The 1,153,433-nt window shown below is 45.3% G+C and overlaps 2 protein-coding genes, 3 long non-coding RNA genes and 4 other non-coding genes across 14 annotated transcripts; 7 read left to right on the forward strand and 2 right to left on the reverse strand.

Moving 5' to 3' along the window:
* Positions 1-66,714: 66,714 nt before the first annotated feature.
* LOC145536926 (anosmin-1-like) lies at positions 66,715-262,778 on the forward strand. Its single transcript, XM_081567231.1, has 14 exons — positions 66,715-67,034; positions 105,983-106,030; positions 186,033-186,095; positions 206,640-206,862; positions 221,148-221,332; positions 227,454-227,583; positions 229,576-229,781; positions 232,672-232,816; positions 242,243-242,389; positions 250,381-250,475; positions 251,704-251,878; positions 253,138-253,364; positions 254,545-254,671; positions 258,036-262,778. Exons 1-14 carry the CDS (start codon positions 66,828-66,830, stop codon positions 258,092-258,094), a joined length of 2,037 nt encoding a protein of 678 aa, XP_081423357.1. The 5' UTR covers positions 66,715-66,827; the 3' UTR covers positions 258,095-262,778.
* On the forward strand, positions 148,427-156,564 carry LOC145535516 (uncharacterized). The gene is made up of 3 exons (XR_014075447.1): positions 148,427-148,814; positions 151,228-153,311; positions 156,393-156,564. It is a non-coding gene; the product is annotated as an uncharacterized LOC145535516 (long non-coding RNA).
* LOC145536928 (uncharacterized) lies at positions 225,269-679,191 on the reverse strand. Of its 5 annotated transcripts, none has more exons than XR_014076087.1 (13): positions 677,230-679,191; positions 666,346-666,421; positions 538,074-538,670; positions 532,910-533,010; positions 416,252-416,414; positions 385,002-385,120; positions 257,156-257,261; positions 248,988-249,068; positions 245,400-245,625; positions 244,617-244,728; positions 228,664-228,780; positions 226,780-226,850; positions 225,269-226,034 (listed from the first exon to the last, which is right to left on the reverse strand). It is a non-coding gene; the product is annotated as an uncharacterized LOC145536928 (long non-coding RNA). The 5 variants fall into 5 exon arrangements; XR_014076089.1 differs by lacking the exons at positions 225,269-226,034; positions 226,780-226,850; positions 228,664-228,780 and adding exons at positions 238,179-238,798; positions 244,962-245,131; positions 578,192-578,332; XR_014076086.1 differs by lacking the exons at positions 225,269-226,034; positions 226,780-226,850; positions 228,664-228,780 and adding exons at positions 238,179-238,798; positions 244,962-245,131.
* On the forward strand, positions 501,097-508,645 carry LOC145536929 (uncharacterized). Its single transcript, XR_014076090.1, has 3 exons — positions 501,097-502,861; positions 504,242-506,161; positions 507,330-508,645. It is a non-coding gene; the product is annotated as an uncharacterized LOC145536929 (long non-coding RNA).
* LOC145537246 (U6 spliceosomal RNA) lies at positions 517,623-517,724 on the reverse strand. The gene has a single exon (XR_014076277.1). It is a non-coding gene; the product is annotated as a U6 spliceosomal RNA (small nuclear RNA).
* On the forward strand, positions 644,158-644,230 carry TRNAE-UUC (transfer RNA glutamic acid (anticodon UUC)). The gene has a single exon. It is a non-coding gene; the product is annotated as a tRNA-Glu (tRNA).
* On the forward strand, positions 678,983-720,650 carry LOC145536927 (patatin-like phospholipase domain-containing protein 4). Of its 2 annotated transcripts, XM_081567232.1 has the most exons (8): positions 678,983-679,059; positions 680,954-681,132; positions 681,272-681,464; positions 685,033-685,127; positions 686,836-686,971; positions 699,810-699,875; positions 717,502-717,654; positions 719,788-720,650. In XM_081567232.1, exons 3-8 carry the CDS (start codon positions 681,285-681,287, stop codon positions 719,917-719,919), a joined length of 762 nt encoding a protein of 253 aa, XP_081423358.1. In that variant the 5' UTR covers positions 678,983-679,059; positions 680,954-681,132; positions 681,272-681,284; the 3' UTR covers positions 719,920-720,650. The 2 variants fall into 2 exon arrangements, with proteins under 2 accessions (XP_081423358.1, XP_081423359.1); XM_081567233.1 differs by lacking the exon at positions 680,954-681,132.
* Positions 720,651-1,056,508: 335,858 nt separating this feature from the next.
* Positions 1,056,509-1,056,581, forward strand: TRNAC-ACA (transfer RNA cysteine (anticodon ACA)). Its single transcript has one exon. It is a non-coding gene; the product is annotated as a tRNA-Cys (tRNA).
* A 72,947-nt stretch (positions 1,056,582-1,129,528) lies between these two features.
* On the forward strand, positions 1,129,529-1,129,635 carry LOC145537275 (U6 spliceosomal RNA). Its single transcript, XR_014076300.1, has one exon. It is a non-coding gene; the product is annotated as a U6 spliceosomal RNA (small nuclear RNA).
* Positions 1,129,636-1,153,433: the final 23,798 nt, after the last annotated feature.

A 1,153,433-nucleotide genomic window follows, 5' to 3' on the forward strand; every position in this document is an offset into this window, starting at 1 on the left:
TAGAATACAACTAAGTTTCTATATTTTTTAGAAACTCAAACTAAAATGAAACTTTATCAGCTGACATTTCAAAATCCAGTTGTGGAAGATCTGACTTTGAAGAATAAATGTTTCCTGGCAACTCTTGCTAAAATGAAGAGATAAGTTATATGCTACATTTTATGCCAGAACCGTAATCAGTACATTTTTACAAAAAAAAAAAAAAAAAAAAAACGATTGTGTCAGTCTCAGATCATTTTAAATCTTAATTTGGAGAACTACTTCTTGTCATGAAGGATCATTCCTTTCAATAGATTTGAAGTTTTTGTTTGTTTGTTTGTTTTTAATTGGATTGGCCAAAAAGTTCATTTGTGTAAGATGTTGTGGAAAAGCCTGATAAACTATCTGGCCAACCTAGTAGAATGTGTTAAGTCTTTCTAAGGTCCCACACATTCTTTGACCTCTATTTCCAGACAGATGAACACTGTTTTATTACCTTTTCATTAAAGGATTGGCCTAAAATATGTAGCTCCTCTTTGGGTCAGCAGAGTGTGGTGAAGTTCTAAACTCTAATACTCTCTGCCATTGTTTTGGAAACGGTACTGTTATTTCCATTTTATAGAGAATACTGCTGTTTTAATGAGCTGTCTCCTGAGTTCCTTCAGTACTGGTGCTATGAATGGCCCTCCATGGGATGGAATAGTGACCTTAAAGGCCATCCATGACTCCGTAAGAAACACAGAACGTAGAAGATAAAACACGTATTCCATCAGGGCAGGAACTGGCCTCTTTGGGGAGAATTCCCAAGTTGTAGATTTCTACACATCACTAACTACATGACTGTGTACTAGTGACCTGAAAGCACCTTTATAAGCCAGATTGCAAACAGTATACGTTGTTTTACACAAGGTCGATTAGTAAGATGAGTGAGTCAGATAATACCTCAAGCGGAAGATTTCATACAAGTGGTTACAGTCGCTTAGAGGAAACCTGTGCGTGTTGGAACGTAAACCCACTCTTTTCACCATTTAACCCTAGGAATATTGAATGCCAAGTCTTCAGTTCTGCAAATGAGTATTTCAAAAGACAAGCTGTGACTTTCAGTGGAAATGATATTGGCTAAGGGGCCGAAAGTAAGAAAATTGTGCCTTTCAACGCTTTCCCAATCTTGAAAGTCAGTAAAAGGATTTTTACGGGACCAAAAAGGATATTATTTACACCATGCAGCTTAAAAAGTGCAACAGTAGACCTTTTCTTTTGCCACGTAAAGAAATGTTAAGCGGAGACAACTCTATTTCCATCGATAACGTGACTTTTGATCCAGTAACGGCATCGCATACTAAACAGGAGTGCAGTGATAAAAATGCCCGGCGTCTGCTTTGGGGAAATACGACTCCCGAGTTCTTCAGATGAAAGATAATCAATCCTGGCACCCACTTGATTGCCTCTGAATATGTGATGTGTATCTCTCTGAATTTAAACTAGGTCTCAGTTCCCTCTGCCCACAGTTAGAAAGGCACTTTCCTTTCGACACTTTTCAAGCCCTAACTTCCCAGGATGATGGCTCCCTCTGAGGTACCCCTATCCCCGGCTTCCCCAGGCAGGACCATCCTTCACCCTTGCAGCAAACTGGGTTCAAGCCTGGATCCCCATGCCCTTTGCTCTTCCTTGTTTGTGGTTGGTATTGAATGATGGCCTGCGGGTAACGGATAACGAGACTTCTTTCGAAGTGTCCGCTGCGTCTCTGCCGTGTGCCCCTTGCCAAGTAAACTGAAAGTGAAGTCGTTCAGTCGTGTCCAACTCTTGGTGACCCCTTGGACTGTAGCCCTCCAGGCTCCTCAGTCCATGGAATTTTCCAGGCAAGACTACTGGAGTGGGTTGCCATTTCCTTCTCCAGGGGATCCTCCCAACCCAGGTATTGAACCCAGGTCTCCCTCACTGCAGGTGGATTCTTTACCAACTGAGCCACGAGGGAAGTCTATAATATTGTGGATGGAGGAGCAAGTCAGGAAGAAGATGGGAAATGCAGCTGGATACATTGGGCTTCAGAGGTGAGTGTCATCATATTCATGTGTGGGTTTCCAAAACATTGTTGGCTTTCTGAGTCTGAAGTGTGGCAGACAGGTCGCGTGTAAAGGCTCTGAATGTCGGGAGGGCAGCTGGGAGACTGTAAACTAGCGGTAGGGTGGTTGGCATACTTTTTCTATGAAAGGCCAGAGAGTGAATGTTTTAAGCTTTGTGCACCATAGAGTCTCCGTTGCAACTCTTCAGCTCAGCTGCATCAGCTCAGAAGCAGCTGTAGACAGTATGCCAACCAGTGGGCTGTGTTCCAATAAAACTTTATTTACAAAAACGAGTGGTGGGCCTGAGTTGGTCCTTGGGCTGTCGTTTACCAACTTCTGCTGTAAATGGTGAACTGAAGACATGGAACAGGCCTCTGAGGAATATATGTACTTATCACAGTGCTTCTGAAAGCGAAGCGTAACGGAATCTCCTGGGAGCTATTCGAAAGGCAGAGATTTCCAAGCCGCAAAGGAGTTTCACTTGCAATAGAGATCCAAGCTTGGCTCTAAGTTATGGGCACTGATAATGAGAATAAAGAAAGGAGGGTGAGGACCATTTCCTGCAGGCTGGCGGAAGGGGCTGTAGTCAGCATCCCTAAGAAATTGAGACTAATTAGGACCACTGCTCAGCCATTGACCGTAGCACAAAAGGTTTCATTTTATGGTGGGGGCAGAAGCCTGCCCAAGGTAGGTGAAGAGGCACAGGGAAATAAAAACAAAGCCACGATGGCTCTACATAGCTTTTATGTGTGTGTGTATATGTATATGTACATGTACACACAGATAGCTTTTATGTATGTATATATGTACATATACATAGATTTTATGTGTATATGTGTGTGTACTGAACTCGGGTCTCCTGCGCTGAAGGCAGACTCCTTACTGTCTGAGCCATCAGGGAAGCCATATATATATGATATGATATATATATATATGATATGAGATATATATATATGTATGTGTGCGTGCGTGTGTGTGTGTGTATATGTATGTATGTATATGTATATGTGTGTTTGGCTGCACAGGGTCTTAGTTGCAGCATACAGGATCTTTTGCTGGGGCATGTGGGATTCTCCAGTTGTGCCGTGTGGGCTCCGGAGTGTGGTTTCTAGAGCGAGCTGTTCAGTTGCCCGACCAGGAATCGAACCCACGTCCTCTGCATTGCAAGGTAGATTCTTAACTGTGAGACCCCCAGACCTATACAGCTTGTTCATGAAGGGGAAAGCAAAGGTGGTTTTTAATTGGAACAAGAGGTTCCAGGGAAACACTTCTTTGTTTTAAGGGAGGAGAGACATCACCATATTTGAGTACTGATGACAAGAAGCCAGTGGAGAAGGGGTGAGAGGAACTCAGGAGAGAGAAGGCAGCTAATGTTCACAGCCCAGATGTCGGAGAAACAGCTGTTTGGAAACTAGAATTTCACCAGAACTGTTGTTGTTGAGTCGCTAAGTCGTATCCGACTCTTGGCAGCCTGGTGGACTGCAGCACACCAGGCTTCCCTGTCCTTCACTATCTCCTGGAGTTCACTCAAACTCATGTCCATTGAGTCAGTGAAGCCATCCAACCATCTCATCCTCTGTCATCCACTTCTCCTCCTGCTTTCAATCTTTCCCAGCATCAGGGTCTCTTCAATGAGTCAGTTCTTCACAACAGGTAGCCAAAGAATTGGAGTTTCAGACTCAGCATCAGTCCTTCCAATGAGTATTCAGGACTGATTTCCTTTAGGATTGACTGGCTTGATCTCCTTGCAGTCCAAGGGACTCTCAAGAGTCTTCTCCAACACCACAGTTTGAAAGCGTCTGTTTAGCCCTCAACCTTCATTATGGTTCAGCTCTCACATATGTACGTGATCACTGGAAAAACCATAGCTTTAACTATATGTACCTTTGTTGGCAAAGGGATGTCTCAGCTTTTTAATATGCTCTCTAGGTTGGTCATAGCTTTTCTTTCAAGGAGCAAGCATCTTTTAATTTCATGGCTACAGTCACCATCCGCAGTGATTTTGGAGCCCAAGAAAATAAAGTCTGTCACTGTTTCCATTTTTTTCCCCATCTATCTGCCATGAAGTGATGGGACCAGATGCCACGATCTTAGTTTTTTGTATGTTGAGTTTTAAGCCACTTTTTCACTCTCTCTCTCACCTTCCTCAAGATGCTCCTTAGTTACTCTTTGCTTTCTGCCATTAGAGTGGTACCATCTGCATAAACGGAGTTGTTATTTTTCCCATCAGTCTTGATTCCAGCTTGAGATTCATCCAGCCCAGCGTTTCGCATGATGTACTCTGCATAGAAGTTAAATAAGCAGAGTGGCAATGTACAGCCTTGACGCGTACTCCTTTCCCAATGTTGAACAGGTCTGTTTTTCCATTGTCTGTGGTTCACGGAAATAGGCGTGTTTATAAACAGAGAATAAGAGCACAGTGTCAGCTACAGCTCAGTTGAGAGGCAAGAAGATAAAGTGATTCCCACTGATGGCCTCTTTGGTTTTGCTAAGCTGGGCCTTAGGCCATCTTCTCAGGGTGAGGTGGGAGGGCCTGTGGCTGGTTGGCTGGAACGGGTGCAGAAGATGAGACGGAGAAGCAGGTAGGAGAGTAGAAAGGCTGTGCGTGGACTCTGTGTCAGAACCCAAGTCCAGTTCCTCCCACGAGCCATCAGTGTCCCTCCTGGGTGGCATTTGCCGTTGTCAACTAAAAAAAAATAAGCGACAACCGGAAAGCAGAGAGTTGTTTTATTTGGTGCAAATTCTTAGGACTTTAAGCCTGGCAGGCAACATCAAGAGCCCCTGGGAGAACCGTTGTGGGCAGAGTGGGGGGAGCCAGTTATATAGAAGTTTTCAACAGAGGCGACAGGTCATCCAAACATCAAAGATTATTGTTAATTAAGGAAAGCCAGATATCTCAAGTTAAGGAATTTAGCATTCTACTGTGTATGAGAAGGGGGCTTCCCTGGTAGCTCAGCTGGTAAAGAATCTGCCTGCAATGCAGGAGACCTCGGTTCGATCCCTGGGTCGGGAAGATGCCCTGGAGGAGGGCATGGTGACCCACTGCAGTATGCTTGCCTGGAGAAGCCCCACGGACAGAGGAGCCTGGCAGGGTGCAGTCCCTGGGGTCGCAAAGAGTCGGACAAGATTGAAGTGACTAAGCACATGTATGGGAAGATGCGAGCCTCTGGGGGTCCCTGAAATCGTTGCTTTCACATGCATCTCAGCTATCGGGGGCCAGCATCCCGCGTTTTCACATCCACGGGGAGTGGCTGCAGTCTGATGGCTGTTGGATAGCAGGGATTCTTCCCCTTCCCGAATTCCCTTAGGGCTCACTGCTTGCTTGGTGAGGGCTGTGTAGCAGATGATGCGAGGTCAGTGAAATGTCATCCTTGTTCTCAGGGAGGGACGTTGCGGTGTCTATAGGAAGAGGTGACCAAGAGCTCCCCACAGAGGCAGTCCTTCATTCTCTCTTTCTCTTTCCAACACACACACACACACACAGGAGGTCAGACGCTCTGTGACTCTTGCACACTAGCCCTGTACGCCCAGCCAGTAGCCTTGCCGTCATTCCCCAAGCCTGCCAGCTCTCTCCCTCTCCAGGAGCCTAACCCTAACCCTAACCCTGACATGTCTTCTTCACCCCTTAAACACTTGTGACGTTGTACCTCAATAAAGCACCCGTTTCACAAGGGAGATGAGGCAAGAAGTGCTGGAGGAGAGCCTGATTTCCAAGGCGAGCAAAACCCAACATAGGAAGTCATCTAAGCAAATTGCTCTATTACTGTGGTTCAGTCGTTCAGTCGTGTCTTGACTCTTTGCAACCCCATGGGCTGCAGCACGCCAGGCTTCCCCGTCCTTTACTGTCTCCTGGAGTTTGCTCAAATTCTGCTTAGAAGTCACCATGCCTACACGAGCAATTTCTTATCAGAAAGGAATGATCCAGAATTTGTCATGATGACAAACGCAGGGAGAAGTATCAGCAAACTCGATGCTGACTGTCTCCTGAAAACAGTCACCTCATTCTCATATCCTCCTGTCAAAGAACTTTCAGCGTTTCTACTCAAAAAAAACAAGGCTGTCGAATCAATTGAGTGAATTGATCTCCCCTTTCAGGTACTCTGTTTCATGAATAATGGAACCGTGTCTTAAGTCAAAAGATCATTTTCTATTCCGGACTTGCAAGGTAAAAAAAAAACCAAAAAAGCGTTATACATAATAGATCAAATTAATTGAGTTATAACCTGTAAAGTTACCAGTAATGGCCTGCACAGAGTTAGATATAATCATCGTACGTGGGATTAATTGTACTGAATCTAAGAAAGCTATAAAGCGTCGCATCTTGGGCTGTTCGGCAAATCCAATAAGGAATCAAAACCATCTATTTGCCAGGTCACTTCAAACTCTCTCCTAAGCAATGATTCAAAAATTCACATACAACAATTAAAGTTTTTGCCCTTTATAGGTTGAAAAGGAGTGTCCAAAGTCATATTCTTATAAATCTTATATATACACTGGCCTCATCTTAAGGTTTTATTACTTGTTGTGATTCAGTTTCTGGGAGGTGCAGGAGGAAACTTTCTGAGGAATCAAACTGTTCTTTTAGATTTGGGTGATGGTTTATGGTTGTTTACAAATGTAAAAAGTCATGGAGCTGTGAATAGTTAGGTTTGACGGCTTCCTAGATGGTGATTTTAGTTAGTGTTAGTCGCTCAGTCGTGTCCAAGTCTTTGCGACCCCATGGGCTGTAGCCCACCAGGCTCCTCTATCCATGGGATTTCCCAGGCAAGAACACTGAGGTGGGTTGCCATTTCTGTTTCCAGGGGATCTTCCCGACCCAGGGATCGAACCTGAGTCTCTTGCATTGCAGGCAACATTCTTTACCATCTGAGCCACTAAGGAAGCTTGCTAATGGTAATCAATCCACCCACCAATGCAGAAGAGGCAAGAGACACAGGTTCACTATCTGGGTTGGGAAGATCTCCTGGAGAAGGAAATGGTAACTCTCTCCAGTATTCTGGCCTGGGGAAATACCATGGATTGTGGAGCCTGCCAAGCTGTAGTCCATGGGTGTGTACTACAGGTTTACGTGGTAGAATGAATCATCTCTGATTTAGAGATCTTCCGTCAGATGTTTCCATAGATATTAGTAGAAGAACCGTTTCTTTGCCAAATTCTAATGTAATTATTTTATACTGTTCATGGAGTTCTCAAGGCAAGAATACTGAAGTGGTTTGCCAGTCCCTTCTCCAGTGGACCACATTCTGTCACACCTCTCCACCATGACCTGTCCGTCTTGGGTGGCCCCACACGGCATGGCTTAGTTTCATTGAGTTAGACAAGGCTGTGGTCCATGTGATCAGATTGGCTAGTTGTCTGTGATTGTAGATCATGGCATCCAGTCCCATCACTTCATGGCAAATAGATGGGGAAACAGTGGCTGACTTTATTTTTTGGGGCTCCCAAATCACTGCAGATGGGGACTGCAGCCATAAAATTAAAAGACGCTTACTCCTTGGAAGGAAAGTTATGGCCAACCTAGACAGCATATTAAAAAGCAGAGACATTACTTTGCCAACAAAGGTCTGTCTAGTCAAGGCTATGGTTTTTCCAGTGGTCATGTATGGATGTCAGAGTTGGACTATAAAGAAAGCTGAGCGCCGAAGAATTGATGCTTTTGAACTATGGTGTTGGAGAAGACTCTTGAGAGTCCCTTAGACTGCAAGGAGATCTAACCAGTCCATCCTAAAGGAGATCAGTCCTGGGTGTTCATTGGAAGGACTGATGTTGAAGCTGAACCTCCAATACTTTGGCCACCTGATGCAAAGAGCTGACTCATTGGAAAAGGCCCTGATGCTGGGAAGGATTGGGGGCGGGAGGAGAAGGGGATGACAGAGGATGAGATGGTTGGATGGCATCACCGACTCGATAGACATGGGTTTGGGTGGACTCCGGGAGTTGGTGGTGGACAGGGAGGCCTGGCATGCTGCGATTCATGGGGTCACAAAGAGTCAGATGTGACTGAACGACTGAACTGAACTGAACTGAACTGAACTGAATGTAATTATTGACAGACACCCACCAAGTCCTGGCTGGTAAGCTGTAAATAAGCCATGTCCTGCATCCTGAAGCCAGAAGACCTTATCTCCCACAAGAGAGTGAGCACCCTCTATTATCTTGAGTGACCCCTGTCTGCACAAGTGGTGTGACATCTTACAAAGATGCAAAGATAAGATTGTTTTTTGTAATGCTCACTTCTCCAAAGTCTATAATCTATTCTCAGTATTTAAAAATGAAACCATTTGACCATTGTTTTTTTTTTTTTTTTTTTACCCGAGACACAGTTCCGTTGTCAGATTCAAGGCTAGGAGTAGTCATCTCATGACAAAGTATAGAGCCTCATGGCAACAAATCTCTATGTTCGAGATCTCATTCTTTAGACAATTTGTGTTGCATGTGAATGATGCCATTTTGTATTTTGTGTTCCCCTTGTATCTGATCAGGCGCTTTTATTGAAAATTTACAGAGTTAAGATCCGTCTGTGCTGACTTGGCCCAGGGGACAAGGAGACTGTAACAAGACGGCAATGTAGGGTTGATTTCTCTGTGATCTCAGAAATACTCTGTGATTTCTCTTTCTCATTGTGATCACTGTCAGTCTCATCTTTTTATCGGCAGACTCTTATCACAACCGTTCTTTTGTGCAAAGCAGAAAACTGTCAACATTTTCTTATCTGCTCGTTTGAATGGGAAAAGGTCTTTTAATATTCTGAAACTGTTTTAACCCTCTTGTACCCTTGGCTGATTTAAAACTTGGATATTATGGAGACGGAATGTGAGGAGGTTTTGCGTCACATCCCAGTGATGACTTGAAGGGTCACTCCTTCCCCCGGCCTTGCTCCTTCTTTCTTATGGAGCCTCAAGGGGTTTCCTCAAATTGGGAACTTAATTTGCTGAGTTTAGTATTTAATCAAAGCAGTTGAATGTGAATTAAATTCAGGCCTCTAGAGACAAGAGTTTGTTCACCCTTTGCCAAAGAATTTGGATTTCCCTGGTGGCTCAGACGGTAAAGCGTCTGCCTACAATACGGGAGACCCGGGTTCAATTCCTGGGTCAGGAAGACCCCCTGGAGAAGGAAATGCCAACCCACTCCAGTATTCTTGCCTGGAAAATCCCATGGATGGAGGATCCTGGTGGGCTACAGTCCCTGGGGTCACAAAGATTTGGACGTGACCGAGTGACTTCACTCCACTCACTTAGCCAAAGAATAGCCTTTTCTGTCAACAGAAAGGGATCCTGAGTATTTGTTCGCCTGTGATAGTGTATGCAGGGTTTCTCCTATATAATCCCCAAAGGGGAAACTTTACAGAAGTGAGTTATGATGGACAGTATGTATGCATTTTACAGGTCTTCAGAACAATTATCTTGTAAAGTCTGTAAGCCTTATGTTTTCAGAGTAGGGATTGGTTTTTAAAAATTCCTTGAAATTTTCACAAAGGCAACTGTACCCTAAAGGGGGAGGTGTTGAGGGAAGACCAGAGAATTCATTTCTTTGGGCATCTGATGTTTCCTGGAACTGTTGTCCCCAAAAGAAATATTGTTTGGAAGACCGTAAGTGAGGGAAGACTGTCTCTTATTAGCCTTACCAGTCAAAATCAACCTGGCTTGGGAAGAATGGCATCATGTATAATGAAAATCATATTTGTTCATCCAGAAAGGAAGGCTAAAATTGAATCATTAGATTATTGTCCATTCCAGTAGTCATGTCCATCCTAAAGGAAATCAGTCCTGAATACTCATTGGAAGGACTGATGTTGAAGCTGAAACTCCAACAGTTTGGCCACCTGATGTGAAGAACTGACTCATTTGAAAAGACCCTGATGCTGGGAAAGATTGAAGGTGGGAGGAGAAGGGGATGACAGAGGGTGAGATGGTTGGATGGCATCACTGACTCGATGGACATGAGTTTGAGTAAACTCCGGAAGTTGGTGATGGACAGAGAGGACTGGTGTGCTGCAGTCCATGGGGTCACAAAAAGTCGGACACGACTGAGCTGAACTGAACTAATGTCCTGGCTAGCTATTGTAAATAGTGCCTCTGTGAAGCATTAGGAGATGCATCTATCTTTTGGAATTATGATTTTCACTTTTGAAGCCTAGCGTGGCTAGGTAATTGCTAGGCTAGATGCCATGAACGTAGACTTTAGTCATCCGAGAAATCAATGTGCACAGATGAGGAGCTGTGAGAACAGTGCCCAGACAGAAATATGCAGGCACGTTTTCCTGATATGTTGATTTGCTTGCCATAGTCGTCCTAATGCTTGCCCCTGAAATGGGTGAAGGTTTCCCGGTAAAGACAACGGAAGGAAGGTACTGCACCATATATTTATGGATTTTTTGCAAATTTGCCTCTGCACACCTGCTCAGGAAAGTATGATATAGAGCAGCAAATCTGCATGTATACAGCAGCTCACTGAGTTATGAAAATGCATCAAATAGCAGGCGCCAGAGAATTCAAAATGCTGCTTCTTTCCCTCCTGTATTCCTCCACCCCCTCCTCCCAAAGCTTTATTGATTGTCTTTCGGACTCCTACTGTTTATCCTGAAATGTAATAAATAAAAGGAAAATATCACACATTTATTCTGGTCTTTTCCGAATGGATTCTACTTCGAGATAACCAGATCATCCATGACGGAAAGCTATTCCTTGCAGAGAATAAAATGAAAAAAGGAAGGAGGGATAATAGAATTAGCATATCACGCTTGCTACCCCGTAATGATGTCATACATCAAAGCTGTGATCATCCATGACTGCCAGAATCTTTATGTGAAAGGTTGATGGGGGCTTTCAGACGGTTTCATCAGGGTGACCCCTCCAGAACCACAGGTCAGTCTTACCAGTATGATCAGTGCCCACCCACCCCCCGAAATCAACTCTGAAGCTAATCAAGTTTCTAGAGCTAAACAGCACTTTGTATATATATGTATATACCTATGGCTGATTCATGTTGAGGTTTGACAGCAAAATTCTGTAAAGCAATTATCCTTCAGTGAAAAATAAATTAATTTAAAATAATGCATCCAATAAAGATGTATGTAAAAAAAGAAAGCCACCACAAGAACATAACATGTAATACCTAGATTGTGGGAAATCTTACAGGAACATGGACTCAAGTTCTTAAAGATATAAATGGCACAGGAGAAAAATGCTAGGGAAGTGAAAGAAGTTTTAGCTGACATATCAGTCATAGGAGTCCTGACTCAGATTAGCTACTGACACTTTATCTTTCTTCAGGAAGTAAAAAATACAGAAATAAACAAATCAACATGGCTGGTAATGAAATGATACTTAGGAATACTTGTTAAATTTGTTTGTGGTATTGTGGTTGAGTTTTTAAAAGCCCAAATTAGAGATAGCTGGTGAAGAAAGTTTTAGGCAAAGGATGATATTTTGACGCAGGGTAGCCAACCATGCTGGTTTGCCTGGGACTGAGTGGATTCCTCAGACATGGGACTTTCAGTGCGAAGACTGGGATGCTGTTATTGTTATTTGGTCACTCAGCTGTGTCCGACTCTTTGTGACCCCCACGGACCGCAGCACGCCAGGCTCCTCTGTCCTCCATCGTCTCCTGGAGTTGGCTCGAATTCACGTCCGTTGAGTCGGTGATGCCATCCAACCGTCTCATCCTCTGCTACCCTCCTTCTCCTTTGGGAAAAGGAAATGGCAACCCACTCCAGTATTCTTGCCTGGGGAACCCCATGGACAGGATGAAAAGGCAAAAAGATTGGGATAGTCCAGGGCAGATGTGGACAGTGGGCCTTTCCGTCTGAGGTTCGCTTTGACATGGATGGCCCTTTGGAAAATATTGATGGTGAAATTGAGCAGCAGGTACCTAAAGGTTTATGATTCTATTCTATTTGGGGCTAGATTTAAGAATTTCTGTTATAATTACAAAATTAACAAGAAAGTAAAGATAAAACGATCTCTGCTTTTAATAGTGTTTCTGAATGATAAGGGTGTCTTCTCAGTTATGTCATCTCTGGAGAATCAAGGGGTCAAAATAAGGGATCTTAGGGAACCTGTGGGCATAGTGAAGGCTACTCAAAGTTTGTGTTACAGGGAGAACTTTTGGCAAAGATGCGAAGATGGAGACAGATTTCCTTCTAGCTGGACCATGTGTATTTCCACTGAACACGTCACACGTGGGTTCAGTTACCAGCTAGACCACGGTGAACTCAGGAGACGATTTATTTGCAGAGAACATTATTTATATCCGAGACTTGATGTGAGGTCTTGTTGGAAATACAGGGCCAGCACACTCACAGAGCATCTTTCTTCAGGGAGTGGTTATCAGCAACAAGTTAGTTCTGCGGTGCTGAACCTGAGGTCCACAGGAAACAGATATTTCGGAGAACTGGATATTTGAAGCTCACATGGCAGTTTAATGCCAAGAGGGAAAAGGCATGAAGGAAGCAGAGACCCTCTGTCACGTAATCTAATATTTGACAAGTTTTAGACAAACGTTTTGACAGCTTTCAGAGCAATGTTTGACAGTGTTTAGATTATCCGTTCTGCAAGAGGCAGCCAAATGCCAGGTAACCTGAGTAATGTTTAAGAGGTAAAGTAAAATGGTGTCAGGAGATTATGGTCAGCCCCAAATATTTTCACTTTCTCCTTGGATACAAGTTGAGCTTATTCCGAAAAACCCTTTATGGCGTAAGTCAATAAGAGAACGTGAGAAAAGCAAGGACTTCCCTGGTGGTTCAGATGGTAAAGAATCTGCCTGCAGTGCAGGAGACCCAGGTTCCATCCCTGGTTCGGAAAGATCCCTTGGAGAAGGAAATGGCAACCCACTCCAGTATTCTTGCCTGGGAAAGCCCATGGACAGAGGACCCTGGTGGACTACAGTCCTCGGGGTTGCAAAGAGTTGGACGCAACTGAGTGAAGGTGCCTAAGAACAGCAGAATCTGGTAGAACAAGCCTGGTGGAGACCCACCGCCCACCTGACCTCAGAGCTTCCGTGGGGCTATGTGAGTGCTGTCCACATGCAAGAGTGGCGGCAACTGGCCGCACGCTGGTCTCTGCAGACCGAACCTCTCGGACCTGGGTCTCTCCCTCGCTGGATGGCTGTGTGTGGTCATGTGCACGTGATACATGTGTATATACTTGTGTGCTCAGTCGTGTCCAACTCTTTTGCAACCCTGGGGACTGTAGCCCGCCAGGCTCCTCTGTCCCTGGGATTTCCCAGGCAAGAGTATGGGAGTGGGTTGCCATTTCCTACTCTAAAATGTGTGTGTGTTCATCCCGAAACCTAGACATGAGCTAGGATGAAGTGAAGTGAAAGTTGCTCACTCGTGTCCGACTCTTTGGATTCCCATGGACTATACAGTCCATGAGAATTCTCCAGGCCAGAATACTGCAGTGAGTAGCCTTTCCCTTCTCCAAGGGATCTTCCCAAACCAGGAATTGAACTCAGGTCTCCCACCCTGCGGGCAGATTCTTTACCAGCTGAGCCACTAGGGAAGCCCAAGAATACTGGAGTAGGTAGCCTTTCCCTCCTCCAGCAGATCTTCCTGACCTAGGGATTGAACCAGGGTCCCCTGCATTGCAGGCGGATTCTTTACCCACTGAGCCATCACGGAAGCTGAACTAGGGTACCACATCCATATCCAGGTCAGGAAAACACAAAACCTGACATCAGAACCAGCGGCCTAGCAGAGGAGGGCCCAGAGTTTTTCATTTGAAGTTGCCGACAGCGCCCTGGGGGAGGAAGACCTGGGATTCCAGGTTCTTTATTGGAAACAGCCACCTCTGCTTTATTTTACTGACTGTGGACTCCTTGAAAGTTCAATGAATGGGATAAAATACGACCTTTTTTCTATGATGCTGTTCGGGTCAGAGCAGCTGGGTTTTGTGGCTCCTGGGAGCTCTGCTGGCAAGACTCTGCATTTAATAGAAAATATCATTCCTTTCGCAGTCTCAGGAAGCAGCCTGTGCCTTCTGGAAAGATCTGTTTGGGGGTTTACATGTGCACAGCGCCATCATCAGGGCAACCTGGGATGTGCGTGATTTCCACAACTAGTCAGCAGCTGGGAGGAAGCCTGCAGGGAGGAATGTGTGGTCAGTTGCTCACGACTGAGCGACTGAACTGACCTGGGAAAACTCTTACGAGTTCTTGTAAGAGCTAAGACCATGCTCTGAGCAGAGGCAGCGGATGTAGGTTTGGAGTCACAATAGATGCAGAAGCCCAGAAAAGGAGACTAGTCCAAGAGGATGATGGCTGGGACACTTCCTTAGTGACGCCTGGGCTAGACTTTGCTCTTGAGGTCAGGAGCAAGCCTTCCTTGCAAATGATAAGCCCCAACTCCCAGCAGCCTTCTCTGAAACATCTCTGCTCAGCTGAGCTTTATGTTTTCTTTAAGAAAGATGAAAAAATACCCAAGAGTAGCGTGGCGGATTAGATAGTGCAATGTGAAGAACTGGGAAAAGGCAGACGTTTGCTGAAATCTCAGGGAGTCCCCCTTGCCTTGCATTGTGACCCGAGTCACAGCTGTTGCTCTGGCTTTGCCGAAACCAGTTCAGTTCAGTCACTCAGTTGCGTATTCGTCATCTATGTGATCATATTAGACTTAAGTACAGTTACCTGAGCTGTTACCCAAAGGGAAAAAAAAATGTTTGAATTAAGCCATAATTTGCTGATACCGTTTGCTGGCTTGGCAATTCACTTTCTGGTTTTTCTTCATTTTTCCTTTTTACTCTTTGTCAGTGTTAATATAGGTAATCTATCTGTATGCTGCTGCCTTAATAGATAAGAAAAAGATCAATGATTGCGAAATGCTTTTTAAGTGAAGTCTATGAGAAAATTTGTCACATCTAAAGTGTAGAGAGAATTCACTGACTTAAATGTCTGTACGTAATGGCAATGCTGATTTTAAAGTACACCCCACCCACTTTCATCGCCACAGAAACACCGTCTCTTTCTTTTTGAGTATGTAACTGGATTAAAGGATGCAATGAGTGCCATCTTGTGTTGCATTTGTTAAGTGTTATTCAACTGCCTTAGAGAAAAATAGAAATAAAATCTTTATATTTCTAGCTCCTGGGTTTCACTAAGTAGGGAAAGCTCTTCATCTCTTATAAATAGCTTTTTTTCTTCATCAGAGACTGAGTATGATATATATATTTTAAATACCTGTAATGAATATTTAAATTTAAAATCCAGCAAAGCATCTGAGTCATCCTTTCTCTTCATACAGAAGAATGACTCTTGACATCTAGCAATGAAGAATTTTTTTTTTTTGGTCTTGATCTCATTGCATCAAAATATTATTTAGTTATCCCTATAACTTTATTTAAGTGACAAGGTTGACTGTATTGTTTAAAACCTGGTAGGATTATGATTGACTAGTATAGGCATACCTCATTTTATTGTACTTTGTATCACTTGGCTGCACTGCAGTATACTTCAGATTTTACAAATTGAAAATTTAGTTATCTCTATAACTTTAAGCCATAAGGTTACCTGTATCATTTAAAAGCTGGTGGGGTTATGATCCATTAGTATAGACATACCTCGTTTTGCACTTTGTATCACTTTGCTGCATTGCTGGATATTTCAGATTTTGCAAACTGAAAATTTGTGTCAAGCCTAGATTGTCAGGTGATGGTTAGCCCTTTTCAGCAATGAAGCACTTTAAGATCTAGACATTGTTTTTCAAGTGTAATGTCATTGTGCACTTGACAGGCTACAATATAAGCGTAAACATTCCTTTCATAACGCACTAGGAAACCAAAAAATTAGTACCGCTTGCTTTATTGCAATATTAGCTTTCTTGCAGTGGCCTGGAGCCTACCTGCAATAGCTCCAAGACATGCCTGTATTTTGTTACAGAAACCTGGACAGACTAAGACACCTGAAACAAAACGATAAATTATTTTAAATGTTACTTTTATTTATTTATTTTTTAAAGTCTTTATTGAATTTGTCACATTATCCTTTTCTATTTTGGTTTTCTGGCTGGGAGGCGTGTGGGATCTTAACTTCCCAACCAGGGGGTCAAACTCACACCCCCTGCATTGAAAGGTAAAGTTTTAAACAGCTAAACCACCAGGGAACTCCCTAAATGTTACTTTTTAAGTGTCTTGTAATCATAAGACCGAAGAATTTAAAAAAAATTTTTTTTCTAGCTTGTGTTATCATTTCATTTACTATCATTATGTAGTTAAAGCAACATAAACAGACCTTATTTAAGTAAAGCATGTACATTCATGATTATTAAATGAAATTTCTTTAAGTGACTCTCTCATTGACGTAAGTAGGAGTTTCCCCACCTCATTTTCAATTTATTTCTCTATTTCCTTCTATTTATCTATCTTCTATTTATTTCTCTATCTATATCTATCTATATAAGAGGGTCTCAGCTTGGACACTGTTGACATTGGGATGGGATGATTCCTTTAGGGGATGGACCTGTCCTATGCACTGTGGGATTTTTAGTGGCGTCTCTGGTGTCATCCACTAGATGTCAGTTGAGTCGTCCAAAAATGCCTGCAGATTCTGCCAGGTCTCCCCTGGGGAGCATATTTCCCCTTCCCTCCAAAATGACCCTGCCGGCTATTCCATTGGGTCATGCTTCAGGTTTCTGAGAACAAACACTTGGAAACAATGACCTTCAAAAGGATTTACGACCCATCACTAAGTTCATTTCTTCCTCAAGTTCTCATAATTAAACCAAAGAGAGTTATAACAGGACTTGTAAAACGATGATTGATTTTATAATTTTTCTTTGAAAGTGAAAGTGTTAGTCGCTCAGTTGTGTCTGACTCTTTGCGACCCATTGACTGTAGCCCACCAGCCTCCTCTGTCTATGGAATTCTCCAGGCAAGGATACTGGAGTGAGTAACTCTTCCCTTCTCCAAGGGATCTTCCTGACCCAGGGATCAAACCCAGGTCTCTTGCGTTGCAGACAGGTTCTTTACTGTCTGAGTCAACAGGGAAGCCCCCATAAACAAAGTTGACAACAATCGAAATATTGTTGAATTACAATAAACCTTTCCCAACACGTTTTTTTTTTTTTTTAATAAAAATGTGCCCTACACATCCTTTTGTCAAAACCTTGCATCTGTGTATACTCTTTTCTCAGTAAATGAGAAATTTGTACCGTGAAACTAATTAGCAAATGAGCCTTTTTTCCCCAAAGTAATCAACCAAATCAGATTTCCTTTCCGTCAAAACATTCAGATGAAATAGTACAAGTGAGTTGAATGAGTTAATTTGTGCTTCAAAGAATACTATAAGCCCTGCTGGGAAATAAATTATAGTAGACATTTTTTAAGACTGATTATGAAAAGGAGTAAAGAGCTAATATAATGAATTTATCCATTTTTATTGTAGGTTGTATAAACAAGAATAAATCTACAATTCTGTTACTCATTATTTAATTTGCAGTAATGTAATGTGATGTGTTGTCTAAAATGGCAAGGGATTTTTATTAAGCAAGGGATGTGATAAGTGACATAATATTCTTTTGGGAAATACATGTGCAGGTGTTAGGCTTTGGACAATCAGTAATTAAAAATCATCTATAAAAATTCAGACATAACTATATTAATTCTGTGAGACATCATGATCTTGTTTTTCCTCTTTATTTAATGAAAAGATAACAAACTAAAAATCATCCCAGGAGCCTGTGTGTTTTTTGTCTTATTAATGAGAAATACTGTTCATGGAATTCTCAAGGCAGGAATACTGAAGTGGTTTGCCAGTCCATTCTCCAGTGGATCACATTTTGTCAGAACTCTCCACCATGCCCCGTCCGTTTTGGGCGGCCCTGCACGGCATGGCTCATAGTTTCATTGAGTTAGACAAGGCTGTGGTCCATGTGATCAGATTGGTTGGTTTTCTGTGACTGTGATCTTCAGTCTGTCTGCCCTCTGATGGAGAAGGATAAGAGGCTTATGGAAGCTTTCTGGTGGGAGAGACTGACTGAGGGGGAAACTGGGTCTTGTTCTGATGGGCAGGGCCACGCTCAGTAAATCTTTAATCCAATTTTCCGTTGATGGGGGGGACTGTGTTCCCTCCCTGCTCTTTACCTGGGGCCAGAAAGGAGAAAAGGAAAGATATTCCCATCTGAATGCAGAGTTCCAAAGAATAGCAAGGAGAGATAAGAAAGCCTTCCTCAGCGATCAGTGCAAAGAAATAGAGGAAAACAACAGAATGGGAAAGACTAGAGATCTCTTCAAGAAAATCAGAGATACCAAGGGAATATTTCATGCAAAGATGGGCTCAATAAAGGACAGAAATGGCATGGACCTAACAGAAGCAGAAGATATTAAGAAGAGGTGGCAAGAATACACAGAAGAACTGTACAAAAAAGATCTTCACGACCCAGATAATCACGATGGTGTGATCACTCACCTAGAGCCAGATATCCTGGAATGTGAAGTCAAGTGGGCCTTAGAAATCATCACTACGAACAAAGCTAGGAGATGATGGAATTCCAGTTGAGCTATTTCAAATCTTGAAAGATGACACTGTGAAAGTGCTGCCCTCAATATGCCAGCAAATTTGCAAAACTCAGCAGTGGCCACAGGACTGGAAAAGGTCAGCTTTCGTTCCAATCCCAAAGAAAGGCAATGCCAAAGAATGCTCAAACTACCGCACAATTGCACTCATCTCACACGCTAGTAAAGTAATGCTCAAAATTCTCCAATCCAGGCTTCAGCAATAAGTGAAACCGTGAACTTCCAGATGTTCAAGCTGGTTTTAGAAAAGGCAGAGGAACCAGAGATCAAATTGCCAACATTTGCTGGATCATGGAAAAAGCGAGAGAGTTCCATAAAAACATCTATTTCTGCTTTATTGACTATCCCAAAGCCTTTGACTGTGTGGATCGCAATAAACTGTGGAAAATTCTGAAAGAGATGGGCATACTGGACCACCTGACCTGCCTCTTGAGAGATCTGTATGCAGGTCAGGAAGCAACAGTTAGAACTGGACATGGAACAACAGACTGGTTCCAAATAGGAAAAGGAGTATGTCAAGGCTGTGTATTGTCTCCCTGCTTATTTAACTTAGATGCAGAGTACATCATGAGAAACACTGGGCTAGAGGAAGCACAAACTAGAACCAAGATTGCTGGGAGAAATATCAATAACCTCAGATAAGCAGATGACACCACCCTTATGGCAGAAAGTGAAGAAGAACTAAAGAGCCTCTTGATGAAAGTGAAAGAGGAGAGTGAAAAAGTTGGCTTAAAGCTCAACGTTCAGAAAACTAAGATCATGGCATCTGGTCCCATCACTTCATGAGAAATAGATGGGGAAACAGTGGAAACAGTGTCAGACTTTATTTTTTTGGGCTCCCAAATCACTGCATATGGTGACTGCAGCCATGAAATTAAAAGACGCTTACTCCTTGGAAGGAAAGTTATGGCCAACCTAGACAGCATATTAAAAAGCAGAGACATTACTTTGCCAACAAAGGTCTGAATAGTCAAGGCTATGGTTTTTCCAGTAGTCATGTATGGATGTCAGAGTTGGACGGTGAAGAAAGCTGAGTGCCGAAGAATTGATGCTTTTGAACTGTGATGTTGGAGAAGACTCTTGAGAGTCCCTTGGACTGCAAGGAGATCCAACCAGTCCATCCTAAAGGAGATCAGTCCTGGGTGTTCATTGGAAGGACTGATGCTGAGGCTGAAGCTCCAATACTTTGGCCACCTCATGGGAAGAGTTGACTCACTGGAAAAGACCCTGATGCTGGGAAGGATTGGGGGCAGGAGGAGAAGGGGACGACAGAGGATGAGATGGGTTTGGGTAAACTCCGGGAGTTGGTGATGGACAGGGAGGCCTGGCGTGCTGCAATTCACTGGGTTGCAAGGATCGGACATGACTGAGTGACTGAACTGAACTGAATGAGAAATAAAATATTAAACATTTTATATGATGAAATAAGGTAGGATTGACTCTAATTTAAGTAAATACAGTACTGCATATTTTGGTAAAATCTATTTCCATTGTTATTGGAAAAAGTGAAAGTGTTACTTTTTCAGTCCTGTCAAGCTCTTTGCAGCTCCATGGACTGTAGTCCACTAGGATCCTCTGTCCATAGGATTCTCCAGGCAAGAATCCTGGAGTGGGTTGCCAATTCCTTCTCCAGGGGAACTTCCTGACCCAGGGATCAAACCTGGGTCTCCCACATCGCAGGCAGATTCTTTTCCGTCTGAGGTAACACACCAAAATCCAAAGAAATTCCATCAGATTTTTTTCTTCTAAAGGTTTACATTGACAGTCATGTAAAGATTGGTAGATTCTGATGGCTGTCAGTTGCATTTAATAAAATCAAGGTTAGCAACCTTGTAAGTAAGCTATTGATTTAGCTGTTGGAAGATGTTTTTCTTTCAAACTCATGACACGCCATTGGACAATGTGTTGAGATTGTGAGAAGAATTGTTTGCGTTGAGCTATGTGGGAAAAATAACTTTTCTTATTCGACATTTTAATATCATGCTCTTTTTACTTTATTACCAGCAAAGGATGTCTCTTAAAAGACAGCCTTATCTTAGGAGAAAGCTGAGACTGAGGTTTTGGCTAAGAAAAACGGATGTCGATATCACATTGCCCACTTCCACAGCATGTCTCAGGTCAGAATTTGTCAGGAAGAGCCCAGAGTCCTCATTTCAGACTCCACCCCTCTCCTGAAATGGGACCAGTGTGTGAGCAGAGCTCAGATCTGTAATTTTACTTGCTTTTCTAATCAATTCCTGATTAGGCTTCCATGGTGGCTCAGATGGTAAAAGCATCCGCCTACAATGCAGGAGACCCAGGTTTGATTCCTGGGTCAGGAAGATCCCCCTGGAGAAGGAAATGACAAGCCACTCCAGTACTCTTGCCTGGAAAATCCCATGGACCAACGGAGGAGCCTGGTGGGCTACAGTCCATGGGGTCGCAAAGCGTCAGACATGACTGAGGGACTTCACTTCACTTCTAATCAATGAACATCTTGCATTCACTTCCCAATTTCCAAAATGTGTTGAAATCTCTTTGCCTGCAGTCTCCTTTTCCCCATTCTGTCTGTCCTGGTGAGTCAGTGAAAGGGAAAGTCGCTCAGTCGTGTCCGACACTCTGCGACCCCATGGACTATACAGTCCTTGGGATTCTCCAGGCCAGAATACTGCAGTGGGTAGCATTTCACTTCTCCAGAGGATCTTCCCAACCCAGGGATCGAACCCAGGGCTCCCGAGTTGCGGGCGGTTTCTTTACCAGCTGAGCCACCAGGGAAGCCCAACATATGCGATAGTACATTGATTTAAATGTCATTATTGTGAGCTTTCTTTCTTTATTTTTGGCCATGCTGGGTCTTCCTTGCTATACCAGCTTTTCTCTAGTTGAGGCAATCAGGGGCTACTCTCCAGTTGGGGCTTTTGGGGCTTCTCATTGCAGTGGCTTCTCTTGTTGTAAAGCACGGGCTCTAGGCTAGTGGGCTCGGTAGTTGTGGTTCATGGGTTTAGTTGCTCGTAGTATGTGGGATCTTCCTCGACCAGGGATCAAACTCTGTGTCCCCTGCATTGGTAGGTGGATTCTTAACCGTTGAACCACCAGGGGATCCCCGACATGAGCTTTGAAAAGGAGAGAGAGAATGTGTGTTCTTAATCTACCAGTGGCTCAGACGGTAAAGCATCTGCCTGCAATGCGGGAGACCTGGGTTCGATCCCTAGCTTGGGAGGATTCCCTGGAGAAGGAAATGGCAACCCACTCCAGGACTCTTGCCTGGACAATCCCGTGGATGGAGAATCCTGGTGCAGGCTACAGTCCAGGGTCTCCAACAGTCAGACACAACTGAGCGACTTCACTTTCTTTCTTTCTAATCCACCATGGGTATGCAGACCTCTTCATCTTCCCACAACTCAAATTCAGACCTTATTTAACAAGTGAGTTGACTTCGTTAACAAGATAAACTAACTCCTCTTAGCCACCATGGAGACTTTTTTATAATATCACCAAACCAAAAGCCTTTTTGAAATTCCTGGATATTGTATTAGAATAGATTGACAGCATTCAATAATTCGTGCGACTGATTTTCCTTCCTCTGATAGGTAAAAAGCTTATCGCGGATACAAGGAGCTCCTCCCAGACTCTCTGTTTGCCTTAGGTTGGGGGGATGGCAGACTGGAGCTGGGGGTCAAATCCACCCAGCCCCGTTTCTGTAAATAAAGTTTTATTGGGACACAGTCACACCCATTCTTGTCTGTGCTGTCTGTGGCTGCACTGGAGTTACAGTGATGGAGGTGGGTACTTGGAACAGATGATAGATTCCTGCATAGGGCATGTTATCCCATGTCCCCTGACGCTGGCTTGCTCCATGCCAAGCTGTATTAATTATTTGTGGGCGATTCCAGATACTTCAGTTACAGATGTTTCTGACTAATATATTTACCATGTTTTATTCTTGCCATGCACATTAACACATGTCTGGCACATGTGAGCGGGTCTTTCATTTCACAGTTGATCAAAGGTTTGCTTTGATCGAGGGATTTTCCACCCCCAGTCTTCCTTGAGTTACAACCAATAGGATTATTGACTTGTACCCTCCTTGTGTTTTGTTATTTATTCATTCTCCTCTAATGCTGGCTCTTTTTTGAACATGTCCAATTTGCATTTATGGCTAGATTCAGCAAATAAAAATACAAGATGTCTGGTTAAAGTTGAACTTCCTATAAACATCAGATCAATGTTTAGGAGAAGTACGTCCCAGGAAAATATAAGTCAAATTTAATAGGGCATCTTGGCTTTTTATCTAGCGACTCTGTTTATGATTTAAATTTATAGCATGTACATTTTCCACAGCGGTACAGCTCTAGGGACGTACCCGAACAATGACAAATAGACTTGAAATAAGGAACCAAAACCTCCACTTCTAGAAATGCGTGCCATTGTCTTGATTGATGACAGCCATTGAAGAAACAGATTTATGCAGACAGTAGTTGATGCCTTGTTGCAAAGCAATTATGCCATAACCTAGACTGGTTAAATGTTCTACACACTTGGGAAAAACAAGGAAAATAAAAACAACCCATGTTCCACAGGTAGGAAATTAGCATAGAGTCTAGCACTTCATAAATATTTATTGCATCGTCTCTGGCTGGTCGGTACAGATGGCAGCAAAAATGAGAGATTTCGGAAGGCGCCAGAATTGCCATGGAGTGCAAACAACTGCAGGGTCACAGCTCCAGTGATTTCACGCACACTCGTGTTGGCCTAATTCTGCTCCGTATCTCCCCAAGTTTTGTCTTCATCTTCCTAAATCTGAGTGTTCTACACCACTTCCTATCAGGTCACTCTCTAAGAACTACAAAGGGAAACCACCCTCCTCAGATTTCATCATGAAAATATTTTAGGAAATAGAGACAGTAAGGGAATGAATGAATAAATGAATGAGCCATCCGTGTATGTTGATGAAGGCTGAGTGATGGGCTTCAAGGAGGAATCCTGGTCTGAGAGGGGCATCCGGATGTTGTCCTCACCTGTCCCCGGAACCCGATATACTGGGACTGCGGGTTTCAAATTGATGTTGGCAAACAATGGTTTTGGCTATATTTTATCTCACCCATTAATGGCAGCAGCTTTAAAGTCCCGCTCATAAAAATACTCCTGTGGTTGTTCAGTCACTCAGTCGTGTCTGACTCTTTGTGACCCTATGGATTGCAGCACGTCAGGCTTCCCTGCCCTTCACTATCTCTTAGAATTTGCTCAAAAACTCATGTTCGTTAAAGTTGGTGATACCATCCAACTGTCTTCATTCTATGTCACCCCTTTCTTCTTCTGCCCTCAGTTTTTCCCAGCATCAGGGTCTTTTCAAATGAATCAGTTCTTTGCATCGACTCCTGGGTTAGGGAAATCCCCTGGAGACGGGAAAGGCTCAGTTCAGTTCAGTTCAGTTGCTCAGCCGTGTCCAACTCTTTGTGACCCCATGGACCACAGCAAGCCAGGCCTCCCTGTCCATCACCAACTCCCAGAGTTTACTCAAACTCATGTCCATTGAGTTGGTGATGCCATCCAACCATCTCATCCTCTGTCGTTCCCTTCTCCTCCTGCCTTCAGTCTTTCCCAGCATCAGGGTCTTTTCAAATCAGTCAGTTCTTCCATCAGGTGTCGGCAAAGTCTCTGCGTTTTTCATAAGCCGTCTGGGTTTATCCCAGCTTTTCTTCCAAGGAGATACTCTTACATTCTGTATATCCGATTCTGAAATATTTACCATCAGGCTCTGCTTAACCACTTGACATGAAGTTTACATCTAAATCTATTCATTAGATAAACAGCTGGTTGAACTTGCAAGTACAGAGGAAATAAGAGTGTCCTTGACTTCCCACTCCTTTAGATGGTCCCTGGTTTGAAGTTGCATTCCTCAGGAGCAAACTTTGGTTTTTGAACAGTGGACGTGGGGTTGTGACCGAGGACCTGATGCTGTGTAGGTGTGTCGGGGGAACGTGAGTGGACCACTGGTCATACTCCTCTTCCGATGCCTCAGTCTCCCAGCTACCTGCTCTTCCGGCTTGTGGGCTATAGTTATCTTTCCTGACTGAGACCCTCGTTTTTATCCTGATCCTATTGCTATCGCAAATTATAGCTTGTGGCTTTATTAAATTATCCTTCAAGTCAAAAATGAACGCTTCTGGATGTTTATAATTAGCGGTTCCTCATGGAGTCAGCTCAGTAATGGAGGATTGTGTGTGTTTCATAGATGTTCTGCTTTATTTATATCAGGATAATTTTATAAGCACAGAAATACATAGGATGCTCCAGAGGGTGATTTTAGGGAACTTTGGCCAAAAGCTCTCCCAGGGGTTTGCATGCAGTTTTAATAATATTCAACCAAACACATAATCACATGTTTCTCATATATTTTCAAAAGCCCCATATGGCAAGAAGCGCCTGCCAGATTTTTCTGTTTCGATAAACAGAATGACTTTTATTTAAACAGTTCTGGAAAAAAAAAATGTCTTCTTTCTCTGCTTTATACTCAGCAGAGTTAATTCTGCATTGCCTGGACCTCCCTCCTGATGACTCTTGTTTTTCCCTCAAGTGTCATTCCAGAGAGACCCCCAAGGACACTAGGCCTCAAAGATTTAAGGGTTTTAAACTAAGGACAGATGATGGCAAACGTCTGACCTCAGTGAACTGCTTGGCATTGAGTCTTAAAAAAAAAAAAATGATTTGTTGTCTGTGGCCCGTGAAAACTTGATCTTTTCTCTAAAAGAGGTTGTTGCTTTCCTACGGCATTCAATATATTTATCATCAATTCCAGTAATAGAAATTCAAGCGGAATAGCTGAAGCGAAGCAGAGAGGAAAAGGAGTAAATTCTTTGGACACTGTTGTGTTGACGTATTTTCTCCTCTGGCTTGATGGGTCACTGCAGCCCATTATTTAGATAGCGAGGAAATCTAATTGAACTGAAAGTCCCCGTCCTTGAAAAAAACGGGGCTGTTTTGTTTGGCTTTTTCCCCTGTCAGCCTTCCCCCGTCTCCGAGGTCTGCTTTGACAGCGCTGAAGTCTGCGTTATATACAGTAACATACACGAAGGAAGGAAATCATTAGGTCGTGTGGTATGTTTTTCCTCCTGAGAAACCGACTGCTTTCAAGTCTTCCTGTTGTCTTTGCCTGTCCTTTGCCCCCCGCTGATAGTTAACACGGCCTCGTGGGGGAGAAGGATGCGAACTTGTGTTCACAGGCACAGCTCGGCTTCTCCTGCAGTCCCGAGGAGGGACTCCGTGTCTGCGCTGGACCAGGTACAGTTCTGCGGAAGTTCTGTCCCCAGGGCCATCAGTGAACCAGAAAGAGGGGCTTTGATTCCAAACAGAGCACCGGATAATTACGAGACTTGTGTGCTGTTGCTGATGGTTGAAGGAAGTCCCCGTGTCACTTACTGTCTAAGAAGTGTGGGCAAGAAATGGGCTCAGAATATGCAGGATTTGCAAAAAGTGGATTCATCCTGCAGAAACCAAGGGAACTCAGAGATTGCACGCTGGTTGGCGTCCCACAGAATGTATTTCAATGTTGGCTTAACGTACCGGGAGTTTCTGAGGTGTTCAGAGGGTATTCTGCATTCTTTTAGGCTTCCCTTTGGTGGGACTGGGTTCTCACAGCTTAGTTGCAGGATTTGACTTCTCTAGTTTCTTTATTTTCATCTGTATCATTTCTGTGTCTTTGGATGATTGTATTGAAGCAGTGCTACTAAGTCCTTACGAGAAGCTTTATGATAATGGTGACGCTGAAGTCCTGTACTTTGGCCAACTGATGTGAAGAGCTGACTTGTTGGAAAAGACCCTGATGCTGGGAAAGATTGAGGGCAAAAGGAGAAGGGGGCAGCAGAGGATGAGATGGTCAGATAGCATCACTGACTCAGTGGACATGAATTTGAGCAAACTCCAGAAGTTAATGGAGGACAGAGGAGCCTGGTGTGCTGCAGTCCGTGGGGTCTCAAAGAGTTGGACAGCCTTATAGACTGAACAACAGTGATAATACTTTATCTTATACCAATATTTATGCTGGGGAAGATCGAAGGCAGGATGAGAAGGGGACGACAGAGGACGAGATGGTTGGATGGCATCACCGACTCAATGGACATGAGTTTGAGCAAGCTCTGGGAGATGGTGATGGACAGGGAGGCCTGGTGTGCTGCAGTCCATGGGGTTGCAAAGACTGAGCTACTGAACTGAACTGACTGATGCAGGCTTATACCAATCCATCCTTTGTCACCTTTTTATAACTCCCAGAGATTATGTTGGAGCTTTATTCTTCAATACTCGAATATCTTTTTAGAAACATCAATGTGTGTTTTGATGAGTCTGTATTAGGTAGCTTTTGGTAATTACTAAAATTAACACTTGTCTCACTGAGATGGTTTCCACATTCATACAATGAAGCAAATTGGAAAATAGAGCAATAGATATTTTCATATAAATTCAGGCAAGTCCATCTGCTACTGGAGATTCAAAATGTCTATTTTAAAACTGCAGAATAAAATGCTATTTTTATTTGAGATGAGGGAGAGAAAAGACATGCTGATATTGCTTGCACTGGAGGAACTTTAAAGGCTAGAAGTTTTTAGTGGAAAGCCTTGGTCTCTAACCCAACAATGTCACTGCTGAAAAATCAGAAAGATCTGGGAGTGGGTGGGATAAGTGTACTGCTTTTTCAGTCCCTGGGTTGGGAAGATCCCCTGGAGAAGGGAATGGCTTCCCACTCCAGTATTCTGGCCTGGAGAATTCCAAGGACTGTACAGTCCATGGGGTTACCAAGAGTCAGACACGACTGAGGGACTTTCACGGCTTTTTCTGAAATGAATTGACAGAAAGGGCTTTGGGGTGATGTCTGCTGGTCAACCTTGTACCTCTCTGACAGGTGTATCACCATTGCTTGCAATCGCACCATTTGTTTCAGTTTCCCAGCTGCTGGGATGCTGTCGTGCTGTTGGGGAGAAATGAATAATTCACCCTAAATTAAAAAAAAAAAAACATTGATTGTCCACATTTTGGAGAATTAGAAAAGTAGGGTGGAGTAATTTCATAAGAAGACCAAACCTGTAGAAAAGGGAGCCTTTATTATAAAAACACAACTCTCAGACGCAAATGAAAAAATAACAATGTGAAATAAGAAATTAAAGAAAAAGGCAGGAAATAATTCAGGTAATCTCTGTGTATGAACACGTATTTTTAAGTGATAGAGCATCTGATTACTGAATTCAAAATATCTTAATAGTTGCACAGTAAGGTGTTTTGCAAGCCATATGAAGAAGAGCAGCCAGATAGAACTTTCTGCTCACAGTCATGTCTGACTTATCTTTGTAATAATTTTTTGTTTTGTACCATAAATTTTGTTTTGTTGCAAACCCATTGTTCATGTTGTCAAAGGCAGTCAACTTGTTAAAAGTCTTCCCAATACTGATGCGACATTGGTGGGGGTTTTACTACTGTCTCTACCAGAGACTGGTTCTATCTACTTTGTGTGCCTAAAATGCTGCAATAGAGGTCCCACAGATACAAATATGAAAGACGTACAATGAGGTAACACGCCTTGTATATTCCAATAAATTTTGGTGACAAAATATTTACGAGCAGAACTGCATTTTATTTATTTATTTTTTTTATACAAAAGGATTTATTAAAAAACCAGTAAGACACTACTACATCATGACACTGTCACACTGGGCTTTTGACACAAGACTTGCTCTACAATACTGGGGGGGAGGGGCATAAAACACAAATTGATTCTGAAGCATAGCAATTAAGAAATAAAACAATGAAAGCAAATTTCTTTTAATGAGAACTCAGAATTAAACTTCAGAACTGCATTTTAAAACAAGCCAAGGAAAAGGAGAGAGAAATAAAAATACACGAATTGTTACTACCTCTTCAGATAGCCTTGCATGGAAAGACCATCAATCCATGGCACGTGGACCATGTTGATCCTGAAAAAAACCTTGACTTGGGTGCATCCCAAGTTGCAGGAAGGGGCACCCCATCTAGGGACCAAAAGGGGACTCTTACCCAACACCGGGGATGGGAAATGAGTTTCCGAGGAGACATACATGCTGACAACGCAAGAGATTTCATCGGGTGGGGGGTGCCCAGGTGGAGACAGCAAGGTAACGGGACCCAGGAGGACCACTCTGCCACGTGGCTCGCGGTCCTGCATTTTATGGTGATGGGGTCAGTTTCCGGGTTGCCTTTGGCCAATCATTCTGACTCAGGGTCCTTTCTGGTGGCTCACACATTTCTCCACCAAGATGGAGGCCAGCGAGAAGGCTTCTGGGAGGTGGTAGGGCTCACGGCATCTCCTTTCGGCCTTTCCCGAATTCTTCCAGTTGGTGGTAGTAGCTTGTTAGTTCCCTATGCCTCACCAGGACCTCCTGTCGTAAAATAACTCTCGCAAATGGTAACCTTGCTGCCTTGCAGGGTGGGCAGTTTCAGCCCATGTTTCCTCTAACACCTGGACCATCAGCACGTCAGCTATAAGGCATGGAGAAGGAAGGCCCAGGTCACTCTGGCTTCCTGTGGCCAACTTTCAACGGGAAGGATGAGCAGGGAACTAACTAGCTGAAGTTTACTGAAGAAGAAATGGCAGAGGTTCTTCCATGTGGTACCTTTTAGTCGTTGATGCTTGGAAATAACAATCGATCGTGCACTTGTATGTAGGAAAATAAATCCAACGTGTGCTTTGTAAGAGAGTCAGGCAGTTGACAACTGGCAATGCTAGTCCCTAGAATGTGTACAGTCTTTGTACTGGTCAGCTTTTTGACAGAAGCCCAGTACGTAACCCACATCAGACAGAGGCAGGCAGGTGACCAGCCACCGCTACTCTATGCAAACCCATGCCTCCTCAGTGGAACTCCCTAAAAACACCTCCTCACTGCCTGCTGCGTTGTCAGAGTCTTTGCATCCTTGTAATACATCGCCCTCCTCTTACTAGTGATGGATGTTGCTCATAGTGAGGTCTGAAGATGACTTTGACTTTCTTAGTTAAAAATAGTAGGCATGTTATGTAAATTAATTGCCTCTTTTGCATGTGAACTTCTCCGGTAATAGTCCTTGAAGAGGAAGAGCTTGAGAAGAATGATAATTTAGTCTCTTTGCAGCCAAAAGGATTTTCATCTATTCCTTGACATTTTGTTGGCTTGTAAGTGGACTCTGTCCCAGAATGCAATGCCCACAAAGACATTTATTTCTCATAACGTCTCTGACAAGTGAAATTCCCCCGTTAGACTATAAATAAAAACAGCTGTGCAGCCTCCAACACATTACATAAACTGAAGATGTGTCAAATTTTAAAAATAAAACAGCTATTGTGGAATTAAACTCCTCCAGCTTTTAAATAGCATTACCGACAACTTAATAATGCATTTCAGACCAACCGTGGCTTTTCAAAAATAAAACCAGAGGCTTTCAACTTTAATCTAAGAGAACTGATTTTGTTGGAGATCCTTCCCTATTATAATCATAAAACAAAAAAGCAAAACCAAAAATATACATTAAAATGTATCCATGGATAAGATTATTAAATTACATATTTCATTAGAGCTATTTTAAAGTAAGAGCACACGTCAAGTGAGATTGAGAATATTTTACATCCACTGAGAAAGCCAAGTTGAAAATGTTAAATAGCCTATCATCACTTAAACAGATGACATTTATTATTCACAGCATTCTACGAGATGCTGTAAATATTTTATAAATGATGCCTGCCAGCCTAATCTCCTGAGAGTTTTAGCAATGCTCTCTTAAAAATCTGGGTGAATGGAGTGTCATTCAAATACAAAACAGAAATAGAGATAAGTCATGAGAACAGTTTAAAATATATATGCGGTCGAGGAAAGAGAAATCCTTTAACCTGGTAAAGGAATCCTGCAAATTAATATATAGTTTCCTAATAAAGACCATAAGGCTATAGTCCATGACCTCATCATTTCATGGGACTTTCAAGGTTAAATTAGTCATTCCAGGCCACTTCACAGAAGCTTTTGAACTTTATTATCTTACCTAAAGTCACACAGCTAGTTAGCAGCAGGCGCAAAAGTAGTCTAGTTGGTCTGCATTTAATCGATTTCACTGTAAGAACATTTACATTTTTCTTTTTTGTTTAAATTTTTACTTTATATTGGAGTATAGTTGATTAACAGTGTCCAGGTATAGAGCAAAATGATTCAGTTATACCTGTATCTATCCTTTTTCAAATGCTTTTCCCATTTAGGTTATTATAGCATATTGAGCAGAGACCCTTGAGCTATATAGTAGGTCCTTGTTGGTTATTCATTTTAAATATAGCAATGTGTACATGTAAATTCAAAAACCGTCAGTCTGTCCCTACCCTCCAGCCTCCCCCTGCTGGTAACCATGGCTTTGCTCTCTATGTCTGTGAATCTGTTTCTGTTTCGTAAACAAGTTCATTTATATCGCTTTTGTTCGATTCTGCATGTCAGTGACATCATGAGACTTGTCTTTCTCTGTCTGACTTACTTTGCTTAGGATGGTCAGCTCCCGGTCGATCCATGGTGCTGCAAATGTGGCGGGAAGGGACGGGGGGACCCCTTCCAGCCAGCGAGTGGGTTCTTTCTAACACTCGGAAATGACTTGTCCAAGGAGACACACATGCTTACAAAGCAAGGGACTTTATTGGGAAAGGGGCACCTGAGGGGTGGGGGGGAAAGCAGGAGGGTGAGGGAACCCAGGAGAACTTCCCTGCCACGTGGCTTGCAGTCTCAGTTGCGATTAGTTTCTGGGCTGTCTGTGACCAGTCCTTCCGACTCAGGGTCCTTCCTGGTGGCGCAGCACTCATTCTGGGAGGCTGGTAGGATGTATGGACTGGCCTCTGTCCTTTTGACGATTCTTCTAGTTGGTGGTGGCTTATCAGTCCTGCGTTCCACACCAGGACCTCTTGTCACAAGCCAGCTCATGCACATGGTTGCTCTTGTGCCTGGGCAGGGCACATCGTTTCTGTCAGTGGTTTCCCTAACACAAATGACATCGTTTCATTCTTTTTAATGGCCGAGTAATATTCCACTGTGGGCTTCCATGATAGCTCAGTTGGTAAAGAATCCACCTGCAAAGCGGGAGACCTGGGTTTGATCCCTGAGTTGGGAACATCTCCTGGAGAAGGGAAAGACCACCCACTCCAGTATTTTGGCCTGGAGAATTCCATAGACTGTGTAGTCCATGGGGTTGCAAAGAGTCGGACACAACTGAGCAACTTTCACTTTCAGTATTCCACTGTATATATGTACTACATATTTCCACACATAAGTGATATCATATGATATTTGTCTTTCTCTGCCTGACTTACCTTGCTAAGTATGATAACCTCACATTAATCTGAAAAAGAGCAAGGAAAAAAACCTGTTAATTTTTTTCAGTAGGCGTTTCTGTCTTTAAGAAATTTTTTATTGAGGAATCATTGATTTGTAGCATTAATATGTTTCATGTGTACAATGTTATTATATTTCTCCTTCTTTGTACCCTCCAGTGAGCTTACCACACAAATTTAATTTGTATCTATCACCATACAGTTGACCTCCTTTACCCACTTTGCTCTTGGCCCACTCCTCCCCTTTTGATAACCAGTCCTCTGGTTTTGTTTTTTTATTTCTGGGGTGGAGAGGGGAGTGGTGGTGGGCTTCTCTGGTGGCTCAGATGGTAAAGAATGCACCTGTCATTCAGGGGACCTGGGTTCAATTCCTGGGTTGGAAAGATACTCTGGAGGAGGACATGGCAACACACTCCAGTATTCTTGCCTGGAGAGTCCCATGGACAGAGGACCTTGATGGGCTACAGTACGTGGGGTCACAAAAGAGTCAGACACGACCGAGAGTCTGTCTAAGCACAGCACTCTGTTCTTTGCATCTATGTACTTATTTCTGTTTGACTCGGTTTGTTCATATATTCTGTATGCTTATTAGTATTTTATGTCCCACATATCAACAAAATTATATGCTTATCTGTCTTTCTCTCTCTCTGACTTAATTCACTTAGCATAGTATCCTCTAGGTCTGTTCACATCGTTGCAAACGGCAATATTTCATCTTTTTTATAGCTGAGTAGTATTCCATTTTATGTATTGGCGCGTGTGTGTATATCACATCTTATCAATCCATTCATCCAATGATGGGCACTTTGTTTCCATATCTCAACTGTTGTAAATGCTGTCATATGAGCATAGGGATGGATTTCTCTTTTTAGTGTTTTCATATTCTTTGAATAAATACCCAGAAGTGGGATGGCTGGGTCATACGATAGTTCTATTCCTAATTATTTGTCACTCAGCACTTCTTAAAGTAATATGCCCACTGAAACCTAATTTTGAATGATCTTCACTAATATCTAGATGCAATGGCATTAAAGTGGCCAGAACCTCTTGGGCTGAAGAGGGAGACTTTCAGAATGTTTGCATGATGAGCTTAGCAAACCGTCTCCCCCAAAAGCCTTGACAAAACCAGAAAAGATCATCAAAAAGAGCACGTCAGTTCTGGAAACTCCGACCAAAGGATATACAAGATCCAGCAAAGCGTTTGCTCAATCGTTCTCCTGCCAGAAATTCGAGGCCTCATATTGTCTTCCTGTTCTGGCCATTTTGCCAAGCCCAACCCTAGACTGAGACAACCATCTGCTCTTTCTGATCCAGCATCAGACAACGGTGCCCTGCCGTGAAAATAAAAACAAGAAGCCAAGCAGGGCACCCCAGTGGGTGCCGATGGGCACTGCTGTGAATTCCAGTTTCACTGGGGCTCTGGGTACCACTTGGAGATGCTTCTCCTTTTTTCTTCACAGCTTCCTCCGACGGTACGCAAGGTGGTTAAGCACCATTTTTACTGCTCACTTCGGCATCCTTTCCAATTCTTGCTTCCCTGGATTCTCGGGTAACTAGTTTCCTTTTCATTCTGGACGGAGAAACGATCAAGTCAGAGCTACATGACAGTGCCTGCTTATTTCGGAGAAGGCAATGGCACCCCACTCCGGTACTCTTGCCTGGAAAATCCCATGGACGGAGGAGCCTGGTAGGCTGCAGTCCATGGGGTCGCTAAGAGTCGGACACGACTGAGCGACTTCACTTTCACTTTTCCCTTTCATGCATTGGAGAAGGACATGGCAACCCACTCCAGTATTCTTGCCTGGAGAATCCCATGGACGGAGGAGCCTGGTGGGCTACAGTCCATGGGGTCACTAAGAGTTGGACACGACTGAGCGACTTCACTTACACTTTTCCCTTTCATGCACTGGAGAAGGAAATGGCAACCCACTCCAGTGTTCTTGCCTGGAGAATCCCAGGGACGGGGGAGCCTGGTGGGCTGCCGTCTATGGGGTCGCCCAGAGTCGGACACGACTGAAGCGACTTAGCAGCAGCAGGAGCCTGCTTGTTTAGCCTCTTCAGTTTCTTGCCTGTCAAGGTCATCTCCCTGCCTGAGCCCAGAGTCCTGTTCTCAGCACCCACTCTCAGTTCTTTCTCATGCTTGTCCTCCAGCTTCAGTGCCTCTATTGCTTCAAGCTGTGGAAACCTATGAAAGTGAAAGTGCTTAGTCGCTCAGTTGTGTCCAGCTCTTTGCAACCCCACGGACTGAAGCCCACCAGGCTCCTCTGTCCCTGGGATTCTCCAGGCAAGAATCCTGGAGTGGGTTGCCATTCCTTCCTCCAGGGGATCTTCCCGACTCAGGGATAGAACCTGGGTCTCCTGCAGTGCAGGCAGATTCTTTACCATCTGAGCCACCAGGGAAGCCCTGTAAAATGAAAACCTATAAAAATGAACAATTATCTCCTTCCTCGGCTGGGGGAGTGGGGGGGGGGGAATGTGTTCCCATCACCTCACATCTGTCTCTCCTTTCATAATCGTATTTTTAGTGTGTGGTGAAACACATACAACATAAAATAACCATGTTAACCATTCACAAATGACATTCGACCTTTTTTTTTTCAAGTGGAAGACTCTTCTTTTAATTATTCTTTTAGGCATGATTTATTACTGCTTTTTAAATGTCATTTAAATATTACCTTTATCAGGTTATTTTAGACATTTCCGTATTAAAATCTAAAGCTCTTTTAAAGAAAAGTTTTTCCTTGGAGTATAATTGATTTACAATGTTGTGTCCATTTCTACTGTACAGCGATTCAGTTAGACACATACACGTATCCACTCTCTTTTAGATTCTTTTCCCATATAGGTCATTACAGTCTATTGAGTAGTGTTCCCTGTGCTGTAGAGTAGGTCCTTATTACTTACCTAATTTATATAGTGTGTGCATATCCCAGTCTTCAACCATGTCGAAGTGTACGGTTCTGTGGCATTTATTTAGTACACGCATGGTGTTTAGCAACCAGAATATTCTGTCAAGTTCCAGAATATTTTCATCACTCCAGAAGGAAGCCCTGCAGCCAGGAGTGGTCACTGTGTCCCCTGGCCAACCCCTGGCAAGCCCCAGTTTGCTTTCTCCCTCTGTTTCCTGATTCTGGGTGTGTTGTGTAAATCCACAGCCAGAGGTCTTGCCAAGATGACCAAAGCTGCTTGCATCCACGAGCTCACCTCTCATGTTCTTCTCACGCCGCTGTAACCTAAACTAGCTCTCGTCCTGGGGTTTGCTCTCCAGACCTGCTCAGTCTCAGACCTGAGGTGACAGTCTTACTAGCCCTGCAGCGCACCGTCTAGTCTCTTTCCTTCTTCACACCTCTGAACCCCTGGAAAGGGGTCCGCAGCTTCACTGGGGCTTTCGTTGCGGTCCATGTTTCTTTATTTGTCAAGCAGTAAAAGATATCCACAGCGTGGCAGAAGCTACTCGTGACATCTTGTCCAATATTGAAAACTATTGCAGCGCTGATCACGTACCCCCTGGGACGTTAGAAAATGCCATCTGGCCTTCATTTGCATTTTAGGATTTTCATATACGTTTTGGTTTCATGGGTTACACCAGAGCGGCCTTTTCACATTGTCCCATCATCTCCGAAGCTTGTAGCTTTTGCGTATGTGAGTGGTTTTTGACGGTTTAGCGCACACACACATGTTGACTTGGCTTTGGTGTTGTTCGGCCACTCACTTGTGTCTGACTCTTTGTGGCTCTGTGGACTACAGCCCACCAGGCTTCCCCGTCCTTCACCCTCTCCCAGAGTTTGTTCAGACTCATGTCCATTGAGTCCGTGATGCTTAGACTTTCAGTATTTGGCAAGAATCGTGAGGTCTTGTGAAGCCTGGATAGAAGGACTAACTCTGAGAACATAGATCCTGTTTTATCATATATCTTTTAAAAAATACAATTTAAAATGTATCTGTCCTCATATGGAAAGCATTTTGGGGCCACTACGTACAGAGAAGGGAAAATGTTTAAAACTAATTTTAAAAGAAAAGATACAATGTAACAGTGATATGGTAAATGGAGATGGGGTGGGAAATGGATTTATTTTTGTACTTAAACAATTTTTGTTTCCTAAAATAAGAGGGATTCTCACTGCTTGTCTGAAGGCGAATGCCAGAAGTCATTAGGAGGCTTCCAGGGACTTTGCTCTTGCAAGAAGTTGACATTTACAAATTCAGTGAAGGTCATCTTTTCCCCTCGGCCTGAAGACAGCAGAACATTAATTTTCCTGTATCATAAAATCAACCAAAGGGACTCGTGATCCAGGACGGTTGCCTAAAAATGATCCCCCAGTTTGGAAGAGTAATGGAGTGAACAAGGGAAGGTCGCTTTGTAATGTCAGTGAATACCAAGGCTGGGGTTCTGTTCTCACAAGTCATTATCCAACAACACACCAGGCTGTGATTTTTCTAGCATCGAGGTAATCAGATTATGCCAAAGTCAACAGACCCGGTTAAAAACACTCCTTCGTTTTAACATGCTGGCTGTTATCTTTATGATCAGGGTTTTTTGAAATACTCCTTATATGTGGAATGAAATTCACATTTTAAAAAAACGTCTCTGCTGTATGACAGAAGTATTTTGATTGTTCAAGGGTTTTGGACCGTACTGTAGTTTTCCAAGTTCTTTCCCATTATTAAGGAGACTGTCTTTTTTTTTTTTTTTTCTCACCTCTTTAAACCATATTTGAAATTCCTTATTAATTCAGAGTTAAGTGGTGATTGTCCATTACTTCTAAACTTGCAACTGCCTCTGTCCTTTATAAACGAAAGGGGTCAGGTTTTTGTTTGCTTGTTTCATGTGTGTGCTTGTGTGTGTGAGAGAGAATTATTTATTTGACACAGCATTTGTGAAATGTCATCTACCAGGGCATTTCATTAAAGAATCATGGGCTGGTCACATAGGTACCCTCTGCCCCATGTTCAGTTGTTTAGTCATGTCCGACTCTTTTTCAACCCCATGGACTGTAACCTGCCAGAAGTTTCCTCTGTCCTCGAGATTCTCCAGGCAAGAATCCTGGAGTGGGTTGCCATGCCCTCCTCCAGGGGATCTTCCCGACCCAGGGATCTAACCTGGGTCTCCAGAGTCTCCGGCATTAGCAGGCGGGTTCTTTACCATTGCACCACCTGGGAAGCCCAAGCCCTCTGCATACGCAGCTCCTGCCAAAATTCCAGACTCTCAGGGGAGCAGATATTCATCATACACCACTTGTGGCTCAGTGAGCCCTTCTTATCCGGAATGACAGCAACCTTTCTGAGCTCCACGTTCCCAGCCGCCAACCAAGGGCTGACCTAGCAGGTGAGGTTTTCTCAGAGAGGTGTATGAGGTCTCCTATGTAATATTCTTTTATTTACTTTCTTCAGTGCAGTTCAGTTGCTCAGTCGTGTCCGACTCTCTGCGACCCCACGGACTGCAGCACTCCAGGCCTCCCTGTCCATCACCAACTCCCGGAGTTTACTCAAACTCTTGTCCATGGAGTCGGTGATGCATCCAACCATCTCATCCTCGGTCGTCCTCTTCTCCTCGGGCCTTCAGTCTTTCCCAACATCAGGGTCTTTTCCAATAAGTCAGCTCTTCTCTTCAGGTGGCCAAAGTATTGGAGCTTCAGCTTTAGCATCAGTCCTTCCAATGAATATTCAGGACTGATTTCCTTTAGGGTGGACTGGTTGGATCTCCTTGCTGTCCAAGGGAGGCTCAAGAGTCTTCTTGCTCAAGGGTATGTTTTTCCTTAAATTGTGTACCAGTGATTATATAACAACAATGTACTCTGCTTGAGGACCTGTTTCACCTTCCTAAGAACCTTGTGACTAATTCTAATATAAATTGTGGGAGTGGGTCTGGCAAGACCTTTCTATTGTTAGTTCTAATCCTGTTATCTTAACACGTAAATTGTGAGAGTGGGTCTGGTAAGACCTTTACAACCTTGAGACATTCTTTTGATTTAACTGTAATAACCAGTTGAAAAAGTATCTGGCTCCCTTGCTAAGACTCTTGAGGGGGGCACCCTGCGTCCCCCTTCCAATGTCTATGTCGAAGCTTTCTCTGTCCCTTTGTATACTTTAATAAAACTCTGCTGCACAAAAGCTCTTGAGTGATCTGGCCTGGTTCCTGGCCCTGAAGCGAAATCTTCTTCTCCGGAGATCACAAATGTGACATCATTCACCTATCATTGTAAGCTATCACTATGACACGAATGACCCTCAAAACCATGCTGCTCAGTGTAGGAAGCAGGCATGAAACGCCACCTGTTGGATCACTCCAGTTAGTATGGCATTTCCAGAACTGGCAAATCCGTAGAGACAGAAAGTAGATTTGTGGTGGCTGGGGGCTGGGCAGAGAGGAGAGTAGAGAGTGACTGCTAATTGGTATGGGCATCTTTTTGGAGTCATGCTGATATTCCAGAGTTCAGTGGAAGTGTTGACTGCACTGCCTTGTGAAGAGAGTCAAATCCCTGACCTGTACACTTTAGTAACTGGCGTCCAACTAAAATAATTAAATTAATTTGAAAAAAATCCCTGACCTGTACACTTTAGAATGGTGGATTTTGTGTATGTGCATTATATCTCAATAAAATGAAAAAAAAAAAAAACTCATTAATTTCCATTTGAAGATAAGAGAAAAAAATATTTTGAGCTTCTCTGTGAAGCACTTACAAGAATTTTACGTCAGAAGACATAATGGAGACTTTTAAGAGAAATGAGACCCGAGAACCAATACTGATCCTACTTAATTTCATAGCTATGTGATTTTTTTTTTTTCCTTCACTGGGTCTTTGATACTAATTTAGCAATTAGCAGAGTTTTATTAAAGTATAAAAAGGAACAGAGAAAGCTTCTGACATAGACATCAGAAGGGGGATGGAAAGTGGCCCCCTTGCTATGAAACTGCTTACCACGGATTGGGACTTGAACCCACGTGGCTGGGCCTCAAATGCAGCCAAAACCTGTGGTACCTGGTTTCAGGACCTAATGAAGCTCAAGTTCTTGACGTCTCATTGCAGAATGAATTCAGTGAGAGACAAAGTGATAGGTAAGAAGTGGATTTTTTCAGTTTCAAAGAGAAGCAGACTCCACACACAGAGTGTGGGCCATTGCAGAGGGTGAGTGTGGCCACAGAATGTGGCCTGGTTAGTTTTTATATATAGGCTGGGTAATTTCATATGCTAACGTGTGGGAGGATTATTCCAACTATTTTTGTGAAGGGGCAGAGATTTCTGGGATCTGGACCACTGCTCACTTCCTGGTCTTTTAACAGTGCCTTGGAACGGTCATTACTTTGCCAACAAAAGTCCGTCTAGTCAAGGCTATGGTTTTTCCAGTAGTCATGTATGGATGTGAGAGTTGGACTATAAAGAAAGCTAAGCACCAAAGAATTGATGCTTTTGAACTGTGGTCTTGGAGAAGACGCTTGAGAGTCCCTTGGACAGCAAGGAGATCCAACCAGTCCATCCTAAAGGAAATCAATCTTGAATATTCATTGGAAGGACTGATGTTGAAATGAAACTCCAATACTTTGGCCACCTGATGCAAAGAACTGACTCATTGGAAAAGACCCTGATGGTGGGAAAGATTGAAGGCAGGAGGAGAAGGGGACGACAGAGGGTGAGATGGCTGGACGGCATCACCAACTCAATGGACGTGAGTTTGGGTAAACTCCGGGAATTGGTGATGGACAGGGAGGCCTGGCGTGCTGCAGTCCATGGGGTCGCAAAGAATCGGACATGACTGAGCAACTGAACTAAACTGAAACTGTCAGGGCACCTCTGAGTGTGTCCTTTCACTTGCTGATTGAGGATCAAGGTCTAGTCTTGTCTGCCATCTTGGTCCCATTGGATTCGAATCGGTTTATGTTGTGTCCTTGGGCTATGTCATTCTTTCAAAAGTTGTGCCCTGCCCCTTTCCCTTCTGTTACAGCCAGTCTTAGCAGGAGAGCTATATACTTTTTCGGGGACTTCCCTGGTGGCTCAGACAGTAAAGCGTCTGCCTACAATGTGGGAGACCCGGGTTCGATCTCTGGGTTGGGAAGACCCTCTGGAGAAGGGAATGGCAACCCACTCCAGTATTCTTGCCTGGAAAATCCCATGGATGGAGGATCCCGGTAGGCTAGAGTCAGACATGACTGGGCAACTTCACTTCACGTATATGCTTTTTCAACTGGGTTTTCTCTAGTTACAGCATGGGGACTTCTCTCTAGTTGTAGTTCATGGGCTTCTCTTATTAAGGAGCACAGGCTCTACAACCCCACAGCACGTGGGATCTTAGTTCCCCGAGTGGGGATTAGACCCGAGTCCCCTGCATTGCAAAGCGGACTCTTAACCACTGGACCACCAGGGAAGTCCCAGCTGTGTGATATTTTTTTGAAGAATCATCTAATTCAGCAGTTTTTGTTTCATTTGTCAGGGTCCCCAGTTACACCTAATAATGCATAATGATGTACAGTTAGGGATCCCACTTAAGTAAACAGCTTTCTTCATGTAAGTCTTCACTCTGGTTGCAATGTTTTGAGATATTGCAGATTTTTTTTCACACATGCATGAATAACATGAGGCAAAGACATATTGAGGACATTTGGAAAACCTCAATTTCTCCTATCACTCCATCACCAGTAAAAGTAAAAAAAAAAAAAAAAAATGTATCTGATGATATACGCACAAAGCTCATGCCTTTCCTTTCAACTCCCCTGAAATGCTGCTACATTTTTCACTCTGGCTGCCTTTGGTAGCTTGTGTTTGGGCCAAAAATCCTTGGGCAAGAAGAGGAATTACTTTAAGCAATGCCATGGTTAACATTTCATTTCTTGCTTCTGGCTTTTCAAGCCTAATGATGTTGTTAGACCATGAAATAGTTTCTCAGTGCATTTGGCTACTTGAAGAAATATAATCATGCTTTCATATTTTTTTCCGTGTTTGTGCTTTTGTTTTTTTAACTTGGAACTCATGCTTATGCCAATTTTGTCTTTGTGCTGCGGTAAGTACTTCACCCATAACAGGGAGCAGCTGGAATTCCTTCACTCTGTCAGCAGAGGACTGGGTTGTTGTTTAGTCACACAGTTGTGTCTGACTCTTTTCGACCCCATGGACTGAAGCACCCCAGGCTTCCCTGTCCTTCACCATCTCCTGGAGCTTGCTTACACTCATGTCCATCCAGTCAGTGATGCCACAGAACCATCTCATCCTCTGTCGTCCCCTCCTCCTCCTGCCCTCAAACCCGCCCGAGGACTGCTGGAATACATTAAACGTCCAAAATGATGAAAGCTCTCAAAAGGTCCTTTTATTTTGGTTTCCATTTCTATTGAGATGTTATACAATTAGGCATTGCTCCTTGCAGGAAATTCAGAATAAATACTCATTTATTTATGGAATATTACTGCGTAGGTGCCATCGGTCAGACTCAGGGACTAGGAGGATGATTAAACACATAGCCCCTCTTCCATCTGCCAGTGAACCAGGAGGGGCATCCGGTGGGCAATCGGTGCGTCCCACTTCCCCAAAGCAGACGGTCACGGGCTTGCCCTCACTTCTGTTTCATTTATGTGGTGGCTTCAGGTCGGAGTTGCGCCGTGTGGATTCTTTACTGTGTCCAGCGAATCTTTTATTGCGGGGTATGGCCTTTCTGCTTGCAGCACGAGGGCTCAGTAGTCGTGGCTTGTAGGCTTAGTCACTCTGCGGCATGTGAGAGTTTGGGCTTCCCTGGTGGCTCAGCTGGTAAAGAATCATCCCTGCAATGCAGGAGACCCAGGTTCGATCCCTGGGTCGGAAGATCCCCCTGGAGGAGGAAGTGGCAACCCACTCCGGTATCTTTGCCTGGAGAATCCCATGGACAGAGGAGCCTGGGGGGCTACAGTCTATGGGGTCACAGAGAGACGGACATGACTGAGCGACTAAACATATGTGGGATCTCTGTTCCCCAACCAGGGATCAAACTCCAGTCCACTGCACTACGAGGCGGATTCCTAACCCCTGGATGGCCTGGGACGTCCCCGTTTCACTTTCTTTCTACATCTCAAAGGGCCAACAGCATCCCTTGAACCAAGAATGAACCCAGAGGGAAGCCGCACACGAGTGTCAGGAGTGCAAGTAAGTAAGGAAGTGTTAGTCGCTCAGTTGTGCCCGACTCTTTGCGACCCCATGAACTGCAGCTCACCAGGCTCCTCTGTCCATGAGATTTTCCAGGCAAGGCTACTGGAGTGGGTCGCCATTTCCTTCTCCAGGGGATCTTCCCAACCCAGGGATCAAACCCGGGTCTCCTGCACTGCAGGAAGATTCTTTACTGACTGAGCTACAAGGGAAGCCCCTTGTAGGAAGCAGTAGAAACTGCAAAAAACCCAGCGATTGTATATGGTTCACCTTCGTTCATTTTAATCCCATAAAATTATAAATCAGTGACCAAGCTACCAGAAAATATGAACTATTTGGGAACTGGAACTACTTCAAGAGAAATCTGAGTCCAAGCGTACAGCAACAAAAATGTGGATCCCCAAAGAGGGATGGGATTTGACCACAGTTTGGCCTCACGTGAAATCTTTTGCCAATAAAAGATGATGTAGAAAAATCAATGCTAAAATGACAAGAACTTCTGGGATAGAAAAATTGGAGATATGAGGGACAGTAAAATCCAGGGAGCCACTGAAATAAGATAGCTTTGAATTGCTTTGCCTAAATAACAAGAACAGAACTTTAATTTCCTGCTCTGTGTTGCCTTCAAAGTTACCTGTATCCTTCCGGGAGAGAAGAGAGGAGAACCTTCAGGGAACGGTGGTAACCTAACTAATTGGAATGCACAATAAGATCAGCCTTTCGTGGCCACAGGCTACGCTGTTCAAGGCTTATTATCTCAATTGATCCTTTGCTGCTGCTACTGCTAAGTCGCGTCAGTCGTGCCCGACTCTGTGCGACCCCATAGACAGCAGCCCACCAGGCTCCCCCGTCGCTGGGATTCTCCTTTAATAGCCTGTAAATTAGGTATTATTCGTATCTCTATTTTACGGGCATGAAGACAGAGGATGGAATGCTAAGTATTTTGCCTTGTAATAAATAGTGAGTAATTGGTAAAGATGGATGTAATTGACGTTTAATCATCGTAACTGGCTATACAGACATCACAGTCTCTGTCTACAGAGACTTTCTTTCACTTCCTGTTTCGTTCGAGGCTTGGGTCAAAAATCACTTAATCCTTCACCTTTTCTAGCACCATTGTCTGTTGGTTCTCAAACAAAATGGTGTTCGTTCTGCTCTCTGTCGTGGTTCTATAGCTCTCAGACCACGTATTATGGCTGTTATTTACTTAACAGGAGAAATTTTAATGGCATTCATAGCTGTATTCTTGGAACCCAGGCGTAGAGAGGAGCTCAATGAACATTCGAAGGAGTAAACTGGATAATGTTGAACAAACATGCATTCTCCATTCTCTGTGTGTTCAGCTCAAGCTAGAATTACCTGCCCCTAGTGAAAACGTTGTCTTGAAATATGTTCAAACTTCCCGTTTTCTGTGAATAACTAGAAATGCTCTGTTTTGAGATTTTCACTAGTTAACAAGTTACGCCTCTTTTGACGTACATCATCTTAAAATATCAAGTGGGACACAAGCAGAGAGTTCAAATAGTTCACATCTCTTAAAGGAGCAGGGGTCACCCGGCCGTCTGCCTCCCTGTCTGAGTGTTCAGACAACACTCACCTTGGTGAATGTTAATGCACATTAAATCACATCTCCTGACCTGAACTCCGAGGGTGCCTTGTTCAACAGGTCACCCGGTTATTATCATCTTCCACCCAAGATCAAGACAAAATATGTGCCAGAGAGAGATGTCTTATAGGGTGTCTTGAAATGGGCTATTTATACACAAACAAACAAATTACCAGGCCCAGTGATCCTACCTTTTCAGAGGACAAGATTTGTTCCAGGGGTAGAGAGTGGAAGAAAATCGATCCTTGTTGAACTGATAAATGTCCCTTCTAGATACTTCACGTTGCCTTTAAAGCATAAAGTTGCCATTTTCCTTTATCTGTCAGCTACTTATTTCCTGCATGAGCTATTCAGGCTTTCTAAATCATATCTGTTGGTCTCTTGCCAAATGCTTGCTGCCGGGTGCATATGGAATAAATTATCCAGTGAAAAACATCTCAATCTTCTAGCTGTTTGGTCAAATGCCTTTGTAAGTGTTGAAATGCTGTTCATGTCTAAGGAGCACCTTGGACACAAGGTGAAAAAATCTCACAGAGGACAGATAACTGAATTATGGAATGTTCACTTGACTTAGGAAATTTTAATAGTTAAGAAAAAATCCCCACATCAAGTCTTGAAATTCTAGTAGAAGGTAACCACCACTTGACACACACTTTGGTTGCCCTTGGTATTCAGGAAAATGATGGAGAAATGGATGGTGGTATTTCCTTTTCAGGGTAGGAGGGGGAATTCCCCAATAGTGGACATGGAGAAACACCCAGGACAAAAGGAGCACTCTTTCAGCGAACCTCTTTTCCCAACCGTGAATTAGGGTCTCAGCTCTGAGCTGAGGGGATACATTCTTATTGCATAAATGTAGACCATTGCTTCAGCTTCAGCATCAGTCCTTCCAATAAATATTCAGGGTTGATTTCCTTTAAGACTGACTGGTTGGATTTCCTTGCAGTCCAAGGGACTGTCAAGAGGCTTCTCCAACAGCACAGTCTGAAAGTATCAATTCTTTGGTGCTCAGCCTTCTTTTTCGTTCAACTCTCAAATCCATGCATGATTACTGGAAAAACCAGAGCACTTTTTTTTGCAAAGTGATGTCTCTGCTTTTTAATACACTGTCTAGGTTGGTCATAGCTTTACTTCCAAGGAGCGAGCGTCTTAATTTAACGGCTTCAGTCCCTGTCTGCAGTGATTTCAGAGCCCAAGGAAATACAGTCTGTCACTGCTTCCAATTTTTCCCCATCTATTTTCCATGAAGTGATGGGGCCAGATGCTATGATCTTCATTTTTTGAATGTTGAATTTTAAGCCAGCTTTTTCAGTCTCCTCTTTCACCCTTATCAAGAGACTTTTTAGTTGCTCTTCACTCTCTGCCATTAGAGTGGTACCATTTGCCTATCTGAGGTTGTTGATACTTCTCCTGGCAATCTGCATGCCACCTTGTGAGTCATTCATCCCAGCATTTTGAATGATGCACTCTACATATAAGTAAGCAGGGTGACAATATACAGCCTTGATGCACTCCTTTCCCAATTGTGAATCAGTCCATTGTTCCATGTCCGGTTCTAACTGTTGCTTCATGACCTGCATACAGGTTTCTCAAGAGGCAGGTAAGGTGGTCTGGTATTCCTATCGCTTTAAGAATTTTCCACAGTTTGTTGTGATCCACACAGTCAAAGGCTTTAGCTTAATCAACGAAGCAGATGTTTTTCTTGAATCCTCTTGCTTTTTCTGTGATCCAACAGAGTTGGCAATTTGATCTCTGTTTCCTCTGCCTTTTCTGAATCCAGCTTGAACATCTGGAAGTTCTCAGTTCACATGCTGTTGAAGCCTAGCTTGAAGAGATTTGAGCATTACCTTGTTACCATGTGAAATGAATGCAATTGTGTGGTAGTTTGAACATTCTTTGGCATTACCTTTCTTTGGAATTGAAATAAAAACTGACCTTTTCCCGTCCTGTGGCCACTGCTGAGTTTTCCAAATTTGCTGGCATGTTGTGTGCAGCACTTTAACAGCATCATCTCTTAAGATTTGAAATAGCTCATCACCTCCACTAGCTTTGTTTGTAGTGATGCTTCCTAAGGCACACTTGACTTGGCACTCCAAGATGTCTGGCTCTAGGTGAGTGATCACACCATTGTGGTTATCCAGGTCATTAGTCAAGTCACAAGTCACAAGTGTTAGTCGCTCAGTTGTGCCCAACTCTTTGCGACCCCATGGACTGCAGCCCACCAGGCTCCTCTGTCCATGGGATTTTCCAGGTAAGGATACTGGAGTGGGTTGCCATTTCCTTCTCCAGGGGATCTTCCCGACCCAGGGATCAAACCCGTGTGTCCTGCACTGCAGGCAGATTCTTTACCATCTGAGCTACGAGGGAAGCCATCCAGGTCATTAAGACATTTTTAATATAGTTCTTCTGTGTATTCCTGCCACCTTTTCTTAATATCTTATGCTTCTGTTAGGTCCATACCATTTCTGTCCTTTATCGAGCCCATCTTTGCATGAAATGTTCCCTTGGTATCTCTAATTTTCTTGACGAGATCTCTAGTCTTTCCCATTCTATTGTTTTCCTCTATTTCTTTGCATTGATCATTGAGGGAGGCTTTCTTATCTCTCCTTGCTATTCTTTGGAACTCTGCATTCAGATGGGAATATCTTTCCTTTTCTCCTTTGCCTTTCATTTCTCTTTTTTTCTCAACTATTTTGCAAGGCCTCCTCAGGCAGTCATTTTGCCTTTTTGCATTTCTTTTTCTTGGGGATGATTTTGATAACCACCTCCTGTACAATGTCAGGAAACTCCATCCATAGTTCTTCAGGCACTCTGTTTATCAGATTTAATTCCTTGAATCTATTTGTCATGTACACTGTATAATCCTAAGGGATTTGAGTTAGGTCATACCTGAATGGTCTAGTGGTTTTCCCTACTTTGTTCAATTTAAATCTGAATTTGGCAATAAGGAGTTCATTATCTGAGCCACAGTCTGCTCCCGGTCTTGTTTTTGCTGACTGTATAGAGCTTCTCCATCTTTGGCTGCAAAGAATATAATCAATTTGATTTCGGTGTTGACCATCTGGTTATGTCCATGTGTAGAGTCTTCTCTTGTGTTGTTGGAAGAGGGTGTTTGCTATGACCAGTGCGTTCTCTTGGTAAAACTCTGTTAGCTTTGCCCTGCTTCATTTTGTAGTCCAAGGCCAAATTTGCCTGTTACTCCAGGTGTTTCTTGACTTCCTACTTTTGCATTCCAGTTCCCTATGATGAAAGTGAAAGTGAAAGTTGCTCAGTCGTGTCTGACTCTTTGTGACCCCATGGATTACAAAGTCCATGGGATTCTCCAGGCAAGAATACTGGAGTAGGTGGCCTTTCCCTTCTCCAGGGGATCTTCCCCACCCAGGGATTGAACCCAGGTCTCCTGCCCTGCAGGCAGATTCTTTACCAGCTGAGCCACCAGGGAAGCCCAAGAATACTGGAGTGGGTAGCCTGTCCCTTCGTCAGCAGATCTTCCTGACCCAGGAATCAAACCGGGGTCTCCTGCATTGCAGGCAGATTCTTTACCAACTGAACTATGATGAAAAGGACATCCTTTTTTCTGGGTGTTTGTTCTAGAAGGTCTTGTAGGTCTTCATAGAACCGTTCAACTTCTCTGGGGGAGAATGGATGTGTGTGTGTGTGTGTGGCTGAGTCCCATTGCTGTGCACCTGAAAGTGTCACAACATTGTTAATCGTACTCCAATGCAAAACAAAATGTTTAAACAAAAGCAAAGCAAAAATTAAAACACTGAAAGGTGCTTGTGGCCACATCGCTGAGAGGGCATCCTCCACAACTGTGGCAGACACCAACAGCCTGGGCTGCGGAACGTCGCGAGTGATGGGGGCAACAGAGTTCGTTAACAGAGGGTGAGGAGGAGATGAAACCACACCTCGCAGTTCTCCATTGCTAGGCAGTGGCCTGCAGTGTCTGCTGGTCGGTCAGTGCTGGCCACTGCTCCGTGGATTTGGCCGCTGAGGACACCAGGCACCCAGATAGATGCAGAGAGCTGTGACCTACACAGGCAGCAAGCACACGAGATCAGCTTGGCATCAGTGCCCCGGGACTCAGGTCCCACCCGGTAGCAGAGAACTCAGGCACGCAGATGGCAGAGGTCTGGAGCTGCCCATGGAATTGCAGGACACCTCACCAAGATGTGGGTCAGAGTGTGGTCAGGCTCTGCATGCGTGGCCCGTAGCGGGGACATGCAGGATGCCTCGGTACCAGCATGTAGCATTTCCTACTGAGAATTGCTTGGCATCAGAGGGAAGGAATCTGTGCACTCCGCCACTCCACAGCCGAGGTCGCCTCGAATCTCTCAGCAGCTCTTATGGTGGTAAGAGGAGTCGTAACTTTTTTTTTTTAATTGGAGGCTAATTACTTTACAATATCGAGGTGGTTTTTGCCATACATTGGCATGAATCAGCCATCCCAGCCATCAGGTGGGGGTACATGTGTTCCCCATCCTGAACCCCCCTCCCACCTCCCTCCCCATCCCATCCCTCAGGGTCATCCCAGGGCACCAGCCCCGAGCACCCTGCCTCATGCATAGGAGTCGTAACTCTTAACAGGAGTAACTCTCCAAGGAGTCTCTGCGCCAGCCTTGGCTCAGGAGTGTTGAAGAGTACTCAGGAGTGTGTGCTCCTGAAACCAAGACCAGAACTCAGTGAATCCACGTTCTCCCTCTTGACTCCTCATTCAGAAAAGGTGATAACGCCCAAGACAACTGAATAAACTAGCTTCCCCTGTGCTGTGTTCCCCCACCCCCTGGTCTGTGTCCTGCATCAGTTTCAGTGTCTGCCCATGACACCCCGGTGCCCTGAAACGTGTCTGGAACCCCCCCACCCCATGGGAGTGACCTTCCCCCTACAGGTCTGATTTCTGAGCACTTCTGTGTCCATGCTGAATGTCAGTCAGTCTCCGTGGCCGGTTCCAAGATGCGCAGAGATTGAGGAGAAGGCAGTGGCCAGCGGTGTGGTTATTGGAGACCTTCGCAGCTGTCTGTCAGTCACTCCGTCGTGTCCGACTGTTTGTGATCTCATGGACTGTAGCCCGCCAGGCTCCTCTGTCCATGGAGTTCTCCAGGCAAGAATTCTGGAGTGGGTTGCTCTTTCCTTCTCCAGGGGATCTTCCCGACCCAGGGATTGAACTTGCATCTCCTGCATTGCAGGCAGATTCTTTCGTGTCTGAGCCACCAGGGAAGCCCCTTTGCCAGCTGGATGCCCCCAGAGATCCTTCCTCTCCACGCGTCAGCACAAGCATTCACCCTCAGCAGTTTCCTGCTCAGACTCTAGAAAGATTTTTCCTCATTCTCATACTTGTGGCTTATTAGAATTCTTGTGCTGTCTTATACCGTAATGTGAAAAGCGCAGCGTGCGTAATTTGGAGTATTTTCAGTTCATCCATTTCACCATTAAATGAGCATTTATCAGATATCTGTTAACATTTCAGGCACTGAAGTGGATTTTGAGGACGCAGAGATGAATCCAGTGTGTCTCTTCATATAATTAAAATCACATGATGAATGACTTTGCCGTATATGACTGCGATTCTAAGGTACATGGGGTTATAGCTCTGGTCTACAACGGTGATTTATAGAGCATCTCCCTTGTGATAATGGAGGAAACGTATTAAACCAGAGCTTATCTGCTAAACCCATTGAGCGGCTAAGTCGATTGGTTTCGGTCTGCAGTGAGTCATGAGCGTGTCAGCAACCACTGCCTGGCTTCACTTTCTGTGACCTGACTTCTGGGAAGGTGTTAAAAGCCAGAAGACATGTGAGTGTGTATTTCAACAGTCTTCCAGGAAAACAAAAACTACTCTGAGTTTTTAAAACAGAGGAAACACAATTAGGGAACGTGAGGGGCAACATGGGGTGGGAAGACAAAGCAGAGATCAGTCTCCAGGAAGACTTGTTGAAGCTTGCCTTTTAGGGAGACTTGCTAAACCATCAGCATTTTATATTGCTCGTAACTATATTGTACAGAATTATTATAGTCTGTGTAACGATAACTATTTTGTTGTTCTTCAGTCGCTAAGTCATATCCGACTCTTTGTGACCCCATGGACTGCAGCACGCCAGGCTTCCCTGCCCTTCACCATCTCCCGGAGTTTGCTCAAACTCATGTCCATCGAGTCGGTGATGCCATCCAACCATCTCATCCTCTGCCACCCTCTTTTCCTTTTGCCTTCATTCTTCCCCAGCAGCAGGGTCTTTTTCAATGAGTCTTCTTTTCCTAGCAGGCAGCCAAAGTATTATAGTTTTAGGTTCATCATCATCCTTTCAATGAATATTCAGGACTGATCTCCTTTAGGATGGACTGGTTGGATCTCCTTGCAGTCCAAGGGACCCTCAAGAGTCCTCTCCAGCACCACCGTTCGAAAGCATCACTTCTTCGGCGCTCAGCCTTATTTATGGTCCGGCTCTCACATGACTATTGGAGAAACCATAGCTTTGACTATACGGACCTCCTTTGTCAGCAAAGTGATGTCTCTGACAAATACTTATTTTATTTATTTATCTGGCTGCGCTGGGTCTTCGTGATGGCACAGGGGATCGTCAGTGTTTGTCACGGCATGCGGGATTTTTAGTGGCGAGTCCCGTGAGCCCTCACTTGTGGCCCGTGGGATCCCGTCCCCTGAGAGGGGCTTAGGTAAGGAAGGCAGGAGGGAAGCAGTGATTTCCAGACCCAGGGGCTGCACCACCTGCTGGGAACTGGAGCCACGGAGATGCTGGGATCTCATGAAAGACACAGCCTCCTGGGGGTCGCCTGCTGTGGGCTCCTGAGAGAGCCTAGGGGCCACTCCCTGTTGTCAGGAGAGGAGGACAGGGGAACACAGGGACTGTTTGTGCCCCCTCCCCGGGCCAGAGTCATCTGCTGAAATGCTTTCCCCCCAGCGTGGTGCTCTTAGGACGTGGAGCCCTTGGGGGTGATTCGGTCATGAGGATACAGCCTTCATGAGTGGATTAGTGCCCTGATCTGAATCCGCCCGCACGTGGTGTTGACTTCCAGTCTCCCAGCTGTGTGTTTATAAAGTACTATTTTATCTGACATCACAGACAGGTCACCTAATATTTTATTTTTATTTTTTTTTTAATATTTATTTTTGAGTATACTGGGTCATCATTGCTACAAGTTGCTGACCCTTCTCTGGCTGCTCCAACTAGTAGCGGAGGCTCCTCTTTAGCTGTGGTACAGGGCTTCTCGTCTTAATGGCTTCTCTTGTTGTGGAGCAAAAGCTCTGCAGTGCACAGGCTTTAGTAGTTGTGGCACGTGGCCTCAGAGGTTGTGGCCCACAGGCTTAGCTGCCCCGAGGCATGTGGGATCTTCCCAGACCAGGGATTGAACCAGCATCCCCTGCATTGGTGGATGGATTCGTAGCCACTGGACTACCAGGGAAGTCCCACCCAACATTTTATAAATATTGAGCTCTGATTTCATGTCAAGAATGGTAAGTTTGATACACATAAAACCCTGCTTCCGTGAAAGTTACATTTTGATTATAGACAAAGAGCAAGCAAGTAAATTAAATAAATAGTTGTACTAATAAAAAGAAAAATGGGCTTCCCTAGTGTCTCAGATGGTAAAGATCCACCTGCAATGCAGGAGACCCCGGTTCAATCCCTGGATCTGGAAGATCCCTTGGAGAAGGGAATGACAACCCACTCCAGTATTCTTGCCTGGAGAATCCCACAGACAGAGGAACCCGGCGGGCTACAGTCCACGGGGTCACACAGAGTGGGACACGACTGAGAGATTAACACTTGCACTTTCACAAATAAATAGAATTTCAGGCAGAGATACATGTCAGGAAGAAAAGTAAAACAGGGTCTAGTGAGTGATGGGATTGACAGTATCTACATGAGTAGAGACAGACAAATGAGAACTTGACAAAAACGTATTTTTCTTGGCTTATTACAAGCCAGTTTACAACTTTTCTTTTTGTATAGTGATGATAGGGAAATAAAAATCAGCCAATATACTGTGCTCTTTTTCTTTTTGTATGCCAAGGTTTATGTATCGAGAATTTTGAGGATATTTGCCATTTCTTGTTCGACGACATTCAAAATGCAATACTCGTAAAGACTAGAGTTATTTCTGCTGGGATTTTTTTCCGGAACTCTCTTCCTGGCAGCCGGTGATGAGACATGAGAAGGTACTGGAGGATGAAGGGCTGATTGGGTGTAAAAATGTCTTTGGCTCTGGAAGTATTTGCTCATCTTTGGAGGAAGGGACAAGCCGGAAGTCCAGCAGGGTATGGAGGAGGGCATGGCCAGCCACTCCAGTATTCTTGCCTAGAGAATCCAATGGACAGAGGAGCCTGGCAGGCTACAGTCCACGGGGTCGCCAAGAGTCTGACCCAACTGAGCGGCTAAGCACGGGTTATATCTGATTCAGATATCATCAGGAACATATCTTTTCCTAATATTATGTAACTGGAAACTTGCTCTGGATTACTGGTCTGGGTTTTCCAGACACCACCAATCAAGGAGTCTTGGGAAGGCTTTGTTGTCGTAGGAACTGTGTTTCTGGATTGCGGTGGTCTTTGATCCTTGGCCACGTACTCAGTTGCTCAGGCGTGTCCGACTCTTTGCGACCCCATAGACTGTAGCCTGCCAGGCTCCTCTGTCCGTGGGATTTCCCAGGCAAGAATACTGGAGCAGGTTGCCATTTCCTCTTCCAGGGGATCTTCCCGACCCAGGAGTCTCTTGAGTCTCCTGCATTGGCAGGCAGATTCTTTATCTCTGAGCCACCTGGGAAGCTCGTAATTAATTCCTGCAGCTCTTCCCTTTTACATGTGTCCATCCTTGCTCCTTATGTGACCTCATTCAGCCCATGGCTTTAAATATCCTCTGTTTCATGAGTAGCCTCAAAATTTCCTCTATTACGAGAATGAAGAGCTTAGACGCAAGGTGTCCCCATCGGTAGGCAGGCGGGAAGTGCAGAGGAGACTGTGTCATGGCAGTTGGCCTGTTGTTGAAACCTCAGCTGTTGTTGAGTCTTTTCCAGTGAGCCGGTTCACAGTCTTGTACTATTTACCTTTAAGTTTTTCTCACAGTGACATATCACCTTCCACAGGACTGGAAACAGTTCTCCAAAGTCTGGAGGGAGCTGTTGCCTTTTCAGGGTCAACCTTCTTCAGTCATTTGAACGCTACCTTTTTGTTCCTCACTTTTCCCAAGAATAACATTTGATGACTAAGCCTTATTCTTCTCTGGCTTGGCACTCAGAAGAAAGAATTGACTCTTTCTTTCAACAAAGAATACATTTAATATTGCTCTAGAAAGCCTGGGGCTCTGAATTGCTGGTTAAATAAACATCTAGTATCTGGCGCTGTTAATTTTGCTTCATTATACTTTTAAAATTAAATTTCAGGAACATGGAGTTGGATGAATTATACTTTCTGGTCTATGACATTGTCATCATTTTGCAGAGATAGCCCCTTTTATGTCTTCAGCTAGCTATTTAATTAATTATTCTTAAGAGTGCATTAGACACAAGAAAAGCCTATTACCAACAACAAAAGCTAGGTCTTTTTCAAATAACCAGCCCTCTTGCTTTCTTCACCGTAACTCTGCAATCTATGTCAACTAGTCCCTTTTCTTTCTTTTTAATGTAGGTTTATGGCATATGCATGCTTACTAATTAAGTAATGTGTATTCTAGTTACCTTTACCTTTATTAAAACGATAGCCTGCCATATTAATCTCCTGGTGGTTTTTTTCACTCTGCTGCTATATTTTTAAGGTTGATCTTTAGCATACACATCTCAGTAATTAATTTATTGTGACAGCTCTTTGCTACTTCGTCACGTGAATACGTGAGAGTTTGTTCCATGGATGGACATTTTATTGGGTTTCAAGGTGTTGCTCCTTTTAAGCTGTGCTGTTAAAAGCCGGCTTGTCTGTAGTTTTTAATACACGGCACTAGCTTCTGTTGGGTTGCCGAGGGCTGTGACTGATTGTTGCAGAGAAGAAGCCAATTCTGACTCCATGTTGGAACTGTTTCTTTGACTTGCTTTTCCGTTGCTTTTGTTATTGTAATGGTACATAATGGCCCGCTTAAAAGGACCCTGCCCCTCTGCCTGGCTGTTAAACTAAATTGCCTTTGTTGAGAACCCTGTCTACCTAGATAGCAGGAAGGAAGAAATTAACACATCCTCTGCCTGAGGCTTGCCATTCTAGGAGATGTTTGCAAGGTGAATGGCCTTTTTACTTTGCTTCCTCACCTCCCCCCATCTCATCTAAAAGAACCTGACATCCAGACCTCATGAGATGCTTATTTTGAGGCGCTAGCCTGCCGTCTTCTCGGTCAGCCGGCTCCCGGATTAAAATCTCTTCCTTGCCTCAACACCTCTCTCTCGGATTCATTGGCCTGTCGTGCGGCAAGCAGAGCGAGCTTGGACTCGCTAACAAGATCATTAGCTGTGTGAGTGGTCGGTTGTCTAAGGGGATGCCTGACCCTTCTCCCTGATCACTACATCACTTTATAGCCCCACCAGCCGTGGATAAAAGCTTCTCTGGAGCACCTACTCTTTAAGAGGTTGCCTGGGCAGGCTTTCAGTTGTAGGCGAGAGAAAAGGTGTGAGGTCACATCTCCTCTGCGCTTTTTATTTTTATATTTATTTTTATTTATTTATTTGACAGTACCAGGTCTTAGTTGTGGCATGTGGGATCGAGTTGCCCAGCTAGGAATCAAACTCAGTTCTCCTGTATTGGCAGAGGGGTGGAGTCTTAGCCCCTGGACCACCAAGGAAGTCCGTTCACTTTGGTCTTATTTTCGATACTTTTTTTTCCTGGTCATCAGCGATGCTGAACATCTTTTCATTTAACTTTTAAAAAAACACGTGTTTCTTCATCTGTGTGTGCTTGTTCATAACGTTCGCTTGGTTTCCTTTTGGTCTGTTTATGCTCTTTTTATTGATTTGTAGGAATCCGTTCCCTAGTTTTCATTCTAGTATTTTGTCAGTTGTATTGTGAAAATATTTTCTTCTACTTTGTATTGAGTCTCTTTTCTCTAGGACGTTTTTGATGAACACTGTGTTGTAAATTTTTAATGCAACTGAATATATCTTTCAATTAAGTGAATGCATTGTGTGTTTTATTGAAGGAGTATTTTGTCTGGTCTCTAGTTTAAGGGTTTATCTTTGATCTAACCCTGGGTTTGTTCTCTCCTGTCAGATACTGGTTTGAGTACTTCCTCACTTCCCTGAGCCTAATTCAGGTTTTGCTGGAGGGTGAATCCGAGTTGCCTTCTGAAGCTTTGAGCTGGAATCAGTTTCCCCAGGGAAAGAGCTTCCCTCTGGGGGTTCCAGCCCTCTGACTCTGGGTGCAAAGGTTGGTGTTGCCTCCCAGCCCTTTGCTGCCCCCAAGCAGGCAGCTGTGACCAGGGCTGCTGCTTTTAAATCAGCCCAATAGCATGGGAAGCAGACAGAATCACGTGGCCTGGTGCATTTCCATTTGTTTCAGGTCTCAAGAATTTCAGGTAATTCTTATGCTGTTAGTAAACAGAGCCCTGCCCCAACCCCCCATCATATTTTCAAAAACTTTGCATAGGGGCTTCCCTCGTGGCTCAGTGGTATAGAATCCGCCTGCCAATGCAGGAGACACGGGTTCGATCCCTGGTCTGGGAAGATCCCACGTGCTGCAGGACAACTAAACCCTGGCCCCAACAACTCCTGAGCCTGTGCTCTAGAGCCTCCCCCACCCCCCAAGCCACAGCTACTGAGCCCACCCACTCTAGAGCCCCTGCTCTGCAACAAGAGAAGCCACCCCAATGAGTAGCCCACACCTCAACATTCTGCAGCTACAGAAAAGCCTGCACAGCAATGAAGACCCAGCACTGCTATAAAGAAAAAAATAAAAATTGAAAAAATAAACCTTGCATGAATAAAGGAATAAACGGTTCCTGCTCCGAATATGTTGAATTCAGAAGCATTGTGCTCAGTGAGGGGTGGGAGTGGGAAGCCAGACACAGCAATGCCTACCGTCATTTATATGACGTTCTGGCAAACACAGAAATGGAAGGACACAAATCAGATCCCAGGTTGCCAGAGGCAGGGAGTGAGGGCGGGAAATTGATACAGGAAAGCCTAAGAGAAGTGTGTGTGGTGCTGGAAATATTCTAGATGACTGTCGAATTGGTAGTCACACGGCTGCATGCTTTAAGGCAAATTATGTCTTCACAGTCAAATTGCTCATTTAAAATTTACAAATTGTTATTTTCTGTAAGTTAATTCTATGTTAGTGAATATACCTCAATAAAACTGACTGAGAAGTAAAGAGTTAAATAAAGGGGGAAAAAAATGTATGATCTAATTCCACAACGATGAAATTTTATACTGCAAGCACTTAAAAGAGGGGGTGTTTAAAGTCAAGTAGAGTGTTTGACCAGGTGTTGAAAAGTGACTCCGGTGTTCACGTCTTCTGTGCGCGTTCTTTCTGGATAATATCTGCGGCCAGACTGCTGATCTTGAGCACTCTGGACGGGCACCTGTGAGCTGTACCTGGGTATTTGCTCTTCTCTCTAGCCTGTCGTCATTTAGGAAGCCTGCCGTGCTGCAGTCCATGGGATCGCTAACAGTCAGACACGGCTTAGCGACTGAACCACAACACATTGTCAAATAAGCCGTTTGGTGTTTTACATTTTGTAAAATTTTTTGATTGCAAGATATTTGTTTGGCAATATTGTGCTGATTTCTCCCATACATCAACACGAATCTCAAATGAGTTGTTCTGAGAAGTCATTTTGGAAAGTGAACTTCATTTTTATGTTCAGAAGCTAATGTTCATTTCAGTGCTCGTTTAAAAATCATCTTTACCTTTCCATTACTAGGAACTGACTCTTCCAAACTAAAGAGGCATTGCTGTAACTCAGCGGTTCTCGGCTGGAAGTCATTTTGCCCCCAGGGGACGTGTGGTACTATCTGGAGACAGTTTTGTTAGCTGTCCCTGTTGTGGGGGTGGGGTGGCTGCTACTGACATCTAGTGGGTGGAAGCCAGATTGGCTCCCTATGGGAAATTACCCCTGAGTGTCAATAGTGCTGAGGTTGGAAAACTGATTATTCTGGATAATCAGTCCTAGATAGTCATTGGAAGGACTGATGCTGAAGCTGAAACTCCAATCCTTTGGCCACCTGATGCGAAGAACTGACTCATTGGAAAAGACCCTGATGCTGGGAAAGATTGAGGGCAGGAGGAGAAGGGGACGACAGAGGATGAGATGGCTGGATGGCATCACCGACTCCATGGACATGAGTTTGGGTGAACTCTGGGAGTTGGTGATGGACAGGGAGGCCTGGCGTGTGGCAGTCCATGGGGTCAGACAAGACTGAGCCACTGAACTGAACTGATGCTCAGTCATGTCTGATTCTTTGCGATCCCATGGCCTATAGCATGGGGGAAACCTAGGTATGAAATTTATACAAAAAGAGCGAAGAAGTGAAAGTCGATCGGCCCTGTATGACTCTTTGCCCCTCCATGGACTGTAGCCTGCCAGGCTCCTCTGTCCGTGGGTTTCTCTAGGCACTGAAAGAATAGTTAAAACCAAAATGTATGTTATAAATCCATCGGTTAATACCGTGACTGCTATATTTACCTTGCCTAGTTTGGGCACTTATTATTAATTGAAGGTCTGTACGTAATCTTTTTGAAGTATTTAAGTAGAAGTGTGAAAGTGTTAGTCGACTCTTTGCGAGCCCATGGACTGTAGCCCACCAGGCTCCTGTGTCCATGGGGATTCTGCAGGCAAGAATCCTGGAGCGGGTTGCCACTTCCTTCTCCAGGGGATCTTCCCAACTCAGGGGTCAAACCCTGGTCTCCTTCACTGCAGGTGGATTCTTTACCATTACCTGAGAGTAACTCTGGGAGGTGGTTTCCTTTATGATCTCTGTTTTACAAGGCAGGGACACAGAAATGAAAGGAAGTGAAGGAATTTGTGTGGGTGGCACGTCCCTCATTGCTCCTGCTGAGATTTCAACCCCAGGTTGATTTCACACTGATACTTTTCACTCCTTTGAGTCTTCACACGTCATTTCTCATAACCCCTTGGTATCGGAAAAGGCGATTATGAAGTCATGACTTTAAAATTTTTGTAGATACGGGTATAACTTTAGTTAATTACTTTGGCAGAGAGCGAAAAACGTCTGTGTAGATCTGGCATTAAACTGACATTGAACGTGTGCACCTAATTCTCTAAAAACAGAAAGGGGCTTTGATCACTTTCATTTCTTTCATTGTCCATAGTAATGCCAGGAAACTGTAATTCACTTAGTAAGATCCCGCTAATATGACAGAGGCAGCTGCCTCTTAACCTCCCCGTCTCATCTTCATCTCCCCGTGTCATCTTAACCAGCTTATTCTGTATCAGTGACCCAGGAACACACCCACCTGTAACATTGCTCTGAACCGAACATTCCCTAGCCTCACATATAAAGAGCAGGACGAATACCAAGATGCTGAAAATAAATATCTCTAGGATGACTGGTGTCTGTAGAATCATCCAGAATGGTAGCTACTAAGTATTTGCAGGAGAAGAGAAAGGGATGGATTGAGTTCCTGTCTGTGCCTTCCCGTAAGTCCTTCTTGAGCTGAGAAGTTGCTGCAGTGGCAACAAGGACTTGCCCCACGTGATTCGATACCCAGAAGGACCGCAGGGAACACGGCCCCACTAGGAATCCCACTTACACGCGAGGGGAACCCCGTTTACGAGCTTTGAGAGCCCACTCTTGACAGCCTGTGTCCCAGAGACGCACAGATTGCTGAGAAAACGGAGCACAGCAAGCAAACAGGGCTTAGCATTCCTTGTCTGGGATTCAAAGTCAGCCTTTTGTGTGAGAAGCCGGGACGCATGGTCCAGAGGCTACTGAATGGACGGAGGATGGGAGGGAATGACCTCTGGTTTCTGACTCCTGGAAGCACCCAGAGTGGATTGGAGTATTCTCCAGCTGGTTCATTAGCCATGATAGAAAATTCTGGCTGTAAACCAAGACGTTTTTGTTTTGTTTTGGTCCCAGGGTGTGCTTTTTTTTTTTTTTTTTTAAAGCCCCTGTGGATTCAGAGGGCTTCCCGGGAGCTCAGATGATAAAGAATATGCCTGCAATGCAGCTGACCTGGGTTCGATGCCTGTGTTGACATGATCCCCTGGAGGAGGCAATAACAACCCGCTCCTTTAGTATTCTTGCCTGGAGAATCCCATGGACACAGGGGCCTGGTGGGCTACAGTCCATCGGTTCAATTCAGTTCAGTCGCTCAGTCCTGTCCGACTCTTTGCGACCCCATGAACAGCAGCACACCAGGCCTCCCTGTCCATCACCAACTCCCGGAGTTCACCCAAACTCATGTCCATCGAGTCGGTGATGCCATCCAGCCATCTCATCCTCTGTCGTCCCCTTCTCCTCCTGCCCCCAATCCTCCCCAGCATCAGGGTCTTTTCCAATGAGTCAGCTCTTCACATCAGGTGGCCAAAGGATTGGAGTTTCAGCTTCAACATGAGTCCTTCCAATGAACACCCAGGACTGATCTCCTTTAGGATGGACTGGTTGGATCTCCTTGTGGTCCACGGGGTTGCAAAGTCAGACACAACTGAGCATTAGCACTTGTGGATTCAGAAGAGAAAAATATTAATTCAGGCCTTAGTCACATTGATCGGTTTTTCCCCTTGGCTCCAGGGTATCAGGGTGCTTCCCTGAGTTCCTCAAATGTGTTTATTCTGACTTCCTGACTGTTGCGAATCTTTGCGTGCAGCGGCCACGGAGTGATGAAAGGCAGTGTCTGGGTCTTCTTTCCGTTTGCTGACACCGAAGATAAAGCCTGTCAGCTTTCCTTCGTTTTCCCTGGCCTTGAATTTTATCCACATAACCTCCTATTTTAGGAAATCTGAACAAGCATGTGATGTCTGAGCTGCAGAGGTATTCCGAACCAGGAGCTACTTCAGATATAATTCACACACAGTCTGCCTTTGTCGTTTAGTTTTGCAGTGAGCAGAGAAGTGCTTAAAATTAATCTGAAGACAGCTTTGCACATTTCCTCGGTTTAGTTCAGCGTGGCTGCAGTTACGCGGGAAACCTCTCCCTTGCTTAAGTCCGCATGGCATGAGTCTAGTTGGTATCAGTTGAGAAGGCTGCATGATGACGCCAGTCGGGTTGATGCTTTACAGCTGACAACGCAGTCTGCAAACTAGGTTATCAGACAGGATTGTTGACTGCCGTCGCCAGGGCGGGGAAGCCTGGCGTGCAGTCCATGGGGGTCTGCAAAAAGAGTCAGACACGACTGAGCGACTGAACCAAACTGTCGCGTTTTATTTAGACAGCCGCCATGTGGCGCTGTTTCCTGTTAAAAGTTGCCTCATTCGTTTCTTTTTCAGATGAAGTCTATCCAAATCTCTGGTATTTACATGGCTCAATGTAAATTTCCATGGGCTTAACAGCATCAAAGAACAGCCCCACTTAAGTCTGTCAACAGGACAGAGCTTCAGTATTTCTAAAGAGCACCTGTGTTGATTTCTTTCATGTCTCGGGATGAAAATCAGAATAAAAAGTATGATTATTTATCTGAGCTTCATTTCAAAAAGCTAAAGGAGTCTCATTTTACCAAGTGTTAAATAGGAATTTTACTGAGAAATTCATTATTCCTTTCCCATGAAAAGTAGGCCCTTCAGAAGTGAGAAATGAAAAAGTTATATCTTTAAAAAAAAGAAAAAAGTCGCTCAGTCATGTCTGACTCTTTGTGACCCCATGGACTATACAGTCCATGGGATTCTCCAGGCCTGAATACTGGAGTGGGTAGCCTTTCCCTTCTCCAGGGGATCTTCCCAACCCAGGGATCGAACCCAGGTCTTCCTGCATTGCAGGCAGATTCTTTATCAGCTGAGCTGCAAAGAAAGCCCAAATAATGTAATTTTGGTTAAAATTACTTAATTTCCATTTCTACTAATTTGCTTATGCTTCTCAGAATGCATGTTTGGGAGCAAACCAGTAATATTTTGGTCAAGAACCTGAAGTACGAAAGTTACCTTTTATATTTTAGTCTCCTGCATTTGGCTGTTACATAGTATTTGTTTTATGGCTCTGTGTATATTTTTCAATATCTATGGTTCAGATGTAAAATCAGGTATGAGGACCCTGGCTCATTCTGGTTGTTCCCTGTAGTGTTGCCAGCATTAAAATTTGGGAAAAATCAGTTCATTTGCCTAGTCACTGAGACAAGGGTTCAACTTGACTGACATTGAACATTCCTTGAAACCACTGGGTTTTAAAACACTCTGTGTTCCAGAAGCTGTTATGCTCAATGAGACATTTAAAATCAACAAAAGTCCTCAAATAAGCTAAAGTTAAAATCTCCTGGGGCAGAGGTGTTGGGAGGGAAAAAAAGCATTCACAGTTGAACATCTTCATTGGCGTACAACTGATCCTTGAAATGTAAAAATGCACACTCCAACACACTTTATTTTTTAGTAATTAAATTTTAGTAACTATGGCAGGGACAGAACAAAACTGTAGCAATCACTTAATCTAGAACAGGCTCTTAGCGCGACTACAAAGGGGGTAACAAATTTAACACAAATCGATGGATTGATGGTGACTTTGGGGGAAGGGAGGGAAGCAATCAGACAAATTCTTGATATTTGACAATTCTTTGTATATTTTGCAAAAATTTTCCTTAAAATATGCCTTCGCCCACAAAAATTAATAGCAAACACATTTCTGATGCTTTTCAGTAACATCTCAGTAAACATCGAGGTGATTAAAAATAATACCTTTAAACCTGTGTCTAGTGCAGCTGAATTTTTATAATCCTGCCAAAGAGGAAAAAGGAAGCTAAAATTATTTCCAAGTAGGCTGTTTCCACTGCAAGATGATAAAAGAAAGCAGATCATTGCAGATGGACACGGTTGTCCTGCTCCAAAGAGCAGTGTCTATTCAGTGACCCAGGGCAGAAAGCTGTAATTTTCATTTGTCAGTGGTTGAATCTGCCATGAGGGAGTGGATGGGTACAGCACCAGAGAAGCGGGTCACCCCATCCTTGCCTGAAATCATGTTACAAAGGATGCAGATTTGATTCTTTATCCACTCAGTTCTTAACTGCATCTGAGCGCCTCATTTCACTCTTGTTTTGAAGTGCAAAGCTGAGCAGAAGAGAGTGAAATCTGGACGGGAGGAAGGCACACCTGAAGAAGAGTCATCTTCAGAAGAGATCTGGCCGCCGAATTCTGACGACTCTGCACGCAGACGTAGAGGTGAGTGTGGGCCTAGCTCACTTCCTGGTTCTTCTCGTGAGGTTAATTTCTAATTTTTAAAACACAACCATAATTTCTCTGGTTGTTGACTGCTGTTTCTGAGAGAAGAGGCCTGTTATTGCATCATCAAATGAAAGCACTTGGAAGGAAAAACGAAAGTGATCTCAGTCTCTGAGACCCCCGTGGACTGTAGCCCGCCAGGCTCCTCTGTCCATGGGGTTCTCCAGGCAAGAAGACTGGAGTGGGTGGCCATTTCCTCCTCCAGGGAATCATCCTGACCCAGGGATCGAACCCATGTTTCCTGCAGTTCAGGTGGATTCTTTACCATCTGTGCCACCAGGAAAGCCCCAATTAAGAAGGAAACTGGGCACCATGGGCCAGCTTCCTGCCTGCCCTTGACTGTCCCCTATAACCCATAACCAGTGACCGTGGACCACACTCACATTACAGCTCATGAATGCCATCAAATTAAAGCATTGGTCTTCTCCAGTTTTAGAGCGCATTCTCGGTTTGCTTTTCCAACAACAGGGGAACGTCAGAAAAAGAGTGTGACTATTTCTTACAGTTTATCCTTACCGAATGCCACTGAAAAGCCTTTAAAAAGACAAGCTGCTGGACCCCAGAAATGAGCCTAAGAGTGTCTTGGGTAAACGTTTCTGGGGAAAATGTATCAGTGTGATTATTAAGAAGTCGACAGGCATGTCAGCACACATACCTAAAGAGGGTCCTTAAAATGAAGAAACGCATGCTCTTGAAATCAAAGCTTCTGCTCCATTTTAAATGGAGCACGTGTTTTCCGACTCAATTCCCTCCCAAACCTGTCCTTGGCTCACTTGCTGTAGCTTCAGGAGGTGGTGTGTCAAAGCTGAGAGTCCACGGCGGCTTTATCTCCCATAGGCTGACCCAGAATCTCTGAATGGGAGTCCTGGAGGACACCTTTAGCAAGCCTCTCTGATTAAGGATTAAAAAAAAAACAGTAAAAAGGAGGAGAAGAAACTGCTAACCTAAATCAGTTGCAAGGAAAAGCATCGCAAACTTTTTGGAAACCAGGAATGGGGGCCTTGTTTTGTGTTTCATCGGTAGCCCGAGACCGGCCATGTATCCTGCTTTGTCTTTTTTCATGTAATCAAGGAGTTAATCAAGGGTTTTTTTCTATATTCTCTTTAATAGATTGGGTGTTTTGTCCAAGTCCCACTGAAGTCATTACAAGGTTCATTTCTTCTGCAGACAAATTCTGATGATCAGGTCCACCTTGGCTTTGAGGAAAGACATACTAAGCGCTTTCTTACTAATGCACCTGGACAATTCCCACCCAGCCATTTATCAGTCATCATCCCTTCCAGATAAACTTCAGGTTCCCCTCTCACGTACTTGGTCTTTACTAATGCAGGGTGTGGCTTAACCAGTCGTGTCAACAATTAGAGAGTTTCTGGCTTCACAGGTGGCGCTAGTGGTAAAGAACCTGCCTGCTAATGCAGGAGACGTAGGAAACGTGGGTTCAATACCTGGGTCGGGAATATCCCCTGGAGGAGGGCATGGCAACCCACTCTAGCATTCTTGCCTAGAGAATCCCATGGACAGAGGAGCCTGGCCGGCTACAGTCCATAGAGTCACAAAGAGTGGGAGAACGACTGATGTGACTTGGTGTGCACACAGATGCCAACTCAAAAGGTTAGCTGCATAATAAATTGGACATATGTGAACAGAGTACAATACTAGATTTTGAGCATTACTCTGACTTTACCAAAATGCTTTCTTTTCAAAGTTACTTTAAACTGCAATTAAAATAAAGAACATGAAAAAGACTAGCATAATCATAGAGGGTGTCTGTGATACTTCTAAAAGAAGAAAGCTATATAACCACAAGTACTATTGTAACATATGCATAAGGAAGCAGACCCTATATGTGTAAACCTAAGCTTCCTGTGCAGCTCACTAGATGTTCTTTCGTAGTTTATCATAAAATGCATTTATTCATGGAAATGAATGTGCTATGTCATACATATAAGCAGCAAACATATTGCTTTGTAAAAAATACAGTGATCTCTTTGAACACTTGAAAGTTCAGCATGCTTGTCCTTGTGACTTCACTTTCTAGAATATAAATTTAATGATATAACATGCAGAGTTTTAAATCAAACATACCATAAGAAAATACAGGCATGCATGATATCCTTGCCTTCATTGAGACCAGGTCTTTGCTTAACTTTCAAATGCAAACTCCATAGAAGAATCCGCTACAGCTTTTGGAAATGTTTTTAGTAATTTGCAGATGAAAGTGATGACATTCAGAAGACAGTTCCTATGTCCAGATGTTTGTCCTCCATTCATTGACTTAAGGCTCAACACACCTTCCTGCTTGGGGTCTCCAAGAAGATGCTCTTCTTTGCTCTTAGTCAGTACTTAAGTGTGTTTGTTGTTGTTTAGTCCCAGTCTTTGCAACCCCATGGACTGTGGCATGCCAGGCTTCCCTGTCCTTCATCATCTCCTGTTGTTTGCTCAAACTCATGTCCATTGAGTCAGTGATGCCATCCAACCATCTCATCCTCTGTCGTCCCCTTCTCCTCCTGCCTTCAGTCTTTCCCAGCATCGGGGTCTTTTCCAATGAGTCAGCTCTTTGCATCAGGTGGCCAAAGTATTGGAGCTGCAGCTTCAACATCAGTCCTTCCAATGAATATTCAGGGTTGATGACCTTTAGGAAGTATGTTTAACATACTTTAAAAAGATTTCCATCCACTGTTCTTAACATCTTTTCAACAAACTTATGAGTTCACGTGAGCTCACGTCTAAACTTTTTATGGTTCCGGCTCATATTTAGAACTGTCATGCTAAAAGCTACCGGTGAGGTTGGCTGTATAGTTTGTGGGGCCTCAGGCAAAATGAAAATTCAGAGAAACATGTTGAAAATTAAAATCAAGATTGTGACAGATGAACATTAAATGAAGTGTGGATCCTTCTGAGGTCACACAAGCCATGAGACCAGCTCTACCTACAGAGCCTCTTGCACAAAGCAACACTGATTTTTTAAAACCCACTGGGGGAAACACGCTAAACAGTTAATTTTCTTGGCCTTGCTGATTTGAACTATATGAAGAAATATATACACAAGATGATGCAAAAAAAATGGGTATGAAAGGATCATGGCAGATGGTTGTCATTGTCATTAGCATTTCACAGAAAGATCTCAGAGTGTCAGGGTGGAAACCATGGGGAATTTTAGGAGGAGCGAACTGGAAATTGGAGCAAGCCGTGGGCTCCTTGGGAAGGGGACTCCGGCTTCGCGCTGTGTCTTTGAGCAGGTTGCATGCATCTAGACCGAACTGCCGCTGCGACTGGTGGTGTGCTAACCGAGGCCCCTACTTTAGAATGTGTGCGTGCAGTCCTGCACGAGGACGGGCTCGTGTCAGTGCACAGGAGTGTCAGTCCTGTTGTCCCGCCTCCCAGCGAGTGCCCTTGAGTCTTCCGGATTCGACTGTGTTACATAAATGTCCCAGGTGTGGAGCGCAGCCATCCTCGGACCCCAGCTGTCTGTGGGGTCTCCTACCTGCAGAGGGCTGGAGCAAAGTCCCTTCCCCATGGAGCTCCGGGGAGTACAGAGCTTTGTCAGAGGGAGGGAGTGTAGTCGAGATGATGCAGTGTGTCCACCGCTGGGCAGAGAACGTGGGTGGTGCAAGAACGTGGGAAAAGATCACAAGAGGCGTGGTGTGCTGTGCCCGGTCGCTCAGTCGTGTCCGACTCTTTGTGACCTCACGGACTGTAGACCACCGGCTCCTCTGTCCCTGGGGATTCTCCAGGCCAGAATACAGGAGGTGACGGGGTGGTGGTCTTGCTACTCAAAGGGCCAAATCAAAAGACTTGGGGGCAAAGAGGAGCAGGGTGCAGGAAAGATTGCTGTCTTGAATAGGTCCCTCATGCTGGCCAGGTAAGGCCTTACTGCAACAGACACCTGCTGAAACGAGGTGTGTGTGACCATGTCATCAGTTCAGTCGCTCAGCCATGTCCCACTCTTGGCGGCCCCGTGGATGGCAGCCCGCCAGGCCTCCCTGTCCATCACCAACTCCCGGAGCTGGCTGAAACTCATGTCCACCGAGTCGGTGATGCCATCCAACCATCTCCTCCTCTGTCGTTCCCTTCTCCTCCATAAATGTTCCCAGCGACCTGCCAGGATAGATTTCCAGGTGATGGGTGCTCCTTAAGAGGGAAGGAAAGGACTAGTGAAAGGTCTGAATGGATGGAGTTGAAGAAGAGAGGGAAGAAGAAAGGAAAGGAAGCAAGCAGGAAGGAAGAGGGCAAAGGATGAGCAAAGAAAGAACGGGGGAGGGGTGAAGGATGGGGGAGTCTGGGGGGAGGGTCGGTCAAACGTCCCTGCCTGGCCTGTCTCCTCTTATTGCGCCCAGCGCAGTTCTGTCCGTTCGCTCTTTTCTGCTCCTCGGAAAAGGGAAAATCCAAATACGCCAAAGCATGTGTAGGACCTGGGACCACTGGAGTCAGAAGCGAGGAGAAAGCCCACAAGTTCGGGGGCGCCTCCGTCCATCCTTAACCTGTTCTCACGTCCAGGTTTACGGGTCCCAGGCACCGACGCCCAGGCCAGCCCTTGACACCCAGGGCCGGGGCCTGCTGTTGACGCCCGATGGCGAGGGGGTGCTGGGGGGCAGGAGGGAGCGAAGGCGGAGCGCTGGGGAGCGGACCCGCCCGGAGAGGGGCGCACGGCCGGCGCTCTGCAGGCGGGCACGCTTCGGGCTCCCTTGGACCCGCCCATGGCCCTCCGCCCGCCCCGCCCACCTCTGTCACTCACTTTCCTCGCAGCCAATGGCGGACCGTCTGTCACCCTCGCCCCGCCCCCGGAGGCGGGGCCGGGGGGAGGGCGCGGGGCAGGAGTGGCCTGATTGAACTTTGCCAGCGGAGTTGCGGCGGCCGCGCGGTCTCCGGCGGCGGTGCGGAGCTGGGAGCCTCGGCCAGCGCCCGGCGCCCGCGCGCCCTCCGACCCGCAGCCATGGCGGCCGGGGCGCCCGGCGCGGCCCTGACCCTCTGCCTCTGGCTGGCGGCCTCCGGGGGCTGCCTGGCGGCCGGCTCCGGCGCGGCCGCTGCCCGGCGCTCGGATGAGTCGCTGGCGGCCGGGAGCGTCCAGCGCGCCCGCTGCGCCTCCAGGTGCCTCAGCCTGCAGATCACGCGCATCTCCGCCTTCTTCCGGCACTTCCAGGTACGCACCGCCGCGCGCCCGTTCCTCCCCTGGCGCTGCGGGGCACGCGCCTTCTAGCCTCGCCGCTCAAACTTCTCGCTCAGCGGCAGCCGGCCGGGGTCCGGCTTTACTCGCGGGGTGGGTTGTACCTTCGAGGGGAGGGGGTGGACGAGCCCTCCTTTGCAGCCCCTCGCCGGCTCCCGACCTAACTCCCTTCTTCCCCGGGAAAAACCAAAAGGCGGGTTCCTTTGGGAAGGGAGCGCGGTTTTGTGGCTTCCAAGGATGGGGTGGGGTGGGGTGCGGGCTTGTGAGTTGCCCCGGGACCTCCGCGAGGGACTGCGGGCGGGTGGCCAGTCCCCCCTCAAAGTCCCCGGGCACTCCGGGCCCTCCGCGCCGCGGGCAGAGCGAACGAGGCCCGCGCTCCGCTCCTGACTCCACGCGACCAGCCCCGGCGCCGCAGGTGCCCGCCGGCCGACACTTTTTTGTCTCTGTTGAGCTTTGCTTCCGCGCTCGGCGGGCCGAGAGCTCGCGGTCCACCCTTGGAGCCTCAGCCAGGGGGCACTTGGGTCAGGTCGTGTCTTCCAGCGAGTTTGTGTTGGAGAGGGGGGCGGTTACTGCCGGTGGCTGTGACCGCCCCAATTCGGAGCCCCAGAGCTTCTAGGTGTCGCCAGCGAATGGCGTGGAGACTAAGGGAAGAGATGGCAACGGATAAAGGACTTGGAGGCGCCGAGTTCGGATGTTCCGAGAGGACTCCCGGGGCCAGGATCTCTTCCAACCCTCGTAGGTTCTACCGGCTTGGGGGTAGAGGGGCGCGTATGGGTGTGTAGAAGGTTCAGGGGACAGGACTCTTGATGCCAGTAGATGGCTGGGATACTGGGGCGAGCCACAGCGGGGAGTGCCTCAGGGACCCTGGGTGCTGATGGGCACGCGGGAACCGCTCCCGAGCCGGCCTCAGGCGCGTCTCGCAGCCGTGGACCCAGCTGATCCGAGCGCGCGCACTCTGCAGTCATTCACGCGTATAACCTAATTCCTCTCGTGTGCTCGCTTCTCGCCCTCGCCGTCTCCTCTCTAGCCTTTTAGTCGTTCACCTGTTACAAGATCCCAACTTCTGGCCGCAGGGAAAACTGCAGCTCCCAGAAAGCGGCCGCGCGGCTCCTTGGTGGGTTTCTAAGCCGAGCCCCTCTGAAATAAACGAGGCGCCTCCCGCGCTTGCGCGGGGTCAAAGGGGCCTTCCAAGGGTCCCTGGGCACTACGCTGCGATGGAGGCCATCGTAATGACTGGAGTTTGGGACGAATCTCCGAAGCCTTTAAGCCCCGTTCATTCTGGCGTGAGAGCTAATGAAACCGCGCCGGGAATGGCATACGGAAAACTGAAAGTTGGGATGTTCACCGAGTGAACCCGCTGGCCAAGTCTACGCGCCTGAGTACGCGCGGTTCTGTGCGTTCTCAGAGAAGGGGCATCCGTGGGTTTCAGGGAACTTCGCGGTCTCCCTTGGTTTTTAGGAAGGGGGCCGGGGGAGTGGTCTCCTGCGCTGAAATCCCTCGGATACCCTGGAGAGGGTCCCTCCTAGCCACCTGGTTTCTTGCCCCCCTGCCCTGCCCTGCGTCACTCTTCCGAGGCGATGCCACCCTGTTGTTCAAATAACAACATAAAACAGCAGCCTGTTCCCAGGGAGAAAGACTATCTTTTCTTTTTCTTCTTCCCTTCCTTCCTTCTTTAAATTGAACTGTCAGTCGCTGTAATTTATTTGTTTTACAGTTTCAACGCCTAAAGAAACAGTGCAGATCAAGCCAATTCCCGTGAAAGGCTTTTCTTGTGGTCTCTTGGCATGATTTCTCTTCGGAAGAAAAAAACTGCTGACAGAATACACATTGCCAGACAATCCTGATTACATTTTAATTAGCTGGGGGTGGGGGGTGAACTAAGCTGCAAATTACTCAGTTAGGACTTAATAACTGCTGTTTCTGCAATCAATTGCAAAGCCATTCTTGGAGGTTTAACCCTAACTTGGTAATGCCTATCTGATTTATCTAAATTGCAGGGATTAAGCTTTCTTAAGATTTGAAAAGACAGACTCGCACTCCTTATAAAACCTCAAGCTTTCCTATCCCTCCCCCCTTTAAATAATTGGAAGGATGCCTCTCAGGCAGGGGGCAACTGCAGGTGGGATTTGTGAACTGGCGAGAAAGGCTGGGCTGGAGAAAGGCCTCAGAACAGTGCCTTCTATCAGGGACACCCCACCTACCCACCCACTTGTGCAAATAAACCGGAGCAGAAGCCTGTCTCTGATGCAGATAGTGGTTCCCAGTTTCTCCTGCGTGGTTCCTGCCCTGCTTGTAAGACTGGAGGAAGGTTCGCCCGCAGCCTTGAGGCCAGACAAGTGTGTGGACTCTCAGTTCAGTTCAGTTAAGTCACTCAGTCGTGTCCGATTCTTTGTGACCCCATGGACCGCAGCACGCCAGGCCTCCCTGTCCATCACCAACTCCCGGAGCTTGCTCAAACTCATGTCCATTGAGTCGGTGATGCCATCCAACCATCTCATCCTCTGTCGTCCCCTTCTCTTCCCGCCTGCAATCTTTCCCAACATCAGGGTCTTTTCCAATGAGTCAGCTCTTTGCATCAGGTGGCCAAAGTATCGGAGCTTCAGCTTCAGTATCAGTCCTTCCAGTGAATATTCAGGACGGATTTCCTTTAGGATGGACTGGTTGGATCTCCTTGCAGTCCAAGAAACTCTCAAGAGTCTTCTCCAACACCACAGTTCAAAAGCATCAATTCTTTGGCACTCAGCTTTCTCTATAGTCCAACTCTCACATCCATACATGACTACTGGAAAAACCATAGCTTTGACTAGAAAGACCTTTGTCAGCAAAGCAATGTCTACTTTTTAATATGCTGTCTAGGTTGGTCATAGCTTTTCTTCCAAGGTTAGTAGGTTGATTTACTTCAGAACTGGCTGCCTGTTTTTCTGGCCCTGGGGCCACATAGAAATGTGCCGTCTGTTATTAAAGAGTAAGAAGTGTTGTGGAAGGAACTAAACTATCAAATTTTTTCTTTCTCCTGTGACCCTTTTCTCTTGGCTTCTCTGTGGTGTTTTAAATTTGCTCTCCAGCGCTGTTCTCGGTAAAGAATAATTTAAAGATGAAGTCATTCACGTGGATTTCACTGTTCATCTTTCTCTTGTGCAGTGCCTGTGTTACACCCAAACATCAGAGGTTTCACTTGGAATTACCAGCAGTACACAGCTTGCATTTCCTGGCTCACCCCTCGAGGGCCAAGCTGGGGCCAGACTCAGAAAGGTAGGAAGGAGGCAGGGGTAGTGTTAGTTGCTCAGTTGTCCGACTTTTTGCAACCCTATGGACTGTAGCCCGCCAGCCTCCTCCATCCATGGGATTCTCCAGGCAAGCATACTGGAGTGGGTTGCCATTCCCTTCTCCAGGGGATCTTCCCGGCCCAGGGATCAAATCCGGTCTCCCACATTGCAGGCGGATTCTTTACCATTTGCGTCACCAGGGCAGCCCACCTCCCAAAGTGCCCTGTGTAGGGGTGTACCCAATGGGTGCCCCACAAGGGAATCTCGCAGGATGTGGGTAGACCATCATAGATACCCAGGGCCTGACTAGTACGCACACTAGCTCAGGCGTGGCACTCACCTGGCACTCACCTGCCAGCTGCTGGGCCAACGCGTTGCACCTTGTTTTAGCTAGATCATAGCTCAATTGGTAAAGAATCTGCCTGCAGTGCTGGAGACCCCGGTTCTATTCCTGGGTCGGGAAGACCTGCTGGAGAAGGGATGGGCTACCCACTCCAGGATTCTTGGGCTTCCCTGGTGGCTCAGCTTGGTAAAGAATCCACCTGCTGTGCGGAAGACCCGGGTTCGATCCCTGGGTTGGGAAGAGGCCCTGGAGAATGGAAAGGCTACCCACTCCAATGTTCAGGCCTGGAGAAATTTCATGGACTGTATAGTCCATGGGGTGGCAAAGAGTCAGACACGACTGAGCAACTTTCGCTTTCACTTTCAGAAAGTTAGGCTTCCCTGGTGGCTCAGTGGGTAAACTGTCTGCCTGCCATGTGGGAGACCCAGGTTCGATCCCTGGGCTGGGAAGTTCCCCTGGAGAAGGAAATGGCAACCCACTCCAGTACTCTTGCCTGGAAAACTCCATGGACGGAGGAGCCTATGGAAAGCAAAGAGAAGCACATGACTGAGCAACTTCAGGAAGTCGAGCCAGGGGTCTCCCCTTCCTCCTGCTCAACCTATAGCGGATGGGCAGCCCCCCAAGGGTGCTCAGACCTCCTCACCAGAGGCAGTTAGGTGCCTGCACCAGGAATGGGCGACCGGCTTAGTTCTGTGGCTTCGTGGCCTCTGGCTGGTTGTCCACAAACACAGCGTGCGGCTCCCAGCATGGGACGGGCATGGCCGCCACTGAATTGTGGGCACTTCCAAGCATGCACTTGCCCCCCAGCGTTCCTTGTGCCCGCTCTCCGGTTGCTGCAGGGGGCAGAGTGCGACAGTACTTTGAGGGGGGGGGGCGGGCAGGGAGAGGTTGAGGAGGACCGGGGCTCCAGGGGGCTCCCAGGAGTTAGGCAGCCCAGAACCTTCGCTGGAGAGGAGAGGGAGGTGAGTGGCCTCATTCCTGTGGAGGTCTCCAGGACGTGCTTCAGCATCCGAGCAGATTCCACATGGCAGAATGCAAGCTCAGAGATGAGATCACTGAGAATTCCAATAGGGTGGTCTTGGGGCGATAACCCGCAAGCTGCAGGGCTCTTTCTGAGCTTGAACCAGGTGCACAAATCTGTGTCCCTGGGGCCAGCCCTGGTTTGGATTGTTCAACCCTTGGAAGCGGTTTCGCCCGCTTGTCCTGGGGATTATTCATAGGCTGTCCTTTGTGTTCAGAGATCTGATATCTGACGTGTTGACTTGGGAGTAACCTAGCCCTGCACTTATTTTCTCTGTGCTGTTCAGTCGCTCAGTTGTGTCTGATTCTTTGTGACCCCGTGGACTGCAGCACGCCAGGCCTCCCTGTCCATCACCAACTCCCGGAGTCTACCCAAACTCATGTCCATTGAGTCGGTGATGCCATCCAACCATCTCGTCCTCTGTCGTCCCCTTCTCCTCCCGCCTTCAATCTTTCCCAGCCTCAGGGTCTTTTCCAGTGAGTCAACTCTTCCCATCAGGTAGCCTAAGTATTGGAGCTTCCTTCACTAGAAGAGTCAAGAAGAGGTACACTAGGCCTGAAAGAAGCTCTGTGGTTTTTTTGGTGAATCTCATGTACCCTGCGAGTGACTTCCTCGCTTGTGCTGGGATGTTCCTGGTGGCCACCCCGCCTGTCTCCCCAGGTTCTGTGCATCATGGCAGTGATGAAGCTGAGTGTCAGAGCCTCGCAGAGAAGAGTCCTGTCACTGAATATTAGCAGACCTGCAACCTACCCTTTCTATGCCTGGGTATTCTCAAAGGAGGTGCAGCAGACTAGGGCTTGAGGAAAAATAGCCCGAGTGGAATAAAAGAGTCTGAGCGAGTCTATTTCTTGGCCGGATTTTAGGACCTGATGGGGGGAGGTGGATGGAGTCTTGGAAGATAAGTAGCGTAATGCTGGTGGCCTTGGTCCTGGGGCTGTAGGATTTTATTAGTGCGAAGAGATTCTTGCTTAATGGGACATTATTCACTCTTCCAAGGACCGCTGAGAGCCTGGTTTAGGTAACTGATTAGAGATCAGAGGCTTTCTTCTAGCAGTAATTGGAAGCTGTTTGTTTTGGCCAAAGAGAGAATAGTGCTGGTGATTAGCTCATTCCGTGTAGAGGACCAGCCTCTGCTCTCAGAAAAAGTAAGCAAACAATTAGCGCATCGCAAGCCTACGGCAGCCACAAATCATCCCCAGGCTGGCGGAGTTTTGAAGCAACGGTCTTGTGGTGAATATACTCAAGTCTTGGTGTGCCTGCTGGGCCTGCAGTGAGATCGAAGTGACATGCTAGAAAGTCTCTGGGAAGAAAGGCCATCCTCAAGTTTCACCTTCATATTTCCTGGTCTGGGTCGCCGGAGCTCTGGCGGTGTCTCCAAGAATTTCTAACTTTGACCCAAACTAAACATTAGGTTGCTTGCATGCTCAGTCATTCAGTTTTGCAGCTCCACGGACTGCAGCCCGTTGGACTTCTCTGCCCGTGGGATTTCCCAGGCAAGAATACTGGAGTGGGTTGCAGTCTCCTCCCCGCTCCGGATCCAGGGATTGCACCTGCGTCTCTTGGGTCTCCTGCATTAGTAGGCAGATTGTTTACCACTGGGGAAGCCCAGACATTAGGTTATGCATGGCAAATTTTCTTGCTTCTAATAAAGTGTTTCTCACTGAACCTGATTTAAAAGTCTTATCTTATTGTGACTATTATAGAACGTTATAAAACTACATTGGAAAATATTTGTGGACTTACTGATTTCGTTATGCACTGTATCATTAGAGGAGAAATACATTTATATATTTTATATATTGTGTGTAGTATATATCTGTATATATTTCAGTATATTATCTGTGGTGGTTCAGCTGGTAAAGAATCTGCCTGCAATGTGGGAGACCTGGGTTTGATTCCTGGGTTGGGAAGATCCCCTGGAGAAGCGAATGGCCATCCACTCCAGTATTCTGGCCTGGGGAATTCCATGGACTGTATAGTCCATGGGGTCGCCAAGAGTTGGACACGACTGAGCGACTTTCACTCACTCACTCATATTAATAAAAAACATACATGTATGTATGTTTAGAGACTTCCATTTAAAAGTTAAACTTAAGTTCTTTGTGCAGTCATTCCCGCTCTAAAAAAATTAGGTTATTATATTTTTTAAAAATAGATTCATCAGATTTCATTGTATAACCCCTCTTGGTGTGTTTCGGTGAATGGGCATACAACTTTCAGGCTAGGTAAAGAAACTCAGCAACACTGTCAGCGGGCACTGCTCGTATTAACTCAGAAATGGAGAAGTCTCTACGTGTGACTTGTTTTTGCCTCCCAGAAATCTGACTCTTAAACGATTTTGAGGATTGGGCTTGGGAAGATGATCAGTGAAGCATATCCGTATTATCGACAGATGTTTTGTATCTGAACGGTAGTACTGGGGGAGATAGCTTATGCCACTCCGTCTAGTCAAGGCTGTGGGTTTTCCAGTAGTCATGTATGGATGTGAGAGTTGGACTATAAAGAAAGCTGAGTGCCGAAGAATTGATGCTTTTGAACTGTGGTGTTGGAGAAGACTCTTGAGAGTCCCTTGGACTGCAAGGAGATCCAACCAGTCCATCCTAAAGGAGATCAGTCCTGGGTGTTCATTGGAAGGACTGACATTGAAGCTGAAACTCCAATCCTTTGGCCACCTGATGCGAAGAGCTGATTCATTGGAAAAGACCCTGATGCTGGGAAAGATTGAGGGCAGGAGGAGAAGGGAACGACAGAGGATGAGAGGGTTGGATGGCATCACCGACTCAAAGGACATGAGTTTGGGTGAACTCCGGGAGTTGGTGATGGACAGGGAGGCCTGGCGTGCTGCGGTTCATGGGGTTGCAAAGAGTCGGACATGACTGAACGGCTGAAGTGAACTGAACTGTTGGGATACTTTGTCAAATTATTCCGTAACTCCGAGCCCTGTTGATGCACTGTCTGAGCGCCAAGCCCCGATTCAGAGTTCTGAAGTCAGCCGCCTTTCCACATTTCTTTGCACTCACCCTGGACTCCATATTCTGAAAGTCTGGTTGTCTGTCAACATATGGCATTTATTAAGTGTGACCTGGTTTTTGCTCTTCCCATTAATCAAAGAAATCCATAAGTCCTTCAAACTTCAGATCAGCATGAGGTCACTGGTATTACTGAAGTAGACTGATAAAACGGATATTGTCGACCTTGTAGTTATTTTTTGCACCGTCCGTCCAAGGAGAATGTGTAATTTCCTTTGGCTTCCCTGAAGCAATGAATGTGGATAGTAGCCGTCTATCGCATCTCAGGAGATGCTGTTTGTGACCTCCTGGCCCCCAGTCCACCGCCCCATGCTCCCCCAGCCCCTGACCCCTGGATCAGCTGCTAATAGCTTACAGCTGTTCCCCCTTGGAGACTGACCTTTAGCCCCGGGGCACCGTCTTGCCAGCAGGGTAGCGCATCCTCCTTCCTTGATGAGGGCAAATCATGGTCATTGGCTCACCGCAGGGGGGATCTGGGAGGCCAGCCCTCTTGCTGGGATCAGCTCTGGTTCAGTTTATGCTCCGCAGCCTTGCCGTGAGGCCAGGCTTCTCAGGGCTCTTCCCCAGAGGGCATGCCTGCTCACCTCTGTCCTTCCCTCGCCTTCCACTGAGAGCTTCGCCCATCCTTCACGTTCACAGAGAGCCCCCTTTCAGCCTCCACCTCCAGGAAACCCAGCCTCAGACACCTCCCTTCAGGTACCTCTTCTAATTCAGCCCCTTCCTCTTGCAAGTTACACAGAGAGCTTGATTCTTATCGGAATGATTCATTCAATCACGTACAGATAATAGACAGTAGAAGTAAAAATATGACCCAGTTTTCACAACTCTCAGTTCAGACTTTTCCCCACTAGCCCCTTTATTGTTTAATGTTTATTTTAGATTGAAGTATACCTGACTCAGCTCAGTATACTTGAAGTCTGCTTGGCTCAGCTGGTAAAGAATCCGCCTGCAATGCGGGAGACCTGGGTTCGATCCCTGGGTCGGGAAGATTCCCTGGAGAAGAGCAAGGCTACCCACTCCAGGATTCTGGCCTGGAGAATTCCATGGACTGTGTAGTCCATGGGGTCGCAAAGAGTCGGACACGGCTGAGCGACTTTCACATACTTGACTTACAATGGTGTGTTAGTGTCTGCTGCATAGCAAAGCGAGTGGAGTATGCATATACATATATCCACTCTTTTTCCGATTCTTTCCCCATGTAGGTCATTACGGAGTATTGAGTAGAATTCCCTGTGGTGTACAGTACATGCTTGTTAGTTACCCTATTTTATATAGAATAGTGTGAGTGTGTTAGTCCCAAACTCCTATTTGTCTCCTCTCTCCCTTTTCCTCTTTGGTAACCATAAGTCTGGTTTCTAAGTCTGTGAGTCTGTTTCTGTTTTGTAGCCCACTCTCCCCTTTCAAAAAAAAACAAAAACAGTTAATGCAAGTTAAAAATAATAATCGTTCTACATCAGGAAGCACTCAGAGAGTCAGGACATTTTCTGTTATTTGTTTTAGTTTCTCTCTCCTGATGATTTCAGTGAAAAGTTTAAAATCTTGATCCTAATACATAAGCATATCATACTTCTTCACTGCCTGTGTGAAATACACACACACACATCACGCCTCTTCACAGCCTGTGTGAGATACACACACACACACACACACATATATCATACTTCTTCACTCCCTGTGTGAAATACACACACACACACACACACACATCATGCTTCTTCACTGCCTGTGTGAAATACACACACACACATCATGCCTCTTCACAACCTGTGTGAGATACACACACACACACACACACATCATACTTCTTCACTCCCTGTGTGAAATACACACACATACACACACACACACATCATGCTTCTTCACTGCCTGTATGAAATATGCACACACACACGTAAATCATATTTCTTCACTGCCTGTGTGAAATACACACACACACACACACACATATATCATACTTCTTCACTCCCTGTGTGAAATACACACACACACACACACGTAAATCATACTTCTTCACTGCCTGTGTGAAATACACACGCACACACACATATCATGCTTCTTCACTGCCTGTGTGAAACACACACACGCACACACATACACATATCATGCTTCTTCACTGCTTGTGTGAAATACACAGACACACACACACACTAACATACCGTGTTTCTTCACTCTCTGTGTGAAATACACACACACACATATCATGCTTCTTCACTGCCTGTGTGAGACACACACACACACACACACACATATCATACTTCTTCACTGCCTGTGTGAAATACACAGACACAGACACACACACACACACACCGTGTTTCTTCACTCTCTGTGTGAAATACACACACACACACCCACACATCATGCCTCTTCACACCCTGTGTGAGATACACACACACAGACATATCATACTTCTTCACTGCCTATGTGAAATACACACACACAGACACACACACACTGTGCTTCTTCACTCCCTGTGTGAAATACACACACATGCACACACACATGTAAATCATACTTCTTCACTGCCTGTGTGAAATACACACGCACACACACACATATCATGCTTCTTCACTGCACGTGTGAAACACACACACATGCACACACACACATATCTCATGCTCTTCACTGCCTGTGTGAGATACACACACACACACACACTCACACACATACTGTGTTTCTTCACTCTCTGTGTGAAATACACACACACAGACACACATCGTGCTTCTTCACTGCCTGTGTGAAATACACACACACACAGACACACATATATCATAGATCATACTTCTCCACTGCCTGGGTGAAATACACACACACAGAAACACACATGTATGTATATATATATGTGTCTCTGTGTGTGTGTTGTTTCTGCCATCTGCAGTTGGTTGAATCTGGAAACGAGGACCCCATGAATATACACATGTGTGAGCACACACACACACACACACACACACACATAAATACATATGTATCATGCGTCTTCACTGCCTGTGTGAAATACACACAAACACACACACACATCTATGTATATAAACGTAGCTGGCACTGTGTGTGTGCTATTTCTGCCATCTGCAGTTGGGTGAATCTGGGAATGAGGACCCTGCAGAGAGAGAGGGCCAGCTGTACTCTGCCACTGTGTATGAGACTTGAGCGTCCGCAGATTTTGATACCCACGGGGGTCCCAGAACCCCGCAGTTCTCAAGGGACAACTGTACTCTGAAGCCAGCTTGAGACAGTGTATGCGAGATGGACAGCAGATAGCATCAGGGGACATCATTAACCTCAGTACCCCTGGCAGCTCTAAGAAGATGGCAAGGAAGACCAGTTAGTTCAGATATTAGGCAGCTCTGGATTTACTCAGCAAGCGACCGGGGTGCCATGTCCCCCCAAGACCTACTTGTGGTTGTTTAGTCACTCAGTCGTATCCGACTCTTTGCAACCCCATGGACTGTAGCCCGCCAGGCTTCTCTGTCCATGGGGTTCTCCAGGCAAGAATATTGGAAGGAATTGCCATTTCCTCCTTCAGGGGATCTTCCTGACCCAGGGTTCGAACCTGCGTCTCCTGCATTGGCAGGCGGATTCTTTACCGCTGAGCCACCAGGGACTCAGGGTCCCCTTCATATCTTGAAAAGACTTTATTTACATGCTTGTGGTTTCAGAGTGGTGAGCTGAGGCGTTCCCCCAATGGTGGGACAGACAATTGGATAAAAGTGGTCATCCCTGAGAGCCAACAAGTAAAGAGAAATTGATGCAAGCCTTGTCTATGGCTCATTTTCATGTACATTTCAGACCGCAGATGCTGGATCTCTTTCTCCCTTAAAAAAAAAAGTGTGTCACTTTAATCACTTGCATTTATTTCAGCTGATATCGATGGATTGCTGCAATTTCAGAGATGAGGCTGTAAAATCCTGAGGGATTTAGAGTCTGGTATAAGAAGTAAGACTTGTAAACAGATCATGGCAGTCCACGAGGGAGGGGCTGGGGAGAGTTATTTGTGTGAGATCTCAGAGGAGGGGTCCTGTTGCTTGAGTGGACGTTACCCAAGGGAGATGATACGAGCTGTGCACAGCCACCGTGGGCTCCTCCAACACAGAATAGCCAGCGTGAGTCAATGCAGAGGCCTACAGGAATGCGGTCTGTCTGCTGGGGGCCTCTTGGTGGCTTGTGATGGACAGGATACAGCGTTAGCCCACCCAGCCAGCAACCAGGCGCTGGGGACTTTTGGTGAGAGCTGTTACAAAGCGCAAGTCCTTTGTTCTGCAGGACAGGTTGAGAGCAAGTCACCACACTTAGCGATGTCTTCCTGGTTCTTGCTCAGCTGATCGGGTTGAACCTCGGGCTCCACAACCAGTTGCCCTTAGGCTATTGAGTTGATTTCCTCTGGAGATCCTTGCCAGCGACCCCTGAGAAAAATCTCCAGCTGAGCATCACAAGGAAAGAAAGGACTACCTTTCCCCTCTCCCTGAGGTCATGCTTTGGCTTACAGTAGGATCCCAGTTCTGAACTGGTGGGGCTGGACCCAAAGCAGAATCTCTGCTGAACGACCGAGCCACAGGTTAGAAGGTTATTTGGCGTTCGTTGTTTTTTATGCAGTCTTGGTGTTGACAGAGTTCAGTTCAGTTCAGTCACTCAGTCATGTCCAACTCTTTGCGACCCCATGGACTGCAGCACGCCAGGCCTCCCTGTCCATCACCAACTCCAGGAGTTTACTCAAACCCATGTCCATCGAGTCGGTGATGCCATCCAACCATCTCATCCTCTGTCGTCCCCTTGTCCTCCCGCCTTCAATCTTTCCCAGCATCAGGGTCTTTTCCAGTGAGTCAGTTCTTTGCATCAGGTGGCCAAAGGATTGGAGTTTCAGCTTCAACACAAGTCCTTTCAACGAACACTCAGGACTGATCTCCTTTAGGATGGACTGGTTGGATCTCCTTGCAGTTGAAGGGACTCTCAAGAATCTTCTCCAACACCACAGTTCAAAAGCATCAGTTCTTCAGCTCTCAGCTTTCTTTATAGTCCAACTCTCATATCCATACATGACTACTGGAAAAACCATAGCCTAGATGGACCTTTGTTGGCAAAGTAATGTCTCTGCTTTTTAATATACTGTCTAGGTTGGTCATAACTTTTCTTCCAAAGAGTAAGTGTCTTTTGATTTCATGGCTGCAGTCACCATCTTCTGTTGACAGAGTAGTTTCACATAAAATCTCTCTTTGACCTTCACAGCAACTCTTTTGAGGTCAGGAGCGTCATTTTGATAGGTAAGACAACCGAAGCCGTAGGAAGGTGAGATAACCAAGGCTTCATGGCAGAAACTCAAGCCCTAATTGTCACATTGCCAGACGTTTATACTAAATGACCCACTTCTCCACATGTTAACAGTGAGAGAAGACAGAGTTAACATGTCAGCTGTAATATCATCAGGGGTCGCTGAGTTTGGGGGGACATGGATTCATTGCCTCCTGGAACCACCATTGCATCACAAAGTATCGAAGTGAAAGGTTGTTGGTGTGATAGAAGAAAAAGATATGTTAAAAATATCACTCCATCAACAACATCCCCTGTGGTGCCCTAGTCTACCCCAGTCCTTCCAACCAACACAAATCTGTCACACGCAGTTTTTATCTTTCAAGTAGCTTAGATTCTGGGAACCCCGCAGAAGTGTCTTGTGATTCCTGCCTGCAGAAGAATTATTTTCTACTAGAGAGAGAGACCGATAGACATTTATGCGAATAGTTGTGGAAGTGAAGAAAGTATTATAATCATTAATCATCTTTTAAATCTTTATGCAGCCATTTGACAGACAATTGTAATTTCTTAGATGAAGACTTTTCCCTGATAAATTGAGTTTGTGTGTGTGCATGTTAAGTCGCTTCAGTTGTGTCCAACTCTTTGCGACCCCATGGACTGTAGCTTTCCAGGTTCCTCTGTCCATGGGGTTTTCCAGGCAAGGGTACTGGAGTGGGTTGCCATTTGCTTCTCCAGGGGATCGTCCCGACCCAGGGGTCGAACCCGTGGCTCTTATGTCTCCTGCATTGGCAGGTGGGTTCTTTACCACTGGCGCCACTTGGGAAGCCCTGAGTTTGTGTAGGTCCACCCAGAATTCCCCTCGTCTAGCCAAATGGCAGAGAAGTATTATGATCCTTGCAGAAATGTTTCACGAACAGCTGGACTTCTTGATGTCATAGAGGATGAGTTTGTGTTCAGGGAATCCCAAAGGTCTCAGGACTTTATTCTTGACCTTCATTCTTGGCTGCTATTGCTGTTCTTAACAGGACATATTCGGAGTATTTCCAGTGGTGATGGTAGCTTGTAGGTATGTGACTAGCAACTTCCAAGACCTGTCATATGCTTGCTTACTTGCTTTTTGTTTTGAATGGTGTGTGTGTGTGTGTGTGTGTTTATACTTGATCATTCTTTTCAGCTTCCCTGTAATATGTAAAAGTTAGACAATAAGGAATTCTGAGAAAGAATGTAGAAAATTCTCAAGGCTGCACGTGAAAAGAAAATGGTGATGACCTGGGATTCTGTAACCCCCCCCAAAATCCAACAACCTATCCTCAGGGGAACCTGAGGAACAATGACTCATCAAGGGGGGGGGGGACGCTAATATAAAACTCTTCATTCGCATGCTATTTATCCTTTCATTTTAAATTGTAGCTTCCATCATTTAGTAAGATTTTTGGTCTCCAAGTGATTAATACCGTGCCAACTGGAGAAAATGACACTCTGTTAGAGTGACCTCAAAATAAGTAGTTTCATATTCCCTGGCACCTTTTTTCTTTGAAAGATAAAGGAGATATGCTGTCTCTGCTGGAAAGAGTCATATCATGTCTGCTGATCAGCATCTTCACTTTAGGGGAGTGCATGGTCTTACTGGCATGTGCAGGATCTCAAAGAACCTTCAGAGAGCAAAAATGCATGTTTCCCCCACCCCTCACCCAGTCCTGAATCGAATCATCACTGATGACTTAAAATTTCATAGCTGATTTCTGATGATAGCCAAAGAAGTGACAATTTTACAAGTCCATAAACGCAAACGTAAAACAGAAGCCTTTTAGTGAAGCGAGAAACATTAATTTTGCAAAGTAATCCATCACCTTCCAAAAATGTCATTAATCATGCCACTGCTGGGGACCGCAGAAGTGTTGGGAATTCATGTGTGTAACCAATTTACAGCTCTTTTCTCCATCTTGTGTCCTCAGCCTTCACCTTTTTCCATCCCACTGTACTGTTCCAATGTGTTAATAATTCATACGTTTGAAACGCAGCACAACATTTTGTTCTTCCTCTCTCCCTCCAAGGCAAGTGATGTTCTTCTCATCTAAGAACAAGCCAGATGGGGCACATTCTTGGGAGCTGACTGAGAGCCTCTCTCAAAGAAAGACCAAAGCAGTCAAGAAATTCTAAATGCAAACAGAAAGTAAAGGTTTCAGGTTAAACGTGATTTTTACCTATTACTTATGGTGTCCTTATTGGATTCATACAAACGGTCCCTCTGATGTCAGTTTATCAGCTCTTGTTTCATTCTCTGATAAGACATAATTGAGAGAGATGGCAGTTTGTAGTCTTACAGATGTCTCAGCCCCTGTCTTTAAATGCCTGCACTAGTGAAACAAATGTATACTGTTTGTTACACTTTGTGGACTGGAAGCAAAATTGACAAAAGACTTGAAAGCCTAGAAAAGTGAGAGAGAGATTTTGCAGAGGACTCACATCTTACAAGTGCTATGTCACCCTAGCCCCTGGACAGGTTTCTCAGTGCCATTATAACAAAGCAAACATGCCAAGGAAACCAGCATCTCTGGATCATTAGCTTTCTTTGGAACAGTTGAACAGACCCCTGAAGGATGCGAAGACCAAGACCATTTCCAATTGTGAGGGAATCACCACCACCATCATCATAATAATCTCCATCATCATAATAATCTCCATCATCATCATAACCACCACCATCACAATCATGACCATGATCACTACCACCACCACCATCATCATCATAACCATCACCAGTATCATCGTAACCATCATCACTGCCACCACAACCATCATCACCATCATCACCATCATGATAATCATCACCATCAGTACCACCACCACCATCATCATGACCATCATCATGACCACCGCCATCATTATCATCACCACCACAACCACCATCACCATCATCATAAGAACCATCACCATCACGACCATCATCACTACCACCACCATCACCATCACCACCACAGCCACTATCATCATCACCATCATTATCATCATAACCACCACCATCACATCTTCATCATCATGCCCATCATCACTACCACCACCATAATCATCATTATCACCACCACAGCCACTATCATCATGTCCATGATTATCATCATAACCATCACCATCATCACTATCACCACGACCATCATCACTATCACTGTCACAATAATCATTACCATCATCAACACCACCATCACCACCATCATAATCATCACCATCATCTTGATAATCATCACCATCATCATGATAATCATCACCATCACTACCACCACCGCCATTGTCATCATGACCATTATCACTACCACCACCACCATCATCATAACCATTATCACTGCCAACATGACCATCATCACCATCACCATCATCATGATAATCATCACCATTGTCATCACCACCACAACCACTATCATCATCACCATCATTATCATCATAGCCACCACCATCACCATCATCATAACTACCATCATTATCATCACCATCATTACTACCATCATCATTATCACCATCATTATTATCACCACCACAACCACTATCATCATCACCATCATCATAAGAACCATCACCATCACGACCATCATCACTACCACCACCATCACCATCACCACCACAGCCACTATCATCATCACCATCATTATCATCATAACCACCATGATCACATCTTCATCATCACGACCATCATCACGACCATCATTATCATCACAACCACCCTCACCGCCATCACCAGCGTTACCATCATGACCGTAATACCACCACCATCATCAGTATCATTATTATCATAACCACCATCACCAGCATCATAACCAGCATCACATCATCATCCCCATCTTCCCATAGTCCTCATCAACATCCCCACATTTGGAAGTGTGACACTGTTCCCTGAGAAATCTCTGTACAAATAATTCTGTTGAGACACTCAGATTTCCACACTTTACACATCATGATGGGGCTACTTAATTTGCCCCTGCTTACTGAAGTCAGTTGTTCCCTTGATGGCCATTCCCCCAGTGAATAGAGTTTTGCTCACCACACAAGAGAAACCTAGTGTGAAACAAGGATCAGAAGACACCCACCCCCCACCAACCCAGGCATCTGGGGTGGTCCATTCTTGCTCAGCAGTCCTCCCATATGGGTGAGTCAAATAGGGGTAAAGTTACAGGCTACAGCATATCCCAACTTGGACCTCACTTTCTGGAGTGGAAGTTTATTAATGATAAGAATGCCAAGTATGTGTAGGAGTTACTGATGACTTTCAGAAACAGTGAGCTGCCAGTTGCCATTGAGATGTATTGGTAACTGCAATTGTCTTAAATTTCTTCTGTGGCAAGAGACTGCAGAGTGTCACCTGAGATGCTCGCCACAATTAAAGATAGCCATTGGTTGAAGGCGGGCACTTACTTGGCTTCGAATGATTTTCTCTTCCATGTTTTGGGCTATCATAGCCGTTTAGAACTGAAACTTTGCCTTTAAAAACTAGCACAGGTATCCCAGTTCCTTTCTTCCTCTTTTAGACATAGATAGGCCCGTGGTAGGGGTTTGGCGAATATCCCCGAGGCATCTTTGACTAGAAATGAATCTTCTCTCCCTCTCTGTCACCCCTCTCCTCTCTTCCTCTCCTTCCTTTATTTTGACACTTGGCTGTCCCGTTTTGAAGGCCGCACAGCCAAACCCATTCGCTGATCGTTCCAGAAATGGCCAACATCTGGGGAGTGATTTTTCCCACTGGGCCAGAATCTAAAAGAAAGTAGGGAACATGTTCCGTTGTAGTTTCCACGTTTTTGTATCCGGAGCTATGAGATAATGTCCTCACAGCTGCAAAGAAAAAAAAAAAAAAAAAAAAACTTCTGTGCAGGATATATTTACTTGTTAACCCTCACCAGAAAAATACATGTAGAGGTGAGGTTCCGTGAGAACAGATCTCCATTTGTATTTTGATCTTTCTGTTATTCTGAGGCCATGGACTTGTATAATATTTAAACCTGTTTTTACTGGGCAAGATTTGTGTCCTCTAATCTCATTTGTTACTCCACAATTTTGAAAAAAAAAGGAGGACGTTTTTCTTCTTCCTTTTCGAACAACTGTGTGAAATTAGGGCCCCAATTTTTTTTTTTTTTATATCTATGTCTGTATGTGTATTACCCAGAGTGTCTAGTTCATGGTTTCTCAGCCTTGACAGTGTTGATCTTTGGGGCCAGATTATTCTGTGTTGTGGGGTCTGTCCTTTGCATTGTTGGGTGCTCACCCACCTTAGTCGTGTCTGACCATTTGGGACCCCATGGACTGTGTAGCCCACCAGGCTCCTCTCTCCATGGGATTTCCCAGGCAAACATACCGGGGTGGGTTGCCATTTCCTCCTTCAGGGGATCTTTCCGACCCAGGAATCAAACCTGTGTCTCGTGCATGTCCTGTATTGGCAGGTGGATTCTTTAGCACTGAGCAACCCACTGGTCTTTACTCAATAGATACCAGCGGCATTCCTCCCACCCCAAGCATGACACTCACATACACACACACACATGAATATCTCTGGATATCACAGTCTGTGGCAGAGAGTAAAGTCACCCCTGTTGGAAACCACTGATATAGTTCTCTCTCTTGTTACTTAACATTTCTCTTGATCAATGTGTGTCTAGTTCAGTAGCTGTATTCAGACATGTGTATCCATATCTAAATGTATACTATATGAGTCTTCTGTGACGTATACAGTCATCCTCTTCGACAAGGTAAACTTAGATACATGAGCCAGTGGTCAATTGCAGTAACAAGGTTCTTCTTCACTTAGGCTTCCCTGGTGGCTCAGTTAGTGAAGAATCCGCCTACAATGTAGGAGACCCCAGTTCGATTCCTGGGTCGGGAGGTTCCCCTGGAGAAGGGATAGGCTACCCACTCCACTGTTCCTGGGCTTCCCTGGTGGCTCAGCTGGTAAAGAATCCACCTGCAATGCGTGAGACCTGGGTTCGATCCCTGGGTTGGGAAGATCCCCTGGAGAAGGGAAGGGCTACCCAGTCCAGTATCCTGGCCTGGAGAATTCCATGGACTGTATAGTCCATGGGGTCACAAAGAGTCGGACACGACTGAGCGACTACTGCATATTATTGGGCGACAGAGGCCCATCTGAAAAGGCTACGCACTGCAGGATTCCAACTGTATGTCCTTCTGGAAAAAGCACAACTATGCAGAAAGTGAAAAGATCAGTGGTTGCAGGGGCTGGGGTGGGTAGCAATGAACAGGTAGAGCACAGAGGATTTTTTTTTCAGGCAGTGAAACTACTCTGTATACTATCATTACGGATTTATGTAGTCATACATTTGTCCAAACCCTTAGAATGCACGATGAGGAGTGAACCTTGGAGTTATCTATAGACTCTGGGAGACAATGATGTTTCACTGTAGGTTCATCACTTGTAACAAATGAGCCACTGGTGGGGGTGTTGATGATGGAGAAGGCTGTGTGTGTCGGGGAGCAGGGGGCTATATGAGAATCTCTGTGCCTTTCTTTTAATTTTTCTATGAACCTAAAATTGCTCTAAAAATGAAAACTAAATAATTTTTAATTTATTTCTTAATTTGAAAACCGTACCCTTTGAAGTTTCTCGGAAAGCGCCTAGTTCTTCATAGAGAATGAAGTTCGTATCTCTTAGCCACTTTTGCCACTTAAAGATTTTCCTGTAGATTTTTAAATTGTAGTTTGAAGTCCTACATAGCTATTGTATAAGGGGGAAAGACCACTGAATTCTAGGTCATCTATTCTGTTAGAAAAACATAACCTGCCTTCCCAGATGCTGGGTGCTTATAATTCTGCAGATACGACTTTTTTTTCTCTTGTAATTAATTTTTTTTTTTTCCTGCAAATCGAGGTCTTGTCTTGGGGTTATTGCTCCTTCTCTTACAGCCGATTTAATTCATCATGTTTTCTCAAGTGATCTCTCATTAAAACAGGCTATCTTTTGAACTGAATATTAAAATAACTCAGAATCATGATGAATGGGCTAGAATACCATATGAGCCAGGGTATAATGGACTATGAGATGCTCTGTTTTAATTTGATTAATTATTCTGTACTCTCTAATGAATAACGCATAAATTAGCACAGTGAAGAAGCATATATCACAAGAAAGCCACGCGACAGAAATCTGACTTAGTAAAGGCAAGTAGAATGGGGAACCATGTACTACCTCTACTCATTTTATTTTCCTGCTTAGATTTTCCCAATGCAAATGAGACTCAGCTAAACCAGTCCTGAATCTTCCATCCCTTGTGTATATCAAGGTGGTAGATTTTGCTTTAGTAGTAAAATAAGTACTTCTAGGATTTGTTGTATCTCCAAATGGGATAGTAAACTATCTTGAAGGAAGGCAAACGGTTTTCATTTATGGGGTATTGTATTTTTTTTCAAGTAACATTTTTTAAATGGTTGTGGTGATAACAGATAGCATCATCAACTCCACGGACATGAGTGTGAGCAAACTCCAGGAGGAGCGTGGAGTGCTACACTCCACGGGGTCAGAAAGAATCAGACACGACTGAGCAACTGAACAACCACAACCGGCTGATAACAGCAATAGAAGAAAATCCAGTTCATATCGTCTGACGATATATTGTCTCTGGTTGCTGTTTATGCTTATGAGTCATCAGCTTGACAGTTTACAATTAATGCTTAACCTCTGCTGGTCAGCGTGCTAGAATCCAGGCCATCATGTGCCTCTCAGGAAGTTTTTATTATGAACCATGGATCACCCTGTCGAGCTTCACAGCTGCCAAGCATCTATTTTGAAGAATAACAGGGAACTTGGGAGTGCCTTTAGAGTCGGCTTTGCTTTCTCCGTCACTGTCATCCCCGTCAATACACAGCATCTTCCTAGACTTGTTGACTGTGGAGACCGAGGTGAGGCTGAGGCAGAGCGGAGGGCGGAGGGGCCTGGACCGCACTTGGGGTCATTGCCCTGGGCAGTCCGTGCTCCCTGAGGGAGATCAGCCCCAAGGCTGCGAAGCAGAAATGGACTTGAACTGGTGGCAAATGATGCATGCACACACGTGCATCCAACGATCAATTTATTAGTTGATAAACAGGGTTGTCTTTCTCAGTACCTGGATCGCTGGGAGATACCTGAAGAGCTCCATGAAGCGCTCAGAAGACTCTATGGTAAGGTGGAGAGGGGGACGGAGCCCACATTCGGACCATTGGTTCCGTGTGGTTCCTTGAGGTCCCGTGTAGCCCAGTACGATGGGCTGTCCTTCTCCCCTTACAGCAAGGTCATCGAGCTTCAGCGAGGATCGCAATCATTGGGAGCCTTGTTAAAACACATTTCACGGCACCCACCCTCCGAGCACCTGATTCCGTGGATCTGGGGTGAGACTCAAGATTGACATGTCTAACAGGCTTCCAAGTGAGGCCGATGCTGCTGGTCCCAAGGTCCCACTTTGAAAACCACTACTGTGGTGCTGTGTATGCTCTAGGGCTTCCTTCTGGTGTGTTTCTCTGCCTGATGACTTATGCCAACTTCAAAGGATTGAAACATTACATTCTCTGCCTCCCTGCCCCTACCTTCTTGTTCTGACCAACCTTCATTCTAGGTTGTTGTTGTTGTTGAATCACTAGTTTGTGTCTGACTCTTTCCAACCATGGATTTAGCCTGCCGAGCTCCTCTGTCTGTGGGATTTCCCAAGCAAGAATACTAGAGTGGGTTGCCATTTCCTTCTCCAGGGGATCTTCCCGACCCTGGGATTGAACCCACGTCTCCTGCATTGGGAGGTGGGTTCTTCACCGCTGAACCACTTGGGAAGCTCTGGCCCTGAGTTCTATCCCGGTAATCTAGGAAGTGAAATGTTTGTCTGAACTCTGGGGGCTGCTCCAACAAGTAAATCAAAAGTTAATCCAATCCGATCAAATCAAACCCAATAGAGGTCATGGGAACGTCTGGTGTAGACAGTTGGCCAGAAGTACAGGTAACAACTTGGACTTGGAGCTGGTGTTTAAAGCCAAGGACGGATTGTTGGGGGCCTCCCAGGTAGCGCTAGTGATAAAGAACCTGGCTGCCAATGCAGGAGACCTAAGAGACAAAGGTTTGATCCCTGGGTCGGGAAGATCCCCTGGAGGAGGACATGGCAATGCACTCCAGTATTGTTGTCTGGAGAATCCCATGGACAGAGGAGCCTGGAGGGCTGTGGTTCATAAGGTCAGAAAGAGTGGGACACAGCTGAATTGACCTGGCACACCGCAGGGATCGTTGGAACCTCCGATCTGTAGTGGGTCGGTCAGAAGCTCCGATGGCAGCCTGGGCTTGCTGTTGGCATCTGAAGGTGGGGTGGGGGCAGTCCAGTGGGATGGAGCCCTTAGCCCGTGGGTTCTGAGCTGTCTCAGGGTAAGACAGTGTCGGAGTCAAGTCACCCTGTTGGTGCAAGAGAATTGCTTGGTGGTGTGGGAAAACCACCATCCCTCCCACCCGCTGGCAACACGCATGTTGGACTTGGGTCCAGGAACCCCAAACAAATAGTGTTTGCTGACACGAGACTTTTATATACCCCCAAATGGGGCTATGAGTTATGTATTTCATTTTAGTGCAGCTCGCACTGAAGCAGTTTTCTAATTCTAAGCTTTTTGCAGACCACGTGCCTTTAGAAGGACTCCTAAGAGCCAAATGACGTAGCAGTTCATAACGCTGACCTTATTCCCAAGCAGTGGAAAATCATTTTCTTTATCGCTGTACCAGAACTTATTGAGGGCTCTCAGAATTCTGACTTCTCCACAGTCCCATCAATCACGTGAGGCAGGCAGGACTCCAGAACTTTCTGTGAACGTCTTCTACGTTATTAAGAGTCAGTCCTTGTGCTGAGAGCTCTCCTATACGTGGATTTGCATCAGTTTTTATTTTTATTTTTTGGCCGTACTGCTAACAAAGGTTTACTGGACCAATGTTTGTTCCTTGATGCACGTGGGCTTTCCCTAGTTGCGGCCAGCAGAGCTTCTCATCGCAGTGGCCTCTCGTGTTGCTGACCACAGGCTCCAGGGCACACGTGGGCTTCAGTAGCTGCAATTCCAGACTCTAGAGTACAGACTCAATAGTTGTGGCACACAGGCTTAGGTGCCCCGAGACATGTGGAATCTTCTCAGATCAGGGATGCAACCCATGTCTCCTGCATTGGGAGTGGATTCTTTACCACTGAGCCACCAGGGAAGCCTGAGAGATTTGCATGTTGACACCTAGACACGACCATTTGCACATTTCCCCTGAAGTAGGAAATGGCAACCCGCTGCAGTATTCTTGCCTGCAGAATTCCGTACTCTGCACTGAGATTCACACTCACTGGAGAAGGAAATGGCAAATCCACTCCAGTATCCTTGCCTGGAGAATCCTATGGACAGAGGAGCCTGGCGGACTACAGTCCACCGGGTTGCAAAAAGTCGGATGTGACTGAGTACGCAGGACCTAGACAGCAGCCTCAACTTTAGATGATCCCAGGGTGTCTTCATAAGCATCTCTGTGGTGATCTTTATAAAAACACTCTTCCTTGCATTTTAGGAAAAGAACAAACTCATTTTTTGGAGAGCTCACAATTTATGATGGAGAGGTAACCTGGGTTGTGAAGTAGGGTCTTTTGAGTCCACGTGAGGTGTGCTTTGTTTGAAAATATTTTGATTGGAACCCACAATGTGTTCTGTATTTTTTTGACTTCCCGGGCTCTACTCGCTGCATCTCTAAAGAGAGGACATTGGCTACAAACAATAAATGCTGGAGAGGGTGTGGAGAAAAGGGAACCCTCTTACACTGTTGGTGGGAATGCAAACTAGTACAGCCACAGTGGAGAACACTGTGGAGAATCCTTAAAAAACTGGGAATAGAACTGCCACATGACCCAGCAATCCCACTGCTGGGCATACACACTGAGGAAACCAGAATTGAAAGAGACATGTGTACCCCAATGTTCATTGGAGCACTGCTTACAATAGCTAGGACATGGAAGCAACCTAGATGTCCATCGGCAGGCGAATGGATAAGGGAGTTGTGGTACATATGCACAATGGAATATTACTCAGCCATTAAAAACAATGCATTTGAATCAGTTCTAATGAGGTGGATGAAACTGGAGCCTATTATACAGAGTGAAGTAAGTCTGAGAGGAAAACACCAATACAGTATACTAGCGCATATATATGGGATTTAGAAAGATGGTAACGATAACCCTGTATGTGAGACAGCAAAGAACAGTAAAGAACAGACAAAGACAGTAAAGAACAGACTTTTGGACTCTGTGGGAGAAGACGAGGGTGGGATGATCTGAGAGAATAGCATTGAAACATGCATATTATCATATGTGAAACAGATCGCCAGTCCAGGTTCGATGCATGAAGCAAGGTGCTTGGGGCTGGTGCACTGGGATGACCCTGAGGCATGGGATGGGGAGGGAGATGGGAGGGGTGTTCAGGATGGGGAACACACGTACGCCCATGGCTGACTCATGTCAATGTATGGCAAAAACCACTACGATATTGTAAAGTAATTAGCCTCCAATTAAAATAAATAAATTAATTAAAAAAAAAGAGAGAGAACATTGGTCCTCAATCTCTCTTACCTGTCAGAATTCTCCTGGATCTAGAATTTCCTTCAGCACCCACTGTTGCCAGCATTGGTCATGGCTTGCACGGGTTCCTCAGATCCATGGTAATGAGTCAACCTGTGTGGCCAGACAGTCCCAGGCATAGTCCTTCTGGGCTTCATGCCATCGCTGGACTTAACATCCTCCGTCCCTAGCCGTTCTGCAAATGCCCTTCTCCTCAGACACTGCTGGGCATTTCTCAGAAGGTTCCCCATTTCATGTTGGCGCCCAAAATGCAGCTCATCTGCATCATTATTTTGGTCTGGCCCTTGAGTTACCAATAGTGTGGCTGAGGACCATCTGTCTCTGTGGTCTTCCCACCCTTGAGTACCGTGGGGTCTCTGGGGTCTTCCCTCCTAGGACTCACACTGGATGGACCCTATGTCGTGTCTTTCTCATCTGCTTTTGACCTTTCTCCGTGGACACTGTAAATGTTCTGGGGAGAGGTATTAGAGGTGTTGGGATTCCCTGGTGGGTCAGTGGTAAAGCATCTGCCTGCAATGCAGGAGATGAGGGTTCGATCCCTAGGTCGAGAAGATCCCATGGAGACGGCAGTGGCCAGCCACTCCAGTATTCTTGCCTGGAGAACCCATGGACAGAGGAGCCTGGAGGTCTACAGTTCAGGGGGTCGCAAAGAGTGGGACATGAGCTAACAACAACAGTTAGAGGCGTTAGTTAATTAGAGGATAAAATGTGAGCAGGCAGAAGGTCTGAAAGTTAATAACCTCTCACCCCTCTGCTCTTGAATGGATTTGAGAGTTTGGGGTTGGATTCCAGGGTTGGAAAAGTCGATGAGGCAGGCTTACATGTTCACTGGGGCCCTGTAACCTCTTTCCTTTGGGAAGTTTCCTGTATTATAAGACAGTGGCATGTCATTCACAGCTTACACGTGTCTTGCATTCAGCAAGAAGAGGGATTGCATGACCCTCAAAGCTCTTCTCTGACTTGTAATTCCACTGGGAGCATCTGACTCAGCATCCTGCAGTTTCTAAACATTTCGAGTGGGTGTTTGGAGTCATGGTTGGGGTTCCTTTCCTTGTCCTGTTTGTACTTAGAGCACAGGCTTGGTCCTAGTATCGGATACATCTTCACACTTTGAAGAGAGGGATGGACAGAGGTGCTCACTGACACAGATGCTTTGCACAGAAGGTGATCGTTAGTGATTTTTGAAAATAATTCTATTTATTTATTTAGTGGCCATCCCGGGTCTGCGTTGCTGCCTGGGCTTTTCTCTAGTTGCGGAGAGCTGGGGCTCCTCCCTAGTCGTGGTGCATGAGCTTCTCATTGTGGTGGCTCCTCATTGCAGTGCTGCACAGGGCTCTAAAGCGTTTGGACCTCGGCAGTTGCAGCAGAAAAGCTCAGTGGTTTCCACCCCCAGTCTCTAGAGCACACCCTCAATAGTTGTGGTGTGTGGACTTAGCTGTTCAAGGGCATGTGGGGTCTTCCCGACCCAGGGAATGAACCCAACTCTCCTGCACTGACAACCAGATTCTTAACCATGGGACCACCAGGGAAGCCATCAGACACAAAACTTCAGACCCACAAGCTCATCGAACAAGTGGAAGAAATGCCCCAAACCTACACCTCTGCATATTATTTTCAAGAGACAGAAAATGAAAGATTAGAAAAAAAAAAGCCTGAAAAAAAGTCAAAAGTGAAAAAAGTGTTAGTCGCTCAGTCGTGTCTGACTTTTTGTGACCCCATGAACTGTAGCCCGCCAGGCTCTTCTGTCCATGGAATTGTCCAGGCAAGAATACTGGTGTGCGTAGCCATGCCCTTCTCCAGGGGATCTTCCTGACCCAGGGATTGAACCTGGGTCTCCTGCATTGCAGGCAGATTCTTCACCATCTGAGCCACCAGGGAAGCCCGTGTGGTAGTAATCTAGAAGGAGGTCTCAGAGAGCCCTGGAATCCCACTTGACTCACCTGACGAACTGTGCAGTCAGCATTCTAAGAGCCCTCAGTTAGCTTTGATAGAGTAACAAAAAAAAAAAATTGGTTTTCAGTTGCTTACAGATAAGAGCAGCTTTTTCTACACTACCCTTCCCAGGCAGGACAAGATTAAATCCCACTGTACTCAGAAGTCTAGTGAAGTCATTGCTTTAGTATCTGACTACGTCTGTTTAGTTTGTGCTAGAAGTCTCCTAATCTTTTGTTTTGTTCACCTACCAAACAGCCTGCAATAAAAACATATGAGCAACAATAATTAAGGAAAGAAAAGATCTAAGAGGACTTCTAGACGTTACTAGTCATCTAATGCTACCTAAAGTGTATTTTTGTTATCGTTGTTCAATCTCTCAGTGATGTCGGACTCCTTGTGACCCCATGGACTGCAGCACGCCAGGCTTCCCTGTCCTTTGCCATCTCCCAGAGCTTGCTCAAACTCATGTCCATCGAGTCAATGATGCCATCCAACTATCTCATCCTCTGTCGCCCCTTTTACCTCCTGGCCTCGATTTTTAGTGAGTTGCGAATATCCACATCACTGTCTTTTCAGGGAAAGGTAGTAAAATATGTAATTAACAGTTTCGTAAAGTTATGTTTCTAAATTGCCGTTCCACGTTGCTTTTGCATTTTTTTCTCCTTTGATCATGGCTTGAATTCTTCACAGGAACTTTGATGTATTTTCTTAAGCAATATTTCCACTGTTCCTTTCAGTTGCTTGGAATGCAGGCTCACACGAAAGTACAGATGAACACAGCTGCCAATAACGAGTCAAAACACATTGGAACAACAATGTGTTCTTTGGTGAATATGCTCAAGACACCACGATTCTCTTAGTTTCAGGAAACATATCTTAACCTCCAGTGAAATTTCAGTGTCCCATAAACTAGCTTGGTTCATTGAGGAAGAGCTTGTTGGGGCTTGAAATGGGAAGTTGTGTCTTTGGGCGGAAGTGGGGACCTGCTCACCTCCTATTTCGTGTGAACTCACATTGCTCTTCCACACTGAAGGGGCTACCCCTCCATACTGCTCTTAGGTCTTCCCACCACAGAGTTAATTCCTTCAGCACCCTCATCTCCAAGAAATACACCTCATATCTACTTACTTTTGTTGAAACCGTGACGTTGCAGAAGACTCTTGAGAGTCCCTTGGACTGCAAGGAGATCCAACCAGTCCATCCTAAAGGAGATCAGTCCTGGGTGTTCACTGGAAGGACTGATGTTGAAGCTGAAACTCCAATCCTTTGGCCACCTAATGTGAAGAGCTGACTCATTTGAAAAGATCCTGATGCTGGGAAAGATTGAAGGCAGGAAGAGAAGGGGATGACAGAGGATGAGACGGTTGGATGGCATCACCGACTCAATGGACATGAGTTTTGGTAAACTCTGGGAGTTGGTGATGGACAGAGAGGCCTGGTGTGCTGCAGTCCATGGGGTCGCAAAGAGTCGGACACGACTGAGCGACTGAACTGAACTGAACTGTAGTCCCCTTCTCCTCCCACCTTCAGTCTTTCCCAGCATCAGGGTCTTTTCCAGTGAATCAGGTCTTTGCATCAAATGGCCAAAGGATTGGGGCTTCAGTTTCAGCATCAGTCCTTCCAATGAATATTCAAGACTAATTTCCTTTAGGATTGACTTGTTTGATCTCCTTGCATCGAAGGGAATCACAAGAGTCTTCTCCAACACCACAGTTCAAAAGCATCACTTCTTTGGCGCTCAGCTTTCTTTATGGTCCAACTCTCATATCCATACGTGACTACTGGAAGAACCATAGTTTAGACTAGATGGACCTTTGTCGGCAAAGTAATGTCTCTGCTTTTTAATATTGTTGTTTAGGTTGATCATAGCTTTTCTTCCAAGGAGCAAAGCGTCTTTTAATTTCATGGCTGCCCTCACCATCTACAGTGACTTTGGAGCCCAAGAAAATAAAGTCTGCCTTTAATATTAAATTTCAAAGGGATTTTAGCATCTCACATTTATGTCCTGGGACCTAATATGCCGTTTACACCAGGCTTTTGGGACCTTTTCTATCTCTCTTCCCTGTTTCTTCTGCTTCCTCCCTTATGGCTCCTTCTCATCTCTTCCCAGTCTCGTCTCTCCCCCCAACACTGAGACCCACACAGATGATTCAGACTGAAGTTAGGGCCACTTTGAAGTAAGGGTTAGAAAGCCCAGTGTGTTTCCCACCTTGGAAAGAAGCCTTCCAGCACCTTGAAGTCGCTGGTCATTCCTACCTGATGCATGCCGTATCTCTGCCCTTCCAGCCTGGACACTTTATTCCACAGGTGTTTACTTTCCTGACAAGCAAGTATGGTGATGGGGGAGAAATTCCTGGAATTGGGAGGATCCACACAATTTACAAGCCAAGCAAGAGCTTGAGAGCCATGTCTGAGCACGCCTGCCTTTATAGTCTGTGTGCATCACTGTTCCTTGTCTCCGCTGTGAAGGAGGAGTTGGGAAGAGAACGAGGTTTATACAGACGTTTCTTTATGTTTTTTAGGTTTCCCAGGAACAATGCTGTCGCTGTTTAATTTATGTAGGTGCTCTGTGGCTCACGCTTCCCTTACTTTGTAATACGAATCATTAACTCAATTTTAGTTATTACCTTTAATGCTCCCTCTCAACCTACCTAAGGTTGGATTTCTTTTAGCACAAGTCACTTACTCTATCTTGAAATCTTCCAGGGCTTAGTGTGATTTTCATGGAGAGGGCACAATTTACCAGAATTTTCTTCTGAGAATGTACATTTTAATACCAAATGTAGTTTACATATCCGCAGTCACAGCTGTGGCAAGGATGAATTCAGAATTAACACATCTTCTTGTAGGAGATTAAAGTCGGAAGACTGTTGCTTGGGAAGTGCTAACAGAAGCCGGTACCTCCAATTCCGTAATGCCATGGTGGGTCCCCTCATTCCATTGGGGAGAGTGAGTAATAAAAGTGACATGCAGTGCTTTCCCCAAGATGGAATTTGTACGCATATTCCTTGTTAAAATTCATAGTAAAGTGCTAATAAAAGGCATGCTTTCCCATTTGGCATTGTCTAACGCTTGCCATTCTATAAATTTTCTTTAGATGACTTTATTTACATCTATAAAAAGATTGTTAGCACGATTATTTCTTAAATAATTTACACTTGATTTTGTATACAAGCCTTCATTCACTTTTTCATATTCTCAGGCTGAATCTCTTGGACGCTGAATCTCTTCTCTATAGGAAGCAAACTAGTGAAGCCTTTTCCTGAAATCTCTACCGAGTGAAGATGGACAGTTTGTTCAGCTCTATCTCTTTATTTCCTTCTTTTCAGTTCCTCATGACCTAATGATTAAAGTGTAATTTCATTTATGATTCCCTATTCCATTCATTTATTTATTCAGCCAGCATTCTTTAAGATCACGAGGGACCCAGTGGTGAGGGCAAAATATAGACACGTTCTGTATTTGAGGAAGTCATAGGCAGGGGGGTGAGGTGGTGATGATCATTAAGCAAAAGCAATACAAATACATTTATACTTGACCAGCATCTAGAGTGCTTTGGAACACAAGTGCAGGGAGGCCCAGGGCATCTGCCGCTGTGGGGAGCTGTCGTAGTCAGGGAGTCGGGCATCAGGGAGGGCTTCCTGGAAGAAGCAGCGTGGAAGTCGCCTTGGGGAGCGGACAAGTCCCGGATGGGAGAACAGCACTTACCGAGGTTCCCATTCCTGGATAGGCTGCCAGACGTCAGGAAATGAAGCAGAGAACATGGCCAGACCCTGGGTTCCAGTGGTCGGGGCCTCAGGGAAGTTCTGGGCGTCTGAGGGGGTAGGTTTGTGTGGTCAGATGGTGTTTTCCTGTAGAGTTCAGTTCCCTGTGAGACAGTTGTCAAATGTAGAGGGAAATTTATGGGGAGGGGTTACTGAAAAGGTTGCTTGTTTACTGAGGATAATCCATAACAAAACAACTTGTACGATAAACAACAAATATAAACACTGAGCTTTTTTATTTTTTCCTCTTTGAGTCAACTTTGTTTTAGAGCTTCTGAGCTTCACAAAGGGAGTAGGAAATGGCAACTCACTCCAGTATTCTTGCCTAGAGAATCCCGTGGACAGAGGAGCCTGGAGGGCTGCTGTCCATGGGGTCGCACAGAGTCGGACACGACTGAAGCGACTTAGCACGCATGCATGCATTGGAGAAGGAAATGGCAACCCACTCCAGTAGTCTTGCCTGGAGAATCCCAGGGACAGGGGAGCCTGGTGGGCTGCCGTCTATGGGATCGCACAGAGTCGGACACGACTGAAGCGACTTAGCGGCAGCAGCCCAGCTTCACAAAAAAATCGAGCAGAAGATACCAAGAGTTCCCATACACCCCATGACCCCATATATGCACAGCCTCCCTCGTTACCAACATCCCACCCTAGTGGTACATCTGCTATGCTAAGGAACCTTTACTGACACACCGTCATCACTCCAGGTCCACAGTTTACATCAGGGTTCATCTTGTTGTGCATTCTGAGTTTTGGACAAATGTTTAATGACATGTGTCCACCGTGACAGTGTCACACAGAGTTGGTTCATCGCCCTAAAAATCCCCTGTATTCTACCTGTTTCTCCCTCCCTCCCTCCCCGCAACCCCTAAGCCACCACTGACCGGTTTACTGTGTCCATAATTTTGCCTTTCCTAGCACGTCACAAAGCTGGAATCACACAATATGTAGCCTTTTCAGATTGGCTTCTTTCACTTAGCAATATGCATCTAAGTTTCCTGAGATATTTAGAATGAGTGTACAGTTGTGATGGTCAGTAGCAAAGAATCATTAAAAAAAAAAAAAAAGAAGTACTTCGAGGGACTTTCCTGGTGCTCCAAGGGCCAAGACTCTGCGCTCCCAATGCGAGTGGCCTGAGATCGATCCTTGGTCAGGGAAGTAGCTTGCGCGTGGGCCACAGTTAAAAGTTTGCATGTTGCGATTAAAGATCTGCTTGCTGTAACTAAGAACGAGTGCAACCAAATAAATAAAAATAGATGTTAAAAAATTTTTTTTAACACTTTGAGCCATGAAAAATGTCTAGTCTCAATCGAAGTCTCCTGAACGCCCCTCTTAGCTGCTGTTGAATATACGAGAAACTTGTGAGTGTATCGACAATACAAAGAAATATCCTTGCAACGATGAATAAAATCAAGTATTTTATTTCTTAATTCCAAGGTAATAGCAAAATATTCTGGATTAAAAGGAAATTCCTAAATTTCAATCCATGGCTTCTCTTTAAAAACCCTCCATTTACCATGAAAAGAGCATCTATTGAGTCACAGCTAATGATATTGTGGTTTCAAAGGGCTGATTTATTAAGTTTTGGTCTGTCGTGGGTTCTCTGGAATGGTTTCAGGTCAGCTGTTCCGTCTTGCTGTGGGCACTCATTCAGTGTCGTGTTCCTGAAACTGCACCCTGGTTAGCCCTTATGGGATATGCCACACCGTCACCTCCAAAACAAGAGGGGTCTGTTCTAATTCTCTTTTTTCTTGGCAAATGACTGTACTGAGATAGCTAGTTTTCACGTGTCTTTATCCTTCCCTTGTGGGTCGTCTTTGAGTGAAGTGTTTTCTTTACTTGAAGCTTTTGAAGAATTATTATTTTTTTTTTTCTTGAAGGGAAAAATCAAAAGGCTAGAAACGAAGAGACTTTGAAAATATCATTGAAATAGTGTCTGGGTGCAGCTGATTGAACTTACATAAACTCTTTGAAAGTTGGACTGACTGGCATTCATGTTTGATCTCGTTAAACCAATAAAATACAGGATGTAATCTTTCTATAATTACCAAAGTCCCACTGTCTGATGCTACCTGGAGGTTAAAGTGATGATTCTAGAGGCAAATATCTTTCATGGCTAATGTACTTTGGCTCTTTATTTTCGCTGGCTTTCAGCCAGAGCGAGACTTTATTGCAGATACTGTATTTTATTTTTTGTTGTCAAGTGGCTTAACTGGTGAAGGCTATTGTAATCCGACTAAAAACTTACCCCCTGGGCGGGATGTTGAAATGCTCTGGGTTTTTATATTTTTCCATTGCTCCTCTGCTCAGAGAGCATTCCAGGTGAGCTGCATAGGAGGATGGTGTGGTATTCCTGCACACCTGGCCCACGTACAGTGGCCGGAGCTAATCGGGGGTTTACAGACATCCGCCGTGCCGTTAGGCTGGGTTCTTAGAAGTTCTTTGTAGAGATAAATTGTGTGGAAGATGCTGATTGATAAAGGCAAAAGCACAGGGCAGCTGCAAAACCTTGTCACGGGCGGGGTGGGGGTGGTGGTGATTGCTTGAAAGAAAACAGGCATCTCAAAACCCAAAAAGGAAATAGAGACACTTTTGGTGGGGAAGTGTGTGTGTGTGTGTGTGTGTGTGTGTGTGTGTGTGTGTGTGTGTGTGTGTGTGTGTGTGTGTGTAAAACATTTCTACATGGAGAAAACTCCATGAGTAAATTCAAAAGACAAAAGATCTACTGGAAACCTTTTACTTAAGGCAATAAGTAACAGGCAAATTGTTACTAAGCCTAATTGGTACTAATAGCTGCTACAGTATGTAAGAAGAGGGTGGACTCTCCAAAATAGAAATGGTAAAATGCAGAGACAGTTCACCATGGAGGAAATATAAATGGCCAATCAAAGACAATTAAAGCAATTGCCCTCTCATCACACTGGACAATGTTGGAAAATTGCTACCGCTCAGGGAAGAGCTGACTCATTTGAAAAGACCCTGATGCTGGGAAAGATTGAAGGCAGGAGGAGAAGGGGACGACAGAGGATGAGATGGTTGGATGGCATCACCGACTCAATGGACATGAGTTTTGGGGGACTCCGGGAGTTGGTGATGGACAGGGAGGCCTGGTGTGCTGTGGTCCACGGGGTCACAAAGAGTCGGACACGACTGAGTGACTGAACTGAACTGAACTGAAGGGAAGAAAACGTGGTACGTCCCACCCCACCCTGCCCCATCTTGCTCTCCCAAACCCTTCACCCTCTGAGCCTCACTAATAAGATGAAACCAGTTAGCTTAGGATGCGTGTTATACACAGGAGCTGGGAGTTTGAAAGTCCAGGATTACTCTTCCACTCCTCAGAACAAAAATAATGGCAAACATAGTAAAATTTGTAATCACGATCGTCTTTTTTTTTTTTACATCTAACTCTATGCCAACCAGTTTGCTATACACTTTACATGGATTATCTTTTTAATCTTCCCCAGCAAGCTATGACATCCTATCTTCTGTAATAAAAAAGGTAACGATTATAATTGTAATAAATCTTTCATGCCTGCTTGCTGTTGCCCCCAATATTTCTTTCTAAGGACAGCTTTTCATTTTTTATGATTAATGGGAAATTTGGCCTCAAATGAAAGCGCTTCGGTGGAGGAAATGAGTTGGTATGAATTCCCAGGAAAATGTCAATGACAGATGGGCTCAGTGGCTGTTGGGGTAGGATGTGCAGGCCAACGGGGCCGGTAGCAATGTGTGTTTCAGCCTGGGGCTGGCAGTCGTGTTTGCCTTTGCCAGGCGGCTGAAAGCACCCTTCCCTGGATTCATCTGTTGTTGAGGTTTGACCGTTTTACCTCTAAAGCGAACAGAAGGATTCTAACCAAGATGTGCCATGAACGGAGCTTCTCATAGCTCTAATCTTCTGTTTTTGTTTTTTTTTTCACCCCTCTTCCATATACTAAGTGGAAAGTGTTCTTTCCAGTAATTTGTAACCTGCTCTGCTTTCTGCATATTCACCCCATCTCCTCTCCTAGTCTCTGCTCCAGCCCTTCCACCTGATCTGCTATTTTCCGAGCTTACAATGTTGGGAACTCTCTGGTCTGATTCCTACTCTCCTTGTGGTTTACACATCTGGAGATTTCATTCACAGCCTGCTCTCAGTCTCTCTGCCTGTCTCCCTCGCCTTCCTTTGCCGTGGCACTCGTAGCTGAGTTTCACCACTGGCTTCAGGATGTGTGTGTGTGTGTGTGTGTATTATTTGCCCTCTTTGACTCCCAGTACCTTAAGCATAAAATGGGCAGAGGAAGCTTGTGCGGTCCGTGGAATGATTATGTAGGTGCCTATGACAGATAACCAGAGCAAATGCTTATACTGTCTTGGTCATGATATTTGTCGATAATACTCAGGTCAGTGGCATATGACCCCACTGGTAATGTTTTTGTCAGCCCATCGTTGCGGGCAGGCAGCGGTTGCCATGCCTGCTTCTGCAGCCCTGGGCACCCTTGCATGGCCTGAGAAGCTGGTCCAGTTGCTAGTGTGAAGGTTTCAAGTGGAGAAGATACAGGAAGCCCTGTCTCCAGGACCACACTCCCCTTGAGGAGCTTAAGACTCAGATCAGGGAAAAGAGATCCCAGAGCAGGAGGGTGTGTGATCTCAAGAGCAGAGGCAGAGATGCAGGGGGCCTGCTCATGTGTCCAGGAGAAGGAAGACCTGGAGGGGAAGCTGGTGGAAGCCGGTCCAGGTCGGGAATCCCAGGGCAAGGGACAGGATGCTCTGACCTAACTCAGGGAGGCAGAACGTCCTCAGACCACGTTGTTCTTGTCATTGAGTCGCTCAGTCGTGTCTGACTCTTTGCAACCCCATGGACTGTAGCCCTGCCTGGCTCTTCCGTCCATGGGATTTCCCAGGCAAGAATACTGGAGTGAGTTGCCATTCCCTTCTCCAGGGGATCTTCCTGACCTAGGGATCGAACCCAGGTCTCCCGCATTGTAGTCGAATTCTTTACCAGCTGAGCCACAAGGGAAGCCCAAGAATACTGGAGTGGATAGCCTTTCCCTTCTCCAGGAGATCTTCCCAACCCAGGGATTGAACCTGGGTCTCCTGCATTGGCAGGAAGATTCTTGTCCATCTGAGTCACCAGGGAAGCCCCCCCTCCCCAGACCATGACCCTGCTGAGGGGGGTGGTCAAGATCTGGCCTTGACCTAGTCTCCAAGGTTGGGAGTCCATTCGCTTTAGCCCTGTGTCTCTTGGGAAGGGACCTCACTGGTTCCCATCTCTGGGGCGTGAGCGCGGAGCACTCAAGTTGCGGTCAGGCTGTGGTCTGCCAGACCTGGTCCTTGGAAGTCCCAGCAGGACCCAACCCCACAGGCGACAGGCGACAAACACTCTTCCCAGACGGGACGACGAGGGGAGAGGTTCTCCCGATGCCTCAGACCCTGCCCCCAGCGTTGCCATAACAACATACTTCTCAGCGTTTGGCCCCTGCTTCCTGTTGCTGTTGTTAACCCTCTTTATGGGCCTCCCGGGCGGCTCAGTGGTAAGGAATCCGTCTGCCAATGCTGGAGATGCAGGTTCAATCCGTGTATCTCCAGCAAGATGTCCTGGAGAAGGGAATGGCTACCCCACTCCAGTATTCTTGCCTGGGAAATCTCACGGGCAGAGGAGCCTGGCGGGCTACAGTCCCTGGACTCGCAAAGACTCAGACATGACTGAGACATGTCTGAACACAGCACACCCTGTTTATGGCCAACACCTTGGTCTGCCTAACGCCCTTGTGAACTTGGTCGCCAGTTTTTATGAAACACGGCGTTTTCTCACAATGACCTCTTTCGTGAACACATATTGCCAGTAATTAAACCAAGTCCACTGTCCAGCCTTGGCCCCCACCCAGTCTATTAAATTTTTATTTCTCTGATGTCAAGCCTACAAAAGACCATGCCTGACCTCAGTCCAGGCTGTTCATACACAGCTCCAGCCCTTATTGATGGACTGGTGGGCATTGATAATGTAGGGAGATATCAGTGCCCGCTGAGGATGGGTGCAGCTCAGCAAGGGAGTAAGGAGGTTAATACCAGATTACCTAAAATTGTTAGGGGCATTCAGTGATTTGGGGGAGTTAAGCTTGTAAAGGAGACTCGAGTTAGTATGATGGAGACACTTAATGGGGAAAGCTTTCCTGCACGACTGAGATCTTTTAGCCGAATGATGTTTCGATAGAAGAGAGGAATTTATAATCCTAAACAGTTGAGATCTACCCAGTGATTTTGAGAATCCTGCATCAGGAAGATATGTTGTTGTGAACGGGAGAGCAGATATCCATACAACAGAACCTGACAGTAAAAAAGAATGAGTGGAGTATTGATGTATGTGACAGTATGGACGAAGCAAAAATACTGCTGTTCAGTTGCTAAGTTGTGTCCGACTGTTTGTGACCTCATGGACTGCAGCACGCCAGGCCTCCCTGTCCCTCACCAACTCCCGGAGCTTGCTCAAACTCATGTCCATCGAGTCGGTGATGCCATCCAACCGTCTCATCCTCTGTCGCCCTCTTCTCCTCCTGCCCTCATCTTTCCCAGCATCAGGGTCTGTTCCATTGAGTCACCTCTTCACATCAGGTGGCCAGAGAATTGGAGTTTCAGCTTCAGCATCAGTCCTTCCAGTGAATATTCAGGACTGATTTCCTTTAGGATGGACTGGTTTGATCTCCTTGCTGTCCAAGGGACTCTCAAGAGCATAATGTAAAACATGATGAAGTGAAATAGTCCAGACACAGAAGACTACATATGTTATGATTCCATTTATATGAAGTGTCCAGCGTAGGGAAGTTTCTAGAGAAAGAACGTATGTGAGTGGTTGTCAGAGTCTGAGGAGAAGGACTTCAAAATGGACAGCTTTGTGTCAGCGGTGATGAAAAGGTTCAACAACTAGCGGTGATGGTCGCCCAGCCTTTCTGCTAAAAACCACTGAATTACACGGTTTAAATGAGTGCCTTTTGTGTATGTGAATTACATATCAGTAAGTTTGTAACAAGAATATTTTTAAAAAACGTATATTATTGGTTCAGTGTCCTTTTGAGTGCAAGCAAAGGTGATCCTATTTTATTCACTATGATATTCTTAAGATTAAAAGTTTAGGCATTCAGGCATTGGTAATGGACTACTTTATTCTCGTAGCCAACCTTGACCTTCAGGCAACAGGAGGTCACAGCATCTTAACTTCCAGAAGACCCTTTCCGTTAGCCCTCCCAACCTGTGCCAGCGTAGCACAGTCTGATGTCAAGTATCATAATCCAACCATCACCAAAATTTTAGTCACGTGTGATGACAAGTTTCAAGCAGAAATTCAGAATCAATAAAATACTAGTCAGCCACAGAAAAAAATGAGATAATGCCATCGGCAGCAACATGGATGGATGCAGAGATTATCATACTAAGTGAAGAAAGTCAGACAGAGAAAGACCAATACCATATGCCATCACTTACATGTAGAATCTAAAATATGACACGAGTGAACTTATCTACGAAACAGAGACTCACAGACCAGTGGAGGACAGACCTGTGGTTGTCAAGGGGGCGGGGCGGTGGAGAGGGATGAATTGGGAGTTCGGGGTTAGTGGATGGAAACGCACACATATATATAGGATGGATCAACAAGGTTCTACTGGAGAGCCCAGGGAACTAGGCTCAATCAGTTCAGTTCAGTCGCTCAGTTGTGTCCGACTCTTTGCGACCCCATGAACCGCAGCACGCCAGGCCTCGCTGTCCATCACCAACTCCCGGAGTTCACCCAAACCCATGTCCATTGAGTGGGTGATGCCATCCAACCATCTCATCCTCTGTCGTCCCCTTCTCCTCCCGCCCTCAATCTTTCCCAGCATCGGGGTCTTTTCTAGTGAGTCAGCTCTTCGCATCAGGTGGTCAAAGGATTGGAGTTTCAGCTTCAGCATGAGTCCTCACTCACTCAATATCCTCTGATAAAGCATAATGGAAAAGAATATGAAAAATGTGTGTGTATATACACACACACACACACACACACACACACACATATATGTATGTATAACAGAGTCACTTTGTACAGGAGAAATTAGCACAACATTATAAATCAGCGGTACTTCCATAAAATAAATGGAATGGATGAATTTGAATAAATCCTAGTCGTGGTATTTGGTACACATGTTGAGTGGTTTGTGCGTATACCCTCACGTAGTTAGACCACTGACCCCATGCAGGAGCTGATGTCCTTATGCTTTGCAGATGGATAAACTGAGGGACAGACGCAGTAAGTCTCTTGTCCAGAGTCACACGTCCAGGGAAGCGGGAGAGAGAAAGAGAGAGAGAGAGAGAGAGAGAGAGAGAGAGAGAGAGAGAACACGTTTCCCATGGGATCTGACTTCCAGGCTCAAACTCTTTTTACTGATTGACTGAAATTGAAAAGCCTCCAGGAAGACACCTCTGCAGGTCATTTTCCTGCTGAGTGAGTATTTCATCACTCAGCACATCCTGAGAGATGGCTCCACACTTTTCCTTCCCGAAACAGCTTGAAATTCTTCATTATTTTCTACGTATTTGTATCATGAAGTCAAGGGCAAAACACGATTTCCATTAGAAACCCACTTTTCTATTTTAGGAAGACAGACATAGCAGGGTGGCAAGTTGGTCTTTCATTAGGGCTGATATTTTAAAATTATTTTAATGCACACAGGTGTATGCAGTTTTCAAATAGAAAAGTATTTAATAAGTCAATGTTTCTTTTTTCATTTTGCAGAACAATGGTTCCCTGGTTTGGTGCCAGAATCACAAGCAATGTTCAAAGGTATGTTCCCTACAGCTGTGTCAGTATTTTTTAAACAAAAGTTAATTTTGGAATAAGTGTAGAGTCACAGGAAGTCGCAAAGGTAGTAGAGAGAAATCACATGTACTGTTCACCCTGTTGTCACCAGTGTTTATACCTTATGTATTTGTAGCATAGTGTCACAAGCAGAAAATCATCATTGGTACAGGGGATGTATTAATATAGTTCTGTAAGTTTTTTGTCACATGTATAGATTCCGTTAATGTTGTCACTGCTGCAATCAAGATATATGTATCAGTATTTCTATATATTACCTTATTTCTCTCTCCATTCTAAAGTTATTTTAGTCAAAAATATTTTTAAGGAGAAAACATCTTCTGATTCCACCAGAAGAATTAATGCGTTCGACTTACAGCTAAGTTATTTCGTATGTGTTTCCTTTGTGTGCAGGAACTGCTTATTAAGTAATTCGATTCTTTAAGTAAGCAGTCTCTTTTCTATTTCTGAGTATTTCTTGTTGCACACCCATGTTCTAAATTTCACATTATTCTCATTCATATGTTTGATAGCATAAATTTGTCAGTCCCGAAACATCATAAGCTATAAGAATCTGTATGTGTGTATATATGTAATATACATGTAGATATATGCTTCAGCTCTAGTCTGAAAGTTGTCTCTGTATTCATATAGTATAAGTGAATACAGCTGAAACCTGCTATATGTACTGGAGCGCTTTGCGATTGTAGTAGAGTTTGATGAGATTTCTTTCGTGGGTGCTACTATTAGACTGAAAATTGAAGCATTCTTTTATTTTACAGTCAAAATTGTATAATCATGTGAATGTGACATAATTTGGTGAAAGCAAGCTTTGCTTACCTCTGACTCTAGATCCTGGGCAGAAATGGAATGTCTGGTTTACAATCCTTTTCCTTTTTATATAGTATCGTAAACATTGGCTCTGATAAGACATTTTCTGGTATCTGTTATATTAATTGTTCTTCAACTATTGTTTTGAGTAGTTTATGTCATCACTGCAGAAAAAGATTGTGTGTGTGTTTGAATATATGGCTACGTGACTTAATTTCATAAGTAGTATTTTTCTCCAGTTTTGGTGTTTGGGTATTACATGAATGGTGATTTTTGTATCTGTATTATTTATAGTTAGCACCCCTTTTATCCTTACCCCATCAAGAAATTAATTCTTTTTTATACTTTTAAAATTTGAATGGGAGAGGTTCATTTGAACAGCTTTTAATATACCCTAATTAAAGAACATTGCAATTCTGGGGAATACAGATCACTGAACCATATTTCATAATTGAATGATCAAGGCTGACATGAGAGACTGAATTTCACAAGAACAGAGATCAGTTCCTTTTGCCTGAAAGCAAAAATGAATCAATAAGTCATGGCTAACTCTAGCAGAACCTTTGGAATATATTACAAAGCTGACATAAACTTCAGGATTGTCTTTAGTCTAAATCCATGGGGATGAACCTTACATGTTAATCAAAGTTTATCTCCTTTGGATATTATCACCACTGGGTACATTTTCAGATGATTAGTTTGCATTTCTTTTGAGACTTTGAAGCACTGTGTAAGCTTTTCCTCTTGATCTTCTGGTTAATGAAGTGAAGGATAAGTGATGATAACTCCATTTTACACGTGGGGAAATTCAAGCACATACATATTGGATAATGGTCCTGAAATAACTCAGCAAATCAGGTGTGGTGGTTGTTCAGTCACTAAGTCGTGCCTGACTCTTTGTCATCCGATGGACAGTGGCCCGCCAGGATCCTCTGTCCATTGGACTTCCCAGGCAAGCAAATCGATAGAGGCAACTCAAGTTGGGAATGCTGTCTCCATTGTGGTCTTGAATAAAGATCTACAACTTTAAAAACCGTTTTGAACAAATAATGGGACAGAAGAGTAAAAAAAGACCCACCAAGTCAAAAAATTATGCTGATGAGATAACTGAGTGTATGTTAAAAGATAAAGTTTACATAATATTTTATAGAAAGTTGTTGTTTAGCAGCTAAGTCATGTCCAACTCTTTGCAACCCCATGGACTGCAGCACGCCAGGCTTCCCTGTCCTTCACTATCTCCTCAAGTTTGGTCAAACTCAAGTCCATTGAGTCGGTGATGCCATCCAACCATCTCATCCTCTGTCGTCCCCTTCTCCTCCTGCCCCCAATCCTTCCCAGCATCAGGGTCTTTTCTAATGAGTCAGCTCTCCGCATCAGGTGGCCAAAGGATTGGAGCTTCAGCTTCAGCATCAGTCCTTCCATGGAACACCCAGGACTGATCTCCTTTAGGATGGACTAGTTGATCTCCTTGCAGTCCAAGGGACTCTCAAGAGTCTTCTCCAACACCACAGTTCAAAAACATCAATTCTTCAATGCTCAGCCTTCTTTATGGTCCAAGTCTCACATCCGTACATGACTACTGGAAAGACCATAGCTTTGAGTGTACGGACCTTTGTCAGTAAAGTAATGTCTCTGCTTTTTAATATGCTCTCTAGGTTTGTCAGCGTCTTTTAATTTCATAGCTGCAGTCACCATCTGCAGTGATTTTGGAGCTCAAGAAAATAAAGAATGTCACGGTTTCCATTGTTTCCCCATTTATTTGCTATGAACTGATGGGACCGGATTCCATGATCTTCGTTTTTTCAATGTTGAGTTTTAAGCCGGCTTTTTCACTCTCTTTCACTTTCATCGAGGCTCTTTAGTTCCTCTTCGCTTTCTGCCATAAGGGTAGTGTCATCCTGCGTATCTGAGTTTATTGATATTTCTCCCTGAAGTCATGATTCCAACTTGTGCTTCATCCAGCCTGGCATTTCGCTTGATGTACTCTACCTATAAGTTAAATAAGCAGGGTGAAAATATACAGCCTTGCCGTACTCCTTTCCCAATTTGAAACCAGTCCATTGTTCCATCTCTGCTTCTAACTGTTGCCTCTTGACCTGCATACAGATTTTTCAGGAGGCAGGTAATTAATTATTTCCTAATTAATAATAAATAAAGATCATTTATTATTAATTAGGAAAATCTTCCTCCTATAATGAAGTCAGGGTTCATTCACATCTTTCAGCTCCTTTGTGATTTAGAACAGTGACTTACTGTCCAGCAGAGCTTGAGGCCAGTGGTTCCCCAGCTGGAGCAAGTTTGCTCCCTAGGGGATGTTTGGCAATGGCAGGGGACATTTTTGGTGGTCACTACTGGTGGTGGGAAGCTACTGGCATCTAGTGGGTGGAGGTCAGGGTTGCTGAGAAACCACAACACACAGGACTCCCTCATGGTGAGGAGTTTCCTGACTTCAGTCTCAATAGTGCCAAGAGAGGTTCAAAAGCCTTTGTCTGTGCATTTTGCAAGTTATAAAAAGAATTAAGGAGAAGCCAAGAGGAGAAGGGGACGACAGAGGACGAGATGATTGGATGGCATCACCGACTCCATGGACATGAGTTTGAGCAAGCTCGGGGAGATGGTGATGGACAGGGTAGCCTGGCCTGCTGCAGTCCATGGGGTAAAGAGTCGGATGTGACTGAGCAACTGAACACCAATGGAAAGGATTGAGGAACACAGTTCTGTTCTCAGTAGTGTTACTTTATAATTTGAAGGGAAATGAACACATGATTTACTGACCATGTGATATGCGCCTAGCACCTTTTTAGGGGCTCTTTATGATGTTAGGAATTCTGATTCTCATCATATACAGGTTCTGTAGAAGGCCTGATAGTAAATATTTTCATCTTTGTGGTCCTTCAGGTCTCAGTGGCAACTACTGTGGCCATTGTTGCCTGAAATAAAAGTGATAGATAGTAGATAAACAAAGGTAAGTGGCTGTTTTCCAATGAAACGTTATGTGCGGACACTGAAATGAGAACTTCATATAACTGCCATGTCATGAAATTTTATTTTCCCCAGCCACATTTAAAAATGTAAGAACAATTCTGTGCTGGCCAGCTATACAAAAACAGGTGCCGAGCTGGGTTTGCTCACTTGCCATAGTTTGCCAACCTCTCTTGTCTGCCAAGGCATTCCCATGAACAAAAGCAAGCAAAAAAAAAAAAAAACCAGTAAAGTAGTATTTTTCTCTCAATACAAAGGCATATCTTGATGTATTGAAACTAATAAATGGACCATTTTTAATGCCACGTGAGGAACATTGTTGATCAGCTTTTGAGGATTTGTTGACTAAATGAATGGGTAACAATAGGAAGGAAAGGGAAAGTGAAGTTGCTTAGTTGTGTCCATCTGTTTGCGACCCCATGGACTGTAGCCCACCAGGCTCCTCTGTCCATGGCATTTTCCAGGCAAGAATACTGGAGTGGGTTGCCATTTCCTTCTCCAGGGGATCTTCCCGACCCAGGGATCGAACCCGGGTCTCCCGCGTTGCAGGCAGATGCTTTACTGTCTGAGCCACAGGGAAGCCCAAACAATAGGAAGAGAATGTTAAATCGCAATTAATTTTTGAAAGTTCAGTGATTATTCGAGCCAGTAAGAGTTGTGCTTGCGTGCTAAGTCACTAAGTCGTGTCCGACTCTTGAAATCCCATGGACTGGAGCCCACCAGGCTCCTCTGTCCATGGGATTCTCCAGGCAGGTTTACTGGAGTGGGTGGCCACGCCCTTCTCCGGGGAATCTTAACCCATGTCTCTTACATCTCCTGCATTGGCAGGCGGGTCCTTTACCACTAGCGCCACCTGGGAATCCCAGTAAGACTTGTTGTTCAGTCGTTTAGTGTCCAACTCTTTGTGACCCCATGGACTGCAGCACGCCAGGCTTCCCTGTCCTTCACTGTCTCGAGGAGTTTACTCAAATGCATGTCCATTGAGTCAATGATGCCATCCAAGCATCTCATCCTCTGCCATAAGTAAGACTTGTGGAGGATTTCAAAATGGGCAAAATAATAGGTGGCTGGAGGCTCTCCCTCTTGCGTCTTGCGGGTTATCTACATTGTTCATATCTTTCAGCTTTTTTCTTACTCTGAAAATGGTAGGAGGCTGATAATAATGCAGATGACTCTTGTCCATGGAAATGAAAATGGTTGTGTGCAGTGGACTGCAATTGAAGCTTCCCCATCAACAGACCATTTTGCATGTATTTGTAAATCCACTCGAGCGATCCTTTTTGTGTGTCAGTATGTTTGGATTTCTTGGATTTCTCCTTTGAACCAAATGTAAGATATTCCCGGTCCTTGCAGCATTTCGTGAGTTAAATATTTGGCACTTGTTCATTTTATATTTGCGCGAGAGTCGTGCATTTATAAGATGAGTATGCTTTGACTTTATGCTCTGTCACCGTTTTAAACCTTGCACCTCAGAATGGCTCTCTTGGTGCCAACCACCCACCTGGGGCACATGCGTGCTCATCCTTCTCCTTCTGGATGTTGTAACCCTCTCAGTTGACTTTTGTTTCCCATTTGGTTGTGAGGATTTGAGTTGAAAAGCAGTAATTGAGGGCTCAATCTTGGTGTGGTGGCCTGGTGCTTTGATCTCAGTGGGAGTTCGGTTCTTATAAGAGCCATAACTTCAGATTCTTAGTGATTTTCCAGGCTTATTCTGAGCCAAATTTAGAGGTGAGGAAGATTGGTTTTGCTTGTATGAACATCTGGACGGCTTCATTTGGCATCTGTGAAATTTACTGGATAAAGGTCAAACCCCAGAAACATAACTGAATGTGACTGTTGGAGGTTTTTGTTTTGTGTTAGATGCTTTCCATGATTTATGTGGTAATGACTGTAAGTCCATAGAGCCCCAGGAAAATACATCTTAAGGAGGAAAATGAAAACTCAGGCACCCATGGAAATGCGGTATGTCCAAATACCCAAAGAACCAAAGTTGAACAGTTTATCTTTTTCAGTGTTGTAATATGCAACAGTTTGAAATTTCGGTTGTTCCTTATACTTTAAAACACTTAAAACCTATTATAATACTTGATGATATTCATGCAGTTTTCCCTGACGTTGTATAAACATCAACTTCAAGGACAAAGTTGATGTATATTGAGCATCTCTTGTCCAACGTATTGATATCTTTTGGGAGTTTACCGAGTATTTCATAGGTACAGACCCCATTGACATGTCAAGAGAAGTTGTAGGTTTATGCTGCTGGAAGGGTAGAAAGCTTCTCCAATGTTACAGTTAATATTAGTGTTGTTATTAGTGTTATTTTTAATATTTTTAATATTAGTCTTTTATTTTTAATATTAGTGTTATTATTAATATAATATTAGTGTTATTATTTTCATAAGTAATGGTCATGGCGTTGTTCTTCAGTCGCTAAGTCGCGTCTGACCCTTTGCAACCCCATGGACGCGCTAGGCTTCCCTGTCCTTTCCGGTCTCCCTGAGTTTGCTTAAACTCATCACTGAGTCAGTGATGCCATCCAACCATCCTGTCGTCTGCCACCCCCTTGATTAGGACATCATTCTTAAGTAAATGGGATGTGATAATTTAGGAAGAGAAATATTCTATTTCTTCAAACCAGTGGTGGAATTAAAATGTGTATGGGATGCACAGGAAAAGAAATCGTGAGATGTGTTAAAGTTTGGCTAGCGTTCGTTTGACAAATCGGTCTGTAATGCAATATTGTGCCAGCGTAATGAATAAAAGCTGTTGAGTGCACATTTGTCAGACTGTCCTATAACATCGTGCCAGCAAATGGCATCATCTCAAGTACCCCAAAGACCGCTGCTGCTGCTGCTGCTGCTAAGTCACCTCAGTCGTGTCCGACTCTGTGCGACCCCATAGACGGCAGCCCACCAGGCTCCGCCGTCCCTGGGATTCTCCAGGCAAGAACACTGGAGTGGGTTGCCATTTCCTTCTCCAGTGCATGAAAGGGAAAAGTGAAAGTGAAGTTGCTCAGTCGTGTCTGACTCTTCGCGACCCCACGGACTGCAGCCCACCAGGCTCCTCCGTCCATGGGATTTTCCAGGCAAGAGTACTGGAGTGGGGTGCCATTGCCTTCTCCACAAAGACCACTGAGTGCTCACCAAACAATGACGTCTCTCCTCTGGGAGACCTGAGCTCTTCGAGTTCCTGGTCTCCATGCAGTTGCAAATCACACAATCGGCAAGTCTGAGTTAGGGCCCTATGTGCCACTTTATTCTCCAGTATTCCATCCAGTATCCCTGTAGGGAAACACGCAAGTCGGTATGATCTCCGAGGTAAAGGCAGAAGCAGAGAAAAAAGAAAGAACAAAGTGAGAGAATATGGAGCCCATGGAAACAAAAGCAACTTACAGATGGTTGGTTGTTGTTGTTCAGTTGCAAAGTCATGTCCAACTCTTTGCGACCCCATGGACTGCAGCACACCAGGCTTCCCTGTCCTTCACTGTCTCCTGGAATTTGCTCAAACTCATGTCATTGGGTCAGTGATGCCATCCGACCACCTCATCCTCTTTCACCCCCTTCTTCTGCCCTCAATCTTCCCCAGCATCAGGGTCTTTTTCCATGAGTGGTCTCTTTGCATCAGGTTGAGGCAGATGGTGCAGCTAAATAGATACCTAGTTTCAGAACTTCATGTCTGAAGTGGTAAGTGCTGAAGGCTCTTAGCAGGGTCGCTGCCCGGCCTGGCAGGTGGATTGGTGGGTTAATGGTTTTAACAACAGAGATCTGAGGCCCCCTTCCATCTGACGCAGCCTCCTGGAACGCGGGTTCACAGCTCTAATTGGAGCCTCTAGCGTGGAAGGCAGGCTAGAGCAGTGTCACTGATTTGCTTTCCCTCACACCGTCATTCTTATGGTAAGTGTTTTCCGCCCTCACGCTGGGAACTTTTATCAAACATATTAGTGTGCTTTGGGGCATCATTAGCCAGCAGTAGCTGGAACATTCGGAGGTTTTTTTAGCCTAGAAACTAGCCCGTGTGCTGCAGTAACTTGCAACACTTGGGCAGGCTCGTAGCACAATCAATATTTAAGGAAAAGAACAGGTTCTTATTTGGATTCAAGTCCAGCACGTGGCATGCGAATAGCCCAATGTGTTTCTGATTTTTCCGTTATCCGTTTTTACGGCGATGAAAGAATTCCATCTGCCATAAACTTCAAAGCAAAGACACGGGGAAGGGAAAAATCACCTCCGGGTAACTCGTAATCCCCACCCCTTCTGCATCTCTTCCTCAATTTCTCCTCCCATCTCATGGAAGGAGACACAAACGAAATCTCTTATTTGGCCCATGACTGAGAAAGAGTTCCTGGAAGCTGACTTTAGAAAGGGATTGCACACGGAACGTATGAAAAACGTCTCCGTCAACATGCATTACATGGTGATGATGGTCTGCCAGATGTTTTGAAGTTGTAACGTATTCGTCAGAGGCACACACAGAAGCTGGAAGGGCTCCGATGGCTTGAAGATGTTGGGTTTGAGCTGGCGACTGGCAAAAGGCATCAGTGCCAATTGAAGGAGGGGAGAAGTTATGTTTTACAAAGGAGACGGCATTGGGTTTCAATAGCTGGGTAGGGCAGGATTTGTGGGCATTGAATATATCATTGTGCCATATTACCCTGCTTTCTCCCAGGGGTGGTGGTTGTGGCTCATTTGCTAAGTTGTGTCTGACTCTCTGCCACCCCGTGGACCGCTGTCTTCCACTGTCTTCCTGAGTTTGCTCAAACTCATGTCCGTCAAGTCGGTGATGCCATGTAACCCTGACATCTTCTGCCGCCTCCTTCTCCTCCTGCCCTCAATCTTTCCAAAAGCATCTTTCAAAAAGCCTCAGGGTCTTTTCCAGTGAGTCAGCTCTTTGCATCAGGTCGCCAAAGAAGTGGAGCTTCAGCTTCAGCTTCGGTCCTTCCAGTGAATATTCAGGGATGATTTCCTTTAGGATGGACTGGTTGGATCTCCTTGCAGTCCAAGGGACTCTCAAGAGTCTTCTCCAACATCAGTTCAAAAGCATCAATTCTTTAATGCCCAGCCTTATTTATGGTGCAACTCTCACATCCATACATGACTACTGGAAAAACCATAACTTTGACTCTGTGGACCTTTGTTGGCAAAGTGATGTCTCTGACCGTTTACCAATACAAGTTAGTTAGGCTTCTAAACGAATTCCTGTGTATGCTTGGATAGAACATCTTGACCCTCCTTGTCAAGGATTACCTCTAGGATGAGGTCACAGTCATGAACATAGAAAAGCAAATGCTAACTCCCCCGAAGTTGAAGTGAGAGTTTTCACCTCAGTGTAGACTCCTTTGACAATGACCCTCAAAGAACAATGCCAAAGAATGTTCAAGCTACTTTACAGTATATTTGTGCTCATTTCAGATGCTAGCAAGGTAATACTTGCTCAAAATCCTTCAAGCTAGGCTTCAACAGTATGTGGACTGAGAACTTGCAGATGTACAAGCTGGGTTTGGAAAAGGCAGAGAAACCAGAGATGAAATAGCCAACATTCGTTGGATCATGGGGAAAGGAAGAGAATTTCAGAAAAATGTCTATTCTGGGTCATCGACTACACAAGAGCCTTAGACTTTGTGAATCACAACAAACTGTGGAACATTCTTAGAGATGAGAATACCAGACCAGCTTACCTGCCTCCTGAGAAACGTGAATGCAGGTCAAGAAACAACAGTTAGAACCAGACATGGAACAACTGACTAGTTCAAAATTGGGAAATGAGTACATCAAAGCTGTATATTGTCACCCTGCTTATTTAACTTGTATGCAAGAGTACATCATGGCAAATGCTGGGCTGGATGAATCACAAGCTGGAATCAACATTGCTGGGAAAAATATCAGCAACCTCAGGTATGTATTAAACCACTCTAATGGCAGAAAGCAAAGAGGAACTAAAGAGCCTCTTGATGAGGGTGAAAGAGAAGAGGAAAATCTAGCTTGAAACTCAACATTAAGAAAACTAAGATCGTAGCATTTGGTCCTATCACTTCACTGCAAATGGGGAAAAAGTGGAAACAGGGACAGATTTTACTTTTTTGGGCTCCAAAATCACTGGTGACAGTGCCTGTAGCCATGAAATTAAAAGATGCTTCCCCCTTGGAAGAAAAGCTATGATGAACCTAGGCAGCACAGACATTATTTTGCTGACAAAGGTCCATCTAGTCAAAGCTATGGTTTTTCCAGTAGTCATGTGTGGGTGTGAGTTGGACCGTAAAGAAGGCTGAGCACCAAAGAATTGACGCTTTCAAACTGTGGTGCTGGAGAAGACTCTTGAGAGTCTCTTGGACCACAAAGTGAACAAACCTGTCCATCCTGAAGGGAATCATCCCTGAATATTCCATGGAAGGACTGATGCTGAAGCTGAAGCTCCAGTACTTTGGCCGCCTGATGCAAATAGCCAACTCATTGGAAAAGACCCTGATGGTGGGAAAGATTGGAGGCTAAAGGAGAAAGGGGGGTGGTGCAGAGGATGAGATGGTTAGATAGCATCACCAGCATGGACATGAATTTGAACCAACTCTGGGAGTTAGTGGGGGACAGAGGAGCCTGGTATGCTGCATTCCATGGGATTGCAAAGAGTCTGACAGGACTTAGGGACTAACATTTGGGTTAGCCAGAAGGTGGAACTTACCCAACCAGGGGACCAGAGATTGAACCTGTTCCCCTTGCAGGGAAAGCACAGAGTCTTAATCTGGGACCACGAGGGAAGTCCAGCAAAAATTTTTTTTTTTTTTACCTTTTTATTTTGTTTTGGTGTACTGCTACTGCTAAGTCACTTCAGTCATGTCTGACTCTGTGTGACCATGTAGACGGCAGCCCACCAGGCTCCGCTGTTCCTGGGGTTCTCCAGGCAAGAGTACTGCAGTGGGTTGCCATTGCCTTCTCCGTTTTGGTGTACAGCCGATTAATAATCTTGTGATAGTTTCGGGTGAACAGTGAAGGGATTCAGCCATACATATACATGTATCCATTCTTCCCCAAATTCCCCTCCCATCCAGGCTGCCATGTTGAGCAGAGTTCCCTGTGCTGTCCAGGAGTTCCTTGGTGTTATCAGCTTTAAATATAGTGTGTTCATCCCACACGTCTGTACATGTCCATCCCAAACTCCCTAACTCTCTTCCCCCTGACAACCATAAGTTCATTCTCTAAGTCTGTGAGTCTCTTTCTGTTTTGTAAGTAGGTTCATTTCTATAATTTCTTCATAGATTCTACATATAAGGGATGTCATAGCATACAGGGAAATGTTTTTAATGACTGGTTGCGGGAGAGGGATTTGCAGGTGTGTGATCAGCTTATGGACATTATTCTGCTTGGTTGGTGGTGAGGTAACCAAGTGGTATTTTGGGAATCAACCTCATCAGCCTTCTGGTTCTATCTGGTCTGGAATGCTTGTGGCTAACGTGAAGTTGACTTCTTCCTCATGGTGGGGTTTTGGTATCTGCAAAACGGCTCAAAGACACAGCTCAGAATATTATCTGTAGCCCCCGAGGAGGAAACAGCCATCTTGATTTTGTTTAAGGGATAAAATATTATTATTTTGTCTTCCTTGACTGTTTTCCCGTCTTTCTGCGTTTTCTCACTTCTCAGATTAAATTTGCTTTTTGGATCTCAGGGAAAGCCTAGGAGGCTAAAGTTCCCATAGAAACAGGAGGAAGTCAGAGGACATGGGGGACGTCTATCTTGGGAAAGTCCCATAGGGCTCTGCTTGATTCCAGTATGAAGTGTGTATGTGTGTTTGATGGCTAAGCTGGGCACTTGTTCTAAACTCTTTTTCAGCCTCAAATTACTGCAGCCATGGATCGGATGTCCCATTGAGCTTGTACCCTTCTGGTTTCTTCCGTGTTGGAAGAGAATGTACTATTTCCTAAGGAGGATCTTGACCAAGGACTTCCTTCACCTTCTTTGATGTGTGTCTAGGCAGTTAGGGTGACATTCTTATTCAAACAATCATCTTCGTTAGGATATGTAATCTTTGCTGTGGGTATCAGAACTAACAGTACCTCTGCTGCCTTTGAAATGGCAGTGATAATCAACATGCCGCTGCTTTCCTGGTACTTGCCAAGGACTAGAAGCTCAAACCTTTTGTATCCTTGCAGTACAGAAAGTCACCCAGAGCACCAACATTTATATGTGCCTCATGGATAGCTCAGTTGGTAAAGAATCTGCCTGCAATGCAGGAGACCCTGGTTTGATCCCTGGGTTGGGAAGATCCCCTGGAGAAGGGAAAGGCTACCCACTCCAGTCTCTGGCCTGGAGAATTCCGTGGACTATATAGTCCATGGGGTCGCAAAGAGTCGGATGCAAGTGAACGACTTTCACTTTCATGGATATAGAGTTTCCAGATGCTGTACCATCCATGCCTTGATGACAGGACTAAACTACATCCCCTCACTGTCTCAAAATTGTCCTTTAGTGAATGACATTTACTGAACCCCGTGTTGCTGCAATGCAATGCATGCATTATTCTCAGAGACTGTCTCAGATACTCAGTCGTCGGAGAACACTGAGGAACTTGCCAAGGACATCAGTCTGTGATTCCATGCCATCTTTAGGAGAAAACTTGGGAGGGCATTCATCGTATTCTCCTTGGTGTGTGCGTAGTCACTCAGTTGTGTCCGAATCTTTGCGACCCCGTGGACTGTAGCCCGCCAGGCTCCTCTGTCCATGGGGTTCTCCAGGCAAGAATACTGGAGTGGGTTGCCATGCCCTCCTCTAGACATATTTACCTTATTAACAGTAATTATTCTTCCCCTAGAAACTGGTGTATATTTCAGTCCTTGGACACAGTATTTTCCCCTTAGAGTTGGCTGTTGGAAGGCTGAACGATGAATAAAATCGCATACTTTAACAAGATTACTGAAATTTATCCCATGTATTTTGGGAACTAGCTTTATCACTGACTCCAGTTTTTATTGTCCAGTTTTTCTCTGTTTTCTGGCTACATCCGATGGAACTTTGAAAACTCTCTTGAATGCTTTTAAGAGTGAGAAAGGCAGCAGATAAATCTGTAAATCGTAAAATAATAACTCGAGAAATCCCACATTGTGGCTGAAACTTGCCCCGTGCATTGCTTAGTTTCCTGAACCATTCTGTCCACAATTTCATGGTTAACTGACATGAGATAACAAGACATCTATATTCCTACCAGACCCCCTCTGAGCCGGGTGGTGATGACTAGGGCTTCCTTCCCTGCAAAGGAGCGAAGGTGGCTACTTGTTAGCTCGGCAATGGCTGTAACTGGGCCAGAGAAAGGGGAGAATTCAGTTTGTGAAACCACGGGGGTGCGGTACGGACATGTTCTGGGGTGGGTGTGGGGGGATGAAGTAAGTGGAACAAAGGTGAAAAGCTTTTGTTTGCGAGCGCCTTTTGGAGCCAAAGGGGTCTGGCCCTGTCTTCACAGCTTTCAAGTCATAAATAGCAGAGGTCAAAGAATAGTCTTTAAAAACCGCACAATAAAGAAAGGACTTCTCTCAACTGCGTCCTTTCAGAACAGAGCGACCAGCGTGGGTGAGTTCATTTTCCATTGGTACGAGGGACACAGTGGCTTAAAGTGTGCACTTTGTAAGGCTGGCCTGCTTTCTCTTTCCCCTCCTTCCTTTCTTTGTTTATTTTTTTTCTCTCTCTTTCTCTTCCTTTCTTTTTTCTTTCCTTCCTTCCTTCTTTCTATTATAGCCCCAAATGTCTGTTGACTTCAAAGACAGACCTTCCCAATCTGCCTTAGGTTATGGGAAGTCCCTCTTGAAAATGTTCGGCATAGAGGCACAGGTGTGGATGAACTGGGTTAATCGCCTTCTTTAGCTAAATGGAAAACCCTGCTCAAGGGACAAGTGCCGCAACCCGACGCGCTTTTCGTCACACCAGTGGCTCCGTTCCTGTTAATGCCTCTTCATGTTGGAAGACAGCTTGTGGGTAAGGCCGAGCTGAGAAGGAGAAGTGGGATCATAAGCCACTGCCTTATTAAACCATGTGCATTTGAAGTCACTGCAAGCGACTGACTCTTTGTCAGATTCCACGGTGGGAATGCTGTTTACGATGCGAGCCGTGGAGGCTCCCAGGCCTCGCACTGTGCAGGCAAAGGTCACTTTGAGGGTTCGGCTGCCTGCAGATGGGGCCGGTGCAGCCTTTCCCAGACTCTTCTGCTGCCTTGATGGCAGCATCGTGGCGACGGGCTGGGGGAGCTGAGCTGCTCTTCCTCAGGATGGGACCGGACGGGCATGGCACCTCTTCTGGCCTCCTGCTAAAGACAGTGGGACTCTGGAGGGCCATTCGCCCCCCATCCCCACCCCACCCTGGTTCTCACAGATGAAAGTTTGAACTTGGGCGGTTGCAGATGAATGAGCCGCCTTTCCCAGGAGAAAGTGCACAATGGACCTGGGACTATTAAGCTGTGAAGATTCATGCTCTGGCGTTTGGGGAGTGTGTGTTCAGCATCTTTTCCTTGGGGGAGGGAGGGAGGAGGGGGCCGTGTGCATTTTGGCTTTTTATACATTTCACTGTATGCACATTTTCCCTTTTTGTATGAGGAAATAATGCCTGCACTGAGGCTCACCCTCCCCTCCTCCTAAATCCTTCCACAAAAAAAAAGATACTTATTAAGGCTGCCATTCTGAAGAACTAAATGCTTCTTTAACTTTGCTTTATCTGCTTCAATGAGCACAGTGTACGGAGCCCGGGAAATGCACGTTACGGCCGCGAGCCGCCCTCCCTATTCTCTCGGGCTCTTTGGGCACAGAAGTAATCCCTTCCTAGAAGCCTTTGAGAAAGCCACTCAGCTATGCAGGCTAATCAACTGTAAATCTTGGCCATCCCCAAACTACTGCATGAAGCTGCATCGAAAAGTGTCCCAATCACCAGGAAAGCCTGTTGCTTTAAAGACAGACACTAATTTCAAGACCCCAGGGCAGGTTTGCTGCCAACATATATTGATTTGCTGTATTTTAAAGGTCTGGGATGCAGCTTCCTCCTGCACCCATCCTCCGCTTTTGTACTTGGCGCCCCACGTATGTTTATTTCGTCTCTTTGTCACTTGGAGACAAAAAGACAATGAAACTCCTTACAACTTTTGTTTTCCAACTGGTAATGGAGAATATTATTAGGAGACGTGAACTCTGGTGGAATGTTGAATTATGCACACTCGGAGGTTCTTCTCTTTGACTTCTAAATCATTTTCTGCTCACTCCTGGGACAGAGTTTAGGAGGAAAAAAAAAATAACCTAGGTTGGCTGAGTGCCGTCTCCAGGCCTCTGTGAGCCACTGTGCAGAAATCTTGCACGTTATCACATTAGCTGCCATCCTGCTGAGAGGTTGTGTCTTGCTCAGGAGGAAGTCAAAGCGAGGTGGCCTGCATTCTTGCACTTGCAACAGCACATCAACAATGCCTTTATAGTAGTATAAATCAAGCCTTAAGATCCTTAATGTATGGAGTTGAAGGCTCTATCTGAATCACTAGCATCTAATGGAAATGGGACAATGGTACTTGCCCTCTGATATTTGGAAGGCAGAACGAGAACTTCATTTTTGGTCAATGACATGTTCTTTCCTTACCTGCCTCACTCTTTCTGATATTGCTCCATCCATATGTGCACAGACCACTGCCATATTGTTACTGAGTCCAAATTTGCTCTGCTCAACGCATGACAGGCCAGTAAGTTGGGAAACGAGGTGATACGGCAAGGATTGATGGCTTTATTCGGAGAGCCAGCAGACCGAGAAGATGGCAGGCTAATGTCTCAAAATAACTGTCTTATTGGAGTCTGGATGCCAGGTTCTTTTATAGAACACACAGAGATATGAGATTAGGAAGTAAAGTAAAAAAAAACATTGATCTTGCAAATATCTCCTGGAGTGGCCAGCCCTGGGGAGCGTTGGGAAGAGGAATGTGTTAACATTCAGGCAGAGGGCAGGGTTCCCCGAGGCAGGCCATTATGTACAGACGTACCCTTTTAGTAAAAGCACCAGGAAGCAAAGGTTAAGGTAAACAGGTTCTTCCCTGAAACAGTATTTCTATCCTGAGGTGTGGATTCAACTCCATATTGATCATTTCTGATGTGTGGTCTTTTAAAAGCCCTTTAAGTTGCTGTGCCCTGAGTGAGACACATTTCTTCTGCCCTGTGTGTGAGAGGCTGTGAATGGCTTGTGGAAAGTGGTCTTTGGGCTCCGGGCCTGAGGGTGTGATTTGTAAACTCTGACCTGGCCCAAGTTGCTTATTTGCCTTCCCCAAACCAATCCCTCTCCCTGGAATCTCCATGTTAATGAAAAACACGAGTATTCATTCAGTCAATCAGCCTAAAAACTCAAAACCCTCTTTAGAGCCACCCTCTCCTTTACCTTTATACTCATCCTGCAAAGCTCTTGAGATTTCATGTCGCGAGCTAATTTGCCATCCTCTCTATTATTCACATATGTGTTGTCTCTGAAATATACTAGTCTCATGACCTCCACTTTCTCCCTATTTCTACTTTTTGTGGATCCCAACTTCTTAGGGCAGTGCTTCTCAAACATCAGGCTGCTTAAGTGTCTCCTGAGGAGCTTGCTCGGATACGGTTTTCTGGGTCCCACCTCCAAAGATACTGATTCAGTAGGTCTGCGTGGTGGGGTTTGAGATGCTGTATTTCTAAGAGATTTCAGTGGATCCGGGTGTTGCCAGTCGAGGGTAGCTTCAAGTTTTTCACCATTAAGTTTGGTGATGCCTGTAGGTATTCTCATAAATGCCTGTGTGTGCGTGCTCAGTCATATCTGACTCTTTGCAACCCCATGGACTGTAGCCCACAAGGCTCCTCTGTCCATTGAATTTTCCAGGCCAGAATACTGGAGTGGGTTGCCATTTCTTACTCCAGCAGTTCTTCCTGACCCTGGGATCAAATCCGTGTCTCCTGCATTGGCAGGCAGTTTCTTTACCACTGGACCATCTGAGAAATCATCTTGGTAGATAGTCTTTATCAAGTATTCCTAATTTACTGAAAGTCTTTATGAGTGTCAGATTTTATTAAATGATTTCTCTGCATTTATTAATGTAATTGTGTTTTTCATTTTTAGGCTGTTGATATGGATTAACCTCTTTCTGACTTTTTGCAACCCCATGGACTACACAGTCCATGGAATTCTCCAGGCCAGAATACTGGAATTGGGTAGACTTTTTCTTCTCCAGGGGATCTTCCCGACCCAGGAATTGAACCGGGATCTTCTGCATTGCACGCAGATTCTTTACCAACTGAGCTATCAGGGAAGCTTGATGAATTATATTAACTGATTTTTTTGAGTGTTGAACCATCATGACATTCAATGCTGGGATAAATCCCAGTTGCTCAATTGTGAATTCTTTTCATACATTTTTTGATTTGGTTTGCTAATATTTTCTTGAGGATTTTTGTGTGTCTGTTCATGAGAGATATTTTCTACAGCCTTCTTGTGTTGTCTTTATCTGCTTTGGGTATTAGGGTAATGCTGGCCTCATAGAATAAGTGAGGAAGTATTCCCCCTGCTGTTATCCTCTGAAACACACTGTAGAGAATTAGTATGTTTAGCCGCTCGGTCATGTCTTACAATTTGCAACCCCATAGACTGTATCCCGCCAGGCTCCTCTGTCCGTGGGATTCTCCAGGCAAGAATACTGGCGTGGGTTGCCATTTCCTTCTCCAAGAGAATTAGTATAATTCCTTCCTTAAATGTTTGGTAGAATTTACCAGCGAACCCATATGGGCTTGCTGCTTTATATTAATTATTGACTCAATGTCTTCACGTAGGTACAGTTGTATTCAGATCATCTCTTCTTGTGTGCGTTTTGGCAGATGGTACCTTTTAAGGAGTTCGTGGATTTCATCTAGGTCATTGAATTGGGGGGCATAGAGTTGTTCATAATATTCCTTTATTAAACTCTAAATTTCCATGTGATCCATAGTGATGTCCCCACTTTCATTGCTAATAGAAGTAATTTGTGTCCTCTCTTTCTTTGTTAGCCTGACTAGAGTCTAAATGATACTATAGCTCTTCTTTGAAGAAATAGCTTTTGGTTTTGTTGATTTTCTTCATTGACTTCCTATTTTAATTTCTTTTATTTCTATTCTAATTCTTATCACTTCTTTTCCTCTCCTCACTTTGGATTTAATTTATTCCTTCTGGTTTTCTGCATTGGAAACTTGGATTTTTGATTTTAGATCTTTCTATTTTTCTTATATAAGAATAACTGCTGTATGTTTTTCTTTAAGCACTGTTTCCACTATATGCCACAGATTGTGAAAAGTTGTGTTTTTACTTTCATTTAGTTTGAAATAATTTTGAGTTCCTTTTGAGACTTCTTTGACCCATGTGTTATTTAGAAGTGTGTTTTTCACTCTCCATATGTTTGTGGGTTTTCCAGTGATCTTTCTGTTACTAATTTCTAGTTTTCATCCCATTGTAATCTGGGAGCAGACATTATAGGATATCTCTTCTTTTAAATTTGCTATGGTGTGTTTTGTGGCCCAGAATGTGGCCTCTCTTGATGAAGATTCCATGTGAGCTTGAGAAAAATGTGTATTCTGCTGTTGCTGAATGATGTAGTCTATATATAATATCAATTGTCTACATCTGACATCAGTTATATACAGTTGGGACTTCCCTGGTGGTTCAGACAGTAAAAGAATCTGCCTGCTGTGTGGGGGACCTGGGTTCGATCTCTGGGTTGGGAAAATCCCCTGGAGGAGGGCAGGAGGGCATGGCAACCTACTCCAGTATTCTTGCCTGGAGAATCCCTATGGACAGAGGAGCCCGGTGGGCTGCAGTCCACAGGGTTGCAAAGAGTCGGACATGACTGAGTGACTTGGCATGTATGCAATTCAGTTCAGTTTTGTCTTCACTGATTTTCTGCCTGCTGGATCTGTCTGTTGCTGAGAGGTGGGTGTTGAAGTCTCCAGCTATGATAGTGAAGGCATCTGTTAATATTTCTCCTTGTGGTTCTATTTGGTTTTGTCTTTCGGGGTTTGTTAAGAACCGTTACATCTTCTTGGAGAATTGACCACTTTATCATTATGTGATGCTCTTTTTTTTTTTTAAATCTTTGATAACTTCATTTATTTTGAAATCTGCTCTGAAATTAATATAGCTACTCATGGTTTGTTATAATTAGTGTTAGCATCCTTTTAATGTATATGTGTCTTTACGTTTAAGGCAGACTTCTTACAGGTAGCGTATAGCTGGGTCTGGTTTCTTTGATTCACTCTGACAATCAGCGTCTTTTGATTGGTGCCTTTAGACATTATAGTGATTACTGATTTAGCTGGGTTAATATCTATCATATTTGATACTGTTTTGTCTGTTGCTGTTCATCTTTGTTCCTATTTCTAATGTTTTTTTTTAAATTGAAGTCTAGTTGATTGGTAACGATTCATGTGTACAGCAAAGTCATTCAGTTTGCATATGTACATAGATAGGTATATAGATACTCTCTTTCATATTTTTCTGTTGTACATTATAAGATATTGAATAGAGGTCTCTGTGCTATACAGTCGGTCCTTGTTGTTCACCTATTTTACATATACTAGCGTGTAGTTAATCTCAGGCTCTAAGCTTATCCCTCCCACCTCTTTCCCCTTTGGTAACCATGTTTGTTTTCCATGTTTGTGAGTTTATTTCTCTCTAGCAAATAAATTCATTTGAATTATTTTTTAATTTCCACATATAAGTGGTATCTTGAGATTTGTCTACTCTGTCTTCACTTAGTACGATAACCTCTAGGTCCATCCATGTTGTTCCAAATGGCATTATTTCACTACTTTTCATGTCTGAGTAATATCCCATTGTGTATATATACCACACCTTCTTCATGACATTCATCTGTCGATGGACATTTAGGTTGCTTCCACGGCTCGGCTGTTGTAAATACTGCTGCAGTGAACATTGGAGTGCACACATCTTTTTGAATTACGTTTTTCTCCAGATGTCTGCCCATGAGTGGGATCGTCTGATCATGTTTACTCTATTTTTAGCTCTTTAAGGAACCTCCATACTGTTCTCCATAGTTGCTGAAACATTTACATTGCCACTAACAGTTGAGAGTTCTCTCCTCCAGCATCTTCTCTAGCATTTTTTTATAGACCTTTGGATGATGGCCATTCTGACTGGTGTGAGGTGATATACCTCATTGTAGATTTGATTTGCGTTTCCCTAATGATTAGCCACGTTGGGCATCTTTTTATGTGTTTTTTGGCCACCTATATGCAGCACACCAGGCTCCTTGGTCTTCCACTAACTCCTAGAGTTTGCTCAGATGCATGTCATTGAGTCAGTGATGCTGTCTAACCATCTTATACTCAGGTAAGCTGTGATAGTACCCTGGCCAGTTAGGGTCTTATGAGCTGATTTCCCTGACGCTGCCCCTTCCAGAAAGAAGGGAACGCCTCGGCTTATTTCAGAAGGGTTCCTTTTGGAGTCTCATTTCAAAAGACCCTGATGCTGGGAAAGATTGAGGGCAGGAGGAGAAGGAGACGACAGAGGATGAGATGGTTGGATGGCATCACCGACTCAATGGACGTGGGTTTGGGTAGACTCCAGCAGTTGGTGATGGACAGGGAGGCCTGGCGTGCTGCGGTTCATGGGGTCGCAAAGAGTCGGACACGACTGAGCGACTGAACTGAACTGAACTGGATTGTAACACTCAGACTTGTCCCCCAGAGCCCCAGCAGTTGGTCAGTTAAATTTCAGGTTCCCTACCCCAGCCCTGGTCACCATGGTGGTTTCTGGGAAGCTGTGACTACCTGTATTTGCCTGTCTCTCCAGTCTTGGGAGCCCTGATCTGGTCTTTGTCCTCCCTCGTCTTATGGATCCAAGGGCAGTGGTTGATTTTTCAGTCTGTTCAGCTTTTCGTTTGCTGTTAAAATTGAATGGCCGCTTCCAGGTCCGCAACCTGTGGGCCTGGAAACTGGACGTCCCCCTGTACGTTTTTGCCTTGCAATTCTTCTTTTCTTCCAACGGCCACATTAATTCCTTTCTTCTGGGCAGCCTTTCCTGACCTCTGCATTTCTCCAGTCCCAGGACTGAGCACTCAGCCTGTCCTGTGCACTAACAGGATGGTATGTTTCCACTTTCATTTTCTTGGAGCTTTTTTTTTTTCTTCTTCTATGTGTTTGCATATGGAACCCAAGATTCTTGAGGCATGGAATCTCATTACCCTCACCCCCTTTATTATAGTTTTGTTTATACCTCTTCACTCCCTTTCCATTGTTCCAACTTGAACTGTGTTATATTTGTGTGCCTGGCCTAGTGCTTATGGAGGGTCAGGCGGGATGAGGAGAAGGATTGGGTATAAATTTCGTCATCTGATCAGAATTCTTCAGTTCTGTGCTCTCAGAAGTAGCTTCTGATCAGTAGAATTCTTTCACGTCCTTCACGTACGTTGCTGATAAGTTGACATTTTTATTACTTCTAGATTGCTCCCGAAACGTGTTGATAGCGACTTTGGCTAGATCTTCAGTCCTGACGTTCAGATCTTCTGTTTGGTTAAGATTTACAGCCTGCAGACGTCTTCACTGAAATTAACACCATTTGCTTTTCAAAGCGTCTTTCTGAACAGAGAAGGGAAAGGACTGAGTTTCTTTGACTGTTGTGTAAGGTACGGTGTGGGGAGTAGCCCCCTCGGTGTGTTGAGGCGAATGTGTAAGATGTAGGCACAGGGGCTCACATCTGTGTCCTTGGTAACTTGAAGGAGAGAGGACAGGTGAGCCTGGGCAATGAGAACCTGACTGCGAATGCGTTGAAAATGTGCAAAGGAGGGGATTTGATTCTCTTTATGGGGCCCTCTCGTTTTGCAGTTTGGTGGTAAGGAAAACAATAAAGGCGGGAATCGGGGTTTTGAGAAACAGGACAATCTCTTAAAAATGATAGATTTAGCTATACTCTCTTGAATGTATATGAGTAAATATTCCTCCTTGCATTCTATTTAGTTTGTTTGGATACTGATCTTTGCCTGCTATATAGTTGCTAGGGGCCTAGACTGGCATAGAAGGAAAACATTTCCTCTGCCCTCTTAGGTTCCCCAGATTGATGTTGGGTTGGTGTTGGCTAAACTTGGCATGTATGCTAGTTTTGAGGTGCGGGGTAAAGAAAAATGGCAGAATCTCGGGACGGTTCTTAAAACCCCCGGGCAGTATTTAATATGCACTGTATGCATCATGGGGCTTCCCAGGTGGCTCAGCAGTTGAGAATGTGCCTGCCAGTGCTGGAGACGCAGATTTGGTCCTTGGGTAGGAAAGATCCCCTGGAGGAGCAAATGGCAACCCGCTCCAGGATTCTTGCCTGGGAAATCCCATGGACAGAGGAGCCTGGCGGGCTACCGTCCATGGGATTGCAAAGAGTCGGACATGCCTGTGCCACTGAGAGGCCAGGCAAGCCACATGTATCTATTTGACCTTGACAACTGTTGTTGCTATTTTTACAGACCGCAAATTACTGGAGTTACATCACCCATGGAGTGCCGTGAGCCTGTGTGTTAAGACCCTGTTTGGGGGGCCTGCTTACCTAGATGGGATTCCTCAAGCTTCAGTTTGCATCACCTGGAAGTCTTGTTCCAATGTAGATTCTGGTTCAGCAGGTCCGGCTGAGACTCAAGTCTCTGTATTTCCAGCAGGTTCTCAGGTGATGCTGAGGCTGTTGGTCCGTGGACCACAGCTCGAGTCACAGGGTGTAGCCAATTAGCTGTAAACATCACAGCCTTTGGTGTGCATAGCACTGTATCTAGAATATCACCGCCCATTAGTAGCAAAGGTTGTGACACATAGTTGAGTGAACTTTCCTTTTTACTATATATCCCTGGTTTATCTTTTTTATTTTTATTTTTTTTGCTCCTAATGGAAATGATTCCGTTTCCTATGCCATGAATGGACTGTATTTCTCCGCAAACTAAAAGTAAACCAGACACGATGAGTTCCAGGAACTTCTACTGTCATTAAAGAAGGAGATACTTGCCTAAAATAGGAATTTTAAAAATGTTTTTCTTATGGTCAGCTGCTCGCTCATCAAGCCAAAAAACTTGTTTGATGTGGTCACAAGACAAATGGGTCACGTTCCACCCTCAGGACACGGGCACTGGGCAGCAGTGCTTGCGCTCAGTCGTGTCTGACCCTTGGGACCCCGTGGACTGTAGCCCGCCAGGCTCCTCTGTCCATGGGATTCTCCAGGCAAGGATCCTGGAGTGGGTTGCCATGCCCTTCTCCAGGGGATCTTCCCGACCCAGGGATCGAACCCTAGGTCTCCTGCATTGCAGGCATGTTCTTTACCATGGAGCCACCAGGAAAGCCCTCCCGGCAGGAGACAGGGAGGCACTTTCAGCAGCATATCTGCAGCAGGGAGCGTCAGCTAGCACTCTCTCCTCAGCACCTGCTGTGCAGTTCACCCCCTGGAGAGATGGGTGTCCCAGGACATGCTTTCGGGGCTGTTTGTTTCCTGCGAGTGGAGTGTGCTGTGAGAGGCAGCTGAGAGGTTTCTCTGCTGTCATCTCCCATCTCGATGCCAAGGGGACCATAAGTGCCGTGTGTGTGTGTGTGTTTGTGTGTGTGTGAGAGCCTGTGTCTGTGTGTCTGTGTATGTAAGCTTGTGTCTGTGTGTGTGTGTGAGTGTGAGACTGTGTGTGTGTATAAGTGTGAGCCTGTGTCTGTCTGGGTGTGTAAGTGTGAATCTGTGTGTAAGTGTGAGTCTGTGTCTGCATGTATGTGTATGTGAACCCGTGTCTGTATGTGTGTGTAAGTGTGAGGCTGTGTGTGTGTGAGTCTGTGTCTGTGTGTGTGTGTAGGTACTAGCCCATGTCTGCATGTGTGTGTGTGAGCCTGTGTCTGTATGTGAGCCTGTGTCTATATGTGTGTGTAAGCGTGAATCTGTGTTATGTGTGTGAGCCTGTACGTGTGTGTGTTTGAGTCTGTGTGTGTATGTGTAAATGTGAGCCTGTGTTTGTGTGTGTGAGCCTATACGTGTGTGTGTGAGCCTGTGTCTGTGTGTGAGCCTGTGTCTGTGTGTGAGCCTGTGGCTGTGTAAGTGTGAGCCTGTGTCTGTGTGTGTGTGCACGTGTAAGTGTGAGCCTGTGTCTGTGTGTGTGAGCCTGTATGTGTGCCTGTGAGCCTGTGTCTGTGTGTGAGCCTATATGTGTGTGTGTGAGCCTGTGTATGTGTAAGTGTGAAGCTGTGTCTATGTGTGTGAGCCTGTGTTTGTGTGTGTGTGAGTGTGAGCCTGTGTCTGTAAATGTGTGTGTGTAAGTGAGCCTGTGTCTCTGTGTGTGTATGTCTAAGTGTGAGCCTGTGTTTGTGTGTGTAATTGTGAGCCTGTGTGTGTGTGTGTGTGTGTGTGAGCCTGTGTCTGTGTGTGTGTGTAATTGTGAGCCTGTGTCTGTGAACCTGTGTGTGTGTGTGTATGTGTGTGAATCTGTGTGTCTGTGTGAACCTCTGTGTGCGTGTGTGTGTGTGTGTGAGCCTGTGTCTGTGTGTGTGTGATTGTGAGCCTGTGTCTGTGTGTCTGTGTGAACCTGCGTGTGTTTAAGTGTGAACCTGTGTCTGTGTCTGTGTGTGTGTGTCTGTGTGAGACTGTGTCTGTGTGTGTGTGTATAATTGTGAGCCTGTGTGTGTGTGTGTGTGTAAGTGTGAAGCTGTGTGTGTGTGTGTGCGCACGCACAACCCGCCTCATAGCTACGAGTGCTGTATAACCGGGCTGATCATCTTCTCTTTTCCTTTTTTTTTTTTTTTTAATATTTACGTATTTATCCACTTGGCTTCCTGAGGTCTTAGCGGCAGTGTGCGAGATCTTACAGCAGGTGGGCTCTTTCATCGCGACGCCCAGGCTTAGTTGCCCTGCAGCCTGTGGGATGTTAGTTCCCTGACCGGGAACCCACATCCCTTCCATTGGAAGGCGGGTTCTTAACCCCTGGACCACCAGGAAGTCCCCATCATTTTTTTTTGATTGTGGTAAAATGCACATAAGGTTGAAAAGTTACCGCTGTAAATCACCTTGAGGTGCACAGTCCTGTGGCTTTAAGTGCACACTCACGGATGTGCAGCCATCACCACCATCCATCTGCAGAACCTTCCCATCATCCCAAACCCAAACTCTATACTCACCATATTCCTGACTCCCCATTGCTCTCCCATCCCCAGCCCCTGACACCCACCCTTCCACCCTCTGTCCCTGTGAACGAGACTCCTCTCCGAGCCTCATATAAATGAGATCGTGTGGTTGTTTCGTGTCCAACTCCTTTCCCTCTCCATAATGCTCATCTTTTAATTTTTTTAATTAAAAATTTTTTTTATCCAAGTGTAGCTGATTTACAATGTTGTGTGAATTACTGCTGCATAGCAAGGTGGTCAGTAATACATACATATATATGCATGCTTTTTTATTTAATATTCTTTTCCATGGTGGTTTATCATAGGATATTGAAAACCGTTCTCTGTGCTATACAATGAGAACTTGTTTATCCACCCTGTATACTTATCAAAGCTCACATCTGCTAACCCCAGCTTCCCCCTCCATCCCTCTCCCAACCCCCACCCCTTTGGCAGTCATGATGAGAGTCTGTTCTGTATGTCTGAATGCACACCTTTTAAAATCAAGCTGTTGCTGAGTTGATCCTCATGTTTTCTGTCCTAATCCGAACTGTCTAAACAAAGGTTGTTGGGAGCAGTGTCATCATTTAATGTCTAGGACTCTTGAGTTGAATAAGGACTCGTGTGAACGAATGAGTTTTGAACTATTTCTCCTGTCGGAAGAGCTCTTGAAACTCACAGACGCCCGAGATTCCTTTTTTTGTTTTGTGTTGTTTCACAATTAGAGAGAGTTGTTTATTTTGCTCTCTTTCGGTAGCTGTTCACTCAGGGGGCATTTCCTCTCCAAAGTATATGAGCCGTGGCGTCCGGCTTGCTCTGACGGGAAGCGGTGTGTTCCCACCACGTCCCTCTTTCATCTACGGCAGTGTTTATGTGCCTGTCTCCTGCAGCCAGGAGACTGTGCTTACAGCGTCTGGGGCTCCCTGAGCGTCTTGCTGGGCGGGGCACGCTTTATTGTTTTTTGTATCTTCCAGCACCAAGAACACCAAAAAATACTCTGGGTAAAAGGAGACTGGAAGTTAGGGCACGTGAAGTGGACAAAATGTATGGATTGGCACACTCTGCAAGACGCTCTTTTCAGCTTCTGCAGGAACCCCAGGAAGTGCCTATTATTTTTCTCATTTTGCAGTTCAGAAAGCTGGACCTCGGCTGGAATCATGACTTGTCTGAGGTCCCCGAAACTGGCCGATGGTGGGCTAAATGTCAGGACTGTTGGTCTCTATAGCCGGCGTTGCTTCTTTGTACTTTAACTGGGTGTTGCTGGCATCAGAAATGTTGAGTAGATGCCCCCTCCGAGCGTCTGGGAGGAAATATCAAATGTTAGTGTGTTTCACCACACTGCATATTGTTTCTTTCCAGCAGTACCCGTGTGTTTCCTGGGATGTAGCCTTAGGAGGTGAGACATTTCAGCCTCCGGGGGCTGTTGCCGGTCAGTTGCCTTGGACATTCCAGCGAGGCGGATTGCTCTCTGAGCTTCTGCCTTTGAACTTGGACTCACTCTGGGGGGCTCTCACTCTTGTTCCCGGGGTTCTCCGACCTGACACAGTCATCTCCTGTCCCCGGAGATTGTCATCGCTGCTCAAATGAAAACGTACGTGTCTCTAAACGTCCCATGTGTCGGATGAACCCTTGTAACCCCACTTGAAAGGCCCTGGCATCAGCTCAGTGTCCAGCAGTGGAAGTGGGCTGGGGGTGGGTGCAGCTTGCTGGATCAGGTCAGTCCGGCTGCCCAAAGCAGTTGGCTTGGTCCCCTGTGTGTGTGTGTGGCAGGGGGGGCGCGGATTATACACGAAGAAGGGAGTGAGAGCCAGCAGGAGCAGCTTGGGGTGGTCACGGCTCTTAATTCCCTCTTTGGTTCAGGCCCCTGCTACTGTGGGATCTCTGTTCATCTCATTATCCCCTCCCTGGGTGGCAGGTAGGGATAAAAAAATAAAAATAAAAACCCCTGTGGTGATTTTTTAAAGATCCTCTTTTATTATGAATCTTGTACCTTTTTCACACATTGCTGGGCTACCATTGCTCTCACTGCCCTGAGCTGAAGACAGCAGAAAAAATAATTATTAGGCAAATAAAGTGGAAGTTTTTATTGTTTTTAATCTTTAGCCCTTTCAAGGGGGAAAAAAAAATTCCTAAACTTCCCATCATATTTGTTGACTGTCAGTCTAGCTTTTTATAATAATCTCATGGGTTTTAAGATAGTGCTGTCGAAAATAGTAGCTGCTCAACACGTTTGTCGCTGTTGTTCAGTCACCCAGTCGTGTCCGACTCTTTGTGGCCCCATGGACGGCAGCACGCCAGGCCTCCCTGTCCATCATCAACTCCCAGAGTTTGCTCAAACTCATGTCCATTGAGTCGGTGATGCCATCCAACCATCTCACCCTCCGTCGTCCCCTTCTCCTCCCGCCTTCAATCTTTCCCAGCATCAGGGTCTTTTCCAGTGAGTCGGCTCTTCTCATCAGGTGCCCAGAGTATTGGAGTTTCAGCCACGCATCAGTCTTTCCAATGAATATTCAGGGTTTGATATTTAATTTAAATTGAATGCGGTTAGAAATTCAGTTCCAGTAACCCCGTGTTTCTCAAACGGAGATAGTTTTGCTTCCCCCGGGGACGTTTGGCGGTGTCTAGGGACAGCTTCGGTTGTCACACCTGGGAGGAGGTGGTGCTGGGATCCAGTTACGGGGAGGAAGGGGTGCTACACTCAACATCCCGCAGTGCCCTGGGCAGCCCCCCCAACAAAGAAGTTTTTGACCCAAAATGTCAGTAGTGCTCAAGTAGAAAGAGTCCCCACTTGCCGAGTTGGAGGGGCTCAGTGACCACTCCAAGCTGGAGGCTGCGATGTGTGTTTGGGGGACCAACAGAGATGGAGAACATCCCCCCCCAAACCCACCCCACTTCCCCCAGTTCTGCTGGACCGCCCCGTCTAAGGTGAGAGAGGAGATGTGACTCAAAGTGACTCTCTGGGCGAGAGCAGGGAAGTGGTATTCTTCTAAAGCCGATTTCTCTGAACAAGGTACTGCAGAGTCAATGTACCTTTTCTTTTCTAAAAAAAAGCCTTTAGTTTTGGCTGTGCTGGGTCTTTGTTGCTGAGCAGACTTTGCTCTAGCCCAGCGAACGCAGGGCTACTCTCCCGCCGAGGTCCACGGTTGTCTTGCTGTTGCGGAGCTCAGGCTAACTTACCCCTCAGCATATGGGGACCTTCCTGGACCAGGGATCAAACCCATGTTCCCTGCATTGGACCACCAGGGAAGTCCTTGGATTCCTTTTCCATAGGCGATCTCTTCTTAAGTTTCGAGAGATTATGGCCCTCCTCAAAGTCACACTGTTAGTAATGTTAGTGTTCAACCTTGTTGTGTACAATCCACACCATCAACTGTCTCATTGAAGTTTTGCAGATGCATAACAAAGATAAGCTTTGCATTTTACAGATGTATAAAAATGAGAGTGGTAAGCGAAGCCTCTGACCGTCTTCATATGTGAATGAACTCATATATTTTCTGCAGAAGACCTGTTTGGTCACCCCCGTATCAGAGGGGTGGAGCCCAGGTCCCCCGGTTTTGAAGTTGATACCCTCTCTACTTTATCACCACCACCGCCTCCTTTGAGAAAGGTGTTTGAAGTAGTCAGCCAGTGTATGATGTTCAGAAATAGGCCAACTCTGTAAATCCCAAGCCATTTTTGCATCTCACTTTTCCATGGTCAGTCTTGGAAGGGAAAGAAAGATATCAGGAAAATGTGGTTCTTTTTCCCCTCATCGAATAATCATGAGACAGTTATGGATCTTCTTAAGTTGACAAATCAAGTTTTCATAAATATATTTTTACTGTATGATCTCAATTTAAGAAGAGAAGACATCCCCCTTGTCCAGCCCAGCTTCAGTGGAACTTACTGATGAATGAGGCACCAGGTTCCCGAAAGTATCATTTTATTTTTCATCTTTGGAAAGATCATTTTCCCCCAGATTAGCTTCTGCAAATAAAGATAGCACATGCATGTGCCTAATTTTCTTAGTCATGTATGGATGTGAGAGTTGGACTATAAAGAAAGCTGAGCGCTGAAGAATTGATGTCTTTGAACTGTGGTGTTGGAGAAGACTCTTGAGAGTCCCTTGGACTGCAGGGAGATCCAACCAGTCCATCCTAATGGAAATCCGTCCTGAGTATTCATTGGAAGGACTGATGTTGAAGCTGAAACTCCAATCCTTTGGCCACCTGATGCGAAGAACTGACTCATTGGAAAAGACCCTGATGCTGGAAAAGATTGAAGGAGGAGAAGGGGACGACAGGATGAGATGGTTGGATGGCATCACCAACTCAATGGACATGAGTTTGAGTAAACTCCAGGAGTTGGTGACGGACAGGGAGGCCTGGCGTGCTGCAGTCCATGGGGTCGCAAAGAGTCAGATACGACCGAGAGAGTGAACTGAACTGAATTTTCTTAGGATTTCTTAGTTTCCTTCACAGGGAAAATTGTGTTTTTTCTTACACTTTCTTTGCTTCCTTCAAAGGGAAAATTGTGAATGTCTTCATACAGTTACACTTATGCCATTTCAACCCAGTGAGTGACTCTGGAGAGGAAATCGAAGTATATGATATTGAACCAGTTATAAAGGAACCCCATAGTCAACTCTGGCTAGTTTACCACTTGAGTTAAATGAAAGTCAGTCAAAACAGCAAGTAAGATAAGCTAGGTCTCCCAAGGAGAAACTCCTCATAACGATTTCTAAGCAAACAGGACTGTTGAGGTCGAAATGTGTAATTTTAGAGACCAAAGACAAGGGCTTCTTATATTTACATATGTTGATGCTTGTGATCTCCCAGAGGTTGAGACCCAGAGCTGTTTTAGGAGCACGTTCAGATAGCGAGACTGCCACTGTCATCGATTTCTTATGACTTCACCGGGCATCTGGACGGACTCTCTCAATGTACCAGTGAGGAGGAGATTTCTGGGTAAAGGGTTCCCATGCCTTTCCTTTGAGGAGAGCTTGCTCCTATGCTTTGAAAGTTGCGGGCAGCATATGATCAGTTTATGTATTTATGTATTAGCACATGTTTTGGCCTCAAAACGATGTCTGGGGAAAAAAACGTGGAGTGCATTATGTTTACAGAATGCTCGGGGGATTCTGTCTGCTAACTTTTGTGCCCGTTGAGGGGTGCCAGCTTTTGAAAGGAAATTTCTGTGCTCGTTGAGTGGTGCCAAATTCATAGCTTGTGGGTTTCGAGAAGTTCCTTCCTGGAATGGGGTATACGGCAGTCCACGCACGCAAGACTCAGTCTCTCGACTGCCTTCTGTGGCCCGTATATGCCTTTCAGATCATCCTTGGAAAGAACATACCCTGCAGTTGAAACAGGGCGGAGGAAGCGAGAACCTGCTTTTAGAATTCGTGGAACTGACTGTGTGGAGACGGGGCAGAGATGGCCACGTCGGGAGGTCTCATGTACGGATGCCATGGTTTCCTGTTGGAATTCCTCCGTTGCTCTTGGGATTCCCCCACGTTTTAGAGGCAACTCAGGAATTTCTGTGTGTGAGTGGTGAATTTCACATCAGTGAGGCATATCCTTTTTATTAGGAACTCTTCATGCCTAGAGTTTTATGCTCGTCTTTTGAGGCATCTATGTCTTTAAGACCTCGGAAAGTAGATGAAGCAATTCTAATTGTTCAGTTGCTAAGTTGTGTCCGACTCTTTGCGATCCTGTGGACTGCAGCACGCCAGGCTCCTCTGTACTTTGCTGTCTCCCGGAGTTTGCTCAAACTCATGTCCACTGGGTTGGTGATGGTATCTAATCATCTAATCCTCTATCACTCCCTTCTCCTCCCACCTTCAGTCTTTCCCAGCATCAGGGTCTTTTGCAATGAGTCATCTCTTCCCATCAGGTGGCCAAAGTATTGGAGCTTCAGCATCAGTCCTTCCAATGAATATTCAGATACAGCAATAGCATCTCTCAGTAACATTTGTGGTTTTATTTGTAAGACTTGTTGATTTTGTAGGTCTGACTTAAATGGGATCACAGAAATGTTAACATAAACCACAAAACAAAGTAGGCATTCTTAACGTTTCTAAAAGAAATTAACAAGAGTAATATTTTTGAAACATATGTTGGTTGAGACCCTGAAGAATTCCATTCTTGGTTTTGCAAACAGTTTGGAGATTCTGCATCTCCCTTTCGGATCACAAAAAGTGAAGGGGCTTTGTAGAGTCTTCCTGCATTAAGAAAAAAAGAAAAGAAATCCTGACCGTGAGTGTCTCGGTGTAAAGACTTGAGACAAAAGGTGCTTGCATTTTGTTTATGGGTCCCTTCTCGGGAGCCTGTGAAGTTTCCTTTACTGCTGACATTTGGAGTCTGGCGATGGGCTGGTTGACACCTTGGGAAGAGAGAGACCACAGGCAGCCTTGCAGGGCACAGCTTGGTTCTGGTGGGGGTTGGGGGGTGTTGGGAGGGATGGGGTGGCTCCTTGTGAGGCTGGCCTGCCTGCCTTGGAGTGTCAGGCTCAACCCAGCATTAGGTAAGCATTTACCTAATGCCCCAAGGTGAATGGATGATGGTGGTGCAGTAAAAAAAAATATTTTAAGTTTTAAATATGAGTTTTGTCTTAAAATCATGTTCCACCACCTTCATATTTTAATTTTTTAAATTTATTTTTATTTTGGGCTGCGTTGGGCTTTCCTTGCTGTACAGGGACTTTCTTTAGTTGTGGCGAGCAGGGGCTGCTGTGGGTTGCATTGCAAGGGGTTCTCATTTGCACTGGCTTCTCTTGTTGTGGCAGACAGGCTCTGGAAAGACGGGGCTTTAGTAGTTGTGGTTCACGGGCTTAGTTGATCTGCAAGATGTGGGATCCACCCGGACCAGGGATCGAACCTGTGTCCCCTACATTGGCAGGCAAATTCTTAACCACTGGACCACAAGGGAAGCCCCATTATTTTTATGTTGAAGGACATCTAAGGTAACACATGATTTCAATGTTAAAAAAAATAGCCACACAGTTCTGTTTTATTCTGTAATGTATGTAATATCGTTGAATACAGCAATTCTCCATATCAAGTAATATTTATTTAGTTCTGTGCTACCTAGGTGGGCCTCCCTGGTGGCTCAGATGGTAAAGAATCCACCTGCAATACAGGAGACCCCGATTTGATCCCCGGGTCAGAAAGATTCCCCTGGAGAAGGGAGTGGCAACCCACTCCAGTATTCTTGCCTGGACAGTCCCATGGACAGAGGAGCCTGGTAGCCCAAAGTCAACGGGGTCACAAGAGAATCAGACACCACTGAGCGACTAACGCTTTCACCTTTCACTTGACCTCAGAGAACCTCTAACTTCTTTGGTTCAAGTATTTCAGTAGGTCTTCCTTATTTTTATGTCCCCTAGAGCAATTCAGAAAACCCCCTTTTCACACTTTTGTGGGTTTTTTGCCTCCTAAAAGAAGACTGGGAAGGTCCACGGTTCTCTCCTGCTCTGAGCGACCAGCCACCGTCTGGGTGAGGACTTTTTCCTGTTTTAATCAGGATATGACTGGTGTTCAGGTTGAAGGGTCCAGTTGATGAATTAATAGGCTGGTCGGCCCCATCGTGGGCCGGTTGGGGGCGAAGCCGTCTCTCTCTCTCGATTCTCGTCCAGGTGCCCGGAGACAAGCCCCGGTGTCCAGCTGTAGCCAGACTTGTTAGCAATGACTGACTCCCACAACTGGGAGCAAGGACACCCCGAACCCCGACACGGATGAGAAGCTGACCCACAGTCACTTGTCGAGGAGCGCCGTGGCGTCCTGGGACACGTCCCACTGCTTCTGGCCAAGCCTAAACACACTGCTCATTGGAGCTGGGCTGATGGATCTGAAATTTTTTACGCACAGGTTAGGGCAGCAGGTGGATCCCATGTACGTCCCTCAGTTTACCTGGAGCCACCAGGGAGAGCCTGGCATTTTCCTGGTATAAAGCAGGGTTTCAAACTCTCCTTGGCATTGTCAATGGGGTGGGTCCAAGTTTAAATTCTCTCTAAGGTCAGGGGAACCAGGAGATGCAAACAGGACTGTGTGTGTGTGTGTGTGTGTGTGTGTGTGTGTGTGTGTGTGTGTGTGTGTGTGCGCGATTTCTCTGAAGAAGTGATTATTTTAATCAATTCAAGGAAATTAATGTGTCATTGGATTTTTTTTGAATGGCCTTTCATACAGACATAGTGGTGATGGGGAAGTCACTCAGTTGTGTCCGACTCTTGGCGACCCCATGGACTGTAGTCCGCCAGGCTCCTCTGTCCATGGGGATTCTCTGGGCCAAGAATACTGGAGTGGGTTGCCATGTCCTCCTCCAGGAGATCTTCTCGACCTAGGGATGGAACCTGGGTCTCCTGCATTGCTGGTGGATTCTTTACCACACATAGTATATAAACACATAATATGTGCTGTCATAATATCAAGTAGGGGTACCTGTTGCTTTACTTGAGGCAAGGCTGGTTTTCATAAGCGTGCAGAAGTCTTTCCTAAATCAGAGGAACCCACGTAACATCCCGGCCCCGTACTAAGGTTCACAGTCATGTTCTCTTTTCCTCTCTTTACAAATTAGCAGGAAATTACTGTTCAGAAGATTAATTTAGCACTGTGTCCCTCAGTAACAACCAGAAAGGAAATGTAATTTGCACCTTTCTGCAAATAGCCTCTTATCTGATCTCTGAATGTCTTGACCCACTTTTCTGGGAAAAAAAATATATATACTTTTGAATGTTAAATATTTAAATTAAGCCATTTCCCTTCATGGAGATGAAAACATATTTCCTTGAAGTAGATAATCTGACCTTGTATCAAATTGGAAATATTAGTGAGAGTCTGGTATTTAACCTCTCTGTTCTGGAATTGAGAGTGTCTCCCAGATAACAGATACCTTGATTGTTGTTATTGTTCAGTTGCTCAGTCGTGACCGACTCTTTGCGACCCCAGGGACTGCAGCACGCCAGGCTTCCCTGTCCTTCACTGTCTCCCAGGGCTTGCTCAAACTCATGTCCATCGCTCATGTCCACACGCCAGGCTTCCCTGTCCTTCACTGTCCTTCACTGTCTCCCGGGGCTTGCTCGAACTCATGTCCATCGCGTCAGTGATGCCATCCAACCATCTCATCCTCTGTCATCCCTTTCTCCTCCCGCCTTCAATCTTTTCCAGTATCAGGATCTTTTCCAATGAGTCAGCTCTTTGCATCAGGTGTCCATAGTATTGGAGCTTCAGCTTCAGCATCAGTCCTTCCAAGAATATTCAGGACTGATTTCCTTTAGGATGGACTGGTTGGCTCTCCTTGCAGTCCAAGGGACTCTCAGGAGTCTTCTGCAGCACCACAGTTGGAAAGCATCCATCCTTTGATGCTCAGCCTCCTTTACTGGCCAGATCCCACTGCAGTCCTATGAAGCAGAAGTTACTCTTTCCCTTCCTGACTGTGGCACATAGTGAATGTGGAGGAGATGGGATTTGAACCCGGGACACCTGGCCCAACAAGTCCATGCTCCGAGCTTCCATCCGCTCTTGCACAGCTGCAGTCTTGCCGTCCTGACCCAGGCGGACCTAAGGGACGACCTTCTAGAAAGCGACCGGTCCTTTCTGGTCTTTGGCAACGAAAATTCTTTAAATTCCATCCACTCTGCTCCCCAGGAAGCTCCCCTCATCCCTGCTGGTGAGTGAGATCAAACACCCTCCACTGTGTGCTTAGTTGTTCAGCTGTGCCTGACTCTTGAGACCCCATAGACTGCAACCTGCCAGGCTCCTGTGCCCATGGATTTCTCCAGGCAAGAATACTGGAGCGAGTTGCCATTTCCTTCTCCAGGGGATCTTCCCAACCCAGGAGTCGAACCCGGGTCTCCTGCATTGCAGGCGGATTCTTTACCGACTGAGCTATGAGGGAAGCACAGGGACCCAGGTCGCCATCAGCTCCTGGTCCCCTGCCTCCCATATAAACAGAGTCCCTCAGTCATGTGCATTCTCTGGAACTCTGATCTTCTGTGTGAGAACTCAAGGGTCTTCATGAGATTTTTGTCCTCTGACATTAAGCTCTAAAATTTAGAATGTATATTTGTGCCTTCGAGAAGGTTTGTTCATGGTGGTGGTGGTGGTGTGGTTGCTAAGGCATGTCCGACTCTTGCGACCCACTGGACTGTAGCCCGCCAGGCTCCTCTGTCCATGGGATTCTCCAGGCACGGATACTGAAGTGGGGTGCCATTTCCTTCTCCAGGGGAATCTTCCCAACCCAGGAATTGAACCTGGTCTCCTGCCTTGCAGGCAGATTCTTTACCGACTGAGCTATGAGGGAAGCCCCCAGGAAGGCTTGAATCTCTTCCAAGCAAAGTGTAAACTCATTTTCCTCTTCATTTTAGACTTGAATTTTCTTAGATGTGTCCTGGGATTTGGCGGGAAAGTGTCAGCAACTGATGAGAGTGTCTGATGGGGTAGGGTTTAGTGGAAGACTATGGATGGAATTTATATTCAGAGTCTCCATACAGTTCTGCACCCGTGGGTGATGGCTGGAGTTTCAGTTCTCTTCACGTGTCTAGTTGTCCTGGAGCAGGATGTATTTTCTCCCATTCTGCTCCTCCGGTGAACAGTTGGCATGCTTGTCTGGGGTGGGTAGCAGAAAGTGGATTGCCGGCATGCGGTGATGGTGTCAGCTCTTGGGTATGATCCCAGGACTCTGAAGGTTGAACGGAGCCCCTGAGGCTCGAATTTTCCAGTTATCAAGATGTCTGGAGGCTGGGAGGAAATGCCGCCTTGAAGGGCACTTCTCACAAGTGATGCCAATCTCCGTGTCTTGGAGAGACGCCACGGTTTCATTCAGTACAAAATCAGCTTGTCTGCTGTTCCCTCCTGGTCACTGCAGAATGTATAGCATTTCCTTTCAAGGTGCTCACCGTATCACAGACAACCAGTGCGTGCACTCCTGAATTCCTAAATTCTTACACTCCTCCTCTCTAACAGATGTGGGAGCCAGATCCTAAAGAAAGCTGAGCATTGCAGAATTGATGCTTTCAAACTGTGGACAGGGGACTGGTCCAGGGGATACAGAGCTCCCAGGGCTGAGCTGGGTGAACAGGGTGTGACCAGGTCATTCGCTAGGGTGACCGAGAAAGATGGGTGCCTTGCATAGAAGTGGGCAGGACCAGGAGGTGTATTTTTGTCCCCTTGGTATTGATCAGAAAACCGAGGCAGGGAACCGCTACGTAAGTTGCCAGGTTCACACGGCGTCTCACAGCAGGGCTTTCTTACCCCCTCAAAGCCTGTGTTCTTCACCAGCTGGGTGAAGAGTGCACTGCTGGGTCCAGAGTCTACTGGTGGCAGGAGCCTCCTTTCTATTGCACTATTGTTGTCTAGTCACTTAGTCTTGTCTGACTCCTTTGTGACCGCATGGACCATAGCCCGCCAGGCTCCTCTGTCCTTGGGATTCCGCAGGCAAGTATTCTAGGGTGGGTTGCTGTTTCCTCCTCCAGGAGATTTTCCTGAATTGGGGATCAAACCCATGTCTCCTGCATTGGCGAGCAGGTTCTCTACCACTGAGTCACCAGGGAAACCCTGCTAGAGTCTAAGGGGTGGGGGGTGGTTCTTCCCCTTGGAGGCAGTTGCAGAAATGCAACAAGAGGTCTTATGAAGGTGCTGGGAATAAGGAGTGTGTGGGTTAGGTGTTGCAGACCTCCATCCTTCAGGCCTCTTTCAGTACCTGGATTCCTTACTTCTGTTCCCTTCATCACATGTGCTGCTCTTGAGGGGAAGGGCCATGTTGGGGGAGGGACATATGCGCGTCTGTGATCGCCGTCTTAAGTATCGATTCTCAGATTCTGCGAAACCGAGGGAACCTACCTCCCAGTTATGCCGACTCCACTGATGTTGCTGGACTGGGCTGAATGATGCCCGCAGATTAAAACCACGCTCTCTCCTTCCTCCTGGCTGGGGAAGTTCATACAGGTGACCAACTTGCTTTGTACCTGCCAGGGCACTGCCGTGTTGATGCTACTGAAAGGGGGGCTTCCCTGGTGCCTCAGATGGTAACGAATCTGCCTGCAATGCAGGAGACCTGGGCTCGATCTCTGGGTCGGGAAGATCCCCTGGAGGAGGGAATGGCAACCCCACTCCAATATTCTTGCCTGGAGAATTCCAGGGACAGAGGAGCTTGGTGGGTATCAAAGAGTCAGACACTACTGAGCGAGTAATGCTGTGAGATAAAAGAAAACAATCCTGAGGTCTCGGATTCTTTCCAGAGGTGAGAGATCTGCCCTTGTGAATTTGATACAGATGTGAGGAGGACTGGCCATGTCCCAGGTTCCTGCTGTCGCGTGGGGAGGAGTGATGAACTAGAGCAGGGCTTGATGCGTTTTTCTCTAAAGGGCAGGAAACAGGGGTTTGGGGCTTTGCGGGGCCGAATGCCCCATTGCACCTACTCAGTCCTGCCCACCTGGGAGGAGCTGTGGGCAGTGGGCATTGCATGGCTTGTGTGGCAGTCCAACCTGGGTTCTGGATATTGACGTTTGATTTCCATGTAATTGTCAGATGCTGTGAAGCTCTTGTTCTTCTTGTGATCTCTTTCAACCGTTTTATTTATTTATTTTTAAAATTAATTCATATGAAAGGAGAAATTAACAATAACACAATAATAGTGTGAGACTTAAGTACCTCACTCACACCTATGGACAGATCAACTAAACAAAATTAACAAGGGAACACAAACTTTAAATGATACCATAGACCAGTTAGACCTACTTGGTATCTATAGGACATTTCACCCCAAAACAATGAACGTCACCTTTTTCTCAAGCGCATACGGAACCTTCTCCAGAATAGATCACATCCTGGGCCATAAATCTAGTCTTGGTAAAGTCAAAAAAAAATGAAATCATTCCAAGCATCTTTTCTGACCACAATGCAGTAAGATTAGATGTCAGTTACAGGAGAAAAACTATTAAAAATTCCGACATATGGAGGCTGAACCAACACGCTGCTGAATAACCAACAAATCACAGAAGAAATCAAAAAAGAAATCAAAATATGCATAGAAATGAATGAAAATGAAAACACAATAACCCAAAACCTATGGGACATTGTTAAAGCAGTGCTAAGGGGAAGAAGATTCATAGCAATACAGGCTCATCTCAAGAAACAAGAAAAAAGCCAAATAAATAACCTAACTCTACACCTAAAGCAACTAGAAATGGAAGAAATGAAGAACCCCAGGGTTAATAGAAGGAAAGAAATCTTAAAAATTAGGGCAGAAATAAATGCAAAAGAAACAAAAGAGACCATAGCAAAAATCAAGAAAACCAAAAGCTGGTTCTTTGAGAAGATAAATAAAATTAACAAGCCATTAGCCAGACTCATCAAGAAACAAAGGGAGAAGAATCAAATCAACAAAATTAGAAATGAAAACGGAGAGATCACAACAGACAACACAGAAATACAAAGGATCATAAGAGACTATTATCAGCAACTTTATGCAAATAAAATGGACAACTTGGAAGAAATGGATAAATTCTTAGAAAAGTACAACTTCCCAAAACTGAACCAGGAAGAAACAGAAAATCTCAACAGACCCATCACAAGCACGGAAATTGAAACCGTAATCAGAAATCTTCCAGCAAACAAAAGCCCAGGACCAGATGGATTCACAGCTGAATTCTACCAAAAATTTAGAAAAGAGCTAACACCTAACCTACTCAAACTCTTCCAGAAAATTGCAGAGGAAGGTAAACTTCCAAACTCATTCTATGAGGCCACCATCACCCTAATACCAAAACCTGACAAAGATGCCACAAAAAAAGAAAACTACAGGCCAATATCACTGATGAACATAGACGCAAAAATCCTTAACAAAATCCTAGCAAACAGAATCCAACAACATATTAAAAAGATCATACATCATGACCAAGTGGGCTTTATCCCAGGGATGCAAGGATTCTTCAATATCTGCAAATCAATCAATGTAATACACCACATTAACAAACTGAAAAATAAAAACCATATGATTATTTCAATAGATGCAGAGAAAGCCTTTGACAAAATTCAACATCCATTTATGATAAAAACCCTCCAAAAAGCAGGAATAGAAGGAACATACCTCAACATAATAAAAGCTGTATATGACAAACCCACAGCAAACATTTTCCTCAATGGTGAAAAACTGAAAGCATTTCCCCTAAAGTCAGGAACAAGACAAGGGTGCCCACTCTCACCACTACTATTCAACACAGTTTTGGAAGTTTTGGCCACAGCAATCAGAGCAGAAAAAGAAATAAAAGGAATCCTGGTTGGAAAAGAAGAAGTAAAACTCTCACTGTTTGCAGATGACATGATCCTCTACATAGAAAACCCTAAAGATTCTATCAGAAAATTACTAGAGCTAATCAAAGAATATAGTAAAGTTGCAGGATATAAAATCAACACAGAAATCCCTTGCATTCCTATACACTAACAATGAGAAAACAGGAAGAGACATTAAGGAAACAATTTCATTCACCATCGCAATGAAAAGAATAAAATACTTAGGAATATATCTACTTAAAGAAACAAAAGACCTATATATAGAAAACTATAAAACACTGGTGAAAGAAATCAAAGAGGACACAAATAGATGGAGAAATAGACTGTGTTCATGGATCAGAAGAATCAATATAGTGAAAATGAGTATACTTCCCAAAGCAATCTATAGATTCAATGCAATCCCTATCAACAGTATTTTTCAGAGAACTAGAACAAATAATTTCACAATTTATATGGAAATACAAAACACCTCGAATACCCAAAGCAATCTTGAGAAAGAAGAATGGAACTGGAGGAATCAACCTGCCTGACTTCAGACTATACTACAAAGCCACAGTCATCAAGACAGTATGGTACTGGCACAAGGACAGAAATATAGATCAATGGAACAAAATAGAAAGCCCAGAGATAAGTCCACACACCTGTGGACACCTAATCTTCGACCAAGGAGGCAAGAATATACAATGGAGAAAAGACAATCTCTTTAACAAGTGCTGCTGGGAAAAATGGTCAACCACTTGTAAAAGAACGAAACTAGAAACTAGTACACTTTCTAACACCATACACAAAAATAAAATCAAAATGGATTAAAGATCTAAACATAAGACCAGAAACTATAAAACTCCTAGAGGAAAACATAAGCAAAACACCCTCCGACATAAACCACAGCAGGATCCTCTATGACCCACCTCCCAGAATATTGGAAATAAAAGCAAAAATAAATAAATGGGACTTAATTAAAATTAAAAGCTTTTGCACAACAAAGGAAACTATAAGCAAGGTGAAAAGACAGCCTTCAGAATGGGAGAAAATAATAGCAAACGAAGCAACGGACGAACAATTAATCTCAAAAATATGCAAGCAACTCCTGCAGCTCAATTCCAGAAAAATAAACGACCCAATCAAAAAGTGGGCCAAAGAACTAAACAGACATTTCTCCAAAGAAGACATACAAATGGCTAACAAACACATGAAAAGATGCTCAACATCACTCATTATTAGAGAAATGCAAATCAAAACCACAATGAGGTATCATTTCACACCAGTCAGAATGGCTGCTATCCAAAAGTCTACAAGCAATAAATGCTGGAGAGGGTGTGGAGAAAAGGGAACCCTCTTACACTGTTGGTGGGAATGCAAACTAGTACAGCCATTGTGGAGAACAGTGTGGAGATTCCTCAAAAAAACTGGAAATACAACTGCCATATATCCCAGCAATCCCATTGCTGGGCATACACACTGAGGAAACCAGAATTGAAAGAGACACGTGTACCCCAATGTTCATCCCAGCACTGTTTATAATAGCCAGGACATGGAAGCAACCTAGATGCCCATCAGCAGACGAGTGGATAAGGAAGCTGTGGTACATATACACAATGGAATATTACTCAGCCATTAAAAAGAATACACTCGAATCAGGTCTAATGAGGTAGATGAAACTGGAGCCTATTATACAGAGTGAAGTAAGCCAGAAAGAAAAACACCAATACAGTATACTAACACATATATATATGGAATTTAGTAAATTGGTAAAGATAACCCTGTATGCAAGACAGCAAAAGAGACACAGATATATAGAACTGTATTTTGGACTATATGGGAGAAGGCGAGGGTGGGATGATATGGGAGAATGCCACTGAAGCTTGTAAATTATTATATGTGAAACGAATCGCCAGTCCAGGTTCAATGCATGATACAGGGTGCTCAGGGCTGATGCACCAGGAATGACCTGGAGGGATGGGATGGGGAGGGAAGTGGGAGGGGGGTTCTGGAAGGGGAACACATGTACACCCATGGCTGATGCATGTGAATGTATGGCAAAGCCAATACAATATTGTAAAGTTAAAAAATAGATAAACTAATTTAAATTAAAAATAATTAAAAAATAAAATTAATTCATTTGTTGAATTAATTTGTTTTAAATTAATTTATGTATTAAATCTAACTATTAATGAAATCCCTTAAATTTAAGCAGTTGTTTTAAGTTAGCTTGCTTTTAAAATTAATTTGTTTTGTAAATGAACTTTCTTTTTAAAATTAATTTTAAAAATGAAATAAATTTAATTATATGAAATATATTATTATAGTTATAATATATGCTAAATATAATTATATATAACTATATTATAAATATAATATATTATGTATTATATACATATTAATATATTATGTATATTATAATATTGACTTCCCTGGTGGCTCAGACGGTAAAGCGTATGCCTACACTATGGGAGACCCGGGTTCAATCCCTGGGTCGGGAAGATCCCCTGGAGAAGGAAATGGGAACCCACTCCAGTATCCTTGCCTGGAGAATCCCATGGACAGAGGAGCCTGGTAGGCTACAGTCCATGGGGTCGCAAAGAGTCAGACACGACTGAGCAACTTCACTCACTCACATATTATAATATAATATAAATTATATTCAATATAAATAAAGTTAATTTTAAGATTAAATTTATTTTTTTAATTAATTTGTGTGATTGCATTGGGTCTTAGCTGCAGCGTGCACACTTCTTTAGCTGTAGCAGTTGGGCTCAGTAGTTGCCGAGTGCAGACTTATTCATGGCATGTGAGATCTTACTTCCCCAACCAGAGATTGAGTCCACGTACCCTGCATCTTCATTGTTTTTTTTTTTTTAAATTTATTGATTTTTGATTGGATGATAACTGCTTTACAATACTGTGTTGGTTTCTGTCGTAGGTCAGCATGAATCGGCCATACGTAGACATATGTCTCATCTCTCTTGAGCCTCCTCGCCACCTCCCACCCCAACCCACCTTTCTAGGTTGTCACAGAGCACCGGATTTGACCTCCCTGAGTCATACAGCAAATTCCCACTGCCTATAAGGAGATCCAGCCAGTCCATCCTAAAGGAGATCAGTCCTGAGTGTTCATTGGAAGGACTGATGCTGAAGCTGAAACTCCAATACTTTGGCCACCTGATGCAAAGAACTGACTCATTGGAAAAGACCCTGATGCTGGGAAAGATTGAGGGCAGGAGAAGGGGACGACAGAGGATGAGATGGCTGGATGGCATCACTGACTCGATAGACATGAGTTTGGGTAAACTCTGGGAGTTGGTGATGGACAGGGAGGCCTGGTGTGCTGCAGACCATGAGGTTGCAAAGACTTGGACACGACTGAGTGGCTGAACTGACCTGAACTGACCTGAACTGCTGCATTTCACAATCGGTAGTGTATATGTTTCCAGCTACTCTGTCAACTTGAATTACCCTTCCCTTCCCCTCCTGTGTCCACTCTCTATGTCTGCATCTCTATTGCTGCCCTGCAAATAGGTTCATCAGTACCATCTTTCTGGACTCCATACATATGCGTTAATAGATGATGGCTTTTCTCTTTCTGACTTACATGGCAGGTGGATTCATAACCACTGGACCACCAGGGACATCCCTGCAACCATGTACACCTATGGCTGATTCATGTCAGTGGATGGCAAAAACCACTACAATATTGTAAAATAATTAGCCTCCAATTAAAATAAATAAATTAATTTTAAAAATTGTGGTTAGGGCTTCCCAGTTGGCCCCAGTGGTAAAGAATCCACCTGCCAATGCAGGAGGCACAGGTTGGATCGCTGATCCGGGAGGATCCCACGGAAGGGAAGAAGCCCTTCTGTCACAACTGCTGAGCCCCTGTGCCCTGAAACCCACGCTCTACCGCAAGAGAAAACCACCACAGTGAGACGCCCACGTGCCATAGCTACACAAAGCCCCACACAGCCGTGAAGACCCATCACAGCCCCAAATAAAAATAACTTGAAATCATTATTAAAAACCAAACAAAACTGCAGTTTGATCGTGGACTGTAGAGAAACAGGTGTCAGCCTAGTTTGTCCCGACGTTGCAAAGCCCTGAATGACCACACCAGCCCCTGGTTTCAGGAGCTCACTGAGGATTGTAGGGGAGGAATCAACAAGGAGATGAGTCACGCCAGCCCCGTATTGTGAGTTCTGTGGTCACGGCACACAGATGGGCTCAGGCCCTGGGCTAAGTTCTGCTTCTGGACAGAAGTTAAAGGCTTTCTGTGTTCGGTTCTTAAAAAATCTGCTTACAATTCCTGTACTTGGTGGATTCGTGAAGTCGCTCAGTCGTGTCCGACTCTTTGCGACCCCATGGGCTGCAGCCCGCCAGGCTCCTCCGTCCATGGGATTCTCCAGGCAGGAATACTGGAGAGGGTTGCCATTTCTTTCTCCAGGGGATCTTCCCGACCCAGGGATCAAATGCAGGTCTCCCACACTATAGGCAGGCTCTTTACCACCTGAGCCACTTGGTGGATTAAATGCATATAAAAAGCAAGAATCAGGAATAGCAACTCTTGTCTGTTTGCTCAACATGGACTTTTTGTCATCATAGTGAATCTGTAGCAAAAGATCAGATATATATTTTGTTGTTGTTCAGTTGCTTAGTCGTGTTTGACTGGGCGACCCCATGCACTGCAGCACAACTGTCTCCCTGAGTTTCACCATCTCCCGGAGCTTGCTCAAACTCATGTCCATAGAGTTGGTGATGCCATCCTGCCATCTCATCCTCTGTCGTCCCCTTCTCCTCCTGCCCCCAATCCTTCCCAGCATCAGGGTCTTTTCCAATGAGTCAGCTCTTCACATCAGGTGGCCAGAGTATTGGAGTTTCAGCTGCAACATCAGTCCTTCCAATGAACACCCAGGACTGATCTCCTTTAGGATGGACTGGTTGGATCTCCTTGCAGTCCAAGGGACTCTCAAGAGTCTTCTCCAGCACCACAGTTCAAAAGCATCAAACATGGACTTTTTTTGGTCCTCATCATGGTGAATTTGTAGCAAAAGGTCAGAAATATATGTTGTTGTTGTTGGGCAAATGGGGTAGAGACAGACCTTCACCAGGACCACAGCTGTTCTTTCTTTTATGGGGATTACATTGATATTTCCTGCTAGCAGAGGACAGGTTTGTTTGGTCCGGGGGTTGTATTCCATTTTATAATGTCGTTTGTAAATATCTAAATGCCAATACTGGCATCCTGTACCAGTAACCTCTGCCTCCCTCGATGCAGACCGATGATGGGAAAGACACAAGGTCAGTTTCAAGGGCACACAGCTGGCAAAAGAGGTGTCAGCTCTGGCCCTGGGCCTGGCGGGCTTGGCCTTGAAAGTGAGACCAGAGACGGTCTGCGGCCAAAGCTGAAATGGGAAGCCTTGAGCTTCATCCCACCGAGGCCAGTGCTCAGGGAGCCAGCTGAGAAGTCACCTTGGAAGCTGAGCCATGTCTATTTTGGTGCCCATTGAATCGCCCGGCACCTGGCACCCTGCTTGGCGCTCACCAGTTCAGCTGGAGAACAAAGACATGGCCCCACCTCTGTTCATTCCTCACTCCTGCACTGAACGTGTATTGAATGCCTACTCTGTGCCCGAGACTGTGTGCGACCCTGGTGATTGCAGAATGAAAGTGTGCACACACTCCACGTCCTCACGGAGGACCATCTAGGGTGGAGGAGAAACGAGACGCGCAAGAAGCAAATCTAATCACAGTGGTTGTCGAGGAGAGTAAGGGAGACCACTGAAGGCAAATTTGGGGGAGACGGAGTCTGGGGAAGGGAGTGTTTATTTATCAAAAGTTTCCCGCTAAACACATTTCCCTCAGTCGTATCTGACTCTTTGCAACCCCATGGACTGTAGCCCGCCAGGCTCCTCTGTGCGTGGGAGTCTCCAGGCAAGTACACTGGAGCGGGTTGCCATTCCCTTCTCTGGGGGATCTTTCTGACCACGGGCATCGGTCCCATGCCTCCTGCATTGGCAGGCAGATTCTTTACCACTGAGCCGCCAGGCAAGCCCTCCCAGGAGGATACTATGGGGTAAGTTCTGTCTCCAGAAGGGGCTCCTCATGGACAGTATCAGGACGTTCTTTTTAGTATCTGTGTTGAGAGCAATTGTTCCTGCAGGCTACTTCTTCCTTGTGACCTCTGCATACTTGAATCATGTGGACTGATCAGAGTCTCTTTTTCCTGTTGGCTGGTCAAAAGTTGAGACCAGTATTAGTGTTAAGACCTCCGGAGGGTGTAATTTGGTATCAGATTATTGATTCCTCATCCTGTCCTCATTTCCCCTCGTTGTTGTTCAGTGGCTCAGTCGTGTCCGACTGTTGGCGACCCCATGGACTGCAGCACGCCAGGCCTCCCTGTCCATCACCAACTCCCGGAGCTTGCTCAAACTCACGTCCATTAAGTCGGTGATGCCACTGAAACATCTCATCCTCTGTCATCCCCTTGTCTTTCCCAGCATCATGGTCTTTTCCAATGAGTCAGCTCTTCACATCAGGTGGCCAAAGTACTAGAGTTTCAGCTTCAGCATCAGTCCTTCCAATGAATATTCAGGACTGATCTCCTTTAGGATGGACTGGTTGGATCCCCTTGCAGTCCACGGGACTCTCAAGAGTCTTCTCCAGCACCAGAGTTGAAAGGCATCCATTCTTTGGTGCTCAGCCTTCTTTATGATTCATTTCCTCTCATCTCTTCCCATTGGCTTCCAGTGTAGGTCATTTTTCTATCTTTTATGAATAAGTGTATCATTGAAAATCATTCCTACAGTGAAAGCCCAAGGGTTTGACCTACCCCCAGGCCTCTGCTGGTGACCCATCCCCATTGTCTGTGGCTACTGTCCACCGTGTCTGTCCGCATGCTTCAGCCTGGCCCCGACCCCCAATCCCTTCCCTCGCTAATTACGATGGAAACTCTAGGACAGGAAATGCAATTCCAGCTAGACTACTGGTTTGACAGGAGTTTATTTCACGCAGATAAGAGCTCAGCAATCTGAGTACTTTCTCTGCGCGCCGCTCTCCACTCTGAAGTGTTTTATTGTGTGACCTTGTGGAAGCCAGTGCAGAAATCTCAGCTGGGGAAAGTGTTTCTTGATTTAATATCGTTTTAAATGGTTTTTAGAGCACCCACTTGCGTAGTCCACAAATCAGCAGCCCGTCCCTCAGACACACTCTTGTTCTAAAAAATCTGGTAACAAATGATGAATTTCAGGCCACCTGGCCACCTATCTGATGAGAATGTGGTCCTGGAAAAGGATTTCTCTCTAATTCCTACCGAGTCATCTTCTCTTCGCCCTTGAGTTCTATCACTTTGTCACTCTCTGGCTAATTTTATCTCACATTTTCTCCCCCAGTTCGAGGCCTTAATGTATTCTGGGGTCCTTTTCATGGCCAGAGTAGTATTGGAGGGTCCTGGGAAGTGATTTGCATTGGTTTGAAGACAGAGGGCGTGAGAAGGCCCTCTGCTTTTGAGCAGGCTACGTGTTTTGCGGTTTGAGAGGTGGTTGGGCCACCTCCGAGCATCTCCGAGTCCCTCGGGTGGGCTGGGAAGGACCTCCGTGCCCAGCCGCCCCGCGCCAGCCCGGCGTTCCCAGGGTAGGCGGCGCAGAGCTCTGTGTCCTGGCTGGGCCATTTCTTCCCAGTCATCTGTCCGGTGTGCAGACGCTGTGTGCTTTCTTTCAGGTGTCAGTGTGGATCAAAGCCACCCCGGGGACATTTGCATGAGAATCTGTGGAATGATTCATTAGCAATGGTCATTAGCGATTTTCCTTTTAGGGCTTTGAAACGTCTTCCATTGATAAACTAATGCTGTGAAGCCTTGACTCCTTTTCACATGGTTTTCACCCAGTCCTCCCTCTGGGATTACAAATTGCTTCCCCCACCCACCCGCCTGTCTGTACCTCTTCTTGGACTTGGCCCTGTGGTTAAAAGATCACACTCCTGTAGGTACCAGTCACCATCATCAGACTGTGTCTGATAGGAGGATGTCTTCCATCCACTCTTGTTGGCTGTCTCTCTTTTTTTTTTTTTCTGTAACTGTGCAGTTGCCTTCCGTGGTGGCTCAGATGGTAAAGAATCTGCCCGCAATGCCGGAGACCGCAGTTTGATCCCTGGGTCAGGGAGAGCCCCTGGAGAAGGGAACAGCCGCCCACTCTAGTATTCTTGCCTGGAGAATCCCGAGGACAGATGAGCCTGGCAGGCTACAGTCTAGAGGGTCTCAAAGAGTCAGACAAGACTGAGCGACTCACACACACACACACACACACACACACACACACACACACAGTTGTCCTATTTACCCCACCTTCTGGTTGCATCTCTGTTCTGACAGTGTGGTTCTGTCTTTACAAGTAGAACGTGATCTGACACCCTCTGATTCTCAAGTGTCTCTTCCTGATTGTTCAGGAGACCTTGAGGGTGTTTTTATAAAGGGCGCATCACATGGACAGGGCCGAAACAGACAGAGGGAACCGTGCCACACCCAGGACAGACCCTGGAGACCTCCGTCCTCTGGAAGACATAGTTGCATGTCTCCGCACAGGAATGCTGGCAGAACCCCCAGGCAGCTGGTGTGGGCGGCAGATCAAACTTGATCCCGACTGACCCTTTGCCAGAAATAAAGCCTTTCTCCATCATGTGACGGAGCTTCTGTGTGCAACAGAAGCCATCGGGCAGTTTCTTACTGTTCACTCGCCCAGTCGTGTACAACTCTCTGTGACCCCGTGGACTGCAGCACGCCAGACCTCCCTGTCCATCACCAACTCCCGGAGTTTACTCAAACTCATGTCCATTGAGTCGGTGATGCCATCCAACCATCTCATCCTCAGTCGTCCCCTTCTCCTCCTGCCCCCAATCTTTCCCAGCATCAGGGTCTTTTCCAATGAGTCAGCTCTTCACATGAGGTGGCCAAAGTATTGGAGTTTCAGCTTGAACATCAGTCCTTCCAATGAATACTCAGGACTGATCTCCTTTAGGATGGACTGGTTGGATCTCCTTCTATAGTTAAGAAAAATAAACGAAAATTTGTTAGTTTTGTAAATTTTGTTTGTGGACTTCTTCCAGGGCTTTGAGAGGGCTTGTGGTGGGTGAGGAGCCCTGAGCTTTGAACTTCAGGCACACCCTGGGGAGTTTGCTTACGCGCCTGGAGAAGGACGGCTGTCCTCAGAAGGTGTACCTCAGAAATGGCTGGTTCTCGCGGGAGCCCCACTTTGCACTGGGGAAAGCTAAGATGCGCCACCGACTCAATGGACACGGGTTGGAGCAAGCTCTGGGAGCTGGTGATGGACGGGGAGGCCTGGCGTGCTGCGGTCCGTGGGGTCGCAGAGAGTCAGACACGACTGAGCGACTCAACAGCAATCTGACCATTCCTGTGTGTGACGAATTTTACATTGTGGGACTTTGGTCCTGCGCTGGTCCAGGGCGCCAGAATGTGACGGCTGCCTTCACTCATGGGATACCTGCTGCTTATGCAGAGTGCATCTGGGGATGAAGAGAAGTCTTCTCTTTGTGAGCACAAGAGAAGAGGCTGGTGGGGCATGGCAGAAGGTCAAGTGAAGAAGGAGACAGGCATGGGCTCAGGTAGATGCTGTGCCTGGTGGCTGAGTAAGCACCAGGGTGCCCGATGAGCATTTGGAGGCGGGGCAGGGGGTACTGGCAGGCAGGTTAGGAGACCAGTCGTCCAGTCCTGTATTTATCATGAGACCATCTCGTGTCCTGAGACCACGTGTCGCCTTGAGTTCCTCACACGTTGTCAGCTCCCCGGGCCGTCATGTCCCCAGCAGGAAAGTGGGGCCCCGAAGACTCTTTTGCATCGTTCCCATGACTTGAGAACTCTTCCTCTTTATTTTCTCCATCTCACGTGTGGTTCCCATGACCCCAGCCATGGCTGATCCCATCAGACGTGTTGGGATCGTTGGACTCTGCGCTTTAAGTGTCTTGGAGTTAAGGATGAGCCCCTTTGTTAATTCATCAGGGTGCTTGAGTAATTTAGGTGTCCTTTCTGAGAGAGACGTGTGCTGGGGCAGTACTACATTTTTTTCTAGTGGATTTTCATGTCTTTAAACCTTTCTCTGTTGGAACACTTTTAAGGAAATATCTGGTGATAACAGAGGGTCTGGAGGAGAGGGGGGCCACCGAGGATGAGATGGCTCGATGGCATCACCGACTCGATGGACATGAGTCTGAGCAAAGTCCAGGAGCTGGTGATGGACAGGGAGGCCTGGCGTGCTGCAGTCCATGAGGTCGCAGAGAGTCAGACGCGACTGAGCGACTGAACAGAACTCAACTGGTAAAAAAGGAGATGCTGACTTCAGACATGGCCACTCCTAGCTTGGTTCTTTATACTGAAGGAAGATGTTCAGTCATCGGTTCAGTCTGTACTTATTAAACATGTAGAGGGCACCTGGTCCTGTACCACACCCTTTAAAAAACCATACCCCCGTAGGTCTCTAAGCATGTGTTAAAACAGGCTATCATGTTTTAAAAATGTGATTAAAAAGTCAATGATGTTTTGTTAAAACTGGCTGTTCAGTAACATAATCTGGAAACGAAGTTAAAAAGTAAATTAATAAGGAAGTGAGCATGTATGTTAAAACTGGCTGTTGAGTAACTGGTCCTTTTCGAGACTCCTAAGAGTACTTCCCTGGTGGGTCAGATGGTAAAACAGTCGGCCTGCAATGCGGGAAACCTGGGTTTCGATCCCTGGGTCGGGAAGATCCCCTGGAGAAGGAAATGGCAACCCACTCAGGGATTCTTGCCTGGAAAATCCCATGGACAGAGGAGCCTGGCAGTCGACAGTCCATGGGGTCGTGACTGAGCGACCTCGCTACTAAGAGTTCGTTCGATGATCTGGAGGAGTGGAATGGGGGTGGTGGGAGGGGACCCTAGACAGAGGGGGTATATGTGTACATATAGCTGGTTCATTTTGTCATACAGCAGAAACTAACACAATATTGTAAAGCCATTATACTCCAGTGAAAAGTAATTAATAAACATCAGATTGTTAATAAAAGTAGAGTAACAAGTTTCTGTGGTTCTTTGATTTTGTGAAGTGACAATATATTCCGACCCCCTGGACTGTAGCCCGCCAGGCTCCTCTGTCCGTGGGACCAGGCGAGAATACTGGAGTGGGTCACCATGCCCTCCTCCAGGGGATCTTCCCAACCCAGGCATCAAATCTGGGTCTCCTGCATTGCAGGCAGACTCTTTACTGTCTGAGCCACCAAGGAAGCACAAAGAATATAAAGTTAGTATATATTTAAGAAGTTTTATTCTTCAACTTGCCTTAGGTATAGCAAAATGATAAAAAAAAAAAAAAACAAATTTCTCACTTTAGAAGTATTTTGCTTATTTTTAGTTTGAACATTTGTTGAATACTTTCTTTTAGCATTTACTTGACCTAATTAAATTTGTTTCCTTTGTAACAGAATCCTCTTTATATAATTATCTTAATATATTGTATTTTTCCACTTTCAAAGAAACATTTAAACTATTTCCCACTCTGAAGGTTGACCCAAGAAACATTATTTTAATCAGCTCATCTAACAGTTTATGACTTCATTACAACTGAATGAACTTCACTGGGTTTCCGATGCTTAGTACTATAGAAATGGAAAGTTTTGATGGTATTTGTTGCCCTCAATTAGACGGCTGAGCGGAAGGGAACACAGTGCCCAGATGAGATGCAATCAAAATGTGTGCGTTTAAAGCACTCCTTTGCCTCATCTGAGCGTAATGAGGGCATCTCAGTAATGTAACGATTCACTTTTCCCCATGTCCTTCATATTCCTGGAGTTCCTAGGTCTTTTCTCAACAATGTGGAACATAGTAACTCTGCTTGCTTACTGCTTACAGCTAAGAGGGAATGCATTCATTCAATTCAAGACTAATAGAAGTGACCTCTTTACATGAAAGTTTCAAAAGTGCCCCAGAAACATTAATTGAGGCAAGCTTGATTTGTGGCTGTTCAGTCGATTGGTGTCCGACTCTTTGCCACCCCGTGGACTGCAGCACACCAGGCTTCCCTGTCCATCACCAACTCCTGGAGCTTGCTCAAACTCATGTCCATTGAGTCAGTGATGCCATCCAACCATCTCATCCTCTGTCATCCCCTTCTCCTCTGCCTCTGTCTTCCCCAGCATCAGGGTGTTTTCCAATGAGTTGGCTGTTGGCATCAAGGGGCCACAGTACTGGAGCTTTTGCTTCAGCCTCAGTCCTTCCAATGAATATTCAGGGTTGATTTCCTTTAGGATGGACTGGTTGGATCTCCTTGCTGCCCAAGGGACTCTCAGGAGTCTTCCCCAACTCTCCAAGAACAGAGTTCCCTCTTCGTACGAGAGACTGTGCCACATGGGGGTCAAGCCCTAAATCTTGGTTTCTTCCAAATGCCACATGGCATGTTCCCCTAAAATTGTATTTTAAAGACTTTCCCCTTCATGCAGAGCAGGGGGAGAGGTAGGTAGCCTTTACCAATAACTGCAGTCTAGAAAAGGTATAGAGCTTTTGTTACAGCCAAGTAAAGGTGGAAGATGGGTGTGATGTTTTACATTAATATTCATCCTGAGAAGGACAGTGTCCTGTCCATGTGGTCATTCTTAAAGCGCCTCAGTATTCTGGCACCAGTTGCCAAAATCATTAGGCCCACAGAATTCAAACTTCACCTGCCCAAAGATCCTTTCCTTGAGGGTCCTGCGTTTATTACCCTAATTCTTGAACTCAGTGGCTCGTCCTTTGCCTTGAAAGGTAGAGTCTGTGCTAGACATATTCCATTGTATTGCTCACCTTCCCCAGGTAAAGATTCCCATAAGGCTGAACGCCTAGGTCCAGCTAAGGATTTTCTTGCCTCTTCTGAAAAAGTGAGTTAGGAGGGGTTTTTAAAATATGTATTGCTTTGTTTTTGGGTGTGGAGGGTGTTCGATGCCGTGTGTAGGCTTTTCTAGTTACAGTGAATGGGAGCTTCTGTCTAGTTGCGCTGTGTGGGCTGTAGTTTCTCTTGTTTGTGAGCACGGGCCTCCGTAGTTGCGGCTCCCAGGCTCGAGACCACAGTCTCAGTCATTGTGGCCCATGGGCTCAGTTACCCCTCAGCATGTAGGATCTTCCTGGACCAGGGATCAAACCCAGGTCCTCTGCATGGGCAGACAGATTCTTAACCACTGAACCGCCAGGGGAGCCCTCTTTACGGGGAGTTCTAAAACAGTCTGCAGAAGCAGAGACAGTCCATGTGTGTGTATATAATCACCTCCCTGCCCCCAAATTGTTTTGTAGAAGACGCAAACACCTATGGAACTGTATCAGGTAGACTCAACTTTCAGGCAATGTTTGAGCTCATGTTTTTTCACCGAGGAGAGAAAGAGAAGATGAATTTCGAAATAAATGAAAAATAAAACAGAAGAGGGTAAGGATAACACATTTGGAGGTGAGTGGAGAAGTGTAATAACAGGAACCACAGTAGAAGCACGGAGTGCGATCGTCTTAGGTGTTTCATGCATTAGGTCAGTATGGTTGTCAGTTGAAAATTAAGCTCCCTGGAAAGTCCAGGTGTCTTGAATGTAGAATCTGAGGGTCTACCCAAGTCTTCCTTCAGGGAAACTAGCAGTTGGAAATCTCAGTCAGCTCATGCTTTGCCAACCTCTGCAGAAGGCCCTTTGGGTCACCCTTCTGGGTCCAGCGAGTGTGGACATTTCTCCTGGACATTTGACCTCCCTCCATCAATGGGAGGAGAAGGCAATGGCAACCCACTCCAGTACTCTTGCCTGGAAAATCCCATGGACAGAGGAGCCTGGTGGGCTACAGTCTATGGGGTCGTGAAGAGTCGAACAGGACTGGGCGACTTCACTTTTACTTTTCACTCTCATGCGCTGGAGAAGGAAATGGCAACCCACTCCAGTGTTCTTGCCTGGAGAAGCCCAGGGATGGGGGAGCCTGGCAGGCTGCCGTCTATGGGGTTGCAGAGTCGGACACGACTGAAGCGACTTAGCAGCAGCAGCAGCATCAATGGGAGGTTGCATGTGGCGTGTAGTTACTCCTCTGCTTCATTGTATTTCTTCTCCAAGGAGCCTTGAACTCCATGTCAAGGAACATGCATTCAAAAGTGGGTCCGTTTATAGTAAAAGCTTCTCACTTCAAAACTGTACATGGAAAGCCCAGTATTGAGGAGGCAAGCTATGTCACGTGCATCAGTTCCTTCAGCCTGTATCTTCAGCAGAAGCAGAACAGGACAGTAACGTGACTTAGAATGAGAGAGCCTGATTCATTAGTGCAGTGGGGGATCCGAGCTCCAAATGGTAATCACCAGCATCTCAGGATGGTACATCACTCTGCTACACTGATGAGAAAAGAGTCCAAGGATTGCAAGTTGCAAACGCACCTTCTATTTTGTTTCATTGCAACGATCTTTTCCGGGTACCATATTGCAATGTCAGGAATCCATGAATGAGTGCTGAGTCTTGGCATTGGTATGTCTAGAATTTTATTTTTCAACAGGCCGTTTCGTTTTCAAGAGGTCATTTTTTTCTAGGTGACAAACAAATAGAAAAAATGTTTCGACTGCCCTGTAAAACTTAAGATAATGCTGTTATTTTCTAGCATTTTCTAGATTTATTGCTTGAGGGTGGTTAAATATGTTGCATGGGGAAAAAAAAATTATCCCAAAAATATAATTGTGAAAGTGGAAACATTTAAAGTTCTTTAGAAAGAATCCTGCTTAAAATTTTTATTTATTTATTTATTTTAGGCGGCACTGGGTCTCCTTTGCTGTCTGGGCTTTCTCTAGTTGTGACGAGCTACCTTCTAGTTTTGGTGCATGAGCTTCTCAATTCAGTGGCTTCTCTTGTTTCAGAGCACAGGCTCCAGAGGGGTTCTGGTACACAAGCTAAGTTGCTCTGCAACATGTGACCTCTTCCCAGACCAGGGATTGAACCTTCCCCTGCATTGGTAGGCAGATTCTTTACCACGAGACCACCAGAGAAGTCCCAAAAGACCCCCAGTTTTGTGTGGCCGGGGTTCTTCTTCTGGACTGGGTGTGACTTGAAGTCACGGTTATCGTTTGAGCCGTGGTCCTCGTAAGCATCATCCCGGAGTCCCTGTTGACACCTCTTCCTGGGTGCTCCTTCAGACTGAACCCCAGTCTTGGTGAGGTGTGGGGATGGGAGGACCATACCCACCCACTGAGAAAGACTGATGTACGTGCTCAGTCCACTGAAGGGGATGGAGGTGGCTGACAATGTGAATCTGTTCGAAATGGGACAAACAGCACTATAATTTTTTTTTTTAATTTGTTTTTTTAATTGAAGGATAATTGCTTTACAGAATCTTGTTGTTTTCTGGCAAACCTCAACCTACATGACTTCCATTTGCAATTATTATTCAATAAAACTTATATATTGATGAATTTCTGAGCGCAATTTTTAAGAAATAGTAGCATGATTGAGATATAATTCACATGCCATGCAGTTTACCTATTTACATAATTCATTGGTTTTTCGTGTACTCATAGACTTGTGCAACCAATTGCACGATAACAGGATATTTTCAACACCACCCCCAGAAAAGTGCTATAGATGTTAGCAGTCACTGCCTTTTTCCCTCTCTCTCACGTCCCTGGTCCTAGAGAACCTCTCATCTAATTTCTGTTCCTGTGTAGACTGGCTCCTCTTGGACTTTTCATAAAGATGGCATCACAGAGTCTGTCGTGTTCTGTGCATGGCTTCTCTCACCGAGTATAATGTTGTTAAGGTTCATCTTTGCTGTCTCATGTATCACATCAGTGGTTCGCTCCTTTTCATTGCCAAGTAATATTCCACTGTACATTTTCATTGCATTTATTCCTTCATCAGTTAATACACGTTAGGATTGTATCCACTTTTTTTGACGATTAACGGGTAGTGCTCTCATGAACATTTGTGTACAAATTTTGGGTGGTATGGACGGAATTACAAACCTATTAGACATATTTTATCCTGAAATTTTTGCGTTGAATGTATTCTTTGAGTTGTCTGTTATAATGTTAAGATGACCTTTTTCATCCTTTACCCCCATTGTAAATTCCTGACATAATAAAACTCATGCCCAATCTCAAAATAATAATAACAAGGTTTAGGAGGGAGGGGGACATATGTCTACCATGGCTGGTTCATGTTGATGTATGGCAGAAGCCATCACAGTATGGTAGAGTAATTATTCTCCAATTAAAAATAAAATAAAATTTTAAGTGGTGGGATGGGGAGGGAGATGGGAGGGAGTTTCAAAAGGGAGGGGACATATGTATACTTATGGCTGATTCATGTTGAGGTTTGACAGAAAACAGCAAAATTCTATAAAGCAATTATCCTTCAATGAAAAATAGGTTAATTAAAATAAAATTTGAAAAAAATGCTAAAAAAAGAAAACAAACCTAGAGTGGATGTCTTTCTGGAGCCCTAAGCACTAACCTTAAATCAGCTTTCGAGGAAATTCACTTGATTCTTTTGAGAAAAGATGAATAGGCTTCCTGCACACACCCATGTTCCTTCAGAGTGACATTCCCTTGCACACACGGGTGTAACTGGGGTCTGCATTTAGTGTGTGAGCTGATATCTCATGGGCTTTAATATGTCTACAATGATTTCCTATAAACTAGTGTGTGCATTTCTGTGTGTTTTATTTGCTTTTCAGTCTTTGAATTTTCGGGTCTCATACTTCATAGTATTCTAATGAATCAAGGTAGGAGCACAGCTGTAAATGAGATGGTTTGGGTCATATTCCGTGATTTAATTTTTTAGGGGGCCATCTCTACCCATTAGTTTCTTTCTGCGGTAAAAATTGTAGCTACAACTTACACGTGCATGCCTGCTCAGTCATTTCAGTTGTGTCTGATTCTTTCTGACCCCATGGACTGTAGACCTCCAAGCTCCTCTGTCCGTGGGATTCTCCAGTCAAGAATACTGGAGTGGGTTGCCATGCCCTCCTCCAGGGCATCTTCCCGACCCTGTGATTGAATCCACGTCTCTTATGTCTCCTTCACTGGCAGGCAGGTTCTTTACTGCTGAGCCATTGGGGGAAGCCCCAGCTATAACTTACAGAAATAATTCAATATTAACCTCGTCCTGTAAAGCTCTTCTCATAGAGACTGTCTTTAGATAGAATGGCCTCTTTGTTAGCCTTGCATAGCAAATATCTCTTCCTCGGCCAACAGGGTTCCTGAATTGAGAAGAATTCCTTTCCAAGTTCTATGTACGATTTTATTGCAAATGATGCAAAAAAAAAAAAAAACAAAAAAACAACGAACCAAGAAACGCATCTTCACTATTTCCAGTACTATTTTCTGCAGTTCTCCTTGCTGATTAAGAAGTCCGAGCAAAGGTTCTGCTTCGCTTATCACTTTCAAGTGAAAAGAGAGGGGCTGAGAGTGCAGTCTGGAGAAGGCTGGCATCTCACATCTAATGGAGCTGATTTGTGGGGGGCTCTCCTTGTGGCGGGCAGCCCTTTTACATGTGCCCGATTCATGCTGAGTGGCAGGAGGGAATTTGCACACCCCCCGACCCCGAAGATGGCTTTCAGAGAGGACTTCCCTTCCTCTCCCCTACCCACCTCCCTTCTGTCCCTCCCCTTAGGAGACCTTGCTGAAGACAAACAGATGCCTGCTGCCAAAACGCAGGACTTAACCTGACCCTCCAGCAGCTCACAAAGGAGGGCTTTCAGGACCCCGGGGCGGGGCGGGAAACAGCCCCCAGCATCTTATCAGGCCGTGAAATTCGGGGAGAAAAGCCCTTTGCCTCTGGCTGCCTAACCATGCAGGGCGGTGATGAGGATGATGCTGCCCCCGGAGGGAGGAAGGGAGGATGGCCACACAGAAGACCGGCCAGCGCACAAAGGCGGCCGGGCCCCCCACCCCGGTTCCTGGATTGTTAGGTGGTCTGCAGAGCTCCTGAGGACCCATCACGGGGGCACAAGAGCATTCTGTTGTCCCTGGGTCGCTCTGGGCGAGGGTGGGCTGCAGCAGAAATCTGATTCTCTGCTCCGGAGGGGCCTTGGCTTCATCTCATTAACAAACAGCAGCGGCAGCTCCATTTTGCAAAAATAATAATAATAAAAATCACAGAAGGGAGAGGGGCTCATCCCTTCGTGGAAAAGACAGGCCTCGAGTCTAAAAGTACTTAGCACGCTGTGCTTCCTGCGGGTGCTGGAGTGCTGCTTGCAGCCAAGTGCATGTTTGAGTCGCTTACGTTTCCCGTGCAGAGTTAATGACTCGGGTGCAAGGTGCTAATGTTTCGTATCAACACGTGGAGACGTTGAGAGCATATGAAAAGACAAGAAGAAAAGCATTCCTCAGGGTCTGGAAGTGCCTTCGTTCGGTGCCCTCAGGAATAAAGCAGTGGCTGCCCATCCGTGACGTGCTTCCACCGACCATCAGTCAGCAGGGTCCTGGCTGAGGTCGTTGCAACGTTGCTGTGCAGGTACAGTGTTCTAGGTCACTCTCAGGAAATAACAGGTGGACAATAAACTGAGGAATTGCATGGAAGATAATAGAACATGTGGAAGAAGTACCCTTTACTTTCCCTTTTGTGTGTCTGCAACCACTTATCCTGACAAATTGAGGGGTCTCAGTTATACTGAGCTGCCAGCTCAGGTTTGTGGGGTTTGTACACCTTATCTGTATGGTCAGAGGTATGGTTTTTCTGGTAGTCACGTACGCATGTGAGAGTTGGACCACAAAGAAGGCTGAGCACCAAAGAATTGATGCTTTGGAACTGTGGTGTTGGAGAAGACTCTTGAGACTCCCTTGGACTGCAATGAGATCCAACCAGTCCATCCTAAAGGAAATCAGTCCTGAATATTCATTGGAAGGACTGATGTTGAAGCTGAAACTCCAATCCTTTGGCCACCTGATGTGAAGAACTGACTCATTTGAAAAGACCCTGATGCTGGGAAGATTGAAGGCAGGAAGAGAAGGGGACGACAGAGGATGAGATGGTTGGATGGCATCGCCGACTCGATGGACGAGTTAGAGCAAATTCTGGGGGATAGTGAAGGACAGGGAAGCCTGGCGTGCTGCAGGACATAGGATCTCAAAGAGTCAGACATGACTTACTGAGCAACAACACCTTATCTAAAATTTGGAAATAATCTCATGTGTGAATGAGACCATTTTTAAGCTCCCCTAAAATGGAAGAAGCAGTCTTAATATACCAGCTATGTCATAAACACCACACATGTCTCTTATAATATAGGAGTCTCCTAACACACGTTATTTTCAAGCGTGCGGACTCTTTCTTAATAGCGATCCTGTTTCATAGAGCAGCAATCTCCATGCTGTATTTATTAGATGATTAAACAGTTGGTTCTATAAATGGCACTGTGTGTTTGGAGAAACGGAACCTAGATCATTTGTCTCTGATAAAGGGACCATAAATTCCTTTAATAGCAGAGTTGTTTTCTTGCCTCCGTTTTACACTTTGACATCATGTCTGCTGTGCTTCTGGAAACACATTCAGCAATTACTCCAAGGACAGCTAAGATCCCAGCTCTCACTTCCCAACAGCTAAAGTTTACTCTGAGAGGCCTGTGTGTTGTAAATCATCCATGTCTCTCCTCTCGCAAACCAGCAGAAACTGTTGGGGGTGGATCCATACTGCTGAAATTTACAGCCTTATTTTCATGCTTCTGAAGGTCGGATCTGACAAGAACATTCCACTTGCTTCTGCTACTCATTTTTCTCCTACTCGGCATTCTGTTTGCTCCCTGAATATCCGTTCATCCAGAGAGCTCTGTCCAGCTTTATGCTGGGGTTACATAGTCTCTGTCTGTACAAGAACTTCCGTCGTATTGATCCCAAGTGTTGCACTTGATTAACTTTTCCTCCATCGCACTCACCATCGAAGCAGGCTGTCTGTCTCGTGTGTCTCGTAACTCCTCTTGTCTCTGGGTGTTGGACACACAGATGTGGCCCAACAAATGGTATGCAGGGGAGGTAGGGAGGTACCAGAGTGGTTATCCACTTACGGGTATGACCTATAAAGCCGTGGCTCTGTCCTTTGCGTTGTTGATGGCGTCGAGGTTAGATGTGAACGCGCATCTATCATCTTGGTGGCTTGGGTCAGCCAGTGACAGTCAAGAGAAGAAACCATGCCAGGTACACACTGGAAGGAATTTAATCCAGGGAATCAAGAGCTTCTACAGTGAAAGTGCTGAAGGAATTGGGCTCTCCGTTAAGCCTCCAGAGGTGAGTCGAGAGCAGTGCAGAGCTGACCCTCTTGCTCGCTCTAGAGAGCTGTCTGGAACAACTATCTCGGGTCTAGGGGGTCTTCGCCTGCAGAGACCCTCTGGATACCCAGAAGCTGAGCAGTGAAGACTTGAGGGTGACAGCAGAAAACCTGGACAGGTCCACACCTTCTGCACAGCAGAAACGGTGACGGGGGCGGGGAGCGGGCAGGCAAGGACACAGCGTCTTCCTCCTTCAGAGGTCGCCTCGGTGGGGTCACTAGCACGGCCAAGTGGCTTTCTGAGTCTTTGTGATGAGGTCATCTGGGGAATGTAGTTTTCATTTCCTTTCCTGCCGGGAGAAGTGTGTAATGGGTGTTGAATGTGCACTGCTGTACTTGTAACACTCTCCAAGGTTTTTTAAAGGTGGGGCAACAGTTAAAAGGTGGGGAAAAGGTGGAAACAGTGACAGATTTCACTTTCTTGGGCTCTGAAATCACTGAGGATGGTGACTCCATCCATGAAGTTAAAAGACGCTTGCTCCTTGGAAGAAAAGCTATGACCAACCTAGACAGCATATTAAAAAGCAGGGACATCCCTTTGCCGACAAAGATGTGCATAGTCAAAGCCATGGTTTTTCCAGTCGTCATGGATGGATGGAAGTTGCTTTCATTGTTATTTGATCAGAGTGGAATTCCACTGGACATAAGAACCTCAGTATCACTCTTTTCCGGGGTAAAAGGACAACGAAATGAAACACCCAAGTGAAACTTGGTGTGTTGTGAGTTTGGGTTAAAGGCGGAATGGGTCCTATAGAAATAGGGTCTCCCACACATCACTAAAGTATATTCCCCTCTCCAGGGCTTTCAGCTTCTGGAAAGTTACAGAGATTACGACTCAGTCGTTGAGTTGGAGCAGACTTACCGCATCAGGCCCCCATGAGTGGGTTTGCCCAGGGACGCTGTAATGTGCTCAAGGCCCATCTCGGTCCACAAAGCCAGGCTGACCTGACCTGCAGCGGGAGACAGGAAACACGGAAGTCCTCACGAGCCTTGCTTGCCTCCCCGGTCCTTTCAGGAGCATCAGGAGCCATGCCTTCCTGGAGCTGGACGTGGTCAGACAGCCCGACCACAAAGATACAGATTAAGCCGTCAGTGGTACCAGGCTGCTTCTCTCTGCACAGAATTAACGCCGACACTCCCGATGATTTGTGCAACTGGAAGGACTCACTCTGCTCCTGCGTCCTTGCTGGAGACCTGCTACAACAGTCACTCACCTCCCAGATAGATCCAGCTGCTTGGAATTAAGCAGCCGCAGTGTCCATCCACCTAGGCGTTGCTGATATAAATAATCTTCTTAACTCAGACCACATATTATATATATGTATAAGTTCCAAAGTTGCTCTGTGAGATGGAACACGGTGCCCCATGGCAGAGTCCCGCACTGCTGTTGACTTAGGCACAATTTTGTAAGAGCAGACGGACAGCAGGCCACCCAATGAGGGAATAGCATTGACAGGGTTCTCCAGCACCACCGATGACATGATTCCCTAGGAACTGTGCATTGTTAAGAAACTGTGCAAGGGAAAATATATATATATATATATGTTCGGGGGTAAGGATCAGCGCTGGACCAGCTTCAGCGTCTCAGCATCGCACGAAGGCGGGAGGCCCCTAATCTCCACTCGGCGTGTGGCGTGTCAGGAGGGTTTTCAGACCTGGCCCCCGAGCTGTCAGGAGCATGCTGGGCAGATTACACACTCTGGCTTTCCACCACGGAGCGGGGGGGCCGGCTGGTTAAGCTCTCGGGATGCTGTGACGGGGCATCCCCGTCGAGTTGTGCAGAGAGTCTGACCGAATGAAAGCACAGGATGGTTCTCAGCCTGGGAAATCGTGACGGATGGCGGTGACGGGTTTTCCCGAGTTAGTTTGATTACCTGGGGGGTCCTTTGTGCAGAATGAGGACTGGTTGATTTGGTAGCCTGCAAAAGCAGAGACGCCTATAACCAAACTATTAAAAAATATGTTTTGCACATGAGAGTGTGTGTGTGCCTTTCTGGCTCTGAAATGACGTAGAGGTCATATTTCCTAGCCGTTGTTGGTTTTCTGCCCATGCCGATGAAATATACATGTTTTCTTTTCCGGAGGAAAGGCTGTCGTCTCACACACATCATTTGCTGGGGCCGCCCGAGTCTGCAGTCCATTGCCCTCAGGGAACTGATGACGTCAGGATGAGGGATGGGGCAGATTAAAAAATCAATGAAATCACCCTTCTCTTACGCCCCTGTCTTGGCCAAACAGCAGTATCAGTTTTTCCTCGCTGGACTTGTAATAGGGAAGGGCTGATTTCAGCTGCTTTTAGAATTTAGGTATGAATTTAAGGCATTACTGAAAACTGATAATTTCACGGGATGTATCATCGTAGAGTGGTTTGCAACAGTGAAACAAGTGGCTTATACTTCTTTCCTGTTTTCACTGTGAGACACATTTTGCTTTGATGTTGTTAGAGGCAAACTGGACCATGGGGCTGAGTGAACTTGCTTCCTGTGTTTATAATTAGAAACCAAGACAAGGGAAGGGGTGATTGAGGTCATCACACAGCCACCGTGGAATTATCCCGGGACTCCAGGTTGACAGGGCTACTCTGGCACCATCGGGGTTCCTGAGACGGTTGTGAAAACACCTGTTTGTCTGACAGGTAAGGATGGGGAAGAGAGACAGTGAGTTTAGGATGGACCTGGACACACTGCTGTATTTAACATGGAGAACCAGCAAGGACCTGCTGGACAGCACAGGGAACTCTGCTCAATACTCTGTAATAACCTTATGGTTCCCAGGGGGAAGGATGGGGGAAGGGATAGTCAGGGAGTCTGGGATGGACATGGACACACTGCTGTGTTTAACATGGAGAACCAGCAAGGACCTGCTGGACAGCACAGGGAACTCTGCTCAATACTCTGTAATAACCTTATGGTTCCCAGGGGGAAGGATGGGGGAAGAGATAGTCAGGGAGTTTGGGATGGACATGGACACACTGCTGTGTTTAACATGGAGAACCAGCAAGGACCTGCTGGACAGCACAGGGAACTCTGCTCAATACGCTGTAATAACCTTATGGTTCCCAGGGGGAAGGATGGGGGAAGAGATAGTCAGGGAGTTTGGGATGGACATGGACACACTGCTGTATTTAACATGGAGAACCAACAAGGACCTGCTGGACAGCACAGGGAACTCTGCTCAATGTCATGTGGCAGCCTGGATGGGAGGGGAGTTTGGGGGAGAATGGATACATGTATATGTATGGCTGAGTCCCTTTGCTGTCCCCCTGAAACCATGACAACATTGTTAATTGACTATCAGTTCAGTTCATTTCAGTCACACAGTCGTGTCTGACTCTTTGCGACCCCATGGACTGCAGCATGCCTGGCCTCCCTGTCCATCACCAGCTCCCAGAGTTTACTCAAACTCATGTCCCTTGAGTCAGTGAGGCCATCCAACCATCTCATCATCTGTCATCCCCTTCTCCTCCTGCCTTCAATCTTTCCCAGCATCAGGGTCTTTTCAAATGAGTCAGCTCTTTGCATCAGGTGGCCAAAGTATTGGAGTTTCAGCTTCAGCATCAGTTCTTCCAATGAATATTCAGGACTGATTTCCTCTAGGATGGACTGGTTGGATCCCCTTGCAGTCCAAGGGACTCTCAAGAGTCTTCTCCAACACCACAGTTCAAAAGCATCAATTCTTCAGTGCTCAGCTTTCTTTCTAGTCCAACTCTCACATCCATATATGACTACTGGAAAAACCATAGCTTTGACTAGACAGACCTTTGTTGGCAAAGTAATGTCTCTGCTTTTCAATATGCTATCTAGGTTGGTCATATATTTTCTTCCAAGGAGCAAGTATCTTTTAATTTCATGGCTGCAGTCACCATCTGCAGTGATTTTGGAGCCCCCCAAAATAAAGTCAGCCACTGTTTCCCCATCTATCTGCCATGAAGTGATGGGACCGGATGCCATGATCTTAGTTTTCTGAATGTTGAGTTTTAAGCCAACTTTTTCACTCTCCTCTTTTACTTTCATCAAGAGGCTCTTTAGTTCTTCACTTTTTGCCTTAAGTGTGGTGTCATCTGCATATCTGAACTTACTGATCTTTCTCCCAGCAATCTTGATTCCAGCTTGTGCTTCATCTAGTCCAGCGTTTCTCATGATGTACTCTACATATAAGTTAAATAAACAGGGTGACAATATACAGTCTTGACAAACTCTTTTCCCTATTTGGAACCAGTCTGTTGTTCCATGTCCAATTCTAACTGTTGCTTCTTGACCTGCATACAGATTTCTCAAGAGGCTGGTCTCAGCTGGTCTGGTATTCCCATCTCTTTCAGAATTTTCCACAGTTTATTGTGATCCACACAGTCAAAGGCTTTGGCATAGTCAATAAAGCAGAAGTAGATGTTTTTCTGGAACTTGCTTGCTTTTTCGATGATCCATCGGATGTTGGCAATTTGATCTCTGGTTTCTCTGCCTTTTCTAAAACCCTCTTGAACATCTGGAAGTTCATGGATCACGTACTGTTGAAGCCTGGCTTGGAGAATTTTGAGCATTACTTTGCTAGCGTGTGAGATGAGTGCAATTGTGTGGTAGTTTGAGCATTCTTTGGCATTGCTATAATTGGCTGTATAATTGGCTACACCCCAATACAAATAGAAAGATTAGAAAAGCAGCTGTTTGCAGAACCTTTATATCTACCTTTGCAGAGCCTGGAAGGTTCTTGTGAACCATTGTGTGGGAAGACATGGCCTCCAGTCAGCATGAAGTTTCAGGTCCCAAGCCTCCATCTTTGACTCTCCATGTCTCCCCACAACTTGTTCATAGCCACTTTGCTCTCTTGATTTTTTAAATTAAATTTATTTGTTTATAATTGCTTTACAGCGTTGTGTTTTTGGTTTCTGCCAAACATCAGTAGGAATCAGCCATACTTATACCTCTGTCCCCTTCCTTTTGATCCTCTCTCCCACCTCCCTCCCCACCCCACCCCTCTGGGTTGTTACAGAGCCCCAGTTTGAGTTTCCTGAGTCATACAGCAAATTCCCATCACCACTTTACTATTTTTCAATCACCTTTTGCCAACAGATCTATGTCCATACTAGATTTCAGTGATGCCTGCTAATGAAAATTGGTTATTGGTAAGTCGCTCAGTCTTGTCCACTCACTTTTTGTGAGTCCATGGAGTGTAGCACACCAGGCAAAGTTTGTGACTCTGAGTAGTTTTAAGAATACTTGATGTATTCATTTTTTAAGAAAAATTAGAGTACAGTTAGTTTACAATGTTGCCTTAATTTCTACTTGACAGAAAAATGACTCAGTTATCCACATATATACGTTTTTTTATATTCTTTCCCATGATGGTTTATCTCAGGATATTGAATATACTTCCTTGTGGCTATACAATAAGACCCTGTTTTGATATATTCATTGTTAACTCGATTTAGAACACTTCAGAAAACTTTTGAGTTTATATACTTCCATATACCTTTCTTCTGAATTGGGGTACAGTGACAGTGTTGACAAAGACTAGTGAATATTTTTGCCTTTCTTGGCCATAAAAGGGCTTCCCTTGTGGCTCAGCTGGTAAAGAATACGCCTGCAATGTGGGAGACCTGGGTTCGATCCCTGGGTTCGGAAGATCCCCTGGAGAAGGGAAAGGCTACCCACTCCAGTATTTTGGCCTGGAGAATTCCACGGACTGTGTAGTCCATGGGGTCGCAAAGAGTAGGACATGACTGAGTGACTTTCACTTTCTTTAGCCATACAAACTGTTGCAACTGTTCAGCTCAGCTATTGTGTAGCACAGAGGCAACCACAGACAATACGTTAATGAATGGGTGTTGCTGTGTTCCAATAAATGTTACTTGCGAAAACGGTTGGTGATTCAGATTTGGTCCCTGGTTTCTAGCTTCTGACCCTAATCTAGATGTACCAATTATTAACCAGTTTTATTTGCTTTGTCACGTTCTCTCTAGATAGATATAGGTGTATGCATATACTTGGTTGTTTAATTTTCCATCCATTTAAAACTAAGTTGCAGACGTCACGACTTTTTAGCCTTCAATGTTTTAGCATGTATCTCTTACATAAGTTGCAGACATCATGACTTTTTATCCTTAAATGTTTTAGCATGTATCTCTTACATAAGTTGCAGACATCACAACTTTTTACCCTTCAGTGTTTTAGCATGTTACTCTTACGTAACTCTTGTGGAATGATCACATTCAGAGACTTCCACATGGGTGTAGCCCTATAATCTCATATTTGGTCTGCTGTTAAATTTCACTACTTGTGCCAATAATGTCCTGTCCAGCATTGTTTTCTCTGGTTCAGGGTCTGGCCCATTCAGCACTCCTTGTGTTCAGCTGTCTTGTGTCTTCAGCCTCCTTTCATCAGGAAGCGGTCCTCAGCCCTTCTTTGCAACTCACAACATTGGTATGTTTTACGACTGTAGGCTTTTGGCTTTGTAGAAGGCTCCTCGTTCTGGATTTGTCAGATTTCTCCTGGTGGTTCTGTTAAGATTCAGGATGCTACTTGGGTGGTGGTGAGGTTGTGTTTTTACCAGTGCGTCGTGTCAGGGGGATGTCATGTGGGTTTCCCCTGGAGAACTCTTTGCAACCCCATGTGACTACACAGCCCATGGGATTCTCCAGGCCAGAGTACTGGAGTGGGTGGCCTTTCCCTTCGCCAGCGGATCTTCCCAACCCAGGAATCGAGCCAGGGTCTCCTGCATTGCAGGCAGATTCTTTACCAACTGAGCCACCAGGGAAGCCCAAGTGCCAAGTACACATTCTATCTTTTTAACTTGACAAGTAACCATGGGCTGTTATTGGGAATTTCAGTACCGTGCCAAAAAATGCCATAGCAGAGGAGCAGGTGGACAATCTGGATGCTAAGAAAGTATGCTTCATCTTCAATAAGCAGAATTCCCCTGATGGATCTATTTGAAGAGACTTGATGATTATGCCTAATGGCTCAGTTGACCTGAGAAAGAAAGACAGTGAGAGAGTGGTTTTCTGATAATAACTGCCTCGATTCACTTTTTTTTTTACACTTTAATTTTTTGTTGGTTTCGATTTTCACTGCGGCTAAGAGAGCTCTTGATGGTTAGAATCCCCTTTATTGGGATCAGTAGTTGTGATAATGTGAGGCCCGGTTTTCTTGACAGTCATTACAGCGGGAGAGTGACTCTCCTCTGAGCATTTCAGAGAAAGCTGACTTTCTCTGATGTGAGACGTGGGAGGCGGCGTGACATGGCAGAGCCGGGTTAGTTTGCTGATCTTCTCGAGTTTAGGCTCTGCTGGTCATGCAGCTGTGCTTCCGTGGGCTGACCGCCAAAAGATTTCATTATTTTGGCAAGACACGGTACGCTTTTCGACACACAGGATTGCAACGATTTCTCTACCAATTTAGAGCTGGAGAGAGTCCATGAACACTTTTAAAGCCAGCACAGTACACATATTTTAGGAAATATATTTGGGGGGAGGGATGCTTTCCACTGGTGGGAAAAAAAATAGATCCACAGTTTTCCAAAGAAACTTGCTGCCCTTAATTCAAAAAACAGAAAAGGTCTTCAGAAACTTCTGTTGAGAGCATCATTATATGCTTTTTGAGTATATACCTATGTGAAATGAAAAGTGGATTTTTGTGTGTGTGTGTGAAACTCCAAATTTATTTTTTACATGCAGGCAAAAATGAAGTATCTGCCACTATTCAACTTTTTCTTATTCAACAGAAATGTTTGTGTATGAGAGCATTCCATATATCCTATAAATGGTATGCTGCTCTGGCCTCAGGATTTTCCTTCTGATTCTAGCTTCCAGCCACACCCAAGAACCTGCCATCCCACCCAACCACAGCTGTTGGAATTATGGCTGAGAATTCCACAGTTGGCAGTTGGCAACTTTTGAAACAATTGGCAGTTTTGAAACAATTATTGAAACATGCCTGAGAGACTAGAATTAAAAGAAATGTTCTTTTCTTTAATTAAAAAAAGCAGTTATCAGGGAAATATGAGCGAACGAAAATAAATTCTCCTTACTGGTCTTTTAGAAATGGAAGAGAATCAGATTTGCTGAATACCCACCATCGTGTGGGCATTTAAAAATGTTGTCTGTACAAAATTTTTTTAGAAAGAATCTTCTGAGGCAAGTATTACTCTTTGGGGGGTGAGAGGGGGGGGTTCCGTGGTGCCTCAGATGGTAAAGAATCCACCTGCAATGCGGGAGACACGGGTTCGATCCCTGGGTCAGGAAGATCCCCTGGAGGAAGAAATGGCAACCCACCCCAGTATTGTTGCCTGGAGAATTCTATGCATGAGACAAACCTGGCGGGCCACCGTGGGTATTACTCTTTTATGTATCAGAAACCTCAGACCTGCCTGGAATCATCCATTTCTGAGTCCTTCACTTTGTGTTACCTTTCCACTCATGACCTCTCGAGCTTAGTCACAGGAGTTGCTCCTAGAAGGGCACGCACGTCTGGTCATCAGCGCTTTCCCACCATATCGGAAAGCTGTGGACACTATGTGCTTCTCATGACCCTTGTCATGTATCTCTGCATCCCGATTCTCACACCCTCTCAGCTCAGCAGTGAATTGAATGGTTTGTGTCCAATCGCAGATGGAGCCGTGGACGTCAGTCCTGCTACCCAGCCATTGCTCCTGTAAACAGGTTTTAGTTCCCAAATCTGTAGGATGCAGGGTTGGGTTCGATGCCACTGGAGATACTCGCCTTTCTAGAATTCTGTGTTTCCATGTTGTGACCCCGGAGCGTTCTCTGATAAGCGTTTCCTGTTTCTCCTCGCCGTTCAGTCAGACTGCCTCCGTTGGGTTCTTCCTTTTCGCCTACTAATATGTTCTAGTCTTTTCTTTTTCATGTCTCCTCCTGTGTCAGTCTCCCCATGCACTAATACAAAAAGAGGGGGCGAACGGATGAAAAGAGGCTCAAGTAACTCATTATTAGAGAGATGCAAAGCAAAACTACAATGAGGTATCACCTCACACCAGTCAGAATAGCCATCATCAAAAAATCTGCAAACAGTAAATGCCGGGGAGGGTGTGGAGAAAAGGGAACCCTCTTAAACTGTTGGTGGGGATGAAAATTGGTGCAAATACTATAGAAAACCATAGGGAGATTCCTTAAACAACTAAACATAGAACTATGTATGACCTGACTCTTGGGCATGTATCTAGGGAAAACCATAATTCAAAAAGATACATGTTCCCCAGTGTTCACGGCAGCACTGTTGACAATAACCAGGACATGGAAGCAACCTCAATGTTCATCAGCAGGGTAATGGATAAAGAAAATGTGGAATACTACTCGGCCATGAAAAGGAATGAAATCGTGCCATTTGCAGAGATGTGGATGGACCTAGAGACTGTCATACAGGGTGAAGGAAGTCAGAGAAAAAGAAATATTGAATAATGTTGCTTGTATGTGGAATCTAGAAAAAGGATACAGATGAACGTATTTGCAAAGCCGAAATAGAGACCCAGATGTTATGGATAACCAAAGAGGGGGAAAGGGGATGGGGTGGATTGGGAGACTGAGCCGGACATACACATACTACTGTGTATAAAATACATGACTAATGAGAACTTACTGTATAGTTCAGGGAACTCAGTGCTCTGTGGCGACTTGAATGGGAAGGAATCCAAAACAGAGGGGATCTACGTATACGTGTAGCTGACTCACTCTGCCGTATGTGCGTGCGTGCTCAGTTGCTTCAGTCGGGTCCGACTCTTTGCGACCCAGTGGGCTGTGGCTCACCAGGCTCCTCTGTCCATGGGATTCTCCAGGCGAGAAGACTGGAGTGGGTTGCCATTTCCTCCTCCAGCTCTGCCGTACGGCAGACACTAACATGACATTGTAAAACATTCTGTACTCCAGTAAACATTAATTTTAAAAAAGAGGGGATAAGATAGATCACACAAGAACCTTCTGCGGAACCATGAGACCTCCTCAGGGTTGCCATTCTAGCGCTCGCGTACCCTGGCTCCCCAAGTCATTTACACGCCATCTTCACTTTCCTCTACTTCCTTTTGATGTGAATCTTAGACTTTGGCTTCTAAACTGCCTTTTTTACCTTTCTAGACTGTGAAGAACTTGAAGATAGGATGTGTGTCTGCGTATAGTTTATAAATTAAGCCGAACCATCGCTTTGCATGACACGGTGGTAATGGGATGCAGCGTATGTTTATGGGGAAAAAAATGAATGAATGATGTAGAAAGAAAGAAAAGATACATCGTCAATGTTCCTCGGTTGCTTTACCCTTTCTGCAGAACTGCGGATCCACGATTGTGCAGCTCGGCGGGCAGCCGTCCCTGTATATGCACTCCGCACCTCAGACTCACCGCGTTAAATGTTGACTTCCAGCCCTTTGCCTGTGTATCTTCCTCCTGCACCCTTCGTCTCATTGACACCATCAGCTCCTTTCCGCTGGAGATTAGCAAGTTGGGTGCCTCTCCCAGTCTCAATTCTCCTACTTTGCCTTTCACGGGTTGATTTTTCTCTGCCTTCCACTCACTGTTGTCTGCCATCCAGACAGCATGTCGACACTAAGAAGCGGTAGGGAGAATGTTTGGGAGACACTATAATAATTTTTGCTCTGGTTTGGTTTCCTGTGTATCTCACCTCCCTAATCCACCTCCCATTCTAACACTCGAGCCATTTTAAGCACGAACTGGGGAAAGCAACTCTGCTTTATCGGGTTGGCCAAAAAGTTCTTTTAGGTTTTTCCATAACACCTCATGGCAAACCATGAGCAAATTGTTTGGCCAACCCAGTAAGATTGTCAGTGGCCCTTGTTGAATTCCAAGGGCCATCCTCCTAGCCATGTGTTTTATGGCATCTTCTCTTTTTTAGCTTTCGTACTCCACGTATTTACAGTATTGTTCAGGCCCCAAACCTGTTTACCAGAGATCAGATCATCCTCATCCTTCTAAGCTGATTCACGTGCCCTTCATTCTGTGAAACCTTCTCCATTGATCGCATGTGGAACAACATACCACTCCTTTGGTTTCTCATGGGATGTTCTTCTTCCATCATTTATTGTACACTTTGATGCTACCGTTATTGTTCTTCAGTCGCTCAGTCGTGTCTGACTCTTTGCGACCCCATGGACTGCAGCACGCCAGGCCTCCCTGTCCTTCACCATCTCCTGGAGTTTGCTCCAACTCATGTGAATTGAGTCAAATTCATGTCCATCCAACCATCTCATCCTCCATTGTCCCCTTCTCCTCCCGCCTTCAGTCTTTCCCAGCATCAGGGTCTTTTCCAATGAGTCAGCTTTTTGCATCAGGTGGCCAAAGTATTGGAGTTTCAGCTTCAGCATCCGTCCTTCCGATGAATATTCAGGGCTGATCTCCTTTAGGATGGACTGGTTGGATCTCCTTGCAGTCCAAGGGACTCTCAAGAGTCTTCTCCAGCACTGCAATTCAAAAGCATCATCATTTGTTGCTATAGGCTGATATATTTGTTTGCTTTTCTCCCATGGAGGTTACAGACTGCCTCAGGGTGGGACAAATTTCAACCGTATTTACCCCCACCATAGTGAGTAGATGAGCAGTTAGAACACAGGAAACATGAATCCCTATTTGTTGATTTAGCAGATGTTAATTTGAGCAGCTTGAAATGTATAGAATGCTGGCTGCTTTATTTTTCGAAGGTTGTATCTATTTGTGCTCAGTCACTTAGTCATGTCTGACTCTCTGTGACCTCATGGACTGTAGTCCTCCAGGCTCCTCTGTCCATGGGATTCTCCAGGTAAGAATACTGGAGAGGGTTGCCATTCCCTCCTCCAGGGGATCTTCCCCATCCAGGGATTGAACCTGCATCCCTTGAGTCTCCTGCATTGGCAGGTGGATTCTTTACCACTAGGGCCACCTGGGAAGCCATCTATCTATTTAAGATAACTTAATTATGGATTTGTTTCCTTGAGAATGGGGTGTGTATGAAAATTTGAATTTCATCGGAACTCTTTTGCCTCAGAAATTTTTTGTGATTGCTGTTTAGGTAGTATAATTTCCTTGCTGTATGTTTGAGAAAGTTTTGGGTTAAATGTAAGGTATGGAATTTTGTGCTAAATACTGTGAAGATGGAGGTTCACCAAAGAAATATCAATAATTTTCCTTTTATGTCAGTACTTTGGCTCATAAGAGGTGGATCTCCTTATCGGTGGTGTACAGAAAAACTTTGGAATTTGTAGCACCTAGGGCATTCTAGGAGTGAATCCTCCTTGGGATCGTAATTAGTTAGTAATCTCATAGATTTGCAGAGTGCTCTTCAATTTCCAAATCCCTTTCACGTGTATCATCTCATTAAGCCCTTCTAGCTCGTGGCAGAAATAGGGCAGTGCTTCATAATGGAAATAGCATTCCTTTGAGTGGGCCAAAGCCTGCCTCCAAACACCAGTTCACATAGTCTCAACTATGTTCACTTGCTTTGTTTTTCCTCAGCCTCTATAAACAGAAGTTTCCTCTCTCTAAACTAGAGTAGTAGTAATGTTACCCACCTCCATAGATTTGTTGCTATTAGGCTCCACTGAACAAATCATTTCAAACATGCTCCATAGGTCTATGAAGATCTGGGCACAGTCTCTCATTCAGTAAGACTGTAGCAAGTTAACATGGATGCTTGTGTTCTCATATTTGAATTAGCGTTGTTGTTGTTTAGGGGCTAAGTCATATCTGAGTCTTTGGGACCCCTTGTACTGCAGCATGCCTGGCTTCCCTGTCCTCCACTGTCTCCCGGAGTTTGTGCAGATTTTTGTTCATTGAGTCCGTGATGCCATCCAACCATCTCATCCTTTGTTACCCCCGCCCTGCTTCTCCTGCCCTCAGTCCTTCCCAGCATCAGGGTCTTTTCCACTGACCCAGCTCTTTGCATCAGGTGGCCAAAGGACTGGGCCTTCAGCTTCAGCAACAGTCCTTCCAGTGGCTATTCAGGGTCGATTTCCTTTAAGAGGGACTGTTTGATGTCCTTGCAGTCCACAGACTCTGAAGAGTCTCTTCCAACATCACAGTTCGAAAGCATCAAGTCTTTGGCACTCAGCCTTCTTTATGGTCCAACTCTCACATCTGTACACGACTGTTGGAAAAACCATACCTTTGACTCTAGAGACCTTTGTCAGCAAAGTGATGTTTCTGCTTTTTAATACGCTCTTCCCCAGTAGCATATTGGACCCCTTCCCACGTGGGGGAGGCAGGGGCTCATCTTCCACTGTTGTCACGTCTTTTTGCCTTTTCATTCTGTCCATTGGGCTTTTCCAGGCAAGAATACTGGAGTTGGGTGCCACTTCCTTCTACAGTGGACCACATTTTGTCAGAACTCTTCACTATGACCTGTTCATCTTTGGCGAACTGCATGACATGGCTCATAGCTTCGTTGAGTTACACAAGCCCCTTTGCCGTGACAAGGCTGTGATCCACGAAGCGGTCGAATTAGCAAGCTGAAACTGAATAGCTGATGTGATTTTCTCAATTGTAGAGTAGACACATGGCCAAGTTAGCCTCAAACCAAGACTTCTGTTTCCATGATGCCCGTGGCCTGTTCCATAGACAGTGTTCTCTCATGGCACGCTCTGTCCCACATGCCTTGTGAGGGGTTATAAAAGGGTTAGCAGGCACATTCCCTCCTCACCAGGACTTGGAGATACTATAACTTCAGTACAAGTCATAGACTCCACCAGTCTGTCAGCAATGTGAGCATTCTTAGGGGAAACTCTGAATGCTACCTGGTTGCACAGAGGGGAAGTCTTATGCACAGCAGTGGCCAAAAATAGATGGTTTGGTCTGAGTGGAGAAGGACAGCATAGCTTGTCTGTAAGGAAGACAGGTTGGTTTAGTCGCTCAGTCGTGTCCGACTCTCTGTGACCCCATGGACTGTAGCCCACCAGGCTCCTCTGTCCATGGGATTCTCCAGGCCAGAATACTGGAGTGGGTTGCCATTTCCTTCTCCATGGGATCTTCCCAACCCATGGATCGAACCTGGGTCTTCTGCACTGCAAGATGGTCTCTTGCATTGCAGGCAGAGTTTTTACCCACTGAGATACCAGAGAAGCACTTAAGGAAGATATATCATGACAAAAGTAGACTTAGAAAGGATTTGGAGTTTAGGGAACAGAAAAGCAACCAGCTTCACTGGAAGCAATTCATAGGATATTGAAAACATTAATTGGGCAGGATTTGCTGGTTGACCAGATGTTTGGAATGTAAGGACTTCCCTGGTGGCTCAGGTGGTAAAGAATCTGCCTGCAATACGGGAGACCCGGGTTCGATCCTTGGGTTGGGAAGATCCCCTGTAGAAGGGAATGGCAGCCCACTCCAGCATTCTTGCCTGGAGAATCCCATGGACCTAGGAGCCTGGCCAACTACAGATGATGGGGTTACACAGAGTCGGACAATTCCTAGCTAACACTTCTTCTTCACTTTGAATGTAAGCCCATGTACTCTGGGTTAGATTGAATAATTATTGACTAGTTGTATCAGTGACCTCAGATCTTCAAAACCATTACTTGGTAGGATGAATGTGGCTGAGATACATAGAATGGTTCCATGATTGGAGGTCAGAGCCCCAAGTAGCATTTTCTCCTCCATCCTGGGAAGGTTGTTTCTCAGGACCAAATCTATTACTGTGGTCACTTTGCATGTTGTTCAGAAATTCACAGCCTCGGCACTGTTAACATCTGCAGCTGGATAAGTTTATCACGAGAGTGCTATCTGGATATCTGGATATTGTAGGATGTTTAAACAGTATTCATAGCCTCACCGACAAGAAATCAGCACCTCTCTGCTTAATCAAAACAAATAAAATGACTCCAGATGGTGCCAAATTCTTCCCCCTGCCACCCCGCACTGGGAATGCAAAATCACTCCCATTTCAGAACCACATATTTAGAGCAATGAAAATAATTTGTGTAGTATCTTATAAATAAATTCCAGTAAAGAGACCTGTATAGTGTGTATATTTGTGTGTATGACTGTGTGTTAGTAACTCCCCACCCTAGGAATGCAAAATCACTCCCATTTCAGAACCACATATTAGAGCAATGAAAATAATTTGTCTAGTATCTTAATAAATAAATTACAGTAAAGAGACCTGTACAATGTTGTGTGTGTGTGTTAATCACTCAGTCGTGTCCGGCTCTTTGTGACCCTGTGGACTGTAGCCCGCCAGGCTTTTCTGTCCATGAGGATTCTCCAGGAAAGAATACTGGAGTGGGTTGCCATTCCCTTCTCCAGGGGATCTTCCCGACCCAGGGATCGAACCCCGATCTCCCGCATTGGAGACAGATCCGTTACCGTCTGAGCCTCCAGGGAAGCCTGTATCATACAATATATTTAAAAGTTGGAAGGGTTTACGTAAATTCTCCATTGGTGGCTTCTGCATAAAGTTTGAGTGCGAGGCAGTTCTGGAAAATGACCAGAAAGCAGTAAAGGGCAGTTGTTTCCTAGATATTGGCTGACCTCTCCAGTTTACCATTCTTTTTGTCACCTCCAGTTGTCCACAATATACCCCTTCACTCTTACTCATTGTGAGCCTGATCCCTGAAAGTGCTGATATGTGTCTGTCCCGGCCCTAAGTACTGATTATAAAAGCATTTCAATTTATCAATACATTTATTCAACATTTCAGTTTATCAGTTTATTGAGCTGCTACCCAATGCTGAGAGTAGTGTAGTAAATATAGTAAATGTCACAGAGTCTCATTGCTCAGTACTCCATGAGGGGAATACTGTATGAACATGTCTTGTATTACTGTATGTCTTAAAATAGTAATTTAATGTATAATTATCATCTGAGCAAGCGATAGTGTGACCGTATCTTTCTAGTTCAGTTCAGTTCAGTCACTCAGTCGTGTCCGACTCTTTGCAACCCCATGGACCACAGCATGCCAGGCCTCCCTGTCCATCACCATCTCCCAGAATTTACTCAAACTCATGTCCATCGAGTCGGTGATGCCATCCAACCATCTCATCATCTGTCATCCCCTTCTCCTCCTGCCTTCAATCTTTCCCAGCATCACGGTCTTTTCAAATGAGTCAGCTCTTTGCATCAGGTGGCCAAAGTATTGGAGTTTCAGCTTCAGCATCAGTTCTTCCAATGAATATTCAGGACTGATTTCCTCTAGGATGGACTGGTTGGATCTCCTTGCAGTCCAAGGGACTCTCAAGAGTCTTCTTCAACACCACAGTTCAAAAGCATCAATTCTTCAGTGCTCAGCTTTCTTTATAGTCCAACTTTTACATCCATACATGACTACTGGGTATCTTTCTAGATTAAGTAAAAAAAGAAATTGATAGCTCCATTCCAAATGACGATCAATGTGATTAGCTCACTCAGCTTTTTTGTTTGTTGGCTTCTCTGAAATTTGAAGTTTTTCTTCATTGAGTTTGAATCAGTAGCCTATGAGGAAGTGATTTCAAACAGTTGATCATCCTAAAACTTGAAAGCCTGACACACTTGTTAGAACATTTATTTTGACTACTGTTATTTATTGATTGATTTATAGCTTGAAGCAGTATGTGATCATGGCACTTAAAGTTGCAGTTGTCTGTTTGTAGTATTATTTCTCTTCTATTCCCTTCACTGTGGGCTGCAGTCCATGGGGTCGCAAAGAGTCGGATATGATTTAATGACTGAACAACAATTCCCTATGCACGTGGAAGAGAGTTTTGTGGGCTACCTTTTTTTGGCAAACTTTTTATTGTTATTATTGCTTGGAGAAATAGGAAGTGTTCTATTCTTGTTTGAAGTGTGAGAGAAATGGCTGTCTATTTTTTTCATCTTTGGCTTTTGTTGAAATCATTTTACCTGGCCTGTAGCATCATAAAGAAATAGAGCTTGGCAAATTCATCCTGCAAAGGTTTACTGAAATGTTTACATCTAGTTTGTTCTTGTAATTTTCATAGTAGTTAGTAGTAGTGTTATTTGCTCAGTCGTGTCCGACTCTGCAACCCCACAGGCTGTAGCCCACCAATCTCCTCTGTCCATGGGATTCTCCAGGCAAGAATACTGGAGTGGGTTGCCATTCCCTTCTCCAGGGGATCTTTCTGACCCAGGGATCAAATCTATGTCTCCTGCATTGCAGACAGATTGTTTACCACCTACAGGGAAGATTGTTAAAAAAAAAAAATGTTGCCTGTCATTAATAATATTTTGATGTGTTTATTTAGATGGTTCTGATTAGTGGTGATTGGAAGAGAGGCAAGCGTGCAATTAAAATAGAACTTTAAATTGCATACACCGATGCTAGATTTGACAGACGAAGACTGTGGATTAACAAGAAGATAAATGTGGTCTCTATCTCTGCCATTAGTGTTTCAGATATATGCCTCTTTTTGTAAATGATGTCTGTGTTGTATAAGGTAGTTTTTCCACACATTGTCAGGATTATGGTTATTTGGTAATATGGACATCACAGAAGACTGACTTTTTAATACACTGGTGTCTATAGTTGTGAAAATGCAAGTGTGTACATACAATACCTTGTTTTCCTAATTTACATGTTCAGCAATGACAGAAAGAAAGATTCACACAATTATTTTGAGATATTTTTGGCCACATGGCATTGAACGGTTTTTTATGGAATGAATGCTTGTTGGGTTTCCCGAATGAAATGATGGAGACTCAACTTGTCAGTAGCTGAGCCTCTGTCTGAGAGAAATCCCCAGGTCTTGTGGAGTGGTCCTTCTCTGTCATACGACACTTTTTCAGATAAAAAAAAAAAATGGCAATTTATTTTTAAAGAGTGCTATTGATTCATTTTGAGTAGTCTTGAGAAGGAGTTGGGCTAAACATATTTATTAAATGGCTAAGCACCAACTTTTTTGGCTAGGAGCCACTGTTCTGAAAAGAATGAAGACAGCTTAAAGGGTATGGTGTTGGACTTAGGTTTAGCAAACAAATTAACTCTTTAGGGAGCTTATAAAATATGTAAGGTGGACAAGTGTTTAAACTATTTCATTTAAATTTTTAAATTATTTCATTACTGTTAGAAAATGTTATTCTTTTAGAATTGTTATATTGACAAAAATCTATACATTTGTTTTGGAGCATACTTGGGGGAGGTGAATACTGATAAACTTGGGACAAGCTTGTACAGGTCTTGGAAAAGCATTGATGAGCTCAACATCTTTTTTCATTAAGTAACCCAGAATGAATCTTTTATATTCAATATTAAAGAATATAAAATCTAGAATATTCTTGGAAGAAATAGCTTACTCCTTGAAGTCTACATGGAACAAGAAAGAGACTGTTGTCATCAAATCCTATAGCAGTTTTTTCCCCCCCAGCTTTATTGAGATATAATTGACATATATAACGCTGTGTAAGTTTAGGGTATACAGTGTGAGATTGGATACATGTATGTATTGGAAAATGTTTACCACGCTAACGTAGTTCTTTTTAAATTAGTGTCAGCACCGAGATTTGCAGGCGAGATTGCTGAAAGAGGATCTTGAGTTTTGATCCCAGAGATCTGACTCTGTGGTGTAGAGGCCAGTCATGGGCTTGCATTTCTGATAACCTGCAAGGTGACGCTCCTATTACTGGTCACTGATGACGTGTTGAGTGCAGTCCTATGACAGACTGACAGTTGATACAGTCAGTAGTGTGTTTTCATATATGCAGTTTTGAATATATGAAAGCTCTGAAATAATCATGAGCTTATGGGAGCCATGAGCATACCAGTATTTAGATAACTGCATTTAATCAGACATAATGAATATTTAATAACTGATAAGTTAATAGTTAAATGTTGTATTAAAATATATTTTGACAATCATATATCCATTCATATGAAAGTGTCATTTTAATTTCAATCATGAGGCCTGACTGTTATCTTATTCATTTTTATATATAGATAATGTATATGTGTTATATAAGTAGTATTAAATATATATAGCAAACTGCATTTACGTGAATATATATATACCTTGTTTATTCCATAATATTATTATTTCTTATTAAAATTGTTGCTGAACAATGGATCCTGGCTGTTATCTTTGATTTATTAAATCATGTGTATAAATCATATTTAATAGCTCAGTTCAGTTCAGTTGCTCAGTCATGTCCAACTCTTTGTGACCCCATGGACCACAGCACGCCAGGCCTCCCTGTCCATCGCCAACTCCCGGAGTTTACTCAAACTCATGTCCATCGAGTTGGTGATGCCATCCAACCATCTTCTCCTCTGTCGGCCCCTTCTCCTCCCACCTTCAATCTTTCCCAGTAAATTACGGGAATAGTAAATTATGTATATCATATATATATATATCTCCACACTTGATTCTGAAACTCTCATGGCAGAATCTCATATTCAGATTGATTCAATATATTTTAATAGAGTAATTAAACTGAGTAATAATCAGTGCTGCTGGGTTCACTGAGATAAAGACATAAATTAACAATAATGTGTGTCATATTTATACACCCACACACACACGCACACACATATATATATGTATATATGTACAGGCTTCCCTGGTAGATCAGCTGGTAAAGAATCCACGTATAATGGAGGAAACCCGAGTTCAATTCCTGGGTCAGGAAGATCCCCTGGAGAAGTGATAGGCTACCCACTCCAGTATTCATGGGCTTCCCTGGCAGCCCAGATGGTAAAGAATCCACCTACAATGCAGGAGACCTGAGTTCAATCCCTGGGTCAGGAAGATCCCCTGGAAAAGGGAACAGCTACCCCCTCTAGCATCCTTGCTTGGAGAATCCCATGGACAGAGGAGCCTGGTGGGCTGCAGTCCATGGTGTTGCAAAGAGTCAGACACGACTGAGCAACTAAGCTCACACACACATACACATATCGAACCCAGGTCTCCCACATTGCAGGCAGATTCTTTACCAGCTGAGCCACCAGGGAAGCCCAGATGTACACATGTATATACTTAATGCAATGATTCAGTCATTTACAGAAGCGCCTTCAGAAAATAGCCCGGTGTTGTCCACTTAAAAGCCAGCTACTGGTAAAGTTCTTGAGGAAAAAAAAATCATCTGTAACAACCCCCTTTGGAAAATCAATTTTGTTCACTAAAAGTAAATATCCACGTTGCTGTGCCTGACGGTGGTCATTACTGCTTGTCTTGCCCGTCACCTCAGACGGTGCAGCTTACCTGCTGACCATGTGGAGGCGACCCTCTTTCTTCCCAGCTCTACACGACACTCAGGTTCCTAGTGAAGCAAAGTCGCTCAGTCGTGTCCGACTCTTTGCAACCCCATGGACTGTAGCCCACCAGGCTCCTCCATCCATGGGATTTTCCTGGCAAGAGTCCTGGAGTGGGTTGCGATTTCCTTCTCCAGGGGATCTTCCCAACCCAGGGGTCGAAATCGGGTCTCCCGCATTGCAGGAAGATGGTTTACCATCTGAGCCACCAGGGAAGTCCCTTCAGCTTCCAGGGATGCACAGTTAAGATGGGTTGAGCTTTAGCTGGATCTCCCAGAGTCACTTGGCAACTCTGGCGCTGAAGAGTCAGGGGCGTGCACAGTGGGGACCTTTCCTCCCCGGCCTTGTTTGTCGCCTGTGTCCACTGATGGGTCTTCACTCTTCTCTCTCGCAGTGCCTGGAGCCCTGCAAGGAATCCTGGGACCTGAGAAAGCAGCAATGCCAGAGCTTCTGCGAGGTAAGGGGCGTGCATGCAGCCACAGGCCGAGCTGTGGACCAGGGGGTCCTGGGCATCAAGGGAGGGCATCGTGTCCTTCTGTGGCCGGGAGGCTCACTTCACTTCTGCGGTGTGTGTGCGCGTGTGTGTGTAAATTCACAGTCAACAAAATTGTTGAGACTTCTGAAAACCCCGCCTGCCAACTCAGAGACTTTAGATATGCGAGTTCGATCCCTGGGTCGGGAAGATCCCCTGAAGAAGGGAATGGTAGCCCGCTCCAGTATTCTTAACCTGGAGGACCCTATGCAGAGGAGCCTGGTGGGCTTCAGTCCATGGGATCACAAGAGAGTCGGATGCGACTGAAGTGACTTTGCATGCACTTAAAGCCTAGCCACTCACTGCTTCCATTATTAATTAGGCAGGAAAATTATTATTTTTTTTTACTGTAAATTAAAAAAAATTATAAGCCGTTGGCAGCCTCTCCACCTCACGTGATGACTCTTCTCTGGGTGGCTTTCGGCATGAGGTTGAAATTTTCGTGCCGAAATTCTCGTGTTGAAATTCTCCTTTTGGAAGGAGGCTCGCGTTTTATGGGCTTCCCTGGTGGCTCAGCTGGTGCACATCTATAGGAACTAAAATGAACTGCTGTCAAGTCTAGAGGAACAAGATGTGCTGTTCACTTGAGAAATGCATTATCCATTAACATCACTGAGTCTGGGTTAGTAGGTTTATGTCAGATCCCTGAAAGGCGAAATACAACTGAAGATCATTTGAAACCTTTCTCCGTGAAATTTCAGACGTGATAGTGGGCTTCTATGAATCTTACTCTGTCTGAAATAACCGTGGGGGCTTCTGAACCACGTCTGGTTTATTAAAATGACACCAGAAGCCTGCACACCACAACTAGCTTTGGGCCACGCTAGGAACAACTAAGAAAGCCCCTGTGGCAGCGAAGACCCAGCACAGCCAAAAACAAATATTTCTTTTAAATGGGATGCTGTGGCAGAAAGGTTAGTTGAAACTTGCAAGGTGGGGAAAAGAGAGGCTACTTAACCTGAGGAACTTTGTAGAGAGCCCCCAGGCCAATGATCCAAAAGCTCAAGCCTTAATATTCAACTTTAGTCGCTTTGATTGTTCTTATTTCTGTGGGTTTTTTTGCTCCTGTTTTATTGTGCTAATAAATGTCTGACTGTTTTGCTTAAAGAGACTGAATCCTGGAAGGACTCATTCCTCTTTCAGTGTTTTCAAGGCTTGTCATTCATTGAGAAGACCCTGTCCATCCTCCTGGTTATTGCATTTTGTATTAAGAATGTATCCAGGTTCCGTATCGTCAAGAACCTAAGCTTTCCCTTTGTAAGAGTCTGAACCCAGGACGACTCCAGATTTTCGTCTTCTACAGCAGAAACAACTAGACAGTTAGATATATTTGGTCCAGTGTATTCACTTGTAAAATGGTCCAAGCTTTATCTTCAAAGGCGTGAGCTTGCAAACCAAAGAGCAAAACCAGTCTGTCCCTGGCTTTTGTAAGTCAGGTTTTATTGGAATGTCGTCAGAACAGTTTTTGTTTTTTTTTTTTTAATGTATCATCTATGACTGCTTTTGTGTTACAACAGCAGACTTGGGTAGTTGTGACGTGTCCATAAAGCTGAAACTTTGGCGAAAATCTGGCCCTTCCCAGAAAGCATGTTCCACTTTCTGAGTGAAGTCGCTCAGTCGTGTCCGACTCTCTGTGACCCCATGGACTGTAGCCCACCAGGCTCCTCCGTCTGTGGGATTTTCCAGGCAAGAGTGCTGGAGTGGGTTGCCATTTCCTTCTGCAGGGAATCTTCCTGACTCAGGGATCGAACCTGGGTCTCCCGCATCATAGGGAGACAATTTTACCATCTTCTGAGCCACCAGGGAAGAAGAACCACAGACATCATGATACCACACAACCGCCCTGCCCAGTCAGACTGCCACCCTGTCTTCATCTGTACCACCAGCACCCATGTCTAAACATAAAGCATTGCTCTCGGTAATTTTGGGTTTAGAATTATCCTACATGGAAAAGATTTCAGGGGCATCTTGTTTGTTTGTTTTTTGGCCATGCTAAATCTTCATCGCTGTGCATTGGGGTTCACTAGCTGCAGTGAGGAGAAGATACTGTTTGTTGCGGTGTGGTGCAGGCTTCTCACTGTGGTGGCTTCTCTTGTCGCAGAGCATGGGCTCTAGATGTGTGGACTTTAGTAGTTACAGCACACGGGCCCTGGAGCACAGACTCAGGAGCGGTGGTGTACAAGCTTAGTTGCTCTGTGGCATGTGGGATCTTCCCGGCCCAGGGAATGGAACCCACGTCCCCTGCATTGGCAGGTGAACCCTTAACCACTGGACCACCAGGGAAGCCCCCAGGGGCATATATATATAATAACATACCTAGAACCAATTCATCACCTTCTCATGTATTGACCCTTTCAACTTCTCATTTGATTATGTATACAGTTCTGCTTTTGCTACCGTTTCAGGCAAAAGGCAAAGTGAACAATCTTATTTTTTAAACAAAAAAAGTGAAATGTATTGGGACAGGGATCTTTCAGGACTCTTTCTGTGGGTCATAACGGATCATTTCTCATGTTTTATGCAATGTGTTTTCTTTTCCACAATAGGTACATGGATAGACTGTGCTTTGCCGCTTTAGTTTATTAACTATTATTCCCTTCTTACTTTTGTAAAATCCTAGGAACTATGATAAACTATGATAGTTCATCTTAATAGTCATAAAATGCATATCTTCCTACGTTTACATGTTCTTTCTTACGGCTGATGGAATGTTAAATTATAAGAGAAAGCATCTTTTTTCCTTGCTAGCAGTATATAAGATGACCATCTGTGTTACAACTGTTGTTGTCTTACTTTTGATGGCGCGTGATACATCGTAGTTTACACATGCCCTTCTTGGTGATGATACACCTCCCACCTTTAATTGGGATGTTTTTGACTTCCTAACATGCCCACTCTAGTAGAATGTCAGCTGATAGTCAACATTGGCCGTCTGAACTGTGTACTCGGGCTCCTGGAAAGCTGAGCACTTACCTACATCAGGGGTCAGTCAGTGTGGGAAGCCATCCCTGGTTGGTATTGAACTTGACATTCGGTCTGCCTGGTGATCCGGTCCTGGTCAAGGTGCAAATAGTAACAAAAAGGAGGCTGGTACTCTGCCACAGACAGCAACATTGATTTATTTCTTTGTGCTTTCTCATTTTCAAAATATTTTTTCAAAACATACTTTACTCCATTTGATTTTCATGGCAATTCTTAGGAGAAGTTATGTCTGAATTTTGCTAGTGAACTTTGCGGACAATGAAGCTGACACACAAAGAAAAGGAGATGACATTGTTGCGAGGCAGAGAAATGAGACCTAAAATCGAGGGCGTGTGATTTCCAGTTAGCTTTCTTTCCCACCGTCCTCTGTCCCAGGCACCTCTGTCTAACCTGCTCCAGGTCACAACGCCCAGGGTGGAAGACAAGAGCTTTGCGTCCCTCAGCAGGAAGTACAGAATGAGCCTGTCTCTTAGGTGAACTCATTGTCCCCACCATTAGTGTGTTCACAGACTTGCTCTCAAATGAGAAGGAAGCTTTGTGCAAAATCAGAGTTCATTCAAGCTCCTTCAAGGAATTAAAGGAAGAGCAAGGTTGCTCACTGCTTCAGGGTCTCCTTGGCCTTGGGATGTGCCAGCATGGCCGGAAAGAGACCCCCGAAAGTGTGGTGTTCCTCACACTCCCCTTTTTGCCGTCAAAACTTGTCTTCCTTGTGCTCCTCCAGAACCCAGGTTTGTTGTCTTCAGATCTGGGGTGTTAAGTAAATGCATCACTTTAGGAATTCAGGCAGAGCCCTCACCTGTCTGGGTGTGTTTCTATAAGAGTTAAAGGGACTGAAAGAAATGGATGAGGGCTAAACAGAAAAAATTATATAATCTGCCCCAGGTGTGTGCATGAGACAGTGGATCGGCCCATAGAGTTTGCTGCACATGAGCAGTCTTTGGCTTCGGTGTATCAGAACAATAGCCGACCTGATTAGAACATCCCTGTGAAGGGACATGTGCACATGGACTTTGGTGCTGGTGCTTTTGAACTGTGGTGTTGGAGTAGACTCTTGAGAGTCCCTCGGACTGCAAGGAGATCCAACCAGTCCATCCTAAAGGAGACCAGTCCTGAATGTTCATTGGAAGGATTGATGTTGAAGCTGAAACTCCAATCCTTTGGCCACCTGATGCGAAGGGCTGACTCATTTGAAAAGACCCTGATGCTGGGAAAGATAGAAGGCGGGAGGAGAAGTGGACGACAGAGGATGAGATGGTTGGATGGCATCACTGACGCAATGGGCACGAGTTTGGGTAAACTTTGGGAGTTAGTTGGTGATGGACAGGGAGACCTGGTGTGCTGCAGTCCACGGGTTCACAAAGAGTCAGACACGACTGAGCAACTGAACTGAACTGAACCTGGAACACAGTCATATCTTCTCTTTCTTGGGGTTGGGGATATACCAGAGCTGTACTGAAACAAAGCTGACTTTGGGTGCTAACCTTGGGAGACATGATACAGTCACTTCTGTTCTTTTGAAAAGTCAATTAGTGGCCCATTCTGAGTCCATTAAGTTAGTGTCCAGTGTAAAAAGATGGACTCTATTTGTACTGAAAAGGTTTGCTATTTGGGAATGTTTTCTTAAGAAAAGTTATAGTATGGCTCCTGGGTACTCCCTTTAGGGGAGTTGTTCGTATTTGGGGGGCAAATAGGATGGCTCTTGAGATGTAAGCCTGCTGGTCAGAAGCAGAGGTTCTTTTTTCTTGTATAGCGTGAGTGCTGTAGCAGATGAAAGATGTAGGTGGGCTAGACCAGGGTGGTGGTGGGCAGAATGCTCAGCATGTATTCTGAATGGAGAGCTGACGAAATCCGATCACAGGTTGCATAGGACAAATGAGGGTGGGGAGTGAAGAATGGATGATGAGGCTGGGTTCTTTGTCTTCAACAGCTCAAGGAAGGGAGTTGAGATGACCCTGAGCTGATACCGAGATGTGGAGTACCTGGCAGGCACAGATTTTTCGGGGGGCAGGAGAAAAGGATGATCGGAGTCTTGGTGTTGAGCATACTGTGTCTGATACGCAAACCATACTTCCACTTGAGATGCACTGTGGGCACACGGATTCGTGAGTCTGCAGTTGAGGGGAGAGATCAGGCTAGAAATGCAGACGTCGTGGTTGACAGATAGTATTTCAAGTCATGAAGCTGGATAAAGTAGTAGAAAGACGGCAGCTTCCTGGGTTATGCCCTGAATCGCAGAAGTATAAGGATGGGAGCTTAGGAAAAGCCAGCAAGTGGAGTAAGTTCAGTTCAGTCACTCAGTCGTGTCCGACTCTTTGCAACCCCATGGACTGCAGCACGCCAGGCCTCCCTGTCTATCACCAACTCCTGGAGTTTACTCAAACTCATGTCCATCGAGTGGGTGATGCCATCCAACCATCTCATCCTGTCGTCCCCTTCTCCTCCTGCCTTCAATCTTTCCCAGCATCAGGGTCTTTTCCAGTGAGTCAGTTCTTCACATCAGGTGGCCAAAGTATTGGAGCTTCAGCTTCAGCATCAGTCCTTCCAATGAATATTCAGGACTGATTTCCTTTATAAGTCAGTTGGTTGGATCTCCTTGCAGCCCAAGAGCCTCTCAAGAGTCTTCTCTAACACCACAGTGGACTTAGGGAAGCTGTTAAGGTGGGAAAAAGTTGAGCTTCCCTAGTGGTCCAGTGGCTGAGACTCTGTGCTCCCAGAGGAGAAAGTCCAGGGTGGAGGTCTAAAGGACACACAGCAACAGTTTTTCAAGAAAAGTATTAGTCATTCAGTCATATCCAACTCTTTACAACCCCATGGTCTGTGCATGGAATTCTCTAGGCAAGAATACTGGAGTGGGTAGCCTTTCCCTTCTTCAGGGGATCTTTGAGACCCAGGGATAAAACTGGGGTCTCCTACCTTGCAGGCAGCATGTTTTACCATCTGAGCTACCAGGGAGGCCCCAGAAGGAAGCAGTAATGGGCTGTGTCTGCAAGACCGGGGAGGTCTAAAAATTGATCACTGGGTGCCCTGATGCACAGGTCATGGGCAACCTTCATAAGGGCAGAATGAGCAGAGAAAGCTCCATGGACGTGCTCCAGAGGAGTGGGTGGGCGACTTGCAGAGAGGAGGGGTGCCATGAGAACATTTCAGAAAGCACCACTGGCTGTGGAAAGAAGGAGAAACATTGAGTTTGTGCAGAGATTGATAAGCAGGGTGATCCCACATCTGATAATTTTTAGAGTAAAGAGATCCTCATGTAGCCTAAACCGATGGAAATTACAGAAAAGAGAGAGGGTGTTTGGTGCTGGAGGAGAGGGGAGAATTGCAAAAGGAGATGACTGGAAGCAGCAGCGGCATCCATGGAACCATGAGAGGGGAGGTTTGATGTGGGCAGCAGGGACTGTCCCTCCACGTCACAGAGCAAGATGGCCCCTGAGAGCGCGTGGGCCCAGCTTCCGGACGTGGGCCGATGCAAAGGGTGGGACACGTGGACGTGTTCAAGATGGAGCCCAAGAGGCCTTACAAATAGCCGAAAAGAGAAGCGAAGAGCAAAGGAGAAAAGGTAAGATATACCCGTCTGAATGCAGAGTTCCAAAGAACAGCAAGGAGAGATGAGAAAGCCTTCCTCAGTGATCAGTGCAAAGAAATAGAGGAAGACAATAGAATGGGAAAGACTAGAGAGCTCTTCAAGAAAATTAGAGATACCAAGGGAACATTTCATGCAAAGATGGGCTCGATAAAGGACAGAAATGGTAGAGACCTAATAGAAGCAGAAGATATTAAGAAGAGGTGGCAAGAATACACAGAAGAACTGTACAAAAAGATCTTCACGACCCAGATAATCACGATGGTGTGATCACTCACCTAGAGCCAGACATCCTGGAATGTGAAGTCAAGTGGGCCTTAGGAAGCATCACTACGAACAAAGATAGTGGAGGCGATGGAATTCCTGTTGAGCTATTTCAAATCCTAAAAGATGATGCTGTGAAAATTCTGCACTCGATATGCCAGAAAATCTAGAAAACTCAGCAGTGGCCACAGGACTGGAAAAGGTCAGTTTTCATTCCAATCCCAAAGAAAGGCAATGCCAAAGAATGCTCAAACTACCGCACAATTGCACTCATCTCACACGCTAGTAAAGTAATGCTCAAAATTCTCCAAGCCAGTCTTCAGCAATACGTGAACCATGAACTTCCAGATGTTCAAGCTGCATTTAGAAAAGGCAGAGGAACCAGAGATCAAAGTGTCAACATCCGTTGGATTATTGAAAAAGCAAGACAGCTCCAGAAAAGCATGTATTTCTGCTTTATTGACTATGCCAAAGCCTTTGACTGTGTGGATCACAGAAAACTGTGGAAAATAATTAAAGAGATGGGAATACTAGACCACCTAACCTGCCTTTTGAGAAATCTGTATGCAGGTCAGGAAGCAACAGCTAGAACTGGACATGGAACAACAGACTGGTTCCAAATCGGGAAAGAAGTCCGTCAAGGCTGTATATTGTCACCCTGCTTATTTAACTTATATGCAGAGTACATCATGAGAAACGCTGGGGTGGAGGAAGCACAAGCTGGAATCAAGATTGCCAGGAGAAATATCAATAACCTCAGATATGCAGATGGTACCACCCTTATGGCAGAAAGTGAAGAATAACTAAAGAGCCTCTTGCTGTAAGTGAAAGAAGAGAGTGAAGAAGTTGGCTTAAAGCTCAGCATTCACAAAAGTAAGATCATGGCATCTGGTCCCTTCACTTCACAGCAAATAGATGGGGAAACAGTGGAAGCAGTGACAGACTTTATTTTTCTGGGCTCCAAAATCACTGCAGATGGTAACTGCAGCCATGAAATTAAAAGATGTTTACTCCTTGGAAGGAAAGTTATGACCAACCTAGACAGCATTAAAAAGCAGAGACATTACTTTGCCAACAAAAGTCTGTCTAGTCAAGGCTATGCTTTTTCCAGTAGTCATGTATGGATGTGAGAGTTGGACTATAAAGAAAGCTGTGCGCCGAAGAACTGATGCATTTGAACTGTGGTGTTGGAGAAGACTCTTGAGAGTCCCTTGGACTGCAAGGAGATCCAACCAGTCCATCCTAAAGGAGATCAGTCCTAAATATTCACTGGAAGGACTGATGCTGAAGCTGAAACACCAATCCTTTGGCCACCTGATGCAAAGAACTGACTGACTGGAAAAGACCCTGATGCTGGGAAAGATTGAAGGACGGAGGAGAAGGGGACGACAGAGGATGAGATGGTTGGATGGCATCACTGACTCGATGCACATGAGTTTGAGTAAACTCCGGGAGTTGGTGATGGACAAGGAGGCCTGGTGTGCTGCGGTCCATGGGGTCGCAAAGAGTCGGACACTCTTGAGCGACTGACCTGAACTGAACTGAGGGCACGTGGGCCCAGCTTCCGGGCACAGGTGGATGTGAAGGGGGAACACGTGGAAATGTTCTTCTGTTGGTGTAACGGAATGGTTTGCTGACAGCAGTGGTGGCTAGGAGAACCTGCGCGTTTTCCGAAAGTGTTAGCTCCTATTACTACAACAAATAAGGTTTTATTTTTACAAATGCTGGACGTTTGCCTTTTATATTTTTATAGTAAAGAAACCTGTTGGCGATATATTCTGGGTTGTGATCCTTGGGTACGGTGCAGATTTGGTCCAAGTTTTCAACTTGGGATGGAACTCATGGAACTGAAACGTTTCACGGAATGGTGAAGAATTTTATAATCGCTATGAGATTTCCTTTACCATCGTTTTATGAAAGAAGCTGTCCTCATTAGAACAAGTTTCACAGTCCTGGACAATGAGGATATCAAGAATATTGAAGGACGTTTTATCGTCATTGAGTGAATTATTCTCTGGGTGGAACACATTCTCCATGGAATGTAGCCTTTTTTTTCCCCCGAGCAGTGAGGCTCAATTTTCAGAGAATTTTTATGTGGCACTGGGGAGTATAGAATTATAGGACACTATTGAGGTGAACTGATGAGGTTTGAAAATTTGTAAGAGACTGAGACTGGAGGCTATTTGGAATGATTTAAAGACCTATCCTGTCTGAGAAGAGGGACTAGGCAGGTAGCCACACAAGGAGTTAGGGGAATGTCTTGGAAATTGCTAAAGCTAATTTAAGTAAAACATAAAAGATACATTAACACATTTAAACAGTGGCAGAACATAACAGAGATTGGGTAAATAGTAGGTGTTTTTATGATGAAGGTGAAATGCAAGGTCATCGCTTTGAATATTCCACGATAAAGTCCCACCAAACAGTAGAAAAGTGAAAGTGTCCACTGTTCAGTTGAGTCCCGACTCTTTTACGACCCCATGGCCTGTAGCCCACCAGGCTCCTCCATCCATGGGATTCTTCAGGCAAGAATACTGGAGTGGGTTGCCATGCCCTTCTCCAGGGGATCTTCCCAACTCAGGGATTGAACCCCCATCTCCCACATTGCAAACAGATTCTTTAGCATCTGACCCACCAGCAAAGCTCAGTATGCAGATACACAGGAGGAAACAGCAAATGCTCACAAGTCTGTTCTTAAGTTTTAACTTCCTTCCTAAGACTGTCTGGGTGGGAAAGACGAGAAACGAGGGGCTGTGGTCAGGGGCTTTCATTTTGGGGAAATGACTCTTGTGTGTTCTCAGCTTGGAAAGGCTTGAATATACGCCGAGGGAAGATGAACAGCAGTGTGGAGGGGGAGATGCGCTGGGGAAAAGCCCAGATTTCTGGAGTCAGAGACGAGGTTTTTGAATGACGATGCAGTTGCCGAGACGGGAGAGAGACGCCTTCTCCGTACAGCTTCCGGGGACCAGACTTGGTGCTGCCGCACAGACGTCACCCGTAGTTTTTGGCTCAAGTGCAGATTCTGACCCAGCAGGTGTGGGCCGGAGGCGTGAGGGTCCGTGTGTCCCAGCGATGCTGGTCAGGGACTAGCAAGTGTGCCTGTGGGTGCTGCTCACTGATCCTGGGGTTCCGTATAAGCGCTCACTTTGAGTCGCCTGCCGACTTGAAGTCTGGTCGTTGCTTTTCTGGTATTCCGTAGAAAGAAAGTATGCAGTGACTGATTAAGGTGTTTTAAGGTGGCAGGGGGATCCCTCACTCTTTTCATCATTTAAAACGCAGAGTTACAATTGTTGCTTTGTCTCTGCCCCCAAAGGAAAGGTATTTTAATGAGCTATAGAATTCCAGGGAAATATTAATAATTTTTTAAAATTTAGTGATTTAAAAATAGCCCTTCATTTACTGTTGTCTTGCATATTTTCTGAAAATTTTCTGACTTGCTTTTTTTTTAAGCTGTATATAAAGTATCTTTGGATTTCTCTGCCTACAATTTTTTTTTTGAAACTTGAGGTGATGTATTTGTTCTTCCTGTTTTCCCTCTTTCTTTCTTTGTCTCTCTTTTTCTTTTCTTTCTTTCGCCTGTGCTGGGTCTTCATTTGCAGCACTGGCTAGGGAGTTGAGGCACGCGAGCTGTCTACTTGTGCACAGGCATAGTTGTCTCAAGGCATGTGGGATCTTAGTTCCCTGACCAGGGATCGAACCTATGTCCCCTGCGTTGCAAGACAGATTCTTAACCACTGGACCACCAAGGAAGCCATCTCGCTGTCTGCTTTTAAGTTCTTTTTTTCTGTGTCTGACTATAACATGGTTATGGTATACCTTGATGGGGTAGCCTTTATATGTCTTCTGTTTGGGGTGAGTAAGATTCTTCTAATTGTAGGCTTTTAATTTTAATCAAGTTTTTTAACATCCTCCACGTCCTGTCTTCTGGGCCCCTAATTATACCTGATACACTTATATGGTCTTCTGATCAGGGACTCTCTGATCTTGCTTTTTTGTTGGTGGCGTTCATTTCCCCACCCACCCCCACTCTCTGCTTCAGTTTGATAATTTTCATCATTGTGACTTCAGCTTCCCATCAAGTGAGCTTTTCTTCTACAATGTCTGACACTTTGAAATCCTATCTGGTGTATTTTTTGTGTTTTCATTTTTGCTTCTGCCAGTTTCATGCAGGTCTTTCTTGCATGTCCTGTTTCTCTTTTCTCCGTGTCCGTGTTTACCTGTATATTCCTAGGTATACAGAGCATATTTATAGTATCCTCTTAAATGTCTTTTTTCTGCCAACTACATCGCATTTAGATTCTCTATTTCCCTTTTGGTTGCATGTAATAGTCTCCCGCTTCTTTGTATGCCAGCTGATTTTTTGACTAGATGTCACTTTTTCATGTTCTCAATTCTGCTGTATTTCTGTAAAAAGCATTAGACTCTTCTGGCGTGTAGACAGTTGCTTGATATCAGTTTCTTCTGCAGATACTTCGTTTTAAACTTTCTTAGGGCAGAGTAAGAGCAGCTTTTAGTCCGGGGTGATGTGTCCCCATTACTAAGTTGATTAGAGAAGGAAATGGCGCTGAACTCCTGTATTCATGCCTGGAGAATCCCACGGACAGGGCAGCCCGGCGGGCTGCAGGCTGTGAGGTTGCAGAGAGGCAGACAAGAATGAGCCAGTGAGCTTGAAAGTGATGCTTCTCTTAGGACTCTCTGCGATGCCCTGTGTACTGTGTATCCTCTCTGCTCTGATGGCTGCAATGGGAGGGTCTAGGCTCCTGGGAAGCTTAGGCATGCTTTGCCCTGGCGCTTTTTCTTCTGGTGCTTTCTGCCGTCTTGTGAGCTTTCGCCACATGCACGTTCAAAAAGCAGCAGTCAGCCCAACCCCGGGGGGTCGCTCACAGCTCTCTGGGTTTCTTTGTCCCATTCCGTCCTTCCTGATTTTTTTTTTGCTCACGGGACCTACGCATCTCAGCATCCTCACACTTCTGTTTTGGCTGGGCTGGGTCTTGCTTGATTTGCAGGGGCTTTGCTGTATTTGCAGCAGGCAGGGGTTGCACACATTTCTCGCTGCGGTGGCTTCTCCTGTTGCCGAGCACAGACTCTAGGCACGAGTTCCTTCAGTAACTGCAACCCTCAGGCTTGAGAGTTGCAGCTCAGGAGCTCTGGAGTGTGGAATCAATTAGTTGCGGCGCTTGGGGTTAGTTGTGCTTCGGCATGAGGGAATCTTCCCGGACCAGGAATCGAACCCGCGTCCCCGCCGTTGGCAGGTGGTGATTCTTATCCACTGTGCCACCAGGGAAGTCCCAGCCTCCTCAAACTCTGCTCTCTCTGCTCAACTCAGAAGCACCTTTCAATGTCTGGCCCGGCCCCGTGGACTCGAACCCGCCTCCAGGCGTGCGTGCATTTTGGGTCATCTCTGGGGTCACCTCATGCGTGTTCTCTCTCAGAGAACACGGCCCTGTGCGACCTGCGGGCCGTTATCTGAATGGCTCCGGTAAAGTGTGAGAGTCACACACTTTTATCAGAGTAGTAGTAGGAGAGTGGCTTACTTAAAATACGTGTTTCTGATTTTCTCCTAACTTGATAGCATTCACGGCCACGGTCTTCAGTTTGCCTGGGAAGCAACTTAATGGTCATCACATTTAATCCATTAGGATATATAACTGAGTTTCCAAGCAAGTCATAATTGCATTTCCGAGCACAGGTTAGAAATGTTTGAATTGAGAATGCTTTTTCCGATTTCATGAATACTCAGTCATTAGAGGCCTTCTCTGAAAGATGCAGCTGGCACTTTGGGTTGTTTCCTCTAAACAGGCTAATGTATTTATTTTTTAGAGAAATTGTATATGAACATTGAAACACTGATAAAACAAACTACACGAGAGAGTGAAACTTAACCTTCCTTCCAAATTATCAAACCTAGACAATGTATTAAAAATCAAAAACATCACTTTGCTGGCAAGGTCCATCTAGTCAAAGCTGTGGTTTTTCCAGTAGTCATGGACGGATGTGAGAGTTGGACTATAAAGAAAGCTGAGTGCTGAAGAATTGTTGCTTTCAAACTATGGTGCTGGAAAAGACTCTTGAGAGTCCCTTGGACTGCAAAGAGATCGAACCAGTCCATCCTAAAGGAAATGAACCCTGAATATTCATGGAAGGACTGACGCTAAAACTGAAACTCCAATCCTTTGGCCACCTGATGGGAAGAACTGACCCATTTGAAAAGACCGTGATGCTGGGAAAGATTGAGGGCAGGAGGAGAAGGGGATGACAGAGGATGAGATGGTTGGATGGCATCGCTGACACAATGGACATGAGTTTGAGCAAATTCCAGGAGATGGTGAATGACAGGGAGGCCTGGTGTGCTGCAGTCCATGGGGTCACAAAGAGTCAGACACGGCTGGGTGATTGAACAACAGCTAGCATCTGGAAATAGCCATGGTCACCTGCTCAGAGGAGTTAACCATAGCAAAACTGTCTTTGGAAATTCCTGCTTAAAAGATTGACACTTGGCAGGCTTCTAGAAACTTAAAAATTGGAGGGGGGCTTCCCACCCACCCCTAACTGATCAGAGGGGCTCGCCCTTGCTGAACTGTTGGCCCCTGTTCCCTTCTGGGAGTCTGGACTCTGGTCCATGCTGGGCAGAAGCAACCTCAGTGACCAGCCTCCCAGAGGAACTCTGGGCCTCAGGTCCGCCCCCAGCACTTCTCTGGAGGATGGCATTCAACATGTGCTGTTAGAACTCGTCGGATTGAGTGCGTCCTGCGTGGCTCTAGTGGGAGACCCTCCACTTTTCCAGTTTATTCTGGACTTCTCCCCACAGTCCCTTCCCTTCTTCCAGTTTTGCTCTGGATCTTTCTACCGTAGTCCATCACAGCCCTGAGTACAGGGGTCCTAAAATTAAGTTCAGGGTTTCTTGCCGCATTCCTTCTAAGCCACCAAAGTTTAAAAGACATATTCTTTTATTTTTAGTTTTATTATACCACGTTCTCTTTTTTAAAAAACTGCTATTCATACTTTTTTCCATTTTCAGTTCAGTTCAGTTGCTCAGTCGTGTCCGACTCTCTGCGACCCCACGGACCGCAGCACGCCAGGCCTCCCTGTCCATCACCAACTCCCGGAGCTCACTCAAACTCATGTCCATCGAGTCGGTGATGCCATCCAACCATCTCATCCTCTGTCGTCCCCTTCTCCTCCTGCCTTCAATGTTTCCATTTTAGTTTTCCATATATATGGATGCGAAAATGATTAGTAATTCTTTTATGCTAATTTCTGCATTTCTGGCTTTCTAAATTTGATCCTGTCTCAGTGTCTTTTAAAAGACACCATTTTCTTTGAGATTATTCATGACAGATTCTGCCTTCTGCTATACCTGAAGTCCAAATTGATTTGCACACTTTTTCTCACATAACATATATGTGCATACTAAGTCACTTCAGTCATGTCTGACTCTTTGCGACCCCATGGACTGTAGCCCACCAGGCTCCTGTGTCCATGGGATTCTCCAGGCAAGAATACTGGAGTGGGTCGCCATGCCCTCCTCCAGGGGATCTTCCCTGCCCTCCTCCAGGGGAATGAACCCGTGTCTTTTCTGTCTCCTACATTGGCAGGTGAGTATTTACCACTACCACCACCTGGGAAGCCCTACATATACATATGTATGTATATGCTTTATTTTTGAGGGGGTGCTGGGCTAACCAGTCTACTCTTTATTTCTGTTAACTTGTGAAACAGCTGAATTTTACCATTGCATAGTTTTGCAAGAAAGGCTCATGAGTGTTATATTCTCCGAGTCTTTATGTCTTTGAGAATATTTCTGACACATGTATATTTAAATAACAGTTGAGCTCATTTTATTTTTTTATATTCTTTAGTATTTATATGTATTTGGTATTACACAGTATATATAGTATTATTTTATATCCTTTAGTATTATATACTATTATATATTCTTTAGTGTTATATAGTAATATATATTATATATATATTTAGTATTATATATTTTTCTACTGGCTTCACACATTAAATTTGATAGACATTAACCCTGGAGAAAGCTTATGTTCCCCATCATAATCAGCTTGCTTTTTCTACCTGCAAGCCTGAAAAATTATATTTTTATTGTTGAAGTTCAGTAGTGCAGGCTGTATCCCGTTGTTGCTCTTTCTTGTCAGTATTCCTGGACTATAACTGCTGTTTTGAATTAGGTGTGTGCATATTCAATCGTATCCAACTCTTTTGTGACCCCATGGACTATAGCTGGTCAGGCTCCTCTATCCATGGGATTTCCCAGGCAAGACTACTAGAGTAGGTTGCCATTTCCCTCTCTAGGAGATCTTCCCGATCCAGGGACCAAACCCAGGTCTCCTGCGTTAGAAGGTGGATTCTTTATCACTAGTGCCACCTGGAAAGCCCCATGCATGATCTACTTGCATATGTGTATGTGTGTGTGTATATAGACACACGCATATTTACGTGTGTGTTTATATAGCATATTTAAAAGCAGAGACATTACTTTGCCAACAAAGGTCCATCTAGTCAAGGCTATGGTTTTTCCAGTGGTCATGTGTGGATGTGAGAGTTGGACGATGAAGAAAGCTGAGCGCCGAAGAATTGATGCTTTTGAACTGTGGTGTTGGAGAAGACTCTTGAAGAGTCCCTTGGACTGCAAGGAGATCCAACCAGTCCATCCTAAAGGAGATCAGTCCTGGGTGTTCATTGGAAAGACTGATGTTGAAGCAGAAACTCCAATACTTTGGCCACCTCATGCTAAGAGTTGACTCATTGGAAACGACCCTAATGCTGGGAAGGATTGGGGGCAGGATGAGAAGGGGACGACAGAGGATGGGATGGTTGGATGGCATCACTAACTCGATGGACATGGGTTTGGGTGGACTCCGGGAGTTGGTGATGGACAGGGAGGCCTGGCATGCTGCGGTTCATGGTGTCACAAAGAGTCGGACACGACTGAGCGACTGAACTGAACTGAACTGATATATGTGCATTTTCCCTCCCTGCTCTTGCCCTTGGTATTTCTGGAGCATTGGAAACCCCCAGATAATCCTAGTAGGGATGCCCGTTTAGAGCCACTGCCTGAGTCATCTTCCAATTTCACCCTGAGATATGGAGCACCCCTGAGATAAAGCTTGGCCCCCCATGCTTCCTTGTTTGCGATGTAAATTGCAGCCTACCTGAGTATCTCATTTGCCAAGTGAAAATAATCCTGGTTGTGGGGCCTGCCTGGGGAGGCATGTAAGTGGGGGTGAGGGTCTGGGAGACCCTCAGCACTTGTCAGAGTTTAACCCACCATGGCAGGTCCGTCAGCTCGTCATTGGTGAGGACGTGGGGCAGATGGCGGTGGTGATGGTGGAGAACTCATTTCAGGGGGTCCACGCTGAAGCCGCCTGCATGTGTGTGTTGGCTGGAGCAAGGAGAGAACCGTTTGGCCCCTGCTCTCTGCAAAGTCTGTGTACTTGAGACCTGGCTCATGTGCAATTCTGCTGAGCTTGGCCAAATACCAAATGCAGAGTTTTCCACGGAGAAACTGTGTGCATGCATGTGTTAGTTGCTCTGTCGTGTCTGACTCTTTGCGACCCCACGGACTGTAGCCCGCCTGGCTCCTCTGTCCATGGGCTTCTCCAGGCGAGAATACTGGAGTGGGTTGCCATTTCCTTCTCCAGGGGAACTTCCCAACACAGGGATCAAACCCTGGTCTCCTGCATGGCAGGCAGTCTTTACCGTTGGAGCTACATGGAAGTCAGGGAGAAACTGAGACCTCCTATTTAGGTGATTTCTTACGCATTTGCTTATTGTACTGAATTCGATGTGTTTGTGTTCATTGTCCCATGATTTCCACACTAATTATTTTAATGTACAGTAATGGCAACCCACTCCAGTATTCTTGCCTGGAGGATTCCATGGACAGAGGAGCCTGGCTCCAGTCTATTGGGTCGCAAAGAGTTGAACACGACTGAGTGACTAACGGGGACATGTTTTCTTGCTCCGACTTCATTTTCTCTCACCTGTAAGCATTTTTGTCCTTAATCTACTGAACTCGTAAATTCTTACTGATTGATGATTAAAGATGTGGGGAGAGGCTTCTTGTACAGATGCCAAATGTTCTCTCATTTACACTCAGACCAATACTATTTTTCAACCTAATCCAAGAGGATTATCCGAGATAACTGACAGAGAACGTCAAAATTTGCCTTCAGTGCCTGGAAACAGTGGAACTGTTAAGTAGAACGCCTCTGAAAGATTACTAAACCCATGGACTTGTGAGACCATCTTCATGTAATTTCAAAGACTGCAGATGGTTTCTTATTAAGTCCCAAGGGGGCCCAATTCCCTGCTTAGAGGTCTCAGGGCTGGGCCTCGTAGGGGGCACGTTGGAGGCTTGTGGGTGGTCATATCATTGGGGAAGAAACTCTTGCTCTGGCCTCTGTAGCCTTTTGGTCAGAATAACAGAAGACTTTGGAAGTGTTAAACAAGAATGTGTAGTGGTGGGGAAAGAAAAGAGACGTCCGTGTGTCCAGTTCTGTTGAGTAGCTGGTGTGACCTGTGCTGCAGGCACTGCCTGGCTGTCTGTGTACGCAATCTCACGTCATCCTCATCATCTCATCTGCAACATGACAAGCTCAGCGACCAATCTAGAAAACTCCAGCGCAGACAGGAACTTTCCCGATTTGTTTCCACGGACCTCAAAATAATCATCCTCCCGCAAAATGACGTTTTTGAAACCCTAACAAAAAGGAGATGTATTTAATTGTACGGAACAACCCTTGTATCAACCGGAAGATCCAAATTATTGTACAAATTATGGTCATTTCGAGAAGGGAATGACAACCCACTCCTGCATCCTTGCCTGTAGAATCCCATGGACAGAGGAGCCTTGGCCGGCTACAGTCCATGGGGTTTGAAAGAGTCAGACATGACTGAGCAACTAACACACACAGATGAATCAAAGAAAATTAAATGAAAAGATTGAGAAGACCATAAAGTTGAATTTAGATGGCACACTGAAAACATTATTTTCTTAATTTTTTTAAAAAAAGGAATGTTGTTAATGGTTTCTCACAGTGACTATACACTGAAGCAATTGATGGGACAATAGTTTACATAGTAACTGTGGTGACTTAGCTCACTAATTAGCAAATAGTCCTGCTATCCCCCTGTATTAGGGCTTCCACAGTGGCTCAAATGGGAAAGAACCTGCCTGCCAATGCAGAAGATATAAGAGATGCAGGTTCGATCCCTGGGTGGGGAAGATCCCCTTGGAGGAGGGCATGGCAACCCACTCCAGTATTCTTGCCTGGAGAATCCCCATGGACAGAGGAGCCTGGTGGGCTAGAGTCCATGCGGTCGCAAAGAGTCGGTCGAGATTGAGCGGCAAACACTTTCACTTTATGATCATTCTGGGAACAAACATTCCAGATCTGTCTCCGCCACTGTGTTTGTTTTTAATTTTGACCTGTTAGCTCGGCGAGTAAACGAACAACGGGAGGAGACAGCATCTCTGTTTTTCTCTCCCAGTTCAAGGGCATGGTGGTTGGCACATGGGTGATTAGAGTCACGTGCATAGCGAGCCCTTCCTTTGTTTTCCGATTCCAAGCTACACCTCGTTTTCATATGTGAAGAAGTTTGCACTCAGCTGATTTGATTACACCATAATGCACACTTAAGTCCCTGTGATTGCTAACTTAGCCAGCAGTAGACATTTGCTGGCTTGAATAAAATCATTTCTACTTGCAAAGCTCAGCCTGTGTTGCAGGGGCCAGCGATTTGGGTAACTTTAGTGCTTTCTTTCAGTGCGTGCAACGTATCCATTTTGTTGAAAGAGGAAAGTTGGCCGACACTCCACAGTTGTTCCCGATCCTTTTGCACTCTTCCTTGATTCCTTAGATTTGGACTGGAATTTAGAACTTTTTCGAAAGCCAATGAAGTAAAACACATCTCCAAAGTAAGAGAACAGTGAGCTGTGAAATTGAGTAAGAGAGAAAAGACTTAAGAACTGATAATGCTTTAAATGTCTTATAAAGTTTTTTTTTTTTTTTAATTAGCTACAGATTTGTGTTACTTCAGTATTGAAAGTGTGGCCTTTTTCTGTGTTACCTGGATAGTTCTTGAGTTGAGACGTGATTTTAATCCAGCCAGTTCATATTATTTTCAAATTTTATACATGATTGTTGTTGCTGTTCACTAAGTTGTGTCTGACTCTTTACATGTAATTATTAACCATCTATTTTATTGACGTCTACAGTTTGAATTCAAGCCTTGGGCCTGTATTTTTTCTAGCTAGTGCTTCCAGTTTTCCACTTTTTGTATTAAAGAGTGTGAAATTTTCCCCTGGTATTTGTCAGAGTACTGATGACATGTACATTAAATTTGTACATTAAATTTACAGTGTCAGAACTCAGAACGTATTAACAATAATCTGTGGATGTGTGTGTGTCATTGATGGGTATCTGTTACGTGTAATATAAAGTTACAATTCATGGCTCATACTTCTTTAGAAAATCAGCGTATCATTTCGTTGAGGTTTCCCTCGTGACTCATACAGTAAAGAATCTGTCTGCAGTGCAGCAGACCTGTGTTCAATCCTTGGGTTGGGAAGATCCCCTGGAGAAGGGAATGGCAACCCACTCCAGTATCCTTGCCTGGAGAATCCAATGGACAGAGGAGCCTGGTGGGCTGCAGTCCATGGGGTTGCAAAGAGTCAGACATGACTGAGAGGGAAAGAAAGCAAGTACATTTATTTTGTAAACAATTCAAGAGAAGTCTGATGGAGCAAGATTTTTTTCCTTCGCCACCCACATACAGACAAAAATATGCACATCCCTCCTCTTTTTCCATTTTGACAGTATTGATGATGAAAGTTGTTTATACTCCACTCTTTCCAGAAAGGACTTGAGATAGCTTTCTAAATTCTAAAATATTCTTTGTATATGAAAATGGGAGTTTACACAAAAGATACTTTATGAGATGACTATCACTTTTATAAGAGGAGTAAACATAGTTTCTTTTTATTTTTTATTAATCTTTTTGTTTCTATTGTGGTATAGTTGATTAACAATGTTGGGATAGGTTGAATTGGATGGCAAAGGGACTCAGTCATACATATGCATGTATCCATTCTCCCCCAAACTCCCCTCCCATCCAGGCTGCCACATGACATTGAGCAGAGTTCCCTGTGCTGTCCAGCAGGTCCTTGTTGGTTCTCCATGTTAAACACCGCAGTGTGTCCATGTCCATCCCAGACTCCCTAACTATCCCCTCTCCCCATCCTTCCCCCCAGACCCAGCAACCATAAGTTCATATCTGAGTCTCTGCGTCTATTTCTGTTTCATACATAAGTTCGTTTGTATCATTTCTTTTTAGATTCTTCACATAAGAGGTGTCATACAATGATAATGCTTTTCTGCCTGACTCACTTCACCCAGTATGACAGTCTCTAGGTCCATCCATGTTGGTGCAGATGACATGACTTCATTCTTTTTAATGGCAGTGTAATATTCCATTGTATATATGTACCACATCTGCTTTATCTATCCCTCTGTTGACGGACATTGAAGTTGCTTCAGAATTTTGACCTGCCTTTCCGATGTCGTGGACATCAGACCCCGAAGGTCTTTAATTTAAGGATTTCTGTTCTCTTGCAGTCTCTGTTCCCCAAGAAGAATTACGAGTGTGTGACCAGCTGTGAGTTCCTCAAGTACATCCTGTCAGTGAAGCAGGGGGACTGCCCCGCCCCGGAGAAGGCCAGTGGGTTTGCCGCCGCCTGCGTTGAAAGCTGCGATGAGGACGATGAGTGCTCCGGGGTTAAGAAATGCTGTTCCAACGGCTGCGGGCACACCTGCCAGGTGCCCAAGACTCTGTACAAAGGTAAGGAGCAGGGCAGAGTGGGGGTGAAGGGGCCTCCAGCCTCACAGGGGCTTGTGTGTGCACGTGGGTGAGGGTGTCGATCAAAGACGTGACGATTGCCGGGAAACACAGAACTGTAAGAAAAAATACCGTACGTCATGCAGACATCTGAAAACATATGAATTCCTATTGTAGTGGAGTGAATTGTTCATGTGAATGCTTATCCATGTTTTTACTGAAGTGCAGTTGATTTACAATATTAGTTTCTGGTGTGCAACCTCATGACTCAATATAAAAATATTGAGTATAATAATAATAATATATAATAAATATAATATAATAAAATATATTTTAATATAATAAATACACATTAAATATATATTTATACATATAATATATATTATATATAATAAATATATTAAATATATTAAAATATAATAAACATTATATGATAAATATAATATAATAAAACATTTTAAGACAATAAATATACATTAAATATATATTTAAATATAATAAATATATTAAAATATAATAATAAACATGTTATAAAATATAATAAATATAATAAACATTTATTTGTTATAATATAATATAAATATAATAAACATTATATTAGTAAATATAATAAACATAACAAATATTTATATATTAATATAAAATAATGAAATATATAATAAAATAAATATAATAAAACATATATTTTATATAAATATATATAGACATAATATATATAAAATAAAATATATAAAATATATATAAAAAATCATAATAAATATATATTAAAATATAATAAACATTGTATTAAATATAATAAATATAACAAATATTTATGTATTTATAAATATAAGAAAAGTAATGAAATATATAATAAAATAAATATAATAAAACATATAAATATAATATATATACATAAATATAATAAAAATCATTATACTCCATTTAAAGTTATTATCAGGACTTCCCTGGTGGTCCAGTGGTGAAGACTCCGCCTTCCAATGGAGGGGCTACAGGTTCGATCCCTGGTCTAGGAGCTAACATTCCACTCGTGGCGAAAAAAGCCAAAACAGACAACAGAAGCAATGGTGTATCAAATTCCAATGATTACTTTCAAAATGGTCCACATCCAAAAAAAAGTCTTTAAAAAATAATGGCTATGTTATCTGAATCCTGCTGAAATTGAACATGTAGGAAGGCCGTCATCAGTTCAGGGACTTTCTGGTGTGTTTTTCTCCAAAGTGAGTAAACCACTGAGGCTCTACTGGCTTCCTAGCAGTTCAGTTCAGTTCAGTCGCTTAGTCGTGTCCGACTCTTTGCGACCCCATGAATCGCAGCAGGCCAGGCCTCCCTGTCCATCACCAACTCCCGGAGTTTACCCAAACCCATGTCCATCGTGTCGGTGATGCCATCCAACCATCTCATCCTCTGTTGTCCCCTTCTCCTCCTGCCCCCACTCCTTCCCAGCATCAGGGTCTTTTCCAGTGAATCAGCTCTTCGCATCAGGTGGCCAAAATATTGAAGTTTCAGCTTCAACATCAGCCCTTCCAATGAACACCCAGGACATTACTCCTAAGAGTAAATGTGTTTAAATCCTTGGAAAATAGGCGAGGGGTGGTACACTTGAAAAAGCCGTAATACATGCATGAGTATTTTGGTTTTTCTGTTTGCGTAATCCAAGAACAGGGGTGTGTTTGCTAGAGAGTGTCATACTGACAGAAGTCAGTCAGTCAGACATAGAAAGAGAAATGTCCTGTGACACCCCTTATATATGGAATCTAAAAATGATGCAGATGAACTTACAAAACAGAAATAGACTCACAGACTTCAAGAATGAACTTATGGTTGCTGGCAGGGAAGGTTGGGGGAAGGGATAGTCAGGGAGTCTGGGATGGACATGGACACACTGCTGTATTTAACATGGAGACCCAGCAAGGACCTGCTGGACAGCACAGGGAAGTCTGCTCAATACTCTGTAATAACCTTATGGTTCCAGGGGGAAGGATGGGGGAAGGGATAGTCAGGGAGTTTGGGATGGACGTGGACACACTGCTGTATTTAACATGGAGAACCAACCAGGACCTGCTGGACAGCATGGGGAACTCTGCTCAATGTCATGTGGCAGCCTGGATGGGAGGGGAGTTTGGGGGAGAATGGTTACATGCATATGTATGGCTGAGTCCCTACGCTGTCCCCCTGAGACTGACGACAGTGTTAATTGGCCTATACACCAACACAAAATAAAAACTTGACAGTTAGAAAAAAAAAAAAAGAAGGGTGTTTGCAGGGACTTGCAGTATTTTGAGTAATGTATTGAGATCCTGGGCTTCCCTTGTGGCTCAGCTGGTTAAGAATCCGCCTGCAATGTGGGAGACCTGGGTTCGAGCCCCAGGTTGGGAAGATCCCCTGGAGAAGGGAAAGGCAACCCACTCTGGTATTCCAGCCTAGAGATTTTCCAAGGGCTGCATAGTCCATGGGGTTGCAAAGAGTCGGGCATGACTGAGTGACTTTCACTTTCATCTGGATGCCAAGATTGCCCTCTTCCAAAAGAGCGGGATGAGGCCCGTCAAACAATTTAGCTGACGTAACAGTTTACCTTCATAGGCAGTTTCTAGGGCACTTAACTCCTGAGTGCTAAGTGTTACTTGCCTCTTTGTGCAAACGTGACCAACTTCTTTCATGCCAAACCGATGCTATTGTGTAATGTACAAGTTTTGGATGCCATCAAACTATACTATGAGAGACGTAGCATTTGGTTACTTTTTGGAATGCGATTTGAAGAGAAAAACAGAATCCCTTGGCATTATTCTTTACAAGCAGAAAGAGAAATCTCTCTTGCTTCCTCACTTTCACTCTCACACGTCAAGTAGATACTGTTGCACTGCTGGTTTTGAATTCAGTGCTTGCTGAGCGTTTTCCCAAGTCCTTACTTACATTTTCAGAAGTCCATTGTTACACTTAGGTCTCCCAGAAGCCACATATCTGCACCACATTCCTCCAGCTTCCTGTTGGAAACACTCTTATCTGAAGTCTGTGTAATCCATCCCATTTTCCATTTTTTTTTCACCCTAAGATCCTTGGAAACCTGGCACAGTTACTGTCTCAAATTCAAAATAATTGCTGTTTTCCCTTTCTTAACAGACTGACATTTCTTTAATGGATCTAAGTTTTATTATTTCCACGCTTTTTATTATAAACTACATAGAATGACTTCTACCAAAATCTCACACCACTTAAGTTTTTAAGAGTGTTCTCTTAACGACACCTTTTCTGTTATTATAGATCATTTGCTATTTAACTATTTGCGTTTACCATAAAAATAGGATGCTATTAGAATGATTGTTGAAAACCCATTTGCAAACCCTTTTTGTTTTAAAAGTAAGGCAGTTAAAAGAGGGGCTATACATTATCCTTTTTGTCTGAAAGCAGTGAAGAGTCACTGAATTTCAAGTATGCCTGTTTCACCGAGAAAAAGGGGAATATTCTGCAGAGGGCCAGCATAAATGATTAATGATTAAAGAAACCTGTGATTTTTTAAATTTATTTTTATTTATTTCTGGGTGTGTCCTGTCTTAGTTACAACATGGAGATCTTTAGTTGCAGTGCCCAGGCTCTTTATTGCAGTGTGTGGATTCTCCCTTGCTGTGGTGTGTGGTCTCCAGAGCTTGTGGGGGGGCTCTGTCTAGTTTGTGGGACACAGGCCTCTCTAGTTGAGGTGCCTGGGCTCAGTACTTGCAGAACACACACGCTTATTAGTTCATCCACTGGATGGGGGATCTTAGTTCCCCGACCAGGGATTGAACCTGCAACCCTCTGCACTGCAAGGCGGATTCTCCACCAATGGAACCACCAGGGAAGTCCCAGGACGCTTTTAGTTTAACCTTCACACGATACATTTTTTCCAGGGCTGAGGTCACCTCTCTGCTACCAGTAACTCTGGACTTGGATGTTTGTGGAGAGAGGCTGTTCACAGAGAACTAACCACCAAGATAATAGACAGGCTCTGTTGACTGGGCAGTGACTTTAGCATAACAAGCATAAGGATAATAGAGGATTATTGGGGGGGAAAAATACCTAAGTACACATACAGATATTTTCCCTTCTCTCTGCAGCATATATTTGTACACATATCTCCTCCTGCTTAAACCTCCCACCCTCCAGGTCATCACAGAGCACCCAGCTGAGTTCCTTGTGATGTACAGCAACTTCCCACTAGCTGTCTGTGTTACACATGGTTGTGTATATATGTCAGTGTATATGTCGTGTACATATGTCAGTGGTCCTCTCTGTGGTCACGCCACGCTCCCCTTCCCACACGATGTCCACAAGTTCTTTCTCTATGTCTGAGTCTCTTTTCCTGCCCTGCAAATAGGTTCCTCTGTACCATTTTTTCTAGATGCTGCGTACATGCATTGATACGATCCAGCAGTCCCACTACTGGACATATACCTTGAGAAAACCATAATTCAAGATAAGACACGCACCCCAGTATTCACTGCAGCACTGCTTGCAATAGCCAGGGCATGGAAGTGACCTGAATGTCCATCAGTAGATGAAGGGATAAAGAAGATGTGGCTGTATATGTTGCTGTTGTTTTAGTCACCAAATCGTGTCCAGCTCTTTTGTGACCCCATAGACTGCTGCCCGCCAGGCTCCTCTGTCCATGGGATTCTCCAGGCAAGAATCCTGGAGTGGGTTGCCATTTCCTTCTCCAAGGGATGTCCCCCACCCAGGGATGAAATCCATGTCTCCTGCATTGGCAAGCAGATTCTTTACCAGTGTGCCACCTGGGAAGCCTGTGGCACGTATATACAATGAAATATTGCTCAGACATAAAGAGGAACAAAATTGGGTCATTTGTAGTGGTGTGTAATGATGTATAACTCTTGTTACACAGAGCGAAGTAAGGCAGAAAAAGACAAGTATTGTATGAAAGTGAAAGTCGCTCATCGTGTCTGACTCTTTGCGACCCCCATGGACTATACAGTCCATGGGATTCTCCAGGCCAGTATACTGGAGTGGGCAGCCTTTCCCTTCTCCAGGGGATCTTCCAACACAGGAATCGAACCTAGGTCTCCCACATTGTGGGCAGATTTTTTAGCAGCTGAGCCAAAACGGAAGCCCTAGAAGACTGAAGTAGGTAGCTGATCCCTTTTCCAGGGGATGTTCCCGGCTCAGGAATTGAACTGGGGTCTCCTGCATTGCAGGTGGATTCTTTACCAACTGAGCTCTCAGGGAACCCCAAGTATTGTATTTTAGCACAAATATGTGGGATACAGAACAGTGGTCCTGAACTACGGACGTTTTCCTCAGGAAAAACACCGTCCATCATGGGTTGAGCTGGACCAGTGGCGCTGTCAGTTCAGCAGTGCTGAGGCTGGGGTTGCGGGCGTCTCTGGGGCGATCTGGTGATTGACATCGGACATGCCTCCAGTGCCTAATCCCACCTGCCTAGCTGTCCGGTCATCTTCATTGTGACTCCATCCAGCTACTGTCAGAGGGCCCTCAACCTCAAGCTGTCTTTGGGCACCCCTGTATTATTATATTATAGGTCGGTTAAGAGATATATCCAGATCACTTAGGTTAAATCTAACACCATCCCTAATTAAGCGGTCCTTTTAGGTGAATAAAGAACATGGGGCTTTTTTTTTTTTTTCTCTGAAGGTAATTTTTAGCTAATTTCTGGAGTTGTAGGAATGGCTACCCACTCCAGTATTCTTTCCAGGATAATCCCATGGACAGAGGAGCCTGGAGGGCTACAGTCCATGGGGTCGCAGAGTCGGACATGACTGAACGACCAACACTTTCTGCTTTCAGTATTTAAATGAGACCTGAAGCATACCTCCTGAAGGGCTTCCCTGATGGCTCAGACAATAAAGAATCTACCTGCAATGTAGGAGATCCAGGTTCGATCCCTGGTTTGGGAACATCCCCTGGAGAAGGGAATGGCAACCCACTCTAGTATCCTTGCCTGGAGAATCCCATGGACAGAGGAGCCTGGTGGGCTACAGTCCTTGTGGTCACAAAGAGTCAGACACAACTGAGCAACTCACACACACACACACACACACACACACACACACACACACACACGAAGAACCAGACTCTCCTGGACTGACCTGTAAGTTCCTCAGTTTTTGTTTGTTTATTGTTAACTTACTGAAGTGTCAATCTCATAGGAAATCCCAAAGAGCGTTTTCCTTTGTTTATAACTTTATTTTTTGACGGTGCTGGGTCTTTGTTGCTTTGCCAGGCTTTCTCCAGGTGCTGCAGTGAGAGCTACTCTCTTAACTTCACTGGTCTCTCTTGCTGTGGTGCGTGGGCTCACTTGCTCCCTGCCACGTGGGATCTTCCTGGACCAGGGATCGAATCCGTGCCTCTGAGAGCGCCAGGCAGATTCTTCACCACTGAGCCCCCAGGCAAAGCCCACAAACCGTTTTCTTAATGCCTTCCCCAGTTTGAGTTCTAAAGGGTCACCTCAACCTACAAGTATGGATACCTTTTCGCTCGGTGAATATTCACCATCGGTTAGGAGTGATGAGGCCTGCCTGACGTTGAGGATGACGACCCTTATTCGGCACTGATGTTCAGAGCAGAAGGACACAGCCTCTGTCTGGCCCAGCAGTGAACTCGTCGAGGTGGTCACGCACACACGCTGGTGTTGAAGTCCACTCACTTTCCTAACTTTTCCCATTAATTGATATGGGCCAACCGCTGCCCTGATTTTCCTCTTTCTCTCTTATGGGGCTAAGGAAAAATTATAAAAATTCATGGAAACACATATATCCTTTCTGTGCGGTCCATGGGTGTAGGAGGGAAGACAGGGGTGGGCCGACTTCTTAACTTCAGAGGCTTCATACGCCGGAAACTTGACTTTTTAGAAGCGCGGTATGTTTTGAAACGATGATCCATGGAGTGACCCGTTACACTGGAGCATGTAACCTGGGGTTGTGCTGTGAGAACTGTCCTTGGCTGACACCTCACATTACCTCTGCAGGCTGGTATTGGCGTTTGACACAAAGGAGAACAGCAGTGAGGTTTTCCTTCACCCTTCAGGTGAAGGCTATTACAAGCCTCGAAGACTTGACAGTGTTACTGTGGGTGGACGAGGCCCTGTCTCTGAAACACGCGCCTTTGTGAGGCTGTGAGATGTTCACAAGCTGACCTGCTGCACGTGACACACAAGCTCTGGTTTGTTGGGGTGTTGGTTCTCCTTTGATTCTCCCCTGGTTTAGTTCTGGTTTACTTTACAGCTTTGTCGAACTGTCCTCTGTCTAGAGGTGTTGCTTTCTTATTTTATTGCCTCTCTTGATACCCATGGTGTCCCCGATAGCTCAGTTGGTAAAGAATCTGCCTGCAATGCAGGAGACCCTGGTTCGATCCCTGAGCCGGGAAGATGCCCTGGAGAAGGGATTACCTACCCACTCACTCCAATATTCTTGGGCTTCCCTAGTGGCTCAGCTGGTAAAGAATTCTGCCTGCAATGTGGGAGACCTGGGTTCGATCCCTGGGTCGGGAAGATCCTCTGGAGAAGGAAAGGCTACCCACTCCAGTATTCTGGCCTGGAGAATTCCGTGGACCGTATAGACCACGGGGTCGCAAAGAGTCGGACACGACTGAGCAACCTTAACTTTCACTTTTCACTATCCTGATGCCCAGCTTCGGCGGTTAGTTTGGGCAGGGAAAGAGAAACACTGAACTTGTTTTCCAGACAGAAAGATTCCAGGTAGCCGTGGCCTTCAGTTTTACAGGGGGCCATGACCCAGCGCTCGTCTTTAGCGGGTGCTAACTCGGAATCCATCACGTATCAGCTTGTTTCTTTTCAAAAAGAGCTGATGACGCCACCGCTTTAATATTCCCATGAACCTGGCAGTATTGGAAATCTGTAAACCTCAGGATTTTCAAGGGGGACCACTTTTCACAAATTAATCTCTCGCATTCTGAATACAGTGACCGCATGCCCTGACGTGATAGGAACCCAGATGCCTTGAGTACAACGGTCTTTACGAGAGACGTTATGTAGTGACTAATTAATGGCTCACCGGAAGTCTGTATCTTGGTGCATTTTCACACCTGGACTTGTGACAAGTCCTTTTATGAATAGTCACCTCTGGTGATTTGCAGCTGCCGATTGCCAGCCTTAGCCGATTTTTCTATCAGTCTGTTATGAACATTTTTTGAAGTGTTGGGTTTCTGTGCCTTTGATTTCACCAAAATACTCGCTATGCTTTCAAGAAACACCCCATAGATTGCGGGATGCCATACCAGAGTGTTTTGACATTTTTAACGGAATTGTTTACATTTCAGATGACGAAGTTGTTTGAAATCAATAAAGAGAGATGGTAGTCATTTACATAATGAAAGCCACACCAAGGCCAGCTCTCTGCCCTCCGCTCTGGTGATGCCGTCAGGAGGCTGGGGGAGCTCACAAGAACGAGAGCCCTGGAAGGGGCGTCGGTGGGGGGCTGGGCCCCTTCTGCACACAATTAACAGCCCAGGGTACAGTTCCTCCCAATCAGGGCAGCCAACCGGCCCGAATGCAGACCAGATGGACCATTTCTGCACAGGCACCATTTCTGCACAGGCACATCTCAGAATTAAGGAGATGCTGAAGGGGAGGAATTTGACGTGACAGAGCCCTGATGCTCAGTCTTGTGGCGAGGAGGCCCGTGGCAGTGGGATGACATTCATGACCGAGGCCTCAGGGTTTGCGGGTGTGGGGGGCGGGGGTCCCCTGCTGAGTTCAGGGTACTTCAGCGCTGGACCAGTTACTGGAGCTGCGTCTACGCTAGACAGTTCTCCGTGGAGGGCCAAGGAGAAGGGCAGGTTTGCAGTCTCCGAGACAGTGCTCTGTGAGCTTAGGAAACTAACGAGCCACCTTCTCTCCCTTTTTTTTTTTTTTTAATGTATTTTTATTAGGGGATCATTGCTTTGCAGTGTTGTGTTGGTTTCTGCCATATAATATGAATCAGCCATAAGTGTGTGTGTATTACATACACATGTATATAACATATATATATACAATACAACATATATATATATATATATGGCACTGCTGCTCCTAAGTCGCTTCAGTCGTGTCCGACTCTGTGCGACCCCATAGACGGCAGCCCATCAGGCTCCGCTGTCCCTGGGATTCTCCAGGCAAGAACACTGGAGTGGGTTGCCATTTCTTTCTCCAGTGCATGAAAGGGAAAAGTGAAAGTGAAGTCGCTCAGTCGTGTCCGACTCTTAGCGACCCCATGGGCTGCAGCCTACCAGGCTCCTCCGTCCATGGGAGTTTCCAGGCAAGAGTACTGGAGTAGGGTGCCGTTGCGTTCTCCGATATATAGCACAGTCCATCCTAAAGGAAATCAATTCTGAATATTCATTAGAAGGACTGATGCTGAAGCTGAAACTCCAATCCTTTGGCCACCTTATGCAAACAACTGACTCACTGGAAAAAGCCATGATGCTGGGAAAGATTGAAGGCGGGAGGAGAAGGGGACGACAGAGGATGAGGTGGTTGGATGCATCACCAACTCGATGGACACGAGTTTGAGCAAGCTCCGGGAGTTGGTGATGGACAGGGAGGCCTGGCGTGCTGCAGTCCATGGGGTCACAAAGACTCGGACACAACTGAGCGACTAACACTTAAACTCTCGTTTTCCTAGATTCCATATACATGTGTTAATATACAATATTTATTATTCTCTTTCTGATTTACTTGTATAACAGGCTCTAGTTTCATCCATCTCACTAGAACTAGAGTGAAATTCATTTTTTAAGGCTGAGTAGTATTCCGCCGTGTATATGTAATACAGCCTCTTTATCCATTTGTCGATGGACATCACAGTTGCTTCCACGGCTTAGCTATTGTCATGAACAATTGGGGTACCTGTGTCTTTTTTGGTTGTAGTTTTCTGAGGGTGTATGCCCTTTCGTGGGATTGCTGGTTCGTATGGAAAGACTGATGCTGAAGCTGAAAGTCCAATACTTTGGCCACCTGATGCGAAGAACTGACTCACTGGAAAAGACCCTGATGCTGGGAAAGATGGGAGGCGGGAGGAGAAGGGGACGACAGAGAATGAGATGGTTGGATGGCATCACCGACTTGACGGACACGGGTTTGAGTAAACTCCATTCCCACCAACAGTTCAGTAGGGTTCCCTTTTTCTCCACACTCTCTCCAGCATTCATTGTTTGTAGATTTTTTTGGGTGCTTAGCCTTGCTCTGTTTAAACAGGAAGTAAAGAAATGTTTGAGTTACAGGACCTTGATGGTGGAAGGAGATGTGAGCTCCTTGAATAGATACAGATCCCAGAGGAGGTGGCAGCGAACGCCTGCGATGAGCCTTCTCGTTCCTCTCTGAGACTCTCAGGCAGAGATTTTACCCGTGTTGCCATGTCTTCCTCCTACTTCTTCCTGAGAGAAGAATAAAGCAGTGGGCTAGACCGTTTCTTCAGTGAACAGTTCCACACCATTTGCTTCTGCAGGGTGCTCCCTATGGGGACATTGACTGGGGGGCTGGGGAGGGTGGAGCAGAACCCAGTTCTTAACACACACAACCCACTCCCCAGGGCTTGAGCCTCGTTGGGAAGACAAGACATTCAGCGAGCTGGCTGTGGTCAGAGGCACTTGAATGCATGTGTTGACGGTCACGGGTTCAACATGGAACGGCAGACCAAGGAATGGAGCCTTGTACTTCTAGCTGGAGGTTATGGGAAGGTGGCTGAGAAGGGGGTGGCATCTGGACTGAACCTGGATGTATTCCAGAGTCTGTGTCAGACAACCGAAGGAAAGAGATTTCAGAGTGAAGGAGACCGCGTGACCGGATCATGGCAGTGGGGAGCGCCTGGCAGTGTGGTCTAGGGAAGCCGGGTGCACAGGGCAGGCCGTGTGTTGTTTCTATTTGGTCCTTCAGTCGTGTCCACCTCTCTGCGACCCCTCGGACTGTAGCCCACCAGGCTCCTCCGTCCACGGGATTCTCCAGGCAAGAATGCTGGAGTCATAGGCAGCCCGCACTCTGTGACTCCTGCAAGCTGCACTAAGACCCAACACAGCCGAAAATGAATAAACACATGAGTAAATAGTTTTTTTTCATGTACACCTGTGGCCGATTTCATGTCTATATGTGTGGCAGAAACCACCACAATACTGTAAAGTAATTAGCTTCCAGTGAAAATCAATCAATTAATTTAAAAAATTCATCAGTGAGCTTTTGAGCAGATACACACACATGCTGCTTTTAAATCACCCGGCTCCATCCAGATCAATGATGAATGACTTTAGAATTTCCCACCGTAAGACCTCAGCGTGAATTCAGATCAAAATGAGATGAGTTGAAATCTCAGCCACACCGCTAACCTGCGTCAGGTCTTCTCCGTGTTTTGTAGCTTTGCCGCTGCTGAAACTTAAGAGATGGAAACCAAAATGGAGCCTTCCGAACTAATCGTTTCAAATGAGTTGTCAACGCTCTAGGAGAACGGTCATTCTCAGTGCAGAACGGCTTTACGGGCAGCTGCTGTTCTTGGTTCGCGTGGCATTGAGAGATTCGGTCGGTTGCATCTATCCCTTTGGTATTGTGAATTTGTTGTAAGTTTCCCTTTCCATCATGGCTGCTATTCTGAACTGTGGTTCTTACATCTTTGGGTTACCAGGCAACTTGCTCGCTCCGTCGGGGGAAAGAGAAATCAAGATGATGAAGTATGTTCCTACGAGCCACCTGTGAGGGACGTTTTTTGAAGCCAGGCACTCACACGTGCCAAAACCCAAACATTATAAATTCATCTTTTTTTTTTTTTTTCCAATTTTAAACATAGGCAAAACACTCTCCAACATAAATCACAGCAGGATCCTCTATGACCCATCTCCCAGAATATTGGAAATAAAAGCAAAAATAAAGAAATGGGACCTGATTAAAATGAAAAGCTTTTGCACAACAAAGGAAACTATAAGCAAGGTGAAAAGACAGCCTTCAGAATGGGAGAAAATAATAGCAAACGAAGCAACGGACAAAGAATTAATCTCAAAAATATACAAGCAACTCCTGCAGCTCAATTCCAGAAAAATAAACGACCCAATCAAAAAGTGGGCCAAAGAACTAAACAGACATTTCTCTAAAGAAGACATACAGATGGCTAACAAACACATGAAAAGATGCTCGACATCACTCATTATGAGAGAAATGCAAATCAAAACTGCAATGAGGTACCACTTCACACCAGTCAGAATGGCTGCTATCCAGTCTACAAAGAATAAATGCTGGAGAGGGTGTGGAGAAAAGGGAACCCTCTTACACTGTTGATGGGAATGCAAACTAGTACAGCCACTATGGAGAACAGTGTGGAGATTCCTTAAAAAACTGGGAATAGAACTGCCATATGACCCAGCAATCCCACTGCTGGGCATACACACCGAAGAAACCAGAATTGAAAGAGACACGTGTACTCCAGTGTCCATCGCAGCACTGTTTATAATAGCCAGGATATGGAAGCAACCTAGATGTCCATCAGCAGACGAATGGATAAGGAAGCTGTGGTACATATACACAATGGAATATTACTCAGCCATTAAAAAGAATACATTTGAATCAGTTCTATTGAGATGGATGAAACTGGAGCCCATTATACAGAGTGAAGTAAGCCAGAAAGAAAAACACCAATACAGTATACTAATGCACATATATGGAATTTGAAAGATGGTAACGATAACCCTATATGCGAGAGAGAAAAAGACACAGATGCATAGAACAGTCTTATGGACTCTGAGGGAGAAGGTGAGGGTGGGACGATGTGAGAGAATAGCATTGAAGCATGTATATTATCATATGTGAAACAGAACACCATTCCAGGTTCAATGCATGAGACAAATGCTCAGGGCTGGGGCAACGGGATGACCCAGAGGGATGGGATGGGGAGGGAGGTGGGAGAGGGGTTCAGGATGGGGAGCACATGTAAACCCATGGCTGATTCACGTCAATGTATGGCAAAAACCACTACAATATCGTAAAGTAATTAGCCCCCAACTAAAATAATTAATAATAATAATAATGATAATAAAAAAAAACAGCAAGTCATCTGGGGAGAGCCCCGGCAATCACTTGGGGAAATCCACAAGACCCAGGCTGCAGAAACCATTCCTGTATGCTTTCAGCACAAGAGAGCATGGGGCTTTATAATGCTTTTCTTAAAAGGAAAACTCAGTCAGATGGAGAGGAGAGGAAATTCGGGAACCGTGTCATAAGCACCCTGAGATGTGTCAGCAGAGGCAGAGCGTGTTATGTGAAAAGAAGGACTCGAGACTCCTCATGACCGTCACGTCTCGTGGATTCCGTGTTGGGTTCCCCTGCTGCAGCTTGCTATGTACATGCACGCTTAGTCATGTCCGACTCTCTGCGACCCCGTGGACTGTAGCCCACCAGGCTCCTCTGTCCATGGGATTCTCCAGGCAAGAATACTGGAGTGGGTTGTCATGCCCTCCTCCAGGGGATCCACCCGACCCAGAGATCAAACCAGGGTCTCCTGTGTCTCCTGCATTGCAGGCAGATTCTTTACCACTTGAGCCATCAGGGAAACCCGTTTATGTAACATGTCAAGACCTAATTCCATCTATTCACTTATGTGAATGTTAGAAACGGGAATTCTATCGGCTTTTCGTTACAAACCAAATTGGATGAAACAGAAGGACACCTGGCTCGTAGTAAATGTTGGGTATTTCTCTTCCCCTTACAAAAGGTTTTGTTTTCCCATTTGTCAAGTTTTAACTTCAGCGGAAGTGCTTTCTAACACTGCCGTCTATAAAGTTCTTGCACTTTTTTTTTCTTTGAAAGAATGCATATAAAAGAACTGCTCTTGAGGTTATGGGCTTCCCTGGTGGCTCAGACGGTAAAGAATCTGCCTGCAGTGCAGGAAACCTGGGTTCTATCCCTGGTTCGGGAAGATCCCCTGGAGAAGGGAATGACAACCCACTCCAGTGTTCTTGCCTGGAGAATCCATTGGACAGAGAAGCTTGGCGGGCTACCATTCTTGGGGGTCACAAAGGGTCAGATGCAGCTAAGTGATTAACACTCGAGGTTACTGGGGAGACAAAACCTCGTTTAGGATCAAGAATCAATTTAGACCCTCTAAAACAGTGGGAACGGGAAACTGAACTTGGCATCACACCATTTCAGACTGAACCCCTGAGAGGGAGACGCTGCTGTTAACAAAGGAAACAGAGGGTCCTTTGTCGTGAGATGAGTTTCGTCTCCCCTTTAGCTCTTCTTCCTCAGCGTTCACCGCGGTCCGCGTCGCACGCACGCTGTTGTGACTGGCGTGGTTCTGTTCCAGGTGTCCCCCTGAAGCCCAGGAAGGAGTTACGGTTCACGGAACTGCAGTCCGGGCAGCTGGAGGTGAAGTGGTCCTCAAAGTTCAACGTTTCCATTGAGCCCGTCATCTACGTGGTGCAGAGAAGGTGGAACTACGGAATCCATCCCAGCGAAGACGACGCCACGCACTGGCAGACCGTGGCGCAGGTGAGTGCTTCGTGGGCTCCGTCTGTCCGACTCTTTGCGGCCCCATGGGCTGCAGCCCGCCAGGCTCCTCTGTCTGTGGTATTCTCCAGGCAAGAATCCCGGAGTGGGTTGTCATCTCCTCCTCCAGGGGATCTTGCCGACCCAGGGGTCGAACCCGGGTCTCCTGATGTCACCCTTGAGGTGACATCTCCCGCACACCTACACAGAAGAGGTTAACGTGCTGTGGCTTGCTCAAAATAGCCTGAGCGTGCATGTCACTTAAACTGGTGTGCACACACCTCACCACCATGGGGTAAAAGACAGGAGAAGCTCCATGGGTATATAACCCGTTACCACGAGAAAGTTGGCTTCATGTGCTCACAACGCATGGTGAGCGAGTGAGTGAAGTCACTCAGTCGTGTCCGACTCTTTGTGACCCCTATGGGCTGTGGCCCACCAGGCTCCCCCCTCCATGGGATCTTCCAGGCAAGAGTACTGCAGTGGGTTGCCATTTCCTTCTCCAGGAGATCTTCCCGACCCGGGGATGGAACCCGGGTCTCCCACATTGTATGCAGACGCTTTACCATCTGAGCCGTCAGAGAAGTCCCGATGCATGGTGGAGGGACGTAATTCTCCTTTTCAGAAGATCCGTTTACTCATTCATGGCTGTGCTGGGTCCCTGTTACTACATTCGGGCTTCCTCTGATAGCAGCAAACAGGGGTTCCTCTTCATTGCGGTGTGAGGGCTTCTCATTGCGGTGGCTTCTAGAACACGGGCTCTAGAACCCAGGCTCAGAAGGTGTGGCCCACGGACTTCCTTGCTCCGAGGACTGTGGGATCTCCCCAGAACAGGGATCCAGCTGGTGTCCCCTGCATTGCAAGGCGGGTTCTTAAAGCACTGGACCACCAGGGAAGCCATTTTCCTAAGAGTGTTCACATTTATTTCCTCCAAGAACTGCACTTAAACCCTGAGATACATGTAGAACCCACGAGACTGAGCGAAACGCAGCACCCGTAGGACTCGTTAACCCACCATGTGATCATCTTGACGTCTTCTCCCGTGTTGCTCCTGAAAGGTTGTTGCTGAACGACAAAAGACACCGAGATTCTTGGCCTCCAGAGGAGAGGAATTCAATCCAGGGCCAGAGATGAGGCTTGATTGCTCAGAGCTTTTGTGTAATAAAGTTTTATTAAAGTATAAAAGAGAGATAGAGAGCTTCTGACATAGACATCAGAAGCGGGGCGGGAAGAGTGCCCCCTCGCTAGTGTTAGCAATGGAGTTATATACTTTTTAATTACTTATTACCATGAATCAAAAGAATGTCTGGAGGTTGTCAAGACCTCACTAGACCCACTCCCATAATTTACATTTTAAGATAACAGGATTGGCCAGAAGGTTTTTTTCCAGAAATTGTCCTCAAGCAGGATACATTATTGTTACATAATCCTAAGGAATGTAGAGGGGAAAAAAAAGTTTGTTCTTTCTTCCTCCTTGAGAATTCCAGACCCCTCTCTCTCCTTGAGGACCCCAGACTTCTTATCAACCTGCCTGGGAATTGACCCTCTCACTCCCAGATTTAAGCTTTCATTCTGCACAGGACTTGAGTGGCTGAAGGCAGAGTCCTGTCACCAAACTGCTTGGTGGGAAGCAGCGGGCAGGTCTCGAATCTTCTCTGAGTACTTCCTTCTCCTCCTTCTTGGCCCAACTCCCCAAGAAATGGGCCACCGGATGGCACCCCTCCTGGAGGTCATCTTCCCAGTGCTGAGGAAAGAATCAATTATCAGTATGAAACTGCTTCATGCTTTTCAACAAGTAAACATGGCTTCTCCCCCTGTAGGTCTACAGGGAAATCTTCTCTGCTGATGTGTGTAAGACCGTCTTTCTCCAAGGACGAGATTCCCTTGATTTTTTTTTTTTTTTCATTACATGTAAACTACAGTGCAATACTCAGGTGTTTGAAAGAAAAATGTAATCCCCTTTTCATCAGTAGTGTCTCGGAGAGGAATAAACACGAGAGTAATTTAAAGACCTCGAAAGCAGTGAGAAATGTGATGTTAAAACGATTTTTTTTTTAATTGGAGGATAATGGGTGATGTAGTGTTAGTTTCTGCCGTACAACAAAGTGAATCAATCACGTGTACAATATCCCTTCTTTCTTGACTCTTCCCCTCGCCTCTTCCGCCCCCCTAGGTCATCACAGAGAACTGGGCTAAGCTCCCTGTGTTGCACGGCAGGTTCCTGCCTACTTTCTATCTCACATATAAAGTCAGTGCTATTAGTGTGCATGGTCAGTGCTACTTGCTGAATTTGTCTCACTCCCTCCTTCCCCTTCTGTGTCCACACGTCCGTTCTCTGCGTCTCTGTCTCTTCCCTGCAGATAGGTTCATCAGTACCCTTTTCTGAGGTTCCATATATATGCACTAATATTCAACATTTATCTTTTTTTCTCTTTCTGCCTTATTTGACTCTGTAGAAACAGGCTCTAGATGCATCCACCTCATTACAACTGACTCAGATTCATTCCTTTTTTATGGCTGAGTAATATTTCATTGTGTATATGTGCCACTTCTAAAAGAAACATCTTCAATTAGGGAAAAAAAAGAACTGGTCAGAAATATTTACTAATTTTATGCCATATCTATCTTGTTAAACCCTTTTGCGTTAACAAAACATAAAGATGTTCAGAATACAGCCTAAAATTATGTTTGGTTTACATGGCATTCTCCCCTAAATGGTGCTACAATATCACTTGAAGAATTTCCAAATTCCTAATTTGAAGATTTATGAAAGTGATTGATGATAAGACTTTCTCTTTCATATTCTTTTTCTTGGAGAGAGGAAGCACCTCGCTCTATCATTTTTATTATTATTACTGTGTTCACTGGTTAATGCCACATGAAATGTTTCCTTACTGTGTCTGCTGAGCGTGCTGACTTTAGTTCCTTAAACTGAAGGCTGAGACTAGACAAAGAAGTCAATGGAAATGTTGTCTCAATTCTGCCAGAAAAGGTAGAAAGGCACACTTCAGAAGTCACTTTCTTCCTTCTTTAAAAAATTTTATTTATTTTCTATTTTAAATTAATTGATTTTAATTGGAGGTTAATTACTTTACACTATTGTGGTGGTTTTTGCCGTACATCAACATGAATCGGCCACGATTCATGTGTCCCCCATCCTGAGCCCCTCTCCCACCTCCCTCCCCAGCGCATCCCTCTGGGTCACCCCAGAGCACCAGCTTTGAGTGCCCTGCCTCATGCATTGAACTTGCCCTGGTCTCCTATTTCACATATGGTAATATACATGTTTCAATGCTGTTCTCTCAAATCATCCCACCCTTGCCTTCTGGGCATACACACCGAGGAAACCAGAATTGAAAGAGACACACGTACCCCATTGTTCACTGCAGCACTGTTTACAATAGCGAGGACATGGAAGCAACCTAGATGTCCATCGACAGATGAATGGATAAGGAAGCTGTGGTACATATACACAATGGAATATTACTCGGAGATAAAAAAGAACACGTTTGAATCAGTTGTAATGAGGCGGATGAAACTGGAGCCTATTATACAGAGTGAAGTAAGTCAGAAAGAGAAACACCAATACAGTATATTAATGCATATATACGTGGAATTTAGAAAGATGGTAATGACGACCCTGCTTATTTATTTTAATCATGGAAATGCTTAGCTTCTTTTGAATGCTGAAGTACACGTGACAGTCCTTTGAGTAAGTTATCACAAGCTGAGGTTTAGGAGGGTATCGATTCCATTCTGTTGCCCAGGTTCATGCAAGGAGGGTCATGTTGAGCTCAGCTGGCACTAGGCCCAGATGACCCACAGAACTCAGACATTTATCCCTTGGAGTCGATAGCTTATGGTGAACGGTGTCGGATTCATGGTCTCCAAAGGAGATTTAGCTTCAGGACCAGGGACCAGGCTTCATCGCTCAAGAGCTTCTGTGTAGCAGAGTTTTATTAAAGTGAGAAAAGAGACAGAGAAAGCTTCTGGCACAGACATTAGAAAGGGGACAGAGAGTGCCCCCCTCACTAGTGTTAGCAAGGGACTCATATGCTTTTTAACTTAGTTATTACAATAAATCAAAAGAATGTCTCAAGGTTGTAAAAATTTTACCAGACCCACTCCCACAATTTACATTTTAGGATAACAGGATTAGAACTTAACAACAGAAAGATCCTACCAGACCCATTCCCATAATATACATTCTCAGTTCAGTTCAGTTCAGTCCCTCAGTCGTGTCCAACTCTTGCAACCCCATGGATTGCAGCACGCCAAGCCTCCCTGTCCATCACCAACTCCCAGAGATTACTCAGACACATGTCAATTGAGTTGGTGATGCCATCCAACCATCTCATCTTCTGTCGTACCCTTCTCCTCCCACCTTCCCTCTTTTCCAGCATCAGGGTCTTTTCAAATGAGTTAGCTCTTCACATGAGGTGGCTGAAGGATTGGAATTTCAGCTTCAGCATCAGTCCTTCCAATGAATATTCAGGACTGATCTCCTTGAGGATGGACTGGTTGGATCTCCTTGCAGTCCAAGGGAAGCTCAAGAGTCTTCTCCAACACCACAGTTCCAAAGCATCCATTCTTTGGTGCTCAGCCTTCTTTGTAGTCCAACTCTCACATTCATACATGACTACTGGAATATAGTCCTTAGTATATATAATCCTTAGTACAGATTTTAAACTGAGTAATCACCAGGCTTAAAGGAAAAAAAAAAGTTTTATGTGACTAAGACTAAGAAATGTAGAGGAAAAAAAAGATGTTTGTCCTTTCCTCCTCTTGGGAATTCCAGATCCCTATCCCCTCCTCCAGAGCCTCAGACCCCTCTCTCTTTGGGGACCCTTGGACTTCTTATCCGCTTGCCTAGGATGTGACTCTCTCAGAGTCATGGCCAAGTGCTCAGATCTGCCCTAGGACATTGTTGGAAGCGGGCCTGTTGCCCTGAGCTTGGCCAAGGTGGGTAGTGACAATATGGACAGGTTGTCTGAGATCTCGGAACATAACCAGAGGGGCAGCAAGCCCTGTCAATGTGTCCCTGCGTCCAGTTTTCTTCTTTACAACGTTTTATTGGACTAAGATATATTCACACAGCCACTCCTGATGGTTCAGCAGTAAATAACCCACCTGCCAATGCAGCAGACTCAGGTTCGATCCCTGGGATGGGAAGATCCCCTGGAGAAGGACATGGCAACCCACCCCATTGTTCTTGCCTGGAGAATCCCATGGACAGAGGAGCCTGGCGGGCTACAGTCTGTGGGGTCACAGAGAGTTGGACACAACTGAGTGATTAAACCACCTCCACATTGTAACACACCTCACCCTTCAGGAACGTGAATCTATGCACATCTTACATGATTTACTCAAGCTAAAAAAATGGAAAGAAAGAAAAAGCCCTGAGTTGCAATGTACTTCCGGAATTTAAGTGTGTGGGTTCGCATACCTACTTTCAGAATTATATTTGGTGTCCAAGTAGGAGGCATTTTCCTTCTGTCATTTACAGATGATTTCATGTTCTCTGTAATATAATGATCACTTCATATGTTTATTCATTCATGAGGTGAAGCGACAGTCGCTCAGTCCTGTCCAACTCTCTGCAACCCCACGGACTGTAGCCCGCCAGGCTCCTCTGTCTATGGGATTCTCCAGGCAAGAATACTGGAGTGGGTTGCCATTTCCCTTCTCCAGGGGATCTTCCTGACCCAGAGATCAAACCTGGGTCTCCTGCATTGCAGGCAGATTCTTAACCATCTGACCCACAGGGGAAGCCCATTATTCATTCATACATATACTTCCTTAATGAAAACCGTCCAATGATGTATGTAGTCATCAGAGGTAAAAACCAGCCCATGCATTCATCAGGAGACTTTGACTTCCACAGAGCCGTCCGAGTCTTTGGGAATAAATACCCATGAGTGGCATGGAGCCGCTGGAACCTCCCCTGGGAACTCCTCCATCCCGACAGCCCTCCCTGGAACCCAGCAGAGTCGCCCACCCTCACCCAGGAGGGCAAGGGGAGGGCAGGACTGCCTCGAGTCCACCGATGAATCACCTGTGTTTACAAAGCAGACCCGGCAGGCATATCAGGATAACAGGCTTCTGTGTGCCTTTTCCCTCTCAGACCACGGACGAGCGGGTACAGCTGACGGACGTCCGGCCCAGCAGATGGTACCAGTTCCGCGTGGCGGCCGTGAACGTGCACGGGACCCGAGGCTTCACCGCCCCCAGCAAGCACTTCCGCTCCTCCAAAGGTCAGTGGTGCTTGCTGCCTGCCCACCCACCCACCTCGCAATGGGGGGCACATCCGTGGCGTCCCCAGGCTGGTACGGGTGGGTGTGTTTGGCCAGCATGTGGCTTTGCTGTGCTGAGCTAGTGGGACCAGATGCCTCTGAAGGAGCCGCGTGAATTCATGGCTGGGAGGATCCCTGGGCTTTGACCCCTGCAAGGCTCCGGAAACTATCATCATGATAATGTTTTCTCAGCTCGGACGGGCAGTTCTCTACAGTCAGCTTCCTCTCCCTGGGTCTCTCCGTCTCTTATGCATCAAGCGCCGTTCAGTTTAAATTTTTTGGAGAGAAAGCTTTCGTGCCTGCCGCAGATTCTTTAGTGTCTGAGCCACCAGGGAAGCCCAGGAATACTGGAGCGGGTAACCTATCCCTTCTCCTGGGGATCTTCCTGACCCAGGAATCGAACTGGGGTCTCCTGCATTGCAGGTGGATTCTTTACCAGCTGAGCTACCAGGGAAGCCAAATAAATAAAAATAAATTAAAAAACGATTCACCAGCTGCCATACTGAGAAAGGCTCAGACAGGCCTTCGCAATAATCAGGGAGAGAGAAAGTTGACTTGGGCCCAGGGGGGTCATTCTGGTAGAGACAGTGGAATTCCAGATAGACTCTGCAGTATTGATATGCCACGGGAGCTGTTCAATGAGAGCTCAGGAAGGATACAGCCTGGAGGTTTAGGGCAGGAGCCGTGGGAAGGAATATGCGTTTCCTGAGATGGGGTGTCTGTGGTGGGGAGTAAGGGCTGGAGAGGCCAAGACTCTGCTGTTGGCAAAGTAGTCTCCCAAGTTGCTCAGTGGTAAAGAATCTGTCTGCCCATGCAGGAAACATACGTTCGATCCCTGGGTTGGGAAGATCCCCTAGAGAAGGAAATGGCAACCCACTCCAGTACTCTTGCCTGGAGAATCCTATGGATGGAGGAGCCTGGTGGGCTACAGTCCATGGTGATGCAGAGTCAGACATGACTAAGTGACTAAACAGCAACAACAGTTATTTTATATAAAACATATTTCACATGAATATATTTCTGGGCCCTCCCAGGACTCACCGAAACAGCATTATCTCAGTATCAGTCTTGGGCACTCCCAGAGGTTTCCTAATGTTGATTGTTTGAGAACCACTTCGTCAAAAATATCATGTCATGTGCTTTGGATTAGTGATTAGCCTACGAAAGCAATTACAAAACTTAAAAAGAAAATTAATAACCCACCAAACCTCCAGAACTTAGCTATCTTACAGGAAAGCAACAGATTTAAGAAAACAATAATTCATGTTTCCATCATTCTAAAAATGCAAAGCATCCTGAGAATAAAAACATGGGTATTTTCCTCCAGTTTTCTTCATTTATATCAAGTTAGCTTCTTTGCTCCTCTGATGCAGATGGTTTTAGAACTATTGGGCAGACGTATTGAAGAAAAACCATCTGTAAGTCCTTTGTGGTGAGCGGCATCTATATTTGCTCAATTTCTGGGGCTTCCCAGGTGGCACTAGTGGTAAAGAACCCACCTGTCAATGCAGGAGACATAAGCAACTCGGGTTTGATCCCTGGGTCTGGAAGATCCCCTGGAGAAGGAAATGGCAACCCACTCCAGTATCCTTGCCTGGAGAATCCCATGGACAGAGGAGCCTGGCGGGCTACAGTCTATAGGGTCACAAAGAGTTGGACACAACCGAGCGACTGAACCAAACTGAACTGAAGTGCTTGTTTTCAGCTATCCTAAATATAAAGGGCAGTGTTCTTGCGTTGACCCTGCCGTCGTTACACGTGCAGAAATGGTGCTTCCGTGGTTGTTATTGAGCCACTCAGTCGTGTCCGACTCTCTGCGACCCCATGGATGGCAGCATGCCAGGCTCCCCTGTTCTTCGCCATCTTCCGGAGTTTGCTCAAACTCCTGTCCATGGAGTCGATGGTGCTTTCATGGTCAGCCTCAACACTGCAGTCTGTCTCCTGCAATTTCAGATCCGTCCGCACCCCCGGCCCCAGCCAACCTCCGGCTGGCGAACTCCACCGTCCACAGTGACGGAAGCGTGGCCGTGACCATCGCGTGGGATGTCCCTGAGGAACCAGACATCCCGGTGCACCACTACAAAGTCTTCTGGAGCTGGACGGTCAGCGGCAAGTCCCTTGTGCCGACCAAGAAGAAGAGGAGGAAGACCACAGATGGGGTAAGTGCCCATCCCGGGGAGGGGGCCCGACGGCCCGTGGGGGGGGGTGAACTCAAGGCGCCTGGTTTAAGGGCAGCCTCCAGTGAGCCCAGAAAAGGGGTGGATGATGGATGAATTCGCATCTCTTCCCTCTGGCCGAAGAGGGTCAGCGACCAGAGGACCACACCGGCCACTCAGCCTCAGACATTTTAGGTTGAGAACGCTTGGATGTCATCTGTTGACTTACTTGTATCCAAAAGGGACGGCACAAACTCTAGAAATCAAAGGGACTGGAATGCTATCCATCTTACCTGTCTAGCTACTGAAAATGGTACAGTTCAAAATGTCCTTGACATGGAGGTTTGCTTTTTTTTTTTTTTTTTAAGCGATCCTTCTGAATTGGGGAGTTAAAGTTCATACCTTTTCTGTTGTGTTGCAAGGTGCTCCCATCTGTAATGTCATTGCCGGAACTGCAGACAGTTTCCAAGATGTATGTTTGACAATATATGTTTCTCATTGATTAAAAGGACGTGGGATGGCTTATTTTCCACATACCAAGAAGTAAAATCTTCACCAAAACATTTCATGCAATGAGATCTCCATAACACTGGACGTTTTGCATTGTGTGACATGCTTAATGTATAAAAAACATGTCCTTTTATTACACACTTCTTTATCTTGTTGTTATAAAACATAAATGAACAACTTCCCCTCTAATTTATAAGGTCGAATTCCATAAATTAATGTTGAAAAGTGCTTTAAAAATATAGCAGCAATATTTTTTTAAATGAACATTCCAGTATCTGTGCCATGGAGGATTGTAAAACATGTCTCTACCAGTTCACATCACTGATATCCAGCTGCGATGCTGTTTTGGTTTATTTGTAAGAAACTTTCTGACAGTTCCAGGTTTCATTTCACAGCACTCTGCAACAAGTGATAATTGATAATGTGTGCTCATCTCATAGAAAGTGCTGAAAGAGATGAAGGTGGGAAATCACAGAAATGGAAATCAGAATGTGACATGGCAAAATATATGCATATATAGTATATGTATAGTATATATATATAGTCCATGTGGTATCAGGTGGCCCCTCGACTAAAAGGAGATTGTGTGTGTATGTGTGTGTGTGTGTGTATTTTGTGCATCTTCAGGATGTGTCTGTGTGTGTATCCTGTCTCATTTGCAGGATGTTTGTGTGTGTGTCTGTGTGTGTCTGTGTCCTATGACAGTTACAGTGTGTGTGTGTGTATCCTGTGCCATTTGCAGAGTCTGTGTGTTTCCTCACCATTGCAGGAGGGATACACACCATTGCCTGTGTATTCTCTACCATTTGCAGGATGTGTGTGTGTTTGTGTGTGTATGCTGTGCCATTTGCAAGATGTGTGTGAGTGTGTGTGTATCCTGTGACACTGGAGGGTGTGTGTGTATCCTGTATCACTTGCCAGGATATCTGTATATGTGTGTGTGAATCTTGTGCCGTTTGCAGGATGTTTGTGTGTGTCTGTGTGTGTTAGTGCCATTTGTAAGATGTGTGTCTGTGCCTATTTTGTGCTATTTGCTGTGTGTGTGTGTCTTCAGCCATTTGCAGGATATATGTGTGTGTGTTTGTGTATTCTATGGCATTTGTAGGATATATATGTGTACGTGTGTGTGTATTTTATGCCAGTTCTAGGATTGTGTATGTGTTTGAATAGTTTGCCACTGGCAGGATGTGTTTGTGTGTGCGTATCCTGTGCCTTTTGCAGGATGGGCATGTGTGTTTGTGTGTGTAGCCTGTGCAATTTGCAGAGTGTGTGTGTGTGTATGTGTGTATCCTGTGCCTTTTGTGGGGTGTGTGTTTGTGGGTATCCTGTGCCATTTGCAGGATGGGTGTGTATGTGTACCCTGTGTCATTTGCATGGTGTATGTGTGTGTCCTGTTCCATTTGCAGGGTGTGTGTGTGTGTGTGTGTGTGTGTGTGTGTGTACCATTTCCTGTATGTGTTCCTCCACAGGTAATTGAACCCTGGCCCCAATGCTGAAAGCACCAAATCCCAGCCAGTGCACTACCACAGAGCTGCCCATGTCCTATCTTTTGACAAATGTTTGAATTCTAAGACCACAAGCTTATTTCTCTTCATTCCCAGTTCTTGTAAGGGACTTTATTATCATACCCGCAAGCCATAAAAACATGCTTTAAAAAGCATTCTGTCAAGTTGATTTTTCTTAGCAACTTCCGGTGGAAGTTTTCTCATAGAAGACGGAGGATCCGTATCGGAGAAATACAGCGACTGTCAGTTTGCTGGGTCTTTGCAGGTGTGTGCTGACGTGAGCCTCTGCTAGTCTGTTATAAAGGGCTCTCGTCTCTGTGAGCTGCTTCCAGTAAGGAGTGAGGGACACACACACACACACACACACACACACACACACACACACGCTGCCAGTGGCACATGTTTCAGACACACACACAATTCTAGAACTGGCACAAAATACACACTCACACACATACCCTGCAAACTGCACAGGATACACACACACACACACAGACACACACACCCATCCTGCAAAAGGCACAGAACACACACACATACACACAAACACATCCTGCTAATGGCGCAGGATTCAAACACATATACAATCCTAGAACTGTGAGCTCTAGGACTGAGTTATTCATCCTCACTAACTGCAGAGCATCCGATAATGGGATTAGTGACACAGTTTCAAAAAAACATAAAAAGATGCTTTTGCGTGACGCTTATTTGGATCCACGGCACGACTGGCTTTGCTAAAGACGTAGAAGGTTCCATGATCTGAGTCTGGGCGGAGGTCAGGTGGGAGCTGGTGGGATCCCGGAGGACCCAGGGCCTCTGGCGGGAGGCTCAGGGTCTGGGCGGCTTGTGACGCAGTCTCGTCTCCCCTCCGCCTGCAGTCTCAGAACTCGGTGACCCTGGAGCCGCTGCAGCTGGGCTGTGACTACACAGTGGAGCTGCAAGCCATCACCTACTGGGGCCAGACGCGCCTCAAGAGCGCCAAGGTGTCCCTGCGGTTCACGTCTGCGCATGCCGCCCACAACAGTGAGTTCGCACGGTTCCCTTCCCTCCCTTCCTGTCTCCACCCGGCAGGTCTTCCTACCGGCACGCGTGTGACTGTGTCCTGTGAACCAGTACAGTGTGCACGCGTTACCTTGGCGTCTTCCTCACGGTCTTTGTCTATTTCGCGCGCAATGTTTTGGCGGCATAACGGAAACTTTGGAAGAAAAGGTGTCTCATCCTAGCAGATGCTAATATTGACATGATTCAGGGTCCTTATTCTAATGGAAAGTTCAGAAGGAAAGGTGTCTCATCCTAGCAGATGCTAATATTGACAAGATTCGGGGTCCTTATTCTAATAGAAACTTCGGAAGAAAAGGTGTCTCATCCTAGCAGATGCTAATATTGACATGATTCGGGGTACTTATTCTGATGGAGACTTTGGAAGAAAAGGCATCTCATTCTAGCAGATGCTAATATTGACATGATTCGGGGTCCTTATTCTAACAGAAACTTCGGAAGAAAAGGTGTCTCATTCTAGCAGATGCTGATATTGACATGATTCACGGTCCTTATTCTAATGGAAACTTCGGAAGGAAAAGTGTCTCATCCTAGCAGATGCCAGTATTGACATGAATCAGGCTCCTTATGCAAACGCATCCTTATTTTTTATAATTATTTTTTTAAATGTATCTGTGCTGGGTCTTCATAACTGTGTGAGGGCTTTTCTCTAGTAGCAGCGAGCAGGGACTATTGTTTAGTCACAGTGCATTGTGTTGGCTCCTCGTTGCAGACCGTGGGTTCTAGGGCAGACGGGCTCACAAGTTGTGGTACACGGGCTTAGCTGCTCCACGACACGTGGGATCTTCCCGGACCGGGGAGCGAACCCCTGTCTCCTGCTTTGGCAGGCGGATTCTTTACCACTGAGCCACCAGGAAAGCCCTGCCTTGGACTTTTCTGTACGACTTTTATCTGTTTCATAGATAGTCGTGGTGTCACAATGGCAACTTAAGAAGGTGTCTCATTCCAGCAAACGCTTGTGTTCACACGATCGGGTCCTCACGCACATGTGAACCTGTCTTCAAGGAGGATCCTTATAGCTTAACTCTCAGAAACTATAGATTCCCTCCTCAATTGCAACATGCATTTGAGTCATAATGGCAACTTAAGAAGGTGTCCCATTCCAGCAAACGCTTGTATTAACACAGTTGGGTCCTCACGCAGATGTGTACTGGTCTTGGAGGAGGATCCTTATAGCTAAACTCTCAGAAACTGTGGATTCTCTCCTCACACGCAACATGCATTTGAGGCTTTCAACCCCTTTTTTTGTGGGTTTCACACAGTGGTCACGATTCCTGCAGCAGGCTACCCAGTACCGCACTGGGAGCCGTGACCACGTCACCCCACGCTCACGTCTTAGGCGCCAGTGTTATCGAGCTCTTCTGTGCCCATGAACTCAGCACAGCGAGAGGAGAGGCGTATGAGGCCCTTGTCTCTGAGCCAGATGTTGGGTGGTGCGGTGTTTCTGGCGTTTGCCGACAGCTGGGGAGTGGCATGCAGGGCCGTGGGGAGGCTCCTGGAGCTGGGCTGATGCAAGGCCCTCCCAGAAGAGGCTGCAGGCCTCTCCACGAGTGTTGCTACCCCAGGCTCACAGGGTCTGCCTTTCGTCATGGCTCCTGGCCTGGGTCCGACCAGGACGGCGTGACAAGCATCTAGAATTTAGGAAAGAGTAGGTTGAAGCTGAAACTCCAATACTTTGGCCACCTGATGCGAAGAGCTGACTTATTTGAAAAGACTCTGATGCTGGGAAAGATTGAGGGCGGGAGGAGAAGGGGACGACAGAGGATGAGATGGCTGGATGGCATCACCGACTCAATCGACATGAGTTTGGGTGGACTCCGGGAGTTGGTGATGGACAGGAAGGCCTGGTGTGCTGTGGTTCATGGGGTTGGAAAGAGTTGGACACGACTGAGTGACTGAACTGAACTGAGGCTGGCTCCTCTGAGTTAGACACAGGGATTGTCCATAACCATCTTCCTTGAGCTTGCCTGTGAGCTCAGTCATGTCCAACTCTGCGACCCCCATGGACTCCTCTGTCCATGGGATTCTCCAGGCAAGAATACTGGAGTGGGTTGCCAGTTCCTTCTCCAGGGGATCTTCCCAACTCAGGGATGGAACCTGTGTCTCCTGCATTGGCAGGTGGATGCTTTAACCACTGACTGAGCCACTTGGGAAGCCCTAATTACCTTGTACCACCTGGAAGATAATGGGGTCCAAAGGAGCAGATCCCCTTGAAACGGTGTTTTTCAAAAGAGGTCTCAAAACAGAGCTTCCTCCCTATTTCAGAAACGGGTCCTTTGGGAGATTAAATGGATTTGAAAAGTCCACTATTTGTGTGTGTAAGTCTGGGTACAGAACAACTTTTATGTAAAAATTCTCATGGAAACATCTCTGAACATTTAATAACTTCATCGATTTTTTAAAAGAAGTTTTTATTGAAGTGTAGTTGATTGACAACGTGGTGGCAATTTTCTGCTGTACAGCAAAGTGATTTCAGTTATGTATATATGTACATTTTAAAAAGTATATTCTTTTCCATGATGGTTTATCACAGGATATTGAACATAGGTCTCTGTGACACACAGTAGGGCCTTGTGGCTTATCCATTCTCTGTAACAAAGCTCACATCTGCTAACCCCAACCTCCCACTCCATCCCTCCCCATCACCTGCCCGCTTGGTAACCACCAGTCTGTCCTCAATGTCTGTGAGTCTGTTTCTGTTTCATAGGTAAGTTCATTAGGGTCATATTTTAGATTCCACAAGCAAGTGATATCATACAGTATTCGTCTTTCTCTGTCAGACTTAATTCACTTAGTATGATAATCGCGAGGTCCATCCATGTCACTGCCAATGGCTTCGTTTCATTCTTTTTCATGGCTGAGTAATATTCCATTGCCTATATGCACCATATCTTCTTTCTCCATTCCTCTGTTGATGGGCATTCAGGTTGTTTCACATGTGTTGACTGTTGTGAATAGTGCTGCAGTGAACACAGGGGTGTGTGTACCTTTTTGGATTATAATTTTGTCTGGATACATGCCCAGAAATGGGGCAGCTGGATCATATGATAGTTCTATGTTTGGTTTTCTTAGGAACTTTCATACTGTTTTCCATAGTGGCTGTACCCACCATTCATTAATTTCTTTAAATGCAGTCCTACATTCATCCACCCAGTATTCCTGGACTTCCCTGGTGGCTCAGCTGGTAAAGAATCCGCCTGCAAAGTGGGAGACCTGGGTTCCATCCCTGGGTTGGGAAGATTCCCCTGGAGGAGGGAAAGGCTACCCACTCCAGTATTCTGGCCTGGAGAATCCCATGGACCATATAGTCCGTGGGGTCGCAAAGAGTCAGACACGACTGAGCAACTTGCACACTTTAATTCATTCATCAAATTGTGTCTACTATATTATGCTATCATAAACTGTACTAGAGTATAAACAAATATCATATATATAGCAAAAAGTATATATATGAGTATATATACTATACAGACCATGTGTATGTGTACATTATACAGTCTCTATGTACTATGTGTTTCTATGTATTCTATGTAATACTGTGTATTCATGTATTAACACGAACTCACGCACACGTTACCGCCAGCCCTAGACACATTTGACGTCAGCCTTCCGAGATCCCAGTGTGGAGTCTGTAAATGCGTGGCCAGGGTGCCAGGGAGACTAGCCCATGGCACAGAGAGCTGCAGGGACATTGTGGAGGCAGATAGACTGACGTGGTGGTAGGGACTGAGCCTGCCAGCCTCCTCCTGCGGGTGCCCCACAGAGCACTGGGCATCACACTGCACGTATGCAGGGCTGGCACAGAGCACTGTGTGTGCAGAGAACCAGCGTGCAGGGGAGGTGGGTAATGAAGCAGGGGGAGGCACTCCCCCCCCCCCCCCAGAGACCGCAGTCAGTCCTGAGGCCACCCTGGGCGCCCCCCCACCTGATGCCCCACACGCTGAAACCAGAGCTGTATGTCGGGCTGGGATGGCTGACAGGTTCTTGAAATGGAACATCCTCCAAACCACGCTTTTCTCGTCTTCTTACCCCTGTTTCTCTCCACGGCCCTCCTGACCCGCCCCCCACAGCACCTGTCCCTCACCCCTTCTGTTCAAGCCTGAGGTCAGGAGAGGTCATTTTTCATGCCTCAGTTTACCTCTCTCCAGAAATCCAGTTCATTAGGCATCAAAGTCCTCTGGTGTCCTAATGTCACCTGGAACGTGGGGACCTATCCAGTTCTTACCCTTGTTCAGGCCGTTGCCCCCTTCCTGAGACAATGAATCTCCTAATTAATACAGGTTTCCAACCTGTCTTCAACATCAGTCTCGTAGATGACTGTCAGAAGAGTGTCTAGAAAATGTTAACTAGTAACACAGATTTCTTCCCCTCTCAAGACGGTCACGTATTCCTGGCTTCTCTTCACTTCTGCCCAGATCTCATGCTTTCCTGTTTCCCCAACTTATTACTCCCTGATTTCTCCTCAAACGAAAATCCTTTAAACATCTGATTTTCCTGAGACCGTACTTTTTCTTCGACCTGTGGTGGGGATTTCTGTCTTGTGCAAAGTAAGTTGGCCTTTTGGTATCTTTCCAGTTTTCCCAATAAACAGCGTTCCTTTCCCCTTAGAGGCTGGTATGGCTGAGAGCCATGAAGGGGCTGTATGAGTCCTGTAATTTAATATGCGTTTCTGCCCACAGCCGAGAATCCCATGGACAGAGGAGCCTAGCGGGCTACAGTCCAGTTCAGTTCAGTCACTCGGTTGTGTCCACCTCTCTGCAACCCCATGAACCACAGCACGCCAGGCCTCCCTGTCCATCACCAACTCCCTAAGTCCACCCACACCCATGTCCATTGAGTTGGTGATGCCATCCAGCCATCTCATCCTCTGTTGTCCCCTTCTCCTCCTGCCCTCAATCTTTCCCAGCATCAGGGTCTTTTCCAATGAGTCAGCTCTTCACATCAGGTGGCCAAACAATTGGAGTTTCAGCTTTAACAACAGTCCTTCCAATGAACATTCAGGACTGATCTCCTTTAGGATGGGCTGGTTGGATCTCCTTGCAGTCCAAGGGACTCTCAAGAGTCTTCTCCAGCACCACAGTTCAAAAGCATCAATTCTTCAGTGTTCAGCTTACTTTATAGTCCACCTCTCACATCCATACATGACTACTGGAAAAAACATAGCCTTGACTAGACGGACATTTGTTGGCAAAGCAACGTCTCTGCTTTTTAATATGCTGTCTAGGGTTATTCCTAACTTTTAGCTACAGTCCATGGGGTCACAAAGAGTTGGACACAGCTGAGCACGCGCGTACCATTTTACCTAACCAAGAAAGAGATCTGATACTTAACCTACCAAAGGCCACTTTATTCTAGGATTAACTGATTCCTGTCAGAAGGATCAGAACAATAAAAAAAAAAAAAAGTGATACTGCAAAGTACCTGAGACAATACATATTAGTTGGGTGTCAGGGTGGCCTCCAAAAGAGACTGTCTTTACACAGGATTAGGCAGGACACAGCTGAGTGTGTGTCAGGACATGCTTTGTAACCCAACATTGATGTATAATCCCATAAACACAAGCGTGACACTGTGACAGGAACACAATGTCTTTTCATCATGCACCAACCAGAAGTAAAGAATCATTACAACTTTCCAGTGTAAGCAAGGGAAATTATATTTATAGGAAGCAGTGCTGTAAATGTCAGCATATAAATTACTTTTTGAATGCTGTTTTTCCAGGCCTGCAGGCTACTAGGTGTTTTAATGATAAATGTTTCTATGAAAGCAAAGGCTGTGTGTTCACACAGTTTTATAAAAGGGTCCCTTGAAGGAAAGAAAGACATAACACTGTCTTTAATAGAAACGTAACTTGCTCTCTTGGGAGGCAGGAGGAACATTTCCAGGGGTGACCGATTCCAAGTGCTTGATGTAGTTGCCTCATGGAGCTGGAAGAGTATTACAGCTCTGCAAAATAAAAAGGGGGCAGAGAGAAAAAACTCCCAGTCTCGGTAAAGTTCATCTTAACTTTGACATCCAGAGAAATGGTCTAGTCACTCAGTTCTCTTTAACTTTCAGGACTATTAAAGAGTATAAATCAGGCCTCATACATTTTCAGAATGTGGAAAAATGGCTTTTATTCCATTTTTGTCTTCTGCTGGAAGTGGGGGACACGGTCAGAGGGAGGGACGTCCCCCCAGGGTTGAGGTTGGACCGTGTATCCTCTGTGTGTGGGCGTGTCCTGTGTGGGCATGTCCCCGTGTGTGGGCGTGTCCCCTGTGTGTGTGGGTGTGTGTGTCCTGTGGGGGGCGTGTCCTCTGGGGGCGTGCCCCTGTGCGGGGGCGTGGCCTGTGGGGCCTGTCCCTGTGTGGGCATGTCCCCTGTGGGGGGGGGCGTGTCCACGCGTGTTCACGCTGGAATCATTCAGTAAAGCAGCAGACGTTCAATCCTGAGATATATACACTTTTTTACGTCCGTAGTGAAAACTAAGCATTTCCATGGGATATAACAGGCCAAAGGGGGACAATATTCACAGAGAGGTTAAACAACCCTCCAAACTGTTTTGGTTATCTGCCAGTGAATTTTTAACATGACAGGTTATTAAAGGCATTAGATGCATAAGTGAGCTTGTGAAAAATTTAAGATTTGTGAAAAATCTTAAATCTTCTAAAAAAAGCTTTTTATTGGAGTACAGTTGATTTTACAGTGTTGGCATTAGTTTCTGCTATACAGCACGGGCAGCTATATGTATACATGTATATCCCCTCTTTTTAGATGCCTTCTCATGTAGACCATTACAGAGCATTGAGTAGAGTTCTCTGTGGTATCCAGTAGGTTCTCATTCAGTTCAGTTCAGTCGCTCAGTCGTGTCCGATTCTTTGTGACCCCACGGACTGCAGCACGCCAGGCCTCCCTGTCCATCACCAACTCCCGGAGTTTACTGATACTCATGCCCATCGAGTCAGTGATGCCATCCAACCATCTCATCCTCTGTCGTCCCCTTCTCCTCCCCCCTTCCACCTTTCCCAGTATCAGGGTCTTTTCCAGTGAGTCAGGTTCTCATCAGTTTAGTGTATGTATGTAAATTCCTGTCTCCCAGTTCATCCCACCCCACTCTTAACCCCCTTGGTATCCTTCTGTGTGTTCTCTATGTCTGTATCTCTATTTCTGCTTTGCAAATAGGTTCATCTACACTATTTTTCTAAACGCTATGTACGTGCATTAATATACGATGTTTATCTTTCTGACTTCCTTCACACTGTATGACAATCTCCAGGTCCCTCCATGCCTGGGCAGAAGGCAGAGGTTAAACCCTGTTTTATGGCTGAGTAATATTCCGTTGCACCTTCAATTCTTTTTAAAAATGCCTTAGGTGTAAGCAGCGGGATTCTGTAAGCCCACGGTGGCGTCAGGAAAGGGGCGCGTTTGGGTGCCTGTCTTGTGGGTTCCCTGTGACCCTGCCCCCACTCCAGGCCCCAGGCTTGCTGCGCTGGGGTCTGCAGACTGGGATGTCGGGCTTCTCACAGCCTGTGACATTGTGACTTAAAGATGACATTGGTGTTGGCACGTTCCAGGCACACGGCTCCAGAAATTGGAATTCCTTGGAATTTCTTGGAATTCCCTAAGTGATGAGAGCCGTGAAGGTGTGTTTTCTTACATGAGTGAGGTGATTTTTTGGACAGCATCTAAGGACAGGGTGGGGATGAAAGAAACACACTAGTGACTGGAGGGCTGGAACTTTCTGTCTCCACTTCCTACCACCACCTCTGCGGAAGGGAGAGGGGCTGGAGGTGGACTTCAGTCATCGGTGGCTAATAATTTAATACGTCACGTCTGTGTCATGAAGCCTCTGTAAACCCCAGACGCCAGGATTCAGAGGGCTCTGGGCTTGGTGAACGTGTGCTGGGAAGGGGGTTCCCTGGAGCAGGAAGCCCCACCCCCGTCTCCCCACCCTATCCCACGCCTCTCTGCCATCTGGCCGTTCCTGACTTATATCCTTTTTTCTTCTCTTTTTTCATATATCTAAATCAGATTTCACGCTTAGGCATTACTACCTTTGAAGATCAGTCAGTTCAGTCACTCAGTCATGTCGGACTCTTTGTGACCCTGTGGACGGCAGCATGCCAGGCTTCCTTGTCCATCACCAACTCCTGGAGTTTACTCAAACTCATGTCCGTTGAGTCGGTGATGCCATCCAACCATCTCATCCTCTGTTGTCCCCTTCTCCTCCCGCCTTCCATCTTTCTTAGCATCAGGGTCTTTTCCAATGAGTCAGCTCTTTGCATCAGGTGGCCAAAGGATTGGAGTTTCAGCTTCAGCATCAGTCCTTCCAATGAATATTCAGGATTGATTTCCTTTAGGATGGACTGGTTGGATCTCCCTGCAGTCCAAGGGACTCTCCAGAGTCTTCTCCAAGACCACAGTTCAAAAGCATCAATTCTTCTGTGCTCAGCTTTCTTTATAATCCAACTCCCACATCCATACATGATTATTGGAAAAACTATAGCCTTGACTAGATGGACCTTTGTTGGCAAAGTAATGTCTCTGCTTTTTAATATGATGTCTAGGTTGGTCATAGCTTTTCTTCCAAGGGGCAAGCGTCTTTTAATTTCATGGCTGCAGTCACCATCTGCAGTGATTTCGGAGCCCCCCAAAATGAAGTCTGCCACTGTTTCCATTGTTTCCCAATCTATTTGCCATGAAGTGATGGGACCAGATGCCATGATCTCAGTTTTCTAAATGCTGACTTTTAAGCGAACTTTTTCACATTGCTTACTGGTTTATCATCAATACAGGTTGAGATGTTATATCAGAGGAGTACTTGGAATTTTGAAAGTAGAAAAGGACATTATTTCTACAAGTGCAACTTCTAAAAGTCAGTAAGCTGCAAAAGGAAAGATCGGAGGCCAGGAAGTTTTGGTATCTTTCCTACTAAGCCATGTTAAACTCTCCTCTGTCTCTCTCAAGATGGAGGAATCTAACATGTTGGTCCTTCGGCAAAAACCCACCGAGTATATTGTTTTCATGAAATCGTATTTCAATATTATTTCATTGACTTCCTTCACAAGTGCAAAAAAAACCAAATCATGTATTGTGAGAAATAGTATTTCCTCTTATTACTGAAATCAGAGCATCTCTCAAGGTTGGAGCATGTGTGTTTCCTACCAAGTTAAATCTGGGGATTCTGTGTAATTTATGCTGCGTACTTTCAGGCCTGCATTACAGCCCGTGATGAATGGGGAGGTGACATCAACCTGGGCAGGAAGGAATCTGTAGATGGATTACGTTTTACTTTAAAAAACAGGCACGAAATATGGAAGGATCGCAGAGGGAAATCAGATGCACTGGGATTACCCTCGGGTTCCATGTGGCTTTTTAACCAGTAAGTCAGAATGTTGTGCACTGTTGTAGAAGAACACCTCGGGAAAAGTAGGAAGAGTACGATGCACACGCAGCCTCCCCTTCAAAGACGCCGGCCCGCTCGCCTCCTGGAAGTCGGGGCTCCGTTCTTCCAAGACACCCAGCTGCAAGTCAAGGTCTACTGGAAGAAGACCGAAGGTGAGCAGATGCTTGCTTACTGGTTGTTGTTCTTGAGCTTTATTTTACTGTTGGAGTACAGTTGATGTACAGTGTTGTGTGGGTTTCAGCTGTATTCCAAAGAGATTCAGTTATACATATATACAGGTAGATTCTTTCTCCAGGTGCGTTATTACGCGGAGCAGAGCTCCCTGTGCTGTACACTAGGTCCCTGTTGATTATTTTAAATATAGTAGCGTGTACCTGTCCAGCCCAGTCTCCTAGTTTATTCCCCCCCACCCCCACCAGTCCCCTTTGGAAACTGTCAATTTGCTTTCTAAGTCTGTAAATCTGTTTCTCTTTTGTAAATGAGTTCATTGGTATCATTTTTTTTAGATTCCACAGAGAAGTGATATGCTGTTTCTGTCCCTGACTCCCCTTACTGTGACCATCTCTACCTCCCTACCCACGTTACTGCAAATGGCATTTATTTCATTCTTTATAAAGCTGAGCAGTATTCTGTGTGTACGTGTACCATATGTATTCCTCTGGCAATGGACATTTAGGTTGCTACCGTGTCTTGACTATTGTAAATAGTGCTTCAGTGGGGTGCATGTACGTTTTCAAAGTGATGGTTTTCTCCAGGTATATGCCCAGGAGTGGGATTGCTGGGTCATAGGGTAGCTCTGTTTTCAGTTTTCTTAGGAACCTCCAGACTGTTCTCTGTAGTGGCTGAAGCAGTTTGCATTCCCACCAACAGTGCGAGAGAGTTCCCTTTTCTCCACACCCTCTCCAGCATTGATTGTTTGTACACTTTCTGATGACAGTCGTTGTGACTGGTGTGGGGTGATAACTCATCACAGTTTTGATTTGTATTTCTGCAATAGTTAGCAACGTTGACCATCTTTTTACATTCCTCTTAGCCATCTACATGTCTTTGGAGAAATGTCTTTTTAGGTCTTCTGATTTTTGATTGGGTTGTTTGTTGGTATTTAGGCGTATGAGCTGTCTTGTGTATTTTGTAGATGAAGCCTTCATCAGTCATAGGCAAATATTTTCTCGCAATTCTGGGTTGTCTTTTTGTTTAATTCTTTCGTTTGCTGGGCAGAAGCTCTCAAGTTTAATTAGGTCCCATTTGTTTATTTTCTGATTTTATTTTCACTACTCTTAAGAGGTGGATCCAAAAACGTCTTGCTGTGATTTATTTCAGGGAGTGTTCTGCCTGTGCTTTGGTCTAAGAGTTTTACGTTTGTTGTTTGCATCGGAGAGTTCTGAGCTGTCAGGGTGCTTGTGCAAACGTCACCATCAAGCCACACTACTGCTACTAAGGAAAACAGCTGAACAAAACGCGTGCACGCTTTCTTTTTTATCGAATGCCTTGCTGTTCTCAAGTCTGAATGGTTGTCCGTGGTTCCCAGGAATGTGTATCACATTCTGAAATCTGCTCCTGACATTGCATCATTTTAGGGATATTGACCTGTCTTCACCTCTTTCCTAGAAGTCTGGGCTTGTGTCTCAAACACTCAAAACCGTCGTTATTTTGCACTGTAAAGCTCTGTTCTAAAGTAATTATTTATTAAAAAGGTGCATAACGCAAAGAATTTGGAAGACAGGAAAAACGCCAGTTCTGTTCACAGTATTTCACGGAAGTAGCGTTTTAGTGGACTTGCCTTCACAACTTTCCTGTATCTCTCGTGTCTCACCCAGTTATTATATGTGTATGGGTTAGTCTCTCAGTGGGGTCTGACTCTTTGTGACTCCATGGACTGTCCATGGGATTCTCCAGGCAAGAATACTGGAGTGGGTTGCCGTTCCCTTCTCCAGGGGATCTTCCCAACCCAGGGATCAAACTGAGGTCTCTTGGATTGCAGGCTGAGCCACCAGGGAAGCCATTTTTATGTGTATGTAAAATGAACACATTTTTCAAATAATAAATTTGCATTTTGTGTATTGTTAGTATTTTTCATCACATTTTGAAATGGCTACCTTGATGGATATTATGTGTCGTTGTAATTGCACTGCAGTCAAACATTTAGTTGCCTTCAGAATTTCTGTGTTACCGTTAATACTGCAGTGAACATTCATCTTTAGAATAGATTCTGTTTTTATCTTTGAGATAAATTCATTTCATTCCTTTGTCTCCTCTTACAGTATTTGTTTTGCATTACTGAAATACTGCTTTTAGAGATAGTTGACATACATGTTATCACTTCTATGCATTTTAAGACACAAATCTATTTTAGGCAGAATTATTTTTCAAAATTCTTACTTTTCTGAGGCGCTATTTTACTCAGTGTGTCAGCTCCTGTGCCATTCGGGATATTGGTGCTGGAGCTCTTGTTCTGGAATTTTCTTCCAAGCTGCTCAAATTCATTCCATAGCTAAAATAACATTACCGATAACGTTTAGTGTTTTATTACTATCGTATGTTAATTTAAATTTATTCAATATTACTAAAGTAAAATTATGTATACATATTAACAACATTTAAATTAATATTAACTGATTAATTTTAATATTAATATTAAACTAACATTCAATTGTAGAATTTAGTTAATCCCTTGTACAGTCAGTTCTCCACATCAGCGGGTTCTGCATCTGCAGATTCACCCACCTGTGGGTCCCGTACTCTTGTCTACGGTCAGCAGCTGGTTGAACCCAAGGATGCAGAACCCGCAGGTATGAGGCGCTCACTGTGGGACTCCAGCATCCATCCTGGGAACGTGGTATCCAAGGCGGGGGGTCCAACTCCCAACCTCTAGTCGGTACCGGAGGATGACTGTCCTTACCAATTTAAAATTAGCATTGTATGTCAATATGGCATTAGTATCAATGAACTAACACATTTTATTATCGAACATGTAAGCATCTCCTATAACGAAAAGGTAAACATACAGGAGATGCAAACCTCTCAGGCCCACGAGAGGAAACCACCAATATCCTGACTTGTGAACGGGCACGTGTGTTGGACCTGTACTTGAATTTATGCAGACAGGATCTTAGCAGTCCGTACCTGGCTTGTCGCAGTGAACAGTACATGGGGGACACTCACCCAGTCTCCTGCAGGAAGCGGTGATTCATCCATATACTGCTGTACCGTTTGTCCCCGGCACACCTCCAGCTGTGAAGTTTCTTGTCAACAGTAGCTGGAGATTTGGTTTGGCCCAGTGATGGGCTGGTAAGAAGGACTTCCCTGGCGATGCAGTGGCTAAGACTTCACCTTCCAACGCAGGTGTTGCGGGTTCAGTCCCTGGTCGGGGAGGTAGGATCACACATGCCTTGGAGCCAAAAACAAAACGAAACATTAAACAGAAGTGATGTTGTAGCAAATGCAATACTTTTCAAAGGATCCGCATCAAAGAATCTTAAAGGTGGAAAAGAACAGCACCGTTGTGAGCATCCTGTGAACACACCTTCTGAGTCACATATGTCTGTACATATCCCCCCCCTCCCCCAGAGGTGAGACTCTTAGGTCAGAGTATGTTGACCGCGAGAAGAGAGAGTTTTGCACAGAGCTTGGGCCATGCACCCGCCCACCAGGAGGCTTAGATGTTCTCCACACAGTCTCCCCAAGTGGAGATCCCATCTTTTTCTCATCTCAGCTCTTCTGGTACGTGTGTCGTGATGGCTAGCTTCTCTTTGCATTTGCATGTTTCTGGTCGTCCAGGGCTTGGAACACCTGGTCGTGAGTTGATTGGCGATGGAGCTCCTCTTTTCCGAAGCATGCACCAGCTGTTTAGCCAGTCTGTCCTGCAAGAGTCCTTTATGTATGGAGTATATGAGTCATCTGCTGGTTTCATCTCAGTTTCTTTCTACTTTTATTTCTTTCCCTTTCCTGATAGTTCTTACTTTGGCACTTCACTGGGCTTCCCTGGTGGCTCAGCTGGCAAAGAATCCGCCTGCAATGCAGGAGACCCTGGTTCGATTCCTGGGTCAGGAAGATCTGCTGCAGAAGGGATAGGCTACTCACTCCAGTATTCTTGGGCTTCCCTGGTGCCTCAGCTGGTAAAGAATCCACCTGCAATGCCGGAGACCTGGGTTCGATCCCTGGGTTGGGAAGATCCGCTGGAGAAGGGAAATGGCTATGCTGGTTTTATCTAGGTCTTTCCTGGTTTTATCTAAGTCTTTTTCTAGTTTTATTTTTTTCAAGTTTATTAATAGTTCTTCCTTTAAGAGATGATCAGTTCATCATTTTGTCTCCTCCAGGGTCACTGCACTCCATGTCCTGAGTGAGAGCTTCCCTCACACAGGGTCACTCAGGTGCCCTCCTTACGTCCGAGGAGTGGTGTTGTTCCATCTTTGCCTCTCAGCTGGCTTTCGTTCGGATTTCATTTCTGTTGTAAGGATCCAGCGTTGGGCATCCGTGTTCCTTTATTTTTCTTTCCCTCTTTTCTTCCCCCAAAATAAAGAATTTTTTTATGGAAGCATAGTTGATTTCCAGCATTTTCTATAAAAATCATCAAGTTCTTACTAAATCATAAGAAAGTTACATCTTCCTTTTCAGACTTTGCACATTTTGCTTCTTTGCCCTGTCTTAATGCTAGCTGAGACTTTGAGCACAATGCTGACAGAAAGTGATGGTTATAGACATCATATTTGCTTGAAATTCCTTTCTGCCTCTTTCATTTCTGTTGATTCAAAATCACGAGCAGTCAGAAGCACTTTTTTCTTTGCTTTCTTCTGGGTTACTTGATCAGTTTACTAGTAATTAATTAGAAAACAGGTCTAACTGTTCCACTAATAATATGGAAACAGGTAGTAGTATTATTTATAAGTAAGAGAAATCACTGCAATTAAGTATCTCTAAGCAAACCATTGTATGTAAAACACTGTTCACTTGTAGTACTCGGACCAGAACAACGTGATGGAGTTTTAAGAATAGTTTCTTACGTAAGGGTGGAACTTAAGATCCCCTAGAGCAGCGGTCCCCAACCTCAGATCTAATGTTTGATCCTCAGAGGTGGAGCTGATGGAATAAATAATAAGAGAAAGCACACACAATAAATGGAACGCCACTTGTGAAAATGAAAGTGAAGTCGCTCAGTCATGCCTGACTCTTTGCGACCCCACAGAGTGTAGCCTACCAGGCTCCTCCGTCCATGGGATTTTCCAGGCAAGAGTACTGGAGTGGGGTGCCATTTCCTTCTCCAGGAATGCACTTGAATTGTCTCAAAAACCATCCACCCCCACCCCCCACCCCATCCGTGGAAAAATCGTCTTCCACGAAACCGGTCCCTGGAACTATCACGAAGGTCAGGGACCGCTGCTCTAGAGAGAAGCAGAATCGAGACCTGTCTCAACGGCCAGCACAAAGCGGGGTGAGGCGGTTGGGCACCCCAACAGTGAGTTCCCAGAGGAACTGGAGAACCCTGGGGAGCTCTGAGACAGAGGAGGAGAGGAGCTGGGGTGGTTTCCAGAGGAGGGAAGGGGTGAGTGAGGTCAGAACCCCCTGAGACGGTGCGTGAGGTGCTGGAGTCGCGGTCCGGCACGTGGTCACTACTCACACCGAGTGATGGCTCTGGAATCAGCTGAGTCAGTATCTTTGCAGCAAAAGGTGAGGACTGGTTCAAAGGATGGCTTCCACGTGGTACCAGTGGTAAAGAACCTGCCTGCCAATGCAGGAGACATAAGAGACGCGGGTTCCATCCCTGGGTGGGGAAGATCCCCTGGAGGAGGGCATGGCAATCTACTCCACTACTCTTGCCTGGAGAATCCCCTGGACAGAGGAGCCTGACGGGCTACAGTCTATAGGGTCACAAAGAGTCAGACACGACTGAAGCGACTTAGCACGCATGCGTGGCTTAAAAGTAACATGTGAACACGCTGTGGAATGTGTGTCTTTAAAGCTCTACCTTATGCTACTGACTTGAAAAGGAAAGATAGGCTGTGGATCGTCCGTGTCCATGGAACTGTGTCTGCTGAGCCAGGCTTGGGAAGTGGTTGGAAAGCCTTGGGTTTGCATGGAGATCTTCCTGGAGGCGGGGGTGCGTGTCCCGAGACCCAGGGTGTGCGCTCAGAGCCGGCAGCTTGCACAGCTAAGGGGCGGGAGGGACCATCGGACATGTGGCTCGGGACGTGCTCCTGTGAACCGCGCTGTAGCAACATGTGGGTCCTTGGGGGAGCCGTGGGTAACAACTGCACATCGTACAGCTGTAGTGCAGAGAAGTGGGGTCCAGGCCTGTCTGCTCTGCACCGGGGACTGTGAGGTTCCCCCTCCTCCGTGCCTGGCTCTGGGCTTGGCAGGAACTGGCCTATTCTTTGTGGTGAGAATCGCACTCTTCGATACGGGGGCCACCCACCTGTCCAGTGGGATTTTTCATTAAGATAAAGAGTCTGATCCCTTCAGCGGCAGCAGCAAATGCTTCAATTTGCTTTCTGGGCTTGAGGGATGCAGGGGTTCACCACGTACAGGAGTGAATTTGCAGCGGGGCACACAGGGGTGTCCGGTGGCGCCCTGCCCACCATCACCTGCCCTGCCCAGGCCTCTGCCCACCCCTTCCGTGAGCCGTGCCCACACTGTAGTTATCGCCATAACCATCTTGTCAGTACACCGTGCTCCTGTCATGATCGTTCTGTGTTCACCTGTATCCCACCTCCGTCCAACCTCACTTGGATGTCACCCAGGCCCTCTGTTACTTACCCCGATGCCTCTGTATTTCGGGTCCACGAGACCAGCTGCCTCTGGGAGGTCATTTCAGCACGATGCATACAGCAGCACCACCTGTTGAAAGAAAGGGTATGAATTTGCTCATCGGTTGACTTCATACTTTGCGTATAATGTACAGTTCTTCTCAAATCAACACACAGCTCTTGATGTCTGCTGTCTAAGAAGTTACAACCTCCATTCAGGGCTTCCCCTCTTTTAGCTAAACAGCATTGATGCCTGCTTGGTATCTCTTTACTTTCTGGTGGAAAAGTCCTTCTTTTCTCGTTTCTCAGAGTGCTCAAGAGCAAGTCCCCAGCGGACCCAGCATTCCATCAAAGAGGTCTGCGCTCTGAAAACCTCCCATCAAACGCTTGGCTTGAGTGCAGCCGGGACCCAAGGCCGATCACCCCGGGGGTGGGGAGGTGGGGGGCGATGCCTTTCACGCCCGCCCGGGGACTCTGGGTGATTGATAAACCCGGGCCAGCCTCTGTTCCCACACTCAGGCCTGGCTCCGCAGCACTTTTGTCTTTTTTTCCCCACTTGGTCGATCGCCCAAAGAGAAGACGCGGACAGGAAACGCGCCGCTTGGGTCGGAGGTGGAGACGTGACATAAGGGGCCCTGTTCTCGGGGGGGCTGGGGGTGCAGGTCTGATTTCTGCAGGGGTCACACAGCCAGCGAGGCTGGGGCGCACTCACTGCAGACTGTTCTCACCCTTGTCTCCTGAGGAGGAAACCCTGTACTCACGGCCCACATGCAGAACACATTCAGAGACTCGTGCGGAGTCTCTCTCATCACGTAGGAAACGAGAGGATGGACACTGAGCATCGCCCGTTCTCATCGGGTTTCTTGACCATGGGCGCCACGGCTGGGTCAGGCTCCAGACCTCTGCAGACGCAGCCCACTCTCACTTTTCTCATGACTTTTTTTTCTATCTGGTTCTCGTATCTCAATTTACGTTTCCTTTGATGCTCTATTACGTTCCCCCCTGACTTCATTCTTTTCCCCGACTCCATTCTTGAAGATTTCTTGGATACGGACCGTTTTTAAAGCCTTCACTGGACGTGTGAAGCGGTATTGCTTACGTTTTGTTTTGGTTCTTTGGCCACGAGGCATGTGGGATCTTACCCAACCAGGGATGGAACCGACACCCCCTGCATTGGAGGCTAGAGTCCCAACCACTGGACCGTCCGGGAAGTCCTGAGCTGATTTTTTACTGAGGAAACAGTAGGCAGAAATTGGGGAGACCTCCTTCCTCTGCCTGGTGGGTCCTTGTCTGCATCGCCTGTCTGAATCCTGCCTGTTGTCTCCGGCTTCGGGAACATCGGGCCACGAGCCCGCTTGCTTGTAGACTGTTTTTTTGTTTGCTGAACTGCATTCACCTTACAGATCCCAGCGTCAGACAGTATCACGTGGAGTGGTTTCCGGAAGTCTGTGCCCACAACGAATCCGCCAGGCTGGAGGCGTCCTCGGCTGTGACCCAGGTGCGCAGGAGGAGGAGGCTTGAAAGGCGGGGTGCTTGGTGGCTCTTAGACACACCCGACCTGCCTACAGCTGGACGGGGAGGGTTGCAGGCTGACCGTGCCGTGGGTGACTCGTTCACCAACCCGTTACCTTCGGGACAGGTGGGAAGGAGACACAGGGTCACGTGGTCACTCACCCCTCATCCCTGCTTGTTGTCAGCATTGGTGGAGGGGGGAACGCTGAGATTCCACATACAGCTCACCAGGACCTCCCAGGGCCAATGCCGTCAGCCTGGGAGTGGTTTCATCTTAATCACACTGCAGCTCGGAATTCTCTTCTCCATTCTGATGTGGGCCCCCCATGACCTGAAGGCCTCATTCTCCCAGGGCAAATGGGAAAATCTCCCAGGGTTTCTCTGCCACCCTGTCCCTCAGCCTCACCTTTAGCTACATCCCAACCTTGCACCAGCTCATGCAGAGGGTGGAAGACCCGCCCATCCTGGGCCCCGGCACGTGATGTTCTGACCTTAAGGGTCCCAGACTCGCTCCCAGCTGCAGCTCTCATATGGGGGCAGGAGGCCGTGACAACTGCTCACCTAGAATTATTGCACACACCCTAACACCAAGGGTAAGAGACATCACACTAGCTTGTTAAAACCATCACTGTCAGCTTCCCCCTCCTATAAAGCTACATTCCCAGCCCCTCAGCCCTCCACTGTTGGGTCTGGTCTCGTAATTCTGTTTAATCATCACATTCTGGCTGGAAGCAACCGAGAGAGCCCTCCAGAAAGGGGAGGAAAGACAGGGCTCAAGAATGTCTTCTTTGCCTTCAGGGAAGACTCAGGTCTAAACTGAGCCTGCGTCTGGGAGGAAGCCTGAGTTAGCTTTTTTGTTCTTTTAATAACAAATCAGATTGATATTCACAGCTTTTCACTCTCCCTGTAGCCAGCTCCCCATGGCGGGTCATGACGGTCAGAACAGGGCTGCCATGGACTGAACGCTTCCACCCAGCGGTTCTAGAGCCTGCGTGACCCCCCCTCCCTGCCCAGAAGTGGGTCATGGTTGCAATTAATCTCAGCGGGGACCCTGTGTGCTTTGTGTAAAGGCCATATCACACACACACACACACACACACCCGCCACATTACGAGAAGACAACCTCCTGGGATATCACTGCATCTCCTGCTAAGTCAGTTCCCTTGTGAGATTTTTACAGCTGGCATGTTCTCTCTGTCTCTGTCTTGCTCTAGGAAAACTACATGATTCTTCCAGACCTGTCGTTCTCCTGCAAATACAAGGTGATCCTGCAAGCCGCGTGGCCCCTGGGCCGGTGGAAGGCAGAGAGTGCATCCTTCACGACCCCGCCGTGCTCCGCGCTCAAGGGGAAGACCCACAAGCACTTCAGCTGCCCTGGCGCGGAGGAGGGTACGTGTCGCCTAGACTCCCCAGGGGCGCGGCAGTGGGCACAGCTCCAAAGCGCGATTCACAAAGCCCTGAAACCCACAAGGATCACCCCTTTCTAGACTGCCCTAGGACAGCCCTGTCTGAAGGGAACGTGTGTATACGAACACTCGCGTTGTCTCCGAAGTCCAGCCGCACTTAGTGACACAGGCTTTGCTAAAGGATCAGCCCTTAAGAGTGAAAGTGAAAATTGCTCAGTCGTGTCCGACTCTTTGCGACCCCATGGACTGTACAGTCCGTGGAATTCTCCAGGCCGGGATACTGGAATGGGTAGCCTTTCCCTTCCCCAGAGGGATCTTCCCAACCTAGGGATGGAACCCAGGTCTCCTGCTTTGCAGATTGCTTACCAGCTGAGCCACCAGGGAAGCCCAAGAATACTAGAGTGGGTAGCCTATCCCTTCTCCAAAGGATCTTCCCAACCCAGGAATTGAGTCAGGGTCTCCTGCATTGCAGGCAGATTCTTTATCAGCTGAGCCACCAGGGAAGCCCAAGAATACTGGAGTGGGTAGCCTTTCCCTTCTCCAGGGGGATCTTCCTAACCCAGGGATGGAACCCAGGTCTCCCGCATTGCAGTCGGATTCTCTACCAGCTGAGCCACCAGGGAAGGCCCAATCTTGGAAGCCCAAGCCCTTAGAATGGGGGCTAGCATCTCTCTGCGTGTGCTCCAGGGCGCCTCCTGTAACTCCCTTGACTCGTGTTCACCCCGGCCCCAGGGGCGTTACCCCTTACCTCCTTTCCATCCCCCATCTCCACCTTCCGCAGCCACGGCCCACATAGAGGGACACTTATCCTCAGACGCCCCGCCCAGGAGCTTGTCCTGGTCACTGCCGACGGCTCTCCTGGCGACCCCAGCCTTCCCCACCACCCCCTCCCCCAGCACCTTCTCCTGCCCTCTCAGTGGCCGGGTCCTCTGAGATCACAGCACTCTTTTCGGCATCGTCCACCCCCATCTGCAAGCTGGACTCACAAATGACCCCGAGCCATCAGCAGCCACTGGGCTGAGCTGCAGAGATGAGGGTCCAGCTCAGATGCCATCTGCCCAGGCGGCCGTGGGACACCACCCCCTCCCCCTCAGCGAGGGAGGTCAGGTCACTGACCCTGGAGCCCAGAGAACCGCAGTCTGAACACTGCCCCTTCCCCGGGGGGTGCACAGCTCCCTGGGGCTGCCCTCTCTCCACCCCCCCTAATCCCCCACCCCGCGATTCCCCTTCCTGTGCCCACAGGTCACGGTCACATGCGCCCCAAAGTGCAGGCCAAGCCCGAGAACCTGTCCGCTTCCTTCATGGTGCACGACGCCAACATCACAGGGCACTTCTCCTGGAGGGTGAGCCAGGCGGGCTTGCCGCAGCCACCCACCGGCTTCCAGGTGACCTGGGCCGAGGTCACCACCGAGAGCCGGCCCAACAGCCTCCCGAACAGCATCATCTCGCAGTCCCAGATTCTGCCCGCGGTGAGCACCCGCCTGCCTGCCCTCCCCATCTCGGGGTGGGCCCCCCCATGCGGTTGGAGCATCCCTGGGGGAGGCACTTGGGCACCCCAAACCCCCACTGCAGGGGCGACTGGCTAAGTCTCACGTGTAGGCTTTCTTCTCCTGCGTGAACTCTTCTGCAAGAATCAGAACCCACCACCAGGGTTCCTGTACATTAACTATCATCACCATAAACTTAGGAGAAACCATCATCTAGCTAAATGTGATGACCACGGCCAGCTCTTAAGGAGACATCTCCTGTCCACATGGAATGCAAGGGTTTCACCATTTTCTGGTCTTTTGAATCCCTGTCCTTCTGGGCCAAACGGACGTGCCCCGTTTGAAGTGTTAAATTTGGGGGAAAAAGAGCTAAAAGAACCTTGTTCTTTCTCTTCATTTTCCCCTTCCAATCTGGCCAGAGCACATAATGAGCTGGAGAGCCTTCCAGGCCAACTTAATTCCTTGGCTTGGGGAAAAAAAAAAAAGCATGTGTGGGCTTTTACCAACTTTCAAAACACACTTAGAATATCCAACTTCTGCTCCAAAAAGAGAAAAAAAAACACCTTAAATCCCGGAAGGAAAAAAAAATTCCATGGAATTGGAGAGTAATTATTCTGTGTATGTGCGTTAGGTTCTATTGAGTTCTGACACCAAAAAAAAAAAAACAGCGTTGGCATAAAAAGAAACATTTTTGGCTGCGGGCACTGACAGATACTGTCTTTTAAGGAGCGCAAGTTGGCGCGTTTCCCCGAGACGTGGATTATCAAGAATTCACATCACAAGATGTGCAGATGAAAACTCTTAAAGCCTGGGAAAGTCTTAGGTTCGGGAATGGAAAATACAGTCCCCGGTGCGGGGAGGGGGGATGCGGGGGGTTGGGGGTGAGCCCCAAGAACTGGCCTGGCTCATCTGAGTTCTTGGCTGCCAAGAGCCTGGGTCTCCTCGCTGCCCAGACGGCCCGGGGTGGGGTCTCCAGCGAACGTGGACAGACCGCGGGACCCCCGAACACTGCGGAGTCGAAGCAAGCGAACCGCAACCGCGCGTAACAGGGTGACGTCCCGAGGGAGGCGTGGTCTCTGGAGGAGAGTCCACACGTGGGTCGTGGTCAGAGGCGGCGCCTGACGGCCCTGTGTTCCCCAACCCCTTCCCTCCCCATCACCAGGATCACCCCGAGCTCTCGGTCCCGGGTCTGCGGCCCTCCACCCTCTACCGCCTGGAGGTACAGGTGTTGACGGCGGGCAGGGAGGGGCCCGCCACTATCAGGACCTTCCGGACCCCCGACGTGCACGGTGAGTCCTGGAGGGGGAGGGGGGGGTTCCGCGGGGGGGGGTCCCCGCCCGGCTTGCAGACACACACAAAGTCTTGGTGAAAAAACGAAAATCCATAGATCCAACATTGCAGGCTCCTACCCACAGGGAGTTCTCTGAACCTGAAGCCCTCCCTCCCCTTTGTACGTGCTTCCTTCCAGCCGACCTGACAGGCTCCCTTTTTCCCTCGCCTGCACCCTCCTCCACCCCTTCCGTTACTTTTTTGCCCTACAGAATGCATGCTTTTTTCTTATCTTCTAACCATAAATGCAGAAGAGGTAGGGCTTCCAATGCAGGTAGACGTTAGAGACATAAACCTTGATCCCTAGGTCGGGAAGATCCCCTGGAGGAGGGCATGGCAACCCACTCCAGTATTCTTGCCCGGAGAATCCCAGGGACAGAGGAGCCTGGACAGGTTATAGTCCACCGGGTTGCACAGAATCAGACATGACTGAAGTGGCTCAGCATGCACCCACACAAGGGGAAAAACAATCTATCATATCATTCTGAAATTTTTTAAAAAATTAAGATGCTCAAATAGAACTATATAGGAAATGCTACTTTGCTATGGAGCTTATTACATATATTTCTACTATATATAATCTATTGGCTTCCCTGGTGGCTCAGCTGGTAAAGAATCCACCTGCAATGCAGGAGACCCCGGTTCGATTCCTGGGTCAGGAAGACTCCCTGGAGAATAGATAGCCTACCCACTCCAGTATCCTTGGGTTTCCCTGGTGGCTCAGCTGGTAAAGAGCCATCCACAATGAGGGAGACCTGGATTCAATCCCTGGGTCCGAAAGGTCTGCTGGAGAAGGGAAAGGCTACCCAATCCAGTATTCCGGCCTGGAGAATTCCAAGGACTGTATAGTCCATGGGGTTGCAAGCAGTCAGACACGACTGAGCGACTTTCACTTTAACTATCTACATTACATACATTTTCTTCATAATATGACCCAAATCAACCTGCTGAATCAAGTAGATTAAAAATAATCATCACCTATTGTTTCAAAACAAACAGCCTCCTGGGCAGCACTAAGGAGACACGTTGGGAAGTGGTTACGGTTATTTACCATAAAGGAGTCCTGATTCAAGTGTGTTTGCTGATATTAAAAAAAAACAGGAAAGCAAATCTAGCGATCTCTTCAAGGGATGGAACTGTTAGCTTTGGCAGTGATTCAATACGTACTGGGTCTGTTAACCCTAAAGTCTGGTCCATCCCCAACCCCACCTTCCCTTCCACCCTCCAAAGCCACACATCTGTTCTCTATGTCTGTGAGTCTGTTCTTGTTTCATAGATGTCACTCATGTGGAATCTAAAATACGGCACAAAGGAACTTGACTACGAGACAGAAACAGACTCACAGACAGAGAGAACAGACTTGTGGGAGTTTGGGATCAGCAGATAGAAACTAGGATACATAGGATGGATAAACAATGGGGTCCTACCGTGGAGCAAAGGAACTGCATCCTATATTCTGTGATAAACCACGATGGAAAAAATATACATTGTGTGTGAGCAAGGGAACTGTATCCTATATTCTGTGATAAGAAAGCAAGTGAAGTTGCTCAGTCGTGTCCAACTCTTTGCGACCCCCATGGACTGTAGCCCACCAGGCTCCTCCGTCCATGGAATTTTCTAGGCAAGAGTCCTGGAGTGGGGTTGCCATTTCCTTCTCCAGGGGATCTTCCCGACCCAGGGATCGAACCCGGGTCTCTCGCATTGTAGGCAGACGCTTTACCGTCTGAGCCACCAGGGAACCACGATGGAAAAGAATATATATGGTGTGTGCGCACATATAAAAACAGTATATATAAAACTGTACTATATATATAGTGTATATATAAAATTGAATCACTTTGGTCTACAGCAGAAATTAAACGCAACATTGTAAGTCAACTAGACTCTAATAAAATTTAAAAACGTATGTGTTGGGGAACAAAAAGTACGCACAGTGGAAGAAGTGCAGGAGGAAGCCAAGAGTCATTTAGTGCAAGAGGGTGTGGTTCGCTGGGACATGGTCCACGGTGCTTGAGGCCCAGGTCGGGGGGTGTGAGAGGGAGGATGGTGAGATTAACGTAGAGACGACTGCATCTGAGTCACCCGTGGGATAGTGAGACGGAGACTTCCTGAAGGCCTCCGGGACTGCAGGGCCCGGCGCTGAAAGCTTTGAAGGTCATTGGCACGTGGGTAATAACTGCAAGTGGGGGTGTGCACTGGAGGTCAGGAATGTGAGTTAGGCTGAGACAAGACCAGGGCAAGTACTGCGGCAACGAGGAGCACCAAAGCTCAAGGTGTTGGGCAAGGAGAAGAATCTACATGGAGGATATTCTATGTCTTCCCAAATTATTGTGGCTAAATATCAGTTTTTTTTTAACAGTCATTTCAACAGCTATATCTTAGGAGCAACGCTTTCATTTCTATTCCTGTTTTTAAACAGGTCATTTAAGATATCAGATTCTTACTTTTTGCTTCAATTCTTCCATCAGTTTAAGGTCCTCTTCATGTAGATGGTGTGCTAGAAATAGCAGGCGTCCACCACCTCCACTGTTACACACTTAAGTCTCTGCTCTGTTAGTAAAAACATACGGAAGCTAATTTTAGTTATTAGCAAAACTAAATGGTGACAATTATGTATTTACAAAGATTAGTTATTAGCAAAACTAAGTGGTAACAATTGTGTATTTACAAAGATTAGTTATTAGCAAAACTAAATGGTAACAATTGTGTATTTAAAACAAAGAGAGCCTCCTGTTGGGTTTCAGATTATGTACATTGTTTCTCAGCTTAAACTTTAAAAAGCCACATCAAAGGTTTATGTGTTGATAAGAATTAATGATCCTTATTTTATTTTTTTAAATGATGGATCAAATTTGCCCCAGTAGCTTTTTGCACTTAGGAGTTTAAAGACAAATAAAAACCACCCCAGTGGGAGTGCCCTGTGTGACGCCTTGTCCCATTTGGGACCACAGGCACCCACCACTTACAATGTCCCTCCACCGAAAGTGTGTGCATCATGAAAGGATGTGTTAATTTCTAAACTTTTCTGAGGAAATACAAAGGGTTCTGGCCGGCTTACATTCTTATAAAGAAAGGGGCTTGTCTTTGTTCTCTTGCGATCTTACGGTTTTACGGAGGGAACCAGAGAGTCAGGGAAGGCAGAGAGAAAAGAGAGGCAGGGTGGATGTGTGTCTGCAAGTTCAGAGTCAGGGCCGGGAGGACCTGGGTGGCACGGACCGCGTGGCAGGGCGGGGGGCTGACGCTTTCAGCACAGACACACACCTGTTCCTCCAGTCTGTCCAGCCGGGGACAGCGGCAGTACTGACACGTCTGTTCTGTCTCTAGGCCCCCATCTGAAACACCGCCATCCCCATCACTACAAGCCTCCTGCAGAAAGGTACTGAGCTGCTCTGAGAGCCCGTCTGAACCCTGAGCGAGTGTGGAAGCTGGCACAACCCCCCAAGGACTGGCCGTGCCCGCTGGGAGGCACCAGGCCCTTCCCAGAGGACCGCCCGCCCCTGCCTAATAACTGCGGGGCACTCAATGCTCTGTCCGCCCTGGAAAATGCGCCCTGAAAACCAGGGACCATCAGCGAGCCTTGTGAAGGCGGTGTCGGGGGTGGGGGGACAGGTTCCTGTGACAACGGACGACACGAAGACCAGCCCTGTTCCACTTCTAATTCTTGCCTGCCTCTGTGTTGGAGCTCCTCCCGATGCAGGTCTGAGATGTCCCTGAATTTGCATCAACAGATTCTCCAAAGAGATAATTTACATGATTTACATACCATAATAGGCCTACACGTAGTAAGCATACAGTTACTCACCGAACGCTTGGAAATTAAATTATTGATTTGTTTTGCCAGATCCATGGAAGAGTATCTAGACTTTTACACCCTGATATTTATTCAGAGATTTCTGAAGATGAATTTTTTTTTTTTAATCACATATGGTTTTTTTTCAACTGAAAAAACCTGTAAACCTGAAATATTGCCAATTAGTTTAAACCTAAAATGCTCCAGCTTCAAGCACTCAAGCTTCATTTTATACAAGGAGATAGATGAGTTTGGCCTCGAAATGACAATTTCTGTTAAGACATTCCCAGCCAGGAGGAGTCAGCACTGCTACCCAGAGTCTGCCCTGAGGAAATTAAAACTGTTTTCTGGGGCTGCTCTTTAATATTTCACCCTACAAGAAGTTTTCCTGACACTTTATTTATATTTTCCTTTTTTCCTTAATGGGGAAAACAGTTGTTGGTGTGTTTTGCCGCGTTCTTATGTCTTAACACGCTACAAAACCTCTTGCTTGAAATGAAAGAATCCCAACTATCGAATATTTTCAAATCTTTACCGAGATTTTTCCCTTTTCTTAATCAGAGCAAGCTCTCTGTTTGGTAGAGTATTCTCTATAATGTAGAAGAAGCAGAGGGGGACTTTGGAAGGTAGAAAAGGACAGCTGTCTGCCTTGGACTAACCAACCTTTGCTTTCCAGGTGGCTCAGTGGTAAAGAATCTACCTGCCAACGCAGGAGATGCGGGTTCGGGTTCCATCCCCGGGTTGCAAAGATCCCCTGGAGGAGGAAATGGCAACCCACTCCAGTATTCTTGCCTGGAGAAAATCCCATGGACAGAGGAGCCTGGCGGGCTACAGTCTGTGGAGTCGCAAAAGAGTCAGACACAACTTAGTAACTAAACAGGAAACCTTTCTTTACGCCTTCAAATCTATTACATCTTATTTGAAAAATTTATTAAAAAATTATGAAAAATTTAATTGAAAAATTATGAGGCTCCATCCTAACGCCTCATAGCATGAACTCAAGTGAAGACACGGTGTTTGTTAGTATATAGTGTTGAGGGGAATGTTGGGGCACCCTTAAACCAGAGATGTTTTAATATATTTTTTGCTTGAGGGAACACCCATGTGTATACACATGTATGTATGTGTCTGTATACTTCTGGGTAGGTATACAATATATATGGAGAAGGAAATGGCAACCCACTCCAGTATTCTTGCCTGGAGAATCCCTTGGACAGAGGAGCCTGGTGGGCTACAGTCCATGAGGTCGCAAAGGGTCGGACACAACTGAGCGACTTCACTTTCACTTTTCACTTTAATGCATTGGAGAAGGAAATGGCAACCCACTCCAGTGTTCTTGCCTGGAGAATCCCAGGGACAGAGGAGCCTGGTGGGCTGCCGTCTATGAGGCTGCACGGAGTCAGACACAACTGTAGTGACTTAGCAGCAGCAGCATACAATATATACATACATGTAAATACACACACACACAGACGCACATATATACACATGGGTAGCTTGAGTACGAGTCACTGCAGAAATGGTTTTCCCAACTCACCAGTGGCGGGTGCAACTCTAAATATCATTCGAGTAATCTGTTTTCCCCATCGGTATCAATGCTATGAGAAAACAACCATTTCTCCAAATTAAACATTTTCAGGGGAGGGCGTCCTCATTATCTACACAGGGAAAACGAGGATGTTTTCAGTGAAAGCTCTTGTGCGCCTGGGAGCCTGCTCTTGTCTTCTCTCCCAAAAAAGCCTGTGGTGAGCGCCCTGGTTGCCGGGGGTCAAGTTAGCGACGAGGGGCGTGAACGTGAGCGTCTCGACTCGCCCCCGGAGGCCCAGGCTCTTAAGTGCGGACACCAGGCAGAGAGACGACCCCTGTTATTACACGCATGCCTCTCTCCCCGGAGAATCCCGGGGCCGGTAGGCATGGATCTCCGACGGAACAGATGGAAAAAACTACTTCCTGCGTCTTGGACGAGCTTGGAAGCTTGAGCAGGCGGGTGGTGCTTTGCAGCCCTGCACGAGGGGCTACATGGGGATCTCAAGGGTGCAGCAAGCTCGGGGGGCTTCGGGCTGTTTCTCTGCAGCTCCTGACATGGTCTGGGGTGGACTCTGGCAAAGAGTGTTCATGCAGAGTCAGCGGGTTCCCCTTCTGCACGGAGACGCGAGGGACAGCCTTCAGCAAGGACGCATGCGCAAACACAGAGCTCGTCTCTGAAACCACGAGTTTTCCGTAGACGCCGTCCCCAGCATCTGGATTTTCAAACCCTCAGAATTTCAAAAGGGAAGGCTTCAAATTATTATTGGCTGTGTGTTTATTGTCTACCTTCATTGGTCCTAAATATATCCATAAGTATTTGTGCCAGCCAACGTTTGTACTGTTGTATAGTTTAAAACGAAGGAGTATATACATAGATGCGAAATATTATTAAATTATTAAATACAATTAATTTTGTAAAATTTAATGACGTTTCTTTTGCCTGGGTCATAGACGTTGAGCAAATATATTTTTAGTTCGGATCAAGGTTCTGAAGCTTCTATCTTCCTTAAGATATATACCTGAAGCAGGTCTTATGAGCATTTCATTCTGCTTTAATATTTGATAAATTATGTTAGTATTATTGGAAGAGATTATTAATTAGGCAATAAAAGAAAGCTGAGTTTCCTTTATAAAGTTCAATAATATTCAAGTGAGCAAAAATATAATTACAATTTTTTGAATTTTTAACAATTTGCCCTAATAAAGGTCTAAAAATTTATGTTGTTTAATTTTGAAACCATTTTAGTAGCTTATTCTGTTTTATTGAAATTAGATGCATTTCTCTCATATGAGAAAAAGTATATTCAGTGACAGTATTTATTCTTTATAAAAGTCAAGCTCATGAAACATATGAAGTCATCAGATACAGGAGTCAAACCTGATATACATCGAGGCTATGTGCGTCTTTTTACTGAGAATATTCACTCCTCAGTGATGGGTCATTTATCTGGGCTATCTTCTTGTTCTAAGTGGGCTCTGGGAGCAATCTTTATAAAGGAATGTGTGCCCTTAACAACAGCCAGTGTTTTTTAATATACATAAATGGGAAGGAAATGCAAAAATAAGGGGATAAATATACACTTACAGCTGAGCAGAAACTAATACAACGTTATAAAGCAGATACAGTCCCAATAAAATTTTCTTCAAGAGCCAGTAATGTTTATGACAGGTCCATTTTCCAAAATCCAAGGTTTACAAACAGATCTCTGTCCTAGGAAGACCTGGAAGAATCCAGAACCCATCTAGGGAGCAGGGATCCTCCAGCTCAGCACTGCTGAGACTTGGGGCTGCACAGTTCTCTGTCGGCGAGCGGGACCTGCCCTCGGCACTGTGGGGTGTGGAGAGGCAACCCCCGTCTCCACCCACCAGAAATGAGGAGCTCCCCACCCCGAGTGTGATGACCACACACTCTGCAGTCACGGCCCACACCCTCTCGGGGTACAGAGTCAGCCCCAGTGAGAATCATCACATCGTAATGTCCCCCCTCAAGGAGGAGCTGCGTCAACTAGAGTAGGCACTCCTGGGAAGTGATTACATGGGACCTCAAAGCCCTTCGCGGTATCTTTTATGTCCACTGAAGAATCTGATTAAAAGGCTGAATTTGTGTATCAGGCGAGTACAAATATTCATTTGTCCTACAGACCAGTCAGCGTCATTCACGATGATGGGAGTCTTACTTAATGCCCTTTCTTACACCACACGTTGTGGGATTTGTCAGGTTCAATCCTGTGGCTGCGAAAATCTCAATCTAAACTTGTGCAAACTTGTACATCGTCACCAGAACACAGAGGCTAAATACCCACTGCATGTACGTTCATTTACAATAAATGCACAAAGCTGGCGACTCGTGTCTATGGTTGTGCATGGCCAAACTCAGCTTCTCACCTCTCCTGGACACTTGGCAAGTTCCACCATTCACAGGGTGACTCACAAGAGGTCTGTCTCCAGAGCAATTAGGATTTTTCCTTGACGTAACCATAGTGTGCAGATAACAGAATGGCTACCCTCTCATCCAAACAGCCTGTAGAAACCATGTCCCTTAGACAGGTCATTTAAAGTCAATATTTATTTATGTGTGTAATAAAAAATGACTTTGTTTGTGTGTCATGTTATTTAGAGAGAAATAATCTTGTAAAGAAATGTTGTAAAAAAAAAACACAAAAGCATTGTAAATAGTCTGATCTGTCACGCATTAGTCTTATGTTAGAGTTTGTACATACTGATTCCGTAATAAAGGACCTTTAAACCTGCCCGGTGGACTAGACTCGTTACTCTCCTGAAAAGATACACACATATTTTCTTTTCATTTAGAAAGAAAAATGAGCAGTTTCCTATGAAGCTGGGGAGATTCAAAAAGCTTCATTCTGTCAGTATGAATGGAACTCAAGGTCTGGCGAAAGATTGAAGGTGGGAGGAGAAGGGGACGACAGAGGACGGGATGGTTGGATGGCATCACTGACTCAGTGGACGTGACTTTGGGTCAAGTCCGGGAGACGGTGACGGACAGGGAGGCCTGGCGTGCTGCAGTCCACGGTGTCATAGAGAGTCGGACACAAGTGAGCGACCGAACAACAGCAACAAACAGAAATGCAACAAGGCAGCTCGTCGTCCTGAACAGAGCATTCTGGACCTTTGACAGAGATCACTGCTTCACGGTTTTCACTATTTACAAGCATGACTCTCCATGGTTTGGGTGGCATTTTCCATCTATTGGTCCACAGGCTTAAACAACTGTCCCCCACCACCCTGGCCCCAGGAGCTGTCCATAAAATGCTACTAGATACCTGTTATGCTCATAAGCTCTCAGCCGCACCCCTGCATTCTCAACAGCACAATCACTGCAGGTGGGGGGGTCCCCTCCCCAGCAGAGGGTCTTGCAGACCCCAACATGGGGTGGGTGCTGTGTTCATGGCATCTCCACCCATGACGTAGAAGGATGCTACTCCATAAACCACCGGAAGAAGGTGGTCCGTCCGAAAGCCGAGATGAGTTCTGTCTGCATCAAATCACCTACTTATTTCTCTACGCGTTCACCCGGTAGGAACATCCTAAAAGTTTCTGCTACTGCCTGGTCCTGCTGTATGAGCGGGATGTTGACTAGGATGGCAGGTCCCAGGTGTTCAAGGGCTCTTCCTTCTAGGACTAGCGATGAGGAAGAAAGAACTGAAGAGTGTGAGAAACCCGAGGAGGAAAAGATAGCAGAGCGTTGGGTAAGGGAGAGGCTGTGGGGTCCTGACTTTCGTGTTCTTAGGCAGGATCACTGTGGGCTGAGACCCCCACAGTGAAGAAGCTGGCAGCTACCCAAGGGATGGAGGTGAGGCACCCACAGGGGGACTCGGGACCTCTGAGGTGTGAGCCTAAGCTTTCTGACTGACCTCCAGAGCCAGTTACCTTTCCTTCTGTTGTTTTCTAATCTCTCCTTGAAAAAATGATGGGATTTTCCTGACAAAAATCAAACGTTTGTGTTGTGTTTCTTTATAATCAGAAGCGACTGCATCTAGAGAGACCGTGCTGGTCAGTGGCCCAGTAAATTCTCAAACAATGGTGATGGACTCTTTTTTAAAAAAAATATATGAGCTACACTTAAGAATCTGGACACACAAGGTCCGCTGTGCAGCAAAGTCCATGGAAGCAGAAAACACCTGGGTTAGCTGCCAGGGACTGGAGGGGGACCAGGTGGGAAGTGCTTCATGGGGACAGCGTTCACGTCTGGAGGTGATGACAAGGTTTTGCAAGAGCATAGAGCTTGTGCATTTTGAAGAAGAACTAAATGCCACTGAATTACACTCTTTAAAAGGGTCCAGTGTATGCAACGCAAGCCTTAACTTCACTAGGAAAATAAGCAACACCACAGAATTTCCAAATACACAGGTTACGTATCATAACCCAGTTTGAGTACAAATGCAACTTATTTGCAAGATGAATTATCCATCTGAGTTTCAAATGAAAAGCAAGCAGAAGTGCCACTGAAGAAATAATGCCCCTGGCCATGATCTTAACCAGGAGGATGTGCTGGGTCTCATCCCACTCCTGGTACCCCGATTCTGGTCCCGGGTGGTGTCCCTCCTGATGATGGACCTGCCACTGAGCCCCCGCACCAGCTGCCTGACTAACTCTTAACATTGCAGCTTCACCCCTGAGGAACCCCACTTCAACCCTGTAAGGTCCTCCGGTCCATGACGTCACCAATCCCTGGACCCGTCATCCACGCTGGGCCTGAGCTCCATCTGCTACCAGCTGCACTGCCCCTCCATGTGGTCTCCCTTCCATGCTTCCAGCCACTCCAAGATCAGAGGGACTGTGCACAGCTCAGAGGTGACTGTGGGCATGGAGCTCAGGCCCAAGACATTCAGCTGATGTCTCTCAGAAACTCCACAGGCCACAAGGCGGGGGTGGGGGCGGGCGGCAAGATCTATTCACAGTCTTGAGAAAGAGAAAACGTCTGCAATCTAGGATACTCTACCCAGCCAGATTATCATTCAGAATAGGAGAGAGAGAAAAGAATTTCTCAGTGGAGTGAAAAAAAAAAAAAAAAAAAACCTCCAAGAAGACAGCAATACTCAACCTATCCTAAAGGAAAAAAAGAAAAACAGAAAGTTCTTCTCTACATAGAAAAAGGAAGGAAGAATCCATAGGAAAGAGAAAAACCAACAGCAGGGAAAGCAATCACATGAGAAAGGCCTGACAGTCACCTAAATAAGCCACTGCATAGACTATAGATGGAAAAAAGACAGTCTCTTCAGCCAGTGGTTCCGGGAAAGCCAGACAGATGCATGTAAATCAAAGAAATTGGAACACTTGCTCACATCATGGGCTGTGTGCTAAGTCACTTCAGTCGTGCCCCACTCTTTGTGACCCCAAGGACTGCAGCCCGCCAGGCTCCTCTGTCCATGGGATTCTCCAGACAAGAACACTGGAGTGGGTTGCCATGTCCTCCTCCAGGGGATCTGCCCAACCCAGGGATCGAACCTGAGCCTCCTGCATTGCAAGTGGATTCTTTACCATTAGCACCACCTGGGAAACCATCCTCACATCACACACAAAGATAAACTCAAAATGTTCGATACCCTTAAACTCCTAGAAAAGACCATAGGCAAAACATTCTCATAAGTCACAGCAGTATGTTCTTAGGTCAGTCTTCCAAGGTAAAAGAAATAAAAGCAAAAATACACAAATGGGACTTAATTAAACCGAATTTTGCACAGCTAAGGAAACCACAAACAAAATGAAAAGACAACCTACACAGCGGGGGAAAATATTTGTAAACAGTGAGACTGACAAGGGACTAATCTCCACAATACACAAATAGCTCACACAATTCTACAGCAAAACCGCAAAAAACCCAATCAAAAAAATGGGCAGAAGACCCAAGCAAATAGATGTTTCTCTAAAATGTCTGTTGGCCATACAGATGGCCATACAATAGGCACGTAAAAAAGATGCTAAACATCACTATTTATTAGAGAATTGCAAATAAAACCCACAATGAGGTTCCGCCTCACAGTGGTCAGAATGACCATCATTAAAAAGTCTACAAATAACAAAGACTGGAGACGGTGTGGAGAAAAGGGAACCCTCCTACACTGTTGGTGGGAATGTAAGCTGGTCTAGCCATTATGGAGAACAGTATGGAAGCTCCTTAAAAAATTAAAAATAGAGCTACCACAGGATCCAGCAATCACACTGCTGGGCATGTATCTGGAAAGGAATGAAACCTCTAATTCAAAATGATACATGGACCTCAATGTTCACAGCAGCACTGTTTACAACAGTCAAGACATGGAAACAGCCCAAGTGCCCATCAGCAGACAACTGATTTAAGAAGATGTGTTACATGTCGATATATATGTGTTTGGTTCAGTTCAGGTCAGTCGCTCAGTCGTGTCCGACTCTTTGTGACCCCATGGACCGCAGCACACCAGGCCTCTCTGTCCATCACCAACTCCCGGAGCTTGCTCAAACTCATGTCCATCAAGTCCGTGATGCCATCCAACCATCTCTTCCTCTGTTGTCCCCTTCTCCTCCCTCCTTCAATCTTTCCCAGCGTCAGGGTATTTTCTAATGAATCAGTTCTGCATATATATGGGTACACACACAGATACTCTGGAATATTACTCAGCCATAAAAAGAATCAAATATTGCCATTTACGTCAGTGTGGATGAACCCAGAGATAATCATAGTAAGTGAAGTAAGTCAAAGACAAATGTTATATGACATCGCTTCTGTGTGAAATCTAAACAGTGATACGAATGAATCTATATACAACAGACCCACAGACATAGAAAACAAACTCATGATTATCAAAGGGGAAAGAGAAGGGAACAAATTAGGGGTATGAGATTAACAGATACCTTTTCCCTTTGGTAACTACAGTATATAAAATAGATAAGCAGCAAGGAGTTAATGTATAGCACATTTGGTCAAACTCCAGGAGATAGTGAAGGACAGGGAGGGCTGACATGTTGCGGTCCATGAGGTCACAAAGAGTCGGATGTGGCTGACCGAACAACAACAGGGAATGATAATTTCTTGGCATCACCTGCAGTGCTAATTAACCTGAAACAATATATATACATATATCACGAAATTACTTTGATGTACACCTGAAACTAACACAATGTTGCAAATCGACTGCAGTTCAACAGTAAGAAGAAATAGTCAAGACAGCTCACTACCCAAGAACCTCATCCGGGTATTCCCCCAGTGGTAATGCTCAAACTACAGGACACAGTCATAACCAGAAACCCGCCATCGACACCATCCAGAGAACTTGGTCAGATGATTCAGATGTCCCTGGATTTACATGCATGTGTGTGTCTGTCTTTAGTTCTATGTGATTTTACTGTATGTATATACATGCCATTGTTTTCTTTTTACCTTTTCATACTGTGCATGGGGTTGCTCCTTGGAAGAAAAACTATGACAAACCTAGACAGCGTTATTAAAAAGCAGAGATATCACTTTGCTGACAAAGGTCCGTATAGTCAAAACTGTGGTTTTTCTAGTAGCTGGGTATGGGTGTGAGAGTTGGACCATAAAGAAGGCTGAGTGACGAAGAATTGATGCTTTTGAACCATGGTGTTGGAGAAGACTCTTGAGAGTCCCTTGGACTGCAAGAAGATCCAACCAGTCCATCCTAAAGGAGATCAGTCCTGAATATTCATTGGAAGGACTGATGCTGAAGCTGAAACTCTAATCCTTTGGCCACCTGATGTGAAGAACTGACTCACTGGAAAAGACCCTGATGCTGGGAAAGACTGAGGGCAGGAGGAGAAGGGGACGGCAGAAGACGAGATGGTTGGATGGCATCACCGACTCAATGGACATGAGTTTAAGCAAGGTCTGGCAGATAGTGAAGGACAGGGAAGGCTGGCGTGCTGCACTTCACGGGGTCTCAAAGAGTTGGACACAACTTAGCGACTGAACAGCACTGTTTTCTAAGCAAAAGAACATCTAAACCACAATTAGTTAAATTCACTTTAAGGAAGTATGGTGTATTTTTGCAATTTCCCTCAAGCTGGATGTCATTTGTTTCACAACAATGTTAACTTCAACGTTATCAAAACGATCAGCTCATGATGCCTTTGACAGTGTCTTGAATTTCAGGCTATGACTTGTTCTCCTAAAGCTGCATGCCTACCACCAGTTCTGCCTATAAAGATCTGTCTTGTCCGATGAAACTAAACCTATGTGTAAATAAAGTGCACAGATATGAAAACTCATTTCATGGATTGAGAGGAATGTAGGTGCATATTTATGGTTGAGATGTGGGTTTTAGGGAGGGTAAAAAGAAAAAAAAAGGGAAAAAAAGGAAACATTCATTCCTGTTTAGAAAGTCAGACCTTGTCCAAAGTAGTAAACACCCTGTTGTTTCAGATTAATTTAACACTGAGAGATGAGTTTTGAACAATTGCCTCCAGTTGATATTAACCTCAGTTCAGTCTAGATGCTTTCAAAACTTGCTGCTGGTTAGATCCTGGGGGAGACCCAGCCAGAGTCCTCCAGCACCTTCAGGTCTAGAGTGAAGCCTGGACATCAGAACTGTGTTCAAGGCTCCACGGGGGCCTTGCCTGGGGGTCCAGTGGTTAAGACTCCACACTTTCACTGCAGTGGTTAAGATCCCTGGTTGGGGAACTAAGATCCCTGTTGTTCCACACAGCAAGGCCAAATGTAAATAGATGCAGAAGTTAATTAAGGGTCCCCAGATAATTCTAAGATGGACTCACGGTGAGAACCAGTCCTGCAGACCCTGGTAACTGTTACAAACATCCTGCTCGTGGAGCTGAAGAAGTTAGAAGTCACAGGAAACACACTACTCTGCTTTCTTCCCCCACTTTTATGCCAGAGTAAATTATGCACAAAGACACAGCTGCCCACCCCAGGGTGGGTGCAGCTGTAGAGCTGCGTAGATGGATGTGGGCATTCCTAATCGCAGACGTCTCCCGTTCTGTGTTTGGGGCGTCATTGAGAATTTACTGTGGGAAATGCTAACACAGGGGAGTCAGATACAGTTTGGGATATTCCAGGGAGTATGGGCTTCCCAAGTGGCTCAGTGGTAAAGAACCCACCTGCAGTGCAGGAGACCTGGGTTCCATCCCTGGGTCGGGAAGATTCCCTGGAGGAGGGAATGGCAACCCGCTCCTGTCTTCTTGCCTGGAGAATCCCATGGACAGAGGAGCCTGGTGGGCTACGTACAGCTCATGGGGTCACAGAGAGTTGGATACAACTTAGCAGCTAAAGAACAACAGGATGTGAGTTAGTAGAAACTGCATGTTTGTCCTAGCTGCTGTGAAAGGGCTTTCAGACAGGCAGCTTGGAGTGATTTAAACGCGATCTCAGGAGTCAATTAGGATGGAGCAGGGGGCCTACCTATAGCATTAGCTTGTGTGCCACCCTGACTCGATGCTGACTGACCTTTTCAATCCCGTTATCGCCCGCCCCATCTCAAACAACAGCCCATCACAGGCAATTAGGTTCATTACGAATAATGGAAACCATGCTTCATTCCTGTGTTGATTAGACCCGCCTGGAATTGCCCTGGCATGATCCAAAGACCTCCCCCCTCCTTTGTATTTCAGCGTGCGTGCTAAGTCACTTCAGTCGTGTCTGACTCTTTTGCGACCCCAGGGACTGCAGCCCACCAGGCTCCTTCTCTGTCCATGGGGATTGTCCAGGCAAGAATACCAGAGTGGGTTACTACGTCCTCCTCCGGGAGATCGTCCCGACACCAGGGATCGAACCCTCGTTTCATTATGTCTCCTGAATTGGCATACAGGTTCTTGACCACTAGTGCCACCTGGGAAGCCCTTGCATTTTAGCAACACAGCTAATGGAATCAACCCCAGAGCTGAGACAGCACTAACTGGGACTGTGTTTGGCTAAGGGTGCTGTTTGCTTTCACTCATTCATTTCTGCCACCATCTCTGGGTGGGAGGAGGGAAAAGCAGGGAGCATCTTACAGCTCAGAAGTACAAGTGAGAAATCAAGTCAGTGGCTCAGATCAGGTAGCGGGGGAATTCCGGAGTCTGAAAATGAAGCCATGCCTCCAATATCAAGGCAGCCTCCTCGCCAGGAAATACAGATGCTCAGAGTTAGCTGCTGCAAGACGCCCCGGGACCCACTGACCAGTGACACGTAGCATAATGTGCCCTCTTTATCATCAGATTCACCTCCACCGCCTCCCTCCCCAATGTCAGGGCGTGACTCTGCTTCTTGGTATGTCAGGAGGTGATCACACACTGGCCCCTCAACCCCGCCACAGCCCCATCTACCAGCCTGTACCTCAGCCTCTCCCAGGGATTCCCAGAACTGTTCTAGACCCAAGCCCTGGCCCGGTTCTGTTCCCACGGCAGGAAGGGCATATTTAGGCCCCGCAGAGCCGCCAGGGACCTTCATCCCTGTCTGTGCACCGGTGCTGGACTGTCCTCTGGAGCAAAACATGGGTGTTCACCCAGTTGCTGACAAGCCAGCACCTGTAAAAAGCAAAAGCAAACCCTGTGGGCTGGGGGGGTGGACGGGGGTAGTGGGAGTCACACAGGGTGCCAGGTCTCCATCCTGCCCATGGACTGGGCACCGTGAGCTGGGCAACTGCAGCCCCTCTGTGAAATGAGGTCAGCTGAAATCTGCACGAATTTCACAGCAGATGGCACAAAATCCCAACTAGCCCTCAGGACATCTTGCATTCCTGGGACAGGGCACACCCCATCTTGCTGACACTAAGTGAGGACTCAATATAAAGCTGACTGTTATGAATCAGTACACCTTTTATATGTGTGTGTGTAGACAATACTGCATTAGTCTCTGGTGTGGAGTTACTCAGTTGCCTCTATGTTCTTTTTCAAATACTTTTCCCTTACAGGTTATTAAAAATTACTGAGAATAGCTGCCCATGTGCTATGTGGTAGGTCCTTGTTGTTTATTTTATATAAATGGCAACCCACTCCAGTATTCTTGCCTGGAGAATACCCACAGACAGAGGAGCCTGGCAGGCTACAGACCGCTCAGTCATGTCTGACTCTCTGCAACCCCCTGGACAGGAGCCCACCAGGCTCCTCTGTCCATAGGATTCTCCAGGCGAGAATACTAGAGTGGGCAGGCAGTCTCTTCTCCAGAGGATCTTCCTGGCCCACGGATCGAACCCAGGTCTCCTCCAATTGCAGGCAGATTCTGTACTGCCTGAGCCACCAGGGAAACATGTATATGTTAATCCCCACCTCCTATTTAATCTCTCTCCCCATCCCCAACCTTCTCCCTCTGGTAACCATAAGTTTGTTTTCTATGTCTGTGAGTCTCACTCTATTTTGTAAATAAGTATCATTTGTATTGATTCTGCAATCCCACTCCTGGGTGTGTGTCTGGAGAAAACCATAACTTGAAAAGATGCGAGCACCCCAGAGTACCCTGCAGCAGTATTTACAACAGTCAGAACATGGAAGAAACCTTTGTCCATTGACAGATGAAGAAGATATGACACATACACCCATACACAGGGGATGCTACTCAGCCATAAGAAAGAATGCCATAATGCCATTCACAGCAACACGGATGGACTCAGAGACTATGATACTAAGTGAGGTAAGTCAAAGACGAATACCATGTGATGGTGCTTGCGCATGGAATCTAAAAATGAAAAACAATCAGTACATCTTAGTTACCCTCTTAACTATTTAAGTAGAAAGAAAATCTATTAATAAAAGGAAGTACTTTCTACACTCGAGTTAATTATCTTATGAACTTCACCCTGTGTTAGACAATACCACTGAAGTTCAGTTAAATTGGGACTGCTGGTGGAATTACCCCAGGGGGAGTTTTTTTTAAAAAACTCTTTAGTGCTTTTCAGTTCAACTCATACATCAGTTCTGGCCTTAAGTGGGGGAAGGAGACTTCTTGGGGTACAGAGAAACGGAATGCCTGAGGGTGGTATCTACATCTCCACGGACTATACCAACTCTGGCATAAGGACACGAACGCAGTCCAGGGCTGCCCATGTTCTGCTTATCCAATCCTCTAGCCCTTTCTCCAAGGAAATTTAGCATTTTAGGAAACATTTGTAAGGACTTCCCTGGTGGTCCGGTGGTCAAGAATCTGCCCGCCAATGCAGGGGACATGGATCTGACCCCTGGTCCGGGAAGACCCCACATGCTGCAGAGCAACTAAGCCCGCATGTCAAAACTACTGAGCCCACGAGCTGCAAGTACTGAAGGGCATGCACCGAGAGCCCGTTCTCCGCAACAAGAGAAGCCACCGCAATGAGAAGCCCGTGCATCGCGACCAAGATGAGAGCAGCCCCCGCCCAGTGCAACTGGAGAAAGCCCATGCACAGCAACCAAGACACAGCACAGCCATTCATTAGAAAAAGAAAGCTAGATACATTTGCGTAACGAATGAAGGAATGAAATGAATGAATCAGTGACTCCCAAATGGATAAAAAGTGTCACCCGAATTCTTCCAGAATCTGAACGGGGCACTCCAGCTTCCAAGATGCTGGCCACCCACGTTTTCCCTAGAGAATAAAAACTGTCTGGTGCTCATGGACAAATTTATGTGTCTCCCTGATCTCACAGTCAAACACACCTGATCGTAGCAAAAAGCACTGTTACGTTCAGAAAGCTTTGTTTCCTCACTCATCTTTATCTCTTTTTTTTTTTAAACTCATATACTGAACTACTATGGAGTCCTTGTTAAAGATAAATATATCTTAGTGATAATTTAAGGAGACCAAATAGAGAGTGAGTTTAAAAGCTGCTTTAAAACTTAACAATCCAAAAACTAAGATCATGGCATCTGGTCCCATCACTTCATGGCAAATAGATGGAGAAAAAATGGAAACGGTGACAAACCTTATTTTCTTGGGCTCCAAAATCACTGCAGACGGTGACTGCAGCCATGAAATTAAAAGATGCCTGCTCCTTGAAAGAAAAGCTATGACCAACCTAGACAGCATATTATAAAGCAGAGACATTACTTTGTCTACAAAGGCCCATCTACTTAAAGGTATGGTTTTTCCAGTGGTCATGTATGGATGTGAAAGCTGGACTATAAAGAAAGCTGAGCGCTGAAGAATGATGCTTTTGAACTGTGGTGTTGGAGAAGACTCTTGAGAGTCCCTTGGACAGCAAGGAGGTCCAACCAGTCCATCCTAAAGGAGATAAGTCCTAGATGTTCATTGGAAGTTCTGATGTTGAAGCTGAAACTCCAATACTTTGGCCACTTGATGCAAAGAGCCAACTCATTGGAAAAGACCCTGCTGCGGGGAAAGATTGAAGGCAGGAGGAGAAGGGGACGACAGAGGATGAGATGGTTGGATGGTGTCACCGACTCCATGGACATGAGTTTGAGCAAGCTCCAGGAGATACAGGGAGGCCTGGCGTGCTGCAGTCCATGGGGTCGCAAACAGGCAAGATTGAGTGACTGAAGAACAAAAAACAGGGATTGAAGGATGAGAGGGGGACTTCCGTGGCAGTCCAGCGGTTGAGACTTTACCTTCCAACGCAGGGGGCATGGCTTTGATCCCTGGTTGGGGGACTACGATCCCATATACCCTGGAGTGCAGCCAAAATGTAAGAAATACACTAAAAAAGAAAAAAAAAAAGAATGAAGGATGGGAACCAACACTGACCTCGCCAGTGTGGAACTGGTCCCACGTGTACTAAAGTAACAAGTGCAGGACTAATTCTCACTGAACCCAGGAACGCCGCAGGAAGCCACAAACACAAGTCACACTACCTTGGACAGGGCATGAAACGTGTTTGTGAGGTCCAGCCAAAGATCAAGAGAGACACGCCACGGGGAAAACTGAAGGCAGCTGACTCAGAACAACAGAGGCTGACTTCTTTTTCCCCATTGTTCATAATGGAGCAGAGAAAGACCACGTTGTAAAACACAATTACATTTGGCAGGGGAAGGTTTTGACCAATGCTAGATAAAAATGGAGGGAGGGAAAAATGTTGGTTCTTGGGGAAAATATGCCCTTCTCCATCAGGGGCATGTTTATTCAAGCGTTATCTGTTTATCCCAGTAAGTTTTTGCATCCACTGTTGAGCCAAAAGAAGAGACAATGTTGATACCTGTTTTGAATGAAGGACTCAATGTTTTCCATTTAGCACTGGAAACCCAAGGACAGTTTCGAAATGTCTTTAGATATGGTTGTTACTTGTCTTAAGTGGGAATAAATTCTAGTTACTTTTCCCCTGAAGTGCTTTAAGGCTTAACTATAGATATTTTTGAAGCAATGACAGAGATGGTTGCAAACTATCCAACAAAATGCAAGCCTTGGACTTAACTGCCAAGTCAATTTATAGCCCAAAACAAACCTCCCAAACGATAATGCTCTTCGCCCAGCTTTTATGAAAGGAGAACGCGGATGACTGACTTTAGGCTCCTGCAAAGTGCAGCTGAATTTCACAGCAGCATCCCTGACAATGCAAGATGACACAACCCACATCCATCTCACCTCTCAGCTCTTAACTTCTGCACGGGGACAACATCTACAGCACTTTGCAGGTAGTTGGTGGCATCAGACAAGACAGAGACAGCTGGGGCGTGCAAACATCCCAGCCTGCTGGGAGACGAACCCACGAGGCCGCCATCTGAGGTGCACTGGAAGCCCTTGCCTTGGAAAGAAGTCTGCTATTGCAGTGGTTCTTCCGTTTTAAGCAATGCTCCTCGATTCAACCATGACTAGAAGTCCTTCTAGCAGGAACTAGAAGTCCTGATGACCACCCCAGTGCTCTGTGGACGGAAGCCCGGTGATGAGGATGTTACCTTTCATCTTGCTGCAAAGTCTTTGGGGGACTGGTAATTTACAACCATCAGGTCAACGCAATAGGAATAATCAAAGGGACTTTCCTGCTGGTCCAGCGATTAAGAATCTTGCCTTGCAACTCAGGGGACACGGGTTCGATTCCAATATGCCTTGGAGCAACTTAAGCCTGTTTACAATCGCCAGAACATGGAAGCAACCTAGATGTCCATTGGCAGATGAATGGATAAGAAAGCTGTGGTACATATACACAATGGAATATTACTCAGCTATTAAAAAGAATGCATTTGAATCAGTTCCATTGAGGTGGATGAAACTGGAGCCTATTATACAGAGCAAAGTAAGTCAGACAGAAAAACACCAATACCGTATATTAACGCATATATATGGAATTTATAAAGATGGTAACGATGGCCCTATATGCAAGACAGCAAAAGAGACACAGATGTAAAGAACAGACTGTTGGACTCTGTGGGAGAAGCCCAGGGTGGAATGATTTGACAGAATAGCATTGAAACATGTATATTACCATATGTGAAACAGATCACCAGTCCAGGTTCGATGCATGAGACAGGGTGCTCAGGGCTGGTGCACTGGGATGACCCTGAAGGTTGAGATGGGGAGGGAAGTGGGAGGGGGGTTCAGGATGGGGAACACATGTACACCCATGGCTGATTCATGTCAATGTATGGCAAAAAGTACCACATATTGTAAAGTAATTAGCCTCCAATTAAAAACAAACAAACAAAAAAAGAATCTTGCCTTGTGATGCAGGGGACATAGGTTCGATCCAATGCCTTGGAGCAACTTAAGCCTGCCTGCCACAACTACCGAAGTTGTGATCTAGAGCTCCGGAGCCTCAACTTCTGAGCCTGTGTACCAAAACGACTGAAACCCACACGCCCTTAGGGCCCGTGCTCCACCACAAGAGAAGCCACTGCAGTGAGAAGCCCACAGCACCCCCAGCGAAGAGTAGACCCCTCTCTTGGCAACTAGAGAAATCCCACCGGCAGCAACAAAGATGCGGCACAGCCATTAAAAAAAAATGATTAATTAATGATCAAAGGAGAACTCTGGCCACACGTGGCAGAGGGAGATGTGTTCCTTGTGGGGGTCTTTCACATTCTAATTTTGGCAGGCGTTTTAACTGTCCCCTCTGCTAGGTCATGAACACATTTCTTTTTCCTACTTAGAACATAAGACTAGTCAATCTTCTTGAGCTCTGACGCAACACAGCCTCATAGAGTATCCTGATGCTGTTTAGCGAGTTGACCTGGACCTAAGTTAGATGTCAGCCAAAATGGTGCACTATGCCCCCAGCGTTCTTAGACCCTAGGAAAGCGTCTGTTACACAGATTGTGTGGTTTCAATGCTGGAGAGCAACATGGAACCGTCATCTAGCAAATGAAGATTGGCTACATTTCTGTGTTCAGTTTAACTGTATATTGCAATGGTCGTCATTTTTAACTTTTTTTTTTTTAAGAAATGGAATTATAAACGTCATTCTATGTGTGAAAAATACAGATATCAGAAATCATTTGCACATCTTGGTTTTCATACAGAACAAAGCCACTTTTAACACTGTGCATTACTGAGGAGTCAGAATTTACGTTTGTATTCCATTTCTTTTGAAGCTATGCTAATTATTTCCTTTAAAGCATAATGATGAAAACCACAACATGCCTATGGAATCTTTGTGGTAAGTTTCAGTGGAAACAAATATACTGAGTTACCAAATAAAATTCCTACCAGATTTCAGTGAGCTGTTTGAGAAACAGGGATGGGAAGGCTTAAGATAGCATCGGTCAGCTATCTCACTAGGCAGCGATCTCTATTACTAAGACAGCTGAACGTTCACGGAGCTTTGATTCATATTTCAGCAGGTGTCACTTGAAATCTGTCAGAGGCCTGGTATTCGCTCTGAAGTCTTTCTGTCGTCGTATCTGCAGTCTTTTGGGCTTCATCGATGAACCTTTAAAACACTGCATTAAAGAATCAATTTTCAGCAAGTGCTGTGTATGGTAGTTAAGTGTCTGCCGCAGGACCATGATGGTTTTCATCATTACCAACCTAATCTTCTTCACGTAAAACCATCGAGGACTGGGATGGTCTCTGCTGCCACAGAAATGACAGTGGACCCAACTGGACTTCCCAGGGTGATATCACCTCCGGCAGAAGGAAGGACTGCTTGGCTATTTTTAAGCATCATGGTTTAAAAACATTTTTTAAGTCTATTCCTTTCATATTAGTTCAAGTTAAAGTTATTAAAATACCCAATCAGAACTTCAAATGCTCATATATTCTTTTTTTGAAGATTTTTTTTTGATGTGGACCATTTTCTAAAAGTCTTTATTGAATCTGTTACAATATTGCTTCTGTTTTTTCATGTTTTGGCCGCAAAGCATGTGAGATCTTAACTTCCTGATTAGGGCCTCCCTGCCCATCACCAACTCCGGGAGCTTGCTCAAACTCACGTCCATCCCATCAGTGATGCCATCCAACCATCTCATCCCCTGTCATCCCCTTCTCCTCCTGCCTTCAATCTTTCCCAGCATCAGGGTCTTTTCAGATGAGTCAGTTCTTTGCATCAGGTGGCCAAAGTATTGGAGTTTCAGCTTCAGCATCAGTCCTTCCAATGAATATTCAGGACTGATTTCCCTTAGGATGGACCAGCTGGATCTCCTTGCTGTCTAAGGGATTCAAGAGTCTGGAATGACCTATCCTTATTACTACTGTTCAGTCACTCAGTCGTGTCTGACTCTTTGTGACCCCCTGGACTGCACCACGCCAGGCCTCCCTGTCCATCACCAACTCCTGGAGTTTACTCAAACTCATGTCCATCGAGCTGGTGATGCCATCCAAACATCTCATCCTCTGTCGTCCCCTTCTCCTCCCACCTTCAATCTTTCCCAGCATCAGGGTCTTTTCAGATGAGCCAGTTCTTCGCATCAGGTGGCCAAAGGACTGGAGTTTCAGCATCAGCATCAGTCCTTCCAATGAATATTCAGGACTGATTTCCTTTAATCACATATCCCTGGATGGCACATATCCCTATTATTTTTCTTCCTATTTTTATTAGAACTGGTTTATTCCTTCTTTCTTATGATAAGTGGTGGTAAGTAGTCTTCTTTGTGATTAGGCTGTTTTCCTCTAGTCCTATCTCTGACTTTACTTAGGAGCAGCTACTGAATATATCTAACGCCTTGTGTCATGAGCTACCATGGATATGAACACGTGGTTTCTCCTTTAGTTTGTTACAATGGAAGATCCTCAATCATCACTGCATCCTGAACTGAAAATACTGGGCATCTTCATGAATATCTAAGGTTCTACTGACTAATAATCCATAATTTTTGCATCAAATCATACACAATAATCATATATATTCTAGAATTTGTCCAATTATTTTGTACCTTAGCAAGTTTCAGCATTAAAATTACACCCATACCATGAAACTGGACTGTTTCCCAGTTTTTCCTACAGCCTAGAAAAGTTTTCATTACATAGAAATGACTTGTACCTTAAAGCTCAAATAGACTCCGGCTGTAATACCATCTGGGTCTGATGAATATTATTTTTTTAAACCTGTGTCTCTTTAAGTTGCTTTTTCAACACCTTCCTTGATTACCTGTAGATTCAGTTTTCTGCCTCTTTGGGATATTTTTTCAAGAAATCAACCATTCTCTTCAGAATTCTCAAGTGGATTGCAATAGCAGTGTACAAAATATGTTCTTATAGTTCTTTCCATCTCTTTAATATGTGATTACATTGCTATTTTTATTCATAATATCATTCATTTTTGCTTCATTTAATTTTCCAATCTAACTTTCTGAAAAAAAAATTACTTCATAGGAATAGCATCTGGATATATTTATGACACATTTATTATTGCTATTACTTACTCTATTTTAGTAATTTCCAGCTTTATCTTTAATCATTTATTTTGCTTTATTATGAATATTTTTTTATCAAGTTGAGGAAGTTCATCTCTACTTACTGAGAGCTTTTATAATGAATATGTGTTGGATTTTGTTAAATGTTTTTTGTGCATCCACTGAGAGAACCATGTGGTTTTTTTCCCCAGACTGTTGATGTCATGGACTACATTAATTTTTGAATACTAAACCAGCACTGGATTCACTGCAGGGAAATTCCCACTTGGTCATGGAGTATAATTCTTCTTATACTTTTTTATATTTGACTTGCTAACATTGCCTTAACAACTTTGCATCTGTGTTCACAGGAGAGAGATTTATGTCCAGTTTTCTTGTGATGTCTCTGGTCCTCACAGAATGAGTGCGGAAGTATTCCTTCTGCACCTGTCCTCTGACAGAGACTGTAAGAGAACTGGTATAATTCCTTCCTTACATGTTTGGCAAAGTTCACCAGTGAACCCACTTGGGCCTGGTGCCTTCTGCGCTGGAAGGTTATTAATGATTGATTCTGTTTAGGAGAGCTAGGCCTATTCACGCCATCTCTGTCTTCTTATGTGAATTCTGGAAGACTGTATCTTTCACAGAACTGGTTCCTTTCATCTAGGTCACCAAATGTGTGGACGTAGAGTCATTCACAGAATTCCCTTATTATCCTTTTAATTGTAATAATTGCATTCTGATTTTCTGTTTCATTAATTTCTGCTGATTCTTACTATTTCTTTTCTTCAGCTAAAAACTTGGATTACTGAGTTTAGATCTTTCCTCTTTCCTAATGTACGCATTCAGTGCTCTAATTTCTCCTTTAAGCACTGCCTGCATCTCATCTGACAAATTTTGATAAGGAGTGTTTTCATTTTCAGCCAGTTCAGAATACTTTAAACTTTCTCCTGAGATTTCTTTTATCTCTGTGTGATTTAGAGGTGTGCTCATTTCCATGTATTTGGGGTTTTCCAGCTATCTTCTGTTACCGATGTCTAGCTTAATTCTGCTGTGTCCTGAGAGCAGATATTGTATGATTTCCATGTAAGTTTGTGCTTATGGCTCAGAATAGGGTATGTCCTGGGGAGTGATTGCATGTGAACTTGAGAAGCACATGTCCTCCACTGCTGGATGAAGCAGCCAACAGATGTGACTTACACACTACTGATTCCTGCTATCTGAGTTCCCCTTCCTCCTGCTGGAATTGTGAGGGCATCCTTCTCCAGTATTTACTGTAAAAAAACCCTGAGTTCCTTGCAGTAAGTGCACAGAAAATTGCCCCCTAACCCCAACACCCCTGGAATTTTCAACTCTCAGACTTGTCCACGTGAGCCTCCGGCAGTTCATCAACGCTGGGGACAGTGGTGTCTTCCTCTCTGTCATGGATTTGAGAAGAGCTGTTGATTTTTCTCCTTTCTTGCGGAACCAGAAACCAGATGTCTTACTTTGCTCTTCCAATTATGTTTTCTAGTTTCTTATACTGAAGATGTAGTCCATTTATATTCAGTCTTTTCCATGGTAATAATGAAAGTTTAGGTGGATATAAATAGGTCTGTCACAGGCTTTGCCATATGGAATTCACCTTGTCATTACGTGGTAGACCACTGACAGTTCATTCTGTTACAATTTTCCCTTTGATTTGGGTCTCACTTTACACAATCCTCTTTTTTTCATCAGTGTACACATGAGTCAGTTTATAAATGATTGAGGGGGTCAATCTGTACTGCTGTTATGCAGTTTTGTGTATGAAAGTGTTTTGTAAAACGTGGACACTTTATATTTCCTTAGGATATTTTTTTTAAACCAAGTCATAATTGGTATGTGGATTCATATATGCAGACATATCTGTGTGTAAATATATAAATGTACAGATATACTTACAGATATAGATATAGGTACAGTTACAGATATACATAGTTATAGACTTAGATATAGAGACAATGACAGATGCTCATATAGATACAATTACAGATATAGATATAGGTACAGTTACAGACAAAGATATTTATATACTTAGATATAGGTACAATTACAGATACAGATATAGATATATTACAGATATAGGTATAGTTACAGATATAGTTATAGACTTAGATATAGATACAATTACAGACAAAGATGTAGATATAATTACAGATATAGGTACAGTTACAGATATAGTTACAGACAGATATAGATACAATTACAGATGCTGATATAGATACAACTACAGATATAGATATAGGTACAGTAACAGACATAGATAGTTATATATTTAGATATAGATACAATTATAGATGCAGATACAGAGACAGATATAGGTAGAGTTACAGATATAGTTATAGACTTATTTATAGATACAACTATAGATGCTGATATAGATACAATCACAGATATAGATATAGGTACAGTAACAGACACAGGCAGTTATATATTTAGATATAGATACAATTCCAGATGCAGATACAGATACAATCCAGATACAGATATAGGTACAGTTACAGAAATAGTTACAGACTTGGATACAATTACAGATGAAGACGTAGATAGATATACATACAGTTAGACATAGACATAGACACAGTCGCAGATACAGATATCCCACCCCTATTTCCTTAGTCCTGATGATTTTCACGCACACCGCTCTTGTCTGTCTACCAGCCTTCCAGCATCTGTGAGACCTTGGCTCAGGACTTTCTCTGGCCACCGGAGCCTCCTCTGCAAGTGCCATGACATAAGGGCCTCCCACACTGGCCCAATCACTGGCTGACAGGAGCTGATGCCTCCGAGTTCAGCTCCCTCTTTTCTCCGAGTGACAACTGCAAGTTTTGTGGTCATTACTGCCTCCAAGGGCTGAAGCTCCAATACTCTGGCCACCTGACGCGAAGAATTAACTCACTGGAAAAGACCCTGATGCTGGGAAAGACGATGTTTAAATACTGAAAGTATTTTGCTTATTAAACAGAACAATTCCCTATTCAGTGTGTAGTTAGGCAAAGTAAATACTGGGTGTTTAGACAGTCCAGATAATGTTATATTCTATGTCACCCCAAATTTCTCAGCACACATACATCAGGTATAGATGGGTATAAGCAATGACTATAGCTACCGTTATGTTATTCGTAACAAAAATTCTCTCTCAATAAAGCCAGAGAACATTTTGATTTTTCTGTAATGTAATCTAGTTTAACTCTCAAGTTGTTGTCTGAATTTTTTTTTTAATATACCTTTCATGGGTCACAGCCTTGTCATGGTGAAGGGGCTTGTGTAACTCAGTGAAGCTGGAACCATGTGCACAGGGCCACCCAAGAGGGACGGGTCATAGTGAAGAGTTCGGACAAAATGTGGTCCCTTGGAGGAGGAAACAGCAATCCATGCCAGGAGTCTCGCTGTGAGAACCTCATGGACAGGATGAAAAGGCAAAAAGATACTCCCAGATGATGACCTCTCCAGGCTGGACACTGTCCAAATACAGAACTGGGGAAGACAGCAGTTACTACCAACTCCAGAAAGGATGGACTGGCTGCACCAAAGCGGAAATGGCGCTCAGCTGTGGATGTGTCTGGTGCTGAAAGTCAAGTCTGATGCTGTCAAGAGCAATATTGCACAGGAAGCTGGAATGTTAGGTCCATGAATCAAGGCAAATTGGGAGTTGTCAAGCAGGAGATGGCAAGAGTGAACGTTGACATTTTAGGAATCAGTGACCTAAAATGGACTGGAATGAGCGAATTTAATGCAGATGACCATTATATCTACTACTCTGGGCAAGAATCCCTTAGAAGAAATGGAGTAGCCATCATAGTCAAAAAAAGGGTCCAAAATGCAGTACTTGGGTGCAACTTCAAAAATGATAGATGATCTCTGTTCATTTCCAAGGCAAACCATTCAACATCACAGTAGTCCAAGTCTATGCCCCAAACACTGATGCCGAAAAAGCTACAACCGCCCATTTCTATGAAGACCTACAAGACCTTCTAGAACTAACACCAAGAAAGGATGTCCTTTTTGTCATAGGGGACTGGAATGCAAAAGTAGGAAGTCAAGAGATACCTAGAATAACAGGCAAGTTTGGCCTTGCAGTACAAAATGAAGCAGGGCAAAGGCAAACAGAGTTTTGTCAAGAGAATGCAGTGTTGATAGCAAACACCCTTTTCCAGTGACTGAGGGATGACCCTAAACATGGATATCACCATATGGTCAATACTGAAATCAGATTGATCATATTCTTGGCAGTCAAAGATGCAGAAATTATACAGAGTCAGCAAAAACAAGACCTGGAGCTGTGGCTCAGATCATGAGCTCCTTATTGCTAAGTTCAGACTTAAATTGAAGAAAGTAGGGAACACCACTAGACCATTCAAGTATGACCTAAATCAAATCCCTTACGATTATACAGTGGTGATGATGAACAGATTGAAGGGATTAGATCTGATAGAGTGCCTGATGGACTATGGACAGAGCTTTGTTACATTGTACAAGAGGCAGTGATCAAGGCCATCCTCAAGAAAAAGAAATGCAAGAAGGCAAAGTGGTTGTCTGAGGAAGCCTTACAAATAGCTGAGTAAAGAAGAAAAGATAAAGGCAAAGGAGAAAAGGAAAGATACACCCATTTGAATGCAGAGTTCAAAAGACTAGCAAGGAGAGATAAGAAAGCCTTCCTCAGTGATCAGTGCAAAGAAATAAGAGGAAAACAACAGAATGGGAAAGACTAGAGAGCTCTTCAGGAAAATTAGAGATACCAAGGGAACATTTCATGCAAAGATGGGCTCGATAAAGGACAGAAATGGTGTGGACCTAACAGAAGCAGAAGATATTAAGAAGAGGTAATAAGAATACATAGATCAATACAAAAAAGGTCTTAAGACCCGGATAATCATGATAGAGTGATCACTCATCTAAAGCCAGACATCCTGGAGTGTGAAGTTAAGTGGGCCTTAGGAAGCATCACTACAAACAAAGCTAGTGGAGGTGATGGAATTCAGTGGAGCTATTTCAAATCCTAAAAGATGATGCTGTGAAAGTGCTGCACTCAATATGACAGCAAATTTGGAAAACTCAGCAGTGACCACAGGTCTGGAAAAGGCCAATTTTCATCCCAATCCCAAAGAAGGCAATGAAAAAGAATGTTCAAATTACTGTACCTTACCTTACAAGTCGGTCAGTCGTGTCCAACTGTTTGTAACCCCATGGACTATACCATCCACGGAATTCTCCAGGACAGAATACTGGAGTGGGTAGCCGTTCACTTCTCCGGGGGATCTTCCCAACCCAGGGATGGAACCCAGGTCTCCCGCATTGCAGGCGGATTCTTTACCAGCCACCAGGGAAGCCCAAATTACCAAGCAATTGTGCTCATTTCACACGCTAGCAAGGTAATGCTCAAAATCCTTCTAGTTAGGCTTCAGCAGAATGTGAACTGAGAAATTTCAGATGTATTATCTGGGTTTCTAAGAGGCAGAAGAATCAGAGATCAAATTGCCAACATTCACTGGATCATGGAGAAAGCAAAGGAATTCCAGAAAAAACATCTACTTCTGCTACACTGACTATGCTAGAGCCTTTGACTGTGTGGATCACAACAAACTGTGGAAAATTTTTAAAGAGATGGGAATACCAGACCACCTGACCTGTCTCTTGAGAAACCTACATGTGGTTCAAGAAGCAACAGTTAGAACTGGACACATGGAACAACAGACTGCTCCAAAATCAGGAAAGGAGTACATCAAGGCTGTATATTGTCACTCTGCTTATTTAACTTGTATGCAGAGCACATTGTGAGAAATGCTGGGCTGGATGGATCACAATCTGGAATCAAGATCACCAGGAGAAATACCAATAACTTCAGATATGCAGATGACAAGATCCTAATGGTAGAAAATGAAGAGGAACTGAAGAACTTCTTGAAAGTGAAAGAGGAGAGTGATAAAGCTGGCTTAAAACTCAACATTTAAAAAACTAAGATCATGGCATCTGGTCCCATCACTTCATGGCAAATAGATGGGGAAACAGTGGAAACAGTGGCTGACTTTATTTTCTTGGGCTCCAAAATCACTGCAGATGGTGACCACAGTTGGGGAAGGTAAAACAATGGGTAAACGCATCACAGGACTTCCGGAGACTTCTGGAGAACGATGCTAAAGAATCAGCTTGCTGTTGTTCAGTCGCTCAGTGGTGTCCAAATCTTTGCGACCCCGTGGACCGCAGCACGCCAGGCTCCCCTGGCCATCAGTATCTTCCTGAGTTTGCTCAAACTCAGGAGGGAAGACTGAGTCACTGCTTTCCATTGTTCCAGCTCTCCTGGTCCTAGAGTTACACCCCTGACCCACCGAGTGGGAGCTCCAGGGTCTGCCCTCTTGGTTCGGGGCTTGGAGAGGAGACCTGGTCAGGCACGGGGGAAGCAGATGACACTGATGTGCTCCAGCTTGCAGCTGAAGCCTGAAGAGGCACAGCTTGTTGACTGCACTCCCTTTGGGAGACCATGTCCCAAGCAGTCACTGATAAAAAGGAATGGGATGCCTATTCAAACAAATCCCCAAACGCATTCAAGTCACATGTGCATTGGTTTTTCATTATCTTAGTTCTAGGATACTCCACCCCACTAGAGGAGTCTTTAACAACACTGCAGAAATAAAAGTTAAGAAGATTCCAATTGAATTTGAAAAGCTCTCCCTTAGAAAGACAACATTAGTATTAATAGCATTTAAACTACTGAGTTAAAATATTAACATTACCCACTTAAAGTGAAATTTAATCATGTATAGCAAGTTCATGCATACATTAGTGGTTCACAAGTATAAATGAGAAAAGAGAATGAGGCTCCTGTCTTTGTAACATGACTGAAAAAAAATCAGAATCTTCTAAATGGATTTTATAAGCCTCAACTCTGCCACCATTGGTGTGCAGCTTCTAGGCTGACTTTCTGAGAACCTCAGGGGAACAGAATTCAAAGCTTTCCAGTCTAATATGCCCTGTCATTCATAAAAAGTGACTTCTTCATAGATAATGTGGTTACCGAGGGGGTAGGGAAGGGATGGACTGACCGTTTGGGATTGGCAAATAATTATATACAGGACGGCTAAACAATAAGGACCTACTGTAGATCACAGGGAACTCCATTCAATATCCTGTGATAGATCATAATGGAAGAGAATCTGGAAAAGAGTGTGTGTGTGTGCATGTGCGCGTGTACAGTCAAGCCCACGGTTTTTCCAGCAGTCATTTATAGATGTGACAAAAGTGAAGTGTTAGTCGCTCAGTGGTGTCCGACTCTTGGCAACCTCATGGAGCCTGCCAGGCTCCTCTGTCCATGGAATTCTCCAGGCAAGAATACTGGAGTGGGTAACCGTTCCTTTCTCCAGCGGATCTTCCCTACCCAGGGATCGAAGCCAGGTCTCCCGCATTGCAGGAGGATTCTTTACCACTGAGCCACCTAGGGAAGCCCCACTGAGATCTGAGTCCAACAGAAATGCTCCCATTCACCAAAGAGCTCTTAATATAATAAGGAAGGCAGAAATGGTTAGGGGAAACTCTGTGTTTTAATAGAGGCAGATTCACTGTGCGATGGGAAAACAGGCTCAGAAACTATTGTCCCTTCCTCTAAATACTGAGAACACCTTTGGCTGGCTGACTCTAAAGAGAGTAAAGGGAAAATGTATAGGGCTGAGACGTCTCCCACTTTCTAAGACTTCATTAGCTAGCTCTGAAGGGGAAACCAGACTTCACAACGACTTATGAGCTTTCCAAAGCCAAACTAGAAGGATGAAAATATGCAGGTTTGATCGGTAATTCAAACTACAAGTGATGTCAAGCATTTATCTCAAATACACACACACACACACACACACACACACACATTACCAATGAAAGGCTGCCCTTAACTCACTGTACAGAAAAGATTCCTGTATGATGCAATGAATCTCGTATACGCTATAATAAAACTTAAGATCCTACAGAGGCAAAGACATTTAAAAAAAACATTTTTAAAACTTGAGTAGAATAAAGGAGAAACAGGGATGAAAATTGAGATAAAAGAAATGTAAACGCAGAGCTTCCCTGGTGGTCCGGTGGTAAAGAATCTACCCATCAGTGCGGGGAAACGTGGGTTCGATCCCTGGTCCGGGAAGGTCCCACGTGCAGCGGAGCAACTAAGCGCACGCTCCACAAGCACTGAGCCTGTGCTCTGGAGCCCGGGAGCCACAGCTACTGAGCCCACGGGCCCCAGATCCTGTGCTCCCCAACAAGAGAGGCCACTGCAGTGAGAAGCCCGCAGACCGCAACTGGGGAACAGCCCTTGATAGGTGCAACTAGAGAAAAGCCTGCCCACAGCAACCAAGACCCTGTGTAGCAAAAATAAATAAATAAACAAATAGCAAAACATTTTTTTTAAAAAAGAAAATGACCTGTAAGAAAGTCCTATCAAAAAGTGGTAAAGCTTGTTCTGTGAACGTCTTGTATCAAATCTGGGTCAACCAGAGAATGCAGCATATAGCACGTGACATTAAGATCACCGTGCATCAATAAGCACCTTCTAGAACGTGCATCGTTGCAAAACTGAATGTAGACGAGCGTGATGGTTTCCAGCTCTCACATTTGGAGCTTGGCCTTGCACAAGTTCTGCTGTTTCTGCTCAGCAGCTCAGGCATTCCAGACACTATGCAGACGCCGTGGCATGATTGCACAGAGCCTGGAAAGTTAAATAGTTATCAGGCGTGTTGTGGGCGACGGGAAGATCCACTGCGTTTCACGGTATGAGGTGTCCTGCCATATTCCACTTCAACGTTGACCATCCACGTTTGGGGTTCCTCTCTGCCTCCCTAGAACCTAGCTTTTGTATATCAGAGAGCCTAACACCACAGTGCAAATATACCAGGAAAGCCAGCTCTATCACTGCAGTCAATTCCTCCAAAGATTTACTCGGGATGACCTCAAAACACAACTTGCTTACCCAGAGATGTACAATGATTTATATTTCAGTTCAAGCTTAGCTTGTAGAGGCAGATTCCAAGTTTAATTATATGTATACAGTGTTGCTCATTCCATTCACGGAGCCCAATGTCATGATGGATTTCCAGGGATGCACCCACATGACATGTATTTGAGGAATTCGGGTCAGAAACCTCAGTGCCAATTCTCTTTCTCCACAGGGGAAAAAATTGCGTCTCTTAGTCCCGTTGTCTGGGGCGAAGCCTCAGGGAAGGACGGAAGGACGAGACGCAGAAAGGAGGTCTGAATAAAATAAATGAGCATCGAGTGTCTTGTTCCCATTCGGAACGGGTTTTAAGAATACCATAAGCAGGTTTAATCCATTTCACGAAGAGACAAGATGGTGATAAACAGTCCTGTTCCCTGAGACTCAGTCTGGAACAGATTCTTCTCACTCTCTCCTGGAAGGAGTTTAGCGTTGTTTTTACGCTGAAGCATGAGCCTCAGGTGGCAGGCAGAGGGCCAAGGGGTTTAAGCTGAGGCTCTAAGGCTTCTGAAACCCCAGCACTGCTGAACCTCCTCAAGAAAACAGCATCTCAGAAGGGCTCACAGCGGCTCCCGCGGGTATAGCAACCTCCCGACAGAGCCAGAGGGCGACTGTCCACCAAACGGTCAAACTCCCAGAGATGCTGGAAACGGTTCTTCCTGCAGCTACCAAGGGACTGGCAGACTCTGGGACCCAGACGACCTCAGCTTGGCACTTATGAACTTGTCCCAAGAAAACGAGACGTGTGCCTCGCCAAAGCGGGTGGTGCTTGTGTGAAGACGGCATGAACGGTCGCTCCAACGGGAGGCTCACGCCCATCCCCGCCTGCCCCAGATCCATTCTGAGACTGGCGACTGTCCACACATCAACCTGACTTTCAGAACAAGTCAGCTTCCCAACCAGGCCCTATTCCCCACATCCCTGGACCAAGCTCTCATTGCTTTCTGTGAACTGGGGCCAAATTCTCCAAAGTTACAGGTCTTGGAATACATTTTTTTTTTCTTTTTAGTTGTGAGCCTGATCTGGGGGTTGTCCCTCATTCAGGTGGTGTCCCCTCTGAGTAAATCTGTTATCCCATAGATCAACGCCATTTAGATGAGCATCAGAGGAACGTTTCACATAGAGGCCAAATTCTCACCGGAAATGGATTTAAAACAATGTTTCCCATAACGTCTCACAGTGACATCACCACTGCATACTATGTTCACTGAAAAACCTCAGAGGCTGTATTCATGGTGCTCTCTGCACCTTGGCTCTCTCTAAACTCCCATGGACTGTCTCATCTCAGAATCAAATAATGCTAAAATGGAGAAGCGGAGAACTGCACATTTATTCTTCGTTTAATCATGTGTGTTTCGAGAGAAGAGCTGAGAGTGTTTTATTCTTCAAGATTATACTCCAGCAACTGACAGAAGATTAATCTCCAAGATAAACAAGCAGCTCATACAGCTTAATTATCAGAAAGACAACACAATCAAAAAATGGGCAGAAGACCTCAACAGACATTTTTCAAAGAAAATACGTACAGATGGCCAAAAAACATATGAAAAGATGCTCAATATCACTCATTATGAGAGAAATGCAAATCCAAACTACAATGAGGTATCACCTCACACTGGTCAGAAGGGCCATCACCAAAAAGTCTACGAACAATATAAGCTGGAGAGGAGGTGGAGAAAAGGGAACCCTCCTACCCTGTGGGTGGGAAAGTAAACTGATACAGGCCATTATGGGAAATGGTATAGAGATGCCTTAAAAAACTAGGAACAAATCTACCAGTAATACCACTGCTAGGCATATAACTTCAGAAAACCACAATTCTAAAAGACACACCAGTGTTCATTCCAGCACTATTCACGATACCCAGGACACGGAAGCAACCTAGACGTCCATCAACAGATGAACGGATAAAGAAGATATGGTACATATACACGATGGAATACTACTCAGCCATTAAAAAGGAACAAATCTGAGTCAGTTGTAGTGACGTAGATGAACCTAAAGCCTCTCATACAAAGTAAGTCAGAAACATGAAAACAAGTATCATCTGTTAACGCATATATATGGAATCTGGAAAACCAGTATTGAGCAACAGAGTGGAGGCTCAAGAAGGAGGCAACACACACATAATTACGCCTGATTTGCACTGCTGTATGGCAAAAACCAAGACAACGTTGTAAAGCGATTTTCCACCAGCTTAAAAGAAAATAAAAGGAAATAATCCATGAGGAGACAGAAACCATCGTAAAACCCAGAAATACGAGCCCTCTAGGTGAGAAGTAGACATTCCCTGATGCATAATGCGCTGGAAAATTCCGAGGAGATACCATATTCCGAAGCCTGTCCATTTAATTTGTGGTCACGATTTCCCCGTGATTCCGCGGGAGGCACCCCTAGGAGCCGGTGGAGAATGCGGACTCGTAAGTGATTTTCCATCCTTCCCCCCGGATGCAACGGTAAGCGTTTTGCATGCTCAGAGTCCCACCCCTCTTCGGTGCCTGCCTGCAAGGCGGGGTGTGTGCGATCGTCTTACGTAAGTAATAGGGGTAACGAGATTTGTGTTCCTGTCTTTGGATTCAGGAGTCATAAATCGTGAGCGAGTTAACAGCGCTTGAGCAGAGATTTCACGAGAGCCTGGGGTTCCTGTGGTCTGTTTGCCCCATCAGACATCTGTAGACAACAGCTCAGCAAGATACTCCAGTGGTGTTACAAGACATATGACACCAGTTCCCTCTCGAAAACTCAGGGAAATGCCAAGGTTCCCTGGCCTCACGTGAGACATTCTGCAAATGTGTCTGCATGACTTCAACTATGCAGATAATTTTCCTTTCCATTTTAGCAAAATCTCTGTTTTCTATCACTCACAACTTTGGTTTAAAAAAAAAAAGTCTTTGGGGGGAAAACTAATTGCCAATGTTTATGCTATAAATATAAATTATATCAGTTTACCTAGCTTGGGGATTATAAGAACATGTAGAAAGACACTTTAGTTCTTAAATATGGAAACTTTCCTTTCAGCGGTAATTCAAAAAGACACGGGGAGGGGGGCGGGGGGACAGAAGAGAGGTTCATCGTAGATTTGGGAGATTATATGCAAATAAGAAAATCTTAGTGAAAGAGAATGGAAAAAAAGCAAAAACAGAAAACAATCTTTTGATTTGCTGTATCAACATTTTCCAAGTGTTTCAGGAGACTCACTCGGGACTTACGTAAAACTTTGGTGACATTTCTTCTCAGATAAATCTGTTCTCTTTTTGGCTTTAGGTAGACTTATAAAAACCTAAATTAAGTGAAGTTTCTTGACTCAACCTGCTCGTGTAAGTGAACATGAAAAAGATACATGTCAACTTCTTCATCATTTTCTAGATGATCGCTGTCCAAAAGCATCCTGTTAAGACTTGTACTCTTCCTTCCACATTCTTATATGAATACACCCTACCTTAATTTTTTGGAAATGATACCTGGTACGTGGTTTCTTGGTACTTATTTTATTTTCTGCAGATCCTCACCGTTAATATCAGCCTTTGGAGCTGAAGCTCATTGCTCTAGGAAAGGATAAGCACATAAGAAAGATCAAATTTCTGGCTTTAAAAAGAGGAAAATACGATTCTCTCACTTTGCGGCAGAAGTACAGGTCTTGGGACTTCCTGGTGGTATCAGTGGGCAAGATTCCAGGCTCCCAATGCAGGGGGTCTGGGTTGAATCCCTGGTCAGGGAAGTATATCCCACATGGTGCAACTGAGAGTTTGCATGCCACAGTTAAAGATCCTGTGTGCTGCAACTAAGACCCAGTTCAGTTCAGTTCAGTCGCTCAGTCGTGTCCGACTCTTTGTGACCCCAGGGACTGCAGCACGCCAGGCTTTGCCAACAAAAGTCCGTCTAGTCAAAGCTATGGTTTTTCCAGTAGTCATGTATGGATGTGAGAGATGGACCATAAAGAAAAGCTGTGAGTGAAAGTCGCTCAGTCGTGTCTGACTCTTTGTGACCCCATGGACTATACAGTCCATGGAATTCTCCAGGCCAGAATACTGGAGTGGGTAGCCTTTTCCTTCTCCAGGGGATCTTCCCAACCCAGGGATGGAACCTGGGTCTCCTGCATTGCAGGCAGATTCTTTACCTGCTGAGCCACCAGGGAAGCCCATAGAAAGCTGAGCACTGAAGAATTGATGCTTTTGAACTGTGGTGTTAGAGGAGATGCTAGAGAGTCCTTTGGACTGCAAGGAGATCCAACCAGTCCATCCTAAAGGAAATCAGTCCTGAATATTCATTGGAAGGACTGATGCTGAAGCTGAAGCTCCAATACTTTGGCCACCTGATGCAAAGAACTGACTCCTTGGAAAAGACCCTGATGCCAGGAAAGATTGAAGCCAGGAGGAGAAGGGAATGACAGAGGATGAGATGGTTAGATGGCATCACTGACGTGATGGGCATGAGTTTGAGGAAATTTAGGGAGTTGGTGATGGACAGAGAGGCCTGGCGTGCTGCAGTCTCTGGGGTCGCAAAGAGCTGGACATGACTGAGTGACTGAACTGAACTTCACTGAACTTCACTGAAGAGTTTAAAATGGGTGGATTGTGGCTTTATACATTTGCTGAGCGACTTCCTTACCCACGGCAGATGTAGTACCACGCTTCCTGCCCTAAGTAACTACAGGGCTGGGTCAGCACCAGCTGAGTCTCCCCAGCAAACCGCCTCCCCCCCCGCCGCTGGAGCACCCCTCCAGTCCTCCCCCTACCCACTGGGGCATCATCACACCCAGCGTGGGTGGGCAGGTCTTGATTTCCATAGCAACCACCAATCAGGTGATTCCTGCTCTATCCCCCTCAGGGACTGCCTGAGGCTCCCGGGGCCTTGGACCCCAAGGGTGTCTTCCTCGCTGTCTATATGATTCAAAGATGCTTCATCCATTCCGGTGTCTGGCTTTATGCTGGGAATTCCTGAACACTGATTTGAAGTGGTGTTCAGTCAGAGGGCTATGAAGTATGACAGAATAAGGGGAGGAAAGGAGCAAAAACAAGGAAAATTGGGGGGAAAAAAAAAGCAGATCCAAAGCCCCAAGTCATCCCTCTGTGAACCAACAAAGACTTTTACGTGACATCAGTCAGGAGTCAACATTCAAGAGAATGGAAGATGGATCTTCTGTTACGTCTGGTGCCCGGCGCACAATGTGAATACTTTGACATCATTTAATAAGAACAGTGGACGGTATACACAATTAAAAAAAAACAAACAGGAGCCTAATGATGCCAACATTAAATTAATACATGAAATACCAACTGTTAAATGTCCACCCTAAACTGCATACAAGGCCTGGTACCCAGTTTGATGGGGATTCCAAGGAAGGAGAAAGGTGTGATTGCTACTCCTCATTAGACAACGCACTGCTGTGAGAGATGCAACTTACTAGGCATGAGAAACACTAAAGGTCTAAGGACGTATGCAAACTTCATTTACTATCCCCTATGCCAATGTCACAGAGGAAAAAAAAATTACATCTCTATCACCGAAAGAATGAGATCAGAAACTTTCTCCCAGGAACTGGGTCTTCTGTTGTTAAGTATGCACAGAGCGTGTTTTGAAGAGAGAGGGAAGGCCAGCCTTTTGGAATCAGTTCAGTTCAGTCACTCAGTCGTGTCCGACTCTTTGTGACCCCATGGACTGCAGCACGCCAGGCCTCCCTGTCCATCACCAACTCTCGGAGTCTACTCAAACTCAGGTCCATCGAGTCGGTGATGCCGTCCAACCATCTCATCCTCTCAGCTCGTCTATTCCATGCTAGGTTAACAAAAGTATTAACTAATATTAATATTAATAAAGTATTAATAGTTTATTAACATTAATAAACTATTAATAATAGTTAACAAAACTATTAATCCTAACGAGTGTATTCAGTGTGGGTACAGAATCAAAGGTCAATAAACAAAAGGTCGGTCTTTTTATACAACATAGTACCAAACAAATGGAATTTTCGAGTGCCAAAATGCCATCCACAGTAACGTCATAAAACAGAGAATAATGGGGATAAATTGAACAAAAGTGGAGCAAAACCTCTACCCTGAAGTAACAAAACAGGGCTGAATGCAATGGGATGACCCAGAGGGATGGGATGGGGAGGGAGGTGTGAGGGGGGTCCAGGAAGGGGAACACATGTAAACCCATGGCTGATTCATGTCAATGTATGGCAAAAACTACTACAATATTGTAAAGTAATTAGCCCCCAACTAAAATAAATAAATTAATTAAAAAAAAAAAAAAACAAACAGTGCTGAGAGGGAATTAAAAGTCGATTGAGATACAGGAAAAGGTGAATCATGCTTAAGGATTAGAAGATCAATATCATCAAGCTCGCAATTGTCTGCAGATTATCCATAGATGGAATGCAATTCTAATTATACTGCCAGCATGCTTTGTTGACAACCAACTCCTGAAATTCATGAGGAGTTGTCAAGGGCCCAGAAGATCCAAACGACTTTTGAGAAAAAAATTCTGGAGGACTCACACGGCTTGCTTTCAGTAGTGACTCTGAAGCTAGAGGGGCCAAGACTGAATGAGGGACCTCCCTGGTGGTCCAGGGGCTACGACGCCACTTTCCCAATGCAGGCGGCCCGGGATCCATCCCTGGTCAGAGAAATAAAAGCCACATGCCACACGCAACTAAAGATCTCCGTATGCCACGACTAAGAACCGGCACAGTCAAATGAAGAAAGATTTGGAAAAAATATGTATGTCCACACACAGACTTGCTCACGTAAGCTTTATTCATCGGGGCGCAATGCTGGAGACCCATCACAGGAGGAGAGACCAAGACACTGTCTACTAGGATGCTAGGAGTGTCCTCGGTACAAGCAATGAGCGCTTTATGCGACCCCTACCGTGGGTGCGTCTCGAGAACACCAGGCTCGGGTGAAAGACGCCGATCACCAAAGAGAAGACTCTGTAAGATTAAACTTACAGGATGTTTGACAAGTTGCAAGCGAATCCACCGTGAAAGAACCGGCAACAGGTGGCTGGGAGGAGGGCTGGCTGGGAGTGGGGAGCTCAGATCAGTGGGTAGGCACACGAGGGAACTTTCTGGGGTGCTGCGATGCTCGGCGTTTTCACAGGGGGGTGTGTTTCACACAGGTATGTGTATCGTACACTATTCCTCAAACTACTGTGTTCAGTCACTCAGTCGTGTCCAACTCTTGGTGACCCCATGGACTATAGCCCGCCAGGCTCCTCTGTCCGTGGAGATTCTCCAGGCCAGAACGCTGCAGTGGGTTGCCATGCCCTCCTCCAGGGAATTTTCCCAACCCAGGAATCGAACTGGGGTCTCCTGCACTGCAGGCAGATTGGTTACTAGCTGAACTATCCGGGAAGCCCATATTCCTCAAACTAGCACTAAGTCAATCATTTTTCAAAACCTCCTAAAATCATTGAAAATTTGACATTATGTCCTTTTATTCTGAGCTTCCCTGGTGGCTCAGATGGTAAAGCGTCTGCTTGCAGGGCGGGAGACCCGGGTTCAATCCCTGGGTGGGGAAGACACCCTGGAGAAGAAAATGGCAGTACTCTTGCCTGGAAAATTCCACGGACGTAGAAGCCTGGTGGGCTACAGTCCACGGAGTCACCAAGAGTCTGAAACGACTGAGTGACTTCACTTTCACTTCCTTTTATTCTGCACAAAGCAAGATAGGACAGTGGAGGTAAAAATCAAGACACAGATGAGAAAAAGGCTTACACAACTTAACTTTACTGACATGGATTGTATCTGGATATATATTTTTGGTCTCCCCTGGTGGCTCAGTGGTAAAGAACCCACCTGCCAATGCAGGAGAAGCAGGAGACCCAGGTTTGATCCCTGGGTTGGAAAGATCCCCTGGAGGAGGAAATGGCAACCCACTCCAGGATTCTTGCCTGGAGAATCCCATGGACACAGGAGCCTGGTGGGCTACAGTCCATGGGGTCGCAGAGAGTCAGACATGATTGAGGACACACACACACACACACATCTTTTTCTTTAATTATTTATTTTAATTGGAGGCTAATTACTTTACAATATTGTGGTGGTTTTTGCCATACATTGACATGAATCAGCCACGAGTGCACATGTGTCCCCATCCTGCAGCCCCCTCCCACCTCCCTCCCCAGCCCATCCCTCAGGGTCACCCCAGAGCACTGGCTTTGAGTGCCCTGCTTCATGCATCGAACTTGCCCTGGTCATCTGTTTCACATATGATAATACACATGTTTCAAGGCTATTCTCTCAAATCATCCCACCCTCGCCTTCTCCCACAGAGTCCAAAAGTCTGTTCTCTACACCTGTGTCTCTTGCTGCCTCACAAAAGGGTCATCGTTGCCATCTTTCTAAATTCCACACATATGCATTAATATACTGTATTGGTGTTTCTCTTTCTGATTTACTTCACTCTGTATAATAGGCTCCAGTTTCATCCATCTCATTAGAACTGACTCAAATGCTTTTTTTTTATAGTTTGGTAATGTATTCTTTTTAACAACTGAATAATATTCCATTCTGTATATGTACCACAACTTCCACATATGTATCAGCAAATTACTAAAAAATTTTAAAAGTCCTCAAGACATTTAGAAATGGACAAATTTCATGGGCTGCAACTTTTTTGGCAGAGCAACTCAAGTGGGCAATGTCCAGGAAAGAGCTTGACTTCACTCACTATTAGAGAATGTGTACAACATAGAGGATGTGTTACAACAAACACTCTTGGGTCTCCTTCCTTGTCCTCCAAACGCAAGCACTTTTCTTGATGGAGGGTGCATCTCAGTTCCGGGGGCCTGTTAGACTCTCCCAAAGGGTTCTTTGCAAACAACAAAACCTAGTCATCCATCATTCGCTGAACTGCATTTCGGTGGTCAGGAGAGGTCTGACCAAGGAATCTGGGCTACCTGGTAGGTTCTCCCAGGGAACTCTCGAAAATCTTGACACCTAGGCTGGAATCCAAAATCTCCGATTAGGGCTCTATGTATTTTGCACTCAAATGACAGCATTGTGGGGATTCCCATGGTGGTCCAGTGGTTAAGAGCCCATCTTCCTATACAAGGGACGTGGGTTTGATCCCTGGTCACAGAACTAAGATCTCACACGCTGCACACTACTAAGCCTGTGAGCTGCAACTACTGAGCCCATGCACCACAACTAGAGAAAAGCCAAATAAATAAATACTTGAAAAAAATTTACAGTATCATGTGTAATAGTGAAACACCTGCGAGAAACTCAGGTGTTCGTTGATGGGATAATGCATCTGTGTGTGTGAGTTACTCTGTCGTGTCTGACTCTTTGCAACCCCATGGACGGTAGCCCGCCAGGCTCCTCTGTCCATGGGATTCTCCAGGCCAGAATACTGGAGTGGGTTGCCATTTCCTCCTCCAGGGGATCTTCCCAACCCAGGGATCGAACCCAGGTCTCCTGCATTGTAGGCACATTCTTTACTGTCTGAGCCACCAGGGAAGCCCATAATAGGATAATGCCTAAGTATACAATGCACATGTAAGAAAATCTATCTGGCACTGAAAATTAACGAGTTCATACCCTCATCTCACAGCATGACTGAAACTCAAACAAGTTTGTGAAAAAAGGCAAACACGTGAGAATGTGGATACTATGATGTCATTTCCATAACATAAGCACATTGAGTAGTACTTGTGTATTGTTTACAGATGCCCACGCACAAAAAAAGTGCAACAGCTCCTAAGGGGGTAATAAAAACCATGAAAAGATTGTTAGTTATGTGTGAGGAGGGAAGGAGGGGCTGGAGGACTGGGACCAATCCACCTGGTCGATGACTCTGTCTGTAGCACTTTAAAAACATCTACAACAAATGCGGTGAAATACAAAAGCTAAGGGCAAGGTGCAAAACTGTTCATCATAACATTCCTTATACTCTTCTCTGTGTTAAAAATGACTTTATGACTGGAAAGAATTGACAATAAACACGAATGAAAATGTAACCCACAAGACAGCAGCAGAACTAACATACATACCTAGGTCTACCACCAAAGTTGTTATTCTTGTATTATTTTATGAAGGATTTTCTTCCTTCTCCAGGCATAACTTTATATCCTGACTCTGATGTTTTTTTAAGTCTTCTATCTTCCTTCCTAAAATTCCTTCCCTTTTCCACTTCTCCTATTTGTCATAAATACAATAAGCTTAAGAAAGGTGCAAACACGCACGCTTGTGCACAGCACTGTGCTTTCACTATGGTCTATTCATCTGCAGACAAAAATGCACACATGAGGATCTAATTTCACCACAGAACGGAACACTTCGAGCTCAGCGTCGGAGCCTGGTCCACGCGTCATTGCTTCCAGACCCTCACATCCAGGCTTGATGAAGTGTGAACTCAGGAGAACTCTCAGTGAAAGGAGCGCCACCATCACCAGCTATATTTCCAAGGAGAAGTCGGCGGAGGCACATTCTCAGCTTACCGGCCAGCTTTCGAAAGGATCGGGCTGCCATAAAAGCAACCTTTCCCGTGAACTCGACACACTGTTTAGATCATTTACATAAACCTTGCCTTGCTTTCTTTCCTCTGCTGGAAACGTCACTTTGCAGCTGTCAGACTCCTTCTCACATCAGAACCCAGAAATCCAGAGAAGGTCGACAGACAGATCTGGCATTGACAATGTTTCAAAACAGTTGCTACTTTTCAAAACTGCAGAATAGTAACTACTTTATAGCTGGAGACACCCTGCATGTGTGCACCACCCACGTCCCTCTGTAGGGCTGTCTTGTCCACTGCAACTGCAGGGCTCATCATTCCTTTCTTTCTTCACGGACACACATTCTTTCCATGCACGTGACAACTGCTACACACAATGATTTGGGGATACAAACATTTCCTGGTGCAGCACGCTTGGAGGGGAAAAAAAACTGACTTTTAAATGCATCCTGTGTGCTGTATGAGCTCCCCTGGTGGCTCACATGGTATAAAGAATTCGCCTGCAATGCAGGAGACCCGGGTTTGATCCCTGGGTCGGGAACATCCCCTGGGGATGGGGGTCGCAAAGACTCGGACACGACTGAGCGACTAACACTTTCACTTTCTGTGTCATCTGCGTTGAGACTGTTTTATTTCACTCTCAAATGGTCAGGAATGGCAATCTGACACTCGTCTCACCCAGGAGGAACACGTGCTCAGAGACACACACACACTGTCACACGTGTGTGCGCGTGGCCCTGGCCTCCGCGGCCCACGGTGCTCCGGTTCACGTCTCAGCCCCCGCAGCCCCTGACACATCGAAGCCCATCTTTCCCACCCCACCAGCCACGGCTTTCACTCCCTGCCTCCTGCCTCCCACCTGACCCCGCTGCCTCTAACGTAGGGACACTCTGGAAGCTCCCTTGACCCCTGGGTTTCCTCTCCTGGTTCCTACGCTTTTGCGGCAAACCCAGGCTGCGGCAAAGACAGGCTTCTGACCCGGATGGAGATGAAACGGAATGCAAGTCTGCTCCTTGCAGCCGTGTGATATGGAACTAGGGGTGCCACCCCCGGGGAGCCTGTTCCTCCACCTTTAACAGTAAATCCTTCCCTAGAAGATGCTGTGAGAACGGCACGGAGTCACATCGATTCCATGGCTGCCTTGCAACAGTCACCTGCTAAACATCTGTCTTCCCTTTAAGGGCTTTATAAAGTTTCCATAATCAGCACAGCCTCTTCTCAGCCCTGTTTTGAACCTACACATGAGACTCAGGCTTTCTAAGTGGCTCAGATCGTAAAGAATAACCTGCCTGCAGTGCAGGAGACCTGGGTTTGATCTCTGAGTTGGGAAGATCCCCTGGAGGAGGGCATGGCAACCCACTCCAGTATTCTTGCCTGGAGAATCCCATGGACAGAGGATCCTGGCGGGCTACAGTCCATGGGGTCGCAAAGAGTCGGACACAACGGAAGCAACTTAGCATGCAAATACCCAGGATACAGTCTTACCCTTAAGTCTGTCCATCAATATCTATTTGCTGATGGATTAATGGATTTCCCACAGTGTCTGACTCCCAGCGGTCCCCTCGTTGCAAGCACCCGCTCCATTAGGGTCCTGGGCTGCCTTGGGACATGCCACAAGCAAGAGCAACATTCAGTAGCAACCTGCACGCCAGGACACGCCTCCTCCGCAGTCTTCCGTTGTTCATTTTTATTTCAATGGCTCCATACATTCCTAGAACTACCAAAAACACTTCCAGTACTGCTTGTCATAATCAAACACAGAAAATACAGCAACGCTGTTTGGATCATGTGCAAATGCTGATTTCTCCACACCCTGAACTGGATGCTGGACCCTCTGGAGGCAGTGGCTTTGTGTGGTTTTACTCCAAAACAAGATCACTCATGCTAAATGCTTACATAACTGACTTCATTATCCAGAAGACCACACACGTTAAATGCTGAATCTATCTGGAGTGACAGTTCCACTTTTTTTTTTTTTTTTTAACCTTGTGCTTTTCCGGGCTTCATCTACCATGCATCGTTATTAAGAAAAGCATTGATGAAGTAGTTCTGGGAAAATGAGGTTGCAGCCCCTGCCTAAATTCACACTGTCAGCTTTGGGGGGACAACTGTGTCCCACCCAGACCATAAGACAATGCCACATATCAGGAGCCGCTCCCTAAGCCTCCTGCCAGATGCCCGGGACCTGTCATTGTTCTCTCATGATTTGAGCTGACCCAGTGCAACAGCACAAACGTATGAATGCCTTGTCACAACCCATACATCAGCAGGCAACAGCCCAGGGCAGAGGGCTCTGATTTTAATTACTGTTGAAATGTGTGCATTTCTCACGTTCCGCCGTCCATGAGCCGTAAAGTGAAGGAATGACACATAAAAAATCCACATCATTCAAAAACCGCTCATCTTTATCAGTTATTTGAGGATGTAAGGGAGGGATCTGAAGATTAAAATAGATATGAATCTTTTAGATGGGCAGAGATAAGGGGTAACTTAGAGAGTTAAAATACAATGAATTTTTTCATATTTACGATGGTAACGTTTCATTTAAACATCTTAAATATGATGAAACTGAAATAGGACAAAAGGCAGAAGACGTACTGTATAAAATATGAATATGAATCATAAGAGGGCAACATATTAAGGAATGAATGAAAATTCAGATACACAAAACATTCTTGAGGGCACCGAAGGGACCAAAATGAAGACTGAACTTTCAGAAGCAGATTCATTTCAGAGATAACGTATGTTATTACCAGTACATGACTGATTGTCTAAACCACCGAAGGATCTTTCAAATAATGTTGTGTACTTAAATTGAAAGTAGAATCCAGAGACTTCCCTGGTGGTCCAATGGTTAAGAATCTTCCCTGTAACGCAGGGCACATGAGTTCGATCCCTGGTCGGGGAACCAGGATCCTACGTGCAACAGAGTAGTTGAGGGCCTTGCACCACGACTACAGAGACCCTGCGGCCCAAGAAAAAAAAGCCTGCGTGATACAACAAAGATCCCACGAGCTGCAACTAACTCCTGCCGCCGCCAAACCAATAAAATAAAATCAACAGAACATTTTTCTAAAGTAGCAATGAAAAATAAAACCAGAACACAACCCTTGAAAAACACACAGAACCCAAATCTGTTCAGAAAGGAGTTGCCCATGTCTTTTGTCCTCTGAAAACCTTTCTCCCCAACTCTCAGATGCACATTTTGCATGCTTTCAGTAAAGAATCAGGCAGACGGGCACGCTTGGGGAGGGTTGACTGGGAAGCTGGGCAGCGTCTCCTCCACGCTTTCTGACAACACTTGTTGGAGACCCAACAGGAACCTGCATAACGAATGAACGTTTCGACCATCTAACGCCAGCATTCAGCGATTTTAAACACGAAGACCTCTCAACCTGCTACTCCTCCCGTACGGGTCAGGTTCTCAGCATTTTTGAACCACAGTATTTCTCCGCTACACCGAAAGTGAAAGGGCTGGGGGCCAGTCTCCATGTTTCAGAGGGAGGAGGCTGTACTTGTTTATTGCATAGGCTCTACCCAAAAAGGAGTCCAGAGACAGAGCCAAGCTCGGGACAGGGACAGATGCCCCTTCCATTCCCTAATGACTTGCTGTCTCCATGAATTCCACTCTTTATTGAGTCTCTGGGTTTCCGTTTCTTACGGTGGACCTAGGGAGGGGAGGAGGGATAATTGGACTGGTGTTGCATGGGAAGCCGGATTCCTGGGCAGCCTGGACAAACAGCCCTGCTGGAGACCAGTGCTCAATAGTGGGCTAATGGGGGACCTTGACAATCCCACAGCCGGTAACAAGTCTGAATTCTGCTGAGGTAGCAATTCAGACTCTGGTCTGCAGCTTCCCGATGATGCTAGCAAGAATTCAGGCTTCCTTCATGGGGTTGACATGGCTTTTTCTTCTTTTTTTTTTGTTTTTGTTTTTGGTTCCCTACTCATCATTGTAAAGGCTGTTTTTCTTCTGCGACATCTTGAGTTAACCTACCTTTACCATCTAAATGCCAACACAGAGACTGAGAGTATGTTCAGCAACTTTGTGGGTCAAGGTTTGCCTTCTAGTGAAAGTGTCAGTCGCTTGGTTGTGTCCAACTCTTAGAATCCATGGACTGTAACTCCTCCAGGGTCCTCTGTCCATGGAATTCTCCAGGCCAGAACACTGGAGTGGGTAGCCTTTCCCTTCTCCAGGGGATCTTCTCAACCCAGGGATCAAACCCAGGTCTCCCGCATTGCAGGTGGATTCTTTACCAGCTGAGCCACCAGGGAAGCTCAAGAATACTGGACTGGGTAGCCTATCCCTTCTCCAGGGGATCTTCCCGACCCGGGGATCTTCCCGACCCAGGGATCGAACCGAGGTCTCCTGCATTGCAGGTGGATTCTTTATTGAGCCACCAGGGAAGCTCAAGCCTTAGAGCACTGTTAGTTAATCTGGAAATAGTCAATGATCTCGGAGTGTACCCTGTGTAAAAATCAAGGCTCTCATTTTACTAACACATATTTGCATGGCTCTGTTTACAAAGTATTGCCACTTAAACTGACCTCCCCAACCATCAGGAACAACAGGCCTTCTGCTCTGTTTACAAAACTTTATTTCTCATCGACTAGGACATATTAAAACTTCCAGAGTAGCCACTAATTGTGTGTGTGCGTACGTATTTGCATACACACGCAAACCAGCAGTTCCTCCAAGAATGACATTTAATTTTAAAGCAGGAAACCCGCGTTTCTGAAATACAATTGGGGCATCACAATGACGGGATCCTGTTAAAACCTTGGAGCAGAAAGCAGCGTCCACAATTCCGCTGAGGACGACAGCAATTAGGGGAAAGTTGGAGCGATGCCGAAACGATTTCGGGTTAATCAAAACACGGTTTGACCTAACTGCCCTACAGACCTCCGCTGGCTGGTATGACCTGGGTCAGAAATTCCCCTTGGTGAACTGGCCTGTCAATAAACAAGCCACTGTGCTGGTATCTATATTTTAAAAAAATACAGACAAAAAAGCATGAGACAGGCCTTCGGGGCTTTACAATCAAATTCACATTAATGAGTCCGCAATCAAAGAGAGCCTATGCTCGTATCATCCGAGGCAGATTGCACCTCAGAGGACCAATCAAATAAGCATTGAACAATGCTTCAATTTACACAGTGCTCTTCTCAGGCCAGGACATTTTACTTAAGAAGCTGTTTTTTTTTTTTTTTTCTTCAAAAAGAGAGGAACAAAAGAAAAACCTATACAATCTGTTAATAAATGAAATTAAAAGATATGTGTCCCCTGAAGATTCAGTATATATTTTCTGGGGGAATCTTTTGAATTCTCATGTGTGCCGATCACTACAAATGCATTTTTGTTATTAACATGGATTAGTTTCATTGTAATAGAAACATTAAACTTTGTAATATAGTGCTTCCACTTTAAAGTAAGATGGACAGTCTATGTTTTTTTTTGCATGTGCAAAATGCAAACCCCACACACAAAATGAGTTAAGAAAATGGAATCTGGTTTTAAAAAAAAAGAAATAACTGGTTATTAGCATTTTAAAAACTAAATCGATTTATCTCATGGGTTAGTTACATTGTAATAGAAACATTAAACGTTGTAATATAGTGCTTCCACTTTAAGACGGGACAGTCTATGTTTTTCGCATGTGCAAAATGCAAACCCCACATACAAAATGAGGTAAGAAAAATGGAATCTGGTTTAAAAAAAAAAGAAAGAACTGGCTATAGTATTTTAAAAACTTAACTGATTTATCTCATGGGGCTTCCCAGGTGGCACTAAGGTAAAGAACCTGCCTGCCAATGCAGGAGCTTCGAGAGACGTGGGTTCAATCCCTGGGTGGGGAAGATCCCTTGGAGAAGGGAATGGGAACCCACTACATTATTCTTGCTGGGGAAATCCCATGGACAAAGGAGCCTGGCGGGCTACAGTCCATGGGGTCACAAAGAGTCAGACATGACTGAGGACACACATGTCTACCTCATCGGTTCAGTTCAGTCCAGTCGCTCAGTCGTGTCCGAGTCTTTGCGACCCCATGGACTGCAGCACGCTAGGCTTTCCCGTCTATCACCATCAAAAAGGACGTATATGTGGGCGAGGGGAGACTGCAATAGCTGCCTGAGACTTGAGGATCGAGGCGATGGCTACAGAACAACACAGGGTCTGCTCGGATGGGGAACCCGAGAGGACAGCTGCTTGTGTGAGAAGCGAGTGCAGCTAATACTTTCAGTGGCTTGTGGACAGAAAACAACTTGTCATTGAGAGACGTGCAGGAGACGTGAGTGTACGCAGAAACGAACATTCTCAGTGATACCAGCAATTCATTATGTTATCACGCTCGACACAAGGGACAGCTGATCCTTGGGGTGAGTGGGGGGTCCCCAGGAGGTCTCCCACGCATTCCTCACCTGGTTTTACCTCTGAGCTTCCACTTCCGTTGCCCTTCTTTATAATTTTAGCATTTGATTGGAGGACAATTGCTTTATGATATTGTGTTGGTCTCTGCCACACAGAACACGAATTGGTCGTAAGGATACATATATCTCCTCCCTCTTGACCCATCTGCCATCCCCCAGCCCCCATCCCAGCCCTCTAGGTCATCCCAGAGCATCGAGCTGAGCTCCCTGTGTTATATGGCAGCTCCCACTAGCTGTCTGTTTCACACACGGTAGCGCGTATATGTCAATGCTACTCTCTCAACTCATCCCACTCTCTCCTTCTCCCACCGTGTTCACTCATCTGTTTTCTCTGCATCTCCCTTGCCACCATGTAGATAGGTTTGTGAGTACCATCTTTCTAAACTCCATGCGGGCGTGCATGCAAAGTCGCTTCAGTCGTGCCTGGCTCTATGCGACCGAAAGGACTGTAGCCCACCAGGCTCCTCTGTCCATGGGATTCTCCAGACAAGAATACTACAGTGGGGTGACATTTACTTCTCCTCTAAACTCCATATATATGTGTTAACATATGATATTTGTTTTTCTCTTTGTGACTTACGTCACTCAGTATAATAGATTCTATGTTCATCCATCTCATTAAAACTGACACAAAAATCGCTCATTTTTATGGCTGAGTAATATTACACTGTATATATATGTACCCTTGCTTCTTTATCCATTTCTCTATTGATGGATAATTTTAAAATCTTTACCCCATCTGGATATTATACTGTATATTATGAGGTAATGCATAACTTTGTTTTCAAAATAGCCAGCTGCCTCAAATCCATTTACTGGTCAATGTCACCCGTTTCCACTGATGAAGATTCCACCTTTATCATATCGTACTCTCTTATCCATCTTTGGAAACACTTTTGGAAGTTAAACATGTACATTTACCAGCTTGTGTAATCTCTTGGGAATACTTTCAATAATTGCTAAGCCCCATTTATTGCTGCTTTTCAAAAATATTTCAACTTTGTCCCACCGTTACTCTGTTTTTTTGAATATTAATTCATCATTTCTGTGCTCTGGGGCCCTCACCTCCTTCCAAATGTTTTGATTAAGGTTGCAGGAATTATGCAAGCACAACACACATTTTATACAGGATAACAGGAAGAAATGAGAGTTCAAATGAGAATCTTACCCATTTTCATACCCTTCTTTAACAGTTACTAAAATTTAATAGCAGAGTATAGTTAATGTAAAATGTCTTCTCTTATAAACTAGACTGAGCAACCACACTGTTATACTGAGTGAAATTAAGTCAGAGAGAGAAAGACAAATATCGTATGATAGCCCTTAGATGCAGAATCTAAAAAGAAGTGATACGAATGAACTTACAAAACAGAAGCCTGTTACGCAGAGTACGTCAGAAAGAAAAATATTGTATATTAATGCATATATATGGGATCTAGAAAAATGATATGGATGAAGCTATTTGCAGGGAGGGGATGGAGACGCAGATGCAGAGAATGGACTTGTGGACACGGTGAGGGAGGGAGAGTCAGAGGAATGAAGAAAGTACCATCGACATATGTGAACTATCAGGTGTAGGATGGACAGCTGGTGAGAAGGTGCTATGAGGCACAGGAAGCCCGGTCTGCTGCTCTGTGATGACCTGCAGGGATGGGATCAGGGTCGGCAGGGAGGCAGGATGTATGCGTAATTTCGGCTGAACTGAGTGCTGTACGGCAGAAACCGACACAACAGTTTACAAATTAAAAATTCTTATTTTTATACAAACTTAATGTATAATTTTATACAAAATTATTTGCTATGATTTTAAATATATATCTTTAAAATTTCACAAATAGAAAAAAAAAAGAAATAGGCTCATGGACTTAAGAGAACGAACTTATGGTTGTCGGGGGGGAAGGATGGGGGAAGGGACAGTCAGGGAATTTGAATGGACATGGACACACTGCTGTGTTTAACATGGAGAACCAGCAAGGACCTGCTGTCCAGCACAGGGAACTCTGCTCAATACTCTGTAATAACCTGATGGTTCCCAGGGGGAAGGATGGGGGAAGGATAGTCAGGGAGTTTGGGATGGACATGGACACACTGCTGTATTTAACATGGAGAACCAACAAGGATCTGCTGGACAGCACGGGGAACTCTGCTCAATGTCATGTGGCAGCCTGGATGGGAGGGGAGTCTGGGGGAGAATGGATACATATACATATATTGCTGAGTCCCTTTGCTGTTCATCTGAAACCATCTTAACATTGCTAATTGGCTGAACTTAAACATAAAATCGGAGAAGGCAATGGCACCCCACTCCAGTACTCTTGCCTGGAAAATCCCATGGACGGAGGAGCCTGGTAGGCTACAGTCCATGGGGTTGCTAAGAGTCGGACACGACTGAGCGACTTCACTTTCACTTTTCCCTTTCATGCACTGGAGAAGGAAATGGCAACCCACTCCAGTGTTCTTGCCTGGAGAATCCCAGGGACGGCGGAGCCTGATGGGCTGCAGTCTATGGGGTCGCACACAGTCGGACACGACTGAAGTGACTTAGCAGAAGCAGCAGCAGCAAACATAAAATAAAAATTCAAAAAAATATACAATGTACCTTTTGGGAGTGTCCTATATTCACAAGTAGCCATGTAATTTAATTGATGAACTAAATCTTGGAAAATATATCAGTAATTATTTATAATCAATAATTAAAAGTAGCTTTTAAGACCCTGGTTAACTCCTAACGTTTTTATGCAAGCAGATTTTTATGTAGATTATTACTTAAGAAACAAAATTATTAAATGGGATAACATCATTTTTAAAAAGCAGTTGTTGATTTCTGTGATCATAGCAATGCCTTCAAAATATCAAACAAATGAGGGAAGCATTGTAGCAGAGTCTGGAGTAATAGCTTCAACTTGACACATCCATGCCCATCAAGTCCACATGCCTCATTCATTAGCCTCGTTACGCAGAAGTGCGTAATTTTTACGCATCGCAGAGCCATAGCTCTGACATTACCGAATTTTGCCATGAATAATGAGTTCCACTCACTACAGAATTTTGTCATGAATAATTAGTTCTGCTGATAATGCTCATAAGGCTTGAGACCGCAAGCGTACTCTAAATACTTCTTTAAGGAAAAACCCAGCAGAAGGCCAGTAAAATGTACAGAAGAGTAATGATAAAATCCTGTAAGAGGAAAAAAGTAGTGAAATAGGATTGTTTGCTCAAGATACAGGACTTTACCAAAAGCTTCCTTCCTTCCCGCAGAATAAAGGTAACAATACATACATAGGTCTGGGCTTCCCTGGTGGCTCAGATGGTGAAGAATCTGCCTGACAAAGCAGGAGATGTGGGTTCGATCCCTGGGTTGGAAAAGATCCCCTGGAGAAGGGAAGGGCAACCCACTCTGGTATTCTTGCCTGGAGAATCCCACGGACAGAGGAGCCCGGCGGGCTACAGTCCATGGGGTTGCAGACAGTCAGACACAACTTAGCCACTAAACACCAACAGCATACAAGGGTAAAGATTCCGAGTCTGGAGCACAGAGCAATCCAAGAAGCCAATTTGTCTGACCTACAGCTCAAGTCAGGAGTCCTCAGTGTCTGGGATCTAACCCTGGATGATCTGTGGCGGAATTGATGTAATACTAATTGAAATGAAAAAAAAGAAAAAGTCACTTATTCGTATCTGACTCTTTGTGACCCCATGGACTGCAGCCTGCCAGGCTCCTCTGTCCATGGGATTCTGCAAGCAAGAATCCTGGAGCGGGTTGTCGTTTCCTTCTCCAGGGAGCAGAAACAAAGTGCTTGAATCATCCGAAAACCATCCCCCCTCAGCCCTGGTCCGTGGAAAAACTATCTTCCACGAAATCAGTCCCTGGTGCCAAAGAAGGTTGGTGACTGCTGGTGTAAGTGTCTGACTCACAAATGAATGATTACGAAGGTTGGTTATTCTCAAACAGTTACACAATGGCCTAACGCCACCATACGCTTTTCAACATAGCCATGATCATTTTTTTTTTTTTTTTTTTTAGCATTAAAGAGACCCTTAAAAATCGTCCATTTAGGATACAGACAATACGTCCTTCTCCAGATGGATGTGTTTAACAGTTGAAAACTCAGCTGAGCGGCTGTAAAGAGACTTTAGGGTTGTGTCCGCCATGTTTCAGCGATCTCACAGTATTTGATCAGAAGCTTTCGTTTCTTGGTATCTGAAATAAGCAGACTGCTGCAGTCGTGTCTGACTCTTCGGGACCCCATGGACTGCAGCCCGCCAAGCTCCTCTGTCCATGGGATTCTCCAGGCAAGAATACTGGAGTGGGTTGCCATTCCCTTCTCCAGGGTGTCTTCCCGGACCAGTGACTGGCAGGCTGATTCTTTTCCACTGGGGAAGCAGGAGGTCACGGTAGCAGATTTCTGAAGGACTTGGGCACACAAATGTGCCCTAACTGGGCAGGTCAGTTGGGGTGGACACAGTGATGCACCCCCCCCCCCCAGCCCCAAGAGGCATTGACTGCAGAATTCGGCTCCAACACCTGAGTTCTGTTAGTGTCAATGAAGTGCGAGGAAAAAATGCATCCTGTTTGGGCTTTGCAGATGGTCTAAACAGGTGCACCGTTTCGAGGGTGGGCTTGGCTCTCTCGCTGAGGACTGCACGGGGCTCAGGGGTCATGCCTCTGAACAAGGGCCCACATGTCTGGGAACCTTCTCAGCCCTTCCTGGGGAAGGCCAGGAAGAAAAAAAAAAAAAGGAATGTGTTCTCTGTAGAATTTACGGCCTGCCAAAGATTCGCACCGGCATCTGTTTGCTGTTATTGAGAACATGTGGAAACGCGTGCTGCAGAAGGAAAAGTCACCTCTCTGGTGTCTAAAGTGAACCGCTGCAGGAACCCCAAGGAGGTCTGGGAGACATCAGATATGCACAGCACCAGGCGCTGGATGCAGCGATGCTGGCATGGGGACTGGCAGAGGAGAGACCCTTCACTGAGTGCCTCTTGAGCCCCGACCAGGAGCTTCCACGAGAACAGAGAAGGTCACATTCCAGCAGGAGCTGCGCCGCATACAGATGCCACGGGCAACTGCGTGTGTTCAGTCACTCAGTCGCGTCTGACTCTTTCGCAACCCCACGCACGGACTGTAGCCGGCCAGGCTCCTCTGTCCCTGGGATTCTCCGGGCAAGAATACTGGAGTGGGTTGCCATGCCCTCCTCCAGGGGATCTTCCCAATCCAGGGATCGAACCTGCATCTCCTGCATTGCAGGTGGATTCTTTACCGTCTGAGCCACCAGGGAACAGCCAGCTGGGCCCCTAACAAGCACTATTACCTCCACCGTTCAGCTCTGGGAACCAGACAGTAGTATGACTAATGTGCATTTGGATCTCACTCGTAATCCACTACTCTATTTAAAATGCAATTAAATTGCTCTATTTCTTGTAAAACTATAACAGCTCTATCTCTTGATATTAAATACTTGCTTCTGTTGATAGTGTTTCCTCCTCTTTCCCGTTAAGGTAATAGTCTCCACACAGCTTATGATAACTTTCAGAATCTCTAAGCCACCTCCATAAGATTCGTTTACAACGATTATTTAAAGGAATATGTCTTAATCCTCAAAGAAAAAATTGAAGGCATGATTCCTAAGACATCTTACATCATGTATCACTGAAATTACTGTTTGGTTGACCAAAAAGAATGGACTTGGTGTAATTAGAGAAAGCCCACACACAGCAACGAAGACTCAATGCAGCCAAAAACAAACAAACAAAATATACTCCGGTGTGTCCTTCAATATTCCAAGAGCTACATCTTATGTCAAGGAGTCTTAACACACACAAATACCAAAGTCACCAAGCTGGATACATTAAATAATCACAGTTCTTTTTACATATCAGTTGTACCTCAATAGAGTGGCTTTTAAAATGTATTGGAAGAAGCACACACTTATGAAAAAAAAAAACAAAACACCAGGCTTTCAGTTGGGTAAACAGGCAATTCATTTTAGAAGTTAAGCTGTCTCCTGTTTGAGTGTGTGCGGTGGGTCTACACTCCGCTTTGGTAAGGTCTCTGGCATTATGTGTCAAGCATGTAAAATATGAGAACGCTCTTTATTTGACAACCTAACGATATTACACTTAAAAGATATAATTGTAACAAATGCTAACACACATCAACAAGCATCAAAAAGATTTGCCAAACTCTTAGTCAAAAGAGGTACCGTTAGCAAAAAAAAAAAAAGTGTCCAGCAATACAAAAAGAATGTAAGTAAAACATAAGAATGGCATGGTATGCAATTATTAAAATATTTCACATGGGTACGATTATGTAAAACGAAAAAATAAATTTATTTTGTTGTTCTTATTTACTAAGTTGTTGCTGAATTCTTTTTCGACTTCATGGACTGCAGCCTGCCAGGCTCCTCTGTCCATGAGATTTTCTAGGCAAGAATACTGGAGTGGGTTGTCATTTCCTTCTCCAGGGGATCGTCCCGACCCAAGGGTAGAACTTGGATCTCCTGCATTGGCAGGCAGATTCTTTACCACTGAGCTACCCAGGAAGCCCCCCAAAAACTGACAGATTTTTTATAAATACAGAACAAGTCCAAAGCCACAAATTTGTAAACATGACAGGCCATACATCAGATAGCGACTGTCAATAGCTAGTCATCTATTTCTTTTCAAACTTGCTTAGAAGTAATATAACAACATTAAGTTCACTTCATTTAAACACAGCATTGCTAAGCCATGTGTATCTTTCCAACCTTCATTTATGTTTTAAGCCTGACCAGGACTTTATTCTGAAGTCTACTCTCACACTTCATAGTATACCCTAGTGGATACATTAGCACTAGGCCAACCTCCAGCTTTCTACTAAATTTATTCTTACCATTTACTTTTTAAAGGAGATATATGGATGCTGTCTGGGCTTGCCTGGTGTACCAGATGATAAAGAATACGCCTGCAGTGCGGGAGACCTGGGTTCGATCCCTGGGTTGGGAAGATCCCCTGGAGGAGGGCATGGCAACCCACTCCAGTATTCTTGCCTAAAGAATCCCATGAACAGAGAAGCCTGGTGGGCTACAGTCCATGGGGTTGCAAAGAGTCAGACACGACTGAACAGCTAAGTATACACATCACATGGATGGTGTTTAACAAGCCAGCATGAGAACATAAAAGCCACCCAGATGATGCAGGTTAAAACACACACACACACACACACACACACACGTTAGAAGGTTTTGCTATGGGCTTCCTCGGTGGCTCGGTAGTATAGAATCTGCCTGAAATATTGGAGAAACGGGTTCGATCCCTGGGTGGGGATTCTTCAAGGGAATGGTCATCCGTCTGTGTGAGTCAGACCAGGCACAGGAGGCGCTCGCAGCCAACAGGCTCAGACCAGAGAGGGAGGCGTGGTGGTCCACTCTCTACTGCGGCAAACAAAGGGATAAAAACAAGAAAACTCTGCCACCGAGGACGGACACTCGCCTATACACTCGGTCTCACGGTAAAAGAGATAAGCTCATGAGCACTGCGGTTTTAGCTTACAAAATCATGGGCATATAGTGTTGCTTTAAAATATTTTGAGGGGCAACAATCTGCTGTTCCATGTGATGAAGTGAAAGCTTGAGTGACTTAAGTGAATGTCACTTAGAATCATAATTATATTATAACTCATAATCATAGACAGTGACACTCGGGTTACACGGTACAAACTGAAAAATCGCAGCCAGATTACGTTGTGCGGTTTCCCCAGGGATGCAGAGACAGTGACTGAGCTTCCATCATATTTTTGCAGATGAGACAAGGTGAGCTGGAGCGTTCCATATCCATAAGAGGTTTCTACAATTTTGAGTTTCTGATAAAAACACTGAAATTACACTGCATGTGATTTTGTAAATGAATCCACAAGCTCAATTAATTTTATGGGAAGTAGACTGACACAGACATTTCTCCAAAGAAGATAAACTGACAGCCAACAGAAGTGAAAAGGTGATCAATACTGCTAGTTATTAGAGAAACGCGAATCAAACACGTGAGCTTATCACATCCCACTGCTCAGGATGGCCATTATTAAAAAGTCTGCACGTGCTGGAGAGGACGTGGAGAAAAGGGAACCCTCCTACACTGTGGATGGGAAAGTAAATCGGTCCAACCATGATGGAGAACGGTGTGGAGGTTCCCTAAAAAACTAAAAACAGAGTTAGCATATGATCCAGCAATCTCACTCCTGGGCATATATCCAGAGGAAACTCTAACTCAAAGGCATGCATGCACCCCTATGTTCACAGCAGCACTATAGCTAAGACATGGATGCAACCTACGTATCCATCAATAGATGAAGGGATAAAGAAGATGTAGTGTGTACACACACACACACATACAATGAAACACTACTCAGCCATGAAAAAGAACAAACACCTGCCATTTGCAGCAACATGGATAGACCTAGAGAATATTATACTTAATGAAGTAAGTTGAACCAAGAAAGACAATATTATGTATCACTTACACATGGAATTTAAAAAATAATACAGATGAACTTATTTACGAAACATAAATAGACTCAAATACACAGAAAACAAACTCTTGGTTACCAAAGGGGAAAGGGTAGGTGAAGGGATAAATCAGAAGTTTGGCATTAAAAGATGTACTTTACTGCAGATAAAATAGATGTGGAACAAGGAATTACTGTATAGCACACAAAACTATACTCAATACCTTATAATAAACTATAATGGAAAAGAGTCTGAACATGTATACACACACACACATGTACATAACTGAATCACTTTGATGTATACTGGAAACTAACACGATTATTATAAATCAATGATACTTCAATAAAATAAAGTATTAAAAATTTTAAATTAATTTAAAAATTTTAAGATTTATGTAAAGAAAACCTTGGTCTTTGAATCTTTAACCACCCGCCCCCACAATTTCTCTGTCCCTCCAAAGAAACATAACATGCCAAAGTGAAGTGAAAGTTGCTTAGCCTTGTCCAACTCTTTGAGACCCCATGGACTATACAGTCCATGGAATTCTCCAGGCCAGAATCCTCGAGTGGGTAGCCTTTCCCTTCTCCAGAGGATCTTCCCAACCCAGGGATCGAACCCAGGTCTCCCGCATTGCAGGCGGAATCTTTACCAGCTGAGCCACCAGGGAAGCTCCATACCATGCCTAAGGTACACTTTATGTGTTGTGTGGGTCACAATAAACTGTGGAAAATTCTGAGAGATGGGAATACCAGACCACCTGACCTGCCTCTTGAGAAACCCGTATGCAGGTGAGGAAGCAACAGTTAGAACTGGACATGGAACAACAGACTGGTTCCAAATAGGAAAAGGAGTCCGTCAAGGCTGTATATTGTCACCCTGCTTATTTAACTTATGTGCAGAGTACATCATGAGAAACACTGGGCTGGAAGAAACACAAGCTGGAATCAAGATAGCCAGGAGAAATATCAATAACCTCAGATATTCAGATGACACCACCCTTATGGCAGAAAATGAAGAAGAACTAAAGAGCCTCTTGATGAAAGTGAAAGAGGAGAGTGAAAAAGTTGGCTTAAAGCTGAACATTCACAAAACTAAGATCACGGCATCTGGTCCCATCACTTCATGGGAAATAGATGGGGAAACAGTGGAAACAGTGTCAGACTTTATTTTGGGGGGCTCCAAAATCAGTGCAGATGGTGATTGCAGCCATGAAACTAAAAGATGCTTACTCTTTGGAAGGAAGGTTATGACCAACCTAGATAGCATATTGTAAAGCAAAGACATTACTTTGCCAACAAAGGTCCGTCTAGTCAAGGCTATGGTTTTTCCAGTGGTCATGTATGGATGTGAGAGTTGGACGGTGAAGAAAGCTGAAGGCCGAAGAATTGATGCTTTTGACTGTGGTGTTGGAGAAGACTCCTGAGAGTCCCTTGGACTGCAAGGAGATCCAACCAGTCCATCCTAAAGGAGATCAGTCCTGGGTGTTCATTGGAAGGACTGATGTTGAAGCTGAAACTCCAATACTTTGGCCACCTCATGTGAAGAGTTGACTCATTGGAAAAGACCCTGATGCTGGGAAGGGCAGGGGGCAGGAGGAGAAGGGGACAACAGAGGATGAGATGGATGGATGGCATCACTGACTCGATGGACATGAGTTTGGGTGGACTTCGGGAGTTGGCGATGGACAGGGAGGCCTGGCGTGCTGCGATTCATGGGGTCGCAAAGAGTCAGACACGACTGAGCGACTGAACTGAACTGAACTGTATGCATGACTGCCCTAAATGTACATATTTTCTAGTTCTTTAAAGTCTTTATTGAATCTGTTACATTATTGCTTCTATTTCATGTTTTGGTTTTTTTGGCCGAAAGGATATGGGATCTTACTTCCCAGACCAGAGATCAAACCTGCACCCCTTCAGGTGGGAAGGTGAAGTCTTAACCACTGGTCCACCAGGGAAGCCCTGATTTCCTAGCTTTTTAATTTGCTGTTCCATGCTCAATTCAGTGTCCTACTTTATTTTAAAATTTAAAAACGTAATAAATAACTTTCTGTAAACAATGGAGATACAGCACCTTCCTGGCAATTCTTGGCAGCTCTTTATGTTGATATACGATTTCTTTAACAAGTACTATAATGCTGGTCTCTTGGGAAGTGTACTATTATGCTTTTACAAAACAACACTGAAAAGAATTTCTTGTCTCTTTACCTGGTGTGACTGTGACACAATTTCTGAAAAAAATGTTAACTCAACTGTTTATCCCAAGGATGCAAAATTCAGGAATGGTCTTCTCCCTGACACTGCTCAACATTGCCTTGCTGCTTTGCGTTACTGCTAATGATGCCTACAAATATTAGTACCAGTTCCTCTCGGTTTCCAGTACCGCATGTTATGTGTCTATTTGCTGACTTTTTTTTTCCAAACTGATGGATTAAAATGTTACCCGTTTTTGTTCACCTCTTTTTAATTCTACTGTATCTTTTTGCTTACATTAGTGACAGCTAACCTCTGCATGATGTAGTTTGCAAAATGCTTTAACACTTCTTCAGCTTGCAGGAATATAAAAAAAGAAAAAATAATTGACTTTCCATCACCTGGTAATATTAAGAGAAAATATTTTCAATGTTAATGAGTCACATCCGACTCTTTGCGACCCCATGGACCGTAGCCCACCAAGCTCCTCTGTCCATGGGATTCTCCAGGCCAGGATATTGGGAGTGGGTTGCTTCCCTTCTCCAGAGGATCTTCCTGACCCAGCGATCGAACCACAGTCTAGTACATGGCAGGCAGATCTTCTATCATCGGAGCTACTAGGGAAGCCCCTTGCCGTGAGTATCCTGCAGAATTTCACTGAATAAACACTTCAAGTGGAGTCAGTCATTGCTTCAAAAAATACTCTCCACCATTACCAGCCACAAACCAGATGAAACATGCTGCTGCTGCTGCTAAGTCGCTTCAGTCGTGTCCGACTCTGTGCGACCCCATAGACGGCAGCTCACTAGGCTCCGCCATCCCTGGGATTCTCCAGGCAAGAACACTGGAGTGGGTTGCCATTTCTTTCTCCAGTGCATGAAAGGGAAAAGTGAAAGTGAAGTCGCTCAGTCGTGTCCGACTCTTAGTGACCCCATGGACTGTAGCCTACCAGGCTCCTCCGTCCATGGGATTTTCCAGGCAAGAGTACTGGAGTGGGGTGCCATTGCCTTCTCTGATGAAACATGCTATTTGGTTACAAACCACAAAACCTACATCCTATAGGCTACCTGCTGCATGCCAACCATTTCCCATCTCAGTCTGACACCTCACAAGTGTGTCCCATGGTGCCTGGATAGGGCTGGGACAGGGCTGGAACTGACCATGGCCAAATGGACGGTTAGACTTTGGCCCAGGTCATGGGGCTTCCCTGGCAGCTCAGCTGGTAAAGAACCCGCCTGCCATGCGGGAGGACCTGGGTTTGATCCCTGGGCCAGGAAGATCTCTTGGAGGAGGGGATGGCTACCCACTCCTGGGTGTTCTTGCCTGGAGAATCCCCATGAACAGAAGAGCCTGGTGGGGCTGTAGTCCATGGGATCGCAAAGCATCGGACACGACTGAGGAACTCACACGTTCACGTTTCAGGTCATCCACCACTGTCTGTTTTCCACATTGTCCCAGAAAGCAGATGTTTTCAGTCTTGCTGCAAACACATGAATATGCTTGGGAAGACTCCGTTCGATGGTGAGGAATGGAAAATGCATCAGTGTGGCTCACACACACACACACGCTCACACCGAGGGATTTAAAGGTACTCAGAAATGTCACGGGAATCCAGGAAAACCTGACTCCCCACACTCAGGAAACTTTGGCACCTAATGAAATGTGCCCTGGCCATCTGTCTCAACCAGTCACACCTCAGCTTCCAGAGAGACCTGTGCTGTTTCTTGCAGATTGTCAACCTTCACACAGAGGACCCCAGGCACGCCCTTCTCAGTCTCCCTACGGTCGGACCTCCCAGTCACACGCCACAAGTCTTAACAACGGATTTTTCAGTACGACCGAAAAATTAGGGCATTTCTCCAAGATCTGTCCTGGATTATGCCAGTATGTTTTGATGGCAAGAATATGAACGCAGAAACAGCATTTATTTGGAAGGGATGGGAAGATGTGTCCATCCGTCTTTCCCATAAGGCACTTAACTGAGAATTAACGGGTGTAAATCACTCCTCTTTGTGAGCTGAACAGTGAAGGAGGACTTGTTTGAAGGGTGGGGCCTGGGGGGACTGACCACTTTATTCTCCAGGGACCCAGCACACTCGCCCTAAGGCAGCAGGAGGAGGCGGGCGAATTGAGGCTGACTCTCTCTCCGCGAAGGAGGTGTCTCTTCTATCTCAACTTGAGACACTGTTCCTTCGTTTTCCGTACTCAAGTAAAAATACTTCTTCTCAGTATTAGTCGCCCACGTTGCTCAAAGAAATCTTGCCTCCCGGGTGACACTTGCAGAATAGATTATTTTTTAGTGACTCAGCTACTTGGGTTTGAACTGTGTGTATTACGACTTGTTTTCCTTGTTCTCAAAGTAACAGATTTGCACAAAATGGTAAAAGAGTCTCTCATAATTCTACCCCCAGAGGGTGAGAGGCACAGAACATACTAAAGGTTTATCTCTGCACACACTGAATCTTATTACATATTTACCTAACAACATATTATTCACATCTTTCCACAGCATCTTTCATGTCCAGAGTGTTACCCTTAGGTGCTGGACGCTACTCCAATGGGCAAATGTAAGGCAAGCTATTGAATAATTTTCTGTTGTGAACAACCATGGGTTCACCTTTTGCTTTATAAAAATAAATTGCTGAATTTGGGACTTTACACATTTAAATCTATTCATATTTTCCAGATCTTTTTTTTTTTTAATAAATTTATTTATTTTAGTTGGGGGCTAATTACTTTACAATATTGTAGTGGTTTTTGCCATACATTGACATGAATCAGCCATGGGTTTACATGTGTTCCCCATCCTGAATTCCCCTCCCACCTCCCTCCCCTATTTTCCAGATCTTCGGGTGCTTTTCCAAATATTTTCATAAAAGCAGGTCTTTTGAAGTAAATCACACTATCAAGAAGTATATTTATCTTAAAACTTAACATAGAGTAAATGTAATGTAAATTTGAGTATATTTATAAATTTATAATACCAAATTGTATGAAGGTTTTCATTTTCAGCCCTTTAAATAAACAAGGTATTATTACTACTTTGTTAAATCTTTCCCAAAGTAACAGGAAAAAAGGTAAAATCTTAAAAAGCAATTTTTTGGCAGGAACAATAGTCATGAGGTTTGTTTTTTAAAAAATATATTTGTTGGCTATTTTTCTCTTATTCTGGAAACTGCCTGTTCATGTCTTTATTCATTTTTGCTATGATAGTTGTGAAGGCTGTTTTGAAGGGGTCAATAAGAGATACCATTTTTTTTTTTTTTTTGCTTATTGATGTATGACCATTTCTTTCCAGGTAACTGTCATTTGGATTTTTATGTAGTGCATTTTGCATGCAAAATAAATACAATATCAAGGTTTTCCTTTACATTTTCATTTCTAATTGCCATACCTCAGAACACGTTCCTCAACAGAGCATTACAGAAGTCACTCATCAGTTTTTTCTTTTTGTGTGTGTGTGTGTATCTTAACAGTTTTGTTTACTACACATCAGTTTTTAAAGTCTATCTATAATGTTGGGTGGAATGACACAGCCACCTAGCTTTCGTTAGAATAATCCGTCTCTTCATGGCAGACCTGGGATGTTAGCTTTACAAGCTCCAGCTTCCGTGTTACTGTACCCTGGCTTTTTTCACTTCTCTACTCTACCACATGCTTCTTATTGTTTTCATTGTATTAGTCCTATATGTTCTATTGTCTCATCATTTCCCTCTTCAGCATCTTTCTGGCTATTCTTTCACTATGGATGAATTTGAAGAGTCAACCAATGGATTTGGCCTGAACTTTGGTCTTGAATTTTTGTAAATTGACTTAGCGAGTATCAACATTTCTACAGCAGTGAGCTGCCTTAGTGACAATTTATGCATCCAGTTTCGTGAAGCACTTTATAACTTTCTTTAGCTTTATGGCTTTCTTCATATTTTTCATTCACAGTCCTTGTATGTCACTCTGCTCCTGGGAAAGCAATTACTTTGTGTGCTACTGTGAATGCAGTATTTTCAATCTATTTTTTTTTTTCTGAGTGCTATTTGGAGGCAGAAAACCTTTTTATATAAGTATCTTTCCCAAGCGATTTTTTTTCTAACCCTTTTTTTAGACTTTTCTATAAGGTTTCAGTGACTAGCACTTTTGTGACGTTGTTTAAACCTTTTGGTGATAACCGAACACGTCTCTTTATTCTGACTGTGCTTCAAAAGAGCTTCTGTTGTTTCACCGCCTCACCTGACAATGAGGTGAGCTTCATCAACTCTCAGATTAAGAAATGCGTAAGCTGTCCTTTGCAGATGTCTGCTTTCCTGCAGTAGGCACATAATCTCATTAATTTAACTTAGGCAGATAATCTCATTAATTTAACTTTGTCATCATGACCGTTCTCATCTATATGTTTACTAACTTATCATGGCTGATCCTTAAATTTCTGGCACATAACTGTCATGATATGCTCTTCATTTTCAGCACAGGGAAGTTCATTTCTGTATTCATTTGTTCATTCTTCTGGCAGGCAAGACTGTCATGATATGCTCTTTAAGAACAAGGAAGTCCTATATGCATTGATTCATGTAACACTGTCATGATATATTCTTTACTTTAAGCACAGGAAGGTTCATTCCTATATTCATTCATTTATTCGGTTTGTAACAACTGTCATGATGTGCTCGTAAAGTCCAGAGAGGTTCATCCCTGTATTCATTCATTCAACCTGCATTGGATTACTTCAAACTACTTATCTGTCCCATAATGTAATGAACATAATGTAACAAATGGAAGGTAAGAGAATGCAATCCCGCAGCGAGCCAGTATTAAACAAAGGGATACAATGGGGTGGTGTTCGAGTGCTGTAGATACTGAACCCTGGCTCCATCTCTTTGAAAAGGTTAACAATTTCAGTGGATGAGCAATGAGAAGGATCCAACACCAAGCTAATACAAGCACTCTGAGTGGGAAGTTGGTTTGGCCTCCTTAATGTACAAAAGGAAGGCCAGTCTGGCCTTGGTGGATTAATGCCTGGTATTGAATTTGCTAGGCTGTTGCTGTTCAGCTGCTAAGTCATCTCTGACTCTTCGACCCCATGGACTGCAGCACGCCAGGCCTCCCTGTCCATCAGCAACTCCCGGAGTTTACCCAAACTCATGTCCATGGAGTCGGTGATGCCATCCAACCATCTCATCCTGTCATCCCCTTCTCCTGCCCTCCACTCCTCCCACCATCACAGCCTATGAATTTGCAGTAAAACTAATGAAACTTTGGAAGGTTCCTCCTACCCTAAGACTCTGCACCTAAATTCACATTTTGCAGTTTAATATTCTTTTTAAACGTAATTCAAGCTTCACGTCTCACAACACCCGTACCTGTATCTGCTAATGACAGCAGGACAGAGATCACACCTTCCTTCAGGAATAATGGAACACTTTGCGACCCCATGCATTGCAGCACGCCAGGCTTCCCTGTCCTTCACCATCTCCCAGAGTTTACTCAAACTCATGTCCATCGAGTCGGTGATGCCATCCAACCATCTCATCCTCTGTCGTCCCTTTCTCCTCCCGCCACATCACGGGATCACAAGGAATCAACTCACTGCCCCAAAACTCCTCTGTGCTCCACCGATTCTTCCCTCTCTCCCTCCCTCCCCCCCGATGTGTATTTTCGAAACACCCTTCTGGTTCTTGGTCAGGTAATTTATTAGACAAAGGGAACATTGGAACAAAGGAAACAAGTTTCTGGGAGCCAAGGTTTTGTTTGGCTCTCCGCATTCATAGTTTTAAAATGAGACCAATCTAACGTTGGTCGGATTTGGCACTTAGAATATCTTTCAGAAGGCTTTCCCTCCAAAATAAGTCTATAACTCTGTAAAACCTCTGCCATGACAGGATCCAAGGGAATATTACCAATCTCCTTTTTATTGTTTCGCTGTCAGCAGACCAAAGTGTATGGATGTGAGAGCTGGACTATAAAGAAAGCTGAGCGCCAAAGGATTGATGGTTTTGGACTGTGGTGTTGGAGGAGACTCGTGAGAGTCCCTTGGATGCAAGGAGATCCAACCAGTCCATCCTAAAGGAGATCAGTCCTGAATATTCATTGGAAGGACTGACGCTGAAACTGAAACTCCAATCCTTTGGCCACCTGATGGGAAGAACTGACTCATTGGAAAAGACCCTAATGCTGGGAAAGATTGAAGGTGGGAGGAGAGGGGGACAACAGAGGATGAGATGGTTGGATGGCATCACTGACACGATGGACATGAGTTTGAGTAAGCTCCTGGAGTTGGTGATGGACAGGGAGGCCTGGTGTGCTGCAGTCCATGGGGTCGCAGAGAGTTGGACACAACTGAGCGACTGAACTGAACTGAGACCAAAGCTATGCAGACAATGGTTACCGTTCAAGAAACTTTTCAGGAGGTGGAAGAATCAGACTTTGGGGAGGCTATGGTCATCAAGCAAAGCAGACCGGATTCTGTAGCTGTGTTCTAATGGTCCTGAAGGACACTTAACACCGGGGCCTCACAGACCCATTCCTTTTCTAGGTGTGGCTGTTTCGTGTCTTCCCGACACCTATGTATGCTGCCTGCAGCACAATAACATGCTTGTACATACACACACACACACACACACACACACTTTTACACACACACATACAGAGTCCATCCGCATTATTTGCGGTGGCATTGTCCTGTACATCACCACACATATCGAGTTAGTGAATGTGGAACCACTGACTCCTAGAGGGAACACAGGGTTACGCACCTGTGGGCTTCTGGGCACAACATTGTCATCCATTGATTGGCACATAACTGCTTCCCCAATGGCTCACTGATAAAAAAAAAAACATCTGCCTGCAATGCAGGAGATGTGGGTTCAGTCTTGGGGTGGGGAAGATTCCATGGAGGAGACATGATTATTACCCACTCCAGTATTCTTGTCTGGGAAATTCCATGGTCAGAAGAGCCTGGCAGACTACAGTCCATGGGGTCGCAAACAGTTGGACTCGACTGAGCATATCAGCACTGTTTACAGAAACTTTATTGAATACATCCTGCTGATACACTAACATTGAACACACATCCATCACGCAATGCCCCTGAATAAAGCTTATCCAACATCTATTTGCTCCATAAGAGACATGGCAATCTTAACTACCTCCATAGTTCAGTACCACACTCCAGTTATTTTAAGTGGTGCAATCATGAACCAAAAGCACAAAAATGCAAGCAGCAAAAAAAAAAAAAAAAAAAAAAAAAAAAAAAATGCAAGCAGCTTCTCAGACCAGGTGAAGGACATCTGTTTAGAGGAAGAGAGATAAAACAGGAACGCAGAGCCCTGCCCCTAGCTAGGAACACGGTAGCCAAGTGGACCCCAAGATGAGTGAAGACACATTATTTAAATGAATTGCACACAAATCTGATGCTGTGGGTCCACTGACAGCGGACTGAAAATTTCCCCCACCGTGCACGTCCATGGAAGACTATCAACACACTGCAAGGACTAACTTGGGGGCTGCAAACCTACAAATACCGAACCAACAAATAGTCAAGAATTCACAGCAGTGTGTCTTTTCTGCAACAGACTATGTGAGCTCTTTGAGGGCAGGATGCACGCATGGCCCATCCTTGCTTCAGTGAAAACAGCATCACACCCAATCCTGGATAATCCACAGATCATTATTTTCAAACTTTAAACAATTATAGCATTCTTTAAAAAAAAAAAAAAAAAAACCTGAAATTTGATAAAAGTGGGCTTTTCTCTGTTTGATTTGTGTCCTTCTCCTCACCCTTTTGGGAAGGTCAACATGAATTGAACAAGACGTTATTACACACAGACACCAGCGCTTCACAGGAGTCATGCTTTTCAGCTTCTAGACTCTCTGTTCAGCGTGCTTTTCTTGACTCAAAGCGGACTCACTCCCCAGGTGCAATCCCAGTGAAAGGCCGTGATAATTCCTCTCCTAGAAAACCAGAGATCAAACACCACGTTCGATTCCCATCCACGTGTCATTCCTGAGCTGTCTGCAGTGTGAAAATGCCTAATATACTACAGCTGGTACCGCCGGGATGAACACTTCACCACAAATTGCAAGCTGTCCGGTGGGGGGTTTCAAATGCCCCCTTTCCCTTCGGGAATTATTTGGGAAAACAGCCTCCTGGAAGCAATTAATCTCTGCTCTACATGGAGTCGTGAGGCTGAAATGAACCCCAAGATCCGTGAAGACACATGACTTACAGGAACCAACACGCAGACTTGCCTCTGATATAACCATCCACGTAGGAGGTCTTTTGGAGCCTTTTCAACATATTTTTGTCGTATAACTCGCCCCTGTGGCAAGCTTTTCAGAGGGCTGTGCTTAGACACTCGGGGTCTGATAATGTTCAGGGCAGCAAACTCAGAGCTTAATCTATGTCAGCACCAAGTCTATCGAGTTTTCAGGAGACGTCGCCCCTGGCTGTGGTGAGGATGAGGGTGACGTAGCCCACGGCTGACACACGTCCATCAGCCCTCTGTTCTCTGCCTCCTCTGAGGGCTGAGTTAGAAAGTGTTCCCACAGATCTGGGCGGCGGGGGGTGGGGGTGGGGCTCCAGAATCTCCAAACGGGCATGTGGCCCCGTTCACAAGCCCAATGTTCTGGAAGAGACGCTGATGCAAAAGTGTGACCCCCCCACCCCAGGACAGACGACCTCCAAACTCTGCCCTTCTCTCGTCTCCCAGAAACCCCCAGGAGGAAGCATCTGGGGTTTCCTGGCTTGAAATTCTAGGACTCAGTGGGGGTTAGTGATACATCACCAAGGAGGCTGTTCCAACCAGGGAGAAGGAGGGAAGATGGGAGGCTTATGAGACCCAGGCCGAGGGGTGATGCAGGGCTGGGCTCTAAACTGGTCCTACTGGTTCCCATTAGAGCCCTCTTTCTGAGCAAGGAGGCTGGCAGGCAACTGTGTCCTGGGACTGGAGCCCGTTTGATGGGAGGCCACTGACCCACAGGGAATGTGTAGCCAGACCACTTCTCAGTCCCAACCAGGGCAGCCCTGGCCTTGGAAGATGCTCGCAGGCACCATCAGGATCCAGGCCTCAAGGTCAGGCCGACTTTGCCCCTGAGCTACAGAGCGTGGTATGCTTTAGTTCCCTTCATGTCCCACCAAGTGGAAATAAACTGACTTTCTGGAAGAGCAATGAGATAGTTCCTAGGTAAGCTCAACATAAACGCTCTTTTGATGTAGATGGATTCAAACACTCACGTCATCACTGAAGACTGCTATGATCTGGGCATTATTGTAGGACATTTGGATGGAAATACAGTCCTGCTAAGAATGAACACTGATGAGATGTTTGCCCACTCCGCCAGTTCAGTTCAGTTCAGTCACTCAGTCGTGTCCGATTCTCCGACCCCATGAACCACAGCACACCAGGCCTCCCTGTCCATCACCAACTCCCGGAGTTTACCCAAACCCATGTCCATCGAGTCGGTGATGCCATCCAACCATCTCATCCTCTGTCATCCCCTTTTCCTCCTGCCCCCAATCCTTCCCAGCATCAGGGTCTTTTCCAATGAGTCAGCTCTTCGCATCAGGTGGCCAAAGTATTGGAGTTTCAGCTTCAACATCAGTCCTTCCAATGAACACCCAGGACTGATCTCCTTTAGGATGGACTGGTTGGATCTCCTTGCAGTCCAAGGGACTCTCAAGAGTCTTCTGCAACACCACAGTTCAAAAGCATCAATTCTTCGGCCCTCAGCTTTCTTTATAGCCCAACTCTCACATCCATACATGACTCCATGCATACATGCCCACTCCGTACGCATGACCATTTCAGCGTTAGTTAGCAATAAAATTCTAGCAGAGCAAAAACTCACCACATACACTACAAACGTCAGTCTAGAAACAGAAATAGTACGATCTGCCTTCCTCTTCACTCATTCTCTGTAAACAATTCGCCAGGAAGGAAGAGTATGTAAGACACTCAGCATATCATTATATTTTTTCACTTAACATTTCAGATTAATTTAGTTTACCGTTCATATGGACGGATGAATCAAAAGCTCAATTATAAGCTTTGTTTTTCGAATTTCAGTCTTTACAATTCAAGCTTGTTTTCATGTCTATACTATAAATGCTTTCATTGAAGAACCAAAATCACTCAGCACAACAGATGCCTAACTCTTAGTATTGTGGATTATATTTTAAGATGCTCTATCTTGAAAACAATAGGCTAACTGCAACTTTTTTAATTTGTTGTTTTGTTTTGTAGTTTGTCAATCTCATTGCTACTTTTGCCCCAGAAAGCATGTTGCTCTAGGAAATCTCTAGATATATCTGTCTTTGTTCTTATCAGGAACGAAAAAGAGCTATCACACACACACTTAAGCATTCTAAAATGTATTTCGGGAGGTCAAGTTCATTCTCAGCTGTGATTTTTTTTTTTTTTAACAAGGGTACACATTTTCCTTCACTGTTTTAACTGGTTAGCAGTAAGTAATAGAAAATGTTATAGACAGAATTTTTTTTTCCTTAAAAAGATCTGGTTAATTGACTTTGAATAAAATAGTTGACTTCAATCAAGTGATAAACACCCATGAATTAAATCTACATGGAAGAAAAAAGCAAATTAAATCAGAAAAGCCTAAGACAAATTACAATCTAATACCTTTTAAACTGTTTCTCCTACACTGAGTAGGTTGGACGAGAAAATAGGATATGATGGGAAGAAATTTAGCTGGAAATGGAGCTGGGAAACTGAGGCCTCAGTTCCCTGTTGTTAGGACCTCACTGTGTATATCTCTGTGATTAAGGAAGTGGCTTAGATGACTTGGTTCTGACATGGAAATCTTCACTTACCTCCTTCCGACCTCGATTCAAGGGTCTCTCTCATGGAGAAGGGACACTGATTCCCCATGTCTATATCACGTGAGTTACTCCTTCACGTCAGGTAACAAGACACATGGCTCACTTTTCACAACTCATGTGCTAACCGTGTGTCTTTACCAAAGAATACACATTCTGTAAGGGAGGAAATGACTGTTCACTCCCATTCCCCCCCAGGGATGACCCCAATCTTCGGCACACCGTAGATACTTAACAAATATTCATTATAAGATGGATACGTGAATTAACGAACACCAACTCTTTTAAAAGGCCCTTCCTTTTACACATTGAAGAAACAATTCACATAACGTTTTTCCCAGATAACCAACCACTCGCTTTTAAATCCCTTTGTGAACCAGGAAGGAGGCAGGCTCTCACCAGACTCAGTATCCACTGCCAGCTCGATCTGGAACTTACAGCTTCCACAGCTGTGAGAAAGAGCTGTCTGTGGTTCATAAGCCACTCAGACTGTAGTATTCTATTGTAACAGCCTGAAGGTACAAAGACCAGACCCTGGTAGCACAGCCGGTAAAAGAATCCACCTGCTAATGCAGGAGACCCCACTTCAATCCCTGGGTTGGAAAGATACTCTGGAGCAGGGAATGGCACCCCACTCCAGTCCTCTTGCCTGGAGAATCCCAGGGACAGGGGAGCCTGGTGCGCTACAGTCCATGGGGTCGCAAGAATCAGACACAACTTAGTGACCAAACCACCACCATCATTCAGAATAGCCCTTGTATATACTCTTTAAACTGATGCAAACCACAATGAATAACCTTCGAAAGTGCACAGTGTTATGGAGCTTATGAACAAAATGAAAACACTGACAGACGATCATTCATTCTTAACTTGGTCATTGTGCTAAGTTGCTTCAGTCGTGTCCGACTCTTTGCGACCCCACGGACTGTATAGCCTGCCAGGCTCCTCTGTCCACAGAGTTCTCCAGGCAAGAATACTGGAGTGGGTTGCCATGACCTCCTCACCTTGGTCGTTAGCCAAACGTTATTCCAAGTTGTTCTCACTAACAACATTCTGTAAGTTCAACATGAACTGAAGATATGTATATATGTATATACGTATATATATACATGAACTGAATATATATATATATATGTATATATATATATGTAGATATGTATATATGTGTGTGTATATATATATATATGTATTAAACTGCTAGGCAATTATTTACAATTACCTTCCTGGAGAATAATTTTAAAAGTCAAATGGTACTTTACCCCCAGCTTTTAAAAGAACAGGAATAATCAGTTCTCAACGGCCATCTCAGCCTTTCTAAGGACTGAACTGATGTGGGTCTTTGAGGCTTTCGTTTGCTTCTTGGGATGATCACATTCAGAGGTCAGAATTTTAACCATCACTGTTAGAAAGCTTCTTTAACTCACTTGTACAATTCACTTCTATAATTGAAGTGAAAAGACGCGAAAGGCTAAACTACACTCCATTCAACCGTTCATCACCGCGTTCAGTACAAGTGACGTGGCCTGGAGTCTGAGAACGCAAGGAACCCAGAATCATAAAGATCTGACCTCTGCCGATGCCACTTGTAAACACGGGGCCTACTGACCTTTCAGCAAGGTGCTGGAGACGGAAATACAGCTGCCTTGCAATCATCACTGGTCTTCCACTTTGTCTATTTTAATATTATATATTTATATAGATGAGATCATATGTCATCATATATACAACATGTAATATGATTTATATATATATATATATATATATATATATATGTTATATATAAATAAAAAAGTTAAAGTGTTAGTTGCTCAGTTGTGTCCCACTCTTTGTGACCCCATGGATTCTAGCCCACCAGGCACCTCTGTCCATGGGATTCTCCAGGCAAGAATACTGAAGTGGGTTGCCATTCCCTTTTCCAGGAGATCTTCCCGACCCAGGGATCAAAATACATATGTAAATAAAATCCCAGAAATGATATGTATACATATGTGTGGGTATGTATGTGTATGTGTGTGTGTGTGTGTGTGTGTATGGTTGTATGTATAAACTACATACAGGATTTTGTCTGTAACTCACTTTTATAGGCATCTTTTCATGTCTAACATTATTCACACAAGAATACAAACACTGACCAAGTCCTGCTTCCTGCATACTTGGTTCTTGCTTGTAATCTTTTGGAGAAACAAGCAAAACCACACTGGAATGCAATCAGGGCATTTAGAGTCCCCTGGAATTGCTCAGAAACTTCCCAGCAGTTTCCTGCCAGAGGCTCAGAGAGAACTCTGCCATGGGACACATACCTATGCGTCTAGGGTTTGTTTCATTAGTAACTAAAACTATTTGGGACATTTGACACAAATCTACAAAGTAATACAGTATTACTATGAGTATTTACTTAAGCCCATAGCTAATCTTATGAAACTTATCTTGCAAGGTGGCAAAAGAATTCAAGATACGATAATGTTTGTGAACCTGTGTTGACTTACGGAATAGTACTGCTGACTTTCAAACACCTGGGAAAATAATATTTTTAAGTGAGACCACTAAAATAATGTATCCTTAGGTCTCAGTACTATGGCAGGGGCACGTGTTGGCCATATTGAACTTGCTAAGGTCAGATGCTGTTTTTGAATATTGTGCAAAAGGAGAAAAATTCGGCTTATTTTGTGAAACCAGGGGGTCTAGAAGGAGACTTGTATGTTATATGATAAAAGTGAATCCTCTAGATTCCGATGCAGAGAAGGTTTAGGCTTGTTCACTGCTCACCAAAGAAACCAAGCATCAATGCTACTGCTGCTAAGTCACTTCAGTCATGTCCGACTCTGTGCGACCCCATGGGTGGCAGCCCACCAGGCTCCCCCATCCCTGGGATTCTCCAGGCAAGAACACTGGAGTGGGTTGCCATTTCCTTCTCCAATGCATGAGAGTGAAAAGTGAAAGTGAAGTCGCCCAGTCCTGTCCGACTCTTAGCGACCCCATGGACTGCAGCCCACCAGGCTCCTCTGTCCGTGGGATTCTCCAGGCAAGAGTACTGGAGTGGGGTGAAGCATCAATAAATGGGAGCAATGTTACAAAATAGGGCTTCCCAGGTGGCGTTAGTGCAAAAGAACCTGCCTTCCAATGCTGGAGACATAAGAGATGCGGTTTGATCCTTGGGTCAGGAAGATCCTCTGGAGGAGGGCATGGCAACCCACTCCAGGATTCTTGCCTGAAGAATCCCACGGACAGAGGAGCCTGGTGGGCTACAGTCCATGGGGTCACTAAGAGTCGGATGCAGCTGATCATGTTAAAAAAGAATGCTCTTCAGTCCTTTTCATTTTAAAGATCTGAAATCCCTGGAACTTTATACAGTCACGATATGTAAACCAAATCCCCAGTGAATGGATGTAAAAGAGACACAGGGACCCTTTCAAGTCGCCGTAGACGGGAGCTATGATTACCAGGCTTTGAAGGGTCCCCAGGCTGCAAATTTGCCAAGCTCTCCAAGCACACCGCTCTCTACCACACTCTGGTTCATGCAAGAATCTGAGGAACTTCAGACACATTGCAAATACCGACCACACGTTGAGTGCGCCAAGCACGTAAGAGGCCGTACCTGCAAGCAGATAAATGTTATCTTCACACAAGGTATGGAGGCCACTGTTACTCACACCAAGTGTGCAGACCTGCAAGACTCGCCACAGATTCCTTCACTGACTGGAGCCACACCCTTCTGGGTTCCCTCTTACGCTTGTGGAAGGAATTATGACACAGTTCTACTGCAGCACCATGTCCCGTCACCAGGCCCATAACAAAGCTCCTTAGAACGGACATGTCAAATAACCCTTTGGGGTGAAATGTCCTGTAGATGTCAATTAGGTCTAACTGGTCCATCGTATCATTTAAAGTTTGTGTTTCCTTGCTAATCTGGGGGACACATGTACACCCACGGCTGATTCATGTCAATGTTTGGCAAAAACCACCACAATATTGTAAAGTAATTAGCCTCCAATTAAAATAAATAAATTAATCAAATTAAAAAAAGATAACCATTTGGATCATCAGTCAGGTCTAAGTCAAGCTGTACTCTGGGGACACACGTGTATCCAGCAACAAGGAATGGGGGACTGACCTACCTGTCCATGTGTTAACACAGTGTTTATGCAGGGCTCAAGCTTTCTTACTTTCCTTGAACAAGGAGCCCCCTGCAAACTTAAGGTCCAGGAAGAAGACAATGATAATGTGTACGCGTGTGTCCTGGGCAAGCTCTATGTTCAGCGGGCACTGGGGCCTGTGAAGGAGAAAACCTTAGGGTCTTTGCACCTAAGCAGGAAGGATGGGGCCTCCTGTGACCAAAGAGGACTGAAGTAACAAGCTGGAGATGACACAGACTGCAGACATGAGTCCATCATCGCAGGGCTCGGGGGCTCGGAGCAAGGGGTTAGAGTGCCAACACCCCACTTTACTGCAGCTTAAATCTGTTTGACTGTGTGGAGCTGACTGCTTCAGCTGACATTCCTTTATCAAAGAAGCTGGGACTTCCCAGGTGGCCCAGTGGTCAAGAATCTGCCTGCCAACGCAGGGGACATGGGTTTGATCCCTGATAGAGCAACTAAGCCTGTGTGCTGCAACGAAGATCCAACACAGCCAAGCAAACTAATTTTGTTAAATTTGTCTACAAAGTTGCAATTAAAAAACAGAATTTTTAAAATTAATTAATTTATTTTAATTGGGAGCTAATTACTTTATAATATTGTGGTGGTTCTTGACGTACATCGACATGAACCAGCCACAAGTTTTTATGTGTCCCCTCGTCCCAAAACCACTGCCCACCTCCCTCCTCACGCCATCCCTCTGGGTTGTCCCAGAGCACCAGCTTTGAGTGTCCTGTCTCATGCATCATACTTGGACTGGTCATCTATTTCACATATGGTAAATAATGTACATGTTTCAATGCCATTCTCTCAAATCATCCCACCGTCTCCTTCTCCCACAGAGTCCATAAGTCTGTTCTTTACACCTGTGTCTCTTTTGCTGTCTCACATACAGGGTCGTCGTTACCATCTTTCTAAATTCCATATATATGCCTTAATATACTGTATTACTGTTTGTCTTTCTGACTTACTTCACTCTGTATAATAGGCTCCAGTTTCATCCACCTCATTAGAAGTGACTCAAATGCATTATTTTTCATAGCCAAGTAATATTCCATTGTGTCTATGTACCACAACTTCCTTATCCATTCGTCTGCTGCTGGACATCTAGGTCACTTCCATGTCCTAGCTACTGCAAACAGCGCTGCAATGAACATTGGGGTACGTGTGTCTCTTTCAATTCTGGTTTCCTCAGTGTGTATCCATTTGTCTGCCAATGGACATCTAGGTTGCTTCCATGTCCTAGCTATTGTAAACAATGCTGTGATGATATTGTAAAGATCAGGCGAACGTCACCCTTTCAGCATGTCTCTGTCCCCAGGATTTCACAAAGTCACAAATGGGAAGGAATCCTCCACTCGAGGGAGCGGACGGTTCTCCTCTCACTTCTGATTTCGGACCCTGGGTCTGCAGCTCTCAGGGTCCACTGGAGATGGGAAACCTTTCTGTTCTAGAAGAAGGGCCATCCACCATTAGCACAATGTGGGGTTGGGGTGGGGGGCTACCCTTGCTTCTGGTCCCACCAGAACAGCTTCCTCATAGGACTACAGTTTGCTCAGCTATTCCTTCACATCCATCCATTCATACAAGGACCATCTGCCAAAGACATGCCTTGGGCAAAAACTGACTTCTGACTTCCATTTCCAACACTGGAGTCTGTAAGTATTAACACAGTTCAGAACAAAAGAGACACGTCCCAGTGTTTGCGGGATCATGGTCTGTTCTTCACAAGCCCCCCCAGTGCCAGCCACAAGCAGACCTTGCCCAGATGCACCAACAGGTTTTCCTGGGTGTTGAAGAGCTGGATCGTCCAGCCTTACATGAGTGTGCACAGTCCAGGTGAGACCCTTACAACCCAGGACGTCTTTCTCCAGTCCTCACCTTTGCACACAGCTGTTTGCGCCGTGACGCACACAGCCGGACCAAGACGATCCATGCCTTGATACCCACGCATCTGCAGTTACCCCTGTGTCTTTTATGTTCACACCGAGAAAAGCTATTTGAGTTTTAAACTGGCGTTTCCTTGGGCAGGGGATCTGAGTGACGTGGGTTCGATCCCTGGGTCGGGAAGATCCCCTGGAGCAGGAAACGGCAGCCCACTCCAGTATTCTTGCCTGGAGAACCTTTTTTAAAGATTCCTTACAAAAAAAATGTCAATTTTTTTTCCTCCTGGAAAAAAAATAAATAAATAAAACCCTTGCAGAGAGACCCAGCTGACACTGGACAAATCCCAGCAACGTCCCAGGCCAGACTGAACACTCTCTGTCTCCTGAACCTCCCTGCCTCTGGGACCGAGGGTCAGCCTACAAAGATTCACATGACCGCTTCACAGAATATGTGGATGGCTCCAGCGAGCACGGACTTGGAAATTCCTGAGTGGCCTCAGGGGATGGGTAGGGAGGAGAACAAGGCAGGATGGGGTGGGGATTGAAACAGGGGGTGCTGCCGCTGTGTGATGAGGCCTCTGTGGGCCTGGGGGGTGGCATGGGTGCAGAGGAGGGTGATCCCCGGAGGCCGGAAAGGCTGCTCCAGGGAACTGAGCAGGTCGCTGGGATGGTCCGTTCACGGCCAAGAGCAGCAGGTGGGAAGAGAGGCTGCCAGTCTTCACCAACCCCCATGAGGCCAGCAGCTTAGACTCTGTTGACCTGTTTCTCAACCTACCTCTCCAACCAGTTCTCAGCCCCTGTCCCCGGGGTTGGGGAGAAGCCTCGGGGCCCTCGTGGAGAGGTGTGCATCTCTGCTGGACAAACTGGGGAGGCGGTGAGGATGACCCTCAAGAGATCAAAGCATCACCCCGGGGGTATGGGTCTGTGCGCTCTGCCACCAGTGGGGGTTCTGGAAGCCCCCCCACGGTTCCTTCCACCTGCCTGCGTCCCAGGGTACTCCTTTCTCCCCACCTCCTGTCGTACTTGACCTGAATCAGGTCGGGGGTACCAGTCAGCTCCCACTTTCCAACCATCTCAAAGGAATCATGACTCTCAGAACCGGAGCAACCTTCCAATAAGGGCGTCTCTGACTCTCGTGAAACTGGGATAAAAAAGACTGTCAGCTTGACAGTGATATACGCTTAACCCAGGAAAAAAACCCCGCTGACAAACTGTGAACACGCAATGCGATATTCACTGATGCTGTTTCCTCACTGTTCACCTGGCATTGTGTGCGTCCTTAGTAGCTGCAGTCATGTCTGACTCTTTGTGACCCCATGGACTGTAGCCCACCAGGCTCCTCTGTCCATGGGATTCTCCAGGCAAGAACACTGGAGTGCGTGGCCATGCCCTCCTCCAGGGCATCTTCCCGACCCAGGGATCGAACCCGCATCTCTTAGATCTCCTGCGTCGGCAGGCAGGTTCTTTACCACTAACGCCACCCGGGAAGCCCATCCGGCATTATTTAAGAAAAGAATTTCAGAGCTTTCTGTAATGAACCTTATTTTCGTCTTTCCGCCCAAGGGAACACCAGCTGAAACTCAACTGAGCTGCGTTGAATTCCAAAACAGAGAATCCCTTTCTTGAAGCCTGACCACTTGTAGTGGAGAGATGAGAGCAAAGTGGTGGCGTGATGGCCTTTCTGTGACTGGCAAGTGGAAAATGACCTGGCAACTCAACTCACCTTCCACAAGTGAACACTTGTGTATACACACCACACACACACACCAAGTACTGATCAAGACTGACAGTGAGACGAGGTGGCCCTCCTCTGTGGGAACCGACAAGGTTGAGGCTAAATCTTCATTTGTCAGAAGCTCCACTTAGGACTTCCCTGGTAGTCCACTGGTTAGGACTTGATGCTCACGATGCAGGGGACCCAGGTTCAATCCCCAGTCAGGGAACTAGATCCCACGGGCCACAAGTGAGAGTTCACATGTCACAGCAGAGAGCCCGCATTAAGGTTCAGCCACATTAAAGGAAAAAATAAAAGCTCCAGTTAGCATGGAAACAGAAAACGGATCTCTCTGCTACTCCATTCTTCAACATTTTTTTTTTTTTCAGAAAACACCACCACCCTTGGTATGAGAGGGAAATTAAGAATTCTGCTTTAAATTTCCGAGGAGAATACGTGCAGGAAGTTTCACTAGGTTCTCTCGGCTATAGCATGCCCTGTATACAGGAAAGTCAATTCAAAACTAACCAAGCGCCTGTCCCCAGAGTCCCAGGGGTGAGGTCCTGTCCTGGGGATCTTCCAGGCAAGAGATTTGCACTCTGACAAGTCTCTGGATCCACCCATGTCTCTACAAGGAACCTCACTCCATTCTTTTTCATGGCTGAGTAATATTCCGTTATCTATGCATACTACATCTTCCTTATCCATTCATCTGTCAGTGGACATCTAGGGCGCTTCCATGCCCTGGTTATTATAAACAGCGCTGTAGTGAACACTGGGGTGCATGTGTGTTTTGAATTATACTTTTCTCAGGGTATATGGAGAAGGCAATGGCACCCCACTCCAGTACTCTTGCCTGGAAAATCCCATGGATGGAGGAGCCTGGTAGGCTGCAGTCCATGGGGTCGAGAAGAGTCAGACACGACTGAGCGAATTCACTTTCACTTTTCACTTTCATGCATTGGAGAAGGAGATGGCAGCCCACTCCGATGTCCTTGCCTGGAGAATCCCAGGGACGGCGGAGCCTGGTTGCCATCTATAGGGTCGCACAGAGTCGGACACGACTGAAGCGACTTAACAGCAGCAGCAGCAGGGTATGTGCCTACTCTATTAACGAATACGTGTCAAGGTACAGATGAACCTCTCTGCAAGCTAGAAATACAGACACAGACATAGACAACATGCAAAGACACTAAGGTTGGGAAGGGAGCGTGGGATGAGCTGGGAGATGGGGAATGATACACATATACTACTGGTACTATGTATAGTATACATAACTAAGGAGAACCTGCTTTATAGCACAGGGAACTCTACTCAGCGCTGTCTGGTGACCTAAATGGGAATGAAGTCCAAAAAAGAGGGGATATATATATAGAGAGAGATAGATATATGTATATATTGGGCTTCCCTGGTAGCTCAGTTGATAAAGAGTCTGCCTGCAGTGCAGGAGACCCCTGTTTGATTCCTGGGTCAGGAAGATCTGCTGGAGAAGGGTAAGGCTACCCCACTCCAGTCTTGGGCTTCCCTGGTGGCTCAGCTGGTAAAGAAATCGCCTGCAATGCGGGAGACCTGGGTTTGATCCCCAGGTTGGGAAGATCCCCTGGAGAAGGGAAAGGCTACCCACTCCAGTATCCTGGCCTAGAGAATTCTCATGGACTATATAGTCCACAGGGTCGCAGAGAGTTGGACTCGACTAAGCGACTTTCACTTTCACTTATGTATATGTGTAAGAAAGAAAGTGAAGTCTCTCAGTCGTGTCCGACTCTTTGCAACCCCATGGACTGTGGTCTACTAGGCTCCTCCGTCTGTGGGATTTTCCAGGCAAGAATACTGGAGTGGGTTGCCATTTCCTTCTCCAATATATATGTGTGTGTGTATATATAGATGAGTCAGTATGCTATACAGCAGAAACTGACACAGCACTGGAAAGCAACTATATTCCAATAAAAATTAATAATTTTTTTAAAAAGAGACTGCAGGGTACACCAAGTGCCAGAACTCAGGGTGGTCAAGCTGAGGCCTGCTTTCCTAGAAGTACATTAAAAATTATATCAACTCCATGCATGCTAATGGGTGTGCGTATATGGGGCAGAAGCTGAAATCAAAACTATGTGAAACAGAGCTTTTAACCTGCAAATTTTGAGGCAGAATCCTGGCTCATAAGAGTGTGAAACCAAATTATTTGCAATCTTGGATGTAAAACCATCCAGTACAGTCTAGACCTGTTCTATTTACTTTCTTTTTTTTTTCCTGCTGCAGAAGTGTTTTTCACCCCCTCCTTCTTTTCTTTCCCTTAAAAGAAACTAACTGGGCTGGCAAGTTCATCAAAGCAATTTACTGAGAATGCACTTTGACAGACTGCATTAAGAATGTTGACTTGTGAAACAAAGGGCTGTTTTATCATGCACATAAATTACATGCTTCAAAAAAAAAAAAAAGAAGAAAGTTCAGAATTCTTTAGTGATACTCTAGTCAGCGCAGAAAGGAGTTTTGCCTATTTTGTTTTTTGTTTCAGCACTTCAAAAGCTTTGCCCGGGAACCCATGGCTCACAAAAGTCACACAGAAAAGACTGCATCGTACATGACGGTTTACTATTTGCATCGATTAAAAATAAATTTAAGTCAACCTATACTGAGCTTCCCTGGTGGCTCGGTGGTAAAGAATCCGCCTGCAATGCAGGAGGTGTGGGTTCCATCACTGAGTCTGAAAGATCCCCTGGAGAAGGGAATGGCAACGCACTCGAGTATTCTTGCCTGGAGAATCCCATGGACAGAGGAGCTTGGCAGGCTACTTATGGATCCCATAAGTCCATGGGGTCATAGAGAGTTGGGACATGATTGAGCACTCATATACGCACAAAGGTTATTTATTAAGTATCAACCACAAGGCAAAGACTGTCAGTTCAGTTCAGTCACTCAGTCGTGTCCAACTCTTTGCGACCCCATGGACTGCAGCACACCAGGCCTCCCTGTCCATCACCAACTCCCAGAGCTTGCTCAAACTCATGTCCATTGAGTCGGTGATGTCATCCAACCATCTCATCCTCTGTTGTCCCCTTCTCCTCAATCTTTCCCAGCATCAGGGTCTTTTCCAGTGAGTCAGTTCTTCACATCAGGTGGCCAAAGGATTGAAGCTTCAGCTTCAGCATCAGTCCTTCCAATGAATATTCAAGATTGGTTTCTTTTAGGATGGACTGGTTGGATCTCCTTGCAGTCCAAGGGACTCTCAAGAGTCTTCTCCAACACCACAATTCAAAAGCATCAATTCTTTGGTGTTCAGCTTCCTTTAGAGTCCAAGTCTCACATCCACACACGACTACTGGAAAAACCATAGCCTTGACTAGATGGACCTTTGTCTGCAAAGTCTCTGCTTTTTAATATGCTGTCTAGGTTGGTCATACTGGACATTGTTAGAGGTACAAAGGTGGATGGGTCAGTGTCAGGAGAGATCTGTGGATGAAAAACCTCTTCAAATGAGCAGTCCATGGGGAACAGTGAGAGCTGCCCTGCATGACTGTAAAGAAACACTTACTTATATTTGCTTGAGGGCTCATAAAGCATTTCATCTTAAACCAAACTGTGATCCCACCCTTCTTGGGGGAGGGACATTCATGGACAGAGATTCCATAAGCATTAAGCAGTGTGAACACAGGTCACATCTTCTCACTCAAGGTGTGCAAAGGTGGAGGGTTTCACTTCTCATCTGAAGCACAAAAAAGAGGAAGAGGCAGAGATAAAGCTGGAAAAAGGCAGTAAGGACACAACTGGAAATGTCAGCATGCTACGAAGAGCTGATAAGATAATGCTATGATCTGACCTATGATTAATAACACCTAATCCAGAAATAAGGTGTGGATGAACTGGTAGGAGGTGTAACAAAAAGAACTGCTGGGGGACTGTCATAAAAATTGACTGAGAGAGGACTTCCCTGGTGGTTCAGGGGCTAAGCATCCACCTGCCGAAGCAGGAAACAGGGGTTCTATCCTCATCCGTGACAATTCCACGTGCCACAGGGCAACTAAGCCCGTGTGCCCCCAAAACTGAGGCCCGCACAGCTTGGAGCTGGTGCTCCTCAAGGAGAAAAGTCAACCCAACGAGAAGTCCATGCACCACAAATGGAGAGTAGCCTCCACTCGCTGCAACTAGACAAAGCCCGAACGCAGCAGAGAAGACCCAGTGACGCCAAAAACAAAGAAAATTTAAAAAAAGAATTTTTTTAAAAATTACTGAGAGACAGACTCTCTACTAAGAGTCTGTAATCACTTTGAAAACCAAGTGAGATGCAAGGAAGATGGACCAAGGATGCCAGCTGTATATCTTGACAAATGTGCAGTGAAGGAAGCATTTAGAAACTACTTCATTTATTACCGGCTTGACCAAAGATTAAGGTCAAAGAGTTGTGCTTTTTTCTGCCAAGACTTAGGAAACCTGAAAGTGATACAGACAGCAATGAACTTGAAACTTATACGCAAGTTCAGTTCAGTTCAGTTGCTCACTCGTGTCCGACTCTTTGCGGCCCCATGAACCGCAGCACGCCAGGCCTCCCTGCCCATCACTAACTCCTGGAGTTTACCCAAACTCACGTCCATTGGGTCAGTGATGCCATCTAACCATCTTACCCTCTGTTATCCCCTGAAGGAAACAAGTAAATACACACACACACATAACTGACAACATCATCAAATATACTCAATACCAAAAAATAAATCTAATTATGTGAAATCTTGTACACAGGGAAAAACAGAAAGTGCTGAGAGAATTTAAATATGACAGACATAGAGAAACCTCTCATGTTTATAGATTGGAAGACTCAATATTTTTAAGGTGTCCATTCTTCCCAGCTTGGTTTATAGGTTCAAGGCAACCCCTACTAATATTTCACCCAGGATTTTGTGGCCATTGAGAGAAAGTCAAAGGGCCTAGATTAGCCCAGGTAATCTTGAAATAGACCAAATGTCAAGGGTGTAACTTACGAGGTATCAAGATACACAATGAAGCTACAGAAATCAACACAGCAGCGCAAGATACAGGAGAAAACATTGGTGGCAAACAGTCTAGACTCTGGATGATCCATGTATGCAGTCAACTTGTTTATGAGAAAGTATCATATCAACTCATTAGAGGAAAGGGATGTCTATTAAATAGGTCATTTTGGTTCAAGGAGATATCAATATTTTTAAAACAGGAGTCTCCATCTCTACCTCAACTAAGTTAATATGAAATTACAGACCATCTGTAAAACATTAATAGCACAACTTGTAGCAAAAAAAAAAAAAAAAAGAATAGGTTTATGAGCTTGAGGTATGTAACAATTTCTAAATGACACAAAAATCACTAAGCACAAAAGAACAAAATCACCAAATTGTTTTTCATTAAAATTAGGAATTTTTGTTGATTAGCAGACATCAGCAATATAGGTAAAGGACAATAGTGGTCCTGTATACAGAACACTGGGGCTTCCCAGATGGCGCTAGTGGTAAAGAACCCACCTGCCCATGCAGGAAACATAAGAGACGTGGGTTTGATCCGTGGGTTTGACCCGTGGGTCGGGAAGATCCCCTGGAGGAGGGCATGGCAACCCACTCCAGTATTCATGCCTGGAGAATCCCATGGACAGAGGAGCCTGGCGGGCTACAGTCCATGGGGTCGCAGAGATTCGGACACGACTGAAGCGACTTAGCACGCAGAACACACATCTAATATATACAAAGAACTCCTACAAATTCATACATAAAAGATGAGAGAATGGGACATTTTCAAAAAACTTGAGCAGACATTCCAAATGAGGATTTTCAAATGGTCCAAAAAAAAAATTAAAAAACACAGGAAAAGTTAGTACCATTACCTACCAGGAAAAATTACAAATGAAAGCCAGAACACCTACCACTACCCAGCTACTTAGAATGAATGATACTGTCTTAAAAAAAAAAAAAACAAAAAAAACTGACAACCTCAAGTATTGCACAGTTGTGAAGCTAACTAGGTATATGGCTTGTGGAAGAGTGAACTGCACAACTCCTCTGAAGAGCTGCTTCCTACTGTCCACTAAAAACACCTACTGGGTATCTCCCCACAGATACACAGAGAGCTCATCCCTACGGGCAGACCTCAGACCACGGCATCTGCAAGTCCAACAAAAGTACAAGAGTGTTCATCGTGGATTTATGCATGCGCTCCAAATTTCCTACGCACGAGTGCTCAGTCGTGTCCGACTCTTTGGACTGTGAGCTCCAAAGTGGATCAACCCAAATATCCACCAATACAGTGGATAAAAAAAAAAAAATACACTTTATTTTTACAAATATATTACCAACTAACAATAACCCAGGTGGCGCTAGCGGTAAAACAACCAGCCTGCCAATGCAGAAGATACAGGAGATGTGGGTTCTATCCCTGGGTTGGGACGATCCCCTGGAGGAGGGCAAGGCAGCCCACTCCAGTATTCTTGCCTGGAGAATCCCATGGACAGAGGAGTCGGGGGGCGGGGAGGGGGCTACAGTCCATAGGGTCGCACAGAGTTGGAAACGACTGAAGTGACTTAGCACGCACGCAGTAATAAAAACAGAACGAAATATGCTGCACGCAACACCTTGAACGAATCTACAGGTTCAGGAAGGATAGGGCAACCCAGGATGGCAAACGTAGCAGTGATGACAATGTCTAGGTGAGAGGATGCTACTGACTGAGGGAGGAGCACTCGGGTAACTGCCAGGCACTGGAAATATTCCTATTTTGGTCAGAGTGCTGGTACCCTAAATATTGCTGTTTCGTCTCTCAGTCGTGTCCGACTCTCTGCGACCCCATGGACTGTAGCCCACCAAGACTCCTCTGTCCATGGGATTGCCCAGGCAAGAATGCTGGAGTGGGTTCCCAGTTCCTTCTCCAGCCTAAGTATACTCCTACGTAAAATATCATAGAAGTTCACACTTAACAGATTTGTACGTTTGGGTTTGCTATGCCTAACACATTTTTAAAACTCTGATTGTTCCCTTACCCAGAATGTTAAAATATATTCCATTTGAACAAAGTGAAAATCACTTAGTCGTGTCCGACTCTTTCCAACTCCATGGACTATAGAGTCCGTGGAATTTTCCAGGCCAGAATACTGGAGTGGGTAGCCTTTCTCTTCTCCAGGGGATCTTCCCAACCGATTACAAAAGCACTTTTTTAGAGAGGAGCCAAAAATCTGATTCATTTCCCGCCTTCCCCCTTCCTCCGCACCGAATCCCATTCGCATACATTTTCATATATTACACATTTTCAGCAAAACAAAGGAAAAAAATACATTTATTCACTCTACTGAGAAAAAAAGGAGCCCTGAGGCTATTGAAAGCACAGCAATGATTGGAAGCATAAAAAGGCAACTCTCTTCTTTTCTAAAAATGATTACCCTTTTAATATTATACAGAGGTATTTTAAAAGAAATGTTCCCTAACAGAATTATTCCTGAACCTGACCATTCACAGCTCTTATTTCATTTCTCATATATCTTATAGTTCTCTCTGAAAAGAAAATGGTCCTTTGATAATATACAAGAGAATATGTGCTGAATTTGCAAAATGGGTAATTTTGACTGGAATAAATTCACAATAGCAGTCATAAGTTTCAAACAGATGGGCCAATGTTCGTTTTAATATATACATTTATATATCTTTTCACCACTCCCTGGCGAAAGATGACATTTGCGGAAAGCTTCAACGGGCTGATCTAACGGCTCATATTCTAAAATGACCGAAGTTTAACTAATTTTAAGCGTGTAACTAATGATATCAAATACAATCACATCATTGGAAAATTTCCTTCGGTCAGGAGTTTTTGGTTCCAAACGATTTTGAGTAAGTATATTCAGTGTGTCTCTTGGCATATAGAGACATCATTTTATAATATTTTATTTCTTAATTTCTATTTATTCTTTACTGAAGTATGAAGGTGAAAATGCAAGTCGCTCAGTCGCGTCTGACCCTCTGCGACCCCGTGGACTGACTGACTTACTCAGAGCATCAGTGCCAGTGGTCTCTTCCAGGCTGCCACGTTTCAGGGGCTTCCCCCATGGCTCAGCACGTGACGAGCCTGCCTGGCAATATAGGAAATGCAGGACATACGGCTTCGATCCCTGGGTGGGGAAGACCCCCGCCCCTGGAGGAGGAAACGGCAACCCACTCCAGTATTGCTGTCTGGAGAATCCCATGGACAGAGGAGCCTGGTGGGCTACAGTCCACGGGGCCATGAAAGAGTCATACACAACTGAGCACACACAGGCACAATGACAGCCACGTTTTGAATGCAGCAGCTTAATCTTCCATTGATCCAAACAGTCTTTCCTTTCCCGGTATGTTTGTTCCTAAGTGTCCTATTCATGAATTCCTTGAACACCTGGGCATATCTGAAATAGAGGTTAAGAAAATCTCTACCTAAAATTTATTTTCCTTATTTAATGTACCACACGCGAAGTTAAGGAAGTACAAATATGTCCTAGAAAGTAGGTCTTTAGTCAGAAAAACTCCACCACTTCTATTGCAGCCACCATCTGCCAGGGTGGAGACCCTTGTTTATTCAGACCTTTAGAACCTCCTTGCATCCTGCATTCTATACATGAACCCAATCATGTACTTGCTCATTCAAAAATATTTACTGGACTCTGTGTCCTGAGTGGTCCTCTCTAAGGTCAAGGGCTATCAGTGATGAGCAGCACACACATAGACACAAATACAGACACACAGACACGCACAGACACAGACACAGACACACACACACAGACACACACACACACACGTCATGAGAAGGACTGACGAGAGACATGAAGGAGTGTATGGTAACAGAGAGTTGGACGGTGAAGAAAGCTGAGCGCCGAAGAATTGATGCTTTTGAGCTGTGGTGTTGGAGAAGACTCTTTTTTTTTTTTTATAAATTTATTTATTTTAGTTGGGGGCCAATCACTTCACAACATTGCAATAGTTTTTGCCATACATTGACATGAATCAGTCATGGGTTTACATGTGTTCCCCCTCCTGGACCCCCCACCCACCTCCCTCCCCATCCCATCCTTCTGGATCATCCCATTGCCCCGGCCCTGAGCCCTTGTCTCATGCATCGAACATGGAATGGTGTTCTGTTTCACATATGATAATATACATGTTTCAATCCTATTCTCCCAGAACGTCCCACCCTCGCCTTCTCCCTCAGAGTCCATAAAATTGTTCCATGCATCTGTGTCTCTTATTCTGTCTCGCATATAGGGTTATCGTTACCATCTTTCAAATTCCATATATATGCATTAGTATACTGTATTGTTGTTTTTCTTTCTGGCTTACTTCACTCTGTATAATGGGCTCCAGTTTCATCCATCTCAGTAGAACCGATTCAAATGTATTTTTTTAATGGCTGAGTAATATTCCATTGTGTATATGTACCACAGCTTCCTTATCCATTCGTCTGCTGATGGACATCTAGGTTGCTTCCATGTCCTGGCTATTGTAAACAGTGCTGTGATGAACACTGGGGTACACGCGTCTCTTTCAATTCTGGTTTCCTCGGTGTATATGCCCAGCAGTGGGATTGCTGCACAAGCAACTTCTGCAGCTGAATTCCCGAAAAATAAACGACCCAATCAAAAAATGGGCCAAAGAACTAAACAGACATTTCTCCAAAGAAGACATACAGATGGCTAACAAACACATGAAAAGATGCTCAACATCACTCATTATTAGAGAAATGCAAATCAAAACCACAATGAGGTATCATTTCACACCAGTCAGAATGGCTGCTATCCAAAAGTCTACAAGCAATAAATGCTGGAGAGGGTGTGGAGAAAAGGGAACCCTCTTACACTGTTGGTGGGAATGCAAACTAGTACAGCCACTATGGAGAACAGTGTGGAGATTCCTTAAAAAACTGGGAATAGAACTGGAGAAGACTCTTGAGAGTCCCTTGGACTGCAAGGAGATCCAACCAGTCCATCCTAAAGGAGATCAGTCCTGGGTGTTCATTGGAAGGACTGATGCTGAAGCTGAAACTCCAATCCTTTGGCCACCTGATGCGAAGAACTGACTCACTGGAAAAGACCATAATGCTGGGAAAGAGTGAAGGCGGGAGGAGAAGGGGATGACAGAGGATGAGATGGTTGGATGGCATCACCGACTCGATGGACAAGAGTTTGGGTAAACTCCAGGAGTCAGTGATGGACAGGGAGGCCTGGTGTGCTGCGGCCCATGGGGTCGCAAAGAGTTGGACATGACTTGAGTGACTGACCTGAACTGAACCGATGGTAATAGGACACTTCATAGAGAACAGTCGGTTTATAGAGAACAGCCACAGAACCCACACTGATAAAATGACAACAGGCCCAGAAGTGAAGGGGCGAATCAAGCAGGAGCTTGGAGAGGGTGCTCTGGGCTGAGAGACACAACAGGAGAGTCTCAGAGGCAGGAATGAGCTGGGCTGACTCAACAAAAAGCAAGGGGGGCTTCCCTGGTGGTCCAGTGGTTAACAATCTGCCTGTTAGTACAGGTGACGAGGGTTTGGTCCCGGGTCCGGGAAGATCCCACATGCTACAGGGCAACTAAGCCTTCAAGCCACAAGTACTGAAGCTCATGCCCTACAACCTGTGAAGTGAAGGGAAGTGAAGGTCGCTCAGTTATGTCCGACTCTTTGCAACCCCATGGATGCTACAGTTTGTGGAATTCTCCAGGCCAGAATACTGGAGTGGGTAGCCTTTCCCTTCTCCAGGGGATCTTCCCAACCCAGGGATTGAACCCAGGTCTCCCGCACTGCAGGTGGATTCTTTACCAGCTGAGATATGAGGGAAGCCCCATCCTGTGTTCTGCAAGAAAAGACGCCACCACGGTGAGAAGCCCATGCACCATGGCTAAAGAGTAACTCCCGCTCGCTGCAACTCCAGAAAGCCTGTATGCAGCAACAAAGACCCAGAGTGGCCAAAATTAAATTAACCAACCGTGAATGTTTTAAAAACACGTCAAAAAGAACAAAGGAAGAAACAGCAATGGCAAGCACACAGAGGAGCTGAGTGAATAAGCATGCCTGTCCTAGGACACGAAGGTGGAGATGACAGTGAGGTGTGGATCCATCACCTGCAACCTCTATGCCAGCTGCAAAGCCTGGCCTTTGGTTCTGACGGACACAAGATGCCCCTGGCTGGCTGTGGATGGAACACTTGTGGTCTGGCTTCATCCTAAATCAGTGAGTGTTCTGTGAAGCAAGTGTGAACACTGTGTGAAGAATAAGCAAGGTTGGGGCAGAATCAGGTGCCAGCTACAGAGACACTAACCAACTGAGAGAAGATCTGAAGCATGGAGGTGGTGAAAAAGGTCAGATTGTGGACATATTTTCAAAGTAGAGCTGAGTGGCTCAGGAACTGAAAGCTGACTCCAGCTCATGAGAGTAGAATCATCTCTCCTCAGGGGACTGAAGAGAGAGTATTCCCTAAGGGCTTCAGACCACAGTGCAGACACCAACCCAGTGGATGCTCATGGACCCCTAAGTGTCAGAAGGAAGATGGCTGCAGGGGTCTCTCTGAGATTCAAGAACACGTAGGGGAAGACTAGGTCTGTCTTCAGTCATGTCCAACTCTTTGTGACCCCATGGACTGTAGCCCCCGCCAGGCTACTCTGTCCATGGGATTCTCCAGGCAAGAATACTGGAGTGGGTTGCCATGCCCTCCTCCAGGGGATCTTCTCAAACCAGGGATCAAACGCGAGTCTCCCACACGGCAGGCAGATTCTATTCTTTACCATCTGAGCCACCATGGAAGCCTTTGACATGCACACACTACTCTATATAAAACAGAGAGTCAACAAGGACCTACTGTAACAGCACAGGGAACTCTGCTCAACACTTAGTAATAACCTATATGGGAAAAGAATCTAAAAAAGAATGGATATATGTATACATATAACTGAACCTCTTTGCTGTACACCTGAAACTAACACAGCATTATAAACCAACTATACATTTATATTAACTACATAAAAGGTAAATTAAAAAAAAAACAAACCATGTAAGGGAAAGCAAATCTTTTACTCAAGGCCACCATCCTGTTTTCTCTCCATCATCTCTAGAGATCTCCATCATCCAAACAGAAGCTAACTGAATCTCCTAACAACCCTCCCACCACTCTCTTTCCCAATGTCTCGTGTGGATCTTGCAAGTACATCACTTCCCTGTGGTTGGCAAATGCAGAAACTGTGGATTTTCACAGCCCAGTGTTATGTCCAAGGGTAAAATTCATCCACAACTTGCACGACAAAGCCTAAATTACTGCAGCTTCCCTGGTGGCTCAGAGGTAAAGAACCCAGACAGGGGAGCCTGGCAGGTTGCAGTCCATGGGGTCGCAAAAGAGTCACATAAAACTGAGCAGCTAGACAACAGCAACAAAATCTAAATCACTATGCCATGAATTGTTACTGCTCCGTAATGTTTAGAAAAGGTCTGAATGATATGACTGCACCATTGGACACTTGGTAAATGTCAGCCTGAGTAATTTTTTCCCCCGTCGAAATAAGACACGTTGGCAATATACCAGATACTTCGTGGAGAGTCGTATTTTACTTGGATAAATACTGTGCTCCATAAAGACTCCTGGATGGTTTTTCTAGCGGGACTCACAGCTTGCTTTCTGTGTAGCAGCGTGGAGCCAGCTCATCTCTCCCATCACTGAAGTTTGTAAGGCTTACTTTACCCACCTCCACAAATTAGCAAGGATCGGGCTGAACTGTTGCAAGTAATGAGGAGACGTGAGCCTTGGAGAAGAGCAAAGGAATCCTGATTCAACAGAGCCCCCACAAAAATTCTCAGCATAGCCCAAGTGTCTTGTAAAATTTTTCTACAGAACTCTTTGGGGGAAGAAAAGCAGTTTTTTCCTTACAGTTCCCAGATTGTCTCTGCTCTTGCTGACACAGGCTATTAGCAACCCTGACTGTATTATTCTACAGACCTGTGGAAAATCTGGGTCTTATCGTCTTTGCAAAATGTTTCTCATGCAGCAACATGTGTGCTGAGACAGCAGCCCGCTGAACTAATATACTGCTACCCTGATCAAGCTGATTAAAAGATGGGTGTTCTGACACACTTTGGAGAAGGCTGAGCTCTCAGAACCGTAGACAGTGATGAAACAGCTCAGCCTGGTATCCCATCACATGATACCATGAAGATGATGAGGACATTTAAAGCCCTTTTCTAAAGCTGGATTCTGTAGGACAATGTACATACACGTTTCAAAAAGCATCACTTGGAGGAAAATGTTTGAGAAGATGGTTCACGTGTCCAATTTTTAATACGCTCTGTGACACTCATTCATTGCTTTAGGCAAAAATTGTGAAGGCCAGGAAAGCTTGGCGAGCTGCAGTCCAAGGGGTCACAAAGAGTCAGACATGACTGAGTGAACAACAACCTTTCAAGAAACAGGTTACTTCCTAGAACTCTTTTTCAGATCTTTAAGAGTAGTCACTGGATCGATAGCGGTGCTGGGTCTGGGGGTTATTTGTTCTCTTGATGTTGTCCCTGCTCATTCAGCACTAGATACAGGGCTTCCCAGGTGGCCCAGTGGTAAAGAATCTGCCCGCAATGCGGGAGACCTGGGTTCGATCCCTGGGTTGGGAAGATCAGAGAAGGGGAAAGCTACCCACTCCAGTATTCTTGGCTGGAGAATCCCATGGACAGAGGAACCTGGTGGGCTACAGTCCATGAGGTCGCAAAGAGTCAGACATGACCAAACAAATAACCACACACATATAGATTCAGACAGAAAGAAGGGTGGATAGGTAGATAAATGTCAACATCTATCTGACTATCATCTAGATAGATGATAAATACTGACCCATAGATGTCTACCTCTGTCCATATCTGTATCTATAAATTATCAATAATCCATAAATAATTAATATCTATAGTATATGATAATAATCTATAATCTTAATATAAATCTATAGATACATAAGATATTATACATATCTGTCTATCTGTATCTATACAGATGTTATATATTATATATAATTACATATCCTATCTACATACTTACTCCTATATTTATCAGCTGTCTATGCTGGGATTTCTGCTTCTCTGCTTGAATCTTTATTTATACAGACATAATATTGCATAGGTAAGCAATGCTGAAGCTGTAAACGTGCCTAAAATGAGTGCAGGGAAAAGACGATTTTACTACAGAATCCTTGAACACTTCAGTTCACTCAGTCATGTCCGACTCTTTGCGACCCCATGAATCGCAGCATGATAGACCTCCCTGTCCATCACCAACTCCCTGAGTTTACCCAAACTCATGTCCATTGAGTCAGTGATGCCATCCAACCATCTCATCCTCTGTCGTCCCCTTCTCCTCCTGCCTTCAATCTTTCCCAGCATCAGGGTCTTTTCCAGTGAGTCAGTTCTTAGCATCAGGTTGCCAAGGATTGGAGCTTCAGCTTCAGCATCAGTCCTTCCAATGAATATTCAGGACTGATCTCCTTTAGGATGGACTGGTTGGATCTCCTTGCAGTCCAAGGGACTCTCAAGAGTCTCCTCCAACACCACAGTTCAAAAGCATCAGTTCTTTGGCTTTCAACACCCAGCCTAAATAAACCACCAGCACGGAGTGTTCAGCAGGTGACCCATCAGATTTTGTCTTCATGTGCAGCTGCAGCTGGAAGGCAACCTTCAAGGTAAGATGCTGGCATCTCCTTCTAGCTTTAATTCATGAAAAGAGACCGGGACTTGGAGAAAGGCTGGCACACGTGTGTAAAGGCAACCACGTGGTGGTTCAGCAAGACGCATGTAATCGTGAACGGCAAGGTCAGTCAGCCTTGGGGATGGTCTTCTGTTAACACCAGGAGCAACAGTGAAATACAAAGATACAGAACTACTGATTTACCGAATGAGAGAATTTCGTACTCTAGGTTTTCGGAGCTTAGAGAATCTGAGAGCCATGCAATCCAAAGCCATTATTTTCTACTGACAGAGCAGGGACGAAGTGAAGGGATTTATCAAGTTGACTCAGCTTGCTAGACACGGTGACGCAGTGAACATCTAGGGATTATGAAGTCCACCCAATGCCATCTCCATTAAATTTCGCAGCTTCTCACAACGCACCTACTATCTGATACTCATGGAAGCGGGGAACGCATTCTTTGAAGCCAAATCATGTAGAATGCAACTTAACCATAGAAAGTCGAGTCAGCTTATTTTAATCCTCCTTAATCCAGCCACAGGTGCTGACAGAAGTGAACGCTCTTAACACCAGGAATATCGGTGCTTTATAGACCATCTGAGGGATTCCCAAGAGGCTGAGTGGTAAAGAATCCAGCCTGCAATGCAGGAGATGCAAGAGATGTAGGTTTGATCCCTGGACCGTGAAGCTCCCCCTGGAAAGAGGAGATGGTAACCCACTCCAGCGTTGCTGAGTATTCTGAGTCTAGAAGATTGCCCTGAATTAAGGGCATGGCAACCCACTCCAGTATCCTTGCCTGGAGAATCCCACAGAGAGAGGAGCCTGGCGGGCTACAGTCCATGGGCTGGCAGATACACACCCGCAGACAATCTCAGCCCGCAGACTGAGGAGGGGGACAGGAAATTACCCAGCATCTGAACTGAGCCTGCTCGGAGCAAAACACTTCTCAACACCGAGCTCAGCTCCTGGACCCCCGCCCCAGCCCTTTCTGCCCATCGTCCCCCAAGTGCCGCCTGTCTCTTCATCAATCTCCACGCATCTGTGACTTCTTTTATCTTCCATACACGAAGAGCGCATCTGTGGCCCCTCCTGTGTGAGTTTTCTGTGTCCACACACTCTCAGTTCTCTCGGACATACGTCTCTAGGGGCTGAAAACATTCATCCGAAGGAAGAGGGGAAAACCGAGAGAGGCCGCCCTACTGCAGAGCGCAGGAACAGACGCGGGACCACAAACGTGCGCGGCGAGTACCCGGGATGATGCTACCGAAACTGCGACCGAATCTCAAAAAAAAAGGCATCCCGTTAGAAAGAGAGCCTGCTCTCGCCGCCCGTGTGTGGGACAAGGCACAGCGTCGGGGGGGCAGAGGGCGGACCCAGACTCCCCAGCAGTCTGGTGTCCTTAACAAAGAGAAGCTCTTTTCAGGGAAAGAAGATCAAAAGTGGCAGACCCCCTGGAGCGGGAGAAACGCAGTGCCTCCGGCTGTGAAATATCACTGAACTTATCGGTGTGTCTACGGTGATGGTCTCCTTTTTCTCCCTGCCCGCTCATCCCACTCTGTTTTTCATGATTTAAAATAAAACTTCGTTAGTATTTCGACCCAAGGGTTGGCTTTCCCAAAGAGGCAGCCAGCTGAAGCCTTGAACTTGGGTTTTGATCAGTTCACGAGCCACATTTCCGCCTGCGCGGTGGTTCAAAGGAAGCGACCCGGGAGACGCGGGGTTCCCTTTCCACATCGGCGCTAATAGCCAGGAGGACGGCTGGTCCTGTCTATTCAACCCGGGCGCCGACACCGTGTGTGTCTGTCTGTCTGCGCCGAGGGTGGGGAAACCTCGAAGACGTTGCTTTCAGCTGTCATAATCACGGCTTTGCTATTTGATCTCCGCCTTCACGAGGATGCAGAGTTTTCCAATCCCCCTTCACTGCAGGGTATTCCTCAAACCCCAAACATTGCATCCACGTCCTGTACCCGCCTGACCTCTGCGGACACTTGCAGCGGCTTTTCTGGGTCTCCCGTGCATCTCCCTGCTGTCTCTCTGCCTTCCTCTAACGGAGTGCCTTTAACTGCATCTTTTATGTTGAGGAAACAGTAGGCCCATAGGCAGGTGAAAGAGATAAGGCAGAGAGAGATCCCAAGTCATCCTCATCTTCCTCCTGCCCCCAAGAGGAAGGGATGGAGTTCAGAAGTGCAGTCTGGCTCAAACACAGCAGACCCTGGAGTCCTTGACCCACGTCACGCCCTGCCACAAACCCGCTCCCACCCTATCGTCTGCCTGCCTTTTGTCTGTGGAAAAACTTTTTAGCCCAGGAGGAAGTTTAATCAGAGAGATGAGAACATGCAGAAACAGAAGAAAACAGTCAAAGGAAAAGAAAATAATAATAGTGGACTCAATTAAGCATGGTCAGGCTGCCCCAGGAGGTTCAGTGGTAAAGTATCCGCCTGCCAATGCAGCAGACCCAGGTTCAGTCCCCGGGTCAGGAAGATTCCCCGGAGGAGGAAATGGCAACTCACTCCAATGTTCTTGCCTGGAGAATCCCATGGACAGAGGAGCCTGGTGGGCTACAGTTCATGGGGTCAAAGAGTCAGACACGACTCAGCACACAGTAGGTGAACTTAAAGCATAGTCAGGACTTTCAGTCCCTTCTCAAGGGCTATAGACAATATTCCGAGCCAAATCCTATGAGCTGTCTTGTAGTTAATCAAACTCTAACCAGGTGGAAGAAGTTAACCACATGATGATCGGACTGTAGCCACGACATTAAGTTCCACAATTCCAAGAACCGGCCTCAAGGCAATGAAAAACCAACCGACCCTGGGACTGCAGATTAACTGCATCTAAAACGATCAAGATGACTCTGGTCAGACCACCGATGACCAATTTCAAGATGGCCTTCAGGGTTGACTGTGCTGTTTCTGTGAGGAAGCCCGTCCCTCTGTCTGTAAGAGCTCTTGACCCCCAAGTATCGGGGTCAGGGGTTGCCCTCTAGATGAGCATCCACCCTTCCCCTTCCCCTTGGTGGCCAGCCTATGAAATAAAGCAAACTTTCCTTCCCAACAACCTGGCCTCCTGACTGGCTTTTGAGGGGTGAGTGGCAAAACCATGGCACCACCAGGAAGCTGATGGGCTCAAACCTCCGCAGGCCCACAGGCACACATCTATGTGGTTGTACGGTTACTGCAGTCTCATCATATGTACGATCTTCCTTCCATATTAATCTTTACTGGACTGCACACACCACTGATTCAGTTCAGTTCAGTTGCTCAGTTGTGTCCGACATTTGCGACCCCACGGACTGCAGCACGCCGGGCCCCCCTGTCCATCACCAACTCCCGGAGTTTACTCAAACCCATGTCCACTAAGTCGGTGATGCTATCCAGCCATCTCATCCTCTGTCACCCCTTTCTCCTCCTGCCCCCAATCTTTCCCAGCATTAGAGTCTCTTCAAATGAGTCAGCTCTTTGCATCAGGTGGCCAAAGGATTGGAGTTTCAGCTTCAGCATCAGTCCTTCCAATGAACACCCAGGACTGATCTCCTTTAGGATGGACTGGCTGGATCTCCTTGCAGTCCAAGGGACTCTCAAGAGTCTTCTCCAACACCACAGTTCAGAAGCATCAATTCTTCGGCGCTCAGCTTTCTTTATAGTCCAGCTCTCACATCCATACATGACCACTGGAGGAAGCTGGGAGGGAGGTGGTCTTGATTCTGAAGCTCTGGACAGAGGAAAAAGCCCCCCTCCCCACTCTCCCCCAGGGCCGGTTCCCCCTCTGTGACCAGGGATGCACTTCCTACCTGTCTCACAGGTAACTGAGTGAGCTTCATGCCAGGTAACAGGGCGGAGGTGTTGAGATGCCAGCCCAGGAAGCTCCATTCAAGATGGAAAGGACGATGCTTATTTTCAACAGGTGTGGCCCTCGGAGCTGGCAGAAGGTGGTTAATAAAGACTCACAAAGCTGCAGTGTGTAACTTGAGGGTATCAACAGCCACCGGCAGTTTTGTTCCTGGACTGCACGTGGCAGCCGGCAACCATGAACGGGTTTCCCTTCTGTGAGGCACTCCTGTTCCTAGTTTCCGCTGGGCCAGCAGAGCCAGCCCCACCCTGCGTTATCAGGAGACGCGACAATCTTGGATGTGTCCCTGGTGTCTGCTTGGCAGGGAGGCCTGGAGTAGTGTCTCCTTTTCACTGGGATCTTGCTGTTTCAGTCTCAAAAATACGGGTAGCGGCTTCAGTAGAGACGGTGCCTGATTATAAGTCTTTGCAGATCACGCTGGGCCAACAGGAATCAGGGGGCAGAGATGAAATTCAATCAGGACACACGTTTTCCCACTCCTAGGCATACATATCCAGAGGAAAAAAACGTGGCCCGAAAAGATGCATGCATCCCTATGTTCATTGCAGTACTGTCTGCAGCAGCCAAGACACAGAAGCGACCTAAATGTCCATCAGCAGATGAGTGGATAAAGAAAATGTGGTGCATATACACAACGGAATACTACTCAGTCGTTAAAAAGAATGAAACACTGATATTTGAGGCAACATGGATGGACCTAGAGAAGATCATACTGAGTGAAGTAAGTCAGAGAGAGAAGGAGAAATATCATATGGCATCCCTTATATGTGGATTCCAAAAAGAAATGATACAAATGAACTTAAGTTACAAAACAGAAAGAGACTCACAGGCTTAGAAAATGAACTTAGGTTGCTGGGGGAAGGGACAGTTAGGGAGTTTGGGATGGACACGGACACATTGCTGTATTTAACATGGAGAGCCAACAAGGACCTGCTGTCCAGCACAGGGAACTCTGCTCAATGTCATGTGGCAGCCTGGATGGGAGGGGAGTTTGGGGGAGAATGGATACATGTATATATACGTATGGCTGCGTGCCTTCAGTGTTCACCTGAAACTGTCACAACATTGCTAATTAGCTATACTCCAATACCAAATGTTTTTTAGGTGCTAAAAAATAAAATAATAAAAATTTTAAAAGACACACATTTTTGTACCATGTAGGCTTGGCAGACTGAGAAAGAGATATTTTTAAACCAAGAGCCTGGATCCTGCTTTCTCCCTCCCCAGATAATCTTTATTTAGGTGCTAACTTTTTAGATTATGCTTAAGAAAAGAATGTCTGAATGGAAAGATGCTCCTCCTGGATATTTCCCAGGATAGACTGGACCATGAGTTTGTGATTTTGAGAAGAACACCCAGCGTGGGTGTAGCTAGTCACTGGGAATTCTGCAGGCAACATGCCAGCCACCTACATTCTTAGAGAATGGAGGTCTCTCGTGGGGCAACAGCAAAAGAGCTCATAGAAGGCAGTTTTGCTCTTAAGCCAGAAAATAAAGGGGGTGTTTTTAAGGACAGCCTTGGTTACTAGCTTCTTCAAAAGGTTTAAAAGAATAATAGAAGTCTGTTTGCTGAGCTGAAAGGGAAAAAGGGAAACCTCCCTATACTTTGCTAAATGTGGAGACAGACCTGTTCTAGGAAGATGGCCCCAGAACATGAAAATACTCACTGGTACCCGGAAGAGTTAAAAACAAAAAACAAACAAACAAAAAAAACTAAAGAAAAAGAAAACTCTGGTCTGGACAGACTTACTTCTCTGAAAATAAATGGAACTGCTGCACTGGGACCAGGTCACAATGAGGGCACGCATCTTTCTGCCCTGGGATCTCTTCTCAGGCGCCAGTCTGAAGACAGAGGAGGGCCTGGCTGAGGTCTTCTGACTTCATCCAAGTCCCGGGCACCCTGAATCGACAGGTCATCACACACTTCAGCTGATGCCGAGATGGCTGCCTGGCCCGTACAAGGCACGGGTATCACAAAGCCACGGACACTCATGGCTGCACAGGCTACAGGGATCTCATGATTTTAAGTGCAATTGGATGCCTGTCAGTGTGGCCAGAAGCCATGGTGAGAATGATGAGCCAACAGTTTCCTGGATGTGAGGGGAAGCATGGTGGCAGTGAAGTCCAGCAAGAGAAGAAATAGAGACGGAAACACGCTCCATCTCCTGATGGCAGTTGCTACGTGACCACATACTTGTTAAACTTGCAAACAGTTGCATCTCACTGTACAGTGACCTGACCTCAACAGAACGAATACTAACATGCGAAACCGATTTGAAAAACCTAACACAAGAAAGCTACTTAGCGACAAAAACACGTGTAACAAAATTCTACCAAACAGATAATAAAAAGGGCAAAAGTTCAATATAGTGGCTACTGCTAGGAAGAGAAAAGATATGATAAAAGAGGAATAAAGAGATCGACTCGGCTTCATAGGCATTTGGAAGGGCCCACGGGGTTCATTTCATTCTTATGTTTCATTCTTTATAAATATATATATGACAATATGCTGTCTGGATAAATAAAACACTGCATAATAAATGCTGCTTGTGAAAACAAACTCTTCATGTTTGGGTTAGAATGTTGCAAGTGGTTGCATTCCAATTACTTTCTTTGACCCCTGCATCTCTGTATTGTGGGAATCACTGTGGTGGGCAGGAATGTGAGGGTCTAATCTGACAGGATGAGCTTGTCCACAAAACCAGCTGGAAGGTTCTGAAGACACAATAAGTTTTCAGTGCGAGTCAATAGGGAATTTTAAATTGAAGGGGGCCATGCAATCTGATTTATGCTTTTATAGACAACTGGGGACTTGGAAGAAAGTTGAGCACTGAAGAATTGATGCCTTTGAACTGTGGTGTTGGAGAAGACTCTTGAGAGTCCCTTGGACTGCAAGGAGACCAAACCAGTCCATCCTGAAGGAAATCAGTCTTGAATATTCATTGGAAGGATTGATGCTGAAGCTGAAGCTCCAATACTTTGGCCACCTGAGGCAAAGAGTTGACTCATTAGAAAAGACCCTGATGCTGGGAAAGATTGAAGGCAGGAGGAGAGGGGGACGACAGAGGATGAGATGGTTAGATGGCATCACTGACTCGATGGACATGAGTTTGAGCAAGCTCCGGGAGTTGGTGATGGACAGGACAGCCTGGCATGCTGCAGTTCATGGGGTTGCAGGGAGTCGAACACAACTGAGCAACTGAACAATAACAGTAAGGGACGTGAAGGGCTTCCCTGGTGGCTCAGTGGTAAAGAATCTGCCTGCCAATGCAGGAGATATGGGTTCGGTCCTTGGGCTGGGATGATCCCCTGGAGAAGGCATGGAAACCCACTCTAGCGTTTTTGCCTGGAGAGTCCCATGGATAGAGGAGCCTAGTGGGCTACAGTCCACAGGGTCACAAAGAGTCACGACTTATTCGCTAAACAACAACAAACCAAAAGGGACACAGAGGACACTTAAATGCACCCCAGTAACTGAAGGTGCCAATGGGAGAAGCTTCCATGCTTCATGGTTCCTGTTGCAGGATATTTTGGAAAAGACAAAACTATGGAGATGGTAAAAGAATCAGTGATTGGCAGCGATTAAGTCGGGGAGGGAAGGATGAACAGGCAAAGTACAGAGGACACTTAGGGGCAGTGAAAATACCCTGTATGACACTATGATATTGCACAAAAGGATCGCTGTTGTTGTAGTTCAGTCAGTCATGTCCAACTCTTTGCAACCCCATGGACTGTAGCCCACCAGGCTCCTCTGTTCATGGGATTTCCAAGGCAAGGATACTGGAATGTCTTTCTGTGGGACTCTTCCATGAACACAGAACAACACACATTGCTATACATTTGTTGGTTCTTGTGGAATATACAAAACCAAGTGTGGACCCTAAGCTCCACAAAGTGTGGACTTTGGGTGACGGTGATGTGTCAGTGTAGGGTCTTAAATAAAAAAAAGGTACCATTGGAAAAATAAAAAAAAGGTACCATTTTGATGACCAATGCTGATCCAGGGGAGGCCATGCATGTTTGGGGTTGGGGGGCGGGGAGGTAGGAAACCTCGGTTCCAGCCTCTCAATCTTTTTCAAAAGCTTTCCTAAAACAGTCGTCAAATAAATATCATCAGGGCTGCTGCACAGTGAATGACAACAGTGGAAGCAGAGAAACTGTTGAGGTGTCCACTGCAGGGTGTCTTGGGGGTAGCTGGTAGAGATGAAGTTGGCATAGAAGCATTCAGTTCAGTTCAGTTCAGTCGCTCAGTCGTGTCCGACTCTTTGCGACCCCATGAATCGCAGCACGCCAGGCCTCCCTGTCCATCACCAACTCCCGGAGTTTACCCAAACCCATGTCCATCGTGTTGGTGATGCCATTCAACCATCTCATCCTCTGATAGAAGCATTAGGTAGCTAGAAAAGGAAAAAAAGAGGCTGAGATGACGCTTAGAGAAAGCAGTGGCCAGAAGAACCACATGGGAGGGCAAACAAAGCAAAGAGAAAGCCTCCCAACAACGGAAACTGCAGCCTAGGGTGAAGACCTCGGAGGGAAAACGTGCCTGACACACCCCCTTCCCTGATTGGCCTTGAGCATATGCCTTATTTGCATTCACTTCCCTGATTGGTCAAGGATACACAACCCCCTTCCCTGCTTGGCCTTGAGCATAAGACTTATTTGCATTCCTTTCCCTGATTGGCCAAGGGTACACAGCCCTCTTCCCTGATTGGCTTTGAGCATAAGACTTATTTGTATGCCCTTCCCTGATTGGTCAAGAGTACACGCCCCCTTTCCTGATTGGCCTTGAGCATATGCCTTATTTGCATTCCTTTCCCTGATTGGTTGAGGGTACAAGCCCTATCTTGCATGGGGCAGAATTGATTAGGCTTCTGGGACCACTTAGGAGAGGGAACGAAGGACATAAACAGTGAAATCTAAGATGGGGGGGCTGGTCCTCTCTCGTGGCTCAAGAGGGTACAATCTGCTACTTGCTTCATAAACCCTGCCTGCCTGGACTGTCCTTGTCTGTCATTTCAATTGTTTCCTGCAACAGGACAAGAACTGAAGGAGAAAAACTGATCCCAGAGAAGGACATGGCTTTGCTCTGCTCAATGTCATGTGGCAACCTTGATAGCAGAGGAGTTTGGGGGGAGAATGGATACATGTATGTGTATGGCTGGATCCCTTCACTGTCCACCTGAAACTACCAGTTTAATCAGCTATACTTTGACGTAAAACATTTTTTTTTGTTTGTTTTAAAAAAAGGACATGACTTTGAAAGATGCTCTGGAGTTCTTGCTGACAGAATCTGTTGATGAGAGGATATAATTTTGGAACACCTCTTACACACGGCACCCCTATTAAGCTTCTACACAACACTTTTGTTAAAACCTACTTGGCCAGCTTGCTGGGGTCATTCTATGAATTCACAGTAGTCATTTTTGTCTTATAACTGGTATGAGACTGAGAGGCCAGGCTTGACAGCTAAAAGGCAGAAATAATCACCAAGTGCCAGCTGCTAATTTCTTTTGGACATTAATCTTCTGTGGGTCCCAGACCAGGGGCAGGCAACCCAGGGCATTGTGGGAAATTCGCACAGGGAATTTATACCACCCACTCTTACACTCTCCTCTGAAGGCGTGTGAGTGATGAGAGAGTCCCCTCACTCCAAAATAATTCATTCAGAACTTTTATCTACAGAGACCACACTGCCTGGCTCAACAGCAGAAGAAGAATATTGAAATCTGAACTTTGCATGTCATTGATGTTCGTCTAGTTATCAAAATACACCTTTTAAGCGCTCACTGGTTCACAAAGCATTTTGAAAGGGTGGAATGATTACTAGGAAAGAAAAATGAGCAAGCCCACAGCTTGCCGTGACACTCAGTTTTCCCACATTCACTAATCCCACAGGTCGCCTCCATCTGCAGGTTTGAGAAGCCTGTGCTGTTTGGACATCACGCGAGGTTGTCAGTTACTGAGGTCCACCCTCCAACCGTCTCTTCCAGATGTTCCAGTATGTCCCGCATTGGAACATTCCATTTCCCCCGTTACAGTCCGTTTTCTCCATTTTGGCTTAGTGATCAATGTTTCAGGAATCCAGATGGAAATTTTTTTTTTTAGGAAATTACTCCTTTTAATTCTGTGAGTGAGGACTTTCCTGTTTTGTTGTCACAAGAGCATTTCAGTTTTAAACCGAGGCATGGAGCCCGGGGAACAAACACTCAGAACAGGAATGTCTATGCATAAGCCAAGGTCAAAGTTATTGCAGACTTGATCCTCACGTGGTTAAGTGAAGAAAAGGCAGGTGTGTAACTTGAAATGAATTCAACTTCCCGTCCCCTTAGCAGCTGCGTTTTACTGTCAGGGTTACTAGTTACAGAGTTATGAGGGATTTGAAGGCAGGGGATTCAATAATAAACTCTCTAAATGAACAGAGAAGAACTTCTACCGACTGTAGCTTAGTGAAGACAACAGGAAAACGCAACCCCATTTGAATTTCATCCTCACCAGTCACTGATGCTGAACCAAAGTATGGTGGGGAGTGTACCGATCAACCGGAGCAGGTACTTACAAGCCAACAAAGCCCCAAAGCCCACCAGGAAATGAAAAATGAGCAATTTTCTAACTTCCACTGGCCTTTCAGATGTTGACGGTTAACTGAAACACCACACAGTAAAGAAAGACATTTCTCAAAATACAAGTATTCTCTGGAGTCTCAGCAGGGGCCGGCAGGAAACCGAGGGTTTGTCTCACCCTTGTTTCACGTCTTCAACAAGCCAGGCTGCCAGGGGCCTGACTTTGAACATCTTTAAAGGTCTCTGAGCTTTCTCTCATAACTTCCGCTCCTTGTAGAAAGGACGGTCCCAATGTCATGCAACGGAATACTCTTACCGCAGTGAAATCATCTATTCAACTGTTTGCAGACTGACGCGTAGTTTGACTTAGAGCGAACTGTACAACCCATAAGAATACAGGGGTTTCCCTCTGGCTCAGATGGTAAAGAATCTGCCTGCAATGCAGAAGATCCAAGTTCGATCCCTGGGTCGGGAAGGTCCACTGGAGAAGGGCATGGCAACCCACTCCAGTATTCTTGCCTGGAGAATCCCATGGACAGAGGAGCCTGGCAGGGCTACAGACCATGGGGTCGCAAAAGAGTCAGGCACAAATGAGTGAGTAACAGTTTCACGCTTTTAAGAATACGGCTCTATGATCTTCACTTGCCCGTACACCCGCACAAACATGAGATAGGTTACAATACAGAAGGGTCTCTTCATCTTGACAAATTTCCCTCTCCTGACACACTTAGTGTATCCAAGATAACCTCAAGTCTCAGCTTCGTCATCATGGGTTAGTTTAGACTTGTTTTAAATTTTGCACAAATATTTCCAAAGCACAGTAACCCATGTATAGCCAGGCATCTAAAAATATTCCTGCATGTAAACATCTAGATTTATAGTAGCCCACACACGAATGTATGCATATGCCTCCCAGCTAATCCATGACCACATGGACCCACGTACCCCCTGACTGGCACTTGGCAACCTTCCCCACAGACACTGAGAAATCCGGCCCCTACCACCCACTTACCCTTTTGTTGTTATTTAGCCGCTACGTCGTGTCTGACTCTGTGCGACCGTATGGACTGTAGCCCTCGGGGCTCCTCTGTCCATGGGATTCTCCAGGCAAGAACACTGGAGTGGGTTGCCATTTCCTCCTCTGGGGGCGGGATCTTCCCTACCCAGGGACTGAACCCACACCTCCAACATCTCTGGCATTGGCAGGCGGATTCTTTACCACTGAGCCAGCAGGGGAGCCCCACTACCTCTACAGCTACTGTTGAGGTCCGGTATACACACACTGCCCGATCACAGCAACGGACCTTTCACCACTCACAGTGTGGGCTAGACCTTGGTCGGTCTGTGCCCATTGCAGCTGCTTCTGCGTTTATTCACAGAGCCTCTGCTCATTCCCGAGGTTACTGAGCTCACCTCTTTCCCCCGCACCCCACCCCCAACCAGTTATTTCCTGCACGGTGTTTGCAACCCAGACTGTTTCAGCACACTCTGCATTCTGTCCTCAATCTTCTAACTTAGATGACCGCGGAAAGTACCGCCCATGTTAAAGTTTGTTATCCGTGCTGTAAAGTTCAAGAGGCTCTGCAAACACCTTGTGCCATGTATCCATCACTGGTTATTTCATACGAGGCTCTCTCGCCCCACGTAAAGGGCTTGAAAGTGAAAGTCGCTCAGTCGTGTCCGACTCTTTGCGACCCCTTTTGGAATTCTCTAGACCAGAATACTGGAGTGGGTAGCCGTTCCCTTCTCCGGCGGAATCTTCCCAACTCAGGGATCAAACCCAGGTCTCCCGCATTGCAGGCAGATTCTTTACCAGCTGAGCCACTAGAAAGTCCGAGAATACTGGAGTGGGTAGCCTATTCCTTCTCCAGTGGATCCTCCCAACTCAGAAATCGAACCAGGGTCTCCTGCACTGCAGGCGGGTTCTTTACCAACTGAGCCATCAGGGAAGCCCTGTAAAAGGCTTAGACATCACCTAAATAATCAGTCTGCATCCCACAGCCCAACCTGTAGAGCACAAATGCTGGACCATCTCTAACCTTCCCTTTTCCAGAATGCCACACAAATGGAATCACGCAGAGAATGGATCCTGTGAAGACTGGCTCCCGCAATCAGCAATATGCATTTAAGATTCCTCCATATCATTTGCAATCTGCTCACTTACTCTGTCTTCACGTTACTGAATCATATTCCAACCAGTCCCTCCTAAAGGAGATCAATCCTGAATATTCATTGGATGGACTGATGCTGAAGCTGAAACTCCAATACTTTGGCCACCTGATGCGAAGAACTCACTCATTTGGAAAGACCCTGATGCTGGGAAAGATTGAGGGCAGGAGGAGAGGGGGACGACAGAGGATGAGATGGTTGGATGGCATCACCGACTCAACGGACATGAGTCTGGGCAAGCTCTGGGAGTTGGTGATGGACAGGGAGGCCTGGCGGGCTGCAGTCCATGGGGTCGCAGAGAGTCGGACACGACTGAGCGACTGAGCTGAACTGAACTGAATTACTTTCCATGGTGGAAGTTTTCTCCACAGTTTCCTCACTGTCCACCTACGAAATGACATCTTGATCATTTCCAGCTGTGGGTGATTGAAAGTAAAGCTGATACACACATTTGTGTGCAAGTCTTTGTGTGTGTGGACAGAGTTCTCAGGTCAGTGGGGCACATATTCAGGAGCTTGACGGCTGGACTGTACTGGTGGCCAATATTTAGCTTTCTCAGAAAATGCCCGAGTGTGTTTCAAAGCGCTTTTTGCATCTTATCCCTGTCAATGAATGAAATTTCCTGTTTCTCCACATAGTCTCCCGCAACTGGCGGTGGTGTTTTTTTGGAGGGGGGCAGAATTTGTTCTGTTTTGTTTTCACTATTCTAATGATGTGGAAATAACTCATAATTTTAATTTTTAATTCCCTTTAAAAAATACATTTAACATCCTTTTAAATGTTTATCTGGCACCTATATATTATTTTCTTGATGAGCCTGTTCAGCTTTTTTTCTTTTCTTTCTAATTTTTACCTAGTTGTTTGTGCTGTTGTTGACTTTTAAGAGTTCTTCATGTATGTGGACACAATTCCTTCATATGTGTTTTGCAAATACTTCCCTCTGGTCTGTGTCATATATTTTCGATTCTTCTAATAGTGCAGTTCCTTATTTTAAGGAACTCTTATTTTCTTTCTTTGATGGGTCATGCTGTTTTGGGTGTATGTAGAAAGCGACTGCCAAGCCAGAGGTTACCTCGATTTTTATCCTATGTGATTCTCTAGCACGGTTACAGCTTTGCATTTTACATTTAGGTCCAAGGCTCCGTTTTGAGATGGTTTTGGAAGGCACCACTTTTGTCAAAGGCTGAGAGACCAAGCTCCCCTTTGTTTTATATGCTTAGTCCCCCAATTGTGTCCGACTCTTTGCAACCCCATGGACTGTAGCCCACCAGGTTTCTCTGTCCATGAGATTCTCCAGGCAAGAATACTGGAGTGGGCTGCCATGCCCTTCTCCAGGGGATCTTCCCAACCCAGGGATCAAACCCAGGTCTCCTGCTTTGCAGGTGGATTCTTTACCAGCTGAGCCACCAGGGAAGCCCTATATACACACTATTATCTGTAAAACAGATAACCAATGCTATATACACACTATTATCTGTAAAACAGATAACCAATAAGGACCTACCACTAAGTACAGTGAATCACCTCAAAATACTCTGAAATGACTGATAGCGGAAAATAATCTAAAAAATACTGGATGTATGTGTGCGTATAACCGATCACTTTGCTGAAACTAGCACAACATTGTAAATCAACTATACTGGGAGAAATATCAATAACCTCAGATATGCAGATAACACCACCCTAATGGGAGAAAGTGAAGAGGAACTAAAGAGCCTCTTGATGAAGGTGAAAGAGGAGAGTGAAAAGGCTGGCTTTAAACTCTACATTCAAAAAATGAAGATCATGGCATCTGGTCCTATCACTTCATGGCCAACAGATGGGGAAAAATGGAAACAGAAAAAATCACTGTGGACGGTGAAACTAAAAGACGCTTGCTCCTTGGAAGAAAAGCTATGACAAACCTAGACAGCATATTAAAACCTGGGACATCACTTTACTGACAAATGTCCAAATAGTCAAAGCTATGGTTTTTCCAGTAGTCATGTACAAATGTGAGAGCTGGACCATCAAGAAAGCTGAGCGCCAAAGACTTGATGCTTTTGAACTGTGGTTCTGGAGAAGACTCTTGAGAGTTCCTTGGACTGCAAGGAGATCAAACCATTCCATCCTAAAGGAAATCAGTCCTGAATATGCCATAGAAGGACTGATTCTGAAGCTGAAACTCCAATCCTTTGGCCACCTGATGCAAAGAGCTGACTCACTGGAAAAGACCCTGATGCTGGGAAAGACTGAGGGCAGGAGGAGAAGGGGACGGCAGAGGATGAGATGGTTGGATGGCATCACCGAATCGATGGATATGAGTTTGAGCAAACTCAGGGAGACAGTGAAGGACAGGGAAGCCTGGCATGCTGCAGTCCATGGGGTCACAGAGAGTCAGACATGACTGAGCAATTGAACAACAACAATTATTTTTCAGATCCTTTTCCCATTTAAGTTATTATAGAATATTGAGCAGAGTTCCTTGTGCTGTACAGTAGGTCCTGCCCACTAGCTTTTTCATTATAAGTTTCCCGTGATATCTCCAGGTCACGTCTGGAAAAGTCAAAGTTCTAAAATGGTTGATGATTTCATAGAAGCATCCTGAAACTGCTGCTCCAGCGTTCATTCACATCAATAAAATTGTACTGTACCCCTCTCCATGGCTCCTCTACCACAGCGATCCCAGTTGCTGTCACGCTGGCAGACCTGACCCTGTGTGCCTTTGGCCACTCCCTTCTCCTCTGGCTTTCCTGGTTCAGTCTCCAGGAGGACGAAGAGAATGGAACAGGTCTACAAGCGCAGCACATCTGGATAAATTTCAAATTTTCCATTTGGTCCAGATTCATGCACTATACGAAACAGAACTCTAGGTTCTATTTTGCATGCTTCAGCCCAGAGGTTCTTTCACTGGCCTCTCTACTTTCATTTTCTGTTCCTTTGAGTCAGATGATTTCTGACCAGGCCTCAGGGAACAGCTGTGTGTCCTAGCGTGGGTTTCAACATCTCCAGGTTTGCAAAAGTCTCGACAGAACTCATATATATATAACAGGTCAAGTCCAAGTTCTTCCAGTTTCAGTCAAGTTGGGACAAGGTCTCTTCCAGGGCTTTTCTGTTCAACAAGGGGCTTCCTTCTTGCTCAAGAGTCACAGATGATGCTGGAACTAGTACTGGCAGATGCTTCCAGTTTGGGGTAAAAGATAAATAAGGGATCATAGATTCTGGGCCGTTTGTTGGCATGAACAGAGGTAGAGTGTAGAAAGATAAAAAACAGGGGATAAGGGTAGTGTTTGCAGTTTCAGGACTGTGCTACAGTGCCTCTGACATAGGGATCCCCCCAAAACACAGGAGTCTAACACCTGTCACCAGATACTGTCTCATTTGCGCCGTCCCACTCATCTGACTGGACTGAAACAGACTCTATCCCGCTTTGATCTGCCCCATTCTCAAGCTGAAGCTCAGCGTGGTCGACAGAGAAACAGGCAGAGCCTTTCACGAACGTGCGAACAACCAGACATCGTGAAGGCGGAAGAAAAGTTGTTTCCAATGATGTTAAAAAAAAAGAGAGAGATTGATTTACGAGAGAGTGTATATACATACACACACACACACGCATATATATTCAAAAAGTACACTGCACATCTGGTAAATTTAAAAAAAAAAAAATTATTCCTCCAACATGTCAGCTGGGAAATAACCATCGTAGGAAATGTCATATCTGCCTTGCCAGACCCTTCCTGTGTTCTCAGGAGAGGTTTCCCTGCCGGGAAACCAACAGATGTGAAGAGGGATGACATGACAAGGCTTGACTTGATGGCCATGAGCTCACAAATTAGGATCCTGTCGTCTAAAGAGCAACGGAATTTATTTCCATATTATGGCATGAGCCGCCTTCATTTTCAGCAGGGTAACTTCTATTAGGCTCTACACTGAGACCTTCATGGGAAAACAATGCCAGAACCTATTAGCTAAATTACCTGTTGACATATTTTATACTCATAGGACACAAACTATCTGCTTGGTGGTGAAAACAAAGTACCCGGATACATGAAGGTGAGCAGCTTTCACCTGCTGAGAAGGATACTGTTACTGTTGAAAATCAGGTGTCGTGTGGAGTCTGCGAGTCTTCCACCCTAAAAGATAATAAAATGCAGTAGGAGCGAGTTTCAGGTATTCACCTAATAAGCAAATAAAGCAGGCACTTAAAATTTAGTGTCCTTGTAATACTGTCCTTGGTTCTGTGTTTAAGGCTTCCTGCCAGCTCCCTTTAATGTATGTAACCTCTCACTGTCTTAAAACAAATGAAATTGTCTCTAATGTAATTTCTATGACGAGTAAGTGGTATGAATGTAATTTGCCACAGTAAGAATGGAAAACATAGGTTACGTTACTGAACTGACAGCAACAGAACGTTCTACCAAACGGGGAGACAGGCAGCAACTTGCCAAAGAGCTAACAAAAGCTAAGACGCAGGGGCGAATGCTGCTATGAAGCCAAAGAGATGCAGGTATTCACAACCCTTCCTTGAAGTGGTCAGTGTGTGCACATTTCAGAGGAAACCAGGTCTGCTGAAAAACCACTGTTTTGAATATTACAGTTGTGTCTGCGGGACCACGAAAGCTTTTCCAGTGGCTACGCTGTAAACCGTGCCAAAAATGAGCCCGACTTCAAAGGTACCTAAGATCTACACCACGCGTTTCAAGTTCAAAACATAATGGGGATATTCATTTCTACAAAGTCGAAATTTAAGGGAAAAGGTTACTTTTCCATCTTGTTGCCACCCAGGAACTTCAAAATGTTCAAATGCATAACAAAAAAAAAAATCTGATTGTAACTTTATAGACATGAATTAGGACTTTGATGCTACGTTTAGGCAAGTTCTGGCGAATGAAGTATTTCTGTCGAAAACTTTTTCAAACGAAAGAATGAAGACACCATTATGAGATATTCAGGTGCTACTCGGAGGTGAAAAATACAGGTCTTGCTCCCGATGAAACATTACCTGACTACATATGTGTCCCTTACATCTTTCTCAGTGTAATAAACAGGAAGGATACAAAATGAAACATCTACTTTGGGAGGCACCCTTCTCTAATATTTATAAAACAGAAGCAAAAGGTGTAGGCAGATTAAATTTTGTAAATAATGTAAGAATAAGGTTTGCCAAATATAATTTTAAGGGGAGGGGCGGTCAAAAAGCTGACTGCAGGAGGAGAAGGGGGTGAAAGAGGATGAGATGGTTGGATGGCATCACTGACTCTATGGACATGAGTTTGAGCCCAACTCTGGGAGATATCAAAGGACAGGGAATCCTGGCGTGCTGCAGTCCATGGGGTGGCAAAGAGTCAGACATGACTTAGCAACTGAACAACAGCAAGAAAGCTGACTGCCCTTTGCTATCTACATGCAGTCACCGATGTTTAAAAATGTCAAGGAGGAACCTGATTCACGGACGAATGATCTAGAAACCTGCGCCCCCACGGTGTGGAGTCAGGTTCCCCTCTGACGCAGAACACGGAAACATGAAAAAGAGTCGTCCCTCCTTTTGGTCACACCGGCCAAGCATATTTGCCGAGGGAGAGGATGGTGAGTGTGAATATGCTTTGTGACTGTATTTGACAGGCCATCCATCTTAACCTAAAAGGTCTCCTTCATTTCAGACGTGTCCAAATTTACATCCTCCCCTGGGACGGAAAGAACTAAAACTTCTGGATAAAATAAGACATAGCTTTAAGGCTTGTGGGAAAACAAAAACATGCTTTAGGCTCCACTGAGAGTTCAAACTATTTTTGAAATGTGTTTGGTTCGGCCAACTCTGAGATACAGTGTGCCAAAGTCAAAGTTGCCTTCACTCAGAACTCCAGAGAAGTTTCAGGAAATTTGAATCCTATGCCTATTGTCCATTCCTTTGCTCAACACATCAAATACTTCCTTTTATAAGCTACTTGATGCCCCAAAATTGTTCACGTCGGATTTCTCACAGACAGACGGCCACATGGGCCAGGAATCTATCAAATTAGGCACCCAACATTTGGGGTTTGGTTTATATTTTCTACCTGCTTGGAAATTCTGATGTTGGTCCCACACTTTTTCTTTACTCAGTCTGCTTGCTGTCAAAACCCTTTCTATGTACCTAGATGTCTGTTCTTGTTATGTATAAGTTAAGTGAAAAACACAAGCAAAATAAAAACATAAGCAGAATACCAAACTCAATCTAGAAATGCAAATTGCAGTAAAAATACAATGCAAGGACTAAAGAAAAAAACTTCATCTGGTATCTTTTAGACGGAATGCTAAAAGATGCTGAAGCATCTCTGTGGATGTGCCATTTTTCTTGATTTAAGGACCCAGATGGTGAACAATGTATCCATCATGTATATGCATCTATACAATGAGGAATGGTCACTTAAAACCACGAAGTCCTAACACTACCGAACCCTTCGCAGACCTCTGTAATTTTTAGCTGCTTATAAATTATTTGGTTCTTGCCTTAACTGTGAGGAGGTAAGGATTCGCACTGTGACCCACAAAAGAGGAAATCGGATAAGAGGAACGTGCCCGTGTCCACGGAGAAGGAACTGCAGGGGCAAGAGTCCTGAGGGTCACGCTCCCCGCTGCCCTTAGCAGAGGAATCCGGAACCAGACCTGCATCCAAACCAGGAGACTGCGGCTGTGCAGTCTCGAACACGAAGCAGCGTTTTGGCATCACATTACTGTCTACGCGTCACATCACTGTCTACATCGGTAGTAACAGCAGGAGCGCTCACTTGGTGAGCACTTGCCACAGGCCATGGACTGTTCCCCTGAGCTTTCATTTCATGGGTTCCGTTTTCACAGCAATCCCACCCGAAGGTCTACTCTATCCCCCTTTTGCAGATGAGAATAAAGGCTCAGAGAGCTTCAGACACTGGTCTGAGGTTACACGGCCAATAAGAGGTGAGGATGGCTTCTACCAAAGTTTGTGCTCATAACTGCTATGGCAGTCTTCTGCCAGGAGAGTGTCTTTTGAGGGCTAAAATAGGTTAAGAAATTGCGAGAGTTAAAGGAAATGTATGGTCCAGGAGTTAACAGTCTGCCTTGCAATGCAGGGGATGCTGGTTCGAACCCTGGTTCCGGGAAGATCCCTCAGGCTGCAGAGCAAGTAAGCCCATGCACCAGGGCCTGGGAGCCCCAACTCCAGAAGCCTGTGAACACCTACAGCCCGTGTTCCACAACAAGAGAAGCCTGCACACCACACACCACACACCATATCCAGAGACAGCCAGCAAAGCAATGAAGATCCAGCACAGGCAAAAAAAAAAATAGAAAACTAATTTAAAAAAGAGACTAGACTTATGGACCTGGGGAGAGGCAGGGAAAGGGTGAGATGTATGGAGAGAGTAAGATGGAAACTTCCATTACCATATGTAAAATAGAGAGCCAACGGGAATTTGTGGTATGGCTCAGGAAACACAAACAGGGGCTCTGTATCAACCTAGAGGGGTGGGGTGGGGAGGGAGATGGGAGGGAGGTGCAAAAGGGAGGGGACCTATGTATTCAGTTCAGTTCAGTTCAGTTCAGTCGCTCAGTCGTGTCCGACTCTTTGTGACCCCATGAACTGCAGCACGCCAGGCCTCTCTGGACCTATGTATACCTATGGCTGATTCATGTTGAGGTTTCACAGAAAACAACAAAATTCCGTCAAGCAATTATCCTTCAATAAAAAAAAATTTAAAAAAAAGATAAACTAACTATGTGGGCATTTTCTCACCTCTTTCAAAGAGAAGCGATCAACTGTGAATGTTCTGATGTAATTCGGTCGACACGCACACGTACACACACACCTGTGTCGACTCTTCCAGTGAAATGACGTCACGTGTACTGGAATCCTGCGTAAATGCAAGAGACGACGTCTAGCACTCTGTCATTCTAGGTATCAGTCCTGGGTGTTCATTGGAAGGACTGCTGTTGAAGCTGAAGCTCCAATCCTTTGGCCATCTGATGCGAAGAGCTGACTCATTTGAAAAGACCCTGATGCTGGGAAAGATTGAGGGCAGGAGGAGAAGGGGACGACAGAGGATGAGATGGTTGGATGGCATCACTGACTCGATGGACATGAGTTTGGGTGGACTCCGTGAGTTGGTGATGGACAGGGAGGCCTGGCGGGCTGCAGTCCATGGGGTTGCAAAGACTTGGACACGACTGAGCGACTGAACTGAAATGATTCTAGGTAACATACGTTGAGAATGGTGGTCTTTTCTTAAAGAAGGGATCAAACTTTCAAAGCTAACAAGTAGAGAAGCTCTTTCGGTGAAGAAAACAAAGATTAGACAGGGTGCCGCACTTCCATCAACGCAAGATGAGAAAAGATCCTCTGCCTGCAAACATCCGTCAGGAGGAAGACACCAGGATCCCCTTCCCCTTCCCAGCATGCATTTGTTTCTCCTCTGCCCCGGAAAACAGAAACTGAACAGGCGTCTTGCAGTTATCAATAATTAAGCCCATTTACTTCCAAAGATACAGTGGGACTCATCACCAAATTGCCTGATGCAAATTTAAAATAAAAAACACTCTTCTTACTTCGGGACCAACTAACCATACACATCACGCTGGGAAGAAACTTAATGTTTGCAACAAAAGTGTGCGTGTTTTTTTTTTTCCCCCAGAGTTAGAATTTTGTCACTCCTTTTCCCCCTTTTTACCAGCCAGAGGATTTCGATTCCATCCACTCTTCCATGCCCTCTGTCTCTGGCTCACCCTTTTTTCTTATTTCTCACAGCGGACATACGCTATTATGTTAATTTCAGGTATACTACGCAGGGATTTGACATTTGCATACAATATGAAATGATCCACACAACAAGTCTAGTAACCACCTGTCTCCGCACAAAGTTTTTAATCATATTTCTTACTATATTCCTTATGCTGTCAATTATGGCCCATGGCTTATCGGCTGTCTAATTGGAGCTCTGTCCCCCTAAATTCCCTTCATCTACGTCATCCACCTATTCCTCCCCTCTGAGAGCCACTCACTTGTTCTCTGTATCTGTGACTGGTCCCATTTTGTTGTTTTGCTTTTTGGATTCCACATATAGATGAGATTATATAGTGTTTGTCTTTCTCTAACGTTTCACTTAGCATCAGGCCCTTAGAGCCATCCATGTTGCCGCAAAAATAAAGATTTCATAACGCTAAAGTCTACAAAATTAATACACAGGAGCCTGCTGTTTTCTTCTACACTGAAAATGAACTATTAATATCAGAAAGATAAATTTTAAGAAGGGCTCATTTATAAGTATATCAAAAGAATAAAATATACCTAGGAATAAACGTAACCAAGGAAGTAAAATAATTGTACTCGGAAAACTGTTAAGAGACTGATAAAAGAAATTGAATATCACACAAATAAATGGAAAGATATACCGTGCTCATGAACTGAAAACATTCATATAGTTAAAATGAGGTTACTGCCCAAGGCAAGCTACAGATTCAATGCAATCCCTATCAAAATACCAATGGTACATCCCACAGAGCTAAGACAAATACTTTTTAAATTATATGGAAACACAAAGACCCCCAAACAGCCAAGAAAAACTCAAGAAAGAACAAAATTGGAGGTATAGGCTCCGATTTGAAACTATACTACCAAACTACAGTCATCAAAACAGTATGGTACTAGCACAAAAACAGACAGATAGATCAATGGCAAAGAACAGACAGCCCAGAAACAAACCCACACTTATGTGTCAAGTATTCTTGCCTGGAGAATCCCATGGACAGAGGATCCCGGTGGGCCACAGTCCATGGGATGGCAAAGAGTCAGACACGACTGAACAACCAACACTTTCACTTTCACTATATGATCAATTAATCTGCAACAAAGGAGGCAAGAATATACAACAGGGAAAAGACAGCCTTTTCAATAAATGGTATTGGGAAAACTGGACAAAGAATCCAACTGGACTTCTCACTCCACATGCAAAAATCAATTCAAGATGGATTAAAGGCTTAAACGTAAGACCTGAAACCATAAAACTACTAGAAGAAAACAGGCAGTATGTAGGTTTTTTTTTTTTTTTTTTTTTGATACATCTCCTCGGGCAAGGGAAGCAAAAGCAAAAATAAAACAAATGAAACTACATTAAGCTAAAAGGTTTTTGCACAGTGAAGGAAACCATCAACAAAAGGAAAAAAAAAAGCGAGGCAGCCTACAGAATGGGAGAGGATATTTGCAAACGATATATCCAATAAGGGTTTAACGTCCAAATATACAAGATCTCATACAATTTGATATTAAAAAAAAAATTTTTAAATTGAGCAGAGGGACTTCCCTGGTGGCACAGTGGGTAAGAATCCACTTGCCAGTGCAGGGGACAGGGGTTTGATCCTTGATCCAGGAAGATCCCACATGCCACAACTACCAAGCCTGCCCGCTGAAACTACTGACCCTGTGTCCCACAACTACAGAAGCCTGAATGCCTGGAGCCTGCGCTCTGCAAGAGAAGCCATTGTAGTGAGAAGCCCCCTGCACCAACAGGAACAACACCTCCCCACTCACCACACCTAGAGAAAGCCCATGGAAAGCGACCAGACCCAGCACAGCCAACCATAAAACGCGTTAATCAAAACAGTCAGAGGACTTGAAGAGAGATTCTCCTAAATAAGACAAATGGATGGCCAGCAGACACGGGAAAAGATGCTCGACATCACTACTCATCAGGGAAGTGCATAAAAAGTCACGATGAGATATCACCACACAGCTGTGAGAAGGACTACCGTCAATGACAACAAACAAACACTGGTGAGGATGTGGACAAAAGGGAACCCTGTGCACGCCAATACTCGGGCCACCTGATGCGAAGAACCGACTCATCAGAGAAGACCCTGATGCTGGGAAAGATTGAAGGCGGGAGGAGAAGGGGATGCCAGAGGATGAGATGGTTGATGGCATCACCTACTCGATGGGCGTGAGTTTGAGCAAGCTCTGGGAGATGGTGATGGACAGGGAGGCCTGGCGTGCTGCGGTCTATGGGGTCGCAAAGAGTCAGACACGAACGAGCGACTGAACCGAACTGAAAGTTTTAGAAGCTCTAGGAACGGCAGCCCCCAGCCAACCTGGGACACAGATATGAGGAGTTTGCAGTGTTGGAAGATCAATGACCGCTTGGTGACTCAAATATGGCTCATATCTTCAGTGGCATAGAATCCCCACAGAATTCTTGGTTCTGAAAGAGCATCTTTTAGGAGGGAAATTGCATGAGAAGAAACTTTGGAATCTGCTGCTTGGTGTTGTAGGAGTTTCCTCTGTTTGACATCTGAGCTTGACTTGCATTTCAGGTGATTACCTTGTACCCATTTGACACAGTTGCCCAGAAGTGCTGTGCAAATTACATGGTATTTTAACAAATTGCCAGTGACACTTTAATTTGAGAACTGATGATTCTGATATAACAAAGAGTGCTGGAGGCTACAAGTAAACCCCACTGAGGGGGAAAAAACCAACATGTTTTCTCTGAAGCTCTTATTATCCGCTTGTTTGCGGTTTGCTCATTAGGTGGTTTTATAAAATAAATTGTGAACATTCCAGGAAATAATCCCAATACCATGGGACCTTCTTTTTTTTTTGGGGGGGGGGGACCTTCTTATAAGGAATAATATTCTATGTCCCGAGGCTTTAAAATATAATCCTTTAATTTTTTCCTTGTGTACTTTTCATAATTTCATGAGAGTTTTATTATTATTATTATTTTTTTTTGCCCCCTGATGAATGCTCTCTATTCTGAGAAAAGTAACTAAGGGCAACTTTGGCCTCTTTGTGAAGTCATCGTGATGGCCTTTAATCCTCACTGCACCAGAAATAACAGAAATGACATATAATTGAACATGACTACTCTAGGGAGAAGCTCTATTTTAAGGATAAACAAAGAGATTAACTCCCGATGTCCAGAGTAAGTTCCTGATTGTGTTTCTTAAATGTCTGGTATTCAGCCTCAGGCCAAAAAAATTTTTTCTTTGAGGTGGTAGCATTCAGGGGAGCAAATAAAAGCGGTAGCACCCTGCGCTGCAACCAGCAGTGCTGAAATGCGACAACGTGGGGCTGAAGATGGGGGAAAAGCTGTCATCAGCCCAGTCAAGCTCCTCCCCGCCCCCCTCAGAAGTTAAGGATGGTCACAAGTCCCACCTGGGGCTCTTCAGCTGGCAGCTCAGGAAGTCAATGGAGGGCAGCTCTTTCATGACTCACGTTGGGAAGCTGAGTGCTGGCTGAGACCCGGGGGCTCAGCTTGGGGGGGTACACCTGGAGACGTCTCGTTCTTTTCTACACAGGGTGTCCTCACAAGCCCTGGGCTTCTGCACAACATTGTAGGCGGCTTCACAACTCACGAGTCCTGAGAGATCATCCCAGCGAACCAGAAGAAAGTGAAAAAGTGAACTTGCTTAGTCGTGTCCGACTCTTTGCAACCCCATGGACTGTAACCTATCAGGCTCCTCCGAACATGAGATTTTCCAGGCAAGAATGCCGGAGTGGGTTGCCATTTCTTTCTCTGTTGGGGGGCCATCCCCAAAAGCTTGGAAAGTTATGCTGTGTGTATACGTGAGACACACACACACACACACACATACACACACACACAGAGGCTTCTATCGAGGTACGTATCTGTTGTTGTCATCATGTCTCTGACTCTGGGCGATCCCGTGGACTGTACCCCACCAGGCTCCTCTGTTAATCAGACTCTCCAGGCAAGAATAATGGAGTGGGTTGTCATTTCCTCCTCCAAAGGATCTTCCCGACCCAGGGATCTAACCCATGGCTCCTACACTGGTAGGCAGATTCTCTACCACTGAGACACCAGGAAAGTGCATATACATATAGATGTTAAGTACACACACACACACACACACACACAGACACACACATACAAGCACATATACGTAAATATATACACATATGTATGTATACTTTGGCCACCTGATGTGCAGAGATGACTCACTGGAAAAGACCCTGAGGCTGGGAAAGACTGAGGGCAAAAGGTGAAGGAGGTGGCAGAGGATGAGATGGTTGGATGGCATCATCGACTCAATGGATATGAGTTTGAGCAAACTCTGGGAGGTGGTGGAGGACAGGGAAGCCTGGCGTGCTGCAGTCCAGGGGGTCGCAAAGAGGCGGATACAACTGAGCAACTGAACAACCACAAAAATATATGTACATACATATATATATATATATACACATAACTACATACATACATACCTCTACCTATCATTATCCATTTGCATATATATATATCTTCCCAACCCAGGGACTGAATCGGGGCCTCTTGCATTGCAGGTGGATTCTTCACTGTGTGAGCCACCAGGGAAGCCCTATATATATAGGTATATAATACATATATAGTGTGTATGTATGTGTGTGTATATATATTTATATATGTATATATACATATATTTATATATACATAAATATATATTTAAATAAATAATGTATAATTTGTATAAATATATATTATATATATAAATAGTGTGTGTGTGTATATATATATGTATGTGTTTATATATATATATATATGTGGGCTTCCCTCATAGCTCAGTTGGTAAATCATCTGCCTGCAATGCAGGAGACCCGGGTTCAATTCCTGGGTTGGGAAGATCCCCTGGAGAAGGAAATGGCAACCCACTCCAGTATTCTTGCCTGGAGAATCCCATGGACAGAGGAGCCTGGCAGGTACAGTCCACAGGATCGCAAGAGTTGGGTACGACTTAGTGACTAAAACACACACACACACACACATATATATACATATACATATATATATATATATATATATATATATATACACAAACAGCTGCACATATACGCACACTATATACATATACTATAGTCTGTATTTGAGAAGAAATTCTAAGAGCAAAAAATCTTTACCTTGAAAGAGAAGTACTTCACAAGCAGAAGACTCTACGAAAAGTGTGACGGGCATATGTGCTGAGGAAAGTTATTCTGTGTCCCTAGGTACACAGTAAAGCATGCTTTCCGGTCGTTAACGGGAAAGTTCACGATGCCCATTTCTTCCTTTTCCTTCACTGCCTGTACTAACCAGCTACTATCTTTGCATTAAAGGCTCATGTCTCAATGGCCAGGAAAAACTTTACAGAATTTTGCCTCTCAACACGTGTGTCAACGTGTGCGGTCAGGATTTGCCTAAAAAAAAACAAAACAAAACAAAACAAAACCCAAAAAACAGTAACTCCAAAAAAAAAAAAAAGCAGAAACAAGATACACTTCTGCACTGTCTTTCCAGAAGAGGTGGGGAGAAGGCTGCCCACTCTTGCTGTCAGGAGCTGCAGGGCCCAGCACCTCAGGTCACCAATTGCCAACCTGCATGGACTTCGTGAGTCTATCCCACTTTCCACGAACTGTCACAAGCAAGGTTTCCTTAAACTGGACCTCAGGGCAATTTAATTGCTCCCTCCCCCAGAAAGCACAGTGAGCAGAAAGACGACTCTCTCTGGCGGAGTGAATCCGATATCTGTGCAGAGCAACCCCGCACACGGGAAAGGCTCAGATCATGGTTGAGAGCGAATATACAAACTAAATAAGCAGCTGACACGACCTTAGGATGAAGCTTGATTTTTGGTGATCGCTGAGACTAAAATCTGGGGCAACTGGGACTACTCTACTAACAGTCATGAACAGAGTAATAGGGAATATCTGTTAAAAAACAAAAAAACAACCTTCCCTCTCTGCCCATGAATATACGATGACTTTATATAATTGCATCTGGATTCAACTTCCAGAGCATGATGTCACTGATAGTATGTCAGCCCAGTGTGCCAACAGGATACCGTCATGTGTTGCTACACAGAAAATATGTGCGTGGTGAAAGAACAGCTCATGGAACAGATCTGTAATTGTTATTAGTGTTCCAACTGTAAGAAATACGTCAGCTGTCAGGGAAACAGGAGTCGCTGACTCTCTGCTGGGTCACTGGCTAGGACCGTTTAGCAGTAATATATCTGCTTCATGCTGGAGACAAAGCCATATATAGGTAACTACATGACCACCTTCTTTTTCTTCTTGTGTGTGACCTCATCTCTCTAGCATTTTTTTTTCCTTCCTCTCAGGCACAAACGTCTGCCTTGTAAGGCTGTCGGGGAGCGTCATACACAGAAAGGAATGACTCTGTTCAGAGAGCATAGTATCAGAGATTGAAGACCTGAGACCCAAGGTCTCCAGGAGATAAGGCACACAGAGTGGTCAATGATCCAGAAAGTATCTGTGCCATCTTGTTCCTCAAAGTCCTCTATAAATGCACCCTTTGTATGACTGGCTTCTGCAGCCTAAAGCCTGAAAGCCTAAATCCAGACCCTCCGCGATCTGTGTTTACCCAATTCTTAACACCCCAAGCGCAGGTTGGATGCTCCCAAATTTACCTAGTACCCCTGAGGATTAGCAAACAGGCAGGCCCAGTGGACTGGAGACTGTCTTGAGTGTCTCAGACGTGGAGGTGGACGTTTTGGGGTGGGCAGTCAAGAGATGAGAAATCAGGACGATCCCTCGAGAGACCCAACAGAGGAGGCCCCAGGGCATGCCCTGCTGGGGGTGGGGGCTGGCTGGAAGCACCCCCCGCCACATCTGGGACTCCGTAGCTAACCGCCTTCCTAGGAAGCTTCAGCATCGGCAGGCACCCTGATACACGCATTGTCTCGGGGCAGTCTCTTCACGTGTCCGCAAGGTCAGCAGAGGCAGAATCATTTCCCCGAGATGAGATGCAAACACTCCACCGTGACTACCCACGGCTTCCCTTGTCCTTGAACCCTCTGCACACCTCTCGGCACCACTGGGTGGTCAGCGTGTGACATCAGCCAAACTCTGCTGACCCCTGCTCTAGTTCCTTGCCCAGTACAGAAAAGATGCTATAAGCTGACTTATCAAAAGAAGAACAGTGGGGGGACTTCCCTGGAGGTCCAGTGGTTGGGACTCCACCTTCGAAGGCAGGGCATGTGGGTCCAATTCCTGGTTAGGGAGCTATGATTCCACACACTGCAGAGAGAGTAAGCCCGTGTGATACAATTGCTGAGCCTGAGACGCCTGTGCCCTGCAACAAATGATCACACACGCTGCAAGGAAGGTCCTGAGTGCTGCAACTAAGGGCCAACACAGCCAGAAAAATATCTGAAGTGAAGTGAAAGTGAAACTCGCTCGGAGGTGTCCAACTCTTTGCAACCCCATGGACTATACAGTACACGGAATTCTGCAGGCCAGAATACTGGAGTGGGTAGTCTTTCCCTTCTCCGGGGGATCTTCCCAACCCCAAGGATCGAACCCAGGTCTCCAGCATTGCAGGCGGATTCTTTGCCAGCTGAGCCACCAGGGAAGCCCAAGAAGACTGGAGTGGGTAGCCTTTCCCTTCTACAGGGGATCTTCCCAACCCAGGGATCAAACCAGAGTCTCCTGCATTGCAGGCGGATTCTTTACCAACTGAGCTATCAGGGCAGCCTTAGATAAACACATAACAAAAACCTAAGCGAAATAAGAAATAAGGAAGAGAGCCAGACAGCAAGCCACTTACATAAAGCGGCAAAACTGAGCCTCAAGTTTCTAACCACACTTTTTTAAAAAATTAACTGGATGATAATGGCTTTAGAATGGGTCCTGCTCTATGACAACGTGAATCATCCATATGGATCCACATGTCCCCTCCCTCTTGAGCCTCCCTTCCCCTTGAGCCTCCCTCCCACCTGCCAAGGTCAACTCAGAGCCCTGGGCTGAGCTACACAGAAGCTTCCCACTAGCTGTCTATTGTCGTGTGCATAGATCAATGCTCCTTCCTTAATTCATCTCAACCTCCCCTTCCCCCTGCAGCGCCCGCAAGTCCGGTCTCCACATCTGTGTCTCTCTTCCTGCCATGCGTACAGGTTCATCTGTACTATTGTTCTAGATTCCATGCACATGTGTGAATATATGATATGTGGGATGTCACTGGTGGCCCAGGGCTTAGGAATCCCCGCGATTCAAGGGACCCGGGTTCGATCCCTGCCATGGAACCAAGATACCACGTGCTGTGGAGCAAAAAAGTCCACGTACCACACAGCCACTGAGCCTGTGCAGTGTAACGAGAGATCCCTTGTCCCACAAAGAACACCCGACGTGGCCATGCAAATAAATATTTAAAAACAATAATTAAGAAAAGAGATGTCCCGGGACTTCACCACGTGTGCCCCAGGAGTAATGTCACCCCTGGCTCAGCTCCAGCGCTGCACACACTCCCTGCCGCCTGGAACGAGTGTGTGTGCGTTACACTCTGTGTAATGAAGCCTTTTCACAGGTGTCTTCCCAGCCCAGACCTTTCTCCTGAGCGTCAGACTCTTCAGTCCTCTTTCATCATTCCCCTCGGGGATGACCGAAGCCCTGGAGTGGAGGTTTGACATTCCGCATACTGACCCACCTTCTCCCCTAGCATGTCTGAGCTCCCCTGAGACTCCAGTCCTCAGTGGACAGCACAGCCATCACATCCACCTCCAGGCCTCTCTCCCCTTGTCGACCCCAGCACCCAGCCCCTCCTGTTTGTTTCTCAGTAACACGCAGGGTCTTCCTCTCTCCTCAAGCTTCCGCAGGCTCTCCTCCCCCGAGCGCGCCCAGCTCCTTCCCTGACTCCCCACCATTCATTCATGCTAAACTTTCATCTGTCCAGCTGTAACCACAAGGATCCCATGAAGGTTTCAGTCTGCCTGTGTCTTGTGCCTTCCAGGTGGCTCAGATGGTAAAGAATCTGCCTGCCGACGTAGGAGACTTGGGTTTGATCCCTGGGCTGGGAAGATCCCCCTGGAGGAGGAAAGGATGACCCACTCCAGTGCTCTTGACGGGGAAATCCCATGAACAGAGGAGCCTGCTGGGCTATGGCCCCTGGGGTTGAAAAAGACAGCAACAGGGCACAAATGCACTACCTATGCCTTGCAAGGGCTTCCCTGGTAGCTCAGGTGGTAAAGAATCCGCCTGCAATGCAGGAGACCCCGGTTCGATTCCTGGGTCAGGAAGATCCACTGGAGAAGGAAGAGGCTACCCACTCTAGTGTTCTTGGGCTTCCCTGGTGGCTCAGCTGGTAAAGAATCCACCTGCAATGCAGCAGACCTGGTTCGATCTCTGGGGTCGGGAAGATGCCCATGGAGAAGGGAACGGCTACTCACCCCTGTATTCTGGCCTGGAGAATTCCATGGACAGAGGAGCCTGGTGGGCTACAGTCCATGGGGGTCGCAAAGACTCGGAAACATCCGAGTGACTAAACGCACACACGCAGAAGCTGTGAGTGTGAAAGACAAAGAGTTTCCAACATCCACCACGGTTCAAGGTGCCTTTTAAATTGTGCACATAACTTTGCAGAAACAGAGTCGGGACAATAAGCTAACGATCATGGCTACATCATCTGTCTTCTTAATAGGCTTCCGTTTTAAAGGGGTAACATCAGTATGGATTACAGAGGGAGAAAGCTGCTTTAACTGACAACGGGCAGACTACTCAAAATAAACATTTCTCAGGAGAATCCTTCAGGGATTCTATTTTAATTTTAAGACAGACATAGTAATTGCTTTAAAGAAGAGCGTTCCGTGTTCTTTATAAAGAGGATTATTGCTCTGAATCACATAATCAGCTATTGATTGGGCAGCTTGAGTTCAGATTTCTCTAGTCTGTTTTGGTGAGTGGCCTGAACAGTGATAAAGATGGATTGCTACGAGATTAGTCTTGGTGCTTGGAACATCAAGATCGTATTTTACCGTGTTCAGTGTCTAATTATGAAAACCTTTATATCTCCTTTGCTTACTTGAGGGAAGACCCTCATTCATTTTTAACCATCCCTATGAACATTTCTTATGTTAGTTACAAAAACATGAAGCAGTTTATCTTAAACTAGACTCAACAATTTTCAGTGCAACAAACAAAAGCAACATCGAAAGGAGTTTTGTTTTTTTTTGACTGGCTTATTTTAGGTAAAATTACCATCCTCTCTAACATGCTATTTTTTAATGGAGTAAGCTTTCTGTTTCCTGATGGGCGTATTCTTAAAATGAATACAACACTTCTCTCTAATTTTTTTCCCCACATCAATACATATAAAGCACACACATGTCAAAACATATTAAAATGTGTAACTGTGTTTTAAAGTCTTTCCTTATAGGCAGGAGACTGTGAATCCCAGAGATGTGCGTTTTATCTTAAAAGAAAAATTTCCTCCTAACCCAAAGTACAGTGATGCTGTTTCTGGACCGAGGATTACATTTTAAATAGAGAGAGTGGGAGACATTTTTACACAGCATAGTCAGATACACAGCATAGTCAGTGGGCAGGAAGCTGCGGGTGCAATGGTTCTTTCTAAAATCATAAAATTAGATGTATCAGAATCTGCCCATGTGGAGAGAGACAGGGAGACAGAATTAAGGGGCATAAAGACAGTCAGCATCCCTTTCTGTCGAACACAGCAGCTTGCTCACTGACCAGCGACATCTGTCTAAGATTCCAGGCCCTGCAGAAGAACCATGCACCTTGCGTTAACTTAAGACCCTTTTCCCTTCTGACCACGAGCCTGACTGACCACTGACCATCGACTGAGCACCTGCTGGCTTCCGGCCCCCCAGTGGAGAGAGGAGAGCCTTTGATCTCCTGGTGTCGGAGCTTCCCCACCACATGACAAGGCACAGCAGACAGCTGTGGAGCACGGCGGACGTACATGGGCACATCTGTACGTCAGCAGGTGTGGAAGTGGTCAGGCAGCCTCTTCTAGCAGCAGGGGAAGCCTGGCTTCTTGCTTTTAGGAATCCCAGGAGTGCTGTGCTTCTGAGATACACCTGCAGCCCGACACCATGGCCTCGGGGACCAGGCTCCATGAGTCCCAGAAACCGCCGTCTTCCGCCCCCAGCTTTGAGCCCACCCCGGGCTGAGTGCTGGCTCGCTCCCCTACTGCCTGCAGGGCAAGGACCAGGCTCCGGCTTTCCCAACCAACACCGTTTGTTCCATGACCGTGTCTGTTGTCGACTGTGGTTTCTGACATCGCTGATGTCATTGAACAAGTCAACTGGCGCCGTTATCAACAGCAGTGCTGAGGACTCCCCTTGGTGGCTCAATGGATAAGCATCTTGCTTGCCAGTGCTAGGGGACTTGGGTTCCATCCCTGCTCTGGGAAGATCCCACTGTGCCTCGGAGGAGCTCGAAGCCCGTGCGTGCCACAACTACAAAGCCTGTGTGCTCCAGATACGGCAACCGAGGGTCTAGAGCTGGTGCTCGGCAACAAGAGGAGCCGCTGCAATGAGAAGCCCACGCGCTGCTGGTCTCCAGTTAGCCTTGGCTTCCCCAAACTGGAGACGAGCCCATGCAAAGGCAATGAAGACCCAGTGCAGCCAAAAATAAATACATTTTAAAAGAAAAGACTGTCAAAAAGTACTGGAAAAAAATAGCAGTGCTTAGGTACTAAGAAATCTACCCCTACCCCTGCTGGGGGTCCATCCTGCTGAGAGTCACCCCTGATTCATGATTTTCTGATCAGTTCAGTTCAGTCGCTCAGTCATGCCCGACTCTTTGCAACCCCATAAACCAAAGCACGCCAGGCCTCCCTGTCCATCACCAACTCCCGGAGTCCACCTTAACCCATGTCCTTTGAGTCGGTGATGCCATCCAACCATCTCATCCTCTGCCGACCCCCTCTTCTCCTGCCCTCAATCTTTCCCAGCATCAGGGTCTTTGCAAATGAGTCAGCTCTTCACATCAAGGGGCCAAAGCATTGGAGTTACAGCTTCAACATCAATCCTTCCAATGAACAGTCAGGACTGATCTCCTTTAGGATGGACTGGCTGGATCTCATTGCAGTCCAAGGGACTCTCAAGAGTCTCTCCAACACCACAGTTCAAAAGCATCAATTCTTCTGCTCTCAGCTTTCTTTATAGTCCAACTCTCACATCCATACATGACTATTGGAAAAACCATAGCCTTGACTAGACAGACCTTTGTTGGCAAAATAATGTCTCTGCTTTTTAATATACTGTCTAGGTTGGTCATAACTTTCCTTCCAAGGAGTAAGTGTCTTTTAATTTCATGGCTGAAATCACCATCTGCAGTGATTTTGTAGCCCAGAAAAATAGTCAGCCACTGTTTCCACTGTTTCCCCATCTATTTGCCATGATTTTCTGATCAAAGTCCTTCAAATGCAACCTGCCTTCTCCTCAGGTGTAGAGTAGGGATGACTTCAGTCCAGTTCAGTTTAGTCGCTCAGTAGTGCCCGACTCTTTGCAACCCCATAAACCAAAGCACGCCAGGCCTCCCTGTCCACACCAACTCCAGGAGTTTACTCAAACTCAAGTCCATAGAGTGGGTGATGCCATCCGACCATCTTATCCTCTGTCATCCCCTTCTCCTCCCGCCTTCAATCTTTTCCAGCATCAGGGTCTTTTCCAGTGAGTCAGTTCTTTGAATCAGGTGGCCAAAGGACTGGAGTTTCAGCTTCAGCATCAGTCCTTCCAATGAATATTCAGCACTGATTTCCTTTAGGACAGACATTCACTACAGGAATCCAATTACAGCAGTTGAACCAAGCAGAATTACAACAGCTTGAATGAGCAGTGTCCGCCAGAACACCAGAAGAAAAACAAAAACCAAGTCAGCTCACCAGGGACAGTTTAACCTAAGGTCAGTCAGTTCAGTTCAGTCGCTCTGTCCTGTCCGACTCTTTGCAACCCCATGGACTGCAGCACACCGGGCCTCCCTGTCCTTCACCAACTCCCGGAGTTGACTCAAACTCATGTCCATTGAGTTAAATTAAGGTGGTTTCCTAACAATTTGTTGTGATGTGGCCCCAGGCTGTGTGAGGCACTGCAAAAACAGGGTGCCCCCCCCACTTCAAGCCCCCTGCATTAGCTGAACATGCCAAGTTTGGACCCCTAAACCGTAGTTAGCAAATCAGGTGGCCATTTTCTACCTCTTGGGGCAGACGACCAGCTTGCCTCCAGAGTAAACACTCTCATGGTACAAGAGAAGTGCCCTTAACGTGGGGCAGATATCTTTAACGGCAGCTGGGTCTGGCTAAGACTGGGGGGATTTTCAAGCTGTCTCTGCATCTGACATTTCAATAGGGAACTGGGATTTTTCCCTTCCCCTTGACGGAGGCAGATAAATCATCCTGAAAGGAACTGGGCTTAGTTATCTCACTACTGCTAATGTGTTTGCCGAGAGAGAGAAACCGTGGCCATAGACACAGATGTTTTCATCCATTTCTGCACGAGGCAGAAGGTTCACAGTTTAGGGAGTTTCCCCACAGCTGGAGCCCTCGGGGTGCTGCTGATGTCAAAATAACGTGTTCCCTCCCAAAAGATGGGACTGGGTATCCTTAACTAGCCGCCCCGTCGTGGACTACCTCATCCCAGAGCACATGGCCTGTGGGTATCAGTTATTTCTCTCATGTTCCCAAACTCCCTCTGACCTTTTAATCCTTTTCCTTGCACAGTTTAGGGGATGCAGACAACGGAATTAATGCACACATCAGTTTAAACAGCAACAATGATATTTTTGATTTCATTGAAATTAGTCTTCAACATCCACAAAGAGGGATATTGCGGAAACAAGAGTAAAAATGCTTCTTGATATTAAATGGTTCTCTAAAAGCGGTCCCTGGAGCCATAGTATCAGCACCACTCGGGGAAGTTTTGCAAATAGAATTGATTGTGCCCTACACAGATTGACAAAATCAGGAATTCTGGGGGTACAACCCAGCTCTCCAACATTAACACTCTGGGTACTTCTGATGTGCAGGGAAGCTTACGAGGATTCAACAGGCTTTAAAAAAAGAACGCTCCACTGTCATACAATATTGTCAGTGACACACAGTGTCACTTCTATATTAATATTTCATAGTTGAAACTTATTTTGTATTTAAAAAAAAAAAAAAACTAGCCGCTTTCTACTAAAACCACTCTATTTTCTAATTATGGTTAACTGGCTTCCCTAGTAGTTCAGTTGGTAAAGAATTTGGCTGAAATACAGGAGACCCCGGTTCGATTCCTGTGTCGGGAAGATCCTCTGGAGAAGGGAGAGGCTACCCACTCCAGTATTCTTGGGCTTCCTGGTGGCTCAGCTGGGAAAGAATCTGCCTGCAATGCAGGAGACCTGGGTTCCATCCCTGGGTTGGGAAGATCCCCCAGAGAAGCGAAAGGCTACCCACTCCAGTATTCCGGCCTGGAGAATCCCATGGAGTGTATAGCCCATGGTTAATTAACTGACTTGTTTACAAGGAGTGGTAAACTTATTGACAAGATGTGTTTGTGGTTAATTAATTCACTTATTTACAAGTGGCGGTAAAGTTATATACAAGAGGAGGTTGTGGTTCATTAGTGTCCGTGTGTGACAGTTTGTACGACTTTCTCGTCTTCGAAGGCTCACCTGAAGGGCTCACAAAATGAGGAAACAGCTAACAATACTGGTGCTGGGCTAGTATTAATAATACTCAGGATAATAATGAGTTTGGTAAGTTGATGGGTGTACACATGGGACCTCCATCATGCCAGACGCCAGGCCCTGATTATTTCATTTCAGCTTCATAGCAGCCTTATGATACAGAGGTTCATACATCTGCATCCAACCCAGAAGACCTGGGCTGCCCAGTGGAGGACCAGCTCATCCCAGAGCACATGGCCTGTGGGTACCAGTTTCAGGCCCCAGGCTGGAGAGCTGCCTCCTGCTCTGTGGCGGCCCCCGATTCATAAACACAACTACACTCAGGTTCTTTCTGGTCAACACCGACAGTTCCTTTTTGGCCTCCCCGCAACTGCTTTGCAGAAAGACATCTTTACCATACATATTCTGATTCAAGGGAATACAGATAAACCACTGTGGCCACAATTGTAACTGAGCGCCGTAGCGGCCCCCCAGGGTCAGACGGTGTGTGGGGAGAGATCAGTGTGACCTGCAGCGTGGGACCTTGGAGGCGACGATGGGAAGACGGGCCTCCCCTCCTTGTGATGAGGACAACGCCACTACGCCCAGACCACTCACGTTTTGTGGGTCCAAGCCCGGTTCAGCCAGGAGCGTGGCTCTCGTTGGAGGTGGTCTTTGTTCCAAGATGTCACTTCTCATAAATCACATGCCAGCACCTGAGTCCCCAGCACCTGAGTCTGTAGGTATACAGAAAGAGAGAAATTATGTTTGCTCTGGATGCATGAAAGGACACCCAGAGAACTAAAAGAGTCGATATGGTGTTCAATGAACTCAAATGATGAAAATCAAGACATTTGTAGGCATGCTCAATTCCAAAGCTTATACCACAACCGTTGGATCAAAAAAGATCTTGCTGCAATTTATGACAGTACCCTGCCTGTACTTTCCCCTAATATGGTGAAGAGTCTGCCTGCAATGCATGAGACCTGGGTTTGATCCCTGGGTCGGGAAGATGACCTGGAGAGGGGCATGGCAACCCACTCCAGTGTTCTTGCCTGGAAAATTCCATGGACAGAGGAGCCTGGTGGGCTACAGTCCATGGAGTTGCAAAGAGTCGGACACGACGGAGCAACTAATGCAAGACACCTACAGTCTCTGGCCTTGCATTTAGGTCTTTAATTAATTATGAGTTTATTTTTGTGTATGGTGTTAGGGAGTGTTATAATTTCATTCTTTGAAATGTAGCTGTCTAGGTTTCCTAGCACTTATTGAAGAGGCTGTCTTTTCTCCACTGTATGTTCTTGCCTGCTTTGTCATAGGTTAGGTGACCACGGGCATGTGGATTCATCTCTGGGCTTTCTGTTGTGTTCCATGGGTCTGTGTCTCTGTTTTTGTGCCAGAACCATCCTGTTTTGATGACTGTGGCTCTGAAGTAAGAGAGTCTGATTCTGCCAGGTTCACGTTTTCTTTCTCAAGAGATTAATTTGCCCACTTGTGGTCTTTTGTGTTTCGATACACACTATAAAATTTTGGGACATAAGTGGCAGCAAGATCTTTTTCGATCCACCTCCTAGAGTAATGAAAATCAAAATGAAAATAAGCAAATGGGATCTAATTAAACTCAAAAGCTTTTGCGCACCAAAGGAATACGTTAATAAAAAGTGCAAAGACAATCTTCAGGATGGAAGAAAATATTTGCAAATGAAGCGAACAACAAGGGACTGATCTCCAAAATTGGAAAAAGGAAAGGCTACCCACTCCAGTATTCTGGCCTGGAGATTTCCATGGACTACAGTCCACGGGGTTGCAAAGAGTCAGACACAACTGAGTGATTTTCACAGTCTCCAAAATATACAAACAGCTCAAGTGGTTCAATATGAAAAAGACCAAACAACCCAATCAAAAACTCGGTGGAAGATCTGAATAGACATTTATCCAAAGAAGACATACAGATGGCTAAAAGGAGCACATGAAAAGATGCTTCACACCACTAGTTATTAAAGAGATACAAGTCAAAACTACAATGAGGTGTCACTTCAGATTGGTCAGAATGGCCATCTTCAATAAAAACCTACAGACAATAAATGCGGGAGGGGGTGTGGAGAAAAGGGGACCCTCTTACACTGTCGGTGGGAATGTAAACTGATACAATCATTGTGAAAAACAGTACAGAGGTTCCTTAAAAAACTGAAAATAGATCTACCATATGATCTAGCGATCCCACTCCTGGGGGTATACCTGCAGAAAACCAGGATTTGAAAACATACATGCACCTCAATGTTCACAGCAGCACTGTTCACAATATCCAAGACGTAGAAGCCACCTAAGTGTCCATCAACAGAGGAACGGATAAAAAGTTGTGGTCCACATAGACAATGAAATATTATTCACCGTAAAAAAATGATGAGATAATGCCATATGCAGCAACACAGATGGACCTCGAGATTGCCATATTGTGTGAAGTAAGTCAGAGAGAGAGAGACAAATATCATATGATATCTCGTATATGTGGAATCTAAAAAAAAATGATACAAATGAACTGACAAAATAGAAATAGAATAACATGTGAAAACAAAGTAAAAACTTCTGGTTACAAGAGGGTAAGGTAGGGGGAAGGGACAAATTGGACTGGGATTGACATATACACATTTCTATATATAAACACATAAGTAATAAGACCTACTATATAGCACAAGGAACTCTAGTCGATACTATATAATGACCTATATGGGAAAAGATTCTAAAAAAACCAGGGGATGCATGTATACGTATAGCTGATTCAGGTTGCTGTCCAGCAGAAACTAACATAACGCCGCAAATCAACAATACTCCAATGAAAATTGAAATAAAAAACTATTGGATAGTTTGTATCTAACCTATACGGTATAAAGTAACACAGTCTATGTTTCAACTATGTGTGTGTGTGTGTGTGTCTATGCCTGAGTCAGAATGTGTGTTTTGTGTGAGAGGAGAAACCAATACACATAAACTGTATTACTGACTCGGACACACGCACACACATAGTTGAAACATAAGCTGTATTATTTTATACCGCATACGTTAAATACAAACTATCCAATAGGTTTTTTGGAACAGGCAGGGTTTCCCTGATAGCTCAGTTGGTCAAGAATCCGCCTGCCATGCAGGAGACCCCAGTTCAATTCCTGGGTCCAGAAGATCCCCTGGAGAAGGGATAGGCTACACACTCCAGGACTCTTGCCTGGAGAATCCTGCGGATGGAGGAGCCTGGTGGGCTGCCATCTATGCGGTCGCACGGAGTCGGACACGACTGAAGTGACTTGGCAGCAGCAACAGCAGCTGCATCGCTCTCACTAGCAGCTGAACCACTGTTTCACTCCCCATCCGTGGGGTCCCTCATGCTAGAAAGGTTGGGGACTGCTGCTCCATGCAACTCTGAAACATACACTTTAAAGAGGTGTGTAATATATAATAAAGTACATAAACACATCCCCATAGCACTATTAAAGAAATACTGCTATACAACTGGGGGCGGAAAAAAGTCTTCAATGGTTCACATGAGTTTAACCACGTCGCGTTTAACCCAAAGAAGGGAGGGTAGGCAGCAACATGAAAAATTCTTTCATCCGTGGTCAGAATCCTTTGTGAGTTACTTCTGGATAACTGAAATGATTTTGAGAATCCCTGTTTATACCCTGGCAATGTGACTGAATTCTAATTGTTATTTAGCTCACTCACTATTTTTTTTCTTTTTTTTGTTATGTCTGTTTAATCAATATTTGTATGACACAGATTTGTAGACTCATCATATTGATGTGCGTTGAGTCATCGTCATTTGTGTCGTTTTTGTGTGTGAGCTAATGGTGGTGGTGGGTGGTTTGGTCACTAAGTTGTGTCTGACCCTTTGCGCCAGCATGGACTGTACCACGCTAGGCTCCTCTGCCCATGGAATTTGCCAGGACAAGAATACTGGAGTGGGTTGCCATTTCCTTTTCCAGGAGATCTTCCCAACCCAGGGATCGAACTTGAGTCTCCTGCATTGCAGGTGGGTTCTTTATCGACTGAGCCACCAGGGAAGTACCCTGCACTCTACAAGTTGGGAGCCCTAACCCTGTAACCTGCTTCCAGAGTGTTCCCGGAGTAGGAGGGCTTGGCAAGTGGAGAGATGAGAGTAACAAAGACGTGTCTTGCCTCCCACGTATGCTTTACCACTCAGCTGCACGTTCAGTCTCTGCAGTAGGTACCCCTGACCGGCAGAAGCTAAGTTCTGTGTTTCCTCACAGCTAAGGGGGCTCACTTCTGGGAAAAGCGAGGTTTCTCATAACTAATAAACACTGACCCACAGATGTAGCTTCACTTCAGCAAATGCCAAGTCCAAGCAGACTCACATGCCCTGCGGTCTAAATTCCCCAGCAATGGGGCCGGACGGCCAGGGACAGTGGACAGGGGCAGACACACTGTCCGTCACACCTGCTGTGTACGGTCAGATTCTTACAGTTAATTGATGAGATCAAGCCTCGCGTGGGCTGCCCAGAACTGACTGGTTTGTCGGTTAAGCTCCGTTGTGCGTTTCCTTTTACACATGTAGCTCATGGGAGGTGTCCAAGCTGCCTACAACCACTCGAGGTGATTCTCTTTGGTCTTCCAACCACTGTAGAGACACAGACTCCTGGTTTCATCAGGAAAACAATCAGTTTATGGGGACTTCCCGGGTGGTCCAGTGGCTAACACTCTGCCCTCCCAATGCAGAAGGCCTGGGTTTGATCCCCGGTCGGGGAGCTAGAGCCCAAGTGCCACAACTAAGACCAAGCACAAATTTTTTTTTTAAGAGAGAGCAGATTATGAATGGAGGTGAAGCCCCAAAAAGGTCCAAAAGCCATGCACTCGTGATGAATCAAAGAGAGAAGAGGAGAATAAGATGGCCCTGTATGTGTGAGGCCGTGTCCCGTGGTGTGGTCACAGGGAGGCAGAGGCCGCCAGGTGACCGGGCCTTTCCTGGGTCAGAACCCCACCACGTCCAGAGTTCATCTGCTTCTCCCGGGTCACAGGAGGGTACCTTTATTTCCACTCTCTCTTCCTGCTCTGGAGTCAAGAGATGACCGTATTCACTCAAAACTGGCAGAATGAGAAAAACAATCAAGATATTTGGCTCACTGTCTCTTCTTTCACCAGTTGAGGAAGATCAGAAAGGTTCTTTTCCTGCTCTTTGGCAATTCGGTTCAGTCGCTCAGTTGTCTCCAACTCTTTGAGACCCCATGGACTGCAGCACATCAGGCCTCCCTGTCCTTCACCAACTCCCAGAGCTTGCTCAAACCTATGTCCATCTCGTTGGTGATGCCATCCAACCATCTCATCCTCTGTCATCCCCTTCTCCTCCTGCCCTCAATCTTTCCCAGCATCAGGGTCTTTTCCAGTGAGTCAGCTCTTCGCATCAGGTGGCCAAAGTATTGGAGCTTCAGCTTCAGCCTCAGTCCTTTCAATGAATAGTCAGGACTGATTTCCTTTAGGATGGACTGGTTGGATCTCCTTGCAGTCCAAAGGACTCTCAGATGAGCAATATTTTCTGGACTTAGCCACAAAATAAGGAAACCTGAGATATTGGAAAGACACATTTTTTTAAAAGCCTTGCTGTTGTTGTTCGGTTGCTAAGTTGTGTCCGACTCTTTGTGACCCCATAGACTGCAGCACGCCAGGCATCCCTGTCCTTCACTCACTCCCGGAATTTGCTCAAACTCACATCCATTGAGTGGGAGATGCCATCCAACCGTCTCATGCGAGAACACACCTGCTTACCCAGGAATCCTGGGCACGACCCTTCTGACTTAAATAGATGGGAATCACCCTGTCGACTCTGCCAGGCTTTCAGCGTAGGGATGAAAGCGAAAGTCACTCAGTCGTGTCCAACTCTTTGAGACCCCGTGGACTATACAGCCCATGGAATTCTCCAGGCCACAATACTGGAGTGGGTAGCCGTTCCCTTCTCCAGGGGAATCTTCCCAACCCAAGGATCAAACCCAGGTCTTCCGCATTGCGGGCAGATTCTTTGCCAGCTGAGCCACCAGGGAAATCCAACAGCACAAGGCTTGAGGAAATGTAGAGAGACTGAGAAGGAAGGAGACATGTAATCCAGCTATCATTGGCTTGGCCAAAACGTTCGATCAGGTTTCTCCATACAATGTTATGTTCCCATATACATCTTATGGGAAAACCTGGATCAACTTGTGGACAATCCAACATTTTAGCCCTAGAAAACTGGTCCTTATGAACATGGAGAGCTTTCACGTCCCAGGTCTAGTCAAATGGACTCAACACCATTCTCTCAGCACTTCCTGGCCACGCAATAAATGCTTCATGTGGCTGGAGTACTGGGTACTTTCAGATGTTATCACGTCCACACTGCAGACATAGCTATTATTAAACAAGGGCCTTCTAAAAGTTCAATTTCTTTACCCACTTGCATGACTCAAGGAGGAAAATTCATGCACTTAAGGGAACAGGGAAAAAGATATTTTGAAGCAGCAGGATTTCTTAAAAAGACTAATTTTAAATAGAATCAGAAAAAAAAAATGCAAATATGTCATCTCGCTTGACCATAGTAACAGCATCGGATTTAATATTTTCGGTCCAGACCATCTGGGCTTGGTTCTCATCCTTTGAAACTCTGTGGGAGCTATTTCGGTTGTGCTTGGGAAAGTTTCGTTTGAGTCTAAGATGAGAAGCTAGTCCTGTTGCTAAAATAGAAAGCTCTGTCTCTTTCCCCCCTCCTCCCTCACTCTCTTAGAAAGTTGCTTTAGGAAGAATAATTTGGGACCTCAGAAGAGATTTAGGAGCTGATGGGACTTGCCCTGGTGGTCCAGTGGCCAGGACTCCAGGCACTCAATGCAGCGGACTCAGGTTCCACCCCTGGTCAGGGAAATAGATCCCACGTGCTGAAACTAAGTGCTCACGTGTCACAGCTAAGGCCTGGTGCAGTCAAATAAATACATAATTTTTTAAATTAAAAATTGTTACATTAAAAAAATTAAACAATTTTACATTAAAAAATTAAAAATTTTTACATTAAAAAATTAAAATTTTTACATTGAAAAAATTAAAAATTTTTACATTTAAAAAATTAAACATTTCTACCTTTAAAGATATTTAAATTTAAAGAAAAAAAAGAGCTGAAGAACATTTCACATGCCACCAGCTATCAATTCAAAGCTCAAGCAAATGACAATCATGTATCTATGAATAAGACAGTCTATTTTTCCCAAATTACAAGAAACCCAGTCTTCCCATACTGTTGATGTCTTTAAGCTGTTCTTCCCCACGTCTGGTAGCTCGCACAGTAAAGCGTCTGCCTACAATGCGGGAGACCCGGGTTCGATCCCAGGATTGGGAAGATCCCCTGGAGGAGGAAATGGCAACCCACTCCAGGATTCTTGCCTGGAGAATCCCACTGACAGAGGAGCCTGGTGGGCTACAGTCCATGGGGTCTCAAAGAGTTGGGCTCGACTGAGCGATTAACACATATAAAAGGTTCATTCAAGGGAATTTTGTCTATGGATTGTCTTTGTCCGACTCCAGCACTGGAATGATCCATAAAACGGACCCGTGGAGATAACATGTGTGAGAAAAGACAATTACCCGGGACAATGAGCCCAAACTCTGCAGAGAGCTGGGCTTAAATTCTTCTAGCTGAGGCTGAAATGTATGTAGTCATTAAACAAACAAACAAACATCTATTGACCAGCCTGGGGGGTTCATGCAGGGACTTAGAACAGTAAGCTACAAAACAGAACGAAACCAAGCGCATGTGGAAAGAACCACGAGATGCAAATGATTACATCAAATTTGAGAGGTGAGCCAGGGAGCATTTAAGTGTCCATTTGAGACAGTATTTTGTTAAGAGCATACTAAATAAGATTAACATTGTCTAGGATCTGTGTGTGTGCAGAACAAGTATCGAGCAACTGAAATCACCACGGAGGCAGCCAAAGCTTCATACAGACGGATGGCCATCCAGCCTGCAGCCTGTTAAATCCCCGCCACGTCCAGCCCCTCGCGGTCACTCCAGCCAGAATCTCTGGGCTAAGAGTCCGCATTAGAGCTCCTCACCCAGGCTTCGGAAGGCCTCGGAGGTTACCTCCCCTAACTGTGGTTCCCCAAGTCAGCAGCATCGACATCACCAGGGTACCCAACGGGAATGCAAAGGGTGAGCCTGAACCCAGAGCAACAGATGAGAGAGTCTGGGGGTAGCGGGGGGGTGGGGGGTGGGGATACTACAGGGATCTGTGTTTCACAAGCCCCGGATCCACACTTACAATCTGGAACCACGGGCACAACTCATCTTACGACCATTTTACCAATCAGGACTGGAACAGAAGAGCTGATCATCAAAGCTCTGCAAACTGGGAAGGGGCGTGGGCGAGACAAGAAACCTGCTCCACAGGATGAGCTGGGAAGAATGTTAAAACTTTTTAACTCTCTGCTTTCAGTAATTTATTGATGACTTTCTGTCCTTCTCCTTAAGACCCGTGACAAATAGAAACAACACAAAGTAGGTCATAAGAACGAATTACAGGGCTATGTAGGCTGTAGTTTATATCAGAACACAGCTGTTTCCCTGTCATAGGTTTGCTTCCTAATTACTTACTCTAATGCACTATTTATCTTCATAATGAGGGCACTTACCACGTACGCTTAGCTGTGCCTCAAATAAAAATGGATTCACCATTCACTTTATGTCAATTTCGTTGAAGCTCTTTATCCTAACTGCAACCCAAATGAGATGCAAATGATTACATTCAATTTGAGAGGTGAGCCAGGGAGCATTTAAGTGTCCATCTGAGACGGTATTTTGTTAAGAGCATACTAAATAAGATTAAAATCGTCTGGGATCTTATGAGTACACACTGGACTAATTAATTCCTTAGTGCAAAAGAACTATCGGTTACTGATCCTTCTGTGGTCTTCACTCATGTTATTTGATTCTTTATTTTACTAATGGGCTTCCCTGGTTGCTCAGCTGGTAAAGAATCTGCCTGCAATGTGGGAGTCCTGGGTTCGATCCCTGGGTTGGGAACATCCCCTGGAGAAGGGAACGGCTATCCACTCCAGTGTTCTGGCCTGGAGAATTCCATGGACTGTATACTCCATGGGGTCCCAAAGTGTTAGGGTTTATATTATCTTTTACCAATATTTTATTTTATTAATATCAAGAACATCTTGTTGTTTTAACCGTGTTTTTACTTAGGCTAAAGTAAAGATGCAGCGAGAAAGCAACAATAGCAGGAAAACCAAGAAACACTTTTCACACCCGTGAGCAGGATAAACAGAAAGAAAACAAAAGTGAAAACTAACAGAATTACTAGCGTTGAAAAACAGAAACTGTGAAAGCACATTCCATACACTTCATGAAATGGCAAAAAAGGGACAGAGATGCTACTACTGAACTGAACCGCCAGAGTGAAAGTGAAAGCCGCTCAGTCGTAGCCGACTCTCTGCGACCCATGGACTATACAGTCCATGGAATTCTCCAGGCCAGAATGCTGGAGTGGGGAGCCTTTCCCTTCTCCAGGGGATCTTCCCAACCCAGGGATCGAACCCAGGTCTCCCGCGCTGCAGGCGGATTCTTTACCAGCTGAGCCACCAGGTAGCTTCTGTCACCTACCTTTGTCTCTCAGAAGTATCAAAAATATAATTGAGGAAAACGTGCCTGAGCTTAAAAACATACAATATATATTGAATTAGCAGATCCATTGAGTTCTTGGCAAAATGAGTGAAAATGCATGCACATTCTCTATGGATACTTTAAAAACTAACGTATAACAGAAGACAGTGACTCAACTGTCAAGGGAAATGAGCAAGTTTATGACGCCATGCAACGAAGCATATCTCTCCCTATAAACTAGGCTTCCCCTGTGGCTCAGCGGAAAGGAATCTGCCTACCAATGCAGGAATCACGGTAGACACAGGTTCGATCCCCGGCTAGGGAAGATCCCCTGGAGGAGAAAATGGCAACCCGCTCCAGCATTCTTGATGAGATAACCCCACGAACAGAGGAGCCTGGTGGGCTACAGTGCAAAGAGTTGGACACAAATGAGCGACTGAGCACTCTCTGTAAACCAGCAAAGGTAACTATCAAAAGACAAAGAATCAGTGTACTCAGCACTAGAATAAAAGAACTTTCTACAACCAAGATATGTGTGAATGTAACACAGAGACACGAGTTCAGGAAGACAAGCTCTAGGTCTACTTCATTCACCAGGATGCATTCATTTGCTTTCTTTAAAGACACATTCGTTGAGCATCTACTACAAGAAAGGTATTATGTTTACGATTACAGCTACTGCAGAGAGAAAAAAGAGACTTTTACTGGGGAGTAGGCTATAAGCAAACCATCATCCAATCAATTTTTATTTCTAATTATGAACAATGTTGCTGAGAAATAAACTATGCCATAGGGTTAGAGACAGCCACGCTAAGGAAGCTCCTTGGAAGGAAATCTGAGTCATTGGAAAAGACCCTGAGGCTGGGAAAGATTAAAGGCAGGAGGAGAAGGGGACAACAGAGGATGAGATGGTTGGATGGCATCACCGACTCAATGGACACGAATTTGAGTAAACGATGGGAGTTGGAGATGGACAGGGAAACCTGGCCTGCTGCAGTCCATGGGGTCGCAAAGAGTTGGACACGACTGAGCGACTGAACTGAACTTCTGCTTCGCAAAAGAGCTGTTATATTTTTATACCTCAGCTTTCCCTCCTTTTGAGACTAACTTTTCTGAGTTCCCCGAAGAAACACGTATGCAGTATTGGTGTCTCCCACTTTGCCAATAAATTTTCATCCGTCACCGAAGGAGAAACCCAACATTTCCCGGGCTTATTCACGCTGCAGCTTTCACAGGCAGAAGGCTTCCTGGAGAAGGTGAGACCCTCCCATGAGGTCAGAGCCACAGCTATCTGCCCGGAAGGCATTTTCCCCTTCTTCTCAGTGAACGAACTCACCCAGGGATGCTCTCCTTGATAAACTACCCGATAAACTACTTTCCACAGGGGTTACAACAAGCCAGGCTCTGATTTCTCATGGCTCACTGTTCTTTTCTGCACCTACCTTCTCTCCTTACACAACTGCCACAGGGAGCTTTGTGCCTCACGGCAGAAACAGTCAATATTTATTGATCATCCATCCAGGCAGCACTGAGTACCCATGAGAATGCTGAGGTCCAGATTCTGTCTCCAGATAGAGTCCAAGACACTGGCTTAGATTTGAAGGTCAGAGAAAACAGCAAATATCTGAAGAACACTCAGTTCAGTCACTCAGTTGCGTCCAACTCTTGCGACTCCATGGACTGCAGCACACCAGGCTTCCCTGTCCATCACCAACTCCCAGAGCTTGTTCAAACTCATATCCATCGAGTTGGTGATGCCATCCAACCATCTCATCCTCTGTCGTCCCCTTCTCCTCCCGCCTTCAATCTTGCCCAGCATCAGGGTCTTTTCCAATAAATCATTTCTTTGCATCAGATGGCCAAAGTTTTGGAGCTTCAGCATCAGTCCTTCCAATGAATATCCGGGACTGATTTCCTTTAGCACTGACTGGTTCGAGCTCCTTGCCGTCCAATGGACTCTCTCTTGGAAAAACATAAGCCTGATTCAAATGCAGCGTGAGCCATACCTGTACCAAAACCACATCACATCCTCATTTCTCTGACCTTCAGGTTTATTAGCTGAGTCGCGTGGTTTCATTTGCTAAATTGGGCAGCGCTAGACCTGGAACAAGAAGCAGACACAATCACTGCCTTTCCAGACGTCACTGTCTAGTAGACACAACAGGAATGTAACTAGGTAATTACGAGGTTTCTTTTGAAGTAAGAGGAAGCTGTAGGAAGAAAGGAGGCACTTGGTATTTGGGGTTATTTAATGAGTACCCACATTCACTGTGTGTATTTCAGAAGAGGTTTTGTGCTCTCTCTTAATACTCAGGTATTAAAATAGTCAGAGCATCGGGTCTCCCCTGGTCGTCTAGTGGTTAACAATTCGCCTTCCAAGGCAGGGAATGTGGGTTCAATCCCTGGTCAGGGAGACAAGATCCCGCATGCCTCGTGGCCAAAAAACAAAAACGTAAAACAGAAGCAATACTGTCACAAATCCAATGAAGACTTCTAAAATGGTCCACATCACAGCCCGGGCCGGACGGGAGTTTGGGGGAGAATGGATACATGTATTTGTCTGGCTGAGTCCCTTTGCTGTTCGTCTGAAATTAGCACAGCATTGTTAATCAGCTATACCCCAATACAGAATAAAAAGTTCAAAAACCTTAAAAAAAATGGCCCACATCAAAAAAATATTTAAAAAAAATAGCACATATTCATACTGTCTCACACTGTCAATTGCTTTCACTGTAACTAAGCAACTGATACTGAAGCTCCAATCCTTTGGCCACCTGATGGGAAGAACCAACTCACTGGAAAAGCCCCTGATGCTGGGAAAGATTGAAGGCAGGAGGAGAAGGGGACGACAGAGGATGAGATGGTCGGATGGCATCACCAACTCGATGGACACGAGTTTGAGCAAACTCAGGGAGTTGGTGATGGACAGGGAAGCCGGGCGTGCTGCAGTCCATGGGGTCACAGAGTCGGGCACGACTTAGCAAGTGAACAACAAGCAACAAAGTGAGGGGTTCCTGGGACACAGGTTTGTGACAAGGAAGCAAGTGGTTCTGCACAGGGCCTTGGGCAGTGTCTCAAAAGTACAGCATGTCAGTTCCTGCACCTGCCTGGGGCTGCCAGCCGGGCCTGCCTCCCTGAGTTCAGGGGACGGCCCGGGGGTGTGTCTGTGCAGGGGGCCAATGCTGCTGTCTTTGCAAATGGACACAAAGCTGTCATGCCACGAGTAAGAAACGGTGCAGATGCTGTTTCTCTGGGCTGGGGCAGGGCTGGGAGTCTAGATTTTGAAGCGGCTCCTGGGGGAGACAGACACTGCCGGGCTGGGAGCCACCCTTGGAGGAGCAAGGCCCTCACTGGGGGTTTTGCCTGCAGGTCTCCACACTGCCCTTCTCCTCGCGTTTCTCCCCCCACGACACGGTATCCATCACAGAAATCTCTCCTGCAGTGAATGACTCCTGCGTGGCCAGTGCCTCTCCCTTCTTTGGGAGACTCTTCCCGACCCAGGGATCGAACTTGGGTCTACTGCACTTCAGGCAGAGTGGTTATCATCTGAGCCACAGGGACGTGGCAGGTGCAAACAAACGATAGCTGGCATTGCCCAGGGGACGCAATAAATAAATAACTAAATAAACTGTGATCTAAGCGCTGTGTCTGAGCTAGTGGTAGCGAGCTCCTGAGCCTGTACGTGCCCAGGCAGGATGGACGGGTCTCCCCAGGATGAACTGTGGGGCACGCTCATGCCTTATGCTGTGTTGTTGCAGCAGGTCCCGGGCAGAGAGTTTACGATCTCCCCGACCTGTCTCCACACCAAGGGGTGAAAGAGATGACTGAAAAGGCACGAGTAATTCAGCCAGTGTGAACATCAATGCTGCGATTCCCCTATTGCAGACTCTGTCTGCGGGCAGAGACGCGAAGTACATGTGGAGAGGTGGGTGGGTTAACACGTAGAATTACGGCTCCCAAATGTTACAGCTGTCTCCACGCCAAAGACAGTTTATTTAAAAAAAAATTAGATTCAGGAATGTAATCTCAATTGTTTAAAAAAGAGTGTATTCCAATGATAGCTGTTTTTGCAAAAAAAATAAATAAATAAATTCACGAATGTAATCTCATGCATCCACAAGAGTGTATTATCTATTATCAAATTTGATGATCTGCCTAAGCCTGAAGTAATCTGGAGGGTGGATTGAATGGTTTTGAGAAATTTGAACATAAGCGTATTCCGAGGCTGATATAGTCTTAATTCCCTGGGGACCTTCATTTAGTCTGGATTTAAACATTACATGATTTACTACTGTGGCAAACTGCATATCAAATTGAAATTCCCTATTACCTATTACTCTTCCCTATTACCAGGGAAGACCATTCTTCATACACAGGGAAATAAAAAAAGAATGAATCTTCTGCTTTCCCAAAAATTTTGCATGCATAGCATGTATATACATATATATATATGCATATATTGTATGTATATATATATATATATATATATATGAGTGTTTGTGTGTGTGTATATATATATATTTTTAAACAAACTACTTCTCTGTTAAACAAACACAGCTTAGTTTGTCCTAATTTTGAATGAACAATGATTTTAGGAGGCTAGTTTGATAAACCCCAAGTAAACCACTAATTTCAATGGCTGACATATGGAAGGCTTTCAAAAAGTAACAGTCCTCCTCTCGTGGACTGTATTGAGGCAGGAACCAGCACTGAACAATTTTATGAGTGGAAGAAAATGTTAAATTAGTTCCACTTTAACTTAAAAAAAAAAAAGACACGAGAGAAAAACCTTTTTATCAGATGTTATCTGCTGACCTCCTGAAACACTTTAATATGTCAACATAGAGAAACAAAAATTGAAACAGAAGGGCAGACTGGATGAGTTTGAGCAAATATGTCATTTAAGAAATTGAAGCTGGTCTCCTGGCACACGTTCCTTTAACTAAACCACTGGGCTTTTCTGTCTTTGAAATAAAACGTACCAATGACAGTCTCACTGTACTGCCCACATATGGGCTGTACATATGCCACTAGTCTCCACCTGGAATGCTCTCCCTCAAACACTTCACACGACTCCCCCTTGTTACCCCCCTTATATCTAGAGAACACTCTGTCTGAAAAGGGAAATTTTCTTAAAGTCATCTTTAAGAAAGTCATCTTTTCTTAAAGTCATCTTTCCAGGGTAGAAACTGTTTTTTGAAGCAATGTACTCTATGGAATTAAAAGACGCTTGCTCCTTGGAAGAAAAGCTATGACCAACCTAGACAGCATATTAAAAAACAGAGACATCAATTTGCCAACCAGGGTCCGTCTAGTCAAAGCTATGGTTTTTCCAGTAGTCACATATGGATGTGAGAGTTGGACCATAAAGAAAGCTGAGTGCCGAATAATTGATGCTTTTCAACTATGGTGTTGGAGAAGATTCTTGGGAGTCCCTTGGACTGCAAGGAGATCCAACCAGTCCATCCTAAGGGAAATCAATCCTGAATATTCACTGGAAGGACTGATGCTGAAGCTGAAGCTCCAATACTTTGGCCACCTGATGGGAAGAGCTGACTCACTGGTAAAGACTCTGATGCTAAGAAAGACTGAGGACAGGAGGAGAAGGGGACAACAGAGGATGAGATGGCTGGATGGCATCTCTGACCCAATGGGTATGAGTTTGAGTCAACACTGGGAGTTGGTGAAGGACAGGGAAGCCTGGTGTGCTGCAGTCCATGGGGTAGCAAAGAGTTGGACACGACTTAGCAACTAAACAACATTCTGTGGGGAATACAGATAAATGGTTTAATCATTAACGAGTGTTTGCGACACACCAGCAAGCTTGGAAACTGTACCCAACCAACTAAAGAAATACAACAGCCATCGCTTTCTGAAGTACAAAGCATGAATGGGATTTCTTATTTACTGTAAGAGAATTTTTTCTCTTTCCAACAGAAGCTCAAGGAGAAGGGCTTCTCCTCCTGTCTGTGATTTACTTTCCTGATTATGCTTCTGCCTGAAGCATCAGCTTTGTACCTGCAAGGAAAAAACTGAGAAAAAGTGCCAACTTCATCAATCTATCTTTTGAGATAGCACCGATGTGAGGGGGAAAAAAAAGAGTCCATGAAGTTTCCAGAAGAGATTTTTAGATGTGGTTGGGATAAGGCAGCATTCAGCTTCAAAGCTTCCCGTGTTGAGATGTTGTCTTCAATGTTGACAGAGATAAGGAAGGCTGAACTATTATTTTTATCAGTTTAATGAGTGCTCCTTGATGGAGGAGGTGCTTTTTACCAAGGGTGTCATCAGAGAAATCAGAGTAGAGGGAAATATGTGAGCGGATGTTTCAGTAATTCTTTTCAGTCATAAAATACATGAACAAAAGAAAGAGTGAATACAGAAATGACAGACCGCAGTCAGCCAAACCTCAAAGTCGACTGCGGAGGATGCTAAGAGGATACAGAGAGTGGGACCAAGAAAATACTTGTTGCTGAGATGCAGAATCATCCTCACCATGGTGGCCACATTCCACCCGCCCCAGATGAACAAACACACATGTGAAAAAATGCTGAGAAACACCGTTTTACAAGAGGTGAAATGACGTCTTACAATTACAGGGACTTGGTATAAAGGATTCTGTTCCCTGCCTTGAGTTGTCATGACAGTCCTGTCGCCAAAGCTGGCTTCTCAAATCGACTCAAGGTCCACACAACCCTTGGCTACTCAGGGAGAAAAGGACATAACGGGAGGAGACGTCTCAGGAAGTGGGAGGGGGGCATCTCGGAGAAGAAGACATGGCTTCTTCCTTCTGGGCGACCAAGAATAATGCTGTATAGAAGACAAAGAGAAGGGCTTCCCTGGTGAGTCAGTGGTAAAGAAATCCCGCTTGCCGTGCAGGGGCCGCGGGTTCGAACCCTGGTCTGGGAAGATCCCACAGTGCCCAGAAGCACCTCAGCCCGCACCTCACAACCACTGAGGCTGTGCTCTGGAGGCCCACAGCTGTGACTCCTGAAGACCCCGTGCCCCAAGAGAAGCCACCATAATGCAAGCCTCACCTGCTAGTTGCAAGCAGAGAAAAGCCTGCTCGTAGCAACCAAGACAGACATAAGGAAGGCTGAAATATAGTGAGACTGCCACTGATGTGTTTCATTGCAAAGAAAGGCAAGCCCAGTGGTTTCCTTAAAGGAACATGAGCCAGGAGACCAGCTTCAGCTTCTTAAATTAGTTCCACTTAAACTTCAAAAATAAATAAATAAATAATTAAGACACAGGAGAAAAACCTTTTGAGCAGATGTATCTGCTGTCCTCCTGAAATGCTTTAATATGTCAACGCAGAGAAATGAAAATTTCTGCTCGTAGCAACCAAAATCCAGCACAGCCTCAACTAAATTTTATATATATATATATATATATATATATATACATATACATATATATATATATACACATATAAATAAAACGGAGGGAAGATTCCACCCATCTCCCCACATCCATAACAAGCTTATGTAGGAAAAATAAATAAATTAACCATATCCCATTAAGGGAGAGAACTAAACTCTATTGTTTTTTACGGATACAGGTATCTAGACCACCTCTGTAAAAATATTCTGCTTGCTTCACAGGGAAAAACAGGATGAGAGGTGCTTTCATCAAATAACTGAACTGCATACAAATTAAATATTTTGAAACCATTTTGAAACAGAAAACCCCAAACCTTGTAAGCAGAAACAAACGGAAGGTCAGAGAACACTGCTTACCAGGAGAGGGTCTGAGTAATTACGCGTTGCCATGCGAATGTTTTCACGTTTGGCCCACTTCTCGACTCCGAGAAGGCCGTCTACTCTTACACAACAGCGGAGACCTTGGCTACCAGAGAGAGATTCCCTTGTTTCAAGTTCCAACTAAACAGTCTTTGCTGGGTAATCTGAAGCACTAGTTGAATGAACTAAGCCTCAGTTTTCTTGAGTGAGTGAGTCAAAGTTGCTCAGTCAAGCCCGATTCTTTGTGACCCCATGGACTGTAGCCCCACCAGGCTCCTCTGTCCATGTGATTTTCCAGACAAGAATACTGGAGTGGGTTGCCATTTTCTCCTCCAGGGGATATTCCCAACCCATGGATTGAACCCGGGTCTCCTGCATTGGCAGGCAGGTTCTTTACCACCTGAGCTTCCAGTGAAGCCATTATCAACTGGGAAATTAAGAATTGATGTTCCCTGTAAGTTGGTGCAGCTGCTATGGATGACACTATGAGGGTCAGTTCAGTTGAGTTCAGTCGCTCAGTCGTGTCCAACTCTTTGCGACCCCATGGACTGCAGCACACCAGGCCTCCCTGTCCATCACCAACTCCCAGAGTTTACTCAAACTCATGTCCATAGAGTCAGTGATGCCATCCAACTGTCTCATCCTCTGTTGTCCCCTTCTCCTCTTGCCCTCAATCTTTCCCAGCATCAGGGTCTTTTCCAATGAGTCAGTTCTTCGCATCAGGTGGCCAGAGTGTTGGAGTTTCAGCTTCAGCATCAGTCCATCCAATGAATATTCAGGACTCATTTCCTTTAGGATGGACTGGTTGGATCTCCTTGCAGTCCAAGGGACTCCCAAGAATCTTTTTACTTCTGCTTTAAGGGTCCTCCAAATCCTACAAACAGACTTGTCACATAATCCAGCAATCATATGGCCAACTCTATGGGCATACAGTGGGCATACACTTGGTCAAAGCTATTATGTGAAAAGATTCAATAGCCAAGACATGGAAGCAACCTAAATGTCCACTGACAGATGAATGATTTAAGGAGATACGGTACATATATTTTGTTTTTCTTGTTAAAGTCGCTTAGTCATGTCTGACTCTTTGTGACCCCATGGACTATACAGTCCATGGCATTCTCTAGGCAAGAATACTGGAGTGGGTTGCCACTCCCTGCTCCAGGGGATCTTCCCAACCCAGGGATTGAATCTGGGTCTCCTGCATTGGCAGGTGGGTTCTTTACCATCTGAGCCACCAGGGAAGGCCGGTACCTATATACAGAGCTTGGTATTTCCTGCCTGCAGAATCAACTTTTCTCTGCCAGCCTTCAGTGAAGCCTGATTTCATCAAGGACTCCTTTAAGGCAAACTGAAGTTTACTTATAATGCTGAGCATCCATCAGCCAGGTTAAGAATGTATGTTAGGGTCTTGGAGTTTCACATTAAATGATCACTGTGCCACCTAATTTCCTGTTAGTGAAATGAATGATGTTCCTTGGAAACACAGGAGCAAATGGTCTACTGTTGGAGTTCCTACTTGGGTATTTATCTGGGGCTGAAAACTCCACTCACATCACTGCTGTCTCACCATACTCCTACCGAAGAGGAATTAGTCTCTTTTACCAAAGAGGAACACAACATCCCTGAATTTTAGACCTGTACAGAAAAAAATCTGATGATTCCGCAGACAGGAAATACCAACATCTATGCATATGTACCAGGCTTCCCTGGTGGCTCGATGGTAAAGAATCCAGCTGCCAATGCAGGAGACACGGGTTTGATCCCTGGGTAGGAAAGTTTTCTAAATAACTTTGGTTAAAAGCTGACTTATTCACTGAAGTTTAACATAACACAGAAAATTGCAAACATACATTTCACAATGAATGAATGATGTAAATTCACCGATTAAATTCACAAAGTGGACAGAGGTGAATCGAGAAACTGGACAATCACCAGCCTCCCTCCAGCCACTCTCAAGCCTGTTCAATTTCTATTCATTCCCGTATTTTGGTCACCTGATGTGAAGAACTGATTCAATGGAAAAGACCCTGATGCTGGGAAAGATTGAAGGCGGGAGGAGAAGGGGGCGACAGAGGATGATGTGGTTGGATGGCATCACTGACTCAATGGATATGAGTTTGAGCAAGCTCTGGGAGTTGGTGATGGACAGGGAGGCCTGGCGTGCTGCAGTCCATGGGGTCTCAAAGAGTTGGACATGATTGAGCAACTGAACTGAGAACATATGATGTCAGTGGGACTGATTAAAGCCCATCGTGCAGGAAGACTGTACACACCATCCCTTCCTGACCCAAGATGGTCTAAACCGTCTTCTTGCAACAGAGGGGCTCACGACACAGCTGCTGTGGATTGCCCTATACTGGTTACATCATCTCCTCACAGAAAGCCCTTCACAAAGGTGCGGTTTATCGCTGTGCTGTGACGTTTAATGAAATGTCTTGGTTTGCATTCTCCCAGAGGAGACATGGAGTCTAAGACTTAAGGGTAGGTAGTTTCTTTGCAAAAGGATATTGGGAAGCCTTGCTGAGGAAGGGAGAACCACCAACAGAGAAAGGAGAAGAAGCAGAGAAGGTTCTATCCACTGGGATCTTGCAACTGGAGACTCAGAAAACTGAGAATTATTCCACTGAGGGTTGCTTTACACCTGAGGGTTGTTTCAAGGGTGTAAACCCCTTTCTGCTGGACAGTCAAGGCTGCCCAGGTCGGGTGCGGCTCCACCAGGGCAGGGAGAAGACGTTAGGAAAGGAGAAGAGTAACACTGCGTGTGGGCAGAGTGGCACCTTCTTAGAACCTGAGCCACCACTGAGCTCCCACAACATCAAGACCTTCTGTCTCAAGGGCCAATGGGAGTCAGAGTTACACTTTACAAATTTTTTTTTTTAAACCACTTTTTTATTTCGTATTGTGGAATACCTTGACATAGTTTCAGGTGGACAGCGAAGGGTCTCAGCCATACATGTACCTGTATCCATTCTCCCCCCAACTCCCCTCCCATCCAGGCTGCCACGTGACATTGAGCAGAGGTCCCTGTGCTGTCCAGCAGGTCCTTGTTGGTTCTCCATGTTAAATACAGCAGTGTGTCCATCCCAAACTCCTGAACTATCCCTTCCCCCATCCTTGCCCCCGGGGAACCATAAGGTTATTACAGAGTATTGAGCAGAGTTCCCTGTGCTGTCCAGCAGGCCCTTGCTGGTTTTCCATGTTAAATACAGCAGTGTGTCCATGTCCATCCCAAACTCCCTAACAATCCCTCTCCCCATCAATCCCCCTAACAACCACAAGTTCATTCTCTAAGTCTGAGAGTCTCTTTCTGTTTTGTAAGTTCATTTGTATAATTTCACTTTAGATTCCACATACAAGGGATGTCATTGTTACAATAAATAAGGGATGTCATTCTTTTTGTAGGATTTTTTTGATATGGACGATTTTTAAAGTATTGAAGCTGTTACAGTATTGCTTCTGTTTTACGTTTGGGGGTTTTTCGCCACAAGGTATGTGGGATCTTAGGTCCCCAACCAGGGATCAAACCTGCTCCCACTGGACTGGAAGGCGAAGTTTTAACCACTGGACCACCGAGGAAGTTCCTATACTGCTTTTTTTTCCCTGCAAAAGCTACGATTGACAACCCTGTCTTCACAGTTTACACAACGGTATGTGCCAGGCTGCCCTGGTGGTAGAGTGAACAGGAATCCGCCTGCCAGTGCAGGGGACAGCGGTTCGATCCCTGGCCCGGGAAGACTGAACATGCCGTGGAGCAACTGAAGCCCGTGAACCACAACTCCTGAAGCCTGTGTGCCTAGAGCCCGTGCTCTGCAACAAGAGAAGCCACCGCAACGAGAAGCCCAAGCACCACAAGTAGAGAGCAGCCCCCTGCTCACCACAACTAGAGGATGTCTGTGCACAGCAACCAAGACCCAGCACAACCAAAAACTAAGGAATCAATTGTTTCCAAAGACAGCGTGTGTCATCAATACCACTCGGACTCAGGACTACACTGGTGTCTGCCGGGGGTACAGTGGGCACCACCATCTCATCAGAAAACAATCACCTTCATGTCCTGGGGTCTCTCTGCTTGCCATCCGTCCTGGAGGGTGCAGTTCAGCTCTTCAGCTGCCCTCAAGTAACTCCCCTTTCTCTTATATTTCTCCATCAGTGCTCCTCTCACTGCTGTGGAGGTTTTATGCAAATTCTTTTACAGGGTCACATACTGCCAGGTGGGTTTCCCTGGCGGCTCGGACAGTAAAGAATCTGTCTGCAGTGCAGGGGACCCCAGTTCAATCCCTGGGTGGGGAAGATATCCTGGAGGAGGGCATGGCAACCCACCCCAGTATTCTTGCCTGGAGAATCCCATGCACAGAGGAGCCTGGAGGGCTACAGTCCATGAGGTCGCAAGAGTTGGACACGACTTAGCAAGTCTCACACACACACACACACACACACACACACACTCTGCCATGTGTCTTAAATGTTGCTCCAAATACATTTCAAAAAAAAAAAAGACGTGAGTCAGAAATCATAAATCAAAGGGCACCAAGAAGAGAAATAATGATGTATTTTTCGGGCAGTCAAGAGAGCCGAGCCCAAACAGAAAGCATGCGGGTGGCGTCTGAACTTTGTTCAAGGCCTGATGCGTGATGTTGATTTTTGAACTGCACAAGTCTCCCCTGTGCACCTGAGGAACTCAAGGTTCACAGGGTCTGACCACCTGCCCGGACTCAATGACCCGGGGAAGGGGACGGCTCGGCCCTGAACATCACCACGTCCGTCTGGCTTCATCCACTTTGTGCCGCATATGACCCACAAATACCAGAAGGTAATGACTGACAGGAGGTATTAATAATTCCTGATGATGGAGACGTGCAGTGTTATACACATATTGATACATTACGCATTGCTATTTCTGCTTTTCTTTAACTTTCGGGTCCTTTCCCAAAATCACAGAGACAACGGAGAATGAAAGATTCTGTCTAGGGTGCACATTTCCTCTGCTCCTGGGACATCTCTAGAGCTGATGTATAATGGTGAGATGGCATACTGCCCGGTTTGCCCTGTGATGAGAAAAGCTTTTGAAGTGAGTAGACTTTCTGCACTTACTGGTGATGAACATTTAGGGGCAATGACAAAAGAATTAGGATATCCATCATTTAAATCTGATACTTATTTTGAAAAGAAGATTCACGATGGTAGAATGAGTATAAATGTCAGCTAAAGCTTGCTTGTGTTGGGGGAGGCGGAGGGAATTTGGCTCTTCTAGGGGGTTGGCACAGGGAAAAACAGTCCCTGAGAAAGCTTCCCGCTGACCCGCACCATTTGTTTTGAATAACACTCAAGCTGGAGAGCTTTCTTTGTCAGAGTCTGACTTTCCCTAATTCCAATGATGTTACCGCCTGGGCTTAACAACCGGTATGAACAGATTTGTATCTCAGAAGTCAGTTTTATGGGAGCCACTAAGTGACACGTTTGGGGTGCTAAACTTCCTCCATTTGGTCTAAATGGACATCGCTGTGTAAAAAACTGCCCTCTCTGATGAGTCACTGAGTTCACAAAAGGATTTTCTGTCTCAGTCCTTGGGGGAATGTAAACTGCCAGATCTGTATTTATTCTGGGCTCAGAGGGTGTACCTGGCCCAGTTTGCAAGGTTTATATGAGAACACAGGCAAAAAACATGAGCTCTAACAGTCGAAGTGGCTTCAAATACTGAATAAGCAATAACCAATATAGGATAAGGATAAGGATATAGGATAAAGGCATACACTGATCACGATGGAACAGGCTTGACCTGAATGACATCAACTGCAGACGACAGGTACACCCACACTGGTGTTTTCAGTGGGAAACCCCTGGGATTAAATACATATAAGGATGCTTCATCTGGCCCAGATCTCAAGAAATTCAAAGTCGCACTTGAGTTCAAGTTAGTAACTTAAGACTTCAATGGAAAGTGTGGACTATAGACATTTCCTGTTTCTAAAGTGGATTGAGATGGTTCTACATGTGCTAATTTGCTTTAGGATATAGGTGTCTAAAAATAACAGTGGGAGAAATTTACACGCCAGCAGTTAAGATTCTTGGTTTGCTTAGGAACTGAAACACTGTTACAGGCCTCACAGCCTCAATCATTTCTAAACAGCTGGCAAGGATTTAAAAATCATCAAAGGCATTAATTAATAACAAACTCACTGTCAAACACTGATGGATTAGCATAGCTTTATTTGTGTTTATATTCGACGGCTATTTCTGCAGTTTCGGGGGTAGAAATGACACATGCTGAAAAGTTGGAAGTGAGCGCTCGTACTCATGAACGGAAGAAGAAACTTTAAACACGGGTTTAAAATCCAAAGCTGCTGATAGACAATACAGCGCTCCCACACCTAACCTGTGTGCTTGCGTGACAAGAAGCTTCAGCTGCGTCCTACTCTTTGCGACCCCGCGGGATATATTCTACCAGGCTCCGGGCAAGAATACTAGAGAGGGTTGCCATGCCCTCCTCCAGGGGATCTTCCCGACCCAGGGATCGAACCTACATCTCTTCTGTCTCCTACACTGGCAAGCGGTTTCTTTACCACCAGCCCCACCTGAGAAGTTCCTCACACCTAACTAGAGACCCCGGAAAACAGATGTTACTTTTCAAACTAGCTCTCATCAATGTCTGATTTGCCATATTTCATCCAATGGCTACAATCCAGGCCACATCTGCAATTTGCAAATGACTGGAAATAAGTTCCATTAAACAGGACTTGCTGAGCAAACTCTAATAAGCTACACAGTGAAATACTATGTGTCTGTACAAAACAAAAGCATCACATCTTTTCATGTGGATGTGGACATAGAGACCTAGTGCCTGTTGACATTTACGGAAAGAAACTAATAAAAGTCATATTCACAATGGGTGGGCTGGGTTGAATGGAGGCAAGAGAAGAGGCTGAGAGTGAGACCTTTTATAAACCGCTTTCTCCCTCAATATATTCATTTCCTTTCCTGTCAAAGGCTGTCCAGTCATGGTGTTTCAGGGGTCTTAATGTCCAGGAAAAGCTTCCTTAAATGTTGTGGCTTCATGTTTTTTTTTTTTGATTGTATGTGAAAGTCGCTCAGTCGTGTCCAACTCTTTGCAACCCCATGGACTATACAGACCATGGGATTCTCCAGGTCAGAAGACTGGAGGGGGGAGCCTTTCCCTTCTCCAGGGGATCTTCCCAACCCAGGGATCGACCCAGGTCTCCTGTACTGCAGGCAGATTCTTTACCAGCTGAGCCACCAGGGAAGCCCAAAAATACTGGAGTGGATCACTGTAAGTCCAACCATAAAATTTTATTGCAAATTTTGGATCTGTGGTATCACCAACTTTTAAATTTTATCATCTACTGATTTGATTTTACTCATTTTCATCAAGTCAGTGGATTTAGGTTTTATTGTTTGTTTTCTAATGTTCGATTTCATTTTTGTTCTTTTCATTACTAGTTTTAAATTTTTAATTCACATGGTGCTTTCAGAGTTAAGGTTCATAGAAAATCTGAGGGAATGCAGTAGTTTTATCTTTAATTACTTTTTCTAACAACTTCAGCTGAATATTCCTCACATTTTTTTTCCTATTCTTTATTTATTAAAAATCACTTAATTTCTTCTGGGCATGTGGCACCTAGCTACAACTAATTTTTTCTAGATAAATTCTGCATTTTGGGTTTTTGTTTTTTCTTTCACTCAACAGTTAAGACATGGATTGTAATATATTTTACTTAAAATTTTCAGAGTGTTTTTTTTTTTTACTTTCTATAATATTTTTTGTCTTTGATTTCCCATTTTATTGTTGGTGATGGAATATGATGGTGGTTACAATTTCTACTCGCTATAATCTTTCTAAGTTGTGTGTGTGTGTGTATTTAAGTGTGATAATCTTTTGTTTTTAATGGGCAGATAAATTTATCTCATTTATATTTAATTTTAGTTGAAATATGACATTATATTCATTTCAGGTGCACAACATGATTTGCTATTTGTACATATTGCAAAAAAAGATCACCACCATAAGTCTAATTAATATTAATCAGCACATAGTTACAAATTATTTTTCTTGTGGTGAGGACTCATTTATACGTATTGCTGTGAAAGATCAATTTGCTATTTTTTCTGTTTCCTTTAATCTTTTAGTTTTAGCTGTTTAAACATCTTTGATAGAGTTTTGATAATGGTAAAAAACAAAGGAAGGAAGAAGGTTCTGAGACATTTCAGTAAAAAAAAAAAAAAAAAAAAAAAGTTGATATTGTGCCCTTCTACTACCTAAAAAGATCTAGAAACTTTACTTTACTCATAAGACTGTAAAAAAAAAAAAAATTTGAAAAAGTGCCTATTATTAACACGTCTGTTCCCTATATTCTATTTTTTTTTTAAAAAATACTGCTTTAACAATAATGAATGTCTTCTCTTATGTAAAGAGAGAAGGGGTCACATCGGCTTTTGATCTTGGTAATAATTCACAAAGGTTTCAGAGAGAAATCATTTCTAGGAAATACCTCCAAGTTCTTAAGAATAAGCTTCATGTTTAAGCAGGAAAACGCTTTTTAAGTGTTTTTTTTTCCCCGCCTGGAAGTTCTGATGGCTATGTGTAGATGGACATCATTGCTTTTTCTAGCAAGGATGCTGACTTTTTACCCCCGGAGCACTTGAAACGTGCTATGTGAGAATTTCTATACAGAAATTCATTGACTTTGACAGAATTTCAAATTGTCTCTTCTATCATGACGGTTCATCAGCTGCTTTTGGTTTATCAGAGTCGAAGTGTTTTACCCTCAAAGGTTCCGCTTAAATTTCTCTTTCAGACTAAGATTCCCAAAACATGAAATTCATTTAGCATTACGCTGGGCTTTGTTGAACCCATTGTATTTTTCGCCCGGAGGCTGGTAAAAGGAAAACAGAACAGAAATGAACCTTAGGGGTCGTACTTTCTCAACAGAGAATCAGACCTGAATGTACAAGCTCACATCTTTTTACAATCTTTCATTTTCATGGAAAACTTTTTCAATGAATTTTATCTTAATGGCTAAAGAAAATTTGAATACTTTAGATACTCTTATGGTTTATTGGTTAAAAATATTTAATATGATCTTTGATGATGAATGGGTTTCCCTGGTGGCTCAGCTGGTAAAGAATCTGCCTGCAATGTGGGAGACCTGGGTTCGATCCCGGGGTCGGGAAGATCCCCCAGAGAAGGGAAAGTCTACCCACTCCAGGATTCTTGGGCTTCCCTGGTGGTTCAACTGGTAAAGAGTCCTCCTGCAACTTGGGAGATCTGGGCTCTATCCCTGGGTTGGGAAGATCCCCTGGAGAAGGAATAGCCTACCCATTCCAGGATTCTGGCCTGGAGAATTCCACAGACTGTACAGTCCATGGGGTCGCAGAATCAGACAGGACTGAGCGACTTTCACTTTGACTTGATGATAAGTAAGTGCTCTAAAATGTTTACTAAATGAGAAATGGCACAGGATGGCAATGAACCCGAGAAGGACCCTGGGGACTCTTTCTGATCAGCCTCCAAGAATTTCCCTGAGTTCCAATGGGCAGATTCAAACAGTTGCAAGTCAGGGAAGGGAGGAGATTCGGAGACCAGCAAGGAGCCACCAGGAAACAAACAGGACCTTGGGGCAGGGTCCTTAAGACACAACAGTATCTCTGAGCTCTTTACAGAGCTGAACTGGACAAATGGAAGATGAAGCACTGTTCACACAAGATCAGGAGACTGCTTGAGGTCAGATTAAAGAAAGGCACACAAGCTCAAGAAAGGTCCAACAAAGGTCTGTCTAGTCAAAGCTATGGTTTTTTCCAGTGGTCATGTATGGATGTGAGAGTTGGACCATAAAGAAAGCTGAGCACCGAAGAATTGATGCTTTTCAACTATGGTGTTGGAGAAGACTCGTGAGAGTCCCTTGGACTGCAAGGAGATCCAACCAGTCCACCCTAAAGGAAATCAGTCCTGAATATTCATTGGAAGGACTGATGCTGAAGCTAAAACTCCAATCCTTTGGCCACCTGATGCAAAGAACCGACTCACTGGAAAAGACCCTGATGCTGGGAAACATGGAAGGCGGGAGGAGAAGGGGACGACAGAGGATGAGATGGTTGGATGACATCACCGACTCAATGGATATGAGTCTGAGCAAGCTCTGGGAGTTTGTGATGGACAGGGAGGCCTGGCGTGCTGCAGTCCACGGGGTCACAAAGAGTCGGAGACGACTGAGCGACTGAACTGAACTGAACTGACTAACAGAGGCGCAAGACACTCCAACCTTATCAGCAACCCCACCCTTGTGTGTATGCTTGTGTTTGAACCACTGCTGTCAAACTCCTCACCAAACCCTCCGGGTTGGGACACCACAGTTTTGAGGGCAGGAGCTCATTGTGTACCCCCTTTACTTGACAAAGCAATAAAGCTCTTCTCCTCCACTTCACCCACAACTCTTGTCTCTACGATTTGATTTGGCACCGGCACTCAGAGGCCGAGCTTTCGGCGTCAAAAACCAAAGCAAGAGGTGTCAGGGTCCCGTGCCTAATGGTAATTCATGGCATATCCAGGGGAGGAGAAGCGGGGGACAGAAGATAAGATGGCTGGATGGCATCACTGACTCAATGGACATGAGTTTGAACAAACTCCGGGAGATGGTGAAGGACAGAGGAACCTGGTGAGCTGCTGTCCATGGGGTTGCAAAGCGTTGGACACAACTTAAGTGACTGAACAACAGCAGCGAGAGTCACTGCGGCCCAACTGAATTTAACGAACAGGTGTTTGTAGGCCATAGAGCAGGGGTCCCCAGCCTCCGAGATCTAATGCCTGATGATCTGAGGTGGAGCTGATGTGATGATAATACAGATAAAATGCACAATAAATGCAATGTGCTTCAACCACCCCAAAACCATCTTCCTCTCCTCGGCCTGTGAAAAAACAGTCTTCCACATAACCAGTCCTTGATGTCAAAAAGGTTACCTACCGCTGCCACAGAGAGCACTTGGTTCTCAGCAGTGGGCGTTAAGCAAAATGAATAGACTGAAAGAAATAACAACGTTATTTGATACCAATTAGGAGAGATCAGGGAGAAGGCAATGGCACCCCACGCCTGTGCCTGGAGAATCCCAGGAACGGCAGAGCCTGGTGGGCTGCCGTCTATGGGGTCGCACAGAGTTGGACACGACTGAAGCGACTTAGCAGCAGCAGCAGGAGAGATCAACTGAAGGAAAAATCAGGAACCCAGTAAGACATTCCACCTTTGGACACAAATGGTAATGGGACTAGTTCTCCCTGGGCTTTCTGATTTCAAATCTAAATCTGATTTGCAGAATGAGGTCTCCTCGTGTTTAATCGTAGCTGTCTACAGCATCATCGAGCAGAAGAACAATTCCCCTGCCCTTGGAGGAGACACAACGCTGATACACAGACAAACACGGTTCACACTGAGCCTTGTCGGCCACTTCCTGTCACTGTGGAGGAGGAGGAGGTTTACCCTGCTGCAAAAGCTTGAATCTCCACATGCACAACCTATGAGCAGAAAACGGGCTGATCCAAACACCTCCCTGAACTACGGAAATCTACAAAATTGTGTTTATTCACATCAAAAGGAGCTGCGTACCTCATACTTTCCATCACGATAGCTGCAGACAAGACTGACGGCTTCTCTCTTTCTCAGTTGCTACAGACACAAAACCTCTTTCATCTTTTCCTGTCGGAATCTTTGCTTCAACAGTAGACTCTTTCTGTTCTGAGTCCTGGACATGACTAACTAGCTCACCCTGCGTTTGCAATAAACACATATTTTCAGGAGCTCTCCAGTTCTCTGATCTCTCCCAGAACCACACCTGCAGGCCCCCTTTCCCGAATAAAACCACAACACAGTCTATTTAAGAGGCAATTTGGAATAGGATGATACACTTCTGACATAAGACGGCTGATTCAGCTTGTTGTACAGCAGAAACCAACAAAACACTGTAAAGAAATTATCCTCTAGTTAAGGAAAAAAGACTAACCTTTCCATGAAGGATGCTGACAGCAGAAACTTTTAAAGGTAGCTTCATATTTGGGGATTTATAAAGAACATCAATGGGGGGCTGGGGGGTAAGACCCACTCTCCACATAGCTGCTGCTGCTGCTGCTGCTGCTAAGTCGCTTCAGTCATGTCCGACTCTGTGCGACCCCATAGACGGCCGCCCACCAGGCTCCGCCGTCTCTGGGACTCTCCAGGCAAGAATACTGGAGTGGGGTGCCATTGCCTTCTCCGTCTCCACATAGCAGCATGATGCAAAGATGGAAATTATGGACAGATCCAAAGGGAACAAAAATGTGTGTTTTGTTGGAGAAATGTTATGATATCATGTAGGGAATGGATAAGCATGGGGTTATCCATTAGGGATACATGGAATCCCACCTAGTGTTATAAATAAAGTTTTATTGTAACACAGGCGCACGCATCTGCTTACATGTCACAGATCTCTGAATGCTTACTTGTTAGCCCAGCAGAGTTGAGTGGTTGAAACCAGGACCCTACAGGTCACAAGGCCTGATGTACTGCCTTCCTGACTCTTTATAGGAAACTGCACTGAGCCTTGCAGAGCAGGTATAGCACATGGATTTCGGTGCCATGAAAAACTCAGATGTTGGCTAGGAACTGCGTCTTGTTCTTTTGGTTTTGTTGACAGGAATCAAACAGGCAGAACTAAGGAAGTCCTCTGTGGTCCAGTGGCTAAGACTCCGTGCTCCCAATGCAGTTGGGCCAGAATCCATCCCTGGTCGGGGAACTAGACCCTACATGCCAAACTAAGAGTTCGCAAGCCACAGTGAAGACCAAAGACTCCGCGGGCTGTAACTAAGACCTGGTGTAGCAGAATGAATAAATATTAAGGAAAAAAAAAAAAGAAGCAGAAGTACACCTAGGCCTGAGCACTGGACGTCCTTGCCACATGGCAGCTATTTTTCATCCCTTATGCAGATAACTCAACAAAAAGCAAATCACTGTATCCATAGTTCTAACCACAGGTGTCATCTCAGGGAAACGTGAACACAGCAGATGACATCATGAGTCAGTGTGCTTCTGCGTGGATCAGCTACATGGGTTCTATATAACATTCACCAAAGTTTAGCTGAGGATTTCTCAGTGAGGATTTATGGGCTTCCCTTGTGGCTTAGCTGGTAAAGAATCTGCATGCAATGTGGGAGACCTGGGTTCCATCCCTGGGTTGGGAAGGTCCCCTGGAGAAGAGAAAGGCTACCACCCCACTATTCTGGCCCAGAGAATTCCATGGACTATATAGTCCATGGGGTCACAAAGAGTGGGCTGTGACTAAGTGACTTTCACGTTCACAAATAGGCTGGGAAAGGAGAGACTACTGAGTGTGGGTCAGACTTTAGATGTGACTTTTGTTTTCTCGACTTTGGGCAATGGAGGCCGGATGAGCACTCAGTTCTTGTAAAAGCAGCCCTGGGGGATTCTGGGGGCATTCCCTGGCCATCCAGTGGTTGAGACTCTGTGCTTCCAATGCAGGGGATGCGAGTTCGAGCTGTTGTCAGGGAACTGAGATCCCATATGCTACACGACGCAGCCAAAAAAAATTTTTTTAAAAAGCAGACCCCCAGGGCTCCTCTTATCTGAGCATCGAGGCCCAGAAGACAACCCTGTGCCTGGCATAGCACCTGCCTCCTGGACGCAAAGTGGACGTGAAACAGAAAGTCGCTCAGTCGTGTCCGACCCTTTGCAACCCCACGGACTATACAATCCATGGAATTCTCCAGGCCAGAAGACTGGAGTGGGCATCCTTTCCCTTCTCCAGCAGATCTTCCCAACCCAGGGATCGAACCCAGGTCACCCACATTGCAAGCAAATTCTTTACCCACTGAGCCACCAGCGAAGCCCAAGAATACTGGAGTGGGTAGCCTATGCCTTCTCCAGGGGATCTTCCCCAATGCAGGGATCAGAACCCACCTGTTATTCCTAATTCACTCGGCCTCAGCACCCACATTTTTCTACTCCAGGTTGTTGCCGGTCCCCACGATACACCTCAAATCAGCGTCATCTGCATGGCCTTGATCTACGTGGCCACTGAAAGGGGCATCTCTCTGGCACCTTTAACCATAGTCTCAAAGAACTCTTGTGAAGATGGACCATCACTCAGGGCATAACAGCTATTCAGAAATCTCTGGCCAGCCATCACAGCAGAGTTCCAGAGTTTCTTCTGCAATTGGAGGGGTAGGGGGGTGTGCCAGTCCAGGGAGGCCTCCTGCGGAGCCTGGGAGTCGGCAAAGAGGGTCTGTGTCAAGCTTGGCAGTGGCCCTGGCTCCAGCCAAAACCCAGAGGGACCACCCGGGCGGGTGACGCCACCGCTGGCCCACTGGAAGAGCTCCAGATGGACCAAAGAACACATCCTCCTATGAAACATCCATCTGGATGACGGAACGGCAATAGAGAGGTAGCGGTGTGAGCAGGGGTGGACGTACTGATGGGAAACACGTGTCCAGATCCTACCTTTTGCAGACTCGATCGCTGCATCTGAACTCGCCAGGCTGCCTGTGAACCAGCGTGTCTGGGACGATGAAGACGCTTTGGCCTTGGCTTCGGCCATGCATGTGTAAAGCCGCTCCAGGACTGAATAGCCTGCGCTGTTTGCCTGCCAGGCTCTCCAACTGGACTGAAAGACACAAGACACCCTTGTCAGAAGAGGAGGTGCCAAGAATGTGAAATTTTCCAGAGAGCTGGGGGGAGGAAGACCCTGTTGGAGCCAGAATACCTGCAAAACAGGAACAGGACAAAGCCTCAGCACTAGTTTACATCTCGTTTTTTTTGTTTGTTCTTGTTTTTTACTTTATTATCTCTTGTTTTCTTAGTCTCTGATGAAGAGTCCCTGAAGAGCTTTTTTTCCCTTCAAATGGAGATGTGCCTCTTTGAACAGTGCCCCTGGAAGATGACCGGCTAATTAGCAGAGAATCTGCCAATGGGAACGATTTGCAATACAGAGGCAATCAGTTCAGTTCACTCGCTCAGTCGTGTCTGACTGTTTGCGACCCCAAGGACTGCAGCACGCCAGGCTTCCCTGTCCATCACCAACTCCCAGACCTTGCTCAAACTCACGTCCATCGAGTCGTTGATGCCATCCAACAAGGCAATACCCTCTGCCATAACACCGGAGGGATTAAAAAATCGAATAACGGTAAATATACACACACACACACACACACCTCATTAAAGAAATAAACAGTTCAGTGAAACTTAGATAACCCCTACAACCCATCAACAGGCAAGCCAGGCAGGTTGCTAATGAGAACAGTTTCAGGCAGCGTCTGTCTAATTTAATGTGTGCATTTAAGGACGCATTCAAGCTGCAGCGAGTCAATCCTGTCCACCATGCGGTCGATCAGGTCTGTCCGAGCGTGGCCTCTCCCACATCATGATCTTAGAGAAACCGGATGTGATTCGTGGGGACTCTTGAGGAGAATGCTGAGGGTCCGCTAAGCCCTCCCTCCTGCTGTAATCACAGACAGCTCTTTGGCTGTGTGTCCAGCTGTAATCACAGACAGCTCTTTGGCTGTGTGTTCACCATGATCACAGCCCTGGGAGGTGTTGCCCGAGGGCGAGTGAGGTGGACGGTGGCAGTTTGGTTGTTGTGTCTACTTTTTCTTTTTCATTAGCAAAAGGAGAATCACTTTTTATTTGCAAGTAAAACGTCTTTTTCCCTAAAGAAAATGTCTCGTTTTTTTCTTTTTTCCGTCTGTAACAATTCATTTCTACCTTCTGAACAGCAAGAGTTTTTTTTTTGCAGTCTGTCTTTACTGGCAGAAATACAGAACGGAGTTTCCTATGGAACAAGTCACTGAGAAGAAAGAAAGGGCATACATGTGTCATCTTATTACCCCAGCCCCTCTCCCAGTGAGATCACAGGCTCCCTTTGTGGATTCGGGTCTCACTGGGAAAGGCCTGAAAGTGAAAGTTGCTCAGTCGTGTCTGACTCTTGGCGACCCCATGGACTACACAGTCCATGGAATTCTCCAGGCCCGAATACTGGAGTGGATAGCCTTTCCCTTCTCCAAGGGGATCTCTCCAGCCCAGGGATGGAACCCAGGTCTCCTTCATTGCAGGTGGACTCTTTACCAGCTGAGCCACCAGGGAAGCCCAAGAAGACTGGAGTGGGTAGGCTATCCCTTCTCCAGGGTATCTTCCTGACCCAGGAATCAAATCCAGGTCTCCTGCATTGCAGGTGGATTCTTTACCAGCTGAGCTGCCAGGGAAAGGCCTATGCTCCTACAACTCTGAAAACCATCCTGCTAATTCATGGACTGAGTCCCCAGGAAGGTGTCAACTGGATTAAGCTTACGGAACACTTCAGATGGTGTCAGTTGTGTTGCAATCAAGAGATGAAGAAACAGATGTGAGGGTGATTTCTCCACCTTGATGGTGGGATGGATTACGCAGTGGATGAGAGTTACTCACACAGTGTACAAGGATTCTACACCAGTTCTCGACACGGTCCATCAGAACCAAAGACTGTTTTGTCTCCGGGATAACCAGCTGTCTCCACAGCAGAGAAAGAAATCTCCGATCTAAGAGAACCACAACACAGTTTCATTGTAGAGAGCCAAATCTGTAGCAGAAGCCTCGCTTTGTTTTAAAAAGCTACAATCTTGAACTCAAGCCTCTTTTATTCTACAGTGAGGAGATCTGAACAACAGACCGAGTACAACCCATTATTTTTTCTGGAGTCTTTCAGGCTACAAAAAAAAAAAAAGCTTCTGTCTTTCAAAACAAACAAGCAACCTTCTGCACAGAAGAAAACCGTACCCTATGGAATCAACAAAAGCAATCATTCGAGTCACGTTAAGAAATAAAACATTCAAGGGGTACAGAAGGAAAGTGAAAGTCGCTCTGTCGTGTCCGACTCTCTGCGACCCCAGGGACTATACAGTCCACGGGCTTCTCCAGGCCAGAATCCTGCAGTGGGTAGCCATTCCCTTCTCCAGGGGATCTTCCCACTCCAGGGGTCAAACCCAGGTCTCCCGCGTTGCAGGCGGATTCTTTACCAGCTGAGCCACAAGATGACCCAAACGGTGCCTCTGGGAGCAAGTGCTCCCCCAAAGAAAGAGCTCCAGTCCGTGGTGGGATGTGAGGACCCCCAGGGGGGCCGTGTCCAGTCCCCTCCCTGACCGCATGCCTACAGTGGCGCTCAGATGTCCTCTGTCTGCAATCAGAGGTGCCCATCTGGGGCTCTCAGTGGTACTGCTGCCAACCTGGGGACACAGTGGCTTTTTGGAAGAAGCCAGGAGTAAACACAAACACCCTCTGTGGAGAAGCTTAACGGCTGCTTGGCAAGCGGCAGATAAGTGTTGGCTTGCAGAGGGCGGGCTCCTGTGAAGGCAGGTTTTGTGTAACACCCTGGAGGGTTACATCGGGTACTGCTGGGGCAGAGGGCTCAGAAGAGACCCGAGACTCCGGCTGAGAGGAGCTTGGCTCTTAAGGAAGGGCTGGCTGGAAGGGATAGCTATGGAACCGGAGTTCCAAGATCAGAGACTCCAAACCCGACCTTCCCACGCCCGGTAGAGCAGGGTGGGTTAGTTTAGAATGGAGCCCTAACTTCCTTTGCACGACACAACACAGAACACTTTTATTTTCCCCGAGGAAGACATATACCCTGTGTGTCAGAGAAGGAAATGGCAACCCACTCCAGTTTTCTTGCCTAGAGAATTCCGTGGATGGAGGAGCCTGGTGGGCTGCTGTCCATGGGGTCGCACAGAGTCGGACACGACTGAAGCGACTTAGCATGCATGCATGCATGTGTCAGACCGAATAATTTTTAAAAGAAGTTTACTTGGCTGGGCTCTAGTTGAACGGTTTTATTACAGTAGTGTAGAATCTATAGGCCCCCCATGGGCTGAAAGGCCCCCGGGTAACGAAAGGAAGGATCCTAAAAACAGGACTTGAAAATTCATAGTGAGGTCAGTCGGCCTAAATCATTAAAAAAGAGCGAACGAAGAATTTTATATATCAAAATGGTGGCGTTTTCCCCCGTCATAACTAATAGCTTATTTAATACAGAGTTCAATGTCTCTATCCAAACCAAAAGCACTGAATAAATAAATAAAATCATTTTTCTCTTCCCTGCTCCCCACCTGCAAAAGGCCGAGTGGGAAAAGACGTAGGCAGAGAGAAGAGTGAAATCCCACACCCTTCCGTCTGTTCCTGCAGGAAGAAGAGACACTCAGGGTAGCACCCAGACACGAAACCGGGCGGGACCTTTCCATACGAGACAAACAAGACGTCATCCCGAAAATGAGGACTCGTTTCCGTAACTGCAAATGTGTGGGAGGTGAAAGGACACAGTCAAGATGTCTTCAAGGTTTAGGGAAAGATCCTTAAAAGGTTACACGTGGAGACAACAAGAGAAAGACAAAGTGTCTTGGGCTACGTTAGGTCAGAACTGCATGCTCCACTGGCTTATCCTAGCAGACAGGGAGGCACACTGCCTTCTTTTCTCTGGCTTCTCCATCAGTCCAATTGCTCCTAGCAGGTGGCCATCTCCCTGTACCTCCCCTTCTCTGCCATAAAGCCTTGCCCCCACCCCGCTACATATCATCCAGCAAAGGTTTTTTTCCTCTGTGACCCTCCAAGGAGATTTCTGAAACTTTTTTTTTTTCCTAATCAACACCCCATGATTGACTATAGTCTTCCAATCCCACTCCTGGGCATATATCCAGCAGAAAAAAAAAAAAAATGATTCAAAAGGATACACACACCCCAATGATCACTGCAGAACTATTCACAACAGCCAGGACATGGATGTAACCTAAATGTTCGCTGACAGACGAATGGATAAAGATGTGGTACCTATACACACAATAGAATATTACTGAGCCATCAAAAAGAAGGAAATGATGCCATCTGAAGCAAATGGATGGAGCTAGAGATTGTCATACTGATTGAAGTAGTTTAGACAGACAAGGTGAAATTCATAGGACATCAGTTATCTGGGCAATCTAAAAAGAAATGATATAAGTGAACTTGTTTATGAAACAGAAATAGACTCACAGACATAGAGAATGAACTCATACTTACTGGGGGAACAGTAGTGGGGAGAGACAGGGAGTTTGGGATGCACATGGACACACCACTGTATTTAACATGGAGAACCAACAAGGACCTGCTGGACAGCACAGGGAACTCTGCTCAATACTCTGTAATAACCTTATGGTTCCCAGGGGGAAGGATAGGGGAAGGGATAGTCAGGGAGTTTGGGATGGACATGGACACACCACTGTATTTAACATGGAGAACCAACAAGGACCTGCTGGACAGCACAGGGAACTCTGCTCAATACTCTGTAATAACCTTATGGTTCCCAGGGGGAAGGATGAGGGAAGGGATAGTTAGGGAATTTGGGATGGACATGGACACACTGCTGTATTTAACATGGAGAACCAACAAGGACCTGCTGGACAGCACAGGGAACTCTGCTCAATACTCTGTAATAACCTTATGGTTCCCAGGGGGAAGGATAGGGGAAGGGATAGTCAGGGAGTTTGGGATGGACATGGACACACTGCTGTATGTAACATGGAAAACCAACAAGGACCTGCTGTCCAGCACAGGGAACTCTGCTCAATACTCTGTAATAACCTTATGGTTCCTAGGGGGAAGGATGAGGGAAGGGATAGTTAGGGAATTTGGGATGGACATGGACACACTGCTGTATTTAACATGGAGAACAAACAAGGACCTGCTGTCCAGCACAGGGAACTCTGCTCAATACTCTGTAATAACCTAATGGTTCCCAGGGGGAAGGATGGGGGAAGGGATAGTTAGAGAGTTAAAAAAAAAAAAATTCTAATACCGTGAATATCCCTGTATCTGTTTACTTTCTGTATTATTCTGTGCTTTATACCCAACATAGTGAGACTTTATTTTTTTTTTTCCCACTCCCAGAAACGACATTTTCTGGGAATGCCTGCCTTAGACAACTCCCTTACTTTCTTTCTGCTGCAGGTAAAAGTCAAGAGACGAGTCTGCAGCTGGTGGTTTTCCATGCTGTATATGACGGAGGCATAGGGTTGCAGAGAGTCGTCTCCACAGCTACTCAAAGGCGTGTGGGCGAGCTGCCATGCTGGCTGCCACCCACAAGGACCGCCACCTGCCCATCCCGTACCCTGCATGCTCATGACGGAGGGGGCCTTCCAATCCAACCCCAGCACCTCTGCTAACACTGGTCTCCGCTTTAAGCGTCCGTGCAGTATGCCCGTTCATGGACTTAGTCCAAAGTATTTTTAAAAAAACAAAGTGAAAAATTCTTTCATCCAAAAGTCCTGAACGGCACCCCATGCCTTCAGCTTTTGATTTTGTGTTTAATAAGGTCACGATGGTGAGGTGAATTTTACAAGAAGCCAGGTATGTACTCAGAAAGCATCAAAGCTGTTGGTGGGATCCCATTACATGGGGAAAATGTATTCTTTGTGGAGACTGTTCCGTGAGTCCCTCAGATCATGCCAGTTGTTGGATCAGCCAGTTGTTGATAAGACCCATAATTCATGCAAGAGCCCTGCCCGTGGGTATAGTTATAACTTCATATACATTTGTATTTTAAAAAACCTGAAGCTATAATACAGCATGTACCTTTTTTGGATTTCATTACAGTTCAATTGCATAACACAGTGCAATATACAGGGTTAATTGAAGTTAAAGTATGACAACGCTAACATTTGATTACGATCTATTTGGGCCTTATTTCATGGCAGGCAAACTTCCACATGAGAAGTCAACACCGTAGCAATGTCTCCTCTTCCAGTTTGTACTGTTTGCAGCTGGACGATCCAATCAATCATACCATTCAGCTGATTTGACACAAAAGCAATGGAAACACAGCCTGGTGGCTCCACGGTAAAGAACCTGCCGGCCAATACAGGAGACGTGGGTTCAACCCCTGGGTGGGGAAGATTCCTTGAAGGAGGAAACATCAACCCACTCCAGGATTCTTGCCTGGGAAATCCCATGGACAGAGGAGCCTGGCGGGCTACAGTCCATGGGGTTGCAAGAGTCCGACATGACTGAGCAACTGAACAACAACAGAACTGCAGACACAGACCCCAAGGTGTAAGTCTACCTGAAATTCTGGCCCTGCTGTAAACAGCTGTTAATAAGGAGGAACAGACACACTGATGTGTCAATGAATGAGATATTCCGGGAAATCAGAGGGGAGAATGACTTGGCTCAGAGGCTCCTAGACAGGGTCAGGGAACTGGGCGTCTGTGTTTCGTAGGGTCTCGCCAAGAAAAGAATAGGAATAGGATTCCACAGACGGGAAATAACCTGAATAACACATCCCAGGAGCCTTCCGGTGGATGGTATTTCCATCTAGTACTTGGGATTCTTCGGGTGAAACCGATATGAGACATAGGAACGGGGGCCAAGATGGGAACAGGGCTGGTGAAGAAGCAAAACCACACAACAGGCTTTCCTGATTCTCCAAACTCACACAACACCAACACGCCTGACGTGAAGTCTTAGTCGCTCAGTCGTGTCCGACTCATTGCAACCCTACGTACGGACTGCAGCCCGCCAGGCTCCTCTGTCCATGGAATTCTCCAGGCAAGAACACTGGGGGTATCTATTCTTCTCCAGGGGACCTTGCCAACCCAGGGATTGAACCCAGGTATCCTGTATTGTAGGCACATTCTTCACCGTCTAAGCCACAAGAGAAGCCCAAAGCCACCTGAGGTTTGCCCTATATGTGATAGCAAGTTCCCAAAAGCGTGAATGAAGCAGGGGAGAGAGGTGTGGTTTTTCTTTTTTATAACTCTGGCAAGTCCACATTTGCACAAAATGTAGACACTATAAAAGCCATGCAATGTGAGTGCGTCAAGGCTATGTCTGGTGATCCTAGGCTCAATCCACTGAATTGAGCCTTACCAGGATATTTAGTGACGATAATGTAATTAAGTTACACTTACAATAAAGCCATTTGAAGGTATTCAAACACAAGTGACCCAGTATTTGGTTTTAAGTATTTCTTTGAGCAAAGATACAAGCATACAGACATAGATGTAAATTGATGGGGAAGACTTAGACAGAATATGTATGTACCTATGCCTATAAAGAAGGCTGAGTGCCAAATAACGGATGCTTTTGAACTGTGGTGCTGGAGAAGACTCTTGAGAGTCCCTTGGGCTGCAAGGAGATGGAGCCAGTCCATCCTAAAGGAGATCAGTCCTGAATATTCATTGGAAGGACTGATGCTGAAGCTGAAACTCCAATACTTTGGCTACCTGATGTGAAGAGCTGACTCACTGGAAAAGACCCTGGTGCTGGGAAAGATGGAAGGCAGGAGGAGAAGGGGACGACAGAGGATCAGATGGTCAGATAGCACCATCAACTCAATGGACACGAATCTGAGCAAACTCCGGGAGATGGTGAAGGACAGAGGAGGCTGGCCTGCTGTAGTCCACAGGGTCGCAAAGAGTCGGACATGACTTAGCGACTGTACAAACAACAACAAACGCTTGTTTTTGAAAACCAACTGATTTTATGCTATTTGAAATCAGTGCCAAAAGTCTTAGAGAAGCTGTGAGCCCCCAATGAAACCACGGGATTTAAGTCCTAAACAAGAACAGTGAAATGTTGAACTCAAGAGAACAACTTCAGGCAGAGTCCTAAAGAGATTCGGAAAAGGACAGAATGAAGAAAATTCAGCAACCTACAAACCTCAAGACAACCGTGAAGGGTGTTCTCCAGTGAGTCCGGTACTAGACTAGATCTTGATGGACACAATAAAAGAACAAATGAATGAGCTGTTAGCCTATTTTGTTTGGATGAGCGGGAGAGAGATGTTGCTCCAAGTATAATTTGTGCCAGCTGGGCAGTTCAGGCGTCTTCCCATCTTTTGGTTTGAATAAATCAAGCATGTGAGTTCTGCACACTGTTGGTGACCAGCAGACAGGGCTTGTAACCCATGCTGTTTGGCAATATCTCCAGGAGTCTAATTCCAACATGAGTGTTACACTCTGTGCAGAGAAGTCCTGAGCATGTATGAGATCACTGCCAATCACCAAGGATATCTGCACAGATAACATCGTGTGCAAATGTAAACAAATCCATGTGCACGTGTCCCAACTGGACGCGTGACAGCGGGCCCGTAGCGAGGGCTTGCGAGGGAGCATCTGCAGGTTACATTCCTTGGATGACTGATCTAATAGCATCAATGTAATCGTCTTTCAAATAACAGTTCTTCACACAAGTAAAGATTTTCGCCTTTTTGCCATATACAGAAAAACGAAAGCTGTGATCCTTCCAACATGGGAAGTAATTTCGAGCTTAATAAAATCAAGCTAATTTTTGAAGCGGCTCTTCCTCGAGACAACTAAACACAGGCGAACAAAACCAAAGTTTATTGAGAGAGAGAGATGGATAATTTACTTCGCACAGTGACGTTTTACTTTACGAGAAGAGTCAGTGAAGGGTTGCTTGAAATATTGGATGTACCTAACTGCCCACACATATGGACAGAGTTTAAAAGTCAGGATTTGGAAATCATCTGTTGTATCGTATTATCCAACGAATCACATAAACACATCGACTCACTTATGTTTACACTCTGCCAGCCTCTGGCGTTTCTTCTGCTTAGTGTCTGTCCACACCAATTGAGAGAGTGTGTTACACACTGCGGCCCACAGCTGATTATAACCTTCTCGAGTGAATCTCTTTCAAAGACTGTCAGGGGTAGGTTGAATAAGTGGTTTGATGCAATACTTGTGCAGCGGAACCATTTCCAAATCTAAAGTCTTTTTTCCATCCATCTCCTTCCCAGGAGGCTTGCTGGCCAGCGTTTGGACGTGACTTCTGCTCAATGATGTCATGCACCAGAGCCGCTTGTTGAATCACCCTTAAGTGGAAGGGACAAAGCTCAGGCCAACACCAAGTCAGGAACGCGCGCTCATCCTATGGAACCGGACGCCGTTCTCTGATGAGCTTGGAGACGTAGCCCTCGGCAGAGGGAGATGCCAAGGATGACCTAACTGGAGCTGGCCTTGGCTGAGCGGCCACATTTATACGAAATGTAACGGGCAGCTCGTCATCAGAAGAAGAATCAAGAAAGAAAAGTTATCTCATGAATATGGAAGACTGGAAAAGGCAGCAGCAAGGAAAGTCACAGCACGCTGTTGTTACGAAAACAATGCGGCATTGTGTTTTTGATTAAGGAGATGTGGAAGAGTTTGTACCTCACTCAGGCCGGTGATCAGATTTCCAGGTGAGGTGAGGTGCAGAGGGCACTTTATTTAAGTTGATCTCTTTCTTGTGGGCCGTGCCTGGGTCTCTGTTGCTGGACAGGGGCTTCTCTAGTTGCGGCGAGCGGGGGCTACTAGTTGTGGTGTGCGGGCTTCTCATCGAGGCGGCTTCTCTTGTTGCCAAGCACAGGCTCTAGAGGGCGTGAGATCCAGGAGTTGTGGCTCCAGGGCTTATGCGCCCCTTGGCATGTGGGATCTTTCAGGACCAGGGATGGGAACACGTGTCCCCTGCATTGGCAGGCAGATTCTTATCCACCAGACCACCGGGGAAGCCCGAGATGACCCGTTAGATCATCCTGCTTGACTTGCGTCATTTCTTTCAACAAGAAGCTCATGGAATATCTCTAATCAGACATATTTTAAGTGGCCTCTCTCATTTACTTTCTATTCCTGAACTTACTCAGATTTTCCTCTTACGATCACCGTGTCATCTCTCTACAAAGACAGAGAACTCTGGGGTTACAGCTCAAGCTGCTACAACACAGTCTCATGCAATGGGCAGCTTGTAAACAATAAGAGTTTACTTCTCACAGTACCAGGCTGGTCAGGTTCTGATGGGGACCCTCCTCCTGACTCACAGAGATAAGAGTCTGGGGGTACACATTCAGTCCATAACACTTAAGCCCTCAATAAACTGTAGTAAGCAAAAGAAGAATCATTGAACAGAAAATCATTTGCTGTTACTGATTTCGGTAAGTGTGAAAGTGCTAGTCGCTCAGTCACGTCCGACTCGTTGCGACCCCATGGACTGTAGCCCAGCGGGCTCCTGTGTCCGTGATATTCTCCAGGCAAGAATACTGGAGTGAGCTGCCATTCCCTTCTCCAGGGGATCTTCCCCACCCAAGAATCCAACCCATGTCTCCTACACTGCACACAGATTATTTTTTTACCACTGAGTCACCAGGGAAGCCAGATTCAAAGTTGCCATTAAAACACAAACATCCCTTGAAAATGACTCTTTAGAAGTCACCGTATCTCTTTATGCTTGATGGTAGATGAGAGACTAGATCAAATGATAGATTACATAATAATAGATTAGACAGAGATACACACAGAGAGGGGGAGAGAAGAAAAAAGGAAAGAAGGAGAAAGGGAGGAAGGGAATGAAGGGATAAAAAAGAAAGGGAGGAAGGCAGAGAGGGAAGGAAGAAAGAAAAGAAACAGTCATTCTGTGTGTGTGTGTGTGTGTGTTTGTGTGTGTGTTAGTTGTTGGGTCATGTCCGACTGTTTGTAACCCCGTGGACTGCAGCCCGCCAGGCTCCTCTGTCCATGGGATTCTCCAGGCAAGAATCCTGGAGTGGGTTGCTCATGCCTTTATTCTGGGTTCCTCTCGAACACCTCAAACAAGACCTTTTGTGCAGCTGGCTTACGTAGGTGGTGATCTCAGGAATCTGGGTAAAGAATGCAAAGAGCTGTGGATAAAAGGGGCTCATCCTCCCCTATCCACTGAGGTCTGTATACCCAGGTTTGTGGGCATTTCACCTTCAGGAGGAGCATTTACAGTGGACCCTAAACAGCACAGGGGTTCTGATGCTGATCGTCTAAGCAGTGGAGAAAATGCACGCAAGTTCAGTCGGCCTCTGTATCCACGGTTTCTGCCTGTCTCTGATGTTCTGCATCTCTGCTTTCAACCAACCAGCCATTCTGTAATACTGGAGTATTTTGGGGAAAAAAAAATCCACAGATGAGTGGACGCATGCATTTCAAACCCATGCTGTTCCAGGCTGTCTCAGGGGTGCTAACCCACTTCCCATCTGGATTAACACGCCCCTTCAAAGGTCTTCCCCAGGGTCCTAGAGAATTCAAGTTTGAGAAGGAACAAGGGACAAATCGTTTGGACTTATTAGGGTGATGACGCCAGGGAGAGTGAGCCAGCCCCGCCAGGAACGGCTTCCCAAGGCAGCTGCGGGGCTCCCGGGGCAGGAAGGCTGGTGCTGCTGTGGCCGTTAAGACAGTAGGGATCAGAGACAGAAGTCGCAGACATGCAGAGTGGCTTGGTCTCTGAGAGGCATCTTCCGTGTTGAGAGTAGGGTTGGGGTCCTCTTTAAGGGACCACACTTGATTAAAGACTAAGTGCTCTGGAGAAGGCAATGGCACCCACTCCAGGACTCTTGCCTGGAAAATCCCATGGACGGAGGAGCCTGGCGGGCTGCAGTCCATGGGGTCACTGAGTCGGACACGACTGAGCGACTCCACTTTCACTTTTCACTTTCATGCCCTGGAGAAGGAAATGGAAACCCACTCCAGTACTCTTGCCTGGAGAATCCCAGGGACGGGGGAGCCTGGTGGGCTGTCATCTATGGGGTCGCACAGAGTCGGACACGACTGACGCAACTTAGCAGCAGCAGCAGCAGCAGCTCTGGACTGAATGCTTGAGTTGTAATCAATGCTTAAAGGAAGAGAGTCTCCACTCCACCTGGACAGACAGAGGTCCGGGACACTCCTGGAAGAAATCTTCGGTGCCCTTATTCCTAAGCCATGTCCACCAGCAGTGAGGAAACAAAGGTGAAAAACATCCTTTTACAGTCAGTAAGATCGACAGAAATTTCTATAGTATAATCGGTCTGGATTCTAAATGCACTGGTCTCGTCAATGATAACCCATGCCATTTTCTGACCCGTGTGACATTTTTATCACATCATTTCTTTAAGACAGAAAGAAGCAAAAAAAAAAAAAAAATCATTGGTCTATTTTTCAAAGTCAGTATTCAAAGAGAAATATGAATACACAATGCTTATTTTTAGACTCCATCAAAAAGCAGGAGGATTACAAAACTGTATGTATGTCCAGGAAATAGATTTCTACTATTTTTCTAAAGGTTGTAATTTATTATTAGACATTCTTTTTTTTTTTTTTTTACTTTTTATTTTATATTAGAGTATAGTCAACTTAGTGAAATATCACCATTTATAGCAACACAGATGAACCTAGAGATTATCACACTAAGTGAGGTATTAATAAGTCAGACCTAGAGAGACAAATGGAGAAGGCAATGGCACCCACTCCAGTACTCTTGCCTGGAAAATCCCATGGACGGAGGAGCCTGGTGGGCTACAGTCCATGGGGTCGCTAAGAGTCAGACACGACTGAGCGACTTCACTTTCACTTTTCCCTTTCATGCACTGGGGAAGGCAATGGCAACCCACTCCAGGGTTCTTGCCTGGAGAATCCCAGGGACGGCGGAGCCTGGTGGGCTGCCGTCTATGGGGTCGCACAGAGTCGGACACGACTGAAGCGACTTAGCAGCAGCAGCAGAGAGACAAATACCTGATGGTATCACCTGCAGGAGGAATCTTTTTAAAAATTACACAAATGAGCTTATTTACAGAACAGAAATAGATCCACAGGCACAGAGCTAAATTATGCTCACTGAAGGAGAAAGGGGCAGGGGAAGGGATAAAATAGGAGGTTTGGATTAGCAGATACAAACTACTATATACAAAATACATAACCCACCGGGACCTACGGTATAGCACAGGGAACTCTACTTGGTTCCTTGTAATGACCTGTAATTGAAAAGAATCTGAATATACATATATATATTATATATATATATATATATATATATATATATATCCTTTCTCAGATCCTGAAAAGAATCTGAATACATATATACATATATATATCCTTTTTCAGATTCTTTTCTTTTCAGAGATCTGAATCACTTTGCTTTATGTCGTGGCTTTTTAAATGGGCTGGAACTTGGAGGTAGAGAGAGTCGACCCATAAGAAAGTGAAAGAAGGAAGAAAAGAGGCTGAGCCACATGAAGGGGACAGAGGAGAGAGAGGGAGAAAGAGGGGGGAGAGAGACAGGGGGACCAGTGCTCTGATGGAACAAAGGCGTTTATTCAACATATTGTGGGCATATATATACTCGCTTACCAGATAGCTCTTTTTAGCAGAGACAGGGATCAAAAATCTAACAAGTCATCCAGAAAGCCAGAGGCTAGAATCATACTCAATAGAGGGGTTGTAAAAGTTACTTTACATATCAGAAGGGAAGAGAGTTGTAAATGGCTGCTGTTCACTGTATGGAATTTCCATACGAATGAGATACATGAATTTCTATTATCCCCGAAAGCTGCCTTGCCAGCTCTCTGGCACCTGTATTCAGGTGCTATTAAGGAACACAGAATTCATGCAAGACTGAAAATAGCACATAGGAAGCCTCCTGTTAAATGTATCCTGATAGCTTTACACCTGAAACTACCACCACAATGTACATTAACTCTCCTTCAATAACTAAAAAGCATGGCATTGCTATTCTCTTCTCGGCAGAGGGGTGGCAACCGCAAGCCTTGGCTAGCAAGTTTTCTTCCTAATCTTTTCATTCTCCCCTTCCTCTATGATATTCTAGCAGAAGAGGTGTGTACAAAATGATTGTTTCTGTTCATAATTCTTTACAGAACATTCATCAGGTGATTCCATGCCTCTCACTCACCTGTCCATGTCTGAGACGATGATATTTGGTAGGTTGAGAGCAAGCCCTGGGCACAGTAAACTGGAGGTCATTTGACCATGACACTTTGTAGCGAAAGGGGAATGCTCTCAAGCGTTCCCAAGGACCCTTCTTTCGGAAGAAAGGATCCAGGGAATGGAAGTAACAAATGTCAAAGTACTCCAGCTCATGCTGGTTATCACACCACAGTCCTCTCACCCTACTCCTACTAAGTAGTGTTTTTGTTGTTAAGTTGCTCAGTCGTGTCTGACTCTTTGCAGCCCCACAGACTGCAGCCCACCAGGCTCCTCTGTCCGTGGGATTCTCCAGGCAAGAATACTGGAGTGGGCTGCCGTCCCCTCCTCCAGGGGATCTTCCCCACCCAGGGATCGAACCCACGTCTCTTGTGTTTCCTATACTGGCAGGCAGATTCTTCAGTGTACAAGGTATGATTAATGTGTCAGCATGCTGTGATCACTAATATTAAAAAGGAAGTCGGACACACAGCTCGATTAACCACACACACACACACACACACACACACACACACACACACACACACCCCTAACATAATGAAGGTAAGGGATTTAGCGTAATACTTTTATTCTGTATTTAGTGATAAGAGATACTGAATACTAAAAATTAAATATATTGCAGCCTCATGATTAAAAACCAAGCCTGGCTATTTTAAAACCTTCATACGCATTAGAATAAAATGTTAGGTATCATTTTGTAAATTATGATATTGACAGGCAAGTTAGCAACAGGTATTTCAAAACAAATATTTAATCCAAAAGGGGAGCTTCTGATACCACATATTCAGCAATGTCTGCCATGTGCACGCAACATGACTTTACGCATATTATTTCCTATTTACAGGACATACTCTTCAAACTAGGTTCCCACTGTATGGATGGTGAAATGAAGACCCAGGGAAGTTAAGAAGCTCACTAACCATCACATGGTGACTAGCCCCTTCAGCTTTGCTTTAAAGGACCCAAAGAAACAGAGTCCACGTTTGATCCCTGGGTCAGGAAGACCACCTGGAGGAGGGCATGGCTACCCACTCCAGTATCCATGCCTGGAGAGTTCCATGGACAGAGGAGCCTGGCGGGCTACAGTCTACGGAGTGCCAAAGAGTTGGACACGATTTTACTTTCTTTCACAAGCGAATGATAGCAAAGTCTGAGTAATCGTAGGAACGACTTCCCTTTTCTAACAGACTGCTTTTGAATGCTGGTTTCAGGTCACCGCAGAACTGAGCACCAAGCAGCGAGCTCCCATACACCACCCGCACCCACACGCTCACAGGCTCCCTCTTTATCAATATCTTCCACCACAGTCCTCTCACCCCACCCCCACTAAGCGGTGTTCTTGGTGCTCAGTCGCTGCGTCGTGTCTGCCTCTTTTCGACCCCTTGGACTGTAGCCCTGCCAGGCTCCTCTGTCCATGGGGATTCTCCAGGCAAGGATACTGGAGTGGGTTGCCATGCCCTTCTCCAAGGGTTCATTCTTAATACTTTAACGTCCTATGGGATTTGACAAACATAGCGGCATGTATCCACCATTAAAGCATCACGCAGAACCGTTATCACCGTATCACGGTATCAGGGCCTTCCCGGGTAGCTCAGCTGGTAAAGAATCTGCCTGAAGTGCAGGAAGACCCGGTCTGATTCCTGGGTCAGGAAGTCCCCCTGAAAAAGGGATAGGCTATCCACTGTAGCACGTTTGGGCTTCTGTGGTGGCTAAGAAGGTAAAGAATCTGCTTGCAATGCAGGACACCTGGATTCAATCCCTGGGTCGGGAAGATGCCCTGGAAGAGGGCATGCCAACCCACTCCACGTATTCTTGCCTGGAGAATCCCATGGACAGAGGAGCCTGGCGGACTACAGTCCATGCGGTCGCAAAGAGTCGGACACGACTGAGTGACTAAGCACGGCACACATCAGAGGATCAGTCCTCTTTCCCTCGTCTTATTCACAATTATTTCCTTCTGAACGTTATCTCCTGTATTACTTTTCAACTATTTATGTATTAGGCTTCCCTGTCAGCTCAGCGGTGAGGGATTCGCCTGCCGATGCAGGAGACACAGGTTGTTGGATCCCTAGTCCAGGAAAACCTGCCGCAACTACTGAGCCAGTACTCCAGAGTCCAGATGTTACAACAGGAGAAGTCTCTGCACACCCCAGTGAGAAGACTGCACACCGCCACTAGAGAGTAGCCTCTGCTAGCCACAACTAGAGGGCTCACACGGCAAGGAAGACCCGGCACAGCCAAAATTAAACAAGTTAAAAAAAATTTTTTTTTTAAAGTTTATTTATTTACTTTTGGCTGTGCTGGGTCCTAGTTGTGGCTTCCAAAAACTCTTGAGTTGTAGCATGTGAGATCTAGGCTCAGACTAGTCTCCCTGCATTGGGAGCGCAAGTCTTAGCCGCCGGACCACCCAAGGAAACACCCATGTTATTTTTTTAAAAACTTTCTTAGATCATAGTCCTTCCCATTGTAAAACGAGCAAAGTGAACCGTCGTTTTGGTACCTGCAAAGATATGATGAATCCGTTTGCAAACGGACAAATCTATCACATGTACAGAACTGTGAGCAAACGTAGGGACCAGGTTTCTTCAAACTCACATCAGTTATTCAGTATTAGTTCAAGCTCTAAGAAACTGCAAGAAACCATTGTTGCATGTCGGCAGGAACCCCGAGTGACCGGCCTAACTCATCCATAACCGTCCCACAAGGACGCTGAACCCATCTCTACAAAGCGTCCCATCACTTCAATCCAATACTTGCCTGCATGCTCAGTCGCTAAGTTATGTCTGACTCTTTGTGACCAATGGACTGTAGCCCACCAGGCTCCTCTGTTCTTGGGATTCTCCAGGCAAGAATACTGGACTGTGTTGCCATTTCCTTCTCCAGGGAATCTTCCTGACCCAGGGATCGAACCCAGGTCTCCTGCATCGGCAGGCAGATTCTTTACTGCTGAGCCAACAGGAAAGCCTTACAATCTAATACAAATGACATCAAATGTTAAAGACACTGCCTCCCTTCACAGCTCAAATTATGTATCAATCTCAGGATGGATTTGACTTAAAGAACGAATAGGGTGCGTGAAAATAATAAATTTTACTCCAAGCAAGGAGCTAATACCAGAGTTACATGGAGCTGTGGCTAACTGGTTATGCACATTTGAGTCAACTAAAATTCACTAAGTGAGCTGTATGTAAGGAAAATGAAAAACAGTAAAAGAGGAAAAATGGAGACTTTTACTATAGTAGAGTCTTTGCTCTCAGAGAATGAGATGAACAAATAAATACGCATTTCATCAAAGTATGTCAAAGTTTAAATAAAACATGGTGTTTAACGTTAATGGTTGTAATAAAGAATACTTTGCATTCAGTGTGTATAGGTAGCATGATTTGACAGTTGGGTACTTCCAATTAAAATGACTAATGCCAGCAACTAAGATATACAAGAAAAACACTACAAGTATGATCCCAAAATGTGTCATGAACTATCACCCAAATCAAATTACAAAACCCTCTTCCTGTCCCGTGGTTGTAGAGCATCTGAATTCCCTTCTACTGGTTGTGTCTTTGAGGAGAGCCATTCTGCACCAGGCAGGATGAACTCAGATCATTATCAACAATTCATGGATCAAAGACGTACTAACATGTCTTTTGTTACCTGAACACTTACTGATGAGAGCGTTTCAGTATTCACTTACATAACAAATCACAGGCACTGATTTGCAAAACCCACGGTCGAGAATGTGTTACGTCAAAATTAGCACAGTGCTCAACTGCTCATTTCACTACTCAAAGAAAATTATGAAACAGGCAGTTTTTAAAGGCAAGCAGAACCCTACACGCATTTTTGTATGTTTATCAAAGGTAGAAAAGTGCACTGTACAAGTTAGGTTTTGCCGGGTGGATGGATGAACAGGGGAATGGATGGATGTATGTGTGAATGGATGGGTGGGTAGATGGATGGGTGGGTGGGTGGATGGGTGGGTGGGTGGATGAACAGGGGAATGGATGGATGGGTGAATGAATGGATGGATGGGTGGGTAGATGGATGGGTGGGTGGGTGGGTGGGTGGATGGGTGGGTGGGTGGGTGGATGAACAGGGGAATGGATGGATGGGTGAATGAATGGATGGATGGGTGGGTAGATGGATGGGTGGGTGGGTGGATGGGTGGATGGATGGGTGAATGCACACACGAATGATTATCACATACTAGGACACATGGACAGAGGGGCCTGGCAGGCTACACTCCATGGGGTCACAAAAGAGTTGGACACAACCAACTGACTGAGCACACACACATGCAAAAGGCTCGTTTTATCTCCATTTGTAAAATGGACAGAATGCTCCATTGTGAGTAAACACATACCCATGTGTATTTTTTAAAATATTTTTTAGAGTAGTTTTATGTTCACAGAAAAATTGAGCAGCAAGTATAGGGATTTCCCATGTCCTGACTCATGCCTCCCTGACGACCAGCACCCACCACCAAAGTGTATTTGTTACACCTGATGAACCTCCACTAAGACATCACTGTCACTCAGGGTCCATAGTTTACGATAGGCTCACCCTTCAGTTCACTTCAGTCACTCAGTCGTGTCCGATGCTTTCTGACCTCATGGACTGCAGCACGCCAGGCCTCCCTGTCCATCACCATCTCCCAGAGTTTGCTCAAACTCATGTCCATCGAGTCGGTGATGCCATCCAACCATCTCATCCTCTGTCATCCCCTTCTCCTCCCACCTTCAATCTTTCCCAGCATCGGGGTCTTTTCCAGTGAGTCAGCTCTTTGCATCAGGTGGCCAAAGGATTGGAGTTTCAGCCTCAGCATCAGTCCTTCCAGTGAATATTCAGGACTGAGTTCCTTTAGGATGGACTGGTTGGATCACCAAGGTCCACCCTTGGTGCCGTACATTCTGTGAACCTGGGACAGACACATGATGACATGTATCCGTCTCCTAGCATCAGGCAGAGCGCCTGCACTGCCCTACCCACACACCATGAACTTCATCCCCAGGCCCTGGCAACCACGAATCTTTTTATTGTCTCTGTGCATCAGCCTTTTCTAGAACGTCACAGTAGGAATAACATAGCACACAGACTTATCAGTTGGTCTTCTTTCACCCAGTAATAAGCATACTAAGATTCTTTCTTTTTAGCACTGAAAGATATTCCACTGTATGGATGGGCCACAGTTTATCTATCCCCTACTGAAGGAAAGCGATGACAAACCAAGACACAGTACTAAAAAGCCGAGACATCACTTTGCCGACAAGGGTCTGTCTAGTCAAAGCCATGGTTTTCTCAGGAATCATGTATGGATGTGAGAGTTTGACCATAAAGAAGGCTGAGCGCCGAAGAACTGATGCTTTCAAAGTGCAGTCCTGGAGAAGAGTCTTGAGAGACCCTTGGACTACAAGGAGATCAACTGAGTCAATCCTCAACGAAACCAACCCTGAATACTCACTGGAAGGACTGATGTTGAAGCCGAAGCTCCAATACTTTGGCCACCTGATGCAAAGAGGAAACTCACTGGAAAAGACCCTGATACTGGGAAAGATTGAAGGCAAGAGGAGAAGGGGGAGACAGAGGATAAGACAGTTGCATGGCATCACCAACTCAATGGACATGAGTTTGAGCAAACTCTGAGAGACAGTGAAGGACAGGGAAGCCTGGTGTGCTGCAGTCCATGGGGTCACAAAGATTCGGACACGGCTTAGTGACTGAACAACAACCACTGAAGGCCATCACTACTGCTTCCAAATTAAGGCAATTGTGAATAAAGCTGCTAGAAGCATTCATGTGCAGGTTTCGTGTGGAAATACAGCAGAGGCCCGAGCCATAAAATCAAAGGCGATAATTAGACACATACACACATTCATACAAACATGAAAAAACAAATAAAAAGAAGAAATATAATACTTGGCCTTGCAGTGTAAGACTGCACACTACACATTAGTTATACACTTTCCATTTAAGTAACCAGATTATCAAGAAGCGTACATTTTTCTTTTCTTTGGAAAGCAAAGAAAGCAGGTCAAATTAATAAGATTCCCCTTTAGTGGGGTATGTATTTGAACTGGTATTATAGTATGCAATAAACTGGAGCACTGTACAAAAATCAGATTGATGATTTGCTTTGAAATATCTAGCATTTCTAAAGGTTGAATATGAACCACTTTAGAGTACATTAATACGCAAATTGTCCACAATAAAATTACAGAGTTTTGTGGCTGTGAGGTTACTTGATAACTCAGCATGTTGTCATTTTAGATGACTATCACATTAATTTTCAAAGCCAGAAACCAGGGGTCAACTTTATATTCCTTAGATCAGAAGAAACTTATCTTCTCTCATCTGAAGATGTTTAAAATATCTTGTCTCATGAATGGAAGATAGCAACAGGTGGGATAATCTAAAAGGTGTGAACAAATGTCCTGACAGACATGGAGCCAAAAATAAAATTTATTTTTGCATGTTTATTACTTTTCCTTGACCTCTCTGGAAGAGCTGAAAAATCTAATCTTTCATGCATTATCCAAATGCATGTTAAACAAGGAGCTTCCATATCTTTTAAGTATCTCTTATGAAATATCATTAGTAATAAAAGAGAAAACAGCATATTATGGTTTTGATATAATGGCATGTTCAGAAATTAACCATGTACAACTTAAAATGGAACATTAAATGATCATGTCTCTAAAGCAATGCAAATTTAGAATTTAATGAAAAAAGCTAATATAAAATTAGATTGACTACATCATTCCATCTGGTGTCCTTTTAAGTAAATTGAAAATCTTTCTATTCTTTATGCTACTCATTTTTCCCACTCTCTCAGTCATCAAGAATGAAAGTTCCGATTTTACTATTTTTGGCATCATGTGAAGGGTTTCAATGTTATTTGCTGGCATTAAAACTTCTTCAGAAGACAACAAAATTAGGGGAAAAAAATATGAAAGTAAAGATTTCCAGAACAAATATTTCATGAGGGAAAAAAAGAAAAACATCATTGCATATCCCGTTACTATTTCTAAACCTTCAAGTCGATGACTATAGAATTACATAATTTGGAAACCAACTTTTTCCAACCCCTCCACATCACAGAACGACTGAATGTCTTTGAATTGATTTTTAAAATGAAATGCCCCTTTTTCCAGAAAGAAATAAATAGGAAAATAAAATAAATAGTCCTCATTATTTGAAAAGAATTTTTATGGCAGAGTATCTTATTTTCTAGTTTTCTAGGATTCTTTCTCCCTTGATTCCTTTGGGAGTTTAAAAAGCTGTTTTAAATCCACGAACGGGAATGTCTTTTGAAACACAGTAAGTGACTATTTCTTGAGGGGATCTGGGACAAGACAAGGAGGCGGCTATGTTTCCAGGGCACTGAGGAGACGGATTTCTGTGTCTTGGGTGCGAACCTGTGTCCCACTGAGGGGGTGCTGACGGGCGAGAGTGACCCATTAACCCAACACACAAGATGGGGAAAGCGGACGCTTGTTCACACAGAGGCCTGAGGGCCCGGGCAGACGGAGCGCGTGGAGGACGACACTCGGCAGGGGAGACCACCACTCCCTTTCCCAACCCCAGCCGCCTTCTGGACCCTAACACTGATTTTCTCCTCAGTAGAACGTGTCGGCCAAATGCCCTTACCTAAAGAGGAGAGGGGAAAAGCTGGCTTAAAGCTCAACATTCAGAAAACTAAGATCAAGGCATCCGTTCCCATCACTTCATGGGAAATAGATGGGCAAACAGTGGAAACAGTGGCTGACTTTATCTTTTTGGGCTCCAAAATCACTGCAGATGGTGACTGCAGCCATGAAATTAAAAGATGCTTACTCCTTGCAAGGAAAGTTATGATCAACCTAGATAGCATATTAAAAAGCAGAGACATCACTGTGCTGACAGAGGTCCGTCTAGTCAAGGCTATGGTTTTTCCAGCGGTCATGTATGGATGTGAGAGTTGGACTATAAAGAAGGCTGAGCACCGAAGAATTGATGCTTTTGAACTGTGGGGCTGGTGAACTCTTGAGCGTCCCTTGGACTACAAGGAGATCCAACCAGTCCATCCTAAAGGAGATCAGTCCTGGGTGTTCATTGGAAGGACTGATGTTGAAGCTGAAACTCCAATACTTTGGCCACCTCATGCGAAGAGTTGACTCACTGGAAAAGACCCTGATGCTGGGAAAGATTGAGGGCAGAAGGAGAAGGGGATGACAGAGGATGAGATGGTTGGATGGCATCACCGACTCAATGGACATCAGTTTGAGAAAGCTCTGGGAGTTGGTGATGGACAGGGAGGCCTGGCATGTTGCAGTCCATGGGGTCGCAAAGAGTTGGACACGACTGACCGGCTGAACTGAACTCAATGCGTGGGGAAAACTCCAACTGCATTGCCCAAGATCCAGGAAAACTTCCAGTTTGATCACTGAGGATCTGAGAGACCGGCCTGAAAGCTGCCCTTAATGTCTTTGAAGATCAAATACACTGTAACCAAAGAGAGAGCCAGAAACGGCTTCAGTAAAATGCTGGTGGAAGCCCATGTTCAGAGAAGGCACATCTAGTACTCAGGGCACATTCGGGTTTCTATGGCAACTTGCTACCATCACATCGCACGGTTGGTATCATTTTCCTCACATAAAAACACTATTGATTATTGTATCATTAACTAGGTCATTTCTCCCAGCACAGGCAAAGCCAAGCTAATTGCAGCATCAAGACAGTACCAGCTCCTGAAAGAGGAAATCTCAGGGTCCTAGCAAGAGCTCCTTCGTACAATGCTGCGTTCCCAGAAGACTTAATCATGTCCAACTGTGCCCGGGCCACCTGAGAGCCCAGGACACCGTCCTTGCCTTGGTTAGCATCCATGCCAAGTCAACATTGTGTCACGTGCCGGGTGGCCTCTGAATAACCAGAAAGTTCCTTCGAAAAGACACTTTCCACCAAAACAAAAGGAGACAATTCATAAAGGACATCTGCATATCCCGGTCATTTTAAAATCCAGCCATCTGACCTTCCCATAAAACTGCACAGTGGTTTCTTTAGAATATTAAGACATAAAAGGCAATGGAGGATATTTTCAGATTACAAAGAATAAATAGGGCTTCCTTGGTGGCTCAGCTGGTAAAGAATCTTTGTGCCATGCGGGAGACCCAGGTTCGATCCCTGAGTCAGGAAGACCCCCCCTTGGAGAAGGGAATGGCAACCCACTCCAGTGTTCTTGCCTGGGAAATCCCATGGACAGAGAAGCTTGATGGGCTACAGTCCATGGGGTCACAAAAGAGTTGGACACGACTGAACAGTGAACACTTTAAGAATAAATATTCCCTCTGGAATCATCCAGAAGAGTTTCCTGACTTTATCCTCACTGATTTCTCATTATTAGTGCGTGCAATTAATTTCTGAATCAGCCTTATCTGATTATGCTAAATATTACTGAAATGTATCTGGCACAGGCTTTTTAACTATCACAACTGGAAAGTCTTAGTCTTTTGAGGCAAGCTTGGAACTACAGAAGAGCTACAGCTGATTTGGCATTCAAGACCGATGACATGATGCCGCTGGCAGCAACATGGATACACCTAGAGATGATTGCACTAAGCAAAGTAAGTCAGAAAGAAAAAGAGAAATACCATATGATGTCACTTACGCCGCTGCTGCTAAGTCGCTTCAGTCGTGTCCGACTCTGCGCGACCCCACAGACGGCAGCCCACCAGGCTCCCCCGTCCCCGGGATTCTCCAGGCAAGAACACTGGAGTGGGTTGCCAGTTCCTTCTCCAATGCGTGAAAGTGAAACGTGAAAGTGAAGTTGCTCAGTCGTGTCCGACTCTTAGCGACCCCATGGACTGCAGCCCGCCAGGCTCCTCCGTCCATGGGATTTATGCAGAAGTCTAAAACCATACTATCGTTTGCAACTTCTTTCTGCCTTTTTCTCCTCTTTTTCTTGCCTACTTGATCATTCATGGCATTTTATTGATAATTTCAGTAGATTTTTATGGGGCTTACCCTGCATGTTTATCTTAATAAAGACTGGAGTTAATGACTACCTTCACTTCCTTTGCGTCTGAACGGTTCTAATCTCATACACTTTCATCTTTCAGGGTAGTTAAAATTTAATCATCTCAAGAGCACAGAAGAAAGAAGACTGGCTATGAAATTAGACAGTCTTGATTTTTCATCTTAGTTTCATCTTTTCTTGGCTAGAAACTTCGGTAAATAACTTACCTTCTTTGAGACTTGGTCTTCTGATATGTAAAAATTGAGAGATAATATTTAACTGCATACTTGATCATATCCACTCGATTTGAAATATTCAAGGTAATGCTGACGTGTATTTTTACCAACTCGTGATTCAGTGTGAACCTAAAATCATGCCTAAACAGCAGGAAATATAAAAACAATGCCTCACTGGATGAAAGAATGAGTGAATGAATGGTGCTTCCCTGGTGGCTCCGTTGGTAAAGAGACCACCTGCCAACACAGGTGACACAGGTTCAGTCCCTGGTCTGGGAGGTTCCACCTGGAGCAACTAAGCCCACGCACCGCAATTACTGATGCCCGTGCACCCTAGAACTCATGCCACACAACCAGAGAAGCCTCTGCAATGAGAAGCCTGCGCACGGCAACTGGAAAGGTGTCCCTCCTCTCTGCAACTAGAAAAGCCCCTGCACCAACGAAGGCCCAGCAGAGCGAAAAACAACATGAATAAACAGAATTATAACAAAAAAGAACAAATGAATGTACCCCCATGCTTGATGGAAGCGATATAATAAACACCCGTAAGTGAATATAATTCAAAACTAGAGACAGAATCATGGAAAGTGATGTGTTTTCATCTTGTTTGTTGATTGGTCAAGTCCTTCACTTTCACAAGCCTCAGTTTCTTCATCTATGAAATGCAGATACAGGATAATAACATATTTAATGTGGATTTCTAAATTTTTAGGATTCTCTGATTCGATAATTTGGAAAAGTAGACTGTGTATCTCTGTTTATGAATGAAACCACAAGCAGGTCTAAGGTTTCAACCTGTAACATAATTCCACAGAGATAATTTTAGAAATGTAGTTAATGGCTCAGATCAGTAAAGAATCCACCTGCAACGCAGGAGACCCAGGTTTAATCCCTGGGTTGGGAAGATCCCCTGGAAGAGGGCATGGCAACCCACTCCAGTATTCTTGCCTGGAGAATCCCCATGGACAGAGGAGCCTGGTGGGCTACAGTTCACGGGGTGGCAGAGAGTCCGACACGACTAAGGGACTAACGCTACCACAACGGGAATATTTTAGATCAATAAAATTACCCAAGTTATTTTAAAGGTTTTTTTTCAGAAGAAATAGGTAGCTCCCTGCTCAATAGCACTAAGGCCCCTATTTATTGTCCTGTGATCTCTCAGAGACACACGTTTCACTGACTTGTGTTAAAATGCTGTCAAGTTGTGCTTTTCACACTGTCAACTCAACACTTTCATGTATTTGTGTTATTCCTTTTCAGAATGCCAGTACACACAGCCCTTTTCTGACAGTGCAGTCGGCTGTGTTGTTACTAACTGCTTTTTCCATGTTAGGTTTAGACGGCGTAGGGCATAATTGCTTTCCTTTCTCATGAGGAAATGGATCTCATTACCGTCCTAACTTGTGGTTATTCTTTTAAATTAGTGATATTGGATCAAAATACGCTTCTGTCAACTCACTGAATGCCTAAGAATATAACACACTTTTTAAATGAAAGCAAAATCACTTTTAGTGCTACTTTCTCAAAAAAAAAAAAAAAAAGCAACAGTGTTTGAACATCTCTTTATCATAGATGTTGTGTCAATTTCCCCACTATTCTTGCTTGCTCTTGTCAAATCAAGTGGGATATATTAATAAAGTGCTCTGAAGTAATCTAATATTCACCAGCATTTCTTTGTATTACTAAACTGAGTATTTGTTGTTCTATGTCTTATTTCATGGCGTCAATGTTTATATCACTGAATAAATGAATATGCAATAGTAATCATTGGTGCTCAGCTTTGCCTACAAAACTAACTCCATTTTTATGCCTGTTGCTGTTCAGTCACTAAGTCATGTCCAGCTATTTGCAACCTGTGCACTACAGCACACCAGGCTCCACTGTCTTTCACCAACTCCCGGAGTTTGCTCAAACTCACGTCCATTGAGTCGGAGATGCCATCCAACCATCTCATCCTCTGTCGTGCCCTTCTCCTCCCACATTCAATCTTTCCCAGCATCAGGGACTTTTCCAATGAGTCAGCTCTTCATATCAGGTGGCCAAAGGATTGGAGTTTCAGCTTCAGCATCGGTCCTTCCAACCAATATTGAAGGTTGATTTCCTTCAGGATTGACTTTTATGCCTGAGAGTCTTCTGTTTCACACAGGTTCTTCACTCATAAGAAACAGATTTTTTTTTTTTGCAATTTGAAATCTGTGCTTTAATACTATAATTGTCATCGAGCACAAGGTCATCTGCTCTGACCCTGTTCATCTCGACTGTTTCCGGTATTGCTACCCCTTCCGTCACACCTGAGCAAAAATCCACAGCCCTCCTCCACCTCAACAGCAAACGTCCATCTCTTCCATCCTTCACTAGTTCCTCAGTCTCCTCTGGAATTTTGCCCCACTGACAACCTGACTTCCCTCCTTTGTCTGCAGTTTCTGCTCTTCTGCGACTCACGTCCCTCCAAATTTGAAGATATGCTCAATTTTTCCACATTCAGAGAACCCCACCTCAATTCCATTTTTCCCTAAATTATTGCACTAGCTCTTCTATCAACGGAAAATAATGTGCAATAGTATTCTAACCTCAATAATTCCTCATCTTTTCCCTCTCCAATACTTTTGTTGTTGTTGTTCAGTTGCTAAGTCGTGTCCGACTCTTTTGTGACACCATGGACTGTACCCCACCAGGCTCCTCTGTCCATGGGATTCTCCAGGCCAGAATCCTAGACGGGGTTGCCCTTTCCTTCTCCAGGGGATCTTCCAGGGATCGAACTCGCGTCTCCTGCATTGCAGGCGGATTCTTTTCCCTCTGAGGCACTGGGGAAGCTCTTGTTCATACTTCTAGCTTCTTACAATACAGATTCTGCCTCTAGTATAGAACTGAAACTGTATTTGGAGTTCGCTTCACTAGATAATCTTGACTTTTTTCTTTTTTTCAAAAGTGTCTTTAACCTGATCAGTTTTGCAGCATTTGAAACCACAGACTACACTTGCTGATTTCTGCTCTCCAGTTTTCCCAGCTTTCTCTCTCTCTGTGAGACTGCACTTTCCAAAGCTGTCCAGCTGGGTCCTCTCTCCCTTGCCGCCATTCCACATGCCCTTCAGCGCTGACATTTATTCAGGGTTCATAATGCGTCCTCATCTTTTCACTCTGAACTCCTGGCGGCATCACCCAGCACCATCTCCAGCCCACCAGTACCTTCCTCTTTTAAGTCTCGTGTTTACCTTTCAGGTTTGTCTTTCCTTTTTTTTTTTGAGAGTAAAGATACAGTTTTATTCAAAGCTGAAGCTAGGCCTGAATGATTCTATGGAAGGTGTTTGTTGTCAGGTTTGTCTTTCTGACCGCCTCCTGGACATGTCCGCGTGGACGTGCCAGATGACCGAGATGTGATTTTACTGGCGAGAGAATTCAGGTTCAAATGTCCAAATGTACTATTCTGGCTGGTGCACGCCTTGATTATGAGCATCAGTGAAGACCTCTAGGCAGTGTGCTGAAGAGCAGAGACATTACTCTGCCGACGAAGGTCCCTACAGTCAAGGCTATGGTCTTCCCAGAGATCATGTACGGATGTGAGAGCTGGACCTAACAGAAGGCTGAGTGCCAGAGAATTGATGCCTTCGAACTGTGGTGCTGGTCAAGACTCCTGAAAGTCCCTTGGACTGCAAGGAGATCAAACCTATCAGTCCTCAAGGAAATCAACCCTGAATACTCATTGGAATGACTGCTGCTGAGGCTGAAACTCCAATACTTTTCCCACCTGATTAAGAACCAACTCACTGGAAAAGACTTTGATGCTGGGAAACATTGAAGGCAGGAGGAGAGGGGGGTGACAGAGGATGAGATGGTTGGATGGCATCACCGACTCAATGGACATGAAGTTGGGCAAACTTCAGGAGATGGTGACCAACAGGGAGGCCTGGCAGGCTCCAGTCCATGGGGTCTCAAAGAACGAGACACTACTGGTGACTGAACCACAACAAACAATTCTAGCCCCCAAAGAGATGAGAATGGCCATCACTGTCATTTTTCTCCCTTGATTTCTAGCCAGCCAGGTGTCAGTCAGTCTAGAGCTCTCAGCCTACTTCACGTCTACGCTGTTCTGCTGGACAGTTTCTTATTTGTGTGTGTTCATCCGCAAGTATTCACTGAGAACCGAGAAGGTGCACCGTATTAGTGCAGGTTCTGGGTAAGGAAGAGCTTTAGCAGGTAACAAAGTGGAGGTGATAGAGACAAGGAGACATACAGTACAAATGCCTGACGGACATGTCTCCGGGGCCGTACTGTGCACGTGTGGATGTCTGCCTGCCTAAGAACACTATCCAGGGAAGGTGAGATTTCAGTGCGGACTTGAAAGCTGGCATAGACAAGTACAGGGGAAAAACACCGGCCATTCTGAATGACCAGAACACCCGGCTACGTGCAGTGTGACCCAGCTGGAAGTTTAGAGGTTGGCAGGGACAGAGTTATGAAAGGACTTTTCCGACTGTGCTGAAGAAGTGAGAATTCATCTCGATGTCAATAAGGAACCACTGAAAGAATTGAAGGAAGGGTTTCTGTGATCAACTTCTTTGTGCTATTCAACCCAGTAGCTGACGGGAGCGTGGTCTGGTGTGCAGGTAGTTTAAAGATACAGGAAGGTGCCATCTGGAGTTTGTTGCAATAATTTAAAAAGGGGTGGCTGCAGGAATGAAGAGATGGCTTAGAGAATAAGGGGTGGAATCTTTAGGACTTATAATGTGACTATCCTTCAATTCATTAAATGTTACATGGAAAGACAGAAGGCAGATTCGGGGCGTGACCCAGTATGTAGATGGTGGAGCTTTTAACTGAAGAAAGGCATGTGAAGTGGGTACAACATGTGGGAAGTAACTGAGCTGAATTTTGACATTCTTCAATTCAAGGGATCCCTGGTAGACCTGGGCTTCCGTTGTGGCTCAGCTGGTAGAAAATCTGGCTGCAACGCGGGAGACCTGGGTTCAATCCCTGGGTTGGGAAGATCCCCTGGAGAAGGGAAAGGCCACCCATTCCAGTATTCTGGCCTGAAGAATTCCATGGACCTTATAGTCCAGTCAGTTCAGTCAGCTCAGTCGTGGCCGACTCTTTGTGACCCCATGAACCACAGCGCTCCAGGCCTCCCTGTCCATTACCAACTCTCAGAGTTTACCCAAACTTGTGTCCATTGAGTTGGTGATGCCATCCAGGCATCTCATCCTCTGTCATCCCCTTCTCCTCCTGCCTTCAATCTTTCTCAGCATCAGGGTCTTTCCCAATGAGTCAGCTCTTCACATCAGGTGGCCAAAGGATTGGAGTTTCAGCTTCAACATCAGTCCTTCCAATGAATATTCAGGACTGGTTGGATCTCCTTGCAGTCCAAGGGACTCTCAAGAGTCTTCTCCAACACCACAGTTCAAAAGCATCAATTCTTTAGTGCTCAGCTTTCTTTACAGTCCAGCTCTAACATCCACACATGGCTACCTGAAAAACCACAGACAGACTAGACGGACCTTTGTTGGCAAAGTATTGACTCTGCTTTTTAATATGCTGTCTAGGTTAGTCGTAACTTTCCTTCCAAGCAGTAAGTGTCTTTTTATTTCATGGCTGCAGTCACCATCTGCAGTGATTTTGGAGCCCAAGAAAATAACGTCTGCCACTGATTCCCCACCTATTTGCCGTAAAGTGATGGGAGCAGATGCTATGATCTTAGTTTTCTGAATGTTGAGCTTTAAGCCAACTTTTTCACTCTCCTCTTTCACTTTCATCAAGAGGCTCTTTAGTTCTTCACTTTCTGCCATAAGGGTGGTGTCATCCGCATATCTGAGGTTATTGATATTTCTCCCGGCAATCTTGATTCCGGCTTGTGCTTCATCCAGCCCAGCGTTTCTCGTGATGTACTCTGCATATAAGTTAAATAAGCAGGGTCTGTACAGTCCACGGGGTCACCAAGAGTCAGACACGACTGAGCGACTTTCACTTCACTTCACCTCACTTGGTAGATCTAGTCTAGCAGTGTCTAGGTTACAAGGATGAGTGGGTTAGAGAGCTTTGGAGTGACAGAGTCAGGAATGTGTGGGTATTCAGTCAGTGTGAATGTGCTAATGGGGACGATGGAGACTTAGGATGAAGTTTCCACTACTGGGGGGAAAAATAATATGGAATATTTTCCACAGTCTTAAGAGTAACAATATAGCTGAGAATGCCACTCTGGTGAAAGCATTCTTTTTAGAACTTTGCAAGGAAGTACATCCTGACAACAAAATTGAGATGGCAGAGCCAGAGGAAGAAGTGTGGGGGGTGGGAAGCCATGGCAGAAAATGAGGGTGGGGTCATGGGAAGAGTGAAACAAGAGGGAGGCTGGGCATTCCTCCCTTGGACCGGATCTGCCCACTTTCAGTATCTCCACTGCAGTCAGCTCAGTCCTTCTGTGCCCCAATTCAATCCCAGCAGGTCTACTGACATCTATTCCTGAAGCACAGGGCTCTCTGCTTCTCACCGCCTCATGCTAACCATGACACGGTCCTCATCAAGGGACCAAGGTGGACTGAAGCTTGAAGTCCACGTCCAAAGCTGCTCACCACACAGCCCTAGTCAGTTTGCTGCCTCTTCCAAACACCAATCGAGAGTGACTCTCCGGCTTCCCTGGTTGGTCCAGTGGTTGAGAATCTGCCTTGCGGTGCAAGGGCACGCCGGGTTAGATCCACAGTCTGGGAAGATTTCCCGTGACGCAAGGCAAGTGAGCCTGTGCACCCCAACTACAGAAGCTCATTTTTCTAGAGCCCGTACCCCACAACAAGAGAAGCCCCCGCAAGGAAAAGCCTGTGCACTGAAACTGGGGAGCAGCTCCCATTCTCCGTAACTAGAGAAAGCCTGCACGCTGCGAATAATAAAAAATAAATAAAATTATAAAACGCCGGAACTAGTTATGGAAGCATCTACCAATAGTTTCGATATAAATAAACATTTAAAAAAAAGTGAATCTCCCTAATTTTGAAGCCACCTCTCCTTCCTAAAGAAGGCTAAAGCGCCAAAGAATGGATGCTTTTGAATTGTGGTGTTGGAGAAGACTCTTGAGAGTCCTTTGGACTGCAAGGAGATCCAACCAGTCCATCCTAAAGGAGATCAGTCCTGGGTGTTCATTGGAAGGACTGATGCTGAAGCTGAAACTCCAATGCTTTGGCTACCTGATGCAAAGAGCTGACTCATTGGAAAAGACCCTGATGCTGGGAAAGATTGAAGGCGGGAGGAGAAGGGGATGACAGAGGATGAGATGGTTGGATGGCATCACCGACTTGATGGACATGAGTTTGTGCGAGCTCCAGGAATTGGTGATGGACAGGGAGGCCTGGCGTGCTGCAGTCATGGGGTCACAGAGGGTCAGACATAACTTAGAGACTGAACAACAACAAATGCCCTTCCTTCAGCCTCTATATCACTGCCTGTGGAAGTCTACAACAGCAATAACAACTTTATTATCCACTTCTTTCTGAGCACATTTATTTTTGTTACTCTCTGAAAGGGTTATTTCAGTGCACTTGTGCACTTAATAAATGGGGAGATTATTGCTGATTTTATTAAGTCTTAACAGCAATTGTTTTAAACACTGATTTCCATATAACATTTAGAATTACGGAGTTTTTAAGAGTCAAAGCACCTTTAGACATCTTCTAGCTCAAACAGCTCACTTTCCAGACAAAACTAAGGCCAAACGTTATTTTATCCAAGACATGAAGCAATCAGTGTCAAAGCAGAAATAAACACCATCTCTCGATGAGGAACAAAATGGGGGTGAACATTATTTCAGCTGATATGATTAATGTGATCTGGCGCGATCCATACTGAAAGAGCTCATATAAAACGTAATAAATTAGAGAGCCTATGGAAGTATTCTGACTGGAGCTGAACTGAGAGTTGTTTATTCTGCAAGATAAAATGGGCTATTTATACATATAAAATTGTTTACAGTTAACTCACACACTGCACCTTACAGCCTAAGAAAACTTGTTTTAATTTTTATTATTTTTAAAAAATTTTATGGCTATGCAATTACATTTATAAAGTTCCTGGTTTGCTCTGGTGTCTTCAAAACATTACATGATTTTATTTTTTCAAGAGACGAAGGTCAACTAGATGTCCAACGCCAATGAATAAACTAGTCCAAAATCCAGAGAATCTGCCTTCAAAGCCAGGTATTTCTACCTAAGTAGAAAAAAGGGATACTGTAGTTGGATTAAGGGCTTCCCAAGTGGCTCAGACGGTAAAAAGTCTCCGTGCAGTGCAGGAGACCTGCGTTCAATCCCTCGGTCGGGAAGATCCCCTGGAGAAGGGAATGGCTACCCACTCCAGTATTCTTGCCTGGAGAATCCCGTTGGACAGAGGAGCCTGGTGATCTACAGTCCATGGGGTCACAAAGAGTCGGACACAACTGAGCGAATAACACTTACACTTTCATACTTTCACTTTAATTCAATTCAACCACAATTTTATTTTAAAATATCACAGTCCATTGGAAAATATCCCTTTCGCTTGAAAAACCACATTCACTTACAATTCACATTCTTGATCCTAGAAGTGACATTTTATAATTCCAATATACGGCGTGCCTCTGAGTCAGGAGTTTTATCTTGGATGCCCTTTAAAGCAGCATTCCTGAATGTTACGATGATGAATGGCTTTTTATTAAATTTCATGGCCAATCTGCCAATACCTATATGGAAAGCAATGCTTCCCTTTCTTAAGGAATTCTTAGTTTTAATTTACGTGGTTAGAAATGTGATGTGCTTCAACTTTCCAGTCATGCGGCTTTGCAATTTGAACTAGCCACTTAGAAATAATCTTGTGAGGAAGAAAAAGAAAAGAAGAGTCATATCTTGACATAAATTTAATTTAATTTCTTGGGCCTCTTGTCACTTTTCATGCTAAAGCACCTCAGCCGTATCCAACTGTCTGTAACCCCATGGACTGCAGCCTGCCAGGTTCCTCTGTCCATGGGATTCTCCAGGCAAGAACACTGGAGTGGGTTGCCATTTCATCCTCCATGGGATCTACCCAACACAGGGATCGAATCCTAGTCTCTTGCATCTCCTGCATTGGCAGGCGGGTTCTTTACCACTAGCACCATCTGGTCACTTTAGACTTTGCAAAACAACAAATGAGTTCCTGTTGATAATTCCCTCCAGGGCAGTCTTCTCCTGCACTAGCCTTGAGGATCTCTAGAAAGGAAGTGGAGGATTTTGTGTAAGCTGTCTACAACCTATCATTTCGAGAATTTAGCATCGACGCTTCACTGCCTACTTACAACACTTAAGTGAAGTGAAAGTTGCTCAGTTGTGTCTGACTCGTTGCGACCCCATGAACTACACAATCCGTGAAATTCTCCAGGCTAGAATACTGGAGGGGGTAGTCTCTCCCTTCTCCAGGGGATCTTCCCAACCCAGGAATCGAACCCAGGTATCTGGCATTGCAGGTGGATTCTTTACCAGCTGAGCCACAAAGGAAGTCCATTTACAACAGAGAAGAAGGAAATTAATATTGAGTTAACAGGAAAAATAAAATCTGACCTAAATTATCAAAGCGACCGCTTTGTTTGAAAGAGACAACCCTGACTGGTGTGTAAATTGCCCTGACAGGTAAGTTACACACAGAGTTTGAATAACAGTATCAGGGCAAACTTCCTGCTGCTGCTGGCCGGGTAGGTCAGTTATGACACTGTGCTAACAAGGTCAAGTGTACGTTACAAGCCCAGGTGGGTGGCTGACGCTACTCTGATCCATGGCCATGAAATGCACCTTCAGTTTCAGGTGTTTCAGAATCTTATTAGGGACAGCAAGTTCTGTTAATTACGTGTATTTTTAAATCTTTATTTATCGTGCTATTCTACATTATGTTATTGGTTTTGTTTTTTTGTTTTTTTTTTGGCTGCATGTGGGGTATATGGGATGTAGGTCCATGACCAAGGAACGAAATCAGACTCCCTGCATTGGAAGAACACAGTCTTCCCCTCTAGAACATCAGGGAAGTTCCAACACTTCTTAAACATAGGAACACAGCAAACATTTCCATATGTACTCATACGTCTTTGGGGGAAAGTATACCTTGATTTATAATATGCATTTGGGTAACTGGGAGATAAACTATAAATTATTCAATTACAAATGACATTTTCTCCCACATGAACATGGGCTTGCCTGGTACCTCAGCTGGTAAAGAATCCGCCTACAATGCAGGAGACCCCAGTTCGATTCCTGGGTGGGGAAGATCCCCTGGAGAAGGGCATGGCAACCCAGTCTCGTATTCTTGCTGGAGAATCCCCATGGACAGAGGAGCCTGGTGGACTACAGTCCATGGGGTCGCAAAGAGTCGGACACGACTGAGAGACTAAGCACACTCATATGAACACCATCTGAAAGGGACCGTTCAGATTCTATGGTGGGCTGCCAAGGAGGAGGTATTTATTTAAAGTTCTGTTTTCAGAAACAGACTCACAGACTTAAGAGACTGAATATACGGCTGCCGGGGTAGAAGGAAGGGGGAAGGGACAGTCAGGGAGTTTGGGATGGACATGGACATACTGCTGTATTTAACATGGAGAACCAGCAAAGACCTGATGTCCAGCACAGGGAACTCTGATCAATACTCTGTAATAAACTTATGGTCACCAGGGGGAAGGATGGGGGAAGGGATAGTCAGGGAGTTTGGGATGGACGTGGACACAGTGCTGGATTTAACATGGAGAACCAACAAGGACCTGCTGGACAGCAGAGGGAACTCTGCTCAATACTCTGTAATAACCTAATGGTTCGCAGAGGGAAGGATGGGGGAAGGGATAGTCAGGGAGTTTGGGATGGACGTGGACACACTGCTGTATTTAACATGGAGAACCAACAAGGACCTGCTGTCCAGCACAGGGAACTCTGCTCAATGTCATGTGGCAGGCTGGATGGGAGGGGAGTTTGGGGGAGAAGGGATACATGTACGTGTATGGCTGAGTGCCTCTGCTATTCACCTGAAACTACTACAACATTACTAATCAGCTATACCCCAATACAAAATAAAAGATTTTAAAAATAAACAAATCATGTTCTATGTTTTCATAACTTCAGTTCCTTAAGAATGTGCCTACTTGGCTTTCAGTGTCCAGATTATGTCATACAGATTGGCCTTTAATTGATAACATGAAAGATACCAAACCATTTTCTTAGCACTGAAAACATCACGCTTTCTGTGGCCAGCATTTCACCAAAACCAGGTGGGTCGATTTTCATATTCACGGAAAATTGCTTGAAGCTTATGCAAGCTCTCCGTCCTTTGGGGAGAGTGGGGGAGGTCATCCCGGGTTTCAGCCTTTAGAAACAGGATTCAACAATGTGGTTTCTGTGATAACAAGCTTTTAGCTCAGGCTTTCCAGTGGCTCAGCAGTGAAAGAGTCCACCCGCAATGCAGGAGGCACAGGAGACATGGGTTCAATCCCTGGGTCGGGAAGATCCCCTGGAGGAGGGCATGGCAACCCACTCCAGTATTCCCGCCTGGAGACTCCCAGGGACATGAGAGCCTGGAGGGCTACACTCGATGGGGTCACAAAGAGTCTGACGCAACTGAAGCAATTTAGCACACATGTAGCACAGCTCAAGCTTGGGTTTATTATCCTAAACTTAAGTTTCCTTTACTCTGATTGTATCTATTTTCCCTAGCCTGTGAACGTTTCTGTAAGTTAACCGCTAATTGTTTCAGAGTGAGGTAAGCCAAGTAAACCTAACTGAATAAATGAGTTAAAACCAACAAACAAAGTAACTGCAGACACAGTGGCCTCTGGGAACTAGCAAGATTTGTTTATCCATGCTTCTCTTTCCTCCTTCTAAACCTCTGAAATCACAGGGAAAATGTGAATACTTGTTATGTAAAACGCGATGCAAAATCGTGGAAAAAACACTTCAAATATCCTGAAATTGAGAGTGGAATCACCAGGCAGAGGACAATGTCGACATTCTCATTTTCAGCTTCCCTGCCTCCGGGAGGATCTCAACACATCTCTGAACGCCAGGAAACAGATCATTTACCAGGCTGGTAGATGGGTACATTTCGACAGTTATCATTCACAGTCCAGTTCACGTTCCTGAGTCTAGAGAAAAATAAAAAGGACTCTGGGTGGAGGAGGCTGACTTGACGGGCAAAAGGGGAGTACTCCTGTTAACCCTTAGCTGCAAACACACTGGGTATTTGAGTTGAAGAAACCCAGGGTTGTGCGACGGAAATCTCTTTAGTGGTGGACCTGTTCAGCAGCTGTACTTTCCCAGATGGGAGGGACATTTTGAAATGTGCCTAGTGCAACTGAGGAACTGATTTTTTAAGTTTTATCCTAAATAATGCCAACGTACTCCCAGGAGGCTACCATACCGGACAGAACAGGTGACAACACTGGAAACACACACACTGGCCAGACTCTGTTCTGACATCTCACTATGTTAGCTGTCCATCCCTGTTATCTCCTCTAATTATTTACTAGTTAACGGCATCAATAAAATTCGGGCTTCCCTGGTGGCTCAGACAGTAAAGAATCTGCCTGCAGTGCAGGAGACCCAGGTTTGATCCCGGGGTCGGGAAGATCCCCTGGAGAAGGGAATGGCAACCCACTCCTGTATCCTTGCCTGGAGAATCCCATGGAGAGGCGAGCCTGGCGGGCTACAGTCCACGAAGTCGCAGAGTCAGACACGACTAAAAGTGACTAAAAAACAGCAACATCTAGTGTCTACAAAGAAAATTGAGAACTGGTGCCCTAAATTTCCTCTGAAGTAATTGAGGCAATTTAAGTTCTAAATTATCCTCTATCACATTTATCTCTTTGCTTCACTTAGCTTTTTGAAAACAGGAGATAACCTGACGGTTGTGTGGATCAGCTTGCAAATATAAAATGTACAGAAAAAAAGTAACTCCCATCCTACAAATCTCTACATGGGCTGCATAAAATGAAGCCACTCTCAGTAGGCTGGTAAAATGTGTGAGTCAAGTTTATTATGTGTTAACGACACACTGGTTTTGATCACTTGATGCATTTTTTAACTCAGTAAGAAGCAACTGATGGCAATTCTAATGTGGGTGCTGGTGGCATGTCTTTTGTGTATGCTCAAGATTTCCTTGTATAATGTCTAAATTATCCATCGATTCATACTCTATGATCTAATATATGATTGTCTTTTCAAGACAGAGAGAAATCATGAAACAATCCTGTCTCTTTCTCCTTTGAAAAATAAAAGCAGCATATTCATCCTAGCATGTATGACCGAGCAAATACTGGGAAGGATTTCTAATTTAACAGTTTTTCTTTTCTCTTCCCAACAGATTTGAATGGACAGGCCATCCCTTTTTAATTAGTAAAGCAGCAACATGTGCCTGCATGGCTCTGAAAGTCAAACAGTTATATAAAGGCATGAAGATAAAACCTTAAACGTGAATGATTCCAATGTCAGGTAATTTTCACCATATGGCAATGGGAGGCTAATTCAATATTAAATAGTGATAGGAATTCTGTTTCATTTACAAAGTACACAAGTCAAAGATGGTTCTTACTGCTTCCCATTTCCTCTATTATGCCTGCTTGAGTTTCTCAGGCATACGGTAACGTGCCTTCTTAAAAAAAAAAAATCAAGAAACATTTTCCTGGTTAAAGATTAATCGGTGCATACAAATGCTTAACAGGGTGTACTGTCAATTAAAAATAAATGTGAGTCTTCCATAAACTTCTGTACAATGTGGAGAGGGACGTTTCTGGGCCACCGTTTCAGCCTGTGGCTGTGCAAGGATTTTCAGGTTTTTTTTTTTTCCTCAGGTTTCCAGGGAGTCTCCAGTGAATCGGACTGAGTTTTATTTCTGGGTTCCCATGGTCGAAGCCTGCTTTGATTGACAACCGTTCGCAGAGAGCCAGCCGAGGGCCCAGGAATCTGGCACAAGGACCAGGGAATGACAGACAGCCTTGCTCTGCAAGGAGGCTCACAGATGCCCATGTGGTAACCACAGGGCTAGGCAACTTGTGACCGAGACTATCTCAGATGACCCAGTTCTGATGGAATTACCGAGCGCAAGGCACAGGGAAAGAAGGGCGTGCAGAGAAATGCCCCCTCGTGGACACAGCTTGTGTACCCTCCTCCTTGTCTCTGACTGCATTATTTATTCCCTGCGGGCTCTCACCCCCAAGAAATGGGTTCTTCTCCAAAGTCGGCAGTTATTTAATTTGCAAAAGTAAAAGTGCTATGGATGGAAAAATACACAAAATTAAAAAAAAAACAAACAAACACACAAGACAAGCAAAATGCTAACTTTAACCTAGAGTCAGAGAAATCATGGTCATAAACAATACATAGAAAGCTGATGTTGTTGTTTGTACAGTCGCCAAGTCGTGTGGGACTCTGTGACCCCATGGACTGCAGCACGCCAGGTTTCCCTGTTCTTCCCCATCTCCTGGAGTTTGCCCAAACTCATGTCTGTTGAGTCGGTGATGCCATCCAACCGTCTCATCCTCTGTCGTCCCCTTCTCCTCCTGCCCTCAATCTTTCCCAGCATCAGGGTCTTTTCAAATCAGTCAGTTCTTTGCATCAGGTGGCCAAAATATTGGAGCTTCATTTTCAGCATCAGTCCTTCCAGTGAATATTCGGGACTGATCTCCTTTAGGATGGACTGGTTGGATCTCCTTGCAGTCCAAGGGACATCAGTTCTTTGGTGCTCAGCCTTCTTTATGGTCCAACTCTCACATCCATACATGATTACTGCAAAAACCATAGCTTTAACTAGATGGACGTTGGTCGGCAAAGTAATGTCTCTGCTTTTTAATATGCTGTCTAGGTTGGTCATAGCTTTTCTTCTAAGGAGTAAGCGTCTTTTAATTTCATGGCTGCAGTCCCCATCTGCAGTGATTTTGGAGCCCCCCCCAAAATAAAGCTTCTCACTGTTTCCATTGTTTCCCCATCTATTTGCCATGAAGTGATGGGACCAGATGCCATGATCTTAGCTTTCTGAATGCTGAGTTTTAAGCAGAATTTTTCACTCTCCTCTTTCACTTTCATCAAGAGGCTCATGTTCTAAGGCTTCACAAAGAGTCACTTCTGAAGAACAGCATGTGTCAAGGGTACTAGGAGCTGAGTTTCGTGATGAGCCTCCAGCACACGGAGCGTCCATTGCGCAGGTGGATGCTCGGTGTCTCCTGCGCCAGAGCTGCAGGCTTTCACAGGGCAGGCTGCCACGCTGGACAGGTCCACACGGCAAGGAACTGCAGGCGTCCCATAACCAACATCCAGCAAAGCGCTGAAGCTCGCGGCCCAACGACCTATGGGAATCGGGAGCTTGCCAACAACCAGGAGGCGGGCTCCTCCACCAAGCCAGGTACCCAAGCATACAGGGTGTCTCATCCATCATCCAGAAATGGACCTACTGTGTCTCGTCTGGGTACCAAATGTGTTCACCCTTCAGCACCGTAACATATGTGGCTCAAAGTTACTTCTCAAAGCCACTACAAGGTGTAGCTTTGCTTCCTTTGTTTTGAAACTGCTATTGTGGCATCTGATACTACATGGTGAAGAAAAATGTTTGTTTATTAAGGCAGAAATTTAAAGATCATTTAAGTCAGTACTCTGTGGTGACCTAAAGGAAAAGCAACGTTAAAAAGTGGGGATGAGTGTGTGTCAGTCGCTCGGTCTTGTCCGACTCTTTGCAGCCCCATGGACTGCAGCCCGCCAGGGTCCTCTGTCCGTGGGATTCTCCAGGCAAGGGTAGTGGAGTGGGTTGCCATTCCCTACTCCAGGGGATCTTCCTGACGCAGGTCTCCCACAGTGCAGGCAGATTCTTTTACCATTTGAGCTACCTGGAAAGCTCTGTGTGTACATATAGCTGATCCACTTTGCTGTGCAGCAGAAACTAATGCACCACTGTAGACCAACTATACTCCAATATGGTGAAGGGAATGGCAACTCACTCCAGTGTTCTTGCCAGGGAAATTCCACAGACAGAGGAGCCTGGTGGGCTGCAGTCCGTGGGGTTGCAAAGAGTCGGATATGACTGAGCAACTCAAACACACACACACACACATACTCCAGTAAAACATTTTTTTAAAAGAACACTGATGTTCTAATTACTAATGTAAATGCCCAGTGGGTAAATGGTTTTTTGAGTTTTAACTCCCTGACCCCTCCCCAACTGCCATCCCTCTTTTATTTTTCCTTTATTCACAGGATTCTCCCAGCTCCTGGCTGTAGCTGGCTTCATACCCAAACTGTAAACTACAAAGGAGACACACTCACGTGGCTCCCCAAGATGGCAGTAACTGGATGGGAAGCCTTCCATCTGGATTCACTATGTAATCCTGAGCCAGCAGTTTGCTTCTCTCCCTCAACTTTCTTTCCCAGCACAAGAACCGCCAACTACATGGTGATAGCAAAACACCAGCTCTGCTCAGAATACCTGCTGTTACATTTTTTCAGCTCTGCCTACGTTCTTGCTCCATCTGAGAAGTACCAGGATTTAACTCTCTTCTAAACGGTGAAGAAATAAGATGGACGAAATAATAACAATAATAACATAAATCATGCATTGTCGTGTCAGAGTCCTCCAGGGGAGCTCAAAGTCCAGGTGCACAAGTCAGGAATGCAGAGGAGAACTGACACCTACTTGATGCATCGTCAGCTTAACTTGAAGCCCATTAAAAAGGGATGCTGGGCTTCCCTGGTGGCTCAGTGGCAAAGAATCCACCTGCCAATGCAGGAGACGTGGGGTCAATCCCGGGTCCGGGAAGATCCCACATGCCATGGAGCAGGTAAGCCCATGCACCACAATGACTGAGCTCCACAGCCTGGGAGCTGCAATGACTGAGCCCACAAGATACAACTACTGAAGCCCACGAGCCCTACACCATGTCCTCCACAACAAGACAAGTCACTGCGATGAGAAGCCCATGCATTGAAACTTAGAGAGGAGACCCCGAAGCCCACACAGCCACAAAGATCTAGCATACCCCAAAATATTTTTTTTTAAAAAGTGATGCTACAACTGGAGGTGCAAACTATTAAACACTCAGGTCATAAAGTATCTTTCAAAGGTGTTATCTTAAACATTGTTTGCCTAGAGATACAATTATCTGTCTCACAGGATCTGCCCACAATTTTGAGTACTTTAAGCATCTATTATGAGGCATCTGCCAGGTGTAATGGTTCACACTCTTTGAGTGGGGCTTTCAAATGTTTAGGGCCAAACTGACAAATCACACACACACACACACACACACACGCATTTGTGAGTCATCTTTAATTGCTGGGAGTCAAGGCGGTTTTGAAGCCATGAATGTTGTGTAATACTGTTCGCTGTGACTGAGTCGTGTGTGGGAGAGAGGCGTCATGCCTGAGAATTTCCAATGTCATGATCTTCTGTCTACAAAGATGCCTGTTTGGTTGCACGCGGCATCTGTGTGTCTTTATCTCTCAGGTGCCGGCATCTTTTCAGGACACAGGTGGACCCTGGGCTCTGTCCAGCCTCCTGGGGTGCTGACCAGGAGTGCAAAGGCCAGACCTCCTCACACCGTGTTGGTTTACAAATGCCACTGGTTTTCTTTGCTACAAGGTCACCTATGAGCTCCTCCCAGCCACAGCTGGCTTCCCTGGGGGCTCAGACGGTAAAGAATCTGCCCGCAAGGCAGCGGGAGGCCCAGGTTCGATCCTTGGGTGGGGAAGATCCCCTGGAGACGGGAATGGCAACCCACTCCAGTATTCTTACCTGGGAAATCCCATGGACAGAGGAGCCTGGTGGGCTCCAGTCCGTGGGGTCGTTGCAAAGAGTCGGATACCACTGAGTGACTAAAAGTTTCGCTTCTCAAGCCACCATAAAAAACATCACAGGGGTCTCATCTCTACCAAGACACATTTCATGCCATTTGAACAAAAATATAATTGTCCGTGGGGCTACAGAATTGTGCATGGGACTCCGCTGTTCTGTGGCGTGTCTGAAGAGTCTGAAAGTCGTCAGTCGTGTCCAACTCTTTGTGACCTCGTGGACTAGTCCATGGGATTCTCCAGGCCAGAATACTGGAGTGGGTAGCCGTTTCCTTCTCCAGGGGAGCTTCCCAACCCAGGGATTGAACCCCGGCCTCAAGAGATATTTCAGTTTCCTCTGGGGTAAAATCGTCTCTCAAGCAACATTGCCCGCTGACTTGCCGTTCCACGCTAGCAGTTCCACAGGCTGGAATGTCCCTTCTTCCCTCTCACTCCTCTGCCCCTTCTACCAACCACAGGCATCTAAGCACGAACACCAGGACATTCCCGAGCTTCTGAGCCAGCTCCGCTGTGGGCGTGAAAACACGCCTTCTCGGGTTCACAATTCAGCTGTGCTCCGGTTCTGGAAAATGAAGCCAGCTACTAGCTGGAGGCCAGATTTGAGGTTTCAGGGTTTGAGGAAATGTGGGCAAGTCAAGTCTCCACACATCTTTCCCATTCCCACAAGGAGAAAGCTGACTGTGTTCCAAAGTGATTTTCCCTGGGGCTGAGAGCAAAATGTGGAACTCAGCCTGGGTGTGATTTCAACTTCAGTGTCAGAATGTTATTTCAAATCCAGACTCTTATCAACTAAGAAATAACTGTGCAGTACTATGTTCATAATATCCAGCAAATGTCACTTTGGTGCAATCATCTATGAATTACTCAGAGGTTATGCAGAAAGCATCAAGAATTAAATAATTTGCTTCTTTGCTCATTTAATTAAATATCTAATGCCTAAAACAAGATGTGGACAAGTGACAAGCAATGTGACCTAACTTTAAAATGTGATCTACTTCTGTTGAGTGTACCACGCTCTCATATTACACAGGGTGAACCACAAAGCTACATCGTATTTTAAGAACGCTTAACTCCATTGTATATACGTCTCTGAGATTTGTTCTGCCATGAAGAAAATAGTCACACTTCTGAAGCGTCTTTCATGTTACTATGACTTCTCCAGTCTATCAGCCTTTATAGATTTCTAGTTTCCAGTAAACTAAGCTTAAAGGCATAAGTGGCTCTGCAGTTACGTATACGTCTGTTATTAATATCACAGCTGGAATTTTAGAACACTTTGAACTGATCTGAAACAAGCTAGTTGCATAGTTGCATCACTGTTGAAGTTATGACAGCCGGTTGTCACAAAGTCTCTGGCTTGCTATGAAATATCTAAGTCCCACAATAAAAACAAGGAGAATAAACACAGCCATGTGGATCAAAAGAAAAACTGCAAGACATCTGATATAAACGTGTGACAGAGAAAAACCAAAGATTCTGAGTGTTTAAAGTCAAAGAAAATCTAAACAAAAAAACCAAAATAATAATAATAATAAAAAAAAAAATTTCAAAACACACACTGCAGCACACGTAGAAAGAGAAAGGGAAAAAAGGTAAATTATACGGAAGGGATATGTCCTTTCTGATCTGTCTCAATGTCACTGGGGAGTCCCCTTGGCTGGCAAGACAGGACAGTCCTCATAGCAACTGGCTCCAATATCATACTGTGACTTGCCACAACAATGTGGTATTAGATTATTAACGTAAAAAAAAAAAAAAAATCAAGGGGAGGAACAAGTCCCATTAGAAATTCGACTTCCATTCAATATCAAGTCTATGTCCGACTCTCCCATCACTTTGCTGCCCTAACAGAGCCAAGTAGACATCCCATCCTAGAACTGACGCCCACAATTTCTCCAAACGTGAGCAGCCGGAGATTCAAAGGCCAAACAAAGATTCAGCGGGATGCGATGATTCCACAGCACTGTCAGCAGAGACACAGACAGATGGAGGGAAATACACCGTCTAAGGGTTTTAATGTCTCTAAGAGACAGAACACTCTCACAGCCACACGTACCCAAAAACAACTCAGAATTTTCCACTTGCATCCGTTATAGATTGCCAATGACTGTCCTTTTTTAAAAAAAAAAAAAAAAATCTTGTCGCCATAAAACAAGCACTGCAATTCTCAGGTTGTAAGATTTGGCTAGTTTCTAAATCTACAAGTATAATAATTCTCTATTTTTATCACACTGCCACCACCCAATTCATATACCCACTGCTGATGTGGCCTAAAGTTTTTGTTGGCATGAGCTGAGCGATGACAGATTTCTTCTTTTCTGAGTATCTTCCAGCCCGTGACAAGTCCAGTTCTGCAACACTCAGAGCATCTGGGCTCACCCCACACTTTCCAAAGACAGGGCCATTTTAAGGCACCGCTTTCGGTGCCTTAGTAGAGCTCACTTCCGTATCTGTTCCCCTGTGCATTTGCTTTGTCTTTCTTTCTTGAATCACAGTATAGAAGGCGACCAGCCACGCAGACGATGAGCAGCAGAAAGTGGGGGAGACATGGGGCCACCTCTGAATTAGAGCAATTCCCATAAGAGACACCCCGGCAGGCCAGAAGACGCCCGACCCCAGGACGCTCCGTCCTGAACCCCAGAATCACGGGCATCAGATGGCACTGCCTAGGCAAGGCCAAGGGTTTTGTGGATGATACCAACAGGAGTCCCAATCACTTGCTTTTGAGTCAGTTAAGGGGAGGTGACCTTAGAGGTTCCGATCGTCTCAGCCCGTTCTCCCGCACAAGCAGAGCTTTTTCTCTGGCGGTTTAGCAGATGGGGAAGGTCAGAGATACCGCAGGCATATGAAGGACCAACATGAATCAGCTGAACTGAGGTGGACGGACCTAGAGCCTGGCACACGGAGTGCAGTAAGTCAGAAAGAGACACGGTAACACACATACGTGGAATCTAGAAAGGTGGTGCTGATGAATCTATGGGCAGGGCAAGACTGGAGATGCAGGCGTAGAGAATTGACTTGTGGACACAAGCGGGGGGGTGGTTAACTGAGAGAGTTGCACTGACTTGTACGTGACCATGTGTGACAGAGGCAGCTAGTGGGAAGCCGCTGTATAGCAGAGGGAGCTCAGCCTGCTGCTCCAACATGACACAGAGGGCTGGGATGGCTGGAAGACAGGGAGGTTCAAGAAGGAGGTGGGGTGTGTGTGTGTGTGTGTGTGTGTGTGTGTGTGTGTGTGTGTGTGTGTGTGTGTGTGTGTGTGTGTGTGTGTGTGTGTGTGTGTGTGTGTGTGTGTGTGTGTGTGTGTGTGTGTGTGTGTGTGTGTGTGTGTGTGTGTGTGTGTGTGTGTGTGTGTGTGTGTGTGTTAACATTATAATGCTATAATATACAACATATGCTAAATTTTACCATTGTTATATATATATACATGCAATGTTTTATAATATATACACATGGAATGTTATAAAATTCCCGCTGTGATATTAATAACAGACCTATACATATCTACATACACACACATATATAGCAATATAGTAATGGCGGACTTGCATTGCTGTATGGCAGAAAAGCATCAATTCTTTGGTGCTCAGCTTTCTTTATAATCTATAGAATGGATGCTTCTGAACTGTGGTGTTGGGGAAGACTCTTGAGAGTCCCTTGGACTGCAAAGAGATCCAACCAGTCCATTCTAAAGGAAATCAGTCCCTGAATATTCACTGGAAGGACTGATGCTGAAGCTGAAACTCCGATACTTTGGCCACCTGATGTAAAGAGCTGACTCATTTGGAAAAGACCCTGATGCTGGGAAAGATTGAAGGCAGGAGGAGAAGGGGACGACAGAGGATGAGATGGTTGGAGCGTGTCACCGACGTGATGGATGTAACTTTGAGCAAGCTCTGGGAATTAGTGATGGACAGGGAGGCCTGGCGTGCTGCAGTCCGTCCATGGGGTCAAAAAGAGTCAGACATGACAGAGCGACTGAACTGAACTAAACTAAACGGCAGAAAGCAATACTACAACACTGCAAAACAATTATCCTGCAATTTAAAAATAATTTAAAAAAAAGTGTCAATGCATTGTTGCTGACTTGGAAGACAGAGGACCATGTGCAGGGACAAGTGAGAGGTGTCTAGGAACAGAGGATGGCCGCCACCCGACATCCAGCAATAAAGCAAAGACCTGCACCTATAAGCTACAAGGAGCTGCTTCTCCCCTGTGGGAATGAGCTTAGATCTGGGGTCTTCACCACAGAGCCTGCAGTCAGGAGCCTACCCGGCAGGGCACTGTGTGACTTTGGTCTTCCAAGACCCTAAGCAAAGAATTAAGCAACGCCTTGCTGCGTTCTTGACCTGTAAGAACTGTGAGCTAATAAAGAGATTGTGTCTGAAGTCCCCACACCTTTGGTCAGCTGTTACACAGCAGTAGAAAACTAATACCAATGTTTTCCATGAGAACTTCCAAGTCTGCTGGGTATAAGATAAGCTACAAGGATGCAGTGGACAACACAAGGAATATAGTCAATATTTTATAACTTTGTATGGAGCATAAGCTATCAAAATATTGCATTAGCTTGTTGTACACTTGAAACTAATATATTATTTTTTAAACTTTTTTTATTTTGCACTGGTGTATAGGTGATAAACAATGTTGTGATGGTTTCAGAGGGACAGCAGAGGGACTCAGCCATACATATACATGTATCCATTCTCCCCCAAACTCGCCTCCCATCCAGGCTGCCACATGACATTGAGCAGAGTTTCCTGTGCTGTCCAGCAGGTCCTTGTTGGTTCTCCATGTTAAACATAGCAGTGTGGCCATGTCCATCCCAAACTCCCCGACTATCCCTTCCCCCATCCTTCCCCCTGGTGACCATAAGGTTATTACAGAGTATTGAGCAGAGTTCCCTGCTGTACAGCAGGTCCTTGTTGGTTCTCCATGTTGAACACAGCAGTGTGTCCATGTCCACCCCAAGTTCCCTAACTCTCCCTTCCCCTCATTCTTCCAGCAGTTTCTGTTTTGTAAATAGGTTCATTTGTAGCATTTCTTAGGCATTGCTATGTTCCCTGCAGTACTGTTTACAATAATCAAGACATGGAAACAATGTAAATGTGCACTGACAGAGGAATGCAGAAAGAAGATACTGTGTGTGTGTGTGTGTGTGTGTGTGTGTGTGTGTGTGTGTGTGTGTGTGTGTGTGTGTGTGTGTGTGTGTGTGTGTGTGTGTGTGTGTGTGTGTGTGTGTGTGTGTGTGTGTAATGGAATATCAGAGTCATTACAGAGGAATGCATAAAGAAGACACTGTGTGTGTGTGTGTGTGTGTGTGTGTGTGTGTGTGTGTAAGGGAATATCACAGAGTCATTAAGTAGAATGACATAATATCATTTGCAGCAACACGGATGGACCTACTTACTGATCATCATACTGACTGAAGTAAGTCAGACTAATATAATATTGTAAAGTCACCTATACTTCAATGAGAGCAACACAAAATAAAATGCCCAAAAAGCTTGGGACTGGCTATTTTGAGATGACCATGGGCAATAAACGGCTTCCCTGGTAGCTCAGCTGGTCAAGAATCTGCCTGCAATGTGGGAGACCCAGGTTCGATCCCTGGGTTGGGAAGATTCCCCGGAGAAGGGAAAGTCTACCCACTCCAATATTCTGGCCTGGAGAATTCCACGGACTGTATAGCCCATGGCGGTTGCAAAGAGTCGGACACGACTGAGCGCTTTTCACTTTTATGCAATACAAATGGGCAGTAAAGGCTCATCCCCACAGGGGGATTAATCCTGTCTCCCTTCTCCTGCGGTGTACAAGTCACACTGCTTGTACCATCTACACGTTTCTTAAATTTATCATTCCTGGATTCTCAGCTGGGTGACGTTCATCTATGTTTTGGCAAGAACCTCCTGTGTCTCTTATCTCATGTCCAGCCTCTGCTCTGAGCTCCCTCTAACAGTCCACCACCAGATTCATCCTCCTGAAACAGAGCTGGGACTGACCAGCCTATGCTGCTGCTTTAAAAAAGACAAAATACCCTGGTGGCTCAGTGGTAAAGAATTCACCTGCCAACACAAGTTCGATCCCCAGTCCAGGAAGATCTCGCACACCTTGGAACAACTAAGCCCAGGCACCACAAGTACTGAGCCTGAGTACTAGTGAGCCCACTGAGCTCAGAACCACTGAGCCCACGTACCCCAGCTATTGAAGTCCGTGTGCCTAGAGCCTGTGCTCTGCAACAAGAGAAGCCACTGCAATGAGAAGCCCTGTGAACCACAACCAGAGAACAACTTCCACTCACCCCAACCAGAGAAGAGCCTGTGTAGCAGCAAAGACCCAGCACAGCCAATAAATAAAGAACATCAGCTTTACAAAAGGAACCATCGCTACCTCCTTTGTTAAGCATGAAATCCTCCCGCTGGAAGTCAAGTTCTCCAGGACCCATCTCCAGTCTTCGTCTGTGTCACTGATTCTCGTGACATCACACAGTGTTGACTCCAATCAAACCGGCGCCTTGGCTGTTTCTGCAGCATGTGCTAGCGTGTGCCCTGGCACAGGCGTGGCGCCGGTACACCTGACTCACTTCAGTTCAGTTCAGTCGCTCAGTCATGTCCGACTCTCTGCGACCCCATGGACTGCAGCATGCCAGGCTTCCCTGTCCATCATCGATTCCCAGAGCTTGCTCAAACTCATGTCCATTGAGTCAGTGATGCCATCCGACTATCTCATCCTCTGTCATCCCCTTCTCCTCCCGCCTTCTGCCTAGCTGCTGTCCATTCTTTACAGCTCAGTCCAGACGCGACGTGCCACGTGAGGACCTCTGGCACGGCGTTAGTGTCTCTTCTATTGTGAGTTTGCACCGCCCAGCGACATGGCCCTGGACATCTATGCTCCATCATTTAACACATCTGGCAGCCCCTGCAGGTGAAAGGCAAAAATCTGCCCCAGATTCATCCCTGTCTTCCTTCAAGCCCTCGGTTCAATGCCTTAGGATATGAGGAGTCCCCAAGAGGGTGGATTTGTGCAGGACATAAAGAATACAGAAGGATGGGGAGAGTCTTTTCAGAACACAGACACAGTATGAACTAAAGTTGAAAAGCTGCCAGTTTACAGAACACCCTCCATGAGATGATTTGTGCTTCTGTTCCTGTGGCTGCTCTTCTTTCATTGATTCATTTTTGGAAGAAAGGAGAAACAGGAAAAAAGAAAGTTGGACTCAAGTGATGTAAAAAAAAAAAAAAGAAACAAACGCTAAGAGTGACGACTGCCTATGAGTAAGATGAAATGAAATATGAAATGTCTTATTTTTATACTGCATGTACTTCACACATTATTTCTGTATTTTATTTCACACATTACGCCTACTTGTACGAGCAATTCCCGGGATGACGTGATGAGTCGTAGGTCAAAACGCCTAACTGATGCTTGTCTGCTATCTTCTCAAACTTCCGACAATGAGCAGTTCAGTGCCACGGGCATCCTTTGCTCTTTAATTTCCAATCTAATTTAGGCACACAGTAGGGGTCAGATGTAAAATGTATCTGATGAAAGTACGATGGATGCAAAATCCAAAGTTTAAGAGTCCTTACTTGGGGAGGCCGCTTTCTTTGCTTATATTTGAAAACAGAAGGCACAGTCTATAGTTCTGCAGCCCTCAAGTCACTAGGCAGGATCCAACCTTCCATTTCCATCAGTTCAGAAAACTGAAAACAACCAATATTTAAAATAAAACTGTTTAAAAGGAGGTGTACGAGATGTGCTTTCATATCTAGTAAATCGAAGAATTTTTCTTAAAATCTCTACAAAAATATCTTATGTTCTCTTCTTTCAGATGGAAGGCTATACTCTTATTTGTGAAACTTAACTCCGACAATATAACGTCAAGTTTTACGTGATTAGTGTAACTGTCACATAATATGTAAATATTTCATAGGAACGGGCTGTCATTAGTAATCCAGTGTTTCAGTTTGTGGATCAAATTTTAAAAATGGCGTATGTCATCTGTGTCTTGAATGTGTCCCTATATTATAGCAGATGGCAAGGATACAGAATATTAGCGTAGAAGGAATACCACAGACCACTTACCCAATCTCTTCATTTACAAGAGAAGAAAAAGTGTCAGCGAAATGAGGGGTTATTCTGGAAATTACGTTCTCTGTGTCTCAGTTGTGGATGACCAAACTGCCCCGTACATACATGGCAATGTGTTCATGGAAACACAAGTCTCTGTAAATGTAATTATGTAAACACACACTCTCCGTATCTTCTTGTTCCACCTTGTGGGTGGAGAAGGGATCACAGGTCTTAAGTGACTCCCAGACGCGCATTTAAAAAGAAAAATAAAAACCAGGAAGGAATCTATAACTGGAAAGATAAGTGGAAGACTTTAAACACTGAACAACTGATTCCAACAGCTTTCTGAAAGGACTCAGTTCAGTTCAGTTGCTCAGTCGTGTCCGACCCTTTGCGACCCCGTGGACCGCAGCGCGCCAGGCCTCCCTGTCCACCACCATTTCCCGGAGCTCAAACTCACGTCCATCGAGTCGGTGATGCCACCCAACCATCTCATCCTGGAAGGCCTCTTCATGTCAGAAACTGAGCAATCCAACCCACCTTCCATAACACGTGCTTCATTCTCTGACGACATCAGACTCAGAGCACAAGAAGAGGCCGGTGGGTGGGGAAACGGAGCTGGGCGACAGAGCTGCCTCCAAGGGAAAGCTCACAGTTTCTCAGCCTGCCTTCCACTTGCCTGCACAAAAGCAAACAAGAAAAACCCCGAGGGCTCTTCTCTTCATAAGCGGAAAGGCTTCCTGCAGAAAAGGAGTCACTAGGGTGAGTTCTGATGTCCCAGAGGAAATAATATTCTTGCTGTACCATTCGGGGGCTCTGTGACATGGAATGGAACCCTGAGAGGTGCAATCCATCAGAACGTTAGAGGCCCCAAACCCGGCCCCTCCGCACTGAACGCCTGGACAGCTCTCACTGTCACTAGGGAAAACGGATGGAAGCGGAACGTCACGACACTGCAGTGACAGGAACTCACACCCACCGCCTGGCAAATCAAACACTGACCTCACACGTGGTTTGAGCGCAGAGAGGTGGCTTAGTGGTTTAGAAGCGGTTTAGCGAAGAGAATGCAAAACACACACCGACTTGACGCGCAGCAGTATTCTGGTCATTCCGCATCCGTTAGCAAAGATTAAATTTATGTGCAAAGGAAAATAATGAGAAAGCCAGAAAGAATACTTGAAAATTAAAAATAGAAGGATGGGAACAGTTCATCAGAACAACGGAAGGCAACATAGGGAAACGCCTAGAATATAAAACTAAAAGATAACGTGTATATGATTTGAGATATAAGCAATTCAGCTGTCCAATCAAGAGCCTTATTTTCTTTTTTCTAAAAACACAATCGCACTTTCCAGAAAGAGAAAATAGAAGGGAATATGTTATCTTTACAAATATAAAACTGGAAACATGGTTTTAGGTCCAAGGTAAGAGCAAAGAGAGAGAAGTCATGGCCTTCTGTAATTCCAGACTCTCACCGATTAAATCAACCACAAATGCTGGGACGTGCAGTCCGTGTAGATTATTAACCAAGGAGTGCGACTTTAAGTCCAAAAGGTAATCAGTAAAGACTACTGTTCGCATAGAGAAACTGATCAGTAACTGTCTACAGAATACCGTAGTAGATGCAGTAACTCCCCCTCTTCAGGGATGCCCATGCTCTGATCTCAGAAACCTGTGCAGATGGTACTTTGCAGTGACTCTGAAGACGGGAAGAAATTAAGGATCCTGTGACAGAAAATTATCCTGGCTTACCTGGTGGGTCCAATGGAATCACAAGGACCCTTACGAGACGGACGCAGGACAGTCAAAGGTGGGAAAGTGATGTGTGGTAAGAAGCAGAGATTAAAGGATGTGCTTCAAAGATGGAGAGCCAGGCAGCGAGCTTAGCAATGGAGGCGTCCTCTAGAAACTGGAAAAGGCAAAGCACTGCATCCTCCCCCTGGAGCCCCTGGCAAGAACGCTGTCCCGTCCCCCCCAACACCTGGAGTTTAGCCCAAGGAGACCCGCTGCAAACTTCTGACCTCCAGACCTGAAAGGTGATAACTGTGGGCTGTGTGAAGTTACTAAACGTGTACTTATTTGTTCAAGCAATAGAGAACTAATCCCAGTATGAGAATGAGCTACTACATGACTGAATAAGCAGATGGATGGATAAATAAATGTATAGTTAAATCTGTACAGGGTACACATTTATAGATACATCTATCAGTAAAACTTAGATACATCTATCAATAAAACTTCTAGATACATCAATAAAACTTACAGATACATCTATCAATAAAACTGATAGACATATCAATAAAACTAATAGATAAATCTATCCATAGAACTTATAGACACATCTATCCATAGAACTTACAGATACATCAATAGAACGTACAGATACATCTATCGTTAGAACTTATAGACACATCTATCAATAGAACTTCCAGATACATCTATCAATAAAACTTAGAGATACATCAATAAAACTTACACATACATCTATCAAAAAATCTTATAGATACATCTATCAACAAAACTTAGATACATCTATCAATAAAACTTATATCTATCAAAAAATCTTATAGATACATCTATCAAAAAATCAGATACATCTATCAGTAACTTATAGATAGATCTATCAATAGAACTTACAGATACATCTATCAATAAAACTTACAGACACATCTATCAAAGATCTTATAGACACATCAAAAAATCTTATAGATACATCTATCAATAAAATTTATAGATTATCAATAAAACTTACAGATATAGATTTATAGATGAATTTACAAATGAATTTGCATGAGATGCCTCCTTAAGCCTGACAGAGTACCACCGCGGTCCTGGGGTTGCTGTGACTACGTGCTGTACACCTCTATCGTTTCTGGATACATTGTCAAGTTCAGCTGATACTGTATCTCCTAGCTCTCTCCATCTTCACGTGTACTTACTTTATCATCACTGCATACATTCATTTAAACGAGGGGAAGGCAACAGAGAGATGTCCCCCTTGGTATTTGTTTTAACACACTTGATAAAATTGTTTCTGACTTCTGAGTATTCCTGCGTTCTTGGCTTGATACGAAGCAATAGGAAGGTTTCTTAATATTACCCAAATTTCCCATCATCACAGCCCCAAATGACATACTGGCCACTTTACAAGGAACAAGAACCAGCCAGTTGGCATCCTTAGGTGGAAGTGAATACCAAGCCTTTTCGTGAGACTGTAGCACCATTTTATTAATTTAACTTGGGGATGGCCTGAAACTTTTCTTTTTAGACCATGATTGCGGGTTCCACATCTCAGGGAATATCTTCATTTAGAGGCTTCTGAACTATGCTGGGAACTTCTCTGGTGGTCCAGCAGTTAAGAATCCGCCAGCCAATGCAGGACACGTGGGTTCCACCCCCGATCCAGGAAGATCCCACACGCTGCAAAGCAACTAAGCCCATGCACAGCAGCTACTGAGTCTGTGCTCTGGAGCCTGGGAGCCACAGCAAGGGAAGCCACCCCAATGAGAAACCCACTCACCCCACGAGAGAAAGCTTACACGCACAGCCGTAAATAAATAAACATGGTTTTTTAAATACCTGAAAAATAAAGTAAAATACGTTGGGGAAAAAAAATCATATATCTGAAGCTGGGTCTTACTCATCTCAATGGAAGTGAATTGCAAACAGAGACAAGGATAGAACCTCAGTTCTATTTCTAACTCCAGGCAGGAGTTTCCACTCTGGGTGCGCATTCACATCAACTACGGGGGTCTCAGGAAGCAGAGAGCCATCTTCCACAGCCCTCCCCCCAGCACTGGGTGAGAATCTCTGGGCGCCCCACCAACAACATCTGTACAAACAACTCTAGTGGACCATAATGTGTAACCGGGCTAAAGGAAAAAGGACTTCAAGCAACTACGCTATTGAGACCCTACACATGGTGTGACGTATTGTCCAATGCATATGGAGATTTTCTGGCCCTGTTTCATCACACTTGTAACACTAGCAGTGACTAATGCCTCATTCTTCCTCTCTGCTGAAAGCTGTCCCTAATGTACAATTTCTTGTCTTTAACTTGCCACATGCTCCATAAATGTTCTCACAGATATTACTAAATCTGACTCTAAAAGAACTCTTGAAATTGATTCACAATCATAGAACAGGCATATTGGGCCTATTTATGAATTGTAAGAATGGACTCTGCTAAGAATCAGTTCAGCTCAGTCGGTCAGTCGTGTCCGACTCTTTTCGACCCCATGGACTGCAGAACTCCAGACCTCCCTGTCCATCACCAACCCCCAGAGTTTACTCAAACTCATGTCCATCGAGTGGGTGATGCCACCCAACCATCTCATCCTCTGTCGTCCCCTTCTCCTGCCTTCAATCTTTCCCATCATCAGGGTCTTTTCCAATGAATCAGCTCTTTGCAACAGGTGGCCAAAGGATTGGAGCGTCAGCTCCCAGAAGCTTCTTACTCTTCCTAAGAATAGTCAGGCTGAAATCAGGCATACAAATTAAAGCTGTTACAGCTGAATTGTACTGCAATGGTTTTAAAATACTTTTCATTCCAGGCTTCCCTGGTGGCTCGGTGGTAAGGAATCCACCGGCCAGTGTAGGTGATGCAGGTTCAATCCCTGACCCTGGAAGACCCCACACACCATGGAGCCACTAAGTCCAAGCATCAGAAGGACTGACCCTGTGCTATAAGGCCCGGGGGCCACACCCACTGAAGCCTGAGCTCCCCAGATCCCCTCCCTGCTCAGCAACAGGAGAAGCCACTGTAGTGAGAAGTCCCTGCGCACTGCAACTAGAGAAAGGCCCGCACAGCAATGAAGACTCAATACCTCCAAAGACAAATAAATATTTAAAAATAGAATTTATGTACTAAAAAATATATATATATATATTTCATTCCATTTAAAGATTCATGAAACTGAATTGCTTTCTGAAAGCACTTTTCAAATCAACTGGCCCTTCTTCTGAATAAATACAATCAAAAAGGTAACAAAAGAGAGTATGGAGTCCTGGAACACCTTATGGAAAAACCCAAATGAACTTTACGGCCAACCCGACAAATTTCAAAATATATTGATGTTGTTCAGTCACTAAGTTGTGCCCGACTCTGCGATCCCATAGACGGCAGCATGCCAAAATACAGAGCTGCGTAAAAATATAGCTCATTCTAACTTTCCCCCCAATTTTATTTTTTCCATTTTTTTTTTTTACCATATCTGTCCAAAGATCTAATTATTTTCTGAACTTTGGAACATTTTTCTCCATGGAAAATTCACCTTAAGTGCTGAATTATGTGGATGTTGTAGCAGGCGCTGCTCATTTAATTGGGTGATTTCCCCCAGCTCTCTCTCATCTTTGGAGCAATTTCCAATTATCCATATTTGCAAACATCTGATAAGCTCCTGATCCTATTCGTACAGGTGCAATCTAATAAAGTGAGCACCCCACATCACCTGAAAAGATCAAAGGAGCCACTGCCATACCAGCTTATGTCTCTACTTTCTCCACTCCATCCTCCACACTGGAAAGGATTCCTGAAAAGTTATTCTGCGAAATAATGCCATTTGCCGAAACACGGATGGACCTAGAGATTATCATACTGAGTGTACTCAGTCAGACAGAGAAGGAGAAATATCAGATGACATTCCTTATATGTGAAATCTAAAAAGGAATGATACAAATGAGCATACTTACAAAACACAAAGAGATTCACACACTGAAAGAATGAAATAACAGTTGCTAGGGGAAGGGATTCTTAGGGAGTTTGGGATGGACATGGACACACTGCTGTATTTAACATGGAGAACCAGCAAGGACCTGCTGGACAGCACAGGGAACTCTGCTCAATACTCTGTAATAACCTTATGGTCACCAGGGGGAAGGATGAGGGAAGGGATGGTTAGGGAGTTTGGGATGGACATGGACACACTGCTGTATTTAACATGGAGAACCAGCAAGGACCTGCTGGACAGCACAGGGAACTCTGCTCAATACTCTGTAATAACTGTCTGGTTCCCAGGGGGAAGGCTGGGGGAAGGGATAGTTAGGAAGTTTGGGATGGACATGGACACACTGCTGTATTTAACACTTAACATGGAGAACCAACAAGGAGTAACTGTATAGCAAAAAAAAAAAAAAAAGAAAAGTTATTCTGCAGTACTTAAACATTTCTGAGCGAGTGACAGACGGAATGTCAATATGCCCTGTTCACATACTCTTATCTAAGGATCGCTGGAGGAGATTCTTCTGAAGTTGACTGCTGCTACTGCTACTGCTAGTGCTAAGTCACTTCAGTCATGTCTGACTCTTAGCGACCCCATGGACTGCAGCCTATCAGGCTCCTCCATGCATGGGATTTTCCAGGCAAGAGTACTGGAGTAGGGTGCCATTGCCTTCTCTGCTGAAGTTGACTAGGCAATCTTAATACCATTCATCTTCCATGCCTGAGGTCGTGGTACTGACCAAGGATAGACTGGAGAGCATTGAGAACATATGGTTTAGCAACACTGTTCATGATATTCAAGTTACAAACCTTCCTTTGGATTTCTGTGGCATCTTCTTTCTCTGCACAGTTTCCATTTCCATTTAACTCTTTAAAGAGATGACACTAACGTGTATCCACCCAAAAGGGATTGTTAAAAAGGAAAAAAAAAAAAAAAATGAGCATTTTCTCAGCATTTTGAGGCAGTTTGTTTTCTCATTGGAAGTTAAGATCATAAATATTTTTGTACACATTTAGGTAGAAGGAGAAGATATGTAACTATGCATTTGATTACTGACCTGATTTTCTGCTTTAGCTTACTACAAAGAACAAAAGTTTCTGTATCTTTGTAAAACAAAATGACTCCATGAAAAGGACACAGGGCATTAACTATATTAAAATACAAAATATTCTCAGTTTGGACAATGAAAAGGATTACAAGCTACACTTAATTATTTTAAGAGTAAAATCAGTAACTATGTGTTATACTGTGTATGTGCAAGGATTAGTCTCTCAGTCATGTCTGACTCTTTGCGACCACATGGACTGTAGCCCGCCAGGCCCCTCTGTCCACGGGGATTCTCCAGGCAAGAACACTGGAGTTGGTTGCCATTTCCTTCTCCAGGGTATCTTCCCAACCTAGGGATTGAACTCAGGTCTCCTGCATTGCAGGTAGATTCTTTACCAGCTGAGCCACCAGGGAAGCACTATACTGTGTATATATACATTCTCCAATTAAATGTATGAATTGCCTTATATTCCTACAAAAAAATATATTGAGTAACAATAACAATGGAAAATAGTTACAATGCTTGTCATTATATTTATAAGACGCTGATTCAACTAGCGGTCAATGTGGAAGTCATTTTTCTACTGCTCCTGGCAAGCACACATAACTATGACCATACAATTTAATAAACAAGTCCTTCTGTGAAAATTTACACGTATATAAATGACAAGACAGAACTTCATCTAGGTATTAACAGACTCCAATACTTTGGCCACCTGATGCTGACTCATTAGAAAAGACCCTGATGCTGGGAAAGACTGAAGGCAGGAGGAGAAGCGGGTGACAGAGGATGAGATGGTCGGATGGCATCACCGACTCCACGGCCATGAATTTGAGCAAGCTCCGGGAGATGGCGAAGCTCAGGGAGGCCCGGCGTGCTGCAGTCCACGGGGTCGCCAAGAGTCGGACACAGTGAGGTACTGAACGGAACTGGAAGGTGGAGAAGGCATGGGTGATTTTCCAGGGATGAAGAGGCAGAGCACAGAGGATTTTCAGGGCAGAGAAACCGCCCTGTGTGATTCTATAATGGTGGATACATGACTATGCATTTGTCCAAGCCCACCGAATGGACAACTTGAAGAGTGAACCCTACGGTAAACAATGGGCTTCTAGTGATTATGATGTGTCATAATGAGGGTTCATCTTCGATTTTTAAAAAAGGCACCATTTTTGATTAAAAAGAAATAGTACCAGTCCGTGATGTCGATAATGGGAGAAGTCATACACATATCAAGGCAGGAAATACAGGGGAAACCTCTGTACCTTCCTCTCGATTTTGTTGTAAACCTCACACCCTCAATAAAAAATAGCGTCAAAAAGAAAACAAACACCAGGTCACAATCCCACTGATACTTCCCCCACAGGGATCCTAGGGGCCAGTATCCCAGGGTGTGGAGACCACTGGAGAGCTTCTCGAGGTGGGAGTGAGCTGGCCCTGGCTACGCGGAGTGTTCTAACAGTAACTGCTTCTAGCGGTAGTCCTCTACGTTATTGTTATTTCATTCCTGAATCTTCAGTGTATTTTGTTACTTTTTAAGTCACTGTCTTGGAGCCTTGGAGAATTAAGGAAAACGTCTGTGTCCCCGCTAGGAGAGAAACCCATGGGGTATCAAAGAGTCGGACACGACTGAGCGACTGAACTGAACTGAGGACAGAAATTGGTTGTAGAGAGTGATGCTCTGGAGAAACCGGTTATAAAGAGCATGAGGAACCTGCTAGACTCCAGTCGTGGTCGACATGATCAGGAGAATTGCTGTATAAAATAGGGGAAAGTGTAACAGGTCTGTGGGAGGGAAATCAGAAGGAAGAATGGGTTTCTTGCAGCTTATGGAATGCAGTTTCATAGTTTTCGTAATTTGGCTATTAAGGAAAATATGAAGTTAAAAAAAAACTACACCAGGGAGGATGACTCTGAGTTTAAGCAGCGTATAGAGACAGGTGGATACATCAGCATCTGCCACCGCTCTGAGAATCATGGAAATCGGCTCCTTCACAAAACTGAACTGTGGCTCTTGAAATGGCCATCGCAAACAGTCGATTTCAGATTCCGGGGACGGATACAGCACAGTGTCTCCTCACCGTCACAGCGGCTCCAACTTTTTCCAAATACAGAGTGAGAATCGCTGAACATCTCTTCAGATTCTCCGAGTTTTTTTTTAATTTAATGAATATTTATTAAACATTGATTTGGGGGTATTACTATGCCGGTGGTTAATTGGTGAATTGGAAAAGTCTGCAAAGTAATGGTCTGAAAGACGGAAAATCAAAATGAAACTAAAAATGTATACAACACTCATTCTCCCATATCTTGATGTATATGGTCTTTTTTTTCTTTTTTGAATGTATGTCTCTTCAATCCTAAAAGAAACCAATCCTGAATATTCATCGGAAGGGCTGATGCTGAAGCTCCGATACTTTCGCCACCTGATGTGAAGAGCTGACTCACTGGACAAGACCCTGATGCTGGGAAAGACTGAAAGTGGGAGGAGAAGGGGATGACAGAGGATGAGATGGTTGGATGGCATCACCGACTCGATGGACATAAATCTGAGCAAACTCCAAGAGAGAGTGAAAGACAGGGAAGCCTGGCGTGCTGCAGTCCGCTGGGTCACAAAGAGTCGGACGTAAGTAAGCAACTGAACTACAGCTCTTAGCTTGAGCTTACTATCTTTTTCTTTTCCATAAGCCACATCTCTAATTACTTGCTTCTTCTTCAAAGACACTGGTGAAGGAATTTAAACCCAGATTTCTGAGAGATATTACAGTACCTATTGATTTTTAAATGTCCACACTTTTCTTTTTCCTAGATTGCAATATGTCCAGGATCGATATCATATGCTTACTTCATATGTTTAGAGAAATGATATGTTACCTGGGGATTCTAATGGGCCTGTGAAGACTGAAAAGTAGTCATTAAAATATCATCCAGTGTCAATCCATCAACAGGATGGACGTTCTCCTACGGATCACTTTTTTCTTTCCTTATGTGATAACTACTGGATTAATTGAAGAAGGATAAAATCAGAGACAATTAGAGACATCGAAATCAGAGCAAAGTTAATTTGCAGTTTGAGGTTCAATACATAAGCCAGATGTTTTAGAAAGGAATGAACTGGAGGGTTGCAGGAATGGAAAATGCTACAACCCTTTAGGAAAGGAGTATTTCAAGACGCACGAAGAAATGTTCCACATCATTAATAAAGCACTTGCCGTATTATGCCACTTGACAGAGTGTTTTATTGATAAATTGCCCTAATAACAGTTGTGTTCAATATGTGTGTCCACAATCATTGTAACAAGAAGAAAGTGAACTTTGGCGGGCTATGTGAAATGCTGAGATCACACTACTGGAGGGATGACGTGGGACTAAGTGTGAGGCATTTCCTTATGTGTGTGCTCTTGTGTCTTGTATCAAAATGTTTTACTCACGTTCTTGAAATGGTAATCCCAGTAACCTCCAACCTAAACCTTTATCGAAAAGAAACTGTTAACAAATCGAAAGTTGAATGCATGGAAATATTCATAACAGTAAAAACTGTGAAGCACTCACAGAAGGGAAGAGTAAGTAAGGTTTGGTATATTGATCAAAAGATAAGAGTTAACTTGTAATTCTGAAATGTATTTGGTATTATAGAAAATGACACTGATAAACTAGTAAATGGAAAAGCAGATTAAAATATTTTATGAAAACTACAATTTCTTATACCAGACCACCTTACCTGCTTCCTGAGAAATCTGAATGCAGGTTAAGAAGCAACAGTTAGAACTGGACATGGAGCAAAAGACTGGTTCCATATTGGGAAAGGAGTACGTCAAAGCTGTATATTGTCACCCTGCGAATTTAACTTATACTTAGAGTACATCATGAGAAAAGCCAGGCTGTATGAAGCACAAGCTGGAATCAAGATTGCCCAGAGAAATATCAACAGCCTCAGAATTGCAGGTGACACCACCCTTATGGCTGAAAGTGAAGAAGAACTAAAGAGCCTCTTGATGAAAGTGAAAGAGGAGAGTGAAAAAGTTGGCTTAAAACTCAACATTCAGAAAACTAAGATCATAGCATCTGGTCCCATCACTTCATGCAAATAGATGGGGAAACAATGGAACCAGTGACAGACTATTTTCCTGGGTTCCAAAATCACTGCACAAGCTGACTGCAGCCATGAAATTAAAAGATGCTTACTTCTTGGAAGAAAAGCTATGACAAACCTAGAAAGCATATTAAAAAACAGAGACAATACTTTTCTGACAAAGGTCTGTCTAGTCAAAGCTATGGTTTTTCCAGTAGTCATATATGGATGTGAAAGTTGGACTATAAAGAAAGGTGAGCACCGAAGAATTGTTGCTTTTGAACTGTGGTACTGAAGAAGACTCTTGAGATTCCCCTAGACTGCAAGGAGATCAAACCAGTCCATCCTAAATGAAATCAGTCCTGAATATTCATTGAAAGGATTGATGGTGAAGTTCCCATACTTTGGCCACCTGATGCGAAGAACTGACTCATTAGAAAAGACCCTGACGCTGGGAAAGATTGAGGACAAGAGGAGAAGGGGACGACAGAGGATGAGATGGTTGGATGGCATCACCGACTCGATGGACATGAGTTTGAGCAAGCTCCAGGAGTTGGTGATGGACAGGGAGGCCTGGTGTGCTGCAGTCCATGGGGTCACAAAGAGTCAGACACAACTGAGCTACTGAACCAAATGATAATTTCTAATATTAGAAATATAACTTAAGCAACCTTTAAAAATCATTAGAATGTGATTTCAGTATGTGAGAATTCTGATTATTTTTATTTTTGTTTTGGCAGGGATCAAACCATTTTATTGAGAAGCTTTGAGCTTTTGACACTGAAAATACTAGTTTTAGTTGTATGTAATTTGAAACTAATGAAAATCTCCAAAGAAACCCATTTAGATGTGATTAAGAAAACAGAGGCCCATTAAGTCTGGAGTCTTGTAATAGAAAAAAATAATAATGCCATTAATGTACCTTTTTGCCATTTAACAAGCCCCAGAGAAAGTGTGAAGTGTCTTTTTGCTATAAGCGACCTTTGCATTTTGGGAATTGTTGGTGTAACCTCTCTGAATAGGTTTCATTATCTGAAAAAGTAGGTTTGGAGTCAGTCCTTAAATTGCCTTCAGTGGTAACATGCTCTGAGTTTTATAAATCCGAGGAAGAAAGTATAAAAGAAGAAACAAAGTCACCAGCATGGAAAAATGTATAACAAAAGAACAGTTTTAGAGTAAGTGAGATAATCAAAAACAGTGAACTTGGACCATTTCAGCTCAGGATAAATTACATAGGTCTGTATAGATGTGTAAGAGGAAAGACAATTCATTTTTCTATCGATGGATTCTTGGAACGTTTCCAACGTGGGTCTGGAAATCAAATATCCAAATGGAAAATCTACTGAACGTGCATACCTTAAGTCAACCCAAACAGACAATGGCCAAAAAAGCGGGGTAGGACATGAAGGATGGAGATACAGTCACGCGGAATGAATTTCTTAAAACTCCCTTCACTATCTTGAATCCTCTTTCTTCCCTGTATTTGTACATTCAAACCCTTTTTAAGAGGGGTGGTCAGAAGCCAATGCCACTGTGCTCAACATTAACGAAGGACGCTAATCAATTCCAGGACGTCCAAACCAAGAGATGCCACCACATGACACGCTGAACTCACTGATAAGCAGCCTTGTTCTCTTCCGAATACTTCTTTACATTTTCCCCAGCTGTGAAGGCTACAACTCACATAGAAAGCGACATCTAATACAATTCCATGTAGCCATAGACTACGCTTGATGATAAAGTCACAGCTTCTCAGGAGTATGACTTAAGAGGTTATCATCAACACAGACCTATTTGAATAATTACAGATGCTCTTTCTGGTCTTGGATAAGAGCTAAGTCTCACTAGTTTACAAAGTGCCCAGTCTAGACAGCTTCTATACCTCACATCTAGTATTAGGAGGTTCTAAGTGAAAGTCGCTCAGTCGTGTCCAACTCTTTGTGACCTCATGGACCATACAGTCCATGGAATTCTATAGGTCAGAATACTGGAGTGGGTGGCCTTTCCCTTCTCCAGGGGATCTTCCCAACCCAGGGATCGAACCCAGATCTCCCGCATTTCAGGCAGATTCTTTACCAACTGAGCCACAGGGGAACACCAGGAGGTTCTAAGAAATGGTCCAAAACAATCCTAGTATACTGACCAGACTTCTGGACTCTCATGAAAGAATGATCTTGACACATTCTTCCAAGGAAGCCAAGAAGGAAAGTAATTTCGGAATTCTGGGTTTGTGCAGTGGCCTAGACATAAATTTCTTTTAAAGCGATTGAATTTCATCTTGTCTCGAGAAACTAAAGTAACAGGAAATAAGTAAGACCAAGAAATGAATTTAAAAGTGCGTAAGTCACAGAAGTTTTACATGAACCATTGGAGCAGCACAGTATGATTTGTAAGTGTCTCCAATTTTATTGGAAAACCAAACAGGTATTGTATTTTCGTAGCTTCGACCTGAGACAAATAAGTCTGTGACAGCAAAGATCCTTGAGTCCAAACTCAGCCACCAGGGACATTCTGAGCCACCAGGGAAGTCCCTTGATTTTTCTTATTATCATCTTTAGAATCTATTTTCTTAATGTGGTTTTCAACTGAATAGCGCACAAAGGATTTCTTTTCCAAGTATCGGTCATTTTGTTGCTTGATCTGAGAGGTCTCGAGCTCTTTCAAATTTCAGAAAAACTTCACTACTGGGTGTTGGATTAATACTGACCCTCTTGCAACCATCGTGGATTTTAAATAACTTAAATGAACTTACAAGAAGCTCATGTAATTTATTGTCCAATGTATTTTGGCCTGAACACTGGAGCCTCGAACCCGTGTCTCCTGAATGGGCAGGCAGACGCTTTACCATCTAGCCACCAGGGATCTAGAGGGCAAGACCCTCTTTCTCAAATGCCAATATTCACATCTTAGTATCCAGTTTTATTTTTCAGGCACTTAAATGATGCCTTTGAGGACCTGGAAGTTCTCCATTCCTGAAACTGTTCACGCACAGCTGGATGTACAAGTAGTGGAAATGGAACAGCAAGTTTCGTTTGGAAACGGTGGCCAATTTGAGTCTAGAAAATATTAAAAAAAAAAAAAAAGGATTCCATGGAATTCTCCAGGCCAGAATAATGGAGTCGGTAGCCATTCCCTTCTCCAGGGGATCTTCTCGACCCAGGGATTGAACCCAGGTCTCCCACATTGCAGGCAGATTCTTTACCAGCTGAGCCTCCAGGGAAGCCCAGAAAATATATCTAACATCCCACCAAATGCTTACCTAGTATAAGATTCTGTGAATCTAAGGATCCATGTCTTTGCCTGGTTTACATTTTAAATCCTCCTTGGGGAATACAAGGTCTCGCCTTTATTTCTAGGGAGCCAGTAAACACAGAACTGAGAGCTCAGGGATTGACTCAATGTGCTGATGACATGTAACTGAGACGTCTCAGACCTTATGGACAAACCCGAGTGAATTTTTGTGGCCAACCCAATACAGAGTCTCGGGGCCTCCTCCTGAGACTCCCCCTGCTTTCTCTGCAGCATGGAAGCTGAATTTCTTCCATGGGAGGCTCAGGGATTTTACGTGTCACAAACATGACATCTGTCACCCTCCCTGAGACTGAGGCGTGGACTGGCACAGCACCACGCGGCCGCATTTCATAGGTGAATTGAGGTCACAGAGAGCCCAGGTTCAGGAGGGAAGAGACTACGTGAGGGCTTGCATACACGTTGTGATTCATTGGAAGTCATCTCTGGGTGTGTGCACACTCGGTCACTCAGGTGTGTCCAACGCTTTGCGACTGCATGGACTGTAGTCCGCCAGGCTCCTCTGTCCATGGGATTTTCCAGGCAAGCATACTGGAGTGGGGTTGCCATCTCCTTCTCCAGGGGATCTTCCCAACCCAGGGATCGAACCTCCATCTCTTACACTGGCAGACGGATCCTTTACCACTGAGCCACCAGGGAAGCCCATCTTTGGGACCAGCATCCTATATCTGGTTTGCAAATACTCAGTTCTCTTCCAAGACCCCCAAGTCACATCATTCTGGAGTCAAGGGCGGGCTGAAGTTACAAAAGTGCATCTCCTAAGAACCTTCAGGTGCAGAAGGATTTACTTGGTGGGGCTCCTTTTGATCTGAAGGCATGTGAACCAAGGAGATGAGTCATTTGCCTCTTGGGTATAAACATACAACCATGAGACAGGCATAGAAGTAGGAGAACAGCCACAGACACATCAGTATGAACACTCAAGTTTCATACAGACTTTTCAACTGTGTGAAAACACTTAGGAACAACTGAATGTCGATGGTGCCCTTCCAAGCACCCAGATTTTGGTTCTGATGTACCTTTTCCTCTTTCAAGAGGCCAGAGCTTCTTGGAGAAATGACTGATTCTCATTCAGGGTCAGGGGATAAACAAGATGAGACCAGAACATCTGGACAAATCAAGAGAAATAATGGTATCAAAGACAAGCAGGGTTAAGTCAGAAAGACTCAGTGGCCAAGCTGAAGGAGCTCGCACTTGCCGGTGCTGAGCCAATTTGAGCTTCAGTAAGTAAGGACAGATCTGTAACTGAGTGAAACCTCACAAATGTATTTCAGTTCAGTCACTCCACTGTGTCCAACTCTTTGCGACCCCATGGACTGCAGCATGCCAGGCCTCTCTGTCCATCACCAACTCCAGGAGCTTACTCAAACTCATGTCCATTGAGTCAGTGATGTCATCCAACCATCTCATCCTCTGTCGTCCCCTTCTCCTCCTGCCCTCAATCTTTCCCAGCATCAGGGTCTTTTCCAGTGAGTTAGTTCTTTGCATTGGGTGGCCAAAGGATTGGAGTTTCAGCTTCAGCATCAGTCTTTCCAATGAACACCCAGGACTGATCTCCTTTAGGATGGACTGGTTGGATTTCCTTGCAGGCCAAGGGACTCTCAAGAGTCTTCTCCAACACCATGGTTCAAAAGCATCAATTCTTCGGTGCTCAGCTTTCTTTATAGCCCAACTCTCACATCCATACATGCCTCCTGGAAAAACCATAGCTTTGACTAGACGGGCCTTTGTTGGCAAAATAATGTCTCTGCTTTTTAATATGCTGTCTAGGTTGGTCATACCTTTTCTTCTAAGGAGCAAGCATCTTTTAATTTCATGGCTGCAATCACCATCTGCAGTGATTTTGCAGCCCAAGAAAATAAAGTTTCTCACTGTTTCCATTGTTTCCCCATCTATTTGCCATGAAGTGATTAGACCAGATGCAATGATCTTAGTTTTCTGAATGTTGAGCTTTAAGCCAACATTTTCACTCTCCTCTTTCACTTTCATCAAGAGGCTCTTTAGGTCTTCTTTGCTTTCTGCCATGAGGGTGGTGTCATCTGAACATTTGAGGTTATTGATATTTCTCCTGACAATCTTGATTCCAGCTTGTGCTTCATCCAGCCTGGCATTTCTCATGATGTACTCTGCATATAAATTAAATAAGCAGGGTGACAATATACAGCCTTGACATACTCCTTCCCGATTTGGAACCAGTCTGTTGTTCCATGTCCAGTTCTAACTGTTGCTTCTTGATTGCATACAGATTTCTATTTAGATCCATGAATTTATATGTAGATTTTAAAAATCTAACTAGTTGATCACAATGTGAAGATGAGAGGTGCCAATTTTTTACTTTGAAAATCTAAATGTGTGTCTTGCTTTTTTCCACATAAGCAACAGAATGTGAGCTGAGATTTACACTTTCACTACAGTTAGGTAAATGAATAAATTAGATTATCTGATTAGAGGACTTCCCTGGTGATCCAGTGGTTAAGAATCCAAATTCCAATGCAAGGGACACGGGTACCACCCCTGGTCAGCAAACTAAGATCCCACATGCCGTGAGACAACTCAGCCTCACATGTACCACAGCTAGAGAAAGCGGTGCACTGCAATGCAGAACCCAGTGCAGCCAAAAACATTAAAAATAATCTCTACAAGGAGAGATCTTAGTAAGTCTAACCTCGTTCAATGATCAGAAATTCCCCTCAATTTTTAAAAGCGGTGTTAGGATAGACAAAACATTTGGCCCAGGATAGAGCAAATGGTGGGCCTCCCGGCTGGGTCAGTGGTAAAGAATCTGCCTGCCAATGCACGACATAGAGGAGACACAGGTTGGATGCCTGGGTCGGGAAGGCCTCCTGGAGAAGGGCATGGCAACCCACTCCAGTATTGTTGCCTGGAGAATCCCAAGGACACAGGAGACTGGTGGGCTACAGTCCATGGGGTCACAAAGAGTTGGACACGACTGAGCAAGTAACCAACAACCAACAATAATAAGAGGAGAGGACGTCTTCCAAGAAGACAAGCTCCCTGATGAAGGCGATGTGCTAGAGGAGACATGAAAAGACCCATGGAGCCCAAGCGGAGGTGGGAGAGTGGGGAGGGAACACAGCTCTGCTTCTTTCCTTCACCCTGTTTCTCTGGCTCTCGGCAACTGAGCAGAAAGGAAAACCAAAGAGAAACCAGGGCGCCCGGGACCTCACAAATGAGCTGACCGCTCGGAGAGCCCCACGTGATGTTTCCCTGCCCGCCCCTGTAGAAGAGATGTTGAGATCAGATACCCTCACTATTTCACTTTCTGCGAGGGGGGTATGGAAACACCTCAGGTCAAACAGTCAAGTCTGGCCAGGAGGAGAACCACGCTGATTGTGCAATGGAAGGAAAGGCTCCAAGGTTTTCACATGAATTCAGAGAATAAACAGGTCCCTTAGAGTAGCCCCTTCCATGGGGGAGAAATGATCCCTGCAGAAAAGAGTAAAATTATGCCAGGCAAGGCATGGTAGAATTATGCCAGGCAAAGCATGGTATGTCCCAGAAGACCACAGACACACCCTCCTCGAATTCAAGGGCTCAAGATAACTTAGTATTTATTAATAAAACCCATTCCGTAGCAAAAAAACAAACAAACAAACAAACAAAAAAAACAGGGGAAGGTTGTTGACAAGCATTTGTTCACATCCTATCAGTAAAAGTAGAATCTCTGGACAGGGCTACCCGTGACAAACATGGTCAAAATGCAATGGTAAACAAGAACCTCTGAGAATGTAGGTGGCTACACAGGTGTCGTGGAAACTGCTCTAAGAGACTGAAAAATATTCTGACCAGGTTTTGCAATCACAATGTATAGGTAGCATTGTTGTCACTGGTAACTTTGGAAGACAGAATATGTACCGAACCAATGGGTACTCTGGGGCAGAGATCTAAACACAATTTAGCACACGAGTCATCTGGTCCTTACTAACTGCATTCGAGAAGGTACCACAATAATATGGAACAGATGCAGAAAGAGCAGGCTAACGCGCAGACAGAATTTAGAGAAAAATCGAGATTCTGGGAACAGCAAAATAAGAAAACAAACATGGGTCTTAACACCACCCTGTTTAGGAAGAAAATGACTCCCCCCAAAAAAGTTAAAACCCTGTGACGGACAATCCAGCGAACTACCAGGAAGTTATAGCCTCGGGTACACATCAAAGCAAAGTGGGCTTCCCTGATAGTTCAGTTGGTAAAAAGATCCACCTGCAATGCAGGAGATCCCGGTTCGATTCCTGGGTAGCGAAGATCCACTGGAGAAGGGATGGGCTACCCCCTCCAGGATTCTGGCCTGGAGAATTCCATGGACTTTATAGTCCATGGGGTCGCAAAGAGTTGGACACAGCTGAGCGACTTTCACTTTCACACACCAAAGCAGGAGTACTGCAGTAAGACCTGTGATAAGACTTCAGAGGTGCTTAAGACAGGCCTAGGAGAACCTCCTGGCTGGGCAAAATAGCTACTAGGAATGTGAGGGACGTGTTTTAGCACAGCCTTACACGTTCAGAGTCGTGACTGAGTCTAAGAGGAAAGTATCTCTCAAAAGCAAGTGCTAACCCCATCCCAGCAGCAGCATAGAATCCAGTTCATAGGAGACCCTCCCAAATTTTGAGACAATTGTAGAGGCCAAAGTGTTACCCGTCTGGAATAGAAGAGAATGGCTTAGTTCAAAACGTAAATGTGACCCTCAGCATTCACAGCTATGTATGGGCAGGAAGCAGGTTGAGAAATCTGTTCAAAGGGTGTGTTCTCTGGTTATCAAGCAGCTAGGGAACACGTTAGAAAGGAAAAGGACATTCCAGAAGATGGAGCCCAAAGCACTGGAGAACAACAGAATACGGAGCAAATTCCAGGAAGCTGACTTGATCTAGGAATACTTTCCACTCCAGGAGACGGGCCCTTCAGTAAATCGCAGCCATGGAAACACTGAGTTAGACTTGCATACGCCCATATATACAGCTTGTTGATTTGTGTATTTTATCAACAGGAAAATAAAAAAGCTGTCATTTTCAATTTTTAGCGCTCTATGAGTTTTTAAACACGTGTCTACTTTCTTAAGTATAAGTGGTGTCATCTGGATGATGATATTAGGAATCACTTTCTCTTTTCACTGTACTACTGTCTATTAAAAAATAAACTCATGTCACTGTTAAGAAAGCATAACTCATGAAAGAGAAATTCTGAATCTAGGATCTTCTGTTCAAAGACTTCAAATATTGAAAGCTTATGAAAAATAGCTGCCATAACATAGCTAATTTTAGGGGGGGGGGATGAACAACTTTATTGCCCCAAAGTTGAAGACTGAATTTTTTTCAAAGAATATACACAAAAATATTCTTTAGCCATGAAAATGACCTAGGTGCACTTTACTTTCGTCAACTAATGTTTCTAAATATCATACTAAGTGGTCAAAACAGAATGATCTGTTAGTGAATGCAGCTACAATCCAGTTCTTCATTACATATATATATACACACACACACATACATTCAGTATTTGAATATACATATATATTCAAATATTTCAGTATTTGAATATACACATATATTCCAGTATTTGAATATTTATATACAGACACACACATATACATACATACATATATATATATATATACACACACAGACACCTTTCCACCCACGCAACGGTATGAGTGCACATACACTTCTAACTTAAATACATACACAAATAAATCAATGAGATAAATGTCATAATATTAAAATATTTCACAAAGTTAAAAACGAGCGATCAAATGTCAATGCTGAGCTCTGCCCTTTGTGAGCAGCCAATATGGATGTTAAACATTAAATCGATCAGAAACGGAATAGCTCACACATTAAATCTGCACATAGAGCGAGCACCCCTCACTGAAGGAAGGTGATGACTTCCAAATCTACGACCCGCCTCTCACTTCCCAGGCAGGCCCCACAACTGCTCCGCTGAGGCTTCTGAGGGACCTCCACCAGGACATCCCGCAAACGCTATGCAAAAAAAAATCCATTATTCTCATCTCCCAAGCCTATCATTTGCATTCTCTAATATTTATGCATTTTCCCAAGACTATTATCTGATAATCACCATGGAGTGCTGTCATCAATAGGCATTAAACAGTATATACGGTGAGGAACGTTTCTGGGCGGTACAAGGAGAATGATATTTATCTCACGGGGTTGTGGAGGCTATTTAAATGCAGTGCCTTTAACATGCCCCAAACAAGTCCTGTGACAACTGAGCACTGAATGGACCGTAGATACCATTAAAATGATCATTATTATCATCCCCCTTGTTCTTCATGTCATATTTACGTACATATAGTGGTTTCGTAATTGGCCACAACATACCTCCATTATCATCATTATTTTGAATTCTTTTGGCTTTCCTATCTCTTTTGTTGTTGTTGTTAATCTGGACCGTTTTTAAAGTCTTTACTGAATTTGTGACAATATTGCTTCTGCTCCATATTTTGCCTTTTGGTCATGACTCATATGGGATCTTAAGTCCCCCACCAGGGGTCAAACCCACACCCTCTGCACAGGAAGGCAAAGTTTTCACCATCGGACCACCAGGGAAGCTCCTGGCTTTTCTGCCTTTTAAAAAAAGTCTAATTTAGATTTCCGAAATTTTAAATCACTGAATTGGCTAGTACTCCCACACTGATGTCATTAATAATAAGAAAAATGACAGCAGGTGCCCTTCTTTCCTGTTCACTTTAGTGGAATGTTTCTTCCAGCATCAAGATATATTTAGGCATTTGGTTGTAGTTACTTCTATTACTTTCTATTTTACCTAGACTTTTATCTGAAACACTGGCTGAATTTTATCAAATTCTTCTTTGGCACTTATTGAAACAGCAAAGTTTTTTTTTTTTCATTTAACTTAATAATATCATGAATTACATTACTACATCTCCTAATATTGAATCATTTTGGTATTCCTAAAATAGCTGTTATTTCATCATGGGGTATTACTTCTTAATATACTGCTGGATCAAATGTTCACTTAAAGAGTTTCCATTAATATTTATATAATTCAGATGACACATATCATGCACGTAACTTTCTTACTCTCCGATCGCTGTCAGATTTTAATATCCTAGTTAATCTATCTTTATGATATTTAATACAATGACTGCTTTTTATATGGCCTTGGTCAGTTTTAGTACCACAGGGATTAATTGTTCCTTTAAAGTTCAATAGCATAGTAATTTCACTTGCCTCGCATTATGGGGAAAATTACCTATGAAATAACCTTTATCTGTCACTTTGTAAATGAGCAAAGAGAGTGGAGGAAGTCTTTGACAATCTTTTTCAACTGGGATCATGCCTATTGGTCTGTTTGCTGCTGCTGCTGCTGCTGCTAAGTTGCTTCAGTTGTGTCCGACTCTGTGCGACCCCATAGATGGCAGCCCACCAGGCTCCGCTGTCCCCGGGATTCTCCAGGCAAGAACACCGGAGTGGGTTGCCATTTCCTTCTCCAATGCGTGAAAGTGAAAAGTGAAAGTGAAGTCGCTCAGTCATGCCTGACTCTTAGTGACCCCATGGACCTCAGCCTGCCAGGCTCCTCCATCCATGGGATTTTCCAGGCAAGAGTACTGGAGTGGGGTGCCATTGCCTTGGTCTGTTTAAACTTCCCTAAATTTCACCAAGAAGAAGATGCACCTCATAACTGACAAATATTCTATAGCTTTCCCTATATATCCCAAGTTTATAATCTCACTTATCATCTATATTTCTCTGCCCATCTCTCCCACCTCTGTCTTTACCTCACTTGGTCTAGTGTACGCAGGATTTTTCCTACAGGTTCTTCAGCATGCACCGCGCCTCAGGAAACTAGACTCTACGAGTAATTACCAAGTTTGTTTCTAGACTACAGACCAGCTCAAGGAGAGCAAACGCACATCTGCAAGCTGCTAATCTTTGTCTTATCGTAAGTAGCACAGAGAAACCCACGGTAAGCAGCATGAAGCAACCACTTAAAGGGAACATGGTGACACTGTCCTGCAATGAGATCGTGAGAAGGCAGCTCCCAAACGTAAGGACCAGAACCAAGGAAACAGCAAGGTTTTTATTCCAGAACCGCGGCTGCTGCAGTGGTCACTGCTGGTCTGTTGACTGGAGGGCGCTCTGAGCCCGGACTCTGCTCTGGAAACCCTACACAGCGTGGTTCTGGGGTGGGTGCCTGGGTGCAGCCCGACCAAGAGAGGATGAGCCATTTGTATGTGTGGTCAGCACCCCCCCATCCCCACTAGAGCCCCAAACCATGACGGTGCCCAGGACAGGGACTAAGAGCTACAGACTGGGCCCTGGGCCCATTCGCTCCTTCTTTGTCTACTGCACCCAGTTAAGGAAACCCAGGTACTGAGTCTGTGTTTCTGAAAATACTCAATGAGCTCAGCTCGGGTTGGAGAGCCGAACAATCCACATTGGTATAAACTGGTCCTACTACTGCTGTAGTCAAGACTTTCTACATCCTTGGAACGAGACTCAGGACTTAAATTTGGTGAGAAGCCCCCAGCCTGGACCAGATGAAGCTGTATTGAGGCTCATCTAATGCTGAGACCACAGTGGGACTCCGCCATTCCCAAGCCCTCAAAACTAGGCCAAATACTTGCTAGGAGACGTATCAACAACCTCAGATATGCAGATGACACCAACCTTATGGCAGAAAGTGAAAAGGAACTATAGAGCCTCTTGATGAGCGTGAAAGAGAGTGAAAAAGCTGCCTGAAACTCAACATTCAAAGCGCTAGAATCATGGCACCTTGTCCCATCACTTCATGGTAAATAGATGAGGAAACAATGGAAGTTGTGACAGACTTTATTTTCTCAGGCTCCAAAATCACTGCAGAGGGTGACTGCAGCCATGAAATTAAAAGACGCTTGCTCCTTGGAAGAAAAGCTATGACAAACCTAGACAGTGTATTAAAAAGCAGAGACGTCACTTTGCTGACAAATGTTCATATAATCAAAGCTATGCTTTTTCCAGTAGTCACATATGGACGTGAGAGTTGGAAAATAAAGAAGGCTGAGTGCCAAAGAACTGATGTTTTGAATTGCGTTGCTGGAGAAGATTTTTAAGAGTCCCTTGGACAGCAAGGAGATCCAACCAGTCCATCCTAAAGGAAATCAACCCTGAATCTTCATTGGAAGGACTGATGCTGAAGCTGAAGCTCCAATACTTTGGCCACCTGATGGGAAGAACTGAGTCATTGGAAAAGACCCCGATGTTGTGAAAGATTGAAGGCAGGAGGAGAAGGGGATGACAGAGGATAAGACGGTTGGATGGCATCACCGACTCGATGGACATGAATGTGAGCAAGCTCCAGGAAACCGTGGAGGACAGGGGAGCCGGGTGCGCTGCAGTCCGTAGGGTCGCAAAGAATCAGACACGAGTTAGCAACTGAACAACAATTTGTTACTTGAGCTGACTTGAGTTCCACAACAGATGGACAGCAGATAACTGCAGAGAATCATCTGAACCCATCCCATAACCTCCCACAAACACTCCTACACCTCCTTTTCTGCCCTTATGTGCTTTGTTTTCAACATCTGGCACCTTCTCTCTTAAGAGGACTGGGGTACACGGCAACAAGGACAGCATTGCCAGACGTAGGTTGTATACACAGTGCACAACAGCTGAAAGAAACTGGTAGGGTATGCCTTTATAAATCCTACCCTGTTTTCCTAAGTCTTGGTTTTTTTTTTTAATTAATTTCTCCTTCCTCCTATTTTTTGGGCTATCCAGTCAAATTACTATAAGGTTTATTTTACGGGGTTAGAAATGAAAACATTATATCCTTTGAATTTTCTTCAAAGGACATTTTGGACTGAACTGTCTGCCAATGACATCTGCAGCTGACTCACTCTGATTTGTTAAATGGTCGGGAATTTGGTGGGGCGGGAGGTGCCTGCTGTTCAATACTGTCATTATTAAAAATGAATGTTTATAAACTTTCATTCAAAACTGCATTAAAGCCATACTAATACATAAACGCTGTAATTCTCTCATCATCTCCCTATTTGTTATGGCTAATTTGGGTAGTCACATCTGTGGAGGAGGAAATGGCAAATCACTCCAGTATTCTTGCCTGGACTTCCCTGGTGTCTCAGACGGTAAAGCGTCTGCCTACAATGCTGGAAACCCAGGTTCGAACCCTGGGTCGGGAAGATCTCCTGGAGAAGGAAATGGCAACCCACTCCAGTACCTGGAGAAGGAAATGGCAGCACACTCTAGTATTCTTGCCTGGAAAATCCCAAGGACGGAGGAGCCTGGTGGGCTACAGTCCACGGGGTCGCAAAGAGTTGGACACGACTGAGCGACTTCACTATCTAATCTATTTATCTATTCTTGCCTGGGAGATCCCATGGACGGAGGGGCCTGGTGGGCTACAGTCCACGGGGTCGCAAAGAGTCGGACAGGACTGAGCACACCACATCCACGGTGGGAAAGCTACATACTGGTGAACACCGTACATTTCTTCACATTTCCATGACAAATAACCCTCATCGTGAGCTTGAAACTGGCCATGGTGGGGGCATCTCCACCACAGAAACAGGCAAGGGCTAGGAATCGGGACTTAAACTTTTGTCGATTTCCTACACTAAAGAATGTGAAAGTTGCTGAGTCGGGTCTGACTCTTTGCGACCCTACGGACTGTAGTCCGCCAGGCTCCTCTGTCCATGGGATTCTCCAGTCAATAATACTGGAGTGGGTTGCCATTTCCTCCTCCAGGGGATCTTCCCAACCCAGGGATCGAACCCAGGTCTCCTGCATTGCAGGCAGATTTCTTGACCATCTGAGCCACCAGGGAAGCCCAGAGTAAAGGAAATGTTGGTTAAAATGCTAGCAGTGCAACAATAACCATTTTACAGCCAACATCCAGTGGACAGCCATTATACCGTGATTAACCAACACACAACAAAGGAGAAACTATCTCTAGTATTTGAAGCTCATTCACTACCCAACTCAGCAAAAAAAGTGCTCAACTACTCACGTACCAGTGAAGTCCTGACGTACATGTTCCCTGTTTTATTTTTGTCTTACTCATTAATATGAATGAATATACAAACTCACTTAGTCTTAAAACATTCCTACAGAAGCAGCTGCTAAATAGTTAAATAGATTCTTTACCACTGGAGCCACCAGGGAAGCCCTAAATAGTTACCAACCCACCACTAACCACGCCAATGTGTTCTCATTTGTACTCTGCCCAGCAGCATTCGTTTTTAAATGGCTTGCAATTATATTTTAAACATTCCCTTGTTTTTATGTCCTTAATCTCTAAATGCCCTCTTAAATAACTCTCATTACTTTGAGCGGTATGTTTAAAAGAACACACCCACTTAGGGTTTTATTACACTGTTTTGTTATTAAGTTCTAATTTTATTCTTCCTGAGTCATAAAATGCAGCGTCAACTACTGCTCCCTTTATTGACTTATTGGGGGGTGTCCTTGCGGCCCAATATGAAGCCAAATTTGGAAATGTTCTCTGGGTCCTGGAGAGGAAGGCTCAGTCTGCCTGGCTGGGCTTTGCGTACACAGGTATTAAGTAGACAGACATACATGCTACATCCTCCTCACTACTGTATTTGCTTCTTTGGTTACTAGGCCCCTGGAGGTCTCAGCCTCAGCTTCTCCCTGTACTTCTAACTGTTTTACCCATGACGACTAAGCACATTCATAGTTTATTTCCCCTAGGCTTGGGAGATCCCCCTGGAGAAGGGAATGGCAACCCACTCCAGTATCTTTGCCTGGGGAAATCCCATGGACAGAGGAGCCTGGCGGGCTACAGTCTATGGGGTCGCAAAGAGTCAGACACGACTGAGCGACCAACAACTTTCATAGTTAATTTATACTTGTTGAAATTTTTCCTAAATATGTGGATCCATTTGTTTTAAGTATGTCTCTGGTAGGCAGTTTATCACTTGACTTTAATTTGTAATGAGTATCTTTCTGTATTTATAGAGATTCTATTTGCGTGCGCGCATGCTAAGTCACTCAGGCGTGTCCAACTCTTTGCCTCCAAGGACCGTGGCCCGCCAGGCTCCTCTGTCCATGGGATTCTCTATGCAAAAATACTGGAGTGGGTTGCCATTCCCTTCTCCACATTTGCAGCTACTGTCCAAAGCCAGTTAGACTCATTTGCGTCATCTTGCACGGTGAGTTATATAGAAGGAGATGTCTCGCTGTGTTTTCCTGGCCGATTTTTGTTTCTTTAGTAACACCAGACATGCACGGTATGCTTTTACCAGTGTAAAATTCAGATCTTTCTTTGGCTCTGTTAAGAGGACCACAGAAATGCACTATTTTCTCAACAGGAAGATGGTCTAACCATCTCCACTGGGCTGATAGCTGACACGAGGCTGTGTTTTCCATCTCCCTCCATATGCGACCTTCAGTCGGTCTCTGAAGCAGTCACAGAGTGTGGACAGGCCAGGTCTCATGAGTCTCGCTCTTCTCCTTTTGGACTGAGGGGTGATATTCCCTGCCTCACTGTGGGGGTGTCATTCACCGGTCAGACAAGGAGCCTTGATGGCAGGAGGGAGGGCTGGCAGTCAAGGGAAGGCTGGCCATTTCAGTCTATTTAGGGGAGCCGACTTTTCCTTCCTCCACCAAAACCGCTTGTTTGGCTACTGTCCCCAGAAAAAAAAAAAACAAAACAATCACTGATGATGTCATGACGGCTAAAAAGTACCCCATCCCATCACCAAGGTCATGCAAAGATAAAATGTCTTGTAGCAGGGCTTCCCTGGTGGCTCAGTGGTGGAGAATCCGCCTGCTGGTGCAGGAGATACAGGTTCAAACCCTGATCCAAGAAGATTCACATGCCGCTGGGACATGTATCACAACTACTGGGCCCTCGTGCGCCAACAACAGGAGCTCACGTGCCCTAGAGCCTGGGTCCACAAGAGAAGCCAGTGCAACTAGGCATGTAGCCCGCACACCCACAAAGACCTAGCTGAGCCAACACATAAATAATTTTAAAAAACAGCCACATCTTAAAAAAAAAAAATAGTTCTGTAAAGATTAAACCATGCATGATACATTCCCGCGTTTCTACCTCTAGAATAATCTGTTTGACTGGGGGCCTTGTGACCACTCATCCAACGACCCATACAGGTTATTACACCTCCAGGCTGCAATCCAGGCTGCAGACCAAGTTTCCACACATGTGACGATCTATTTTCAACTTGCTGTTCATCACTTTTGCGACATCTTCTACAGCTAACATCGTTTCCTTAAAAAGTTCACAACTGGATCGAAAACACAGCTAAATTCATCAAAGCTATAAAAAGGTACAAATAAATCACTGACAAACTCAGAAGAAGGAAAAGCCAACAGATGAAGAAGCAAACCATCCACTAACTCCATTCTCTTTTTATTCCAAATATGGGTAATATTTTATCATTTGTCAAGTGCAGATATACAGGTACACATGTGCCTATGTGTGCTACATATACCATATGGGTACTAGGTGACATACGCAGATCACAGTTTATATATATGATATATATTTCTAGATCACACATGGAATCATTCTTGTCATTTGAGAGTCATTCCTTAACTTGCTGCTGAGACTTTAGTAAATAGAATATTAGAGGCAACTGGGAAGAGTAATCCAAAATCTATCGTCCAGCTACTCACAGTAGAGTAGCAGAAAACCAAAGATACCAAGAAAAAAACCTGCAGACAACATCAATTACTGTATGATTCTCAAGCACAGGGTGGACTGTGATATGGTACCAAGCACGCGCCCCTGTGTGACTCCACACGGACAAAGATGTATCTCTGGCCCACTTATCCTCAGTCTCTACCTGGTCCCCAGGCAGGCGAGTCCCTACCTGGATCCCCAAGCAGGCAATCCCTGCTCACCAAGGGGTGCGGAGGGGAGAGCTTATGGTAGAGGAGGAGCTCCAGAATTCAGTGAGCATCAGTCAGTCTCCTCGCCAGCCCCAGGAGGTTAACTGTAGGACGTGGGTCCAGCGGAGTCCTGGGGGCAGCTTTCCCTTCCCTTCCCTTCTCCTCCGGCATCTGTCAGAACCTAAGTCTCATGCAGGCCTCTAACTGCAGAGGGAGACGGGGACGACCTGTGCTGGCCTCAGGACCAGCACGGAGGACGCTGGGCCCAGCCCAGCTCCAGGATACAGGCAGCCCGGGTCCCCACGGAAGGAGGCACAGGCTTCCCCCTGCCCCCCGCCGGGGGGTGCACTGGACCTCGGGGAAGGGCCCATGGGTCAGCAGGACACTGATCTCACACTGGGCTTGTCAACATCAAGGATACGAGAAAAGGTGAATTGCTGTGATATATGATGTATAAAGCAGGCTTCCCAGGTGGCTCAGTGGTAAAAAAAAAATCCACCTTGTAATGCAGAAGACATGGGTTCGATCCCTGGGTCAGGAAGATGCCCTGGAGAAGGGAATGGCAACCCACTCCAGTATTTCTGCCTGGGAAATCCCACGGACAGAGGAGCCTGGCGGGTTTATACAGTCCACGGGGGTCGCAAAGAGTCAGACATGACTGACAGACTAAACAGCAACAACCACCACCCACGCTAAAGTTGCTGCAACAGCAAACTCACACACTCCTTTCCAAAGGAAAGGCTCTTCTCGACACTTTCCCCTCTCTGCCTCCTAACAAGCTCTGGGGCATCTCCATGTGGTCTGGCATCACACGGTATGACCCTATTCTTCAGAACTCTCGAGTAAGAAACTCTTCAGTGGCCGTTCTGTCTTGATCCAGTGACCTGACCACACTGGAATAATAAGAAAAGCCACATTTCAAGACACTGCCCCCCTCCCAGTTCTGACACTGCACATGCGCTGTAGGATCTCAGTGACATGAAAATGGTAGAAGATGAAGTTGAAGGAACCACGGCCGGTAAGACTTGAACCAGTAGGTGCAGCTGGCCCCTTGGCAGGGAAGCAAACGCAGGCTGAGGCTGGGTTTCAAACGACACAGGCGAGGCCGTGTCTGCTGGTCTGGCCAGCTGCTCAGATTCTGGGAAAAACAAGATTGGGAGACTGTGATAAGGATGTCTGGAGGAGTGTGAGGATTGGGTCAGAACAGGCACAGAGTATATTCCTGCCCACCAAGCGGGGGTTTATGGTAGAGGAGGAGCTCAAGAATTCAGGGAGCATCAGCCAGTCTTTTCCCCAGCCCCAGGAAGAAGACATAAACAGATGGCCAACAAACACAGCAAAAGATGCTCAACATCACTGATTATTAGGGAAATTGAAATCAATGCTATAATGATGTACCACGTCACAACTGTCGGAATTAGTTCAGTTTCATCGCTCGGTCATGTCCAACTCTCTGCGACCCCATGGACTGCAGCCCGCCAGGCTTCCCTATCCATCAACAACTCCTCGAGTTTACTCAAACTCATGACCATCAAGTCAGGGATGCCATCCGACCATCTTATCCTCTGTCATCCCCTTCTCCTGCCTTCAATCTTTCCCAACATCAGGGTCTTTTCCAATGAGTTAGTTCTTTGCCATCAGGTGGCCAAAGTATTGGCGCTTCAGCATCAGTCCTTCCAATGAATATTCAGGACTAGAATGGCCACCGCCAACAAGTCTACAAACGATAAACGCTGGAGAGGGTGTGCAGAAGAGGGAGCCCTCTAGACTGCTGGAAGGAATGTACATTGGTGCAGTTACTATGGAGAACAATATGACCAGCAGCCCCATTCCTGGGGCATGCTGCTGCTGCTGCTAAGTCACCTCGGTCGTGTCCGACTCTGTGCGACCCCAGAGATGGCAGCCCACCAGGCTCCGCCGTCCCTGGGATTTTCCAGGCAAGAACACTGGAGTGGGTTGCCGTTTCCTTCACCAATGCATGAAAGGGAAAAGTGAAAGGGAAGTCACTCAGTCGTGTCCGACTCTTAGCGACCCCATGGACTGCAGCCTACCAGGCTCCTCCATATTTCCAGATAAAACTTGAACTCAAGAACACACACGTGCACCTCTATGCTCACAGCAGCACTAGTCACTATAGTGGAGACAGGGAAACAAGCTAAACGTCCATCGGCAGAAGAATGGAGGAAGAAGATGCGGTCGATACAAACAATGGAATACTACTCAGCCATGAACACGAATGGAATTACGGCATCTGCAGCGACAGGGGTGGACGCAGAGATGACCACACTGAGTGGAGCGAGTCAGAGAGAGGAAGACAGGGACCGTATGACGTCACCGACATGTGGAATCTAAAACACAACACAAATGGACTTATTACAAAACGGAGACAGGCTCACAGGCACGGGGAACAGGCGAGGGGGATGAGGGGAGGGGATAGATGGACTGGGACCTTGGGATTAGCAGATGCAAACTACTGCATACAGAATGGATAAACAGCAAGATCGTACTGTACAGCACACGGAACTATATGCAAGATCCTGTGACATACCATAATGGAGAAGAATATGAAAAAAGAAAGGTACATATATATATATATATGCATAACTGAATCACTTTACTGTACAGCAGAAACTAACATGACGCTGTAAATCAGCTATATGCCAATAAAATAAATTTTAAAAAAATTATGAGTTTTTCTAAGCACAACACTTAGGTAACGGTCATACTACATTTTTAAACCATATCTTACCAAGCCCTTCAGAACACATTTCTTTAAAATCACACATAAACCTGGAATTTAAATTTTCATTCTAGTACACATTTTGTATCATTTGGCCATTTTTTTGTCTAGAGATATTTAATGATTTTCATTATTATTAAAGAAACAAATGAGTCCATTATCATGTGATGAAAGCAGATTTCTTTAAAAAAAAAAATTACTTGTTACACATAACAAATATATGATCTGAAACTAAAACTGTTGTTGCAATCTCTTGGTGTTGGGTCAACTTCAGGAAAGCTGATAAAAGAAAAATATTCAGATGGCATTTAAATTTTACATATTCAAAAACTAAAAAAAAAAAAGTAGAGGTGGTAGAAAAATTAGTTGGTTGCCAGGGGCTGGAAGGAAGGGCGAATAGAGGGCTCTCAGGGCAGTGGAACTATTCTGGATGATGCTGTCATGGTGAAGACACGGTGTATTGGGTAACACCCATAGCGCGCTCAGGACAAGTAAACCCTAGAGTAAGCTAGAGACTCCAGTTAACAATTATGTGTCAAGAAGTGAAGTGAAGTGAAAGTCGCTCAGGCATGTCCGACTCTCTGAGACTCCATGGACTGTACAGTCCATGGGTTCTCCAGGCCAGAACACTGGAGTGGGTAGCCTTTCCCTTCTCCAGGGGATCTTCCCAACCCAGGGATCGAGCTGGTGTCTCCCGCATGGCACGCAGATGCTTTACCAACTAAGCTATTATCATCAATTTTAACAGAACAGATGAAACTAATGCAAGATGTCAATGAAACACTGACCAGAGAAACGAGGATACACAGGAACTCTGCACTTTCTGCTCAATTTTTCTATAAACCTAAAAGTGCTCTGAGAAATAAACTATGTAACTTTTTAAGCAAAAAAAAACACCCTCCATCTGCAGGGTTAAGAAAATGAAATGTTTATGACGGTAGGATGTTGAGATGATCCTTCATCAGTAATTTGTTGAGACAGTCTGAATGCATGGCACAGTACATCACAATATGTGAAATACAATTCGGAATTAAAACAAACTTCCAAATGAAAAAAAAAAAAAGCAACTGATCCAAAGTCTCAAGACAAGACCAAAGCTCCATATGGTTTGCATAAAAGGCTACCTGGAGGGGTTACCCGAGGATTCCGAGGGGCTTCCTGACACCCCCGCCTGGCTGTCTAGACTCTTCCCTGTGTTTAGATGCCTTTGTGTGACATGGGTATGGTGTTCATCATGCCCTCCTGACTTGTAAAGGGGCACATGAATTGCAAATAACTGGGGATTTCATAAATTTGTTGGAGGGCTCTGTTCCCTGGCAGGCGGAAAATCAGGGCCAGGGTGACCTCGGCGTGAGGGCAGCATGAAGCATAGGGGGGCACAGTCCCCCGTTACCCACCTCGTGGCCGACCCCTGCATCTGATCGAAGGGCGTTGGGGGTGCTTTATCATAGTCTATGGGGACGGGCCTTCGACTCCCGGGCGCAGGCCCTGAGAACACTGCTGACCTGTCTGCAGGCTGGTGAGCTGGCCCTGAGCATCTCAACTGCGCCCTCGGCCGCTGAAGACTGGGCGGCCAGTGGCGGGGTGGGGGCCTCAGCTCCCAGGCCTTCCAACGGGTACCGCCACCACCACCCCCGAAAGGCTCCTTCAAGCCCATTAACTTTGAATGCGGTAGCCACTGACAAGGCCTCCCATTGTTTCACCGCTGCCAAATTCCGTGAAATGCTGGGTTTTGAATGTGTTGAGTGAAAAATTCTTTCCCGAGCTGTGAAACGTTGGCAAGGGCCTGATTCATGGGGCTGCAGCTGAAACAATGCTTCCCCCCAACCCCCGGGGCAGCTCAGTCATCGGGCAAGCCTGCAAAAGGAAGGAGGGACTGAAACACAGCTGTGAGCCAGGGGCCAACGACGCCACAGCAAACCAGACAGGATGATGCTCTCGTCTGGGGGAAGAAGCATCCAGCTGCAGAGAGCTCCGGGATGCTCCGAAGATCAAACAGCCACGTCTTCCAAGGAGAAGTGAAAACACACAGAACACAAAATCAGAGCCGCCGTTCCCTGAATCTGAGGGCTTATGATATCACTGGCTTTACCACCATGAGGAAGAGGATTCCTGGGTCAAGCTGAGTTAAGCCTACAGCTTTCCGGGTGGCTCAGCGGCAGAGAATCTGCCTGCCAAGGCTACAGGACACAGGTTCAATCTCTGGGTTGGGAAGATCCTCTGGAGAAGGGAATGGCAACCCACTGCAGTATCCTTGCCAGGGAAATCCCACGGACAGAGGAGCCTGGTGGGTTACACAGCCCAGGGGGTCTAAACACACACACAGAAGCCAGCAGCTCCTTAGTGTACCTGTCTACGCTTGTGCTAAGTCACTCGGTCATGTCCGACTCTTTGTGACCACAGAGACTGTAGCCCACCAGGCTCCTCTGTCCATGGGATTCTCCAGGCACGAATACTGGGGTGGGTTGCCTTCTCCAGGGCATCTTCCCAACCCAAGGATCGAACTCACATTTCTTACGTCTCCTGAAGGACCTCTCAAAGAGCCGTATTTCTTGACAAGATCAGGGTGACATTTTGACATCAACTTTCACTTTTCAAAGTTTCCTCAGTCTGTGGTGTATCTCTCTCTCACACACTCTTTGAATCTCTTGGAATGGCTTGTCTTCAAAGCTCCCCCAAATCTATTCTCAACTGAAGACGCCAACTTCTTACTTCAACTGCAAAACAAAAAGCCGTCGGCCCCATCCACGTACCCATTTTAAGAATCTTATGTACACTTTCTGTAGCCAGACTCTATTCTGGATTCAAGAAGTTTTTCTTTTTTTAAAATTAAAAAAAAATCATTTATGTGGATTTTCTTTTTCAGAGATGTGACTGAAGTTTTATTTGGGGCAAAATGATGACCGCATCCCAGGAGATAGGACCTCAGATAGCTCTGAGAAACTGATGTGGACCATTTTTTTTTTAAGAACTTTTATTGAATTTGTTACAATACTGCTTCTGTTTTTTGTTTTTTTGGCCAGGAGACATATGGGATCTTAGCTCACCAACCAGAGATCAAACCTATACCCTATGTACTGGAAGGCAATGTCTTAACCACCAGAGACCCCCAGGGAAGTTCCAAGAAATATTTCTTGCTTACAGAATACAGGTACCAGGGCCAGCTTGCTTTCACAGTTTCTCTCCATCACTCACCTTCTCTGAGTTGGTTCTTTAGCCTTCCCAGGCTTCGGGAGTTACTAGTGGTACCTGCCTCCTAGGCTCGTTCTGACAAATGAACTCGAGCCCCTGTGAGATGCTCTGCACACTGGGATCTGACGTTAGCGTCCCCTCACAAGCTCCCAGGAGCAGTCAACTCCAAGAAGCCCCATTCACTTGAACCATGTCATAGAAGCAACTCAAAGAAACCCAGTCATCCTTTTCTCATTTCCATTAGCATACACTGTTTAACACCCTGATGCTTGCTCAGTCGTGTCTGATTCTCTGAGACCCTGTGGACTGTCGCCTGCCAGGCTCCTCTGTGCATGGGAGTCTCCAGGCAAGAATACTGGGGTGGGTTGCCATTCCCTCCTCCAGAGGATCTTCCCAACACAGGGATCCAACCCGGGTCTCCTGAATTGCAGACTGATTCTTTACCGTCAGAGTCACCAGGGAACATTTCACATTGACCGCATGTAGAACACAGTATTTTAGGTACATTGTGTTTAATACACTATAATGTTAAATTAATTTCACAAGTTTCTTTTTTTAATGCATTTTTTAATTGAAGAATAACTGCTTTACAGAATTTTGTTGTTTTCTCATCAAACCTCAACATGAATCAGCCATAGGTATACATGCACCAGTTTCTTTTCTACCTTTTTAATGTGAGTACTAGACCTTTCAGTCTATCCTAAAGGAGATCAGTCCTGGGTGTTCATTGGAAGGACTGATGCTGAAGCTGAAATTCCAATACTTTGGCTACCTGATGCGAAGAACTGACTCCTTGGAAAAGCCCCTGATGCTGGGAAAGATTGAAGGCAGGAGGAGAAGGGGACGACAGAGGATGAGATGGTTGGATGGCATCACCCACTCGATGGACATGAGTTTGAGTAAACTCCAGGAGTTGGTGATGGACAGGGAAGCCTGGCGTGCTGTAGTCCATGGGGTCGCAAAGAGTCAGACACAACTGAGCAACTGAACTGAAAATCCACAAGGTGAATAAAGATTAAAAAAAAAATGCGCATTTTCCTTCCAGGACAAACCTTGTCTTCATCTTGAAATGAGGATACCCTGCCTTGCAGACCACTGGACTTTCCCAACCAGTAACCCCCAAAGGCAGGGCAAACCCCAAGGCTCCCCTAAATACCCAGCCTGGGTCCCCAAAGCTATGAGCTCCCGTGGACTAGAGGTCTAACCCCGATAGGGACAGTGGCATTTTCTGTAGGTAAGCGTAGTCGGTTCCAGGGAGGTCTCTCAGACACCCCGTGACCCTGTACACAACTGCTGTGCAGGTGGAGGTGGGAGGCTAATGTGTCCCCCCTGACTCACCCCCACAGACAATCCCAGCACATCCCTTAGCCTCTCACCCATCGAACTTACCCGTCTGCCAGGGACAGAGAGGCAACGAGGCCCCTAGTCACAAAGACGTGGTCTCCACGTGAGAAAAGGTGCCGCTACAACGACTAGGAGACACTTACAAAATTACTATCCATACTAGCTTTACCTGAGGGTAAACTTGAGCTTTCTACCGTGATGTAGAGCTCTCAACCACACTCCCCATTGTGAGCCGTTATTAGTTGGGGGCAGTCGGCCATCTGACTAATTTTAAAGAAGTTCGTTATTCTTGGACTCAGCATTTATTTACTCCAGCAAATAATGAGAAAAACGCTGCTCCTAATGAAACGATTGGCCTTTGCAGCAGTTATAACTTGCCTGTCCTCCGTATGTTTTTATAATATGTTCTCAGTTACATAATGGTTCACATTATCTGCTAAGTGCCAAGGTCATGCTAAGTTCAGGTTTTGAAAATACCTGTACAAATAGAGTGCTGTAAAATGAATTTTTTGCCCCCCCTTGGAGAGATGGGGAGTTGCTTTCATTGTACCATTTTATCAAACAAACTCAAACATTTGCTTCAACTGACTGACCTCAAGCTATTCCTCAGCATCTTATAATTGCTGGGAGAAATGAATACCTGATAAAAGATAGTTACAAGATTAATTCTGAAGACACCAAAGAATTCAGAGGCCCAGAAACCTAATTCTGTACATGGCACCGACATCATTTAACCACATGCTGCAGACAAAGGGCACATTCTGTTGTTGGTACTATGCGTGCCTGCAACCAGTGGTTACTTCCAATTCTTGCCATTTGAATCTGCAACAGGAAGAGACTTCCTATTGCAGAAGAAAATGTGCAAGTCAAAGTGTTAGTCACAGTCGTGTCTGACTCTTTGCAACCCCATGGACTATAGCCTGCCAGGCTCCTCTGTCTGTGGGATTCTCCAGGCAGGAATACTGGAGTGGGTTGCCATTTCCTTCTCCAGGGCATCTTCCTGACCCAGGGATCAAACCCGGTCTCCCAACTTGGGGGCAGATTCTTTACCATCTGAGCCACCAGGGAACTGCAAAAGGCACCTGCCTAGACCAAAAAAGTCTCATGATTATAATATTTATGGGTCATATGGGTAACCACCCAGTCCCAGCGCTTCTGAAACCTCAACACCCTCGTGTTCCTGGTCATCTCATTAAGCAACATCTTCATATGAGAATCTGTCCCAAACCTACTTTAAAACGACTCTTGTTTCTCAATGACCCCCTCATGGTCCCCCGAGTTGTCTGGAAGCCCTTGGAGATACCACGGATTTGGGAAGCTTCTATTCTTAACATGGGAAGATTCCATGCAGGTACCATCTACGGTGTTGCAAAGATGAACTAAGTTGCAGAAGAGCACATACGAGGCTGCTGTTCCAAGAAGAGAAAGTGAAAAAGTGAAAGCAAAGTCGCTTAGTCATGTCTGACTCTTTGCGACCCCATGGACCATAGCCTACTACACTCCTCCATGCATGGAATTCTTCAGGCAAATGGGTTGCCATTTCCTTCTCCAAGAAGAGAGACTGTCACTAAAAACACCATTCGGACCCTTGCTTTATACCTCTGTGTACCTCGACATCCGTCCACGGAGGAGAATGAGGGCAGAAATAGCCCTTTGGTAAAAAAAAAAAAAAAAAAAAAAACACCCTAGTCCAATTCCCATGGCAGACACTCAGAGACAAAATGGCCCTGCCCTCCTCTGCTCCATAAGACACAGCACCACAAACATGGTTAACTCCATACCATACACTTGAACACCACCAACAGAGTTGATGGCCAATGTTCCCACCATGAGACAGAAGTGGAATTAGGTCACACGACGCGAGTGTGAGCTCATCTAAGCTGGTGATCATATTGCAACCGACAGTGGTTGTCAAATCAACACTTCCTATGCCTTAAACTTACACCATGTTATACACCAAGTATACTGCAATACAGCTGGGGGAAATTCCATCAAGCAATGCCCATCTTAACCCCAACCATGAACTCCTGTATTCCTATGCGTGTAGTGATTCTTTCAGTTCTCACCTGTCTCTCAGCTCCCTTGAAGGCTCAATTACACTCCCCAAGTGGTGCTTCCTGTCTCTCAAGAACAGTTAGTGTCCGATGTACAAACGAATTCCCTTCAGAGAGCATCTTCGTAAGTCCAATTGGTCCAATAAGTCCAACAGACTTGGCCTAGGTACCCAACTAACACCATCAAGCTACGGAGTGTGTGTTAGCCACTCAGTCGTGTCCAACTCTTTGCAACCCCATGGACTGTAGCCTGCCAGGCTCCTCTGTCCGTGGGACTCTGAAGGCAAACATAGTGGAGTGGGTTGCCATTCCCTTCTCCAGGGGAATGTTGCCAACCCAGGGATCTAACCCGGGTTCCTGCATTGCAGGCAGATTCTTCACCAACTGAGCCACCTAGAGTGGTGTAGTGTAACAGGTTTCTAATACTTTTCACACAAATAATACATAAAAAAAAAAAAACAACACAGGGACTTCTCCAGTGGTCCAGCGGTTAAGAATCTGCCTTGCAATGCCGGGACACGGGTTCAACCCCTGGCTGGGGAAGTACCCACATGCCTCTGGGCAACTAAGCCCAAGAGCCACAACTAGAGAAAGCCCGTGTGCAACAATGAAGATCTTATACAGCCCCCAAAAAATAAAATAAATTAAGTTAAAATTTGGAAAAAGTTTCAGAAAAACAAATATGAGCCTTAGCAAGCAAGCATTACTGTTACAGTACAATACCCTGAAAAGTACAGTAACATGGTACAACCGCTGGCGCTTTTGAGCAGCACCGGGTTACATCACTGCTGCTTTACGACGGCTTTCGGACATCCTGGGCGTGAAATAAAGACACTGTCTGCGGCACTCTACGCAGCACTGTACAGCAAGGTGTATACAAAAAACCACAACCACTTACAGAGGACAGAGGCGTCACGTCGCGCCCGTGAACCAACTTACAGGACTGGACACGTGAGCGCACGCTCGTATCTCTGAAAGTTCACAGCTTGGAGGTGCATACAGGGGACGTGCTGTGCACAGCGCTAGGACTCCACTGGTTTGGCGATATCACTGGCAGCCCACGCAGTCGCCTCTTTTCTCACGTGAATACTGTCTGCGCGTTCCCACTTCCATTCTCCTTAAGATCATAAAATGTGTTCCATCGGTATTTTATCATCCTTGCACAGAAACGTGTCAAAAGGCAGACACCCAATTCAACTCCAAGGGTAAAAGAATATGGAGCATTGTGTTAATCACAAAATGGAGTTTTATTAGAGGTTGGGAAGAAGACTGTTTCTCGAACCCGCTTCAAAACAGATGACCTGGACTCTGTCCGGAAGGATCTCCCAGCAACCTCTATATCCTTGTCTTGTTAGCTACATTCACTGCTTTATTTTTATAAAGCATTTTTAAATTGAAAGTGAAAGAAAGTGAAAGTCGCTCAGTTGTCTCTGACTCTGTGACCCCAATGACTATATAGTCCATGGAATTCTCCAGGCCAGAATACTGGAGTGGGTAGCCTTTCCCTTCTCCAGGGGATCTTCCCAACCCAGAGATGGAATCCAGGTCCTCCCGCATTGCAGGCAGATTCTTTACCAGCTGAGCCACCAGGGAAGCGCAAGAATACTGGAGTGGGTAGCCTATCCCTTCTCAAGCAGATTCCTGATCGAGGAATCAAACCGGGGTCTCCTGCATTGCAGGCGGATTCTTTACCAACTGAGCTATCAGGGAAGCCCATTTTTAAAAATTAAATTAATTAAATAAAACAATAATTTGATCATGAATTATTTACTCAGCCGTGTTGGATCTCAGTTGGCGGCAGGCGTGATCTTTCGTTGCAGCCCATGGGCTCTCCAGCTGGGGCATTGGCCTTAGTAGCCACAAGGCGTGTGGGATTTTCCTTCCCTGACCAGGGATCGAACCCAGGTCCCCTGTGCTGAAAGGCAGATTCTTAACCACTCGATGGTCAGGCAAGCCCTGATTCACTGGTTTAAATTATGCTGGTCATGTTTCTGCAGTTATTTACTGTCTGTGCCTGTTTTTTTCACATCCATGACTCTCCTGAGTCAAGCCTACCACACGTAGGGTACTGCAGATTCCTGGAAGGTTTTCTGTGATAGTACATGACTGCTGCTAAGTCACTTCAGTCGTGTCCAACTCTGTGCAACCCCATAGACAGCAGCCAACCAGGCTCCCCTGTCCTTGGGATTCTCTAGGCAATAACACTGGAGTGGGTTGCCATTTCCTTCTCCAATGCAGGAAAGGGAAAAGTGAAAGTGAAGTCGCTCAGTCGTGTCTGACTCTTAGCGACCCCATGGACTGCAGCCCACCAGGCTGCTCGGTTCATGGGATTTTCCAGGCAAGAGTACTGGAGTGGGCTGCCATTGCCTTCTCCGAGTACATGACTAATTCATTACAAACTGATGCCCGAAGGAGCAAATGTCAGCCCCAACCTCAGCTCTCTGCCCATCCAGCGCTAAACTTCCAGCTTCAATACAGAGATGTTCCTCCCTCCTCGCAGGATACTTATCTCAGAAAAAATATACCAGGAGTTTTCAGGGAACACAAGGCAAGCATTAAAACTTTATTCTCCAAATAACTAACCATAAACAGAGTAACCAAGCTTTGTGAAAGATCTGAAAATACATCTAGTGACATTTTACCTTGAAGTTCAATCTTCCCCGCCTAAATAGCCGTAAGATTAAATCTAGAACAAATAACTCTTTGAGCACGTGAGGAGACATTTTTTACTTGACTCCAAGAGTTTGAAGTACAGCAATTTTGGTCTCTGCTGACTAATGCAGGGGCGTTGGAATTCATCTCTGCTTTTTTGTGTTTCTAGAAAATGATCTGTTAGTAACATGTGGTGATATAATCCTGTATCCAGGTAGAACAATTACGCTGTTATCCAACGGAGCTTAAGAAAACAGTTGGGTTGTTTTCATACACATGTTCATAACTATGTGAGTTAAGCATGGTGGAGGTATTATGTTTCCTTATAAACTAAAAAGATTTCTAGAATACTTCAGGCAAAGATAGGCATCAGGCTCTTTAAGCAAAAAATCTTAATTCCGCTTAATTGTGACCACCAAGCATTCTGTGGTATAAAAGTAAGACATTTTAATAAAGTAGAAATTTTCAGTTTCACAGTAAGAAATGACTCAAATTACTGAAAAAGTCCTACATGATAGAAATTCATATGTATTAAAAATTATTCTTTCCAAAATGTCCTTAAACAGCATGTGACATTATAAGTCCAATGTTAGTGAATGTTTATCAGCTGAATTATCAGCTTTCCTGGTGGCTCAGATGGTAAAGAATCCGCCTGCAGTGCAGGAGACCTGGGTTCCATCCCTGGGTTGGGAAGATTCCCCTGGAGAAGGGAATGGCTACCCACTCCAGTATTTTTGCCTGGAGAATCCCATGGACAGAGGAGCCCGGTGGGCTACAGTCCATGGGGTCTCAGAGAGTCGGACACGACTGAGCGACTGACACACACATCAGCTAAACTACCAACGACAGCAGCAGTTTCTTCATTCACTTACTCCTTCCTCCTCACTAACATTTTTGTTCGTGCCAGTGACACATAATTCGTGTACACAACGTTGCTGCTTCGCGATGTCTGCATTCTAAGAGGACAGTTGGCTAATTAATGCTGCGAGAGGCAGGTCTGACCACAGCTCTCCTTGGTGCGGAGATGAAGATAGTACTGTGACTCAGACAGGCACCCGAGGAAAAGACTTCAGCCAGCATCTCGATCAGCCGTCCCTGACCTGCCTGCGGGTCTCCCCCCGAGTCGCGTTCCTCCTTGTGTTCAACTGTCTCCCGGAGAGACACTTAGCCCCGGACTCCACTGGGGAGTGAACAACTTCTGCCTCAGGCATGTTCAGTTCAGTTCCGTCGCTCAGTCGAGTCCCACTCTTTGCCACCCCATGAACCGCAGCACACCAGGACTCCCTGTCCATCACCAACTCCCGAAGTTTACTAAAAACTCATGTCCGTGGAGTCGGTGATGCCATCCAACCATCTCATCCTCTGTCGTCCCCTTCTCCTCCCGCCTTCAATCTTTCCCAGCACCAGGGTCTTTTCCAATGAGTCAGTTCTTCCCATCAGGTGGCCAAAGGATTGGAGCTTCAGCTTCAACATCAGTCCTTCCAATGAATATTCAGGACTGATTTCCTTTAGGATGGACTGGTTGGATCTCCTTGCAGTCCAAGGGACTCTCAAGAGTCTTCTCCATCAACAGAAGTCAACGTCCAAAAACATTTTCCGAAGAAAAACTGCCTTGTGAGAAACCACGGCATGGAAACCACCAAGTGTTTGGAGGAGTGGTTCTTTGATTCTTCCTGTGCGTTTACACAACCAGCGGAAGCCCGAGGACTCATGTAGAACACAGGTCGTAACGGGTTCCCTCAGCGGGCGTCTCAGAATCTGAGACACGTGTCACAAGTAGAAACCCCACAGGTCCGAGTTCAGGCCCTATCTGTGATACTCGGACGCATGAAAAGGGATTAGAAATGAGGTGGGTTGTTGTTTGCTTTTTTTGAATTGTCCTATTCCTAAGGTCTTCCCTGTAGCTCAAATGGTAAAGAATCCGCCTGCAACGCAGGAGAGCCGGGTTTGATCCCTGGGTTGGGAAGATTCCCTGGAGAAGGAAATGGCAACCCACTCCAGTATTCTTGCCTGGAGAATCCCACGGACAGAGGAGCCTGGCGGGCTGCAGTCCGTGAGGTCGCAGAGAGTCAGACACGGCTGAGAGACTAACGCTACTACTACATATTCCTAAGATATAAAATTCTGTATTGACAGATCAAGGTCATTTCCACAGAAATTCTCATTATTATGGCATCTATGAGATCTCAATTTGTTTTTTCACTTGCAAATGCAGTACACAGAAACAAATAACCAGTTTTCCTATCAAATGCTGTGCATGCTCAGTCGTGTCTGACTCTCTGCGACCCCATGGACTGTAGCCCGCCAGGCTCCTCTGTCCATGGGATTCTCCAGGCAAGAATACTGGGGTGGGTTACCATGCCCTCCTCCAGGGGATCTTCCCGACCCAGGGATTGAACCTGAGTCTCTTGCGTCTCCTGCACTAGCAGATGGGTTCTTTAGCACTCAGTGCCACCAGGGAGGTCCATAACAAATGCTAATGTAAACCATGAATATCTCAGACTGCATACGCATGGATTCCCCTCCACAAGCTGAGGGTTGGGTTTTCGTCCCTGGGTTTTTTGGTCTCACCATCTTTCACCAGCCCTTGGCTGTCCTTCACTACTCTTGCTAACCCTGGTGAGGGAAGGAATCACTTCTTGCAGCACAGCACTGAGCTCCTTTCTTCTCATTTAGATGACTATTTCCTCTAGCTCCGCTCTCCACAGACCGCAGTCTCCATGGAGGTGCCTGAAGGTCGATGTTGAGTGGGACTGGGGTCAAATGCGTCTCTTCCTCTGTGTCATGTTCACAGGAAGAGGAGGTCTCATCTTAGACACTGCTGCTGTTGTTCAGTCCCTCAGTCGTGCCCAGCTCTCTGCGACCCCATGGACTGTAACCGGCCAGGCTCCTCTGTCCACGGGATTCTCCAGGCAAGAACACTGGAGTGGCTTGCCATGTCCTCCTCCAGGGGATCGTCCCAAAACAGGGATCCAAAGATGCACCTCCTGCATGGGCAGGCAGACCGCTGAGCCGTCCCGGCGATGACTAGTAACCTACCAGCGCTCATTTCACGGTCCGCAATCCCTGGGTTGGGTTGGGTTTTCCTTTCCCACCCACACCTTCCCGGCCACTGTTGCTCTGGCTGGCAGTCTCTCCGTCACTGTTCTCCTGTTGTCCTGGCTGGCAGTCTCTCCGTCACTGTTCTCCTGTTGCTCTGGCTGGCAGTCTCTCCGTCACTGTTCTCCTGTTGCCCTGGCTGGCAGTCTCTCCATCACTGTTCTCCTCTCCCGGTGGTGACCTTTCTCCACACCTGTTATGCCTGTTTCTCCTGCCTTGACTGTTTTGCCCAACGCTGACATCAACAACAGCAGGAAATCTCTGAGCGTGAAATGACTTTCTGGAGGGGGCGTTTCTCTCAGCCGGCGGAAGAAATCCACTCCCAGAAATGAGCTGCCAACAAGCAGTGCATTTTAAAAGGTTGAGGTCATTTGATAAGCCCCACGCGAAAATGTTCAATTAAAATTGGTCAACTAACTGTAACAGAAGAAGAGAAAGCGTGAGTCACCAAATTAGATCAGGCCCTACACTGCTGGTTCGTTACACCCTCTAGGGTGTCCTTGATGATGCTCTGAACAGCAAGCATCATAATAAGGCAAGAATCTACTGATAGTGACCTTGATAGGAGTATCAGAAATGGGAGAAATTCCTTAACCTCAAACGGTCAAAATGTGTCTTGTAGCATTCAATGTGTTGTACAAGCTTTCTTTTTCACTCTACCATCTTATCCAGTTAGGCTAATGTTATTACCCAGTAGCTATCTGGCTACTACATTTATATTTAAGTGAAATTAAAATTAAATGAGGGACTTTCCTGGTGGTCCAATGGGTATGTATCGGCCTGCCAACACAGGAAACATGGGTTCGATCTCTGGTCCGGGAAGATCCCAAATGCCGTGGACCAACAAAGTCTGTGTTCTGGAACTAGTGGAGCCCACGCGCCCTAGAGCCTGTGGTCTGCAGTTAAGACGAACCACTGCAATGAGAAGCCTGCACACCAACACCGAAGATTAGCCCCTGCTCACCACAAGAAAGGGGTTCCCTGGTGGCTCAGCTGGTAAAGAATCTGCCTGCAATGCAGGAGATCTGGGTTCGATCCCTGGGTTGGGAAGATCCCCTGGAGAAGGTACAGGCTACCCACGCCAGTATTCTTGGGCTTCTCTGGTGGCTCAGCTGGTAAAGAATCTGCCTACAATGCAGGAGATCTGGGTTCGATCCCTGGGTTGGGACGATCCCCCGGAGAAGGGAAAGGCTACCCACTCCAGTATTCTGGCGTGGAGAATCCAATGGACTGTATAGTCCATGGGGTCACAAAGAGTCGGACATGACTGAGCAAGTTTCACTTCACACCACAACAAAAGAAAGCATGCACAGCAAGGAAGACCCAGCACAGCCAAAAATAAAATAAAATAACAAATACAGCTTTTCTATCATCTTGGGCACAAGTCACATGTGGCCAGTGGTCACCGTATCACCATACTGGACAGCACAGGTCCAGGAACTCTGGGTCAGCACGGGAAATTCCACTGGACAGCTCTGCTACAAGGACATACTGTGTGTGAGGATCAACCTCAGGGCTTGTGTGTCTGCTCTGAGTGGGTGAGCCTTGATTATGTCCTCTCAAGTTAGTGTCTGATCAAGTCAGCTATGGTTTTTCCAGCAGTCATGTACGGATGTGAGAGCTGGACCATAAAGAAAGCTGAGCGCCAAAGAATTGATGCTTTGGAACTGTGGTGTTGGAGAAGACTCTTGAGAGTCCCTTGGACTGCAAGGAGATCCAAGCAGTCCATCCTAAAGGAAATCAGTCCTTAATATTCACTGGAAGACCTGATGCTGAAGCTGAATCTCCATTCCTTTGGCTACCTGATTCGAAGAGCTGACTCACTGGAAAAGACCCTGATGCTGGGAAAGATTGAGGGCAGGAGGAGAAGGGGACAACAGAGGATGAGATGTTGGATAGCATCACCGACTCAATGGGCGTGAGTTTGAGCAAGCCCTGGGAGTTGGTGATGGACAGAGAGGCCTGGCGTGCTGCAGCTCATGGGGTCGCAAAGAGTCGGACACGACTGAGAGACTGAACAAAGTTACTCTAAGCCTTTGTAAAGAGTGTGCACACCCCAGTTCTCCAGCCGTGCCATATAGCCTGCTTCTTCACCTATAAGCCACCAGCAGTCCCTGTTACCCACCGATACGCGCCCCGCCGGCATTCCCAGGCCTCCCAGAGGTTCCCTGGTCCCCTGTACCCAACACCAGTCCTGTGCCCTCACCCTACACTCACCCTGTGCTGTTTGGTGAGACTGCTCAGCCCTCCCCTATTTGTGAGACCCACAGAGACTCTGCTCTTTAACCATCTATGTCAGGGTTTTACTTCCAGCGGAGTCCACTGACCTGTTTTCCTACCGTCAGCTAGAGTCATTTTCCGCAGATGGGGACCCCTGAGTCATGAAACATTCTCACTGTGGAACATCTGTCTTATTCTTCCTGGCATCATGGTGATGGATAGACAGGCCTTGTAGGTGACATTACTAACAGAGAAGGATGCTCTGAGCATCTGAGAGACGACTTCTGAGCGTCCCTGGGTCCCCTGTGCCAGCCTGCCTATGCCTGACATGCATTAGGCACAGCATTCCATCTGTGCATTTCCATGCAGACCGACTTTAAACACCAGGGGTAACTCTTTGGAGACTTGTTTCGGTCTACACAGAGCGTGAGCACTGAGAACTACATTTTATGATCAAAAACGTTTGCTCTCTTACAGTTTCCACAGGACAATACCACAGAAGAATAAAGATTTTTTTTTTTTAATTTATTAAAACATTCCTTTTTATTTTGCTTTATGGCAATAAATGACCCTGGTCCTTTTTTTTTTTTTTTTCTTTTTTGGCCACGCCGAGCAGCATGCACTAGAGCTTCCCTGGTGGCTCAAATGGTAAAGAACCTGCCTGCAATGCAGGAGACCTGGGTCAGAAGGATCCCATGGAGAAGGGAACGGCAAGTCACTCCAGTATTCTTGCCTGGAAAACTCGATGATCCGAGGAGACTGCTGGGCTACAGTCCACGGGGTCGCAAAGAGTCGGACACAATTGAGCAACTAACACTTAAGTGGCAAGCAGGATCTGAGGTCTCCCAGGAGCATCGAACCTGGGCCCCCTGCAGTGGATGTGAGAGCTGGGGACTATAAAGAAAGCTGAGCGCCAAAGAACTGATGCTTTGGAACTGTGCTGTTGGAGAAGACTCTTGAGAGTCCCTTGGACTGCAAGGAGATCCAACCCAGTCCATCCTAAAGGAAATCAGTCCTGAATATTCTTTGGAAGGACTGATGCTAAAGCTGAAGCTCCAATCCTTTGGCTACCTGATGCGAAGAACTGATTCATTGGAAAAGACCCTGATGCTGGGAAAAATTGAAAGGGGGAAGAGAAGGGGAGGACAGAGGCTGAGATGGTTGGATGGCATCACCGACTGAATGGACACGAGTTTGAGTAAGCTGCGGGAGTTGGTGATGGACAGGGAAGCCTGGCATGCTGCACTTCATGGGGTCTCAAAGAGTCAGACACGACTGAGCGACTGAACCGAACTGAATCGAAATGCAGTGTATTCAGCTCTAATACATCTGCTGATCACTTAGACTGATACTGTCAAGCTCACAATTTTATAAATTCATATGATAACAATCAATGACCCAGCTGACCCTCACTGCTGACACACAGTCAAATTCAATTTGATCTTGAGGTGATCCAAAGAGCTGTGTACCTCCTTGCTACGTGCCACTGAGGTTTTATGTCCATCCACTGTGAGACACTGCTGTAAAGGAACTCATGAATCTGCGAGTCCCTGCAGTCCTCCTGGACTGCAGCACGCCAGGCTTCCCTGTCCATCATCAACTCCCGGAGCTAGCTCAAAGTCATGTCCATCGAGTGGGTGATGCCATCCAACCATCTCATCCTCTGTCGTCCCCTTCTCCTCCTGCCTTCAATCTTTCCCAACATCAGGGTTTCTTTTCAAACGAGTTAGTTCTTCGCATCAGGTGGCCAAAGGATTGGAGCTTCAGCATCAGTCCATGATTCCAGTTCAGGATTCAACAGAATGCCCTTGCTGAGCTCAAATAATTCACAAGCCTTGTTCCCCACCGGCCTGATGAACCAACTCATCATCAGGGAAACCTTCTCTGCACCCCTACAACCACACAAGGCTACCAACAGAACTTCTCACGTTTTTAATGACTAACCTCTGGGAATATTTGTTTAGTATCTGCCTCCTCATGGGTTTGACAGTTCCCTGAAGGGCAACTTCAGGTTCATTCAAGTAGTAAGTACCTGAAGATGTTTAATGAGCGCTTTTGAATTTTTCTTCATTTTTATCTCGTTAATTTTTTTTTTTTTTCCTATTGACAGCTGTAACCGAGAACAGCACCTCCCCATTTGCTCGCTGATTTTTGATTCCTCCTTTGGCACCATCCGTAAACCATTTTCAACATGGATTTGAAAGAACTGGGCATTGGTTGTGTCCTTCCCCATTTGAATGGGGGAAAAAAGATGCTTTCATTCAAACAAAAGCAGACCTTCCATGAACCCATCCATTTTGCAAACTGTTACTGTTGTATCTCTCCCAGTAACTCTGAGTGATAATCACGACACCACCATCAGACTCTTTGTGTGGAAACTAAAGATGTCAACCCGACTCATCAAAGGCCATTTTTTAAAAAAATATCCACAACAATCAGAATATGCAAACACTGTCGTTTAAAGATTCTTCCAAGATTCAGTGCTGTGCCACTGAGCCACAACTTGCACATTTTCGAGAGTTAAACACAAACAAGAAAAATAAAACAGACCCCCAAGCTCCTAGTCACCTTTCCAAACAATTTCCCCACACACATTCCATCACACTGGGACTTCTAAACTGGCGGCCTCTTCATCAGATTCACCTTAGCAATTCTGGCGATAACTAGTCTTCAGAGTGTCCTCAGAGCATGTGGCCAAATCTTCTCATCTGGCACATTCTGCCCTGACAGTGTTTTTTTGTTTTTTTTTTTTAAACAAACTCAGTAGCATTTCTGTGACGGAATGAGCACAACTGCTTTTAATTGTCACAACCACTCACTGCCAGGGGGCTTGGTAGGGTGAATGACATCCACAAGGGAGAAATACGGCTGTCTGGTTAGAATTAATGGTGCGCTCTCGTGATACGTCAGCCAACACACATGCATCCGGCCACAACACACCGGTAACAGCAAGCAGATGCTCAAAGATGATCACCATGTCTAATAATTATCGGCAGAACTGATGGTGAAGCCAAAGCTCCGATACTCTGACCACGTGATGCAAAGAGTCAAGTCATTGGAAAAGACCGTGATGCTGGGAAAGACTGAAGACAGCAGAACGGGACGACAGAGGATGAGACGGATGGATGGCATCACCAACTCGATGGACATGAGTTTGAGCAAACTCCAGGAGATGATAAAGGACAGGAAAGCCTGTTGTGCTTCAGTCCGTGGGGTTGCAGAGTCGGACACGACTTAGCCACTGAATGGCAATATCTAATAATTGCTTCGTCTTTCTACTATAGAAATTCCATAGAGCAAAGAGTTGATTCAAAACGTATCCAAGCACATGCATAAAGGCACTGTACAAATTCTTCAGATTTGACGTTGATACATTAAACTTAAATATGACCAACACAATTATGTAATTTTGGGACATTTAAATTTTCAGACATTAAAAAATAGTATTTGTAGATTTAGTCCTTATCAGCCAGTTTTAGGAAGAAAAATAATACTGACAATGTGTTTTAAAGACAGCACAGCAATCTGAAAAAGGATGGTGGTGTGGTTTAATAAAACTTGCCACGTACACTGCCAACTCCTGCACCAGGAACACAGGAACCCCTCAAATACTTGTGATGGGTCAACCATTATGAGGAAAACCATGACACCCAGTGGCCAAAGACTTTCAGTGCTGCATGAATTGCGCGGTGTCCCCTCTTCACTAGTCTTTCATCCACCCATCCATCATCCATCTATCAACTCATCTAGACATCTATATATAGAATGAAATTCATTATATGGAAATAGGCAATGCATTCGTAAACAATTTTGTATTTTCACATGCATGCATAAAAATTACCCTTTTTATCTGAAAAAGCGTGAATGCTAATGTATAGTTTATGCACAGATATATGGTATCTGCATCAACAAAACTCTGTAAATCTATGTCTATAGTACATGCGTCCATTGCAAAGAACCCCCTAATCTTCATTCACGATCAGAATTCATTCTGTGCTTGTCCACTTTGTTTTCTTTTTCTTTTGGGAAAATATCCCTCAGAGGAAAGTGAAATGAATTACTCCACTTGGTGAACCAATAAAAGAAACAAACCTTATGTGTATACGGAACAGAGCGTTACATGATGAAAGGGGGCCTTTGGATGGGTAAACTTATTTTTACATTTGTTGTTGTTCTTTTATCGGCCAGTTTCATTTATTAACTATTTTTCGTCCTGGATTTCATTAAGTATGTCAGCCCAAGAAGGTCTATTAGTAGTTCTTGAGGAAAAGCTCCAGATTCCAAGCTTATTCCAAAACTGATCCAGGACTTTGACCGTGTTCCTTAAGCACCTGAAACTGTGTGTGTGTGTCTGTGTATGTGTGTGTGTCTGTGTATGTGTGTGTGTCTGTGTATGTGTGTGTGTGTGTCTGTGTGTGTGTGTGTTGCTCAGCCGTGTTTGACTCTTTGTGACCCACCACGGGACTGTAGCCCACCATGGAATTTTCTAGGCAAGAACAGTGGAGTGGGTTGCCATTCCCTTCTCCAGGGGAATCTTCCCCACCCAGGGATGGAACCCCAGTCTCCTGCATTGCAGGCAGATTCTTTACCATCTGAGCCACCAAGGAAGCACCTGAAATTATAGTGTCTTTATTTGAAATAAGGGATATTTATGGACTGGGGTTATTATTATATTATTGACTATATCCCCCCCACTACACATTTTCTCACTTATTTATGTTACAACTGGTATTTTGTGCCTGTCACTCCCCTTCACCTACTTTCCCCATCCTCCCAACCCCTCGCTTCTGGCAACTATTAGATTGCTTCCTGTATCTGTGAGTCTATTTCTGTTTTGTTGTGTTTGTCCACTTGTTCTATCTTTTACATTCCACATGTAAGTGAAAAAAAAAATACACTAGTAATTTTTCTCTAATTTATCTCACTAAGCATAACACCTTCCAAGTCTACCCATGTTGTTTCAAATGCCAAAATTCTGTTCTTTTTTATGGCTGGGTAGTATTCCATTGTACATATCTACCACATCTTCTGTATCCATTCATCTGTTGATGGATACTTAGGTGGCCTCCATGTCCAGGCTACTGTTAACTAGCACTGCTAACAACACTAGGGTGCACGCATCTTCTGAAATTACTGCTATCGCTTTCTGTAGATAAAAACCCATGAGTGAAAATCGAGATCATACAGTAGTTCTTTTAATGTTCCTGAGGAACTTACAAACTGCTTTCCACAGTGGCTGTGCCAATTAACATTTCTACCAACAGTGCTGGAGGGTTCTCTTTTCTCCACATCCTCACCAACACTTTTTTTTTTTTTTGATGGCCATTCTGAGTGGTGTGAGGGGATACCTCACTGGGATTTCAACTTGCATTTCCTGACAATTAGTAGTGTCCAGCCCCTTTACATGTGGCTACTGACCATTGGCATGTGGTATTCATATCTTTGGCCCATTTTTTCATCAGACTATTTTTTTTTTTTTTAGTAATGAGTTGTCTGAGTTTCCTCCCCTTCCTTGTCTCTTTCTCGCTACACACACACACACACACACACACACACACACACACACACACACACACACACAAACACACACCTTAACCCTTTCAGGTATAACACTTGCAAATACCTTCTCCCATTCAGTAGGTTGCCTTTTTGTTTTGTTGATGGTTTCCTTAACTGTGCAAAAACATTTCTTAATTTTTTTTTTTAAATATGGGATGCTTCACCAATTTGCATGTCATCTTGCCCAGGGGCCATGCTAATCTTCTCTGTATCACTCCAATTTTAGTATACCTGCTGCCAAAGCAAGCACTGAAAAAGCTTTTTAGTCTGACCTAGTCTCTTTTGTTTATTTTTGCTTTTGCTTCCCTTGCCTGAAGAGACAGATCCAAAAAAGTACTGCTGAGATTGACATCCAAGAGCATACTGCCTATGTTTTCTACTAGGAGTTTCACAGCTTCAGGTTTTACATTTAAGTCTTTAAATCACTGCGAGTTAATTTTTGTGTGTGGTATGAGATAGTGGTTTTATTGTTGTTTAGTTGCTCAGTCGTCTCTGACTCTTTGTGACCCCATGGACTCTAGCCCGCCAGGCTCCTCTGTCCAAGGGATTTCCCAGGCAAGAGTACTGGACTGGGTAGCCACTTCCTTCTCCAGGGGATCTTCCCGACCCAGGGATAGAACCCAGGTCTCCTGCATTGGCAGAAGGATTCTTTACCATCTGACCACCAGAGAAGGCCCAAAAAGACTTTCCTAGGTTAACACTTTTCTAGTGTTAGTCACTCAGTTGTGTCTGACTCTTACAGAGCCCTATGAACTGTAGCCTAGCAGGCTCCTCCGTCCACGGGATTCTTTACCACTGAGTCACCAAGGGAAGCCCATACGGGGGCTTGGGTTAAAAACTATTTCAAAGAATTTTTGAGTTTTACAGGTAATAATGTCTTTTCAGGGCTGGAGCTGTGAAGAAGCCACAGATACTATCCAAGTATGAACCAAGTTAAGAGCAGAAAATATCCTTTTATCCGAAGTGAGACAAGTAGTCCAACTTTCCAACTTCATTTTTTGCATCCAACTGTCCAGTTTTCCCAACATCATTTGTTAAAGAGGCGATCTTTCCCCACTGTATTGATGTATTCTTGTCTCCTTCATCAAAAATTGAGCATTTTGTGTGTCCTCTGGCTTCGGTTCCAGAATACAAGCTTTAATTAGCTTTCAGTCACTGGTATTTTTACACTCTGCCTCACCACTGGAGCTATCAAGAGTGTCTGTGTTCGTCACATGGACAGTTACAGAGTAACAGAGGTCTCAGTGAGGTATCTCATTTCTACACCAATTTTTAAAAGCAAAAAAAAAAAAAAAAAAAAACTAGCCAGCAAGAAATAAAAAGTATATGCTAAAATTAAGTAGAGTATAGCCAAATTCATTAAAAAAAAAAAAAAAAATAAGAGCATGGTTAAAAATGATCTGAAAATAACAATTTCAAAATTTTGGACCCAACAGGTGTATGTTAGTCATTCATTTGTGTCCAACTCTTTGTGACCCTGTAGACTATAGCCCACTAGGCTCCTCTGTCCCTGAGATTCTCCAGATAAGCATAGCAGAGTGGGTTGCCATTCCCTTCTCCAGAGGATCTCCCCGACCCAGGGATCAAACCCAGGTCTCCTGCACTGCAGGCAGATTCTTTACCATCTGAGCTACCAGGGAAGCCCTGGTATCAAAATAAGTACAGTATAGGCAAATTCAGGGGAAAAAAAAATGAAGAACATGGTTAAAAATGATCCAAAAATAGCAATTATGAAATTGTGGACACAAGAGGAATAGAGCTGAATTCTTTTTTTTGGTTTTAGTGCCTGTGGAAACTTCATCATAATCTAGCAGGCTTTTATAGAAATTGTGTTTTTAAAAAAAAAAGGAAAAAAAGATACAGTAACCAAGAGAAGAAAATATATATAGTATAAATGAATATGCACATCTTTTCACACTGAAACAACAGGGCAATTACCTACCATTTTAGAGCAGCTGTACTGTGCTGTGCTAAGTCGCTTCAGTCGTGTCCGACCCTTTGCGACCCCATGGACTGTGGCCTGCCAGGCTCCTCTGTCCATGGGATTCTCCAAGCAAGAATACTGGAGTGGGTTGCCATTCCTTCTCCAGTTTAGAGCAGTTACATGGAGCTGTTTTGTTAAAGCCCATTTTAATCAATGGGCCTGAAAAAAACAACTGTCCTAAATTCAACTAATGCTTCATCCATTCATTTATTCATTAATCCATTCATTCACTCAGTATCTCAGCAAACACTTACAATGGTTTTCTTCTTATTAAAAGACTGTGTTAGCACTGTGAGATAGCCAAATCCATTTAATAATCCTGGATGCTATAAACTTAAAGAGTACGAAATAATTTTATTCTCTCAATAAATTACATAACTTCACTTAAAATATTTCCTACCAGCCTTAATCTTGAAAAATGGGAGGGACAAAAAACAGTTTTTATTTACAATTCAGACTTAAATTGAAGAAAGTAGGGAAAATCACTAGACCATTCAGGTATGACCTAGATCAAATCCCTTATGAGTATACAGTGGAAGTGAGAAATAGATTTAAGGGACTAGACCTGATAGACAGAATGCCTGATGAACTATGGACAGAGGTTCGTGACATTGTACAAGAGACAGGGATCCAGAAAATCCCCATGGAAAAGAAATGCAAAAAAGCAAAATGGCTGTCTGAGGAGGCCTTACAGATAGCTGGGAAGAGAAGAGAAGCGAAAAGCAAAGGAGAAAAGGAAAGATATTCCCATCTGAATGCAGAGTTCCAAAGAATAACAAGGAGAGATAAGAAAGCCTTCCTCAGTGATCAATGCAAAGAAATAGACGAAAACAATAGAATGGGAAAGACTAGAGATCTCTTCAAGAAAATTAGAGATACCAAAGGAACATTTCATGCAAAGATGGGCTCGATAAAGGACAGAAATGGTATGGACTTAACAGAAGCAGAAGATATTAAGAAGAGGTGGCAAGAATACACAGAAGAACTGTACAAAAAAGATCTTCACGACCCAGATAATCACGATGGTGTGATCACTCACCTAGAGCCAGACATCCTGGAATGTGAAGTCAAGTGGGCCTTAGAAAGCATCACTACGAACAAAGCTAGTGGAGGTGATGGAATTCCAGTTGAGCTATTTCAAATCCTCAAAGGTGATGCTGTGAAAGTGCTGCACTCGATATGCCAGCAAATCTGGAAAACTCAGCAGTGGCCACAGGACTGGAAAAGGTCAGTTTTTGTTCCAATCCCAAAGAAAGGCAATGCCAAAGAATGCTCAAACTACCGCACAATTGCCCTCATCTCACATGCTAGTAAAGTAATGCTCAAAATTCTCCAAGCCAGGCTTCAGCAATACGTGAACCGTGAACTTCCAGATGTTCAAGCTGGTTTTAGAAAAGGCAGAGGAACCAGAGATCAAATTGCCAATATCCGCTGGATCATCGAAAAAGCAAGAGAGTTCCAGAAAAACATCTATTTCTGCTTTATTGACTATGCCAAAGCCTTTGACTGTGTCGATCACAATAAACTGCGGAAAATGCTGAAAGAGATGGGGATACCAGACCATCTGACCTGTCTCTTGAGAAACCTGTATGCAGGTCAGGAAGCAACAGTTAGAACTGGACATGGAACAACAGACTGGTTCCAAATAGGAAAAGGAGTCCGTCAAGGCTGTATATTATCACCCTGTTTATTTAACTTATATGCAGAGTACATCATGAGAAACGCTGGGCTGGAAGAAACACAAGCTGGAATCAAGATTGCCGGAAGAAATATCAATAACCTCAGATACGCAGATGACACCACCCTTATGGCAGAGAGTGAAGAAGAACTAAAGAGCCTCTTGATGAAGGTGAAGGAGGAGAGTGAAAAAGTTGGCTTAAAGCTCAACGTTCAGAAAACTAAGATCATGGCATCTGGTCCCATCACTCCATGGGAAATAGATGGGGAAACAGTGGAAACAGTGTCAGACTTTATTTTTTTGGGCTCCAGAATCACTGCTGATGGTGACTGCAGCCATGAAATTAAAAGACGCTTACTCCTTGGAAGGAAGGTTATGGCCAACCTAGATAGCATATTTAAAAGCAGAGACGTTATTTTGCCAAGAAAAGTCTGTCTAGTCAAGGCTATGGTTTTTCCAGTGGTCATGTATGGATGTGAGAGTTGGACGGTGAAGAAAGCTGAGCGCCGAAGAATTGATGCTTTTGAACTGTGGTGTTGGAGAAGACTCTTGAGAGTCCCTTGGACTGCAAGGAGATCCAATCAATCCATCCTAAAAGAGATCAATCCTGGGTGTTCATTGGAAGGTCTGATGTTGAAGGTGAAACTCCAATACTTTGGCCACCTCATGCAAAGGGTTGACTCATTGGAAAAGACCCTAATGCTGGGTGGGATTGGGGGCGGGAGGAGAAGGGGACGACAGAGGATGAGATGGTTGGATGGCATCACCGACTCGAACATGGGTTTGGGTAGACTCCGGGAGTTGGTGATGGACAGAGAGGCCTGGCATGCTGCAGTTCATGGGGTCGCAAAGAGTCGGACACGACTGAGGGACTGAACTGAACTGATTTACAATAAATGGATGTATAATTTTATAAAAGAATTATGATGCATAATAAAATGTACACATGGTATATTATTAAATCATGCTTATGAATTTAGAAAAGAGGAATTATACATAATGAGAACCTTACCTTACAGTATAAAGCTTCTGCAAACCAAGAATGTGAGCTCTCTGCATTAGTGGTTCTATGTTTAGTAAGACAGATGTAACAAAAAAAAGGCAGTGACAGGGGACAGAGGACTTGGCCAGATGATCGTGTCTGAAAAAGCAGGAGATTCCATCAAACTCCATTTCAAAAGTCCCCCAAGGAATAATCTGAAACCACTGCAAGTCACTTAGATGATGCTTCCTAGATCTTTGTGGCAGCTGACTCACCTTAGAAATAAACACATCTATCTACACTAAAAAATAAATCTGGGACTTGCCTGGTGGCCCAGTGCCTAAGACTCCATGCTCCCAATGCAGGGGGCCTGGGTTTGACTCCTGGTCAGGGAACTAGATCACTGTATTTAACATGGAGAACCAACAGGGACCTGCTGGACAGCACAGGAAACTCTGCTCAATACTCTGTAATAACCTATGGTTCCCAGGGGAAAGGTTGGGGGAAGGGACTGTGAGGGAGTTTGGGATGGACATGGACACACTGCTGTATTTAACATGGAGAATCCACAAGGACCTGCTGGACAGCACAGGGAACTCTGCTCAATACTGTGTAATAACCTTGAGGTGACCAGGGGAGAAGGATGTGGGAAGGGATAGTTAGGGAGTTTGGGATGGACACGTACACATTGACATATTTAAAATGGATAACAGAGTTCTACTGTATAGCACAGGGAACTTTGTTCAATATTTTGTAATAACCTAAGCGGGAAAAGAACTTGAAAAGGAATAGCTATATGTATATGTATAACTAAACCACTTCACTGTACACCTGAAACCAACCCCACTCCAACATAATATACTACATATATATTCCAATATAAAATAAAATTTTTTTAAAAACTCAAACAAAAAGATATGAGATAAAATTTTGCTCCTTATGTATTAGTAATGAATCCAAATATAATATATTTGGATGTTGGGATATATATATAAACACACACAATGGGATATATATATATATAAACACACAATATATATCTTCCCTGAATATCAAAAGCATCTCCTTTTCTGTTTTCACACAAAAACCTTACAGATTTAAATAATAATTTTAAAAAAACATGCTTTCAATTTGCACTCAGGAATAGACATATATATATATATATATAGGATAAAGCAAATCTTTAAAACAAAAATGTATCTGGATAAACATTTTCAATTCAACTAACAGAAACGAAGGGAAATTGATCTAAGCTGAGTAAGAACGGTTTAGAAAAACGGAGGTCGGCATCAACAGCCTGCTGACCACTCTGATCTACCAATTTTTATAAAGATTCTGCTGGAACACAGCCACATCTATCAATCTATGTATCATCGATGGCCACGTTGAGGCGAAAACCGCAGAACTGAGTAGTTGAGATGGAGACCGTAACTGCCTTGCGAGGCCAGTATCATTTATCATCAGGATCATTTATTATCCTGCCCTGTACAGAAAAGGCTTGTTGGCCTCTGGTCTAGAGCTGGGATCTCAAACCTGAGCTCGTATGAGAATCCCAGGAGGTGTGACAGTGTGCAGACAGCTGCCCCCAAACCCAAAACTGATGCTCTGATCCAGCAGGTGGGGGCGGGTCCTGACAGTCTGCACCTCTAACCAGCTCCACAGTAACGCTGATGCTGCTGGCATGGAGGCCACACCCGAAGAACCTCTATCGAAGTCCAACAACAGGTGAACAGACAAACCAAGTGCTGTATCAACACAACAGAATACTGCGCTGTGCTTAATGACTCGGTCGTGTCCGACTCTCTGCGACCCCATGCACTGCAGCCCGCCAGGCTCCTCTGTCCGTGGGATTCTCCAGGCAAGAAGACTGGAGTGGGTTGCCGTTTCCTCCTCCAGGGGATCTTCCCGACCCAGGGAATGAACCCAGGTCTCCTGCATTGCAGGCGGATTCTTTACGGTCTGAGCTACCAGGGAAGCCCAAGAATACTGGAGTGGGTAGCCTTTTCCTTCTCCAGGGGATCTTCCTGAGCCAGGAATCAAACCAGCGTCTCCTGCATTGCAGGTGGATTCTTTACCAACTGAGCTGCCCAAGAAGCCCTTTGGAAGCCCCTAGTGAGGTCCAACAACAAGTGAACAGATAAAACATACAGTGTTACATCCATACAACAGAATACTACACAGTAATAAATAGGAATTTACGATAGTAATAGATAGTAATAAATAGTAACAAATGGCAACTAATAGTAATAAACAGTAATAAATAGTAATAAACAGTAACAAACATTGATCAATAGTAATGGAGAAACAGTAGTAAATAGTAACAAACAGTAATAAATAGCAATAAACAGTAATCAAGATTAACCAATAGCAAATAGTAACAAACAGTAACAAAGAGTAGTAAACAGTATAAATAGTAATAAACAGTAATAAATAGTAATAAAAAAGGAATGATCTGTTCATACACACAGTGAAATGGATGAAACTCAAAAAAAATCATGCTGAAGGGGAGAAACTAGACAAAAGATGACACACACATGATCTTATGTAAAACCCAAGGAAATACAAACTACTATATAGTGAGGGATCAAAATACAAACTACGATATATCAGTGGTCTGAGGAGGGAGGAGCAGGAGATATGAGTCACTGTATATGGGCCTTAAAGAAAACTTTGAAAGTTATAGGAATGTTCATTGCCTTGACTGAGGTGAAGGTTCGAAGGGTGTATCATGTGTCAAAATGTTTTATGTTACATACTCTTAACATGGGCAGTTTAGGGCTTCCCTGCTGGCTCAGCTGGTCAAGAATCCGCCTGCAATGCGGGAGACCTGGGTTCGATCCCTGGGTTGGGAAGATCCCCTGGAGAAGGGAAAGGCTACCCACTCCAGTGTCCTGGCCTGGAGAATTCCATGGACTGCATAGTCCATGGAGTCAGACACGATTGAGCAACTTTCACTTTCACGTGCAGTTTATTTTCTGCCAATTATATCTCAATCAAGTTCTTACAGATAAAAGGATACAGTGCCACTTAAAGAAAAAAAAAAAAGGATCCCCTAGTGAAGACAGAACATTATTCACCATAGCTTCTGCTTAAATGATGACACTGTTAAAGGGCTGTGACGATATGCTACTTGAAACAGCCACTTTCACACTACACCTTCCATCTGAGCATCGTCCATCATGAATTATTCTCATCAGTAGCTCAGAAGCGCATGTGTACTCACTGCCCACACTCCCTCACTGGACTGATGAGGGGCTCAGGTCATCACAGGGGTTAAATGGCTGGTCCTGGAACAGACCCAAAGTCAACAGTAGTAGTAGGTGACAGAAAGCCTGCATTTCTTCCGGAATTTTACTGAGTTCTCCAGGTCACAGAGTGTTTGTATAGAAATTCTAGACTCGCACGACAGAAAAAAGAACCAGAGGTCAACTTGTCAGTTGACTTGCCTCTAAGCCCCAGGCAGACACAGGACTTCCCAGCTACTCGAGGTGGTCAGTACCATTCTCCAAACACAGAGAAACAAAACACAGCAATTGGGCGTCCACGTTCAAGGTCAGAGCTCCCAGCAAAATCTAGGTGCCATTTGCTCACAGTTTCAACAAAGTTTAACAAGGGTAAAATGACCTTGAGGAAAAAAAAAAAAAAAAAAAAAACCTCTCTGGCAGTCAAGCAGTGATTTCATTTTCTGTAACTATATTCCATTGTATGGAAAAGAATTTTCAATGCCAGTGTCATCAGAATATTATATTAGCAGTAAGGAGCTAGGTTTTTAAAGACAAGGATCTTGAATCAGTCCTATTGTGTCCTAGTTTTGCAATCTGGGACCATATAAGAGGTCTCTTCATGAAGGTCACGTCCAGTCAAAAATCCAAGCTCAATTCGAATTCCAGAACCACTCGGATTAGTAACCTTCAAAATCCTTGACACAGATAGCCCTTCAAAGAAAGTCACATTTGGTTAGTCATGTTAAAAAGATGAAAACAACGGTAGTTCTGAGGTCAAGTTCCCAGTTAGCTACAAGAAACAGCTGAGGATACAACGAAAGGTGAAACACGTCATGGGACATGTGATCCTTGAAGCCAGCCAGCGCTTAATGAAGGTTTCAGATTTTATCTTCTTTCGTGTGCAGAACGGTACTGCTCAAGTTACAAGAGAAAGAACCAACACCATTCTATTACAGTCGCCTTGCTTTGGCAACTAAAGCATGACCTTTTTCCTGACGGCTTGGCCTCTTTCACAACAGAGAATCCAGCACAGATGAGAGAGAACAGGAAGCCCCCTCCGAATTACGACGCGGTTCAAGGGTATAATCCAGCACCCAACGGACGATGAGAACGGTGACCTTCACTGACCTTCAGGAACCCACAGCTGACTGTTCACAGGACCCATCAGCAAAAACAAACCTAATACCATGTACTGAGCCACCAGGGAAGCCCATTCAAAGCCCAGACGTTATCCCTTAAGAGGGATACATACATTTATATTTCACTTTGATGGGCAATCTGGAACCAAATCAGGTCAGATAAAGGAATGTACTTAGTATTGAGTGAGTGACTGGTAGTAGCTGAGCTGCATCCGACTCTTTGCAACCTCATGGACTGTAGCCCGCCAGGCTCCTCTGTCCATGGGATTCTCCAGGCAAGAAGACTGGAGTGGGTTGTCATCTCCTTCTCCAGTCCTTACTATGGTGTTATATTAAGTAAATTTCATTTCTCTAACTCCTGTGAAAATCTGTGAACGCTATACCGATTACAGCGTCAGTTCCTTGATGGTATTATGTGCCCTCTCTGTGTACTGGCTACTGTCCACTGACACTCCCCCTTCTGCCCTGCTTCATCTGCCTGTGGTCCTGTCTGTGATGCCCAGACCTTTGCTCCTGTTTCTATCTTCCTGCTTTTATGAACATCTTTCTTTACGGAACCGAGAAGCCACTGGGACTCTGCCAGCTGGAGGTCCCCAAACCGCCCACTTCAAATAGCTCCCATCTTTCCTTCAGTCTGCTGGGAAAAGATTGACGGCGGGAGGGGAGACAGGGACGACAGAGGATGAGATGGTTGGATGGCAGCACCGAGGCGATGGATATGAGCTTGAGCAAACTCTGGGAGTGGGTGATGGACAGGGAGACCTGGCGCGCTGCAGTCCATGGGGTCGCAGAGAGTCGGACACGACGGGGCCACTGAGCTGAACTGAACCGTCATCATTTAGGATGTCTTCACCTCAAGCATCTTTGATCAAACATCCCTCTCTCTGGCCAAGGGCGGTTCTTTTCCTCTAGCCCATGTCCTCCTGCAAACGTCTTCCCTCTCCAGCCCTCTAGCCTCTTTATCCTCTCATCTGCATCGTCCAGTCATCTCCTGTTTCTGCAGGTACCCAGCCCACGCCTTCAACTCCTGTGCCCCATCGTTTTACACACATCCTCCTATGAGTGGTCCAATGCTAAGCTGATCTGTGTCCCCCGCTACCAGCTTGTGGTCTGTGTTTGTTCTTTAGCCATCACAGCTCTCTCTTGGGGATCTGTACTCCCTTCGTTTGACAGACGAGAAACCTGAGAAAGGAACCTGCCTGGAATTACATCAGAGACTGGAGGTCGGTACCCTGGACAGTGCTCTCATTTGCACACTTAGGGCTCCCATTACTGCTTAGTGAAGAAACATCAGCACATCTACGCTGGTAAATGGGTGAATGGGGCTTCCAGGGTCCAGCTAGCCGTATTTCCCAAGCAGTGGCCATGGCCAGTGTAGCTCATGAAACCAACGAGAAGGGAGGAAGATACAAAATACGGAGCATCCAGCTTGGGGAGAGTAAACCCTCGTGGTGGTCACCTTTGGTTCCAGTTTCTTGGATGCTTACTCCATCCTGACATCTCATGCATTCTTCTCTGAGTCTTTGGATAAGATCCTGCTTTTTTTTAAAATACCTAGATGTCCATCAGCAGACGAATGGATAAGAAAGCTGTGGTACATATACACAATGGAATATTACTCAGCCATTAAAAAGAATACATTTGAACCAGTTCTAATGACGTGGATGAAACTGTAGTGAAGTAAGTCAGAAAGGTGGTAACAATAATCCTATACGTGAGACAACAAAAGAGACACAGATGTAAAGAACAGACTGTTGGACTCTGGGAGAAGGCGAGGGTGGGACGATCTGAGAGAATAGCATTGAAACATGTATATTATCATATGCGAAACAGATCGCCAGTCCAGGTTCGATGCATGAGACAGGGTGCTCAGGGCTGGTGCACTGGGATGACCCTGAGGGATGGGATGGGGAGGGAGGTGGGAGGGGGGCTCACGATGGGGAACACGTGTACACCCATGGCTGGCTCATGTCAATGTATGGCAAAAACCACTACAATATTGTAAAGTAATTAGCCTCCAATTAAAATAAATAAATTTGAAAAAATTAAAATAAATAAAATTAAAAAATAAATAAAAATAAAAAGCCAATTAGAAATAAAAACAATAAAATTCCTGAACCTTAGATCCCACGACTACAGCCCTCATTCTCAGCCAAATTATATAGGTTCCTTTATTGTGGTTTCCTTGGTGACTCAGGTGGTGAAGAAATCTGCCTGCGATGCAGGAGATGTGGGCTTCATCCCTGGGTCGGGAAAGATCTCCTGGAGAAGGGCATGGCAACCCACTCCGGTATTCTCGCCTGGAGAATCGCCAAGGACAGAAGAGCCTGGCGGGCTGCAGTCCGTGGGGTCACAACGAGTCGGACACGGCTGAGTGACTGAACACATGTGCATAAAGAGGACACACAAGTTCTCACACTGGAACTTCCGAGTGTGAGACCCACGTGAGAAGCCTGTGCACGGCCATGGCGAGTAGCCCCTGCTCACCACGACTAGAAACACGAGGGTAGCAACACAGACCCACTTTGGCCAAAAAAAAAAAAAAAAATTAGTAAACCTCTTGTTACAGCGTAGCTTTAGATTTACAGGAAAGCTGCAAGAATGTCCCCTCCTATTTTAAGGTCTTCCATTTATCTGCTGATACCGACGCAGTATTATTCCCCGATGTCTGTACTTTATTTGCCTTTCCTTAGCTTTCCCCTAAATGTCCGTGCGTCGCACCAGGATCCTAACCAGGGGATGACATAAACTTTTTAGGGGTCATAGCTTCTTGGTCTCCTTGAGGCTCTGACGGTTCCTCAGACTTCCCTTGGTTTTGATGACCTTGACAGCTTTGAAGGATGCGAGGCAGGTATTTTGGAGACTGTCTTCCAATTTTGTTTGCCCCAGTGTTTTTCTCAGGATTATACTGGGGTTACAGGCATTTCAGAGAAAGACCACACAGGTAAAGTGCCCTTCTCATCCACATCGTATCAACATCACATGCTGTCCGTAAGACATAACCCAGTTGATACTGACCTCGATCACTGGCCTAAGCAAGTATTTCAGGTTTCCCCACTGCAAAATTACTCATCGTCTTTTACTTCTGAGGAATATTTTTAAGCAGAATCGTTTCAAGTATTTAACTTCAGAGTATCTACATCACCATCGGATGTGGTCACACCTACAGGCGTGTGTGACTGGTCCTTTGTGGAAGATCACCTTGATTCTATACAGAGACAGACAGGCACGGTGAGGGGGGTAGGAACACGGAGAGGACACAGTGCTCCAAAGAACAGGAGCTTTCGAGGGACCCAGAGGACACAGACATCTGAGGTTGAACAAGGATCCTACACTGACTGTGGAAACGTGGACCTGAGTGGAGAGACAGGACGATATGCTCATTTTTTGGGAAGCAGGTTCAGTGACCGCCACACCAACACTCAAGGCACACCTGAGAGTCTAGCTGTTTGCGTGTCTCTCCTCCAACACCCCAGAGACATGGCTGTGTCTCTCCTCCAACAGCCCAGAGATACAGCTGGGTGGGTAAAGGCTAGAAGGCTAACTCTGCAATCCTCCACGTGGGACTCCATCCCTGTGAGTTACGGCCACCTGGTCCATTTGTCTTAATATCTGTGAGGGAAGGTCACCTGGACCACCATTTGTCAATGGGAAGGAGAGAAGAATGGAAGGGATCTGTCCTCCTTTCTCAAGAACCGGAGGCAGAAACTGTTCACGTGGTTACCGTTACATTCCACTGGCCTGAGCTTAGTTAACGAGGGGCCATGTACAAAGCTACATGGTAGGCAGGCAGTGTATGAATAGGATCTAACTGGAAGCCTGTCTGCTCGCTGAGACTCGGTGAGGTTTATGTGGAAAAAGTATCTAGGAGAGAATGGACCAGGGGAGAAGAAACTGGTTTAAAAGGAGCAGGTCTTCTAGGAGAAGGAAATGGCAGCCCACTCCAGTATTCTTGCCTGGAGAATCCCATGGACAGAGGAATCTGGCGGGCTAGTCCATGGGGTCACAGAGAGTCGGACACGACTGAGTGACTCACACTGAGACATTGGTATTCTTCATTTATGTAATATGCACTAAAATTATACGGCAGAAGAATAGGTAACAATACGGGAAAATGTTCGTGCTATTTTGTTGAGTAAATAGAACATATTAAAGCATATTAGAAAAGAATATAAACTGTGTTAATCTAATTTGGTTTAAAAGAAAAACATATACATGCATAGAAAAAAAACTGAAAAGCTATATATCAAAACTTTGATAGACAATTTCTCCGTGCCTCAGCTTCTTCAGTTTAAAAGTGAAGATAATGACAGGACTTATTTCATGGGGTTGTTATAAAGATTAAATAAAATGATAGTTATGTAAAAAAAAAAAAAAAAAAGGAGCAGGTCTTTAACTCCATCTCTGGAGTCAGGTGGCTTGCCATTTGTTCCAAGAGAAAGACGGCATCTGCAGCAAAGCTGCAAATACCACAGGCGTCCTGTTTGGTTGACTTGTCCACTCGCTTCTCCGAGTCCGCTAAACAAGTGCGTCCAACGGAGCAGAGACAGAAAACAAAGCGCCTGAAATTCTCCAGCTCAGATGGTCGCCCGTGTCTCTGTTCCTCTCCCCAGGAAAGCACCATCAGCTTTGGGTTTGGGTGTTTAGTCATAAGGAAACCAGTTCTCCAGGCCCCGATTCTTTCTACTGTACGAATCGTCGCGCCGCGGATCACGGAGACACAGGTTGTGCTTCTCCCACTTGCCTCTCGTTTGCCTTCCAACCGTGCGCTGGGGGCTCGGGGAAATAACCTCACTGCCCCCAACTGCCCCCAGTTCTACTGTTCACCCGACTCTCAGAATCTCCCTCTCCGACTGGGGGGAATCATTTGCACTCTGGGGCCCAGTGGTCAGAATCAGCTCCGAGGCAGTAAAAGGCACAACCTAAGATGCAAGACATGCGATACTTGTGCCGTTTTCGGCCCCCGGGGAAGGGCCGCCAGCGCCCCTGGAGGAAGGGCGGAGGGAGCCCTCGGTTCCCACCTGAGCCTCGTCTCGGGTACCTGGTCCCCGCGGCACGGCTCCTCTCGTCACGCGGAGCTGTCGGGGTTGACTGAGAAACCCAGACCCCCGCTGCGCTCAAGCTAGCTTCTGCTTACCAGTCCTACTGGGGCTTCTCGGGCACAGGTGAGGTAGGGTAGTAGCGAGACTGCTACACTCTCCAGCACGGAGAAAACAAACAGAGGATGAGATGGAGGGTAAGGAATGAACGGACCCAATAGGGCGCCTGCCAACAGCTAGGAACGCGGACGATCTGCAGACCTTGCCTGGACGCCCTTTACATCCACCAGTGTCGATGCTCTACAGCGAGCTCAGCAAAAGCAGCTCTGTGAGATCCAGCTCAAGGGAGCGAATTCAAGAACCCATCGCTGACAGTAGCCTCATAGCATTCCAGTGATAAGATATAGTTACGCCTGAGCCCACTGCATTAATACCTCTGCAGGAGCAATCATACATACTAGCACTAATTCTGCATTCTCTGAGCATTTGGAAGTGGTTTTTTATAGGCATTCACAGCCAAACTACATAAATTCAGTGTTTCGTCACTGACTCATCTAAATGAGAAACGGGGAAAACATACAGGGAAACACGTTCATAATTTTCTGACTTACAGACAAGATGAAATTAACGACAACCATTTCAAGACCCAAAATGAACTTGTTCATTTCAAAACTGAAACTGCAACTGAAATATATATTACAGGATAAGTTCACACAGCCTTTCAAACGAGCCCAAAATGAACTCACGTGGCTTGATTATTTGCTGAATTTACTGAAACAATGTTCTGGATACTGTGCAAATGTTTCACCTTATTCTGAGCCTAATTAGAAATAAACAAGTTGATTGACTCTCTTTTTTCGGTGATCAGAAATGAGGAGGGCTTTCTTTCCTCTGTCATAAGGGAAACATCGTTTTTATTAAACAAACGTCACACCTATGTGTCTGTCCTCTGGGCACACACAGCAAAATCATCAAATGCCATCTCTGCCTTTCCCGACATGAGCAGCACGCGGACGTTCAGTTTAGCTTTAAGATCTACTCCGACACGGGCAGAACCTTTAGCATTTCGGTGCCATACATGTGCACCATTCTAATTGTTAAACTTGTTTCTTTGTAATCACGAAGTTCCAACACAACAGCTAGCCAAGTAGATGCCATGTCAGTGTTCAAGGTGGACAAATCACATGCACAGTCTGCTTAATGAGGCACAAGAATGACTGAGCAGAGAGACCAAGGAACTGGTGATGGTTCACGTGGAACCACTCACGGCTATGAGGGGAGGTGCCTGCGAATAAGCAGTCTGGACACTGTGATTAAAAACAAAAAAAACGGCGTGAAAGCATCAGGTCAACAGGCGCACATACAGAGCGGAGAGGAAAGCTTACCTTAGGGTGTCCTTGGAGCTTCCGATGGACCTGCATCTCTCAACAAGACAGATGTCAAAGCCGCCTCTTTCCGTAGGTTGCTGGGGCTGGGTTTCACTCACCTGAAAGCACAGGTTTCCTGATCAAAATACCACTCACTCACCATGCTGAATCAACCCCTTTGCTGTGGATCTGTCTGACACGACTTCCAGCCCACTGTACGTGGCGACAGCAAAGTTGTGTTTACACGTACAGCTGTTTCGACGGACAAGTGAAACTGTGGTCGGGACGTGGTCGTGCACGCCCGCAGTTAAGGCAGAGGAACGTGTGAGGTGCCAGCAGGTCCACCCGGGGCCCTTGAGACTGCTGCACACACACCCAGGGGTTTGAGAGGGCTGTCCCAGAGTGTTCCATCTGGGCAAGCTGCCTCTCCGCTCATCTAAATGGCCTCTGGAAACCCTTGCTCCAGACTGGGCAAGGTGCCTCTTTGCCAGCAGGGGGTGGAAAACCACGCTTCCCAGGTGGGGTTAGTGCTAAAGAACCTGCCTGTCGATGAAGAAGGTAAAAGAGACGCAGGGTCGGTGAGATTCCCTGGAGGAAGAAATGGCAACCCACTCCAGTGATCCTGCCTGGAGAATCCCACGGACAGAGGAGCCTGGTGGGCTCCAGTCAACAGGGTTTCAGAGCCAGACACGACTGAAGCGACGTAGCACGCACAGACTCAGGAAGGAGACAATGTCCCCCACAAACACCGGCACCTTCACTCCCTGGGGAAGGGGCTCCAGCAACAAGCTGTTGTCAATGTACCCCCCGTCACCGGCGCCAACACGTGGCTCTTGCTTGGCCAGGCCAACTGTTCAGAGAATCAACTCATAGAAAGGTAAACCTCAACCATTCCTTTCATCACCCCCTTGCCTGGAATGATCATCAAGTATCAGAGAATGTTATTTCTTTATTGGCTTATTAAGAGATTCTATCCTGTACCCTTACTGCCTTGTGAGATGATTATTGTAATTTCCACAGTGAACTTGTGCTAAATGATTGGTCAAGATGACCTCAGTGTCTAAGCAAAATTTACTGCTCCAAGAAAACCCCCTTGTGAAGAGCATGGTTTCCGTTTATGCTGCATGAATGTGTGCTGTCCATAAGAAAGGACTTGGGGGAAATCTTTTTCTTTTTTTCCCCCAACCTAGGAAGAAAATTCCTAGATAGGGGCAACGAGAGCAAGAAATGATGGGAATGTTTTGCATGAATTTCATGGTGCAAAAGACCACGAAACTGATGACACTGATACTTACTGATATAAAACTCACTAAAGGTTTTAAGGCTAACTCCTCAGGTTTTGACCTCTTTCAGAAATAAAACATGAAAGTTACAAGTCCACACATCTACTTCTGTTTAATTAGGAAAAATGCCCTTGGATATTAGTTTAGAGACACGAAGAACCACTGGCTTCTTTCAACTTGTCTTGCCTTATATTACGACATCAAATTGCATATAATTGTCCCTGCATGTGTCTGCACGGGACTCTTATAAAGAAAACCAAATTTAGTAACTGCAAGATACTATCTGTTTAATTGACTGTATCAGTAACTTTCAATCTACAGTTCCCAGGTAGCACTGGAAGTAGGAGGGAAAAAAAAAAATCACCGACTTTGTTATTTCCTCAGGCAGCAAAGAGATCAGTGGTATCTGGCCTCTTTGAGCCCTATTGATCAATCAGTGTCTGCATTTTAACTGTTCCATTTTAAACACCAGGTTGTAAGCTGGCACCCAAAGCTTTTCTTTGTAAAGTTTTGCAGAGTTGTATCCCCTACACTCACTCACAGTTTCTATATGTAGAATCTGGCTTCCTGGAATAGCTCTCCTGTATCCACTTTGATGTAACACTGTCTCGGAATCCTGCATTAGAAAAGAGGGCAGAGTGACTTCCCTGGTCCTCTTGCGGTTAAGAATCAGCGGGCGGGGGGACACGGGCTGTATCCCTGCTCTGGGAAGGTCCCACGTGCCATGGAGCAACCGAGCCTGTGTTGCTCAGCTGGATTCCTGGCTCTAGTATCCATTCGCTGCAACGAGAAGCTACCCCATGAAAAGCCCAAGCCCTGCAACCACAGAGTAGACCACACATAGAAATGAAGACCCAGCACAGCCAAAAATTAAAGAAAGACAAGAAAATGGAGAAGAAAAGGGGGTAGGATCTCCTGGAGAGAGAAGACCCCCCAGAGAGGCTGCCTGCTCCTGTGGTGATCACTCTCACCAGGGGTCCTCGGTCTGCAGGGGAGCGGGGAGCTGGCAGAGAACGGAGGGGCACGGGCCCCAGGCCATCCCTTGAGGGGCCAGCACGCAGCCCTACCCTGGGTCCCACCACAATCTCCTGTGTGTGCTGACGCTCCCAACAAGCGAGGGTCTGCTCCCTCGGGCGGCACACATTCTTCAGTACCCTGGGTACACAACACAGACCTCAGCACAAGGCAGACACCTCACCCGCATCTCCTGAAGCAATGCCAACTGTTTCCAATCCTAACACCAATGATTAGGATGCTTTGTTTTTATTTTTTTTTCATTTAAACACAGAGTATCTACAGTTCTTTTTACTCTTTGTTCTGTCGGTTGAAAATGACAGCCTTCTTAATCCCTTAAAAGTGAAAGTGTTAGTCACACAGTTGTGCACCACTCTTTGTGACCCCATGGACTGTAGCCCCCCAGGCTCCTCTGTCCATGGGATTCTCCAGGCAAGAATGCTGGAGTGGGTTGCCATTTCCTTCTGCAGTGGATCTTCCCGACCCAGGGACCCAACCCAGGTCTCCCATATTGCAGGCAGATTCTTTACCCTCTGAGCCACCAAGGAAGCCCCTCTAATAAAGTGAAGTGTTAGTTACTCAGTCGTGCCCCCTCTTTGCAAATCCATGGATTGTAGCCCACCAGGCTCCTCTGCCCATGTGATTCTCCAGGCAAGAATACTGGAGTGGGTTGCCATGCCCTCCTCCAGGGGATCTTCCCCACCCAGGCATCAAACCCACGTCTCTAACGTCTCCTGCACTGGCAGGTGGGTTCTTTACCACTAGCACCACCTTGGAAGACCCTTGATCCCTTAGACCTTTTTTAATAAAGAATCTATCGAATATCGATAGGTTAGTAAAACAAGGGCCGTTATGAATTTCACTGAGCTAACCAATGCATTTTTCTCATGGAAATGTTTGTCTTAAGCTCTGTTAATGTACTATGTATTTACCGTAGACTCTGTCTTCAAGTCGGTTCCACCTAAAGGCTCAGAACCGACTTGACAAACCACTTTGTCACACTCATACATTGTTCTCTTAATCTATGTTAATGAAACTATATATTTGTATGGAAATCTGCCTTTCTTCAAGATTCATGTCAATCGTTTTATGGGCGGGATGACCCACCTGGCGCCACTCTCTGACTTTTGAAACATCTCTTTTCTCTAAATTAGCAGACTGCTAGTAGCTATATAACATCCAGCTAAACACTAGCAGGGGGGTACTCTTTCTGCCCCCTTCTGATGTCTATGTCAGAAGCTTTCTCTATCTCTTTTATGCTTTAATAAAACTTTATGACACAAAAGCTCTGAACGATCAAGCCTCATCTCTGGCCCTGGATTGAATTCTCCTCCTCCGGAGGCCAAGAATCGGGGCATCTTCCGTGGTTCAGCAACAACCTTTCACTCCCGTCCCCCCAAGCAGGAAAGGGCAGAGTCGGGGTTCAGGCTGCTTGGTCGGTCATGCTTCCACGGCCCTCGCTGCCACAGGGGCTGTTATGTCTGCCCGGACGTCAAGCGGCCACCAGCAGGGCCACTGACGACCATGGTCCCAAAGGCACGAGACCTCTTTTCCCAAATCCTTTTAAGAAGGGTGTGGACAAGGCTGTCAGGCCAAATGAAGCTGGTTACTATGACAGTTATTACTCTCCAAAAACAGGGCCAGGTGCTCCAAAGATACATTGAGAATACCTTAAAAAAAACAGATCCGGAGATGGAGGGACAAACTGAAAGAGTAACACTGAAACATACAGTGGATTCTTGACCATCTGAGCTACCGGGGAACCCTATGTAAAAATAGACAGCCAGTGAGAATTTGTTGTACGAGGTAGCGTGGTAGTCATGCGTTCTGGGAAACAAACTCACTCAGAAGGACAGTGCAGACAGTGGAGTGCAACTGATTACACCGGCGGGCCCAAGGCAGAGTCTCCTCTTAGCCAAGGACCCCGACCAGTTTTTGTGAAAACCTTATATACCCTAGGACTTCCCTGGTGGCTCAGACGGTAAAGCGTCTGCCTACAATGCGGGAGACCCGGATTCAATCCCTGGGTCGGGAAGATCTCCTGGAGAAGGAAATGGCAACCCACTCCAGTATTCTCGCCTGGAAAATCCCATGGACAGAGGAGCCTGGCAGGCTACCTGGCAGGCCCATGGGGTCGCAAAGAGTCAGACACGACTGAGCGACTTCACTTTCACTTTATATACCCTAAGTGTACGTGCCCAAATCCACCTCTGCAAATTCCCTGAAACTACTCTGAACAAAGGAAAAGAAAGATACAAAGTTAACCCATTATTCATATGCCTTTAGGCCTAGGTCGTTAACAGTGGACAATTATCAATAGCCCTGCGGTCATACCCCAAAAAGCATAATAGAATGTATGATTCTATTCGGTTACACACATAATTAGGTTATTCTTTTAGGCAAGGGAGAGTCTAGATATGAGCCCTGGGGCTCTTCCATGGAGTGGGGTGGGGCGGGGGGCCTGGTTTTGCAGTTGGTAAGTCGTTTCCATAGATACTGGGCATAGAGCTCAAAGTCCACAGTCCGGCCCAAGAAAGCAGGAGTCCTGCTTTCAAGATGGAGCCTGTTCTGTCTGTTTCCTCCTTCAGTAACACTGAAACATACAGCTGATTCTTGACCATCTGAGCCACCAGGGAACCCCATGTAAGACAGATAGCCAGTGAGAATTTGCTGTACGAGGTAGGGAACTCAGCCGGGTGCTCTGTGGCAGCCTAGAGGGGTGAGATGTGGTGGCAGGGGCATTAAGGAGGGAGAGGACATATGTATCCCTGTGACTGACTCATGTGGGTGTACAGCAGAAACCAACACAAAACTGTAAAGCAATTATCCTTCAACTACAAAGGAAAAAAGAAAAGACCATACGATGCCCTCACCTGCCGCCTCACCTGTCTTCTCCTGGAGCGGGGCGACGCTGAGTCATGGGAGTGAGCTCCACCTGTCTCTAATGTACTGACAGTCTCCTCTGCAGTCAGCTTTTCCGGAGGGACAGACGGGACGTCTTTGGAAAGTTACTAGGGTTAGCTGTCTGCCAGCAGCAGAGGCGTCGGAAGAAATGTGCACGTTTTCTTTTAGCATCCCGGATGCTAGGACCTCAGAGACCTCTCCTACGCCTGTGGATTCACCGAGACACTTGGTCTGCCGGGCATGTTCTAGTTGAAGTTTCTTATGCCTCGGCGAAGCGCCCGGGACTTCAAAGGCCGCTTCGGCACCGGTTGACTTGCGTCAGAAATCTTCTGCGTTCACACAGCATGAGTCAGGAACCAGCAAGAGCTTGCTGGGGTTTTCTTCGACTCCTATGACTCAGGCAAAGTGGGTGCAACTAGCTCTTTTTGAAGAGCCCTTCACAATGCTTGCTCAAGCTTTTAAAACGGCTTTCAAACAGATCTCATCTGGTGTTCCACGAAGACGCCCCTCCTGGGTCTTCCCTGGTGGTGCAGTGGTTAAGAATCCGCCTGCCAACGCGGATCCCTGGTCAGGTTGCTCTGCAACAAGAGAAAGTGAAAGACGCTCAGTCGTGTCCGACTCTTTGCGACTTTGTGGTACAGTCCATGGAATTTTCCAGGCCAGAATCCTGGAGTGGGTAGCCTTTCCCTTTCTCCAGCAGATATTCCCGACCCAGGGATGGAACCCAGGATCTCCCGCACTGCAGGCGGACTCTTTACCAGCTGAGCCACCAGGGAAGCACCGAGAGGATTGAGCACAATTGGAAACAGACAAAGCCTGTTGGCAGAAGTGAAAACCCAGCTGGGCAAAAAAATACTAAATGAATTCATTGTTTAGTAAACAACCCCCTCCTTACTCTGCTCAATGTCACGTGGCAACCAGGATGGGAGGGGAGTTTGCAGGAGAATGGATACATGTATATGTATGGCTGAGTCCCTTCACCGTTCACCTGAAACTATCACAATATTGTTAATCACTTATACCCCAATAGAAAAATAAGAAGTTTAAACTAGGGAAAAAATAAAATTAAATATCTCTTGAAAAAAAAATTAAAAAAAAAAAGAATCCTCTCCTTAATTTTAAGACCTATTTTTTTCCTGAACCTGTTCACAGTTGAACCAAACTTAGACAAATAATAACAAAGGGTTACACTAAGTTCTATTTCATGCCCATTTAACTGAAATAAAGATAATAAATACATTTTTTTAAAAAAGCCTTAATTTTAAGACAACTTTTTCTTAACCTTTTCACAGTTGAACCAAACTTAGACTAATAATAACAAAGGACTCACACTAAGTTATGTTTCATGCCCATTTAGCTGAATAAAAGTCAAGGAAATTCTTCTGTATTTTGGAGATAATTATAATGACTGAAATCAAACAGTCTTTGGGATTCAGTCTTCCTGTTCTAAAATCAACAGGGAGTTTTATGAATTTACATTTTGATTGATAGTCAGGAATGCCAAACTTTCTATGAGATTCTAAGTGATTATGGACAAAAATGTGATTATAGCCTGGTAGCCTGTAACATGGGCAGGATTCACTGAACTTTCCATTCTGTGGCTGCTCCTATTTAATCAGTAACTCCTGGCCTGGCCTCATCTGTCTGCCAGGCTTAACTGGTTGAAGGGAATTGAAATGGATGAAGAATAAAGTATCATTCTGCTTGGAAAAAGCTAGATCCTTGATTTCGCTTTAAACTCATATTAAAATTAATTAAAAAAAAAAAATACAAGGCGCAGACACGACAATCACCTTTTTGCAACCTCTAGTCAACCATAAAGTCACACAATTAAAGTATATATGTTGTTTAAATGCAAAGCAAATCTCATTTAAAAAAAAGAAAAAACCAAGTTATTACCACAGAAAGGTTCCATTCCCTGCAGCACCAGGCCCGAGGCAGTCTATTGCATCAGATGAGCAAAAAGCTAATTAGAGAATTCTACATGTTTAACCAAATTTAAGACAGAACTGGAAAATGTGGGAAAGTATTCTAACAAAATTTTCTTTCTTGGAGCCTGTAGTACCAGTCAATATTTACCACTGACGCTGTTCTTATTCTGCTATTTACTTTAGTTACAAGTTTACAGAAATCTATGAAATAACAACCAAAACACTTTCCAAAACTTAACTCGGTAAACCTCCAGTGTGGGATGCCTATCCTTTGGAATACACACCACCTCCTAATTTTTTTCTTTTTTCCTCCCTTTTGGCCAGAAATAATTTGAGAACATACCCACACAGTCTTTAGAACATTCTGAAAAGGAAGAAAGCCCAGATATGCCTGCAGTTTAAAGACTTAGAAATGGCACCTGGGGAAGCTGAGAGTTTTCCTGGGATGGAGGGTCACTCGGTTATGAAACTGGGACCCTGTGTTGCCATGGAAGTGGGTGAACTCAGACGCTTCGAGGTCCCGATTTCGGGAGCTTAGGCTGCTGTGACAAAATGCCACAGACAAGGGGAATTAATGAGACCGTCTCCAGTGGCTCAGGGGTAAAGAACCCACCAGCCAATGCAGGAGACTCGGGTTCAGTCCCTGGCGGACCACAGTCCATGGGGTCGCAAAGAGTCGGACACCACTGAAGCGACTTAGCACGCACAGGGGCTTAAACAGCAGAAATTTCTCTCTCACAGGTCTGCAGGCTGATGAGGCCAAGGCTGACTCCCTCATCTCTGTCTTCCTCTTCTTATAACAACACTAACCCCAGCATAACAGTTATGCTATGACAGCATCGAAGCCTAGTCACTTCCAAATCCCACCCCGTTGGGGGTTGGGGCTCCCACATATAAACTTGGGGGACACAGCTCAGTCTCTGGCAGGGCCGTAGCCCCCACCCCTCATTCCCAATTAGAAAGCAGGGTCCTGAGGGATGAGAAGGATGCCAAGCATACAGCGTGCTCAGCGGCTCTGAACCACAGACCTCAGCAGCCACGGTCCTCCCCCTTCGTGGACAAGCATCGTGGCCACAGGGGTGGGGGAACAAAGCTGGCATCTTCAGGAGAGGGTCCTACCGTGGAGAAGCGTTGCAGCAAGAGAGTGGGACCGGCACCCAGACGTGGAAGACGGGGAAGGTGCAAAGGAAGGAAATGACCACCTGGCCGTGATGATACCCTTTCTGATGCAAACATTGAAGAATAAAGGGCTCCAGTGGGGGGCACAGACAATGAGAGGCCCACTCAGTTCAGTTCACTCGCTCAGTCGTGTCCGACTCTTTGCAACCCCCGGGACCGCAGCACGCCAGGCGTCCCTGTCCATCACCAACTCCCAGAGTTTACCCAAACTCATGTCCATCGAGTCGGTGATGCCATCCAACCATCTCACCCTCCGTCGTCCCCTTATTCTCCCGCCTTCAATCTCTCCCAGCATCAGGGTCTTTTCCAATGAGTCGGTTCTTTGCATCAGGTGCAAATCCTTTGCATCCAAAGGATTAGAGTTTCAGCTTCAACATCAATGAACTCCCAGGACTGATCTCCTTTAGGATGGACTGGTTGGATCTCCTTGCAGTCCAAGGGACTCTCAAGAGTCTCCTCCAACACCACAGTTCAAAAGCATCCATTCTTCGGTGCTCAGCTTTCTTTATAGTCCAACTCTCACATCCATACATGGCTACTGGGAAAACCATAGCTTTGACTAGACAGACCTTTGCTGGTAAAGTAACGCCTCTGCTTTTTAATATGCTGTCCAAAGAGCAAGCGTCTTTTAATTTCATGGCTGCTGTCCCCACTCAGCAGCACACAGAGCAGAGGGAAGCACGTGGAAGCAGCAGCTTGCTGTTATGGGGAACAGGTGTGATGGGGAGGAGAAGGCAGCGTCGGAAAAGCGCTGAGGACAGGGGCTCGGGGAAGAGAGAGAGTAGAAGGACCTCACACTGCGAGTGTGCGTGGGAGACGCTGCAGGGTTCAGGGGGGACCAGAGACGGAGAAGCACGCCAGTGGAGAGCGTGGCTCACAAACTGGGTGTCAGGCTGCGGGCAAGGCTGGGGCCCCGGGTGGAAAAGTGGAGTGAAAGGAACTGTTGTTTGCGCCGAAAATAAAATGGGGCATCTAGAGAATTTACAGCAGCCAAGAGGGAACGCCAGGTTTTAATACTTGAGAAAAATGACAACATCATCAATGACACTCCCTTCACTTGGAGGCCGTGTGTCTCCCGAACTCCAAAAGAACAAACAAACAAAAGCTACAGAAACCTGGTATTCTCTGCCCTCACCTTCTTGGCTTCCTGAAACGGCCAACGTCCACGTCAAAAACGTTTTCGGTTTCTGAAAAGGGCACGGGCCACGCCGAGTTCGTAGTAGAATCACCTGACCCTTTCTCACTCACTCTCATCTCAAGGTCATTTCCTTGCCTTTCTCCCTGACTGCCTCTTCCTTCTGGCTTAAGAGGCACTTTGTGCTCCTACGGGCAGCCTCTGTCAAGAGCAGCTTGGACTGTTCAGAGGAGAGGCGTGAAATTAAGCCAATGAATACAAGCAAATGCGCATTGCAGATTCCAAAATGAAGCAGAAGCGTCTTCCAGACCCAGCCGGTCGAATCATTCAAGGCCACGTTAAAGACCTTCTACATCTAGAATGTGTATGACCATCAAGATCCAGGGGGCTCTACGGAGACAGGAAAATGAGGTGAGTGCTTTCTGATTTGAATAATAACAAGCATACTCAGAAGAGTAACGTGCATTAGGGTTCCTGCAGTAAACAGCACCTCCATCGCCTGCTGGCTCACAGATGGTAGCTCAGGTGCACTGCAAAGTCTCTGAAGGAAGGTTTTTTTTTTAACTGCCTCACACCTGATCCTTGATGTTTTCAATACCTCACGCTTCTCATCATTCAAAATAAGAGAATAACGCTTTGAAAATCTTTTCGCTTTGAGATTTCCTGATGTTCTCCCCAGTATAGACTACTTTTGCAAACTTCAGCCCTCTGGTGCCAACACCGAGGTCTGGTACAGGCTTGAAGCTCAAGGTTCAGAGAGGTACATTAGAGACACGGGCCTTGCAGCAAGGCACGGCCTCCAGTTCTGACCTGGGAGATTCCGTGAACCGTATCAACGTAGCAACGACACCAAACATCATAACAGGAAGTGAACTGAAAGGCGCTCAGTTGTGTCCGACTCTTTGTGACCCCACTGACTACAGTCCATGGGATCCTCCAGGCCAGAACACTGGAGTGGGTTGCCATTTCCTTCTCTAGGGGATCTTCCCAACCCAGGGATCAAATCCAGGTCTCCTGCACTGCAGGCGGATTCTTTACCAGCTGAGCCACAAGGGATGCCCAAACTTAAAAGGGCTTCATACTAAACAAACAAAACAAACAAACAAAAAAAACTATGGCTTATTTTATTTTAGAAATGACTTGGGGGAGAGGACATATATACACCTATGATTGATTCATGTCGATGTACGGCAGAAACCAACACCATATTGTAAACCAGATATCCTCCAATTAAAAGTAAACAAATATGTAAAATAAAACACATGGCTATTTTAAAACAAAAAAGGAATAACTGTTGCCGGAAGAATAACCTCTGTCTCTGTTATTACATTTTTTTTTTTAAAAAGTATTTCTTCAATTGCTAAAACTGTAGTTATGAATCAGTTAAGTGTTTATGAGTTTGGAGGAGGAGCAGGAAATTTGGGGCACTTGCCTCTCTAAGTTTTCAATCTTTTCACATAAGGAGTTCTTAGAGGGATAACATGCCTGAGTTTGGACAAGATACGATTTATAATGATGTACACTATACCCCTTTTTTCCAATGATGCCTAAGGTGTTTACAGAACTGACTCGCTCTTAAGACAGAACGTGTGTATAAGGGATAGTGAGACAACTGCAGGGTGGGCAGAACTCTGCTAGCGGAATCTCCTTCACATATAGTCAGGCTCACCCTCGCACTGTCAGAATGCCAGAGGCACTCACACACACAGCTATGATTCTTCCTCACGGCAGTGGGAACGTCCTACTCACGGCCCTTGCTCTTTCTCACACTAAAACGTGAGCTACGTGTGCAACATAAAAGTAAGCAAAAGGCTGCCAAAAGATTCGGTCAGGCTGATGGAAAACCTTCTCTACTTCCACCTTTATATTAAGTTGTAATTTTTAGGAACCAAACTAGGTGAATTTTTTTTTTCCTTCTAAAGCAACGCTAATACTTTAATACAAGGTCTTCTTTAAAAAACGAAACAAAACTTTAAGATGAAGCTGAAGCTCCAACACTTGAGTACCTGATGTGAAGAGCCAACTGATTGGAAAAGACCCTGATGATGGGAAAGACTGAAGGCAAAAGGAGAAGAGGGCGACAGAGGATGAGATGGTTGGATGGCATCACCAACGCAATGGACGTGAAGTTGGGTGAGCTGCAGGAGATGCTGATGGACAGGGAGGCCTGGCATGCTGCAGTCTGTGGGGTTGCAAAGAGTCGGACACGACTGAGCAACTGAACAGAACTGATCCTTCTGTCTCCAAAGCACAATTGTTTTAACACAACCCACTTTTTTTTTTCATTCTATGAACTCAGAGGGAATCATAAAAGAAAAATAAAGTCTCTAGGTTCAGTGAAGGCTTGTGACAGAGCAGGAATGGTTCCCTGGTGGCTCAGATGGTAAACAACCTGCCTGCAGTGCAGCAGACACAGGTTCAGTCCCTGCGTGGGGAAGATCCCCTGGAGAAGGGGAATGCCTACCCACTCCAGGACCGTTGCCTGGAGAATTCCCAGACATCCAGGGAAAAGAAGCGCACAAGTGCACAAATAACCGCTAATAAAAAAGCAATGTCTGGGGAGCCTCAGGGGACGCAGGTTAGATCCCTGGTTTCAGAGCTAAGATCAAACATGCCCTCCCACCCAAGTCAGAAACCCTGAAACACAAAACAGAAACAGTATTGTAACACATTCAATCAAGACTTTGAAAATGGTTCACATTAAAAAAAAAAATAGTTCTCAAAAAAAAAGAGAGAGATGTCTTGGGAGTGAAATGAAGGACAAGGGGGGCAGAAGTCATTAGGTGTAGATGGAGCAGAACAGAAGTGGGTGGTTCCGAGCTGGAGGGCACCCATGAACTGGAGCTCTTGGCTTCGAGTGTCCCACTGAAGCACGTTCAGTAATTCAGGCTCTTTACTCCCTGTAAGAAACGACAGGGCATTTGTGACGCGGTCTTTCTTACTCAGTATTTGGACACTGCCGCATGCGAAGGATGTGGACTGTTTTCCACACTGCATAACAACCCCACCCTGCACCCCAAGATCTCAGCTTCTTAAAGCAACACGGGCACGCGGGATCACTCATCCTCTAGGGCACGAGTTCAGGGAGGGGTTAACCCTCTGCACGCACCGTCTTCCCCAGGCTGAAATCAGGCGACTGACTGGGTTGCCTTCTCATCTGAGGTCTGACCCTCATAACACTCCATTTCCAGGCTCACTCAGCTTACGGACAGACTTGAGTCCCCAGCGCCAAGGCTCCGTGTCCTTGCTGACTCTCAGTGGCCCACAGTTGCCCTCAGCTCCTGCCGCATGGTCCCCCCCTCACCGGGAGCTGGTAACATAATGTTTTGCTTCTTCAAGGTCAGCGGAGCAAGAGCCTATCTTTCTTGCAATACATTCCCTTCAGGAAAGTCCTGGACCCTTTTTTTTTTAAATAATTTTATTTATTTATTTTTATTTCAGGCAGCAATGGGTCTTTGTTGCCTTTTTTTTTTAATAATTTTATTTATTTTTTTATTTCAGGTGGCGATGGGTCTTCGTTGCCTTTTTAAAAATAATTTTATTTATTTTTTTATTTCAGGTGGCGATGGGTCTTCGTTGCCTTTTTTTTTTTTTAATAATTTTATTTATTTTTTTATTTCAGGCGGCGATGGGTCTTCGTTGCCGTGCCTGGGCTTTCTGCAGTTGTGGCGAGCAGGGGCTACTCTATGTCGTGGTTCCTGGGCTTCTCATCCTGCTGGTTCCTCTTGTACAGGCTCTAGGGCTTCAGGAGTTTCAGCGCGTGGGCTCAACAGTTACCACTCCCAGACTCCAGGGCACAGGCTGCACAGTTGTGGCACACGGGCTGAGTCGCTCCCCGGCATGTGGCATGTTCCTGGGCCAGGGGTCTAACCCATGTCTCCCGCATCGGCAGTCACATTCTTTACCGCTGAGCCACCAGGGATGTGGGCCCCAGGACCCTCTTTAAAAGGTGGGAGGGGGGTTCAGGATGGGGAACACACGTACACCCATGGCTGATTCATGTCAATGTTTGGTAAAAACCACTACAATATTGTAAAGTAATTAGCCTCCTATTGAAGTAAATAAATTAATTTAAAAAAAAAGTTCCAGCCCACCCAGCCTTCCATCTCTTCCATGAACTCGCAGTCCGCTGTCTTCATTACCCTCTGCCTTCCCCACATCCTTGAGGTCAGCATCGGAGTGGGTCACACGCAAGGGGTGGGATTGTACAGGGTGTGGTCGCTGGGGGGAGGGCAGGAATCCTGGGGCCAGGTTAGGATGCGGCTGACCACAGCCTCCCCTTCTGACGCTGAGCTCTGTCTGCTGCTGCTGCTGCTGCTAAGTCGCTTCGGTCATGTCCGACTCTCTGCGACCCCATAGACAGCAGCCCACCAGGCTCCTCTATCCACGGGATTCCCCAGGCAAAAACACTGGAGTGGGCTCCCATTTCCTTCTCTGTGCACAACAGTGCACACACCCAAAATTCTTAGACCCCTCGCAGACACAGAGACAGGTCTCTTAACTGTGCCACCTCTAAAAATCAAGATCAACACGACACTTCTTCCAAACACTCCAACATCTCTGGTGAGGGACAGGGAGGCCTGGCATGCTGCAGTCCACGGAGTCGCAAAGAGCCAGACATGATTTAGCGACTAGACAGTAATATAGGAGAAAAACAAATGTTTTTTCCTCAGCATTTTCAACATTTGAAAACCTAGCGGATCACTCTACAGCAAGCTCTAGATCCGGTGTACCATGAGAGGTACCATGCAAGGTGGCTCCTGAGACAGCCTGCAGCTCCTTTCCTGAGAGAGGGCATCAGGACATGCAAGCCCCTCCCTTGGTCTGTGTTTAGAGGCCAGGGCTGTACCTTAAACAACATGCTACACAACAGAAGATGCTTAGTCCTCAGGCATGTCCAACTCTTTGCGGCCCCATGGGCTGTAGCCCGCCAGGCTCCTCTGTCCATGGGATTCTCCAGGCAAGAATACTGGAGTGGGTCGCCTTTCCCTTCTCCAGGGGATCTTCCTGACCCAGGGATCGAACCCAGGTCTCCCGCATTGCAGGCAGATTCTTTAACCTCTGAGCCACCAGGGAAGCCATATTGAGTTACCTTGCTAATATTTTCTTCAGAAATTTACACTTAATAAAGGTGTTGATATCTTCTTATATTTTCAATGTCTGCAAGGAACCATAATGATATCTACTTTTTTCATTCCTATTTCATTCTTTTTCATTGTCTGACCTTGCCAGGTTTTTTGGTGCTTTCTGTTTTGATTTCTTTTTTTTAACTGAAATAATGAAGATTTGACTTTGTAAGTTACGCCCTGACAAAGGACCCTGAGGTTGACAATGAAAGATTTTGCAGTGCCAACAGTCACGGTATCAGCAGATGCCAAAGAGACAACGCACGTGGACACGTGTCCTTTGTCAACACCTGCCACCCGCATATGAGGTGTTTCTGTTTTCTCTTTCTTCCGTCTGTTTCTCCTTGTGTACAACTGAGTGCTGGTTTAAAATCTGTAGAGAATTTCATTTGTGTGACCAGATGACTAATTGTTTAAAGCCAACACGTCTCAGAGTACAAGAGAGTTCTAACGGCCATTCAGAGAGGCTACGGATGCACAGAGTTAAACCAAGGCCGTCTCCAGCAAACCAGAAGCCGGTTATTCTCACTGGGCCGCACTCAGCTAGATCACTGCCTTGAAGCACGTCTTAGCTTTTGAGCCAAGCGGTCCTACTGCACAGCTACGCTGTGAACCCTTCCCTCTCTCCGAGTGTTGAAAAGATGGAAGTTCTGAAAGACACACCTGCATCCTGTAATTCAGATAATTACAGAAACCTGGGATTCCTGCAACCAAGGCCGTGCAGCAACACGTGTATTAAACACAGAGTGAGTTGAGACTTAGGTGTGACCTGACCGTTCGCTCAGCGCTTGTGTGTGCATGCTCAGTCGCTAAGTCGTGTCGGACTCTTCATGACCCCGTGGACGGCAGGCCGCCAGGCTCCCCAGTCCATGGGATTTCCCAGGCAAGAATAATGGAGCCGGTTGCCATTTCCTTCTCCAGGGGATTTTCCCAACTTGAGGACTGAATCCACGTCTCTTGCATTGGCAGGGGGGTTCTTTTATGACTGAGCCACCTGGGAAGACTAAACTCAGAACTTACACCCCTTTATAAGTTAGGCAGCCGTCTCCAACCTCTTTTGGCACCAGAGACCGAGTTCATGGAAGACAATTTTTCCATGGAGGGGGTGGGGGCAGGGTTTGGTTTTGGGGTGATTCAAACTCATCACATTTATTGTGCACATGATTCCTATTGTGACTGTATCAGCTCCACCTCATATCATCAGGCACTAGATTCTGGAGGCTGGGGACCCCTGAGTTAGGAGAACTTTCATGTGAATAATAATACCTATCTCAGGACTTCCCTGGTGGCTCAGACTGTGAAGAAACTGCCTGCAATGCAGAAGACACGGGTTTGACCCCTGGGTCGGGAAGATCCCCTGGAGACGGGAATGGCAACCCACTCCAATATTCTTATCAGGGTCCAGTATTCTTATCAGGGAAATCCCATGGACAGAGGAGCCTGGTGGGCTACAAATCCATGGGGTCACAAAGGTTGGACACGACTGAGTGACGAACCCTCACAAGACTGTGAAGAAATTAGAAACTGCACACATAAAACTCTTGCAGCATCGCGGGCGGGTGTCAGGATCTTCACGAGGAACAGAGTCGGTTAGGTGCTGCACACTCCCCTGATCTTGGGAGTGCCGTGCCCGCTCAGACGCCATAAAGACGCTGAATGAAGAAGGCAGCTCCTGCTCATCAGGCACATCCCTTCTCCCTAGAGGATTCACCGTCTCTCAGGACAGATCAGAGCCATATACCTGTGAGAGCAGCCTCGGGCCGCCGACTGGGAGGGTCACCTGGTAAAAGGGGCTCAGAGGAAGAGCCTGATATGTCCCAGGACGACGGGGAGGTCACCTCCGGCCGGTGCCAGGGAAGGACGGCGCCACGGAGGATGGAGTGCGGGGCAGAGCCGGGAGGAAGGGCTGTAACTAGTGGAGGTGATGGGGAGGGACGTGCTCCCCAAGGAACGGCAGGCAGCCACACTCTGAAGGGGGGGGCGGCACCGACTTCTAAAGGACAACAGGGCACCTTGCTTGGTGCCTGTGGGGCACGCGGGAACCCACATGTGGCTCTACGCCAGGCGGAAACCACTGGACAGGCAACCTGCACCTTCCGGCCCACACCTTCCTCACTCGCGAAACGGACAGCGTAACATGGAGACACATACGGTGTGCTGTGCTGTCCTTATCGCTCAGCCGTGTCTGAGTCTGCGGCCCCATGGACTGCAGTCCCGACTCTCTGCGGCCCCAGGGGCTATCGCCCCCCAGGCTCCTCTGTGCATGGGATTCTCCAGGCAAGACACTGGAGTGGGCTGTCATTTCCTTCCCCAGGGACTATAGCCCCCCAGGCTCCTCTGTCCATGGGGATTCTCCAGGCAAGAACACTGGAGTGGGCTGTTATTTCCTTCTCCAGGGACTGTAGCCCCCCAGGCTCCTCTGTGCATGGGATTCTCCAGGCAAACACTGGAGTGGGCTGTCATTTCCTTCTCCAGGGACTGTAGCCCCCCAGGCTCCTCTGTCCATGGGATTCTCCAGGCAAGACACTGGAGTGGGCTGTCATTTCCTTCCCCAGGGACTATAGCCCCCCAGGCTCCTCTGTCCATGGGGATTCTCCAGGCAAGAACACTGGAGTGGGCTGTCATTTCCTTCTCCAGGGACTGTAGCCCCCCAGGCTCCTCTGTGCATGGGATTCTCCAGGCAAGACACTGGAGTGGGCTGTCATTTCCTTCTCCAGGGACTGTAGCTGCCCCCCCCCCCCGGGCTCCTCTGTCCATGGGGATTCTCCAGGCAAGAATACTGGAGTGGGTAGCCTTTCCCTCCTCCAGGGGATCTTCCCAACCCAGGGATCGAACCCAGGTCTCCAGCATTGCAGGTGGATTCTTTACCATGTGAGCCACCAGGGAAGCCCAAGAATACTGGAGTGGGTAGCTTATCCCTTCTCCAGGGGATCTTCTCGACCCAGGAATTGAACCGGGGTCTCCTGCATTGCAGGTGGATTCTTTACCAGCTGAGCTACTTAGGGAAGCCCCAACGTATACATTGGAGAAGGTAATGGCACCCTACTCTAGTACTCTTGCCTGGAAAATCCCATGGATGGAGGAGACTGGGAGGCTGCAGTCCATGGGGTTGCGAAGAGTCGGACACGAATGAGCGACTTCACTTTCACTTTTCACTTTCATGCATTGGAGAAGGAAATGGCAACCCACTCCTGTGTTTTTGCCTGCAGAATCCCAGGGATGGGGGAGCCTGGTGGGCTACCGTCTATGAGGTCGCACAGAGTCGGACACAACTGAAGCAACTTAGCAGCAGCAGCAGCAATATACACATTACCATACATAAAATAGACAGCCAGTGGGAATTTGGTGTACGACCCAGGGAGCTTAAACCAGTGTGACCTGTGGTGCCCTAGAGGGCTGGGATGGGGAGGGAGGTGGAAGGGAAGTTCAAAAGGAAGGGGACACACGTATATCTATGGCTGACTCATGTTGATGTTTGGTAGAAACAAACACAATATCGTAAAGCAATTATCCTTCAATGAAAAATAAATAAATTTACTTTTTTTTAAAAGTAACTAAAAAATAAATAAATAAAAACCATGAAATGGAATAATATTAGCAATGTGTACTTGGGGGACCCCCCCAGTGGTCTAGCAGTTAGGACTCCAAGCAGCCATTGCAGGGAGTGCAACATTGATCCCTGGTTGAGGAAGTAAGATCCCACATGCTGTGCAGCGTGGCCAAAAAGTAAAAAAGACAAAAAAGTCAGTATCTACCCTGCTTTTCAGAGAAACTATCAACCAGAACCTAGAGCTAAAATCATCTAGCAAAATACATAATCCTATTGCTGGCTTTTTAGTCATCCTCTTTGACAGTCAGGGTTTGATATTGAATAAAGTCCCTTAAAGAGGCTTCTCTGGTGGCTCAGTAGTACAGAATCTGCCTGAAATGCAGGAGACATGGGTTCCATCCTTGGGTCGGGAAGATCCCCTGCAGTAGGAAATGGCAGCCCGCTCCAGGATTCTTGCCTGGGAAATCCCGTGGACAGAGGAGCCTGGCGGGCTACAGTTCTCGGGTTCAGAAAGAGTCAGACATGACTGAGTGCACACACACACACACACACACACACAGACAGACAGACAGACACACACACACACACACACAGTGTTTCTGAACAAGTCAAAACCCACAATTTTATCTACATCACAAGCAGTAGAGTTCCACGGCACGGTGGAAAAACACCCATGTGCAGTCAAGGTTGAATCTCATTTCGGCTTTCATAAATGAATTATGCCTGTCATTTCCATTAGACATGGTTCTTACTCTTAAATCATTATGAAACATCTCTGAGAACCTTTGGGGCAGTCCCTATGTTCCACTTCAGATATAGATATAATTCACCGGGTTGTTAGAAGGTTCGATCAGTGAAGCTTAGAAAATGTTTCAGAACTTGGAAACATAAAAATGCCTTCACCCGAAACTTCTCAGGAAAACTAGACTCAGTTAGGTGAATATAATTCTCGCTGTGTTTGGTCCTTGGCTCAAAGAACGTCCTTAAAGAGAAGAAAACTATTTTAGGAATTGTTTAAACCACAGTAAAGGGTCTTGGGGCTTCTCAAGTGGCTCAGCGGTACAGAACCCACCTGCAACACAGGAGATGAGTGTTTGATCCCGGGTCCGGGAACATGCCCAGGAGAAAGAAATTCAACCCATTCCAGTGTTCTTCCCTGGAAAATCTCATGGACAGAGGAGCCTGGGGGGCAACAGCCCATGGGGTTGTGCTAAACGATCGGATGCGACTGAGCGACTTTCACTTTTTCTTTCTGGTGGCTCAGTGGTAAAGAACCCACCTGCCAATGCAGGAGATGTCAGTTCCATCCCTGGGTTGTGAAGGTCGCCTGGAGTAGGAAATGGAAACCCACTCCAGTATTTTTGCCTGCAAAATCCCATGGACAGGGGAGCCTGGCGGGCTACAGTCCACGGGGTTGTGCTAAAGAGTGGGACATGACTCACAGACTAAACACACAAAGGGTCTTAAAACCACTTGTCTGCCTAAAATTTCCCTTAGTAATTTGATTCTTTGTCCTGGGATGGGAAGAAAGTTAAATTTCACTTGCTGTGTCTGCCAGCGTCGGAGGGCTAGACGCTAGTAGTCTGTGGGTTTAAACAGAGGGAATTTACTGTAAATGAATGGTTTACAAAGGGGTAGGAGGCTTGGAAGAAGCTCAGAGGCAAGGGGAGGTGGCCCAGGGGTTAATAACACATATACTGGAAGCTCCTCCCAGCCAGTGCCGAAAGGAGACAGGACTCGGATGAGGCGAGGTACAGCGTACGGTGAAACCCAGGTCCAGACGGGACTACAGAAAACATTCCCTTCCCCAACTGACAAGGCGTCAGCTCCACACTGGCGCTTGCCCATCAACTGCAAACAGGCACTTTGCCAAGAACATTTGCCAGGGACTGAACCACAACACGAGGGCCTCCCTGGTGGCTCAGATGGTAAAGCGTCTGCCTGCAGTGCGGGGAGACCCAGGTCCGATCCCTGGGTCGGGAAGATCCCCTGGAGAAGGAAATGGCAACCCACGCCAGTATTCTTGCCTGGAGAATCCCATGGACGAAGGATTCTGGCGGGCTACGGTCCATGGGGTCGCAGAGAGTCGGACACGACTGAGTGACTTCACTTTCTTTAACAACAATGACAAAGCCACGTGCCATCTGCCTCTGCGGAGACTGAACTCTGTGCTGCTGTCGCTGCTGACCTTCGACACCCCCTGAGGAAGGTCAGGGTGGAGACTGAGGCAGCCTGTGCTCCAGGGAACCTGGTGGAACAGGTCTTTTAGATAGTTATCTTCAGGAACTGACTTCATGATCCCAATCCTTCAGTTCGGTTCAGTTCAGTCAGTCATGTCCGACTCTTTGCGACCCCATGGACTGCAGCACGCCAGGCCTCCCTGTCCATCACCAACTCCAGGAGCTTGCTCAGACTCAGGTCTGTCGAGTTGGTGATGCCATCCAACCATCTCGTCCTCTGTCGACCCCCTCTCCTCCCGTCCAATCCTTGGCATCTCCTCATATCTAGAAAAGCACTAAATCCCTTCGTAGTGACGTCAGCTCCTCATGACTGGCAGAACCTTTTGCAAAGTAAGCGCTTCTTTGCATGATCCCCCCTTCATCAAAATCACATATATCGACCTGCCCCCACTCCTTCTTTGGAGCAGTCTCTTGGAGCTATCTCAGGTGCTGTCTCTCGGGCTAGAGTTCTCAGTTGCCCCAAATAAAACTGAACCCACAGCTCTCACGCTGTGCATATTTTTAGTCTACTCAGGGAAAGGTGACCCAAGGGGGCATGAAGAACAAGTGGGCAAGCGGGCTGCTATTTCCTTCTCCAGGGGATCTTCCCGACCCAGGGACGTGATATAAAATGCCTGTGTCTCTGCACTCCCAATGGCAAGAGGGTAAGAGTGAAAAAGGCAGCAAGTTACACGTCTCCCTTCCGTCCGAAGAAGGTTACGGGTCTCACATTCTCTGGACGGTTCTCATATTCTCTGGAGGTCGTGTGCTTGACCCTCCGAGATGAGGCACGATTCATACAGCACAGAGGAAGAGGAAGATGTTATACAAGACTGCTGTTAGTATCCCATATTTGCTTTTCTCTTTCTGACTTAAGTCACTCAGTATGATAATCTCTAGATCCATCCACATCTCTGCAAATGACCCAGTCTGGTTCCTTTATATGGCCGAGTCATATTCCATTGTATACATATACCAGTTCAGTTCAGTTTAGTCGCTCAGTCGTGTCCGACTCTCTGCAACCCCACGGACTGCAGCACACCAGGCCTCCCTGCCCATCACCAAGTCCCAGAGTCTACCCAAACTCATGTCCATCGAGTCGGTGATGCCATCCAGCCATCTCATCCTCTGTTCTCCCCTTCTCCTCCCGCCCTCAATCTTTCCCAGCATAAGGGTCTTTTCCAGTGAGTCAGCTCTTCCCACAACTTCTTGATTCATCCTTCTGTTGATGGACATTAAGGTTGTTTCCCTGTCCTGGCTATTCTGATAGTGCTGCCGTGAACACTGGGATGCACGTATCTTTGAATTACCGTTTTCTCTGGGTAAATGCCCACTATAGAGAACAAATGTATGGATGCTAAGGCGCAAGGGAGGAGGTGGGAAGAATTAGGAGATTGGGATTGACATATATACACTACTGATACTATGCATAAAACAGGTAGCCAACGACAACCTCCTGTATAGCCCAGGGAACGCAATGCTCTGCGGTAACCTCAATATCAAAAAGGAGAGTATAAAGTTATGTGTATAACTGACTCACTTTGCTGTACAGCAGAAAGTAACACACATTGTAAAAAAACTGTACTTCAATAAAACTTAATTAAAACAAACAAACAAACAAAAAAAGACCCAGTTAGGGAAGACCTGGAAGGCAGCTGTATCAAGTTAAAAAAGTCGCCCTGCTCCTGAGTGTGTTCTGGGGCCAAGCAGCCACGCATACACCAGTGGGGACTGTGACATTCACCTGGCATCAGATGCAAACCCATCTCTCACACCATCCAGCAGCTCTCTCCGCTGGCTTTTATCTGGTGGCCCTAATGTTCTCAGTGTGTGGGCATGGACATTCTAGTCTTACCTGTTTTCTGGAAGCTTCAGTATTGACCAAAAGAGGCTGGCACTGGGATTCTGGAGTGTGGTGTGAATCCAGGCTGGTCAGAAGTCTGACTCCCACCTGGACACAGTGGGATACACACTGCAAACCTGTATGCTCTAAAACCTCTGCACATCTCCCAAGGCAATGGGGTAAAAGAGGTGCTACACAAAAATGACACAAAAAAACACTCTTGTGTTTCCCTGGTGGCTCAAATGCTAGGAAATCTGCCCACAATGCAGGAGACCAGGGTTCAATCCCTGCATCAGGACGATCCCCTGGAGAAGGGAATGGCTACCCACTCCAGTATTCTTGCCTGGAAAATCCCATGGACAGAGGAGCATGGTGAGCTACAGTCCCTGGGGTTGCAAAGAGTTGGACACGACTGAGTAACTAACACTTTCACTTTTGTCTTATTACACCAGTCAACACACGCAAATTTTACAGCGGTGTTCAATATAGTGTTATTGCACCTTTTCAAAGAATGCTCAAACTACCGCACAATTACACTCATCTCACACGCTAGTAAAGTAATGCTCAAAATTCTCCAAGCCAGGCTTCAGCAATATGTGAACCATGAACTTCCAGATGTTCAAGCTGGTTTTAGAAAAGGCAGAGGAACCAGAAATCAAATTGCCAACATCCGCTGGATCATCAAAAAAGCAAGAGATTTCCAGAAAAAAACCTCTATTTCTGCTTTATTGACTATGCCAAATCCTTTGACTGTGTGGATCACAATAAACTGTGGAAAATCCTGAAAGAGATGGGAATACCAGACCACCTGACCTGCCTCTTGAGAACCCTGTATGCAGGTCAGGAAGCAATAGTTAGAACCGGACATGGAACAACAGACTGGTTCCAAATAGGAAAAGGAGTAATCAAGGCTGTATATTGTCACCCTGCTTATTAAACTTATATGCAAAGTACATCATGAGAAACACTGGGCTGGAAGAAGCACAAGCTGGAATCAAGATTGCCGGGAGAAATATCAATAACCTCAGATACGCAGATGACACCACCTTTATGGCAGAAAGTGAAGAAGAAAGAACTAAAGAGCCTCTTGATGAAAGTGAAAGAGGAGAGTGAAAAAGTTGGCTTAAAGCTCAACGTTCAGAAAACTAAGATCATGGCATCTGGTCCCATCACTTCATGGCAAATAGATGGGGAAACTGTCAGATTTTATTTTTTTGGGCTCCAAAATCACTGCAGATAGCGACTGCAGGCATGAAATTAAAAGACACTTACTCCTTGGAAGGAAAGTTATGGCCAACCTAGATAGCATATTAAAAAGCAGAGACATTACTTTGCCAACAAAGGTCTGTTTAGTAAAGTTATGGTTTTTCCAGTGGTCATGTATGGATGTGAGAGTTGGACGGTGAAGAAAGCTGAGCGCTGAAGAACTGATGCTTTTGAACTGTGGTGTTGGAGAAGACTCTTGAGAGTCCCTTGGACTGCAAGGAGATCCAAGCAGTCCATTCTAAAGGAGATCAGTCCTGGGTGTTCATTGGAAGGACTGATGTTGAAGCTGAAACTCCAATACTTTGGCCACCTGATGCGAAAAGTTGACTCACTGGAAAAGACCCTGATGCTGGGAAGGATTGGGGGCAGGAAGAGAAGGGGACGACAGAGGATGAGATGGTTGGATGGCATCACCGACTTGATGGACAGGAGTTTGGGTAAACTCCGGGAGTTGGTGATGGACAGGAAGGCCTGGTGTGGTGTGATTCATGGGGTTGCAAAGAGTCGGACAGAACTGAGCGACTGAACTGAACTGAACTGAAACTGCACCTTCTCAAAAGAATGATGATGTTATTCAGATGGCTTTACTGCTGTTGTTGTTCAGTCGCTAAGTCATGTCCAGCTATTTGCAACCCCATGGACTGCAGCATGCCACACTTCCCTGTCCTCCACTATCTCCCAGAGTTTGCTCAGATTCATGCCCCTCGAGTCGATGATGCCATCCAACCATCTCATCCTCTGTCCCCACTTTTCCTCCTGCCCTCAATCTTTCTCAGGGTCTTTTCCAGTGAGGCAGGTCTTCGCATCAGGTGCCCAAAGTATTAGAGCTTCAGCTTCAGCATCAGTCCTTCCGACGAATCTTCAGGGTTGATTTCCTTTTGGACTGGACTAGTTTGATCTCCTTGCAGTCCAGGGACTCTCAAGAGTCTTCTCCAGCACCACAGTTCAAAAGCATCAGTCCTTTGGCACTCAGCCTTGTTTATGATCAAACTGTCATATGCACACATGCCTACTGGAAAAAACACAGCTTTGACTATATGTACCTTTGTTGGCAAAGTGATCTTATGTTGTCTAGTTTTGTCTAGATGGTGCACAACCCATTTCAAGTTTCTGAGTGTTCTGAAGGGGAGACTCCTTCTTTAGGACTCTGAATTGAGAGTGACAAGTGGACCCCATATAGGATCTTTACATATGGTTTGGGAAAGGGCTCTGAGTGGCTGGAGGCACTGCAGTGGACTGCCTCAAAAAAGAGAATGTTCGAGATACCAAGTAGAAAAGGATTCCTGAGAAACACTTGGGTCTTGGGCTCCAGTTTTAGCCACAGAGGCCAGGTTAAAAACTACTGACCTGAATGTGTGGAAGAGAGGTTTGTTATGCTGATTGAACCAGGCAGCGTGAAAAGATTTCTGGTTTTGGATATGTGATACCCTGACCGATTAGCATACAGGCCGCCTGACAAACAAAGGACTCCAAGTCTGGGAGATCTGGTGGAATCTAATACCAGACCAACCAATGGAGACCTGTCTGCTCAAATCACTGTTGGGCGTGAGTTTGTGTCCAAATGACCGATGTGTTTGAAACTAGATAATCTTCATGATATTTTTGGTTTTGTCAAAGTTGGATTTTATTTTTCACCCTGAACTTAAAACAGATCAAATCAAACAAATAAAGAGCATGCTAAAAGCCTTAATTACATATACATACATACAACCCAGCTTCTGCCTCCACCAACACACACATACACATGTACACACTCTCACAAACCACCATAGGATGCATTAAAAAGTTATTATATTTCTTAAGAAAAGGGATAGCATGTATAAGTCATTTTATTGTATTCACCAAAAATAAAGTTATCAAATTTGAATGCAAAATATGGTTGAGACTAGCAATATACACAGAGACTATCTTTTCTCCCCTGCAGTAATCTTAGCTAAATGATTCATATTTTCCTGAAATTCTGCAAACACATAAACTTGAGACCAATCATAAAACTGAGGAGGCTTACTCATTCAGCAAAGATTTACCAATTATCTACTATGGGGGATTAAGAGGACCTACTAAATTAACACCAGCTTTCTCTTAAGCTGAATTTGGAAACAACTGAGCTAAGAGAAATCAGACCACTGGAATTAAAAAGTAGCATTTGTGGGACTTCTCTGGTGGTCCAGCGGTTCAAGACTGCACCTTCCAACAGAGGGGACGTGGGTTCCATCCCTGGTCAGGGAACATAAGATCCACACACCTCAGGGCAACGGAGGCCTCAAGCTGCCTCAAGAAACTTCTGAGCCCATGGGCCACAACTGAGACCCAGTGCAGTCAAACATAAATAAATAAATAAAAAGCAGCATCTGTGCTTGATGAACGCTGATGACGAAGGTGTAGGTTAGAACCACGGGAGATCCTCCGGGTCTGGGTCAGCCTCCGCAGGTAGCCTTCCATTCCCACCTCCCTGGGCAGGTGTGACTCTGTGTCCCGGTGGCCAGGCTGGGTAGACCAGATGCTCACCCGCTCTCCCGTGGAGGCTGCTCCAATCAGGAGGGAAGTGGGGTGCAGGGAGAAGGCCAAGCACACCCATTTAGTTCCAGGCCCACCAAGGGCACAGCCACCCTCTCCTCTGTGCTGGGGAGACAGGGCCAGGCCACTCACCAGGCCAGAGACCGGGCTCCTCTCTGAGCAGAGACCACCGGACACCAGACTGGGGTGGGCAATAGAGCCGACGGATCCGGGGCCTGCCTCGCCGGAACGCATAGGACACATCGGCTCACGTGGGAGCGACCCCCACACAGCGGTCCCCTGGGCAGGAGGGATCGCCCCCTGCGTGCAGTTCATTGCCAGCGCAGATGCTGCGGGAGACTGAGGCAACCACGCAGGGGAGGTGCACGAAACAGCGCCACTAGCCTGGTCGCTTTCCTAGACTGTCCGATGCACCCTAAATCTTTGCATCACGTGCCAGACCTTAAGAGAGTGGTCTTGTCTTTTCTCTAGCCGCCTCTTATAAAATCTTGTAAAAGAAACAGAAGCGCCAAGCCAGACGCTAACCCTTCGCGGGCAACACCCTCCCCAACTCTCTGATTCCTCAGAGCCCCGTGTTTCTGGAGCCAAGGCTGCCTTCAGCAGAGTCCACCCCGTGGAGCCTTTGGTCCCAGTGGCTGCGGTCATGGCCTCTGAAAAGTGGAACTGCTGAGGTCTGCAAACTACTCCGCCCCAGAGGCCTTGCCTGTACTGCAGGTGTGGCCTTCTGCGAGGCGAGTCTGGAGCTCTGCCTTCGCGCCTATAATATGTGCAACAAGCCACTCTTGGGACCACAATCGAAGGGAGGGCCAAATAAAACTAATCAGCTTAAATAATATTTTAACACATTATTTTTAAAAATCTAAATCAATATTGATGTATGGCAAAAAAAATCACAAGATTGTAATTATCCTCCAATTAACGTAAATAAATTTAAAAGTATTTTTTTAACCTAAAGGGGGGAAAAAAAATCCCACAGGGAACAAAATGTTGAGATACTCAACGAGGACGGATTGGACCCTGGACTTGAGTGGCTCACGGGGATCCTGGCCCCGATAACAAATCCAGTTCATGGGACAGTTTGTAACTGTGACATCTGCAGGAGGCACACACTTTTTCTGCCATCAGTTAGGGTCTCTATGGGCTTCCCTGCTGACACTAGTGCTCTGTAAAGACTCTGCCTGCCAGTGCAGGAGACTCGAGAGACAGACGTGAGTTCAATCCTTGGGTGGGAAAAACCCCCTGGAGTAGGAAATAGCAACCCACTCCAGTATTCCTGCCTGGAGAATAGAATCCCATGGACAGAGGAGCCTGGCGGGCTACAGTCCATGGGGTCACTAAGAGTCAAACACTAAGAGACTAACACTTCTATGCTTCAGGAATTTAAATCCAATCCCACTGAGTTCTGACGCCTAGGGCCATTTGATGACATTAAACAACAGTCCAATTCAAAGCCAACCTAGTCCACTTGATGCTAAGAGACTCTTAATAACCTGAAGACTTGAATCCAAGAGACCTGCCTTCCGCACTTGACTCATGTGACTGAGCTTTAGAACAACATTAAATGCAATAGAATTGGCTGCAGCCAATTTTTTCCCTGTGTCAGTATCAGCATGGTGTAAAGTGTTAGTCACTCAGTCGTGTCCCGTCAAGCTCCTCTGTTCATGGAATTCTCCAGGCAAGAATACTGGAGTGGGTTGCCATTCCCTTCTCCAGGGGATCTTCCCAATCCAGGGATCAAGCCCAGGCCTCCTGCACTGCGGGCATTACTGTCTTAAGCCACTGGCGGGGGGGGGGGGGGGGGAGGCAGGGGATGGGGGAGGTCAACATGGTATCACTGGCTTTTTCAAATCTCCAACTTCACATTCTAATGCTCCCTCACAAGCAGGGAGCTTAGGTACGATTTAAAATCCTGGCACTCAGGACCGCACTGTGCAAGCTCCGGGAGTCGGTGATGGACAGGGAAGCCTGGCATGCCACAGTCCAGGGGGTCGCAAAGAGCCGGACATGACTGAGTGACTGAACTGAACAGAGGACTTCACTGGTGCTTAAGACTCCATGCTTCAAGTGCTGGGGCTACCAGTTCGATTCCTGGTTGGGGAACTAAGATTCCCACATGCTTCTCTGCCAAAAAATATTAATAAAGAAATAAAATCCTGACATGAATCCATGAAATTCTGGCTATGAAATACCTTACATGCTTCTACTTTTCTTCCAACAGTTTTGGTATTTTTCAATCTTTGTGAATGTCAAGGTTCATGTTAAGTACATTTAAAAATAATACTTGTTAATAATTGTCACAGATAATTTAAAAAAAAGCAGATGATTGCTAATTCCTGCCTCCGTAATATCTATAAATCATAAATATGACAATGAAAGTAACACATTTCCCTTCGGACAAGTCCCTTACTCTTTCGTGATGCCTTACAAGTCTGTAAGCTGTACAGTAGCCGTCAGGGTCTTCACATGTCCAGGGCCTCTGTGATTCAAGGTCAAGTCACATCACCCTGTACCTTCAGGCCCACACAGGTATGTTCAGCCAGCATGCTTCCTGGGGCTGCTTTTGACCTAAGATAATATCCTTCTGAAAACATTTTCTGGTCTATTGTCAACATGGCCCAAGCTGGAATGAATCACTAAAGGGAAAATTCCGACTTGAGCAGAACCAGCTGATTAGCCCAAGGTCAGAAGCTTTGAGCCCAAGCCCTACTTGAAGCTTCAGTAACTTGCTACTGGAGTGGTTCCTGAATTCTAAATCTAAGTCTGGTTCTCAAGGTTCCCAACCAAGGCCCTGGGTTTAGTACTTGGGGTTTTCTCAGATCATTTCATTTTTTCTTTTGCAAAGTCGTCTGCCCAGTGGATGGCTGAAAAGTGAAAAGTGTTAGTCGCTCAGTCGTGTCTCTGACTCTCTGCGACCCCATGGACTAGAGCCCACCGGGCTCCTCTGATCTGTGGAATTCTCCTGGCAAGAATACTGGAGTGGGTTGCTATTCGCTTCTCCATGGGATCTTCCCAACCCAGGGATCGAACCCCCATCTCTTGCATTGCAGGTAGATTCTTTACTGTCTGAGCCACTAAGGGAAGCTAACTTTCCCGGTAGGTAGCTAACTTCCACCTTTATTACTGAGAAGAGCTAGATTACAAGATATGTATTTTATGCTTATCAACAATGGGCTAAAATAGAACCCCTTGGGGAGGGAGGTGGGAGGAAGGTACAGGATGGGGGAACACATGTACATACATGGCTGATTCATGTCAATGCATGGCAAAAACCACTAAAATATTGTAAAGTAATTAGCCTCCAATTAAAATAAACAAATTAATTTTTAAAAAATAAATAATAAAATCGAATCCCAGAAGATTCCATTTTCACACTTAAGGAAGGATGGCTGCAAACAATGGCGGCCCCGCCCCAGCCATGAATCAGCATATGGGGACTGAGACCACAGAGGCTGAGACTGGAACATGTGATCTCACCCACCGGGCAGGCTGCCTCTCAGAAGTACAGACGAAAGAAGCAGAGCTATTTATGCTGATCCTCACCCTGAAGTCACAACAGGTACGGGTCCCCTTCCCCTATGGGAAAAGACAGTGAGGTGCAGAGAGACCATGAATCTTGTGCTAACCTGGTGGAAATGCAAAGAGAGAGACAGTAGAAAGGAACCGGCATTCTCCCTTGAACACCTCATTTGTGCCTGGAGTAATTCTACATTGTTGCTGTTCAGTTGCCAAGTCGTGTCCCACTCTTTGCCACCCAGTGGACTGTAGCACGCCAGGCCTCCCTGTCCATCACCAACTACCGGAGTCTACTCAAACTCATGTCCATCGCATCGCTGATGCCATCCAACCATCTCATCCTCTGTTGCCCTCTTCTCCTCCTGCCTTCAATCTTGCCCAGCATCAGGGTCTTTTTCAATAAGTTGATTCTTAGTGTCAAGTGGGCAGACTATTGGAGTTTCAGCTTCAGTATCAGTCCTTCCAACAAATATTCATGGTTGATTTCCTTTAGGATTGAGGAATATATATTTATATGTTGAGGAATATATATTTATATAGCATGTTAATTGCTCAGTGGTATCCAACTCTTTTCAACCCCAATGGACTGTAGCCCAACAGGCTTCTCTGTCCATGAAATTCTCCAGGCAAGAACACTGGAGTGGGTTGCCATTTCCTTCTCGAGGGGATCTTCCAGACCCAGGAATCAAACCCAGGTCTCCTGCATTGCAGGCTGTTTCTCTACCAGCTGAGTCACCAGGGAAGCTATATATATATATTTTTTTTTTACTGTTGACACATGTAAGTTATTAACATCCATCTCTAAATGTCAAGAGTGAATGGAAAATCCCCAAATCAAAAATCATACTTAAAAATAAGCTTGTGTTCCTGTTGTTATAAAACTGTGTCCAAAGCAAACTAAGCCATAAACTTGCGTCATAGAGTCAACTGGGAACATCCAAGAAAGAAGACCAATGAGACAGCCTGGACAGCTGCCACAGCGACCTTTGAAATAAATATTATGGTCAGTTCTTCCCACCTCCCAGAGTAATGGAAATAAAAGCAAAAATAAACAAATGGGACCTAATTAAACTTAAAAGCTTTTGCCCAATGAAGGAAACTACAAGCAAGGTGAAAAGACAGCCTTCAGAATGGGAGAAAATAATAGCAAATGAAGCAACGGACAAAGAATTAATCTCAAAAATATACAAGCAACTCCTGCAGCTCAATTCCAGAAAAATAAACGATCCAATCAGAAAATGGGCCAAAGAACTAAACAGACATTTCTCCAAAGAAGACATACAGATGGCTAACAAACACATGAAAAGGTGCTCAACATCAGTCATTATCAGAGAAATGCAAATCAAATCCACAATGAGGTACCATCTCAGCCTGGTCAGAATGGCTGCTATCAGAAAATCTACAAGCAATAAACGCTGGAGAGGGTGTGGAGAAAAGGGGACCGTCTTACACTGTTGGTGGGAATCCAAACTAGTACAGCCACTATGGAGAACAGTGTGGAGATTCCTTAAAAAAACTGAAAATAGAACTGCCATACGACCCAGCAATCCCACTGCTGGGTATATACACCAAGGAAACCAGAATTGAAAGAGACACATGTACCCCAATGTTCATCGCAGCATACAACAGCTAGGACATGGAAGCAACCTAGATGTCTGTCGGCAGACAAATGGATTAGAAAGCTGTGGTACATAAACACAATGGAATATTACTCAGCTATTAAAAAGAATGCAGTTGAATCAGTTCTAATGAGGTGGATGAAACTGGAGCCTATTATACAGAGTGAAGTAAGTCAGAAAGAAAAACACCAATACGGTATATTAATACCTATATATGGAATTTAGAAAGATGGTAAGGATGACCCTGTATGCGAGACAGCAAAAGAGACACAGATGTAAAGAACAGACTTTTGGACTCTGTGGGAGGAGGCAAGGGTGGGATGGTTTGATAGAAGAGCATTGACACATGTATATTATCATATGCGAAATAGATCACCAGTCCAGGTTCGATGCATGAGACAGGGTGCTCAGTGCTGGTGCTCTGGGACAACCCAGAGGGATGGGATGGGGAAGGAGGTGGGAGGGGGGTTTGGGACAGGCGGATACGTGTATACCCATGGCTGATTCACGTCAATGTATGGCAAAAGACACCACAATATTGTAAAGTAATTAGCCTCCAACTATAATAAATAAATAAAATTTTAAAAATATATTATGGTCAATTCTTAAGAACTTTCAACATGAAAAAGAAAAAAATATATGAGCTCAATATTACAAGTAAAAAAGAAAGAAAGCAGTACCCTTTCTTAAAGTATAAATAAATTACTGCCTTTGGAAAAACTGTAAAGAGATGCATTTTTCATTTAGAAAATATTTGCCTGGTGTTTTTTGGATAATGCCAGTTACTGCAAAGTAATGTAATGATGATAAATTCCTTTTGTGACTCATCTTGAGAATTAGTTTAAGTTCACATTGCAAACTATTTGCCCGATATTACTTTCTCCGTCAACAGCCAGAAGTGAAAAATCTTCCACTGCCTCGCAACAGGAAAGATTTCAGAGAACTGACATCCACATAGGGTGGGTCTTCCCACAGTCATGTATAGAGAAATTATCCATGTTTCCCCAAGTAATCCCAGAATCTCAGTACAATTCAATGGGAACGGGGTATGTGTAAAAAGAAACTGTATAGATATGTTCCAACGCCAAAAACGTGGTCCCCATGCTTGACAAAGCAATGAAACTACTCATCAGATCAAGACAGTGACTGTCTGGGCAACTCTGCAGGACTTCTGCAATTTGGGTAGCACTGACGCTGACCATCTGGAACTAACTCTTAGACCCTGCATTCCATTTCTGATTTACTTGTGGCCTCTGATTCTTTGGCCAGAAGTACTGGCTCGTTTCAACAGAAAGCAGCCTCGGCAGGATGGTTCAAACATAAATGGATTCAGTTACTCGCTAAAGGTCAATAGCCTTTGATGGGACTGGCAAGAGTTTCCCAACTTTCCTCAGCAACTATTCCAGTATCATAATTTTTGTCAGCTCAGTTGCTCAGTTGTGCCTGACTCTTTGCAACCCCATGGACGGCAAACCCGCCAGGCTCCTTTGTCCATGGGATTCTCCAGGCAAGAATTCCGGAGCGGGCTGCCATTGCCTACTACTCCAGGGGATTTTCCCGACCCAGGGATCGAACCCTAGTCTCCACTGTCTCCTGCAGTGGCAGGCAGATTCTTCACCAACTGAACTGCCTGGGAACTTTCTTTAAAATGCTTAAATTCCATAGTGTCTACTGAGCATGTCACGCTAAGACAAGTTAATAAAACTATCCCACATGGAAACTGGTACATCAAGTACAGCACTAAAGAACAAAAATAATTACCACAAAATGGCATCGGGTTATTGTTTTGGTAACAAGGAAACTCATATTTTAGAAGAGAAAGCTGATGACCTTGAATGAGCCTTTAAAATATTTGGTAAATGTGTAACAAATGATAAATTAAAAGGTGCAGTATGTGATTTTTGCACGACATGAGTGGAAAAAGCCAGAAAGTTCTTTTGTTTGCTATCCCTTATTGCTTTTACTAAGGCATTACCAAAAAAGGAAATTAACTGAGGCAATAATTGGCTAATGAATAGTGTAGGCAGAGATATAAGCAAACAGGGGGAGGTCAGAAATTCGGATTATTAAGAAAAAGAAAACTGCTTCCTTCCACCTCAGAAGTTTCAAATGTTGAGCAAAAGCTTTCTCAAATGCCATATTTAGTCACTTCGGGCAAAAAAAAATAAAAGCAAGCCCTAAGACAACAATGATCTGATTCACAATGTCATCTAATATATCAGATGATCTCATGATAGAGAGAGTTAAAACAAGAGAGAAAGACTTGGGTTCAACTAAGAAGTTAAATATGTAAGGCAGACTCGAGACCTTTTTTTTCCTAAATAAAGGTTTTTAACGTTTATTTTAAATTGGAATATAATTGCTTCATATTGCTGTGCTGGTTTCTGCTGTACACAGCCTGCATCAGCCACATGTATACACAGACCCCGTCCATCTTGAGCATGTCTCTTAAGCTCATCCCGGCCCTTGCGGTCATCACAGAGTACCAAGCTGAGCTCCCTGAGTTACACAGAGGCTCCCCACTCACTGTCTGGTTTACACATTGTCATCTACATAGGTCAATGCTATTGTCTCAGTTCACCCTCCCTTCCCCTTACCCACCCTATGTCCACAGGTCTGTTCACTACGGAGACCTTTTTCCAGAAAAGAACTCTGGGAATGAGAACAGTCACATGAACTTCCTGGGCAGTAACTAAACCGGAAACCTACAGTGTATCCCAGGAATTTATATTCTCAGGGAAACTACAAGCCTGGCCTGGAAAGGAATATCTTCAAACGCTCCCGTACATATATGAAAAAAGAGGCAGTTTCTAAAGGTCTCCAGTATAAGCTCGGTGGGGTGTGCTGCCCAACGTCCAACTTACAGGAAGCCAAAAAGAGTTAACAAACAAGGATATGCCCCCCGGAGACCCCAAGCAACAAAGCCAGAAGCAGAAGCACTGCTGTCCGGTAAGATTTCATGGTTGTCATCTGTTCATTATACTTGCCTCTCATCGTCTCGTTTTCTGATGAAAGATATTCACACCCACACTGTTAGCGTGTTGATATTTCATATGCAAGAGGGCATGCAACTTTTTTTTTTAATATTTATTTTTGTTTATTTGCCTATGCCAGGTCTTAGGGGTGGCACACAGGATGTTCGATCTCTGCAGCAGGTGAACTCTTGGTTGTATAGCATGTGGGATTCCGTTTCCCAACTAGGGATGGAACTGGGGTCTCCTGTTTTGGGAGCTCAGAGTTTTCAGCCACGGGACCAACCACGGAAGTCCCGGGTTTTACTCTTTAAATCAAAAAAGTGGGTGATGGCGAGTTACCTGAAGAAGACGGAAACTACTCCTCTCTCAAGACCATACTTTGAGCTGGAGGCTCTCTCACTGCATGGGACTTGGGGTTCTTTTCTTGGGACTCCCCTGAGAATGGAGTCCAGGAAACTGGTTTCTGTGGATACAGAGTAAGCAGTGTGCATATGTGTGCATGCCTGCTCAGTTGAATCAGACTCTTTGTGACCCCCATGGACTGTACCCCGCCAGGCTCCTCTGTCCATGGGATTTCCAAGGCAAGAATACTGGAGTGGGTTGCCATTTCCTCCTAGGACCTTCCCAACCCAGGTCGGGGGTCCCTGCTTCTCTTCCATTGCAGGCAGACTCGTTGCTGTTTGCACCAGCGGGGAAGTATGTAGGCACCTGTTTTAGGTGCCTAAAAGACTGGACTTTGGCTGACCTCTGGATGTGTCCCTAACCTTCCCCCTGTGTTCTGGTGTTGTTCTCTGCTGCTGGGCACAGCATACTTTATTCCTGCTCTCCAGGCATAGAGGCAGTCTGTAGTTAGTCCTCTGAAGTGGGATGTGAGCAGAACTGTCACATAAAACGTCTGGGTCCTCATGAGTGCTTCTGCAGGCTTCCATCCCTTTTGCTTGTTGCTGGCTAAAATGTATGATGCCTAGAGTTGGCACAGGGACCTATGTGACAATGGGAAGGGTCTCTTGCTCTACTGGGACCACAAATGATCATCTGGAGCTGGATCTGCCTGCACACTCTGGGTGGGAGAGAAATGTCTATGTCCTTTTTGATCCAGTGACATATCCTGTCTCTCTGTTACAGCTACTTAGCTTTTACCCTCACACAGTAATCTTCAGGAAAGCTGCTACACTGTCCATTGTTGGAAACATTTATACAGAGGTATCTTAATTTGTATGAGTGTCCCTGGTGGCTCAGATGGTAAAGAATCTGCCTACAATGCAGGAGACCTGAGTTCGATCCCTGGGTCAGGAAGATCCCCTGGAGAAGTGAATGGCTTCCCACTCCAGTATCCTTGCCTGGAGAATCCCGTGGACAGAGGAGCCTGGTGGGCTACAGTCCATGGAGTCGCAGAGTCAGACAAGACTGAGCAACTAATTCTTTCCTCTCCCATTCCAACAACTTGGTTTCAATTACGCTTCCCAGGTCGCTCATCGATAAAGAATCCGCCTGCTAATTCAGGAGACGCAGAAAGATCCCCTGGAGAAGCAAATGGCAACCCGCTCCAGTATTCTTGCCTGGAGAATCCCATGGACAGAGGAGCCTGGCGGGTGGCAGTCCACGGTGTCGCGAAGAGTCAGACTTGACTGAGCGACTAACACCCTCACCTTCACATCTTCATTTCCACCTGGCTTCTGTTGGCTCCGGTCACGGTTATCAGTGGAGACGGCCCCGGATGGTTCCAGGCATCCTTGCCACCATTTCAGAAGTATCACTGAGATATGCCTTCTCGTGGTCTCAGGAGGAAAGTGTGTGTCTGTGTCAGGGGGAATCCCTGCTTCTAGAAAACAGAAGCCATCATTGCCGAATGGCCATCTCTGTGATCATCTGTGATCAAGGGTCAGCGAACACGCGTGTCTGGAGCAAGCCAGAAAGGACGCTCTCTGGATGTAGTCACTGCCCTCTGTCAGCTCTCCAATCCCTTTAGTAAGAAAGTGCTGGCTGCTGCTGTTGCGGCTAAGTCGCTTCAGTTGTGTCCGACTCTGTGCGACCCCGTGGACTGTAGCCCACCAGGCTCCCCCGTCCCTGGGATTCTTCAGGCAAGAACACTGGAGTGGGTTGCCGTTTCCTTCTCCAAATACATTGCTGGAGGATTCTCCAACAAACCTGCACTCGGGCCCAGCAGAAGGGAGCCCGCCCAGCCTTGACAGGGGATGTAGACCATCTGCCTGCAACCGACAGCCAGGTGCCAAACCCGGCCGCGGCTGAACAATGCGTCTCGGGGCGTGCCATCTGACCTCGTGACAGCCCACCCCGGCTGCCTGGCGGGTAGGTCTCGGGAGCCAGGCCTCTCAGGCTAACTTAATAAAACAGCAGGGGATGCTGGTCACCCACTGTCTCCCCACAAGATCACGGCGGCATGTAAAATAGCATCTGTGTCTGCTGCAATGCAGTCCTCCGTCTCCGGCAATCACGTCTGGCTGTGAGTGTCTAACAGGAGGTGGGGAGAGCTTCACAGGCTACAGACCTTCTCACACTCACGCTCAGCACAGATAGTCTCCCAAGGGACAGTTAAGCTAAGAGCATAATCCAGTCACAGGAAGACGGGCAGTGTACAACTGCACCCACGTGAGGTCCCACGCTAACTCAGTCGTATCCGACTCTTGGTGACCCCATGGACTGTAGCCCGCCAGGCTCCTCTGTCCATGGGATTCTCCAGCCAAGGATACTGGAGTGGGTTGCCATTTCATTCTCCAGGGGATCTTCCCGACCCGGGTCTCCTGCTCTGCAGGGAAATTCTCTACCATCTGAGCCACCAGGGTTCCAGGAAGGACAGTGAGGTCACAGAGCATGCATCTGGTCACCAGAACCAGAAAGGGCAGGACAGGGGGCATGTCATAAGACAGGGGAAAAATAGAATCTGGTTATTACATCGTTTGTGCCAAACCAGGGTGAGACTAGCAGATTGGGGGCCTGATGCTACGTACCACAATGGTCCTATGGCTAGAAGGGGACTGAACTTAACACAGAGGATTAACTGACCCACCCACTCGAGGGGCACAGAATGATTTAGAGACCAGTAGACTGTGTCCAGCAACAAGGGAGATGTCCAAATACACAAGGCATACTACCTGGAAATGGACCAACTATGTCCTGTCTGTGTAGCAAATGTGTACACCCTTCAACACCATTAACATGTTTGGCTCAATTTTACTTCTCAAAGCTGCTACAAGGTGTAAAATTCCTTCCGTCCTTTTGCAAGGGCTTTTTCAAAAGTGTTGGTGTTCCGATGACTAACTTACATACCTCACATACAAATATTTGCTATGTTTACTTACCTAACTACCCCTTACTCCCTCACTGAACTGTATCCTTACATGACACAGAATCAACTGTAAAGGAAACTTACTGGCTAATAAAAACTTGGTAGGTAAAAAAAAAAAAAAAAAAAAGTATTGTTCCCCACCGTAAAGTTGTATCTCAGAGGGAAGAGAAATAGCTGTAAAGGCCAAAAAAATTAGTCATGGGATATTCTCAGACGTACATGATGGCGTTACACTTCAGTCATGATTAACATTTTCTCAGAGTTTTCTCTTTTCCACAGCAGCTAACACATCATTCTTTCTCTTAAATAATGAAAAGCTGGGAACCTTGCCAAAAAGTTCTCTAGACAGATGCTATTTGATCATTTCAGTGAATTCCATCATTTTTCACATCTTGGTAATTATATTTCAGAGGCAGAATTCATGCAGAGTCTGGTGGGCTTGCTACTACAAAACTAGACCCCAGAAATAAATTAAGCAGAGAACTCTAGCAAGCCTGGGGACGTGGGGTGCCCTGAGGGTCTCACATGAGGCTTGCTTTTCGGGAATCCACGGTTTCTTATTTTGTGCTTCATTTCAACTCACCTTTTCACTTCTACCCCACACTGAATTACCTGTAGGGAACCATTAAACTCTTGGTTTCCTCTTGAGAAGATTAACTCCTGGCAAATCTTCTGGAGTTTGGAGAAAAAAAAAAAAATACAAAAAAAACTGCAGGTTCTATCTCATTAGTTACTCGTACGTGAATTAAACCATGATGACATTCTCAAAGAAAACCAAGGCCACAGAAAGGGCAGACTTATTTTTAAATGTTTGCTGACTATGATAACAGTTAACATTTGTCTAATCTGACTTCCAATGACCTGAGACATGAATCCACCTGGCCTGAGTAACATGAGGATGTCTTGGGCTTCCTTGGTGGCTCAGCTGGTAAAGAATCCACCTGCAATGCGGGAGACCTGGGTTGGATCCCTGGGTTGGGAAGATCCCCTGGAGAAGGGAAAGGCTGCCCACTCCAGTATTCTGGCCTGGAGAATCCCATGGAGTGTACAGTCCACGGGGTCACAGCAAGTCGGACACGACTGAGTGACTTTCACTTTCTAATTATATTAATTTGTGTCTTTGACATACCAGCAAAGTCACAAAAAGAAAATCTCGGCTTTCCAGAATTTGGTGCTTATTAGGTCCAAAGGATTATTTTTCATGATAGTAGGGGATTCACAGGACATGCAAACTCAATCACAAATCAACCTAGACACTAAAAAAGATGCCACTTATATTGATACCTTTTTTGCCTTTTCATTGATGCTTTTATATTGATGCTGTTGCAAAAAAAACAGAAAACTGACTGCCAAAGAATTGATGGATTCATACCGTGGTGCTAGAGAAGACTCTTGAGAGTCCCTTCAACAGCAAGGACATCAAACCAGTCAATCCTAAAGGGAATCAATGCTGACTATTCATTGGAAGGACTGATGATGAAGCTGAAGCTCCAATACTCTGGCCACCTGATGGGAAGAGCTGACTCATTGGAAAAGACCCTGATGCTGGGAAAGACAGGGCCGGAGGAGAAGGGGACGGCAAAGGATGAGATGGTTGGATGGCATCACCGACTCAATGAGCTTGAATTTGAGCAAACTCTGGGAGATAGTTCAGGACAGAGGAGCCTGGCATGCTGCAGTCCATGGGGTCACAGAGAGGCGAACATGACTTAGCGACTGAATAACAACAAGGATATTGACGCTCGTGTGGGAGGAGGGAGGACCAATGAATCAGGCACACGTTCAGGGCTGCTCATGGCTGCACTCAGGACCAGAGCAAAAGGAAAATCCGTTCTCACAGGAAACTCCCTCACTCGTGAGAGCTGGGAGTGGCAGTCAGTTTTCATCCTGAGATAACCAAGGGTGGTCACTCCTGTTCTAAGGCATCGACCAGGAGGTCATCAAGGTCAGCGGTTTCCAACGTTTTGGGCACCAGATACCGGTTTCGTGGAAGACAGTTTTTCCAAGGACTGGGGTTTGCGGATGGGTTTGGAATGATTCAAGCACATTACATTTATCATGCACTGGATCGGGAAGATCCCCTGGGGAGGAAATGGCAACCCACGCCAGTAATCTTGCCTGGGAAATCCCATGGACAGAGGAGCCTGGAAGGCTACAGTCCATGGGGTCGCAAAGAGTCGGACACGACTGAGCGACTTCTCTTTCTCTTATTATGACATGAGGTCCAGCTCAGGTCATCAGACGTTAGATCCTGAAGGCTGGGGACCCCCAATCTAGCTGAGGATCCTGAAGGCTGGGGACCCCCGATCTAAGTGAAGTCACCCCAGTAGAGGCTTGCTTTTCCAACACTTTCCACATCAACGATCCATGCCGTGGGGACACAGCCCCTGGCAGACAGCAAGAGATCCTTGCGCATGAAGGGAACTGACGCTCCTGAAGGAAAAAGGAAAGAGACGCGCGTCCAGCTGACAAGCTTGTATGGACTAAAGACACAGGAACCGTCCGACTACAAGGCCGGTCGGGTGTTCGTGCGCTTTATTTGCTCTGGAAATTACTAGGATGCTTTCAGTAGCTGTCCTTTCCATTTGCTCAAAAGCTGATTTACGAGAATCTCCACCTGAAAAGACACTAAGGGTGTGTGCGTACGAGAGACACACGGCCGAACTATCAAGTCTAGGACTCCTTTTCTCTACAGTAACGATCAAAGTGAGGTCTACGGGTGCGCTGATCGGCTGCTTGAAAGCCAAGAGAAGGATTTCTTCCAGAACAGGCCGTTGTGGACACAGAGCGGGAAGGAGAGGGTGGAGCAAAGGGAGACAGTAGCATTGAAACACATAGGTTACCGTATGTAACAGAGACGTGTGCTTAGTCCCTCGGTCGCGTCCAACTCTTTGCGACCCCACGGACTGTAGCCCACCAGGCTCCTCTGTCCATGGGATTGTCCAGGCAAGCATACTGGATTAGGTAGCCATTCTCTTCTCCAGGGGATCTTCCCGACCCAGCAACTGAATCCGGGTCTCCCACATTGCAAGAGGATTCTTTATCACCTGAGCCACCAGGGTAAGAAAGGCAGTGGAAATTTTATGAATGACACAGGGAACTCTCTGACAACCTATGGGGTGGGATGGGCTGGGAGGTTGGAGGAAGGTTCAAGACGGAGGAGACATACGTATACCTGTGGCTGATTCGTGTCGATGTGTAGCAGAAACCAATGCAATATTGTAACGCGATGATCCTCCAATTAGAAACAAATAAATTAAAAAAAAAAAAAAACCCAACTACCATCATCTTTGAATTAGAAAATGTTAAACGTGTGAATGGGGTGAGGGTCCTAAGAACCGCTGCTAACAAACGGTTCATAAAACTGGAGAGGGAGGGGCGTTTCTCCCCCTGGTTGCAAGACTGTGAAGCTGTTAACTTTGCAAAGTGGATGTTTTTTGATCCCGGAGAAGAAGAAAGAAGTTATTCACGCTAATAAACAGGCCATGTCTGAAGTGTTTTTCATGATCCCTTCCTGTACATCTAGAAGTTGAAAAGTACAATATTATAAAGTAATTAGCCTCCAATTAAAAGTAATTTATTATTTTTTTTAAAAAAAGCTTTCTCTCCTCTCCCCTCCTGCCCTTTTATTTGTTAATTTCTTCTCAGTCTTAAGTCGAAAGGTTTAGAGCCCGTTCTAAGAGAAAGATGGTTATGTTGCATTAGTATGAATTTGGCTCTGTTAAATAAATATTCATCTGCAAATTAAATGCTTTCAGTCAATCTAGTTGAGCTGGTCAGCTGTGTCCGACTCTTTGCAACCCCATGGACTGCAGCACGCCAGGCTTCCCTGCCCATCACCAACTCCTAGAACTTACTCAAACTCATGCCCACTGAGTCGGTGATGCCATCCAACCATCTCATCCTCCTTCCACCTTCCATCTTTCCCAGCATCAGGGTCTTTTCAAATGAGTCAGTTCTTCACATTGGGTGGCCAATGTATTGGAGTTTCAGCTTCAGCATCAGTCCTTCCAGTAGGTTTGAAATAAAATCCATACAAGTTACAGGAATATTGAAAACTAAAGTAAGCAAAGCTGTTTTGGCTTGAGCATATTGTTTCCAAATTAGATTTTATGTGTATAAATGTAAAATTTAGTATCTATAAAATCTGTATGAACATACACTTCTGTGAGTTATGGCTACATGTATATATATTTTATGTGTATAATATATATTGATTCCACCTACCTATTGTGACAGCTATAAGGATAAAAACAGTATATAACCAATAGTAAATTATGGTTCACTTACTCTTTGCAGGGATAAATATTTTATTTAAAAAATATTTTAATGGGTCAATACTTGACTTGTATTTATTTTATTTCAAGCATTTAGTTCTTCCAAGATTTATGAATTTGGGTCATAAAAACAGTCATAGTTCTGGCAAACAACTTTATGGAGTTTTTTGTATATAAATATATGGATGAGTGCATGCATACTCAGTCACAAACTCATATCTGACTCTTTTGTAACCCCATGAACTGTAGCCCGCCAGACTCCTCTGTCCTTGGGATTTCCTAGGCAAGAATACTGCAGTTGCCATTTCCTCCTCCAGGAGATTTTCCCAACCCAGGGATTGAACCCATGCTTCCTACGTTGGCAGGCAGATTCTTTACCACTGAGCCATCTAGGAACCCCTAAATGCATGGATACTATTTTAAAATCCATAATTCCCAATTCTGGGATAAAAGTATGCCAGTAGTTTAAACACAGTGGTTTATTGTGACAAAAAGCAGTAATCTGGAAATAATCGCAGCACTAAAAAACACTAAAAAACTGAACTGCCTCACATTTTCCACGATCAAATAGAAAAACAAAGATTTTTGATGCAGTCAGTCTAAAAGACTTTTAGAATATTACTAACTTTCATTTATTTTAATGCAAAATAACAGTGAAATGAATAATAAAATGTATTCTAAGTTCTAAAAAAAATAATAAAAAAATAAAGGTTGACTCAGTGGTAAAGAATATACCTCCAATACAGAAGATGAAGGTTCAGTCCGAGTGGGGAAGATCCTCTGGAGAAGGAAATGGCAACCCACTCCAGTATTCTTGCCTGGAGAATCCCATGAACTGAGGAGCCTAGCGGGCTACAGTCCACAAGATCACAGAGTCAGACACGACTGAGCAACTAAGCCACCAACGACTACTCACAAGTAGAACATGGGTTTAAGGAGGTCCAAAGGGAGGTCCAAAGTATATTTTGGGCTTCTCTGATAGCTCAGCTGGTAAAGAATCTGCCTGCAATGCAGGAGACCCAGGTTCGATTCCTGGGTCAGGAAGATCCCCTGGAGAAGGGATAGGCTACCCACTCCAGTATTCTTGGGCTTCCCTGGTGGCTCAGCTGGTAAAGAATCCGCCCACAATGCGGGCGACCTGGGTTTGATCCCTGGGGTGGGAAGATCCCTTGCAGAAGGGAAAGGCTACCCACTCCAGTACTCTGGCCTGGAGAATTCTACAGACTGTATAGTCCATGAGGTCACAAAGAGTCGGACACGACTGAGCGACTTCAGAAGAAGAAAGTATATTCAGTGACACCAGTTACTACAAAAATAGCCTCGTGCACATGAGAAATGACAAAGGCTTGAGGTAAAGCAGTGCTGGGAGGGAACTGAGCCAGATTCAGATCTGGAATAAACGACTGGATTCAGAGAACAGAAAAAGGAGAACTGTATTTCCTAATTAGGCATAGAAGGCCTGGGGTGCCTTTGATTCGGGGACCCGGAGAATTCAGCTTGAAGTCTGCAATGTTTTCAAGTATACTTGTGTTCAGAAAGCTCACCTACGCACTCATCTCCAGGGCTGTGGCAGGAAGTCATCACAAACTCAGTGGCTTCACACAAGTCAAATTTATTATCTTACAGTTCTAAAGGCTTAAAGTCCAAGATGGGTTTCACTAGGCCAACATGAAGATATCTGCAAGAATCCAGTTCCTTTCGGAAGCTCAGGGAACAATCCTCAAGGAGCCTGCTGTCCTTGACTCTCAGCTCCTTCCACCACCTTCAAAGCCAGGCAGGGCTGGTCCAGTGCTTCTCACACTACATCCCTGCCTGCCTCCTCCACCTGTTAGGACCCCTGGGATGACGCTGGATCTGTCTGAATAATCTATTTTGTGTCAGTAGATGGGGAGCCTTAATTCCATCTGCAACGTTGCCACAGAAAGCCACAAGTTCAGAGACTCCAGGAATTACAATGGAGACATCTTTGAGGGGTAGGCTTTTTATTCTGCCTTTGCAACGTTGCCACAGAAAGCCACAAGTTCAGAGACTCCAGGAATTACAATGGAGACATCTTTGAGGGGTAGGCTTTTTATTCTGCCTTCGACAAGTGTGTGTGCGGGCTAAGTCCCTTTGGTCGTGTCCGACTCTTCTGCAACCCTATGGACTGTAGCCCTCCAGGCTCCTCTGTCCATGGGGATTCTCCAGGCAAGAATACTGGGGTGGGTTGCCATGCCCTCCTCCTCCAGGGGATCTTCCCGACCCACAGTTCGAAGCTGCATCTCTTACGTGTCCTGCATTGGCAGGCAGGTTCTTTATCACTAGCGCCACCTGGGAAGCCCACCTTCTACAGCAGTGGTCCCCAACCTTTCTGGCATCTGCAACGGGTTTCATGAAAGATAATGTTTCCATAGACCGGGGGCAAGTGTCAGGGGGATGGTTTCAGGATGAATCAAGCATATTACATTTATTTCTTTATTTCCATTATTATTACATCCTCTCTGCACTTCCCTGGTAGCTCAGATAGTAAAGAATCCGCCTGCAATGGGGGAGACCTGGGTTCAATCCCTGAGCGGGAAAGATCCCCTGTAGGAGGGCATGGCAACCCACTCCATTATTCTTGCCTGGAGAATCCTGTGGACAGAGGAGCCTGGAGGGCAACAGTCCAGGGGGTCGCAAAGAGTCAGACATGACTGAAAGGGGGAGCTGTGAGGGACTGGACATCGGATTTGACACTACACAGTGCAGAGCCCAGAACACGAAGCTGGGGTTTTCGAGCACATTGAGGGGACTGAGAACTGTCTGGGGATGAATCTTCAGGGTGGAGAAAGAAGACGTGTCCGTGAAGAAACAAAGAAAAAGCAGCTGGAGGAGAAAATGCAGCTGGGAGAGAGTCGCAAAAGTAAGACGTGGGTGAGGGGAAAGGTGTGAGCAATGGTTTCTGACTGGGTAAAAATCTACGCCTGAGAAACTCTTGACATGTTGAAATAGTGTACAAATTGCCCCAGAGGTAACGGGTTTAATTCTGAGCCACAGCAAAGACACATAAAATATTGCTATTTCTGTTTGATATCGTACACTGTATAAAACACAGTAAACATATATACATGATTTCACATTTCTGTCCACATTTGAATCTCGTCTAAAATCCTCTACCCATAAATGGAGTGTCAGACTGAAGAGAGCTATTCTAAGTAAGAATTTTCCATGGATTTGTTATGGCTGGATGCAGTGAACTTGAAATAAAAAAATCTCCTTGGTGGTTTCATTTACATTAATGCAGTGCATTCCTGTGAAATGTCTGTATCTAATGACGAATAATCAACCCTTCTTAACTCTAATAAAAAAATTTATCATGGAAGGACCACGTTAATGGCAGTTTGAGTTAGCATGACTGTAGAGTAATTTTTTGTCGTTCCGTAAGTTTGTTTTTATCTCCCTTTCATTAAGCCTTAAAATATTCAGTTAAATTGATAATACTCTTTTAAGATGCAGTCTACACACACACACACACACACACACACACACACACACACACACACAGGGCTTCCCTGATAGCTCTGCAGTAAAGAATCCACCTGTCAAGGCAGGAAACACGGGTTTGATCCCTGGGTCGGGAAGATCCCTGCAGAAGGAAATGGCAAGCCACTCTAGTATTCTTACCTGGAGAATCCCACGGAGAGAGGATCCGGACAGGCTACGGTCCATGGCGTCACCAAGAGTCAGACACGACTGAAGCAACTAAGCAGAACTACGAAGGTAAATCTTCTGGCCTCTTCAGGAAGCATTTCAGGAGGTTGGGGACTGGAAGCAGAGACAACTGTCAGAAAGCCAGTGCGGCTCTTCTGGAGAGAGGTTCTACGTCTGAGCTGGGATATGGTGAACCAACTAGAAGCGGAGCATATGAGACCCTAACAAATGGGAGGGGAGAGTGGAGATGGTTCTGAGGTTTTGAGATGGGCTAGGGGTAAAGTAAGCAATTCAAACTGGAAAAAGAGAAAGTAGAGTTCTGGGGAGACACTGACCAGCCAGGTGGCCACTGTAAGACTCACAGAGCTTAAGGGGAGGAGTGGAGAAGAAGCAGGTTTGAAAGAGACGTTAGCTGCTGAGATGCAAGTGGTTATAGCAGAGACACACCTTCTTTTTTCTTTCTTTCTTTCTTGCCTCCCAGAATACTCCTCTATTTTCCCCCATTTTAAACTTTTTATTCTGTATTGAGGTATAACTGATTAACAGTGTTGTGATAATTTCAGGCGAACAACAAAGGGACTCAGCCATCCATATGCACGTACCCACTCTCCCTCAAACTCCCCTCCCATCCAGGCTGCCACATGACATTGAGCAGAGTTCCCTGTGCTGGACAGCAGGTCCTTGTTGGTTCTCCATGTTAAATATAGCAGTGTGTCCATCTCCATCCCAAACTCCCTAACTATCCCTTCCCCCATCCTTCCCCCTGGGAACCAAAGGTCATTACAGAGTATTGAGCAGAGTTCCCTGTGCTGTACAGCAGGTCCTTGTTGGTTTTCCATGTTAAATACAGCTGTCTATCCCAAACTTCCTAACTATAGTATGGCAACCCTTACATGCAGAGTCTAAAAAGAGATGGTACAAATGAACTTATGTACAAACAAATTCAGAAACAGATTCACAAAGTTAAAGAACCAACTTAAGGTTCCCACTTAAGGGGGAAGGATGTAGGGAAGAGACACATCCTTTTATAGGAGACCGAGCTTTGTTCTGGCCAAGCTCCCGACTCTTATTAAGAGTTCAGCTTTTTCAACTCGACAGTGAGATAAAAGGGAGTGAACTGAACATCATATGTCACTGCCATCTTGTTTAAATATCATGTGTAAGGATTTTACTAGCTCATAACCAAATGTGCCCTCAGATGAAGTTAATGATGCTTCAAAACCAGGGGGCAGGTGCGAGGGAGTGTTTATATTTTAATATGAGGCAGGACACTGGCAAGAGAGGGTAAGGATGACGTAGCCACATAAATCACCCCGCAGTGAGCCAGGACATATAAATATGTCATCCAGGGGGACAGTAACTGAGGCTGACTCAGTGGAAATCGTAGCTTGGCGAACGTCTGTATACGCTCGTACGATGAGGTTCTAAATCAACATTTGTTTGCTTCTCCTACACTTAAAATGTTTGTCAAGGAGTATCATTTGCACAGATGAAGTGATTTACTCCTTGTTTACCCAATACTTTCTCTTCCTTACACAATTATAAATGTTTCCCCTTAATGTTACGCTATTGTTTAGAACTTTCATTTGCAATTTTTTATGCTATTCTTTCAATGCTACACTGTAAAAAAGTAATGTATTTTGACTCCATACGTAACTATAAATTCATTATCTAAAACCAAAGATATTTCAACAGTCATAAAAACCATAGGACAAACTGGCAGTCTGTTCTATTCCCTATGTGTGTACTGAGCATCTCTAAAATAAATATATTTAAGAGATAATGTATAAGTGTCCAGCACTGTGACTGGCCAATGTACAATCAATAAAGAGTTCTATTCTTCCCTGTTCAGGAGAGTGGAGATGATGACTTGAAATTCAACATCAGAGACCCCAAGAGCATGGCACCCGGTCCTGTAACTCCACGGCACATAGAACAGGGGAAAGTGGAAACGGCGACAGACTTTATTTTCCTGGGCTCCAAAATCACTGCAGAGGGTGACTGCAGCCATGACATTAAGAGACGCTTGCTTCTTGGAAGGAAAGCTATGACAAATCTAGACAGCGTATTAAAAAGCAGAGACATTACTCTGCCAGCAAAGGTCCATCTAGTCAAAGCTATGGTTTTTCCAGGAGTCATGTATGGATGTAAGGTTCAAATCTGTACCTCTCTTTCACACAAGCAAGGGGGTTACGGGTTTTGAGCCTTTCTGGGTAGCATGATTTAGTTTATACCCAACACGAAACTGGTCCCTGGTGCCAGGAAGCTTGGGGACCGGTGACTTAAAGGACCTAACGCGGAAATGAAAAAAACTAGTATGGGTGTACAATAGGAAATTGCTGACTGATGAAACTCATTAACAGATCATATTTTCACATGAACACAGGTGGGAATGAATGCTAGGAGCCAAAAACACTTTCAGAAAGTGCAATAAAGTCATGCCATGAAGACGGATAGTAGCCAGATAAGATGAATAAATGGTGCGGAATGAGAGGTGGAAAAGCCTGTGCATCGGTAAAGCTTTTATTGCTTTAAACAATAACGTGAAGAGGGCAAATGCCAAGCACATGAGATTTATATTTTCAACGGATCTCAATTCATTAAGGAGCAAGGTCAGACATTTAAAGGGATCGTTACATGATGTAGAACTGGACGAACCACACCATTTGTCATAGTGACATTCATGAGGAAGCCCACAATGAGTGGGCTTTGAATTATATTCAAAATAATGCTTTTTTTTTCACGTATACTTTACACACACTTGAATGTTTAAAATCAATGGGGAAAATTAAACAAACACTAGATGGCTATTCCTTTGGTTGCTTTAAAGTTTAGCTGTTGCTGTCAGTCGCTAAGTTGGGTCCAATTCTTGGCAACCCCATGGACTGCAGCACACCAGGCTTCCCTGTCCATCACCATCTCCCGGAGTTTGCTCTGTCCATCGAGTCGGTGATGCCATCCAACCATCTCATCCTCTGTCGTCCTCTTCTCCCACCTTCAATCTTTCCCAGCATCAAGATCTCTCCCAATGAGTCAGTTCTTCGCATCAGATGGCCAAAGTATTGGAGTTTCAGCTTCAGCATCAGTCCTTCCAGTGAATATTCAGGACTGACTTCCTTTAGGATGGACTGGTTGGATCTCCTTGCAGTCCAAGGGACTTTCAAGAGTCTTCTCCAACACCACAGTTCAAAAGCATCAATTCTTCGGCGCTCAGCCTTCTTTATGATCCAGCTCTCCACATGTACATGACTACTGGCAAAACCCTAGCTTTGACTAGACGGACCTTTGTCAGCAAAGGGATGTCTCTGCTTTTTAATATGCTGTCTAGGCTTGTCACAGCTTTCCTTAACAATTATTCAATTATTTTTAAAAGAAAAACAAGAAGTAATGTGGTATATAGAATACTCACTGGAACCTGGGGGAAAAAAAAGGGATTTCTAGTCCTTGTTTTTTCATGAACTGTCAACATGACCTTGGACACGCATTATACTCTCCCTAAAGCATTATCTCCTGTACTTAAAATCACAAATGTGTCTTCTCAACGCCTTGGGTCACTTTCACCTTAGAGCGAGTATCATGATGAAATACTGCAGACACATCCCCTGGTTTTCACTATGGATTTTGTTCTTGGTATCGCCCAGCCTCACTTGATGGATATCAACAATCTGCCTGATCCCATCACCCCCTGGCTTCACAGACACACTCTGTGATTCATTCACTGGTCCTGTCTGACCACAATCGGCCCCTCAGCCTTCCACCGGAGAGGCCCCACACAGATAGCTAGCTAAACTATTCTAGGGCCTTGGTTTCTGCCATTTTATAGGGCCACAGCTTATGTGACCAGGCAACTTAGCATTCCCAGAGTGTCTTCTTATCTTAAATTTTTACACACCTCATCTACCCTGCTCTATTTCTGCAGCCAAAGCTAAGAGGAAGATGATTCGAACTGCATGACTTTCTGGTCCAGGGGTGAATACTAACAGTTTTCCAGATCTCGTTGATTCCTTCTGGTGAATTCAAATATATTTCAATCACCTGTTGTTTTATCAAGTAGAAAATTCAACAACCCCCCCCCCCATTCTCCTAGCCATTGTCTTCCTGACCCAGGGCTCAAACCTGGGTCTCTGGTATTGCAGGCAGATGGTTTACCAGAGTCTGAGCTGCAGCAAGTCCCATATAGGCACTTATATTAATTAAAATTGGGCTTCCCTGGTGGTCCAGTGGTTAAGAATTCACCTTCCAATGCAGGGGACGGAGGTTCCATCCCTGGTCCGGGAAGATCCCGTGTGCCTAGGGGCGACAAAGCCAGTGATTGGCAACGACTGAAGCCCGTGAGTCACAACAAGAGAAGCCACCATCATGAGCAGCCAGCACACGACAGCTGGAGAGTAGCCCCCTACTCACGGCAAAACTAGAGGAAGACTAAGCATGCAGCAATGAAGACCCAGCAAGGCCGAGGGGGAAAACATGTACTCCCATGGTGGATTCATGTCAGTGTATAGCAAAACAAATACATTATTGTAAAGTTAAAAAATAGAAAATGAACTAATTTAAAAAAAAAAGATTTTTAATTCATTACTTAACACAAAATAAAATTTAAAGCTCAGTTCTTGAGTCACAGAACTCTTTTCCACATGCAGCTGGTAAAAGGTATTTTGGGAAAGAGATGCTGGACTAGAATCCATCAAGGAGAAATTCACAGGTGAGACAGTCAAACGGGGACCCTGAGTAGCATAAGGGTCTTTCAGGAGGTCAGCAAACTTTTCTGTAAAGAGTTAGAGAGTCAATATTGTAGGCTCTGTAGGCCAAAGAATCTTTTTTCACAGCTCCACACTGCTGTCTTACAAACACCTTTTCCTAAGTCTTTTGTCTTACAAAAGTCGCCACAGACCGCTTGCCCAGGAGCAGCCATGAGTGTCTTCCAATAAAACTTTATCGACAACAAAGGCAGGGGGCCAGACTCATCCCAGAGGCTGTAGTGTGCCAACGCCCACAATGGGCGGGATGGGCATTCAATGAGCACAGTCCTTTCTCATTTCCTCGGGTTGCTCTTCTGCTAATAGGAGAAAGTGACTGCATCACAGTAAATTAATATTTTATCCCCCACCCCCCCATAGTACTTCCCTGGTGGCTCAGATGGTAAAGCGTCTGCCTACAACGTGGGAGACCTGGGCTCGATCCCTGGGTCGAGAAGATCCCCTGGAGAAGGAAATGGCAACCCCACTCTAAGACTCTTGTCTGGAAACATCCCATGGACGGAGGATCCTGGTAGGCTACAGTCCATGGGATGGCAAAGACTCAGAAACGACCGAGTGACTTCACTTTCACCTTCCCCATAGTATGTGCCGAAACAAAACATATTCAACAAAAAAGAAAAAAAAAAAAAAATCAGACCAGGACATTTTGTTTTTTCTCTCTCTCTCCCACAAAAGCTGCCCTGCCCTCTAAATGTGAGTAAGGCCAGCTCTGATCCTTATCATCTCTTTCCCCAGCGCCCCGCTTCACAGACTCCACTAAAGAATGCATAACGAACAAACACATGAAAAGATGCTTAACATCACTCATTATTAGAGAAATGCAAATCAAAACCACAATGAGGTATCATATCACACCAGTCAGAATGGCTGCTATCCAAAAGTCTACAAGCAATAAATGCCGGAGAGGGTGTGGAGAAAAGGGAACCCTCTTACACTGTTGGTGGGAATGCAAACTAGTACAGCCACTATGGAGAACAGTGTGGAGATTCCTTAAAAAACTGGGAATAGAACTGCCATATGACCCAGCAATCCCACCGCTGGGCATACACACCGAGGAAACCAGAATTGAAAGAGACGCATGTACCCCAATGTTCATCGCAGCACTGTTTACAATAGCCAGGACATGGAAGCAACCTAGATGTCCATCAGCAGACGAATGGATAAGGAAGCTGTGGTACATATACACAATGGAATATTACTCAGCCATTAAAAAAATACATTTGAATCGGTTCTATTGAGATGGATGAAACTGGAGCCCATTATACAGAGTGAAGTAAGCCAGAAAGAAAAACACCAATACAGTATACTAATGCATATATATGGAATTTGAAAGATGGTAACGATAACCCTATATGCGAGACAGAATAAGAGACACAGATGCATAGAACAGTCTTATGGACTCTGAGGGAGAAGGTGAGGGTGGGACATTCTGGGAGAATAGCATTGAAACATGTATATTATCATATGTGAAACAGAACACCATTCCATGTTCGATGCATGAGACAAATGCTCAGGGCCGGGGCAATGGGATGACCCAGAGGGATGGGATGGGGAGGGAGGTAGGTGGGGGGTCCAGGAAGGGGAACACATGTAAACCCATGGCTGATTCATGTCAATGTATGGCAAAAACTATTACAATATTGTAAAGTAATTTGCCCCCAACTAAAATAAATAAATTTATTAAAAAAAAAAAAAAGAAAGAAAAAGAATGTAGGAAAACAACAACAACAACAACAACAAAAAACCCACAGGTTTAAAAAAAAAAAAAAGAATGCATAGCGATCGCATGCACTGGGTTGGCTTGAATTAGAAGCTACCTGGGGAAGGTCACGTCCCTCAAACACACAAACGTTTTTCAAACGGAAGAGGCGCTCCTGAGAGGCGAGCAGCTGTGGGCCGAGGCTGGCACTGGGGAGCCCTGTCGGAAGTGCGTCAGCAGCTTGTTAGGCAGAAACCCTTGACCTCTGCCTTCTGCGCCTCATAACAAGCCTCCTGCCGCCTCTGTTCCTGTGTTCTCCACATGTGCCTCACTCCAAAGAGAAATAAAAGCTCTCTTCCCTCTAGATTGGCACAAAGATGCTGTCTGGAAAGGCTTTAACTCAGAGCTCAGAGTGTACGGATTTCAAACGCCTCCCCTGATCTCCCCAGGCCAGCCTCAAAGAGATTAATTTAGCAGAACCCTTGGGCCCCCAACCAGAGATAGAAACACTTGAGGCTCTGTACCTTTTACCAACAGCAGGGCTTGCAGGTACGTGAGCAGAAAACTGCTCACTGCTCAGCAAATGTGAACACAACACCCACAGGACACCAACAAAGCTCATGTTTATTGAGAAGAACCATGGGGATTTCATTCACGTGTAGGGCCGGGTGTCAGGCATGGGTTTTCCTATAAAAACAGTGTGAAACTGTGTTGCTGTTTTGTTTTTTTTTTTTTAATTTTATTTATTTTGGGCTGCCCTGTGTCTGTTGCTGGACGCAGATGTTTCTCTGGTTGCCAAGGGCCGGTGCTATTCTTCGTTGTGGTATACGGGCTTCTCCTTAAGAGGCTTCCCTTGCTGTGAAGCACAAACACTTTGGTCAGCAGGCTTCAGTATTTGCACCTCGGGGGCTCAGGAACTGCGGCTCCCAGGCTCTAGACCACATGCTTAGTTGCTCCGCAGCGTGTGGGATCTTCCCAAATCAGGGATCGAACTGGTGTCTCCTGCACTGGCAGGGGGATTTTTCTTTTTTAATCACTGAGCCACCAGGAAAGCCTGTGACACCGTCTTCACTGTGAGTGCTACACCAGCCGCCACGTACATCAGTTTTCCCAACTGCTCGTTAACGAAGAAAAAATCTATGCGTGCAGAGAAAAGCCAAGGGCAACAATGACAACATCTGGACTGCTTTCTGGATGCAGAGATTTAGGAAATGCGCACTAAAATTCCTCAAAAATTGGGGGTAGTATTTAGTAACGTCTGCTACAAGCTTTGTGCAAAGATGATACTTGTTATATAACTACATGCTGCAACTAAGACCTGGCACAGATAAATTTTTTTTTTTTTAAAAGCTGCCACTATAATACATGGGACTTCACACGTGGCTCAGTGGCAAAGAATCTGCCTGCAACGCCCGAGATGCAGGAGATGCTGGTTTGATCCCTGGGTCAGGAAAATCCTCTGGAGGAGGGAATGACAATCCACTCCAGTATTCTTGCCTGGAGAATCCCACGGACAGAGGAGCCTGGGGGGCTACAGTCCATGGAATCGGACAGTCAGACACGACCAAAGTGACTAAGTATGCAGGCACACACCATAATACATATATATGTGTGTATATATATACACATTCATATGTATGTGTGAATATATGCATATACACAGACACATATTCATTTTTTGGCTAAGACTTCCTTCGTTTCACATAAAGTCGATGTCAGATGCTCTCAAAATTTGAGATGAATCAGGAATGGAAAAGATCTTCACGAGATCCAGCATGGAAAGAACTTTCAAAAGTTTCATCGATTTATTTAGAGTAGGTATAGGTCGATCTTGTATTTACATCTTCAGGATAGGCTCAGGAGAAGTCCTACGTGCAAACGTGTTGGAGAAAAGGAACACAAAGCAGGTGGTTGGGAATCCTGGGTGACCGGGACTCGCCCCACTCTACGCCTGATGAATTGATTCTATATTTATACCATTCTGGCTGTGCTGGGTCTTTACTGCTGCAGCAGAGAGCTGGGGGGTGGGGGTGGGGGGCTACTCTTGGCTGCAATCTCAGTCTTCTCACTGCGGTGGCCTCTCTTGTTTCAGAGAACCGACTCTAGGGTGCGAGGGCTTCGTAGCGGAAGGTCCCGGGCTCCAGAGCACAGGCTCAGCGGCTGTGGCTGAGTTGCCTTGAGGCAAGTGGGGATCTTGCCGGTCCAGGGACGCAGCCCGTGTCTCCTGCTCTGGAAGGTGGATTCTTGACTGCCGAGCCACCAGGGAAGTCCTCCTGATGAATTTAAACGAGCTGGTTCCCGGATGAGAGGAGCCGTAAGTCACTGCCCACGCTCCCATCCTTGCCTGCCCCTGTTGCTTCAACGTGCCTCTGCGCCTCTGAGCCTGGCCCCTACCCACAGTCAGCGCAGGTGACTTTCTGCTGTTTCCTCTCTCAATCCATCACCTTTTTAATGTCAAGATAAGGATGTTCCTGACCCCTTTCCCAGTCTTTTCAATGAGTCAGCAGTGCCTCTGTATCTGCAGATGGCGGACAAGCACAGTCAGACAGATACAATACACTCTCTTCTGCATTTGTCTACACGTATCACTCTGATCAGCTAGCTCTAGCTGCTACATTAGAAGGTAACTTAATTTGTCCTTTCAGCATTTGGGGAGACGCGTGTGTTGCAAGCGTTTACAATCAGCTCTAACGTCAGTTCTGAGTGTAAAGCAAGCCACTGGCTGGCCAACGAACAACTCTCCTAAGACTTTCTAAGCTTTATCTTGCTGCTGTTGTTCAGTCGCGCAGTCGTGTCCCACTCTTGTCAACCCCATGGACTGCCCAGGCTCTCCTGTCCTTCACTACTCCTGGAGTTTGCTCAAACTCATGTCCATCAAGTCGGTGATGCCATCCAACCATCTCATCCTCCGTCGTCCCCTTCTCCTCCCGCCTTCAATCTTTCCCAGCATCAGGGTCTTTTCCAGTGAGTCAGTTCTTCGCATCAGGTGGCCAAGGGATTGGAGTTTCAGTTTCAACATCAATCCTTCCAATGAATATTCAAGGTTGATCTCATTTAGAATTGACTGGTTTGATCTCCTTGCAGTCCAAGGGACTCTCAGGAGTCTTCTCCAGCACCACAATTTAAAAGCATCCATCAATAAATCAAAAGCTTTATTATTGTTATTATTTTTCTCCAGGTTGCACGGAAACTTACATTCTTCTGAAGGTGCAGAGGTCAACCTTCAGAGTCAAATGTCCAGGTCACTTTAAACTAGAACTTCCAGCAAGCAAATTGTCCAACGTTACTGAGGATCTTGGAAGCTGAGAGAGACACTAACTACATGGCACCTACACTGCTTAAGAAATGAATCTATTTCCCTTCTCCATGGGAACCAATTATGTTCAAAACCCAAGTGTATTTTGCCACAAGATCTTTCCCTTCGTTCTTTAGTACGTTTTGGTATTTAAAGCCCTAAAATCTGTCAAGGATGCAAAACATGGGCTTCCCTGGTGGCCCAGGGGTTAAGAATCCGCCTGCCCATGCAGGAGACGCGGGTTCAATCCCTGCTCAGCGAAGATCCCACATGCCGTGGAGCAACTAAGCCTGCACCCACAAATACTGAAGCCCACGCGCCTTAGAGTTTGTGCTTTGCAACAAGAGAAGCCACTCCAATGAGAAGCCCCTGCATCACACCCAGATAGCAGTCACCACTCGCCACAACTAAAGAAAGTTGCTGTGCGGCAACAAAGATCCACACAGCCAAACAAAAAACACATACGTAAATTTGAAAAAAAACAAATAAATAAACAACGTCTCAAGTCTGGTCTTGCTGCTGCTGCTGCTAAATCTCATGTGATCATCTCAGACCCCAAGTCTCACCTCTGCTATGCTGTTACAGTCTTGGTGCCTACTGCCTGCCTGATTATGCATCCGCTTGAGCATACTGGTCATCTTTGTCAAATCAGTCACACCACAGTTCTGCCGGTCACTAGGACATTTAGAACGTCCGGTCATCTTTGATGGTTTTATTTCCTTTTACTTCTGTTGGCACAAGTTTGGTGCAGACCTATTCATATAAAGTGTGGGGAAAGATTTTTTTTGGAATATTCTCTTGATTTATTCCTTCTTCGGTTTATCTCAACAGCCAATTCTTTTCTCCTTAGTCAACACGAAAGACTCCTTATTTCAGAGCAGGAAAATTCCCCGAGTCTAAGTTCCCAAGCCATTCGTCTGCAAAGCAGTCCTGAGCTACCTGTGTTCTTGTTCTTAGGGGGGAAAAATTAATATTTTTATTTAAATATTATTAAATATTAAACAATATTTAATATTCCCTACTTCATGACATCTCTTTGACCTCATTTGCTGTTACAGCTGGCATATTCTGGCGCTGCAAAAGAATCGTGTATACCACTGCCAGCATCATATATTTTATATACTACATTGCCAACTATGTTATAACAAGTGAAGTGAAGTGAAAGTCGCTCAGTCGTGTCTGACTCTTTGTGACCCATGGACTACAAGAATTCTCTAGGCCAGAATACTGGAGTGGGTAGCCTTCCCCTTCTCCACGGGACCTTCCCAACCCAGAGATCGAACCCAGGTCTCCAGAATTGCAGGCAGACTCTTTACCAGCTAAGGCACAAGGGAAGCCCAATGTTATAAGAACTTAGCAAGTAAAAAGAAGCTAAAAATGTATACTTTTCCTAAACCCAAATGGCTAGCTAGTTTCTTTTAGCCCAATTTCACCCATTAACTGTCAAACTTGCTTTTCAAATTACGTGAATTCTCCAACATCTGAGAGTTCAGAAGATATGAACAACTTCTACAAATAGCACGAGTCAGTAAATTAAGCATCTCCGTTTGCCTGACTTTAGAAACTGCAAACTTTTGCCGGGTTATGTCGGAAAACATCCAAGTTAACCTCATGGGTCATTATCGGACAGTGAGGAATAAAATACTCTCAGTACTTTAGGCCATCGAGTGAAGCTTCCATTTCAGCCCATTTTGCTGAAAGCACATGGTTCCACGTCCTCTCTGACTCGGTCTTTGGACAAGAAACCGTGCCAACCCGGGATCAAGTTAGAGCAGGTGTCAGATTATGTGCAAATTATAGCAGCTAGTTGTTTGTAGGTGACTCTGCTGTTCCATGGGCTTCCCAGGTGGCACAGTCATAAAGAATCCACCTGCCAGTGCAGGAGACGCAGGTTGGATCCCTGGGTCAAGAAGTTCCCTTGGAGAAGGAAATGCCAACCCACTCCAGGATTCTTGCCTGGGAAATCTCATGGAAAGTGGAGCCTGGTGGGCAAAGAGTTGGACATGACTTAGCGACTGAACAACAATAACAACAGTGACAACCACAACTATTGTTCTTCACGGGGCTGTGACATCACCTCCAGCCAGCTCCCTCAGCAGAAAGCCACCACGAATGAGATCCAGACAGGGAGCTTTTGGATGGCCCCACGGGCGAGGCAGGACGGAACGGGAGAGCCTCTGGCTCTTTGGTCTGATCACATCCAACGGTTTCCTCTTGGCGGTCCAGAAGGGCTGAGTGTCAGAGGGGGGAGGCCCTGGGAGAGATGAAAGGCAGCCCTAGGGGATCCCGACCTCTGAAACGTAACCCCTTTGTCGTCTTTCAACGGAGGGCTCTTTGAGGGCCACTGTCATCAGTCACCTTCAAACGGAACCTTTACTCTGTCTGGCTCAGCCCGTGGAATCCGCCCTGTTATTGATCCCTCGGCGATAAGGGACATCAAGAAAAGGAGCCCTGTTCGTGGGGGGCCTGCTGAGGAAGCCGGGGTCTCAGTCACACACCCGTCAGCAGGAGTCCCTGCCAGTGTGGGACCTGCCAAGGAAGCACGCTGGGCGCAGCGGCCCATGTCGGCCTCAGTCTGCAGCTTTCAATCGTCCAGGGAACTTCTGAGACTCGGTGGGACCAAGCTGACATCCCAGAGAACCAGAGTAGGCACCGAGGAGCCAGCAAGACAAACTCAGATGCGCATGCCCACCCCGCAGTGGGGAACACCCGCTCTCTGCACCACCACCACCCCAGATACCATCAGCCTGCTCTGAAAATGACAGAATTATCACAAATCACAGGGCCTGTCCAATGTAAATAATGCCGTGTGTGTTAGTTGCTCAGTCGTTTCTGACTTTTCGGGACCCCATGGACTGTAGTCCGCCAGGCTCCTCTATCCACGGGATTCTCCAGGCAAGAATACTGGAGTGGGTTGCCATGCCCTCCTCCAGGGGATCTTCCCGACCCAGGGATCGAAGCCAGGTCTCCCACACTGCAGGCAGACTCTTGACATCCTGAGCCACCAGGGAAGCCCTTAGTGTAAATCTGCAGTTCATGTAGCCATGAGGGGAATAACGCTAACTGCATCATATATATTTACCCTTTTCAAATTATGTGAAACTTCATTGAAACTGCCCAGGATAAAAATGCAAAAAAAAAAAAAAAAAAAAAACCAGAAAGATATTTGTATTCAAATGATCTGGTTCTATTTGCAGCAAGAGGGGTAAGAAGCTAAAACCCAAGTTGTTCCTTAAACTGTAAATGTGAAAAATAATACACACAGGAGTGCTAAGTCGCTTCAGTCGTGTTCGCCTCTTTGCGATCCCATGGACTGTGTAGCCCACCAGGCTCCTCTGTCCAGGGGATTCTCTAGGGAAGAATACTGGTGTCGGTTGCCAAGACCTCCTCACAGGGATCTTCCCAACCCAGGAATCAAACCCATATCTCTTATGTCTCCTGCGTGGGCAGGCAAATTCTTTACCACGAGCGCCACCTGGGAAGCCCAAATACAAATGTAGAGTACCTATTCAGCCCTGTATTCATTAACTAGGTGGGCTTCCCTGCTGGCTCAGTGGTAAAGAACCCGCCTGCCAAAAAGGAGATGCAGCTTAGATCCCTGGGTAGGGAAGATACCGTGGAGGGAGAAATCACAACCCACTCCAGGATTCTTGCCTGGAGAATCCCATGGACAGAGGAGCCTGGCGTGCTACAGTCCATGGGGGTCACGGGAGAGGTGGACACAACTTAGCAACTAAACAACAACAACAATTAACTAGGTAGTAATGAATTAACTGTCATGCATTATTCTTCCAAATACAACACAATTAGCCATAATTCCCCAGAGCTCCAAAGCGATTTTATAAATCTTATGGTGTACAGATGTGTTATGCCTTGCAAGATGAGTTTCCAACAGAAGAAGAGAAACTCCCTTTTCCTGGACAATTCCCACGTGGGACCACCTGAGCCACAGTTTGGCGTGTCCTTAAAACCACTACAATATTGTAAAGTAATTAGCCTCCAAAAATAAATAAATTAATTTTAAAAAATAAATAAAAATATTTCCAGAACCATTAAAAAAAAACAAAAAAGAAAACCATGAGGTACTGGGGCTTCCCTGGTGATGCAGAGGTTGAGAACCCACCCTGCAGCGCAGGGGAGGTAGGTTTGAACCCTGGTCAGAGAATGAAGATCCCACATGCCTCAGGGCAACTCAGCCCTCGCGTGCCACAAGCAGACAGCCCATATTCTGCACCTACTGAGCCCACACACCAACTAGACAGCCTGAGCGCTGGGAAGAAAGATTTTGCACGACACGAAGAAGGTCCTGCCGGCCACAGCTAAGACCCGAAGCAGCCAAAGAAATAAACGTTTATATATATATAAACCTAGACAGCACATTAAAAAGCAGAGACATTACTTTGCCAACAAAGGTCCGTCCAGTCAAAGCTACGGTTTTTCCAGTGATCATGTATGGGTGTGAGAGTTGGACCACAAAGAAAGCTGACCGCCGAAGAATGGATGCTTTTGAACTGTGGTGTTGGAGAAGACTCTTGAGAGTCCCTTGGACTGCAAGGAGATCCAACCAGTCCATCCTAAAGGAGATCAGTCCTGGGTGTTCACTGGAAGGACTGATGTTGAAGCTGAAACTCCAATACTTTGGCCACCTGATGCGACGAGCTGACTCACTGGAAAAGACCCTGATGCTGGGAAAGATTGAAGGCGGGAGGAGAAGGGGACGACAGAGGATGAGATGGCTGGATGGCATCACCGACTCGATGGACATGGGCTTGAGCAAGCTCCGGGAGTTGGTAAGGGACAGGGAAACTTGCGTGCTGCAGTCCATGGGGTCGCCAAAAGTCAGACATGACTGAGCAACTAAACTGAAGTGATCAGAACCCTTGGATTTATGTTAAAAAAAAAAACGTAAGGTACTGAAACTGATTATTAGAAGTCTTTTCCTGCTTTCACGATGCATCCTGGTTGGTGTTTGGTTCACTCTAAACCTGTTTGGGACTCAGATTTTCACTTTAACAAGGGTCTTCTAGGGTGCTTAGGGGGCTGGTGTCGACAAACCATTTTCATAGTAGCTGTTGTTGTTCAGTCGCCAAGTCGCGTCTGACTCTTCGTGACCCCGTGGACGGCAGCACGCCAGGCCTCCCTGTTCTTCACCGTCTCCCAGAGTTGGCCCAAGTTCCTGTCCATCGAGTTGGTGATGCCACTCAACCATCTCATCCTCTGTCGTCCCCTTCTCCTCCTGCCTGCAATCTTTCCCAAGCATCGGGGTCTTTTCCACAGTCAGCTGTTCACAGCAGATATCCGAATATGAAATCACAAAGGCCATCTACTATGCAACACACTGTGTATAGAGTTCAGCTCACTTTTTAAAAGTGAGCATATGTAAAAATTTACAAATACATTCGGGGCCTGTACTTTTTATTTCTTTGTTTGGTTTTGGCTGTGCTGGGTTTTGGTTGCTGTGTTCCAGCTTTCTCTAATTGCACTGAGTGGGGGCCACACTCCAGCTGTGGAGTGCGGGCTTCTCCCTGGGGTGACTGCTCTGGTTTCAGAACTCAGGCTCTGGAACACAGGCTCCGCAGTTGCGGCGCACGGGCTTAGCTGCCCTGTGGTATGTGGGATCTTTCCGGACCCATGTGCCCTCTGCATTGGCAGATGGATTCTTAACCACTACACCCCCAGCGAAGTCCTGGGGCCTGTACTTTAAAGCAGGAGATTGAACCCTGTGTTTTGAAAGACTACATTCACGACATTAGTTCACCTTCTTTAAGTCAAATTTGGTACCCAGAGATTCCATTATTCTTCTCCATGTGTTTCCTGCTAACTGCCCTACTTTACCCACTCCAGTCCTCTTGCCTGGAAAATCCCGTGGACGGAGGAGCCTGGTAGGCTGCAGTCCATGGGGTTGTTAAGAGTCGGACACGACTGAGCGACTTCACTTTCAGTTTTTCACTTTCATGCATTGGAGAAAGAACTGGCAACCCACTCCAGTGTTCTTGCCTCGAGAATCCCAGGGACGGAGGAGCCTGGTGGGCTGCCGTCTATGGGGTCGCACAGAGTCGGACACAACTGAAGCGATTTAGCAGCAGCAGCAGCAGCAGAACAGCAGCCCTGCTTTAAGTAACCAGCTTCTCTGTCTAATGGACGTCCTTTAGCAAGTGAGAGCTGCTGTACCTTGTTACTGATGGAACACAGGAAAAAGCTTGAGCGTTTGATACCAGGCATCCTAGTCTGGGCTTCCCTGGTGGCTCAGGAGGAGCCTGGAGGGCTGTGTACGGACTTTGGGGTCCCAAAGAGTCACAGACAATGAAGCAACTAAACAACAACATCCTAGTCTAGCATTTGGATTGTTGAGTTCTCTACAGAAAAAAAAATAAAATAAAGTACAACTCCAAACTTCAAGAGACAAAACACCGGACTTCGTAAGTATCTCTGCTCCCAGGCTTCCTTAGGTATTTCTGCACTTGACAAGCCCTTCTCTTCAAGGATGTAACACAACTTAAGAGAAGAAGGAAGAGGATGAAAGAGACAGGGAGGGAGCAAGGAAATCTGCATGCATGCTTAGCCACTCAGTCATCTTCAAGTCTTTGCCAAAAAATAAGACTTGTAGGACCCCACCCAAAAAAGAAACTGTATTGAAGAAGAGGAAGAAAATCACAGGACCTGTATGTGTTGTCTGTGCTGGGTACGGGACTCTTTTGTGGGAGTCCCTAGGGCCCCATGCTGCCTGCTCTCTCCCTTGGGATCTATGGAGGAAGCAGGCTTCCTATGTTTAGGGTTTCTGGAAAAGGGGGTGATAAAAGTGCCAGCTAAACTATAAGACTCACAGTTAAACGCGCATTTCAGATAAACAGCGAAAAAAAAAAATGTTGAGACGTCACACGGGCTTGCAGTTTCCATCAGCTGCAAAAACACAGCAGATGTTGGCATGAAAGAGAAGGAGGAAGCAGGAGAACTATAAATTGAGAGCCGTAACTCGACACACAAGGCATCTGGGGGCCACGGAACACGAAAGCCAACAGCCTGCGGCAGCCACGTCCACCGGGAGGACGCCCTCTGAACCACAGGCTCAAATAGAACCAAAGGCTCACGGCCGTAATGCCGGAGCGCCGGACACCTCGATATCCAGGCTGTCCTCTAGAACAGAAACATTTAAGCATTTTTCCTCTGCAAAAATGAATAACATGCTTTTAAAAACACACCTGTTTTAAAAGGCTTCTGTTTTCAATGAAATTCACACATATGGGAAGCCTCTGTCAAAGATGCTTGCTTTTTTTTTTTTGCTTTGCTTTATTTTTAATTGCAGTGTAAAGAGTTTTGTAATAATATGAAGTATTATATGCTTTCCCAGGTGCCTACTTTAATTACAAGAAAAAGAAAAATTCGGTTTTATATGCATTTACACGCCTCCATTTGAACACTGCAGGGGTATTTTCTGACATGTTATTTCAAAAATCTGAACCATTTGTATCTGGGGAAAAAAATCTAGGCGTTTACCTCTGAGATGATACAAAAATGCCTTTTGAGGTGTGGCCCAGACAGAGGGGCGGTGCTCGGTGAGTTCTGAATCCCATTGTGTTCATCATGGACCCACATACGATGAAACAGTGTCAGTTTGCTTTCCCCAGGAGCAGCATCAGTTTACTGTTTCTAGAGGCTTCTTACATTACCTGCAGGAGAAGGAAATGTCAACCCACTCCAATATGCTTGTCTGGGAAACCCCATGGACAGAGAAGCCTGGCGGGCTATGGGGTCTCAAAGAGCCAGACATGACTGAAGCGACTAAACAACAGTACGTTACTGACATATTTCGACAGCAACAGACCTCAAAGGCGCACACTACGCCACTTGAGCCCAAAGTCACCGGCGGTATCAACATTTTGTTTTCACTTCAAGAGCCCCTGGTACGATGGTCCTGATACGAACTTCTTTTAGAAAATCAAATTCCCATCATTTCATGGGATTAACAGGATTTTCTAGCTACTGCATTCTTCACTGAGGAAAACCTTCCCAGAAATGCTTCTGTTATCCTAGTTGCTGGCAGTAAAAGCAAAGCTGCAGAGAGCGTACCAGCACCGCCGTCAGGAGTAACTAGAGATGCGGGCAGAAATATGAATGAAATCTCTGCCCAGTGGATGCTCTTAAGGTACAGGACCTCTCGACAATGATTGTTATAACCTCATTCACACAACCCTCCGTAACTTGCCCAAATCAAAGACAGACTTGAAAATGAAGAAGGAGGAGAATGTTCAAAAAAGACACTTTCGATGACGTACCAAAGCTTGTGCCAAAACCAACATCGATCATATGCCGAGATCTCTTCTTGAAACATTGTCTGGCAGAATCTCTCCTGCATGTGTGCGTGCGTGAAAATGAACAGTAACACTTCTCCAGATGCTTAAATCTCAGAAACGCCTTTTATGGAGTGTGACTATATTGCCCTTAGACAGGGGTTGGTTTATTTCACAGACACTAGGAGCCTTTGGTGCTCAACTTAGGTTTACTGAACTAGACTCTGCTAGCGTGCACTGCAGACCCGTCCACGTGAAGAACCTGCAGGCTAACATTTTATAGCTAATCCTTCGGCTCACCTCAGTATTAAGCAGTAAACTGCTTGTACGCTGATGATTTTGATAAATTCTGACAGCTTTATTTTTTAATGTTTATTTATTTTTAATTGAAGGATGACTGCTTTACATCACAGTGTTGGTTTTTCTACCAAACACTGACCTGAATCAGCCAGAGAAATTCTGACAGTTTTAAAAAGCTATATTCTGAAATGCCTGCTTTTGTCCAAGGTACATTTCTTTCCCTTTTTTTTTTCTTTTTGTATTTGAGGTCCTCTTTTATTTGATACACTCCCGTCTTGCAAGGCTTATCTCTTAACTGTTCACTGGTTCTGGAAAAAAATTTAAAAACCCACAAGAGTCCATTTCTAAAGGACAGAAAGAGAGGGGCTTTCTGTGTTCCAAAGCAGCTCTGAATCCACTCTGTTCATGAATTTGGAGGGCAGGCACTCAGGTAACAAGAATTTGGGGAGTGAAGGAGAATTCATATAATCTGTTTAGCTCGTGCATACTTATTTGCTTAATTTGATTAATTTTTAAAATTAATTTATTTTATTTTTGGCTTCTCTAGGTCTCTGTGGCTGCACCTGGGTTTTCTCTAGTTGCAGCGAGCAGGGGTTACTCTCCAGTTGCGATTCCCAGGCTTCTCACTGCAGAGGCTTCTTTTGTTGCAGAGAGTAGGCATGAGGGCTCAGCAGTTGTGGCGAATGGCTTAGTTGCTCCGTGTCATATGGAATCTTCCCAGAGCGGGGATCAAACCTCCGTCCTCTGCACTGGCAGGCAGATTCTTAACCACTGAACCACGAGGGAAGTCCCTATTTGTTTATTTAGTTATTTCGCTGTGCCGGGTCTTAGCTGAGACACATGGAATCTCTGAGTTTGCACAAACTCTTGGTCACAGCGTGTGTGATCTGGTTAAGTGACCAGGGATTGAATCCGGGCCCGTGGGGATACAGTGTTCACTCTGAAATCCTGATTTCAGTGTCTGTGGATCCATACCCAGAAGTGGAATTGCTGGATCCCACAGTAGTTCTGTTTTTATTTATTTATTTTTTTTTTTTTTTGAGGATCCTGTGTACCGTTTTCTGTAGTGGCTGCACCAGTTTCCACTCCCATCGACAGTGCATGAAAGTGAAAGTTGCTCAGTCGTGTCTGACTCTTTGTGACCCCACGGACTACACAGTCCAACGAATTCTCCAGGCCAGAATACTAGAGTGGGTAGCCGTTCCCTTCTCCAGGGCATCTTCCCAACCCAGGGATCCAACCCAGGTCTCCCGCATTGCAGGTGGACTCTTTACCAGCTGAGCCACCAGGGAAGCCCAGGAAGACTGAAGTGGGTAGTCTTTCCCTTCTCCAGGGGATCTTCCCAATCCGGGGGATCAAACTGGGGTCTCCTGCATTGTAGGCGGATTCTTTACCAGCTGAACTATCAGGGAAGCCCTTGGTGGATATGTGACAGACTCCAAAAACAGATAGCTAATTAACAGGCCAGTGTTCTAGTCAATGTTGAACTTGTAGAGATATGGGGCTTGGTGGCCATGAATACATTCCTCAACTCCAACTTATGTGACAGCATCTTTGGTTACCTGGGTGATGGTATGGGTGTTGCAGATGTTATTTGGAAAGAATGACAATGAGTTAGCAAAGAGGACCCAGGGATTTCCCTGGTGCTCCGGTGGTTAGGAATCCACCTTCCATTGCAAGGCGTGTGGCTTTGATCCCTGCTTGAGGAACTAAGATCCCACATGCAGTGGGGCAACCAAGCTCTCCCACTTCAGCTACTGAGCCTGCCCTCTGGAGCCCACGAGCTGCAGCTACTGAGCCCAAGAGCCGCAATAAAGATCCTGAGTGCCGAAACTAAGACTGGACACTGCTATAAATAAATTAAAAAAAAAAAAAAGAGGATCCATATCTTAACTCTTTGGAACAAGCCCCTAAGAGGAACAAGATGTTTACTCTTTTGAGAGGGTACAAAGATTATATCGACATTAACAGAGACTCAAAAATAATAAACAGCACTGAGACGTGCACACTGCCATATGGGAAACAGAGAGCCGGGGGCCGTCTGCTGTATGACACAGGGAATCCAAAGCTGCTGATCTCTGCCCACCTGGAGGGGTGGGGTGCGGAGGGAAGTGGAGGCGGGTGGGGTTCAGGGTGGGGAGGGACACACGTATGCCTGTGGCCGATTCATATTGTCAGTCATTCAGTCGCTCAGTCGTGTCTGACTCTTTGCGACCCCATGGACGGCAGCACGCCAGGCTTCCCTGTCCATCACCAACTCCCAGAGCTTGCTCAAACTCATGTGCATTGATTCAGTGATGCCATCCAACCATCTCATCCTCTGTCATCCCCTTCTCCTCCACCTTGAGTCTTTCCCAGCATCAGGGTCTTTTCCAATGAGTCAGTTCTTTGCATCATGTGGCCAAAGTATTGGAGTTTCAGCTTCAGTATCAGTCCTTCCAATGAGTATTCATATTGACGTATGGCAAAAACCATCACAATACTGTAAAGTAATAATCTTCCAATTCAAATAAATTAATTAATTTTAAAAGTAACAATAAAAAAGGATGGGGATGACACATGTATACCTATGGCTGATTTATGTTGCTGTATGACAAAAAAAAAATCACAATACTGTAATTATTCTCCAATTAAAATTAGTTTAAAAAATAACAACAAAGATTAAAAAAAACCCTACCATCAATCCTGCAACCTTGTATATATTTTTGACTCGATTTTCCTAAACATTATTTTACTCACAGATATTACTTTAACATAACAAAATATATAAAGCCTCGAATTTATGATTAAAAAAGAAAACAAATCCATAAATATTATATGTGTGAGAGTAGTATATAAAAATTATTTTAAAAAGTTACTTCGGTATGAGTTCAGTATAAATCAACAGTATAAATATATCAAACAGTAGTGCAATTCTGACTTCATTAACGAATCCATGAACAGAAGGACAATAAATAAGGAACAGCTCCATTCCTCACGTTTAGACTACCCTGAGGGCGTTGTTCTCCGTTCTGAGCCATCTGATGCATTCAACACAGTTATTAAGAATGTGGATAGGCGCGGGCGCAGGGGGCGGTAAAAAAAGAAAAAAAAAAAAAAAGAATGTGGACAACAGTCATCAAGACAGTATGGTACTGGCACAAGGACAGAAATATAGATCAGTGGAACAAAATAGAAAGCCCAGAGATAAATCCACGCACCTATCGACACCTTCTCTTCGACAAAGGAGGCAAGAATATATAATGGAGAAATGACAATCTCTTTAACAAGTGGTGCTGGGAAAACTGGTCAACCACTTGTAAAAGAATGAAACTAGAACACTTTCTAACACCATACACAAAAATAAAATCAAAATGGATTAAAGATCTAAACATAAGACCAGAAACTATAAAACTCCTAGAGGAAAACATACGCAAAACACTCTCCAACATAAACCACAGCAGGATCCTCTATGACCCACCTCCAAGAATATTGGAAATAAAAGCAAAAATAAACAAATGGGACCTAATTAAAATTAAAAGCTTCTGCACAACAAAGGAAACTATAAACGAGGTGAAAAGACAGCCTTCAGAATGGGAGAAAATAGTAGCAAACGAAGCAATGGACAAAGAATTAATCTCAAAAATATACAAGCAACTCCTGCAGCTCAATTCCAGAAAAATAAACGACCCAATCAAAAAGTGGGCCAAACAACTAAACAGACACTTCTCCAAAGAAGACATACAGATGGCTAACAAACACATGAAAAGATGCTCAACATCACTCATTATCAGAGAAATGCAAATCAAAACCACAATGAGGTACCATTTCACACCAGTCAGAATGGCTGCTATCCAAAAGTCTGCAAGCAATAAATGCTGGAGAGGGTGTGGAGAAAAGGGAACCCTCTTACACTGTTGGTGGGAATGCAAACTAGTACAGCCACTATGGAGAACAGTGTGGAGATTCCTCAAAAAACTGGGAATAGAACTGCCATACAACCCAGCAATCCCACTGCTGGGCATACACATCGAGGAAACCAGAATTGAAAGAGACACGTGTACCCCAATATTCATCGCAGCAATGTTTACAATAGCCAGGATACGGAAGCAACCTAGATGTCCATCAGCAGACGAATGGATAAGGAAGCTGCGGTACATATCCACAATGGAATATTACTCAGCCATTAAAAAGAATACATTCGAATCAGTTCTAATGAGGTGGATGAAACTGGAGCCTATCATACAGAGTGAAGTAAGCCAGAAAGAAAAACACCAATACAGTATACTAACACATATATATGGAATTTAGTAAATTGGTAAAGATAACCCTTTATGAGAGACAGCAAAAGAGACACAGATATATAGAACTGTATTTTGGACTCTATGGGAGAGGGCGAGGGTGGGATGATATGGGAGAATGGCACTGAAGCATGTAAATTATCATATGTGAAACGAATCGACAGTCCAGGTGCGACGCATGATATAGGGTGCTCGGGGCTGGTGCACCAGGATGACCCAGAGGGATGGGATGGAGAGGGAGGTGGGAGGGGGGTTCGGGAAGGGGAACATATGTACACTCATGGTGGATTCATGTCAGTGTATGGCAAAACCAATACAATATTGTAACGTTAAAAAATAGATAAATAAACGAATTAAAAAAAAAAAAAAAAACGTGGACAGATGTTCGAAAGGGTGACCTTCACAGAGGGAGTACAGAAAGTCCTCCATTGGAAAAGAGAGCTTGGAAGCACGCAGCCCAGACCTGGAGTGGGGAGACACACTAACAGTCCTCCAATCACACGGCTGTGGGTTGCTTTAGTCGCTCAGCCCTGTCTGATTCTCTGTGGCCCCGTGGACTGTAGCCCGCCAGGCTCCTCTGTCCATGGGATTCTCCAGCAAGAATACTGCAGTGGGTAGCCATACCCTCTTCCAGGGGATCTCCCCAACCCAGGGATTCAACCCCGGTCTCCTGCATGGCAGGCAGATTCTTTACCATCTAAGCCACCAGGGAAGACCCCGAATCACACAGGTTGCTTCATTAAAAGCTGTTCGGCGTTGTTGGCAAAGACTCCCTGAGAAATCAGGCAGACACACTTCAGAGAGATCTTTTGTTTCAGAACAAGCAGGAACTTTCAATCTGTGCAAAGCTAGAAGCGACTGTCTCAGAAGGCAATGAGTTCCTTAATCTTTAATGAAGGCCTGCCGTGGGTTTTTTGATGAGAGGATCTATGAACTGCGTCGACAGCCGGATTGGAAAAATTAAATTCCCTCCAAATACAACATTCGGTCATCTGTACTCTGATGACACACAGATTTCCAGAAATTAAAAATTACACCTACGTGCTATTCTCCTTCTGTCTCCCGCCTACTATCCCACTGAAGTCTGTGAAAATGAGTACCAGGGCTTTATGAGCCAGGGGGCATCTATGACTTTCCTCCTTATATTGCTCTAGAATTTGTTGCTGTGGTGCTGGTGGTGGTGGTAGTGGTTTAGTTGCTAAGTCATGCCAGACTCTTTGCAACCCCGTGGACTGTAGCCCACCAGGCGCCCTTGTCCACAGGATCTCCCAGGCAAGAATCCTGGAGTGGGTCGCCATGCCCTTTCTCCAGAATCTGTGGCTATAGCTCTCTGAAGATGTGGAAACTGGGGCCTGGATCCCTCCTTTTATCACGTAAACACTTCCCTGTCTGCTAATGCACAGGAAGAACGTTTAACATTTAATCAAGTGACCAAAAAGAGATGTATTAAAGGACAACGGAATTTTGTTTCAACTTTTGGCAAAACATAAGCATGTTTCTCAACTAAACGAAGGAGAAACCGTTTGGCTAATCGAGTATTTTCTGATTTTTCTTTGAGACTCCTTTTTCTATTCTACTTGGCTTTGGTGTAAGCTGTGGAAGCCAAGAACAATTAGAACACAAAGAGGGTTTTGAAAATATTTGAACTTAATTCACAGAATTAGACGTAAGTGGACATTACAGGCTAAGCAGCCAAGCTATAAGAAGTAAAATACATATCGTAAAATGATTCCCTTGAAATTTCCTACTGTAACGACGATCATAAAAAAAATCCAAATTTCATGAAGCCAAATGCAGTTCTAAACACCTGACTGAAAGGCACCATATGAAACACACTGTAATTTTTATGTTTGTAATGCTGAGGTAGGAAATCTCTACACCACACAGTTAGAACGTTCCAAAGTTAACTTACCTGAAAATTATTTCAACAGACACTTCTCCAAGCTAACAGATGTTTGTGTGTCTCCTTCAAGCACTCACTGAAGGTCTTCCTCCCTGGTGGTGACATAGGGCAGCATGGGGCCAAATGGTGCTCCTCCAGAGGGGTGGGCTGGCACCCAAGACCCGGACGGGGAGCCTGCAATCTAGGAAAACGGCCAGCAGCACTTCTGCCTTCAAATGCGGTGACTGAGGCCCCCAGGACTGCATGAGGAAGATCCAAGATATTAAGCCACTCACGGGGCGTGCCTCTAAGCCAGCGTGTTTTTGGCAAACACAGTGAATTGACACCAAATTCACCCACATCCTTGGGGGTGGTCCTCTTTAACAATTCACTTAGCCAAACACACTTCTCCTCCCTCAAACATTTTTGGATTCTCTCCTCTTTTATAGTGTCCTTATATAGAAGATTTTTAGAATATTATCAGTGGTATAATCTTTTATGATGGATTTCATTTTATGAGATGCAGCCAAAAATCATTCTGGGCACAGAAAGTCTAGCAGATGTGGTGAAGTAATGACTGTTAATTAAATTATATATATATAATTATATATATAAACATGAAATATATATTATATATATATTACACTATATGTTATAATATATATAATTATATATGTATGACACCAATATATAATTATCTATATTACATTATATAATGTAATATAGATAATAATATATTATTATATACATCATATATATAAACACGAAATATTTTATTGAAATAACACTTGACAGCAATCACAAGAGTTTCCCAAAATCATGGTTTGAATAAGTTTATAACTCACCCCAGGCATCTCCACAAATACCTATCAAAAAATAGGAAATGGCGTGTCCTGAATGCCTGTCTGAGAACTGACACTACTCAACAAGACATCTTCACAAACCCCTGAAAGCTTGACTCTGAAAACCAAGTTTTCGATCGTGTGTTAAATAACTGAGTGACTCTTCTCCTAGGCTTTATTTGCTGTTGTGCTTGGGAGACATAGGGAGTCCCATAAGTCTACTGATGGCTTGAAAAGGAACAGAAGTGTATGACAGGCATATATATTTTTAATCTTAAAAGGAGACTTTACCATGAAGACTGGGCTTCCCAGGTGGTGCTAGTGGTAAAGCACCCGCCTGCCAATGCAGGAGACGTAAGAGACACGGGTTTGATCCCTGGGTCGGGACGATCCCCTGGAGGAGGGTATGGCAGCCCGCTCCAGTATCCTTGCCTGGAGAATCCCACGGACAGAGGAGCCTGGCAGAATACAGTTCATGTGATCGCAAAGTCAGACATGACTGAGTGACTCAGCACACACACACCATGAAGACTCCAATGTGTTGCGTGAACGGAGCAGCCACATAAGGGGTTTCGGTCATTTTCCTGGAGCCATGCCTTGAGGCTGGCAGGGAGGTGGTGTGAGGCCTCAGTTTTCGCTACGACTGCTCTGGAACTCACACCTCTCCCCCTCCATGCCTGCAGCTCACCACTGATCCAGGGGGCCCCCTCCCACATGCCCCTTTGCCAGCACAATGTTACCAAAAAACCAGCATCTTTCCCCATCCGCCCCTGGAGAGGGCTCTCCATGGGTCCCTTTCAAATGCAAAACACTTTCATTATTGCTGGCAGAGCTTGGTCTGCACTGCAGCCCCCAGCCTGGGCTGACCATGAGGCTCCCCTGGTCAGCTGCGGACTGGTAACACGTCATTCCAACAGTTCCCAGGGGCCTCCATCTTCACCGAGCAAGACATCTCTCTTGTTGCTCTGCCCAGCAAGGAGAGTTGCTAGGGTGTCACGTAAAAGAGCCAGTTCCCCATCTAAGCTAGTGAGTGGATTAGCCCTTGCAGCAAGCCTCGTGTTTGAGAAAGATGCAGTAAATGCGCAAAGGTGGAATTATTGCTGTTGTTCAGTCGCTCAGTTGTGGCCGACTTCAAAACTCCATGGACTGCAGCACACCAGGCCTCCCTGTCCATCAAAAACTCCCAGAGCTTGCTCAAACTCACGTCCATCGAGTCGGTGATGCCATCCAACCATCTCATCCTCTGTCGTCCCCTTCTCCTCCTGCTTTCAATCTTTCCCAGCATCAGGGTCTTTTCAAATGAGTCAACTCTTCACATCAGGTGGCCAAAGTATTGGAGTTTCAGCTTCAACATCAGTCCTTCCAATGAACACCCAGGACTGATCTCCTTTAGGATGGACTGGTTGGATCTCCTTGCAGTCCAAGGGACTCTCAAGGGTCTTCTCCAACACCACACTTCAAAAGCATCAATTCTCGGGTGCTCAGCTTTCTTTCTAGTCCAACTCTCACATCCATACATGACTACTGGAAAAACCATAGCTTTGACTAGACAGAACTTTGTTTGCAAAGTAATGTCTCTGCTTTTTAATATACTGTCTAGATCCGTCATAGCTTTTCTTTCAAGGAACAAGCATCTTTTAATTTCCTGGCTGTAGTCACCATCTGCAGTGATTTTGGAGCCCAAGAAAATAAAGCCTTTCACTGTTTCCATTGTTTCCCCATCTATTTGCCATGAAGTGATGGGATTACATGGGGAATCAAAAACCCTCCTGAGAAATTCTTTATGATGTATAGACACTCCAGAGGAATCACCTTCAGAATAACTGATCTAAAGAGAGTATGTCTTACTTTTCTTTCTTTTTTCAAAACCTAAGACAATCCCTGACACTCGGCTGTAATCAATATATACTGTCATGACTGAAAATATTTTAATCAAAGAAAGAATGGAGGGGTGGGTGGATGGATGGATGCATAGATTAATAGATGGATGGATGATGATCACTCACTCATGCAATCAATCAATGAAAACTTGTACTTCTCGATTTGCCGCTGGTCAGAAAGCGTCTTTTTTGTATCATTTTCCTCATTTGTTACTAATGCTGAAGCTGAAGCTGAAGCTAAAGCTCGAAGACTTTGTCCACCTCACATAAAGAGCCAACTCACTGGAAAAGACCCTGATGCAGGGAAAGATTGAAGGCAGGAGGAGAAGGGGGTGACGGCGGAAGAGATGGTTGGATGGCATCACTGACTCAATGGACATGAGTCTGGGTAAACTCCAGGAGTTGGTGATGGACAGGGAAGCCTGGCGTGCTGTAGTCCCCGGGGGTCACAATGAGCCAGACACAACTTTGTGACTGAACGAAAACATCTGTTACTGGGACCTAACATGAAAAACTGAGAATCTGCATTTGATTATATGTGCAAGATGCCTTACAAACTTTCAATAAAATTATATTGAAAACATATTTTTACCAAAAAAAAAAAAAAATTGGCTATCTCAAGTTTAACTACATCAGTGAGGTCATCGAGATAGACCATCTCCAAAGCTAGTGGCCAACCTCTTCTACTAAACATGTTTTAAAAACTTAGGCAAACAAAAAACTTTCTGACACAAGTAGTCTGACAAGTGTCTGTCGATAATAAACATATTCTAGACTGCAGTTTATAGGTCACTAATCTTTGAAGCCATGAAAAAAAAAACAACTTTGCTCAGTGATACAGAGAAGCTCTCTGCTCTTCGAGTCAGACTCTCAACTTTGCGAAAATGAAAATTCGGAATAAAGGTAGATTTCTCTTTAATTTTTAACAGCACTTGCACAACTATGTATTTTAAATGTTTATTTATTTATTTGGGTGCACTGAGTCTCAGTCTCAGCAGGCAGGACCTGTGATCTTGGTGGCAGCCCCTGGGATCTTTAGTTTTGGCATGCAGGGTCTTAGCTGCAGCATGTGCGATCTAGTTCCCTGACCGGGGATCGAACCCGGGTGCCTTGCATTGGCAGCGTCTTAGCCACTGGGCCACCAACGAAGCCTCGTAACTCTTTACTGATCTTCACCAGGTCAGTCTCGAAAGGTTAAGCTCCTATCCCAAAACAAAGGTGTGCCCGTATTCCCTTTCATCTTCAGGGTGTTCCCATAACTGCTGCTTGAAGCCCATTGCTACTGCTTTGCTTACAAATGTAAACCGATGATGACTTTAAAGTGGTTTTTTAGTTTAAAAATAAATTAAAAAATAAAAATAAAAAGGGAACTATGCGGGGCCGTATAATGGTCTAGGATCACTCCTAACCCCGTGAGTGGGGTTCTGACCAATAAGTTTCTTTAAAGTGGGGCTTATCTGTGATCAAGCTTTAAAACAACAAGCAAATTCATTTACATATCTCTCAATAAGTAGAATTTTAAAAAATATATTAGTTTTTCCCATTTTCAGGCAACCTCAGCTCTTTTTCCTTGATCCAAACTGATGAATTATGCTTAAATGGCAACCCACCCCATGTTCTTGCCTGGAGAATCCCATGGACAGAGGAGCCTGGCGGGCTACAGCCCTTGGGGTCACAAGAGTCGGACACGACTTAGTGACTAAATCACCACCACCACTTGATTTCTACCTTAAATTTGTATGAAATAACAGGTTTTCAACCCATCACTACTAATAAAATTCATTTTTCTTATATACTACCATTCTTGCATTTACATATCATAATCTATGTATCGAAAGTCACGGTCTGTACCTTGGAAACATCGCTCCGCTGAAACAGGTCAGATCTCAGATGTTTCAGTGGAAATGAATACTGTGCTTCAGGTCACGGAGAATCACAGGGGTTGAACCCAAGTCAAGAACCTCAGGGGAAAACCGCAATTGAGAATACAGGCACAGGTCTGCAAAAATTCGATATCCAAAGACTCCACTTGGGTGCAAACAAGGCAGGAAATTTGGGGGCCAGATGTGGTGGAGGAAAGTTCAAAGGAGAAGCACTGTTGGTGAGGAGGAGCCACCCAGGCTAAGTGGCTTTTGGAAGTCTTGAACGTTTGAAGTTTCATCTTTATGGGTAAGAAGCTGCAAGACCCACAGGAGAGGTGTGTGACGGCTGGGCGGAAGCCGGGAGTTGTAGTCCAGCCACGTCTATGCCTCGCCACACTCTACTGGGTTTCCTTAGTAACGAGACCCCTCAGCATCCACGTATCACTCTTCCACATTGTTCACTGAACCGTTCCTGCACAAGCCATCAGCTGCCTTGTCATCTCTGAAACGCCTTCCTCTACTCGGCAAATGCCAATGGTGGTTACCAGTCACCAGACGCTCACAAGCGCTGGAGCCAGGGCTCATGACCGCATGAGGCAGACGCTGGGGCTTCCTAAACACGCTCACGGAAACAAGGTTAAGAAACGACCGAGCCCCAGATCACAGAGCTCTGAGAGATCAGAAAACATGACTCCTGGAATTACTAATTTCTCGCTGAATTACCATTGAGCAAAAAAAAAAAAATTGTCTCAGTACCACTGAAAGCCCTCTCACCATGTTGTTCTCAGAAGAGGCAGGAAGAAATCTCCAGAGGTAACACAAAACAGTAAGTAGCTACCGAAGGCCAAATCAAGCTATATGGGCACCATTTGTAATCTAATAATAAGGTGTATCTATAACATATTCAGAACTTGCCAGTTGGCATTAGTAGCAAAGAACCTGCCTGCCAGTGCAGGAGACATAATGAGATGCAGGTTCGATCCCTGGGTGGGGAAGATCCCCTGGAGAAGGGCATGGCAACCCACTCTAGTATTCTTGCCTGGACAATCCCACGGACAGAAGAGCCTGGCAGGCTGCAGTCCATGGGGTCGCAGAGTTGGGACACAACGGAAGCGACTTAGCATACATGTGTGCATAAAATGTATTCCCTAAATATCTATGTCTGTGCACTATTTTTTAACTGGGGGAGAAATATATCACTTTAAAAAATAGACCTCATCACATTTAAAAGAAATCATACAGAGGATGAGATGGTTAGGTAGCATCCCCAACTCAATGGACATGAATTTGAGCAAACTCCGTGAGATGGTGAAGGACGGAAGAGCCTAGTGTACTGAAGTTCATGCAATCGCAATGAGTCAGACATGACTTAGCGACTGAACAACAGCAGCACAGTAAAGACAGCCCATTCAGGGACTGCCCTGGTGGCCCAGTGGTTAAGACTCCACCTCCCAGTGCAGGGGGCCTGGGTTTGATCCCTGGTCAGGGAACTGGATCCTGCATGTTACCACTAAGACTGGATGCAGCCAAATAAACAAATAAAAACATAGCTCATTAATCCTACTTCTAGGAATCTACCCTGAAGATTCTTCCAAGGAAACAAAAATATAGATCGAACAAAGTTATTCATTGCATCATCATTTGTAACTGCAAAATATCTGAAACTTAAATGCCCATACATAGCAAAGTGGCTACATAAACTATGTTACAAATACACAAAAAGTCTTATACCTCTGTTATCAATTTTTTAAAAAAGGAGGAAGCTCTCTATAAACAGGCGTAGAGTCAGTACTAGGGCATATTATTAATTGAATGACATTAAAATGCAATGGAGAAGTTACCTATGTTATATTTTCTTATTTTTTTCTTTCTGACATGAAGGAAAAACATTTTAGTACAAACAGCCATGTGCATATTCTTCTGTGTTTGATGTAAGAAATGTATCCCACGCATGCAACATAATATCCTAGCTGATTGGGTCGAGTCATACTAGGTTAAGTAACCACTCATCCTTGGTAAGGACAGTTTTATTTAGCCTTGTGGATAGAGTTACAAAGTCTGTCTCGAATTTGCCAAGCTGTCCCATGCATTATGAACCTGCAGGATTTCACATGACTGAAATAGAGTATTTCAGCTGACTGTCAACTGCAGCACAGCGTGAGCGTCAGCCAGAAGTCTTTCTGTTTAACAGAAAGAATGTTCTCTTGTTCAGTATCTCTCCACTTGAAGACACTGCTTCTGCTTCAAGGGAGAGACCAATGACACTTTTTCAGTCATTTCAGAAGGTTGTGTAAAAAACAGGCATTAACAGACCACCTTCCTCCAGTCTAATTTTTTTGGCTCAGGAGCTGGTATTCTGGGGAGTTTGCTGGCTGTTCTTCGGCTTCATTCAATTCTCAGAATTCCTGGAGACAAGTCATAAATCAAAAAACCCTGCAGACTGGCTATATTAGGTGTAGTTCAGAGTCCACTGCGACTATTCCTTGACGAAGAAAGACTCTGAGGAAGCAGGTTGTGAGCAACCGGTGTGCTGGTCCGCTCCCCTCCCCCTGCCCAGTCCTTCTATATCCATCAGGGATTGCGACACCCACACACAAAGCAGAATTATTAATAACAATGTCAAAAAATAGGATGAGAAAAATAAAAAAGACAGAAAAACAAAACAACAACAAAAAAATTACAAAGAAACGAGATACTGAGAGAGGAGAAGTCTTCCCCTCTAGCAAAGAGAGAGGGCTTTCCAGGTGGCCCCAGTGGTAATGAAACCGCCTGCCAATGCAGGAGACTTAAGAGTTGTAGGTTTGACCCCTGGGTCGGGAAGATCCCCTGCAGGAGGGCATGGCAACACCACTCCTGTATTCTTGCCTGGGAAGTCCCGTGGACAGAGGAACCTGGCGGGCTACGGTCCATGGAGTCGCAGAGTCGGACACGACTGAAGCACAACTTAGCATGCACGCACGCACGCACAGGACAGAGGGGGTATGACAAGCATAGAGAATGTCTCCAGAAAGACGGCATGCAGAGAGAAGAGGAGAGGGCTGAGGTGGGAATTGGGGATTTCCCCGAGCTGCAATTCAGAATGGTGTGGAGATCGTTTCCTGCAGAACAAAATGACTGTAAGACCCAGACCCCAACCCAGCCCGACAAAACGCGTGTTCCAAAGGTGGTAGACCTCACCAACATTTCAAAAATTTAAAAATGGTGGGGAAAAAAAAAAAAGTATATCAAAAGAACCAACTCAGACTGACTCAAAACTCTTCCCCTACATATTAAGTACCAAAGACATTAGAGCCAAGTTACTAACCTCTTAAGGAAACAGCTCACGATCCGAGAGTTTTCTGCCCCACGATCCGAGAATTCTCTGCCCCACGATCTGAGAATTTTCTGCCCCACGATCCGAGAATTTTTTTACTTGTCATTCAGGGAAAGGAACAAGGAGAGATCATTTCAGGACACGAAGGAGATTGGGAGCACAGCGTCCGTGGAAAGTAAGTTACACTAACCACCCACGTACCAATAAACCTGAACTCAAGAACAGAAAAGTGGAAATGGAAAGAGCTGTGCCAAGGCGAAAACTGTGTAACAGAGGAAGCACCACACACATGTTATTTATATGGTCATAAACCTTCACAGAAATGTACAAATGATTGTGGACAATCAACGTCACAAGACCATTTAGTAACAATTCAGACGCAAAATTCTACAGAACGCAAATGATCCCTGAGAACTGGGAAGACTAAGGAAATACAAGAACACTGAAAAGTAAAGCTTTATTAATGATGGTGACGACAGAAGGGTATTCTTTAAAATATGAAGGTAACCTTCAGTAGAAAGAGCACAAGAACCATAAACATTCTAGAATTCTATGGAAAGCACGACATAAAAAAAAAAAAAAAACAACAGCATATACGGGGGAATGGGAACATAAACAGACAAGAAGCTGTAACAGTGAAAGTAACACATGCAAAAACATGGCAGAATTAAGACTGTACGTGCATAAGCTATTATGTCTGTGTTAGTACCTCACTCCTGTTCTGACTCTTTGTGACCCCCTGGACTGTAGCCCACCAGGCTCCTCTGTCCATGGGATTCTCCAGGCAAGAATCCTGGAGTGGGTTTCCATTCCTTTCTCCAGGGGATCTTCCCGACCCAGGGACTGAACTCGGGTCTCCTGCACTGCAGGCTGATTCTTGACCATCCGGGTCACCAGGGAAGCCCATATAAGCTATTATATTAGGCTTAAAAACTCTGAAGTTCATCTATTTAAAAGTCACAGATAAGAAAATACATATATAATTTCCTACTTCACCTAATAGGCAAATAAACGCAAATCTAATGATAACAATAAAATACACAGATTCATAGGGATAGTTTCAATATTAATAGCACAAATTGCTAATCTCCTTACAAAGGGTCAAGGTTCATGCATCCCACTAAAGATAATGAGCTAAGGAAAACTATAGTGTTCACTGATGCGTTTTGGAACAATAAAATTTGAGCCAAGAAGAGTGCGCCCACCAAGAACCTGAGCATGCTGGCACCCTGATCTCGAGCTTCCAGAGTCCAGAACTGTGAGAAATAAATTCGTTGTTAAGACCGTCCAGCCTACAGTAATTTCTTATGGCAGCCCAAGCTAAGATAGATGTTCAAATACCTTTAAATAAGCTAAGAATATTCAAAAAATCACTAGGAACATACAGTCAAATTTTGTACACCAAAAAAAAAGGTGCCTAGGCTTCCTTGGTGGCTCAGAATTCTGGGAGGCTCAGAATCTGCCTGCCTGTACAGGAGACACGGGTTCGATCCCTGGTCCGGGAAGATCCCACATGCAACTAAGGCCGTGTGCCACAGCTACTGAGCCTGTGCTCTAGAATCTGTGCTCTGCGATGGGAGAAGCCACCGCAGTGAGAATCCCGCACTCTGCAACTAGAGAGTGGCCACAGCTCACTGAAACGAGAGGAAAAAGCCTACGCGGCATCAAAGACCCAGGGCAGCCAAAAACAAGAAAATAACACAAAATAATAAATCTTTAAAAAATAGCTTTTAAAAAAGGTTCCGTAGCTAAATTTAAAACAATTTAATCTCAATATTATTAACCCAAATGATGAGATATTTCTCATCTATCAAACTCAAGAAGCATTAATAAAAATGAATGACCAGTGAGTGAGAGAGACCATGCAAACAAGCCCATACGTATTCTGTTGTCAGGACTTTACTCAGGCTTATATTACTATGTCCCTTAGTTGGAACTGGTAAAATACATAAAACATAACTCCTTGGCAGGAGAGGGAGAGGAGGATTAATGACCCAGAACTATCTTATTAAGAGAGAAAGAACTGTGCAGTAAATGTTATCAGGACAACTGGAGAGCTACCTCAGGAAAATCAAAGATTCAGAGTTCTACAGCATATCAAACACTAACTTGAATCCTGAATGCCTTGGAGAATTTATTTTATTTATTTATTTTTTTGTCTTGGAGAATTTAATTAAAAATACAAAACGTCAAGAAGAAAGCACGGATGGGTGTCTGATGTCTTCAGGGCAAAGGATTTTTCATCTTTCAACTAGTGGAGGAAAAGATTCATTTTCTATTATAATGATACATAGTAATTGTAAACATATGTAGGCATGTGTGTGCTGAGTCAGTCCCTAGTGTTTGACTCTTGGTGACCCCACGGACTGTAGCCCGCCAGGCTCCACTGTCCATGGGATTCTCCAGGCCAGAATACTGGGGTGGGTAGCCTTTCCCTTCTCCAGGGGATCTTCCTAACCCAGGTCTCCCACATTGCAGGTGGGTTCTCTACCAGCTGAGCCACAGGGAAGCCCACATACATGTATAATTATATATAAATCTGGCCAAATACTTTGGTCACCTGATGCGGACCGCCAACTCACTGGAAAAGACCCTGATGCTGGGAAAGATTGAGGGCAGGAGGAGAAGAGGGTAACAGAGGATGAGATGGTTGGATGGCATCACCGACTCAATGGACATGTGTTTGAGCAAGCTCCAGGAGTTGGTGATGGACGGGGAGCCTGGCATGCTGCAGTCCTTGGGGTTGCAAAGAGTCAGATACGATTTGAGCGACTGAACAAAAACAATCTAAATTACGTCAGAAGATTTTAGAAACTTAACAAAGGTTATCCTAACCCTTCGAGAATCAGCCCATTTAGCAACATCACCGGTCATATTTCTTACAAATTTGAATTCCATTCTTAAACATTTGAGCCAACCATCTTCCCCTATATCAGTGTTTACATATTTTTACTCGAAACATGTGAACTCCTCCTAAGTAGGAAGTGTCTTAGTCATCTGTGTCTACAGTACAGGACACAGCTCTGTAAATAACAGGTGATTGTTATTTAGGTTTAGAAAAAAAACCTTCAAGTTCCAGTCTTTGAAAGACGCGAACATGCGTTCGAGTATCCAGTTACGTCAGTTAGTTTACACGTCTGGTGTACACTGTCACAGGCGTGCATCCTCTATGAATGGTTTTGCTTTATCGTACGGTACTATATTGTTATTGGTGGCATTGTTCACTTTCTCAGTCGTGTCTGACTCTTTGTGACCCCATAGACTGCAGCACGCCAGACTTCCCTATCCTTCACCAACTCCCAGAGCTTGCTCAAACTCACATCCATCGAGTCGGTGATGCCATCCAACCATCTCATCCTCTGTCATCCCCTTCTCCTCCCGCCTTCAATCTTTCCCGGCATCAGGGTCTTTTCCGGTGAGTCCCTTCTTTGCATCAGGTGACCAAAGTACTGGAGTTTCAGCTTCAGCATCAGTCCTTCCAGTGAATATTTAGGGTTGATTTCCTTTAGGCAGCACTGTATAGAGTACAGTAATATAGTATCTTTATTTCAAGCCCAGGATGTCTGAAAGAGCATGTAAAACCAGTGGTGATGGAGCTGGTAGTACTGTACCATACTTTTCAAGGTGCTGCACTATAAGATTAAAAACTTTTATTTCCCGTGTTTGTTTTTTATGTATTAAATATTTGTGTGAAAGGTAGGGCTTCCCTGATAGCTCAGAAGGTAAAGAATCTGCCTGCAGTGCAGGAGACCCGGGTTCGATCCCTGGGTCGGGAAGATCCGCTGGAGAAGGAAATGGCAACCCACTCCAGTATTCTCGCCTGGAGGATCCCATGGACAGAGGAGCCTGGCAGGCTATGGTCCATGGTGTAGCAAAGAGTCAGACAGGATGGAGCGACTGACTCTTTGACTTTCACTACAAACTTATTCCAATACAGTACTATGTAGCCAATTGTGTTAGGTGGGTACCTAGGCTAACTTTGTTGGAGTTAAAAACCAGAACTGGACTCATGAACTCATTGCTCCCATGTCCTTCATCCTTCTTTCCTCAGGATCACCCCTTCTCTGTACCATAAACATTTCATCACACTTTCTTAACTCTCCTGAAATAAAATTCACACTCTGGTTTGATCCGTGGGTCGGGAAGACCTACTGCATAACGGATAGGCTACCCACTCCAGAATTCTTGGGTTTCCCTGGTGGCTCAGTTGGTAAAGAATCTGCTTGCAATGTAGGAGACCTGGGATTGACCCCTGGGTTGGGAAGATCCTCTGGAGAAGGGAAAGGCTACTCACCCCAGTATTCTGCCCTGCAGAATTCCATGGACTGTATAGTCCATGGAGTCACAAAGAGTAGGGCACGAGTGAGCAACTTTCACTTTCACAGATATTATTATCAACTTTACAGGAAACAAAGCCCATTGCAATATAAAGCAGAAAGCAAGATACTATCATTTGTTATGATTCTGTTTTAAAACATGTAAATATTTGGGCATAGTAACAACAGAATGCAGAATGAGGTTGCAAGCTTGTTCCTATTTCTAAAGAACAACTTAGATATACGAGGTGTAAGATACTGTTCAAATGAATAATGATACTTTTGAAAAAAATTGATATCCTGAAATCAGATAAATTTGGTGCATCGTTATAAATCCACCATAAATGCATGATATCAGGAGCAGCTGATACACGAGTTAGCTATTCACAACTCAGATAACAAGGGGCATTGTCAAAAATGAAGAGATTTTTCTCAAGCACTGCACAACGCCCAGGGATAGTCTCAACAAAAGAAAGTAAAATATATCTTCTACCCACCTGCAGGCTGCGTGCCTGTGATCCTCAATATACAGCAGAACCACAAATAGCAAGCCTTGGGTATCTACATATAATAAAGTCAGCTGTGGGCTTTGGAGAACCATATACAAGCGGACCCTGTGGGTCATTCAGAAGTGGTATGTGTCTGAGGCCCTTGTCTATGGAGCATCTCAGTGGCTGTGGAATCCCCCAAGGACCGTGGCAACTAAACCATGAAGTGCTGCGTGCTAAGTCTCTCCAGTCGTGTCCGACTCTTCGCGACCCCATGGACTGTGGTCCACCAGGCTCCTCTGTCCATGGGGATTCTCCAGGCAGTAATACTGGAGTGGGCTGCTGTGCCCTTCTCCAAAAGCAAGACCCTCCACCCTCCAGATTTCACCCCCACCTTGGGAAGCAGCGGTCTCCCACATGAAAACCCCCGATTCTCTTTCTACCCATTTCCAGTCTCTCTGAGCATCACCTTTGAGCACTAGCTCAGAATGCTACTTCTGATCTTTCTGTTTATCTGTACCTTTTTGAAACACAATCAGCGCACATTCTTAGCCTTTTCCCCCTCTCATTAAGTCCTTCATCCACCCCTGTGTTTACCTTTGTACGGATAATTAATGACATTTGCCAAGGGACTCTGTTTTTAGTAACACACATAGGTACATTTCCTCAGCAAGAAATACAGGTGATTTTTTTAAAAGATTTTTTTTCATGTAGACCATTTTTGAAACTCTTTGTTGAATCTGTTACAATAGCATCTCTGCTTTCTGTTTTGATTTTTTGCCCATGACGAATGTGGGATCTCAACTTCTGACCAGGGATCAAACCCACATCCCCTGCACTGGAGGGCAAAATCTTAACCACTGCACCTCCAGGGAAGTTCCTATAGGTTGTATTTTTATTATGCAAGTTAATACAAATTAACTCTGGGAGATGGTGAAGGACAGGGAAGCCTGGTGTGCTGCAGCCCATGGGGTCGCAAAGAGTCGGACACGACTGAGCGACTGAACGACAGAACAAATTCAGTGGGAAATGTTTCGCTAGAATTCAAGGAGATTCAGCTGAAGGAAACTTAGATATAAACTGTTACACTGATCTATTTCACTTATTTAATGTGAAATGGCGTTAAACAAAGATACACTTTTCAAATCTTAAGTGTCACAAGACACAAGTGAATACTCCTATCCGTCACAATGGCCAGAACATTCAATCATCACATTAGAGAAGTTAAATGCAATTGAAAGCATCAGCGTTTTGTGTTCTCCTTGCATAAGGCACTCAGCACCTCCAATGAATGAATGTGTTCTCATTCATCCAAGAAACAGGCTGCTGCTGTTATGACTGGCCTGGGGGGTCGGTTTCTGGGGGGATGGAAATTCTATAATAAGCTCTGATGGTATCGAGGCTGTATCGGGTAGCTCGAAGCCTGGGTTTCAAAACCTCCTATTCAGGGGCGGTCGTGGCCGCAGATAACATTTCAGGGTGGAAGGAACTCATGTGTGTCCCCACTGATGTGGTGTTGACAAGACTTCTCAGCTTCTCCGTACCCTCGAAAGAGCCCTCACAGAAGGCTTGGAATGAAGGCAAATGCCTCCAGTGCTTAAACTTTATTAGGAATGCTTATCTGCGTGATGACAGATGCTGCATGGGCTCCCATAGCCCAAACCGTTCTCTACCATGAGCTTTACAGACACCAATTTCAACTTAAATCAGCTCATTTCAGTGTACGTTTATTGAGCACTTTCCATGCGCAAGGCACTGTGCAAAGCTTCCAGAAATGCAGAAATGGACATAAAAGGATAGTGCCCATTGCTGTTTATGAGATGCTACTTGGTTATTACCCATCACAGTATTTTCCCTCCTCAGGATCAAAGAAATAAGAGTCCTTTCCAACATGAGCTGGTCCCTGTTGTTGTTCAGTGGCTCAGTCACGTCGGACTCTTTGTGACCCCATGGACTGCAGCAGGCCAGGCCTCCCTGTCCTTCGCCAACTCCCAGTTTACTCAAACTCATGTCCATTGAGTCGCTGATGCCATCCAGACATCTCATCCTCTGTCGCCCCCTTCTCCTCCCGCCTTCAGTCTTTCCCAGCATCAGGGTCTTTTCTAATGAGTCGGCTCACCTCAGCTCACCAAGTCTTGACTGATAGCATCCACTGAATCACCGTTTCTTTTCCTTTACCCAAGACATCCCATGGGATCCTATGATTAAACTGATTTGGGGGACCTCCCTGGCAGTCCAGTGGCTAACACCACAAGCTCCCAATGCAGGTGGCCTGGGTTCGATCCCTGGTCATGGAACTAGACCCCACGTGCTGCAACTAAATATCCTGCACGTTACAGCAAAGACCTCAAACAGCCAAATAAATAAATACATGTTAAAAACAAACAAACAAACTGATTGTGCTCTTGTCTTTAGGACTGCCAACCAAAAATTGGCCCTTGTCATCTGCTTCCACTAGGATGAAGTCCCTGGCCACTTCAGTCACCGACCTTCCATGACCCCTGAAAGGAGTTCAGGGTGGAGGTGAGGAATTGAGCCATCTGCGCTCTGGAAAGACTGGCAGAACAGGTCTGCAGATAGTTAGATATTTTTGGGAAAAGTTTTTTTTTTTCAAACATGTTGGGATTGGGCTGGGCTACCTAGTTTCTTTTCTTTAACTTTTGTCCTGTTAAGTATTTACTTTTATTAACATTTTTAAAAATGCATTTATTTTTATTGATGATTGCTTCACAATATTGTTTTTTTTTTTTTAACTTTTTAATACATTTATTGATTTTCAGTTCAGTTCAGTCGCTCAGTCATGTCCGACTCTTTGCAACCCCATGAATTGCAGCAAGCCAGGCCTCTCTGTCCATCACCAACTCCCGGAGTCTACCCAAACCCATGTCCATCGAGTCGGTGATGCCATCCAACCATCTCATCCTCTGTCGTCCCCTTCTCCTTCTGCCCCCAATCCTACCCAGCATTAGGGTCTTTTCCAATGAGTCAACCCTTTGCATGAGGTGGCCAAAGTATTGGAGTTTCAGCTTCAACATCAGACCTTCCAATGAACACCCAGGATTGATCTCTTTTAGGATGGATTGATTGGATCTCCTTGCAGTCCAAGGGACTCTCAAGAGTCTTCTCCAACACCACAGCTCAAAAGCATCAATTCTTCAGCACTCAGCTTTCGTCACCCTCCAACTCTCACACCCATACATGACCACTGGAAAAACCACAGCCTTGACTAGACGGACTTTTGTTGGCAAAGTAATGTCTCTGCTTTTAAATATGCTATCTAGGTTGGCCATAACCTTCCTTCCAAGGAGTAAGCGTCTTTTAATTTCATGGCTGCAGTCACCATCAGCAGTGATTCTGGAGCCCAAAAAAATAAAGTTTGACACTGTTAACACTGTTTCCCCATCTATTTCCCATGAAGTGATGGGACCAGATGTCATGATCTTAGTTTTCTGAATGTTGAGCTTTAAGCCAACTTTTTCACTCTCCTCTTTCACCTTCATCAAGAGACTCTTTAGTTCTTCTTTACTCTCTGCCATAAGGGTGGTGTCATCTGCATATCTGAGGTTATTGATATTTCTCCCGGCAGTCTTGATTCCAGCTTGTGTTTCTTCCAGCCCAGCGTTTCTCATGATGTACTCTGCATATAAGTTAAATAAGCAGGGTGACAATATACAGCCTTGACGTACTCCTTTTCCTATTTGGAACCAGTCTGTCGTTCCATGTCCAGTTCTAACTGTTGCTTCCTGACCTGCATACAGGTGTCTCAAGAGACAGGTCAGATGGTCTGGTATTCCCATCTCTTTCAGAATTTTCCACAGTTTATTGTGATCCACACAGTCAAAGGCTTTGGCGTAGTCAATAAAGCAGAAATAGGTGTTTTTCTGGAACTCTCTTGCTTTTTCGATGATCCAGCGGATATTGGCAATTTGATCTCTGGTTCCTCTGCCTTTTCTAAAACCAGCTTGAACATCTGGAAGTTCGCAGTTCACGTATTGTAGCCTGGCTTGGAGAATTTTGAGCATTACTTTACTAGCATGTGAGATGAACGCAATTGTGCAGTATTTTGAGCATTCTTTAGCATTGCCTTTCTTTGGGATTGGAACAAAAACTGACCTTTTCTAGTCCTGTGGCCACTGCTGAGTTTTCCAAATTTGCTGGCATATCGAGTGCAGCACTTTCACAGCATCACCTTTAAGGATTTGAAATAGCTCAACTGGAATTCCATCACCTCCACTAGCTTTGTTCGTGGTGATGCTTTCTAAGGCCCACTTGACTTCACATTCCAGGATGTCTGGCTCTAGGTGAGTGATCACACCATCGTGATTATCTGGGTCATGAAGATCTTTATTTATTTCAGTTGGGGGCTAATTACTTTACAATATTGTAGTGGTTTTTGCCATGCATTGACATGAATCAGCCATGGGTTTACATGTGTTCCCCATCCTGAACCCCCCTCCCACCTCCCTCCCCATCCCATCCCTCTGGGTCATCCCATTGCCCCAGCCCTGAGCATTTGTCTCATGCATCGAACCTGGACTGGATTGGTTTGATTTTGGTCCTGTATCAACATGAATTAATCATAGGTGTACATATGTTCCCTCCCTCTTGAATCTCCCTCCCACCTCCCGCCCATTCCCACCCCTCTAGGGTGGGAATTATTACAGATTATTACAGAGAATTAGCGCAGAAGGAAAGGGCAACCCACTTCAGCATTCCTGCCTGGAGAATCCCAATAACAGAGGAGCCTGGAGGGCTACAGTACACAGGGTCACAGAGAGTCAGACATGACTGAAGTGACTTAGCACACACAGAGAATTAGAATTCTAATTAGAATTAGAATTATTACAGAGCCCCAGTCTGAGTTCTTGAGTCAGAGAGCAAATTCCCATTGGCTATCTATTTACATATATTAGTGCATAGGCATCCATGCTACTCTACTTATCTCACCCTCTCCCTCTTTAGGAAATGGCCACCCACTCCAGTGTTCTTGCCTGGAGAATGCCATGGACAGAGGAGCCTGGTGGGCTACAGTCCGTGGGGTCACAAGGAGTTGGACACGACTTAGTGACTAACAATTCTCCTTTACCCCTCACTTTGTCCGTAAGTCTGTTTTCTATGTCTGCGTCTCCCCGGCCACTCGGCGAACAGAGTTTTCAGTGGCTACCTAGTTTCTATAATGAAGCTTTGTTTATAGTATTATTGATCGATTTATTTTGGCTGTGTGGCATACGGGACCTTAGTTTCCCAAGCAGGGATAGAACGCATGTCCCCTGCTGCGGAAGTGCAGAGCCTTAACCGCTGCACCGCCAAGGAAGTCCCTAGGAAAAGGTTTAACGTGCCCAGCTTCTTGCATTGCCTCATATCTAGATGCCCAGCTTCTTGCATTGTTTCATATCTAGAAAGGCCCTAAAATCACTGATGGAGATAGCAGCTCCTTTCGACTAGCAGCAACCTTCTGTGACAGGCAACCACCTTCTGCCAAATGTTTGTGCTTCACTGCATAGATCCCCCTTCACCAAGACCATGTTCGGCCAAGATATACAGTGACCTCTGCCCGCCCTCTCAGGAGCAGCGCCTCAGATCTACCTGATAGGCTGCATCCCAGGCCACAGTCCTCATTTAGCCTCAAATAAAACTTCACTCACAACTCTCACGTCGTGCATTTTTTTTTTCTTTTTCGTCAACGTGTGTATTCTCCTTCGTTTATAAATCCAGTTTAGCGGAAACTTACATTCAGTCCACCCAAAGCCTGCCTCATATTCCTTATCTACTCAGTTCCCACAATCACCTCTCACACCCGAGGAAGGAACCGTGAACATAAGGAATCTTAGAACAAAGTGGAATTCCTTGTCCCCGGGAAACTCCTTCCGTTACTGATTTCCATCACTCTCATATCTGCCTGTGCCTTTTCTCCCATTTTCATCTTCGGGGTTCTTCTGTTTTCCTTCTTTTTTTAATTCTTAAGTCTACCAAGTTGTCATCTTCCTGTAGCCATCAGATTGGCTTTTGCTCACTTGCTTGTCTGTTTCTTGGATTCCTGAACCATTTTAACACTGGCCTGACCCCAGAGATTTGTTCATGAGGGTACTAAAGGACCCATAGGTGACAACTAACTTGAAAAGCATTTCCCGTTCCCCCCCCCATTGAGCAAACAATTGAGTAAGAGCAACCTTCAAAGCCAAGTAAACGTTTCCAAAATAAATGCTCGCTTTGCCAGAAAATATTTGTGAAGGTATTTCAATAGCTGTAATAAAGCAAATACTTGCATAATGGGCGAACAACACATCAGAAATATTTTTGCATTCCTTTCTGAGCACCTGTGGTTACTCAAGCTTAATTTCTGACCTGTCCAAGGACTCAGGAGATACTACGGGGAAGTATTTGTTCATTCCTTCCTACCGCACACAGCGAATGTAGTAAAAAATATTCCATCTGCCAAGAGGATTTTTGTAGCGAATACACACCCATTTCAAATTACGTGCAGTTCCTTGCAGTTCAGTCCTCCCAGTGGCAATGTGACAGAAAAGTACTGAAAAAGAACTAAAACTTGGCACCACTGCAAAGCAGTTACAGCAGGTCCTGATTTGACGGTGAAGCGCCCCAGGAAAAAGCATGCCCACCCAAGTTCTCATCAGGAACGGGCACTGTGCTGCCTTAGCGGCCACCAGCACCATCAGGCCAGTGACCGCAGGATCAGAGAATTCATCCTTCTGTGTCACAAGCTGCTAAGTCACCTCAGTCGTGTCCGACTCTATGCAACTCCATAGACGGCAGCCCAGCAGGCTCCGCTGTCCCTGGGAGTCTCCAGGCAAGAACCCTGGAGCGGGTTGCCATTTCCTTCTCCAGTGCATGAAAGGGAAGTCGCTCAGTCGTGTCCGATTCTTGGCGACCCCATGGACTGCAGCCTACTAGGCTCCTCCGTCCACAGGATTTTCCAGGCAAGAGTACTGGAGTGGGGTGCCATTGCCTTCTCCGACAAGAAATTCCACCAAAGGCTAGTCAGGGAAACCATAACTGGCATTAAGTGATGTGAAAAAGGTGGATCTACTGTCTAAATGCTGATGAAATTGAGCAAAAAATAAACATCATTCCCCACAGCACCTATCTTAATACATATTATGGGGCAAAAATGTATCTCCACAAATACTTAAAATTGTAATGTTTTAATATATGTTGATATTTTATCATATATTAATTTTAATGCTGCAGACCTTGCTGTGGCTCAGTGGGTAAGGGAATCTGCCTACAATACAGGAAATGCAGGCAGACATGAGTTCAATCCCTGGATCAGGAAGATCCCCTGGAGAAGGAAATGACAACCCACTCCAGTATTCTTGCCTGAAGAATCCCATGGACAGAAGAGCCTGGTGGGCTACAGTCCATGGGGTCACAAAGAGTCAGACACGACTGAGCAACTGAATACACCTTGACAACACACATTAATTTTAATATATATTCATTTTAATATGTTATATATTGATATTACTGTTTAATATATATTGATATTATATTGCAAAGATACATTTCTAGAAACACTTAAAATTCAACCTCATCTGGTGTAATTTCTTCTTGAAACTTATACTTAAAATTCCCTACACTTAATAATGGGAATGCTGACAATTCTACTTGAATAACAGTTTGAATTGTAAGTATAATTCCACCTATAGCTCCTACATGACAACATTCAAAAATTACATAAAAATTCTATGATTTGCTTTAGGAGTTCTCAAGCAGGGGCAAGTTTGTTAGTCCTTGCTTCTGTTACCCAGAAAGGGACAGTTGCAGTATTTGGAGATATCTCTGGTTGTCAGAACTGGGAGGAACCTCTGGATCTAGTGGGCAGAGGCCAGGGAAGCTGATAAATGGCCTGTAATTCACAGACCGGACCCATAACAGACACACAGCCAAAGACACAGAGACACAGATTGTAGTGAACAAACGTATGGGCACCAAGGTGGGGAGGGATGGTGATAGGCTGAAGTGGGAGGTGGGGCTGACATAGACACATGATTGATACTATGAGTAAAATAGATCCCTGGTCCAGGAAGACCCCCTGGAGGAGGAAGCGGAGACTCACTGCAGTATTCCTGCCTGGGAAATCCATGGACCGCGAGGAGCCTGGTGGGCTACAGTCCATGGGCCTGCAGAGTCAGACAAAAGTGAGCGCACACACACACATACAATAGAAACCTGAGCACACGAACACATACAATAGAAACCTGAGCACACGAACACATAAAATAGATAAGTGGTGAGAACCTACTGTAGACCTCGGGGACCTCTACTCGGTGCTCCGGGGTGACCTCAGTGGGAAGGAGATCCAAAAACAAAGAGCGGATACATGCGTACATATAGCTGATTCACTCTGCTGTACAGCAGAAAGCAACACAGCAGAAACTAACATTTTAGTTGCAAAACAACTGAAATCCAGTAAAAAGTAAATTAAAAAAAAAAAACACAATTATCTAGCCCAAATGATCATAATGCTAAAGGTGAGAAACCACGGTTTACTTTCAGCATTTCTCTTTCCTCGATAAGCAAGGTCTAAAACATGAGAAAATGTACTCTTTAAATTAAATATTAGGTATTCTGAGGGTCTGTACAGAAATACAAGTACACTAGATATGGGATAGGAAATAGTCTTCTGGAAAGTAAAATTCTTTAGATCCCCTTTTCCAAATTATGATTTCCTATTTTCCTAAAGGAGCACTTGGGGAGTTCTTACTCCAAAAACATCTCAGTCTGATGAATTTTCCAGGAAAAAAAAAAGATTCAAACCTTAAGTGAAATTAAATCAGAAACATTCAGCTGTTGGGTTTCTTTTAATATGCCACACGGACAAGATTAAAGGTGAAGTGTAGGTGACAAACGAGTAAGCAAATCCAGTCTGCCTTCTAGATGTTAGAGGATTTGTCAAAGGAAGGAATTGATGCTTCTCACCTCCAAAACTCTCATAGCATGATTTCATTACGGACTCGAATCTTGGTTGCTGGCTGAGCTAGCGTCAAGGAAAGAGGTCACCTTCTTTAAAAATTAAAGTGTTAAAATTGAGGACCACCTTAGCTCAGTCAGTAAAGAATCCACCTGCAACGCAGGAGACCCCAGTTCGATTCCTGGGTCAAGAAGATCCGCTGGAGAAGGAATAGGCTACCCACTCCAGTATTCTGGGGCTTACCTGGTGGGGTTCAGCTGGTAAAGAATCCGCCTGCATTGCGGGACACCTGGGTTCGATCCCTGGGTTGGGAAGAGCCCCTGGAGAAGGGAAAGGCTACCCTACCCACTCCAGTATTTGGGCCTGGAGAACTCCCTGGAGGAGCCAGGCATGCTGCAGTCCATGGGGTCGCAAACAGTCAGACACGACTGAGCGACTTTCACTTTCACTTCACTTTAGTCAAATCGTCAGCAGCGATGGGAACGCTCGAAACACTATGGTCCATGACTGAATACAAGGAAAAGAAAAGAGCATTGCTTCTGTGCGGCCCTCCCGGCAAAGACGGCCAGCCCACACAGGTTCACGAGGAAATACCAGGTAAACTGAGGAGCATTCCGTGCAACGACTGGCTTGTAAATTTCTACTGTGCCAAGATTAGGAACGTCAAAGTGGGCTTCCCTGCTGGTCCAGTGGTTGGCAGTCTGCCTTGTAATGCAGGGGACACTGGTTCGATCCCTGGTCTGGGAAGGTCCCACATGTCTCGGGGCTACCAAGGCCGTGCTGAGCCACAACTGCTGAGACCCGCACTCTAGGGCCTGAGAGCCACAACTAACGGATCCTGTGCTTCTAAACAAGAGAAGCCTCTGCAGTCAGACGTCTGTTCACCACAACCAGAGGATAGCCCCTACTCACTGTAACTAGAGGAAGCTTGTGCACGGCACCCAAGACCCAGCCAAAAATAAAAAAGTCAGTAAGTCAAACAAAAAAGATCTGGCCCTAGCAAGGCTCGGTGGATACTTGTCTTGTGTGTCCGTCGTTCAGTCACGTTCGACTCGTTTGTGACCCCGTGGACTGCAGCACGCCCGGCCCCTCTGTCCATGGGATTCTCCGGGCAGGAATACTGGAGTGGGTCGCCACGCCCTCCTCCAGGGGACCTTCCCGACCCAGAGATCGAAAGCCAGGTCTCCTGCATTGCAGGCTGCTTCTTTTACTGCTGAGCCACCAGGGAACCGTGAGTTCTATATATTGAGGCAGGTCTGAAAAAAAAAAAAAATGAGGAAAGGAGATTAAATGGGAAAAAATGAAAAAGGGAGATAAAACGAGGGCCTCGGCCCAGTTCTCGGAACCTCAGCGTTCTAACCGTGCATCCCTCCACTGTGGTCGAGCAGGCCAGTGAGATCTGCATTTGAATCTCAGCACAGGAGGCTGAAAACGCCCAGCAGTCTTTTTTCTCTTGAAGTGGAAATTCAAGCCGGTAACAATACTCCCACTTTGGTCTTGCCAAAGGGACAGACTCCAAGGCTTCAGGCATAGGATTAAGTTCCTCAGTCCTGTGAGGTGCTACAGAGCGAACCACTTGCCAAGACGAACCACTTGCCAAGACGTTGAGTCTTCCAGCGGACGGGAGAAAAATCGTAATGCCTGACAGACGGGGGGACTGGAAAGACTCCCTGAGAACCGCACGAGCACCCAGGCACCCTCTCCAGCATCTCCTGCCAGAGACCAGCAATTTACCTGCATTGGGCGTGACTCACTAACACTTCTGACTTGTCAATTTTGTGATAATCATAATAAACGAATCCCAGAAAGCTGCAACAGTATTTCACCATTTGGATGCCTTTTTAAAAAAATATACACTAAAACTAAGAAACCGATATTCTAAGTTCAAACTATATATATATATATATATTTTTTCCCCCAAGTATAAACAGTTAATTTGAAAAGAGCATGATGCTGGGAAAGATTGAAGGTGGGAAAAGAACGGGACGACAGAGGATGAGATGGTTGGGTGGCATCACTGACTCATTGCAGTTTGAGTAAAGTCAATGAGTTTGAGTAAACTCCGGGAGTTAGTGATGGACAGGGAGGGTGATTGAAGATTGAAGGAAAGATTGAAGGTGGGAAAAGAACGGGACGACAGAGGATGAGATGGTTGGGTGGCATCACTGACTCATTGCAGTTTGAGTAAAGTCAATGAGTTTGAGTAAACTCCGGGAGTTAGTGATGGACAGGGAGGCCTGGCATGCTGCGGTCCCTGGGGTCGCAAAGAGTCGACACGACTGAGAGACTGAACTGAACCGAAACATTTAATAAACGGAGACAAGCAACATTATAGAAAATCAAATCTCCATCTAACCATCACATTTGCCACAATCATGCCATTCCTATATGTTTTTCCAGAGAAACTTGCTTTTTTTTATTATAAATTTTTTCTTTTGTAATGGGGTATAGCCAATTAACAATTCTGTGAGTGTTTCAAGGTGAACAGAGAAAGGACTCAGCCATACATATACATGTATCCATTTTTAATAAAGAACTGAGATCAGTTGCTACTATAATTTCCACAAACAAACATGCCTGTTGCCACAGTAGGGAAAATAACGTTTTCTAATTAAGTTAAGAAGCCTGGTATTAAACTTACAACCAGAGGGTAGGGCAAAACCTAGCTATCCGAGCAGAGATAGGTCTTTTATATTGTAGCACAGTGCCCCCTGCAGGAACAAGTAATGTCCTTTATTTCGGAGTCAACATTTTCAGCCATCTCAATTTTCTGTGTTACATTTGGTTACTTAGTAAAATAACAGACAGGTAAAAGTCTGCTAGGGTATTTCATTTTGAAATCATACTATGTTTGGAGCCTTAATTAAGATTACAATGGGCAAAAATAAATCTTTAGTTTCTTCTCAAGAAGAAAATATTAAACCACATGATAAAAAATGTCCACAAAGGGAAGCTGTTTGCCAACCATATATAATAAACAGATATAAATCTCCTTTAAAGCAATAAAAAATGCAAACTAAAGTTCATCACTACATGCCATGTCTCTTCATTTGGCAATGATGAAATGAATCCCACAGTCAGAGAACAAATCAAAAGACATCACAGTGTATTCATCAAGGATATTTCTGCATATTTGCTTTTGCTTTAAAATGTCAGTTTGAAAAGAAAAGTGTAAGTCGCTCAGTCATATCCAACTGTTTGTGACCCTATGGACTGTAGCCCACCAGGCTCCTTGGTCCACAGGATTCTCCGGGTAAGAATCCTAGAGTGTGTTGCCATTTCCTTCTCCAAGGGGATCTTCCCGATCCAGGGATCGCACCCATGTCTCCTGCATTGCAGATGGATTCTTAACTGTCTGAGCCACCAGGATATCGGTTTCTCAAAAGTTATAGGTTTATCCCAACATTCTATTTATGGTACATAAAATAATTCCACAAATCTAGTGTATTCTGAGTAAGCGTGGATCAATTCTGAAAGGGGTGGTGAATAAGAATTAAGATTTCAAGATATTAAATGTAAACATAGATATTTTGTCTATCTAATTGACAATAAAAAAATAGATGAGCATCCAAAAGACTTCTCCTATCAACACAGGTGGAAGGGAGGGAGGGGTGGTCAATGGGGAGAGCTGAACTGCAATGCAGACCCCACCGAGCTCTGGCCGAGCCCGAGGGAATCGGGGAGGGAAATGGGGAGCAGAGAGCCTTTGAGAGTCGTCCTGCGTCATGCTGGCTGGGGTGGCAGGGCTGTGTCTCCCCCCAACCTCAAGCACTCTTTAGATGCGGGTCACCCCAGCAGACACAAAGCCTTGAGCAAAGGGACGCCCTGCAGCTGAAGCAACTCGCTCCTAACTGAAGGAGTCCTTGGGCCTAGAAAAGAAAGCAAGGGTCTCAAAGGCCCTTGCTGAGTCATCTAACTTCGGGGAAAACCAAAACCAACTTTAAGTCCCGCCCAGATGCTCGGGGCTGGTTGCATCTACCTGGGACGTATCACCCCCTGCCCGGAACCTCCCACCCCCTGTTCAATGACAAATGCCATCTCAACTAAAGATCACCCCAAACGTCCTGCCTGCCCACCATTTCCCTTATCGCTCCCACAAACCTCCCTTTAAACATGAAGCCTCCCTGATCCCTCTCGCACTCAGCCTGGTCTGTTAGGCCGACTGTCGCCCCTCCTTGCCTGAATAAAGGTAAGCTACCTCCATTGAGGTTGTCTCTCCTACTTTTCTGCCTCGGCCCAAAATATACCTTACACTAACCGTGCCCCATGCACCCACCCACCCGGAAGGGGCAGCTGGGCACCCGGAAGGGGCAGCCCAGCCCACCTCTGTTCTCCGTCCCTGTTTAGGGATCATGTCCGTCTCTTGCAGACCCTGGCTTCTGCTCCAGGAGGGGAATTCAGCTCTAAGTCAGGAGGAGAAACCTCGGCTCCCAGCAGTGCATCTCATGCTAGACATCACCCCCACCCCCCAACCCCTGAACCTCAGGGGTCATCTCTGCTGGAAGGCTGGCTTCCCTGATGGAGCAACGTTATCAGTGAAAGCAAAAACATCAAGGGGTCCATTTTCAGGGACAACCAGCCTAGAGGGACAGCCTGCTGACGGAACAGCCTTTAGGATCCTTGTGCAGGAAAATCCAGACAAAGGGAGAGGGTGAACTGCCTGGGATTTTCATTCTATTGGTAAATTCAAAACATAAAAACAAGAAGAAGGGCTCGGGGAGAGTAAAAAAAAAAAAAAAACATCCAGGTGACCCTCTCGGGAAGATTGCTAACCCTGTGGCATCCCAATAAACAAGTACGGGAGGGACTTTCGTGCTGAGAGGATAAAAACCCCCATTGTAAGGACTCTGGGTGTGCCTCCCACCAGGCAGCTGATCTTGCAGACACCATCATGAAAGCCTCATTTCTTGCTGTACCTCGTGTCTCCCAAGTCCATTCCTTGGGCCAGTGGGCTTTACTGCCCACATCATTAAGCAAGGATCGTCAGCACGTGTGTCTCCTTGGACAAATTCATTTCCGAGGGTTAGACAAGAGCCCACTCTCGGGGGTCTGGGAGGGGGGGGCGTCCCTCTTCCTGCAACAAGACCTTCCCGCCTTGAGTCAGGCTTTTGGGACCCAGGTCATCTTGCTGCAGGGAAAGGCCAGTTCTGACTCCCTGTTGGAACTGTTTCTTTGACTTGCTTTTCGTTGCTTTTTGTTATTAAAATCGGCCTGCCTCAGAGCATCCTGGCCCTTAAACTAAAGAAAGCACCTTTGTTCAGAGCCCTGTCCACCTGGGGACAGCAGGAAGGAAGGAATAAATACACCCCCCTGCCCGAGGATTGCCATTCTAACAGACATTGGCAAGACCAATGGCCTTGTTCCTTGGTTTCCTCACCTCCCCCTTTCTTGTCATCCATAAAAGAACCCGGCATCCGGGACCCTGATAAGATGGTTACTCTGAGACATTACCCTGCCATCTCCTTGGTCGTCTGCTGTCTGAGTAAACTCAGATTCCTCGCCTCAACACCTCGCCTCTGATTCACTGAGCCGAGTGAGCTTGGACCCGCTAACAGTCTCCTCAGACACACGGTCCCACATTGAATCTCTGACCACGTCTACCACAGGTTGATTTCCTAAAGGAAATCAACCTGAATATTCACTGGAAGGACTGATGCTGAAGCTGCAATCCTTTGGCCACCTGATGCGAAGGGCGGACTCATTGGAAAAGACCCTGATGCTGGGAAAGACTGAAGGCAGGAGGAGAAGGGGACGGCAGAGGATGAGATGGTTGGATGGCATCACCGACTCGATGGACCTGAGTTTGGGTAAACTCCAAGAGTTGGTGATGGACAGGGAAGCCTGGCGTGCTGCAGTCCATGGGGTCACAAAGAGTCGGACACGACTGAGCGACCAAATGACAAGCCATACCCTGAAGGACAGCAGCCCATCTTCTCAGCCTCACTGCTCCCTAGTTCTCAGTCATTAATTTATCTTCTTCTCTGACATCGGTGTATAGTCCAGCTTCCATCTGACACGGGGCCAGGCTTTAGCTTCTTATTCTTGAGTCTGTCTATTCTTAGATTCTTGCCCTGACACTGTGTTCCGTTTTTGCTAATAGAATCGGGGCGTGGCAGAAAGAGGTGCAATTCCCTGGCGCCCAACACCAGGGGGCGCACTCCATCAAGGATTATCTACGAGAGCCGTTGGTGCACTTTCTTCAGAACACAGCCCAGGAGCATCTCTCCCAAATAAAAAGAACATCTCCAAGCCCATCACGGGCTTCCCAGGGGGCACTAATAGTGAGGAACCCGCCTGCCAATGCAGAAGACGTAAGAGGCCTGGGTTTGATCCCTGGGTGGGGAAGATCCCCTGGAGGAGGGCATGGCGACCCGCTCCAGTATCCTTGCCTGGAGACTCCCAGGGACAGAGGAGCCTCGTGGGCTGCAGTTTCTGGGGTTACAGAAAATCAGACACGTGCTCACACACTAAGTCCATCACAGAGGCTCAGAGACGCTCTTCAGTATTGAGAGTTGGTCTTGGAGAGAAATAAAGGAACATCACCAGCGATCTCCATCAGGGCAAACTGTTATCTTATATTCGACTGCTGGAAATGCTATACAACTTATAAATCATTCACATGATTGCGCAAGATAAAGAAATCACTCATATGATAAAGAAACACCACATTTAACTACCATTATCTCCACAGCCATTAAAAAAAAAAAATCAATAGGCTACTAGTGCGAAAAAAAAGCAGCTTTCTGAAGCTCATTCTCCGAGAGCATATATTTTAAACCGGAAAGAGGGGAAACCGCCCCTCTGCTAAGTTTTGTAAGTTTCCATTTCCTCTGCTTTTTTGCTTAGGTGGTTCGTACGGCTTATAAAACCTTCGAGAACTTTGAAATACTGAGGTGTCTTCCCTGAGAAAAATGCAGCTATGGACAGGCACGTGCAGTTTGCAGGTGCTCACGACCTCCCTAAAGACCATGCATAGATTTGGGAAGATTTCCATGGGTTTTAGAATTTGGTAGACAGGGTGAAGTAGAACATGCATTAAGTCTGAGTTCAAAGCCTTGGCGCTGACTACTTAACTCCTGGCATAGCTTTATGCAAAGCCACACCCTCAGGGACACTCTGTCAGCTCTAGCATGAATATAATTATTTTATGTAATTATACTTTACACAGTGTTTATGGGCATCACACGATAACACCAAGAAGGGAAACCTATGCACAGAGCTGGCCTACTATTTTACAAAAAAAGACTCAGACTAACAATAATGTTGTTCATATTACACTTCTCACTATGACTTTCTACAGATTGTTGCCTTTCTCCACCTCTTCTATGCTTACTGACTGCATCAATCAACTCCCAAAACAGCTATTCCTTTCTCATAAAGCGAGTGAAGTGTTTGCCCGAAAGATTTTTCCCCGTTAAAATTTGGTTTAAAAACTCTAATAACCATTCACATTGTATTTAGGCACTTGTGTGCCTAAAAATACAGAAAATCTGATTGTGTAGCCTTGATGGGCCATGTCAGGGCTACGTGTGTGCTAAGTCACTTCTGTCGTGCCCGACTCTCTGCGCCCCCATGGACTGTAGCCCACCAGGCTCCTTGGTCCATGGGATTTTCCAGGCAAGAATACTGGAGTGGGCTGCCATTTCCTCCTCCAGGGGATCTCCCCGACCCAGGGATGGAATCTGGATCTCCTGCGTTGCAGGCAGATTCTTTACCATCTGAGGCCATCAACCCCGGGTGTGTTTCATCACACCCTAGCCAAATTACCACACTCTCACTCTGAAACCTCTCTGGATTTTCTCTAACCTCGATGGAAATAAGATGCCTCTGCATGCTTTACTCTGTTGGACTGACGGAAGTAGGATTAATGAAACAGGATTTGCGGACGTTTGGAGAACTTTGCAAATCTACACGCAATATACGAGTGAGAGAGTGAGACAGAGAGACCACGTGAAAAAAACATACCCGGTATTAGGGTGAGAGAGAGAGAGACAGAGAGGTTGCACATTAATGCCAGGATCTGAGAGCCTCCGGAGTCAGGAGAAGGCAGTTGAGCAGTTATTGAATCTGGAGCGTTCCCTTGTTTGCCAAAGCTCGCTCTGCTGGAAGAGGTCATCTCTACTCAAGTCCCCGAGCTGGGTTTGATGATTTAAGACTTGAGAAGCGAGGCTTGGCATCCGTGACATCTCAGGCCCTGAAGTCATTCTTCTGATACACAGAGGAGATTTCTATCCTAGGGAGAAAAGTGACCCGCGGTGCACAGAAGGCGTTCCAAGCTCCAGACGCCTGTTTTCAGCTTTCTATCACTTGTCACTATGTCACCGTCAACCACCGCTTTCGGGGAAGAGTCCCAAGAGAAGGTCAGGGGTAGCAGACCACCCTTTTAATGAAGATTCTCTGGGGCACCAGGACTTTGAGAGGGTGTGGGAGAGACTGTGCCTGGTAGGGCAAAGAGAAAGACGGGTTAGAGGGTCTGGGATCTTTTTTCTCCTGATCTTAAGTTTGAAAGGCTTGAACATAATAGAAGAGGTTAAGAAGAACCCTGGAAGGAACAATTTGCCTATTAAATCCTTGCCATGGCCAATTTCACATATTTAATTATCTCGCTTCAGTATAATGTGGGTCTATTTATCACCTCCCCAATGGAGCATCTACATTCTCTGTATTTGAAATGATGTTTGCAAAAAAGTCCTTGCATATAGCCATCTCTCTTTCTCTCTCTCTTTCTCTTTGTGTGTGTGTGTGTGTGTGTGTGTGTGTGTGTCTATCTCTTAATAGAGCTTCTAATCAATGGTTCATAAGCTGCAAGTCCCCAGAGATTCAGGCAACTGTGGTTCATCCCTTCTCAGTTACAAACAGATGGCTTCCACCAGCTCAGAGCTCTGCCAGCTCCAGAACAGTTTTTGAAAAGTCTAAGTGTGTTCCTTACAGGGAAAAGTGAAACCGTTAGTCACTCAGTCCTGTCCGACTCTTTGCGACACCGTGGACTGTAGCCCGCCGGGCTCCTCTGTCCTCGGGATTCTCCAGGCAAGAATACTGGAGTGGGTTGCCATGTCCTTCTCCAGGGGATCTTCCTGACCCAGGGATGGAACCCAGTTCTCCTACATTGCAGGCTGATTCTTTACCGTCTGAGCCACCAGGGACGCCCACCCAGGAATGATTTCAACATTAGCCACCAGGGACGCCCACCCAGGAATGATTTCAACATGAGCTACCAGGGACGCCCACCTAGGAATGATTTCAACATGAGCCACCAGGGACGCCCACCCAGGAATGATTTCAACATGAGCTACCAGGGAAGCCCACCCAGGAATGATTCCAACATCCATAACAAGTGAGTTGGAAACGGGAAATGAAAAATGGAACACATTTGCTTTTTCCTTGGCTGTGAACAATGAGCAGCAAGCCCAGAACACTGTCTACAAAAACAGAAGTTTTATTTAAGAGGCGACATAAACTCCATTTTCTTCCCCATAAAACATTGCTTCAAGTCAAGGTTTGGGGGAGGAAAATATTAAATAATGTGTATTTAACCGAGAAGGGCCTACCAGGCGGCTCAGTGGTAAAGAATCCACCCGCCAATGCAGGAGACGTGGGTTCCATCCCCGGGTCGGGAAGATTCCCTGGAGGAGGAAACGGCAACCCACTCCAGGATTCTTGCCTGGAGAATCCCACGGACAGAGAAACCTGGTGGGCTATAGTCCACGGGGCTGCAAAAGAGTCGGACACGACTTAGCACCTAAACAACCACCAGCACCCCAGGTAACTCAGAGCAGGAAAGCAGTGAGTGTGGCATGTTCTCTCCAGCTCCCGCCCAGCTAAGAAACAGGACGCTCTGCAGGTGTCCAGGGCAGACACCAGGCAGGCAGCACTAGAAGTCTGGGAGGGGGGAGCCTGCTGAGAATAACAGGTCCCCCACATCTCTGTGAGTTCCCTTGGAAACTGGCAGGAGGCCACCTCCTGAAAGCTCCCCAGAGAGGCCCCAAACCACAGGAAAGCTCTGCCAGGCCAGCCAAAGTGTGAGTTCCACCCTCGTGTCTGATTCTTTGCCACCCCATGGACTGTAGCCCACCAGGCTCCTCTGTCAGGGGATTCTCCAGGCAAGAATACCAGAGTGGGTTGCCATGCCCTCCTCCAGGGGAATCTTCCCTGACCCAGGGACTGAACCCGAGTCTCCTGCACTGCAGGACGCTTTAATGCACCAAGACTTGACAGGGGATCCCTCTCTGAATGGGCGAGGGGAGACCCTGGCCCTCATGGCCATGGAGTCCTCATTTCGGGTGCTGTGAGCGTCCTCTGAGAAAATAGGGCACTTTCTCATGAGGACTCACTGGTTTGCTCCGTAATTCTTCTTCCCACACACGGGATTGGGGACTATGGGAGCTCAGGGAGGGGGACCCCTCGCCCCTCTCGCATGCTCTCACCCTCAGGGTGGGGGTACACTCCCTCCTCTGTCTCTCCCCCTCCGGGTGGGGTCCCCTGGGCCCTCTGTCTCTTCCCCCTCAGGGTGGGGGTCCCCTTGCCCCTCAGGCTCTCCCCCTCAGGGTGGGGGTCCCATCCCCCCTCTGTCTCTCCCCTTCCAGGTGGGGTCCCCTCGCCCCTCTGTCTCTCCCCCTCAGGGTGGGGGTCCCCTCGCCCCTCTGTCTCTCCCCCTCCAGGTGGGGTCCCCTCACCCCTCTGTCTCTCACCCTCAGGGTGGGGGTCCCCTCGCCCCTCTGTCTCTCCCCCTCCAGGTGGGGTCCCCTCACCCCTCTGTCTCTCACCCTCAGGGTGGGGGTACACTCCCTCCTCTGTCTCTGCTCCTCCGCGTGGGGTCCCCTCACCCCCCGGTCTCTCCCCCTCCAGGTGGGGTCCCCTGGGCCCTCTGTCTCTTCCCCCTCAGGGTGGGGGTCCCCTCGCCCCTCAGGCTCTCCCCCTCAGGGTGGGGGTCCCATCCCCCCTCTGTCTCTCTCCCTCCAGGTGGGGTCCCCTTGCCCCTCTGTCTCTCCCCCTCCAGATGGGGTCCCCTCGCCCCTCTGTCTCTCCTCCAGGTGGGGGTCCCCTCGCCCCCCTCTCTTCCTCCCTCGGGGGGTCCCCGCACCCCTCTGTCTCTCCCCCTCAGGGTGGGGGTCCCCTCACCCCTCTGTCTCTCCCCCTCCAGGTGGGGTCCCCTCGTCCCTCTGTCTCTCCCCCTCCAGGTGGGGTCCCCTCACCCCTCTGTCTCTACCCCTCCAGGTGGGGTCCCCTCACCCCTCTGTCTCTCCCCCTCAGGGTGGGGGTCGCCTTGCCCCTCTGTCTCTCCTCCAGGTGGGGGTCCCCTCGCCCCACTGTCTCTCCCCCTCAGGGTGGGGGTCACCTCGCCCCTCTGTCTCTCCTCCAGGTGGGGGTCCCCTCGCCCCTCTGTCTCTCCTCCAGGTGGGGGTCCCCTCGCCCCTCTGTCTCTCCCCCTCAGGGTGGGGGTCCCCTCGCCCCTCTGTCTCTCCCCCTCCAGGTGGGGGTCCCCTCACCCCTCTGTCTCTCCCCCTCAGGGTGGGGGTCCCCTCGCCCCTCTGTCTCTCTCCCTCCAGGAGGGGTCCCCTCACCCCTCTGTCTCTCCCCCTCAGGGTGGGGGTCCCCTCGCCCCTCTGTCTCTCCCCCTCCAGGTGGGGTCCCCTCGTCCCTCTGTCTCTCCTCCAGGTGGGGTTCCCTCACCCCTCTGTCTCTCCCCCTCAGGGTGGGGGTCCCCTCGCCCCTCTGTCTCTCCTCCAGGTGGGGTTCCCTCACCCCTCTGTCTCTCCCCCTCAGGGTGGGGGTCCCCTTGCCCCTCTGTCTCTCCCCCTCAGGGTGGGGGTCCCCTCACCCCTGTCTCTCCCCCTCAGGGTGGGGGTCCCCTCGCCCCTCTGTCTCTCCCCCTCAGGGTGGGGGTCCCCTCGCCCCTCTGTCTCTCCCCCTCAGGGTGGGGGTCCCCTCACCCCTCTGTCTCTCCCCCTCCAGGTGGGGTCCCCTCGTCCCTCTGTCTCTCTCCCTCCAGGTGGGGTCCCCTCGTCCCTCTGTCTCTCTCCTTCCAGGTGGGGTCCCCTTGCCCCTCTGTCTCTCCTCCCCCGGGTGGGGGTCCCTTCGCCCCTCTGTCTCTCTCCCTCCAGGTGGGGTCCCCTCAGCCCTCTTGTCTCACCCTCAGGGTGGAGGTCCCCTCACCCCTCTGTCTCACCCTCAGGGTGGGGTTCCCTCACCACTCTGTCTCTCCCCCTCCAGGTGGGGTCCCCTCGTCCCTCTGTCTCTCTCCCTCCAGGTGGGGTCCCCTCAGCCCTCTGTCTCACCCTCAGGGTGGGGGTCCCCTCGCCCCTCTGTCTCACCCTCAGGGTGGGAGTCCCCTCACCCCTCTGTCTCACCCTCAGGGTGGGAGTCCTCTCGCCCCTCTGTCTCTCCCCCTCAGGGTGGGGGTCCCTTCGCCCCTCTGTCTCTCACGCTCATACCTAAAGGTGCACTAGAGATCTTCATGTGAGTGAAGTCTCCACAAATCCGTGGTTCTGGTGACTGACAACTACTGGAATCCCAATAAAAACGACTGTCATTCTTTTCTCCAGCTCTTTAAGATTTTTTTTTTTTGGATGGAGACCACTTTTAAAGTCTTTATTGAATCTGTGACAATACTGCTTGTCTTTTCTGTTTTGGATTTTTGGCCGCACGGCATGTGGGATCCTAGCTCCCTCGTCAGGGATAGAAGCTGCATCTCCCGCATTGGAAGCCCAAGTCTTGACTACTGGATCAGCAGGGAAGTCCCTCCCCTGCCACCAGATTCTTCACCCTGGGGGTCTTTGCACATCCTTAGTCATAACCCTCAGCATGTATGCATGCAATCCATGACACGCTGAACTGGTCACAGCACCCCTGACATCTTGCGTAAAGTGCTTGTTAAGTCGCTCAGTCGTGTCTGACTTGGCGACCCCATGGACTGCAGCACGCCAGGCCTCCCTGTCCATCACCAACTCCCGGAGCTTGCTCAAACTAGTGTCCATCGAGTCGGTGATGCCATCCAACCATCTCATCCTCTGTAGTCCCCTTCTCCTCCTGCCCTCAATCTCTCCCCGGATCAGGATCTTTTCCCATGACCGTCTTACTTTCACTAAAATGGCGTCAACTAAAAAATGAGTCACCTGGGAGTCGAGAGTTTTTTTGTTTGTTTGGTGGTAATGTCAGGATCTTTTCCAAAGAGTCGGCTCTTCCCATCAGGTGGCTAAAGGTTGGAGCCAAGGATATTTTCAAGTGGCGTGCTTTGCGGTGTGAGCAACCTGCCTTCACACACTGGCCCTGGGGCTTATTTGAGGGAGTCCCTTAGCTCTGGGAGCCTCTTCCTACCCAGCAGTGGTAGGTGGGTTCCACTCCCTTCCCTTTCTCACTATCAACTCCCAGGCGGGGCCCTAGTCAGTGCTGCCGGGACCCACCTCACAGCTTTTCCCAACGCACCGCCTCCCACTCTCCCAGCCTTGACTCCTGGCCTCAGAAGCCCCTTCCGGGACTCCATTTCTCCACACCCTTCCCCCTCAGAGGCGCCCGGGGGGATTCCGGGACGAGAGGACCACACCAGCTCAGGGACGCCCTTCCTGCCCCGGGAACCTGGGGAATAAGACCCCCGGCTCTGAGGAAGCCAACACACACAGGAGTTTGTCCTCAGGTTCTTACCCAACTTACACAGGCGTTTCTGCGTAAAAGGATCACGGTGGGGCTGCATCAAAGGAAGGATCTTAAGGAAGAAAGGAGTCCTGCTGCTTCCTTTATGGACAGACAAGGCAGGAAATGGGAAGAAGGGTGTGTCCTGTACTCAGGTTTCCGTCTTTGTAAACACAGGTTCGAACCCTGCGTCAGGAAGATGCCCTGCAGGAGGGCATGGCAACCCACTCCAGGATTCTTGCCTGGAGACTCCCATGGACAGAGGAGCCTGGTGGGCTACGGTCCACCAGGTTGAAGGAGGAAACAGACAGAGCTAGACTCCATCTTAGGCCAGGCTGCGAACATCAGGCTACACGCCTGGTCACCCTCCCAATGGACTCTGAACTTTGTGCCCGGGGTCTATAGAAACGGCATACCATGGAAAACCAGACCCCTGGATAAAAGAGCCTCAGGACTTGGACTCTCCATCACCTAAAAGAATATGCTAATTACCTCTGTAACAGAACAAAGTCATAAATTCCAATATGTTTATCGGAATATGACCACAGGCCTATTGATAAATGTCCACTGTTTAACTATCTAGGTTTATGACACATGAATCATGGGTTAACTTTGATCGTATCTCTCTTTTACCTTGTCCAGACTAGTTTCAGGGAATTTGGGGAGGTGGGTTTGAGCAAGTAGACTTGGGGTATATAAGGTTTTCACAAAAACTGGTCGGGGTCCTTGGCTAAGAGGAGACTCTGCCTTGGGCCCGCCGGCGTCATCAACTGCACTCCACAACCTGCACTGTCCTTCTGAGTGAGGTTGTTTCCCGGAACGCTTGGCTACAACAGGGTCTCAGAGTCGGACAGGACTGAAGCGACTTAGCACGCACACACGCAGGTTGAGGGCTTCCCTGGTGGCTCAGGGGTAAAGAATCTGCCTGCCAACGCAGGAGATGTGGGTTCCATCCCTGATTCAGGAAGACCCCACATGGCACAGAGCAAGGAAACCTGAGCCCCACGGGTACTGAGCCCATGTGCCGTAGAACCCGAGCTTTGCAACAAGAGAAGTCACTGGAATTGCAAGCCCAACCACCGCAACTAGAAAGGAGCCGCCGCTCGCCGCAAATAGAGAAAGCCCAAAGGCAGTGACAAGGACCCAGCACAGACACACATAATTAAATAACCAATTAAAAAAAAAAAAAAATAGGTAAAGCTTAAACACTGAGATTTTCTTCTGAGTAACAACACGGTTCACCCCAACTTTCAAAATGTTTCTAGAAGCGCTGAGCATTTTCCCTCCTTCCACAACTAAATGACCGGCTGTCACCTGAGTCCAGGCAGCCAAGCAGCGAAGCCAGCGAAAGTGGCTTTGCGGGTGATAGTGGGTGAGGGAAAAGGGATGATGTGCATGCTGCCTTGCTCCTTGGTCGGTGTGCACAACATGCACGTTTATTGCATATTATAAAAACCACACAATTATACATCATAGTTTGACTTCCAAGTACACAATACTGAAATCAAACAAATGCAGCTGAGTTATTTACCACTTTCAAGTCTACTGTGGCTTACAACAGATGCTTGCAAACGGACCAGGAACACGACTTCCACTTATAATTTGGATTCAAAAGCACCACACAACTATAAATTAATTTCTAAGTAGACTATTGGGATACAACTTCTGTGTAAACTACTTTTTATTAACTTTCTTTTGTTTACAGTATTTCTCCTGCAAAGGAGGAGGAGAGGAGGGAAGGACAAAGGTGAGCATGAAGAGAAGAGAAAGAAGGAAAAACAGCAGCAACAGCAGAATTTGCCAAGCATCGTGCTGACCAACCAGCCTTGAGGAGATAGGCAGGTAACTTGAGCCGTGTCTGTCTCCATAACAACGTCAGGAACAGCACCTAAGTAATAATAACAGTGACTAACTAACACGCATGCGTAGCCGTCTTCAGGGCAGGAAGACACGCTTGTGAGGACCGTGGAAGGACTTGTCTTTTGCTGCTCAGTCGCTCAGTGGTGTCAGACTCTTTTCAACCACGTGGATGGCAGCACGCCAGGCCTCCCCGTCCTTCACCAGCCCCCGGAGCTTGCTCAAACTCATGTCCATCGAGTCAGTGATGCCATCCAACCATCTCATCCTCTGTCATCCCCTTCTCCTCCCACCTTCAATCTTTCCCAGCATCGGGGTCTTTTCCAATGAGTCAGCTCTTCGCATCAGGCGGCCCAAGTCTGCTGAATGTTGAACATCATGTTTAGAATAATGATGTTCAGGGCTTCCTTGGTGGCCCAGTGGTTAAGAATTTGCCTGCCAATGCAGGAGACACAGGTTCAACCCCCAGTCCAGGAAGATCCTACAAGCCACAGAGCAACTAAGCCTGTGCACCACAATTACTGAAGCCTGAGAGCCTAGGGCCCATGCTCCGCAACCAGAGAAGTCACCGCTCCGCAACCAGAGAAGTCACCGCAAGGAGGAGACTGCCCACTGCAACTAGAGAACAGCCCCGATGTGCCGCAGCTAGAGAAAGCCCTCGCACAGTGAGGAAGACCCACCGCAGCCTGCCTAAGTCCATAAAGACAGAAGAATGATGCTTAAAGACAGATGAGAGGGCTGAAGTCTGACCGATCATTTCACTCATCTTATGGACAGACTGCGGGGTCAAACCTGAAGTGAACCCAGCACCCGCTGGCCTCTGACAGGATCGGGTTTCTGAGCCTTCCAAGCAGAGGAGGAAACCCTGGACTTCTGGGACTCAGGGAAGTCAGCTGTACTCCAGAGGCCTCTGGGGGGACCTACGTGCTGGACATTCACTCCTGGTGATGACTGACACCCAAATATCATCCAAGCAAGCCCGTCTGACGCCTGCTGATCTGTGTGCCTGGATGGTCACCAGCTGTGTGCCCATTGTAATCAAGAGCTCAGAGACACCCTGCAAGACGCAGGAAGTGTATTAATTAGAAACACCTCTGGAGCTTTGGAGGGGGGAGGCAATTCTTGGGTGTTGAGGCCTGCCCCAGCCCACAGAAGCGAGGCCTTGCGCCAAGGACCCCTCCAAAGCTGACTGAGCCCCTCTCTAACTGTTGCCAAAAGCCCCCTGATCATTACTCACAAGCTTCCTCGCTCCCAATTAGGAAAAGGTTGCCCACTCCAGTAAACAACCCCCAAACCAATCACCTAACGCCAGCCTTCCAGCAGGAATTTTCTTTGTCTTGAGACTATCAACACTGGCTGTTAACCCGTGAAAACTGTCTGTCGGGAGGTTGGCCTGAAGCACCTGCAGTGCCCACTTTATCTCTGCTCTTTGTTCTTGGTAGACTTTTCACTCCCTTCTGAAGAGCCCCGTGTCTGGAAACTCTCGTCCAGGTGCTCGGACGGCCTCAACACTGGGCATTTGTATAGAGTATCCGTGTTTAAAAACAACCAGATCACATGATGATCGTTTACTTTTATCTTGTTTCTTCCACTTTCTCTACTTCATACTCAGTGCTCCCATCTGTTTCGCTGTATGTTTTCCCTTTTCTCCATCTCCCTTTTTGTTGTTTGCGCCTTCTGAAGGCCTTATCAAGGGTAGTAGCAAAGCTTCTGTACATACACATATGGGGCTTCCCTGGTGCCTCAGTTGGTAAAGAATCCACCTGCAATGCAGCAGACCTGGGTTCGATCCCTGGGTCAGCAAGATCCCTTGGAGAAGCAAATGACAACCAACTCCAGTATTCTTGCCTGGACAGAGGAGCCGGGAGGGCTGCATTCTATGGAGTCCCAAGAGTCAGACGCAATTTAGTAACTAAACCACCACACACACACATATAAATAGCATGTACAATGTAATCTATATATTTTAGAAAACTTAAAAAAAATTTGCCTATCTAAAAAAATTGATGACATTTTGATTCGACTTGTTTGACTTAGTATGAATCGGATGCTAGATTTCTAATTTATATTCACTCAAAACTCTGATATAGTTCCATGTATTTTGGCATCTAATATTACTGCTAAAGGGCTTCCCCCGGTGGCTCAGTGTTAAAAAATCTGCCTGCAATGCAGGAGATGCGGGTTCAGTCCCCGGGCTGGGAAGATCCTCTAGTGAAGAGAACAGCAACCCACTCCGGTATTGTTGTCTGGAGAATCCCATGGACAGAGGAGCCTGACAGGCCACAGTCCACGGGGTCACAAAGAGTCGGACATGGCTAAAGTGACTGAGCACATGTTCACATCACTGCTAGAAGTCTAGAAAGTTTAATACCTTACTGATTAAAAAAAAATTCTTTTTTTGAACTGGACTTGAAACTTCTAATCCAGTTCTGAGAATATAAAGAAATATCGTCTTGTAAAGAGAAAGGATGCTGTAATAATACCTGGGTTACTCATGCAAATCTCCCGGGGGCCCACAAATCCCAAAATGCTTCTGTATGAGTTTGCTGCCACAACACGGCACCCCAGATGGAGGCTTCCACGACACAAATGGAATTCACAGCTCTGGAGGCTGTCAGCCCCAGATCAACATGCAGGCAGGCTGGCTACCCGTAACTCCCGTCTCCTGGCCGTCTCCTCATTGGGTCCTCACACGGTCATCCCTCTGAGTATGTCTGTGTCCTTATCTCTCTTATAAGGCCACGGGTCAGAAGGAATCAGGGCCCAACCTAATGACCTCACCTTACCGTCAGTACTTCCTCAAAGCCCCATCTCCAATTACCGTCACCTTCGGAGGCCCTAAGTGTCAGGATCTCAACATAGGATTTCTGGAGGTGACATCGTTCAGTCTAGAGCAGCTTCTCAGAAAAAAAAAAATACACACACACACACACACACACACACACACTCTCTCTCTCTCTCTCTCTCTCTCTCTCTCTCTCTTCAGGGCTTCCCTAGTAGCTCAGACGGTAAAGAAATCGGCCTGCAATGGAGTCCACCCATGTTCCATCCCTGGGTCGGGAAGATCCTCAGGAGGAGGGCATGGCAACCCACTCCAGTATTCTTGGCCAGGAAAAATCCCATGGACAGAGGAGCCTGGCGGGCTACAGTGCACGGGGTTGCAAAGAGTCTCACTTAGCAAGCAGAGGCTCACTTAAGAACATGGGAGTTTGGGTCTGTCAGTTCAGTTCAGTCGCTCAGTCATGTCCAACTCTTTGTGATCCCATGAATCTCAGCACGTCAGGCCTCCCAGTCCATCACCAACTCCCGGAGTCTACCCAAACCCATGTCCATCGAGTCAGTAATGCCATCCAACCATCTCATCTTCTGTCGTCCCCTTCTCCTCCCGCCCCCAATCCTTCCCAGCATCAGGGTCTTTTCCAATGAGTCAACTCTTCGCATCAGGTGCCCAAAGTATTGGAGGTTTCAGCTTCAACATCAGTCCTTCCAATGAACACCCAGGACTGATCTCCTTTAGGATGGACTGGTTGGATCTCCTTGCAGTCCAAGGGACTCTCAAGAGTCTTCTCCAACACCACAGTTCAAAAGCATCAATTCTTCAGCACTCAGCTTTCTTCACCGTCCAACTCTCATATTCATACATGACTACAGTAAAGGTCATTTTGTGCATGGGCAGACCTGGGAACCATGAGAGTTGGACCATAAAGAAGAATGAGCACCTTAGAATTGATGCTTTAAAATCGTGGTGCTGGAGAAGACGTGAGAGTCCCTTGGACATCAAGGAGATCAAACCAGTCAATCTTTAAGGAAATCAACCCTGGATATTCATTGGAAGGACTGAAGCTGAAGCTCCAGTACTTTGGCCCCCTGATGCAAAGAGCCGAATCATTGGGAAATGGTAAAGGTCATGGTAAAACCATAGCCTTGACTAGATGGACCTTTACTGGCAAAGTAATGTCTCTGCTTTTTAATATGCTATCTAGGTCGGTCATAACTTTCCTTCCAAGGAGTAAGCGTCTTTTGATTTCATGGCTGCAGTCACCATCTGCAGTGATTTTGGAGCCCAAAAAATAAAGTCTGCCACTGTTTCCACTGTTTCCCCATCCATTTCCCATGAAGTGATGGGACCAGATGCCATGATCTTAGCTTTCTGAACGTTGAGCTTTAAGCTAACTTTTTCACTCTACCTCCTTTATAATATAACTGAAGCATAAATAATATACCATAACATTATACCTCAATAAAGAATCATCAACCACCTGTTTTTTGGTGGGGAGGCTAGATTTTGGGTGATGAAAGAAATGGACTATATTCCTTGGACTTCCCTGGTGTCCCAGTGGTTAGGACTTGGCGCTTTCACTGCCAAGGGTCCAGGTTCAATCCCTGGTCAGGGAACTAAGATCTCATAAGCTTGGTCAGGGAACAAAGATCTCATAAACCTGGTCACAGAACTAAGATCTCATACGCCTGGTCAGGGAACTAAGTTGTCATAAGCCATGCAGCACAGCCGAAAGGAACAGAACGAAGGGACAAAATAGGCAATTAAATGGTTAATCCCACGAGGGGATTATACGTAGAAAACTATGGGAAACTCCTGTATGTTAATGATTACTCCAGAAAGCAGGTTGGCTTAACCGCAAAACCCAGCTGGCTTGCTTAGCAACAAAAGCATGCTGCAGAAGCACGGGATGCGCCCCCAAACTATGAAACAATGGTGACAGGAGCCCCACATCCTGTCCAGGGAGCTCAGTGAGTTCAGCTCAGTTCAGTTCACTAGCTCAGTCGTGTCCGACTCTTTGTGACCCCATGGACTGCAGCACGCCAGGCCTCCCTGTCCATCACCAACTCAGTAAGTTAATGACTCTCAAAACGGGCTCTGTGCACATAAGAAACAATCGTTTATGGGAAGGTGACTTTTCAACATGAAAGATCCTTGTTGTACTCGGACCTGAAAATATTTTCCAAAGTGCTTTACGACAGCCCCGGCCTGACCACACGGGGACAAATTTCCCTGCCCTACCTGGGGGAGGAACTGATGATGGAAACAACGTATATTCAAGAGAGACAAAGGTCTTCTCCTCCGACTCCTTCCTCTGAGTATAAAACTGCAGCCCGCTGAGTTCTGGGGTGGCACTTCTCGCCCACCTGTTTGGAAGCCTCAGAAGGATCCTATTCCATTAGATCATTCTTATCTGCCACTTTGCTCTCATTGAATTCTCTTCTGCTCTGACATGAAGGACTGGGGTTACCAGAGCTCCTCAGAGCCCCTTGAAATGACACCAGTTGGTTTCACAGCCAGAATAAAAAAAAAAAAAGGAATATATTTTCAAATAACTCCCAGCTGTGAGTGAGAGATTAAAAATAATGAATATCCATACTGAGGTAATTCAGGAGAAAATGCATGAAATATACCCATCTCTTCTACAAGTCAGCTTCTAGACGGACTGCCTTCTCCGCTCCTGTTCCTCCCGTCCCGAACATCCCCGCGTGTCCACCCCACTGCCCCTGCTGAGACCTCACCTGGCCCTTTGCCACACACCACCACAGAGTCACCCCAGGAGCCTCTTTCTGCAACCCCCGTGCGTGTGTGTGCTGAGTCACTCGGTCGTGTCCGACTCTTGGCAACCCCATGGACTGTAGCCTCGCCAGGCTCCTCCGTCCACGGGATTCTCCGGGCAAGAACGCTGGAGTAGGGAGCCATGCCCTCTTCCAGGGCGCCTTCCCCACCCAGAGATCGAACCCGTACCTCCTGCGTTAGCACTGAGCCACCAGGGAAGCCCCACCGTCCCCCACAGAGAATCCCTACAATGAACTGGGTCTCCTCTGTGCCAAGGTGGCTCCTGACGGAGGCTCTCGAGGGGGAAGGGCAGCCTGACTCGTCCCCAGCACTTCGACTCAGCCGGGCAGTTCCCTTCCTCCTGTTCACAGGGGCGAACCTCTAACACAGCTCTGCTCCAGAATCTCACCCGCAGGAACGGCAAGCGCCCCTCTGCCTGTGGCTTCCCTTCCTATCGACCTTCTTGCGCCCTTTCGCACCACAGGCCGCTTCCAGCGAGACTCAGGATCTGCATCACTTTAACAGGTTCCAGTGGTCATGTATGAATGTGAGAGCCGGACCAAAGAGAAAGCTGAGCGCCAAAGAATCGATGCTTTTGAACTGTGGTGTTGGAGAAGACTCTTGAGAGTCCCTTGGACTGCAAGGAGGTCCAGCCAGTCCATCCTAAAGGAGATCAGTCCTGGGTGTTCACTGGAAGGATTGATGCTGAAGCTGAAAGTCCAATACTCTGGCCACCTGATGCAAAGAACTGACTTATTGGAAAAGACCCTGATGCTGGGAAAGATTGAGGGCAGGAGGGGAAGGGGACGACATAGGATGAGATGGTCAGATGGCATCACCGACTCAACGGACATGCGTTTGAGTAAGCTGTGGGAGTTGGTGACGGGCAGGGAGGCCTCGAGCGCTGCAGTCCATGGGGTCGCAAAGAACCGATTCTTCACTTGCTCACACGACTGAGCAAGTGAACAACAACAAACGTGTAAAACGGAACTAGTGGGAAGCTGCTGCAGAGAACAGGGAGCTGAGCTGAGCGCTCTGTGCTGACCCAGAGGGGTGGGCTGGCGTGCCGGTGGGGAGGGGAGCTCAAGAGGGAAGGCATGTATGTATACTTGTGGCTGGTTCCCAGTTGTACAGCAGAAACTAACACAACATTACAAAGCTGTTATTGTTGTTCAGTCGGTAAGTCATGTCCGACCCCATGGACTGCAGCACGCCAGGCTTCTCTGTCCTTCATCAACTCCCTGAGTTTCCTCAAACCCATGTCCATGGAGTCAGTGATGCCATCCAACCATCTTATCCTCTGTCGTCCCCTTCTCCTCCCGCCTTCAATGTTTCCCAACATCAGGGTCTTTTCCAGTGAGTCAGCTCTTCGCATCAGGTGGCCAAAGGATTGGAGCTTCAGCATCAGTTCTTCCAATCATATGCCAACCTAAAACAAAACGAACTATGGGCTTTGCTGGTGGCTCAGTGGTAAAGAATCCGCCTGCTAAAGCAGGAGACGTGGGTTCGATTCTTGATCCGGGGAAGATCCCACATGACTCCAAGCAGCTAAGCCTGTGTGCCACAACTTGTGAGCCTGTCTTTGCAGCCTGGCAACTGCAACTACCACAGCCCAGGAGCGCTAGGGCCCGTGCTTCCGGACCAGAGAAGCCCCCGCGATGAGAAGCATGCACAGGGCCACTAGAAGGTAGCCCCTGCTTGCGGCAACTACAGAGAAGCTTCAGCAGCGACGAAGAGGCAGCGCGGCCACCAACAAAGAAAGAAAATTGCAAAAAACAATGAAATAAAATATTTAGAAACAAACAAAAATAATTAAACATACAATAAACAGCTCTTTCCTTTCTTGCCTCCTGGGCCTGCCTTAAGTTTTTATGCAGAGAGAATCTTCACTGAAATCACGGGGTCTGCAAACTAGCCTTAAAGGAGGACCAAATCCAGGCCAGGCCGTGCTATTTTTTTTTTTTTTTTTATGGCCCTAGAGAGAAAGAATATTTTTTAAATCTCTTTTTTAATCGTTGAAGAAAATCAAAAGCAGACTTGGTGACACGTGCAAACGACTGACCGTTGACATTTCAGTCCTCACCTGCCTCTTTACGAGCACACGGACACCCTCGTGGGTTCGGCACTGTCGGTGGAAGCTTCTACACCGCAGTGCAGAGCTGAGTGGCTGCAAAGACTAAAGTATTTACTGTCTGACACGCAACGGGAAAAGCCTGCTGATCCCAGCCTCAAAGGTAACCCTCCACTCTCTCTATTCTAGGACTTAAGTAAGACTTGACCGGCTGGCCGACCAGTTCTCCTTTTGATATGCAAAGCTGGCCGTAAATCCCCCTTCTGCCCGAGAAAGCCTGTCTTTCAGGATCACCAGCCTCACCTCAGGCTCTCAAACACACAATGCGCTTTGCGAGTGGAGGTGAACAAAATCCCCTTTCTCCCTGAGAAAGCCTGCCTTTCAGGATCACCAGCTTCACCTCGGGCTCTCAAAAAGACAGTGGGCTTTGGAAGCGGAGGTGAACGATGACCTCATTATTTCTTCTTTCCACTCCGGCTTTAGAAATCCTTACCGAGCATTTTAGATAATGGATGATTCCGGCTCCCCGGAGGGGGTTGGAGGGGAGGCTGAGCCCAAGGACAAGCAAGAGCAACAGGGCTATTTTTCATCAACTATCACCTTCAGTGCAAACACAAAATAAACTATCACCTTCGGTGCAAACACAAATGATACCGTGGAAGGCAGGGAGGAACATAAAACGGTCAACAGAGCAGGGGCCGTGGGGCTTAAAGAGACAGGAATAACTGAGGGGCTGAACAAGACCCCGTAGGGCTGAGGAGGATGGCGCGGAGGGCAGACAGGAGGGAAGGGCATAGCACCCTCCCCCTAAAAAAAATAACGGAAGCAAAAGTCTCAGAACCGAGAGGCGCCGGTGAGGGGTGAAGCTCGTGTGGTTCTTCCAGGAGCTGGATGCTATCTGCAGACTAGGAGATCCTGCGAAGGACGGAAACACAGTGACCCCTTAAAAGGCAAGCAGTTATAAAAAAAAAAAAAAAAAGTCGTTGCAAATTCACAGAACCTTGATGAACTCATCAGTGATAAAGGTTGGTAGCCAGTACTGTCCGTCCCAGCTGTTACAGTTTATGGCAGGAGTGTAAAAATTTTGCATGTGTTTTAAAAAAAACTTAAAAGACAAGTGGTTACTCTTCCCCCATGTTCTGAAGCAGATGAACCAATGTTGCAATCACTCTAGATACATTCTGTCAAAGTGCTAAAGGGGGTGCAATACATCTTGCAACCCAGGTGCTGAGATTTAACTGCCTGCAGGCAGCATTTGAGAGAAACTCAGGAAACATATGCAACTGAATCACACCCTTATACACCTTAATGACACCCTATCTCATGAACACAAGGAAAAACACAAATGAGAAGGACCGTGAAGACAAAGCTCAGGGCAAGGGCAACCCGAGCATCCGGACAGCCTCTTTTTGTTTCCCCACAAGCTTCACACTCTGCTCTTTCGGAGCTAGATGCTCTGTGAATCCTTGTGTCTTTAACAGTCCTGTTTTTTGAGGGGTTTTTTTGGCAGTCCCCTCCAATTCCCACTTAGGGCTTCCCTGGTAGCTCAGTTGGTAAAGAATCTGCCTGCAATGCAGGAGACCCCTGGTTTGATTCCTGGGTCAGGAAGATCCCCTGGAGAAGGGAGAGGCTCCCCACTCCAGTATTCTTGGGCTTCCCTGGTGGCTCAGCTGGTAAAGAATCCGCCTGCAATGCAGGAGACCTGAGTTCGATCACTGTGTCAGGAAGATCCCCTGGAGGAACGACAATGGGAACCTCTTCCAGTATTCCTGCCTGGGAAATCCCATGGGCAGAGGAGCCTGGTGAGCGACAGTCGATGGGGTCTCAGAGAGTCGAACATGTCTAAATCAGCTGAGCATGCACGCACACGTTCGATAAACAGCACTGCAATGAACACTCCAAGATACGCAATTCCCAGGGACTTCCCTGGTGGTTCAGTAGTTAAGAAAGTCTGCCTGCTGATGCCAGAGACACAGGTTTGATCCCTGGTCGGGGAAGATCTCACATGCCTCGGAGCAACTAAGCCCTGTGCCCCACAACTACCAAGCCTGTGCTCAGAAGCCACAAAAGAAGCCACTGCAGTGAGGAGCCCACAGACCGAAACACAGTGTAAAAAGATACGCAATTCCCAGTTAGCAAACTCAAAGGAACGAAAATGAGTCCCTAAGTGGTCGTGACTGGGACCAAATAAAATAGGAAATCACAGGGAGTCTAGTTTATCTTAATTTATAGAGATGTTGGTGTAGGAGAAGGCTCTTGAGAGTCCCTTGGACTGCAAGGAGATCCAACCAGTCCATCGAAGGAAATCAGTCCTGAATATTCATTGGAAGGACTGATACTGAAGCTAAAGCTCCAATCCTTTAGCCACCTGATGCGAGGAACTGACTCACTGGAAAAGACCCTCCCTGATGCTGGGAAAGACTGAAGGCGGAAGGGGAAGGGGATGACAGAGAGTGAGACGGTTAGATGGCATCACTGACTCGATGGACATGAGTTTGAGTAAGCTCCGGGAGCTGGTGATGGACAGGGAGGCCTGGCGTGCTGCAGACCATGGGGTCCCAAAGAGTCGGACACAACTGAGCGACTGAACTGAACTGATAGAACAGATGTGTTTTGAACTACTGAGTGAAAATAAAGTGACGCAGTGCCTTCCTGGGATTCCTTTATAGAAGAACTACCTGCAGATCCTTGCAGAATGCATCTGAGCACCATGAGAGAAAGACATGAGCGAAGGTAAAGAAAATATCAGGTGTTTTTTTTTTCCCACTGGACACCTTCCGACCTGAGGGGCTCATCTCCCAGTGTCATCTCTTTTTCCCTTTTCATCCTGTCATGGGTCTCCAGGCAAGAGTACTGGAGTGGTTTGCCATTCCGTCCTCCAGTGGGTCCCAGTTTGTCAGAACTCTCCACTATGACTCGTCCATCTTGGGCGGTCCTGCACGGCACGGCTCGTAGCTTCGTTGAGTTACACAAGCTTTGCCATGACCAGGCAGTGATCCCTGAAGACGCCCAGAAAAAATAGTTCAGATTTATTATGCATTGCAATAGCAAAAAAAAAAAAAAAAATTAACCAGTTAATCATAAAGGAAATCAGTCCTGAATATTCACTGGAAGGACTGATGCTGAAGTTGAAACTCCAATCCTTTGGCCACCTGATGCAAAGAACTGAATCACTGGAAAAGACCCTGATGCTGGGAAAGATTGAGGGCAGGAGGAGAAGGGGATGACAGAGGATGGGATGGCTGGATGGCATCACCTACTCGATGGACATGAATTTGAGCAAAGTCCGGGAGTTGGTGATGGACAGGGAGGCCTGGCGTGCTGCAGTCCATGGGGTCGCAGAGAGTCAGACACGACTGAACTGAACTGATCCTTTTTTTTTTCTTCAATTTTGGCTGTGCTGGGCCTTCATTGCAGCACGTGGGTTTTCTCGAGTTGCAGTGCGTGGGCCTGTTGCCCTTCACCCTGTGGGGTCTTAGTTAACCGACCAGGTATTGAACTCCTGTCCCCTGCATTGCAAGGCAGATTCAACCACTGGAACACCCGGGAAGTCCCCTGGAAAGGATCATATTTTGCGTGTCTACTATCCACCTAACATGTTAATCTTACACGCATTTTCTGTCATTAGCTCACATTTATGACTTAACACTCAAGAATAATGAAAAATAAAACGCAAATTCTGCACAGCTAAATCTCATTCCTGAGTGAAATATGCTTTAATCTTCTAAAACTGGCGTTGTAAGTTGCAGGATACACGCTTTCTGGCTAATTCACTAACTTGGGAGATCAGGCCAGCAGCAAATCTGAAAACAAACCAAGAGGGGGGTGTTTGCCAATGACTTCTTAGAAGGCAAACATCACAGCCCTGAGCTTAATTGCGACACCACTGGCTTAAGGAAAGGCTCTGCCAAAACTGGAGTCAAGCAGAGAATAGCAGCGTTGGAGAGAAAACCCCAAGGAATGGTTTCCAGGAAGAACAAGTTCTAAGGAGGTCTTCAATGCCTGGCCAACGCTGTATTCTGTGTTTGAGACGATGTCTGTGTTTTTTTAATCCGGCGGGTGTAAACTGCTGGCCAGGAAAATCTGTGCGATGTCATAGCCATCCAGCCCCTTGGCCAATTTCCAATATCCCACCGTGTCTCTGAGCATGTAGCAGCAATACGACATGCTTTCCTCTCCCACCCTTTTCTGAGAAGCTGTTGAGAGTACTGGATGGTTTTGGAAGAACATTCTCATCCAGGTGACGTCTCTACTTTATTCTGCCTTTAAGCTTCGTGCTTTGAAGACACCAGGTCTGCTCATTGGCTTACAGTTCCTCAGCAACCTAGAGTGTTACACTGAATGGGGTGGATTCTCTCCGCATGTGGATCAGTAATTAACCAAGGTTCGGGTTAGGCTTCCCTGGTGTCTCAGCAGGCAAAGAAACTGCCTGTAATGCAGGAGTCACGGGAGATGCAGGTTCGATCCCTGGGTCAGGAAGATCCCCTGGAGGAGGGCATGGCAACCCACTCCAGTATTCTTGCCCGGAGCATCCCACGGACAGAGGAGCCTGGCGGGCTACAGTCCACGGGGGCACACTGAGTCAGGCATGACTGAAGTGACTGAGCACGCACAAAACTATTCTCAAGGAATAACTGCTTGCGTGTATTTTTTTAAGTTTTTTTTTTTTTTTTTTGATGTGGACTATTTTTAAAGCCTTTATTGAATTTGTTACACTACTGCTTCTGTTTTATGTTTTGGTTTTCTGGCCACAAGGCATCTGGGATCTTAACTACCCGACCAGGGATTCAACCCGAACCCCCTGTACTGGAAGGCAAAGTTTCAACTTTACCTAGCTTCTCCAGAAAGTTCCACTGTATTCTCAATCTGAGCTCCATCAAAACTCCAGTTGTATTATATTTTCTAGATATTCTGCACTCTATAGGCACTCATTCAGTGGTACTTACCTTGTACGTCCTTCTAAAACAGAATCTTTCCCTAAATATCATTTTGTGGGTTTCAGAAGAGGTGGGAGAATGGCATTGAAACATGTATATTACCATATGTGAAACAGATCACTAGTCCAGGTTTGACGCATGATACAGGGTGCTTGGGGCTGGAGCACTGGGATGACCCTGAGGGATGGGATGGGGAGGGAGGTGGGAGGGGGTTCAGGATGGGGAACACATGTACACCCATGGCTGATTCATGTCAATGTATGGCAAAACCCACTACAATATTGTAAAGTAATTAGCCTCCAATTAAAACAAATAAATTTATAAAAAAAACAAAAAGAGGTGGCAAATATTCAATGATTCTTTAGGAAACAGCTCAGAAAGTTGGGATTAAAAAAAAAATTCAACTGAATACTGATTTGACTGCAGTGTCTTTTTATTATTCAAGGACAAAAGTAATCATTTTTTGAAAGAGTTTTAATCTCCGTCATCTATAAAACCTAAGAAAGCCTTAAACATCATTGTCTTGCCATCATCAAATGGCATACACGGAAAAAGAAACGACACGCGGTTTTACCCTCAAGGAATGACAACTACTATCGGACTCACAGAATTGCTATTACTATTCGTATTAATGCCTCATGAATAAAGTTCGAAAAGAAAAATGTGTATGTATTGTGACTTAAAGCACAGGCTATATACTTTTATGACACCTCTAAATTCACATGGACCTCTGTAGCTGGCTACGTTCTTTCACACACACACACACACACACACACAGACACACAGACACACACAGACACACACACACAGACACACACACACAGACACACACACACACACACACACACACACAGACACACAGACACACACACACACACACACCCCAGTGCTCTGTGAGGGTCCCCGAGTAACACCATGCTGGCTACGTTCTCACACACTCACACACACACACACACACCAGTGCTCTGTGAGGGTCCCCGAGTAACACCACGGAAGCGTCACTTTTCCCACTCCCTCTTCACGGATGGTTTGGCTGACAGTGAACTTGCTGAGGATCAACACTTCAAAGGTCAACCCAGCACCCACACACCCAAGACGTCCATTTCAAAGTCACACGCCCTTTCACACTGTATTTTTTTTTTAACTTAATTTGTAAAGAATTTCTCTTGTGCAAGATACACGTGGAGCCAAATCACCCCTGTCATTGAAAGTACTGTTGTGTAACTTTCCGGCTTGTAAAAAGTCTACTTGGAAAAAGCTATTCATTTACGTTATTTCTTTTTGGCTGTGATGGGTCTTTGTTGCTGGGGTAAGCTCTTCTCTAGGGGCGGAGAGCCAGGGGCTACTCTCCATCAGGGTGCGTGGACTTCTCTTTGCGGCGGCCTCTCCTGCTGCAGAGCACAGGTTCTATAGATGGGGCACACGGGCTTAGATGTCCCATGGCATGCGGGATCTTCCCGGATCAGGGATCGTACCCACGTCACCTGCAGTAGCAGACGGATCCTTTACCACTGAGCTACCAGGGAAGCCCATAAAAAGTCTATTTGAACTATTAAAAATGATGGCTACTTCACTTACATTGCAATGTGAAAACTACAAAGATTTAATGTAATGATTTTGCATTTGATTTTATTTCCAATCTGTTTTATAACCGGTTACCTGTTTCCCTGGGCTTTCCTGGTGGCTCAGATGGTAAAGAATCCGCCTGCGATGAAGGAGACCCCTGTTTGATCCCGGGGTGGAGAAGATTCCCCTGGAGAACGGAATGGCAACCCACTCCATATTCTTGCATGGAGAACTACATGGCAAGAGGTGGACATGACTGAGCAACCAACACTTTCACTTTTCTTTCACCAATTTCTCCATCCTTGCTTTGTTGCTGTTCGGTCGTCAGGCTGTGTCCAACTCTTTGTGAGCCCACAGACCGTGGCATGCAAGGCTTCCCTGACCTTCACAATCCCGCAGACTTTGCTCAAACTCAGGTCCGTGGAATCAGTGATGCCATCCAACCATCTCATCCTCTGTTGCCCTCTTCTCCTCCTGCCTTCAGTCTTTCCCAGAATCAAGGCCTTTTCCAGTGAGTTGGCTGTTCACATCCAGTGGCCAAAGTATCAGAGCTTCAGCTTTAGCATCAGTCCTTCCAATGAATATTCAGGTTTGATTTCCTTTAAGACTGACCAGTTTGACCACTTTGCTGTCCAAGGGACTCTCAAGAGTCCTTCAGCGCCACAGTTTGATTCTTGGAAGTGCTTCATCGAGTCTTCGGTGCCCTGTCTTCTTCATGGTCCAGCTCTCATATTTGTACATGCCTACCGGAAAGACCATAGCTGTGAGTATGCAGACATCTTTGCTAAGCGGGTCTTTAAAATCTAGGCTGATATCACCATGCCTGAGCACTTCAAGCTTCACACATGGGGCAAGAGAGCAAGTTGAGGTGGGGGTGGGGTGGTTATTGGGGTCCCTTCGTGTGTCATCTGAGCATCAAACACCCGGCTGACGGAGCCTGCCTTTTTCTGCTTTCAGGATCCAACGCGTGTTGCACGTTCTCCCAGCAGGATGGGTGGACAGACCGCGGTCTGAGTGAGAAAGCAGACTGGGGGTCCTTCTTTGAAAGTGCTGTCTGAACAGAAGGGCCAGGGCCTGGAGGCAAAGGAACGAAACGGAGGAGCTTGGTTCAAATTCCATTCTAGCATCGTGTCGCTGACAGAGACAAGGATGACTTGTCATCATGTCATGGCGTCTATAAGCAGGGCCCGAAGCGACCGCAGCCCAGTTCCGTCAGCGTGGCCCTATTCCCGCCCCGTCTGTCTGAAGCACCTCACGCGGTGAATCCTCATGCTGCGTTTAAGCACACTGATCTCGGCCTCGTGACGTCTTCTGACCAGCTCTTGCAACAGCCTTCGGCCAGCCCATGTCTCTTGGACCGGAGTGTATTTGCAATGCCAGCTAACCCACCTCGGACTTTTGGACACAACACTAAAACATCTTTTTTTTTTAAGGACAATGATGCATTGACTTTATTTACTTCTATTTTTGGCTGCACTGTGTCTTTCTGGCTGTGCATGGGCTTTCTCTAGTAGAAGAGAGCTCCTAGAGGGGGCTACTCTCTGTTTCCAGTGCACAGGCTTCTGATGGCAGCGGCTTCTCTTGTGGCTGAGCACGGATTCTCAGAACACGGGCCTCAGTGGTTCTGGCACACGGGCTCTTTTTTGCTCCACGGCATGTGAGCTCTTCCCAGACTGGGGATGAAATCTGTGTCCCCTGCACTGGCAGGCATATTCTGAACCACTAGACTGCCAGGGAAGTCCTGCACCGAGAATCGTGAACCCCAAAAATGACGGCAAAGAATCCACAAAAAAAGTCACGAAGATACAGACTTCATTTGCTCATCGCATCATTCCTTTGACACGTGCCCTGATCTCCTCCGGTCATAAAGATGATGAGGAATTGAAGCCACGGTACCTGCGTAGACAGCAGGAATTCAGGCTCTGGGTGACCTTCCATGGGGCCATTCTGAAAATGAGGCTAGAGCCTCAGCCCAGCCCAGTCTAGTCCCAGCTCTCTGCCTTGCAGCTGAAGGTCAGACACCGATATCCATGACCGCCATGCAGCTAAAGCATGAACGGTGTCCCTTGGGGCGGCAACAGGGACACGGGACCTCGCTTCTTTCCCTGTGCATCCTTCCTCAGCCACCAGCCCTCATCAAACGCCACGGGACGTCCGTTCCATACCGAGAGCACGCACGTCTTTCCTTTCTCTTTGCTTCCATCCAGATCATCCCGTCCGCATTTTGAAAAGTGTTCTCTTTAATGAATACACAGTTTTTTGTTTGTTTTTTTCGATAACAATGAGGTTTTAGAAACTGCTGACCCACGGGCCTACTTAGAGCTAAGCCTCCCTGTTGACCTGCGTGTTCATTTCTGCTTTCCAACTCAGTTCCCTACTGAATAGGCCATGCGCCCAAATTCCAGGGTGGCTGGTTTGGACAATGACCCACGGGGACTCTTTCTGGCCATGTCTCTCCCTGTCTCCCGGACGCATTCAATTTCTGCTTTCTCTTCACATTTCTCCCTATCTCCCAGACGGACTCAATTTCTGCTTTCTCTTGCCTGAACCTTTATGGATTTCCCTAATCTTCGCCGGCAACTTCTACCCCTGAAGCTACCCATAAAGTCCTTGTCCCTGGGGCCCCACCTCCTAGCTTTACACTCTGTCCTGTCCTAGAATTAACTAGAAACGTGTGTGAGGACGGGCACACACCTCTTCAGTTCTTCCTCACCTCCACACAGATCCCACGGTTAGCCAGGTTAGTAACACCGCAGCCTAACTAGGCATTACTAGTACACCCATGTGTCTCTTTGCACACATGTAGGTATGACGCATGTGTATGCATGTGGGTGCGTATATGTGCATACAAAGAAAGCTGTGTATGTATTTGTGTGTGTGTGTATGTATGTATACTTCCCACCTCCTCACTGGGAAGCAAATAATATTTTTACATTGTCTACAGGTGGACTTCTCAGGGGGCGCTAGTGGTAAAGAACCCACCTGCCAATGCAGGAGATTTAAGAGACATGGGTTTGATCCCTGAGAAGGGAAGATCCCTTGGAGGAGGGCATGGCGACCCACTCCAGTATGCTTGCCTGGAGAATCCCACGGACAGAGGAGCCTGGTGGGCTATAGTCCATAGATTCACAAAGAGTTGGACACAACTAAAGTGACTTAGCATGCATGCACACGTGGACACAGGGTGGGAAGGGGAGGATGGGACGAATTGGGAGATTAGGATTGATACATATACACTACCACGTGTTAAATGGATGACGTGGCTGGAAGGCATCACCGCCTCAAAGGACATGAGTTTACACAAACTCTGGGAGATGGTGGAGGACAGGGAAGCCTGGTGTGCTGCAGTCCATGGGGTCGCAGTCAGACACGACTAAGTGAATGAAAAACAAGAAATGGGTAAAAGAGCCAGCTGGTGGGAATGTACTATAAAGCACAGGGAGCCCAGCTCGGTGCTCTGTGATGACCTAGAGGGTGGGATAGAGGGCTGTGTGGGAGGCCCAACAGGGAAGGGGTGTTGTATACAGACAGCTGATTCAGGTTGTTGTACAGCGGAAACTAACACCACACTGTAAAGCAATTATACTCCAATAAGTAAATAATAAACAATGCACCTGGCACATTAAAAAAAAAGTGTCTACATTATTAAGTGTCCTTAGAAAAGGATTAGATTAGCACATATGGTTTGAAATCAGGAAGAAAAAAAAAAGTCATCAGTGAACTGGTGAACTCCAGAACTACTGTTCTTTGCAGCCAACTATCAGCATTTCAAATGCCCCTGTTTTGGCAACATGACTATTAAATGAAGGGTTTTATTTTCCAACTAAACATTTCTAAAAGTCCATCGATTTTATTTTCAAAGCAAATGTAAGGAATCACCTAAACAAAAAAACCGCCTCACAAGGACATGTGTTCTATGAAAGAAAGAAAACTTTCCTAAGGAGAAAAATAAAAACAAACAATGCTATGCATGGTGGTTTTTTTATGAGTTTTCAGAAACACTCAGGAAAAAAGTGGAAACCAGTGTTGAGGTGTCAGCCAAGCTCACCGGTGTCAGACATCGCACAGAATCCCCACGTGCTTGTCCACGCGTCATGTGAGAAGCAGATTTAGAAATGTTCGTCTCACGACGATCACGGTTCATGCGGGGAATCGGAGAACCATGAGACGCGGGTGAAAACATATAGAGCACGCTGGTTGCAGAGAAATTAAACAAGGTGGGGGGTGGGGTGGGGAGGAGAAGCCATTTACAGGAGAAAACAAAGTGGGAGACATACGGCAGACCTGTGTTCTCAACCAACAAGAGAACTGTAAATAAATTACAAAGCAGCGGGTGACTTGGAAATAAGGCCCCACGGAAAACATCATTTCCTTAGAAAGAATTCATTGTCTTGGAGAAGGAAATGAAGCAGAGGTGTTCGGCTTTGAGACAGAAGAATATTTCATACGGAAATGTCAGTTCCAAAGCAAACAGATGAAAAAGAAACGAAAGGTGAATTAAGCTGCCCGGCTGTCAGCAGTGTTTGTCTCTCTGAAGGATATTTTTTGTTATTTGTATTAAGTACTCAGCGTGTCAACAGTAACAGGATAAGGAGGCAGAATAAATGACCTGACCCCAGGTGGTGCCAGGGGTAAAGAATCCACCTGCCAGTACAGAGATGAGGGTTTGACCCTGGATCGAGAAGATCCCCCGGAGAAGGACGTGGCAACAAGCCACTCCTGTTTCCTCGCTGGGACAATCCCTTGGACAGAGGAGCCCAGCGGGCTACAGTCCACGGGCTCGCAAAGAGTCGGCCACGACTGAGTGACTGAGCATACAACAGTTCAGACCAGAGCCGGGAGCGGAGCGGTCACACGTTGGTAGGAACCCCACGTAAAGATTTGGGGGGAGATGTCCAAATTATGTTTGGCTTCTACTTCTTCAACCAGGCCCCCGGACTACTCTCCCAGTTTCTATTAAGTGGAGAACTGTATCTCAGGCGCATGTTCAAGTCTCCTGCACGGGCTTCAGGTCTGATGAGCACAGCACAGCACGCTGGGAACAGTCCTCCCTGCAAAGGGAGGCTGGCTCTGTCCACCTGAAGGGCTGAGAGGAGACCCAGGGCCCCACGGAGCAGAAAGCAGCCGGGGCACTCTCTGAGATGCGGAGGTGCTCTGTCAACAGGGCTGCCCTCTCCTTTTACCTCTGAGCTTCCTTCTCTCAAGAAAAAGGCGCGTGCGTGCTAAGTCACTTCAGTCGTGTCCGACTCTCTGTGACCCCGTGGACTGTAGCCCACCAGGCTCCTCCGTCCATGGGATTCTCCAAGCAAAAATACTGGAGTGGGTCGTCGTGCCCTCCTCCAGGGGATCTTCCCAACCCAAGCATCGAACCCATGTTTCTTAAGTCTCCTGCATTGGCAGGTGGGTTCTTTAACACTAGCCCCAAAGAAAAAGGTATTCAACTACGGTTCCTAAAGTCCCCTATTGTAGGGAGCATGTTAATGAACGATAGGGCAAAAACCTCACGTCCAGGTGAGCACAGGTCATGAGAAGGCACCATATGGAAAAGACGAGCAGTAAAAGGAAAAGGAAAACCAGGGGGTGGGCTGGGTATGGAAAGAAGACGAACAGAAGAAGTAAGAATGTAAGAATCAGCCCGGGGGTTCCCTGGAGGCCTGGTGGCTAAGACTCTGCACTCCCAGTGCAGGCAGCCCAGGCTCAGTCCCTGCTCAGGGAACTAGAACTCACATGCCACACCTGGCCCCCTGGGTAGATCAGAACTGGACAACAGAACCACCTACTCCCAAAATACATCTTTTTTTGTTCTGGTTGTTGGGAATTACCTGGTGGTTCAGATGGTATAGAGTCTGCCTGCAACGCAGGAGACCCGAGTTCGATCCCTGAGGTGGGAAGATCCCCCGGAAAAGTAAAGTGGCAACCCAGTTCAGCATTCTTGCCTGGAAAATCCCATGGATAGAGGAGCCTGGTAGGCAACAGTCTGAACCACCTACTCCAAAAATACATCTTTTTTGCTTGCTTTTAGGTTAAAAAATATAAAGAAGAACCAAAATATAGGAATAATGCAACTGACGCAAAGAACCGACTCATTGGAAAAGACCCTGATGCTGGGAAAGATTGAAGGCGGGAGGAGAAGGGGATGACAGAGGATGAGATGGTTAGATGGCATCACCGAGTGTATGCACATGAGTTTGAATAAACTTCGGAGATGGTGAAGGACAGGGAGGCCTGGCATGCTGCAGTCCATGGGGTCGCACAGAGTCGGATACGACTGAACTGAACTGGATGCAACAAACAATATTCAGATGAAACGTACTAGACAATTGACAATTCTTTCACTGCAGCTTATGCACAATATATTCTTGTTAAAAACTCATGCTGCTTGTCCAAGGTTATCAACGTGTTCAAGTCGCTCCTGTTTTTCAAAAACCAGAAATACATAATCATCATGATGCAAGTCATATGAAAAAGTCACTGCTTTTGGTAAGCTATGAGATGGGTTATTTGCAAGATTTCCTTTCCAGGGGGCAGGGGAGGACGATGGATACGAAGCCCCCTCCTTTAAGCAGAAAAGCAGAGAAAAGAGCTTTGAAAAAAAAAAAAAAGGCCAGGTACGGTGGTCAACCCTGCCGTACATAGTACCCAGGGCTAACTCCAGGGAGATTTCCTTCTACAGTCTGATTAGGGGATTGCTACATAGTTCCAAATCCCTCTTAGTATTTATTTTATTTTATTTTTTTTCATTTTTTAATGCTGATAGTTTGGAAGTCAGCGAGCTAGGTGTGTGTGGAGCTGGTGTATGTGGGGTTTCCTAGGGTCAAAAGTTGCCAGGTGGGTCTTGAATCATGTGCCAGTTTGGAGATCCAAAAGAAGCATCATTCATCAGTAAACAGAGCAAAACACCTCAGTGATGTACAGATGATAACGAGATTAAAGGCAGAGATTTATCCTTGGAGGGAAAATTCCCCAAAGTGGTCTGCAAACATAGCAAACTGCAGAGGCATAGAAGCTGGCGTGGGTATAAAACTTGCCTAGTCCCACGGTAACTGCCTACCTGTATCAATCTCTGCATTAATGTGGTATGTCGACAGTATCGCTTTTGATTAGCAAGCAGAGCTGGTGTCCTGGGGCCGCCTGGTGCTTTATGAATAGGCACAACTCAGCTCAGCCAGGTGGTTTATGGTTCCCTGGAACACACACAGGAAAATCAGGAGCTGCTTGGTACGAAAAGCGCCATCTGCTTGGGAGTCCAATTCAATACACAGCTCTTTTTTTTTTTTTTTTTTTTGGCTATGTAAGTGATGCAATGCTCAGAAATGGATACCTTTATGTAAGAAAGACACATTGAAAATCTCACAGACTCGGGAAGGTTCAGAGTTCTCTTATCTTGGGGATGACAACTCAGCTGTCACAGATGAGCATTTGAAGCAGGTGTTGGCTGTAACCTCAAGGAGGCAAAGCCATTAATGCTGGTTGGTAGGAGCACCTTCTATCTTTGATTTCACTCTGACCAATTTCAAGAGAAACATTGCACGTTTCGAGAGCTGCACTAGTGATTGGCTCATTCCGGGACAACACACCCAACGCTGAGGAGAAATGCTTAATTCCTATTACAGAAATGTGTGAGGACTTCCCCGGTCGTTCAGTGGCTAAGACTCCACATTCCCAATGCAGGGGGCCGGGGTTAGATCCTTGGTCAGGAAACCAGGTCCCACACACCACAACTAAAATTTCCTGTGCAGCAACTAAAAAATAAGATCCTACGTGTGGTAAATAAGACCCAGTACTGCAAAAAAAAAAAAAGTGCTCACATTCATGGATTCACAGTTGTACTGAACAGACTTCCTGTGTACCCCCTAAAAGCCAGCCTACTGGCTAAGAAGTATCTGAGTTATTCTGGGGTGTGTGTAGTCTGTGCTATGCAGACCTTAATGACAAAATCAGATTTGACCTTGGCTGAGAAAGTCTCAACCAAGAAGATGCCACCAAGACCTGTCAGACTCAACTATAGGTCAGATTTCTTTGTTGTTGCTGTTCAGTCGCTCAGTCGTGTCCGACTCTATGCAACCCCATGGACTGCAGCACGCCAGGCTACCCTGTCCATCACCAACTCCCGGAGCTTACTCAAACTCATGTCCACTGAACTGGTGATGCCATCCAGCCATCTCATCCTCTGTCGTTCCCTTCTCTTCCCTCCTTCAATCTTTCCCAGCATCAGGGTCTTTTCCAATGAGTCAGCTCTTCACATCAGGTGGCCAAAGTACTGGAGTTTTAGCTTCAGCATCAGTCCTTCCAATGAATATTCAGGACTGATTTCCTTTAGGATGGACTGGTTGGATGTCCTTGCAGTCCAAGGGACTGTCAAGAGTCTTCTCCAACACCACAGTTCAAAAGCATCCATTCTTTGGCGCTCAGATTTCTTGATCAATGTCAAATTTTCTTTTGGACGGAGGTCTCATAAATGTCGTCATCAAGCATGTCACACCCAGCAGGGTCCACACTGACCTGCATGATACTCAGAAAACTAGAACTGAGACAGCTGATAAAGCTGTTGACCTGTTTTCAAATTGTAATTCCCTAAGTAACAATTGCTAGCAGTCAGGAGAAGGCACATCCAGGAACTGAAACAGCGATGACGTGTTCCCTGCATACATGAATCAGAGGAGATGAGAGACTTCAGGACTGCAAACCTTAGGTGGGCCACATGGAAACACAGTGTAGTTCTATTTTAAAGAATTTTTACTATCACAGCGAAAGTAAGAAATTCTCTCAGCTTGGGGACTTCCCTAGGGGTCCAGTGGGTAAGATTCTCAGTGCAGGGGATACAGGTTCAATCCGTGGTCAGGGAACGAAGATCCCACATGTCCTGCACAGCACAGCCAAAAAATTAAAATAGATTTTAAAAGAAGACTCTAACCAAAGAGAAATTCTCTCATCGTAAGACTCTCAGGAAGCATCATGCTTACACATATGGTGTTGAACACGACTGCAAAGCAACCCTTGAAAGCCCAATGAGGGCATTCTACTCAATTCCCTTTGGAAGGAAAAGAGCCCCCCAAAGTCTCAATTCCTTGTCAGCAGTGTGTTCAGCTGCTCAGTCACCTCTGACTTCTTGTGACCCCGTGGATTGTAGCCCACCAGGCTCCTCTGTCCATGGGACTCTCCAGGCAAGAACACTGGAGTGGGTTGCCATTCCCTTCTCCAGGGGCTCTTCCCGACCCAAGAACTGAACCCACATCTCCTGGATTGGCAGGCAGATTCTTTACCATCTGAGCCACCAGAGGACGGCATAATTTATCATCCAAACCAGAATACTTGAGAGGGGAACGGGGTGGGCTTATCAGCTTGGACCTGGGCAGGGGGTGTTGGCTGTAACCATTCTGGGTGAACAAGAGGCTACCATGATTATTGATGAGATGGTTGGATGGCATCATCGTCTCAATGGAAGTAAGTTTGAGTAAACTCCGGGAGTTGGTGATGGACAGGGAGGCCTGGTGTGCTGCGGTCCATGGGGTTGCAAAAAGTCAGACACGACTGAGCGACTAAACTGAACGGAACCATGATTATTAGAAAGAAGGTCGTGAGTTCTGTTCAGCCATTCTTGCCCCCAACTACACACTAGAATCATCGTGGGAGAACACACACAAGTGTGCCCAGGCACACACACACAAGCATATACCTATACCTACACAGGCATACACACATTTACATGTACAAACACATACGCGTATGCATATACTGAGACGGCTGAGCCCTACTCCAGACCAGTTAAATGAGATTTCTGAAAATGGAATGACTCTTGAGCATCGATTTTTAAAAGGTCCCCAGGCGATATAAATAGGCCATGAGACAGAGAAGCACTGAGCTGCACACCCTCCGGAGACCTTCCAGCTCTCAAAACTCTGGGATCCTAATTCCTGAGTGTGAAGCTCTCACCCTTGCTATGGTCAACTGCAAACTACTCTCCTTTCTAGAACACAAAAAAATTCACACCGGTACGAGAACAACCAACAGTACGATAATGACCAACATGTATTTACGAAGAGTTTACACTTTACCACAACATTTTCTCTTTTACAAAAACACTTTCTCAACATTCTCTTTTTTTCTTTGCATTAACTCTATGAGAAAGTCAGGTTGGTTAATATTATTATTATTGTTGACTTTCTACGGGTGAAGATATCAAGGTTTCAGAGATGACACACACAGGCACCAGGCATCTAATACACGGTGCATATGGGATAATCACACCCACGTCTTGATTAGAAAGGGTAGCGGTTAGGAGCACACGCCTGGAGGTCCCTACCTCATGGGTCTGGATTTCACATCTGCCATTCCCTGGCTTGATAAGCTGGGGCAAGTTACTTAACCTCTGCGTGTATCATCTCTAAAATTAAAATAACACACTTGCTCTGCGGTGGTGGTGGAAGTATTGCGTAACATTTCACGTGGCAACCATCAGCAGCAGGTCCAAAAAATAGTAGCAATGTTAGTATTGTTGCCGTTGTTACTGTTACTCCTTCGGTTACTCCCTTCCCCACCTGCTTTTCCTGCTGTAATTCCCCTTCCTCCTCCTCCCCTCCCCCTCCTCCCCCTACTAGAACTCATAACAACATTCAGTGCCAGAGGCAGAGTCCACGCCCTTCAGAGAGACAAGATTCATCAAGTAAAACCCTTTGAGCTAATCTTTACCGGCCTCTCTCACACTGCTCCCAAAAAACCAGAAGGCAATGTGAGTCATCCTCAAAGAAGACACTGTGAAACCGGACACCCCAGATGTGTGTCTGTGTTGAACCCTGGACGTCTTTGGTACAAAGAGCAAACGATCAGACTCTAGACAGATGCTCAGCTGGATTCAGAACCCAGGGGAGAGCGGCCTTGGAGATGCGCTGCTCACATCTGCCCTCGAGGAAGAACCTATGTCCTATCCTGTGCAGTGGGCTACGGGCCTCCAGCGGCAGCCCCTGGGGGTCTGCTCCCGGGTTTCGGGAGGCCCCACTCTTTGAGGGGAGTCCCCAGCTAGTGGTAGACTAGGCTCATCACTACAACGGTCTGGTCACGTCTGCCCTGGAGCTGCCCCTGGACCAGGACTGCAACCTGTGGTTCTTTTCTCCTCCATCTCTCCTTCACAATCTCAGATGACATTGCTGAGTGGAGACGCCTCTAAACAATAATACAAAGCACCCCCATACATGTCAAACAACCCTGTCAAGGACAGCAGGGTGGTACCTTACTCAACTGAGACACCATGAAAACCATACAAAATCTTTTGTTCCAAAACTGTATTACTACATCACTTTCTAAGAGTTTATTTGGAAGGTTTTAGAGAGCTATAAAATATATCTGACTTGTCTCTCTTTCTGATGAAGTGCCTACAGCGTGAGGCTTAAAAAAAGTGATTATAGATCATGTTCTATTCATGTCATCTTTGTTGTGCAAATTAAATTTGTTATGCCACATTAGCTCAAAGATATGAATATTTTAATAATGCTAGATCTATAAATTGCAAGGAAATTGAGTTAGAATTTTAAAATATACTCAGTTCCAAGCAATTGGATTTCTTGAGGACACATTTTTCATCTAGAGAGGAAAGGTATTCTAAATTACTGCATTCCCAAAGTAACCATTTAATTTCATTCTCATTTTGGTAATTCATGCTTTTCAACATACTGAAAACATTAAAAATAATCAAAAATATTAAAATGGTAGTTGGATCCAGTAATCTAAGTGTTCTTAATGTTAATATTATTATATATAACATTATTATAGTTAAGGATAACAACAAAACAGTTACTATGTAACAAAAGCTATTCTATACTCTTAAAATATATTAACTTTTCTGGATTCAGAAATATTTAAAAATTTAAGCATAATAATATCTTCTTATACATATTAATAGTTCATAGATTATTTGATCTGGTAAATTAAATATTTTTGATGTTAATATTGTTATGGTGGAAAATAATAACAATGCAATAGTTAAACAGTTCTTACTATGTGACAAACAGAATTCTAGGCTCCTTATACATATTAACTCACTTAGCCTCACACACGTTCTATAATTTAGGTGTTATTACATCATGTTATCCATAATGTACAATTTAAGGAACTGAAAAACAGAGAGGTTAAGCAACCTCCCCAAGATCACACAGCTATATGTGGCACTTCCTGGATTTGAACCAAACACTCTGCACAAATGAGGAAAAACAAAATGCTGACTTACCTTAAGCCACACCCGTTAAACTTTCACTCTGTGAGTGTGTGTCTGTGTGTAAAAGTATCAGTGTACCTGCAAACTGAGTTATTTTACATCACACAGATGAGACTTAAATGCATCTGAATTTTAATATCCAAACATGTATGGTCCTTGCTGAGTACTCACTCTGAATATCGGAAGCACGTTCAGTGGGGCAGCCTGCCTGTCTTGTCCAAGGGAGTCTCTCCTCTCTGAAGAGTGCCTGGAAATGATAGAATGAATGAGAAACACCACTGGCAAGCCGGCTCAGCACTCAGGTCTGTCTGGCTTTAGGCCAGAAATAGAACTCTCCAAATGTACATCAATCATTTCGCCAGACCTCCTGCATAGTCAATTAGCAGTAAACAGTCACTGAGCGCCTACTGTACGCCGTTCCCTCTACTAAATCCCAGAGCTTGTAAGAGGTTAAGTATGGGGACTTCCTGGTGGCCCAGTGATTGGGAATCTGCCTGCCAATGCAGGCAACACGGGTTTGATTCCTGGTCTGGGAAGATTCCACATGCTGCGGAGCAGCTAAGCCCATGAGTCACTACTTAAGCCTGCGCACGTAAAGCCCATGCTTCGCACCAAGAGAAGCCACGGCAATGAGAAGCCTGCTAATAGAAGAGGAGCCCCTGCTCGGTACAACCAGAGAAAGTCCATGCAGAAGCAGCCAAGACCAGCACAGTCAAAACCAATACACAAAATCATAAAACAAAAGGTTTAAGTATGACTCTAATACTGTTCTGAACTAGCAGTACTCATATGAAAAGAATCTGATTTATATTAAATATTTATCATTTGTCTCTCTAAGCAACAGTCAATAAAATACCCTAAACTTTTGAAGACAATTCCAAGAGCACCCTGCTTTTACAGTGACTATGATCCAGTTCTGATAATGTACTTTTATTCCCAGTTTTATTGAGATATGATTAGTAAACAGTATGGTGTAAGTTTAAGATGGAGAACATAATAATTTGACTTAGACACATCATGAAAGGACCACATAGCTGATTAACAATGCTGTGTTAGTTTCAGGTGTACAACAAACTAATTCAGTTTTGCATATACATGTATCTACAGTGTTTCAAATTATTTTCCCATTTAGGTTACATAATATTAAGCAGAGTTCCCTGTGCTGTCCAGCAGGTCCTTGTTGGTTCTCCATGTTACATACAGCAGTGTGTCCATGTCCATCCCAAACTCCCTAACTGTCCCTTCCCCCATCCTTCCCCCCAAGCCCGTGCTGCACACACGCAACCATACGTTCATTCTCTAAGTGTGTGAGTCTGTTTCTGTTCTGTAAATAAGTTCATCTGTATCATTTCTTTTTAGATTCCAAGTATAAGCAATATCATATGCTATCTCTTTCTCTGTCTGACTGACTTCACTCAGTACAACAATCTCTAGGTCTACCCATGCTGTTGCAAATGATAATGCATACTGATATACTGATAATGAATGAACTTTTAAACTCTTTACTCATACTCTGGAATTCCACTGGCCAGGATTCCACTTAGGAGTCTTTTTTTTTTTTCCAGTTCTACTAGTTTATTGCTACCAACTCATCTCCCTCCACCCTCATGCATGTAACCCCATGGACTGTAGCCCACCAGGCTCCTCTGTCCATGGCCTTTTCCAGGCAAGAATACTGGAGTGGGTTGCCATTTCCTTCTCTGAGGAGTCATGTTGTTTTAACAAGTGACCTAATGCCAGGGACTAGGTTGGGTAGGATTTCACATCATCAGCGCCACCTTAAGGCTCACACCCCTGCCTTGCAATGGCTGAGTGACATCCTTCTTCCTCATGAGACTCTAGCCTACCTGCCTCATTCATTATTACACCCATGAGCCTGTGAAAATGTCCAGCATGGAGCACTCACAGGCAACACTGCTGAATAAATACATTCATAGATGAAGGAGACAGTTAATCAGCTCTTAACAGGACTGTGTTGAATAAAACACTTACTTGAAAGTATGAGCTCTGATGGGTGTGTTAAAGAACTTTATCATATTACTAAATAGACAGCCCTGATCTTCGTGTATTTAGTACTTCTAGCACTGACATCCATGGCAAGTCATAATTTATAAGTTTATTAAGACACAAATTCAGACAGCATGGTTGTAAAAGCTGGTGGGAAGACCTCATTTAGGTGGTGAAAAAGCCTAGGAAATAATTAAATCTCCATATCTAATATAATCTGTCTCCTCTTCACATCATTCACAAGTGGACACTACCACATGTTGATATGACGTTCATGAGTCTAGATTATTGATAAGATGTCTGGAAGCAACATATGCAAAAAGGAGTCTTACATACACCTAATGTTAGGTCACTGACTGTATAATCAATCAAGTTACTGGCAGCTATTAGGTTGGAAGTGTTAGTCAGTCAGTTGTGTCAACTCTTTGAGACCCCATGAACTGTAGCCCACTAGGCTTCTCCGTCTATCTATGGGATTCTCCAGCCAAGAATACTGGAGTGGTTGCCATTTCCTTTTCCAGGGGATCTTCCCGACCCAGCAATTGAATCTAAAAGATCCTGATGCTGGGAAAGTTTGAAGGCGGGAGAAGGGGATGACAGAGGATAAGATGGTTGGATGGCATCACCGACTCAACGGACATGAGTCTGAGAAAGCTCTGGGAATCGGTGATGGACAGGGAGGCCTGGCGTGCTGCAGTCCATGGGATCGCAGAGTCAGACACAATTGAGCGACTGAACTTGAGTGTGTGTTTATCCATCCACAAACGTAGTTCAAAACCCTACTTTTCTGACCTACAAGTTTGCTGGTGTTATTTAGTCGCTCAGTTGTGTCTGACTCTTTGTAACCCCCTGAACTGTAGCCCGCCAGGCTCCTCTGTTACATTAGCAATAGCTCTAATTATGAGAGCTCATTAATAGAGAACTATACTCCTTAATAAAGAAATTATCTTATTCTTATTTTAAAAATTTAGTTTTCTTCACTAAAAACATGGTTCAAACAGTGGACTCAACAAAGTCACGGCTGTTTAGAAACTCAGGGACCATTAGACCAGAGGAAACATAGAATCAGTCTAAACAAGTAACATACTCCACAGCCATTTGACTTTGATGCAGGACAGAACTTAATTCATCAGTACTCTACAGAGTAAAGCGCTTTCCTAGCAGCTCAGCTGGTAAAGAATCCACCTGCAATGCAGGAGACCCCGGTTCTATCCCCTGGAGAAGGGATGGGCTACCCACCCCAGTATTCTGGGGCTTCTCTGGTGGCTCAGACAGTAAAGAAGCCGCTTGTAATGCAGGAGACCTGGGTTCGATCCTTGGGTAGGAAAGATCCCCTGGAGGAGGGAATAGCAACCCACTGCCGTATTCTTGCCTGGAGAATCCCCATGGACAGAGGAGCCTGGCGGGTTGCAGTCCATGGAGTTGCAAAGAGTCGGACACGACGGAGTGACTAAACACAGCAATCTAAGTCAAGGGTCCCCAACCTCGGGTGCCTAATGCCTGATCATCTGAGGTGGAGCTGATGTCACAATAAAAGAAATGAAGTGCACGTTAAATGTAATGTGCTTGAATCAACCAGAAACCATCCCTTCGCACCCCCAGTCTGTGGAAAAATTGACTTCCACGAAACCTGTCCCTGGTGCCAAAAGGTTGGGGACTGCTGGTAAGCCCCACTCTCTTCTGGCTGGTCCGTACTCTCCCAGCGTTTTGAGGGCTGGTCAGGAAGGTGTGTAGAATCTTCTAGATCTCCCGATGATGAAAAGTGACAGTGAAAGTGAAAGTCGCTCAGTCATGCCTGATTCTTCGAGACCTCATGGACTGTAGTCCATGGGATCCTGCAGACCAGAGTACTGGAGTGGGTAGCCTTTCCCTTCTCCAGGGGACCTTCCCAACCCAGGGATCAAACCCAGGTCTCCACCATCGCAGGCAGATTCTTTACCAACTGGGCCACCAGGGAAGCGTGATGATGAAGCTGAGGCTTATTTAGCACTGGCTTGCTATTAGGCACCTCCCTCTTTCAAACCTGCATTACGGTTCTGGTAACCTTGTGGCCTGGCTTCCCTGGTGGCTCAGCAGCAAAGAGTTCGACTGTCAATCTAATACAGGAGACTCGGGTTCGATCCCTGGGTCAGGAAGCGAATGGCAACCCACTCCAGTATTCTTGCCTGGAGAATCCCATGGACAGAGGATCCTAGTGGGCTACAGTCCATGGTGCGGGGGGCGGGGGGGGCTCAAAAGAGTCGGACGGGACTGAGCAACAACCCTGGTGGCCACGTAAAGAACTTCTCAAAGGACATTCGTCCTCATCCTTGGCTACACCTTAGATTCACCTGCCAGGAACAGCGGTCGTCAGTCTTGGCCACGCTTTAGACTCACCTGAGAGCTGTCTGTTTCTCCCTGATGATAGTTTTGACGTTCAGGCTCCATCACAGACTAACCAAAAGCAGAAGAATGAAGCTGGAGGGGCGTGCACCCTACACTGCAGGAGGGTGTCCTAGTTCCCAAGGCCGGGTCCGGGGAAACGGACGCGGTCTGTATTGTCCACAAGCCCCCCCCACAACCTGCAAGCAGAATGGGGATGAGCAGCGGGCTCTGGTACCTCAGCACCCTGTCCTCTCCCTCTCAACTGTGCCCGTAAGCGGGAGGGGCTTCCTCCCTGTGCTCAGGGAGGTACTTGCCCTAAGTCACATCCTGAGCCCCCTTCCTCCACAGGTAGCCCATTCAGACCAGCGGTCCCTGTGACATCACATCAAGCCTCACGTGGAGACGCTGCACCAAGGCTCCGGGTGTGAACAGTCCTTTGAACAGACTGAGAAGAATGGACACCTCCGAGTCTAAGTTTCAAGAACTTCTGTGCCTACCAGTTTGCTGTGAGACGAGCCTCTTATACTGGAGTGGGCTGCCATTTCCTCCTCCAGGGGATCTTCCCTACCCAGGGATCGAACCTGTGTCTCCTATGTCTCCTGCATCAGCAGGAGGGTTCTTGACCACTGAACCTCGTGTGTGCACGCGTACTCAGTCGCTTTAGGCGTATCAAACTCTTTTCGACCCCATGGATTGTACCCCCACCCCCTTCCAGGCTCCCCTGTCCATGGTCAGTCACCAAGCTGTGTCCGACACTTTTGGAACCCCACGGACTGTAGCCCACCAGGCTCCCCTGTCCATGGGATTTCCCAGACAAGAATACTGAAGTGGGGCGCCGTTTCCTCCTTCAGGGGATCTTTCCGACCCACGGATCGAACCCAAGTCTCTTGTGTCTCCTGCACTGGCAGGCAGACTCCTTACCATGGCACCACCGGGGAAGCTGTCATATAGAGACGACACCTGCCTGTTGGCTCCTGTAACTCAACAAATACTCTCAGGTACTGCAGAGGCGATCGCGCCTGAGACTGCCAGACCTCTTCCCCGGGAAGGCCTGACCAGCTAAGTCCATCTGGACTTGGCGATGCTTTCCCTTACTGCACATCCATCCTCTGGGGTGCTCGCTCACCCCATCACAGGCTCATGTCATTGTGTCATGACTGGCTGCTCACACTGACTCTTCAGGGGCACGCATGTGAAGGAAACAGAACCAGCAGGAGTCCCGTCCTAAACCTGAGAGGTAGGCAGTCAAACAACTCCCCCCCCCCCCCCGACGTGCTGAGAGGCTGCTGGCAGCCTCCTGGGGGGTGTCCTGATTGCAGGTGGAAACCGAGACGAGAAAAAAAACACTGGAAACGGCACAACGCTGGCCTTGCGGTGACGACTGGACGTCTGATCCCACCACCTCTACGCTGAGTCCGATGGCTAAACCTTCTGATACTTGTTTTTTCATTGGAGGGTGATTGCTTTACGGTGTCCTGAGTTACCGCTGTACAACGTGAATCAGCTGTGAGTGAGTGAAGTCGCTCAGTTGCGTCTAACACTTTGCAACCCCGTGGACTGTAGGCCACCGGGCTCCTCCGTCCATGGGATTTTCCAGGCAAGAGTACTGCAGTGGGTTGCCATTCCCTTCTCCAGAAGTGAAAGTCACTCAGTCGTATCCGACTCTTTGCGACCCCATGGACTATACAACCCATGGGATTCTCCAGGCCAGAATACTGGAGTGGGTAGCCTTTTCCCTTCTGCAGGGGATTTTCCCAACCCAGGGATTGAACCCAGGTCTCCCGCATTGCAGGTGGATTCTTTACCAGCTGAGCTACAAGGGAATCAGCCATATGCATTCATATGTCCCCTCCCTCTTAAGCCTCCCTCTCCTCCTGGCTTCCCACCCCTCTAGGTCATCCTGGAGCAGCGAGCTGAGCTCCCTGTGCTACCTGGCAGTTCCCCACTGGCTGTCTGTGTTACACGTGTCAGTGTATATACGCCAGTGTTGCTCTCAGGTTATCCCACCCTCTCCTCCTCTACCGGGTCCACATATCCTTTCTTTACGACTGTGTCTCTATCTCTACCCTGCAAATAGGTTCATGGGTACCGTTTTTCTATTTAAACTGTGTTGGAGTTTGAAGGAACACGAAGCAGAGTTGAAATGTGAAGATACTTGAAGCAGAATTCTCTCTTTGCCTCAGTCAGATATACCAACTCAAGATTGTATGAAACACACAACATAAAGATTCCTAACTCTTCTAAACAGTTATTATGTGTTAACTATCTTCTAGATACTGGCAGCAACCAGTCCGGGCGAGACAGTCCCTGCTCCAAATCAACTCTGAACACAGAACGTGGAGGCAAAACACATCTCTCACCAAAATAAGAGGTGATAAATGCTGTCACAATGGCCCATGCCTGGTAGCAAAAAGAAGAGTGGGATTAACATTGAAAGAAGTTGTTTGAATTTAATCCAAAAGGGCACTCTGAGACAGAAGGGTTTGTTTAGGCCTTGAAGCATAAGCAGAACTTAATAGAACAGACAAATGTGAAAGTACATCCCAGCAAGAAAAGACTGTGAGCTAAAAAATGGGCAATGTATCCATCAAGATTTTTTTTTTAAATTTTCTAATGCCTACTCCAGTCTTTGTCTTGTATTAGACACTAAATAAAGTTTATTTAAAGAGTGATGAAAGGCATAAAGACAACTGATTAGATATATGGTATAGCTGGAGGTAGGACCTTGACCAGTGACATGACCCACTTTTATAACATCGTTTGTTTCTAATGCAAATTTTGTTCTCATTACAATAACCAACTTTACCACACAGCTTCCAGGAAAAGCAGTCATCAGAAAGAGCTACCGCCGTAACTGGTAAATGCAGGAAGGGTAGCTTTCATTAATTGCTGCTGCTGCTGCTAAGTCGCTTCAGTAGTGTCTGACTCTGTGCGACCCCATAGACGGCAGCCTACCAGGCCCCCCAGTCCCTGGGATTCTCCAGGCAAGAACACTGGAGTGGGTTGCCATTTCCTTCTCCAATGCAGGAAAGTGAAAAGTGAAAGTGAAGTCACAATTGCTACTCTTGCCTTTTTTTTTTTCTTTTCCAGATGCAAGCACATTTCCTGCACGTTATAAATATATTCATGCATCACATTTATTAAATCATTTTACTATTTGGGGGGGCTTCCCTGATGGCTCAGACGGTAAAGAAATCACTTGCAATGCAGGAGACGTGGGTTCGATTCCTGGGTTGGGAAAATCTCCTGGAGCAGGAAATAGCAACCCACTCCAGTATTCTTGCCTGGGAAATCCCATGGACAGAGAAGCCTGGTGGGCTACAGTGCATGGGGTCACAAAGCATTTGGGTTACTTTACCACTTTTTAGTAAAATTATAAATAACTAAATGTCAAGACCATATACAAATTCTGACCAAGGAAAGGACTAAAGGGATAACAAGGTTCCGATATTCATAATGGCCAAACAGCGCAATTCTGGAGACATTTTGAAATTTTGAAAGCTTATCTGCTACATCTCACATTTATACAGAATATCAACTGCAAGCAGTATAAACAATAATAGAAACACTTGGAATAAAAACCTTTCCATTTTGATTTCTCAGTTCAGTGTATATTTGGAACCCTTCACCTGTGAAATTAAAACAAAGTTTATACATAAAGGTTACATTTAAAAAATGCTTCTCTAATGGAAAAAAGCTTGATATTTACTTTCTAGGCTATGTTAGGAGAAGGCAATGGCAACCCACTCCAGTACTCTTGCCTGGAAAATCCCATGGACGGAGGAGCCTGGCAGGCTGCAGTCCAAGGGGTTGCGAAGAGTCGGACACGACTGAGCGACTTCACTTTCACTTTTCACTTTCATGCATTGGAGAAGAAAAAGGCAACCCACTCCAGTGTTCTTGCCTGGAGAATCTCATGGACGGTGCAGCCTGGTGGGCTGCCGTCTATGGGGTCGCACAGAGTTGGACACGACTACAGCGATTTAGCAGCAGCAGCAGCAGCAGGCTATGTTAGGATCCATACCGTATATTCTCAGATGTATCAAACAAGTAATTGACACTTCTTAACGACCCCTAGTTTTAAACTGTTTTCAGATGTTACCACCGTCTTCTGTTTTACGTGTATATATACACACATATATCTACACACACACACATTAAATACATACATTTGCATATATGCATGCATGCCTGTGTGCTACATCGGTTCAGCCACATCCCACTCTGTGACCCTATGGACCTTAGCCCATAAGGCTCTTCTGTTTAAGGAGATTCTCCAGACAAGAATAATGGAGTGGGCGGCCATGCCCTCCTTCAGGGGATCTTCCTGACCCAGGAATCAAACCTGCTTCTCTTAAGTCTCCTGCATTGGCAGGAGATTCTTTACCATTCTTTACTACTAGCACCACCTGGGAAGCCTATTTACATATATATATATGTATGTATATATCAAAAATTTATTACATATGCAATTCATATACAGTTTGAAAATAAATACTTCCATTTAGAATAGAGTCACTGAGTTTTACTTCAAGTGGTCAGTTCTTCTAGCATATTTCTAACAGAAAACAAGAGCAAGGGAGAAGGCACTCATGTCCTGAAGAACTGTTCTGCTTGCAAGATTCAGAAATTCAGTTTCAACTCATTTAAGAAAACAAAGAGAAAAGGGTGGGTGTGGCATGGGAGGGAGCCAGGGAGGATCACAGTTGCCTCCCCAGGCCCAACAAATGCCATCACACCTCCTAGGCCAGCTTCTCTGTCTCTCTGTCTCTCTCAGCATGGTGCTATGCTGTGCTGTGCTGAGTCGCTCAGTCGAGTGTGACTCTCTGCAACCCTGTGGACTGTAGCCCGCCAGGCTCCTCTGTCCATGAAATTCTCCAGGCAGGAATACTGGAGTGGGTAGCCTTTCCCTTCTCCAGGGGATCTTCCCCAACCCAGGGATCGAACTCAGGTCTCCCACATTGCAGGTGAATTCTTTACCAATGAGCCCCCAGGGAAGCCCCGGCTCTGCGCTCACTCCCTCTAAACAGCCTTTATTCCCCCAGCTCCCTCCCTGTGGGGTCATTCACCCACAGCTGCCTGCCCTTCCTCCTGAAATGAACGCAGCCTCCTTCTCTGTGGGTGCCCAGGGCATGTTCTACTCCAGGACTGCAGAAGTGCCCTTCTCAGAACTCTATGGTGGTCTCGACACAAGGGATGCTTTCACCAGGCCATGGCGACCTGCGGTACCACCTTGATGCCCCTGTGGCAAGGGTGCTGCTGTGCGGGCCAGCGCGCTGGCCACAACCCTCTGAAATTGCAGCCTGTACATTTCTTCTTTCAACTGCATCAGGCTCAGCAGGCTGAGTTCTGGGAGGAGGTGACAGGAGTGAGGAGCTGCCCCACGGAGGGACCATAAGGGCGTCATATGGAACGGTGGCACACCCCACAGGCCTGTTCACCTGTGCTGGGATGCCAAGTCTGGAACACAAATCCCACCATGTGGACAGCAGACCGGAATAGGACAGACTCTGAAACAAGGCCCTGTCCTTGAGGCAGAGGGGTGGCAAGCATCCCTTGCCTGCATCTTTCTCCTTCTTGATGAAAACACATGATCAAATTTTGCAGGAGGAAGCTGAGGACAGGCTTCCCTGACAGCTTAGTTGGTAAAGAATCTGCCTGCAATGCAGGAGACCCCAGTTCATTTCCTGGGTCGGGAAGATCCCCTGGAGAAGGGAGAGGCTACCCACTCCAGTATTCTTGGGCTTCCCTGGTGGCTCAGCTGGTAAAGAATCCGCCTGCAATGCAGGAGACCGCGGGTTGATTCCTGGGCTGGGAAGATCCCCTGGAGAAGGGAAAGGCTACCCACTCCAGTATTCTGGCCTGGAGAATTCCATGGACTGTATAGTCCACGGGGTTGCAAAGGGTCGGACACGACTGAGTGACTGTCAGTCAAGCTGAGGACAGGGAAAGCCTTGGGCACTTCGCTTCTGTGCCAGCTGCTCTCATGGGTGCCTCCCAGAGCTAAGGGTTCGCTACGCCCCTGCTCAGTGTGGACACACACAGCATCTTGGTGTGCCTGTGTCCTAGCACAAGATTATGCCTGTACAATTACACATCAACTGTCTGCCTCCCTGCCCACTAGGCTCTAGGTGAGGAAGAACAAATTCCTGTTAACTGGGTGTGCCCTGTACCTGCACTATGCTTGTTAAACAATGGCTCCTTAATAAATGTTTGATAAATGACTAGCAAATAAGCCAGTTCAAAACTAAATTACCGGGGAAAACAGAGAGGCTAAAACAGGCAAAAGATTTACTGGAAAAAAAAAAAAGATCTTAAAGGGCAATTAAAATACTATTTACTCACATCACAAGAGTAATTTACTTAAATCCAACAATCGCCAACAAATATTTATTAATCATGCACTATGTGACAAGCACTATGCACGGAGCTGAGATTACATAAATAAACATGCATAAATCTGATATTGTTCCTTATCTTAAAGAAAGGAAAGGTAACTCAATCTTTTAATAAGTTGCATGAAAATGAACCTTTTAATTAGCTGCATGTAGGTATGACAAGGGCTAAAAAGGAGAGAAGAGGGATGTTTCTTCATTTTTTAAAGAGTTTAAATTGTTAAGAGTTATATCATGGAGCTTGTGAACACTTTTCCGTGACCCTTAAATGTGGTGGGAGGGCACTCACCGGCAGGTGTGGTAATAACCGCAGATCTCCTTTTCCCTTTTAACGAAGGATCTCCAAGTGGTGGTGTTCGTCCTTGCTGCCCCGGGGACACGCTCCTCATCTGTCTGCTGAGCCAACCTGCTTCTTGTTGTTGTTGTTGCTGCTCAGTCGTGTCCAACTCTGCGACGCCGCGGACCGCAGCACGCCAGGCTTCCCTGTCCTTCCCTATCTCCGGGAGTTTGCTCAAACTCATGCCCATTGGGTCGATGATGCCATCCAACCATCTCGGCCTCTGTAGCTCTTCTCAACCTGCTGGCAGTGCCCAAATGCAGGAAGCAGGTGGCCCCGCCACCACAGACTTTTGGCTCTGAGGACCTTCTCTCTTCTTACATTTGTGATGCCATCACATCACTTTAAGCCAGACCACCCCACCCATTAGGCCAGAGCTTTGCCAACTTTAGCATGCAGAGCAACTTCTGGGGATTCGGCTAAAACGCAGATTCTGCTTCAGGAGATCTGAGGCCTGCGCTTCCTCCTTTCCAGTAAGTTCCCTGGAGGATGCTCTCTTGGGAAGACCACACCCTACCAGAGAGTTGGAAGGTAGCTGAAGGATGAAAGATTGAACAGTGCGTCCTTCTACATTTCCTGATACACACTCCCCCTGCTGCTGCTGCTAAGTCGCGTCAGTCGTGTCTGATTGTGCGACCCCATTAGACGGCAGCCCACCAGGCTCCCCCGTCCCTGGGATTCTCCAGGCAAGAACACTGGAGTGGGTTGCCATTTCCTTCTCCAATGCATGAAAGTGAAAAGTGGAAGTGAAGTCGCTCAGTCGTGTCCGACTCTTAGCGATCCCACGGACTGAAGCCTATCAGGCTCCTCTGTCCATGGGATTTTTCAGGCAAAAGAGTACTGGAGTGGGGTGCCATTGCACACTCCCCCTTCCCTTCCCTAAATCCTAATGGCATAATGCAGTTGTGCTATGCATAGAAGTTAGGGTGTCTTTGGAATCGGCTGTGTACACGAATGAAAAACAAAATCGCCTCCTTAGTCATCACATCTGGGGTTCTTGCTTACAGAAAGTGTCCTGGGGCAGAGTCCAGGTCCCCGGCATCTCAAATGGGGGAGAAAGGAAAGGCACAAGCGAAAGGCCATTTGGGGAGCTCCCGCCCACTCCTTCTCCCGCTTAGACCCACTCTTGGCATTTTTCAGATTCTCTTCTGTAGCTTCGGTGGGAATAAACCTGTCCTCCAACAAGGGGTTCTGGACCACCTTCCACCACAAAGCCCGCCAATTCCTCCAGGCTTGGTTGTTAGGAATAGACAGGGAAGACATTGTTCAGGGACAGAAAGAGCCGCCGGTCCTTTGACTCTGGGTGGCAATGCCAGCCGAGTGCGGGCCGCCACGCTTAAGTCTATAGAGGGCCAGTGGTGCCCGCTGACGAAAACAAGAGGCTGGTCCTTTCCAGGCCGCCTCTGCAGCACCAACTTCAACGGATTTAGCGCCAGCTCGCATTTTGTCACCCCGTTTTGCAGAGAAGTCACCTGGGAAGCTCAGAAAGGTTAACACAACCCGCGTCCACACAGCCTAAGGCGGCCTGAGGAACCGGACGCTGCCCAAGGCTGTAGTTCGGCCTCTCCAATAATACTGAGGAACAACAAATCACAGGCGGGCTTAGAAAAGCCGAGGGACGGCACGCCCCATAGTGGCCCCTAGAGCCCGCCCTAACACGGACAACCGGACCCGCCTCGAGGCTGAGGGAAGGGAAACTACTTCCGGGAAACAGCCGGCCACAGGCCAAGCACTTCCGGTGCAAGGCACAGGCGGGTCGTTCGGAGGTCAGCGGACTCGCAGGTAAGGGCCGAGTCCCTAGCCATCTGGAGACGCTCAGAGCCCAGAACGCCTTCTCCCTTACCCGCGCGAGGGGAAACACCAGGGTCCGGCGGGCCGAGCGCGCGCCGCCACGTTGTCTCCGGAATGTTCAACGGAGCAGGCGGGGCCGAGCGGACGCCGGCGTCAGCGCGATGACGTCGTAGACCGGGCGCCTGCCTTTTGTCCGCGGAACCTTCCTGGGCGGGCCCAAGGCGTGCGTCGCCCCTCCCCGATCGGCGGGGCCAAGTTGAATGACGGCCCGGCCCCCGCCTTCCGGTTCCGGTTGAGGGCCGGGGGATGCCGCTCTGCGCGGAAGTGCCTCAGACCTGCGTGGGGCGGAGCGTGGGGCGGGGGCGGGGCGGAGCGTGGGGCGGGGGCGGGGCGGGGCGGGGCGGGGCGGGGCGGGGGCGGGGCGGGGCGGGGCGGGGCAGTCGAGCCGCAGGGTCCGGCCCGCCCACGTGTCTCCTGGGGCAAGCTGTTCTGGGTGGGATTCCCGCTGCCCGCAGACCTCGGGGGTGGGAGGCAGGGCACTCGTCCTGCGACCGCTCGGCCGGCTCCCTGGAGGCTGACGCCCAGACCTTTCTCCCCGTTCCATCCTTAAAAAATTAAACCCAAACCAGGGCTCGGCTTCAGTGGCCGAAGGCACAAGGCCTGGCTCCAGACATCAGGGCCTTAAGTTCAGTCGCTCAGTCGCGTCCGACTCTGCGACCCAGTGGGCTGCAGCACGCCAGGCCTCCCTGTCCATCACCAACTCCCGGAGTTTACTCAAACTTATATCCATGGAGTCAGTGATGCCATCCAACCATCTCATCCTCTGTCGTTCCCTTCTCCTCCCACCTTCAATCTTTCCCAGCATCAGGGTCTTTTCCAATGAGTCAGTTCTTCGCATCAGGTGGCCAAAGTATTGGAGTTTCAGCTTCAGCATCTGTCCTTCCAATGAATATTCAGGACTGAGTTCCTTTAGGATGGATCAGGGCCTTAGGTTCCTAAATTCCAGGCCCAGACCAATTCCAGGGTGGCGCCCCTTTCCCCTTCACTCAGAGAGCGTCGGAGTGAAGAGCATTGCAAGGGGGAATATTTTATATACACGGTGAAATCGTTCCCCCAGAGGTTTCGGGGGGTAAATATATTTTACAGTTAAATTTGTAGCAAATATCAGATGGTGCAGGGGACATTTCTTTGGGCCTTCCATTGCCCTTAGCAGATGGAATCTCAGTTTGTCTTGAGAAACTTCCCTATGAAATATATTGCATTGTTGAATAATTCAGTATTGCATTATGGAATAATTGTGAGCATCAGTTTAAAAACAAAACAAAAAAACAAAGGAATGCTCACAAGGGAAATGGGTAGGGAGCCAAGATGTCTATTTTAAATTTACTGATGCCACTTGCAAAGAGCAAATGTGTCTTTAATCTGGAATTTGCTACAGTCTGTAGTGGTGTTACTAATGTTACCAATCACCCAGGCCCCCAAATGTTTCAAAAGGTTAAAAAAAAAGGCCAAATGCCTTGCCAGTTGAAATTAATCCATTTGCTTTCTGCCGTAATTAGAAAGTAGGCTGCATAATCTATGTACTGACAAATATAACCTGTTGTTAATTTTTTTTAATTAATATGATTATATTGGGTCAAGGTGAGTGAGAGAAAAGAAAATATTTCCTTGAAAGATCTGGATGGTCAGTTAGACTTTGATTGAAAATATACTTAGACCAGAAAATTATATGTGTGTAGACACATACGCATACTCTTTGCGACCCCACGGACTATATATACAGTCCATGGAATTCTCCAGGCCAGAATACTGGAGTGGGTAGCCTTTCCCTTCTCTAGGGGATCTTCTCAACCCAGGAATTGAACCCAGGTCTCCTGTATTGCAGACGGATTCTTTACCAGCTGAGCCACAAGGGAAGCCCATAAATACTGGAGTGGATAGCCTAGCCCTTCTCCAGCGAGTGGATCTTCCCAGCCCAGGAATCGAACCAGAGTTTCCCACATTGCAGGCGGATTCTTTACCAACTGAGCTATCTGGGAAGCCCATATATGTATATATTTGTGTGTATGTATATATTTATATATATATTTAAACATACATAACTGTATTTCTATCATCACTTCTAAGAAATGATGACTAGCATCCGTGTGGAACAAACTATACCACCTTACGGACATTTCTTTCTTGGGTTTTCTTTCCCCAGTTTCACAGCTAGAATGAAGCACATCAACTTGTCGTTTGCAGCGTGTGGGTTTCTGGGCATTTACCATTTGGGGGCAGCGTCGGCACTTTGCAAACACGGCAGAAAGCTGCTGAAGGAAGTCAAGGCCTTTGCTGGAGCTTCTGCAGGATCCTTGGTTGCTTCCGTCCTCCTAACAGCGCCGCAGAAAATAGAGGTAATTAAGTAGTAACTAGGCTGTGTGGCTCATCAATAAATTAAGAACAAACAGCGAAGATGATTGTTTAACTCTATTAAGTTAACTGCATAGAAGTCATCCTTTGCCTGGGAAACCAAAAAGGTTAAGACTTCTTTTCAAATGTCACCCTTCGAGAGCTGTGGTCTCCATTTGGAAAAGAAGATTTTTCGGGGGGTGCCAATAAGACAGGGAAATCAAATGCCTTATTTTGCTCATGAGTGTCTCTTTAGTCTTAAGATTCCTGCTTTGTTTCTTTCAAGCAAAGGATTATTTCTCCGTTAACTGATCATGAGAACACAGAACACAGGCCCTGTTCTCAAGGCCTTGAACATGTAGCTGATGAAGTCTTTGCTTGCTTCTACTTACAGACAGACTATTCTAGCCACACTATGTTGCCATTTGAGTTGGGGCCCGGCCAGAGTGACAAAATGGGCCCAGACCCCACAAGCAGAGCAAGGGAAGAGCTTCTGGAGTAAACCAGGATCATCTAGCCATTTATATTGCCCACTCTGCCCTGTAACTAGCCTCCTGCCATCAGAGTTCCTAGAAAACATTTTTTCTGCGGGTGGGGGTTTGTGAGGATAACATCAAAGGTTAACATACAACACACCATTAAAATGGGCTTCCCTCATAGCTCAGTCCGTAAAGAATCTGCCTGTAATGCAGGAGACCCGGGTTCGATTCCTGGGTTGGGAAGATCCCCTGGAGAAGGAAGTGGCAACCCACTCCAGTATTCTTACTTGGAAAATCCCATGGACAGAGGAGCCTGGCAAGCTACAGTCCATGGGATCGCAAGAGTCAGACACAACTTAGCAACTAAACCAACTAAACCAGTAAACCACTTACAGACAAGCGTGTAAACTAAAACATGACCCTATAATTTAAGTGGAATGATAATGGAATTTAATGTCTTTTTCATTCCCACAGTAAGAAGCCCTGAATTTTAAGCAGTATATCTAGAAGTAATAAGCCTTCATTAAGTATTTCATTTAATGCAGTCTGTATTTTTAAGCCTTCCATGGTGGCTCAGTAGTAAAGAACCTGCCCGCCATGCAGGAGACTCAGGTTCAATCTCTGGGTCCAGAAGATCCCCTGGAGAAAGAAATGGCAACCCACTCAAGTATTCTTGTCTGGAGAATCCCATGGACAGAGGAGCCTGGCGGGCTAGAGTCCATGGGATCGCAAAAGACTTGGACACAGCTTAGCGACTAAACAATAACAACAACACTGTTTTTAAAATCTGTTTTCTGCTTCTAGACAGTCGTCATGTACTCTCTGACTTTGAGAACTGGCCTCAGCGGGTGGAAAATTTTGTATTTGTTAATTACTTGCATTCTCTTAACCACTTGGAATAGTCATCAAATAATGATTAACACTTCCATGCCCAAGGATGAATTCAAGTTCACACTTAAGTGTTCAAAAGCACAACATTTTAAACACAAGAGACTTTATTGGGAAGGAGCGCCCGGGTGGAGAGCAGGTGGGTAAGGGAACCCAGGAGGACTATGACACGTGGGTTTTATGGTGATGGGATTCGTCTCCGAGTTGCCTCTGGGCAATCACCCTGACTCACGGTCCTTCCTGGGGGTGCACGCCTTGCTCAGCCAAGATGAATGCCAGCGAGAAGGATTCTGGGAGGTGGAAGGACACGTGATGTCCTCCTTTTGACCTTTCCCAAACTCCTCCGGTCGGTGGTGGCTTGTTAGTTGCACATTCCTTACCAGGAACCTCCTGTCATAAAATAACTCACGTAAATGGTCACTATCGTGCCTAGTTAGGATGGGCGGTTTCGGGCAGTGTCTACCCTGACACAGGGGCTCTGTGCATCTCGTGAATCCCAGTGCCTAGCCCAAAGCCTGATGCCGAGTAGATTGCCAGATAGATGAACTAAAAAAAAAAAAATCAAAGATGGATCTGGGTTCAAATCCTGGCTATGACACTCATTCTTGATGACATAGTAGGAAAGATGCTTAACCCTACAAACTTCAGTTTTCCTATCTGTCCTGTGTGGTTATTGTATCCACCTTGCATTCTTTTTTTTTTTTAAACTTTATTTATTTTTAATTGAAGGATAATTACCATATTGTGTTGGTTTCCATACATTCGCGTGGATGAGCCATAGGTATAAATATGTACCCTCCCTTTTAAACCTCACTCCCACCTCCCATCCCAAATTCTATTTTTCTTATTCATTTTTAGTGAAGTATAGCTGATTTACAGTTGTTATTTACTGTTATTAACTGTAATTTACTGTTGTGCAACAAAGTGACTTAGTTATATACATATGTATATACATTAATTTTTAATATTCTTTTCTATTATGGTTTGTCATAGGATATTTTTTTCCATTGGAGTATAGTTTCTTTCCGGGCTTCCCTGGTGGCAGATGGTCAAGAATCCGCCTGCAATTCGAGAGACCAGGGTCTGATCCCCTGGGTTGGGCAGATCCCCTAGAGGAGGGCAGAGCAACCCACTCCAGTACTCTGGCCTGGGAAATCCCATGGACAAAGGAGCCTGGCGGGCTGCAATCCATGGGGTCGCAAAGAGTCCGACGGGACTGAGCGCCTAGGCACAGCACATAGTTGCTGTCCAATGTTCTGTTAGTTTTTGCTTTACAACAACATGAATCAGTTATAAGTATAATATGTCCCCTCCCTCTTGAACCTTCCTCCCATCTCCCACCCCATCCCACCCCTCTAGGTTGCCACAGAGCCCCAGGTTTGAGTTCCCTGAGCCATGCAGCAAATTCCCACTGGCTCTCTATTTTCCTTATGTTAACCCACCTTGCGTTCTTGTGTGCCAATAGAGGATCCAGCATTGGCTTGCCCGTTAGACCCCACTTAGGGAGCGGGGGGCTTTTATTGAACACCTTTGCCCTGGACTAACCTCCAGAGACCGTGATCTTCTCTTTGCAGACGACAGTCATCACAACTCCTTTCTCTGTTGTTGGTGTTGGTGTTGTCAGCTCTGTTGCAGAGCTGCAATTGAAATGTTTCTGAGGCCACAGAATTGTCGTGGGAGGGGAGTTGCTTTAGAGAGGTCTGTAGAAAAAAAGAGCTCAATTAGCATTGGCATCCAGCCTTCAAGGATTTTCCTAAAGTAATTAAAAAAAAAAAAAGATTGTAATTGAGAGAACATATATCTTGCCTGGGGACCAGGAGTGGTGGGTGAGGACCAGGCCCAGAAGGGATTCTAGCCTGTGAAACACCCAACATCTGCGGTTAGCTTTGTAGGGTCCAGGTATTTTGTTTGGCAGGCTTCCTTGGTGGCTCAGATGGTAAAGAATTTGCCTGCAATGCCAGAGACCCGGGTTCAATCCCTGGGTTGGGAAGATCCCCTGGAGGAGGGCACAGTATTCCTGCCTGGAGAAACCCAGGGACAGAGGAGCCTGATGGGCTACGGTCCAAGGAGTCGCAAAGAGTCAGACAGGACTGAGCAACTATCACTTACTTATATAATTACCTTGTGTGGTGGGCACAGAGTTCTGAAACCAGAATGACTCTTTTTCTGACAAAACATAGGGTCACCTATTAATTTTCTTTTTCAGGAATGTAACAAGTTTACCTATGATTTTGCTGAAGAAATCCGAAGGCAGTCTTTTGGGGCACTAACCCCTGGCTATGATTTCATGGCCCGATTGAGGTACGTATTTATATATATACATATATATATATATATACACACACATATATATATATCAGTCCAGTTCAGTTGCTTGCTCAGTCATGTCCAATGCTTTGCGACCCCATGGACCGCAGCACACCAGGCCTCCCTGTCCATCACCAACTCCCGGAGCTTGCTCAAACTCATGTCCATCCAGTCGGTGATGCCATCCAACCATCTCATCCTCTGTCGTCCCCTTCTCCTCCTGCCTTCAATCTTTCCCAGCATCAGGGTCTTTTCCAGTGAGTCAGTTCTTAGCATCAGGTTGCCAAAGGATTGGAGTTTCAGCTTCAGCATCAGTCCTTCCAATGAATATCCAGGACTGATCCCCTTTAGGATGGACTGGTTGGATCTCCTTGCAGTACAAGGGACTCTCAAGAGTCTTCTCCAACACCACAGTTCAAAAACATCAATTCTTTGGTGCTCAGCCTTCTTTATGGTCCAACTCTCACATCCATACATGACTACTGGAAAAACCATAGCTTTGACTAGACGGACCTTTGTTGGCAAAGTAATATCTCTGCTTTTTAATATGCTGTCTAGGTTGGTCATAGCTTTTCTTCCAAGGAGCAAGCGTCTTTTAATTTCATGGCTGTAATCACCATCTGCAGTGATTTTGGAGCCGAAAAAAATAAAGTTTGTGACTGTTTCCCCATCTATTTGCCACGAAGTGATGGGACCAGATGCCATGATCTTAGTTTTCTGAATGTTGAGCTTTAAGCCAACTTCTTCACTCTCCTCTTTGACTTTCATCAAGAGGCTCTTTGGTTCTTATTCGCTTTCTGCCATAAGGGTGGCGTCATCTGCATATCTGAGGTTATTGATATTTCTCCTGGCAGTCTTGATTCCAGGTGGGAATATATATATTCCCAGGTGGCACAGTGGCAAAGAAGCCGTCTGCCAATGCAGGACACACAGGAGACTCGGACTGCATTCAGAAAGATTCCCTTGGAGAAGGGAATGGCAACCCACGCCGGTATTCTTGTCTGGGGAATCCCATGGACAGAGGAGACTGGAGGGCTACAGTCCATGGGGTCACAAAGAGTCAGACAGGACTGAACAACAGAGCGTGTATATATAGTATGTTTCGCCGCAGAGCATGTGTAACCAGGATGCTGTGGATAAACCGTAGCGCGCTCACTCAGCATTGTCGCTCCTTGGATATTTACGAGGTGGCCAGTAATCAAAGGGGAACCATGCAGTGTACGGTCAGGCCGCTCAAGATGGCAGTTCTCTTGCTCTCTGTACCTCCCTGGCCAGATCAGTCTTGACTACACGTGCAGCCACTCCCGTCTCCTTGCTTGTCTCTGCCCCGTGATCCTCCTCATCTTGAGGCCAGAGGGGCTCCACCTGCTAGTTTCATGGAGGGGAATGGCTGCCCTCCACGATGGTTGCTAACCTGTGAGCTTATGAGCTGGTGGTTTCCCTGCTATAACCAAGGAGCCCACCTGACTCCACCACCCCGTATAAACGGTAACCTCCTCCACACACGGGCGGGGTGTTGCTCCACCGCTTTCATTTTATATATATATATTTTTTTGGCTTCGGACGTGTGAGATTCTGCACCTGCTAAGCCTCTGGCGTCCCTATCACTGGGCTCTCTTGTGGGTCTCGGGTGGGTACAGCTAGGAGGCTCGCAGGCCCAAGGGGGTGCAGTCCTGCAGGCCGGTCCCTTTCTCTCCTCCAGGAGCGGAGTGGAGTCGATTCTTCCCGCCAACGCGCACGAGCTGGCCCACGGCCGCCTGCACGTCTCCATCTCCAACACCAGGACCAGGCGGAACTGCCTGATCTCCAGCTTTCCCTCCAGGGAGGACCTCATCAAGGTAAAGGCGGCCGCGTTCCACGTTGCAGGAAGCCAGCCTCAGGTCCTCGGGCATTAGATCCCGGAGGTTGGGAAGCCCTGCTTTAAATCTGGCTTTGCATCTCGGGCCTCACAGACAATGAGTGCTCCATCAGTCCTGTGTCTGATGGATGGATCTCAGTGTTCCTGAGGCCACAACACAGCAGGCGGCTCCCAGAGGCCTGTGGACAAGCCCAGTGTGTTTTCCTGTGATGTTCATGTGTCTGATGGATGGATCTCAGTGTTCGTGAGGCCACAACACAGCAGGCGGCTCCCAGAGGCCTGTGGACAAGCCCAGTGTGTTTTCCTGTGATGTTCAGTGGGGCCACATTTACTCTGTGAATGAACTTGAGTACCGATAACTCTTCTTTACATTGTTGTACATTAATACTCTGCAGTTCACATAAGACTTTGTGTGTGGACTACCGCATTCAGTCCTTCCACACGCCTTCTGTAAATCAGGCAGGACAGGAGTGATTTACGCCTCTTCTGTTGTTTCTTTAACAGAAGGGGCAGAAAGATTTTATGTGACACGCCCCAGGGTGTACCGATCGCCAGTAGGATTCCAGGTCTGTTAACCTTTTCAATCAAATGTTCCCTTTCATTTCGTCAATTTGGCGTTGACGCCTTTCTGTCCACACACATGTGGAAGCTGGTTGAGAATTCATTATCTCTGGGAGCTATTTCTGCTGACTTGCAAATAGCAATGCATTGGTAAGGGGATACGTGAACTATTTTAAATTGGTAAGGACACATCAGGGCTTCCCTAGTAGCTCAGACGGCTCAGTTGGTAAAGAATCTGCCTGCCATGCAGGAGACCTGGGTTCGATCTCTGGGTCGGGAAGACCCCCTCGAGAAGGGCATGGCAACCCACTCCAGTATTCTTGAGTGGAGAATCCCCACGGGCAGAGGAGCCTGGCAGGCTGCAGTCCATGGGGTCCCAAAGAGTCAGACACGACGGAGGGACTAACACTTAATCTTTCTGTGGGAAACATGGCAAGCCTCCGGTGATAGAAAACACCTGTGTGCAGGCAGCAGCAGGTGATGGATGGAGCGTGAGAGCTAAAAGTTCCACCTGAATTAAATGATAAATGCATTGTTGTTTTTTTTTTTTACTATCAGATCTCCCTGTTTGAATTTTACATTTGAATGATATGATTTGAAATACCTAATGAAGTGTTGAGCTGACAAGGGAAATTACTCTGCGACTTAAGAGATTAGAATATTTTCACTCCGTGTACCAATTACTCCTGTCTCACTCATACACTGATATTCAATCTCTCTTAAGAAAATATTTTTCTATAATGTAATTGTTAAGCTTTTGTAGGCTTAAAGACTAGAAAGGGGGAAGCTGGTAAATCCATGCCTGAGTTGTCACAAATTGTCCACACCAACACAGAGACATCAGGCTGGCAGTGGGTCAGAACACCTCTTCTTGTTCGTAAGGGGGCAAGATTGTGAACAAAGGACTGTCATCCCATCATAAAACAGGAGGGGAGGGACTTCCCTGGTGGTCCAGCAGTTAAGACTCCCTGCTTCCACTGCAGGGGGCCCAGGTTCCATCCCTGGGTGGGGAACTAAAGTCCCACATGCTTTGCACTGGGGCCATCAAAAAAAAAAAAAAAATATATATATATATATATATATTTTTTTTTTTTTTTTTTTAAAGGAATTCTGCCCATAGTTTCTACCTTTTCATTGAGTCTGTGCCTGGCTACTCTATCTACAGAACCCCTGATATTTCCTATCAGTTCAGTTCGGTTCAGTCGCTCAGTCATGTCCGACTCTCCGCGACCCCATGGACTGCAGTACGCCAGGCCTCCCTGTCCATCACCAACTCCTGGAGCTTACTCAAACTCACGTCCATTGAGTCGGTGATGCCATCCATCCATCTCGTCCTCTGTGGTCCCCTTCTCCTCCCACCTGCAGTCTTTCCCAGCATCAGAGTCTTTTCCAATGAGTTGGCTCTTTGCATCAGGTGGCCAAAGGATTGGAGTTTCAGCTTTAGCATCAGTCCTTCCAATGAACACCCAAGACTGATTTCCTTTAGGATGGACTGGTTCAATCTCCTTGCAGTCCAAGGGACTCACAAGAGTCTTCTTCAACACCACAGTTGACAAGCATCAATTCTTCGGCTCTCAGCTTTCTTTGTAGTCCACCTCTCATATCCATACATAATCACTGGAAAAACCATAGCCTTGACTAGACAGATCTTTGTAGGCAAAGTAATGTCTCTGCCTTTTAAAATGCTATCTAGGTTGGTCATAGCTTTTCTTCCAAGGAGCAAGCAGTCACCATCTGCAGTGAATTTGGGGCCCCCCCAAAAGTAAAGTTTGTCACTGTTTCCACTGTTTCCCCATCTATCTGCCATGAAGTGATGAGACTGGATGCCATTATCTTATTTTTCTGAATGTTGAGTTTTAAGCCAACTTTTTCACTCACTTCTTTCACTTTTCATCTTTAGTTCTCCTTCTCTTTCTTCCATAAGGGTGGTGTCATCTGCATATATGAGGTTATTGATATTTCTCCCGGCAATCTTGATCCCAGCTTGTGCTTCATCCAGCCTGGCATTTCGTATGATGTACTCTGCATAGAAGTTAAATAAGCAGGGTGACAATATGCAGCCTCGATGCACTCCTTTCCTGATTTGGAACCAGTCTGTTGTTCCATGTCCAGTTCTAACTGTTGCTTCCTGACCTGCGTATAGATTTCTCAGGAGGCAGGTCAGGTGGTCTGGATATTTTCTATATCCCACCATGAAGCATTGACCACTGTTCAGCAGACATTTGTTACTCCTCTGTTTAACTTGGTTTTTGTCTATCTTCCCTCACTAGAGTGTAAGCTCCACAGAGGGTCAGGGACCGCTCTTTTCTGTCCACTACTGTGTCCCCAGCCCTCACACTGTGCCAACTCCATCAATGAGTGTTCCATGAATGAATATGAATTAATAAATCCATGAAGTGAGGTGGCACCTACTAAAAGCACAGTGAAGCTGGATCCTTTACGTTCAGTGATCTGGACAAAATAAGTGAGCTAGTTTAGTGGCCCCACAGCTGTCCAGGTGTCTAACGTTCTGCTTGGTCCCCATGCCCCCACTCTGCCGATGCTAGATAAAATCACCCTCTTAATTCCTTTCGTGTGGGAGTGTGACTAACATCCCCCCCACACACTAAAATGTCCACACTGTACTCCCCAGGACCTGTGAACCCGGCATCTCACTTGGCAGAGGGGATTGTGTAGCCAGGATGAACATGACGGCCTCAATGGGGAGGGGAAGATGGTCCTGGGTTATGTGGGCGGACCTCGGCTAAGCATGTGTGGGTTTAGAAATGGAGATGTTTGCAGATTCTGAGATGCAGGAGACTTTGTATAAGCAGGTCACAGAGGGTGCACCTGTTGGACCAGCCGGTGACGCTGAGGGGCCACAGGCCCACAGCCACCGGAACTGCAGGCTTTACCAAGATCTAAATGAGCCGGAAACCTGGTCTCCCCAAGAGCCCCCGGGAAGGAAGGCCCCAGCATTACCTTCATTCTTTCGCTCAGGTGGATCCAGCCCATTTTGGGTCCCGATCTCCATCCCCTAGGATCATCCATTTGTCTCGTTTTAGACCCTCGGTTTGCGGTCGCTTGTTAAACAGCGATAGCGAACTGGGGTGATGGTTTAGTCGCTCAGTCGTGTCCAACTCTCTGCGACCCCACAGACTATACCCCACCAGGCTCCTCTGTCCCTGGGACTTCCCAAGGCAAGATGCTCGAGGAGGTTGCCGTTTCCTTCTCCAGAATAGCAAACGTGGCAGTACGTAAACAGGACTTTTTTTTTTTTTCCCTAATTTGCTTTGTTTTGGATAATAACTACTCAGAGAACTAGCGTAATTACTTGAGTTCATTGAACGGAAGAGAAACAGTTGACACAACTGTGTAATACCTTGTAAGGAGAATAATTGAATAATTAACATGTATCCTAGGTTGTATCAAACGCATTTTAAATGTTTAGGAGAATGCTCTAACCTTTTGCAGAAACTGAAAAAAAAAAAATGGTGGTTAGTTCCTTGACAGCAGATAGTGGTGATAATAATGTATGAAATATATGCGTGGAATACGCATGAGTATGTTGTTCAAAGAGCAAGATTGGAGAAGCCTACAGGAGGGAAGAAGAAAAAAGCATGACCGATGGGAAAATAAAATAAACCCTCCCACTCTGGGTGGTGCCTGCTGTGTTCTGATGAATGAGGCCAGTGGGAACCGCTGTCTAAGATGGTTGTTCTTTCCTTTTTTTTTTTTCAATCTAAAGCAAAAAGTGAAAGTGAAGTTCGCTCCATTGTGTCCAATTCTGTGTGACCCCATGGACTATACAGTCCATGGAATTCTCCAGGCCAGAATACTGGAGTGGGTAGCCTTTGCCTTCTCCAGGGGATCTTCCCAACCCAGGGATCGAACCCAGGTCTTCCGCATTGCAGGCGGATTCTTTACCAGCTGAGCAACCAGGGAAGCCCTAATTACAGTTAATACTTGGTAAATAATGAAGAAATAGGATAAGCCACATACATCACTGCTCTGCACTCCTGTGTGAGTCTGTCATGAAATGAAGGCCCCAGCTTTTATTTTATTTTATCTTTTTTTGCTGACTTGATAGAATTCACCCTTTCATAAACATTCTTTTACTTCTGTGTTTGTTCATGAGCAAAGTGCTCACGTGCATGCTAAGTCGCTCAGTCGTGCCCCACTCTTTGTGACCCCGTGGACTGTAGCCCGCCAGGCTCCTCTGTCCATGGGATTCTCCAGGCAAGAATGCCGGAGTGGGTTACCATTTCCTCCTCCAGGGGATCGTCCTGACCCAGGGATCGAACCTGCGTCTCTTATGTCTCCTGCATTGGCAGTTGGGTTCTTTACCACTAGAGCCACCTGGGTGGCTCACCTACATCTGAAAAACCTCGGGAAATGGGTTATTACTACTGGGTTTTGCTGCCTTTAGGCATCTGAGTTTTATACCTCTCACCATTGGCCTGGTGCACATTCACCCATGTGCTTTTGTGTGATGATTCACACTTAAATTATATTAGCTTCATTTTTGGTGACATGGAAATATTCTTCTTTCATCTGAGCTACAGTGATAGTTGATTCTTTTCTAAGAACCTCTTTAAAAAAAAAAAATATCTGACTGTGTTGGGTTTTAGTTGGGGCACCAGGGATCTTTAGTTGCAGCGTGTGGCATCTAGTTCCCTGACCAGGGATGGAACCTGGGCCCCCTGCATTGGGAGTGCAGAATGTTAGCCACTGGACGACCAGGGAAGCCCCTCCCAGAACCTCTTTTGAAACTTGTGTGGTCCAAAGACTCATTTTATCTGAGATTGGATTTCCGTAGTATTTGGCATCATATGTTCAGACTTACTGCCGTGGTCTGAATGTTTCCCTCCCAAATTCCCGTGTCGAAGTCTTAACCCCCAGTGTGATGGTGTTTGGAGGTGGAGGGTCTTTGGGGAGTGACAAGGTCATGAGGATGGAGCTGACGTGAATGGGACGAGTGCACTCATGGAAGAGACCCCCAGGATCCCCCTTCACCGCTTGTACCAGGTGAGGACGGAGAAGTGGGTTCTCAGTAGACACGGAGGCTTGTACTGCTGAGATTCTAGAACTGTGCGAGGGAAACTCCTGCCGTTTCCTGAGCCACCCAGTCTGTGGGATTTTGCTGTAGCAGCCTGAACGGACTAGAAGAGGGGACTTGAACTGAGAGGCGAGAAGCTGCTATAACAGATGCCAAAAAGTGGCTCTGGAACTGAATTAATGACCAGGCAGAGGCTCAATGAGTTTAGAGGCGCAGGTTAGCAAAAGCCTGCATTGCCATAGGGGGTTCCGGCGAGGACTCGGAAAGGAAACGGTAAACCGCGGAGACAGCCTCTATCTTCTTAGAGAAGCCTGGGTGGTGCCGGCCATGTGGATGAGGTCGCATCCTCATCCTCCTCCTCCTCAGAAACGAGCAATGTTGTGGTTGTTGTTGTTAATGACTCTCTTTGGCCGTGGCTGGGCTTAGTTGAGGCCCTTGGGAACTTTGCGTTGTGTCACATGGGATGTTTCTTTGCAGCCCACGGACTCCCTAGTTGTGGTGTGTACGGTCCGGAGCACGTGGTCTCAGTAGGCGAAGCGCCTAGCCTTCACGAATGGGATCCTAATTCCCCTACCAAGGGTCAAACCCACATCCCTGGCATTGCAAGGCGGACCCTTAACCACTGGGACCACCAGCAGAGTCCCTGGAAACCCAGCAATCTTAACCAGACGGCGGAGGAAAGGTCATCCTTGTCCTGAACTGACCAGGAAGAATCACGTGCGTGTCCTGCCGTGTTTCGTGGATGCTACAACTCACTGGTGCTCATGTTGGATGTTTGGGGGCAGTTTCCAAGCAAAGCGTGAAAGAAGCAGCCTGGTTTCTCTTGACTACTTAGAGTGAAAGACGAGAAGAGGGAAGAGACTTCAAGATGGAATTGTTCCGCAAAACAGAAGGAGGACTTAAAGGTTTGGAATGTTCTCAGCCTGGGCCTCCTGCAAAGAAGGAGACTGCTTATTTAGGATACAACAGGAAGGGTGTGGCCATCTGCCCAGGTAACCTTGTGATGACGGGGTCAGGTGAGTTCGGCTGTCTACAATGAAGCCAGGCCTTGTGGTTCAAGAGCATGGGAGAAGGCCTTTCGGACAGCATTGGAGGCTCCTGCCATCAGAGGTCTGAGAGTGCCCCGCAGAGCTGTGGGGGTACAGCTGACTGCCATCCCACCCCATGACCCCAGCCCTGGGGAGACTCTACTAAGAGACCCACTTGTGCTCAGTCATGTCCAACTCTTTGTGACCCCCACCCCCACCCATGGACTGTAGCCCGCCAGCTTCCTCTCGGTCCATGGGATTCTGCAGGCAGAAACACTGGAGTGGGTGGCCATGCCCTTCTCCAGTGGATCTTCCTAAACCAGGCATCGAACCTGGGTCTCCCACATTGCAGACGGATGCTTTACCACCTGAGCCGCTAGGGAAGCCCTGGGGGACCCAGGCACAGAGGCAGATACTTGTTTGTTTGCTTGTTCAGTCACCCAGTCGTGTCCGACTCTTGGTGACCCCATAGACTGCAGCACGCCAGGTCTCCCTGTCCCTCACCATCTCCCGGACTTTGCCCAAGTTCATGTCCATTGCGTCGGGGATGCCATCCAACCAACTCATTCTCCGACGCCCTCTTCTCCTTCTGCCGTCAGTCTTCCCCAGCATCAGGGACTTTTCCAATGAGTCGTCTGTTCACATCAGATGACCAAAATACTGGAGCTTCAGCTTCAGCAAAGGTCCTGCCGGTGAATATTCAGGGTTGATCTCCCTCAAGATGGACTGTTTTGATCTGCCGTCATGGGTCCTTAGCAATTCCTTCATCTGTGGGCCCCTTTGCGTAGGTCCCCCAAATGTCTGAATGCATTCACTTCAGTTCATGCCTTTTTACACTCCAGGTTTTATTCTGGGCTATTTTTCTTCAAAAGGAAGCATACAATCAGGAAATCCAAACATTTTGTAATATTAGCCTTCAGTAAAGGATACATAAAGAAGTAAATCCTTTTTTTAAAACCAAATCATGTTTGTTGGCCATCCATATGTCTTTGTTTTTGGAGAAGTGTCTGTTTAGGTCTTCCAACCTTTTTTTTTTTTTTTTTTTTACTGAGCTGTGTGAGCTGCTTGTACATTTTGGAAATTCCTGCTTTGTCGGTTACTCTGCAAATATTTTCTCCCATCCAGAGGGTTGTCTTTTCGTCTTGTTTATGGTTTCCTGGCACAGGGAGCTTGGCTCTGTGCCGTCTGATGACCTAAAGGGGTGGGATGGGGAGATGGGAGAGAGGCTCAAGAGGGAGGAGGTATATGTACACCTATGGCTGATTCATCGGCTGTTGTACTAGCAGAAACTAACGCAACTGTGCAAAGCAGTTATACTCCAAAAAATAACACCTTGGTAAATCAGCTGTATCTCAATAAGAGAAAAAAATTTTAAAAAGCCGTGTATCACCCCCACAGCTGAGCAGAAATGATTTTGAAATTAACCATGCCACAGAGGGAAGGGGCTTCCCCAGTGGTTCAGCCAGTAAACAATCCGCTGACAATTACAGGAGACACAGGTTTGATCCATAAGTCAGGGAGAGCCCCCTGGAGAAGGAAATAGCAACCCACTCCAGTATTCTTGCCTGGAGAATCTCATGGACAGAGGAGCCTGGAAGGCTACCTACCATCCATGGGGTCACAGAGAGTTGGACACGACTGAGCAAGTAAACAACAATGGCAGCAGAGGAATGGAGCTTTGGCACCTGTCTGAATTGGCACAAATCGTTGAATCTGTGTTGAAAGCTGACCCGCTGTGTGTATGCTCTGAGATGGTCTTTCGGCATCCACAATGCTCTCTGATACGTACACACCCAGGAGGACGTCCATGCAGAATGGTGTCCCTCTCTGGAAGAACAACTCCATCTCCATCACTACGATGTCCTAATTTTCCCTGAACACAGCGTGGTTTTTTTTTCAGGGACATCTCACACTTAGCCTCGTGGAGGTGAAATAAGGACTGAATTTAAGATTGGTCATTATCTTGGAAGGACTGGGGAAGATGCCTTTGAGCCTGTCTCTGAATTTCAACTACACCAGCAGGCTCTGAATAAACAGCCAGATTCTCATTAAACGCCACAGTCAACTTTAGGCATAAATGAGACTTGTTGAGAATTTATTCTCCAAGGAAGCCAGAGTACATCATTTTCTAAACACCTCTTTTCTGTGCAATGAAAAATGGAAAGAGCTAGTCCTAAAGTATGTGGAATACGCACTTGGCCATGGTTTATACAGTTGTACAGGAAGTCACTAACTATTATTCTTACCGTGGTGTACTTGGGGTGCACCCGCGTGTGCTCAGTCGCTCGGTCGTGTTCAACTGTGTGCGATCCCAAGGACTGTAGCCCACCAGGCTCCTCTGTCTGTGGGAAATATCCCAGCAAGAATCCTGGAGTGGGTTGCCACGCCCTCCTCCAGGGGATCCTCCCAACCCAAGGATTGAACCCGAGTCTCCTGTGTCTCCTACATCGCAACTGGATTCTCTGCCACTGAGCCACCAGGGAAGCCCAGGAAAACAAAAGCCAAATTAGTGGTTTAACATGCATGTAATTCTTTCATTGTTTTTTTTTTTTTTTGGCTGTATCAGGTCTCACTTGTGGCACACGGGATCTTTGCTTTTTGTTGAAACACACACGATCTTTAGCTGAGGCCTGTGAACCCTAAGCTGCAGTGTGTGAAATCTAGTTCCCTGGCCAGGGATGGATGCTCCCTGTTCTGGGAGCACAAGAATCTCAGCCTCTGGACCCCCAGGGAAGTCCCGACACACGTGTTAATTCTTACAGGGCTGGACTAAGTGATGGGGAAGGATCAGTAGGTTCCTGCTTTCTGTAGCAGTCCTCTCAACCAAAGAGTGTCCCCAAGACGTGGCAAAATATCCCCCGAGGGCTCAGACACCCCCGCTTGAGAACACCACCCCCTACCTTGCCCTAGATGTATCGAGATTTATTAAGGTTAAGACAGGAAAAGAGCATGTTTAACCCTAGTGTTTCATATCTCATTAACCATCTCCCTCCTTAGAAAATCCTATTTGCCTGCAGTAAAACGTCAGTAAGAAAAGCTGCTTAGTTCCTCTCTGTCGAAAGCCGGTTTTCCTACTAACCACAGTTTGATACACAAATCAGCAGCCGGAATAAACTGTGACAGAACAAATACATTGATTTTGGGGGGAAATAATAGGTATTTTCCAGTTGACTACACTCTTCAAACACGTTCAGAGGATTCTTAACTGTTCCTATCTGTGACAAAGTAATTGGATAGCATTTTTCATCTCAGTACCTCAAAAAGAGATCCAGGCATTAACTTGTGAACTTTACTTTACTTTATATCTTTGACATGAGGGATGGGGGAACCCACATAATTAAGCTTCTAGAGGTAGTGGTGTTTTGTTTTTTTTTTCCTTTATTTTTGCAGGCCACATGTCTGCATAGCATAATGAAATGAGCTGTTATAGCAAAGTTAGGGGCTCGCTTCCCAGGCAGAGCAGTGGTAAAGAATCCGCCTGCCAAGGCAGGAGATGTGGGGTCAATCCCCGGGTCGCGAAGATCCCCTGGAGGAGGAAATGGCAACCCACTCCAGAATTCTTGCCTGGAGAATCTCATAGACAGAGGAGGCTGACCGGCTACAGTCCATGGGGTCGCAAAGAGTCAGACATGACTGAGCACGCACACACAGTGAAATAACTGACTAGGGTCATAGAGTGGCTTTGGTTTTTTAAAGGCCCCTGTGGTGGTGGTTTAGTCGCTAAGTCGTGTCCGACTCTTACCACCCCGTGGACAGTAGGAAATATGTCCCCTGAATTGGCAGGTGGATTCTTAACCACTGGACCACCAGGGAAGTCCTGTAATAATTTTTTTTTCCCCCAGCACTGTATCCATTGTACTTTGTTAATTTTTTTTCACAGCTTCGTTTTTTTAAATTAATTTTAATTGGAAGATAATTGAAAATGAAGTCGCTCAGTCTTTTCTGACTCTTTGAGAGCCTATGGAGGATAATTACTTTACAATCTCTTGATGGTTTTTGCATACATCAACATGAATCGGCCGCAAGTATTCATGCATTCCCCACCCCCACCACGTCCTGAATCCCCCTCCCATTTCCCTCCCCACCCTATCCTGCTGGGTGGTCCCAGAACACTGGCTAGAAAGTGTTAAGTCACTCAGTCATGTCCAACTCTCTGCGACCCCACGGACTGTAGCCCACCAGGCTCCTCTGTCCGTGCGGATTCTCCAGGCAAGAATACTGGAGTCGGTGGCCATTTCCTCCTCCAGGGGATCTTCCCGACCCAGGGATGGAACCCGCATCTCTTTATGTCATCTGCATTGGTAAGCGGGTTCTTTACCACTAGTGACACCTGGGAAGCCCTAATGGATATTGCACAAGTCATTTTTAAGGCCCACAGCCCATCTCTGAATAAGTCCTGCTGGGAAAAGAAACTCGATGAAACCTTTCACAGCAAACAGCCATGGAGTCTTGACTTATCAACTGAAGGATTGGAGCTTAAGTAGTCAGTATCTAATGCTGTATCTTTCCTGATAGAACACAGCGATTTGAAAACTGCTTTGCACAATAAAAACTTGTGCATGTCAGGAAAGCTCCCCAGAACCTGGCTTTTTCTGTGGGGGGAAACGGTAAAATTTGTGATGGGAATCTTTTTCAACTTTTTAAATGGAAGGTAAAGTATAATTGGCGCTCCTAGCTGCCGGTGAAGGCAATGGCACCCCACTCCAGTACTCTTGCCTGGAAAATCCCATGGACAGAGGAGCCTGGTAGGCTGCAGTCCATGGGGTCGCTAAGAGTCGGACACGGCTGAGCGACTTCACTTTCACTTTTCCCTTTCATCCGCTGGAGAAGGAAATGGCAACCCACTCCAGTATTCTTGCCTGGAGAATCCCAGGGACGGTGGAGCCTGATGGGCTGCCGTCTATGGGGTCGCACAGAGTCGGACACGACTGAAGTGACTTAGTAGTAGTAGTAGCTGCCGGTGAATCACTACATATCCAGGGCATGTCCCTGGCACGTAACATATATTCTTTCCTCGGTGACAGCCTGGTGACATAAATGCAAACATCCCTCAGCTACGAGCTAATCACTGCCATGACAGCCAGAGGGGTTTGTTCCTCTGGAAGATTGAAACGTCCAAATGATTCTCACAGTGTGGGATAGAACATCATAAATACCTGACTTGCAGCCTGTACGCACGCGGGAATCTAGACACACCTGGATTTTAATCCGTCTAGTCAACAAAGGTCCGTCTAGTCAAGGCTATGGTTTTTCCAGGAGTCATGTATGGATGTGAGAGTTGGACTATAAAGAAAGCTGAGCACTGAAGAATTGATGCTTTTGAACTGTAGTGTTGGAGAAGACTCTTGAAGAGTGCCTTGGACTGCAAGGAGATCCAACCAGTCCATCCTAAAGGAGATCAGTCCTGAGTGTTCACTGATAGGACTGATGCTGAAGCTGAAGCCCCAATCCTTTGGCCACCTGATGCGAAGAGCCGACTCATTGGAAAAGACCCTGATGCTGGGAAAGACTGAAGGCAGGAGGAGAAGGGGATGACAGAGGATGAGTTGGTTGGATGGCATCACCGACTCAATGGACATGAGTTTGGTAAACTCCAGGAGTTGGTGATGGACAGGGAGGCCTGGCGTGCTGCACTCCATGGGATTGCAAAGAGTCGGACACGACTGAGCGACTGAACTGAACTGGACTTTAACTGTGCAATGACTCAGCGGTCTACCATTAAAGCACCAGTATTTCTAGGGTGAAGTCGATGGAGTCAGAGGAACATGAATTGTGCCGGTGTCTTTAATGTCTTTTCCGACATGAAAAATTTTATCTTCTGTTTAAGTATATCCTGGTGACTCACTTGGTAAAGAATTCTGCCTGCAATGCAGGAGACCCAGGTTCAATCCCTGGGTTGGGAAGATCCTCTGGAGAAGGGAATGGCAACCCACTCCGGTATTCTTGCCTGGAGAATCCCATGGACAGAGGAGCTTGGAAAGACCCCAGTCCACAAGGTTGCAAAGAGTCTGCATGCCTGAGCTACTAACACTTTCGCTTTCACTGTGCCCATGAAATACATGGACCGTATTTCATTTTTATAGTAGACTTTTGTGTTTAAACAATTGTAACTTGATAGGTGACGTGTGAAATAGATGGTAGGGCGTGTTGCTGTCTCATTTCAGGAGCTGTCTCTTTATTTTGTCCACTAGGTCCTGCTGGCCAGCAGCTTCCTGCCCATCTATGCAGGACTGAAACCAGTGGAATACAAGGGGCAGGTAAGAGTCCCATAGCTGACACAGGGTCCGTGGTTCCTGTGGTCATATGGTTCCTTTTGGAAGATCCATTATTATTGTTATTATTCTGGTGGTTTCAACTCTGTTCCTATGACTTTTGTCTCATAGGTTTGTCTGTGTTTAACAAAAGGAAAAAAGTCCAGTGCCGGGGACATGCTACCCTAGAGTTGAGATCTCGTGATTGAGAATGATTGACTAGGGCCTTCCTTTTTTCAGCTGGTTAAAAAAAATAAATAAATAAACTTTACCCTTATTTTTAATATACAACAAAGCAAGAGACTTTTTAAAAATTTATTGACATATAGTTGCTTTACAGTGTTGTGTTAGTTCTACGCATACGTGTGTCTGCTCAGTCGTGTCCGACTCTTTGTGACCCCCCAGGCTCCTCTGTCCATGGGACTCTCCAGGCAAGAATACTGGAGTGGGTTGCCTTTTCCTTCTCCAGGGGATCTTCCCCACCTGGGAATCAAACCCGTGTCTCTTGCATCTCTTGCACTGCCAAGCGGATTCTTTACCACTGAGCCATCGGGGAAGCCCTGTGTTAGTTTTGCAGTCCAGCAAAGTGAATCACCTATGTATCCCCTCTTTTTCTGAATGTCCTTCCCACGTCGGTCACCACGGAACGCTGAGTCCAGTTCCCTGTGCTATGCAGTAGTTTCTCACTGCTTCTCTATGTTGGGCACAGGATCAGCAGTGTAGAGACATCGATCCCAGTCTCGCGGGTCACCCCACTCCCCTGCCCCTCCTCTTGGTGTGCATGCATTCGCTCTCTAAGTCTGTCTCTCTACTTCTGCTTTGCCACATAAGTTCATCTGTACCGTTTTTCTAGATTCCATGTGTAAGCGATCTTATATGATACCTGCTTTTCTCTTCTTGACTTACTTCACTCTGTATGACGATCTCTAGGTCCATCCATGTCCTGACAGTGGCACCGTTTCATTCTTTTTCATGGCTGAGTAATATTCCATCATCTATGTGTGCCACATTTTCTTTATCCATCCCTCTGTTGATGGACATTTAGGTTGCTTCCACGTCCTGGCCCTTGTAAATAGTGCTGCAGCGAGCATGGGGGTGCACTTTTTGCATTATGGCTTTGTTGGGGTATATGCCTAGGAGTGCGGTTACTGGATCATGTGGTACTTCTGTTTTTAGTTTTGTGAGGAACCTCCACACGGTTCTCCATAGTGGCTGCATCAATTTACATTCTCAACAACAGTGTAGGAGGGTTCCCTTTTCTCCACACCCTCTCCAGCGTTTATTGTTTGCAGATTTTTTTTTTTATATTGAGCTGCATGAGCTGTTTGTGTATTTTAGAGATTAATGCCTTGTCAGTTGCTTCATTTGCAAATATTTTCTCCCATTATAAGGATTGTCTTTTTGTCTTATTTATGAATTCACTTGCTGTGCAAAAGCTTTTGAGTGTAACTGGGTCCTATTAGTTTATTTTTGTTTTTATTTTCTGTCTTCTAGGAGGTGGGTCAGAAAGATCTTACTTCGATTTATGTCAAATTGTGTTCTGCCTGTATTTTCCTCTAAGAGTTTTATAGTGTCCAGCCTTAAATATACATCTTTGACCCATTTTGAGTTTATTTTTGTGTTTGATGTTAGGAAGTGTTCTGATTTTATTCTTTTACATGTAGCTTTCCAGGTTTCCCAGTACCACTAATTGAAGAGACTGTCTTTTTTCCATTGTATGTTCTTGCCTCCTTTGTCATAGATTCAGTTCAGTTCAGTCGCTCAGTCGTGTCCAACTCTTCGCAACTCCACGAACCGCAGCACGCCAGGCCTCCCTGTCCATCACCAACTCCCGGAGTTTACCCAAACTCATGTCCATCGAGTCGGTGATGCCATCCAACCATCTCATCCTCTGTCGTCCCCTTCTTCTCCTGCCCTCAATCTTTCCCAGCATCAGGGTCTTTTCCAATGAGTCAGCTCTTCACATCAGGTGGCCAAAGGATTGGAGTTTCAGCTTCAGCATCCGTCCTTCCAATGAATATTCAGGATTGATCTCCTTTAGGATGGATTGATTGGATCTCCTTGCAGTCCAAGGGACTCTCAAGAGTCTTCTCCAACACCACAGTTCAAAAGCATCAATTCTTCGGCACTCAGCTTTCTTCATTGTCCAACTCTCACATCCATACATGACTACTGCAAAAACCATAGCCTTGACTAGACGGACCTTTGTTGGCAAAGTAATGTCTCTGCTTTTTAATGTGCTATCTAGGTTGGTCATAACTTTCTTTCCAAGGGGTAAGCATCTTTTAATTTCATGGCTGCATTCACCATCTGCAGTGATTTTGGAGCCCCCCAAAATAAAATTAGCCAGTGTTTCCACTGTTTCCCATCTGTTTGTCATATATTAGGTGACCATAGATGTGTGGGTTTATCTCTAGCTTTCTATCCTGTTCCATTGATCTGTTTTTGTGCCAATACCATGCTGTCTTGATTTGTGTAGCTTCGGAGTATGAAGTTGCAGAACCTGATGCCTCCAGATCTGTTTTCCTTTCTTAAGATTGCTTTGGCTATTCGGAGTCTTTTTTTTTTTTTTTTCTGTCTCACCCTCTCCTCCCCTCTCCCCATTGTCCATAAATCAATTCTGTATGTCTGCTTCTCCATTGTTACCCTGTAAATAAATTTCTCAGTACCATTTTCCTAGATTCTGTATATATGAATTAGAATACAGTATTTATCTTTCTCTTTCTGACTCACTTCTCTCTTGTCCATCGACAGATGAATGGATAAAGAAGTTGTGGTACATATACATGATGGAATATTACTCAGGCATAAAAAGGAACGCATTTGAGTGACTTCTAATGAACCTAGAACCTATTTGGAGTCTTTTGTGTTTCCATACAAACTGTAAAATTGTTTGTTCTAATTCTCTGAAAAATGTTGTTTGTGTTTTGGCGGGGATTGCCCTGAATCTGTGGATCGCTTTGGGTAGTATAATCACTTTCACGGTGTTGATTCTTCCACTCCTAGAACGTGGTATGCCTCTCCATCTGTTGGTATCATCTATGATTTCTTCCTTCAGCGTCTTCACTTTTCTGAGTCCAGATCTTTTGTCTCCTTAGGTAGATTTTCCTAGATGTTCTTTTTGTTGTGATGGTAAATGGGATTGTCTCCTTAATTCCTCCTTCTGATGTTTTGTTGTTGGCGTGTAGGAATGTAAGAGGCTTCCGTGTATTAATTTTGTATCCTGCAACTTTACCACATTCATTGATGAGTTCTAGTAGTTTTCCGGTGGCATCTGTAGGTTTTTCTATGTATACTATCATGTCACCTGCAAACAGTGACATGATACTTACTTCTTTTCTAATCTGGACTCCTTTTATTTTTTTTTCTTCTCTGATTGCTCTGGCTAGGACTTCCAAAAATATGTCGAATTAGTAGTGGTGACAGTGGGCACCCATAGCTTCTTCCTGATCTTACAGGAGATGCTTTCAGCTTTTCAGCATTGAGAATGGTGTTTGCTGTGGGTATCTTGTATATGGGCTTTATTATGTTGAGATAGGTCTCCTCTACGCCCACTTTCTGGAGCGTGTTTTTTTTTTTTTTTAATCATAAATTGGTGTTGAATTTTGTCAGAAGCTTTTTCTGCATCCATTGAGATGATCGTGCGTATTTTATTCTTCAGTCTGTTAATATGCTCTATGACACTGATTGACTCGCATATGCTGAAGAATCCTTGCATCCATGGCAAAAAATCCTACTTGATCTTGGTGTTTGATCCTTTTACTGTGTTGTTGGATTTTAGTATTTTGTTGAGGACCTTTGCATCTATGTTCGTCAGTGATGTTGGCCTTTAATTGTCTTTTTTTGTGTGGTATCTTTGGTTTTGGTATCAGGGTGATGGCCTCATGAAACAAGTTTGGGGGTATTCCTTCCTCTGCAATTTTTTGGAAAGGTTTGAGAAGGATAGATATTAGTTCTACTCTAAATGCTTGATTTATTTTGCTTGTGAAGCCATCTGGTCCTGGACTTTTGCTTTATTGGAAGATTTTTCAATCACAGTTTCAATTTCATTCCTTTTGATTGGTCTGTTCATATTCCCTGCGTCTTCTTGGTTCAGTCTTGAAAGGTTGTACTTTTCTAAGAATTTGTCCGTTTCTTCCAGGTTGTCCGTTTTATCGGCATATGGTTGCTCATAGTAGTCTCTTATGGTCCTTTGTATTTCTGCATTGTCTGTTGTAACTCCTCTTTTCCATTTCTAACTTTATTGATTTGGGTCCCGTGCCTTTTTTCTTGGGAAGTGTAGCTAAAGGTTTATCAATCTTGTTTGTCTTCTCAATGAACCAGCTTGTAGTTTTATTGACCTTTGCTATTGTTTCCCTCACTTCTATTTTATTTATTTTTATTTATTTAATCTTTATGATTCCTTGCCTTCTACTAAGTTTGATTTTTGTTGCTGTGGTTCTTTCTCTAGTTGCTTTAGGTGTAAGGTTAGGCTGTTCTCTCTTTCTCTTGTTTCTTGAGGTCAGATAGTATTGCTACAGACTTTAGGTGTAAGGTTAGGCTGTTCTCTCTTTCTCTTGTTTCTTGAGGTCAGATAGTATTGATTTTTGTTTTGTTTGATTTTTGTTGCTGTGGTTCTTTCTCTAGTTGCTTTAGGTGTAAGGTTAGGCTGTTCTCTCTTTCTCTTGTTTCTTGAGGTCAGATAGTATTGCTGCAGACTTTAGGTGTAAGGTTAGGCTGTTCTCTCTTTCTCTTGTTTCTTGAGGTCAGATAGTATTGCTACAGACTTGCTTCTGGGACTGCTTTTGCTGCATCCGATAGGTTTTGGATCATCTTGTTTTTTGTTGTCACTTGTTTCCAGATACTTTTTGATTTCCTCTTTGATTTCCTCATTGATCCGTTGGTGATTTGTTTAGTACAATATTCTTTAGCCTCCGTGTGTTTATGTTTTTTTACAGTTTTTTATTCCCCTGTAATTGATTTCTGACCTCATACCATTGGTATCAGAACAGATGCTTGATACGATTTCAATTTCAGGTCACATCTTGAGTCACAAATCAAGCCTCAGCAGCACACTTCTTTAATAAAGTCCTCTTGGAGAAGGAAATGGCAACCCACTCCAGGATTCTTGTCTGAAGAATCCCATGGACAGAGGAGCCCAGTGGGCTATAGTCCATGAGGTCCCAAAGAGTCGGACTCGACTGAGCGACTAACAGTTTTCAATTTTCACAGAGACAGTGGTCATTCTCCACCTAAAATATCTGATTGCACAGTCGGTATATTATAAGCCACCTTTTTTTTTGTAATGTTTCCCCACTGATGGACCGACAGAGACCATTATAATCAGGATAATTTTTCATAATAAAGTATTTTATTCAGTTCAGTTCAGTCGCTCAGTCATGTCCGACTCTTTGCGACCCCATGAACTGCAGCATGCCAGGCCTCTCTGTCCATCACCAACTCCCGGAGTCTACCCAAACCCATGTCCATCGAGTCAGTGATGCCATCCAACCATCTCATCCTCTGTCGTCCCCTTCTCCCCCCGCCCCCAATCCTACCCAGCATTAGGGTCTTTTCCAATGAGTCAACCCTTCGCATGAGGTGGCCAAAGTATTGGAGTTTCAGCTTCAACATCAGACCTTCCAATGAACACCCAGGATTGATCTCTTTTAGGATGGATTGATTGGATCTCCTTGCAGTCCAAGGGACTCTCAAGAGTCTTCTCCAACACCACAGTTCAAAAGCATCAATTCTGCGGCACTCAGCTTTCTTCACCGTACAACTCTCACATCCATACATGACCACTGGAAAAACCATAGCCTTGACTAGACGGACTTTTGTTGGCAAAGTAATGTCTCTGCTTTTAAATATGCTATCTAGGTTGGCCATAACCTTCCTTCCAAGGAGTAAGTGTCTTTTAATTTCATGGCTGCAGTCACCATCAGCAGTGATTCTGGAGCCCAAAAAAATAAAGTCTGACACTGTTTCCACTGTTTCCCCATCTATTTCCCATGGAGTGATGGGACCAGATGCCATGATCTTAGTTTTCTGAACGTTGAGCTTTAAGCCAACTTTTTCACTCTCCTCCTTCACCTTCATCAAGAGGCTCTTTAGTTCTTCTTCACTTTCTGCCATAAGGGTGGTGTCATCCGCATATCTGAGGTTATTGATATTTCTCCCGGCAATCTTGATTCCAGCTTGTGTTTCTTCCAGCCCAGCGTTTCTCATGACGTACTCTGCATATAAGTTAAACACGCAGGGTGACAATATACAGCCTTGACGGACTCCTTTTCCTATTTGGAACCAGTCTGTTGTTCCATGTCCAGTTTATTAGATCTTAAAAAAAAAAAAAGAAGTCCTCTTGACGGCCCCTTCTATAAACAACTGGAAGCAGAGTGTGCTGTCAGGATGGGGACATATATCAGGATGTCCCACACGTGACCCACCACATGAGGCTGGAGCCCTTCATCCCATCCCACCCCCAGGGGTCCCCCTGCCAGCAGCCAGCCCCTCTTCTCTTGGGTCCTCCTGTTACAGAGATGTGGAGATGTATCTGTGAAGGGGAGGCTGAAACAGCCGTCATTGACGGAGAGCTGCAGGAGGCCTTTTAGAGAAACGTAGTGAACTGTGGTGTTGGAGGAGACTCTTGAGAGTCCCTTGGACTGCAAGGAGATCCAACCAGTCCATCCTAAAGGAGATCAGTCCTGGGTGTTCATTGGAAAGACTGATGCTGAAGCTGAAGCTCCAATCCTTTGGCCACCTGATGTGAAGAACTGACTCATTGGAAAAGACCCTGATGCTGGGAAAGATGGAAGGCAGGAGAAGGGGATGACAGAGAATGAGAGGGTTGGATGGCATCACCAACTCCATGGACGTGAGTTTGAGTAAACTCCAGGAGGTGGTGAAGGACAGCGAGGCCTGGCGTCGTGCTGCAGTCCATGGGGTTACAAAGCGTCGGACACCACTGAGCGACTGAACTGAGTGAACTACCGCCTGCTGTCTGCTGTCCACACTGCCCGAAGTCATTTCTGCCGGCTTTCTTCTGCATCCTGCAAGACATGTTTGTGCTATCAAATTTCACCATCCTGTCTGATCCTGCTCTTCCATAGCCTACACACCAGCACACACTCCTATAACCAGACACAGTATCTACTTAATGCACACCAGAGATAAGCGTTTTACGGTCAAACACGGTGGCTATTTATTTGTGTGTGTGTGTGTGTGCTAAGTTGCTCAGTCGTGTCTGACTCTGCAACCCCATGGACTGTAGCCCGCCAGGCTCCTCTGTCCATGAGATTCTCCAGGCAAGAATACTGGAGTGGGTTGCCATGCCCTCCTCCACGGGATTTTCCCGACCTAGGACTCAAACCTGTGACTCTCTAAGTCTCCTGCGTTGGCAGGCAGGTTCTTTACCAGTACTGCCCCCATTTTGTTAAATATTGTTTGGCTGCTCTGTGTCATAGTTGCAGCATGCAGGATCTTTTAATTACAGCATGAGAACTCTTAGCAGGGGTTTGTGGGGTCTAGTTCCCCACTAGGGACTGAAACCATGATGGCCCCTGCATTAGGAACTTGGAGTCTCAGCCACTGGGCCGCCAGGGAAGTCCCAGGCACAGTAGCTATGTAACACACACCACAGATATATATTTTGTAATCCCACATACTGTGTAACACCTACTCAAAATCAGGCACAGATTCATGGATGATTAATGCCGTTTATTTTATAGACATGTGATATGTATGTACTCATTTATAAATGTGTACGTGAAAAGCATTTTAATAACTGTCATTGGTTCATTCACTTTGAAGACCCAGCAAAAGGCTGTGCTCAAAACCAGGGAACTGATTTTTCACAAATCTCTTAGCTAATGTGTTTGGGGATCTGTTTGTGTTTGGACCTTGTCAGCCCTCTTGATTTTCTTCGTCTGAGTTTTCCTGGCCATCCCAGCCCTTTTCTGTGCTTCTTATAGGATTCCTGGCCAAAGCAGTGTGTCCTGGGATGGTTGTCTAAAAGGGGCAGATGAGAAAAGTGAGGCTGAGTCACTGGATGAGGTCATGTTGATGAATAGACAGCGAACCTTGAAGTGGTCTGCCTTGTCCAAGTTGAGCTCTCTTTGTTAGCACAAGCATTACTTGCAGTGATGGGCTTCCATGCTGTTGGTTGAAGCCCTCTTCGTGACCACTCAGAAACATCATATACACTGTTTTGTTTTTTTTTCTTTAAAGCAGCATAAACAAAAGCTCACCGAAAGCCATTTTAAATATCTATTTATTTGTCAGTGTCCAGTCTTGGTTGCATCCCGTGGGATCTCTTAACTGAGGCATGTGGGGTCTAGTTCCCTGACCAGGGATTGAACCAGCGCCCCCTGCTTTGGGAGCAAGGAGTCTGAGCCACTAGCCCACCTGGGAAATCTCAAAGCCGTTTTTTTTCCCCCCTATTCTGGATACTGCCTCTCAGAGGTAGCAGATACTCAGTTACCAAGGAGCACGATTTCTTGTTGTCATTTAAAAATGTGAGAAGTACCCCACTTGACGTAATGATTTTAAAGTAAGCTAAGTAGCATTTTTCCGTTAGAGCAGTAAAAATCAACACTTATTTTTACCTATAAATGTTGAACACAGATGCTCACCAAATCAACTTTACATTATGGTTATGAACTTTAATTTGATGATCTGAAATGTGATGATTTTACTTCAAGTTATTGCTTGATAATATGTAATCATGACAGGAATGGCTAAATGGCAGAAAAAAAAAAGATATGCAAAGCACTTAGGTGTCTTACGAGATTATATATGATCATGAAAAGGGGATTTGGGATCTGGGAGTCATCAGCATTGCTGATGTGATGGGTAAATTAAGAGGTGCTGACGGAGAAGGTGGGTGTAGCTATGGCCAGGAAGGAAGGAAAGGGAGGATGGAATGAAGGTTACAGAACAGAGACCCAGAAGGCTAGTACTGAGTTTGCCAGAAGGTCCACTTGGGTTTTCTGTAATACGGGGAATCCTCAATGATCTTTCTGGCCACCCCGATATGTTGTGAGACTATGCTGAACATGTCCCGTATTTAAATAGTAATAACTGTATTATGAATTAGCTGCAGGTGGTGGCTCCTAGTTTCTTCCAATGGACAATGTCGTCTTCTTCTTCCTCAGTAACAGAACTCCAATTCTTATGTGGTCTTATTGCCGTGTAGCTGAAAGGTCACGTTAACCAGTGTTCCTTGCTGCTAAGTGTGGCCACCCCCTTAAGTGCTGGCAGTGAGAGGTAGGCCACGTTATTGTGGGACTTATAGGAAGTGAGGCTGTGTGTGTTTGTTTCCTCCCTGCTGCCTGGAACTTAGATGTGATGACCAGAGCTCTGGCAGCTATTGTGGTTCATGAGGTCACAGATCACTCCGTAAACAGAGACAGATAATGAGTTGAGGAGACTTGGGGCCTGCATGACTTGAGGAGGGGGACCTTACCGATGTACCTTCTATGTTGCTTTCATGGGAAAAAGAAGTAAAACTTCTGTTGTTATTGCTTTCTATCTGATGCACCAGAGTCCACTCCCATGTGCTGTGGGGAATATTACCCCTGTATGTTATAGATGAGGAAACTGAGATGCAGAAATGTTCATTCACTTCACTAAAGACACGTAGCTTAGTCAGGGGGCACCGTTCCCAGGATGATCTGTAATGTCTACATCAGTCACAGGCCTCTTGTTCTACTAAGTCTTGTTCATTTCTTAAAGTATACATATATCTATATATATATATTAAGAAACCTCTGTATGTATATATATAAAGAAATATATATATTTATATATATAAAAGTATATTTATATATATAAAGAACTGTATATATTTATATATATTAAGAAATATATATATTAAGAAATAGATATTTATATATATTAAGAAATAGGTATATTAAGAAATGTATATGTATATTTATATATTAAGAAATATATATTTATATATTAAAAATATATATATTTATATATATATTTATATATATTAAGATATATATATATTTATATATTAAGAAATATATATATTTATATTTGTATATATTAAGAAATATATATATATTTTTTTATATATATATTTGACCTTGGGAGGTGAAGCACAGCCCTCTGATGACTGGCCTCTGTGCACAGTGGCAGTGTCATAATGACTTGTTTTTCTGTTTGTTTTTAAAAATCATTTACCAATTCACTGTATTTTATTTTTGGTTGCATTGAGTCTTTGTTGCCGCGCTCAGGCTTTGTCTAGTTGCCGTAAGTGGAGGCCACTCTCTAGTTGTGCGAAGGCTTTTCACTGCAGTGGCTTGTCTCCTCCCAGAGCACAGACTCTAGGGCGTGCAGGCTTCAGTAGTTGTGGTTCAAGGGCTTCAGTAGTTGTGGTTCGAGGGCTTCGGCAGTTGTGGTCCCCGGGCTTAGTTGCTCCATGGCACGTGGGATCTTCCTGGACCAGGGGCTGAACCTGTGTCCCCTACATTGGCAGGCAGATTCTTAATCCGTGGACCACCAGGGAAGTCCCTGGTTCCCCTTGGTTGTGTAATAAAGCCCACGGAGAGGGGACCCCATGTACACGATGATTAACAGGGTGCTCCTTGGGGTTCTTGCTTGTTTTTGCAGCCACATGGTAGCCATTTGCCACTTGCTAAGGACTCAATCGGGAAGATCCTCTGGAGCAGGGAATGGCACCCCGCTCCAGTATTCGTGGGCTTCCCTGGTGGCTCAGACGGTAAAGAATCTGCCTGCAATGTGGGAGACAAGGGTTCGATCCCTGGGTCAGGAAGATCCCCTGGAGGAGGGCATGGCAACCCACTCCAGGATTCTTGCCTGGATAATCTCCATGGACAGAGGAGCCTGGCGGGCTACAGTCCATGGGGTCTCAAAGAGTCGGACACAACTGAGCGACTGAACAACAACAAAAATGGATTCAATCAGCGCCTCCCCTTCCCGCAGCTGAAGATGGTGTGCAGGCCAGGTTACACTCTTGAATCTCCCCGTTTTCAGGGAAATGTGAACTCTGTCTTCAATGCAGTGCTTTGCTGTGGACGTGAGCCTTGTCCTGATGACATAAAGCTTTGTGTCTTGCTTTCTCCCTCCCTGGGTTTTGATGTTTTCTGTGGAGGTCAGGTTTTGATCTGTCAGTTAGCTCTGGCGGTTTTTCTGAAGCTATGGGGGGTTGTAGCAGGGGTCAGAGGGGGCTGAGCATCACTCAGTTTGGGGCGGAGCCCTGGAAGGCCTGGGTGTGACCTGGTGTGGTCCAGGCCATGGGGGGGCATCCTCAACGCACTGCTCATGTCCACTATGCTGCCCACTCTTGTCCATGTCTGGAGTCACTTAGCTGTTGAACATACTGGATTTTACTCACACTTCTTTGTGGACCCAATACTTTTATTTTTTTAAAAATTATTTTTCATTAATCATTTAGAAGCTTCCTACTTTCGTAAGACTTAACATTTGTTTCAGAGAACTAAGATCATGGCATCCGGTCCCATCACTTCATGGCAAATAGATAGGGACACAATGGAAACAGTGACAGACTTTATTTTCTTGGGCTCCAAAATCACTGCATATGGTGGCTGCAGTCATAAAATTAAAAGATGCTTACTCCTTGGAAGGAAACCTATGACCAACCTAGACAGCATATTAAAAAGCACAGACATTACTTTGCCAACAAAGGTCCGTCTAGTCAAGGCTATGGTTTTCCAGTGGTCATGTATGGATGTGAGAGTTGGACTTTAAAGAAAGCTGAGTGCTGAAGAATTGATGCTTTTGAACTGTGCTGTTGGAGAAGACTCTTGAGAGTCCCTTGGACTGCAAGGAGATCCAGCCAGTCCATCCTGTAGGAGATCAGTCCTGGGTGTTCATTGGAAGGACTGATGCTGAATCTGAAACTCCAATCCTTTGGTACCTGATGTGAAGAACTGACTCATTTGAAAAGACCCTGATGCTGGGGAAGATTGAAGGCGGGAGGAGAAGGGGACGACAGATGACGAGATGGTTGGATGGCATCACCGACTCGATGAACATGATTTTGAGTGAACTCTGGGAGTTGGTGATGGACAGGGAGGCCTGGCGTGCTGCAGTCCATGGGGTCACAAAGAGTCGGACACGACTGAGCGACTGAACTGAACTGAACTGAACTGAATAGTTGATTGACAGTGTTGTGCCAATTCTGCTGCGCAGTGCAGGGATTCAGTTATACACATATAGACATTCTTTTCCCTATTCTTTTCCATTGTGGTTTATCCCAGGAGACTGGATACAGTTCCCTGTGCTATACAGCAGACCTTGTTGTTTATCCATCCTGTATATAATAGTTGGCACCTGCTAACCGCAAGCCTCTAGTCCATTCCTTCGCCACTCCCTCCCTCTCCCCCTCCACCTTGACGGCCATGGTCTGTTCTCGATGACTCTGCTTCTGTTTTGTCGATAAGTTCATTTGCGTCACATTTGATGTTCCACATACAAATGTTATCGTGTGGTATTTGTCTCTTTCTAACAAAGCCGTTTGCAGAGCAAGTCCAGCCCTGCCCCGAGGTTCCAGCACAAGCCTCTCGCAGTGTGGAACGTACGTCCAGGCATACGCGGCGTGTTCTGAAAGGACTTGCCGCCAGAAGAAGTGAGCGCTCTCGGTAACGGGGACAGCCTTGAGCTTTACACTCTGCGCCTTCAATTACGTGACATGAGCCACTGGAGGTCAGGAGCCTGGTGTGAACCCGGAACGCATCATGTGTGAGACACAGCTTGACATGTGCTGGCAGACGACCGCCCCCCCGGGTTTGTTGTGATGGGTGTCCCTACCTTGTAGAATCATGGCTTTGGTCTCCAGCGCTGTAACCCCGCCAAGGGCAGCCCACAGTAGAGCCCCATCCCACCTCTGGGCATGAGATCGTCTTCTCTACTGAAGAACCGTTGTTTCTTTTCAACTCTGTGGACTCAGACAGTTCAACTTCCCATGGAGCACGTTAGAATATGGTCAGAGATGCAGATCAAGGGCGTTAGGACAAAAGACAATCAACTGTAGGGGCCAGAATTCAGAGATGCGGGTAAAGGATGTTAGGGCAAGTGACAGCAACTGTAGGGGCCAAATTTTTTTCTTTAATGTTTATTAATATTTATACACATTTAAATATCCCCTGGTGGATTCCCTGGTGGCTCAGACAGTAAAGCATCTGCCTGCAATGCGGGAGAGCTGGGTTCGATCCCTGGGTGGGGAAGATCCCCTGGAGAAGGGAAAGGCTACCCACTCCAGTATTTTTGCCTGGAGAATCCCATGGATGGAGGAGCCTGGCGGGCCACAGTCCATGGGGTCATAAAGAGTCAGATATGACTGAGTGACTTCTGTCTCTTTCTCTCTATACACATTTATAAATGTTTTTTTTAATTTATAAGAATCTTAAAGAAAGTTATTGGTTTGTTTGACTGCACTGGGCCTGTGTTGTGGCACATGGAAATTTTTTTTTTTTTTTTGAGTTAGGGCATGTGGTATCTAGTTACCTGACCAGAGCTCAAACCTGGGACCCCTTCATTGGGAGTGGAGTGTCTTGGCCACTGGACCACCACTGAAGTCCCACATGTTTGCTTTTTGAAGCACATTTTTCTCCTGGAATAATTTTTAACTTATTTGGCCTACCCTTTCTTTTGATGAGTGGAGATGTTATAATCTGAAACTAAGAAACTCAGGGCAAAACTAGCCTGGAAAGAGCCATCAGCAAGATTTTGGAATCCTCGGTGTCACGGCAGGAGATGTCACGGCAACTTATGGAATGCTGCCCATGAAGTGGGAATCATTTTGAGGAATATGTTGCAAACAGCCAGAGAATTCATGGCCAGAAGCATAGGGAATGCAGAATTTTAATCTGTCCGTAGCGCATGAGATATAAGGTATTTGCACTTGGTAATGTTATTGTTTCCAGAAATTTTGCTAGCATCAGCATGCCTTGGGGGTGAGGGTGGTGTGTGTGTGTGTGTGTGTGTGTGTGTGTGTGTGGTTATTGGGAGTGATACAGTTCATGAGAGCATGAATCAGGAGAAAGATGGACTGTATTTACAACATCTGAGCTGCTGGGGTTATGGTTACATAGTAGCAAGTAACGCTAAAAATTTAATCAATCCGCTTGATAAGCTGTATGTTTCCCTGACTCATTTATCCAATCAGAATAAGCTAACAAGAGTGAACAAAATTTGGAAAAAAGATTTTCAATTCCCTTAAGCGGCAGTCATTAGCCCCATGGTGAATTAGAACACTTTGCACATTAACGAGCCAGATTACCCTTCTTTTCTGTAAGTTGAATAAAACAAGTGAGCTCTCAGTTATATAGCACTTGGTACATGTATTTTATTTCCCTTGATGAAACCTGTGAATTTTTGCATCGTTGGTGAGATGTGCTACTGAGGGTATGAAAGGTAATTTTGGAAGGTGTCCTCTCTCTCTTTCTAGGTATCTGCATCCAAAGCGATGAGGGAAGAGAGAAAAACAACAACTCCAGGACAGTAGGACACAGAACCAGATATCAGGGACCTTCTTTTTTTAAATTAGTTAATTTTTATTGAAGTGTATTTGTTCTTGTTCAGTCGCTCAGTTGTGTCCAACTCTCCTCGACCCCATGAACTGCAGCACGCCGGGTTCCTCTGACCTCCACTGTCTGCCGGAGTCTGCTCAAATATAGTAGTTACTTTACAATGTGGGGGCCTTATTAATACAAACCTGTCTTTTTTAGATAGTATCTGTATAGTCGTGTGTGTGTGTGTATATCCATATTTATACATACACGTTATACACAAGCACATATAAATGTGCATATATAATAAATAATAATACTAATATAATATATAATATGATTATTATAATAAGCAATTATATAATGTGTTTTGTTCTTTTAAAAAATAATGACGGTAAGCAGATTACCCAGGTCAGGTTCATTTTAATCTAATCCACTTATATTTTCTCCTCCACCAAAATGTAGTTCCCTCAACAGAAGTTTTCAACACATTTTCACTTTCTATTTACTTACTTTTATTTCCTCTGACGGGAGTTGGTTGCTGGCCAAGGCCTACGTAAACAATACCTATCATTTAGTCACCTGCTCTAGAAATCAAAACAGGTAAGAAAAACGTTTAAAAGAAAAAAAGACATCTGAGAAAAGGTGAATGAAGGTCCTTAACTCAGTTAAGGACGCTTTATGCTAACCTGTTTCTCGGTCCTCACCTCCTTGCTTTTTTTCTCCAAAACAGATTATTTTGTGAGGTTGCTGTTGTTGTTCAGTTGCTAAGTTGTGTCCTACTCTTTGTGACCCCGTGGACTGCAGCACGCCAGGCTCCTCTGTCGTCCACTGTCTCGCAGAATTTGCTCAAACTCATGTCCATCGAGTCGGTGATGCCATCCAACCATCTCACCCTCTGTCATCCCCTTCTCTTCCTGCCATCAATCTTTCCCAGCGTCAGGGTCTTTTCCAAAGAGTCGGCTCTTTGCATCAGGTGGCCAAAGTATTGAAGCTTCAGCTTCAGCAGTCATTTTGCAGCCCAAGAAAATAAAATCTGTCACTGCTTCCACTGTTTCCCCATCTATTTGCCATGAAGTGATGGGACCGGATGCCATGATCTTAGTTTTCTGAATGTTGAGTTTCATGTCAACTTTTTCACTCTCCTCCTTCACTTTCATCAAGAGGCTCTTTAGTTCTTCTTCACTTTCTGCCGTTAGAGAGATATCATCTGCATATCTGAGGTCGTTTATATTTCTTCTGACAATCTTGATTCCAGCTTGGGATTCATCCAGCCTGGCATTTTGCATGGTATACTCTGCATATTAGTTAAATAAGCAAGGTGACAGTTTACAGCCTTGTTTTAGTCCTTTACCAATTTTGAACCAGTCAGTTGTTCCATGTCTAAGTTTAACTGTTGCCTCTTGACCGGCATACAGGTTTCTCCAGTGACAGGTAAAGTGGTTTGGTATTCTCATGTCTGTAAGAATTTTCCACAGTTTTTGGAAAGGCTTTAGTCAAAGGCTTTAGCATAATCAATGAAGCAGGAAGCAGAAGTAGATATTTTTCCGGAATTCCCTTGTGTTCTCCACGATCCAGTGAACATTGGCAATTTGATTTGCAATTCCTCTGCCTTTTCTAAATCCAGCTTGCACATCTGGAAGTTCTTGGTTCACATAACAGTGAAACCTAGCATGCAAGGTTTTAAGCATGATCCTACCGGCATGGGAGATGAGTGCAGTTGTCCAAGGTTAGCACATACTTGAGTACTACCCTTCTTGGGAATTGGGATGAGGCCGGACCTTTTCCGGTCCTATGGCCACTGCTGAGTTTTCCAAATTGGAAAACTCAAATTGGCTGACATATTGAGTGCAGTGCTTGAACAGCATCATCTTTTAGGATTTGAAATAGCTCAGCTGAAATTCCATCACCTCCACTAGCTTTGTTCGTGGCGATGCTTCCTAAGGCCCACTTGACTTCACACTCCAGGATGTCTGACTCTGCGTGAGTGACAAGGTTCTCCACAGTTTCTAGCTTTGTATCCGCACATCCACGGCAGGATATTTCCAATCTGGATATAGCTTGGAGCGTTTGAACTTCAGTTTTGTGTGTCTGTGCGTTTATTGTCAGAGCTGATTCCATTACGTGGGCTCAAGGGCAGATTGAAAGTCTCTTTCACTTGAAACGGCATGAAGAATTCCGTCTTTAGGCTTCTTCAGCTTTCCCCCAGTGTGCAGGTGTGCAGAAGCCTGTGGAAGGCCCCCTGTCCTGCTGCTGTGTCTCTCCCTCTCTTTCCTTTGGGCTGAGGTCTGAAAGCACGAATCCCTCCTGAACACCGTTCCTGTTGAACACTTCATACGCCTCTCCCGCCCCTCCACCCCACCCCACCCCGAATTCTTCAAGGCTTGAAGCCCTGTGTACTCAGGAGTCACTTTGGAGATGAAAGGGTTTCTTGTGGTCCTTTATTTATTTACTTTTCACTTGGCTAAAGACAATGCCGATTTCCAGCTCTGAAGTTAAAAATGGAGCCGCCTGTTATGCGGGATGATCTGCTCAGTGTCAGGGTCAACATGGCTTTGCGTTCTGGTTAGATGATAAATCCCAAGCTCGTTACATGTGGCTTCTTATGCATCTGCCATCATCAGTTAAAAAAAAAAAAAATAAGGTCTTAAGTAATCTACTTAAAGCTTTTAAACAACTAGAGAGATTTCCTGACTCCGTCCAAACTCCTTGGTCTGGTTTAGTCGCTAAGTTGTGTCTGACCCTTGTGATCCTGTGCACTGAGAACCTACCAGGCTCCTCTGTCCATGGGATTCTCCAGGCAAGAATCCTGGAGTGTGGGGCAAACCTAAAAAAAAAAAAAAAAAAAAAGAATCCTGGAGTGGGTTGCCATGGCCTCCTCCAATGGATCTTCCCCACCCAGGGATCAAACACATTGCAGGCAGATTCTTTACCGTGGGGCCACCGCAGGTAAATGATATGCATACAAAGATTTGCTTGCTTCCAAAACAAATCCAGTCCAGCTGGTCCTCATCAATAGTAACTCAAGGGCGTTCATCCCCAAGGCACAGATTCTCAGAAGGATGGTGTCGTCTTGTGGAAATCAACGCTCACTGTCTTCACGTGGGAGGGACGTGGTCTCCTCATGCTGACGAGGACTGTTCTCTCTGCAGAAGTGGGTGGACGGAGGCTTCACCAACAGCCTGCCAATCCTGCCCGTCGGCCGCACGGTGACCATCTCCCCGTTCAGTGGGCGACTGGACGTCTCCCCGCAGGATAGAGGGCGGCTGCATTTCTATGTTAGTATCACCAACCAGGATGTACTGGTGAGTGCTGATGTCCACTGATCGTCACAGACTCCTGAAACTTTCCAAATGCTTCCCACACTTGGCAACTCCATCATATGTACAGATTTGCATGCATATTTTTTAAATTCATTTAAATTGGAGGCTAATTACTTTACAGTATTGTAGTGGTTTTTCCCATATTTTAAATGAGTCACAATCTATGTCGTGCATATGGACCTGGGTACCTATAGACTGTGAGTGTGCAGTCTTTTTTTGTTGAACTATTTTTGAACTGTCTCTGTGGGACATTTTCCATTTCTTCACTTATTTTTCAGGTCAGCATACATGGCAAGTTTTCAATGCAATTTTATTTTTTTTTGAAATACTTATTTACTTACTGATTGTCTGCAATAGATCTTAGTTGTGGTGGGCAGGCTCCTTGTTTCAGCGAGAGGTCTCCAGCGCTCACAGGCTCCCTAGTTGTGGCTCGTGACCCCGAACTCCAGAGCGCATGGCCTCTGTAGTTGTGGCTCTCAGGCTCAGTAGTTGAGGTGCTTGGGCTTAGTTGCCCTGTGGCATGTGGGACACTTAGTTCCCCCAGTAGAGACCAAAACCTGTGTCCCCTGCCTTGGAAAGCAGAGTCTAAACCATTGAACCACCAGGGAAGTGCAATTTTATTTTTTTTAAGATTTTTTTTTTTTAATGTGGACCATTTTTTTTTTTTTTTAAAGAGTCTTTATTGAATTTGTTACAATATTGCTCCTGTCGTTTATGTTCTGGTTTTTTGGCCACACGGCATGTGGGATCCTACCTCCCTGGTGGTGGTGGTTTAGTCACTAAGTTGTGTCCGACTCTTGCGACCCCATGGACTATAGCCCGCCAGGCTCCGCTGTCCATGAGATTCTGCAGGCAAGAATTCTGGAGTGGGTCGCCATTTCCTTCCTCACCTACCTCCCTGACCAGGGACCCAATCCATATCCCCTGCTTTAGAAGGTGAAGTCTTAACCACTGGACTACCAAGGAAGTCTCCTCAGTGCAGTTGTAAATGAGATCATTTAATTGTTTTAAAAGGTGGCAATGATTAAGTATGTAAAAACATTAGTGAAAAACTTAGGGACCTACCAGAAGAACTTACATAAAAATGTTGATTCCTTCAATCTAGTCAAAAATTAGTTCTCAACAGGAAGTGAGGCTGTATGCAGGTGTGTTCGTGCTGAGTCACATCCGACTCTTTGCAACCCCATGGACTGTAGCCCTTGAAAGTGAAAGCGGTAGTTGCTCAGTGGTGTCTAACTCTTTGTGAGCCGATGGACTCTAGCCTCTGTCCACAGAGTTCTCCAGGCAAGAATGCAGGAGTGGGTTGCCATGCCCTCCTCCAGGGGATCTTCCCAACCTAGGGATCGGGCCCGTGGCTCCTACGTTGGCAGGCAGCTTCTTTACCATTGGAGCCACCAGGAAGCCCGTTATATGCAGGAGACGCTAGCAAAGTCGGGAATGTGTACTGGCATCTAGGGATAGAGCGCGGGGATGTCGCTCAGCATCCTACAGTGTGCAGGACAGATGCCTCCAGAGAAGCGTCTGGCCCCAAACGTCAGTGGTACCCAGGCTGAGAAACCCTCAAGCAGTCTACGTGTGGAGTTCTGTGTTTTGTTTTTTTGGTGGGGGAGGGAGGGGAGTATGCTGGGGCTTAGTTGCGATGTGGACGTTTCTCGAGTTGTAGAGAGCAGGCTTCTCATTGCAGCGGCTTCTCTGGTTGCAGAGTCCAGGCTCTAGGGCGCACGGGCTTCAGTGATGGTGGCACGTGAACTCAGCAGCTGCAGCTCCCAGGCTCTCACGCACAGGTTTATAATCCTGGTGCACAGGCTTTGCTGCCCTGAGACCTGTGGGCTCTTCCTGGACCAGGGATCCAACCTGTATCCACTGCACTGGCAGGCAGATAGATTCTTTACCACCGAGCCATCAGCAAAGCCCGCAGTTCAGGTTTTAAGATTATTTTGTTTATACTGACTGCAGAGCCTGCAGTTCACATGTTAAGATTATTTTCTTCCTACAGATTTTTTTTTTTTTTACATCGCTAATAGTATCTATAACAAGCAGGCTTTGCTTACAGAAGTAAAGGTTGATTGACCTGCCCTGGCATCTCCCATGGTGCCTGTTGTCTCTCTGTCACAGCTCTCCATGGCAAACTTGCTGAGACTCAACCGGGCCCTCTTCCCGCCAAGCAGGAAGACAATGGAATCGCTCTATCGACAGGGCTTCGAGGACGCCAACAGGTTTTTACTTAAAGAAAGTTGGTTTGAGTAGGACACTTACAAGCTTGTTAACGGCGAACACAGTTCTTCACGGAGTTTTCTAATGAAATCCTTTTTAAAAAGCCTATCATCACTATCGATTTTATTATTATTTTTTGTAATGATTGTAATTTTTAAAAACTTTACTTTGTTTTGAGGTATACCCAGTTTACAATGTTGTGATGGTTTCAGGTGGAGAGCAAAGGGACTCAGCCATACATATACATGTATCCATTCTCCCGTAAACTTCCCTCCCATCCAGGCTGCCACATGACATTGAGCAGAGTTCCCTGTGCTGTCCAGCAGGTCCTTGCTGGTTCTCCATGTTAAATACAGCAGTGTGTCCATGTCCATCCCAGACTCCCTAACTATCCCTTCCCCTATCCTCCCCCCTGGGAACCATAAGGTTATTACAGAGTATTAAGCAGAGTTCCCTGTGCTGTCCAGCAGGTCCTTGCTGGTTCTCCATGTTAAATACAGCAGTGTGTCCATGTCCATCCCAGACTCCCTAACTATCCCTTCCCCCATCTTTCCCCCTGGGAACCATAAGGATATTACAGAGTATTGAGCAGAGTTCCCTGTGCTGGACAGCAGGTCCTTGTTGGTTATTTATTTTAAATATAGCAGTGCGTATAGGCAATCACAAATTCGTTCTCTAAGTCTGTGAGTCTGTTTCTGTTTTGTGAATAAGTTCGTTTGTATCATTTCTTTTTAGATTCTGCATGTAAAGGATGTGGCACAATATTTCTCATTCTCTGACTTACTTCACATGGTGTGACAATCTCTAGGTCCATCTGTGGTGCTGTAGATGGCATTAGTTCCTTCTTTTGGTGTCTGAGTCATACCCTAATGAATCAACATTCCTGCTGGCTCAGACGGTAAAGAATCTGCCTTCAATGCAGGAGACCCGTGTTCGGTCCCTGAGTTGGGAAGATCCCCTGGAGAAAGGAATGGCACCCCACTCCAGTATTCTTGCCTGGAGAATCCCATGGACAGAGGAGCCTGGCGGGCTACAGTCCATAGGGTTGCAAAGAGACAGACATGACTGAAGCGACTTATCACACACGCATGCACAGTGTGGACGTATCCAGCCCAAACTCCCTAACTATCCCTTCCCCCATATCATTTACCTCCCGTCCCCCTGCCTGGGAAACCATAAGTTCCTCCTCTCAGTCTATGAATCTCTGTTTTGTAAGTAAGTTCATTTGTAGCATTTCTTTTTAGATGCCACACCTAAGGGATGTCATACACTATTTCTCCTCCTCTGTCTGACTTAATTCACTCGCTGTGACACTCTCTGGGTCCACTCATGTTGCCCCAAGTAGCATTCTTTCATTCTTTTTCATGGCTGAGGGATATCCCACTGTATGTACGTACAAACATCTTCTGTGTCCATCTCATCGACAGAGGAAAGGTCAGCATGTTAGACTTTTAAAAAGTGTATCGTCCCCACACTGCACGTCTTTGATCTTGTTAGTGGGAGGATCATGGAAGATGCTTGAAAGGTCCATTGAGCATCAGGTTTCATAAACGTGGGAGGTAAGTAAGTAAGTGTCAGTCACTCAGTTGTGCCCGACACTTTGCAACCCCACGGACTGCAGCCCACAAGGCTCCTCTATCAATGAGATTTTCCAGGTGAGGATAGTGGAGTGGGTTGCCATTTCCTTCTCCAGGGGGTCTTCCCAACCCAGGGATCGAACCCGGGCCTCCTGCACCACAGGCAGATACTTTGCGGACTGAGCTGCAAGGGAAGCCCGTGTAGCAGGTACAGAAACATCATACAGCACTTTCACCTGCAGCCCCAGCATTCCCCAGGTGTGTCATGACGGCCCCTCACCTGAACCCATCACAGCCACATTGCGTGCGGCGGTTACAGTGCGTCCTCGGGCACTGTCCTAACAGGAACGGATGCCGACGCCAGTGTGGCCACGTTCCTCAGATCAGCCCTTCAAAGTGCCCCCTAGGAGAGGCGTCTGGAAAACCTGGAGAGGCTTTCTGACCCAGATCCTGATACGTTCGCACTGTCATTATCTGTGACCAGCAGCTCAGTAAGTTCCCAGTTGCCCGCTGGGGCCGTGTCCTACTATCTCTGAATCTGTCATGTAAAATTTCATCAGCCATTTCTTCATTGCTATAACACTCTTTACTTTGTAGTTATGGTAACCCACTGCTTCCACAGACGATTAGAGAAAAGAGATTTGAAGTTAAATAATGCGCTGAATGCAGATGGTGATTGCAGCCATGAAATTTAAAGATGCTTACTCCTTGGAAGGAAAGTTATGACCAACCTAGACAGCATATTAAAAACCAGAGACATTACTTTGCCGACAAAGGTCCATCTAGTCAAGGCTATGGTTTTTCCAGTGGTCATGTATGGATGTGAGGGTTGGACGGTGAAGAAAGCTGAGCACTGAAGAATTGATGCTTTTGAACTGTGGTGTTGGAGAAGACTCCTGAGAATCCCTTGGACTGCAAGGAGATCCAACCAGTCCATCCTAAAGGAGATCAGTCCTGGGTGTTCATTGGAAGGACTGATGCTAAAGCTGAAACTCCAGTCCTTTGGCCACCTGATGCTAAGAACTGACTCATTGGAAAAGACCCTGATGCTGCGAAGGTTTGAGGGCAGGAAGAGAAGGGGACGACAGAGGATGAGATGGTTGGATGGCATCACTGACTCAATGGACATGGGTTTGGGTGGACTCCGGGAGTTGGTGATGGACAGGGAGGCCTGGCGTGCTGCGATTCATGGGGTCGCAAAGAGTCGGACACGACTGAGCGACTGAACTGAACTGAATGCGCTGAAGCTGTATATTAAAAAAAAAAAAAAAAAAAAAACTCTTACATTCTGGTTTCTCAATACTGGGCATCATGTGTGCATACGTGAAGCTGGGAAAGAAAGAACCGTGAGGCTCTGGGCGTTGAATTAAGATTTTAAACAGACGTGGGCAGTTACAATGGAGCCCTGTTGTCGCAAGAGGGACTTGTGTAACTCAGTGAAGCTGTGACCCATGCCGTGCACGCGTGTGCCCTTAGTGACTCAGCCGTGTCTGACTCGTTGCGACTCTGTGGACTGAAGCCCACCCAGCTCCTCTGTCCATGGGATTCTCTGGGCAAGAACGCTAGAGTGGGTTGTCATTTCCTCCTCTGGGGGATCTTCCTGACCCAGGGATCGAACCCACGTCTTCTGCATTGGAGGCGGATTCTTCACAAGCCATGCTGTGCAGGGCCACACTAGGCAGACGGGTGACGGTGAAGAGTTCCGATACAACGTGGTCCACTGGAGGAGGAAATGGCCACCGACTCCAGTATTCATGCTGCGAGGACCCCATGAACAGTATGAAAAGGTTTCAGTTATGCTGCTTTTTTTCCCGATTAAAACATACACATAATTACTTACATATATAAATATTAATCATAGAAATGTGTTTGGTTCTCAGGCACTACTTTTACAGTTGAGGCACCGATTATTAGGGAAATTCAGGGTTTAGACTTTTTCTTGCCTAAGTTTTGTCTGCACTGTAGCAAAATTTTTTGAAGTGACTGTGTACATAACTTGAAGCAGGAAGAAAAGCAGCTACTGCAGATTAGGAAAAGTGGATAAATTTTATTAATGATGATTTTTTGTCGTTGTTCAGTCTCTTAGTTGTGTCCGACTCTTTGCGACCCCATGGACTGCAGCACGCCAGGCTTCCCGGTTCTTCACTGTCTCCTGGAGTTTGCTTAAACTCATGTTCATTGTGTCCGTGATGCCATCCAACTATCTCATCCTCTGTCGCCTCATTCTCCTCTTGCATTCAGTCTTTCCCAGCATTAGGGTCTTTTCCGAGTCAGCTCTTCACATCAGGTGGTCAAAGTACTGGAGCTTCAGTTTCAGCACCAATCCTTTCAATGAATATTCAGGGTTGATTTCCTTGAGGATAGACTGTGGTTTGATCTTCTTGCAGTCCAAAGGACTCTCAAGAGTCTTCTCCAGCACCACAATTCGAAAGCATCAATTCTTCAGCCCTCAACCTTCTTTTTGGTCCAACTCTCACATCCGTCCGTGACTACTGCAAGTTATATAAGAGTAGTAGTAATTATTATTTCATTGTAATTTTATAATTCTATGGAAAGTAGTTTTTATTACTATTAAATTGTTAATATTTACAGACAGTTTAAGTGGGCTGAATTTACCATGTAATCACTCACCACCATACTTCAATTTGCTTTTGCTGACACAACTCAAAGCTTTGCCAGCTGCATGCTGATACATATATCTGTGTATCTTCAGATATGTCCCCTTGGGATCATTCCTCTGCTGTTCTTTTTTTTTAATTTCCCTTGCTCTTGACTGACTTCAAAAGGGGCAAGAATACGACTCAGTCTTTTCCTTGCTATCGAAAACCTTTCGACTGTGAAGTCCTGCACAACTTGAAATAATAACACATCCAACTTGATCTTGAAATAAGGTAGTTTTTCGAAAGAACAGACAAGGCAAGAGATCCATTTCACAGCCACTTCTCGTGGCTCTTAGCACAGGATGCCCAGCATCGATGGTAGGACATGGGTGATGTCGTCATCCCTAGAGAGGCATCTCAGTCCATACAGACCGTCATAAAGTGAAAGTGAAGCCGCTCAGTCGTGTCCGACTCTTGGCAATCCCATGGACTGTAGCCTACTAGGCTCCTCCATCCATGGAATTCTCCAGGCCGAATACTGCAGTGGATAGACTTTCCCTTCTCCAGGGGGATCTTCCCAACCCAGGGATCGAACCCAGATCTCCCACATTACAAGCGGATTCTTTACCAGCTGAGCCACCATGGAAGCCCAAGAATACTGGAGTGGGTAGCCTATCCCTTCTCCAGCGAATCTGCCCATCCCAGGAAATGAACCCAGATCTCCCGCATTGCGGGCAGATTCTTTACCAGCTGAGCTACCAGGGAAGCCCAAGCATACTGGAGTGGGTAGCCTATCCCTTCTCTATGGGAATCTTCCAAACCCTGGGCTCGAACCCAGGTCTTCCGCATTGCAGGTGGATTCTTTACCAGTTGAGCCACCAGGGAAGCCCAAGAATACTGGAGTGGGTAGCCTATCCCTTCTCCAGCGAATCTGCCCATCCCAGGAATTGAACCGGGGTCTCCTGCATTGCACGTAGATTCTTTACCAACTGAGCCGCCAGAGAAGCCTACGGGCTGTCATAACAAAACCGCAAACCTTTCTCCCTATTGCAGATGCTAGCAAGTCCAAGATCAAGGCCCTAGAGAATTCTCCTTTCTCCCTGTAGTAGATAGTGGAAAGTCCAAGATGAAGGCACTAGATACTTCCCGGGAACTCCAGTGGTCCAGACCTCCCCTTCCAATGTAGGGAGGTGTGGGTTCGATCCCTGATCACGTAACTTAAGATCCCGCATGCCTCGGGGCCAAAAAAACCAAAATGCAAAACAGAAGCAATATCGTAAGAAATTCAATAAAGACTTTAAAAAATGGTCTACATTTTAAAAACGTCTCTTAATAAACAAACAAGCATCAAGATGCTGGCAGGTTCCGCGTCTTCGCCTGGTGAAGGTGCGGAGAAGCTTTCTGGGGTTCTTTTGTAAGGACACAAATCCTGTTTATGAGGGCTCAACCTCCAACATCTAAGCACCTCCCCAAACCCCTGCTTTCTGTTACCATCACTTTTCACATGTTTGAGTGCTGTGTCCTGCTTCTTCGAGACCATGGACCGTCGTCCACCAGGCTCCTCTGTCCATGGGATTTCCCAGACAAGAATACCGGAATGGGTTGCCATTTTCTTCTCAAGGGCATCTTCCCAACCATGGATCAAACCTGCATTTCCTGCGTTGGGAGGCAGATTCTTTCCTGCTGAGCCAACAGGAACCATTGCATTGGAGGTTAGGGGTTCAACATACGCATTTTCGGGGACATAGCCTGGCATGCTGCAGTCCCTGGGGTCACAAAGAGTCGGACACGACTGAGCGACTGAACGGAACCGACTGAAACGCACAGCCTGCAGCTCAAAGGGAGTTAGATTCACTGCTGCGCAGTGAGGGGAGGGTCAGGGTTAGGGAGGCCTGTACACGAGACCTGGGTAATTCCCTTGGTTATCCCCTCTGCTATCGCCACTAGTGGTCTAGTTAGTGGAAAGCTACCGTGACCCCCTATGGCAGAAGCAAGGGTTGAGATCAGGCAGGACTGAAGATGTAGGTCATCCTGGTGGACAGCGGGCTCTGATCCCGAGCGGTGCAGGCGGAAGCAGAGTGGCCGTGATGGAAAGTGAGCAAGTGGAGTCCATCTTAGCTGAGAAGCAGCCACAACCACGGGCGGGTGTCCTGCGGCCCAAGACACCAGCAGTGTTCGGGGATGTCGAGTTGACGCAGGACAGTCAAGCCTGAACGCCGCTCAGAACCACGATCCTTCAGGCCTGCCAACCGCAGGAGCCTCCACTCAAGCCCTTTGAGTCTCTCTCTCTCTGTGGCTTACTTGGCTGCATCGCTTGGCTTGTGGGATCTTAGTTCCCTGACCAGAAATCGAACCCAGGCCCCAGCAGTGAAAGGACGGAGGCCTAACCGCTGGACCAGCAGGGAATTCCCTCTCTGTAACGTTATGATAGCCAAAGCCAGTGTCTGCTATTCATCCTGGCTGCCAAAGTGTAGTTGGCAGTTAAAATACATCGATTCCTCCTCAGTCACTAGGGAAAAGCAGGCAACACTTTACAGATTATCTTCTTCTTAATGTCGTGTGTTTAAAAATCCCCTTGAAGAGAAGCACCAAGGCACCTGTTTTACCATAGGGTACATCTTTCTAAAACATCAGAAGGTTATGAAAGTGTCTTGGTGACCCCACGGACTGTAGCCCGCCAGGCTCCTCTGTCCATGAAGTTCTCCAGGCGAGAATACTGGAGTGGGTAGCCATCCCCTTCCCCAGGGGACCTTCCCAACCCAGAAACTGAACCCCAGGTTTCCTGGATTTCGGGCAGATGCTTTACTGTCTGAGTCACCAGGGAAGCCCTATCGCAAGGTGGGCAGACAGAACTCATTTGTACTCCAAAACCACAATAATTTTCTACTAATAGATTAATTTTACTCCCCTGCTGTGACAAAGCTATAAATAATATTCCTTAGTTGATTTCATCCATAAAAATCTGCAGCGATGATAGTAACACCACAATGAAGTCTTTAATCGATTAATTACATAACTCAAAAAGTAACTTTTAATTTTCAGTTGCACTGTGGATTTTCAAATACTGACTTGAGCTTTAAAGCTGTAAACAGTTGATACTGTAGGTGCTGGTGACCTTTGGGGAGGGATTATATAGTCAGTGGGGCTCCCTTCTCTCTCTCTTTAACGTTTTTACTGGAGTATCATTGTTCTAGTGCTGTGCTAGTTTCTGCCGCTCAACAGTGTGAATCGGATAGGTGTGTACATGGACCGCTTCCCTCTAGAGCCTCCCACCCCTCGGGGTCATCTCGGAGTGCCAAGCTGAGGTCCCCGTGCAACACGGAGCTTCCCACTCGCTATTGATTTGACACGTGGTCGTGTGTATACATCACTGCTTCTCTCTCAACCCGTCCCACACTCTTCCTTCCTCCTGTGTGTCCGCGTGACCATTCTCTACACCTGTGTAGAGATATAGAGGACTTGCCCTGCCAACAGGTCCATCTGTACCATTTGTTCCTATATTCTATATATATGCATTAATATATGGAATTTGTTGTGCTCTTTATGACTTACTTCACTCTGTACGACAGACTCTAAGTCCATCCACGTCTCTGCAGATGACTCAGTTTCATTCCTTTTTATGGCCGAGAAATAGCCCATTGTATATAGGTACCATATCTTTTTTCATCCATTCATCTGTCAGTAGGCATTTATGTTGCTTACTTGTCCTGGCTATTGTAAATATTGCTGCAGTGAACGTTGGGGTACACATGCTTTTCTGAATTATGGTTATCTCAGGGTATAGACGCTTGCTCCTTGGAAGAGAAGCTATGACAAACCTGGACAGCATATTAAAAAGAAGAGATATTACTTTGCCAACAAAGATCCGTCTAGTCAGAGCTATGGTTTTTTCAGTAGTCACGAATGGATGTGAGAGTTGGACCATAAAGAAAGCTGAGCACCGAAGAATTGATGCTTTTGAACTGTGGTGTTGGAGAAGACTCTTGAGAGTCCCTTGGACTGCAAGGAGATCCAACCAGTCCATCCTAAAGGAAATCAGTCCTGAATATTCATTGGAAGGACTGACACTGAAGCTGAAACTCCGATATTTTGGTCAGCTGATGTGAAGAACTGACTCATTGGAAAAGACCCTGATGCTGGGGAAGATTGAAGCTGGGAAGAGAAGGGGACGACAGAGGACGAGATGGTTGGCTGGCATCACTGACTTGATGGACATGAATTTGAGTAAGCTCCAGGAGATGGTGAAGGACAGGGAGGCCTGGAGTGCTGCAGTCCATGGGGTTGCAGAGAGCTGGACACGACTGAGTGACTGAACCACAGGGTATATGCCCAGGAGTGAGATTGCCGACTCATATGGTAGTTCTATTTTTAGTTTTTTGAGGAACTCCATACTGTTCTCTGTGGCGACTGCACCAATTTACATCCCCACCAACAGTGCAAGAGGGTTCCCTTTTTTCCACACCCTCTCCAGCATTTATTATTTGTAGATTTTTTTTTTGATGATGGCCATTCTGACTGGTGAGCCATGATTCCTCAGTGTGGTTTTGATTTTTCCTTTCTCTTATAATGAGTCGTGTTGAGCATCTTTTCGTGTGCCTCTTGGCCATCTTTATGTCTGTTTACATCTTCTGCTAATTTTTTGTTTGTTTTTTTCTGATACTGAGCTGCATGAGCTGTTTGTATATTTTGACGAATAACCCCTTGTCAGTTGCTTTGTTTGCAAATATATTTTTCTCCCATTCGGATTGTTGTCTTTTCCTTTTGTTTATGGTTTCCTTTGCTGTGAAAAGCTGTTAAGTTTCATTAAGCCCCGTTGGTTTATTTTTGCTTTTACTTTCATTACTCTAGGAGATGGGCCGAAAAGTATCTTGTTGTGATTTATGTCAAGAGTGTTTCTGCCTGTGTTTCCCTAAGAGTTGTACAGTGTCTGGTCTTCAATGTGGGTCTTTTATCCATGTTGAGTTTATTTTTGTGTGTGGTGTTGAGGAGTGTTCTGATTTCATTCTTTTACACATAGCTGTCCACTTTCCTCAGCACCACTTACCGAGGAGACTGTCTTCTCTCCATTGTATATTCTTGCCTCCTTTGTCATAGATTAGGCGACCATAGGTGCCTGGGTTCTCCCCTGGGATAAAACAGGATAGAACCTGTTCCGTGGATCTATATTTCTACTTTTCTGCCAGTGCCAGAGATTTTTGTCTTGAACCATTTAGTATTCCAAGCTCATACAATTTTTGTATTAAAAAGTACAGTTGACTTCATTGTCATTTCTTATCTAATGTACCAACAATATGCAATGTATTTGTTATGTTTTACAATGCCTGTGTTCTCCTTGTCAGTAGCATATAATCAACTTGCTATTAAAAATGAATGCATATGGAGTTCGAATCAACCCCATATGCAGTAGGGTGACATACTTTGCTTAAAGATCTTTCTGTAATTCAAATTTTACGCTGATCTATCCCATTTGTTCAGAGGCAATAATTCATTCCTTGACATCCATATTACTTTAGCAGTGTCATTGAAGCACTGACTATTACCAGGAAGATTGAAACGGGCGCCAGTGTGGTTTGAATGTACATTTCAGAGTACCAGCGATTTGCAAGATGTTTATATTCATTAGAAGGACCGCATAGAAGATATTTCATCTGTTGCTCTTCAATCTGTGCCATCAGTATTGAATTAGAATTTAGTTTGTGCCAGCAACTGATAGATGGTCAACCTGTGAAAGTGAACAGACTTTCAGTAGGTCCCTACTTCCTTGGAATGTTTGTTTTACTGAATAAGATAATAGAGATACTTGTTGTTTAGTCTCCTAGTCATGTCTGACTCTTGTGACCCCGTGGACTGTAGCCCACCAGGCTCCTCTGTCCATGGGATTCCCCAGAAAAGAATACTGGAGTGGGTTGCCATCTCCTCCTTCAGGGGGTCTTCCCGACCCAGGGATCAAACCCATGTCTCCTGCATTGGCAGGCAGATTCTTTGCCCCTGAGCCACCAGGGAAGCCCAATCGAAGATAGTATTGCTGTTGTTCAGTCCCTCAGTCATGTCTGACTCTTTGTGAACCCATGAATGGCAACACGCCAGGCTTCACTGTCCTTCACCACGCCCCTGAGTTTGCTCAGAGTTTGTCCATTGGGTCAATGATGCCATCCAACCATCTTACCTCCTCTCTCCCCCTTCTCCTCCTGCCTTCAATCTTTCCCAGCATCAAAGTCTTTTCCAGTGCATTGGCTCTTCACATCTGGAGGCCAAAGGAGCTTCAGCATCAGTCCTTCCACTGAACATTCAGGACTGATTTCCTTTAGGATTGACTGGTTTGATCTCCTTGCTGTCTGAGGGACTCTCAAGAGTCTTCTCCAGTACCACAGTTTAAAGCATCAATTCTCTGGTGCTCAGCCTTCTTTATATAGAAGATAGCAGATGAGTAAATAAACAAGGTTTCAAAAATACTCATAGTATTACATTACAAAACAAATGGAATGTGATGCTATAGAAAAACATCGATGGCCTCAAATAAACCATCACTGGTGCTTCCCTGGGGGCTTTCCTAGGAGTTCAAAACACGGCTCCCTTTCCTCAAGGTGTTTTATGGTCATGTGCTGGGAAATTATTGTATTTTTATCATTGTGCTGCTGATCTTTCATGCTTCTGTTATGCATAACACCCGCCCAACCACTGTTGTTATTCAGTCACTCAGTCATGTCCAACTCTTTGCGACCCCATGGACTGCAGCACACCAGGCTTCCCTGTCCATCACCATCTCCCGGAGCTTGCTCAAACTCATGTCCATCAAGTCGACAATGCCGTCCAACCATCTCATCCTCTGTCGCTCCCTTCTCTTCCTGCCCTCAATCTTTCCCAGCACCAGGGTCTTTTCCAATGAGTCAGCTCTTCGCATCAGGTGGCCCAATGGATTGGAGCTTCAGCATTAGTCCTTCCAATGAATATTCCAAGGTTGATTTCCTTTAGGATTGACTGGTTTGATCACCCATCTCGGGTGCCGTTGTGTAGACCTTGTCAGAGATGCCACACTGCAGGAGTTTGGTTGTGTCTGCTGTTGGGGTGGTGCTATTGTGATGGATCTTCATGGATGCCTTTCCTTTTGTGCAAGCTTGATAAGGTTTTGGCACAGATAATACAAAATCATGAGTAATCATTATACACTTTTTTATTGTGTTGTAAGGGTGCTCAGAAATGTTCTGAGTGCTATGTTTGATGGGCATTCATATCCATACATCTTTCCTTGTAACTTTTTATTTTGTAGTGGGGTACAGTCGATTAAAAATCTTGTGATAATTTCAGGTGGAGAGCGAAGGGACTCAGCCATACATATACATGTATCCATTCTCCCATAAACTCCCCTCCCATCCAGGCTGCCACATGACATTGAGCAGAGTTCCCTGTGCTGTCCAGCAGGCCCTTGTTGGTTCTCCATGTTAAATATAGCAGTGTGTCCATGTCCATCCTAAACTCCCTGACTATCCCTTCCCCCATCCTTCGCCCCTGGGAACCATCAGGTTATCACAGAGTATTGAGCAGAGTTCCCTGTGCTGTCCAGCAGGTCCTTGTTGGTTCTCCACGTTAAATACAGCAGTGTGTCCATGTCCATCCCAAACTCCCTGACTATCCCTTCCCCCATCCTTTCCCCTAACGACGACAAGTTCATTCTCTAAGTCTGAGAGTCTCTTTCTGTTTTGTTTGTAAGTTCCTTTGTATCATTTCTTTTTAGATCCCACATGTAAGGGATGTCACATGATATTTCTCCTTCTCTGTCTGGCTTACTTCACTCAGGGTGATAGTTTTTATGTGCATCCATGTTGTAAATGGCATTGTTTCATTCGTTTTAATGGTTGAGTCATATTCCATTGTATATATGTAACATATCTTCTTTATCCATTTCTCTGTTGCACACAGCTCTCCTTTAATGGCACAACCCTACCTTTTAAAAAAAAATTATTTTTAATCGACTGATTGGTTTACAATACTGGTTTGATTTCAGTCATACACCAGCATGAATTAGCCATAGGTGTACATACGTCCCCTCCCTCTTGAGTCTCCTTCCCACCTCCCGCCCATTGCCACCCCCTCTAGGTTATTACAGAGCCCCAGTTCGAGTTCCTGAGTTCTATAGCAAGCTGCCATTGGCTATCTGTCTACATACGAAGCTCCCATTGGCTATCTGTCTACATACGAAGCTCCCATTGGCTATCTGTCTACATACGAAGCTCCCATTGGCTATCTGTCTACATACGAAGCTCCCATTGGCTATCTATCTACATACGTTAGTGTATATGTGTCCGTGCTACTCTCTGCACTTGTCTCACACCGTCCCTCTTCTGCTCTTCCCCTGTCTGTAAGTCTGTTCTCAACACAGGCATCCCCATCTTGTTCCTGATCTTAGAGGGAACGCTTTCAGTTTCTCCGCATCGAGAAAACGGTTTGCTGTGGGTTTGTGGTGTGTGTGTGTGTCTTAGTCATTTAGTGGTGTCCGACTCTTTGTGACCCTATGGACTATAACCTACCAGGCTCCTTGGTCCTGGGGATTCTCCAGGCAAGAATACTGGAGTGGGTTGCCATTTCCTTCTCCAGGGGATCTTCCCGACCCAGGGATCGAACCCGGGTCTCCCACATTGCAGGCAGATGGTTTACCGTCTGAGCCGCCAGGGATATGGATTTGTTGTATATGGCCTTTATTATGTTAAGGTAGGTTCCTTCTATGCCCATTTTTTGAAGAGTTTGTTTGTTTGTTTTTATCATAAATGAGTGCTACATTTTGTTGAAAGCCTTTTCTGTATCTGTTGAAATTATCATATGGTTTTTATCTTTCAGTTTGTTAATATGGTGTATCATATTGATTAATATTCCTGTATTGAAGAATCTTTGGATCCCTGAGAACCCTACCCTTTTTGTTTGCTTTATTTTATCAAAATGAAGTTTCCATTATGAAAATACTCTACTTACTTTTCCAGTATTTTTCAATATTGGAAAAAGAAAAATACGACAAACATGAAGAAAGACAGCCTCATGTTTCATACCTTAATTCGACTGTTGGCAATTAGCGTATTTGTTCTAGCATTTTAAAAGCAGTCAAAAATATTAAATTTTAAATCTAAAGCTCCTCTCCTTTTATTTGGTATCTCTCCCGTTTTCCAAGGGTAACAGTTTTACCGAAGTAGGCCTGTACTAAATACGTATTCATACATATACAGAAGCACACATACAGTTATAACACAATCCAGTAACTTTGTGTTCCTGTTAACGTTTGCATATTGTCATCAGTCAGTGGATGTCATTTCATTCATTTTTCTCAGTTGACCATTTATCTTCAAGATACATCCCTGCTATCTATCTTGGTCAGGCTCAAACATTTCAACTACTGTACCAACCTGTCATAATTTCTTTATCCGTGATTCTTGTCCATGGACATTTCGGTCATCTCAAGTCTTCAGTCCTTACAAACAGTGTCGGTACGACCTTCATCAGTGATGTTTCCTGTGCAGCGTGCATAAATCCAAGGGTACCCCATGCACAGGTGGGATTCTGGGTCATCAGAGGTTGTACATCACTGCTTCAACTTAAGCAGAGACCGCAAAACTTTTGTCTGATACAAGGGTACCTCTTCCTCACGTACAGAACTGAACACAAAGTCCTGTCGCTGCTGATTTTTATCTATACTCGGTTTCCTCAGACTTACTGATTTTCTTCTAATCACTGTTAGAAGACATGCTCTTTCTTTTTTGCTTCAATTTCTATTTTTGCTTCAATTTCTATTTCCCTGATTATTAGAGAGGTGGATTTTTTTTTAAATGATTTTAAAAAATTTTATCTTCTTTTTATTAGAAAAAAATTTATATTTATGCATTTATGGCTGCCCGGGGTCTTAGTTGAGGCCCGTGGGCTGTTTGTTGCAGTGTGTGGGCTTGTCACGAGTTGCGACATGTCAGCTGTAGAGCAGGTGGGCTTGTGGTTGTGGTTTTGTGAGCCCCAGAGAGCGTGGGCTCTGTACCTCGTGGCCCCAGCCCTTTCAGAGGTTGTTGCTACGAGCCGTGAACGATGCTGGAATTCTTGGCCTCCGGAGGAGAGTGCGGTGAACCAAGGACAGAAGAGCAGATAAAACCAAGGAGGGTCTTGGAATGCAGGAAGGGAAAAACCAGACCCTTGTCATCCTTCCCTCCCCTGCACGTTGTAACTATTAATGGAACAGTATACTCTGTCTCCCCTCCTAGCCCACAGGGAGAAGGTATTTGCCCTACTCTTCCCTCCACCCAGCATACATGCCTCATCCAATCAGCAAATGACCTGCGAGACCCCTATCCCACTCCTTGTACCCTGGGTATAAAAGTGGATGAAGGACCCCTGTTCAACGTCGGTTCTCCCTTGAGCTGTTCTAACAGCGTCTCCCACTCTAATAAACTTCATTTCCCTCTCATTCTGTCTCATGTCTGGAAATTCTTTTCCAACCCGCGCCCGCACCGGGACAGAGAGGAATTCAATCCAGGGCCAGTGACGAGGCGTGATTGCTCAGAGCTTTCTGTGTAATAGAGTTTTATTAAAATATGAAAGAGAGAGAGGAAGTTTCTGACATAGACATCAGAAGGGGGCAGAAAGAGTGCCCCCTTGTTAGTTTTTAGCAAGAAGTTATAAACCTGTTAGTGAAAGTGGCTCAGTTGTGTCCGACTTTTGTGAGAGAGAGAAAAAAAACCCATCTGACACTTGCAGTCTATTTCCTTTGCTTGGGGACCCTAACCTTCCTGCCTGTTACCCACTCACCTTCTAGTTTAGGCACACAGGCTTTAGTTGCCCTGCATGTGGGATCTTACCTCCATGACCAGGGATCAAACCTGAGTCCCTTGCATTGGAAGGTGGGTTCTTAACCACTGGACCGCCAGGGATGCACCGAGGTGGACCTTTTTAAGCAATAGCAACTTCTAAGGAATCTTAAATATTGGCTCTTGAGTAACAAGCGTTTTCCCCAGTCACCTGGGGTCAGTTTCACTCACCTGACATCCCACCGACCGCCAAGCACTTTCTCCTAGAAAGTGAAAGTGAAAAAGTGGTTCAGTCGTGTCCGACTCTCTGCGACCCCATGGGCTGTAGAATTCCCCAGGCCAGAACACTGGAGTGGGTAGCCTTTCCCTTCTCCAAGGGATCTTCCCAACCCAGGGATCGAACCCAGGTCTCCTGTAATGCAGGCAGTTTCTTTACCAGCTGAGCCACCAGGGGAGCCACTTTCTCCTACCCAAGCACAATATGAGAATCAAAAATCAGGTGATTAATATTGATTGAATGCTCAGGGTCAACTCAAGTTCATCAGTTGTCCCAAGCATGTCTTTCATGACAAAAGAACTCAGGTAAGAATGGCAAGTTCCACTTGGTCTTCAGTTTCATTCCGTCTAGACCATCTTATATTCCTTTTTTTTTTTTTTTTTCTGATTTCATGGACCTGGGAGTTTGGAAGATTGTGGGTCGTGTTAGCTTCCTAGGGTTGCTGTAATAAGTGCCAAAAACTGGGTAGCGTGAAAAAGCACAGAATGGGTCTTTAACAGCTGAGGAGAGCAGAAGACCAGAAATCAAGGCGTTGGCACAAACTCGGAGAGAATTGTACCCAAGGGTCTCATCCCTACCTCCTTGTGGTTGCTGGCACTCTTGGGCGTTCCTCGGCTTGTGGCAGCATCGCTCTGAGATCTGTCTCTGTCTTCACGGGAGCGTCTTCCCTCTGTATGTGTTTCTCTGTCCCTCTACGTCCCTGTAGGGACACCAGTCGTGGGACTTAGTGTGTGAGCGTGCTCAATTGTTCAGTTGTGTCTGATGCTTGGCGACCGCATGGACTGTAGCCCACCAGGCTCTTCTGTCCACAGGATTCTCCAGGCAAGAATCCTGGAGTGGGTTGCCATGCCCTCCTCCAGGGCATCTTCCCAACCCAGAGATCAAACAAGGGTCTCCTGCACTGGCAGGCGGATTCTTTACTGTCTGAGCCACCAGGGAAGCCCTGATTGGACTTAGGACTCACCCTCAATCTGTGATGATCCTATCTTGATATTTTTTTAATGACTTATATCTGCAAAGACCTGATTCCAAAGAAGGTCACGTGCTGAGAGGCTGGGTGGACATGAAAACTGGAGGGGTGCTATTCAACCCTCCACAGTTGTTTTATAGGATTTCCCTTTTGGTTTTCACCTGCTGCATTGTCAGGACTGGCAGGGAAATTGCAGATGTGCTGCTACCTTCTTACTGCGTCTTAGCAGATGAGAACTGACTCATCCTTAGTTAACAGCGGTGTCTGCCAGGCTTCTTCTGTATGAAGTTACTCTATTCCCTTTTATAGTAACTACCTTGTGGGCAAGTTATTTTAATCTGTTAAATTGAAGAGGAAGCTGTGGGTCTGTACAGGTAAAAACAAATGAAAATCTTGGTAAAGACCATGAATCATGTGGTCATGGATTCATGGACAAAGACCATGTTGATATCATGGTCTCTACCAAGCTTTTCATTTGTTTATACCTGTACCAACTCGTAGCTTCCTCTTCTATTTAATGGATTATAATCTGTGACAATCATCATGTATTTGGATGCTCGAATTTTCCTCAGTTTGGTCAGTGGGAGCCCGTGTCGGCTGATTCCTGTGTTTTTTTTTTTTTTTTGGTAACTGAAGTATAGTTTACAATGTGGTCCCAATCTCTGCTGTTAAGTAACTCACTTACACACATAGAGACATTCTCTTTTTCAATATTCCTTTCCATTATGGTTCACCACAGGATATTATATATAGTAGGAGCTTGTTGTTCATCCATCCTGTATATAGCCATATATATATATACACACACACACACACACACGTATATATATAACTATCTATAATAGTTTTCAACTGCCAACCCCAAACTCCCAATCCTCGCCCCTCCCCATAACCATGAGTCCGTTCTCTGTAGTCTATTTCCATTTTGTATATAGGTTCATCTGTGCCGTAGTTTAAATTCCACATGTAAGTGATCCTAAGGGAAGTCAGTCCTGAAAATTCATTGGAAGGACTGATGCTGAAGCTGAAACTCCAATACTCTGGCCACCTGATGCGAAGAACCAATTCACTGGAAAAGACCCTGATGCTGGGAAAGATTGAAGGCAGGCGGAGAAGGGGACGACAGAGGATGAGCTGGTTGGATGGCATCACTGCCTCAATGGACATGAGTTTGGGTAAACCTCAGGAGTTGGTGATGGACATGGAGGCCTGGCGTGCTGTAGTCCATGGGGTCATGACTGAGTCACTGAACTGAACTGAAGTGATATAATATGGTATTAGCCATTCTCTTTCTGACTTACTTGAACTTACTTCACTTAGTACGGTAATGTCTAGTTGTATGCATGTGGCTGCAAATGGCATTATTTCGTTCTTTTTCATGGCTGAGTAGTATTCCATTGTATGTATGTGACATATCTTTTTTATCCATTCATCCAGTTGATGGACATTTAGGTTGTTTCTTTGTCTTGGCTGCTTTGATGCTGTGTCCTTTTGACAGATCCTTGTCACTCAGCAATTCCTTGCTTTCTGGGACAGTAATCTTGAGGCTTATCTGGTACCTTCTCTGGAATCAGCTATGTCTCTAAAGGTTGCAATTCCTTATAGTAGAAGATGGTATTTATATTCATGGTATGGATAAACAAGGGCTTCCCAGGTGGTGCTAGTGGTGAAGAACCCACCTGCCAATGCAGGAGACATAGGAGACACAGGTTCGATCCCTAGGTCGGGAAGATCCCCCAGACGAAGAAATGGCAACCCACTCCAGTATTCTTGCCTGGGAAATCCCATGGACAGAGGAGCCTGGCGGGCTACAGTCCCTGGGGTCAAAAAAGAGTCAGACACTGCTGAGCGTCTGAGCATAGCACATGTGTAAACAAAATTGATCAGCCAAATAACAGTATTATTGGCATGGTGCCACTCGTAGGTCTTCTCAATGAATAGAGCTATGGAATCTGGACATATATGTACATGTGCGTGGGCATACCAACATTTACATCTATAAATGTTTATTTCTATATTCATCTCTGTATCTTTTTATGTAATATATATAAGCTCTCCTTGCTTATGTACTTGGTTGTGATGCCAGTCCATTGTTCAATAATTGGATTCTGATAGTTGAGTAAAATTCTAAATTAAGTCACTATGCAAATTGCCAACAAGAACATTAAAGAACTGTCTGATGCATTAATTTGATAACTTTCAATATGCATGCTAGATTAATAAAATAGTGACATTCAGTTTAGAATAAAAAGAGGTTTAAATTAAAAAATCATTAAAAAAAATCAATGATTTTTGAATGACAAGCCTATTCCTAGTAATTAAGTGTGAAAGACTTTAATCAGGAATAAGACCAAGTAAGTCAGGCATCTCTGCTTCTATGCCAGTGGTTTTGGAAGCTCTAGAAAATACAGAAGCAAACATAAATCTGAAGAAATGTGGAGGGAAAAAAAGCCATCATCATTAGTTAGTTGTGTCCAGCACCATGCACGTGACCTAAAACACCACAGACGCTCAATAGTTGAGGAATCATGAGTGATGCTATGCCAGGAAACCCAAGACAATCAACTGAAAAAGTGTTATGAGAAGGTAAAGATTTCATTAAAAATGGTATAATAATATATGAACATTAGTAGTACTTTTGTACCAGCAGAATTTTAAAAAAGTTGAGCAGTGCATTCACTGCAGCAAAAGATGCATGACGTATTTAAAATGCGGAAGACATACATGAAAACTGTTCATGTTTGCCTGCTTATGCGATAATGACCTATAATCTTCAGAGATGGGAAGATTGAACCCTGTGTGGTGAATAGTCGTATTAAGCCACACATTTTACACACTCTGGTCACATGCTCAGTTATTTTTGTTTTCACAACAGGACAAGTGTGGCATTGTTGATCTGGCAGAATAAATGCTCAATGACCACCAAGAAAGGCTGTTTCCTTCTTTATGTGTTTTTTCACTTTTTTTTTTAATAGGAAGAGCCACTTTATTTTTTATTTTTTTGGCTGCAACACTCAAAATGTAAGATTTTAGTTCCCCAACCAGAGATAAAACCCATGCCTCCTGCATTAGAAGCATGGAATCTTAATCATTGGACCACCAGGGACGTCTTATCTTTACAGTTTATTTTTTATTAAAGTGTAGTTGGTTTACAATATGGTATTAGTTTCAAGTATATGGTAAAATGGTTCACTTTTACATATATACATTTTTTCAAATTGTTTTGTAGGTTATTACAGGAAATTGAATATAGTTTCCTATGCTATTCAGTAAGTCCTGGTTGGTTATCCATTTTATGTATAGTAGTGTGTATATCGGAGAAGGCAATGGCACCCCACTCCAGTACTCTTGCCTGGAAAATCCCATGGACGGAGGAGCCTGGTAGGCTACAGTCCATGGGGTCGCTAAGAGTCAGACGACTGAGCGACTTCACTTTCACTTTTCCCTTTCATGCATTGGAGAAGGAAATGGCAACCCACTCCAGTATTCTTGCCTGGAGAATCCCAGGGACAGCGGAGCCTGGTGGGCTGCCGTCTACGGGGTCGCACAGAGTCGGACACGACTGAAGCGACTTAGCAGCAGCAGCAGCAGCAGCAGCAGCAGTGTGTATATGCCAATCCCAAACTCCTGATTTCTGTCTCTCTCCTTCCCCCTTTGATAACCATAAGTTTGTTGTCTGTGTCTGTAAATCTATTTCTGTTAGTATATAAGTTCATGTGTATCATTTCTTTCATATTCTAAGTGATAATCATGTGATATTTGTCTTTCTATGTCTGCTGTACTTCAGTTAGTATGTTAATCTCTAGGTCCATCCATGTTGCTACAAATGGCATTATTTTATTATTTTTTATGGCTGTGTAATATTCCACTGTGCATATATTACCACATCTGTATACATTCATCTTTCGATGGATGCTTAGGTTGTTTCTCTGTCTTGGGTATTGTAAATAGCGCTGCCATGCATATTGGGGTACATGTATCTTTTTGAATTATGGTTTTCTCCAATACATGCCCAGGAGTCGGATTGCTGGATCATATGGTAGCTCTGTTTTTAATCTTTTAAGGAACCTCCATACTGTTCTTCATAGTGGCCGTATCAACTTACATTCCTACCAACAGTGTACGAGGGTTTCCTTTTCTCCACACCCTTGCCAGCATTTGATATTTATAGATGTTTTGAATATGGCCCTTCTGATTGGTGTGAGGTGATACCTCTTTTTAGTTTTGATTTTCATTTGTCTAATAACTAACAGTGCTGAACACCTTTTTTATGTGCCTGTCGGTCATCAGCATGTCTTCTTTGGGGAAATGTCCATTCCCATCTTCTGCCCACTTAAAAACATTAATTATATTTTTATGTTTTAAAATTAATTTTTATTGAGGCATAGTTGCTTTCCAATATCATGTTAGTTTTTTACTGTACAACAAAGTGAGTCAGCTATACGTAGATATATATCCCCTCTGTTTCAGGTGAACAGTGACGAGTCTCAGTCATACATACACATGTATCCATTCTCCCCCAAACTCCCCTCCCATAGTCCTTGCCTTTCTAATTGCAGTCTGATACTGGGTGTCACCCCGTTGCAGGAAGGGGGGACCCCTTCCAGGGTTTGAGAGGGGGCTCACGTGTAACACTTGGAAATGAATTGTCTAAGGAGACACCTGTGCTGACCTAGCAAGAGATTTGATTGGGAAGGGGACTCCCCGGGAAGAGGGCAGGAGGGTAAGGGAACCCAGGAGGACTGCTGTGCCACGTGGCTCACAGTCTTAGGTTTTACGGTGATGGGATTCGTTTCCTGGTTGTCTTTGGCCAGTCATTCTGACTCAGGGTCCTTCCTGGGGGCGCCTGCATCGCTCAGCCAAGGTGGATGCCAGTGTATCCCATTAGACACATGTGACATCATTTGTCTCTGTGATGTTATATCCAGAGGATTTCCCATTCATAGTTTGGCTGGCTGTGCCCCAAAGCTATGGGGCTTCCCTCACAGCTCAGTTGGTAAAGAGTCTGCGCAGTGCAGGAGACCCCAGTTCAATTCCTGGGTCAGGAAGATCCCTTGGAGAAGGGATGGGCTACCCACTCCAGTGTTCTCGGGCTTCTATTGTGGCTCAGCTGGTAAAGAATCTGCCTACCATGTGGGAGACCTGTGTTAGATCCCTGGGTTGGGAAGATCCCCTGGAGAAGGGAAAGGCTACCCACTCCAGTATTTGGCCTGGAGTATTCCATGGACTGTATATAGTCCATGGAGTCGCAAAGAGTCAGGCTGAACAACTTTCATTTCACTCATCCCAGTTCTGGGAGGGGAGTAGGACCCGTGGCCTGACGTCTCCTCTCTCCTTTTGATCTTTCATGAATTCTTCCAGTTGGTGATAGATTCCTAGTTCTGTGTTCTGTACTAGGACCTACTGTGGTGAGATGACTCGTGAGAGTGGTTATTATCATACCTGGCCAGGGAGGGCGGTTTCAGTCAGTGGCTCCCTTGACAGAAACGATGTTATTCAATTTTTTTTTTGATGGCTGAGTAATAGTCCATTGTATATATGTAGTACATGTCCTTTCTGTGTATAGGTGTTGTCATATGCTATTTGTCTTTCTGTCTGACTTAACTTCTCTCCGTGTGATAATCTCTAGGTCCATCCACGTTAGTACAAATGTCATTATTTTGTTCTTTCTTATGGCTCTGTAATACTCCATTGTATATATGTACCACATCTTCTTTATCTATTCCCCTGTTGATGGATATTTAGGTTGCTTCCCTGTCCTGCCTATTGTTAATAATGCTGCTGTACATTGGGGAAAAGGAAAGTGAAAGTCGCTCAGTCATGTCTGACTCTTTGTGGCCCATGGACTGCAGCACGCCAGGCTTCCCTGTCCCTCAATATCTCCTGGAGTTTGCTCAAAATCATGTCCGTTGATTCGGTGATGCTAACCATCTCATCCTCTGTTGTCCCTTTCTCCTTTTGCCTTCAATCTTTCTCACCATCGGTGTTTTTTCCAATGAGTCGGCTCTTGGCATCAGCTGGCTAAGCTGCTGGAGCTTCAGCTTCAGCATCAGTCCTTTCAATGAATATTCAGGGTTGATTTCCTTTAGGATTGATTAGTTTGATCTCCTTGGAGTCCAAGGGACTCTCAAGAGTCTTCTCCAGCACCACAATTGGAAAGCATCTGTTCTTTGGTGCTCAGCCTTCTTTGTGATCCAGTTCTCATATCCGTACATGACTATGGCAAAAACCATAGCTTGACTACAGACGTTTGTGGGCAGAGTGATGTCCCTGCTTTTTAATAGGCTGTCTAGGTTTGTCATAGCTTTCCTTCCAAGGAGCAATGCTAGCTGAGATCATTTATTTCGACTATCTGTGGAACCAATAAATTGCTTTGTACCACAATTTACGAGCTTACAATGAGAGCTGCAAAGAGAATACGGACTCTGATGGTGAGGAAGTGGAGACAGGAGAGTAGACGGTCGTGGCCTGAAGGTGCCAAGGTGTCAGAGCTGCCCTGGACGTGGCTGGGTGCAATGATGCATGAAAGAGAAATGAGGCGAGGGTCTGTGAGAGCAGCATGCTGCTACCACAACCACGGGATGCTTTCTTCCTGATGCGAAATTCCGTCAAACATCCTGTACACAGAACTGGAGTATCGGTGATCCAGTTTCTAAACTCATTAGAGAAACCTGCTTTCCCTTTGATGTTAATTGCAAATAAATCTCCCGATTCCATTATCAGTTGAGGAAAAAGTCTATTCATCAGGGTGTCTGCAAACTTCCTTTGTTGTTGTTATTCAGTCACTAAGTCGTGTCCAGCTCTTTGCAACTCCGTGGACTGCAGCATGCCAGGTTCCTCTGCCCTCCACTATCTCCCTGAGTTTGTTCAAACTCTTGTCCACTGTGTCGGTGATGCCATCTGACCCTCTCATCCTCTGTTGCCCTGTTCTGCTCCTGTCTTCAGTCTTTCCCAGCATCAGGGTCTTTGCCATTGAGTCCGCTCTTTGAAGCTCTAAGTATTGGAGCTTCAGCATCAGCACTTCCAGCGAATATTCAGGGTTGATTTCCTTTAGGATGGACTGGTTTGATCTCCTCACAGCCCCAGGGACTCTCAAGAGTCTTCAGCATCAATTCTTCAGCACTGAGCCTTCTTGAATGATTAGTAATGACACTATTTCTCTATCTACTGCCAATGGAAGAATCACATAAGACTTCTCTGTGAAATAGCTTATATGTTATATATATATATTGAATATTTTTTTTGAGTATTTGTTTCTTTGGCTGTGTCGGGTCTTAGTTATGTTGCACAGGATCTTTGATCTTCATTGAAGCATGTAGGATCTTTTCAGTTTCTGCACGTGGTATCTACTTATCTGACCAGGGATCCAGGTGGGGCCCCCTGCATTGGGATCTCCAAGTCTTGGCCACTGGACCAGCATAGAAGTCTTTTTAAAAAAAAAAAAAAAATTTACACATGTACACCCATGGCTGATTTATGTCAGTGTATGGCAAAAACAACTACATTATTGTAAAGTAATTGGCCTCCAATTAAAATAAATAAATTAATTAAAAAGAAATTTTTACAACTTGTATTGGTTTCTACCATGTGCATCCAAGTCACTTCAGTCATGTCCCAGCTTTCTTTTATGCAGACTGGGTAGGATCCACCCTTCCTTAAACATTGTATTTACCCCTTATCTTTGTTCATGAGCAAAGCGCTTACCTGCATGCTAAGTCGCTAAGTCACATCTGACTCTTTGTGACCCCATGGACTGTAGCCCACCAGGCTCCTCTGTCCATGGGATTCTCCAGGCAAGAATCTTGGAGTGGGTTGTCATTCCCTTCTCCAGGGGATCTTCTTGACCCAAGACCCTGTATCTCTTGTGCCTCCTGCATTGTCAGGCAGGTTCTTTACCACTCATGCCACCGAGGAAGCCTTTTTTAAAATTATTATTATTTTTAACTGGAGGATAATTGCTTTCCAATAATATCGTGTCGGTTTCTGGCATACATCAACATGAATCAGTCATAGGTATACATATATCCCCTCCCTTTAGAACATTAGGGACTTCCCTGGTGGCTCAGAGGTTAAAGCGTCTGCCTCCAATGCGGGAGACCTGGGTTCGATCCCTGGGTCGGGAAGATCCCCTGGAGAAGGAAATGGCAAACCACTCCAGTATTCTTGCCTGGAGAATCCCATGGACGAAGGAGCCTGGTAGGCTAGAGTCCACGGGGTCGCAAAGAGTCGGACACGACTGAGCGACTTCCCTTTTAGAACATTGGGGCATCTCAGATCATCTCACCAACCCTTATGCTTTCTCACTCATTCTTCCCTGCCAGACAGAGGATCTACAACTGGGTTCTGTTGGCTGACGACCCCCAAGCTCTATCTCTGGTCCAGACATCCCATCGTCTGCCTCCTAGGCCCATGGATCCAACCACCTACTGAATGCCTCAACATGCTGGTCTCTGAGGCACCTTCAAACTTATCTTTATTCCCACCATCAACTTTGAAACCCTCAGTGATGTTTTGTGTGTGGGGGGGGGTATGTTATTTTTTAATTAATTAATTTTAATTGGAGGCTAATTCCTTTACAATGTTGTAGTGGTTGTTGCCATACATTGACTAGAATCAGCCATGGATGTACATGTGTCCCCATCCTGAACCCCCTCCCACCTCCCTCCCCATCCCATCCCTCAGGGTCATCCCAGTGCACCAGCCCTGAGCACCCTGTCTCATGCATCGAACCTGGACTGACGATCTATTTCACATATGGTAATATACACGTTTCAATGCTATTCTCTCAAATCATCCCACCCTCGCCTTCTCCCACAGAGTCCAAAAATCTGTTCTTTACATCTGTGTCTCTTTTGCTGTCTCCCATATAGGGTCATCGTTGCCATCTTTCTAAATTCCATATATTTGCGTTAGTATACGGTATTGGTGTTTTTCTTTCTGACTTACTTCACTCTGCATAACAGGCTCCAGTTTCATCCACCTCTTTAGAACTGATTCAAATGCCTTCTTTTTAATAGCTGAGTAATATTCCATTGTGTATATGTTCCACAGCTCAGTTAAGTTTTTCTGTTTCAAGTGGCTCCCGCCTCCCATCCAGATGTAGGACTAAGCATGAAAGGAAGAAAGAAAATGAAAGTCACTCAGTCATGTCCGACTCTTTTCGACCCCATGACTATAGAGTCCATGGGATTCTCCAGGCCAGAATACTGGAGTGGGTAGCCTTTCCCTTCTCCAGGGGATCTTCCCAACCCAGGGATTGAGCCCAGGTCTCCCGCGTTGCAGGCGGATTCTTTACCATCTGAGCTATAAGGGATCCTGTATAGGTTTGAATTTTACTTGTTGTGCTTCATCTTTTTATTTTTTTCACATTATTCTTCCAATTGCTGAATTATACCACCTACTTTCTTTTTGATGGTGAATATCTGCATTAAGTGTGTGCCTGCTCAAGTTGCTCAGTTCTGTCCAACTCTTTGTGATGCTATGGACTGTAGCCCACCAGACTCTGCTGTCTGTGGGATTCTCCAGGCAATACTGGAGTGAGTTTCCATGCCCTTCTCCAATCTCCATTAAGACTTAATTCTATCAGTAACCAACAAATACTTCCATGGAGTGATCCTGTTAGCTTCCTATTACCTAATTTAAATGCTTTTAGATCCCATGTTCTCGGTAACTGATGACATCCTCTGTATTTTCAGGATCATATTGACCATGTTCCAGAGAACACTGTATCCTTTAAACCACAATGCATTTCTCGAGTTTAATTTTAATGCTGACCATTTCTACTAGCTAAAGACAGTGTGAGATATTGATGCATCTGTCCTTTTTCATTTTGATAGATTCCTTAATATAAAAAACAGTTATGTACATGAAAAATATCACTGTTTCTACTTTGATAGCTAATTCACTTGTATAGCATTCTTCTAAGTAGCCATATTTCATTGATATAATCAATAAAGCAAAAGCTTATTAATTAAACTAATTAGGTTTCTATAGGCATTTCAACATTGATTACACACCTAATGAATTTCCTGTTTAATTCAAATCAGTCTGACATATCTGATTTTCTTAAATGTTTTTAAGCACTGTATAAAGCACAATACACACATAATATTAAACTTATTAAAAAATTGGATTGGTTCACTTAGGCTAATCAGGTCAAAAGTGCTAATAAATTTAACAGTGTTTCTCTACTGTCTATATTCTTTTTCCCTCTTGTGTGCTGTACTTCGTCTCTCAGCAGTGTCTGACTTTTTGCGACCCCATGGACTTAGCCCGCCAGGCTCCTCTGTCCATGGGAATCTCCAGGCAAGAATACTGGAGTGGGTTGCCATGCCCTCCTCCAGGGGATCTTCCCAACCCCGGGATCAAACCCAGGCCTCCCACATTGCATGTAGGTTCTTTACCCACTGAACTACCAGGGAGGCTTTTCCCTCTTACTCATTTTTAAAATAATATTTATGTTCATTTATGTATTTGGCTGTGCCGGTCTTGATTGTGACATGTGAACTCTTAGCTGCAGCATGTAGGATCTAGTTCCCTGACCAGGGATTGAACCCCGGACCCCTTGCACTGGGAGCACAGAGTGTCAGCCACTGGACCACTGGAAGAGGAAATCCCCCCTCTTCCTCCTTTTTAGGGCTGTCTTTGGTTTCATCCATTTTACCTACTGTATACATGTCCAGTGTTCCGATGGTCCTACACCCCGTAAAGATGAGGCACATTCCAGCTGCCCACAGTTGAAGGATTTGGTTCACCAACCAGTGTGTTTATTCCTGATCTAGGTCATGAGGGTTGTTTGCACATTCCAAGATGATTTTTCCCAAGCTGATTACTCAACAAGAGAGGTCCTGCTTTTACAGCGCTCTGCCGTCCTTGATATAAGTGACGTGTCCAAATCACTGCTTCCGAGAGTTGGTCAGCTTTATTTTCTGGTGACCCTAGCTTTTCTCCCAAGCCGTCACTTGATCTGGACCCCTCAGCCTCTTCATATAATGCAGTTCATTATAAGCTTCATTCGGTTCCGCGTGCATTCATCACACAGGCCAGAGTCGCCTCCTCTGCCGTTGTTGGTCCTGAGGGCACCTTAGTCACGTCCAGTCACAGGAGAGAGTCTAGGTCAGCACAGCTCTTGGAAATTCCCACTGCTCTTACCCATCTGCCATTTAGTCCCGGGTATTGAGTTCCGTCTGCCCTCTTATGCAGGTGCATCTAACCAACAAAGGTCCGTCTAGTCAAAGCTGTGGTTTTTCCAGTGGTCATGTATGGATGTGAGAGCTGGACCATAAAAAAAGCTGAGTGTAAAAGAATCGATGCTTTTGAACTGTGGTGTTGGAGAAGACTCTTGAGAGTCCCTTGGACTGCAAGGAGATCCAACCAGTCCACCCTAAAGGAGATCAGTCCTGAATATTCACTGGAAGGACAGATGCTGAAGCTGAAACTCCAGTCCTTTGGCCACCTGATGCGAAGAGCTGACTCATTGGAAAAGACCCTGATGCTGGGAAAGACTGAGGGTGGGAGGAGAAGGGGATGACAGAGGATGAGATGGTTGGATGGTATCACTGACTCAATGGACATGGGTTTGGGTAACCTCTGGGAGTTGGTGATGGACAGAGAGGCCTGGCGTACTGCCGCCCATGGAGTTGGACACGACTGAGCGACTGAACTGAACTGAACTGACTGAGTTCTGTGACTGTTGACCATTGTGATGATGAGATTGTTGTTCTCAGTGTTGGGTTCTGCCGGCTAGTACATGCTTGTGATGATCCCTCACGCGTACAAACTGAACACATGTCCCGCACCGTTTTAACTCAAAGTACTGCCAGTTCTTTCCCCAGGAGTCTGTCCAGATTTTTGGATGGTGGCTCAAAAAACAAAATTATGAGGTTGTGTTTTGATTGCCATCTGCCTAGCTTGAGAAATAGTAGCTGAATACCCTCACCGAAGACCACCAGCCATGACTGGAGGAGCAGATTGGTCCGTTGTAAGTAAAAACAGGTGCTGTACATCCCATAAATACAGATAGACAGATGGAAAGTTTAGCATAGAGGAAAAATGTTCCTCACCTACTATTTTAGCTCCCATTATCTTGTCCTTCCCGAATAATCTACAAGGCTGTAGAAAGTTGTTTACGGCAGAACAGGCATGAAAAAATGGGAAGAGACAAACCTTTATTTATGGCTTGTGAAAATGCAGAAAACTGAATACAGACTGATACCAAGCAGAAGTAATGGCAGGGTACTGAATTACTGCACATAGATAATTCACATGGTTGGATGGCATCACTGACTCAATGGACATGAGTTTCAGCAAACTCCGGGAGATATGAAGGACAAGGAAGCCTGTTGTGCTGCAGTCCATGGGGTCACAAAGAGTTGGACACGACCAAGCGACTGAACAACTACCCTTAGTTGCTTACCAGTAATGCCTTTTGATTGTGATGGCATTTTCATAAATGTGGTATCTCCATACTACTGATGAATTTGCTAATTTAAAGCTTGGTCCACATTTCGCACACTTCTTGTTTCCTTTTACCTTTTCTAACACCAGATAATCTGTGACAACATTTACAAAAATATTATTTCTGAAATTTTGCAGAGAAAAAGTTGCTTATTTTTACATTCCCCTTTTACATGCAAAATCACTTCCAAACTGTTCTTATGTGGGCTGAAGTATTTCCCCCTCAGGGTTATTTGGAAGCTAAGAGAAGTTTCTGAGCCTGTCAACACATGACATGTTAGTTTCAGGTGAGTTTAGTTCCTTCATACAAGCCAGAAGACTTATTAAGAATAAAATAAAACATACAGGAAAACCTCTGAAACCATCAAGCCACAAATTTTGCAGTGGGTAGCTGCTTTCTACCACATGGATTCTGAGTGTTTTAGAACCTTCACATCTCTGGCACCAAAGCTTACTTGAAAATGTGTGTGGTATTTTCATTGAAAATGGTATAGGCACATAGTAAAAAATGTGTATGTACATTTAAAAACAGAGGAAAAATTATTCAAGTCATCCCCCATATCCATATATTAAGAATAGTCATTACTGTTTGGCATATGATTGTTTCTTTAAGAGTAGAAATACATAAGCAAAAAGTACATCATTTTTTTTTAAGTACAAAAAGAGATTTGGTTCCTACTTTCTATTAGAATATTCCCCATTCAGTAGCAAATCAAAGAAATAATTCTTTAAGCTATTTTTTTTAATTTAAGATAGTTAATTTACAATGTTGTGTTAATTTATCTTGTACAGGAAAATGATTCACTTATATATCTATATATTTTCTGTAATACTTTATAATGGGATATTCAGTATAGTTCTCTGTATTATGCAGCTGGACCTTCTTATTTATCTATTCTATTCATAACAGTTTTCATATGCTCACTCCAAATTCCCAATTCATCTGTCCCCTCCCCCTCCTCCTTGGCAACCATCAGTCTGTTCTCTGTGAGTCTATTTCCATTTCGTAGATAAGTTCATTTGTGTCATATTTTAGATTCCATATATAAGTGATAATCATGTGATATCTCTCTGTTTCTGACTGACTTCATTTAGTGTGATAATCTCTGGGTCCATCCATGTGGATATAAATGGCATGGTTTCATTCTTTTTCTTGGCTCAGTAATATTCCATTGTGATATACATACCACATCTTCTTTATCCATTCATTTGCTGGGGGGCGTTCAGGTTATTTCCATGTCTTGGCTACTGGGAACAGTGCTGCGATGAACCTTGGGGGGTATGTATCTTTTCACATTATGGTTTTCTCTGGGTCTGTGCCCAGGAGTGGGATTGCAAGATCATAAAGTAGTTCTAGTTTTAGTTTTTTTTCTGAGAAACTGCTATCCTGTTTTCCAAAGTGACTGCACCAACTTGCATTCCCTACACTGTAGAAGGGTTCCCTTTTCTCTACACTCTTTCCGGCATTTGTTATTTGTAGATTTTTTTTTTTTAAATGATAGCCACTCTGACTGGTGTGAGGTACTGCAACTGGTACCTTACTGTAGATTTGATGGTTTGCATTTCTTTAATAAATAGCGGCATCGAGCACCTTTTCCTGTGTCTATTGACCATCTGTTTGTCTCCTTTGAACAAATGTCTATTTCAGTCTTGTAATGGCTCAGTCGGTAAAGAATCTGCCTGCAGTGCAGAAGACCTGGGTTTGATCCCTGGGTCAGGAAGATCCCCTGGAGGAGAGCATGGCAACATACTCCAGTGTTCTTGCCTGAAGAATCCCCATGGGCAGAGGAGCCTGGGGGGCTGCAGTCCATGGGGTCGCAAAGAGTCGGACACAACTGAGTGACCAAGCACACAGCACAACCAGTTTTCAGTTGGGCTGTTTTGTTGCTGTTGTTAAAGAAATAATTCTCTTGAATTACTACCTTTATGTTGCCCTTGTTTAAGTACATGCTCACTCATAGCATCACATCCTAGTCGTGCTCCCTTAGTTTCTCTTTGATCTCTTTGCATCCATCTTTGAACACTACAAGTATTTCCACAGGAGAAAGCACCTCAGGAAGGATTGCTGGCTCAAAGGGAATGCATGGTTGAAAGTCTGAAAGAATCTAGGCAAACTCCCCTGCAGAGAAGGCTGTAATAAGACACACTCTCTTAAGAGCTTCTGAGAATATTTTTCCCCCCACCTTTATCAACAATGGACAGTATCAATCCTTTCAAATTTTGGTGATCAGGAAGGCAAAAATAAATGGGAACCGTACCTTGTCTTGATAGGAGAACACATTAATCTTCAAGTGATTTTGTTTGATCATGGTAAAGATCCACATTGTCCACATTCAGAAACTCATAAGCCAGGGCTTCCCCACCTCCGGGATCTAGCACCTGATGATATGAGATAGAGCTGATGTAATTAAACCTCTGCTCCAGGGTTTAAAAGGGGTGGGTATTGGGGGAAAGACTTGCATTGCCTCTTTGTTTTTCCTCCTTTCACATATGAGCGAGTTTTCTCCAAGGGGACCTCCAGGCAGGCATTTGGCATGGCCTCGGGTTCAGAGTGTCATTCTTTTTCTCTCTCTTAGAAGCTTACCCCGCCTGCAAAGAGAGGCTGACTCCTAGCTCCTCTTTGGCATCCAGGCATGCAAGGACCACCCCCTTCTGGTTCACTTTGTAGCATGAAAGAAGTCACAAGGACCGTTGGGTTTTCACGTGTCCAGCTTCAGCAGCTGTGTTGGTAACTTCCCCTGCTGGCTCCAGTTTTTCCAGAGGTGGACTCTAAAATTTAAATGAGGTGGGCGTGCTAGGGGTGGGGGTGGGAAGATTCTTCCAGGCTAAGTCATCTTCAGATGCACTAGACATCCTGCAATTCAGAGATGCAGACTTTATGTGGATCTTCTGTCTGCACTTTAGCATGTATCTCTTGTTCTCTTAATTGCTATCACCCCTGATCCTGAAAATATTTCAGTCAAAAATTGTGCTTGTACACGATTAATCTCATTTGTGAGATTTCACAGTATTGAATTTCTTTGTACTCCAAAGGCAGTACAAGGAAAGTTTCCTTCTGGGCTGGCCAAAAAGTTCATTTCGATTTTTCCATACCATCTTATGGAAAAACACCAAACAAAGTTATTGTCCCACCCAATATGTTGATTCACATTGTGTAGATATGACCAAAAATTATAAGCGTGATGTGATATTTGAATTAATATTGCAAATTTCAGATACACAGGAATTAATAAAGGGACTTCCCAGGTGGCACCAGTGGTAAAGAACCTGCCTGCCAATGCAGGAGACATTAAGAGATCTGGGTTCGATCCCTGGGTGGGGAAGATCCCCTGGAGGAGGAAATGGCAACCCACTCCAGTATTCTTGCCTAGAGAATCACATTGGACAGAGGAGCCTGGCGGGCTACAGTCCATGGGATCGCAAAGAGTTGGACACAGCTGAAGTGGCTAAGCACACAAAAGCACTATTAATAAAATGGAGATCACAAAGAAAAGTTTTTACATGGCAATGGGAATTTGCCAGTTTACCAAAATTTCCCTAAAATATGAAGACAAACTTTTGATAAAGACGTTAAATTTCTGTGTAAACAGATGTTTCTCATGCAGCTAGTTCACCTCACTGTTAAGTTTGCTATGCATTCTACATAATTCTAAACCATCTCTATCATTTAGAAGGGAAGCCGTGTATGTAGGTCATATTTACACAAATAGTAGGCTCTGTCAATATGTGTTTCACTACGAATGCACGTTATACAAACAATCAGCCTAACAATTTGGTGTTTGTTTAGAGTACTTCTAAAATGTACTCACAGAAAGCTATGTACAGAATTAGAAAGCAGAGCCATGTCCAAAAAGATAATAAATCCAGTTTCTCTGCTAATTTAAATCTTACCTGAAATGTAGGTAGGATCTAAAGAGGTGTGCCTGTGCTAAGTCACTTCAGTCGTGTCCGGCTCTTTGTGACCCCATGGACTGTAGCCCGCCAGGCTCCTCTGTCCATGGGATTCTCCAGGCAAGGATACTGGAGTGGGTTGCCATGGTCTCCTCCAGGGGATCTTCCTCACTCAAGGATCAAACCTGCATCTCTTAGGTCACCTGCATTAGTAGATGGGTTCTTTACCATGAGCGCCACCTGGGAAGAAATGCAACTAAGACGTTCATAAAACATGCCATTATTCGTTCATTCTCTATACGTTGATTCCATGCCAAGGTTTATCATCCACTCGCTAGGCAATGAACATATATAGTGAATGGATTCAGTATACAGTCAGTGTGTCGTGAATGGATGATAAACATAGGAACATGTGGAATACTTCCGGGATGCACAGTGGAAGACCGCCTGGGAAAACAGTTGACGGAGACAAGCAAATCTCTGGACGTCTGAGATGATTCCAAATTTCCCATTAACATTCAAGAAGCCAGCTCACTGCCTTCAGAGCATGTTAATGACAGCATAGAAACAAAGCGAATTCTCTCACGGATGACCATTTTTCCATCTCTTGCTCTTGCGCTTCAGAACTGTCCTTCCTTGTAGCTGCAGGTTGACGCTTAGAAGTTGCATCCTTTATGTTAAAAGAGGGTCATCCTTTTCCTTTCTTTCCCTTGAGCCAGATGTTCTTGGTCTGAGTTTAAGACTTGCAGTTGTTACGCTGTGTCTGCTGGCTCCCACCACTGTAAAATCTGTGAAGGTTTGAAATAGACCAACAACCAAGTGCATTTCTTCTTTTTTTTTCTTCTTCTAAGAATGAAGTATATCTTTATTTTCTCTACCGGAGTATAATTGCTTTACAATGTCGTGTTGGTTTCTGCCATACAACAGCATCCATCAGCTCTAAGTAGACATATATCCCCTGCCTCTTGAACTTCGCTCCCACCCCCCATCCCACCCCTCTGGGCCATCACAGAGCACCGAGCTGAGCTCCCTGTGCGATAGAGCAGCTCCCACTAGCTGTCCGTTTTAATCTGTCCATTTTACACCCAGGGGGGTGTATATGTCGGCACTCCTCTCTCAATTCATCCCACCCTCTCCTTCCTCACTGTGTCCACATTCTCTACGTCCACATCGCTATTCCTGCCCTGCAAGTCGCTTCATCAGTCCCGCATTTCTCGATTCCGTCTATATGTGTGAACATACAAGTTTTCCTCTTTCTGACTTCAGTTCAGTCGCTCAGTCGTGTCCGACTCTTTGCGACCCTGTGGACTGCAGCACGCCAGGCCTCCCTGTCCATCACCAACTCCCGGAGTTTACCCAAACTCATGTCTGTGGAGTCGGTGATGCCATCCAACCATCTCATCCTTTGTCGTCTCCTCCTCCCGCCTTCAATCTTTCCCAGCATCAGGGTCTTTTCCAATGAGTCAGTTCTTCACATCAGGTGGCCAAAGTATCGGAGTTTCAGCTTCAGCATCAGTCCTTCCAGTGAATATTCAGGGTTGATTTCCTTTAGGATGGACTGGTTGGATCTCCTTGCCATCCAAGGGACTCTCAAGAGTCTTCTCCAACACCACAGTTCAAAAGCATCCATTCTTTGGCGCTCAGCTTTCTTTACAGTCCAACTCTCACATCCATACATGACTACCGGAAAAACCATAGCCTTGACTAGATGGACATTTGTTGGCAAAGGAATGTCTCTGCTTTTTACTTTCCTTCCAAGAAGTAAGCGTCTTTTAATTTCATGGCTGCAGTCACCATCTGCAGTGATTTTTGGAGCCCCCCAGAAATAAAGTCTGACACTGTTTCCACTGTTTCCGCATCTTTCTGATTTACTTCCCTGTATAACTTGGCTCTCAGTTCATCCCGTTCCATTCAGCTGATATTTAAAAAATGTGTATTTTTATTTATTTATTTGGCTGTGCAGTGTCTCAGTTGCAGCAAGTGAGATCTTTGATCTCCGTTGTGACACGTGGGGTCTAGATCCCTGACAGGGACTGACCGTGGGCACCCCTCCTGCATTGCGAGGATGGAGTCTTAGCCGCTGGACCACCAGGGATGTCCCAGTGCAAAACTTCTCCTCCTCGGCCTGCAATTCCAGTTTGTCTGAGAGCCTTGCTTCTGCCCGTGCTAACTAAGAGCTGACACACACACACGCACGCTTGGTTCCCCGTATTCACACCTGACCATTCTCCCTCCTGATGGAGGAAGACAGCTGTGAGACCGCGATTTGCTTTCTCTGAACCTGACTCCTTTCTCAAGGTCTGCCCTAGCCTAAAAGCCCTTATCTACGGAGACTTCGCTTTTCTCCCTGACACCCCTCTTAGGAATTCTTTGAGCAGCTGGTTTGCTTGCTTGTTAATGAGGTTAATGCCTAATTAACCCTGGTAAGACTGACACGGAACCGCAATGACAGTTTCATACATAGAGGAATCTGTGTGTGCTGGAATGGTTTTCAAACTAAAAAAGAAGAGTTTCAATGTAAGGATGGATCAGTCTGTGCATCATATTCACTGTGTCCTAAGGTGTGTCCTGAGCTGGCCTGTCTGGCCTGAGTTCTGTGTGTGGAGTCCCTGGGCATAAAGCGACATCACTGGTTCCTGAACATGGCAGAGGAAAGCACCGCTATTATACTGGGTTGGACAAAAAGTTTGGGTTTTTCTGTAAGATGTTATGGAAAAACTTGGAACGAACTTTTCTGCCAAGCCAATATTTTAGGATGATAAATCTGAAATCATGGAGCAGGAGTGAGAAAGCTTTAAGGAAACAATTGTGTCAGTTCAGTTCAGTTGCTCAGCTGTGTCCAACTCTTTGCAACCCCAAGGACTGCAGCATGCCAGGCTTCCCTGTCCATCGCCAACTCCTGGAGCTTGCTCAAACTCATGTCCATCGAGTCGGTCTCCTCCCGCCTTCAATCTTTCCCAGCATCAGGGTCTTTTCCAATTAGTCAGTTCAGTTTCAGCATCAGCATCATTCCTTCTAGTGACTATTCAGGACTGATTTCCTTCAGGATTGATTGATTGTTTGGATCTCCTTGCAGTCCAAGGGACTCTCAAGAGTCTTCTCCAACACCACAGTTCAAAAGCATCAATTCAAAAGCAAACAATTGTACAGATGATTATAATTCTGTGACAGCATTTGAAGGTCTGAATTAAACTAATGGGGGAGAACAGATATACACTTAATGCCCTTTTAAGGAATTCTTAAGAGCATCACAGAGCTGTAGTGGCCCTCTGAATCTATCAACAGTGGAATGGACAAAGATGACGCTGTAGATATGAAAATGGAATATTACTCAGTCATAAAAAATGAGATAAGGCATTTGCAGCAACATGGATGGACCCAGAGATGATCATACTAAGTGAGGTAAGTCAGCCCCCTCTCCCACTAAAATCAAACAGTGTGTGATTTCACTTATATGTGGAATTTTAAAAAATGGTGCAAGTGAGCTTTCATACAAAACAAACAAACTCAGAGCTAGGAAACAAACTTGGTTACCGAAGCGGAAACATGGAGGGAGTGATAAATTAGAGGATTTGGGGATAAACAAATATACGCTGCTGCTGCTGCTGCTGCTGCTGCTGCTAAGTCGCTTCAGTCGTGTCCGACTCTGTGTGACCCCATAGACGGCAGCCCACCAGGCTCCCCTGTCCCTGGGATTCTCCAGGCAAGAACACTGGAGTGGGTTGCCATTTCCTTCTCAATGCAGGAAAGCGAAAAGTGAAAGTGAAGTCGCTCAGTAGCCTCCAACTCTTCGAGACCTTGTGGACTGCAGCCTACCAGGCTCCTCCGTCCATGGGATTTTCCAGGCAAGAGTACTGGAGTGGGTTGCCATTGCCTTCTCTGAAATATACACTACTATGTACAAAATAGATAGTCAACAAGGACCTACTGTATAGCTCAGGGAACTCCCCTCAGTACTCTGTAATAAGCTATGTGGGAAAAGAATGTGAATGAGAATAGACACCTGCGTATGTTTAATTGAGTCACTTTGCTGTACACCCGGAATGAATACAACATTGTCAGTCAAGTACGTGTGTGTGTGTATCTGTGTGCGCTCAGTCATGTCTGACTCTTTGGGACCCCGTGGACTGTAGCCCACCAGGCTCCCCTGTCCATGGGATTCTCCAGCCAAGAATCCTGGAGTGGGTAGTCATTTCCTCCTCCAGGGGATCTTCGGGAATCACAGATGGAACCCACGTCTCCTGCATTGGCAGGCGGATTCTTTTCTACGGGGCCACCTGGGAAGACCCAAATCAGGTATACTCCAGTATAACTTTTTTTAAGTGGAAAGAAAAGAACCCATGGAATTGCCAGACCAGTCATTTCAGGGAGAAGCCAAACCCCAGGTGAGTAACGGAGTTTTCAAGCTGCCTTGGTTCAGTAACGATGAGCTTACCCACTCATTTGGGTTCCGATTTGAGGGCAGGGGGGAGGGGTCCCCGAGGCCTAGAGTCTCACAAGCGCTCCATCTCTATGGTGGAGTCTAAGGTAAAGGAGGCTTCCCAAGTGGCTCAGTGGTAAGGAATCCACCTGCAAGGTAGGAGACCCAGGTTCGATCCCTGGGTCGGGAAGATCCCCTGGAGAAGGAAATGGCAACCCACTCCAGTATTCTTGCCTGGAGAAAACCATGGGCAGAGGAGCCTGGTGGGCTACAGTCCATGGGGTTGCAGAGTCCGACGTGACTGACCACACACACGAGGTAAACGTGAATGAGCCTAATGAGCAGAACCCCACGCCAAACTCAGCAGTGGGGTCAGAGAAGAGGAAGGACATGATTAACAATAACACGCCTCCTTGGGAAGCTGTGGTCTAGATGCGATGGATTTGCTTTCCTACAAAGGCAACGTGGGAACCCTTGGCACGCAGCTGAACGCAACCCAGTCGGGAGCTTTGGGAGAAAGGTAAGATTCGGGGAATCTATTTAGGACATGGCGGGACCCCCCTAGTTTTTAAAGGAGAAACAAAAGCATAAGAACTGAAGACATAACAGCAAGAGGAAGCTCCCAGGTGGGTTATTCAGCCACGCGATGCGGTGGCAGAATGTTCTGTCTTGAGGGGATATTTGGGGAAGAATTGTCCTCCGTGAAGTGCAGCTGAATACATCTATAGGCAGAGAACTTACATAGGCACTGTCCAGGCATGTTGTGGCTGGAAAGAATTCTTAACTGAGCGGCATTCCGTAAGGGCTCAGCGCGTCTCATCGGCTCCAGGAACCACAGGACCAGGGGACCTCCAGGCCCCCAAAAGCAGCTGACTTTGCATGTGTCTCTGACCCTCCGTGAACCGGGAGAGAGCCAGCTCCACCTGCAGAGGCCAAGCCTGCCTATGGGCCATAGCAGCATGGATTTCTTCCCGAGAGAATGAACGCATCGTTTCAACCATCAGAACATCCCGCTGAAAAGTAAGCAGAGCCAAAAGACAGTTTAAACATATGCACCCCCTTTTCCTTTTCCATCGGCAGTATGTCTTGATTCTGTCAGGTTTCCCCTAGCTTGTGAATTATAGCTCCGTTGGTAAAGAATCTGCCCACAATGCAGGAGGCCCCGGTTCGATTCCTGGGTCGGGAAGATCCCCTGGAGAAGGGATAGGGCTACCCACTCCAGTATTCCTGGGCTTCCCTTGTGACTTAGTTGGTAAAGAATCTGCCTGCAATATGGGAGACCTGGGTTCAATCCCTGGGTTGGGAAGATCCCCTGGAGAAGGGAAACAGCTACCCACTCCAGTATTCTGGCCTGGAGAATTCCATGGACTATATGGTCCGTGGGGTCGCAAAGAGTCAGACACGACTGAGTGACTTTCACTTTCACAGTATCTGATATGTTCCTTGCATATAATGGCTAGTAGGTTAAGTTTTCAACCCAGTTAGAGAACAGAGTTGTCAAAAGTGAAAAGATTTCTGTTATTTTTAAAATTCTCCCATCCATAAAATTCCATTTAATCCAAAGCTGAATAATCTGCTTAGATTTAAACTTATTGTTAATGAAATCACATCATCTTTGATCCACTCAAATTGTGATCAGGTTTATTTTTATTTTATCTCTCTCTATTTATTCAGGGAGTATTGATCAAAGCTGATAAGCCCTGAGTAGTATTAGCAACTTGAACAAGATCCCTGTTCTCAGGAGAAGTGAAGATAGGAAGATTTCAGATCATTTAAAAAAAAAACACAAAAGGAAAACATATATCTCTAAGAGCAGAAATAAACAATGTCCATCAATAAAGGAATGGATCAAGAAGATATGGTACATGTATCCAGTGGAGTATTACTCACCCTGGAGGAGGAAATGGCAACCCACTCCGGTATACTTTCCTGGAGAATCCCATGGACAGTGGAGCCTGGCAGGCTACAGTCCATGGGGTCACAGAGAGTCAGACACAACTGAGCGACTAATGCATAAAAAATGAATGCGATGATGCCACCTGCATCCTCACAGATGTACCTGAAGGTGATCAAACCTACCATATACTCCAATATAAAATTAAAATCCAGGTAATTAGTTGTAAGCCCTTGGGTGTTCATCATGGCCCTTTCCGCGGGGATTCACAATCCACCAGCAGGACTGTCCCCAGTCTCTGGTTTCCCAGGTAACCGGAGCAAAGCATTAGGAAATGCTGCCTCTTGTGGCCACTTCCTGTAACAACAACTTAAAACCAGGCCTTCTGGACGCTGTGTCTTCAAAAGGCCCACAGGGCTGTAAAAGGCACCTGCCCTCAAGAAATGTCCTGGGGAAGGGCACCAGGAAAGAATGCCAAGTAGGCCCATTTTCAAGCTTCCCAGGTGGTGCCCGCGGTGAAGAATCTGCTTGCCAGTACAGGAGTCACAGGTTTGATCCTTGAGTCAGGAAGATCCCCTGGAGGAGGAAATGACAACCTGCTCCAGGATTCTTGCCTGGAGAATTCCAAGGACAGACGAGTCTGGAGTGCTACAGCCCATGGGGTCGCAAAGAGTCGGACACGACTGAGCACACACATGCATGCGTGCAAATTTAATTTGCAGTATATATCAAGAGAAATATGGCTTCCTTGAGGCATTGCCAAACAAATTCTGGATGTGTTACTCCCTGCAAAATAGAATTAAATATACTGAATCTCCCGGATAGACTGCCATTGACTTGTTTTCAGTTTTATTCAATTGCCAATAAAATTGGGACATTTACCTGGCACCCCAGAAAATGTTTCTACCACCCAGAGAGTGGTCTTTAAGGCTCCCTCACCTCCTCCCTTCTGCCTGAGCTCCATTGGTCACCATCACCCGTACCCAGCGATACATCTGCATCGTCTTTGTCCTCCTAAGCTGCCTTCTCCTTCGATTTTCTTTCTTTCTTTTTTTTGTTATGGGACGAGAGTCTCCAAGTAGTGCTATGTCTCCAAAAAGCATCTCGTTACAGTGCTGGGTATCCATAATTGTTCTACAGTTTCCCTCCATCCTTTTTATATCTTTGATTACACTCAAGCGTTGCAGGAACGCATTATGTACCGTAATCAAACATCACCTTGCCTTGTGCATCTCTCCCTATTTCTAACCTAGACTTCTAAGACGACTGGTCTGTTTTTACCTGTTGTAACTGCATCCTCTCTGGTTTTCCTGGAAGAAGAGAGAGATCTCAGGGCCTCGGAGCCGGCCGGTGGAGTCAGCTGTCTAGTTAACCGCAGTGATTCTCTGATGGAAAACAAGAGGGAAGACAGAGAAGCCCAGATTTTTATGGACAGACAAACCTAGATTCTAATCCTCTCCTAGCTGGTAAGACACTGACCTCCTGAAATAGAGTCTATTCATCTCGTGAACATTAGAAGTTATTTTGAAGTTGTTATGAGGGTGACAAACACGATAAAGAACAGCCCAACAGATTTGTTGTTCAGTCGCTCAGTCGTGTCCGACTCCTGGCGACCCCATGGACTGTAGCCCGCCAGGCTCCTCTGTCCCTGGGATTTCCCAGGCAAGAATACTGGAGTCATTTGCCATTTCCTGCTCCAGGGGATCTTCCCAAGCCAGGGATCGAACCCACGTCTCCTGCAGGTGCATTTTTTATTCCTGAGCTGCCTGGTAAGCCCCAACAGACTTGTTATCTTTCCCATAAAAATAGTGAATTATTCAGGCTCCTCTACAGAGGGGGCACCAACCAGGACAGACACGTCCTCCTTTGCCTTTCATCCTAAAATACATGTCAGTGCCTTTGTATGTTTTTCAATCATAAATGCCATCGGGACATTTAGGGCCCAAAATGCCAATCAACTATTTTCTCTCTTGCAGAAATTAATTATCTATACAGACTTCACTGTTGAAGTCACCTTGACGTAAGGAGGATAGGAGAAGAATGCAACCTAAAAATAGGTTTAAAGTTCCTTTAAGTATAAGATGATTTGTAATGGAAAATGTTTTTGTGACCTTGCAAAACTCTGATGCCTTTGTTTTGAGATAAATGCAAAGATAAAATAGAGCAGACAGACCAGCTGACTAACTAATGTGTGTATGTATGTATTTTGTTGTTGTTGTTATTGTTCAGTTGCTCAGTCATGTCCCACTCTCTGCAACCTCATGGACTGCAGCACGCCAGGCTTCCCTGTCCATCACCAACTCCTGGAGCTTGCTCAAACTCATGTCCATCGAGTCGGTGATGCCATCAAATCACCTCATCCTCTGTTGTCCCCTTCTCCTCCCGCCTTCAGTCTTTCCCAGCATCATATATGTATGTGTGTGTGCGTTTGTGCACGGTAGTTCAGGAATTCATTATGTACCGTAATAAAACATCTTCTCTCTTTGTGTGTCTATGAAAGTGAAAGTGAAGTCGCTCAGTCATGTCCAACTCTCTGCAACCCCGTGGTATGTAGCCCACAAGGCTCCTCCATCCATGGGATTTTCCAGGCAAGAATACCGGAGTGGGGTTGCCAGTTCCTTCTCCACGGATCTTTCTGACCCAGGGATTGAACCGTCTGAGCCACCAGGGAATCCCTTGCATGTCTATAGCTATTTCAAATCTAGATTTCTAAAATGCCTGCTATTTTTACCTGTTTAACTCCATCCTCTCTAGGATTATATATAAATGTATATATACACACAGACACATACATGGACACCCTACTTGGTACAAGTATAAGGAACATTTCAAAGAGAAAAGGGATCATCATCTTTTTCCTACGTGGAAACTTTCTTACCAAAGTTAGAGACGAGAAAAGTACATTTTCCTCCTAAAAGAAAAAAATTCTTGACTTTCTCAAGTGGAGATTCCATGTAATCATTTATTTCCTCCTGGGATATCTTAGGTGTGGATTGTGGTTAAGTCACTTCAGTCGTGTCTGACTCTTTGTGACCCCATGGACTGTAGCCTGCCAGGCTCCTCTGTCCATGGGATTCTCCAGGCCAAGGATACTGGAATGGGTTGCCATGCCCTCCTCCAGGGGATCTTCCTGACCCAGGGATCGAACCCAGGTCTCCTGCATTGCAGGCCTATTCTTTACTGTCTGAACCACCAGGGAAAGCCCCATTATTCCAATACCAGCAGCTAAAACAGAGGCAAAGCCAGCACTCATATTTACTCAACACTGTTTTGGAGCTGAGCATCCACTGCTACCAATAATGTCTTTTCCTGTAACATGCCAGAATGAATCAATGGAGTTGTTGTGGTCATTTGTCAAAATCTCAGATCTAAATAATGATATTACATAATGTGGTCCAGACTGCGTGCTAATAGGAAATAAACGTGGAGCTTTATAATATTTTTAAATTGTACGAATAGTTTTGACAGCAACTAATTTTTTTTTAAAACAAGAAGACTAGAGATACAAACACACAGAGAGAGAAGGGGGTGCCTTACCAAGCCCCACATAAAATAATGAAATCATTGATTAAATGAGAAAATTCAATGATGCCTAAAGGAAGTCATTATCTAGGAGTCTTTCTGCCAACTTGAGATGTGCACTTCATTTGATTATGACTACAAGCTAAAAGAAAATAAGACAGAAAGGACAAAAATGAAGCTCTTACCCTTGCATTTCAGTCTAACCGTGACATGGGTGGGAGCCAGCCATGACAACGTGGAGAATACAGAACACTGCCCATGAAGCTCTAGAACCTCCTGCTTGCAAAACTGGAGTCATGTTCCTTTTTACAAAATGCATCAGGCTTCCCAGGGGGCGCTAGTGGTAAAGATCCTGCCTGCCAATGCAGGAGATGTAAGAGACGTGGGTCCCATTCCTGGGTCCAGAAGATCCCCTGGAGAAGAATGTGGCAACCCACTCCACTATTCTTGCCTGGAGAACCCCATGGACAGAGGAGCCTGGCAGGTTGCAGTCCACGGGGTCACGGAGAGTTGGACACAATTGAGCGACTAAGCACAAGACCCATGGATCAGTCGGGCGTCGGTGAGAACTGGAGGTTCACAGGCTATAGTGTACACCAGAGCCATCTTTACTGGGGAACATAGCAGGTTTTATTCAGGACCCGTCAGGCGTTAGAAAAGACCAGAGTCAGACAGTATTGAAGACTAGGTCAGACTGGTGGGGATAGTAGTTCAGATGTATTGTGGACCAATATCTGGCTATGCAAGGACCAGAGTCAGGCTTTAGTGCGGACCAGATGCAAGCTTTACTAAGAACTAAAGTAGGATTATGTGGGCCAGAGACAAGCTCTAAATACAGGACCAGAGTCGCACTTTAGGACGAACCAGAGTCAGGCTTCAGCGTGGACCTGAGTCAGGCTTTATTTAGGACCAATGTCACACGTTAGGAGGTGCCAGAGACAATTTTATTAGGGGAGGAATGAGGCTTTTATGGATGTGGAAGTTGGACTATAAAGAAAGCTGAGCGCCAAAGAATGGATGCTTTTGAACTGTGGTGTTGGAGAAGACTCTTGAGAGTCCCTTGGACTGCAAGGAGATCCAACCAGTCCATCCTAAAGGAGATCAGTGTTGGGTGTTCATTGGAAGGACTGATGTTGAAGCTGAAACTCCAATACTTTGGTCACCTGATGTGAAGAGCTGACTCATTGGAAAAGACCCTGATGCTGGGAAAGACTAAGGGCAGGAGGAGAAGGGGACGACAGAGGATGAGATGGTTGGATGGCATCACCGACTCTATGGACATGAGTTTGAGTAAACTCTGGGACTTGGTGATGGACAGGGAGGCCTGGTGTGCTGTAGTCCATGGGGTCACAAAGAGTCGATGTGACTGAGCGACTGAACTAAACTGAGGCTTTAGTGAGTCCTGGAGTAAGTTTTATGAAGACCAGTTGAGGCTGTAATGAGTGCCACAGGCTATATTGCCTCAGAGTCCGGCTTTAGTATAGACGACAGTTAGGCTTTTGTGAGAATAAGAGCAATGCTTTCGCGAGGACCAGACTGAGGGTTTCGTGAGGACCAGAGTAGACTTTTGCGAGGACCAGATTCAGGATTTATTATGGGTGAGAGTCTACCTTTAGTCGGACCAGAGTCAGGTATTCGCAACGACCAGATGGAAACTGTCAGTGAGGACCAGAGCTGGTCTTCAGTGGCAAACAGAGTCAGGACGTAGTGAGGGCCACAGTCAGGCACGAGTGTGGACCGCAGTAAGAGGGTAGTTCGGTCCGGAGATGCATTTCAGTGAGGAGGAGAATCAGGCTTTCGTCGGGTCACAAACAGGGTACAGTGTGGACCAAAGGCAGGCTTCACTGAGGACCAGTGTCAGGCTTCACTGAGGACCTCAGGAGGCTTTATGAGGACCAGAGTCAGGCTTTACTGAGGAACAGAATCAGGCTTGACCCAATCCAGTACTCAATAAAGCATCATCTGGACATTACTGAAGCTCGAATGTGGTCCTCAGTAAGGCCTGACTGTGGTCCTCAGTAAAGCCTGATTGTGGTCCTCAGTAAAGCCTGACTCTGGTTCTTGTAAAGCCTGACTGATCTTGAATAAAGCCTCAGTCTGGTCCTCAGTAAGTGTGACTCTCACCCTCAGGCAAGCTGGACTGTGGTCCTCAGTAAAGCTTGAAAGCCAGACACACTCCAGTCTTCCATAAAGCCTGCACTGGGCCTTGGAAAAACTCAGGTCCTCAGTAAAGCTTAACTTTGGTCCTGAGTAACTGTGAGTCTGACCCTCAGTAAAGTTTGGCATTAGTCCTCAGTAAAACTGACTGGTCCTGGGTAAAGCCTGATTCTGATCCAAAACAGGGTGGATTGTGAGCCTGAGTAAACCCTGAATACGGTGTTCATTAAAGAGTGATTCTGGACCTTGGTAAAAACTGACACTAGGCCACGGTCCTTAGTAAAACCTGACTCTGGAACTGAGAAAGCCTGACTCTGCTACTGAGTAAGGTCTGACTGTGGTCCTCGGTGAACACTGACTCTGGTCCTCAAGAAGGACTGACCAGCACCTCAGTAAGGCCTGACTCTGGTCCTGAGGAAGGCCTGACGCTGGGCCTCAGGAAGGCCTGACTGGTCCCCAGCAAGGCCTGACTCTGGTCATCAGGAAGGCCTGACGCTGGTCCTCAGGAAGGCCTAACGCTGGTCCTCAGGAAGGCCTGACTCTGGCCCTCAGGAAGGCCTGACACTGGTCCTCAGGAAGGCCTGACACTGGTCCTCAGGAAGGCCTGACGCTGGTCCTCAGGAAGGCCTGACTCTGGTCCTCAGGAAGGCCTGACTGTGGTCCTCAGAAAGGGCTGACTCTGTTCCTCAGGAAGGCCTGACTCTGGTCCTCAGGAAGGCCTGACTCTGGTCCTCAGGAAGGCCTGACTCTGGTCCTCAGGAAGGCCTGACTCTGGTCCTCAGCAACGCCTGACTCTGGTCCCAAGGAAGGCCTGACTCTGGTCCCCAGGAAAGCCTGACTGGTCCTCAGGAAGGCCTGGCTCTGGTCCTCAGCAACGCCTGACTCTGGTCCTCAGGAAGGCCTGACTCTGGTCCTCAGGAAGGCCTGACTCTGATCCTCAGGAAGGCCTGACTCTGGTCCTCAGGAAGGCCTGACTCTGGTCCTCAGGAAGGCCTGACTCTGGTCCTCAGAAAGGCCTGACTCTGGTCCTCAGGAAGGCCTGACTCTGGTCCTCACCAACGCCTGACTCTGGTCCTCAGGAAGGCCTGACTCTGGTCCTCAGCAATGCCTGACTCTGGTCCCAAGGAAGGCCTGACTCTGGTCCCCAGGAAAGCCTGACTGGTCCTCAGGAAGGCCTGGCTCTGGTCCTCAGGAAGGCCTGACTGTGGTCCCCAGGAAGGCCTGACTCTGGTCCTCAGGAAGGCCTGACTGTGGTCCCCAGGAAGGCCTGACTCTAGTCATCAGGAAGGCCTGACTCTGGTCCCCAGGAAGGCCTGACTCTGGTCCTCAGGAAGGCCTGACTCTGGTCCTCAGGAACGCCTGACGCTGGTCCTCAGGAAGGCCTGAGCCTGGTCCCCAGGAAGGCCTGACTGTGGTCGTCAGGAAGGCCTGGCTCTGGTGCTCAGGAAGGCCTGAGTCGGGTCCTCAGGAAGGCCTGAGTCTGGTCCCCAGGAAGGCCTGAATGTGGTCCTCAGGAAGGCCTGGCTCTGGTGCTCAGGAAGGCCTGAGTCTGGTCCTCAGGAAGGCCTGACGCTGGTCCTCAGGAAGGCCTGGCTCTGGTGCTCAGGAACGCTTGACTCTGGTCCTCAGCAACGCCTGACTCTGGTCCCCAGGAAGGCCTGACTCTGGTCCTCAGGAACGCCTGACGCTGGTCCACAGGAAGGCCTGACTCTGGTCCCCAGGAAGGCCTGACTCTGGTCCTCAGGAACGCCTGACTCTGGTCCTCAGGAAGGCCTGACTCTGGTCCCCAGGAAGTCCTGACTGTGGTCCTCAGGAAGGCCTGGCTGTGGTCCTCAGGAAGGCCTGACTGTTGTCCCCAGGAAGGCCTGACTGTGGTCCCCAGGAAGGCCTGACTCTGGTCCTCAGGAAGGCCTGACGCTGGTCCTCAGGAAGGGCTGACTCTGGTCCTCAGCAACGCCTGACTCTGGTCCTCAGGACGGCCTGACTCTGGTCCTCAGCAACGCCTGACTCTGGTCCTCAGGAAGGCCTGACTCTGGTCCTCAGCAACGCCTGACTCTGGTCCCCAGGAAGGCCTGACTCTGGTCCCCAGAAAAGCCTGACTGTGGTCCTCAGGAAGGCCTGGCACTGGTCCCCAGGAAGGCCTGACTGTGGTCCCCAGGAAGGCCTGACTCTAGTCATCAGGAAGGCCTGACTCTGGTCCCCAGGAAGGCCTGACTGTGGTCCTCAGGAAGGCCTGACTCTGGTCCTCAGGAAGGCCTGACACTGGTCCTCAGGAAGGCCTGACTATGGTCCCCAGGAAGGCCTGAGTCTGGTCCACTGGAAGGCCTGAATGTGGTCCTCAGGAAGGCCTGACTGTGGTCCCCAGGAAGGCCTGGCTCTGGTGCTCAGGAAGGCCTGATTCTGGTCCTCAGGAAGGCCTGAGTCTGGTCCTTAGGAAGGCCTGGCTCTGGTGCTCAGGAAGGCCTGACTCTGGTCCTCAGCAACGCCTGACTCTGGTCCTCAGGAAGGCCTGATTGTGGTCCCCAGGAAGGCCTGACTCTAGTCATCAGGAAGGCCTGACTCTGGTCCCCAGGAAGGCCTGACTGTGGTCCTCAGGAAGGCCTGACTCTGGTCCTCAGGAACGCCTGACACTGGTCCTCAGGAAGGCCTGACTATGGTCCCCAGGAAGGCCTGAGCCTGGTCCCCAGGAAGGCCTGAATGTGGTCCTCAGGAAGGCCTGACTGTGGTCGCCAGGAAGGCCTGGCTCTGGTGCTCAGGAAGGCCTGATTCTGGTCCTCAGGAAGGCCTCAGTCTGGTCCTTAGGAAGGCCTGGCTCTGGTGCTCAGGAAGGCCTGGCTCTGGTGCTCAGGAAGGCCTGACTCTGGTCCTCAGGAAGGCCTGGCTCTGGTCCTCAGGAAGGCCTGGCTCTGGTCCAGAGGAAAGCCTGACTCTGGTCCCCAGGAAGGCCTGACTCTGGTCCCCAGGAAGGCCTGACTCTGGTCCTCAGGAAGGCCTGGCTGTGGTCCTCAGGAAGGCCTGACTCTGGTCCTCAGGAAGGCCTGACTCTGGTCCTCAGGAAGGCCTGACTGTGGTCCTCAGGAAGGCCTGGCTGTGGTCCTCAGTAAGGCCTGACTGTGGTCCCCAGGAAGGCCTGACTGTGGTCATCAGGAAGGCCTGACTCTGGTCCTCAGTAACGCCTGACTCTGGTCCACTGGAAGGCCTGACTCTGGTCCCCAGGAAGGCCTGACTCTGGTCATCAGGAAGGCCTGACTCTGGTCCCCAGGAAGGCCTGACTCTGATCCCCAGGAAGGCCTGACTCTGGTCCTGAGGAACGCCTGAGGCTGGTCCTCAGAAAGGCCTGACTCTGGTCCTCAGGAAGGCCTGACTCTGGTCCCCAGGAAGGCCTGACTGTGGTCCTCAGGAAGGCCTGGCTCTGGTGCTCAGGAAGGCCTGACTCTGGTCCTCAGGAAGGCCTGACGCTGGTCCCCAGGAAGGCCTGACTCTGGTCCCCAGGAAGGCCTGACTGTGGTCCTCAGGAAGGCCTGACTCTGGTCCCCAGGAAGGCCTGACTGTGGTCCTCAGGAAGGCCTGGCTCTGGTTCTCAGGAAGACCTGACGCTGGTCCTCAGGAAGGCCTGGCTCTGGTGCTCAGTAAGGCCTGAGTCTGGTCCTCAGGAAGGCCTGAGTCTGGTCCTCAGGAAGGCCTGACGCTGGTCCTCAGGAAGGGCTGACGCTAGTCCTCCGGAAAGCCTGGCTCTGGTGCTCAGGAAGGCCTGACTCTGGTCCTCAGGAACGCCTGACTCTGGTCCTCAGGAAGGCCTGACTCTGGTCCCCAGGAAGGCCTGACTGTGGTCCCCAGGAAGGCCTGACTCTGGTCCTCAGGAAGGCCTGACGCTGGTCCTCAGGAAGGCCTGACGCTGGTCCTCAGGAAGGCCTGACTGTGGTCCCCAGGAAGGCCTGACTCTGGTCCGTAGGAAGGCCTGACTCTGGTCCTCAGGAAGGCCTGACTCTGGTCCCCAGGAAGGCCTGACTCTGGTCCCCAGGAAGGCCTGACTCTGGTCCCCAGGAAGGCCTGACTCTGGTCATCAGGAAGGCCTGACTCTGGTCCCCAGGAAGGCCTGACTCTGGTCCCCAGGAAGGCCTGACTCTGGTCCTCAGGAAGGCCTGACTCTGGTCCTCAGGAAGGCCTGACTCTGGTCCTCAGGAAAGCCTGACGCTGGTCCTCAGGAAGGCCTGACTCTGGTCCTCAGAAAGGCCTGACTCTGGTCCCCAGGAAGGCCTGACTGTGGTCCTCAGGAAGGCCTGGCTCTGGTGCTCAGGAAGGCCTGACTCTGGTCCTCAGGAAGGCCTGAGTCTGGTCCTCAGGAAGGCCTGGCTCTGGTCCTCAGGAAGGCCTGAGTCTGGTCCTCAGGAAGTCCTGACGCTGGTCCTCAGGAAGGCCTGAGTCTGGTCCTCAGGAAGGCCTGGCTCTGGTGCTCAGGAAGGCCTGAGTCTGGTCCTCAGGAAGGCCTGACACTGGTCCTCAGTAAAGACTGATGCTGGTCTTCATGCACGTGGAACATTCTTCAGGATACATCACATATTTGGGGACAAATGAAGCCTTGGTAAATTTAAAAAGTGTTGATACCATTTGAAGCACATTTTCTGTCCACAGTGCTTTAAGATTAGATAGCTACTGCAGGGGGAAAAACTATAAAACACACGGAGGCTGTATAATATGCTTCTGAATAACCAAGGGGCCACAAAGAAATCAAAGAGGAAGAATAAAAATACCTGGAAGCAAATGGCAAACACGAGCACTCAAAGCCTATGGGGTTCATCACAGCAGGACTAAGAGGGAAGTTTGTATTTCTTATCTTTCTTAAAACCTTTTTTAAAATTCATAGAGTGAATATTCCAAGTCTTTACCCAATTCATCTGCACAAACAGAAGTTTTAAGAAAGTCTCTTAGAGGGAAGTAAGCTTGATTTGCTGAAACATGTGATACTGAAATATGTCAAGGACAAAATTTGAAAGCACTCATCAATTAAGATAAAATGTCAATGGAGGTATCACAGTCATGCATATGTATGAGGTGAATGACAAAGCATCCGAATATATTTGAAATGTACTTACAAAGTGTATTTTGAAATGCAAAGATCCTGTTTGCCTTCCTCAGTCTTTGACAGAATGAGTCCACAGAAATAAATGAAAATGTAGAGAATATGTACACAGTGATTAATAATCTTTGTTAATAGATAAAAATTAACTTGTCGGCCTTTGAAGCAGAAATTACAGTTTCTGTGTTTACACGTGTATGTACATAGATTCATCAAAAGGATGATGCATTAGGTGATAAAGAATGTTAAAGTCATTTTTTCAACTCATTTTTTGAAAAGAAATAATTCTGAAAATATTCTTTGATCTGAACGTGCACACACACTTTGATGACAATACGGTAATAACAAGACTACCATCAGCACATTCAGGAGGAGCAAACTCTAATGAATTAGACATCCTCTTTTCATCCCCCCCAAAACAAGAATTGAAATACCCTTAAAAGTACTTCCATGGGAAATACTTCCATGGGAAAGTAGGGACGCCTTTCAGAGTGGGTAAGAAATGTGTTTCTTGTTACAAAGCAAAGTTATAGAGTGAGAATTTGAATTCCAGGACCCCTGACTTTCATCTCCAATTCCATCACTTTCTCTGCTGTTGAACCAAGAAGAAGCCAACAGAGAAGGTGATTAAGGCAGCAGATACTATGAGGCTAATTCACATACATGTAGGCAGATTGGAAAATCCCATGGATGGAGGAGCCTGGTAGGCTACAATCCATGGGGTCATTAGGAGTCGGACACGACTGAGCGACTTCACTTGCCTGGATGGTATCCATACGTCAAGCATAGGAAACAGGGACCTCCCTGGTGGTCTGGTGGTGAGGACTTCACCTTCCAATGCATGGGCCGTGGGTTCTGTCTCTGGTTGGGGACCTAACATCCCACATGCCACGAGGCCACACACACACACACACACACACTAGGAAACATCTTTGCAGACAGCGATCAACTGTCACACAGCCACTCTCTAATAACTGCTGGTCACTCCTTGTTCCTACATGTACACTGTACTTTGTGTACTAAAAAGATGCTACACATAATTGTTTAAAATTTCATTAAAAACAAAAGAGAAATCTGAATGATGATACGTAAGCCCGGGAAATCTGTCTTTGAATCGATCAGGAAAACAGACAAGGCTCTGCAAAACTGAATGAGAAGCCACAAAATAAGGCAGAAGAGGGCCCCAACAAAATTAGGCATGAGAAAGTGACCAGGGCAGACCCAGAGATCAAATTAAAAGACTTACAAGGCAATACAATTACACACACCCCTACAGATAAACCGCAAAATTTTAGTGAAGTGGAGAATATCCCTGAAAAATATGAATGACTAAAATTAACTGAAGAATTCTAGAGGAAGTGGGAAATCTGTGCAAATTAAAAAAAAAAAAAGGAAATGGACCCAAAAGGTGGGGGGGGAGGGGATGATGGTCAACACCCTGGGATCACATAGATTTACTGATGAGGTTTTGAGTTCATTCAAGTTCAAACAGTAAATAAAATCAATCCCCTGACTCCATGTAATAGACACACACACACACAGACACAGGACAGGGGGATTCCACTATATTATCAGAGGTTTGCACATCTCTGATGGGAAAATCCAATGAATAAAGAGGACAAAGCAGAGTTCAAAGCAGTATATTCAACTCTGGAAAAAAACGTCCTTTTTTTTTTTTTATCTTCTTCAGAAAACTAAAGAGCAGAACAGCTACAAATGGAGCTGTTCCCCTGGGGAGGGGAGAGAGAAGGCAAACTAGCAAGTGGAATCCCACCCCCTCCCACCCTATTCTCAGTTACTCGGCAAATACCCCAAGTCCCGTTCAGTCCATCTGATTGTATATTCTGCACTCCAGCCACAGAAAACCCACAGCGCGGCAGAATGGTCTGTTAAAAGCCAGGGTCACTCCCTTCCATGGGCTTTCCCCGAGCTCATTCACTTGCCTGCATACCCAGAACCCTCAGTCATCAAAACTGGGGACCTGGAGAGCATCCCGATGCTGGGATCGCACCATCAAAACATTCTCACGGGGAATAACCTGGAGTGTGGTCTGGGCATCCAGACTGTTGAATCAAGTATGCAAGTCTGAGAACAACTGGCTTAGAACTCACCCAGAAAAGGTGAGGGAGTGTAGATTCTGGTGTGTTGACTGCCTGGGAGGCTGTGTGCTAGCACGCTAAGTTGCTCTGTCGCGTCCGACCCTTTGCGACCCCAGGACCGTAGCCCGCCAGGCTCCTCCATCCATGGGATTCTCCAGGCAAGGATACTGGAGTGGGTTGCCATGCCCTCCTCCAGGGGATCTTCCCCACCTAAGGATTGAACCTGCGTCTTAATGGCAGGCGGGTTCTTTACCACTAGCTTCCCTGGTGGCTCAGATGATAAAGAATCTGCCAGTAGTGCAGGAGACACGGGTTCGATCCCTGGGCTGGGAAGATCTCCTGGAGAAGGATATGGCAACCCACTCCAGGACTCTTGCCTTGAAAATTCCATGGATGGAGGAGCCTGGTGGGCTATAGTTCCTGGGGTCGCAAAGAGTCGGACACGACTGAGCAACTTCACTTTCTTTTCACCTGGGAAGCCAAAGAGAGTGGTGATAACTAAATAACTCCCGGTTCCTACTGACGCTGCTGATCTGCAGACCCCATTTCTGAATGGCAGGGGACTTGCAGATCCTACCTTCTCCTCTCTCCTGCGGGGTCCCATAGCGACATTCCTTCTCCTCAGCCTAGGTCTCAGCTCATGACAGTCATATCTCAGTGGAAAACCCATGCTCTCAGTACAAAGATTCTACAAGCTTCGCCTTGCAGCCTCCTCAGTTATCAATACCTGTCTTCAAGCCTACACACCCACCCTTCTGTCTTGCAGCTGCACACCACCCAAAGAAGTCCCCAGAATGGACTTCTTTGCCCCCCCCACTATTACCCCCCATCTCTCAATCATTATCCATAGCCATGCTGAACTAAACCCCTCTAGGCAGGAGGAGGCTATGTCTCGTTACAAAAAGTGAAATAATGCCGTCTGCAGCAACATGGGTGGACCTGGAGATTGTCCTACTGAGTGAATTAAGTCAGATACAGAAAAAGAAATATTGTATGACTTGCCTTACATATAGAATCTAAAAAGACATGATGATACAAATGAACTTCTCACAAAACAGACACTCCCAAACTTGAGAGAATGATCTTATGGTGGTGAGGGGGAAGGATGGGAGGAAGGGACAGTATTGACAAGGAAACTCTGCTCAATACTCTGTAATAACCTGATGGTTCCCAGGGGGAAGGATGGGAGAAGGGATAGTCAGGGAGTTTGGGATGGACATGGACACACTGCTGTATTTAACATGGAGAACCAATAGGGACCTGCTGGACAGCACAGGGAACTCTGCTCTACACTCTGTAATAACCTGATGGTTCCCAGGGGGAAGGATGGGGGAAGGGATAGTCAGGGAGTTTGGGATGGACATGGACACACTGCTGTATTTAACATGGAGAACCAGCAAGGACCTGCTGTCCAGCACAGGGAACTCTGATGGATGTAATGTGGCAGCCTGGATGGGAGGGGAGTTTGGAGGAGAATGGATACAGGTACATGTATGGCTGAGTCCCTTTGCTGTTCACCTGAAACCATCACAACATTGTTAACTGGCTATACCCCAGTACAAAATGAAAAAGTTTAAAAGAAAATTAAATGGAAGTAGGCTATGTGTCTCCCAGCATAACCCACCGCCAAGGAGGAAAAACACAAATCTCTATTTCCATCTTCTCTTTCAGGGACTGCCCCCAAAGCTCCCTCCTGGCATTAAAACACCTCAGGAAAAATAAGATTCATGTTCTCATCTTTCAATTCTTCTTTTCCATTTTCCTCTTAAAGCAGGATTTCTTCACATCTCTGTAGTGACAACGGCCTCTTCTAGGTCCCCATTGACATCTGTGCTGCTGTTGCCAAACGCGAAACTCAGTCTGCAGTTGACCAAACCTTAACACACCCACGCGCATGGAAAAAAAGCCCTTGCTTCTCTTGCATTCTTCTCAATCTTTCTTCATCTTACTCAGTGTCAGCTGTACTCAGACCAAGACTCAGGACCCACCTGGATGCGAGAGTCACCCATCCGAGGCATGGACGTGGCCTGCTGGCCCAGAAAGCTCTTCCCCAGATAGCCACGTGGCTGCCTCTTCCACCAGCTTCCCGGTTGTGGCTGCCTCTTCCACCAGCTTCCTGGTTGTCTGAAATGTGACCTCCTCCGTGGCCCAAGGATACACAGCAACGCTTTCCACCAAGTATATCCCAGTGTTTTGAATTTAAGAAAACCGAAAGAGGTGTTAGAGACATCAAGAACATCTTTTTAAACAGAGAGACATTTTGCAACATATTCAGAAAAGTTACAGCCGCTATGGAGAAAAGTATGGAGGTTCCTTAAAAACTAAAAAAAACAGAACGATCATATAACCCAGAAATCCCACTATTGGGCAGATAACCAGAGAAAATCTTAATTTAAAGGGACACAGGCACCCCTATGTTCACTGGAGCAGTACTTACAATAGCTAAGACATGGAAACAATCTAAATGCCCATTGAAAAAATGAATAGATAAAGAAGCCATGGTATGTGTATACACAAAGGAATATTACTCAGCCGTGAAAAAGGAGTGATATTGGGTCATCTGTAGAGACACAGATGGACCGAGAGACTGTTAAATAGAACTGAAGTAAGTCAGAAAGAAAAACAAATACTGTATCCAAACGTATATATTAATAAATGGAATCTATAAAAATAGTACAGATGATCTTACATGCCAAGCAGAAATAGAGACACAGAGAAGAGATCAAAGGTATGGGCACCAAGGGAGAAAGGGAAGGAGAGTGGGATGAACTGGGAGATTGGCACTGTCACATATACGGACCCACCTGCCGATGCAGGAGATGAGACTTCGATCCCTGGGTCGGGAAGATCCCCTGGAGGAGGGCATGGCAACCCACCGCAGTAGTTTTGCCTGGAGAATCCCATGGATGGAGGAGCCTGGCGGACACAGTCCAAAGAGACGCAAAGAGTCAGACACAGCTGGGTGAGCACAAGCACACAAGTATATAAAAATAAGTGGAGGCTCAGTTTCCCTGGTCAGTGCATTTATTATGTGAGTGAAAGAGAGGACAGACATGGCATAACAGTTCAGCTCCCACTCCTAAGACGAGACAAGCATGGAACTCCCTGTGAAAAAGCACACTTTGATCACCACTCAGCGTTCCCTTCCACCCGTTAAAAAAATCAGACAAATGTCACAATAACTCATACCAACGGGAAGCACTTTGCACGTAATTTCCCTGTAACATTCAGAAACGATTTCTATCAGTGACGTTCCATCTGTACAGTGAATAATTACACGGCGGAGACAGAGCAAGTGTGAAGCACCAGTGATGTCTCAGGAAAGGTATTCCGGGAAGTTCAGTCTCGGTGAGCGCGCGCATCTTGTGGCATTTTGTTTGATTTCCATGACAGGAACAATTTCATTCTGTGGATAGACACAATTACTTCAACTATGACCACCATCTCATTACAAGGACATTATGTTTTAGCAGCAAATTGCATCTTTTGAGAATCGATTAAGGAGCTAATTTATTTCTGTGTTTGTAAAAACAGTCTTTGATGAATGGTTTGTTTGTGTCTTTGCAGGGCGTTTTTTTTTTTTTTTTTTTCTTTTTTAATGTTTTCTTTTTGGACACTGCCTGGATAGAATTACAGGTACAAGAAGAATCACGACCCCTCTCTCCTTACAGTATGTGGAGCCTGGTCATGTGGCCAATAACCTACTTATCGGATACCGACTTCCTCTGTCTTCATTGACTGCACTTCTGCTAAGAGCCTGCTACTGTGCTCTGCTAAACTTGGGAATACAAAGGCTGCTGCTGTTTAAACGCAGTCATGTCTGAGTCTTTTGCAACCTCACGGACTGTAGCCCACCAGGCTCCTCTGTCCGTGGGATTTCCCAGGCAAGAATACTGGAGTGGGCTTCATCTTCCTGACCCAGGAATTGAACCCGCATCTCCTGCATGGCAGGTGGATCCTTTATACCACTGAGCCACCAGGGAAGCCCTTAAGATGAAGGCTGTCACTGGCTGGACAACAGCCTCTTGCATAGAATCAAACCTGTGTTCTCTGCAACATTTGAATCCCCAAGTCATCCTGAACCACTGGGCTGGTTCCCCGCAGACATGCTATATACCTTCCACCCCAATATTTTTCTTCACGGTAATTCTTAGAATCCCTTTCACTCCTCTGTCATCTTGGCATTCCTATATCTTTACCCTCCATTATTTCTCTTTGGGTCGGGCACAGTCTTCAGGACTGTCTTCAGAAAAGACGTACATTTGTGAGATTTCCAGTATCTACAAATATTAGTATTTCACATTCATAATTGATTAATAATTTTGCTCAGTATTACACTATATGTGAGGCCTAATTTGCCCAGTTTTTTTTTTATTATTATTTTAAATTATTTATTAGCCTGTGCCAGGTCTTAGTTGCAGCATATAAACTGTTAGTTAGAGCATGTAGGATCTAGTTCCTTGACCAGGGATGGAACTCAGGACCCCTGCATTGGGAAGGAGGAGTCTTAGCCACTGGGCCACCAGGGAAGTCCCCTCACATAGTTTTTAAAGGCGTTGCTGTATTGACTTGTAATCTCAAGCATTTCTGTTGCAAAGTTCCCATATGAATATCGGTTATTTTTATTGTCCACATGGCATTTCTTGACCTTGAAATTGTGAATTAGGCTAAGTTATTCATTCAAAATGCCGAGTTGTCCAGTTCTTTCCCAACCAGCTTCCAGTTCGTCCATTGCTGACAGCCAGTATTCTTTCCTAAAGACACTGACCAACCCACAGGGGAAGAGATTGTGATTCTATGCGTGCTAGTACCCCCAGGGAAAGTGCATGGTCATTACTGAGTTATCCTATTGTAAAGTCCACTTGCTGTTGTTCAGTTGCTCAGTCATGTCCGATTCTTTGCAACCCCATGGACTGCAGCACACCAGGCTCCCCTGTCCTTCACTATCTCCAAGAGTTTACTCAAACTCATGTCCATTGAGTCAGTGATGCCATCCAACCATCTCATCCTCTGTCATCCCCTTCTCCTCCCGCCTTCAATCTTTCCCAGCATCAGGGTCTTTTCCATTGAGTCAGCTCTTCATATCAACTGGCCAAGGTACTGGAGTTTCAGCTTCAGCATCAGTCCTTCCAATGAATATTCAAGACTGATTTCCTTTAGGATGGACTGGCTGGATCTCTTTGCTGTCCGAGGGACTCTCAAGAGTCTTCTCCAGCACTAACAAGAGCTACGAGCTGACATTTTACTCCAGATGAATTGGACAGTTCAGAATAACTGAAGAGTTAGCCCAAGTTTTAACGTGATGAATAAACCAAAGCAAACAAAAAGGAGATAAAGAAGGAACTCTGAGGAAAGGGGAGTGCACTCTCAGAGAAACACATCTCTATTTCTTTCATGTTCTAAAGTTGGGTGCTTTGTGCATTAATTTTTAGTCTCTTTAAAAAAAAATATGACAGAACTAAGTGAACATTAGGGGTTCACCTGTGGCGCTAGTGGTAAAAACTCACCTGCCAATACAGGAGGCGAAAGAGACTCAGGTTTGATCCCTGAGTCAGGAAGATTCCCCTGGAGGAGGAAATGGCAACCCACTGCAGCATTCTTGCCTGGAGAATCCTATGGACAGAGGAGCTCGGCAGGCTACAGTCCATAGGGTCACAAAGAGTCGGGCACGACTGAAGCGACTTAGCATGCAAGTGAACATTATGATACCAAATATTTAAATTGGACATGTTTGTGTTTATGCACAAACCTGAAGAATACCAACTAAAATAATATCAGCATAAAGACAGGATGGGAAGGACTGATGTTGAAGCTGAAACTCCAATACTTTGGCCACCTCATGTGAAGAGTTGTCTCATTGAAAAAGACCCTGATGCTGGGTAGGATTGGGGGCAGGAGGAGAAGGGGATGACAGAGGGTGAGATGGTTGGATGGCATCACTGACTCGATGGACATGGGTTTGGGTAGACTCCAGGAGTTGGTGATGGGCAGAGAGGCCTGGCGTGCTGCAATTCATGGGGTCGCAAAGAGTCGGACATGACTGAGCGACTGAACTGAACTGAACTGAAAGATAGGATGCACTGAATTATCAAATGAGAATTCATTCTGAAATCTTACCTACTATCAAATTTCACTAATTTCATGCAGGCAAAGCAGGCCTCAGATCGCTAACTCCTCTAGAGTTCTTTCTGGTTTCATTTGACACTCTGACCCAGGGTGGACACATGAGGGCTCTAAGCCATGTTTGTGGAAACAGCTTCCGTTCAGAAGGGAGCAGCTATGTTCATCAGCCATCTCCACCTAGACTGAGATATCTACACCTCTGGCTTCCCTGGTGGCTGAGTGATAAATAATCTGCCTGCCAATGCAGGAGATGCAGGTTGGATCCCTGGGTCGGGAAGATCCCTGGAGAAGGAAATGGCAACCGACTGCAGTATTCTTACCTGGGAAGTACCATGGGCAGAGGCGCCTGGGGAGCTACAGTCCATGGGGTCACAAAGAGTCCTACACGACTTAGCTCCTAAATAATGACAACAACAAAATTTACATCTCTTATGGGACATCTTCTGGGGAGCCGTGTCCTGAACCCATAAACAATACCAGATAGACCAGTTACATTCTGCTAAAAGTCAAAGGATAGGGACTCTCCCACAAGGACCTAGTGTTTGCCAAGAGGTCTAACCTTGACAAGCTCACAGGGGGAACTACCCTGATCCCCTTTCTTTCTGATTTTGAATCAGTAAAAAGAAGAAAAGGGATTCCCGGACTGCCACTAACCCTTTTTTACCCACGTGTGTTAAGATTCTGACATTTTTTTAAACTGCACTATTTAAATTTAATTTATTTTTAAGCACGCAGACATCAAAAAATACAAAATGAGCCAAGATTCTAGTATTCAGATAACTTTAGGAAGATAGATGAGCTACTGTATTTTAAGGCCAAAGAACTGATGCTTTCGAACTGTGGTGTTGGAGAAGAGTCTTGACTGACCCTTGGACTGCAAGGAGATCAAACCAGTCCATCCTAAAGGAAATCAGTCCTGAATATTCATTGGAGGGACTGAGCTGAAGCTGAAGCTCCAATACTTTGGGTCCCTGATGAGAAGAGCCGACTCACTGGAAAAGACCCTGACGCTGGGAAAGACTGAAGTCAGGAGGAGAAGGGGGCGACAGAGGATGAGATGGTTGGATGGCATCACCAACAATGGATGTCAGTTTGAGAAAACTCCGGGAGACAGTGAAGGACAGTCCTTCACTGCTGCAGTCCACGAGGTTGCCAAGAGTCAGACACAACTTAGCAACTGAACAACAGCAACAAATGGATGTCTCAGTAAGGAATAGGCATTCTCTAATGCAAAAAATGGGATCTATCCTATCCTATCCTATTTCCTTATTTCCATTGTCAAAAGCACTAGAAATACTTATAACACCTTCAAATGTCTTCATGTCGGCACTGGTGATGAAATCATTTGTTTCTATCTCTCTATGTATCTAGATCTATCTCTTTATTGATTCGTGAGTTGTGGCATGTGGATAGCTGATTGAAGGGTATGGGATCTCTTTCCCTGACCGGGTATCGAACCCCAGGCCCCGTGCATTGGGACCGCAGAATCTTACCCACCCGTCCACCAGGAAAGTTTCACTTTCTCATTCTTTTTCTAAGCCATTTCACTTTTTAATAATTGGTTTCTTTTCAGTTCTTCCCCTATACCTAGACAATGTATTCACCAAACCGTCCACGCTTGCTTCGGGTTATTATACCTACATAGCATTCGTGTTTGGCCCAACCAAATGAAACCCACTGCAGCGGTTTCGGGCACGGGGAAACAGTCTTCTCGCAAACGGCACCTCTTCCTGCAGTCAAACTGAATATGGGGCCAATGAATCACCAGACTTCTAACCTAGGAAAAGTGGTATAAATCAATGGTACCCTGTAAATAATATATGAAACTGGAGGCTCAATAAGTCTCACAGTGAGCTCTGGGAGGAGAAGGGCCCTGGGTCAGGCAGAGTAGAGATTAATGAGGCTGTGTATATTTCCTGCTCTGCAGGTAAATAACTCAATATTTGCCCAGGAAGCCATCGGTGGGAAATAGTAGGCTCTGCATAGATGTGCCGGGTGTTCTGAGACCACAGTCAATAGAAATTAATTAAGTGCTACAATATCTATGATTAAATACGTCTGTAGGGAGAACTAGAAAAGTCACGAAAAAAGGAAATGGAAGAAAGAGGAAGCAAATTCTAAGAAGCACTGGCAGAAACAATGATAGACGAAGTTGTAAAGAGTAGCTGAAAACAACAAAAAGAGAGTTGTATGCACAGCCCATCCAAGGCGGGGGAAGGAGAGCCCCGGGTCCCTTAAGATTCTTCACATTCATGTATCATCCGGTCAGCATTTGTTGCGGCTTCTTCCTGTGAGCAGTGACACTTGAGTCTTCAAGCAGGTAAAGAGAAGTCCAAGGCTGCTAGGATGGGGGTCTTGGAAGAGGGGAGTAGTGATTAACCAGTGAAAGTTGTGGAGGCATGATAAGAGGCTGGTGAGGAGGGGTGAAGTTGTTCCTGTCTGGGGTGCTAAGAGCATGGCAGAAAGGGATTCTTATAAAGATGTTGTGTGATGAGTGTCTGAGCTGAAGTCTGTGTGGATTCGCTCAGAGGCCCCAACATCAGCTTACAGGCGTGAGGCAAGTGTGGAGAACGCCACGTCCGTCTGCGACGAACCAGGAATTTGAGAAGGGTGAGATGGAAGTGCGTCACAGAAAAATGAAAGAGGTTCCCCTCTTGGGGAAGATGATGCCTCATTAAGATAGGAACCAGGAAGCTGGCATGAGACCTGTGACAAGGCAGAAAATAGGAAGGAGTGAATGAATATGGGAGCCAAGACGTCGAGACAAAGGGAAGACATTGTTCAAAGGTCTCGCACTCCAGGGCAGGGGTTCCCAGCTTAAAGGATCTAGTGTCTGATGGTCTGCGGCAGGGCTGATGTCATAATAATAAAATAAAGTGAACAACAAATGCGGTGTGCTGGAGTCATCCAGAAACCATCCCACCCTACTCCCGGTCCGTGGAAAAATGGTCTTCCATGAAAGTGGTCCCCGGAGCCAAAAAGGTTGGGGACTGCTACTCTAGAGTGAAGACTGACTTTAACTGAGTATGACTCCAGGGCTCTCCAGGAACTAGACCCTGCCAGGCTCTCAGCATCATTGTCCATCATCTCTCATCGCCCACCCAACTGACTACTCTGAGCTTCAGCCACACAGCCCTTCCTAACCCTGGTTCCAGATCCACCAATAGGAGCTCAGCAGTTGCTTAGTGATGGCCAGAGGGGGCGGGGCTTCAGAGGAATCCGCCCCCGCCACCCCATGGCCCAGGAAGGTTGTCAATCACTACTACTACTTTGAAAGGCACTTTGCATTACAGTATGGCAGAAAGTGAAGAACAACTAGAACCTCTTGATGAAAGTGAAAGAGGAGAGTGAAAAAGCTGGCTTAAAGCTCAACATTCAGAAAACTAAGATCATGGCATCCGGTCCCATCACTTCATGGCAAATAGACGGGGAAACAGTGGAAACAGTGGCTGACTTTATTTTGGTGGTGGTGGTGGGGGCCCAAAATCACTGCAGATGGTGACTGCAGCCATGAAATTAAAAGACACTTACTCCTTGGAAGAAAGTTATGACCAACCTAGACAGCATATTAAAAGGCAGAGACGTTACTTTGCCAACAAAGGTTCGTCTAGTCAAGGCTATGGTTTTTCCAGTAGTCATGTATGGATGTGAGAGTCGGACCATAAAAAAAAGCTGAGCACAGAAGAATGGATGCTTTTGAACTGTGATGTTGGAGAAGACTCTTGAGAGTCCCTTGGACTGCAAGGAGATCCAACCAGTCCATCCTAAAGGAAATCAGTCCTGAATATTCATTGGAAGGACAGATGCTGAAGCTGAAACTCCAATCCTTTGGCCACCTGATGCGAAGAACTGACTCATTGGAAAAGCCCTGATGCTGGAAAAGATTGAAGGTGGGAGGATAAGGGGATGACAGGGGATGAGATGGTTGGATGGCATCACCGGGAGTTGGTGGACAGGGAGACCTGGTGTGATGCAGTCCATGGGGTCGCAGAGAGTTGGACACGACTGAGCAACTGTCCCACAGAGGATGGAAAGGCAGCTTAGGGAGGTAAGTGGGTTGACTTAAAGGCCCACATCAGAGCTCGCTTCTGAACCACACCTGCCCAGCTCCCAAGCTCTTGTTTCTTTGCACCTCCCTCCCACCAAAGCTGAGAGACAAATATAAAGTACACAGTGTTATCAGGCTTGAGGTTTGCTTGTATAAAAATGGGACTTTTTTATCATGCAAAAACTAGGCACTAGAATGCACATCTATTTTTAGGAATAGCTATTATATACCAAAAATAATATGAAATATCATGGTTTGTGTTCATCTAAGAAATGACAGGGCTTCCCAGTTGGCTCAGTGGTAAAGTATCTGTCTGCCAATGCAGGAGATGAGGGCTCGATCCCTGGGTTGGGAATGCTCCTTGGAGAATTAAATGGCAACCCACTCCAGTTTTCTTGCCTGGGAAATCCCATGGACAGAGGAGAGTGGTGTGCTCCATTCCATGGGGTCGCAAGGACTTGGACATGACTTAGTGACTAAACAACAACAAGAAGAAATGACAATGTTATGGGGAGGTGAATGTTGTCATGGCTTTCTAATTCCTTGATAATAAGAAGGATTTATTAAATTCCTTTTTTATAATTTATAAAATGGAATTATAAAATTCCATTTTCTGTTATTAAAATGTGTTCCATAGACAATGTTTGCATCTCTGCCCCCAGTCAAGTCCAAACGTTGAAATCCTAGCCTGCTATGTATAGGGATTAGGATATGGGGCCTCTGGGAGGTGGTGGGGTCCAGAGGGTGGGGCCCTTATGAATGGGATGAGTGCCCTTAATAAACAGACCCTAGAGAGAAGACACAGTGAGAAGATTATGAACTTGGAAGCAGGTTCTCATCAGACACTGGGTCTGTTGATAATCTAATTTTGGACGCCTCTGCCTCCAGATACCTGAAAAATAAATGTCTGTTGTTTATCAGCCATGTATTCTATGGTATTCTTTCATAACAGCCCAAATGAACTAAGACAAAGGGTCTGGGTTTTTCATGGGTTAGGATATAAACCATCTGTGAAGAGGTTTAGACCAATGCTGGGCTTATATGTTCCAAGTGGACTTAGTTTATCCACATCTAAGTCCATCTTGGAAAAGAAAGGCACAAATTCCAGAAAATAAAGCTAAAATGGTTAGTTCTCAAAACATGAAGCCCCTGAAAAACATAGTTTTACTTTTGCAAGACTTATTTCTTAATCTATGTGAATAATGTACCCCAGTTTAAAGACGCACAAAAAACAATGCAGACAGAAGGGTAAGAAAAAAAAAGTAGTTGGAAAACAGAGGAAGAGACTGAATTTAGATAAAGGTGGGCAGTTGATGTAGTTAGAATCTGATTAAACAGTGAAAGTGAAGGGCCAAACTAAAAATAATCAGCAAACTTACACATTAACTGGGACAGTGAGTTAACCACACAACACGCTGTGTGCAACTCAGGTCAAGTATATTGTGTTGGCAAACAGGGAGGACGTATTCGAATATAACACAGTAATAAAATTGATCATTCTATCTCCAAATCATAGAAGGTTACCTCTAAGGATTTCTATTTTGGGAGATAGAGAAAAAGCAGATGAGAAAGTCACTTTATGAGAGTCAGTGGTTATTTTATACCCAAGTTTTTGAAATTCTGTCTCAAAACACAAGATACGATTATTCATAACTGTTTTCTAAATATTCATTTCTCTTACTGAATAAAAGTATTTGTCTATGTGAAGAAAATGGAAAATAATTTTTTTACCTAAGGAATCAATATTGAAGCCAAATGAAGGTGATAATGGATCCACATACAATCAAAACCCAATAAAACAACTATAGAATATCACCTTCTCATTGAGTTATCTTTAAACCTTACAGATGGTACAATCAATATGAGCTTTGCAGCAATATCATCACTGGATGTGATAAATTAAAAGTAGAAATGTGCAGTAGCTATCATTGTGACATTCCAACCTTCTGGTAAATCTACCTTAAAGACGTTCACCTTCAGCCTAATGATATATTTATGTGGATTCAAAATTCCTATGAGCATTAATAGAACCTTTGATGCTTTAACAAATGGAAAAGCAGGATGTTAGGATGAGCTATGAGATGATATATTTAATTTATTTCTAAAATATGTAACACTGCTTGCTGTGATTATTCTGACTGGAGTAATTGGTTGCAATTAAAATAACGAGATATTCTAAATAACGATACGTGCAATAGAAATGCAAAGAGATATGTAATTTGTAATTCCTTTATCATTTTTATGCTGATACATTTCTTCCTAATTATAATAAGCTTCTGAGCTAATAGGAATACATTTTGTCATCTGGACTATATTCTGGAGGAATTATTTCTCAACATTGCTAATGTGAAAACCATTTGACTGAACCTAAAATATATAAACATGTAATCTGGAAAATAAACTTTGGGGAACTACTGGGAGCCTTCTGCAACCTGAAGACATGCTTATCCTCTGACCCAGCGCTTCGCCTCTGGGTAAATATCCGATATGTGTTTTTATGTGTGTTCACCAGGAGACATGTGCAGGAATGTCTATTAAGAGTGATATTCTGCACTGTTTTAGGTGACCAAGCAATCCCACTTCCGGACATATACCCAGAGAAAACTATAATTCAAAAAGACACATGTACCCCAGTGTTCATAGCAGCACTATTTACAACAGCCAAGACATGGGAACAACTTAAACGCCCATCAACAGAGGAATGGATAAAGAAGATGTGGTATGTGTATGCAATGGAATACTGCTGCTGCTGCTAAGTCGCTTCAGTCGTGTCCGACTCTGTGCGACCCCATAGACGGCAGCCCACCAGGCTCCCCCTTCCCTGGGATACTACTCAGCCATAAAAAAGGAATGAAATTGGGTCATTTGGAGAGACACGGATGAACCTGGAGACCGTCGTACAGAGTGAAGTAAGTCAGAAAGAGAAAAACAAATATCGTATATTAATACGTATATGTGAAATCTGAAAAAAATTTGTATAGACAATCTTATTGACAAAACAGTAATAGAGACACAGACATAGAGATCGAAGGAATGGGCATGAAGGCAGAAAGGAAAGGAGAGTGGGATGAATCGGGAGTTTGGGATTGACACATACACACTTTTATGTATAAAATAGATAATTAATGAGAATCTGGTGTATAGCACAGGGAACTCAACACAGTGCCTTTAGTCATCTAAATGGGAGAGAAATAAAAAAAAAAAAAAACAGAGTATTTACATATGCATACAACTGATTCACTTTGCTGTATAACAGGAACCAATACAACACAGTAAAGCAACTGTACTCCAAGTAATATTTTTTAAAACTGGAAAAAAAAAAAATTCTGAAAAGCTACAGACATTTGAGAATAAAGTTGAGGCCTTGGCTATGTGACCTGCTTGAGTTTGGAGGCAGTGAACATGATTTGGAAATTAGATATGGGACCTTCATGGCAGAATTATTGCTCAATTATTACGTATGATTTGAAAGAAGTAAGTTCAAACTGCTAGGCATAACATAAATAAGATACGAGGATGTAATATACAACACGGGGCATATAACTAATACTTTATAACGTTAAGTGGAGTATAACCTATAAAAACGCTGAATAGCTGTTACACAGCTGAAACTAATGCAATGTTATAAATCAACTGTACTCCAAAAAAAAGTTAGTTCCTATCCTTGATAATATGATACTTAATATTAGCCATTTATTGAAGGCTCTGAGTACAAACAAATGTATTGATTGCCTGTGTGAATACTGTTCTAATAAACTTATGCGTATGAACTCCTGTAGTCCCGAGGGTAGCTTTTCTTCTGCCCCGCTTCTATTTGCCATGAAGTGATGGGACCGGATGCCGTGACCTTAGTTTTTTGAATGTTGAGTTTTCAGCCCGCTGTTTCCCTCTCCCTGTTTCACCCTCTTTGAGAGGCTCTTTAGTTTCCTCTTCCTTGGGCTAGCTTTTGAGGAGTGGATATAAACAAATGAAGGGCTCAGACAGGTGGGCACGCTGGGGAACATGATTCCAGGCAGAGGAAGCCCCTAGTGACGGGGTCTATGAACGGGAATCAGTGTAGCATCTTGGAGCAACCAGTGGAGACAAAACATCACGGCAGAGGGATGAGCTTGCAGGGGTGAGTTCAGGCAGGTCCCGGAAGGTCTTTTAGGATGAGAGTTTCCCTTCCACGGACGTGTGACTGAAGTATCGGAGGGTTTGTAGCAAGAGGGATAACTTCTCACCCCAACTGCAATTTTTGGTAAACCGATACTGGGTTGTGTAAGAGTGGGGATGAGAGACCCCCAGGGAGCTCTCCTAACAACAAAGATGGAAACAATGCTGGCCTGGAGAAAAATGCCACTGGAAGGAGTGAAGAAACCCCGGAAGAACCTGAAAGTAGAGTGGACAGGGCTGATGAATGGAGTCTACGGATGGGTGTGGGAACAGACAAGGGAAGGAATCCAGTGTGAGTCTGGGTTCCCACGCTGGTTACCTGACACGTGGATCCCGGGCAAAAGAGCGCTTGAGTGTTTGTCAGATGCGGAGTCCAGTAGCTTTGTTTCGGACGTCTTCCTGTTGAGTGGCCCTGCAGGCATTCCAAGGGTTGAGATCAAATATGTGGCTGGATACAGGATGTAGGAAACAGGTCAGAGACAAGAATTTGGGCGTTCTCACGACGTAAAGGCTATATAGCACTGCCTGTGGAGACAGAACAGACAAAGGGAAAATGATTCTTTACTCTCTGGTGGCTCAGAGAGTAAAGAATCTGCCTACAATATAGCAGACTCAGGTTCGATCCCTGGGTAGTGAAGATCTCTGGAGGAGGAAATGGCAGCCCACTCCAGCATTCTTGCGGAGCATCCCATGGACAGAGGAGCCTGACAGGCTACAGTCCACGGGGTCGCAAAGAGTCAGACACGACTGAGCAGCTAACACTTTCACTATCATGATAAATGCTATGCTATCACGATAAATGTTGTGTCTCTGAACACCCAGACAAGGACAAAGTTGAAGCCCTAAGAAGTCCACCGTGAGAACTCGGACAAAGGAGGAGACAGTAAAGGACATGACAAAAAACCTGTGCGAGCGTGTGGCACCACTGGAGTGGAGAAAAGGTGTGCAGTACAGAAACGGTTTCATGAAAACGGGATTCAAACTGAATTACAGCAGCTAAAGAGTTTCAGAGGACCCCCTGATGGTTCAGCGGTTAAGAATCTGCCTTCCAGCACAGGGGACATGCGATCGATCCTTGGTTAAGTAACTAAGACCCCACATGCCTCAGGGCAACTAAGCTCGTGTGCTACAACTATTGAACTCACAACTACCGAAGCCCTCGCACCTCAGAGTCTGTGCTCCGCAGCGAGAGAAGCCACTGGAATGAGATGCCCACGCAACACAATAAACAACAGCCCTCACGCAGCAAAGACGACCTGGCACAGCCAAATAAGTAAATATTTAGGGCTTCCCTGGTGGCTCAGCTGGTAAAGAATCCGCCTGCAATGCAGGAGACCCGGGTTCGATTCCTGGGTTGGGAAGATCCCCTGAAGAAGGGGATAGGCTACCCGACTCCAGTATTCTTGGGCTTCCCTGGTGACTCAGCTGGTAAAGAATCCGCCTGCAATGCGGGAGACCTGAGTTCCATCCCTGGGTTAGGAAGATCCCCTGGAGAAGGGGACAGCTACCCACTCTGGTATTCTGGCCTGGAGAATTCCATGGGTTTAAAATGCTTTTTAAAGATAAATTCCGTAGATTTAACCAAATAGAAGTGAGAAGTATAACATTAAAATATAAATACATCTTTGTTTTAGGGGTGTGTGTGTGTGTGTGTGTGTGCGTGTGAAACAAAGGAATTGCCACTATTTGAAAAGCTTTTGAAAAAAGTCTCTCTCACACAGCATGAGGAGTCTAATTTTCCTGGTAGCTTTCCAAAGGGAGATCGAAGTTATGAAATGGGTGACTTTATTTTCTGGAGCCGGCAGAAATAAGTCAAGGGCAAGGTCATTCTTCCAAAGCCCGCCCCCATCATCTCCACACCTTTCAAGTTCATCTTTCTTTGCTTCAAGTCCAGAGAGGCTACCTGATAGCTAATGGTACCCCGTTACCCGATTCACTGCCAGCTGGGTTGTTCCTTTCGGTTTCCCTGGTGACCATGTCAAATGAAAGCCAGATGGCAACTCAGTCTGCTGCAAGACATCACAGAGGGGCCCCAAGAGAGCCTGCCTGGCAATCATGCATTTGCTGAAGTCTCGTCAACATCGTCTAACTTTCCTGCTAAAACACCACCTTGGAACAAAAAAACTGTACAGATCAGTACAAGCTGTGTAAGAGCAGAGTCCTTTGGGTACACCGTTAAGCCACAGATTTAATGGCTGGTATTTACCTGATGCTATTTAACCGTCTCATCCTCTGCCACCCCCCTTTTCCTTTGCCTTCGATGGTTAGACAGCAACACCGACTCAGTGCTCATGACTCTGAGCAAACTGTCAGATAGTGAAGGACAGAGGAGCCTGGTGTGCTGCAGTTCACGGGGGCTGCAAAGAATCTGACATGACGCAGCGACTGAACAACGATAGCAACATTTTCCTGACACGTGTCCCCAAGTCCACGTGGCTATTCTCCCGGACAAACAGGACAACAGGGACTTCTTCGGGGAGACACTGAAGGACACCAAGTCATCTGTGTGCAGGAATAATCAGGTCTACAGCTGTGCTCGCTGGATTCAAAGAAGTGAAAAGTGAAAGTCGCTCAGTTGTGTCTGACTCTTTGTGATCCCATGGACTATAGAGTCCATGGAATTCTCCACACCAGAATACTGGAGTGGGTAGCCCTTCGTTTTTCCAGGGATCTTCTCAAAACAGGGATCGAACCCAGGTCTCCCGTATTGCAGGCCGATTCTTCACCAGCTAAGCCACCAGGCTGCTCACCAAGAATACTCGAGTGGGTAGCCTTTCCCTTTCCCAGGGGATCTTCCCGACCCAGGAATCGAACCGGGGTCTCCTGTATTGCAGGCGGATCCTTTACCAACTGAGCCACCAGGGAATTCCTTGCTGGCTTCTGAACACACCAAACGTCCCATCTACACTGAGGTGGGTGGGTTTCATCCCAGGGCTGGGTTATACTCTGACCTTCTGCGCCTCCAGACTGAACTCCAGGAGCTTGCAGAGGCAGCAGGGGTCGTGCTACGCCCTGGGACACGTGGGAAGGAAGCCTTAGTCCCTAACTGAGATGCTTAGGTGAGCGTGAGGGTCCTGCCCTCGATTATGGAGAGAGCGAGGGCAGAAACTCTTGTCTGGTCCCCAGTCACCAGCGTCATACCGATCATGAAACGCCAGCACCCTCGTACCCGGGACAGGACTTTTTTCCCAACAGGCTTCTCACAAGTTTGGAGTTTCAGCACTGTTGTACTCATCTGATGTTCCAAAATAAGAAGCCACGTGATATTTAACTTTATTGTAGAAATCTCGAAAGGCAAAGAAGGAAGTAAAAGGAGCCTATGATATCTTTAACGGAGATACTTTGTTTTTTGTTGCTTAGTCAACTCAGTCGTGTCTGACTCTCTGTGACCCTATGGACTATAGCCTGCCAGGCTCCTCTGTCTATGGGATTCTCCAGACAAGAATACTGGAGTGGGTTGCCATACCCTCCTCCAGGGGACCTTCCCGACCCAGGGATCGAACCCAGGTCTCCTGCATTGCAGGCAGATTCTTTACTGTCTGAGCCACTATGGAAGCCCATATGCATATTCATTTTTTTAACCAGCGCTCACTCTTAGGAAAAAAAAAAAACCGAAGAATTCTCATCAGCTCAACCCAGTGTCAGTCAGGTCTACGATTAAGAAGAAAATCTGGTGCCTGGGAAAATGGCAAGGCTTGTTGAGAAGTCAGGGGCAGCTGACAGCAGCTTAATTTACAAAATACACAAACAGCTCATACGACTCAACAACAATAATAATAAAAAAACCGAATAGAAAAGTTGGCAGAAAACCTAAATAGACATTTCTCAAAAGAGGACACACAGATGGCCAATAGGCACATGAAAAGATGCCCGATATTGCTATTTATTAGAGACATGCAGATCAAAGCTGTAACGACATACCACCTCACGCCAGTCCAAACGGCCATCATTAACAAGTCTGCAAATAATAAATGCTGGAGACGCTGTGGAGAAGAGAGAATCCTCCTACATGGCTTGTGGGAATGGAAATCGGCGCAGCCACTATGGAAAACAGTGTGGAGGTTCTTCCACTAATGAAACACCGCATTACCAGATGATCCGGCAGTTCCACTCTTGGGCATAGATCCAGATAAATCTGTAATTCAGAAAGATACCTGCGCCCCTGTGTTCACATGTTGTTCAGTCGCTCAGTCGTGTCCTTCTCTTTACGACCCCATGGACTGCAGCACGCCAGGCCTCCCTGTCCGTCACCATCTCCCGGAGCTTGCTGAAACTCATGTCCATTGAGTTGGTGATGCCATCCACCCATCTCATCCTCTGTCGTCCCCTTCTCCTCCTGCCCTCAATCTTTCCCAGCATCAGGGTCTTTTCCAATGAGTCAGCTCTTCCCATCAGGTGGCCATAGTCTTGGTGCTTCAGCATCAGTCCTCTCAATGAATATTCAGGACTGATTTCCTTTAGGATGGACTGGTTGGATCTCGTTATTGTCCAAGGAACTCTCAAGAGACCACCACAATATTGTAAAGTAATTAGCCTCCAATTAAAAAAAAATAAATTGATTTAAAAAAAAAAGAAGAGTCTTCTCCAACACCACAGTTCAAAAGCATCAATTCTTCTGCACTCAGCCTTCTTTATGGTCCAACTCTCACATCCATACAGACTACAGGAAAAACCATAGCTTTGCCTAGACAGATCTTGGTCGGGAAAGTGATGTCTCTGCTTTTTTAATACGCTGTGTAGGTTTGTCATAGCTTTTCTTCCAACGAGCAAACGTCTTTTAATTACATGGCTGCAGTCACCATCCGCATTGATTTTGGAGCCCAAGAAAATGAAATCTGACTCTGTTTTCACATTTTCCCCATCTACTTGCCATGAAGTGATGGGACCGGATGCCATGATCTTAGTTTTTTGAATGCTGAGTTTTAAGCCAGCCTTTTCACTCTCCTAAGTTCATAGTAGCGCTATTCACAACAGCCAAGACATGCAAGAAACCTAAATGTCCATTGACAGAGGAATGCATAAAGACGATGTGGTACAGATATGTATAGTTGAATACGTCTCAGCCACTAAAGACAACAAAATAATACCATTTGCAACAGATGGCTGACCCAGACATCATCATATTGAGTGAAGGTGCGTCAGAGAGACAGATAACCATATGATCACTATAAGTGGAACCCTAAATATAACCTAAATATAAATATAATATAAAATTTAAAATATATCCGAGAGAAAGACTCTGGATAACCCAAGATACTTGAGACTTGGGAGATGAACTTCTGGAAAAGACAATCCTGTTGACTGATGTGGTGCCTGTGTTTGATGTGACACCATCATGAGTCAACTCCTAGATGAAGACATAACACAAAACGAAAACATAAAGAATAAATCAGGGGGCTTCCCTGGTGGCTCAGTAGTAAACAATTTGCCTGCCGATGCAGGAAACAGGGGTTCTATCCCTGGTCCGGGAAGATCCCACAACCTTCAGAGCCACTAAGCCCATGTGCCACGACTCTGGAGCCTGTGCTTAAGAGTCTGCGAGCCGAAACCCCTGAGCCCACGCTCTGCAACGAGAGAAACCGTTGTGATGAGAAGCCCGCACACCTCACGTAAAGAGTAGCCCCCGCTCACCCCAACTCGAGAAAAGCCCACGCAGTAACAAAGACCCGGCACAACTGAAAATAAATAAATCCATGCAATTATTTTTTAAAAAAGAGTAAATCCGAATGCAATTCACCAGAAACCCCTGTAGAATTCAGTGCTCCTAGGAACAAAGATTCAGTTACCCGAGAAGCTTGGGTTCTGAATTTAGGCTGACACATGTGAATGATTTCCTGAATGATAAGCCAAAGAGAGATTATAGCACAGTAGGGTGTTAGCTGCTCGGCTGTGTCCAATTTTAGGTTGACATTTGTTGACTGCTAAGCCAGAGAGAGATTACAGCACAGTGAAGTGTTAGTTGCTCAGTCGCGTCCAACTCTTTGTGACCTCGTGGATGGTAGCCCTCCAGGCTCCTCTCTCCATGGGATTTTCCAGGCAAGAATACGGGAGTGGGTTGCCATTTCCTCCTCCAGGGGATTTTTCTCAGCGAGGGATTGAACCTGGGTTTCCTGCATTGCGGGCATATTTTTTTCCGTCTGAGCCATCAGGGAAACCCTAAAGAGAGATTCACAGGGCTTATGTTTGGTTTTGCTCATAAGAGGAAATGTACATGTTTATTTAAAGAAACCTATCTCTTCCTTCCCCTTACCGGCTGCCAACCTCCTAGCTAAAATTCTAGGAATGTTTTATTATGTGAGCTTTTATGAGTGACAGATGATCTGGACACGGATTCACTGGCAAAGTTACAAAAACTCTACGGAAACGGGGATCTCGCTGGGAAAGACAGGGCAGGAGGAGAAGGGGGCAACAGAGGATGAGGTGGTTGGATGGCATCACCGACTCGATGGACGTGAGTTTGAGTAAAGTCCGGGAGATGGTGAAGGACAGCGAAGCCTGGCGTGCTGCAGTCCATGCGGTTGCACAGAGTCAGAGTGCAATTAGCGACTGAAAAACAACAACGAGAAAAGACACGCGTAGAATATCAACCTCTCGGTGGACACATTCTTGAAGATCCAGGAAGTATGCATCGGTGGGATCCAGGGAAACCCTGCTGATTTCACAAAAGACTGCACACTTTTCTCCCAAGCATCTGCAATGTCTCCCCCTATTCCTTTTTTTTTCCCTATTTTTTTCAGTCTCCAGACACACTTGTCTAACTAGGTACAACATTCCCCTGGCAACAACAGATGTCAATCTTGCCTCTGCTTCAACACTTTATCTGGTATTTGGGGAAGCTGTTTGCCAGGGAGGAAGGAGAATCACAGGACAGCTTCTGAGTGTCTTTCTTTCTTCCTTAATCCCTTCAGAGAGACTCCATCTGCAGTGAGCTGGGTGACTCTTTCCTGACAACTCCACATGATTGCAGAGGGGGTGATTTTCTGTCTTTGCTCCGAGAATTCCCTTCCTTATCAAACTGCTCTTCTCGGCCAGGGCCAGAGAATTAATAACATTCACCCGTAAACATCCCCTTCTGTGTGAATCCAGAGCATAACGAGGACACTGATCCACATCTTCTGCACATGTTCCTGGTTTCATCAGCAGCACGACAATACTTCCTTGTCCTTTTTTGATGCATTAAAAAGATAAATCCATATGGAAATGACTCATCTCTCAAGCTCCGTGTCGTCGGCGTGGCCCCCGGAGCCTACAAGAGCATTAACGTCAGGAACAAGGAGCGACATGTCCTCATGCAAAGCACATCTTAGTCTGTGAGAGACCAGGCTCTCTAAGCCTCAGTCAACTGCTTTCTGGGAAGAACCGATTAAAAAAATTAAAAAAAAAAAGTTTTTTAAAAAAGGGCAAAATTGGTACAAATCTCTGCCTGCAGACCAGGTGGTAGGAAATCATTTCACTGTAGTTGAATGCATAGAACAGAGCCCTGTTAAAGGTGGAGCTGGGAATGACAAATTGGAAAGAAACCTTAGGACTTGAGCCACTACAGGAAATGAGACGACTATGTAATGACTCCAGAAATATGTGAGCTCGTCTTTACCACACAGAAGGAAAGGGGAGTGACTAGCCACGGTGATAGCCCGGTGCATTCATAGATGACAAGGAAGACTAGAGTGATATTCAAAATGTAACTGACCTTGGGGTCTGGCGGCTCGCTGCTCAAAAGCCACTAAAGAGCAAGGCTGCTGGAAAGGAAACTTGATTGTATCTTGGATACTGGCAGTGGGGAGGGTCAGATGGGTAGAGAAAGGACTTCCATCCAAAACCTGGCTCCCCGCCCACTGACAATCGGGGGCAAGAGCTTTTATAGACAGAGGGAGGGAGCTTCATGCAGAAACACCACACTCAGCTCTGACAGTCATCCTGAAACCACCGATGGGTGGTTTGCCCGGTGTCATCTTTATTGTCTCGGGTACAGTTAATCTTCAGTTCCTGGAGGAGGGCATGGCAGCCCACTGCAGTATCCTCGCCTGGAGAATCCCACGGACAGAGGAGGCTGCCAGGCTATAGCCCATAGGGTCGCAAGGAGTCAAACAGGACCGCAGCGGCTGAGCACGCAATCTGCAGTTCCGAGGTCACTTTGTTCCCATCTCTTTGAGGCCAGTTCTCGGAAATGAGGCCGCTGACATCATGGCTACAGTCTGGTCATCGTGTAATTCACTTCTCCACCTGGTGGGGTTTCAGTATCTACAGTGCAGCTCAGAGGATTATCTACAGCCCCTGAGGAGCAACCCAAACTCCTTGATTTTGCTTAATGACTAAACTATTATTATTTGGTCCCCTTTGACTGTTTTCCTGTTTCTGCGCATTCTCATTTCCGTGATTAAACTTTTTTATCTCCAGCTCAAGAGCAGATTCTCCTTGGCATCTCATCAGCAGGTTGCGAGTTGATGGCCATCCTTGTCTCGGTCCAAAATACAGCTAAGTTTTTATCCAAAATAAAAGCTATTTATCCAAAATACGGCTAAGTTTTCTTTCCCCCAGCCTCACTCTTTATTGGCTTTTGAGCAGTGAGCCGCCAGAACCCCACTGCCACGAGCTGTGAACCTGCGCCTGGGTGTCGATGAGAACAGCCATCACCCTTTTCCCAGGAACACAGGTGTGAGTCTGTGAAAAGACATTTTAAACCGTAGGCGCTGTCTCCACACGAGGGTTCAAATGTTTCATCGGTAGACAGCTGAGCTCTTTTTTTTAATTTATTTTCCAACTGAAGGATCATTGCTTTACAGAATTTTGCTCTTTTCTGTCAAACCTCAACATGAATCAGCCATAGGTATGCATATATCCCCTCCCTCCTGAACCTGCCTCCCATCTCCCGCTACATCCCACCCCTCTAGGTTGACACAGAGCCCCTGTTTGAGTTCCCTGAGACACACAGCAGACAGCTGGGGTCTTTAAGGCATCTCTCGAACGCTCCCCTCTCTCAGTCTGTGGATGAATTTGACAGCCGAAGAGCACCTCAGGACGTGGTGACCATGTTCGTGGAGAAGGCACCTAACCTGCTATTTGAGATGATAAAAATGACAGCACATTTTCCGACAGGCTGTCCCAGAATTCTCGTATCATCCTCTCTAGAGACACATTCGTCCTTTATTTTCACTATAAGCCTTTTATTTTTTTAAAGATTTTTTTTTTTTTGATGTGGACCATTTTTAAAGTCTTTATTGAGTTTGTTACGATATGGCTTCTGTTTTATGTTATGGTAGTTTAGATGCAAGGCCTGTGGGATCTTAACTCCCAACCAGGGATCAAACCCACACTCCCAGCATTGGAATGTGAAGTCTTAACCACAGGACCCCCAGGGAAATCCATGCAGGCCCTTTAGACCATGGTAATACTCTCAGTAAAGTTCCATTGTGGGGCTTCCCTGGTGGCTCAGCAGTAAAGAATCTGCCTGCAAAGGCAGAAGTTCAGTTCAGTTCAGTTCAGTTCAGTTGCTCAGTCGTGTCCGACTCTTTGCGACCCCAAGAATCGCAGCACGCCAGGCCTCCCTGTCCATCACCAACTCCCAGAGTTTACCCAAACCCATGTCCATCGAGTCAGTGATGCCATCCAACCATCTCATCCTCTGTCATCCCCTTCTCCTCCTGTCCCCAATCCTTCCCAGAAGACGCGGGTTCAATCCCTGGGTCGGGAAGATCCCCTGGAGGAGGCAATGGCAACCCACTCCAGTATTCTTGCCTGGGAAATCCCATGGACAGAGGAGCATGGCAGGCTAGAACCCATGGGGTTGCAAAAGAGTCGGACACAATTTAGCAACTAAAACAACACCAATGACAAAGTTGTGTTGCGTAGATTAGATCTAATGGTTGGAAACTTACCCACGTTAATGCTTGAGGAAACCTCCTCTTAGAGTCATGTCAGGTACCTCAACTCCATCCTGAGGCTCTTGACTTGTTTATAGCCAGTCTGACTGGTCCCATCACGGTAGCACTTTTAATGATCACTGTTGACACTCGCGCCTTATGGAATCATCGTGCATGCTTTCAGCCTCACCTGACGGTTCTTCCCTTTATCTCTGTAACTGGGAACCCCTTGAAGACACCCGGGTCAGAAGCTCACTCTTCTACTTCTGCGTCTACCCTTGTTTAAGATTTAATTAATTTGTATAACTTTGACCACCATCATGGACGTTCTTCGGCAAAATGAGAGAGATGAAATTTTACAGGGTCTCCATCAGCTTTTCTGACCTCTCTTCTTAGTGGTACCCAATCATTTGTTTCTATGAAGCTCTCAGAATGTTCCACGGCCCCCCTCCCCATGGAACTCTTAGGATTTTCATCTGTTTTATGGTCAAATTCTGTGTTCAGCTAGATGCATTGTCAGGTAGCAAAGCCAACCCAAAACAAAATTTTTTTAAAAGTCAATTGATTTTAATTGGAGGCTAATTACTTTACGGTCTTGTGATGGTTTTTGCCATACAGTGACATGAATCAGTCACAGGTGTATAAAATAGGTTTAATATTATTTGCATATTCACCTATCCAATTTTTGCCCCAGTTTTTTTTTTTTTTTGGCCTCACCTTTTGGCTTGTGGCATCTTAGCTCCCTTATCAGAGATCAAACTGGTGCCCCTTGCAGTGGAAACACAGGGTCCTAACCACTGGACTGACAGGGAATTCCCTTGCCAGAATTTATAGTAGATACATCTCAAACGAGAAGAGATTGCTAACCAGGAAGCTTAGGAGGGTGGCTTCCCAGATGGTTTGGTAGTAAAGAATCTGTCTGCAATGCAGGAAACGCAGCTGTGATTCCTGGGTGGGGAAGATCCCCTGGAGGAGGAAATGGCAACCCACCGCAGTATCCTTGCCTGGAGAATCCCACGGACAGAGGAGCCTGGCAGGCTGCAGTCCATGGGGTCACATGACTGAAGCGACTGAGTCTTCCGTTCTGAGGTCACTTTGCTCCCATCTCTTTGAGGCCAGTTCTCGGAAATGAGGCCGCTGACGTCACGGCTAGTCTGGTCGTCATGGAATTCACTTCTCCACCTGGGGGGGTTTCCAGCACGCACGCCTGCGCACAAAACGACATTCTCAATACAGACGAATTCCAGGTTCTCACCTTCTTTAAGAAATGTCTCAGCTAAAGCAGATCCCGGGGTAGCGGGAGGGAAGCTAAAAGACCCTGCACTTTCTCCAGCACAAGGAGAGTCTGGCAGAGAGGCCTGGCCTCGCCCAGGAGGCTGCAGATGCATCAATTCCCCGGCTTCAAACACAACCACTAAAAAAGCCTGCAGCACAGCCACACCCACCCAACGTTCTGGAAGGGTCTAGACTCCTAGCCCAGTTCGTGGGATGCCCCCTGGGGGGCATTCAGCAGTCAGCCTCTCCCTTGGACTCTGCAGCAAACACGTCAGGGGAAGGCTTCTAAGCTTTCCTCCTTCAGCCCCTAAGCCCAGGCAGCCCACCCCCTTGCCCACGCTTGAAACCCACCATCGTCACGAACCGCCCTCAGCCTGTCTTCCCTTGGTCTCCAAAAATGACTTTCCAGTTTCCCGCCTCCTAGTGCTTCCCTGGTGGCTCAGCTGGAAAAGAATCCGCCTGCAGTGCGGGAGATCTGGGTTCGATCCCTGGCTTAGGAAGACCCCCTGGAGAAGGGAAAGGCCACCCACTCCGGTATTCTGGCCTGGAGAATTCCATTGACTGTATATCCATGGGGTCACAAAGAGTCGGACACGAGTGAGCGACTTTCACTTCCCATTTACATTCTTGAACACCCAGATCTGCCTCTTCATTTCAAATGCAATGAGTCAGTACTACACGCCGATTTCATTAATTTGAACACTGTATTTGTCCTGAGGGAAAGGCAGGTAATAAAAGTAAGGCTAGGACAGGTATATTATGAGTCTGTCTCTTTTTTCTGTGTGGTTGCGAGGAGCCATGGACGGTACAAATAAATAGTTAATAGAAATTAATTCTGTTGCTTGTAGGATATTATTTCATTAAGTTTTATTGGATTTTCAAAACTGTGCTGTTAACCACAGGAGTATAAGACAATCTCCAGTGGATATTCGCTGTGTATTAAGGCAATCGAAGCTTAATCATGGACAACTTTTAAATTCTGCGACTGGAATGTACTCACTCTTTATTCATTTAAATGGTGAGTCTTTAAGTAAATTATGTACTTGTTGTTCAGTCCCTCAGTCGTGTCCGACTCTTTGCAACCCCATGGACTGCAGCACGCCAGGCCTCCCTGTCCATCACCAACTCCCAGAGCTTGTTCAAACTCATGTTCATAGAGTCGGTGATGCCATCCAACCATCTCACCCTCTGCCGTCCCCTTCTCCTCCCGCCTTCAATCTTTCCCAGCATCAGGTCTTTTCCAGTGAGTCAGTTCTTCACATCAGGTGACCAAAGTATTGGTGCTTCAGCTTCAGTCATTTCAGTGAATATTCAGGGTGAATTTCCTTTAGGATTGACTGGTTTGACAGTATAAATTTAACCCTTTATAATCCATACTAATATTGGGCATAGCTTCCTGGTGCCATATAATTTAAAATTTTATCATATTATATATATATATATATATATATATATATATATATATATACTTTTTCAAGATATACAGATGTCCTATGTGTATGCATATACATGCTACTGCTGCTGCTAAGTCGCTTCAGTCATGTCCGACTCTGTGGGACCCCGTAGATGGCAGCCCACCAGGCTCCGCCGTCCCTGGGATTCTCCAGGAAAGAACACTGGAGTGGGTTGCCATTTCCTTCTCCATTCATATACATACATACATGTTTATTTTATATAAGTATATACACATATCTACCTACATATCAAGGGATTAGAATCATTAGCTCATATACTATATGTAAAAGGGTATTTTAAATATATTTAAATACAGTTTTACTGGTGGTGGTGTTGTATTATTCCTTCAGTTGTGTCCAACTCTTTGAGACCCCATGGACTGTAGCCCACCAGGCTCCTCTGTCCATGGGGATTCTCCAGGCAGGAATACTGGTGAGGATTGCCATTCCCTTCTCCAGGGGATCTTCTAGACCCAGAGATCAAACCAAGGTCTTTTGCATTGCAGGCAGATTCTTTACTGTCTGAGCCACCGGGGAAGCCTTAGTTTTATTACAAGTTGGTGCATATTCAATATAGGTATATTAAGTATGTTCATTCTCAACAGTGCATTAAAGTAAGCTAATAAAAGTATAACCGGATTCCTTACTCCAGGGCACAGGAAAAATGTTATCATAATAAGCAAACAAGACATAAGTCAACAGAGGCAGTTATAACAATGATCTGACATGCACATCTGACAGCAGAGTATTAAGTACCATGATTTATCTTGGGGTTTTTTAACATAAATCTCTAATAGAGGAACCCTAGATTGCCAAATAATAAAGGTTTACTTACATGTATTTTTGTGTGCTGCGTATGTTTTCCCTGGAGGTTAAAAAGTATGTTTTCACCGAATATTACATCTGAAATATGATTAGGCAAAAAGCTGTCAGCCAGTTTTATGGTCATCAGCAATAAAATCAATAAACTGGTGAGACAAGTACCTGTAATTTGTGCTTAAGGCTGCTTGGATTGATCAGACACCTGATAAGTTATGAATTGCAAAAGGTAAGCCATGATGATTCATGTTGAAGGTTGGGAGAAACCAACGCAATTCTGTAAAGCAATTATTGTTCAATTGAAAAATTTATTAAATTAAAAAAGAGGCAACTATGCTATATTAGAAGAAGTTATTGAACAGTACAAGGAAAGGTGGTAGATTGTTTACGGAAAGCCAAACCAAGGTCTTTGTCAGTTGATGACTATGAGGAGTGAATGAAATTCTCCTAATTGAAGAAAAAAGAATTTAATCAAATAATGCCTTTAGTGGAGCTGGAGAAGACTCTTGAGAGTCTCTTGGACGGCAAGGAGATCCAACCAGTCCATCCTAAAGGAGATCAGTCCTGGGTGTTCATTGGAAGGACTGATGCTGAAGCTGAAACTCCAATACTTTGGCCACCTGATGCAAAGAACTGACTCATTGGAAAAGACCCTGATGCTAGGAAAGATTGAAGGTGGGAGGAGAAGGGGATGACAGAGGATGAGATGGTTGGATGGCATCACCGACTCAATGGGCATGAGTTTGAGTAAACCCCAGGAGATGGTGAAGGTAAGGGAAGCCTGGCGTGCTGCAGTCCGTGGGTTGTGAAGAGTCAGACACAACTGAGCGACTGAACAACAATGCCTTTAGAGTTAACCTGAAATTGTGGCAAAAGCAAGATTTGGGTTTGCATTTCTGTTCTGTTTAGAAAATTATTCATCAGTATGGAGTAAAAGTAATACTACCCCTAAACTGTTTTGGGGAACAATTCATCCATTTATTTTGAGTTATTTTAAGAGGTCTTGGCACAAAGTAGGAACATACTCACTTCTGGTCTTCTTCTTTCATGGGACTGGAACATCAACATCTGAAGTATGTATACGACCCCTGAATCCTCATTTTGTGACTTCAGTGGGGTTGGGAGGTCAGGACTGTAGTTTAGTGTTTACTATGCTTTTGGACCTCTTCTCAAACTGCAAACTGAGACCCTAGGAAGTGAAGAGCTATGACTTGCAACAACAGAGCTTAATGTTGGTGACAACTCCGGGCCCCAAGGTCTAGCAATCCCATCTCAGGGTCCTCCTGGAAGGACAAGAACCTGGGAGTCTGAAAAGTCTGAGGTGTTCCTGATTGAGGGGATGAAGTCCAAGGACGGGATATTTCTTTTGTGTATATGTGCGTTTAGTCACGAAGTCGTGTCCAACTCTTTTGTGACCCCTTGGACTGTAGCTCGCCAAGCTCCTCTGTCCATGGGATTCTCCAGGCAAGAATACTGGAGTGGGTTGCCATTTCCTCCTCCAGGGGCTCTTCCTGACCCAGGGATTGAACCCGGGTCTCCTGCACCCCCTGCATTAGCAGGCAGATTTGTTACAATCTGAGCCACCAGGGTATTCTAATTGAAGTATACATATATACTTATAAATAAGTATAAATATACATTTATATATATAAATAAGTATATTTATATGACTATATAAATAAGTATAAATATATATATTTTTTAACTGAAGTAAGTTTTAAATCAACTATGGGCTTCCTTTGTAGCTCAACTGGTAAAGAATCCACCTGCAACGCAGGAGACCTGGGTTTGATCCCTGGGTTGGGCATATGCCCTGGAGAAGGGATAGGCTACATACGCCAGTATTCTTGGCCTTCCCTTGTGGCTCAGCTGGTAAAGAATCCGCCTGCACTGTGCACTGTGGGAGACCTGGGTTCTATTCCTGGGTTGGGAAGATCCCCTGGATAAGGGAAAGGCTACCCACTCCAGTATTCTGGCCTGGAAAATTCCATGGACTGTGTAATCCGTGGGGTCGCAAAGAGTTGGACACGACTGAGCAAATTTCACTTAAACCAAGTAGACCTCAATGGAAAAAATACGGTAAGAAATGAGTCTAATCTGCTTCTAAGTTTCCTGAGTGGCTGTGTCCTGTGCCACATGAACATACAATTCCCACAGAAACACATGTCATTATGTAGTAAGCTAACCCACATACATTAGCCCATGCTTTGAAGACGCAGCTCAAAAGCTGCCTTATCCACAATGTCTCCCATCTTCATAAACCCTCACGGGACTGTCTTTCTCCACTGGAAGACACGCTTCGCAGCTCTACCCTCAGCATCACCACCCAGGGATGTCGCTGGGTTCCTCATACCTGACACCCAGGTCATAGTCAATCCTTATCACATGACCAAGTGTAACCATCACTGCACCCCTGGTGCCTCAGACGGTAAAGAGTCTGCCTGCCTGCAACATGGGAGACCTGGGTTTGATCCCTGGGTTGGGAAGATCCCCGAGGAAGGGAATGGCAACCCACTCCAGTATCCTTGCCTGGAGAATCCCAGGGACAGAGGAGCCTGGTGGGCTACAGTCCAGAGGGTCAAAAAAAGCTGGACCTGACTGAGTGACTAACACTTGGACTTCTCACATCATAATGCCCCTCACCTGGACCTCCTGAAACAGAGCTGATTCTTGTCATTGTTACATGTTCTACAAAGTCATTGCAAATGCTGAACTAGTGAATGCTGGATCATTTCTCCTAGGGAAGTAAATTTTCTGGGAGCCACTGGTCACAACATTTTCATCAAGAGATCAACACATTACCTGGTGCAAAGTGTGTATCTGTTTGCAGGCACCTTATTTCATACGTCCAGTACTTCATATTTCATAACTCCAATCCTTTGGCCACCTGATATGAAGAACTGACTCATTGGGAAAGGCCCTGATGCTGGGGAAGATTGAGGGCAGGAGGAAAAAGGAATGACAGAGGATGAGATGGTTGGATGGCATCACCGACTCAGTGGACATGAGTTTGAGCAGGCTCCAGGAGATGGTGAAGAACAGGGAGGCCTGGTGTGCTGCAGTCCATGGGGTCACAAAGAGTCAGACACGACTGAGAGACTGAACTGAACCGAACTATTTCATACGTATTTTTGAGTCATCCACCTGGGACTAGAAGCCATCAGCATGGCAACTCAAGCCAGCAAGGAGCTTGTCTAACTCAAGTATTTTCCCCCTAAGGCACATCGCAGTCTTTTTGGGCCTCTATCCCAACAGTAGACAGCATTAAAACACCATGACTGGGGCCATTTCCCACAAGGACACCATTGCTAAAAGACACATAAATGAGAAAAATGCAGCCCTACATAGTCCACAAAAAGACACCGGTTTACAGCCTGAAAGCTGAAATCAGAAGGCAGGGCGTTGCAACGCCCAACCCCCCAGCTGAGCCAAGTCCATGAATGGCCCCCAAAGAACCTCCAGGACTGACTTAATGTTTAAGAACAGCCTGTAGTGGAGCGGATGAGTTTGCAAATCCGGAACCCAAGGACAACGAGGCGCGATCTGCAGTCTCCTCCCTGGTCTGCCCGTTTCCTTCCACTCTGGTCCAGCCACCATGCACGCAGCAGTCAGGTCATGGCTAAGCCACGTCCAAGAATCACTGAGACTCTTGCCTGCAACACTTGCCAGCCTCTTCCTCTTGGAATCACAGCAGTACGATTCTAGAGTCTTTCCACAGCCTGGAGGGACCCCAGAAAAGTCTCCTTGCCCAGCTCCTTCCCTCGCTTCCTACAGCTTTTGTTCACCCCAAGTCTCCCTCTTCCACTGACCTCCCTGACCCAGTCCACCCTGCCAGTCCCCCTTCCAGCACAGGTCTCAGCTTCAAGGCCACGTTCTCAGAGAAGCATCCCTGATACTTCCAAGGTCTGGGATCCCTTCAGCCCCTCCACCTGGCTGTGTACTGCACTTTTTTTCTTTCTAAGCTTTTATTTATTTCTGGCTGCATCGGATCTTTGTAGCTGTGCAGGCGTTTTCTCTAGTTGTGGACAGGGAGGGCTCCTCTCAAGTTGCAGCACACTGGCTTCTCACTGCAGTCCTTTCTCTTGTCCTGAGACACAGGCTCTAGGGCTCCCAGGCTCCAGAGTACAGGCTCCAATAACATTTCTGATACACGAGTTTAGTTGTTCCACGTCACGTGGGATCTTCCCAGACCAGGGAATTGAACCCGTGTCCCCTGCACTGGCAGGCGGATTTTTATCCACTGGAGCCCCAGGGGAGTCCCTGCACATTTATCGGAAGCAGTTTATTTGTTTGCTAGCATGTTGCTGGCCCACACTTATAGGAATATAAGCACCCTGATCTCAGGGTCCTTGCGATCCCAGCTGCATTCATAGCACAGAGGTCAATGTGCCAGCGCTCAGCTCAGTTCGGTTTAGTCGCTCAATCGTGTCCGACTCTTTGTGACCCCATGGGCTGCAGCACACCAGGCCTCCCTGTCCATCACCAACTCCCAGAGTCCACCCAAACCCATGTCCATTGAGTTGGTGATGCCATCCAACCATCTCATCCCCTTCTTCTCCTGTCCTCCATCTTTCTCAGCATCAGGGTCTTTTCCAATGAGTCAGTTCTTCACATCGGGTGGCCAAAGGATTGGAGTTTCAGCCTCAGCATCAGTCCTTCCAATGAATATTCAGGACTGATTTCCTTTAGGATAGACTTGTTGGATCTCCTTGCAGTCCAAGGGACTCTCAGGAGTCTTCTCCAACACCACAGTTCAAAAGCATCAATTCTTCGGTGCTCAGCTTTCCTTATAGTCCAACTCTCACATCCATACATGACTACTGGAAAACCCATAGCCCAGCACTCAGCAGTTCTCAATACACAAGAGTTGGATGAACAGCTTGCAGAGTACCCCTGGGTGCTACTTTACGGGGCTAATTTATGCCTCTGTCCCCACGTTCCCTTTAATAATGTCAGTTTCTGGGCAGCAGGAATGACTTAGGCTCCGGTTTCACGCCAAGATGTTTATACTACATCTCTTTTCCCTACTGCGTCATGGGCAAGTCAGCAGGATGTGATGGCAACAAGTCCACATGTCCAAGTAGCTTTTGTACCGTATAAGCTAAAAATATACTTATTGAGTAAGTGGCCTCAGTTCTGGAGCTTGTGTGTCTGTTATGTTTAACTTCCCAACAATCAGCTCCGATAGGAATGGGCTGGAAAGCAATAGACATCATTTATTTTTTTTGCTATGCTGTGCTCAGTCCTGTCTGACACTTTGCAACCCCGTGGACTGTAGCCCACTAGGTTCCTCTGGCCATGGGATTCTCCAGGTAAGAATACTGGAGTGGGTTGCCATTTCCTCCTCCAGGGGATCTTCCTGACCCTGGATCAAATCCAAATTTCCTGTACTGGCAGGTGAGTTCCTTACCACTGAGCCACCTGGGAAGCACAGATCGGGGAGAGGGTACATTAACCAGACTGAATGTCATGAGAACATTACCAAAGACAGGCTGCATCAATATATCGCACGGCAGTTTACTTCCACCCGGACAAAAAGGTGTTCAACCAGTGCTTTACTTCTTTTGCTTCTGGTTTGCATATGTACCTCTGGCTCATGGAGGCAGAAGGGAAGCTGAGAGAAACAGTAACAGATTCTGACCTCCCGTGAACCACAGGGGTGTTTCAGAGCAGAGCAAAGGTAAAATGCAATGGACTGCAGACTTTCATCTCAGAATGTGGCAGAGCCCCGACAACCCACATTCGCCCCTGAGTCGGTTTTCTAGAGACCTGCACCAGAACACTGGTATATTGTAAACACTTCCCAGTGACTCTTTGGATCCTTAGATGTGTAATCACAAGCCAGATTTTTACCACCTCCATAAACTCCCTTTGTTCTTTTGATGGGGCTTTCCAGGTGGCCCTAGTGGTAAAGAATCCGCCTGCCCATGCAGGAGACGTAAGAGACCTGGGTTTCATGCCTGGGTCAGGAAGATCCCCCAGATGAATGCATGGCAACCCACTCCAGTATTCTTGCCTGGAGAATCTCATGAACGGTGGAGCCTGGTGCTACAGTCTACAGGCTCGCAAAGAATCGGACATCACTGAACACTTACGTGAGTGTATATGTCTACGTATATGTATGTATTGGAGAAGGAAATGGCAACCCACTCCAGTATTCTTGCCTGGAGAATTCCATGGACAGAGGAGCCTGGCAGGCTACAGTCTTTGGGGTTGCAAGAGTTGGACAGGACTGAGCGACTAAGGACACACACATATGTACGTATAAAATGGCTACACTGAAGAATTATTGGAATCGGGCCATATCTATTTCCATAATATTTTCTTCTTGGGTAGAAATGTCTTACATCTTTAGGAAAACACTCCCATGAAAATTCAGGTGGATGGGCATTTGGCCCCATCTCTGGCAGCTTTTTTGGTGGTTCTGCTTTGATAAACTGTTACCAAACTTCTAGATGAGCACCCATCTTTTGAACTAATTGAATATGTTAACTTTTTTCCTCTGTAGAGCTGGTGTGTCATTATATTTTCCATTCTGTGCCTTGCTTTTCATGCATTTAAAGTGCCGGAGCAGCTGTTTATTTGGAAAGTTTCCATCATGGCCATAATAATCTCCAACTAATTGCACATCAAATATTTATTTCTTGCACGTTAAATTAATGAAGCGGCTTCAACAAGAGAAAAATTGGATCAGGTTGGCAAACGGTGCCTATAAATTCATGAAAGATTCCCAGTTCTTTTTTGGCAGGACTCCTTTGATACAGATTAACAGTTTTTAAATGGAAAAAAAAAATTCCCATTATCTGGTTGAGAGTTTTTAAATAGGCAAGCTCTCTTTATTAAAATACTTTTCCCAATGTTTCCTTGAGAGATCATATTATAGCTTTCAGAAAAGAAAAAAAAAGCCATGCTATTGATTTTCAAATAAATTATTTGGTATATTTTTTTTGCCTTGAATTTAATATGTTATTTTTCATTCTTCTTTTTAAAAACTTGAAGTAGAGTTAATTTACAATGTTATGTTAATTTCAAGTGCACAACAGTAATTTATACATATATATACATATATACATATGTGTGTATATATATATTCTTTTCATATTTTTTTCCATTCTAGCTTATTACAAGATGTTAAATATAGCTCCCTATATAGTAGATCTTTCTTGTTTACCAATTTTATGTATGGTAGCATATATATGTTGATCACAAATGTATAACAAAATTTATATTTGAGATTCTTTCCATTATACTCTATTACAGTATATTGACTATAGCTCCCTGTGCTACACAGTAGGTCCTTGTTGTTTACCTCTTTTTATATATAGTCGCTCAGTCATGCCCAACTCTTTGCAACCCCATGGACTGTAGCCTGCCAGTCTCCTCCATCCATGGGATTCTCTAGGCAAGAACCATCCAACCATCCCATCCTCTGTCATCCCCTTCTCCTCCCGTCTTCTATCATTCCCAGCATCAGGGTCTTTTCCAATGAGTCAGCTCTTCGCATCAGGTGGCCAAAGTATTTGGAGTTTCAGCTTCAGCATCAGTCCTTCCAATGAACACCCGGGACTGATCTCCTTTAGGATGGACTGGTCGGATCTCCTTGCAGTCCAAGGGGCTCTCAGGAGTCTTTTCCAACACCACAGTTCAAAAGCATCCATTCTTCAGTGCTCTGCCTTCTTTATGGGCCAACTCTCACAAGTGCACATGACCACTGGGAAAACTATAAGTTTGACTAAACAGACCTTTGTCAGCAAAGTGATATCTCTGCTTCTTAATACACTGTCTAGGCCTCTGTAGATGTTACTAGATCTTTTTGCAGGTGGTGCCGCCCAGTATCTTGAGACCAGTTCCATCGGGCTCCCTTTGTCACCTGCTTTGTCTACCAGGGGACTTAAAGATGCTTCTTTACTTTTATTTCAGCACAGGGTGTCTCGATTTGATTTCATTTTTATTAACTTACTCTGAAACCCAAGTGAAACCATTCAAGCTAGAATCATGTCCCTTTCTCACTTTAGCAACATCTTCTGTTGACGAACCCTGACTATTGTTTCTGCTCCATTTGCTTTCAAATGATTTTCAGAACTCTAATTAGAAGTTGATCCTTTTCTTTCTCATTTATAATTTTAATCTCTCACCATTTACATCTATTTCTTCCAATTGTTTTGCATTCTGGGAAAGTGTCCCATCTTTTGACATGCCAGAAAACTGTTTTCTCTGTGTCTGTTCCATTCTTACATAATCTTGCTGCAAATTTAAATTTGGTCATCGAGTTTTGTGTCTTGTTTGTTTTTAAGCGATGTCTGTGTTAATCTTGTTCTGTTCTCTTCTTAGATTCCATGAACGCTTTTGTCTTTGCAGAACTGGAGGAATAAAATAAGTCTAAATACTCTAAATTCCCAAAGAAAATCCCCATTGCTTAGAAAGCTCAAAACCTAGTACATTTTTCAAATGATCCTTTAGGAAGAAAATCTCTTGCAAATGCCTCTCCTTTTCAAAGTTAAGGTGTATGTATCAGTTGCTCAGTTACGTCCGACTCTGCAACCCCACGGACTGTAGTCTGCCAGGCTCCTCTGTCCATGGGATTCTCCAGGGAAGAATCCTGGAGTGGGTTGCCGTTCCTTTCTCCAGGGGATCTCCCCGACCAGCGATTGAATCTGGGTCTCCTTGATTGAACTGGAGTCCCTTGGAATTCAAGGAGATCAAACCAGTCAATCTTAAAGGAAATCAGTCCTGGATGTTCATTGGAAGGACTGATGCCGAAGGTGAAACTCCAATACTTTGGCCACCTGGTGCAAAGAACTGACTCACTGGAAAAAACTGTGATGCTGGGAAAGATTGAAGGCAGGAGGAGAAGGGGACGCCAGAGGATGAGATGGTTGGATGGCATCACTGACTCGATGGACATGAGTTTGGTCAAGCTCTGGGAGTTGTTGATGGACAGGGAGGCCTGACGTGCTGCAGTCCATGGGGTCTCAAAGAGTTGGATGCTACTGAGTGACTGAATTGAACTGAAGCATTTAACAGGATACCTGGCATCGAGAAACTTGTGTGTTGTGTGTGCGCGTGTGCTCATTTGTGTCCAACTCTTTTCAACCGGCATGGACTGCAGCCCACCAGGCTCCTCTGTCCATGGGATTTCCCAGGCAAGAATAGTGGAATGGGTCACCATCTCCTCCTCAAGTGGATCTTCCCGACCCAGGGATCAAACCTGCATCTCCTGCATTGGCAGGCAGATTCTCTACCACTGAGTCCCCAGAAAGGACTAAATGTGAAATAAAACCACGCCCACTGCATCAGAAATTTCAGCTCCATGTGGTAAAGGTTAAGAAACACATGCAAGCTTGTGAATAAACCCATGGAAGAACCATATCATGTTGTGGATCTTGACTTAGGTGATAGGAACAGATTGAGAAAAATAGATTTGTTTGGGGAGAAAAGAAATGGCCAGCGTACAGATCCGTCTGAAGCCAGGCTAGCATTCCCTCTAGAAAACAGATGCTCCTCTGCTCTGTCTCTTTCCTCCTTGGCGCCAAAGCTCCTAGAAAGGCTTGACTTCTGCTTCAATCTTTAGGGACGAAAGAGGGCAGTGAATCACGTGTTGACTAAATAGGGTCCACATACCTTAGCCCTCACCGGAGCTCACGAGGTGCTTTCAATTCGGAAACCGTGAGGTTTCGTGAGAACGATGCCCCGGACCACCTGTTGCCCACCTGCGACCGGCAACGTGGTTGAATCTTGTTGTCTTAAGAAAACGAGAACGCTACTGCCCTTCACACTGAGGGTGGCATACGGGGCTATGAACGCTAACGAGGCCACCGGAATGCCATCTGTTTACAAGATGACCAAGAGTAAAATCACACCGTGATGACAGGCCAGAACCCAGCCCCTGAAAACCTGCAGCTTCTTTCCAAGTCCCCCTGCCGCTGGGTGTTTGAAAGGCTCAGATCCACAACCTAGGCCACTCACAGTTTGTGTAAGATTTTGAAGCAAAATTATCAGGGTGGTGCAAAAGTAATCGCCGTTTTGCACCGTTGACCTTTGCCGTTTGATACTGGAATACATTCTTAAATAAATGCGGTTATAGTATACTGTCATTTGAATGCACATGTCTTGCTTTATGTTTCTTCTAGCTAATGATTAGCTGTTTATTTTATATTTATTTCATTTTCTATATTTATTTTAGACTATAGAAATGATGGTAGACAAAAAGCAAAATCGAGCGATTTTTAAAAAGCAATTATTTATTTATCACCTATCTATCTATCTATTTCTTTATTTTTCGCCGTGCTGAGTCTTCATGGCTGCTCACAGTTTTTCTATTGTGGCCAGTGAAGGCTACTCCATAGTTGCAGTCACGGGTTTCTCTTTGTAGTGGCTTCTCTTGTTGCAGAGCATGGGCTCTAGGCAGGCAGGCTTCAGTAGTTGTGGCTCGTGGACTTAGCTGCCCCGGGGCAGGTGGAATCCTCCGTGACCAGGGATCGAACCCATGTCCCCTGCACGGGCAGATGGACTCTTAACCAATGGGCCACCAGGGAAGTCCCTGAGTGCATTTTTAATTCAAGTTCAAAATGGGTCGTAAAAGCAGTGGGGACAGCTTGCAACATCAGTAACGCATTGGGCCCAGGAACTGCTAAGGGATGTACAATTTGGTGGTGGCTCGAGAGGTTTCGCAAATGAGATGACAGCCTAAAGTGTTTCATCAGTAGACGGCTGGGCTCTGTAAGGCATCTGTCTAAAGTTCACAGGCTTACACAAAGGGAAAACACAATGAGGACACGTGGCCGTGGAGACACAGCTCAGCTAAGCGAGGATCCACTATCGTTTATAAGACCTATTCAGACGTCGGCCTCAGGGTGTGTTTGCTTTTAATTTCTTCCCTTGCTGGAAGATTTTCTGTTGAAAGAAAGCTTTTGGGATGAGAGCCTGCTAAAGGTGTCAAGTGTTAGTCACTCAATCGTGTCTGACCCCTGTGACCCCATGGACTGTCACCCACCTGGTTTCCTCTGTCCATGGGATTCTCCAGGCAAGAACACTGGAGTGGGTTGCCATTCCCTTCTCCAGGGGATCTTCCTGACCCAGGGGTCAAATCCGCATCTCTACATTGCAGGTGGATTCTTTACCGGCTGAGCTACCACGGAAGTCCACGTTTGTAAAGAAAATGAACTGGCAAATACTAAAAAAAAAAAAAAAAAAAAAAAAACAGTCACTGGTTTTAAGCTTGCTGGTTGGGGAAATCAAAGCTACTTCATCTTTTTGTGTTTTTCTCTAGATCTTCCTTCCTTCCCTCTTTCCCTACAGTGCAGCACTTAGGATCCTCACTGTCACAAGCAGTATCTTTTTTAGTTGCAGCCCGTGGGATCTAGCTCTGTGACCAGGGATCGAACCCTGGCCCCCTGCATTGGAAGCACACAGTCTTAGCCACTGGGCCACCAGAGAAGTCCCCCTAAAGCCTTTCTACAGTCTACTTCTTTTACTTATTACCTGAATGTGTGATGCTGTCATATCTATGAAACACTTGTTTAGTTACTCAGTCCTGTCCGATTCTCTGCGACCTCATGGACTGTAGCCCTCCAGGCTCCTCCGTCTGTGGGATTCTCCAGGCAAGAATCCTGGAGTGGGCTGAAACACCAGGATAGTATATTTCTACATACTTTGTTGTGATCGCCGAGTATTCAGTTAAATGTCTACCATAAGGCTGTAGCGCTCAGTTCAGCACAAATTGTACAAGGTAAAATAAAGGAAGAGACGCTGAGTGAGAGTCTCTGCAGAGAACAAGCCTTGACCTCAGCATCGCCCTTATCATAGGGCAGACACGTGTTCCTGCATGGACACTTCACAGGCTCAAGATCAGAAAGAGAACTGTTCCTGTCACTTGAAGTGGAGGTCAAGTGAAGAAATTGCTCCCAGACACAGCAGAATGGATGATAAGGCAGAATATCTATATCCACAAAGACCTTCTAAATCCAGGCTAAAACGGACGGCTTTCCTACGTCCCTCCCTGTGTAACCCCTGCCCACGTGGTCAGGGCGAGCTGCAAGCTACACACACTGATGGAAAACAAACCTGACAGGATTCCTTCTCAGTGAGGAAAGAGCTTATCGTTGTGGGAAATCCTGCTTTAAATCCGGTTGTGTAGACAGTTACTTCTGAAGGGGGAGTGGTTTAGAAGCTTGGATGTCATTCATTTCTTTCCTACAATGTCTTTTGTTTGACTATCGAAGTAGTCCTGAATGAAGGGCACACATCAGTACATAGACAGATATCTGGACATGTACTCAAGGCTATACTTAAAATGGAGAACCAACAAGGACCTGCTGTCCAGCACAGGGAACTCTGCTCAATACTCTGTAATAACCTTATGGTTCCCAGGGGGAAGGATGGGGGAAGGGATAGTCAGGGAGTTTGGGATGGACATGGACACACTGCTGTATTTAACATGGAGAACCAACAAGGACCTACTGGACAGCTCAGGGAACTCTGCTCAATGTCATGTGGCAGCCTGAATGGGAGGGGAGTTTGGGGGGGGTGGCTACATGAATATGTATGGCTGAGTCCCTTCACTGTTCAACTGAAACTATCACAACATTGTTGACTGGTCATAATGCAATTCAAAATAAAAAGTTAAAAAAAAAGAAAATTTACATGCACCCTAATGTTCAGAGCATTGCTGTTTTCATTCAGTTGCTCAGTGGTGTCCGACTCTTTGCGACCCCATGGACTGCAGCACGCCAGGCCTCCCTGTCCTTCACCAACTCCCAGAGTTTGCTCAAACTCATGTCCATCGAGTCGGTGATGCCATCCAACCATTTCATCCTCTGTCGTCCCCTTCTCCTGCCCTCAATCTTTCCCATCATCAGGGTCTTTTCCAGTGAGTCAGCTCTTCACATCAGATGGCCAAAGGATTGGAGCTTAAGCTTCAGCTTCAGTATGAATTCCTCCAATGAAGATTCAGGACTGATTTCCTTTAGGAGTGACTGGTTTGATCTCCTTGCTGTCCAAGGGACTCTCAAGGGTCTTCACCAGTACCACTGATAGAAAGCAGTCTTAATGAACTAAAACTCTGACCATGCTGGCACCATAATCTCAAACTTCCAGCCTCCAGAAGTGTGGGGAACAAGTGTTTGTTGTTTAAGTCTCTGGTATTTTCTTTAGACTAAGAATCAACAAGAGAAGTCACCTCTGCACTAAAGAGGCCAGGGAAGTGTAAGCTGAGTGAGCCGGTGTAGGCTGGGCCTGGGGACCCAGAACCAGTGTGCTTACCTGTACATGGGTGTGCTGTGTGCTCAGTCATGTCCGACTCTCTGTGACCCCATGGACTGTAGCCCACCAGGCTCCTCTGTCCACGGGATTCTCCAGGCAAGAATACTGGAGTGGGTTGCCATGCCCTCCTCCAGGGGATCTTCCCAGCTCAGGGATCAAACCCACATGTCCTGCATTGATACAAGGATTCTTTACCACTGAGCCACCTGGGAAGCCCCATTTGGGCACATGATAAGGCAAATTTAGCTGAAACATATTGGACTCTGGGTATTTTGTTGAACACATTCCCGGAATCAGATTCGTAATCTGGAAGTCTCCCTTGAGCTTTTAACCTTCACATGCCAGAATCTAATATTTTCAACTTGAGGACAATTCATGATAAGGATAATGTTTCTTACTACATATTATCACTTTAACAGCTTCTGGAACAAGACATGCTGCAGTAGATAAATCAATGGCTTATATAGAAAATAGGTAGACAGGTAGCCAAAAATAAAGCACTGGTTCATTACTAACAAGTGATTCAAACTTACAAGAGAAATAAAAAGTCTTTAAAGGATGAACCTAAACCTTTTCACTAATTCCCTCCCCAGTATAGGAACTGTATGAAAAAAAAAAAAAAAAAATGGAAATCTACAAGTATAAAAAAAAGCAGCTACTTTCGTGTCACCAAGACTCATCTTTTCTCTATGAGACAATATCGCCTACTTAAATCTGGAGCTATTTTTTGCATCTGCTTCATCTGTGCAGGTACTATATTTAAGGCAGACGTGGGATGGAGGAAATAACAGTGACGCCAGTGGATTAATTTAGAGGCTTCACTTGAAAAATAGCCTCACCTTCCTCTAAATTAAGAAATATTTACTCTCAGTCTGCAGATCTCCAATGGGGAAAGAAATGATCGGGCTCTAGCTTTCGAGAGAAATGTCTCTTTATAGTGTTATCAATCGTGCCTTGCAAAGTAAACTTCTACAAGCAAAAGTTCCCTTTCATTTAGGGAAAACAGACGTTGTTAACGTAATGCCTTTCTTTCGCAGTTTTAGGGTTTCCGCAGACACTTGCGAGAAGTTAAAAATAGCCAACTGTGACTGAGAACAGTCAGAACAGAGCAGTGACAAAAGAGAAAACATAATAAATCAGTCAATTAAGAAAAATCTAACTGTGAAAGTCGCTGTAAAGAATAAAAACCCTTGTTTTCTTTTGCAGAAGCATGCTAATCCTTTTTCGGTCTATTTATATCACCGAGTGGCTCCAAATAAAATCTGTAGAAAAGCCTCAGTTTTAAGCAGTTTTTCCTTTTGCTTTGAGTGTTCTATGTCACCAGATGGATGAAAACAGGCTTTTCAAACCTAACAGTTTCATTAAACTGCAGATGTTTAATTAAAGAGCGGTGCATTTAGAAAAGTCAGGTCACACACAAGTGAACAGCATCGGCGTATCTGTCATCCGGGTCTAAGTCTCTGGGGATGCAAACGTGAACCCAATCCATTTTTTTTCGCCTCACTGAGGGTAACTGAGGATGCAGGGAACAGTCCTGAGGAACAGTGGGAGGCAGGTTATAGAATAAACAACTCTGCCAGAGAGGAGAGACGTTGTTTCTACCAGAAAGGTCGGAGTACAGTCTCAGCTCCGCCCTGAACAATCTTATATACATTAGGACCTGCAAACAACCACCTCTATTAGGCAGGATAGATAGCACAGGGAACTTAAAAAAAAAAAAAGAAAAGCGATACCTGCTAAATAAGAAGAGTCATTCAGTAAGGGTGGGGAGTGAAAAGGGCGGTGGCCGATATGAGGAGTCTGGGCTTCCAAAGAAGAAATCTAGCTTCCAAAGAAGAGATTATTCCAACAGCAAGAAAACAGACTGAGACACTTCCCCGGCGGTCCAGGGGGTAGGACTCTGCACTTCCAAAGCAGGGCGCCTGGGTTCAATCCCTGGTCAAGGAACTAGGTCCCACAGGCTGCAATTAACAGTAGACATGCCACAACCAAAGATCTCGTGCGCCTCAACTAGGACCTGGCAGAGACTAATAAATACATTTTTCTTTAAAAAAAAGGAGAGAGGTAATGCAGCTTCCTGGGTTCGATCCCTGGGTTGGGAAGATTCCTCTGGGGAAGGGAAAGGCTACCCACTCCAGTATTCTGGCCTGGAGAATTCCATGGACTGTGTAGTCTATGGGGTCGCAAAGAGTCGGACACGGCTGGGCGACTTTCACTCACTCAATGTAGCTTACAAAACAAACACACACTAAGGGACTTCCCTGGTGGTCCAGTGGTTAGGACTTCACCTTCCGACATGTTGAGAGCATGCCAGCATGGGCGTCTGTGGGCATTAGATGGACACTGGGCATGGGGGATCTGCAGACACATGTCGCTGTAAACACAGTAAGTGTAGTGCAAGTCGCTCAGTCGTGTCCAACTCTTCGTGACCCCATGGACTGTAGCCCGCCAGGCTCATCTGTCCATGGGGATTCTCCAGGCAAGAATACTGGAGTGGATTGCCATGCCCTTCTCCAGGGGATCTTCCCAACCCAGGGACGGAACCCAGGTCTCCTTAATTGCAGGCAGATACTTTACCATCTGAGCCACCAGTGGTCGCTGCACATGTGATCTGGTAGAAAGCAGAGCTCAAAACATCCTTTTCAAAATTTCTTTCAAAACCCTGAGCACAAAGTGCTTTTTCCCGTACAAGATGTATTAAATAATAAATAGCAAGCAGAGCCGAGAGCACCGTATGCGGTGTGAGAGTTCCAGACGCCTTTCTGTAACCAGATATTTTCAGCTCACTGTTATCAAAAGAATAAAAAAGAAAGAAACAAACAGACATAAAAAAAAAAATTTTGTGTCTTTATTGCTTAAACTTTCCTGATAAGCTTGGGCATTGTGTAGATGGAAAAGAAAATGCTTCCAGGATGAAAATGAAAAATTAATGACTTTTAAAATTGAAGCATAAAAGCAAGGGGGAAAAAAAAAGATTTTGCTATTTTCTCCCTCAGTCAACTATATTTATAGTCCAAAGCTTTTCCTCCGCAAGTAGATGGGGTTTTAAAATGAATCTTATCCTGTAGTTTTTCGGAACGTGCCTGTGACTTTCATCATATGAGGAAAAGGAATGGAAGTGAAATAGGAGGGAATGAGATGGATGTTCACAACTGGGATCATATCGGTTAATTACCGAAGACTGGAAAACTTACTGACTGCTTGCTTTGGTTTACAAATTAAAGAGACACTGAATACGTTTTAATGAAGGTAACTCCGCACACACACAGAGAAAGGAATATTCTTTGGAGCTGCACACACACACACACACACACACACACACACACACACACGGCCAGAGGTACGCTATTTCACAGCGAGACAAACCCTAGCTTGGAATGGCTTGAACAAAGACCACAACCAGCACACCGATGCTTCTTGACAGATGCCTTTCGTATCAAGCATTCGCTCAGAGTTTCAGAGTCAGGACTCGGTGTTTAACGGGATGAATGTTTCGAGACACCGGCACGTGACAGACCCAACATCCTTCATACAAAAATGGAATTCGCCGCCCTGCTTTCCGACTCTCTCTCTCGAAGGTAAATCACCAACCTGCTCCCCAAGGCCCTGGCCAGTTAGGACTTTCAGAAAGGAAAAGTATAAAATGCAGGAGCAGAAACCTATTCCCAGATTTTTTTTTTTCAAAGTTTCTCTGTCTTCAAAAAAAAATGTGTTAATGGGAGAAGGCAATGGCACCCCACTCCAGTACTCTTGCCTGGAAAATCCCATGAACGGAGGAGCCTGGCGGGCTGCAGTCCATGGGGTCACTGAGTCGGACACGACTGAGCGACTCCACTTTCACTTTTCACTTTCATGCCCTGGAGAAGGAAATGGCAACCCACTCCAGTACTCTTGCCTGGAGGATCCCAGGGACGGGGGAGCCTGGTGGGCTGCCGTTTATGGGGTCGCACAGAGTCGGACACGACTGACGCGACTTAGCAGCAGCAGCAGCAGCATTTATCTTAATTGGGGGATAATGACGTTACAACATTGTGATGGCTTTTGCCAGGCATCAATATGGATTGACCACAGGTATACACGTGTCCCCTTCATTGTCAACCCCCCCAACCCCCTCCCCACTGCAACCCTCCAGGTTGTCCCAGAGCACCAGCTTTGGGTGCCTTGCTTCATACACCAAACTGGCACTGGCCATCTATTTTCCATATGGTGCCATATATGTGTCTATGCTATTCTCTCAGATCATCCCACCCTCGCCTTCTGCCACGGAGTCCAAAAGTCCGTTCTTTACGGCTGTGTCTCCTTTGCTGCCCTGTATGTAGGGTCGTTTATATTTACAACCCACACCAATCATCAAAACCTCAGGTCTTCCTAAAACCCACGCGTGGTTGTACGTTTTCACTAATGGCTGCTTCCAAGCGCTGAGCACACTCTTGACCCATTTCCGCATCATCGTGAGTCTTCATCCAAGTCTCTCCTGCCCCTAAATCAGTGAGAGAGTCCTCAGCACGATTGCAAAGCGGCCTGATAACCCGATTTGGTCCGAGGTCCTCAGCCTCGACTTCACACTTAGAACGACCTGGGCAGCTTTCCAGAAATTCCCATGTGTCTGCAGACCAATGAAATCAGAATCTGGTGATAAGGTTTTTTACAAGTTCCCTGTTGATTTCCTGGGTAGCCAGCAATGCTGGCCTAAGAGATGGCCATCGGCACATTGTATTAGCCATTTGGGTGAGCTGTGTGCTCAGCCGTGTCCGACTCTTGGCGACCCCGTGGACTGTAGCCCGCCAGGCTCCTCTGTCCATGGGATTCTCCAGGCAAGAATACTGGAGTGGGGTGCCATTCCCTTCTCCAGGAGGATCTTCCCAACCCAGGGATCGAACCCAGGTCTTCTGCATGGAAGGCAGATTCTTTTGCCATCTGAGCCACCAGCGAAGCCGGATCCTACATGCTGCGGACCACAGCTACTGAGTCCAAGTTCAAGAACTCGTGCTTTCCAAGAGAAGCCCCCGGAAAGAGAAGGCCACACACCACAACGCGAAAGTAGTGCCCACTCACCACAACTAGAGGAAGCCCGTGTACAGCAATGAACACCCAGCGCAGACAAAAGTAAATAACTAAAAAAAAAAAAAAGAGTTTAAAAAGCATATACAAATAGAACAAATATAGAACCATAAAACTTTTCCGGATGTATTCAATCCAGAGCTCCCCATCACTAAACACATTTTTTATGAGAACAACAAAAAGTAGCGTCCTGATAAAATGAGGCTGTGATCCATCCATTGGGAAAAGGGTGTTTTCGCACCATAGGATCTCTCTCTATTCCCAAGGCTTTTTCCCAGACACTGCTCACATGCTTCATGCAAACTCTTGCGTCCCTCAACCCACAAGACCAGCCAAGGACACAAAGATGGGGTTTTCTTCCCCCAGGAAAAGCCATTCCCCAAGTCTCCAGCTGAGATTCACTTGACTCGATTTCCACGATGAAGCTTTGACGTGGAACATCACAGGTGGAAGGACCGTAAGACATGACCAAAGATAAAAATCCCCAAATTCCTACCGGGTTGCCTTGGAAAACGAGTGTCACTTGACTGCAGTCTCCACAGTGGCTACTGAGGGATTAACGCAGCAGACACCCTGGACAAGGAGAGGATTCATGTTCCTGGTGGGGATGAGTGAGACCCCACGAGACTTCCTCGTGCTACTTAAGAACATGAACATGAGCGTGAAAGTTGCTCAGTCGTGTCCAACTCTTTGCGACCCCATGGACCACACAGTCCATGGAACTCTCCAGGCCAGAACACTGGAGGTGGGTAGCCTTTTCCTTCTCCAGAGGATCTTCCCAACACAGGGATTGAACCCAGGTCTCCCTTACGGAATTTGAGACTTCTTTAACTGTTTATTTCTGGAAACTTCCCTTTAATATTTTTGGACCTCAGGTGCCTGAGGGTAACTGAAACCAGGGAATAGGGGACACACTCCTGGATGGAGGGGAAACACACACAGACCTTTAGATCTTCCTACACGGAAGCTGCAACCCAACCTGGAGCATCATCTGAGCAGGTCTGTGATCATGACCAAGAAAGAGGAAAGAGAGAGACCTGATGCATTCTTCACCGAGAGGCCTGAGCGAGGTCCCCTGTCCATTTGCTTTGAGAAGACCCAGGGGCACAGGAACTAGAATTTTCCATGGCACACAGAACTGGAGGAGGAGATGGCAACCTACTCCAGTATCCTTGCCTGCAGAATCCTGTGGACAGAGGAGTCTGGAGGGCTGCAGTCTACGGGGTTGCAAACAGTTGGACACCATGGAGTGACTGACCATGCACGCATACACAGGACAACGAGGAAGCGAGAATTGAATGCCAATTCTCTTTTTCTTTTTTTTAGGGACAGTTTTAAAGAGCAAGTTTGCAACAAAACTAAGAAGAAAGGAAAGAGATTCTCACACACCCCCTACTTCTATACATGCACTTTCTCCCCCATTATCCACATCACTCTCCAGAATGGTGCTTTTCTTTTTAAACTAAGGGTGAACCCACACTGACTCATGATAATAACCTAAAATCCACATATGACATTAGGATTCACTCTTGATGTCAAACACTTTGTGGATTTGGCTACGTGTATAATGATACATGGGCTCCCAGGCAGCCCACTAGTTAAGAATCTGCCTGCCAAGCAGGAGATGCTAGTTCAAGCGTTCGATCCCTGGGTTGGGAAGATCCCCTGGAGGAGGAAATGGCAAACCACTCCAGTATTCTTCCCTGGGAAGTCCCACAGACAGAGGAGCCTGGCGGGCTACCGTCCACGGGGTCGCAAAGAGTCGGACACGACTGAGCGACTACACAATAGCGTACAACAAATGATCATTATAGCATCGTACAGAGTAGTTTCGCTGTCCTAAAAGTTTCTGTTCATAACCGACTCCGGCTCCTGGCGACCACTGTATATTTTAATTGTCTCCATCGTTTTGCCTTTTCAGAAGGTCATAGCGTTGGAATCCTGCAGCAAGGAGCCTTTACAGACTGCTTTCTTTCATTAGGGAAATCGCTTGGCAATTTTTAAGGAGGAAAATGAGGCGGTCACAGCAAGCACAGAGCTTATTGATTTTGTCTTAAATTTTGTCTTAAATTTTCCTTGGGGAAATGTGCGCCGTAATATATGCCTTCAAAACTTTATCTCACATTGCAATGAGAGGCCTGTACACCATAACTAGAGAGTAACCCCTGATTGCTGCAACTAGAGAAAGCCCACGCCCAGCAATGAAGACCCAGCACAGACACAAATAAATACAAATTTTAAAAAAGTTTGTATCAGCTCCTCATAATTTCCATGTGTCCTGCTGGAAGGTTCCCATGTATCAGAAGGTTGTAGTGTAGGTAGAGGAAAACTGGGTGTTGACCCAGGTTCCACACCTAACGAAAAGCCACTTCTGCAAATACCAGATTAAGCTGCACTCATTAATTAAGGTTATTACCCTCGCACAATCATATCTCATTATTGCTGACCTGACTAACTGAGAATTCATAAAGGCTTGGATGTCACCCGGCAACATGTTATCTTTGCAAACCAAAGCCCCCCTTCATAAACTGTGCAAATCCTTGAAGAAATAAACACCTATATACCTTCCAATGGCCACATAATTTAGATGACTCTTTCCACTCACATGAAATAGTGAGGCTTACGGATTTCCTGTTTCAACGTAGAGTTTACACTCCTGACATTTTCAAGATAGAAGCTACATTTTGTTCACCGCATGTTATTCACTTTAACTTTCGGGCAATCATTTCTGCATATGACTGTAATGGGTGAAAATTTTCAGTATACCTTATTATTAAGGGTAGAGATGTTTCTTTTCACTTTTTTTCTCTTAAAATGAAAAAGGCCTAATTTTAAGGGCTCATGAATCTATAAAATCAGAACCATTACCTGTGCTGTCCGTTGCTATGGCTACATACTCATGTGATCTCTAGATCTGACATTAATTCAGGTGTCTCTGCAGAGCAGTATCATTGCAAAGACATCAGAGAAAATTTAAGCCACTCAAGGAGCCAAATAATAATAAGAATTTACAGAAAAGATTTTAAAATAAAAAGGACATTGTAGGAAACAATGAAATTTACTTTGGTTTGTAATATATTTTCTACTTTTATTATTAACTATTCACATATCTTTTTATATATGATCCTTTCTCCCCTCAGGATCTATTTTTCCGCTTAATACTTAAAATGCACCCAGTAACTAGAACAGAAAAGAAAGGTAAAGGTTTTCTTAGCTAGGGAATACTGCATAAAAATAATGTAAGATGTTTGTAGAGATTAAAAGTTTATTGCTTTTGCTTTCAAATTATAAATTGCAAGAGCTGTGTTTGCATAAAGAGATTTTTCTGGCACTGAACCTCTATTAAATTGTATTGAGTGACCTTTGATAAAATGATAAGAGCCATATTGCTTTTGTAGACGTTACCTTTTTAAATTAACAGATGAGTTTGTAATCCGAAGGTACAAATGAAATTGAGAATACAACAATGTTTGGGTATCAGTGTTGTAAACAAGGCAACTCTATCAGTATTCATGCCTGGCTACACGGTTACAAGGCAGGTAGTAGATTGATAGGTACATGAAACATGTTGCAATCGTAACTGCATAATTAATTAATTTCACTAGACACGATTCATCAGAATCCATTACAGCCAAAGCATGTGTCCATCTTCTGGAAGCCCAGGAAAGAAGGCTCCTTAATTAAAACATTAAAGTGGCTGGTAAATGGTGAGTCCTCGTGGGGACATTCTAGTGGACACGTGTCAAAATAACGAGAAGAACAGGACTGCTGGTGAAGCGTTGGAGAAGAAAGCAAACAGACCCGGAGAGAGACAGAAATATGTGATGACGAACATGAAGGACACTCAGCGAAGAGCAACCGGAAGTAAAGGGGGAAATACTGTCAACTCACCCAGACTGACGCCCTGGATGTGAGTAATCAAGCCTCCGAAAACCTGAAAGAAAGCTGACGCTGGAAACAGGAATTCTACCTGTAAGCTCTCGGCAACGCGGTCTACCTCTTCGCAATGTACCAGTCAAGACTTTCCAGAGAGACAAAACCAGCAAGATAGACAGATGAGACATGATAGATATACAGATAGATAAGGATAAGAGAATAGCTGGACAGGTAGGTGGATGATGGATGGATGGATGATAGATTACCAAGGTAGGTAGGTAGATAGATCAATATAGGTAAAAGAACAGATAGCTAGAGAGATGATAGATTGGTGAGTAGGTAGATGATGGATGGATGGATGGATGATAAACAGGCAGACAGAGAGAAAGATGACAAAGGTACAAAGATGATAGGTTGGCGGACAGAGGCATACCTATACAGGCCTAGAGGTCTATCTGTCTACCTATTCAGCTATCTATATATGGAGACTTACTCTTGAGACATTGTATGACTGAGGTTCTGGCAAGTGGGATGTTAGTCAGGCTGGCTGGAAACTCAGGACTTCTACGTTACGGACGTGACACTGAGTGCCTTTTCCTCTGGGAAAGCTCACTGTTTCCCTTCATGGTCTTCAAGGGATGGGATGAGGTCCACACTCACTGCGGAGGGAAGTCTTCTCGAAGTCAACTGATGGTCCGTGCTCCTCACATCTGCACCATACCTTCATGGCAACACCTTCACTTGTGCCTGACCAAACATCTGGGTGCTGCAGCCTGGCCAACTGGACACACACAAAATGTCATCGTCACCTTGAACCGACACTCTCCTCTCTCAGCTGCGGACATGCCTCTGGTATCAAAGAGAACAGGTTTCTCCGGGTTGGGCCTTTTCGGGGACCAGAGACTGGATAACAGTCTGTCTTAGCTCCAGTTGGTCCTCGAGTTGCTTAATCACTGGACTCGTTAGAGCTGCAAATGAAGACTAGAAGGTGGCGTTTACGACAGCTCTGGTGGTCCAGTGGTTAAGACCCCACACCTCTGCCAACACTGGGCAAGGGTTCCATCCCTGGTTGGGGAACTAGGTCCCACATTGCACGTGCCAGGACCCAAAATACAGCAGGTTGTGTTCACAGTGAAGTGTGTCAACGGGAGGCGATTGCAGTGCCAAGACTGCAGACGCCATCTCTGCACTCGTGGACATCACGTTCACAAGATTGGTCTGTACGATCAAACCCCTCTCCGTGTTTCCACCTAGTTCCCGACCTTCTCGTGCGTGAGTCTCAGAGGCGGGGGTGGTGTAGGTTGTGGGCTTCTGTGACCTTGCTGCTTGAGGACTGGAATCAGCCTGGCCCCTTCCGACCTCGGTGACCTGCAGAAAATCAGCCACGCTCCCTAGACCTCGGCGCGTTCACCTTGCTGTACCAAACAGCTACCCAGGACCTGCCTGCATTGCTATGGTGATGAGATGGGGTGGCGTACATTAGGGCAGGATGTATCTGCTCAATTCCATTAGTCACGCCTGACCCAGCTCATGCAGGAATGAGGGGTCTCCATGGTTGTGGGAGGTGGGGTGTCCACAGAAGATGGGGTGGGGTGTTTGTGACTCTCCAGAAAGCCTGCTCTTATTCCCATACCAAGCTGGCTCGTAGCAATAGCGAAGGCAGATGTTCAAGTCTTTCCTGTAAAAAGAAACTCACTTCTGTGACCACACTGTTCCTGTGTGATTAGTGCATTCTTGTGCCTTCACATTAGTGGCTCAGTTGCCTCCAACTCTTTTGCAATCACATGGAGTGTCACCTGCCAGGTCCCTCTGTCCATGGAAGTTTCCAGGCAAGAATACTGGAGGGGTTGCCATTTCCCACTCCAGGAGATCTTCCCAACCCAGGGATCGAACACACATCTCTTCCACTCGCAGAGGGATTCTTTATAACTGAGCCATTTGGGAAGCCTGACTCCAGCTAGCTCCTGCTAGTTCTTCACAGCCAGATTTACTAACGGACTTGTCTATGACTTTCTCTCTTTTGTCTATGACTTCTTACCCCACCGCAGCTTGGCTTTTGCCTCAAGGATGCTTCTGAAGTGAATCACAAATCCTATATACTTTTCAGTTATTTTCCCTACATCCCAACAAGCTCAAGTCTATTTCCTCAAACTTCTTGTGTCAAAACAGTCCCTCTGCAGTGTCCCAGACAAGTGTCAATGTGACACTAATCGTGATACGATGCATGAGTATTGCATGTCGGCTAAATAAACCTGTGGACCTCATTAATATTTTACATGTCCTTTAAAAAACAGCTTCTGCAAATGCGTTGGGAGACCCGACTGATAATTTATCTTCCTCCGCAATGTCACCCTGGGGAGGGGTGGGCATTTTGCAGCTGACAACAATGGATTGCAGTGGGGTTCCCGGGATTTTCATCTCCATTTATTCTACGATTTTCTTCTATCTCTGTCTGCCACCTCCACTTTGAACCTTGGATGCAGCGGAAGGTGGTACAATCAGTTGCTGACTCCAAAAAAATATCACCCTGACCCTGTCCCTATGGGTCTCTCCTCAGCTAGTCCTGAGTATTTTGATTTGAACGGGATCAAATTGGGTACATGGAAATTTTGCACAAATTGAGCACCACGGTTGATTCCGGGGGTGGAACCGGTGGCAGAAGGGAACAACACAGCAGAGAGTCTTGCCTTATGCTGCTTGCCCCTGTATATCTTTAAATTTTGTATCCCACACATGCATTACTTATGAGCTACCCTTAACTAAGTAAGTAAAAGCCAATGAGCAATGGAATAAAGAAATTTACCTGCGGGGTGCAAAACCTGTCAAGGTTCTACAAAAAAAAAAATTGTACCGTGAAGACTAAATGCTTTCTGTAGATCTTTCTTTATATTGCCCTCCTGGCAGATTTAGTTTCCCAGGAGATGGAAACCGCTGTAATGAAAGGAGCCACGTGAGGCTTTCCGACACGAGTCTCCGAAATGAAGATGCGGCTCACGTCCGCTCCCAGAGGCAGTGCGGGAAGAAATGTTGCCAGCTGCCATCCTAATGAGGTCCCCCGCACCAGCGTCCCAGATACCACTCCTCCCGGAAAGACAGAGTGTCTGCTTCCACACAGCTGAACTGGAGCTAAAACTGTGATGGGCTGTGACCAAGAGAATGCAGGGGCCCGGAGATGTGAAGAGAGGTCTGGAGAACACGCGCCAAGCATCCTTGAATTTCTACTCTTGTGCCCTAGGAAGGGAATTCAGACAGCATCTGATGCGGAGGAAGCCAAGTGCAGACTCTGAGAGACAGAAGTTGTCTTTCAGTCGCTCAGTCGTGTCTGGCTCTTGGTGACCCCACGGACTGCAGCACGTCAGGCTTGCCTTCACCATCTCCCGGAGCTTGCTCAAACTCACGTCCACCGAGTCGATGATGCCATCCAGCCATCTCATCCTCTGTCGTCCCCTTCTCCTCCTGCCCTCAATCTTTCCCAGCATCAGGGTCTTTTCCAATGGGGTCGGGTCTTCGCATCAAGTGGCCAAAGTACTGGAGCTTCAGCTTCAGCATTAGTCCTTCCAATGAACACCCAGGACTGATCTCCTTTAGGATGGACTGGTTGGATCTCCTTGCCGTCCAAGGGAGGGAGAGGCCAGATAAAATAAACCCCGAGGAACCCTGAAGCCAGAGGAGGCCTAGGTGGAATCTTGCTATGGCTCCTCCATCTCACACTGTCAGCCTTCCACCAGCCTAAAATAGGAATTTTTATCTTAATATCTTTCCCTGTCATCTGTATTTTTGAATGACATCAAGCCGGCCGACCTACATTAAAAAAAAACTGTATGAAATGAACCTAAAAAATTAGTGAATTACATTGGGTTTGCCAAAAAGTTTGTTTCAAGTTTTTCTGTAACATCTTATGGAAAATCCCAAGTGATATATTCTCAGCGTGTGTGTGTGTGTGTGTGTTAGTCGCTCAGTGGTGTCCAAGTCTTTGCAATGTCATGGACCGTATAGCCTGGCAGGCTCCTCAGGGAATCTTCCTGACCCAGGGATTGCATCCGGGTCTCTGGCACTCCAAGCAGATTCTTTACTACCTGAGCCGAAAGGGAAGCCCATCCATATAAATATATATGTTTCTGTGTATGTGTGGATGTTAGTCACTCAGTTGTGTCCGACTCTTTGTGACACCATGGACTGTAACCTGCCAGGCTCCTCTGTCCATGGGATTTTCCAGGGAAGAATACTGGAGTGGGTTGCCATTCCTTTTTCCAGGGGATCTTCCATACTCAAGGATCGAACCCGGGTCTCCTGCTTTGCAGGCTGGCAGATTCTTTACTACTGAGATACCAGGAAAATACACACACACACACATAACACACATACATATATGTACACACACATATACACACATACACATATATACATATACTTACATATACACGTATAGGTACATATATACACATATACATGTATACATACATATACACACATGCATATATATATACACACACACAGAGATACATATATACATACACATACACACATATACATATATACACATACATATGTATATATACACACACATATGCATACATATACATGCACACATATAGACATATACATGTGTATATACGCACACACATGTATATATAGGTATATACATATATGTATACATACATACATACATACATGTGTATATGTATATATATATCTTGTGCACATTATTTGCCACGTTTGGAATCTATCCTTCATTCCACTGACTCGATGTGCTTTTTGGATTTCTATGTCAGCCGTCTTCCCTAAGGAGTGACTCCTCCAGGAAAAAGTCCCTGGAGAATGCCAACTACATCAGTATGCTCCCAGCTCTCAGCTCCAGCACAGGTTTCTCCAGTGTTTCTATGCTGCAAAAAGACCTTCAAAGTAGGCTCTCTTTTCAACTTGGCCTTGATCTAAAGGCTCTGAAGGGTACCCAGTAAGTGAAGCTGCAACCCAGACCCTGGGAAAGGGCAAGATTTGCAGCACTGAAGGGCTGGGTGTCTCAAACACAGGAAAGAGCAGATGCTTCAGAATGCTCCCCTCGGGGCTTCCTGTCGATGCCCAGCTGCTGTCCGGCATCGCTGCCCCTCTGCCACGGCTGCTCCCTTGGGGCGGGTCACTGAAGACCGGGGTTGGGACTCAGCATCTTCACTGAGTCACAGAAAACCCGGGAAGCCTCCGTCTGGACATGACACTGGGTCTAAAGTCAAAGTCGCTCAGTCCTGTCCAACTCTTTGTGACCCCATGGACTATCTGGTCCATGGAATTCTCCAGGCCAGAATACTGGAGTGGGCAGCCTTCCCTTAACCTCCCCTTTTCCTCTTCTTTGCATCAGATATAGAGGCGAATACGTGTGTAATGGATCCTCGAATATGAACACCCTCCACTAGCTGTGTGTGTTCACAAACATCAACCTAGAGTCCATGGAAAAGTCCACTGTTCATAAGTATAAGTAAAGACAATGTCTTTGGCTGTGAAACAGGCCTATAACAGAATATTTTAAGTAGCGTGAACGTCACTGGAATAAGTGTGTGTATGTCAGTCTCTCAGTCGAGTGTGACTCTTTGAGACCCCGTGGACTGCAGCCCGCCAGGTTCCTCTGTCCATACACTGGAATAAGTAAGTGGCCTTAAACAATGACTACTTCAGGAGGAAATGTTCATTTGGACAGAAGATTTTCGGTATCATTTTTCAAGACAATTAAAACATCACCACCATATGCACCCACTATGGAAAACAGTATGGAGGTTCCTAAAAAACCTAAAAAATAGGGCTACCATATGAGCCTGCAATCTCGCTCCTGGGTGAATACTCAGACAAAACTATCATTCGAAATTTTACATGCACCCCAGCGTTCACTGCAGCACTACAACAGCCAAGACATGGGAGCAACCTAAAAGTCCATTGACAGATAAATGGATAAAGAAGTTATGGTACGTATATACAATGGAATATTACTCAGTCATAAAAAAGAATGGAACGATGCCATTTGCCACAACATGGATGGACCTAGAGATGATCATACTGAGTGAAGTAAGTCAGAAAGAGAAAGAAAAATACCACATGATATCACTTCTATGTGGACTCTAAAATAAAATACAAATGAATTTATCTACAAAACAGACCCATAGACATAGAGAAGAGGCTTGTAGTTGCCAAAGGGGACAGGTTTGGGAGAGATGGATTGGGAGTTTGCAATTAATGGATGCAGAACCATTATACACAGTTGGGAGTTTGCAATTAATGGATGCAGAACCATTATACACAGAATGGATAAACAACAAGGACCTGCTGTAGAGAACAGAGAGCTCTATTCAACAGCCTATGATAAACCATAATGGAAAATGATATGAAAAGCAATATATATGTACAGCTGAGTTGTTTGCTGTACAGCAGCAATTAACACATTACAAATCAACTACACTTCAATAAAAATTTTTTGAAAATCACCACCAGAAATCAACCACTAAACAAAAAAACACCGTAAAAAGCAAAACTAGCAATAGGTATCATGTTTTAGTCACAGCTCAATTTATTTGCCACCTAAAGTGCATCATGTACAGATGTGGGAGGAACCATAAAGAAGGCTGAGCTGAAGAATTGATGCTTTGGAACTGTGGTGCTGGAGAAGACTCTTGAGAGTCCCTTGGACAGCAAGGAGATCAGAACAGTCAATTATAAAAGAAGTCAACCCTAAATACTCACTGGAAGAACTGATGCTGAAGCTGAAGCTCCAATACTTTGGCCACCAGAGGTGAAGAGCTGACTCAATGGAAAAGACCCCGAGAAAGACCGAGGGTAGGAGGAGAAGGAAATGACAGAGGATGAGATGGTTGGATGGCATCATCGACTCAATGGACCTGAGTTTCAGCAAGCTCCAGGAGATAATGAAGGACAAGGGAAACCAGGTGTGCTGCAGTCCATGGCATCGCAAAGAGTCAGACACGACTGAGCGACCAAACAACAGCAAAAGTGTATCTATAGCACGACTTTAATGTCACAACCTAACGTTTTGGCTCCTGGCGTTTATCACTGTTCTTGCCAATGGATGACACACTGCATCTAACATCCATTCCAGAAGGCAGCCTATTCTCCCCCACAGCCTGCATTATTAATAAATAGGTCAAGGGAAAGGTCTTCCAGCCGCCTGACTTTTCCTTCAGTCAATACGAATGTGTGTTTTTGACGCTTGAGTCAGCTTCCTGCGGGGCAGACAGGTTTGGAAGAGGCTGACAGGCTCCTAACTGGAGGGGAGCAGGAGGTGTCCTGACCATCACCATCATCTGGGAGACAGGGAGCAGGGTTTGCAGTCCTAACGCTGTCCCCGATGCCACCGTCAAACCTTTCCTATCTCAGTCTCCTCGGCCACCCAAGCAAAGGAATGGCCACGATGGGGGTTTAAGGTCCCTTCCATTTCAGGATGCAGAGCCCAGGTGTCTCCGTGAGTGTGTGCCAGGTCCCTGAGACCAGACATCTTGACAGGTAACATATATGTGAATATATATATTATACTCAGGTTTGCGTGGCTTGAGAACTGCTTCCTTGGCTTCACTGTGATGGCTAGCCTAGATCACAGTCAGGAGAAGGTCCATGTGGTCGTGGAGTCAGGCTTTCACTCTCCCTTCAGTCAGTTCAGTGGCTCAGTCGTGTCAGACTCTTTGCGACCCCCTGGACTGCAGCACGCCAGGCCTCCCTGTCCATCACCAACTCCCGGAGCTTGCTCAAACTCATGTCCATCGCATCGGTGATGCCATCCAACCATCTCATCCTCTGCTGCCCTCTTCTCCTCCCGCCTTCAATCTTTCTCTCCTCAAGTTCACAATTAAAACCTTTCTGCATTTTTGAAGAGTAAGAGAAGCAGGGAGGATTGAGAAACTCCCAACTCAATTCAGGTATAAGAGAACGAATCTCAAATATTACCTGGGCACCTCCCTTGAGCTTTGTGAGAATCAAATCCTACTTACACCTGTTTGCTTTATTGTTTTTTTTTTTTTTTAATTGAGCTGCATGAGCTGTTTGTATATTTAGGCGCTCCATCCTTTGTCCTATTCTTTGTTTGCAATTATTTTCTCCCATCCTGAGAGCTGTCCTTTGATCTTGTTTACGGTTGCCTTTGCTGTGCAAAAAGCTTTTAAGTTTAATTAGGTCCCATTTGTTCCCGGGCAGCAATAGAGACTCAGCCATAGAGAATGGACCTGTGGACACAGGGTGGGAAGGGGAGGGTGGCAGGGACAGAGACAGCAGACTGACATATATACAGTCCCACGTGTAAACTAGATAGTTAGTGGGAAGCTGCTATTATAACACAGGGAGCTCAGCTCAGTCCTCTGTGATGACCGACAGGGTGGGATCGGCGGTGGGAGGGGGGCTCAAGATGGAGGGGACATATGTATGCTTAGAGCTGATTCACATTGTCCTACAGCAGAAACCAACATGACATTGTTAAGCAATTACACTCCAATACAAATATAAAAGAAGTAGGGGAAAAAAATCCTCCTTTGAGGAAGCACTGGCATTACTGTTGCAACTGACAAGACAATGAAACACACACTTTCAAAACTAATGCAAGCGACGAGGAGCCCTTATTGCTTTTTTTAAAAGAAAAATTTGTTTCGCCATTGTTTTCTTCAGCTGCCCCTTCTGGCATGCAGGAACTTAGTTTTCTGACCAGGAATCAGACCCATGCCCCCTGCAGTGGAAGCGAGGTGTTGTAACCACTGGGAATTTCCCCACGCTCCTTTTGACAAGGTTCACAACTGGGTCCCTCCAGAGGTTGCACTGAGGAGTGGCTTAGAAGAACCCCCAACATCCATCAAGTCCCCCACCGTCACCCCGACAAATACACAATCTCAGCCATCCAAAACTGGGTGCCTGCTCTTCAATCACATCTCCTGAACAACCTCCACACCTTTCTTCCTGGCCTTGGTGCCTGTGTGCTAAGTCACTTCAGTCGTGTCTGACCATTTGTGACCCCTTGGACTGCAGCCCGCCAGGCTTCTCTGTCCACGGGATTCTCCAGGCAGGAATACTGGAGTGGGTTGCCATGCCCTTCTCCAGGGGATATTCCGACCCAGGGATCGAGCCTGCGTCTTCTGCATTTCAGGTGGATTCTTTACTGCTGAGCGACTGGGGCACCTAAACTCCTACACAGAGAAATCCGAGAGTCTCTGGCACGCAAATCCAATGACACAGAGTTATTCCCCTAAAATAAAAATACATTACCGTATGTGAAACAGATAGCCAAAGGGAATTTGCTGTACGTCTCAGGAAACTCAAACAGGGGCTCTGTATCAGCCAAGAGGGGTGGGATGGGAAAGAGATGGGTGAGTGAAAGTCTCTCAGTTGCGTCCGACTCTTTGCGACCCCATGGACTATACAGTCCATGGAATTCTCCAGGCCAGAATACTGGAGTGGGTAGCCTTTCCCTTCTCCAGGGGATCTTCCCAACCCAGGGATGGAACCCAGGTCTCCTGCACTGCAGGCAGATTCTTTACCAACTGAGCTATCAGGGATGGGAGGGAGGTTCAAAAGGGAGGGGATACATGCATATCTATGGCTGATTCATGGTGAGGTTTGATGGACAGCAACAAAATTCTGTAAAGCAATTATCCTTCAATCAAAAAATAAATAAATTAAAAAAAAAGAAAAATACAAAGCCTGGAATTCCTGAGTGTCGTGTCACAGCAAAACCACAGTGCTGTGGGGACTCAGAATGGACACTTTTTCCTGGAAAACCAGGTAACTCCTTGATGAGGGATATTTGCAAAGAACTGTTCCATACTGTATTAATTTAAGTAAATTACTCACCTTCAGTTGAGCTCAACATAAAATAGCTTAGTGAAACCTGAAAAAGAATAACTGGCGTGGTTTATAAAAGGGACCCAGCAAACCAATGCGGATGGAGTAGATGTTATTGAGTAATAGTTTCCTTCTCTTCTGTGGAGCTTCCACCAGATGGAGGAGTGGATGGGAAGGAAGAGGATGGTTGAGGGTAAACGCGTGAAGAGACTACAACGAATAAACATCTGCCTTTTTTTCTCCAGGACATAAAACTGCTACAACTGGAAAGACTCTAGGGTGTTAGAGCCTCTCTTTATTGGACCCAAGGTCCGAGGCCCAGCAACACCAACGTCACCCCATTCCTAAGCTGGGTAAACATTCAGAATCTCAGGCCCATCCCATCTCCAAAACCATCCTAATCTGCATATTGTCAGTATCCACAGTTCATTTTTGTGCACTGTGAAATAGAGAAACAGGACTTAACTCTCATGACTTATGAGGTGTCCAACCTTCCCCAGCCCAGAAGAGAAGGAAACTAGCGTTCACAGAGCATCTATTTGACCCGCTGGTTTGCTGGGTACAGGTTACAGGGCTTCCCGGGTGGCTCAGACATGAAAGAATCCGCCTGCAATGCAGGAGACCCGGGTTCGATCCCTGGAGTTAGTCCTTTCGACGTACACCGCAGTTCTTAGGTTAAACTCAAATTAATGCAGTCTTAACTGAAGAGAGTTTATCAGGGCTTCCCTGGTGGTCCAGGGATTCAGAATCCACCTGCCAATGCAGGAAACCCAAGTTCGATCCCTAATCCAGGAAGATTCCGCATGCCTAGCAGTTGCCAAGCCTGTATGTCACAACTACTGAGCTCAAACTCTAGAGCCTGGGAGTAGCAACTACTGAGCCTCTGCACCCTAAAGCCTGTGTTCCCAAACGAGAAGAGCCATCAAAATTAGAAGCCCACACACTGCAACTAGACAGTAGTCCATGTGTAGCAGCCAAGACCCAGCACAGCCAGAAAGAAAGAAATCTTAGAAAGAATTCATTCCTACGTTGACCAAAAAAATAATTTATCAGAATTAGGGACATGGAGAAAAGCCTGGGGCTTGCCAAGGGGGAACAGGAGGTGTTAAAGGAAGACCCTGATGCTGGGCAAGATTGGAGGCGGGAGGAGAAGCGGACGACAGAGGATGAGATGGTTGGACGGCATCACCGACTCCGTGGACAAGAGTTTGGGTGGGCTCCGGGAGCTGGCGATGGACAGGGAGGCCTGGCGTGCTGCGGTCCATGGAGTCACAAAGAGTCGGACACGACTGAGCGACTGAACGACCGAAACAACAAAAAGGGGGGTGACCGTTTACACCTGAGACCCTGCCAAGGACTCACAAGCCTGACCCCCTGCCCGGGGAAAGGTTAAGACAGCAGGGCTGGGTTGCCTATTTCCAAAAAAAAAACCCGTTTTGGTAGCTCCTGTGATCTGCAGTGCCTATCTGCTCTCCCGCTAAGGAGTTATCGAAACCACACCCAGACACGCAGGCTTCAAGAACCTACGGGACTGACTCGTGATGAAAACACCGGGTCCCAAGACTCAAGCGGGCTTCCCTGGTAGACAAGAGTGCTCAGGTGATGAGCACTCCAGGCTGGAGGAACTGAGTGCACCCCACACCGCTCCTGGGACAAGCCCCCCTGGAAACATGAGCCTGAGGTCCCCTGGGACTTGGCCCCATGCATTTTCCCCCTCTGCTGATTTTGCTTTGCATCTTTTCATTGTGAACAAACAGTAACCATGGAGTCTGATGACTCCTGAGTCCTGTGAGTTCTTCTCGTGGGTCTGTGAACCTAGTGTGGTCTTGGGGAGCCCAGACCCACCTCTTTTCCTTCCGTTACCTGGAAGCCTGGTTGGACAAAGTCTTGTCCACCTCATTGACCTGAATGGTTCACATGCTGGTTCTTGACAGATGGCATCAAGCCATCATAGGCTGTTTCTTCCCGAAGGTCAAGCTTCTCAGATTCCTCAGTATCGCCGCCGTTAGCTTACTCCAACCCACCATGGAACCAGTCTCTCGCAAACGTGTTCAGCTGTGTCTAGGCCCTTGTCCCAATGAGGGACTCAGTCCTCCAGGTGTCTTCCGACCTGCACATACTGTAATCGGGTCATATGTGTTTCATTCTGAATACCATTCTCTAGGACAGACCGTGAGGTCCTACCTTCGAAGTCACTATATATCTTGTTGTTATTCTCCAGGTGCTAAGTCCTGTCCGACTCTTTGCAACCCCATGGACTGCAGCACGCCAGGGTTCCCTGTCCATCACCAACACCCGGAGTTTGATCAAATTCAAGTCCATCGAGTCAGTGATGCCATCCAACCATCTCATCCTCTGCCATCCCCTTCTCCTCCCACCTTCAATCCTTCCCAGCATCAGGGTCTTTCCCAGTGAGTCAGCTCTTCAAATCAGGTGGCCAAAGTATTGGAGTTTCAGCTTCAGCATCAGTCCTTCCAATGAATATTCAGGACTGATGTCCTTTAGGATGGACTGGTTGGATCTCCTTGCACTCCGAGGGACTCTCAAGAGTCTTCTCCAGCACTGCAGTTTGAAAGCATCGATTCTTCGGCACTCAGCCTCGTTTATCTTCACCTTATTAAATAACAAAACTTCATCTATCTTGTTCCTTGCTACAGAACCACTATCTAACTTCTCTTCAGGTCCTCTTTAGGCCACCAGCTGAGAGAAGGCCGTGACACCTCACAAGGCCAACGTTCACCTTGGAAGTGAGGTAAATTCAGTCTTCCTGTCTCTCGATACTTCTAGATCCCAATGAGTTGGTGGCAGACGAGACTGGCAGGGTTCAAATGGAGCCTCTATCAGACAACTACGGGTAAACATGCCTTTCTCTGCAGAGAGCTAGAAATAAAACATGTTTGCAGAGTACAGCACGGTCCGTCTTTCTGATCCTAACTCCAAGTGACACTGAGCTAATAATGTACTTTTGTGGGTGATATTTACAAACACCTAGCCGCTAGGAACCTTGCCTTTAAAGAAAAGCATAACCCTTCTTTTCCGAGGTGATCTTGACTTGGCACTATTTCTGTTTGTTTAACCTTTATTCTTTCTGGACTAGCTTTCTCTCTGTGGCCCCAGGACAACCTCTGCTCAGCAATCACTGCTTGGCCTCTGGCGTCCTGTACTCAAGAATGGTCCCTGTGGTCACAAGGACTTCTCAATGGACCTCAGAGTTTCCATGCTGAGGTTCAGGCCATGTTGACCCATGTTGAATACGTCTTTCATCTTGTTCTAGTGAACCTTACAACCTGATAATGAGCAGCGGGCAGGAAACTATTTTAACTCTGACACAATTCACGAAGGCACTCGAGATCTCTCTAAGTCTCAGACCATGCCCCCTGCCCTTGCACTTGACAAAACTGCTAATAATATCAGGACTAAAGATGCTGAAATCCAGGAATTCCTGGGCTGCTGCCTTGGTCTGTTCATGGACACCGTTTAGAGCTGATAGCTTAGAGGGTTAGTGTGTGTGTCAGTCACTCAGTCTTGTCCGAGTCTCTGTGACCCCATAGACTGTAGCCCACCAGGCTCCTCTGTCCATGGGATTCCTCAGGTGAGAATACTGGAGTGGGTTTTCACTCTCTTCTCCAGGGCATCTTCCCGACCCAGGAATCGAACCCGGCTCTCTTGCATTGCAGGCAGATTCGTCACCGTCTGAGCCACCGGGGAAGCCCTCTTGCTTAATTTCATTCATCTCTTCTCATCCTGCCTCCCAGTTTCCCAGGGATGCAGATTTAAACCTCTGTCCCAAAGGACAGGGACGCACCACCGCTAAAACCAAGCCCGAATGATGCAGCGTCATTCCGACAAAACTGTTCCATCTCCTCTTTTGCCTCAATAGATTCGGTGAGTTGAGGGAAGAGGATACCATGCAATGGGGATGGGAGAAAGAAAGGATGGTCTGGAGAGAGACACAGCGTCCAAAATATGGGACGGGGCAGACTAAGGGAACAAATGGCTCAGCGGTAAAGAATCTGCCTGCAGTGAACGAGACGCAAGAGAGGCGCGTTCGATGTGTATGTGTCTGTACGGCCAGATCCCTTCACTGTCCACCTGAAACGGTTACCGTGGTGTCTGTTAATCAGCTGCACTCCAATACCAAACAAAAAGTTCAAAAAGAAAAAGGAATTCCTTTTCAGGGTGTTTTTGTGCTTGGATATTACTTCTTTAAATAAGGCACCGTAGCAACACGGACCAAGGAAGTCACAGTGGACTTGTTGCACGGCAGCCCCATGCATGTGCATGAAGACAGCTCTGCGGAAACAGTCCGTGCGGCCTGAGCACAGGTGTTAATATTAGATGCTACAGGATCTTGGTGGGCGTGGCCAGTTTTCCTGTCTCCTGGGTGTCTTCATTCCCTGGAGATTATTAAACTGTGTGCAGCACAGATGTTAAAATTGTTTCTGCCACCATTCGAATGCCTTTATTGGATTGTTGCATCTGTGACAAATTATGTGGTGTGTGTATGTGTGTGTGTGTGAGTGAGAGAGAGAGAGAGAGAGCTCAGTCATGTCCGACTGTTTAGGACCCCATGGACTGTAGCCCACCAGGCTCCTCTGTTCATGGGATTCTCCAGGCAAGGATACTGGAGTGGGTTGCCATTTCCTTCTTGAGCAGATCTTTCCGACCCAGGGATCGAACCTGTATCTTCGGCATTGGCAGGTGGGTTCTTTACCACTTGAGCCATCAGGGAAGCTTCAGGCTATGTGAAATAACTCACTCACCCAAAGACAAATGCCGGTATGATTGCTGTGAATTTGGCTTCCTCGCTTTTGTGACAATCCACTCAGGAAACAGCAGATGACATAAAGACTTTATGCTCATGGAGTAAATTCCCTGATGCATATACTCAATAAGACAAATAATTCAGATTCTAAAGAAATGTGTTAGAGCCTGAAATACCGGTTCAAAATGATACAACTTCCTCCACAGTCGGTATGACTGCCCATACCACGTGATAACATATGTGGATAAACATTACAGAAAATCAACAGGGACTTAGGGGACAAACTGAAAATTAAACAACTGGAAATTAATTCCAATTAAACTAGAAATTAAACAACTCCACAGGTACATACTACAAACGAGAGAACTCCTTCCTCCTATTAAAGTATTGAGAATTTCCACGAAAAAGACACAAACACAAACCCTTCTCGTTAATCAATACTGTCCTCGATTCATGTATTTTTTATGAATGTCATTTTGTCAAATTATTCAACCTGAAGTTTCATACTGTTGTAAAAGCTCCCCAGGAGAATATGTGGGAAAAGTGATCATTATAAATCAGGCTCCAGGTCTCCCGAAGCTCTGCTGAAGCCTCGGTAAGACCCCCCAGGTTTATAATAAACACCACCGAGAATCCAAATCAGCAAATTGGAGTGAACCAGCTTTCACTGAAAAAAGGGCTGTGAAAAAGGATATTTTTTGGTGACTAAATGAGAAAAGTATTCACTTGCCTAATGGGAAATATTCCGAGAACTCTCCAGGGCCACCACTGCATTCTTTGAAGACAGTTCCTAAGAACATTACCTTCTGCCATCACCCTGCTCATTACTGATCCATCTCCAGCCTCTCCCAGTAGGATTACATACAGTGAGGAACTGTGCAAAACATCCAGTGAGAGTTATTATGGATGTGACATTTCAGAAATTTCCTAATGAAAACATGACGCGTTACCGTCATGCGGGGAACTGATTTCAACATCCCCAGTATTCTCAAAGTGCCATCTACAAATTTTTTTCATTTTTATTTACTTTAAATTTTAATTGGAGGCTAATTACTTTACAATATTGCGGTGGGTTTTCTTTTGCCATGTATTGATATTTAGGCACTGCATCAAACTAGTCGTGATTTTGCCTCAGTGTGATCCTGGCACCATTAATGAATGTTTGCATTGGGTACTATTAGACAGTCTCCGCCATTTCTGAAAACGACATCCATCCACCCTAGTGCTGATTTTAAATTGAATGAGCAACAATTTTATGAGCTTGGCAGCCACAGACTCACGGCTTTTGTTTGCACATGTACATTCACCCTGTAGATTATTTTCTGTGGCACTCTAATATTGGGAGACTGGGCAAGAGAATATGTGTCTAACAAGATTTTCAAACGTACCCGTGTGAACCCTCTTCTCATAGATTCTGAGGTCCAGTTATGGGTGGAGGTCCAGGTATGGGTGGAGGTCCAGAAGGACAAACAGACAGAGAAGTCAGATAACTTCCTTGAGTTCAAAGATTCACTGCTGATAAACGCAGAGTTTCTAAAGTACCTAGGTTTCTTAACCACCAGGCCAGTCTCCAATCAAAAAAAAAAAAAGTGTTAGCCGCTCACTTGTGTCCAACTTTTTTGCCCGCCAGGCTCCTCTGTCCATGGGGTTTCCCAGGCAAGAATACTGGAGTGGGTTTCCATTCCCTCCTCCAGGTCCTCTTTCTGACTCTGAGATCGAACCCGGGTCTCCTGAACCGCAGGTAGAGTCTTTACTGTCTGAGCCAACAGGGAAGCCCCATCAAAAGTCTTTCCAAAAGAGTACGGTGACAATTCAAAGGCGACCAATTAACCTTCACTCAAGCCTACACCATACACTTACAGTGTATGTAGGTGGACTTCATTGTCCTGTGAAATCCAACGTAAGTATACAGTTCCTAAGAAGCAAGGATATATTCCCTTTGCATCTCAGATTAAAAATAAAAAAAATCAGCCGAGTGATCAGCTGGAATGGGTGATGGGAAGAAATTTGGGGGAAAGGGAAGGACCAGTGGGAATGGTAAACAGGATCATTGTGTTGAGACCTCCCTGGTGGTTCAGAGGCTTCCAATTCGCCTGCCAACGCAAGGGGACCCAGGTGTGATCTCTATTCCAGGAAGACCCCACACGTCTCGAGGAAATGAATCGTGAGTGTCACAACTCCTGAAGCCCGTGTGCCCTAGAGACTGAGCTCTGCAACCAGAGAAACTGCTGTAATGAGAAGCAGAAACAAGAAAGTACTCTCTGCTCACAGCAAAGACCCAGCACAGAATCCACTGAGCAATTTTCTCCTTCCTGTTGGGCCCTTTTCTCCCATGCAGAGGAGCTGTGTTCCCGGAGTTATGCCCAACTCAAAGGTCTCACGAGCAGTACTATCGCTTCCCCACAGGCACCCAAAGCAGCTACTGACTGACCATAGCCAACGACTCTTTCAAGCCAACGTGATATTATTGTTTTATCTCATGGAGAAGACTCTTGAGAGGCCCTTGGACAGCAGGGAGATGAAACCAGTCCAACCTAAAGGACATCAACTGTGAATGTTCATTGGAAGGACTGATGCTGAAGCTGAAGCTCCAATCCTTTGGTCACCTGATGCGAAGAGCTGATGCATTGGAAAAGATCCTGATGCTGGGAAAGATTGAGGGCAGGTGGAGAAGGGGATGACAGAGGATGAGATGGTTGGATGGCATCACTGACTGGATGGGCATCAGTTTGAGCAAAGTCTGGGAGGTAGTGAAGGACAGGGAAGGCTGGTGTGCTACAGTCCATAAGGTCTCAAGGAGTTGGACTCAAAACATGGGACAACTGCATAGCCTTGGGGGAAGAGAGCCCACTGCCCCCGGCCCACTGTGACATACACCTGGGGTAGATCCGTAGCTATGGCAACTTGGAGCAACGATCCTCTCGCAGCCCTGCCGAATGTGCAAAACCAGGTGGTGTGAGGGACTTGCCTGCGGTCCAGTGGCTAGGACTCTGAGCTCCCAATGCAGAGGTCCCAGGTTCCATCTCTGGTCAGGGAAGTAGAACCCCACATGCCGCAGCTAAGAGATCTGGCATGCTGCAGCTAAGACCTCATACAGCCAAATAAATAAATTAATAAATATTTTTTTTAAAAAACTAGTTGGCATTAGAGAAAAAGATGATGCACATACAGTTTCATGTGAATTTTTGTGTCTATGAAGGCTGGGAAGTAGGAATGCTGGTGACACAGGAGGACAAATAGGGGTCTGACTTTCTCTCACTTGGATGAGATAAAAGCTGTGGGAGAGCTGGGAGGGAATGCTGATGTCATTTCATGAAACAGTCAACCTTCTACGTGTTCCAGTATAAGGACGGGGAGACCTGAGTGGAGGCTAATGCTTAGACAGCTAGGGGGGCTCAGATGGTAAAGAGTCCTGCCTGCAGTGCAGGAGACCCAAGTTCGATCCCTGGGTCGGGAAGATCCCCTGGAGGAGGACATGGCAACCCACTCCAGTATTCTTAGCTGGAGAATCCCATGGACAGAGGAGCCTGGCGGGCTACAGTCCATGGGGTTGCAAAGAGTCGGACATGAATGAGCGACTAACACTTTCACTTTCACGAAGAAAAGGGTGTAATACTATGGAGCCTTGGTGGGGACTCAGGCAGGAGCTATAAAGACTGCCATTAGCAGCTCCATTAAAGAGAGAAGAAAATTGTGTTAAAGAAGGAAGGTGTGTTTGGGTGCAGAACAGCGTGCCTGCTAAGATCAGAGGTTTTGGAACCCAGCAGAACTGAGTTTCCGGAGAGGCAAGTTGGGATTTCTGAACCCACTAGACTTCCCTGTCCTTCACTACCTCCCAGAGTTTGCTCAAACTCGTGTCCGTGAGTGGATGGATTTAATTGGTGATGCCATGCAACCGTCTCATCCTCTGTTGCCCCCTTCTCCTCCTGCCCTCAATCTTTCCCAGCATCAGTACCTCCTTCCAACTAGGCAATGGATTTAATTTTCTAAGCACAGTTACTTCATATGGATCTCGAAAGGGGTATTTTAAACAATGTGCAGTGATGTCCATGTCAGAATTGCTCAGTAAATTACATACTGAAAACATAGTTTAACAACACATTGTAGACCATCACACCAACTTCTTATTCTGAAAATTAAAGAGATTAAAGAGCCGCAGTGAAAACTCAGTTCTGACATCCAGAGCAGTCTTTCTCCCCAGCACTGGGTCGCCCTAGGTAAGGAAGCAATGCTCTTATTTGCAAATATGTGTGGGCTAGTAAAGGCATAAGGAATGAGAGAATTAAAACAGATAGCTACTTTGTAAATTTGTAGCAAAAATATATATGTCAAGAGACTTTCTTGGTGGTCCAGTGATAAAGAATTTACCTTGTAATGCAGAGGTGAAGTGAAAAGTTGCTCAGTCGTGTCTGACTCTCTGCAACCCCATGGACTGTAGCCCACTAGGCTCCTCTGTCCATGGGATTCTCCAGGCTAGAATACTGGAGTGGGTAGCCGTTCCCTTCTCCAGGGAACGAATCTTCCCAACCCAGGGATTGAACCCAGGTCTCCGGCATGGCAGGTGGATTCTTAACCATCTGAGCTACAAGGGAAGCCCAAGAATACTGGAGTGGGTTGCCATGCCCTCTTCCAGGGGACCTTCGCAACCCAGGGATTGAGCCCAGGTCTCCTGCATTGCAGGTGTATTCTTTACTGTCTGAGCCACCCGGGAAGCCCAATACAGAGGATGTGGGTTCGATCCCTGGTCTAGATCCCACATGCCTTGGGGCAACTAAGCCCAAGCGCCATCACTACCAAGTCCGTGCACCACAGTGAAAGGTCCCGCATGATGCAATGAAGATTCTGTGTGCTGTAACTAAGATCTGATTCAACCAAATAAATACGCAATAATACATGCGTGTCAAGCAAGGATCAGTAGGTGGTGAAAGCATCCCGCAAAAGTCTAATGGGCAAGGTGAATGAAGTAATACACGATTATTAACCCATATTTTTAAATAAATATCCGTCAGTCCATGGAGATGAGCTATTTGACAAATAGGTGACAGCGAACAATTCTCCCACGCAGAAGCATTTCAAATACCTTATGTTTTATCCATTGCCAAGGTGGTAGAGAGTAAGTCCCTAAGTGTGACTTTCTTCCAAAGAGGACAGTTGGGATAGAAGTTTTTTCTGTTATTTATTTATTTATTTTTAACTAACCACAGACTTCCCTGGTGATCCAGTGGCTGAGACTCCACCCTCCCAGTGTAGGCAGCGTGGGTCAGTGAGTTGATCAATGAAATAGATCCCACATGCTGCAACTAAGGGTTCTCAAGACGCAACTAAATATCTCTCGTGCCACAGCTAAAACTCAGCGCAGTCAAATAAATAAAAAGCAACTACAGTGGAGACCCTTAAAATACTAATCAAGCCAGTGATCAAGGTCAACATCAATAGGCATAAGTCACGTACACGCCCTTGACATGATGTGATAAAAAAAAACTCACGTTACCCTCGTGGTCTGCACCCCTGAAAACCCGTAACACCCGTTTCATCGTGAGAAAAACAGCAGACAAACTCAAATCTACACTCACTCTACAAAATACGGGACGAGGACTCCACAAAGCTGCCGAGGTCATCAAAAACAAGGAACGACTGAAACGCTGTTGCAACCCACAGGACCCTAAGGAGATGTGACGATGAGACGTAATGTGGTATTCGGATGGGGTCCTGGAACAGAAGGAAGACATTAGGGGAAAATGCAGGAAATCCGAATAATGTGAGGACTGTCATTAAACAGAAATGTATTGCTATTGGTTCATTAATTATGAGAAATGTACGCCACTAAGGCAAGATATTAATAATGTCAGAAAGAGATGCAGTGTATATGGGAACTGTCTGTACCAGCTTGGCGATGTTTCCATAAATTTCAAAGTAGTTTACAATTTAAAAGCTCACTGAAAAAAGATTACTGGGAATGAGATATTTGTAGGGTGGCAAAATGCTACCCTAGAGCTAGGCTGATTCCCCAAGAAGGAGGGGAGTTTCATCCTATGATGGAAAGGTCAAGCTCAGAATTTAGTGTGAATCTCAGTCTGTCTATAGTGGCCAAGCAAACCCCATGTGCCACCTAACATAAGTCATCACACAACACTTAGGAGGGTTTCATGACGATAATGCTACTGCCAAATCCAGAAAGCCTTTATAACCCGCTTCCAGGGGACAGGCCACGTGGGAGACACAGGATAAGTTAACACGCTGTGAGAAAACAGACAATTCCAAAACACTCCAGCAAATGATTATGTTTTTTCCACTGAGTTGATATTATTTTTTTAAAAAATGGTGAGGTTGGGCTTGCTGTGGTTGTTTAGTCACTAAGTCGTGTCCAATTCTTTGCAACCCCATGGACCGTAGCCCACCAGGCTCCTCTGTCCATGGAATTCTCTAGCCAAGAATACTGGAGTGGGTTGCCATTTCCTCCTCCAGGGGATCTTCCCAACCCAAGGATTCTAGCATCTCCTGCATTGGCAGGTGGATTCTTTACCACTGAGCCGGTAAACCACGTACACATGATTTAAAGAAGATAAGACTTAAACAAAAGGTGCCTGTCTGGAGAAACTACCGTGACTTTGAGCAACTACTCCAGTGAACGCAGCCTCTACCACTGCAAACTGGAGCCAGGGTGGCCCCATAGCTTTCAAATCTCCAACACTGCCTCCAACCTGCAGAATTCACTCTCCGAGACTTTGCCAAGGGGCAGGCAGGTGTCAAAGCCGACCTCATTTGACTCCTCCTGCAAAAGCTGCATCTCCACCTTGCCTTTCAACTCTTCCCATCAGCTCCTGGCAGTTACTAGGAGAAACTGGGGTTCAGAACCTCTTCCCCTTGAAGCCACGGCTGCTAGTTTGAAGCTGGGAGCAGTTGGATCACCATTGCATCTTCAGTGGGTAAAATGCACGGCGAGCCAACCCAGTCGCTGAGTTTGGGCCAACACACACTTTTCTTCCTTTGTTCCAACCTAATGGATTTGCCACTGGTTTCCTCCCCCGTTGATTATCATTTTAACCTCCTCATTTCTCATTTTCTACACTGTTATTACTAGGCGGGTCTACAGACCCCTTTACAGATGATCCCTGACAAATACCCATATACTAATGACTGTGCCTTTCCTCTGGCAAGATAATAAAGGTTATTTTCATTCCTAAATGCATTTTGTGGTTCAGCGACTATGGCCTATTTACAGATCCCAACTCTCCTATTCGAGAGATGAGAATAATACTAATAATTTCCCTGACAAGGAAGTCCCGCGTTGGTATGGATTTCTCTATTTTTATATGCCTAGGCGACAGGAGGCTTTATCCCCAGTCTACATTGTACTAAAAACAGAGCCTTACCCTAGGCTATATATGCTTTGAAAAATAAGTTACACATATACATTAGGTGGAAAAGCACAGTTTGAATTTCTGAAGGTAACAGCAGGTCTTTCTTTGAATGGGGACCCACTAGCAAGACTTTGTAGCCAATTGACTGTCAAGTCTCTGTTGTTTGTTGTGGTTTACTTGCTAGGTCATGTCCACGTCTTTGCAACCCCGTGGACTGTAGCCCGTCAGGCTTCTCAGTCTATGGGATTCTCCAGGCAAGAATATTGGAGTGGGTTGCCATTTCCTCCTCCAGGGGATCTTCCTGACCCAGGGTTCTAACCCACGTCTCCTGCGGCTCTTGCATGGCAGGCAGAGTCTCTACCCCTGAGCCACCAGGGAAGTGCTTAAGTCTCTCCGCTGTGATCAAAACATACTGTCCATCCATGTTGGCCACACTGTGACTTTGACCCCGTGATGTTGCCATGACAACATTCTGGAAGTTTACCCAGCTCCATCTTGAGGGTAAAGTGATAGTTTCCCTGAACTCTGGATGGTGCTCCACCGTCAACCTCTGGATCTGAGTCTCAAAACCAGACTTCTTATTCCTGAGCCAAGCTGAGTGCTGAAGAATTGATGCTTTTGAACTGTGATGTTGGAGAAGGCTCTTGAGAGTCCCTTGTACTGCAAGGAGATCCAACCAGTCCATCCTAAAGGAGATCAATCCTGAATATCCATTGGAAGGACTGATGCTGAAGCTGAAACTCCAATGCTTTGGCCACCTGATGCAAAGAGGTGACTCTTTTGAAAAGACCCTGATGCTCGGAAAGATTGAAGACAGGAGGAGAAGGGGACAACAGAGGATGAGATGGTTGGATTGGCATCACCGACTCGACGGACATGAGTTTGAGCAAACTCTGGGAGATGGTGATGGACAGGGAGGCCTGGCATGCTGCAGTCCATGGGGTCACAAAGAGGCAAACACGACTGAGCAACTGAACTGAACTGAACTCACCCTGGACATGGGATGTATCCCAAGCTCCCAGGCAGCATGTGGACACCATCCAGGCCGCTGGCCATTTCTTATTTCTGATGTCTGCACCATCACATTGAGGGATGTTTAAGTTTTCTGCCTTGAAACCCAATGGAGTCTGGATTTCAAGACCTTCTTTAACAATGTAAACAGTGGTGGTGTGGTTGAGTCGCTCAGTCGTGTCCCGACTCTTTGTGACCCCGTGGACTGTAGCCTGTCTGGCTCCTGTGTCCGTGGGATTCCCCAGGCTAGAATGCTGGAGTGGGTAGCCACTTGGTTCTCCAAACGTAAATAGACCATCAGCAAAATTGATGATTTCAATGTTGAAAGCTGCCTGCATCTGCTAAGTCCACTGGAGGTTTAATTTTCTAGAATGCTTCATACGGTGAATCGAATCGATCATTTGTATAATTTTTGTGAAATTTCACTGAGGAGCTCCTGATTGAGACCCTGGCTCACCTGCTGGAGCACTTAATTTGCATCTTCCCCCAGATCAAAGGGGAAGGATGGGGTCATTATCACCCCACTCCCCCAAGTAGAACTCTAATTAAAATACGGAGCGTATTTTAGCTTTCCTGTGCAGTTTACATTTAAACAGACACAGCTTGAGGCTCCCTTATAATAGCAGAAGTAATAGGTTTTAGTGGAAAAGATAAGCCTTCTCCATTCTCTTGTTATTTTGGATTTGCGATCTAACAAAATAGGATTGGACACGTTTGATGAAGTTAAACTGATAAGTGTGTTATGGTAATTGCCTCAAAATGAATGTAGATAAGTTAAGAATATCCCCCTAACTAAATGGGATGTTAAAACGCGGGCTTGATGTTAAACATAGGATGTTAAAATTTGGTCTTGAATAAATCAGGTATGCATTGGCTGCCAGCACCAAAGTTAAAAAAAAAAGGCACACTTAACTCTTTCCACACTCCAAGGATGGAGAGGAGGTGACTACATATGAAATGTTTATAAGATAGCATGTGTATGTGTGCGAATATATATATATATATATATGGGGCTTTCCAGAACCCGCCAGCCAATGCAGGAGATGAAAGAGACTCGGGCTCGATCCTTGGGTCGAGAAGATCCCCTGGAGGAGAAAACGGAAACCCACTCCAGTATTCTTGCCTGGAGAATCCCGAGGACAGAGGAGCCTGGTGGGTTACAGCCCATGGGGTCATAAAGAGTCAGACATGACTGAAGCAACTTAAACACACACACACACACACACACACACACACACACACACACACACACACACATATATATATCATATATATATATATATATATGAGTGCTTATGCTTTCATATAGGAGTTAAACGTATAACTTGTAATTAAATATTGTAAAGAGCGTCCATGGGGTTTCCCAGGCAAGAGTACTGGAGTGGGGTGCCATTGCCTTCTCCGAAAGAGTGTATCACCATCCAGTAAATACTTGCCTAGGCACCCGATCCTCAGAAGGAGGACAGTCTTCCCACCACCATGGGACATTTGGCAACGTGGGGAGATATTTTGATTGTCACAGCCGAGAAAGAGGAGACTACTGGCATCTACCGGGAAAAGGCCGGTTCAGTTCAGTTCAGTCGCTCAGTCGTGTCTGACTCTTTGCGGCCCCATGGACTGCAGCACGCCAGGCCTCCCTGTCCATCCCCAACTTCCAGAGTTGTCTAGACCAGGGATGCTGCTAAACGTTGTAAAATGCACAGGACTGCCCCCTTCACCCTCACAAAAGATAAATAGTGAGCCTCAGATATCCCTAATGCAAAGGTGGAGAAAGCCTGGTCTGGAAACACATGGGTACTTTCTGGTGTTAGGTGCTCACTATGAATCAGGCACAACACTCAGCGCCTTGATTAAAAGGCCTCATTTAAGGCTCATAGCTCTTCTGTGACGTTGTGCTCAACTTTTTTTTTTTTTTAATGTGAGAACATGGAAAATGAAAAGTTCACAAACTTACTGACCTTACTGAGAAACAGAGAGCCACGATTCAAAGGGAGAGCTTTCTGGTTCCCATGGCGTCTTGTGTAACAAAAGTTCTCCATTCCTCTTTGCAGCAACTATCAAGTTTCAAATTAAAAAAACAGCTTTGGAGTAGGGGCAATGATTGTCATCTCGTCACTGAAGAAATGAATTAAGGAGGTTGATCATTGCATAGGATTATGCCTAATAACTACTAGAGTCAGCAGTCTCTCAAAACCACATTTGTGACCCCAAATCTAGGATTGCTAAACAAAGTATCATTTCACATCTCATGCACTATTTTCCCAAGCCCACCATCACTGACATTTAGTCAATTGGGCCCTCACACTGTAGGACTGTCTAGGGCATTCTGCAGTATCTGATCACATCCCTGGTGTGTACCCACTAGAGGCTGGTAGGACCCTTCTCCGGTCATGCTGTGGTTCAGCTGCTCAGTCGTGACCAAATCTTTGCAACCCTATGGACTGCAGCACACCAGGCTTCCCTGTCCTCCACTGTCTCCCTGAGATTGCTCAAATTCGTGACCACTGAGTCGGTGATACCATCCAACCATCTCATCCTCTGTCGTCCCCTTCTCCTTCTGCCCTCAATCTTCCCCAGCATCAGGGTCTTTACAATGAGTCAGCTCTTTGCATCAGGTGGCCAAAGGATTGGAGCTTCAGCTTCAGTCCTTCTAGTGAATATTCAGGGTTGATTTCCTTTAGGATTTATCTGGTTTCATCTCGTTGCAGTCCAAGGGACTCTCCAGACTCTTCTCCAGCACCACAATTCAAAAACATTAATTCTTCAGTGTTTAGCTTTCTTGATGGTCCAACTATCACATGCGTAGCTGACTACTGGAAAAGCCATAGCTTTGACTAAATTGTCCCTGTTTAAAAACAGCCTCCACTGGAGAACCCTGCTCTCACGGCTACTTGGGAACCTTAGACAAATGCTTGACAGTCCTTGAAAAAGATGTTCTTGAAATCGACGGCCCCTTTGTAGCTCTCTTTACGTCTGATTCCAGCGTCTAACCATAAATTTTATTTTGACGCCCCACTGATAGCCCATCAAACACCTAAATTAGGGAATTGCCTGGTGATCCAGTGGTTAGGACTCAATGGTCTCAATCCTCGGGTGGGGAACTAAGATCCTACAAGCTGCACGGCGGGGCCAAAAAGGAAAAAAATAAATAAAACATAAGAAGACAGCAGAGACAGCATATTAAAAAGCAGAGATATCACTTTGTGGACAAAGGTTGGTATAGTCAAAGCTATAGTTTTCCCAGTAGTCATGCACGGATGTGAGAGCTGGACCATATAGAAGCTTGAGCGCCGAAAAAGTGATGCCTCCAAATTGCGATGCTGAAAAACACTGTTGAGAGTCCCTTGGACTGCAAGGAGATCAAGCCAGTGAATTCTAAAGGAAATCAACACTGAATATTTATTGAAGGACTGATGCTGAAGCTGAAATACTTTGGTCACCTAATGCAGAAAGCCAACACATTGGAAAAGACCCTGATGCTGGGAAAGACTGAAGGCAGGAGGAGAAGGGGACAACAGAGGATGAGATGGTTACATAGCATCACTGACTCAGTGGACATGAGTCAGACCATTTGAGCAAACTCCAGGAGATGGTGAGGGACAGGGAAGCCGGGATGCTGAATCCACAGGCTCACAGAGGGTCAGACAGGCTTGGTGATTGAACAACAACACAAAACAGAACCAAACCGACCAAACAAACTCACCTAAATTAATTTTGTTAAAATATATTAAGTTCTGTTGGTTTGGTCATCCATTATAATTATGCTAAGTACTCCCAATTACGGAGTTATGAAACCCTAACCCCTAACTCTAACCCTTATCCCAACCCTATGGAGTAATGTTCAAGTCATTTTCTCAATCTTGCGTGTGTGTGTGTGTGTGTGCATGTGTGTGTGTGCATGTGTGTGTGTGTTAGTAACTCGGTCGTGTCTGACTCTTTGCAACCCCATGTACTGTAGCCCACCAGGCTCCTCTGTCCACGGGATTCTCCAAGCAAGAATACTGGAGTGGGTTGCCATTTCCTTCTCCAGGGGATCTTCCCCACCCAGGGATCAAACCTGGGTCTCCTGCATTGCAGATAGCTTCTTTACCACCTGAGCCATTCATCAAATATGGAAACTTAGTGTTTGGGAACAGTTGTGACATCCACAGATGCCCCAGAGGATGGACAACTAGAGATGATGATGTCTTTGTAATGTCTTCGTGTTTGAAAAGCTGGCCTAAACAATACAGGAAGATATTGGTTCTCAGTTTACTGTGAGAACCAAAGTAAAGACCCCAGGGGGCTTCCCAGAATGGCCAGACAAGAAGTTCCCTCAGAGCATATATGTTTTAGGTGTCAGATCCTCAGTGTCTCACAGTCAGCAGTGTCTGAGACTTTATTCTCCTTCTCTGTTGTCCATTTTTATCTGAAGGCATCTATGGTGGGGTTCCAGGGTTTCTCTGCCACGTATCTTGAAAGAGCAACCTGTTGGCCCAGACAAGGAACAAAATGGAGGAGGGGTAGAGATCGCTAACCCTCTGACTAAGCTGGCAAGAAGAAATTTAGCTGGGACCACCCTGGACCCCAAACCACACAACCTTAAAGTTCAGATTCATCTTTCTCTCCACTGAGCCCTTCTGTTTCAGGAAGAAAAAAAAAAAAAAAAAAAAACTTCCATGAATCTCAGACAGGGAATCTCTGGGAAAACAGCATCATGCCCATGCAAAGCAGAAAAGAATGACATCCATCATACTTCCTCAGCACAGTATTTCAAAAGGCAATTCTAGATGGGAGACTTATTTTTGTAACTTATTTCTTAGCTTTTTTCTTGAATCCAAAATTTATAGGATCATCTAAAGTTTTAGGATTTGAAAAATAGCTGCAGTAATCTTTTCATTTTCTACCAGCTTTCTTCTCTGGAACTGCATCAAAAATAAATATGTTTTATGGACCTGAACTTCAAGGAGGTTTTAAAAGTCATTTAAGGATATACTTCAGTTATGTTTGGGATCAAATCATGATGAACAGCTCTCTCTCGTCTATCCCCTCGGGATAGCACACGGCTTCATGAGGTTGGACTGCGGTTACTGAACGAGAATAGGAACAATGTGAAGAATCGTGATCCTGGATGAAATAAAAGTGCCCAATCAAGGGTCAAAGATGCTTTGTTGTGAGATATAGTATCTTCACGGGCCTTGGGACAAGGACAATGGACAAGATAAACATGGCTGTATTCCAAGGAATAAGAAGGACGGTAGATGGTAAGAACGAAGACACCCAGCTCATCAAGCATGAAAAGGTGGTACCTAAGTCAGCAGGGCAACAACTTTTACGAATTAAACCAGTCCATCCTAAAGGAGATCAGTCCTGGGTGTTCATTGGAAGGACTGATGTTGAAGCTGAAGCTCCAATACTTTGGCCACCTGATGCAAAGAGCTGACTCATTGGAAAAGACCCCGATGCTGGGAAAGAGTGAGGGCAGGAGGAGAAGGGGACGACAGAGGCTGAGATGGCTGGATGGCATCACCGACTCGATGGACATGGGTTTGGGTAGACTCCGGGAGGTGGTGATGGACAGGGAGGCCTGGTATGCTGCGGTTCATGGGGTCGCAAAGAGTTGGACACTACTGAGCAACTGAACTGAAGTTGGTTTACTGGGTAGTACGCCATTAATCTCTGGGTCTTATCCCTTCCATGACCACTGAGGATCAGCTTACCATGTAGGAAAGAAGAAGAACTTACCAAGACTGATCTCCAAGAAATCCCTCTCCAATCTACGGTTCTGGCCCTAACTGCACTCCCACTGATTCAGAAACTTAACCCTTGTTTTCTCCTGGCTGTTACACTTGAATGTCAAGCTGTTACTGACATCTCATTTTCCTGAATACTAATCTTCTTTCTTTCCCTAAAACTACCCGTAGGTACAATTTCTTCATCTCTCTCACGACAGAACGAATTTCCACATCTGAAACTAAGATCCTTCCTCTCTGCTTCCCCATCCGACATGTAACTAAGTGTACCTATTGTTTTGTTCACTCTCTCTTTCAGCATTCCTTCTGTCACCATCCTGCCAACATCAGCCAGACCCAAGCCATTGATAGCCATCCACCATGCTATCAACTGAACATCAGCCATTCAGTTCAGCCACTCGGTTGTGTCCGACTCTTTGCGATCCCATGCATTGTAGCACACCAGGCTTCCCTGTCCATCACCAACTCCCAGAGTTTACTCAAACTCATGTCCATCGAGTCGGTGATGCCATCCAACCATCTCATCCTCTGTCGTCCCCTTCTCCTCCTGCCTTCAATCTTTCCCAGCATCAGGGTGTTTTGCAATGAGTCGGTCCTTCGCATCAGGCGGCCAAAGTATTGGAGCTTCGGCCACCATTAGATATTCCTAACTTCCTAAGATATTTTTTCCCCTTGCCCATCCTTTCCCCACTAGACTTCCAAAAGAAATGTTTTTCCCTTTACTCTTTTCCTCCTCAATACTACCACCAAATTCTCTGCCTTTCAAATCACCACCACATTTATTACCAAGAGAGTAAAAGACTTTGATCATCTGGCCTCACCCTGTCTTTCTAGTCTTCCTTTTCGTACAAGTCAAAATTGACCACTGATTATACTATTACGATTTATAGGAGTTGATTTGCAGGAAGCATGGTGTTCCGTAAAGAAAAGAGCTGGAAAGGTCCTACGAGAGATGCAACTGATAGCAAATACATCAGATAAGAGTGCTCGATGAAAACCACAAGTGTCAATACTGGTAAACACGAGAAACAAGGAGACGGAGGAAGAGAAACGATGCAGGAGACCAAGACAGTAAGGAGTCTGCCCTGACACATTCTGCATCACCCACTCCAGATACAGTTCTCAGTGGGAACGCCCAGATGGCTGTGGTCAAGTCGTGGGTTTGTGATTGATCAGGTCAGGTGAGCCAGAATATGACCTGGTTGTTCCGAGAGCAAGAAGTAATGGCAAACCCACTCCAGTCTTCTTGCCTGGAGAATCCCATGGACCCAGGAGCCTGGTGGGCTACGGTCCACGGGGTCGCAAAGAGTCAGACACGACTGAGTGACTTAACATTTTCACAGCTCCCCTTAAAACGAAGTCTCCCCAAACACTCAAAGCCTTTCAGGAGTCAAGCGGGCCAATACTTTCACATGTTGGTTTCAATAACCCACGCTGGTGAAAGCGCTGGGTACTGTTTTTTTTTCTTTTGATTTAAATCTAAAGTTAATCCATCATCCAAACATGACTTCATTTATAACATTCATTTATTCATATAAAAAATGTTATATGTATGAATGCTATATATCAAAATACATCTGGTGTTTTCAAATAGGCTCCCTTTGTTTAATAAATGTGCAGTTAGAGGAATTTTTAATAGCACATAATAGCGCATTTTCTTTTGCAGAATGTCACAGGCGTCTTTGCTAGTTTTCATTTCCTTTTTAAAACATTTTTGGTCACACCCCGTGGCAGGTGGTGGGATCTTAGTTTCCAAATCCCATCCCCCGTGTTGGAAGGCAGAGTCTTAACCACTGGACCAGTGAAGTCCCTTCTTTCCTTGTGTCTAAATGAAGATGGTAAGTTCAGTTACCTTACACTATTTGAAACCCACTAATGCCACCGCAAATAAGAGGAGTCTTCATCATAGATTGATCCAAAGCTGCTATTTTGCATTCTCAAATCTACCACTACAAATTCCAAATCCTATCTCAAAAGAGAAAAGAATGTTCTAGATTAGAGTTTCCCAATTTTTTTGGGGGGGGGAGGGTGGTTATTGTCCTTCCTAAACAGCCTATTTTTAGACTTCATTTCCCCTAATCTCCCAACTAATGCTGGGAACACGGCCACAGTAGTTTAACATACAAAATAGCATAAATATTATTTTTACTCCAAGTTGCAGAATTGGCTCGGAAGATGAGAATTACTGGTGAGAAGCCATCCGGAGTTACGTAAGTCAAAGCTATGTTTTCTAGTTAGGTTTTGGGTGAAGCTAATAATGATGCAGGAAAACAGGACAGGACACGTCCACAAATATTTGTATTCCAGACCCAGAGAAACCCTCTAGGAGTAAGACAGAGAGGTCTAGAATTTCTTGGGGGAGCAAAGCAAAACGTGTCCATTAGGAAAACATGATTTGCGGATGAAATGACCAATGAGCATGTTACAAGGATGCTGTACCTCTGCTCGTATCTTCAGCTCTATTTTGGCTTTGGGATATGCGTCAGGGTGAGAAGCCTGGCCCCTGTGAACAAATGCATGGCGTACAATATTTCAGGGATAGCAAGAGAAAGAGGAAATACTATACAGGGGTTCCCAACCTCCAGGATCTAATGCTTGATGCTCTTGGGGTGGGGCTGACATAATCATAACAGAAATAAAGTGCAGAATAAATGCAATGTGCTTAAATCATCCCGAAACCATTCTCCCATCCCCATCTGTGGAGAAACTGTCTTCCACGAGACCCGTTCCTGGTGCCAAAAAGTCTGGGCAACTGCTGCTACAGACCAAAGAAAATGGCCTTACAGAAGTCTGGGTCTGCGGCAGAGGGATCTTACATACACAGGATCGACAGTCCTGTATGAAAAAGGGGTACCTTTTCATTCTACTGAGCAATCTTAGAAAAGAATATTTACATGGGGCTTACATGAACATCAAATTCTTTCTCTTCACTGAAATTTAGTGGCCCGGGAACAAAAATATCTACAAAGGAGACTCTAATTGGAAACAGAGAAGCTTAAACGTTCCCCAAAGGAACATATTTCCACCTGTTTGCCTGGAGCCCCTGATTAGGTTTCCTCTTTCTCATCAGAAGGATCGTTAAGTATGATTAGAGCACTCAAAAATGCAGTGTCAAACATTTATTCAGTTTGTTAATGTTGTATCAGATTCCATTTAGCTGTAAACTCCAGTAGTTTGGCCACCTGATGGGAAGAGCCAGCTCATTAGAAAAGACTCTGATGCTGGGAAAGATTGAAGGCAGGAGAAGAAGGGGACGACAGAGGATGAGATGGTTGGATGGCATCACTGACTTGATGGACATGAATTCTGAGCAAGCTCCGGGACATAGTGAAGGACAGGGAGGCCTGGCAAGCTGTGGTCCACGGGGTTGCAAAGAGTTGGACACGACTGGGTGACTGAACAACAAGATAAGCTCTGAACTCACTTGCAGATGCAAACCTTTTAAACACTGCTCTCATAGCTCATCCTGAAATTATGCTGCAATTTGAAATGGGGCCTCTTTCTTCAACACCAGGCCTCTATATTTGAAGCGATTTCACACTTTTGAAAGTGTAATGGAGAGTTGGCTGGCTCCCTGGAGAAATCATCGCCTATGAGCTCTGTAGCCGGATAAATAAGTGTACCCCAAGGAATGTAGAACTCTACAGGGGAAGGTGAAACCTGGCGAAATTCAAAGGAGGAAAAATCCTTAACTATCTTGAGGTGGACGAAAGAGGTTGAAGGGGATGCCTTTGGCTGAAGAGAATGGCTCATGCAACTCAGACTTCTATTTCCACCTTCTTTTATCACAAGGATCCATCAGACTTTAGGAGGAACAATAGGGGACTTTACAGAGTAAAACAAGAAAAAGACCCCGTGTAATTTTTTTTTTTTTAATCGAGGCTTGTGTAAGTGCTAAGTTGTGTCTCACTCTTTGTGACCCCGCTAGGCTCCTCTGTCCATGGGATTCTCCAGGCAAGAATACTGGAGTGGGTTGCCATGCCCTCCTCCAGGGGGGGATCTTCCCTACCCAGGGGTCGAAACCAAGTCTCCTGTACCTTACTTGAAAATAAAAAAAAAAGAAAGATAAATCCTATGGCAGATTCACGTTGATGTATGGCAGAAACCCACACAATACTGTAAAGCAATTATCCTCCAATTAAAAATAAATAAATTTTAAAAAATCAGATTGATAAAAGAAAGAAAACGGAAACTTTCCTTGCTATCCATGGCCACCTAGTGTTACCAATAGGCTGCCAGGGAGACACACCAAGAGATGGCCTTTCGAAAGCAGGCTGGAAGGACCGGTATTTCATTCAGAGGGACTGTGTCACCCGCAGGAATGAGGCTCAGCCTCAAAATCCAGAGTCAAAAGTTCAAATCAAGGGCACACAGTGAGAGGCACAGCAGAGCTCTGGCAGCCTCCTGGAAACTGGCACCAACGTGCTTTTTAGCAACCCGTTCTATACTGCATATGTACCACACCGCATTTTATAAAAGTCACTAAAAGTCACTAAACTGCCCTGTGCATGAACATTTAGAACCTTTCTTTGGATAGCATACCTTTGCGCATTTGTTCAAATGTCTGCCAGCACTTACTTTGCATGCCTGGTGTCAAGTTCATTGACCATGAGGAAATGTGAAATGTTAAAATATTGACATGCACAGCAGGTTCGCTGCCTGATTACATGTAGGACAATGGTGACAAGAGTCACATAAAAAATGGTCACATGGATCCAGCTCTCATCAGGGATTACCTCATTCAACCAGAAACGTACTTCCACCATGAAGGGGACATGCTTTAGAAAACAGTATGCTTTAATTTCGTGTTTATAATTAGAGAAACTCACTTGTATTACAACAATTTGAAAATATTTGCATTTTATAGAGCTTCACTGTACATATTTGGGCTTCAAAACGTACTTTCTAGATTCAAGTTTCTATTATGATATATATTCTGTGACTTCTCTTATACTTTCCGCAGCACCAAAGACAGTGACGTACATCCCAAAAGGCAAAATAATCAAAAATAAATTCATCACCATAGAGGGCGGGTGTTGGTTCATGGAGACCTTTTTTTATTTAAGGTTATTTCCTGTTGCTAAAGAAAAGCTCTCTGTAAACCCCTTTCCCCCAGAAGAATCCTGTTCAAGGAATAATAGTTACCCCAGAGCAGGTGCAGAAAGGTTCTAAGGTCTAGAGGGATCCATCCAGTTTTCTATGTCTTTGCAATGACCTTGAGGGTGAACTGATGTTGGTTTTCCACTGGGACTGGGTGGATAGGGCCAAGGTACTAAAGAAGGTCTTTTTTTTTTTTGTCTTTTCTCCTCAGGGAGAACAAGCTAGCTTTGCTGAAGCTGCTGAAAGTGTGCAAGCAGTTACAGAGATGGAGAAGCCTGTTCCCCATTTCAGCAACTTGGTCCCTGACATAATCTTACACCCTCCCTGCAAACGTCTGTGGGTAGACACGGCACCCTGTTTCTGCACTGGCCTTTCATCCAACAGGAAATATTCAACAAGGACTACTGGGTCCCAGGAGGTGTCGGGAATCCTTCTGGCTCCGTGGTTACAAGACAGACAAGATCCCAGGCTCCCTGAGTCCTTGAAGATTCAGAGGGACAGAAGAGAAACCAGGTGACAAGGGACAGCTTGTGCAGACGTGTGTGCTCAGTCATAGCCGACTCTGCCACACCCTGGACTGTAGCTCGCCAGGCTCCTCTGTCCACGGGGATTCTCCAGGCAAGAAGACTGGAGCGGGTTGCCATGCTCTCCTCCAGGGGAATCTTCCCCACCTGGGGATCGAACTCGCATCTCCTGCATTGGCAGGCGGATTCTTGGCCGCTGTGCCATCAGGGAAGTCCCAAGGACAATTTCCATCCTGTTATTAAGACTGTGATAAACAGTAAAGAGACACTAAGCAGGATGAGAGATACGAGTATGAGGCTGGGGATAAAACGAGCATATCCCCTCTTGTCTGTCCTGATTTTTCTTGGCCAGACCTTTTCCTCTCCTCCTCCGCACAAACATGTCTAGATGGACCACGTGTTTCTATCATCATTTGTATGTTTCTCCTCATTACTAACGTGATGAGATGCGCCTAGCATCCTTCACTCCTAATTCCAGGCTCCCAACACCTGCGATACGTCCACTCCCAATATCTTCAAGCTGCACACACCTCAGGTTATTTCTCGCTTTGGTTATGCGGCTTCAAACAGCGTGCCCGAATTCTCTTACTTATAAAGGACAAGACCCCTTGGTGGCTTTCTTTAGGAGCAGTTGTACTTGTCAAAGTTTTCATTCAATAAACATCTACGAGGAACCGACAGCCCCGTCTCAGTGGAGAGCATCAAAAAACAGACCTGCAGAATCCCTGATTCTTTCTGTCAGAGACTCAAGGGAATGGGAGATCAGTGTGAAAACAAGTAATATGCATAGTCATTTGGAGAGTTGCCTGGTGACTCAGTGGTTAAGACTCTGAGCTCCCAATTCAGGGGGCCCAGGTTCGATCCCTGGTCAGGGAACAAGATCCCACTTGCTGCAACTAAGATCCAGGGCGACCAAAATAAATAAATACATTCTAAAAAAGGTATTTGTTAAAAATGAATAAGTAGTTATCTGTGAACAACAGAAAGTAAGGTGCGGTGACCCAATCCTCAGTCTAGAACACAGAGACCTGAAGCTTGATGATGAAGTTCCAATACTGTGGCCACCTGATGTAGAGAACCACCTCATTGGAAAAGACCCTGATGCTGGGAAAGACTGACGGCAGGAGGAGAAGGGGACGGCAGAGGATGAGATGGTTGGATGGCATCACCGACTCGATGGATGTGAGTTTGAGTAAGCTCCAGGAGTTGGTGATGGACAGGGAAGCCTGGTGTGCTGCAGTCCATGGGGTCGCAAAGAGTCGGACACGACTGAGCGACTGAACAATAACAACTTCAGCACAAGATATGAATATTTTGTATTTTCACTTAATCCCTCCACGAGGCCCTGGGCAGAATGTTGTTTCCCTCTGAGAGGTGAGTCCCTGAAACACGTATTAGGGTTTATTTGACTTCAAGAAGCACCCGTCAATGACCGTGACTTGAAGCCCTCCCTGGGAGTTTATTAAGAAGGAAAAAAAAAACAAACCTCAGAAACGCAGGAACAAGGACCACCACTCTAGAGACCTCATGGAACAAGACAGGGCACTTTTTCGAGGGATCACAAACACAGTGTAGCCTCCCAAGGCCCCAGGTTCTGAATCCCAGTCCCCCATCTGGTGAATGTGATGATGGTCTAGTCTGAGCTAGCTCTGCCCTAGGCCAATCCACTGCAGCCACTGGGGCCAGTGTTGGGCATGGCCCCTGAGAAAACAAGCCCAGAGAAGATGCCACAGGCCCTACAAGTAGATTACAGCCAAGGCATGCCTGGCTTTTATCGCCTGAGTGCACCCAGGATGAAAAATGAGGCATCCATCTAACCAGGTGGTGCTGGTGGTGAAGAACCACCCCGCCAATTTAGGAGAATCCCAGAGTTCCACCCCGGGGTCGGGAAGATCCCCTGGAGGAGGAAATGGCAGCCCATTTCACTTCTCTGGCCTGGGCACTCCCATGCACAGAGGAGCCTGGTGGGCTACAGTCCACGGGGTCGCAAAGAGTCGGACACGACTGAGCCACACGAGCGGGCACACGTTTTCCTCCTTCTCAACGACCTGGCACAGAGGAAAAGCAAAGAAGTTTAGGGCCGCAGACTCTGAAGCGTGACTCGGTAATTTTTAAGTAAATGAAGAGTTATTGCGGAGAGAACTTGGGCCACCTCCTCCTAATCTCCATAGAGCAAGAATAAATGGATTTAAATGCCAACAAGGGAAGGTTAGGTTAGAGTTTTAAAAGAATGTCTCGAAGGTAAAAGTTATTAAGCATTAACCTAGGATTCTTAGTCATAAAAGGTAGTGAAAAAAAGATCTAATATTTTCATCTTTAAAATCACTGAAGTCACCGTGCCTTTTATATAAAATGGATGGTTATAAGAAGGCTTTGGGATATGGAAAAAAGACCTACCAGAAGAAACCAATGATTTTTTACAATCATATTTGAGAGCATGGAAATTAGGCAATCTCACAGTGCCCAGAGAGTGATGAATAATTGATAAGACCAGTCTGAAGTCAGTGACTTAAAAATAGATAGATCTAAACAATAATGAAGTTCACTAGACTGGATCACTTAATGTTTCGGACTCTGTGTCTTGGGACTGCCCCGAGATGAGAAAGTCTCTTGAGTGAAGTGTCCTGGGTCACTTAAAACCACCTGGGAGAATTTCAACTCAGACACACTGTGTTCAGATATCATGTTTTTATCAGAAGACTCTGAAAGTTGTCTCAGTTCAGCTCAGTCGCTCAGGCCTGTCTGACTCCTTGCGACCCCATGGACTGCAGCACGCCAGGCCTCCCTGTCCATCACCAACTCCCAGAGTTTACTCAAACTCACCTCCATTGAGTCGGTGATGCCATCCAACCATCTCATCCTCTGTCCCCTTCTCCTCCTGCCCTCAATCTTTCCCAGCATCAGGGTCTTTTCTAATGAGTCCACTCTTCGCATCATGTGGCCAAAGTATTGGAGCTTCAGCTTCAGCATCAGTCCTTCCAATGAATATTCAGGGTCGATTTTATTTAGGATTGACTGGTTTCATCTCCTTGCCGTCCAAGGGACTCTAAAGAGCCTTCCCACCTCTAGAGACAAAAATATACCTCTCAGCAATACCCAAGGGACAGCTCTTGGCTTTGGCATAAACCTGTTAATATAAATGATGATCAGGCTCCACCAAACATTTCATATCATGTGCACAAGCCAGCCAAGCACAACCCTTCCCAGCCCCAAACACATGCTGATAGAGGCAACGGAGGGGAAGTTACTGCTTGCACACAGCTCTGCCCCCTATGAAAAGAGAATCTTGTTTGTCCTGATGTAGGTGCCACGCTGATCATGGCCTGTGCTCGTCACACTTCTGGAATCAGTGGCTACATAATCTCTGAGAATAGACTTCGTGGGGAGCAGTTCTGATATTTATGATAAGGAGATGGATATTTTCCCCTTGTAGTGAAAGCTATGACAAACCTACACAGCATATTAAAAAGTAGACACGTTGCTTTGCCAACAAAGGTCCATACAGTCAAAGCTATGGTTTTTCCGGTAGTCATGTACAGTTGTGAGAGTTGTACCATAAAGAAGTCTAAACACTGGAGAATTGATGCTTTTGAATTGTGGTGCTGGAGAAGACTCTTGAGAGTCCCTTGGACTGCAAGGAGATGAAACCAGTCCATCCTAAAGGAAATCAACCTGAATATTCATTGGAAGGACAGATGCTGAAGCTGAAGCTCCTATACTTCAGCCATTGATTCGAAGAGCCGACTCACTGGAAAAGATCCTGATGCTGGGAAAGATCGAAGGCAACAGGAGAAGGAGACGACAGAGGACGAGATGGTTGGATGGCATCACCGACTCAATGGACGTGAGTTTGAGCAAGCTCTGGGAGACAGTGAAGGACAGGGAAGCCTGGCGTGCTGCAGTTCACAGGGTCACAAAGAGCCGGACACGATTTAGTGACTTAACAGTGTTCAAAGGACAAGAAATTCATTCTGGTTGCTTGAGTGTGTCTTCACAGAGTGTCTGTGGGCTCAATTTCAAGACCGATTTTCAGGAATCTTTGAGAGACAGACCAAGCTAAAGGCATATGACAAATTCCCGTTGACAACTCTGCTCTTTCTTATCCCTTAGATTATTGCACGAGACCTATCTGGAGCCCTTTCATTATGGGACTTTCCCAAGTTCCAGAGATGGGAAATGCACATGGAACACAGTAAAATTCAACAGTAGTGATTTCAAAGTTTGCAGGTTCATCAATATTTATGGAGTTGGATTACAGTCATTTACAGGTGATGCCATCACCATTTGAAGCTATCTTCTCTGAGTTAATTTTAAAGTTTAAATGCATGCAGTAGTCATGATGTTTTAGTATTTAATTGTCTGTTACCTGGGTCTAAATGCCAGACTTACAGTCGCATTGAAAAATGCAAACTGAAATAATCAGGTGGCATTCTATTTCATCTCCCACTCAGAGTTTAAGTGATAAGTTAATTGAAAGTGTGTGCAGTTAACATATTTCATAATTTGGATATGTAAGCTAAAATATACCTTTGAAATGCATTTTCCTGAAGTGGTGTTGAACATATAATTTGGAGACTTTCAAAAACCTTGACATTTAAATCTGTGGTGTCTGAATTTGGCAGAAATGGACTGCTGTAGATTTAAACCATTTGAGCATAGTGTTAAAACTAGACTTAGTAGCTTACCAAACACTTTTTTTAGAAAATGAAAACCAAATAAATGAAGAAGAGTATTTTCCAAGTTAATTAGATACGTGTGAGAGGATAAGAGAAATATTTGTTTCTGGAGGCTGGGCACAAGGTCTAGCACACGATGGGTAGTCAATACACATTCGGTCAATAGATAAATGCAGTCTTTAGGCAATGAATTTGATGATCACAGTCAATAACACAACACAATTAAACCAGCCTTTCCAATCAGGACTTGCATTAACAATATCCAAGACCAGAAATTCCCCAGGGGTCCAGTGGTTAAGACTCTGACCTCCGAATCTCAGGGGGCTGCGTTCGATCCCCGGTCAAGGAACTAGATCCCACATGAGACAACTAAAGATCTACATGCTACAATAAAAACTGAAGATTCTGCAGGCCACGACTAAGACCCCACACAGCCAAATTAAAAAAAAAAAAAATTCACTATCAGGCCCTTTACCAAAAAATGTTTGCTGATGTCTGGTCAATAACCATTGACTGCTTAAAGATTAGATTAACTTTTGGAAAAAAAAAAAAAAACCTGTAAAGTGATCTCATTTTACTCTTTAATATTTTGTAATACAAATATTTGAAGATGCTCAATAATAAATGATGTGGGTAAAGGAAATTCCAAACCACTAAGAAGTGACTGAGACGGCAAAAGCCAAGACTTTAAAATAAGAGAAGACTTAGAATTTAAAACTTTTTAAGCTAAAGAATCTTCCCAGGTGGGGCTAGTGGTATAGAACCTGCCTGCCAATGCAGGAGACAGTAAGAGACTTGCGTTCCATACCTGGGTCAGGAAGATCCCCTGGAGAAAGGGACAGCAACCCACTCCGGTATTCTGGCCTGGGAAATCCCAAGGACAGAGGAGCCTGGTGGGCTACAGTCCATGGGGTAGCAAAGATCTGGACACAACTGAAGTGACTAGAAATCTACAATTAGAAACACAAAGCTTGGCCCTCAGCTCCAGGCACAGCCACCAAAAAAGGAGGAAAAGAGGAAACTTTGTCTCTGTCTCTTTGCCTCTCTTCCTAAGTCTCCCTCAACTTGGAGAGTAATTTCTCACGTGGATTTCTATCAACACTTGTTAATCTAGAGAGTTAGAAAAACAGCTGTGCCTACCAGGAAGCCTGATGATATAGATCTTTAGTAGGAAATGGCTTTCCAGGTGGTGGTAGTGGTGAAGAATCTGCCTGCCAGTGCAGAAGACGTAAGAGACACGGGTTCGATCCCCGGGTCGGGAAGATCTCCTGGAGAAGAAAATGGCAACCCACTGCAGTATTCTTGCCTGGAAAATTCCATGGACAGAGGAGCCTGGTGGGCTACGGTCCTCACAAAGAGTCGGACGTGACTGAAAAACTTAGCACACGCAATAGAAAAGTGTGCACAGGCGGGTTATAGTCCATAGGGTTGCAAAGAGTCGGACACAACTTAGTGATTGAGCATGGACACATGTACACATATGAATAGTCCCAAGCTTCAGGGCCACGGTCAAGGTAGAGGAGAGTGAAGTTGCTCAGTCCTGTCTGACTCTTTTCGACCCCGTAGACTGTAGCCCACCAGGCTCCTCCATCCACGGGATCCTCCAGGCAAGAATACAGGAGTGGGTTGCCATTTCCTTCTCCAGGGGATCCTCCCGATCCAGGGATCGAACCTGGGTCTCCCGCATTGCGAGCAGATGCTTTACTCTCTGAGCCATCAGGGAAGCCCCCCAAGGTAGAGGTGGTGGTGCTAATTAAATGAAATTAGACTTCCTCAGGTTTCAAGCTCTTAGGATACCAGCCTAAGATGTTTTCTATCTTCTCTGTTTTTCCTTAGGAAGTGTTTGGGGGAAATTACCACATGGGATGCTTTAGGCCACAAGCCTTAAAATAATCCTAGCCAACTTTGGCACTACAATCTATAAGAATAGGTTCCACCCACGGCAGGACTTCCAGGACACAGATTCACGAAAACAAAATTATTGTATAAAGAAAGGCCTTGAAAATGAGGAGTAAATAAGGCAAGGATCCATTCCAACAGAGGCCAGAGGTTTTCTGAACTTACTTACAAATCAGAAACAGACTCATTTATGGTGATCAAAGCAAAGAATGGGGAGAGGAGATACATTGGGACTTTGGGATGGACATGTACACATTGCTCTATTTACAATGGATAACCAACAAGAATCTACGGTACAGCACAGGGAACTCTACTCAACACTCTGTAACAAGCTAAATGGGAAAAGAATCAGCTGTTAAAAAAAAAGGATATATGTACATGCTTGACTGATTCACTTTGCTGTACAGCAGAAGCTAACACAACAGTGTAAAGTAAATATGTAAAATGTGAAAGTGTTAGTTGCTCAGCCATGTCCGGCTCTTTGCAACCCCATGGACTGTAGGTTCCTCTGTCCATGGGACTCTCCAGGCAAGAATACTGGAGTGGGTTGCTGTGCCCTCCTCCAGGGGATCTTCGCAACCCAGGGATCGAACCTGGGTCTCCTGCATTGACAGGTGGTTTTTTTACTGTCTGAGCCACTAAAGAAACTCCAAATCAACTATACGCCAATAAAAAAAAAAAAGAAGAAGAAGAAGGGTGACTGCCTTACTCCAAAATTTCCAAGTTTCTGGTTTCCAAGTTTCTAACTTAGTGAAACTGCTCTCTGGGTACTGCTGAGCCGTTCTGTAAAATGAGTTTGTGAACTTGACCTTGAGTTCGTCCAAAGCATCAGGTTCTGATGAATGAACAATAATATTAAGGGCTTTGCATCAGCCCTGGGCTCATCTAAAATTATTAAAACTTAAAATTGCACATGGCCTTTGTGACTCCCCCTCTAAACGGGACGTAGTTAAAATGGATTATTTCTTAAGCATGGATTTGAGAAAACAAAGGGCTTCTGTTTTAACAGTGACATAGAGAACAGCACAGATTCCTAGAGCAAGTAAACCACTAGGGAAATGCAAAGCAGCTTCTCGTGCATCCCAAGTTTAAGCTAGATACTTGGAGATGTCTTGCAAAAGATTATTTTTGAATCCAAGGTATGCATTTTTAAAGGTCACCCCAGGAAAGAAATCTTTGCGCGAGCTACACTGATTTATACGTATTCATAAATGACTGTGTTTTTAAAGTTCAGTAATTGTGATGTTTGAAACCAGCCAGCTCTCTCCTAAGACCAATAGGAGCAAGACATTTCATTTTGGTAACACTCTGCAGCAGAAATATGGTTTTAATAATGCAACCTTCAGTGTTCACTCTGAGCCTCAGCACTGCAGTGTTTCCACCGTAAAAACTGCATGGGAGCCGCATTGCCTGGAGCTAACTGACAGACAGGGTTAACTGTATCCTACAACTCACTTCTTGGTCCATAAAGAACCATGCCTGATGGCATTATGAGGCATCACCCTTCTTCTCCTAAACCTGCAGTACATGACTGAACCCGAAAATCTCTCCAACCTCCCACAGAAGCATGACTTAAATGCTACCTTGCCTTTGCGGGCTTTATTGACAAAACAGCTTGCTGGTTCCTCTCCTGCATATCTACACATTCCCAGAGACTGAGAACTTGCACCCCGATTTAACTCTTCTCCACTTGATTTCCCTGATGGCTCAGACGGTAAAGCGTCTGCCTACAATGCGGGAGACCCAGGTTCGATCCCCGGGTCGGGAAGATCTCCTGGAGAAGGAAATGGCAACCCCACTCCAGTATTCTTACCTGGAGAATCCCATGGACGGAGGAGCCTGGTGGGCTACGGTCCATGGACTCGCAAAGAGTCGAACACGACCGAACGACTTCACTCACTCCACTTGAGAAGGTGCTTGTGCTATATTCACATGTGCAAAGAACACGTCTTCTTTATTTGTTGAAGAGGCAATTGAAACTTTCTCATCTCTTGAAGACGGGGGAGATGATCACAAAAATTTCAACCCAAGAACTTGGAGCATGGCTGTATCCTGTCTCATCTCTTGCATGTCTTTGTCTCCCAGGTCCCATCTTTCCTATTTCCACCACTCAGTGTTTCTCTTTAAGTGATGTCCATGTGGGTAGGCAAGCTACCATGACCGTGCGGAGCTGGGAGAGGGAGCCTTGGGTCTCTCCATGTGCATGACCTAAATTCTCACTCTTCTCTGCAGCAGAAGGACCTGTGTGGTCTGGTTGCTGGACTCATGGACACTTGTCCACTCTGTCCATCTGGGAGGACATGCCCGGAAGCCCATAGTCCCAGCCACGCGTCCCAGGTCTCCAAGTATGAACGTGGCCAACTCTCCTCCTCTCTCAGCCCTCGCTAACCCCTTAGCCTTCTCAGCTTCTCCGCATCTCCTCATTCAAGTCCACGTAAAACTTCGGATCCTGTACTTGTGACACAAACACTCAGGTGAGCCACAAGGACCGCCCGCAGCTCATCAAAACACAGCCTCAGACAGCATCTCCCCCAAGTTCCTAAATTGTGTGAGAACAAGAGCCGCTGCACAAATTGCCTTTCTTTGAGAGCCTGCTCATGTCCCAGGCAGAGACTAGAGAGATAGTTCTAAAATTCCAGGACATTTCCCAACCATTTCAATGTTTCTCGCTGTTTCTGTTCGGTCGCTAGATTTTTGCGACCCCGTGGACTGCAGCATGCCAGGCTTCTCTGTCCTTCACCACCTCCTTAGGTTTGCTCAAATTCATGTCCATTGAGTGTGTGATGCTATCTGACCATCTCATCCTCTGCCGCCCCCTTCCCCTTCCACATTTTCTGTGTCTCCTGGATTGGCAGGTGGATTCTGTATCACTGAGCCACCTGGGAAACCCCTTCAATGTTTACATAGCTCCAACCTGGAGGAGAATCCTGGTTTCTCATTGCTGTCTGTCTTTCCACCCTTGCTCACAGTCCACGAGGACAGCAGAGACAGACTTCCTGTTTCATTTTTTTCCAGTGCATCATCTTCCCCTTCAAGATGGCACCAAAATGCCAACCCAGCCTTAAGGACTGCTATAGAATGAACATCTGTGACTCCCCAAATTCATATGGGGAAAGCTTTTCCCCAGTGGTATGGTTTCAGCAGGGATGGCATTAGGAGGGATGGTATTAGGAGGTGACGAGGTCATTAGGGTGGAGCCCTCAGAATGGGATCAGTATCCATCTAAAGAGGCCCCAGAGAGCCCCCTCACCTCTCCCACCCTATGAAGATTCAGAGAGAAGACGGCCTTCTGTGAACCAGGTAGCTCTCCCACCCAGAGAGAAGATGGCCATCTGTGAACCAGGAAGCTCTCCCATCCAGAGAGAAGACGGCCTTCTGTGAACCAGGAAGCTATCCCATCCAGAGAGAAGACGGCCATCTGTGAGCCAGGAAGCTCTCCCACCCAGAGAGAAGACGGCCATCTGTGAACCAGGAGGCAGGCTCTCACCAGACACCAAACCAGCCAGGGACTTGAACTTGGTCTTCCAGCCTCCAGAAAAGTGAGACAATGTATTTCTACTCTTTATAAGCCACCCTTATGTGTATGCTAAGTTGCTCAGTCATATCCAACTCTTTGCAACCCTATGGACTGCAGCCCGCCAGGCTCCTCTGTCTATGGGATTCTCCAGGCAAGAATACTGGGCTGGGTTGCCATTCCTTCTTCAGGGGTCTTCTCGACCCAGGGATGGAACCCGGTCTCCTGCTGTCTCCTGCACTGGCAGGTGGGTTCTTTACCACAGCACCACCTGGGAAGTCTATAAGCCACCCAGGCTGTGGCATTCCATTACAGCAGCCCCAGGACCAAGACAAGAGCAGAAATCCTCATGACACCACTGAAGACGCATCGTCTGCTATCGTCACTTGCAATTCAACTCACTTGGGAGCCAGCGATTATTCAAAACAAAAATAATATCCTTGTGACTCACGTTTTACGGAGCCAGAGTTCAGAGTGCGTCTTGGCACCGAAGAACACTCTGAGGATTTCTAACCAATCTCATCTTCATTCCTTCTCCACTCTTTTTATTTACCCCCTACTTAATAACTGAACCGTGTCAGGGGACTATGTACCAGCTGGAGCAGTGAACGATATTCCATGCTGCTACTCACACCTGCAGCAGAAACCTTCCCAAAGACAACCCTCGAATGGGCTGGTGTCAGTGAGCTGAAGGTAAACATATCTGTTACGGGACCAAGCTGAACTTTAGGAAAGGATTATTTTGTCCATTTCCAGGCCCCTGGGGGATCCTTCCCTTCTTGCATTCAATTGATCAGCTGTTCTATCTCAGTTTGGGGGCGGCAGGGCACGGCTGTTCCATCTAGAAGAATAAAAGGATTGCTAACACAATTACCAGACTATTTTCCAAGTCCGCTCAGTATTAGCCTGAAGAAAAGATGATAAATGAAACAGGAAAGCGGCTGGTGGAGAAAGTCAGAGATCCTTTATGCTTCTGTCAAGCAGAGGGTGTCACAGGGAGGTCTGGGGCTCTCGCTGGATGAATGGTCTACTTAATAACATCTGAATAGCAGGAGGAGATGAGAATACAGAGGCACGGAGTCTTCCTTCTCGGGGTGACGCCTCCGAGCTGCACCAAGTTGCCTGACATAAGACAGGATGCTGGCAAGGAAGTCAGAAAGGGAGGAGATATATAGCTGACCTTAAAGAAGACTAATCGCTGAAGGATACTGACTTTGACTCGCACTTTTTCCCCCCACACTTCCTTTGGTGCATTAAATAATAGCATGTGGCTGTCAATGGTATGGAACCTATTTTTGGTCTAATCAAGGAGTGGACAAAGATAGGTAAATTTACGTAGTGCATCCTTTAACGTAATAGATTTTTTAAATTTTATTTATTTTTAATTTGGAGGATAGTTGCTTTGCAATACTGTGCCAGTCTCTGCGAAACATAAACACGAATCAACCATAGGTATACATATGTTCCCTCCCTCTTGAACCCCCAACCCACCCCTCTAGGATGTCACAGAGCCCCAGGCTGAGATCCCTGCCTGATACAGGGAATTTCCACTGGCTATCTAATTTAAGCATGTACATTACCATATGTAAAATTAGATATAATATATTTTTAAAAATTACTATGGGGTTGATTTCCAGCTTTGTCACTTACTAACTTTGAAATTATTTGAGCTCTCAGAGTCTCTGTGGCCTCAGCTCTAGAAATAGAGTAACAGGATTTTGTGAAAATTCCCAGGTTGTACTTATAAAAGCATCTGGAATGTATGTGCATGTGAGTATGCCAGACAGACAAACAGATGTGTACATATGCATACAAATAAGTGCAACGTTGTCTAGTCTCTCAGTCATATCCGACTTTGCTGCGATCCCCTTGACTGTAGCCCGCTGGGCTCCTCTGGTCCGTGGAATTCTCCTGGCAAGAATACTGAAGTGGGTTGCCATTCCCTTCTCCAGGGGATCTTCCTGACCCAGGAATCGAACCTGCGTCTCCTGCATCGCAGGCAGATTCTTTACCACTGAGCCATCCAGGGAAGCCAAATATGTGTACACGGACACATACACATATACACATAGGCACACGCATATACATCTGAGTATTATTATTATACTGACACGTATATGTGTATATGGATTCAAATATTAATTCATGTCCATTTCTTTTCTTCAGATTTTCAGCAAGCCAGACTCTTTTGCTCTAGGAGTCGTAGCAAGGAGCCTTCTGCTGTTGGTTTATATCTTGTGAGTTTCTGTGTGGAGACACTGTCCCTGCTTCCTCCCTGGATGCTAACTGGCATGAGATGCCCCCGTCACATTAACTGTCCACCTCCTCCATCATCACGGGCTGCCCTGTCCTTCTCAACCCCAGCTCCCATGTGGCTGCAACATTCAGACCCCACGAAGGAGCACTTCGATCTCACCCACAGGCAGGACGTGAGCCTTCTGAACAACACGCCCTTGGCCACGGATGTATGCCAAGCTTGGGGCACACTGTACCCACAGGGACACCTGCCTGCCTGGATCTCTGTTAACACGCTCACTTTTATTATTGACTCTCCGGGCTGTGACTCACCCACACCTAAGGCTGCCATTGGGCTGCCATCTCTATGTCCTGTGGGTGTTTTTTTCCCCCCGTTTTTCTCGTTGTGAGAACTCCTGAGTATTTGATTCTGATTCTGTCTGGAGGTCTCAGACTCTGCATTTCCAACAAGCTCCCGGGGGACGACAGTGCTCCTGGCTTGTGGACCAAAGACTCGCAAACTTGGCCTCAACTGGAAGCTTTAACTCACGAATTTAAAAGTCTGAGCGGTACATCCAAAAGGAAATCAACCCTGAATATTCACTGGAAGCACTGAGGATGAGGCTCCAATACTCTGGCCACCTGATACGAAGGGCGGACTCACTGGAAAAGACCCTGATGCTGGGAAAGACTGAAGGCAGGAGGAGAAGGGGACGACGGGGGGTGAGATGGTTGGATGGCATCACCCACTCAGTGGGTGTGAGTTTGAGTAAGCTCTGGGAGTTGGTGATGGACAGGGAGGCCTGGTGAGCTGCAGTCCATGGGGTTGCAGAGTCGGAACGCGACTAAGTGACTGAACGACAACATTTGTAAATCAGTGAAACAAGTATTACAGTGAATCCCCAGAAGGGAAGTTTGTTTCTTCAGTGGATCACTGGCAGTGAATGTCTGGAGAAATTTTTCGTTACCACAAACCAAAGGCAGGGAGGGGAGGTGACCGACGTGGGAAAGGGAGAGGCATGAACACATTGTCCAGCCCCAGACAGCCACGCCGCCCAGCCTCAGACACCCTTGATGATGCTCTTACACCGAGTCATGCCACGGACATCTGCTACTTATCAGTACAGCATAAACTTAACTCTGTGCTACTTCACGGATGAAGATCTGGTTAATACATGTTGAAAAAAAACCTGCTCACTCTGCAGAAGGCTTTGATAATTGATCCTGTTTAGCTGAGATGTGGAATAGCAAATAGCCAGTTCTTCCCTGGTAGCTCAGACAATGAAAAAAAAAATCTGCCTGCAATGTGGGAGAGCTGGGTTTGATCCCTGGGTCAGGAAGATCCGCTGGAGAAGGGATAGGCTACCCACTCAAGTATTCTTGGGCTTCCCTTGTGGCTCAGCTGGTACAGAATCTGCCTGCAATGCAAGACTTTGGTTCAATTCCTGGGTTGGGAAGATCCCGTGGAGAAGGGAAAGGCTACCCACTCCGGTATTCTGGCCTGGATAATTCCATGGACTGTCCATGGGGTCGCAAAGAGTCGGACACAACTGACCGACTTTCACTTTCAGGGCCTTCCTTGTTGGCTAAGATTCCACCCTTGCAACACAGAGAACCCGGTTTGATGCCCGATCAGGGAACTAGATTGCACACACTGCAAAGAAGACCTGGCACAGACGAATAAATAAATAAAAAGAAACGTTAAGAAAAGAAGATGCTTCTGTTCTGTGCTCTCGCAGAATGGGCATCTCATAACATCACACGTTCCAAAGAATACGTGTGCACAGTGGGTGTTTGCCACCAACCCGCCCACGTGCGTCATCTTGTCCGGCCCTTCCTTCCCATCAGCAAGGGAAGAGAATCTCAAGGGTGTCCCAGGATCCAGGAGCATTTCAGACGCGGGTTTTTAGGTATCTGTGCACCTCAACTTTTCTCTCATTAATGAGTTGAGTAATAAGTCAAAATAAGTCTTTCCCCCAAAGACTGATTCTCGTGTCTGCGCTGGATGCAATAAACACAACCTGGGTTGCTGTGATTAAAAAAAAAGCAAGTATCTGGCTCAGTGATATGATTTATTTATTTCAATAAATATTTTTAAACTGATGGAGAAATTCAGCTTCACTCTGAGTCATTTAAACCATCTTCAAGTCAAGATTTCAGTTAATAACTCCACCTGGCCATCATTTTTGTTGTTCATTTGCTCAGCTGTATCTGACTGTTTGTGACCCCATGGACTGCTGCACGGCAGGCTTCCCTGTTCTTCACTGTCTCCCGGAGTTTGCTTAAATTCATGCCCATCAAGTTGGTGATGCCATCCAACCATCTCACCCTCTGTCCCCCCCTTCTCCTCCTGCCCTCAGTCTTTCTCAGCATCAGGGTCTTTTCCAACGAGTTCGTTCTTTGCATCAGGTGGCCAGAGTATTGGAGTTTCAGCTTCAGCCTTAGTCCTTCCAATGAATCTTCAGGAATATTCAGGATGTGCCCATCACTGCATGTATTAACAGTCCTGGCTGCCTGGCAGTGGGTACCTCTGCGGGGGGAGGGCTGAGCTGAGGGTAGAACCAGAAAGTAAGTAGGTATTTGCTGAAAACAAGAAATCATGAGCTTGAAGTTAAATCGAGCGAACGGAAGGACACTCGTTGCCTCACTGTGACAGAAATGAACAGCTCATGCCATCATCACGCAATAACGTGCCCGAGCTAAATTTTCTTAAAACTAAATTCCCCTTCACGAGCAACCTGTTGCATTTTTTCAGGAAAGAAGTAGACAAAATAGCATTAAGATACATTTCCCTTCATTTCCCACATGTGTATAATAAAAGCTTCAAACATAGCTTGAAATACCACTGCTACAAAAGGTGATAATAACAACAGGGGGGAAAAAATCTACATTCTCAAAATTCTCCTAACCTTTCATTAGCACTTGGGGAAGCAAAAGTGGAAAACGGAGGATACCAATTTCTCGATTGCACAGTTATCTATTTAATCTGAGTAAACTTATTTTGGGCTTCCCTGGTGGCTCAGATGGTAAAGCGTCTGCCTGCAGCGCGGGAGACCCAAGATCAGTCGCCGGGTCGGGCAGATCCCCTGGAGAAGGAAATGGCAACCCACTCCAGTATTCTTAAGTGGAAAATCCCATGGATGGAGGAGCCTGGTAGGCTACAGTCCATGGGGTTGCAAAGAGTCGCACACGACTGAGCGACTTTACCTTCTTTCTAAAGTCATTTTACCACACTGGGTGTAGATATGATATAGTGTAGAGAGGCACGTATTAGTACAAATTAGTATATCATTAGTACAAACTTTAGCTAAATGGCAAGATATATGAGTTAGAGTATTTTTTTCATTTTTTGCTTATCTCTATAAATCTCTTATTTTTCCTTAAAAATTTGTTTTTGATGTAGACCATTTTTAAAGTCTTTATTGAATTTGTTACAACTTCGCCTGTTGTTGACGTTTTCTTTTGGCCTCGAGGTACGTGCGGCCTTAGCTCCCCAACCAGGGATCGAAGCCACAGCGTCTGCACTGGAAGGCGAACTCTGAACCACTGGACTGCCAGGGAAGTCCCTCTATAAATCTTTCAGATAAACGATGTTGCTTTATAAGAATGCTTCGTTCTGAAAATTCAGCCTAAGATGTTATGATCATGTAGAAGACAAGAGAGGAATATTTCAGGGATCTACCCTAAGAATCGCTGAGACTTTTCTCAGCGCTTTGACTTCAAGAATTCAGATGCCTGGCATTAAGATAATGGTTACTGCAAATTCCATCAAACACAAAGCTGCTATGGAATGAAAACATTTGTTCTGTAACTGAAGATAAACTGCCCAGGTTTAAAAAAGATGAAACCAAAGAAAGTCACTGAAAACTGTTTCTATATATATATATATATATATATATACACACACGTCGAGGCAAGGCTGTATATTGTCACCCTGCTTATTTAACTTATATGCAGAGTACATCATGAGAAACGCTGGGCTGGAAGACACACAAGCTGGAATCAAGATTTCAAGATTGCCGGGAGAAATATCAATAACCTCAGATATGCGGATGACACCACCCTTATGGCAGAGAGTGAAGAAGAACTAAAGAGCCTCTTGATGAAGGTGAAAGAGGAGAGTGAAAAAGTTGGCTTAAAGCTCAACGTTCAGAAAACTAAGATCATGGCATCTGGTCCCATCACTTCATGGGAAATAGATGGGGAAACAGTGGAAACAGTGTCAGACTTTATTTTTTTGGGCTCCAAAATCACTGCTGATGGTGATTGCAGCCATGAAATTAAAAGATGCTTACTCCTTGGAAGGAAGGTTATGGCCAACCTGGATAGCATATTTAAAAGCAGAGACATTACTTTGCCAACAAAAGTCCGTCTAGTCAAGGCTATGGTTTTTCCAGTGGTCATGTATGGATGTGAGAGTTGGACGGTGAAGAAAGCTGAGCGCCGAAGAATTGATGCTTTTGAATTATGGTGTTGGAGAAGACTCTTGAGAGTCCCTTGGACTGCAAGGAGATCCAGTCAATTCATCCTGAAAGAGATCAATCCTGGGTGTTCATTGGAAGGTCTGATGTTGAAGCTGAAACTCCAATACTTTGGCCACCTCATGCGAAGAGTTGACTCATTGGAAAAGACCCTAATGCTGGGTAGGATTGGGGGCGGGAGGAGAAGGGGACGACAGAGGATGAGATGGTCGGATGGCATAACCAACTCGATGGACATGGGTTTGGGTGGACTCCGGGAGTTGGTGATGGACAGAGAAGCCTGGCGTGCTGCAATTCATGGGGTCGCAAAGAGTCGGACACGACTGAGTGACCTAACTGAACTGAACTGATACACACACCCCACATACATATATTTATGTGAACTGCTATGAATATATATATATATATATATATATGAATATATATAGCTGGCAGTTTAGAAGGGTAAGCTGTGAACTTTTCATACCATTCATTGAGTTATGGAAGATATATTATACTAGGCAACCAGGTAGAACTTGACGGGGATAATTCAGCATTTCACCCACAAGTCCAAAGACTGAAATTAATCTGTAAACATATTTTCATTACGATGAAACTAAAGCCTGATTTAACTTAACTCTTGCTAACAAATGATCAAATCCACCAGTTTCTCAACATCATACTTTGAAAATAAGTTCTACAAGCTCTCTTTGAATCTATTTAAATGGTTGGATTTAAATATCATGCTATTTTAGGACTCCAAGCCTATGGAATCTTAACATAAATTGCTGGAAAGAGAGAGAGAGCACAGAAAGGTAAGAAAATGAAAAATAAGTCCATTGAACTATGCATAACAAATATGATACTGAAGCAACTTGAAACTTTTGGGGTAGTTAGAATTGTATACACAAATACAGGCTTCCCAGGTGGCTCAATGAAGAGAATCCATTTGCCAATGCAGGAGACACAGGAGACTTAACATACAGAAGTTCAATCCCAGAGTTGGGAAGATCCCCTGGAGGAGCGAATAACAACCCGCTCTAGGATTCTTGCCTGGAGAATCCCATGGACAGAGGAGCCTGGCGGGCTACCGTCCATGGGGTCGCAAAGAGTCGGACACGACTGAGCACAGTACAGTACAAAACACACACACACACACACACACACACACACACACACACACACACACACACATTGGATACACACAGACACAAACATATATATGTATGTATAATCGTGTCATATAAATATATATAAATATAATTTGTTCAGTCGCTAAGTCACGTCTGATTATCTGTGACCCCATGGACTGCAGCTCACCAGGCTCCTCTGTCTGTGGGATTTTCCAAGTAAGAATACTGGAGTGGGTTGCCATTTTCTCCTCCAGGGGAATCTTCCTGACCCAGGGATTGAACCCAGGTCTCCGTGTTTCCTGCAGTGGCAGGCCGATTTTCTGCCACTGAGGCACATGTGAACACAGTACAATACAGTACACACACACACACACACACATATTGGATATTCACAGACACACACACATATATATGCATAATCATGTCATATAAACATATATAGATAAAATATAGGAGTATAATACGTATATGATATACATATATATACTACATAGACATGATATATGTATATAATCATATGTCGATGACACTATAAATATGTATGTACTTAGTTGTTCAGTCATGTCCGGCTCCTTGTGACCCCATGGACTGCAGCCCACCCGACTCCTCTTTCCATGGAATTCTCCAGGCAAGAATACTGGAGTGGGTTGCCATGCCCTCCTCCAGGAGATCTTCCCGACCCAGTGATCAAACCTGGGTCTCCCGCAATGCAGGCGGATTCTTATGTATATAATACATACGAAATACATATATAATATAATATAAATATGTATATAATATAGTATAAACACATTTATATAATACAAAGCGATAGTAGCGGGTTCACTGTGTAAAGAATATAATTTCTCTAACTGAACACTTTTAAGGGAAAGTAAACTGAGAAAAGTGGCCCGAGTTTACCATTTTAATGAGTTTCTTTTTAACTAGATCCCAATGTATGAAAGCTGAGTTGGCCTCATGATGTAAGTCATCACTACGGATGTTATTGCTTCCACGTGGGAGCAGGGGACACACAGACGTAAATAGACAAAGAAAGCCTCTGTTGACTCCTCTCCTAGAGGCTGGCGCCCTCTCAGCAGTTTCCATGGCTTTCTTCAGATCTCACTGACTGCAGGAATATTTGGAGAAGGAAGCTCAGAAGGAAGCTCTCGTATTTGTGACGAGGAGGTGAAGTGACTCAGGTGTGGTGTGGGCCTGATAAATAGCTATCCAGTTATTCGCAGAGAAGTTCTTAGATTGGAATTTTCCCATCAGTTTGCTAAAAGCAAGAGGGTTTCCCTTGAAAGTGAAAGTCGCTCAGAGGTTTCCAACTCTGTGACCCCATGGACTTCTCCAAGCCAGAATACTGGAGTGGGCAGCCTTTTCCCTTCTGCAGGGGATCTTCCCAACCCAGGGATGGAACCCAGGTCTCCCACATTGCAGGCAGATTCTTTACCAGCTGAGCCACCAGAGAGGATTTCCCTTACACACACTGATATTAATAACAAAACCCAAGAACCTCAAATATTTACTGAGAGAGGAAAATAAAGGTACTGAGTGGGTGGGTGGGCATATTCTCATCATCTCTCTCATCATTCCAATATAAATTCCCATCACCTACATTATTAAATATTCATGGCCTACCAAACATGGCTCCACAATTAAAGTATTCCAAAATGCAGATATTTCAGTACAGATTAGTAATTATTCTGTGATCCAGATCTTAAATTCTCATCTGTGCAAGAATGCGTATGGCTTTGTGTCTTAAACTATGTGATTAAGAATAGGAAATTTGAGGCAAAATGACATCTAACTGAAGTCACTTTTTCAGTTTTAACTAATCTACCCTGACTTGTGATATCATATTTTTGTGAGACCAGTTGATGTTTTCACACCTAAATCTCCTTTTCTAGAGGTAGTCCTTTTTCAGTTCAAAGCTATTGATATTGATGGAAGAAAGTGACCAGGACCCAAACAAATGGAAAGCCCACCAGGCTCCTCCATCCACAGGATTCTCCAGGCAAGAATACTGGAGTGGGTTGCCATTCCCTTCTCCAGGGGATCTTCTCGACCCAGGGATTGAACCCAGACCTCCCGCATTGCAGGTAGATTACTTTACAAATGAAGCCACCACGGAAGCCCCATTATTTCACTAACCATGGTAATTTCTTCTATTCCTAACCCTTAATGGTTTTGTTTTACTTTCTTTCCAAGTTCAAATCTTCTCTATGTCCCTGTGTTACATGCTCGGAGCCTGAAATTGCATGAGAGATACTCACATTTATGATATACAGATATTAAATTGATTTGTCAGGACTCAGTGACATCAGAAAATGCCTCCACTAATTTGAACGCTCTCCTTCTTTGGGATATTTTAATACTGTAAAAAAAAAATCTTAATTCCCATACATAATAGGTATACTGTCTTTTAAACAACTTCCGTCATCCTGAAGTCAATACATGGACTACAGGGAGATCAAACCAGTCCATCCTAAAGGAAATCAACCCTGGATATTCATTGGAAGGGCTGATGCTGAAGTTGAAACTCCAATCCTTTGGCCACCTGATGCGAAGAACCAACTCATTGGAAAAGACCTTGATGCTGGGAAAGATTGAAGGTGGGAGGAGAAGGGGACGACAGAGGATGAGATGGTTGGATGGCATCACCGACTCAATGGACATGAGTTTGAGCAAGCTCCGGGAGATGGTGATGGACAGGGAGGCCTGGAGTGCTGCAGTCCATGGGGTCGCAAAGAGTCAGACATGAACAACAACAACAGCAGCCATTTTCCTATGGTCGATGCAGGAAATAATAATTTCTGCTTAGCAGAGACTTGAGAATGCAGTTTTATGTAAAACAAAGCACTTGTTCAACTCCATTATGAACTCACTCCTGTCTGAACAATCCCTGTCTGCTGTTATAGACTGGGCACGCCTGTTTTCTTACACAATTAGCACGTCTCAAAACACACAAACCCAGGGGTCCAAAATGCCAGGGATGTCTGCATCTAAGACAAAGGTGTAAATAGCCTGTCATTTCAACACACTTTTGTCAAAGAACATAATTAACTAAGGAGGATTTGTGAAGATAGGAAACATATAATCAGACTTTCATGATGTTTTTTGAGACCAACATGATCTAAATAGAGTTCCTTCACGTTTCCTGAGTCTAACATTCTGTACTCAGTTTGTCAGAGGAAATAATTAGCCACCAAAAAGCCAAAAAAAAAAAAAAAGTCCTGAGCCATCTGAGTAAGCAGCAGCACTTCCATGTTATAATGAAAGACTAATTCTAACCTATTATATGCTTTTCACTATTGAAAAATAAGGACGTTTTTTAAATGTGTGCTTTTAAAACGTCCAGATTCATTACTTGTTTAATTGTAATCAACATTATAAATGTATTAATCAAAATGTTATATATTATAGAAACTACATTGGCAAAATACCTATGTTAAAGAGGCAGCCAATTATTTTTAAAATAACCTTTCTTCTCTATTAAAACCTCTGAACCAACAAGATGTTTATTTGGAACCACCTAATTTGATTTGCCAGATTTCTTTAGGTCTTCCTTAACGCCTGCATGATCAATTGTTGTGTGTTATAAACAATCATTCTCTACCCAGTCACTCATTTTTGTGAAAGATTGACCTGAGATTCCATCTGCTTCTTGTTATGACTTATTATTATTTGCTGCAGGATTCTTGCCTGGACAATCCCATGGACAGAGGAGCCTGGCAGGCTACAGTCCATGGCGTCTCAAGAGTCAGACAGGACTCAGCGACTAAACTACTACTACTATTGAGAATTGGGAAGTGGCTGGTGGTTCTGAGTACTTAACCATGAGCAAGCACCAGTGATAAAGCTGTTGTGTTTGGCAGTTTCTGTGCTTGATGAGTATGAGAAACCACGGCAGACAAGGTCCTCAGTGGACAAGAATGCTGACCCTTTTCTTCCCGTGTCTGTCCCCAAGGACGCTGATTCATCCTGACTCTTGCTCTTGTGCATTTGTGCATCTTCCACACATAGACGAATCCATTTTCATGGACAAAGTTTGAAGATCAGCTTGCATGCATGTGTACTAAGCGGCTTCAGTTGTGTCTGACTCTGTGACCCTATGGACTGTAGCCCGCCAGGCTCCTCTGTCCATGGGATTCTCCAGGCAAGAATACTGGAGTGGGTTGCCATGTCCTCCTCCAGGGGATCGTCCTGACCCAAGAAATGAAACCAAGTTTCTTATGTCTCCTGTATTGACAGGTAGGTTCTTTACCAGTAGCACCACCTGGGAAGCCCAGACTAGCTTACGCATACCCAATGGAGACTATACATTAGCTTCTGAACATCCAGTGAAGACTACAGACTAGCTTACCCGTACCCAAAAAGGCCACGGACTAGCTTACTCACACACAGTACAGTCTACACAGCAGCTTGAGTGCTCAGTTGTGTCCTCTTTGCGACCCCGCGGACTATAGCCCACCAGGCTCCTCTGCCCATGGGATTCTCCAGGCAAGGATACTGGAATGGGTTGCCATTCCCTTCTCCAGAGGACCTTCCCGCCCCAGAGATCGAACTCACATCTCCTGCATCTCCTGCATTGGCAGGCAGATTTTTTACCACTGAGTCACCTGGGAAGCCTTTCCTTCAGGGTAGCGGTTCCAAACCAAGGGGATCTAATGCCTGATGATCTGAGGTGAAGCTGATGTAATAATAATAGCAATAAAGTGTGCAATAAATGTAATATGCTTGAATCACCCCGAAACCATCCTTACCCCGGTCCATGGAAAAATTGTCATCTTCAAAACCGGTCTCTGGTACGAAAAAGTTTGGGGACCAATACTTCAGGGTCAGCCCAGCAGAGAAGCAGAGAAGACAGCTACTGAGGCAACTAGTGGGCAGGAAGTGGCCAAATTTCCTTTTCAGTCACCTATTGCACCTAGCAATTAGCATACTCTTAAAAGAGTTCTTTCAGTTCAGTTCAGTCCAGTCACTAGTCATGTTCGACTCTTTGCGATCCCATGGACGGCAGCATGTCAGTCCTCCCTGTCCATCATCAACTCCTGGAGCTTGCTCAAACTCATGTCCATCAAGTCAGTGATGCCATCCAACCATCTCATCCTCTGTCATCCCCTTCTCCTCCCACCTTCAATCGTTCCCAGCATCAGGGACTTTTCCAATGAGTCGATTCTAGTGAAACACTAAACTATGGTGGGAGAAATTCCATGAGGCCATTCATAATCCTGATGTTTTGCATGTATAATTTGCTATCTGTATAGCACATCAGTTATCTAGCTGCCTGAAGTCTGCAAAAGTAAAGTAAAAATTTACTGAATGGACACAGATTAGGAAGTACCATAACCATTGTTTGTTGACAGACACAGAAGGACTCAAGTAAGTGCTTAATTCACATATGCTAAAGGCCCTTCCCTGGTGATCCAGTGGTTAAGAATTCGCCTTCCAAGGCAGCAGATGCAGATTCAATCCCTGGTTGTGGAAGGAAAATCCCACATGCCTCAGGGCAACTAAGCCCAGGCAAAGCAACTAAGACTCGAAGCACCCTAATGAATATTTTAAATACATCTATATCTATATCTGTATCTATATCTATGAAAGTGTGTTAGTAGCTCAGTCATGTTCGACTCTTTGCAACCTCGTGGACAGTAGCCCGCCAGGTTCCTCTGTCCATGGAATTATCCAGGCAAGAATACTGGAGTGGGTAACCATTCCCTTTTCCTGGGGATCTTTCTGACCCGAGGACAGAACCCAGGTCACCTGAACTGGGGGTGGATTCTCTACTGTCTGAGCCACCAGGGAAGCCCATATCTATAGATAGATAGACAGACAGATAGTTGATAGAGAGATAGATGTATGTATGTATATGTATGACTAAAAAAAAAGCTAATCGCTAGAAAAAGAAATAAGATTTTGAGTTCTCTGGATGTTCCCTCTGAAGGCTGGTGATTTGGGACCTCCCTTCAGGCCTTTTATTATCTGTTTGTAAATCTGAGTTAACGCAATGATCAGAGAAGGAATTCCTGTGTCATCTGGCAGACGACCAGTCATGCCTCCGCTCTGTTAAGACTTATGAATCTGCCAGGCACTGATTCATCACTCTGTGAAATTCTGCTGCATCTGTGGAAATTAACTCTGCAGACAATCAAAAGGGAAACTCATGGCTTTGGCACACGCGTCCAAAGGTCCTCTTCCGTTGTCTCACTGCCTCTGCAGGACGCAGGGGTGGGGAAAATGCACAGGCCCCTCTTGGCTTACATGAGTTCGCTCGTCAGTGACCGAAGGGGTTCACTAGCAACTGTCCTGCACGTACTGGCCCTCAGTGTTCCGGGCTGTGCGTTCAGGAAACACACGTGCACGTGCAGAGTGGGCTAGTCAAGAGCCTGGGTGCTTATCCATCCCTGGACACCTAGGCACGTATGGTGGAACTCAAGTTACATCACTCAGGGCAAGATGCTGCCTTTTATAGGTCTCTGCAATTCAGAACATCCGCTTCCATCAAGATCCACTGAGCCAGGGGGTGGAGGGGGGCTTCCCTCGGGGTCCAGTGGTTGGGAGTCTGGCACTGCGGGGGACACTGGATCCATTCATGGTCCGGGAAGATCCCACAGGCCACGGGGTGGCTGAGGCCATGCTTGACAACCACTGTGTTATGCTCCACAACAAGAGAAGGCACCACAGTCAGAAGGTCCAGCACCACAACTAGACAAACGCCGTGTGCAGTGGTGGAGAACCAGCACACTCCAAAACACCTTTAAATTAAAAAAAAAAAAAAAAAAATCAACTGAGGTGGTGATTCGGGGGTTAAGACTCCAAGCTCCCAATGCAGGGGCCCAGGATTCGACCCCTGGTCAGGGAACTATACCCCACATGCTGCAACTAAGCGTTCACAATCCACAACTAAGGCAAGCACCTTGAACTGTGTGGTGTTGGAGAAGACTCCTGAGAGTCCCTTGGACGGCAAGGAGATCCAACCAGTCCATCCTAAAGGAGATCAGTCCTGAATCTTCATTGGAAGGACCGATGCTGAAGCTGAAGCTCCAATACTTTGGCCACCTGATGCAAAGAACTGACTCCTTGGGAAAGACCCTGATGCTGGGAAAGATTGCAGGTGGGAGGAGAAGGGGATGACAGAGGATGAGATGGTTGGATGGCATCACCGACTTGATGGACCTGAGTTTGAGCAAACTCCAGGAGACAGTGAAGGACAGGGAAGCCTGGCAAGCTGTAGTCCATGGGGTTGCAGAGTTGGACAACTATAAGCTATGAACTCACCTGCAGATGCAAACCTCTTAAACACTGCTCTCGTGGTTCATCCTGAAATTATGCTAAAATTGGAAACGGGGCCAGTTTTTCCAAAACCAGGCCTCTATATTTGAAGCGATTTCACACTTTTGAAAGCTAATGGAGAGTAGGCTGGCTCCCTGGAAAAATCATTGCCTACGAGCTCTGTAGCTGGATAAATAACTGAACCCCAAGGAATCTAGAGCTCAATGAACAGGAACACAGGCAAATGCTGGGAGGCAGTGGAGGACAGGGAAGCCTGGCATGTTGCAGTCCAAGGGGTGGTAAAGAGTCAGACACGACTTGGTGACTGAACAGCAACAACAAATATCAAAAAACAAAAAAAGTCCATGGAGTCAGTCTTAAAACGCCAAGGTCAACTGGCCTGTTAAGTTTTCCAACAGCTTTCTTAGTGAGGGTCGGTCTGTTCTGTTTACTTCACTTCAGTTGCTCAGTCGTGTCCTAGTCTTTGCAACCCCATGGACTGGAGCACGCCAGGCCTCCCTGTCCATCACCAACTCCTGGAGTTTACTCAAACTCATGTCCATTGAGTCAGTGATGCCATCCAACCATCTCATCCTCTGTCATCCCCTTCTCCTCCCACCTTCAATCTTTCCCAGCATCAGGGTCTTTTCAAATGAGTCAGTTCTTCGCATCAGGTGGCCAAAGTATTAGCGTTTCAGCTTCAGCATCAGTCCTTCCAATGAATATTCAGGACTGATCTCCTTTAGGATGGACTGGTTGGATCTCCTTTCCATCCAAGGGACTGTCAAGAGTCTTCTCCAACACCACAGTTCAGAAGCATCAATTCCTCGGTGCTCAGCTTTCTTTGACTTCTCTCGTGGCTCAGCCAGTAAGGAGTCTGCCTGCAATGCAGGAGACCCGGGCTCGATCCCTGGTTTAGGAAGATCCCCTGGAGAAGGCAATGGCAACCCATTCCAGTACTCTTGTCTGGAAAATTCCATGAATGGAGGAGCCTGGTAGGCTGCAGTCCATGGGGTCGCGAAGAGTCGGACACGAGTGAGCAACTTCTCTTCAGCTTTCTTTACAGTCCAGCTCTCACATCCATACATGACTTCTGGAAAAGCCATAGCCTTGACTAGACGGACCTTTGTTGACAAATTAGTGTCTCTGCTTTTTAATATGCTGTCTGCTGCTGCTGCTAAGTCGCTACAGTCATGTCTGACTCTGTGCGACCCCATAGACGGCAGCCCACCAGGCTCCCCCGTCCCTGGGATTCTCCAGGCAAGAACACTGGAGTGGGTTGTCATTTCCTTCTCCAATGCATGAGAGTGAAAAGTGAAAGTGAAGTCGCTCAGTCCTGCCCGACTCTTAGCGACCCCATGGACTGCAGCCCACCAGGCTCCTCCGTCCGTGGGATTTTCCAGGTGAGAGTACTGGAGTGGGTTGCCATTGCCTTCTCCGTTTAATATGCTGTCTAGTTTGGTCATAACTTTCCTTCCAAGGAGTAAGCGTCTTTTCATTTCATGGCTGCAGTCACCATCTGCAGTGGTCTGTTCTGTATCCCACTTCCTTTTGGACACATAACCTGGGAGGCCTCCGGACAGAACTGTGAGGCACCCAGTACCTGGCTCACATGCCTAATTAGGACAGCTGTTAAGGAACCGAAAGATTTCTACCACTATGACCCACTGGTTATATACAAAGGAAGCACTCTAGAGTCATTTTGAAACACCCTAAGGAAGAAAAAAGAGATGAGCCAGACCCCCCAGAAACTCAAAACCAAAGCAAATTTCAGAGTCCTGCTCTGCTTCTCAAAGAAAGAATAATGTAAGTGCTTTTCATTTTTTGCTCAAAATATTGTGTTGGTTCTATTTCATCAGCATTTTTCCAACCCACTAATGCAGGGCCGTTTCATACCATATTGCTTACGTCAGACACCTGCATACATTTTCCTCTCACCTTTTAGTAGAACAAAGATTCAGAAATGCTGAGGTCTATTAGAGAGATGTTAAGGATGCAGATGCTAACCCTGATACTTTGCTGCAATATTTTCTTCGGAATCTGAGATCCATCGTTCAGCATTCTCTGTCAGAGACAATGAAATAACATCTACTTTGTTTGCAAAAGAAAAAAAAAAGTATTGCTTTTCTGTGAAATAATTTCCAATTATTGGTGGTTCCTCTTTAAATGTCAAGAAGAAGAAAGACCAGGAGACCATACACCACAATATTTAAGCTCTGAAAAAAAAAAACAGATTTCTGGTTTTTTAAAAAATTTTTTCTTCTTTTCACTTGTCTATATTTTCTGCATTTCCCCTAATGGATAAATTACTTTTTATCATTGTGATCATTCTTGCCTGGAAAATCCCATGGACGGAGGAGCCTGGTAGGCTGCAGTCCGTGGGGTCGTGAAGAGTCAGACATGACTGAGTGACTTCACTTTCACGCATTGGAGAAGGAAATGGCAACCCACTCCAGTGTTCTTGCCTGGAGAATCCCAGGGATGGAGGAGCCTGGTGGGCTGCCGTCTATGAGGTCGCACAGAGTCGGACACGACTGAAGTGACTTAGCAGCAGCAAGGTGGTCATGCCATAGTTTCAGAATTTTTAAAAGTGAAAGTGTTAGTTTCTCAGTTGTGTCTGACTCTTTGCAACCCCATGAACTGTAGCCCACCAGGCTCCTCTGTCCATGGGATTCTCCAGGCAAGAATACTGGAGTGAGTTGCCATGCCCTTCTCCAGGGGATCTTCCCAACCCAGGGATCCAACCTGAACCTCCCACATTGAGGGCAGATTCTTTGCCATCTGAGCCGCCAGGGAAGCCCTTGTGTGACTCCAAAAGTCATCAGTGATTTACGAGCATCGGCAAGCGTCTGGTCGTATGATTGACAACCTTCCTGAGCAAGGTTCTGCATGGTCTCTTTACTCCAGAAGTGTCCACATTTGGTTTCCAGTGAGACACCCCAAACTGGCCATGCTTCTTCTAATCCCTTGAGACCTCAGGGTGAATCTTTTCTTTTTAAATCAGCCCCATTTTCAAAGAGAGGCACCCTCTACATCACAGACACTGTGATTCATTACTTTTCTGCACAGCTAATCAGAATGCTACACTAATTTTGTTCCCAATAAACTGCTGCTCCCAAATTTTCAGGCTTATATGAGCAGCAAGCCGTCTTAATAATAATAACTATAATTTATTGGGCAGTTAAATATATGCCAGGTGCTCTGCAAAGCATCCTGAATATACCACTGGATTTAATTCTCAAAGCAACCTTCTTATGGAAGTAATATTAATAGCCTTGTGTTTTTTTAGGAGAAAGCTGATGCTTGGAGAATTTGAGAATCCTATCTACCTTCCCCAAACCAATAAGCGATCGTGCCCGGATTTAAATGCAGGGCTCCTCTGCTGCAGAGCGAGGCGAGCCACACTGTCCTGTGATTCGACAGCCAATGTCCACTTTACTGCTTTGTCTTTCAGGCAAGAAGGTAAACCCAGGTTCCCTGCAGCTTGGATTACACAGGCAATTTCTTGCTGTTCTTAAGGGCAGTTGATGATATCTGGAAGACTTTCCCCCTCTTGTTTTTTAGAATTTTTTTTTCTGATGTGGACCACTGTTTTAAAAGTCTGTATTGCATTTGTTATGATACTGCTTCTGTTTTACGTTTTCATTTTTTGACCATGAGGCACGTGAGATCTTAACTCTCAAACTAGGGAATAAACCTGTACCCCTTGTAGTGGAACCAGTGAACCAGTGAAGTTGCTCAGTCATGTCCAACTCTTTGCCATCCCTTGGACTGTAGCCTACCAGGCTCCTCCGTCCATGGGATTATCCAGGCAAGAATACTGGAGCGGGTTGCTGTTTCCTTCTCCAGGGGATCTTCCCAACCCAGGAATCGAACCCAGGTCTCCCGAAATGCAGGTGGATTCTTTATCAGCTGAGCCATCTGTAATGAAAGGTGGAGTCTTAAACACCCAGGGAAGTCCTCCTCCTTTATGAGTAGATTTCATCCACAAAGCACCAGGATGAAGTAGTAACGACACGCCTCAGAAGTGATAACCTTTCAACCCACTTTTCATCTCAGTGACATAGCAGTTAACCTCATAATGGTATGACGAAATGATGAAACTCGGCCCTTCTGGTATTAACATAATTGCTATAATTATTAAAATGTTATGTTAAGAAATGAGGGGCAGAGGATGTTATACTAACTTATAATTACTTAAATTTATGAATTTAACCTAAGGATGGACTGATCACATGTCCACACGCATGGCAAAAAGTAACACCGACATACTCTATTCTGAGTGGGCTGACTTCAAAGTCTTGCCGATCAAACAAGGGCGTGCTGGAAAAAAGATCACTTATCTACTACTGCCATAAAGTCATGTAACAAATATCCCTAAGCTCAGCGGCTTCAAGGAAAGTAAACTGGGAACTTCCCTGGTGGTCTAGAGTCGAAGATGTTCCCTTCCAATGCAGGGGATGTAGGTTCGATCAAAACGGAAGCGATGTTGTAGCAAATTCAATACAGACTTTTAAAATGGTCCACATCAAATGAATAAACGGATACATAAACGAACTGCAGTGATTTAGCTCAGGAGGCAGAGGGGTGGACTTTTAGACTGTGTTCAACTGGGCGGCTCTTGGCTGTCTGCTGACTTCACTTATAGGGTCTGCATTGGTGTGGTGTGAACCCGCATACATCACCATAGATGTCCTATTTCCAGCAAGCTCGCACAGGCACGCGCTCACTGGAAGCAGTGGGACAAACAAAACAGCTCAAGTTCTTTCAAAACCTCTCCGTGTGGGCTGAGCTACTTCAGTCGGATCCAGCTCTTTGCAACCCCATGGGCTGTAGCCCGCCAGGCTCCTCTGTCCATGGGATTTCTCCAGGCAAGGATACTGGAGTGGGATGCCATGCCCTCCTCCAGAGGGTCTGCCTGACCCAGGAATCGAAACTGCATCTCCTGTGTCTTCTGCATTGACAGGTGGGTTCTTTACCACCAGTGCCACCTGGGAAGCCCCTTCAAAATGTCTACTTGCGTTACACATTTTATACACCCACTGGCTCAAGTAAGTGAACAGGGGGCAACTCAGTACCAAGAGGGTAGAGAACTCTGCCTGATATAGTGCTCAGAGGAGCACATGGCGAAGGCTGTGGTTGCCACAAGGACTAGTGCTCAGGGCGCTCAGGCAAGCTCGGTTCTTCAAGCAATAGCTAGATACGGTGCAAAAATAATTGTTAGAAAGAAGAACTCAGGGACAGCTATGGACACCCTGTAAAAGTCTGTTCAGAGCCAAAGCTCCTCACGGTTTAATTGCACAAAGGTGCGTGCTACGCGGGGCGGATCTCATCTCTAATTCATCCCAGCGGTCGCCAGGGGATACTGTGAAGCTCAAAACTGGACCCACTGAAGAACAATACACTTCAGCTTTTTCATCCATAACAATGCATACTAACCCAAGCACAGTGTGTTCTAAGCCAAAACGGTATCTCCTGGCTCTAAGTCACAGGAACGAGACGTCTCAAGTGAGTAACTGCACGCCCTGTTGAATGGCTACCATTTCATGAGGTCAAGACGCACGATCAAATTTGGGTGTGTGAACAAAACTGGGATGGACTCTCCTTTTTGAGAATCATGCCACAGAAGATCTTTCTTTCAATAAACAGCAGAACATCAACTCCATGGCTGTCAGATTAATTCTATTAAAGGCATGAATTCTAGGACAAACTGGGCAATGTTCAATGTAGTATGCAACTTCCTACGAAAACACAACTGCAATTAAGCGTCTTTAAGTGGCATGTTATCCCGTATAATCTTTATATTTTCCAAGTTGTTCCTTTACCAAATATGTCCCCAGAAAATTACTCCATTCACATTATTCTAACTCCCTTTAATTATGCATTAAGTATCTGCTTTTAGAATCAGACATATAAATTTTTTTCTTATTTTCTTTAACGTAGCTACTATATAAACTGCTCATGAGAATAATCCCTCTTAAAATCTGACATCAGGAGAAAACTTACCTGATTAACTTGTTTGCTTCCTTTATCTGATTAAAAAAAGAGAGAGAAAGAGAGATAATTTTGAGCCTTATCTGACTGCAAAAAGCACAGAGCAAATATAAGCACATAATTGCAGTTTCTACATTAACTGAGGCTTGAATTAGTGTTGTTATCTTTAATCAGACTTTGCCTACATTAATTTTGTAATGAACTCTTTGGGCGTGTGGGGAGGGGGGTAGAGTCTCAGTTAGCTAGAGCTACAGAGGCATACATTCGAAATGTAATGGCTAACTATGGAGAACAGAATGGAAGTTCCTTTAAAAAGTATAAGTAGTATTACCGTATGACACAGCAATTCTATCCCTGGGCACATATCCAGAGAAAAACATGGTCCGAAAGGATACATGCACCCCAATGTTCACCGCAGCAGTGTTGACATACCCAATGCGTGGAAGCAACCTAAGTGTCCATCAGATGAACGGATAAAGACGATGTGGTCATATATACAATGGAATACTACTCAGCCATGAAAAAGAAGCAAATCATGTCATTTGTAGCAACATGGATGGACATACTAGAGACTGTCATACTGAGTTAAGTAAGTCAGACAGAGAAGGAGAGATATCTTACGATACCACCTATGCAGAGTCTAACAAGAAGTGATACACCCATGGCTGATTCATGTCAATGTATGGCAAAACCACTACAATATTGTAAAGTAAGTAGCCTCCAATTAAAATAAATAAATTTAAAAAAAATTAAAAAATAAATTAAAAAAAAAGAAGTGATACAATGAACTTATTTACAAAAGAGACACAGAATCACAGACATAGAGAATGAACTTACAGTTGCCGGTGGGAAATGGCAGTTAGGGAGTCTGGGATGGACAGGGACACACTGCTGTATTTAACATGGAGAACCAGCAAGGAACTGCTGGACAGCACAGGGAACTCTGCTCAATACTCTGTAATAACCTTATGGTTCCCAGGGGGAAGGATGGGGGAAGGGATTGTTAGGGAGTTTGGGATGGACATGGACACACTGCTGTATTTAACATGGAGAACCAGCAAGGACCTGCTGGACAGCACAGGGAACTCTGCTCAATACTCTGTAATAACCTGATGGTTCCCAGGGGGAAGGATGGGGGAAGGGATAGTCAGGGAGTCTGGGATGGACATGGACACACTGCTGTGTTTAACATGGAGAACCAGCAAGGACCTGCTGGACAGCACAGGGAACTCTGCTCAATACTCTGTAATAACCTTATGGTTCCCAGGGGGAAGGATGGGGGAAGGGATAGTTAGGGAGTCTGGGATGGACGTGGACACAATGCTGAATTTAACATGGAGAACCAACAAGGACCTGCTGGACAGCACGGGGAATTCTGCTCAATGTCACGTGGCAGCCTGGATGGGAGGGGAGTCTGGGGGAGAATGGATACATGTATATGTATGGCTGAGTCCATTCACTGTCCACCTGAAACTATCACATCACCGTTAACCGGCTGTATCCCAATATGCAATGAAAAGTCTTAAAAATAAATAACTTTTAGAAAATGTAATGGCTCAAAACAGCAATTGATCTCTCATGATGCTGTGGTGTTGATCATCTATGCAGGGCTCGGCGGAGATGGGGGTCACCTTTCCTTTGTAATATCTCTGGACTCTCAACTGAACTGGGTAAGATAGTTCTGCCCTTTATGCTGTGCTTATGCTCTCACTTCATAAAGGAGGCTAACCTAGGGCTGTACACATCACAACAGGGTCAAAGACAGCAGAAGCAAAAGTTACACAGCTCCAAGAAGTCCAGCCTTAGATTTTTAACACCCTTACTTTTTTGCAGTTCTCTGGCTGAAAAGCAAACCAGGAGGCCAGTCCCTGCAGAAGAGAGAGGAAAAGAGCCTCCATCTCTTGGGAATTTCAGAAAACGTGTGACCATCTTCAATCTTAAAACGTAGGTGATTCACCCCTACAGGCAGCGACTGGTATAAACCCACAGACTTCTCTTGTGATAAAATGCTCGGTATCCACTTAAGGAAAATGAAAACCCAAATCCCGTCTTTGGCAGATCAAATAGAAATAAAAGTAACTCATGTATATTTCAACTGAATACAAGATTCATCAATTAAGGCAACATCGGAGATTTCACAGTATAAATGAATTACAGAGTCGATGAAACAGAATTTAATTGCAATGTATTGACGCAACATATGACATCCCCTCAAAATACTTAAAAGAGTGAACTGAATTATAGCTTTCCTAGGATTTTAAAACAAGGTTTTGATCTCCTAATACTTTATCTTTCCATTAATACTAAAAAGATGTTAAAATAAATATGAGGTTCATGTGTGTCTACAAAATGCAGCACGGGATCGTCTAAGAAAACATTAAAAAAAAAAATTAAATAACTAGCTCCAAGCCACTGACACCCAGGAGCTCCAATCTAGGGAAACACAGTCTCAAAATAAAGAGTCAAAAAATTAAAATGAACAAATTCAGCCACTGGAACTTAGGGAAAAGAACAGTATCATTCTATGGGCTTATTTCTTATTAAGTGTGCATTTCCAGAATCTCTTAAATTTTTCACTGAAGGATAAAAACTAATGTCTCTTTCCATATATCTTAGTTCTTCACAGTCACCTCAAAGACAAGTAAGAGGCGTCACAAAGGCAACTTTGAAAGCAGAAATTTCTCTCTGTCTCTGTGCCTCTCACCCCTATTCTACCCTAGGATGGATAAAATTGGTATCTTTTCATTTGAAGCGATGCCCTTCTTATCAGGAGAAGTACAAAGACATGAGCACTGTCTTGACAGCAAGAACTTTTTTTTTTTTTTTAAAAAAGGGAGCAGAACACTCTCTGATGGCTTTGATGGGAGACGGGGTTCAGCCATGAGTGATCCGCTCAGCCACCTGGCTGTTTCGCTCAGACTCAAGAGGCAGAAGGGATTGTTCTGCGAGGCTAATGGTAGGGGTATAGCCAGAGACGCATCTCCGGAATCTCTGTATGATTTCCTGCATCCGTTCATGGGCCGGCCGCACCAAAGAACAGCTATTATGGAGTTCACCTCCTCCATCCGCCATCAGGTGGGATGTTATTTCCCCATGAACTCAGGGCTGCCATTACTGTCATAAAAGCAGCTCATCTCTGTGACAGCTGAGAGTTAGATTTTGATTCCTGTAGAGGTTTCATGATGAAATGCAGGGCTTTCCTGAGGACCAACGCACGGCATGCTTTTCCCTCCTTGGGACTGAGATACAAAGGTATTCAGTGTGCCAGAGACCATTCTAAGCATCTAGTCTATCGACAAAGTTCCAAGTTAGCCTACAGAATGTCCTACTGCTGATAATGAAACTAAACAAGACCCCATGAGGACCATTCATTTCTTCCCCCTGCCTTTTGTCTGTAGAAGAACTTTAATCAAAGGATGCTTTTAATCAGACAGTGAGAAAAAGCAGAAAGAAAGGAAAACAGTCAAGTGAGACAAAATAATAATCCTTTAGCCTTTAAACAAAGTCAAAGACCTTTAGATCCTCCTCAAGGAGTCAAAGCTCTGATCTTTCCAGTAGTTGTGTATGGATGTGAGAGATGCATCATAAAGAAGACTCAGTACCAAAGAATTGATGCTTTTGAACTGTGGTGTTGGAGAAGACTCTCAAGAGTCCCTCGGATAGCAGGGAGAACAAACCAGTCAATTCTAAAGGACATCAACCCTGAATATTCATTGGAAGGACTGATGCTGATGCTGAAGCTCCAATACTTGGGCCACCCAATATAAAAAGAGCTGACTCATTGGAAAAGACCCTGATGCTGGGAAAGATTGACGGCAGGAGGAGAAGGGGACGACAGAGGATGACATGGTTGGATGGCATCACCGACTCAATGGACATGAGTCTGAGGAAAACTCTGGGAGATAGTGAAGGACAGGGAAGGCTGGTGTGCTGCAGTCCACGAGGGTGCAGAGTCAGACACGACTTAGTGACCGAAGAGCAATAACAAGGACTATACCTTATATTGTAGGCCATGTCCTTTGAGCTATTTGGCATATATTGGTGGGAGAAGTTACCTGAATGCTGTCCACAAGCACGGAGACCGCAGACCAGTAGGAAGCAGAAGGCTGACGATGCTGATTCCTGATTCCTCCGTCACCAACGGATCAGATGTATGTCCACGAGCGGACCACACCCTGTTCCTTGAACACTCTAAGACTCCTGAGTATCCCCTCCAGGGGAGGCACACAGTCTTGATCTTGAGGGCATTAGCTTCACTGTGGGCCCCTTCTGCCTGGAAAAGCAATAATGCTGTTTCTTTCTACTTTACCCAAAACTGCCTCCAAGATTTAACCCAGCACTGGTCAACAGGGGCCAAATTTTGGCAGCAATAATCATACCGCATTTTCATTTCTGTTGTTCAGTCACTCAGTCGTGTCTGACTCTGCGACCCCATAGACTGCAGCACGCCAGGCTTCCCTGTCCATCACCAACTCCCTGAGTTTGCTCAAACTCATGTCCATCGCATCGGTGATGCCATCCAACCATCTCATCCTCTGTCGTCCCCTTCTCCTCCCACCTTCAATCTTTCCCAGCATCAGGGTCTTTTCCAACAAGTCAGTTCTTCGCATCAAGCGGTCCAAGTATTGGAGCTTCAGCTTCAGCATCCGTCCTTCCAATGAATATCCAGGGGTGATTTCCTTTAGGATGGACTGGTTCGAGCTCCTTGTTCCATGATAGTTCTTAACACTAGAGGAGATGCTTCTGGCTCCAAAGAGGTGATCCCCAGTGTCTGCATCGGGATTCGCCGGCAGGAAGAAAGCTCCTACTTCCTGAATAGGAGACTGCATGTGGCGGGGCCCTCAGAACCTTGGATCTGTCCTGACCCTTGATGACATGGGGTGTCACCCACTGCAGAGCGCCCATCCTGGGCAAACGCTGGTTGGTCGAAAGGCACAACCCTGTCTGCCACCGATAGTGATGGGGAATTTCTCAGTCATGCACCTGGGCTGTGCACGCTTCTCTTCCTACGCTAACTCAGAGAAGTGCTTTTCCTCTGGGGATAGCCAACCTCAGCGAATCCTGAAATCGAAGTGGATTCCCCGAAGCAGAGTGCAGCCAGCCTTCTTATCATAAAAACAAGGGGCCAGATTAAGCCTGCAGACTGGCCTTTGTGGCAACCTGCTCCCGGGAAGGCCGCATGTGTGCGGAAAGGGAGCAGGGGAGGTGGGAAGGGCAGTCTCCACTTTCTCTAAAATGCCTTCACCTCACAGTGAGTCTATCAGAGACCTCCTGGCAGACACACTCAGAAGCCACGTGGTACCAGGGACCTGAGCATCACTTAGCCCACCCATGTCGACATCAGGTTAACCATCATAAGGTTTCAACATGTTGTCATTTCACGTTTATACAACCGGGAGGGTGTATTAGTCAACACGGGCTGCAGTAACAAAATATCACAGACTGGGGGGCCTTACATGAGAGACGTCTATCGTGTTACACTTTGGGAGGCCAGAGTTCCAAGATCAAGGTTGTTCTCCTGAGACCTCTCTCGTGGGCTTACAGATGGCTGTCTCCTCCCTGTCTTCGGTCTTTGCCCTGTGTCAGAGGCCCCCCGGGGCCCCCCTTTGTGTGTGTAACCCCCCCTCCTTCTAATAAAGACATCAGTCAGATTGGATTAGGGTCCAGCCCATAACTTCATCCCACCTGAATCGCCTCTCTGAAGGTTTTATCTCCAAAGACAGTCATCCTCTGAGGTCCTGGACTCTGCTGTTTCTTTCTTTTTTAAGAAATAATTTTAGTTAGTTAGTTAGGGCTTTGCAGGGTCTTCAGAGTGGTGGTGCATGGGTTTTTCATTGCGGTGACTTCTCTTGTCACGGAGCGTGGACTTCAGTAGCCGAGGTCCCCAGACTCTAGACTGCAGGCTCAGTAGTTGTGGGCAAAGGACTTAGGCGGTCCACAGCATGTGGGATCCTCCTAGAACAGGGATCAAACCCATGTCTCTTGCATTGGTGGGTGGATTTTTTTTTTTTTAACCACTGAGCCACCAGGGAAAGTGCTAATCACTCAGTCGTGTCCGACTCTTTGCTAGCCTATGAACCATATAGTCTGACAGACTGCTTCGCCCATGGGATGTCCCAGGCAAGAATACTGGAGTGGGTTGCCATTTCCTTCTCCAGAAAGAAAGAAAGAAAGTAAGTCGCTCAGTTATGGCTGACTCTTTGCGACCCCATGGACCGGGGCCTGCCAAGCTCCTCTGTCCATAGAATTCTCCAGGCAAGAATACTGGAGTGGGTTGCCATTTCTTTTTCCAAGGATCTTCCTCATCTGGGGATCAAACCTGGGTCTCCTGCATTGCAGGCGGATTCTTTACCATCTGAGCCACCAGGGAAGCCCCCTACTGTGCTGTTTTACATAAGGACTTAACCATCCAAGCATTCTGGAATCTGAGGGTATCCTGGAGCCAATTGCGTGCAAATACTCAGAGATGGCTGTAGCAGCGATCAGGGCTGTAACATATGGATTTTGAAGGAAACTATGCAGCCTGTCATAGAATTCTCTCCTGTAACAGCATCTTGGTATAATTCTGTATTTGTCACGATTTCCATTGTTGGAATAATCTTATCTCCCCACCCACAGCACCACCATGACAATGAAGGTGGCCTTTCAGGTCCAATGCTAGCTCTTTTGATGTCCACACAGAAAGGCAGGAGAGAAGTAGTCAGATGGACCTTCAATGAATGGCCACGGCAGACTTGCAGACCCTTTGCCCTCTCCTGATTGGCTGTAGATCATAGTCTACTTCACCAGAAAGGACATGGTACCAAGATGCCCCCAAATAAGGGGCTGTCTGCAAACTGGACCATATTTTCTGGTTGATCACCAGCTGGTGGCATCACAGCACACATTTTGAGGTTGCACTTTGTATTTTTTCTCAGTGTAATACGATGAGCATAAACATGGAGGGCCCCAGTTTCACCCATCCTTGTTAAATCCTTGAACTTGGGACTTCAAAGGAGGGCAGACAGGGGCTCAGACAGGTGAACAGAAATCCCCTATGACTTTTCACAGCAAGTTCGAAACCTAAAAAATAACTTACTTGATATTTGTCAAGTGTTTCTCTCTGGAGAACAAGTAGGAAGTGTGTATGTCTTCTTAATTAAATCTCAAAATTCAAGTTCAGATTTTTAATGTCTAGGTATTTTTTTTACATCCTAATTCATTCATAGCATTATTTGAAAGTTTCTTTTCATCTGCCATTACTAAAACGATCTTCCATGAAGCCACATTTTCACAGGGGTAAATGGTGGTAAAGATCCAGTAGCAATGATACAGACATCACACTCTTTTGCACTGATTCCTTTTGTTTTAGAACGGCTGGGGGTTATACAAGTTGAAAAAAAAATCTGTTTTGTTCTCTTTTGGCTTGTCTGCAAAAAGCAGGAAAAGTATTACAGGAATGACTTTGGTGCTAGAACTTGGACCTAGACCTTGCATCATACATGGAGCCTCTCTGACCCTTGGTCTCTTCATAAGAACAGGGAGACTGAAAGCTAACAGCAAGCGGTTAGTGAGAACGTATTAACATGCAAGGCACCATGTTAAGATGTGACCTGCATTCAATTTCCAAAATATTGGGTTGGCCAAAACGTTTATTTAGGTTTCCTTGTAAAACCCAAATTTGGGGGCCAACTCAGTATTTTATCTTCACAAATACTATTTAAAGCATGTCTCATCCTTATCACTTTCTTGCAGATACGAGAGCTGAGATGTAAGGAGGTTAATTTACACACTCACGCTCTCACAGTAGAAAGAGGCAGAGTTGAGATGTGAATATAAATTTGCATGGTTCCTGAATTCTGATTTTCAGGATAAGGAGATCCAGATGGTACTTATAAAGTTCTTGACATAGAAGAGGTGCTGGAGAGAGGTAGATGTTATGACAAACAAGCAGGAAGATTATGCCAATCACCTTCCTAAAATCCAGAAACAATGTAGAAGAAGCATTTTTCCAGGACCATAAATCTTGCCTCCAGAAAAAGAAATGGACAGACCCTTATAAAAAGCATCCTTAGTGACTCCAGGCTCACTTTCAGCAAGGATCTCTTAATTGTTGCTAAATGTTGACAATGTTTCAATAACATTAAACTGTTCTAGAATCTGTCTAGATTTTGATACTTCTGTCACTCATGTACTTTTTAGTCTATGGAGGGGAATTTCACTTAAAAAGACACCAGAAAAAGCATTCCTGGAAATCTAGAAAGTGGACGTTCTACAACCAATGGCTTGGCTTCCCCAACAAATCAGCAGCATAGAAAAAGACAGAGGGGGAGGGAATCAAAGTTTAAAAAAGCAAAACAAAACAGTGGCCTCCCTGGTAGTCCATGGGTTAAGATTTTGCCTTCTACTGCAGGAGATGTGTGTTCAAACCCTGGTTGGGGAGTTAAGAGCCTATACGCCTTATGGCCAAAAAATGAAAACGTAAAGCAAAAACAATACTGTAACAAATTCAACGAAGACTTTGAAAATGGTACACGCCAAACAAACAAACAAAAAATCTTCAAAAGTTAGAAAAACAAAAAGACGCGTGTCAGCACTGTATTTGTCTCTAAGCTCCCAGTACGGAATACACATAAAGGAAAGAAAGATTCCTACTGCACACAGTTCTTTTATTCCTCATGGAAATCTTTCATCTTACAGAAAATCAGAATTTCATCTCAAAAGCTTTCCAACACTTTTCAGCCACCCATCTTCCATTACGATAGGCACCTTGGGCTAAGGAGATTAAGAGTATTCCTTTAAAGTTAAAATTTTTATTAAAAACAATAAGCCTAACCTGAACCGAATCATAAAGGGAGATCAAGGAAGACTAAATTGAAGACATTCTGTAAAAGAATTAACCAGCTCTGTTCAAAAGTGTCAAAGTCCCGCTATGCCAAGAAAGACTGAGGAGTTACTTAAGAGCTGGCTGAGATGGTAAAGCATTTGCCTGCCATGCAGGAGACTTGGGTTCGATCCCTGGGTCGGGAAGATCACCTGGAGAAGGAAATGGCAACCCACTCCAGTATTCTTGCCTGGAGAATCCCATGGACAGAGGAGCCTGGTGGGCTACAGTCCATGGGGTCGCAAAGAGTCAGACACAACTGAGCGACTAATACTTTCACTTTCAAAGAAACAGGACAGCTGAAGGATAAATTGGACATTATTCTTACGACTGGCAGCACCTCAACAGGTCTCTAGAGACACAATAGCATTGGGTCTGTGTTAAGCTCCTGATTTTGATCTTTGCACTGAGGTTATGTAAGACAAGCCCTCATTTAATGAGTATTCCTTCCGCCTTGTGGTCTCCTGTGCTTTCCAAAGTTCTCCATTCTGAACTCACGTTTATCTGCAATGATTTGCATTTAACTAGATTTTTGGGGGATGAGGGGGGATGAAGCCTAGTTCCACCTTCCATCACGCCAGCCTGGTCAAGGCAACTGAGTAGCCACTTGGGAACACAGTGATATATGAATAGCGTACACCAGGAACTATCTTTATTCAGAAGTGTGCAAAACCCTCTCTGACCACAGAAGGAAGTTCACCAGAATCAGCTCAGAAAGCAGTGTTACTTAAAAGCATCATTTTCCGACCAGCCACCCGAGCAGACCCTGGCGAGAACACACAGGCAGACTCCTGGGACCCACCCCAGACCCACTGAATCAGAGTCTCTGGAATTTGGCTGGGAAATGCACACTTTAAATACACAGCCCAGGTGCACCATATCATTCTGTACTGAGCAAATATTTGTTAGGTTCCTCTGTGCGCCAGATGCCACTCAAGATCCTGAAGATCAACATATGTAAAAAAGCAAACAACCTGCAACATGGTACAGGCTCCTTGAAAGACAGTTTAGAGGTTTCTTACAAAACTAAGCTCCAACACTCTGGCCACCTGATGCAAAGAGCTGACTTGCTGGGAAAGACCCTGATGATGGGAAAGATTGAAGGCGAGAGGAGAAGGGGACGACAGAGGATGAGATGGTTGGATGGCACCATCGACTCAATGGACATGGGTTTGAACAAACTCTGGGAGATAGCAAAGGACAGGGAAGTCTGGTGTGTTGCAGTCCATGGGGTCGCAAAGAGTCGGACACTGCTTAGCAACTGAACAACAATACAAAACTAAACAGACTTACCAGGAGATCCAGCAATCTCACTCCTTAATATTTACCCAAAGGAGATGAAAATGTACATCCATATGGTGCTTGTAGCAGCTTTATTCATGACAGCCAAGACTTAGAAGCAACTAAGATGCCCCTCGGTACATGAATGGATAAATAAACTGGAGAATATTCAATGGAATATTATTATTCAGCACTAAAAACAAGATTGCCAGGAGGAACATCAGTAACCTCAGATATGCAGATGACACCACCCTCATGGCAGAAAGTGAAGAACTAAAGAGCCTCTTGATGAAAGTGAAAGAGGAGAGTGAAAAAGTTGGCTTAAAGCTCAACATTCAGAAAACTAAGATCATGGCATCCGGTTCCATCACTTCATGGCAAATGCATGGGCAAACAATGGAAACAGAGAATTCATTTTGGGGTCCTCCAAAATCACTGCAGATGGTGACAGAAGCAACAAAATTAAAAGATGCTTGCTCCTTGGAAGAAAAGTTATGACCAACCTAGATAGCATATTAAAAAGCAGAGACATTACTTTGCCAACAAAGGTCTGTCTAGTCAAACCTATGTTTTTTCCAGTAGTCATGTATGGATGTGAGAGTTGGACTGTGAAGAAAGCTGAGTGCTGAAGAATTGATGCTTTTGAACTGTGGTGTTGGAGAAGACTCTTGAGAGTCCCTTGGACTGCAAGGAGATCCAACCAGTCCATCCTAAAGGAAATCAGTCCCGAATATTCATTGAAAGGGCTGATGCTGAAGCTGTAACTGCAACACTTCAGCCACCTGATGCAAAGAACTGACTCACTGGAAAAGACCTTGATGCTGGGAAAGATTGAAGGCAGGAGGAGAAGGGGACGACAGAGGATGAGATGATTGGATGGCATCACCGACTTGATGGACATGGGTTTGAGCTATCTCTGGGAGTTGGTGATGGACAGGGAAGCCTGGTGTGCTGCAGTCCATGGGGTTGGAAAGAGTCAGACATGACTGAGTGATTGAACTGAACCACACTAAAAACAAATCAGCTGGGACTTCCCTGCAAGTCCAGTGGTTAAGAATCTGCCTTGCAATGCTGGGGATGTGGGTTCTATCCCTGATCAGGGAACTAAGATCTCACATGGTGTAGAGCAATTAAGCCCACCCAGCACAACTAGACAGTCCATGCACCCCAACAGAAGATGTGGCACAATGCAATGAAGATGCCACGTTCCACAACTAAGACCTGATGCCGCTAAATAAAAAAGAAAGAAAAGAAACAAGCTATCAAGCTATGAAGAGACATGGAGGAAACTTCCATGCATATTCTGAAGTGAAGAAGCACATATATAAAGGCTACACACTGTATGATTCCAATTAGATGACATTCTGGAAATGGCAAAACCAAGGAGACACCGGAAGGATCAAAGGTTGCCAGGGCTTTGGGGGCAAAGAAGGGTAAAAAAGGTGGAGCACAGAGGATTTTTAGGGCTCTGACATGATCCTGGATAATGCTGTGATGGTGGACACACGCCATCACACCTTCATCCAAACCCACAGAAGGTACAAGAGCAAAAGCAAACTCAACAGACCTGATGGACCTTGGGTGGTAATTTTTTTTTCTTTTTTTTTTTAAAGCACATCCTTGGCCGCGTTCAACAAAATTAAAAAGCAAAATCCCACCAATCCTTGCACTCGTGGAAATTTGGACTAGCATCAAAGCTTGAGAACAAATGTCCCAAGGTTTGTGTGGCAGTTCAATTGGTCAAGATTTGGTGACCCAGCCAGAGAAACGCCTGGGACACAGAAGTCATGGTACAGCTGCAGTGCTGATGCAAAGGCCTCAGAGACAACATTTCCCATCCATTTTTTGCTTGCTTGTTTCGCTTTGCCTATTTATTTATTTTGGCTGTGCTGGATCTCGGCTGCCACGTGAGCTTTCTCTAGTTGGGGCAAGCAGGGTCTACCCTCCAGTTGCGGTGCTCTGTCTTCTCAACCTGCTGGTTTCTCCTGTCGTGAAGCTCAGGCTCTAGAGCACGCGGGCTTCAGTAGTTGCAGTTCCCAAGCTCTAGGACTTACCTTGTAGCTCAGTCAGTAAAGAACCTGCCTGCAATGCAGGAGACCCGAGTTCGATTCCCAGGTCGGGAAGATCCCCTGGAGGAGGACATGGCAACCTACTCCAGTGTTCTGGCCTGGAGCATCCCACGGACAGAGGAGCCTGGCGGGCTACAGTCCATGGGGTCGCAAGAGTCGGACACGACTTGGCGAGTAAACCACCAGCACAGGCTCAGAAGTTGTGGGACTCGGGCTTACCTGCTCCTTGGCACATGGGATCTTCGCGGACCAGGGGTAAAACCCACGTGCCCTGTGTTGCCAGGTGAATTCTCATCCACTGAGCCAACCAGGGAAGCCCTGTTTTGCTTTCTGTTACTGACCTTTTAATTCTGGAATCCATCAGGATTTACAGGAAAGCTGCAAAGACAGTGCAGCAAGGCTTCACTCTGTACCCCTCACCCGTTTATCTAACGTCAGCACCTCACATAGCTGTGGTGCCTTGGTCACAACTGAAAAACCAACACTGTATATTCACGCTAGCCGAATTTCACCCATCTCGGAGATTTCGCTAATTTCACATTTCTTCTCTGGCCTGTGGCCGTTTCTCAGGGCTTCCTTGCTCTCCATCCCTTGGACAGCCTTGAGGAACAGTGGGAAGGTGTCTGGTACCACATTTTGCATTTTGAGTTGGTCTCAAGCTTATTTTCATGATTATACAGGATTCAAGGGCTTCCCTCAATAGCTCAGTTGGTAAAGAATCTGCCTGCAATGCAGTAGACACAGGTTCAATTCCTGGGTCAAGAAGATCCCTTGGAGAAGGAAATGGCAACCCACTCCAGGATACTTGCCTGGAGAAATCCCATGGACAGAGGAGCCTGCTGGGCTATTGTCCATGGGGTAGCAAGACTCAGACAAACCACTACCTTGCCAAGGATTTGAGGTTGAAGACCACAGAGGTGAAGGGCCTTTCTGCTCACTTCATACCATGAAGAACAGTATAGCAACCTGACTTATTGCATGTAATGACCATTATCTTGACCTTGAGTAGTAGCCAAGTCACCACAGGTTCCTGTTGATGTCTGGGTGGCCCAAAGGATGGCAGGAATGTCTTACTCAGGCAAATGCGGGTTGGCTGGCCGATGGGATGCCCAGATGCAATCAGTGGGAACTGAGGTCTTCAGGGAAAATTTCTGAGATGGATTCCCACTCTAGCCACCTCCCAAAGTGCCACGCCGAATTCAGAAAGGGTATCAACAACCTGGTGATCAATCGCCAAGCATCTCACCCTCTGTTTCACCCCTCCCTCCACATGGCAGTGTTTAACGTCACCTGAAGACAAACAGTCTCATTGATGAAATGACTTTCAGAATGTATAATGACGGTACTCCCTCATAATTTCAATACATGTGTTTGAACTGAAAAATGGAATCCCATTTTTGGTAGACAGTAGGTCCAATCTGGCTTCTGGATCAGACCATGAATGAGGATTGGTGATCGGTTTTATAAGTTGATTACACACCACTCATTTTCCCATCAACAGATTTGAAACAGCTGGTCCACTATTTCTACAGGGATATATTTGATATATCACAAGTATACATATATAAGACGCTGATGATTAAATCCTTTGCTAGAGCTCCAGCATACGAAAAATTTTAGATGCCAAGTTTAAAATAGGTGGGAAAGTGTTTTTCAAAACCATTTTAAAATAGCGGGCGCTAGAGGAAAAGTTTTAAAGAAGCATTTTTGGTTCACCATTCATGTTTAACACGTGAGCCTTTATGGAGCTCATCTACTGACTGGAGAGAGCATAGAAAGAGACGACCATGGAGGTTTGAGGGTGAGCCTGAACTGGAATAAAATTAGAGGCACTTGAGAGCAAATTGTGGGAAGCAATCCAGGAAGATTAACAGCTTACTATCCTGTGCGTAATGAGACCTATTTTTATCATCATTTCAAAGAGGTAGTAAGGGAAAGAAATAGAATCTCTATTCCAAAACTTGGAATATTTCCAACCAAAGAAGGTGTTGGAGCAGAGGAAAGCCTGCTTTGTGTAATATAGAAAAATGCCTTGGATTTTGACATCCGGATTTTCAAGGCTCCATACATTCTTGTGTGTGTGTGTGTGTGTGTGTGTTGAAGTACGTACTTTCTTAAAAAATTAATTTATTTATTTTAATTGGAGGCTAATCACTTTACAATATGCATTTCTCCCTGCAAAGTGCAGGGGTATAGCTTCATATGGAACACTTGGAACTGAAAGCTGGTCTCTGGACAGAAGACTGAAGAGGAGGAAAGAGGCATTCAGTCTGCGTCAGGGTTGGAAAGAGGACAGAGGAAGAATGCGCTCGGCGGATGAATGAATAACATCAGACCGGAGTGTCGGATGTGTCGGGATGATGGCAGGAAGGCATGTGGAGTGGGGAGTGATCCGGAGAGTCGGGGCATCCTTTAGTTGTAAGAACAAAATAGGAAATAGGAAAAAAAAAAGCGTGATCAAGAGTGGGAGTGAGACGAGCGTGAGCCTAAATTACAGGGGACTTGATGGCTGCGTCCACAAGGAAGAACTAAACGAGTCAGAGCAGAGAATGGGGTAAAGCGAGGGAAAAAGAAAATTTACTGAAGGCCCGAGGGAAAGAGAAGGGCACGCTACGTTATAAATCAGTTGTCAGCGCTGCTAGAGAGGCGCTGGGAGAAGAAAGTATGAGCTTGGGAGAAAATGATCAAGGAAGTGCAGGCTGAAAAGGAATGCATGGCAGGAGACTGGAAGTCTTAATAAACAGCTTCAACAGGAAGAACGGGGCTAGGGGCATCAGAGGTCAGGGGGACAGCGTGTCTCTCGGAGGGTGGCGAGTAAAGAAAAGACTGGGGAGATAGTTCGGGGACATGAAAAGGCGAGCCTTCATACACTCTGTCCCATACAAAGCCCATACACAATCACCAAGGATTGCAGAAATGAATATAGACCACCACCTCGGAGACGAGAACGAATGAAACAGCAGTGTAACCATGTCCCTCCTATGCCCAAACACGGATGAGGGAGAATGCATCCCCTGAGTTTATCCACATACATTTAATCGGTCAGTGTGTGTGTGTGTGTGTGTGTGTGTGTGCACGTGCGCACATGCGTGCAGTGTTTAGTTGTGTCTCATTCCTTTTGCGACCCCATGGACTGTAGCCCGCCAGCCTTCCCTGTCCATGGGATTCCCCAAGCAAGACTACTGGAGTGGGTTGCCATTCCCTTCTCCAGGGGATATTTCTGACCCAGGGATCGAACCCAGGTCTCCTGCACTGCAGGCAGATTCTTTACCATCTGAGCCACAAGAGAATCCCAATTAGTCATTGTCAGACTGCAAAAAATAAATAAATAAATAAGGGGGGGGGGGAGAGTGTCTCTCAATGTACTTTCTCTTTCGAGAATAAAAAAGATATGTAACAACAAAAAAAAAGATATGTAACATGTTTGATAATCTCCTGGTAATTTAAATATACATCATCCAGCTTCATAAATGTTACTCATGCCCAGCTACAAAGTTCAGATGTTCTTTAGTTTCAAGATCAAACGAAATATATTTTTTTGAGATCATGGTCCTGAGTGGAGATTAACCAAGTTTCCTATATGGTTCTTCCTTTTACTGACGCTGTTCTGTGAACAGAATAAAGCTTAGGGCGTGACAAATGACAAAGATATTCACTTAGAGCAGAGGTGTAGCTGTGAATGAAAGGGGGTAATGATTTTCTATATAAGTAAAACTGCTTCCTCTCAAATAAACAATCCTGCAGATAATTCAATTTTAAATGCCTTGTGGGAGGCTATATGGGTGGTGGGAGCAAGGATTGACATTTTTTGACAGATCAAATGTATGTTTCCGTATTATACATTTTCTAGCTGTTACTTTTATTATGAAGATGTTTTTGACTTTTTCGACTGCAAAAAGGGCTGGAGAAGACTCTTGAGTGTCCCTTGGACAGCAAGGAGATGAAACTCAACAGGAAATCAACCCTGAATATTCATTGTAAGGACTGATGCTGAAGCTCTAATACTTTGGCCACCTGATGCAAAGAGCCAACTAATTGGAAAAGACTCTGATGCTGGGAAAGATTGAGGGCAGGAGGAGAAGGGGATGACAGAGGATGAGATGGTTGGATGGCATCACTGACTCGATGGACATGAGTCTGCGAAAGGTCTGGGAGATGGTGAAGGACAGGGGAACCTGGCGTGCTGCAGTCCATGGGGTCCAAGAGAGTCGGACATGACTTAGTCACTGAACACATAATTATTTCAGTATCGATGAGTGAAACAAAACTGAACTGATAATGATGAGAACAGCTGTAAACTCAGCTTTATCTCTTGTCCATGTTTATGCACCACATAGATCAAAAGAAAACTTTCAGATAGAAGCAGTGGAACAAAATGATTGAGAAATCCATCAATAGAAACTAACCCACCACTAAACTAAGGCACAACTAAACGAACCCACAACTAACAACACAGTAAGACATTAAAGCTGTTATGATAACTGTCTTCTGTCTGCTTGACAAGTGAAGTACTCACACTGACGACACACTAATAACCCCAATCGTATTTATGGACATGAAAGCTACAAGATTCAAGATGAGAACACAGGAGGTTAGGCAAACAGGAGCTTAGACAATGCAGAAGAAAAGATGAAAGACCTTGATGGTGTACCAATGAAAACTGCACAGGATGAAACACACACAGGAAAAAAAAATAAATGGTAAAAGGAAAACTAGAACTTCCGTGAGCAGTCTAATATGTGTAGCACTGGACTCACCATGTTTTATACAGACCTCCAAATCCCCATTATATTACTATCTGAAGGGGCTTCCAAATCCTCATTATATTACTATCTGAAGGGGCTTCCCTGGTGGCTCAGCGATAAAAAAAATCTGCCTGCCAAGCAGGAGATGCAAGTTCGATTCCTCGGTTGGGAAGATCCCCTGGAGGAGGGAATGGCAACCCACTCCGGTATTCTTGCCTGGAGAATCCCATGGACAGAGGAGCCTGGCTGACTATAGCCCAACAGGGTCCTCAGTAAATGGGGTCCCAAAGAGTCAGACACGACTGAGCAACTGGGCACACATAGGATTACTGTCTAGAATCCCGCATCACTCTAGTTCAGAGCCTCTAGAGAGAACTAGATTTATACCAGAATCACAGAGGTGAGTTGTGGGAACCAGGTGATGCTAAAATCTACCTACTTTGTGTATACACTTTTCACCAATGTTAGTACTAGTGCATCTCTATCCTTGCCTTGGGAGGTGGTGTTGTGTCTAAACGTGGGGCCTCTGAGGAGGCTATCTTTTGCACACCAGTTTGCCTACTTTAGGATAAGAGCTTCACCTCTGGTCTGCTTCTTGAGTTATGACTTATCCACGAGCTTTAAATTCCACAAGTATTTAACCCTTCATCGACTAGTCATTCTTTATCTATTTTGACCCCTATGGATCTACGTTTTCTTTATCTCCACAATCTTATTACTGGAGTCAAGAAAGTCGGTTGATAATTAAGCAGTTTCATCTATCATGAATATCCAGAAGTTGCAGAATTTCCTGAAGTAGCTTTCTAGACAAAAATATACGGCTGCTACATTTTATAAGTAACATCTGTTTTAAAGAACAGGCTTTTATTAGCATTGTAAATGGGCACCTTAAATAAATACAGAAATCTCAGGTCCTAATCTGTGATTTTCCTATCCAGCCTGGGTGCACAGCCACTCAGCCTTGTCCGACTCTCTGCGGCCCCATGGACTGTAGCCCGCCAGGCTCCTCTGTCCATGAAATTCTCCAGGCAAGAATACTGGAGTGGGTTGCCATGCCATCCTCCGGGGGATCTTCCTGCCCCAGGGATCAAATCAGTGTCTTATATCTCCTGCAATGTCAGGCTGGTTCTTAACCACTAGCACCACCTGGGAAAGTGAAGTAAAGTTGCTCAGTCATGTCCGACTCTGTGCGACCCCGTGGACTGTAGCCGATCAGGCTCCTCCGTCCATGGGATTCTCCAGGCAAGAATACTGGAGTGGGTTGCCATTCCCTTCTCCAGGAGATCTTCTTGTCCCAGGGATTGAACCCGGGTCTCCCACATTGCTAATATTCTGGAATTCATAGTCAAACGGAGAAGTTCTTTGATTATTTTTCCGTCTTTGGACCATTCTTCCTTGAAATATGTTTACTCTGTCAGAAAGCTTATAGCGTCTTTTCCTTTAAAGTTGCTATTAAGAAGGAAAATCACTGGGATAGATGGATGCCTTTCATTTTCTATAAAATCTAAAAACCCCTTTCTCTGGGGCAGTGGCTCTATTATTCCTAGGGTCACTGTCCTTCTTCCTGTTATTATCACGTTGAGTTTCCAGATCCCCTCCAGAACAGGGGTCCCCATCCTCTGTGATCTAAGGCCTCATAACCTGAGGTAGAGCTGTTATAATAATAATAGAAATGAAGTGAACAATACATGTAATGCAATAGAATCATCCCCAAGCTACCCCTCCCACCCAGGTCAGTGGAAGAATTGTCTTCCGTGAAACCGGTCCCTGTTGCCATAAAGGTTGGGGACCGCTGCTCTATAAAACCTCTCCAATTGCGTCCTGTTCATCAATTTCATCTCTTCACTTTTCAAAAATCTGAATTATAGGATCATTTCCATACTTCACCTTCCAATTCACCTTTTTAAGTACCCAGCATCCACTTCCTGCTCTAATTGTAATTTTAAATGTTCAGACACCATCTCCATTGAATCTCCATCTTTTTTTTTTTTTTTTTTAACGTGCCTGTTAAGTCGCTTCTATTGTGTCCGACTCTTTGCGACCCTATGGGCTGTAGCTCACCAGATTCCTCTGTCCATAATCTCCCTTTAATCTTGATGTATGGTCTCTCTCTTCCATGCCTGTTCTTGATCCCTAATCCTTCAAATCCTAATGACGATACTCTTGAGTAGATTTCCCACGGACGTCTGAATGTCGGTGCAGTCACTGTTTTGTTTGCTTATCATGATGGATGGTGTTTTATGTTCCGACTTGTCTTTCCCCTGTTTGAATCTGACACATGTCAGCTGAGAGTCCCTTGGACAGCAAGGAGATCAAAAGAGTCCATCCTAAAGGAAATCAACGCTGACTATTCATTGGAAGGACTGATGCTGAAGCTCAAGCTCCAATACCTTGACCACCTGATATGAAGACGTGACTCACTGGAAAAGACCCTGATGCTGAGAAAGACTGAGGGCAGGAGACAACAAGGCAACATCATTTTGGTGAAAATACGTCCCTCATTGGAAAAGGCCCTGATGCTGGGAAAGATTGAAGGCAGGAGGAGAAGGGAACCGAGGATGAGATGGTTGAAAGGCATCACCAACTCAATGGATATGAGTTTGAGCAAACTCTGGGAGACAGTGAAGGACAGGAAAGCCTGGCATGCTACAGTCCATGGGGTTGCAAAGAGTCGGACATGACTGAGCGACCGAACAGCAAAAATACCACCACCTCAGTTGGTTCCCAATTAAAGTAATTCAGTTTTCAGAGGAAAGGGAGAGAAAAGGACAGATCAGACTTTCTGCAGCTTCACTTTTCTCTATGGATGAAGTCCCCAGGGGCATAGAAGAATATGAACTTGGGGTCAGCTGTTGAGGAAGGAAGCCTCTATGGAGAGGACTGCTTGCTTGCTCGATCGTTTGGTGTGGCTGCTGGGATCAGGATGAATCTGAGACCAGCATCTGGAAGTGACACAGCATGTTTCCGAGGGGGCTTTCCAGGCGGCGCCAGTGGTATGAAGAACTCACCTGCCAATAGAGGAGACGTAAGAAACAGGGGTTCGATCCCTGGGTTGGGAAGATCCACTGGAGAAGGGAAAGGCTACCCACTGCAGTATTCTTGGGCTTCTCTGGTGGCTCATAAGGTACAGAATCTGCCTGCAATGCGAGACACCCAGGTTCAATCCCTGGGTCGGGAAGATGCCCTGGAGAAGGGAATGGCAACCCACTCCAGTATTCTTGCCTGGAGAATCCCATGCACAGAGGAGCCTGGGGGGCTACAGGCCGTGGGGTCGCACAGAATCGGACACAATTTAGCTATTGCAAGAACTTTGCCAGCCTCCTAACAGATACACACTGGACACACACTTCAAGACAAGGACCCCGGTCTCCAGTCTGTTACTTTCCTCTCTTCTCAAAGTACCCCCAGATGGGCAATTATTTCCCCCTGTGTTGGCCCCGCATCCTCATCTGGACTCTAGCTGTCTCCCCTTGTATTATAAAGGGCGTGTCCAGTGTGAAGCATTCCTTTACCTCTGAATGGCCCTTGGATGGAACTGCCCTTCCTTATCTGTAATTCAAAGGACAGGGAAACCCGGTGTGTGTGGTCCATGGGGTCGCAAAGAGTTGGACACGACTGAGTGACCAAACAACCACAATCTGTATTTTGTATCTGGGAAGTGCCAGCTGCAACCATTCTCTCATGACATACGCTTTAGTCATTTTCATTGGATTTTGAAAAGAAGAAGTTAAATTGAAGGGCTCAAGTTATCTTGAGCTGAAAATCTCTCTTGTCCAGCCATTGTTTAATCTGGGCTAATCACCTCTCATTCCCTTAATCTACCTGCACATCATTTATCCCTTTCCTCTCCTTTAAGAGTCTGCACTAAGCCATGTCTAATGTCATTAATGCTCTTTTAAATAAGGTCATACACACTGGATGGAGTTCGGTAAATATGAAAGAATATCAACCAGAATGCCACTGCACGTCCATCCAACAATCACAAAGTCTGTATTTCACAACCTGTCTTATGTACAGTGGGCTTCCTTGGTGGCTCAGACAGTAAAGAATCTGCCTGCAATGCAGGAGACCCCAGCTCGACTCCTGGGTCAGGAAAATCCCCTGGAGAAGAGATAGGCTATCCCACTCCAGTATTCTTTGGCTTCCCTGGTGGCTCAGATGGTAAAGAATCTGGCTGCAATGTGGGAGAAGTGGGTTTGATCCCTGGGTTGGGAAGATTCCCTGGAGGAGGGCATGGCAACCCACTCCAGTATTCTTGCCTGGAGAATCCCACGGACAGAGGAGCCTGGTGAGCTGTAGTCCACGGGGTTGCAAAGAGTCGGACACGACCGAGCGACTAAACACACAGCACGTTATGTACAGTACAGAGCAGAGGTTCAAAGCTTTGCTATTGTCAGTGTGACTTGGGTCTTGCAGAAGGATAGCTGTATGTCCTCCACTTTTGTTGTTCTTCATTGTTCAGTGGCTAAGCTGAGTGCAACTCTTTGATGAGACCCCATGGACTTAGCCCGCCAGGCCCCTCTGTCCATGGGATTCTCCAGGCAAGAATACTGGGGTGGGTTGCCATGCCCTTCACCAGGGGATCTTCCCAACCCAGGGATCAAACCCAGGTCTCCCGCATTGCAGCCAGATTCTTTACCAGCTGAGCCACCAGGGAAGCCCACTGTACATAATAGTGAAGTCGCTCAGTTATGTCTGACTGTTTGCGACCCCATGGACTGTAGCCCGCCAGGCTCCTCTGTCCGTGGGATTCTCCAGGCAAGAATACTGGAGTGAGTTGCCATTTCCTTCTCCAGAGGATCTTCCCGATACAGGGATTGAACCCAGGTCTCTTGCACTGCAGGCAGATGCTTTACTGGCTGAGCCACCAGGGATACAGTCTGTGAAATAAAGACTTTGTGACAATTGGATGGACATGAAGTTGCATTCTGGCTAACATCCTTTCATATTTACAGAACTCCATTCAGTGCGTATGATGAGGGAAGCCCAGTGAAGACCCAGAGAAACCAAAAAAATAACACACACACACACACACACACACACACACACACAACAACTGGATATAGTGCATGAAATTCAAGGAATCTCCAAAAACTCAGAGCAGAAATGAAAAGGCCTAGGGCAGCTCCTGGGACTGGATGTAGCTGGAAATAAAAAGGTAATTCACACATCCATACTGCAGCTGGGACAAACGAGAATCAGTGCTCGTCCCTTTGTCTGGATAGTATTTGGAGTCCCAGGGGAGAATTCACCTGGTCTAGTCCTGGTCACTGCCCAGTCCTTAACAAGGGGCAGAAAGGGCTTTTGGTACTCACAGTCCAGGGTTCCCTGGTGGCTCAGATGGTAAAGAATCCGCCTGCCAAGCAGGAGACTGGGGTTCAATCCCTAGGATGGGAAGATCCCCTGGAGGAGGACATGGCAACTGCACTCCAGTATTCTTGCCCGGGAAATCCCACGGACAGAGGAGCCTGGCGGGCTACAGTCCAAGGGGTCGCCAGGAGTTGGACACACTTGAGTAACAAAGCAACAACAACAACGGACAGCCCCAGCAACACGACACACAGTCTAGTAGCTGGGGATTCCCCCAAAGAAAGCTACAATGACGCTTTGCCAACAAAGAGAGTTGGTGGCAGAAGAGGAAAGAAAAGAGCATCTCTTGTCTCTAAGTCAGCTCATCTCTGTCCATCCGCTGGCCGATCACCAGGATTCCTATGGTGGACGCAGATTTCTGTCTTCAGAACTGGGAGAGTTTTACCCCTGCACCATTTCCCCCTCCTGCCTCTGTATTTTATCCTCCATTAGGCTGGGCATCACATATTATTACTTCTTTGGCCACAGGCTCTGAGAGCAGCGAGGACCCAGCTGAGTCAGCAGGCCATCCAGGCGGGAGAGGTGCTCCGAAGCAAATCCCTGGCCATTAATTTTCTACTTTTCGATGACTGCTCTTTGCTTCCACAACGCGGAAATGGTGCCTTATTTTAGTTACAGCTCTTTCAAGAAATCTTCGCTGTTCTTTTGGTTGTTGCAGGCTGCCAGTGTCTCTTTTAAAGAGCCCTTGTCTTATAGAGAACAAAAACAAGAGAATACCAGATTTTAAAATAACTGTTATGAAGAAATCTGACATCTGGAGGAACACGGTTGTCATTTATTGATTTCTGCTTCTATAGGTAGGGCTATCTGGCTAAAGAGGGATGTTTGTCCTCCTGTAATAAATCCATATAGGGTATCTCAGATATATGAAGAATTGTATATAGATCCCGCAAGCTGACCCAACATGTGACATGGGGGTTAGGAAACGCTGGTGTCTTGGACTCTCAATTTTGCATCTGATTATTCTTTTGGTAAACATCACATCATCCACTTCCCTACAACCAACAGTCAGTTCAGTTCAGTTGCTCAGTCATGTCCAACTCTTTCTGACCCCATGGACTGCAGCACGCCAGGCTTCCCTGTCCAGCACCAACTCCCAGAGCTTGCTCAAACTCGTCCATCCATCAGTGGTTCCATCCAACCATCTCATCCTCTGTCATCCCCTTCTCTTCCTGCCTTCAATCTTTCCCAGCATCAGGGTCTTTTCCAATGAGTTGGTTCTTCGAATCACATGGCCAAAGGATTGGAGTTTCAGCTTCTGCATCAGTCCTTCCAATGCATATTCAGTACTGATTTCCTTTAGGATGGACTGGTTGGATCTCCTTGCAGTCCAAGGGACCATAAAGGAGTCCAAATGTCCAAGTGGCAAGTAATTCATAGACACCCCCTTTTCCACCTCTATTAGACTAGAAAACAGAATAAGAATCACCCGAGATTCTCTATAAAAGGGTAGAAAGCAAGTATTTGGGGTTTAGTGGGCCACAGAATCTCTATGAAATCAGCCATAAAGATAGATGAAAGAATGAGTGAGATTGCATTTCATTGTAACATTATTTACAAATAACATCCGCAAAGAGTCATGACTGAGCTACTGAGCAACAACAACTATTTACATAAACAGGCAACAGACCAGAGTTGGCCCAGGGGTTGTAGTTTACAAACCTATGGCCTCAAATCCTGCCTTCCACACCAATACATTGCGTTCTGATCAATGTAACAACAATGACAGCGAAAATACTTACTATCTTTTTAATCATATATTTAATCTTATTATATATCTATTTACTATATATATATATGTGTATATATATATATATATATATATATATACTCATATATATATAGGAGGTTTCCCTGGTGGCTCAGCTGGTAAAGAATCCGCTTGCAATGCAGGAGACCTGGGTTTGATCCCTGGGTTGGGAAGATCCCCTGGAGGAGGGCATGGCAACCCACTCCAGTATTCTCGTATGTGTGTGTGTGTATATATATATATATATATATATGTATATATTCTACAGAGGTAGTAATATCCATCACAACACTATAAGATAGTTACCTCTATTTTACAAGCCAAGAACTGAGCTTAGGGACCTAATCTGGTCAGTATCTCCAAAACATCCAAACGAACATTTGGATCTGGTAGTTTTAGCAGTTTTAGTCAGGATTGGTTGGGTTATGCTGCAGTGATAAGCAACCCTCAAACTTCAGTAGTGCAAACCAACAAGAATCTGTTTCTTCTTTAAGGAGAGTCCAGTCACTTCTCCAGGTCAATTTCCCTCTGTGTAGCTGTCCACTAGAGTCTGCTTGCAACTTATATCAGCTCTGAACCGACACATTCTCTCGTGTGTCCGCTTAGACAAGTACTTTGCAAGTCCAGCACACATACAGGTCACCTAGGATCTTATTCAAGTGAAGCTCCAGATACAAGAGTTTTGGGGGTGGAGTCTCAGATCTGAATTTCCATCACTCCCTGGTGATGCTGGTGTGTGGTGACCACATTCCAAGCAGTACATGGTACCCTGGCAAGAAAATGATTCTATACGGAGAGAGAGACATCTGGTCAACGTTATACTGACCCAAACAAGGCAGAGTGCTCTGCACAACTTGAGAAAAATAAGGAAGTGGCCTTTATTGCTTTCGTAGGGTATACAGGAAGCACATCTCTTGGGATATAGTTGGAATATCTATGGAATACCTAAGTTAGTCCATGCTTGGTTGACTTCAAAGTCTTTACCCAGGTCACTATGTTACCCTACTCATCCTGCTGACAGTCAATCAGTTCTGACTCCCATCCTATTAGCTGGGAATCCACCTCACCCTCAGAGTCATCATCCCTGAGCCTACATCTTTATCTCCCATCCCCTTGCTCTGTAGAATGTAGTGCCTGAACCGGGAGCATAAGCATCATGGGGAATTTGCTAGAAATACAGAATATCAGATGCACTCCAAACCAACCGAGTCAAAATCTGCATTTTAACAAGACCCTTAGGTGACATGCGTGCACATTAAAGGACACAGATCACGCTCCAGAGACATCACTTTGCAGACAAAGGTCTGTCTATCAAAGCTATGGTTTTTCCAATAGCCATGTACAGATATGAGAACTGGACCATAAACGAGGCTGAGCACCCAAGACTTGATGCTTTCGAACTGTGGTCTTGGAGAAGACTCTTGAGAGTCTCCTGGACTGCAAGGAGATCAAACCAGTCAATTCTAAAGGAAATCAACTCTAAATATCCATTGGAAGGACTGCTGTTGAAGCTGAAGCTCCAATGCTTTGGCCACCTGATGCAGACAGCTGACTCATTGGAAAAGATGTTGATGCTGGGAAAGATTGAGGGCAGGAGGAGAACGGGACGACAGGATGAGATGGTTGGATGGCATCACCGACTCAATGGACATGAGTTTGAGTAAACTCCAGGAGTTGGCGATGGACAGGGAAGCCTGGCGAGCTGCAGTTCATGGGGAATCACAAATAGCCTGACATGACTTGGCTACTGGACAACAAGAACAATCAGTGTCAGATGATTTTAAATTCTTCCTAATTTTAGATATCTTCTTATCTAGGAAAAGAGGGAGGGGGTGCGCATATTCTGATAGACTTGAATTAAACTAAAAAAACTGTTTTCATCAGCACAAAAGCTTTGATTGGAACATTTAAACCCTTACCATTGCCTTAAGGAAGAGGAATTTCCAAGCGAGTCGAGAGTGCTTTTTAGAACATTCCAAAAGAAAAATGCTAAAACCTCAGAAGGCATGTAAATGTCAATTTTTTTACTACAATACTTGAATGAGCAAACAGCTCCTTTTCAGAGTGTTCACTGTTAATGTATAGGAAATATCTGATTGTTCCATGTTTGACTCTATACCCTGCAACTGCACTGAGGTCATGGATTATTGTCCCCGTTTCTGTGTGGAACCTGGAAGGTTTTCAATGTGTCAGAGCAACGTTTGTACTTTTTAATCCTGCATCTTTGTATTATCGCACTTCTCCCTACAAAGACATCTGCCTGATTGATTCATTATTTGAAATAAAGAAATCCCAGCAACAGGCTGAAGGAGATGAGCACAGCCCCGGAGGGCTGGATGGCTGAGACCTCCAAGCCCTTGGCTGGGATGTCCCAATAGTGATTCAGAGCTGGGAGAAGCACTCTTGCCTGGCAGGCTGGCTGATTCCCCACCAGCTGGCAGTGATGGGCTTTTTATTCACGTCCCAGGATCAGAAATAGAGAACACACTCAGAGTGCGCCACGGGGCAAGGAGAAGGCAAAAACAGTCCAGCGTCCTTGGCAGGCTCATCTGTTCACCAAGTCGCTTGTTAAAATGAGCCAATTTTCTTCCACTGCTGGCTACTCACAGCCTGGCTTTTTCCTCTCTAGCAGTCATGGGTTTTTAACCTGAAGCATGGATGCAATGCCTGAACCAGCCTGCAGATCTTCCAAAAGCCGGCTCCGCCCCTCTCATGAATATTTAAACAGGTGCGTCGGAACCGTGACCCTCAAATTCCGAGGGGCTAAGATATTACAAGTCCCACTGCCTGATACAAGGGGCCAGGAGATGAAAACAAAGATAATATTCCCAGCGTGGGAAGAAATATTATCCTGAATAATTTAAAGAGCACTGTCCTATCAACTCGCAGGAAATGAAGTTCAGGATGGCCCATCTCCTGACACTGAAATTAAAAGAAGCCACCAAGGGATACAAGAGGGTAGAAAGGCCAAAGAAAATAAAAAAATTATGATCACCTAAATTCTTGATTGTGGTCATCTTCTCCTTTGGGGTAGAACTTGGTGAGTGTAGATATTAAAAAGAGCAGAATGGTTTGGTGCTAGGGCTAAAGAACCCACCTGCCAATGCACGTAGATGGTAAGAGATGCGGGTTCGATCCCTGGGTCGTCGGGAAGATCCCCTGGAGGAGGACATGGCAACCCACTGCAGTATCCTTGCCTGGAGAATCTCCATGGACAGAGGAGCCTGGCAGGCTATGGTCCAGGGGGTCGCCAAGAGTCGGACATGACTGAAGCAACTTAACACACACACAGTAAGGAAGAGAGAAAGGACATCTGAGGGATGCTACCTTGAGTTGTAAGCAACCTTTGTCCTAATGGTAACACCAAGACCCACTTGCTGACTCCTCCTCTGGGTGGGGGTCATGCCACTGAGTTCCAGCTGAGTGGAAGCAGACTCACTGGGAGATGAATTCCCACCCCCACACCCTTTCCACTTGACACACTTGAAGGCACCGCACTGAGAACCTGGAGACTACAGAGGCGCCTGGTGGTCTGAGATGCAAGGACATCTGAAATCTGAAAGGGAAAGTCGCTCAGTCGTGTCCGACTCTTGGCGACCCCATGGACTATACGGTCCATGGGATTCTCCAGGCCAGAACACTGGAGTGGGTAGTCTTTCCCTTCCCCAAGGGATCTTGCCGACCCAGGGATCGAACCCAGGTCTCCCACATTGCAGGCGGATTCTTTACCAGCTGAGCCACCAGGGAAGCCAGAAATGCAAGGACTCTGTGGGTCCCAAATGTCTGACAGGGTAACAGCTGCAAGCCCATTAGGCACACCCGTTGCAGCCTTTACTGAAAGGAGAATTAAGCTTCTATCACGTGCTGAAATTATTACACATGTCTATGTTGTGCTTCAGTACCTAGAATTTCCTAACTACTAACGCAGTATCTGAGTAACCTCACACAGGACGGTCCACATGTCTGACATTCTGTGTACTCATCAGAAAGTAATCTTATTAGAAGGAAAAAGTGCAAGATAAAAATGCTTCATACGCCACACTTATTCTAACTATCTTCTGACGTGAATGTAAACCTTAGATAATTCTCGGGATTTCCCTGGTTGTACAGTGGGTAAGATCCCCACTGGAAGATCCCCTTCCAGTCTTCTTGCTTGAAGACTTCCATGGACAGAGGAGCCTGGTGGGCCACAGTCCATAGGGTCGCAGAGAGTTGGACACGACTGAAGCGACTTAGCACCAGTGGGTAAGACTCCACACTCCCAAGGCAGATGGCCTGGGGTTCGATCCCTGCTCAGGGAACTAGATTCCACATGCCACAAGTAAGAGTTTCCATGCTGCAACTAAGACCCAACACAGCCAAATAAATAATTTTTTTTTCAATTCAATAATTCTCACCTAAGTAGCAGTGAAAGTCACTCAGTCGTGTCCAACTCTTGCGACCCATGGACTGTAGCCCACCAGGTTCCTCTGTCCATGGGATTCTCCAGGCAAGAATACTGGAGTGGGTTGCCATTTCCTTCTCCAGGGGATCTTCCCGACCCAAGAATGGAACCCATGTCTCCTGCATTGCAAGCAGATTCTTTACCGACTGAACTAGGAGGGAAGCCCCTAATCTTACTGATTCTAAGCACCATATATGAAATTACCATGCGCCTTGCAATAGATGGGCATACTCAAAGTGACATTTCAATTTTTTTTCTTAACAGTATTTTAAATAAAGGTCCAACTTTCAGCCTAGGTTGTTAGAATTGGTAAAGGGGCATGCTGTCTGCTGGATTCCAAGACTGTAACTGACAGAGTTGGTGTTCCTACAGGGTGAAGCCACGTTTCACTGCAACCTCCAAGCCACATTACCCGGGAAAGCTAGGATGCTACACAGTCAAGGTCAAAGGAATGAAATCCATCTTGGTCTGCAGCCACTGCTAACATCCTCAAGGTGGCAGACTACAAAGAAATCACAGGAAAATTTCCCCACACTAAATGTACTACCTGAGACGCAAAGGTTTAACACAATGATCCACAGAAAGGTATAATCTTGTCCTAGCAGTAACAGCACGGACACACGGAAATACTAAGAAAAATCACAGTCATCTCCTAAACCTCCAATGTGAAAGTGAAAAGCAAAAGTGTTAGTCACTCAGTCATATCTGACTCTTTTGAGACCCCATGAACTGTAGCCCGCCAGGCTCCTCTGTCCATGGGATTCTCCAGTCAAGAATACTGCAGTGGGTTGCCATTTCCTTCTCCAGGGGATCTTCCCAACCCAGGGATTGAAGCTGGGTCTCCTGCAATGTAGACAGATTCTTTATCATCTGAGCCACTAGGGAGGCCTAAAGTTCCGATCACACACCATAATTAGACAATGACTAATTGATGCTTTCGAACTGTGGTGCCGGAGAAGACTCTTGAGAGTCCCTTGGACTGCAAGGAGATCAAACCAGTCAATCCTAAAGGAAGTCAACCCTGAATATTCATTGGAAGGACTGAGGCTGAAGGTCCTATACTTTTGCCACCTGATGCGAAGAGCTGACTCACTGGAAAAGACCCTGATGCTGGAAAAGATTGAAGACAGGGGGAGAAGGGGACAACAGAGGATGAGAAGGTTGGATGGCATCACCGACTCAATGGACGTGAGTTTGACAAAACTCTAGGAGTCAGTGAAGCCTTCGTGCTGTAATCCATGGGGTCACAAAGAGTGGGACATGACTGAGTGACTCAACAACAACAAAAATTTCTATACATCTTGCTGTGTGTATAGTATATGTCCCATTGATCACAGCATAATATTAAATACACAACATTCTAACTGATGGTTGACATCTCCTCTAAACATTATTCCTAGGAGTTAAGATAAACGTGGAAATACCAACATGGCTCGATTATCTACTCTCCCAGGAGAGATAATGAGTATTACTGTTTTTTGTTTTTTTTTTTTAAGTATACAGGAAATCTATTGCTCCTCCAGAGAGTCCCTCTAAGCTGATTCCATCTGCAGACGGCAGAGAAAGCAGTGCTCCCTCCCCAGGCCTGCTGCACTTCTTGTTGACAACTCAATCTAACCCGCAATGCTGACTTAAAACAGACATCATGCGACTATGGCCCTAGGCCAGATCTTGCCTGCTGCTTGCTTGTATACAGTGCATGAGCTGAGAATGGTTTTGTTTTGTTTTTTTTCATTTTGTTGCTGTTGCTGTTTTTGCATTTCCAAGTGTATGGGAACAATCAAAAACAATAATATTTTGTAACACATGAAGATTCTATGAAATTCCAATTTCAGTGTCCATAAATACAACCAGACTGAAATTCAGCCATCAGCGTTTCTGTATCGGCTCTGGCTCCTTCTGGACAAGAAAGCCAAAGATGTTTACTATCTGATGCTTGGCAGAAGAAAAGATCTAAGGCTTGCTCCCCCTAAGAAACAGAAGTAACACCCCGTGGGAGATGTGTGAAACACTGAATCCCAGGCCAGATCCCGGAAATGATTTAGAATGTCTGATTTAAGTAGATCCTCAGGTGACTCGTGCAGACATTAAAATTTGACAAGTCCACCCTAAAGAGAATGGATACCGTATACATTCATCAAGTGTTCAGTTCAGTTGCTCAATCGTGTCCGACTCCCTGCAACCCCATGGACTGCAGCAAGCCAGGATTCCCTGTCCATTGCCAACTCTCGGAGCTTGCTCAAAGTCATGTCCATGGAGTCAGAGATGCCATCCAACCATCTCATCCTCTGTCATCCCCTTCTCCTCCCACCTTCAATCTTTCCCAGCATCAGGGTCTTTTCCAATGAGTTGGTTCTTCGCATCAGGTGGCCAAAGTATTGGAGTTTCAGCTTCAGCATCAGTCCTTCCAATCAATATTCAGGACTGATTTCCTTCAGGATGGACTGGTTGGATCTCCTTGCTGTCAAGAAAGGGACATCAGTTTGAGGCAATGCAACCAAACTGATTCATAACTCACGAGAGTCAGGGGTATTTTAGAAATAAATACTAAATGATGAGACATTAACTTTCATGGGGGAAAAAACATCTGAGAAAATTTTAGGTTTAACGCTGAACAACTCTAAAATGGAGAGAACAAATATAAGCCTGGTTTTCTGAAAAGGGACACTTGCTTACTCATAGTTTTTTTTTTTTTTTTCTTTTTTAATTGATCTAAACTGTTTCTTGTGGTAAAGATGTGACTAATTAACCAATAGAACCATATAAACAATTTCACCTGTACAACAGGAATGGTTTATGGGTGAATATATGTTCTAAGGTTGTGAGCCAACAAAAAGGACTTTCACAGCTCACTGAGCATTACAACCCATGAGATCATTCTAACTCATCAGTCAGTATCCATTTATCCAAATAAGCTGTCTTATCGCGCCTTTCCCTTTGACACTTCAGCTGGTTATTTCACGACCACGGGACAAGGACCTCTTACAGATGACCCGGGACTCTACCTTCAGGAGGAGAGCAGGGTAAATGCCTAACATTCTGCTTTTCTCAGATTTAAACCCTTGTTTCTTTTGACGGGGACCCAGGTTATTCTTAGGATTTTCTCCTCTGGTCATTAATCACAGAGGAAGAACTGACAAAAACAGGAATGTAACTTCTCTTGTGATAATTGTTAACACAGTCCCTAAACAAGGCTGGTATTTAGCCCAGGTTGTCGGGGTGACTGCCAAAAATGATCCATTGCCAGGCTTACACCCATGTATGTTTTCAGTTTCTGCTTTAGGTGAGCAACTCCAAGCGGCCTAACTTTCAAAATGCTGGAGAGGAAAAATGTCTGTAAAAAAATAACAACAGTCTAAAAAACAATGGATATATGCACGGGCATAACTGCTTTGCTTGGCTATACAGCAGAAAGTAACACAACACTGTAAATCAACTATACTCCAATACAATTTTCTTAAAAAGGACGGCATTTGGTGAAATCTCCCGAGATAAAGCAGCCATGTGCACCAATCAAGGCCATTCACTTAGCAGTCACGAAATCGATTTGCACAGAAATCGGTTGTCACAGGCTATTGACAAACTTAATCAGTCAGCCATACCTTTTCTTAACTTCTGACAGTGTAGTGATACACACCCACATGAGGGTTTCTGATCCCTTTTATCAATGGTGATGGCCCATCAGCTTGGGTCTGGATCAAATGGCCTCGTTCACAATATGTCACAGTGAGTTTCCCCTTTAATCATTCCACCCGTCCTGTTAGGAGCATGTCCGTCATTCCACTTCTGACTTAATGCTGAGCCCTACTTCATTTCACTGGGGGTGACTTGGAGATGATAACACTGTTCATCACCCACCCCAGCCTCTTCCCCACATAAAATGCAATCTATAGTGTGACGGAAATCATCAAGGCTTCTACCAAGTCCTTTCTTGGAAGAACCTGTATGACTAAGTGTACCGATTTCCACTTTCAATCTTCATGGTTATGAATGAAATTCCTACAATAAATACAAGTTCTATAATAGTAACAATATTCTACATGGGAACTCCCTCAATGATAAAAAAAAAAAAATACAAACAGGAAAGGGACACGCCACTATTTTCAACCAGACCGAAAATCAATGTGAGCCGATTCATATTCACCCAACTAAATGTGATTATGTTGAAATGAGTGGCGAGGACTATCAGTTTGGATTTATGGAATAGTCCCAGCGATGGAAACCCATGTAAGCTAACTTTAGAGGGTAAAAAGGAAAAATAACATCTCTTAAAATAAAAAAAATGAGTAAAATACAATCAGACCAGAGAGGATTAGAGCCAATGCCCAGAAAGGAATGAAACCATCTGAGAGATGTCAGCGCCAGCGATTGGCTGAGTTCTTCATTTGGACACCACTCCTGGGATGAATTTACCCCAGCCCATTCTGTGCTCTGTTTAACATCCACACTCACGAAAGACAGACCCCAACCAACCTGACTTCAGCTATATATTTACTCCCTCACGATGCCATGAAGCTTAAGGGGGCTCGTCTTAGCCCACCCTCCCAAAAAAGAAAGAGGCCAGGATGCTACTTTTAAGAGAGCAACTTATGAATGGAAGACAGGTGATCAGAGGAGAAACAGGCCATGAAACTTCTTGCCTCTCTGCTATCCAGAAAACTCAGGTCTTCACAGACATATTTACAAAGCTGTCCACCACCTAACATGTAGTAGTCTTTCCACGTTCAGTAAGACTTACACCCTAAAAGGAGTCACCACAGCCTCACCACCTGGCCAACCGTCCTGGGAGGTCCCTGGGGTCTCTGGCTTTATCTAGACTCCACACTGATGTTCGACAACATAAGACAATAAGACATTAACCACCAGAGCCAACACGCCCGACCAGTTGAGGACAAGGAAATGAGGTACTTAATTAAAACATGCACAGCAAGTCATGTACGAGACATGGAACCTACAGATGCCATACCTATATTTTTCGCCTGCATCTTTTCCTACCTGTTCAAGTCCTCATGATGGTCAGCAGCACTTGGATTCACGAGGGCGCGTTGCTTGGTGGAATGAAGCCACCAAAAGCCTCCTGAGCCCTGCAGGGATACCCAGGCAGGGGGACATTGTCCTCATTCATCCTGATCAGACTGCCTGATGTCCAAGGGAGCGGTCCCAGAGCTCCCGCTGAGCTCTTCCCAGCGCCCTTATACAAGAATCACACGTCCCCAGGAGCATCCAAGTCAGGGACCCCATCTGGCATTCTAAACACCCAAAACAGACACACGGCGGGCCCCTATAGGGAAACACAGAAACTTAATCTTCACAATACTGCTGTTGAAAGTGTGTCTAGCCTGGGGAGGCGTTTCATCACTGAATAGTTCAATGTGCCAGTCAGACAAGCTCAGAGCCAGCTGGGGGAGAAACAGACATTTTCTGAATAGGTGTTTAGAGATACTCAGGAGTGAAGAAAAAGAGAGAGAGAAACGCTGATACATAAAAGCATACACTAGTCCGATGATGATCAAGGTGGGGAAAAGTACTTGCTTACAAATATTTGAAGCATGTGCAAAATGCTGTGTGTTCTCACCTAAAACTCTCCAATTCCTTCTTATCTTAATTTCAGTGTATATGTCATTTCAGTTTACTTTTCATCTAGCTTTGTGTGTTCTATATGGTAGAAACTTTACTTTGCACAAAAATTTCTGTGACTCCGTTGTCTAAGATGCTTTTCTCACCTTTTTGAAGGCAGATTCTCCTGTGATGTAGCTTTTCACAGGACACTTTGAAGCGGAGTTGTTCCTTTGGATTGGGAGTTTCCTAGAGACTCTTCTATGGAAGAAAAAAGAATGTGGTTTAGTTTTTATTTTATGAATCGGTATTTAAATTGAAGCATATTTAAATTGAAGCATAGTTAAATTGAAATGTTGCGTTAGTTTCCAGTGTACAACAAAGTGATTCACGTATATGTGTGGGTGTATTCTTTTTCAGACTCTTTTCACTATAGGCTATTAGAAGATATTGAATATATTTCCCTGAGCTATACAGTAGTTCCTTGTTGTTTACTAACTTTATATATTAATGTGTATATGTTAAACCCAAACTCTAAATTTAATACCCGCTACCTTGCCCTTTGGTAATCACAAGTTTGTTTTCTATGTCTGTGAGTCTATTTCTGCTTTGTAAATAAGTTCATTTGTATCATTCTTTTTAGATTCTACAGGCAGGGGGTATCGTATGATATTTGTGTTTCTCTGTCTGACGTGGTTCACTCAGTATGACAATCGATAGGTCCACCTACGTTGCTGCAAATGGTATTATTTCATGCTTTTTCATAGCTAAGTAATATTCCATTGTGTTTACGGAACACGGCTTTTTTTTTCCGGCCATGCCACGAATCATGCAAGATGGTCACTGACTCAACAATTGAACCTGTGCTCGCTGCTGTGCAAGCACAGAGTCTTAACCACTGGACCACCAGGGAAGTCCCTTACTACATCTTGTTTATCAATTCATCTATCGATGGACATTTAGCTGGCTTCCATGTCCTGGCTATTGTAAACAGTGCTGCAGTGAACACTGGAGTACATGCATTTTTTTGAGGTAGAGTATTTCCCTGATACATGTCCAGAAGTGGGATTGTACGACCACATTCTAACTGCACTTCTAGTTTTTTTGAGAAACCTGCGTACTTTTCTCTTTAGTAGCTGCACTAATTTACACGCCTACCAACAGTACTGAAGGGTTCCTTTTTCTCCACACAGTCCACAACATTTATAAAATAATGCATCTTTAGGTGATAAGTATACTTGTAGGATAAAATAAATAATTAATGGTAATAAATATAACAAAGCAGTTATACTACCAAAGCAAAAATATCTCTGCTGAGCTTGTTATGATTATTTTGGCAATGCTCTATGACTAAGAAAGAAAAGATGAGAAATTAAACCAATGAAAAATTTATAATAAAAGAAACCATAAACCTACAGATTTATATGTGATTATTGCAGTGAGTGATATAAAAAGTATAATAAGACAAAACCAATTGCCTATTTATTACAGGAGAGATGTGCTGAGGAGGAAAACTAATATTTGTGATTTTCAAGGCTCATAAACCAGCAGACATTACTGATTCATGCGTATGGGCTTTGAGGTAGTTGACGTAACCTACCAAAAATGCTCCCCGGGGAAACCTAGAATTCTTCATGTCTGATTTATCGCCAAAACACTCTTTATTTTACAGCAGCATTTACAGTTTACTGATCAACTAGTCAACAGGTTCATCCATTTGGGAACAGCATTCAGTTTATGAATAAACCATAAAAAATTCATACAATTAATAAGAAGAATAATAGCAAGGACACCTGGGGCACAAAATTGAGGTAATAAATTAAGCCACATTTTTCTTTTGATGTGTGTTTTTATGACCCTGACTGTGTTTTACGATCCAAAACTGTGACTTTCTGCTGTAAATGAAATAATTCTCCAGTTGATATTTACTCAGTGCACACCAAAAAAAGTTGAGTAACAACATCGCTAACAGGATTCAGCCCCTAAAGGTGATAAGCCCTTCTTTGAAACATTAATTCACTGTTTGCAATCTGTTGCAGGTTACATTATAACACACAGTGTCAGCTTCATCAAATACCTAAATACCCAATCCCCAATTTTTCCTGTAATCCCCTTGCAGACAAGAACTCTACCAAGGTATTATAGAGACAACTAATACAACATCTACTTAGAGATGGGGACAAAATTACAGGAGAAAGTTTCTGATTCATTCCTCAAGTAATTTTGCCAAATTATTTGAATGATCTTAATTCATCGTCTAGGGCTTCCCTTGTAGCTCACTTGGTAAAGACGCTGCCTGCAGATACAGGAGAGCCGGGTTCGATTCCTGGCTCTGTACTGGATTACCATACTTCAAGATTTCTCAGCTTTGGCAATATTGAGGACTGGATAATGCTTCGTTCCGGGACTTCCCAGGTGGCTCATTGGCAAAGAAACCGTCGACCAAGGCAGGAGACGTGGGTTTGATCCCTGGGTCAGGAAGATACCCTGGAGGAGGGCTTGGCAATGCACTCCAGTATTCCAGCGCCTGGAGAGTCCCATGGACAGAGGAGCCCAGCGGACTACAGTCCATGAGGTCACAAAGAGTCGGACACAACAGGGCAACTGAACTGAACTGAATTTATTGAATTTGTTACAATATTGCTTCTGTTCCGTGTTTTTGTTTTTTGGTTTTTTTTTGGCCACGAAGCACGTGGGATCTTAGCTTCTGCACCAGGGACTGAACCCTTACCCTCTACACTGAAAGGGCAAGTCTTAGCCACTGGACTACCAGGGAAGTCTCAGAGAAATGACACTTTCTGAAACTGACCCAACTCCTGCAGCTAGGAGATGGCAGAGTCTGCACTGGGAACTGACTCAGCTTCTCACACGGGCTGAAGCCTTCCCCTCTTGCACGACACTTTTCCTCACTCACGTCTGTGCCGGGCACTCAGCCATGCTGCTCTTTAGATGGTCTTGGGCTGTCGTATTTCACCTCCATCTTCTTGCTCATCCACAGTGCGGCAGGTCTGGGGAAAGACAGAATGAGTGTGGTCAGTCTAAAGGAATTAACAACACTGGCCAGTAATTTGCTTGCTCCCTTCTCAGACGGTCATCTCATGAACTTTTATGACATCCCCTTCTAAAGCTGCCACTCGGGGGACCAGAGCTGGAATTCAGAGTCAAGGAAACATGATGCTTTTCTCTTGAAGTTCACGTTTAACGGGGACTATCAATGCATAGACGTATCACAAAAAGATGGACAGACGAAGTTATGCAAGTACAGACTGAAACTGACATCGTACTAACTCCTCTGAGATAAGCCCCAAACCCAGTTCCAGTCCTTCTCAGTCTGTGGCCACTGCAAAATGGAACCACCGTTTTTGTTTTGCTTTGATCACACTGAGTGGCATGGGGGAATCTTTGTTCCCTGACCAGGGATCGAACCTGATCTCCCTACACTGGAAGTGTGAACTCAACCACTGTACCGCCAGGGGCCACCTTTTTTTGCAACTAGTGTACTGATCTTCCAAGGATGCTATCTAATTCTTTTGTTGTTTCTTTCCAAACTTTAAACTTTCTATTTTGTATTGGAGTACAGCCAATTACCAGGTTCGATTCCTGGGTCAGGAAGATTCCATGGAGAAGGGAATGGCAACCCACTCCAGTATTCTTCCTTGAAGAATCGCATGGATGAAGGAACCTGCTGGGCTATAGTCCACAGGGTCTCAAAGAGTCAGACATGACTGAGTGACTAGTACACACACACACACACAGCCGATTAACAATGTTGTGATAGTTTCAGGTGAACAGTGGAGGGACACAGCCATACATATATATGTATCCATTCTCCCCTAACCTCCAATCACCATTCAGGCTGGAACATTAACACTAAGGATGCTATCTAATTTGGCCTGACCAGCTGGAGAGGATAATTAAGTTTATTCTTGAACAGGATACATCACAAACAATAGAACAGATAGAAAAATCTCATTTAGAAGGGATCGTCATGAAATCACTGGCTCACAGCATTTATACTCATCACAGCATGACTTTCCTAACAGGTTCCTACAGTACATCCATGGATTTTAAGACCTATGGGTTGAAAATGTAGAAAACTGGTACATAATGACTTTGACAATTGCAAACCTCACCAATTAACTGTGGGAACTAAAGCTGACAATGCGTAAGTGATTCAGTATGGTCCTTTTGTAGCATTGTGGACCATACTTCAATGCCTCTTGGTAAGAAGACTTCAGGGGAAAGGAATGAGTCATACGTACTAGTACAGGCTCTCTCTGATTCTAAATTATTTGTGACCACGTTACACCAAATTTTGGGATTCCTGGGGGGCTCGGTAGTAATGCATCGACTGCCAGTGTAGAGGTAGGAGATGCGGGTTCGATCCCTGGATTGGGAAAATTCCCCTGGAGAAGGAAATGGTAACCCGCTCCAGTATTCGTGTTTGGAGAAACCCACTGACAGAAGAGCCTGGCGGGTTACAGTCCATGGGGTCACAAAGAGTAGGACCTGACATAGTGAGTAAACAATAACAACATCAAACTTTTCTCTCCTGTAACTTTTAGATCATTCTTTCTAGGGACACGCACTGACTTGTGCATCATGGATTAGCTTCTCTGCCATTGATCACCAGAGGAATGATGTCCGTAGAATGCGGATGGGGCATTGGTTCATATAAATTGTATTCCGGAGATTAATGTTTCATACCAGTGAGTCACAGCCATGGAATACAAAGTACACACACATAGCTGAAATCATCAACCGCACAGGAGAGAAGAGAAATGTACACAATTTCTACTACCCCACCTTCTCTTTCGGGCCCATGTAGCCAGTTATTCAGTCATCTGGGACCTGCTGATGACCTTCTTCCTCCTTGACTTCTGCACATTTTTCTTTGTCTTCGGAAACCTGGGTACATGCCCCTGCCAGCAAGCTATCATTCTCGTAACATAACATTCCACACACACGCCGACCTCTGTTTAAAATTAGCACTGAGTGTTTTTTCATTTGCTACTGACTTGGATATGATTGTATTTGTTATTATTCAGGTTGCAAAGTTCAAAAGGTTTTGAGCAACATGCTCTTGACTATTTTCCCCGAGCTCTGTTGTTTTTAACTGTTTTGCTGATTTCTAAATTTATTTTTCAGCTGTGTCTCTATCACGGAATAGCAAAACAAACAAAAGCAAAACTCAAATATAAAAACACTGTATTCACCCTTAGAGGATCCATAAGCTCTGACATATCTTCCTGTAATAAAAAGAACAAAATCTTCATTTCACCCCATCTCTCCCTGGAACTAGAAATCTCTGACTATCCGTCACTTCACAGGGAAATCTCATGAAATATTCATCTCTAATTGCCATCTCCCCTTCACAGTTCCCAAGGGTGGTTTTCATCTCCTCCACTGCCCTAAAACATCTCCCGCACTGGTTACCAGTAAGGTCTTTGAAACTAAATATAACAAGACAAAAAAAAACCAGACACAGTCCACAGGCCCCTGGACCGGGGGGATGGTTGCCTACATTGTGGTGCCTTCATAATACGGCAGAATTAAATTAGAAGGTGAAAATGATGTCTGCGAGATCGTGGACCAGTGTCAAAGTAACGACGCTCAGTGGGAAAAGCCACCTTCCAAGAATAAATCTGGGGACTCCCCTGGCGGTCTGGAGGTTCAGAAATCGCCTTGCAATGCAGGGAACATGGGTTCCATCCCTGGTCCCAGAACTAAGATCCCACAAGCAACTACGAGAGTCCGTGCATCACGAGGAAGGACTCCTACACTTGATCTTAGCCAAAAGGCCGAGAAGTGATGACGAGGAAGGATTCCTGAGTGACGGGTCGAAGGTCCCAAGTGCCACAACTAAGAGCGAGTGTTGTTGCTGTTATTTAGTTGCTCAGTCACGCCCGACTCTTTGCGACCCCATGAACCGCAGCACTCCAGGCCTCCCTGTCCTTCACCAACTCCCGGAGCTTGCTCAAACTCATGCCCATTGAGTCGGTGATGCCATCCAACCATCTCATCCTCTGTAGCCATACAAATAAAAGTAAATATTAAAGAAAAGTCTCAATCCCGTGTTACTGCATTTACAAGATATTCCGGCCAAGACAAAACTACACAAGTGGCCCTGGGATAGTTGAGGGGCTGCTAAAAGGGGCATTTTGAGCGGGTGAAGCGGGAGAGGTAAAGGAATCATCATATATCCTGAAGCTGAGGTTTGCACACTTGCGTGTGTTTCTCAACAACATAAATCTGAACATGCAAAACGGCTTTTACTGTATGCAAATTACACCATAAAAAAAAAACAACCAATGAATAAACCGGATATGTTTTGGTCCTCGGTGGATTTGACGTGGTGACTGCACACGACACAGGTTTTCCTTCCTCTCTGGTTTGTGTCTCCTCTATTTCTCCCTTATACCCTGATGGCTCCAATCTGGTCTCTCACGGATGTCTCTTCCATACACTCCCCCGCCCGGCCATCCAGACATCCAAACCCTCCAAAATGACCCAGTTCCGCACAGTTGTGTTCTGACCGGCTTCGGGTCCCACTGGCCTCTTCAACACTTGATTCCACCTACGAGCTGATGACTCACTGGTTTTCCAGACATGTCGTCTATCCTAGAGACCCACCTATGAACTTTGGACAGCTCAGGCTTCCCTGGTGGCTTAGACGGTAAAGAATCTGTCTGCAATGTGGGAGACCTGGGTTCGATCCTTGGGTTGGGAAGATGGCCTGGAGGAGCGCATGGCAACCCACTCCAGGATTGTTGCCTGGAGAATCGCACAGACAGAGGAGCCGGGTGGGTTCAGTTCCACAGGGCAGCAAGGAGTTGGATAGGACTGAGCCACTAACACCATCATTTGGACATCTCACCCACAGCTGTCCTGTGAGCTGGAAACGTCCCCTCTGCCCCATCCTCTGACTGCTGTGTGCACAGTCATGTCTGACTCTCTGCGACCCCATGGACGGTAGCCCACCAGGCTCCTCTGCTCATGGGGTTCTCCAGGCAAGAACACTGGAGTGGATAGCCATTCCCTTCTCCAGGGGATCTTTCTTTCCTGAGCCAGGGATTGAACCCAGGTCGCCTACATCGCAGGCAGATTCCTTACCATCTGGGCCACTAAGGAAGCCCCCTGGATTGGCAGAAAGCATCCCAATCTCGCCCAGAATGGAGAGGAACTCAGACTTCCTTCCTTGACCCCTCCCTCCTCCATCTCCACAGCATCCTCCACACTTCTTGATAAATCATCAGCCAGGATCGATCCCACTTTCTACTCATTGGACCAGCCCTGGCAGCTGATCACGCCTCTCTGTGCAGTCCCCCTGCCTCAGTTCACCCCCATCCTTATCTCTGGAATCCCTGTGCTAATTTCCATCTCTTCTCTCCCTGCCTGCGACCGGGCCCTTTCCAATCAGCCTCTTACTCATTGGAATAACAAACACAAGTTCCCTTGGATGTCTCAGCCCTTGACACTTGACTTCAAGGGCCTCCCAATCCAGTCAACAGAAGCTGACCTTCTAGCAAGTACTTCAACCAGAAGATGTTCAAGAAGACAGCCCTTAAAATACGTTGTTGAGTTACAACATCACTCATTATCAGAGAAATGCAAATCAAAACCACAATGAGGTACCATCTCACGCCCATCAGAATGGCTGCTATCCAAAAGACTACAAGCAATGAATGCTGGAGAGGGTGTGGAGAAAAGGCAACCCTCTTACACTGTGGGTGGGAATGCAAACTAGTACAGCCACTATGGAGAACAGTGTGGAGATTCCTTAGAAAAACTGAAAATAGAACTGTCATATGACCCGGCAATCCCACTGCTGGGCATACACACCGAGGAAACCAGAATTGAAAGAGACACATGTACCCTCAATGTTCATCGCAGCACTGTTTATAATAGCCAGGAAATGGAAGCAACCTAGATGTCCATGGGCAGACGAATGGGTAAGGAAGCTGTGCTATATATACACAATGGAATATTACTCGGCCATTAAAAAGAATGCATTTGAATCAGTTCTAGTGAGGTGGATGAAACTGGAGCCCATTATACAGAGTGAAGTAAGCCAGAAAGAAAAACACCAATACAGTATACTAATGCATATATATGGAATTTGAAAGACGGTAACGATAACCCTATATGTGAGACAGCAAAAGAGACACAGATGTAAAGACCAGACTTTTGGACTCTGTGGGAGAGGGTGGGATGATCTGAGAGAACAACATTGAAACATGTATATTATTCATATGTGAAACAGATCACCAGTCCAGGTTCAATGCATGAGACAGGGTGCTCAGGGCTGGAGCACTGAGATGACCCTGAGGGATGAGATGGGGAGGGATGTGGGAGGGCGGCTCAGGAAGGGGGACACATGTACACCCATGGCTGGTTCATGTCAATGGATGGCAAAAGCCACTACAATATTGTAAAGTAATTAGCTTCCAATTAAAATAAATTAATTAATTTTAAAAATATGTTGAGTTAAAAAAAAGGAATCATTTATTGTCTATTAAGTGCTGGAGAGAGAATCTACAAAGATGAATCATATACTGGGCTGTCCTCAAGGAAACAGGGACACGACTACACTCAATTAAAGGGCTCTTCACCCCCCAGCCCTCAAAGGCACTCTTTCCTACACTGGCATGTCGGAAATAAAAGGGCAGGTAAAGAGAGTGTGTCTCATCAGGAAGTGGTTTGCTTGTCTCTATCTTTGATCGTTTCCCAAAGGGAGGTTGTAATTTTGCTCTTTTTCAGGTTGAAAAATCGATGCTGAATTTAAGTTGCTCTTCTGTGCTAACTCAAAAAAAAAAAAAAAAAAGGCACTGTTTATAGTGAGAAATCAACAAAAAACAAATTTTCAAAAAGTATTGATACATCTGGTCAACACTAACCCAGATGGACTCATGCGTTCCATTTCTCTCAGCACTATCAGGGTATAATTGACAAATAAAACTGGAAGATACTTCTTAAAGAGCACAATGTGAGGATATGACACACGCATATCTTGAGAAAGGATGCTCCCACATCCATCACAGAAAATACTTTTGTGTGTGTGTGTGAACAACGTTCAAGTTCTACTCATCTGTCAAATTTCATTTACACGGTACAGTGGTGTCAACCACAGTTACCATGTTATATATTGAATGCTGCTGTTGTACTAAGCCATATCTGACTCTTTGCGACCCCGCCGGGCTGTAGCCCACCAGGCTCTTCTGTCTGTGGGGATTCTCCAGGCAAGAATACTGGGGTGGGTTGCCATACCCTCCTCCAGGGGATCTTCCTGACCCAGGGATCGAACACGCCTCTCCTTATGTCTCCTGCATTGGCGGGCAAGTTCTGTACCACTAGCGCCACTGGGAAGCTCCACCATTATCTTCAAACTTTATAGCAAAAGAAACTGAATAATCAAAATGTTTAAGCCGCTTGCCTCAGATCGTACGTTTAGTAAGAGCAGAACTCACATTAGTAAACAGGCAGTCTGATTCTCCAAAGTTTATTTGTAATCATGGTAATACCTTAAGAAAAAAGTCAAAATGAAGAAAGAAAATGCAGCTTTAATATTTAATGCTAAGAATCTTCTAATTGTGAAAAAAGACAAAGAGTAAAAGTTTCTTAAAATCATAGAGAAAAGGAGTGTGAAGGAGAGAAACAGTTCTGTAAAGAGCAATCTTTAAAAAGGACGTGAATATTGACTTTCAGAAAAAGACATATCTGTGGTGCTTACTGAATATTGTGAGAACAAGATGGACACACAAGGGTCGCAAATCTTTGGCCCATCAATCTGTCCCTTGGATGGAGACCTCCTGACTTAGAATGGAGAGAACTCACGCATAATGACTCCAAAGCTTGGAAATCATATTTCAAGGACTCACTCCATTTTTAAACTAAGCACGCATAAAATATTGCCACTTCTATTTCCAAAAGTATTTCACTTTGACAGACCCAGCAAAGTATCCGCTGTATGAGGTTGTTTGTCAAAAACTCACAAACTGTATCCTAATAATCTGCTTTTTTTTTTTTTTTTTATTCCCTTTAACCAGAGAAAATATGCCCTGCCATATATCTGAGAAAGTTAAAGAAGTACCGTCTGTTGCTGGTGTTTTGTTTTTTTTTTCCCATGAGAAAGAGAGCAAAAAAGAGTAGGAATGCTGTATCTTACACCAAGTACTTTTTAAATTATCTTTTGACACTTTACAAACACACAACAGACCAGAGGCCAGAAGATAATTCTGTGTCTTCAGCTTGCAGGGAATCTCATACCAGGCATGGAATGACCTTGGGCAACTGAATCCAGTTCCCACCCCCTACTCCAAGATATGCAGAAGACTCTTGAGAGTCCCTTGGACTGCAAGGAGATCAAACCAGTCCATCCTAAAGGAAATCAACCCTGAATATTCATTGGAAGGACTGATGCTGAAGCTGAAGCCCCAATACTTTGGTCACCTGATGCGAAGAGTTGACTCATTGGAAAAGACCCTGATGCTGGGGAAGATTGAAGGCGGGAGGAGAAGGGGACAACAGAGGATGAGATGGTTGGATGGCATCACCGACTCAATGGACATGAGTTTGAACAAACTCCAGGAGATGGTGAAGGACAGGGAAGGCTGGAGTGCTACAGTCCATGGGGTCACAAAGATTGGGACACCAGTTAGTGAGCAACTGAACAACAACAAAAAGATTTTTTTCATGTGGGACATCTTTAAAGTCTTTTACTGATTTTGTTACAATGTTGCTTCTGTCCTACATTTTGCTTTATTTTTTTGGCCATGAGGCAGGTGGAATCTGAGCTCCCCAACCAGGGATTGAACCCACACCCCCTGGATTGGAAGGTGGAGTCCCAACCACTGGACCGTCAGGGAAGTCCCTGAATCCAGTTTCTAGAGTTGAGAACAGGTGGAGGAAAATCACTGCAGACCCTTCAGGACGGACCGTGTCTAACTGAGCAGGACCCTGTGGGGCTTTCCCAGGACAGACGCTCCCTCTACGATGTCCTCTAAATTTAACCAGAAAAGTGAGAAAATGCAAAGGCAAAGGCAAACGGTCAAGCAAGATAAAGCGATAATGCTTTGGCCGTTAGACAAAGTCAGTTGATGTGAAAGGGGGTGAAAGTGTAGTTGCTAAGTCACGTGCGACTCTTTTGATCCCCCTGGACTATAGCCCTCCAGGATCCTCTGTCCATGGCATTCTCCAGGCAAGACTATTGGAGTGGATTGTCACTCCCTTCTCCAAGGGATCTTCCTGACTCAGGGATTGAACCTGCCTCTCCTGTATTGCAGGCGGATTCTTTATCATCTGAGCCACCTGGGAAGTCCTGAAACAAAGTCAAGGACCTTTAGTTCCTCCCCGAGGACTGTAGACAGTATTCTGAACCATGCCTCCTGAGCTATTTTATAGACTCTGAAGCCCTCACCAGGTGGGAGAAGGTAAATGTATGCTGCCCACCAGCACAGAGACCCCACAGCACTGGGAACCATAATGATGCTGACTCCCTTAAAACTGCCTATTTTGTAAAATATATCATATTGAAGAGGAAAAGTTAAACTTTTACATAACCTCCTCCTTCTTCTGCCTCTGTACCTCAGCGTGCTCCTTGCAAAGTCTGGATCATGTAGTCTCAGAAAGTGGGGACTTACAATACTAGGAACTGGAATTTATCTCACTCACCCTTGTCCTGCACTTTGCAATCCCCAGCCCCTGCCAACCTGCTTCATCACACCTGTCCAGGCCAGGCATCCCCCTCCCCATCTTGACTGCTGTTCCCACGCTCGTGAAACCCCGTAGTTTAAACCAGTCTATTAGCAGCTAGTGTTGCCCACTATAGCCTGTCTATAAAAACTCTGCAACCCCTTTGTTCAGGGCTCGGAGCTTGGAGTGTTAACTCCTCTGGGCCCACCAGCGTAATAAACCTGAGTTCTCCAACTCTCCCAATGTGGGGCTTGGTTTCTTGATTACTGGCTTCTGCAACAATATGAGAAATAATATGAAGGTAATAGGAACACGAACAATATCACAGCAATTAATAGTTCAAAAAGGAGAATAAGCAGAGTGATAAACCTTTAGTCTAGGCTTTAGTTCCCTTTCTGTTGCAGTGTTTGCATCACTGTAGCACCATAATCTGGAGCGCCATCCTTTAAGGGTAAAAGATTTTTCCCATGGTTGGCGGGGGGGAATTTTGTGTGTGGGCAAAGATTCTACTAGGAATGTGGATCAGTGATACTCTCCTTGGCCTTTTCCTCTGTACTTTTTCTTTCTTTCTTTTTTTTTTTTTTTAATATTTATGCACAAATGTATGTTGCAATGAGTCTTAGGTACAGCACTCAGGCTTTCTCTAGTTGCCTCAAGGTTTGTGAGATCTTAGTTTCCCAAACACTGATGGACTCTGGGTGCCCTGCATTGGGAGGTGGATTTTTTAATTTATTTATTTTTAATTGAAGGATAATTGATTTACGTTATTGTGTTGGTTTCTGCCAAACATCCACATGAATCGGTCATAGGTATACATGTGTCCCCTCCCTCCTGAACCTCCCTCCCACCTCCCTCCCCATCCCACCCCTCTAGGTTGTCACAGAGCCCCCGTTTGAGTTTCCTGAGTCACACAGCAAATCCCCTCTGGTATCTATTTAACATGGTAGTATGTATGTTTCCATGCTACCTTCTCAATTCTTCCCACCCTCTCTTTCCTCCCAACCCTGTAAGGTCTATAAGTCTGTTCCCTATGTCCGAGTCTCCATTGTTGCCCTGCAAATAGGTTCACCAGTGCTATCTTTCTGGATTCCATATATATGCCATTAATATACAGTACTTGTTTTTATCTTTCTAACTTACTTCACTCTGTATAATAGCATCTGCTGCTGCTGCTAAATCGCTTCAGCCGTGTCCGACTCTCTGCGACCCCAAAGACGGCAGCCCGCCAGGCTCCCCTGTCCCTGGAATTCTCCAGGCAAGCATACTCGAGTGGGTTGCCATTTCCTTCTCCAGTAATAGGATCTAGGTTTATCCATCTCATTAGCACTGACTCCAATGCTTTCCTTTTTACGGCTGTGTGATATTCCATTGTGTATATGTAGCACAGCTTCTTTATCCATTCATCTCTTGATGGATATCCAGGCTGTTTCCATGTCCTAGCTATTGGAAATAGTGCTTTAACGAGCATTGGGGTGCATGTGTCTTTTTCAATTTTGGTTTTGGGAGGCAGATTCTTCACCACTGGACCATCAGGGAAGTCCTTCCTCTGTCCTTTGAAACATTTGTCTAAAGCTTGAACATCAAGAGAAGCACTGAATAAACAGGGTGGGCATACGCTCACTAGTCAGAGTCAAAAGCAAAATTGCACTTAACCAAGACTGCAAATATTTCATGTGACACAATGAAAACAAAATCTCCGTTGAACAGAGAGTGGCTGCCCCCAGGTGTGAGACAGTGACCTGGGACAGAAACCCATGTGGGCCCTAGCAAAGCCAGCACCAGTGACTTTAAGTGATCACTTCGTGGCATGCCTGTCCATCCGCGTCCGACAGTCAGAGCGGACCACGGGTTTGCATGCGTCTCATGCTCCGAGTCTCCGAATCCCCCCGTTTGAGGAAGAACTGCTTTGAGACAAGGAGGGCCAACTGGAAGTTTCACACAGGGGGTTCACTCTTTCCTCGCGTGAAATAACTTTAGAATGGAAGATAGTAGACCCATAAGGGGAAAGAGTCTGATGCTTTTGCCCTGAGTTTCAAGGATGTGTTATCTTCTTTTTTTCTTATAACTTTTTATTTTGTATTCAAGTATAGCCAACTAACAATGTTGTGATAGTTTCGGGTGGACAGAAACGGGATTCAGGACACACACACATGTATCCATTTTCCTCCAAACCCCTCCCCTCCAGGCTGCCACATGACATTGAGCAGAGTTCTCTGTACTGCCTGTGCCTACAGGAATCCCAAAACCCCTTTTCTTTGTTCAGCCTACAATGGTGTATAAGCCTCGATCATTGGGCCAGTTCCTCACACTCCATTTCTCTTAGTGAACATCAGTGTGTTAGAACTGACAATTTTTTTCTTCCTGTTAATCTGTCTTTATCAGTTTGAGTCACAACCCCAGCCATGGAAACTCGGAGGATAGGAGAAGAAAGATTTCTCCTCCCCTACGTGTTCAAAAGCAGCATCCTTTGAGAAGAAAGGAAAAAAGGGACTGTACGTGTATGTGTACATGCTTGTGTGTGTATGTGTACCTGCCTGTGTGTGCCGTGTGCACTGTGTCTGCATGCATGTATGTGTGTATCATGCATGTGTTTATGTGTCTCTGTGTGTGCATGGCTGTATGTGTGTGTGTGCGTGGACCTGCATGTGAATGTGTGTTTGTGATTGTGTACGTGTGCTCAGTTGCTAAGCTGTGTCCAACTCTTCGCGACCCCGTGGACTGTAGCCCACCAGGCTCCTCCGTCCGTGGGATTTCTCAAGCAAGAATACCGGAGTGGGTTGCCATGTCCTTCTCCACATATATGTATGAGTGTGTGCATACGAACATGTGTTTGCGTGTGTGGATGTGCCTGTGTGTACACATATGTGTGTGCACGTGTGCATACTTCACTGGTGTCCCCAACCCCCCTTCATTACTCAGGAGCTCTCCAGGTCTGTGCTCAGATCCTGTCTGCGATGACAAATGTCTTTATCGGGAATCAACTACCTGTTCCAAGGGCCCATTTCGGTCCCTTTGGCTGAGCCAGCGCTTTCTGTATTAACCGTGTAGCTCCTACCTTCCGTCTCTGCTTCTCAGGAAGAGAGACCCTGCTGGAAAAAAAAAAACAAAAAACAACACCCGTCACAAACAGGGCCAAGCACAACATGCATCCTCACACAGTGAGAACAGACTTGGGGATGGGCAAGTGACCCGCTGCTATACAGAAACGCATTACGGCCAAGGGAGCAGGCTTTCTGTCCCTGTCTGCTTGCGTTTATGAAAGCAGCGGGCAGATACGCAGTGAATGCACAGCTAGGGAATGCCAGGGGCATCTCAAGGACAGCTAGCTCCCTTCAACTGGGAAACAAGCAGGCATTGTTAAGCTGCAGCAGAAGGGGAGATGATTTGCAAGGAACTGGTATGAGATACGCAACAGTTATTCAGAGAGTAATGAGAAGAGAAACCATCGCAAGATGCTGGCTGCAGCTCTTGGTGGGTAACAGCAGAGAAGGCAGTTTACTGCTTTAAAACAGGGACTCCTCCCTGAGGTCAGGTGACTGCTTCCGGTCCCCTCCCTGAGCCGCACCCCCACACTTATCTCTCAGGTCCAACCTTGGGTGCAGGGGAACCTAAGCCCAAAGCCACGAGATGCTTCCAGCTCCTAAGTTGCCCACCCCACTCCTACATCCTGGAACCTACTGCAACAGTCCTCAGACTGCAGTTACCTTGACTCTTCAGGTCATTAGAATGAGGCTGCCGGGGTTCAGAACAAAGCCACCCCAAATGTGCCCGTTTCACGTGGGGAGTGTTTAGGCCCAGACGCTACCGAGGCCATGCAAGTTCTGACACTTTTCACCCCATGGACTGTAGCCCTCCAGGCTCCTCTGTCTGTAGGATTCTCCAGGCAAGAATACTGGAGTGGGTTGCCATGCCCTCCTCCAGGGGAATCTTCCTGACCCAGGGATCGTACCCAGGTCTCATGCATTGCAAGCAGATTCTTTACTGCCTGAGCTACCACAGAAGCCCCCGTGATGATTTGGATTAATTGAAATGTGTGGGGTTTTTTAAATTAATTTATTTTAATTGGAGGCTAATTACTTTACAATATTGTAGTGGTTTTTGCCATACATTGACATGAATCAGCCATTGGTGTATATGTGTTCCCCATCCTGAACCCCCCTCCTGAAATGTATGGTTTTGTGGGCTTTTTCCCCCCAAAGAGTTATTCCCGGGGATAAATGTTAGTTAAGCAACCCCAAGGAGATCCAACCAGTCCATCCTAAAGGAGATCAGGCCTGGGTGTTCACTGGAAGGACGGATGCTGAAGCTGAAACTCTAATACTCTGGCCACCTGAAGTGAAGAGCTGACTCACTGGAAAAGACCCTGATGCTGGGAAAGATTGAGGGCGGGAGGAGAAGGGGACGACAGAGGATGAGATGGTTGGATGGCATCACCCACTCAATGGACATGGGTTTCGGTGGACTCCGGGAGTTGGTGATGGACAGGGAGGCCTGGCGTGCTGCAATTCATGGGGTGGCAAAGAGTTGGACACGACTGAGCGACTGAACTGAACTGAAGCAATCCCATCTACACGTCAGGGCAAACAGAACCACCCAACGTCTGCTCTTCTTAGCATCCTGGGACTGGCCCTCCTGTCCTTGGAAATCCAGGCTCTGTTCCATTCCTTCACCCAGGGCAGTGCTCAGACCTGCTTCAAGCCGTCTGTCTCCAGCCCATGAACGTGAGGTCTCTGAGTCTCATGCGAGGCAAGAGTACGTGCACAGGTAAGTGAGATTATCTCCTGTTCCTCTGTCCCACGCCTGTTTAACTCTTAGACCAGCCAGAAGGGGGGGAAACTTCCTTTCTCTGCAACAGGACTCAATACCTATCTGCTTGAATTCATCTCACCTTTGCTAAACATCACCTTGAAACTACCGATTCCAAACTCTGTCCTGGAAGAAGTCATGCTTTATCACGAGAGCTCGTTGCTGCTGAGATGATTCAATGATTATTCTTCCCCTGAAAGGAAAAACAACCTGGGCATCTCATGTGTGTCTCTGTGTGTGTGTGTGTGTGTGTATCTATGTGTTAGACAGAAGGAAGGAAAAAGGAGAAGCACGGAAAAGGTGCTAAATTACAGCAAGCTGAGGGACTTCCAGTAGTTAAGAGTCCACCTTAATGCAGGGGACACAGGTTCGATCCCTAGTTTTGGAAGATTCCACATGCCTCAGACCAACAAGGAATTCCCTTGTGGCTCAGCTGGTAAAGAATCTGCCTGCAATGCGGAAGACCTGGGTTTGATCCCTGGGTTGGGAAGATCCCCTGGAGAAGGGAAAGGCTACCCACTCCAATATTCTGGCCTGGAGAATTCCATGGACTGTATAGTCCATGGGGTCGCAAAGAGTCGGACATGAGTGAGCGACTTTCACTTTCAGAGCAACTAAGCCCGTGAGCCGCAACTACCAAGCCCATGTGCCTATAGCTGGTGCCCTGCGACAAGAGAGGCTACAGCAGAAGAAGCATCCACACAGCACCTGGAGAGCAGCCCCCCGCCCCCTCAACGCAACGAGCGAAAGCGCTAGCACCACAACGGAGACCCAGCACAGCCAAAAAGAAACAAGCAAATAGTCAAGAAAGCTGAATGCAGAAAACGCGTGACTCACAGCAAACACGCAAGCCTCCAGCATGACTTTTCCTGATGGTACTATTGATCCATCTGGCACACGAGGCTGGCTGTAGGAATACGGACTTGTCCCTCTCGAATCAGACCACCTGATGCTGCTGGCCGTGTCTGCTTGAGGAATGACCACACCCTCGTGCTGATCTCCCAAGCACTGCCTCGGGGCACCCCAAGTCACATTTGTCCAGCTTCATCGAACACCTCCTGTCGAGTGCTCCTGTTTTTGGACATAAACGGCTGGAGGGATTCACACATTATACCCCCGATCGCTCCACCCCTGATCGTTACACGTGTTGTCAATAAGAAAAGACAGTAGGCAATTCCCTGTCGAGCCAGTGGTTAAGACTCCGCACGTCCACGGCAGGGGCCTTGGGTTCCATCTCTGGTGGGGGGACACTAAGATCCTGTACGCCAGGCAGAGCGCCTCGCCCCAGAAAACAAGACAGAAGGCGGTTTCCAGGTGCACCCCAAGCACACACAGAGCCCACAGAGCCCACATTCTGCAGAGCAAATACGGTGCTCCACTTGCTTAGAAGAACATCTCCAGGGACTTCCCTGGTGGTCCAGGGGCTAAGACTCCGTGCTCTCAAGGCAGGGGGCCCTGAGTTCAATCCCTGGTCAGGGAACTAGACCCCCAGGCTGCAACTGAGATTCTGCATGTCACACTAAACCTTTGTGCAACCAAAATAAATAATTAAAAAAAAAAAAAAAAGATCTCCAAACTTTTACAAGTTTTTGCTGCTGTTTGCTTGCTTTCTTTTCTCCAGCAAGATAAAGAAGGGCTGGCTGGTGGCAGACTCACTTGGCATTGACTCAATTAGGTTGGTCATGTCCTCTTTCCCAGGATATCTGTCAAGCACTGGACATTAAAAAAAAAATTATGTATTTTTAACTGGAGAATAATTACTTTACATTATTGTGTTGGTTTCTGCCATAAAGAGTCGGACATGACTGAGCAACTGAATGGAACTGAAAGGAAACAAAAGATCCTAAACTGGTGAATGTAAACAGTCTTAACAGTCTCCTCTGTACAGAAGACGGGAGGATGCCAGTTTGGAGTTTGTATGTTGGTTTGTGTGATTGATGAGCTGGCTGTCTTCAGAAGGGTCAGGAGCCTGATTCATTCAGAATCTACACTGATGGAGGTTAACCGGCCACCACCTACCACCTCCCTAGTCCCCACCCACCGGCCCGTTCTCTTGCAAATCTCCAGCCTCTGTCTCCAATCAGCTCGATTTTTAAGATTTTGTTGATGCTTTGTTAAGACTTCTTCAAAGTCTTTCTTAAATTTGTTACAATGCTGCTTCTGTGTTACGTTTTGGTGTTTTGGCCATGAGGCAGGTGGGATCTTACTTCCCCATCCAGGCATCAAACTCACATGCTCTGCATTGAAGGCAAAAGTTTAACCACTGGACCGCTATGGAAGTCCTTCCAATCAGCTGTATTTAGCTGACCCATTTGTCTACACTGTCAGCCACTATCTCAACCCACAATTTCTTTCTTCAGTGGGGAAAACAAACATTTACAAAGTAGGTGTCCAGCAACAGGAAAGATAAAGGATTTGACATTAGGACTGTTTCCACATGGACCACAGACCACTCAGAACACACTCAGCTGTTTTGCAACCTACAGACATTTTTTTTTAATGGTTTTTGACAGAAAACAACGAAGTTCTGTAAAGCAGTTATCCTTCAATAAAAAAAAAAATAAATTAAAGAAACACGTTCTTTACATCAACATCAAGGTATCTGCATTCACTGCTATACAGTTGAATGACATTTTTCTTTTTGTGCCATGTCGTGCTTTATGAGGACTTCCTGGGTGGTTCGGGTGGTAAAGAATTTGCTTGCAATGCAGGAGACTCAGGTTCAATCCCTGGGTGAGGAAGATCCCCTGGAGAAGGGAAGGACACCCCGCTCTGGTATTCTCGCCTGGAGAATCCCAAGGACAGAGGAGCCTGGCGGGCTACAGTCCACGGGGTTGCAAAGAGTCGGACACGACTGAGCGACTAAGCACCGTACATAATTTGTTGTGTTTAGTTTCATTTCTGCTACCCCAAAACAAACAAGCAAAAAGGTTTAGCTCACTGCTTGGTCCTGCAGAAAAGGCAGCATGGAGGAAGTTCAGAAGAACTGACCAAAGAAGATCCCTTCCTTCTGGAAAGTGCAATCTCTCTTGTCTGGGAAGAGCCAAGAATATAACAGCTCCAGTGATATAGGAAAGGTAAGGATTGAGGGGGACAGAGTCTTCAGGAAGAAGTGATAGGTATATACAGGGTACAGAATGCACCTTTTGTTTTGGAAGACTGTCACTTTAAATATATGTATACATATACATACATATAAATTGCATATACATATTATTTTTATATACAAATATTTGTATAGTTGCTTTGGGCTTCCCTGGTGGCTCAGATGGTAAAGAATCTGCATGAAGTATAGGAGACCCAGGTTTGATCCCTGGGTCTGGAAGATCCCTTGGAGAAGAAAGTGGCAACCCACTCCAGTATTCTTGCCTGGAGGATCTCATGGACAGAGGAGCCTGGCGGGCTCCAGTCCATGGGGTCGCAAAGAGTCAGACACAGCTGTGTGACTAACAGTTTCACATCACTTTTATAGCTGCTTTGCACTTCTGTACCAGTTTCTGCTATACAATAAAACCGAATGATAATATAATATATAAATATATATACAGAATGCATATCCAGTATTCTTGCCTTGTAAAGTTCCATGGACAGAGGAGCCTGGTGGCTTATAGTCCATGAGCTGTACAAACATGCCTGAGCACACACACGTAGTTAAACAGAACGCGTTTATCGATAAAGGAGTTGTTGATAAAATGGCTAAGATCCAGGCCGTCTTTGTCTTACAAAAAAAAAAAAAAAAGGCTCTCATCACTTGAGTTCAAGGACAGTGAAATAAACTAAACCTGAGTCCCATTTCAAATGGCTCCCTGGACGATAAAAGCCACTTGAGCTGTCGGGCTGACGGAAGTGGAATGGAGCATGTAGGCTGAATCCAGGCAGACGATGAAGGGGAGTGCACCCTGATTGTTTCAAGTCCATCTTAAAGGACCCCTTTTCTGCAACGATGGCCCCTCTCATGTCTGGGGGGGGCGGGGGGGGTAGTGGCGTTCAGAGCCCTCTGTGTTACACTCCCAGGGCACACAATTTCCACTGCTGTCTGCTATGACATTCACAACAACACCTTCCCCACAAACATGAGACTCACAAACACAGCGGCTGGACCTCCCTCAGTTCTACATCTTTTACACCCAGCCCGTATTAGTTGCTCAACAAACCTCATTCAACCCGAGAATGAACGAAGATGTGAATGAGAACACAGCTCGCACTAAGTTACTGTACACTAGTCAGGGTTCTAAGCTCTACGACCAACACGCGGGGACCACTCAACTCGGAAGCACGGGAGTCGAGGCATGAACTCAGCATGTCTTAGAGGCTGTGCTAAAGGCATCTCCATAACAGTTCAAGAATCATGGTTGCAGAGGGAAATAATCTAAGTGTCCACTGATGGGTGGATGGATAAAGAAAATGTGATACACATACAGTGGAATACTATTCACCTGTAAAAAAAAACAAAGGACAAAATGTTGCCACTTGCGGCAACATGGATGGACGTGGAGGGCATTACACTGAGAGGAAGAAGTCAAAGATATTTACGCAAGACCTCACTGCTACGTGGGATTTAAAAAATTAAACATCAAACTCGGAGATTCAGAGAATAAACTGGGCACTGCAGAGGACGGGGGTGGCAAGGAGTATGAAGCCAAAGTGCATCAACTGCCAGTTACATTTATAAGTATTTATTTATAAAATAAAACTTATTTATTTAAGTCATGGAGATATAATGTGCAATATAGTGACGACAGTTAATTTGAAAGCTGCTAAACTTCTCATCAGAAAAAATAACCATGCAAGGTGACAGATGTTAGCTACAATTATTGTGGTGACCATTTCACAAGATATACACATATTGAATCATTATGTTCTACACCTGAAAATAATATAACATTGAAGGTCAAGTATATATCAATAACAAACCACAGCTTTTTTTTAAAGTTTGAGACTCATTTTTTCCCATCTGTGTAACTAATAAAATATCTTACACGTTCAAGGAAAAAAAAAAATAGAACAGCCATCATGGGAAGCTCACAAGATTAAAGCAATTAATGCTCAGAAGCTGTAAATCAAAATAATATACAACATGAAACAAACCCTGCTAGCTGTCAGCCAATAAAGATATAAGCCATCTCACTACACAATTATCAAATAAAATGGAAGATCTATCCTTTTAGGGCAAGGAGTCCAAGGCAGGCAACTGCAAGCCGAAGCGGCTATGAAAAGGAAAACTAAAGCATGTTGCATGGGCATCATTGTGCAAATTCTAAGGACTATCTTCTGTAAGAACCAGCAGGTTGAAACTCACAGGGTGAGCTGAGTGAGCCTTCGTCCATACGGGACGACGAGACCGACAGAAGGAACTCAGGTACGTCATCACCACCCGAGTGAGTGGTCCAGTCTGGAAAGAAATCTGGTTGGTGAATAAAGAAGCCCTTGCTTTCAGAGGTGCCTGGACTTCCCTGGTGGTACAGTGGATAAGAGTCCGCCTGCCAATGCAGGAGACATGGGTTCGGGTTCAATCTCCAGTCTGGGAAAATCCCACGTGCCTAGGAACAGCTAAGACTCTGAGCGCCAACTAGAGAGCTTGCAACTAGAGAAAGCCGGATTGTAGCAACAAAGACCCAAATAAAAAGAGACGCTTGATGCAAAATCAAGCAACATAGCCAATACCTTTCAGCATTCTAGACAAGCGTAAAGAAAGACATACTGTTCGCTACTTCTTAATCGCTACACTTATTCAATTATTTATTCATGTACACACTCATTTATTCACTCTGTACAGACGACTATTGATCAGCAGTCAGAGCAGCACGCCTTCAACTTTGATGGGCATACGCATCACCCAAGGATCTCATCAGAATGCAAGTGTGACTCAGGAGGTCTGGGCCAGGGCAAGACATTCTGTACTTACGACAGCCTCGAGGGTGATGAGGATGCTGCTAGCCTGCGGAAAACCCACCCCCCTGACCCAGGCACCTGAAATACTAAGCAAGAGAGGTCATAGCCCTTCTGGTTCAAGGACGGACTCTACTAGACTAAGGAGAAAAAAAAATCAATGTGGCTTCGCTCAAAACTTCTTTCACTCTCCAGGAGACTAAGACGCTTAGCAAAAAAGCATATCCTTTTTATTCTCTCATAGTGCATTATATTATGCTATACTATACTGAATGCGTGCACACATACCCATATGTATGTAGTGGAAAATTATTCTTTAATTCAATCTACTTTGGAATGTATTATGGGGGTTTCCTGACTCTTAGGATCTGGCAGATGCGAATAAAATGAACAAAACTCAGGTTAATAGAATAAATATGTTCAGAATACCAGACCAGCCGATCAGCCTCCTGAGCAGGTCAAGAAGCTACAGTTAGAACTGAACATGGAACAACAGACTGGTTCAAAATGGGGAATGGAGTACGTCAAGGCTGTATGTTGCCACCCTGCTTATTTAACTTATATGCAGAGTGCATCATGCGAACTGCCAGGCTGGAGGAAGCACAAGCTGGAATTAAGATTTCCAGGAGAAATATCAGTAACCTCAGATATGCAGATGACACCACTCTAATGGCAGAAAGTGAAGAGGAACTAAAGAGGCTCTTGATGAAGGTGAAAGAGGAGAGTGAAAAAGCTGGCTTAAAACTCAACATTCAAAAAAGGAAGATCATGGCGGCTGGTCCCATCACTTCAGGGCAAATAGATGCGGAAACAATGGAAACAGTGACAGATTTTATTGTCTTGGGCTCCAAAATCATGAACGATGACTACAGCCATGAAATTGAAAGACAATTGCTCCTTGGAAGAAAAGCTATGGCAAACCTAGATAGCGTATTAGAAACCAGAGATATCACTTTGCTGACAAAGGTCTGTATAGTCAAAGCTATGGTTTTTCATGTACGGATGTGAGAGTTGGACCATAAAGAAGGCAGAGTGCTGAAGAACGGATGCTTTTGAACTGTAGTGTTGGAGAAGGGTGTTGAGTGTCCCTTGGACAGCAACAAGATCAAAGCAGTCAATCCTGAGGGAAATCAATCCTGAATACTCATCGGAAGGAATGATGCTGAAGCTGAAACTCCATTACTTTGGCCACTTGATGTGAAGAGCTGACTCATTAGAAAAGACTCTGATGCTGGGAAAGATTGAGGGCAGGAGAAGAAGGGGATGGCAGAGGATGAGATGGTTGGATGGCATCACTGACTCGATGGCATGAAAACTCTGCAAGACAGGGAAGGACAGGGCAGCCTAGCGTGCTACAGTTCATGCGGTCACAAAGAGTTGGTCACGACTGAGCTACTGAACAACAAATGCACAGATGTTATTGTACTGTGACTGTATTGTACTGTACTGTATTGTACTGTGAAAATTATTCAATAATTTTATATGTATGCGGGGTTTCACAGAAAATAAACGAGCACTCTAAAGAGTAAGTTAGATCCAGGAGCTTATGTCATGCTAACCAAGGGCGATAAACCGTGGAGAAGTGAGTAGATAATGAAAGAAGGAAGCGTTTTAGCTTCTAAGAGAGGCAATACATGGGAAGCAAAATATCTGAAGGAAACTTTAGGGTTGTTTAGCTAAGTTTTGTTACAAGATGCAAGCTGGTACCCTCTGCAGAAAGGAGTCATCGCCCAGTTTTAAGAGTTGTCTTCTTCTTGATAATGATAGAATACAGCTTTACAAAAGAAAAGGTGTTCCCTTTATATAGATAATCCATGGCTTGCGATTAGGCAGAAAGGGGGAGGGCAGAGATCTCCCTGTGTCCACTCTTGTAAACTGCCTTTAGCTCCAAATAATGTCACACGCTTTTGACAAAGACCGAGTAAAGGGGCAACATAGATAATTGAATAGCTAATTCCACCAGGGGATTGTAAGTAGGAGAAAGACATGTGGGAGAACCCTTTGAGCTGGGCTTCCCTGGTGGCTCAGTGGTTAAAAAACAAACAACCCCGCCTGCCAATGTAGGAGACATGGGTTCGATCCTCGGGTAGGAAAGATCCCCTGGAGAAGGAAGTGGCAACCCACACCAGTATTCTTGCCTGGAGAATCCCATGGACAGAGGAGCCTGGTGGGCTACAGTCCATGGGGTTGCAAAGAGTCGGACACGACTGAGCGGCTGAACGCAAACGTGGACATGAATGAGCACAAGAAAACAGGTTTGCTTAAACCACAAAACCAAGCAGGCTTCCTCAGCAACAAAACTACGCAACAGAGGCAGGAGACATGTCCCCAAACAATAAAATAATGGTGGCATGAGGCCCACACCCTGCCTATTGAGCTTGGGAAGTTAAGATAAGCTCTCTACACAGATGAAAAATGAGTCATGTGTGGACCTAACTTGACCACAGAGTGGATAAGAAACTTTCCCCGCCCTACATGGAGAAGGAGCCAATGATGGAAGGGTTGACACTTACTCAAGAAAAGTCAGAGAAGGGCTTCTCCTCCTCCCCTCTCTACCTTTGATTATAAAAATGTTACCTACTGAGTACTCCACACATGACATCCCCTGAATTGTAAGCCTCACAAGAGGTCTGTTCTAACAAATCACTTCTTACCACTTTGCCTCTTGCTGAATTCTTTTCCGTGCTGAGACGTAAAGGACAAGAGTTTTTTCACAGCCCCCAGAGCCCTGGAAACACCACCCATCTATTTCACTTTGTGGTCAGTCGCTCAGTGGAGTCCAACTCTTTGCGACCCCATGGACTGTAGCCCGCCAGGCTCCTCTGTCCATGTGGATTCTCCTGGCCAGACTCTGGGGGTGGGTTGCCATTTCCTTCTCCACTGTTTCGCTTTCAGGTGGCATAATGTCATCCTCTTCATTTTGCAAAGTCAGAAACTGAGTCTAATTAACCCTTTCTTTCTTAGCATTCTCTGCTAAGAAACGTAGTCTTCCGTCAACCCAAAATATCTTCCTGGGGCATTTTGTAGATGTAACTAAGGACCTCCTTCATCTCTTGAAAGTTTCAAGTACCGCAGGTCACTTGAAAGTTTCCCTGACTCTGCCCATGGCCATCACCCAGAAACAGTTTCAATTTCAAAGTAGTGGTATGTGTCCTTATTTAATCAGAGGCTGTCTTTTCCTCCAGATTGCAAAATCCCAGGTGGCTCAAGCTGCTTGTGACTACAGGAGACATAGAGACATGGGTGGGGAAGGTCCCCTGGGGAAGGGCACGCAACCCACTCCAGTATTTTTGCCTGGGAAATCCTATGAACAGAGGAGCCTAGTGGGCTACGGTCCATGAGTTAGCCACGAGTTGGACATAATGGAAGCGACTTTGCACGCATGCACGCACGTGGACTGGAAGCCTGGAGACGTACCAGCAGGCTCCACAATACAGCATACACGTCTGTGGGTTACGTAATACAGCGACGGATGACATCTGTCCAATGCTTACCGCGCCCATGTAGCCTTCTAGGCGCTTGATCTGTGTTAATTTCTTTAATCCTCCCAACCACTGACAAAGGGCAATGACGTCTGTCACCACCCGCCTTTTAGAGTTCGGGAAATCGTATTACCCAAGCAGGCGGGATTCAGGCCCAGACAGTCAGCTATCACCTCAGGGGACCTAAACTGAAGGGTGAAGCTGAGGAGAAAATCAAGGTGAAACAATGAACTATCCGGAATTCTCTCACGTCTTCCGTTTCACATGTCAGTGAGTGTTAGTCGCTCAGTCCTGTGGACTCTTGGAGACCCCATGGGCTTTAGCCCACCAGGCCCCTCTGTCCATGGGATTCTCCAGGCAAGAATACTGGAGTGGGTTGCCATTTCCTCCCCCAGGGGATCTTCCCGACCCAGGGAATCAAACTCACGACTCTTATGACTTCTCCTGCATTGGCAGGCGGGTTCTTTACCGCTAGGGCCACCTGGAAGCCCTATGTAAACATGACACATGTTTTGCATTCTACTCCCTTTCTCAGAGCTTAAAAACTTTCTCTGCAGGAACAATCAAAGCCTCAGGAAAATTTCTCTTCTGAGGCTTCCCTGGAAGTCCAGTGGCTAAGACTATAGGCTCCTAACGTCAGGGGAAGCACCCTGACTGAAACCCGCCCGCCCTGGCCAGGACCACAGTAACCATTTGTGTGAGCTATTTTACGACACGAGGTCCTGGTAAGGAACACGGAACTAACAAGCCACCACCCATTGGAGGAGTTTGGGGTAAGGTCAAAAGGTGACAGCATGTGTCACTGACCACCTCCCAGAATCCTCCTCTCTGGCATCCATCTTGGCTGAATGATGCGTGCACTACCAGGAAGAATGGCTGACCAGAGACAATCCGGAAGCTAATCCCGTCACCGAAAAATCAAGGACTGCCAGCCACGTGGAAGAGCAGGCCTCCTGGGTTCCCTCACCCTGCTGCTCTCCGCCCGGGTGCCCCTTTCCCGATTAAGTCTCTTGCTTTGTTAACACGTGTGTCTTCTCAGACGACTCATTTCTCAGTCTTAGATAAGAGCCCACTCTTGAGCCCTCGAAGGGGTCCCCCTTCCTGCAAGGGGACTCGGATTTGATCCCTGGTCAGATAAAGAGATCCCACATGCCATGTGGTAGGACCAAAAACTCACAAATAAAATAACACAAAATAATCACCATAAATGGCCTTCCAATCTCCCCCAAACAATCCTGTCATGGCCTTAAGTATGCATCAGCAAACTCAGAGTAAAGGGTCAAATGATAAACGTTTTAGGCTATGCAGGTGATGGCATGGGTTTCCAGGTGGCTCAGTGGTAAAGAATCTGCCTTGCCAATGCAGGAGACACAGGTTCGATCGCTGGTCAGGGAGCTAGATCCCACGTGATGCAACTAAGATACTGAATGTCACAAGAAAGATCGAAGATTCCCCCGTGCCACAAATATTAATAATTAACTAAATCCAGTGCAGTCAAATTAATAGATTAAATTTACAAAAGATAATTTTTCTTTCTAAATTTCCAAGTTGGTGTCTTGACTGCCTTTTATCAGGGACTTGGGACAGGGTATGCAAGACCAAGTGAGGATAGAAATAGGACAAACAAAATTTGGGTTTTGATATTAGTAATTCATTTCCTTATTTCCCATATTCTTCAAGACAGGCATTAGTTTCCTGGATTTCCCCGATTTTAGGCAACGATATTCAGACTCTTTGTATATGTTTACCACATACAGGAACAATTTCGAAGACTGTTTCTGGGGGTGGGGGGTGGTGCAAAACTTGACAGCCATACATGATATCTCTGTAATGTGGATTATTTCAGGCTGAAAAGAATCGAGTCCCAAGAGACTAAGGAAGAAATTTTGACTACCCCATTAGCTGGACTTCCCTGGTGGTTCAGACTGTAAAGAATCTGCCTGCAATGTGAGAGACTCTGGTTCGATCCCTGGATCGGGACAATCACCTGGAGAAGGGCATGGCCACCCACTCCAGTATTCTTGCCTGGAAAATCCCATGGACAGAGGAGCCTGGTAGGCTACAGTCCCACCAGGATTTGCAAAGAGTCAGACAAGACTGAGAGACTAACACACCCTTAGCTGTCTATTTGCCAAGTCCTGTCTGACTCTCTGCGAACCCTACGGACTGTACCCCACCAGGCTCCTCTGTCCAAGCAACTTCCCAGGCAAGAATACAGGAGTGGGTTGCCATTTCCTACTCCAGTTTCCTGAACAGAGCATCCCAAATGCTCATATATGCACCCGAGATGCCTGCAAAGAACATGGACCAGGTGTGCACCAGGCAGGTTCTAGAGATCGGATTCCACTCTGGATCCCACTGTCTCTGCTGGCCCAGCAGACACTTGTTTACAAACATTTGCTTTTCCATCTCCATGTCTATTACATTCCTCCCCAGTGAAGTCACAAATCATCACTGCCCCCAACATCCTCTGTCATCTGGAGCTGAAGACGGTATTCAAGAGGAGGGTCAGGGGCACTTTGGTTTCCTAGGGTTTCTCCACGTATAAGTGTTATTCAACTTTTGTTTCATTTTCTTTCCGGCCAATCTGTCTCACATCCATTTAATTCTTACACCAGCCAGAATAACCTAGAAGGGTAGAGGAAGATTTCTTCCTCCCTGACAACCGCAAGGCCAAGCTTGAATAGCGTGACCTCATTACGATCATCGTAAATAGCTGAGGTGAGCTTGGGTACAGAATCTCTCTTCACGCACTAGCAAATGGTGCTTGTCATGCATTTTGCAGGCAGAAACGTAAGAGCTGGCCAGAAGGTTCATTTGTGCTTTTCCAGAAAACATTACAGAAAAACCTGAAAGAATTTTTTTTTTTTTTTTGCAAACCCTATCTATTTATCTGTAGGTGCTTCATAGATGGCTCAGAATCTGTCTGCCAGTACAAGAGATGCAAGTTTGATCCCTCAGGTCAGGAAGATCCCCTGGAGGAGGAAATGGCAACCCACTCCAGGATTCTTGGCCTGGAGAATTCCATGGACAGAGGAGCTTAGGGGCTACAGTCCATGGGGTCACAAAGAGTTGGACATGACTGAGCATGCGTGCATTTATATAAAGATGACATACTGCCAGGCCTACATGTATACACATATGTAATGGGTGGGTAACAGAAATAAATATAAAATGTCCATGTGTACTTTCTCTGGACTTAAACTCTGAGGGAATCTCCTGACCTGGTGCGTTTTGTAATTTGGTTTTATTTTCACACTCAAATTAGCATTTGGGCCAGGGCAGACTGAGCGATGCGGCTAAGCCACTGACAACCGAAAAAGAAAAACTCTTTGTCTTCATTGATCGGGGGTCTTTTCAATCTTTTGAATACACACTGCTCTCCAATGCCGTCATGTGCTAATCCACTCCTGGAACACACAACCCTTCTCCCCTGTTCTATTTACTCTGCTTCCTTTTCAAGCCACAATGTACTCGGCAGTTGACAAACGAATGCCATTCTGTTCTGAACAAATACACTTCAGTTTCAATCGCAATGCACAAACAAAGGATGATCCCCAAGATGGCAAAACACAGCTGAAGAGTTAAAGCAAATAAACACTTGTATAACCTTTTAAAACATGACACAGAAGCAAAACACTCTTACTTAGAAATGTGGAGAGATGTCTTCAACCAACTGCATCACTTACAAATTATACCAGCCATTTTTTTTTCTCCTTCAACATAATACAAACAGTATGATAATCAACGTTTTTTGAGCCTATTATTAAATAAACCATTGTGGCTTTGATGAAGATAGCAAAAATTAGTTATGCTTCATACCACATAATTTTTCTGAATGACCAAATCACGCATGGCCAACAAGTTATGGACAAAACTGTGAAAACGGAAAATCATGATTTACGAGGACTTCTCCGGATGTCCAGTGGTGAAGATTCTGAGCTTCCACTGCAGGGGCCAGGGGTTTGATCTCTGGTCAGGAAACTGAGATCTTACATTCTGTTTAGCAAGGTTAAAAAAAAAAAATATATATGATTTATAAGGAATTTTCAGTCACATGGGACAATGTTTGTGATGAAATATTCATGGGGAAAACATTATACTGTCAATGCATACATTATGTTTATATCATTGTATTATAAATAGACAATGGGCAGACACAAAATCTAAAGATGTGGATAAATATTAAGACACACTCAAGACACACAAGCTTCCTAGGTAGCTCAGTGGTAAAGAATATGCCTGCCAACACAGGAGATTGCAGGTTTGATCCCTGGGTTGGGAAGATGCCCTGTGGAAGGAAATGGCAACTCACTCCAATATTCTTGCCTGGGAAATCCCATGGACAGAGGAGCCTGGTGGGCTCGAGTCTATGGAGACACAAAAGAGATGGACACAACTGAGTGACTAAACAGCAGGTACATAAATATATATATTTTTTAAAAACAAAAAGCGGTAGGAGAGATACCTAAATCATACCTATTTAGTTACATATGGAGGAATTTTCCTAAAGAATCATTTTAGTAAACAGGTCACAAGGGACTTCCCTTGTGGTCCAGTGGCTAAAACTCTGAGCTCCCAATGCAGGGGGACTGGTTTTGACCTCTGGTCAGTAACCTAGATTCCACGTGCATGCTAAGTCGCTTCAGTTTTGTCAGACTCTTTGTGACTCCACAGACTGTAGCCCGCCAGGCTCCTCTGTCCGTGGGATTTGCCAGGCAAGAACACTGGAGTGGGTTGCCACGCCTACCTCCTACACTCCACGTGCCTCATCTAAAGACCTCACAGGCTGCAATAAAGATTGAAGATCCCACGTGCTGGAACTAAGACCCAGTACAGCCAAATAAATAAACAGATAAATACTTAAACAAAAGAAAGAAATCAGAATATTAAAAGAGAGAGAGATAGTACACCGGATCTAGGAGCATCAATACATCTTTATCACATGAGTTGTAATTCATGACTTTCCATCAACAGGGAATGTGGGTGACCGTACACACCCATCTGTCAATCTGGGCCGGCTCTCCAGGATTCTCTCCTCACACTGCTTGGGACCAACAATATGAAAGGAGCAAACATTTGATACTTTGTTTCCTACTTCCAGAGTTTCACGCTGTGTAAATACGAAAGGCTCTTAGTCACAATGACGAGTCAATAAAATTGAGATCCCCTGGGAGCAACAATACTTAGAACAGCAGTTGGAAAAGAATGTCATATACACACATGCACACATAAACACTCAAACACATGTATACACATATACGTGCCTGCACGTATCTACTTAGGTATATATGTCACACTCAGTATACCACTCAAGGCTACAGTAATGCTCGATAAATAAAAGCTAGAGAAAAACAGTAAAAACTGTAATGGGAAATGCGAAAAACTGTAGAATATCGCTTGTAAATGTAATACTTACACACACATTATATATACATATATGAACACACCAAAAGAGACAGATACACATATGTGTGTGCATATATACACTGAGTTGGACAAAATTGTTCATTTGGTCTTTCTTTGTAGCTCCGTTGGCAAAGAATCTTCCTGCAATGCAGGAGACCTGGGTTCCATTCCTGGGTCAGGAAGATCCCCTGGAGAAGGAAATGGCAACCCATTCCAGTATTCTTGCCTGGAGAGTCCCATGGACAGAGGAGCCTGGCGGGCTACGGTCCATGGGGTCACAAAGAGCCGGACATGATTTAGCGACTATATCATCATCCACCTTATGAAAAACCCTGAGCAAACAATTAGGCCCACCCAGTACATGCATAGACGTGTGTATATACACGTATATGATCATAATGAAAAGCATTACCAAGATAGCTGGAAAAACAACCCCAGAGGAGAGGCTGGTGGGTAAGAGCCAGGCAGTGTCCTGTGGCCTCTCTGTCCATTGTGTTCACTGGGCATCGAGTGTCTTGGTTGAAATCCTGCCCGCCTCCCTCCTCCCTTATCTCCATACACAGACAGGCACCTCTCACTCATGAGATTTTGAAAAAAAACTACTCAGGGTCGCTTTGCCTCAACTTCTTAATCTGTTACATGGGCTCAATCATTTTAAAACCTTCTCCATATCTTTTTTTTTTTTTTTTTAATTTCTTTGCCTGCACCTGGTCTCCGTTGTGGCATGCGGGATCTAGTTCGCCAACCAGATATTAAACCTCCCCCCCGCCAAATTGGGAGCCTGAAGTCTTAGCCACGGGACCACCAGGGAAGGTGTCTGCTCTGTGTTTTGAGGGAGGAGCCCCAAGTCTCAGGACTCAGGCAGCTGCTTAGGAAGCAGTCAGTAACCATAACTGGGGCTGTGACTCAGTCCCAGTACAGGGCCCCAGAGAGTTCAACCTCCCGGGTCCTGTCTGAACCAGCCATGGGCAAAGGTCAGAACTAGTTTCCACTCTCGGCGGGAGCTGGTGATGGACAGGGGAGCCAGGCGTGCGGCCGTCCGTGGGGTCACAAAGAGCCGGACCCGACTGAGCGACCGAACTGAACTGAACTAGGGTGGTGGCTCAGCGTTAAAGAACCTTCCTGCAATGCAGGAAAGCCCGGTTGGATCCCTGGGTCAGGAAGATGCCCTGGGGAAGGAGATGGTAACCCACTCCAGTATTACTGCGTGGAGAATCCTATGGTCAGAGGAGCCTGGCGGGCTACAGTCCGCTGGGCCACAGAGTCGGGCATGACTGAGCAACTAACATCAGGGTGAAAACAGAGGTGGGGCTGGCAAACCGCAGCCCAGGGGCCACACCCGGCCGGGGCATGTCCTGAGCTCCCCTGGACACAGAGACACCCCCTGCCTCTCTGCATCCCCTGGACTGGTCTCACCTACTCACGCAGAGCATGAGGCTTCTGGGCTAGCAAGCCCTAAAACGTGGACCATCTGGTACTTTACAGGAGAAGCCTGCCGCACCCTGGACTGGAATCTTCATGAGGCCTGGAGGCGGACATTTTACTCCACGTTCAAGGTTTTATATATATCAATTCAGTTCAGTTGCTCAGTCGTGTATGACTCTTTGCGATCCCATGGACTGCAGCACGCCAGGCCTCCCTGTCCATCACCAACTCAAACTCATGTCCATCGAGTGGGTGATGCCATCCAACCATCTCATCCTCTGTTGTCCCCTTGTCTTCCTGACTTCAATCTTTCCCAGCATCAGGATCTTTTCCAATGAAAATGTATCAATTCCAATGAAAATATATGAATATATATATGCTGACAGAGGACAGTGCCTTATGTAGGACAATAAACACAACGTCTGTAGCTACTGGAAGTGTTCTATGATGAAGAACAGCTTAAATGTAAATGATTTATGAATCATGGGCTAAAATAACCACAAAGACATGTAATTCCACAAGATGTGAGTGAGAACACTACTCATGGAATCCTGGCTTCATAACATGTTTCCCAGCTCAAGCAATAATGTCATGTTTAAAGGGGAAAAAAAAAGACCAAAATGAGAATATGTTCATTTGCCCTAGAAGCATCCCCTGTTTCATTGGCCACGTGATTATGAGTCCTCATGATTTCATTTTATTTTCACCGTGGGATTTTCATTTTATGACTACTCTGGTAGAATTCCGGGTAGCTTTCCTGGTGACTCAGGTGGTAAAGAGTCTGCATGCAATGCAGAAGACCCAGGTTCAATTCCTGGGTAGACAAGATCCCCTGGAGAAGGAAATGGCAACCCATTCCAGTGTTCTTGCCTGGAGAATTTCATGGACAGAGGAGCCTGGCGGGCTACAGTCCGTGGGGTCGCAATAAGTCAGACGCGAGTGTGTGACTAACAGTAGCACCGGTAGAATTCCCCAGGGTCGGGATTTCTGCCAGGACACTGTCTCTACATCATTCCTTCTTCCAGCGAGGCTCAGCCTTGGCTTTGGGAAAAAAAAAATCTAACGCATTGTGTAAAATGTACAGCCTGGAATGACAGGGCGGTTTAGGGTGCCAGTCAGAAAGAAAAGCATCTTTGATTCGCCTGACCCTGGACGATGGTGATGAGCATGGTAAACTAATTCTGCAGGTGCTGTCATGTTTTTCCCCCAAGTGAAGACCAGCACGGGTACTTTTCTAACTGTGTGGTTGATAACCCTCAGTGCACAGACCTGGCTTTATAGGGGGAAGGTTCCCCCGGCACTGGCTTGAAGTTGCAAATCTGCACCATTGTCATCCTGGTCTGAAGCTTCCTTTATAAGAAGATCTTCATGTCCTGCTAGGGCTTTCCTGGTGCCTCAGACTGTGAAGAATCTGCCTGGAATTCTGAAGATCCAGGTTCGATCCCTGGGCCAGAGAAGATCCCCTGGAGGAGGAAATGGCAACCCACTCCAGTATTCTTGCCTGGAGAATCCCATGGACATGGGAGCCTGGTGGGCTACAGTCCACGGGGTCGCAAAGATTCGGACACGACTGCAGTGACTTAGTACATATGTATGGGGACAACTCATTCACTTCGTTGTACACCTGAAACTAACAAACTATTGTAGATTAACTACACTCCAATAACATTTTTTTTTTTTAATTTAAAAAAGGGAAATTGTCAAGGTAGAGAAGAACTCATTTAAAAGCCAGAGCCTTACTCAGATGCCTGTTCTCTGTTTCAAAACTACAGAGGTTTCAGCATGGGGATTACCTGCAGCTAAAGAATTACCGGAGGCTACCTATCTCAAAAAGAGAGGCAGGCAGCCCTCAGAGGAGGTGGTCTCCCAACGCTGATGACCAAGGATGCAAATGGTAGTCTGCAGCTGAACAAACAGATGTGGAATGTGAGCTACCGACACAGGCATGAAACCTGAAATTTGATACCCAGAGGTAACTCAGAGGGTTTCATGGTGGTAAAGAATCCACCTGCCAACACAGGAGACCCAGGCTCATTCCCTGGGTCAGGTAGATCCCATGGAGAAGGGAATGGCAACCCACTCCAGTATTCTTGCCTGGAGAAGCCCATGAACAGAGGGACCTGGTGGGCTACAGTCCATGGATTGGCAAAAAGTTGGACATGACTAGGGGACTAACACTTTATATCCTGCTAATTATCCCAGAAAGCTGAAAGCCGAAGAATTGCTGCTTTTGAACTGTGGTGTTGGAGAAGACTCTTGAGAGTTCCTTGGACTGCAAGGAGATCCAACCAGTCCCTCCTAAAAGAAATCAGTCCTGAATATTCATTGGAAGGACTGAAGCCGAAGCTGAAACTCCAATCCTTTGGCCACCTTATACGAAGAACCGACTCATTTGAAAAGACCATGATGCTGGGAAAGATTGAGGGCAGGAGGAGAAGGGGACGGCAGAGGATGAGATGGTTGGATGGCATCACTGACTCTACTTGACATGAGTTTGGGTCAACTCCAGGAGTTGGTGATGGACAGGGAGGCCTGGCGTGCTGCAGTCCTTGGGGTTGCAAAGAGTTGGACACGCCTGAGTGACTGAACTGAACTGAATTATCCCAGGATTGCCAAGTATTCAAGACTGATACGGCCACTCAAAAGCAGAGAGGGCTTAAAGATGAGGTGCAGTGGATGGACTCCTCCTTGAAATGGACTTGCAGGCTCCGAACGGTGGGAAATAAAACTAAATTCTAAAGGCCAGCAGCAGGAGTTCCCTGGTGGCTCAGTGGTCAAGAATCCACCTGCCAATTCAGGCGTCATGGGTTCGATCTCTGGTCCAGGAAGATCCCACATGCTATGGAGGACTAAACCCATGTGCCCCAACTATTGAGTCTGTGCTCCAGGGCTCGGGAGACCCAAGTCCTGAAGCCCGTGTGCTCTGCAACGAAAAGTAGCCCCCACTCGCCACAACTAGAGAAAGGTCTGCACAGCAAGAAAGATCCAGCACAGCCAAAAACAAATAAGGAAAACAATTTATTAAAAAAAATAAAATAAAAGCAAGCAGGCTGGGACCACTCGGGGCATAAGGATGCTCCTAGTCTTGGAGTTCAAAGCGCGTGCGGTCAGTGTGAAAGAGTCCCCGTGTTTAATGCTGCTTCTCTGTCTTTTCATCACCTCTCACCCTCCACGTCTAGTGGTTTATTTGCTCTTTTCTTTGGCCTTCAGTGACTTCTGGGTCTGGGAAGCTCCGCTTTGCAAACCATAGTAACTCCTGCCACGGAAACAGACTGGTTTTTAACGACAGGAACTTGATATTACAGGTGGTTCCATCAATTACTAAGAAGCTGCCATCGGGTGATAAAAGGTCGGGAAACCTAAAACCTAATAGAATGGTGGTTAAGAGGCAGGAAAAGATACCTTCGGGGAAACCATAATAATAAAAACTTCCAACCTGGCGCTAAATTGCTACAAAAAAAGACCCCCCTGGGGAGGGACAAAGTTCCTGCCTACAGGACATAAAACCCCCTCCAAGCAGCCAAGGATCAACAATCATCTGCTAACAATGCCAACTGCCTCCTCCATCCTGGTGGAAAATGGATTAGTCTTTTCTTTCCTGTTTTTTTCCTACAGGACAATGAAAGATTCTTTCATCATTAAATCAAACCTAGGGGGCTCCATGGGACCTCTCTGTACCTTCTGCTCAATTTTTCTTAAAACATAAAGTCTGCCTAAAAACAAAATCAAACCTCAGAAATCAGAAGCAGTCAGGAAGTCATGGAAATCGTGAAGGAAGCACCACGGTTGTTTTGTGGCTGATATTGGCCGGTTCTAGTCCATCCTAAAGGAGATCAGTCCTGGGTGTTCATTGGAAGGACTGATGTTGAAGCTGAAACTCCAATACTTTGGCCACCTCATGCGAAGAGTTGACTCATTAGAAAAGACCCTGATGCTGGGAAAGATTGCAGGTAGGAGAGGAAGGGGATGACAAGAGGATGAGATGGCTGGATGGCATCACCAACTCAATGGACATGGGTTTGGGTAAACTCCGGGAGTTGGTGATGGACAGGGAGGCCTGGCGTGCTGTGATTCACGGGGTCACAAAGAGTTGGACACAACTGAGCGACTGAACTGAACTGAACTGAAGCCTCAGTGCAAAGCTCCTTTCCCACGGTGTTTGCTGAAAGTATGGACATCTTCCAGGAAAAAAGAAAAAACAAATGAAATCCACACAGCATGGTTTTGTCTTTCTTCTGTGTATTTCCATGATGAGCTCCCCAGGTGGCCCAGTAGTAAGGAATGGCCCTGCCAATGCAGAAGACATAGATTTTTTTCCTCTGGGTCAGGAAGATCCCCTGGGAGAGGAAATGATAACCCGCTCCAGTATTCTTGCCTGGAGAATCCCACAGACAGAGGAGCCTGGTGGGCTGCACAGTCCACAGGGTCAGCAAGAGTCAGACACAACTGAGGGACTAAACAACAAGTTTTCACGGCAGAGAAATTTTACGTGGTTTGAGAGAGCAGATCACGACAAAAGGAAGGGAAGGTCAGCAGGATACCCATCCAAGGAGGGGACTGGGAATGTTTAAGATTGGAAAGGCTACGAGATGATCAGGACAACAGAGCTGAATCCAGTTTCAAAAGTGGGCAAAGAACGTTACCTACTATTTCAGCAAACACAGGATGTTGAGTACGTCCACCTGCTCACCACTCTACCCGGAGGGGAATTCAGGCTGCAGAAAAACCAAGACAGTGATCCTAGACAGTTAGGATGTATATCACATCGAAGGGATACTTTCAAAGAGCCCAGACTCTCGCATCTTTCCATACATCTAAAAGCACTAAGTTCCTTTGTTTGAGATGCCTGATTTTCTTTAACAGAAACCTTTTGACGTTCAACAGCCACAGGTCCCCTACATACGAACCTTCAAGTTGAGAACTTCCGGAGATGCGAAAGTGTGTCTGTGTGTCCGATCACCTGAGTTACTTCGTGGGTCTGGCTTACAGTTCAGACGGTAAAGCATCTGCCTGCAATGTAGGAGACCGAGGTTCGGTCCCTGGGTTGGGAAGATCTCCTGGAGAAGGAAATGGCAACCCACTCCAGTATTCTTGCCTGGAGAATTTCATGGGCAGAGGACCCTGGCGGGCTACAGTCTATGGGGTTGCAGAGAGTCGGCTCCTCTGTCCATGGGATTCTCCAGGCAAGAATACCGGAGTGGGTAGCCTTTCTCTTCTCCAGGGAATCTTCCCGACCCAGGGATCAAACCCAGGTCTCCCACATTGCAGACGGATTCTTTACCCGCTGAGCCACAAGGGAAGCCCGCCTAGATGATCACGTAAAATCTCTGTCTTGAAAACCCCTCCTAACCTGAATATTCCTGCACCAGTGCCTCTCTCGGCTTGGACCTCTCCCTTGAGGTGGTCTTTCTCTTCTCTCTTTAATAACCTTGGCTTTGGCCATGGGTAAGACCTCAAGCATCTTCTCTGTGTCCTTACCAAGAACCAAGGCCAAGGACAAAGGGTCCTCCTCACCTCTCCCTATCTCGAAGCAACACTGCTTTCAAACAAAGCTTGGACCCTGTCAAATCTCTGCCCTGATTCTACGTTCAGTTCGCCTCTGTTCAAGCCTCTTTGTGACAACTGATTTATCACCTAAACCTCTTCCTGAATATACATGTACCCATAGCTTAAAACTTAACTAATTTTGCCATTCGGGGAGACGCCGCCTTGGGAAAGATCCCCAGCGTTCTCTTTACTTGCTACAAGTAATATTGCATCCTTCCTTCACTTGACATGTGGCTTGCTTGTCTCTGGCTCGACACTCAGCAAGATGAGCCCAGCTTTTAGGCAACAGCAGAGAGAAAGCTTGTCCTTTGGGTTGTTTCAATTCCAGCAATCTTGGGTTTCATAGTTGAGTGTAGTCCCTTGAGTTAAGAGTTAAGGTCCGTTCTTTCTGGACCAAAATAACTCCTCATAGTTTTATGCTTTTGATCAACTCTGGAAATGTAACCAAGTACAAAATAACTCTACAAGCCTTTGCAGGCATTACCCCAGCCACACACATACCCACTGTCCCGGAACACATATGGTTGGAAGCTGGGCTCTCGTTTCCATATTCCAGGTGGCTGGTAAATGTGGGGTTAGTTCTTTGCCAAGGACACTCCTCATCCAATCACTGAAGGGTGATTCATTTCCTTGTACTGAATGATTGTGGCAGTCATAACGTGGGCTTCCCAGGTAGCTCCACGGTAAAGAATCCGCCGGTCAATGCAGGAGCCGCAGGAGACACAGGTTTGATCCCTGGGTCGGGAAGATCCCCTGGAGAAGGGAACGGCAACCCACTCCAGGATTCTTGTCTGGGAAATCCCGCGGACCGAGGAGCTTGGCGGGCTACAGTCTGAGGGTCGCAAGGAATCGGACACGACTGAAGCAACGCAGCACCCATGCATGATGCAAGATCAACCTGTTGTAATCCCCTAAAGTAAAAGAATATCAACTTCCCCCTGTAACTATGTGAGCTGCACCTTTTTGTTTGAAGTGTACCAGACAGGATGACTGCTTCAAGCAACATATGACTCATGTGCTGTTCTGCACTTGAAACTAATTTAAATGCCGGCTTCCTTACTGAGGTTAGGAGCTGAAGGCTTCTGTTTCCCCTTTAGTGAGACATTTTTTTTTTCTCTGCTTTTCTGCTTATTATCTCCCTAATGAGTGATCGTGCTTGGTCTCAATTCAATGCAGCGATTCCTCTCCTACAAGGCTCTGATGGTTACAGCGTTGCCATTTGCAATCTCATTGATGCCCTGTTCTCAACATTCATTTATTTAATGACAAGGGCATTATCTACTACCGAGTGAGGGATGATGGAAATAAAATTAGTCTAGCAGTTAGGACCAAGGAGAGTGGAGCCGTGGGATCTCAGGTTCGAACATGGCTTTGCTGCCTGATGACTCTGGGAGCCTGAGAAATGTCAAGCTCTGTCGTGAGTTTTCTGTATATTATGGGGTCACAGTGAGGGTGTGACTACAGCAGTGCCAGCCATACAGTAATAGGAGGGTGTGAAGGAGGGTGTGCAGATGGTGATGTCATCTATTCTACTTTAAAATCCAGCGAGAAGCAGAAACAACGCTGGAGTTCGCTCTCCCTGGTCCTGCCTAGAGTGGCATTCTCTCTCCTTGCAAGAACTCTGTGTTGCCAGGAGCCACCTGACAAAACCAGTTTTGAAATAGAATGGAACCTTGAAGTCCTTGCCCCCCCATGTCCTCAGCCTGCCTTTTGCTTACACAAAAATTTTAGCCAGGAATGAGTTTAATCAGAAGTGAGAAAAGGCAGAAAAAAGGGAAAACAGTCCAAGAAGACTAAATAATAATAGTTTCATCATTCAGGATGGTTGTGTGTGTTTGTGTGTAAGTGATGCCAACTGTTTGCGACCCCACCCATGGACTGTAGCCTGCCAGACTTCTCTGTCCTTGGGACTTCCCAGGCAAGAATACTGGAGTGAGTTGCCATTTCCTTCTCCAGGGGATCTTCCCGACCCAGGAATGGAACCCTCATCTCCTGCATTGGCAGGTGGACTCTTTTCCACTGAGCCAATAAAGAACCTTTAGTTCTTCTTCAATCGTCATGTACAGAAGTGAGAGTTGGACCAGAAAGAAGGTTGAGGACCGAACAATAAATGCTTTCCAACTGTGGTGCAAGGGAAAACTCTTGAGAGTCCCTTGGACTGCAAGGAGATCCAACCACTCCATCCCAAAAGAGATTAGTCCTGGGTGTTGATTGGGAGGACTGATGCTGAAGCTGAAGCTCCGATACTTTGGCCACCTGATGGGAAGAGCTGACTGATTGGAAAAGACCCTGATGCTGGGAAAGATTGAAGGCAGGAGGAGAAGGGCAAGACAGAGGGTGAGATGGTTGGATGGCATCACCGACTCAATGGACATGAGTCTGAGCAAACTCGGGGAGATGGTGAAGGACAGGGAAGCCTGGTGTGCTGCAGTCCGTGGGGCTACAAAGAGTCAGACACGACTGAGCGACTGAACAGCAATCACAAGGGCTACAGATAGTAATATTCACAGGCATGTCCTGTGAGCTGTCTTGTAGACACTGAAACACCCACCACGGGGGAGAAGTCAGCCTCAGGATGACCAGACTGTAGCCAGGACATGAGCTGCCACAACTTCCAAAACTGACCTCAAGGAAAGTGAAAGTGAAAGTCGCTCAGTCGTGTCCGACTCTTTTGCGACCCCATGGACTACACATTCCATGGAATTCTCCAGACCAGACTACTGGAGTGGGTAGCCTTTCCCTTCTCCAGGGGATCTTCCCAACCCAGGGATTGAACCCAGGGCTCCCGTAGAGCAGGCTGATTCTTTACCAGCTGAGCCACAAGGGAAGCCCAAGAAGACTGGAGTGGGGAGCCTATCCTTCTCCATCGAAATCTTCCCAACCCAGGAATCAAACTGGGTTCTCTTGCATTGAAGGCGAATTCTTTACCAACTGAGCCATCAGAGAAGCGACCTTAAGGAAATGAGTACAAAATGGAACTGAAGATTAACTGCACTTAAAACAACCAAGATGATGCTGCTCAGACCACCAATGACCAATTTCAACATGACCGTCAGAGCTGACTGTGCTGTTTCTGCATGCAATCCCTTCCCTCAGGCCATGAAACATAAAAATTCTTCCCCTTGAGTGTTAGTACAGAGTGGGCAGTTGGCCTTTGGACAGAAGTCCACCCTCCCCACTGGTTGCCACTATGCAAAATAAAGCAAATCTTTCTTTCCGCCAACCTGGCCTCTTTACTGGCTTTTGAGCAGAGAGCAACTGGACCTCAACTTTGGTTACAGTTTTAACAGAGCTGACTGGTGTCTTCTGAACAAATGGAAACACATCCGTGATGGGTTTGGTGTAGAGAATGAGTCAAATCTCCACTTGGAGAGGACAGCAAAATGGAATCTGCCAAAGTGAAGATGCTTTGTGCGCACTTAAGTAATATTGCATTTAATTAAAAACTACATTGTCAGTCAAACTACCATATGATCTAGCCATTCTACTCCCAGGTACATATCCAGGAAAAAATGAAAACATTAATTCACAAAGACACGTGCAACCCAGTGTTCACAGCAGCTCGAGTCACAGCGGCAGAGACATGGAAGCAAAGGAAGTGCCCATCAAGAGTTGGATGGATAAAGAAGATGATATCATGGTTAGTGACATAGGTCAGAAAGAGACTATACAATATCAGTTACATACGGAATCCAAAAAATAAATATCTGTAACAAAACAGAAATAGACTCACAGACATAGAAAACAAGCTAGTATTGACCAGAGGGGAGAGGAAAGACAGGGTATGTGGGGAGTGAGAGATAAAAACTGCTGCGTGGCAACTACATAAGCAACAAGGAGCTACTGTACACTACAGCACATTATAGCCATTCATTTGTAACAACTTTTCAGTTCAGTTCAGTCGCTCAGTCGTGTCTGACTCTTTGTGACCCCATGAACCGCAGCACGCCAGGCCTCCCTGTCCATCACCAGCTCCCGGAGTTTACCCAAACACCTGTCCATTCAGTCGGTGACGCCATCCAACCATCTCATCCTCTGTCGTCCCCTTCTCCTCCCACCTTCAATCTTTCCCAGCATCAGGGTCTTTTCCAATGAGTCGGCTCTTCACATCAGGTGGCCAAAGGATTGGAGTTTCAGCTTCAGCATCAGTCCTTCCAGTGAATACTCAGGACTGACTTCCTTTAGGATGGACTGGTTGGATCTCCTTGCAGTCCCAGGGACTCTCAAGAGTCTTCTCCAACACCACAGTTCAAAAGCATCAATTCTTTGGCGCCCAGCTTTCTGTATAGTCCAACTCTCACATCGATACATGACTACTGGGAAAACCATAGCTTTGACTATGATCATCACAGAAAAGTAAAGGTCATATGTCTGCAAGAATATTTTACTAAACTATATTGTAAGAGTCACTGTATTTCATCAAGTATCCTGAAATACATGTGGAAAGTGGATTCTTTTGTCAACATTTTTTATCAATGACTTTCAAACTGAAATTCCACTTGACTTTTTTTTAAAAAGTTGAAATACAATGGACGAACCTAGAGCCTATTATACAGAGTGAAGTAAATCATAAAGAGACAGATAAATATCGAATACCAACGCCTATACATGGAATCTAGAAAGATGGTGCTGATGAACCTATTTGCAAGACAGCAGTGGAGATGCGGATGTAGAGATCAGACTTGTGGACACAGCTGGGGAAGGAGAGGGTGGGATGGATGAACGGAGAGAACAGAATGAAAACTGTGACATGAAAGTGAAAGTCGCTCAGTCGTGTCCGGCGACCCCAAGGACTAGACAGTCCATGGAATTCTCCAGGCCGGAATACTGGAGTGGGCAGCCTTTTCCTTCTCCAGGGGATCTTTCCAACCCAGGGATCGGACCCAGGTCTCCCGCATTGCAGGCAGATTCTTTACTAACTGAGCCACAAGGGAAGCCCAACATGTACACGAACATATATAAAATAGGTAGCCAGTGGGAGTTTGTTGTATGATGCAGGGAGCTCTGTGATAAGCTAGAGCGGGTGGGATGGGGTAGGAGGTCCAAGAGGGAGTGGACATATGCATACCTACAGCTGATTCATGTTGAAGTATGGCAGAAACCAACACAACGTTGTAAAGTAAGTATCCTCCAATTAAAAAAATTTTTTTAAGAAGCTGACATATGATTGACCTGTAACATGATACTGGTTTCAGGCAAACAACTTAACAATGTTCTATTTATATATATATTACGAAAGGATCACCGCAGTATTTCTAGTCAACATTCATCACCACCAGTTCCACCGCACGGCTCAAAATTTGAAAAATCTCCTTCCTTGGCAAGATTTTCAAAAGAAGAAGCCTGTCATGATCTCCATGATGAACTCGGACAGAGCTTCTGCCCCACGTGTTAACTTCTGTACATCTGAACCTACAGGAGTTGCACCTTTTAATTAAACGAGGTGCTTCAGAAGCCAGGACCTCCTTGGATAAGATCCTTTTAACCACATGCCCTGTCTCTTCTCCTAAGGGGAGTTGATTAAGGGTTCTGCTCAAATTCTGCCAGCGTGATTTCTTAGATCTTCTAATAACTCTGCGAGCCAGAATGTGCTTCCTTTTACAATCTGCCAGGCGCAGAAAGTTGAACCGTTGTCTGGCTTTTTTTCAGGGGCTTTCTGCTCTGATTATGCAAATCTGTGCTGGATATGGGGTCTGGAGGCTAATGTTTTTTCCCCACCTTGTTGAAGAACAGCTATTCTGTCTGACTTCTGATTAACAGCAGCTCTAACTCACCACTCAGACTGTACCTTAACACTGCAGAAGAGATAAGATTGGAAGATTTTATAGAGAGATAGTTACATAGAAATATGGACGACGTTAATTATTATATATATTACTGGGCTTCCCAGGTGGCACTAGTGTGTAAAGAACTTGTCTACCAATGCAGAAGATGTAATAAGAGACGTGGGTTTGATTCCTGGGCCGGGAATATCCCATGGAGGAGGGCACAGTAACCCACTCCAGTATTACTTCCTGGAGAATCTCAAGGACAGACAAGGCTGACAGCAGTGGTTCATAGTGTCACAAAGAGCTGCACAAGACTGAAGCGACTTAGCACGCATACATATGCACTGATACATATTAGTGATCATATACGCGATTATACATAATACGCGCAGTCTATATAATCTTTTTGAGATATAGCTATAATATATATTATATATTGATATGCACTGGTTATTATGTATATTATTGTTATTATTGTTCAGTCGTGTCTGACTCTTTGTGACCCCCATGGACTGCAGCATGCCAGGCTTCCGTGTCCTTCACCATCTTCTGGCATTTGCTCAGACTCATGTCCATTGAGTCGGTGATGCCATCCAACCATCTCATCCTCTGTTGTCCCCTTCTCCTCCCGCCCTCAATCTTTCCCAGCATCAGGGTCTTTTCAAGTGAGTCAGTTCTTCGCATCAGGTAGCCAACTATTGGAGCTTCAGCATTAGTCCTTCCAAGGAATATTCAGGGTTGATTTCCTTTAGAACTGACTAATTTGATTATATAGACTGCATATGTGTGTGTGTGTGTGTGTGTGTGTGTGTACACACCAAAAATTTAACTGTAAAGTAACCTTCAGGTAAATCACATATTGAAATTTATATTCAAGAATAAAATACTTCCTAAGGACTGGGTAAGCCATATTAGAGTCTTGAAGTTATTTTTAAAACACAGACTTCACTAGCAGAAAATGCCAACAAGACATGGCAAGAAATGGTTTGAGTTTACTGCCTCAATGGAATACGTTCATGCAGTTCTCTTTAAGTTTATCCATGAAAAGTCTCTACCTTGGAAGAGTTTTACAGCCAGATTAGTATAAACATTCATTTTTTTCAGAGCTATATGTTTCCAAACATACACACCCATAACTAACGGTTTTGTATATCTATGTGGATGGAGGTTGGGTGTACACAGATATGTGTATCATTAAAAATACCTTTAATCTGGGTGAAAAAATTATTTGAAAGAGGATGATATTTTGACTATAAGAGAAGAATATCTCAGAGGGCATTTTAGAAAGGGGAATGAATTCAGCCAGTATTTTCTCCCTAATATTTCAAATTTATGTGCAAAATTAGTTGCCTTACTTAATTTCCTCAGAAATTCCCTGCGATTACACTTTTGCCTATGACTGGTTAGATTCATAAATGCCTCATAGTGACTTTTTTTTTTCTAATGACATTCAAAATAAAATCAGAATTATGCTTTATTTCTGGTCATGGTCCAGAACAAGAAGATAAAATTGGCCCCGAATGTTAGGAAAATGAAATAAAGATGGCCATGAGATGATTACTGGGCAGTTTATTTCAATACCCATCTATGAAGAGAATGTCATGTTTGGAGAAAAGTTTACAGAATAAATGCAGTGTGAGAATCCCAGACCAACCAAAGTGAAGTGAAGGTACAAAGTGAAGTGAACTTGAGGCACTCAGTGAAGGATTTGTACAAAAGTTCTTAGACTACAGAAGAAAATATTCCTTATGAGTGGGAGGTGGGGAAACAAACCCAGTGGTTCTTAACTGCCTTGTCTATTAAAGACATCAAAGAAGTTTTCATAGGATTCTGTAATCAAAGCAAAATAATTAAGGTGAGCAGAGAACAGAAGAAGGTCAATGCAAAAGCCATGTTCTTCTGTGTATGAATGTGTATGTCACATTCACTGTATATGGCTTCATATCCACTAAGTATGCGACATCACACACCCTGTATCTGTGACATCACACCCACCATATCTATGGTCACACCCACTGTGCCGATGACATCACACCCACTGTATTTATGACATCACATCCAATGTATACGACATCACACCCACTTATTTATTACATCACACCCCTATATCTGACATCACATCCACTATATCTGTTACATTACAACCACCATATCTATGATCACACCCACCGTATCAATGACATCACACCCACTGTATTTATCACATCAACTGTATATGACATTACAGCCACTATATATGATATCACACCCACTAAATTTATGACATCACACCCACTATATGATATCACTTCCATTGTATCCATGATATTATGCCTACTGTATTTATGACATCATACCCACTGTATCTATGAAATCACACCCACTATATATGACATCACACCCACTATATATGGCATCACATCCACTATATATGATGTCAGATACACTTCATCTATGACACCAAACCCATGCTTTCTATGACATCACACCCATTATATCTATGGCACAACACCCACTGTATGACATCACACTCACTGTATTTACGACATCACACTCACTGTATTTATGACATCACATCCCTTATATATGATGCTAAATCCACTATATATGACACCACATCCAGTATATGATATCACACCCAGTATATATACGACATCACACCTACTGTATCTATGACATGTCACCCACTACATATGACATCACACCCACTATATCTATAACATCACACCCACTGTATCTATGATCTCACACCCACTGTATCTATGACATCACACCCACTGTATCTATGATCTCACACCCACTGTATCTATGATCTCACACCCACTGTATCTATGACATCACACCCACTGTATCTATGACCTCACACCCACTGTGTCTATGACCTCACACCCACTGTGTCTATGACATCACACCCACTGTGTCTATGATCTCACACCCACTGTATCTATGATCTCACACCCACTGTATCTATGACATCACACCCACTGTGTCTATGACCTCACACCCACTGTATCTATGACCTCACACCCACTGTGTCTATGATCTCACACCCACTGTGTCTATGACCTCACACCCACTGTGTCTATGACATCACACCCACTGTACCTATGACCTCACACCCACTGTACCTATGACCTCACACCCACTGTATCTATGATCTCACACCCACTGTGTCTATGATCTCACACCCACTGTATCTATGACATCACACCCACTGTGTCTATGATCTCACACCCACTGTGTCTATGACATCACACCCACTGTATCTATGATCTCACACCCACTGTGTCTATGATCTCACACCCACTGTGTCTATGATCTCACACCCACTGTATCTATGATCTCACACTCACTGTGTCTATGATCTCACACCCACTGTGTCTATGACATCACACCCACTGTGTCTATGATCTCACACCCACTGTATCTATGACCTCACACCCACTGTGTCTATGATCTCACACCCACTGTATCTATGACATCACACCCACTGTGTCTATGATCTCACACCCACTGTATCTATGGCATCACACCCACTGTATCTATGATCTCACACCCACTGTGTCTATGATCTCACACCCACTGTGTCTATGATCTCACACCCACTGTATCTATGACATCACACCCACTGTGTCTATGATCTCACACCCACTGTATCTATGACATCACGTTATGAGCAGGAGGTGACAAGTTCCTTTCGTGCCCTAGTAAGATAAAGGCAGGGGCTCCCCAGGCGGCTCGGGTGTGAATAACCAGCCTGCTAATACAGGAGGTGTAAGAGACGCCAATTGATCCCTGGGTCAGGAAGATCCCCTTGGAGAAGGAAGTGGCAACTCACTTCAATATTCTTGCCTTGAGAGTCCCTTGGACAGAGAAGCCTGGCAAGCTACAGTCCGTGGTGTTGGAAAAGAGTCAGACGTGACTTAGCGACTAAACAGCAACAACAGAGATACAGGCATGCAGAAGGTAGGAGGTTAATTCAACAGACTTTCCAGCCTGCTCTACATAAAGTTTTACAGAATCAGTGGTTCAGGTCATGCCAGGATACCTCTTGTAATGAAACGAAACTATAACCCTTGATACCAAACCAAACTAGAGTCTGCTTACCTGAACACAATAAAGCCAATCTACTCATACTGGACTGTGGTGAAGAAAACTGAAATGCTTACTGCAGCTGCCAAGTAAGGAACCCAGGCAGCTTCAAAGACCCAAACAAGCTGATGGCTTTTGAGTGTGTGCTCAGTCACTCAATCGTGTCCGACTCTTTGTGACCCCATGGACGGTAGCCCGCCAGGCTCCTCTGTCCATGGGGATTCTCCAGGCAAGAATACTGGAGTAGGTTGCCATGCCCTTCTCCAGGGGATCTTCCCCACCCAGAGACTGAACCCAAGTCTCCTGCTTTGGCAGGTGGATTCTTTACCACTGAGTCACCCAGTGGCTTTCAGGGAAAGGTTTGCTCTGAGTGGTTGGTGGTTAGGTAATCTGGAGTCACAATCAACAGCCTTCAGGTTCCAACCAGTCTGGAGTCTACATGCCTGTGGGAAGTATACAGTTAACTTTTTCAGCCTGGTTGGGGATTCAATATCTGCAAAGGAGCTCAAAGGATTTGGCTCAGTAGCTCAGTCGGTAAAGAATCTGCCTGCACTGCAGGAGACCCGGGTTCCATCCCTGGGTTGGGAAGATCCCCTGGAGAAGGAAATGGCAACCCACTCCAGTATCCTTGCCTGGAAAATCTCATGGACAGAGGAGCCTGGTGGGCTACAGTCCATGGGATCGCAGAGAGTCGGGCATGACTGAGCGGCTAACACTTCCTTAGACCTTAAGGAGGAACTGATGGTCCTTGACTTTGTTTAATGCCTAACCTATTATTATTACTTTGTCTTGTTTGATTGTTTTCCTCTGTTTCTGCATTGTTTCAGTTCTCTGATTAAATTTATTCTTTGGAACAAAGAAGACCTAGACAGCTAAAGTTTTTCTTCAGAACAAGAGACAGGAGGAAGGCATGGATGGGAAGGGTCTGTCCCAGGAACATCCCATAGGGTTCTAACTCCTTTACACCGTAACTGTTCTTTCTGGACCAAACTCCCCAGATGCGGCAAAAGCAAGCACTTTAGGAGACAATAAGATGCTTCAACAAGGAGCTTTTCACAAAACCACTAGGGAGGTTTCAACCCACCAAAGGAAGGAGGATCTTCCTATACCTCCAATAATTGCATGCTTATAGAAAAACTGAAACAGCCCATCACCCATTTGAATAGTAACACCTCATTTTCACGAGCACTCTCATCCTTTGAGGAGATTCTAACTATGACTTATTTCAGATCTCATGACACTGAAAAAAATTTGAGATTGCTTTGAGCTCCCCAGAGTTCAGATACATGCATTAGAGGGGCTGAATTTTTCGTCCTTACAAAACGATTCTTCACTGTAGGTCACACAGGAAATATGCAAATCTGTAATGAAAATTGCAAAATCTGCAATGAAAATGGCAAAACTCTTTCCTAACTCCACTTCCCTTGATAACTTAGAGCATGTTAAACTTGGTAACTCAGCACATGTTCAATTCTAACGAGAAGTTAACCTTATCAATTTGCTCCAAAATACAAAGCCATGATACCACCTTTAACGACATAATTGCCCTCTTTGGAGACACAGCAGAAAACAGCCAGTTTCAAGCAAAGCAGCTACATACAGCGTCTGCACAGTGTAAATGTCTGCTCAAAGAGTTTGAAATATAAAGTCAACAGCCATTTCACATGAATGAAATTTAAACGTTTAAGTAATCAGATTTCAAAAAAGTCCTATAGTGAATAACATGAGTTAAGAAGGACTCAGCGCAATCGACATTGACTTGATGTCTCTTATTTTAGGCTCCTTGTGGCTCAGCTGGTAAAGAACCCACTTGCAGTGCGGGAGACCTGGGTTCAATCCCTGGGTTGGGAAGATCCCCTGGAGAAGGGAAACGCTACCCACTCCAGTATTCTGGCCTGGAGGATCGTCCATGGGGTGGCAGACGGTCGGATACGACTGAGCGACTTTCACTTTCTTTCCCTTTCACCAGGAATCAAGGGTGCAAGGATGAATAATATATGGTTCTTCTATTCACGGCTCTTGCGGTGGAATAGGAGAGACAAGACATAAGCCTTAACTGCACGCACAGATCTGAAAGGTGCTGGGAAACTGCAGACGGACAGGAAAAGGACTGGAGGGGGCGGCTGGGAGGGTACTCTTCACAAAGATTATCATCGGCAGGATTCTGAGGGGAGACACCCTCTGGCATTGATGTAATTAGGGGCCGGGTAGGACGTGTCTGGTGGTGAAATTAAAGTCTGATGTTGTAAAACACAATATTGCAGAGAAACCTGGAATGTTAAGTCCATGAATCAAGATAAACTGGACGTGGTCAAGCAGGAGATGGCAAGATTGCAAGCTGAAGCTCCAACATCTGACCACCTGACGTGAAGAGCCGACTCACTGGAAAAGACCCTGATGGGGGGAAAGACTGAAGGCGGGAGGAGAAGGGGACGACAGAGGATGAGATGGTTGGAGGGCAAACCAGCAGCCCCCAGCCTTCCTGGCACCAGGGACGGGTTTCATGCAAGATGACTTTTCCAGGGACCGGAGTGGAGGTGGTTTCAGGATGATTATCTAACTAATACCGCCACTGATCTGTCAGGAGGTACTAGCCCAGGGCCTGGAGGCTGGAGACCCCTGCTTTAATCCATCCATTTCAGGTGAGCAGGATCAGAGTCTTTGGGAGAATAAACACATCCAAACTGGGATTTCTTTCTAAGTGACTTGTTCACCTTGTGTGTCTGTGTGCATGCTCAGTCTTGTCCGACTCCTCGGTGACCCCATGGACTGTAGGCTCTGAAGGAGCCCGCCAGGCTCCCCTGTCCATGGGATTCTCCAGGCAAGGATACTGGAGTGAGTCGCCATGCCTTCCTCCAGGGGATCTTCCCAACCCCGGGGATCGAACCTCTGTCTCCGGCATCTCCTACATTTGCAGGCGGGTGCTTTACCAAACTAAGCCACCTAGGAAGCCTGTACCTTGTTCGCGGTGAAATCCAACTGCTTTCACAAGAAAACTCAGTGTGTGATTTTTTTCCAAGTGAGCTTTCTCTCTTGGTTTATGGCCACTGCACACCAGGCAGGGTGCAACTGGGGATTCCTTCTTATTAAAAAAAAACAAAATAATAAACAAAGCTAGCGATGAGACATCACCTCTGCCAATGTTCTATGTTTTGATGGCTTTTCAGGAGTAACAGCTTTCTGCAATCATACGTCATAAACAAACAAAAGCGAACCCACACCCGAGGGCCCAACAAATCACAGTCATCTTTACTGGAATGACATGAAATTAACTTGAGAAATATTGAGTCTTGAAAACACTTTTTTCCTCCCCTCACTATGTCATGTGACTTCTGCACATCAAAACCCAAGCCTTTTTTATTGCTGCTCCTTTCTGAGGCTGTAAACCAGAGGAAGGTGTCTGTCAGGCTGGCAGGCCTCTGAAGAAGCCATCCTCTGCCCTTCGGGTCATTTATTCCGGCCTGTCTGCCCCCCATCACCCTGCACGATGGGCATCTGTCACTGACACTTCTCCTTACACACAGTGATTTCCAAGGGTGGTGAGCGCCAACACTTACAAAGGGGCTCATCATACTCTGAGAGTTAGGTTAAAGTGAAAGTCGCTCAGTCGTGTCCGACTCTCTGCGACCCTATGTACTGTACAATCCATGGAATTCTCCAGGCCAGAATCCTGGAGGGGGTAGCCGTTCCCTTCTCCAGGGGATCTTCCTGACCCAGAGATCGAACCCAGGTTCGATCCGCATTGCAGGCAGATCCTTTACCAGTTGGGCTACAAGAGAAGCCCAAGAATGCTGGCGTGGGTAGCCTATCCTTTCAGCAGCAGATCTTCCTGACCAAGGAATCAAACTGGGGTCTCCTGCATTGCAGGCAGATTCTTTGCCAGCTGAGCTGAGAGTTAGGTTATCTACAGTCTGAAAAATAGTCCCTAAGTCGTGTCCAACTTTTTATGACCCCATGGACTGTAGCCCACCAGCCTCCTCTGTCCATGGGATTCTCCAGGCAGGAATACTGGAGTGGGTTGCCGTACTCTTCTCCAAGGAAATCTTCCCAAGTCAGGGGTCGAACCCAGGTCTCCCACATTGCAGGCAGATTTTTCACTGTCTGAACCACCAGGGAAGCCCACGGTCCAAGAATCCTTCTGAAATCTCTCTTAACAAAAGAACCTGGGACCCTTTCCTGGAGTGCTGTCAACTGGACAAATGTCTCCTCCAGCAGCGGACACAAAGAAACCATCGGGGACTTAAAGTAACCATGCACGGGCATGCACAGTTGGGGCAAATGGTGAACAGTCCATGGGGTCTCAAAGTGTCGGACACGACTGAGCAACTAACACACACACAATCGTAACAACAAACGTAACGCAAAGTGAGCTCCTCATTTGAGCTAGATGCCACACCATGACTCTTTACCTGTTATTTTTTATCATCATCAAAATGACCTAAACGTGTTCAAGTGTTAGTCACTCAGTCGTACCTGACTAGTTGCGACCGCATGTACTATAGCCCGCCAGGCTCCTCTGTTCATGGGATTCTCCAGGCAAGAATACTGGGGTGGGTAGCCATTCCCCTCTCCAGGGCATCTGCCCGACCCAGGGATCCAACCTGGGTCTCCTACATGGCAGGCAGATTCTTTACCATTTAAACCACCACTGATCCTATTAATACCTCCTCCATAAACAAATAAGGTGTCTCAGATAACTCATCAAATATACCACAGCAATAAAAAAGATAAAGATGGGTTTAAAAAAAACACAAGTTTTTGTATGGCAAAAACTATTACAATATTGTAAAGTAATTAGCCCCCAACTAAAATAAATAAATTTATTAAAAAAAAAACAAAAAAAAAACACAAGCTGGATTAACCTGCAAAAAACAATTATGCTAGTAATAATTTTTAAAGACCAGAGGAAAACCACTATCTAGATTATGATTCTAGTCCATTTAAAGTCCAGTAAAGGCAAGTCTAGAGATGCAGGGAGTAGATTAGTGCTCGCTGGGCGATGGGGGTGGGGTGGGGACTGACCACACTCAAGGACGGGTGATTCTTTCCAGGAAGATGGAAATAGTCTTCAAGTGCATTGTGGTGATGGTGGTACAACTCTATAAATGATGAAAAAAATCATCACACACACGAGCCCTATGGTATACTAATTGTGGTGGTTTAGTGACTAGTCTCGTCCAACTCTCTGAGACCCCGTGGACGGTAGGTCACCAGGCTCCTCTGTCCATGGGATTCTCCAGGCAAGAATACTGGAGTGGGTTGCCATTTCCTCCCCCAGGGAACCTTCCCCATCCAGGGATCGAACCTGGGTCTCCTGCATCTGCTAATTGACAGGCAGATTCTTTACCACTTGAGCCATTGGGAAAGCCAGCACATTGGTGTATACAAAAAAATAGCATCCATCAAGCCCTTACAGTGTGCCAAACACAACCACTTCGCGCACGTCTTTTATTACTTTTTTCATAAAACTTTGGAGAGTACACCTTATCTTGCTTTTAAAATGCAGAACCTGATGCTTTGGGAGGTGAAATAACCTGGTCCAAAGTTAAGCAAACAATTAATGAAAGTGCCACATTGTGAACCCAGCCTGCAGTTCCAGGAACTTTCCTAGTAAATAATTTTGACTACTTGGAAGGTTTGGCCCCTAATCAACTTTGCCTCACTCAATCTAGGGGCTTCCCAGGTGGTGCTAGTGGTAAGGAACCCGACTGCCAATACAGCACATGTAAGAGATGTGGGTTCGATCCTTGGACCTGGAAGATCCCCTGGAGGAGGGCATGGCCACCCACTCCAGTATTCTTTCCTGAGAATCCCATGGACAGAGGAGCCTGGCGGGCTACGGTCCATGGGGTCACAAATAGTTGAACACGACTGAAGTGACTTAGCACGCACGCAGGCAAACACTGAATCTAAGTAATTATTCCCTTTCATCACTGAGGTTCTTAAAGGTACTAGCTGCATTTTGAAACGTCTGTGGTTGGATCAAATGGAACGAGTATATCTGCAAAGTGTACACGGGTGGATCTCCAGTCATATTGTAACTAAGTCATGCAATATTCCTAAAGAACTATAACACGAAATGATGTTTTAATACAACCTATCGTCAAGTTCATTTTTATCACACCAATGAATTAGTGTCAAACACTTCAACTGCTGTAAATTCTTTTTTTCCAAAATTCCACTTAAACCTCTTTTTAATAATTAAAAAAAACTTTCTATTGCTTAAGGGCATATGAGACAAGCAGGAAGAATCAACAACACAGAGTAATGAATTTTTGTTAACACCTTACACAATGCTAGAGTGTGTTTTATAGAAATTTAGCAGAAGTCAGTGATCATGGGGCCGTATTTTTGAGAACTCATAACACCGTATTTAATTTCCAGGATATCAACAGTGGCACAGCAAATATGTTTCCACTGAAAGCAACACGGAAACTGTGTTATTTTCATCTTTCTCCAAGGGGGGCCATTTTCTGCACACACCCTTTGGGGGGACAACTGGCAACGTATGAAGATGTTCCTTTGTTTCCACTACCTGGCGAGGAGGGTGCGACTCACAATAAGTGGGCGGAGGGCAGGGATTGTTCTAAACATCCACAAAGCACAAGGTAACCAACCCCCTACCGCAAAGAACTGTGCAGCCTCAAATGTCAACTGTGCCCAGACCGAGGGAACAGGGCTTACACTGAAAGTGGAAGCGTTAGCCGCTCAGTTGTGTCCCACTCTTTGAAACTCCATGGGCTGTAGCCCACCAGGCTCCTCTGTCCATGAGATTTCCCAGGCAAGAATACTGCAGTAGGTTGCCATATCCTTCTCCAGGGAATCGTCCCGACTCAGGGATCGAACCCAGGTGTCCCGCATTGCAGGGAGATTCTTTCCCAGCTGAGCCACAAGGGAATCCCAAGAATACTAGAGAGGGGTAGCCTATCCCTTCTCCAGGAGATCTTGCTGACCCAGGAATAGGACTTTTCAGTAACCGGTAATCATCTAGATTCAATATTTTCTTAGTACCACTTGATACTAAGAATTACTAGAAATCTACAGACTCCCAAATCCGCAAACAGAAGCATCATTTCAACTTCTCTTTAAGGGAAAGACTAGTTTTTCTATAATAAGTGAGCTACTCAAGTACAACTACTATCACAGGAATGGGAGATTGACATATGAATTTGACTTGATACTGTGATTCTTTTTTAATTAATTATTATTATTATTAATTATTATTTAATTATTTTAATTAATTTTTAATTAATTAATTATTTTTCTGGCTGCACTGGGTCTTAGTTGTGGGATGTGGGATCTATTTCCCTGACCAGGGATTGAACCCGGGTCCCCTGTGTTGGGAGCATGGCGTCTTAGTCAATGGATCACCAAGGAAGTCCCTGTGATTTCTTTTAAAATATGACACAAATGAACCTATCTATGAAACAGATACAGAATCATGGACACAAAGAACACAGTGGTGGTTGCCAAGGGTGGAGGGGGAGGGAGACGGATGGACTGGGAGTTTGGGATTAGCAGAAGTGACCTAGGAGATTTAGAATGGATAAAAAAAAATGTCCTAGTGTAGAGCACACAGAAGTATATTCAATACCCTGTGATAAATCATCACGGAAAAGAACATTTAAAAGACTCAGTAAACAGAATCACTTTGCTGTACAGAAGAAAGAAACATAAGACTGTAAACCAACCATACTTCACTTAAAAAAAAAAAAAAATTATTCATCACCGTTTCTGGTCCAAAATGACACACTGCACATGGAACCATTCAAACAAACATCCAGAAAAACATCCACGTGATGGGAAATAAACCTTAGGGTTTTAAGACTGCTGCTGCAAAGATGGATCTGATCAAGATGCTTCATTTGCAACTCTCCTTCCGCGATGACATGGTAATTAAAGCCTTTTCAGGGACTCTGGTTTAGAAGCTGCTCAGCTACGGATGTTTGGGCGTTGTGGCTAAATTTTCCTGGCTCTGATCTTTGACTGAATGAAGCAGATCAATTGTGATTTCCCACAGAAGGACTTTAGAAATAAAGATGCTGCAAGCTGTCCCATCCATTAATTTCCCCTGGTCACAGCAGCATCAATTAGATATTGATTTATTGGAGAAATTTCAGCTTCCTGGATCTTCATTCCAGACTCCAACACTCATGAGAGCCGTTTATGGTTTACCACACAAAAAAGTACTTTTCCAGTTAATAAACTTCTTATTTATCTGTTTAAACCTTACACAAAGAGACGACCATAAAACCATCAGTCAATATCCTGAAGGCTCAATTCAGAGTTCTCAATGAAAGGTAGCCACTGTCTCCTATAACCCAGATTTTTCCCGATTCCACGAAAGCCTCGCTCCTGCCTTCGGCCAAGGAGGTAATTCAGTCTACATTGGTCACCAAAGGTGCGCTTCCCTGGTGGCTCAGCTATAAAATAATCCACCTGCCAATGCAGGAGACCAGGGTTCGATCTCTGTGTTGGGAAGATCCCCTGGAGGAGGAAATGACAACCCGCTCCAATATTCTTGCCTGGAGAACGCCTTGGACAGAGGAGCCTGGTGGGCTACCGTCCACGTGACTGAATACACACATCTAGTTATTTATAACAAAAAAATGTACAGATTTAAACAATTTTTATGTGAAGATTCTTCTAAAAGCATGGGCTTCCTGGTGGCTCAGGGGTAAAGAATCTGCCTACAATTGATCAGGAAATTGATCCCTGTATTGATCAATACAGTGGGTTCGATCCCTGGGTTGGAAAGATCCCCTGGAGAAGGGAATGACTACCCACTCTAGTATTCTGGCCTGGAGAACCCCAAGGACAGAGGAGCCTGGCGGGCTACAGTCCCTGGGGTTGCAAAGAGTCAGACACGACTGAGTGACTCACACACACACACACACACACACACACACACGCCAATTCTGATGGATCCACCTTCCACGTCTCCCCCCTGTTCCTTGTTCCCCATCCAGTCTTTCCGGCCCTCTCTCCACCCCTTTTTTCTCCTTCAGCTTCTTTCTGGATTTCCTTCCTCTTTCTTATTTTGCTGCTAACTAATCTCCTTGACCCTCCTTCTCCCCACGCGGTGCTGATGTTTGGGAACCAAGTAACACCATTTCCTGACCAGTTCGTTTCTTTTCTGAGCAAAAGCAGCAGGCAGACGTGGATGTGGTTTGCAACCAGCAAGGAGACTGCCAATCCTGTCTGCCTTGCCACTTCCTGTGGGTGTTTGTATAATATTTAGGCATTAATTATGTAATGTTTGTCAAGTGTTTGAAACTCCCAGGGAAAAGGCACTATATTAAACAGCATTATTATTAGTGTTTTCTCGGCGAAATTTCCATCAGCAAACGTGTCGGGAAATGAGTTGTGGCCATCTGTCTCCTGGTTTTTAAAAGCTTCGTACACGCAGGATTCTCTTTCACTGCCGAATGGAGGTGCTTTGGAAGCCATACACAAGAATCATTTTTAAAGATGAGTTGAACAGCTGTTGCACCCTGCACTCATTTTAACACCTTGCTAGCAGCTATTATTTTCAACAACCTGCAAAACAAATCACGGTTTCCGTTACTCAGTTTTAATAATGCTCACGTAAGCATGCACTGTGCTACACCAGAAGCCGTTTTATTGGTAATGAGCAAAAAAAAAAAAAAAAAAAAAGTGACTCGTACTTGACTTTTTAATGGATTATGAGGTTTCTGAGCTTCCCAGGTGGCTCACTGGTCAAGAACCCACCTGGCAATACAGGACATCCGGGTTGGATCCCTGGGTCGGGTAGATTCCCCCAGAGGAGGAAATGGCAACCCACTCCAGCATTCCAGCATGGAAAATCCTATGGACAGAGGAGCCTGGTGGGCTACCGTCCACGGGGTCGCAAAGAGTGAGACACGACTGAGTGACTTAGCATGCATGCACAAGGTTTCTAGGGAAGCCAGATCTTCCGCAAGCCCCTGACTGTCTGGAGACCGAGCAGACGATGGTTTCCAAAATGCGCTAAAAAGGCAGAGACGTCCCGACCAAACCCACTCTCTACCGGCCCCTTCATCCACACTCAGTGCTTCCAAATTGCTGTTTCATATTTTCACGTTCTTTAAATAGTTGATTAAATTATATATACCTTATTTTTGTGCAAATTGGAAGGAAAGAATCCAGGTCTGCTGTTTTACCATCTGGCTTTTCAAGTTGCCCCATCACCATTAACAATAAAATTACCCATCTTTTTGAAATGTCATATTATCATAGACTACATTCCGATGTCTGACAGGGCATTTTTCTGACATTCTATTAAATGCATTGATCTCTCAGTTATTAGGCCAACACCAAGCCATTTAAATACGATCTTCACAGTGTATTTTTGTACTGAGTCACACCTTCTCGAGAAGTTGCATTTTCCTTCTAAATGAAATGGACTTTCTTTCTAAATGCTACGAAATGGACACCATGCCATTCATTGCAAACATTCAAACAAGTCTTGACAGAAAGGAGGAACTGAGGGCCAAGGCAGCCCCCTAAAAACCCACTGATACTTTTAAAAAGTGCAGCAATTTACATCTCTGAAAAAGTTTTCGGCATTGTCAACTACACAGCTCTAAAAGCTGAGCGGTCTAGAGTTCATCGGGTATATTACAAAGTATCATCTTTATGGACAGCTTTCAGAAAAGTGCGACTGATCCTTTTTCAAATACTGGGATCTTTGAACTGTGTCTTTAAATGGGAAGAGCTGAATTCCACCATAGCTATGCTCCAAAATATAACAGGCGATCAAAACTAGCCTTTTATCCTGACTCCCAAACATAGATGGCTATCAAATAGTGTGTCTGTCAGGATTTCCTCTGGCTGCAAAAATTCTGCTAGGGTAACTTACACAGTTCAGGGTGGATTTATCTCTGGACACACTGCAGGGCCTGTAGGAGCAACTCGAGAAGTGTGCCCATGACCCAGGGTCTTTCTCTCTTTGATTCAATATACCCTTTCTGTGCACGGTCAGCAAACGGCAGCTCAAACTACTGACATGATGCCAAATATCCAAGTAGAAAGAAAAGAGAAAGAAGAAAGTGCCAGCAATGGATGATACTGAGTTTCACTGACCACTGGCACATCACAAGAACATTGTTGGCTGCTGAGAACTCTGGTAAATCAAATTCCTGTCACAGTTTCTGGTATAGAGACAGATAAAGAGAAAAGGAGGCTGGGGGTAGTGTTTAAGTGACCAACACTACAGTACCATATTTAAAAGTTCACCTTCAGGTCAAAGGGTACTCAGAGATACTAAATAGAAATCCATGGCTAAATATAACCTTGGGATATGCAGACAATCAAAATCAGAAAAAGTTTTCAAGACTTCAGTTCCCCAACTCCTCTAAGAAATCAGACTATCCTGAAGAAAATATCAGCTTAACCCCAGAATTCTCTTCTTACTTTGGAAGAAAATGGAGATTTGGGTGTCTAAGACTGTAGGTTTTAGAAAAGGCAGAGGAACCAGAGATCAAATTGCCAATATCCGCTGGATCATCGAAAAAGCAAGAGAGTTCCAGAAGAACATCTATTTCTGCTTTATTGACTATGCCAAAGCCTTTGACTGTGTGGATCACAAGAAACTGTGGAAAATTCTGAAAGAGATGGGAATACCAGACCATCTGACCTGTCTCTTGAGAAACTTGTATGCAGGTCAGGAAGCAACAGTTAGAACTGGACATGGATCAACAGACTGGTTCCAAATAGGAAAAGGAGGACGTCAAGGCTGTATATTGTCACCCTGCTTATTTAACTTATATGCAGAGTACATCATGAGAAACGCTGGGCTGGAAGACACACAAGCTGGAATCAAGATTGCCGGGAGAAATATCAATAACCTCAGATATGCGGACGACACCACCCTTATGGCAGAAAGTGAAGAAGAACTAAAGAGCCTCTTGACAAAGGAGAAAGAGGAGAGTGAAAAAGTTGGCTTAAAGCTCAACGTTCAGAAAACTAAGATCATGGCATCTGGTCCCATCACTTCATGGCAAATAGATGGGGGAACAGTGGAAACAGTGTCAGACTTTATTTTTCTGGGCTCCAGAATCACTGCTGATGGTGACTGCAGCCATGAAATTAAAAGACGCTTACGCCTTGGAAGGAAGGTTATGGCCAACCTAGATAGCATATTTAAAAGCAGAGACATTACTTTGCCAACAAAAGTCCGTCTAGTCAAGGCTATGGTTTTTCCAGTGGTCATGTATGGGTGTGAGAGTTGGACGGTGAAGAAAGCTGAGCGCCGAAGAATTGATGCTTTTGAAGTGTGGTGTTGGAGAAGACTCTTGAGAGTCCCTTGGACTGCAAGGAGATCCAATCAATCCATCCTAAAAGAGATCAATCCTGGGTGTTCATTGGAAGGTCTGATGTTGAAGCTGAAACTCCAATACTTTGGCCACCTCATGCGAAGGGTTGACTCATTGGAAAAGACCCTAATGCTGGGTAGGATTGGGGGCGGGAGGAGAAGGGGACGACAGAGGATGAGATGGTTGGATGGCATCACCGACTCGATGGACATGGGTTTGGGTAAACTCCGGGAGTTGGTGATGGACAGAGAGGCCTGGCGTGCTGCAATTCATGGGGTCGCAGAGAGTCGGACACGACCGAGCGACTGAACTGAAGACTGTAAATACAAGTTCTATAATCAGCCAAGGAAAACACGTTCAGTCGTGAAAGGACTTCAAACGTATATCAAATGCATGTGCTTCTTTAAAAAAAAAAAAAATTCTTCAAGAATGCTGATAAACTGATAAATGAATCAAATTAATATACCCATGAAGAGAAGTGCTTTGTATAATTAAAACGCTAATAAGCCATGAAACACTGAAACTCTTGGTTGGTTTATAAAGTTGTCATCGTGATGAGGCTTAATTCAACACTCAGAACTAAATCTTGTAAACAATAATGCAACCTATCTAGTTCATGTTATAATATATAACATTATGTATACACAATGTACTATATTATAACTAATACAGATGCAATAATCTCGATCTGAAAAAAAAAAGCAATTCATTTTAACCAAAATCTATGCAGAGGAAAGATAAACAGTGCTAAAAATGGTTACTAAGGGTCAGAGGGCAGGTGATGTGATTTTAGAACTAGGCATCCAAATATTTTTTCTTGGATAGAATTTTCAAATACCCAGAACAGGGAAAACAGAGGAAAACTTGAGCAACTACCTGAAAGTCAGAAAATGACAAGAAAGAACAAAAACTCAGAATTTTAAAAATAGCAGAGAAGCGAATATCATGAAGAAATGAAATTTTACTTCTGTTCACTTTACTTAAGTGAAAGTCGCTCAGTCGTGTCCAACTCTTTGTGACCCCATGGACTATACAGTCCATGGATTTCTCCAGGCCAGAATACTGGAGTGGGTAGCCTTTCCCTTCTCCAGGGGATCTTCCCAACCCAGGGTTTGAACCCAGGTCTCCCGCATTGCAGGCAGATTCTTTACCAGCTGAGCCACAATGGAAGCTCAATAATACTGGAGTGGGTAGCCTATCCGTTCTCCAGCGGATCTTCCCGACCCAGGAATCAAACCAGGGTCTCCCACGTTGCAGGTGGATTCTTTAGTGATACTTAACGTAGAACTTTGTACCCATAATTTAGACCTATGGTTCATGATCATTCTCGCCAGACGAACCTGCCTGAAAGACCCACAGACCCTCAGTGGTAACAGAGATCAACACTGCTGCCAGTTCAAAGTCAGAGATTACATGATCCCTCCAATGAACATTACTCACTCTTTTCAAAACAGGAAACCTTCCCCTTTGCAACACCATGGATGAACCTGGAGGATGCAATGCTAACTGAAATAAGCTGGACTCTGAAGGACAAATACTGTCTGATTTCATTTACATGTGATTCCCACAATAGCCAAACCCACAGATTCACTGAGTGCGATGGCTGGCGGGAACGGAGGGGAGCAGGGAAGTGGGGAGGTGTAGTTCAGTGAGGATAAATTCCACTGAAGCAAGATGTACAGACTCTGGAGATATGCTGGACCACAGAGTGCCCGTGGTTCACGATATGGGCTGTGCCCTTCAAAGTGTAGCCGAGAGGATAGATATCACATTAATTGTTCTCACCACCACCACCACCACCATTAACCCCAGTAAATCAGAGTGTCATACTCAAACTCATTCACCAGTTCTAGCTATCGGAACAGTGCTGGCTCAACGGGAAGAACTCAGAAACAGCTGCTTCCTGGGAGGGCTACCAACATACTCAAGCTTTCCTCGCTTCTGTTGCATGTATTTTGTTTAAGGCCAGCAGCCTCCGCACCCGAGGGTGGAATTTCAAATCCACTGTTTGCGAGCACATGGTCTACACTGTAGAGACCCTTCCCTGCCTTCAAAACAAATTCATATTAGGATATGAACGGTGTCTGAAGGAGTCATCCCTCCCACCTTTGGAGCGTTTACACATATTGGTGCTGTTCTTCAGTTGCTCAGTTGTGTCTAACACCTTAGTGACTCCACGGATGGAGCCCACCGCGGGGGCTCCTCTGACCATGGGATTTTCACACATATTTGAACACAGTGAAACACCGGTGAACTATTAAAACTCCTGGGAAAGATCCCCATGAGGTTGACGGGAAACATACATTGATGTTTTGGCCCTGATGACTGACAATGTTTTTGCCAATAATCTAGAAACAGAAGTGATGCTTGCCACTCAGCCTGGCTCGTAAAGCTCTTCCATCAATTTCCTTTACGCTTTTCTCCCTTTCTACTATCTGAGATGGAGATGCTGCCAATCCTCTCTCAGGAAATCCTTGGAACCATGTATTTCTTTTTAACGTTAAAAAAAAAAAAAAGCCAATAGTAAGAATATTGTACCTGGTAAGGTCCGTCTAATCAAAGCTATGGTTTTTCCAGTAGTCGTGTATGGATGTGAGAGTTGGACCATAAAGAAAGCTGAGTGCTGAAAAATCTATGCTTTTGAACTGTGGTGTTGGAGAAGACTCTTGAGAGTCCCTTAAATTGAAATGAGATCCAACCAGTCCATCCTAAAAGACATCAGTCCTGAATATTCACTGGAAGGATTGATGCTGAAGCTGAAATTCCAATACTTTGGCCGCCTGATTCAAAGACCTGACTCACTGGAAAAGATCCTGATTCTGGGAAAGATTGAAGGCAGGAGGAGAAGGGAATGACAGAGGATGAGATGGTTGGATGGCATCAACGACATGATGGACATGAGTTTGAGCAAGCTCCAGGAGTTGGTGATGGACAGGGAAGCCTGGAGTGCTGTGGTCTGTGAGGTTGCAAAGAGTCGGACACGACTGAGTGACTGATCTGAACTGAAGATTTCAGCTTTTCAATGAAGTCATTCCAGAGCAGGAAAAGGTCTAGAGAAGGGAAGACAGAATAATTAAATGTGCAGAGCCACTGATCTATGCAGAGGGCATTTAAGGATCAGTGGGACCTCATGTGGGCTTCACAGGTGGTGCTAGTGGTATACAATCCGGCTGCCAAGGCAGGAGACATAAAGAGACGTGAGTTCGATCCCTGGGTCAGGAATGGGCCCCGTCTGCAAAGATCAGAGCTGCCAAGGGATATGACTGAAGACTACAAACTCATAAAAGGTAGAATTGGGATGAATACAGACGTGCCCAACAAATCCCAGTTTACCATGTCCACCCTCCCACCTAAAAAGGAGGAAATTTAGGACAAATATAAAAAGGATAAGCTAACACAGCAGCAGGTAGCAAGGGTCTCATGTACAAAAATTGGAAGCTGGAAAACCAGAAAGTGAAAAGTGTGATAGTCGGTCAGCTGTTTCCAACACTTTGCTACTCATAGACTGTATCCCGCCAGGCTCCTCTGTCCATGGGAGTCTCCAGGCAAGAATACTGGAGTGGGTTGCCATGACCTTCTCCAGGGAATCTTCCGGGCCTAGGGATTGAACCTCGGTCCTTTGCAATGCAGATTCTTTACTGTCTGAACCACCAGGGAAGCCTGAAGACCAGAGGTTGACCGCAAATATAAAAATCTTCACATAGGTACTAGAAAAATTCACAGATGACAGTTCCATTAAGGGAGCTAAAGTGATGCCTAAAAAATTAAAGAGGCTTCAAAGTGACCGTCCAAAAATGAAATGCACACAATTAGAAATCTCTCTAGATCGTGAATCTCTGTAACAATGGTGTTGCTCTCATACCCTCTGCAGCAGGTTGCTTTGCAGACTGCCCCTGTATTCCTTCTTCTGCAAACTATTTTTGCTGTTAGACTTATTTCATACCAGCCAGAGTGCTGCTTTTATGGAATCGCTCATGGACAGGAACCTGTTACAGATTCTGAGAGACCTGAAGAAGCCCTGATAAACTACTAAATTTAGGCAAGATTGAGCTCTACACAGAAATTCTTAACTGACTTCACTGCAGGCATGAAACAGGCCCACCTGTGTAAAACTGTCATATGGGCAGTTTTGACCGATAAGGGCACATGTTGCTACAAGAGCAGAAAGATCAGAAGAGCCATCGATTCAATGCTTGCAGATTAAATACAGTCACTTTTTTTAAAAAAACCAAAAACCAAGTGTTGCTTTCTACATGATGGCCGACTAAAGCATGTGCATGGCTTCTGGTTATTATAAGACCAACAAACTCAACCTTTTTCTTTTTTTTTAATTGAAATATAGTTGATTTACAATGTTGTGACAGTTTCTGTTGTACAGCAAAGAGATAGAGGTATACAAGCACACACACATATATCTATTCCTTTTCAGATTCTTTTCCACTACGGGTTATTACAAAATATGGACTATAGTTCCCTGTGATATATAGTACTAGGTCCTTGTGCTTACTTGCTCAGTCGTGTTCAACTCTTTGTGACCCCATGGACTGTAGCCCGCCAGGCTCCCCTGTCCATGGGATTCTCCAGGTAAGAATACTGGAGTGGATTGCCATGCCCCACTCCAGGGGATCTTTCCAACCCAGGGATCAAACCTAGGTCTCCGCATTAGTTATCTATCTTAAATATATGAGTATGTATATGTGAATCCTACACTCCCAATTTCTTCCACTCTCACATTTCTCCTTTGCTAACTGTAAGCTCTTTTCTGTATCTGTGAGCCTGCTTCTGCTTTGTAACTAAGTTCACTTATTTTTTTAGGTTCCACATATACGTGATAGCATATAATATTTGCCTTTGTCTGACGTACTTCAACCAGTATGATAATCTCTGAAGTCCATTCACGTTGCTGCAAATGGCATTATCTCTTTTTTTTTTTTTTTTTGGCTGAGTAATGTTCCACTGTTACATATGTACCACATCTGTTTTATCCATTCCTCTGATGGTGGACTCTTGGGTTGATCCCTGTCTTGGTTGTTATGAGCACTGCTGCTATGAGCATTGAGGTGGTTGTATCTTTTCGAATTACAGTTTTCTCTGGATATATACCCAAGAATGGGATTGCTGGGTGAGGTGGTAACACTATTTTTAGTTTCTAAAAGAACCTCCATACTACCCTTAGTAGTGGCTGCTCCAGTTGACATTTCCATCTACAGTATAAGAGGGTTCCCTTTTTGCACACCCTCTCAAGCATTTATTGTTTGTAGACTTTTTGAGGATGGCCATTCTCACTGCTGTGAAGTGATATCTCACTGTAGTTTTGATTTGCATTTCTCTGATAGTTAATGATGTTGAACATCTTTTCATTGCCTGTTGACCATCTGTATGTCTTCTTTGGAGAAAGATTTTTATTAGGTCGTCTGCCCATTTTTTTTAGTTGGGTTCTTTATTCTTTTGATGTTGAGCTGTATGAACTGTTTGTATGTCCTGGAAATTAAGCCCTAGTTGGTCACATCACTTGCAAATATTTTCTCCCAGTGCATAGGATGTCGTTTCATTTTGTTTTTGATTTCCTTTGTTGTGCAAAAGCCTATAAATTTGATTAGGTCTCATATGTTTATTTTTCACTGCAAAATTTTTAAGACAAGAAGGCAAATGTTGCCCAGCTGGGAATTCAATGCCTCCATCACCCTAACCTTCTCTATGGAATTATACTGTCACTGCAAAGGGTACAAAGAACATGAAAATGTCATCTGTACCCTTTGCTGTTGTTCAGTCACAAAGTTGTGTCTGACTCTGCGACTCCATCAACTAGAGCACGCCGGGTTTCCCTGTCCTTCATTATTTCCCAGAGTTTGCTCAAACTCATGACCATTGAATCAATGATGCCATCCAACTGTCTCATCCTCTGTTGGCCCCTTCTCCTTTTGCCTTCAATCCTTCCCATCATCAGAGGCTTTTCTAATGAGTCAGTTCTTCACATCTGGTGGCCAAAGTATTGGAGTTTCAGCTTTAGCATCAGTCCTTCCAATGAATATTCAGGGTTGATCTCCTTTAGGATGGACTGGCTTCATCTCTTTGTTATTCAGGGGACTCTCAAGAGTCTTGTCCAGCACCACAGTTCAAAAGCATCAATTCTTCGGCACTCAGCCTTCTTTATGGTCCAGCTCACATTTGTACCTTTAGGCAGCATAAAATTCCATTAGAGAAATGAGACACAGCTGCATCTCTGAGTAGGGCTCACTGAATCTCCCCGTCAGAGATAGGAACTTGGATTTTAATTCTTTTAAAATGTATCACTATCAATAGACATAGCACAATGCATTGATGATTTCAGATGAGAAATGCATGTGCTATGACCCAGGAGCCAACTTCCGTCACCACCTTCTTTAGTAAACATAGAATTACTGAAGCACAATCACACAGATTCATTTACCTACTGGACTGAGAATCCAACCAGGACTACAAAGGACAGAACAGATGTAGATCCCAAAAACAGAAGAAAGGGGAAGCATCCTGAGGAAGCAACACATGAAGAAACAACTACACAAAGTTCATGGTCCTGCTCTAGGCAAGAATGGGGCAACTGATTTCTAATTCCATAAGGAAAATTAGAAAGGGCTAATTCAGAAGCGTCACCAAATAATTATATCTAGTACCTAAAAGTTAGATTTTTATATAGATTCTAGACAGAGAAAACTATTCAAAATACAGTACGCCCATTCACAGGACTTCCCTGGAGGTCCAGTGGTGAAGACTCTGTGCTTCTAATGCAGGGAGCAGGGGTTCGAACCCTGGTCAGGGAACTAAAATCCCACATGCCACTTGTGTGGCTAAAAAGAAATGAAAACAAATAAAAAAATTAGTGCAGGATGGGAGTGAGAGGCTGAGGCAGCCTCACCAAGCTCACAGGCTCCTGCCTTGACAAGGTGTAACTCAGAGGCCTCCCGTGGAGGCAGAAGGGATGGGGAAACTGTGGAAATTTAAGTGGCGTCTAGGACCTTATCATACTGACAGCTCGTTATCCCTGGGATCCAGAGAGGAGAATGTAACACATCAGCCAGCATCCTTTTATAAGCAAGTCCAAAGGATCCCATTGGAGCCTATGTACAAACAGACTTTTCCAGAGGTGACAAAGCAGCCATTAAGAGACAAAACCTAGGCTTCAAGGCTGAGTGGTGCGGACGGCCATTTGTATTGCAATTGCTCATCCAAAGCCACTTGCCTAAATGACACTGGAGGGTTTGTGTTCAGATCCTTTGAATGATAATTTCTGGCTCTATTGCCTGTTCCCACTGGGCCACTTCCAAATGCATCTTCTGGCATGGTTGTCTACTGTGATAGAGGGATATTCACTTTTAAAGTCATTACCTTAATCATCTCTGCTGCTTTGATTTACTGTGAGAGATGGCTGATTTTGTTTCCTTGCTTATTGCAAGAACTTCGCTCAGGGTCAGATGAGTTTTATTTTCAAGCTGAAAGTGTGGATCACAGAAACAAGAGCTTGGAGCACAGAGGCTTGCGGCTTTTTCTCCTAGACACAGGTGTTAAATCAAATTGAACAATGTGACTTTGCCAGGGCCGAGCCAGCAACAACAATGCAGTGTTTGCTTGACAGGAGAGATCATGAGAAACCAGTCTGCAGGGCAGCTTCTCAATCAGAGCTTGAGAACACTGGACAGTCAGTGGTCACCATGCCCACCCACCAGGATGGAGACTGTAACATGCCACGCACTCGAATCGGTGATGCTACTTCTTAGTATTCTTCAACCTGGACGAATGGCTACATTTAGAAATGTTTCCAGATTTCCTAAAAATAGTTCTTCACAGGCAAAGCAGACACATTGGATTACATCAAAATTAAACATTTCTGAGCGTCTTAGGGCATAGGCAACAGAGTGAAAGACAGCCTATGAAATGGGAGAACAGAATGACAGATCATACCTCTGATAAGGGGTTAATATCCAGTATACATAAAGAACTCCTACAACTCAACAAGGAAAACACCCCAAACAGCTCTATTAAAATATGCACAAAGGATTGAATACACATTTCTCCCATGATCAACAGATTGACAATAAGCATATGAAATGATTTTCAGCATCACTAGTCATCAGGTAAATGTTACTTAAAATCACAACGACATACCACCTCACACCCATTAGAATAGCTACTATCAAGAAATAGAAAGTGTTAGCAAGGAGGAGGAGAAATCGGAAGTCTTACGTACTCTTGGTAGGATGATGTAAAACAGTGCCGGCGCTATGAAAAACATAATGACAATTCCACAAAAAAATTAAAAGTAGCACCACCATATGATTGGAGAAGGCATTGGCAGCCCACTGCAGTACTCTTGCCTGGAAAATCCCATGGATGGAGGAGCCTGGTAGGCTGCAGTCCATGGGGTGGCGACAAGTCGGACACAACTGAGCGCCTTCACTTTCACTTTCACCATATGATCAAGCAATTCCACTGGTGGATATATATTCAAAAGGAAGGAAAGCAGGGTCTTAACGGGTATTTGTATACACATGTTCACAGCCACAGTTTTCACAACAGCAAGAGGTGGAAGCAATGCAAGTGTATATCAACAGATGCACGGGTAAACACAATGTGCTCCACGCACATTATGGAATCTCATAAGCATTAAAAAGGAAAGTTCTGACATATGCTAAACATGCATATTTTGATCCACACAGTCAAAGGCTTTGGCATAGTCACTAAAGCAGAAATACATGCTTTTCTGGAACTCTCTTGCTTTTTCGATGATCCAGCAGATGTTGGCAATTTGATCCCTGGTTCCTCTGCCTTTTCTAAAACCAGCTTGAACATCTGGAAGTTCACGGTTCACGTATTGCTGAAGCCCGGCTTGGAGAATTTTGAACATTATTTTACTAGTGTGTGAGATGAGTGCAATTGTGCTGTAGTTCGAACATTCTTTGGCATTACCTTTCTTTGGGATTGGAATGAAAACTGACCAATTTTCATTCTTAAAGAGATGGGAATACCAGACCATCTGACCTGTCTCTTGAGAAACCTGTATGCAGGTCAGGAAGCAACAGTTAGAACTGGACATGGAATAACAGAATGTTTCCAAATAGGAAAAGGAGTACATCAAGGCTGTATATTGTCACCCTGCTTATTTAACTTATATGCAGAGTACATCATGAGAAACGCTGGGCTGGAAGAAGCACAAGCTGGAATCAAGATTGCCGGGAGAAATATCAGTAACCTCAGATATGCGGATGACACCACCCTTATGGCAGAAAGTGAAGAAGAACTAAAGAGCCTCTTGATGAAAGTGAAAGAGGAGAGTGAAAAAGTTGGCTTAAAGCTCAACGTTCAGAAAACTAAGATCATGGCATCCGGTCCCATCACTTCATGCAAATAGATGGGAAAACAGTGGAAACAGTGTCAGACTTTGTTTTTCTGGGCTCCAAAATCACTGCAGATGGTTTTTGCAACCATGAATTAAAAGATGCTTACTCCTTGGAAGGAAAGTTATGACCAACCTAGATAGCATATTAAAAAGCAGAGACATTACTTTGCCAACAAAGGTCCGTCTAGTCAAGGCTATGGTTTTTCCAGTGGTCATGTATGGATGTGAGAGTTGGACGGTGAAGAAAGCTGAGTGCCAAAGAATTGATGCTTTTGAACTGTGGTGTTAGAGAAGACTCTTGAGAGTCCCTTGGACTGCAAGGAGATCCAACCATTCAATCCTAAAGGAAATCAGTCCTGGATGCTCACTGGAAGGACTGATGTTGAAGCTGAAACTCCAATACCTTGGCCACCTCATGCAAAGAGTTGACTCATTGGAAAAGACCCTAATGCTGGGTAGGATTGGGGGTGGGAGGATAAGGGGACGACAGAGAATGAGATGGTTGGATGGCATCACCGACTCGATGAACATGGGTTTGGGTAGACTCCAGGAGTTGGTGATGGACAGGGAGGCCTGGCGTGCTGCAGTCCATGGGGTCACAAAGAGTCAGACACGACTGAGCGAATGAACTGAACTGAAACACGCATAACTTGGACGACAGTTAAAAAGCACTGCATAATTCCACTTATATGAGCTATTTAGAGTAGTCAAGGGGTATCTGAACTGAACTGAGAGTAGTCAAACTTAGAGCAACATAAAGTAGAGTGGGGGTTGCCAGGAACTGGGGCTTCCCAAGAATCTGCCTGCCAATGCAGGAGACGCAGATTTGATCCCTGGGTCAGGAAGATCCCCTGGAGAAGGAAAGAGCAACCCACTCCAGTATACTTGCCTGGAGAATCCCATGGACAAAGGAGCCTGGCAGGCTACAGCCCATGGGGTTGTAAACAGTCATTGGTGTAGTGTGTATGGAGAGTTTTCACATAGAATTTCAGTTTTTCAAAATGAAAAACTTTCTGAGGATTGGCTGCACAACCATGGGAATATACTTGAAACTACTGAACTGTCGATTTAAAATAGCCAAGATGGCAAATTTAATATATTTCATTGTAATTTTTAAAACATTACGTTTAAGAATAGTTTCTTAACATCAAAAGGTTTGAATTTTTTGTTTGAGTCCAATCAAAACCTTTTAAATCACAAGTCTTGTATGTCTACCTAAAATTGTAAATAAGATTAATTACATAGTCAAACAGAGTAAATGGATTTTTCAAGTAGCCGCTTTGTTTTACAAAATGTTTCCACACCAGACAGAAATATCTGATGTAGTTGAAGTCCCCTTTACCAGTCTTGCTTTTGAACACCAGTGTGGTGATTGCTTGTCACTGGTAGCTCAATGGTAAAGAATTCCCCGCCAATGCAGGAGACACAAGTTAGATCCCTAGGTCGGGAAGATCCCCTGGAGGAGGGCATTGCAACCCACAGCAGTATTCTTGCCTGGAGCATCCCATGGACAGAGGAGCCTGGTGGGCTACAGTCCATGGGGTCGCAAGGAATCAGACACGATGGAGCACACGCCCACCTTCTGATTGTAAACTGCGGTGACCAGCCAACAGGCCTTCCACTAAAACCAGCAGGAAACTTGTGTTTTATCAGCTGTTTCAACTGACAGAAATGGGTGGAGAGAGATTTCCTTGGTGGTCCAGTGGCCAAGACTGCGTCCTCCCAATGCAGGGGGCCGGGGTTCCATCCCTGGTTGAGGAGCTAGGTCCCACATGCCGCAACTTAATAAAAAGATCCTACATGAAACAGCAAAGATTGAAGATCCCAGGTGCCAAAACTAAGACCCAGCGCAGCCAAAGAAATACGTATTAAAAAAAAAAAAAAGGAGGAGGAAGAAATGGATGGGGAGAGATGTATCTACCTGAGGTTCGGATGCAAAGTCCACTTTCTGAAAGCTGACATTTATAAAGAGACTTCCTAAGACAGCAGACTATTTCATGTTCTCAGCAAATACCCATCAAGCGGCTTTCAGGCATGCTATTCAGCTAAAAACAAAGATGGCCAGTTCATGGGCCCCAAGCAGATACAAGGTGACTCCAGGAAATAATGAAAAAAATTCTAGGTGGTTATGTCATGGTGTAAAAATGTCACAGCACGATGTACAAACCCAATCCTCCCTAAGCCAGTTCACCTTTTGTAGGAAGTGTGCTCAGGAAGAGCCACTGAACTGGAGTTCATGTGGTGCACCATTTAAGGAGAAAAGATTCAGCTACTGTTCAAGAACTGCCTTTTTACAAATGCTTGGGGGTTTTATTTGGGGGGGGGGGGAGATGGAGGCAGAGGAGGAGGCGGGAAAGCTTCTTTGAAAGATGGCATGGATTCTTAGGCTGGTTAAATTTTGAGTTTACAAAGCTAGATTACGGAGTCTAGCAGTTTGATCCAACATTAATCGGGATGCTGCTAAGTACTTTGTATTGATAGATGTGTGAACGTCTACCATCTACCGACTAAAGTCGGCAACGGCAATGGAGAATATCCTCTTTAATAAGGTGGTAAAGAATCCAGCTGCCAGTGTAGCAGATGAAAGAGACATGGGTTTAATCCCTGGGTGGGGAAGATTCCCTGGAGCGGAAAATGGCAACCCACTGCAGTATCGTTGTCTGGAGGATCCCATGGATAGAGGAGCCTGGCGGGTTACAGTCCACGGGGTCACGATGAGTCGGACACGACTGAGCGACGGAGCACAAGTGTGCCCCTTACCCAGTTGGTTGAGGACTACAGCAGTTTCACACACTCCAGTCTGCCTGGAGAGGAAGGAATTCTGCCTCAAGATTGTAACAGAAATCCAGCCTGCCTGGGATTTCAGATTCAAGACCACAAGATCAGTCCCTGGAGTTTTCCAACCTGAGTGCCTCCCCTGAAGACACAATTTAGACTCCAGGAGTCTCAAGATGGCAACACCCATTGTGCCTGAGTTTCCAACCCACCGTCCTCTACTCTATGGAATTTGCACCTGCCAGACTCTGCAACGGAGAAGGCAATGGCACCCCATTCCAGTACTCTCACCTGGAAAATCCCATGGATCGAGGAGCCTGGGAGGCTGCAGCCCATGGGGCTGCGAAGAGTCGGACACGACTGAGCGACTTCCCTTTCACTTTTCACTTTCATGCATTGGAGAAGGAAATGGCAACCCACTCCAGTGTTCTTGCCTGGAGAATCCCAGGGACGGGGGGAGCCTGGTGGGCTGCCGTCTATGGGGTCGCACAGAGTCAGACACGACTGAATTGACTTAGCAGCAGCAGCAGCAGCAGACCCTGCAAATGCATGAACCAATTCCTTCAAATAAATCTCTCTCTCATATATATTTATAGAAAAAAAGAGGAAGTGTTAGTCACTTAGTTGTGCCCGACTCTTTGCGACCCCATGGACTGTAGCCCGCCAGGTTCCTCTGTCCAAGGGATTCTCCAGGCATGAATACTGGAGTGCATTGTGATTCCCTTCTCCAGGGGATCGTCCCAACAGAGATGAAACTCAGGCCTCCTGTATTGCAGATAGATTCTTTACTGTGTGAGCCACCAGACAAGCCCATATATATCTATATCTGAGTATATATTTATACATAGCATATATATACTATATAATGTATATATATGTAAAGTAATGCATATGTGTGTGTCTATTTACCAGTCTATATATAGATACAGTATTTAGTGTGTGTGTGTGTATATATATATATATATATATATTATCAGTTCAGTTCACTTCAGTCACTCAGTCGTGTCCAACTCTTTGCGACTCCATGAATCGCAGCTCGCCAGGCCTTCCTGTCCATCACCAACTCCCGGAGTCCACCCAAACTCATGTCCATCAAGTCGGTGATGCCATCCAACCATCTCATCCTCTGTCGTCCTCTTCTCCTCCTGCCCCCAATCCTACCCAGCATCAGGGTCTTTTCCAGTGAGTCAACTCTTCACGTCAGGTCGCCAAAGTATTGGAGTTTCAGCTTCAACATCAGACCTTCCAATGAACACCCAGGACTGATGTCCTTTAGGATGGACTGGTTGGATCTCCTTGCAGTCCAAGGTGTATATATGTAAAATAATGCATATGTGTGCCTATCTATTTATGGATCTATCTATCCACCTATCTATTATCTCCTATTGTTTCAAAAAACCCTCACCGATACCACTCAAAGAGAGAATGGCAACCCACTCCAGTATTCTTGCCTGGAGAATTCCACGGACAGAGGAGCCTGGCGGCTACAGTCCATTGGGTTGCAAAGAGTCGGACACAAGGAACCCACATGCGTTGATACAGCTCTTTGCCAAATCAAGAAAGCAAGGCTCAGAAAAGATGGGGAGGGAGGTGGGAGGGGGGGATTCAGGATGGGGAACACATGTACACCCATGGCTAATTCATGTCAATGTATGGCAAAAAGCATTACAATATTTTAAAGTAATTAGCCTCCAATTAAAATAAATTAATTAAAAAAATGAAAACAGTAAAAAAGAAAAGAAGAAACTTCAGCTGCAGAGAGAACACCTGCATTGCCTTGGGTCACATTCCCTCTCCAGGAGAGATGTCACGGTGATTTTGTCCCCCATAGTCACTCCTACTTTTCGAGGACTGTGCCAAGACTTGCTTTTCCGTGTTGCTTGAATGCCGTGGATTCGGCAGAACAGGAACGTTCCCAGTACCACTTCTTCCCATCACCGCCATGAATATTAAATACTGACAGCACCTTCTGCCTGGTTATCAATGGCACACGCTGCCATTAATTCATTCTGGAGGCTCACTACACTCCAGGTGCTCCTGATTACATCCAACGCAGAAGAAGAGTCAGCATCCACCAGCGGATGCCCTGCCAGACCTCACACATCTTTTCCGAAGCAAGACTCATAAATAAACACCAGCAATCGCCAAGATGTGGTCAGACATCAGGGCAGTTCCGCAGAATAACAGCTTTATTGTGGAGGGTACCAGACCATACTCGCAGGACGCCTTCAGCAAACCTAATAAAACATGAAGTAATTGGAAGGGGGGACTAATTTCCCTCATCTACTCTTCCGCCCAAGACAGATGAAAACAGCTTTCCTTAAAACAATACTATTGCTTTTCTTACTTAGGAAAATTGGTTTTCATCCCCTGAGTGCATAATACTTAAAAACATTGCCCGTAAAAGAGCTGCCACACTCTACTTGGATGTTTAAAAACCGAATCTATAACTCGGGGCATAACCTTTCAGTTCCAACTCTTCAACAAAGTTTCTATTAACAGAGGTGGCGGGTTTCAAGGTTGTTCACAGAGACCATTATTCTCTGACTTTGTAACTGCCTGAATTCTGTCTCATTTTCATGGGAATCGTCATGCCTAGACCCTGGAAATCCCTCACTGGGCTTCAAGAGTCCTACTGTGTGCTTTGAGGAACTTTTTTAAGGTTTTGTTTTTAATTGAAGGATCGGTACTTTATAGTATTGTGTGTTTCTGCCATACATCCACGTGAATCAGCCACAGGCATGCATATGTCCCCTCTGTCTTGAACTCCCCTCCCACCTCCCATCCTCCTAAGTTTTCACAGATCGCCTGTATGAGTTCCCTGAGTCACAGAGCAAATTCCCACTGGCTGTCTATTTAACGTGTGGTAATCTATACGCTTTCACACTGTTCAGCTCTCTGTTCGTCCAACCCTCTGCTCCCCCGACGCCGGGGGTCCATAGATCTCTTCTCTATGCCTGTGTCCAACCAGTTCAGTTCAGTTCAGTCACTCAGTCGTGCCCGACTCTCTGCGACCCCACGGACTGCAGCATGCCAGGCCTCCCTGTCCGTCACCAACTCCCGGAGTTTGCTCAAACTCATGCCCATTGAGTTGGTGTCTTCAATGCCGCCCTGCAAATAGGTTCGTCAGTACCATTTGTCTAGATACCATTTATATGCGTTAATATACGATATTTGCTTTTCCCTCTCTGACTTACTTCACTCTGTATAAACAACCTCTAGGTTCATTGACATCATTAGCACTGACATATATGTGCTCTTTTCTTTGGCTGAGTAGTATTCCACTGTACACATGTACTGGCTTTGTTGTACATTTTAGTACATAGATTATGAACCTGGACACCAGGAAGGATCAAGATGAGGCAGGCACCCATCTCTCAACATGAGTGTTACTCACTCAGTAGAGTCAGACTCTTTGTGACCCCACAGAGTGTAGCCTGCCAGGCTCTTCTGTCCATAGGATTCTCCAGGCAAGAATACTGGAGTCGGTTGCCATTTCCTTCTCCAGGGAACTTCTCTTCCCAGGGATCAAACCCACATCTCCTGCATTGCAGGTAGATTTTTTTTTTTTACCATCTAAGCCACCAGGGAAGTTCATCTCTCCACACACCTTGTGGGCAAACACATTTCAGATCATTCAGTTTATCCTGGACCAAGAAAGATGAAACAGTTTGTACAAACGGCTCGCTTCTGAGAAGAGAGGCAAGCTTTCTGAAAGAACGGGTCCTGGCTCACTGTAAATATTTCTGCATGGTGAGATTTGCACTGCTGGGTTACGGAGCTGGGGGAGTAAAGGGAAGCCTCTGGCATACCACGGAATTTCCTTCTGTTAATACTCAGTAATGTCAGCTTTTATGGAAATATCCCACTTTGCTTGAAGACAGTCATTTCCATGGCCGTCTCTATGTTTAGAGAACATTATCCTTTAGAGGTAGGTTCAAATCATAGGGTATCCATTAAACATACCTATTGGCATGTTCTATACCAAATAACCTTAATAAACCTATGATTTTATTCTGCAAAGTCTTTTTCTTTTTTTAATGTAAGAAGAGAAAGGAAAGTGTTGGGATGGCCAAATAGTTCTTCGAGTTTTTTACCAATTGATGTTACAGAAAAAGCTGAACGAATTTTTGGCCAACCCAATACAAAGAGGTATAAAGTAAGAGCATCTTTTATTTATTTATTATTTAATTGGAAGAAAATTTCTTTACAATTTTATGCTGCTTTTTGCAAAACATCAATGTAAACTGGTGATAATTATATACATATATATAGAGATATATCTCAAATCCTCATCTCTTATGTCTCTGGCATTGGCAGGCATGTACTCTGGGCATTCCAGGTGGCACTAGTGGTAAAGAATCTGTCTATCAATGCAGGAAACATAAGCGATGTGGGTTAGATCCCTGGGGTCAAGAAGATCCCCAGGGGAAGGGTACAGCAACCCACTCCAGTATCCTTGCCTGGAGAACCCCATGGACAGAGGAGCCTGGTGGGCTACATTCCATAGGGTTGCAAAGAGTCGGACACGACTGAGTGACTTCACTTCACTAACTCACTTAGACACTTTGATTGGCTCAAGAGTAAAAATGTGCTTATATTACAAAATGACAATTAAAGCACCACTTGTCCCTTTTAAGTGTGTTGCTACTAACACTTGGTGATAAGGGAAGTAAACAAGTCATGCTGTGTATTTTATTCCAGCGAGCATACTAACAGTTGCTGTAGTATTAATAATCACATATATTTGTGACTGTACAACACTGCATTTAATAGATACCATCATTTCCGTCATCATCCTCCTATTGTTGGGCCAATTCAAAAGTAGCCTGTTTTTATTTCTGCAATTCTAGAAGTGGGTATTTTAACTACCTATATCATAAATATCTGAGGTTTTTTTTTTTTTTTTCAAACTTTAAACTTTTTCTTTTTTCTATTGGCCTAGAGCCGATTAACAATACTGGGATTTCAGGTGAACAGTCACACATATACACAAATCCATTCTCCCCCAAACCCCCCACCCATCCAGGCTGCCACACGCCAATGAGCAGAGTTCCCTGTGCTGTCCAGCAGGTCCTTGTTGGTTCTCCATGTTAAATACAGCAGTGTGTCCATGTCCATCCCAGACTCCCTAACTATCCCTTCCCCATCCTTCCGCCCTGGGAACCATCAGGTTATTACGAGTATTGAACAGAGTTCCCTGTGCTGTCCAGCAGGTCCTTGTTGTTTATCCATTTTGAATACAGCAGTGTGTCTATGAACCTCCCATGGAAATGAACGCAGCCGATACTGAATCTAGTGAATTTGGTTACTTGGTAACAATGCTCATCCATCTACTGAGATGGCAGGGAGTGACTGCTGAAGAACATTGTTTCTAATTATCTAGAGATTTCATTTGCCCTTACTTCTGTTCATGATCCGCATAAATAACAGAGTTGTGTGTGCTCTGAAAACAAGCTGTACTTCTTGTTAAGTGTATCACTTTCATTTTGCCATGAAACACTGGTATTTCCCTGGGAAATGCGAAACAATGAAAATTTATCTCCATGGATTAGCAGCTAATTATTCGCATTTACCTTGGGATATTTTTTTTTTCTTTAGCTGGAGTGTTTTAGCTTGCCTGTTGGTCAGGAAAGATAGAATATGTATCATAATCCAAAGAATTAGAAGAACAACAAATAAGTTCTCTTCAAGCTCACTGCATTCTGAGTGTTGACTATCTGCAGACACCTTAGCAAGATGAAATCACAAGAATCCTTCATGGACCAGTTTTCTCCCCAGTCTGAAACCAGCTCATCTGGCTTTCAGGAGAATAAGCCTATTTTCTAGCTCTCCCTGACTTATGGCATGGAGAAGATGTTTCTTCCTATCTCTCTAACAACAGAAAAAATGTATCTTGAATTATTATTTGCTCGTTGGTCATTTATTAAATAATAAACGTCTTGATCTGCACAAGTGCCCAGAAGTAGGACAGTCAACAATGCTTCAGCAAACATCCTGAAACTCATTTTGGCCTTATGAGATTAAATTAGCTGCATGCATGGTACCTGTCGCATGTCAAACAGTGTTAGTAGATCAGCTAAGGTGAGGATTAAGAATTGATCATTACATTTAATAATAGGAAGATCACAGGCGATCCTGACAAGGCAAGTTTTGTTGACAGTGGCAGAAGTTTTAGTAGAATGGATTAAGAGAGTAAACAGGCATTTAAAAATAAATTACAAGTGTCACGTATATGTGGAACCCAAAATGATACACATGAACTTATCTATCAAACGCAAACAGACTCACAAGCAAAGAGAACAGACTTGTAGTTGCAAGGGGAAGTGGGGTGGGGAGGTAAGAATGGAAGTTTGGGATTACCAGTGGCCAGTTATTACATAGAGAATGGATAAGGAATAAGGCTTTTACTGGATAGCACAGGGAAATGTATTCAATATCCTGTAACAGACCATAATGGAAAAGAATACAAATAAATGTGAGTGTGTGTATAACTGAATCACTTTGCTGAACAGTAGAAATTAACACAACATTTTAAATCAACTATACTTCAGCAACATAAATTTTAAAAAATAAACACATCATATAAATGCAGATGCTTTATATTTTAACTGTAGTTGACTCCTGAGCAAGTAGAGTTTGAACTGCGTGGGTCTACCTGTATGCAGATTTTTTCAATAAATACATTGGAAACTTTTTTTTATAGATTTGTAGTAACTTGAAAAAGGTTTCAGATGAACTACATAGCCTAGACATAGTGAAAAAACTAAGAAAAATTTCAGTATATCATGAATGCATAAAATATATGCAGTTAGACATGTATGTGGGCTAAGTCACTTCAGTCATGTCCAACTCTTTGCGACCCTATGGACTGTAGCCCACCAGACTCCTCTATCCATGGGGATTCTCCAAGCAGGAATACTGGAGTGGGTTGCCATGCCCTCCTCCAGGGAATCTTCCTGACCCAGGGATCGAACCCTCGTCTCTTACATCTCCTGCAATGGCAGGCAAGTTCTTTACCACTAGCGCCACTGGGAAGCCCGTAGTCAGAAATATAACACATAAAATAAGACTTTATCAACTTTATGCTATCAGTAAGGCTTCTGGTCAATACTTGGCTATTCACAATTACATTTTTATGGAGTCAAAAGTTATACACTGATTTCTGATTTTGCTGGGTGTCAGCATTTCTAACACCTGTGTTGTTCAAAGATCAAGTGTATATGAATGCCATGTTTTCTAGTAAAGATAAAGAAATAGTAATTGCTATATAAAGCTAACTGGAATGTACTTTCAATCTTAGACGAAAAATCGTAAGGCCAAAGGTATTTTTCCATAGGATACATTCCCCCTAAATCTCCAGGTAATACAGAAGACATAATCAACAGCAAAATATTTATCTGGCAGCAAAGAGAAGCAAGTTCATTCTCACTAAGACCCACATGAGGAAAGAACTGATAGATTATCTATTAGGATATCTCAGCGGGAATGGCTTTGGCAGCCTAACAGAAGACTTTAGTTACAAAAAGTATGATGTCCCCAGAAACGCCAATGCAGGCGAAAGAAGGGGAAAAAATTCAGCGGGATACCAAGGCAAAGGGCGGAAAACTACAGCAGTAAATCAGTCAGGAGGACGGCTCGGGAGGTCCGAGAGACGAAGTAAAGAGTCACCAGAATCTAAGCTGAGACAGAACAAGAGGCAGGGTATCAATCTTAAAAACACTAACTTTCTCTCCCTGTCTTCCTTCACTCAGGATGGTCACTTACTGCCTTACTTGAGGTTACCTTTTTCTTCCCCGGCCTCCCAAGGGTCCATTTCACACGGACATAGCAAAGTGAGCAGAGGAAAATATGAAATGAAGGCACCAAGCAGCCATGAGACGCATGATCTTGTTTCTGCATTGCCTGGGACCATGAGCACCTACCATTTTGTTCCAGAGTCATTCAGAAAATAAATCACTAATTGTGTAACAGGTGCCTGGGAGTTCCTCTGGTCTTCCTTGTCCTGGACAGGCAACAACAGAGACAGTCAGTCAGGGCTGAAATCTACTCCTGTCAGCTCTAATTTATAAGGTACAAGGCCGGGGTAGAATGTCCTTGTCAGTCACCATCCTGTGGATCCAAAGACATCAAATCAAATACAGCTCTGTGAGTGGAAGAACTGGATCCTTGCAAAGGTTGCCCTCAGTGTAGACTTAAAGCTACCTTCGCATGTCAATGTATCTATGCTTTACAGACCAAACTTTGATTGGGTTGTTAAGGTCTCTTTCCTGTTGACACGCGAATCATTTTAAGGACAGGCCATTTTGCATCAGTTTGGAAAAAGACTAAAATATCTAATTGGTTTAAAAAAAAAGGAAATCGATAATTGTAAACCACGGTGTCAAGAATCAGAAAAAGATTAATTGCAGGTGGTCCTTGCTGAGGGTGAATTCACAACCCCAGCGAGCAAGGTCCTAGCAATTAATAAAACAAGCGGCTAGGAGATTTACATTAGTGTTCAAAGGTCAGTCCATTACAATGAAAGTGTGCATTCATTAGGAAAACGAATGCTCCAAGGAAATCCTATAACTGCCTCTTATCCTGCACGACAATATTAGCCTTTCCACTGGCAAAAAAACCCTACACAAGGAAGGGCACCATAGTTCAATAGTAATGGATGTGAAATGCCCTTCACAAACCCTGAGAAGTTACCGTATTACTCAACTCTTGAACTGGAAACATACATTGGACTCGGGGAAAGCAAACACCGGGCCCCACTTGCAATCATACAGAAATACTGACTTCTTGTCAAGGCAAATCGAAGGGGCTGGTGGGATACCTGGGAAGATTATTAATTTAACTTTTTTCTTTCGTATGAAATCTACATATTGAGGTGGCCATAAAACTCATTCAATTGAAAGGAAAAATCCGAATGAACTTTTTGGCCAACCCAATGTTTTTCTCTATTTTCCTTTCGTTTTTTTTTTTTCTAAAGGCTTTCGGCTCAGTCGCTCAGTCGTATCCGACTCTTCTTGACTCCACGGACTGTAGCATGCCAGGCTTCCCTGTCCATCACCGACTCCCAGAGCTTGCTCAGACTCATGTTCATCGAGTCGGTGATGCCATCCAACCATCTCATCCTCTGTCATCCCCTTCTCCTCCCGCCTTCAATCTTTCCCAGCATCAGGGTCTTTTCCAATTAGTCCGTTAAAGGCTTTACAGAATGTATTACAATATTGCTTTGGTATTTTGTTTTGGTTTCTTGATCACAAGGCATGTGGGATCTTAAGCTCAAACCCACACCCCTGAGCTGGAAGGTGAAGTCATAACTACTGCACCACCAGGTAAGTCCTTCAACTCAATATTTTAATTCTAACTCTTTGTCATGAGATACTGCTGAAATGCATCAAGTTGGCACGGTTAAATTTCCAATTTGGAAATTAAGAAGGAAAGAATATATTTGTATGAAAACCCCTCAATTATCAATAATTGATTCTAAAATATATAACATACAGTGCATATTACTTACACGATAGCTTATGTGAAAAGGTAAATGAGCACAGCTTGATCATTGTTTATACTCAAATATGTCTGTGCAAACAAGTCCAAGGTAGCATATACAACTTTTCCTTCACCACATAAAAACTCCCTTCTCTCCCTTTCCAACCGACATTCCTGAGTTAACCACAGTCTTGATTCTGAGCATGGTACATTTCCCGTCAGCTCTAATTTATAAGGTACAAGGCCGGGGTGGATTGTCCTTGTCACCCACCATCCTGTGGATCCAAAGACATCAAAACAAATACAGCTCTGTGAGTGGAAGACCTGGATCCTTGCAAAGGTTGCCCTCAGTGTAGACTTAAAGCTACCTTTGCATGTCAATGTGTCTATGCTTTATAGACCAAACATGTTTGGAATCCCTAGCCATGGAAACATTCAAGCCCTCTTGTGCGTGTTGCTTACTTTGGTTAATATTACGTGTGTGATATCCACTCATGAATATCAGAAGAAGCAGTTATTCCCTTATTAATATATAATATATATAAGATAATATATAATGTTATATTTTAAAAACACAGTTGATACATTTCTGTACAGTAGACACTAACACGACGTAGTAAAGCAACTATGCTACAATAAAAATTAATTGTAAAAGAAGAATATGAAACAATCCCACTATCTTAATGAGGGACATCTCGGGTCTATACAGTCTGGGCCTACACCAAACAAAGTTTCTCTGTGTTTTTGACAGGAGTATGCATTCATTTCTCATGGATACATGTCTAGGAGTAGAATTCCTGACTTATGAAGTAGGCATACTTTTCAGCTTAGGTTGATGGCTTCTCAGGTGGTGCAGGGGTAAAGAATCCACCTGCCAATGCAGGGGTCTCAAGAGACACGGGCTCGATCTCTGGGTCAGGAAGATTCCCCTGGAGAAGAGCATGGCAACCCACTCTGGTATTCTTGCCTGGAGCATCCCACGGACAGAGGGGCCTGGCGGGATACAGTCTGTGGCATCACAAAGAGTCAGACACGACTGAGCACATACACAGCACAGCATACAATGATTTTTTTTTATAATAGTGTATCAACTATGTATGAAAGTTGGCTTCCATTTTCACCAATACATGGCATTTCCTTTCTTTTTAACTGTATTCTGATAGGTCAGAATATAATTTTGATGCATATTTGGTTAAATGAAGGCATGTTACAAATCTGACTTATTTCCATATTGTTTCTTATTGTAGACATGTTGTAAAATATGGATTAAATCTCTGAGGCTGACATTACAAATGAGAGAGATTATCTCTTATATCAGTTCAGTTCAGTCGCTCAGTCGTGTCCGACTCTTTGCGACCCAATGGACTGCAGCATGCCAGGCCTCCCTGTCCATCATCAACTCCTGGAGTTTACTCAAACTCAAGTCCATCGAGTCAGTGATGCCATCCAATCACCTCATCCTCTGTCGTCCCCTTCTCTTCCCGCCCTCAATCTTTCCCAGCATCAGGGTCTTTTCAAATGAGTCAACTCTTCGCATCAGGTGGCCAAAGGATTGGAGTTTCAGCTTAAACATCAGTCCTTCCAATGAACACTCAGGACTGATCTCCTTTAGGAGGGACTGGTTGGATCTCCTTGCAGTTCAAGGGACTCTCAAGGGTCTTCTCCAACACCACAGTTCAAAAGCATCAATTCTTCAGTGCTCAGCTTTCTTCACCGTCCAACTCTCACATCCATACATGACTACTAGAAAAACCACCTCTTATGTAAACATTAACAAATGACAAAAAATAGAATGTTGAAGGTTTATGTTGCTTTCATTGGATTTAGTATGACCTGGCTGCAATTTCTATCCAATGCTCCACACCGTTATCACTCGAGACTCACTTAATCTGCCTTGCTTTTTATTTCACTTTATTCCCTGACTTTGGGAACGTGACAAATATTTATTTATTTTCATGTTTAAAAATTTAGGTATACACCCACTTTCTGCACTTAGTTCTTTTTTTTTTTTCTTCTAACTGCTTTCCTCTAATAACGTCACCAATTCTGTTTTCTAAAAACAGTCACCATAAAAGAACCGAGGTGTTTCAAACGCCTTTGGCATGTTTACAGACCCTGAACCAAACAGGAGACACTGAGCACATAAAAATTGGATTTCTATATGCAAAGTTTAGTATATCTCAAAAGATCTTAGACATTTTTCAAGTGATTCCTCTGGGTAGCACTTTAGAAAGACAAGAATATATATCCAAGGTGTTTCCATTTTAATCCATAAAGCATATGACCCAACAATCCCACTACTAGGCATATACCCTGAGAAAACCATAACTAAAAAAAAAAAGACACATATGCCCCGGTGATCATTGTGGCACTATTCACAATAGCCAGGACACTGATTAGCTAAATGTACATCAACAGATGAACTTTGAAGGAAGTTGTGGTACACATATACAATGGAATATTACTCAGCCATAAACAGGAACGCATTTGGGTCAGCTCTAACGAGCTGGATGAACCAAGAGCCTGCTATACAGAGTGAAGTAAGTCGGAAAGGGCAAAGCAAATATTTCCTATTAAGGCAGATGTGTGGAATCTAGAAAGAGGGTACTGATGAACCTGTTTGCAGGGCAGCCACGGACACACAAACATAGGGAACAGACTTGTGGACACAGCAGGGCAGGGGAGGAGAGAAAGGGAAAAATGGAGATAGCAGCCTGGAAACATGTACAGTACCATATGTAAAATAGACAGCCAGTGGGAATTGGCTGTTTGATGCAAGTAGCTCAAACCGGTGCTCTGTGACAACCTAGAAGGGTGGGATGGGGTGGGAGGTGTGAGGGGGGCTCAAGAGCAAGGGGACATGTGTATCCCTACGGCTGACTCCTGTGGATGTATGGCAGAAAGTATTACTAACACAACATTGTAAAGCAAGTATCCTCAATTAAAAGAATAAATGCCAAAAAAATGTATTTACTGGTTATTTTACACCAGTCAGGGACAGCTTAATGTAACATTCAAATACAGCATTCATCCATTGTTCTAAAATTCACTTCAGAAGTATTTATTAAGTCCCTACCACATAGCAACACTCTATGCTGAGATGACAAATTAATGTTGCTCTAGTGGTGGAACCTGAAATCAAGTGACCGAATAAATATTTAACAACATCAGTTAATTACACCTTCAGGCTTTGCTGATCCGCCAAAAATCTGAGATCATTAAAGCGTATCTCAAGCCACTCATTGATTTTAAGATTTTGCATTAAGCATTTTGATGGATCGTTAGGAAAATATTCATCCCAAGGTGGGTGTTTCAAGTATCGGCATTCAGTCTCCTGCCAACCACGATAGGACATAACTGGATGAAAATCTAACACTCACAACCAACCTAAAACTACAGACTGACTTGCTGCAATTCTTGCAAGCTCCACTTTGTTGACGAAGCAACTCCAGGAAAACGTTGCACATTCCATCTGCCTGAAACACGTGAAGACAGTCCCACTGAGTTCTTGTATGTGGTGTACAGCTCCTTGAAACCTTCCCACCACGCTGTACCTAGCTAACAGAGGACTGCCATCATCAGCCACCGGGCTTCATTACGTAAAAGGCTGTCTTCTTCAATTCAGTTCAGTTCAGTTCAGTTGCTCAGTCGTGTCCGACTCTTTTTGACCCCATGGACTGCAGCACATCAGGGCTCCCTGTCCATCGCCAACTCCTGGAGTTTACTCAAACTCATGTTCAGCGACATATATACATATGTATTATTATTATAGAGAATGAATTGACATGATTCCAGAGAGAGGCAGATCAAAAACCTGCACACTTCATTTCCAGTTCAAATGCAAAGGCCAGAAGCAACTGTCGAACCAGGAAGAGGCACCAGTGACAACATCATCAAATACACAATCTTCTCTTATTTCAGGGAAGGTCAGCTTTTTGTGCTAGCCAGGCCTTCAACTGATTGCACGAGGCCCACCAGGATAGGAAGAGCAATCTGCTTTACTCAGTCTATTGATTTAACGTTCATCTCACCTAGGACACCCTCACGGAAACACCCAGAATAGTGTTTGAGCAAATATCTAGTCACCTCATGGTCCATCCAAGCTGACACATAGTCTTAACCATCACAGGAATGCTGACTGACTAACCATCCATTCTTTCATTATCCAAGGGTACAGAAGTTATGCAATAGGTCATTTCTAACTTTAGACATTCAGCATTTCTAATCAGCAACTCCAACAGGCTTGACCAGAGCCAAGGCAGTGTCTTAGATGAATATATATAAAGTCTTTCAAAGTCTCAAGCCTGCTGAAGTGTGTCAGAAGTAAACACCAAGGCAGAGAAATCATTATTTCTGTTATTGGTTAAACCCACAAAACAAATAAGCCTATCCCACTTTTTGAAAGTATTTCATCCTCTGCCTAAGGTTAAGAAAAATTTCAATTTATATTGCATTCAGGTCATAAACCTGCTAATAAAGGTGTGAAAGTGAAATTTTCAGAGAAATCGATTTCAAGATGCTGAGAGATCGTATACAAAAAGCCTGTGGAACTGGTACTTCTAATACTAATTTTGCCATTTTAATAAATGCTTTCTCTGTTAACATTCTTACATCTACATTTTGATATTAATTATTATTATTCTACTATCTTAACTCAAGCTGAAATCAAGATTGCTGGGAGAAATATCAATAACCTCAGATATGCAGATGACATCACCCTTATGGCAGAAAGTGAAGAACTAAAGAACCTCTTGATGAAAGTGAAAGAGGAGAGTGAAAAAGTTGGTTTAAAACCCAACGTTCAGAAAACTAAGATCATGGCATCTGGTCCCATCACTTCATGGCATACAGATGGGGAAACAGTGGAAAACAGTGACAGACTTTACTTTTTTGGGCTTCAAAATCACTGCAGATGGTGACTGCAGCCATGAAATTAAAAGACCCTTGTTCTTTGGGAGAAAAGTTATGACCAACCTAGACAGCATAATAAAAAAGCAGAGACATTACTTTGCCAACAAAGGTCTGTTTGTTGTAGTCAAAGCTATGGTTTTTACAGTGATCATGTATGGATGTGAGAGTTCCTAAAGGAAATCAGTCCTGAATATTCATTGGAAGGACTGATGCTGAAGCTGAAACTCCAATACACACAGGAGCCTCAATCTGTTTATACAGGCGCCTTGTCCTCTCCAAAAGAACAAAAGGAAAACTGTCAAGTCGCATGCGGATGACCAGACCAATTATATCCACTGATTTTCACAAAACTAGTCGGGCAGGGACCTACAGTTAGCAAACAAACCCATGGAGCTTCTAGAAATCACGATTTCATTTATCATCATCTTTTAGAGGATCTCTTCCAGGACATTAAGATCTATCGTTTAACTGACCAGAATGTAATTTCCAGAATGTTTAAAGCAAAAAAGAAACTGGGTCAACATTCACTCATTTCTAACTCTTTCATATTTTCTTATGAACCATCATCATTCAACGACTCAAGTAGCTACTAGCCTTGGTCCCGGAATTTGAATTTATTTTATAAAGCTATGTCCTATCATTGTTTCCGCACTTATCAAATTCCAACCAACTCTACTTGCTTTTGACTTTAAAATGTGAATACCATTTTCTTCTGTAGAAAAGGCAAAGGAAAACCAGGCTGTGAAGCTGTCCTGGTCTCTCGTTATACCTGTTAATATACCATCTGCTCTCAATAACAGGTTTGGGTCTGCTTGCTTTTCGTACCCAAAGGTTAACTCCAAACTATTGTTGAGGTTTCCCGAGCATTTTCCATAAGCCTGGGGTTGAGTGTTCCTGGTGTCCTCTTATCATGATCATTTGATTATCTCATTATGATCATTGTACCTTTGAAGACGTTCATTTCTTTCTCAGTGTCATTAGGCAACATGTTGCATTACCAAGTCTTCTCAACCCCAGAACCCTGTGACTCCTGTCATCACAAAACACACCATAAAACTCCCACTCCAATAAGAGAAAAAAGCCAACTACTGCTCCAAACTACTGCTGCTTTTGCAAAACAACAACAAAAAAAGAGTATTTACCTTTTTAAAATTATCTTTAACTTTCACTGTGGAAAATACTGAATATATAGAAATGAAAGACAAAGATGTAATGAATGGAGAAGGAAATGGCAACCCACTCCAGTATTCTTGCCTGGAGAGTCCCACGGACAGAGGAGCCTGGCAGGCTGCAGTCCACGGGGTCGCAAAGAGTTGGACACGACGGAAGTGACCGAGTATGCACGATATAATGAAATCGCAAGAAGCTTTCTCTCCACTTCAACAATGATCAATATTTTGCCAATCTGTCATCTATATCTCTGCCCACACCCAAATTCCATGTAGCTACCTTTTAAACACTTTTACTGTTATTAGTATTACTTTGTTGGACCATGGAGGTTGCAGGATCTTAGTGTTCCAGCCAGGGATTGAATTCATGGCCCCTGCATCGGAAGGTGGATTCTTAACCAATGGACCACCAGGGGAAGTTCCTATAGTTATCATTTTTGCCATCCTTTTTCTGAGGTAAACTATGCATACCTAGAAATACACAAAAAATAACAGCACAGTTTTGAGAAATGGATGCAGCTCCATAATCAAAAATTCTTAATACGATAGAGAATGTTTCCATCTCTTCAGAAAGCTCTTGCCACTCCCCAGTCGGTCCTTCAGCAAAGAGGCAGTGCCTGTTGAATTTCTTTTCCACTGAGGTTAGTTTTGCCTGCTCTAGTATCTCATAAAATTACAGCATCAATTCTTCAGCATCAGTATTTATTGCTTAGTTGTGTCCAACTCTTTGGGACCCCATGGACCGCAGCACGCCAGGCTTCCCTGTCCATTACTAACTGCTGCAGCTTGCTCAAACTCATGTCCATCAAGTCAGTGATGCCATCCAACCATCTCATCCTCTGCCGTCCCCTTCTCCTCCCGCCTTCGATCTTTCCCAGCATCAGGGTCTTTTCAAATCAGTCAGTTCTTCCCATCAGGTGGCCAAAGGATTGGAGTTTCAGCTTCAACATCAGTCCTTCCAATGAACACCCAGGCTGATCTCCTTTAGGATGGACTGGTTGGATCTCCTTGCAGTCCAAGCGACTCTCAAGAGTCTTCTCCAACAGCACAGTTCAAAGGCATCAGTTCTTCGGTGCTCAGCTTTCTTTATAGTCTGACTCTCACATCCATACATGACTACTGGAAAAACCATACCTTTGACTTATTGTTTGATTTATCATTAGGTCTGTGCTTCATCCAAGTTGTAGGATGTTATCGCTGGTTCATCCCTTGGGACTGTTGAGCACTACTGCACTCTATGAATATACAATAAACATATATATCAGATGAATATGGCAGACAGTTCACCCCTTTTTCTGCTGTGCATTTGGGCTGTTTCCACTTTGGGGCACCTGCAACTAAAGCTCTTATGAGGGTTCTTGCATAATCACTTCTCACGGATAAACACATAAAAATAGAACTGCTGGATCAAAAGACAGATACATAACTCTTTTTATAAGAACCTGTCCAACCTCACTCTGATGTTTCTGGACATAAGAGAGTCAGTTTCTCCCATAAAATTGTTGTTGTCATTTTTTAAAAAAAAATTTAGCCATTCTATTTGCTATATAAATAGTGTCTTGCTGAGCTTTTCATTTGCATTTTCTCACATAACCGATGATGTTGAACACATTTTCATGTGCTTACCAGCTGTTTGTGTATCATCATTAAAAAAAAAAAAAACTTTTAATTTTGAACTAATGGTAGACTTTCTGAGAAGTTGCAAAAATAATAATTACCTCTTTGCCCTCACCCTGCACTGTCTAATGTTAACAATTTGTTCTTTAGTTGCTCAGTTGTGCCCGACTCTTTGCGGCCCCATGGACTATAGCCCGCCAGGCTCTTCTGTCCATGGGATTGTCCAGGCAAGAATACTGGAGCAGGTTGCCATGCGCTCCTCCAGGGGATCGTCCCAAGCCGGGCACAGAACCCAGGGTTTCTGCCTTGCAGGTGGATCCTTTACCACTGAGCCACCGGGGAAGCCCAATGTGGACATTTTACATAAGTCTAATTATCAACCATGGGGAATCAACATCAATTGAATGTCAACAAAATTAGATCTTATTTGTTGAGATGTATTTTGATAGGTTAAAAACCTATCTGGTTCTAAGCAAAAATTATACTAAAAGGTATATATTGTAGTCTTCTTCCTCCTGGGCCTTCTCTTTCACTTCTGACCGCTCCTTCTGTGTCCTTTCAATGCTTCTGTATTCAACTATGTAAACTATATCAACTATATAAACTATATAAACTCTCCTGTTTCTCACTGTTTAATTTTCTTTACTCAACAGCTTTCTGGAGATTTTATATGCCAGTGTGTAAAGTGCTTTGTCATCCTTTTTCCAACCACATTTCATTGTGAGGCCATACTCTGGTTTACGGAACTACATGTATATTTTAAACATCCTTCCAACCTCATATATGTCAGAATCTCAACACCATCCACGGAGAAGGCAATGGCACCCCACTCTGGTAATCTTGCCTGGAGGATCCCATGGATGGAGGAGCCTGGTAGGCTGCGGTCCATGGGGTCGCTAGGAGTCAGACACGACGGAGCGACTTCACTTTCACTTTTCACTTTCACGCACTGGAGAAGGAAATGGCAACCCACTCCAGTGTTCTTGCCTGGAGAACCCCGGGGACGCCGGAGCCTGGCGGGCTGCCATCTATGGGGTTGCACAGAGTCAGACACGACTGAAGCGACTTAGCAGCAGCAGCAGCAGCAGCAGCAACACCATCCAATTCCTTTCAGAATTTCCGAGCTGGGGAATCATAACTGAGGACATTCTGAAGAGGCAAGTACAGTCAGGCTGACCTTGTTGGGTGCATCCATCACGAACCCTGAAATACGTGCTGTGCTGTTAGTTGAGTCGTGTCCGACTCTTTGTGACCCCAAGGACTGTAGCCCGCCAGGCCCCTCTGTCCATGGGATTTCCCAGGCAACTTCCCTGGTGGCTCAGACAGTAAAGAGTCAGGCAGGCTGCCGTGCCCTCCTCCAGGAGATCTTCCCGACCCAAGGATCGAACCCACGTCTCCGGCATCTGCTGCATTGCCAGGCGGATTCTTGACCCCTGAGCCACCTGGGAAGCCTCACCACTTAATTCACAGCATCAGATAAAGGAGAGCCCGTCCCGTCACATGGCACCCTGGACATACACCCCTCCACTGCTAACCCTCCACTTGGGTCTACTGCTCTCACGCCTGGACTGGGTGTGATTAAAGCAGGTGTTCACACAACCCTCGGATGTTACAGACGGCATTTTCTGAACGACCAACACGATGGAATGAAACCCCTACAGAGGCACAGAAAGTTGTTGCTAAAAGTGAGGAGACTCCAACTTGGAACTTCAGATGCCATCAAGAGCCGGAGAATTGGAACTTTTTAATTTAAGCTTGATGTAGCAAGTTTTAAGTGTGGGAGTGATACACAATTCACGAGTTGGTGAGAAGTCAGACTTCAAAAACATTATTTCACAAAGAGGTCGGGGGAGACGTGGCCTGCCTACTGTTTTTCCATTTATTTAGTCATCTTCATCTCCCCCCAACCCCTAGTTAAGTATTTGAGTTGAAACAAAGGGAAACATTTTTCAGGCTCAATAGATTAAACCTGTATCTTATTATTTTTTTTCAACGTGCAAATGACTGGAACAATTTTGTCCTGGGCAGGCTGGAACACAAATGGTTTCCTCGCAGAACACAGTGTCTCTGATAAGTCCTTTTGCCTGTGGACGTGGCATTGGTACAGTGAAGGGACTGAAACACTCTACATGGCCAGCTTTTAGCTACTTTGTTCTAAAGACAAGAGCCAGGGAAGGAAGGAAGGAGGTAGGGTGGGGTATGAAGGGAGGAATAAGAAAAAGAGGAAGGACTTGTCCAAAGAGAGAGGGGAGACAGCACTGGGTACCCTGTGAGAATTTTCCACTCTTGTGTATGATGTTTATAAAGTCAAGATACAGTAGCATCCTGCTGTGGGCGGGGGGGGGGGGGCTTAAGAGGAGGGGATATGTATATATGTATGTCTATGTATGTGTGAATTTCCCAGGTGGCGCTAGTGGTAAAGAATCCACCTGCCAATGCAGATTCGATCCCTGGGTCGGGAAGATCCCCTGGAGGAGGGTATGGCAACACATTCCAGTATTCTTGCCTGGGAAATCTCATGGACAGAGGAGCCTGGCAGGCTTCATAGCATCACAGAGTCGGACACAAATGAAGCGACTTAGCATGCACGCACACACACACACACATATATATAGATATACATGTATATACATACATATGATATATAGAGTTATGACTCAGTCTCAGTGTTGTACAGTGGAAATCAACACAGCGTGGGAAAGCAACGATCCTCCAATTAAATATTAAAAAAACAATAAATTTTGCTTGGCTTTCAAATTTAAAAAAAATAAAACCATGACATTAATAGCGTCTAGCCAAAGACAACATCCTCAGATACAAGTCACTGAGATTTAGTGAGCGGCTCCTTGCGATTGTGCAGAAAACTGGCTTGGGAGGGGATACGCCAGGATTTCCCCACCAGTCCACCTGATGGGAAGTGGAGGACAAAGGGGTCTGTTGATGCGGCCAGATGTCTGGAGCCCAGACCGAGGAGGGAGACAGCTGGGAGGGGTCTGAAGGGGAGAACGCTCAGCCCACTACTCCAGCATTGCCGCAGGTTGCTAAGACTTGGTCATTGGCGCTAGTCGGTGTGATGGTCAAACTCCACGCCGCCATTATTTAACTGAGACCGTCTCCAAGGAGACCACACCTGGGATGCAGGGAGGGGGATAGGGAGGCCACCAAGATGTTTGACTTATTAGCTGGTTCATCATTTATTCTTTCCTCTTAATATTAGACTCCAATTTATCCTTCATCCATCTAATTCATTCTTTCACTTTTTTATTTCTTCTTTCGTTCTTTTTTCTTCTTTCACTCTTTTTTATTTCTTCTTTCACCCTTTTTTATTTCTTCTTTCACCATTTATCTAATTTACTTTCACTCTCATTTGTGGTCTATTTATTTAGAGCACTTGTCAATCTATATATCTATAATTTGTCTACACATCTATCAACTATCTAATTCATTCTTTCATTATTTATTCTTTCCTATTAGACTCTATTCTTTCACTATCATTCATCATCTATTCTGTCAGCTACCTGTCTATCCATTATCTATCTATCATCTGGGTATCTCATTTATTTCTTCCTATTAGGCTCCAAAGAAAGCCAAACACCAAAGAACTGATGCTTTTCAACTGTGGTGTTGGAGAAGACTCTTGAGAGTTCCTTGGACTGCAGGGAGATCCAACCAGTCCATCCTAAAGGAAATCAATCCTGAATATTCAGTGGAAGGACTGATGCTGAAACTGAAACGCCAATACTTTGGCCACGTGATGCAAAGAGCTGACTCATTGGAAGAGATCCTGATGCTGGGAAAGACTGAAGGCGGGAGGAGAAGGGGGCGACAGAGGATGAGAAGGTTGGATGGCATCACTGACGCAATGGACATGAGTTTGAGTAAGGTTCAGGAGTTGGTGATGGACAGGGAGGCCTGGCGTGCTGCAGTCTATGGGGTCACAAAGAGTGGGGCACGACTGAGCAACTGAACTGAACTGATGAGGCTCTAATTTATTCTTTGACTATCGATTTATCATTTGTCATCTATTCTATCAGCTATCTGCCTATGCATTATCTATCTACCATCTATCTATCGATCTAATTTATTCTTTCACTATTTATTGTTTCCTATTAGGCTGTAACTCATTCTTTCATCATCTATCTATCATTTGTCATCTACTCTATCAGCTGTCTATCCATTATCCGTCTACTATCTATCTATCCGAATTATTCTTTCATTGTTTATTCATCCTATTAGGCTCTAAGCCTGCTATGCCTTCTCTTTCCTGTACCCCTTTGTACTTTTGAGCCAAGTGCTTGCACATCAAGTTAGTTCAAAAAAACAGGTACTGAATTTGGGAATGAATTCAGAAATATGCACGTGGGGCCATGAGACACAGAGATAGCTGCTGTTTACCAGCTGGCGTTCTGTTCTAATCGTATCTCCAAGGCACACAGATCGGCTGCTAGAGAAGCCAGTCTGTAGACTGAAGGTCCGGAATGTGCAGCTACCAGGGAAAACCATGTCCTATCCCAGACAGGAGGAAGCAACATGTACGACCAGGGTTAAGGTTCATCCATTCTAAAACAACCATCATTGGACGACTTTCTTAAGAAGCTGTGGTCCACATACACAGTAGACTATTAGGCTGCCATAAAAAAGAATAAAATCATGACATTTGCAGCAACACGGATGGGCCTAGTGATTATCATACTAAGTGAACAAATTCAGATACAGAATGACAATTATATAACATCAGTTATATGTGGAATCTAAAAATAATACAAATAAAAGTATAAACAAAACACAAACTCACAGGCATAGGAAACCAACTTATGTTTACCATAGGGCTTCGCTGGTGTCTCAGACGGTAAAGAGTTTGCCTGCAGCGCAGGAGAGCCAGGTTCAAGAAGATGCCCTGGAGAAGGAAATGGCAACCCACTCCAGTATCCTTGCCTGGAGAATCCCATGGACAGAGGAGCCTAGCGGGCTCCTGCCCATGGGGTCACAGAGAGTCAGACATGATTGAGCGACTCACTTTCATGTTTACTGCAGGAGAAGGAAGGGATAAATTAGCAGCATGGGATTACTAGATACACACTACTTTACATAAAATAAACAACCAAGACCTACTGTACAGCACAGGGAACTATATTCAGTGTCTTATAAAATCCTATCATAGAAAATAATCTAAACAAATATATATACATGTGTGTGTGTGCACGCTAAGTCTCTTTAAGTCTTATCTGACTCTGTGCAACCCAATGGACTGTAGACTGCCATGCTCCTCTGTCCATGAGATTCTCCAGGGATGAATACTGGAGTGGGCTGCCATTCTGTTCTCCAGGGGATCTTCCCGACCCAGGGATCGAACCCGTGTCTCTTATGTTTCCTGCATTGGCAGGCAGGTTCTTTACCACTAGCTCCACCGTGGAAGCCGTGTGTGCGTGTGTGTCTGTTACTTAGTTGTGTCTGACTCTTTGTAACCCCATGGACTGTAGCCCTCCAGGCTCTTCTGTCCATGGGATTCTCCAGGCAGGAATACGGAGTGAGTTGCCATTCCCTTCTCCAGGGGACCTTCCTGCCCCAGGGATCAAACAGCTGCGTTGCAGGTGGATCCATTACCATCTGAGTCACCAAGGAAGGAAGCCTGATGTGCTGCAGCCCATGGGATAGCAAAGAATCAGACATGACTAAGCAACTGAACAACTAAATGTAGTCACATACATACATATATACATATATAGTATACACATATAAATATATATATACACCCAAATTCCTCTGCTATACACCTGAAACGCAAAATGTACATCAATTTCACTTAGAACATTTTTTAAAGCTATCTATTCTAAGCTTTTCTCCCTAAACCTTTTCTCAAGTCACAGCAATCCGCTACTGCAAGTCTGCTCATAAAAGACAAATCATGCTAACAGAAGCAAATAAACAGCCCTGGGGAAAAACTCAGAACCAGTCTATTATAGATAAGCGTGCCTGCTGCCTGAGTCTGACACAGCATAGAAAACAAGGGCACATTTTCTGATGACAGAATTTCTCTCAACTACTCTCATCTGATTAAAATACCTGCACCCCATAATGTCACTGCAAAGATCACTGTGAATGTCAATGTCTTAATAGCGAAAACAAAGTGAAGAATCACTCTCAGGACCCATGTTGAGTGTCCTCAGCATGAACACCTTTTTCATCTCCGTTTGATCCTCACGGAAAGTGCTTACCGGGCATATCAATCAATAATAAGATACTTACAGGCACCTTCTGTAGGAGACCTAACCCAGCTTCTACGACTCTCACTCCGGTTAGACTTTGGCCAGCTTTATTTCTTGTTCTTCATTATGGAAAAATAAGGATCTTTCAGCTTAAATATCACTTTACTGAATGAAAAGTGAAAGTCGCTCAGTCGTGTCCAACTCTTTGCGACCATACAGTCCATGGAATTCTCCAGGCCAGAATACTGGAGTGGGTAGCCCTTCCCTTCTCCAGGGGATCTTCCTAACCCAGGGATCAAAGCCAGGTCTCCCGCATAGCAGGCAGATTCTTTACCAGCTGAGCCACCAGGGAAGACCAAGAATGCTGGAGAGGGTAGCCTCTCCATTCTCCAGGGGATCTTCCCGACCCAGGGGTCGAACCCAGGTCTCCTACATCACAGGCAGATTCTTTACCAGTTGAGCCACCAGGGAAGACCAAGAATGCTGGAGTGGGTAGCCTCTCCCTTCTCCAGCGGATCTTCCTGACGCAGGAATCGACCCGAGGTCTCCTGCATTGCAGGTGGATTCTTTACCAACTGAGCCATTCTTTAATCGTCATATATCCATAGGCTATGTCCCTCATACTCCAAATTGTGGACACAATGGTTTTCTCCATGTCTGCAACTCATCCGCGCCCCCCCCCCCGCCACACACACCCCATTGTGCTCCCTCTTCATATTTTTTTTGGTCCACACCATGCAGCATGTGGGATCTTAGTTCCCTGACCAGGGATTGAACCCACGCTGCCTGCAGTGGAAGCTCAAAGTCGTAACCACTGAACCACCAGGGAAGTCCCTCCCTCTTCCCAGTGACTAGCTTATTGCCTGATACCCAAGAGCACACAATGAGCTGCACCCTGTGAAACAAGAGGAGGGCACAGTGGTAGAGGGAAAAGGACATGCGCCAAGCAAATCAGAATGTACACTCCAAAGAGCGACCAGGTCATACCAGTGGGATTTTTTTTGTTGTTGTTCAGTTACTCAGTCATGTCCGACTACCTGCAACCCCATGGACTGCAGCACGCCAGACCTCCCTGTCCATCACCAACTCCTGGAGTTTACTCAGACTCATGTCCATCGAGTCGGTGATGCCATCCAACCATCTCATCCTCTGTCGACCCCTTCTCCTCCCAACTTCAATCCTTCCCAGCATCAGGGTCTTTTCTAATGAGTCAGTTCTTTGCATCAGGTGGCCAAAGGATTGGAGCTTCAGCTTCAGCATGAGTCCTTCCAATGAGTATTCAGGGTTGATGTCCTTCTAGGATGGACTGGTTTGACCTCAAGTGACCACTGGGCTTTTCTTTCCAGGAATCTAAAAAAAAGCCCAGTTTCCATGTTGGCGTTAACTGGCACTCGATGGAGGGCTAGATCCATGCCTTCCTTTCCTTCCTGTGCCTGTTAAAAACCAGACTCAGGAAAGCAAACACAAAGCCAGTGTCCTTGCGCTGAAGACCAAGAACCAAGGGAGGAGCGCTTAGCGTGGCCACCAGACAATGCTGACCATGCTAAACCCAGTCTCAGGAAACGGAAATCCACCCAGACACTCCAGACAGAGAGGGTTAACAACAGTATTGCATTAAAGGAACCCAACTGGGTATGTTTACAAGACCATGCCTAATTTAAATTAACATGACTATATTTTAACTTAATGGACATGACCGGACATGGGACATTCGCTTAAACTCAGGCAATTCAAATTCACTCCAACACATCCGGCAAATACTGAAGCTTCAGCATCTCAGCCTTTTTCTTTTCTTTTTTATTTTTTCACTTTTGGCTGTGCTGCTTGTCATGTGGGATCTTAGTTCTAAGACTACAGATGGGAACCCGTGGTCCCTTGAAGGGGAAGCCTGGAGTCTCAACCACTAGATTGCCAGGGAAGTACCCCGTCCTTTTTCTTTTAATAGCTGTATCACAACAGCACGTTTGCACTTCAAAGAAACAGAAAAGATATTCTCTTCCCCAAACTGCCTCCATTTCAGTATCTACCTCCAGCCATATCAGAGAAAGATGACCACGCGTGTACTCATGAGATCACAAACTATATTTACCAGCATTTGGGTGTTTCTGAAGAATTTAAAGGGATACAACAGGGAGCCAGGCACTGAGATTTTTCTCTGAAAACAATGCAACAAAGGAGGAAAACATTTAAGGTTCTTGCTGACTGTGGGCACAGCCCAGAAATAGATGTGATTATCAGGCAGGACAAGGACCTGCTTTCGGAGCAGAAATAGGTGTACAATAATTCTTTTTTAAGTCATGATGCCATTCTGAGTCATGAGTTTATACCATGTAATTCTTTCAAGGGAATCAAACTAGTTTAACCTTCCACAGATCCTTCAAAGGAGATGGGTAAGACACAGATCTGTATAGAATGCACGACTTAAAAGTCACAGTGTTAGTCACTCAGTAGTGTCTGACTCTCTGGGACCCCGTGGACTGTAGCCCACCAGGCTCCTCTGCCCGTGGGATTTTTCAGACAAGAATACTGGAGTGGGTTGCTATTTCCTCCTCCAAGGGATCTCCCCAACGCAGGGATCGAACCTGCGTCTCCTGTATTGCAGGCAAATTCTTTATTGCCGAACCACTGGGAAGCCCAGATTTGAACAGAGTGCTTAATTTAAAAGTCCTTCTTTCTTTAGTTCACTTCCTTCCTTCCCTCCCTCACACTCTCATTTCCTTTTCTCATTCTAAAACCACTGCAACAATAGAGTTTCTACAAGATGCATATGCATTCTGGAACCTTTTAAACTACAAAGGCAACAGTAACAACAATACCGAAAGTGAAAGAACACACACCTCAAGCTTAAACCATGGGAGAGAAGTTGGAGGGGCTACGTGGGGATTTTGGCCACAGACAATACCTCCAGGGTGGGGGAAATCTCATATTTATTTCTTCGTGTGGGTGGATGCTACACAGGGTTTTCGTACAACAAAATTCATTGAACTGTATGACTAAAATGTCTGAGTTTATTGTTTGTATTTGAAGTGTCAGTAGGGAGGGAAATTTTAAAAGTAAATTTAGCAATGCCTACTAGTGAGATAAGCTCATATTTAGCTCCTCACAGTGGCGTTTATGGCTGCTGGCACATGCATTCACTGGCTTTAAAATTCTGAAAGGTACAAGTAACCTAGATGTCCATTGACAGATGAATGAATCAAGAAGCCATGGTACATATGTAGAGTGGAATATTACTCAGTCATGAAAAAGAATGAAATAATGCCACTTGTAGCAACATGGATGGACCTAGGGACTATGATACTGAGTTAAGTGAGTCAAAGAGAGAAAGAAAAATATCTCTGACATCACTTATAACTGGAATATAAAAAAAGGATACAAACGAATTTATCTACAAAACAGAAATAGACTCATGGACATAGAAAACAAACTTATGGTTACCAAAGGGGAAAGGTGGGGAGGGGATAAATGAGGCATTTAGGTCTAACAGATACACACGACTATATATAAAACAGATGATCAACAAGGACCTACTGTAGAGCACAGGGAATGACACTCAATATTGTATAATAACATATAAGGGGAAAAACCTGAAAAACAACCAAAAGCACCAAATCACTGTGCTGTCCATCTGAAACTAACACAATATAGATAATCAACGCTACTTCAATTTTTTAGAAAAATTCTTAAAACAACGATTCCTTTCTGTCCTCTATAAGTCCAGTATACCAGAAGGATGTCAGCTTCAACCTCTGTGTTTGGTTGAGAAACTTCAACATTTCAGAAGACAAGTCCTCAGGCTGACTATTCCGGCTTCTTCCATTGGATCGGACCACAGCCGAAAACCGCTGGTGAAAGACACGTGCAATTTGACACTAGATTCCAAAACTCCAAACCACTTTGTGGCAAAGGTGTTAAGGAAGCAAACGAAGGAAGAACGCATAGCAGCTGTCTTGAGACTTTCCTGGTGGTCCAGTGGTTAAGACTCTGCCTTGCACTGCAGAGGACACAAGTTCGGTCCCTGGTCAGGGTACTTGATTCCACTTGTTGTGCAGTGCAGACAATAAATGAACAAATAAAGCATTTTTTTTTTTTAAAAAAAGAAAGCATAAGAGTTGTTTCATTAGTGTGGTGGTGGTAGTTTTGTCCTGTCTGACTCTTTGCGACCCCATGGACTGTAGCCCACCAGGCTCCTCTGTCCATGGGATTCCACAGGCAAAGATACTGGAGTGGGTTGCCATTTCCTTCTCCAGGGGATCTTACCCACCCAGGGATCCAACCCAGGTCTCCTGCATTGCAGGCAGATTCTCTACTGACTGAGCCACCAGGGAAGCCCCATTAGTAAGTTTCATTAGTAAGGAATCACATACTCAAGTTATTTGGTTGGTAGTTCATCCCTGTTCTCATATTATTTACTAGCTTACATGTTCTTGAAAAACCTACTACTAAATTGCCCAGGTGGAAATAGTGGTAAAGAATCTGCTGGCCAATGCAGGAGACATAAGAGATGTGGGTTCGATCCCTGGGTCAGGAAGATCCCCTGGAGAAGGAAATGGCAACCGCCTCCAGTATTCTTGCCTGGAGAATCCCATGGACAGAGGAGCCTAGTGGCCTACAGTCCATGGGGTCGCAAAGAGTCAGACATGACTGAATAGAGTCAGCATGAAGTCATCCATGCAGAAAACATGAAGATACTGGGCAACAAGGAAAAAAAGAAGTGTGACTCTCATTGATAGAATAAGCAGGCATAGGTGACGATTTAGGCAGGTGGTCTATTTTAGCTCAGGTGTGAATTTGTAACGTGCTGAAAGCATTTCTGAAGGAGAATGCATCTCCCTCCTTTGCTGTGGATTCCAGGGCAGTAGACTTCCTCCACACTGGGGGAAAGAGGTCCCATTGCAGGATAAAAAGAGGGTATCTGGGCTTGTAGAGAGGTTACCTGGCCTTGTTCTGTGAGCTTACAATGGGGGAAAAAAGTGTCCAAGCTCAAAGGAATTTACCAAATGGGAGCACTACTCACAGAAGCCAACTTCACATCCCAGTTAAGACAAAACACTAGTCCTTCCAAGCTGAGAGAAGTGGATGGCACGGGTGTAGTACCAAGATGAATAGGCTTCAGACACACATGAGATTGATTAAAATCCGACCTGCAAACCCTCAGTACCTTGATCCTCTTCATTGGCCTCCTGGCTTACTCTGTGGGATTCTTATTTCCACGAAAGGAAATATTTCCTCTGCATCTTAGGAAACCGAATCCGGGTCGCTCGGTTGGTGGTTTTGTATAATGCTGTCACATGGGATGTGGAACAGAAAAGATATATTGACTAAACCCTTCCTGTGTGGGCCAGAGAGGCAAAGACTGAAAAGAGGGAATAATGCAACATACAGATCATCAGAGATAAATGATCTTTCGGATATGCAGGTTTTGGAAACTACCTTTTTAGAAATCTGGAGGTTACATTGTCAATTTTTTTTTTAATTTTTATTGAAATAGAGTTGATTTATAAAACAAGGCTGTGTTCATTTCAGCTGTACAGCAAAGTGACTCAGTTAACCATCTATATTATCCTTCTAACTATATTCCTTTTCATATTCTTTTCCATTTCCACTGTCCATGTTTCTTTTCGTATTTCCTTCGTTTCTCTTGCTATCTCCTTGCAGTTTTTTTATTTTCTCATTTTGAGCAATAACGCAGGTTGCACAGTTGGAAGTTCAGAATTTTTAATATTTTTCCTGGTGAATAAAGTGTCCTCTTTTGTGTGTTATTCATTGTCTTTGTCTCTATTAACGTTTGCCTTAAAATCGCTTTTCCTTTTAATCAAAGTATAGTTGATTTACACTGCTGTGCTAATGTCTGCTTTACAAAGAAGCAATACGGTTACACGCTGCTGCTGCTGCTAAGTCACTTCAGTCGTATCCGACTCTGTGCGACCCCATAGACAGCAGCCCACCAGGCTCTGCCGTCCCTGGGATTCTCCAGGCAAGAATACTGGAGTGGGTTACCATTTCCTTCTCCAGTGCATGAAAGGGAAAAGTGAAAGTGAAGTCACTCAGTCGTGTCCGACTCTTCGCGATCCCATGGGCTGCAGCCTACCAGGCTCCTCCATCCATGGGATTTTCCAGGCAAGAGTACTGGAGTGGGGTGCCATTGCCTTCTCCAATACAGTTATATATATATATATACATATATATATATATAATTTTTCATATTCTTTTCCATAATGATTTATCACAGGATAGTGAAAATAGTTCCCTGTGCTATCCAGTAGGTCCTTTATTTTTAATCCATCCTATATATAACATTATAGTTTACATCTGCTAATCCCAAATCCCCAACCCTTCCCTCCCCCACCCCCCAATTTCTCAATATTTGAAAAGAAAACATAAAATATTCAACTGCTTCAGTACACTGATCCATTATGAATACATCTGGGGCAAAAAAAAAAAAAAATCATCTTTCCTACATGTACACATGCGACACATAACTGTCTTTAGATGATGCACTATTCTGCCAGAAGATAATGCAGACAGAAGGATGGAGTAGAAAGTGTATTCATTGGTGCCACTGGCTAAATGCAGGGCCTTAAAAGACCCATTTGCCCTCTTTGGGATTTTCTTCCTCATCGGAAAATAAAGAGTTCTTCCCCTGGAACAGTTAAGAGTTGCAAATTTTTAAGGCTGCCTACCATGTTCAGGGAGGTGGTATAAGTGAGCGTGCCAGGAGCAATAGAATAGGAGGTGAGAGAACTTGGGCTGCACTGGAAAATTCACGCTATCGTCAAACCTGCAAGGCACCTCCAAACAAGACCACTTTGATTCACAGAATGAACTTTGAGGGTGTGCATGCTAAGTTGCTTCGGTCGTGTCCAACTCTTTGCGACCCCGTGGACTGTAGCCCGCCAGGCTCCTCTGTCCGTGGGATTCTCCAGGCAAGAATACTGGAGTGGGTGGCCACGCCCTCCTCCAGGGGATCGTCCCAATCCAGGGATCGAACCCACATCTCCTGCATTAGCAGGCACGTTGTTTATCGCTAGCGTCACCTACTTTATATACGCCCAGATAGCAAGTTTAACATACAAGAGGGACGGCTTGGGTATTCACTTTTGCACAAAGCATTCAACAACCTTAGTTTTGCTATCATTGCAACTGTTTATACCATGGTAGCTTTAGTTGTTCTCCGCAATCAGTTGCAGACAACACTATCTATTGTAGAGAACTTAAGCAGGAAAGGATCTATGGGGCAAACAGACAGCTTACGGTCTTTGGAGTGGGGATGCAAAAGTAGACCAGAAGATACATTTCCAAGAGAATCTGCTAGAACCACAGTAAAGAACTGGCTTGACAGAGGAGCAGCTACGTGGCTCCATCTGTAAGCGACTACCAAAAGCCAACCTCATGAATCATGCTGCCGGTGTAGTCAACAGAAGACTATATTTGCACCTTAACCACAGACGACACTAGACATGGGTGTTCTCTGTCTTGCTTGCTTGTAACAATCGGTGGTGCAAAGTCAGGATTTACAACGAGAGGACGTCTGAAATCAAGAGATGATGCTTAGAAGATTTTCAGGCACGTAGATCTTCATATTGCTAACAATTCACCGCGGATGGCCATAAACTTTAAGGTTGTAGATTTAAAGATGAATAATAGGTATGTGTTTCTTCTGGGAACTTTCGAAGAGAAATGGTTGCCTGGGATGGTCATGACAGGTGATTCTTATTTGTATCTTTCTTAAACAAATTACATTATCCTGGGGAACTCTACAGACTTGGCTTTTGGTATACGCCCTTGAGAGAAAAAGCTGCTAGATTGATGGTTAAAGTCTTAACTGCTGCTCAGGCAATTAACCTATCCTCTGAAACTCAAAGGACTTTCCAAGACAGAGTGGGATTTAAGATGTTTGCATGGCGAGCATAAATAAACTTAATGGGGGTAATCAAAGCTTTCGTACTACAAAGGCAGACAAGAAATGAGAAAAGTAGTAGAGGAAGAGAAAGAAGCAGCTTTTGCTTTCAGGGAAAACACAGAGGTGAATGTTTAAAATGATCAAAACCATGGAAGCAATTTTTTTTTTACTTTCAAATACATACACATGATGCATTTAGTAGAAGTCAAACAAGTCTCCTCTACGGGTAACTCTTAGACCTTGAAATCGTCCTTACTGTCATATGGTACTGTGAGTATGTGGTGGCGGACGGTTGGTGGTTTAGCAGTAAAGTCATGTCTGACTCTCTGCGACCCCATGGACTGTAGCCCACCAGGCTCCTCTGTCCATGGGATTCTCCAGGAAAGGATATTGGAGTGGGTTGTCATTCCCTTCTCCAGGGGATCTTCCTGACCCAGGGAATGAACCGAGGTCTCCTGCATTGTGGGCAATCTCTTGCATTGCAGGTGGATGCTCTACCAGCTAAGTCACCAGGGAAGCCAGTGACTACACAGTGGATGAAAGTTTTGTTCTGATCCAGGTTTCTCTGCCTCAGCAATACTGACTAGACTCCAGCACTCTGTAGCCCTCTGCGTTCTTGAATATCACACACCTGAAACCTAGAGGCAGTGGAGTTTGTGATCCTTAAATGTTCTAGTCCAAGACTTCTTTCGCTCTCTTTTTTTCCCCCAAAGCAAAGTATCTTTGGGCTGGTTATTTCTTTTTGGTGCTTGGAAGATGGGGAGCATCTTATGCTGGGTACCACGGTGAGCGGTATCTCTGGCCTCCATCCAATAGATGGCAGTAGCACCCAGCCCCTCCCCCTCCATCTCCCCCCCAAAATCTCCAGCTATTGCTAGATGTCCCCAGGGGACAAACTTTCCTTCCTGCATTTAAGAATGTTTTCTCTAGGTGTAAAGTCAAAGAGTGTTGAAGAACTGATGCTTTTGAACTGTGGTGTTGGAGAAGACTCTTGAGAGTCCCTTGGACTGCAAAGAGATCCAACCAGTCCATCCTAAAGGAGGTCAACCCTGAATATTCATTGGAAGGACTGATGCTGAAGCTAAAGCTCCAATACTTTGACCATCCGATGCAAAAAACAGACTCATTGGAAAAGACCCTAATGCTGGGAAAGATTGAAGGCAGGAGGAGAAGGGGACAACAGAGGATGAGATGGTTGGATGGCATCACTGACTCAACGGGCATGAGTCTGAGTAAACTCCGGGAGTTGGTGATGGACATGGAGGCCTGACGTGCTGCAGTCCACTGGGGTCGTAAAGAGTCGGATACGACTGAGCGATTGAACAAAAACAACAAAGTCAAAGGAAGGAAAACTCTTTCATCTTAACACGACTCAGTTATATCTGAAAACAGACAAGAATGCTTAGGTGTTTTTTTTTTCTCTTTTTGTGTTAAAATCACTGCAAAATATAAAGTCATCCTCCGAAACTGTTGCCTAAAACCGATGAAGCAAGCGTCAGATGAATCAATTGGCTTCTCTGCCTGAAGGAAGCAGAGGAGATCGCTGTTTCTCTGCCCTGTTCACTGGGTCACTTCTTCCCCAACCACAGGGCAGGTGAGTAGCCACAGCATCTGACCATGTGCCTGCATCTAAGTCACACAACTGCCTTCTGTCAACATCCACTCCCACATTCTATACATGCCTACTTTCAATTTTATGATTTTTTAAAGAAAGATTTAACTCAAAAAAAAAAAAAAATCAGAAGCCACAGCCACAATGCAAGCGTACACATTATTTTCTTTTTTTTCCCCAATGACTCACATTTTTTTGTCACAGAACCAAATTACATATATCCTCAAGAAGCACATAGTCTACAAGAGCATCACACCGTCAAGAAGCACATAGTCTACAAGAGCATCACACCGTATTGGGTATTACAACACGTAACATCACCAACGTGTTCACATTTTAAATAAAATTAACAGTGGAGCCAATGCAAGGTGCCTCTGATGTTGCACAGGTATGTTTTCCTTTCTGGTCCTGGCTGGAATTAAAAGATCGTAGGAAGAAACAAACAGATTGAGGTGGGCATGAGCCAAACTGCCACTGAAAATAATACAGTGTTTTGTGTGCGCCTGGCATCTGGAGGGAAACTGGGAGTGAGCAGAATTTATCAGGGAATCTTCTAGTTTCTTTTTTCTGAAGACGACACTCACAGCTCTACTGAAAGAATTACTCCACACACTGTAGGATACCCTAGGGCAATCCATGGGCAAGGAATTAATTTCTTTCCCTGTGTTAGGAGACCATTTGCAAGCTGTTTGGAAGCCAAATGTCTGTCTTCTGAAACCACTTCTGAAAGACTGGCTTGCAATTGTCAGTCATGGCGATGTACACCATGGAAGACATCTATTTCATCTGAGGTCCTGCCAGTGGGCACCAGTGCCGATCAATTTCATGCATCGTTAATGAGAAATGAACACAGCCCATTGGCGAGAGGGCTGTCACTTCCTTGATCCTTTCTAAGCCTTGCTGGGGTCTGTTCAAAGCCCACACTCCAAGGAGCCCTGGTGATTCTTGGCTCAGAGCCTCCTGATGTCTCTGACCAGCCATCTCTGTATACACAGGAACGGTTTGCTTCTCCACCTGGTCATAATTCAGCATAGTTTTGCCATGTTCTCCACAGTCTGCCTTTGCTCAAGAAATGGGCTATAATATACCATGGCGACATGAGTGAAGTGAAAGTCGCTCAGTCGTGTCCAATTCTTTGCCACCCCATGGACTATCCAATCCATGGAATTCTCCAGCCCAGAATACCGGACTGGGTAGCTGTTCCCTTCTCCAGGGTATCCTCCCAACCCAGGGATTGAATCCAGGTCTCCCACATTGCAGGTGGATTCTTTACTAGCTTAGCCACCAGGAAAGCCCATCCATGGTGAAGGCGATCATCAAAGCCAGACCGAACTGCGTTTTGAAATTCTTACTAAAATTTCAGAGCTTTTCCAAAGTTGGAAGGATTTCATTCCATTTCCTTGGTAGAATAATCTAGCAGCCACCACAATGATCAGTATGACTGAGAAGGGCCAGAAGACCTCTGAATTAAAAACATGTAGCAGCTTCCCTGGTGGTCCAGTGGCTAAAGACTCCAAGCTCCCAATTCAAGGGCCAGGGTTCGATCCCTGGTCGGGGAACTAAATCCCACCTGCGGCAACTAAGAGTTCACGTACCACAGCTAAAGACGTGGTGCAACCACGTGAATATGAAGGCAATAGCCTTTCTTGGCATGAATTACGGACTATACTGTGAATCAAGGATGCGGCTGCTGCTGCTGCTAAGTCCCTTCAGTCGTGTCCGACTCTGTCTGTCCACCAGGCTCTGCCGTCCCTGGAATTCTCCAGGCAAGAATACTGGAGTGGGTTGCCATTTCCTTCTCCAGTGCATGAAAGGGAAAAGTGAAAGTGAAGTTGCTCAGTCGTGTCCGACTCTTAGCGACCCCATGGACTGTAGCCCACGAGGCTCCTCCATCCATGGGATCGGATTCTCCAGGCAAGAGTACTGAAGTGGGGTGCCATTGCCTTCTCCGTGAATGAAGGATGACTACGTCAAAACTAGATTTTTCTCAAGTCTGGACCGGAAGACCTTCCCGAATTTCTCAGCCACCCTTGAGATATTTTCCCCTAAGGCCAACTGCTTCTACCCTACAAGAATGATGCTAGTCACATCAAAATCTGGGGCTCACATGGTGCATTGAAGAGGAACGTGAATCACCCAGGGTTCCTGCATCTGGTCCCAGACTGTTATAATAGGACTTGCGGTTTTATTGTTTGTATTTCCAGTATTTATTTATTCTACAACTAAGATTTAAGAAAAACAAAAATCCACACACCTAGCATCTTCCAAGAGTGAAGCTGAGTCTTTTCCCTTGGGCTTTCAATCTTGGGGAAGGTACTGGTAGCATCATTGTTATCCGGAGTGACAAGGATGAACAGTTGATGATGGCTGGAGCATCACAGCTCCGTTAGCCACATCTGGTAGGTTTTCAGTGACTTCCGTTTCACAGGTCTTGTCGACCTCACCATCATGCTTTCAGACCTTCTACACAGAGGGGCACATGGAAATGGCTCCCAGGGGTCTCCCTGTGTTCCACATTCCATACAACACCTCCCCTACCATGGATATGATGTGCTGAGCCTCGTTCATCCAATGCGCAACGGTACTAACTGTGCATCAGGCATCATTTTGGCAACTTACATGGGTAACGCGGGCTAAGAGCTCACATCTGTGTGAGAAAGGAACCTGAACACTTCCAAAGAAGGAAACTAAGAAACAGAGGCACCGAGAGGTGAAAACACTTGCTGGACATAAGAACGTCAGTGAGAGGTGAAACCAGGAGTAGAAACACTGACACCTTACCCACAAGAGTCATGTTCTCAATTTGTACCCACAGACACCACCCTTCTGGCACTGGGAGATATGGAAGGCAAAAGGGGACGAGCATGACAGACGATGATGATGGTTGGATGGCAGGACCAACTCAATGGACATCAGTTCAGTTCAGTCGCTCAGCCGTGCCCGACTCTTTGCGACCCCATGGACCGCAGCACGCCAGGCCTCCCTGTCCATCACCAACTCCCGGAGTTTGCTCAAACTCATGTCCATCGAGTCCGTGATGCCATCCAACCATCTCATCCTCTCTCGTCCCCTTCTCCTCCCGCCTTCACTCTTTCCCAGCATCAGGGTCTTTTCCAATGAGTCAGCTTTTCGCATCAGGTGGCCAAAGGATTGGAGTTTCAGCTTCAGCAAGAGTCCTTTCAATGGCTGATTTCAGGACTGATTTCCTTCAGGACTGATGTCCCAACCCTCCCACGCCACCCACACAAAAAAATATCCTCACAAGCTTAGCAGTCCTTTCAAAACGTTCTAGCACAATGACAAAGAAACCCACCACTCCAAGAAAACACTCATTTTTTTAAAAAAAGAAAATACAGGAAATGTGAAACATACATCAGTGTACCTCAATGATGTATTTTCCTCCCAAACAATATTGGAGTTTAAATCAAAAAGAAGTACATTAAAATCTGAGCAAGTATTTTTACAAGGAGCTGCCTTGCATAACCAACTAAAGTAGAACTGAGGAGAGGGTTTTCTGCCCGAGGTCTGCTCAGGGAGTGTTTTGCACACCCACATGGATGAAATTGTCATCTGACAATAACACTGAAGAAGCAGAAATCAGTCTTTTGGTTACCAGTTGCAATGCTTGATACCTTTCAAATTTAGGACAACCAAAGTTAAACAAAAATCTCAGGTTGCACCAGGTTTTGTTAACACTGAAAACGCCGAAATTTTGCAAACTGTCAACCTCAAGCAGACCAAGATAAACCCAGCTCAACAGTATCTAATGGGTTCTTAATCTCATGCTTTCCTTGCTTCTATATATGTATAAATGGACTTCCTGGTGGCTCAGTGGTAAAGAATCCACCTCCCAATGCAGGAGACGCAAGAGACATGAGGGTTCAATCCCTGGGTCAGGAAGATCCCCTGGAGAAGGAAATGGCAACCCACTCCAGTATTCTTCCCTGGAGCACTCTGCGGACAGGGAGCCTGGTGTGCTGCAATCCATGCGGTCACAAAGAGTCAGACCACTGAGCAACTAAACAACAGTAGCAACGTAGAAACAGCATCTCTCCTGCTGTTACTAAAAACCAGCTCCTATAATTACACGGTCAGGCCCACAGTTCATAGTAACTACTTCTTGAAATCTTACAGTGTTTATCCTCTTAAGGCCATAATTACTATTTCTTATGTCTGGGCTCTGACATTTCAATTTTCAAGCACTTTGTGAATTAAAAGGTTTAAGAGCTTTATATAGCCAACTTACACCGGCTTTAAAATTAAGCGTTAAAACTGTTTACTGTAATATTGGTATATGATCTTTAAATGCTGCTATTTGTCTTAAAAACGGAGAAACCCAGAATGCAAAATTAAAAACCATGAATTACAATATTTCTCTTCTCTCTCAGTCTACATCATGCACAAATCATTCTCTTAGGAATTTGATTGAATTGAATTTTTAAAAAATCCACTCTGTGTGAGAATTTCACAGATTCTTAACAGAAGGTAAAAGCGTTTTTTTTTCCTTTTTTTTGGCTTCTTGGCAGTTGAAAGGAATATAAAACAACAGACTGACTTTCTGGGCATGACTCTCTGGATGAGAAAAACAGAGGCACATATTGTAGATGAGAAGGAAAAAAAAAAAACAAATCACATGAATCATGTGTAATATTCAAATGCTGAACTACTGAGATTTTATCACTGGAAAATTTAGAGTAAGTGAAAGTTGTCCATTTGATGCTCATCAATCTCTTTTCCTAGTGCTCAGTGAACACTTCATATGGAATTGTTGTTCAGTTGCTCCGTCGTGTCTGACTCTGTGACCCCATGGACTGCAGCATGCCAGGCTTCCCTGTCATTCACTGTCTCCTGGAGCTTGCTCAAATTCATGTCCATCGAGTCAGTGATGCCACCCAACCATCTCATCCTGTGTCGTCCCCTTCTGCTCCAGGCTTCAATTTTTCCCAGCATCAGGGGCTTTTCCAGTGAGTTGGCACTTCCCACCAGGTGGCCAAAATCCCATGTGGAATAGCCCATAGCTTTGGTGTGTTTTAATGAAGCATTTCCCTGTGCTTTGGTTGGTTAAATAGGATGAATATTCTGACCTGAACTGCAAGGTTAACTCCAGGCTAGAGTTTATGTCTGAGCAGTAGAGCCCTTTGGAATGAAGCCTACGATTCCGTGCACTGACAGATATTCTGTGCATAGACAGAAATAGACATTTATGCTAACCTTGTTCTTGGTCCACAGAACTGGAAAAGGTCAGTTTTCATTCCAATCCCAAAGAAAGGCAATGCCAAAGAATGCTCAAACTACTGCACAATTGCACTCATCTCACACGCTAGTAAAGTAATGCTCAAAATTCTCCAAGCCAGGATTCAGCAATACGTGGACCGTGAACTTCCAGATGTTCAAGCTGGTTTTAGAAAAGGCAGAGGAACCAGAGACCAAATTGCCAACATCCGCTGGATCATCGAAAAAGCAAGAGAGTACCAGAAAAACATCTATTTCTGCTTTCTTGACTATGCCAAAGCCTTTAACTGTGTGGATCAAAATAAACTGTGGAAAATTCTGAAAGAGATGGGAATACCAGACCATCTGAACTGTCTCTTGAGAAACCTGTATGCAGGTCAGGAAGCAACAGTTAGAACTGGACATGGCACAACAGACTGGTTCCAAATAGGAAAAGGAGGATGTCAAGGCTGTATATTGTCACCCTGCTTATTTAACTTATATGCAGAGTACATCAAAAGAAATGCTGGGCTGGAAGAAGCACAACCTGGAATCAAGATTGCTGGGAGAAATGTCAATAACCTCAGATATGCAGATGACACCACCCTTATGGCAGAAAGTGAAGAAGAAGTAAAGAGCCTCTTGATGAAAGTGAAAGAGGAGAGTGAAAAAGTTGGCTTAAAGCTCAACGTTCAGAAAACTAAGATCATGGCATCTGGTCCCATCACTTCATGGCAAATAGATGGGGAAACAGTGGGTACAGTGTCAGACTTTATTTTGGGGGGCTCCAAAATCACTGCGGATGGTGATTGTAGCCATGAAATTAAAAGATGTTTACTCCTTGGAAGGAAGGTTATGACCAACCTAGATAGTATATTTAAAAGCAGAGACATTACTTTGCCAACAAAGGTCCGTCTAGTCAAGGCTGTGGTTTTTCCAGGAGTCGTGTATGGATGTGAGAGTTGGACGGTGAAGAAAGCTGAGCGCCTAAGAATTGATGCTTTTGAACTGTGGTGTTGGAGAATACTCTTGAGAGTCCCTTGCACTGCAAGGAGATCCAACCAGTCCATCCTAAAGGAGATCAGTCCTAGAAGGACTGATGTTGAAGCTGAAACTCCAATACTTTGGCCACCTCATGCGAAGAGTTGACTCATTGGAAAAGACCCTAATGCTGGGAAGGATTGGGGGCAGGAGGAGAAGGGGATGACAGAGGATGAGATGGTTGGATGGCATCACTGACTCGATGGACATGGGTTTGGGTAGACTCCTGGTGTTGGTGACGGACAGGGAGGCCTGGCGTGCTGCGATTCATGGGGTCACAAAGAGTCGGATTCGACTGAGTGACTGAACTGAACTGAACTGTTCTTGGTCTTAGAGAAGTCATCTGTCAAGCTTCTCAGGGGGAACTCATTGGTCACACTTTCTCCTTGCCAAGCCCGTCTGTTGCTTTATTTGGATGTATAAACTTTCCCACCTCACCATCTCCCCCGTGGTCAGTTCCTTTTGCATGAGGACTTACACCGTATTCAGTTCAGTTCAGCTCAGTCGCTCAGTCGTGTCTGACTCTTTGTTACCCCATGGACTGCAGCACACCTGGCCTCCCTATCCATCACCAACTCCCAGAGCTTACTCAAACTCATGTCCATGGAGTCAGTGAGGCCATCCAACCATCTCATCCTCTGTTGTCCCCTTTTCCTCCTGCCCTCAATCTTTCCCAGCATCAGGGTCTTTTCCAATGAGTCAGTTCTTAGCATCAGGTGGCCAAAGGATTGGAGTTTCAGCTTCAACATCAGTCCTTCCAATGAACACCCAGGACTGATTTCCTTTAGGATGGACTGGTTGGATCTCCGTGCAGTCCATGGGACTCAAGAGTCTTCTCCAACACCACAGTTCAAAAGCATCGATTCTTCGGCGCTCAGCTTTCTTCATAGTCCAACTCTCACATCCATACATGACTACTGGAAAAACCAGAGGTCTGACTAGATGGACCGTTGTTGGCAAAGTAATGTCTCTGTTTTTTAATATGCTGTCTAGGTTGGTCATAACTTTTCGTTGATTACTTAGTCAAGGGGTAAATAGTCAACGACCGAGTCACTCCAGGCATAAATAGCCTATGACCAAGGAAGCCAAGGGAAAATAGTCAATAACGGATTGGGGTAAATAGTTGATGACAGATGAGTCCAGGCATAAATAGTCAGTGACCGAGTCAGCCCAGGGAAAACAGTCAATGTCAAGTCAGTCCAGTTGATGATGGAGATGACTGTCTGGAATCTCAGCAGAAGGAAACAAAAAGCCTGTGAACAAATCAGTGCAAGGGAAAGAGCTGATGGTGAATTTGAAGTTAAGGAGGGTTCCCCCAAGTCTGTGGAAAACAAGTGATGACCCACTCACTAGAAGGAAAACAGTTAATGATGACATTAGTACAGGGCAAAGAGTCGATAACCCATCAGTCCAGGGGTAGTTGATAGCCAAGTCAACTCAGGGGAAAAATAACTGATGACTGAGTCAGTGCAGGGAAAAGGGTAGATGACAGAGTCAGCCAACAGGTAAAGAGTCCATGACCAAGGAAGTCCAGGAGCAAACAGCTGATAGCCAAATCAGCTCAGGGGCAAAGAGTCTATCACCAAATCAGTCTCTGAAACGCAATAAATTATGAAATAAATTCACAAGCAGCCTTGATGACAAAATTAAAAACTAGCACCCCCTGCCAATATCAGATAACAACAATAGCATCAGTCGAAAACACCAAACTAAAACAAGACAAAACCACGGTTGAGAAAATCACAATGCTTTTCTCAATCCAGAGAAGACCAGCAGCAACAGAATGACTACAGGGAATACAATCCAAGACTGAGTCAGTCCAGGAAAAGGAGTCAATAACCAAGTCGGTCCATGAATAAATAATTGATGTCAGGAGTCAGTTGAGGAAAGGGGCATTCAGTACAGAGTTGGCCCACGGGTCCCCATCATGACCACATGACAGGGTGATCTGTCATCCCAGGAAAAAAGTCAATGGTCAAGTCACGGCAGGGAAAACAGTTGACCACACAGCAGGCAGTGAATGCCTTGGTCCAGGAAAACCAGCTATGCTTGAGATAAGTATTAAGAATGCCACTGATGAGGCCAAAAGAGCACACAGGTACGTGAACCAAACCCCATCAGGGTCTAGAGCCCAAGGCTTCCAGATGGTCCCTTCCTGTCAACTTTCAGTCCAGCTCTACATTCATCATGATCCAGGCCACGCTGAACTCACACTTTCTCCAACAGACATTTGCCTTGCCTGCTCCAGAACCTCACAAGGATGGAATCCACAGGGGACATTTCACCAAGGCCCCTTTCCTCCCACCGAAGATTTTACATAGATTGATCCGAAGAATTGATGCTTTTGAACTGTGGTGTTGGAGAAGACTCTTGACAGTCCCTTGGACTGCAAGGAGATCCAGCCAGTCCATCCTAAAGGAGATCAGTCCTGGGTGTTCATTGGAAGGACTGATGTTGAAGCTGAAAATCCAATCCTTTGGCCACCTGATGCAAAGAGCTGTCTCATTTGAAAAGACCCTGAAGCTGGGAAAGATTGAAGGCAGGAGGAGAAGGGGATGACAGAAGATGAGATGGTTGGATGGCATCACCGACTCAGTGGACATGAGTTTGGGTGGACTCTGGGAGTTGGTGATGGACAAGGAGGCCTGGCATGCTGCGGTCCATGGGGTTGCAGAGTCAGACACGTCTGAGCGACGGAACTGAATTGGACTGATCCCTGTCATAGGATAAGGAGTCTGTTACAAATAGGAACCATCTGTGCTAAAACCTACGAGCATCAAATTAATACAACCATTCGGATGCAGTATTCTTCAAGAATGGAGTGATTCATCTCGCCCAGCACATTTATGTTATAGCTAATCAGTTTTCTTCTGTATCCCCACAGAGCTCAGCACACAGCCTGGCACTCCGTGGACATTCCGGAAAGAGTGTTCAACTACTGAGAGCAATCTCAAGGCCATTAATTTACTTGTCAGGAATCCATCATGGTTTTAACAAAACAAAACAAAACCCCAAAGAAAATTGCTTTTACCCCATGTTCCCTACCCCTGCCAACAAAATCTATTGCCTACTGCATTTTCTGCATGATAGAAAGCTGCAAATTTCTTCCTGCTGTTTTTCCTCTTTGCACTGACTCACAAATCCTTTTATTAGCATCTCTCCCCTACCACTTCTCTGCTTTGTATTATTCTCATGCCTAAGGCACAAATCACATGGATAAGACCTCTTCAGAGGGTGAGAAAATTAAATAGTCTTTCTGCTGAGGATTCTGTGTATCAAATCACTTGGAAGTATTGTCTCGTGTCTTGTCCTTAAATGAATATGAATTCACCTGTCTGTGAATAACCTGTATTTATACAAGTTTCTTAAAATATAATTTAGAAGTTTATACAATATTATTTATACTTGTGTACGTGTGTGCTGAGTCGTTTCAGTCATGTCTGACTCTTTGCGATCCTAAGGACGATAGTCCATAAGGCTCCTCTGTCCATGGGATTCTCCAGGCAAAAATACTGGAGTGGGTTGCCATGCCCTCCTCCAGGGGATCTTTCCGACCCAGGGACTGAACCCATGTCTTCTGCGTCTCCTGCATTGGCAGGAGGGTTCTTTACCATTGGCGCCACTTGGGAAGCTCCCATGATTAACACAGGCTTCTTAAAATATAATTTTACAACTTGCTGAGTACAAAACTGAGGCTCAGAATGTGTTTCTTCTTCTCCCATTGAGCAACAAAGATGCTTTCTCTTAACACGGGAAGACCCAAAACAAAGTGACATAAACATTGGAAAAAATGGGAACTGCCCGGATGACCCAGTGGTTTCACGGCTGAGGGCCTTGCTTCAATCCCTGGTAGGAGAACTAAGATTCCACAAGCTGCACGTGGCAAGAAAAAACAAAACAAAACCCCAAAATGGAAAAATGCATTAGCTACACAACAAACACACTTGTAATAAAGTGACTCCAGCATTAACAGGTTAGTCGGCTCAATTGTCTTCTAACAGCATGCATTTTTCCTTATTAAACTCACTTAAATTTGCTTATAAATATGATTGTAGATAGGGATGTAGTTTTTCTTTTTATTCTATATAGTCCATGATGACAGAACTACTTATCAAATAACTTAATCAGTTTGCTTCTACTAAATTAAACTGCAGCCTTAATCACATATGTATTTAATTGTTACGTATCGAAAGTGTAAGTATGTGTATATACACACATATAAGTAATCTCTTTTGTTTAATTACTGTTTATGTGTTTATCCGTTTCTTCACTAGTATTAGCTATTTTAATTAATAAAACTATGGTAAATTGGAATTTCTGTAAATTAGACCAGCCCCACCCCCCACAAACACACAGGCATCATTGCATAAACATTATTTTTTTTATCACAATATCGTTGGCTGTTAACGGAATGTGAAGAATATTTAATCTTTTTCCTCCTTCCCTCCCCATGCACTGGGATTTTACTGGGATGCATTCAATTTACATATTTGTGTTTCTATACAATTAAGTATTCAAATCCAGGACAATGGACTAGCTCTTATATATTCAGGTTTTCTTTTGCACTTAACAAAATACAGGTAAATTTTAAGTCCTTCTTATTAAATTTATGTCTATGAACTAGTCATTTTCAACATCATTAACAGTTGGTAATTTTTCATTGCTTTCCTAAGATATTGTTACCAACTGCAGACAAAAAAAAAAAAAAAAAAACTGTTGATTTGTGTATGTAACTTGCATTGATGTTAATTACCCTGATAAGATTGGCTTAATTCTAGTTCGCTTTTATTAGTCTGCAAACAGTCTGCAAAAATAAATAATTGTCTCTTAACTAATATTAAAATAAATTTTATTATCTTCTTCTGTGTCTTATTATTGTAAATTAACCAAGAGAGTTTAATGACAGTAATGAAAACTGATGTCATAGTTCTATGCCTAACTCGAATAGCAATTTTCCAAAATCTCACTGTTGGATTGATGATTGTTATTTTAATACCATTTATCATATTTAAGCAGTTTGTTTTCCATATCTGTTTTACTTAGTTGTTTTTTTTTTTTTAATTTGTAAGGACTACGTTTTTAATCAAATACCTGTGTAGTTACATGGGTTTTTCTCTTATACTTTTTATCATTAATTATATTGATGTAATTTCTCTTCCAGATCTTAGTCGCAGCTTGTGGGATGTAGTTCCCTGACTAGGGATTGAACCTGGGCTCCTGCAACGGGAGTGCAGTCTTAGCCACTGAACCACCAGGGAAGTCCCTTGATATAATTTCTGAAGTTTAACATTTATTTCATTCATGAAATACATTTTACATTATTATAATATATTATTCTTTGGGTCTGGACCTATGTGAGGTCTGCCAACGTTTTCTTTAGAATTTTTCCGCTGTGTTCATAAAGGACATGATTCTATCTCGCTGTTTTAAACTATACCATCCAATTTGTCAATGAACGCCACAACCATGAATAAGATGACATCAGACAACCTGCATGCTGAGGACTGAAGGGACCCACAGGACACCTCCTCCCCCAGACACGCCACTTGGGCAGAGTTCATCTGAGCTGAAGACAGCTGAGAAGAAGCGGAGAGGAGACAATCCCTGTGCCGTCCCTGGTTTGCTAAAAGCAGGACACAGATGTCCAGCGCTACCACAGACCACAGAGGCTAATCCCAGAGACAGCTTTAGACGCCACTGTGGGCGGGGGCAGGCCCTAGTTGCAGCCGCGGGCTTCTCACTGGGGTCCCTTGTCTCGCTGCAGACCATGGGTGCTACAGGGCAGGCGGACTTCAGTAGTTGTGGTGCACGGGCTTAGGAGCCCCTCAGCACGTGGCATCAAAGCTCCCTGACCAGGGATTGAACCAGCGTTCCCTGCATGGCAAGGCACGTTCTTAACCAGCGAAATCCTGCCCCTACAGCATTTTTTAATGCCCAGATTTTTAAGTCTTCATTTTTCACTCTTATTAACTATTTCCTCTTTAGCATTGTTTATCCTTATATATCCATGGTACCATACCACTTTAGAGGCGTCCCTGGTGGCTCAGTGGTAAAGAATCTGCCTGCAATGCAGGAGTTCTGGGTTCGATCCCTGAATGGGGAAGATGCCCTGGAGGAGGGAATGGCAACCCACTCCAGTATTCCTGCCTGGATAATCCCACGGACAGAGGAGCCTGACGGGCTACAGTCCACGGAGTTACAAAGAGTTGGACATGGTTTAGCGACTAAACAACAACAATATGCCAGTTCACAGTCAAGTTTTACAAAAATTTCTTCTTCTAGCATATTTCAGATTGTGCGTGACTCTCTCCAGATTTCCAATCTTTGCACTAGTCTTGGAAAGTTTCAAAAACCAAGACAGCAACCCTCTTCTACACATCTCTCCATCACGGTCATGGGGTAAAACACATTGTGTCAGCAAGTCTTGAATCAAATGGAATACTGGTGATTTTTTTTTTTTTCAGAACATATTTGTTTCTCCAAGATCCTCATTATAAATCTTTTCCTCTTGAAATTCTCCCGGAGTCACGTTAGCAAGCCCTGTCCCTACCGCTGTTCACAGTTATTTTAGTCTGTTTCTGGATGATGAAAGAAGTTGGACACGTCCATTTCTCAGTTTCTATAGTTTCACATTAACGATGAACAACATAGGAACTGTAAAGAAATTATGTCCTTTAAATGGTACTCAGTGTTTTCTTTCATTGAAATGATGGCTTTTAACAAGCTGTTCTTGTTTACTCATAACTACTTTGGTAAATAAGGGCATGTGTGTTTTAAGACTGGTTGAATACAATGAGTGGAGATTTTCAAAAAAAGTATTTTATATTCAGAGCATTAGATCCAAGCCACATGTTTCCAGGCCCACAGAACACATGGTCATACCACAAGAGATCAATTTTCTCATGTGGAAAGTTACCTTAGCAACCAAGGCCCAAGAAACAGCAATGAACAGGTCACTCGTGACTTTCCAAAATAACCACCACACCCACTTACGTGAGCACATCTAAAAACCAGGAGGTGGAGAAAAGCCAAAAGTGGCATTTATTTGGGGATTTTCAAAAAAAAAAAAAAATTCACGGTGCTGTCCGTAGTCCAAATTTTATTTGCAAAGTCAATCCTCTCAACCTCACAGTGACTTCACCAAACTATAGCCGGGGTGCGGGCATCTGGCCCAACTGTGACCCAGAATTACAATTTTCAGATGAACCCAAAGATGCCATCCATGTCAAGCTCCCCAGCTGAGGTTCAAGGTCACCTCGGTTTCAGCAGCACAATTTCAGCAGCAGTTCTCAGACTCGACCGTTTCGGGACCCCTTGATATCGTTAGCAGCGGCTTCGGAGATTAACAGCTCATGTGGTCTGCGTGCATGGGTGCTAGGTCGCTTCAGTCACGTCCGACTCTTTGCCACCTCCTGGACTGGAGCCCCCCCGGCTACTCTGTCCATGGGATTTCCCAGGCAAGAAGACTGGGGTGCGTGCCCTCCTCCAGGGGAATCTTTCCAACCCAGGGGTCGAACCCATGTCTCCTGTGTCCCCTGCACTGGCAGCTGTATTCTTTACCGCTGAGACACCAGGTAAGCCCCCCATGTGGTTTAGTATGGTGCAAATGAAAACTGAGACATTCCTATATAGTATTTACTGAGTAATGCTCTGCCAAAACACAAATAACAGACCTGTGGAAAATAAACAGATTTTACCAAACGAAACGACGACTCAACAAGAGTCTTTTGGCTGTTGCTGACCTTTTTAACACCCGGCTTCCTAGCAGACACTTGGATTTGAATGTGCATCCCTGCACTCAATCTGTTGTCATACGCTGCTTTGTTTGGAGGCTCAGAATAAAACGCAATCCTGCACAGATATGTAGTTGGAAAAGCTTTTTCTCCTCAGAGTACCATGGACATTCCTCTCGGATGCAATTGAACGTCTAAATTCTAATACACCCAAATCCCAAAAATGGGTCGAGTCTTGAAGACGGCTGGAAATCTGGAATCTGTAGGATGAATGATCTTTTCATATCCTGTTTCATTCTAAACCATGGCTCCGTCTTGCATGTTAAATGGATCTTTTAGCAGAAATGGATTTTTTTTTTAAACAGAATGCATGATTCATTTACAAAATAGTGCTTCAGAATACCATGCAGCAAATCTAAATATATTCACACATCGTATCAAGGAGCGTTAAAGATCTCAATTGTTAAAATCACCATGAATCTCCTTCGAAGGGTCTGTAAGTGTTGAGAAACTGTCAGACATTATCACTGACAATAACTGACATCCGCTGTTATCCCTGAGGTGACCAGCTCACGTTGGTCACTTCCAAAAATGTCTTCCAAGCTTCCATGGTGGTCCAGTGGTTAAGAATCGCCCTTGCAAAGCAAAGGGCATGGGTTTGATCCCTGGTCTGGGAAGATCCCACATCAAACTAAGCCCGTGAGCCCCACCTACTGAAGCCCACGGGCCCTGGAGCCCCTGTTCCTCAACAAGAGAAGCCACAGCGATAAGAAGTCCGCACACCACAACCAGAGAGTAGGCCCCGCCCCCCAAAACTTGAGAAAGGCCATGCATAGCAACAAAGACCCGGTGGAGCCCAAAACAAACAAACACAATATGTCTTCTAAATCCTGAAGTCTCTCTAGCAGTTAAGAGAAAATGGTATTTCATGGGGGGGAAAAAAAAGGTGTCCAGCTTTTGTCTAGGTTAGCACACAACTGAAATAACAGCACAAGTGCCTCCTTTCACAAAAAATAAGTCAATCAGTAAACATGATTTCCCGCTATCAGGACTGGACACGTTTCCCCTTCTGTCACACAGAAGGTGGAGAAAACATATAAACCCAGGACCGAGGACTACATTCATCTCTTACTCCACCGAGGACATTCTTAAGTGAAACAGTGTTGAAAGCTACCTACAGAAGCAGAAAGAATAAAACAATAACTAACATGGTCTTAATATCACTCAGCTGATTTATGCTAAGGTACCCACAACTTTTGGCACTGTCATTAAAAAAAAAAAAAAAAATCAACCCAGTGAAAATAGGCAAATATTATCTTAGTGTTCTTAGCAAAAGAGTTCTGACTTAACCACTAGGAAGTTTTGAAGACTCCTAGGTGTGCTTAGATGGTAAGGAATCTGCCTGCAATGCAGGAGACCTGGGTTCGATCCCTGGGTGGGGAAAATTCTCTGTTCGTCAGATCACAAAGAGTCAGACACAACTGAGCAACTAATGCTACTACTACTACTAGGGGTCCGGGAAGGACAATGTGTTTTAAGTCACTTCAGTCGTGTCCAACTCTTTGCACCTCCATAGACTATAGCCCGCCAGGCTCCTCTGTCCATGGGATTCTCCAGGCAAGAATACTGGAACAGGCAGCCATGCCCTTCTCCAGGGAATCTTCCCAACCCAGGAATCAAACCCAGGTCTCTTATGTCCCCTGCATTGGCAGGGTTCTTTACCACTAGCACCACAAAGACTTCTAGGGGTTTGTGAAGGACAATAAGAACCTCCAGGTTAATATCTTGGGATGGCGCAGTTCCCACTAGTATTTTTGACTGGATGAGGTGTACTTTTTCTTTTCCCTTGCAAAGTACTACCTCCTAATTGCTCTTGCATTGGACAGATTTTTTTTTAAAGGCCCATGTCTGATGTTTGGAAAGTTCTCTTGATGAATGCCTCGTCTCCTACCTCATACAAAGGGTTTGCATTTGCAAAATCCGCTACGGTCCCTTCAAGCCACAAGAGCTTCTTGAAAAATGAACTCGGTCGTTGCCCTGCATTGTCGTCTTCCCGTCTCTGGAATGAACACAGTCACGCTCTTAAGAACTATAGAATCTCCAGACTGATCGCCCAGTGATTGATCAGGGAGCCGTGCTACCTAGAAAGATCACTTGCCTGGAGAACTGAACGAAGTTCGGCTCAGGGAAGACCAGGATGAGGAAGCAGCACGCGTGTTAATCCATCACTGGAGGTCTTCAGGGAGACGAGCAGTGGCAGGAGAACATTTAGAACTGAGTCCTTAAAAAAAAAAAAAGAACCAAGCTCTAAGGATGAATCCCAGGGGGAAGGCGGAAGAGGTTCAGAAAAAGAGACACTGAAAACCTCTACTAACCTCTTTGATCTCCCTTTTGTGTCTTGACGAGCACAGTCAACTAACAACTTGGATCGTACAGAGATTTTTCCTCGGGGCAATCAACGCGGAAAAGACCGTTTTTTTTCTACCTTTTGCCTCAGTATGAGTGTCAGCAGCCTAGATACTCATCAATTTCTCCCTCTCTTGACCTGATGGCAGATAGACCCCAAGGAACCCTCCCGACCTGCAGTGTAGTAACACATGGTAAAGCTTAGCGGAACCACGGAAGAGAGAAGCTGGATGATTCTAAACAATCCTGGAGATCAAACCTTTTCTAGGTGGTTCCTTTGTTCTGATGCAAGAGAGGTACGGTCTCCACCTCTAGAATCAGCCAACAGAAGAGTCAGGTTCTCTTTGGAACCACCGTGGGTACTTTCTTCTACGGACACTTAAATGCTTTTGAGCATTTCAAGAAGTGCGAGTTGAACCATAAAGAAGGCGCAATGCTGAAGAATTGACGCTTTTGAACTGTGGTGCTGGAGAAGACACTCGAGACTCCCTTGGACAAGAAGGAGATCAAACCAAGTCCATCCTAAAGGTAATCAATCCTGAATATTCATTGGAAGGATTGATGCTGAAGCTGAAACTCCAATACTTTGGCCACCTGTTTCGAAGAGCCGAGTCATTAGAAAAGACCCTGATACTGGGAAAGATTGAAGGCGGGAGGAGAAGGGGACAACAGAGGATGAGATGGTTGGATGGCATCACCGACTCGATGGACATGAATGAGTTTGAGTAAACTCCGGGAGGTGGTGAAGGACAGGGAAGCCTGGAGTGCTACGGTCCATGGGATTGCGAAGAGTCGGACATGACTCAGCAACTGAACAACAACAAATGCTCTTTTCGATGCACACGCATGCAAGCATAATTTTATAACTATCAGGAAATTCTTAGATGGTTTAAAAAACTTCAAAGTGTTAAGAACCCTTAGATGAAGGGTATGAAGCTGACATTTATTCCAAAGTTGGAAGTCCCTAGAACATTCTCTGGCATCTTTTTTTCCCTTTTGCGGCCGCCCTGAACAACATGCAGGATCTTAGTTCCCTGACCAAGGATCGAACTCGTGACCCCTGGAGTGGAAGTGCAGAGTCTTAACCACTGGACCGCCAGGAGAATCTCTCTCGTAGCATCTGTCATGGAACACGTTGGGAGGTCCCAGCCCTTCCAGGGTGTATTATATGTTACTATTAACTCCTGATACAAGGATGCCTATGAGTTACGCTCTGAACACGACAACGTTGAGCACGAACTTAGCTCATGCAGATGATTCTTGAAGCACGAAAAGGTAGCAGCCAAAGCAAAGGTGAACTGACTCGCTCAGCCTCTCACTGTCCCTGTCTGTCTTCAGCTTCTAAATATGCAGGTGAAATCTCATCCCTCACGCCCTGAAGGCTCTTGGTTGCCAACTGTTTAGTGAAACGCTTGCCATGGAGGCAGAGCTCTGGCGGGCCCTCCCAACCCACAGCGTGGAATGCTCTAGGAAGAAACACACAGTAAGGATGAAGATTCAAGGCTCATCGTGGTGGTGGGGAGGGAGGGAGGGTGGGGAGTGAAAAGACTAGATGTGACCAAGTCCTGGCATGCTGCAGTCCATGGGGTCGCAAAGAGATGGACACAACGTAGTGACTGAACAATAACAACAGCAACAAACCAAGTCCTCAGTAGTGGAGTTATCAGTCAGCAGTTCTATAGAGTTTGAGGACAAGGGGCTTTTGATTAAGGTACATCACTCCCTTGCACAAATTCAGTCTAGCCTGAATGGTCCAAGGCAGACTGAGGTTATGGCTAATTTCTAGGTCTGCTTCTTCTAGCAGAAATTGAGTCCCATTGCTTGAAGTCTCCAGGGAAATCTGGGTCTACAGTGAAAAGAAAGTGTTAGTGGCTCATTTGTGTCTGACTCTCTGTGACCCCACGGACTGCAGCTCACTAGGCCCCTCTGTCCGTGGGAATCTTCACGCAAAAATACTGGAGTCGGGTGCCAATCCTCTCTCCAGGATATCTTTCCAACCCAGGATCAAACCTGGGTCTCCTGCATTGCAGGCGGATTCTTTACTGTCTGTGGTGTTAGCTTGATGGATGAAGGATATTTGACATTTTTTTTTCCATAGCAAGAAGCACTCTCCCATCCAAGTATTAACCAGGTCTGACCCTGAAGCTAGTAGCTTCAGGGATCAGATGAGATTGGATACATGCAGGGTGGTGGGGAGTTTGGGGGAGAAAAGATACATGCATATTTATAGCTGGTTTTAGAAAAGGCAGAGGAACCAGAGATCAAATTGCCAACATCCGCTGGATCATCGAAAAAGCAAGAGAGTACCAGAAAAACATCTATTTCTGCTTTCTTGACTATGCCAAAGCCTTTGACTGTGTAGACCACAATAAACTATGGAACATTTTTAAAGAGATGGGAATACCAGACCATCTGACCTGTCTCTTGAGAAACCTGTATGCAGCTCAGGAAGCAACAGTTAGAACTGGACATGGAACAACAGACTGGTTCCAAATAGGAAAAGGAGGACGTCAAGGCTGTATATTGTCACTCTGATTATTTAACTTATATGCAGAGTACGTCATGAGAAACGCTGGGCTAGAAGAAGCACAAGCTGGAATCAAGATTGCTGGGAGAAATATCAATAACCTCAGATATGCAGATGACACCACCCTTATGGCAGAAAGTGAAGAACTAAAAAGCCTCTTGATGAAAGAGAAAGAGGAGAGTGGAAAAGTTGGCTTAAAGCTCAACATTCAGAAAACTAAGATCATGGCATCTGGTCCCATCACTTCATGGCAAATAGATGGGCAAACAGTGGAAACAGTGTCAGACTTTATTTTGGGGGGCTCCAAAATCACTGCAGATGGTTTTTGCAGCCATGAAATTAAAAGACGCTTACTCCTTAGAAGGAAGGTTATGACCAACCTAGACAGCATATTTAAAAGCAGAGACTTTACTTTGCCAACAAAGGTCTGTCTAGCCAAGGCTATGGTTTTTCCAGTAGTCATGTATGGATGTGAGAGTTGGACGGTGAAGAAAGCTGAGTGCCGAAGAATTGATGCTTTTGAACTCTGGTGTTGGAGAAGACTCTTGAGAGTCCCTTGGACTGCAAGAAGATCCAACCAGTCCATCATAAGGGAGATTAGTCCTGGGTGTTCATTGGAAGGACTGATGCTGAAGCTGAAACTCCAATACTTTGGCCACCTCGTGCGAAGAGTTGACTCATTGGAAAAGACCCTCGTGCTAGGAAGGATTGGGGGCAGGAGGAGAGGGGGACGACAGAGGATGAGATGGTTGGATGGCATCACCGACTCAATGGACACGGGTTTGAGTAGACTCCAGGAGTTGGTGACGGTCAGGGAGGCCTGGCGTGCTGCGATTCATGGGGTCCCAAAGAGTCGGACATGACTGAGCAACTAAACTGAACTGATATGTACAGCTGAGTTCCTTTGCTGTCTCCCTAAAACCATCACAACGTAGTTAATGAGCTATACCCCAATACAAAATAAAAACCTTTTCTTTAAAAAAGAAGCATTCTGATGAGGGTTTCAAGACATGAAAAACATGAAAGATAAATCCTATAAACAGAAGGGCAGGGACTGTATCTTCTAGCTAAGGAATTGTCTCATAAGCAGTCTTTTCTCTTAACACCTTTTCCATAGCCTGTCCACACAGACAGAGAGCAAGAACATATTTATGTACCTAACTGGACCTGTTATTGTCCACCACACTTGTAAAAGATTATAAACAGCTGGGAGAAGGGGCATATCCAGTATTTACTGTGTTTACATCCTTCATCCGTCAACCTAACATCCTGTAGACCGGTGGCTCAGAGGGTAAAGAGGCTGCCTGCAACGGGGAAGACCTGGGTTCCATCCCTGGGTGGGGAAGATCCCCTGGAGAAGGGAATGGCAACCGACTCCAGTATTCTTGCCTGGAGAATCCCATGGACAGAGAAGCCTGGCGGGCTACAGCCCATGGGGTCACAAAGAGTCAGACACGACTGCAGACATGTGTTACCATAAAAACATGCCATTGTGCTACAAGACAGGAATCTTGAAAACGCCAACGGAGCTCAGGTTAGCTGTGCTGAAGTGCCAAGCATCCTATTGACAGTCTGTAAATAAGAACTGGATGAGAAAGGAGTGGAGATGGAGAACCAGAACGACTCCCGACACTGAGTCAAGTACCACATCAAGTGGGAATCAATACGGAAGACGGTATTGACAGTTGATTGGGATATAACACTCAACTGACCTTCAGAGAAAGGCAAAGACTAATCAACGTGGGGCACGTTCCAGGAAAACAAAGGTGGACTTCCTTACAGAACACCGGCTTCTCTGCTGGCTCAGGTGGTAAAGAATCTGTCTCCAGCGCAGGAGACCCAGGGTTCGATCCTCAGGTGGGGAAGATCCCCTGGAGAAGGAACAGCAATCCACTCCAGTATTCCCGCCTGGAAAATCCTATGGACAGAGGAGCCTGGCGGGTTACAGTCCGTAGGGTCACAGAGAGTCAGACATGACTGAGAGACGAACACTTTCCTTGCTCAATGCTGTCTGTGGTTTCAGAGGCAGGACAGTAAATAAAAGTTTATGCCAGTAAATAATAAAAGTAGGTGAGATATTGACAAAACAAGTACAAAGCACAGAAAGCTTTCACAGGAGAGCCACGAAGACAGAACCTAACATATTTACGAAGTGAGTAACACTGTGATTTCATTTAAAAGGCAAATTAAGCGAGAGGGAATGGACAGCCAAGTCTTTCAACACACTGCACTAAGGATATAAGCACTATATTCCATGGCAATGTGCATACTGCATGCTCAGTCACCTCAGTTGCATCTGACTCTTTGTGACCTCATGGACTGTAGCCCACCAGGCTCCTCTGTCCATGGGATTCTCCAGGCAAGAATACCGGAGTGGGTTGCTATGCCCTCCTCCAGGGGATCTTCCCAGCCCAGGGATCGAACCCAGGTCTCCTGCAACTCCTGCACTGCAGGCAGATTCTTCTACCGTGGAGCCACCGTGGCCATGATTATCATCTCAGAAGTTGGTTTACCTTCTGAGCTTTTCAAACGCTGTGAGTCTCAGCGTGTTGCTCCTCTTTTTTGGTGGAGATGCGTTCAGGATTATATACCTTGGTCAGTGCCTACTCTCATAGGATCGGCCATGACAAATGATTTTGTAGCTAGCATACAGCTGACTTGTAAGTCTTATCCGATACACTTGTTAATGGCAGTTTTAATGGTGCAGTCACTCCGATCAAGAGAACATCAAAACGTTCATGGTACAGAAAGAGATGGACAAGTGTGCTGGCTAGTGCTTGTCTATACTGTCATTCTGCAAAAGACCAAAGGGCTGACTTCGTAGAAAATGCTTTTGATCCAAGAAGTGAGCAGGCTTCATGTATTTTTTATTCGTGAATAACTAAAAGCCCGCACTCTCTCTTCACAAAGTCACTTACGGAATCGTCTAACTCAGTCAAAACGGATTCACTTCACCTTCGAGCTTTAAAACTGGTTCAAGTTTCTCGTTAAGGCTGTTCTGATTCTCCTTAATCGGATTCTGCCGTAATAAAAACCTCCATCATACTAGCCTCCCCCTTTCTCTAGCCACTGTCTGTCTATACTCTTTCTCCAGCTTGGAATCCTACCGGAGTGGCATAGATGAATCTACTTCCCTATTTTAACGATTAGAATATAATGCTCATTCTCTCACAATTCAGAATTTCCTTACTTTAAGCCTCGCTCACCTACAAGGTCCAGACTTTATGACTTTGAAATCCAGGCCCACCCCAGGCTCACTCTTCCAACCTTGCGGGTGCATGCTTAGTCGCTCAGTCATGTCTGACTCTGCGACCCCGCGGACTATAGCCCACCAGACTCCTTTATCCACAGGATTCTCCAGGCAAGAATACTGGAGTGGGTGGCCATTTTCTTCTCCAGGGGATCTTCCCGACCCAGGGATCGAACCCAGCCTCCTGCATTGCAGGCAGATTCTTTACCATCTGAGCCACCAGGGAAGCCCAACATTAGGTCCCTGTCTTGACTTTGAGGCATCCCAACTGGCACACCAGATAACGAATTCCCTTATGAGTGTACTGTGCCTTACTTAATGCCCTCCTTCAGGACTTTCTCAAACACAGAATAGGTGTATTTCATCAACAGAATGTCATCTAATGAGCCTGTGAGTACAAGGACCCGACATTGAATTCTGGTCTTCCCCTCTGATTTCAGCTCCGTGTGAGTGGACAGCTCCATGACCCACCTTTGATAATCTCCAGCCATCTCCAAGGTTCCTCCCACGCCCACTTAACACCATAGGAGTTTCAGGCCCTCAAGTCAACACCCTGGGGACCACCCTCCAAACTAACAGGATGTGGGAATCAGCAGATAAGCGCCCCCAAGTTCATACCCTTGCTTAACAGAAGATTTTGCCAAAAACAGCCTTTTTGTAGTAAGAGGCTGTCAGCCATGACCTCTTTCTCTCTGATCCATTTTCAAAGTTAAATGGCAGTATGATCGGCTAGATAGATACACTTTAATGTCCTACTGGCCTTCCTTTTTATCGAGAAATACAAGAGAAGCATTCTTGACAAGTGCCTTTTCTGTAAGCAGTGTTTCAAAAGTCAACAGCTGAAGATTTGGGGGGCCTGTATTCCGAGATCAGTTAAGTAGGAACGCCAGCTCCACTGTAATTTTACCTGAACAAGCGATTGAAACAGAAACGGAAATTGCCATCAAACACAGAAGATTGCTTTCGTGAAATTTCGGTTTTATGTTCAAAAGTGTTTATTTTCAGAAACACTGTCTGTCTTTTCCTCTCCAGGGGAATCAAATTCCCAAATCGCGTTGGAGTCTCTCTTTGCTTACACGGCCTTAGAATTAAACTCGAACCATGCCTTGCTGCTTCAAAGCACCCACCTCCCGCTCTGGTGAAATTCCTGGAGAGACCAAGGGGCGTCTTTTAGAACCGACAACACCAAAGGGACTTGACAGTTTCCCTGAGACAGTTGGAGGGTACACAACACAATGACGTCACACGCGTCTACCCAGACGGCTTCATCTTCTATTCCTTTTGTTAGAGAGGCCCACAGGTAAGAAAGCCATTATTACAAGAAAGAGAGCCTTCAGAGGTCGATGCCTACAGTCGTGTGAGGCGGCTGGATTAAAAAGCCAGACAAAAATCACCGCACACAAAGAACCCCTGTAGTGACCTACGCTGATCTGATGTTCACTTGGCACCCCTTTGATGGAGCCAATTGTAGAGAAAAGCAACTCAGCTGTAGAGGCTTGCCCTGAATCCTGTCCTTTCTCCAAAAACATCTGATCAACTGCCTTCCCATTGCTGCAACCTCCTCTGGGGTGGTATCAGAGATCACCCTCAGAGCGTATGTCTACACACAGGCAACTGGAACCGCCTGGTCATGGACCCCTGCTGTCCCAGGTGCCAGAATCCTCCACCCACGTCTCTGGTCTCACTGACTGACGTGCCTGCTCAGCTTTTCAAATGTATCAGAGGTGGGGGCGGGGAATCAAACAGAAGAAACACTAGAGGACTTTCCTGGCGGTCCGGCAGTTACAACTCTGGGCTTCCAATGCCAGCTGTGCAGGTTCGATCCCTGGTCAGGGAAGTAAGATCTCACATGCCTAAGCGGCCAAAAATACAAATGAAACAAAACATTTAAAGGAGATGTATGTCATATGAAAACATTTTTTAAGAAGAATAAAAACCAACAACACTGGAGTTACTGCAGAAGTGATTCTCAATTATTAATGGAAAAAACTAAACAAAACAAAAAACAATTTTTTTTTTTTATTCTTGGAGAGGATGTTAAATGGATTATTCCCATTTGCCCCCAGTAGACATAGTGAGAGTGAAAGTTGCTCAGTCGTGTTAGATTCTTTGCGACCCTGTGGACTATTCAGTCCAGGGAATTCTCCAGGCCAGAATACTGGAGTGGGTAGCCTTTCCCTTCTCCAGGGGATCTTCCCAACCCAGGGATCGAACCCAGGTCTCCTGCATTGTAGACAGATTCTTACCCAGCTGAGCCACAAGGGAAGCCCAAGAATATTGGAGTGGGTAGCCTATCCCCTCTCCAGCGGATCTTCCTGACCCAGGAATCGAACTGGGGTCTCCTGCACTGCAGGTGGATTCTTTACCAACTGAGCTATCAGGGAAACCCTAAGTAGACATAATCTAGTGCAAAATGGAAATTAACCCATGTCACCTGCAATCCTAGAAATGTGTTCATTCTGCCCCTACTGCATCCATCATATTATGAACCAATTCATGTTTGGGGAAATAGAGAGAGAGCCCCCACACTTCCATCCCATGAATGCAACCAGAGGCTGCTCAGACAGTAAAGAATCTGCATGTAATGCAGGAGACCCGGGTTTCATCCCTGGGTTGGGAAGATCCCCTGGAGAAGGAAATGGCTGCCCACTGCAGCATTCTTGCCCAGAGAATTCCATGGACAGAGGAGCCCGGTGGGCTACAGCTCACGGGATCGCAAAGCGTCAGACACGACTGAGAGATTAACACGCTAGAAAGGGGGTTAGCCACCGACACCTAAGTCTGCAACAGACTCTAAAAGGCAGAGAGTGAAAAACAGGACAGAGAGAAAAGTGATGGAGTCAGATGTCCCCTGCTTGGAGGTTGTTAGCTTGAGAAGTTGGAGGCAGATAACTAGAAGTGAGGGACCTCACGTGTCAGTTTGGGGAGTATATTTCCCCTTCTCTGGTGGGTCCTCTACAGGCAGAGAGGCCAAAAAAATAAATAAACAAATAAAGGGAGAGAACCATACTGGGACGACTTGGAAGAAGGTATGTAGGGTTGCTTGACGAATATATGACTGGTCTGGGCTCTGTTGCCACATATGGTCTGTCCTTTGTCTGTGTAATTCAGTGTCTCAAGTTCATGTGCAAAGACACATCACTTAAAAATGATGACTCGTTAAGATTACTAATGTATGAAACAGAAAGAGACTGTTGAAACAAAACAAAACATAGAAAACAGACATGTGGTTGCCAAGGAGTCGGGGAGCAGGGGAGGGTGATGGACTGGGAGTTTGGGGTTAGCAGAAGCTTCCTAGGTGGCACAGTGGGGTAAAGAATCCGGCTGTCCACGCAGGGGACACAAGAGACCTGGGTTAGATCCCTGGGTTGGGAAGACCCCCTGGAGAAGGGAAAGGCTACCCACTCCAGTATTCTGGCCTAAAGAATTCCATGGACTGTATAGTCCATGGGGTCCCAAAGAGTTGGACACGACTGAGCAACTTTCACTGCTGCTACTCACTAAATGTAAACTATTTGACTCCTGATGTAAAACGGAGATATCCAGTTCTGCGTGTTATAACGGGCCATTCCACAAACATACACAGACTCTGACTTAATGTATGATGGATAATAACACAGTCTCGACAGGCGTATCGAATGTTTGCAAAGCTCCCAGCTTCAATATTTAGCAAAGATGGCAAAATGCAACTATGAATTAGTCACAGTTGATGACCTAAAAACATTCGATGAGCTTGTCATGTAATTAAAGATGAGCACATCATTGGATAATTGTCTTGTGTGAGGGACAGGTCATTTTTTGTGTGTGTATTAAGCATTATTGATGCACTGCACCTAGTTCTTCCCCTTCCTTTGATTTCCTGAGCATCTTGAAAGACGTAAAGTCTATTTTTAGAGAAGGAATCTTGCAGACAATGATCGAAGTGTAAATGCATGCAAATTCACTTTAATTACCTGCTTGTTCCTGCTTGTCAGCAGCCAGTTCCAAGTTTTCATTGATTAGCAAAGGATCTCAAATTATTATTATTCCATTTACGATCACAATGATTAGGAGCCACGGCTTCCAGCTCAGAGACTGTACCGTCTTCCACCTCTGGTCGACTCCTCTGGAATTAAGCCACGTCATACAGCCCAAATTCGAATCGACCCCACCTCGATTTGGAGAAGGAAAGGGCAACCCACTCCAGTATTCTTGCCTGGGGAATCCCATGGACAGAGGAACCTGGCAGGCTATAGTCCCTGGGGTCACAAAGAGTCAGACACGACTTAAAAGACTAAACAACCACCTCATTTAAATAAATCTCCATCAACTCTCTCCTTGATGAAATCACAGCCCAGAATCTCTCAATGGATACAAGACAGGAAGGGGCCTGAACTAGCAAATCAGGTCTGTGACGTGCTGAGAGACACCTCCCTTGATTTCTACCCCCGACCAGATACGTCTGCTCTAAAAGCACTGTCGCACGTGTTCACTTTCGAAATTCACGCTTTTGCCGTCTGAAATCAGAAGGCTCAAAACACTCAAGACAGGGTCTCCAGACAATAATCTCAAAGTAATTACAAGAGGAGATGGAAGTGGCAGCGTATTGCTGCGTGAGGTGTAGAAAAGATGAGAGATGTTATTTCACACTCAGGAGGAACAGACACACTCAGTATAATAGCCTCAACAATGTGGCGTGTGATTTAAGAACTGAGATATCAACTGAATGGGATCAAAGCGACACTGCTGTAGCAAGGAGTGGTTCTTCGCCCTTAAAAACAAACAAACAAACAAATCTCCCATATTGAAAGAAGTCCTTGATTCAGCTCCAAGGCAGAAAGAGGAAAGTTGGGACCCTAACGCCTCGTAAATACTTAACGACATTTACCCAATGAATGAGAAATGAATAAAAGAATGCATGCCTGCATGAATAGCTACAATGAAAACTGAAAAGGAACAGAAGATGAATAAAGGCAGCTGAATGAGTTTCTTTCCAGAATCTTTTGGAGGTAAGAGGAAGGGGAACAGACATTGGTTACACGTGTTCACTTCTTTGAGCAAAATTTAAAAATCCTTCCAGGGACGTCCCTGGTGGTCCAGTGGCTAAACACTCCATGCTCCCAATGCAAGGGGCCCGGGTTTGATCCCTGGTCAGGAAACTACATCCCACATGGCGTAACTAAAGAGTTTGAGCGCTGCAACTAAAAGACCCCGCATGCCATGAGGAAGGTCAAAGATTCGATATGCTGCAACTAAGACTTGGAGCAGCCAAATGAATATTTTTAAAAAATTAAAATCCCTGCATAAACTTTCAGGGGCCTGTGTGGTACTTATTAACAATTTATATTCCCCTGATCATTTTATAGGATTCCCAGGTAGCTCAGTGGTAAAGAAGCCACCTGCCAAGCAGGGACGCTCATTCAATCCCTGAGTCGGGAAGATCCCCTGGAGAAGGAAATGACAACCCACTCCAGCATCCTTGCCTGGAGAATCCCACGGACAGAGGAGCCTGGCGAGTTACAGTCCATGGGGTCACAAAAGTCAGACACGACTGAGTGACTAAACAGCAACAGCAAATTGTGTTCTTCCTGACAAAGGGTGTTTCATACGAACCCCACGGATGGCACCAAGAGGTGTCTCGGAAGAGAAGTTGCCACTCACCGGACCTCCAACAAATAACTCTGACATCACAACATCCATTTTCTCGTTTGCAAAATTCACACAGCAAGATCCACCTGCAGGGCGGCCATCAGGAAGAAGGACAATTTCAATCAAGTCCCTTAATACACAGTAGGCTTGCCGACTAAAAGTGGCTATCACCACTCAACCCATCTGAATAAATTTCCCCTTCAACTGACCCAGGTGATTTTATGAATCTTGACACGTCCTCTAAGAACACGTTCTATCTTCTTTGCTTGAATAATCAAGCAAGTGTGGGTACTCAGTCGTGTCCGACTGAGTTTGCGACCCCATGGACTGTAGCCCACCAGGCTCCCCTGTCCATGGGGATTCTCCAGGCTAGAATACCTGAGTGGGTTGCCATCTCCTTCTTCAGGGGATCTTCCCGGCCCAGGGATCGAACCCTCATATCTTGCATCTCCTGCATTGGCAAGGCAGATTCTTTAGGCTAGCAACTCCTGGAAGCGCCTGGTTTATTTATTCATAGGGTGCTTCTCTTTGAAGTCTTTCTGTTTTTCCCCTTATCCAAATGCACAGCGTACTCCTGAGACTGCGCCTGAACCAGTTTCTTGACATAGGAAACATGTATTTTCTTCATTGAATAGACTAGGCTATTTGTTACCTTGTGATATTGACAACTCACATTGTTTCTTAAGAGGAAAATTCAGAGCATGGTGTTTCCTTTTTTTTCCATGCAACTGTAGTTTCTGAAAACTTGGACGCTCCTTAGTATTCTCAAGATTTGTTTCCATGGAAGGATGTATTAAGACACAAAATATCAGTTGAAGAATAAGATATCATAGGTCACCCAGCAACTTGATTTATAACAGTAGGCGTTCAGACATCTCCTTTAAACATTAAGATCTTTAACAAAATATACTATTTCAGGTGAAATTCCAGAGGTTCAATAGAATCATTGATCAAGAACTGGCGTGCATACTGGAATAATACGAAATTATTGATTCCAAAAATGATAAAGCATGATTTTTAACTAACTATTGATGACACTGCTCGAAACGGGGACAGCAATTCCATTTATCCACCGTCAGATTGTCTCTCGGGCAGGTCTTAAATGTGACAAATGAGTCTACTGCAGCGAGTAGCTCTCCATGAAAATGGGTTTATATTACTGTAATTTTCCACAATTCAGACTTTAAGTGGGATTTTAAAAAAATCACTTGGAATTTTCAATGCCAAGATACAGAACTAGGCTCAGGAGATTGTCTTGATTGAGGTTCTAATGAGGAGTGAAGTGCTGTGAGAATTCTAGTGATAAGAGAACCCAGAAACACATATGACTTGTGAATCTCTTTTAAAAATTCTTTATTTGGGATCTTTGCTGCCACAAGCAGGGTCTAGTTCCACGACCAGGGATCAAACCAGGGCCCCCTGCGTTGGGAGCTCAGAGTCTTAGCCACTGGAGCACCCAGGAAGTCTCATGACTTGTATATTCTTTGAATGAGCTCTTAGGATTGAGCTCAGATGGTCAAGAATTTACCTGCCATGCAGGAGACCCGGGTTCAATCCCCAGGTGAGGAAGATTCCCTTGGAGAAGGAAATGGCAACCCATTCCAGTATTCTTGCCTGGAGAATCCCATGCACAAAGCGTGGGGTTGCAAAGAGTCGGGCATGACTGAGCGAACAACACTTTAACTTTCTACGATTGAGCAGGTGATTCCATCATTAATCCCACCACACCGGAGAATCAAGTTGGAATCATCTTTATCCAAACTTGGATGGATTTCTCCACCCCTCACCCTATGTGTGTGCACTCAGTTGTGTCCAACTCCTAGTGACCCCATGGACTACAGCCCACCAGGCTCCCCCGTCAGTGGGGTTTTCCAGGCAAGAATACTGGAATGGGTGGCCATTTCCTTCTCCAGGGGATGTTTCCTCTCCAGGGATCAACCCATGTCTCCCGCATCTCCTGCACTGGCAGGTAGGTTCCTTTCCTACCTGAGCCATCAGGGAAGCCCCACTCTACAGCACAGAACATTTAATTCCTGTTCAGTGGGTTTGACCACCAACTCGGTTCTTCCCTCAGCTGAATGTAGAATCAGGGAGGCTTCTAAGTCATTAGCTTCTCATCCAAATGATGCTCCCACTTCAGTTCAAAATAGATTTCTTCTCTTCTTTGCTAGATTTCCCTGGTGGCTCAGATGGTAAAGCGTCTGCCTACAATGCAGGAGACCCAGGTTCAACCCCTGGGTCAGGAAGATCCTCTGGAGAAGGAAATGGCAACTCACTCCAGTACTCTTGTCTGGAAAATCCCATGGATGGAGGAGCCTAGTAGGCTACAGTCCATGGGGTCGCAGAGTTAGACATGACTGAGCGACTTGACTTTCACTTTCTTCTTTGCTAGATGAGCTAATTCAAGAAATTCATAATTTGAGTGAATTGCTTTTTTCTGCCAGCACTGTTAGTTGGCAAAAGCTACATTTAAATGCTGAAAATCCACTGGTGAGTAAAACTTCAACCGTTGAGATTCTGGGTCAAATGGATTCAGAATATGCCTCACTGATGGAATACTTAAAGAGTGTTTTTCTTACTGAAGTATTCCAACTTCTAAGAAACTGCCATCATTTGAGCGGCGTCCAGAATTTGTTGGTTTTTTTTTTTTTTTTTTTGGTGACATGTTCTGACTGAGGGGCGGTGTTACAAAAATGAAATGTGGGCTTTCTTGGTGGCTCAGTAGTAAAGAATCTTGCCTGCCAAGGCAGGAGACACAGGTTCGACACCTGGTCCTGGAAGATCCCACAAGCCAAGGAGCAGCTAAGCCTGTGCGTGAAAGCTGTGCTTTTGAGCATGTGCTTTAGGGCCTGGGAGCTGCAACTACTGAACCAAAACAGCCTACAGCCTCTCCTCTCCAACAAGAGAAGCCACTGCAACAAGAAGTCTGCAACCTGGAACTGGAGAAAGCCCATGTGCAGCAACAAGGACCCTGCACAGTTCAGTGCAGTTCAGTGCAGTCGCTCAGTCGTGTCCGACCCTTTGTGACCCCATGGACTGCAGCACGCCAGGCTTCCCTGTCCATCACCAACTCCCGGAGTCTACCCAAACCCATGTCCATCGAGTTGGTGATGCCATCCAACCATCTCATCCTCTGTTGTCCCCTTCTCCTCCTGCCCCCAATCCTACCCAGCATTAGGGTCTTTTCCAGTGAGTCAACCCTTCGCATGAGGTGGCCAAAGTATTGGAGCTTCAGCCTCAGCATCAGTCCTTCTAATGAACACACAGGATTGATCTCCTTTAGGATGGATTGATTGGATCTCCTTGCCGTCCAAGGGACTCTCAAGAGTCTTCTCCAACACCACAGGGCAAAAGCATCAATTCTGCGGCACTCAGCTTTCTTCACAGTCCAACTCTCACATCCATACATGACCACTGGAAAAACCATAGCCTTGACTAGACAGACTTTTGTTGGCAAAGTAATGTCTCTGCTTTTAAATATGCTATCTAGGTTGGCCATAACCTTCCTTCCAAGGAGTAAGCGTCTTTTAATTTCAAGGCTGCAGTCACCATCTGCAGTGATTTCGGAGCCCCCAAAAATAAAGTATCTCACTGTTTCCACAGCACAGGCACAAATATATAAATTTAAAAATAATAGTAAAAAAAAAATGAGATGCAATTTTAAAGCCCTTTTATAAAGATTAATTTGCTTCAGGCATTACGCAACCTCATAAACGCAACAAGAAAATGACCTTAGAGCAAAAATGTCTGCCCTTTTATCTCAAAGTTTTCCAACAAAACTAAGGAATTCAACAGCGGGAAACAGCTCCATGTGACAAAGTCACATTTTTCGTTAAGTGTTGAAGAAGGGTAAGAACTTGCAAATGAAGTGATATTTAACTGTCTCCTCATTAATGGAAACAGAATCAGGCTACACATAATACTTAAGCTTCCTAATAAAGACAAGGTCAATCTTTTACCGCTAAATAATCACTCATTCCCTATGTGCACAGTTGGGCTGGTGAAACAGAACAGCAAAAAAAAAAAAAACAGACTAAGTAAATGAAAGAAACAATAGTGAAATATATAGAATCTCACTGTCAATGGGTCAAATAACTGATTCTAAAATATAAGTCAGTATAAAAGAGGATGAAGGTCAAACTTCTAAAGATGCTGAAGCAGCTTTGAGAAAGAAGGTCATTTTTCACTGTGCTCAATTTTTGTTTGGGGACCAACAAATACAAATATTTCTGACTAAATATTTTAAATCACTGTTGATCTGGGATATAAAATAAGTTTCAATCTGGTCACGGAACTAGATCCCACATGCCACAGCTATGAGTTCGCAGGCTGGAACTAAAGATCCCGTATCCCTTGACAAAGACCCAGCTCGGTCATATAAATAAACCCTGGGTCGGGAAGATCCCCTGGAGCAGGGCATGGCAACCCACTCCAGTATTCTTGCCTGGAGAGTTCCCATGGACAGAGGAGCCTGGCGGGCTACAGTCCATGGGGTCGCAGAGAGTCGGACACAACCGAGCGACTAACAGTTTCTCTTAATGCTTTCTGGTGTCCCAGTCGTTAATACTTTCGCTCCCAATGCAGGAGGGCCAGATTCGACTCCTGTTTGGAGAACTACATCCCACACGCCAGAGCTAAAGAGCCTGCCTGCTGCAGCTAAGAACTGGCAGAGCCAAATAAAAAAATACATAAATCTTTAAAAATATTAAAAAATAAAATAATAAGTTCCAATCATCTAGCTTAAGGATACATATTTTAAAGCTATGCACCATCTATTTGACCATGCTGGAAGCTGCTTTATAAGTCGCAGATGGAATTTCTGGTTCAACATGGTGACTCAAAGTATTGGTCAATCAGTCCAGTCTGAATACGGGAGTGGGTTCCCATTCCCTTCTCCAGGGGATCTACCCAACCCACGGATCGAACCCAGGTCTCCTGCGTTGCAGGCAGACTCTTTACCAGCTGAGTTATCAGGGAAGCAATATATATATGTATATATAAACAAAATAATAATCTCCAATCATCTCGTTTACAGATACATATTTTGTAAGGGGAATTTTAGGAAGCTATATGCCATCCATCTGACCAGTCTGGAAGTTTCCTTATAACTCACAGATGGAATTCCTGGTTCAACATGGTGACTGATATTGTCACCCTCCTTATTTAACTTATATGCAGAGTACGTCATGAGAAATGCTGAGCTGGAGGAAGCACAGGCTGGAAGCAAGATTGTCGGGAGAAATATCAATAACCTCAGATATGCAGATGATACCATTCTTATGGCAGAAAGTGAAGAAGAACTAAAAAGCCTCTTGATGAAAATGAGAGAAGAGGGTGAAAAAATTGGCTTAAAGCTCAACGTTCAGAAAACTAACATCATGGCATCTGGTCCCATCACTTCATGGCAAATAGACGGGGAAACAGTGGAAACAGTGTCAGACTTTATTTTTCTGGGCTCCAAAATCACTGCAGATGGTGACTGCAGCCATGAAATTAAAAGACCCTTACTCCTTGGAAGGAAAGTTATGACCAACCTAGACAGCATATTGAAAAGAATAGACATTACTTTGTCAACAAAGGTCCATCTAGTTAAGGCTATGGTTTTTCCAGTGGTCATGTATGGATGTGAGAGTTGGACTATAAAGAAAGCTGAGTGCCGAAGAATTGATGCTTTTGAACTGTGGTGTTGGAGAAGACCCTTGAGAGTCCCTTGGACTGCAAGGAGATCAAACCAGTCCATCCTAAAGGAAATCAGTCCTGAATATTCATTGGTAGGACGGATGCTGAAGCTAAAACTCCAATACTTTGGCCACTTGATGCTAAGAGCTGACTCATTGGAAAAGACCCTGATGCTGGGAAAGATTGAGGGCAGGAGGAGAAGGGGACGACAGAGGACGAGATGGTTGGATGGCATCACTGACTCAATGGACATGGGTTTGGGTGGACTCTGGGAGTTGGTGATGGACAGGGAGGCCTCACGTGCTGCAGTTCATGGGATCTCAAAGAGTTGGACACAACTGAACGACTGAACTGAACTGAAGGGTGGCTGAAATGTTGGTTGATCAGTCCAGTCCTACGCTTTGTGGCCCAGTGGACTGTAGCTCCTCTGTCCATGGAATTATCCAGGCAAGAACACTGGAGTGGGTTGCCTTTCTCTTCTCCAGGGCATCTCCCCGACCCAGGAATCAAACCCGGGTTTCCCCAATTGCAGGCAGACTCTTCACTGTCTGAGTCACCAGGGAAGCTGCAAAACTCATTTTTTGGCCAGGCCTTGGCATGCTGGATTCTCCTTTCCCCAACCAGGGCTCGAACTCACAGCTCCTGCAGTGAGAGCACCCCTGGACCACCACGGAGGTTGTGTGACTGCAGACACATCTTTGACTATTTACACCCTCATATGTTACTGAAGTAAACAGTCATGTTATAAAAGATAAAACAGATGCCAGCACCATGATAGCGTCAAAAGATGAAAGGGTACAATCAACTTCCCAGAACACTTAACATTGTTCAATGGAAATGAGACTATCCAGCTGGAAAATTGACAAATGAACCTTCAAATGTGATGTGTTTGGGACCCAGAGACAGTCTGCAGCTGAAATCATGGCCGGAGGGGGCGGGACGTGGAGGTTTACTAGATAGCCACTTACCCCAATATGGTTATACATCTGCATTATCTGTTCTGGGCAAAGTCCCCCTGCCCTGCCTCCGAAACAGTGAGAGATTTCCATGGAGAAGCTCTTAATGCAGCTGAGGAATACAAGAAGAGAAGAACAACAAAACCCAAGGGGATACGAGGTCCCTCTACAGACACAGAAAAACAGATTGAGAGAAGGTTTGCCTTGGAGTGACGCACACAGCTTCCTCACTTTCCTTTTGTCTCTGCTGTGATCCTAAGCGTGCTGGTGTGACCTCCATGGGCCTCCAGAGAGAAATCTGTGTCTGTGGACAGGACCAGTCACTCCCACATTTTGACAGAAGTCCCTCAGAAACGGACACACTCTGCGAAAGAGCAATCAGTGCAGCCACCTGCAATGAACTGAATTATCACTCAGTAAGAGAAACAGTGAAACAGAGAGCTCAAGAGGAAAAGCAACAAGCAGACTGAAAATACACCCAGGGCATTCTCAAGATGCCCAAGAACACCTGAAAATGTACAAAACGCGGAGGGCTTCCCTGGTGGTCCAGTGGTTAAACAAGGCCCGGCACAGCCAAAAGGAGATAAATAAAGCTTAAAAAAATACAAAAATCAGTATAACAGAAGCAATAAAGAAAATCGTCTAAAAAGCTAAAAGGGCTGACCTGGTAGCTCAGTTGGTAAAGAATCCAGCTGCAGTGCAGGAGACCTCAGTTCAATCCCTGGGTTAGAAAGATGCCCTGGAGAAGGGAAAGGCTACTCACTCCAGTATTCTGGCCTAGAGAATTTCATGGAGTGTATAGTCCATGGGGTTGCAAAGAGTTGGACACAACTGAGCGACTTTCACCTTCAAAAAACCCAATTAGTATCTTCAGGGAGACTCACAAGGATGTTGCATAGAAAACAGACATAATGCTATTGGAAAAACTGGAAGAATGAATGATAGTTACTAGATACTTCACAGAAAGCCTCATAACAAAAGGAAGACAGATGTATGTTGCATAGGGTAAAACTGAGTTATTCTCCCTAGGACATAAAAAAGAACATAAATATATGAACAACTTAATCACTTTTGCCGTACAGCAGAATTTAACACGACACTGTAAATAAACTTTACTTCAATAAAACAAATTTATAAAAAATATATTTCAAAACACTATAAATAAACTTTACTTCCATAAAACAAATTTATAAAAATATATTTCAGAACACACAGCAAACACGACAAAGAAACAGAAAGTAAATTGGAGAGGCAGAGGGGAGACGAAGACAGTAACATAACAAGCCGGCAGGATTTCCAGATGAGGAAATCAAGAAACCAGAGAAGCGGAAAAGTGAAAGTGAAAGTGAAGTCGCTCAGTCGTATCCGAGTCTTTGTGACCCTGTGGACTGTAGCCCATAGACTGTAGCCCACCAGGCTCCTCGGTCCGTGGGACTCTCCCGGCAAGAATACTGGAGTGGGTTGCCATTTCCTTCTCCAGGGGATCTTCCCAACCCAGGGATCGAACCCAGGTCTCCCACACTGCAGGCAGACGCTTTAACCTCTGAGCCACCAGGGAAGCCCAGAGAAGGAGAGAGAGGCCATAAATTGAATCTTAGAATAACTCGATCACTTGGAGAAGAAATGATTGTGACTTTGGGACTGAATGAGCAGAAGGCAGCTGAAGGAATCAAGAGCGACAACCGCAACCCATCCTGATGAACCAACACCCACCACCACAACGATGGAGACTAAAAGTCTTAGAGAGAGAGAGAAGGAGAAGATAGTATTTCTTAAAAAGGCATCCCATCACTTCCCTGGGGACTCGGAAACCTAAAGCTCGGACTGCAAAGTTCTGAAGGAAAATGTCTGCACCAGAGTTTTACAACCAAACTGTTAAGCAGTTATCAGAACTTTCCCCCAAAACTCAAGCGCTCGTAATGTTTAGGACACATGGCGCTTTTTCTCGTAAGAACCCATCCTTCGGATATGTTCTAGCAAAAAGCAAAACTTAAGTACAGGGAGAGACAAAACACTCAAAGGACAGTAGCGTGGATATTCAGCGAAGTCCTAGTTTTTAGCAGGACCACTGGTACCTGGATACACCATGGACGGATCTTATCAACACCAAGTTGAGTGGAAGCGGCCAGGCACATACACGCACAGGGACACACAAAGAGTTTCTGCTCTGTGATACCAAGTGACACAACAGGCGACAGGAATGCACTGCGATACCAGTCAGCAGAGTGTTACCTCTGCTTCGAGCTGGGGGGAGACGCCATGAGCTGTCTTGACCTGTTCAGAATGGCCATGAACAAAGCTTTTGGGAACACAGTCCCTTTCTACCTTCTTATCGTGGTGGTACTGACCCAAGTCTGTTCATTTTGTAGAAACTCATCAAGCTGGACACTTAAGTGCACACTGTTCCACGCATTCTACTACAAGGAAAGGGAAAGGGAAAGGGAAGGCGCTCAGTCGTGTCCGACTCTTTGCGACCCCGTGGACTGTAGCCTACCAGGCTCCTCCGTCCATGGGATTCTCTAGGCAAGAATACTGGAGTGGTTTGCCATTTCCTTCTCCAGGGGATCTTCCCTGACCCAGGGATCGAACCCAGGTCTCCCGCATTGGAGGCAGATGCTTTAACCTCTGAGCCACCAGGGAAGTCACTACAAGGAAAACTCTGCTCAAATACGCGTGAGGAAAATGACTGCCGGGGGGCGGGGTGGGACAGGGAGGGACTGGGAGTTCGGGATGGGCAGATGCAGACGATTATACAGAGGATGGATAAACAGGGAACTATACTGAAAATGCTGGGAGGGACAAGAATGGACTTCCCTGGTGGCTCAGTGTTAAAGAGCCCACCTGCCAATGCAGGAGACTCGAGTTCGATCCCTGGGTCGGGAAGATCCCCTGGAGAAGCACATGGCAACCTACTCCAGTCTTCTTGCCTGGAGAATCCCATGGACTGAGGAGCCTGGCGGGCTACAGTCCACGGCATCACAAAGACTCAAATACGACTGAGCACACAGCAGGCATGCAAACCCTAATGGGAAAAAATATGAAAAAGAATGTGTGTATATGTGTCTAACTGAATCACCTTGCCGTACAACAGAAATTAACACAACACTGAATATCAAGTTCACTTCAATTTAAAAAAATAAAATAAAATGACTGCCTCTTAGGTTTCATAAATCTCATGCAGTGGTCAGGGTTCATGGTGCATATTTTGCAGTGAGAAAATGAACCATGCTGGCATGAAGGAAATGGCAAATTCGTGTCGGGGGTTTCTCATCACCATTCTACAGGTTTAAAGCTCACTTTTCAATAATGAAGGTGAGTTGAAAGCATGCCAACAGTTTAGCTAACAGTGTAAGATGGTTAAGTCATGTGGACCTCACCCCTGGTCTATTAGGGCCATGGGACACTTCCCTGCAACCTGAAATAAGCATGTTCAGGAAAAAAAAAAGGGGGGATAAGCTTTTTGGATTGACAGCACCAAATCCTTTTTTTTTTTTTGGACCACTCGCCAGCATGGGAGGAGACAGTCAACCAAGACTGTTGAACAAGAAAAGGGGGTTGGAGGTGAGAGCACCGTACCACAGGACTGGTAACTTTCCTGACCTCCATCTTCTCATGAGTCATTAGAAACCCTTCTTTAAAAAGTTATATATAAAAAGTGTCAGTCACTCAGTCATCTGACTCTTTTCAACCCCATGGACTGCAGCACGCCAGGCTTCCCTGTCCTTCACCATCTCTCAGAGTTTGCTCAAACTCATGTCCATGAAGTCGGTGATGCCATCCAACCATCTCATCCTCTGCCGTTCCCATCTCCTCCCGCCTTCAATCTTTCCCAGCATCAAGGTCTTTTGCAGTGAGTCGGCTCTTCGCATCAGGTGGCCAAAGTATTGGAGCTCCATCTTCAGCATCAGTCCTTCCAGTGAATCTTCGGGGTTGATTTCCTTTAGGATGGACTGGTTGGATCTCCTTGCGGTCCAAGGGACTCTCACGAGTGTTCTCCAACACCACAGTTCAAAAGCATCAGTTGTTCCACGCTCAGTGTTCTTTATGGTTCAAAATCTCAAATCCATACACGATTAACTGGAAAAGCCATAGCTTTGATTATACGGACCTTTGTTGGCAATGCGATGTCTCTGCTTTTTAGTATGCTGTCTAGGGAACATCACGATGGCAGGTCTAACGAGTGTCCTTCAGAGAAGCTTCATGTACAGAAGCAGAGAGTGATAAACAAGGATCAGAAGAGACTATCCAAAGTACCCTTCCTTGGCATAAGGATTTTTCTGAGCTGAGTATTGTGTGAAACAGCAGAAAGGGGAGAAGCTCTGAGAACAGAGCAGACTGTTTTGCAAGGGAAGTTTACCTTTACAAAGGAAATCATCTGTAAGGGTGCTCCCCCAACTCTGTACCAGGAAAGAGAGTGACCGGACATCAGAACAGAATCTTATCAGAGAAGCAGACCCCAAGTTAAATCTTCATAACAAATGTTATCCCTATTTACTGCAATTTCCGTGGTAACCCCACCATGACTGCCCTGCCATACACACAAACACATGCACACACGCACACACACACACACACACACACACACACACACACACACACTTCTGTCTCTATCTTCAGCTGACATGGTATCTAAGCTGGTGAATTAGTCTCTATCAGGGAGTTACTCATGTTCACTGGGTATCTCCCACATAGACATGAGGTAGACATATTAATAAACTGTGTTTCTCCTGTGGACCTGTCTTTTATTACCATGAAGCTCAGCCAGGAGCTCAGAAGGCTAGAAGGAAAATTATATTTCCTTTTCTGCTTAAGCAGGCTTGGGCTAGGTGTCCGTCCCTCGCCAACCTCAAAGTCTCCTCCAGGGTACATAAAATACATTACACTGCGAATGCACCCTGATAGCTAGACCTGAGGTCACTGTGAGTAGATGCTTTTTAATTCCATTTTGAAACAATGAAGCTGCATTTCTTTTTTATACACAACATAAAAAGTATACATATATATGTATGTGTATATACACACACAGCGTACAAGATATTTACTCACCCCAGGGAGATACAGAAATTCAGAACCAAGAAAACCGTAGAAGATTAAGAGAGCTCAGTGGATAATGGAGATTCAAAACAGATTCTCAAAGCGGGCGCGAGCTCCCAAGAGAAGAAATGACAACACAAACGTGACGCTGTTGCCCAGCCAGCCTCAGGCCAGGACACAGAAGCAAGCGACACACACAAAACCAGTCACTTCTCCAGCCATCTTAGGGGCTTCCCTTGTGGCTCAGCTGGTAAACAATCTGCCTGCAATGCAGGAGAACCTGGTTAGATTCCTGGGCTGGGAAGATCCCCTGGAGACGGGATAGGCTACCCACACCAATATTCTTGGGCTTTCCTGGTGGCTCAGCTGGTAAAGAATCTGCCTGCAATGCAGGAGATCTGGGTTCGATCCCTGGGTTGGGAAAGATGGCTTGGAGAAGGGAGAGGCTACCCACTCCAGTATTCTGATCTGCGGAATTCCATGGACCGTATAGTCCATGGGGTCGCAGAGAGTCGGACACGACTGAGCGACTTTCACTTTCACTTTCTCCAGCAGTCCAGTGGTTAAGAATCTGCCTTGCAATGCAGAGGATTTGGGTTCGATCCCTAGTATGGGAACTAAGATCCCACATGCCTTAGAGCAACTAGGCCGGGATGCTGCAACTACTGAAACTTCCAGGCAGAACTAGGGAGTCCAGGCACCGCAAGTAAAGCTCTCGCACGATGCAACGAAGATCCTGTGTGTCGTAACTAAGACTCAACACGGCGAAATAAATATTTTTTTTAAATAGCCATTTTTTTAAGTTAAAAGCTATACCTTTGTGAATAAGTTCATCCCCTCATATACATACAGTGAATTTAGCTCTGAGGGAGCAGGAATTTATGTCACTCTGTGCAACACTGTATGAGCTCCCCCCACCGCACCACCAGAAAATCGCTCAGTTGTGTCTGACTCTTTGCGACCCCACGGACTGTAGCCCGCCAGGCTTCTTTGTCCATGGAATTCTCCAGGAAGTATACTGGAGTAGGTTGCCATTGCCTTCTCCAGGGGATCTTCCCAACCCAGGGATCGAATCCATGTCTCCTGCATTGCAGGAAGATGCTTTACCATCTGAGCCACCAGGGAAGCTCTCATTCACACAGTAGGTGCTCAGTAAACACACCTTGATAGAATGCAGCAAATCCTATTCTCACCAGTTTCTGTATTTTCACCAGGCAGTTCCTAAAGTTCTACAAGTCCCAAGAGCTTGAGTTGAAGAGCTCTAGAAAATGACACCCCAAAACAGCCCCTTTGTCATACAAGTTCTTTTGAGCTAAAAGAATTAAGAATTCTTTTTTCAACTGCTGGCAATTGAGAATCAGGAGACTTGGCATTAAGAAAAAAAAAACAAAACAAAACACTTTATCAACCTCTAACTGCTTCAACACAGAGTGTATGAATTTCCCCTTTTGTAAAGGAAATGTGTATTTGTAAAGGAACGTCCCATTTGCAGAGAAGCCCCCCATGAGAGGTACTCCCTGAGACAATTCTTATCACCCGCCCACGGAGAGAACACTTACTAATATTTTTAAAGATCTTTTTTTGATGCAGACCATTTGTAAAGTCCTTATTGACTTTGTAACAATATTGCCTCTGTTTTATTACCCTTTTCTTTGTTGGTTTTGTGACTTGTGGGAACTCAGTTCCCCAGCCCGATTGACCCGGCACAGCCTCCATTGGAAGGCAAAGTCTTAACCACTGGACCACCAGGGAAGTCCCAAGAGAACCCTTATTTATCATTTGCTTTCTCCTTTGCACCCATGAAGTCATTTCATGAAACCTTGCAAGATGCATTTCTTACATCAAGATTACTCTCTTTAGGAACACTCATATATTGAATTTCAATGTTAATAAGATGACTAGAACTCTTCTGGGTCAGTGTGTGTTATTAGGATGTGTGGGAAAGCCGGATCAGGCATTCTCCTCTTCTGCAGGTAACCTGGGGGGTAATTTACTGCCATGAATGACCAATACTTTTAAAGGAACTAACAGCAAATACTCATTTTACGTCCTTACATTACATTCTCCACGTTAACGTGGAGAAACAAATGGACCGTCCATGGGACAACAGAGCCAAAGGGTTCCTGGTTCCTTAACCACGACCTCCTGGGGCCAGGGCCTCTGTCTCTCTTCCCCAAAGGGCCTGGTTGGAGGTGGAACTTCCCACTCACAAGACCAAGGAGCCTTGGGGTGATGGGCTGGCCCATAGCTTTCTGTGGAGGCTGGCACCTCCAGCGTTCTTCCTCGCCAGGGGCGTGCTCTGCCAACAGCCACCAAATACTGTGACTTCACAGCCCGGGCCCCGGGCCCAGAGCACAATACACAATGTACCTGCCACCAGTCCAAGCGCACGTCTCCCCAGGACACGGAGAGCCAGGGCCCCCGGCAACTCCCATCTCACTGTGTCTGAGCGCCCCAGGCCGCCTGTGGCCACCCTGGGCTCTTCGCCTGGTAGCTGGACCCAAAAAACGCATCATCAGAACATGACTGCTAGGATGCAGTGTGGAGGGAGAAGGAGGCTGGCCACTTTGAGATTCTTTTCTAGGCACGAGTGCGTTCTACGTGGAGAATGTGAAAAGACACTGCATGTAAGACATACAAGGTCTAACACTTGGTTTATCTAGAGGGAGTATTCCAGGAATACTTCTCTTTGCTGGCAACTCACTGGAAAAGACCCTGATGCTGGGAAAGATTGAGGGCAGGAGAAGGGGGCGACAGAGGATGAGATGGCTGGATGGCATCACCGACTCAGTGGACATGTGTTTGAGCAAACTCTGGGAGCTGGTAATGGACAGGGAGGCCTGGCGTGCTGTAGTGCATGGGGTCGCAAAGACTGAACACAACTGAGTGACTGAACAACAACAGAATTTAAAGAGAGAGCCTCCAAATAAAGAAAAACTTCCTCAGTGGCCCATTTCTTGGAAAGTTACTTAAAACATTTACCTAAATGGTATGTAAATGGTTTTAAAGATGATCTGGTTAGAGCCTGAATTTTCTGTGATAGTTGACAAAAATTGCAAAAGACATTGCTGTTCACCATACTATATAAACCTAAATCAGATATACACACATGCATATGTACATACAAAGCATACACAGAATGTATGACATCACAATATACCCAAAACCACCGTAATGTGATATATGCATTACACCTAGCATTTCAATAATTTGTAACATTATAGATATGTATTATATAAAACATTATACCAATATATTGTATAACATGTCAACTTACTATAGCATAATATATTAGTATATAATCTCTATTTCAATGTATTATATTTTAATATCAGGTATATTATATATTATATATATTTAACATCTATGTATATTATATCTATGTATATCTCAATCCTTTCCCCAAGAAGTTCTTAAGTTTGACAGTTTCCGCAAGTGGCTGAATTATCCTGCATTTTTCTCTGTACGTAGAATGAATATCTCTTTCTCTGCTAGTTAGCTAATGGAAGTCCCAGAGATGAAGAGAAAATTCTAATAAATATGTCTTCTTTTAATTCTATTTTTAGTTGTTCTGTAGTGGAGAAAAACTTCCAATCCTCTCTGAGGCTAAGAAAGGTTTGGCCTCCACTGACCTCATTTCCCCATCATATTTTCCTTCTGGGTTTTGAACAAGCAGAGTTGATACTTTACACCAAAACAAAAAACAAAACACTCAATTTATTCGCCCTCTTTGTTCTAAGGACATTCAATGCATCTCCAGACAAGTTTAGAAAATTCATATATCCTTGAGGCAGAGCTTCCACGACAAAAATGAAGGTGATGTGTTTGTTTTTTAAGAGAGGAGAAAAGCCACCAAAATCATAAAATTAGGAAAATTATGCACATATATATAACAATTCAGGCAGGGTGAATGAAAAGTCTGAATTCATGCACACATTTCTAAGGTGGCTTTAGCAAGGAGGGAGAAAAGTCTTCCTCCTTCTATGTTCACAGCCAAGGTCTGAAACTCTGCTGGTGGGCTTTATGGATGGTCTTTTGTACACTGAGAAAAACCTACAGAAATAAGTAGACATAGGAAGCCCAGAGCCAAGACGGGGCTGTCAGACGGTTTTCTCATAACTCACTGCACATAAAATATGCATGTGGTCCTTCGGTAAGAAAAGATGAGGAAGCCACTATGTCTCCATCCCCACAAACTCCAGCCACCACCCCCAATCAGATCTGATGGATGGTGAAGAATTCACTCGCAATTCAGGAGACCTGGGTATGATCCCTGGGGTGGAAGATCCCCTGGAGAAGGCAATGGCAACCCACTCCAGTATGCTGGCCTGGAGAATCCCATGGACACAGGAGCCTGGTGGGCTTCAGTCCGTGGGGTCGCAAAGGGTCAGAACACGACTGAAGAGACTTAACACGCATGCAAGATGACAGCTCAGGTTCCAGGCTTTGTCTCCAGACAGGTGTTCTTTCCTTCCTGAGTTCCCTGGGGCTCACCAGCTCACCGTCGGGAGTGGCCGCATCGCTGATGACTGAGACATCATTTGTTTCCTGATACGGCGGGCAACTTTCCACTTCTCACGTGTTATGTTACCACAGCAACGGAAACGAACGCAAAACCTACCCACGTCAGTCAGAAGGAGAGAATGGTCGCTGTCAACGCTGGTGCTTCTCCGACGCACACCTTGATACTGAGACAAACATTCGACTGGCCTGATACCACACTCTTATCTTTCCATCTTCCCTGAGCAAGCCCAGCCCACTCTATTTGCCCCTTCATTCCCAAACACCTCCCTTTACCAACATTCTCCCTACCCTAAGTCCAACCCTTTCGCTTAAATGTTTGCAGAGAAAAAGAAAAACAGGGGAATGTCTCACTTCAGTCCCCATCTTAGTTTCCATCATCAGGGTTAAGATGAAAACGTCACACTCCATCACCTTATCTCCTTCACTGCTGTCCTTCATGGTACGGCAACTGATAGATTCCGCCACACATTTTTATGCTGGTCTTCCAAGTGAATCACAACCCTGTAATTCCCTGGTCTGAACATCTCTCTCTTTATTTCTTCTGTCCTTTATTCATTCTGTTTCCTCCACACGTTTGTGATCACAGCAGAGATATTTGAGATAAATCTACAGGATCAACGGGGCTATGGATAGAGGCACGTGTCTCATTTCCACAGCAGGCTTGTCACCTGATTTAGAATATAATTCAAGCTCCTTACCAAGATGCCCGCGGACCCTCATAAAGTGGTACCCACTACATCACTGGGGATAACCCATGTGATCATCCTGGCCATCTTCCCTTCGGCCATTGCATCCTAGAGAGAGGACTGCCCTTCCAGCAAACCAGACAACTGCAGCACCACCAATAACTGTTTGTCAAACTGGTCTGCTTACCTACGAGGGGCTACACAGGAGATCCTCACTGCTCCCAGGAACGCTCCTGGTCTTAAGAGATTTTTCTACTATCTTAACTTGGTCAAAGAGGAAATGGACACTCTTCCTGCCACCAATTCTAGAAGCCCTTGCCACTCAGCAGAGCATATTTGGGTACCAGGAGAGTTTTACTAAAGGCATTTACTATTGGGTTATCTCAGTTTACTTATAGAATCTTAAAGATATACACTACTTACATGCTACCATATATATAAAATAGATAAGCAACAAGGTCCTAAGGTATAGAAAGTTGCTCAGCCATGTCTGACTCTTTGCAGCCCCATGTATTATACAGTCCATGGAATTCTCCAGGCCAGGATACTGGAGTGGGTAGCTTTTCCCTTCTCCAGGGGATCTTTCCAACCCAAGGATCAAACCCTGGTCTCCAGCACTGCAGGCAGATTCTTTACCAGCTGAGCCACCAGGGAAGCCCCACTGTATAGCAAAGGGAACTATATACAATCTACCGTAATAAACCACAAAAGAAAACAATATGAAAAATAATATATATATTATTTACCATATGGAGCTTCCCTGGTGGCTCAGAGGTAAAGAAGCTGCCTGCAGTGTGGGAGCTGCAGGAGACATGGGTTCGATTCTTCAGTCAGAAGATCCCCTGGAGGAGGGCATGGCAACCCACTCCAGTGTTCTTGCCTGGAGAATCCCATGGACAGAGGAGCCTGGTGGGCTACCGTCCATGAGATTGCAAAGACTCGGACACAACTGAGGGACTTAGCATGCTTTGTATCATATATGTAATAGGAATATATACATACATATGTGTGCTCAGTCAGTCAGTTGCTTACTGATACCCACTTGAAATAAAAACGTTCTGAAGTTAGAAACTGATGCTGTCAAAATTTTTCTTTCAACTCTCCGCCCAGTGATTCAGCAGTCATAAATCATGTTTTGGAGGTTATCTTTGACCCCTGTCTTTTCTCATTCTTCCTCCTTAGCCACACTTTTGAGGGGTGCTGGAGAAGACTCTTGAGAGTCCCGTGGACCGCAAGAGGATCCAACCAGTCCCTCCTAAAGGAAATCAGTCCTGAATATTCATTGGAAAGACTGATGCTGACACTGAAGCTCCAATACTTTGGCCACCTGATGCGAAGAACAGACTCATTGGAAAAGACCCTGATGCTGGAAAAGATTGAAGGCGGGAGGAGAAGGGGGCATCTCAGAGGATGAGATGGTTGGATGGCGTCCCTGACTCCATGGACATGAACTTGGGCTAACTCTGGAAGATGGTGAGGGACAGGGAAGCCTGGTGTGCTGCAGTCCATGGGGCTACAAAGAGTCTGACGTGACTTAGTGACTGAACGATAAGAAAGCCGTCTTAGTCACCCCTTACCCTTACACTGTAGATTAGAGAATTATTTAAATTCAAATCCACTGCTTTTTTGTTGCTTTTGCTAGTTTAGCTGTGGACGTTTGATGATGAGGCTGCATTGAGCTGAGTGTTACATCTGCTTTGTCCCAACTTCCCAATGAATATCTGAAATGCGGCTAGAAGATTTTCTTCTGACAGGGTGCGTTTCAATCTGCCATGCTCTCGGGATCCAGATTTAATGGGAAGATGCTTCTCTAGGAACAGAGCAATCAAACTGTCTCCCAGGTTGGGATACAAAAGGCTCTTACACTGCTACCTCGGTTCAAGAATTGCAAAGGAATAATAAACAATAAATGGTTTTGTAGTGCCAAGAGGATCCACAGCCAGCAGACATGGGAAATAATTCTTATCACACCGAACTCGAAGCAAAAGAACTCCTGTAGTGCAAAGCATGTGGCTCTGGAGACATAGCAAGTTCCAAATACTTTTCTCCTAAAATTTGTCTCAGGCTACTTTGTAATATCTTAAGACAGCAGATTCACAGGTTGGAAGTGTCCTTGAGGGGAAAAAATATGATGTCATAAATTAAAACAATTCCTAGATTTTTGTAAATTGAGTCTTATCTTGCTTTTATCTTGTACTTGTGTTATGTAGGGTGCCGTCGCTTCTACAGCACTGCAATAAATTGCACCACTGAAAATCAGACTTTTCAGAAGCCAGTGATTAATTCAGAACTTCCGAGATTGAAGTGACTTCAGTCTAAGACCACAACTCCCAGCTTTAAGAGCAAAGAAGACAGATGATGACCTATGTCTTAAAACTTCCTCCCTCACACAACAAAGTGGGCTCTTCAGGGGTGAACATTTGGACCAAAATGGGACCAGTTAGAACCCACCTTCTGGCGCCAGGAGTTTGGACCTAAAAGGATAGCATGAAATATGAAACGGTTTCTGGAAATAGGAGACAGGTACCTGGCAGCTAAGTGGAAAGAGACAAACCACAACAACAAAAAAGAATATGACAAATGGCCATTTGTTAAAAGATAAAGCTTTCAGGAAAAGACAAAACTGTGACTCTCATGCAGATATAAAATGAATATGTATTAAAGATTTCCTTTTACTCCTACGATAGGAGAGAAGCAGGCAGATGTGACCATCTGTGGAAAGGAAAAACATCAACAACGCATGTGGAGTAAAGGGACTGAATTCCAAATGAAGCAAAGCTTCCTCTGCTGCCCCCACTGGAAAAAGGAAACTCAATCTAACTACAGTCAGCTAGCCACAATTAAAAAAGAGATACAAAATAGCTGTTAGACAATCAGCGGTGCTAGAAATGAGACAGCCTCCAGGGTGTGTTAAAGGAAATGCAGCCATTTTTATGGAAGTACATCTGCTATTTTCCTGCCTTCCACACACCACTCCCCTATCTTGGTAGGGGTGCAAAGTCCCTCCCTCCTCAAAAAATGTGTCTCTTTGGAAATGAGGATTAATTGTAGGGCTTTCCTGGTGGCTCAGGTGGAAAAGAGTCTGCCTGCCAATACAGGAGACCCAGGTTCAATCCTTGGGTCCGGAAGATCCCCTGGAGAAGGGCATGGCAACCCACTCCAGTGTTCTTGGCTGGAGACTCCCATGGACAGAGGAGCCTGGTGGGCTACAGTCCATGGGGTCACAAGAGTTGGACATGACTTCCTGACTATTTCAACATATTTCAACATATTTCAACCAGATGACTCAGCGGGTAAGGACTCTGCCTGCAATGCAGGAGACACAGGAGACACAAGTTTGATCCCTGGGTCGGGAAGATCCCCTTGAGGAGGAAATGGCGACCCACTCCACTATTCTTGCCTGGAGAATCCCATGGACAGAGGAGCCTGGCGGGCTACAGTCCATGGGGCTGTAAAGAGTCGGATGATTAATTAATGCTTAGTAATTTCAAGAAACAGAAGACTCGGGAAGTTTTTCTTTTCACCTCCCCTTGGCTCCTAAAGAATTTGCACATAGGGCTTCTTTCTGGAACACACAGCATCACCAGAGATGTCTGCAAAGACCATGGACCAGGTGTGGTGCGGGGAACCCAGCAGAATGTAAAGATCAGAGTCCACCGTGGGTCCCACAGTCTCTGGTGGCCAGCACACACTCATTTACGATCCATCTGCTTTTCCATCTCCATGTCAACTGCTTTCCTCCCTTTTGAACTACCAGGCCACTCCCCCCAGCATCCGCTTTTGTCTTTAGCTAAAGATGGTATTCAAGGAGAAGGCTTCAGTCATTTTGGAAACCGACTCGGTTTTCCCAGGTCTCCCCGAGATATACAAGGGATTAAAATTTTACGTGCTTTTTTTTTCTGTTCATCTGTCTTCAGTCAATTGAATTCATACACCAACCTAGACAGCATATTAAAAAGCAGAGACATGACTCTGCCAACAAAGGTCCATCTAGTCAAGGCTATGGTTTTTGCAGTAGTCATGTATGGATGTGAGAGTTGGAGTATAAAGAAGGCTGAGCGCCACAGAATTGATGCTTCTGAACTGTGGTGCTGGAGAAGACTCATGCGAGTCCCTTGGACTGCAAGGAGATCCAACCAGTCCATCCTAGAGAAAATCAGTCCTGAATATTCATTGGAAGAACTGATGCTGAAGCTGAAACTCTAATAATTTGGCCATCTAATGTGAAGAACTGACTCATTGGAAAAGACCGTGATGCTGGGAAAGATTGACGGCGGGAGGAAAAGGGGGCTACAGAGGATGAGATGGTTGGATGGCATCACCGACTCGATGGAGATGAGTTTGGGTAAACTCCGGGAATGGGTGATGGACAGGGAGGCCTGGCGTGCCGCAGTCCATGGGGTCGCAAAGAGTCGGACCTGACTGAGGGACTGAACTGAACTGAACTGAACTGAACTGAACCAGCCAGGAGAACCCAGCAGAGCAGAGCAAACTGTCTTCCTCCCCGACACCTCTAATGCTACACGTTTTAATCTGATCGCTTATTCAGGGTCTACACTGAATTTATATACCATATACTGTTTATAGCATAAAGTCCTGATTTCATTCCCTCAGCTAGGAGGTCATCCTTTTGACGTCCTGCACACTCCCACAGACATACATCCACGCTCCTCTGTAGTACTTGTCACACTCTAATTTGAATTATGGGGTCTTATGTGTCTGTATTTGCCTTCCCTTGGTCTACACCAGCGTCTCCAGCAATAGGTTTGCATAGATGGAATCTAATGAAGCTCTGTGAGACGAATGAATGGACGTTGCTGTTGCCTGTTTGGAGTCCTCTGTCTCTCCCAGGGGTACTGGAATTCTGAGACATATTTTTACAGTCTTTACATCTGTGGCCATCAACGCCTGTTGGCATATCTGTTCTGCTGTTTCTTCTTGTTCAGTCACTCAATCGTGTCTGAGACCCCATGGACAGTAGCCCACCTGGCTCCTCTGTCCATGGGATTTCACAGGGAACAGTATTGGGGTCGGTTGCCATTTCTCACTCCAGGGGAATCTTCCCTCTGTGGGCAAGACCTATTCCCAACCACCAAGAGCACTCGTATGTGAACACACAACACACACACACACACACAACAAACAGACACTCTCTTGAGAAGTTCTCTCCTCATATCCCAGCATATTAAGATGGATCCATTAAACATGCTGGCACTGGAAGCTTTTACTCACTGGGCATTCCTCTCTTTTTTGTTTAAGATTTTTTTTTTTGATGCATACCATTATAAGTTCAGTTCAGTCGCTCAGTCGTGCCCAACCCTTTGTGACCCCATGGACCGCAGCATGCCAGCCCTCCCTGTCCATCACCAACTCCCGGAGCTTGCTCAAACTCATGTCCATCGAGTCAGTGATGCCATCCAACCATCTCATCCTCTATCATCCCCTTCTCCTCCCACCTTCAGTCTTTCCCAGCATCAGGGTCTTTCCAAATGAGTCAGTTCTTTGCATAGGGTGGCTAAAGTATTGGAGTTTCAGCTTCAATATCAGTCCTTCCAGTGAATATTCAGGACTGATCTCCTTTAGGATGGACTGACTGGATCTCCCTGCCATCCAAGGGAGTCTCAAGAGTCTTCTCCAACACCACAGTTCAAAAGCATCAATTCTTCAGCACTCAGGCTTCTTTATAGTCCAACTCTCACATCCATACATGACTACTGGAAAAACTATAGCTTTGACTAGACAGACCTTTGTCGACAAAATAATGTCTCTGCTTTTTAATATGCTGTCTAGGTTGGTCATAGCTTTTCTTCCAAGGAGCAGTGTCTTTTAATTTCATGGCTGCAGTCACCGTCTGCAGTGATTTTGGAGCCCAAGAAAATAAAGTCTGTCACTGTTTCCACTGTTTCCCCATCTATTTGCCGTGAAGTGATGGGACTGGATGCCATGATCTTAGTTTTCTGAATGCTGAGTTTTAAGCCAGCTGTTTCACTCCCTTCTTGATAAACTCTTTACTGCATTGATTGCAATACTGATGCTGTTTTATCTTTTCTGTGCTCCACTGCTTTGTCGTGTCCGACTCTTGAGACCCCATGGCCTGTAGCCCGCCAGGCTTCTCTGTCCATGGAATTCTCCAGGCAAGAATACTGGAGTGGGTTTCCATCTCCTTCTCCAGGGGACCCAGGGATCCAACCTGCATCTCTTGCATCTCCTGCATTGACAGGCAAATTCTTCACCTCTAGCGCCACCTGGGAAGCTTTTTTTTTGGCTAAGAGGCACATAAGATCTTGGCTCCCCAAACAGGGATCGAACTAGCACCCCTTGCGTCGGAAGGACAAGAGAAACCACGGCAATGAGAAGCCCGAGACCCACCCGCTAGAGAGGAACCCCTGCTCGCCCCAACTAGAGAAAAGTCCGCACAGCAACGAAGACCCAGCACAGCCAAGAATAAATAAATGATAAAAATAAATAATTTTTTAATGGAAAGAAAAAAAAAAAACTATTGAGCAGGAGAGTTGGCAGATCTATCAGTTACCTGCAATTTACAAAGAGATACAAAACAGCTCAAAGACAAATGAATAGGCTAAGAGCCAGCAGTATTTAATGTTGGGGACGGGGGGATGAAGGTGGGCAGGAGAGCTGATGCATACTTTTTCATTAAAGTGCATTTTTTTATTTCCTCTCAAGATCAGGTGGGAAGACAGAGGACAAGCTCTTGCCTGTTTTCTAATATCTTTGCCCAAACTTGTCTCATTCCTCAAGAGACCTTGCTCCGTGACCCCACTTCCTGTTCTCCGAAGAAGTCTGTGGCATCCTTGTAATACATTCTGTTCATTTTGTCCAGCGCATGTAAGAGGATTTCTATTGTTTGCAAAACAAAAGTGCCTTTGATAACATTCCTATCATCAGGAGAAAAAAAAAAACATAAAAGTTGCTGATGAGACTCTAACCCTTTGTCTGACCTTCCTTTTCCAAAATCGTTTTGGTCAAAGATGTTGGGCAGGGACTTCCCTGGTGGCCCAGTGGCAAAGACTTTGCACTCCCAATGCAGGGGGTGCCCAGGTTAGGTCCCTGGTCAGGGAACTCAGATCCCACACACTTGCAATTAAGACAAAGCACAGCCAAGTAAATAAACAAATATTGTGTAAAAAAAAAAAAAAAAAAAAGACCTAGGGTACCCTGAACAGACAGTCACCAAGGTCTACATACTTCCCGAGGATGTTGATGCTGCTGTGTGGTCCAGAAACGCATACAAAAAGATGAATAGTCAAAAGAAGGCAATGGTCTTGGATGACCGTGACCAGAACGAGTGGTTGGGGGGGTCATTACATCATCGTCGTTACCCAGGAATCCTTTCTTGAAAGGCAGAAGGTCTGGTAACACGCTACCAGCGTCACTACTGAGCAACCATAGATTGAAGCTGAGTAACTACATGTCTGTTCCACCCCACCTGGAGCTCCCATCCTGTCAACTGCATCCTTTACGGGTTCACTGAAAGTCAAAGTGTTAGTCGCTCAGTCGTGTCTGATTCTTTTTTGGAACCCCATGGATTGTAGCCAGCCAGGCTCCTCGGACCATGGGATTCTCCAGGCAAGAATACTGGAGTGGGTTGCCATGTCCTTCTCCAGAGGATCTTCCCGACCCAAGGATCGAACCTGGGTCTCCAGCATTGTGGGCAAATACGTTACCATCTGAGCTACCAGGGAAACCCCTAAGGGTTCTCTACCTGGCCTCAAACCTTTAGAGATTCTCTATCTGTCCAGTCCTGCCTGGATCTGGTCCCCAGGCGCAGGGTCTGGTCTGCAAGAAGACCCTCAAGACCTTCATGATCACCTCCAAGGACTCAGGCTGCCCTGGGATAGTCCCCTTCAGGCACCACTGTTAATCTTTAGTCTTTATGTCACCTGGAAATGAGTCTGTGTCCACATAGGAGTTCTGTCACAGTTCCCCAGAAACTACCTTGCTTTGTGTTTGTACGAGCCCTGACAAACTCCCCTGAGATAATTCACAAACTGTCATTCAGACTCCATCTTCCTAACAAACTCATCAGCACTGTATGAAAAAAAAATATTATTTAAATACATGTTGACCGCACTATGGAAACAGACTTCTACAAAGTCCCAGGTAAAATGCCGTTTCTCACCCTACTGCCTCGAAAACACTTCCTTTCTAACGTTATGTTTCCAATTTTAAACATCTGTGAATTCCATTTTGCTTTCTAGAGCTCTTAATTTCTTACTAATAATTCATAATCTTTCAAAAATGGTTTAGCTACCTTTCTTCTTTTCGCGTACACAGAGAACCTGAAAATTAATGACTAAAATAGATGAAATTGTCCCTTGTTAAGAAAATTATAAACGTTTAAGTCACCTGAATTTTTAAATATTTCCGTAATAATAAGGAGTTCAGTAGAGAATGTTCAACACCAAAGTCTCCACTTTTGAGCTACGGTCAAAATTCGGGGACTCCCCTGGTGTCTCAGGGGTAAAGAATCCACCTGCCGATGCAAGAGACACAGGTTCAATCCCTGATTCAGGAAGATGCAGGCAAATAAGCCCGTGCGCCATCATTACTCAGCCTGTGCTCCAGAGCCCAGGAGCTGCCAATACTGAACCCACACGGCCTAGAGCCCTGCTCTGCAGCAAGAGAAGCCACTGCCACGAGAAGCCCGGACACCACAACTCGAGAGAAGCCCATGCAGCAAAGAAGACCTAGCACAGCCCAAGATAAATTCACTAAATAATAAATTTAGGAAATATTTGTTCAGTTTCCTAGACTCAGAGCTGGAAGCTTCTGTGGAGCCCTGTACCGAGGCCCCAGGACCAAAATCTCCGGAACTTATCAAGCCCCATAGCAACAGTTGCCATGAGCCTCTGTTACAGCCACGCGTTCCGGGAGGCAAACTCACTCAGAAGGACAAAGCAGGCAGTGAAGTGCTGTTGATCACACCGGCGGGCCCAAGGCAGAGTCTCCTCTTTGCCAAGGACCCAGACCTGTTTCTGTGAAAACTTTGTACACCCTAAGCGTACATGCACAAACCCACCTCCCTAAACTCCTTGAAATTTACATAAACACAAAAAAAGTAGATACAATCACAATAGTCCCATCACTCATGTGTCCTGTGCTTAAGCAGCTAAACAATCCATCATTGATCAATCAGCCTGAGGTTACGCCTGGGTGGGTACAGAAAAATTCATGGCCCTGTGCGGAGACAGGGTTGATAAGGTTGATTAATGTATGTTTTCTCATAGGTGGTGAGTAACCTCGATACGGCCCCCAAGGTTCCTCTGTCCAGAGGGGGTCTTATCCTTCCTTAGTGTGTTGTTTCCATAGCCACTGAGTACAGAGTTCAGAGTCCATCAGGGAGGCGGTCGGGTGTGACTCATCACGAACAAGCCCGAGATGGAGCCCAAGCCTCAGAACAGGCCCGAGATGAATTCCTTCCACACCTCCAGATCTAAATAAGCCCATTCTCTGACTCCATACTAGGTAAAATACCCACGCTGTTACCTACCCTACAGCATCCTAACCAATCACCTAAGGCCACCCACTCTTCCAGTAGGAATTTTCTGTCTTGAGGCTATAAAAATTGGCTACTAGCCCATGAAAGGGGTCAACTCTCCCATGAGCCAGCCTCCTGTTCTAACAGCATCTCCCACAGTAATAAACTTCACTCTCGTCTCATTCTGCCTCGTGCCTGGAAACTCTGTTCCAACCTGCGCACAGACCATGACAGATTCCAGATAAATAAACAGATGCACAGTCCTGGAAATTCTTTCTTCTCCCTAGCTATCAGCTGTTTCTTTTCAAATAAAGTCTTACTTTCAGGAGGATGAAGACAGACTACAACCTCACCAGGAATCATTATAATACTATGGGAAAGAAAAAAGTTCATTTACGGCAAAGAGAAAAAAATCTTTCAAATTTTTACTTACAAGGAAAGAGTTGAATTTTAAAAGTTTCCTTGTGAATCTAGATCAAAACATGTTTGTTTCCACAACTAGACTGACAATGATGAAGAAAAAAATGATACCACCTACTATCAGTACATAGTATCGATACATGTATATTAGAATGGTTGGAAATATGTACTGAGAAAAGGAATGAAAAAGTGTCCGACTCTTTGCAGCCCCACAGACGGTAGCCCGCCAGGCACCTCTGTCCATGGGATTCTCCAGACAAGAATACTGGCGTGGGTTGCAATGCCCTCCTCCAGGGGATCAAACCTGGGTCTTCTGCATTGCAGGCGTATTCTTTACGATCTGAGGCAATGTCAACCTTTCCTCCCATAGCAGTAAACAAAGTTTGTCATAGTCACCAGCAACTGCAGCCACCAAAGATGGTGAGCTGGTGTGCTGAAAGAGAACTTGGGAAGTGAAAACTCTGAGGAAGCTCAGAAAGTGGAAACACAGCATATGGGCCCCACATTGGGTTGCAGGGAAAAGTCAATTCTGACTCCAAGTTGGAACTATTTCTGTGACTTTTTTTTTTTTGCTTTTGTTATTATAATCGTACATTATGGCCAGCTTCGGAGAATCCTGCCCCTCTGCCTGACTGTTAAGCTCAAGTACTTTTGTTCAGGACTTGTCCACCTGTGGATGGCTACAAGGAAGGAAGGAATTAACCCACCCTCTGCCTGCGGCTGGCCATTCTAGGAGATACTTGCAAGATTGATTGCCTTTTTGTTTCCTCACCTCCCCCCATCTCTGCCCTATAAAAGAACCTGGCATCCAGACCCTGGGAAGATAGTTATTTTGAGACATTAGTCTGCCATCTTCTGAATTTGCTGGCTCCCTGAATAAAGTCCTGTTCCTTGCCTCAACAGTCTCTGATTCACAGGAAAGTCATGCAAGGAGCTGAGTGAGCTTGGGCTCAGGTAGGGTAGCTGAGGTGCATATCAAAGGAATGATTTCATTGAGCCCAGATTCTTGAATCTTCCCATACTCAGAAAAGAGTGAAATTCCTTACCTTGGGGTATCTGGTTTTCTTTCATTAACAATCATCTTTTGATGTTCTGATTATCTGCCCTTTGTTGCAAAACTTCTATATAATCCAGCTCCTCCCTTGCCTCCTTGGAGTAGTTGTCTCAGGGTCACTGGAGATGCTGCCTCTCAGGCTTGAAGTACTAAGAAGTTTCCACTGAATAAAACAACTGTCAGCTTTTAGGTGGCACACATTTTTTTTTTTTTTTTTTTGGCTTTAAAGTAATTTTTTTTTCTTATAAATTTATTTATTTTAGTTGGGGGCTAATTACTTTACAATATTGTAATGGTTTTTGCCATACATTGACATGAATCAGCCATGGGTTTACATGTGGCACACATTTTTTTTTTTTTAGTCAACAGTATCAACAATGTTAAGTGTGCATGCCCATCTTCGCAACAAACCAATCCTAGGAAGGTATGCAAAGGTTCAAACAGATGTGCGAACATTCTCATCACAGTTTTGATTAAAACAGAAAACACAAAGTTTAGAAACATTCTAAATATTCATCAATTTCTCGTTGTTCAGTTGCTAAGTCATGTCCGACTCTTTGCGACACCATAGACTGCAGCACACTAGGCTTCCCTGTCCTTCACTTTCTCCTGAAGTTTGCTCAAAGTCATGTCCATTAAGTCGGTGGTGCCATCCAACCATCTCATCCTCTGTCGTCCCCTTCTCCTGCCTTCAATCTTTCCCAGCATCAGGGTCTTTTCCAATGAGTCAGCTCTTCGCATCACCAATAGGTCTGGCTAAATAAATTGTAGTCCAGTTTATACAATTAAATACTAGTAATCTACTTAAAATGGTAAGAGACAGGATGAACAGACAGATAAATGGATAGATAAAAAGAAAGGAGGGAGGGAAGAAGGAATAAATCATCATTGATCTTATCATCCTCATCTCTTCTCATAGGGGAAGAAAAGCAAATTCAAGTTTTATATTTATTAGCACTGACCTTGATCATGGCACAAATCATGCATTACATTTTTTAATGCCAGGATCAGCTCATTTCTACACTAATAACTGTCATCAGGACTTGGAGTTACGACGTATCTATCATTCCTGAGAAACTCAAGGAAAAGGAGGATTTCTATAGGTCCTTGGGGTCACCTGTATCTGATGCATCATCTGATGATGACAGGTTTTCCATTTAACTAACGGGTGGAAAGGTTCTTGATGCAGGAGAAGGTGCGTCAAGACACACCGTGCCCTTTCGTCTGTGACGCCTGGCTTGGATCCAGCTCAGCAAACTTGTATTCCATGTAACCCAAGCGACGAGCCTAAGAAGAGCATCAGAGAAAACACTCTCATCTCCTGGACCAAGGACTTGTGGATGTTGGTCTGTATTTCCATTTTATCAGCGATCCTACACAAGAGATACAAGTTACCAACACGGGCCATTTGCCTGCATGACGTTCTTGGAAGTATCTTACTCCAAATTCTCTCCAGAGCGAGTGATTTCCCTCTCTTTTCTTTCACTGAACAGATGGATAGAAACATGAATTTTATCCTACAATGTCAAATTGTGTTTGCTCAACATTTGAGAAACTTGCTGCCTGGGAAACTTGACCAGGAAATATTGGAGTAAAACCAGACACTGACAACAGGACAAAAGTCGGTATCTCTCATTCTGCAATTCACACTCATAAACAAGTTATCATGCCCAGGATCAAATTAAAAAAAAAAAAATTTAAGTGGAGATGTCTCATCTCGAAAATCCTCTGCTCTCTTCCAGGAAGTACAAGCAATAAAAATATCCAAATCAGAAATTATTAGCTCTGTTATCACAGTAAAAGTTCTCTAAGATGAACCCAAGTGAATAATCTTCTCAGACTAATCAACAGAGGCCATTCCTCCTGTAAAAACATTCTGCCTAATTTCTAAACACACTAAATTCTTATGGTAGCAAAGAGGCTGGACTCTGGGCTATGTAAATATATAAATATATATTTGAGTATAAACATGCAGACGTATACACATATTTGTTATTTATTTATTCACTTTTATACTTATACATTGTTTTATGGGCTTCCCAGGTGACACTAGTGGTAAAGAATCCAAGAGGCCAATGCAGGAGATGTAAAAGACGCAGGATCAATCCCTGGGTTGGGAAGATCCCCTAGAGAAGGAAATGGCAACCGATTCCAGTTGCCTGGGGAATTCCATGGACAGAGGAGCCTGGTGGGCTACAGTTCTTGGGTTTGCAAAGAGTCGGACATGACTGAGTGTCTGAGCACACATGCACACACATACACATTGCTTTATATGTTATATATAAATATTAATTAGTTTATAAATTATATGTATATATAGTTAGTTTGTTTGATGAACCCAAGCTCCCTTTTCCAGATTCTAGATACCATTCCAGGATGGATCATTGCCAACAATCTGTCCAGAGCAACATTCCTATCCTGGTACCTCCATGGCCTAGTGCCCTCCCTATTGGTACAGAAAACTGGTAGAAACTCATTTTTTTCCTCCTTGTCCACACTGACCTAACCTTACACCTAGTGATCAATCCCATTCCCCTTAGCACACTGGAAAGAGAAACGGGATCACTTCCCTATAGAGGCAACACAACAAATTATGGATTTCCTGGAGATGCATTTATATTAAACTTCTTTTCCTTTTTAGCATGAAATCAATATATTATATATCTCTATAAAGTTAAATATACGGTTTGAAGTATGCACACATTTGTTTTAAGATTCCTCACTTTAACTATTAACTGAATGATTATAAGTCTTGATCTCTTTAAATAAGAAATGAGAGAACACATGAGAAGCCTTCAGAAAATGTGGTAAGAACTACTTTAACTCTGTTTACACACTCCTGCTGGTCCATTAACTATAACAAAAATCCCAGATTTCTAGTAAAAGTGAAAGTGAAACTTGTTCATTCATGTCTGACTCTTTGTGACCCCATGGACTACACAGTCCATGGAATTCTCCAGGCCAGAATCCTGGAGTGGGTAGCCATTCCCTTCTCCAGGGGATCTTCCCAACCCAGGGATCGAACTCAGGTCTCCCACACTGCAGGCGGATTCTTTATCAGCTGAGCCACAAGGGAAGCCCAAGAGTACTGGAGTGGGTAGCCTATTCCTTCTTCAGCAGATCTTCCCGACCCAGGAATCGAACTGGGGTAGCTTTCTGGTAAAGGTTCCATTAAAGACCAGTGGGTGTCCTACCAATCCCTGCTGAGTTTCAGATGGCTAGATCCTCCCACCAAACCTACAGTGCAAAGAAGACGCAGCCCATGTGCTCCCCACAAGGAGAGGATGTGAACATGGTGGGGCAGGTTCCCAAACTCAAATGCACTGTGACTCTGCCTTAGAGGCAGGCAGCTCTCCCATGGGAAGTGTAAGTAAATAAGGAGGTGCAGGGGAATGCAGTGTGGAAAGTGGACATAGAAATGTCTGTTCCTCAGTGGAGACAGGGCTTCCCTGATGGCTCAGTTCACCTGCAGTGTAGGAGCCACAGGAGACGCAGGTTCCATCCCTGAGTCGGGAAGGTCCCCTGGAGAAGGAAAATGGCAACCCACTCCAGTATTCTTGCCTGGAGAATTCCATGGACAGAGGAGTCTGGTGGGCTACAGTCCATGGGGTTGCAGAGAGTCAGACACGACTGAAAGACTGGGCAACATGCAATGGAGATGGGCAGACGTTCACATTTCTATACCCTACTCGGTGGTTGAACCCTGAGTGTATTAGGTACAGTAGAAAACACTATTGAGATAGCAACATGGATACGCCTGGAGATTATCATACTAAATGAAGGCAGACAAAGAAAGAAAATTCCATATGGTATCACTTTTATGTGGAACCTAAAATATGGCACAAATGAACCTATCTAGGAAAATAGAAAGAGACTTGCAGACATAGAGAACAGACTTAGGGTTACCAGAGAAGAGAGAGGGAGAGATAAATTAGGAGGTTAGGGTTAATAGATACTACATATAAAAAAAGATAAGCAACATGGAACTACTGCATAGCACAGGGGGCTATATCCAGTATTCTATAACAATGTACAAAGGAAAAGAACCTGAAAAAGAATAGACGTATATGTATAACTGAATCACTTTGCTGAAACTAACACAGTATTGTAAATCAACCATACTTCAATTTAAAAAAGAAACCTATTAAATAAATTAGATTATTTGTATATAATGAACTACCAATGCCATCAAATTTTGGAAAAATGTGAAGTGTTTAGCTATGAACCAAGAAGTTTTAAACAACTTCCCCCCCCAAATAACATTTAACATTTCTTTTTCTAATTCAAAGAATTTGCATTCTTGAAAGAAAAATCAATATATTAGATACCAGATGTCTCAAGAAATATTCAGGGACTTCCCTGGTGATCTAGTGGTTAAGACTCGTCACTGCTGGACTGCCCTGGTGGTCCAGTGGTTAAGAATCCACCTGCCAAAGCAGGAACATGAGTTTGATCCCTGCTCCGGGAAGATTCCACATGTCTCGGGGCAACTAAGCCACAATTACTGAGCCCAGATGATCTAGAGCCAGCGCTTTGCAACAAGCAGAGCCACCACAATGAGAAGCCCATCGACCACAAGTGGAGAAGGCCCAAGCACATGAACCAAGACCCAGCTCACCCTAAATAAAGACTCCCCACTTCCAACGCAGGGGGCATGGGTTTGATCCCAGGTTGGTAAGCTAAGATCCTCCATGTTGCATGGCGCAGCGAAAAAAAAGAAAGAGTAGTATTTCAACCAGGATGCATGTGTCCTTAAACTGGAAAGCACTGATAAATTCACTGAGAAGTGTCTTTCATGGTCATATTATTTCTGACTCAATCTGATGACGCTGCTGTTCAAACTATCCAATGGATTAATTCAAGGAACACAAGCGCTCTTTGCCACACTACAGGCACCATTCCAGAATGGATGACTCTCCCCGATCTATCCAGAAAAATATTCCTGGTACGTCTGTGGTCTATTATCTTGAGGGGAGGGAAAACTGAAGGCTCCGGGAGGAGAAGGGGACGACAGGGGATGAGATGGTTGGATGGCATCACCAACTCGATGGACATGAGTTTGAGCAAGCTCCGGGAGTTGGGATAGACAGGGAGGCCTGGCGTGCTGCAGTCCGTGGGGTCACAGAGTCAGACACGGCTGAGCGACTGAGCTGAACTGAACTGAAAAGGGACAGGAAACTCCTTCTTTTTCACCTTTGTTCACACTGATGTAACCTTTGGTGGTGCTGTTTAGTCACTCAGTCCTGTCCAACTCTTGGAGCCCGCCAGGCTCCTCCATCCATGGGATTTCCCAGGCAAGAATACTGGAGTGGGTTGCCATTTCCTGCTCCAGGGCATTGTCCCAATTCAGGGACTGAACCCACTGCAGGCTAATTCTTTACCCCTGAGTCCCTGCGAAGCCCCCTGACCGAACCTTAGACCCATCAATAAATTCCTTTCCCCTTAGCACACTGGATAGAGAAATTCAATCACTTTCCTATCAATGCAACACAACACATTAAGGAGCTTCTAAAACTATCGTGTTTGTATTAAATCCAGCTTCTCTTTTTTCTATTTAGCATGAGATCAAAAAGTAGCCAACTCCAGGGCTGTGTGGAGTGGGGCAAAATAACACACCTCAGTAATTCCAGACAGAAGCCTGCAATCTTAAGTTAAGCTCTTTACCTGTGGATGGCACGCACTGCTTGATTTGGAAAAGCCATTTCAGCTTGTCTATTTCTCCCTCTTTGCTGGGGTGGGGGTGATGGATATAAAAGCACTCCCCACTCAGAAGTGGAAATAACTGACCAAAGCAATGTATCTCTGTGTTCTGTGACTGTCAAGGTCAGGAAACCTCTCACCTTTGTGGGATCCTTGTGGGAAAGGGCATTTGCACTCTGATTAGGGGAACACTGATCCAAGGTTACAGCTGCTACCAGCAGCCTTGCTCCTAAGATTCCATTGTTCCCCATTGGAAATTACAACAGAGAATGGGGTTCAGGTGTTTGTGTGTGTGCAGCTTTATCTTGCCGGGCAATGGGCTTATCTGTTCATTAACAGGAACGTATGCACCTGCCAATGCGGGAGACGCAGGAGACACGGGTTTGATCCCTGGGTCGGGAAGATCCCCTGGAGGAGGCCATGGCACCCCACTCCAGGATTCTTGCCTGGAGAATCCCAGGGACAGAGGAGTCTGGAGGGCTATAGTCTATGGGGTCACAAAGAGTTGAACACAACTGAGCATGCATGCAAAGAAGAAATCGGCAAGGAAAGAGGAAATGTTTTTCCACCTGAATTGAAAACTAGATTTTATATATATATATATATATATATTTCAGTGTTTCATGTGTGTGAGCGCTCAGTCACTCAGTCGTGTCCGACTCTTTGTGACCCCAGGGACTGTAGCCCACCAGGCTCCTCCGTCCATGGGATACTCCAGGCAAGAATACTGGAGAGCGTTGCCATCTGCTCCTCCAGGGGATCTTCCTGACCCAGAGATCAAACTTGCATCTCCTGTGTTTCCTGCATTGCGGGCAGATTCTTTACCACTAGTGCCACCTGGGAAACATTTAAACAAAAATAATCTATGTTGACCATAAACAATATTTGTATATACTTTGAGAAATAATTTGTAAATATATTTATAAAAATGTCTTTTATGTTAACCAAAATGAGTTTAGGGCTTCCCTTGTGGGTCAGCTGGTCAAGAATCTGCCTGCAATGTGGCAGACCTGGGTTCGATCCCTGGGTTGGGAAGAGTCCCTGCAGAAGGGAATGGCTACCCACTCCAGTGTCATGGCCTGGAGAATTCCATGGACTGTATATACAGTCCATGGGGTCACAAAGAGTCGGGCACGGCTGAGTGACTTTCACGAAATGAGTTTAAAAGATGATGTAAAAGACAAAGTGTCAGTTGTGTTTCTTGAATATATACACCCTCCCACGCATGGCTTTGGAGATCTTTGATACAATGGGCCCATCTTTGGACTTCCCTGGTGGCCCAGTGGTTAAGAATCCACCCGCCAATGCAGAGGACACGAGTCGGATCCTTAGTCCCTGGTTCAGGAAGATTTCACATGCCGAGGGGCAACTAAGCCCACGTACCACAACTACTGAAGCCTGTGTGCTCTCAAGCCCATGAACTGCAACAAACAGCAGCCCCCATTAACCACAACTAGCGAAAGCTCTCAAGCAGCAAGACCCAGCGCAGTCGAAAATAAATCAATGCATAACAACGTCTCCTTCTTCCCCTTTGAGCCCCACCTACCACTTCCCTCTGCAACTCCTGCTAAACCACTCTGGCCAGTAAACAGGCAGGTAACTGAACTATTATCCTCCAGGCTCTTCTGTCCATGGGATTCTCCAGGCAAGAATACTGGAGTGGGTAGCCATTCCCTTCTCCGGGGGATCTTCCTGACCCAGGGATTGAACCCTGGTCTCCTGCATTGCAGGTAGATTCTTTACTGTCTGAGCCACCAGGGAAGCCCCAACTGAAATACGCATCGGACTATTATAACTCTGCAACTGGTTTTCTCTATTCTCTCTGAATAGAATACTCCTACCAACCCAATAGATTACTGTTGGACCCCCCCCAAAAAAAAAAAAAAAAAATCTACTCTGGTCGAGCATATGTCCCTGGCAAGCAGTGACAGTATTTCACAGGGGAATCTTCAACTCCCATGTATCTTTGCTTCATCAAATCACAGATTCATCACCAAGGTATTCCTCAAAATCCAGGCTCACAGTTCCTCCATTGGTTTAATCCTTCAGACAGCACTTTTTACAGCCCCAGCGTCCAGCGAAATGCCTCCTGGCCAACATCATAAACCAGGAGGGTAAGATGAAGCTATTTGTTGTTTAGTTGCTAACATGACTCTGACTCTTTGAGACCCCACGGACTGTAGGCTGCCAGGCTCCTTTGTCCATGGGATTTCTCAAGCAAGAATACTGGAGTGGGTTGCCATTTCCTTCTCCAGGGGATCTTCCCGACCCAGGGATTGAACCCGAGTCTCCTGCATTGCAGGCAGATTCTTTACCACTGAGCCACCAGAGAAGGACCAAAGCTATAGCTTCTTCAAATCTCAATCCTGGAAACTTCCCTGGTGGTCCAGTGGCTAAGACTCTGCTCCCAATATAGGGGACCAGGGTTCGATCCCTAGTCTGGGAACCAGATGCAACCTGCTGCAGCTATGAGTTTGCATGCCGCAAATAAAAGACCCCACAGGCTGCAGCCAGACTGGGTGCAGCCAAATACATTTAAAAAACTCCAATCCAGGGTTTCCCAACCATTGCACTTTCCAACCCCTTGATATCTGGGGCTGGACAATTTTTTGGCCTAGGGGGTGGTCGTGGGCACTGTAGGATGCAATACCCGTGACCTCTACTCTCTGGATGACCATACGACCACCTCTCTCCAATTGTCACAACCAAATGTTTTCAGACCTTGCTAAAGAGCAGCCCTAGAAGACCTGAGCACTTCAAGTCTTCTGAACATTCACAGAGAACAATAAGCTGACAAAGGCTCTGAAAAGTCCTGTGACAAAGATATAAGTCAGATCAACTGCATTCTCCTGTGGATTTAGCTGATTGCATATCTCACCAACTGTGGTGCTGGAGAAGACCCTTGAGAGTCCCTTGGACTTCAAGGAGCTCAAACCAGTCAATCCTAAACAAAATCAACTCTGACTATTCATTGGAAGGACTGAGCCTGAAGCTGAAGCTCCACTACTTTGGCCACCCGAGGTGAAGACCCGACTCATTGGAAAAGACCCTGATGCTAGGAAAGATTGAAGGCAAAAGGAGAAGAAGGTGGGAGAGGTTGAGATGGTTAGATAGCATCAGTGACTCAATGGACATGAATTAGAGCAAATTCCAAGAGATGGTGGAGGACAGAAGAACTTGGCGTGCTGCAGTCCATGGGGTTGCAAAGAGTCGGACACGTCTAAGCGACTGAACAACAACAAACCTCACAAACCTTGAACAGAAGAACATTAGAGAACCACTGTTCTATGAAATCTTCTTATTAACCCTGCTTTAAGTACAGGAGGCAAGCACCTGACCTAACTGAGGCACTTATGAAAATACAGCCCATAATCAAATGTCTATTTAAAAACCTTCAATTATTTGCTTATAAATATGAATGGCCACCTAATAGACACATTTGTAATGGAGATTGGCACTCTAAAATTACTTCAATTAACCTAGGACTTATTATTTGCCAGTATATTTGTCTGGAAATAAAATTTTCTGGTAACATATAGTGATCCAAATGGAGCTCCTGTGTGTTGATGATGTACTATTTGTTCAATTATTTACCAAATTCACTTCAGTTCAGTTCAGTCGCTCAGTCGTGTCCAACTCTTTGCGACCCCATGGACTGCAGCACGCCAGGCCTCCCTGTCCATCACCAACTCCCGGAACTTGCTCAAACTCATGGCCATCGAGTCAGTGATGCCATCCAACCATCTCATCCTCTGTCGCCCCCTTCTCCTCTTGACTTCAGTCTTCCCCAGCATCAGGGTTACTACTTGATAATTTTTATAGGTGGAATATTGAAAAGAGCACGAGCTTTAAAGCTAGCTTTGTATTCAACGCATAAAACATCCCTCACAAACACAGCTGTGTTGGAAAAATTATGCAAGCCTTTTGAAATGTTACTATTTAGTAACTCAGAGAATTGTTGTGGGGCTTCCCCTGGTAGCTCAGCTGGTAAAGAATCCGCCTGCAATGCAGGAGACCTGGGTTCGATCCCTGGGTTGGGAAGAATTGTGCTATTATGGACACCAATTCCAATGTGTGTGGGGTGTTCCCACAGTTATCAAGTAATTCTCAGACACAAGCTGGATGTCCTACAACTCAACTCAATTCTGACACTATCTACCTGGAGATACAGTCAGATCCACAGGTTAAAGGCTCAGTCCTACAAGACTGAGTTGGTGATGTGCAGGGAGGCCTGGCGTGCTGCAGTCCATGGGGTCGCAAAGAGTCGGACACGACTGAGGGACTTCACACACACACACACACACACACATCTACAAGACTGCCCCCAAGCTCGCTAAACTTCAGAAGCCAATTGCAAGTCCAGGGTTTCATCGGTGATTCTGACCAACCGGCTCTGTATCAGAACTTCCCACAAAACCCTCCCTGGGTTTCATTAATTTCCTAGAGCAGCTCACAGAACTCCAGAGAAAACTTTTACTTACTAGATCGCTGGCTCCTTACGAGAGAGACAACTCAGGAACAGCCACCCGGGACGGGCGCACAGGGCAGGGTCTGAGCAGAGAGGGCTCTTTCCAGGCCGCCATTGTCCCCAAACGTCCACATGGCCACCTACCCGGAAATTCCCCCAAACCCTTCCTTTTTTGTTTTTTTTTTTTTCTTTCCTGGAGGCTCTATTATGTAGGCATGATTGACAAGACCATTGACCACTGGGGATTAAGTCAACCTCCCGCCCCCTCGCCCCTCCTCGGAGGTCAGCGGGGGATGGGACTGAAAGTTCAGACCCGAGGGTCTTCCGGGTTGGTTCCCTTGGCAACCAGCCCCCAGCCTCTGGTGCATTTCAAAAGTCTCTCTATTAGCATGAAAACACCTTGAGGGCTCTTCCCCGTTAGGAAATTCCAAGGGTCTTAGGAGCTCTCTGGCAGGAATTGACAGCCAAAGACCAGGCATATATGTCATCTTATAAATCCCAATATTAAAACATGCTCGTGGGATGATATGTAAATTTGTCTTTCACAATGAAGATGGCCAGTAAGTGTTGATTTCTGTTCAAGACTCAATCTGACCACTTACTGACTAGGGAAAGTGAATTCTATTCTGAGATTTTTTTTTTTTTTTACAAGTTTGTAGATTTTAAAAGCATACATTTTGCGGTGTGGGAGGGAGATGAGATGAATTGGGAGATTGGGATTAACATATATACACAGCTATGTATAAATTAGACAACTCTACTTCCAGGGGGCTTCCAGGTGGTACAAAGAACCCGCCTGCCAATGCAGGAGACCTAAGAGACACAGGTTCGATGCCTGAGTCCGGAAGATCCCCTGGAGGAGAGCACGGCAACCCACTCCGGTATTCTTGCTTGGAGGATTCCATGAACAGAGGAGCCTGGTGGGCTACAGTTCATGGGGTCGCAAAGAGTCAGACACGGCTGAAGCGACTGATCACTCACGCATGCAAAGAAAAGGTTAGGCAATAGGACATGCTGTCTTTCTCAAAATCAGTTCTGACCTTTTATACTTTCCCAGGATATTGAAAAAAGCAGCTGAGGAAGGAAGGGTCTGCTGGAGGTCTTGAAACTTGCCCATACCCTCATGCAGGGGTCAGCAAACTTTACCTATAAAGGGGGAGATGTCGATAATTCAGTCTTAGTGGGTCATAAGGTCTTTGTTACAACTACATATCTCTGTTGTGGTGTACAAAAGTGAGCAGAGATGATACATCAAGGAAAGAGTATTCCAATAAAATTTTATTTACAAAATCAGGCCGTGGACAGGATTCAGTCCCTGAGCTGTTATTTTCCACTTACTGCCCTGCAGTGCCAAATGCTGATAAGAAATAAACGGGTAATAAATCTGCAGAAATGCAATAGCACTTGTATCTAATTGCTAGATCCGTTTCAGTTTTACAATAATACTAATAATTGATTATAAAAGAGCATCAAAGTAAAAATCCATCTGGGGAAATGATTGAATAATCAACTGTTAAAAATTTTCATCAGGGAAAATACGGGGCTTCTAAATTCTTTTCAAAGTGAAACACTATCATTGCTTTTGGACCACGTTTCACAGAATATTATTTTCTTCTGGGTCAACCTGTCTACTGGAATATCGATACATTATAATCAGCAAAATGTTCTTATTCAGCTTTTTCTGGCAATACAGTAGAACTGGGTTCGATTCCTGGGTCAGGAAGATCCCCTGGAGGAGGAAATGGCAACCCAGTCCAGTATTCTCACCTGGGAAATCCCATGGACAGAGGAGCCTGGTGGGCTACAGTCCATGGGGTCCCAAAGTGAAAGTGGAAGTCACTCAGTCGTGTCCCACTCTTTGCGACCCCGTGGACTTCACAGGCCAGAATACTGAAGTGGGTAGCCTTTCTCTTCTCCAGGGGATCTTCCCAATCCAGGGATTGAACCCAGGTCTCCCGCACTGCAGGCGGATTCTTTACCAGCTGAGCCACAAGGGAAGCCTGGGGTCACAAAGAGTTGGACACAACTGAGCGACTAGCCCTTCCAAGTTACAACCATTTCGTCCATGCCATAAATCTCTGCAATAATTCCCCCTGAAATTAAGTCCCGTCTGTCTTTTCTAATCAAGTCACTTTCCTCCTTCAAATTCCAGACACCATCAGGCACACATGTCTGCTAGAATCTGTTTTTAAAAGGACATTCTTTGACTAGGCAATTTCCTTCAACGATGATTGCTGAGAAAACCATCAACAATAATATTATTTTCCTTGTGGCAGAGATTTGAGATGAAGATGGATTTCTGGTCTATTTCTTTGCTTCTTTCTTTATTATTTTTTCCCCCAATCTTCTTTCCCTCCCTCTCTCCCTTTCTTTCTCTTTCTCTTTTTTCTATCTTCCTCTTTGTCTCTCCTTCCACCTTCTCTCCATCCCTTCCTCCCTTTCTGTTTGAAAGTCTGATTGGCCATGGACCACATCACCACAGAGCCTGTATGTTATTGTGTTTGCAGCTGGACAATGCCCGAGTGTCCGTTCCAGCCAGTGTGATTGCCACCCTGCCATGTTCCCGGCGGAGGCTTCAGGCCAGCTCTGTGCACACCTCGCACCTCTTGGCTCTTTTGCTGGAGTGTCTCCGTCAGGAGGCCTCCCGTCTTTGGGCTACTGGAACCGAGAGACGTGCTAAGAGTCCAAATGCCCTTCCCACTTGGAATCTCCACCCCCAATATATCCTCAAGCCCCAAACTATGTAGCCGATGACTGAAGAGGGGTAAATACACATGCCCAGCCCCCTGGCCTTTAGGCAAACACACAGAATTTTCCCCTGAGATACTGTTTACACCCCAGCTGGCTACAGACATCAGGTTGAGGCTGGGACTTGGCAGAAATCACCCCCTTTCGTCTTCCCTCCTTCCTGCCCTGCCTTCTCCTCCTGCGGCTGGCTTCCCCTCCTTGGGATCCTGAGATTCCTCATCCTGGGTCAGCCTGTGGGGAACCTGACCTAAGTCTCTGGGCTGTAGCAGGCACTGTCAATCACAAATACCTTTGGCCATCTGATGTGGAGAACGGAATCACTGGAAAAGACTCTGATGCTGGGAAAGATTGAAGGCGGGAGGAGAAAGTGACGACAGAGGATGAGATGGTTGGATGGCATCACTGACTCAATGGACATGAGTTTGAGTAAACTCTGGGAGTTGGCGATGGACAGGGAGGCCTGACATGCTGCAGTCCATGGGGTTGCACAGAGTCGGACATGACTGAGTGACTGAACTGAACTGATGCGGACCTATTTGGACACCCCCCGCCGTTGTAACCTTACACAAACATCTCCAGCTAATGCACCACACAACTGCAGTAAGAGAACCAAAGTCTAGGTATGGAACCATGATAACTGTAATCATTTGAACTTTCTGGGATTTTCCAGCCACCTCATGGGTAAGGTGACATGGGTTTCTTACAAATCATTGTAAGAATTCTCTGCACCGATCATTCTGAATCACAAGATACTTCCATCTGGTTCTGACCGGTGACTGAGATGGGGAAAAGGGTAGCACCTCCATTGATTAATACGATCACCTCTGCTCTTGGATCAATACTGTCTGAACTGGCTGAAAAATACAATTTTTATCTATTTAGGCAGCATCGATCAGACCCTACTAAATTGATTCAGAATGATGATACGGAATAATTTATGAAACAAAAATGTCTGTGCAGAATAGCCAAGAGAAAGAAACCGAGCTTAGTCAAGGGATCTGTGCTCAGCTCAGCCCAGCTCTGCAGGAGTTGGTGAGCTTGGGGAGTAAGATATCGTATGTGATGATATCTTCTGCTGGAATGAGAGGAAAGTGACTTAAGAAAGATCCCGGGGAGGCTACAGCATAAACGTCCTAGACCCTTAAACAGGAGGGATTTGCATGTGGAATAGGCTGGAAATAACCCTTCCTCCAGGTTCACTCCTGTGAAGTGCTGTGTGCATGCGTGCTAAGCCACTCAGTCGTGTCCAACTCTTTGTGACCCCAGGGACTACAGCCCACCAGGCTCCTCTGTCCATGGAATTCTCTAGGCAAGATTCCTGGAGTGGTGTTGGAGAAGACTCTTGAGAGTCCCTTGGACTGCAAGGAGATCAAACCAGTCAATCCTAAGGGAAATCAGTCCTGAAGATTCACTGGAAGGACTGATGCTGAAGCTGAAACTGCGATCCTTTGGCCACCTGATGTGAAGAACTGACTCATTGGAAAAGACCCTGATGCTGGGAAAGATTGAAGGTGGGAGGAAAAGAGGACGAGAGAGGATGAGATGGTTGGATGACATCATTGACTCGATGGACATGAGTTTGAGCAAGCTCCAGGAGTTGGCGATGTACAGGGAGGCCTGGTGTGCTGCAGTCCATGCGGTTGCAAAGAGTCAGACATGACTGAGCGACTGAACTAACTAATACTGGAGTGGGTTGTCATGTCTTTCTCCGGGGGATCTTCCCAACCCAGGGACCAAAACTGCATCTACTGCATTGGATGGTGAATTCTTTACCACTAGAGTCACCTGGGAAGCCCTGTGGAGTGCTAATTGCTTGCAAAATGGCAGGTTGCTGATAGCAGAATGCTCTCCTTGTCATAAGCTCTGCCTCAGGTCTATGTCTCCTCCTATCCGGGCTGTTAATGATAATTCTGAGTCATGGTGATCATCTTTACGTGGGTCAGCGATGAAGCCTGAGCATGCTATGTCCATTTTATTTTCTGTTCCTCAACTCCTCCAATCTTTCTCGCATCTTAACTATCTGAGTGTAGGATTATCAAAGACTTCAGAAGCCAGATGGTTTTGAAGGAGTGTTACTCTGAAAGGAAATGTAATCTGTTGTACCCCAATGTGAAAAGCAACACCTGAAAACTTCTGGAAGTACATATATTAAAATGTTACGGCTTTGAATAGCAAGAGTTTTCATCACCAGGAGAAAGAATGCAAATCAAGAAGAAAAGGATTAATATTTTGATAACCTCAAAACTACAACAAAATTCTTAAGTTATAGCTTTATTGTTCAGTCACTCAGTGTGCCTGACCCTTTGCAACCCCATGGACTGTAGCCCACCAGGCTCCTCTGTCCACGGGATTCTCCAGGCAACAATACTGGAGTGAGGTGCCATTTTCTCCTCCAGGGGATCTTCCCCATCCAGAGATTGAACCCAAATCTACTGAGTCTCCTGCGTTAGCAGCTGGATTCTTTACCACTGAGCCACTGGGGAAATACCAGTCATAACTTAACAACCAATAATAATCAAAACACACAAATATAAACCACCTACTGGATTTTTGTGAACAAAACTGATGACTGTTTTGTAGCAGTAATATGTAATTAGGAAACATACCAATCTATATTATGGCACACACACTGTAAAATATAAAATATTTTGTATCGACTACATATATATATATATATATTGGAGAAGGCAATGGCACCCCACTCCAGTACTCTTGCCTGGAAAATCCCATGGATGGAGGAGCCTGGTAGGCTGCAGTCCATGGGGTCGCTACGAGTCCGACACGACTGAGCGACTTCACTTTCACTTTTCACTTTCATGCATTGGAGAAGGAAATGGCAACCCACTCCAGTGTTCTTGCCTGGAGAATCCCAGGGACAGCGGAGCCTGGTGGGCTGCCGTCTGTGGGGTTGCACAGAGTCGGACACGACTGAAGCGACTTAGCAGCAGCAGCAGCAGCTTTGTTGTTCAGACACTCAGTCGTGCCTGACTCTTTGCAACCCCATGGACTGTAGCCCACCAGGCTCCTCTGTCCATGGGATTCTCCAGGCAATAATACTGGAGTGAGGTGCCATTTTCTCCTCCAGGGGATCTTCCCCATCCAGAGACTGAACCCAAATCTACTGCGTCTCCTGCATTGGCAGGTGGATTCTTTACCACTGAGCCACCGGGGAAATACCAGTCATAACTTAACAACCAATAATAATCAAAACACACAAATATAAACCACCTACTGGATTTTTGTGAACAAAACTGATGACTGTTTTGTAGCAGTAATATGTAATTAGGAAACATACCAATCTATATTATGGCACACACACTGTAAAATATAAAATATTTTGTATCGACTACATATATATATATATATATATATATTGGAGAAGGCAATGGCACCCCACTCCAGTACTCTTGCCTGGAAAATCCCATGGATGGAGGAGCCTGGTAGGCTGCAGTCCATGGGGTCGCTACGAGTCCGACACGACTGAGCGACTTCACTTTCACTTTTCACTTTCATGCATTGGAGAAGGAAATGGCAACCCACTCCAGTGTTCTTGCCTGGAGAATCCCAGGGACAGCGGAGCCTGGTGGGCTGCCGTCTGTGGGGTTGCACAGAGTCGGACACGACTGAAGCGACTTAGCAGCAGCAGCAGCAGCTTTGTTGTTCAGACACTCAGTCGTGCCTGACTCTTTGCAACCCCATGGACTGTAGCCCACCAGGCTCCTCTGTCCATGGGATTCTCCAGGCAATAATACTGGAGTGAGGTGCCATTTTCTCCTCCAGGGGATCTTCCCCATCCAGAGACTGAACCCAAATCTACTGCGTCTCCTGCATTGGCAGGTGGATTCTTTACCACTGAGCCACCGGGGAAATACCAGTCATAACTTAACAACCAATAATAATCAAAACACACAAATATAAACCACCTACTGGATTTTTGTGAACAAAACTGTTGACTGTTTTGTAGCAGTAATATGTAATTAGGAAACATACCAATCTATATTATGGCACACACACTGTAAAATATAAAATATTTTGTATCAACTATATATATATATATATATATATATATATATATCTTTGTGTATGTGTGTGCAAATTTTGATAAAAACAAAAACCAAAGAAGAGAAATGAGCAAGAATAGGAACAGTAAATTCTCAGAACAGGATAGATAAATGGTTAAAAACCTATGAAAATGTATTCAACTGCACCAGTAGTCAGAGAAATGAAAATTAAAACAACAATAAAGTATCATTTCATAACTATCTACTTGCATATGCTAAGTCACTTCAGTCATGTCTGACTCTTTTGCGACTCCGAGGACTACAGCCCGCCAGGCTCCTCTGTCCATGGGATTTCCCAGGCAAGAACACTGGAGTGGGTTGCCATTTCCTCCTCCAGGGGATCTTCCCGATCCAGGGGTCGAACTCGAGTCTCCTGCAGCTCCTTCATTGGAGGCGGATTCATTACCACTGAGCCACCAGGGAAACCCATTCTATAACCATAATATTGGCAAATATTAAAATGTGTGCGATCTCAGATGCTAGGAGTTTGTGTAAACTCTACACTGGACACCACTATAGGTATATACCTGTCCTCTGAGCTAAGGATTTCATTCCTAATTACACAAGTTAAAGAAACACTCTTATCTGTATTAAAAATGACATGTTCAGGAAGGTTCCTTACGGCATTTCCTATCACAGGAGAAAACTAGAAGCAAATCAATTTTCCATTCAGGAGAAAAAACAGTCATAGGTTAGCTATTCATGCAATGAAAGACTTGTGTAGGAGATCAAATGAGCCGACCACAGATAGATGAACGGACACCAGTCTCTGACAAAAACAGCAGGGGATGGTAAAAAAGCAGAAGGATATGCACAATATAACAGCGTTTATGTCAAATTTTAAATCATGCAAAAGAAGTCTATGTGTTGTTTCTGGATACCTAATTCACAGCACCGTTTTAAAGACAAATAGACAAAAAATAAATACCAAATTGAGGACCCAGATTTTTGGGGGAGGGCAAGGTGGAGGCAGGATGGAAATGAATGGGGAAATAATAAAGAACATGGCAACCGTCTCTGTAAGTTTCCATTATTTCAGATGCTAGATACTCATTTGATACAAGGATGGATGCATGGATGATGGATAGATAGGTCGATAGGTAAATAACTGATATTAGTTTAGTTATAATTCTCTGAGAACAGCTAGTCATTATTTGTCAGAAAGTCACTATGTATAACTGTCTGCCAGACAATACTTATTTAGTGAAAATAATCAAGCCACTTCATTTTCTCAAGGTATGGAAGACTAACCTCGGCCCTGTATAAATGCCAATAAACTACACACCAGCCTCCGAGAATTTCATCCACTTCTGCCCAATTAAATGTGTTCTTGGGAGGAAAAAATAAAAATAAATTTTATGTTACTTTAGGATGAGTATAACTGGGAACTTGAGTTTTAAAAAAATTTTTTAATCTTTTCTTTTTAAAAAAAAATTACTATCATTCTTCCTGCTACTTTTAATTTATTTTTATTTTTTGACCCATACGCTATGGCATGTGGAATCTTAAGTTCCCTAACCGGGGATCGAACCCTTGATCCCTACATCGGAAGTGCACACTCTCAACTACTGGACCGCTGGGAAAAAAAGCCCTGGGAACTTGATTTTAAATCCGAAATTAAAAATAAAACTCCTGTGAAACCACGGTCACCATTTTCTTCTGACTCCTCTTTGGCATTTTATCTCTTCGTTAGCAAAGATAAGAGAGAGCTGATTTACTTAGAATTCAGCTTGGGGAATTTATTTTCGTACATATGATTTGGGGTATGTAGTACATCAGTGCAAGCTACGCCCGTATTTTGTTTTCTCCTTTGTTTTACAAGACCATTTCCAACAACTTAGGTCCTATAGTGTCTCTTCTTTTCTTTGACTGCACTGCTCAGCATGTGGGATATTAGCTACCTGACTAGGGGTTGAACCCGTGGCCCCCTGCCCCAGTGGAAGCATGCAGTCTTAACCACTGGACCACCAGGGAAGTCTCTACAGCGTCTCTATTAAAGGAAATACAAACCTGAAGTATATCTGTACAGAGAAATGTGTGTACAAGAGAGATTTTTCAAAAGAGAGGAAGCAATTAACTTTCTGCCCTGTAAGATCGTATTTGCAAATTATTTTCCAGAATCTTAATAAGAAGGCCAGTCACCTCTCCGGTATTAAGAGAAATCAGATCCTATAATCCTCAACCTCTATAATCTCATCAACAGTCAGAATGATTACCCTGGTAGTAAATCCTCCAGAGTTGCAACATTTGGAAATTTTCGAACCCATCAGTTCAGTTCAGCTGCTCAGTCATGTCCGACCCTTTGCGACCCCATGGACTGCAGCACACCAGGCCTCCCTGTCCATCACCATCTCCCGGAGCTTGCTCAAACTCACGTCCATCGAGCCAGTGATGCCATCCAACCATCTCATCCTCTGTCATCCCCTTCTCCTCCTGCCCTCAATCTTTGCCAGTATCAGGGTCTTTTCCAATGAGTCAGTTATTTGCATCAGGTGGCCAGAATATTGGAGTTTCAGCTTAAGCATCAGTCCTTCCAATGAATATTCAGGAATGATTTCCTTTAGGATGGACTGGTTTGATCTCCTTGCTGACCAAGGGACTCTCAAGAGTCTCCTCCAACACCACAGTTCAAAAGCATTGATTCTTCGAACGCATACTTGCCTAATCTTAAATATTTTCCAAAAGTCTCTCCCAACAAAACAGCAAGGAGCTGCAGATTAGAAAGCATATTCATCATCACAGTTGATTCTATTGAGCAAATCGGGTTTCTGTCCTGAGCTATTGGCCTATGGTCCTCAATGTAAACACAATTTGAGTGTCATGTTTTATTTAGATACCTGACATTTTGACCGACACACACAAAGCTTTTTGTCACTCATCAAAGTTTATATAATTTACTCTTAAGTCTGAGGCTTACTGAATCTTAAGGACGTGACGCATGCATAATAAATGTAACACGGTGAAAAGAGAAGAAAGCCACTGTCAGGTTATGGTCTGCTTGACTCTCTTACCATGGAAGAAAAAAGAAACAAAGAAGCACCATTCTAAGTAAGACACAAGTGAGAGTTTCATGCCTGGCATGGGTGTGGGTAACTGTTTCATTGGAGAAGCTGTATAATATGAGCATTAGACTATTAGGAATGAAATACACAGTTACCCAGTCCTCCTTGTGTACAAACACACAAACATGTAACTTTGTGTTGTTACATACACACATACCGTTTTGTGGATGAAAAGTATGCTTTGCTATGCCTACAGGGTACCTACCAGAAGATTCTTTAGAAAAATGCAATGAAACCACACTTCTTCTTTGAGTGTCAAAGGGCAGCAGTGAACAGTACACAAACTTCCTCATCCAAGTTCTGAAGTCATTAAGGAAAAAAAAAAAAAAAAGTGGGACTTCCCTGGTGGTCCAGTGGTGAAGGATCCGCCTTGCAGTGCAGGGGACGGGATGGGTTCAATCCCTGGTCCGGGAACTAAGATCTCACATGCTTCAGAGCAACTAAGCCCGCGGGTTGCAACCACTGAGCCTGAGGGCCACAACCAGAGAATCAGCATGACCCTGCAGGACAAAGGGAGATCCTGCAACTAAGGACCTGACCCAACCATGCTAAGAAGAAAAAAACGAGGCATATGAGACCAAAATGCTACCTTTATTGTCACTGCTATGGTGGATCATGAGGGTTTTGTAGTTGTTCACTCACTAAGTCATGTCTGACTCTTTGCGACCCCCATGGACTACAACGTGTCAGGCCCCCCTGTCCTTCACCACCTCCTGGAGCTTGCTCAAACTCAAGTCCATTGAGTCGGTGATGCCATCCAAACATCTCATCCTCTGTCGTCCCCTTCTCCTCCCGCCTTCAATCTTTCCCAGCATAGGGCCTTTTCAGATGAGTTGGCTCTTCCCATCAGGTGGCCAAAGGATTGGAGTTTCAGCTTCAGCAGGAGTCCTTTCAGTGAATATTCAGGGTTGACTTCCTTTAGGATGGACTGCTTTTGTCTGGTGACAATTAAGTATTGGGCCATTAGTATAAATTCAGCCACTTGGTTCCAGCCAACATTGGCCTGAACTAGGCTTCCCTCTATGACTACCCCCTTGAGACACACAACACATCAAAACAGAGAAGAGTGTCTCCTTCCTCTCGGCTTCTGACTCCCAGGACAAAGGGGTAAAGATGGAAGCTTCTTAAAGCATGTTCCTAAAGACTCAGACAAGTCAGTCTGCTTCTCAGGGAAGAGGGAGGGAGGTAGGCAGTAAGTGGGAGGCAAGAGAAATAGCGGGTGGTACACCCACCACCGAACGACGCACTAGGTATGGAGAAGGGTCCCCTCCCTTCTCCAGTTAGGAAGAAAAGCATTATTTATGTGAAGACTTGAAATCCTGAGCCATTCAATACCACATGTATCCAGTACAGAAATATTTCAGTACCTACTATGTGCTATGCACACAACTTCAGAAAGCGTGCATTCCTTCATTCGTAGTCATGGCGTATGTAAGTCAGACTGGCATAGGACATAGGAAAGACGTATTTGCACCCACTGTGTACTCAGACAGCAAAAGAAGTTGACAGTCAGTGAAGCAGAGAGCTTGGTAGTTGACCAAGATTTCAGTTCAGTTCAGTTGCTCAGTCGTGTCCGACTCTTTGTGACCCCAGGGACTGCAGCACGCCAGGCTTCCCTGTCCTTCGCCAATTCCCAGAGCTCGCTCAAACTCATGTCCATCGAGTTGGTGATGCCACCTAACCATCTCATCCTCTGTCGGCCCCTTCTCCTCCTGCCTTCAATCTTTCCCAGCATCAGAGTCTTTTCAAATGAGTCAGTTCTTCCCATCAGGTGGCCAAAGTATTGGAGTTTCAGCTTCAACATCAGTCCTTCCAATGAATCTTCAGGACTGATTTCCTTTAGGATGGACTGGTTGGATCTCCTTGCCTGGAGGGCTGCAGTCCATGGGGTCGCAAAGAGTCAGACACGACTGAGCGACTAAATACAGCACATCACTGGGGCACAGTAAATCAGTGGGCTATAAAGATACCTTTGTCCACAGAGAACAATGCTGCTAAATTTTTACAAAACATTAGCAATAATGTGGGGACTTCCCTGGTGGTCCAGTGGGTTAAGACCCTGTGCTCCCAATACAGGGAGCCCAACTTCCATCCCTGCTTGAGGAGCTAGATCCCACAGGCCACAACTAAGAGATCAAACGTGCTGCAACTAAGACCTGGCACAGCCAAATAAATAAATAATGAATAGTTTTTTTTAAAGTGAAGGGGATCAGAATATGGCAGCACTCAGATATACCCTGAGGATCACTTTGAGCTACAGGCAATTGGGAGCCAATACTTTTGCATGCTGGCTCAGAAAGATACAGAAACATTTATCTTCCCTCTCCTTATCTGCCAAGAAGCGGGCATGCATCTTCTTTTTAGAAAATTCATCACCTCCTGCCCCCAGAAAGAGAGGGCCAACTCCTCTAACCCAAGAGGAAAGTGGACCACAAGATGAGTCTGCCTCAACAGACCTTCCTAAAACTGCCTGTATCTTGCATTTTTTTCCCCACCTATATCCTTTGCTGTTTAATTGCTAAGTCATGTCCGACTATTTGCGACCCCATGGACTGCAGCACGCCAGGCTTCCCTGTCCTACACTATATCCTGGAGCTTGCTCAAACTCGTATCCATTGAGTTGATGATGCCATCCAACCATCTCATCCTCTGTCACCCCCTTCCCCTCCTGCCTTCCATCTTTCCCAGCATCAGGGTCTTTTCCAATGAAATGGCTCTTTGCATCAGGTAGCATCAGTCCTTCCAATGAATATTAAGGGTTGATTTCCTTTAGGATGGACTGGCTGGATCTCCTTGCCGTCCAAGGGACTCTCTAGAGTCTTCTCCAACACCACAGTTTGACTCATACCCTAGTCTCCACATTTATCATCCCTTGAAACCTAAGCCATCTTTAAAAGGGCATATAAGCCCCTGAGTTTAACTATTTCTTTGCAGTTCACTACTCTTTTTTGCACACAAAGATGCATAAAAATTGCGCACCTTTTTTCCTGTTTCTCTTTCTTCAGCTAGTTTAATTCACATACTTCCAGGTAACGAACTTAAGAAGGGAGACGAAAAGCCTTTCTTCCCCAAAAATGAAATCAGTAAAGAAAATTAAATCTAGGTGCTTGCTTCAGAGTAGTTTCAGGTTTGCCATTTTCTTTTCTGGGCAGGAGTAAATGCAGAATTCATAGTTAAAAAAAAAAACAAGAAACAAACCTAAGGTCTAAGACATCCAGGTTAGTGAAGAAAATCTAATTATTAAGAGTTCAAAATAACAAAAGTAATTGCGAATGGAATACAATGACCTGGGTTTTTTTAAAGACCAGGCAATAAAACAAGGTCAGACCTGTGAAGGGAGCTTGCAGGATTATCAAATGTTCTCTCATATAATAGCCTCAGAGCGAGTTTACACTTAACCAAATTTACGTAAGCATCAAGATACAAGAGGGAGGAAAAGCTCTTAATAGCTTCAGTTCAATTCAGCCGCTCAGTCGTGTCTGACTCTTTGCGACCCCATGGACTGCAGCACACCAGGCCTCCCTGTCCATCACCAACTCCCGGAGCTTATTCCAACTCCTGTCCATTGAGTCTGTGATGCCATCCAAGCATCTCATCCTCCTAATAGCTTAGGGTCAGTATTTAAATGGTTGACACTATTTGAACAAAATGATGTGAGTTAATTAGACACCAGTATCCCCCCCTCTTTCTGGCTTTTTCCAAAGTTCGCTCTCCTTCTTCTTTTATTTTTGCTTTCTTTCTTTGTCAACTTTTTATTTTTATTTTTGTCCGTGTCACATGGCATGTAGGATCGTAGTTCCTTGACCACGGATCAAACCTCGGCCCCCTTCGAGGAAAGCTCAGAGTCTTAGCCATGGGACCACCAGGTGGGTCCTCCAAAGTGTGCTTCATGCCACCTTGTTTTTACAAAAGGCCAACTCCAGTATCTGTTTCTGCCAGCCGAAAGAAATCCAAACAAGCCTTTCAATCTTAAAGAAGCAAAAAGTGAGGATCGTGTTTGATGGCAGGCAAAGTACAGAGTCCCAGCAGACAGAGAGGCCCCTCCAAGTTCCCTCCCCAGGAACCCACCCTCAGCATCTGAGCATCCAGACGTCAGAGCGTCTCTGCTGGGTCTTGACTTATTTTGTGCCCCTATAAGCCAGACACACCCTAAGGTAATTCCTTCTTCACTTTGTGGTATTTCTGAATGGCATCAAAGGAGCGTGCCGCTTTTGTACATCAGGGGCCTGGAGTGACTGTGACTGTGCTGACCACAGACGCATCAAGAAATGGTCCACAGTCTGTTACACTGGATGCATGGACCAAGATCAGGTAGGGTGCCCAAATGAATACATTGTTCCGAGCAATGATGCATTAAAAAAATAAAAAAACAAAGTCTCAGGATTATCAGGGTTCCAAAGCTTAGAAAGAAAGTGAAGGGGGTTGATTGATTATGCAGTGCCAGACGTGGTCAATATTGATTGGAAGGACTGAAGCTGAAGCTCCAATACTTTGGCGACCTGATGCAAAGAGCTGACTCCCTGGAAAAGACCCTGATGCTGGGAAAGGTTTAAGGCAGGAGGAGAAGGGGACGACAGAGGATGAGATGGTTGGATGGCATCACCGACTCAATGGACATGAGTTTGAGCAAACTCCGGGAGATGGTGATGGACAGGGAGGCCTGGCGTACTGCAGTCCATGGGGTCGCAAAGAGTCTGAAACGACTGACCAACTGAACAACAACAGACACAGTCAAACTCCCAGGTATAATTACGACGCTGTTGCTGGAGAACCACACCTCTGCCCTCCCTCCAGGTAGACCTGGAGAAAACCAGAACTAACCGCCTTCTCTAGCTGTGTTTACATGGCTTCTTTCCCTTAATCTCCATCTCCACTGTCACATAAAACGCTTTGCATTTTGTCACAAATATCCACTGATTCAACCTGCACTCCGTAACCATAACAGCAAAAGTCTCAGCTGATAGGCAGGGTCAGAGGGGCCCGTGTAGCCACCATCCACTCAACTGCAGTCTTAAAGTCGAGACGCCACTCTTGCCTGTTGATGGCCATGTCGATCTTTGCTTCTACCCCCTGTCTTTTGTTTTCTGGTTCTCATGACAGTGACATCAGCTTTGGGGCTGTCTCCCTAGCTGTGGACCCCACGATCGGTATCATGCTCTGTCATCACTGAATTTTTTTTTTTAATTGGAGTATAATTGGTTCACCATGTTGTATTCATTTCTGCTGTACCATGAAGTGAATCAGCTATAGTGAAAGTGAAAGTCGCTCAGTCGTGTCCGACTCTTTGTGACCCCGCGGACTGTACAGTCCATGGAATTCTCCTGGCCAGAATACTGGAGTGGGTAGTTGTTCCCTTCTCCAGGGGATCTTCCTGACCCAGGAGTTGAAGCGATGTCTCCCGCATTGCAGGCCGATTCTTTACCAGCTGAGCCACAAAGGAAGCCCGAGAATAATGGAGTGGGTAGCCTATCCCTTCTCCAGCAGATCTTCCTGATCCAGGAGTTGAAGCGATGTCTCCCGCATTGCAGGCCGATTCTTTACCAAATGAAATCCAGGGAATCAGCTATAAGTATACATATATCCCTCTCCCTCTTGATTCACACCTCATCCCAGCCCTCTAGGTCATCACAGAGCACTGAGCTGACTTCCCTGTGCTATACAGCAGCTTCCCACTAGCTGTCTAGTTTACACACGGTCGTGTGTGTACATCAATGCTACTCTCTCGATTTGTCCCACCCACGCTGAAATTCTTATGGTCATCTACGCACTTGCATCTTGTAAGCGAAATGTGATGGGAGAAGACGAAATACACAGCGTGTGGTCCACATTCGTCGCTGCCTTGTTCACATAATACAAGGTGAGTATAGATTTCCACTGGACTGATCGTGTGAGACAGTTGAGAAGCAAAGTGATTGCAAAGTGGGCAGGGAATGTTTACAGTTGAGTAAGGGAAGCAGACGGAGGTTAACAGCCCTGCCATGCTTTCCATCTACAGCTTGCTTCAAATAACAAAGGAAGCAGTGAGATTCTAAGAAAGAGATGCAATGAAGGAACCCATTTATCCCATCCTGTCTTGTACTGGCCAGTCGCTCAGGCTGAAATCGACGACCCAGAAGGAAAGATACAGAGAGGCCAGCCCAGAATTCCTGTCTCTGTATCCTTCCTGGTGGTGGTGGTGGTGGTGGTTTGGTCGCTAAGTCCTGTCTGACTCTTTGCCATCCCACGGACTGTATAGCCCGCCAGGCTTCTCTGTCCATGGGGTTCCCCAGGTGAGAAGACTGGAGTGGGTTGCCATTCCCTTCTCCAGGGGATCTTCCTGACACAGGATCCAAGCTTCGTCCCCTGCATTGCAGTCCTGCATTGCTGCTAAGCCACCAGGGAAGCCCTTTATCCTTTCTACTCATCAGTGAAATAGTGGTAGAGAGTGTTGGTTGAATGTGCACAAAGAAAGAAGCAAAACAGGGACTTCCCTGGTGGTCCAGGGGTTAGGAATCCACGGAGCAATAGAGGGGATGAGGGTTCGATCCTGGGTTGGGGAACTAAGATCCCACTGCCATGTAGTGACTAAGCCTACAACTACTAATCCTGAGCGGCACGACCAGAGAATCCACGCTTCACAATGAAACATCCCACGCAACGCAATGGAGAAACCACATGCCGCAACTGACACCAGCCGAATAAATACATAAAAAGAAAGAAGCAATATAAAAATGGCTGCTGTAGTGGCATGCAGCATTTCTACCATTCTGGTAAGAACAAAATACATATGCATGTGCCAGCTATGAAATATACACTGGGTAATTTCAGTGGTTCTATATGTAAGTTAAATGCTGTTAGCGTTTGCATTTAAAAACTGGCATTGTCCAACATGAAGATGAATGGTAATATTCGTGCTAATAATTTTCCCGTACTTAGAACAACATTAAATAGCAAATACCAAACACCATGACAAATCAAAGACAGAGACTGTGGACCAAAAGAAAAAGCTTTCTATCTCAAGCCTCTAACAGCATTATTTTCCCTGCTTGTTGAAAAGGGCTCCACAAATGATGTATAGCAAGACTCTGGTGGCTCAGACAGTAGAGAATCTGCCTACAATGCAGGAGACCCAGGTTTGATCCCTGGGTAGGGAAGATGCCCTGGAGAAGGGAATGACAACCTATTCCAGAAGTCTGTGAAGTCCCATGGACAGAGCGGCCTGGTGGGCTACAGTCCACGGGGTTGCAAAGAGCCAAATACAACTGCGCACACACACACACACTACAAATTGTGTAGCCAACTCTGGATATGTATTCTTCACATAAGCCCTTAAAGTTTCTAGAAGAATCTAGACACTATAAGGAAAATTATTCCACTTTCTGTATTGACAGCTTCTGTTTTTTTTCACTTGGATACTCAAACTCTTGCAAGCAAACATTGTGCAATTATGTTTTACCTGCCGAAGGAGTCACCTTAACAAGATGGACTTGAAAAAGGAGGTATGGGTCTTGTTCTGAGGAAGTCAGTCTTGTAGGAAAGCATGTATTTGCTACAACATAAATTTTCTCCAGTCCCCATCCCCAGCAGGTTAACTAGCAAGCAGCCTTGACAGAGCTTTTGCCTGTTGTTGACATCAAGTTTGTCAACAGTCCTCAAATTTGGCTGCACAATAAAATAACCTGGGCAGGGACTTCCTCGGGGGTCCAGTGGCTAAGATGCTACACTCCCAATGCAACGGGTTGGGGTTCAATACCCGATAAGGGAACTAGATCCCACATGCCACAACTGAAATATTCCGTGTGCCACAACTAAGACCTGGAGCAGACATATTGAAAAAAAAAAAAAAAATCACTGGGCTTGCCTCTAAAATAATAATGATTCCAGGTTCCACGCTTTACCGGAGACAAAGCACTCCAAGTGCTATAGAAATCCTGCCTTCCACCAAGATCAAGACCAACTGCCCAAATCTATGACAGCGCTTGGCAACATAGTCTGAACAAAAGAAAACCCCAGGCGTCACACTGCAATTCCAGACTCCTAGCCAAGCTCACTGAGTTCTAAAAGATTAGAATTCCGTACACGTCACCAGCACCTTCCCCCAGTTTACTCTTAGAATCAAGTGCACTGAAGAAGCACTGTTTTAAGGTGAATTGTGTATGTGTGTGCATGCATGACTCCTTCAGTCGCGTCCAACTCTTTGCGACCCCACGGACTGTAGCCCTCCAGGCTCCTCTGTCCGTGGGATTTCCCAGGCCAGAATGCTGGAGTGGGTTGCCATTTCCTTCTCCAGGGGATCTTCCCAACCCCGGGGATCAAACCCACGTCTCCTGCATCGGCAGGTTGATTCTTGACCACTGTGCCACCTGGGAAGCCCAAGATGAATGGAGAGGGAAGAAAAAAAAAAAAGGATCAGCCATGAAGTTGATAGAAATGATAAAAGACTCTCTAGGAATCATGCTGTTTTCTAAATATGCCAACCCTCTGGCATTAATCATCTGTATCTGTTCAGCAAATTACCATAAGCTTAGTGGCTTAACCCTGTCTATTATGTCCTGGTTCCTGTGGATCAGGAATCCGGGCACTGCTTGGGTGGGTCTTCCCCTCGAGGCTGCTCTCAAGGGGTCAGCCACAGCTGAGCTCTCATCTGAGGATCAAGCTGGGGAAGGACTGACTTCTAAGCTCCCGTGGTGGCTGGCAGAATTCAGATCCTTGTGAGGCTGAGCACCGAGGGCCTCAGTCTCTTGTCACGTGCATCCCTGGAACGTGACAGCTTACTTATACAGAGGCAGCAAAGGAGAAAGGCGGTGAGCAACAGGGGACCTAGCTACAGTTGTTAGGTCTTCCCAGGCGGTGCTAGTGGTAAAGAACCTGCCTGCCAATGCAGGAGACATAAGACATGCTGGTTAGATCCCGGGGTCAGGAAGATCCCCTGCAGGAGGAAATGGCAACCCACTCCAGTATTCCTGCCTGGAGAATCTCAAGGACAGAGGAGCCTGGCGGCCTACGGTCCTTGGGGTCGCAAAGAGTCGGACACAACTGAGTTAGCTCGCACAGCCTGATCTGACATAATCACAGAAGAGGCAGCAAGCGTACGTGTCCTGTGTTGTATTCTGTGGATTGGAAGTAAGTCACAGAGCCTGTGTACACAGAAGACAGAAGGGTATAGATTCTAGGAGGAGGGTATTGGAAGCCAGCTTAGAGTCTAACAATACGTCAGACTAGCGAGACAAGGGAACGCTCTTGCACTGTTGGTGGGAATGTAAATTGATACAACCATTATGGAAGACAGTATGGAGATTCCTTAAAAAACTAGGAATAAAACCACCATATGACCCAGCAATCCCACTCCTAGGCATAGACCCTGAGGAAACCAAAATTGAAAAAGACATATGTATCCCATTGTTCATTGCAGCGCTATTTACAATTTCTAGAACATGGAAGAAACCTAGATGTCCATCGACAGATAAATGGGTAAAGAAGTTGTGGTACATATACACAATGGAATGTTACACAGCCATAAAAAGGAACACATTTGAGTCAGTTCTCATGAGGTGGATGAACCTAGAATCTATTATACAGAGTGAAGTGAGTTAGAAAGAGAAAGATAAATATTGTATTCTAACGCACATATATGGAATCTAGAAAAATGGTACTGAAGAATTTATTTACAGGGCAGCAATGGAGAAACAGACATAGATAATAGACTTGTAGACATGGGGAGAGGGGAGGAGAGGGTGAGATGTATGGTAGAGTAACATGGAAACTTACATTCAGTTCAGTTCAGTTCAGTCGCTCAGTTGTGTCCGACTCTTTGCGACCCCCATGAATCGCAGCACGCCAGGCCTCTCTGTCCATCACCAACTCCCAGAGTCCACCCAAACCCATGTCCATTGAGTCAGTGATGCCATCCAACCATCTCATCCTCTGTCGTCCCCTTCTCCTCCCGCCGTCAATCCTTCCCAGCATTAGGGTCTTTTCCAATGAGTCAACTCTTTGCATGAGGTGGCCAAAGTATTGGAGTTTCAGCTTCAACATCAGTCCCTCCAATAAACACCCAGGACTGATCTCCTTTAGGATGGACTGGTTGGATCTCCTTGCAGTCCAAGGGACTCTCAAGAGTCTTCTCCAACACCGCAGTTCAAAAGCATCGATTCTTCGGCGCTCAGCTTTCTTTACACTCCACCTCTCACATCCATACATGACCACTGGAAAAACCATAGCCTTGACTAGACGGATCTTTGTTGGCAAAGTAATGTCTCTGCTTTTCAATATGCCATCTAGGTTGGTCATAACCTCCCTTCCAAGGAGTAAGTGTCTTTTAATTTCATGGCTGTAATCACCATCCACAGTGATTTTGGAGCCCCCCAAAATAAAGTGGACACTGTTTCCACTGTTTCCCCATCTATTTCCCATGAAGTGATGGGACCAGATGCCATATGTAAAATAGACAGCCAACGGGAATTTGCTGTATGTCTCAGGAAACTCAAACAGGGGCTCTGTGTCAACCTAGAGGGATGGGATGGGGAGGGAGATGGGAGGGAGGTTCAAAAGGGAGGGGGTATATGTATACCTATGGCTGATTCATGTTGAGGTTTGACAGAAAACAACAAAATTCTGTAAAGCAATTATCCTTCAATAAAAAAATAAATTAAAAAGAAAAAAAAAAAAAGAGCGGGTATGCAGATGTTCAAACAGACAATGGAATATTACTCAGCCATGGAAAAGAATGAAATAATGCCATTTGCAGCAACACAGATGGACCTAGAGATTGCCATACTGAGTGAACTAAGTCAGACAGAGGAAGACAAATACACGGTATCACATATATATGGGATCTAAAAAAAAAGGTACATGTGAACCCCTCTACAAAACAGAAACAGAGTCACAGATATAGAAGAGAGAGTTATGGTTACCAGAGGGTAAGGAGTGGGGAGAGATACATTGGGATATGTTGTCCAACTCTTTGCAGCCTCATGGGCTGTAGCCTGCCAGGCTCCTCTGCTCACGGAATCTTCCAGGCAAGAATACTGGAGTGGGTTGCCATTTCCTCCTCCAGGGGATCTTCCCAACGCAGGGATCGAACCCACGTCTCTTGTGTCTCCTGCATTTACACGTCAATTCTTTACCACTAGCACCACCTGGAAAGCCCCAGGATAGACATATACATACTACTACATACGAAAGAAAAAACTAATAAGGATCTACTGCACAGCACAGGAAACTCTACTCAATACTCTGTAATGACTTCTATGGGGAAAGAATCTAAAACAGAGTCGATATATGTATATGTATAAGTGATTCACTTTGCTGTACACCTGAAACCATACAACATTCTAAATCAACTGTACTCTGATAAATGTTTTTCATTAATGGTATATACTTTATAATGTTGCTATGACAGTCATTTGAATGACTATACGACATGAGTTTGGCCAAATGGCCAGGACACATCAACAGCTCCATAAATAAGGGGTTAGTTAGCATTGCGCTTAAGTCCACAGCACACTTGGCTATGCTATAATCAAGGCCCATTCTCTCTTTCAGCCAGTATCTGTAAACAAAGAGGCATGCATCCCACTTCAATATATGATTACAGAAAAAGTGAAAGTCGCCCGGTCGTGTCCAGCGCTTTGCGACCCTATGGACTATACAGTCCATGGAATTCTCTAGGCCAGAATCGTGGATACACTTTTCCCTACATGCTGGTTTAGTGGTCAAGACGAATGACGCTACTCGCATTGAGAACACACGAAGGACTTCCTTGGTGGCTCAGCGGTTAAGAATCCACCTGCCTACGCAGGGGAACATCGGTTTGATTCCTGGTCCGGGAAGATGCCACATGCCACAGGGCAACTAAGACCGTGCACCGTGACAACTGAAGCCCAAGAGACTGGAACCTGTGCTCGACAATAAGAGAAGACACCGCAGTGAGAAGCCCGCCTATACAGACTAGAGAGTGGCCCCTGCTCGCAGCGAGAGAAAGCCTGTGCGTGGCAACAAAGGCCCACCACAGTCAAAAAAGGAAATAAATAAATCTTAAAAAAAAAAAAAAAAAAAAAGGAATGCATGCAAAGGTTAATTGCTCTCATGGCGAGGCTTTGCTAGGGAGGACAGGGCAAACTCCCAAGAGAAGATACAGAAAGGCTTGAAGGAGGGGGAGCAGGGAAAAGGCAGGTCAGCTTTTAGGAGGTTAGGGGGTGAGCCTGCAGTGAGGGTTCCTGAACACGGGTTGTTGCCTGCATAGTGTAAATAAACCCAGTCATCAGCCTGCCCAGGTGCGGACAGAAGGGGACAGGGAGAGGAGGACTTGAAAATGGTCAGCGGCCTGATGCCAACGGTCAAGTCAACTTTTCATCAAAGTGCTTTTTCTATTCCGTCTTGGCTGCACTGGGCAGCATGTGGAATCTTGGTCCCCTGACCAGGAGTCAAATCCCTCAGCATGGAAGCATGAAGCCTTAACCACTGGACCACCAGGAAAAGTTCTGCAGAGCACCTCCTTCATGCAAGTTAAGTAACCAAGTCACAAGGATTCACCTCATTGCCTGGGATCAAAAGTCAAACCAACCTCTCCAGAAACAACCCAGCATCAGACACTTTCATTGGAAGGACAGGTGCTGAAGCTGAAGCTCCAATGCTTTGGCCACCTGATGCGAAGAGCCAACTCATTGGAAAAGACCCTGATGCTGGGAAAGATTGAGCGGAGGAGGAGAAGGGGACGACAGAGGATGAGTTGGTTGGATGGCATCACCGACTTGATGGACATGAGTTTGAGCAAACTTCGGGAGATGGTGAAGGACAGGGAGGCCTGGCGTGCTGCAGTCCATGGCGTCACAAGGAGTCAGACACGACTGAGCAACTGAACAACAATTAACATCCTGGGCCCCAGCTTAAGCTTGTGCCAACTTTCCATTCAGGGAAGATCAGGAGAATAACAAAGCGTTGCTATTGATCTCCCCTGCACATGAGATCTTGAAATGCACATTCAAGGGCTGGGAGATGTTTGAAAGAGACGTCACACAACATCGACCACATCAGAGATGGGCAGACTGGAAATCCAAGAATGAGGACTCAATCTATTGTAAGAAATATGTCATCATCTCCAGCTTCTGTGGTTATACCTCACATTATACACAAGCCTTCTATGTAAGGATTTCTTTTCTTTCTCTCTCTCTTTTTTTTTTTTAAAGGCATTTTTTAGGACGTCCCTGGTGGTAAAGAATCCGCCTGCCAACGCAGAAGACATGGGTTCAATCTCTGGCTCAGGACGATCTCACATGCCTTGGAGCAACAAAGGCCAAGCACCACAACTATTAGCTGAGCCTCTGCTCCAGGGCTCGGGAGCCACAGGTACTGAGTCCAGATGCCTCACGTACTGAAGCCGGTGTACCCGAGAGGCCTTGCTCTGAGCAAGCCACTCAGTGAGAAGCCCGCCCACGGCAATTAGCAGCCCCTGTTCTTTGCAACTAGAGAAAGCTCGGGCAGCATGAAGACCCCGCACAGCCAATAAATAAATAAAATCACACACACACACACACACACATATTTCTATGATCCAATGGATGTTGGCAATCTGATCTGTGGTTCCTCTGTCTTTTCTAAATCCAGCTTGCATGTGTGGAATTTTTCAGTTCACGTACTGTTGAATATAGAAATCTGTCTAAAAAAAACAAAAAAAGGATTTTTTTTTTTTTTTTTTTACAGAATTTCCCTGGTGTTCCAGGGGTTACCAGTCCATACTTCCAACACAGGGGGGTGTGAGTTCGATCCCTGGTCGGGAACTAAGATCCCACATGCCTTGTGGTGTGGGCAGAAAATGGAAAACACGTTTTTTAAAAAGAGACATTTTTACGCCTCAAATTAAGCACGCGTATTCTCTGCAAGGATGCCTTGGCTAGTAGCTCTTGTGTACCAGGACTGCGGCTCCCAAGACTCCAGGGGAGACAGTTTCCAAGCTTCGAGTTAGTATACTATTATTATTATTTAATGAACAATGATCCTTAGCAGCTCCTCCTCTCAAAGACAGCTGGCTTGCTTTCCAGACAGTGGGACGCTTCCAGAGACAAGGGTCCTCCACTGAAGAGTTCGCCTCGCAGAAGCAGTAAATAGAGGTCAAGGACACCAGCCAAGGACTTCACTATCTGAGACGCCTCTTAACCACCAGCTTACAGCGTCTCTTAGTATGGGGATGAGAGACCTTCGATTGTCATTCCCCACAACTCATTCATCTTGTGCCGATGCGAAAGCCAATTAGCCAACATAAGTGTTAGCGACTTCACTGGCAGATCCTCTCTCTTGTCATTAAATCTCCTTCTAAAGTGTTTAAAGGACCCTTTCAATATAGCTCCAAGGAAAGAAAGCAGCAGGCTACGCTTCCACCATCTGAGAAATTGCTTTACAATACTTTCCTCCCAGCAGACAGGCACTCGAGAGTTCTACAGGTGCCGCTCTGTCCTGGGCACTGGGTTTGGCATGGAAAATATGTATCGCACTTAAGTCGCACAGTCATGTCCGACTCCTTGCAACCTCGTGGACTGTGTGTAGCCCACCAGGCTCCTCTGTCCATGGGATTCTCCAGGCAAGAATACTGGAGTGGGTTGCTACTTCCTCCTCCAGGGGATCTTCCCCATCCAGGAATCCAACCCAGGTCTCCTGAATCTCAGGCAGATTCTTTACCATCTGAGCCACCAGAGAAGCCCATGGAAAATAAATATATATACCGATGAATAAGCAGGAAGATAAACATGCAAGCTCAAAAAGGATATACATATTTTATACTAAAGGAACGTGCACGATGCTAACAGGAGCAGGTGCCAACTCAGACAACTCCAGGGAAGAAATTCAACTCTTTATCACTTAGCTCTTAAGACTCTTCCTTCATCGATATCTCCTGAAGGTTCGCTTATTTCATTTACTATGGATGGACATTTGGGTTTCTTCTTTAAAAGTAAAAGGCACTCAGTCTTGTCCCACTCTTTGTGACCCTGTGGACTATACAGTCCATGGAGTTCTCCAGGCCAGAATACTGGAGTGGGTTGCCATGCCCTTCTCCAGGGCAATCTTCCCAACCCAGGGATCGAACCCAGGTCTCCCACATTGCAGGCGGATTCTTTACCAGCTGAATCACCAGGGAAGACCAAAAATACTAGAGTGGGTTGCCTATCCCTTCTCCAGGGGATCTTGAGGGGATTATAAATAGTGCTGTTAAAAAATTCTTTTGCATGTCGATGTGGATGGAACATGGATTTCTAACCATGGAATTGCTCAGTGTTTAGGGTATACGTTCTACTTTAGGCGGGGCAGCTGAGCCATTTTCCCACCTGACCAATTTATACACCGTGAGAGAGTTCCCATTACTCCACACCTTCACCAGCACTTGATGTTGTCTCATTTTTTTGTTGTTTGTTTGTTTTAGATTCTCGTGGTTATACAGTGCCATCACACCGTGTTTGGAATCTGCCTTCTCCCGGTGACTAATAAACTTCAGAAGTTTTTAATGTTTATTGGTTATTTAGATACTCTTTGGCCTCCCCTTGTGGCTCAGCTGGTAAAGAATCCGCCTGCAATGCGGGAGACCTGGGTTCGATTCCTGGGTTGGGAAGATCCCCTGGAGAAGGGAAAGGCTACCCACTCCAGTATTCTGGCCTGGAGAATTCCCTGGACTGTATAGTCCATGGGGTCACAAAGTGTCAGACACGACTGAGTGAGTTTCTTAGACACTCTTCTTATTTTTATTATTACAGCTTTTATTTTTGGGTGCCCCATGCAGCTTTCGGGACCTTACTTCCCTGACCAGGGATTGGACCCCAGGCCCATGGCAGTGTAAGTGCTGAGTCCTAACCACTGGACAGCTGAAGGGATTCCCTAAACAGTCTCTTTGGAAAGTGTCTATCCAGGAACTTCCCTGGGAGTCCAGTGGTTAAGACTCTGCGCTTCCACTGCATGGGACACAGGTCAATCTCTGATTACAGAACTTAAGATCCCAGGTGGTATAGTCAAAAAAAAAAAAAGAAAAGTGTCTATTCAGGCCCATATTTCAATAGAGTTTTCTACATTTTGATACTGACATCCAATATATATATATATATCATATATATATTAATTCATACATTTCTCACTCCTTTAAGTGAGCTTCCTTTAAGGGGTTTCCCTGGTGGCTCAGCTGGTAAAGAATCCATCTGCAATGCAGGAGACCTGGGTTCGATCCCTGGGTTGGGAAGATCCCCCGGAGAAGGGAAAGGCTATCCACTCCAGTATTCTGACCTGGAGAATTTCATGGACTGTATAGTCTATGGGGTCGCAAAGAGTTGGACACGGCTGAGCGACTTTCGCTTCACTTCACTCCTTTAATGTTGTCTTTTGAGAAACAGAAGCTGTAAATATTTTTCGTTTTGATTGTGGTGTAATTTGAACCTCCCCGCCCATGAGTACTCAAAAACACTCATCTTAGCCACAATATTTAATGAACGCATGCACTAGCATTTCCAACAAATTGCACCTTGTGTATTGGTTTGTTTATATCATCACACAGGGAACCTGATCTCCTCCCCAAAAGGACTGTCTGTCTTCTTTATCACAGTAGGAGCATAATAACTCCTGGTTTTAACTTTTAATACATGTGAAGACTTAAACATCACTAGTTGTTACCATAAGAAACAAATCAGCGGGAAGTTTACAATATTGGAAATCAGAGGATAATTTCATACCAAATGAATACCTTCTCAATGCACTCAAGGTAGTTTTTGTTCAATAGATAAATCCCAAATTTACCTGGATTACTCATCAGACTTATGCATCAAGTTGCAGTCAATTTGCTTTTATTCACACATCTATCTGGGTTTGCCCCTAGGAAAGTATAATTAGGAAGATGGTTGCTCTTAAAATGGTTTCCCAGGTGGCTCTGTGGTAAAGAATATGCCTGCCAGTGCAGGAGATACGAGTTCAAAACCTGGCTTGGGAAGATCCCCTGGAGAAGGAAAGGGCAACCCACTCCGGTATTCTTGCCTGGGAAATCCCAAGGACAGAGGAGCCAGGGGGGTGGGCGGCTACAGTCCACGAGGTTGCAAAGAGTCAGACGTGACCGCACAACTGCACCGAGAACAGCAAGCTCTTGAAATGCTAGATCAAGGAAGCCCTTCAGCTTGGCTTTTCACCATCAGGATGCTCGAGAGCTCAGTTGATAGGAAAAGTACCCAGTTGGTGCAGTAGTGAAGACAGAAAGCCAAAAATGAAGGATGATATCATCTTGGATGGGGTGAAAAATAAAGGCTGAGCATAGTACCGATGCTGGGGAGGTTGAGGATCTGGGTGGGAAAACAGGACATGCAGTTTTTAATTTTTTTCTCTCTTTTTGGCTGTGTCATGGCACATATGGGGTCTTAGTTCCCCAATCAGGGATTGAACCAAGCACCCTTGCAGTGGAGGCTTGGAGCCTTAACCACTGGACCACCAGGGAAGTCTTATAAAGACAAAGTGAAAGAGATAAGAGAAAACAACAACCGGTATTTACCAGCCCGCATCACTTCCCCAGAGTAGGTGTACAAGAGGGGTGACCACTCAGGGCTTACAGAAGAGGGGTGATCGCTCAGGGTTCACAGAGTCGGCGAACGCAGAAAAGAAGGGCTGGCTTGCATCAGAGGACAATAAACTCTGGTAACTGACAGGAGACAGAAAGAAACTTCAGGACAAGGCCACGTTTACAGGATGAAAGGGAGGGTATTAAGGCAGTTTTACAAACGTCTAATACTCTCCAACTTTTGATCTTGGCGTAACTCCTAGAGAACAGCTGTGGCTGGCTGTGCCTGGATGAGCCTTCACCAAGAAAAGAGTTGTGCATGGATGTGAGAGTTGGACCATAAAGAAGGCTGAGTGCAGAATTGATGCTTTTGAACTGTGGTGCTGGAGAAGACTCTTGAGAGTCCATTGGACTGCAAGGAGATCCAAACAGTCCATCCTAAAGGAGATCAACCCTGAAGATTCATCGGAAGAACCGATGCTGAAGCTGCAACTGCAAGCTCCATCTTGGCAGGGGGGTGCGTGGGCCCAGAGGGGAGGGTCCCAGGATGGGTCAGGTGTGAAAAGAGAAACCAGATACTTGGCCAGAAGGAAGACAAAGACCTGGAAGGACTGACCTATATAAATACATGACTCAACCACTTCTTTGCACTCTCGTTCACGAGGGCGGACGCCCACACCCTGTGTCTCTGGGTGTGTGCATGTCTGCCTCGCTCTCAACTAAACAAACTGCTTCTCTGTGCGGTTAGAGATCCAGGGAGAAACAGCTTCAAGCCTCTAAGCCCTTGCTGGTCTGCTGGCTAGGATTCCTGGTTTTCATCCGGGCTGCCCAGGTTCGATTCCTGGGCAGGGAAATGAAGATCTGGCTTTGGGCCACCGCTCACCGCCCGAGATTGAGCCTACCTGAGCTTCTCTGAGTTCCAAATGGCAGATCGAAGCCGTGGCTAATTAAGGAAGGGAAGGGGTGGGAGATTAGGAAGGAATAAAGAGCCAAGAACAGCCCTGAGGCATCGACCTGGTTCCCCATCAAGGGATCCACACGACAATACCTTTGAGCTGTTTTGCAGATACTGAAACCCCCTTCCAGGTGGGACAGGTTGACTACTAACGATGGTATGCTGTCCACACGGGTGTAGACTCCAGACCAGTTGGACCTCAAGGTTGATGATGCTGACTCCTAGTTACCTCACCAGCAACCCATCAGAGGAAGGTCCGCCAGCTGATCATGCCCTCTTTGAACCATTATTGTGGTAGCCACACGTTCCAGGAAACAAACTCACTCAGAAGGACAATGCAGAGAGTGGAGTGCAGTTGATTACACCGGTGGGCCTGTAGGCGCCCAAACCCACCTCCCCAAATTCCCCGAAACTAGTCTGAACAAAGGAACAGAAAGATACAGTCAAAGTTAACCGGTGATTCCTATATCTTAGGCCTAGGTAGTTAACAATGGACAATCATCAATAAGCCTGTGGTCATACCCCAATAAGCATAATAGAATGTATGATTCTATTTGGTTACACAGATAATTAGGGTATTCTTCTAGGAGACGGAGAGTCTAGATACGAGCCCTGGGGCTCTTCCATGGGTGGAGGGGCTGGTTTTTCAGTTGGTAAGTCATTTCCATAGATACTGGGCATAGAGCTCAAAGTCCACAGTCTGGCCCAAGAAAGCAGGAGTCCTGCTTTCAAGATGGAGCCTGTTCTGTCTGTTTCCTCCTTCATTATGATGAAACTTCTCAGTATCCTATCCAAGTAGGGACACATAGCTTTTTCGAGGCAGGAACCTGCTGTATCCCCCTTTGCCTGGCCGAGCAATAAAAGCCACTCTCCTTCACCCGAAACTCTGTCTCTGACATTTGATTTGGCACCGGTGTACAGAAAAGCTGAGCTTTCGGCATCCATTTCTGACCGCTTTCGACCGATTCTAGGCATCAGTGAAGGGTTTTCCTGGTGGCTCTGTAGGTAAAGAATTTTCCTGTATTGCAGGAGACCCGGGTTCGATCCCTGGGTTGAGGGAAGAGCCCCTGGACAAGGGCATGGCAACCCACTCCAGTATTGTTGCCTGGAGAATCCCATGGACAGAGGAGCCCGGTGGGCTACAGCCCAGGGGGTTGCAAGTGTCGGACAGACTGAGAGACCAAAATGCCGTCACCAAGCACCAGTGAAACTGCTTCTAAAGCTCATCGTCCATTTTCACCAGGGAAGAAGCCCTTTGGTGTGCCGACTCAACACTACAGGTAGCTGCCCTCTTGGTTCCTGCAAAACGACCCCTCTTTCTGTTGCGGATATAGGAAGCTCTTAAAGAGAAGAGCCGGCCCAAGTAATAGACGAAAATAGTTCAAACCCAAGTGCTTCATAACAGCTTTGCAAAAGACTTGAAACGGTTTCAATTATATAGTAGCGCAGGTTTCCGGAGAAGTGGGGCAATATGTACGCGAGCTAGTCTCTGATGTCAGATTATAGTACAAGCAAAGCAATTAGCTTGAAAGGGCTTAGGAGGACCAGCGTAGAACAAAGGTAAGATATCCAGAGACAGGAAGGCAGTCTTCAGGATTCACAGGCAAAGTCCAAGGGCAACAATGAATAGCCTGTACTTGGGTTTTGCATAACTATAGCCTCAAATCTTAGGTTCCTGGGTGAGCCCTGTGGTTGAGTTCTGTTCTTCCTAGGAATGAAGCTGCCGACCAAACCCCCAACTCCACTCCACCCCCACCCCCGGCCATGGGCAATCCAAGAGTTATGAGCTGTTTTCCCCACAGAACTGGCATTATTTCGGGGACTTCCCTGGAGGTCCAGTGGCTAAGACTTCGGCTCCCAACCTAAAGTGCCGGGGTTCAATCCGTGGTCAGGGAACTAGATCCCACATTGTTGTTCAGTCCCTGGGTCGTGTCTGACTCTTTGCGACCCCATGGACTGCAGCACCCCAGGCCTCCCTGTCCATCACCAACTCCCAGAGCTTGCTCAAACTCATGATCATTGAGTCGGTGATGCCATCCAATCATCTCATCCTCTGTTGATCCATTCTCCTCCTGCCCTCAATCTTTCCCAGCATCAGGGTCTTTTCCAATCAGTCAGTTCTTCGCATCAGGTGGCCAAAGTATTGGAGCTTCAGCTTCAGCATCAGTCCTTGCAATATTCAGGGTTGATTTCCTTTAGGATCGACTGGCTTGATCTAGTTGCTGTCCAAGGGACTCTCAAGAATTTTCTCCAGCACCACAGTTTGAAGGCATCAGTTCTTCAGCACTCAGCCTTGTTTATGGTCCAGCTCTCACATCCGTACATGACTGTTGGAAAAACCATAGCTTTGACTAGATGGACCTTTGTTGGCAAAGTAATGTCTCTGCTTTTTAATATGCTGTCTAGGTTGGTCATAACTTTTCTTCCAAGGAGCAAGTGTTTTTTAATTTCCTGGCTGCAGTCACCATCTGCAGTGATTTTGAAGTCCAAGAAAATAAAACCTGTCCCTCTTTTCACTTTCTCCCCTTCTATTTACCATGAAGTGATGGGACCAGATGCCATGATCTTAGCTTTCTGAAAGTTGAGTTTTAAGCCAGCTCTTTCATTCTCCTCTTTCACTTTCACCAAGAGGCTCTTTAGTTCCTCTTCACTTTCTGCCATTAGAGTGGTATATCTGCATATCAGAGGTTATTGCTGACTCTGGCTCAGATCATGAGCTCCTTTTTGAAAAATTCAGGCTCAAATTGAAGACAGTATGGAAAACCACTACACCATTCAGGTATGACCTAAATCAAATCCCTTATGGTTGATTATATAGTGCAGATGACAAACAGATTCAAGGGATTAGATCTGGTAGACAGAGTGCTTGCAGAACTACGGACGAAGGTTTGTAACATTGTACAGGAGCTGGTAATCAAAACCAGCCCCAAGAAAAAGAAATGCAAAATGTCGTAATGGTTGAGGAGGCCTCACAAATAGCTGAGAAAAGAGGAGAAGCAAAAGGCAAAGGAGAAAGGGAAAGATAAACCCAACTGAATGCAACTTCCAGAGAATAGCAAGGAGAGATAAGAAAGCCTTTTTAAGTGAACCGTGCAAAGAAATAGAGGAAAACAATAGAATGAGAAAGACCAGAGATCTCTTCAAGAAAATTAGAGATACCAAGGGAACATTTTATGCAAAGATGGACACAATAAAGGACAGATTTCACGTGCTGCAACTAAAAGGTCCTGCATGCCCCAACTAAGACTTGGAGCAGCAAATAAATAAATAAAATAAATTTTAAAAAGAGCAAATTGTCGTTATTTCACATATATGCATACTTTGGGACTTTTAGTGAAGCTATTCAAACCAGCAGCCACTTAAGTCATTTCTGATATCCATAGTATTCATGCTTTGAACACAGTCAAAATCCCCTTGACTTTCAAGCTTATCATATCATATTGATTTTATCCCTTAATCTTTACTAAGGGTAAATGAAGACTGTTGAAGGTGATTAATGGAAATCTGTTGGGGGGGGGTGGGGGACAACTAACCAAGTCTTAAGATTTATGTCACCGTGTGCTTTTGTGTAGAACAGATCTTTATCAAATGCTCAGTGAAATCAATTCGGTAAAGTAGCAGCATTCTCCTTCGTAGAAACCAAGCAGGAGGCAAAGATGAGATGTTTAGCATACTGATGTTAGGACGTTGAAAAGAGATGGAAAAAGGCCAAAGTTCCTATGAGAGAAAGCACTGTTTCAAAGAAACTGATTAAGACAGGGCTTCTCAGGGGGCGCCGTGGTCAAGAATCCACCTGCCAAGCAGGAGATGCGGGTTGCATCCCTGTGTCGGGAAGATCTCTTGGAGGAGGGAAGGACAACCCACTCCAGTGTTGTTGCCTGGAGAATTCCACGGACAGAAGAGCCTGGCGGGGCTACAACCCATGGGGTTGCAAAGAGTCAGACACGACTTGGCGACTGAATGCAAGTAAGATGGACGAGTTAGGCGATTGGAATTCACTTGGCGTTGAAAGGAGTTAGATTTGTATGTTATGTTTATACGGGTTAAATCAAGCCCTCTATAGAAGCTTCAAAGCCCAAGCAATATTACATGAAAGAGACAGGGCAGCTTTTGGGCACTGCAGGTACATACTTCCAGGTGTTCTGCGTACCTGTTTGCAGGGCATCTGGGTCCTCGTTTTTGTCTGTTCCCATGTACCATCCACCTGTATTCACTGGGGGTGTCAATGAATGATGTCAACAAACACATCCTTCATTCTTCGTCAAGGCCCTTGTCTGCACAGCCATTGTCTTCTCTTCTATTTACCCACTGACTTGTTCACCTCTCCGCCTTTGGGTTACAGAGAGCAGTGTCTAACCCACCAGAGACATTCCTTTAAGTGAAAACAAGGAAGAGGGGGCTTCCCTACTTGTCCAGTGGCTAAGACTCCCAGCTACAAATGAGCAGGGGGCCCGGTTTGATCCCTGGCCAGGTGGCGGGGATGCACCTGCCTGCCAAGGCAGGAGATGTAAGACAAAGGGCTTCGATCCCTGGGTTGGAAAGATCCCCTGGAGAAGGAAGTGGCAACCCACTCCAGTGTTCTTGCCTGGGAAGTCTCAATGGACAGAGGAGCCTGGTGGGCTAGAGTCCATGGGGTCACAAAGAGTCAGACACGACTGAGCGACTTAGCATGCACACACAGCGAACTAGCGTCCACATGTCACGACTCAAGAGTTTGCACGCCGCAATGAGCAAAGATCCTGTGCACTGCAACTAAGGTCTGGCACAGCCAAATAAATCAGTATTTTTTAAAACATCAAGGAAGAAATCTCTTTGGATCATTTTGCTGCCTCCTCCATCCCCAAGGTCTACTTCCTGGCAATGGGGAACCAGGGCATCACTCACTAGATGTCAAGTTGGGACCAAGTTCCTTGTCACAAGCCAGCGCTCCCGTTAAATACTCAAGAGTTCCAAAGACTGGCAAATCCCATCCGGGAGAAGCCCCATTGTCCTGGAATTGGCAGAACATTCATCAGCGAAGCTGTTTCTAATCCCACCCTCTCATCACCCTTGTTGAAACAGGACTCTGAGGGAACGTAGGAAAGGATACAGACTTTTGGAGAAGGTTTCACGACATGAAGACATGGCTTAGAGGGCCTCTGAGCTGTTTATGGACTTCCCAGGTGCCTCAATCGGTAAAGAATAGGCCTGAAATGCAGGAGAGCTGGGTTCGAGCCCTGGGTCAGGAAGATCCCCTGGAGGATGGAATGGCTACCCACTCCAGTATTTTTGCCTGGAGAATCCCATGGTCAGAGAGGAGCCTGGTGGGCTACAGTCTATGGGGTCACAGAAAGTCAGACACGACTGAGTGATTAAACCACCACTCAAGGCACAGACACTGGGTCACGAAATAAAGGGGAATGATAGAAAAGAGAAATTCTACTTGTGTCATCGTCTTAACATTCTTTAAGGGATCATTAAATTGTCTCTCTCCAAGGTGATGCAATCATTTAATTTACATCAACAAAAGCTTTGAGTCAGCTAAACTTTTCCCCTGAGTTTGAAAAAAGCTTTTCAACCTGTATTTCTGTTCAAAGCAATAGTTCTCTTTCTGTCAAATGAGATTTCTTGAAAAAGAAAGCCAGTTTCTTTGTCCAGATGACACAATCCTCGCTCATTTTATACTTTTTTTTTCCCTTTATCCTTTTTAAATGACTATTATTTTAAAATGAGATGGGTACAATGCCATGCTGTGAAACAAGTGCTGTCAATAGACATCATTATCACAAAACAGGAATGCAAGAAAAAAAATTTGACTGTGAGATCTACAGCTTGCTTTAAAACAGTAGCAAAAAATAGTTCAAAGCTTATGCTGTTTGTTACTGGATGTTTTGTGGGAAAACGTTTTATCTGCCCCAAACTATGCAGCTTAGGCTTATTTCTATTGTGTTTGTTGTCAGATTTTTGTCTACTGGATTTCTTAAAATTCAAAAGAGGATTATACTACATTTATAATTGTACCTATAAATATACTAGCTGAAAGCTTTTTTTTTCTCTCTTGGGGGATAAAAGACATCACTTGGAGGATGTTCTCTGCATAAATTCATATTTTCTTCTACTTTTCTACTGAGATCAACTCTCTCCTGTTTCCATCAAGCCTGTCTTCATTGTCCCCTTTTGGTCATGATCCTAATTTTACCTGAGTCCTTCACCTTGTGTACGGAAATGACAGCTGTGTTTAATATTGGAATTCAACATGTCAAAATAGCTTCACTCCACAAAGATGACATTTCTGTGTATTGACTTTGGAGAGTCAGCTCTGAGTGCCATTTATTTTTTAATCTAGTGATATTGGGAGTGTTTATAAATGCTCGAGATTTTTTTTTTTTTTTTTTTGGCTTCACCATGGCAGCCTGTTGGATCTCAGTTCCCTGACCAGGGATCAAACCTGTGCTCATACATTGGAAGATGAAGACTTAACTACTGGACCACCAGGGAAGTTTCCTTAAGATGCCTTTAACTAAAGTTCCTTCTTACGCAGACATAGCCAAGAACTGTGTACCATCCCCAGAGATCTCAAGGTTTGTGATATGATGAAACCCATTGTAGTCATATATTAAACAAGAAAGGACTCAACTATTTAAGAACTCATAATGTCAAGAGTTTTGATAACATCCCAGGAAAAGATGTTTTAAAATAGGATTTATTTTTTTTAAAGATTAAAAAACTATATATATGGACCGTTTTTAAAGTCTTTATTGAATTTGTTACAACATTGCTTCTCTTTTTATGTTTCTGGTCTGTGAGGCATGTGTGGTCTTAGCTGCCTGACCAGGGATCGAACCGGCATCCTCTCCCCTGGAAGACCAAGTCCCAACTGGACCACGAGGGAAGTTCCCCAAATAGGATTGCTAATGGGTGGTAATCTCTGAGACCAGCCAGAGATTTTGGAATGTCCACTTACGCCCTGCAAATTACATACAAATAAATGCTGACCTTAAACTCATCATCTACAGAAAGCGTTATAGAGTGTTCCCTTCCTTCACAATTTCCCCCAAAGATCCTGCAGTCACAGTAAGCTAGGTCCCAGGACAGTGTCTAAGCACTCTCAAATCTCACTGGTGTAGGGACTTGCCTGGTGATCCAGTGGTTAAGACTTCATCTTCCAGTGCAAGGGCTGTGAGTTTGATCCCTGGTCGGGGAGCTAAGATCTCACATGCCTTTCGGCCAAAGAATTAAAAAAAAAAAAAACAACCACAGAAGAAATATTGTAACAAAATTAATACAGACTTCTAAAATGGGTCACATAAAAAAAAAATCTTAAAATCTCACTGGTGTAAAACGCTTACTTCTTCCTCATTCTCTCTCCCCAGTGTGGCTGGCAGACAGGTTCAGCTCGTCCTTGTGACTCACAGATCTGACCGATGGAGGCTTTGCGATCTTACGATGCCCACCTTTCAAAATGAGGCTCAGTAATAGCAGGACGACTACAGAGGCAGGCAGAGGCGATGACCTCAGCCCAGAAGTGGTGTCTGTCCATCGCCTCTCCCTTGTGTTGCCATCACAAAAAGTCTGAACTAGCCACCTGAGCAAATCTCCCTCCAAAGGCACAGACTTCCCCTCCAGAAGCAGAGGAGAAGCCACATGCAGGAATGTTTATAACGCCTACCCCGATGCTGGGAAAGACAGAAGGCAAAAGGAAAACAGGGCGGCAGAGGAGGAGATGGTTGGAAGGCATCATCAATGGGCATGAGTTTGAGCAAACTCAAAGAGGTAGTGAAGGACAGGGAAGCCTGGCGTGCGGCAGTCCCTGGGGTCCCAAAGACTCGGACACGACTGAGCAACTGAACACCAACAGCTGGGGGAAGGAGAATTAAGCATGCCTGTACCACAATAGCAAAAATAAAACATGAGCACCCCGAAGTCCCTTACTTCAGGGCAAGGGTGGGATGATTTGAGAGACTATCATTGAACATGTATATTACCATATGCAAAATAGATGACCAGGCCAAGTTTGATGCACGAAGCGGGGTGCCCAATGTTGGTGCTCTGGGACAACCTAGACGGATGGGGTAGGGAGGGAGGTGGGAGGGGGGTTCAGGATGGGGGAACACAGGTATCCCTGTGGCTGATTCATGTTGATGTATGACAAAAAAAAAATCATCACAATATTGTAATTATTCTCCAATTAAAATAAATAAATTATTTTTAAAACAACAACAGGACCATTCACCTCTGAATTAGATAATTCTCTTATACAAAGAGATCCTGAACCGTGCAAAATGGCCATGGCTGAATCTCGGCAATGCCATATTACAATCCGGCATAACAATATTTAGGGAAGGGTGGAAATGAGTCTAAAGTCATCGTCATTAATTAAATGAATCAGATCCTGCATTTCAGGAAAGCTCTGGAGTGACAGCGGCGCCTTTATAAGGGAGACACAGGGAGAAAGCTGAAAATAATGAACCTCACTTTCCATCTCCTTCTTGAGAAACTGTGCGCTGACTTGTATTTGTTTTAAGAACACCAGGAAGGTGAGGCAAGGGAGGGACAAGGATCTAGGCGTGTGTTGCCGTGTAAGTGTCTTACAATTTCCCATCTCCGTCTCCTTTTCTTAGTGGACACAGCCTGATTTGTTTTATGCAGAAAGTTCCATCCCAGCGGGGATGTTTCTTCCTGCCCAGCTGTGTTGAGATTGGGTACCGTGGTGAAAGAACCAATGTAACGCTTGCGGGATTATAGACGTGGACAAGATCTCTTCAGGAGAAGATGGAACTCAGTTGGACACAGATTATAGGATCTGTTTTCAAAGGATAAACCGTGTTTTGACCATCTCTTTCAACGTCATGTAACACTCTCTCAAAAGTACTGCATGGCGCTTACTTCAGCAGCACATATACTAAAACTGGAACGATACCAAGAAGATTAGTATGGGCCCTGGGCAAGCATGGTAGGGACATCCGTGAAACGTTATATTGAAAAAAAAAAAAAAAGTTACAGCATGAAATGTTTCCCCCAAAAGGTTTTCAAATTATAATAGCAACTGCATTTTTTTTTTACACCATCCCATCTCAGCGTTGTTACTGAAAACAAATATATATCTCAAAAGAGACAGAGTAGCCAGAGATGTCAGGCACGGTTTGCTTTCACTATACGCTAAACATTAGCATTTTGAGATGAACATGTTCACACGCAAAACGCAGTCGCTTTGCCTGGATCATGACAGTGTGCCCAGATGATGCAAATTAAGATCGCCCCGTTAATCCTGCTGGTATTTATAATCCTTTGGTGCAAAAGGTCAGCAGCTTCTGCTGTGGTTTTTTTGATGTTGAGGGTCCAAGGTGGTGTGCAGGGTTGATGTACTGCAAGCTAACACTGTAGCGCAAATCCCTAAAGAGGTATCAGTTTATAGGTTTATTATACAGGTTTTTTTCCCCATGTATCAAGGGCTTCCCTGTGGCTCAGCTGGTAAAGAATCTGTCCGCAATGCGGGAGACCTGGGTTCAGTCCCTGGGTTGGGAAGATCCCCTGGAGAAGGGAAAGGCTACCCACTCCAGTATGCTGGCCTGAGAACTCCATAGACTGAGTGACTTTCACTTTTTCACTTCACTTTCACATACAGGTTTTTCCATGTGTCAAAGGGCATATGGCTAGGGTTATGAAGTAGATGCTTATGGAGATATTAACCAAAAGCAAAAATAAAATATGTGGAAGGAGAGGAAAAGCTGCTTTATTTGTTTTAGTCGTTGCTATTAAGGAATGGTTGAAGGAAACATGCCTTCCTGAGCTCGCAGACTAAAGGACATACTGGTACGTGGGTGGATTTCATGTTATTTTCTAATTTTTTTAATATAGAGCATCATTTGACTCAAGATGGACCTAGAGACTGTCATACAGAGTGAAGTAGGACACAAAGGCAAAAACAAATATTGTATATTAATGCACATATGTGGAAACTAGAAAAATGGTACTGATGATGCTATTTGCTATGCAGAAATAGAGACGAGGAGGTAGAGAACACACACACGGAGCCCAAGAGTGGAAAGAGCTGGGGGAGGAATTGGGAGGTTGGGACTGACACATATACACCCTGGATAACTATGCGTGAAACAGGTAACTAATGAGAACCTGCCGTATAGCACAGGGACCTCTCAAAGAGCAGATACACGTTCTGTGCCGACTTAAACGGGAAGGAAATCCAAAAAAAACACGGGATATATGGATGCGGACGGCTGACTCACCTGGCTGTAGAGCAGAAAATAACACAGCGTTGTACAGCAACTGCACTCCAATACAAATTAAAAATAAGAGAGAAATAACGAGGAGTTATTCTGTTCTGCAAACAGGAACGACACAGCTAACGTGAAAGGATTGATGACATGTGCTCATCAACGTGGCTTGTTTTCCAATGTATTTTAGGTACTGAATCTCTCAGTAATGACTGAGTCCACAGCACATTTGTGTGACTGGACCAGTGTTCCGTAATGACTCGGTCCAGTGGAAACTCCTAAAATAATGTGAATTCCTATATTATGGTTTCTGGGATCTCTGATTTTGCAAAAGCTGAAACCATGTGTATGATCAGTCCAGGAAAGGAATACTTACCACAAGTATTTTTCACTTCAGTCTTCTTGAAGCATTATTGTTTCAAAGACTGGGCAACTTTTGAAATATATCTCCAACTCCCAGTGTCTTTTCAGTCACTACGTTGACGTCTTTCATTCACTTTTCTTTTCTTAATTGCATGCATTCTTTAGTATCTATGTTCACTGATTGACCTTCCTGCAAAAAAATTCTTTTATGTGTATTTTGGAATATATACAGTCAGTGACCGACCTTACTGTAAAAAATGATCTTCTTGATAGACTATGCAAATCTGAAGTGACTCAGTCAGCTTTTCTTACTTCTTATCAATTTTATTGCCCTATTTCAGAAGCTTTCCATTTCCTCTCACAACTTTTCAAGGGCTACAGTCAAAGGATAACTTCCTGCCTCCATATGCAATGTACTAGCTTTCAAGAGGTAAACCCATTTCTTGAGATTACTTAGTATACTTGGTGGTATGGATAAAAGCCAGTGTTCCTAATGCTGCCTTCTTTCTTGATGGAAAAAGAATACAGAAGATATCTATTAGTTCCATAATATGCATTCCCCACTATTAACAAAGAGTATTAACTGTGTGACAACTAATAATAGTCAGCACTCAAGTGGTCCTAAAGGACATCAATGCTGCATATTCACTGAAGGGATGGATGCTGAAGCTGAAGCTCCAGCACTTTGGCCACCTGCTGCCAAGAGCCACCTCTTGATCTGAAGACTCAAAAGGCAAAGGGGACACAGTACTTAACTGCATGAGGACAGTTATTCAAGACTACAAGGACAGACTTAAAGTCAGCCTAGAGAGTGGGTGAAACCCACATGAGACCAGAATGAATGACCGGAAAGTGGCCGGATTCCACCCACGCCTCCTGCCCTGCCTCTTCCCATCCATCCCTGTTGTCTACATTCAGACAGAAGTTTCTTGCTTATTCAGAAAGAACTGAAAAAGTTTCTTTACCGTGTGCTTGTTCCGCTCAACCTCACAGCAGCACGTGTCCTTCTCACGCTTCAGCTTCCCGTGGTGTCTCTTTCTGTCACATCTCCCCCTCTTCTCTGCTTCTAAGCGCTCCTGAGATTCCACTGGGCCCACCTTGATAAATCACGACAATCGCCCTACTTAAGGTCAGCTGATGGACTTCCCTGGTGATGCAGCGTGGTTAAGACTCCCACATTCCCAATGCAATGCAAGGGGGTCCAGAGTTCAATTCCTGGTTGGAGAAACTAGATCCTGTAAGCCAGAACTAAGAGTTCACAGGCTGCAACTAAAGATCCCGCAGGACACAACTAAGGTCTAGCACAGCTAAACTGAAAGACAAAGGCCAGTTGATGAGTAACCTCGGTCACTCCCACAGAGCCCCTTTTGCTTTGTAATGTAACATAACCATGGGAAATACCAAGCCTGCCAGGTCATGAAGTGAAACGAAAGTCGCTCAGTCGTGTCTGACTCTTTGCGACCTCATGGACTATACAGTCCATGGGATTCTCCAGGCCAGAATACTGGAGTGGGTAGCCTTTCCCTTCTCCAGAGGATCTTCCCGACCCAGGGATCAAACCCAGGTCTCCCGCTTTGCGGGCGGATTCTTTACCAGCTGAGCCACCAGGGAAGCCCAAGAATACTGGAGTCAGTAGCCTTTCCCTCCTCCAGGGGATCTTCCCAACCCAGGGATTGAACACAGGTCTCCCGCTTCGCAGGAGGATTCTTTCCCAGCTGAGCCATCATGGTGGGGAGCAAGTAAGCCCACGCATGGCAACTACTGAGCCCCCGCACTCTGTTCCTAACAAAGATTCCGTGTGCTGCAACTAAGATCCGACACAGACAAAAACAAATAAATATAAAGGTCGATCCTTCCTGAAGGTTTTCTGGACACCATTGATAGTGAGTTTAACCTTTGCTGGACGGACAAAAACAAATAAATATCTTCCTGAAGGTTCTTTGGATGCCATTGATAGTGAGCGGGATAATCGCGATGGTAGCTGGTTTAGTCGACAAGTTGTGTCCGACTCTTTGCAACGCCATGGACTGTAGCCCACCAGGCTCCTCTGTCCATGGGATTCTCCAGGCAAACATACTGGAGTGGGTTGCCATTTCCTTCTCCAGGGCATCTTCCGGACCCCAGAAAATCACTGATACCTGGTGAATTTCTCATGTATGTCCTTTCCCTAGCAATGCTCTGTTAAGCGTGAATAGCTGTCTATGTGTGTATGCGTTACTCACTCAGTCGTGTCCAAGTCTTTGTGACCCCATGGACTATATAGCCTGATAGGCTCCTCTGTCCATGGAATTTTCCAGGCAAGGATACTGGAGTGGGTTGCCATGCCCTTCTCCAGGGGATCTTCCCAACCCAGGGATCGAACCCGGGTCTCCTGCATTGCAGGGAGATTCTTTACTGTCTGAGCCACTAGGGAAGCTCAAATAGCTGACTGCCTTATTGGAAGAGCAAGCGGGCATAAATCACGTCAAACCACCTGTCTCCATGTGGCCTCATCTTCTTTGGTACCCATAATTCACATCATCCTTTATCGGTGTTCACTCTCATTTTCCCAGATGAATGAGTGTCTGGTTAAAATAAATATTTGCTATTGCTATTTGTTATTAAATGTCCAAGGTGCAATTGAGTTTGATTTCTTCTTCATTTTGGGGAGGCAAGGGAAAGACGGAATTTTAATCTCAGTCATGTATCTTCCAGTGAGTTATATCTGTATAGGGACATGAATCTTAGACTTAAGTAGTTTATGGTGATGAATAGTGTATCACTCAACAGTTGCCATTTTCTCTGTATTCCATTTTCCTTGTGCATTTAAAAAATGGGATTTAATTACAAATGTCTAGAATTATGATACAGATTGTTTTCTACCAATGTCCTTCAGTGATTAATATTTAACTTTTATATGAATGCTTTTTCTAGTCTCAGCAATGAGCATTATTTCAAATCTTAGACTCCATGAATGATTCATCTTCCTATAACTGTTAATTAAATGTCATTTTTCAATGGAAAAAAATGTGTACTGTAATCCCATTGCTAAAAATGCATAATCACGTTATCATTTGCAAATACAGAAGCAAGTGTAAAAGGACAAAAAAAGGGATGAATAAATAAATGCATTAATTTATTTATTAGTGATTGTATTCATTTATTCAGATTTCATTTTTATCCTAAGCCTCCCAAGCAGCCAAGTTCCATGTGGTTGGATACTATTATAATTTAATCAACAGTATACATTTTACTGGGTACTAGGAGGATAAAAAAATTAATAGTTAAGATATGGAGCCCACTTTAAGATCTTAAGGCCTTACAGTATAGATGCAAAACAGACTCATGAAAAGTCAGAAAGCAGAATAAGTTCTAAAGAGTAGGAACTCTGTTAGCACACAGGAGGGGAATCACAGTAACCAAGAATGGCCACGAAATGAATGGCTCTGTGACTTAAAACGTAGCTGGACTTTGAGGGGGTAGGGATGGACTGGGAGACCGGAACTGACATATATACACATTGCTGTCGTTTAGTCGCTAAGTCATGTCTGACTTTTTTGATCCCATGGACTGTAGCCCACCAGGCTCCTCTGCCCAAGGGATTTCTCAGGCAAGAACACTGGAGTGGGTTGCCCTTCCCTTCTCCAGAGGATCTTCCCAGCCCAGGGATCGAACCTGGGTCTCCTATATTCCATGCAGATTCTTTACCATCTTATTTAGCAGTAATGCTACCCAGAGATCAAACACACATTTCCTCCACTGGCAGGTGGATTCTTTACTACTTGAGCCTCCAGGGACATCCCGTGTATACACTATCATGTGTAAAATAGATTACTAATGAGAACCTACTGGATAGCACAGGGAAGTCTACTCAATGCTTTGCGGTGATCTAAATGAGAAGAAGGCAATGGCACCCCACTCCAGTACTCTTGCCTGGAGAATCCCATGGACACAGCAGCCTGGTGGGCTGCAGTCCATGGGGTCGCGAAGAGTTAGACACGACTGAGCGACTTCACTTTCACTTTTCCCTTCCATGCACTGGAGAAGGAAATGGCAACCTACTCCAGTGTTCTTGCCTGGAGAATCCCAGGGACGGGGGAGCCTGGTGGGCTGCCGTCTATGGGGTTGCACAGAGTCAGGCACGACTGAAGCGACTTAGCAGCAGCAGCAGCAAACGAGAAGAAAATCCAAAACAGGGGGGATATATGTGTACATATGGCTGATTCATTCTGTTGTACAGTAGAAAGTTAACTCAACGTTGTAGAGCAACTAAACTCCTGTGTGTGTGTGTGTGTGTGTGTGTGTGTGTGTGTGTGTGTGTGTGTGTAGCTGGAATTTGAGTAAATGAAGAAGGGCAGAGGGGACTGGGGAAGAATCCTGGGAACATGTGACTTTGCAGAGGAAGCTTGCATATTCTGAAAAACCAATTATGTGACTAGTAGCCAAAAATCGAAGTTGAATTCTAGACAACCAAAATCATGGGATGTGGGTAAGGGAAAGACTTGCCTTGCATCCATTTACGTGAGAACAGCCATGTAATTTTATCGTTAAACTATACTGCTGCTGCTGCTAAGTCGCTTCAGTCGTGCCCGACTCTGTGCCACCCCATAGACGACAGCCCACCAGGCTCCTCCATCCCTGGGAATTTCCAGGGAAGAACACTGGAGTGGGTTGCCATTTCCTTCTCCAGTGCATGAAAGTAAAAAGTGAAAGTGAAGGCGCTCAGTCGTGTCTGACTCTTCGCAACCCCATGGACTGCAACCCACCAGGCTCCTCCATCCATGGGATTTCCCAGGCAAGAATACTGGAGTGGGTTGCCATTTCCTTCTCCAGTGCATGAAAATGAAAAGTTAAAGTGAAGGCGCTCAGTCGTGTCCGACTCTTCGCAACCCCATGGACTGCAACCCACCAGGCTCCTCCATCCATGGGATTTCCCAGGCAATAGTACTGGAATGGGTTGCCATTGCCTTCTCCACACTAAACTATAAAATGCTTATAAATCAATGGCAAGTAAACTGCTCATAGTATATAATCCACTGACATAAAACTGGTACATTTAATTATAAAGTTTAGTGAAAATATAGCCATTAACTCCCATGATTTTGCCCCCTTTCCTGCATTATTCACTATCTAGGATTTCTGGGGAAAAAAACATGGAAAATTCATAATCTGAACTTTTAATAATAGTAGAAGTTAGGTAGTGAGCAAAGAATATGAACTCCCTGTTTTTTTAATCTTTCTCTTTTTAGATTTGTGTTAATGTAGACCATCTTAAAAGTCTGTATTCAATTTGCTACAATATTGCTTCTGTTTTATGTTTTGGTTTTTTGGCCTCAAGGCATGTGTGACCTTAGCTCACAGACCAGGAATCAAACCCATACCCCCGGCAGTGGAAGGCAAAGTGTTAACCACAGGACTGCCAGGGAAGTCCCATAACTCCATTTTTAAGCATTGCTGGAAGAGGCAAATATTCTCTTAGATCCCTGAGAAATTCCCCGACAACTCACACCACTCTTTAAATGCATCACACCCTCTATTTCTTGTCCTTTGCATCTCCACACAAACCCATGCCATGGGACCATTTTCGAATCCCACACTGGCTAGGATGCTGTGTGATTAAGAGTAGAGTGGGGAAGGATTTAAGTGTGGTAACTTGAAGGATCGAACCATCTTGACAGGGACAGAATGAAGGGACAAAATAGGTGATTCAATAGTTAATCCCACTAGTGGACTATAAGCTTTTCTTTTAACAACAAAAAAAAACGGGGGGGGGGGAGCCCTGTAAGTTATAAAGAAAGCTGAGCACTGAAAAACTGATGCTTTTGAACTGTGGTGTTGGAAAAGACTCTTGAGAGTCCCTTGGGCTGCAAGGAGATCCAACGAGTCCATCCTAAAGGAAATCAGTCCTGAATATTCATTGGAAGGAGTGATGCTGAAGCTGAAACTCCAATACTCTGGTCACCTGATAAGAACTGACTCATTGGGGAAGACCCTGATGCTGGGAAAGATTGAAGGCAGGAGGAGAAGGGGACGACAGAGGATGAGATGGTTGGATGGCATCACCGACTCAATGGACATGAGTTTGAGCAAACTCTGGGAGATGGTGAGGGACAGGGAGGCCTGGCATGCTGCAGTCCATGGGGTTGCAAAGAGTCGGACATGATTGAGCGACTGAACTGAACTGTGAGTTACTGATAACTCAAAAAAACAGGTTTGCTTCACCACAAAACCAAGCAGGCTTGCTTAGCAACCAAACCCTATGACAGAAGTGTGGGACCTGCCTCCAAACAATAAAACCGTAGTGGCATGAGGCCCACATCTTGTCCAGGGCACTCAGCAAGTTAATGGTCCCTAGGACACGTTCTCTGCACACCTAAAGAGCAAAAATTTGTGGACCTAGCTTGACCATGCAGGGACAAGAAAACTCCCCTGCTCAACGTGAAGGAGGAGCTGATGATGCAGGCATGACATCTAGTCAAGAATGAGGGAAAAGGTGGTCTTCTCCCCCTCCCTACTTTTCTTTGAATATAAAACTGTAGCCAGGTAAGGTCTCAGGGCGTGGTGTTTCTTGCCTGCCTGCTTGTAAGCCTCAGAAGCATCCTTTCCTAATAAACCCCTTCTCATCTACCATTTTGCTCTCACTGAATTCTTCCTTGTGGTGACATAAAGGATCCTGGTACTGGAGCACCTCGGAGCCCCCCTGAAATGATACCAATTAGTTTCAGTCTTTCTTTCTTCCCATTGGGCTTAGAGGTGATTAATTTCACGGCCTTTTGAGACGTTTTTATAGCAGGAGTTGCTGATGCTTCTTGTCTTTTAGCCTCCTTCTACAGCCTCTCTTGCTGTCTGCCCAGCAATGGCTGGGTGATTCCTCTTGCCCGTGAATGCCGTTTTTCAGCACAGGGTCATCTTACTGAAGCTGTCCTGCAACAGCTTCTTGCATAGGCATGTACGGCATGGAAAGGAGGTGAGAGAGAGATTGTGACAGAAAATGACAGCTCTGGCCCCAGATAAGAGGTGGCGCCAAAGGTGTCTAGGTAGAAACAGACCAAACGCAATGGAAGGCAGATGCTCTGTAGAGCAAACAAGAATTTCCAACCTCACCCTATATTCATTGTGTCCATACCTCATCACTCCCAAGTGATGGAATGGGCTAGGAAGCATTGAACAGGGAACAAAAACAGCCTTCTGTCCACGGCATGCCAAAACTCTGGTTTTCAAGGCCATCTTTTCCCCATCGAAACACAGGGCTTGTGCGATCTTAGCTCCCCGACCAGGAATTGAACCTGGGCCATGGCAGAGAAAGCACTCAGTTCTGACCATTGGACTGCCAGGGGAGTCCCTTCAAGGTCAGAATCAGGAATTGAACCTGGGCCATGGCAGAGAACGGCAATGAGTTCTAACCACTGGACTGCCAGGGAAGTCCCCTCAAGATCATTTCTGGGACCACATTTATGTGACTATCTTCCAGTATCAGCAGTTTCTTTAAAAAATTATTTTATACTAGAGTGTAGTTGATTAACAATGCTGTGTTAGTTTCAGGTAACAGCAAAGACATTCGGTTACACATACCCAATGGTTGCATCTACTATTTTTCAAATTCTTCTCCTATGTAGGTTTTTAGAGAATCTTGAGGAGAGTTCCCTGTGCTATACACTATGTCCTTGTTGGTTATCTATTTTAAATATAGCATTGTAGTACCAGTAGCTCTAGTCACCATATCCGAAGCCAAGGAGACCTGCCTGATGGCTTTAAAAAAAATGAGGCATTAAGCTTTGACAAGAGTTAAAACTAGGAGAAATTTTTGTTCACAATCTGGGACAGACAGTATGAACACACAAACATACATGCACCTTTTAAATATTCAGTTCAGTTCCTCAGTCGCGTCCGCCTCTTTGCCACCCCATGGATTGCAGCACGCCAGGCTTCCTTGTCCATCACCAACTCCTGGAGCTTATTCAAACTCATGTCTATTGAGTCGGTGATGCCAGCCAACCATCTCATCCTCTGTCGTCCCCTTCTTCTCCTGCCTTCAGTCTTTCCCAGCATCAGGGTCTTTTCCAATGAGTCTACTCTTTGCATCAGGTGGTCAAAGTATTGGAGTTTCAGCCTCAGCATCAGTCCTTCCAGTGAACACTCAGGACTGATTTCCTTTAGGATGGACTGGTTGGATCTCCTTCATTGAAGGGACTCTCAAGAGTCTTCTCCAAGACCACAGTTCAAAAGCATCCATTCTTCTGCACTCAGCTTTCTTCATAGTCCAACTCTCACATCCATACACGACTACTGGAAAAACCAAAGCTTTGACCAGACAGATCTTTGTTGGCAAAGTAATGTCTCTGCTGTACAAGTGGGTTAAATAAAACAATCACTGGGTGTTGGAAGAACCTTCTAACTGCGTGACATTTTCCTTTCCTTTCCCTGGGAATAGTTATTTTCACTTGTGGAGCAACTGTTTCCTCGAGGCTGTAATTCAAGGGTATGAAGCTACATAACTCTAAGCCTTTCCCTGCATTGCTGATATCGAATTGACATTTGCAGGGAATGAAAGTCTGAGTACTTTTAGTCAGAAAACTGGCACTTTCAGACATTTCTTAGGAAGGTCCTGCAAATCTGTGTGTAACTGCAGGCCAAGCTGGCACTGAAGACAACTTTCAGCCTTGGGTAGAAACACAGGGTTTAAGAGAAACTGTATTCAAAAACAGTAGCGTCATCACACCGCAGCTGGCTGAACCATTGGGTTGGCCAAGAAGTTCATTCCAGTTTTGCGGCAACATCTGGTGGAAAAACCCAAATGAACTTCTTGTCCAAGGCAAAAGTTTCCTCTCTTATTTAACTAACACTTTGGGTCTTGGCCTCTACTGCATTACTTAACAAAAAGCAGCACATGCCAGAATCCGCTGATGGTTCTCTTCACAAAGTTTTTTTTTTACTGTGAAGTGAGGATGGCTGGAAGAAAGGCTACTTGTTTTCTCCATGTGCTGTATCCATCAGAATGACAGCAACATTTTGACTTTACGTAATCCTTCATTGCTTCTAGAATGTATCTGTTTGGTCCTCCCCTTGTTCCTTTTTTTTTTTAACTGACATTTATTGATTTATTTTTACCGCACTTGGCAGCTTCTGGGATCTCAGATCCTGGACCAGGTATTGAACCCGGGTCCCCTGCAGCAGAGGCACAGAGTCTCCATCACTAGAACACTGGGGAATCCTCCATCCGTCTGTTCTTTGTCCTTACTTTTATTGGAACAAAATTGAATCTCTCCTTGACTCTAATGCCCCTCAGACCAGCCCCTTCGCAAGCATACTTCTAGTCCCTAGCCTGCTACAAAGATTCAGTAAATGTTGAGACAGTGAGAGTGTAAGTCACTTCATTCATATCCAACTCTTTTGAGATCCCATGAACTGTAGCCCACCAGGCTCCTCTGTCCACGGGATTCTCCAGGCAAGAACACTGGAGTGGGTTGCCATTGCCTCCTCCAGGGGCTCTTCCCTACCCAGGGATCGAACCTGGGTCTCCTGCACTGAGGGTAGATTCTTTACCATCTGAGCCACCAGGGAAGTGAGACATTGCACGCATTTGCTTTGTGAACGTACAAGTTACAAGCTCTCCAAAGCAATGGGTGCTCAAACAAGCTTTGAACTCCATAACTAAAATGGATCACACATTAAGTACAGCTACCTTTGAAATGCATGTTTTACTCAACCTCCACTTTTAGAGTTGAAGGGCACAGGTACAGGGTAATCGGTGCTACCAGACAGAAGTATGGACAGCCTTCTCTCCCCAGAACATGCTCAGAGAGACATAAGCTTAAAACGTTATTCTATTCGGCCATAAAAGGAAAAGAATGCAATCTTGCAATTGGCAGCCACATGGATCGAGCTAGAGATTATTGTACAAAGTGAAATCAGGCAGACAGGGAAAGACAAATACCGTACAATATCACTCATATGTGGAATCTAAAATATGACCCAAAGGAACTTATCTGTGAAGCACAAACAGGCCCACAGGCATAGAGATCAGACTTGTGGTTGCCAGCGGGAAGGGGAGTGGGAGAAGGGATGGTCTCGGAGTTCAAGGTTAGCAGACGCAAACTGTAATATGCAGAATGGATAAACAATAAGGACCTACTGGAGAGCACAGGGAACTGTATGCCATCTCTTAGGATACACCATGATGGAAAAGAATATTAAGAAGAAAGTGAAGATAGACAGATGTGTGTTAGTTGCTTTGTCATGTCCAACTCTGCGACCCCGTGGACTGTAGCCTGCCAGGATCCTCTGTCCATGGGGACTCTCCAGGCAAGAATACTGGAGTGGGTTGCCATTTCCTCCTCCAAGATAGATACAGATATAGATATATAAACAGAATCACTTTGCAGTACAGCAGAAATTAAACCAACATTGCAAAGCAATGATTTTTCAATGAAGAAAAGCAAACTAAAAAAAAAAAAAAAATGCTCTAAATTATCACACAAGGTTTATAACATTTTATTCCCAACAATGTGTATTTGTGGATTTCTTTTTAAGCCATTGTGTTGGAGCTACTCTATCTCTGACTTCTACAAAGAGACATGACAAATTGCTGTTACTACGTCTCTGTCATCCCCAGCCCAACCAGCTTCGTGGAAAATGTGACGACAGCTTTCTAAATTCTCCTCCACTTCCCAAGATCACCAGCCTTCGAGGATGAGGTCTGAAGGCTGGGAAGAGAAGAAGGACTGTGGCTGAGTTCTACCAGCTGGATGGATGGGCCACAGAGGACCGCACACTCGCGCGTTCTGAAATACTTTCCCTAGGGCCCTGCTGCACAATTATCTCTGCTCAGCTCCCAATGTTTTCTTCCTTTGTCTGGGAACTGGTCTCCCTCCCATTTATTCTCGGAAGCTGAGAATAATTAAAAAGCCATTAGCGCTCTCTCTCTGAGATGACACTACATAAATTAAATCCCAGCGGTTTTGAAAAGCGCCAGCGTGACCTAGCCCTTCCAGAGGGTCGCTGGAGCTACAGTGCAAACTTCATTTGCGTGAACAGGTCTCCTTCAAGTGCTGTTCATTCGAAACTCAAGGATTTGGATGTAAATCGCGAAAACATATGACTAATGATGAATGTGACACCTTCAGGCTCTGTTCCATCTGAGGAATATAATATGTTTAACATATTAATGGGTAAAAAATAGCATTTTGTAAAGGATCTTTGAGAGTAAGGGGAGGTTTATTGGTATTTCAGAAGTTGAACAGATGATTTTGTTTGTATTGTTTTGTGGGAGGTAGGTCCTTAATTGTTATACTTGCTGTCAGTGTTTAGCTAGACAAAGAGGATTTAAAAAGATTTTTTTTAAATTAGAGTATAGTATAGTTGATTTACAGTGTTGTATACGTTTCTACTGCCCAGCAAAGTGGATCAGTTATGCTATGCTAGTCACTCAGTGGTGTCCGACTCTTTGCAACCCCCTGGACTGTAGCCCGCCAGGCTCCCCTGTCCATGGGATTCTCCAGGCAAGAATACTGGAGTGGGGGGCCATTCCCGTCTCCAGGGGATCTTCGTGACTCAGGGATTGAACTCAGGTCTCCTGCATCGCACGCAGATTGTTTGCTAAGTGAGCCAAGAGGGAAGCCCTAGGTGTCACACGAATCAGCATATACATATATTCCCTTTTCTACATCTTCTTCCCATGCAGGTCACCACAGAGCATTTAGTGGAGTTCCCTGTGCTAGACAGCTGGTTCTCAATAGTTACTTATTTTATACACAGTATCAGCAGTGTATATGCATCAACCCCAATGCCCCAATCCACTCCACACCCCCTTCCCCCTTGGTACACATTTGTTCTCTGCACCTGTGTCTCTATTTCTGCTTCGCAAGTGAGATCGTCTACTCTAGTTTTTCCAGATTCCAGAATACACGTGTTGATACAGACAAAGAGGAATTTTTTATATTTGTTTGGAAGTCGAAAGAGTTGAGGTCTGAATGACCTGAACTCAGGGCGGTGATAGTATCAGTCTATAGAGATATTCAATAGCACCCAAGGGATGGAACTTCCTTAGTGCTCCAGTGGTTGAGACTCTGGGCTTCCACTGCAGGGGGCAAGGGTTCAATGCCTGGTTGAAGAACTGGGATTCCACAAGCTGTGCTGCACAGTCAAAAAATTAGAAAAAAAAAAAAAAAGGATCCAAGAGAGTTTCTCATAAACACATATCCACTCTCCACCTCTCTCAGTTACCCTGCTGAGCGGCAAAGACTCAAGAATTTGACAAGAAATCATTTCTGCTTGATTGAACATGCGGCCTCATAGATATAAGAGCAGAGCTGCAATAAACATGGTGTAGAGGGAAGGGTAAGCCCAGGACTGCACAGGGCTCCGTGATGGTTTAGACACTAAGTCATGTCTGACTCTTGCGACCCCGTGGACTGTAGCCTGCCAGGCTCCTCTGCCCATGGGGTTTTCCAGGCAAGATTACGGGAGTGGGTTGTCATTTCTTTCTCCAAAGGGCTCTGTGAGGAGGCAGGCAATCAACCCAAAAGACAGCAAGAGTGAAGGCTCCCCAGAAGGCTAGGGAGAGGCTTTGAGGATGGGGAGGAATTACACAGGATTAAAAAAAAAGTCAGGGGGAAAAGTCTTTCCTAGGCAGCACAGCAATTGAAAACAGTCAGAGGTGGACAACTGTATAGAAATTTGACAGCAACCCATTGGCTTCCCAGCCGGTGCAGTGGCTAAGAAACTGCCTTCCAATATAGGAGACGTAAGTGACATGAGTTCGATCCCTGGGTAGGGAAGATGCCCTGGAGGAGGAAATGGCAGCCCACTCCGGTATTCTTGCCTGGATAATTGCATGGACAGAGGAGCCTGGTGTGCTACAGTCCATGGGGTCACAAAGAGTCGGACACAACTGAGTGAGAACACACCCCATTGGCAGGAGGAAAGTTCAACCAGGGCTTGAATACCATATGAAGGAGTTTGCAGCTTTATATCAAAGGAAATGAGGAATGATTTCTCCTGGATTTCAAGCAGAAGAATGCCATGATTGATGTTTTACAAAGGTCCTTCTGATCCAGCACAGAAACACAGCCACAGAGAAAGGGAAGAGAGAAAACTCTTGCTGTAAGGAACGTATTTCATCCAAGACGGTAGCAATGATGATGGAGAAAAGGCAAAGATTCAAGAGAGGCTGATCATGCATTCTGTCAACGGTGCTGTCTGACTGGGCTGGGACGTAAAGACAGGGAGGAGTCGAGATGATCCCGGGGTCCTGATCAGAGCAACTTAGGGTGGGGTGGGGGCCAATGATAGTCTTTATCAAAACAGGAAATGAAAATGAAAGAAAAAGAGAGAATTTTTTATATTATAGTATCTAAGCATAAAATAAGCAATGAGTCCATGGAAGAAGTTCCAAGGAAGCAGCAAATTAGGCCATGCTGCAAGGCCAGATAAAATATCGAGGACATTAAAATTATATAAAGTTATATACACAATTATGATGGTGGTGGTTTAGTCACTAAGTCATGTCTGACTCTTGTGATTCCATGGACCGTAGCCTGCCAGGCCCCTCTATCCATGGGATTCTCCTATTTAAAATCCTATAATTATATAATATATTAATACAGTATATTTACACATTACTATTGACACACATTAATTATATAATATTAGTATATTAATTATAACATATTTCATATTAACATAGCAATAGGCATAATATACTATATATTACTGTAACTAAATAATTAATATACAATTGATTATATAATTAAGAGTCATGTTGTATATTAATATGATATATAGAATTACATATAATTATTTATAAATTATACATATACCCCTATATATGTTTGGTGTGCTGAAATCCATGGGATTGCAAAGAGTCAGACATGACTGAGTGACTGAACAACAATATAAATCATTTAAATCATTACCTATCGATAAGGACACCCAACCCTAATCCATTTAAAAAAATACTCTCTCAATTATTTTGTGAATTAACTGTAGCTTAGAAATCTGTACATTTCATGCTTCCAATGATTACCAATAATTTGGGAAAGATTTGAAGTCATATTAAGAAAAGAGGGAAGACTATAAAAGTCACATGCAATATTCAATGTACTGTTGTTTACATACTTCAGACTGCTGGTGACACGGGTAGGCAGTCAGCAGACTGAATGAGAAGCCACATGAAAAATGAAAATGTGGGGACCCTTGCCCAAACTTATAAGAATTTCAAGACAGATAGTTCCCTGGCAGTCCAGTGGCTAAAGGACTCGGTACTTCTTCCACTACAGGGGGAGTGGGTTTGACCCCTGGTCGGAGAACTAAGATCACACTTGGTGCAAGGTGTGGACAAAAAGTTTAAAAATAAATAAATAGGAAAAGAAAAAAAAAAAAGAATTTCAAGGCAGTGGCAGGAAAACAGTAAACCAAGCACAAAGTCCTTACAGACAATGAACCCAGTCCTGAACCCTTGGAGACGAAAGAGCTTGAAGCACGTCACACGGGCCTGTCCATCACTGGACCCTCTTAATGGGAATACAAGAGAATCTCAGAGATGGGAAAAGGCAGTCATCCTGACGGACACCTCTCGCAGGCAGTAACAGACGTTGATGTGGAAAATGAAACAAGGCTGGTTAGTGACTTCCCAGGTTCAATCCCTGGGCAAGGAACTAGAATTCCCACATGCTGTGTGCCACAACTAGAAAAGCCAGCGTGCAACCCGGGGAAGCCCGGGGAGGTTCAATCCCTGGGCAAGGAACTAGAATTCCCACATGCTGTGTGCCACAACTAGAAAAGCCAGCGTGCAACCCGGGGAAGCCCAGGGAGGTTCAATCCCTGGTCAAGGAACTAGAATTCCGACATGCTGTGCGCCACAACTAGAAAAGCCAGCGTGCAACCCAGGGAAGCCCTGGGGACACAATGAAGACCTGCAGAGCCCACCTCCCCCCTAAAAAATAATAATAATACAAGGCTAGTTAAAACATCTGTGAAGAATGTCTAACTTGGAAAGTAAAGAGAAAACAATCACATGACTTTAAGATGAGAATGGTGCCAAAAGGTAGGAGAGACTTAGAAATGCACTTGAGAAAGAAAAGTAGATAAGAGTTTCAGATGTGAAGAAGCTACACTCGGGAATCAGTGAAAGCGAAAGTGTTGGTCACTCTGTCATGTCCGACTCTTTGAGACCCCATGGACTGCAGCACGCCAGGCCTCCCTGTCCATCACCAACTCCCGGAGTTTACTCAGACTCATTCATGTCCACCGAGTCGGTGATGCCATCCAACCATATCATCCTCTGTCGTCCCCTTCTCCTCCCGCCTTCAATCCTTCCCAGCATCAGGGTCTTTTCCAATGAGGCAGCTCTTCGAAACAGGTGGCCAAAGTATTGGAGTTTCAGCTTCAGCATCAGTCCTTCCAATGAGTATTCAGGGTTGATTTCCTTTAGGGTGGACTGGTTTGATGTCCTTCCAAATCTCCGCAGCGTCTAAGGACCATGAGAAGTGACACTGATGATCACTGGACAAAAAAGGAGGGTGAACCTCCTGTGCACCAGGTTCACAGCACTAGGTAGAAAAAAAACAAAACCAAGCACACATGTGCAAAAATACTTGTGTCCTCAGGATGCTTCCTGGAGGAGGAGGGTATCCAAGACTTACAAACACAAGCAGAATTTCCAATCATGAACATGGGAAAGAAAAGTCAAGGTGTTCTATAAGAATGATGAGAGGGAGTTTGTGGAGACTTGAGCATGAAAAAACAACTCTGGAAAATGGTAAGTTATTGGAAGTGGAGCAGTCCATCTAGCCAAGGTTATGGTTTTTCCAGTGGTCATGTATGGATGTGAGTTGGACCATAAAGAAAAATGAGCACTGAACAATTCAAAATTCATGTATGGATGTGAGTTGGACCATAAAGAAAAATGAGCACTGAACAATTGATGCTTTTGAACCGTGGTGTTGGAGAAGACTCTTGAGGGTCCTTTGGACTGCAAGGAGATCCAACCAGTCCATCCTAAAGGAAATCCATCCTGAATATTCACTGGAAGGACTGATGCTGAGACTCCAATACTTTGGCCATCTGACGCGAAGAACCGACTCATTGGAAAAGACCCTGATGCTGGGAAAGATTGAAAGTGGGAGGAGAAGGGGACGACAGAGGATGAGATGGTTGGATGGCATCACTGACTCAATGGACATGAGTTTGAGTGAAATCTTGGAGTTGGTGATGGACAGGGAGGCCTGGCGTGCTGTGATCCATGGGGTCACAAAGAGTCGGACATAACTGAGCGACTGAACTAAACTGAAAGAGAATCGCCACGTGACTTAGTCTGCTTTTTCAAATCACGTGCATGCTAAGTCGCTTCAGTTGTGTCCAACTCTTTGCAACCCCATGGACTGTAGCCCACCAGGTTCCTCTGTCCATGGGTTTCTCCAGGCAAGAATACTGGAGCGGGTTGCCAAATCCTTCATTTTTTAAATCTCCTTGAACAAATTTTTTGGGGGGCTGCAACACTCAGCTTGTGGGATCTCAGTTCCCCAAGCAGGGATGAAACCCAGGGTCACTGAAGTGAGACCACCACTGCTCCACCAGGGAGCTTCCTAGAACATATATTCTTGGTGCAGTGAACATTTTTCGCTACATCTCCTGCTGTTCACATTGGACTCTCCTACTCTTACCTTGGTACATGTTGTCTGGGGGTATCATTCGGTTCTTGAAGACTAAATCCCAATCTTCCTCTTTCATACCTTCATCCATTTTCATCCATCTCATTGGGCTTCCCAGGTGGCTCAGATGGTAAAGTGTCTGCCTGCAGTGCCGGAGACCTGGGTTCGATCCCTGGGTTGGGAAGATCCCCTGGAGAAGGAAATGGCAACCCACTCCAGGACTCTCACCTGGAGAATCCCAACGACAGAGGAGTCTGGCGGGCTACAATCCGTGGGGTGGCAAAGAGTCGGACACGACTGAGCGACTTCACTGTTCCATCTCATCAGAATAGTAGACAGGAGACCGGTCAATATAGATTTCCCAACCTGACAATATCTGCTGACTTCTCATGCAGTCAAATGGGCCAACAGAAGAGTTATTATAGAAAGAGAAGTTTCTAAAGCAGGGTGTCTCATCACCAGCATGATTGATTCTGATGCTACATGATGCTTTGTCGTGGGGCTGTCCTGGCATTTTGGGATGCCGAGAACTAGCTGGGTCTCTACCCACTAAATGTCAGTAACGAGCTCCTCCCAGACATGACAACGAAATATGCCTCCAGAAGCTGCCAGGTGACGGGGGAGAGAAGGGATTGAGACACGTTATTGTAAACGCGTGCTTAGCCACTCAGTCGTGTCTGACTCTGTGTGACCCCATGGACTGCAGCCCGCCAGGCTCCTCTGTCCATGGGATTCTCCAGGCAAGAATCCTGGAGTGGGTTGCCATGCCCTCCTCCAGGGGGGTCTTCCCAAACCAGGCACGGAACCTAGTATCCACACTGCAGGTGGATTCTTTACTGACTGAGCCACAAGGGAAGCCCATTATTATAAATAAATAAATGTATTAATAGATACGTGTGTGTGTGCACACATGCTAAGTTGCTTCAGTTGTGTCTGATTCTTTTCAACCTCATGGACTGCAGCCCGCCAGGCTCCTCTGTCCATGGGATTCTCCAGGCAAGAATACTGGAGCGGGTTGCCATTTCCTCCTCCAGGGGATCTTCCTGACCCAGGGATCGAACCCGAATCTCTGAGGTCTCCTGCATTGGCAGGTGGGTTCTTTACCACTAGCACCACCTGGGAAGCCCATGTACACACACACACAAATATCACTCAAGCACACACACAAACCCACACACATATATCACTCCAAGGGTAAAAATGCAAGGAATCATGAAAATAACTTTTGGACATAAAAGAATACTTGGGAACCTCCCTGGCAGTCCAGCGGTTAAGACTCCAAGCTTCCAATGTAGGAGGCATGGGTTCAAACCCTGGTTGGAGAACTTATATTCTGTAAGTCACATGGTGTGGCCCAAAAAATTAATAAATGAAAGTCTAGGACCTCCTGTACAGCACAGGGAACTCTACTCAAAACTCTGTAGTGACCTACACCAGAAAAGAATCTAAAAGAAGAGCAGGTATATGTATAAGTGAGACACTTTGCCATACATGGCACTATAAATCAACTACACTCCATCAACAACAAAATAATTCTTTAAAGGATATTTGAATTGTGTAAGATCATAAAATCTTAAAGTGCAAAAATCAGAGTATATTACATTTTTCTGAAAATACTAAACTTCAGAACAGATATTAGTATTAGGAGAAACATATAGAAGAACAAGGGATGAAAATATTGGTAATATGTGCTCCTAAAATGATATGGAAAAAAGATGCTGATTAAACACAAAGTGTTTCTTTTCATGTAGAAAATGTAAAGACATATGTATCCCAATGTTCACCGCAGCAGTATTTACAATAGCTAGGACATGGAAGCAATCTAGATGTCCATCGGCAGATGAGTGGATAAAGAAATTGTGATACATATACATGATGGAATATTACTCAGCCAGGAAAAAGAACAGGGCTTCCCAGGTGGTGCTAGCGGTAAAGAACCCACCTGCCAAAACAGAAGACACAGGAGATGCAGGTTCGATCCCTGGGTCAGGAAGATCCCCTGGAGAAGGAAATGACAACTCACTCCAGTATTCCTGCCTGGAGAATCCCATGGACAGAGGAGCCTGGCGGGGTACAGTCCATGGGGTCGCAAAGAGTCAGACTCCACTGAAGCGACTTAGCACACAAAAAAAGGAACACGTATGAGTCAGTTCTAATGAGGGGGGTGAACCTAGGGTCTATTATACAGAGTGAAGTAAGTCAGAAAGAGAAAGACAAATATCGTATATCGATGTATATGTAGAGATGGAATTTAGAAAGACAGTACTGATGAACCTCTCTGCAGGGCAGCAGTGGAGATACAGAAGTAGAGGCCAGATTTATGGACACAGAAGGGGAACAGGAGAGCAGGAGGAACTGAGAGGGCACCACTTAAACATATGCACTGCTGCTGCTGCTGCTGCTAAGTCGCTTCAGTCGTGTCTGACTCGGTGCAACCCCATGGAAGGCAGCCCACCAGGCTCCGCCGTCCCTGGGATTCTCCAGGCAAGAACACTGGAGTGGGTTGCTATTTCTTTCTCCAATGCATGAAAGTGAAAAGTGAAAGTGAAGTCGCTCAGTCGTTTCCAACTCTTCACGACCCCATGGACTGCAGCCTACCAGGCTCCTCTGTCCACGGGATTCTCCAGGCAAGAGTACTGGAGTGGGGTGCCATTGCCTTCTCTGAAACACACACACTACTAGGTGTAAAATTATTAGGTTGTTGCAAAAATTTCAGTTCTGCATTGTTGAACTTTGCCCTCTGATATCGGAACACATTCTGAAATAAATGTAGCTATGTTATTAAAAAAAAAAAAAAGAAAAGAAAAAACATTAAAAGAATATTTGAATTGTCTAAGACCATAAACTCTTGAAGTATAAAAATTCAGACTATATTACGTCTTACAGAGAATACCGAACATCAGAACAGATGCTAATATTAGCAGGAAACATATAGAAGAACAAGAGATGAAACACCTGGCAATATGCTCTCTTAAGAAGATATGAAAAAGAAGATGCTGACTAAACACAAAGCATTTTCCTTTGCGTCCAAGGCAATGATAAAAACTCTTTGCTTTTTCTTTCGGTTCTCAACAATCAAGCCATCACTTAGCAGAGGATAACCTTCAAAGTTAATGGAGCTTACGCCCCTAAAATTAAAGGCGTGACAAATCTAAGCCTCTTCCTCTGTGAAGTCAGTTTCACAAACACTGTCAGCCCTGTCCTTAGAACATAAATTTCTCTTCCTCCTGGAACTTTCTTACAGATAAGCAAATTTGCTACCTACAATGTTGCTGCGTGTTACAAAAAGGACACTTTTCTCTTTGAATCTGATATAATCACTGAAAGCAAAACTAGGATGTTGTGATAATGGGATTGTTTTTTTTTTTTATCCAGTTGTGTCTCCTGTACAGGGTGATCCCTGGACATGCCTTAGTTTATATAGTCAGCTTCTCACAAGTCTCCTTAGTTAATAGATATTTGTATTCTGCAATGGTGGAGGTGGTCTTCCCTAGTGGCTCAGAGGTAAAGAACCTGTCCAACAATACGGCAGACACGAGTTCCGTTCCTGAGTTGGGAAGATCCCCTGGAAAAGGGAATGGCAACCCACCCCAGTATTCTTGCCCGGGAAATCCCATGGACAGAGGAGCCTGGGGGAGGGGGGGGTTCCAGTTCATGGTGTGGCAAAGAGTTGGACGTGACTGGGTGACTAAACACCAAGACAATAAATGCTGGATATATGATCCTATGCATCCCCCAAACCCACAGAACTGTACAATCCCCCCCCCAAATAAAGAATAGAAATTAAACTAGGAGGGTTAGCTAATCAAAATATATCAATACTAGTTCACCAACTGCACAAATATGCCCCATGAACTGAGGATGCTAACACCACCACCAACTACTAAAAGCGGGGAAGGAAAATCTCTAAATGTTCGGCTCAATTTTTCTGCAAAATTAAAACAGTTCTAAAAGATAAAATCCATTCACTGAAAACATGCATTTTAATAACATTCTGACTTACTGAAACCCTCTTGAAAACCAGCTCTTAGAATGGAACAGACACTAGGACCTCCTTGGCTGTCCAGTGGTTAAGAATCCAAATGCCAATGCGGGGAGCACGGGTCCGATCCCCGTGGTCCACGAAGATTCCACACGCCGTGGAGGGACAAAGCCCGTGTGTGCCACAACTACTGTGCACGGGTGCTGGATCTACTGGGGTCTGAGAGCCCCTACAGCCCATGCTCCACAATGAGAGAAGCCACGCCAAGGAGATGTAAGAGATGCGGGTTCAATTCCTGGGTTGGGAAGATCCCCTGGAGAAGGAGATGGCAACCCACTCCGGTATTCTTGCCTGGAGAATCCCCATGGACAGACGAGCCTGGTCGGCTACAGTCCATGGGGTCGGAAAGAGTCGTATATGACTGAAGAGACTTAGCATGCACGCACACATGCATTGATGGAAGGGATGTCATGAATCTTCAGTTCAGTTCAGTTTAGTCTCTCAGTCGTGTCCAATTCTTGGCGGCCCCACGGACTGCAGCATGCCAGGCCTCCCTGTCCATCACCAACTTCTGGAGCTTACTCAAACTCTTGTCCATCAAGTCGGTGATGCCATCCAACCATCTCATCCTCTGTCGTCCCCTCCTCCTCCTGCCTTCAATCTTTCCCAGCATCAGGGTCTTTTCCAATGAGTCAGCTCTTGACATCAGATGGCCAAAGGATTGGAGTTTCAGCTTCAACATCAGTCCTTCCAATGAACACCCAGGACTGATTTCCTTTAGGATGGACTGGTTGGATCTCCTTGAGGTCCAAGGGACTCTCAAGAGTCTTCTCCAACACCACAGTTCAAAAGCATCAGTTCTTCGACGCTCAGCTTTCTTTATAGTCCAACTCTCACGTCCATACATGACTACTGGAAAAACCATAGCCTTGACTAGATGGACCTTTGTTGACAAAGGAATGTCTCTGCTTTTTAATATGCTGTCTAGGTTGGTCATAACTTTCCTTCAAGGAGTAAATGTCTTTTATTTCATGGCTGCAGTCACCACCTGCAGTGATTTTGGAGCCCCCCAAAATAGTCTGCCACTTTTTCTCCAGCTATTTGCCATGAAGTGATGGGATCGGATGCCATGATCTTTGTTTTCTGAATGTTGAGCTTTAAGCTAACTTTTTCACTCTCCTCTTTCACTTTCATCAAGAGGCTCTTTAGTTCTTCTTCACTTTCTGCCATAAGGGTGGTGTCATCTACATCTCTGAGGTTATTGATATTTCTCCTGGCAATCTTGATTCCAGCTTGTGCTTCTTCCAGCCCAGCGTTTCTCATGATGTACTCTGCATATAAGTTAAATAAGCAGGGTGACAATATACAGCCTTGACGTCCTCCTTTTCCTATTTGGAACCAGCATGAATCCTCAGGAGCTGACTACTGCTGGACCACTCTCAAAGATGCTGAGCATCTTCTGATGCATCTCTGAGAGTCAGCTGAGCCTCAGAGCATCATCAGGTGAGTGAGATGAGTTGCATACGGCAGGGTGACTGGGATGCAGACTGACTTCCCTGGTCTTTCCCAACTCTCAGC

The sequence above is a fragment of the Giraffa tippelskirchi genome, chromosome X, assembly GCF_054371585.1.
Source record: "Giraffa tippelskirchi isolate mGirTip1 chromosome X, T2T-mGirTip1v1.2.pri, whole genome shotgun sequence".
Lineage (NCBI taxonomy): Eukaryota > Metazoa > Chordata > Mammalia > Artiodactyla > Giraffidae > Giraffa > Giraffa tippelskirchi.

Coding starts and splice junctions, on each gene's coding strand:
- LOC145536926 (XM_081567231.1), top strand. CDS start 66,828: ATGGCGGCCGGGGCGCCCGGCGCGGCCCTGACCCTCTGCCTCTGGCTG. Junction 106,031..186,032: donor ATCACAAGCAATGTTCAAAG/GTATGTTCCCTA, acceptor TCTCTCTCGCAG/TGCCTGGAGCCCTGCAAGGA. Junction 229,782..232,671: donor GGAGGAAGACCACAGATGGG/GTAAGTGCCCAT, acceptor CTCCGCCTGCAG/TCTCAGAACTCGGTGACCCT.
- LOC145536927 (XM_081567232.1), top strand. CDS start 681,285: ATGAAGCACATCAACTTGTCGTTTGCAGCGTGTGGGTTTCTGGGCATT. Junction 681,465..685,032: donor CAGCGCCGCAGAAAATAGAG/GTAATTAAGTAG, acceptor TTTCTTTTTCAG/GAATGTAACAAGTTTACCTA. Junction 685,128..686,835: donor GATTTCATGGCCCGATTGAG/GTACGTATTTAT, acceptor TCTCTCCTCCAG/GAGCGGAGTGGAGTCGATTC.